This window comes from Mirounga angustirostris, unplaced genomic scaffold (assembly GCF_029215605.1).
Source record: "Mirounga angustirostris isolate CCGP_5_RB_7025 unplaced genomic scaffold, mMirAng1.0.hap1 SCAF_6, whole genome shotgun sequence".
NCBI lineage: Eukaryota > Metazoa > Chordata > Mammalia > Carnivora > Phocidae > Mirounga > Mirounga angustirostris.
In genome coordinates this window covers 31,673,585-32,718,750 of record NW_026991714.1, presented here as the reverse complement: position 1 = coordinate 32,718,750, position 1,045,166 = coordinate 31,673,585, and the positions used below count along the sequence as shown (strand labels likewise).

Here is a 1,045,166-nt window from a genome sequence, read left to right as displayed (position 1 = left end):
ATTTAAATAACCAAACACTATCTGGTATCCTATGCACCCCTAAAGGATACATCTTTGCACATATGTTACCACACCTTAGGCATTTGATTGTTTAGATAGCTGAATTACTGGCCAGTGCCTTTGGGGTCACCTTCTTCCCCCCTCACCATTCTTAGATCCCAATTAACCTCCCATCAAATGAAGAAAAGGGCCTTGTTCATAAGAGAATTGTCCTGAGAATCTTTTTGTTTGTGAAGATAATAGCTATGTACATTCCAAAGGATGTGATCTCTCTGTGGGCTTTTCCGGTGATATCAGTAACTATCTCTTTCAAGGTTTATTTTCCTGGCTGGGGGTTGGTACCTTCCAATGTAACATGTTACAAAATTTAACTAAAATAGTTATTCAGATTGCTAGCTTGATGGCCTGAGCTATTAAGTTTCAAGGAAAATCTTTAGATTCCCTAGCCTGAGTGGTTCTTGATAATAGACTAGCATTAGATTATTGCAGTCTAAGTAGGGGTTTGTGCCATAGTTAAAACCTCATGCTGTACCTAAACACTTCTCAGTAAGTGAAACTGGAGCCCACTATACTATTTAAATTAAGTCTTTAAAGAGAAATTCAAGCATTATACTAGAATGGTTTGATTTTCAATTCTCTAATATTTTTAATTGATTTTTCTCAGGACTTGGGATTTTTGCATTTTGAGCCTACAAACTGTATTATTAATTACTGTTTTAAGTTGTACTTACTGTTTTGCTACTCAAAATAATAGTGGCTTAAAGATTTAAAAATATTCATCAAACTTACCCAGTGACAACCAACAAGTGAAACTTCAACTGACATAGTCTAAGGTCCACTTCCTTAAACCTCCTTGTTGCTCAAATGTGGCCTTAAGACTTCTGCATAGCAAGCTTGTTAAACATGATGAATATTGACTAACCATGAGACTGTCCCCTCTTAGAGACTTGATGGACCTGGAGCAGGTTGTTGGCCACTCCAGCATTGCAATGAGATTACAAAACCAAAGGCTGATCATTGATGTTTTCTGTATAGGAATATCTCAGTCAAAAGGGGGCAATGATAATGGAGAGAATCAAATAAAGCTTTGCTAAGAGGGTTATTTAAAATGGAGCTTGGAGGACACAGGAAGTGGGCCTTATGCACATCTTCTGTCTTGAATTCTCAGAATTCTGGAACTCACCTAAAAGTTACTACATCAAAAACTAATGATGATATGTTGGCTAATTGAACATAAGGAAAAAAAAAACCCTCTAATTTTATCTCTCCCCCAGAATACACTTTTGATTTTGGTTGAATCTGTGTCTCCCAGATTGCAATCCCTAAGACTCCAACTAAATGCATGTATTTTATTTTGCAGCTTGCAGTTTTGTCTTTTGTTGGTTGACAATTGATTTAGAGTATGCTATTTCTTTATTGGCCTATTAAAGACATGATCCTATATGCTATTGACTTGTAAAATTCCAGAGTGAACCTGTGTGAAACAAACTGTTGCCAAAGACCATCACGGAGTATTTGTCTCCCCCTACCAAAATAACTGGGTAGTCTACCATCCAAAGCAAAGTAATAATAATTAATATTGGTCAGTACTCTGGGATATATCATACTCTATGCCAAATTTGAAATATAGGTTGATACATTATATTAAATTTATAATTGACTAAAATCTGGTTAAGCCCATTTTCAGATTGAGAAATTTCAAACTTAGTATACTACTTACATCTATAACATCCTACTGAAATTATAAACAGCCTCTGAATGGACAAAATTGACAGCTGTTATAATTCGGTGGCCACATCGGCCACAATTAATGCTGCTTTACCATATTATAGATACTTAATAGAGCATTCCAAATGGTTTTATGATAAAACATTTTTTTAATTAAGTTAGCCACCATACCGTACATCATTAGTTTTGATGGAGTGTTCAATGATTCATTAGTTGCATTTTGAACACAGTTGTGAAAGACAGGAGGAAAATAGCAAATATGCCTTGGTAGCTAACCCTATCAAAATTACTCAAGAGGTGGTTTAAGGGTAAAATAGATTATATATTAACTTCTGAGGATTCCTACTGAGACCTGCTGAGGATTTAGTTTGGATAAAACTTAAAATTAAGGAAATTCCAGAAGTTGGCCTGATCAACTCAGTTTGTTATATCTTGTATTAAAAAGAATAACTAAGGGAGGGGGTGCCTGTCTCAGTGGAGCATGAGGCTCTTGATCTTGGGGTTGTAGGTTTGAGCCCCACACTGGGTATAGAGATTACTTAAAAAAATAAAATCTTTAAAGAAAGAGAAAGAGCAACTAAGGGTTAGGGGAAGATGGTAGCAGAGTAGGAGGACCTAGGCTTGCCTTGTCCCATGAATACAACTAGAAAACTATCAAATCATCCCAAATACCCCAGAAATCAACCTGAAGCCCGGTAGAACAAACTCCACAACTAAAGGTAGAGAAGAGGCCACATCGAAGAAGGTAGGAAGTGTGGAGACACAGTTTGGGAGAGCAATGGATCATGGCTGCTGCAATGGGGAGGGAGCTGATTCCAGAGAAGGGTGAGAGATGGTGTAACACACAGGGGACCCCTGTGATATGAAGAGTGCCTGGGGCACACAGTGGGGAGGTTATTTGCTCAGCTCAAAGCATGTCCCAGAGAGGCAGCTTTCATGGAGAGACAGGAACAAAGGAACTGGCAGGTCCCATGTCCCTCCCCTCTGCCTTTCACATAAGCACAGGGCCACCTATGGGAACCAGCACAGCACCAACACTCACTACCTAACTTACACCAAGCACCATTCCCCTGCTCTGGTAGAACCACCCTTCCTAATCATGCTTGCCTCAGACCCAGTGCTATGGGCCCCCTCCCCCAAAAGATTGGCCCAACCGCCTGCCAACACTGCACCTCCCAACCTAGGAGTTTTGCAGGGCCTCAGTTCTGGTGGCAGTGGTGACAGGTCTCATTCTACAAGCAGACTAGAGCATACCTAGTTAAAACTTGCCACACTCAGGTCAGGGACCAAACATGGCCCACAACAGGCAAAGAGAGCCTCTCCAGATGACTGGTCTGAAGGATAAAGTGGCCAGGACACAACAGCAGAGTGCATGCAGCACACACTGCAGACACTCCCAGAAGTGCCAGGCCCTGGGAAAAAGGAGACACTACACTGCAGGGCACTATAGGACCTCTTCTTCATAAGGCCATTATACTTAAGAACAGGACACACAGCTGACTTTCCAAACACACAGAGACTTAGAGAAAATAACACAGGAATTTGCCTTAAATGAAGGAACAGAACAAGGCCATGGTCAGATATTTAAGTGAAACATAAGAGTAAAATGCCTGATAGAGAATTTAAAGTAATGATCATAAAGATACTCCCTGAACTTGAGAGAAGAGTGGAAGACATGAGTGAGACCTTTAATACAGAGATAAGGAGTGATATAGCAGAGAGAAAGTTTCAATAAATCAAATAAGAAACATGCTGATGGAATGAACAGCAGCCTGGAAGAAGTAGAAGAACAAATTAATGACCTAGAAGACAGAGTAATGGAAAGTAATCAAGCCAAACAAAAGAAAGACAAAAGAATTATGCAAAATGAGAATAGACATAGGGAACTCGGTGATTCCATCAAACATAATGACACTCGTATTATAGTCAGAAAAAAGGGGGCTCAAAACCTATTTGAAGAAATAATAGCCAAAAACTTCCCTGATCTGGGGAAGGAAACAGATATTCAGATCCAGGGGGCACAGAGAACCCCCAACAAAATCAACAAAAGCGGATCCACACTAAGACATATTGTAATTAAAATGGCAAAATGTAGTGATAAAAAAATTTAAAAGCAGAAAGACAAAAAAAGACAATTACATAAAAGGGAAACCCCATAAAGCTATCAGTGGATTTTTCAGGAGGAACTTTGCAAGCCAGAAGGGAGTGGCATATTTGAAGTGCCAAATAGGAAAAATTGCAGCCAAGAATACTCTATCCAGGAAGGCTATCATTCAGAATAGAAAGAGAGAGTTTCTCAGACAAAAACTAAAGGAGTTCATGACCCCTAACCAGCCCTGCAAGAAATATTAAAGAGGACTGTTTGAGTGGAAAGGAAAGACCAAAAGTGACAGTATGAAAGTAGGAAATACAAAAACAGAAAAATGAATATTTCTGTAAAAAATCAGTCAGGAAACTCACAAAAAAAAGGATGTAAAACATGACACCATACACCTAAAACGTGGGGAGGAGGGGACGCCTGGGTGGCTCAGTCATTAAGCATCTGCCTTCGGCACAGGTCATGATCCCAGGGTCCTGGGATCGAGTCCCACATCAGGCTCCCTGCTCAGAAGGAAGCCTGCTTCTCCCTCTCCCACTCCCCCGGCTTGTGTTCCTGCTCTCACTCTCTCTCTGTCAAATAAATAAATAAAATCTTTAAAAAAAGAAAAAAAAACGTGGGGAGGAGAGGAGTAAAGAATGGGTTCAAACTTAAACAACCATAAACTTAATATAGATTGATATGCAGAAGATGTTACATGCAAACCTAATGGTAACCATATCAAAAACCACTAATAGCAAAGAATAAGGAGAAAGAAATCCAGGGTGCCTGGGTGGCTCAGTTGGTTAAGCATCTGCCTTCAGCTTGGGTTATGATCCCAGAGTCCTGGGATCAAGTCCCGCATTGGGCTCCCCACTTATTAGGGAGCCTGTTTCTCTCTCTGCCCCTCCCATCTGCTCATGTGCGCACTCTCTCTCTCTCACACATGTGAAAAAATAAAAATATTTTAAAAATCCAAATATACCACTAAAACAAATGAGCAAACTATGAAAGAAAAAGAACCAAGAAAAACTTTAGAAACAACCACAAAACAAGTAATAAAATGACAATAAATACATATCTATCAATAATTACTTTGAATTTAAATGGACCAAATGCTCCAATTAAAACACATAGGGTAACAAAATATATATATAAATGAGACCCAGAACAATGGATCGTGGATCACCACATCAAAAACTAATGATGTATTGTATGGTGACTAACATAACATAAAACTAAAAAAAAAAAAAAAAATGAGACCCATCTCTAAGCTGCCTACAGGAGACTAACTTTAGACCTAAAGACACCTGCAGATTGAAAGTGAGGGGATGGTAAATATGTATCATACAAATGGATTTCAAAAGAAAACTGGAGTGGCAATACTTTTATCAGACAAAACAGATTTTAAAACAAAGACTGTAGGGGCACCTGGGTGGCTCAGTTGGTTAAGTGTCTGCCTTGGGCTCAGATCATGATCCCAGAGTCCTGGGATTGAGCCCTGCATCAGGCTCTCTGCTCAGCAGGGAGCCTGCTTCTCCCTCTCCCTCTGCCTGCCACTCAGCCTACTTCTGCTCATGATTGCTCTCTGTCAAATAATTACATAAAATCTTAAAAAAAAAAAACCTTCTACTATAAAACAAAGACTGTAACAAGAGACAATGAAGGACACTACATAATCATAAAGAGGACAATTCAACAAGAAGACATAATTGTAAATATGCACCCAACATAGGAAGTATCCAAATACATAAAATAGTCAATAGCAAACATAAAGGAACTAATCAATAGTAATACAATAATAGTAGGGGACTTGAACACCCCACTTATATCAATGGACAGATCATCCAATCAGAAAATCAGTAAGGAAACAATGGCTTTGAATGACACACTGCACCAGATGGATTTAGCAGGTATATTTAGAACATTCCATCCTAAAACAGATTACACAGTCTTTTCAGGTACATATGAAATGTTCTCCAGAATAGATCACATATTAACAAGTCTCAACAAATTCAAAAAGATCAAAGTCATACCATGCATCTTTTCTGACCAACATTATGAAACTACAAGTCAACCACGAGAAAAAATCTGGAAAGACCACATATATACGGAGGTTAAGTAATATGCTACTAAACAATGAATGGGTCAACCATGAAATCAAAAAACAAATCCAAAAGTACATGGAAACAAATGAAAATGAAAACAAAATGTTCTAAAACATTTCCCTCCTAAGAGGGAAGTTTATAACAATACAGGCATACGTCAAGAAGCAAGAAAAATCTCAAACAACCTAACCTTACAGCTAAAGAAGCAAACAAAACCTAAAACTGGCAGGAGGAAGGAAATAATAATGATTTTTTTTAAGATTTTATTTATTTATTTGACAGAGAGAGGCAGGGAGAGAGGGAACACAAGCAGGGGGAGTGGGAGAGGTAGAAGGAGGCTTCCCGCAGCGCAGGGAGCCCGATGCGGGATTCGATCCCAGGATCCTGGGATCATGACCTGAGCCGAAGACAGACGCTTAATGACTGAGCCACCCAGTTGCCCTGGAAATAATAATGATTAAGGCAGAAATACATGATATAGAAACTAAAAAACAGAACAGATAAATGAAACCAGGAGCTGGCTCTTTGAAAAGATACAATTCATAAACTTCTAGCCAGACTTCTTGAGAGAGAGAGAACTCAAAATTACAAATGAAAGAGGAGAAATAACAGCCAACATCACAGAAATACAAACAGTTCTAAGAGATTATTATGAAAAATTATATGCCAACAAATTGGACAACTTAGAAGAAATAGATAAATTCCTAGAAACATATAGCTTACCAAAACCGAACCAGGAAGAAATAGAAAATTTGAACAGATCAGTTACCAGCAAGGAGATTACATCAATAATCAAAAAACTCCCAACAAACAAAAGTCCAGGACCACATGGCTTCACAGGTGAATTCTACCAAACATTTAAAGATGAGTTAATACCTATTCTTCTCAAAGTATTCCAAAAAAAGAAGAGGAAGGAAAGCTTCCAGATTCATTCTATGAGGTTATCATTACCCTGAAACCAAAACCTGATTAAGACACTACAAAAAAAGAAAACTACAGGCCAATATCTCTGACAAACACAGATGCAAAATTTTCTCAACAGATACTAGTAAAGAGAACCGACAATGCATTAAACACTCACCTCGATCAAGTGGGATTTATCCCTGGGATACAAGGGTGGTCCAATTATATGCAACTAATGAATCATTGAACACTACATCAAAAACTAATGTACTATATGCTGGCTAACTGAACATAGTAATAAATAAAATGTAAGGACTGGCAAAATATATAGGAAAAAATATTTGCAAATCAGTCAGCATGTTACATCACATCAGTGAAAGGATAAAAACCATATAATCATTTCAATAGATGCACAAAAAGCATTTGACAAAATACAACATCCATTCACGATAAAAGCCCTCAACAAAGTAAATTAAGAAGGAATATACCTCAACATAATAAAGGTCATCTATGGAAAACCCACAGTGAACATCATACTCATTGGGGAAAAAAGAGTTTTTCCCGTAAGGTCAGGAAAAAGACAACAGGGATGTTCATTCTCACTACTTTTATTCAATATAGTACTGGAAGTCCTAGTCATAGTAATTAGACAAGGAGAACTAAAATGCATATAAACTGGTAAGGAAGAAGTAAAACTTACACTTTTTTCAGATGACATGATAGTATATATAGAAAACCCAGAAGACTCCACCAAAAAAACTACTAGAATAAATGAATTCCATAAAGTCACAGGACACAAAATCAATGTGCAGAAATCTTTTGTGTTTCTATACAGTAATAATGAACCAGCAGAAAGAGAAATCAAGAAAAAAAAATCCCATTTACAATTGCACCAAAAATAATAATATGTAAGCATAAACCTAACCAAAGATGTGAAAGACTTTAAACTATAAAACATTGATGAAAGAAATTGAAGATGACACAAAGAAATGGAAAGACATTCCATGCTAATGGCATAGAAGAACAAATATTGTTAAAATGTCTATACTACCCAAAGCAATCTAGCTTTAATGCCACCCCTATCAAAATACTAACAGAACTAGGACAAACAATCCTAAAATTTATATGGAACCACAAAAGACTCCAAATTGCAAAAGCAATTTTGAAAAAGAAATGCAAAGCTGGAGGTATCATAATTTCAGACTTCAAGTTATATTACAAAGCTGTAGTAATCAAAACAGTATGGTACTGGCACAAAAATAGACACACAGATCAATGGAACAGAATAGAAAATCCAGAAATAAACCCACAATTATATGGTCAATTAATCTTTGACAAAGGAGGCAAGAATATACAATGAGAAAAAGAGCATCTCAACAAATGGTGTTGGGAAAACTGGAGAGTTACATGCAAAAGAATGAAACTGGACCACTTTCTAACACCATACACAAAAATAAACTCAAAAATGAATTAAAGACCTAAGTGTGAGACCTGAAATCATAAAAATCTCAGAAAAGAGCACAGGCAGTAATGTCTGTGACATTAGTCACAGCAACATTTTTCTAGATATGTCTAGATATTAAGGCAAGGGAAATAAAAGTAAAAATAAACTGTTGGGACTACATCAAAATAAAAAGCTTCTGCACAGTGCACGAAACAATAAAATGAAACAGCAACCTACTGAAAGAAGATATTTGCAAATGACATAGCTAATAAAAGGTTAGTATCCAAAATATATAAAGAATTTATACAACTCAACACCCCAAAACCAAATAATCCAATTAAAAAATGGTCAGAAGAAATGATAGGCATTCCTTCAAAGATGACATCCAGATAGCCAACAGACATTCAAAAGGATGCTCAACATCACTCACTGTCATGCCCAGTTAAGAAATGGGCAGAAAACATGAACAGACATTTTTCCAAAGAAGACCTATAAATGGTTAACAGACACATGAAAAGATCCTCGACATCACTCAACATCAGGGAAATACAAATCAAAACCACAATGAGATACCACCGCACACCTGTCAGAATGGCTAAATTAACAACACAGGAAACAACAGATGTTGGTGAGGATATGGAGAAAAGGGAACCCTCTTACACTGTTGGTGGGAATGTAAACTGGTGCAGCCACTCTGGAAAACAGTTTGGAAATTCCTAAATAAGTTAAAAATAGAACTACCCTATGACCCAGCAATACTCCTGGGTATTTACCAAAAGGATACAAAGATACTGATTCAAAGGAGCACCTGCACCCCAATGTTTATAGCAGCATTATCAATAATAGCCAAATTATGGAAAGAGCCCAAATGTCCATCGACTGATGAATGGATAAAGATGTGGTGTATATATACAATGGAACATTACTCAGCCATCAAAAAGAATGAAATCTTGCCATTTGCAATGACATGAGTGGAACTAGAGTGTATTATGCTAAGCAAAATAAGTCAGAGAAAGACAAATACCATATGATTTCACTCATATGTGACATTTAAGAAACAAAACAGATGAACATGGGGGAAGGGGGAAAAAGAGGGAAAAAAACCATGAGACTTAACTACAGAGAACAAACTGAGGGTTGATAGAAGGAGGTGAGAAGGGGATGGGCTAAATGGGTGATGGGTATTAAGGAGGGCACTTGTGATGAGCACTGAGTGTTATACATAAGTGATGAATCACTTAATTCTACATGTGAAACCAATTTTAATATATGTTAACTAGAATTTAAATAAAAACTTGAAATAAAAACATACAGACTTACCAAATACTTCCAATTTCAAATTAAGGAATGTGGGAATTGCTGAAAGTTTAAAGGTTGGAGGTCACTAACGAATACTCCATGTAAGGTCAAAGCTGACAGACCCTTCCAAATTATACAAATAATTGTATAGAACCCTTGCCTAGATCAGAGAATCAACTATATTCATGCACCATTGTAGACACATGGTCTGGAATAGGATTACTCTTATTCTTGCAGGAAAAATTATCAAAAATCCACCATCAGAGCATTAGAAATCTGGATTGCTTGCTATGGTATCCCAACCATCATAGACTCAGATCAGGGCACCCACTTCAAAGGAAAGCAAATACAAGAATGGGCTAAGGAACAAAGCATAATGTGGAACCTCCACCTAAACCTACAAGCCAACCACATCTGGGTCAAATCAAAGGGGTAATGGCTTACTCAAGCAGGAACTTACTAATCCTGATATAAAAGCTTGGACTAAAGCAATCTGGGAGGTGGCAAGATCTCTAAACCATAAATATAGAAAGAATGGAACAATGCCCATTGAATTAATGTTGCAAGCACCCACACAGATAAGGGTACTAACAATACCCCAGAATCTCAATTAGAAGGAAAAATATTCATGAAGAGAAGCCATAATGGTATATATATAGTCCTGGGGAAATTAGAGCACCTGCCACCAATAAAACCTACTAGCTGACTGAAGAAAAAACCATATTACCTCAAATTAAAGACGATAATATGATGCCTCTATAAAAATGTCAGGCACGAAGAACAGCATCTTTATTGTATTAACACTAGATGCCTAATATTTAGCCTAGCATGATGCAGGGTGACTGTGCTTGGGGAAATGTTGGCAAAAATGGACATAATAATGATAGATATCCTTGAGTGGCAAGAACAACAAGAAAGAATTAAAAATGTCTAGGATACTAGCCTTATCTTGCAGGCAGGAATCCACTGTGCATCTTTAACCCTGTCAAGATGACTCAGCGGGTCAGTGCCGCATGCTGCCCGCTGGCCGCACTCTGTTGCCTGTTGCTCACTGTTGGAGACCATACTCATTGCAGCTATGGATCCTCTTCCGCCAGCTCCAGCAGCAGCGGTTGTGCCAGCGTTCTGAATTGGAATGCCGCCTTCTGGTCCCGTACAACTGTCTCTGACATCCTCTGCCTTATCCAGGGATCACTATCCTGGTCACCTCACCGCAACGGAGGACTCATCGACATCACCAGCATCACCAAATCCAGCCTCTCCACCCCATCCTTCACTGTCAGCACCATCTACTCACTAGGAAAGCTTCCATCAGTAGAGACACTAAATATTTAGAGAAGCTGATGAAGCAGTGGACACCTCCATTTTAATCTACATAGGAATCAACAAGAATCCTGAGCAACAACTCTATTAGACACTGACTTGGAGGATGAAGATTGGCCCGAATACTAACTGGCTCTTGGTATTATAACCCAGCATATATACCAATGCAACCAGGTGCTGAATTTTGTTCTTTTCCCTTATCTTACTGAACTGAGTATAGTTTTGGACACATGACAAACTCTGTGTAAATAATCCTGATTTAATTCCTGATTTGTATGCTAGCATTTTATTGTAAAAGAGCAGTTGATGAATATGCAGAATGGGCAATCATATCTTTAAATATAAACAGGCCAAAATTGATCATTTACTACACTCCCAATTTATACTTTTTAATCCATATTCACCTACTAGAAAGTGAGCAATAGATCTATGGACATTATGTCCAGACTTTAAAAGAACAGGGGCATCAAGTATGGTGTATAGAGAACACCTAGGAAAACTAGCATATAACATGTATCAATATCCTTAGTGGTATGCATCAGGCTTCTGTCTCATATCAGATTTCTACCCCAAGAATATAGAAATCTATACTAATAAATCCATGCCAGTCATAATGCAACTTATAATTGTAGCTTATACATTAAAATTTAATGCATAGAACTTTCTAAGTACAAATCCTCAAATTATGCTTGAGTTAACCATCTCATTTATACCCAATTTACAACATATGCCAAAAATAGATTTGCTCAAAGGAAGGAAAACCTTAAAGTTCCTTGTTGACTGGTAGGAGGTTTAACTGGAGGAACAATGGCAGCCACTTTTTCTCAATTCCAAATCAAATCACATCAAATTTTAAAATTTTGAAATAAAAAAGTTCAATTTAACACACATGCAATGACAGTTTTGTCATCATTGGTTACACAGATGGATACAATTAGCAACATTACAAAACAAGTTCCACATGGTGGTAAAAATTCAACATAAAGCAACTGAAGAAAATGCTGAAAAATAAAATACTAAACAACATAAAAGTGTTTCTCTAACTGTAGATTATCAATGTACAATTGGTTGATATGTGGAGTACTCTTAGGACAGCTATAATCTTGGATCAATACTGATCACCTGAAAGTGCTCAACATCACTCAGCATCAGGGAAATACAAATCAAAACCTCATTGAGATACCACCTCTCATCAGTCAGAATGGCTAAAATTAAAAAGTCAGGAAACAACAGATGTTGGCGAGGATGCGGAGAAAGGGGAACCTTCCTACACTGTTGGTGGGAATGCAAGCTGGTGCCACTCTGGAAAACAGTATAGACGTTCCTCAAAAAGTTGAAAATAGAGCTACCATACGATCCAGCAATTGCACTACTGGGTATTTACCCCAAAGATACAAATGTAGGGATCTGAAGGGGTACGTGCACCCCGATGTTTATAGCAGCAAAGTCCACAATAGCCAAGCTGTGGAAAGAGCCAAGATGTCCATCGACAGATGAATGGATAAAGATGATGTGGTATATATATATATATATATATATATATATATATATATATATATACACACACACACACACACTGGAATATTATGCAGCCATCAAAAGGAATGAGATCTTGCCATTTGCAACGACGTAGATGGAACTGGAGGGTATTACGCTGAGCGAAGTAAGTCAAACAGAGAAAGACATGTATCATATGCTCTCACAGATATGAGGAATTCTTAATCTCAGGAAACAAACTGAGGGTTGCTGGAGTGGGGGGGCATGGGAGGGATGGGGTGGCTGCGTGATAGACACTGGGGAGGGTATGTGCTATGGTGAGCGCTGTGAATTGTGCAAGACTGTTGAATCACAGATCTGTACCTCTGAAACAAATAATGCAATATATGTTAAGAAAAAAAAAAAAAAGAAGATAGCAGGAGGGGAAGAATGAAGGGGGGGAAATTGGAGGGGGAGACGAACCATGAGAGACGATGGACTCTGAAAAACAAACTGAGGGTTCTAGAGGGGAGGGGTGTGGGAGAATGGGTTAGCCTGGCGATGGGTGTTAAAGAGGGCATGTTCTGCATGGAGCACTGGGTGTTATGCACAAACAATGAATCATGGAACACTACATCAAAAACTAATGATGTATGGTGATTAACATAACAATAAAAAATTTTAAAAAAAGAGTGACTCTGTAATTATTCTGTTAACAGTCCTATATCATCCCTTTTCTAGATAAGCTTTATACATTTTTTAAATTGAAAAATGACATTTGAACTGATGAAATTGTTAGCAACTTTTTTTTTTACAAAACTACTAAAAATAGTAAGAGCAAAATAAAATGACTATACATGAATAATAGGCTAAAAAATAGAATGTTTTTTGATAAGGAAAGGTATGAACTTTTTTGTTTTGTAAGGAAAAGTAATTTTGTTCTAAAGCAAAATTATTGTTCCTGAATTTTTTTTTTTTAAGATTTTGTTCATTTATTTGTCAGAGAGAGAGAGAGAGAGAGAGAGCAAGAGGGAACACAAGCAGGGGAATGACAGAGGCAGAGGGAGAAGCAGGCCTCCCGCCGAGCAGGGAGCCCGACGCGGGGCCCGATCCCAGCACCCTGGGATCACGACCCGAGCCTAAGGCAGACGCCCAACCGACTGAGCCACCCAGGTGCCCCTGTACCTGAATTTTTTAAAAAAGGACAAAGCCTAAATGGATCTTGAAAGTTGTAGAAGGTAAAAGGAGTATTAAGAAAGGAATTTTATATGTAGTCAAGATTAGAATAAATTTAAGTTTTTTTAAAAAGGTGGTTTTAGGGCACCTGGGTGGCTCAGTTGGTTAAGCGACTGCCTTTGGCTCAGGTCATGATCCCGGAGTCCCAGGATCAAGTCCCGCATCGGGCTCCCTGCTCAGCGAGGAGCCTGCTTCTCCCTCAGACCCTCCCCCCTCTCATGTACTCTCTCTCTCTCTCTCTCTCTCATTCTCACTCTCTCAAATAAATAAATAAATCTTTAAAAAAGAAAAGGTGGTTTTAACATCAAAATACACTGGTGCATAATTAGAATTTGGTTTTCTGTTAAAAGAATAAAGTTTTAGATTATTGGTCCACTCTCAAGAAATTGTAAACAAAGACTTTTCTTTGTCTTTAATGTAATCTGCCTAGAAAACAAAATTTCTATGGTTGGTCTTCATCAGATTTTTGATTACTCAAGGAAACTGAGGTCTTCTGGATATTAAAAGAGGTAAGTTTTGCTTATAAGTATGTGACCATTGTATTTGACTTTGAAATCTTTGTCACTTTGATCAAATAGATAATTAAATATCACTTCATAATGGTCTATGATTCTATTCAGTCAAGTGTCCAAAACATTTTTATATATTTGAGATTTTATTTATCTTTTTTTTTTTTAGAGAGAGAGAGAGGGTGGGGAGGGAGTATGAGCAGGGGGAGGAGCAGAGCGAGAGAGAATCTCAAGCAGACCGTGCTGAGCACAGAACTTCACATAGGGCTGGATCTCACAATCCTGAAATCATGACTCAAGCCAAAATCAAGAGTCAGATGCCCAAATGACTGAGCCACCTAGGCACCCCAAAAAAACATTTTGACATTTTTGACAAACTTCCCCAAATCAAATTCTAAGTCATTTTTTTTTTTTACCTAAAAGTAACTGAGAATTTCCAGAGACCCTCTAGATTTGTTCCCTCTCCTTGTAAAAAGGGAACTGTTACACTAATTAGGCTTATTTGGTATGTTAAATTATATAGGAAGCATTGTCAAATAAGTGATGCTAAAATTTCTTTGATTTGTATAGATATTTGTATAGATATTGTTAAGTGTTTTGGAAATGGTATGAAACTCTTAGAAATCTGATATGTCCTGGTATGTTACTATCTTGAAGTGTTGTCTACTACAAAATAACCCAATTTCCTTGTCAATTACACCATAATGAACTCTCATCAGATCTCTAATCATTCCTATTTTTATGTCTTTGTCATTTATGGACAGTTATTGTTTAAGCATTTCATCTTCAAAGAGATTCATGAAAAAGATTTGACGAGTACTGTAGAAACAGGTTTTGGCAAATTTAAGATCATAACACAACTTGATAGAATTTCCAAAACTCTAATGGAAAACTGATTGCTTTAATATATTTTTCCAGATTTAGTGGACTCCTTTTTCTTTAAGCTGCCTATAACTTAACAGCAATTTGTTAAAATATATCTTTACAACAAAGGTTAAAGCATTTATCCTTTTCTATTTGATCCCTCCAGAATTCTGAAACTCTTATTAAACATTCTTAGTTTTCATGACAATGTATGTATTTACATAAATTCAGTAAGAATCTGTTCTCTTTGTAACATGACACTCAATATACCTAACCCCTGCTTCTTTGACTTATAGTTTATAAAAGGAGATACACTTCAATATTGTAAAGAACTAATTGCCTCTATTAAAAATAACCACACTTTGTATAGCAATCTTTTCAGTGTACTCCCAAGGGATGAAGACCTTAAACATCATACCTTACAACCTGGGGAATTCGTCTATTGAAAAAGGCAGCTCCAGAAAGAGTCTCTTCAACCCCATGAGAAAAACCCAAATCAAGTACTGTTAACCAATCCTTGTGCTGCCAAACTCCATGGAATAGACTCTTAGATTCACATCTTATAGCTAAAGAAAGCACCAAACCCTGACTGGGTCTGCACCCCGACTGGTTACTTTAACATAAAGATTTCCAGGAATTGAAGCTTTCCCAAGATGACCAGACTAAGCCTGTATACACTTTTCTCACTGCTGCTTCTTACCTTGTTCTCTTCTTTTCTTCAGAGAAACAATACTCTTATCTGCATTCCTCAGTCTATGGCAAAAGGGGAAACCTCTCTGACTATTGGATCTGACACCAGAAACTCTGATCTGTTCACAATATTGGAGACTTTTGATCTTACTTGGACCTAACTTCTCTTTAGTCCCAAATGTAACCGTCATTTATACCTGCCCGTCTATGGATATTACCTTCTGAGTTAAGTTGTTATGACCAGTGTTCCTATACCTTGCTTCAACCTTTCCCCAGTCATACCTACTAACTCAACTAAACATCTCCACCTTTGTCAATTGGACAACCCTTGCTCCTGCACATTATTTTCCTTACTACCTGTTTCCCTGCACCAAATGGGCTTATAACTCTTTGTAAGGATTTTAGAAAAGACTCCTTTAAGAAGGGATAGGCTTTCACATAATGTCATTCCAACTCCTTGATTCGTGGATTGAATGGGTCAATCAAAATACCACCTAATAAATCTGTCAATAATTATACCTTAGCTGGAGTCCTCTACACTCTACCTAGTTATTTTTCTTTGAGATGGACAGTACTTCCCATGGGCAAATGAATGTTTAGATAGCTGATGAATCAGAAGCCAATGTTTATTGGGACATTTAACTATTCCTGTTAAAATCCATAACAAATCAGGGGCACCTGAGTGGCTCAGTCCATTAAGCATTGAACTCCTGATTTCAGCTCAGGTTTTGATCTCAGGGTCAAGAATTCAAGCCCTGCGTTGGGCTCCACATGGGGTATGAAAACTACTTTAAAAAAAAAAATCCATAACAAGTCATAAACCTCCCACTGGTCCAAGCCAGTAAGCCTCCATGGCTGCCTTAAATGGAAACTTCCAGGAGGCATACATGATTCTGAGTTTGCCTCCGTAGGGAGAGACTTTCTCCCATGGATTGAAGCATATGCCAATAAATACATGATGAAAAATCTCTCCCTAATGGTAGGAGAACTAGCTGACCACAAAAGCCCATACAATGATCACTTAATTCATTGAATAATTGCATAGCTCTTGTTTATCTACTCACTGAACAAAAAGGCATTTGCTCAATAGTGAATACCACCACAATAGGGGATAAATTTCTCTGGGGAATGTGCACATTTGTGTAGGTTAGCACTCGGAATTAATTAGATTCCATGGACCCTCAAGACCCTGTTCCCAAGACCCAGCCTCTCCTGACGTTTGCCCTGTTCCAGGTCTCTGTCTAACCTGACCTGTGTGGCCCACACTGTGTGGCAGGGTACACCCCATTTGCCGGCCTTGGGGAGCTGGGGTCCTCCAGGCCTGGAACTCAAGCCTGTCCACAACCACCTGTATAGATGTCAGGCTCGAAGCATCTTCAAAGAGTGAGGGCGGGCAGTGGCAATCAGACTGGTTTTCCTGATTTGTAGCTTGAGTGTTTCTAGTGATCTTTTTGAGTGGTCCATAGAGCAACAGGTATGAAGACTGTCTACATATGAGCTGTTATAGTGATTTCCCTGAAGCTTACATAATGTCATTCATATTCAGTTTGTAGGGCTTCAGGAAAAATGGCATTTTACTTCTTAGTAATTCTAAGTCAAATAGGTGGGGAAAAATTGGAAATGCCATTTTGGAGAGTTGTAGCCAGATGTTAGAAGGAAGTAGAAGAATTCAGGATTTAGTCTAGTTTATAGGTAGGAAACAAAACCTCAAAATCAATGAACAGAACTAGAATCTACTATCCACAAAGGTGTGTTACTGAAACAACCTTTTTTTTTTTTTTTTTTTTTCCTCTGAAGTTACCCTCATTTTCAAAGTTAGCCAAGTTAGGACCAAATTGTTTGTAAAATAATTTTAGTTTTTATAAACTTGGCCTGATTATTGACATAGGTGTAGTAATAATAGTGATTAATCGTATAGGTTCTTTTAAATCTGCTTTGCTGGAACTTTTTATAAAGAATCCTCAGATTGAGTTTTTAACAGCTTCTCAAGGCTAAGAAGCCAACCCAAATACTCACCATCAGACTTTGCCTGTAATACCTATAGGTTTGGGTTACTTCTCTTCTCAAGGTCCTCAAAATATCCTGATGTTCTGGCACCTGCCATGAAGTGACCTTTTTTACTTAGCTGGTAAGGCTTTTGGGAGCCCTGTAAGCAACGTAGGAGGCTGATTTTCCAGGAGGCTTTATTAGCTCTATAAAGTCAATCTTAGTTCCTTGAAAGTATTTAGTTATATGTAAGTCTATGCATTTTTCTCTCAAATATGACATTATAGTGAAAGCCTTGGTAATATTACCTATATTTCCAATTGTGTCCTGTTATAAGGAGAACAGATTCTTATTGAACTTATGCAAATAGTACATTGCCAAGAAAATAAAAGAATGCTCACTGAGTGTTTCTGAATTCTGGAGGGATCAGGTAAGGAGAAAAAGATAAATATTTCAATATTGCTTTAAAAGGTGCAATTCAACAATTGCTGTAAATCAGTTAAGAGAAAATGTTTCCTGAAATCTGGAACAAAACATCAAAAAATCAATATTTCTAACAAACAGTCATAATATAATAATCATCTTCCTCAATATTCAGTCCCATGTAATTAATTCTTGGTTTGCTTAAATCTGGTTTTTCCATTAGTCCTGGAAATTGCTTACCCAGTTCAGTTTTTGATCTTAAAGTCATAAAAAACCTGTGTTCTAGAGTCATTTTCATGAATCTTCTTGAGGAAGAATTTTTGCAGGAACACTTTTATAAAAGCATCTGAGGGAAAGTATAATTATCTGTAAATGATAAAAGACTTAAAAGTGGCAATGATTAAAGATCTAATCAGAGTTTATTACAATGCAGTTGAGAAGGAAATTTGGTTATTACTGTGACACACATTTTAAGATAATAACTAGAATTACAACTGGTAAGAGGACATATCAGATTTTTAGGAATTTCATACAATTTCTAAAACACTTATTTTAACAATATATCTACACAAATATAATCAAAGAGGGTATCACTTATTTGACAATGCTTCTCATGTTATTTAGCACACCAAATACACCTAAATAGTTTAATATCTCTCTTATATTAGAAGAACAAATCCTTCCAAATGTTCCAGGGACCCTCTAGAAAGTTAGTTTATGGTCAAAAGACTTCATTTTAGAATTTGATATTGGGAAGTTTGTCAAAGAATATAAAAAGGATTGAACATTTGATTAAATAGGATCACAAATCATTATGAAACAATATTTATCTGTTTAAACAAAGTGACAATGAAAGATTTCAAAGGCATGGGGCGCCTGGGTGGCTCAGATGGTTAAGCGTCTGCCTTCGGCTCGGGTCATGATCCCAGGGTCCTGGGATTGAGCCCCACATCGGGCTCCCTGCTCAGCGGGGGGCCTGCTTCTCCCCCTTCCTCTGCTTCTCCCCCTGCTCATATTCTCTCTCTCTCTGTATCTCTGTGCCTCGAATGAATAAATAAAAAAACTTAAAAAAAAAAAAGATTTCAAAGGCAAATGCAGAAGGTGACATAGTTGTGAGCAAAACAGTATTAAGAAGACTCAGTTTTATTCAGGAATCAAAGATCTGATGATAAAGATATCATAAAACACAGATTTTGATAAAACATAAAATCTTTTCTAGGCAGAAAAGCTGAGACCTTTTATAATCTCTTTTTTTTTTTTAGATTTTTATTTATTTATTTGAGAGAATGAGAGACAGACAGCACGAGAGGGAAGAGGGTCAGAGGGAGCAGCAGACCCCCCGCTGAGCAGGGAGCCTGATGTGGGACTCGATCCCGGGACTCCAGGATCATGACCTGAGCCGAAGGCAGTCGCTTAACCAACTGAGCCACCCAGGCGCCCCCATTTTATAATCTCTTACCAAGAGCAAACCAACAGTTCAAGAAAACTTTGTCCTTTTACCAACGTGAAAACCTAATTTTAATTTTGTACCAGTGTACTTTTGATACTAAAGCTCATTTACTTAATTTATATACTTTATTTGAATCTTAGGCAGTCCTGACGTCACATACAATTCCTTTTCAAAGACTCCTTTTCCATAAACCTTTACACTTTTTTTTTCTTTACATTCAGGTTTTGTCCTATATTTTTCCTCTTTTCCAGCCTCTCTTTAGGACAAAATTACTTTCTTTTCCCTCAAAAAAAAAATGCATTTCTGTTCCTCATACCTTCTTTTACTGAAGGCATATGTTTTACTTTGTTTGCATATGAAAATGTTTTTCTTATTTGTAGTAGCTTTAACCACATATATTAATTAGAATTCTTAACCCATAGAAACCTAAATTTCTAATGAAATATAAGTAGTAAGCAATTGTGAACTGTTGTTACACCAGCATTTTTGTTTAGATTGGCAGATCTATGAACGCATTTTATAATTTCTAGAAACACGCTTCTTCATAGTGCAATCTTTCAATAAAGCATGAAACATGTTTACTAACAGACCAGAATTTTATCTTTAGTTTCTTTGAAATAGGGAAGCCAAAAGTAAATAAATCTATGTTCAGTAATTAATGTTTCATTATTTTGTCCTATTTGGAAATGATCTAGATAGTCAATGAATTTAATTTATCCCTTAAGAAAACTTAAAGGTTTCAGGTTACCAAAAACATTTTGGGAGTTAATTTTAATTATGCATGCTAAAAAATATAATTATTGCTAAAACGTTTATGTATAAACTCTTATTCCTCTTACATATATGTGAATCATTTGCTCCCAAGAGTTATGTTTAGATTACCAATGAACATTTCATGAGATATTAGACAGTCAGTTATCATTTCTAATTTATTTTTGCTGACACATTTTGTAACAGGGATAACATGAAGTTATTTGATTAGTGAAGTCATGTAGGATAAAAGTGTTATACTGAAGGCTGTTAACTCTAAAGACATGCCTATTTTAATTAAACAGTAACCTTAAATTAACTCTAATACTGTGAAAATTAATAAAGGGAAACCCCAATGGAATTGGGAGGTTCAGCAGGAGACACTCTCATGCTATTCCAGCGCGAGGAAGAAAGCCTTTCCCCCTCCCCCACCAACAGCCCAGCCAATGACAGACAGGCACAACTTAGCCAATGAGAAGCCACTATACTTCAAATTCCCAGTTTACTCCAATAGACTTTTTGTTTATAATGGCCTTCCCGACTTCCCCTTTCCTCTATAAAAGAGCATAACCACCCCCCCCCTTTGTTCTCCAGATTTGCCTATGGTTTTGCCAGTGCTTGCTTGTCCTGGATTGCAATTCTCTGCTATTCCTAATAAACCTATATTTTGCTGGCAAAATGACTAGCAGTTTAAGTTTAACATTACTTGGTGATCAGAAGGGGGATCCAGAGAAGACCCCCCAAGAACTCCAAGGCTAGTGAGCACACAGGTGCTGGTACACACAGAGCTGATTGGGCTCACCACTTTCTCCCTGACCTTAGAGTTTGAGGGTAAGTTTTCTCCTAGATTTTGAGCTCTATACTTTGTGTTCAATCCCTCCAGGCTTTATTTGGGATGTTTTCAGCCCTGCCTCCCCGTTTCTAAAAACATCTCTGAGAGTAGTCTTTTGGCCTTTGGTCCAACTCTTTTTTGGAATTGGACTGTTCCTAATGGAACTGTTCTGGCCTTTGGTCTGACTCCTCTTTGAGACTGGACTGTTCCAGTTGGAATGGTGCCTGTTGGAACTGTGCTGGCCTTTGGTCTGACTCCTGTTTGCAACCAAGCTGTTCTTACTGGAACTGTGCTGGCCTTTGTTCTGATTCTTTCTGGAACCAGGCTGTTCCTGTCAAAACAGTGGTCTTTAGAAATTTTCTTTTTGCTCTAGAGAAAAACAAAACAAAACCTCTAAGAAATGGGATCCCAGTCATCCAAATACTTTGAAGGTGCCCACCCCAACTTCTGGGACTTCAGTCAGTTTTATGTTTAAAAACTATCATCCCTCTGCATGGACATTTATAACTAAGTGGACTGACTTAACCAAAAGTAATTTAGAACTTCAGTAGCCATTATGGGGAACTTTCAGTCTCCCCAAACTTAATTTTCTCAAAACTGAGTTGGACAGCCATGATCTAAAATTGACAAAGCTGAATGAGTTTCCCATTTGAATTGGTATTTTGAAGCTTCCAAACCTCATTAGGAATCTAAAATCACCTCTGCAAAATACAATCTATTAATGGAGGCAAAAAATTTAAAAAAAAAAAAAAGGAAAAAGGCTTCTGAGGCTTTTTTTCCCCCTCCCTCATCTTCTTGACAGGTGTCTTATGCTCAGGCCCCACCTCTGGTATTACCTTCCTCTATTCTCTCTGCACCTTTCACATCTCCTCTATACCCTCTGATCCCTCATTCTAATCTTTTTGCTGAATTTCTGTTTTCCTTCGAAACTTCCTCCACCCCCTCCTCTCCTGAGCCTATTAAAACCTGCCCCTTTAAAGTTAAGTCTTCTGAGGATCTAAATAAATCCCAAGTTTCTTGTGTTCCTGGACTAAGGCTGAATTGTGAGCCATATAGAGATTCCTATAGTGACTGAGGACCCTTATATGTTTGCTGAAGAATTTAACATAGTTTTTCAAACTTGCCAACCTGATTTCTCAGATTTATATCAATTAGTCCACATGCTTGCTGAGGAAGATCAGTTCAAATGTTAGATGAAACTAGCCTGATGGGAACATCTTGAAAGGGATTTAGAGAAACAGAGCCCTAACTTTTGGCAAGATGCTAGAACTCTTGCTGGAGATCTCCACTGAGGAATTCTAGTAGATTTTTATTTTATTTTATTTTATTTTATTTTATTTTATTTTATTTTTTAAAAGATTTTACTTATTTGAAAGAGCACAAGCAGGGGGAGCAGAAGGCAGAGGGAGTGAGAGAAGCAGGCTTCCTGCTGAGCAGGGAACCCAGATGCCAGGCTCCATCCCAGGACACCGGGATCATGCCCTGACTGAACACAGATTCTTAATTGACTGAGCCACCCAGGCACTTCTATAGCAGCTTTTTTAAAAAGTCTGTTGATTGGAAGAAAATTCAGGCTTGAACACAAAAGCCTGATGAATCTGTTCATGATTATTACACTTGATTCCAAACTATCTTTAAAAAAAAAAAAAAAAATCCTGGTCCTCTGTTAGATGTTGAATCCCCTTGGGTAGCATTTAACACTTTATTAATGGGCAGATCTGAGATCTTTCCCTTTTAAAAGGTTAAAAAGACCATGATGGAATGGGAAATTATATCCACTCCAGATTTAGTTAATTTGGCAAACCAGCTCATTTGCACCCTAGATGAATTATTTAAAGGAAAGACCACTAAAATCTTCAATTTCAACTCCAGGGAATGAAGGCCTCTAAACAAAACTGGAAGCTTAGTTTCTGCTATTACTGCAAAGAACTAGGACATTGGAAGAAAAGACTGTTACAAATTTAAGTGCTTCAGGTGCCTTCGACCCTCTGGCCAACCTTTTTTTTTTTTTTTTTTTTTTTTAAGATTTTATTTATTCATTTGAGAGAGAATGAGACAGAGCATGAGAGGGGGGAGGGTCAGAGGGAGAAGCAGACTCCCTGCCGAGCAGGGAGCCCGATGCGGGACTCGATCCCGGGACTCCAGGATCATGACCTGAGCCGAAGGCAGTCGCCCAACCAACTGAGCCGCCCAGGAGCCCCTGGCCAACCTTTTTAATGTCCTCCTAATTTCCACTGATGGGGCTCCAAGGAGCTACAGGGGCCCTTCCCAATCCTCTCTCTCAATTAGATCAGAGAAACCACTCTTCAGATTGGGAATGAATCTCTCCCTGCTCCTACTGACACCAGAGTTACATTCTTGGTGCTCAACCCCATTGCTATAAAGCAGCCCCTGTCTTGGAGTACTAAACCAGTTCAAACAGTGAGGGGCTCTAATAAACTCCAACAAGTTCCTGTCTCTGAACCTATTCCCTTTTGTCTAGGCCGTTTGAGGGATACACATTCTTTTCTCTTTAGTTCCTCCACCTGTATTTATTTCGAGATTTCTTAGAAAAATACCATGCAGGAGTTTCTTTTTCTCTAAAGGGGAAAATACTTCTAGAATTTGACAGTAGTAACTAAAAGAGTCAAGCAGGGAAAATAAATGATGCTTTGGCATTTTTTCTATCCTTAGTCTCTGAGGGCGCTATAGCTGAATCTAAGGACACTGATCATTTGTTCCTATTAGATCAACTACCGTCCTCCTTATGGGCAAAATCTTCAATGATATTGGCAGAGTCCACAGTGTACCTCCCATCAAGATTCAAATAGATCACTCAAAACCTCTCCCTAGAATTAATTCCCTACAAATGGAGAACCCCTTCAAAGTATCAAGCCCATTACAGGAGATTACAAGGCTCAGGGTCTCATTATCTGCTACACTAGTCCCTGTAACACTCCTTTTTTACTTGTGGAAAAACCTAATGGCTGAGGATGGAGATTTGCATTTTTTGACTCCTTGTGACAATTTACAGGAAACGCCTCTAACCAACCCCACTAACCAATGCATTTTCATGGTTTACTGATGGTTATTAAAGAATAAAAATGGTAAATATTATGCCAGGCATGCCATTACAACTCCTTTTGAATTCATTGAGGCAGCACCTTTATCTTTGGCTACTTCAGCCCAACAGGCTGAGTTATATGCCCTTATCTGAGTGTGTACTTTAGCCAAGGGTAAACTAAAAATATTTATACTGATGCCTTTGGGGTCTCTAATAATTTTGGAATGCTATGGAAACAATGAGGTCTCCTTACCTCCAATGGGAATACATTTAAAAATGGTTCCTATGTCCAAAATGATATTAGATACCAAACTTTTGCCAGGGACTCTAGCTATTATTAAGCTTCTCAGAAATTCCAGACTTGACTCTCAGCGTATCAAAAGAAACTACCTTGCTGATATTTCCAAATATGCAGCTCTCACAGAGACCAATAGTTAAACCAGTGTCATGTTTCAAAGGGATATTCTCTCAAATGACAATTGAGAAAAACTGATTAGATATGCCCAACAATTGGCCCCAGAAAAGAAGAAACAATATTAGAAATGTAATAATTCTTGGTTTGATAAAAATAACTCTGGTTTGGACCAAATAACTTTCCAGCTATTCCAGAAATTCTAAAATTCCTACTACTTTCAACTGTTTATGCATTAAACTACTGTTCTACTGATAAAATGGTAGTGTTCATGAACCAGTATTGGTGGGGAAATATTAACCATACCACAAAAAGTGCCTTCCTTGGTTGTTCCTCTTGTCCAAATTACAATACTGGGAAACCTATCCATACTGGCCCTGGGCATGTTAAATTGCCAAATGAACAATTTGAGGCTTAGTAAATGGATTTCATACAGCTCCCTCCAACTCATGGGTAAAATGTTCTAGTAATGGTTTGTATGTTTTCTCACTGGACTGAAGCTTTCCAATGTCTCTTCTGTGGCTAAAATCATGTTAGAAAAGATTATCCTTACTTGGGATACCTCTCTCAAACTTCATAGTGATTAAGAAACCCATTGTACTGGTCAGGTGCTTTGACACATCTGTGCTGTTTGGCTGATTTTACAACACTTTCATTATGAACATCATCCTCAATCCTCAGGGTTAGTTGTTTGCACTGACAACACTATTAAGACTAAACTGGACAAAAAAGACTTTAAAACAAAGACTATAGGGTGCCTGGGTGGCTCAGTTGGTTGGGCGACTGCCTTCAGCTCAGGTCATGATCCTGGAGTCCCGGGATCGAGTCCCGCATCGGGCTCCCTGCTCAGCGAGGAGCCTGCTTCTCCCTCTGACCCTCCCCCCTCTCATGTACTCTCTCTCATTCTCGCTCTCTCAAATAAATAAATAAATCTTTAAAAAAAAAAGACTATAACAAGAGACAAAGAATAACACTATATAATCATAAAAGGAACAATCCAACAAGAAATGTAACAATTGTAAATATTTATGTACCCAACATGGGAGTACCCCAATACATAAAGCAGCTACTAACAAACAAAGGAAGCAATTTATAGTAATATAATAATAGTAGTGGACTTTAACACCCCATTTACATCAATGGAAAGATCATCCAGACAGAAAGTCAACAAGGAAACAGTAGCTTTGAGTGACATATTGGACCAGATACATCTAAAAGATATTTTCAGAACATTCCATACTAGAAGACCAGCATACACATTCTTTTCAAGTGCACATGGAACATTCTCCAGAATAGATCACATATGAGGCCATAAAACAAGTCTTGACAAATTCAAAAATATCAAAGTCATACCATGCATCTTTTCTGACCACTATGCTATGAAATTAGGTATCAATGACAAGAAAAAATCTGGAAAGAATGCATTTACATGTAGATTAAATAACATTCTACTGAACAATGAATGGGTCAACCAAGAAATCAAAGAGGAAATAAATGGAGACAAATGAAAACACAGTCATCCAAAATCTTTGGGATGCAGCAAAAGCAGTTCTAAGAGGGAAATTTATAGCAACACAGGCATATCTCAAGAAGCAAGAAAAATCTCAAAGAAACTTACCTTACACCTAAAGGAGCTAGAAAAGAACAACCTAAAACCAGCAGAAGGATGGAAATAATAAAGATCAGAGCAGAAATAAACAAAATAGAAACTAAAAAAACAGAATAGATTAATGAAACCAGCAGTTGGTTCTTTGAAAACATCAACAAAATGGATAAACCTCTAGCCAGACTCCTAAAAAAAAGGACCTGAATAAACAAAATCACCAATGAAAGAGGAGAAATACCAACCAACATCACAGAAACACAAACAATTGTCAGAAAAAATTATGAAAAGCTATATGCCAACAAACTAAACAACATAGAATAAATGGATGAGTTCCTAGAAACCTAAATTACCAAAACTGCAGGAAGACATAAAAAAATTTGAGCAGACCGATTACCAGCAAGGAGATTGAATCAATAGTCAAAAAACTCTCAACAAGCAAAAGTCCAGGACCAAACAGTTTTACAGGCAAATTCTACCAAACATATAAAGAAGACTTAGTATCTATTGTACTCAAACTATTCCCAAAAATATAAGGAAGCTCCCAAATTCATTGAGGTCAGCATTACCCTGATACCAAAACCAGATAAAGACCACAAAAAAGGAGAACTATAGGCCAGCAACTCTGATGAACATAGAAGCAAAAATCCTCAACAAAATACTAGCAAATACAATCCAACAATAAAATGAAAAAAAAAATCAATAAAATGGTATTTATTCCTGGGATACAGGGTGGTTCAATATTTGCAAATCAATCAATGTGATACATCACATCAATAAGAGAAAGGATAAAAACCCGTATGATCATCTCAATAGATGCAGAAAAAGCATTTTACAAAATACAACATCCATTCATGATAAAACCCTTGACAAAGTAGGTTTAGAGGGACTACACCCCAACGTAAGAAAGGTCATCTATGAAAAAGCCACAGCAAACATCATACTCAATGGGGAAAAATTGAGCGCTTTCCCCCTAAAGTCAGGAGCAAGACAAGGACCGTCTCACCACTTTTATTCATCATAGTACTAGAAGTCCTAGTTATAGCAATCAGATAAGAAATAAAATGCATATAAATTGGTAAGGAGGAAGTAAAACTTTTATTTACAGATGATATGATACTATATACAGAAAACCTAGAAGACTCCACCAAAAAACTACTGAAGCTAATAAATGAGTTCCATGAAGTCACAGGATACAAAAATCAATGTGCAGAAATCTGTTGTTTCTATACACTAAAAATGAAGCAGCAGAAAGAGAAATTAAGGGAAAAAATCCCATTTACAATTGCACCGAAAATAATAAGATACCTAGGAATAAGCTAACCAAAGAGGTAAAAGAGCTATACTCTGAACTATAAAACATTGGTGAAAGAAATTGAAGATGACATAAAGAAATGGAAAAACATTCCATGCTCATGGATTGGAAAAATATTGTTAAAATGTCTATACTAGCCAAAGCAATCTACATACTCAATGCAATCCCTATCAAAATACCAACAGCATTTTTCACAGAACTAGAACAAACAATCCTAAAATTTATATGGGACCACAAAAGACCTCAAATTGCCAAAGTGATCTTTGAAAAGAAAAGCAAAGCTGGAGGTATTATAATTCCAGACTTTAAGTTATATTACAAAGCTGTAGTAATCAAAACAGTATGGTACTGGCATAAAAATAGAAACATAGATCAATGGAACAGGATAGAAGACTCAGAAATAAACTCCCAAATATATAATCTAGTTGACAAAGGAGGCAAAATATGCAATAGGAAAAAGTCTCTTCAGCAAATGGTGTTGGGAAAACTGGAGAGCTACATGCAAAAGAATGAAACTAGACCACTTTCTAACATCATACACAAACAAACTCAAAATGGATTAAGGACCTAAATGTGAGATCTGAAATCATAAAAATCCTAGAAGAGAGCACAGGCAGTAATTTCTCTGATATTGGTCATAGCAACATTTTTCTAGATATGTCTAGATATGAAGGCAAGGGAAATAAAAGCAAAAATAAACTACTGAGACTACATCAAAATAAAAAGCTTCTGCATAGCAAAGGAAACAACAAAACTAAAAGGCAACCTATGGAATGGGAGAAGATATTTGCAAATGACATATACGATAAAGGGTAGCCAAAATATATAAAGAATTTCTATAACTCAACACCCAAAAACCAAATAACCCAATTAAAAATAGCCAGAAAACATGTACAGACATTTCTCCTAAGAAGACATCCAGATGGCCAACAGACACATGAAAAGATGTTCAACATCATCATGGAAATGCAAATCAAAACTACAATGAGATATTACCTTATACCTGTCAGAATGTCTAAAATCACAAACACAAGAAACAACAAGTGTTGCTGAGGATATGGAGAAAAAAGAACCTTTGTGCACTGTTGGTAGGATGTAGGAGTACACTTACCTTGAAGGGCACTAAGTAATATATGGAACTCTTGAATCACTGTATTGTACACCCGAATCTAATGTAACATTGTATGTTAACTACACTGGAATTAAAATTTTAATTAATTAATTAAAAAAAGACTGGAGCCACTCTCCAGGTTTAGACCATGGACACAAGAAGCGTCCCTGGAGAAGGCATAGATAACACAGCCCCCATGATCCAAAAGTTTACTCCCAAAAATAGTCTAAGAAAGCAAAGATCTTCATTCGACAGGTAGTGAAACCAAAACCCTGAATTAACAAATGCTTGACTGTTCTACCCTAAGGAAACTCTAGTTAACCTGATTGACTTATGAGCTTATTTTGCAGAAGTTGACTGACCACCAGCAAGACTAGCTGAGACTGGAGCAAACCAGGAAGAATTCTTGCAGTTGCACAGAAGGGACCAAGACTGAATGAAAGTAACTTCTGTGATGACACACCCTGAGATCTCCCCCATCATCATGCTTATCCTGCCATTTAATGAACATGTGTCCCATGAAAAGACAGGATTCCTGAATTCCCATACTCAAAGAGGAGTACACCTCTCTTTCCCCCTATATCTAATCAACATAGTCCATTCAACTCACATACCTGTGATATCCTGACCCCTTATCCTTAAATACACCCAACTGCAACCCTTTGCAGAGGCAGATTTGAGAAATTTTCTCCCATTTCCTTGCTTGGTGCCCTGCAATAAAACCCTTTTTCTCTACCATAAAAGCAGCTTCAGTGTTATTTGCCTTGCTGAGCACTAAGCAATGGACTCGTGTTCAGTAACAAAATTGGTGACCAAGAAGGGACTCTGAGTCCTCTCTGGACACCTGTCTATGGTTCACTGCCCCTTGCTTGCCCAGGATTCTGTGAAAGGATCCAGAGCTGCCTGGACCATTGATCCAGGGAGGTGTCTAGGGATTCCCGCATGGTGGGATTGTGTCACCCTTCCGCATTTTAGTTTCATTTTTGTGGTGGAAAAACAGGACTTGATTTGGAAAAAGTCTGTTGTTGAATACTTCATGTGTGACAGCACAGGACAAGTTTTTCTTCTCCTTGATCCTCTTCTAGGGGCCAACTTGATAGAGTTCCACAAGGAAACTTTGACTTCTGAAAGGAAGCCTTTGTTGGGGGAAACCCTGACATCAAGGAAGAGTTAGGGACCCTACCCATAGAAGTTCTCTTGTTTTCTTGTTTCTTGAATTTTTGATAATGTGCATCTAGTTTTGCTAGGATTGTATTAGGCAATATCTTGATTAGGATAAAGGAAGTAAATCAAAACCAAAGCATGGGTAATAGTAATTTGATCTCTTCATGCAGCCCTTTGGTATGCATACTTAAAAACTGGGCAGCTAGTAGTTATGATCCCATGAAAAACAAGATGATATTTTTCTGTAATATTGCTTGGCCACAATGCTCCCTGGACTTAGGAGAAATATGACCTGAAAATGGGCCTTTGGATTATAATACTATTCTCCAGTTAGAATTGTTCTGTAAAAGAGAGAAGAAACGAGATGGATGACATTCTGTCATGCTATCTTTCATGCTGTTATAGCAGAACAAGCTGGTACAGAAGAAACTATATGGTCCAACAGGGGGATAAACCCTCAAAGGTTTTACCAGAGTCTAATGAGTGACAGGATGACCCCTCAACTAATATAGCTGAATTTACCAAAGGCTCCAGTTTGACCTCCATAGGGAGGTGCAGCAGGGGCTTCAGCTGCGCAAACCTCAGAGCCATGGGCTCTAGGGTTCCAGGCTCATAGGAATCAGAACAAAAAGGAATAGTCTCTCCTTCTCATACCCAACAGGGCAGGCAGCAAAATTTGGCCAGGGAGCCACTCAAATTCAGGCAGGGCAATTCCCTTTAAGGCAAGTGCCCATTGGGGAAACAAATAATGGTGATCAACTGACTGAAATGATTTGGGTACATTCCCTTTTTCTCTACTTCCAACTTGCTTAATTGGAAAAATAATACGCCAACATATAGAGATGACCCCAAAGGAATGGAAAACTTGTTCTCCCCAATTTTGCCACCATAACCTCATCCGGGCAAATGTACACAGTTTACTCACCACTCTCCTTATGTCAGAAGAGTGGAGAATGATGTTAGAAGAAGCTGATAAGCTCCAGGCTGACGCTCCAGGCAATTTGATAAGGGCTGCAGCTGCCATGGTGGTGCTGGCGGCTGACCCCAACTGAGATGCAAATGACAGGGGGAATTATGCTGGTGTCCTAGATATTCAAAAGAAACGACAGAGTTTGGAAGGGGCCATAGAGATGTCTATGTCACAACTGGGTGAAATTGCCTTTAAGGTCTTTAATGGCAGAGATCAGGAACAGGAGAAAAAGGAGCGATGCAAGATGAAACACGTGACCTTGCTTGCTACTGCCCTCACACAGGAAGGACAAAGAAGAGGTAACAGACCCAAGGTAAGAATTCCTGGCAAGCAGAATCAGAAGGGGCACACTACAATAGGGCCTTGGCAATGTGCCTATTGTAAACAAGAGAGCCATTGGAAAAAAGAATTGCCCCTAGATTAAATAAAGCTCCTGGGGAAAAAAGGGAGCAAGATCTCATTACTTTTGAAATGTCCCAGCCTACTGAGACTGATCAAGAGTGATGAAGCCCTCACTCTATTACAACCCACAGGCTCCATTAACCTTTCTCACAAGGAGCCCCAGCACAACTGAAAGTGGGAAAATGGATGACTGAGTTTTTGATTGACATAGGCACCACCTATTCTGTATTAAATACTTGCTTAATAAAATTATCCTCCATGAAAGTAACAGGAGTATCAGGAGAACCTTTGCAAAGACTGTTCTTCCAACCCCTAGGTTGTCAAATTCGAAAAACTTCTTTGAAACATAGTTTTTTGTATATGCCTGAGTGCCCCAGTCCACTCTTCAGAAGGGACTTGTGGAATAAGCTCAATACTCAAGTCAGTTTTTTGTCTGGGCGAATAGATACCAAAGTACTACCAGAGAAACTTGTGCATTCCAGGAAATATTACAATAAGGAGAGGAAGAGCTGAAGGACTTGTCAGAAGAGTCTACAAAAGGTAAACCCCAACATCTGGACAGATGGGAGGACTGGATGGGCAAAAACCATAGCACCTATACAGGTGAGGTTTTGTCCTAAGGCAAGGATTCCAAATCTAAAATTGTGTTCCCTAAGGGAATATCTTAAATGAGGTTTGCAGCCTCTGGTGATTGCCTTTTTGGAACAGGACTAATTCAGTCCTGCCACTCACCTCCAACACTCCAATCTTGCTGGTTCAGAAGACTGCACAAAAGAATATCAATTTGTCCAAGACCTCAGAGCAATTAAACAAATAATGGAATATGGTCTCCTGGTGGTACCTAATCCTTATACCTTGCTTATCACCTTGTGTGGAGATTTTCACTGGTTCACTGTGCTCAACTTAAAGTGTGTGTTTATCTGTGTGCCTCTAAGTCCAGAATCTCAAGAACTATTTGCCTCTGAATGGGAAGACTTGAACACTAAGGATAAGCAGCAATATTGCTGGACTGTACTCCCCCAAAGATTTAAGAATGCCCTATTGTTGGTGAGGTTCCGGCTAAAGATCTTAGAGAACTTCAGCTCACAGAGGGTGCCTTGCTTCAATATGTGGATGACATTTTGATAGCCAGTAAGACCAGAGACTAAAGACTATTTTGACTCAGAAATTTCTAGCTGAGATCATATGTATTATATGATCTCACTGATATGAGGAATTCTTAATCTTAGGAAACAAACTGAGGGTTGCTGGCGTGGTGGGGGGTGGGAGGGATGGGGTGGGTGATAGACATTGGGGAGGGTATGTGCTATGGTGAGCGCTGTGAATTGTATAAGACTGATGAATCACAGACCTGTACCTCTGAAAAAAATAATACATTGTATGTTAAAAAAAAAAAAAGGAAGATAGTAGGAAGAGAGAAATGAAGGGGGGGAAATCGGAGGGGGAGATGAACCTTGAGAGACTCTGGACTCTGAGAAACAAACTGAGGGTTCTAGAAGGGAGGGGGTAGGGGGATGGGTTAGCCTGGTGATGGGTATTAAAGAGAGCACGTAATGAATGGAGCACTGGGTGTTACACACAAACAATGAATCATGGAACACTACATCAAAAACTAATGATGTATTCCAGAGTGTAATAAAAAAAAAAAAACTAATGATGTCATGTATGGTGATTAATGTAACATAATAAAATAAAATAAAAATTAAAAAAAAAAAGGAAATTTCTAGCTGACGGGGGATGAGGTATCCAAAAAAGAGGGACAAATTTCTCAACCCTCTGTGAAATATTTGCTGTTTGAATGGTCTTAGAGGCAAAGAAGTTTCCTCCCTAATAGGGAAGAGGCATTAGCCAGGGTTGTGGTACCCACTACCTAGAGGCAACTGTGGAGATTGGCAGAATTCTGCCATATCTAGATTCCCAACTTTGGGTTCACAGCTAAGCCCTTCCATGAAGCCCTCAACTGAGGAAACAATAAACTCTGTAATTAGACAGGAGAATGTCACCAGGCATTCCTCGTTATTAAAAAATTTGTTAAAGGCACCAGCATTGGGACTTCCAGATATAAGAAAGTCCTTTGACTCGTCCATTCATGAAAGACAGAGGGTGAGTCTTAAGAGGGTTAATATAGACTCTTGGTAACATGAGAAGACCAGTTGCCTATGTTTCAAAAAATTGGATATAGTGACATGGGGATTCTGGGATCAGACTGGTTTTCAGGTTTATTTTCATGGATCCTCTAAGGCATTGATGTTACAGGGACTAATAAAAATGGACAGGTCCATATGCATCGTACTAATTATTAGATCTGAAATGACAAAATGTGTGCACGTTGTTCCAAGATGGTCAAAGAAGGAACTAATATCCGAGTTATGCAAAATGTACATGCAGAGCCAGGAATAAGAAAATAATTCCAAGTAAGTGCAAAATAATTTCATTCCTCAAGCCCCAAACTGTACCCCTAAGACCAGCAGGAAGTAGCCAGAGTGGTCATCATCCCATTCCCTCAAGACTGGGGAATGATCTAATGATAGAGGGGACTAAAACCGATATGCTGAGTTAAAAAATGCTTGGCTGTTCTACTCTAGGGAAACTCTGGTTAACCTGATTGATCTATGAGCTTGTTTTGCAAAAGTTGACTGACCACCAGCAAGACTAGCTGAGACTGGAGCAAACCAGGAAGAATTCTTGCAGTTGCACAGAAGGGACCAAGAGTGAACAAAAGTAACTTCTGTTATGACATACTCTGAGATACCCCCCAGTTGTCATGCTTACCCTGCTATTTCATGAACATGTGTCCCATGAAAAGACGGGATTCCTGAATTCCCATACTCAGAAAGGAGCACACCTCCCTTTTCCCATATAACCAATCAGCATATTCCATTCAACCTACATACCCTGTCATCCTGACCCCTTATCCTTAAATACACTCAACTTAAACCCTTTGGGGAGGCAGATTTGAGAAATTTTCTCCCATCTTCTTGCTTGGCACCCTGCAATAAAACCCTTTTTCTCTACCACAAAACCAACATCAGTGTTTGGCTTGCTGTACATTGAGCAATGGGCCCTTGTCCAATAACAAAAAGGATAGTGTAGTGAAGACAGTGTCTCTGGTCCCCCATGAAAATGTAAGATGTTTCCAGTCTCAGACCCCCTAAGCTATTTCATCAGGCAGGTACTACTGGAATGTGACTTTTCCAGGGTTATGAAGCAACAAAGTTCGAGATGACAAAGGTCCCTTTGGGTTGCAACCTCTTATGACAAACCCCTGGCATTACTGGACAGAGTGCTGCTTATAACCTTATATAACCAGTCTATTCAACTGACCACCAAGGTGTACCCTCTGAATGGTAGAGACAAACAGAATATTCTTGTTGGTCACAAAGTCAAGCTCTCAGGACGTAGAATAAGATGAAAGGAAAAACTTCATCTGGTTTTTACAAAGGGAGCCCACAGCAAAGTTTGTCCAAACAGACACCAGTCTGGGGAGAACTGTGAACCCACCAGTCTATGAGCCCAACTTAAACAGCAGGCTGATAGAGCCCATGCCTGCATTCTTTCCCCATAGTAATTCCTATTTATGACAGATGACACAAAGATAAGGGAAAACAGTGACCACCTCAGGGAGGAAATGATCAGTCAAACCAAGACTATTCTACCAAATTTACTAGATTTGCCAAATCCAAGCAACTGATTCCACAAATATTTTCTCCAGCTGATCTAAATTTAGAAAGAGAGAGAAAAAGGACTCTTACCACTTGCAGGTACATTAGACTCCCCCGCCCCAGGCAGAGAGCTAGGGGCTGATGTGGCAAAAATTCCTACCTACTTCCTGCTTTTGTCAGGTGTCTCAGGATCTCTCAGCTGCAGTTGTGTTCAGCCAGGGAATTTTATCCTGCCGATTACACCAAGTGTTGTGGAGGCAAAATATTTCTGTACTCTCCAACATTCTTCTAGCTGGCCTAAGAATTAAATTGACATAAGATAGATTAACAGGAGAAAAAAGCAAAATTTATTTCCTGCTTTCTGGAGACAAAGGGGGGCAATCTGGGTGTCTTTCTTGCACTGTTTCTTACATAACTTTAATTCAAAATTATTAATATGCCAAAGTGGCACATTTTGGGTGGGCTGCCTTGGCCCTCACATGTGCATCTGGGTTGGTTAGGGCTTGGAATAAAGAGGATGCCATGGAACCCCAAGAGACTACTCTTGAGACCTGGATTCTCCATACATTGCAGGTTCTAGGTCTCTGGCTTTCCAAATCTACATGGCCAACAAATGTGCAGCATGTGCCCCAATAGCTGAACTTGGCAGCCAATGACCTTCAGGCATGTGGAGCTGGGCTGGTCCATAATTACTGGCAGAGCTTCCAGGATGAAGGGAGCTCACCCCCGAAATCCTTCTGAGGTATCACCTTTAAACTTGAAACAGTCCCCATTTGACTGCTTGCCTGCCGGATGGGGTCCTGGACTTCTCTAGCAATCAAGACTCCCAGGTCTCTCTTATTAAAGGATACTCCAATCAGACTGCCCAGCCTCACCCTGGCAAGGTATCCAGTTTCCCCAAGTCTTACCTTTGGAGGAAATAGGTGCATATATGAAGGTTAGGGTTTACGATTAGGGAGATGTCTTTGACCCACAAAAGGTCACCATTCCAGGTTCCTGTCTACCCTGACCTTCACAGCCAACACATATGCTGTATGCACCACATCTTGTGCCCATGGGCCCTCCAGCTCAAGAGGGTCCCCAACCACCTACATAGCCTCTTGGGTAGAGGGATCCCTTCCCTGAAAATCTTTCTTACGTGACAGCTTTAAATGGGTGAGAGGCAGTCCTTACTTGGACTGGCTGCCTAATGAGGTCGCAAATCTTTTCCTGAAATCAAGCTTCTGAGGTGTCTTATTGGAGGATGCCCTGGCCATTCTGCCCAGCAACACCCTGCCCAGTCCAACTTCTTCCTGATCTGCCTTCAGGGGAAATAAGTGCATTTGTTTAGGTTAGGGCTTGAAACAAGGCAGGTGACTTGTAACCCCAACAGCCTGATCCTGTAACAGATCTTTGGCTACCCTGGCCTGTGCATACTGCACATGCACAGAATATACCTTTAGCTGGCCTTTGGCAAACCTGGCTCTCCAGCCAGGCCACCACCCACCTCCATAGCCTCTGACATGGAGAGAGCCCACCTTCTGAAAAATGCTCTGAAGCGGCAGCTGCAAATGGGCAACAGTCAGTCCCCATGTGGACCTGCTGCCTGATGGGGTCCAGGGCTGTTTTATGAATCAATACTCCCAGGTGTCTCCTAATGGAAGATACCTTGTCCTACATACCCTGCCCATTCCTGGCAAAGCAGTTGGAAAATGTCCAGTTCTGTCTTCAGGGGGAGTATTATATGATGGATGATAAGTAGCCTTACAATTAACCTGACACTTTGCACCACCGAGTCCACACCTGTGACATGGCCTCTCCTGACACTTGCCCTGTCCCAGGTTCCTGGCTAACCTGACCTCTCATCTTGGCCCGTGCGTGTACAGTAAGTACCACTTCAGCCTCGTGGGGTTGCTGGGGCCCTGCAGCCAAACACCTGCATAGGTTTAGTGTGGGTGGGACCAGCCCCAAACATCACCGTGATGTAGCAGGTACAACCTGGGGGCAGTCCGTCCACATTTGAACTTGCTGCCTGAGTGGGTCCAGGGCTTTTCCTTCCCACAAGGCTCTCAAGAGTCTCTTATTAGATAATACCTGGAAAGAGCTCCTGGCCCTGTACAACCAACCACAGCAGTCCAGCAACCTCGAGCTCTGCCTCAGAGGGGATAGTGCCTGTGGGGAAAGATAGGGATTGCAAGTACCCATACATCTTGTCCCTAAGAGCCACTCCTCTAATCCAGCCTCCCAAGACCAGTGCTCCGTTCCAGGTCCCTGGCTACCCTGAACACTGCTACACATGCAGTTCATCCCCGAGACAGCTGGGAACCTCCAAGGAATGGAAGTTGTACCAGACACCATTACCTGCTTAGGCTACAGTGTGGAGTGTGCCCCCCACCAAATATCACCCCGGGGGCTGCAGCGGCAAATTGGCCACTAACAGTCTCCATTTGGACTTCCTGCCTGAAGGGGTCCTGGGCGTCTTCAGCAACCAGGATTCCAGGTGTCTCTTGCTAGATAACACCCCAATGAGAAAACCCAGCCCCGCCCAGACAAGGCAGACCGGTATCCTCCAGCTCTGTCTTCAAAGGAAGCCTGTGTATTTGCATGGGTTACAGTTTGAATTGAGGCACATGCCTTTTGTCCACACCATCCTATTCCTTGACATGGCCTACCTGGATCCATACCCTTCTGCAAGTTCCTGGCTACCTTGAACTGCTTTGACCATGCACGGGCTTTCATGCTGTTCATAGCCTGAGGCAGCTGGGCCCCTCCAGGCTAATGGGGCAGGGCCCAGCCCCTAAATCACCTGGAGGCAGAAGCCACAAATTGGCCACTGTCAGTCTTGATTTGAACTTGCTGACTGTAAGGGTTCCAGGGTTTGTCACCAAGCAGGACTCCCGGGTATCTCTTATTAGATGACAGATACCCAAGCTGGCCTGCTCAGCGTTGCCCTAAGAAAGGAGGGCAGTATCCTCCAGATTTACTTGCAGGGGGAATATGCCCTAGGGAGATGTCATGGACACCCTAGAGTTCATTCTTGAAACCAGGCCTCTCCAGACACTTGTCCTGCTGCGGGTCCCCAGCTTCCCTGACTTGTGTGACTTGCACTGTGCAGTATGCACTCGGGTAGTCAGTTTGGGGGCAGCATAGGTCCTCCAGCCGGGGCCAGTATCCAACCACCTGCATAGCCTCCAGGACAAAGGAGCCCAACCCTGAAAATCTTTCTAAGGCAGCAGCTTTAAATTGATAATGGCCCCCATTTGGATTGGCTGCCTGGTGGGGTACCTGGCTCCTCCAACAATCAAGGCTCCAAGTATCTCTTATTGGAGAGTGAACTGGCCATCAGGCATAGCCCAGGCAAGGCCAATCAGATTTCCCCAGCTCTGCCTTCCAGGGCAATGTGCACATCTGGGTAGCTTAAGTCTTGGAAACAGGTAGATGCCAGGTACTTCTGATAGCCTGCTCTTGTGCCTCAACAGTGGGGGGCACCAAACCCACCTCCCGAAAATTGCTCTGTAACAGCCATGGAGAAGGGCAACAGTTAGTCCTCACGTTGACTTACTGCATGCTGAAGTCCTGGGCTTCTGCGTCCATCAAAGTTCCCAGGAGTCTCTTATTGCAGGATACCCCTACCATCCCATTGATCTAGCCCTGCAAGGGAGTCCAGACTATTCAAAGTCTGCCTTCACCTGGAATATGCACGTTTGTATCCCAATCACTACCTGAAAACTGGAAATCACTCTGAGCTGCTGAAATGAGCGACGGTCAATCCCATGTGGCCTTACTGTCCTGAGGTCTGGGCTTCTGCATCAATCACCCTTCCCAGGTGTCTCTTATTGGGGGAAACTCCAGATTTCTCAAGGACTGCCTTCAGTGAGAATATGCACAATTCTGTAGGGTAGGGCTTGGAATTAGGCAGATGCTTTGTAACTTCAAGAGCCTGCTCCCCTGACCTGGCATCTCCAGATGCTTGCCCTGTTCCAGGTCCCTGGCTCCCCTGACCTACACCCCCATGCAGGCACATGCATATCCTGTAAGCCAATCTTGGGCAGACCCAGCCCTCAAAGCCTGTGAAACCCTGGCTAGGCCCTCACCACTTACATAGCGTCCCGTGAGAAGGGAGCCTACCTTAAGAAAATCGCTTCTAGTTGACCCCTACTAATGGGAGATGGTCCCCATGTGGACGTGCTTCTGGATGGGGTCTTGAGCTTCTTTAGGAACCAGGACACCCTGATGTCTCCAAATGGAAGATACCCCGTCCTGTGGGCCTGGTCCCTCCCCAGCGAGGCTGTTGAAAATCCTCCAGTTGCGCTCTGTTCCAGATCCCAGGCCAAATTAACCTTGGAGACCCGCGCATGCGCAGTTGGCACACTACAGTTGGCCTTGGGCTGCAGGGGGCACTCCAGGCCTGTGGAACTCCAGCCGGAACCCAGGCACCTGAATGACCTCAGGGTGGAGGGAGCCCCACCCCCTGAAAATCTTTCTGAGGCAGCAGCTTAAAACAGTCCGCATTGCTTCCATTTGCATTGGCTTCCTGATGGGGTATCAGGCTGCTCTAGCCATCAGGGCTCATCAGGTGTTTCTTATTGGAGGATCCTCGGGTCATCTAGCCTAGCCTTGCCCAGGCAAGGCCAACCTTATTTCTGCAGCTCCGCCTACAGGGGGAATATATGCATTTGTGGAGGCTAAGCCTTGGAATTAGATGGATGCCAGGTTCCCTAATAGCCCCCTCCTGAGACCCGCCACACCTGCCATCGCCCATGTCAGGGTCCCTTTCCGCCCTGACCTGCAATGTCAGCCAACCCTTGGCTTTGGGGGCCCTCAGAGGCCTGTGGAGCTCAAGCCAGTCCTCAAATACCCACTAGCTGCCAGCGTGGGGAGAGCCTGAAATTCTTTCTGAGGCTTCAGCTTTAACTGCTGACTGTTCGTTCCCATTGGAAGTGGCTGCCCAATGGCTTCTCCAGCAATTAAGGATCCCAGGTGTCTCTTATTACGGGGTTCCTCGACCCCCCTTCTTGCCCCACTGAGGCAGGGCAGTGCAGATTCTTCCAGCTCTGCCTTCAGGGAGAATATGTGCCTTTTTGTCTGTTAAGCCTTGGTATCGGGCAGATGCCAGGTATCCCAGTTGCCCCCTCCTGTGACCCAGCCTCAGCCAACATCGCCCAGTTCCAGGTCCCTGGATACCCTGGCTACTTGGACTTGCATGGCCTGTGCTTGAGTGGTCCATATTCTGTTAGGTGGCTTCTGGCTGTCAGGGCCCTCTCTGCCTGTGGAGGTCAGGCGGGTCCCGAAACACCTGCTGGCCTGCAGTGTGGAGACAGCCACCCCTACTAAAATCATCCTGAGGCTCCAGCTTAAACTAGAGACAATGAGCCCCCATTTGGACTAGCTGCCTGTTGGGGTATTTGGCTTCTCTAGCAACCAGAGCTCCCAAGGGGGGTCTCTTACTGGAGGAAGCATGACCTCTATATGGTCCATGCAGGGCAAGGCAATCCAGACTACTTTAGCTATGCCTTCAGAGGGAATATTTACATTTGCATAGGTTGGGGCTTAGAATTAGGCAGATTCTTTGTACCCCAAGAGCATGCTCCTGGAACTTGGGATCTCTGGACGCTTGCCTTCTTTTCCAGGTCCCTGACTACCCTTACCTGGGAGGCCTGCACATGGCCAGTATGTACCCTAAAAGCTGGCTTTGGGCAGACCCTGCCCTCTAAGCCTGTGGAATTCAGGCCTCCGCTACCAGCATCATCCCTGGTGTGGAGGGAGCCCACCTTTTGAAAATCGCTCTGAGCCAATAGGTGCGAAAGGGCAACAGGCAGTCAGCATGCAGACTTACTGCCTGCCAGGCTCTAGGGCTTCTGTAGGAATCAGGACTCCCCTGGGTCTCCATACGGCGGATACCCTGTGCTGCCAGGCAGGCCATTTCCTAGTAAGGCAGTTGAAAAACCTGCAGCTCTTCTTTTGGGGAGGATGTTCCATAATGCGTAGGTAGGCCTTGTTCATTAGGCTGATACCCCGTACCCCCACTAGCTCTCCCCTGTGATGCGCCTCGCCCACCATTGCCTGTTGCAGGTCTCCTTCCTGCCTCAACTTCCAGGCCTGCTCATGTGTACTTGTATCCTGTCACCCAGCCTTGGGCTGCCGGGGCACCCCAATGACCTCAGTGCCCTCCGAGTAGGAGCCCACCCACGGAAAGTCTTTCTGAGACGCCAGCTCTAACCTGACAACAGTGTCCCCATTTGGACTGGCTGTCTGATGGGGTCCTGATGTTCATCAGCAACCAGGGGCCCCCAGGTATCTGAGAGTGCCCTGGTCAGCGCTCCTGGCCCCACTCTGCCCAAACAGTCCTGATGCCCCCAGCTCTGCCCCCAATGGGAATATGCACATTTGTGTCGGTTAAGCCTTGGAGTTAGTCAACCCATAATGGGTCAGAGGTTATGTTTAAACACATCGACCCACTAAACATCCTACCTTTTGTCTCTGAAACTGTTATGTGGGTTAGGAAATGCTTTCAATGTTCAGGGAGTGTACAAGCCTGCTCCACATTTAACCAGGGACTAGCAGGTCACAGGGCCCTCTCTGATTTCTCTGGGCACAGTTGTTCTATGTCCAGTGACTTCTGGACCACCAGCAGTAAGTGTTATCTTAGTGGGGTCCTTTTTGCCTTTTTCCTCCAAATTTCCCTGTTAAATTTCCAGCTAGCCTGCCATTTTGTTACTTGCCCCAACAGTATCATGTAGACATTAGCCTTCCTGGATTGTTTCCCACTATAATCTCTATTGTATTTAACAGTGTCATTGGGTGTGGATGTTTTCCAAGATCTGCTACAAAGTCATCCTGCACGAGAAGGGCAGCAAAGCCACCAGTCACAAGGCCTGCCTGCCCATCTGAGTCAAACGTGTGAGCCACAGAAGGATGGGAGTAGCCACTCTTTTTTTAGTGAGACTTACGGAGATTTTCTTTAATAAACATTTCTCAACAGTATGCTCTTTGGCCAATTTACAGAAACTATAAATGGTTATTTTTTTTAATAATTTTGTCCAGTTTTATTTCTGCCTTTTGGAAAGGGAATCTACCACACTCCTGTCCTAGCCATTCTTGCCAGTCCCACCTAAAGGAGTTTGAAATACACTTTGTTCAAAAATTTCAGGAAGCGTTATTTCACAAAATTATTCTTGACTACATTTAAAAAAATATCTACAAATGTATAACAATTATTAAGAGGGAGCCTGATTCCTAGTGCCAGTTTGAAGAGGAATTTATAATAACGAAAGATGGACATGACATTAGAATGACCTACACTTGGTTGCCTTCTCAAATGCTGACCTCATGGCTAGCAAGAAGAGAGGCAAGGGAGGGCTTCATTTCCCCTCCTCCGAGGTCCATTTCTGAGTGCGTCAAACGTAGAAACTTTGTAACTGCAGCAAGGAAGTTGCCCAGCTATTTAGAGTCTTGATGTGAAAACAGAATAAGAGATTATTTAGTTTTTTCGCACTACCCTGTGTGAACTTTGATATTTACAGAAAGTATTTCACTACACCAGCTTCCTGGCACTGAATGCACTGAAATTCAAAAGTCATGCGTATCACCCCAAATGAAAGCAAGATTTGGAGCAAGACCACCATTGTTGGACCATTTCGAAGTATATGTGCTCAGGAGAATCTAGCATGCTGCTTTTAATTAATGCCATTCTAATCTTCTGGATTTCTACTGTCGGGATGCAAGGTAAGTTGAAAACACGAAAGCAGACCTGAATATTTAGTTCCTCTCTCATATGTGTGTGTTGGGTGTGTATTAGTGTGTATGTTTTAAAATGAATAAATAGGTAAGAACATTTTAAATAAAGGCTTATAATTTAATCTATTTTATCAAAATGTTTTCTAATATGAAATTAAGAGAAAATAGAATGAAATTATTTTCTCTGTCCGTGTGAATAGCCACCAAATACAACATTTGGAGAGGAATTACAGGATGAAAAAGCTGCATATAATAAAGTCAAAAGGGTTAAGTACCAGTGTAATTCTCCATAAACTCTGCAATGCCACTGGCCAGAAAAAGCATCCCAAGAAAATCTGGACACCTTCAAAATATTTGCATTTTCATAGATTTGTTAATTTAAGATTTAAATATTATTAAACCAGGAAATTCCTTTTTCAATCTAATTATCATTCAACGAAGGGGAATCTCTTTTACTAAAACAGTGCAGTATATACTAATTTTTGTGTGTAATAAGCCAGTGAAATGTCAATGAGTTGTTATCTTTTTTTTTTTTTTTTTGGTTGTTACTTGCTTTTCTGAGCTCTTCAGCAAATGTTAAAAGTGAAAAGAAATTGTCCATCCTTTATTAAAACTATAAACCACATCTTACAATATTTTAAAAACTGTCTCATCTTATTTCATGTTGAAATAAAAATCATCATATCCAAATAATTGCAAACAAAACCTCTAACAAGATCCAAGACCACTGATTAGACCACATGTGGAAGTGGAGTTTCAGTCCTACCTTTTATTGTTTGATTTCCAGAAGGGATTTATTTTGCTATTGTGTTGCTTGCTAATTTTTGCATATAATGGACGTTCTTTGGGGAAAGTTTCTCTTTAATCCTAACTTGAGAAAAATAGGAACATTAAAAATGCTTTACTTTTTAAGAGCCACCCTCATAAAAGTTATAAAACCTTATTTCTATAGACTGGAAACTCCTTTTGTTTGTTACTACTTTTAACATTGAGATAGACTCACAGGAGAGCAATTAGCTGATGGGGGTAAAAGTACAACAGGCATTGCTTAATTAAAAATTAAAAATTAAATTAAAATTAATTAAAAGTACCAAATTCTCTGATTAGACTGTACAACAGCCTCACTGAAGAACTGTATAAATAGGTGTATTTGATTTTTTTTTAACCCGTGTGTCTGATAAATATTGTTTTAAACATCTGTTAGTGATGGCATTAAGAGAGGATTTCTAAATGGGCAAAAAGCAGGGAAAAGAAGTGTAAAATATGAGAATAATATGTAGAATTTTTACAACCCAGAGCCCAGAAAAAAGATATTCAAACTTCAAACTAGTCTCTGGAGAACCCTCAGTGAAGCTCTATCCAGAATTTGTGTCGCTGTTAAATGGCTTCTAATTTTGTGTTGCAGTTAGGCTGAGGTGCGTGTTGAGGTGCTCTGGTCCCAGAGCAAAAACAGCGCGTTAAAGTCACGCTTATATAAGAACCCTGCATACGTTCCATAGTGAAATACTGATCGAGCACTATATTATGCTGCATGTTGCAGCAAAGAAGCTCAAAAGAAATGAGAACTCTGTGCCTCACTACAGCTTTGAGTGTCCTTGGAGGAAAGCAAAACGTGTCAATAAGTAAATAGATTGCAAGACTATGTGCGTCTATGTAGATACGTGTGATACATGTGTGTATATATATGAGGGTGTGTCTCGATTTCATTGGAAATGTAGTCATGAGCTTTTATCAGAATGTAGAGACAGCAGACATCATCTCCCACTTTTGGAGGGGGTGACTGGCTAAGGGAGGTCTGCCAAGAGAAGTTAACTTTCAGAAGTATCACATCGCTGTGCGCACAATGAATATTTTTGCTAAATGTTGCAGAATGAGTGTTGAAGGATAGGTAGAAGGGGGACGACTGGAGAATGGAAGGGACGTTATTCTGCATAGCAAAGTATACATAGGTAGAAATGCATGGAAATGCATGAGGGGAGCGTAAAGCAGGTCTGGAAAAAGAATTAGGGAGGTGTGACTGTCAATGTTTAATGGCGGGTCTTTTCCTCCGCCTCGTATCAAATTGTAAACAGATAAGTAACCCCAGGTTTCGCAGGTTAAAAAGCACAGGAATCACTAGTGTGAAATATTGTGCCACACGGAAAGTCACCTCTAGGCAAAGGCAAAAGAGAGTTTCCCGAGGTAACTGGCTGGTGAGCTGAGTTTCTGGAAGTTGTTTTCTTTATTCACATAAGGAGAAAACAAAACTGCTTCATCCTCCCAGCACCGGGAAAAACCAGACAGCACAGAGACTGAATCAGAGTAGAGAAAGGAAAGGCCCGGGGAGCCCGCACGACTCCGTCCCTGCCTGCCAGCTCGCGGTGTGCACCCGCGACCTGCTCCCCTCGGCCGCCGCTCATAGATCGCTGCGTGGGATTCTCTTCGCGAAGTTACTGCGGAAGCGAGTTTATTCCACGTGACTCCAAACATAAATCTCATGTTCATCGACAACGGACTTTTCAAATACTCTTGTACTCTTAATTAGAGACCGTTTTTCGTTCTCGACTGATTAGAACACCGGAAGGCATGTAAGGTAGAGGAACTTGAGCTGGATGAAAGAAAAAAAAAATCAAAGAGATGATTAAAAGATGACTTAATGATTCACTAATGTAGGTTAATTCTTCAGTTTTGTTTTATTTTTCCCAGCGTTTTCCTATTGTGGTTTTCCAAAAATAAACCACGGAATTATATATGGTAAAGAGTACGATGAGGAGCCTTCCCTAATTACTGTTGGGGAAATTTATTATTATTCTTGTGAATATAATTTTACATCTCCTTCACGATCCTTTTGGACTCGCATAATCTGCACAGAAGAAGGATGGTCACCAACACCCAAGTGTCTCAGTGAGTAAATGCCCTGATCAGTAGATGTGGATGCATCATTCAGTAAATAGAGATGTACCAGATGTGACGTCAGGCCCTTGGCAGGCAATCACAGGGATCAGGACTAGCCAGCGAAGATGAGAAATGTAGTCCTTTCTTGAGAAGCCCTTTATGAAAACCAAATGAAGAATAGATATGTGAACTTTCTCGTGTTACTTAGAAGTGCTTTACACATTTTAATTTTAAACTGATGATTTATGTATTTGACTATTAATATGTATTCCCTAATATTTGTTTGGTATTAGCCTGGGCATATTTTTCCTTTAAAACAAATCTTTTTACATACACATTCTGTTTTGAAACTTACCATTCTCTTGAGTATTGAAAAGATTGTGTAAGTGTAAATATTTTCACTTTCATATTTTCCGTAAAACACGTCTTTTTTTCTTACAGTGATATCTATATTAATCCTTAAGTGAATGTGATGAGCAGACTCAAGAGAGAATAGGTATATTAAGCAAAAAAGCAATGGGGGGTGCCTGGGTGGCTCAGTTGGTTAAGTATCCGATGCTTGATTTCGGCTCAGATCATGATCTTAGGGTCATGAGCTCAAGCGCCGTGCTGGGCTCTGTGCTCATCGAGAAGTCTGCTTGTCCCTCTCCCTCTGCCCACCCCCCACTCTCTCTCTATCTCAAATAAATAAATAAAATCTAAAAAAAAGAAAAAAACAACGGCAGGCAGAAAATATGAGCCAACAGAGGAGACAGTAGTGGTCTTTCTCCTTCTGTAAGAAACATTTATGAGAATTAAGAGAGAAATGGATATATTAAAATCTAATTTTGTACCTAGAAAAGTTTATAAAAATCAAATATTTTTTGTAAAAACCATAGAACAGAATGAAATGTTAATTTACTTCTGTAAATTAAATATCTTCTTCTAAATTACTTCTGTAAAGTAATATCATATATATAGTAGCATGATCAGAGTTCTTTAGAAATTTTGTTTTCATACCTGATTTCAGTTTTGAAAGTTTGCCATTCTTCTTAAAATACTGTAAAAAGGAAATTTAGGTTTTTTGTTTTTTTTTTACCACTTCCATCTTGTACATTAAACAATTTTTGGTTCTTAGGACTGTGTTTCTTTCCTTCTGTGGAAAATGGTCATTCTGCATCTTCAGGACAAACACACCTGGAAGGTGACACTGTACAAATTTTCTGTGATGTCGGCTACAGCCTTCCTGGTAATAGTGACACCATTTCATGTTTGGAAGATGGCTGGTCTTCTCCTCCCAAATGCAGCTCCACCAGTAAGTAAAATGCTGTCCTTTCACATCCTGACATGTGATGTGATTTTTTAAAAAATATATCTATTGTCAGGGGCTAAATGTAGGTATCACCACTGGCTTTTATCATTATGCATTTGTTTTTCAGTTCCAGTTGAGTCTGATAGATATACAAATAGCATAGTTTGCCTGCCTACACGAATCTGGTGCATGCAATAAATAGAAATATTAGAAGGCAGTCCCTTTATGTTAAAGGAACACCCATTTATTGCTTACATGAAAATTATCAGGTTAGTTGGAAATCAACTTTATTTAAAACTGGAGTATTAAACTGAAAATAGACTATTTAAGTGAACGTAAGTCCAATCCTAGTTAAAATGTCTTATGAATAAGACAGTTTTTTATTTTTTTTAAAGATTTTATTTATTTATTTGAGAGAGAGAATGAGATAGAGAGAGCATGAGAGGGGGGAGGGTCAGAGGGAGAAGCAGACTCCCCGCTGAGCAGGGAGCCCGATGCGGGACTCGATCCCGGGACTCCAGGATCATGACCTGAGCCGAAGGCAGTCGCTTAACCAACTGAGCCATCCAGGCGCCCCAATAAGACAGTTTTTTATAGTTATTTTATGTGTATATTAAATTCATAGGCTTAATTCAATAAACCATCAGTTTCTATGTTTAAAATATTTTGTACCTGTGAGCATTATGCTTATTTGTCAGTGGCTTTGGAAAACAACTCCTTAAGATACTGTATAATATGAAGGCATCTCCCAGACCTGGGTGAACACTTGCAATTCTTCATCTTTACAACTCTTCTGGCAATCATTCTTAAGATAATTCATGGAATTCCAGCCTATGCTTGCACAGCTTAGTACTCAACCAAAGACTCAAGAACACTCTTCAGAAAACTTCTCTAGCTCTTTCTCCTCATAATACCCTCTCTCTGTTACTCTGCCCTGTAAACTCTAGCCATTCTAGCCACCATGGTCTCTAATACTGTGATCTTGCTCTTCTCAGTTCAGGAAGACCCCTGGACTCTGCATAGCTTCCCCCACACCCCTTGCCCCCACAACACAGTCTGGAAAGTGCTCTCCTAGTAGAAAGCTGAAACAGTCATAGACTGTGCGTTTGGGTTTGGGTGCCCCCCCCCCGCCTTTTTTTATCATCACAGACTTGCACTGCATAGTTTCCAGTCTTTTAGAGATATGTTTTGTATGGTCTTCTAATGTTTTTTCTGATAGGAGGGTATGCTGTTACCAGCTAATCTATCTTATCAGGAAATGAAGCCTAATGATACGCTTTTTTAAAAAAATGTTATTCCAGAACTTCATTATTTAAATTTAAACTTCTAGAAAATAGAGTCTTTTTAAAGCAGCTTGAATTAAAATGCTTACTCAGTTACCAGTTAGGCCACAATCTCTTTCAATTACAAGGGGCTTACAAGTGACGAATACTTACAGAAAAATAACAAAAGAACACATCTATTGACTTCCTACCTGAAATGTCCAGTGGTTGAACAGGGTTCATGATTTATAAGGCTTCAGTTATGGTATAAATATTTCATTGTCATCTCCATCTCGAGAACCATCTCTCTTCATTTTGTGGGATAATGGCAATTGTCAGCCCAACAATTGTATTTTAGAGGCCTGACAACTCAGTTTGACCAGTAGTAATCCACACAAGCTGGCTCCTGAGTACATTTTGTGAGACTTCATTAGCCTCTGAAAAATTCTGTGTATCCAGGGTTAGGTGTTGGATCAAGAACACCATGGAAAGTCAATGACATTCAGGCAACTGGATTCCGACATGGGTTCTGAGAAAAATCACCTCTGTGTCCATGAGTAAATGATCACCTATTTGAGCTAAGGTCACTGATCCACAAAATTAGTTATGTTAAACTCTCTAGGTAACAATGATTAAAACATAACAATTTTTCTTTAAATCCCTAAATTGTTTCCATGTGTGGTGGAAGCTCTTATTTTCTACCAACTGTGTTATATTTATGGACAAATATTTAGTGAGAAATGGCTTTTAACAAGAATTAGAGTGATAAAGGAAGAAATAAAGACTGGATAACGAAATGGTGGAGAGAGATTCAGAAAGATGAAAAAATAGGAGTACAGAAAAAGAATAGAGAAAAATAAATATCTAGAACAAGAGTTCTAAACTTTTTTGGAAGCTTGCACACCTTTTGTTCCCCAAAATAAGCTGCGGGAATGCTGATAAAATCATTAATCACTTCATTAAATCAATCATGATATACATATGCTTTTAAATTTTGTGGCAGTGTTAACATTGTAAATCACATGTTTTAAAAAAATATATTGACTTTACTCTTAATGCTACAGTCTTAAGAAGTCATCCATATTATTCATATTTAAGCAACTTCATGTCTTTAGGAAAGTAATATGCAAGTAAATTAAATTTTAAATTTTAGTAATTCTATCAGAAGGATGTTGCCACTGACTTGTCCTTTTAGATGATTTTAAAATGTGTACTTAACCTTTAAAAATTTGATCTATTTAAATAATGAAATAATGTGATAAACTACAGCTAATCACAAAAACAAATCTGACATTCACCAATGTGAAAATGAGATTTAAAAAATTCCATAAATTTTAAAACAGGCAAAATTATTCTATGGTGTTTGCAGTAAAGAGTGTTAGTGGTTAGACAGGTCATGAGGAACTTCGAACATGTGAGTCATAATTCTGTTGTTTTAGCTAGATGGCAGTTACAGAGGTGTGCTTATTTTGTAAAAACTTACTGAACTTCTGATTTTTATACTCGTCTACATGCATTTTATGCTTTAATAAGTTCATTACCACCCATTATTAGGAGACAGTTCCTATGAGGTTTTCACATTTCTGCATGGTCCAGGCTTTCTGAACGAAGAGTGCTAGCAAACTTGGCCAGAAAATGATTTGCAAACAAGCCTTGGACGTTAGAGTATATGCCCCTCAAGTGAGATTGAGAGACATCTTTCTGGAGCCATTTGCTTACGTTCCAGAGGAGTAAAAACCTTCCTTTCTCTCCCCACAAATTTGTCTCTGTTCCAGAGCAAAGGTCTCCTTCCCTTTCTCTCTTGTGGGGAGGATGGGCCAATGGGCCAGCTACCCTGTACAAGCTCCAAGTCTCTTACTTCAGAGGCTCCTTTCCTATGGTGCAGAACCACAGCCTGAGCACAACGATCACCTCGGGCTGTCACTGCATCTGATTAGTTGGCATCTGACAGATTAGAGACTGGAGCTCAGAGAACTGGCAATATAGCTCTTTGTGAGTGATAACCTATTTAGTCTCTGTCTAGAGAACTAACGTTTCCTGTAAGGAGGATACATTTCCATATGCATGTACATATACACACACACACACACATCAGGCACTTACTGTACCACCAATAGAATATATAATATACTATACATGGTAGATATATACATAGACATATATATATTTATAAGGTGAATACCTATGTATATTTAAAAATAGTATAATTTATTTAGGTGTTGATGTATAAGGAAAATGTGCATAAAATCATTTTTTACTAAATTATTCATAATAAAATTTCCTAAAAGGTCACTTATCCACTAGTACATAATGATTAAAGGTTTTTGTCCGCTTGTTGTGTGCTTGGGATAACATTAGAAATAAGACCCTGATTTTTAATACACCTTTGAGTCTTATGATATGCCAGTATTTGTGAATGCCAGAAACAAAGGTAAGGGCATATGGTTTAAACTCAGTGACAAGTTGGACTGTGAATGCCATGATGGATCTAAGACAGAGATGGAAGTACCACAGGTTCCATAAGATGTGGTGAAGATGGTAAGTCCTTTTTCTTCTAGGAAATAAAAAGCAATTCTGAATGTATTTCTTTTTAGTAGACTCTACTGAAAGATGTTTCCTAATGAACAATCATCAAAATTTAAGGTGACTCCACATAGCTTTAAGAGACCAATGTTAAATATTGATTTAATAACAGATCTTTGAAAAGCACTTAGCTCATCCAAAATAAGGTTGTTTATATGCTACATGCATTGTAATATTTACGACCAAGATGAACGCTGTTTTGAAGGTACCTTGAATTCAAACTGCCAAATAATTCAAAATGAGGCAAACATTACCCAAGTTATAGTCTGCTATGCATGCTACAGCAACTTTAGATATTTTACTCCTTGATTTTCATCCTTTTCCTTGTCATTTGATTATAAACTCAAAATTTATGGTCAAGACTTGGGACGCCTGGTTGGCTCAGTCGGTTAAGTGTCTGCCTTCAGCTCAGGTCATGGTCTTGGGGTCCTGGGATGGAGTCCCACATCAGGCTCCCTGCTCAGTGGGGAGTCTGCTTCTCCCTCTCCCTTTCCCTCTGTGTGTGCTTTGTCTCTCTCAAATAAATAAAATCTTAAAAAGAAATCTATGGTCAGAGACTTGGTTTTTTGTTTATTTTAGAGCATTTTTGGGTTTCATGGCACAATTGAGTGGGAGATACAGAGATATACCCCTTGCCCCACACATGCAATATAATCTGTCCCATTATCAGCTTGACTGATCAGCGCACTCTATTTGTACAATTGATGAACAATTTGACACACCATAATCACCCAAAGTCCGTAGTTTATATTACAGTTCAATCTTGGTGTGGCACAGAGTCTTTGACTTAAATGCAGGATAGAATGCCTTCAGGTCATGCCAAATCATACCCTTCCTTAAATATGGCTGTACATTTTTTCCCATATTTATTAGTTTTCTCCTGCTGCTGTAACAAATTACCACAACCTAATTACTTAAAACAATGCAAACTTATTATCTTACAGTTCTGGAGGTCAAAAGTCCTGAAATCAAGGATGTTGAATCACAGTTCCTTCTGGAGGTCCTAGGAAAGAATTTGTTTTCTGCCTTTTACAACTTCTCGAAGCCCTTTGCATTTCTTGGCTCACTGCCTTTCCTCATATCACTTCAATCTCTGCTTCTGTTGCTACAACTCCTACTCTGATTCTGACACCTCTGCTTCCTTTTGTCAGCACACTTCTGATTACATTGGGTCCACTATCATACAAATAATTCAAAATAATCTCTCTATCTCAAGGTCTTTAACTTAATTGTATCTACAAAGTCTGTTTTGCCAAGGAAGGTAACATATTTGCAGGTTTCAGGGATTAGGACATGGACATTTTGGGGAGGCCATGGTTCTATCTATAATACCATGTAATAACCATACTTGAATAAATCAGCTAAAAAATCCTACATCAGCCAAGATCAATCATTTTCAATAGTTTTTTTTTTGCAATTGGATTAGAAAGGGAATATAAACAACCAAAAAAGAATTGTCATGCAAAATTCTGGAATAAAATACAGAGATACAGGGGTGCAACTTTTCATAAAACTGAGTGAGTCACATTTCAGAGGGATATGAACAAACTGTTATTAAAGTATTCAATTGCCAATAACAATGCATAAAACTGTCTAGTTTAAATAATATTTCTGAGATTTAGTTAGAAAATATTTCATCATATTTTTGTGATATATGCTTGATTTATTGAGAGTATTTGTCTTGAATGTCATTTATATTTTCTTTTTTTAAATAGATTTTATTTATTTATTTGAGAGAGAGAGAATGGGCAGTGGGAGAGGCAGAGGGAAAGGGAGAAGCAGACTCCCCACTGAGGGGGGAGCCTGATGTGGGACTCGATCCCAGGACTCTGGGATCATGACCTGAGCCAAAGGCAGATGCTTAACCAGCTGAGCCACCCAGGTGCCCCTGTCATTTATATTTTCACATGTGAATTTCAATATCTAATTTTAAGAGATGAACCATGAATAACAGATTAAATGAGAAAAATACACATATATATTCATATATCTATCTATTTATATATATATATATCCATTTTTACTTGAATCAGAAGGTATTCATAATGCATTGGTTTTTAGAAAGATATTAAAGATGTGGTTGGGTATAATGGAAAAATTCCGAACACCTAGAAGCAACTTGGCCATGTGTTTTTTAAAAAGTCCATATACTAAATACAGTTCCCCATTTGTAAAGTTAGGAATTATTTGCTTTTTAATGTTCCCTCCTACTTAAAATGTACTAGACATAATTCTTGTTTGGACCATTCCAGGTACTAACTTTTTAAACATACCTATCATTTAATTAAATATGTTGCACTTTAATTGTTACTACTTGAAAAACTGATTTTCATGTGATCTGTGAAAACTATTCATATGCCGTTTTATAGACAAATAAAAGTTATTAAACCTTTATTGTTAAATAAATAAATGAAATAATTTACTTTATATGATTGCTCGGGACTTATTTATTACAGTCCTGAGGAGATTGTCATACAAAATTTTACCTTGCTGTTCAACCCTAATTTCTCTAAAGGGGCTTACACATATTTGTTGGGTGTAAATAATTAGGGTTTTTTTTGAAGGTAAGAATATAAGTGCCTCTGGGTATGAAGCCCCCTGCTATTTAATAGCATGTATTAAATGTAATATTGCAGTGATTATTTCACATATATTTATTTACTTTTATTTTATTTTCAATATAGAATGTCTTCTTCCAGTTTTAAAAGCAAATCTAGATGTTTATCCAAGAAAAGCAAAATACAATGCTGGAGATGTGTTGCAATTTTTCTGTGGGGAAAGACTCAGAAGAGTTGGACCAGATTCAGTTCAATGCTATCACTTCGGATGGTCACCTAATTTTCCAACATGCAAAGGTCAATATTTATTTTAGAACTGATGAAACAACTTATATCAATTTATATTAATGTCTATGTATTTTATTGGTCATATATATATAATCTGACAAATTGCAAAAAAATGGCAAAGGTAGTATTTTAACTGAGAAGGAGAGGAGGTGCTGGGCTGTAGATTATTTATGTTTCCTTTATCAAGGGGTAATTCTACTTCTGTTTTGAAATGTATAATGGAATTTTATAGATCAAAATATAATTGCCAGAACGGGGAAGTGTTAGGGATTTTCCCCCAAATTCAATAAAAAATCATACTTTAAAAAATACTGTATGGGTCTTGTTATATTTTATTAAGTAATCAAGAAGTAATCATAAACATATGAATTATTCAATATAAACCAATGATTTGTTACTTGCTTCAGATGACATTACTTTTTAAAAATATTTGATAAAATTATTTTATATATTTATAGATATTAATTAATAAAAACATATGTGATAAATATAATTGCATATATATATCATACCACATATTCAATAACTACTTACTTTTATATGATATCCAGATTATTGAACTACTTTAAAATCTTCAGGGCACAATTAATATCCTGGTTATAATAACCTGCAAAATATTGGGGGTTGGGGCAATCAGGATAGTTACATATAGAAAAAAATGTAAGATGGCACTAAAAATTATTGTTAATTTAAAGAAATGCAACACGGTGTTTTGTATATGCAGGTCAATGTCCTTATTTCTTAGATAGGCATTCTGAAGAATTTAGAAGTAAAATTTTACTATGTCTATCATTTACTTTAAATTATTTTGGGGCACCTGGGTGGCTCAGTCGGTTAAGTGTCTGTTTCCATTCAGGTCATGATCCCAGGGTCCTGGGATCAAGCCTGGCATCAGACTCCCCGCTCAGTGGAGAGTCTGCTTCTCCCTCTACCCCTCCTCCTGCTCGTGCCCTCTCTCTCTCTCTCTCTCTCGCTCTGTGCACACTCTCTCTCTCAAATAAGTAAAATCTTAAATAAATAAATTACTTTGCAAAAAAAATTAAATAAATTGGGCAAAATGTAACATTAATATATATCTAGGTGATCAGTATATGTGTTCATTTTTCTTTAATTTGTTCAGAATTGTTTATAATAAAAAGTCAATATTTGAGAAAAAGAATAGTTAATACACTATGTACACGGTAAAAAGCAAACCTAAAAAAAATAGGAATTTAGCAAAAATGTAATTTAGTTCTAGGTCAACCAAAACAGTAATTCCACATTTTGCCGGATTCATTAGACTCTTTAAGCATTATTTAAATATTTTTTTTTTTTTAATGATAGGAAAAGTACAGTCATGTGGTCAACCTCCTCAACTCCCCAATGGTACAATAAAAGAGAGAAGGAAAGAAGAATATGGACACGGTGAGATGGTGGAATATGAGTGCCCTCCCTATTTTCTAATGACAGGGCCTAAGAAAATACAGTGCATCGATGGAGAATGGACAAATTTGCCCACTTGCGTTGGTAAATAGATGTTAATATTTAAACAGAACAGTTTAAACTTTGCACTTATATATAAATACATATATAAAACGATTTAAAATATTTTAAAAGCAAGCAGATCTTTTATTACATTTTCTTAGGACAAGTTAAAGCATGTGGCTCCATACCTCACCTCAAGAATGGCTATGCCCGGTTCTCTATTATTCCCTTTCAACATGGTGTTTCTGTGGAGCTGAATTGCAGAGATACACATACAATGATTGGAAATAATGTAATTACCTGTATTGATGGAACATGGACTGAACTTCCTAAGTGTGTTGGTGAGAATACATTTCTTACTTTTGTATTTGATTGTTCATAATTTTTTAAATCAATAAATATATTTAGACCAGCACATGCTGGTGCCCATAAGGTATTAAATAATTAGGATATAAGATGTTAAATTCTTTGTTCCTAATTATTTAAAAAATGAATTGTTAAAGATTTTCTTTGACCTATGTACCCTGTGCAAAATTACTGAGATGCTAAGGGCTCTGTGAACCAAGAGAGTTTGGGACTTCTGCTTCAGAATAATATCAGATTGCTTTTTTCCAGGTATCTACTGTTGCATCTCATCTTCACCTTGTGATGAAGCTATGCAAAACTGATTTTCCTTAGCTTCTGGATAAGCCATGTTCTTTTAAATCTCCATGCCGTTCCTCATTTGTGCCTTTGCTTTCTTCCTGAAATATCTTTCTCCATTTTTTTTAAGGATTTGAATATGTATTTCTCCAAAGAAGACATAATAAAAATTACAATACAAATCAAAAAATTTGTACAAAAAATACAAATCAAAACCACAATGAGATATCACTTCCCGCCCACTAGGATACCTATTAGAAACCTCATAAATTTCTGGTGGGGATGTATAATGGTACAGCTGCTTTTTTTTTCTTTTATTATGTTATGTTAATCACCATACCTTACATCATTAGTTTGTGATGTAGTGTCCCATGATTCATTGTTTGTGTATAACACCCAGTGCTCCATTCAGTATGTGCCCTCTTTAATACCCATCACCAGGCTAACCCATCCCCTACCCCCTCCCCTCTAGAACTCTCACTTTGTTTCTCAGAGTCCATAGTCTCTCATGGTTCATCTCCCCTTCCGATTTCCCCCCTTCATTTTTCCCTTCCTGCTATCTTCTTCTTCTTCTTTTTTTTTTTTTTAACATATAATGTATTATTTGTTTCAGAGGTACAGGTCTGTGATTCATCAGTCGTACACAATTCACAGAGCTCACCATAGCACATACCCTCCCCAGTGTCTATCACCCAGCCATCCCATCCCTCCCACCGCCCCCACTCCAGCAACCCTCAGTTTGTTTCCTGAGATTAAGAATTCCTCATATCAGTGAGGTCATATGATACATGTCTTTCTCTGATTGACTTACTTCGCTCAGCATAATACCTTCCAGTTCCATCCATGTCGTTGCAAATGGCGAGATTTCATTCCTTTTGATGGCTCTGTATTATTCCATTGTATATATATACCACATCTTCTTTATCCACTCATCTGTCAATGGACATCTTGGCTCTTTCCGTAGTTTGGCTATTGTGGACATTGCTGCTATAAACATCGGGGTACACGTACCCCTTCGGGTCCCTACCTTTGTATCTTTGGGGTAATGCTGTAGTGCAATTGCTGGGTTGTATGGTAGCTCTATTTTCAACTTTTTGAGGAACCTCCATACTGTTTTCCGGAGTGTCTGCACCAGCTTGCATTCCCACCAACAGTGAGGAAGACACAAAGAAATGGAAAAACATTCTATGCTCATGGATTGGAAGAACAAATATTGTGAAGATGTCAATGCTACCTAGAGCAATCTACACATTCAATGCAATCCCTATCAAAATACCATCTACTTTTTTCAAAGAAATGGAACAAATAATTCTAAAATTTGTATGGAACCAGAAAAGACCCTGAATAGCCAGAGGAATGTTGAAAAAGAAAAGCAAAACTGGTGGCATCACAATTCCAGACTTCAAGCTCTATTACAAAGCTGTCATCATCAAGACAGAAATAGACCCTCAACTCTATGGTCAACTAATCTTCGACAAAGCAGGAAAGAATGTCCAATGGAAAAAAGACAGTCTCTTCAACAAATGGTGTTGGGAAAATTGGATAGCCACATGCAGAAGAATGAAACTGGACCATTTCCTTACACCACACACAAAAATAGACTCAAAATGGTTGAAAGATCTCAATGTGAGACAGGAGTCCATCAAAATCCTAAAGGAGAACACAGGCAGCAACCTCTTTGACTTCAGCCGCAGCAACTTCTTCCTAGAAACATTGCCAAAGGCAAGGGAAGCAAGGGCAAAAATGAATTATTGGGACTTCATCAAGATAAAAAGCTTTTGCACAGCAAAAGAAACAGTCAACAAAACCAAAAGACAACTGACAGAATGGGAGAAGATATTTGCAAATGACATATCAGATAAAGGGCTAGTATCCAAAATCTATAAAGAACTTATCAAACTCAACACCCAAAGAACAAATGATCCAATCAAGAAATGGGAAGAAGCCATGAACAGACATTTTTCCAAAGAAGACATCCAAATGGCCAACAGACACATGAAAAGGTGCTCAACATCGCTCGGCATCAGGGAAATCCAAATCAAAACCCCAATGAGATACCACCTCACACCAGTCAGAATGGCGAAAATGAACAAGTCAGGAAACGACAGATGTTGGCGGGGATGCAGAGAAAGGGGAACCCTCCTATCTTTCTCCAGTTTAATCACATGTAAAACTATTCACCTTCAAGATTCAACTCAAAATTTACTCACTTCTGAAACCTCTCCGGGTTCATTTTCCACTACCCACTCTGATCTCAAAACTCTAGTAGAACGAGATAGTCTCTCCATGGTGCTGACTGTACATTTATCACATCACATTGTCTTGTACCTGTTAGATACTTGTCTTCCCACTTAGATTGTATAGTGTCAGAACGGCAGGGCCCGTCTGTAGGGACCCAATCTCTAATTCACTGCCTTAGTAATCATTCACTTAGGTTTACATAAAGTATTAAGATTCTGTGTCAGTAACTTATTTCATAATTATTTGGGGTTTTTATTCCATAGGTTCCTCCTCTGGGGCATGGTCCATTTGGTATCAGCTTTCTTTTCTCGTCTCATATGCCTACACTCTACTTTTTGTTGGTCTAGACTTTTTCATACACATAGGAAGTCTGTATAGGCTTTATTTGACATTTTTAATGTCTCAAAACTCGTCCTCATATCTCTCCTCCTCAGCCTACACAAGTTGTAGACCCAGAGAGGTTCTAGATGAGAAGACATAGCTGAGGTACTTTGATTTAATTTTTGCTTAAAGTTGAAAAAAATGGGGAAAAAACAAAGAGAATGCTGTAAAAAATTCATGTTCCACTATTCAGAATTTACATTTTGACATTATTTTCTTCAAATACTTGGTAATAGAATAAATCATTTAAATAAAAGCATTGAAGAAAAAGGGAAGTATCCATTATCCTATCATCCTCCTGAAGGAAATCCCAATTGAGTAGAATTTGTACTTATTTATAAATATATATAAGTAATATATATATTATTTTTTTAAACCTGTAGGATGAGATTTTTGTGTTTTTTTCCTAAACTTACACAATTATTGTCTACTTGCAAAATGCTCTTTCCTTCAACATTGTAATTTTACTGTGTTGTAATCTACCTTAAGAATGTACCTTGTTTTATTACTTCATTACCCTACTGGAAATGGAAATTATTTATTTTTGTCCTGGTATAAAAGACATGCTTCAATGTTTCCTTAAGTATACATCTACAAGTGGAGCTAATGGATTTGGGTTGTAGATACTTTTGACTTTACAAGGTACTGCCAAATATATACGGAGACCTTACTCCTCTTTGTCACCACTTGATATTTTAATATTTTTTAATTGTTTCTAGGTCAATGGGTCAAAATCATGATCTCATATTTAATTTTATTTTTCTGAATGATAGTAATATTGAGCATCAGTACAAGTATCTGTTGGCGGCTAGGATTTTCTCTTCTGTGCAATGAGCATTTTTCTTTTATTTTGTACTTTCTTACTGATTTAAGATTTATTTGAGTTCTGAACTGAATATTCTCATAATTATATTATAAATGTTTTAAAGTATTTTTGTTTTATTGTAATGTTTCTGTGATGTCTTTTTCATTGGAAGGTTTTGTTTAAACTCATTTATCAATCTTCCTTTCTTCAATTGTATATGTATATGTATCTTATTGAAGAATCCCTTACTTTTTTAGGTGCATAAAGACATTCCCTTTTTTTCTAAGCATTATGATCTCATTACTAAGATTTCTTTAATCTATCTGATATATTTACATTATATTAGAGTGCTTTTGTTTGTCTCTATGTGGAAAACTATATCAATACTAAGTGAATTGTCTGTTCTATTTTCTACTAATATTTATTTCCCCATATGCCATTTACTAGTACCCTATTTATAAATATATCTATTTCTAGATTATCTATTCTGCTCCCTTAACCTGTTTGTCTATTCTTATGCTAATATGGAAAAGTCATTATTATTATAACAACCTTTATTACTTAATTATTGGAATCATCTTGGCTATTCTTTAAAATATCCCAATCCATCTGTATTTTAAAACCAAGTTCTCTGATAATTCTGGTTTAATTTTGTTTGGGGTTGTATGAAATTTATAAATTCAGCTAACTGTAATCAATTTTATTTATTATTGATTCTTCCTCTCATGAATATAATGCTTTAATCTATTTATTCAGGTCTTATATCAAACCTCATGAAAATTATTTCTAAATAATTTTTTTCCCTAAGTCCTTTGGGATTCTATTGATAAAACAAATGAGATCTTCTATTAATTTATATATATGAAGAGTTATACTTTCTACATGCAAGATTATAATTTAATTTTGTATATTGGTCCAATTCTTGCTGAATTGCCATATTAGTTCTAATAATTAATTTGGATATTTTATTTTTATACATAATTACAGTTTAATCTCTTTTATTTTATTGCTTTAGCTCATAAAAATACCTCTGCCTGGTCCAGAAATAACAGCCAAAACAATAGTCATGTAGCCTAAGTCCCATTATGTTCTGGGTGTTTGGAGTCTCCTCTTAGAGAAAGAGTTGGATACATGATCTAGGAACTAGACCTGATCCTTGCTCTTCCTGTTCCTCTAATTCTTTTAACTCTATTCTAGATTTTCTGATTAGCTTGTCTACATGATTCTTCCACACACGTAGTAAAATCCATTTCAGGTTTTTCTATCAGTCCACCAGCCTGTGTGATCTGCTCTTTCACCCTGCATTCTAGCAGTCCTTGGGCTTTCAGACATAAAGCATAAGTGTTTGCAAGTTTTCTCCTGATGTCCTCAGCTACTGTTCTCCTTTGTCCTATGTCCAGCAATCCCAATATATTCAAGCCTTTAATTTTAAGCTTTAAAGACTAGCAGACTCTGTTGCTATTCTTCAAGATTCTAAAGTAGAAAACCCAGGACCACTCTCTTCCTTCATCATCTAGATTTTTGGATTATCAACCGGCCTCCCCACTCCAGGGGATGAAAACTATAGCTGTTGCAGATACCTGGTCACTGTTCACTCATGATGACCTGCAGGGAATGTTCTCCAACCCCAAGAGACTGGACTCTGTTATAAGAAGGTGTAAATTAGATATGTTCATGGTCAACAATTTTTATATAAGGGGAATACAGACATCCAATCACTAGCATCACATAGGGTAAATGTAAAAATAGGGATTATTGGAGAAAAACACATAAATGGAGAGAAGTAGCAGAGCAATCTATGTCTCATTATCCCATCCTTTGACACCCTCAGGAAAGTTTCCATTAATGATCTATATATTTATGGACAATAGGGAAGAATTACGGGAATAAAAACTACCTAGACAAGCAAGTGCCCATTGTAAATGCTTGTTCTGAGTGTTGTCATCAGGGTGATCTTCCTTTGAGCTTACTCTGCCTTATTAAGTCAGGGTCTTTACTAAGCTTCTGAAATGTGGGAGTAATTGAACAGACATCCAGATTTCTCTCTCCTGAGATTGTACTTCCCACAGACTTACTCATGCATCACCTCTTTTTATTATTGAAATGTTTTGAGAACATTTATTTAACATAGTTTAGTGGAAAACAATCACATATGTATGCCTTTTCATGGCCTTTAAAAATTAGGCTGAATGAAGTTTATAAGGACTGTCCACTAGTCAAGACCCTGGACCAGACTAATCCATCTTGCACTCCCATTTCCCAAAAAGACTTCGACATATTTTTCTGTCATTCAAAGATGGAATATAGGTTTTTGTTTCCTTTTTCCTTTTTCAACAGCATAGTCCATGCAATGAAATTAAGAACAGCTTTATGTGATATTGCTTGAAGGCATCAAACATAATTTAATTATACCATTAATATTTCAGATGTTTTATTGAAATAATTGCTAGTTTCTGCTCAATATTCTTATCATATATGAATTTTTTATAGCAACAAACCAACTTAAGAGTTGCAGAAGACCAATGCTTCATAGAAGAGTACTGATGAAACCATATATGAGTGAATATAATCATAGTGCCAGAATAAATTACAGATGTTTGTGGGAGGTCAAATACATGCAATCAGTCTGCATAAATGGGAAATGGTATCCTGAACCAGACTGCAGAGGTAAGGTTTGTTTTAAAGATTTTGTAGACCTTGTTACATCTTTATCAGAAAATTTCTCTTGTAATCAGTATGTTTTTAAATTAAATTATTTATTGTGATGTGTAATTTTTAAAAAAGATTTTATATATTTATTAGAGAGCACAAGTAGGAGGGAGAGGCAGAGGGAGATGGAGAAGCAGACTCCCTGCCAAGCAGGGAGACTGATACGGGGCTCAATTCCAGGACCCCGAGATCATGACCTGAGCTGAAGGCAGACCCTCAACTGACTGAGCCACCCAGGTGCTCCAACATGTAATTTTTAAGTTGATGAAGTTCGAGACAACTCATAACACTATTTTCAGACAAATATTATCATTTAAAAACCCTTGCCTTCTGGTAAAGATGATAGAGTAAGCCCATTTTTACTCTATTACAAACTCTTGAAATTATAAAAGAAAAAAAAAAAAGAACTGCAACAATAGAACAAAAACTCAACCTTCAATGACATTAGGAAACAACTAAAACCCAATGACATTGTGAAGGACCAAAAGTAGAAAATAGGGAAGAAAAATGATCTGATTAAGAAATTATTTTCATAAGATTAAATCTCACATTCCTCAAAGGCTTATTTTCAAATTATTTGAGTAACAGGACTATAAATTACAAACAATTATAAAATGGGCACCATGTTAAATTAAATAAACCAGATATAGAGAAGATAGAGTTCTTACAGAGAAATGACCATAAAATAGAAAAAACAGAGTAGACTTCAGACTTTTCACCAGCAATATAAGAAGCCAGAATAAACACAGTAATATCTCCAAGGTGCTTAGAGAAAGTAATTGGCAACCAAATGTTCTCTATACCAAATTATTTATGATTACATGTGATTATGATGATTATAAAGAAATTTTTAAACATAGGAAAGACCAAGAGAATTTACCACTTGAAATCATCCTTTGAAAGAAATCATATAAAATATATACCAATCAGCAAGATGAAGTATTAAATTTTTTTTTAAAGATTTTATTTATTTATTTGAGAGAGAGAGAATGAGAGAGAGCACATGAGAGGGGGGAGGGTCAGAGGGAGAAGCAGACTCCCTGCAGAGCAGGGAGCCCGATGCGGGACTCTATCCAGGGACTCCAGGATCATGACCTGAGCCGAAGGCAGTCACTTAACCAACTGAGCCACCCAGGCGCCCTGAAGTATTAATTCTTAACAAAAGAGTGCGATGTCATTAGAAATTGTGAGTAAAAAGTAGAATATGTTAAATTTAAATAAGCAATAATTTCAAGAAGATAATGTAACTAATTTGTTTAAAAGAAGTAAAATGTTTTTATTTTTATTAAATTTCTTTATTGAATATATTTTTATTTTTATGTAAGGAAGAAATATTGTTCTGAGAGTTTCAAGAATTTTAAAACCTTTTCTATGCCTCTGGAATGTTTACTTAAATCAACCACTTACTGTGCATTAAATAATTCTCACACGTTTCAAATATTAATATCCTATAGATCACTTTCTATAACCACAAAGAAATAATATTTAAAATAATAACATTTATCTACTCCCCTACCCTTCAATTTGTGAAATAATGCAATTCCAAATGACTTGATAATATAGTGTTTACAATACTAAGAACTATATGATAGTTGTAAGAACATATAGTAAAACCTATGAGATGCAACCTACCCAAAATTTGGGGTGACATCATAGCCTTGGAGATATCTATCTATCTCCCCAAAAGTTAGGAAAAGTTAACTCCAGATATTAGGAGGTAAGATAATAAAAGTAAAAACAGTGTGAATGAAATAGAATATTTTACTTATAGCTGATCCATGAAATAATAGTAATTTTGGAAAAGATTAATAAATAGACCTTCTAATCAATTCTACTCTAGTCAAGAAGAATCGTGGACAGGTCCAAATATGCATTTCTATAACCAAAAAGCAGACAAAAATACAAATGTAAGAAAAATAATATAAGAATACAATTTTGAAAATAAATTAAAAACATAATTGAAAAGGAAAATACCATGAAAAGGGCATTTACAGATCTTGGGAGAATGATGTTTCTGGAGATTTCCCTCATCCAGGGGTATTTGCCTTGGCAAAACTCTACCAGCCCTGGATTTTGAGTCCATTTCTCCATTGGAGTTATTTCACTCCCCACAGTTGACTTTTCGGGGAGAGCCCTTTTAAGACAACCCACAGCTGGCCTTTTCCCATGGGTTCACTTCTAGCCACTGAGGCTATGTCTTTAGGAGTTTTACCAGACAGACCATTTCAGTTCATCTTAAATTTTATGTGGGTCAGAGACTATTCCCTGTACCATTAATTCTATAACAGTTGTTTAGAAGCTTTCTACTTTCACTTGGCTTAAGTCCAATGGGAGTTTTCCCTTCTCTCTCCCATGATATACAGACAGCACTTTTTAAAGAAACCTTCACTACTGGCTCTTTAAAACTCATTTCTTTAGCTTCTCATGTCTGTAATACTAGTTTAAAGGTGGCAGAGTATATTTTATAATCTCTTGGCATGTGTTATAAAAGTTGTTTATCATGTTACTTTTTTATTTTATATTTTATTTTATGTTATGTTATTTTATTTTATTTTTGGAGACAGAGAGCACAAGCAGGGATGGGGGAGGGGGAGGGGCAGAAGGAGAGAGAGAGAATCCCATGCAGACTCTGTGCTGAGCGGAGCCTGACAGGGGGCTCCATATCAGGACCCTGAGATCATGACCTGAGCTGAAATCAAGAGTCAGCCACCCAACTGACTGAGCCATCCCGGCGCCCCTATCATCTCACTTTACATCTTGGTATAATTGAATTTGGAAGACTAGGCAAAAGAAATAAGAATATTCTTTTAATGCTCTGTATTATATATACAAACATATATGGGTCTTAAAACATCATAGTTCATGAAAAAAGCAGGTTGCCTTACAATATGCTATAGCATAGCCCTTATAAATGCTAAAAAAATAAATTCACAGACACTAATAATATATTAAATGTGGATTCATATGTGTGTGTTTAGAGTAGAAAATAAAAACTGGAAATTACATATATGTGGTAGGATAAAAGGAAAAATGATGAAACAAGCTGGGCCACAAGAGTAACTTTACTATAGCTGTAGAATTTAGTTTCTTTTATTAAGAAAAGGAAGAAGATAATGTTACTTATACCCTGAAAACAAGAAAAATCAAGATAAACTATAAAATTACAGTATTAAAAAAAAAAGTCCATCAGAGAGCTAAGAAACCAATAAATGAAATTCCAGAAATTTCTCTCCAAGGAAAAAAGAAAGTCACGTTGCTGCTTTCATCCTTCCTAGAATGGTGAGAGGGTGAGATAGCCATCAGAAACTTAAACGTAAATAAAATAGCAGAGTTTTTAAAGAATATTTACAGGTGGAATGAAGGCCGGCATGACTGTTAAAATTTCTAAGAGCTCAGAAACAAAAAGACGTGTCTTTTCCAAGTGCCCTGCTAACATCTGAGGTTAGGGCAAGAAAATCTAAATAAAGCATCCAGGAAGTCTGTCTACCGCACGCTCAGTGTTGAGATGACTTCAGATCGCACACCTCTCTTCCCCTTGCATTCTCTTTGGAGTCCTGAGTTCCCTTTCCATACAGTATTTCTTGGTCAGGTTCTTCATTTGGCAAAATCTACACAAAAAATCTTGGGGAAAAAAAGAATGGAATTATTGTTTTATTGTTCCACACTCAGCACAGAGTCAGCTTGGGATTCTCCCTCTCCCTCTGCCCCTCCCACTTGTGCTCTCTCTCTCTCTCAAATAAGTAAGTAAATCTTAAAAAAAAAAAAAAAAAGATTAGCCTGATATTACTGTTATTGTACATTTTCAATTAGTGAAGTCTGATTCACAGGCTAGAGGACAAGCTATGGATAGCACATGAAAAGAAGACCAGGCACATTCAGTAGATAGATGGGGCAGTTTATTATGCAGAAATTTTCCTACTTCAGTGTCTCATTTCCTCTTTGTTGAGGAATTTTGTAGTGTCATTTATTAATTTTTGTTATGTGTTCAAATATTTTTATTTAAATACAAATTTTAATCCAGTAGTTATAACATGGAAGTGCTTTGCAAACCATAAACTATGTTAAGGTAAATTATATTTTTTACTATACCATCATATGTATACATACACAAACACACACACACACAAACACACACACACACATAGAGAAGGAGTTACTAGTTATTTGATGTTCCACTATACTGAAATTATAACAGCATTATGTTGTTGAGCTGCTTTCCTTAGCTTTTGTTAATGAAATAATTTAATTCCAAACTTTTTTAGAAAAACGGAAAGAATTCTGCCCACCTCCACCTCAGATACCTAATGCTCAGAACATGCTAACCACAGTGAATTATTGGGATAAAGCAAAAGTAGCTGTTCTCTGCAAAGAAAATTATCTACTTCACGGACCAAGAGAAATTGGGTGTGAAAATGGACAATGGCAGTCATTACCACAGTGTATTGGTTAGTAGTTTTTTTCTAAATAGTGCTACAAAAAAGTGTTTACTAATCTTCTTTGCTTTATCTAAAGAACAGGAAAAGGAACTTATGATTTATCTATTGCACTGTATTCTAAAGCATTAAATTGTCATCCAGTTACCCAGTTCTCTCACTTTTAAAAACTGTTTCTCTATGGGGTACTTCCAACAGTGGCCACAGAAGAAATAAGTTTATACTTGAGATACCCACTTCTATTAAGTATATTTACTTGATATGCAGCTTAAGACGTATAATGGGCAACTTGGAAATGGTCAGGGCTAGGATGTAAATTTGGCAACTGCTAGTATACAGATGATATCTAAAGCTATAGAACTGGATGGGACCACATAGAGAATTCAAATGGCTAAATAAGAGAGGAGGTCAAAGGGACAGCCTTGGAGACTCTCCATTATTAGAGCTCTGGGAAATGAGCCCCCAGATAGGGTTGTGGAAGAAAACTAGTGAAGGCTGATAAAATGATTCTAGGACACAATTACATTGTGTGTGTGTGTGTGTGTGTGTGTGTAGGGGATTCCCCCACATCCAACAAGCAAGTCTAGGACACCTGCTGGGTGTCCTACAATTCACCTAAATTCAGAGACTATCTTATCTACCCAGAGATAGCATCAAACTTCATAGGTTAAGAACACAGTCTTAGAAGACTACTCCTTGCACCCCCACTTCAGAGGCCAGTCACATGTCTAGATTGTCATCTGTGCTTCTGACTGACTGGCTATACATTGGAGGTTCCCACAACCCCCCTCCTTGGGTTTGATTAATTTGCTAAAGCAGCGCACAGAACTCAGAGAAACATTTTACTTACTAGATTACGGGTTTATTATAAAAGGATTTAACTCAGGAACAGCCAAATGGAAGAGATGTATAGGGCAAGGTATGGGGAAAGGGCACAGAGCTTCCATGCTCTCTCCAGCCCACACTTTACCCACATCTCCAAAAGTTCACCAACTCAGAAACTCTCAGAACCTTGTCCTTTTGGGGTCTTATGGGGTTCATTACATAGGCATGATTGATTAAACCTTTGGCCATTGGTGATTGATTCAAACCTCCAGCCCCTCTCCCTTCCCCACACATCAGGATGGGGCTGAAAGTTCCACCTTCTAATCACATGGTTAGTCCTAGCAACCAGCCTATCCTCAGGTTACCTATGGGTTTTCCAAAATTTATCTCATTACATAACAAAAGACACATGTACCACTCTCATCACTTAGGAAATCCCAAGGGTTTTAGGATCTCTGTGCCAGCAATGGGGAGAAAGACCAAATATTTATCATAAATCACATTACCAGAGCTGGTGTCCCAGAAGCAATGCCAAGGACATATTGCAAAATGTCGTTCAACAGGACAGCGAACATGTCAAAGACTGCCTAGAGCTAGACAAAGTGAGTGATAGTTGAACAATGAATTTAGCTACCTGAAGTAATTGGTAACTTTGCTTAGAGGTACTTCAGCAGGGGGGAATACTTAATTGCGGTGTGTTCAAGAGAGAATGTGGGGTTATAAAGTCAGATCAGGGAGGATAGGGAACAAGTAGTTCTGCTCTAATGGGAATAGGGAAATGAGGCAGTAGCTAGATAGGGGGTATGGATAAATGGAAATTTTACCTTACTCTGTTGTGACGTTTTCAGCATGTTTGTATATTGATGAGTGATTTGGCAGGTAAGGAGAAATTGATAATACAGACAAAAGGGGACAATTCATGGAGTAGGGTCTTTGCTGAATTTAAAGGGGAAGGAATCTTGTGCCCACATGAAAGAGTTGGTCTGAGAAAAATGCAGGAGTGGTAACTCAATGAAACAAGAGGAAGAAGAAGTTATTTGGGATAAGAGTATTTGTCATTTCTTATCTATATCTTTGGTGAATATGGGAAGACAAATCAGCACAATGGAATGTATCCCAGCCATTCCTTTTTTTTTTTTTTAATTTATTTATTTATTTGAGAGAGAGAGAGAGCAGAGGAAGGGGCAGAGGAAGAGGGAGAGAGAATCTCTGGCAGACTCCTCACTGAGCATGGAGCCCAATGTGGGGCTCAATCTCACGAGCCTGAGATCATGACCTGAGCAGAAATCAGGAGTCAGGCGCTTAACCAATTGAGCCACCCAGGCACCCCTGTATCCCAGCCATTCTTTTTTCATTTTTTAAAAAAATTGTATTTATTTAAAAGAGAGAGAGAGTGAGAGAGCGCATGAGAGTGGGGTGAGAGGCAGAAAGAGAAGCAGACTCTCCACTGAACAGGGAGCCCAATGTGGACTCTGGCATCATGACCTGAGCTGAAGGCAGACACTTAACTGACTGAGCCACCCAGGCATCCCTATCCCAGCCATTCTTAACATGAAATTGAAACATTTATTGACAGAGAAAGATGCTATTATTTGGAATCAGAAAAATAAATGGAAAGTAGTATGTCAATAATTCATTTCAGTAAAACTAAGTTTATGATCATGTACTGATAGGCACATGCTATTTGCATAAAATAACAGTAGTCCCAGAGAATAGAAATGGAAAGGGAGTTATTTATTTTTACCTTTCCTCTTTAAATAAAAATTTTTATGAAGATGGTGGGCAACAGACCAGATCAGATTTACTTATCTCTTTATCATGCTTTAAATAAAAACTATTCTTAATACTTATACTTGCATGCCCTTATAATACAGATACACTTAATACTTAAGAGTATTTTACTTTAGGGTAAAAGGAAGCATTATAGTATTTTTTGGTTATCAGGTCGTATCACAGAAATTATGATTAGTTGAGCTCTCAGACATCATATAAGACATTGAAGATATAAGGAGATTTATTTATACTACTTCACTTAAAGTACATGTTGGTTTTCTCTCAACACATAAATGTTATTTATTTTCCAGAGTCTACACAATACTGTGGTCCCCCTCCATCTATTAGCAATGGAGATATCACATCATTCCCATTATCAGTATATCCTCCAGGATCAACAGTCCAGTATCGTTGCCAGTCTTTCTATGAGCTTCGGGGCTCCATAGATGTAATATGCAGAAATGGACAGTGGTCAGAACCACCAAAATGCATAGGTGAGTTCTTCATATTCTCCTGGAGTCTGATATTTGATATTCATAGTAAAATTTTCATGGACTAATTTCATAGGATGACTTTTACTTAAATTGAATTCAGCTGAAAACCTGTCTGACACTGATCAAGCCACTTGATGAGTATTTGGTGGAGTTAGGATTCAGACACAGCAATCTGGTTCCAAATTTCATGTATTTAAACCAGATGCTCTGGTGGCCTCTCATGTCTACAGAAAAGTCAGGGAGAAAAAAGGTCAACCTCTTCTTAACAGTACACGACTAGTCTATCATATGTTACCAGGAAAACACTTGGTAATGTATCTTACAATCTCCTGGGCTTGGACAAATCTAGGTACTAAAAGAAGTTCCTTATGGTTACCACTGCTAGGATGGCTCCTCAGATTTAACCTTGGGCTTATTTCAGCAACTTTGAATAATTCCTATATCAGAGATTATGGGCTGTAGAGAACATACTGCTTAGTAGTACCAGGGTGTGCTATTTACGCAGGGGAATGCTACCTCTCAGAATGCTGAATTTGAAAAAGAATGAGTGGACTCTGATCATGGTGGGGAGGGGGGGATGGTGGCGGAAAGTAACACTGCTTTTCTACAGAAATCAAGGTTTCACAAAAGTTAAGAACCATCGATAATTAGTTTGTAGAAAAGGAGCTCTAAACAAGCAATATAATAGCTAGTAGAATTTTTGGTCTCATTTATAGTTACCTTCAAGAATATGCTAAGTGAATACTTAAAGAGATGATTGGTTTTTATATATATTGTTGTCTTCTTCAGCCCACTTTCTGTACCATATATCTGTTAGATGGAAATAAACTTATTTTTACTATAATATTTGGTAAGAAGTTAATATATTCATGTGCTCACACTGTGCACATTTTGGAAACAATGTAAAAGAGGACCCTGAGTTGGGAAAGGAGGGTGAATAACATTGATCCTAATAGAACATTTTAATTTAATCCTATTTGGGCTTATAGGTATATAATGCATAGTAATTAAGAGCATAGGCTCTGAAGTCAAACTGCCAGGTCCATATTCTGACTCAAAATACTCACTAAATTATGTGACCTTGGAAAAATTACTCAATCTCTCTGAGTCCCCATCTCCTCTTATGTAGTCCAGGGAAATGATGTGCAGTATTTAGAGAAAATGCATACAAAGTACTAAGAACGGTACCTGGCAAACTCAATAAATATTAGCTTTTAATATTCTTTCATAATTTTATTTAATTCCAAAATATTCTTAGATGAAATTTCACTATTCTTGGAAAGGAAAAGTTATATTATTAATAATTTATTTTTTATTATTTCTTCTTTCAGATGCTTGTATAATTTCTGAAGGTAACATGAACAAAAATAACATACAGTTAAGAAATAAAGACATCAAAAAACTTTATGTGAAAACGGGGGATTTTGTTGAATTTGACTGTAAATGGCCACATAGAGCAAAGACATCAATGCAGTCATTTCGGGTACTCTGTCACGAAGGGAAATTTGAATATCCCATGTGTGAATGAAACCAGCATAGTTTTGCTGAATATAATTTTAAAAGTAATCCTACATGGGGTGCCTGGGTGGTTCAGTCATTAAGTGACTGCCTTCGGCTCAGGTTATGATCCCAGAGTCCCAGGATCAAGCCCCAGGATCAAGTCCCACATCAGGCTCCCTGCTCAGCGGGGAGTCTGCTTCTCCATCTGCCCTTCAACCTGCTTGTGCTCTCTCTCACTCACTCTCCCTCTCTCTCTCAAATGAATAAATAAAATCTAAAAAAAAGTAATCCTACATGTATAAGTATGCATTATGTAGTCAATTCTATACTTATTTTCCTTATTCTTTCAAGTGTTGTTTATCTCAGTTTTATTTTGAACTTGGATTTTCAGAGTTTCACAAATTTATAAACTGAGAGCAGTGCTTCACTGATTAAGTGGACTACATTTTATCTGGCAAATCGTAGCACTAGGTCTCCTATACACATAGTACCCACAGAAAGTGAGCATGGGCCTCAACTCAGTACTTAATTCCCTCTAACCTCTTCCAGTTGTCTAAAATTTATAAGATAACTTCAAGGCTTTCTGAGTCAACTTTACTTCCTCTGAAATAAAGTTGTTAATGTAATATCTATCTATCACATCATAAAAATACAAAACCTATCACCTCTTATGCTTGTAGCAAGCATTAGTAAGTATTAATAAGTCCTCTAATGGGAGCCTAATTATTCATCAAGTACTAAATAATGCTTAAAGGCACAAATACACCATCTTCCTCAAGTGAGTAGAAGGCTAAAATATTTACAAATCCTAGTACAGAACTACTAGTATAGTCAAGAGGTGATATAAACATACACAAAGGTAACTATAGTTATAAGTGGAAATTATGAGGTTACAATATTGCATTTATAGTATTATCTAGATATATATAAATACTTAAAGAATATTGAGAGGAAATACAAAGTATGGCTCTAATAATTCTATGTGGTTTGAGGTTAATAGGCTTAAGAAATTAGAATACTTGCAAATTTTTATATTTCCTGTATTTTATAATTTTTCATTTTGAATTATATTACTTTTACAGTTAGATGAGAGTTATCAAGAACTGTGATGAGAAACCAAGAAAGTGAAGATGAGAGAGTAAAGACCCTGTAGGTCATGAAACTGATTTCAGGAAAAAACTCCATTATTTTTTGATATACCATAGTTCAGGGAAATATTGAACAGGAACTTTTAGAAATATACTTTGCATGTTCCTGTATTTTAAGTAGCATTTCATAGTTAAAATATTTTTGGGTCAACAGGTTTTCTTTCTTTCTTTTTTTTTTTAAATATCTGTGAATATGCTGACAACAAATACAGGTAAAAATTAAGGCTCAAAATCTTCATGACTATGGATATAGCAATAGATTCTTCAATATGACATCAAAACATAAGCAAGCAAGAAAAAATGGACAAATTGGACTTCATCAAGATTAAAAACCTTAATGCTTCAAATGACACTGATAAGAAAATGAAAGCACAGCAGATACAATAGAAGAAAATAGTTGCAAATTATATATCTGATAAGGGACTCATATCTAGAATTAAAGAACTCTTACAACTCAAAATAGGAAGCCAGCCCAATTTTAAAATGAGCAAAAGATCTAAATAGACATTTCTCAAAAAAAATATGTATGAATGGCCAGTAAACACATGAAAAGATACTTAACATCATGAATCATTAAGCAAATATAAATCAAAATCTGTCAGATAGTAACAAGTATTGTTAAGAATATGGACAAATTGGAATCCATATATGCTGCTGATGAGAATGTAAAGAGGTACACCCAATTTGGAAAACAATCTGGAAGTTGTTGAAAGGTTAAACATAGAGTTATTATAGACTCAGTAATCTATTTCTAGATATATACCAAAAGAAATAAAAATGCATATTCACACAAGCATTGTAAATGAATGTTTCTAGCAGAATTATTCATAATAACCAAAGTAGAAACAACCCAGATGCTTATCGATATACATAAAACATATATATTATATAATATTATTTGATTATAACAAAGGAATAAAATACTATTACATACCACAACATGGATGAACCTCAGAAACTTTATGTTAAGTGAGAAAAGCCAGTCAGAAAAGACTACATATTATGTGATTCCTTTTATAGGATATGTCCAGAATAGACAATTATATAGGGACAGAAGGTAAATCAGTAGATGCTTAAGGCTGGAGGAGGGAGGCAGGGGCTGATAGCTAACAGTGGTAAATGTTCTAAAATTGATTGTGGTGATGATTATACAACTCTGTGATTATACCAAAAAACACTGAATGCACAATACATTTTAAATGAGTGAACTGTATGATATGTGAATTATATCTCAATAAAGCAATTCAAAAAAATAGTGGCCAACATTTTAAAATCATGACAAATACCAGGAATTAAAAAATAAAATGAAAAATTAAGACAGTATGAGAATTTATAATGAATTTATACTAACTCAAAGATTGATGGGGTTGAATAAAAAAGTAAAAACTTATAACTCACACTGGCTATCTATTAAAACAGCTGACAGGAGGAAGGCAGGTAGAAGTTTCATTTCTCCTCAATTCTGAGGGGGAACTCTTGAAAGGGAACTGTTAAAATTTTAGAATGATAAAATACATAAAAATGTTTTATTTAGAGAATAGGAAACAGTATTTTATTTAAAGATTTTATTTAATTATTTATTTGAGAGAGAAGGAGCATGGGGGGGCAGAGGAAGAGGGAGAGAGAATCTCAAGCCGACTCCCTACTGAGTGCAGAGCCTGCCATAGGGCTCAGGCTCACGACCCTGAGATCATGACCTGAGTCAAAATCAAGAGCCAGATGCTTAACTGACTGAGCCCCCCAGATGCCCCTGTAACAGTATTTTAAACTTGGATATTCTCGCTCAGTTTCTGAGAATTTCTTAAACTAATTTGTGGCACATATTTCTAAACAAGTTGCTTGAGCAGCAGTATAGTATTTGAGAAGCTTTGCTATCCTTAGCTTACTACTCTCCTCTAAGATGTAAAGAAAGGTAAAAAAAAAAAAAAAAAAAAAAAAAAAGGAGTAGGATTGGAAATTCCAGAAAGCATTTCTTAATTGTCAGGTGAGTAAATTATGTGATATACAAATAACTAGAAGAATGTGATCCAGACCCATTCTCAAGAGAAAGACAATCAACTGATACTGAGTGTGAGATTATCCAGATATCAGAATATACAAGTATTTTAAACAAGCTTTATAGCTATTCTAAAGGACAAAATTTTTAAAAAATGCTCTCAATGAATAAAAATATAAGACATTAATAGAAAAATAGAAACCATAAAAAAAAATTCTAGAACTTAACAGTTCAGTATCTGAAAAAAAAATCTTCACTGGGGAGACTTAAAACAGATGGAATTGATAAAAGATAGTGAGCATAAAAATAAATGGAAATAATGGAAATAAACAATGGAAATAATCCAATTTAAATAAAAAAGAAAAAATTATAAAATGAGTTTGTGGGAATGGTTGGACAATAGGAAAAGGAAATATGTACATGGAGTCTGAGAAGGAAAGGAGAGAGAGTATGGAAAAAAAAATACTTGAAGAAGCAAGACCATCAATTCCTCAAATTTGATGACTGACATAACTCTATAGGATCTAGAAAATTAATAAAGTCCATGCAAGATAAAGACAAAGAAAATATATTATATACGAACTACCAGAAACTAAATATAATGAGACTCTTGAAAACAGCCATAAAAAAAAAAATGATGCATTACATACAGTGGAACAATAATTTCAATGAAGGCTGACTTCTTATTGGCAGATATGGAGGCTGGAAGATAATGGAAAACAGTTTTTAAATACGAAAATAAAACATTCTGAACTCAAAATATGTCTAGTGAAAAAAATCCTTCAAGAAAAAAAAAGCAAAATAAGCACATTTTCAGAAATAAGAAAAGTAAAATAATTAACCAGGGCAAGCCATTGCCAGGAGACCTGCACTATCAGAAATAAATGTGCATCCGGAGTTAGGAGGCAGAGAAGTTAGGGGGACCCTAAGTTTGTCTGGTTCCTCTAATACAACTAGATGGTTATCAAATCATTCTGAACACCTGAGGAATCAATCAGAGATCTGAGAAAACAAATACTGCAATTCTACAAGTAGAAAAACAACCACTGTTTGGAAGGTAGGAGGTGCTGAGACTTGAATCCGGTGTGACATAGCTGAGGCTAGGCGGAGGGGAGGGAGGCTGCTTAAGGAGGCTACCCTAAAGTAGAATAAGCAGCGGAGTGCAAAATCGGAACTTTTAGAAGTCTGCTACAGTGGGGGACGTGCCTGGCTTAAATGTGCTCAGATGGCGAAGCGGGGTGGAATCCCAGGTGTGGCAGGGTGGTCTGAGGATCCCTGGGGTCTCAAAAGGATCAGGTGGTGCCTGAGTGCAGCCGAGTCCCCAGGCATTCGAGCGGAGAAACCAGCTAACGGTGAATTAGGCGCCAGCTATCTGCTCTGTGTTGCCATAACCAGCGAACCACCGCAGGGTCATGCGACAGCTTTCCAGGGAGGGGTCTGGCAAAAGGCAGAAGGGTTGAAAGACCCTCCCCGGGAGGAACAGCAGAAGTCCTTAAAATTTGGAGTTTTGAAACTCAGTTGCATGGCCGAGATAAAAACGCTCGGCCACAGGCTGGGTGAACACAGAGCTCTGACGGAAACTGGGGCTACAAGAGTGCTTGACTGCTCTTCTGTGCAGGCTCAATGAAGAGTGGTGGGTGCAAATGTTCAGGAGCGGGGCTAGAGAGCAGGGCACAGCCATATTCGTCCCACCCATCAGCGCTGAAAGCTTTCAGGGATCAAAACAGCACCAGCTAGTGGAGTCCAGAGCCGCTTACACCGAGCGCGGCCTCCCTGCCCCGTGCAGGCTCCTGTCCGCTAGGGCAAGTCCACCTGAGAATCAGTACAACAGGCCCCTGCCCCAGAAGACCAGCTCGAAGAACTCTTTCACACCAAGTTTACTGATCATGGAGGACTCCAAAGCGTCAACCCTTGGGGAAAACAGTATATAGCAATCTTTGTATTTTTATTCTTTATCCTTTTAGGATTATTTTTTCAGTTATTTTCTTATTTTTTTCAATTCTTTTTCAATTTTATTTTTATATATATTTTATATATTTTTTCTTATTTTTTGTTTCTTATCATTATATTTTATTTTATTTATATATAATATATAGTTATATATAATTATAATGTATAATATATATACATATATAATATATATTATATACATAATACATCTATTAATACATAATATGTATAATTATATGTAAAATATAATCTATATTATATTATGGATAATACAATATGTAAATATGTATGATTATATGTAATTAAAATACATAATAATATATTGCATAATATACATAATATTACATACATAATTACATACATATATTAATACATAATAATATTATGTATATATATCTCTTTCTTTCTTATTTTGGGATCTAGTTTCTTTTAACAAGCAGACCAAAACACACCCAGGATCTAGCTGTTGTTGTTGTTGTTGTTGTTGTTGTTATTGTTTTTGTTATTTTTTTCTTTTTCTTTCTTCTTTAGAGTGGAGAGACCAAAAGTAACAAAGACCAAAAAGGAACAGAAACAATCTACAGGAAGAGCGACTCTTCAGGTAATACAATGGCACTAAATTAATATCTTTCAATAATTACTCTGAATATAAAAGGACTAAATGCTCCAATCAAAATACATAGGGTATAAAAAATACCCATCAGTATGTTGCTTACAAGAGATACATTTTAGACTCAAAGACCTCCAGATTGAAAGTGAAGGGGTGGAGAACAATTTATCATGCTAATGGACATCAAAAGAAAGCTGGAGTAGCCATCCTTATATCAAACTATATTTAAAACCAAAGACTGTAATAAGAGATAAACAAGGACACTATGTCATAATAAAGGGGTCTATCCAACAAGAAGATCTAACAATGGTAAATATTTATACTCCTAACTTGGGAGCAGCCAAATATATAAATCAGTTAATAACTAACTTGAAATTTATTGATAATAATACAATAACAGTAGGGGACTTGAACACTCACAGCAATGCACAGATCATCTAAGCAGAGGATCAACAAGGAAAGAAGGCACACTGGACCAGATGGACTTAACAGATATATTCAGAACATTTCATCTTAAAGCAGCAGAATACATGATCTTTTCGAGTGCACATGGAAGTCTCCAGAATAGATCACATACTGGGTCACAAATCAGGACTCAACTGTACAAAAAACTGAGATCATACCATGCATATTTTCCTACCACAATGCTATGAAACTTGAAGTCAACCACAAGAAAAAAATTGTGGAAGGACTACAAATATGTAAAGGTTAAAGAACATCCTACTAAAGAATGAATGGGTCAACCAGGAAATTAAAGAAGAAGTTTAAAAATACATGGAAGCAAATGAAAATGAAAACACGACAGTTCAAAACCTTTGGAATGCAGCAAAGGCAGTCCTAAGAGGGAAGTATATAGCAATACAGGTATACCTCAAGAAGCAAGAAATATCTCAAATACACAACCTAAACTTACACCTAAAGGAGCTGGAAAAAGAACAGCAAATAAAGCCTAAATCCAGCAGGAGAAGATAAAGAATAAAGATTAGAGCAGAAATCGATGACATAGAAATAAAAAAACAAAACAAAACAGTAGAACAGATCAATGAAACTAGGAGCTGGTTCTTTGAAAGAATTAACAACATTGATAAACCCTTGCCCAGACTTATCAAAAAGAAAAGAGAAAGGACCCAAATAAATGAAATCATGAATGAAAGAGGAAAGATCACAACCAACACCAAAGAAATACAAACAATTATAAGATAATATTATGAGTAATTATATGCCAACAAATTAGGCAATCTGGAAGAAATGGCAAAATTCCTCGAAACATATAAACTACCAAAACTGAAGCAGGAAGAAACAGAAAACTTGAACAGATGCATAACCAGCAAAGAAATTGAATCACTAATCAAAAATCTCCCAACAAATAAGAGTCCAGGGCCGGATGGCTTCCAGGGGAATTCTACCAAACATTCTTCTGAAACTCTTCCAAAAAATAGGAATAGAAGGAAAACTTCCAAACTCATTCTATGAGGCCAGCATTACCTTGATCCCAAAACTAGATAGGATCCCACTAAAAAGGAGAACCACAGACCATTATCCCTGATGAATATGGATGCAAAAATTCTCACTAAGATACTAGCTAATAGAATCCAACAGTACCCTAAAAGGATTATTCACCATGACCAAGGGGGATTTATTCCTGGGCTGCAGGGATGGTTCAGCATCCCCAAATCAATCCACGTGACATACCACAATAAAAGAAAGAATAATAACAATATGATCCTCTCAATAGAAGCAGAAAAAGCATTTGACAAAATACAGCGTCCTTTCTTGATAAAAACCTTCCACAATGTGGGGATAAGGGGAACATACCTCAACATCATAAAGGCCATATACAAAAGACTGACAGCAAATATCATCCTCAATGGGGAACAACTGAGAGCTTTTTCCCTAAGGTCAGGAATATGTTGGGGATATCCACTCTTACTGTTGTTGTTCAGCATGGTACTGAAGTACCTAGTTTCAGCAATCAGACAACAAAAAGAAATAAAGGGCATCCAAATCAGCAAAGAAGAAGTCAAACTTTCACTCTTCGCAGATGACATTATACTCTATGTAGAAAATCCAAAAGACTCCACCCCAAAATTGCTAGAACTCATATAGGAATTCAGCAAAGTCCCAGGATTAAAATAATCATAGATAAGTCTGTCACATTTCTACACACTAACAAATAAGCAGCAGAAAGAGAAATCAAGGAATCTATCCCATTTACAGTTGCACCAAAATCATAAGATATCTAGGAATAAATCTAACCAAAAACGTAAAGCATCTGTACTCTGAAAACTATGAACAGTTATGAAAGAAATTGTGGAAGACACAAAGAAATGAAAAAACATTCCATGCTCATGGATTGGAAGAACAAATATTGTTAAAATGTCTATGCTACCCAAAGAAATCTATACATTCAAAGCAACCCCTATCAAAATGCCACCAACATTTTTCACAGAGCTGGAACAAATCATTCTAAAATTTGTATGGAACCAGAAAAGACCCCAAATAGCCATAATGTTGAAAAAGAACATCAAAGCTCAAGGCATCACTATTCCAAACTTCAGGTGTATTACAGAGCTATACTCATCAAGACAGTATGGTACTGGCACAAAAACAGACACATAGATCAATGGAACAGAATAGAGAACCCAGATATGGACCCTCAACTCTATGGTCAACTAATCTTTGACAAAGCAGGAAAGAATATCCGATGGAAAAAAGACAGCCTCTTCAACAAATGGTGTTGGGAAAATTGGATAGGCACATGCAGAAGAATGAAACTGGACTACTTTCTTACACCATACACTAAAATAAACTCAAATTGGGTGAAAGACCTAAATGTGAGACAGGAATCCATCAAAATCCTAAAGGAGAACACAGGCAGCAACTTCTTTGAGCCTGACTGCAGCAACTTCTTGCTAGACACATCTCCAGAGGCAAGGAAACAAAAGCAAAAATGAACTATTGGGACTTCATCGGGATAAAAAGCTTCTGCACAGCAAAGTTAACAATCAACAAAACTAAAAGACAACCTACAGAATAGGAGAAGATATTGACAAATGACATATCAGATAAAGGGTGAGTATCCTAAGTGATAAAGAATTTATCAAATGCAACTCCCCAAAAACCAAAAAATCCAGTTAAGAAATGGTCAGAAGACATGAACAGACATTTCTCCAAAGAAGACATACAAATGGCCAACAGACACATGAAAAAGTGCTCGACATCACTCAGCATCAAGGAAATACAAATCAAAACCACAAAGAGATACCACTGCACACCTGTCAAAATGGCTAAAATTAACAACTCAGGAAAACAACAGATGTTGGTGAGGATGCGGAGAACCCTCCTACACTGTTGGTGGGAATGCAAACTGGTGCAGCCATTCTAGAAAACAGTATGGAGGTTCCACAAAAAGTTAAAAAATAGAACTACTCTATGACCCAGTATTTGTACTACTAGGTATTTTCCAAGGGATACAAACATAGTGAATCAAAGGGGCATATGCACTCCAACGTTTATAACAGCAGTGTCTACAATGGCCAAAATATGGAAAGAGCCCAGATGTCCATTGACAAATGAATGGATAAAGAAAATATGGTATATATATGGATCCTCAACTCTATGGTCAACTAATCTTTGACAAAGCAGGAAAGAATATCCAATGGAAAAAAGACAGCCTCTTCAACAAATGGTGTTGGGAAAATTGGATAGGCACATGCACATATATATATGGAATATTACTCAGCCATCAAAAAGACGGAAATCTTGCCAATTGGAACAACATGGATGGAATTAGATGGTATTATGCTAAGTGAAATAAGTCAGAGAAAGAAAAATACCATATGATTTCACTCATATGTGGAATTTAAGAAACAAAACAGATAAACACAGGGAAAGGGAAGGAAAAATAAAATAAGATAAAAACAGAGAGGGAGGCAAACCATAAAGGATGTTGAATTCTTGGAAATAAACAGGGTTCCTGGAGGAGGGGGTGGTGCAATTGGTAGTGGGAGATGGGCATGAATAAGGGCACTTGATGTAATGAGCACTGGGTGTTCTATGCAACTGATTAATCACTAAATTCTAACTCTGAAATTAATAATACACTATATGTTAACTAAATTCTTAATTTTAAACAAAAAAAATTTTTTTAAAAAGAAATATGTGTGCATCTAACATGAATTTTCAGCTATACTCTCTTCCTTCTCAGGGTGTTTTCCTGGTAACCAACCTTCAGTCACCTGGTTTGAGAAGGAAAATATAAGTCACTCTTGCAAACCAGTAGCTCTTCTCAGGTGTCCCAAAACCTGCCGGTCCTATTACTTACTGTTGGTTTTTAAATGAAATACATTTAAGAAGATGAAAATCATATCATGCATCTTTTCTGACCACAACAGTATCATACTCATCAAAATATTGTTAGTAAACCACGTTGAACAATACATTAAAAGATCATTCACCACAATCAGGTGGGATTTATTCTGGGGATGCAAAGATGGTTAAATATTGGCAAATCAACGTGATACACCATATCAATAAAACTAGAAATTAATCACAAGAAAAAAAACTAGAAAAAACACAAACATGTGGAGGCTAAACAAGATGCTACTAAACAGCCAATAAGTCAATGAAGAAATCAAAGAGGAAATAAAAAAAATACATGGAGACCAATGAAAATGAAAACACAACAGTCCAAAATCTTTGGGATGCAACAAAAGCAGTTCTAAAAGGGAAATCTTTAGTGCTACAGGCCTATCTCAAGAAATAAGAAAAAATCTACTAAGCAATCTAAACTTACACCTAAGGAACTAGAAAAAGAACAATAAACAAAGCCCAAGGTTAGCAGAAGGAAGGAAATAATAAAGATCAGAGTAGAAACAAATGAAATAGAAACTAAAATCAAATAAAAAAACAAAAAACAATGGGAAAGATCAATGAAACCGGGAATTGGTTCTTTGAAAAGATAAACAAAATGGATAAAATTTTAGCCATACACAGCAAGAACAAAAGGGAGGACAAAAATGAATAATACCAGAAACAAAAGAAGAAATACAAATGATTTTAAGAGACGCCTATGGAGAATTATATACCAGCAAATTGGACAACCTAGAAGAAATGGATAAATTCCTAGAAACATACAATCTTCCAAAAGTGAATCAGGAAGAAATAAAGAATCTGAACAGACCAATTATTAGTAACAAAAAAAATCAATAATCAAACAAAACAAAACAAAACAAAACCTCCCAACAAACAAAAGCCCAGGACCAGATAGATTCATAGATGAATTCTACCAAAGGAAAAGAAGAGTTAATAGGTAAAACATCCATTCTCCTCAAAGTATTCCAAAAAATAAGAGAAAGAAAACTTCCAACCACATTTTACAAGACCATCAACACCCTGATATCAAAGCCAAAGACATTACCAAAAGAGAAAATTATAGGCCAATATCCCTGATAAGCATAGATGCAAAAGTCCTCAACAAAATATTGGTAAACCACATTGAACAATACATTAAAAAGATATTCACCATAATCAGGTGGGATTTATTCTGGGGATGCAAGGATAGTTAAATATTGGCAAATCATCATGATATATCATATCAGTAAAAAAAAAAAGTAAAAATCATATTATTATCTCAATAGATGCAGGAAAAGCATTTGACAAAATTCAACATCTGTTTATGATAAAAACACTCAACAAAGTGGGTTTAAATGAACTTACCTCAAAATAATAACGGCTGTATATGAAAAACCCACAGCTAACATCATACTCAATAGTGCCACTGTGGAAAACAGCATGGAGTTTTCTCAAAAAATTAAAAATAGAAATACCATATTATCCAGTAATTCCAATACTGTATTTTTGCCCAAACAAACAAACAAAAAAACTAATTTGGAAAGATAAATATATCGCTATGTGTATTGCAGCATTATTTTCAATACCCAAGATATGGAAGCAACCCAAGTGTCCATTGATAGATGAATGGATAAAGAAGATAGTTCTTCTTATAGTTATATAGTTATATAGTTCTAGGGCCTAGAGGGTATTATGTTAAGTGAAATAAGTCAGACAGAGAAAGACAAATGCCATATGATTTCACTTAAATGTGGAATCTAAAAAACAAAGAAACAAAAAGCAGAAACAGATTCTCAAATACAGAGAGCAAACTGGTGGTTGCGAGAAGGGAGGATGGTGGTGGGGGAGGCGCTGGGCAAAATGGGATAAGGGAAGTGGGAGGTATAGGCTTCCAGTCATGGAATGAATAAATCATGGGGATAAAAGGTACAGCGTAGGTAATATAATCAATGGTAATGTAATAGCATTGTATGGTGACTGATGGTGGCTAGGCTTGTGGTGAACACAACATAATGTATAGATATCCTGAATCACTATGTTGTACACCTGAAACTAATGTAACATTGTGTGTCAACAATACTTCAATTAAAAAAAAAATTAAGGCTGAGATGCACATATGTTCCCTGAATTTTCCAGATTAGAATAAACTGAATAATGGAGCAAGAAGACAATTTGCAGAGTTGAGGAACTATTACTGCATATCATTTCTTGTCATTTATATTTGTGCTTTACTGTATCTTTATTTTTCTATCTTTTTTTTAAGTCAATTGTTATTTACTTACTCTTTGTATGTTTCCTATTTTATTAAGGTTTCTATTTATTTGGGTTAATTTCTTCCTTTTTAAAAAGATTTTATTTATTTATTTAGGAGAGACAGAGAGAGAGGGAGAAACAGGCTCCCCACGGAGCAGGGAGCCCAATGCGGGATTCAATCCCAGGACCCTGGGATCACGACCTGAGCTGAAGGCAGACACTCAACCGACTGAGCCACCCAGTCACCCAGTTTCTTCCTTTTCTTTTTGTTTTACCTACTGTTCTTTCTCCAACTATTAGGTTGTTTAATACGTTTTTAAGAACATTAATTGATATAGTTTTTAAGCTAATATTTTCTCTGAGCACTATTTTATCTATAGCCCATGAAGTCTGATATGTAATGTTTTCATTATGTTTTCTAGAAATCCTGCAATTTTAGTTCATATTTCCATTTCAACCCAACTTGTCTAAGAGAAAGTTTGTACATTTTTAGGATAGCCTTTTTTATTTTGCTTAAGTTGTAAATGCATTGCATATAACCAGAGAATTTTTCTTATATAATCTATTTGGAATTTAATTAGATTTTTTTATGGCGGGCGCCTGGGTGGCTCAGTTGGTTAAGCGACTGCCTTCAGCTCAGGTCATGATCCCAGGGTCCTGGGATCGAGTCCTGCATCGGGCTCCCTGCTCTGCGGGGAGCCTGCTTCTCCCTCTACCATTCCCCCTGCTTGTGTTCCCTCTCTCGCTGTGTCTCTCTCTGTCAAATAAATAAATAAAATCTTTAAAAAAAAAAAAAGTTTTTTATGGCTTAATATATACAGCCAGTTTTCATGACTGCTTCATGCCCACTGTTATTTGGGTACAAAATTAACATAAATTTATAAGATGTACTTTATTGACTACTTGTTAGAATGTTCTATATCCTTTACCTATATTTTGTTCACATGAAGTGTTTTAGACTGAAACAATTACTCACTTGCCTTATTACCTGTCTGACGTAGTTCCTGCTTTATAAAATTTACTCCCACAAGCTTCAGGCAATCTCTATTTGTCCTTATGATGAGAAACAATAAAATTAGCTTACAACTTCTTCCTTTCTTCTTCTTCCCTCCCTCTCCTCCATCATTAATTTTATTGAATGTTAAGATCTTTCTTGGTGTTTATATTTGTTGTTTTACATATTTTTAGAATTCGATTTCATTTCAGCTTTAAATTGTATTATTTGATTTCCACCTACAACCTATGAAGGAAGGAATAAAGGGAGGAAGGAAGAAAAAACAGAAGGAAGGTAGAAAGGAAGTGAGGAAAATGAAACTGAAAAGTCCATCAATTAGAGAATAATTAAAAATATTATGTTACCACCAGCTTTTGAAATACTATTGACATCTTATAAAGAATGAGATCAATCCATGTGTATTGATATGGGGATAGGTCTATCATATACCAAGTGAAGATGAAAGTCTTAGAATATATACAATGTATGATATGCAATATATATGCCACCTTATATAAAAACAAAAATATGCACATATGTATAAAAATACATTTTTAAGTGTGTATAGTAGCATCTGGAAGACAGAGCAAATTCTTTACAGTCAGAATCTCCAGACTAAGGAAGTAGATAAGGATTTTGGGAGGAATAAAGGGAATTTTCATTCTTTATCCTGTTTACATTTGTATTGTTGGAACTGTTTTACAACGTGGAAGAGTTGGCTCTTATACGTGACAAAAATAATACATTACTTCAAAATTGTAACTTAAAAAATACCTGGTCATAGAAAAATTTACTTGATGAATTTTTTAATCTTTTTTAATCTTTGGAAAATTTAATTTGGACCATACTTTCTCTTGCTGAGAACATCAAATACATCTGTATGTTTTGGGTTCCACGGACCACAAAGGGGCAGTGGGTTTCCGGCAGTTACACTGTACCCAACTTTCTATAGAAAGATCAGACATTTTCCAACCTTGCTTTAGAATGTTTCCTTAAAAATGATTTAAAGTTTTCTTACAATAAATGGCAAGTAAAACAAAGTAAGGCTTTATTTTCTCCTTTTTTCTTTTTTAGAACTTACATATATTCAACATTTTATTTACTTTTTATAGGATATTACTTTTTAATGGCATAATTTTTCATGCATGTAATTTTTATATATATTGATACATATACTATAAAATATTATAAAACAATACCTTAATAACGTTAAATATTACTGATAGTGGATTGAACAAAATAAAAAGGTATTCTTTTTTTTTTTTTTTGATGTTGCATGTTGGAGGAAGAAGGAAGAGAGACTTGTCACATCAGTGTTGGTCCTCTGAGGAGTGCTCCTGGGTCCCCCAAAGGGCACCCGTGGCACTGAGGCTTGGACGCGCCCCCACACTGAGGAACCTGAGGTGCCAGGCAGCCAGTCATGGCACAGGTGGGTCTGCGGACCACCTGGTTCTTCGCGGTGCTCACAGAGCTCCTGGCCTTCAAGAGTAACAACGGAACGAGTACCAAATCATGACCAGAGGTTTCCCACCTGCTACTGCAATACCATAGGTTCCCTTCTGCAGGCCTTGTAATGTAAATTTAAAGACTGAAGTATATAAAATACAACACAGGGCGCCTGGGTGGCTCAGTCGCTAAGCGTCTGCCTTCGGCTCAGGTCATGATCTCAGAGTCCTGGGATCGAGCCCCGCATTGGGCTCCCTGCTCCCTCTCCCACTCCCACTAAAGATAAATAAAATCTTAAAAAAAAAAACAACACAATGTTCATTTAAAGACTAGAATAGTTCCTGAGAAAATAAAGTATATAAAAACAAATTAAAATCCTTGTCAGTTAAAACCTTGCCTATTGTCTGATGATTAGTCTTAAATTACATTTGAGAAGAAGTGTATTAGGCAACGTACTTCTCAGTTTGGGTTAGACTTTTTATACTTCTCATGCTCTCCATTTTTCCTCCAAAGGAATCATGCTGAGTTTCCCTGAATTCAGTTTTAATGTGTAATGTTCTCTAGGGTTGCGATCTTTCACTATGAAGTAACAGATATCTACGGTCTTAACTTCCCTTTGAAAAATCAGTTTCTCTCTGCAGAACCAGGCAGCACCCTTTTAAACTTTGGAATACCCTAGGGCAATCACCATGGTAGGGATTCTTTGATCGTTGACTTAGCTGCCCTATACAGCAGAGGTGGCAAATCACCTAAACGCAGTTTGCTTTCATGTTGAGCATCATGCTCAAGATAATCTTACAACCTAACGTTCTCTAAAAAGCAAAATGGCCATTATTGCAACGTTATTCTCAACACCTCACACATCTCACTGAAGTGATAACTCATTGAAACAGTTTGCCAAATCACCTTGTTGGATTGTGCTGGCTTATCACCTCATTGTCTGACTTTTTCAGTTTCTCTGGTCTCCTCAATCCTGCCCACATATCCCACCACATTCCCAGCAGTGACTTCCCTTCCTTCACAGAGGAGACAGAAATGACCTGACGTGAATCACCTCCCAGCCAAGAGCCACCCTCTACTTGTGCCTTGGGTCCCATCTCTTCCTTTTTCAAGAATCCTCTGCGATCTGTTGTGCAATATGTTCTCAGTATCTTCCACTTGTCCTTCTTTACTCACCCATTCTCATCGAATTTAGAACATGCTCAAATTTCTTCCATTCTATTACAAAAATTCCTGCTTTATCCCTATCTCCCCCATGCCACCCTACCTCTCTCCCCTTCACTATCACACTTACTGCCAAGCTCACTATAGTCATGTCTCTGGTTTTTGTACCTTACGTTTATTCCTCAACCTGTTCCTCTCTCAATTTCACACTTAATGATGATGATGTTCCTTTGAAGGTAGTCAATAACATCGAAACAGCATTTTCAGTCCTCCTCTCTCCTGGTTTTCATTGGAGCAGTCCGGCCATTCCTTATCAGCTTCTTTCATCATTCATTTTCCTATGGCAATCACTACACTTCGGATACCCTCAAAGCCCTGAACTCGGCCTGCATCTACCCCTGAAAAACTCATCTATTGCCTTAGTTTTGTAGACATCTGCTAACTGATAACTGCAAATTTTTTCAGAGCTCTTTTCTGACACCCAGGCTTGTATAATGCTCATAGATTGGGTTCCCAGACTGTGGGATGGAAATTAGCAGCCAGGAGCATTTTTAGGGAATACTCTTAGAATCCACATCTGTGGAAGGCAAAGGCTAGGATCCACATCTGTGGAAGGGAAAGGTGGGAAGCAGTCTGCCAACTCTGGGTACCTCTGCAACTGGGATATCCCTTTAGAAGTGTCCTCAGTTGGAATGGAGGGTCTTTTCTTAATCATTCCTATTGGGCAGGCACTGGTTAATGGCAGATCACACTTGGAAGGAGCTATGACCTTGGGAGGAAAGATTTTCTTCAGCTGAATCAACTGCCTTAGGAAGCTGGTAATTGAGAACTTCCAGCAGTTGAGAGAGTAAGTCTTTTGTTTCTGAAAGGAATCTGCGTCGGTCATCACAGCATCGACTGCAAGAATCAACTGCTTACTTAATATTTTTTCTTGGCTTCCCAAGAGATACTTCAAAAATAACATTTTTGACACTAAACACTTCATGCTAAACTCCACTCCTTCACACTGCTTCTTCCTCCGAGTCCTCCTACCACACTTAGATGGCTATCATCCACTTAGTCAAGCCAGAAACCAAAGTGCCCTACTGAACCTTTTGTCTGCCTCACCCCCACCCACATCTGATCAGTCTAAATGTCATGATGACATCACATCCTAAATACCTCTTGCTCCAGTCTAAATCGTACCCTCCCTGCTGCTGCATCTGTTGATTTGCAACCCTCCTGGGAGTTTCCCAGGTAAAATCTGAAACTGGCCGCTGTACTCTGTGAGCTGGATAGGGTAGAGGGCAGGGAGACTAAAGAGAGGCAGCCCACTCCAGGTTGGTAGGTGGCAGATGTAATAAGCAAAGGGAACTTACAAATGAAGATTGCCTTGCACGGCAGCAAGATCACAGGATCCCTGCACCTGCTCATCAGATCTTAAGGTTTATACAGAGGCCTTAACTAGGTTCAGTCATGCGTTCCATGCAGGTGTTCTCAATACCCCATGACTATCTATCTATGTCTTTGGAGTAACCTCTGGGAGTGGGAAAGGCGGATGGAACCCATATTCCAAGGACAGGGGAGGGAGTGAGGAGCTGAGATCCAGCTCACAGGTCAACCGGTGGCCACATCTTTTCGATGACCTTCCCCAACAGCCTCCAGTGTAAATTACCATCATAGTTTGCTTGGATGATGGCATTCTTGTCTTAAAAGTGGTTTCTCTATGCCTACATTTCCCCCCCTTCAGACCAGTCTCTCCCTACAACAGTCAGTGGTGTCTCTTTAGCAATTACTGTAAACATCTCATTTCAATCAATGACTTCCAATATCTTTAGTTTGGCCTACAAAGGCCTTCATCACGGGACTGCAATCTCTCCAGGTTTACCTCGCTTCACTCTCTCCTTCACTCCTTTCCACTCATTCCACACTGGCTATATACTAACTTCTTGGAAACATCGTGTTCTCTGCACATGCTTTCCATATGATCCTCCCTCACCCAAAATATTTTCTTTCTCCTTTCAAGTCTCAGCTTATATATCACTTCCTCAAGGAAGCCTTTCTTGAGCATCCAGGACTAGGTTGCATCCCCTGGTGTTCATTGACAAAGAGAGTGTCTTTCCTGGCACATGTCATCTTGTATAGATTTGGTTCACATCTTCCTTTCCCACCAGAGCACATGGTCCATAACAGCAGAAACAATGTGTCTTATTCTCTGTTTTACCCCCAGTGCTCAGCATGGTGCCTGCTTAATATTTGACTTAGTGTGTGCCATTCCCTCTCTGTGGGATGTCTTCTCTAGGCTTGCAGACCTCAGGCTTTTCCCAGGAAGCTTCCAATACACCCCCTAAAAAGTTAATTACCGCCTCCTCCATGCCACCACTTTACTTTGCATATACTTCCATTGTTACATTTTCACACATTCATTTATTTAGCATTTAGAGTTTACAAATTGACGGCTCATGAACCACATTGCTCACAAAATATTTTTAGACTCCCTCTCCACATATAAAAATCAGTAGATTTCACTAAAAAATCAGAAGATATGACAATACTAAATACGTAGTCCCAAGACAGTTACCCACCTTGAGCAAATTTTCTGTTTGCTGGGATATAGCAGGCACTCAATATTGTTTATTAATGGATTAATTGATTAATTGAAAATGATTAACACTTTTCTATTGATATTTAATTTCAATCAAATTTCAATTTTATAGGATCTACTGTGGACAATGACTATAGAATATTAAAAGAATAATTATGAACTCAGGGACAGTTCTGAAATATACATGTTGAACATTGAATGAATTCATATTTAATCCACAGAGTTAGGTCCAGTTGTCCTTCATTAGCAAATTGAAACTTGAGGGTTTAAAGAATGTCATCAAGGCACGTGGGTGGCTCAGTCATTAAGCGTCTGCCTTCGGCTCAGGTCGTGATCCTGGGGTCCTGGGATCGAGCCCCACGTCGGGCTCCCTGCTCTGTGGGAAGCCTGCTTCTCCCTCTCCTACTCCCCCTGCTTGTGTTCCCTCTCTCGCTGTGTCTCTCTCTGTCAAATAAATAATAAATAAATAAATCTTTAAAAAAAAAAAAGAATGTTATCATATTGAGAAGATCTTGAGTTAGGTGAACTGAATGGCTTCCAGATAAGAAAATGTGCTATTCTAGTAACAACAACCAGTCCTACTAGGGGGTTTTAGTAACCTGGTAGTGCTACTACACATGCTTATGAATGAACACTAATAACAAATGGAACTATAACTGTTACTTTAAATGGAAGTGTAACTGTTACTTCAAAATATTACTTGAAAGTGTAAAATATAAAAATGGAAAATGTTGTTCTTTTTTTAGCCACGTTCCTTGGGCAACATTTTAACATGTGGATAGTTCACCACCTCATAATTTGATTAACCTTGAAGCTAATACTACAGTTAATTTTTGAAGCTCTTTACATTTAGAAAGTGTAAAGGGCAGTCTTTTCTCTATTTAGTAAGGTAAATCCTCTAACATGATGTATAGTTTCTTATCTCTAGTGTTTGGTTCTTTAATATTGACAGAAAGATTGAATTAAAAGTACCAGAAAACCCTAATGTTAATGAATATGATAAAAACAAATATCTTGAAGGCAATAATATAACACAATGAATGGATATTAGGAAACAGAAATACTTTGACATGTAGATGAATCTTTTTAACAGAGGGAAAGCATGCAATAAAGGTTAGGTTACATGTCAGATCAGTCAAATTAGAACAGAAACAACATGTTCTGGCTTATTTATAAATAAAAAAATGTTCAACATAGACAATTTAGATTCAAATCTTCAAGCAAGTTAAAACTTAGAGACTTGTAATTTTTCTTCTAAAAATTATGTTTTATAAAGGATTTTATGATGTGTTGATATACTATTCTTTTTTCTGCCATACATTTTTATGTCATGAAGGGTTGTTGATAAGACAGCATCCTTGATGAGAAAGAGAGAGGAAGGAAGAGAGATTTTTGAAATAAGCACCATTTTTGGTCAAGTATTTATTATAACTTAGCCCTTTAACACTTCATATAATTAGTCATTATTTTAGCTAGTTATTGATAAAAGCAAGTAGACAGACTTGGTGAATTATACTACAAATTTCTTTTTCAAATCTCAGTGTCATTTGATAGAATAATGCCATTTTTTAAACAATTTTTCTAAGTTATTTACCTCGTTTTCTCTTTGAAATGAGAAATACAAGATACACTAAGACACTTAAACACATATAAAATTTTTCTGTCCTGATTTTACCATAGTTAAAAATTTTTAAAGTTTTCAACCCATGTGTCTCTTATGAATGTTTTTATAGACTGTTCAAAGTATCTAAAAAGTTATCCTTATGTTGTTCATATAGTTCATTGTTCACAATGATGAGAACACATACACTTTGCCATTAAGTTATTTTTATAATATTCTTTTCTTTCTTTTTTTTTTTTAAAGATTTTATTTATTTATTTGAGACAGAGAGAATGAGAGAGAGAACACATGAGAGGGGATAGGGTCAGAGGACAAAGCAGACTCCCTGCCGAGCAGGGAGCCTGATGCGGGACTCGATCCAGGGATTCCAGGATCATGACCTGAGCCGAAGGCAGTCGCTTAACCAACTGAGCCACCCAGGTGCCCTATAATATTCTTTTCTAAAAAAGATTTTATTTATGTATTTTAGAGAGAGAGAGCAAGCAGAAGCATGAGCAGGGGGAGGGACAGAGGGAGAAACACACTCCTCGCTGAGCAGGGAGACCGATGTGGGGCTTGATCTCAGGACCCTGGGATCATGACTAGAGCCAAAGGCAGACTCTTAACTCTGACTGAGCCACCCAGGCACCCATATTTTTATAATATTCTTAATCAAATATAAAGTATAATTTCAATTTTATACTGTATCTTTAAAAGTGTCAAAATCCTGATTCTATAAAATGATTTACATCATTTTATTGTATTATTGTAATATTTTACTAAAAACAGGATTATATTTCATTCACCAAGAAATATAAAATAGGGTTATTGTTTTTCTTTGTCTGACTTATTTCACTTAGCATAATACCCTCTAGGTCCACCTATGTTGTCACAAATGGCAAGATCTCATCCTTTTTATGGATGAGTAATATTCCATTGTATATATAATATTCTGCATCTTTTTTATCCATTCATCTATCAGTAGCACCTGGGCTGCTTTCATATCTTGGATATTATAAATAATGCTTCAATAAACAAAAAGGTGCATATATCTTTTTGAATTACTGTCTTTGTTTTCATTGGGAAAATACCCAGAGGTAGAATTACTGGTTAGTATAGTATTTCATTTTTAATTTTTTGAGGAACTTCCATACTGTTTTCCATAGTGGGTGTACCAATTTACATTCACACCAACAGGGCATGAGGGTTTCTTTTTCTTCACATCCTTGCCAACACTTGTTATTTCTTGTCTTTTTGATTCTAGCCATTCTGACAAGTGGAAGGTGATATCTCATGGTTCTGATTTGCATTTCCCTGATGATTAGTGATGTCGAGTGTCTTTTTGTCTGTTCATGTGTCTGTTGGCCATTTGTATATCTTCTTTGGAAAAATGTCCTCTGCCCCTTTTTAATTGGATTATTTGGGTATTTATTTATTTATTTTGAGAGAGAGAGCATGAGCAGGGAGGGAGGGGCAGAGGGAGAGGGAAAGAATCTTAAGTAGACTCCACACTGAGCATGGAGCCTGACATGGGGCTCAATCTTATGACCCTGAGATCATGGCCTGACTAAGCCAAAATCAGGAGTCAGACACTTAACTGACTTAGTCACCCAGGCACCCATTTGGGGGGATTAAAATTCTTCATATATTGGGGCACCTAGGTGGCACAGTCAGTTGAGGGTCCAACTCTTGGTTTGGCTTAGGTCGTGATCTCAGGGTCCTGGGATCAGGCCCCACATCAGGCTCCATGTTCAGTGAGGAGTCTGCTTGGAATTCTCTCCTTCTCCCTCCACCCCTTCCCACTGAGCTCACTCTCTCAAATAAATAAATAAATATTTAAAAAATAAAATTCTTCATATGTTTTGGATATTAACCATTATCAGATATATCCTTTGCAAATATCTTCTCCCATTCAGTGGGTTATCTTTTTGTTTTGTTGATGGTTTCCTTTGCTATGCAGAAGCTTTGCATTTTGATGTAATCTCAATAGTTTATATTTGCTTTTGTTTTTTTTCCTCAGGAGACATAACTAGAAAAATGTTACTAAGGCCAAAGACAAGGAGATTACTACCTGTTTTCTTCTAGGAGTTTTATGGTTTCAGGTCTCACATTTAGACCTTTTACCCATTTTGAAGTTGTGTGTGTGTGTGTCATGTAAGAGAGTGGTCCAGTTTTATTCTTTTGCATGTAGTTGTCCAGGTTTCCTCATACCATTTATTCCCCATTGTATATCCCTGCCCCCTTCATCATAGATTAATTGACCATATAAAAGTATGGGTTTATTTCTGAGCTCTTTATTCTGTTCCATTTATCTATGTGTCTATTTTTATTCCAGTACCATACTATTTTGATTACTATAGTTTTCTGGTATATTTTGAAATCTACAATTGCAATACCTCCATTTTTATTCTTCTTTCTCAAGATTGCTTTGGCTTTTTGGGGTCTTTATATAAGTCAGACAGAGAAAGACAAATACCATATGATTTCACTTATATGTGGAATCTAAAAAAACAAAGAAACAAAAAGTGGACATAGATCTATAAACATGGAGAACAAATTGATGGTTGCTAGAGAGGAGGGGGATAGAGGGATGGACAAAATTGGAAAAGGGGACCAAGTGAGAGAGGCAGGCTTCCAGTTATGGAATAAGTAAGTCATGGGAATAAAAGGTACAGCATAGGGAATATAGTGAATGGTATTATAATAGCATTGTATGGTGACAGATGATGGCTACACTTGTGGTGAGCATACCATAACAATAGAGTTGTTGAATCACTATGTTGTATACCTGAAACTAATGTAACATTGTACGTAAACTATACTCAAATAAAAACCAAAAAAGAATGAGGAAAAAAAACAAATAAAAAAGTATAAAATATGTAATTTTAAATTATCTTCTGAGGAAACACTTTCGTGTTTCCAAGCTCTTACACAGACATGTGTTCCTGAAAATAACTTAATTTTAATCATTGTTATTAATATGCTCTTCTATCACTAGAAAGATTTGTACAACTTTGTTTCCCATCTTTATAACTGATACTTGGACCTATACTGGGAAGTGGGAGAAAATGCAAACATCTCTCTCAAAATATAGGTTAATTTTTCCACATTTAAATACTATACATATAAATCAGTTTATTTTCCAAATTGCCAAAGTGTCACAAATATGAAATAGCAAACAATACTCTGACTTCAGACAACTCAGAAAGTTTGTTGAATTAATTAATACTTCTAGGCCTAAAAAATGAAATTATTTTTTCCTATATAATTATTTTTTCCTATATAAAACTCCTACCATGAAGTAGGAGTTTTGTAGAACTTAAATTTCTGAAATTTATAACATAAAGAATCTCTTGAATAACAATCTGAAGAAAATAATTAGTTGTAGGCACAAGCTTCTTCTTACCTTTCTCTGTGAATGCATCTTGGATATTTTAAGTGCCCTCTGTCACACTGCACTCTGAGTTCAGATCCAATAATAGAGAATTCAGCTATATACGTATTTCTCTTACAAAGAAACTCAATATACTCGCCATGGAAAATATGTGGTCTATCATCAAAATCCCATTTCAGGAGTAAATTATTATTTTCCATTTCAACAGAAGATAATGTGCAAGGCTCTGAAAAAATAAAAAGAAGAAAATTATCTTGACACATCTTGGCACTAACAGGATGCACTGTGGTTCCTATTCATGATGACCTTAAAATTCCCAGGCATTAGAGTGGCAACTAAGTTAGAATTAATATTTGAGTCAGAGAATATGTTCAACGTTCACAGAAAACAATCTGCCATTTGTCTGTGTGGTCCTGGATTTGGAAAAGATGTATGTCCTGCCAGTCACTTAGCTTTATGCCATTATGGTTTTCAAAGATAGTAAACAAAAAAGGTGGGTTTTTAAATTTTTTTATTGTTATGTCAATCACCATACATTACATCATTAGTTTTTGATGTAGTGTTCCATGATTCATTGTTTGTGCATAACACCCAGTGCTCCATGCAGAATGTGCCCTCTTTAATACCCATCACCAGGCTAACCCATTCTCCCACCCCCCTTCCCTCTAGAACCCTCAGTTTGTTTCTCAGAGTCCATCGTCTCTCATGGTTCATCTCCCCCTCTGATTTCCCCCCCTTCATTCTTCTCCTCCTGCTATCTTCTTCTTCTTCTTTTTTTTTTTTTTTAAACATATAATGTATTATTTGTTTCAGAGGTACAGGTCTGTGATTCATCAGTCTTACACAATTCACAGTGCTCACCATAGCACATACTCTCCCCAGTGTCTATCACCCAGCCACCCCAACCCTCCCACCCCACCCCCTACTCCAGCAACCCTCAGTTTGTTTCCTGAGATTAAGAATTCCTCATATCAGTGAGGTCATATGATACATGTCTTTCTCTGATTGACTTATTTCACTTAGCGTAACACCCTCCAGTTCCATCCACGTCGTTGCAAATGGCAAGATCTCATTCCTTCAAAAAAAGGTGTTTTTATAAAAAACATTGATAGTTACCAATAATTATTGAAATAATGTTCTTTTTCTTATTTTTTCTTCAGAAAGCTTAAGCAAAATCCCCATGAGACAAAGTATTTGTTTATTAGATAGATAAAATATTATGGAAATGTAGAAAGAAGCTGGATTGTCAACAATGACTCAAACTCTATGACCTGATGGCATCCAGAGTGGTTGACAGTTTCCTCTCTTTGAAATTTCCAGTTATTATGGAATATCAATATTAGATTAAGATGTTTTGAATTCTAAGCATTGAAAATATTATTGTGTCCTTTCACTAATGCATTAAAACAAAACAAAATAAAAACTTAAGATAATTATTAGGATACTCAACAAATTCCTTTGATTTTTTTCATAATAAAAATATCGCTATTTTCAAAATGTCAAGTTATTTCAGAAAATGAGTTGTTTGTGTCCTTATTTGCCTCCTGGATGACATGGCACCAAACAGTAGGTCCTGAGACAGGTTAAAGGTCCAGAGTTGCTAATAGAGCATATAAATCATATAACTGTAATACATTAACAAACTTCTTTATTCAATATTTTCAGTAAGTATTTATCGATTTCCTAAGTGTCAGATGTTATGCGAGAAGTTCTATAGACAGAATAAAAATGAAGAAAAATAATCAGAAAGACTCTAAGAGAATCTTTATAGTCACTGCAAAATATCTTTGAAAATGAGGTCAAATAGCACTATAATTTAAAATGTTACAGTTCTACAAAACATAAAATTTTAATTAAAACAAGTTAAAAATTAATTCATGGACCTTCTGTTGTCAGCTATGACAGAATAGTCTCTATCAGACCAGCTAATCAGAATAGTGACAGAATAGTCTATATCAGACCAGTTTTTTCTACTAAAAACTAGAAAATTTGAAAACTGACATGAAGCATGTATTTCAAGGAATTAGAGCATTTTGAAGGCACTCAGTACTCAAGATGCCAAGGTTCTGGTAAAAGCTCATTCAGATGAGTCCAACATTCTGTGTGGCATTTCCTCTTTGGGCATTTGTTGATTCTCAGCATGAGCTGAGAGACTGTAGAGAATGGTCAACAGCAAACATAGAGCTAGCAGAGCTTTTGGAAATCTCATGTTGTTGAGGATAGAAAAACAGAAGTTTAGGTCAGACATGACAGCCAGGACTTGAGTGGTCAAGAACCCAGAGGAATGGGAGATACAGAGAATGAATGTGATACTCTGCACTGGCTGTTTGCTCCCTTGAAGCATTTGCCTATTCTTGGCTTGTGCAAAGAGAGAGGATAAAGAGCCAAGCAGAAAGTGAATGAAAAGCTACATTAAGCTTTTTTGGCAGTCTCCCAGTAATATGAAAGGCAGTCAAGAAGGAGGAACCTTGGTATAAACACCAAACTCTTAGTGAAGAATCCTGCAGGGTTATGTTCTATTAGTAGGAGCAAACAAAGGTCTGAAAATAAGCTTAGAAAAAGCTGCATTTCTAATTAGATTGAAGCCAATTTCCCCTACACTATCAGCCAAAAGAAGAGATGCGTATTCTCTGGAACAAGATGACATCATCGTTTCAAGTCTCTAAAATTTTCCATACATAATATTTGATATTTAATCAACTGTTTACAGAAATAGCAAAAAATTAGGCTAGAAATTGAAGTAGGCCTACAGATGATCCAGATAATGGATTTTGCAGGCAAGGACTTAAAGATAAGTGTGATTAACATGGTGAAGAAATAGATGTTAAGATAAAGTTTTTCATCAGACAATTGAAATCTATAAAACAAAAAAGGCATAAAACGATATTCTAGAAATACAAGGATATTGAGAGCTCAGTCGATGAGTTTAAAGCAGATTGGACACATCTAAAGAAAGGATTAATGAATTGGAAGATATATCAGTAGAAAATTACCAAATGGGAACAAAGAAGATTAAAGGCACCTTCCAGAACTATGAAAAACATCAAGCCACAGATTCAAGAAGTGCTACCAACTTGAAGTATGAAATGCTCAGGGGCGCCTGGGTAGCTCAGTCAGTTAAGCATCTGCCTTTGGCTCAGGTCATGATCCCAGGGTCCTAGAATCCAGTTGTGCATCAGGCTCCCCGCTCAGTGGGGAGTCTGCTTCTCCCTCTGCCCCTCCCCCATTCTTGTGCACACGCTCTCTCGCAAAAATAAATAAATAAAATCTTTAAAAAAAAGAAAAGAATGAAATGCTCGGAGAAACACATACCAAGGCCCTGCATAAATAACCTACTGAAAATAAAGGGGAAAAGAATCTCAAAACCAGCAGAGTACAAAAAGAAACTTAGTTTCAAAGATTAGCATTAAGAATGGCATTGACTGGGACACATGGGTGGCTCAGTTGCTTAAGTGTCTGTCTTCAGGTCAGGTCATGATCCCAGGGTCCTGGGATCGAGTCCTGCATCGGGCTCCTTTCTCAGCGGGGAGCCTGCTGCTCCCCCTGCTTGTATTCTCTCTCTCTCTTCTCTGAAACATGAATAAATAAATAAATAAAATCTTAAAAAAAAATAAAGAATGGCATTGACTAACAAAAACTATAAAATGCAGGGGCTCCTGGGTGGCTCAGTTGGTTAAGCGTCTGCCTTCAGCTCAGGTCATGATCCCAGGGTCCTGGGATCAAGCCCCACATCAGGCTCCCTGTTCAGCAGGAATCCTGCTTCTTCCTCTCCCACTCCCTGATTGTGTTCCCTCTCTCGCTGTCTCTCTCTGTGTCAAATAAATAAATAAAAATCTTTTTTAAAAAAGCCATAAAATGCAGAAAAGGATAAAAATGACATCTTCTAAAGCATGGTAAGAAAAAGAGGGAATTCTATCTCTGGTAAAATTTCTCTTCAAAAGTGAAGGAAAATAAAGAAATTTGCAAGCAAACAAAAACTGAGAAAATAATAAAGAAATAATATTTTTCAGGCATGTGCAAAATGATCCCAGTCAGAAATAGCAACAGAAGAAGATGAGAAACAAATCACTGAAAAACATATCAACAAGTCTTCAAGAATATTTTTGGAAAACATAATATTCATTGTATCTTTGGGACTAAAACTATATGTAGAATGAAAATCATGACACAGTAATACAAAAAGTGGGAAGGGCAAATCAAGCTAAAGTGTTCTGGGTCTTGGAGAGGTGGTAAAAGTCCTAATTTATATTCAACTGTAGTAAGTTATTGTTGAATTATGTAATTTATGCGATAACAATTTGAAAGGAATCCAAGAGGAAAGTATAATCAACAACCTAGTAGAGAGTGAAATGGTTTAAAAAGAATTGATTTACCCCGAAGAAAGAAAAGAGAGAGAGAGAAGAATAAAGAACAGATAGGATATATATCTAGTACAGTAAGATGGTAGCTATAAACCAAATATATCAGTACTTATATAACATGTATATGGACAAATAATATAAAAATTTGTCAGACTAAATAAGTATGCTTTAAAATAAACAACTATATATTGCTTACAATATACACACATTAAAAGTAAGAAACCAAAATGTTGAAAGTTAAAGAATGAAAAAAATGTACGCCTTGTAAATACTTGTTGAAAGCTTGTACATCTAAAGTAGACTTCAGGCAAAAACAAACAAAAACAAAGTATTAGTATAGATAAAGGAAGACTCTTTTAAAATTACACAGGGCCAGTACACCAAGATTTAATATGCTTCAATTTGTATGTACCTAGTAGAATAGTATAAAAAAACAAAAGCAAAAATTGAGAGAATACGAGAAATGTTTTTAAATGCACAGAGTATAAGGGACTTTAACATACTTCTTTTGGTGACTGATAGAAAAACAAACAGACACAAATCAGCACAGATATGAATGAACTTAATATGAAAAACAAAATTCAACTGACATATATGCAGCAACAGTGAATCCAACAATGACAATTATTTGTTTATTTCAAGTACAAAAGAATGTGTACCTACAATAAATATATGCTTGTAATAAAGTATCAATGATTTTCAAAAGATTTATATAATTCAAAGTGTGTCTCAATGGATTCAAATTAGAAATCAATAACAAAAGGAAACTAGAAAATCTTCCAATGCTTAGAAACTAAAAAACAAACTTCTACATAACTCAGAGTGCATACAAGATATCAAAATGGGTATCATGTATTTTTTAACTGGATGGCTGAATAATAATAAAATTCCAAAATACAAAAATGTGTGGGATAAAGTTAAAGTTGTGCTCAGTAGGAAATTTAAAGATATAATTATATCCTTACTGTATCATTAACAAATTAAATTAAATTTTCTTTAAAAATCCTTTAAAAAAGAAAGGCTGAAAATCAGTAATATAAGTATCCACCTAAAAAGCTAAGAGTAATAAAATAAATTTAAGAAATTAGAAGAGAGAAAATAATAAGAATTTAAATTATTAAAATAGTAAGCAACATTTGATGAAAGGGTAACAAATGTAAATACTAGTTGTTTGAAATGCCTAATAAAAGTTATAGACCCAGGGCCTGGATGGCTCATTTGGTTTACTGACCAATTCTTGGTTTTGGCTCAGATCATGAATGATCTCTGGGTCCTGAATTGGAGCCCTAGGTTGAGCTCCAGGCTCAGTGGGGAGTCTGCTTTCTTTCTCCCTCTCCCTCTGCTTCTGATCCTCCCCCTCTCTAAAATAAATAATCTTTTTAAAAAAAAAACCCCAAACTTCAAAAAAAATAAATAGTAATAGACCCTTAGCAAGACATGTCAAGAAAGAAAGAGATACAGCTTAATAGCAGTAAAAACAAATGACATATCACTAAAGGCATTAAAAAGAATGTAAAAGGATGTTGTAAACAACATTATGTCAACAAATTTGACAATTTAGATATTATTGACAAATTTCTATAAACCACCCTACCAAAACTGACAGCTGTCAGGATCTTTCTTTAGAGAGAACTTGATGTTCAAATGGCATGTTCGGTGGATTCCTACAATTATTAAGGAAGAAATGTACCAATCTTACACAAATTCCAGGGAATTGAAAAAGAGGGAACTTACCAATTCACCATATGAGAAAAGCAGAAACTTCATACCAAACCCAAAGGAAAATAACAGACTGATCTCTCTCATAAAAATAGATGTGAAACTTCTAAGTAAATATAAGCAAATAAAATCCAGTAACATGTAAAAAGCATAATTCATCACAACCAAGTGTGATTTATTACAGGAATGTAATCATGCTTTAACATTCAGGAAGAAGCAATATAATTCCAGGGGGAAAAAGTAATAATATGATTATTTTAATAGATAGTGCTAAAATTAAACACTCACTGAAGATTTTTTAAAAAACTCTTAGAAAAATAGAAATTAAACTTTCTATATTTTTAATTTGATTTTGAAGTATTTATAACACTGTAATTAAAGACGAATTGTTCAAAGTTTTACTTATGAGATTGGGAAACAAGATACCCACTACCTCTTCTACTCAGTATTGTACTTAAGTCCAAGCTGGTGAAATAAGATAGTAAATAAGTCAGATATGGAAACAAAAAGAATTTACTTTTTATTTAAAGATACACTTTTTTATGTCTCCTGATAATTTTCACTAATAAGGCATAACTTGCTTCACCTTTCTATCTTTGTTTCCCCATTGCACTCATGTTTTCCATTATAGTACCAGTCACATGGTACTAAATGATAACTGTTAACATATGTACCCATACCACCATGACTTATTCATCTTATAGCCCCATAAAACACCAGTACTTAGTGTATGGTTTGTATTTAGTAAGTATTTGTTAGGGCAAGATGGACTATAGTTATTTATGATCTACAGGAGAGAATAGAAACCAGTGATGAAATAGGCACACTGATACACAAAGATAGCAAATTAAGCATTATAATAGTATTATATTAACTAACAGAGAAGAGAAAGTGGGAAAAGCTATGGTTTTATTTTATTAAATAGGTGGCTATTTTGTAGTACATACCTAAACACAATGGTGGCGTAGTCCACACTCCCTCTAAACAATAGGACTCCTTAGATCCTTGAAGGAAGTGGTGATCAAAACATTTGTATTCTACCGAGGAACCATTTTCATAGATGTCTGATGTTGAACTAATTATGACTCCATTTGTAATAAGTGGAGGAGATACACACATTCTTTTAGATTCTGAAAAAATGATTTTAAAAGCATACAATGAATTTCTATAATAAACATCCAATACTTTAATAATTGCTATAGATATAAAATAAGATAGGGACTCCTGGGTGGCTCAGGTGGTTAACAACCGACTCTTGATTTCTGCTCAAGTCATGATCTCAGGGGCATGGGATTGAGCCCCACCTCAGGCTTTGTGCTCAGCGCGGAGTCGGCTTGAGGATTTCTCTCCCTCTGCCCCACCCCCACCCCCACCCCAAGCTCTCTCTCTCTAAAAAAATAAATAAATAAACAAAAAGAAATAAAATGAGATATTTCATGTAAAAGCATTTTTAAGATAGCTGTCAAATTTTAACTATTGAGAGCATAGTTCTACAATAACTTCATACTATAAAATTGATTATTGCAATTAGAATCTCATATTATAATATTGAAAAACAGTTAAAACTGGCAAAGTATTAATAAACATTATTTTATTTTTCCCTTTTTATCTAGATGTGAAAATGTATGAAACCCACTTGAAGCCATGCTTTCTGCATGTATTCTCTTCCATTTTTTTCTTATTAAAAGTAATAGTTCCATATCTAAGCAGCACACAAAATCTTTCAATCTGATCAAGCCCTTTTCTGAAACAATAGTCTCCAGCAAACCCCAAGAAAAGCAATGTTTTCCAGAGTTATTGATTGTTCACATTAGGGAGATCAGTCCTCTGATAGTCTGGTGATATCTATAAGATCTATTAATTTCTCCCTTTATAAAACTGACTTATTGGAATTAAAAGATGTCAGCATAGTCATCCTATTTAGGTGTATGTGCTTACTGGAAATTGATCAGATGATTCCCAATTTATAGATTAGAAGATGATGGTGGTGAGTTGGGTAGAGTCTGTCTTATACTTTGAACCCAAGTGGTGATATTGATCACTTGAGAAATTGTCAAAAAGCACTGTTTTACCTTTTCTAATACATAAGGGATATTTCACTTCTCCTCTATTGCATTGTACAGATAATTCAGACAACGAGGTTGATGGAGATAAGTCATATCCTTGTTTACATACAAAATCTATTAAATCTCCATGTAAGACCTTTCCTTCATACTTCCACTTCATCTCTATATTATTTCTGTACATGTAATCCACATTAATAGTACATGGCTCTGTAAAACAAAATGTTCTTTTAAATTATTTATTCATTTGACAAATATGAAGTTTAATGTATTTTTAAAAGAAAAATTTTGGCAGGTATCAAAAGCAATGTTTTATATTTAACATTTACATTATTAAAACTCCTCACACATATACATAATAAAGTATACTTTATTGCTATCAAATGAATTTATACATTTCTTCTTATTATTATTATATTATAAATTAAAACCACTTAATTTGAACATTAAAAACTATTATTTAAGGGATGCCTGTGTGACTCAGTTGTTAAGGGTCTGCCTTCGGCTCAGGTCATGATCTCGGGGTCCTGGGATCGATCCCCGCATTGGGCTCTCTGCTCAGTGGGAAGCCTGCTTCTCCCACTCTCACTCCCCCTGCTTGTGTTCCCTCCCTTGCTGTGTCTCTCTGTGTCAAATAAATAAAGAAAATCTTAAAAAAAAATTATCTAAGCTAGAAGAGACACACTTTAGACTTAAATGTGAAGAGATACAAAAGGATATACCATGCAAATAGAAGCAAAAAAAAAAAAAAAAGCCAGTGTAACAATACTTACATTGGACAAAAAAGACTTTAAAATAAACACAGTAACAAGAGATAAAGAAGCATTATGTAATCATTATGATTAAGAAATCATTCTAACAAGAGCATATAATAATTGTAAATATATATGCACCCCCAAAAAACAGTCTAACCTTATACCTAAAGGAACCAAAAAAAAAAAAAGCCCAAGATTAGTAGAAGGAAGGAAGTAATAAAGATCAGAGCAGAAAGAAATAAATGATGTAGAGACTAAAAAAAAAAAAAAAAAAAATAGAAAGGATCAGTGAAACCAGGAGCTCTCTGAAAAGATAAAATTGATAAACCTTTAGCCAGATTCATCAAGAGAAAAAGCGAGGACAAAAATAAATAAAATTAGAAATAAAAGAGAAGTAAAAACTGACACCACAGAAATACAAAGGATTATAAGAGAATACTACAAAAATTCATATGCCAGCAAATTGGACAACCTAGAAGAAATAGGTAAATTCCTAGAAACCTATAATCTTCCAAAACTAAATCAGGAAGAAATAGAAAATCTGAACAGACCAATTACTAGTAACAATATTGAATTGGTAATAAAAAAACCCCAACAAACAAAAGTCCAGGACCAGATGGCTTCATAGGTGAATTCTACCAAACATTTAAAGAGGAGTTAATACTTATTTTCCTCAAATTATTCCAAAACATAAAGGAAGAAGGAAAGCTTCCAAGTACATTCTACAAGGCCAGGATCACCATGATACCAGAACCAGACAGACACTACAAACAAAGATAACTACAGGCCAATATCCCCGATGAACACAGATGCAAACATTCTCAACAAATTATTAGCAAACTGTATTCAATAACACATTAAAAAATCACCATGATCAAGTGAAATTTATTCTAGAGATGCAAGGATGTTTCAATAGTCATAAATCATTCAATGTGATACACCACATCAAAAAAACAAAGGATAAAACTGTATAATCATCTAGTATATGCAGAAAAAGCATTTGAGAAATGTCAACATCTACTCATTTAAAAAACACTCAATAAAGTGGTTTAGAGGGAACACACCTCAACATAATAAAGGCCATATATGATAAACTCACAGCTAACATCATACTCAGTGGTTAAAATTGGAGAGCTTTTCCTCTAAGATCAGGAAAAAGACAAAGATATCCATTCTTGCCACTTTTATTCAACATAGCACTGAAAATTCTAGCCACAGCAATTAGAAAAAAAAAAAGACATCCAAATTGATAAGGAAAAAAGTTAAACTGTCACTATTTGCAGATGACATGATACTATACACAAAAAACCCTAAAGACTCCATAAAAAAACTATTAAAAGTAAAAAATGAATTCAGTAAAATTGTAGGATACAAAATTAATGCACAGAAATCAATTGCATTTCTATGCACTACTAACAGAGTAGTAAAAAGAGAAATTAAGAAAATAATTCTATTTATAAATACACCAAAAAGAATAAAATACCTAGGGATAAACTTAACCAAGGAGGTTAAGATCTGTACTCTGAAAACTATAAAACATATTGATAAAAGAAATTGAAACTGACACAAAGAAGTGGAAAGACATTCCATGCTCATGGATTGGGAGAATTAATATTGTTAAAATGTCCATACTAACCAAAGCAATCTACAGATCCATGCAATTCCTATTAAAATACCAATAGCATTTTCCACAGAACTAGAACAAATAATCCTAAAATTTATATGGAACCACAAAAGATTCCAGATAACAAAAGCAATCTTTAGGAAGAAGAACAAAACTGGAGGTATCACAATTTCTGATTTCAAGATATATGACAAAGTTGAAGTGATCAAAACAGTATGATATTAGCATAAAAATGGACACATAGATTTATGGAACAGAATAGAGAGCCCAGAAATATATCCATGCTCATATGGTCAGTTAATCTATGACAAAGGAGGCAAGAATATTACAATGGGAAAAAGACAGTCTTCAATCAATGATGTTGGGAAAACTGGACAGCAACATGCAAAAGAATAAAACTTTTTAGGATAATATAATAAGAGCCTGATCTTACCCCATACCCCAAAATTAACTCAAAATGGACAAAAGACCTAAATGTGAGACCTGAAACCATAAAATTCCTAGAAGAAAACATAGGCAGTAACCTTCTTGGCTTTGGCCTTAGCAACATTGTTCTAGATATGTCTCCTGAGACAAGGGAAACAAAAGCAAATGTAAATTATTGGAACTACATCAAAATAAAAAGCTTTTGCACAGCAAAGGAAACCATCAACAAAACAAAAAGTCAACTCACTGAATGGGAGGAGGTATTTGCAAAGGATATTTCTGATAATGGGTTAATATCCAAAATATATGAAGAAGTTATACAACTCAACACACACAAAACACAAATAATCCAATTACAAAATGGGCAGAGGACCTGAATAGACGTTTTTCCAAAGAAAACATATAAATGGCCAACAGACGCATGAAAAGATGTTCAACATCACTCATCACCAGGGAAATGCAAATCAAAACCACAATGAGATATCAGAATGGGTAGAATCAAAAAGAGAAGTAACAAATGTTGGTGAGGATGTGGAGGGGGGAAAACCCTCGTGCTGTGTTGGTGGGAATATAAATTGGTGCAGCCACTGTGGTGAACATTATGGAGGCCCCTCAAAAAATTAAAAATAGAAATACTATATGATCCAATAATTCCACTTCTGGGTATTTACCCAAAGAAAATTAAAACACTAATTCAAAAAGCTGTATGCACACCTATGTTTATTGCAGCATTATTTACAATAGCTAAGATATGGAAGCAACACAAGTGCCCATGTAATGGAATATTACTCAGCCATTAAAAAGAATGAAATCTTGCCATTTGCAACAACAAATCTTGACATCTACAACAACTAGATGTATCTAGAGGGTATTATCCTAAGTGAAATAATTCACAGAAAGACAGATACCATATGATTTACTTTTACGTGGAATCTAAAACATAAAACAAACGCATAAACAACCCCCCCAGAAATTAAGTCATATATAAAAAAACAAATTGATGGCTGCCAGAAGGAAGGGGGGTATAGGAATGGGCAAAATGGGTGAAGGGGTGTGGGAGATATGGGCTTCTGATTATGGGATGAATAAATCATGAGGATAAAAGGTACAGCAGAGGGAATTTAGTCAATGGTATTGTAATTGCATTGTATGGTGACTGATGGTATCTACATTGGCGGTGCTCATAGCATAACATTTAGATTTGTCGAATCAATATGATGTAGTCCCCAAAATAATGTAACATTGTGTGCCAACTATACTTCAGTAAAAATATATATATATACATATATGTATACATATATATGTATATTACAATCACTTAGGTTAAGCATGATCTTCTCCCTATAAAATAAAAATCATGAGGGGCGCCTGTGGCTCAGTTGGTTAAGTGTCTGACTTTTGGTTTTGGCTCAGGTCATGATCTCATGGGTCTTGAGATCAAGCCCCAGGTGGGGCTCCATGCCCAGCGCAGAGTCTGCTTGAAGATTCTCTCCCTCTGTCCCTTCCCCCACTCATGCGCATACTCTTTCTTTCTCTCTCTCTCTAAAATAAATAAATAAACCTTAAAAAAATAAAATAAAAATCATGAAATAGAAAATGTATTTATTGTACAATATTTGTGAGACACCTACCACTTGAGGTACATCAAAGAACAAAGCAAAGATCCCCACCCTCATGGAACATACCTTCTAAATGGGAGAAACACGCATGGACAAGCAATAACTATAATAAATACGGGTGTATAATCTGTGGCCATCTCTAAACCACATGCAGTAAATAAGATGGGAACTGAGTAGTGGAGGGAGAGGAGGGGCTATCAAAAGGGATGAGGTAAGAGAAGTTACACTTTTAAGTTAAGTGGTTGTGATAGGCCTAAGTAAGAAATAGTATTTGCACAGGTGAGTGAACCATGGCATTTTCTGAGGGAAGGGTGTTCCAGGAAGAGGAAACATCCCTGAGGTGAGAGCATACTTAGCTTATGTGAGGAAGAGCAAGGAGACCAGAGTGGGTGGAGAGAATGAGATGGGAAGATCAGTACTGGGGGGGATTAAAAAGGTTCATAATGTCTGGAACAATAAATCACAGATGGAAAATTCTGCTCCTTATCACACCATTTTTTCCCATTTGTAGTGAGAATACTTGCAGTTCCTAAGGATAAATAAGATGTACCAAGCTCTGCCCTCTTGCCCTAATGACAATAAATAATCTTCCCCCATTCAGTATTTGCTTTGATTTATTAGCACCAAGTCTATGTGTCTAGAGGCAATTTTTCCAGAAACAGAATGATAGATTTCCTTAAACCTTTCTAGTCTTTATCCTCAGAGATGACTGTATTTCCATTCAATGCATTATCAGTCACATCATCAAAAACTTAATATCAAAAACCTTTATGAAAATATGAGAGCAATAGAAAAGCTATAGGTAGACATATCTGAATTTGAACGAGATCAGCAGCTAAGAATGACTTGGAATAGAGAAGCCACAAAGGAGATGTTGAAAGAGCTTAAGACTTAAAATTTAAACATATAGATATATACATAAACAATATAAATAAATAAAATAACAGGAAAATAAAAATGGTTGCAATATACATCATTGTATCTTGCATCATTGTCAAATGAATAATATAATTTATGTAAATAAAACTTTTATTACAAGTATGAAAAATCAAAGTCATTGAATAAAACATCCTCTGGCCACTAGAAAATTGAAAAATGCTCAATTGAGTATACTTAAATAAACCAAATGAAAGATATTAATATATTTAAAAGTTAATATATTAATACTTAAATCAAATGAAAATAAACTCAATTGATTAGCACTTAAATAAACCAAATTAAAATAATTTTAATGTTGGGTTAACAATATATGAAGATTAAAATATTCAAGTTGACAAGTATTAAGACAACTACTCTTTAATCCACTGATGGTAGAGTTGTAAATCAGATTAACTTTCTGAAGGACAATTTGGCAATGTTGAAAACGCACTAAACTTCCATCAAAAAGTGACTAATTTAATTATGGCATATCTGCATTATGGAATACTAGGCAGCCATTAAAATGTATATTGTAGAAGTATATCCAACCATGTTCATAATATAGTTTGTGGGAAAAAAACAAGTTAAATAGCCTCTCATGACAGCATATATTTTTTGTAAATATGTGTTGTGTGTGTGTGTGTGTATAAAAAGGTTTAAAAAACCATTATCTAAGTCATTAATAGCATTTGTTTCAGCCCAAGTTACTGATATTTTCTGTTTTCTTCTAGTTGCTTCTACATATTTATTAATTTTTTTGGTAAATAACAATGATTTGCATTTATAGTTTGAAATGCTAATATTTATAATTAAGTGACTATTTTATTTTAACTTAGAGAAAGTTTATGATACCATTACCTATTTGTAAAAGTCACAACGTAACAAGTTCATTGCAACTGTAGTGACCAATTACATTACTTTTAAATGTAATTCTGACTAGCAAAATTAAAAAATGAGGCAAATCTGTAAGCTTGAAATGAAAGGTGAATATTATGTTCTGAAAGTTATCTCAAACGAGATAATTATTTAGATAGCTCTCCTAATTCTCCACTTGAATCATTAATGTTAGTTACACCATGTCTTAATTCAAAATACATTTAAAATAATCATAAACATGTTTTTATTTGCTCAACAAAATAGAACAAAGGTGACCATTCAAGTGAGGAATTGACAGCCAAGAAAGCTATTAACAATATGCTCTACTAAGGAAAGAATTGGATTGATTATTCTCTCCAAATGACATTCTGGGGACAATATAGGGAGAGATGCTGAGGATATCAGTTAGGAAAAAAGTAATCAGTCACAAAAATGTGAATCTACTTAAGGCCATTGAAATGCACACTTAAAAATGGCTAACATGGTAAAGTTCTGTTGTTCAAATTTTACCACAATTTTAAAAAAGTAGTAGGTAAGAACTAATGTAGTTTTAGACCCTCTGATATTAGATATTCTGCTTACAAAAATGAGAAGGAAAAACACTTTGGAAAAAAAGATTTATACAAAAATCATCATTTCCATGCTATAAAATGTTACATAAAAAATAACATAAAAATAAAAATGTAATGGTATGAGAAATTCAATGGGTTGTTATGAAAGGAATAAGTTCTAGGGATCTAACGTACATAATGGTGACTATAGTTAACAATATTGTTTTGAATACTTGAACGTTGCCAAGAGAGTAGATCTTAAATGCACTCATCATAATGACAAGAACAACAGTAGTACAACTATGACTATGTGAAGTGAAGGGAATGTTAATTAACCTTATTGTGGTAATCATTTCAAAACATATATATATGTATCAACTCATGGCATTGTACACCTTAAATTCATATTATGTCAATTGTATCTCAATAGAGCTGGGAAAATTAAAAAAAAAATACAATGCATTCTCTGTCTTACCTAAGCAAATAGGTGGGGATGACCATCTTCCTTGTTCACAATGAGATACTTTTGCTCCACTCAGTAAGTAATATTCATTGCATCTATATTCCACTGAGGACCCTGTTGTGTAGCTTGCCCGTAATCCGTCAACAACAGCCCCATTTATTATATCAGGTGGAGGCTTACAATTCTCATTATTTTCTAAGAAAAGAAGTTATTTTAAAATTAATATGAATTTATAACAACCTAAGGATATCATATAGTTACTCATACTACTGTACCTCATTATTTGTATTACATAGTTTAGGACAGTTGATTTCTAAATTCTCCAGAAATGAGAAAAATGTTATTCAGACCAAATATTCTAAAAATTTACTAAGAATAAACAGTAAATGTTTTGCCTAAAAACACATTATCTGTCACTTTTCTTATGAAGGAATCATGATACAGATATTCTTAAAATGTATAGAAAGGTAAACAATAACCTGAAGATTATGGTCAATTCTAAAACTATTTTTTGTCATTATCCACTTTTATTTTTTAATTCTCATTCTTTTTATCCCAGATCTCAGTCAACCCATGGATGAAATTGTCTACTTTTTCTCTCTTTAGTTTTTCTCTTACTCTGCTCATTTCTTTAGCATCCTTAATAGCTTTTCTCTTATGCAATAAATATCTTAAGTAAACATGTTTGTGGAGATCGTTCTAGTAGAGATCAAGAAATAAGAAGGGTGACAGGAAAGGTAGCACCCAGGAGTGGGTGCGACCATAGCCTGGTTGTGCGTTAGTGAAACCAAAGACCAGGGACAGGTCTCAGAATGTATAGTATAGGGCTCAAACTGGCCAGATGCATAAGTAATATCAGAAGGATTGACCCAAAGGCAGGAACAGAGTGCTCTAACATGACTTTGTAGGACATGAAGGGAGAGAAAGTAGATCATGATCATGGCCAGTCACCCATTCCACTGTTACTTATGTGCTTTCATCTAAAGCTCAGAAGTCATGGTGTCAAACAGATCAGATAAGAGTGCTTAGTTAGCACTAATGTATATTCAAAAAATTTTTTTTAGTTTCCCAATTCTTTATATTGGGTTAAATTCTACAGAAGGCTGCATACACACACAAAAAGTAGCAGAGTAGGTGCTGAATCAGTGTGTTTTCTAAGAAATAACACGGATTAAATAAGGAAAATGAAAAATTTTTACACAACAGGCTTAGCTATTGCTGGTAAGTGTAGCATACATACCAACACACTCAGGAGGATGTGTCCACTTTCCACGTTTACAAGTTATTTCTGTTGATCCACGAAGATGATACCCACTTTTACATTCATATGCCACTTTGTCCCCATTGTAATAAATCGTAGAGTCCAGGTTTGCTGTACCATTCTCAATGAAGGGTGGGTCCCCACAGGCTGTCTTCTCCTTTTCTTCTGAAAAGAGACAAATTAAAGAGAAGAGACCATTTAGCTACACACGCAGACTTCATCTTAGGGAAAGCTGATTAAGGTGTTGCTAACCAATGCATTTTGGAGGTTCTGTCCATTTTCCATTTTTACAACGTATTTCTTCTGATCCTTGTATCTCAAAATTAAGTTCACATTCTACATGAACTGTTTCTCCATCACGATAAGTTGTTGAATATGTTTGAATTTTGGAGTTTAGAGGCAGAGGCGGAGGAGGACATCGATTTCTTCTTCCTTATTAAAAAAAATCACCGTATTTAGTCATATAATTACAAAAAATAATATGTAGATTTAATAAGCACATTTGTAGAGCCAAGTACCATAGGAAGTATGGAAGACAGACCCTAGGGTCACCCCTTGATCTCCACTTTTGATGTTTTTGATGTTCACCTCCTTGTGTGATAACCCTCCTCATAAGCAGGAGTTGTGACTTGCTTCTAACCAATGAATGCAGCAAAGAAGATGGGAGTATGTGATTATATATGCATGATATGCAACAGAGTATAGTAAGGCCATTCTTGCTGAGAGACCCTTTTCCTGCTGATTTTGATAAAAAGCAAGCCCCCACATTGTAAGCTCCCAAATGGGGAGGCAAGGGGCAGAGGGCTGCCTCCAGCTGGCAGCCAAGAAGAAATTGAGGCTCTCAGTTCAGCTGTCTGCCAAGTACTCAGTGCTACCAATAACCATGAGTTTGAAAGCAGATTCTTCCCTAGTCAAGCCTCAGATGAGACTGAAGCCCCAGCTGACATTTTATTGCAGCTTTGTTCAACAGGAGGGCAGAGGAGCCAGATAAGTTAGGCTCAGACTCCTACAGAAATTATGAAATAATACAAGTGTGCTGTTTTAAGCTGCTAAATTTGTAATGGCATTGTTATGCACCAATAGAAAACTAAAAAAGCAAGAAAATTAAAACAGCATTCATTATCTCCTCTAATCCTAAAATAACTTTATTAAGCAGGGATAATTATTTCTCTCATAGATAAATAAACTGAAACTTCTGAAGTAAGTAAATTATGGTGGATCTGTTCTTGTACCTATGTCTATATGAATTAAATAAAATCTGTCCTTCAGTATTCTAAAACACAGACTGTCTTAATTTTCTATTGCTGTTGTGACAAATTATTATAATTAAGTGGCTTAAAATAGCACACATTTATTCTCTTACAGTTCTGGAAGCCGAAAGTCCAGAATCAGTTTCACTGGGCTAAAATCAAGTTGTCAGAAGAGCTGCATTCCTTCTTCAAGTTTTATGAATCAGCTTCTTCACCTTTTCAAGCTTCTGGAGGCTGCATGCATTCCTAGGCACATGACCTTTCCTCCTATTGCTCCATCCTCTTGCTTCCATTCCATTGTCACATCTCTATTCCACTTCTGTAGTCAAATTTCCCTCTGCCTCCCTCTTATAAAAAGTCTTGTGATTATATTTAGGGTCCACATGGATAATCCCAGAAATTATTCCAACCTCAAGATCTTTAACTTTATCACATGTGCAAAGTCCCTCTAGCCATATAAGTAAGGTAACATTCACTGGTTCTGGGGATTAGGATGTAATTTATTATTATTCAGCCAACTGCACTGCCTACCCTACATCTAATGACTATTTACTAGAGAAAATAACAGGCACATTGGCATGCTAATTTGGATGGGGGGGTGGAGTAGCTATTAAGTAGGTTTACCATTTATTTCTGAAATAACATGCTATAGACAATTTGCTAACAATCTTCTTCTCTACTGTTAGACCAAGCTCTTGGGCAGGACCGGAAAATTCAAAACAAAAATAAAAACGTTGAAGTTATCATTTGGTGCATTTAAAGAATTAGGATCATTCTGGGCAATCTCATCTCATACCCCTGGTCATCTCCCTCCCCTCCTAGCATTTGCTTCAAATTTTCACCCCCTCTTCCAAGTTCTACTTTCCTGTCTTCCTCTTATCTATCAATAATGACATTAATTTCTATACTACAGAGAAAATAGAGACTATCAAGACCTTTACCTCTCCCCATCCCCCCAATCCTCAAACTCCTACTTATCTTTCAGTTCAAATGTTATCCATCACCTCCAAAAATGCTATCCCACACCATACCAATCAAAATCTTCAGTGTTTGTTCAAATACTTTATACCTGACTTTATTATATTTGTCACATTGTGTCAATTACTTTTTCAAATTTGTTCCCTCTGCTAGGCTTGGACTTCCTTCATATCTCATTGTAGGGTATGTTTAAATGATGCTTGAATTGTTGTTTCCCAGTAGGTGATCATACTATTTGCTTGGACATGTCCAGTGGTAGAAACTTACCATAGACATTACATTTTAGGAGAGCTCTTACTCGAGGACCATAGTTTTCATTTTTACTCTGGGTAATATTCTGCTGATTTTTCTGTTCTTTACCCCCACCATTTTGAAGACTGTTTTTTCACATCAGGAAATATGTAGCCAAATAGGAAAGAACCCTCACAAAGCTGCCAGCTTGGGATAATTGGGTCTAGTAATTCCCAATAAATAAAATTTATTCATTATAATAAGAGAGTTTAAAAGTTATATCCACTCTACAAACTAATGTAAAATTTAAGATTTCTTCCAGATTAAATATTGCTGAAAATATCTAACAATGATTTAAAAGACCATACGTATTTTTAAAAATAGCACTCCGCATAATATCCTCTAGTTCCATCCACGTCGTTGCAAATGGCAAGATTTCCTTCTTTTTTTTTTTTTTTTTAAGATTTTATTCATTTATTTGAGAGAGAATGAGATAGAGCATGAGAGGGAGGAGAGTCAGAGGGAGAAGCAGACTCCCCGCCGAGCAGGGAGCCCGATGCGGGACTCGATCCAGGGATTCCAGGATCATGACCTGAGCCGAAGACAGTCGCTTAACCAACTGAGCCACCCAGGCGCCCCAAGATTTCCTTCTTTTTGATGGCTGAGTAATTGTACCTCAGTCAGAGAAAGACAAACACTATATGATTTCACTCATATGTGGAATTTCAGAAACAAAACAGATGAACATAGGGGAAGGGAAGGAAAAATAAAATAAGATGAAAACGGAGAGGGAGGCAAACCATAGGAGACACTGAATTCTAGGAAACAAACTGAGGGTTGCTGGAAGGAAGGTGGGTGGGGGGATGGGGTAACTGGGGGATGGGCATTTTAAGGAAAGTACTTGAAGTAATGAGCACTGGGTGTTGTGTGCAACTGATAAATCACTAAATTCTGCCTCTGCAACTTAAAAAAAAAAAGCACTCAGGACAAGAATTAGATATCATCAGAAACAGGGGCGCCTGGGTGGCTCAGTTGGTTAAGCAACTGCCTTCGGCTCAGGTCATGATCCTGGAGTCCCTGGATCGAGTCCCGCATCGGGCTCCCTGCTCAGCAGGGGGTCTGCTTCTCTCTCTGACCCTCCTCTCTCTCATGCTCTCTCTCTGTCTCTCTCAATAAAGTAAAAAAAAAAGATATCATCAGAAACATTTTTTTATAGAAATTAAAGCTGATTAAGACATGGTATTTTATTTGTACGAGTGTGAAATTTTAAAAATTACCTTCACATACAGGAGATTCTGGGTACCAACCAAAGTTATAGCACTGAATTAAGTCAGATCCACTTAGATGATAATTTTTATGACAGAAAAACTGAACTACATCTCCTTCTTCATATGTTTGCTTTATAGGATGAAAATAACCATTTTCTATTAATCTTAAAGAGCACTTTAATTCTAAAATGAAAGAACAAATAAAATACAAAAGAGTGTTATTTTTTCTGTTGAATAGAATTCACCTACTACTTATATACCATATCTGGAATAGAAATTAGTAAATTTGCCATATGTTGTTATATATAACAAAACTTGTCAATTCCTATATTTATTAAATATCATTAGGTTTATTTTAATTTAATTATCTGAGCTAAGAGAAATTCTTTTTCTATTTGAGAGCTTTAAATGATCGAAGCCTATGATCAAAATAATTAAAACCAGAAGCAAAAAAAGCCCCCCAAAAAGTATGAAAAATGAAACATGAGTGTGACAATATATATACACTTCTGGACGAGAGAAAGTTTTTCAAATGAGACTAGATTGTCTTTAAAATGAGAACCTACTGGTACATTTTGGTGTGAGAGACCATCCATATGTGTGACATTCTACCTCCTCGGTCTTCTTGCCTCCAACTGTATAGTAGCCAGCAGCACATTCATATTGTACTTTGTCCTTCACTTTGAATGTTTTCTGCGTTGTGGAATAATTTCCATGGTATAATTCAGGGACCAAACATGTTTCTAAAAAAAAAATCAACGTTATTTATTTTATGAAATTTATCACTAAAACTATGATATTAAAAAGAAATCTCAAAATGTATTTTCACAGCATATTTGGCTGAATCCACCTTTGGCCAAATTGAAAAATAGCCAGTTTGCCTTTGAGTCTCTATTTCCTTTTTTTATACACCTTGTGTCTTAATGCCACCAGTCTTCTATTCTTGAAATTCTAGTCTAGTATACTTGGCAGAAGGCCACAATTCAACTGAAGCCTTGTACAGCTTTTTTGATTCTGTGCCATCTGAGGATTTGTACAATTTAAACAACTAAAAACACACTAACAAAGTATACATATTCAAATTACTGGATTATTTTAAGTATATCTGATACTGGTTTACCAATAAAGATAATGGGCATTATCTCAAATTCTTCTCTAATAAAGGAAACAGTAAGTTATATATTTGCAAGAAACAGGTTTAAGGTTTTTTTCATCCTATTCCATTCCATTCCATTCCATTTCATTCTTTTTTTTTTTTTTTTTTTTTTTAGGATTTCATTTATTCACTAGATCCTATGGTAATTCTATGTTTAATTTTTAGAAGAACTGCCACCCACCCAAGTGTCCCTCAATGGATAAATGGATAAACAAAATGTGTATATATGATATATCTATATATGTATATATATATTTGCATATATACACAGTAGAATATTATTTAGCCATAAAAAGAAATTAAATTCTGATGCATGCTACAACACAGATGAACCTTGAATACATTATACTAAGTGAAATAAGTCAGACACAAAAGGATAATATTGCATGACTCCTCTTATACAAAGTACCTAAAATAAGGAAACTGATAGAGACAGAAAATAGAAGTTGCCAGGTACTGGGGTAGGGTGGGGGATAGAGGGATTTGTTGTTTAATGGGTACAGAGTTCCTGTTTGGGTTGATGAAAAAGTTTTGGAAATAGTAGTGATGGTTATACAACATTGTGAATGTACTTAATGCTACTGAATTGTACACTTAAAAATAGTTAAAATTTCATGTTATGTATATTTTACCGCAATTAAAAAAAAAGATCAAAGTTTGCCAACGGTTGGTGGAAGGGAAAAATGGATGAATAGGTTGAACACAAGGGATTCTTAGGGCATTGAAACTATTCTATATGATATCTTAATGGTGGATACATGTCATTATACATTGGACAAAATCCACAGCATCTATAAGACAAAGAATGAACCCTAAAGTATGAACTTCAGTTAATGTATCAGTATTGGCTCATCAGTTGCAACAAATATACTACACTAAATGAAAATGCAATAATAGGGGAAAGTGTATGTGGCCAAGGGCAAGAAGGGATACATGGGAACTCTCTGTATTAGCTGCTCAATATTTCTGCAAATCCAAAACTGCTCTAAAAATAAATCTATTAATATTTAAAAAATTAAATAGGAACTAATGGAGTAGGTGAGTTGTGGGAGTTGATAACTCTTGGGTTAAGAAAACACCGAACACTTAAGAAAAACAATATAATATCAACTTCTTGCATTTGCAGACACACTGAAAAATTAATTCTATTAAATGAAAATGCCTATCAATATAAGAAAGTACTAGCCTCACAGTCTCTTATCTTCAGTTTTAGGAAGTGATTCTTAAACACATACCATGTTCCTTCTTACAGGTAGGTTGCGAAGACCATCCATCAGCACGACACTGAACCACTTCTTCGTCCTTTCCTCCAGTGGTTTTATATCCTGAATTACAACCATAACGCATGTTCTCTTGAATTTTGTACATTAATGTTGCATCAGAGATGTAACCATTTCTCAGCTCAGGCTTAGTGCATTTTTCTATGAGAAAAAAAATCTTTGCTTAATTTGGTGAAATTAAGCTTGTCTTTTACTTAGTTGTAAAACCAAGGCAAAAGTTTAATATTTTTCTTGGAATTTAAAGGAGAGAGAAAAATCTCACTCAATTCCTTGATTTGATTTAATTTTGGAATTATCCTGCATGTTCTGCATCAAATTTCTTCAAAACTGATTCAACCTGACAATGACATTCTTTGTTATTAACTTCAGTTCTTGTAGTGACTCCCACCCTAACACATCTACTTTTAGAAAATATAACAGAGCTCTTTCACTAACTAATTGTCATTAATGGCAAATAGAAGGAATTTCATTTGGATTTACTTCCTAATATTTTTAAATCTACTGTGTCTGACAATTTTTAACACCATGTAACAAAAGCACATACCCAGCCTATGGGTCCTTAAATAAGTCTGCAGATACCTTAATGTGAAAACTTTGTTCATTCTTTTTTCTTTTAACTCAGCAAATGATCACCTGGCCACACAATAAGTCCGTGTGGCCAGTCCATAGTCAGGCTGTGTAGACCATGACTGAATCATAGACATGTTACTCAAAACCTTTGAGTTTGCAGAGTTATTTTTTAGCAAATACTTGCAACAATGTTGTGTTAGATAATAAATGTACCTCAGCACTGAATGAGCTCAGTAATTTTTTTAAGCCCTACTATTAGACCCTCATAACAAACCAATTCAGAAAGGTTAAGAGACTTGTCCAAGGTTAATATTAGTTTAAATATATGTAGTACTTGCTGTGTGGCAAGCACTTTATATGGATTATCTTAGTGAGCAAGGTTTATGCCCATTTTATAGATGAGAAACTTAGGCTCACAATGCTCACTTTCCAATAGTGGATCAGAATTCAAATGCAGGCAGGTGAACAGCAGAGGTTATATCTTAACCATTAGACTACATGCTAACCATGAGTTCTCTTCTGGTGCCTATTTCAAAGCTCTTGCTAATGTTTAATTTATTTTTAAGCTCTAGTTATGAACATTTCTTTCTTTCTTTGAGTTAATCTGTGGTCTATGTTGATACTAAAAGTGCAATGCTTAAATTTATGGTCTGTTCTCAAGTCATGGAAAGGATAATTATCCTAAATGGATATGTTCACTAGATATATCAAGCATGGTAACCATCATACTCATTTCCTCTTCTTAATGAAACAAACCCAACTAAAGCCTCTACTCTGCAAAACAGAGCTTAGAGAATCTTTTATTCAAGAGAGGTCAGCTGATCTAATGGAAGCCCATTAATAGTTTGACCATAGGGTAGCCTGGCATGAAATAATGAGATGAACCAATCAGATTTCCTTTTTCTAAATTTGAACTCAAAATTCAGAAAACACATTTTTCTGAATTTGTGGGAGAAGTTGGCACACAAAGGAGAGATGAGTCTCTCAAAGGATAAAACACTGGAGTAACAATTTTATTCTTCCTAAGTCCAGTGTCAAGCATTTTTCTGGCTTCCTATGCATTATTATCTGTATAAGTTCCTCATTCCTTAAAGTAACTCATTTGCATCTGTTTCTTGCAATATGATAATACCATTTTCAATAATTATCTGTATTCTCTTTACAGGGTACTGTTAAAAACAAAGACAATAACATTTTAATAAGAAATATTATTTACAGAATTCCAAAATACGTCTTCATTTTGTAAAAGAGACAGTGGGCCAGTAATTTGTTCTTATCGACCAAAAGGTTTCACCACCCACCAGGTTTTCTTGGACCTTTATGGACTGATCTCTTTAAATATTATAAACATTTTGTGGACACAGCCCACAGACTCACTGAAGCAACGTGGTTCTGGAGACCAGCCCTCTCGGGTACATGTGATTCGCTCCTCTTGTTTCCCAGTTTCAGTGGTATAACCAGCCAAGCAGGAAAACAACAGTTTTTCATTTATTCTCATTGGAAAGTAATAGTTTTTAAAAGAATAGTAATATTGGGCAATCCTTCCATTTTCCACACTAGGAAGACCACAGGGTTTCTCTGAAATGAGTAAATATCAAGCTGAAAACTGAAAAACATATCTAAAACCATGGAATGTGTGATCAAATGGCAGTAAATATTTAAATTCAAAGTGTTTGCAGTGACTTAACTTGTACTTATATTTATTACCTGAATTTTAAGGGGATTCTGTGGCAATCTTTTTCAGTCAGAATTAATCTGCTAGCAACCCCAATAACCAACAGTCAGAATAAAACTGGTCAGGCTACTTCCTCAGGGAAGCTTTCCCTAACTTTGTAACACAGCACTTTCTCATAGACATATAATGCAAGCTGCATATGTAATTTTAAAATTTCTAGTAGTCACATCAATAAAAGGAACAGTTGAAGTTAATTTTAATAATATGTTTTATTTAACCCATTAAAATATTAAAAATGTTTTTCATTTTTTTCTTACTAAGTCTGAACTCCAGAGTATATTTATACTTACAGCCCATCCCAATTTGGACTAACCACATTTCAATAGCTGTATGTGGCCACCATATTGGACAGCAGGGTTCTAGAATAGATGAAGTTCTACTTAAATAGGCAAACCCACAAAATTTTGAAATGAATGGTTTTTTTTAAAGAAAAAGACAGAAAACTAATTAAAAAATAATAATTATAAATAATAAGAAAATAATTTAAAAATAAAAAAATAAGTTAAAAAAAATCTTATTTAATAAATTTAAAAATCTTGTTCGAGCAAGAGCTTTACAAAACAGGACATGTAAATGGTCACAGACCTCATAAAAAGTACTCAGCTTTCTTTGGCAATATTAAGGCAGAATGTACACATGCCATTTTTAAAAAGCACTCATCCCTTATGAACACTGCTGCAAAAATTCTCAACAAAATACTAGCAACCAGAATTCAGCAGCATATTAAAAGGATCCATGAGTAAGTGGGCTTTATCCTTGGAATGCAAGGATGGTTCAACATACGAAAATTGGTCAATGTTACACACCACATCAACAAAATGAAAGAAGGAATAAAAGTATTTATCTGTGCACTCAAAGACATGTAAAAGAATGTTCACAGCAGCACTATTCATGTAGTCCCAAACTGGAAACAATCCCAATGCCCATTCCATGGAAGAAGAGATAAACACAATTTAGACATGCATTCAATGGAATATTATACAGCAATACAATGCTGAATATCATGCAGCAGTGGTGAATGCTGAATAGTGAATCTCACAAACATATTACTTAGTGAAAGAAGCCTGTCACACATAAGTAAATATTATATGTACTGACATAATTTTTTATTGAGGTATAATTGATGTATAACATTATACTAGTTTTGGATATACAGCACAATGGTTCCACATGTATATTTGCACATATTGCAAAATGATCTCACAATAAATCTAGTTAACATCTCTCACCACAGAGTTACAGTTTTTTTTCCCTTGTGATGAGCACTTTTTAGGACTGCTCTCTTAGCAATTTTCAAATAGACAACACAGTATTGTTAACACACATGTGAACATATACAGGACGAATTATAACAAAGAAATAAGGTGATTATATGACACATTCATAATTCTAAACGTTATTTGTGGTTAGAAGGAAATTAGAGGTAATGATGTGTCCATCACAAGTAAGATGGATAAGTAAAATATCTGAAACACTATGCAGCAGTTAAAAGCAACAGAATAGATTCAGCAACATGGAAATGTATTTAAATGATAGCAAGTAAGACAAAACAGTACAGAGGTCGAATTGATGTCAAGCTTTCATTTATGTGAATGTAAAGCACATACACAAAACAAGACATAATTCAGAAAGATAGTTACATATTGTATTTAAGAATATATCAAACACACGATAATGGCTCCATTATCAGTTTGATGCTAGGGGAAACGGAATTCAAGGTCAGGGATAAAGGGAGGAAGTGTATAAATAAAGCAAAAGTGGAACCTTTCATAGGCCAATGATGATTGCCTGCTACAAAATGAGAAGTACCATTAATTCAATTCTTGCCCCTAATATTCCTAATGGGGATGAGAGAAAGCATGGAAATATGAGATTATTGTTACCTTGTTTGTTTGTGTAAAAGAAGATTATAACCATATAATAATTAGGAAATTATCTGGGAAATGCAATGTCTTTTTTTTTTTAAGATTTTATTATTTATTTGTCAGAGAGAGAGAGCACAAGCAGGGGGAGGGACAGGAAGAGGGCTCCTTGCTTGCTCCCGCTGAGCAAGGAGCCCAATGCAGGACTTGATCCCAGGACCCTGAGATCATGACCTGAGCTGAAGATAGATGCTTAACCAACTGAGCCACCCAGGCATCCTGAGGAAATGCAATGTCTTCATGGTATATAGATGACAGAGAATTATATCAGCTGGTTTTTCCCTATTTAGACAGAAAAATAAAACCAAAGGAAACTATTCATGCAAAAATTATCTTATTATAGAATTGAATGTATCAAATAAGATGAATTCTATTTATTTCACTTTCATAATCTTAATTGCAGACCCTTTTTGGTAGGAAATTTGTAGCAAACTATTACCCACAAGGCAATTATAATCCATAGGATATTTTATTTCAACAGATTCCCTAAGGTGTTTATTTTAGAAAAGTCTTATTGCTGTGGTTTCCTCTTTTGTATATTCACTCTTGCTGACACCTAATTATCCTTTCTTGTTTCTTATCCCTACAGCCTAATAACACTATTAACTATTCCTAAATAACCCACACTTATATACTGCCTGCTTCACTCACACTTATTCACACACCGAGCTCTGGCTATAAAGCTTTCTAAGAGTCAGGGAATCCATGGGTTGGTTTGGACAGTCCTAACTTACACTGGTGTCTCACATAACTATTAATAGAGCTCCATTTCACTCTCAAAAGTGTCCTTATCTGCATAACCGATTATACAGCCCTCCTTCTAATCACTACTTACAAATTTCAACCAATGAATAAATTAGGATAAAAATCAAAGGGTGAAGATTCAAAAATCTTGATGATTCATGGCTATTTCTTTTTTAAATTTCCCACACTAAGCTCTCACTTTATGAACAGAGAATTAAAATTGTACAAGCTGTGCAATGTTAGGAATAAATTCTAGTATGAAATTAGAATTAAGGTTAACATATGACTTCTAAATGGTGGTACTGTTAGACTGAAAATCCTTTAAAGTGTTTAGATCCTCACCTCCTATGTCACAAAACCTAGAGATACAAAGCTGCTTTTTTTTCTTTTTTGTCTCTTGTTTTTCTAAGTTTGTCACTATAATAATAGTTTACTAGTTATGCCCAAAGGAAAAAAAAATCTGCTTGAGTATTTATAACAAATTATAAGAAGTATGCTTTTTATAAAATTGATACACAAAAATGAAAGACTATACAAGTTCAAGTTAAATGAATGTTAGAATTTCCCTTTATAATTCTTAGAGAATAAGGAATATGAAAAATTAGTTTTACCTTCTGCATAGAGTTCTCCTGAGATGATTAATATGATGATAAAAGCCGACTCTTTTGACCTCATCTTCAGTGGTGTGCCCAACAAAGATATTAACAATTCTAAAGCACTAGGGACTCATTAAGTACACAATACTTTGCCTGAAGAAAAAGTTAATTATTTACAACATCTTTCGAAGTGTCTTTGTAAAAAAACTTATATTTCATTTAAAATATTTTCAAATAATTCTAAAATAACACAACTCTGTTAATTGACAATACTTTTCATGCCAGAGTCCAATAAGAACACGATAACTTATAAGGGCAACAATAGCAACAGCACAAATCATTAACTCAGGCTGCATAAAATCAAGGTAAATTTTCAACTTCAACTCCCTATTGTAAGTCCATGGAGTAAAGTTCACCTGTGGCCATTGATTTCTTTACCACCATTGATCAAATGGAGAGATGAACTTAGAAACATGAGATAATGGATACCTCATGTTAAAACACAGTTGTCTATGTTACACTGCTTTAAGAGAAAAATGACCTACTTGTCTCAAGCAATGATAAAACTATACTATTGATAGTAATGTCTAATATTTAGAGCATTTGTATTCTGTGGCGGGTGATGAAATCAGCATGTGCTATATTATCATTCATGTGTGAAAAATGTTTTGGGTGATCACTATATACCAGGTCATGCTCTAATCCTGGGTATATAGCAGTGAAAAGAAAAAGATTAAAATTACTGTCCTCATGGAGTTTACATTCTAATGGGTTTTAATTTAAACTATAAAATAATACAGTGAGGTGAGAGCTGTTATTATTTTTATTTTGTAACTTCTTATTAAAATAAAATATATTCAGAGAAAAGTACACATGCCATAACAGCACAGAACAATGAATTCTCACTAGTCGAACACATTTCACAGTAAGAAACAGAATATACCAGCATCTCATAGGTTCTCTTCCTCTGCCCCTCCCCCCACGTGCGTGCGCGTTTCTCTCTCTCTCCTTTCTCTCTATATTGCCATGGTATCTTGTAACACTCCTTTGGTTTAATTTTTAATCAATGAATATAAAATAAATCTTTGTGAACAGCGTCAAAAAAGTATACAACCTCATTTTTTTAAAAAATATTTTATTTGAGAGAGAGAGCGTGCCCACGTGTGCTCTGGCATTTGTGGGGGAGGGGCAGAGAGGTAGAGACAAGCAGACTCCCCACTGAGCAGGGAGCCCGGTTCAGGCTGGATCCCAGGACTCTGGGATCCTGACTTGAGCTGCAGGCAGGCACTTAATTGACTGAGCCACCCAGGTGCCCCACAACCTCGTTTTTTTCCAGAGAGTTGTCCTGTTAGGAAGATTTTGGAGTCACTCAACGCTGATAATTGTAAAAATAGTAGCTACCTCAAGCATGTTATGGAAATTCTGCTGAGGATAATTTAGTACTCCACATTTTACTGATCCCTAAAAAAGTTGCTATTAAAAATGGTTTTAGAAAAAAAATCCTAAGCCAAATTTCATAAATACATTCCAAGGAAGTATATCTCAATTCAGGGGGGAAAAGGGGTAATAATGCATTTAGTGGAAATATCAAAAGATAATAAAGATGAAATTATAAATGTGTCATTCTCTCTAATTCTCTTTCCTTCTTTCTTCCTTCATTATCTCTCAAACTTACCTGTCGATAATAAAAATCTAAAATCTCTCTACTTCATATAGGTTTTGAATAGCCAACTATAATAACAGTTTCTTTTTAATTATATAACTGAGTATATTCTATGGACTATATACATACTTGACAAAATATCATTTCTACCCAACATTTTTCCAAAATTGGCACATTAGGGACAAACAACGAAAAGTTTGGCTCACTTCTCTTATTTGTATCTCCTGTAAAGTTTGCTTAATACATGCCAAAGTACACTTCCAAGACTTTAGGACACCGCAGCTCTTATACCAACCTAGATTTTACCCAGTAGATGCATGCTCAGAAAAATACAGATGTCAAAAGTGAATATCATAAAGCAGAAGCCACATTTATGTTGGTTCTACCATTTTGCCTGGTTTGAACAATCCTGGAAGCACATGGCTTTACTGAAATTGGTGCAGCAGAAGCCTGAGACTCTAGTATCTAGCTTCATGGATGTCAAGGGGCAGGTTATGCAGTATTTACTGTTGATAACAATTACAGTAAATATGGTATGGTCCTGACCCCAGCATTGTGCAGGTGTGTTCCTAATTCAACTTCAAGATCTTGGCAGAAACAGCACATGCCCAGGCCAGTTTTGTGGTGTGCTAGTAGGAGTATTGGGAGCATATATATATGTGGGGCAACATCAAAAACTATATCTTACATCTAATTGGAGCCTCAGTATAACACTGATGGAAATTAAGGGAAAGGGAAAATCTTGATATTATTAAGAGAAAAAAGTTACCTTCAAACAAGCAGTAATAGGACTGATGAACTTCTTAACATAAGTGATGAAAACAAGGAGAAAGTGGAATAACATCTTTAATATGTTAAATGAAAATAATTGCCAACCAAGAATGCTATAACTACTAAAAATATTTTCAAAAATAAAAGAAAGATGTTTTCAAATAAATAAAAATATAAAGAGTATGTCAATAGTAGAACTCTACCCAAAGAACGGCTAAATGGAGTGCTGTAGACTAAAGGAAAATGAAACATGAAAATTCAGGAAGGAAATAAGAGCAAAGAATAAGGGGTCGGGGAAGGAGCTTAGGTCTGTGGGTAAATATAAGAGAATATTAACTGCACAAAAGAAAACTAATAATGCTTACATAGCAAATAGATATGTAGAATTAAAATGCATGGCATCGATAACACAGAAGCCAGGAGGGAAGAAATGGACTCAGTGTGCTTTGTTTCTAGGACTTTCAAAGAAGTTGGAGAAGTAATAATGTCTACTTAATTATCATTACTCAAGGTTCAGTATTAAAATTTCTAGGTTAACCACTACAGAATAATGTTTTAAAAATGTGTAATTAATAGATTAAAGGGATAAAAATAATCACAAAAAACTCACACATGATAATCCTAAATAAAGACCAGAAAGTAGAAAGGAAGGAACAAAAACAGATTTCTGCTTATGGCTAAGATGGAGTAACAGGAACTGGATATACCCTCCCACCTGAAACAACTTAAAAAAAAAAAAGACAAAATTTAAAAAACAATAGTTTTTAATACATTGGAGATTAGTCAATGAGATGAGCCCTGTGATCACCCCAGCCTAGTGCCTGAGGGTTTCTTGCCACACTACACAGTATGGTGGTCTTCCTGAGGTGAGGAGATAGAACTGAGAATTATGAAACCAAAGCAGGTAGGATTCAGAGTGCAAAGTACAGGAGAGAAGTGAGCTGCCCAGACAGATCTGCAGAGCGTCCACATTAGGTTTTTAGCTGAGTACTGACCAGAACATCTGAATGAAAAATGTATCAGAGGCCAAGAAAGGTATCACCTGAGACGTTAAAGGGAGGAATGCCTGGAGTCCACTTGGGATTGGGGAGAATTCCTGTTCTCACAAGTCAGAGTGGAACTCTTCATGATTTACATGGCATTCATAGTGCTCTCAGTAGGTTTTTACCTTAGTAGTGGGGAAAAGCTGAGCTTAAAGCAATACCAGAAAGGATCAGTTCCCAAGTAAAGTAAATGAATTCCAGAACAAACTCAAAAATATTTATAGGAGTACAAAATTATCCAATAACCAAAGAGGTAAGATTCACAATGTCCCCAAAGGAGAGAATGGGAAGGAAAGAAAATATTTGAAGAAATAATAGCTGAACATTTTTCAAATTTGAGGGAAACTACAAGAACATAGATCAAAGATGATCAAACACTAAGAACAAGAAGCATAAAGAAAACTAGAGTAAAACAAAAGATAATCAAATTGCTTAAACCTAGAGATAGAAAAATTTAAAAGCACTCAGAAGAAAAACACCCTAGAGGAACAAAAACAACAAGAGAGTAGACTTTTTGTCAGAAACATTGCAAGTCAGAAAACAGTTGAAACAACATCTTTAAGTACAAGAAAAAAAAGAAGAAAGAAAGAAAGGAAACCTGCAACCTAGAACTCTATACCCAGTAAAAATACTTTTAAAAAATGAAAGGCAAAGAATAGATAAGCAAAATATGTTTTTCAGACATATAGAAGCTGAAATTCTTTACTAACAGGCCTGCATGATGAACCATATTAAAGGAATTCCTTCAGGCCCAAGGAAAATGATGCCAGATGGAAATCTGGATCTACATAAAAACTGAAGAGCACCTTAAAATAGCACCTATGTGAGCAAGTTTAAAGATTTTTAGATTATTTAAATCTTTTAAAAAGATATCTGATGGTTTAAAGCAAAAATGATGAAAATAATAACAAATTATTGTGGGTTTATAATATACTAAAAGTAAAATGTTGACAAGAGCACAAAGATTGGGAAGGCAGAAATGTAGTATGTTACAAGGTCTTTATACTATATGTGAATTGGTATAATATCACTTACAGGTGGATTCTGATACGTTAAAGATATTTACTAAAAACCAGTAACCAATAGAGTAACATAACAAGGAGTTATAGGTAATAGCCAACAAGATAGATAAGTTGGAATCATTAAAAAAGAAAAAAAGAACCTATTTAATTAATCCAAAACAGATCAGAAAACAAAAGGGTGGTAATGAGGGAAGCAGATGGGATGAATAGAAAATAAACAGCAAGAGGACAGATTTAAACTCAGCCATATCAGTGATCACATTAAGTGTAAAAAGTCTAAATATCCAAAGTAAAAGGCAGAGATGGGCTGACTGGATTAAAATATAAAGGCCCAACTATATGCATTCAACAAGAAACCCATCTTACACAAATATACAAATAGGTTAAAAGTAAAATATGGATAGATATACCATACTGTAGTGGGTTGTATGGTGGCCCAAAAAGATGTGTCTATAGCATAATCCCCACAGCTTATGAATGTGACCCTTTTTGGAAAAAAGGGTCATTGCAGATGTAATTGAGAATGTTGAGATCATTCTGGATTATCACAGTAGGCCCTAAATCCAATGACAAATGCCCTTATAAGAGTGAGGCAGAGGAAAATTATATAGAAGAGAAGACAATGTGGCCACAAAGGCAGAGATTGGAGTGATGTGGCCAGAAGCCAAGGTACATCGGGAGCCACCAGAAACTGCAAAAAGCAAGAACAGATTCTCTCCCAGAGCCCTCAAGAGAGAGTGCAGCCCTGCCAACACCTTGGTTTCAGATGAATGGTCTCCAAAACCATGAAAGAATACATTTCTGTTGTTTTAAATCAACAATTGTGTGGCAATTGTTACAAAAGCTCTATGAAACTAATCCACATGCTAACAATGATCAAAAGAGAACTGGAGGACGGCTGGGTGGCTCAGCCAGTTAAGCGTCTGCCTTCTGCTCAGGTCATGATCTCAGGGTCTTGGGATTAAGTCCTGCATTGGGCTCCCTGCTCAGCGGGGAGTCTGCTTCTCTCTCTACCCTTCCCCCCTGCTCGTGATCTCTCTCTTACTCTCCCCCTCTCTCTCTCAAATAAATAAATAAAATCTTAAAAAAAAACAGAGAAAGAGAGAGAGAACTGGAGTATAGAACAATGTAAATGTAATAAATACCAATGAACTTAAAATGAGTAAAATGTTAAGCTTTACGTTATGTATATTTTAACACAAATATTTTTAATGTAAGACAGAGAGAACAGGAGTTGCTGTATTAAGTCAAGTGAAATGGATTTTACAACAAAGAATATTACCAAGGATAAATAAGTTCATTCTACAATTATAGAGTGATCAATTTATCAAGACAACATAATAATCCTAAAGATTTCCACAACTAATAAAAGACCTAGAAAATTTGCAAGTATTTGTTATTTAAACACATGTATGGGGATGCCTGGGTGGCTCAGTAGGTTAAGCGTCTGCCTTTGGCTCAGGTCATGATCCCAGGGTCCTGGGATCGAGCCCCACATCAGGCTCTCCACTTAGCAGAGAGTCTGCTTCTCCCTCTACCTCTGTGATCTCTCTCACTTTCACTCTCTCAAATAAATAAATAAAATCTTTAAAAAAAATAAACACATCTGTAAATAATCCATGGATCAAACAAGAGATCAAAAGAGAAAGTATTTTGAACTAAATGAAAATGAAAAACATAATAACAAAATTTGTGAGATATAGCTAAAGCAATACTTAGAGGTAAATCTAAAGCACTGACTACCTATGTTAGAAAACAAGGATTTCAAAACATTGACTCACCTTCTACATCAAGAATTAGAAAATGGGGGCACCTGGGTGGCTCAGTTGGTTAAGTGTCTGCCTTCGGCCCAGGTCATGATCTCAGGGTCCTGGGATCAAGCCCCACATCATCAAGTCTGCTCCCTCTGCCACTCCCCCTGCTTGTGGTCTCTCTCTCCCTCAAATAAATAAAATCTTAAAAAAAAAAAAAAGAATTAAAAAATGAGGACCAAATGAAATTGCAAGTAAAGAGAAGAAATGAATAACTGATCTAAATTTCATATGAAGATTCAAAGGAAATAGAATAGTCAAAGCTACTTTGAAAAAGAATTTGGAGGACTTATATTACTTTGATTTCAAGCTTTATTATAAAGCTACTTTGAAAAAGAACTTGGAGGACTTATACTACTTTGATTTCAAACTTTATTATAAAGCTACAGTAATCAACACAGCATAATAGTGGCAAAAAAAAAAAACAGATCAGTGGAAAAGAAAATAATTCAGAAAGAGACCATTACTTATATGGTTAATTGATTTTTGACAAATGGGCAAAAGCGATTCAGTGGAGAAAGGATAGTCATTTCTATAAGCGATGCTGGAACAATTGGTTATCCAGATGTAAGAAAATAAACTTTGATCCATACTTTGTACCATATGCAAAAATAAATTTGAAATGGCTCAAAAAACACAACAAACAAAATGATACAACTTCTAGCAGAAAAACATAGTGGAAAATCTTTGTAACGTTGAGTTAAGTAATGAGTTTTTAGACACAACACTTTAAGTATAAAGAATAAAAGAAAAAATTGGTACACTAGATTTCATCAAAATTAAGAAGTTCTACTCTTCAAAAGCCACTGTTATGAGAATGGAAAGACAAGTAACAGACAAGGAGAAAATATTTGCAAGTCATTTATCTGATAAAGGACTTCTATCCAGAATAAAGAATCCTCAAAACTTAGAAAAACAACCCAGTTTTTAAAAGTAGACAAAGACTTGGGGTGCCTGGTAGGCTCAGTTGGTTAAACGACTGACTCTTGGTTTTGGCTCAGGTTATGATCTCATGGATCATGGGATCGAATCCCCCAGGTCAGTCTCGGCACTCAGCAGGGGTCTTCTTGAAAGATTCCCTCCCTTTGTCCCTTTCCCCCACTTACTTGCACTCTCTAAAATAACAAATAAATCTTAAAAAAAAAAAAAGTAGACAGGATGCCTGGGTGGCTCAGTCGTTAAGCGTCTGCCTTCGGCTCAGGTCATGATCTCAGGGTCCTGGGATCGAGTCCCGCATCGGGCTCCCTGCTCCTTGGGAGCCTGCTTCTCCCTCTGCCTCTCTCTCTCTCTGTCTCTAATGAATAAACAACAAAAAAAATAAAATAAAATCTTTAAAAAAAAAAGTAGACAAACACTTGAACAGGCTCTTCATCAGACATATCGATGGCAAAAGAACGCATGAAAAGATGTTCAACATCATTAGAATTAGAGAAATGTAAATTAAAACACAATGAGATATTTTTAAAATTATGTTTGACTGTAGGAAGTGTTCCTGAGGATGTTACCAATGTATAAATATACAAAGAAACATATTGGGCAGACATACTGCATTGCTTCACCCGCTCAGAGCGGTGGTCTCATTGAAAACTGTAATGGACAAATAAACCAGGAGGAGAAAAGATGTGAGGAGCTGACGAAGTCAATTAAGTGAACTTGTTCACTCAATATGATATAAAGAGCAAAGAGGAGACTCTACTGGAAAAGCATCTAGAACCAGAGGTGAAAATGAGAATGAGGGGTGATGGATGGAGTGATCCCACTTTTTATTTTTTGTTCCTCACAAAATTTTCTTTTCTGTTGACTGACCCAGTTGTCTCCAGACCCGCACTGCACTGCTGTGTACTAGTGGAGCTCGCTATCAACGCACAAGATGCAACGTTCATACCATTAAAGGTGACAGTACGTGCTCCTAAAGGAATGTCAGAGCCATCACACATTTCCCTTATGTGGCCAAATTAGGGGTATCTGCTGTCCCATTACTAAGCAGCAAGGACAGTCCTATAATTCTTTATCTGTCAAATCTAACACTTCTCACTGGGAATAGGACAAATGGGAGGCCATGGTAAGATTGATGTTACTGTCTGCTTTGCTGGTAATTAGTAAAGCTGAGCCAGGGGAGGAAGGTCTGGGTTAAAACAGCAGGCAAGAAAAGGAGCAGGAGTTCTGGCAAACAAGACGGTTTTACCTGAAAATACTCTTAGGTGTCTCTCTCAGCTCTGGTGCTAATGGCTAATGCTAGAAGCCACTTGACCCCGTTTTCCCAGAGAAGAAAAATTGGACTCAAGCTGATTTATGAGTCTGCCCAGTCTCCACTTGGACAAACTGGAGATGTGATGCAACACTGTCTGGGATTTGAATACCGGTATCTGCCTGGAGCCACCTTTTGGCTCACCATTTGTGGCTTAATTTCCTTGATTGGTTTCCAGGTAACCCGAAATTAACAGTATCCCCAAATTGCACAATATCAGAGATCTGCAGTCTGACAGTGAGGCTCTGAATCAAGACGAGTGTTTCCTGGGAAAGCTGCTTGGGTATGATGGAAAGGAGCTTGCTTCTGCTTACCAGTAGTCAGTACCTTGAACACAAATGGAACTGAAAGGTCTTTTAGGAAAATGGCAATGGAATTCAAATGGGCTCAAGGAAAGTAACCGTAGAAGGAAGACCCTGAGCAACATTGTAAATCAATGTCTTCAGTAACACTGTGAAAGTAATTATGTTATTGGACTATTCTTTTGATGTACCTTGATAAAGATCAATCGTAAAGATTGATAGCAAGAAGAATTTATTTCAAATATTCAAACAATGTTCGGCAGATATGAAACTTAATGATGCTTTGGTAAAGCAAGGGCAAAGTTTAGATCAAATTCATTTTGTTTTCATTTAGATCATAATTGTAAAATTGTAAAAAATACCACTATTACAAAGAAAAATACCACAATTACAAATAAAAAGTTATCTGCAGTAATAATGAAATATTATTCATAGGATAAAACTCTATATTCTGAAATAGGCTTCTATAAATTTATTAGGTAAAAATGTGTCCTTAATTTATACAAGCTTCAGAAGCTGTTTTATTTATATTTATTTTTTTTTTTAATTTTTTTTTTAAAGATTTATTTATTTGAGAGAGAGAGAATGAGAGACAGAGAGCACAAGAGGGAAGAGGGCAGAGGGAGAAGCAGACTCCCCGCCGAGCAGGGAGCCCGATGCAGGACTCGATCCCGGGACTCCAGGATCATGACCTGAGCCGAAGGCAGTCGCTTAACCAACTGAGCCACCCAGGCGCCCCTCAGAAGCTGTTTTAGGTGGTCCTCCACAAACATTTCTTGAAATGAGCAAGTTTTTAGAATATTTCCTTCTTCCTTTACATAGGTTGGAAATTTTAACGCACACTCAAATATATGTGCCCTCAAATATAAATTGAAATAAATATTTCTCTGCATTATATGAGAAATAATAAAGAAGTTATAACCAAAGTATTTTCATTGGGATTCTCCCTCTTTGTTGAAAACAGAACTATAGAAGATTATTATCACTCTTTCTTTACAATAAGAATCAATGACTGAACAATATGTAAGTTAAAAGCAAGCCTATTAGATGGGGCACCTGGAAGCCTCAGTCAGTAGAGCATACTATTCTTGATCTTGTGTTGGGATTTCAAGCCCTATCTTGAGGGTAGGGCTTACTTAAAAAAAAAAAAAAAAAAAGGCAAGCAAGCCTATTAGCAAATTTAGCTGCTGGCAACAAGCAATCCAAAAGATAGCATTTCCTTATTCAGTAAATGTAAATGTACTAGGTTTTCATTGCTACAGGCAAAATTTAGAAGTTACAAAGATAATAAACCTGGAAAAAAATCACCTATTGAGAAAAATTCAACAATTTTGAATATAGAATGCCTAATGTGAATTTATTCCTCTCCAGCATGAAGCCAAAATACAGTAGGAATAACAAGCTGTATTAGGGATATATAGATAAAATTCTCCAAGGATCTAAAAGTATGTATTTTACTTGCAAAAATCATAGCTATATAACAATATATTTATTTATACATTTAAAACTAAATTAAAAATGATACTGTATGGGCATAATGACATCTACTGGACATTTGGGTTAATAACAGTTAACAAGAAGGTTAATTTGAAACTCACCTAACTTCATCATTAATAAAATCATGTAAAATAAAATTAGATTGCAGTTCATACATTTATTTTCCTTCTTTAATATAATGTAATATCTCTGTGGAAAACAGTTACTTCTAAAGTAAGAAAGGTTTAATTACTTCTCAACGTCCTCCCAACCATCAACACAGACACAGACAAGCCTTTTAGCCTTTAGGTCTTAGAATCCTGATATGGATTTATCACATAAATTTAGGAGGAATGTTCTTCATATAAATGTAGGCTATTATATAAAACTCATAAAAATTTAGTTTGGGGCGCCTTGGTGGCTCAGTCGGTTAAGTGTTGGACTCTTGGTTTCAGCTCAGGTCATGACCTCAGGGTCTGGGAAAGAGCTCCCAACTCAGTGGGGAGTCTGCTTGAGATTCTCTGTCTTGCTCTCCTTCTGCCCCTCCCCTCCCGCAAGTACGTGCGCGCTCTCTTTCTCTAAAATACATACTTTAAAAAATTTAGTCTGAGTTTCAACAATGGAAAATTTTTTAACATCTGGAAGTCATACTACTATATAGAAATACTTTTTGGTTAGAACCATCTTAGGGGTGGCTAGGTGGCTCAGTCGTTAAGCGTCTGCCTTCGGCTCAGGTCATGATCCCAGGGTCTGGGGATGGAGTCCCGCATCCGGCTCCCGGCTCCGTGGGAAGCCTGCTTCTCCCTCTCCCACTCCCCCTGCTTGTGTTCCCTCTCTCGCTGTGTCTCTCTCTGTGTCAAATAAATAAATAAAATCTTTAAAAAAATAAATAAATAAAAATAAAAATATTTGCTAAAAAAAAGAACCATCTTAAAGGAAATTAATACCAATAAACATTATATCCTAGTGGTATAATTTACCAAGGTAAATAGATTGCTTATACTAAGATTTTGTTAAATGAAAGAGAAAAGCAAAATATTTGGGTAAGTCAACAAAAATGATGTTTGAAAAATATTGAGTACTGAGAATTCCTAAAACACTTTATTAGAAAGAAAAAAATGGCAAAGAAATACCAAAAATTCTACAGTTAATTTCAATATATTCTAATACACCAAAACGGTCTTTAGAGCTATCCTAACCAAATCTCAGCCAATTTCAGACTAATTAGGTTTAATCCTTATTCTAACAAATTCGTAAACTAAGTGGTTAAATGATCTCTGCATTTTTAGCTACTCTTTATTCATTTAAGAGAGTTAAAAACCTTTATGGCTTCCATATATGAACAGACTTTGGGATGCGATCAGATCCCAAACAGCCACTGGAATTAGGCTTCTGTGGTCCTGAAACCACATGGTTTAGTACTGGTAATAGTGACCCAAAGTTGTTGAAAATAACCAATTAGGTTTCAACACCTAATCATTATCAGGACTAGGCGACATGTGTCTCTTGTAAGCAACAGCATGCTCTTTTCAGGTCAAATTATAACTCTAATCAGTTCAAAGTTAAGGGTTTTTAGTATATAATGGGCAGGTTGAATTTAATTTGCCTAGAAGAGCTCACTTGCCTATCTGGATGGTCCAGTCAGTCAGGGAGATAAATGGAGATGGTGTTTGTAGCATTTGTGAGATTATTTTGTTCTCTTGTCACTTCTAAGTGTGTTGGCAGAATCTTATATTTCCAAAATTAGTTTTAGAAAAATGCTTCACCTATAAAATGAGAGTAATAAGCTAGTCTTTCCCCTTTTGGAATATGATTATATTCAGACTAACATAATATTTTTAAGATAATAGACATGAATAATAGTGTTAGAATCAGGGGCACCTGGGTGGCTCAGTCAGTTATGCGGCTGCCTTCGGCTCAGGTCATGATCCCAGGGTCCTGGGATCAAGCCCCACATCGGGCTCCCTGCTCAGCAGGAAGCCTGTTTCTCCCTCTCCCACTCCCCCTGCTTGTGTTCCCTCTCGCTGAGTCTCTCTCTGTCAAATAAATAAATAAAATATTAAAAAAAAAAAAAATAGTGTTAGAATCATTTTTATGACATAGTGGTTTCTTACATGCATAAAGCCATAAAATAATAAAAGAAACAACAAATATGAAAACAGTTTATTGTTATATATATATTTTTAAATTTTAATACAAAATCAGATTTTAGAAGTTGTACAAAAGAAAGCCAAAAACACTTTACACATTCATGATTAGCTTTAATATTTCTTTTTACTGTATATACTGAAAATGTTTACATTTACTAGTAAGGAATGCCAAGCGTGTCCATCACCATTTGAATAGCTTGTAGGGGATTTGTGATTTCTTCCATTTTATCTCTTCTCAAAACCCAATCTGGTTTAAGTCTGTGAAAAGAATAAAAATCTTGGATTAACAAAGTTCTTCTCTTAAAAGAGTTACCTTCACTATTTTGCCTTAACAAAAATGTGTCTCCTCCTGAACACATCACTTCCCTTACAACCCTCTCAAACAGGTGAGGGTTTATTGCCATTTACCACTGTCAGGCTATTTCTCACCATCCTTCCTCCTTTGAGGCTTACGCTATTTAGCTCACCACTGCCTTCTGGTCAACTATCAAACTCCCGGTATTTTGTTCTTTGTAAACTTGGTTCTTGGTCTTCTCTCAACTCCTGCCACCATTCTCAGTAACTTCAACATCCATGTAGCTAGCTGAAAATCCAACAATCTCATCTGTCAGTTTTGCACCCCCCTTCCTTCTGTACCACCTCAACCAACTCCTTCTTACATCATCACATGATAGCCTTCATCATCATCAGAAAGTACCCCACCACTGACATCTCAATTTGAGACTACCATTCTCCCACCACTTCTGATTCATCCATGTCATTTGATTTAATACATCTACTGCACATATTCTTCCACCCCACTGAGATCTCTAATTCACTGACCTCAACACGTACCCATCATCCATCAGAATGCTGACCTTACTTCCTTCCTTGTCTAGCTTAGGTCCATCAATATAATCTCCTTGGCAAATTTCATTAATGCTACTGTTTCTCTTTCTTATTAATTTCTAATGGAAAGTTCTATTTGGATTCCAAGTTGAATCCAAATATCTGCCTTCTCCATTCCTATACAGCTGAACCGGAAGAAAAGAAAGATCGCAGAACCAGGCTGACTGATTTTACATCAATAATTACAGAACTAAATGGGTGCCTGAAATTGCCTAGTATGCTTCCTTCCTCTTTCCCCAAGATGACCATTTTATTCCTTTCTTCTTTTCAAATGACCTTGCCACACCCTCTCTGGTCTGCTTTTGAACTGATGCTTATAATCTCATACTTCATTAAGAAAATAACATCCATTGGAGGGGAGCTCATACATCTTTCTCACATAACTCCCTACTATGTTATGCATTTCCATCTTCTTAGTCTTCCCATTTGGTTAAAAATCCAAATATCTATTAGTTGGTAAATGGTCAAAGTGTGGTATAGCCATACAATGGAACAGTACTCTGTGATAAAAGGAAATGAAATTCTAATTCATGCATCAATATAAATAAATCTCAAAAACATTAAGCTAAAAAAAGAATCCAGTCACAAAAAGCTATATACTGTATGATTCCATTTGTGTAATAATATAAAAAAAGACAAAGCTAAAAGTATTGAAATAAGATCAGCAGTTGCCAGAATCTAGGGGTTAAAAGGAGATAACTGATTGCAAACGGGTACAAGGTAACTTTGGTGTGATAGAAATATTTTATCTCAGCTGAGAAAAAGGGAAGCTGTTAATTCATGTTAATCACAGTTTTAAATATTTTATTTATTTATTTGAGAGAGAGAGAGAGGCAGAGCATGAGCAAGGGGAGGGGCAGAAGGAGAGGGAGAAGCAGGTGCCCCGCTGAGCAGAGAGCCCGATGCAGGGCTCGATCCCAGGACCCTGGGATCATGACCTGAGCCGAAGGCAGATGCTTAACCAAATGAACCACCCAGGCGTCCCATGTTAATTATAGTTTTAAAAACATAATTAGCATTAAAATTTCCCAATTCCTTAAATAGAAATCAAATGTAGAAATGGTCCTCATTAGTAAATTTGAAGCAAGTAGGCTCTTTTTTATGTTATACTGTGAAATATGTAAGCATAAAACCAATTTACAACTACTACATAGTTTATAATTATGAGTAATTATAAAGCTAACTGCTATGTAACCCAGGTCAAAAAATAGTGCACTGTCAACACTGTAGGATTTATGATTTGTAGAGAAGTTCTGAGTCATGGAGATGGAGATAGGCAGGGAAGGAAGGAAGTGGGAAAGGAAAGAAGGATATTAAACATCATCAGTTAACTTAGTTCATCAAAATCAATTAAATCTTTTATTAATAAGGTAAAACCAGAAAATGCTAAATTAATCATTTTTAAATAAAATTTTAATTGCCTCCGCAAAATATAAAAGTTATATCTGAAGTTCTAATGTTATAAATTTTGGACCAAAAATGAATTCATAAATAATAACAATTTTGTAGATTAAATCAGTATTACAATTCTAATTTATATCATCTAACTGAAGAATGTTGCTAGAGTTCTCTACAACAGAAGACCAATTTTTTGTCATAAGAAAATTCATCAAATGTTACACTTAATAAAAAGGATGAATTTTACTGTATGTAAACTATATCCCAATAAACCTGACTTTAAAAACTATGTAATAGCATGTTTAAATTACTATATAAGTTTCTAAACGTTGACTCCACGCTTCTGAACTTCTAGCAACACAGAGCAGTAACTGAGTTTGCAACGGGGCATGGGTCCAGGGGTAACACTTAGAACAGTGCAAAAAGGCGTGAGGTGATTCAGGTGTGCTTTTGTGACAATAATCATATTCAGATACTCTTGTGTACCCAGAAAGACAATATTTAGTGGTCTTATCTTTTTGTTATGTCAAGATTCATCAATAGATTTGATTATTGTCACCTACAAAGATTTAATTCATCTAAAGCTTTGTTATCAAACTTGCATGAATTGTGGCCTAAAGTAGACCTATTATTTCACTGGGGCTACAAATAATAATAGTTTCATATTCCTTCTGCATTTATTAGACAATTTTTTTAATAGAAAACTCCTACATCAGCCATTGGATTGCCCTAAGATACAGTATATATAAGAAAAATGGGACATACTTGATTTTTTCCTTTCACCCATAGTAAGCATCATGAGTTGTTTCTCTAGTATCCTTCAAGGGTAACCAATGATTTTTTTCCTTAGTATCATCATAAACTCATGAATTTTTCATATGATGTGGTCCATTTGTTTTTCAATCCTTTTTAATCTATACGTGTCACCACTTAACCGCTAACCTCCATCTTGCCAAGTCCAACGGGCATTTTTCATACCTTATCTAACAACCTCTCGGCAGCATTCCACACAGTTGATGTGACACCACTTTGGAATATCTTCTATCTAATTACCAATTCCTTTTCAGAGCTGTTGGCTGGTTCTTTCTCTGAGTTCTGGAGAAAGTGGGGTTACCCTGAGGTTCGGTTTGGGAATTTCTCTTCTAGGAGTTCTCTTCCCCTGAGGTGACTGGATTTATTACCATAGCCTTAAATGTGATCTAATGATTCCTGAATCTAAGGATTACCAAATTTAAATCTCTAAACTGATTCTTCCTAGAACCTAGAATCAGGCCTAGAACCACAGCCCTGATTTTCTAAGAGTTTGTTTGTCTCTTAACTGTCACAGGAACCTCAGGCTTCCCAAAACAAAACCCATGATTCAATGCCCCTTCCCACTCTATCTTCTCTTGTCCTTTCTGACTTTTACTTCTTGTAACTACATCCCGGAGACAATTTCCCAGTTAAACTATTTTAGCAGGTCCTCTGAGTTATTCTCTATCCTAGTAGCTACCACAATCTTTATTACTTTATTCACTTATTTGCCTATTTACTGTCATTCTCCTGAAGTATGTGGCTCCATGCTGTGTCATAATCACAAGTTCAGCACTTTAAAGCATGGCGTGCAGCTCCATACCATACTTACTCTGACACTGATAGAGGTGTCTACTTGGTTAACCAGATAAGCTAATACCCATTTTTTAAAAATTTCTAAAGGTACATGTCTTAAACTAGTTAAGCTACCATTATCTCTATAGGTTTGCTGTTGATTGAATGGCCACCCCCAAAAAAAGGTATGTCCACATCCTAATCCTTAGAACCTGTAAATATTACCTTATTTTGAAAAAGGGGTCTCCACAGATATGCTTAACTAAAGGATCCTGAGATCAGCTCATCCTGTATTATCTGAACTGGACCTAAATCCAACACACGTCCTTTTAAGGAGGAGGGTGGAGGAGAAGAGGCCCATGTGAAGACAGACGCAGGGAACGGAGTTGTAGAGCCATGAGCAAAGGAACACCTAGAGCCACCAGAAACTGGAAGAGTCAAGGAAGGATTCTGCCCTAGAGCCCTCAGAGAAAGCGAGGCCTTGCTGACACCCTGATTTTGAACTTCTGGTTTCAAGAACTATCAGAGAATAAGTTACTGTGTTGTTTAAGGCCACCAAGTTTGTGATAATTTGTTACAGAAGCTCTAGGGAAACTAGTACAGGGTCTCATAAAGAACTTCTTCAGAAGGAGAAATTTCAAGTATCAGGATGATTAGGAGAAGAGTTGGAAGTTGATACTGTAGCCAGGAGGGATTTTCGGCAGCTTTCGAACAGTGTAGTTTGTTCTACATGCAAAGAAAAAAAAGTTTATACTGCAAAGCTTATAAAAAGCTAATTGTTACACTTAGTACTTAACTATTTAATACAAGGAATTTATCAAATAACTATTAAATACCCAAAGCCACAGTGTTATTATTACTTCATTATTTCCTGAGATTGTCTACTTTAGATTTACCACAGATTCTATTTTTACTCATATGTTGTTTCTCCATTGTCAAGTACAGTATCTTGCTTATAGTATGTACTCAAAAAATGTTCGCTAAATGAATGAATGAATGAATGAATGAATGAACAGTGACACAAAACTATAGAGTACATTTACTGCTTACCTTGAAACAATTCTGGTTCTTACAGGTGTTTCTGGAATAAAGGGGATACTTATAGAAGAATTCATCTTTTGTTTATAAAGTATTCTTTCAGTATTCATTTTATGTTTACGAGCTGTAAGCTTGTAGAGACTATAAATACGGTCAACAACTTTGGACCTACTTCGAACACCCTAAAAAAGAAAATATACATTTATTAAAACGAATAAAAATTTTGTATCCCTTCTATGCTAGTAAAATCAACCATAAAAACCACCATACAGTGAACTTATGAGTCTTTAACAAAAAAAGCCATGCTTTCTAAGTTGAGCAGTTAGACTGGTTTAAGTTATAAACTAATTTGTAAGACAATTATAAAAAAGGTAAATATTTAAAGATTGTATACCTAGCTCCATACTGAATAAAAGGGTAAATATTATAGTCAATAGACCTATTATATCCAGTTGCCAAGTCCTGTGAATTTTCTCTAGATTTCCAAAGTTATCTACTTATCTCTAACAACCCTAGGTCAAGTACAGTTTTTTGCTTAGACCTCTACATATCTATACGTCCCTCCTTCCTGGATGGTCTCCCTACCTCCACACACACTTTCCCAAATCCATTCTTCAATCAGTAGCCAAAGTCATGTTGGACCTTAAACTAGAACATACTCCCTCATGTAAAATCCTTCAGTGGTTTTGTTCTGTCATAGCCTGTGGTCCCCCCATGTTTGATTGTAACACCTAGAGAGGTCTTATCATAGAAAAGCTTGAAATGTATTTATGGTTATAACAGGAGGATGAGGAGTCACATATATGTGGTATTCTACCTTGCTAGGATAATTTGTTACTTTCCTCGTAAATGGGAAATGGCTACTTATATAACTGTAATAAACTTTATTTTTAAAATTCAGTTTCTTTAATACATTAGAAAACCTCCTATATCAACACAACACACATAGCACACAACACAACACGCAAACAGCTCCTATATCAACAAAAAAGGCAGGTCTGAACACACACAAAACCCTATTTAAATTGTGACAATTACTGAAGGAAAAATGTAAAAGTCTTAAACCTAAAAACCAGGAAAGATAACCTCAAAGGAAGATAACTAATACTTACAGAGGCTCGATTTGTTGTTTTCAATAAAACAGCTAACAAACAACAAGTTTTTGTAAAAATGCTTCCACCCTTGTCTGCGACTTTGTCACCAGGCTTTTCTCGGTACATTTGCAAAAGGTCCAGCAATGTATCTATGCAATTTTCTACATCATAAACTGCTGCAGTAGTTTTCTCATACTTGAAGAGAACAGAATGAAAGCAACATAACAAACACATGTTAGCCTTAGAAATAGCCCAAGCAAAAGAAAAGCTTACGGCCAACTTTTTGGACTATTTATGGCAAGTCCAAAGGACTTCGGGAAATGACTTTTTTTTTTTTTAAAGATTTTACTTATTTATTTGACAGAGACAGCGAGAGCAGGAACACAAGCAGGGGGAGTGGGAGAGGGAGAAGCAGGCTTCCCGCTGAGCAGGGAGCCCGATGTGGGACTCGATCCCAGGACCCTGGGATCATGACCTGAGCCGAAGGCAGACGCTTAACGACTGAGCCACCCAGGCGCCCCGGGAAATGACTTCTTGATATTACTATCATTTCTGGATCCATTTTATATGCATATCTGCATTTTAATTGTTTTCTTCCCAACTGACTTTAAAGTTCCACAAAATATGAATCAAATCTAAAATCTTTGAACATGAACTCCCTAAAAAGCTTAATGACAAGCAATTTTACTGAGAACCTCGAAGGAAAAAGATAACTTATCTGTGGTAGTTAATCACAGGGTAAAATAATGATAAAGACTAAGAGGAGGATATATTTTTCCTGCTTCAAATACCTAATTGTATCACTAGATTCATACTGAAATTTGCATGGGAACAAATAATGCTAATGATACTAAGATAAAAACGACAATAAACAATATTAACAGTTAACAATTGGCACTTTTATGTATGAAGCACATTCTATATATTGACTCATTTCATTCTCACAATAACATTATGAGGTGGATACCATTACTATATCCATTTTACAGTTAAAGAAAGTAAAGCACAGAGAGGCTAAGTAACCTATAGTAAGCTGCAGAGCTGTGATTCAAACCCAGGCAATTTGGCATCAGTCTGCGTTCTTAACCACCACTTCTCAGTAAGAAAATATCAGGTCAAGTGTTCTAAGTTGTGGCTAAGGGGTTGGGTGGGGAAGACAAATCTGTCATCTCAGTATTTTTAAATGCATGCATTACAGTTTATACAGATATCTGCTACCAGTCCAAAGCCAAAAATCTTAAATGCTAATACCTATATAGAGTCTTACATACAGGGTGACTAAGTGATAGCAATATCTTCATCATGTTTTGCCCGACATGATTATAAGAGGTTCTATTGTTTTGATACAATGCAGTGGACAAGAACACCAGCTCTGGAGGTGGACAAAAATGGATCTGAATTCAGCTCCATCACTTATCACACTCAAGTGTTTAGGCAGGAGACTTAACTTCTATAAGGATTATTATTCCTTCTCTATAAAATCAGAATAACAACATGAACTGCCCGAGAGGATTATTGTAAGAAAAATTAAATGATGCATGAAAAACACTAGCACGTAGGAGGTACTCAATGTTAGTAATCATTGTTATTAATATCATAAAGACAGAAAAAATAAAATCATAAAAAATTAGTGTTTTTATGTACAATTATGTTAACAGAGTAAACATTTTCCCCCCTAAGACTCTTGCACATAAATGAATTCTAACTGGGCGATCTAAGTTTTAGTGGTGAACAAGCATGAACTTAATTTGCTGGGTCAGATTTCTTGACCAATGAACAATTCATTATTAAAATGGAAAACTACCTTAGCGACATTAAGCAAGACTTGTACAGCATATCTGATGACTTCCATACAAGGAACGCTGCGATTACAACTTCGGATCAAAACAAATATTTTAGAAACTGCTCCACTCTGGGCCATGTTCTCACAACAAAGTGGAGACAATCTAGTAACTACCTCTGAAAGGAGGGAAAAAAAAAAAAGAGAGAGAGAGATAAATTCATAGCAACAAAATGAAATTTTAGCTAATATCGTATTATAACATTCTTTGTACACTCAAAGGTAAAAATGCATTTCTAACCTTATACAAGCTATTGTTAAGAAAAACTAACCTAGGTGCTTTAAAGCCTCAAGAATAGCAGAAAGGTGCTTATAGGTCAAAAGATAATGAAGTGCAAGTGCAGTTCTTTTGTAGAGTTTGTTTTCTTCTCGAATCTCCCTGTTAACAAGTTGAAGACTTAGTCGTATAGCTTTAATTTTTGTACAATCATTTTTCTTCCTCCAAGAGTATCCTCTCCATAATGCCTTAAAGAGACAAAACACAGTAATTTTAAGATTAACCCCATGATATTTTGAACTTATATCTACATCTATTTCTACAAAATAAGTATTTTCAGTAAATTTATAAGATATAATCAGACACTTTGCAAATAAAACCTCAATTCATGTTCTAATAGTTAAACCAATTTTTATAAAAAGAAATATATATAATATTCCTGTATATAACCTGAAGCATCACTCGTTGACCTAACATGTCTAAATCTATACAAAATGCTAAAATACTTTTTCACCTCAATCCTAAATGTCTCTAGGGAAATTTGAAAGTAAAGGGCTTAATAATGATATAGTATTTATGAGTTATTCAACTGGCAAACCTCAGCTTTTTAAAATGTGACTGTGTTTTTAAAATGTTAGATATCATGTAGGTGAATTATGAACCAAAGTCTGGAACTAACATCATCATATTTCCAGTTACCTGAATTTTACTGATTCCATTATTAAATTTTTCCTGTTTTTTACAGAGGAGAAAACGGCGTACTGCTTTCTGTATTACTGATGCAGCCCTATTTTGCTGGCTCAGACATTCTTGAATTTCATGCTGACTTCTGATGATGCTATTATACTTCTGAGCAAACCTCTTTTGCTGTAATTTTGTTCGAAACCATCTCTGTTTAAAACATATAGGAATTTTCTTTACTTCAGGTTTTTAAAACAAATAAATACATATATACACATACATACACAAACGAAATAAACAGAACATTATATTGAAATGTCTTTCAACCCTCCCCAGTGGCATTACTTCTCCACTCCACTGGGTGCAAATCTTCCAGTCCTCATTGGGTATGTGTGAATTTAACCCTGTACAACAGAGCCTTCATTTCACAACGTATTCAAATTCTAGCAAGCTGTATGTGTCATTCTGCAGTTTGTTTTCTCACTCAATATTTTACATATAAGTATATGTTAATGTATGTAAAGAGAGTTCATATCCAAAATACATAAAGAAAGCTTATAAATCATAAGAAAAAAGAACATCCAAAAGAGGAAAGGGCAAACTGTATGAAAAAACACACATACACACGTACATTAAGAAAAAGCACACAATACACAGATAATAATTTGAATAGCCAACACATGAAACATTTTTTAAAACTGCTGGCAATCAAAGGAAATCCAAAGCAAAAATGAGATGCAATTTCCCATTCATCAAAATAGCAAAAATCAGAGTCTTTAACACTATGTGTTGGCAAGAATGTAGAGAAACAGGTACCCTCAGACTTTGCTATGAGTATAAATTAGTATAATTATTTCAGAAAATAATTCATAGCTTTATTCCTGTGCCTTAAAACATCAACCTATTTCTAACCCATCAAGCCATCCTAAGTACGTCATCCTATAAGCAAAAGGCTACATATTATATGACCTTAGCATAAGGTATTTGGAAATTATTTATTAAGATAGAAAATTTGTAACAAAAATTATACCACATAGTTTCACTGCTGCAAAGGAAAAGCTAACCTGAATACAGATGACTGAATTAACTTGCTTGTTAGCATTCTTCAAAGCCATGTGAAGTTTATATGCTCTTTGAATTCTAAAAGCAGACAGGTGATAATATGCAGCCGCTGTGAAGTGAAGAAGCCTAATTCTGGTTTTCTGTTCTAAAATCTAAAAGAGAAATAAAAAATTAACCATATATTTGACTCTTAAGACAACTGATCAATGTTTATTTTTGTATTTCCTCAATACCAAATTATGTAAATTAGCAATAAGTTAACTTTTAATTATTAAGATTATTTACATTGTAACTCAAAGTGATTATAATCCTTTACTATACAATATTTCCACATGTGTAACCCCTAACTCAAGGTATAAAAAGCAAAATTATATTGTGGGCACCTTACTAAAGAACAGTATTTAATTTAACTAGGCTACACAAAACAGCTAATTAGAGCTTTGAATGTACTAACTATAATGAGAGAAGTATATGAATACTAAACTCAAAACAAATTACAGTACTGGAGATGGTCACAGTAAGTCAGACAAATTTATTCGAATCGATTTCTCCAGTTATTAGGCAGTCTTGCACAAATCTAGCACAAGACTCCTGTAGCAGAACCTCTCAATAGTGGGCCTTTAGACTTCCAATTTATATTTAATGAACACAATATAAAAGATTTCCTTTTTCATTTCAAATTTTTTTGTCTTTGCCAGTGCTTCATATATTGGATGCTAAAAACATCATGAACTCTCTCAGAGGATTCTCTCTTGCTGAAGATGTGGAAGTTATCACAGGAATGGTAGCTCACAACACCTCAAAGAGTTGCTTGGTGGTAGCATATGGCTACCTGAATCACAACCTCCTCCACGTGTGGAGCTCTTCCCTCACTCTTCTTTTAGTTCCTTTGTTAAGATTCATTACAAGAGAAAATTTAGTTTGCATTTTTGGTGAGCATCTATGAGAAACAGGCTCAAAGAACAAAACTCGATAGCAGACAGTGATCTTGTTACATGGCTCTGCAGAAGCTGAATAAATTCAAGTTAATGGTTATATTTGCTCTGAAATTATTCCCCAAAGTCTAAAATTTCTTAACACATTTCAACATCAAACACTTTCATTTCATAGGACTGAGATATTCTACTTATAAATACTTACTCTTTTTCTTACTAACCAACCACGCACTAGTACTTGCAGAACAACTGCAGATTTTTTTAATTCTACATATTTTATCCTTTCACACTTTCCGTCCTTCCTGGCTCGTATATATCTCTGTATGGTCAAAGCAGCAGACTTTTGCCGAAGAAAAACCTGCCTTCCTTTGTATCTTCTAAAATTCGCTTGGATCAAACAAGCAGCTCGATGTCTCTATAAGGAAAAATGTGGAAGTGGCATTAATAGAAAGGCTTAATAATTTCAACCCACTGGAGGTTTCTGAATTTCTCCATGTAAAATGAGATGGTATAATTGTGATTTTTCCTTACATTTTTAGCTTAAGAATGTCATATTTCATATACAAGAAAAGGTGATGGTGTATCATTTCTAAACCTATATAGGTCTACAGCTAAAAATTAAATTTTTATGAAGGGGCAAGCCAAGGTCAATAGATATCTGGTGCTCTTTCCCTCTCATCTTCTTGATACCTCTCATTGTGAGGGAGAAAAGGACTAATACTACCACAGGACAGATACACTTAATAAAAATGCTAGCAACGTAAAGAACAGAATGGGCATTGTAAACAGCTGTCAGGGAAGCTGTTTGTTGCTTCAAGGACCATAGAGAACATCTTAGAACTAGCACATCTCAGTTTCAATTACATAACATCTCGACAACCAAATTCTAAGACACCTGAAGAAGTATATAAATTAAAATGGGAACTAGGTTTGCTTTAAAACATAGATTCCCCCGCCAACTGGCTGAATGACCTTGGGCAAGTCACTTTATCTCTCTAGACCTCAGTTTCCTCATTTGTAAAATAGGTATGCTAATAACAACTACTTCAGAGGGTGACTATGAGAATCCAATTAGCAAATATACACCAGTAGGTATAATAATAATGGCTGTATAATAATAGTGAATATTACATGAATGTTGAAATTTATAAGTAGAATTTTAGTTTTGATTTCTTTAATAAAAGGCTATACGTACTGCAGCTATTCTAAACTTTGATGTTAAATATTTTTAATAGATCACCAATTGCAGTTTAAAGAACATATTATTAAGATTTGACTTCTAGTAGACAAAATATGCTACATCTATTAGGACTTCCTCCAAATAAATTATTTACTCTAAAATTAGTTACTTCAAACTTGGATTTGAGAATATTTTATAAATATACAAACAAAAGCATTCATAAAAAGTATTTTTATGAGTGAATACAATTTTTAATTAACTGCAATGATGTGTTTAAAATGTATAGTTAACAAAAAACAATTTTTGTTTCCTAAAATAGTTCTTTGCAAAGGAGCTGTTTTTTCTTTCTGCACCTACTTTCATCATTAAGAAGTATTCACGAGCTATTCTTCCAGCAAGTGTAGCTCTCCATTTTCTCTGAATGATAATTGTTGATGCTCTCACGTTCAGAAACCTAAAAAGTAGTTATTGGAAAGCAATTACAAGTGTCTTTAATCTACTCGATAAATATGTATTGTACACCTCACCCCCCCACCCCCCCACTAAATATTAGAGAAAGAAAATATAAGAAAGATGAGAATAAAAGAAAGTGGAAAAGTATAATTTATACTTAAATTGTAGCCATTAGAATTCTATACATACACATACACACACCCTGAACTGACACAATGAAAAAGAAGTTTTGCAATTAGCAATATTGGCAATATTCCAGGGGTAAGAAATATGAGTTTCTAGAATGAGAAAGAATTCTGAACAGGATCAAAAGAAAGTACAATTATGTAGACCTAGACAAAGCCTAGATAAAGGGGGTGTGGGTAGAAATAATGGCAGAGTATAAAATCTGAGTCCATATTGCAATTGAGTCATTGAGCAGACGGGAGGGGGTCCCAAAGAGAACTTGGGAGATTAGAAAAGCATCAGGCAAATGAGAAATGGACACTTGTTTGAAAGGAAAGCTAGGCATCATGTAAATATTTAAAAAGAAATATTCTGTAAGTAGAACTGGAGAAAAACTTAGAAAGTGAGGGCCAGAGATTAAACTTTAGGTGTCAACGTGGTGTAATACATAAAAATTGAGAATGGATTTAACTTACATGTTGCCACATTTCTTAGAAAACAAAGCTGAGCATTAATAAGAAAAATTCAGCATTTTGGAACAAGAAACTTAGATACTGGTCCTTAACAGCTGATAGCAGCAACTATATCTTTATATGGTAAGCCCTGAGCTTCTACCCATGGAATCTATCAAGAAACTCTTCTAACACTAGTGTGTTCTCCTAAAACAATCTTTAAAACCACCACTGATACAATAATTCATCAATTCTGATAACTGAAGAAAAATTCTTACACTATGAAATAAAAAATAATATCGATAACCTGGTAAGAGCTTTAGAAAAGGTGTTTCAAAGAAATGAACAAGGAATAGGAAAATACAATGAACATAAATAAGTTGGTAATTAGGTCTTCATCATTAAGGTAAAAGAGTGTGGGGGCTAAGTTAAAAGAAAAGAAAAGAAAAGAAAAATGAGTAAGAAAACAAATTTTACCAGTAGCTAAACTGACAAACAAAATGGACTAATGCACTAATAAGGAAACCAATATTTTCCTGGATTATTTTATTCACTTCCCCTTACCCTCATTCCCATATGAAACCAAATCAACTTTAAGTAAGTACTTTTTACTGAATTATATCAAGGCTCTATCTCAAAAAATAAGACAGTCTTAGAGATATACTTTGTTTCATTAATGGCGGTAACACCAACAAAACAAACCATACAAGTTAGGCATAGCAAATATTTAAAAGAAAAATCAGTAAGCACTATTATTTTATATAAAGACTTGGCTACCACACACACATACTCCCCCCTGCCCCCCCGCCAACAGCTATCACATATTACCGTGTTCTCTCCTGTTTGGTATAGAAGCAACCTTGAATGATTTTAACAGCTTTTAGTACAGCTAGATATTCTTTACGTGCTTTCCAATACCTATACCAGGCTTGAATCTTGCAGGCAGCTTTCACTTTATGTAAATATTTTCTGGTTTTATAGCTCTTCCATATAGCCTATGAAACACATAAATATAACAAATATGCAATGAGATATATTTTCTTGTAAATTGAAAAAAAATCAGTATTAAAGACAGCTAGTGTAAGATTGGTTAAGTAGACAAAAATCAATTGCAGAAATATAGTCACATAATGACTCTTCTTTCGATTAGGCTCATTCATTCCTGACACCTATGAGCCCTCTGAAAACAGATGGGCTCACCATAGTGAACACCTACTATGTACTTTATCACACATAACCTGTGGCTGCCTGAGAGCTAAGACTAATATAACCCTAACAAATATTTCTAAATTGTAATATATGTACAATGTCTGAAAAGCCAGATATGTGCCTTGTCCTCACTATCTCAATCCATTTGGAAGAACAGAAGGAAAAGGAACACACTGACTCCCACTTTGCCTCCCACTTTGCCTCCCTCACATATATCCTGGGTTTTGTGTCCAGGTTGCAGCAAATTCCTGAGAGCAACTCTCTACCAGAGGACTATCAGTTTTTCCAATTTCTGTGACCTTGAGGCTGACTAAATGTTTAAGTGAAAATACAACTTATTAAGCCGTTAGCATTGTACTAAGCGCTGTAGGTCCTTACAACACCATAGGTAGATAATATCATTACCTAATTTAGTGATGAGTAAATCAAGAGAAATTTAGTAACTTATTGATGCACAGGTAATAAGTGGAAAAGGTATCTTACTTTTTCTCTACAAATATTTCATGAAATGATTAAGATCTCTGTTTTACAAAACAGAAACTGATGTTGAGGAAGAAGAGACCTATTATACCACATGGCCAGAAGGCAACAGAGTCAAGATCCGAACCCGAGTCTTTTTGACCCCAAAATACCTAAAACAAATACTGCAGCCACGCCTTACATGGGGATCAGGATCCAAAGTCAGCTGAGAGGCAAGAATTATATGAATGTCAAAATTACTCTTGTGATGTCCTTAACTTCCTCTAAGTATTTATGTGTGGTTTTTATGTAAACTAATCTGAATATCAACATACTGGTATTCACACCGGGAGCCAGGCATCAGTATTTCTAAAAATTCCAAGTGATTCCAATGTGCACTAAAGTTTGAGACCACTGATTATATGTTAAAAACAAGATGTGTAAAATATAATTTTTAAATTTAATTATATACGAGAAAAATAGCCAAAATTTCCTAAGATTGTTATTTTGGCTTTTCTGTCATTTCAGTTGAATATAACCCTAACTAATATATCCAATTAACATACTTCAAACATTAACTTCTTGGCAGCTTTGGAATTTGAGCATTCTTTTCTTCCTCCCTCAATCCTTGGTTTCTTGATACCATAAATCTTTCAGTTTTGCTTGTTCTCTCTTACTACCATGTTTTGGCTTCTCCTCTCAGTATTCTCAAATGTAGACGTTCTTCAGGGTTGAGTTCCAGGCAGGCTCTCTTCTTTTACTCATTTTCTACATTATTCCTGGCTGATCCCATCATCCCCACGACTTTAATTATCACATGTATGCCAATAATGTAGAAGTCAAATTCTGAAATCTGTACTACTCTCCAAACTCTAGACAAACACAGCCAACTGCCTTGCTAGACATCTCAACTGAGACATCTGTTAGGTACTTCAACCTCATCATGTACCCCAGACTGAACTCATCATCAATCTTCCAATCTGCTCCTCTCCTCACTCCCTATGTCAGAGAATGGTAACATCTGCTGAGTTACTTAAACCATACACATGGCTTGGATGCTTGTTCATGCTCTATATAATGCAAATACTACCCCTTCCACTCAAACTAATCCTCACAATTCCATTGTCACTACACCTTACTAAACTATCTTTCACCTGACCTAATGCCAATAGCCTCCTGGCTGGTCTCCGCTCCCCTTCCAGTCCCTCTTCCACATTCCTGCCAGAGTCATTTTTTAAAAATAAAAATATGATTCTGGTTTTCTCCTTTTTAAATTCTTCTAGAACTTCTTTTAATCCAGTAGAAGAGACTAAACTTGTGTCTATGTCTTACAAAGCTATGCACGATCTCACTCCCGGTACTGCCAGCCTAGTCTCCTGTCATTCTCTATACTCCACCACACATACTCGCTCTCTCATTTCTGAACTCTGTGTTATCGCTTACAGCTGCATACATGGGATACATTTTATTGGGCTATTTTAATTCATCCTTTGGCTTAACATCTCAACTTAAATGCCACTTGTCCTGGGAAGCCTTTTCTGAGCACTGGGACTAACTTAGGTTTCCCTTCTTTATGTTCCCAGCAACATAAACCTCTCATTTTGTTTTATAATTAAGCTTCCTTGCTCAGTTAAGTGCTTTAAGGACAGCAACTAAGTATATCTGTTTATGCCAATCAGCCATGATAGCATTTGAGCACATTGCCAGCACTGGACATTTATTTGCTGAACGAAAACAGTATATCTAAGTTCAACAGCAAACCAACAAGATACCAGCATATCACACCAAGGTTCAAAGCCCAGGTATGAACAGGTAGAAAATAAATTGCTGAAGTACCTAGATTCAATTCCTGGATCTGCCTCTCCCTGTGTGACATTAGCAACTTATTTAACCTTTCTCAGTTCCTTCATATTTCAAGAGAGAGAATACTCTACACTTCTCACCCACTGATATATGTATGTGTGTAAGAAATGCAGATATAATATTTTTGTTATATAGAATATATATATTTTATGTATAACAATAATAATATAGTGAAAAAATTATATAAAATTGCTTTGGAAACCAAAAGTTTAAATGCTCTGAATAAAGTACACATGTCTATCTAGCTTAAAGTGGTCTTATTAACAGATTGGTAGGGAATAAAGTTATACCATTTGGCCTAAATTTTGCCGAATCTCCCTTTACCTTAGCATATATTTCTCACTTAAAAAAATTTTTTACTCCGTAGAGAACTCCTATTTATCAAACTATATCCTCAAAATTAACACCTATTGAAATGCATCAAGCATAGAGTGATCATGTTCAAAAGAATTCCAGTTCTGTGTTGTATTAGCTGAATTATTATTAGTGCCCTTTTCCCATTCTCAAAAATGTTCCGTTTTGGAAGATAAATGAAATGGTCACATAAACGAAGTATTATTCTTTATGACCTGTTTAAGTTAATTTTACAAATTCTAACAAGTATTGGTTAAAGAAATAATTCAAGCTTTACATTTAAATATACAAGTACCTGGATTTTTATGGTGCTATCTTTAATTTTCTGAAACTTCCGTTTCTGTATAAATCCTCTTGTTCTAGCTTGAATAATGATAACGCTGCTCCTAATTTGTAAATACACTTGTCTTTGATGTTGTGCAGACAAGAAGGCTCTGTGGTGATTTTGTAAAACCACTGCTGCCTTCCTATACAATAAAAACTGCCTTCTTGTTTGCCATGTCCTGAAATACTGCTGGAGGGTCACAGCCGCTCTTTTCTGCTGAACAAATCTTCTCCGATACACTGCCATCTGAAGGAAGGACTGAATTCGCAGGGCAGCACACATCTGCGTTTCCAATTTTCTTGTGACCATTTCACAAAAAGCTTTTTGATTTGTTACTGCAGCCCCTCTTTGAGGATACTCTGCCTCCTGGGAACAAGCCACTAGAGAAGCTCTATGCCACTTCTGAATCCTTAGTGCCGAGCTGTGAACAGCTCCATGCGGAGTTTCCATTCTGTGAGGGCAGAATGCAGATTGCTGGGCAATGGCTGCCACGTTTGCTTCCGATAGGTTTCTCAGTGTCTGTCTAACTTTCATGCCTCTAAAAGCAGCCTGAATAATTAGTACAGATTTCTGAACTGCTAAAAGTCTTTTTCTTTCCATTTTTACTCTGACATATGACCTATAATAATTCTGTATAACAATAACGGCAGTTTTCTTTGCTTGATAATCAAGTTTGGCCCTGTGCATTCGGTAGACTGCCTGAATTAGTGTGGCAGCCAGGTGCATATGCTGGATATCCTTTCGCACCTCAAAACCTCTGTATGGAGACTGTAGACAAATGACTGCTTGGGTGCGCACTGCAGTTAGCGCTCTGTATCGTCTTTGAACAAAAACTACTTTTGCTCTCAAGTGGAGATAACGCTTCCTTATTTTGGAGGCTTTAAAATGCTTCTGAATAATAGTGGCAGCCTGATGCTGTTCCTGAATCTGTCTCCTCATGATCAAGTCCGGGAAATCTGCCTGAATACAGGTTGCTGCTTTCTTGATGGTATCGTGTTGAAGAGCTTTCTTTTTATTTGCTCTGTATCTTTCTTGTATTACTTTTGTAGCCCACTGAATCTTTTGGTAAAATAGATACTGTCTATACATTCTATATGTGCTTTGTATTATGATAGCAGCTCTGTGTTTTTCCCTTAAAAGTTGTCTTGCCTTCATTCCCTTATATGCGGCCTGAATGACCAAAGCAGAATGTCTTTGTCGGACATAATTTTCTCTTTGCAATTTCGCAGCCCTGTGTGTTCGGTAATGTTGCTGAATTAGAACTGAGGCATGTTTCCAAGTCTGAAATGTAACATATGCTCTGTGCATTCTGTAAGTGGCCTGGATGAGAACTGCAGCCCGGTGCATCTCCTCTAACTTCTTCTTTGCCACCAGCCTTCGGTAAGATGACTGGATTGTAATGACTGCCTTTCGTAATTTCAAGAATTGGTGCAAGTGATGCTTGGCACAAATGGTGGCCCGATATTTCCTCTGAACAAAAATAGCAGCTTTTTTGAGGGAAATGAATCTTTTCCTCATCACTAAAGATCTAAACCTGCTTTGAATAAGGGTTGCAGAGGAATGCATATTTTTCAAATGTCCTCTAGCTTTCATCCCCCTAAAAGCAGCCTGAAGGATCAGAGCAGAATGTCTCTGTCGGAGAGAACGTTGTCTCTGTAGCTTTGCAGCCCTGTTCGCTCGGTATTGCTGCTGGATTATGGCTGAGGCACGTTTCAAGGCCTCATACCTCACATATGCTCTATGCATTCTGAAAGCTGCCTGGATGACAGTAGCAGCCCTGTGCATCTCTTGCATCTTTTTCCTTACCATCCATCCTCTGTATGACGACTGGATTTTAATGATCGCCCTTTGTAACCGCAGGAATTGTTGGAAGTAATGCTTTGCACAAACAGTTGCACGATATTTTCTCTGCACCCAAAGAACAGTTTTCCTGAGAGACAGGAATCTTCTTCTCACCCTGAGAGTTCTAAATCTCCTCTGAATAAAAGTTGCAGCTAAATGCATAATTTTTAAATGTTGTCTAGCTTTCATCCCCCTAAAACCAGCCTGAATGCGTATGACAGAATGCCTTAATTTGTTATACTTTTGAAATTGTACGTTTCTTTCCTTCACTGCCCGGTACCTTTGTTGTACTGTTTTTGTTACCTTCTTTAACTTACTAAAATAGGTTTGCTCTCTGTGTCTTCTATAATATGACTGAATGAGTGTGGCTGCACTTTGCATCTTTCTGAGAGTCTGTCTAACTCTTATTCCTCTAAAACTTGCCTGAAGAACAGTAACAGCTTTCAAAATTGTCAAGTACTTTGCACGCTGAATTTTACCTTGACAATGTGCTCTGTATCTTACCTGAATTATGACAGCGGCTGTTCTCATTTTATGGTATCTCATTTTTGCTTGATGCATTTTAAACATGGCTTGAATAACAGTGGCTGCCACATGCATGTGTTGGATTTGTCTTCTTACTCTAATACCTCTATAAATGGCTTGAATTTTAACTGCTGCCTTCTTGAAATTAAGATATTCCTTACGTTGATGGCTTGCAATTTTAATACCTCGATACCATCTCTGAATTATAACAGCTGAAGCTCTGCAGGTTGCATAGTTCTTTTTGGTTTTGTAAGCTCTATATGCGGACTGTATGGTGCCTGCTGCTTTGTTGCACTCCTTTATTTTTTTTCTTACTCTCATACTTCGGAAAGATGACTGTAAAATGACTGTAGCTGCTCTGGTTTTCAAATACAACTGACGCTGTTTCCTTCCAACACTATAAGCCCTATAATACATTTGAATCAGACAAGCAGCTTTTTTCATGATTTCCCACGTCTTCTGCTGCACATACATTCGACAGTATGACTGCATGATGACAGCACATGCGTGTTGCTTTTGAATCCTCCTTCTCACTGTTTTTCCCTTCCATGCAGATTGAAGTGTCAGTGCTGCCTTACGGAGTTCGATGTACTCCATGCGCTGTTTCTTTCCTGCAGTCCATGCTCTCAGATGTTGCTGGATGACTAATGCGGCTGTTTTTAACAATCTAAACTGTTTCTGGGCTTTGGCCATTCTAAAAGCAGACTGAATTCTCACTGCAGCTTGATGTTCCCTTTTGATCTGCTTTCGAACTTTCCAGCCACGAAAAGTAGATTGGAGAGAAATCACAGCTGCCCTGGTCTTTAAAAATTGCGTTCTAACACCACAAACAGTCCTGTATGTCCTGTACCATCTCTGAATCTTGATAGTGGACTGAAGCACATATTGGTATTTCTTCCTTTTACTATAGCCTCTAAAAGCAGTTTGAATTTTAAGAGCAGCTACAGATTGTTGTTTGATTAGCTGGCGTGCTTTATAACCTCTGTAAGCTGCCTGCAAACAAGTAACAGCTCTTTTGACTTGCAAGAAGTTCTTCCTCTGACTGATCTGTGCTTTGTGTGCATGATAGTAGTTCTGAATGACAACAGCTGCTTTATAAATTTCCAGGTAGTGCTGCCGTGTCTTTCTCATTCTGAAATAAGACTGTAGTGAGACAGCAGCTTGTCTTTGCACCCGCATCTGCTTCCGAACCAGGTGACCTCTAACAGAAGCTTGCAGTTTGATACAGGATTCCCGCATCTGCGTGTATTCTCGTCTCTCTAGTGCGGCCATTTTTGTGGACCGGTACTGTCGCTGGATACACAGCGTCGCTGCTCTCAAATGTAAATATTGTTTACGAGTTTGTTTCATCTTGACAATTGACTGTAACTGTACTGCAGCACTTCTTAGTCTCAGAAATTTTTTTCTGGAAATATAAGCTCTGTAACATGACTGAATTTTTATAATGGATGTGAGGATGTGAATAAATCTTTTCCTGGCCTTCATCCCTCTGTATGCAGACTGTAGAACAATGACAGCAGAACGTGTTTTCTGGTAAGATGCTAGAACTTCCTTTGCTAAAACATAGGCTCGAAAATGAATCTGAATTACAAGGGCAGCTTTCTTTACCTTCGTATATTTCTGTAATTGTTGCTGTTTTCTTACTTGCGCCTGCAATTTGGTAGTAATTTTCTTAAGGTTTAGAAATCGAAATCTGTCTTGCCTCATCCTCCAGTAGGACTGAAAAACACAAGCAGCTCTGGTTTGTCTATGTAGATTGCGAGCTCTCATCCTCCTGAAAGCGGCCTGCAGTCGGATGGCCGCAGCCCGTTTCTGCAAATAGCTGGTGCGCTCAGTTTTTCCTTTCAGATAGGCTTTGTAGTACTTTTGAATGGTCAGTAGAGCCTCTTTTTTTCTTTTATATAACTTTTGCGCTTGAAGACACCGGAATCTTGTCTGAATGATAACAACACAAGATCTAATGTGAATATATTTCCGTAATTCTTGGTGCATTCTATACCATGATTGTATGACAAGAGCAGATTTTTCTTCTTTAGCTCGTTTCCTGCCATGCCATTCTCTAAAAGCTCTCTGCAATATTATTGTAGCTTTTATTTGTAATTGCATTTTACGTTGCTTCCATCTTCTGAACATAGATTGGATTATGAGACATGATGACTTTAGCATCTTATACCTCTCTTGATCATGTTTTCTTCTTAAATAAGCACACCAATGTCTCTGAATTGTAACTGCAGCCCAAAGATGTCGTTTGTAAGAAGTAATAGCAATTATCATTCTTATCCTAGACTGCAGGATGATTGAATAATATTTCAATTTCAGAAACTGTTTTCTAGTGGAATATCTTCTCCAATACCTCTGAAAAAGGTAAGAAAGGACACAAAGTAAAACACATAACTTTCTATACTCAACACCTCTGCAAGTATTAATTTTTCTAACCTTTTGCTTAAAAATAAACATGTTAAATTAAAAAACAGTATTTTTTTGGAAAACACTTGTCTCTTTTGTTTGTAGTTTAGTTTCTATATTGATATAGCTATAGCCAATTCAGAAATCCTTGTCTCAATCCTAGTGGTATTTATATTTGTATTTGCATTTGTATTTCAGAGACAAAAGAAATATAAAGCAAGTTTATATTCTAATAGAATAACATATAAGAAAATAGTCAAAATAAAGCTATAGTAATATTCTGCTATCTATTGATTTTAAGTAATTTCCTATGAATGTATCTTTGGATTTTGTATTTTCCCCTTAATATCAGGGCTGCTAAACTGTCTTGTAATGATTGGAGTGTTACGTGAGGGATCCTACACAGGTCTAATAATATAAACAGAGGAATCTGAGAAACAGGTGAGCTAGATCATTCTTAGTCATATTTCTCATTAAGAATTAAATTACTACTTCTTCATAAGTTTAGGAATTATAGACACATAGTCAAAAAGTAGAATTCTGAAAAGATATGAGAAGTGATAAACCATTTATCTCTTGAATAGCCAAGGTTGCTTTCTTCCCATACCACCCACATTCCCTAACTCCTTCGTTAGGGCAAGAGTGGGGGGAGAATTCCCTACTGCAGCTTACTTTCTCTTATATAAGTGAAACAGGAGAGGGGCTAGGTACTTCTGTCTCCTGGAGCCCTATACCCATTGTTATGCGCCTGTGCCTGGTCCAAGCACACCTATCCACAGGAGAGGAGAGTCAGGAACCCTCTAAGTCTTTCCCAACAGATATTGCCTTATTCCTTTACTATGTGTGGATTGTGGTTTTGTTCCTACTCTTCAGCCTGATAAGAAATAATGAGTATATACCACATTACTATGAAGAGATGCACAAGTAATTGAAACATTTATCCAACTATATTTAAGCATATTAATGCAAAATGGTGTTGAAAACTGTAAGCTTGATGCAAATGTGAAGTATTTTATTAAGCTGCCTCAAAAAAGTAGGGAAAAGTAAAGCAGATACTATTCAGAGTTGCAGTGGCCATTCTTTTTCTTTTCTTCCCTCTAGATGTTTGTTTGTGAAACCTTCAAACTCAAAAATCAAAGTGTCGGTGTGGATAGTTTATTCTACACTCTGATAATCGTTTGTTCTGAATACTGTTACCAGTGGCTGTTACTGAAGTGTCAGTCAGTGTTGATATGGATCGTGGGAGATAAGTTCATCCCCTCTCATCACAGTAGAGATTTAGCAGCACTGCCAGGGTCTATTAAAACTAAGTAGCTTTTACTAAAGAGCATTACATATAATTCTCTCATTTAATTTTCACAAAAACACAGTAAGTTAGCATTCTTTGTTCATCTAAAGAAAAGAAAACTTATGATGTAAAACTTTTTCCAAAGTCACATAGCCAATATCAACCAAGAGTTGATATTGGGGCCTAGATTTTAATATCTAATAAGGTGCTCTTTCTTCTCCACCATAGATATCTGTGGTAGATTGCTTTCATAGCTCCAATTCTTCATTTCTCCCTATCTCCACAATGTTTGCCATATTTTGTACTTCCTCTTACTAAAGATACAGAGTCTTTGCTTCATCTCAGCTAGGGTAGTCACAGAAAGAACACAGCATACCAGTGTAACCAAAGATTTAGCTTTCTCGCCAGAGAACCAAACAGGGCCGCCCTAAACACACCTGCAGAGTCCCAGGGAGACTGAAGAGAAGGGATAGCTCAGGAAAGCAATCCCTTAATGTTATGAATTCTTGGGTTCACCATTAAGCTGTGTACGTGTGGGTCTGACAGCAGACTAGCCTTTGAGTATTGAATTAAGAAACACAACACCATCTAGATCCCAAACTGGCCACTCCGTGACATACACATGGGACTGATACAAATATCACTGTAAGCGCTTTAAAAAAGGAACTGAGGGCGCCTGGGTGGCTCAGTTGGTTAAGCGACTGCCTTCGGCTCAGGTCATGATCCTGGAGTCCCAGGATCGAGTCCCGCATTGGGCTCCCTGCTCGGCAGGGGGTCTGCTTCTCCCTCTGACCCTCCACCCTCTCATGCTGTCTCTCTGTCATTCTCTCTCTCTCAATAAATAAATAAAAATCTAAAAAAAAAATAAATAAAAAAAAAAAATAAAAAAGAACTGATGTTGAAGCCATACCCATAGAAAGTTGATAAGAACTTGTGGCCTGGGGCGCCTGGGTGGCTCAGTTGGTTAAGCGACTGCCTTCGGCTCAGGTCATGATCCTGGAGTCCCGGGATCGGGTCCCACATCAGGCTCCCTGCTCGGCAGGGAGTCTGCTTCTCCCTCTGACCCTCCCCCCCTCATGCTCTCTCTCTCTCATTCTCTCTCTCTCTCTCAAATAAATAAATAAAATCTTTAAAAAAAAAAAAAGAACTTGTGGCCTGAACCCAACAAAGCAGACCACCTCATAAAACTAAAATATCCACATTCACATAACTTTTAAAATATTCACGATGTAATTAAAAATCACTTGGCATAATAATAAAAGGAAAATTTCAACTTGCATAGGAAAAAACAATCAACAGATGCCAATGAAGATGACCTAGACATTGGAATTACCTGACAAAGACTTTAAAACAGCAGATGTAAAAATGTTCCAAAAGCTGAAACTAATGGGAGAATAGAAAGTCTCAGTAAAAACATCAAAGATACAAATAAGAACCAAATGGAAATATTAGAACTGAAAAACACAATAATCAAAATAATAAAAAAAAAAAAAACCCAACTCATTGGAATGGCTCAATATAAAGATGATAAAAGAATATACTGTAAGATCAATACAAATTATCTAGGCTGAAAAAGAAAAATGATTTAAAAAAGAAATACCTCAACAAACTAAGAAGAGAGAGGAACTTTCTCAATATGATAAAGAACATCGATTCAAACCTATAGGTAACACCAAACTTAACAGTAAGAAACTAGATGCTTTTCCCTTAAGATCTGGAATAATGCAAGGATGTACCCTCACCACTCCTATTCAACATATACTGAAAGTCCCGGCTACTGTATTAAGAAAAGGATATAAAAGGTATACAAGAGACAAAAATAATAAATCTTTCTTTGTCCACAGGTGACACGATCATCTACGTAGACAATCCAAAGAAATGACAAAAAAACCTCCTGGAACAAATAAGCAATTACAGTAAATTTGTAGGATATAACATCATTAACATTATTAGCGAAAAAAGAGAAACACTTCAAAATGCATCTAAATATACACAGTATCTGTATGAGGAAAACTAAAACTCTAATGAAAGAAATCAAAGAAGATCTAATTAAATGGAGAGATACATCATGTTCATGGGTAGAAGACTCAATGTTGTCAGTTCTTCCCAACTTAATCTATAAATTCAAAGCAATCTCAATCAAAATCTTACCTAGTTACTCTGTGGATACCAGCAAACTGATTCTAAAGTTAAATGGAGAGGCAAAAGACCTAGAATAGCAAACATATTATTAAAGAGGAAGAAAGCTGGAGGACCAAGATTATCCAACTTCAAAACTTACTATAAAACTATAGTGATTGAGACAGTGTGGTATTAGCAAACTAACAGACAAACAGATCACTAGAATGGAATAGGGAGCCCAGAAGTATACCCATGCAACACAGTCAATTGATCTTTGGCAAAGGAACAACTCAACTGAGTAGATAAAGGATAATTTTGTTTGTTTTCAAAAAATGATGCTGGAATAAGCAGACAACCATATGAAAAAAAAATGAATCTAAGCACTGACTCTTTACCTTTCACAAAAATTAACTAAAATAAAGCATATATCTAAATGTAAAATGTAAAAATCATAGAACATATAGGAGATAACAATAGAATATCTAAGTACTTTGAGTTTGGCAATGGGTTTTTAGATATAATGCCAAAAGTATAATCCATGAAAGAAAAAAAAAATTGATGTCAGGCTTCATTAAAATTAAAAAGTCTGCTCTGTGAAAAACTGTTAACAGAACAAAAAGATAAGCCACAGACTAGGAGAAAATATTTGCAAAATACATATCTGATAAAGGATTTGTATCCAAATATACAAAGAAGCCCTAAAACTCAACAAGAAATAAAAAATGGACAATAAGAATTAAAAAAATGGACAAAAGATCCAAACACATCATGAAAGAAGATAAACAGATGGTAAATAAGCATATGAAAAGATGCTCAACATCATATAGCATTAGGGAATTACAAACTGACATAATGTGATGCCAATATACATCTACTAGAATGGCTAACATCTAAAACACTGAACACCAAATGCTGGCCAGGAAGTAGAGCAATAGGAAGTCTCATTCATTGCTGATGGGAATGCAAAATGGTACAGCTACTGTGGAAAACAGTTAGACAGTTTCTCACAAACCTAGTTTTATTGTATGATCAGGCAATCCCACTCCACGGTAACTATCCAAAGAAGCTGAAAACTTAGGTCCACAGAAAAACCTGTACACAGATGTTTATAATACCTTTATTCATAACTGCCCCAAATTAGAAGCAACCAAGATAGCCTTCAGTAGGTGAATGGATAAAAAAAAAAAAATACTGAGGTACATCCTACAATAGAATGTTATTCAGTGATAAAAACAAGTTACAAGCCAAAAGAAGACATAAAAGCAACTTAAGTGCACATTGCTAAGTGAGAGAAACCAATCTGAAAAGGCTACATACTGATGGATTCAAACTACAGGACATTCTGGAAAAAAACAAAACTATAGAGACAGTAAAAAATATCAGGGGTTGCCAGGAATTGTGAGGAGGGGTGGAATACAGAGGATTTTCAGGGCAGGATTTGATCAAACACACATAATGACACCACATAAAGAGTGAATCCTAATGTAAACTATGGACTTTAGTTAATAATAATGAATCACTATTGGTTTATAAATTGTAAAAAATGTACTACAAAAAAATAAAGCAAAGCAACAGAAATGATAAACGTCTGTATTAACAGCATAGAATATTATTCTCATCTGTTGTTTAAAATATTTATTATGATTGAAAGCAAATATAACATTCCCTGATGTGATTTTAATTGTATGTAGATGTAGTAAGCAAGACAACTAAACATAAAAGTGGGAGATGGGGCACAAAGGGACTTAGATAGTGGTAAGTTTTCTATATTCAACTTTAAGTAATAAAATATTAATTCTAAGCGGATTAAAAGTTACATATACTGTAACCCCTAGAGCAATTACCAAAAAACAAAACAAAACAAAACAAACCTGTACAAAGGGAAATAGAAAGAAAACAGACTAAAGTGGAACACTATCAAGTGTTCAAAGAATTGAAAAGCCAGGAAAGGAGAAAGGGAAGAATGAAAGAATGGAAACATTCAGAAACAATAAAAAGATAGACCTAAATTCACAAATATCAATACATGCTTGAAATATAAATAGTCTAAACCACCAATCAAAAGACAGAGATTTTCAAAACATAAAAACTAAATGCTGACTAGATTTCATGTCCTACATAATCATGTAAGTAATTAACAAGTAAAAGGAAAGAAAAAAATATAACTTCCAGATGACAGTCAAGTCCACAACCAAGCTGGAGTAGTTAGTTATATTACAGCCAGCAAGGTAGACTTCAAAGCAAAGAAGACTATGAGGGATAAAAAAGAACATTACATAATGATAAAAGACCCAACTCATCAAGAAAACAGAACAATTTCAAATGTGCATGTGCCTAACAACAGAGCTTCAACATATATGATGATAAAAACAAAGAACTGAAGGGGAAAAACATATCCCATTACAGTTGGGAGATTCAAACACTATTCTTTTACTGAGAGAGCAAACAGAAAATCAGTCAGGATATAAAAGAACTAAATACACATCATCAACCAAATAGATCTAACATTTAGAGAACACTTCACCCAACAACAGATTACATATTCTTTTTAAGTACTCAGACCATTCACCAAGACCAGGGGTCAGGAAACTTTCTGTAAAAGGCCTATAGATTAGGAGAAAATAGTTGCAAATCACTGACAAAGAATTTGTCTCCAGAATATGGAAAGAACTCTCAAACCTCATTAAGATAAGCAATTCAATTACAACAATAAGCAAAAGATTTCAACAGATACTTCAGAAAGAAAATTAAGCACTTGAAAACATATACATCATTAGTGATTAGGGAAATGCAAAACAAAACCAAGATTAGATACCACTACACATCTAACAGAACAGCTAAAAAACACTGACATCACAGTGTTGGAAGATGTGGAGCAATGAGAACTCTTATGCACTAGGGTGGGAATGAAAACTGATATAGGCAGTTTAGAAACCAATTTGCCACTATCTTATCAAGTTAAGTATACACTTACCAAATGACCCAGCAATCCCACTCATAAATATTTACCTTAAAGAAATGAGATCACCTAAACCTGGGAACAACACAAATACCTTTTAACAGGTTAATGTATAATTAAATTGTGGTACCTCCATACAACAGAATACTACTCAGCAATGAAAACAAACTATTGATACATGCAACAACTTAAAGGAGCCTCAAAGGCATTATGCTGAGTGAAAAAAAGTGAGTCTCAAAAGGTTACATACTATATGGCTCCATTTAGGTGACATTCTCAAAAAGGCAAAACTATGGTAACAGAGAACAGAGTTATGGTCACCTAGGGCTGGGTGTGGGTGGAGGAATGACCACAAATAGCATGCAAAAGTTTTTCTGGGTGATGGAACTGTTCTGTAACCTGACTGATGTAGTGATTACACAAATATGTACAGGTGTTTAAGTTTATGGAACTGCACATCAAAAAAGGTCTATTTTACTGAGTGCTAATTTAAAAATTAAAATTTTAATTAATGTTAATTAAAATTTTTTTAATCTAAATTTTTAAAAATGTATCATATAGATAAAAACAAAAGTATTTAAGACCTCTTGCATCAAATCATAAAACCAAGTTAGGAGACATTTAAACAAGACCAAAATAAATAGGGAATAGATACCATGTTCAGTATTTATTAAATCTCAATCAAATTCCAACACTTTTAAACTTCAGATTCAAAATGTATATCAAAATGCAGAAGAATTAAAATAGCTAAAAACTTCTTTTAAAAAAACAAAGAAGGAGCGGGGCGCCTGGGTGGCTCAGTTGGTTAAGCGTCTGCCTTCGGCTCAGGTCATGATCTGAGATCGAGCCCCGCATCAGCTCAGGTCACGATCTCAGATCGAGCCCCGCATCAGGCTCCCTGCTCCACAGGAAGACTGCTTCTCCCTCTCCCACTTCCCCTGCTTGAGTTCCCTCTCTCGCTGTCTCTCTCTGTCAGAATAATAAATAAAACCTTTAAAAAAACAAACAAACAAAAAAACAAAGAAGGAGGACTTATCTATTAGTTATCAGATTTCATGTAAAGCTAGAGTACAAGGCCCAAAGAAAGACAAAAAAGAACAATGGAACAGAAAAAAATTCTAGAAACAGAAGCACAGATATAAGAATATTTGATATATGCTAAAGGTGGTACAGTAATGAGGCAAGGATGGTTGTTTCAGTAAATCAAATGAAACAATTGGATATCCATATATAAAAAAAGAAAAAATAGTCCCTAATACAAATCAGGAGAGATCTAAATGTGAAAGATAATACATTAAAGCTTTTAGGATATAATGTAGAAGAATATCTTCAAGGCCTTGGATTATGGTACACAAAAAAACACTAACCATAATAGAAAATTAAGAATTTTCATTTCATAAAACAGTAAATCACAGTCTAGGAGAAGGTATTTGAAACACCCAAATCCAACAAAATTCTAATAACCAGAATATTCAACACCTCTTACAAATCCACAAGAAGACAATCAAAATGAAAAATTGAAAAAAAGAGACTTGAAATAGCACTTCACAAGAGAAGATTTCCAATTTAAAAAGGTGTCCAATATCATTAATTATCAAGAAAATGCAAATTAGAACTACTCTAGGATACTACTGCACAACCACCAGAATGGCTAAAATTAAACAGACAATTTCTAAGTATTTATTTACCTGAACATGGAGTTACATGAACACTCATAAATAGCTGGTGTGTATTACAATTGCTTTACAAACTTTTTGGCAGTATCTATGAAAACTGAAATCTATACACTCAAAAAACAAAGAATTGTACTCATAGGTATATATCAAACAGAGTGAATACATTTCACACCAAAAGGCACATTCATAGAAGCATTCATTACTCATAATAACTCACAAATGGAAAGCCAAATGTCCATCAACAATAGAAAAGATAAATAAATTACAAATATTATAGACTGAAAGTTAAACCACAGTTACACTCAACACTGATAAATCTCACAAATTTAATAATGTAGAATAAAGAATTTACATGGTTTGAACCTAGCTACATAAAATTCAAAAAACAGGGAAGACAAAATTATAGTGTTTAAAGAAGATGTATAGAAAAAAAGTATATATTAGAATAATGGTTATGGGTGGGGGAGGGAAGGGTTAATGGATTGCAAAATGGCTTTGGAGAAGCTGACAATATTCTATTTCTTGACCTGGTAGTGGTTACATGGGTATTAACTTTGTGAAAAACTATCAGGCTCTACATATGTGTTCTGTGCAATTTTCTATGTAATATTTCACATTAAAAAAAGGTTCAAAAAAAGATAATTTATTAAATCAGAATCTTTCACTTATCAATAGTAATAGCCAGACACAAAAATTTCCAAATTTATAAAATAGATAAAATTATGGGGTAAAGCTTCAATGACATTTACATAGGGTAAATTTAAATAGTACACCTCTCTGTTGTTATTAAAATAGGATCTAATAACATATAGATATAAAGAATATGTCTACTATGTAAAGTAGATATGTTAAAATTTTTTTTACTACATAGAAAACTAACATAGGCATCCTATAGATTATAGGTAATATTTTGTTATATGCCAACTAAATGTGCTACAGAGGAAAACGTGCACACATTTATCCCAAAATAAGTTTCCAGGACCCATAGTAGAGATTAAACAAAGAGCTTGGTTGAGTCTGTGGATATATAAAGTAAAATGGTGCAGTATGTCATCATGTCCCATGGAGCATAAACCTCTAATATAAAACAAAGAAGACAGAAGAGGTAAAGAATTAGACTTCAGAGAAGAGGAGGCATTTCAATTTGTTTGAGCTTTATGCTGAATATAGTAAAGAGTTTTGGAGGTAGTAGGAAGGTATTTAATATTTGTTCAAGTACCAGAAAAATTTGAAAGCCTAAAATATAATTGAAAACTTTATATTTTACTTTCTTCCTTAAAAATGTCATTAAAACTTTTTAAATTCAAAATACCAGGATACTATACCTGAATAACCAATGCTGATTCATTTTGAACTTTTTCTAGTTTTTCCTTTTTTAACATTAATAATTTTCTCTGTGCTAAGAGTCTTCGCCAATATTTCTGAATGGTCAATGTTGCATTAATCTCCTTTTTCAATCGTTGTTTAGTTAGGAAAGCGATTATAGCTGATTGAATAATTCTTGCAGCTTTGTCTCGCTCCTAAAAAAAAAAAAAAGCAAATATGAATCAAAAGCTTAATTACTTAAGTTTGTAAGAAGATCATCTATTAAATATTAATCAAATTGATCCTGAAAATAAAACATCCCCCAGACTTAAGATATGCTTCTCTTTGGCGTATAGATACTTCCAGGAATATTGAAAGGTCTGATAGGTGGACATGCATATATATTTATATGATGGAACAAAAATTCCTAGGAATATAATCCTAAAATAAAGATCACAGACATGTTTGATTTATCACAGATCTTCAATAATCAATATAAAGGCAATTTAAATGTGGTATGTTTCTCAGATTACGGCCCAGAGAATTCATGCTTGATTTTGAAAAAAGCAGTGGGCCATATGGAGAAATAAAAGAAAAAAGGAGACCCTAAAATAAACAAAATGCCTTACAATGTATTGCTTTGTAACAACTTGAACAAAGGAATTTACAAAAAGGGAGAAGCAGCAAAATATCTACTTTTAGCGCAGAATAATTATGGCTTTAAGGTACAGACAATCGAGACGACAGAATATTAGGTTACGAGAAGTGGTAGCAGGACTGCTCGATAGCCTAAGTGGCCGAAGAAGAGCTACCTGCCCTGGGAGCACTACAGGCTGGTACCCTACATATCTCTATTTCTGTTACTTCTAATAATGAATTACCAGCAAAAACAACATAGGTCAAATACTTACTAGGCTTCAGACACCATTCTAAACACTTCATGAATGCTCACACAACCATAAGAACAGATGAACAGGTACCACTTTTATGACTATGGGGAAACTGAGACAGAGAAGTCAAGTAGACTGTCAGTCCACTGGTAGGATAACCAGTGCTAGAACTACACAATCACTTTGCCACACTCTCCAAGGCCAGACTTATCATTTCAGTTATCTGAATTGGAAACTAGAATATAAGTTACTCCCTTTGGTGGAAAGAACAATTTATAGCATGTCTGATAACCCTTTATGCAGCTATTCGGGACAGCTCACCATCCAAGGATGGGCTCTACACAGACATTAGATTCTAATTATTAATTAATTATAATCAGGTGTTGGTATCTATGGGTGGAAACTGCACAGTATGGGAACACATTCAACTATGGAAGGGATCAAACAGCCACTCTAAGAAAGGAAAAATGTAGTTAATGGATTGAAACAAATACTAAGAAATGGTGAGAGTTATATATTAGGTCACTCCTAAGTGAAAGAAGACTAGACAATTCTAAAATTGGGCTGAGGAATTATGTCCAACAAATTGATGAAGCCATCTAACATCACTGTCAGTGCCCCTGTGAAGCATATGGCCTTTAAGACTGCAGATATCCAAATTAAAAGCATCCCCCCTCCCACCCACAATTTCAAAACATATTTCAAAGCTACAATAATGCCTGTGGTACTAGCATAAAGACAGGCATGCAGACCAATGGCATAGAATAGAAAGCCCAGAAATACACCCTCATATACATGGATAAATGATCTTTGACAAGGGTGTCAAGAGCGATCAATGGAAAAAGAACAGTTTCTATAACAAATGCTGCTGGAAAACTAGACAATCACATACAAAAGAAAGAAGCTGGACCCTTTTCTTATACCATATACATAATTAACTCCAGATGGATTAAAGTCCTAAATGTAAGATACAAAACTATAGAACTACCTACAGAAAACAGAGAAAAATCTCATATTTAGCAATGATTTACTGGACGACACCAAAAGCACAAGCAACAAAAGCAAACAGACAAATGAGATTACATCAAAAACTTAAAGAAAAATTTGTTCAGCAAAGAACACAATTAACAAAGTGAAATTTTTTTAAAAAAGATTTTATTTATTTATATATATTTGAGAGAGAGAGAATGAGAGAGAGCACATGAGAGGGGGGAGGGTCAGAGGGAGAAGCAGACTCCCTGCCGAGCAGGGAGCCCGATGCGGGACTCAATCCAGGGACTCCAGGATCATGACCTGAGCCGAAGGCAGTCGCTTAACCAACTGAGCCACCCAGGCGCCCACAAAGTTAAAATTTAATCTACAGAATGAGAAAAAAAATCTGCAAATCATATATCTAATAAGGGAACTTCTAGAATATATAAAGAACGCCTATAACTCAACAATAAAAAAAAAAATCAAATAACCTGATCTAAAAATGGACAAAGGAATAGACATTTCTCCAGAGATGACATACAAATGGCTGACACACAAATGAAAAGATGCTCAACAACACTAATTGTCAGAGAAATGCAAATCAAAACCACACTGAGGTATCTCTGCACTATTAACAAGTATTAGCAGGGACATGGAGAAGCTGGAATCCTTGTGCACTACTGGTGGGATTGTAAAATGCGACGCATAGTGACCAATTTGGAAAATAGTATGGCAGTTCCTCAAAAAAATTAAAAAATGAAACTACTGTGTATGATCCAGCAATCCCACTTCCAGGTATATATTCAAAAGAACTGAAAGCAGGGTCTCAGAGATACACCCATGTTCACAGCAGCATTATTCACAAGAACCCATAGGTGGAGATAACCTAAATGCCCACAGAAAGATGAATGGATAAACTAAATGTGCTATTTATATACAATGGAATACTATGCTGACTGAAAAATGAAGGAAATTCTTCCACATGCTACAACATGGATGAGCCTTGAGGACATATGCTAAGTGAAATAATCCAGTCACAAAAAGACAAATATTGCATGATTTCACTTATATGAGGTATCTAAAATGGTCAAATTGATAGAAATAGAAAGTAGAATGGTGGTTTCCAGGGCCAGGAGGAAGGGGAAATGGGGAGTTATTTAAGGAGCACAATTTCAGGCTTGCAAGTTAAAAAATTTCTGAAGATTTGTTTCACAGTAATGTGAATATATTAACACTACTGAACTGTAGACTTAAAAAGAGTTAAGATGGTAAATTTTATGATGTGCTCTTTACCACGATTAAACAAAAACTGGGTTAAAAAAAAAAGCATTTCCTATTAGCTTAAAAAAAATAGTCAAAAGTTGCATTTGAGTCGAAAGTTCTAAGGGCAAGGGGCACTCCCAGATACAGTAGGCTAAGGTAAGTTGACACTTACCTGTTTGTAGACCATCTCAATCTCAAGCAAATTAAAATGGAACAATTTTATGTGACATTAGAGAAGCTACAGATGGAAAATAGACAAATCCAAAGAGGCAAATGTACTACAAAAACTAGCAACTGTTTGAAAACTTATATAAACTGATGGTAAAAATTCCAATCCTGGAAGTCACTGTTTCTTCTCTAAATTAGACTGCATGTCATCATTTTTAATTCTCTACTATTGTTAAGCCAACCTATTACAAGGTTGTTTTATTTTACCTTGCATATGGGCCACATACAGGGATTTACTTTGCTTTACAGTTTATGCCTACTCTTTGACAGGAAGAACTAAAAGGTAGAATGTATCAGGTACCCTTGGATAATCCTGCTTCATTCATTAGGTAATTAGGCCATTAGTCATTTTTCACTTGTCACTACAAGAACTTAAGCCAGTCTATTCTCAATGGATAGTTTATATGAAGTATAACAATGACATGAAAATACAACACCTGAAAAATTAGCTACCCCAAGGTAATATTTATATGTTTATTAGCTTATAATATTTCTATGAGAATATACAGGGGACCTACTGCTTAATGTTCCAAATAGCAAATGAAAAGATGTAATTGGATGCTAGTGTAATTGTATAAGAGATGGAGCATGGTCGCCTGGAGAAAGGAGAGAACCAGTGGTCTTCAAAAAACAGGGAAATTTCTACTACCTAGATCGGAAAAATTTCTACTTCCTAAATCAGGAAAAGGGATCTCACCAGCAAAGAGCTAATAAGAAATCTTTCTAGTTTATATCTTATTAGTATAAGGTCGTCTTGAGCAGAAAATAAAGCAGATTTCATTTACTAGCCCCCCCAATTCTGATAAATATCTGTTTCATGGGATTTTAAATCTCTCAATGTCATATAAACAGAATTAGTGAAATAATTTGAGGACCAGCCAGGAAAGAGTCTTTGCTGAAAACTCTCCTAAAGCAATTCTCCTATAAGCTTCCAGAAGTACAAAGTTATCCTCTAAGGAGTATGTGGGCAAGGAGGCAGATTCTGAGAAGATAAGGGGCAAAAGCAGGCACAAAGAATATATATGGTAGCAGAAAAGACCATTTGTGAGTATCAGCCAGTTCTAGCCAGTATTGCCTAGTTCCCAAAAGTTATTACCAAGAGTTTGAGTGGGTAAGAGCAAATTATTTCAATTAGCGTTATTTCCGAGTCTGATAAACTATGACAAAATACATGGTATGTTTAAGAGTTGCCAAAATGTAGCTGTTTTATAGTTATTAAGAACTCTATCATAAATGCACAGTAACTCAAAACTGAGGAGGAGTATAAGGTGCAAAGTATTTCTGAAATATCTGATAAATTTATCAAGCATGGATGCTTATTTTGTTTGATTTTCCAAATAAGTAAATACAGGATCATTATAGGGGTAGGGAGAAAAAAGCATTAGAATAGTTTGTTCAACTTGATCAAGGAGACCATTTCACAGGTGGTTAAAAATTGCATTTTTCTCAGAATTAAAAAAAAAAAGCTTACATTAACGTAAAATTTTGTACTGTTGGGGTCACAAAAGGAAACGAAAAATAACATCACTATTCCTATGCCCAGGTCCCAGAAATTGAGAAATAAAACAATAGAAACAAAATTCCACATTTAAACTAATAAAGGGTACACTGGAAAACAGTTTCATGACAGACAAAATGAGCTGGCTAACTGAACTGCAAAATCAGACAATGACACCCAGACTCAAGGGGCACTTCAGCAGCAAGATCAAGCCTCCCAGAACACCGCATGAAAAATTCATGGAAAACTGCTCCCAGAGATAGGTTAGATTCCACGAAGAAGAAAAGAGCTGAGTCAGGTATCCTCAGTTCATTTTTACAAATTTACAAAGGGGGTAAGTTATTCTACTTCCCCTAGAGCAAGCAAGGGGACAGTGGTTGGAAGATACACCCAGTGAAGGAAACATCAGGAGTTAGGGAGAAATACACATCCCTAACTCAAAACACACACAATTATTAAAATTATGTCAATAACTTCATACATCAGTAAAATGTAAAAATCACATCGGGAATCAATCAACTGGTATTTTGTGAAGTACAATTCACATTGTAGTGTTTTCATTTTGGGGGAGTACCTGTTGGCGTTTTAGATCTGTTTTTAGTTTGTATTTTCTCCAAGTTGTCTGTATAAGTCTAGCAGCTCTTGCTTCTTTACAAAGATCCAAAAGCCTTGCACAAAGAAATGACAAATAAGTGATAACCACCTAAGAGAAAACAGAAGAGATGAAAACAGAAGTTTGACAGAGAATATGCATCTTACTGTCACCTTCTGAGACTCTTGTTATTAGTTGAGAAACTCTTACCTTTTCGTCAGGAATTGTATTGGACATATCTGAATGATTAATCATAGCAGGTATTCCACCAAGGTCTCTAACTGCAGACCTAACCAATTGAAAATTTTTCTTTTCATTTTCTAGAAGTTCTTTGTATAGTTCTGAAGTGTTTTCTACTATGTAAATAAAAAAGAGATTAGACAGCTCCAGTCAAAAATCTGATGTGACAAAGAAAACACTTGAAAAGTTAATCAGGCAAAAGGGACTAACCATGATCAAGTGCTCTGAGAGACAAATCCAGAGAACTTCCATCAGATTCAGATGATGAATTTAACACCACTGAACCAGTTTGTGTGCATTCTACGGTTTGAGTAGTACGTTGACATATAGCATCAAAAGGCACATAGTAAGGATGGTAGTAATGGATCAGGTAACATAATACACGGCCATCTGAGAAAGACACTGTAAAATTCTCCACCTGATTGGAAATTGCAGAAAAAGGATTAACTGTATTTAGACAGTAATATGGATATTAATGGTTTTGTAGTCTGTATTTCCTTTTAATAGCTATGAAAATCACATTAGTGGCTAATAGTACCTAGGATAACATTGTATTTATAGCCAAATTCTCAATTATAAAATACTCTTTCAAAAACAGAATTTGATTATTGTGCTAGGAGAAATAGGGTCTCTCAAAAAATTCATGTCCTTGTATCATATGATCTCATTGATATGAGGAATTCTTAATCGCAGGAAACAAACTGAGTGTTGTTGGAGTGGGGGGGGGTGGGAGGGATGGGGTGACTGTGATAGAGACTGGGGAGGGTATGTGCTTTGGTAAGCGCTGTGAATTGTGCAAGACTGTTGAATCTCAGATCTGTACCTCTGAAACAAATAATGCAATATATGTTAAGAAAAAAAAAAGAAGAAGGTAGCGGGAGGGGAAGAATGAAGCGGGGGAAATCGGAGGGGTAGACGAACCATGAGAGACGATGGACTCTGAAAAACAAACAGGGTTCTAGAGGGGAGAGGGGTGGGAGGATGGGTTAGCCTGGTGGTGGGTATTGAGGAGGGCATATTCTGCATGGAGCACTGGGTGTTATGCACAAACAATGAATCATGGAACACTTCATCTAAAACTAATGATGTAATGTATGGGGATTAACATAAGAATAAAAAAAAATTCATGTCCTTCCTAGAACCTCAAAATATCACATTATTTGGATATAGGGCCATTACAGGTTTAATTTTCACAGTGGAGTAGGGTAGATTCATTCTAATCCAATGTCTGGTATCCTTATATGGAGAGAGACACAGAGACACACAGGAAGATGTTATGTGAGGACAGAGGCAGAGATTGGAGTAAAGTATCTATAAGCCAAGGAATGCCAAGGACTGCCAGCAACACCAGAAGTTAAGAGAAAGGTATGGAACACATTCTCCCCTAGAGCCTTCAGTAGCTCTCTGGTATTTAGTCAAAACACAGAAGATTATCCATATATCTGACAAATTTTCTACTAACAATATTGTTCAAGGTGTTAACAGTTTACTATATTTAGTAACATGTACTCTATCATTTTTCTGGCTTCATATTCTCTACCATTATTTTATTCATTTTCACATATTTACATTTAAAGGTACCCTTCATAAAGAAATACAGTATCAATCTAACAAATGATTACAAAACGCTCAACTTAGATTTTTTTCCTCCTCTTTGTACCCAGTGGTCAGGTTCTCTATTGTCCCCTTCTGCACGGTGAGTTTATTTGCATTTATCTTTAAGATAAGGGTGTGATCCTTAGGTGCCCCACTCTATACAAATGTCTCCTATTGAGACTCCTGACTAGGGCATTTTTTCTTTCTTAGTAATACATAAAAAGATTGTGCATTCTACAATTGTTGACAGATTAGATAAAATACAGTATGTGAAAACACCCTCACTCATTTGAGGAAAAGTTTGGTTATATATAAACTACATTATTTAAGAAATGCAATAAAATATTTTATGAATAAAGTTTGACTTTAACCAAAATGTACTTAAAGATAGTGAGCTAAAACAAAAACAAAGAAACTTACTTTTTTATTATAGAAAGCACAAACAGCATTTACCCACTCCATCAATAGCTTTATGCTTTCACTATATTGTTCAAAGGAACCACTATTTCTTTTGTCCTTTTTCTTATTGATAATAGCATCAGAATGGCATGATCGTGCAGACATTGTTTTCTTCATACTCTGTGTGTGTTTTAAAAAGTCAATTTCTTCTTTTAACTGATCTAAATTAAGGGAAATATCCACCTGAAACACACACAAAAAAGGATAAATATCTTTATGGTTTTCATATATCATTCTTAACCCATAGAAGTTAGTCACTGTCATCGCTGTCTTCTTCTTCTTCTTCTTTTTTTTTTTTAAAGGCAAACATAGTTCATGCAGAAGTGATAGAATGCATAGTGGCTAATGTATAGTGTGTCATGTGTAAGATTTGGGGTCACACAAGCCTGGGTTCTAATCTCATCGCTGCGTCCTATAATGCTATAGCTTCTAGCTTCAGTTTCCTTACTATGAAGCAGTGATAACACCTACCTTACAGGGGTATTGTGAAGATTAAATTGGAATATATATAAAGCAATTACCCCAGTTCCTGGGACAGAATAAACCCCAGTAAGGAACAGTTATTGTTAGTCTATTTGATGAAAAGTGCTTTTATAAATCAATACTAAAATTTGATAAAAAGTGTAAAATTTACCAAATGTACAATACCTGAAAAGCAAATGCTATTTTCCAAAGTAATGCAAGAGTTTTTTCTCTGTGCCTATCCACAATATCCTTAGATAGGATTGTATTTCCTATAAATGAAAAGACAATCTGTTAGCACCATATACGTACATACCAATTTTTGGTGAGAAGAAAAGGTTTTATCTTTACTCAATTTTTTACCATTCTCATCATTTAACTGAATTCCTTGTGATCTAAGAATTTGAAGAACAATGTCAACATTGTGCATCTTTTGAAGACGACTTATTGCAGGAATCCTGAGTTTCTTTGAGAGATTCCAGTCCCGTGTGAGAAGTTCCATGATTCGCCTAACAATAAAGGAATTTTCAGATGACACGGTCATATAAAAACATATATGAAAAGCTCCCTGCATCAAAAGGTGGGGCTCAAACTAGGCCTCAAAATATCATAAATATCCTGCCTTTACCCTCCCCACACTGAGACAGTAAGGATCTGTCAATGTATGATTGTCCTTATCATGTGAAGAAATAAACTTAACTTTCCTTTAAAAAACAAACAAAAAATGCAAGATGAACTTTATTTAAATACAGTTATCACCCACATAAATCCCCTAATTTAAAGGATTGTAGGTGAAAAAGATCCCAAAAAACTAACTGAAAACTGTTGCTCCATAATTGGCAAATAAGAGTCATTTCTCATTTTAAGCCTGCGGTTTGAGGTCTATGAACAGAATGTAAGAAAAAAAGATGAGACATACACAAATGCACACATGAACAAATTAACAGAGTTCTATAGGAAAAAAGAAAAGGAAAGGAAGGGAGAAAGTATATTTATGGAGGGGCTACTGTATTCTACACACCAAGCAAGTACTTTCTTTTCTTATTTTAGTCCTCATAGTGAGTCCCACAGTCAGGCATTATTATCCCATTTTTTTTGCAGATGAAGAAACCAAAGCCCAGAGAAATTTAGTAAACTGCCTATAGTCACACAGTTACTAACAGTCACACAGTTAGTAGTATGGACTAAAACTCAGATTTAACAGATTCAAAAGCCATTCTGTTACATCTGTACCAGATTATTGTAAAAATATTTGAGCACCTACCTTAAAAAGACATATATACTACAACTTAAATTCAAACCCCTAATATCATCTAGGTCACTAGTATTTTATCTACTAGACAATAATCGATATTTCTACAGAAAAAGCAAGCCCCAATGGATTATTGTAGATAGCTAAAATTTGGCAGAATTGTTTACAGAACTAAAATTTGGCAGAACTGTTTATATAACCATAATTTCTGAAGGTTAGAAAGTCACTTAAGATCATTCCAAGCTAACCACCCAACTGACATATGAAGTATTTCTGCAACAGTAGACCAACCCGTTACCTATTGGCATTAGTGGACTAGCCATTCTCAAGCATTCTCAAATGACCTTGAAGATCCAGGATCATTTTGCTGACACTGAAGTAAGCGGAAATCTAGTATGCAAAATCAAGTCTCTTAACTAGTTAGAATTCCTGACCAACTAAAAAGCATCAACATCCAACACTGCTAAATCCTTAGTAACTATCCTAAAAGCCTAAAAAATGTCTTCCATTGTGGAAAATAGCACTGAACATAAAACCAATCACTGCCCCCCCCTTGGAAAGTGGAGAAAGTCTAAAAATGTGAATTCCTATTGGCCAGAAACAGATGTAGTGGTTTGGATTTATGAAATGAACAAATTAAACAAATATAAAAATAACATATGAAACATTTTCAGCAAATGCTCTAGCCTATATGGAAACTGCTCAAGTGAGAAATAGTTACAGTAAGGTCCAAAAGACTATTACCTTGTTGTGAGAACATATAATCAGAAAAGAATGTTCATGGAAATTTAATTTAGAAGGAAACAAGTGACATGTATGTTGTTTTTGAAGAACTAGGGATTCATAAAGATCCAGAGATCTCTTCCTCACAAATGTCAAATGTAATATCAACTGGTGAGTTTCCTAGAAACAAGACAAATGTCCCCCACGCAGATATCCTGAAGAGGCCAACTGCAGTACTGTACTGTGCTCATGGTCACTCCTTCCAAAGCAGGAACTGGTAATTCACTGGACTCATACAAAAGCCAATTTTGAGGATTTTAGTTTGTTACCGAGAAACATTATATGATTTGAAGCCAGACATCCTGAATTTATGTCCCAATACTATGGTATAAAACTTGGTATAAAACTGTTACTTCTCGTGTTTAAAACAAGGTTAATAATACTACTAGAATTGGTTCCAAGTAATAACAGTACTTATGAAAACCTGTCAACATAATGTGTTACTTAAATGTTTGAATTTTAATTAGTTCCATGCTTGTCCCAACTTCTATTCTGGGGCATCACTGGTCACTACTCACAGACCCTCGTCACTGTCAGCATGAAAAAAAATGTGCATAGGCGACAAGGTTCCTGGACCTAAAATTGACACCATTTTACAAAAGTATTGCAGATACTTATTCCAATCTTTTTTGCCCTAAAAAAAATTTATTGCATCACATGAAAGAGCAAGAAAGAGGGGGCACCTGAGTGGCTCAGTTGGTTAAGTGTCCAACTCTTGATTTTGGCTCATTTCATGATCTCAGGGTTGTGGGACTGAGCCCCATGTTGGGCTCTGTGCTCAGCAGAGAGTTTGCATGAGGATTCTCTCGCTCCCTCGACCCCTCCCCCAACTCTCTCTCTAAAATAAATAAATTAATTAAAAAAGAAAGAAAGACTATGTAAATACAGAAAAAAAGTGTTTTCCATAAAATTTTAGTCTATTCCATTAAGTAAAATATTTCTATTTCTTATACTTACACAAGACGCACCCCACATTGCAAGTCTACAGCAAGATTTGTAATAGCAAAATCAAATTCGTCAAATGGTGTCTGAACATGGTTAACAGGTAATCCCAATAAGCTAAGGTGACGGGAAAGGTCACCTTCACCACTTAGGAAGTCTCGTGAAAAAGCCAGAAGAATGTCTTTACTAGTCTGTGGAGAAACAAGTTGCAGGTATTAAATCCCAAGATTGTAATTTTGTTTACAGTAACAACAAATTCTTATCTTGTGCATATAGAAATGAGGTAAAATTAATGGTAGCATAACAAAAGTCAGTTTCATATCATATGGTAATAATGTACATCTATTTCCAATTTAAGGCCTTTTAAAAAATTGCTCATAATTAATAACAGACTCCAAAAATTAGAATTCATTTGATAATATGCTAAATTAGGAAAGAAATTTCCCCTCCAGTTAATTCCTCAGAGTTCTCAAATCAACAAAACTTAATAGGGTTGTGTGCTGGTGAAAGGTCAACCAATAAGTTAGGCAGGGTTAGAACTACTAATAAAACAGACTAGATAGGTATTCCTATCCTATTCCACTCCAGAGTACTCTTCTTTGGGAAACTTAGAAGTTTTTAAAGAGAAAATAACAATAAAAACAAGTCAAAGTCTTAAATGTGAAATATAAAAGAGAAAATGAACACTATACCTTGAATTCAGCATCTTTACAGAAGAGACAAGGGTCATGATCAATAAGTTTGGATATTTTGGCATAATCAAGGAAACAAACCAACAGCAATAACTTTTTCAATGTAAACTTAGACAAAGCTTCTTCATGACCTTAAGTAAAAGTACAAAAAAGCATAGCAAGTTAATCTGTGAAAGACAAGTTTCACCTTAAAATATGATAACATACTAACAAAGAAAAGTAATAATAAGCACAAATAGAACACTATGTGCCTTTCTTAGTGCTTTAAATGTATGAAATTCATGTAATACTCATAAAACTGTATGTTTCTAATATTTCCAGCTCATGGAGGAGAAAGCACAGACACAGAGATATCAAGTGATTTAGTCTGTCTCATGCAACAAATTTTTAATAAGCACCTACTCTATGCCGGTGGCATCCTAGATGCCACATTTATAGTAACAAGCTAAAAGAAATATGATCTCCACAGGGCTTACAGCCTACTTGTGAGGAGAGGGTGGGTAGAGACAACAAAAAGGTAAAAATAATTACAGTGATGGAGGAAGTGATGGGGAATGATGGGTGTAAAGAAAGGGAGAATATTTATACTGGCATCTCTAAGAAGGTAAAATTTAAACAGAGACCAGAAAGAATAAGAAGAAGCCATTTATGCATAGTGTGGAAAGAATGCAGTGGAGGCAGAACTACTCACCATCTCTATATAGATGAGGAACGGTGGGGTGTCTATACTCAGCGGCTATATCAGGATTCCAAAGTAAGCGATTCAGAATAAACACAGCCAACCCCATGACATCACTGTTGTCTTCCAAAGATAGAAGTTCTCCAAAAATTGTCTGAAAAGAAATTAAAGTCAAGACTATGTGACCTTTAAGAAGCAAAAGGATACAACAAGGGGAGAGCAAACTACAATCTTCTAAGGATTTGGCAATGTTCTATTTTCTAAGTAGTATGGAAATAACATGGGTATTTGCTAAATAACCTCTTTAAACTTTATATGCTTTGTGCATTCTTTAGTGTATATGGTGTACGATGAAAAAAGGCAAACGCTCAGGACTAAGATAAATTCTTAAAAATCATCTGACAAACCATTTTTACATTTTAATTTTTTCCTTCAAAGAACTATCAAATGTAGGCATGTTGTTCAAATTCAATTTTAATTATCCTACTAAGTATATCATGATGGTACAACAGAAACTTAAATATTAAAAGTTTTCTAATAGTTAACGGGTAGAAACCCATCTGCAAATAATCTAAAATGATAATTTGGGAAGTTCAGATCTGTTTATAATTGATTTTTAAAAATTTTTTTATTATGTTCAGTTAGCCACCGTATAGTACGTTATTAGTTTTTGATGTAGTGTTCAATGATTCATTAATTGCGTATAATTGATTTAAATATGAAATTTAACATCAATATGCTTATTACTGATTTTTTTTTAAAAAGATTTTATTTATTTATTTGACAGAGAGAGACACAACGAGAGAGGGAACATAAGCAAGGGGAGTGGGAGAGGGAGAAGCAGGCTTCCCACCAAGCAGGGAGCCCAATGCAGGGCTCGATCCCAGCACCCTGGGATCATGACCTGAGCTGAAGGCAGACGCTTAACAACTGAGCCACCTAGGCGCCCCATTATTAATGATTTTTAAAGCAATTAGAAAAAACTAAAACCCTATCAAATTATATTTTATAACTTTACATTGACCAAACGTAGAGATAAAAGCATGGAAAATATATGCCAAAATAGAAAAACTTTATCTTTATTTACTAATTTTTTTGCCTTTGATGTTTTCTTAAAATCCTCAAAGGTCATGACCACCACCAGAACCTTAAGGTGTTCATAGTTACTCATCCCTCCTTTCCATCTAAAAGGATTATACATTCCCACCAACCGACATGGACTTGCTGTGTCCCTTGTGGGAGGATAATATTCCTACTTCATTTGTGTTTGGCCAGATAATGTGCTCTGGCCAGTGGAATATGGATGGAAGCGACATATACTACATCTAAGCAGAAGTTTTATTTTTTATTTATTTTTAGAGACTTTATTTATTTATCTGAGAGAGAGAGAGAGACAGCGAGACAGGTAGCAGAAGCCGGGGAGGGAGAGGCAGAGGGAGAAGCAGACTTTCTGCTGAGCAGGGAACCTGAGGCGGGACTCGATCCCAGGACCCCGAGATCATGACCTGAGCCGAAGGCAGACACTTAAACAACTGAACCACTCAGGCACTCCCAAGCAGAAGTTTTAAAAGGAATTACAAATTTCTGCTAACTCTCTTGCTTTTTACCTTGGCCCAAATAGAGGGGTTCTACTCCAATTAAGGTTCTAGAATTATTTGACATGTGAAAGCAGAGCCAGCTGATATGTAATTTTCTGATTAACAAAAAGCATACTAAATTGAAATAAGAAAACTTAGCAATGATACTATCAAACTGTGTGACCTCAGTAAGCTTATCATTTGTTCTCTTTGGGCCTCAATTTCTTGATAAATAAAAGCCAAATTATTGTTAACAATTCCTTTCAGTACCAAAGATCATTCTATTCTAACACCTGGAATAAGCTGAAGAATAGAATATCCTACATGACAATGGCAAAAAGCCTAAAAAAATGTAAAAGTATACTAGTAAAAGATGAAAGAAAACTGGAAACATAGAGCATTTTTAAAATAGAATCATATCTTTAATAGTCAACTACTAGTGTCTTTTTCATTCAGTTAGTTTAAAACTCTAAGTATTACTGAGCCATGCGCTAAGTGAAAAACTCAAATTTGACAACATTTTTACGAGAAGTGTTGCATCAAAGTGGTTACAAGTTTAGGCTCTGGCATCAGATGGGTATAGATTCAAATCCTGACTAATAACTGGCATAAAGCACGTCACTTAAAATCTAAGCTTCAGTTTTGTCAGTGAAGTAGAAATAATAAAACATACCTCACTGGGATTTGAAGAGGTTTAAATTAGAAAATATATTTAAAACAGCCAAGTATATCATTTGTAAAAGCTCAAAAAAGGAGCTTACAATACTTATGATATCCAGTACCAAATTATATATATTTAAGAAAACAGGAAAATTACTATGTGATGATATGGCAATAATATATACTGGCAAGATCTAATTACCTACTAAGTATTTATTAAAGGACCTTAAATTTTATACTGAAAGACCAATGAAGCTAACAAAATGACTTTATAAGTGAAACCATATTTTATTAAAAAATCTATTAAAAATACATAATAAGTCTACTAAAGGTATATATAAAAAAAGTATATAATAAAAAATATAAAATTTCAAAAATTGAAGCATATACTTACCTCTAGGCCGATTCGTAGCCATAAAGGATTATATGACAACAGCCAATTCAGGACTTTTTGCCGTTCTCCTGAAATGCATGTGAAAAGCAAGTAAGCTCAGACCACTAATCAAATAGAGACAATAAATAAAATTTTATGGAGAGAAATCAGTGGAAAATAGGGATAATCACTTATACGAAATGAGTTAAATACATGCCATTCTTAAATATATATGATCATATTAAAGTACATGAGATTTTAGGCAGCGAAGTCAAATCATGTATATATTTGACTCTGAAATATAAAATCTTTAGTGTTTTTAAAGAATTAATCTCAAGTGGTGCCTGGGTGGCTCAGTCAGTTAAACATCTGACTTGATTTTCGCTCAGGTCATGATTTCAGGGTCCTGGGATCAGCCCTGCATCAGGCTCTGCACTCAGTGGGGGGTCTGCTTGAGGATTCTCTCTCTCCCTCCCCCCTCTCTCTTTGGCCCTCCCCTAACTCATGTACATGCATGCTCTCTCTCTCTCAAATAAATAAATCTTTAAAAAATATAAATAATCACATCTTTAGATATAAAGAATCTTTATAGAGATTTCTATAATCTTCTTACCCACATCTTTCCAGAGGTGTCTATCTTTTCTAACAATTAACCGCCGAGCTTCAATTTCAATTTCAAGCTTCTTAATAGCTTTAACCATTTTTTCAGAAGTAAATAAGCGACATGCTGCACGACGTAATCTATTCAACCTGCACCGAGCAGTATAAGCTCTGAGAGACATTTCATCTTTTGTAGGAGCTCTAAGAACACTGATTTTATGTTGACTCTCCACTCCCAAAAGAGTAGCAGCACTTACTGGGCAAAAACAAAAGGAAGAATGTTTCTGGTTAAACAATATATACAGATGTCCTTACATCCAGCAATAAATGCAAATTTCAGATGGCCAAAACGGTCTATTCTCCGCCCCTTCCAAGCTTGCTCTTTTCTTTCCTATCTCAAAATATGGGTGTCACCATTCACTCAGTACCCTAGGCCATTCTATCTTTGCAACTTGGGGCTCTACCTGCAAAATGGATCTCAAGTCTAACCACTTCTCACAACCTCTATCACTATTACCCAAGTTCACATACTATCATCTCTAATCTACGCTAATGAAATAGTCTCCCAACTAGTTTCTCTGTTTCCATCCTTTTTAATAAATTAAAAAAAAGAAGTCTCTAAAGAATGTGACTTTAAAAAATCAATTAAATTTTGAAATGCAACTTGAATTTTTATAAAACATATTTTCTCTCAAGAAGAAAACTAAAAATCAGGCTGTGTTTACTTTTGGAGAAAAAAGAAAAGCTGCCTTAGAGATTGTCTTGCCAAAGGGCCTTTTAATGTAAACATGCTATACAGTATTCTCTAACAAATACAGACAGGCCTCTGAACACTGCAACAAGGAGAAATTATGTTTCCTTAGCTTGAGTCGAACTGATCCTGTAATTTCTATGCAGGAGTGTCACAAGTGAAGTTTCCTTCTCTCGCAGGAAAAAAGCCTTCAAATGTCTGAAGGACAGCATGTTTCCATCTTATTCTACACCTGAGTCTCCTCTTTTCCAGAACATGCACTGAGACGTTTGCCATAGAAGACTATTAGATTTATTCACCAGGACATTGTACTTTATTAATGTGGTAAAGAGTGAATTGGATTTCTTAGTAGCCATGTTTCACTCTTAACTCAGACTGAATCTATATTAAAATAAAACTCATTCCCCTGAAAGGCTGGAATTGCATTGGCTGATGAACAAGAATGGAAAGCAAAAGGAAAAAGCAAAGTTTAGTACCTTCAGTAAAGAATTCCCTACAAATTCTCACCTACACAATCTTTAGCATTCATGTCAATGAATTAGCGAACCATGCCATTAACTATAATATATATGCATAATTAAAAAATGACAATTCATATTAAGAACTGTTAAAACAAGAGCATTATTTAATTTAAACATTAATTTAATGTTTACCTTCAGAAATATTTGTTTTTACTGTGAAGTCATCAGGAGTTAATATAAAATTTAGCCACCAAGTAAAGCCCTGCTCCTGCTTTTCCTTCCAGCGTTCATCATAAAACATGTTTTTTGCAGCAAACGGCATTGGGTGTCTAGGAATATCTAAGAATACAGTTGGTTTATTGTGTAAGAAATTCTCTTTTAAATTATCATGCAATATATAGCAAAAGACCATTTTTCACTAGCAAAACCACCTTTAAAACACTGAACAATATTTGCTTTCCCACTACTTGCTAAAAACAGTTGAAAAGGTTTTAGGTATAAAATATAATCAAAGTTTGAAGGAAAAAAGTACCACTGTACCTCCTGGTTATTTAAAAATCCTCACCATGAGTTAATTTCACCGAAGTCTAAGGAAATATCCTGTTATTTGAATACACATATTTACAATTCTCCAAGGCTTTAATTCAATAAAAAGTATCAATTCATTTCTATGTGAAATGCAATTAATGCTTCATCCCATGTCAGTTTTTCAGTTACTTAAAAAATAATGAACACTTACCTGTTTTTAATGGTTTTATGAAGGTCAAAGTAGACTGTGCCACAGCAACAATGGGTTTGGTCCTTTTGTTTGTTTTAGAATTGGGAGTTCTGTATACTAATGAATCTAAAATAAATTAGAAAGCAGAATAATAGCACTAAAAATGAAATACATTCCATGAATGAACTGTTTTAAAGTTGAATTTAAGTTCTTCAATATCACATCCATTTAGCAAATACTTAATAATTACTATGTGTCTGGTACTATGCTATGAACTTGGTGGTCAATAAAACCTACATCTGGGGCGCCTGGGTGGCTCAGCTGGTTAAGCGATTGCCTTCGGCTCAGGTCATGATCCTGGAGTCCCAGGATCGAGTCCCGCATCGGGCTCCCTGCTCGGCAGGGAGTCTGCTTCTCCCTCTGACCCTCCCCACTCTCATGCTCTCTCTCAAATAAATAAATAAAATCTTTAAAAAAATAAATAAATAAATAAAACCTACATCTGGAAGTTACAGACCAGAAGCTACACTTTATCTTGTGTCTGCAGAAGCTATGATTCACATTCAATCACCATTTATTGTATGTATATATTGCAGATTCGGTGCTAGGTGCTGAGAATGCAGAATTGCAGATATGGTCCCAGCCCTTGGAAGTTGTCAGGCTAGTACAGAAGTTTAAAAGAAATTATAATACACTACATAAAGGAGAAGTACATTTAAGCAGCTATGAGAACAAGAAGGGAGAGCTAACTTCACCTAGAAGGGTAGGACAGCCTTCCTAAATGCGAATGTACTTGAGCTGACTCTTAAAGTGAAAGTCAGGCATGAGGAATGTGACCTGTTGACAGAACTGCAATGTGGCTGGAGTAAAAAACACCTATCAGAAAAACAATAGAAGAGGTTGAAAAAAGTAGAAAAGAGTTAAATCGTAATAAAAATAGTGGCTAATGTTTGAATACTTTGTTGCAGGCACTATCACAGTCTTTTAACATAGAATACCTCATGTAATCATCCTGGCAAACCTCTCAGAAGTGTACTATTATTATCCATATTTTATATAATTAGGATACTGGAGCTTAGAACAATTAAGCTACTTGGTAAGGTCACACAAGCTAGTAAGTGGCAGAGCTAGGCAGTATAGGCCCAGAGCCTGCACTATTAATCAGTTTGATGTACCTGGTATGCCAACAAAAGATTTAAATCTAGGAAGTAACACCATCATTTACATTTTAGAAAACAGTGGCCAATGGAATAAAAGCGGTTAAGACTAGAGCTAGAAAGCTAAGAAGCTATCACAGTGGCCCAACTTAGCTATTATGAGAATTTAAATTAAAACAGACGCAGTGGAGATAAACTAGAAAGAAGAGTTATTTTAATAGTAGAACCTACAAGCCTTAATAATCACTGGCTAGGCGAATGGTAAAGAATGAGAACTTCAGAGGATTTCCAGGTATCTAACCCAGGTGACCGAGGGAGATAGCATGTGGTATCTACAAAGGAAACTGCGATAAAAGTCACAGTGGCAAAGTGATATAGTTTATAGGTTAATATAGGTTATATCAGAATAGCAGTTCACTCCCTCAAAAGCAGATTTCATACCAGATGATACACCTACTAAATATAAACAAAGAGCTAAGAAAAGGCAGAAGAGAGCAAACTATGACCCACAGGCAAAATCCAGCCCACTGCCTGTTTTTATATGGTCTACAATCTAAGATTAGTTTTCACATTTGTAAATAATTGGGGGAAAAAAATCAAAATGATTGTATTTTATGACACATGGAAATGACATGAAATTCAAATTTCAGTGTCCATGAATAAAACTGTATTGGAACACAGCCACATTTATTCATTTACACATTGTTTGTGGCTCTTTTTCCTTCTATAGTGGGGGAGGTTCAGTAGTTGTGATAGAGATCATTTGGCCTGCAAAACCTAAATATTTATTATCTGGACCTTTAGAGAAAAAGTTTGCTTAGTTTTGATTTACTGGGATTGCAAATCTACGCCAGTTGTGAAAGTAAGGAACACAGTCAAATTGTGACATATTTATGAGGTTATACGTCTCTTTGTATTTGAACCTTTTAAAAATAAAGAGGGAAAAGTCCTCATTCCAAAACACCACAGAATCTGGTACCTCTGCATGGAATCATTTTATTCTGTGGGAATGCTTTCGTGGGACCATCTCACAGCTCCTTACCACTCAGAAAGGCCAAGTAAAGTGCCTCCCTTTCTGTGCTTCCATGATTCCCTGGGCATAGCTCAGTCAGAGGACTGAGAGCAGCTTGAAGACAGGAATTATACCTTTTTTCCTTGTATCCATAGATCCTAGAACAATGCATAGCACACAGTAGGCCCCTTATCAATACTGAATAAATGTATCTTGGAAAATTGACTTCTTTCTTTGCTCTCATGGGTTTGCCAGAATGGAAAGAGTCAGTTATTCTTAGTGAGTGTTACCATGCTTTCATATGGGCTCATAAGTCAGATACTCAGTGTGTCCAATTCTCTTTAAACCTCACAAAGAGGTCCAACTAGGTGGCCACCTTAAAGAAACTGTCATTCATTCATCATTTATTGTACATCTCGTAGGAGATCACAACAGGTATAGGTATGTTCTTTATTCTCAAAGAATTTGTTATCTGGTCAGATAATATCTATAGGAAACAAGAAATACAAGCAAAGAAATAGAGTTAACATACGAGATGTTACATACGCTGAATTCAAATTTGCTGAAGGAGCATACCTAGAGGGAAAGCCATCAAGGAGTTAATAAAAGTTGACTACAGTACTTGAAACAAGTGAAAGATTTGAATTAGTGAGAAAACAATAGGTAAGAAAGTTAACAAGAGGATACATGGTCAGGAATAAGACATGGATGCCCACTCTTGCCACTTTTATTCATCATAGTATTGGAAGTCTGCACTAGAGCAATTGGGCAAGAAAAAGAAATAAAAGGAATCCACATTAGAAAGAAGTAAAAATGTCACTACTTGCAGATGAAATATTATATATAGAAACTCCTTAAGACTCCATCACAAAACTGTTAAAATAAGCTAATTCAGTAAAGATGCAGGATACAAAATCAATATACAAAACTACAAGACACTGATGAAAGAAACTGAAGACACAAATAAATGGAAAGATTCCAGACTCATGGATTTAAAGAATTAATGTTGTTAAAATGTCCATACTACCCAAAGCAATCTACAGATGCAATGAAATCCCTATCAAATTTCCTATGGATTTTTCACAGGAATATAACAAATAGTCTTAAGATTTCTGTGGAACCACAAAAGCCCCCAAATAGCCAAAGTAATCTTGAGAAAGAAGAACAAAGCTGGAGGCATCACACTCCCTGATTTCAAACTATATTACAAAGCTATAGTAAACAAAACAGTATGGTAGTGACATAAAAACAGGCACACAGATCAGTGCAACAGAATAGAGAGCCCAGAAATAAATCCACACATACATGTTCAATTGATTTACATTCAAAGGAGGGAAGAATATATAATATACAGTCTCTTCAATAAATGGTATTGGGAAAACTGAACAGCCACATGCAAAAGAATGAAGCTCTACTACTATATTATGCACAAAAATCAACTCAAAATGGACTGAAGACTTGAATGTGAGACCAGAAACCATAAAGCTCTTAGAAAAAAAAAAACAGGCAGTAAGCTCCTTGACTTGGTGATGATTTTTTGGATCTGACATCAAAAGCAAAGGCAACAAAAGCAAAAACAAACAAGTGAGACTATATCAAACTATAAGCTTCTGCACAGCAAAGAAAATCATCAACCAAATCAAAGGTAACATACTGAATGGGAGAAAACTCTGATGGGGGTTAATATCCAAAATATAGAAAAAGAACTCAAACAACTCAATAGCAAAAAAAAAATCCCCCAAATAATCCAAATAAAAAATGGGCAAAAGATCTGAATAGACATGTCTCCGAAGAAGACATACAGACGGCCACCAGACACATGAAAAGATATTCAACGTCACTCATCATCAGGGATATGCAAATCACAACCACAATGAGCTGTTATCTCACACCCGTTAGAATGTTTACAATCAAAAAGAATTAATAGTGTTGGCAAGGAAGAGGAGAAAAGGGAACCCTGGTGCACTGTTGGTAGGAATGTAAATTGGTACAGCCAATGGAAAACAGTATGGAGGTTCCTCAAAAAATTAAAACTAGAGCTACCATATGATCCAGCAATTCCACTTCTGGGTATTTTTATGAAGAAAACAGAAACACTGACTCAAACAGATACATGCACTCCCATGTTCACTGCAATATTACTTACAATAACCAAGATACAGAAACAACCTAAGAGTCCCTTCAATGGGTGAATGGATAAAGAATAATATCCCATATATATATGGGATATTATTCAGCTATAAAAATGGATGAAATCTTACCACTTGTGACAACATGGAAAGACCTTGAGGGCATTCTGCTAAGTGACATAAATCAGACAGAGAAAGACAAATACCATATGATCTCACTTATATGTGAAATCTAAAACAAAAACAAAAACAAAAACCAAGTTCATAGATACAGAGAACAGATTTGTAATTGCCTAAGGTGGGGAGGAGTGGGGGTGAGGGGGGTCAAAAGTATAAACTTCTAATTATAAAATACCTAAGTCATAGGGATGTAATATACAGCATGGTGATCAGTTAATAATACTGTACTGCCTATTTGAAAGTTGCTAAGAAAGTAAATCTTAAAAGTCCTCGGGCGCCTGGGTGGCTCAGTTGGTTAAGCGACTGCCTTCGGCTCAGGTCATGATCCCGGAGTCCCGGGATCGAGTCCCGCATCAGGCTCCCTGCTCAGCGAGGAGCCTGCTTCTCCCTCTGACTCTTCCCCCTCTCATGTACTCTCTCTCTCTCTCATTCTCGCTCTCTCAAATAAATAATCTTTAAAAAAAAAAAAGTCCTCATCACAAGAAAAAAAATTATGTAACTATGTATGAAGTTAACAACAACAAAAAAAAAAAAAAGAAAGAAAGGAAGATAAATGATGGAATGACAGGACTAGCATGGCAAAGAATGTTGTGGAATATAAGTTAGCAGGCAGGCTGGCTACATAGAGGTCACATGGGGACGACCTTAAATGGCAGAATAACAAGCCTGGAAATAATCTGATAACAGCAGAGAGCCACTCCAAGTTTCCTGAGCAAGGGAGTGGGAAAGCCAGATATTGGATACCACTCATTGCCTCCATCTATTTTGGCACATCAGAAATTTGAGGCCAGTGGATCCCAATCACTATCATCTTTGGTCAATGCCCAAAATAAAATCCTTACATTTACCTGTTCCTTCTCTTACTTAAACCATAACAGTATAGCAAAATATGGCAGAAAAAACATTTACTTTGTAGTTAGGGAGACTTGAGTTTCAATTATAAACTTAATTTTAGTAGCTTCTGTGACCTTGGGCAAGTTAGTGACCTTTTTGAGTCTGATATAAGGGAGTTGGAGAAGGAAATCATTCTATATAGATGGGACAATAAACTTGAAATACCCTAAGGACAGAGCATGTTTGAGGATTCAAGGATAACAAGGAAGCCAGGGTGGTACAAGCAGAGTGAGCAAGGGGGAGAGAGGTAAGAGTGAAGTGGGGAGATGGGTGGTAATACAAATCTTACAAGGCCTTGTACATCATTGTAAAAACTTTGGCTTTCAGTGAAATGGGAAGCCATTAGAGGGTACAGAACCAGAGAACATCAGAATCCAACTCATTTTTAAAGTATTACCCTGGTTGCTATATGGAAAATAGACTATAGAGAAGCCAAAGGTGAAAGCAAGATCTATTAGTAGGCTCTGCAATGAGAGACTAAATCAGTGCCACTGGAAATGGTGAGAAGTGATCAGATTCTGTATTTAGAAGAAAGAGAAGATAGGATTCATCGAAGGACTGAATTTGGAGTCAGACAGACTGAATTTATAAAGAGAAGGTTGGAGAGAAATATACTTAAGGACATTACAAGGTTTGGGCCTGAGATGAGAGGTCCCAACAAGTATTGTGATGGGAATGACATGCCAGGTAGGAGTATCATGGTAGAGGGGACAGCAAAGGTTTGGTTTTGGACAAATTAAATGAAGATGTTCACTAGACAGTGAAGCAGAAATGTTATATGTTGGATAAAATAAATTTGAGGTCCATCCTAAAGATACAAAATTGGGAGGCCTCCATGTATGGATAGCACTGAAAACTATGAGATGGAATGAGATCACTAAGGGAATGAGTAAGACTCTGAATATGAAAAAGGGGGACACCTGGGTGGCTTAGTTGGTTAAGCGGCTGCCTTCGGCTCAGGTCATGGTCCCAGAGTTCTGGGATTGAATCTTGCATCCTTGCTCAGCAGGGAGCCTGCTTCTCCCTCTGCCTGCCGCTCCCCGTGCTTGTGCTCTCACTCTCTTTCTGACAAATAAATAAATAAAATCTTCCAAAAAAAAAAAAAAGAGTATGAAAAAGGGTCAGTAACTAAGCCTTCACTTACTCCAAGATTTAGAGGTTGGGGTGATAAAGAGCACTCCACAAGGAAAACTGAGAAGCAACAAGTAGGAAAAGAACCAGGAGGGAGTGGGGATGGCAGCATCATGTGTTCCAAGAAGACAGAGGTTCAAAGTATCAGTTTGTAAGAGTTCAAGATGAAGATTGATATTTATCAGATTTAATAGTGTGGAAGGAGGTTTTAATAACCTCGACAAGAAAAGTTTCAGTAGTCAAAACCTGACTGAAGTGGGTTCAAAAAAGTGGAAACAGCTAATACAAGCAACTTTCTAAATGATTTTTTTACATTAAAAAGCACCTTTTAATTCAGGTAAATGTTTACACATAAAAGTATACATATCTCAGTGAACAATGACAAAGTAAACACTTAGGTTCTTTCAAGGAGTCTTGCTCAAAAGAAAGCAGAAAAATGGAGCAGGGGCTAAAGGAGGGATAAATGGTATTAATAAGTTTTCGTTTTTTAAGGGATGGAATAACAGCATATTTGTATCAGAAATGACTCAGTAGGGAGTAAAAAATTGGAAGATATGGGAGAAAGAAGACAATCACTAAAGCAACATCCTTGGGTAGAAGGGCACAGGATCTCTCGTACCAGTAAAGAGCCCAGCCACATCGAGTGCATAGACACTTCATGCTTTAGTAAGTGGGAAGAAAGCAGTGGATGAAACACAAGTAAGGGTGGTAAATGTCGAGTGTGTTAAGGTTTTCTTCAATACTTCTACTGACTCAATGAAGCAAGAAGCAGATCATCAGCTTAGACAAGGTTCAGAGGATTATCTCTGGAGCCTAACTGCCTGGGGTAGAACCCTAGCTTTATCATTTACTACCTCTGCGATCTTAGGCAAATTATTCAACTTCTGGGTGTACTGATTTCCTTATTTTGAAAATGTACTGATAACAATTATTTAGTATTAAGCTTAGACAAGGTTCAGAGGATTATCTCTGGAGCCTAACTGCCTGGGGTAGAACCCTAGCTTTATCATTTACTACCTCTGCGATCTTAGGCAAATTATTCAACTTCTGGGTGCACTGATTTCCTTATTTTGAAAATGTACTGATAACAATTATTTAGTATTAAAGGAGGTAATAGCAAAGCACTTACAACTGGGTCTGACAGAAGACATGCTCAGTAAGTGTTACCTACTATTCTCAATCATGGGAGAGGAGGAAAGAAGAGTGTTAGAGGGTTCAGGAGAAAAGAAGGGAGAGATGAGACAGTCTGTAGCAAAGTGTAAAAGTCAATAAATCCAAAAAGACATAGTCAAAAAGAGTTAAGGGCTTACTTGAGATTTGTGGTCATTAATTTAAAGACCAACCAGCAAGATTCAGGCACAGAGCAGGTAGAGTTGGACTGGGATTGGAATTTGCTAGACAAATATAATGAGGGGAAGAGAGATGAATCGAATGATCATGAGTTATGTAATCCAAGCTGTAGAAGTAGGAAAGTAAGGACATGTCAGAGTGAGGGCTGCTGAAACCATGATGGATTAAAGGATTGTATGTGTAGGAAGGGGAGAAAAAAATGTTTGAGTTGGGTTTCTAGAGAAAATGCTAAAATCATAGAGATGGTGATTAGAGATGGAGATGTTTTTAGGACTAAGTACGTTGGAACTAAAAGGCCCAGATATTGGAAAGATCCTACAAGGATTTTGAAATGATAAAAAATAATGATGGTTGTTTTGGAGAAGCCAAATTAACCAAATGTAAAAATCTTGAGAGTAGTCTTTCATTATTACAAAGAGGAATATAGGTGGAAGAGAATGAAAAATGAACTTCAAGCTGTTTTGTTGCTGTTTGTTTTCTTTTCGTTTGCTTTCAAGGATAAAGAAGAAAAAAAATAGTCTAGAAGTAGATGTGAGAAGGAAGGTGGACCACTAACCCATCAAGAGGCCCAGGGTCAGAGGAATAGGAAAGAAAACAGACACAACTTGAGAGGGTTGCAATGAAAACAGTGTTTTCAGAAAAGCCAGGTTTCAGCAAGGTAACAGAATGAGGGAATGTTTATAAAAGACAATGCTAATGAAGGACCATGAGTTCAGAGGGCACACAGTTTAAAGAGCTGGAGATTAGGGGATGTTCAAAGAGAAATGAGATAATAAATGAGAGTATGTTCAAATTAGGGGGATGTTCAAAGAGAAAGGAGATAATAAATGAGAGAAATGAGATGTGTGATACTTCTTGGGAGTTCTAGGATTCATTTAAATTATCTGCTAAGTAAGTAGTGTGATTCATTTTCCTGCCTGGAACTTGACTGTCATGAGGTAATTTGGGTTAAAAGGGCATGATGGAATTAGTCCTGTTTTTGAGGCAGACTTGATGGTAAGGCTGCGAGTTGTGGGGAAGGAACAGTGATGTTTTTCCCAAAGGAATGCAGAGCTCTGGGACCCTATCTTCATTCATAATTAATGGCTAAGTAAAGTCTGAGGGAGAATAATGTCAGGAGGTGCACAGAAGATGCAAAGGCCTCTTTTGCATTTTCTCAGATGGTATGATGGGGGCCAGGCACATCACTGGGTCTTCCAGTCAGGGCTTGGACCTTAGTGAGGCAAGTAAAGTACTTCCCCTGGGTATAAAACTTGAGGGGTGCCAAGTAACTCTGTAATCAAGATAACTATTTTAATGCAGTTTTTTTTTTAACTGAAATTAATGCAAAATATCAAAGTTTCATTAAGAACAAGATCAAAACTATTTTAGGATTCGGCCCCATCTTCTGCTAAGCAAACTGGTAAATGAAAAGTGCAACTTAATTCAAGCTTATCAATAGGAAACTTACTAAACCAAAAGAAAGAGCAAATATGCACCCTATAGGTATAGTTTCATTAAAGATTTTATAAACGAGACTCACCAGTTTTCTTCTTCAGGTTTAATTTCTCTCTGTTCATATGTTTTGAGATGGGTATTACCAGTTTTTTCATTTTTTTAACAGTTGATGTTTTAGATTCCACAGGAGAAAAATGGATTCTTTTGATTTCTTGTACCTCTGTATGTTCTGTAACTGTAATTCTAACATTTGCTTCGTCCCTGTCTCCCTCACTCTTTCTTTTACGGGCAACTAAAGTGGTTTTTGAGGGAGGAGTTATTACATTTTTATAACTTACAGATTTATTGCATACTGGATCTATAACTGGAAGACAAGATTGAAGACCATCTTTCTCTTTTTGATTATCTGTTACTGTTTCAAATTTGCCTGCTACACTGTTGAGACATCTTTTTGCCTTTGGTTTATTAGTCTCTTTTTGGTTTTCTCTGGTACAAGTGGGTTTACTTTTAGTAACAGTAGCAGAAAGTATTGGGCGTCTTTTAAGTTTATCATGGCTGTAACTAGAAATATCCTGAATTGCAGAAAATTTAGGTTGATTTTTTGTAGAACTGTAACAATTTGACTTCATTTCTAAAGCTTTGGGTTCTTTAAAAATAGCTTTGGGAGATTCTGAACCCTGACATTCAGGAATATGAGGTAAAACTCCATTTGTTCTCTGATCTTGAGGAGACTGTGAGAACTGAGAATTTTTATTTGATGATGGTGATAATTTACATGTTTGCTGAGATATACATACATATGCCATATTATCTTTTACAAATTGATTTGGGGATAGAATTGGATTAATTGACTCTGATTCTAGATCCTGATTTAGTCCATAATTATCATTTATGAAAGAATCAGGACTTAAGATTGTCCGGTAATTGTCATGTACAGTTTTTGATTCCAAATGCACATGCTTTGAATTATTATTCATGAACGTATCTGATGAAAGACACGCCACCACCTCTAGTTCATTATTAGCTGCACGGCTGTTATTTACAAATGAATCTGGACTTAGAAAATTTCCTTGGCTTTGTGTAATGTTCAAAGTGGAAGAACAGTTTGGGGTAAGAATAAGTTTACTATTCTCTTCAATTTGGCCATTAATATTTGTGGAGTTAAAGGAAGTTTCATTTGCAACTTTCTCACTAAAATTAAAATCTTCCAAAACGCCGGCACCTTCTACTTTCAACAGCTCCCCATTTTCACAGGCATGAAGAGATGTGTATGTTGTAGATCGACGTACAGAAAGAGGCAAGGAAGTCTCACTATGGCATTCTTTGAAAATGGGACTAATAGGTGATATTGGTATTTTATTTTCTTCAAGGATTAAAGAACTGTTTTCTGTTAGGGAACAGCCTTCATTCATAGCCAAATTTTCACAAGCTTGTAGTGGGTTCCTAACTCTGTCAACATTTTGTGAAACACAAAATGTTTTGTTAACATTTTGAATACAGGAAATCCTCTTATTACTTGAAGAGGCTGACATTTTCTTCTTATTACTCGTATTCCAAAGACTCCTCTGCAAAAAATAAGCAAAACATACAGGTTAAGTTGATAGCTACTGAATATTACCTTTAAATTAGCAATATTATATATGTTACCTCAAGACTTATCAAAGTAATCTTTCAGAGGAGTTAAGATGATGGAGTGGTAGGGGGACCCTATGCTTGCCTTGTCCTTTAAGCACAGATAGATAAACAATCATTCTGAACACCCAAGATATCTAGAAATAAACCTAATCAAAGAGGTAAAAGATCTGTACTCTGAAATCTATAGAACACTTATAAAAGAAACTGAAGATGACACAAAGAAATGGAAAAACATTCCATACTCATGGGTTGGAAGAACAAATTTTGTTAAAATGTCCATACTACACAAAGCAATCTACACATTTAATGCAATCCCTATCAAAATACCACCAGCATTTTTCACAGAGCTAGAACAAACAATCCTAATAGTTGTATGAAACCACAAAAGACGTGAATAGCCAAAGCAATCTTGAAAAAGCAAAGCAAAGGGGGAAGCATCACAATTCTGGACTTCAAACTCTATTACAAAGCTGTAATCATCAAGACAGTATGGTACTGGCACAAAAACAGAAACATAGATCAGTAGAACAGAAAACCTAGAAATGGACCCACAACTATATGGTCAACTAATCTTCAACAAAGAAGGAAGGAAAGAATATCCAATTGAAAAAAGTCTCTTTAACAAATAATGCTGGGAAAATTGGACAGGCACATGCAGAAGAATGAAACTGAACCACTTTCTTCCACCATACACAAAAGTAAATTCAAAATGGATGAAAGATCTAAATGTGAGATAGGAAACCATCAAAATCCTAAAGGAAAACACAAGCAGAAAACTCTTTGACATTAGCTGTAGCAACTTCTTACTCAAAGGTCTCTGAAGGCAAGAGAAAGAAAAGCAAAAATGAACTATTGGGACTTCATCAAGATAAAAAGCTTCTTCACAGTGAAGGAAACAATCAATGAAAGTAAAAAGGTAATCTAAGGAATGGGAGAAGATACTTGCAAATGACATATCTGATAAAGGATTAGTATCCAAAATCTATAAAGAGCTTATCAAACTTAACACCCAAAGAACAAATAATCAGGAGATGGGCAGAAAACAAGAACAGACATAACAGACAATTCTCCAAAGAAGACATCTAGATGACTAAGAGACACATGAAAAGATGCTCAACATCACTTATCATCAGGGAAATATAAGTCAAAACCACGAAGAGATAGCACCTCACACCTGTCAGAATGGATAAAATTAGCATAGGAAACAACAGATGTTGGCAAGGGTGCAGAGAAAGAGGAACCTTCTTACACTGTTGGTGAGAATGCAAACTGGTGCAGCCACTTTGGAAAACAGTATGGAGGTTCCTCAAAAAGTTAAAAATAGAACTACCCTCCGACCCAGCAATTGTACTATTGGGTATTTACCCAAAGGATACAAAAATACCGATTCAAAGGGGCACATGCACCTCAAAGTTTACAGTAGCATTATCAACAATAGCCAAATTATGGGAAGAGCCCAAATGTCCATTGACTGATGAATGAATAAAGAAGATGGGTATATATACACAATGGACAATTAGTCATCAAAAAGAATATGTTGCCATTTGCAATGAGGTGGATGGAGCTAGAGTGTATTATGCTAAGGGATATAAGTCAGTGACAGACAAATATCTATGATTTCACTCATATGTGGAATTCAAGAAACAAAACAGATGAACATAGGGGAAGGGGGAAAAAAAAAGAGGGAGACAAACCTTAAGAGACTCAACTATAGAGAACAAACTGAGGGTTGCTGGAGAGGAGGTGGGTGAGGGATGGGCTAAATGGGTGATGGGTATTAAGGAGGGCACTTGTGATGAGCAATGGGTATTATATGTAAATGATGAATCATTAAATTCTACTCTTGAAGTCAATATTACACTATATGTTAACTAGAATTTAAATAAAAATCTGAAACAAAAAAATACAAACAAAAGACTTCTCAAAATTTTTACATGTTCTTATTTCCTTAGAGTAAATCACAGAATGATTAAAACTGATTACCTTTTTCTTTTTCTGCTCTTCTGCATTTCCTAGTAATATAGCTTGGTGTTTCAGAACATCATTTACAAGAAATGTCACAATCTCTCTTACTCGGCCTTCTTTTAATGGTGTCCAATTAACAGAAATAACTATTTTTTCTTTAGGCTATAATCAAAGAACACGTTTTGAATGAGTATAAAATAGTGATGCATAATAATCAAAACATATTATGTACAGTTTAGAATACAGTAGATGATTAATAATTGTTAGTCACCAATGCTCTACACCCTAATAAGTTTAGTAAGTCAAATATATTTTCTTACCCTATCTAATTTCATTATAAGGAAAAAAGCCACTAATAGTAACAAGGTTCAACAAGAAAATAAAATTATAATAAAATCTTAATTGCATCTACACCCCATAGCCTGGCAGGAATTTGTCAAATGCAAAACCCTGACAATGACAAAACAAACTGTGTCCATCGTTTTTCAGAGGAAAAAAGACAAGTTTTGTTTTAAAGTAGAAACCATAAAACATCATAAACAGCTAGTTTTACGGACTCCAGGAAACAAACTGAGGATTTCAGACGGGAGGGGGGTGGGGAGATGGGTTAGCCTGGTGATGGGTATTAAAGAGAGCACGTACTGCATTGGAGCACTGGGTGTTATACGCAAACAATGGATCATGGAACACTACATCAAAAATTAATGATGTGGGCGCCTGGGTGGCTCAGTCATTGAGCGTCTGCCTTCGGCTCAGGTCATGATCCCAGGGTCCTGGGATCGAGTCCCACATCAGGCTCCCTGCTTGGCGGGAGGCCCGCTTCTCCCTCTCCCACTCCCCCTGCTTGTGTTCCTGCTCTCACTGTCTCTCTCTCTCTCTGTCAAATAAATAAACAAAATCTTTAAAAAATAAAAAAATAAAAAATAAATAAAAAAATTAATGATGTAATGTATGGTCACTAACAAACAAAAACTTTAAAAAAGTGAACTGTTTTACAAAACAGCAAATTCTAACAAAATAAATTGAAAAACCCCATAAAACAACTCTAGTCCGCATAACAAAAAAAAAAAATAAAAAGTATTATATAGATGGAAAAAAAAATCTATCTTCGCATAGAATGAAAAGCAGGCATTCCTAAAGTAGAGGGGAGAGACAGGTTCTTAAAGTGTAACTGAACCACTGTTGGCTCACAAGTTAATGGACCTCAGATTAGAGCTCTTCCCACTACCTTATGAAGCAGTTGTATAGACTAGTCAGACTCCCTCAGCTAATGGTTTATTTTCACACTTTCAGAGGTTCTCAATGGGAAGGCCACAGCAGTCAAATAAGAATATAAATTCTCTAGCTTTTGGTAAGAGGGATGGGAACATTACTATGGCCAATGCAATGCAGAAAAGCTACCCAGGTTGTTCCTGAAGCAACAGTTGTAAAATTAAATTTGATTCACCATTAAAACGACACTGTAGCAGAGGGGAAAAAAAGGAGTATGATATTAAAACTTATGCACCACCCATGCTTGTTTTTTTGCTGTAGACACATTCAGCCAAAACAAAGCTCACTATTTCTCCTGCATAAGTAGTTACCCTGACTCTATTTGGAGTTAGTTTCCCTAATACATATGGACACTAAAACGCATATTAAGATGACTGATAGGAAGCAATAATTTTTTAAAAAGCTGCTCTAACCAAGTTATTCCTGGCAATCCTAAAAATAAATAAATAGCTCTATTAAAACGCTTCTAAGGATGCACCCCGCACGCGCGGTGATGTGCTGTCACCGCCCAAATTAGCACTTACCCTAACCATCTATAGAGCAGGTGGGATAAGGACTAGCCCAGAATCAGTGAAAAGGAGCTAAGGCGTCCTTCGTTTGTGGGTGTCTTTGCCAAGTCGCGCCCCCCCCCCGCCCCGCCCGCCCAAAGAGGGCACAGGAGAGCAGGGAGCGGGGGCCCGGGCCCGGGCACGCCCCGCCCACCACCTACCTGCAGCTCGAACCAGCGCTGCGAGACGCTAAAGCCCTGCTCCGCGGCTGGGAAGTGGGAGATCTTCACTTCAGCGACCTCGTCGTTAGGGTTGTCCAGGACCAGAGGCAGCGTCCGCGAGGCTCCCAAGCGCACATCTCCGAAGCAGAGGAAAGGCGACCTGCAGAAGTGGCTGAGAGACAGGACCGGCGGGGAAGCTGCCGCATCCTCGGCCGCGGCGCCCCGCAGCCCAGCCGGCGGCCTCCGCTCGGTGGGGCTCACTTCCCAGCTTCGCCCCACACGCCGGGTCGCCATGGCAGCTTCGAGACGCCGCCTAGAGATTCTGGCGCAGCTCCCACAAAGCTGCTGCGGAGCGGGGACCCCGGCCGCGGCCCCTCGGAGGCGGCTTTGGGGGTCGTACAGCGAATTCTAGCCCCTCTCGTTTCCAGTCGCCGACACGCCGGAAAAAAAGAAACAAACGCCACAAATTCGCAAACTCCAAAGAGGAGCAAAACAAGTGTGGCCCTAACCTCCGTTTAAACTTCTCGCCTCCACCAATGGGCGCGCCCGGGAACCGCCCACTTCCCCACAAGGCCAATCAATGGGCAGCAGCCTCCGGCCAATGGGACGACAGCGCCTTATTTAAACAATTACAAGGGCAGCCGCTCGCTCTGCGTGAGGAGGGCGAAAACCTTGGTGGAGTCTTGGCGACACCCCAAAACTCGTGGTTTAGAATTGAAATTAGCTTATTTGTAAACAGGTTGGGTTAAAGGGGACAGAGTAGCAGCATTTCCACAGTAAATGTAGCAATCATTGCGGGTGCCCGAGACAACCTTAGGTAAAACCGTTAAGTAGGCAAAAATTAATTTAAATCATTCCTCCCATCTAATAGACCCCACCCATAATTATACTAATTAGCTTTCCTTTTGCGGTTTCCTGGGGAGAGATGGGAGAAAAATGAAGAAAATTAAATTTACAGTTGTGTGAACGTGCTTATTTCAGTGACTGACCATACAAGTGCTCAGTAATTTTCCATGCTGGTTCTTACCTCAGGATTCAGGGAGCAAAACTAGATAAACAAAGAAAACCGAGATTCCCAAGAATTCGTAAGTAATGGTTTTGACAGCCAGTGCCCTTGACAACTTCTTGGTTTTTAACTGTAGGTATCTAATAATGATTATGGCTTGCATATTGCTGTTACTATATTCCAGGGATTGTTTAAAGTCCTTTACACATTTACCTCAACTTTCACTTCAACTCTGTGAAATAGCTCCTATTATTTGTATTTTACAGATGAACAATACAGAGCATACAAGACAGCAAGTTGCAAAGCTAGGATATGTACACAGGCAGTTTTTAGTCTTGCTCTTACCCACTATACCATACTGTCTCTAAAGATAGTAAGAAACTATAATGTATGGATGTGTGTATGGGTACACGAAGTATATAGAAAGCAAAGTCTGAGTAGAAAAATGAGAAAGGGGAGATATTAAATTATATTCACTGATGCCCAACATAACCTGAAGTTGAATCCTGTTACCTTAACAATTTTTAAACAAAATTATTGAGGTTTTTTTTTGGGGGGGGGTGGGGGAAGCCTTTAGGATTGATGCACAATAAGAACACTACTAGTTTTTTTAAGCAAAAAATGTTAATATTAATTACAATGATTTTCAGGTACACTTAATTTATATTATTTCATGTTATTGTTATTCATCAAATTAACATTGCAAATATAAGTCCTCTTATTAAAGCTTAAGTCACTGAAATGTTTGGTTCAACTCTTTTAACATAGTGATAGCACATTTTGTTTTATGTTTTCCCTTCATAGTTTTTCATGAACAAATGCTATTAACACAATTTTTTTTTTAAAGAAGCACTATGAACTGTACTGGATATTTTTTATTTGCCCCTTCACTTCTACTCCCCACTGTTTTCCAGACTGTTCTTTGCTGTGGGATTCTGATCTACATTCTGTATATGCTACATTAATAGCCTTTTTACTCTGTGGCTTCTGTTTTGCTTCAAACAGGGAGGTCACTAAAGAAAAAGAGGGAGGGGAGGGTACTTACTTCCTCCCCTCTCCCACCTTGGGCTGATTACATCTCAACATTAAAAGCGACACATAGCTGAACAGGCGCCCTCTCCACATGGGTCTTTCCCCTCAACCCTTTGGATCTGGGGGAGGGAATACCATAGTTGTTAATAGTTTCTGGGTATTGCATTATTGCTTGTTTCCCTACATCCCAGTCACATCTTTGCAAATGCAGGTGATCTTAGAACAACATGGGTTTGAACTGCACTGGTTCACTTACAGGACTTTTTACAGTACTGTAAATGTATTTTCCTCTCTTATGATTTTCTTAACATTTTATTTTTTCTAGCTTACTATATTGTTAGGAATATAGTATATAATACATATAACATACAAAATATGTGTTGTTTATGTTATTGATAAGGCTTTTGGTCAACAGTAGGCTATTAGTAGTTAACTTTTTGAGGAGTCAAAAGTTATGCACAGATTTTCAACTACACCAGGTGTCAGCTCCCCCAACATCCACATTATTCAAGAGTCAACTGTATTTCGCAGCCTCTCTCTCAATCTACACCTTGGGAAAATTGGGGATTTCCTTATGACCATTTCGTAAAGGAAGGAAAAGCCTGGTTTATGGACAGAACTGTATGGTAACCCAGATGTTCCATTTGTTTATGGTCTTTGCATTCAATTTTTAAGGAGGCATGCAGAGTATGTTCTGCATTCCCATGCTGTTAAAATGTGTTCAATAAAACCTAGATATGCTTTATTAGGACCAAAGAACTTTATATTTATTTTAAATATCAAAATAACACAAAGAACTAGTTCAATATACAATACACTTCCTAGTCTTCACAGAGAACTGAATTTTTCTATACATTTGTACTTATGAAACGAGACAGCTAAAATATCTATGTAACTCACAAGATACTTCACACAGTTGACAAAATAATGAATTTTGATATTTTAGATTTTTCTTTGTAATTGCTTTTAAGTGTCCTTTAATGATTAAAAACAAAACTTATGATTTGAGACTGAAGGCTAAGTTCAAAAGCATTTCCACTTTAATGTACATCACAAATCCCTTTAATTAGAACACTTACTACACAACATGGAGCAGCTAAATGCCCACCTTTGTATTCATTCTTTTTGGCAGCCACACTCATCTATTGTAATACAGTTGTATCTATAGGGATAAGAAAAGTCCAATTGTTGGAAGAAATAAAAATTTTGTAATTACACCACAGTACACTGTCCAACTTTAACGCAAGCAGGAATACCAAGCAAAGAGGCAAAATAACAATGAGTATACATGCTCTTCATTCAAGAAATGTTTTAGAATCTCCAACAATAATGCAAGCACTGAAATTACTTTTTTACTTAAGATTTAAAAAAAGATACGTCCATCTTTATATAACCTCTATTCTCTGAATATAATTCTTATTTTCTCTTTGTATAAATGGCTGCAGAGGCTAAATTTAAATTGTCTTGGGCTTCTTCAATAGTCATAGACTTAAGATCAATACATAGCAAGTTGAATGAAACATGAAGAGTAAACAAAACATAGTCACTCTACCAAGACCTTCTTTCTCTCATCTTCCACACAACCTAATCCTATTATTTCTATCTTATTAATGCTACTTCCAAAGAGAAGAGCAGAAAGCATGCTAATATTCTAGGATAAAAGTATCTTTAAGTTGAAATAACATTAGAGAAACAAGAGGGTGATCCCCCAAAAGAACACTACAGATTTACCAAGAGAGGAATGTGTAAAAGAAGGGGAGTATCTAAGGAAGAATTGCCTATAGTTCCTAGAAATTATTTAGAAAATTATTCTCACATTATCCATTATTCACCCTAATCACAAGTAACATTTATCATAACACTATTTAAAGTTTTAGAAATGCTACTTGTTCCTTATTAAAGAATACACTTTTAGTTACTTCAAATTTGGCACTGAATCTTAGAATAATCCAAGTATGAATTTAAAAGTCCTTATTTTTCCTGAGTTCATCAACTCAATTGTATGTTGGTTGGAATGTTGCTGCTCCTAATGAGAAACTCATCTCAAACCATCACCTCTAGTTCAGTTTTAGGCAAACTGAAATGAGAAGCCATTCAATGTAGAGCTGTGCAGTTATGGGAACTGATTACTTTTAAAAAGGGAGGGGAGGGTGAGTGGGAGGAGGAGACAGAGAGGCAGACACACTACTCATTTTATTTTATTTGTCAGATTCTTCTAATAAGCGTCTAGAGACAGGCCCTGGAGTGGCTTCACAGTAACTATAAAGGCCACAAAAGAGATTTTAAAAAACCAAATGTTCACACTTGTACTTAGTGCCATTTTCCTAAATAATCATAAAATAATCTAAAAAAAAGTGTTGCCTGACCAGCAGGCAGCACAAACATAAAACCCATAACAACAACAACAAAATCAAAATCATTTATTAACCAGTACAATCTAGCCAGCAGAATCAATTTTAAGCAACTACAACACAGCGAAAAGGCACAAAGCATTCAATTCAGAAAAGACTGGGTATAAAAAGGACACTGTCAAAGAGCTAATGCTCTAAATCTGACTTTTCATCAATGATATGTTAAAATGATCTGGTAGGAAAAGAACTCAAACTTATAAACATACCAGTTTAATTGTGTTTTTGTTTGCAATTAAAGAGTGAAAAGCAATGAATGATATTTAATTACTTATTAGCCCTTAACAGTTTATAGTCACTCTGCAAAGATGTCTTGACACTTTTAAAGTTGACAGAATATTAGTGTACCTATTTCATGACCTACAATCACTTAAAAGGAAGTCATTTAATAAAGCACCAGTTTAAAACCCTATTTATGCTACTCCTTTTGTCCCAGCAATAAATGACTAAATTACTTAAAAGTACGCAAAGATCATTACCTTTACAGTTGTTGGTTAAATCTTGCTGGCATGAAGAACAAACCCTAAACTTAAATGGTATTTTAGGCTGCAAAAAATAGGTGGGGTTTCTTATAAAAATAAGTTCAACTTGTCTTAAAAAAAAACTCTAAGGCAAAATTATTTTAATAGTGTAGTGTAAAAAATAAGCTTATTATTTAGCATTTAATAGTGTCCACTTAAAGATAACATTTAATTAATTAAACTGAGGAAAACTGAGTATTCTTACTTGTAATTGATTTGTCAGTATGACTATTCCCAGAGTGTTTTCTTCTGTTTTTATTTTTATACATATAAACACAAACACTTAATCTTAGTATTCAAACTAACGATTTTTTTAAAAAATCCATAATCCTAGGACTTCAACTGTGCTTCTTTGGACAAATATTTATTCAAACAACAAAGAATTTTAATTCTTTTAAACTATTTTAATACCTACTAAAAATCTTTGGTGCATTTAAGTAAAAACTGATTAGGTTAACAAATTTCTACACTTCATAAATTATTCAATTTACATATTAAGTGCTAACTGCTATCAGCTAAAAAATTAATTTAAAACAATAAATTATGTTCATAAAATAAAAAATTCTGAATGAGGCTAAACTTAGTTGCAAGATTCAAAATTTTAAGTATAGTTACAAAATTAATGGACTTTAGAGTTAATGGAACATTTGTCCAAATACTCCAAATATTACAAAAGGTTAACTGAAAAGAGTAGGCCTCATTACATATTTTTTGTGCCAACTTCAACAACTTATATACATTCAGTTTGCCCAAATCCATGAGGTTTTCACAATTTTAAAATTTCCTACATTCTAATTTTGGAAATTAGAGGCAGCAGATTTGTGTGTGTTTGTCCACCCGCTGAGATAATTTCTTCGTAAGAATTATACTATCTAATTCCCAGACTGTTTAAGATTACATGAGAAAATGTAGTGCCTGGCACATAGTAAGCATTTAGTAATGCTGGCTTTCTTTCCCTATTAGTAGCTCTACCATTTATTAATGATATGAGCTTAACTGAGTCCTTTATCTTAACCTCAGATTCTTCATCTCTAAAATGGGAATATAGCATGTCCTTTCTCTTTCAGAGCTGGTTATGAGGTTAAACAAGATAACTGAAAGCATTTTATGAAAGAGTAAACCAGTATTCAAGTTTACCTACAATAATAACTAAATATAATTCTATTTCACTTTACATTAAGAGATGTATTCCAGAAAAGTTTTATACCATAAACCAATCCTACAATCAAATTATATATTTAAAGCATTAGGAAATTATTATTAAAATAATCCTAAAGTAAATACCTTCAAAAAGCAAAGTATTCTTTTCAATGTGAAAATGCAACACCTTCTTTCTTTCTTGCTACCAAGCATACAATATACCATACAGACACATACATATCATCTGCCTTTTTATAAGTCCAAACTTTTCTATGATGGTTTATATGTAAGGCAGGGTATACTTTTAGGTATTATTTTGTCTCATTACAGGAAGTTTTTTAGTTAAAAGTCTCGCTGGTCTTTATGATAAAAATCATAAAGATCTGTATTTTTAAAAGTCAATTTGAAAGACTAACAGACTAACAATAGTACCTCATATAGTCAAGTTCAATCATGTAAGTACCCCAGATATAACATTTCCACACAAAAGTAAGAACCTTTTAAAAAGAAGAATACATTAATTATATCTACTGGTCCTAGATTAATTACAACCAAACCTTGATGACTGAGGCAAAATTCAGGTCGGTTTTGTTACTTGTATGAGCTACTTTGGTTAACTGCCTCAATCTCAACATTTTTTCTTCTTTTGTTTTATTGCCACTAGTATGGTGAATGTTCCTCTAAAGTACCTTCATTTCTTAAGTGCTTCAGCAAACAAGTTTCCCCATTATTAAGTGGTTAAATTTTATTCATTAAAACTTCATTATTTTATTTGTGATTTTTTTCACAAGGGCTGGGCCAGACTTTACAGTTTACACACAAAAAAAAGTGCTTAAAGCAATTAGGAGTGTAAACAAAACTGAACTAGAAAACTCTTAAAATTGCTATTTTCCAGTAGTTTACATACAAATGACATGCTAATAATAAATCAACCCTGCCTATTCTAATCCTTCAAGCAGCTCTACTAGGAAACATTATCCTAGCTTAAGTTTAAATTGACTTGAAAATATGGAAAGTGCACATCTTTAAAGGTATTTTATAATTTTGACTGACTTTTTCCTCAATTAATTTTTATCAGTGAGGTTTTTGCTCTAACTGCTATTTCCTTTCACCAAGTCCTCAACTTTTATCTCCTACAAAAATAAAAATCAAGGATAATTACAGACATTAGGCTTCTGTGAAAAGCAAAATAAAGATCTAGATTACATGTAAATCTGTATACAAATAGTGGTTCCCTTTAATTAAAGTAAACATTAAGTTTAGTTAGGCATGAATTTTATAATTTGTTTGGCACCTTCCCTAACAATTATATATGAAATACCTAGGTTCTGTTTCCCACAATTTTGTTAGCCAAAGTAAATGAGACCAAAAGTAGCGTGTTAATTAAATTTCACTGATTAGTTATAATTGCCCCTCCTTTAGTGAGATGAAGATACCTGGTATGATGTATTTTTGATGTTTCTTAAATGACAGAATGTAAAAGATGAACTTACCTTCAAAGCTATCTAGTTAAAACTGTCATAATTTGTCTTTAAGACATTTTCAACTTGTATAATTTAATGCCTATACATTAAAAATTTGTATTTCTTACTCATAATAATTGAAGCATAGGCAAAAACCAATCATTTGGAGAATTATTTCAATTCTAGGTTTCATTTAACAAGCTAATCTTAATTAAGTTAGCTTTCTGGCTTTGAGTTTGTCAAAAGACCAAAGGATTAATAATAACCTAAAATTAGGGCCACATAAAAAATAAAAAACACAGAAATATCCAAGACTTCCCTATAAATTTAAATTCCTAATTTCAGTTTTTTAAAATGTGGAAGAAGCAATAATGAATCTTAAGTTAGGACAAGGAAGAGTTGTAATTATCAGTGTACTCTTATATTCTTTCTTAAAGGCTACATGGTCCTTAAGCTTGTTTAGAAGATGGTGAAGGGAGAAAAAAGGATCAAAACTGAACAAGAATAAAAATTTCCATGGATAATTAAGAACAAAACCAAAAACAAAACCATAAAGTCAACAGCCAGTAATTTTGAAAAGTCTGAGAAACCATTAAAAATTAGCACTAAGTCATCTTTAAAAATCACAGAAATGTCATTTCAAATATTATACCTCCAAATGTGTCCAAATATTCATTCATATGTTCAGTAAACAGGTATACATATTTTTCTTGATTTGAAACGGTTCTGAGGACTGGAGAAACTAGAGAAAATGAAAAAATAGCAGCCTTACTAATTTAAAAGCCATCAGTCTAGGCTACCATTAGCACATAACCATCAAAAAAGTCTGTGGAATGTTTAGATTTACTCATGAATGATGCTCATTATTAGAAATACTTTGTACAGCAGTAGCATTATCGAGGCCTAGTAACGTTCCAAGATAAGACTGTTCTCTAGGATCTAGCATTTGTTCAGGTCGTACTGGATGAACTATATTTGCAGGTTGAGGAGTGAGAGTATACTTTTCCAGAAAAGCTAAATCAGCTGCTCGGGGGTAATCAGTTGCTTGTGGCTGCGGCGACAAGATCTCATGAGAAGGTGGTGGCAGCGTGGTTGTATGACGCACCAGATCACTCTGAGTGTCCGGCATCTGAACTGGAACCAATGTTACTGGAACACACACTTCAGCAGAAACATTCTGTAACAAAGTCTTGGCTTCTGACTGATAAACTTTGGGCTGGTCCATATATTGTTTTGTTTCTGTTTGAAAGATTTTATCATCAGATGAGTATTCTACTGGCAAAGATACAAGTTTTTCCTCAGAAGTACTGAGAGGATCGTCAGGAGATTTTATGCCATGAACATGGTCAATGTGGTATTTCAGCTTGTCTTTCCGCTTAAATGTTGCATTACAGTGCTGACAGTTGAAAGGTCGGGCATCAGAATGAATAACCAGGTGTTTTGTTAAAGTTTTCTTAATTCTAAAAGATTGATTGCAAATTTGACACTTGTATGGTTTTTCACCTGTATGAACAAAAATGAAATTAAGTGTAAAATGCATTCATTTGGTAAGACAGTGATTTAAAGTAACACATTTTCCACACGAATACTCACAAGAACTTAATAAAAGCAGTGATATTATATGTTATCACAATGAAGAGAACGGGCTCAAACATTAAAAAGATCCGGGTTTGAATTCTAGCTGTACCACTTCCAGTCAAACCTGGAGCAAGACAGTTTCTAAGCACTGTTTCTTCGCCAGTAATATGGAGTAACAATAGTACCTACATCAGAGTTGGTAAATGGATTGAATGAGAAAATGAGTAGTGCTTAGATCTGTACCTGGCATAAGAACTTAATGGACCCAAACTATTATTGCTTTCTTTTACTCCTACTACAGCCCCTAAAAAAGTTGTAAAACCAAAACATCTGATTTCCTCCCACACAAGAAGGGCAAAAAGTAAAACAGCAATTCTGATTAACCAGGTTCTTAGAATCAGGCTAAGAAGTAGTTATACTTATGTCTAGCCTGAGGTTAACATAAGGAGAGTTGATCAGGGTAAAGAACAAGGAAACTGGACTAGTTTTCACTTCTTTCTGAGTCAGGTTTCCACACTGTAGTTTTGGGTTTGTTTTTGGTTTTGTTTTTTTTAAATATGAAACATTATAAATTCCTACGTTAGCCAATGTGATAGGCAGAATAATGGCCTCCCAAAGATGTACACATTCTGGGAGCTATAAATATGTTATTTTCCATGGCAACAGGGACTGTGCAGATCTGATTAAGATTAATGACCTTGAAATGGGGAGATTAACTGGATTATCCAGGTGGGCCCTATTTAAACACATGAGTCTTCAAAAGTGACTGCTAACTGAGGAAGAATGGGTCAGAGAGATGCAACAGGAAGATAATTCAACCCCTGCATTGCTGGCTTTGAAAATCGAAAAGGGGCCAGGACCCAAGAAATGCGGTGGCCTCCAGAAGCTAGGAAAGACTCTCAGCTTACAGTAAGTAATAAAACTAGAACCTGGGTTTTGGTCCTACAGCTCAAAGAATCAGTTCTACCAATAAGACAGTTGAGAAGGAAACGGATTCTTCCCTAGCGCTGCCAGAAAGAAATGCAGCCCTACCAACAGAGTAGGGCTAGATTTTAGCCCATGTCAGATTTCTCACCAACAGAGCTATAAGATCATACACAATTATATTGTTTAAGCCACTAACGTCGTAGTAATTTGTTACAGCAGCAATACAAAACAAATAAATCCAGACATACAACTGTACAATAGATACAAAGGCACATATTTTTAAAGCTAAATGAAAAGATTTTATATTAATTGTTATATTGGTTTGTTGATAGCACTGTTTTCTTCATCTTTCCATTTAAAACAAGGCCAATTCTAGAAAATTAAGAGAACTGCATCTTCAAGTTGAGCCACTAATATCAAACAATTAATTATTTGTTAAATATTATTGCTTAATTGTTATTTTGTAGACCATTAGAACTTTCAAATCCCAGTGAAGAAAATTTATACAGACTGGGATGCTGGTTTCTGGTACTATTAGATTTCTACTAGTTTCTAGACTAATATCATTACTGATGTTACTAAAGAAGAAGTAAGACATGAAGTAATACATTATATAAAGGGTTAAGATTCCTGAAAAGATAGTATTTGCAACTGTGCATAGAACACACTGTATCCAACATTTGATTTCACCTGAAATACCTAGAATCAGGGACAGTATGAAAAAGCTTATAAAAGACTGTCCTGAAAAACAAAATTATACTTCCAAAATGCAAGAACTATAAAGTTCTTTCTATAATTCCTGGCATCAAAACCAGTCACACCAGGAGCTTTTTACCTAGCACAGCATTATTAACACCACCACCAAGCACAGAATTTATTTTTAAAGATAAAAGTATTGGTTTTAAGTGTTCTCCTTCGGCACAGTACTAACAACCATGATAGTTTCTTAAGCACATTCATTAAGAAGCTTTCATAAAGGACTTAAAGTCCTAGTCAGTCAGTTCCAGTGTCCCACAAATACTTTTAAGAAACTGGGACCCAAACAGGCATAATTCTTTGAGAAGTTTCTAAGATCATTTTAAACAAATGTCATTTTCCAATATAAAAATCAATTTAGGTTTGTAAAAAGATAAAGATCCACAAAGGAAATGTTGATATTATTATATTTAAAAAGTAAATCTAGAGTGCTTAAAGATACATAGTGAAAAGGGTAAACAACTATGAACTTAATGAAAAGAGGAATACATATTAAAGAACTATACTTTCTACAGCAAGTCTTTCTGTAGCAAAATTACCTATTTGTTAATAATTCAAGCTAGATGCATCTCAATTTCATATATCAGAGACCTAAGGAAACAAAGGAAATGTCTCTTGCAAGATATATAGAAAGGAGTCTATTTTTTAAGAGTAGGAGTAGATAAAACAATGCTCAAAGAAATGTAATCTATTTCTCAGCTAAAATCATAGTAACTTATGAGTTTTTAGAATTAAAAACTGTTGGGGCGCCTGAGTGGCTCAGTCGGGTAAGCATCTTATTCTTGATTTCGGCTCAGGTCATCATCTCAGTCATGAGATTGAGCCCCACATCAGGCTCTGTGCTCAGCGCAGAGTCTGCTTGAGATGCTCTCTTCTTCTTGCCCTTTGCTCCTCCCCCCACTCATGCTCTCTCTAAATAAATAAATAAAATAAAATCTTTAGAATTAAAAAAGTCTTCCAGTGGATCAGTTATGTTTAGATTTTAAAAACTAGTATACGAAAATAGAACTCGAGAACTTCCATTCAGATTTGATGGAGTAGTTTATGTCACACTATGTCTCTTGCTGGTGAAGGGGAAAAAACAAGATTTTTAAAAACTCAAAACAATCTACTCTTTAGAGGCACTGAAGTACAAACAAGGCAGCCAGGACGTAAGAGGCCAAGGTTCTGGAGACACAGGAAGATATGGAGGTGTTTTCTTTTCTCAATGCACTTTCAGACTTAAAGTATAGAGAAACAGAGGCCAAGTGGCAGCCGAGGGCTTGATGACATTCCCCTGGAATGGAAAGATAAAAGCTGGAGTTTGGAACTACCAAGGATTTAAGGGGTCAAGAGCCTGGAAAGAACAACAAAGAAATGAACAAAAATGCCTCTATTTTTCAACTCCCAAGATGAACATTTGTTGGATGAGACAGCTAAAAACCAGAGGCTGGGATTACTGAAGGTTTGAACAGATACTGCAGCAATCCCAAGGGTACTGCGGAGACAAAGATTGGAGTTTAAGTCTCACCAAAGTGGGGAGACTCTGGTACAAACATCATACTTCAGTTGAGACCCCAGAATGATGATGAACTAGAAGAAAGGTAGAGTAGAAATAGACCAGAAAAGATCAATGCCATCTCAGTCTATCTGCTTGTGAGAAAATTAAATATATCTGGGAAAAAATACAACTTCAGGGGCTTCTACAATTTTTCATTCACAAAATCTAAAGTTCAATTCAAAACTGTCAGGCATATCAAGAAACAGAACCAAATGGCCAAACGCCAAAAGAGGGAGGAAAAAAAAAGATAACAGATACACCTAAAGGTAAAGAAAAATTATGTAAGACCTGAAATATTGAGTATGATTAATATGTTCAAGAAAACACAGAAAAGAGAATTTCACCACAGAACTGGAATCTATTGGAAAAAAGAAATTTCTGGAACAGATAAATAACTGAGCAATTCAGTAGATGGATTCAGTAGCAAATTAGATACTACAGAAGAAATAATCAGTATAGTGGAAAATGGATCAGTAGGAATTATCCAAATAGAAGCACACAGAAAAATAGGATTGAAAATACAGAAATATGCATGGGTGGCTCAGCTGGTTAAGCATCTGACTCTATTTCAACTCAAGTCATGATCTCAGGGTTGTGAGATCAAGCCCTGTGTTGGGCTCTGGGCTGGGCATGAAGCCTGCCTGAAATTCTCCCTCTGCCCCTCCCACCAGAATGCACATTCTTTCTCTCTCTCTAAAAAAAACAAAACAAAACAAAAGAAAATAGAAAGAGCATGAGATACATATATAAAAGACAAAGTAAAATATCTAACATACATAAATTGGAATTCCAGAAAAAGGAGAGAGTACAGAGCAAAAGCAATATATGAAAGACAAAATGGCTGAGAATCTTCTTAAACAATAGAAAGACATCTCAAGTCACAGATGCAGTAAGTTCTACAAACCTCACAAAATACGAAAAAAAAAAAAACAAAAACCCTAAAGCCAAAAAGCACATCTGGGCACACTATAATAAAACTACTAAAAATCACAGATAGAAAAATCTCAAAGAACAACCAATTAAAAAGAGACATTTCTGGGGTGCCTGGGTGGCTCAGTCGTTAAGCATCTGCCTTCGGCTCCGGTCATGACCCCAGGGTCCTGGGATGGAGCCTCGCATCGGGCTCCCTGCCCAGTGGGAAGCCTGCTTCTCCCTCTCCCACTTCCCCTGCTTGTATTCCCTCTCTTGCTGTCTCTCTTAAAAAAAAAAAAAAAAAGAGGCATTTCCTTTAAATGAGCAACAATAAGAATAACAACAGTATACTTTTCAACAAAAACAAAAGAAGTTCAAAGAGGAAAAATGACATATTTACAATGTTGAAAGAAAATTAACTACTAATGTAAATTCTATAGCCAGGAAAAATATTCTCCGTAAAGAAAAATAAAAACATTTTCAGATAATCAAAACCTATGAGAACTTGGTGCCTAGGCACCAAAGGAGTTCTTCTTGCATAAGGAAAAAATTCCAGGTGGAAAAATGCAAATGCAGGAAGTAGTAACAGTAATGGGCAAATATATGGTTAAAAATAAATGAGTTATTTAAAACCAAAAAATTACGTCTTATGTAGTTTAAAGTGCATGTAGAATTAAAATACATACCATGCATAAAAGGTGAGAGCTAAGGGTATTGTAAGGTCTTTGCATTGTCTAGAAATTGATAAAGAACTAACAAGATAGACTCTAATAATTTATGAATACACATAGCAATCTTTAGGGTGACTACTAAAGAACAATGCAAGAACATACAACTGACAAGCTAATTGAGGGGAAAATGTATAATAAAAATTCTTCATGATTACAGAAAGTGAAGACAAGAGAAAGAAAGCATCAAGGAACAGATGGGACCAATAGCATGATGACAGATTTAAACCCAAATAAGTATCATGTAAAATTTTAATGACTAAACACATCCCAATTAAAAGAGATTATCATAATAGATAATAAAACGATGCTCCAAAGACACACATCTTAAATACAGGTCCACAGAGGGATTGAAAGTAAAAAGAAAAAATATACATTGAGATCAGTAACATAAAAATACTTAGAAAACCCCCAAATATTTAGGAATTAAGTAATACAATTCCAAATAAGCCACTACTGAGAGAATAAATCAGAACAGACATTAGGAAATACTGTAACTGAACTATAATGAAAACATGAACCATAAAACAAAGTGTGGAATCTAACTAAAGGAATGTTTAGAGGGCAGCTTAGAACTTTAAAATATATAGAAGAAGAAAAAAGAAAAAAAAAAGAAATCCTAAAATTTAATAAGTTAGGCATGGATATAAAAAAGCTAGGGAAAAACAAATTAAACTGAAACAAAATTAAAAAAAAAGAAAAAGCAGAAATGAAATTAAAAAACATGTATAAAGAAGGGAAAAATCAAAAAAAAAAAGGGAAAAATCAACAAATTCCTAGTCACTGAAAAGATACATAATATGGTAACTTGAATTCTGCCGATAGATTTTATATTTTAGATTTGAGTTCTTTAAAAATAAAAGATAAATAAAAATTTGACAGCTCTGTAACTATTAAAGAATCTTTTATTGAAGTTCAGAGGGACTTATCAGTGAATTCCTCCAAATATTAATAAGGAAATAATGCCATCTTCACATAAACTCCTCCATTTCATTTAAAAAGATGTATTATTTCCCAAATAATTTTTTGAGGCCAGCAGAGTCATAATAACAAAACCTGTCAGGGACATTACAAGGGGGGGAAAAAAAAGGAATATGTCTAATTAACATAGACAAAAAAGAAAAAAGATACAAAATACAAACTATATTCAACTATATAGTAACTGGAAAATAAATAACCCCAATATGTGTTTATTTCAGGAACGCAAGATCTAATATTAAAAAATCAATGTAATTTATCTCATTAATAAGGGAAAAAGATATGATCACCTCAATAAATGCAGAAAAAAATCTGATAAAATTTAATACCTATTCATGACACTCTAAATAATTTAGGAATGGATGGTAATTTATCTGATAAACAGTAACTACAAAATATATAGAAAACATACTTTTTTTTTTTTTAAAGATTTTATTTATGTATTTGATAGAGAGAGACACAGCGAGAGGGAACACAAGCAGGGGGAGTGGGAGAGGGAGAAGCAGGCTTCATGCAGAGCAGGGAGCCCGATGCGGGGCTCGATCCCAGGACCCTGGGATAATGACCTGAGCCGAAGGCAGACGCTTAATGACTGAGCCACCCAGGCGCCCCACATCATACTTTTTTTTTTTTTAAAGATTTTATTTATTTATTTGAGAGAGGAGAGAGAGAGAGCATGAGCAGGGGAAGAGGGGCAGAGGGAGAGGGACAAGCAGACTCCCCACTGAGCAGGGAACCTGATGCGGGGCTCGATCCTAGGACCCCAGGATTATGACTTGAGCAGAAGGAGATGCTTAACTGACTGAGCCACCCAGGAGCCCCAGAAAACATCATACTTAATTATGAAATATTGAAAGCTTTTCCCTGAAGACTGCGAATAAGACAAGGCTGTCCACTATTCAGTATTTCTAGTCATATACCACTGGTGATGTCAACCAAAGCAATAAGGCCAAGAGGGAGAGAAAAGGATTTGAAAAGGGAAAAATTAAATTGTCACTATTCACAGATGGCCAGTTTGTATGCTTGGAAAATCCAAAAAGAGCTAAACTACAAAAATTAATAAGAGAACTTAGTAAAGTTATTGGATAAAAAGTCAATATACAGGGGTGCCTGGGTGGCTCAGTTGGTTAAGCAATTGCCTTCGGCTCAGGTTATGATCCTGGAGTCCCAGGATCAAGTCCCACATCGGGCTCCCTGCTCAGCAGGGAGTCTGCTTCTCCCTCTGACCCTCCCCCCTCTCATGCTCTCTATCTCATTCTCTCTCAAATAAATAAATAAAATCTTTAAAAAAAAAAGTCAATATACAAACTCAACTGCATTTCTATACATCAGAAACAAATACAAATAAAAATACAATTTATAATTTTGCACAAAAACATCAAACATCTAGATATAAATCTAATGAAAATGTGTGAGATATCTGCATTAAAAAGCTATAACATCTTTTTTTTTTTTAAGTAGGCTCCACGCCCAATGGCAAACTTGAATTCATGACCCTGAGATCAAGAGTCACATGCTCCACCAAATGAGCCAGGTACCCCCAAAAACTATAACATCTTTGAAAAACATTTAAAAGAACTTAAGTTAATGTAGGGATTGTTCATGGATTGGATGATTCAATATTATAAAGTAATCAATTAAGGAAAAATCGACTATATATTCAATGACATTCTAATAAAATTCTGAGCAGGTGTTTGTGTTTGGAAATAAGATGCTTAAAAATTTGTATAAAAACATAAAGGAACAAGAATAATAAAGACACCAAAATAGAATAAAGTTGGATAATTTACAGTACCAGATATCAAAAGCCATAGTAATTTACGTATAGCAATGGTGCAAGGGTATACAAATAATACAAAAGAACTGAGCAAAGCCCCAAAACAAACCAGACATATATGATCACTTAATTTAAAACAAATACGCCAATGAAATGCTGTTAAGGAAAGGATGGTCTTTCCAATAAATGGTGCTGGGGTGACTAGATAGCTACATGTAAAAAGAAAAAAGTAAAAAAGGAACTTTGACCTTTACCTAATAATGAACACAAAAGTAAATTACAGAAGTTTCATAATCTAAATATGTAAGTTAAAATAGATCTTCTAGAAGGTAACAGAAAAAAATATTAACAATCTTGGAACAGGCAACAATTTCTTAGAGGATATAGTAAGAAACTAACTAGAAAAAAAAACCTGATACATGACTTCTATAAAATTCAAAAACTTCAGTCACTGAAAGATACCATTACAAGAGTGAGAAGAAAGCCACAGAGTAGAATGAATCTGCAATTTAGATATCCAACAATGGACAAATTTCTAGAATACAGACATAACTCCTACAAATCATTTAGAAAAAGACAGACAATCCAGTTTAAGAAAATCAGCAGAAGAATGAATCAGGTATTCCAAGAAAGAGGTTATTCAAATGAGTATATGGGAATGTGCTCAATAGCATTACTTTCACAGAGATGCAAATTAAAGCCACTTTGAGACAGTGCTACATATCCATCAGAATGGCTTAAAAAAAAGACAGTGTCAAGTGTTGGTGAAAACATGGAGCAACTGGAATTCTCATAAACCATACACTTACTGGTTGGAATGCAAACTGGCACAATTACCTTGGAAACTATTCAGTAGTGTCTACTAAAGTAGAACATATGCATATCTTATCAGCCAACAATCCAGTGGCAAGGCATATACACAAGAGAAATAAATGCATATGGATAATGAAAAATCATGAACAAGAATTTTCAGAACTTTTATTCATTATAGATCCAAGTAAATACAAACCAAGTGTCCATCAAAGTACAATGGATAAATTGTGGTATAGTCCTATGAAAATTAAAAGAAACAAACCCATTTCTATGGATGAATCTCATAGACATCATACTGAGTGAAGTAAACCAGACAAAAAAAAAAGAGTACATACTGTATGATTCCATTTATATCAAGTTCAAACAGGCAAAACTAATGGTGATAGAAGTCAAAATAATGATTATTTTGCAAGGAGTTCCCAACTGGGAGGGACCGGAGAAGATACTTCTGCAATTTTGGTACTGGTAACATATTAATAACTTTATATTAATCTGAGTGGTGTTTACATAGATGTATTCATTTATAAAAATTCATTGAGCTGTTCATTAAGATTTGGGTACTTTACATACAGCTTAGAAAATTCTACCAAGTCTAAAATCAGGCCCTAAATTTATCAGCTTTAATGCCTATTTTAAATAAATGCACTACATTTCAACAAGACTACTGCTAAGAACAGATGTAATCACTACTCTGAGAATTACAACAAGCAAAACACATAATGGATGAGAGTAAGCCATTTACAAAAGAAAATCTTGTATCTCTATTCCAATCAATTTCCCTAATTGTGTGGTTTGAAAACATCAGATAGATTAGAGGTTAGTCAAAGGTAAACATGATAAATTAATTCATTCAACAAATACTTATTAAGCACCTACTATTTGCAAGTCCTGGGCTAAGCACTGATCATATTACTCATTTGAACCAATTAAGTATACTGACCTGGCCAAAACTGAAACCAATCCACTAGTTATAGCTCGCCTAGAGAAAGAATATATTACCAGAAAAGGAAAGGTCTATATGGAATCTAGTTAAGGGGATTCCAAAAAAACATGAATCTGTTTCTTAAAAAAAGCCGTACAGATAATGCACTAAGGGTATCCTGGCTAGGGAAAAAGAATCTGGGGAGCAAAATTATTCTGGTCACAAGAGAGGTACACTATTACAAGGGTAAGGATGATTCAGTATCCTTCACCATTTCCTTGATAAACTATTCCATAAAATTACTACCTAATTTTACTCTATATTTTTCTGCTTAATAAATTTAGCAACTTTGCTTCCTTGATTAGAGAAAAAGGATACCTTGGCTAGTACACTATTCATTCTCTAAAAGGTGAATAAAAAGCTGACATTCTCGTGAATCTATTTCCAGTGGTTATTACAAAGAACTCCTAAGAGTATTTATAACTCTCAGTGTACAGACATAAAAGTCAGTTTCTGGACCTATAAATCTCAGGAATGGACCGGGAAATATGGAAACCAGTTTGTCGAAGGGCCACACTGTGAAGTCCTGTCTGGTAGCCTGCTGATTACCTTAGATTAGAAGTTGGCAAACTATAGCCTGAAAGCTGAATACAGCCTCTTGCCTGTTTCTGTAAATAAAGTTTTATTGGAATGTGGCCATGTTTATTTGATTACACATTGTCTACAGTTGCTTTCATGCTACAGAAGCAGAGCTGAGTGATAGAGACTGGCCCACAAAGCCTTAAATATTTATTATCTAGCTCTTTACCAAAGAAGTTTACTGACCTCTGCTTTAGGTGATTTCTCCCGCTCATTTCATAACTGCCATAATCTTTGTCTTATTCTGTAATAGAGCTCATTTCTGCAATTGTCAATGGGCAGAGTGACTTGTCCCTAATTCCAACTAACTGAGATATTCAGAGATGGAAATTCCACATTGTCATTGGTCATTGACTAATTACTATAAATCAATGGTTTTAAAAACTGAATGCAATTACAAAGCCAGCCCTTATTAAGTTTCTCCTCTAAAATAATTCCTGCAGTTTTACAATTCTTAAATCATCAATGGTCTTGAATTAACTTTCTGTAAGTTCATCATTTCTTTCAAACCATGAGTTTATTAAGCTTATTATTTATAAATAATATGGAAGATAGCATTAATATGATTTCCTCATTTTATATTCCTATGTATGTACCCCCAAATTATGACTTTTTCCTTTGGAGGGGGTTGTATTTTATTTTTAACAGAAGCACCGTATAAGTAATAAATTCTTTGGTATTGAAATTTCCCAAATCCAGTTATTTTCCATTCTGATATTTATGAAATCAGTTATTTTTCTCTTCTAGAACAGCAGCTTGACAAAATCCAAATAAATATAAAACAGCCATAAATGCATAAATAAGTTTCTTTTTTAAAAAGGAAAGGTTAGGTTTAAGAATTGTTAATTTCTATGGGAAGTCAAACAAGGACTATGACAACATATAAGAAAGAATCCAAGAGTCTATATTTCAAAATATGGCAGCATTACCAAGGGGGAAAAAATAAAGGTTTAGAAAATAATTATCTTCTGGAGAGCAGCTGAAGCAAATCATTCTACTGTAACTACCCACAAATCACAACTGACTATGTGTAAAGGAAAGTATACAAGAGTAACTTGGTTAAGCAAGATAATCAAATCCTATCTGATTTATTCTTTTAAAAGAGGGGAAAAAAAAAAAGGAATGTCTTCAGAGAGTTACATAGATACCGAGCAAATATAAACATCCAGAAAAGGGGAAAATTAGAGCTAAACATTGAGTAAATTCCCTATGAAGAAAAGTTTGCCCCAACTTTACAAAATAATATTAAAAAATATTGAAGCTTACAGAGAATCAAAAGGCAGAATATCGCTCATTCATGACATCAATTTTAATAAAATAAGTAAAAATCGTATGGGGAAAAGACAAAAAAATTTAACCAAGAACAACAAAGTTTAAATGTCCATATTTTACTCCTGAATAATTACACAAAGATATAAATAAAGTACCCATTAGCTTTTACCTGAATGCGTCCGAAAATGCATTTCTAGACTTGATTTGCCTTTAAAAATTTTCTTACAAACGTCACATTGATGAAAGGTTGCTTTGTATCTAAGAAACATAAAAAGGGTTGAGTTTTCAATATAACTTTAATAACACAATGAAAATAGGTTACATTTACAAAATTTACATATAATTCTCACATTAATAAAGCATAGAAATCCAAAGGAATGTGGAAATACTTTTAAAGTACCAACCTTACCTCTGGCTCTTCCTCCTCCAATTACATTCAACATACAAATTTGTAAAAAGAGGTCCTTAGACTTTTAACTTTAAACCACTTACTTTTAAGATTTAAATCATTGGACTTCTGTATTATTATTATTTGCTATTAAAAATATCAAAGGAAAAATTATAGGGACAGAAACAGATCAATGATGGGTTGAAGGAAGAAAAAAGGAGTTGAACAAAAAAGTCTGGTGGAAATTTAGGGGTGATGGAACTATTCTGTATCTTGACTGTGGTAATGATTACATGACTACATGCATCTGTCAAAACTTGCAGAACTATACACTACAAACAATGAATTTCTCTGCATGTAGAGTGTAACAATTAAATTTAAAAAATAGATGCTGGGGCTGAATGAAGAGAAACTACAGCAACCTCAAAACGTGCCTTCGTCAAAAAGGTGACACTGCTCTAATTGGTTCACTTAATAACACAAATAATAAATACTACAAACTTGAACTTAAATTTTATACCTAAATTTTAAAAGAACAAGATACCAGCCCTTTATTTTTATTACAGATTAATAGACATAAAAAGCTATAAAGTACTCAAAGCTACCTTATCACGCAGTAGAGAGCAGTACCTAAGAATATGTGTTTGTGATTTAAACAATCCTAGACTCCAATTTCATTGTGAAGGATTGTGAGGATTAAGATATTTGTAAAATGATTCGCATTTAAGTGGTGGTTATTAGAAAGCCTACCATCTCACCTTGGAAATAATTCATATCTGATGAGTACATGCCAAATAATTAACTCAAATATAGGCTACTATAATGTTCTGTAAGACAGTTTGCTTTTAACAGATCTACTGAGTCTTACTGGAATGTTTAGCATATCATTACCAATATTCAATAGCAATAGTACGCCTAAGGGTATCAAATGCCACTCATACTTTTCAAGTCATTCAACTCAACATTTACAAAGTGGCTACAAAAATTCCATGCAAGGCCCTGTCTTCCAGAAACTTACTTCTACTTGATGAAACAGACATTTAAAAAGATAATCTAGATTTAGTGACTTGGAAGTGTCACTGATAAACTTAGCAAAAGACTTGTAACTAGTATACTTGGTTTGTCTTATTCTGTTCATATCCATAGTAAATACAAACAGAGATACAAACAGGGTCACCATGGGCACACACATAGAGACACAGAGGTACTCAACTAGGGGCAATTTTGCCCTGCATGGGGTATTTAGCAATGCCTGAAGACATTTTTGGTTTTCACAACTGGGGGTAGGTAGGTGCTACTGCCATCTACTAGATAGAAGCCAGGAATACCAATAAATAAACATTCTAGAGTGCACAGGACAGCTCCCCAACAAAGAATTATCTGGCCCAAAATGTCCTCCCCTTAGCTATGGCTAAGAAATCATGGTCTATACCATGAACGGAGTGAAGTTTTAAACATATATATGCTCACAACACTTTAAGTGTCTCACAGTGAACATAGGATAAAGATAAAATGTACAAAGACCTCGATGGGTCAGGCCCTATATATGTACCTCTCCCTTCTCACATGGATGCTAGAGTATAGATTTTCCAGGATAGGAGTGATGAACAGTTCCAAATGAAGGTGAGATGCCCAGTGTGAAAAGGACCTAAAAATGTCTATTGGAGTTGGCAATAAGGAACTTATACTGACAGCAATTTAAGAGGTAAAGTCAGAGGTCATATCGCAACAGCTTATTACAGTGAATGGAAAGTGGAGAAGTAGATAAGGATACTGAAATAGAGTCACCATTTTAAAACGTTTAAAAGGGAAGAAGAAACATTAGAAAATAATGGGTAGGAGGAGGGGTGCTAACCTTAAGCACTCCACATTCTTTCCCTGGATAATCTGCTTTTATGTATTCACATATAAATCTTTATCCACAGGTGAGTCTTCACTCCTGAGATTTAGACTTACATTTACCTATCACATTTTACGTTTGAGTTTCCATTAAGCAGCTCAAAGTCAATACACACCAAACAATTCATCATCTCCCTTTGTAAACTTAGTCCATCTTCTGTTTTCTCTATCTCACTGGCCAGTTTATCACCCACCCACTTGAAAAGTGGAATTCCTTGAAAAAAGGAATTATCCATGACTACTCCCATTATCTCAAAAAACTAAGTATTTTTCAAATAAGTACCTTCTACTATTTATTACTAATGCTACTCCCGAGATAGGCCCTCACCATCTTTTTCCTAAATTCTAGCAGCTTTCTAACTGGTTGATTTACTTGCCTCGATTTATCCACTACAAATCCAGCCTCCCTACACCAATAAGAGTGATCTACCCCAAAAGAAATCCAACGTGTCACCCTCTTGTTTAAAATCTTCAGTGGCTGTTTATCACATAGGAATAAGTACTGGTTCCATAAAGGCTTCATATTCTAGATCCACCATTAGCCAACCCTTGTAGAAAGTGGAACCTACAGCTTCTGGTTCCATAATTATCTAGGCCAGTAGATAGGCCCACAGGCTCTTGTGGCAGTGAGGGAATCCCAAAATTCTTTCATAGGGTTTATAAGATCAAAGTTATTTTCAAAATAATACCATAACATTATTTGCCTTTCTCGTTGTGTTGACATTTACACTAATGACATATACAAAAGACATGGGAAGTAAAAGTGCCAGTACCTCAGCTCTAAACAAGGTAGTGGTCCCAAAATGTACTAATCGTCATTGTGCTCCTCACTGCCAGGCACTCACAGAAAGAAAAGAAAAATGTGGTAAAGGAGTCAAATTACTAATTTTTCCCAGTTTCAACCTTTCAGACTGTGGCCTTTGTAATGTTCTCTGCGATGGAGTGGCAACGACACAGCACTTCCACCGCACACCGAAGTACCTGAGTCTGAGTGGTGGGCTGAAGGAGCCACTTCCTTCACGAAATACCATTTTACTTGAAAGAATGAAAGACAAGAAAGAAAAAAAGACAAGCCACAGTTACAGACTTGAGTATTTGGCAGATATTTTCTTGAAAATTAAAGGAAGTAAAACTGTTACTTCAGTATTTGTCATCAATGATAAAGTTTGAGCTTTCAAGCTAGTATAAAAATTCTGGAGAACCTGCAGCTGCCCTTGTGATGTTGACAGCTTCCCAAAACTCCCTTCTGAGAGACTAGAGGCAATATTAACAAATGTGATTTGTTGATCCTGTACTGTGAAATGTGCTAACATTTAGAAAATTGGCATAATTTAGTGAACCCATATTTTCCAAATGACAAATGCATCATATTACAATTTATGCATAGGTAAAAAAATTCATTCAAGTACAAGACCAATAGACTGTAACAGAGTATGAAAACTTCATTAATCTTGTTTCAGATTGCACCTTGCAACTACCTTTAAGAAACTAGCACTTAAACAGTTTTAGTGTAGTAGCAAAGACTAATAACCACAATTATCTAAGACTGCTATCATAATACTCCTTCTTTTACCAACTATGTATAGAGAGGCTAGATTTTCTTCGTTTACTTCAAATAAAATAATGCATGGCAGCAGATATGATAATCCAACTGTCTTCTATTAAGCCATAAGAGAGATTTACAAAAATGTAAAACATGCCAGTCTTAATATTTTTAACTTGTTTTGTAAAGTAGCTATTCTTCACAAATTGCTTTTTATGTGAGCATGCGATGCGTATATTACTATTTTTAACTGAATTAATAAGTACTGAATTTTTTCTCAATTGAATTTTTAATATGATTTATATAATTTATTTAAACAATAATATAATTTTTATATTGTAATTTATGTAACAAGAGCTCCTGAGATACTGAATAATTTTTAAAGGTATAAAGGGGTTGAGAAAAAGTTATAGACCCTCAGGAACAAGTGAGTCTGCAGTTCAGTCTCTTTTCCACCCATTCATACAATATGTTTAAATTCTTATTTCCTTTAAAAAAAAAAGATTTTATGTATTTATTTATTTGAGAGAGAGTGCACACAAACAACAGGAGAAACAGAGGAAGAGGGACAAGCAGACTCTGAGCTGATCACAGAGCCTGACGCTGGGCTTGATCCCACGACCCCGAGATCACCTGAGCCAAAATCAAGAGCTGGATGCTTAACCGACTGAACCACCCAGGTGCCCCCTTATTTCCTTTTCTATACAGCATCATGTATATCTTTCTATCCTAGCACTTAGCAGGATTCCTATTATCTCATGAATAAAAGAATTCAATGACTACAATGAATACATTGATTCAATGGGTGAATCACTGAACAAAATCAGTGAAAGAAAATATAAACCAGTATGTGAAAATACAAAAAAATGGATACAAATCAGCACTTCCTACTCTTCTTCAAAGTGGTCTATCACTTACTACATTTAAAGATACTATGTATATTTTGTTGATGATGCTCAGTATATTAACCTAAGTTTCTTGGCACCTATTACTTAGCATTTGTTCCAAACACCTAGTCCAAGAACATGGATTCTCTGAACATTTTACACTCAACAACTCATCTCAGTTAAACCTGAATACTAAATTTTATTAAAAAGCTGGTGTTCAAAAGAAAAAAAAGAGACCAAAAAACAGACTCTTAGAGAATAAACTGATAGTCACCAGAGAGAGGTGGGCAGGGGGAATAGGTGAAATAGGTTCGGGATTTAAGAGTACATTTATCATGATGATCACTGAGTAATGTATAGAACTGTTGAATCACTATATTGTGTATCTGACACTAATATAATATTGTATATTAAATATATTGGAATTAAAAAAAAGTTGGTATTTAGGATAGCACATGCCCCCTTCAAATAAAATACCATTTTAAATGCTCAGTCTGGTTAAAAAGAAATCTAAATTCTGACTAGAAACATGTCCCAATAATTGCTCTAATTAAGTATAATATATAGGGCAGCACATTTATACTTTTAGGTAAAAGCCACAGCAACCAAAGATAAATGAAATGCCCAAAGAATTTCAAGATTTTATATTAGTCATTAACTTCAATGTCTACCACCTCTAGCCTTAAGTCAACTGAAAACAAGTAAAACAAAAATGTTTCACTGAATTCCGTTAGGTCAGCAGAGAAGCTACAGAAGCCAGAAAAAAGAGAGAGCTAGTTAACCTATCCCCAATTAAACAAAATAAACTAGGAGACAAGTTATAACTTTCCTCTAACCTATACTTATCCAATGTAGTAATTATGAGAAACTGCTTTTTCACTTACTTTTGCCACACTTTCTCTCCCAGGTGTACACTTTTGTAATGAACAGTGAGATGATCCCTACGACCAAAACATTTTCCACATTCTTCACATTGATGAGCCTTCTCACCTTAAAGACCCAAATATTTTGATTATAATATGCAATTCAGTTTTCCACCAGAAATATATTATCAAACAGTAAGATAACATGATGGGAAATATACCAAAAAAGTAAGGCCACCCTTTATTCTGGGCTATTTGCTTTATATTCCTTACTCAAAAACCTTTCTTCAGTGAACCTATGCTTATTTTAATGGATGTGAGCCCTTTTCCCTCACTTGGAAAAGGAACGAATAGGGTTTTTGCTGTAGACTTCAAATCTTACCTTTCAATGTAACAGGACAAAATAAATGAAATTACTTCAAAACTCAGTAATTTTTTAGGAATATAGTAAGTCTAGATGTCAAACACTTCAAATGAAAATACACTGAATCAAGAAGAGGCTGTTTTACTGTTAATAAAAAGGACCCGAACATTTTCAGATCTTTGTACTTTATTTTTATTTTTTTTTAAAGATTTCATTTATTTATTTGAGAGAGACAGTGAGCGAGAGAGCACAAGCGGGGTGGAGGGGCAGGGGGAGAGAGAGAAGCAGACTTCCCGCTGAGCAGAGCCCGACAAGGGGCTTGACCCTGGGATCATGACCTGAGCTGAAGGCAAATGCTTAACCGACTGAGCCACCCAGGCATCCCTTTTTGTATTCTATTTTTAAAATATTTTTCATCTATGGGGATTTCATACATTTATTTGTAATGAGCCAAAATACAAATATGAAGTAAAATTCTAGATGAGTCCCATTTCTCATCTCTGTTCTTCAGTTTCAAAGGCTTGGCCTTTAAAAACCACTGTCTCAACTTAATCCAGATGCAATTAAAGCATGTGATCTCTACAATTAGGAATTTAGAATTCTCCTCCTAAAAACAAAAATGCATAATTTCAGTGAGCATCTCTTAAAGTGTTGATAACAACTGCATCCTTCAACCTCACTGGGATCATTTAAGAAAATAATTATATCTGTTGCATACTTTATACTTAGATTATGTTTATAATAATAATAATCACCTGTTCTACTGTGCTCATAGAGATGGCTCTTTCCCATTATTGTGCTCATATAGTTGGCTCTCTTAGCACTTCCTGAACATCAATCTGAGAGGAAAATATGAAAGAAAGCCCCAGAATATGAAAATTATAAATATGGTATAAAGATCTGAAATTGATCAGGATTATTAAGGTACTCTTTTCCAAAGATAGAGTTTCAAAAATTCACTATTACATAAACTTTAACACCCAATTATAATCATTTCTCTTCAAATATGTTTTGCTAACTTCTTTCAAATCCAATCAAAATGAGCAATGTTATCTTGGCATCTCCATTTAGAGATATGTCAATATCAATTATTGAATATATCCACATAATATGCAAAATGCAAATTTTGACAATTTTATTAAAACAAACATCAAAATATAGTCTGTAGTCATAAAAGGCAACCAAATGATTAAAATTACAGTGAACAAAAACATGTCATAAAATTATGTCCCTTTCAGATATTTTTAAAAAAATTTTTCAGAGTCAGCATTATCAATGTCAAATTATTAAAATTATAGCCAACATAAACATGATGTAGTATGTCCTCTAGCAAGTGCTTTTTTAAAGGCTTCTGTAAACATCATTACAAAGTACACCTTACCTGAATGTATTTTTTTGTGCTTTGTAAGATGGTCATGACGAATAAACGTTTTCCCACATTCATCACATTCATATCTTTTATCATCGTGATGTACTCGTAAGTGAAGTCTATAAAGAAAAAAAAACAACTGAAGACCATAAAAACTGGTGACACCAAAGGTAAAATCCTGATTAACTCTAAATAGGGAAACTGGACTCACTCACCCTCATACATTATTTGCTCCACTTCTATGACTTTCCTCTTTCCCCACTCTTTCACTATCTAACTCCAGGGTTCCTACTCAGCTCTTTCAAAAAAACACCTCAACATTTGCACATACACTACGTCTACATGACCTTCCTTCCTGACTTAAATCTACTTCACTGAACATACTAAATGTCTAGGGTTGTTATCTATCTGACTGGTGGAGTTTCAGAGATAGCAAAAGTAGGAATGAGTCAGAAGGAATTAGAATCAGACAAATGGGGTGACTTAAACTCACAATACAGCAAATAATTAAGAATTAACCCTTTTCTGGATGACTGATACCCCTTACAAATCGATAGATGAGAATTTAGCAAATTTTATAAGTAATCAACTTTCTGACAATTACATTCTGCTACTTTTCTTCACACTAACCAAAATTAGTTCATTTTATAGTCACCCAAAGACAGATTATAAAAGCTTTAAATTATTAAAATTCATTTAATTTGAATTATTTTTAGCACCATAATCCTCCCATCTATATATATCCCAGTGAAATGAATAGCTTTCCCATTCAAGTTGCCAAAACAGATATTGATTCCATAACTAAAACCAGTAAACCAACTGAGCTGCATCTAAAAAGGACCCATTATGTTTAAAATTTTTTAAAAAGAGGTAAAAGAAGTAAATAATAAATGAAAGTGTAAAAATTAAAGCCTTAAGATTAAAAACCCTAAGAGCATTAATAAACATGTAAAATGTACACATCTCACAGTAGGCAGTCACTTAATCAATTATTCAGGAAAAAGTCAACTTTTCATAAACTTCAAATGTGGTCAAGGATTCAGCTATAAAAACAGTTACACAGGTTACAACTAATACACAGAAGACTTTCCAAAACTGAGAGTCCTAGAGTTCTCAATTTTGCCATATTTCATACCAAAATATTTTTTTGATAATCAAGAGTAATGAAATACACTAAGGTTAGAATATCAGAGTTTTAATGAGTTTTGAATCAAAGAAAAGTAATGAAATAAACATTTAAATGACAGTGACTTGGACAGTAAAGCATTTAGCAAACTTGGTGATGAAATATTTAATATTTTGTACTATAGAATAAAGACTATTAAAAGTTGTAATGTGGGGGAAAAGTCTGTAAATTTTGTATAATTTTGTTTACTGTAAGTGCTAAGAAATATTTTAATTCAATAAACAACTAATGCAATGATAAAACAGAATTAAAATAATTTATCTTACCTAATATAGGGGAAAAATGGCTTGACTTACCTGTATGAACTTCCATGACGGAAACTTTGCCCACAAATACTACAAAGATGAGGTTTTTCTCCACTGTGGATTCTCAAATGTTCTTTCAAAGTAGTTCTGTGTTAAAAAATATACATTTATCTAGAGACTTTTTTAATGTCATTATTTATATTAAACATAGGTTTCCAGGAGTGCCTGGGTGGCTCAGTCAGTTAAGCATCTTACTCTTGATTTCAGGTCAGGTCATGATCTCAGGGTTGTGAGATCAAGCCCTGCATAGGGCTCCATGGTGGACGTGGAGTCTCCTTAAGATTCTCTCTCCCCCTCTTCCCCTGCCCCTTCCCCTGCTTGCAATTTCTCTCTCTCTCTCTCTCAAACACGGTATTCAGAAAGCTTACTAGAAAGGTATTCAAGCTAACAGATATTATGACAATTTTCCCTTTCTCCTACAGTATTTTTGCTTTTTACTGGATTAGTCTCACCAGCATATAATCCCGCCTGCTTTGTCTCTCTTCTTTATTTTTTTTTATTTTATTTTTTTAAAGATTTTATTTATTTATTCATTAGAGACAGAGAGAGAGGCAGAGGGAGAAGCAGGCTCCCAAGGAGCAGGGAGCCCGATGCGGGACTCGATCCCAGGACCCTGAGATCATGACCTGAGCCGAAGGCAGACGCTTAACAACTGAGCCACCCAGGAGCCCTGTCTCTCTTCTTTAAACACACACACACACACAAAATTAACTTTGGCTTCCTTTGCCATCAGTTTGCTCAAAGATTTAACTATATAGCTTAAGCAGCTATCAAGGAGTACAATGAAAAATGCTCAATTGTTACTACTGCATTAAGTAAAACTGATGTGAATTTTAACAGAGAAAATTTAATAATATATAAGCCAACCCAGTTTATCAGTACTATTCCTTTCAAATATGTGCTCAGTATCTGTGAAAAGAATGTTTTAAGGCAAAGAAAGCTTTACAGGTACTTGTAACTTCCAGATGCCAATGTGAAAAGGGGAAACCATATAAAGAATACAATTACGGTCATTCCTAAATCTTCCAGTCCTACTGACCTGGGATGGACTTGTTAAAATAAAAAACAGAGACCAGCCTTGAAAATTCCCCAAACAAACAAAACCAGTTTAGTCCCATAAGCAAAGCCTAATATAGCTTATTTTGCAAGGATAACTTGTCCTGGGTCATTTGTTTATGCCTCTGAAAATCATAGGCAAAACTTAAACTGTTTCCCAAGGTTGATGTGAGGTAACCATTTACCAATTCCCTATCACTTAAGAAAATCCTAATGTCACAACCAACCACTGTGAAGAATAAACAGTCACTGCTTTCTCATTTTTAAGCTGCATGTAACAATATAGCCGAGTCTCATTCTGTGTTCTGGTTTGAGTGCTCCTGGTTTGCAAACTGTCTTTTTACACATGCACAATAAGCTTTTACTAATTACTGCTTTGGTAATTCACTGGTTTTGCTTCTGTTGTTTCTGAACTTCTGGCAGGCTAGTGTATAACCACCGCTGCTCCAAATACATAGCAGCATTTCCTATAGTTCGAACACTCGGAGATTTCCTACATATGTAAAGTGCTGAGTAAGGACAGACAAAGTTACTTTGGGAGGAAAGAAAGAACAGGCAATGTGTCTGACCTTTGCAGGCTTTTGACTGTTTCTACTACTTGGTTTTTATTTTAATCCCACATCTAGTGAGTGTTAAGGCTGAACCTGAAATGAAGGCAGATCTACGCCAGTAGATGGTGCTCTTCCACAAGGCCCACCAACACTGGACAGGTGCGTCTGCAGGTACATTCTGCTTTGTGGAAATTATCGCTAAAACTATTCCGAGACCCCTACCTACTAAGTAATTTAAAGTAAAAAGATGGAGAGATTGTTTTAGTTTTTGGTTTGCTTTTTGTTTTTATAGAAAGACCTTTAAGAAAAAAGAATGTATAATGCATAAAATAAACTGTATCCATCTGTAGGCTAAGATCAAGTGTAGCATATTGGTTTTCCTATTTTACCATCATATCAATTTGATATTTTAAGAATGTGGCATTTCTAATGTTTTAAAATTATGGAACTTTTATATACTGAAGGATATAAAATGTATACATATTGTTCAAAGAATGCTATTATTACACTTAAATGCAGGATAAGACCTAGAATATTGCTATACCTTAGAATGCCTCTACATGTTCCTCCTTCATCTCTCAGATAACCATTTATGTTAACTATTCCCTTTCTTCTTTGTTTTACTACTTAGTAGTATATATCACTAAACAATATACTGTATATTTTTGAAAAACCAAGTAGCAAGCACAAATCTAACAATATTGCCACTATTAGCTAAAGAGCCACAAGATAGTATGAACATGGTCTCTTTATCAAAGTCTGGCTGTAGCTTGCCTGAGCATTGGCAAGAGTCCTTTCCAACATGTCAGCGGGTAAAGTCATAAATAAATACTGGAGGGCGCCTGGGTGGCTCAGTTGGTTAAGCGACTGCCTTCGGCTCAGGTCATGATCCTGGAGTCCCGGGATCGAGTCCCGCGTCGGGCTCCCTGCTCGGCAGGGAGTCTGCTTCTCCCTCTGACCCTCCTCCCTCTCATGCTCTCTGTCTCTCATTCTCTCTCTCTCAAAAAATAAAATAAATAAATAAATAAAAAAGTTAAAAAAATAAAAAAATAAATAAATACTGGAAAAGAGGGCTCATCACAATCTGAGAATCTGACAATCTCGAATGGATCAGGTACTAGAAGTCTGGCAGAAATACAGCCAAAGTAAAAAGGCTGATGTATATATTTTGCTTCTAAACTTACTATGAACTACCTCTAATTCTCACAGATAGGTCAAAAAAGAATATTTCTGTGAAATGAAACAAGTGTTCTCAGTTAAATCAAGTAGCAAGGCAAAAATATAATAGTACAATGGTATTATAGTACAATAGTATACTAGCATACAGGTACTAGTGGCAGAGTATAGATAAGAATTTGAATCAGGGAGAGGGAAACAGGGAGCTGCTATTCAATGGGTATGAAGTCTCAGTTATGCAAGATGGGTAAATTCTAGAGGTCTGCTGTACAACATTGTGCCTTAACACAATAATAATACTGTATTAATAACTTAATACTGTATTGTAACTTAATAACAATACTGTATTGTGCACTTAAACATTTGTTAAGAAGGTAGATCTCATGTTAAATGTTCTTACCATAGAAAATAAAAAATAAATTTTGGGGTCAGACCTACTCTCACATCCTGTCCCCTAGTTAAAAGAGGAAACATGCCAGCAGGGATCTTAGCAGTGACAACCCTCAATCTGTCATGGGGCATCACTACTACTAGTGCGGACTGACTACCCATTGTTACACATATATTGCACATCTCACAACCTGGAAACTTCATGCACCATCCTCCTATGAATTCCTTTTGCCTCTTTCCAGTATCAGAATTTCTATTTCCTATAGCCCTTGTCTTCCTCTTCATCAGTTTACTTTCTCATTCTGGTGAAGCATACCCTTTAGTTGCTTCATGAGAAAGAGAACATCAAAGGCCAACTTTTTGATAGCATGAAAAATGTCAATGATCCTCAGACTTGATTGTTAGTTTGACTAAGAACAGAATTCTAGGCTGGAAATAATTTTCTTTATGAATCTTCAAAGTAAAACTGTATCATCTTATTTCTAGTGTTGCTGTTCAGAGAGATGTCCAAGTAATTCTAATTCATAATTCAACATATGTAGTTTTCCCTGAACAATCAGAAGCATACAGAAGCTTCTCTTTGTCCCCAGTGTTCTGAAATATCACAGTGATGTATCTTGGAGTAGGTTTATTTTCATCCAATGTCCTAAGCATTTGATGGGTAATTTTAGTCTGGCAACTCATGTCCTTCAGTTCTGGGAAATTATCTTGAATTATTCAGTGACGATATTTTCCTTTGCTATTTTCATTGTTCGCTCTTTCTTTCTGGACCTCTTGACTGGTTCTCTAATGTTCTAATCCTTATTTTACACTTCTGTACCTTTTTGCTCTACCTTTTGGGAGATTCCCTCAACTTTGTTCTTCAATCCTTCCATTAGGGTCTTTACTTTGTCTATCATGCCTTGAATTTCTGGGAGCTCTGATTTGTTATAGCACCCTGTTCTTGTCTAATGGATTCTAGATCTTCAACTGGGGATATTCATAATATGAATATTTCTCATGAAGCAACCAGTTGTTTATTTCTTTTTTTGAAAGTTTTCTTCTTTTTGAATAATGTTTCCTTCAAGATTGTTTTTTCTTCCCGAACTGTGTTAGAATCTAGCTTCCATGTTAAATGATTTCGTTCTGTGTTTAATTCTTCTGTCCATGATTACATGTGATAGACTAAAAAGTAGATGGCACAATCAAAGAGCATGCATAAGTGGGCCCTGATGACTAGGCTTCACAGCAGGTGACCTGAGTGTACTATTTGTTATGGAATATATTTGCCCTCTGGGTGCTCAGATTTTCAAGGAATTGTTCTCTAATCTAATGCCTGGGGGGTAAAATCTAAAATCCAAGACATCAGCAGGGATAAGGCCTGTGGCTCACTGCTTTCAGCATTCAGAATGCATTCATCATATAACAACATGGTATACTCCAGTCCAGATATCTGCTAAATAGGGATAGGGGTAGGTGCTCAGCAGCAATGACCTGTGTGGGTGGCAGAAAAAAATCCAAATAATCTAACTTCTAAAGAAGTTTTTACTTAAGTGCTCCCTGTTCTGCCTCTCCTTTGCCCTAGTTCCAGAGGTATCTGATACTGCCCACTCCTACACCTTTTGTGGATTCTATGATGTAAACTATGTTCTCGATTTCTCCATTGCCACCTTGGGATTTGTCTTTCTTAGATCTGCTAAGTCAGTTCCCACTGATCCACCTGCTTTCTAGCTCCCGAATCTGTGTTGCTCTTGTCACATTTCTGTTCTTCCTGTCTTTGTAGCTTACTGTCTTTTAAATCAATCAATAACCTTTAATGTAGTTTTAGTGGGGTTTCAGAAAGAGACAAAGTTGTATCTATGTGAAATTTACCATCTAAACCTGCAAATCCTGACTTTATATCATCTTCTATAGCATTTTACATAATTTCTTCTTCTGTCCTTAAATTTCAAATTAAAGTATAATTTTAAGTATCTTATATCTTGTATTACCCTAATCCTTATAAACTATACTCGTTAATTATTTCTATATAACAGTTACCAGGATTTTTCTGGGTGTGTAGTAAATTCCTCACCTTTCTCGTACTGATTTTCCACAGATAAAGCAAGTCCATTTTCTCTTTCCACCATGGGTACATTCTATATGGCGTTTCAAATTTCCAGTGTCATTAAACTGGCGACCACATATATCACATGGAAAAGGACCTAAAAAGGAAAGAATATATATTTAAAGTTTAAAGAATAGATACTAAGTTAAATTTAATAGGATAGGTATGTTATGAATATATATCTACCACTGTAAGTGCATATATTATAACACAATGAAGTTATTCATTTATAGTTTTCTCTTCTCTTCTAGATTATTTATTCCTAGAAGGCAAGTTACACCTGCCTTCTCTATCATCCCTATATGCCTAGAGCTGAGTTTACAGTGTGGCATCTAATATAGTAATGCTGTATAATCTAATGGGTTAATAAATTGAAATGGCCAGTTCCTAGTTTGAAATCAGACTGGAACAAAGTAAAAAACGTTATATACCAGATTTCTGGGAAAAGAAGGTACTGAGAAACTTTGGAAGAATAAACAAAGGACTTCAGAGAGTTCATAAACTGGAAATGAACTGTTGTTCCCCCAAACCACAAATTTTTAATGATGCTGCCTAGGTTGAAAATACTGTAGACTCTACGGTGAACTCTAATGAGAAATTAATTATAATAGAACAATGGAAAAAAATGGCATTTGGACACTGAAATTCAGAAGCATATCTATAAGCAGAATTGTTCAGTAGCCACAGTAGTTTTGGGCGAGTTTCAACATGTTTTTGAGATGACCTCAAAATGTATTAAGTATCTTTAACATACTCTCATTTAAAATCTCTAATATTTCCTCTTTCATGAGATCTGAGCCTTTTATTCATTTATTAACTAATTCAACAAGTATTTATTGATTCTTAATTCATATCTAACACTGGGTTAAGTGAAGCAGTGTTATGGAAAATCCCTCACCTCCTTACATCCCTCCCCCCCCCAAAAAAAACCTCCAAGAAGGTGGAAAAAAGGAGATTCAGCATTTGCACAGCTAAAGATAAATAGATGAAACAAATAAAAGCAAAAAGTGCCAAGATGAGTACATTATGGCAAGTGTATATTAGGCAAAGAGTGAAATAACTATACCTATTTTTGAAGGCTCTAGCTGAGTGAGAAAGAAAGGAGCATTCTCCTTCATGTTCAGTTACTTACCAGTTTTCCAAAGGAAATACCTACGTTCTTTCCCCTATATTAGATACCCAGTTTTGCATGCAGCTAAACCTCTTTGAACTTGTATTTATGAAGCTATGCTGGGAAGGTACTAAAGCAGTTTTCATGCCAACTCTCTAAATAGGATAAAATTAGAAGATTTGACTTTAAAGCCAACTATGATTTTTATACTTATACACAGAAATATATTAATCTTCTACCCTAACTGTTCAGAGTATTTCTTAGAAATATCTCCCTCTGATTTACAGAATATATAATCCTAATGTAGGTAGTGTACGTATGTCTTTGAATAACCTAAAGCAGTAATACACAGGTGTGTGGTATGTGGACCAGCATCATCAGCATCAACCTGGGAATGTGTTAGAAATGCAAATTCTTGGGCCATACCTCAGACCTGAACCACTCACCTAGCATACAGTGATTCAAGTAAACAGAAGCATAGAGGTGTGATATGTGTATACACAAAATGTATATACTACATATTATATATATATACATATATTATACATATATAAAACATATGCACACAGAGTTCTAATTCAACCATCTTTTGAGGAATGCTTTCTTCAACAATTCTGTTATCAGTTCAAGGATCTGCTTGTATAATTTTACTGACAGGAAAATAACTTTTGTGCAAGATAAGCTACTTCAATTTATAAGTTCCAATACTTTAAAAAATTTCTAAATTGAAACTAAACCTATACCTTAGGATATCCACTTAATATTCTTAGAATGCCTATGTATTTACTAAATGATGTATTTAACAAATGTTGAAAGAGAAAATCAGGAACAGAAAAAGAAGTGGAAGCAACTATGTTAACCATAAAAATTATTATATTTTGCTATGATGTTTCTATAACATGGGACAAAAAAAGATTACCTATGGTTTTCATCTCAAAAAGGAAGAAGCCCACCAATTTCCCAGGAGAAATTCTTTTTCCTGGAACTAATGTATAAAGAAATTTCTCACATGCCTCATGCGATCATGAACATGTCTCCAACTACAGTTCTAGTAAGTATAAAAACTGCCTCATATGATGGCTTCTTAGAAATGCTGATGAAATACTCTGATAGAACAACTTACTAAAGGCAATTCAAAAAGTAGTAAGAAAATAATCTTCCAGCATACATGTCTTATATACTAGAATTGCAAAGATGAAAGGTTCCTTATTGCACAATTGTTCTACCTTTCCCAGACAAAATATTTCAAGGTTCTTTCATGTAATTTTAAGACCCTGGGTCACTGTAATTACCCACCTCTTGAGAATGTACTTGTCAATATCCATCTTGAATGTGGTATCCAGAAATGAATGCAATATTACAGATGAATTTAAAATCAGTGAGATAATTACCTCCCTGATTTTGAACAACAGATTTTTATTAACATAGTTTAAAACTACAGTGGTTTTTGTCAGTCATATGATATTATTGGTTCAGATTGTGCCTAAAAAGCTTCTGCTTTTAAGTCCATCTGTAAATAGAAGAGTTTGGATTCTGTACCATTTTACAGTTCTGCAATCCCCAATGACTACAAGTCAGATAATTCCCATGTTTATGACTTTGTATTTACTCTTAATTTTAACTTAATTTGTTTTAACCTTTTCCATAGCACAAAGATTTTTTTTTTACATTTTTATTTCCTGCCATATCAACTACCCCTGCCAGCTTTATGTCATCTACAAATTTTATAAACATTAAGTATCTATTTTCATCTGTCAATGAAAACATTGATCAGGACAGGGAAAAGGCTGCCTTCTGCTTGGAAGGCAGCTATGCTCACCACTATATCACCAATGCTGCAGAGCAAATAGCCTCTACTTTGGATGATAGTAATTCCCTATCAGTATTAACTGTCACAAATGTACCTAATTGTACTACCATCTAGCACACAAGTTTCCATTGTGACCATAAGCATTAGACAGAGGATTCGTCAAATACAATACTGAATGCCACATATACTAGGTTCATTTCATTCCCTGAAAAATGAGTTTTTCCAAAACAAAAATGCTTTATTCAAGCACTCACAGACCTACCCAACAATCAACTGTGAATAAATGCAGTTTATGACCACAGACACATCTGCCACCAAAACAGAAAATAAACATATTTGCTCATCTGCAGGAATAGCAGCAAATCCAGTGTTCCTCCCAATTTATCTGACTTCCTTCTCCTAAAGTGGTTCAACAGCAGCAGGCTCCTCTAGCATGATGTGATAATCAATAATTGCTATGACTGGGGTGCCTGGGTGGCTCATTCAGTTGAGCGTCTGAGTCCTGATTTTGGCTCAGGTCATGATCTCAGGTTGTGAGATGGAGCCCCATGTCGGGCTCCGCACTCAGCACAGAGTCTGCTTGAGAGTCTCTCCTTCGCCCTCTGCCCCTCCCCCGCTAAAATAAATTAACAAAATCTTAAAAAAAATTACTTAAAAAATAACTGCTATGACTGCTCTTAGAAAAAGTAATTTGCTTACCCAGATGGAACTTTTCTTGATGCTTTAACCGTGCAAATCGTGATTTGAAATGTTCTTCACAATAGGTACACTTAAAAGGTTTATCTTGAGAATGTAGAATCATATGTTCCTCCAAGTGTGGTCTTCGAGTAAAAGATTTCTTACAAATCTAATAGAAAATGTACACAAAATGTAAGGGAGCCTGAATTAAAAATTAAAATACCAAGTTCATGATGTGAAATAAACATATAAATTCAAGTAGTTAGAGAGAAATTTCTCCCAACAGAAAAGTTACCAAAAGTATAATCAATTTCTCATTGTGCAGAAAAAAATGCCTTGGAGGAACTATAGTATGGAATTATTTTAAATTTGTACTAAAGGTAGCTGAATTTCAACTCCTTACATTTCGAATAAGCTAATTTCTAGGATTACACAGCAATCTTAGTATCTTAAGTCTAGTCAACATTTCTAAAATCCATTAAATTTGTATTTTAAATCACTTATATGTCATGAATAAAATGTTTTATTATTGTTGCCATATATTTAATTAGGAATAAGAATAAGAAACCACAGAAAAATAATTTTAGCATTTATCTCTTAAAGTGGTCAAAAGGAAGAGATACAACTTTTTAAAGAAATCTGGCAGGCATGAGATTTAAAAAGGGGGAGGTCAATGTAGGTTCATCATTGTAACAGATATATCACTTTGGGGGGATGCTGATAATGGGGGGTGACTATGCATTTGTGGAGGCAGGGGTATATGGGAAATCACTATCTTTCCTCAAAAATTATGCTATAAAACTTAAACTGCTCTAAAAAATAAAGTCTTAATTTTTTTTTTATTAAAAAAGTTGGGGGAGAAGGGGCTGCTATCACAATGACGACAACAACAACAATAACAAAACAACAATAATTATAGCATGTACTATACACCAGGCACAACGCTAAATAATTCATGGTTTATTTTACTTCTCACAATAATCCTATGAGGTAGATATAATTATTATAATCATTTTATAGCTGAGGATGATGAAGCTTAGCAAGGAGAAGAAAGCAGCTTATGTAGATTCAAATAGTTAATAATTAACTTCAATCCCTAGAAGCTGAAATCAGAGAAATGGTAACAATTTTGTTGTATACATAAACTGAAGCCTGAAAATAAGGAAGACAAATGATAGCTTGTGACTCCTTCAAACAATATTTACCTATATAATGAAAAAAGTATTAGGGGGTGTGGCAGGATATCTAAAAATTCTTTGCTACTACTGGAAAAGGAAAAACTAATCCCCATCCCCTTAAATCTGACCTGGCTGTAGTGACTGAACAACAGAATGTGTTGAAAGTGATGCGGTCTGATTTCTGAAGCTAGGCCATAAAAAGTCTGACAGTTTTGGGGTGCTTGGGTGGCTCAGTTGGTTAAGCATCTGACTCCTGATTTCAGCTCTGGTTGTGATCGTGGGTCATGGGACTGAGCCCCACGCCGGGCTCTGTGCTTGGTGGGGAGTCTGCTTGAGATTCTCTCCCTTCCCCTCTGCTCCTCCCCCTCGACTCACACGTGTTCTTGCTCTAAAAACAAATAAATATTTAAAAAAAAAAGTCTGACAGTTTTTATCTAGGCTTCTTTGAGCTTAGCTACCATGACAGAAAGAAGAGCAAGCAGCCTCAGGAAGAGACTACTTGTGGAGAAGAATCAAGGTCCCTGGCCAACTGTCCTTGCTGAGCCCTTTGTCGGCCGCCAACACCAAGTTCCAGTCGTGTGAGTGGGACACTTGGAAGTGGCTCCAGAGCAAACCAGACCACTTACAGCAGCTGGAAACAACTGAGTGACTGCAGGTGACACCATGTGGAACAGAATCAGCTAGCAAAGCTGCGCTCCAAATGTAACTGTTGACCCACAAAACGGTGGCATGTAATAAAACGGTTGCTAAAGACCACTAAGATTTGAGACAGATAACCAGAAGTGGGGGGGACATTCTAACATTTTAATTCCTACTCACACAGCATGTCAGTTTATGTACACAAATATAAGCACATGGTATGGTGGTTACATTAAAAATAAAAGCTAAGATTTCCATCAGGCCCACCATCTAAAAACTAACCTCTATGGGGCCTAATTTACAAATATTAGGATAACTTTGTGTAACAGAAGGATTCTAAAAGTGAGATGAGCTAGGTTTACATTACTCTAAAATCTAATTACTTTCCCCAAAGGTAACATTTCATTTATTTTGGCTTTCTACTACAAATTCAAAGCTCTTACGTCACATTTCCAACTTTCACTCTTGGTCTTCTTAATGGAAATAAATTCTTGTGCATTTTCAGGGTGAAATCTACAAGAAAAAAAAGACTATTAGGAAAAGATTATATTAGTCAAGTCCATATTCCATATGATCTGTCAACAGTGATTATAAGAATCAGGCACTGATTCCTTTCATAAAGAGACAGGCACATGTAAATACCTTAAGAATATAGGTATTGCTAACATTTAAAAATGTGTATGTCTAAATTTATGCAGAAAAAGCCAAAGGAAAGTCTAATATTTTAAATATATTCAGGAACCTAGCTATTCACAGATAATCTTCAAGGTAATTCACTTGACTTTTTTTTGATCCAAATTTCAGTAAATTTCCTTTCTTAAAATTAAATATGCAATACTGTACTAAACATGCTTTCTTTCACAAATTTTTATACACTAAAGACAAAGTTGAGCATGAGGAGTAAGTTTCCTAGAGTTCTAAAACCATATATTTTGAAAATATACTTGCCAAAACCCAAAATAAAAAACAGGATAACCAAAATGCTGTCTTAAACCTCTATAGTTCTTGTTTCAACATCAAAAAACTTCATCTCAATAGCATTAATAAAAAACGAACTAACATTTATTGCTCTTAATAAATCTGTAATCAAATATATTTGCAATAAAAATTGTTCGGAAAATATTAAGCAAAGAAAGAATCGGAGACAAGCACTCCATGGATGTTTTTAGCTTACTCCATATTTAAATTAGAAGGCACCATAAAGTATATTATGGAAGCAAGATAATACTTGCCTCTTAACATGCTTGGCTAAAGTCTTCTTGCTTGCATGAAGTTTATTACAGTAAGGGCACTTGTGCTCCTTCTTATGAAATTCTGTTTCATTACTGTGCTTCTTTCTGTGAACAGTTAGGTTAGACTTTGTTGAATAGCGCTGGTGACAAATATCACACTCAAAGGGCTTCTCACCTGTGTGAACACGTGTGTGGCTCTCATATTTCCCTATAAAAAGAGATAAATTAAAATTAAATTCAGTACATTTAGTACACAGTGACTGAAATTTGACAGCTGAATAAAATCTCATGATTAATAACATATTTAATACACATACCCACACACAAAAGTAGAAAAAAGTTTACCTAAATATGTATCTCTGATAAACTTCAAGACTTACTACTTTGATCTCACTGCTTTCCTTGAAAACTTGGGTCATTAAAAAAAAAAAATTATTCATGTTTACACATTTTAAAAATCAAGACTTTGGTTGCCTGGGTGGCTCAGTTGGTTAAGCAACTGACTTCGGCTGGGGTCATGATCCCGGAGTCCTGGGATCAAGTCCCACATGGGGCTCCCCCTGCTCAGCGGGGAGCCTGCTTCTCCCTCTGCCTCTGCCTGCCACTCACTCTGCTTGTGCTCACTCTCTCTATCAAATAAATAAATAAATCTTTAAAAAAAAATCAAGACTTTGGGTAAATTTGCTTAAAATTCTGTTGGCAAATTCTCTGAACTTACTGAGGGTTCTAGAGGGGTGGGAGGTGGGAGGATGGGTTAGCCTGGTGATGGGTATTAAGGAGGGCACGTTCTGTATGGAGCACTGGGTGTTATACGCAAACAATGAATCATGGAACACTACATTAAAAACTAATGATGTAATGTATGGTGATTAACATAACAATAAAAAGAAAAAATAATCAAATATATATATTTTGGGGGCGCCTGGGTGGCTCAGTCATTAAGTGTCTGCCTTCCGCTCAGGTCATGATCCCAGTTGGGCTTCTCCCTCTCCAGCCTGCTTCTCCCTCTCTGGCCTACCCCCTACTTGTGTTCCCTCTCTCGCTATCTCTCTCTATCAAATAAATAAATAAAATCTTTGAATAAAATAAAATATATATATTTTTCAATTTAAAATTGACTTTGATCAAAAGTTCTACTCATCACTTAAGATTACTGTTTTTATACTTCACTTTTACTATGTATATGCATAAATAGAAAGAAATTTTCAGATTTGACAGTCCTTTTAAAAATACCTTAAAAAGGCAAAATAATATACTTATGTTTCTCATAATATGTAACAGTTTTATCTATCTTCCCACAGAAAGTAATCTGGAAATGGTACCACATATCTAGATTACTCAACAAAACCTGTACTTCACTACAGCATATTCATGTAAGATCTCTCCAACTTATAAGACATTAGAAAACAAGTAAATCACCTGTACTTGATGCATGCTTAACGCTAAACTGCTAAAGTCAACACATACAGGAAGTATCAAAGAAAGCAGGAAAAGGAAAAGATGAACTGGTATAATGCACAGACATCCAGAGTCATACTGAGATTTGTATTATAATCTGAATACATATCTAAATTCTGTACAAATGTTACAGGTTTCTCCAGCAGGGAAAACAAAAACAAACAAACAAAAAAAACAAGAAATTTTAACATGGACTTTCCAGGGGAAAAGGTTACGATAAAAAATGAAATAAAAGGATATATTTTGGCTTAATTTTAATTTTTTTCCTATTTAGACTAAAATTTTTTCACATCATTATTTAGAATAGAAATTTCTAAAGTCCAGAGACAGAACAGCATCACAGGTAAGGGCACAGACCCTGGGTCTATGTACCCAGATATAAATGCTGGCTCTTAAAATAACAGGCTATGGGACCTTGGACAAATAACCTTTCTGTGCCTAAAATCTTTCTCAAGTGAAAATACGAAATGAAAATATTTACTACATAGGATTGTCATAGGAATAAATGAATCAATACACATTAAAGCACTTCTAACAGTGTCTGACACATTGTAAACTATCAGTTAATGTTTGCTATTATTACTCTGGAATGAAAGTTGTGAATGTGCACATCTAGAGTAGTAGAAATTTCTGAGCAAAAAGCAATAAAAATAAGAAAAAATATATTGGTAAGAACAGCAGTTTTCAATTAAAAGCTTAGCTTTGCTCTGCAAAATAAGTGTATACATTTTTATTCAGGCCAAAGCTAATGTAAAAGTGTAGCAGCATTTCAGTCATATACTTAGAAAAAATTCTATATATGTCATGGAAATTAGAAAAAAAAAAATTCCAGACCACTAAAGAAAAAAGATAATCACAATTATTTTTCTACTTAGTAAAATAATTTACTTAGTAAAATAAATGAGTTCACCAATCTATTACATATATCTATGTATGATTAAATTTATTAAATTTAATAAACACATAGTATATTACCCAAAATTAATTCCACTGCACTTACATAAAGAACACCTAGGAAAGGGAACCAAAGTATTTTCCTCAAGGGAGGGGGAAGGCTGACAATTACAGGCAAAGAAAAATAGAAGTATGATGAAAATATAAAATCTTTAAAAAAAAAAAGAAGTATGATGAAAATCTATTAGGTATTTATGTATAGACCACATAGATGATGTCGATGCATTATTTACATACATGTAGTCAAAAAACTCAATGTTTGGTTACCTGTTAAATTAGCTATGTGATCTTAATTAAGCTAATAATTTAACTTCTCTGAGTTTATTAATACTGCATGGGGTTGTGAGAAGTACATTAGTTAATATATACACAACACTTAAGACATTCTAGCACATAGTAAGCACTAATAAATATTAGTCATTTACTACTATTATTACATGGTTACTAGTCATAGTGCAGACATGTAGGTATACCTCAAATATAAATATGGATATAGCTAATTTATGAATATATATTACAATAGATCAAAGTGGGGTTTCAGCTGAGAACACTGTAAGAACTTCACTTTTTCCCCTTGCCATTGTTAAAATGGCCTAGTATTTCTGTCCTCTCTCTGCCACTGCTGGGGCATACTCTCCATTTACACATGCATACACATACCCTACCATCACCACTTCCTCTGCTGTGTTCAAGGGATGAGATTTAACACCGGCATTTATTGAGGGAAAGGTGTTCTTGTGTGTCCCCAAGTGAAATCTGAAACATCACAAATAAGTAGGTTCTATAGAACAAGAGCTGAGCTATGTTATGGTTTAAATCAGTGTTTTACAAACTAAAGGTCATTAGTGTTCATGAAATAAATTCCTTAGGTTGTGACCTGGGCGGGGGGGGGGGGGGGGGGCGGAGAGGGGAGAACAGAGTAGAAAATATGAGTAAATTCACATTAGTTTTGTGCAATTTTTTGCTTCAATTTATGTATGAGCACATGTGTAAATACGTATATTATATAATAAAATATGCATCTCTGACCCTGAACTATCCAAAACACTGATTTCTTTTTGCAGGGTATAACCAGACCATTACTGTTATAATATCTTTGAGAAAATATTTTCTGAGTTGATCTTATCCTTTTTCTGTTATTATAATAAGGCATGCATGTATTAGATTCTTTAACCTTTATTACACATCAATTAGATATAAAGTACAGAATCCAAACATTATTAATATGTACTAAAATCCCACAATTTTAGTTTCGAAAAGATTGAGGTCATTGCATGGAATTAAAAAGTTTTCCTTGCGGGCGCCTGGGTGGCTCAGTCAGTTAAGCAACTGCCTTCGGCTCAGGTCATGATCCTGGAGTCCCGGGATCGAGTCCCACATCGGGCTCCCTGCTCAGTGGGGAGCCTGCTTCTCCCTCTCCCCCTCCCCCTGCTTGTGTTCCCTCTCTCGCTGTGTCTCTCTCTGTCAAATAAATAAATAAAAATCTTTAAAAAAAAAAAAAAGTTTTCCTTGATTGTGAAAGTTTCCACATTTCATTTTTATTAAACTTGCTTTTCAAATTATGTAAGTGACACACACTTGTGGTAAAAAAAAAAAAGTGTAAACAAATCAAGAGTATATAATGTGATGTTTAAGTGATTAACTTTTAAGTATTTTTTTTTGGAATAGGCCCACTCTTAACTGCACATTAACTGTGTATTTAGTTAAAAGAAAACCAACCATCTAATGCTTAAATCTCATTTTTATACCCAAGTGAACAAAAACAGCAACTTAATAAAGTCTTAAAGTGTAAGAAAATTTTTTCACCAAATTTTGTATTTCAAATGAAAATGGCTTTGATGAAAAGATGTTAATCATTAATAGCATTTTCCTTTTAATTAAAGAAATTTTTTCTTGCTTGCAAATACAAATTAAGTTACATGTAGTTGAATAGTAAAACCATCAAAATGACAGTTAAATTAAAAATCAAAAGCACTTTTAACTATTAAACTTCCACTCTCCTACAGACAGGAAGACTTAAGATTTAACCAAGAAAAAAAATTTTAGCCAGAAGAGCCAAAATTAAAAAAAAATTAATTTAAATAAATTAAGCAGAGACCAAAGAGACCAGTGAAAATACATAAATTTGAACGATTCACTATGACATTAAGAATCTCTAAGGTGAAAAAACTTTTTTGTTATTAATTCAATTTTATGCACACGGGCATTGCAAGGCCAGTCACCTCTATGGATTTGATTTTCTGAATAAAAGAGACACAACTTCTGTGGAAACACTGAACCCATAAGAATCAGGTAGATCTCCAGGGAATTTTTCCCCAGTGGGGAAAAATTTTAATCTCTAAAGAAATTCCATGTTTAAAAAAACTGATAGCAGTGTGGGAGGTATACAGCATAAATACAGTCAATATCTACATCTGTTTCTTCTTTTCTTATGGGGTGAGGGGGGATTCAACAATAAATCAAAATGTGCATTTCAAATAAGTTTTCAATAAAAAATCATATTCCTTCAGAGAATAATATACTACGTCCAACCATTCTTGATTACCAAAAGAAAACGCATAATATTAACAAATTTCATCCACAGAATTTTTCTGAAATGAATCCCAATATGAACTGTGTCCCAAACTAAAGAAATTTTCACATGAAAAAACTTGACCTTGTGCTTAAAAATTTATTATTCCCCCATATGGGTTATGCAAAATTACCAGTCAGATTTTGTGAGCAGTTTTCACAAAGAGAAACATTGCCAAATTAGCTCATTATTTATTTGATATTGCTAAATCTTCTATTATTCCTTGAATTTATTCATATGGCATACTCTAAAAAATACTTAACTAAAATACTTAACCTTAAAGAATTGTGTCATTGTTATAACTCTTCTCTATTAAGAACAAAGTGGAATCTCTGTCAGGTTGGTCTAAAGAGTCACGTTTTTTAAAAGAGCTGTAAAGCATTTTCTACCTCTAGAAGAGATTATAAATTTAATCCAAGGGAAGATTTTAGTTCCCAGTAGGAACAATAAAAAAGATAAATTATCCAAATTTTCTCTCACCCCATCTGTCATCTTTTCCCTATTTTTGCCTTTTCACCCACTAGGTTTTTTCACCCACTTTAACCTTAAGGGGGAAAGGTCAAAGGACTCTCTTTGCATGAGAATACACTAAGGGAAGACAGCTGGTAGCCTAAGGAAAAATGTAACCGGATCAGGAGTCCCACTCCAAGCAACTATTAAATACATCAATAAGGGTAAAAGATCCAAAGTAATGGAATCAAATTAGTTGACTACATATCGTGGAGCTAATGGTTCCAGCAGGTCTCACAGCTTATTCATTAATTCTCATAACCCACTCCAAGACACCAAAGTTAGAAGCTTATAAAGAAGCCCAACTGGCTTCTTACAAGTTCAAAGTTAAGTCAGACACCAACCTTTCAATTTAGTTCACTCAAATAGGAGCTTACTGAGCACTTGCTTTTTGAAATGACCTAGGGTATCAACAAGGGACAGTAATCAAAAGACACAAAATTTTCAGGCTTAAACTCTAATGAGAAATAAATAACCAAAAATCTAGGTAGACATTTTTACATCATATGATAGGAATATGGATGCTATAAGGCTTACTGGAAAATGGTCTTTAAACTGTTTTGTTGGTTTCTTTTAAGAATAAAAAGGACTTCTGATGGAGATGAGAAAGGAGGACATTTAAGAAACAGAGGTCTTCTCCTTCCACACATTTACATTCTATCCATCAACCACTCTACTTAGCCTATCTATATTCAGTGCAACTCTCTGATCTACCCTCGTCCTACAGCCCATTCTCAACGCTACTCATCTAACTAGTCCAAGCCTACAATATCCTTCTGGTCCTTGCCAATTTCATTCTCTGTGCTGAAGCCAGCATGATCTTCCTAAAACTTCAATAGGCTGTCATTTCCTTTGTCAAAGTTTTTTCAAGTTTCTATCACTCACTGGATAAAATCTAAACTTTCTATACAGCACAAAAACCATGCAAAATTTGACCTCTGCTTACTTGTCTATCTTCATCTATCATTTTCATTATACCTCCTTGCCCATCTTGAAATCACCCACCCCTCAGCAATTTCCAGATGTCTTTGTACATGTTGGTCCTTTTGCCATGTAAATTCTTCCCTATTCTTTAGTTCTCAGCTCTAATGCTATCTGCTCTATGAAATCTACTGATTCCTTTAGTCCTTTGTACTTTTTCTGGTAGGATTATCTACACTACAATATGATTGTGTTTTTGCATGTACTCATTAAACTTTAACATTCTTGAGAACACAGAAGATATAACTTCATTACCTGTTTATTGGTATTAAGAGATACTCAGTAACTATATTAGATTAACAATATGAGCAGCTAGTATTCCTTGAACACCTAAATTTCACACAGTATTTTGAGTGATTCACAAGACTATCCCATTTATTTCTCATAATAACCTCCATGAGAAGGTACTATTAGCATACATTAGCATCATCCCACTCTACCTATGAGGAAATAAAAATACAGACAGGTTAAGTAACCTGCCCAAGACCTGGATTCAGAAATGCAGGTGGTCTGACATCACTATAGCTCATGCTTTTTTAACCAATATGATATATTCTCCATCTTCCTCTCTCTCAGTCCTGGGGAAAAGCAAGCAGCCCCACGGGAGACTTAAACAAAAGAGAAGGGTAGATAAAAGAGAGGTAGAAAGTCCAATGCATTCAGAAAGGCTGCAGGTAAGTCTACAATGTGACCTATTGATTCTCACAATTATTTGGGCTGCCCTCGGTTAAAAAAGCTGCAAAACACCTTCCTCTTAGTATATCAGGAACTTAATCTTGAGCAGTGTTTTCCTAAATTGTGTGCAAGGAAATGTAGTGGGTTTTTTGGACATTAAAAAAAGTACCACAAAAATGTCTTACGATAAAATTGAGGAAATACCAGACTAAATGAAATTACCAAGTTTCTTTACTAGACAATTTGACAGTTATTACAGACTATGAATTACAGTATATAGTTTTTCCAATCTTATTTGAACATAGAACTCTTCTCTCTTAAAGTATCTCACAGCCCTAGTGTTCAATAGGACAGTTCAGAAATCTCAGTGTTGGGGGGCTACAATGCCATTTGTGACCTGACCCCTGCTCATTCATCTCAAGTCAAATTAGGTCAAATTAAGGCAGAATAAAGAGGCATGTACTAAAAATATAAAGTTGAAGAAGCAGAATCTACTGAAAAGATAATGTGCTCTCAGGTATCTGAATCCAAAAATATTCTCTTGTCACAGTACTTGTTTATAGCTCTACAAGAGACAGAGCATTTATCCAGCCTGAGTGTAGCAAGTTCCTTGTATTCCTATGCTCTTCAGAGTTACTCATGAAAAGTTATTTTATTCATGTTTGTACAGAGTCTCAAACACAGTAAAAACAGTGATAAGGAATTATTAAATTGGACTGTCAAAATATTCTGATTTGGATTCAAAGGCATAATAAAAAGCAAAAAGAGGTTACCACTTATGCTATAGTATGTACTGTCCCATATTTTGAGAACAAATGATTACCAATACCTTATAAAATCAATTTCCACCTAAACCAATAACATTAGTAACTCAACACTGCAAAATACATGGGGATATATTAAACTGCATAAATAATATTACAAGGTCAAACTGCACTTAAATGTTCCTTTTAACGTTATATGTGGTGGAACATATTTCACAATTTCATAACTTTGATTTATATAGAAATAGTTTAATTGCTGCAATTTAAAAGTTCACATTAGAACAGTTCATGTAAAACACCTCCCAAAATTATTTTACTAGCAATATTAGACCTCCTGAAATTGTATGTTCACTGACATTTTTAACTTAAGGTTATAGACCACATTTCCTGCATATACTTTTTTCTAATAAAGGAAAAGCTGATTTATTAGTTATTATAATAACCAAAGACTACTACTAATCAAGACGTTTCCTGGAGACTCTACCTACAGAATAAATTATATCCAGTTCAGTTTTATTCTTAACTACAAGCCTAAACTGAAACATTCCAATTCTAAACAGTACTAGATACTAGAGAAGTGACTTTATTTCTAACTCAGATATAACCATGTTCAAGGGGAAATAGTATACAAATTATTAAACTGAATTAATATAATCTAATTTTCTATGACTCAAAAATAGCACTTATCTATGAAATTAAATCAACATATAAATCAAAGCACTACATTCATAATTATTAAGTCAGGAGTTTTTTCATACCAAATACTTGAACTAATGATCTTTCACCTTTTAATGGGACATGAGGTAGGGAAAATAAAAGCTAATAAAAACAGTTAAATTCCTGAATCAAACAAATTTAAAACAACAGGATAAAATATGTATTGACTATCAAATACCCACCCTAGTTAAGTATTCCTTTCAAAAGTTACCTTCAAAGTTTGGTTTTTCATTATAACCTTTAAAATACCAGGAAAAATTAAGTTATTAGAGACAGAAAACAATCTTTCTTTTCTTACCTATGCGGTCAAATGTTTTATCACATTTAGGACATTGCAATATTTTTTTGTTACTGTTCTGAATGACTACAGGAGTTAACCCCTCATGAATATTTCCTACAGAATCACCAGCCTCAGGTTCCTCTTCTCCATCATTATGATCTTTTTCACTTTGTTCTTCAATGTCAGAGTATTCATCTGACATTTCCTCCTCTAGTTCATCTTCTTCAGCATTATATTCACTTCCAGGGTCCTCAGAATCATTTCTGTCTGACTTTTCCTTATCAAAATTTTCTTGATTCAAATTGTCTGACCCATCACCACTTTCTTGTTCATCATCACTGGTGTCATCAAACTTAACAGGACACTTCCGATTCCTTTTCGATCTTCTTGTGGAAAAACTTCTCTCCAGCATTTTTAACCCATGTTTTTTCCCTAATAAAAGGGACCTATGGGTTTTAGCCAAATGATTCTCTAAAGACTTTTTATAACAAAAATGTCTACTACAGAATTTACACTGATGATTATTTGATAGTCTTCCAGCTAATTCACTTAGTGTTTCTTCTGGTGATGACTTTTCAGCCAGCTCAGACTGAAAAGTGGCAACATTTTCATTATTTAGCAACTTAACTGCATCTATAATGTCCAGAAATTTTGCTGCCTCTAAAACAAGAGGTATTTCATATTTGTACACAAAAAATTCTGATGTGTAAAGAAATTCAAGCAAATGCTGAAAAACTGAGTGTGTTACGTGATCCAGGGTGACAACATCAGTGCTTGGATTTTTGCTCAAACACGCGTGAAAATAACTACTGCCAACAGCAACAACAACTTTATGCGCACTAAATTCTTTGCCTTCTACTATGATAAGTAAGTCACAGAAAGATGGTTGCTTCTGCCTATCATCATTTAAATACTTCAGCAAATTCTTGTTATACTGCAAAGAACTCAAAAGTTTTCTCTGATCTGGAGAAGGGGGAAGTTCCTGGTAACAGTGAAGAGCTTCAGGAATTGGTCTTTCTGTGGAATGAGTATAGGTTACTTCGTCACACTCCACTGCAACATTGCCTTCTGAAGAATCTTTATGATAGCCTAGATGGATCTTCTCGTCAAGATTTGCAGTAACCTTTCTCCTTTTCTTCATTGCAGTACAACAATTTCAGAACAAGAAACTTCATAAGTGTCTTAAAGGATTTATTTAAAAAAAACAAAAAACTAGATTGTCTTGGTTAACAGCTTCTGGAGGGGCGTGCCCGAGGGTTTCATGGTCTGCAAAAGAGTAAGAACCACGTAAAAAAACTCCAAGGCAAAGCACATCTTTAATTATTCACGGCATTCGTCTACTAATCCTTTCTAAATCAGAACTAAATTATGATAAAGTCACACCTCCTACTCGTGGCTAAGATTTTAGCGTGGAGAACAAGGAAGGCCGGGTTATAAAAGACAGCCAACAAAAGAATAATTTTAAAGGACGCCGGAGCACACCTTTCAGGCCCGACTGACGAACGGGGTGGGAAAAAGAGGGGCCGAAAAGGGAGGGATCCCTCCAAGATCACTGAGGGTGCAGGTTAAGGCGCGCTACATTCAGGGTTTAGGGGCGCTGGGCTGGTGACAATAAGGCCGTCGCGGCCGCGAAATCCATGTCTCTCCATTAACATGCCTTTTTCCAGGGCGGGCAAGGCACACCTCCTCATGGACAGTGAGTGTCCCACGGCCAAAATCACCCCGCAGGAGATGGCCCCAGGAGGGGCGCAGAGCAGAAGGAGTAGGGTCAACCACAGGGACGACTAAGGGAAGCAGAAGAGCCTTCCCAGGCCCTGCCCAGGCGGAGACAGCGCTCGCCGACGCGAACCCGCTCCCCTTCCCACCCCAGTTTCCCTGGGCAAACGCCCCACAGATCCATTACCGGGAACCCAGGGCTCCCCCGCTGGCTCCCAGCCGCTGAGCTCCACTGTCGGCGCGCTCGCTCCAGCGCCTACCCACTTCCGGGTTCAGCCCCCCACCTCACCCTCCCTCTCTCTGCTCCTTCCCCTCCCAGAGCCTCGCCGCCTCCACAGACACGAACACGTCAACCGCGCGCAGCCTCCGAGCCTCCCGGAGAGACCAGCGCGCGGCCCTGCGCCGACCACTGCGCATGTGCGCGCACCCGTCTTTGCGCATGCTCTGTAAATTCTCCTTGCTCCCTGGAGGACCCTAGCTACGCCCCAAATCCGTTACTCCGGGTTTTCGCGGTGGTTTGGTGGCCTACTGTGATTGAACCAGACGAAGCTTTGCAGGAAGCTTCGCTGGGGAATGGCGGGGGGTGGGGTGGGGAGACTGATGAGGAGTTTAGTACAAACTGGCAGAGGCACGACAGCACGAACGGATTTCATCCTCGCCGATATATTTAATAATTTGTGGTCAACCACGCAGCAACGGACAGAAGCCAGTCTTAGCAAACACATTGCATCTAAAGAACAGATGTTGATGTCCTTTCGGTTTTGTTCTGCGTTAAATGGCTAATGCGGTTGCTCCTAAAATTATTTTTTAACTTCTTAATGTACACAGAAAACATTGGAAAGTGTACATGTAAGTATACAGCTGTTAGGACAGGAAAGGCAGCCAAAACAAAAAGAAAAATCCACAAGAACAACTTTTGAAGCCGGTACCTAAGATTTTGCATTTCTAACAGCGTCCCAAGGGATGTTGGTCTGAGGACCACATTTTTAGTAGCAAGGTCCTAGATCAGGTGATTTTACAGAAGCAAGGAAAATAAGAGACTGAGGCCAAATAGAATGGGGTAACCGGACTGGTGACCCCCACGCCTTCTCCCACTCCACCCATCACCCTTCCCCCCCACCCCACGCAAGGTATAGCGGGGAACCGAGGAGGGCCACCTCTCTCAGTGAAAGAACTTGTGGGGGTGGAAAGTTTCTCCTACGAAAAGACGGAAACTTGACGAAACTTGAGGAAACTTGACTGACTCAGATTTTCTTTGATTTGAAAATGGTTAAAACTTTTAATGAAAATTCCTAGCAAAAGCACTCACACGAATTCCAGACAAGGATTCCTATCACCTGGGTGACTCATTCCCACAAAAACCAGCCGTCTAAAATGAGAATAAATAAAAAAACAAGAGAGTAAAAACTTTAAAAACAATGTCTACAGGCTTCAGATACTGGATTTTTCAAAAACAGAAAATAAAGTAAGTATATTTAAAATATTTTTAAAAATAAAAGAAGGGGGCGCCTGGGTGGCTCAGTTGGTTGAGCGACTGCCTTCGGCTCAGGTCATGATCCTGGAGTCCCGGGATCGAGTCCCGCATCGGGCTCCCTGCTCTGCGGGGAGCCTGCTTCTCCCTCTCCCACTCCCCCTGCTTGTGTTCCCTCTCTCGCTGTGTCTCTCTCTGTCAAATAAATACAATCTTAAAAAACAAAAATAGGGCGCCTTGGTGGCTCAGACAGTTAAGCATCTGCCTTCGGCTCAGGTCATGATCCTGGAGTCCCGGGATCGAGTCCCGCATCGGGCTCCCTGCTCGGCAGGGAGCCTGCTTCTCCCTCTGACCCTCCCCCCTCTCATGTGCTCTCTGTCTCTCTCATTCTCTCTGTCTTAGATAAATAAATAAAATCTTTTTTTAAAAAAAATAAATAAATAAAATAAAAGAAGGAATGGAAAGGAAAGTGAATAAGAAATTACTAAAAATAACCAGTTTAAGAAAATAATTTAGATATGAAAGCTATCATTATATTAGTACTTAGAACATCGATGGAAATGTATAATTATGAATTCTTTTTTTTTAAATATTTTATTTATTTATTTGACAGAGAGAGAGATAGCGAGAGCAGGAACACAAGCAGGGGGAGTGGGAGAGGGAGAAGCAGGCCTCCTGCCGAGCAGAGAGCCCGATGTAGGACTCTATCCCAGGACCCTGGGATCATGACCCGAGCCAAAGGCAGTTGCTTAACCAACTGAAGCCACCCAGGCGCCCTAATTATGAATTCTTATATTAAAAGAGAAGAAAGGTTAAAACAAAGTAGGAAATGAATATATCCAAAGAAATGGAAAAACAAAACTTTACTGAAATGTAAGAAAGAGAAACAAAGCAAAAATCTGAATATTAGAATACTTGAAAAGTTGAGACATTTCTGGCAAGATTTGGTTATTAAGAAAAGAGAAAATACAAATATAAACCCAAGAGTTTATTTTCTTAATACTTTTGTAAGTCCTGTGGAATGTACATACTGTCACTGTTAAAAAAGTGACATTCAGATGAGTTTTTTAGAATTGACCTTAAAAATTCCAAAAACATTCCATTATTTTTTTTTTTTTAAGATTTTATTTATTTGACACAGAGCAACAGCGAGAGAGGGAACACAAGCAGGGGGAGTGGGAGAGGGAGAAGCAGACTTCCTGCTGAGCAGGGAGCCTGATGCGGGGCTCCATCCCAGGACCCCAGGATCATGACCCGAGCCGAAGGCAGACGCCTAACGACTGAGCCACCCAGGCACCCCTAAAACATTCCATTATTAATAATGTCTAAAAATGCAAAAGAGTTTAGCTGTTCCGACAGAATTTGCTAGTCCTTAACCTGTTATTCCCTGCATGCTTAACTGAATGAGCTGTAAATCTATTTGATGGATCGCCAAATCTTAGGAATGTAAAGAGAATACAACTGAATGCAATAGTGATTAAAATGATGGATGTAATGCTCTAACAAAATATCAACCTGTACTTTAAAAATTGTCAGAACTGAAATGAGAAAGACAAATCTAGACTCATATAATAACTTATAGTAACTGATTAGATCAGAAGATAAAAATTACTAAGAAGGATACCATTTTTTAAAAACTTTTTAACAAAATTGACCTAAATGATCCACATGAAATAGTACATCTAACAGTTAAAGTATACATATGGAGCACTTACATAAATTGATCAGGTAAAAAAAAAAATGATTAGGTATTAAGCCATAAAGGAATTATCAACATATTTCAAAGAAATGTAATGAGATTATGAATGAATAGCAACAATAATGATGATAATTTAAAATTTTCCATATAATGGAAACTAATTTAACTTACAAATAACCTATGATTCAAAGGAGGAATCACAATGGAAATTACCAAATAATTTGAACTGAATGATAATGAAAATGCAACATATAAAGTTTATATCTTTAAATTAACATTACCAAAAAAAGCTGAAAATTAATGAGCATCTAAGTTCTCAAGAAGTTAGAAGTTAGAAAAGTAAATTAAACATAAGAAAAAGAAAATCAAGAAAAGGGGTAAGATAGGAATTAATGAAATAGAAAGGAAACATACTTAACATATCAGCAAAGCCAAATGTTGGTTCTTTCAGGGAAAAAAAAAAATTGATAAGCCTGTAGCATAAATGACGATACACACACACACACACACATATACACACACATATATACACACACATATATACATACACCCACACACACACCTATATCAGAAAGGAGGAGGACAGGGGCCCCTGGGTGGCTCAGTCTGTTGGGAGTTGGACTCTTGATTTTGGCTCAGGTCATGACCTCAGGGTCCTGGGATCAAGCCCTGCATCAGCCTCTTCCCTCAGCTAGGAGTCTGTTTGTCTCCCTCTCCCTCTCCCTCTGCCCCTCCCCCAGAAAAAGAAAGGATAAGGACATTACACATCCTACAATTATTAAAAGTTAATAAGAATGCTTTTCCAATAAATTCAATAATATAAAATGGACAAATTATTCAGAAACCAAAATTTATTTGGTTTATTAAACTCTTATTATTTTAAGAGACTTATATAATTGATAAGTTACCAGAAAGTATAGTCAACAACAAAAGAAGGAACAAATAACATGAGGTACAAAAAAAGGTATTATTACAGATTCTAGTCACATTAAAAACATAACAAGAAGGTACTATAAGCAATTTATAACAATGTCAAAATTTATATAAAATAGACAAATTCCTAGAAAAACATAAATTATCAAAATTGAATCCAATAAAGATTTAACTGGCTTATTTTTGGTAAATTCATTATAAAAAGTCTTCCAGATAATAAATTCTATCACTTAAGGAAGAAGTATTACCAATTTTATACAACTCTTCCAAAAAATGCATTTAAAAAGAGGAAGGGAGCAATATATATACCTTACATTATGAGGCCAGCATAATCATAATATCAAAACCTGAGAAGGACATTGCAGGAAGTGAAAATTACAAGTCAAACTCACTCAAAATCTTAGGTGCAAAAATCTTAAAGTCAAATCCAGGTGTTGTATATGTGTGTTGTGTGTATATGTGTGGGGAGTGGGAGAGAGAGGGAGGGAGAAAGAGTTACAATGCAACTAAATTGGATTTAATAGAGGAATGCAAGAATTGTTTAAATTTGGAAATGAACTAATGTAATTCTTAACTGAATAAAATACAAAAACTATTGACCATCTCAGTAGATGCAGAAAAACATTTAATAAATTAAACTCAGAGTTATGACTTTTAAAAAATATCTCAAATTATGAATAAAAATATCTTCTTAATATGATAAATGGAATCTACCAAAAAAAAAAAAAAAATCGCCAGCAAATACCATACCTGACCAGAATAAATGTCAAGATTTCCACGGAGATTGAGAATGCACAAAGAATGCCTTTTGTCATCACTTTAATTTGACATGTTAATGGAGATCTTACCCAGGAGAAATAACCGTGGATAAGAAATAAAAGATATAAGGCTTGGAATGGAAGAATAAAATTATTATTTACGAAGACATGATTAGACATTTAGGGAAAAAAAACTATGGATAAATTTTATTAATACAAAAAATTGTAGAACACAAAGTTAACATGCAAAATAAAATAATATACTATATGAACTGTGATGGATGATCATATCTGTCAATGTGGTCAAGTTGGTCAAATATCCCTCTAGATGTTGTTGTGCAGGTATTTTTTAGATGTGATTAACATGCATTTCAGTAGACTTTAAGTAAATATCCTCCATAATGTGGATGAACCTGTTAAAGAAAAATTATTCCTAACATTTGTTAAAGAAGTGTCCTAGCAGACTTTATTCAGCTGGTCTACTTCAATGGGGTTTTGTGGTAGGGAACAGAGATTGGACTTAATTTCAAATACAAGGAAAAGTGAGAATTTACAGCTCAGGAGCAGGCTAGGGGAGAGGGCATGTCAGTGGGTGGAAAATTTTTAGGAGGAAACATCAGGGTTAAGGGGGGATTTTGGCTAAACTGACCTGATAGGATTCTTGCTAAAGGCAAGCCATCTTGTTCAGTCATCACTTGTGGTTTGATGGAGGATGAGAAACAAGATAGTGGATAGTAACGGTGAGGGATTCTGACTAAGCTGAGTTAGTGGGTTCTTGATAAAATTGAACAATGAGGAAACCAACACAGAAGCTCAAAAGTCAGGGCCTGGTTGAGAGAGAGCTTAGAGGAGCCTCATTAAAGTTTGGTCAAAGACAGAATCTTTGTTAGACCTCATCTAATCAGTTGAAGGCTTTATGAACAAAGACTGAGCTTTCCCTAAGGAAGCAATTCTCTCTAAGACTTCAACATAGAAACTCTGAGTTTCCAGCCTACTGCCCTGAGGTATTTGGACTCAACACTGGAATATCAACTCTTACCTGACTTTCTAGTCTGCAGGCCTGCCCTACCGATTTCAGACTTAACCAGCCCCCACAATCAAACATGTAAGCCAATTTCTTTTTTTAATTTAAATTCAATTAATTAACATATAATATATTATTGGGTTCAGAGGTAGAGGTCAGTGATTCATCAGGCTTATGTAATACCCAGTGCTCATTATATCACATGCCCTCTTAATGTCCATCACCAGTTACCCCATCCCCCCACCTCCCTCCCTTCCAGCAACCCTGTTTGTTTCCCGTGATTAAGAGTCTTTGATTGTTTGTCTCCCTGTCTGATTCCATCTTGTTTTGTTTTTTCCTCTCTTCCCCTATGATCCTCTGTTTTGTTTCTGTAAGCCAATTTCTTAAAACATCTATCTTATTGGTTCTGTTTCTCTGGAGAACCCTGACTAATATACCAGTGAACAATAAAGAAATAAAAATTTAGGGGCACCTGGGTGGCTCAGTCAGTTCTGTCTTCCTTCAGCTCAAGTCCTGATCCCAGAGTCCTGGGATTGAGTCCCACATCGGGCTCCTTGCTCGGTGGGGGCCTGCTTCTCCCTCCCCCTGCTTGTATAATCCCTCTCTCTCTTTCTCTGTCTCTCTCTTTCTCAGACAAATAAATATATTTTAAAAAAAGAAATAGAAAAATTTAAAAATAATGCCTTTTAAATTTCCTCAGTTATATAGCATCAATTGCCATTTCTCCAAGGTGTCAGAAGTTTTTGTCAGAGGAAGTAGGTGATGGGACAAGGGCCCATGAGGAAAGAGCAGAGATAGAAAGCCACAAAAGAAATGAAACCTAGACTCTAGAATCTCTTCCCTGTGTTTTCCTTTTGCTGATCTGTCATAGTCTTAAATCAATATCCTTGAACAGGCTGTTTCACAAGTTTATATGAGAAAGTGAAAATGTTTTTCTTTCTTCATTTATTCATTGAATATCCATTGAACAACTAACCACTTTTCTTCAACATAGTACTGGAAATCCTGGCCATAGCAATCAGACAAGAAAAATAAAAGGCATCCAAAGTGGTAAGGAAGAAGTAAACTCTTCACTATTTGCAGATGACATGATACTACATATAGAAAACCCCAAAGTTTCTACCAGAGAACTACTAGAACTGATAAATGAATTCAGTAAGGCCACAGGATACAAAACCAATATACAGAAATCTGTTACATTTCTATACACAAATAATGAAGTAGAAGAAAGAAATTAAGAAAATAATCTCAATTAGACCAAAAATAATGAAATATCTAGGAATAAAGTTAACCAAAGAGGTGAAAAATTTGTACTCTGAAAACTATAAAACACTGATGAAGGAAATTGAAGAAGACATAAAGAAAAGGAAAGACATTCCATGCGCATGGTTTGGAAGAACAAATATTGTTAATATGTCCATAATAACCAAAGCAATCTACAGACTTAATGCAATCCCTGTCAAAATATCAACAATTTTTCACAGAATCAAAACAAATAATCCTAAAATTTGTGTGGGACCAAAAAGACCTAAAATAGCCAAAGTAATCTTGAGAAAGAACAAAACTGGAGGTATCACAATCCCAGATATCAAGACATACTATAAAGTTGTAGTAATCAAAACAGTATGATACTGGCACAAAAATAGACAAATATATCAATAAAACAGAATAGAACTCCCAGAAGTAAACCCTCACTTATATGGTCAATAAATCTTTGACAAAGGAGGCAAGAATATACAATCAGAAAAAGACAGTCTCTTTAACAAATGGTGCTACAAAAACTGGACAGCTACATGTAAAAGAATGAAACGGGACCATTTATTACATCATACACAAAATTAAACTCTAAATGGATTGAACCTAAAACTGAGACCTAAAACCATAAAACTTCTACTAGAGAGCACAGGCAGCAAGGTCCTGAAATTAGCCATAGAAACATTTTTCTAGATACGTCTCCTGAGCAAGGGAAACAGAAGCAAAAGTAAACTATTGAGACTACATCAAAATAAAAAGCTTCTGCACAGCAAAGGAAACAATGAACAAAACTAAAAGACAATCTACTGAATGGGAGAAGATATTTGCAAATAACATATCTGATAAGGGGTTAGTATGCAAAATATATAAAGAAGTTGTATAACTCAACACCAAAAAACAAACAAACAACCCAAATAATCCAATTAAAGAGTGGGCTGAAGGCATGACTAGACATTTCTTCAAAGAAGACATCCTGATGGCCAATAGACACAGAAAAAAATGTTCAACATCACTTATCATCAGGAAAACACAAATCAAAACCACAATGAAATATCATCCCACACTTGCCTGTCAGAATGGCTAATTTCAAAAACACCAGAAAAAACAAGTGTTGGTGAGGATGTTGAGAAAAAGGAAGCTTCATGCACTGTTGGTAGGATGCAACTGCTGCAGCCACTGTGGAACACAGTATAGTGGTTCCTAAAACAATTAAAAATAGAACTACCATATGATCCAGTAAATTCTACTACAGGGTATTTACCCCAAGAAAATGAAATATTAATTCAAAAAAGTATATGCACTCCTATGTTATTGCAGCATTATTTATAATTGCCAAGTTATGGAAGCAAGCCAAATGTCCACTGATAAATGAATGGATAAAGAAGTTGTTTGTATATACAATGGAATATTACTCAGCCATAAAAAAGAAACATGGATGGGTGGATGGGTGCAGGATGTGTGAAATACATGAAGGGGATTAAGAGTACACTTATCATGATGAGCATTGAGAAATATATATAATTATTGAATCACTGTATTGTACACCTGAAACTAATATAACACTCTATGTTAACTATAGTGGAATTAAAATTTAACAAAATCTGGAATTTGGAATTAAAATTTAACAAAATCTGGAATTAACCCAAATGTCCAACAACAGGTGACTTCATAAACAAGTTGTATATTCAAAATATAGAATACTATTACTTTACAATAAAAAAGAACAAACTAATGATAAAGGTAACATAGATGAGTCTGAAAACAACTACGCTGAATAAAAGACAAAATGAATATAGTCTGTAGAATTCCATTTTTCAAAATTCTAGGAATTGCAAATTATAAAGACAGAAAGCCAATCACTTTGTTGCTTGGTTACAGCAAATGGGGTCAATTTGTGATAGATTAAAATAGGACACAAAAGAAAAATTTTGTTCATTATTTTGATTGCAGTGATGGTTTCACTAGTGTATACATATGTTATAACTGATCAAATTATACACTTTAAATGCATGCAGAGTACTGCATGATAATTAATCCTAAATAAAGTCATTAAAGAACAAAGAATGGCACACAGACACATGAATAGAGACATACAAATAAGCAATAGAAAAACAAAGCCCAGAGATTCAAATTCACAGATGAATTTAGTATATAAAAAGGAAAATTTCAAGTCTATGAAAAAAGATAGACTGTCAAGTTAATGAGAATAGTTAAAAAGGTGGGCATCAAAAATAAAAGTTATATATATATATATATAAAAACTTCTCAGCAGGTCAAAATAAATTCCAAATGGATCAAAATTTTCAATGTAAAGACTGAAACCATAAAAGTACTATAACAAAACACAAAAAACTTCTAATAACAGCAAAATGGGGAGGGTCACTCTAACCATGAATCAGAATTTCACAAGCAATTAAAGGATAAAATTTGAAATTAGCCATATAAACTTAAAAATTTTTTGCATGGAGCTCAAACCAATTCTCCCGCTGTGAACAGCTAGGTCAAAATGCTGTTTTAACCAAACCTTCTGTTTTGAATGCATGGGATAGCTACCGAAGTGTGTAAGAAACTGTAAGGTCATGATCCGCAAGAAAAAAGAAGCTCAAAGAGTGATCCTGTCATGTCGGGGAGCGTCTCCCTCAAAGCCGTTACTGATTGAAAAACAACTGAAAAGCTGGTAAGATAAGCAGAGCTTGACAGACTCATGAAGCAAGGAGATAAAAATTGAAATTTAAGGATCACAAAAAAATGAAGTGCCCTAATAAACACCCCATGTTTTTAGCTGGGACTCTAAAAAGCCTAACCTATGAGTAAAAAATGCACCCGAAATAGACAAAATCACAAGACTAAAGTCCTGAATATTTTTACTCCTTATTTGAGAAAGGCAATCTGGAATTGTTTCTTCTCTCAGCCTAGCTGTTGGCCAGAAGCAAAACGAAATCCTATTTCAATTAAGATGACAGCATCCAGACTCTTCACTTGTTAATTTTTAATATACAATATCCAGCATCAAATCAAACACATACACACAAAAGGATGTTTCCAAGAAAGGAAGGGATAAAACAGACAAGTAGACAAAACAGTTCCACAGGAGATCAAGAAAATGAACCAAGACAACAACAACAAAGAAACTATGAGTAATATATTCAAGAAATTGGCAGAGAATATTGACAATTTCAAATAAGAAATGGAAATTAAATAGAAATTCTAGAATAGGAAAAGACAAATGATGAAATTAAAAACAATGGATGAATTTAACCTGAGATTAGAAAGAGCTACAGAGAAACCATTGAGCTAAAAGATAAATCAGAAGAAATCTACAAAATAAAACACAGAGACCAAGAATGGATAGTACAGAAAAGAGAAAATAAAAGTGAAACACATGACTAGACCTAATGTAAATCTTAATAGGACCACAGAAGGAGAGGAAAATGAGAATGAAGAAGAGACAATATTTTAAAAGATAATGGGTGAGAATTTCCCACTAATGAAAAAGATCAAGCCAGAGATTCAAGAAACACTAGGAACTCGGGCAGGCTAAGTAAAAAAATAAAAAAAATTAAAAATAAAATTGGACATGTTATATTGAAAGTGCTGAAAATCAGATAAGGAAAAAAAGAAATCTTAAAAGCATCCAGAACAACAACCACAAAAAAGGTATTGGCATTACAGGAGCAAAATTAGACCAACAGCTGACTTCTCAATGAAAACCTTAGAATCCAAAAGACATCTTCATATCTTAATGATGCTAAAATAAAATAACTGCCAAGCTAGCATTATATAGCCAGTGAACAAATCCTTCATATAAGAAGGGAAATAGAAACTGGTTGGAGTAAACCAATCTTGAGAGAATTCATTAGCTACAGACTCATAGTTATAGAAATATCAAATGGAGACTTTTGGGCAAAGAAAAAAATGATCATAGAGGAAACAAAGTAATGAAGGAAAGAGTAAAGAACAACATGAGTAAATATAAATAAATATTGACTTTGAAAACAATAATAATAATGATTTGGGATTAACAAAATAATAACATAAAAGGCAAGATACATTGAATGGAATTAAGAGATTCTCAAGTCCTGTGTTGTCCAGCATATGTTAAAAAGTTCTAATTTATATATAACTTTAATAACTCAAGGATATTTGTTATGATCTCTGAGGTAACTACTAAAATCAATATTAAAAGAACATTTGATAAGCAAGCTAACAGAAGAGGGAAATTGAACATTGAAAAAAGAATCCAGAAGAAAAAAAGAAAGGAGAGAAAAAGAAACAGAGCAGGTACAAAAATAGAAAAATATAGTTAAGATGGTTGATTTAAAACCAAATGTAATAATTATTTAACTGTAAATTGACCAAATTATCCATTTAAAAAGACAATGACTGACAGACAGGATTAAAAAAAGACCAAAACTTGCTACATGATGATTACTAGAGATAAACTTAAATATAAATTTAAAGAAAAGTTAAAAGTAAATATTTGGAAAATGATACACTATGCAAATACTAACCAAGATAGACTGATGTACCTATATTAATATCAGACAAAGTAAACTTTAACATAAGATGAGTTACTTAAGATAGGACATTTCATAATAACACAATTTGCAATCCATGAAGAAGATATAGTAATTTCAAATATGTATGCCCATATGAAATTATCTATATATTTTATACATTTACACATTTCTATTTATCGATCCATATATATCTATAATTACTATTTTATATCCTGACATAAAAAGATAAGTATACTATTATATAACATTTTATACATTATTATATATAACATCATTATATACTTATTAATGGCAAAAAGGTAACTTAAAAACACCAAATATTTGGAAATGCATTAATACATGGGTAGCCCATGAGTAAATAGCTTATCAATTAAAGAAAATAATCACAAGGAAAATTAGAAAATATTTTTGAACTGAATAATAATTTAAAAATACATATCAAAACAAGTGAGATAGAGCTAAAATCATATTTAGAGGGCAATTTTAACTTTTTTTTTTTGCAATTTTAACTTTAAATGCATACACTAGAAATGAAAAAAAAAGCTGAAAGTACTTGAGCTATACATTTTAAGAAATTACCAAAAAAAAATTTCAGAGATTACAAGGCTGGAAACAACAAAGAACAGGTATCAATGAAATGGAAAACAGCCATTTAATAGATAGGCTCAATGAAAAAAATTTTTTTCTGGTAAAAAACAAAAAAACATGCAATTGATAAACCCCTAAGAAGATTTACTTTCCTACGTGCCATTTATTAAGCTGTTGTCTACTGACTTCAAGTCCACCCTTCAATACTCTGCATTGTGATGCTGGGGCTAGAACTCAGCTTTGCAGGCTGGCTCTCTTTAGTCTCTATCAATAGAGAACAATAGAGAAGATTTAGAGGAAATAAGAAAAGCATAGTTGGAAAGTGACACTCAAGCCCTCCATCTTGTAAAAGGACCAAAGGAAAAGACACTATCAAGAAACTGAAAAGAGCACCCCAGAAAAGGAGAAAATATTTGTATATCATAAATTTGATAAGGATCTGGCATAAAGAATATATTGTAAAACTTATGAATCAAAAATAAAGCACAGTAATGCAACTTTAAAAAGCATTGGATTTGAATAGACATTTCTGTTAAGAAGGTAAAGGCCAAGAAGCACATGAAAAGATGATCAACAGCATAGTCTTTATGGAAATGCAAATCAAAACTATAATTAGGTACTTACGACTTCACACCCACTAAGATGGCCTTCATTAAAAAGACTGATAACAACACACATTGGCAAGGATGTGGAGAAGTTGGAGCACTGGTACATAGCTGGTAGAAACATACAATGGGGCACCCACTTTGGAAAACATTCTCAAATGTCAGTTCCTCAAAAAGTTCAACATGAAGTTACCATATGACTCAGCAGTTCCACTCATAGGAGAACTGAAAACTCATGTCCACACAAGAATTTGTGCATGAATATTCATAGCAGCATTTTTCATAATTGCCAAAAAGTGGTAAAAACCCAATGGCTATTAGCTGATAAATGGATAAACACAATGGGGTATAGTCATACATTAAGTATTATTCTGTCATAAAAAGGAATAAAGTACTGACACATGGTACAACGTGGATGAACCTTGAAAAAATATGCTAAGTGAAAGAAGTGGAACACAGATGAGCACATATTCTATGATTCTGTTTAAATGAAATATACAGGGGAGTTCACAAAGACAAAGATTAGTAGTTGTTAGGGGCTAGGGAGAGCGGCAAATGGGGAATGACTGCTAATGGGTACAGGTTTCTTTTTGGGGTGATGAAACTGTTCTAAAACTAGATGGCGGTAATAGTTGTACAACTTTACAAATATCCTGAGACTCACTGAATTATACACTTTAAAAGGGTAACCTAAATGGTATATAAATTATATCTCAATAAAAATGGTATATTCATTTTTGTAATTGTAATAGCAAGTAATAATTTTTACGTGTAAAAAAGTACTTTTTGTTTGTATGGTACGGTCACATGTTTAGAAAAGAACTATACTGAGTGAAGACTGGAAGACATTGCACCAAAATATTAATAGAAATCTTCTCTGGGGGGCACCTGGGTGGTTCAGTCGTTAAGTGTCTGCCTTCGGCTCAGGTCATGATCCCAGGGTCCTGGGATCGAGCCCCGCATCAGGCTCCTTGCTCCGCGGGAAGCCTGCTTCTCTCTCTCCCACTCCCCCTGCTTGTGTTCCCTCTCTTGCTGTGTCTCTCTCTGTCAAAAAAATAAAATAAAATCTTAAAAAAAAAAAAAAAAGAAATCTTCTCTGGGTGGTGGGGTGATGTAAGATTTTCCTTTCTTTTTTGTTTTTTTTTTTAAGATTTATTTATTTGAGAGAGAGAGTGACCAGAGGGAGAGGGAGAGAGAGAATCTCAAGCAGACTCCCCACTGACCTCAGAGCCCGACCCGGGACTTGATTCCACAACCCTGACATCATGACGTGAGCCGAAATCAAGAGTTGGACACAACTGACTGAGCCACCCAGGTGCATCAGATTTTCTTTTCTTTAATTAAGAAACAAAACAAAACAAAACATTTCAACTCTTCTATTGTAAATGTGTTTTTATAATAAAAAAATTTTTTTAATTACCATAAAGAAAAAGTGTCAGATAATGTCATAGTACTTGTGGACTCATACAGACTTTGGACTCCAAAGTCAGAGCCTTATCACATGTGTTGGGCAAGGAATAAGAAAGGTTTATCATCTTATCAGAAAAACATCACGTCTACAAAAACTTCATGTAGTCTTAGAGAGTTCTCTGCTAAGTAGAGGGAAAAATAATTTGTTTCCAACTTTATTAAGGTATAACTGATAAGTTGTAAGATTTAAAGTGTATAACATGATGATTTGATATACACGTACATTGTGGAAGGATTCCAACCATTGAGTTAATGAACACATCCATCACCTCATATATTTACTTCTTTTGTGAGAATATTTAAGTCCTACCCTTTTAGCAAATTTCAATTATTCAATACAGCGTTACCAACTATAGTCACCATGCTATCCATTAGGTTCTTAGACCTTATTCATCTAATAACTGAAAATTTGTATCCTTTACTAATCTCTCCCTATTTCCCCTAACCTCTGAGCCTCTAGCAACCACTTTTCTACTCTCCGTTTCTATAACTTCAAGGGTTGTTTTTTTGTTTGTTTTGATTACCACATGTAAATGACACCATTCAGTATCTGTCTTTTTCTGGCTTATTTCATTTAGCCTAATGCCCTCCATGTTGTTGCAAAAGGCAGGACTTCCTTTTTTTTTTTTTAGGCTGAATTATATTCCATTATATATATAACATATATATCATGTTTTTTATCCATTCTTTTGTCTACATGCCTCAAGTTGTTTTCATAGCTTGGCTATTATGAATAATGCTGTAACAAACTTGGGAGTGCATATGTTTCTTTAGACAATGGTTTTATTTCCTTTGGATATATTCCCAGAATTGAGATTGCTAGATTATATGGTAGTTCTGTTGTGAATTTAAGGAACCTCCATACTATTTTCTGTAGTGGGTATACCTGTTTACATTTCCACCACTACTATGCAAGTGTTTCCTTTTCTCCACATCCTCAGCAGCATCTATCTCTTGTCTTTTCAATAATAAACATCCTACAGGTATGAGGCAATATCTCATGATTTTGATTTGCATATCCCTGAGGATTAGTGATGTTGAGCACCTTTTCATATACTCATTAGCCATTTGTATGTCTTCTTTGTAAAAATGTTTATTTAGGTCCTTTGTCCATTTTTAAATTGGGTTGGTTTTTTGCTAGTGAGTTGTATTAGTTCCTTGAATATTTTAGACATTGACCCCTTATTGGATATGTGGTTTGCAAATACTTCTCTGAAGGTTGCCTGCTCATTTTGCTGAATGTTTCCTTTGTTGTGTAGGAGCTTTTTAGTTTGATGTAGTTCCACTTGTTAATTTTTGTTTTTGTTGTCAAATGCAAAAAAATCATTACCATGACTAACGTCAAAAAGCTTACCCTCTATATTTTCTTCTAGAAGTTTTATGGCTTCAGGTCTTACTATTCAAGTCTTTAATCCATTTTGAATTGATTTTTTGTGTATGGTGTAAAACTGGGGTCCAGTTTCATTCTTTTCATGTGGTTTTCCAGTTTTCCCAAAACTATTATTTTTTTTAAAGATTATTTATTTATTTATTTATTTGAGAGAGAGGATGAGAGGAGAGAGAGAGCACATGAGAGGGGGGAGGGTCAGAGGGAGAAGCAGACTCCCCGCCGAGCAGGGAGCCCGATGCGGGACTCGATCCAGGGACTCCAGGATCATGACCTGAGCTGAAGGCAGTCGCTTAACCAACTGAGCCACCCAGGCGCCCCAAAACTATTATTGAAGAGACAATTCTTTCCCCATTGTATATTCTTGACTCCTTTGTAAAAAAATTAACTGACCATATATGCATGGGTTTCTTTCTGGGTTCCTTTTTCTGCTCCATTCATTATGTTTTTATGCTGTTTTTATGCCAATACTATACTGTTTTGACTGGTATAGCTTTAGTAACATAGCTTGAAATCAGTAAGTGTGATGCCTCCAGCTTTGTTTTTTTCTCAAGATTTTTTTGGCTACTTGGGAGTCTTTTGGACTCCATACAAATTTTAGGACTTTTTAAAGAAATTTCTGTGAAAAATGCCTTTGGAATGTTGATAGGATGCACTGAATCTGTAGATTGCTTTGCATAGTATGAACATTTTAACACTATTAATTTTTCAGCCCACAAACACAGAATATCTTTCCATTTGTTTGTGTACTCTTTACCTTTTTTCATCAAAGTCTTAACAATGTTCCATGCATAGATGTTTCACCTCCTTGACTAAATTTATGTTTAAGTATTTTATTTTGATGCTATTATAAATCAAATTGTTTTTATAATTTCTTCTTTTTTTTTAAAAGGCTTTACTTATTTATTTTAGAGAGAGAGAGAGAGAGTGCATGAGTGGGGGGAGGGGCAGAGGGAGAGGGAGAAGCAGACTTCCCGCTAAGCAGGGACCCCCAACACGGGGATCAATTCCAGGACTTTGAGATCATGTCCTGAGTCAGAGACAGATGCTTAACTGACTGAGCCACCCAGGCGCCCCTATAATTTCTTCTTTTTTTGGATAATTTGTTGTTGGTATATAGAAGTGCAACTGATTTTTGTATGTTGATTTTGTATCCTACAATTACTGAATTAGTTTATTAGTTCTAATAATAGCTTTTTGGTGGAAGCTTTAAGATTTTCTACATATAATATCATATCATCTGCAAATAAAGACAATTTTACTTCTTTCTTTTGATTTGGATGCTTTTATTTCCTTTACTTGCCTCATTACTCTGGCTAAGTCTTCCAATACTAAAAGTGGCAAAAATGGAACATCCTTGTCTTATTCCTGGTCTTAAAGGAAAATCTTCAGCTTTCCACATTAACTATATTAGCTGTGGGCTTGTCATGCTAGATGTGGGCTTGCCTTATTCTGTTGAGGTACATTTCCTATATAGCCAGTTTGTTCAGAGTTTTTTTCATGAATGGATATCAAATTTTGTCAAGTGCTTTTCTTCATTTATTGAGGTAATCATACAATTTTAACCTTCCTTTCGTTAATGTGGTGTATCATAATACTGATTTGCAGATATTCAACTACCTTTGCATTCCTGGAATACATCCCATTTGATCATGGTGTATGACCCTCTTAATGTACTGTTGAATTTGGTTTTTCAATATGTTGTTGAGAATTTTTGCATCTGTGTTCATCAGGGAAACATTAAACTTAAATTATATATTAGACCAGATGAACTTAACAGACACATACAGAACATTCCATCCAAGAGCAGCAGAATACACGTTCTTCTCAAGTGCACATGGAACATTCTCCGGGACAGATCCCATGTTAGCTCACAAAACAAGATTCAATAAATTTAAGAAGACTGAAGCCACATCAAGCATCTTTTCCAACCAAAACACTATGAAACTAGAAAACAATTACAAGAAAAAAAATTGGAAAAAAACCCCCACAAACACACGGAGGCTAAACAACACGTTGTAAAATAACCAATAAGCCAACAAAGAAATCAAAGGGGAAATAAAAAAAAATACCTTGAGACAAATGAAAATGAGAATGCAATGTTCCAAAATCAATGGGATGTAGCAAAAACAGTGCTAAGAGGGGAATTTATAGCAATCTAGACCTACTTCTGGAAACAAGAAAAATCTCAAATAAACAATGTAATCTTACCCCTAAGGGAAATAGGAAAAGAACAACAAAGCCCAAAGTTCATAGAAGGAAGGAGATATGAAAGATCAGAGCAGAAATAAATGAAATGGAGACTTACAACACACACACACACACACACACACACACACACACACCCCAAAGATCAATAGAACTAAGAGCTAGTTCTTTGAAAAGAAAAACAAAATTGAGAAACCTTTAGCAAGACTCATCAAGAAAAAAGGAGAGGGCCCAAACAAAATCAGAAATGAAAGAGAAGAAGTTACAACTAATACCACAGATATACAAAGAGACTATAATTATATGTCAACAAATGGGACAGCCTAGAAAAAATGGATAATTCCTAGAAATATATAATCTTCCAAGACTGAGAAAGAAAGAAATAGAAAATCTGAACAGACTGATTACTATTAATGAAATTGAATCAGCAAAAAAAAATTACCCACAAACAAAGTCCAGGACCAAATGGCTTCACATGTGAATTATACCAAACATCTAAATAAGAGTAATACTTATACTTCTCAAACTATTACAAAAAATTGAAGAGGAAGGAATATTTGGGAAGGAAATACCAAAAGCAACAATGACTAGAAAGGAACAGAGAAAATCTCCAGAAACAATGACAAAACAAGTAATAACATGGCACTAAATTCATATGGATCAATAATTACTCTGAATGCAAATGGACTAAATGCTCCAATCAAAAAATATAGGGTGCCAGAATGGAGAAAAAATAAGACCCATCTATATGCTGCCTACAGGAGACTCATTTTAGATCTAAAGACACCAGCAGATTGAAAGTGAGGGAATGGAGAACCATTTATCATGCTAACTGATGTCAAAAGAAAGCTGGAGCAGCCATACTTTTATCAGAAAAAGTAGATTTTAAACCAAAGACTAACAAGAGATGAAGAAGGGCACTATATCATAATAAAGGGGTCTATCCGTCAAGATCTAATAATTGTAAATATGCCCTTAAGTTGGGGGAACCCAAATATATAAAACAATTAATAACAAACATAAAGAAACTCATTGATAATAATACAATAATAATAGAGGACCTTAACAATCACTCACAGCGATGGGCAGATCATCTAAGCAGAAAATCAACAAGGAAAAATGGCTTTGAATGACACCCTGGACCAAATGAACTTAACAGATCTATTCAGAACATTTCATCCTAAAGCAAAATACACATTCTTTTCGAGGCACATTCTCCAGGTTAGATCACATACTGGGTCACAAATCAGGCCCCAATAAATACAAGAAGACTGTACTTTCCAACCACACACTATGAAACTTGAAGTCAACTGCAAGAAAATATTTGGAAAGACCACAAATACACGGCAGTTAAAAAACATCCTACTGCACTGGGTGTTATGCACAATGAATCATGGAAGACTACATCAAAAACTAATGATGTAATGTATGGTGACTAACATAACATAATAAAATAAAATTTAAAAAAAAATCCTACTAAAGAATGAATGAGTTAACCAGGAAATTAAAGAAAAAAAGAAAAAATACATGGAAGCAAATGAAAATGAGAACACAATGGTCTAAAACCTTTGGAAGGAAGCAAAAGTTGTCATAAGAGGGAAGTCCATGGAGCAATACAGGCCTACCTCAAGAAGCAAGAAAAGTCTCAAATATGCAATGTAACCTTACACCCAAAGGAGCTAGAAAAAGAACAAGAAGTGAAGCCTAAAGCCAGCAGAAGAAGGGAAATAATAAAGAATAGAGCAGAACAGAGAGCAGAAGTGAATGATGTAGAAGCAAACAAAAAAACAGTAGAACAGATCAATGAAACTAGGAGCTGGTTCTTTGAATTAATAAAATTTATAACCCCCTAGCCAGACTTATCAAAAAGAAAAGAGAAAGATCCAAATAAATAAAATCATGAATGAAAGAGGAGAGATTACAACCAACACCAAAGAAATACAAACAATTAGAATATTATGAAAAACTGTATGTCAACAAATTGGGCATTCTGGAAGAAATGGATAAATTCTTAGGAACATATAAACTAGCAAAACTGAAACAGGAACCCTCAGTTTGTTTCCTGAGATTAAGAATTCCTCATATCAGTGAGATCATATGATACATGTCTTTCTCTGATTGACTTAAAAAAAAAAAAAACTGAAACAGGAAAGAAAACTTAAACAGACTGATAACCAGCAAAGAAATTGAATCACTAATCAAAAATCTCCCAACAAAGGAAAGTCCAGGGCCAGATGGTTTCCCAGAGGAATTCTACCAAACATTTAAAGAATAATTAATACCTATTCTTCTCAAACTGTTCCAAAAAATAGAAATGGAAGGAAAACTTCCAAACTCATTCTACGAGGCCAGCATTACCTTGATTCTGAAACCAGATAAAGACCCCACTAAAGAAGAGAATTACAGGCCAATATTCCTGATGAACATGGATGCAAAAATTCTCAGCAAAATACTGGCAAATAGAATCCAACAGTACACTAAAAGAATCATTCACCACAATCAAGTGGGACTTATTCCTGGGTTGCAATGGTGGTTCAATATTCACAAATCAATCAACATGATGCACCATATTAATAAAAGAAAGGATAAGAACCATATGATCCTCTCCATAGATGCAGAAAACGCATTTGGCAGAGTACAGCATCCATTCTTGATAAAAACCCTCAACAAAGAAGGTTAAAGAGAACATACCTCAACATCATAAAGGCCATATACAAAAGACCCACAACTAATATAATCCTCTATGGGGAAAGACTGAGAGCTTTTCCTCTGTGGTCAGAAACAAGACAGGGAAGTCCACACTCACCACTGTTGTTTAACATAGTACTGGAAGTCCTAGCCTCAGCAATCAGACAACAAAAAGAAATAAAAGGCATCCAAATTGGCAAAGAAAAAGTCACTTTCACTCTTCAGAGATGACATGATATTCTATGTAGAAAACCTGAAAGACTGCCAAAACTGTGCTAGAACTGATACACATATTCAGTAAAGTTGCAGGATACAAAATCAATGTACAGAAAACTGTTGCATTTCTATACACCAATAATGAACCAGCAAAAAGAGAAATCAAGGAATTGTTTCCATTTACAATTGCACCAAAACCCAAGGTACCTGGGAATAAACCTAACCAAAGAGGTAAAAGATCCATACTCTGAAAACTATAGAACACTTATGAAAGAAAGTGAAGATGACACAAGGACATGGAAAAATATTCCATATTCATGGACTAAAAGAACAGATATTTTAAAAATGTCTATACCACCCAAAGTGATCTACACATTTAATGCAATCCCTATCAAAATACCACCGGTGTTTTTCACAGAGCTAGAACAAACAATCCTAAAATCTGTGTGGAACAGAAAGACCTAGACTAACCAAAGCAATCTTGAAGAAGAAAAGCAAAGCTCAAGGCATCACAATTCTGGAATTCAAGCTATATTACAAATGACATATCTGATAAAGGGTTAATATCCAAAATCTATAAACTCAACACCCTAAAAGCAAATAATCCGGTTAAGAAATGAACAGAGGACATGAATAGACACTTTTCCAAAGAAGACATCCAGATGGCCAACAGACACATGAAAAGATATGCTCAACATCACTCATAGTCAGGGAAATACAAATCACAACTACAATGAGATATCACCTTACACCTGTCAGAATCACTAATATTAACAACACAAGAAACAACAGATGTTGGCAAGGGTGCAGAGAAAGGGGAACCTTCTTACACTGTTGGTGGGAATGCAAACTGGCACAGTCACTCTGGAAAACAGTATGGAGGTTCCTCAAAAAGTTAGAAATAGAACTACCCTATGACCATGGACTATAAGAGCTTTAGGTAACAGAGATAAATACTGTATTTGCTTTCTTTTCAGAGAAAGATTTAGGTTGATTTGTGAAGGACACCAAATGTTTGTTTGGCAGAGTAGTAACACAGAGAGAAAATGTTATTTCCTAGCATCACTCTCTGCAAGTAAGAGACCTGTAAATCCTCTAAAGAGCATGTTGAGGTTAAAAGTTGGATTATCAGACTTTTTTTTTTTTGCCTGGAGTGTGTAAGGTGTGTAAGATGAAGGCTAGAGAAGAATTATGGAAAGAGAAGAGATTTTCAGAGATCGTGTTGCAGTAGAGAGAGGAAAGCCAAGGAGGGAGGAATTTTTTTTTTTTTAATTGAAGTATGGTTGACACACAATGTCACATTAGTTTCAGGTGTACAACATAGTGATTGGTTAAGTTTATGTTATGCTGTGCTCACAAGTGTAGCAACCATCTGTCACCATATGACACTCTTACAATATCGTTGACTATATTCCCTTTTGTCTCCCTGACTTAATCATTCTAATAACTGGAAGCCTATATATCCCACTCCTCTTCTCCCATTTTGCCCATCCTCCATCCCCTTCCCACCCAGGAGGGAAGGGATTTCAAGGATAGATGACAGTTAAGAAAAGGACCTCAGTTTTAGGTGATACTTGTGGCTGATTTTGATCGTGTGCCCCCGATTCATAAGCAACAGAAGAAGATAGTGCAAGGGGTCAATAACCATAGAATTGACACAGAGTATAGTGGAATGAGTTCAGCTTTGGAGTCAAACTGATCAGGGTTCAAAACATCTCTTACATCCTGTTAGTGTCAGCTTTTATGCTTCTCGGACTAGAGTGAAAAACATAGAGACGTGATCAGTCTTCCAGTCCTTTGTAAAAACTAATAATTTTACTAACAGTAATTTTTATTTTCTACATTGAAAAAAATAATATACATTTTGAAGTAGAAAACCTTTGCCTGATGATATGGTATATCTAAAATAATTCTGTTTTAAATACATAGTCAAGGATACTCTTCTAGAAAATATTTAATTTATGGGCCAATCTTATCTTTTACTTTTCTTTTTAAATTTTCCTTTTCAAGTTCTTTTACTTTCCCAACATTTAATGTACTATTTACATAACAGACTCTGAAACTCAGAGCAACTTCCTGGGGACCCAGAGGAAATGAAAAGTGGTTGATATACATTGCTGAAGGTCATAAAACATAATTGCATTAAAAAATTTTAGGTACAAACACATTTGAATAAACAAACTCATAATGCAGAAACACACTAAGTTTTAAAGGATAAAGATTTTTTTTCCACTGGAGGGTGCAATTTGTCAGTGTATCAAGATTTCCACAGTTCCTTAAATGAGTGTTACTTTATAAATATTATGAAAGAGCTGATTATTTCCAAGACACTAATGTAGAATGCTGAGTAGATTTCATGAAACTTTAAATAAGTGAAATTTCACTAATAGGAATCTGGGCTTTATTCTACAATATATTTGTGATTTATTAGAATCAAATGATTTATAAGCTGAGTGTATTTATTCTTTTATTCTCTTTTTTGGATACTATTATGACTTTCTTGGTTATTAACACTGCAAGAGTATATGCTAATAATTCATAATAAGGAAAAATACAATCCTGCATATATTATTATGATTTTTGCAGTTGTTTTCCCCAGCCGTCTAAGGGTTCATTAAAATTCTCTACAAAATATAAATCACTTTCCTGTTATTAGATTTTACATGCAGTAATAATGTGTGGTCTAAAATTAAATATAAATTTAATAGACATACTACTAATACATTTAATTGAAAATGTTTTCACATCGTATGAAGGCTATTAGATAATGTGTGCCTTACATGTAATACTAATAAAGTATGAATTATAATAACAACCAATATTTATTGGACACCAGCTAGGTGTCAGGCAGAGTTCTACATTAATTAACTTTCCATTTTTAACTTACTTAATTCTCATAACAATTTCAACAAATAAGCACCATTTCCCCATTTCACAGATGAGGAATCTAAGGTGTCAAGTGATTTGCCCAAGTTGATTCAGTTAGTACCAGGACTCAACATAGGTGGCTTAAATCCATGGCCCAGTCTTAATCACTGTTTAATAACTATGTGAAATTAATTGGTGCCAACCACTGCTACTTCGATAGTAATGTCTTGATTTTTATTTTAGATACTTGCAGATAGGCACTTTCCATTGTGGGGTTACTATCTCAAAAATATCAGTCAAATGTTGTGTGTTTTTTTTTTTTTTACTTGGCCTACACTGTTAGAACTCCTGTTAAATATGATTTAGATAAATTGTCTTGTGGTACAGACTCTTAATTGCCTACCTTGGCAGCCCATCTTCCCTGTCAGTAACAGAAAAGCAGGATTGTGTTGGCACATGTCACTCAGTAAAAGATGTGGCATTGCCAAATCTCATGCAGTCTCAGAGATGCATGGCTGCACAACTAAGTGGGTAATGAAGTGTTATGTAAGTGTTGTGTAGGATATCCAGGGAGTCTCCTTAAAAAATGAGTTCTGTGTCTTATAATACGTAGTCCTCCTTACTCTTTCCTACTCCCTGCAACACTGGCACGAAGGCAACTGGAGCTTAAGCAGCCACTTTGAACCTTGGGGCAAGATGAATGACAGAACGACAGAGCAAGACGGAAGGAATTCTGTCGCCTCTAAGCCTCTATTTTGAACTTTTCTGTTATATGCAACTGTATTTAATTGTATTAACAGTTAATAGATTTTGATAGGTTTTAAGAGCCCGTTTTATCTTTTAATCTCGTCAACACCAGGCCCCTGACTTACTCAACAGATGTGACTCTACCATGAGGTCATCAATGATCTTTTCAGACTATATTAATTTTTAATATTTTATTAAGCTAGTAATATAGGTTTACTTATTTTTTATACCATAATTATCTTAAAGATCATTTCTACCTGTAGTTCAAAATTTATTGTACAAATTGTTCTACTCAGGTTAATAGTTTGTGACCTACTTTTAAGTTGTCAATTATTTAAAATGTTTTAATTCATGCCAGGTTATATTTCCCTTTTTTATAACCAGGAAGAATACTATGGCATACTTTTCTTGAGGTCAAATAAATTAAAAAGTATTTTATGAGATTAGTATCATGGCTTGGCAGTAAAGAATAAGTATGACACAGTCATTTTCTATAAAGGAACTCATAAACTTTATTTTCTGGCATTTCCTCTCTGCTCAGACACAAGCCTAGCTTCTGCTGTTTTCTCTTTAAACTTGTGGCTTTCCTCTTACTTAAGGGAAAAGAATAATGAGGTTTGTCTCAAGGCCCTTTCCTTGTGGTTTAATCAAAGTTTGGGGGGAAAACCCCATAAAATTCACTCTAGATTGGATGACCAAAGGTCTATGGGAGTTATGAAGATCGTACAGGCTTTAAGATTTTGCCCTATGTAATAATAACAGTAGCAATATAGTATGCTTGTTAATAATACTGTATTACTTATGTCGTACTTATGTATTTGGCACAGTACTAAGTGATCTGTATGTAATGTCATTTAATCTTCACAATAACCTGAGAGGTACTATACTTTACAGCCAAGGGAACTGAATCACAATGATACTAAATAACTTGCTCAAGATCACTCAGCTATAGTGGAAATATCAAGACCTGAACCCATGCTTTTTGACTTTGCAATATTATTAAGAAGTATTAATACATTCCGGGGTGCCTGGGTGGGCTCAGTTGGTTAAGCATCCGACTCTTGATTTTAGCTCAGGTTATGATCTCAGGGTCATGGGGTCGAGCCTTATATCAGGCTCTACCCTCAGCACAGAATCTGCTTCAGATTCTTTCCCCCCTCCCTCCCCAGCTGCCCGTCGCCCAGCTCATTCTCTCTCTCTCTCTCATAAATAAATAAATAAAATCTTTTAAAAAAAAGTATTAATACATTCAGAGAATTGTTGTAATTATTGCATTAAATTAGCTGAATCAAAAATACAATTGGAGAAATATAAAAACTATTAAATATAGTTTTTGATCTATGCTTTTCAGATCCTCTTTCTTGGTATTGAAATGTAAATGTATGTACATCACCATTTGAATATTTATTGCATTAATAATTTAACATTTTAAACTTTTTTTACTAAATTAAATGATTTCCAAAGGAAACAGTCATAGCATTCATTCAAATTCTTCATATTTTTTTTTTATTTTTCTATGACCTCACCATATATAGGTATTAGGATAAATGTTTTAACTCGGGTTTAGATTCAATCCTGGGAAAGAATCACCAGGTGGAAATTACTCAGTTTCATAAGGTACTGATTATGTTTAGTTCTCTTTACTTACACTTGGCCCAGTAGGTAAATAAAAGTATCCACCTCCACATCTACCAAGAATATACAAAACAAATGATATGTAGAGCTGGAAAGATCCTTTAAAATAAATTAAATATTCCCTATATTTTGTAGAGGGAAATAAGGTCCAGATTCATCAAAAAACTTGACCAAGATAATTTACTCAAGCAAAAGTTAACAGTAAAATATAAAGAGCACGTACTTCGGTGTCAGGAGATATAGGTCAAATCTCGGTTCTGCAATTCATTAATCAAGAAAATTTGGCTATGTTGTTGAACCTCTGGGAGGGATCAAGTTTTTAACTAATGGAATTAGCTAATGATAATATCTTCTATAAAACTGTCATGAAGATCAAATGATAAGATACAAATGTTAGTGTTTTACAAACCAAGTGTGATATAAATGTTGGCTGTTATTAATTGGGTTTTGCTTTCTATTATAGAGAAGAGATACTATAAAATGTATACATCATCAGCAATTTAGAAATGATTCCCATACCAAGGCAAACACCTAGTAGCTTCTTTAAAAAATTTTTGTGAAGAGTTGTAGACATTAGATTTCTGAAAGAGAAAAATCTGCAGCCAAGAATATTCTATCCAGCAAGACTATTATTCAGAATAGAAGGAGAGAAAAAGAGTTCCCCAGACAAACAAAAGTTAAAGGAATTCATGACCTCTAAATAAGCCCTACAGGAAATGTTAAAGGGGACTCTGTGAGTGGAAAGGAAAGACCACACATAAGGACTAAGAAAGGTAGGAAGCACAAAAGCAGTAAAAATAAGGATATCTATCAAAATTTGTCAAGAGATTCACAAAATAAAACGATGTAAGTTACGACACCATGTTAAGTATGATACCTAAAGCATGGGGGGTGAGGAATAAGTCACTTCAAACTTAAGTGACCATCAACAACATAGACTGCTGTATGCATAGGATGTTATATACAAATATAATGGTAACCATAAGTCAAAACCCACTAATAAATATGCAAAAAATAAACAGCAAGAAATCCAGTATATCACTAAAAAAGCCAGCAAACAGAGAGAGTAGAGAACAAAAGAAGAAAAGAACAGAAAAGAACTAAAAAAAAAAAAAAAAAACCGTAACATAAGTAACAAAATGGAAATAAGTACATACCTTACTTACCAAATAAATGAATGCAAATGGACTAAATGCTCCAATCAAAAGACATAAGGTGGGGCACTTGGGTGGCGCAGTCGTTGGGCCTTTGGCTCAGGTCATGATCCCAGGGGTCATGGGATGGAACCCCGCATTGGGCTCCCTGCTCAGCGGGAAGCCTGCTTCTCCCTCTCCCAGCACCCCCACCCCCACCCGCTTGTGTTCCCTCACTTGCTCTGTCTCTCGCTGTCAAACAAATAAATAAAATCTTAAAAAAAAAAAAGACATAAGGTGATGGAATGGATAAAAAAGCAAGACCAATTGACATACTACCTACAAGAGACTCATTTCAGACCTAAAAACAAATGCAGATTAAAAGTGAAATGGAAAAAAAATGAAGGGATGGAAAAGTATTTATCATGCAAATGGAAGGAAAAAGAAAGAAAGGTAATATAATACTCATGTTGAACAAAATAGACTTTAAAACAAAAACTGTAACAAGAGACAAAAAGGACACCATATAACCATAAAGGGAACAATACAACAAGAAGATAAAACAATTGTAAATATTATGCACCCAACATTGGAACACCCAAATATATAAAGTAGCTAATACAAACATAAAGGAAGTAATTGATAGTAATAGAGTAATAGGAGAGGACTTTAACACCCCACTTACATCAATGGAAAGATCATTCAAACAGAAAATTACAAGGTAGCAGTGGTTTTGAATGATACATCGGACCAGATGGATCTAACTGATATATTCAGAACATTCCATCCCCAAAGAGCAGAATACACATTCTTTGTAAGTGCACATGGAATATTCTCTGGCATTGATCACATATTAGACCACAAAGCAAGTCTCCAAAAATTCAAAAGATCAAAGTCATACAATGCATCCTTTCTGGCCACAATGGTATAAAACTAGAAATCAACCACAGGAAAAAATCTGGAATGAACACAAATACATGCAGGTTAAAAAAATGCTACTAAATGCTAATGAAACTAGAAATCAACCAAGAAGTCAAAGAGGAAATAAAAAAATACATGGAGATGAATGAAATGAATACACAATGGTCCAAAATCTTTGAGATGCAGCAAAAGTTGTACTAAGAGGGAAGTTTATAGCAATACAGGCATACCTCAAAAAAACCCCCAAAAAACAAAAAACAAGAAAAATCTCAAACAACCTAACTTTATACCTAACGGAACTAGAAAAAAGAGGAACAAACCAGCCCCAAACCAGTAGAAGGAAGGAAATAATAAAGATTAGAGCAGAAATAAGTGAAACAGAAACTAAAAAAGCCACAATAAAACAGGTCAATGAAACCAGGAGAATGGTTCTTTGAAGAGATCACCAAAATTAAAACTTTAGCCAGACACATTTAAAAAAAAGGAGAAAGAAGACTCAAATAAATAAAATCATAAATGAAAGAAGAGAAATAACAACCAACACCACAGAAATACAAAGGACTATAAGAGAATATTAAGAGTAATTATAAGCCAACAAATTGGACAACCTAGAAGAAATGGATAAATTCCTAGAAACAAATAACCTTCCAAAACTGAATCAGAAGAAATAGAAAATTTGAATAGACCAATTACTAGCTTTGAAATTAAATCAGTAATCAAAGAAACTCCCAAACAACAAAAAGTCCAGGACCAGATAGCTTCATAGGTAAATTCTACCAAACAATTGAAGAAGACTTAATACCTATTCTTCTCAAACTACTCACAAAAATAGAAAAGGAAAGTAAGCTTCCAAATTCATTGTATGAGGCCAGCATTACCCTGATACCAAAAGCAGATAAAGTCACTACAAAAAAGAAAACTACAGACCAGTATCTCTGATGAACATAGATGCAAAGATCCTCAACAAAACATTAACCAATTGCATATAACAAAGATTTAAAAAAAATCATTCACCATGATCAAGTGGGATTTATTCCTGGCATGCACGCATGGTTCAATATTCAGAAATCAATCAATGTGCTACAACACATCAACAAGAGAAAGGATAAAAACCATATGATGATTTGAATAGATGCAGAAAAAGCATATGACAAAGTACAACATCCATTCATGATAGAAACCCTCAATAAAGCAGGCTTAGGGAGTATATCTCAACAGAATAAGGGGAATATATGAAAAACCCACAGCTAACATTATCCTCAAGTGTAAAAAAACTAACAGCTTTCCCCTAAGATCAAGAACAAGACAAGGAAGGACATCCACTCTCACACTTTCATTCAGCATAGTACTGGAAATCTGAGGCATGGCAATCAAATAAGAAAAAGAAATAAAAGGCATCTAAATTGCTAAGGACGAAGTAAAACTTTTACTATTTGTGGACGACATGATACTATATATAGAAAACCCTAAAGACTTCACCAAAAAACTACTAGAACTGGTAAATAAATTCAATAAAGTAGTAGGTTACAAAATTAATATACAGAAATCGATTGCATTTCTATACACTAATAATGAAGTAGCAGAAAGAGAAGTTAAGAAAACAATCTCATTTACAATTGTGCCAAAAATAACAAGATACCTAGGAATAAACCTAACCAAAGAGGTGAAAGATCTGTACTCTGAAAACTATAAAACAATGATGAAAGTAATTGAAGATGACACAAACAAATGGAAAGATATTCCATGCTCATTGACTGGGAGAACAAATATTGTTAAAATGCCCACACTATCCAAAGCAATTTACAGATTTAATGCAATCCCTATCAAAACACCAACAACATTTTTCACAGAACTAGACCAAATAACCCTAAAATTTGTATGGAACCACAACCACAAAAGACCTCAAATACGCAAAACAATCTTGAAAAAGAAGATCAAAACTGGAGGATCACAATCCCAGACTTCAAGATATATTGAAAAACTGCAGTAATCAAAGGAACATGATACTGACACAAAAATGGACACATAAACCAATGAAATAGAAAAGAAAATTTAGAAATAAATCCACTCTTATATGATCAATTAATCTATGACAAAGAAGGCAAGAATATACAATGGGAAACTGGAAATGGTGCTTAGAAAACTGGATAGCTACATGAAGAAGAATGAAACTGGACCACTTTCTTACACCATACACAAAAATAAACTCAAATGGATTAGAGACCTAAATGTGAGACCTGAAACCATAAAATCCCCAGAGCACAGACCATAATATCTCTGGCATTGGCCATAGCAACATTTTTCTAGATATGTCTCCTTTGGCAAAGGAAAGAGAAGCAAAATTAAACTATTGGGAGTACACCAATAAAAAGCTTTTGTGCAGTGAAGGAAACCATTAACAAAACAGAAAGACAACTAACTGAATGGAAGAAGATATTTGCAAATGACATATGTGATAAGGGGTTAGTATCAAAATACATAAAGAAGTTATATAACTCAACACCAAAAAAAACAAATAATCTAATAAATGGGCAGAAGACACAACTAGACATTTTTCCAAAGAAGACATCCAGATGGCCAACAGACACATGAAATGATCCTTAACATCACTCATTGTCAGGGAAATACAAATCTAAACCACAATGAGATATCACCTTACACCTGTCACAGTGGCTAAATTAAAAACACAGGAAACAAGTGTTGGCAAGGATGCAGAGAAAAAGGAACTCTTGTGCACTGTTGGCAGGAGTTCAAGCTAGTGCAGCCACTGTGGAACACAGTATGGAGGTTCCTCAAAATTTTAAAAATAGAACTACCATATGATGAGTAATTCCACATCTGGGTATTTATCACACACAAAAAATACTAATTCAAAAAGATATATGCACCACATGTTTATTGCAGCCAAGATATGAAAGCGGCCCAAGTGCCCATTGACAGATGAATGGATAAAAAAGTGTCATATATATACAATGGAATAGTAGTTAGCTAAAAAAGGAATGCAATCTTGCCATTTGCAAAAACCTAGGTGGATCTAGAGGGTATAATGCTAAGTGAAATAAGTCAGTCAGAGAAAGACAAGTATGATTTCACTCATATGTGAAACTTAAGACAGATGACAAAGAAAAAAAGAGACAAACAAAAAACCCAGACTCTTTTTTTGAGTTTTTTTTTTATGATGTTATATTAATCACCATACATTACATCATTAGTTTTTGATGTAGTGTTCCATGATTCATTGTTTGCATATAACACCCAGTGCTCCATTCAATACATGCCCTCTTTAATACCTATCACCAGGCTAACCCATCCTCCCACCCCCTTCCCCTCTAGAACCCTCAGTTTGTTTCTCAGAGTCCATAGTCTCTTAAACATAGAGAACAAACTGGTGGCTGCCAGAGGTGAGATGGGCGGGGGGTGGGGGGATTAGTAAAATAGATAAAGGGGATTAAGAGTACACCTGTGATGAGGAGCAAGATGGCAGAGGAGTAGGAGACCTGCATTTCGTCTCCTCTCAGGAATTCAGCTGGATAGGGATCAAACCATTCTGAACACCTACAAACTCAAGAGGAGATCGAAGAAAAGAATAGCAACAACTCTCTGAAAAGAAAAGCGACCACTTTCTGGAAGGTAGGACGTGCGGAGAAGTGAATCCGAGGCGAGATTCGGGAGGATAGACGGTGGGGGAGGGGCCTCCGTCAGCTGCTTCTGGCAAGTGGTAGAGCCGCGGAGCACAAAATCGGAACTTTTAGAAGTCGGCTCTGATGAGGGATGTCACTCCGGTGGCTAAGCGGGGGGTGGAACCCTCGTGGGACAGTGTGGTCTCAGGACCCTCGGGGTCACAGAAAGACCAGGGGTGCCTGAGTGCGGCAGAGCTCCCAGGTATCGGAGCAGGGAAGCCGGCTGCAGAGAAGGAGCCGAGGCGCGGGCTCTCAGCTCGGGGTTGCCATAAACCGGGATCCGCGGCACAGTCAGGCCACTGCTCCTCCAGCAGGGACCCAACAAGTGGCAGATCCGGGGAGACTCACCTCCTTCCCCCGGGGGGAGAGGTGCGGGAGCGCACCGCAGGGATCTGCTGGGTTTGGAGACTCCACCGGGGGTTGGGTGCCAGAGATAGAAACGCACAGTCACAGGCCAGGTGAGCACGGAGTGCGGCCGGAGATCGGGGAGATGGGAGTGACTGACTGCTTTTCTCTGGAGGTGCACTGAGGAGCGGGGCCCCGAATTCTCAGCTCCTCCGGGGCGGAGATTGGGAGGCCACCATTTTCACTCTCCACCTCCAAAGCTGTACTGAAAGCTTGCATGGAACAAAAGCTCCTGAGAGCAAAGCCAAGCAGATAACTTAGCCCAGACCGGGCAAGTGAGGGGCAATTCTGCATCCGGCAAAGACATTTGGAAACCATGGCAACAGGCCCCTCCCCCAGAAGATCAGCGAGAACAGCCAGCCAAGACGAAGATTACCGATCACTGAGAACAGCAGAACTCCAGTGCTAGGGGAATACTGAACATAGAATTCATGGCTTTTTTAACATGATTCCTTAGTCTTTCAAAGTTAATTTTTTTTAACTGTCTTTTTTTTTTTTGAAATTTTCTTTTTCCCTTTATCAACCAACATCTTATCAATCCCTTTTTTAAAAAACATTTTTATTTTTCATTTTTAGAGTCATATTCTATCCCTTCATAGTAGTTACCCATATTTTTGGCATATATATATAAGTTGTTCTCTCTTTAAAATTTTGAGATAGTTGCTTCTAACAGATCAAAATAAACCGTAAATCTCTAGTGTATGGTTTTTTTTCTACTCCCCTGCCTGATCACATTCTCTCCCTTTTTTTTTTTAAATCCTCTTCTTTCTTTTTTCAAACTACTTCTTATCAATTCCTTTTATAAAATTTTTTATAATTTCCATCTTTACAGTCATATTCCATCCCTTCATCATATCAACCCTTATTTTTGTACATATATAAGTTTTTCTTTCTTTAAAATTTTGGGAGGCACTTTCTTCTAACAGACCAAAATACACCCAAAATCTAGTGTGTGGCACTGATCTATACACCAGCCTGATCATATTTGATCACATTCTGTTTTTTTTGTTTTGTTTTGTTCTGTTTTTGTTTGTTTTTATCTTTATCTTTTTCTTTTTCTTTTTCTTTCTTTTTCTTTTTTTTTTTCTTTTTCTTTTTTCTCTCTTTCCCTTTCTTTTCCCACTGCTTCAGGTCTTTTCTGATTTGTTTAGAGTATATTTTCTGGGAACATTGTTACCCTGTTAGCATTTTGTTCTCTCATTAATCTATTCCCCTCTGGACAAAATGACAAGACGGAAAAAATCACCTCAACAAAAAGAAGAAGAGGTAGTACCGACTGCCAGGGACCTACTCAATACGGACATTAGTACGATTTGGATCTAGAGTTCAGAATCATCCACTTTTAAGATACTAGCTGGGCTTGAAAAAAGCATGGAAGTTATTAGAGAAATCCTTTCTGGAGAAGTAAAAGAGCGAAAATCTAACCAAGTCGAAATCAAAAAGGCTATTGATGAGGTGCAATCAAATATGGGGGTGCTAACTGCTAGGATAAATGAAGCAGAAGAAAGAATCAGTGATATAGAAGACCAAATGATGGAAAATAAAGAAGCTGAGAAAAAGAGAGAGAAACAACTACTGGATCACGAGGGCAGAATTCGAGAGATTAGCAATACCATAAGACGAAACAACATTAGAATAATTGGGATCCCAGAAGAAGAAGAAAGAGAGAGAGGGGCAGAAGGTATAATGGAGCAAATTATAGCAGAGAACTTCCCTAATTTGGGGAAGGAAACAGGCATCAAAATCCAAGAGGCACAGAGAACCCCTCTCAAAATCAATAAAAATAGGTCAACACCCCAACAACTAATAGTAAAACTTACGAGTCTCAGAGACAAAGAAAATCCTGAAAGCAGCTCAGGAGAAGAGATATGTAACCTACAATGGTAGAAACATTAGAATGGCAACAGACCTATCCACAGAGACCTGGCAGGCGAGAAAGGACTGGCAGGATATATTCAGAGCACTAAATGAGAAAAATATGCAGCCAAGAACCCTATATCCAGCTAGGCTGTCACTGAAAATAGAAGGGGAGATCAAAAGCTTCCAGGACAAACAAAAACTAAAGGAATTTGCAAACACGAAACCAGCCCTACAAGAAATCTTTAAAGGGGTCCTCTAAGCAAAGAGAGACCCTAAAAGCAACATAGACCAGAAAGGAACACAGATAATATACAGTAACGGTCACCTTACAGGCAATACAATGGCACTAAATTCCTATCTTTCAATAGTTACCTGAATGTAAATGGGCTAAATGCCCCAATCAAAAGACACAGGCTATCAGACTGGATTAAAAAACAAGACCCATCGATATGCTGTCTGCAAGAGACTCATTTTAGACCCAAAGACACCCCCAGATTGAAAGTGAGGGGGTGGAAAACCATTTACCATGCTAATGGACACCAAAAGAAAGCTGGGTGGCAATCCTTGTATCAGACAAATTAGATTTTAAACCAAAGACTGTAATAAGAGATGAGGAAGGACACTATATCCTACTTAAAGGGTCTATCCAACAAGAAGATCTAACAATTGTAAATATCTATGCCCCTAACATGGGAGCAGCCAGTTATATAAGGCAATTAATAACAAAAGCAAAGAAACACATCAACAACAATACAATAATAGTGGGGGACTTTAACACCCCCCTCACTGAAATGGACAGATCATCTAAGCAAAAGATCAACAAGGAAATAAAGACTTTAAATGACACACTGGACCAAATGGACTTCACAGACATATTCAGAACATTCCATCCCAAAGCAACGGAATACACATTCTTCTCTAGTGCCCATGGAACATTCTCCAGAATCGATCACATCCTAGGTCATAAATCAGGTCTCAACTGGTACCAAAAGATTGGGATCATTCCCTGCCTATTTTCAGACCACAATGCTTTGAAACTAGAACTCAATCACAAGAGGAAAGTTGGAAAGAACTCAAATACATGGAGGCTAAAGACCATCCTACTAAAGAATGAATGGGTCAACCAGGAAATTAAAGAAGAATAAAAAATTCATGGAAACCAATGAAAATGAAAACACAACAGTTCAAAATCTTTGGGATGCAGCAAAGGCAGTCCTAAGAGGAAAGTATAGAGCAATACAAGCCTTTCTCAAGAAATAAGAAAGGTCTCAAGTACACAACCTAATGCTACACCTAAAGGAGCTGGAGAAAGAACAGCAAATAAAGCCTAAACCCAGCAGGAGAAGAGAAATAATAAAGATCGAGCAGAAATCAATGAAATAGAAACTAAAAGAACAGTAGAACAGATCAACGAAACTAGGAGCTGGTTCTTTGAAAGAATTAACAAGATTGATAAACCCCTGGCCAGACTTAACAAAAAGAAAAGAGAAATGACCCAAATCAACAAAATCATGAATGAAAGAGGAGAGATCACAACCAACACCAAAGAAATACAAACAATTATAAGAACATATTATGAACAACTCTATGCCAGCAAATTAGATAACCTGGAAGAAATGGATGCATTCCTAGAGATGTATCAACTACCAAAACTGAACCAGGAAGAAATAGAAAACCTGAACAGACCCATAACCACTAAGGAAATTGAAGCAGTCATCAAATATCTCCCAACAAACAAAAGCCCAGGGCCAGATGGCTTCCCAGGGGAATTCTACCAAACATTTCAAAAAGAATTAATACCTATTCTTCTGAAACTGTGCCAAAAAATAGAAATGGAAGGAAAACTTCCAAACTCGCTTTTTGAGGCCACCATTACCTTGATCCCAAAACCAGACAAAGACCCCATCAAAAAGGAGAATTACAGACCAATATCCCTGATGAACATGGATGCAAAAATTCTCACCAAAATACTAGCCAATAGGATCCAACAGTACATTAAAAGGATTATTCACCACGCCCAAGTGGGATTTATCCCTGGGCTGCAAGGTTGGTTCAACATCCGCAAATCAATCAACGTGATACAATCCATTAACAAAAGAAAGAACAAGAATCATGTGATCCTCTCAATAGATGCAGAAAAAGCATTTAATAAAATTTCTTGATCAAAACTTTTCACAGAGTATAGCGATAGAGGGTACATACCTCAATATCATAAAAGCCATCTATGAAAAACCTACAGCGAATATCATTCTCAATGGGGAAAAACTGAGAGCTTTCCACCTAAAGTCAGTAATGTGGCAGGGATGTCCAATATCACCACTGCTATTCAACATAGTATTAGAAGTCCTAGCCACAGCAAACAAATAACAAAAAGAAATAAAAGGCATCCAAATCGGCAAAGAAGTCAAACTCTCACTCTTTGCAGATGATATGATACTTTATGTGGAAAACCCCAAAGACTCCACCCCAAAACTGCTAGAACTCATATAGGAATTCAGTAAAGTGGCAGGATATAAAATCAATGCACAAAAGTCAGTGGCATTCCTATACACCAACAACAAGACAGAAGAAAGAGAAATGAAGGAGTCGATCCCATTTGCAATTGCACCCAAAACCATAAGATATCTAGGAATAAATCTAACCAAAGAGGCAAAGGATCTGTACTCAGAAAACTATAAAATACTCAGGAAAGAAATGGAGGAAGACACAAAGAAATGGAAAAACGTTCCATGCTGATGGATTGGAAGAACAAATATTGTGAAGATGTCAATGCTACCTAGAGCAATCTACACATTCAATGCAATTCCCATCAAAATACCATCCACTTTTTTCAAAGAAATGGAACAAATAATCCTAAAATTTGTATGGAACCAGAAAAGACCCCGCATAGCCAGAGGAATGTTGAAAAGCAAAGCTGGCGGCATCACAATTCCAGACTTCCAGCTCTATTACAAAGCTGTCATCATCAAGACAGTATGATCCTGGCACAAAAACAGACACATAGATCAATGGAACCGAATAGAGAGCCCAGAAATGGACCCTCAACTCTATGGTCAACTAGTCTTCCACAAAGCAGGAAAGAATGTCCAATGGAAAAAAGACAGTCTCTTCAACAAACGGTATTGGGAAAATTGGATAGCCACATGCAGAAGAATGAAACTGGACCATTTCCTTACACCACACACAAAAATAGACTCCAAATGGTTGAAAGACCTCAATGTGAGACAGGAGTCCATCAAAATCCTAAAGGAGAACACAGGCAGCAACCTCTTTGACCTCAGCCGCAGCAACTTTTTCCTAGAAACATCGCCAAAGACAAGGGAAGCAAGGGCAAAAATGAACTATTGGGACTTCATCAAGATAAAAAGTTTTTGCAAAGCAAAAGAAACAGTCAACAAAACCAAAAGACAACCGACAGAATGGGCGAAGATATTTGCAAATGACATATCAGATAAAGGGCTAGTATCCAAAATCTATAAAGAACTTATCAAACTCAACACCCAAAGAACAAAGAATCCAATCAAGAAATGGGCAGAAGCCATGAACAGACATTTATCCAAAGAAGACATCCAAATGGCCAACAGACACATGAAAAAGTGCTCAAGATCGCTCGGCATCAGGGAAATCCAAATCAAAACCTCAATGAGATAGCACCTCACACCAGTCAGAATGGCTAAAATTAACAAGTCAGGAAACAACAGATGTTGGCGGGGATGCGGAGAAAGGGGAACCCTCCTACACTGTTGGTGGGAATGCATGCTGGTGCAGCCACTCTGGAAAACAGTATGGAGGTTCCTCAAAAAGTTGAAAATAGAGCTACCATATGATCCAGCAATTGCACTACTGGGTATCTACCCCAAAGATACAAAAGTAGGGATTCGAAAGGGTACGTGCACCCCGATGTTTATAGCAGCAATGTCCACAATAGCCAAACTGTGGAAAGAGCCAAGATGTCCATCGACAGATGAATGGATAAAGAAGAGGTGGTATATATACATATACAATGGAATATTATGCAGCCATCAAAAGGAATGAGATCTTGCCATTTGCAACGACGTGGATGGAACTGGAGGGTATCATGCTGAGCGAAGTAAGTCAAATAGAGAAAGACATGTATCATATGACTTCACTGATATGAGGAATTCTTAATCTCAGGAAACAAACTGAGGGTTGCTGGAGTGGGGGGTGGGGTGGGAGGGGTGGGGTGACTGGGTGATAGACACTGGGGAGGGTATGTGCTCTGGTAAGCGCTGTGAATTGTGCAAGACTGTTGAATCTCAGATCTGTACCTCTGAAACAAATAATGCAATATATGTTAAGGAAAAAAAAAAGAGAAGAAGATAGCAGGAGGGGAAGAATGAAGGGGGGAAATCGGAGGGTAGACGAACCATGAGAGACGATGGACTCTGAGAAACAAACTGAGGGTTCTAGAGGGGAGGCGGGTGGGAGGATGGGTTAGCCTGGTGATGGGTATTGAGGAGGGTACGTTCTGCATGGAGCACTGGGTGTTATGCACAAACAATGAATCATGGAACACTACATCTAAAACTAATGATGTAATGTATGGAGATTAACATAACAATAAAATTTTTTTTTAAAAAGTACACTTGTGATGAGCACTGAGGAATGTATAGAATTGTTGAATCATTATATTGTGTATCTGAAACTAATATAACACTGTATGCTAATTATACACTGTATGTGGAATAAAAATGATATAAAAACAAAGTTTTAAAAAAGATTTGAAACAGGGAAAAAAAGAAATTAGGTAGATTTATTGGGCAAATGCATTTTTTTCATCCTTCATAGAAAAGTGGACCAGAAACAGTTCATATTCATTTGGAATGGACAAAAGTATGCATTTACAATCTTGATTGAAGACTATATTAACTCTGGTACCATCTATCATCATATAATCCCAAAAGACCTGAACTGTGGGGATACACTGGTACACTAAATTGAGGACACTATGCTAATCATATTGGATGAGCAAGAAATGGTAAGTATCTTAGATACATCGATAAGGTACATTTACTTAAGAGGGAGATAAATGGGAGCGCCTGGGTGGCTCAATCTTTAAGTGTCTGCCTTCGGCTCAGGTCAAGATCCCAGGGTCCTGGGATCGAGCCCTGCATAGGGCTCCCTGCTTTGCAGGAAGCCTGCTTCTCCCTCTCCCACTCCCCCTGCTTGAGTTCCCTCTCTAGCTGTGCTTCTCTCTGTCAAATAAATAAATAAAATCTTTTTTTTTTTAAAAAAAGAGGGAGATAAATGTTATGAGATTTAAGGGACCTGCTACATCAGTAATATTTTAGAGGTCCAGTCATATGAGGCATGTCAAGTTCAAGATATCTTCTCCACAGTAAAGGACAAATTCCTGAAGCTTGTATCTTCCGTTATGAAGAATAAAATGCAATGCATGGGGCACCTCCCTGGGTTCTGAGGGCAGACTATTTGACACATGGGAATACTGCTCCAGCCCATATATTAAGTGACGTGAAAGGCTGACACTTTTGAGTGGGACCCAGAGCAGAAAAGAGTTCTGAAGCAAGCCCAGCAAATATGCAACTGACTCTGCAGCTTGGGTCAAAAACTCAGAGACCATGTTATTTTGGATGTATCTGTGGAATACACAATGGGAAAAAACGCAATGTGGACTCTATGGTAAAGTCCACTCTAAGAATCACAGTACAGGCCTTTGGAATTCTGGAGCAAGTTTACGCCATCTGCAGTGGAGAATTACACACTCTTGGAAGATAAATCTTGATGGGCTACTCGGCTTGGTAGAGAGAGGGAGACAGAGAACCTAGCTATGAATCATTAGATGATCATGCTGCCAGCGCTGCTCATCATGAGCAAGATTTCACCAGAAACACCATGTCACAAGGTCTGGAGGGGGGGGGTGAGCTGGGGTAGGCAGCAGTAACCCATTTTGAAATGGAAATGTTACCTTGTGGATTAGATATAAACAGGGCCAGAGGGCACAGATACTCTAAAAACCTCATGTCATTTGTAATTCATCTTTCATGGGAGACTTGGGATTATATGATCCTTGTCTTCACATAAATTCCAGGAGCAGTTTCTCCAGGATGCTAGAGGGCCTCTTCTGGAGGAATCTTTAAGGAGAACAGAAGTGCACCAACCACAGCACTTTCCATTGAAGCTAATCACAGGGATAGAGCTCATCGTCCTAATCTCTCTCCTCTACTATGAATTTTAGATGACCCTCATCCTCAGCACCTCTAGATGGATTAATGGTGGTATGACCCAGACCCTCATCTGTGAGGGCTCTGAGCCCTTGGCTCACCATGCCCTTCTTAAGACATAGCTGTTACACTTGCCCATTTACTATCGAGATAGGTTGTATCAGGAGCCACCCAGGTGGGAGTGAAACATATTCCTTTTGACGCTACTAGGATATGGTTAGCTGACAACTTATAGCTATTTACTTACTCAATATCTGCCCCACCTTTTGAGCCAAGATTATGCTCTTCTCAGGGAAGCTAATGACTGAGTAAAATGGATCTAGTCATTTCTGCCCAAAGTAAGATCACTCTTATTTACTTTCTTATCGGTTCTTCTAATGAGTTATTTCCTCCAGAACTCCCCACTGAGTTGGCAATTTGTCAGTCCTGCCTCATGAGTTGGTCAATCCCCTGCCAAATTTTGTCTCTTCCTTTTCTCTTTCACAGATGTTATCTCCCCTCCCCCAACAATTTTTTTTTCCCTCTTAACTCCTTCTCTGTGTGTCTGCTTCCCAGAGAATCTCACTGACCTGCACAGAAAGGTAGCGCTGGTTAGAGACATGAGCGCCTATGAAAGTGGGCACATGGTATAAAGACCTTTGTACTATAAAGACCTTTGTACCACTTGTGGTAGTGGTTTTAAATGTCCCCAAATTCTTTGATTCTTCTCTCTTCAAGAGGTAGAACCTTGTTCCCCTGTCCTTGAGTTTGGGCTGGACTTAATTCAAATGAACAGAATAAAGGAAAAGTAATGATGTGCAACTTTGGAGACTAGTTTATAAAAGGCACTATAGCTTTCTGCTTTTTCTCTCTTGGATCACTCTCTCTCCAGGAAGCCAGCTGCCATATCATGAGGACACAGGAGACAATGGAGAGTCCCATGTGGTGAGGAAAAAGGCTTTCTTCCAACAACAATGTGAATGCAGTACCCAAACTTCAACCATAGGCAGTAAGTTTATTGCAATCTCTCCAGGGACCCTTAACCAGAACCAGCTGCTTTTGGATTTCTAAACATAAGCTGATACAAGGTAATAAATGTTTGTTGTTTTAAGCTGCCAAGTATTGGAAGACTTTGCTACATAACAGATTATCGATATACTTGTAAATCACCATCTAAAAGTATCCACCACTGAAGAAGCACTAAATAGACAAATGACAACTCACTTGTCATCAATCAGCCTCTGTCATCAGCCACTCCAGTGCTAGTAAAATGACTGCAGGAATAGAGAAGCCATGGGCACAGGAATGAAAGCTATTCACGGTCCCAATAACATGAGCTCCCATTCCCTAAGGTTTATCTATCCAGTTGCTGCTGCTCCTGGAACTCCAAACTGATAGCAATGGAGAACAACACTGAACAGTCTATGAGGAAACTAACCAGCCTGCTGGTAAGATAGCAACATTAGATGTTTTTCAGTGTCCAAGTTTAGAGAATTTCCTGTTATCCCTATGTTATTGATTTTTTGTTTGATTATTATTTTTTTTTTGGTTTATGGTTAGAGAATAAGCTATTTTGATTGTTTTCAATTTATTGAGGTTTGTTTTTAGTGTAGGTTATAGTCTATCTTGATATGTGTTCCATGTGAGCTTGTGAAGAATGTGTATTCTGCTGTTGTTGGGTAAAGTGTTCTATAAATGTAGATTAGATAACACTGGCTTATTGTATTTTTGAGTTCTCCTATTTCTTTGCTGATTTTCTGTCCATATTTTTGCATCGGTTTTTAATAAAGGGGTGATGAAGTCTCTAACTATAATTACAGACTTGTCTATTTGTCTTTTCAGTTTTATCAGCTTTTGCTTTACTTATTTTGCAGCTCTGATTTTTGGTATGTACACATTTAAGATTGTATTTTTATTTCTGGTATGTATAATGTTTCTCTCTCAGGGAATTTTCTTTTCTTTGAAGTCAAATTAAAAGAATATTAATATAGGCACTTCTGCTTTCCTTTAAGTTTGCATTATATATCCTTTTACATCTTTTGCTTTCAATCTGCCTATATTGTTATACATAGAGAGAATATAATTAGCCCATGATTTTAGATTCACTTTGTGAATCTCAGTCTCTTAATTGGTGTATTTTGTCTATTCACATTTAATTATTGATACATTAGGGTGTAAGTCTGCCATTATAGTTTTTGTTTTGTTTGTTATTTCTCTATTTTTTTTGTCTTGGTGTGGGTCATAATTTCATTTTGATTTATCTATAGTGGTTTTTTTTTTAAGTTATTGTATTTTTAGTTCTAAAATTTCCATTTGGATCTTCTTACATTTTCTACTTCTTTACTGAGAACTTTTCTTTCTTTCCTGAGGATTTATGTTCTTTCATTTGCTTCAAGATGTTTGTAATTGCTCAATGAAGCATTTTTGTTATGGCTGCTTTAACTATTTGTCAGAGAATTCTAACATTTCTTTCATCTTGGTGTTCGCATTCATTGATTAGTATTATTATTTTGTTCATTCAGTTTGAGATCTTTCTGGTTCTTGCTATGAGAGTAATTTTTTTTATGGAAACCCAGAAATTTGCATATTATGTTAAGAGGTTCTGGGTCTTATTTAAGCCTTCTGTGTTAGTTGGCTTCCTCTGACACTTCTGCATGGGAATGGGACAGGTGTATTATAATTACTGTCAGGTGGGTAGAAATCTAGGTAACTCACTCAGTCTCTGTTGACACCCAAGAGTGGTGTCTTTTCTGGCGAGAGAGGAAGAAATGTCTTATTGCTCTCATGTGGCCTTCACTAACATGATAGCAGTGGAAGTGATCTCATTAATTCTGGGTAGTGACAAACGTTCCAACTTTTCTATAAGGCTCCTATGATACCATCTCAGTGGGGAGGGATGCTTCATAACTGCTGAATGTGGTTGGAAACACAAGCAGTGTTTCCCCCTCTAGTCTCCATTGGCAATATGGAGTAGGGCCTGTTACTACTGCGTGGGTATAAATCCTAGTTCCCTGCTTAGCCTTCTCGGACAATACCCCAGCAGGAGAGTTGGGGTGACTGGTTACAGCCTGATGGAATGAAAGTCTGGGCTCCCCACTTGACCTTTGCTGGTATCAGTAGAAATGGGACCACAGTTTTTTCCTCTGGTATTTGACTAGAGTTGAGTGGTTGTTTAAAAGTTTTCTGTCTTGCTAGTTTGCCTCTTTCCTGGTCTTTTGGCTACAGAGGGTAGGTTTTTGCTGGAGCTCTGTTTTTCTGCATCCATTGGCATTTCTGAGCTGCCGGTGTTTTCCGTTTCAAATCTGGGATATATAATGACAAAAAACAAAACAAAACACCCAAGGAACTTAATCATTTTCATTTCTTGAGCCCTGAGTACACCAGCCAGTCTGCTTTCTTCTATCTCTCAGAATCTCTTTATGTTTGCTTTACATATAATGCCCAGGGTTTTAAGTTGTAATTAGCAGAAGGAATAGGGGAAAGTATGTGTACTCCATTTTCCCAGAAAGGTCCCAGGACTATTTTTATATTTTTAAGTGATTAAAAAAAAAAAAACACTAGAAGAATAAAATTTCATGATCCATGAGAATTATATGCAATTTCATTGTCGATAGCTGCTTTTGTGCTATCCTGGCTAAGTTTGAGGAGCTGCATCAGAGACTATGGTTCACAAACCGCAAAACATTTACTATCTGATCCTTTATAGAAATTTGCTGACCCTTGGATCACCTAATGGAATGAATTACTAGCATTTTATTAACAGAACTGAGTAGAGTACCACCTCAAACAAAAATAATAGAAAGGGATGTGTAAATTCAGATAGACTCTACTCAGTGTTATGCTCTGGTGAATACATCTTTGGTTGAAATGTTGGTCAGGAAAGATGATGCTATCAGAGAAGGTTTCCTGCACTCCTACTCCCTAGTATCCATATTTTTTATAACAATCCTTATTCCACCAATTCTGAGAAGTGCTTTTTCTCACAATCTGAACATCTCTGATGTGACTTACAAACCAGTATCTTGTCATAGTTTAATTGGCAGTATTTTTTCTTTCTTAGTCATGTATAAAATAATAATGCACCTTACAACTGATGATATCTTAGATGTATTGAAATATGCAAATGATCTGGAGCTATTACAAATAAATCCTTGTGTAGTTAAGAAAACATACCTTTTTGAGTTTAAGCCAAAAGCTACTCAGGTTATGCTGAATGAGTTTTCCTTACACATTGACCTCAAAGTCACTTTTTAAATTCTCCTTGGAGCAAAACATTTTTCACCTATAATTTTTTTCCAATTAGATGTTTTTCTAGCAAAGTCTGGTATAAATAATCCTATATTTTTTTTCTACTGTCAAAATGTTCTCCAAGAAGTTTGAATGTCTCCAGAAAACATTTTTTTTCTATGATTGTACATGTTTTTCTGTGTTTGTAATTCTGTTTTCATGTTGTAATCGTATAACCAAGGCTGTCACTGTCCTAATGTTGACCAATTCTTATCCTAGGAGTCATAAAGAGTAAGTCCAAAACTAATTTGGAAAGGCATGATGTAAAGGAAAAAAAACCCAAAAAAACCCAATGGTACTCCTTCCCACTTATCTAACCTTTCAAGGGCACTTAGCAGTTAGAAGAACATTATAAGTACAGACAGATTTCATGATTAGAAGGTTCATTAGTAAGAAGGTACAGAATACTAATCACAAGACTTTCATTTGCACTGACAAGGTCTGACCTAGCTAGCATTCATCAGTGACAGTGGAATTGCTCCCTGGTGGTATCAACCACAGGCAAGGCGGGGAAAACATGTTCTTCATGGAGGAATTCATCAAAAGTAAGCAGAGCTGTATCACACACCATTGCTTTCAGGAACTCCCTAGAGAGTAGCCAGCATCTTATCTGAGTCAGTTTGTTTGGTCTGTAAAATGCAAAGTGCTCAGAGGAAGTTTGCACGTGAAAGAAAAACAGTTTGAACTTTGGAACTCTGGACAAACAACCATCACATGAATCTGTATCTTAAATAATCTAATTGACCATGAGTAGGTGCTTTAGTCAATATTAAATCCATAAGCATAGGAGTATACTCTGCATTTAACCCTGTAGTAATTATAAATGTTATATATTCTTATGAATATTTCCCTTTTAAAGTACTGTGACACCAAAAAGACATTAATTACATTAATATCAATCAAAATTGCATATTTTAAGCCGGAAAGTATATTTTGATATTTTAATTATAAGTGTATATTTAATGGCTCTTTTCCCAAATGTCACAACTTTCAACAAAATATGTCCTTATTATGTAAAAGCATTTTATGAATAATGATTAAGTTCTCACAGCTGTGCTTGGTGCTATGAAGGACAAAACTGAGCACTGTTAGTATTTCCATCTATAAAGAGCTTATTCCTAATTTGCTATAAAATTACCAAGTGAAATAATTAGAAATTATACAAAACAAAATATAACTGAGTGGGAAGTGTCCAGGCTCCAGTGCTTTGAATTTTTTTAATTACCTGACTCCCCTGGGCCTGTTTCCTTACCTATAAAATAAGACAGTATTACCTAACATACAGGGTTGGGATAAGTGTTAGGTAAATGGTGATTACCGTAAACAACTCCAAATAATACAGTAAATACCTCACATGCAGGCATACCTCATTTTATTGTACTTTGCTTTATTGTGCTTTACAGATACTGCATTTCTTTTTTAACAAACTGAAGGTTTGTGCCAACCCTGTGTTGAACAAGTCTATTAGCATCATTTTTCCAACAGCGTTTGTTCACTTCATGACTCTGTGTCACACTTTGGTAATTCTTGCAAATATTTCAAACTTTTTCATTATTATTATATCTGTTATGGTGATCTGTGATTAGTGATCTTTGATGTTACTGTTACAATTGTTTTGGGGTGCCACAAATCACATCCCATTTAAAATGATGTGTATTCTCACTGCTGTACTGGCCATTACCCCATTTCTCCCCCTCTCCTCAGGCCTCCCTATTCCCTGAGACACAACAATATTGAATTGAGGCCAATTAATAACCCTCCACTGGCCTCTAAGTGTTCAAGTGAAATGGAGCGTCACACATCTCTCACTTTAAATCAAAAGCTAGAAATAATTAAGTTTAGTGAGGAAGCCATGTCACAAGCTGAGATAGGCTGAAAGCTAGGTCTTTTGCAGAAAACAGTTAACTACGTTGTAAATGCAAAGGAAAAGTTTTTGAAGGCAATTAAAAGTGCAGCTTCAGCGAACACACAAATGACAGAGAGTGAAAGAGCCTTATTGCTGCTGTGGAGAACGTTCTAGTGGTCTGGGTAGAGGATCAGAGCAGCTACTCTCTTCAGCCAAGTCTAATTCAGAACAACCCCTACCTCTACTTCAATTCTGTGATGGCTGAGAGAGGTCAAGAAGCTGCAGAAGCAAAGTTCAAAGCTAGCAGAGGTTGGGTCATGAGGTTTAAGGAGAGAAGCCATCTCCATAACACAAAGGTGCAAGGTGAAGCAGCAAATGCTGATGGAGAAGCTGCAGCAAGTTACCTAGAAGTTCCAGCTAAGAGACTTAATGAAGGTGGCTACCCTAAACAGCAGATTTTCAGTGTAGAAGAAACAGTCTTATATTGGAAGAAGACACCATCTAGGACTTTCAGGGCCAGAGGAGAAATCAATGCCTGGCTTCAAAGCTTCCAAGGACAAGCTGACTCTCCTGTTAGGGGTAATGCACTGATGACTTTCTCTAAAAGCCAGTGCTCATTTACCATTCTGACCATCCTGGGGCCCTTAACAGTTACACTTCATCTACTCTGTCTGTGCTCTATAAATGGAAAAACAAAACCTAAATGACAGCATGTCTGTTTACAACATGGTTTACTGAATATTTTAAGCTCACTGTTGAGACCTGCTGCTCAGAAAAAATTCCTTTTTAATTTAAGAGTACTGCTCCAATGTCCACAACAGCCAAACTATGGAAAGAGCCAAGATGTCCCTCAACAGATGAATGGAGAAAGAAGATGTGGTGTATATATATACAATGGAATATTATGCAGCCATCAAAACCCCCCAAAATCTTGCCATTTGCAACGACCTGGATGGAACTAGAGGGTATTATGCTGAGCGAAATAAGTCAATCAGAGAAAGACAAGTATTATATGATCTCACTGATATGAGGAATTCTTAATCTCAGGAAACAAACTGAGGGTTGCTGGAGTGGAGGGGGGTGGGAGGGATGGGGTGGCTGGGTGATGGACATTGGGGAGGGTATGTGCTATGGTGAGCGCTGTTAATTGTGTAAGACTGATGAATCACAGACCTGTACCTCTGAGACAAATAATACATTATATGTTAAAAAAAAAAAAAGAAGAAGATAGTAGGAAGGGAAAAATGAAGGGGGGTAAATCGGAGGGGGAGACAAACCATGAGAGATTATGGACTCTGAGAAACAAACTGAGGGTTTTAGAGGAGAGGGGTGCGGGGGGATGGGTTAGCCCAGTGATGGGTATTAAGGAAGGCACGTATTGGATGGAGCACTGGGTGTTATATGCAAACAATGAATCATGGAACACTACATCAAAAACTAATGATGTGGGGCGCCTGAGTGGCTCAGTCATTAAGCGTCTGCCTTCGGCTCAGGTCATGATCCCAGTGTCCTGGGATCGAGCTCCGCATCGGGCTCCCTGCTCTGCGGGAAGCCTGCTTCTCCCTCTCCACTCCCCCTGCTTGTGTTCCCTCTCTCGCTATCTCTCTCTGTCAAATAAATAAATAAAATCTTAAAAAAAAATAAAATAAAATCTTAAAAAAAACTAATGATATATGTTGACTAACATAACATAATAAAATAAAATTTTAAAAAAAGAGTACTGCTCATTGACAATGTATTTGGTCACCCAAATCTGTGCTGGAGCTGTACAATGAAATTAATGTTGTTTTCACACATGCTAACGCAAATCCATTCTGCAGCACATGGATCAAGGAGTAATGTTGACTTTTAAGTCTTATTATTTAAGAAATACATTTCATAAGGCTATAGCTATTATAGATAGTGATGCTTCTAATGGATCTGGGCAAAGTAGTAAAGTGAAAATTTTCTGGAAAGGATTCACTATTCTAGATGCTATTAAGAACATTTGTGATTCATGGGAGGAGGTCCAAATGGCAACATTAACAGGAGTTTGGGAAGGGTTGATTCTGACCCTCATGGATGATTTTGAGGGGTTCAGGACTTCAGTGGAGGAAGTAACCACAGATGTGGTGGAAATAGCAAGAGAACTAGAATTGGAAGTGGAGCCCAAAGATGTGACTGAACTGGTGCATCCTTATGATAAAACTTAAACAGACAAGGAGTTGCTTTTTATGGATGAATGAAGAAAGCAGTTTCTTGAGATGGAATCTACTCCTGTTGAAGATGCTGTGAAGATTGTTGAAATGACAAAAAAACATTTTAAGTATCACCTACACATAGTTGATAAAGCAGCAGTAGGGTTTGAGAGGATTGACTCCAATTTGAAAGAAGTTCTTCTGTGGGTAAGATGCCATCAAACAGCATTGCATGCTCCAGAGAAATCACTCATGAAGGGAGTCAGTTGATGTGGCAAACTTCATTGTTGTCTCATTTTAAAAGTTACCACAGCTGCCCCAGTCTTCAGCACCACCGCCCTGATCTGTCAGCAGCCATCCACACTGAGGCAAGACCCTCCACCAGCAAAAAGATTATGACTCGCTGAAAGCTCAGATGATGATTAGCATTTTTTAGCAATAAAGCATTTTTAAAATAAGAGTATGTACATTGTTTTTTAAAGACATGTTCCTACTGTGCACTTGATAGGCTACAGCACTGTGGAAACGTAACTTTAATGTGCACTGAGAAACCAAGAAATTCTTTTGACTCACTTTATCGTGATACTCACTTTATTGCAATGGTCTGAAATTAAACCCACAATAGCTCTGAGGCATGCCTGTGCAGGAAGACACCAAAAGAGAAAAAAGAGGGGCGCCTGGGTGGTTCAGTTGGTTAAGCGACTGCCTTCGGCTCGGGTCATGATCCTGGAGTCCCTGGATCGAGTCCCGCATCGGGCTTCCTGCTCGGCAGGGAGTCTGCTTCGTCCTCTGACCCTATCCCCTCTGAGGTGTTCTCTCTCTCTCATTCTCTCTCTCTCAAATAAATAAAAATAAATCTTTTTTAAAAAAAAAAGAGAAAAAAGAGATCCATGAGATGAGTGAAAGATGAGCCTACTGGTGTCAAGCTAGGGCTGAGCCTTAGAAAGTCTATTTCATATACTAATAAAATTATTATTTTCTTACATTGGAAGTTTTCTGAAATTGATGTTAAAACAAATGGTGAAAAAACTAGCTAAGAATTAAATTATGATATAGTTAACATTGACTACATGTCTGTCGATTTATGAGATACCCACAGGTAGGTGATTTTAACTCTAATTTGGATCTTACTACCGACTGAAATGGCTTCACAACAATTAAACTCTGGTTCAGGATTAAAACAAAACGTTATTTTCTAAACAAAATATAATTAAATGCCACAGATTTGTCAGAATAAATCATGAAAAATTAAGAAAAAATTTTCTTAATTTTTAAAGAAGTGATACAGTTATAAATTTTAAAATGGGAAGTATAAAAAGGCATGTTATGAATAATATCCCACTCACTCTTGTCCGTCAGCCACCCAGGTGTTCTTTCCAAAGTGAAAGTTAGTAAAAGTAATTGGTATATTTTGATCCTAGGCAACAAGCTATGAGATCTTTCCCCTGTGTATACACTGTTCTGAATTTGGGTGGCCCTGGGAATATTTACAGCTAAGATGTCATCAATATCTACAAGCACCTTGCATTTCCATCTCTCTAGAGGAACAAATATCTATCTCTGGTTTTTCTCCGCTTGGTACAGTTCTAGTGTGCTGGGTTTCCACGGCTTTGGGGCAAGGGTTTTCAGGTAGAGTTTCTGTGCTCTTAACAACCACAGTAAAAAAGGCAATCCCAAAAGGAAAATGCAAGAAAATTAGGAATCTGGTGCAAGAGCAGCCAGGAAGTTTGGCCGTAATATTACTAATGTTTTAAGATTCCTTATTATGTGGCATATTAGTATAGTAAGCAGTTTACATAATTAATATTTAATTTTTATAATCATCACAAATGAGTACTATTACCATTTAAAGACGAGGAGACATAGATTTAGTAACTTTCCCTAGGCTATACAAAAAGACAGAGCTAGTGTTAAAAGCAGAGTGGTCTGGCCCCAGAGCTCACACTTTTAAAACTAAGCAAAACCACCACTTGTGCACCTGAGTGTATACGGGAGGCTGGAGCTCCATGTTTCAGCATCATTTCCTACACCAGAGATTGAATGTAGTAGCTGTAAACTAGCTCTGGATCTCACTGCGTAGTGGAGGTGGGGGCGAAGAGAGAGAGAACTTCCAATGTACAGATAAACTTAGCTTTCATTGCTTACTGTTAATTAGAGACTAAGACTGCACTGAAGGATGGCTGGAGGAGCCAGGAATGGAACTTTTTCAGGGGAAAAGGAAAAATTGGGGTCAAAAGTAAAATGGACTTGCTAGCATTGACTGTTCAGCAGTGCATCTCTCTCATCTATCTATCTATCATCTATCTATCTATCTATCTATCTATCTATCTATCTATCTATCTATCTATCTATCATCTATTTCTCTATTAAAGTGCACGGTCAATGAGGGTAAGGACAGTGTCTGCCTCATATACTACTGTATACTTGACGCCCAATCCAGGACTTTGCACAGAGAAACTATTTCTTGAGTGAACAAATCAATGTTGTTCCATTTGTCACTGAAGTAATTTCAACTTTGATTGTGCTTATAGTTTTATGGAGAAGACTGATATTAATAAGACAATAATACAAACAAATGTAAAAGTACATCTCTCATTCATGGTACAAAGGGAAGGAATATTTTTCCTGGTATTTAAAGAATGAATATAAAAAGGGGCTTTGATTTATGTTGGTGTTATGGGTTGAATTATGTTTCCCCAGATTCATATGTTGAAGTCCTAACCTCCAATACCTCAGAACTTGACCTTATTTGGAAATAGGATCATTGCAGATGTAATTAGTTAAGATGAGGACATACTGGAGTAGGATAGGCCCCTAATCCAATATGATTGGTATGGTTACAAAAAGGGGAGATTTGGAAAGAGACAGGCACACAGGGAGAAAGCAATGTAAAGAATAAGGTAGAGATTGGGGTGGCATGGCAGAAGCCAAGGAACATCAAAACTTGCCAGCAAACCACTAGAAGTTAGGAGAGAGGTATGGAACAGATTCCCCTCTCATGGCCCTCAGAAGGAACCAACACTGTCAACACGTTGATCCTGTTCTTGTAGCCTCCAGAACAATACATTACTCTTGTTAAGTTACTCCATCGTGGAACTTTATTATGGTAGGCCCACGAAACAAATATAGTAGGCCATGAAAGACTTCCTGAGGAAATAACACTTGGTAATGACACTGAGCACTGAAGGATGATAAACCAGAGCATTTACAGGCAGCGAGAACAGCATGTGCAAAGGCCCTGTAGTAGGAAGAAGCCTATGCGACTTACCACTATTTTTCTCACTTATCCATTTGTTTTTCAATTGTTTCAAATACAAAATGTTTCTTTATGGTGTTTGTTTTGGTATTAGTGGTAGAAAGTTTTCCCCATTCCAAAATGATGTTATTGCATCTATATTGTTATGCATTATTTATTGTTTTACCTTTTTCATTTAAATCATTCTTCCATTATAAATTTATCTTGACGCATAGTGTTAAGCAGGGAAAAGTATTTTGAAAACTATTTTCAATTCTCCTGTGGCATTTTCTTATGCTGTCTCCTTTATTCAGTCAATTTCTCTCATTGCTTAGTTCTTGTTTATTTTTTATTTTTTTAAAGGATTTTATTTATTTGACAGAGAGAGACACAGCAAGAGAGGGAACACAAGCAGGGGGAGTGGGAGAGGGAGAAGCAGGCTTCCCGCCAAGCAGGGAGCCCGATGTGGGGCTCGATCCCAGGACCCTGGGATCATGACCCGAGCTGAAGGCAGACGCTTAACGACTGAGCCACCCAGGCGCCCCACTTAGTTCTTGTTTAATAAAGTAAATGTTTTCTTTAATTTCTAAGACAGTACAAAGCTCCTTTTTCCTCTTTATTCATTTTTGAATATGGAGACTAGTATTTTCCAAAAAACTCCACGGTTAGATTCTTTCCAGACTCCCTTACTGTCTACCTACATTCTGTTAATGTCCCCTTTCAGATTTTACTTTGAAGGGTTGCTTGATGTAAATTATACCAGTTCAGCAATGTAATATATATTATTATATGTAATATATGTAATAATGTAATATATATATTATATATATTGAACATTAAAATGATATCCACATTAAAATGACATTAAAATGATATCCACAAAATATAGTTATAGCCACCATTTACTGAACAACAAAGCATAGACTTCATGCTGCTCTGCATATTTTATTTTATTTGGAGCAATAGAAGAGTGCAGTAGTTAAGAGCAGGACTACACACAGACTGATTCCCAGTCACAGCTCTGTGGTCACAAGCTGTGGACACTTGTGCAATTTCCTTAACTTCTCTGAACTTTGATTTCTTCATCTATGAAATGGTGTCATGAGGATTAAAAGGAATACTTACAGTAGTCCTCCCTTAATCTATGGTTTTGCTTTCCCTGGTTTCGCTTTCCCTGGGGTCAGCCACAGCCTGGAAGAAAATGATCCTCTTTCTGATAAACCATCAGAAGGTCAACAGTAGCCCAACAGGATGGCACAGTGCTATGTCATTCTCCCCACTTCATCTCATCATGAAGGCATTTGATCATCTTGCTTCATCACATCACCAAGTACGGGACAGTAAGATATTTTAAGAGAGAGAGAGACCACATTTGCATAACTTTTATTACAGTGTATTGTTATAATAATTCTACTTATTATCATTGCTGTTAATCTCTTACTGTGCCTCATTTATAAATTAAACTTTAGTATAGGTATGTATGTATGGGAAAGAACATCGTATATATAGAGTTAGGTACTCTCTGTGGTTTCAGGTATCCCCTGAAGATAAGGGGGGGACCACTGTATACAAAGTGCTTAGAAAAATGCTAAGCACACAGCAAGCACTGTCTGACAGAGAACTATCTGTTGTTCTTTTTGCAGAGTGGTGGTGGTGGTGATTTGATTTTTACACAGTATAAGGTACTGGTTTAAACAGGTTCAGAGATGTTAAGCTCGTAAAATATCATGTAATTGCCTAGCATATAGTTGGTACTCATTAAATACACATTTAATGAGTGAAGTTACAGAGATAGACTTATATTGTGAAGATAGAGCTGACATCAAAGCTTGTCCTTTTAATCACTATTCCTCGAAATATCTCTTCTACTTACTTCCCACCAATTAATATTACTTTTTCCCAAAGCAGTTGTATGATGACTCTCTCTGGCTTCTTTCAGTCTCATTTTCAAAATATTCTGTCAAAAATGCCTCGAAATTTGTCCCATAGAGCTAGCTTCCTCCCCAAGCTTTCAGTGCAATATGGGATTTTCCAATATTTTAATGTTGTTTTCTAAAAAATCATTCCAGTTAGTGGTGTGGTGTTAGAGAGAAAAAGGAGAGTTAGATTATCTGCTTATTACCAGTTTACTCAATATTCTACTGTAGTAATATTTTTTTCTATTTAGGATTTTTATCAGTTACCAGAACTTGAACTGGGTTAATATTTAGAGAAATTAATATTTTTAGGTGATGCTGATACTTTACTAATGGTGGTAGAATCTTTCTGAATGTAACTCATATTGGACCCAGCCATCCAGCTTGTTTATATCCTAGATTACCAGTCAGCAAACTTTTCTGGTAAAGGGCTGGGTAATAAATATTTTAGACTTTGTGGACTACATGGTCTCTGTCACAGATATTCAATTCTGTCATTGTAGTGTGAATACAGACACAGACTTTATGAATGCAAATGAACATGGCTGTGCTCTAATAAAATTTTACTTATGGACACAGATATTTGAATTTCATATAACTTTTGCATTTTACACGTCATGAAACATTATTCTATTCAGTTTTTTTCAACTATTTAAAAATGTAGAAACCCCTTCTTAGCTTGCATGTTACATAAAAATAGGCGACTGTTTAGAGTTGGTCTGCAAACCATAGTTTGCATTCGCCCTCCTCCTGCCCTAGATGACCACAATCCCTATTATCCAGAGGATCCCACTTTATTCATCGTGCCAGCTGGAATTATCATTCTTAAGTTTAAACTACTAATCTGATTTTATCATTTCCTTCCTATGATACTTCGCTGATTATTCAAACTCCTTGGCATGTCATTCCAGGTCACAGAATCTGCTGTTAGTTTACTTCTTTTAGACTATCTTTCAATATTTTCTCTTAGCATCTCTTGGTCAAGCCAATCCCAGTTATTTGCCAATTCCACAAATATGTCAATATATTCTACTCTCTCCTGGGCCTTGAATACCTTTATCACACTTTGCTACTTGGCATATTTTTACTTATTCTTTAAAAGTCTATTTAAAATAGCATCTCAAAAATAAAAAATAAAAATAAATAAATAAAATGGGATCTCTTCCATGAAGTTGTTTCTAAATATTCAGGCAGAATTACTGTTGCATTCATGCTTTCATAGCACTTTGAATGTATTTTAAAACATTTATCTCATGATGTTATAATGCACTGTATTCATGATTATCTACAACAATTTTAGTATGAGCTCTTAATATAAGAGACTTTATTTTTATTTTCTCATAACCTGGTATATATTTGCAACTTGATGAATGACTTTGAATGCTACTACAAAAGCATTAGATTTGAATGTCCATGTCTGCCATACTTCACACAAAATGTGTTTTATAATGAAGAAACAAAAAGATATGCAGAACATTTTGGAAGGTGTATGGGTTTGTCATTTTGCAAAGCAAAGAATCACTTGGCAAATTAAAATCCACTCTAAAATTTGTTTTGAATTTTTTTTTCTTAGTGGGTTTGAATTTTTAAGGCTATGCTTTCAGTTGCTAAAACAATCTAGGCTTTAAAGAAATAACAGCTCTTTGTGCTGATAGCTTCTACTACCATTTATAGGGAGGCCCGGTGAGATGAAAATTCTAAATCTGAGGTTTGGGTTTTTTTTTTTTTTTTTTTTCAGTAATAAGTACTTGGGCACAGAAATATTCTCAGAGCTCATCCCAAATGTCCTAGGGCTGCTAATGATGAAAAAGCTTCAGGCGGCTATTGATCCAAACTCCGAGCCTCCTTTCTACTCTCTTCAGCTTCCAATTCATACATCCCCTCTTCTGCTCCACAGAAAAGCTAGATAAATTTATTTATAGATATAAGCATCATTCTAGGGAAGAAAGCCACAACACATGCATTTGATAAAAAGCTTCCTGGCGATTCTACAGGCCCAAGCACCTTGTGATTATTCACCTTGGATGGCAACTCAGGCTCCTCAAAGACCAGGGTCAGCACATGAATCCCTCTATGTCCCTTTGCCCTCCTTTGTCATGAGCAATGCACACCAAACTCTGTTTAATCATTATTCATATCAAGATCTAAGAAAAAATTACTATAGGGTGCTAAAGTTTTTAGTCCACTAAGGATTTTAGAAATTAATATTTATACCATTAATGACAACTACTCAGAATTGTTCATGTTCTTAATAATGTCACAATGATTTATGAAGTGAACCGATTTTTTTTTTTCATATTGTCTCTCCTACCTAAATCCCAGGTTCTGTTGCTATTTCTACTTTTCTGTAGTGGTGATAACTGAATGAACGGAGAGAGCAAAAAAGGCCTCAGCTGTTTGAATTTCTGAGTAGATTTCTGACATAGATTAACTAGAACCAGGACTGCCTCCTGAACTCAGTAAATCAGCTTTTAAAAAGGTGTCTTTATATATCTTTAAATGAAATACAGTAATTTCTCAAGGCAGTTACAGGGTTTGAAAGAAGTAAGTTCATATATGCCAATAAATTAATCAAATAATTGCTTTATCTTATTATGTGACTTTTTACATTCATAATATTTGTGCTCTCCCTGTAATTCTAACAAATATCTCAATTAAACTTCCACAGAATTCAGTAACACAAATGAGGACATTTAAAAAATATCCAATACATTTGCAGTGAGACTTTTCTTCAACGGGGACTAATTTTTTTTACATGTCATAATGTACAATGATTTATTCATTGGATTTTGTTGTTGCCTCTTAAGGATTCTCAAGCTTCCCAAACTTTGTAGGACTTAGCTCTTTGCCATTTGCTGCAGTTTGGCAGTATTACGTGCAAATCAACATGCACTGTCCTACCTTAGGTATGCTACTCTGATTCTCTCTGGACTTTGACAGATGGGAAAATGAAATTCATTTGAGTGATATTAACCCTGATAAAATTATGTGATTTTTATTGTCTTGATTCTGCACTACCATGGTTCCATTCTATTCAAACCTGTTCTCCTGAGTTCATATCAATTCTATGAGGCATTAAATACTCTGCCAATAAATTCTTTGTTTCTTAAGGTAATCTGTTACTTATAACCTAAGAACTCTTTCTCAGATATGAATATAGCCAGGGAAAATATTTATTGAGTCAATACCTTTCAATGGTTCACATCCTGGCTAAAAACGAGCATTAAGAATTGAAAGGAGGAGCCCACAACTGAATGTATCTCGATGACTGTCACACGTACCTGTTTTGGAGAAACAGACTCTCTTTCCTGTCCATCAGTTGCTTTATTCTAGCTTGCTCAGCTATAGTCACAAGAGAACTTCCAACTCTATAAGGCTAAGCCTTATAGAGATGCTGACATTTTTGTCAAAGCAGTAGACACTGGGAACTGGAATTAGTCTGGTTGCCCTTAGAATATTCTCTCAATGATTATACTCAAGGCAGATTTACAATGGCTTAAAGGGCCTGCCAAGAACCAGTCCCTTCTTGCCTTCCTGACATCTTCAACCAGTCTTCTCCTTACTCAGTCTGCAAGCAAGTGGACTCCTTGCTGTTCCTCAAACCCATCAAGCATGCTCCCACCTCAGATGCCTTGATGATATCCCTACCTGGAAGTCTCCTCATAAAGGGTTAGGGTTAGGAATAGGGTTACTTCCCAAAGTAACCCACATGGCTTATTTCTCTACTTCCTTCAGGTTTCTGCTCATATCTCATCTATTGGCAGGTCTTCCCTGACTACTCTATATAAAATAGTAATCCTCCACCTGCCTAGCACATGCTGTTCCTCATATTCCAGTTAATTTCTTTCTATAGGGTTTACCACCTGAAATACATTTCATATTTATTTTTATTATCTTTTTCCTACTTCTATGAGAGCAGTAATTTTGTCTGTTTCATTTGCTGCTATATTTCCAGCACCTACGACCGTGTGAGCCAGGTAGTCAATGTTCATTTTTTTTTTTTAAGAAAATCTGTTGGATTAATGAAAAGGATCAGGCTAGTAACAAGGAGACTGTTCTGTATAAATCAAGTCTAGATCTAGTCAACTAAAACAATGACTTCATTATGAACTAAAAAGGAGATTGCAACTAGAATGAATTAGAGGCATTTACTTTTCTAAACTATTACATGAACAATTTGTCTTCCATATTTAATGTGTCATGATAACTAAGGTATTGATGTAGTGCATTCTTGAAGTTGATATTGGTCTTTTTAAAGTAAAGAAGTTGAATTGTTATCTACCATTTATGTATCTGTCTATCACCTATCTACCATATATCCATCATCTGTCAACTATATTATTTAAGTATATAGTTATATATTCTAGAGAAAATGTATTTTTTACAAACATTCTACAAAAATTTTTGAAATTTCAACTTTATCCACTATTTTGGATGTTACTGAGCACCTGAGTTAATCACACCTTTTTATTTTCTCTATTTCCAATGCTTTGACATCTAGGATTTTTCTGACCTTGGAGAGACTGAGGGACTGTTCTGCCCAGGAATAGCCAATTCCTAGAGACGTTAAGACTCCCCTGCAAGCATGTCTTTCATATGTAAACTAATTAATTCAGACCACACACACCCCCACTTGCTTTATCAGACTCTCATACTCCAGACCACCATTCTTTTGCCCAAATCGCCCCTGGGTCAGTTATCAGACAACTAGAGACAGCCTCTATACCCCAGAGCCTGCTAAAATTATTCAAATTAAACCTGCTTACACTGTCTCACCTGTTCCTTCCTGCAGAAATCACAATAATTGCCCACATTTTCCTCCCTCTCCCTCTGTGTCTTAACTGACCATGGTGCTTCCCTGTCTGTCCCTGCATAGCTTGGTGTTTCTCCTGCTCTTGGACACTGTGAATAACAAACTATCTTTTCAGTGGCAATCATCTACTAATCTATTGGCCTCACCATACATGAATAATAATAAAGCTTACATTTCAAAACAGTGTCTTTTTAACATGCTACATGTTTGTGTGTCTTTGCTTGGATTTCCTACAATGATGCAAGGCTTAAGGGCTAATTTTTTTTTTTTAAGATTTTATTTATTTATTTGACAGAGAGAGACACAGCAAGAGAGGGAACACAAGCAGGGGGAGTGGGAGGGAAGAAACAGGCCTCCCGCCAAGCAGGGAGCCTGATACAGGGCTCATTCCCAGGACCCTGGGATCATGATCTGAGCCAAAGGCAGACGCTTAATGACTGAGCCACCCAGGTGCCCCATTAAGTGCTAATGTTTTATTGTAGGTTTAATTCCAGAGCAGAAGGAATAAGGAAAGAGGTAAATGAGAAAGAAAAAAGGATGGGAGAAAATATAAAGTGGTACTTTCCTTAATTGTCCCTTCCTTCATCAGTCACACACAAAAAAGCATTATTTTATTCTAGTGGGTTCAGATTTGGTAATTAGTATTTTTCTACAAAATTATGCACTGAATCTAGATTTCCATATTTATTTGCATAGGATTATAAAAAGTAATCTCTTAAAATTTAACAACATTCTTCTTTCTAATCATTGTATCTCTCCTATCATTTATAATTTTGTTATTTGTGCTTTTTGATCTTTTCCTTGATTGATATATATATATATATATATATATATATATATATATATATATATATATATATTTGTATTTGTAGTATGTTGGGCTCTGTAAAATAGGAGACTTAGGATCCACCCTAAGGGATTATTAGATGAGGGTCAACTGATCTGGAGGAATAGAGGTGGTAATAGAGCTTGACTCTGGAGAAGTCAGTGACAGGAGACAAAAGAGTAAGTTGGACCTGGTTGAGAGTGGGAGAGGTGGGGGTAGATTAGAAATAGATGAGTCAGCTTGGGAAGACTATGGTTAATCACCAAAGAGACATGGGGATGTTGAACCAAAGCCTGAAATCATTCTTATCCATTCTTGTGAGCATATATTATCGTGTGTATGAAAGAAGTGGCCAGTTGTTCTCCTGGTTATTGTAGAAGACTTTTCTCTGACAACTTCCTATGGCCTGTGGATCATACAACAGAAAATTCCCTTTCATTCCCAGTTGCTCTGGTCTACACTTGTCCTAATTGTCCCATATGTCCTCAACTCCTTGTTGTTAAAAGACCGGGTTTCTTGGACGGTTTCCCCAAAACAGAGGGTGGAGCCCCTTACTCCTTGTAGGGCTATGATATTGTAAAAGAGAAAGCCCTAGCACTGGTACTAGGTACTCCCGGTTTAGTATTTAATAGAATGTCTTGTTTTCCTTTATATTGTTTCTCTTATACTTGTAAGAAACATACCTACTCTTATGGACTATAGATAGACTATAGATAATGTTCATATCAAGTTAATGCTAATTTTATTTAGTTGAAGATGAACTTGAACAAGAACTTAAAATCCATTCATGAAACCTAGCTTTCTTTTTTGTTTTTATAGTCTACAATTTTTTCAAATCTAAAACAAAGTTCAGAAACCAATGAAAAACTCTTTAAGTCAATACTATGGGAAAATGCCATTATAAACATTGGTAGTATATAATCAGAAAACAGTAAGATGAATGGAAAAGAATTAAGGTTAAAAGACTTCTCTGGATTAAAAAGTAGCTCTCCCATTTTGAATACATAGATTTTAAACTCTTGATACAAAACGTATTTTTGGATAATGTTTACATATAACCCTTACTTAGAAAAATAATTGATATTTGGGAAGAAGATTACTGAGATCTTCATCAACCTAATTATAACAGAGATCAGTTGCATAAACAAAAAGAATGAAAAATGGAAATATTAGATTATGGGAACCCAAAATAGAATCATAACCATACGGTTAAAATGAAGTGAGTACAAATATCTCTTGTAGGTATTTTATCAAAACTCAGTTTTAAGATTATCATTAAGCAAGGGCGCCTGGGTGGCTCAGATGGTTAAGGGTCTGCCTTAGGCTCAGGTCATGATCCCAGGGTCCTTGGGTCAAGCCCCAGGTCTGGTTTCTGGCTCGGTAGGGAGCCTGCTTCTCCCTCTCCCTCTGCCTCTTCCCCTGCTCATGCTCTCTCTCTCTCTGTGTCTCTCTGTCACAAATGAATAAATAAAATCTTAAAAAAAATAAGATTATCATTAAGCTCTTTGTCTTTTTACAATTTATGACATTAAAATTATTCAGAGAATTAGACATTACATCTAAAATTGTCCTAGGCAATTTGGTATAGATATCAACCATCTGGAAGAAATATTGACCATTTAAATTTATGTTAGTTGAGACAATATTCAACCTTATTTTCAAATGACAAGATCTTACCAGATCCAGGAAAAGGGAATTCATATAAAGCAGAAATGTATGTGCCAGGAAATACCCACTGATTTCAAAATTTAAGAATTTTTATATTTTGTTAAGGATTTATAAATCAAATCTAGAAGCAAAAGGGCTCCAGTAGTATAAAGCTACCTGAAAAGAGATTCTACCTCTTTTGAGGAAATTTTTAATATATATTTTTTTACATTCTCTAAGCAAGAGAAAACTACTTTTCTCACTTTCTCTATTCTACTTCTTCCTAGGTCACAGAATATGAAATTAAAAAGATTTGGGAGGCATATTAGAAGTCCTTGAGGAGAAAGCTCTACTTCGTTCCCCTCCCAAATGGTCATAAGCTTCTTAAATACCTGCATATCAGGGTAAACTTTATTTACCCATCATTTCCTTAGGCTAACCCCAAATCTACTTTCTTGTAATTTCCACCAATTGTTTCCAATATAACCGAGATCAGGTCTGATCAGCAATCTCTTTTGTATTTACAGACTTCAGTATCCCACTGCCGGAATTCAACCTCAGTCCCACATCATCTGTTCCTCTATCAGATCAAGACCATCAATCCAATGGGACCTTGTTTCTTTTTTGTCCGTTAATCACTTTCCTCATTACACAGCTCAGTACCCATTGTTTCTCGCAACCACTTATGAGTCCCTCCATCACTTACTTACTCTTCCATTCTGAAAACTCCTATCTCTGGAGGAATCTCCTGGTTTGCCAGCTATGCTTCCACATTGGCAGTCCTTTTGCTGCTGCAAGATCATGCCAGTGTGTTTATTAGCAGCATTATGAATGACTGAGACTGCGATTCAGTGGGACCCTCCCCTTCCTGCTGTTATTGTACCTGGTAGGTGACATGTTCAGTGATTCTTCAATTCTTACTACTGAAGTACTTAATATCCTATTTCTTCTGTTTGAGGTTTACTCTCATTGGAATCCCATTTTCCCCATCACCTCAGGACGCTTGCTCCATTAAGTATCCCTTATCTTTTCCCTACCTTTAACTTTACTGGTTCCTTCTGTATTTCTCATGTATTTCAGTGTTAAAAAGAAAAACTTCTGCCATACATCTCCTTTTAACATTGCCTCTCCTACCCTATGTTTTCTTCACAACTAATTTTTGGGGAAGTGTAGTTTGCATTCACTGTTTCTACATTCTAACCTTCAAATCATTCATAAAAGTGACTGAAGTTTGAATTCCATCCTAACACTCCATTGATATTCTTCTCACAAATCTCCTTACTGCTAAATCTGACTGACAATTTTTAGTCCTTATCAAACTTAACTTTCCTGTAACATTTTCATTGTCTATAACTCTCCTTCCTGATCCTTTTTCCTTTCTTTGCTTCCATGATACCACATTCTCCTCATTCTTCCTCTTCAACCTCTGACTTATTATCCTCTTATTAAATACTGGAGTACTGGTGTTCTCTGGAATGTGGCTATTGTCTTTTCCCCCTTCTTACTTTAGTCTCTTCCCTTCCAAAGTGACACCCTCCAGTCTGTGACACCTGAGACAAATTACTGAATGTGTGTGTTTTTATCATCTTCATAATGGAAAAAATTAGAACCTACCTCATAGTGTTACGGTGATTAAATGAGAGAATGCATACAAAGACCTTAGAAAGTGTCTGACATGTAAGTGACTCAATATGTATACTATTCAGATATGGGAAGATTCAACATCGAAAATACACGAAATTATCCCCAAATTAAGTTATATAATGACTCTTCTGTAGAGTCTTTCTTCAATAAGACAAAAAGCAAAGGTCATAAAATAAGTAAATGTGTGTAAGATAGTAAATTTTTAAATAAAAACTTAAAACTTTATAAAGAAAAACTGAAACAGGAAATTTAAAGGACAATAAACTATTGGGAGCAAAGATTTTCCATACTTACATCTGACTAAGAATCAAGATCTAACATTTATAAAGAAATGTTATGACTATGTAAGTAAAATGAGAAAAAGAGCTAACAGAAAAGTAAACAGGATATGAGTTGCAAATCACTGAAGAGAAAATACAAATGTCAAAAAGATGCTCAATCTTTCTAAATATGAAAAATATGCAAATTAAAAATCTTAAGTTTTATTATTAATTTTAAAAATCCATACAAAAGCAGAATAAATAGTATGATGAACCTCTGCATGCCCAATAGCTAGCTTCAAAAATTATCAACAAATGGCCAATCTTGTTTCATATATTCATTCCCCTCTCCACTGAAATTTAGATATACCTTTTACCCTTTGATATTACTGACTGTTGAGGAAAGTATAGAGAAATAGTTTCCTTCACACATAGCTGAGAAGAGTTGAAATTTTGTGAAGTATCTATTAAACTAAAAAATGAACACAATGTAAAACCCCCAATTTCTGCTTTTTTGGCATTTGCCATAGAGAAATTCTTGTTTAAAAGATTTTATTTATTTAGGGGCGCCTGGGTGGCTCAGTTGTTAAGTGTCTGCCTTCGGCTCAGGTCATGATCCGAGTCCTGGGATCCAGCCCCGCATCAGGCTCCCCGCTCAGCAGGAAACCTGCTTCTCCCTCTCCCACTCCCCCTGCTTGTGTTCCCTCTCTCGCTGTCTCTCTCTCTCTGTTGAATAAATAAATAAAATCTTTAAAAAAAAGATTTTATTTATTTATTAGAGAGCGAGTGCTTTCAAGACAGTGAGACGTGGATGGGACCCCAGGATCATGATCTGAGCCGAAGGCAGATGCTTAATCAACTGAGCCACCCAGGCATCCCTAGAGAAACTCTTTTAAAAAACTCTTCTGCATTTGTACAAACAAGTGTGTAAAATAACTCTTATTGAATTATTATTTGCATAAAGAAAGTTGGAAACAACATTGATGCCCAGAAAAAGGATAAATAAGCTATGGTATAACATATGTTAAAACAAATAAACTATGGTATGGTACATCCATACTATAGGATGCCACGTGGCATTAAGAAGTGTGAGCTATCAAAAAAAAAAAAAAGAATGAAATCTTGCCATTTGCAATGACGTGGATGGAACTAGAGGATATTATGCTAAGCAAAATAAGTCAATCAGAGAAAGAGAAGTATCATATGATCTCACTGATATGAGGAATTTGAGAAACAAGACAGAGGATCATAGGGGAAGGGAGGAAAAAATGAAACAAGATGAAACCAGAGAGGGAGACAAACCATAAGAGACTCTTAATCTCAGGAAACAAACTGAAGGTTGCTGGAGTGGAGGGGGGTGGGAGGGTTGGGGTGGCTGGGTGATGGACATTGGGGAGGGTATGGGCTATGGTGACCACCGTGAACTATGTAAGACTGATGAATCACAGACCTGTACCCCTGAAACAAATAGTACATTATATGTTAATTAAAAAATTTTAAAAAAAAGTGTGAGCTAGATAGATTTTTTAATGTGTCAAAATATCTGAGAAACATTGTTGAGTGAGAAAAGCAAGCTGCATGATAACACACATAGTATGATATCATTATTTAAAAAAAAACATAAGAAAAATGATTTTTACATCTATCAACTATCATCTGTATATCTATCAAACTATGTTTTAGAATGGTATAAAGCAATCTTCACAAACAATAACAATGGAAGAAAACTATTAGAAAAGACCCAAGAGGGGGATGAATCCAGTCCAGCCTGAAAAAAATCTGCACCAGGTTTGAAAAATCACTCCATTCTCCCGTGTAAGATGCTTAGAAGCTTTTTGAATCTAAGTCCCTGTGTTTTCCAGTGAAGCAGCTGTAAGAGGCGCAGAGGCAGGGATGGCATCCGGAGACTCTGGGGCATCCGCTCATTTCTGAGTCAGTTAGGGGTCACGAGCGGACTTGGACCAGAACCACCAGCAACACATCAGAGTATGTCCTCTGAATAAGACCATGGCGCTTATGAAAATTAACTACTTTCTCATCTTCTACCTCAGTTTCTCACTGCTCACCTACATAAAAAGTAAGCTTTTTCCATTTATTGAACTTTTGGCACCTTTCCTGACTTAAATATTTCTAGCAAATAGCTGATAATGTTGCATGTTCTATAGAACACAACACTTAAAAAAGATGTACAAAGAATTTGATGTAAGCAAGTGTCCTATGTTAAGTCAGTGGTACCAGCCAGTGTGAATAATATTGATTCTATGATTTCCAATAACTAGACATAGAAAATGTTCTTTTTTAACCCTTACAGTGGCAGTGAGCAGGGGGTCGAAACGGCCACATAGAAAAGAAGGTATTTTATTGTGTTTACACTTTTACAAAATAGATTTGGCACTTGATAATTGATATCCTTTAAAAGGAAGTTCATCATAAGCTATATTGCATTTTATTCCCAATACTACGTATTTATCTTCACTTTTAAAGAACTTTGTATTGCCACCTTTGCTCTCATAATCAAGCGGATAATCTCAATTTTCCCCAAAGGATAATGGTTCAAAGCACCAGAGAGAAATGGGCTTCTTTTCTATTGTGTTTGCTTCTGTTTTATAAATGAAGATACTATATTCCACAAAATTCCCCAAATAAAAACAGAAGTAATGTTTCTAGTGTATCTTGTCAGATGTATTACAGTGTGGAAAATCAGAGGAGACTGAATGGACTCAGCTGTGTTTATGAAGGACAGTAGCTACTGAATACATTTAAAATGAAGACAGGCAGAGTGTGTGCTTGTCAAAGGGGCTATGTGATTTGTGTCTGTTGAATCTGAATATCAATAAGGCAAAGCATAGAGCAGCGGCCATTGAACAAGACAACTTGGCATTAATGCACAGTGTTGTATCATCTGGGTCACCTTCTGTAGCCAGTGCGATTGTTACAGTTTACATCTGAGCATGTATCAAAGGTTGGGTAAAGATAGGAGTAGATTCTATAGGTAGGTAGCGCAAGGCAATTACAGAAAATCCAGGTCAACTTTAAATAAATGAACAGTAAAATTTTACCTGATTGCAATACGCACACACACACAGGATTTTATTTTTTTGGTGATGTATTTGTTGAAAAGGGTTGTTATTTAAAGATTTTTTATTTCTTTCTTTTACTTATTTGACAGAGAGAGACACAGCAAGAGAGGGAACACAAGCAGGGGGAGTGGGAGAGGGAGAAGCAGGCTTCATGCAGAGCAGACAGCCCGATGCGGGACTTGATCCCAGGACCCTGGGATCATGATCTGAGCCGAAGGCAGACGCTTAACTACTGAGTCACCCAGGTGCCCAAAAAGGGCTGTTATTTAAATAGTTATTCATCCTCCTTGAAACTTCAAGTGGGCCCCATGCAATAGGAAGTGAGGAAGGGAAGTGTTATGTTGAGATATACAGGTGGGGAAGAAAGGAAGCAAAAGAAAGGACACATGAAATGCAAGGTGAAGTGAGTTTACAGTACATTTTATAACAAAGAACTTGTAATGTTAATGCAATATGTATTAAAATTCCTAGCATTTGATGCAGTTAGCTTTTAAGGAGATGAATATATAACCTCTAAAGCAAGCATCTCTTTTTTTAAGGGTCTTATAATTATGAACCTATAATTATATACAAATAATTCTGAGTGGGTGATTTTATTGCTACACTCTAAGTACTTTGTAATTATTTGATTTATTCTCTAGCCCACTATTTCTAGAGTTTAAAAAAATCTGAAGCTTCACTTGAATTTTTAAGCAGGCCAACTTTTATCTGTGTTAATATATTTGCTGGCAAGACATGATGATATTGCCTTCCATGTTAAGACACTTATTTTAGATTTTTTTTTTTTGTACCTGACTTTAAAACTTTTACAACCTAGCCTTAGCCCTCTTTTCTACCCTTATCTTTTAGTACTCTTGAAAACGTTCCAGTCAAATGAATAAAATAATAGCTAGTTGTATAAGTGTTTAATGTGTTAACAATATATATATGCTATATTCCATTTAATTCTTATAACAACTCTATAAATAGACACTATTATAATCATTGGCATTTTATAGAATGAGACCAAGACTCAGATCACTATATCAGTATATCTCAGCCTTTGGTGCACCTCAGAGAGCTGAAATGTTCACTGGAGATTCGGTCTCTCAAGTACAGCCCCAAATACTTAGTATGCCTGGGTAGATCCTAGGAGCCTGTAATTGATCAAGCTCTCCATTTCAAATGCAGGTGATCACAAGTTCTGCATGACTCAATAAATTTTTCTTGAGAACTTTATTGAGAACATGATGATGCTAGGAATCATTAAAATAGTAAGATATAAACATATCTCTCTCCTCAAAGGGATTATTGAAGAGAGAAGGTTGCAAGCATTATTCCCATTTAATATACTTAACCTACATATCAAGTAGAATTTGTCATTAATTTTGTTTTATAGCTAAAGAACCTGAGGCATGTACAAGTTCATTTACTTGCTCAAGGCCATACTGCTAGTGAATGGAGGAACTGGGACTAGAATCCAGTGGTCAGTTCTGCATTCCGTGCTCTTAATTCATGCGTAGCGACTCCCTTGAAGTGATAATGTGGAAGACCCTTAATACGCTGCTCAGAATATAATAAACACACAGAAAATTTTAGCTATTAAGATCATACTAGTTGAGGGGCGCCTGGGTGGCTCAGTCGTTAAGCGTCTGCCTTCGGCTCAGGTCATGATCCCAGGGTCCTGGGATCGAGCCCCACATCAGGCTCCCTGCTCAGAGGGAAGCCTGCTTCTCCTTCTCCCACTCCCCCTGCTTGTGTTCCCTCTCTCGCTGTGTCTGTCTCTGTCAAATAAATAAATAAAATCTTTAAAAAAAAAATCATATTAGTTGAATGAATCAATGATTTTTTCCTCTTGAATTCTGAAATATATTCCCTTGAATTTGAGAGAAAAGAGTCACCTTTGGCTACAAACTATATATATATATTTTATAAAAGTGGTACCTTGCTCTCCTAACAGTGGCGTGCCATTTATATTTTTTGTCCAATGTCTTTATTTCCTTCTGGATGAGCACATGGGACATGAAGAGTATTAGAGCAGGGTTCAGGAAGTGATGTTCACTTCTGCTTCCTAGCTTGTAGATATTCCCCTTTACCTGGAGTGGCAATGAATTTGCTATTACTCTCCCAGTTGTTTTCTTCTATGTTCCACAATTTGCAAAACTGGTTCTCATATATGGAGTCAACTGAATTTTAACAATTCAGGAAGATCTATTATTTTTTGCTTTTGCTGTATGAAGAGAGAATTTTATTGGCGTAAGGCTTTCCTATAGTCCATTACTGGGGGCTGCTTTAAATAATAATAGCACCTTGTAATAACTCTCTATGCAACCTTAACATATGAATCTGTTGAGAAGGGGTTTAAAGAAACTATCACAATAAAGCAACCATGAAAAGTCATTTATGGCTATATTTCACTAGTCTTTTATACATTTGGAGGTAAATTGAATATTCTCTATGTAAATGCCACATTTAGACTAATTTAAAAGTCATTGTTTTAATCCATCTTCAAAGCATGGTCTTAGTATATAAGTAAAACATGGTTTGATGGAACTATTATTAAAGTTATTTAAATAACTTCAGTGACTTTGGGGTACTATCTAGTCTTCTAGAACCCTTCAGCAATTATTAAGTAACTGAATTCAAACAGAGTTATTTTAAAGAATATTTTCTTTTCAATCTGTCTCAAGTATAAAGAATAGAATCTATAAAGAGATTTATCCAATCTTAATGCCATTATCAAGAAAGACGAGTTTGCTCAATGAGTTACAGAAGGTTGATATTATTCATTAGGGAGTAATCACCCACTCTCCTTTAAAATTCTACAAGTATGGAGACATTTAAAAGTTTGGTATTCACTGTGCTAGTTAATATCCTTGCAACAGCAGGTTGTAAATTGCCTACATAATTATTAGAGAAAAAGATATATTTGCTTCTTCATAAAATAATTATCTCATCAGCTTATAATAAAATAGTTTCTACTTCATGAAGGTTACTCACTATTCCCTAAATAATATAGCAGAATTAATTTTAGCTTCTTTTTTTTTAAGATTTAAAAAATTTTTTTGTTTGACAGAGAGAGAGAGAGCACAAGCAGGGGGGGCAGCAGGCAGAGGGAGAGGGAGACAGAGAAGCAGGCTCCCTGATGAGCAGGGAGCCTGATGCGGGGCTCGATCCCAGGACCCCGGGATCATGACCTGAGCCGAAGGAAGACACCTAACCATCTGAGCCACCCAGGTGCCCCAGAATTAATTTTAGCTTCTATTTTTGGATACTTATCTAAGGTGAATCAGATTTTTCTGAAGAATTGCATTTTTTCTTTTTCTTTTCTTTTTTTTTTTTTTTTTAAGAAAGGATGGAGGGGCTGAGGGAGAGGGAGACTCTTATGCAGGCTCCATGCCCAGGGTGGAGCCCCACACAGGGCTCAATCTCACAGCCCTGAGATCATGGCCTGAGCCGAAATCAAGAGTCAGATGCTTAACCGACTAAGCCACCCAGGTGCTATGCATTCTTTTTTTCATTTTTGGTGATTTTAAAAATTATCATTAATGGTATTAAAATATCATATTTTGAAATTCAAGTGGACAAGAAAAATCAGTTTTTAGTTACCTTTTAAATGTTACCGCTGATTTCAAATAAATAAAATCTTAAAAAAAAAAAAAAAAAAGGCGGCGCCTGGGTGGCTTAGTCGGTTAAGCGTCTGCCTTCAGCTCAAGTCATGATCCGAATGTCCTGGGATGGAGACCCGCATCAGGCTCCCTGCTCTGTGGGGAGCTTGCTTCTCCCTCTGCCTGCCGCTCCCCCTGCTTGTGCTCTTTCTCTGTCAAATAAATAAATAAAATCTTTAAAAAAATGTTACTGCTGATTTATCAGGAAATCTGAGATGTCCAATTTTCTCCATTTAGAAAATGAAAATTAAAGTATATCTCTTTCCCATTCACACCATCTCTGTTCATTCTAGGTTCAGCTTTGTGATCTATACTTACATTGCACTCTGTATTTATCTTCCATGGTATCAAAATTTGGAATTATTATTTTTGTGTTGATTCATTTCTTTTTTACCTCTGAGATTATACTACATGACTCTAAGGAACATGGGTGGCTTGCTAACTTATGTTTCCTAAACCAGTGGGAGGCAACTGTGTAACTCAGGGTAGTCACTCATGGAACAGTTACTAAATAAATAAATGAGGGAATTTTTATAATATTTGCTGTAAGAATTGAATATCTTCCCTTTTCATGACATTTTTGAATGATTTTTAAAATTCTTACATTAACTTTTTTATAATAGACTTAATTATTTTAGAATAATTTTAAGTTCACAGAAATACTGAGAGGATGGTACAGAGGGGTCCCCTCTATCTCACACCCAGTTTCCCCTATTCTTAACGTCTTACATCTGTATGGCTGATTTGTAGCAATTAATGAACCAATATTGATACATTATTAACTAAAGTCCACGGTTTATTCAGATTTCCTTAGATTTTACCAAATATCTTTTTTCTATTCCAGTGTCCCATCCAGGATACCACGTTACATTTAGTTGTCCTGTATCCTTAGGTTCCTCCTGGCAGTGACACTTCAGGACTTTCTTGTTTTTGATGACCTTGACAATTGGGAGTACTGATTAGGTATTTTATAGGATCCTCCAGTATTGGAATTTATTTGATGTTCTTCTCATGGTAAGACTGGAGTTATCGGTCATTGAGAGGAAGACCACAGAGGTAAAATATCATTCCCATTACATCATATCAAGGATACATATGATCAACATGATTTGACTATTGATGTTGACCTCAGTCACCTGGGAGGTGGTATTTGTCTGTACGCTACTCTTAGAAAGGAAGTCACTATGCCATTCCCACACCTAATGAGTGGGGATTTATGTCCCCCCACTCTTGGAGGGCAGAATATCTACATAAATTATTTGGGATTCCTCTGCATGAGAGATTTGATTCTTCTTGTCCATTTATTAATTTATTCAAGTATTTATTGATATCAGCATGGACTCATGGTTATTTATTTTATACTCTGGGCTATAATCTAATACTACTTTATTTTGTTACTCAAATTGTTCCCGCTTTGGCCACTCAGAGTTCTTTCAGTTGGCTCCTGTCCTCTTTTAACTTACCCCCTGTCAATGTGAGGTGCTTTTTTTTTTTTCCTTTGAAAACTACCTAACTTTCTGGCTCTATAAGATGTTCCAGACTTATCTTGTATATTTCCTGCCCCAGCCCTAGCCTAAGCCCTCATTCCAACAGGCCCTGGTTCCCTTGTACTAGAGAATGGCAAACTAAACCAAGATCTAAATGTAAGGTATGGTTGTTGCCACTGGGGTGTCATTTGTTTTAGGCCACCTTAGTTGACAGAGCATAGAAATAAATGTATGTATGTTAATATGTATATATATATATATGTACATCAGTACATATTAAGCTAGATATGAGTTAATACTAATACCTCTAACTTTATTATCACATGGGTTGGATTGTCCTAGCTTCCTCCCCTGCTTATCTGTAAATTCCCACTCTAACAGTGAGAAATTTGGTTTCTACCATCTGCCATCCATTTATTTATTTAAATTCAGTAAATATAGTTTTAAAAGTACATAAAATATATAACAGCATCAAATTCTTCACCCATAATTCTGAAGAAATAACTATGAGTTTGAGTATAGCACGTATGTGCATTTCCTTTTGTCTTTAATCTTAACACTCTGCCTGTTTCTAATGCTACTTAAGTCAGTGCCTTTTCCCCCACCCCCTTCTGTGTGATTGTCTCATGCATTTATAATACAGTTAGATTGCTGTGTCACAGTCAACATTCCTTCCTGGAATCCCCTGACTTTTGAAATGATTTTTAAAATTTGCATACAATAAGGTTCTCCCATTGTGCCCTAAAATTCTGTAGGTTTTGACAATATGATACATTGCAGTATTATACAGAATAGTTTTCCTACATTAAAATTACCCGTGCTTCACTTTTTTTTTTACCCTCCTTTCCTTCCCAACCCCCAGGCAATCCCTGATCATTTTATTGCCTATAGAATTTTGTCTTTTACAGGATGTCATATGATTGGAATCATAAAATCAGACTAGCTTCTTCCAAGTTGCAATATTCGTTTTTCGGTCCTCCATGTCTTTTTGTGACTTGACTCATTTCTTTTTATCACTGAATAATATTCTGTTGTACAGATGTACCAGTTTGTTTATTCATTTACCTATTGAAAGTTATCTTGGTTTCTTCTAGTTTTTGGCTATGGTATCAGTTTCCTTAGGCAACTGTGACAAAGTACCATAAACTGGGTGGCTTAAACAACAGACCTTTATTCTCCCATAGTTCTGGAGGCTAGAAGTCTGAAATCAAGGTGTCAGCAGGGCCATGCTCCCTCTAAGACTCTTGTATAAAATACTTGCCTCCTCCTAGCGTTTGGTGGTGGTCTTCAGTCCTTTGCATTCCTTGGCTTGCAGATGCATCACTTCAATCTTTAATTACCTGGTGTTCTCCTACTGTCTGTCTTTTCTTCTTACAAAGACATCAGTCATAAAAAAAAAAGATATCAGTCCTATCGGATTAGGACCCATCCTACCAACATCACCTTAATTTGATTGCAGCTACAAAGACCTTGTTTACAAAAAAGTTATAACCACAAGTTCTAGGAGTTAGGATTTCAACATATCTTCTTGCAAGGGGGCACCTGGGTGGCTCAGTTGGTTAAGCATCTACCTTCAGCTCAGGTCATGATCCCAGGGTGCTGGAATTGAGTCCCCCATTGGGCTCCCTGCTCAGCAGAATCTGCTTCTCCCTCTCCCTCTCCCCCTCCCCAACTGCTTATGAACACACACACACACACACACACACACACACTCTTTCTCTCTCTAAAATAAAATCTTTTTAAAAAATATATCTTCTTGGGAGATACAATTCAGCCTATAATATCTACTCAATATAACTCTGATATATGATGAAACTGCTTGATTAATATCTCTTTTATTGGGCAAAATTAACTTCATATGCAAATTGAATTATAAAAAGATTTTTAAAACATGTTAAGTGGTCAATACAGTGTGCTCATATTTTGCTCCTATTTTTCATCTTTCTTTACACTATACCCACCTTTTACATGTTCAACCCTCTGGCTTGAATTGAGTGCTCAGAAATTTTCTCCTTTATAGATTTGCCCTATGAAATTAAGTTAGCATCTGATTAATATTGAGAGTTGGCACTGGAATTGGGCATAAATGTGTTTCCGTATTTTCTTGGGACAAATAGCTTAGCTCTTTACCTAAATAAATGTTCATTACTTTAAGCTGCTTTTCTTTCAGAAATTGTATTTGTTACTTGGGGCACCAAAAGATTACTGTGTCTTTCATTATCAATCTAAAACACTGATTATAAATTACTATGCATGCATTATTTGTTGTGTTTATTAATATGACTTTCTTTATTTTCCTCTTATGTTTTTGTCATAACAGTGAAATTAGAGAAGGAAAGTAACTCAGTCATCTAGCACTAGATCCTATTTGTTGATATTGTTAATGTTTTTTAATCAATCTTCTAGAGTTTCTTTCCCAATTTAATAAAAAGCAGCGATTTTTCCAAAGTTTTACAGCAATATGTTAGGTAGGTTGTCTTATATTCGCTAGCTTTTCCTTTGTTCTCAGCAAAGTTCTGTTAAATGGAAAATTCAAGCCAAAAACAACACTAAGGGACACAGAATGAGAGAAGACACTGTGGTAGGAATGGGAAGGACTATTTAGAGCTGAATGGTTTTGGCTGCAACTGAAAGTTTCTTGGTTCTAGAGGGAAATCACGATAAGATTAGTTGTCCCTAGCCTCAAGATAGGATAATTAATCAATGTTCAAAGTTTTTTATTCAATCACTTTATTTATTCCACAAATATCTACTAAGTCCATATGGCTGATACTGTTCTAGGCTCTGAGGATGCAGTAGTCAAAAAAGAGACCATAATCCTTGCTATTGTAAAGCTTATACTATAATGGGGTGAGAGAGACAAAAACCAAATAAATAAGCACAATATGTAATTGTGAGCTGGCAACAGTGCTTTGGAGAAAAGCAAAGGATGAGAAAAAGAGAGCAGGTGAGATGTGAGGATATCTGGGTGAATAATATTTTGGCAAAGAAAATAGCAAGTACAAAGGTCCTGAGGCAGGAATGTGCCTATAGTGTTTGAGATATTGCAAGGTGTTCAACATAGCTGGAAGAGATTAAGCAAAATAAAGCAAAGTCATAGGAGAGGTGTCAGTTACATGTATCTATTCTTACAGTGATCCTACACAGTAGCTATTATGAAGCCAATTAAGACACCTAAGGCCAAGATAGCTTATGTAAAATATTTAAAGCACAGTTTAAATATTAAATATATTTTAGGTGATAAAATAAACATTTAAACTCAGGTCTGTCGGGTTCTAAGCCTCATACTAGCTCACAAAAGCCAAAAGGTAAACATTCAGGAATTTTGCATGTCTGTTATTAAACTACTCTAGTTTGCAGGGGTGAAAGTAATTGCATCACAGAAGTTTTGGCAAACACAACAAATCAGGAGGCTTTTTAAAAAATTATTATTCCTAGATCATTAAGTATCTATTTCACCTTTAAAACTTTTCCAAATTAAAAATGTTTACAGTTTCAACTGCTATCCCACTCTTGTGACTAATTTCTGCAGAGGCAGGAATTGCTCATCTGTAACCTAGATTACTCTCACTGTAGTCTTTTTGGTTCTTTACATAATTGTCCTGATAATTCCTAATGAATAGTTCTTTTCTCTAAATTCAAAATTCTTTGACCCTTTAAAATAAGCCTACTTTAGGCAAATTAGTGAGAGCAGGCGGCTAATGAGGTTGCGTTTATGGTTCAATCTCAGGACATTTCAGTCTGTTTCACGCAGAGACCAAGTCTATTCAACAAGTAATGGTCTGTCCAGTCAGTGTCAGATTTGTAGTTCTGAGCACAAGGACAGAGAATGAAAAGAACTCTTAGAAAACTGAGTTTTCAACTATTGGAAAAATCAACTGCGAGTTAGCAGCAATAGGTAGATGAATTATTGTGATTTCTTATCTTTCTATAATTTTAGTTATCTTTCCTTCTAAATGTAGTTGAAGAACAATTACTTATATTTTTAAATACATAGCATCAACTTCTAAATACATAGAGTCAGGACATTCAGATTCAGGCCCTGGTCCATCATTATTTAGTTGCCTGTCCATAAATGCATCATTTAAGCTCACAGGTCTCTAATTTTCCTCACTTGTAAAATGAGGGGGTTAGATTATATAATTACCAAGTTTCCTTTGAGATCTACATTTTATGATTCCATGATTATTTTAAATAATTTAATCATAGAGTTTCATAAGTAAAGGGTATTTTTAGTAATCTCACCCTGTATGAACTACCTTTCACTAGGTTATGTTGCAGCAACAAACAAAGTCAATATTTGAATGGTTTAAAACAACAAAGGTTTATATTGTGTTTCCATAGTATAGTTTGACTACAACTCTACTTTGTGTCTTTTTCATTTAGGGACATAAGTGGAAGGGATGGTCCCTTCTCAGAAAATGGTGTTTTTATGGTAGAGGGAAAAGAGCAATGGTAGAACCATGTAAAGACTCTTAAATCTTTAGCTCATATGTGACTTACATCACTTTGGCTCACATTTCATAGTCCAAAGCAGGTCAGGTAGCTAAGCCTGATGTCACTGCACAAGGGATGTATTAAGGCAGAAAATATTTAAAACAAATAATATAGTCTGCTCCATTTTTTCTGTTGTTTCCAACTTCCAGGAAGATATTTCTAAACAAATTTATTTAAGTAACGATGAATATCCAAAATGAATGAATAATAAAAATTTAAATGACACTGACAAACATTTCAACAAATATTTATTAAGCAGTTAATATTAATATGGTATTGACTATAAAAAAGACCATTATTCTCTGGGCATATCCATACTATAGTAGAGTGAACAGATGTATAAAGGCTGTTCACACATTGTCAAAGAGAATAATCACACTCTGAGATATTGCCAGATGTCTGTGCACTGATCTGGGCATTCTTTCCAGATGTAGAGATAGAAAATTTAGTCCAAAAAGGTCAAACTAGTCTTGTGATATGAAGAAATGTTTTCTTTTTTTTAAAAAAGATTTTTTATTTATTTGACAGAGACCGAGACAGCAGGAGAGGGAACACAAGCAGGGGGAGTGGGAGAGGAAGAAGCAGGCTTCCCGCAGAGCAGGGAGCCCGATGCGGGGCTCGATCCCAGGACCCTGGGACCATGACCTGAGCCAAAGGCAGACGCTTAACAACTGAGCCACCCAGGCACCCCCGAAGAAATGTTTTCTGAAAGGAAATATAACCAAACTTGCCTTGAAATCACTGGCCCTAATAAAATTATACTTTGATTTTAATTTCAACTCAAATTTAGGGAATAGCTTATCTAGTTTGTATGTTATAAATTCCTATTTCTCTTCATCTTCATTTCTTTTTTTTTAAAGATTTTATTTATTTATTTGAGAGAGAGCTCAAGCGGGGGTGGGGAGGAGCAGAGGGAGAGGGAGGAGGAAGCTCCCCACTGAGCAGGGAGCCCCACGACACTGACAGCGGGCTCAGTCCCAGGACTCTGGGATTATGACCTCAGCCGAAGGCCGATGCTTAACTGACTGAGCCACCCAGGCATCCCTTCATCTTCATTTCATTTATCATTTGAACCTTGAAAGGAAAAACAGTTTCTCCCTCTACTCACTACCTTACTCATATCCAACACTTCAACCCTTCTAGCCACCAAATGTGTGGGTTTTCCCAATTCTCTGTGGATACCAACTCGGTGTCCTATAATTTAGTTCAATTCTGACACTATTTACCTGGGGTCAGTGCAAACCCCACAGGTTAAGGGCTCTGTCCCACCAGACCACCCACCCCCACCTTTCCCACTTCATTTACCAATTGCAAGTCCAGGTTGTCACTCATGCTTCTGACCGACTGACTATAAACCAGAGGTTCCCACAACCACTTTCTCAGGCTTGATAAGTTGCTAGAGTGGTTCACAGAACTCAGAAAAAAACAGTTTACTTACCAGATTATGGACGTATTGTAAAAGGATACAGCTCTGGAACAGTTAAATGGAAGAGATGCATAGGGCAAGGCATGGAAAATGGAAAAGGGTGCAGAGTTTTTGTACCCTTTCCAGACACCTCCATGTGTTCACCAACCCAGAAGCTCTCCAAACCCCTTCAGTTACCATTTTTTTTAAATCAAGGCTTCATTACATAGTCATGATTGATTAAATCATTGACCATTGGTGACTAACTCAACCTCCAGCTCTTTTTCCCTCCCCAGAGATCAGGTGATGGGGCTAAAAGTTCCAACCATCTAATTACAGGGTTGGTTCCCCAGGCAACCAGCCCCCACCCTGTGGCTATCTAGGGGCTTTCCAAAAATCACCTAATTAACAAATACTGGTGTGCTTAGAGGGCTCACTATGATTAACAAGACACTCCTTTCACCTTTATCACTCTGGAACTATTTCAGGAACTAAGGACAAAAGACCAAATATTATAAAAATGATGCTCCAATGGCTCTTAGGAAATTAGAAGAGTTTTAGTTGCTGTGTGCCAGGAACTATGGATGAAGACTCACATCACAATATCACACACCTCTACCAGAGGTTGGGTTAAAAAAAAAAAGAAAAAGAAAAAGCAAAGATTTACATTTTAGGTGTCATCGCCTAAAAATTACATCAAACACACTATTATAAGAAGCTATAGTTAAGAGATAAACTGAGGCAAATTACACATATTAAGTTTATTTGAACAAAAAATCTATTCGAATCAGGCCGTGCCAAATGGGAAATGGTTAGGAGCATTTCCCTGACAAGAGCTAGGGGAAGGACTGTTACAGAGAGAAGGCGGAAGCAAAGTAAGGCAATTATTTGGCCAGTGCTTAAGCTGTTGCTTTTATTTAGGAAAGCCTAGTTGGCTGTTTATGATTGGTTGTCCTTAGGTTTTGATTTCTTAACCTTGAGGCTTTCCAGGTATAGGTCTTGGTTTGTTTACGAAGGCTTGCTAAGGCATTAGGGGCACCTCAGTGTAGTCGCCTCCATGTTTAATTAATACTTTCTGGACTAAAAGCCTTAAGAAAAGTCTCTTCAATATGCCTCTTATATTACTGACTGTATCTCTACATTTTCTCCTAAGCTAACCATAAAATAATTAAAGAATTATTTTCTCTATTTATAAACTTAAATAATTATAGAAATAAACAGAAATCTTCTCCTAACTAACCTCATTATATCTAATTTATTTTGCCTCCTGGCTTCCTTTATGCAACCCTCTATGGATGGAGCACTGACAACAGGGTATGTATGTGCATTTAATTTTCTGCTCAGCTGCAGCAGCTGGCTGACTAGCTGTTGAACTGCTTGAGGTTCTGAACAAACCCTAGAACTAAGGCAAAGTTTGCATAAACCTGCTGCTTTCTCTAGGCTTAGAAGAGCAAGAAGAGATGCAGATGTGTCCATATCGAGGGACTCAGTGTCAAAAGTAGAAGCAACCCAATAAGCCCTACTCTTACCTAAAAAATTTTTTTGTTTAATGTACTTTTCAATATAGCCATATCACACATTCAGAATTTGGAAATATTGATTCCAGTATTCACAAGACCTCTTAAACATTGCACAATTTAAAACTTTTGGTCCCTCAGAATTATATAGCCCTTATAAAGATATACTAAGAGAGTTCTGCCTCCAGACTTTTGGCTTTATGAAGGAAAACATTAATATAAATATAAGTGGCAATCATAAATCAGAAAACATAATCAAGGGAGGGAGATGCAAGGGGAAGATCATCAATTAAGCCTGTAAATAGTTTCCACCTGTGAGTAATGAGCTACTGCTTAAGTTATGAGAAAGAAAGGGATTAAATAAAAATTATTTATTGTGTATTCATTGATGTGAGATGTTGGGATCTGGGAGTGAATAATCAAGAAAGAATTCTTGAGCCATCTTTGGTGGTTTTATTAAAGCACGAGGACAGGACCTATGGGCAGAAAGAGTTGCACTGGGATTGTGAAGAATGGTTGATTATATACTTTCAAACTGGGAGGGGGTTAGGGATAGTGTAAGTCTCTAAGGAATTTGGAAGCAAGGTTTCCAGGACCTCAAGGGGCTAGCTATTGTTAGGAAAAAGTCAATTACTACAGTCTAGTAAAACCTGAGTCATGAGACATTTCAGATGTAGATCAATGGGTCATATGCTTGGAGGATGATTGCTAACATGTATCTTGTGTGTGTGGGGGGGGGGTGGGTAGAGATAAAGGAAGTTTCCAAAAGGATTTTTATGTGTTAAAGTAGACTTACAGGATCCTGGAGGTGGGGCTGATGTCAAGCTAAGGTTGCCTTTTGCCCTTAGCAAAGTATTAACATTGCAGCAGTTGAGTTCCTGGAGGAAGGTCACTCTGCCTGTCTCAAGTACTTATCAATGGGCTGTTAAATTGTAAGGAAATTTAATTTTTTTCTACATTTCTTTTGCCTTTGTTATCCACGTCATTCATTACCAGTGAATGTGCTACAAGGATAATTCCAAATATCAACATACTGTATATCCTCAAAGGGAAATTTATTGTGAGAAAGATGATAGAATTTCAAAGAACCATGAACTTGGGGAATAAACTGGCTTTTAAAAAATCCAAATATCATACTGACCATGTTTTCTACCAGGCACATTTCTCTAAGGCATTTTTATTTACTCTAATAGGTAATCATTTTTTCACTTTAATATTGGAACTGCTTAGAGTATAGATTATCATAGAGATATAGCTTATTAATTCTTAGGGTCAATTATAGCCCTACCATCAATATAACCATTTATTTTTTAAATGAAGGGTAGTTTTCATGTTCTTTTTCTTGCAAACATTTCACTGAATTTTCTTACTTAACTCTTATTTGTTTTTGCTGTTTTATGGCATATCTTAACCATGATTTGTAAACTGTATCAGTCAGTGAGGTTTTGTGTACAGTAATGTTTTACACAATTTAATGTGATTTAAGTGGTGGATTTTTATGGGTTCCAAGTCCAAATGTTATGATTCAGTTATTCCTAGGTGGGACCCAGGAATCAGTTGTTTGTTTGTCTTTTTTTCAAACAAGCCTCATGTGATTCTGATGCATGTTATTCACAGACCAGACTTCTAAGAGACACTGATACATAGTTCAACAAAACAGGAGCTGGGAGATTATTAATTCTCAAAGTGTGGCAAAGGCTGGTGTGAGGGAAGAAGTGGGGAGAGTAGGGGAGTAACGGGTAAGAAAAAGGCAAGAAGAAGGGCGCCTGGGTGGCTCAGTTGGTTAAGCGACTGCCTTCGGCTCAGGTCATGATCCTGGAGTCCTGGGATCGAGTCCCGCATCCGGCTCCCTGCTCAGCGGGGAGTCTGCTTCTCCCTCTGACCTTCCTCCCTCTCATGCTCTCTGTCTCTCATTCTCTCTCTCTCTCAAATAAATAAATAAATAAAATCTTTAAAAAATAAAATAAAATAAAAGAAAAAAAGAAAAAAAAAGAAAAAGGCAAGAAGCAACCAAGGGTGTGGTGCGTTTGGGACCTATTAACAGAAAAATGCACCAGTGGGGCAGTGATGTGAGATAAGGGGATGTGGGTGGGGTCCGGGTAGAAACAGGATTTAAAGGCTATAATGAAGAGTATCTTCTTGTCAGAGTTGCTCAAGTGTTTTCACATCAAGGCCCACAGAGAAAGAGTAATATATGCTTATCACACTTGCCCACACTGTCAAGACTGTTGACAGCCAAGGATGACCACCTGGGGCCGCCTATAGCTCTGGCACTCCTGTAACCTCTCTTTGCACACATACTGGGGAGAGCCACTAAAGAAGACGGGAAGACACTGAAGGGCTTTAAACAGGAGTGCTGCATGCTCAGCCTTGGCCTCAATGAGGACGTACTAAGGAGGGGAAAGGCTGTAGGTAGAGAGGCTTAGCATAAAGTGATGGGGACCTGAAACAGTGTGGTCATAGCAAAGAGGAGGAAACGGGGGGGACTTAGAATATTTAGGGGGAAATCAGCTTAGCATTTGGTGAGAAATGAGTGAGAGGGAAAGGGAGTATAGTGAATGATGACTTCCAGGCTTCTAAATCTTAAATGGTATGACATCATCTCAAATAGTAAATGCAAGGAAGAGTGCAGGCTAAATACCTACAATTGAAATTTTTATTTTGAAATATAATGGGGACATTCAGGTGAAGATGTCCATTAGGCAGTTGGAGATGCCCTTCCAAAGTTCAAGGGAGAAAGTGAGAGGCATGCCTGACTCTAGGGAAAAGGTCAAAGAAACAGCTGTTAACCCTTCTTTTCCAGTATATAAAGTGCTGAGACACAGTAAGCAAATAAAAACCTTAGTCATTGCATTTATCTTTTAAAAGCCGATAGATCAAATGTTCATTATAATACTGTAATTGTTCTAGGAGAACAAGGGAATCCACTGCTTAGTTGGAATCATTTCCTCTTTGATAGTTTTTTGAAATGATCATTGCTAAAATCATTGCTAAAACCTCTGCCTCTGTCACAATCCTTTCACTTTTAATAAAATTTAAACTTATTCTTGGGCACCTGGGTGGCTCAGTCGTTAAGTGTCTGCCTTTGGCTCAGGTCATGATCCCAGGGTCCTGGGATCGAGCCCCGCATCGGGCTCCCTGCTCCGCAGGGAAGCCTGCTTCTCCCTCTCCTACTCCCCCTGCTTGTGTTCCCTCTCCCGCTGTGTCTCTCTCTGTCAAATAAATAAATAAAATCTTAAAAAAAAAAAATTTAAACTTACTCTGTCCTTCAAATCGCATTGTGTTGCAGGTTAATGATTATCATAGAAGACTTTAAAAATTCAGTGTCAAGAGATTGAGGGATGATGACAAGCTGTGGTCTTGAGAGCTGGTTGCTGAAACAGGATGGGGATGAAGGCTACTGAAGTGTGAGGTAGTCATTAAACTGGGAAGGATTGTTCCTACCCGCACTGAAGTCCCTTTGGAGTGGGAAGTTACTATATGGTAGTTGGGATAATTGTTTGGAGGGAGTGAAAAGGTGAAGCTCCATCTCCCCTAAGGGCACGGCTTCTAAGAAGATCATGCAAGAAAATGATAGCGAAATCACCTTTAATAATAAATGGTCATGAATGTGGGGGTCAGAGAGTAAAAAAAGAGACCGTGGAGAAAATGAAGAATGAAGGAAGAGACTGGTCAACTTGGCAGAAAGTTGATACCTCCAGAGAAAAACAGCCAGTGAAATATTCCTCTCTGAGGGATGTACAAGGGACTAGGGACAAAAATGTCAAATTCCAATTTTAACTCATCTGTATTACTGCATTTTAAAGCCACTCTGTGTCTCCAAAACTTCTGTGAGATTTTATGACTTTTATGGCCTTGGGGAGTGGAATGGTGAATAATGGTGAAATTGAGCTATAAACAAACAGGTATAGTGTGACTCAGGTTTGCCTCTCTGCCAAGGCCAGTGTGATGGGAACAAGAGTTTTTTGAGAGATCACAGTCCAGAAGTTTGAGGTGGTGACTGACAGCAAAGTGAGGAGTAGCCCATGGTGGTAAAACATTCTGTGCACAGGTGGAGCGCAGATGCATGACTCAGGAGACAAAGCTTTTCCCATTTTCACTACAGGAAGATCATGCCAGGGGAAAGACACATGCTGATTAAATAATGAGGAGAATCATCTAGATAGAATTGAAACTTTCTCAGTAAATTATAATTTTTAATAATTATAAATTTAATTTTGCTTATTCTCTGAATTAGAGGAGAATATTTTTTATATATATAAAGTTTTCTTGGGTCTTTGTGTACTTCTAGGACTTCTTAGCCAGCACTGTAAAGTCATAGTGTTTTGTTAGAATTAATTTTCTAACTCTGAAAATTATAATAATATATTATATTATATTATATTATATTATGTTATATTATATATAATATAATAAATATAATAACCTAACTTCATAGGTTATTAGTGCCTGAAGACCACTGCATACCTTGGATGACCTCTTTTTTTTTTTAATTAAAAAAAATTTTTTTTTTATTCTTATGTTAAACCCCATACATTACAAAATTAGTTTTGGATGTAGTTTTCCGTGATTCATTGTTTGTGCATAACACCCAGTGCTCCATGCAGAATGTGCCCCCCTCAATACCCATCACCAGGCCAACCCATCCTCCCACCCCCCTCCCCTCTAGAACCCTCAGTTTGTTTTTCAGAGTCCATCGTCTCTCATGGTTCGTCTACCCCTGCGATTTCCCCCCCTTCATCCTTCCCCTCCCGCTACCTTCTTCTTCTTCTTCTTTTTTTTTTTTCTTAACATATATTGCATTATTTGTTTCAGAGGTACAGATCTGAGATTCAGCAGTCTTGCACAATTCACAGCACTTACCAGAGCACATACCCTCCCCAGTGTCTATTACCCAGTCACCCCCTCCCTCCCAGCCCACCCCCCACTCCAGCAACCCTCAGTTTGTTTCCTGAGATTAAGAATTCCTCATATCAGTGAGGTCATATGATACATGTCTTTCTCTGTTTGACTTATTTCGCTCAACATAATACCCTCCAGTTCCATCCACATCGTTGCAAATGGCAAGATCTCATTCCTTTTGATGGCTCCGTATTATTCCATTGTATATATATACCACCTCTTTTTTATCCATTCATCTGTTGATGGATATCTTGGCTCTTTCCACAGTTTGGCTATTGTGGACATTGCTGCTATAAACATCGGGGTGCACGTACCCTTTCAGATCCCTACTTTTGTATCTTTGGGGTAAATACCCAGTAGTGCAATTGCTGGATCATATGGTAGCTCTATTTTCAACTTTTTGAGGAACCTCCATACTGTTTTCCAGAGTGGCTGCACCAGCTTGCATTCCCACCAACAGTGTAGGAGGATTCCCCTTTCTCTGCATCCCCCGCCCCCCCCCCCCACGTCTGTCGTTTCTTGACTTGTTAATTTTAGCCACTCTGACTGGTGTGAGGTGCTATCTCATTGAGGTTTTGATTTGGATTTCCCTGATGCCGAGTGATGTTGAGCACTTTTTCATGTGTCTGTTGGCCATTTGGATGTCTTCTTTGGAAAAATGTCTGTTCATGGCTTCTGCCCATTTCTTGATTGGATCATTTGTTCTTTGGGTGTTGAGTTTAAGAAGTTCTTTATAGATTTTGGATACTAGCCCTTTATCTGATATGTCATTTGCAAATATCTTCTCCCATTCTGTCGGTTGTCTTTTGGTTTTGTTGACTGTTGCCTTTGCTTTGCAAAAGCTTTTTATCTTGATGAAGTCCCAAGAGTTCATTTTTGCCCTTGCTTCCCTTGCCTTTGGCAATGTTTCTAGGAAGAAGTTGCTGCAGCTGAGGTCAAAGAGGTTGCTGCCTGTGTTCTCCTTTAGGATTTGGATGGACTCCTGTCTCACATTGAGGTCTTTCAACCATTTGGAGTCTATTTTTGTGTGTGGTGTAAGGAAATGGTCCAGTTTCATTCTTCTGCATGTGGCTATCCAATTTTCCCAATACCGTTTGTTGAAGAGACTGTCTTTGTTCCATTGGACATTCTTTCCTGCTTTGTGGAAGACTAGTTGACCATAGAGTTGAGGGTCCATTTCTGGGCTCTCTATTCGGTTCCATTGATCTATGTGCCTGTTTTCATGCCAGTACCATACTGTCTTGATGATGACAGCTTTGTAATAGAGCTGGAAGTCTGGAATTGTGATGCCGCCAGCTTTGCTTTTTTTTTCAACATTCCTCTGGCTATTCAGGGTCTTTTCTGGTTCCATACAAATTTTAGAATTATTTGTTCCATTTCTTTGAAAAAAGTAGATGGTATTTTGATAGGGATTGCATTGAATGTGTAGATTGCTCTAGGTAGCATTGACATCTTCACAATATTTGTTCTTCCAATCCATCAGCATGGAACGTTTTTCCATTTCTTTGTGTCTTCCTCCATTTCTTTCATGAGTATTTTATAGTTTTCTGAGTACAGATCCTTTGCCTCTTTGGTTAGATTTATTCCTAGGTATCTTATGGTTTTGGGTGCAATTGTAAATGGGATCGACTCCTTCATTTCTTTCTTCTGTCTTGTTGTTGGTGTATAGGAATGCCACTGACTTCTGTGCATTGATTTTTTATCCTGCCACTCTACTGAATTCCTGTATGAGTTCTAGCAGTTTTGGGGTGGAGTCTTTTGGTTTTTCCACATAAAGTATCATATCATCTGCAAAGAGTGAGAGTTTGACTTCTTCTTTGCCGATTCGGATGCCTCTGATTTCTTTTTGTTGTCTGATTGCTGTGGCTAGGACTTCCGATACTATGTTGAATAGCAGTGGTGATACTGGACATCCCTGCCATGTTCCTGACCTTAGGGGGAATGCTCTCAGTTCTTCCCCATTGAGAATGATATTTGCTGTAGGTTTTTCATAGATGGCTTTTATGATATTGAGGTATGTACCCTCTATGCCTATATCTGAAGAGTTTTGATCAAGAAAGGATGCTGCACTTTGTCAAATGCTTTTTCTGCATCTATTGAGAGGATCATATGATTCTTGTTCTTTCTTTTGTTAATGTATTGTATCATGTTGATTGATTTGTGGATGTTGAACCAACCTTGCAGCCCAGGGATAAATCCCACTTGGTCGTGGTGAATAATCCTTTTAATGTACTGTTGGATCCTATTGGCTAGTATTTTGGTGAGAATTTTTGCACCTTGGATGACCTCTTAATGCACCATATGGCCTTATAAAGAAATCATTGATACAGCTCTCATTTTTTTGCATTATAATTTGATAAATATTTTGTTTATATCTGTAATTTAAAGAAAAGCCATATGGTCATCAAAAATAATTAAAATTTGATTAGATTATTTACGCATGTGAATCATTTTCTCTGGTTCAAGGGTAAAAGGAAAACTACTTTGAATTCTATTAATTTTCTTCTTAGAGTATTAGACATTTATGAATAAAAGTTCATAAATATCAGAAAATGCTCAAAGTAAACTTAGGTTGATAGATTAGTTCATTGTGTAATATTTGTATGCTTCTGGAATTCCAAAAATTCAAATTGTATCACATTGTATTAACATTCATAGGTCACAGGACAAGTAAAATGAATTTCTGGAATATAGCCTGAATAAGTAGGAGGTAATTAAGAAATAAAATAATATATTATGTTATATATTATATTATATTTTAGAATCAGAAAGGCAGAACTTGATAATAAAAGGCTGAATTTGATAAACCCCAAATTGGGAAGGTATCACATAGGTGGTTCTAGCCCTTGGAACTACAGAATATCTTCATCCTACTCTAACTAGCCTAATATATCCAAATAGTCTGTTGCAATACCTGAAATTTTCTCCTCAGAGTTTATTGCTTTTGTTAGTTAAGACTCCACAGAAGGCTCATTTATTAAAAGGCAATTCTATATTAATCCATCAATTCATCAACATAGATTTACTTTCAGTTTATTAACTTAGAGACTTGAAGCAAGAAGACCTAAATAGATCACCTGTGGAAGAGTTTGGAAAAGTTTTCAAGCGTGTGAAATTGGTTATAGTGGCCCCCATAATGGGGATCCTGATTGATCTCAGTGCAGAATGTGTATGCTGACCTCTTACTGTGAGGAACAGAGGTGCTAAAGAAAGATGTTAGAGGCAGTAACAAGGCAACATTCACTCATGCTCACTTTACCTATGGCTTGCCTGGAAAAAGGAATCACTCTGCTCATGAAGGAGGAAGAAATACAACTAATCAATTTATCTACCTGGAATTGCCTTCCTTCTTAGCTATACAAACTTAGGTAAAAATGAGCAAGAAATCCATTGCCTTTAAAGGTCATAGTCTGAAGGGCACTTCTTCTTCTGAGCAAATGGAGTAACAGGGACTGGAATTACCCTCCTGCCTAAAGCAATAAAAAAACTGACAAAATATATGAAACAATGATTTTCAAGACATGGGCTATTAGGTCCTCCCCAAGTACTGGGAAACAAAGAAAGTGAGCCCTACCCATTGCTTGAGCTTACTATGTTGACAGAGTTTCCAGGCAACGGCATAGGAAGGGGGCACCTGGGCTGAACCCAGTAAATCACTGAATTGAAGGGGAAGTTGAATGTTTGAGGACACTCAGACAGAAAGAATTCACAGTACAGAACACTAGAGAAGATTTCTGCACAGAGACAGAATACCAGAGATCTGCAGAAGCTTCCCCTTGAGTATTCAGCTGAGTTCTGATCAGCTCATACATGTGATGAAACTACCCAAGACCTGGGAAAGGATAGGACCTGAAATGATTAGAGGTTATAGTGGCCAGCACTTACAGAGTGCTGATAGCAGCAACTGTCCTCACTGGCCAGATCAGATAACCTCATGATTTATAGGACATTGGATAGAGTAAACAGGGTCTTGTTCAGTATTGGTGAATAATTAGCTCTAGACTCGGCCTACTCTTGTCATGCTTAACAAATCTTAAAAATAAATAGGAAACAGATCAAACTATTTCCAAATAACTGCATCCCAGAACACACTTCAAGAATATTTATAGGAATATAAAAATAACCAGCACCTAACAATGTAAAATTCACAATCAAGTAAAAAAAGCATGCAAAGAAATAGGAAAATAAGAACCAAATGAGGATAAAAATCAGTCAATCAAAACTAATCATAAACTGACACAGAAGTTAGGATTATCAGGTAAAGATATTAAAGCAGGTATTACAACTGTATTACAGATGTTTAAAAAAGCTAAGTAGAAACATGGTAGATATAAAAAAAGATTCAAATCAGACTTAGATGAAAACAACAGTATGTGAGATGAAAAGTACATTGGATGGGATTAATGACAAATTAGACATTGAAGAAAAGATTAGTGAAATGAAGACAGCAATAGAGACTATCCAAAATGAAACACACAGAGAAATTAGGATTAAAACCAAAACAAAGTAAAACAAACAAATAAGCAAAAAAACCCACCATAAAACAGAGCAAGTGAGCTGTGGAACAACTTTAAGAGGTCTAATATATGTGTAATTGGAGTTCTTGAGCAAGGGAATAAGGAGAAAAAATATCTGAAGAAATGATGGGCAAACTTCTGCAGGGGACAAATCACAAATCAAACAAAACAAAAGAAAAGAAAAACAAAAACAAAAAACCCTCAAAGAACTCAACACCCCCTTCCCCCACAAAAACAAAACCCCCAAAACACATCCCAAGGATAAAGAAAACTACAGAAAAATACATCATAATCAAATTGCTCCAAATAAATGGCACAGAGACAATCTTAAAGGCAGCCAGAGGAAAAAAAGATATATGACATACAGAGGAACAAAGACAAGAATGAGAGCATTTCCCCCAGTTCAATATATAACTGGTGAGGCATCTCCTGGCAGATTGATTACAGCACATTTAATATGGAGGGGAAGTGATTAATTCCAACTGAAATGGACAATTATTCTACATTTGGATTTGTTTCTCCTACCCACCATAGTTATCAAATCAACACAATCCATAGACTCCTAAATGCTATAGTCACATCATGCTATTCCACACAAAATCATTTCTGTCTTTTCCTATTGCTATTGTATCTTATATTGGGAATATTGTTGATGTTTAATATTATAGTTTAGTTCATAGGTTATAAAATGTCAGGATAAAATTTTGACTAGATGTGGAAAGAAATGCAGTAGGCATCCCTAAGATGGCCCATAATGATCTTCCCTACCCCACCACAGTATTCATGCCCTTGTGAAACTCCTCCTCCTTGAGTAGAGACTGAACCTAGTTCTTAAGGAACAAATAATACAAAAGTAATAGGATGTCTCTTTCAATATTAGATTATAAAAAACTGTAGCTTCCACCTGGGGTGCTTACTCTTGTTCTCTTGTTTGCTTGCCCTGAGGGAAGCTAGCTGTTGTACTCTGATCTTCCCTATGGAGGGGATCACATGGCAAAGAATTGCCCAAGGCTAACAGCCAGTGAGGAACTCAGGCCCTCAATCCAAAGATGTAAGGAACTAAAACTCTGCCAAAAACTACACTGGTGACTTTGGAAGCAGATTGTCCCCTTAAGCCTCCAGATGAGACTGCAGGGCAGCCCCAGCCAACAGGATAACTGTCACCACATGAAGGACCTTGAGTCGGGGGTTTCCAGCTAAGCTGCCTAGATTTCAGACACACAGAAACTACACATTAATAGATGTTTGATGTTCTAAGCCACTAAGTTTTGAAAGTGATCTGTTATACAACAATAGATAACTACGACACTCAGAGATCCTAGAATTGGAGAATGTTGTGTCAAAAATGCAGAAATAGGAAAATTAAAACCACCAAAATCAATAAATAGTATTTAGTAAGAGTTCATGGTACATATAAGAACAGTTCATGGACTGGGAGCTTTTAAATTTAAAGACTGATATGAATCTCAAAGGTATGATATTACAAGAAGGCTTATAAAGTGGAAATGAGGATGTTGTTTAACCTTTACAATGATTGATTATTACAGTGGGGGTTTCCAGATTGCAGGGGATTGGTTAAAAATGGTAAAAATGGTAATCTTATACCATTTTTAGGAAGATGAGTTAGTTTTCTTGTATGATTATCAGAGACATTTACAAGAAATATCCTGAGTTTCATTTGTTTTGCAGAATGAGTTAAATTAAGTTCCACTTACGTGGTTTTCTTGCTCAGGGAATTTCCAAGTCTGGTCTCCATTCTGTATTTAACATCTATGAATGATGAGCATATGAGGGGAGAGGGTTCTAGTGTTTTCTTTTTTTAGAGGAAGGATTTTATTATATTAGGGTAGAGTCTACTATTTTATTTTTGAAGTTTACATATGGAGCAATGGTGCATGTTGATGACCAGTAGGCCTGCATAGAATTACATGATTTTTGTTATCCCACAATTTTTTAAAAACCATTTTTGTATTTAGGCAATTTCCCACTTTGTTTTATCTTCTCAAGATAAAAGCCAGACTTCTTGATAACTAGAACACAGGCATGAAATCTAGATTCTGCCAATCAGATAGACATGCATGAAACTTGGATTTGGAAGTAGGCAGATGAGGTGGCAGATCTGCCCAGTGGAACTGGTATAATAATATTCTGGCAAGCATGATGATAGAACTGTTTGTTTTTCTTCAAAGCCAAGATGGTGGAATTCTGGCATCTGGTACTGAATGTTACTGAGGCCAAGCTGCAGTAGCAATGGAGTTTCCTTTAGAGAAGTCCCTGTGGTAGGACTGCCATTTTTCTTGGCTGCACACTTCAGAGCCAGGATGTCTGACTTTCAAGTGAGGCTCTGGGCTATACAATATTCTTTTATAAAATTCTTTTCTGTTTAAAATACTCAGACAGGGGGGCGCCTGGGTGGCTCAGTCGTCAAGCGTCTGCCTTCGGCTCAGGTCATGATCCTGGGGTCCTGGGATCGAGTCCCACATCGGGCTCCCTGCTCCGCGGGAAGCCTGCTTCTCCCTCTCCCACTCCCCCTGCTTGTGTTCCCTCTCTTGCTGTGTCTCTCTCTGTCAAATAAATAAAATCTTTAAAAATAAAATAAAATACTCAGAGAGGATTCTGTGGTTGGCAACTAAAATCATTTTTCCCATAGGTTATAACTTACTGAATGGCCCATTATTTTCCTGGCAACTTGTCATTATACTTCTACGTATGTATATATGGTTCTAAATGAAGACTCTTCATGGTTCCACTCTTCTTCTATCTACTCCTGTACCAGTACCACATCATATTAATTATCAGAAATTTTTAAAATGCTTTACCTATCAATTTTTAAGATTACTGAACTAAAACTTTTTTTCATGGTTGGCAAAGGATATGGAAAATTATCTTTGTAATTTCATTGACTTCTGGTCTTTCTAAGCTTTGTTTTATGTGCATACAGTATGTTCATGATTATTGTATCTTTCCAGTGAGTTGTCTCACTTGTAATTATTCCTTTTTATTCCTGATAATATATTTTCTATAAAGTGTTTGGTATTAATTTAGGTATAACAATTTTATTTTGGTTTATAATTTATCTGGAGTGACCTTTTTATTCTTTCATTTCAACCTTTCTGTATCATCACATTTTAGGGTAATTTCTTGCACATGAACTATAGCTAAATTTTGTTTTTATATCTCATTTGAAATTTTTCATCATTTAAATGGTGATTTTTTTAGTTCATTTATATGTATCATGATTATTAATATATTTGAATTTGCTTGTATCATCTTATTTTGTGCTTTCTGTTTACCATGCTTTTTCATATTCTGATTTCCTTCTTCCTCCTTTCATGTACTATTTTGGGGTTGATGCAATTTTCTTTATTCCTTCCCCACCTCCATCTCCTGATTTGATGTTATTTGTTTCTCTTCTTTTAGTGTTATTCTTATAAATTTAACAGGGACAATCTGATTTTTAAAAGTCTAAAGATAGGGGTGCCTGGGTGGCTCAGTCAGTTCATTAACTGACTCTTGATTTCAGCTCCGGTCATGATCCCAAGGTTGTGGGATCGCCCGTGTCAGGCTCCGCACTCAGTGGGGAGTCTGCTTCTCTCTCTCTCTCTCTCCCTCTGCCCCTCCCCCCACTCATGTGTGCTCTCTCTCTCAAATAAATATTTTTTAAAAAGTCTAAAGATAAAAAATAGCCCTGCACTCCTGTTGAATGAGTGTCTTATTTGCTTTACTTTTGACCATGCTGTTCATATATTTGTCGTGTTACTGTATATTTTCTTCGCATCTCCTGTTTTATACTCATAAGTTTATTTATGTATTAATGATTTCTTTGCCTGTAAGTTTTAACATATTATCTTTTCCATCCAATTTCAGTTTTTCTCTTTCTTAAGTATATGTCTTAGTCTTCCATAGTACTGTGAATAAGTGGGAAATGTCCTCCTGATAAATCATTATTTTCTCCTTAACTTTTGAATGGTATCTTTGAAGGTATTATGTCTTTGTCTTTAGGCCAATATTGTTTCTGTGGAGAATTGTGATCTCACCCTAATTTTGGTTCCTTTGGTGTCTCTGTTTTCTCTCTGATTGCTTACTAAAATCTTTTCATCTTCTGTGTACTGTGATGTGCTTTGGTTGGGAATTTATTTTTATTAATTTTATTTTATTTCATTTATCATGTTCAAAACTTTTTGAGCCTTTTTTTTTTTTTTCTGAAGCTTCACAACACTCATGGGTTTTTAGGAATCTGAGCCTTTTATCACCTGAGTACTATCGCTTTCCCATTCTTTCTGTTCTCTCTGTATACCCCTTTCAGATGACTATGGAGCTTTCTCTTCTATTCTTGTTATCTGTTAACCTTGCTAACATATTTCCTCTTTTTCTCTTCAGCTGTGTTTAATTTATTGAGTTTTAAATGGCTACATATATATTTATTTTTATCCAGTTATATAAAAGTTGCATTTGTCAGCCTATTATCTCAAGGACTGGGGTTCAGTCTCCTGTTTATTGCTTCTGTTAACTCGTTGCTTTTGTTTCTTTTATGACTTGTGATTTTTTTAATTGTGATCTTTTCTTTGAGAGCTTTCTTTAAAATTTTTATTTAATTTATTCTGTGAGAACATTTTGTGATCAGAATTATGGGAGCTTCCCTCTGAATACTTTTTTATTTGCTTTTGCCAAGAAGCCAAGTGTACCATTGATGCAGGAGCAGTTTTTATGTTCCCTTTCTTGTGTGTGTGTGTGTGCAGGGGAAGGGGACCTCAGGTCATATGCACACTATAAATGGGACAGATAACAGTCTCACAGTTTTGATTTCTTGGAGATCTGAGGTGCAAAGGCTAGGAAGTCATTAGCTTCATGGTTGCTCCCCCATACACTTGATAGTGGGAAGATTGTTAGTCCTTCTTTTCACTGAACGCCTTAATTCCAAATCCCCCAGCCCCTTTCCGTGGGCATAAAAAACAAGCTCCTGATATGCAAGATCCATATTCCGCTCTTCATTTCTCCCCCCTGTTGATGAACACCCACACAATGTTGATATACATAATTATCCTGCTGATTTGCCGCTCCTTTGTGTCACCTGGTGATCTCTCTTTCCTTCACTTACACATTTGTTTTATTTGATTTAGTATTCCTGAGTATTTGTAATGGGAGAATTTTAGGTTTATATACATTACAATCTTGCTAAAAAATGTTAATTATCCATTCATTGAAGTAAAAATATCTGTTGAAATGACAGGCTGTTACTGTTTCTTGTGCCTATCCCCTGGTAGTAAATGTAAATACATTTTTAATTGTAATGGACTCTTATCAAGACAGAAGCCTTCTTTAAAATAAATACCTTTCAAAATAAAAGATAAAACTAAATACACCATGAACATTAACCATCTCTATTTTTACATATGCCAGTCTCAAAATTGGCTACTTCTGTAAGTTTGCATTTAGTAGGTTCTAAGTAAAGGTAATAATTTCAAGAACCAGAATCACTTAACATCTTAAACATTAATAATTAATACTTCAATATCTGTACAAGATTAACTCATTTCTTAAACAATATACTCTTTAAAAACTCCATTTGAATGATGCTATTAATAACAAAAAAAATTAAAATATGTAAGAGGGTGGATATGTATGTCTTTTTCTTCCATTCTAATGAACTGAGTTTTACTCTTTTTTTTTAAAGATTTTATTTATTTGAGAGAGAGAGTACAACCAGGGCAGGGAGGAGCCGAGGGAGAGGGAGAAGCAGACTCCCCGCTGAGCAGGGAGCCCAACAAAGGTGATCCCAGGACCCTGGGATCATGACCTGAGCCTAAGGCAGACGCTTAACAAGCTGAGCCACCCAGGTGCCCCTGAGTTTTACTTTTCTATCACCGTGGGCTAGCAATCATAAGACACTTTCCAATTAGTTTATTGTAGCTTTTCATTACATCAGATAATTTAATATTAATATTGTTATAATTGATATTAGTTATCCTAATATTAATAAATAAAATGATTTTTCCAATATTATCCAATTTTATGGGATTTTTTTAAAGTTAATGTTCTTGGTTATTGCAAATATTCCACACTCAAAATAACCTCAAATTACATGGTAAAATCCCATTTGATTGACTTTTATACCAATTCAATCATTAAAAATATATAAAATTGTCAGATATTAGTTCATGCTATTATATTTCTATAGTAAAATCAGAATTAGCCAGAGATTTTATATCTATTTCAAGAGGCCTCAATTACTGGTCTTTTCTGTTCCCAGACTCTTTAGTGCTAAATTCCCAGACAGCTGGTCTTTATCCATTTAAATTTTAAATTACACATATTACATTATTTAGATATTATATTTAATAATATATGTATGCATACGTAATAGTGCAAGTTTCATTATGTACCACTCTTCTTTCCAATCTATATTCTCCTGGGAGGTGTGTGTTAGATCAAGACCTCAGATTATTTTACTTAAGTATTTGGGTGGGGAGTAATTTTTTCATATTTGAAATGAGTGATATCCTAATTCTTATAAAACTACAAACATTTGTCAACCTACTGGAAGGTATAGGATTGATTTTAATCTTTTTCAGTGGTCTGTAAATGCTGTTCTGTTGCCCTCTGGCTACTAGTCAGTTCAAGGTTTGTGTGAATGTCACACTGGATGGTGTCGTCTGAATATCTGAGTACCTGAGGACCAGAGCTAAAGTCAAAGTAATGTGTTAAATCCAAAGAGGCAGGTAAGAGCATGGAACAGATGTAGAAGTAGGGACAACTGAGAGCAGCTTGGGATGTCCAGGTTAGAGCAGCTAAACCTGGAGAAGTCACTTGGGGCTGAAGGAAGTGTTTTGTTATAGGACAGAGATGTCTCAGGATACAGAATTTTTGAGCCAAAGCCTGGGACCGACCAGACACTCAAGGACTCTACGATCTCACTGGGTTTGTGTCTCATTATGTTACATTTTGTAGGTTGTATTTCACTGATAATGGAATGGCCCCATCCCAAGCCTTCATATCTGTGGCACTGCAACATTTCCTACCTGCTCTATATTTCAGTAGCTTTAATTTAGTCACTCTCCCTTCTTCCACCCACATGATTAAGATTTGTTAATGGAGATATTTGTCGGACAGAACAAGATTGTGAATTAGATTTCCTTTTAAGTGTGACACATGGCTGAGGAACTAATCTCATTTCTGAGACCCGGTGTACCTAGGATGACCCTAATAATGTATTGTGTCTTCATAAAGACAAAAGCCAGGCATATTGTAAAGTGTGGCATCACATAGCTGGAAGGGAGCTTCTTTTGTTTCTGCCTACTGGCTCTAAGAAAGATGGCAGCTGAAATCTTTTGATATTTTTGGTTTTCTCTTCAGACAAGACAAAATATATTCCTTCATGAATGCATTTTATGGGAATAATGGGGCTTTGAGATTATGAACACCAGACTGGGAGATCTGAGTTCTAGAACTGACTAAACTATAAAATACAAACTGCTTGATCTTCTGGGATTGTTTTTTCCACATGCAAAACAGAGGTATAAGTAATGTCTAAAGCTGTAGTAAAAGAAAACATTTTTTCATGGAAGAGTAGAGTCTTTAGACCAGACTGTGGGGGTTGAGTCCTGCCTCCACCACTTATTAGATGTTTGGCTGGAGAAAATTATCTTACCAAGCCTCAGTTTTTTTCCATCTGTAAAATAGGAATAATAATTATATTTACACAAAGCAGTTTTTATAAAGCTTAATTGATATCAATTACTTACAAGCCTGGCACATAGTAATCAAAGTGATTTACTATTGAGACCCTGCTTAGCTGACACTGGAACCCCAGGCTTTCAGGAACCGGTTTCTCCTGGTAACCAAGTCTCTCACCATTGATTGATTTACATTCTTTGTTCTTCATTCGCAACAGGTGAGTTTGGTTCCATTAAAATGGTCTCGCCAGCACCTGGATTTTCTCATTTTAATATGTAGTTTTTCTAGGATGGCTGAATCCTGTAGTGTGATTCTCCACCGTGAGCACTTGGGCCATCTGAAACATCTCCAGTTACTTACCATGATCTCAACTATGTTCTTTATTTGGACCTTGCCCATCAGTCTTGCTATTCAAACTGTGCTTTTTCTCTTTTAAATGATTTTCTTAATGATTATCATCTGATCCTGTGTCCCTTTCTAGACTAAGAGAATACTGGTTGTGCTATTCACAGGTATGAGATGTCTTTGAGGTTACAGTCTACAAGATTTGATGATTAATTGAATGTGTTGGTAAAAGGGAGGAAAGAGTCAAAAATGACACTCCAGATTCTGGCTTGGTCAATCATGTGGCCAGTGCTTCCATAAACTTCTAGGTGAGATTTGAAATATGGCGGGAGGAGAACTGTTGGGTGGGAAGTACAGGGATAAGTGATGGTCAGGAATGTTTGCTTGTGTGTAAACTGAATTAGGATGGAGGTGTCGAATAGGATGTTAGATCCACAAGCCTCAAGCTAAAGAAGGAGAGAGAGGTGCCCTGGAGATTCAGATTTGGGAGACATCAACTTATACTTAACAAGTGAAGACAGGATGGTTGAGGATTGCATAGTCAGAGAGAGGGTACCGGGGGGAGGAGAAGAGGGCCGTCCAGAAATATTCATTTTAAACGATAGATTGAGAAGAAAAGAATTCACAAAAGAGCCTTCAGGGCTTATAGGGGTTCAGACAGAAGTCGGATAAGTGCGGAATTATGAAATACTCGAGGGGGGAGCTTTCAAGAAGGAGAGACCAGAGAATTCAAATGTCAGGAATTCAAGTAAGAAAATGACTCCAACTGCATTACCCATGACTCTGGCTTTGGTAGGTTCATGGAGGGGTAAGGACAGTAGTTAGATAGCAATTGACTGGGTACTGAGTAAAAGCTGAGTAAGAATCACTGGTGGGCATAGACAACTGTTTTGAGAGGTTGGCTGTGAAGAGGGAAAGACATACTATAGTAGCTATGGGGAAATGAATGATAGATAAAGAGGGTTATAATACATATTTTACTTCTTTGTAAAATATAAAACTAATTTTCTGGAAAGCAGTTTGACATTAGTTTATAAATCTGACCATGGTATCATCTAGTAATTCCTGGGAATACATGCCAAAGGAAAAATCCTCAAAGTGTATGTGCAGTGGGAAATGTGTATAAAAATGTTCATACAGTATTGTTCCTAACAACAAAATATCTTGAAAAAAATGTGTTGACCAGAAAAGGAATAAATAAACTATATTTATATAACAGAGAATATTGAAATGAGTGAACTACTATTATATGCAACTACATGCACGAATCTCAAAAATCCAACACTGAATAAAAGAAGCATGACTTCATAGACTATATGATATAGTCATGAAGCTCAAAATTAACCAAAAACTAAGTAAAATAAAGGCCTGAAAAGGGCCCAAAGCACACAAGATGAGGGCAAAAGTGGCTGCTATTGAGTTAAATATTGAGAGTCAAGTCTGAGTCAGCTGCTCCATCTCAGACTGACTAACAGACAGAATAAAAAATCCAGGAGAAGCCGGAGAGAGAAGTGAACACGTCACAGGCCATAGTAAGAAAGTCTAAGATAAGATCTCATGGCAGAAAGTGGAGGATATGAACTAGGGGCATGGGAGCCTCTTTAGGTCAGCTGGAACTAAAATCTGTCAGTGTTAGAAACCGCATCAAATTAAAATCAGCAGAACTGAACAGGTTACTGAAATTAAATACCCCTCTAAGCAACAGAAGCAAAGTAGGAAGCTATGTCAAGTTCTTAATGGTTAAAGATACATTCTCAAGGCATACCTAAAATCACACGCATTTTCTAAATTTCTCATCTTTAATGAGGCTGCACTAAATACAAGCATTTTGGTTGTTATTAACTTGGTCTCCAGCATCCTACTTGCTCATTATCAGTCATTTGCTAAAATGAATCCCAAATCCAGACAGCTAGGCCAATTATGCCTAATGAAGAGAAAACCTCGTTCATTTTTTTCTGTTTTTACTCTGAAGTAAAAGACTTATGACTCTAACATTAAATAGAATATAAAATAACAAGAGTGCCAACTTATATTTTTATATAGCTCTGGATATTGTTTAAAAGTATCTATTATCTAGCTTTATTCTCTCAACACCTCCATTAAGTGGCAAGTCAGGTGTTATCATCCCAAGGTTAAACATGAAGAAATTCAGACACTGGGAAAATAAGTCACTTATCCTGGGGAGGTTAATGATAGGACCGAAACTAAAATTTTAGATCTTTAGTTTCATGTCCTCCTTGGATAAAGTCTAAATAGGTCACTTTAGGGGCGCCTGGGTGGCTCAGTCGTTAAGCGTCTGCCTTCGGCTCAGGTCATGATCCCAGGGTCCTGGGATCGAGCCCCACTTTGGGCTCCCTACTTGGTGGGAAGCTGGTTTCTCCCTCTCCCACTCTGCCTGCTTGTGTTCCCTCTCTCCCTGTGTCTCTCTCTGCCAAACAAATAAATAAAATCTTTTTTTAAAAAATATTTTATTTATTTGCGAGAGAGAGAATGAGAGACAGACAGCATGAGAGGGAGGAGGGTCAGAGGGAGAAGCAGACTCCCTGCCGAGCAGGGAGCCTGATGTGGGACTCGATCCTGGGACTCCAGGATCATGACCTGAGCCAAAGGCAGTCGTTTAACCAACTGAGCCACCCAGGCGCCCTAAATAAATAAAATCTTAAAAAAAAAATTAAGTCACTTTAGATTTCCTATGTCTATTCACCTTCATATAGTAGGTAAGTTTATTTTTATTGTAACATTAAAAAAGAATATCATATACTTAGGAAAAATACTGTTTGAGGATATTTAAAATTAGACATTATGTTTTAGAAAAATAATAAAGCCATACTCTAGAGGTCTTTCAACAAATCTTCAGCATGCCTTTAAAAATAGAAGTTATGTGTTGACATGTGGTTATGCTATTGGAGGATCAGGAAATACCAGGAACTCCGGTTCCTATTATATAGAAGCACCAAGTAAGATAATCCTGTCCCAAAATACTCAAAGCACAGCTCTCAAAAATGGAATATAATATACTCCTTAATAATATTATCTAATTTTTAAAATTCAAGTTCAATTTGGTATTTACTTTTCTAATGGCCACATTAAAAAAATATATTGATATGAATTTCAAATGACATTAAATGTTTAAGCAGGGCAAATGGAATTAGCCATTACAGCTCAGTAGAATGTTCTGTGTTCTAGCCACATCGTGTTGTCAGTTACACTTCTTTGCATCACATTAATAAAAGAAATTTGATTTGTAGAGTCTGACAGTTTTCTCCCTATAACTGTGAAATGTCAAAATGAAGGACTTCTTACCTTTATTTTATTTGGTTCAAGTTTCTTTTGAATCCACGTGGTAGCTGGAGGCCAGAAAAATAATAGCTAGCATTTATTAAGCACGTTTTATTTGCCTTGGACTTTACACAAAATATTTAATGCAATAGTCTTCATGGAACTCAGTAAGTGCTCCTACAGCTGAGGAGTAGTGAAGGGTTTAGACCCATGGTCAGAATTATGGGTTCAAGTTTCAGACCTATCTCTAAGTGGCAGAAACCTCGAGCAAATTACTTCCCCAGTCACCAATCTTCACAGTTATGAATGAGGATTATGAAAACTGTTTTACAAAATTGACAGGATAAAAGGGTTTTATATGTGCATATAGGTTTTTTAAATATATGTTTATATTAACACAATACAGTGTGCTAAACAGCATGCAAGTCCCTGGGAATACAAAGGAAAATAAGCTGTGGTTTCTGTCATTGAGGTCTTGAGTCTGAAGGAGACAAATACACCTAAGTAACCTTAGAGAAAACAGCAGGAACTACGAGGGAAGAGAGGAGAAGCTTGCATGACAGTGGCTAAATAATATCCCTACCTAGACCACAGCTGGTGCTCAATAAATGCTGATTTTTTGTTTGTTTAAATTGTCTTAAAATTTAAAAACAATGGGGGTGCCTGGGTGGTTCAGTCAGTTAAGTGTCTGTCCCCTGGTTTTGGCTCAGGTCATGATCTTGCAGTTGTGGAATTGAGCTCCACATTGGGCTCTGCTCAGTGAGGAGTCTGCTTCAGATTCTCTCTCCCTCTCCCTCACTTTCTCCCTCTCTCTCGAATAAATAAATAAAATTAAAAAAAATAAAAACAATGAACAGAAATGTCCAAAAATGATCACTGATGGGTAAGCTGATTTACACTAAGGGATGATGGGTTACTCATTAGTCTAATAGTATTAGAAGCTTTATGGTGCAGTGGGCAAGAGCCCCCAGCTTTATGTCAGGCTCTGGCCCATCTTACCTTAACTACATGACCTCGGGAATATTTCTTATCCTCTCTACCCGGTTCTTCCATTTACCAGCTACACAATCTTGAGCAAGTTACTTAAACTCTCCGGTCTGCTATTTCTTATCTAAAAATGGGGGATAACAACAGATGTTACATCATAAGATTTTTGTGAAGTTTAAATGAGCTAATCTATATAATAAACTGCTTAGAAAAATACCGGCAAACAGTTTAGATTCAATAAAAGTTATCTAGTATTGCTAATGTTATTTTCAATATGATGACGGCGATGATACTTTGGCATATTTGTTTGTAAAATAGGGAGAATAGTAAGATTTACCTCTTATTTGTGTTATAAAGATTAAATTTTAAAATGCCTGATATGGGGGCGCCTAGGTAGCTCAGTCAGTTACACGTCTGCCTTTGGCTCAGGTCATGATCCTGGGGTTCTGGGATTGAGCCCCACTTTGGGCTCCCTGCTCAGTGGGGAGCCTGCTTCTCCCTCTCCTTTTGCTGCTCCCCTGCTTGGGCATTCTCTCTCTCTCTCTCTCTCCTGCTCTTTGTCAAATAAACGGATAAAATCTTTAAAAATAATGCCTGATATGATAGGTCCTCAATAAATGTGAGCTATCATGATAGTGATTATTAAGAAAAGTAATTCCCTACCTGTGTTTAACACTTCGTATTACACCAAATGCTTTTATATAAATATATAAATCTAAAAAATGTACAAATATATATAAATAAATATGGATGTTATAATATACAGATGTATATTCAGTGATGTTCGTAATAACACAAAGGGATAAACAGGACAGATTGTTCTGTTCCCATTATTACTCACATTTCGTTGTTCATTTGTTAGAATAGTTTGGACTTCTATGAAGATCTTTGAATGTCATAGTGTGCCTTTGCTGAAACAGACATAAAAGTGATAGTTGGTATCTGCACTGACATGAGCTCTTCTATGCAAAGCTATTCTACATTCTTTTCTTCTTCTGCTTCTTCCATTGCTTCCCTACCTCCAAAAGAATAACACCTCAATCCTTATATTTAAAGAATTTTACTTCTTGACTCTAGTGGTTCAAAGTGGGACTACAGGGAGCTTTCGAAACAGAGCATGATATTTATAAGCACACTTGCATCAGTGTAGGATCCTGAATGTAGTTTTCAACACTCTTCTAGCCCAATGTACACGTGCTGGTCTAACATTATGTTTAAAAAAAAGAAAATGAAAGAAATCCACACTTGTCACATTGGTTGATAAAACGAAAACAGGTTAAACTAGTGATTTTAGCACATAGCTTTCTCTTAACTTTTTCATTTGGCCTGAGAAACATGTGTGCAATGGCATGGTGTTTATATGGTTTTGAACGATATATTTCCCTGTCCGCAGAGGTGACCCCACAGTGTGGGGTTACAAGAAGTCACTGCCCTATTGAAAGCAAAATAATTAAATTTTCCAAGTCAAACTTCAAGTAAGACCCTACTCTTGAGAAACTCCTTCTCTCCTCAAGGAATGAGAGGAGCCCAACTGGTTTGGCAATTTTCAGAGTAGGAAAATATAAAGGAAAAATTGAGAATTTGGGAGCTAAGGAGAACACATTCTCTTCCTATTGTCTTTCCCATTACAAAATCTTAGGAGAATGTTGTAGTATCTCAGTTGTTTTCCCTTTATGAAGTTGGAGACTGGGAGTTGTCTCCCGTCTGGAAGTTGTCAGACCCCTGCCATCTGCAAACTGTTTTTGCTGCTGAATAGACCTCAGGCAACAGGGAAAGGGAATTCCCAAGATAGTGGTGAAAGGAAGCCCCAGGGTAACAGCTATATAATTAGCTTGTTGAGTAGACAGTCTAAGAGGAGAATGGATTCATAAATTTTTAAAATATGTTTTTACTATATATTGAGACGTGCTTTAGAATTCTACCAAAAAACCTCTAGATCAATGAATTAATAGATATACAGAAAACCCAGTGAATGAAAAAGAAGTTATATATTTATATTATAAATATATATATAAATATATTTATATTATAAATATATATATAAATATATTTATATTATAAATATATATAAATATATTTATATTATAAAAATATAAATATATTTACTGTGGTTCACCTGAGAACAGTATTTGCATAATTTTGATAATACATAGTGACTTTTAACAAAAAATAATAATATAAATGTTTAGGGTGACTGGAGGTGGTAGGAAACATTATGTGCTTCTATTTGCATTATGTCTGTTAATATTCCCTTGGCCAAAGCAAGTAACATAGCCAAACATGTCATCTATAGAGTAGGGATATATATTCTACCCATGGAGGGAGGAGAAAAGTGAATATTTTGCTAAATAATAATCTTTATCTACAACACCTACCCTACATCTGGCACAGAAATAAATTTCAGATGAATTAAAGATCCAAACATGAAATATAAAATATTCTTTCATTTTAATTTTAAAATTTTGACATAATTTCAGACTTCTAAAGTAGTTGCAATAATAGTAAAAACCATAAAATATCTGAATAAAATATTAGAGAATATTTTTTATAATCTTGGAAAGAAAATGATTTTCCTAAGCAAGACAAAAAACCCTGAATTCATAAAAGGAAAATACTATCAGAATATTGGTCAAGATACTTTTGCCTGCAAGTTTCCAAAATGTAACTCAAATTTGGAAATTATGAATTGGCTGCTGGCAATAAGACCTTGGGCAAGCTACTTAATTAAGTAACTTAAACTTTTAGTTTTCTCATCTGCAAATGAGAAGGCTCAGAGGTCATATGTCTGGACCATGTGCAGAGATAAGGGTTCAAGTGCAGATCTTTCTTAACTCCCTAGAGTACATCCTTCCTATGCACTCCAGTTTGATTATTGGCTGTTCAACTTAGCAAACATCTCTGGAATAACTCATATGATATCCAGTGTACTGCCTTGGCTAATTTCAGATAAGGAACAAATATGTCTTTCCTCCTTCAAAACAATTATGAAACAAATATCCTTAAAGTAGTTTTTGGTTCTCCTTAAGTAAGGAGCCTTAGTTGTATTACCTAGGATGTATGGTTAGCTGTAAGTAAGCTGTCAACCCCTGTTAACACTAACTGGATTACCAAAGCATCTTTAATCTCTCATGCCAGTTTCAGTAATAGACTGCAATATTGTGTAAAAATAAGTACAGTTATTTAGAAAATGAGTGGATTTTTAAATACTTGGGGTTATTTTAGATGACGTTGCTTTAATGACTAGAAGCTTTAAAGATATTTTGTTGTTGTTGACTCTGTCAGATAGTAAAGTTTCTTTCCCACTGAAATTAAAAAAAAATAAGTTTAAAATTATTTATGTAGTGATGTTCAATGCAAGTTTGCGTAAAACCTAAGGATTTTCTCATACTGTCTGCTGTTCTTTTCTGTAAATTACACTTAAATGATCATATCCTAGATTTCCCATAAACAATATATTTAGGCACATTGCTCCAGATTTGGCAAGATAAAAAAAATTTTAATTTCTCTGAAAAAAAATACAAAACTATAAAAATAAACTTTAGGATGTAAGGATACTGTTTATTAGTTGCTATTCAATAAAACACACACACAAAAAAAACCCACCACAGAAACCAAAGTATGCAAACTTTGTCATTCAGAACACACTATTTGGGTAGGGAAAACACAGTACACCTACAAAATCGGGGTCATTATCCATTCAAACATAAGAAATGAAAATGCTTTTATACCGTACTTCTTCAAAAATTACATATAGCAACATTTAATAGTATTCTTGTATTTTTCATTCTCTTCAGTATATCAATTAATAGAATTAAGGAAATTGCCCCATGTACAGTTGTACACGTGGTAAGTCCACGGGAGGAGGGGTGTTCAGGAGCTTTCTATGTCACCATCTTGGCCCAAAATTCTTATTTCTTAAATTGGGCATAGGGACACAATTTTTTTTAAGCATCATGTTTACATATTCTATAAGTATATTATTATTTATATATATATGAAATATACAGAAAACCCCACTAAATTTTATATTCATTTTTATCTTAAATACTATAAAAATGTTTGTATAAAAAGTAAAAGAATCATATGGCCTGAAAAGGGTCCTGAAATAGAGATCTAATTTGACTCTAAAACACAACACGGTTTTAATAAAATGCCCACTAATATTGATACCACTTTTTTATAGACTTTAGAAGCTATTTGTCAACTCTGGCTTAAACTGAGAACATGAAATCATTTAGAGAAGAAAATGTTGTATTTCAACTTAATATTGAGTGTCAAACAGAAATAGAGTAAATCAATAGCATTTAAAAAAATTACTTATGTATTCCTTGGTCAATATTTAGATGTATTAAAATCTTCTTATTCTTTTAACAAGGTAAAATTTACTTACAGTGAAATACACAAATTTTAAGTGTATAATTTTTTTTAAAGATTTTATTTATTTGACAGAGAGAGCACAAGCAGAGGGAGAGAGGAAGAAGCAGGTTCCCTGCTGAGCAAGGAGCCCGATGTGGGACTCGATCCCCGGACCCTGGGATCATGACCTGGGCCGAAGGTATCTGCTTAACCGACTGAGCCACCCAGTCGTCCCTTAAGTGTATAATTTGATGAATCGTTACAACTATATACCTTTAGATAAGCAGCACCACAATAAAGATAATAGATGTTTCCATCACTCCAAAAATATCCCACATACTACCTTCCAGTCAGTCCCTACATCCAAAGGTGATCATTGTTCTGATTAGTTTTGTCTGGTTGTAAACTTTCAGTACAAATAATGCAGGGCAAAAGGAAATTAACGTGTTATTTATATTACGAAAGTAACTTTTACTTCACAAATTCCCTAAAAAAAGGTTTCCAGACCCCAGAGATCCATGTACCACACTTTGAGAATTGCTGCTCTTATAATAACAGCATGTATCATTAACTTATCACTCTCAACTTAGATTTAATATTGTTCCACATAAAATGTGATAACAACAGTAAAATTCTATTTACCTTCTCTGTCCTTTGTGTTATTTCTGACACACATTTTACATTTGTGTATGTGTATACCCCACAACACAATGATTAATTTTGGTTTAAACAGTAAGTTTTCTTTCAATAAAATCAAGAGCAAAGCATATGAAGCCTTTTGTATTTACCGAAATATATTCTAATTCCAGTGCTCTTCATTCCTTCCTATAGATGTAAGTTTTCTTCTTTTTTAAAAAAGATTTTATTTATTTATTTTTGAGAGAGAGCAAGAGCCAGGGAGCACATGAGCTGGGGGAAGTGGCAGAGGGAGAGCAGACTCCCCGCTGAGCAAGGAGCCCGATATGGGACTTGATCCCAGGACCCTGGAATCATGACCTCAGCTGAAGGCAGATAACCAACTGGGCCACCCAGGCACCTGATGCAAGTTTTCTTCTGATGTCATTTCCCTTCAGCCTGAGGAATGAAATATGCTGCTGACTGATGAATTCTTTCAGTTTTTGCTTATCTGAAAATGTTTTTATTTCATCCTCATTTTTAAAGGATGTTTTCACTGGTAGAGAACGCTAGCTTGACAGTTCTTTTCCAACTTCAAAGATTCCATTCTATCGTCTGCTGACCTCCATATATTTCTAATGAGAAATTAGTCATCAATCCATTCATCTGTATGCAATATGGTTCTTCTCCTCTCCCCAATCCTTAAGGATCTTGTAAGATTTTTTAATTTATATTTTTTGTAAGTAGTTTTATTATAATGTGCTTAGGTATAATTTTCCTTGTATTAACTTTGATTAGGATTTGCTAAAATTCTTAGATCTCTAAGTTGTTGCTTCCTACAAATTTGGGGAAATTTTGGTCATTATTAATTCAAATATTTTTTTCCCTGTTCTTTTTTCCTGTCCTTCTGGAACTTCAACTACACAAATGAGAGCCTTTTGGAATTATCCTATGGTTCACTGCAACTCTGTTCATTTTTGAAAATATTTTTTCTATTTTCCAGATTGTGTAACTTCTGTTAATTGTGTTCAGATTCATGGATCCTTCCTTCTCTGGCCCCAATATGCTGTTAAGACCATCAAGAGTATTCATCATTTCAGATTAATATACTTTTTAGGTTTAGAAATTCCATTTGGCCTTCTTCATAGTTTTCATTTCTCTTTTGAGATTTCTTATTTGTTTACTCATGTTCATTCTTTTCTTTAAGTCCTTGAAAATATTATTGTCTAATTTCAACATTTGAGTCATCTCAGTATCTATTTCTAATGATATTTTTTCATGATTATTGGTCACATTTTTCTACTAATTTTTTATCAGATGCTGGATAATCAAATGATAAGTATAGGGCTTCTCAGAAGGATTTGGATTTTTGTCTGGCAGGCAATTAAGAAAGGTTTTTCCTTTAAATCTTGCATTCTATTTTGGTTTTGAACAGCTACCTTCTCCTATGACATCTTCCTTCCCCTATAGTGTGGTCTTTATTCCTAAAGCAAGGGCTTTCTGGCTTCTCAATGCTTGAGATGTTCAGTGAAGTGTCTCTACTCTAGCTGGATTAGAACCCCAACTGTCCAATTTTTGGTGTTTTAATTTATCTCAGTCTCTCAGCAGATGATCTCTGGTAAGATTCCCAAAAACTGTGATGAATAATGGATCTTTTGGCTCATCCTTTTGTTCTTTGGTGCTCTGACCTGCAAACTCTAATTGCTTCTGCAGCCTATGACTCTGATCTCATCCTCTGCAGCTCGAAAACATTGCTACTTCTCTGATTATACTTCTATCACAACATTGAAGTCATTCTATATATAAATCCCAGGAGACCATAGGTGTCTTTATTTCATTTCTAACAAAAATTATAGTTTTACACTGTGCTCAATGCCTGAAAATAGTTAGCTCATATATTTCTCCCTTTTTTTAGTTGTTTACAGAAAGAGGATAGGTCCTATGCTAGCTACTCTGTCTTGGGCAGAAGTGGACGTTGGTGAAAGGCACTTGTCCCTTAAAATTATTAGACACTCAGTAGCAGCTTAATAAACAACGACAACAAACCAAATTGGTTTAATGATGTGTTCAGGTGTAAGAAGAATGCAATTCAAGACTAGATAAGAAAGATATATGCACTGGGGCACCTGGGTGGCTCCATTGGTTAAGGGTCTGTCTTCGGCTCAGGTCATGATCTCAGGGGCCTGGGATTGAGCACTGCATTGGGCTCCCCACTCACCGGGGACTCTGCTTTTCCTTCCCCCTCTGTCCCTTACCCCTACTTATGCTCTCTCTCTAATAAATAAATAAAATCTTTTAAAAAGAAAGATATATGCACTATGATCACAGTGAGTATGATCTCTTAAGTCAGTCTGAATAATCACAGAAAAGCATTTGGTACCTGACTCTATTGAAATGGCCAAAGTGGACTTTGATCACACACAAAGTTGTATTAAATATTTCCTGTGTGTCTGTGTGTTACCTACTTTTCGACACATACACACTGTTGATTATCGTATTGTAACTACTTTGGAAAAAGCCTGGAGTTGACTATAAATACCATTTCAACACAATTCAGCCAGACACAGTTTTAGAGAATTCCCTTATTTCAGCTCCAAAGCTATGCCTGAACAAAGTTAAAATAAACAGAATGGAAGCAAAAAGTGCCGAGGGTTACAAAAATTCACAAGTGTGAAGAAAAGTATCATAAACAACATTTATTTTTCCATTCGTATAGACTAAGAGTTGAATTATACTTCATGAATATAAATACACAAAGACAACCAGATGAATCAGTAACATATTTGAATCAACTCCCATATATTTGCTTAGACTTTTCTAAAGAATGTATTTAATTAAAAATCACCTTCAAGTGCAATGAGTTAGGTTGGTCGGTTTGTACAAAGTATCTTGCTCTTATCCAAGAAATAATTAGATGCATTTTTGTGTTTGTTTTGGGTATACTCTGATATACTGAAAATAGCCAACACTCCTTTGAATGCTTGAAACTATTCCTTTTCAAATAACATGTTTAGAAAATGATAGCAATTGTTCCTTGTACTAGACATTCTAAAAGGATAATCTCAGAGGTGAACTGAGGTTCATAGCAGTACACTGAGTTGAATAGTGTACAATATTTATCTTGACTTCATGTACTTGAATATTAGCCTTTGATCTGGCAACAATCTTTTCCTACTGAATACATCATTGCTTCAGGTTTTGATCTAAGATGGAATCCTAATTTCTAAGACATTAACTGGGGTGACAGAGGTTTTAAACATTATCGCCATCATCAATATCACTTTCTCAGCACAGGAGTTTTGTTCCAAAAAACTCTGACTGCAAACTATTTCAAAGTCAGTTTTATGTATGTGTCTGCTAGAATTTTAAAACTTAAAACCCATAAAATCCAACTAAGATTTCATACTTATTAACAGACAAGGCAATTCAAATATGGTAAGATGAAGTCTGAGGCAAGAAGGTAAAGAAATCTTTCAGTTGCTTTTATTTATTTAGAGCAGTTTTTCACAAAACACTGCCAACATTTAGTATCACATTGGAATTTTAAAATTCATTTCATGCTTATGGAGAAAGAAGCAAATTAAATTATGGTTATCAAAATATGACTTTTTAAATATTATATACCATATTAGAACCTAATAATATAAGAAACTTAAAATAAATTTATATTATGTATTTGATTTAAACTAGGATAGACAACACTAGGCAAAGGCATATATTCAATTGGGAAATTCTCTGAAATGTTCAATGATGGCTTTAAAATATGAGAACAGCAATATTTTACATCTAATTTTCATTACTTTGAGTCTGAAAAGATGGAAATAAAGAAATTTGATTTCCAATTTAAAATCTGATTTGGGGGCACCTAGATGGCTCAGTCGGTTAAGCATCCGACTCTTGATTTCGGCTCAAGTCATGATCTCACGGGTCATGGGATTGAGCCCTGCGTCAGGCTCTGTGCTCAGCGCAGAGGCTGCTTGGGATTCTCTGCCTCTCCCTCTCCCTCTGCCCCTCCCCCAGCCTGTGTTCTCTCTCTCTCTGAAATAAATAAATGATCTTTAAAAGCTGATTTGGTTGTCTAATTAAAATTTCTTTTCTCTATAAAGTATAAATGAAATAAACTGAATCTCTTTATTGCTTGTAGTGTTGCCCTCATTTCTCTCTCCCTCCCTCCCTCTCTCTTTCCCTTCCTCCCTCTTTCTCTCTCCCTCCCTCCCTCATTCCCTCCCTCTCTTTCCCTCCCTCATTCCCTCCCCCCCCCCCCTTCCCCACTAAATTTATTTACTCTTTTTTTCTGCTTCATTTCCAGCAACAGAGGAACATCTAAAAGCAAAACTATTTGGGGAGGGGAGATGATAGCAAATGAATGAAAAACTAGCTTCTTGTCTTCTGGTGGTTACTATAGCAATAATCATGATGGGAGATTTTCAGCCTCAAGTGGTTTCTATAACAACATGATAGGGTGCTTTAGAAATAGTCCTGAGGTAAATAGATTCTTTAAGGGTCTCTTAATCCTTTTTATTCCATAGATTAGCATCCTCTTGAAGGATAAATATTAGTTGGCTTATTTGACGGAAGCCTTAAAAATATTGTTTTTATTTTGTAAAGATTAAATATTTAATTTTATTTATTTTTAAAGATTTTATTTATTTATTTGACAGAGAGAGACACAGTGAGAGAGGGAACACAAGCAGGGGGAGTGGGAGAGGGAGAAGCAGGCTTCCCGCTGAGTAGGGAGCCCGATGCGGGGCTGGAGCCCGATGCGGGGCTCGATCCCAGGACCCTGGATCATGACCTGAGCCGATGGCAGACACCTAATGACTGGGGAGCCACCCAGGCACCCCAATATTTAATTTTTTTTAAAGTTCTGGCGTTAGCTGATAGGATCTTAGGCTCCTTCATTTCAGAAAATAACTGATAGCACCCTTATTCTATGTCTACATGATGACATCTAGTCTTAAAGCTATTCCTTTCATTGTATTACCCTAAAATGTGGAAAGCAGTAAACATTCCTCATTATAACATATATTAATTCTCTCATGGATTACCTGAAGGCTCTTGCTTTAGTGAAACCTTGTCCACACTATTACTACACCTGTTAGGTTCCCTGACAGGTGGTGATCTTTCTGCTCTAACAAATGGAGCCTGCTTACTCATCCAAAGTAAAGACACTTTGTGTTAGTAAACAAAACATTAATTGACTTTTAAAATTCACCAGTTTGAAATTAATGAATTATTTGCTTGCATTCATCTTCCCTTTTTCGCCACTTAACCCCCAAATATTTTAAATGCAAAGGCATATCCATACCTTCCTAAAAGAAATGATTATTGGCATATTTGAGCAAGGGTGATTTCATCTAAGGGACAATACTTTATGTCTTCCCATCAAGTTTCACTTCCATGCATTTTCGCAACAGAGCTATATCCTTATACTTATATTTACTATTTTCTGTTTAGTGAAGCTGCCAGTTCCAAATATGACATATTCTAGGGCGCCTGGGTGGCTCAGTTGGTTAAGCGACTGCCTTCGGCTCAGGTCATGATCCTGGAGTCCCGGGATCGAGTCCCGCATCGGGCTCCCTGCTCTGCAGGGAGTCTGCTCCTCCCTCTGACCCTCTCCCCTCTCATGTGCTCTCTGTCTCTCATTCTCTCTGTCTCAAATAAATAAATAAAAAATTAAAAAAAAATTAAAAAAAAAAAAACAAATATGACATATTCTATTTCAACTCTCAGAAAGATGTCAGCAACCATGCATCTCCCTCTGAGTTTTCAAACAATGCCGCGGTATTTTCATTTCCCTGGTGTTCTGTGCTCAGTAATGAAGCCTCAGAATTCGTTACATATGTACTTGCCATAGCCTTCTGGGATAGAGTTTGCCAAATAGGTCCCTGGGAGATCAAGACCCATTCTCCATGTGTGTCATGGGGCTGTGTAGATGAGCTGAGGCATATCTGTATACATCAAGGCCCTGCTCAGAACAGCATGTTCCAGAACACACCGGGCAGGGAGCCATTCATAAACTCTTCAAAATCTCATCCAGACCAAAGGCACAATGGCATTGTACTTGCAGCGCTCAGGACCATGGAGCTTTTAGTTGAATAAAAAGCAAATGAAATATATTCACAATGTCTTCCAAGTTATCCAGTAACCACAGTAACCTGGGTTTTCCCCAAATAGAGTCCACAACGTAGAGTGACCTGGCAGAAACAAATCATTCTCTCCCTGTTCAAGTGTAGTGAGCCATAAATTGAGCAGAATAAATTTCCTTGGGGTAAAACCAATTAATCAGCAAACAATCAGTACGTATTTATTGCACAACTCAGGAGCTGGTATTCAGACCCAGTACACAAAGCATATATGCAGACATACTAAAGAAGCATGTATTGTAGTTCCTGAACTTAAAGAGTTCATTTGCTAATTGTAAAGACAAGTGTCCATACATGAAACGGAGAACAATTAAGGAAATACATAGTTAAGTGTAAAGTTGTGTCTTAACAATGATAAGCTGCTCAGGCCAAGAGATCAACAAGAAGGCAAAGATCTGGAAAAGATTCATGAAAAAATTACTTCTAAGGATATGCACAATTTGGATATACATCACAATTAATAAACCCTTAAAAAGTACTTTGAAATGTCTTTATTTGTGGTTATTACTATAATCATGTCATAAAAGAAGATAATTTAAATTCTCAAGGACTAATGTCTTACTCATAGTTGTACCACACATTATTTTTGTACAGGGAAATATGTGCAAAATATGTACAAAAATATGAAAAAACTGTTCAGATCTACATTGTCCAATATAGTAGCCATTAGTTGTGTGTGGCTCTGAGCACTTAAAATGTGAATAGTTGGAATTGCGATATGCTGTAAGTGTAAAAGACACACAGGATTTCAAAGACTTGTATGAAAAAAGTAACGGTCTCAATTTTTTTTTTAAAGATTTTATTTATTTATTTGACCGAGACAGACACAGTGAGAGAGGGAACACAAGCAGAGGGAGTGAGAGGGAAAAGCAGGCTCCCCGTGGAGCAGGAGCCCGATGCGGTGCTCGATCCCAGGACCCTGGGATCATGACCTGAGCCGAAGGCAGATGCTTAACGACTGAGCCACCCAGGCGCCCCTGTCTCATTAATTTTTAACACTGATTACATAATGAAATGATACTGTTTTAGTTATATTTGGTTAAAAATATATTATTTGAGTTAATTTTACCTGTTTATCTTTGCTTTTTAATTTTTAATTACACATTTTACTAGAAGACTTAACATTGTATGTGTTAATACATAACATTACATACACATTACATTTCTGTTAAACACTTGCTATTCAAAATGTAGTCTATGAACCAGCAGCATCAGCATCAGCATCCTCTGGGAGCTTATTGGAAATACCTAATCCCAGGCCCACCACAGACCTGCTGAATCAGAATTGGCAATTTCATGAGATCCTCAGTGGTTCATATGAATGATGAAGTTGGGAAGTGCTGATCTAGATACTTGCAAGGTGTTTCTTTTTCATGATTCTATTATCTTCCTTTTTGTTTTGATTTTTTTTTCAAATAGATGTTTTGAGGTCTTCTTGGCCCCCTAATCTACCACATATTAACTGCATAACCCAGGGGAAGTTATTTAACCAGTCCTGAACCTCAGTTCTTATAAAATGGATATAATACCTCCAACCCTATAAGTTTTCTATAGGCATTAAATGAGACACTAAGGGTTATGCACTTATCCCCAGGAACCAGTAGATTGGAGACATTTGTATAATATCAATAATAAAATTGAAAAATTATTCAATTTTGTTTCATTCTCTTATTGTCTATACTATTTTGGTACACAGTGCAATGGGCTAAAGTTTGAAGGGCAGTTTTCAGTTATTTTACCAATTTTGTGTATTTTTTTTCTTTAACCTTAATTGTCTATAATATACCTACTTAACATTCTGGTACAAATCTAATGGAAAATATTGGAACTTTCAGGCCCCTTTTTAGAATTAAAATGCCATGTGGCTAAATTATTCCGCACAATGGGGGCACCTGGGTGGCTCAGTCAGTTAAGCATCTGCCTTCGGCTCAGGTCATGATCCCAGGGTCCTGGGATGAGTCCGGCATCAGGCTCCATGTTCAGCAGGGAGTCTGCTTCTCCCTCTGCCTGCCCCTCCCCCTGCTTGTTTGTGCTCTCTCTCATTCTCTCTCTGACAAATAAATAAATAAAATCTTTCTAAAAAATTATTCTACGAAATGGTTTTAGAGTTAATGTTGAAACTGTATTTGTTAATCATTGATCACTTAAAAAAATGATGGCTTCATAGAGTGGGAAAAAACTTTTTTCTTTTTATTTAGAACATTTTTAGCTCTGCAGTGAGATCTTCAATTTGCTAGAGGCAAAGGAGCTAGTAAAATGTAAGTCTATTCCATAAGTAAAATAGGTCATTGAAAAGTCTGTCATTATTAAGGTGTACATGGATTATAATAAGGTTAGAGAGTCTAGGCCTGATTAGCTTTAAATGAATTTAATGTCAAAGGAACAAAATTAGACTCTTATTAACATTTTCAATGATTGACATTTAGTAAAAATGACCTTCACAATTTGCATTATTTAGTTATGTTGTAAGGATGACAAAGGGCAGGGCATCTTCTCTAAGTGTGTGTGGTTGCAGTGTGCATTTGGTCATCACTCTAGCCCTGAGGACAGACACCAAATCCAATCTTGACCCTGTGCTTAGGTGTGTGGTCTATGTAGATGAGGACCGAAGGTTTGATTCTCATGAGAAAGCTTTGAAAGCAAAAGAAATCTTTAGAGAAGCAGGCCCCTGATTTCATCAGTGATAACGCTGATGATCAAAAGTTTTATGTAAAAGCACCTAGCAAACTGGTGGTCTTGTACAGCAGATTTAAAATATCTTCATGGAAAAGTTTCTCAATGAGTCCATGGACTGTATAGAGGAGATAACAGAAGAAGGATGTTGAAATACAGGTGACACCAATGAAATCTGGCCACAGTCTTCTCAACTGGAGCAGGAAGTTTCAGAGTTTGCATGTGTTAACTGTGATACATACATAGTTGGCAATATTGGGCTCCTGCCTAGATTAGGAGACAAGATGATCAGAGAATGTGTGCTGACAATAGTGTTGTACATCCTGGAACTACAAAACTAAACACTCTCTCTACAATATTGTATTATCTCACTTTCCTTGGATTTATTCCTTTATTAAACATGCATTTACAAAGCATCGAGTGTGTGCATGGTACTTTGCTAGACAATAGAAGGGTCCCAAGCTTTGGATCCTGCACTGAAAGGAAATAATACTGATTAAATAATTATTTTATTCCATACTTTTACAGGGAACTTTATGTATGGTATTTTTTCACCCCTCATGATAATAATAATAATAATAATAATAATAATAATAATAGCAGCTCCTAATATTCACTCTGTGCCAAGCATTATTAGGCATTTTATGTACATTAACTCATTTAATCTCCACAATAAACCTATGGGGTAGGTATCATTTTTACAGAAATGGAAACTGAGGCACAGAAATGTTAAGTATTTTGATAAAACCCATACAGTTAGAAAGTGGCAGAGCCAAGATTTAAACCCCAGCTCCAAAGTCCATGCTCTTAAGCACTATGCATCTCCTTCCCAAATGAGGAAACCGAGGCTCAGTGACACTGGTTTGGCAAATAGCAGAACTAAAATTTAAACCCCTATCTGTGTGACCATAAAATTATACTCTTGACATTACATGAAATTGGCCTCAGGTTAGTAATTAGACCACTATATGATAATGATTGCCTCATTTTCCAGAGGCCATAGGAAAGCAAAAGAAAGGAATGTCTTATAGAGCTCATCTACTTATTTTAACTGTTTCATGTGGATCCTATCACACCACACATCAAAGTCAGTGATTTACCCGATGATTTGCTTGATTTTATCAAAAGAGGTGAAAGTAAGAACTTTACAGCAAGGCTTAAATGAGAATTCAGGTTTTTTTGCTCACTCATTCATTATTCAACAAATTTCTATTGACTACATACCACATGTAAGCCATTTTGGCTACGTCCTGAATAAAGATGTGTGTCTCCTGCACTCACTTCTTCTGCTACCTGGCCCCAACCCTGGGATGAAATTTTGTTCTCTGCAGAATGTCTGGCTAAGGAAAATTCAACAAGCTACTTTCCCCTTATAAATTGAAATTCTTAGATCTGGAAATTTCTATTCTATCTCCAATAGTATTATTTATCCCTTCTGTTTTAGCAACTCATTATGGATGTGATTTAAAACCTGACACACACCAAATATTTGCTGTTCAAGTCCAAACTATGATTGAAAGTGTTCAGTCATTCACCAAAATGTCAAGGGCCATCCAATCTGTCAAATTTCTGAATGGAATTGAGGAGACAGTAAGTCTTGAATAAAGAATAATTTTTTCTTTGACAGCTCAGTTAAGTCCTTTCTATTAAGTCGATGGTGTGTCAGTGTATAGAAGTCAATTGTGGCTTTCGAAAGGTTAAAATATAGAGAAGTGCATTCTAAAAATATCAAGGATATAGGGGCACCTGGGTGGCTCAGTTCGTTAAGCGACTGCCTTCGGCTCAGGTCATGATCCTGGAGTCCCGGGATCGAGTCCCGCATCGGGCTCCCTGCTCGGCAGGGAGCCTGCTTCTCCCTCTGACCCTCCCCCCTCTCATGTGCTCTCTCTCTCTCATTCTCTCTGTCTCAAATAAATAAATAAAATCTTTAAAAATAAATTAATAAAATAAAAATATCAAGGATATAAACAAAAACCTATGTAAAGACATGAGTTTGTTGTTTTAATAAAAGCAAATCAAAAGTGAAAATAAAATAAAATAAAAGCAACTCATTAGCAAGTGTTTACTTATTAATTCATCTATAGGAGAAAATCTTTTATATGGAAGAACATCAGAAACCATTCAATAGATGCTGCTGGAAATATCAAATTTTATGTTCACAATTCCTCTCTTCCCTTTCCCATTTTTATTTAAATGAAATTAGATTAAATGTATATTAAAAATAGAATTAAAATAGAAAAAAACCTGTGCCTTTGCATGTTTAAAACATCACTCCATACCACAGCTAACATATTCTTTTCCCATCCCAGTCACCTACTTCCCCAAGTCCCTACCCATCTCTCAATAGTTTAAGGGAAAAACACAGTAAAATATGTGCCCAGAGCAATGAGAGCAAACAGCTTTATTTGTACTGTTGGGAGTACATTGGCGAGTGTTTACTCTAACTCATATGAGGCATATTAAAAATTGCCATTTTAATTTGTTATGAGCATTAACAACTGTTCCTTCCAACACTTCTGCTGATGGAGGATAGATCTGACTTTTAAGGTTAGTATCAATAAAAATGAGAACTAGAGACAGAGGTGGTTAGAGAGTCATATGGGGATAATTATGTTAGTAAATCCTAAGAAAACACTAAGGATAGTTGTGATAAGAAGGTATTTAAATGAAAAAAATGAAAAAAATAAAAAACAACCCAACGGTCAATAGTTACTCATGTGTGTGTGTGTGTGTGTGTGTATACATATGCATATGCAAAGTTTATACAGCAGGGGAAATCTTTAAGGTAAGGATTGTGGCTTTGACAATTAATACCCCATAAATACTCATTGAGCATTTGTTGTGGATAAACAGGCACTGAGGAGGGCACAAATATAGAGCAGATCTTCTGACAGTGAAAGCCTTTCACAATTTCCACTTTGTGCAATATTTCTTTTAGCCAAAATTTTACATGGTACTCAAAATACAGAGTCAGATGTTAAGTATTTTCTTGTGAAAACCAAACCCTGGAGAACAGATCTTTTCTATGATGTTTATCTTCATTTGATCCTAAGCAAGTCTGGATACTTTATGGGAAAAATGCCTGGCATGTTGAATTAACTCATCAACAGGTTCCCTATGTAAGGATATACTTGGGCTTGTTTGTTTTCCAAAATAAATTTCCTGCAGTGAAAATGGGGGGGGTTTATTATTGTTATTGCTATATTTTGTACTAATCTAGTAAATTTTCTATTAAGAAAGCAGAACTATCTCTAAACATCTTAAAACAATAAGAACTAACATTTATCGAGCACTTACGATATGTCCACCAACCATTTAAATCTAGTGACGTCATCCTCACAAAAACCCTAAGGAGTAGGTTTTACTATCCTTTCCCTTTTTTTGCAGCTGAGGAAACTGGGTGTGAGTGGCAGAGCTAGACCGGTTACTGCGGGGACTTTGCTCCTCACCACTAAGCTGTCCTCTTTCCCACTGGGGCAAATCTCCCATGGTCGGCAAATACAAAAGTTACCAAAAATAGTGATAACAACAACAACAAAACACTTGACAAAAATTTCAGATTCTTGACTGATGATTTTTAAATCAGAGAATTATGCACTTGTTGCATAGGTAAGTGCATGAAAACCATCAAGGACAAAGGAACAAATATTATTTATAATAATCTCTGGGAAACTAAAATGCTCTTCCCTGAGATCACCTTGTAGTGTTTCTTTGCTCTGAATAAACATATTCCACCCTATAACTGAGCTAGATTACCAATATGGCTGTTTTCCAAGTACACTGAATTATTAGAAAATACACACACACACACACACACAATAAATACGTTTAATGCTTGGGCATTTATCTTCTTTGAAACTGGTCAAGTTAGTTTTTTACTTCTCTGAAAAATACTTATATGTATATATAAATATATACATATAAATAATTACATAGTGCATATATACACGTATGTGCATATATATGCCCAAACAATACCAAAAGAGCAAATACAATAAGCATTATAAAAACCATAGAAAATATTGGGTTTTCTCCTGAACAGAGATTTTTAAATTGCTATTCTCAGCCCCTGGGCTCCTTGGAGGTATCTCCTTAAAGAGCAGGAGGCCATGTGACTGGGCTGCAGGGTCTCCTTCCTTTCTTCAATCTGAGCTGGTCCACATTCTGATTTTGTATACTGGGATTATTCATGATATTTTCCTTGAAGGAGAACTGCTGTACTTACAGAAAGAAAAGAAAAAGTCTGAAACCCACAATTCTAGAACTTCTTATAATATCCAGTAGGTGGCAAACTTTACTGCAAGGAAACAGTTTGGCAGACTATAAATTGGTCTGAAAATATCAATTACACTTCACATCCAGGAAAGTTTCTTGCTCTGGATCTAAGTCTCAAATGCAAGCTGAGAACAAAATTCTCAATGGTCACTTCCCTTGGAATTAAATTCCTCCAATTATAGTTTTAATTAGTCCTATAAGGTTTTGTGTGTGTGTTCATGTAAGTTTTGTTCTAAAGGTACTATTACTATGAAAATTATTTTACTGTTGACGGTTTGCCCAATATACTAGGTACAATATAATAGCATAGATCACAGATTTTTTCAATTAGGTGCACAAAACTGGAATAATTACAATCCTTACTTCAAGACATCATTGGTCTGTGCATAGTTTGCTTTTATTTCCTTAGTGGCTGTTTAGTTATTTTTTATTAAAGATTTATTTATTTATTTGAGAGAGCTAGCGAACAAGCACAAGCCGGGGGAGGGGCAGAGGAAGAGGGAGAGAGAGAATCTCAAGCAGACTCTGGCCTAGCGGGGAGCCCCGTGAGGCCAATCCCAGGTCCTCAAGATCATGACCTGAGCCTAAATCAAGAGTCCGACACCTAACCAACTGAGCCACTCAAGTGCCCCTGGTTGTTTTTAATACAGCGATAAATTGCAATTCATTTATATGTTTGAAAAATATAATTTTCTTTTTAAGAGGCAGTTGTCTTTGCTCATTTACTATAGTCAGCTGAAGTGTCAGTTAATAATGCCTAGGTCCATGGGCTGCATTTCTAAGACAGCCAGTTAGCATCTTGCCCATGGACACACCATAAACCCAGGAAGTAAACGTGCAAATGGTGCAAATGTCACCATTCACCCCGGAGGAGATCCAGTAAAAGAATGTGCTTCATAGATGGTTTTGTCCAGAACCAGTACTGAAAACATAATTCAAAGTGTATGTGTAAACAAAGTGAAGGGGGGCAGTGTGTGTGACCAGATTATAAATTTACCTGTTTTGTTTTAAAAATATTTTTATCAAATGTGTTCAGTAATACTTTAAAAGTCTCTAAGGGTTATAAAGGAAACAACAGTCCACTTTTTACCATCCCCATTCCTCCTTCTTACTCCTACTGTGCACTCCCCAGAAGCAACTATTTAAAACTCTCAGTCATTTCTTACGGTTTTTATTTGTAAACTTGTAAATAATAAGCTGAGTTTTTCCCTCGTTTTATTTAATTGATTTATCTATCTATTTATTTATTTAGAGCATGGGTGGGGGTGGGCAGAGGGAGAGGGAGAGACTCTTAAGCAGGCTCCATACCCAGGGTACAGCGGGAGGCAGGGCTCGATTTCACAACCCTGAGTTCATAACCTGAACCCAAATCAAGAGTCAGAAGCTTAACCGACTGAGCCACCCAGGCTCCCCTCCCTTGTTTTAGATACTAGCATAATCTATTGGAATCCTGCTACAGTAAAAGTAGATTTAATTTTCCTGCAGTTCTCAACCACACACACCCACAGCCCCCAGCACACATGCAACTCTACTGCTTTAGTTAAATCATAATTATCATTATTGTTATTTATAAAGAACAATGCAACCACATAGTATATTACGATTCATTTCCCTTTTTGCACAGCCTTTTCCCTAGAATTAATACTAGTAAGAGTTTAAAAACCTTGTTCTATTTCGTTTTCCTTTACCTCTCTATATGGTACTCTGCATTTTTCTTCTCTGAGCTCCACCTTCTTTTTTTGCCTTCAGCACTAGTGAATCTCTATGCTGATAGCATATCTGTAGTCCAGCGAGTAATTTTTGGTAAAATGTTTCTCTTCTTTCCTTTATTAGATCCCTGTGTGCTAGATTCCATGTCTCTCATTTTCTTGGTTATACTCTCACTTTCATAGAGCTTATCTTTTAGAATCTTCCTGAAAAGTGAGCATGAAAGCTGAAAATTTAAATTTCTGAATTTCTGCAAATATTTGTCTTCCCCGCCAACGTTTGATTGATAGTTTAGCTGGGCATAGAATTCTAATTTAGGAATTATTTTCTTTTAGGATTTTTAAGGCATTTTTCTAATATCCCCTAGCTTTCAATATTGCTGTGGAGAAGTCAAATGTTACTCTGATTTCTGACGCTTTGTAAATGAGTGGTTCCCTGTCCTGCTTCAGGGAAATGATGTGCTTTGCTGTGGATCTATTTTTTAGTTCTTTGTGTAGGGCACTTAGTAGAAGCTTTAAATCTATAAACTTGTTTGCTCTTAATTATAGGAACAATTTTTATATTTCTGTCATAATTTTAAGTTCCTTCTCCCTCCTCTCCTTGCCTACTTCACCCCCACCCCATTTCCTTTCTTCTCTTATTTTGAAATGCCTCCTTGACTGATTCTCTAGTCCCCTATTGTTTCTACCTCTCATTTCCAATCTCTTAGTATTTTTTTCTAGTGTCTGGTCGATTTTCCTTAACATTATCTTTCAATCACTTAACTGGATTTTTTATTTCTACCACTGTATTTTTCATTTTCTTTTTGTGTGTGTGTGTGTAGTTTTTTTTTATTATGTTCAATTAGCCAGCATATAGTACATCATTAGTTTTTGTTGTGTTCAACGATTCATTAGTTGCCTATAACATCCAGTGCTCATCACCACACGTGCCCTCCTTAATACCCACCACCTGGTTACCCCATCCCCCCACCCCCCTCCCTTCTGTAACCCTTGGTTTGTTTCCCAGAGTCCATAGTCTCTCATGGTTTGTCTCCCTCTCTGATTTCTTCCTATTCAGTTTTCCCTCACTTCTGCTATGATCCTCTGCGCTATTCCTTATGTTCCACATATGAGTGAAACCATATGATAATTGTCTTTCTCTGCTTGACAAATAAGTCAAGCAGAGAAAGACATCTACCACTGTATTTTTAATTTTAAAGCCTCTTTTGTTCTCTAGAAGTTTATTTTAATAAACACCTATACTTACTTCATTGCTGCACTATCCTTTCTTAACTCTCAATATATTAATGCTCAAATTTTCATAAATTGTTGTCCACTCCTTAAATTGTCTTTGTCTCTTCCAAGTTACTTAAAAAAAAATTTTTTTTGTGCATTTGGTGTTAGTGTTTTATCTTAGAGGTTTTCCTTCATGTGGTAATCTGATACAATCTGTTCATATTTAATAAAGAGGTACTATTGTTTCTTAAGCTTATTAATGGGTACAAGGGATGTTTATTTATCATTATTCTTTAGAGTATAATTGTAATATAATTTAAAGTATAATTAAAGGACAGTAATGCCATATATATATATATATATATATATATATATATATATGCCTGTGTTTGCTTAAAAGAGCTATTTGAAAGCACTTTTATTTCATGTTACAGAGCTTTCTAGCTTATTAAGATTTATTCTGCAGTGATTGGGCTGGCTCATTTCAATGGGTGACACCCAATATCAGCATCTGTAAATATTTTCTCTCGGGCTGGTTAAGAGAAGTAATTGTTTCCTGCTTGGGGAGTAAATCTGGCTGCTGGCATTTTTAGAACTGAATTGAAAATGAGGTTGGGGAGTGTCTCACAACTCTTTATGTAGACATTCACTTCATCCCCCTGTTATCAAATCAGATCCGGTCACTCCCACTAGTTGTGCTTGTGCCTTTGAATCCCCTTCATGCAAGAAGGGCCATCACATAGTTTCCTGGGGTAAAAATGGGATATGAGAATCTAACTGTGCTTTTGGTAAGTTTTCCAAACAACCTCTCCATTTTCAGCACCACTTGAGTACATGGAGCCTCTAATTCCTGAAATTTTGAGGGTTCTACTGCGTAAACTGTCTTGCTTCTAGGTTTCTCTCAGCTGGGGTTTTGCTTATTCTGGTAAGCTAAGTCTATTACAACTCACCCATCTGCAGCCTAGCTTCCCTCTATGTATGAGTGTATGTGTATGGGTATTTATTGCTGTCCCCTCAACCTCTCTTCTGGCTCTTGTGAATATGATAATTTCATCCCTTTTTGTCCTTTTTTTCTAGGGCTTTTTTTTTTTTTTTGCCTGATTTATTGAGGTATAATTTACATACAATAACATTAACCCAATTTCATTGGCAAACGCTTATGGGGTCAATAACTATTACCACAATCATGACACAGAATGTTTCCATAAAAACTCCTTCATGCCCCTTTACAGTTAATTCCCTTCACCCACCTCCATTTCCTGGTGACAACTGAACTGCTTTCCATCATTATAACTTTGCCTTCTCTAGAATGTCATAAAATTGAATCATACAGCCAACAGTCTTTGTGTCTGGTTTCTCTTACTTAACATAATACTTTAAAGATTCCTCCATGTTGTTCACCGGATCAGTAATTTGCCCATTTTATTCCTGAGTAGTAGCCCAGTGTGTGATATATTAAAATTTATTTCCCAGCTGATGAATATTTGGATTTTTTTCCAGTGTTGGGCATTATGAATAAAGCCACTATGAATTTTGAAAGCAAGTTTTTGTGTGGACATTATGTTTTCATTTTCTTGGGGGAAATATCTAGGTGTGGAATTGCTGAATAAGTGTATGTTTAAATTAATAAGACACTTGGAAACTGTTTTCCAAGGTGGGTGCGCCATTTTGCATTCCCACCACCCATGTATGAGATATATGACTGATATATGACTGATATAGCAGTACAACAACAGGAAAAGTAGTCTTTTAAGGTATGATGCATTACTAAAGATAAAAAGGATATTGTATGAATATATGAGGGTCAAACTAGCAGGACAATATAACCATTTTAAATTTCTATGAACATAAGAACATAGCTTCAGAATATAGAAGTGAAAATTGTCAGAACTAAAAGAAGAAATAGGAAATTCATATTCACTATAGGAGATTTCAATGCATCAATCTCAATGAAGAGAAATAGTAGGAAAAAACCCCAATGCTATAGAAGTTCTGAATAACACAGTTAACAATAATGTAATTGATTTTTATAGATTTTTTCCATAGGTCAAAGAAGAAATCACCATGAAAATTAGAAAATATTTTTATTTGAACGATATCAAAAATAAATTTATAAGACATGCAATAAAGCTGTGCTTACACAGAAATTTTTAGTCCTAAATTAATAAATTAGGAATACCTGAAAGAATAAATAGCAATTCAACCCAAAGCAAGTAGAATTAAGAAAATAAAAAGGCAAAACCAGAAATCTAGGATAGAAAACAAAGGTATTATAGGTAAACTATATAAAGTCAAAGGCCAATATTTGAAAACACTAATACAACTGGTAGCGTATAGGCAAGAATGATTAGTTGGAGAGAGAGAGAGAGAGGGCATGAAGGAGACTTCCATTTCTCCACTTCCTGTCAAACCCGGTATTGCCAATTTTGTCATTTGGCCATTCTAGTGGCCATTCTAGATATTGTTTCTAATTTCTGTTTCCCCAATGGTAAATGATGTTGAGCATTTTTTCAATATGCTTACGTGCTATCCTTTATGTCTTTCACAGAATTTTGGAAAGGAAGAGAATTAAACATTTAATGTGAATATCATCAGGTTTACATAAGAAACTACCCAATAAGTACCCTAACTTCTAAAAGAATGCAGTAAAAAGAAATGGACAAACCAGAGGTTCAAATCCTACCTCTCTTTGACACTATGCAAATGACTTAGTCCTTATAAAACTTAGCTTTCCATCTGGTAAAATGCTTTACACAAATATTATAAGAAATCCATTTTAAAAGTTGCATTGGAGAGGCCTTGGGTATAAACGCTAATTTCCTTTGCTGTCTGTCTTTCCACACAAATGCTTCATTTCATAGCTTAAATGATAATGCTTGATTATTAAAGGAAGGAAAAAACCATCACCATCATCACTAACAAAACAAAAATAAATGGAAAACCTAAATTCATAAATACCCTTACTGGTGAAGAGGGCAACTATAGTATTTAATTGAATTCTCTCAGTTTGGACACGAACTTTAAATGCTGAAAAGTTTGAACTTATTAAATATTTCTTCCTATTCCTCCCCATTTGCTGCCCCACACAGAGAATGCCAAAACTCTCATGCTTTAGTTCTTTCTTTTGCAAATACTATCCTTCCTTCACTTGCATTCACTGAAAAACACATCTCAAGGCCTTTTCTTCATTGAGACTCTTCCTGGTAACACTTTTCCTGGCCCCTGTGATTGCACAGCACCCTTCCATGTTTCTTTTTCTTTTTTTTTTTTTTTTTTAAGATTTTATTTATTTATTTATTTGAGACAGAGAGAATGAGAGAGACAGAGAGCACATGAGAGGGGGGAGGGTCAGAGGGAGAAGCAGGCTCCCTGCCGAGCAGGGAGCCCGATGCGGGACTCGATCCCGGGACTCCAGGATCATGACCTGAGCCGAAGGCAGTCGCTTAACCAACTGAGCCACCCAGGCGCCCCAACCCTTCCATGTTTCTGTTGTGACATTTCCCCTCTTCCTTCCGATGATAAGTATGTATTGAGCACCTGCAATGGGACAGGTGATGTAGACCCAGGACATATGGAGACACAGGTCTTTTTTCCTCCATTATAACATTCTAATGAAGAAAACAGAAAACAAACAAACATATACACAAAGAAATAACAGCATATATAAGATAGCAAATAAAACTTAGAAAAGGAGTTCAGAGAAAGCTCTCAGGAAGTGACACGAAGACATCACATCTGAAGATGTGATAGGAAAGCCAGCATCTGAGAGAAAAAAAAAAAAAAAGCTAAAGTATAAGGATGATTAGTTGAATTTTCTCATAGGGAGAAGAAAATGTTTGGTCTCTGATCAACCCTCCTGATAATATAGAAGCATATGTTAACTTTCTATGTGTAGGCACTAGAGGAAAATTGTTGGCTGCCAGGAAGACTCCACAGAAGATAATTATGAAAATCTTCTCACTCTTGTATGATGCACCAATTAGTCATTTATTTTCAGTATCTTCCCATCACCCTGTTGGTGGCCACACCGAGTTATGAGAACCACCTCTTTTTTTTACAGGAAGAGGGAAAAGATTTACCATGACATATTTCTCAAAGTTTATACACTGTTTTCTTCTGACAATAGTTGATTTATGTCTCATGTCCTAAGAGCAAACTCTCCATTTTGTACCTTTTTTTTTTTTATTACAAGCCTGTACTGTGGCCCGCTACTATGTTTGTGAGCAATACTGTGAGAAAGGAAATAAAAATAAGAGAATGATACAGTAGATGAATCCACCCGCAAGACAGTGTTTTGTGGGATAATACAATTGAGCTGAACAATCATAAAGCTTCTCCGTATACATGACTAAGAAAATAACAATGCTGCAATCATAATGTATATATATTTGGGGAAAACTTCCATACATACAAATATCCAAAGAGTTTGGCAAAAAATTAAAGAATTATTGTTTTTCTGTTCGTTATTATTCCAATTAGAATTTCAAAAATGTATCCGCTAGAACAGAGATGCTCTTAGAAAAACAAATTCCATAAACTTTACTACATCTATTTCCTTGCAGAGGGATTTAATTTGTCATCTGTAAGATGTACATAATAACACTGTGTTGCTGTGAGGATTAGAAATAATATATGTGAAATACCTGGCAAGCTTGGTACAAAGAGTAGAGCTTCAACAAACAGTTGGTATTTTATTTTGTTTTAATATTTTCATTTTTCTATGCTTTTTTTAAAGAACATAAATGGTAATTGTGATAAAGCAGTTATAAACCAAGTTATAACATTCACTTAAATATTAGTTTCAGTTAGACTATATTCAGAGACAATTTTGTTATCTCATTTCCCAGTATACTCCAAAATCCTCCATGAGAGAATGTGAATTTCAAAAATGTATGTCTATAGGACAATTTAACAGTTGCTTCAATTCACCCCATTGCTCAGTGGCACTTGGCCCTGAGAAAGGGAAGTGGAGAAGCAAAGAATCTCAAACCAGCTATTTTTGTTTCTTATTAGCAACTACATGAAAAGATTTGACAAATCATCATTAATGAAAAACCTCATCATTAGACATCATTTGATAAAGCGCATCAAAAGAATGCAACCAACTGTATTTCATTAATGAGTCTGAGATGGCATAGGAGCAGAAAGATCTTTAATTTTATCCTTAGCCATTTATTTGTAAACTTCATCTTCATATTTTTTATTTCCTTGTAGGTTCCTTTTGCAATAAAAATGACACCACATGCCTCTCAAATTCTTGCCAAAACAATTCTACATGCAATGATTATTCAGAAGACAACAACTGCCATTGTTCAGACGTGGCCATTAATTTGGACAAAGACTGTGACAACATGAGAGATCCATGCTTCTCCAATCCCTGTCAAAGAAATGCCACTTGCGTGAACACCCCTGGAGGAAGGAGCTTTCTCTGCAAATGTCCTCCTGGTTTTAGTGGGACAACCTGTGAAACCGCTGTTGTTTTCTGCGGCACAAACGCCTGCCAACATGGAGGTATCTGCCATCAGGACCCTGTTCACCCTGTCTGCATCTGCCCTGATGGATATGCTGGAAGGTTCTGTGAAAAGGATCTTGATGAGTGTGCTTCGAACCCTTGCCACAATGGGGCCATGTGCCAGGATGGAATCAATGGCTATTTCTGCTTCTGTGTCCCAGGATATCAAGGCAGGCACTGTGACCTGGAAGTGGATGAGTGTGTCTCAGATCCCTGTAAGAATGAAGCTACATGCCTCAATGAGATAGGAAGATACACTTGTATTTGTCCCCACGATTATTCTGGTAAGTGTTATCACATTTGAAGACCAGAGGATGTATTTAGCTTTCCGTTTTTTTAATATGACAGAAGCAGAGGTGACTCTTTAGGTCTCATCCAATTGCTTATGAAAATGGTCTTGGCAGGAATTAATCACTAGATAGAAAGCTTCCTAAACCACTAAATCCACAGAGCTTAAATGTTTGCCAACTGTCACTGTTGTTGTTTTAAATGGAGCCCTTATATTATTTAAATCTTAGATTCCGTCTAGAATTAGTGGGCTCTATGGGGCCTCACTTTCCAGGTCAGGGCCCTTCAAGTTTCCTCATGAGAAGATGCCTTTTGTCTTAGCTAAAGTGAGCCTGTGAACGCCCAATGCCTGCCACTGCAGCCTCCTGGGAAGGAGAGACATGGAATGGACAGACCTTAGTGGGTTCCAAAGTGCAAGCAACAGACTAATGATAGCAAGGCTGATGGAGCATGGTAAATAAGATAAACCACAATTTTATTAATAAAGAAGTCACTTTTGGGCGCCTGGGTGGCTCAGTTGGTTAAGCGACTGCCTTCGGCTCAGGTCATGATCCTGGAGTCCCGGGATCGAGTCCCGCATCGGGCTCCCTGCTCGGCGGGGGGTCTGCTTCTCCCTCTGACCTTCCTCCTTCTCATGCTCTCTGTCTCTCATTCTCTCTCTCTCAAATAAATAAATAAAATCTTTAAAAAAAAAAAAAGAAGTCACTTTTTAAAATAAAGAAGTCACTTTAATTTCTTGGAAATAGCAAATAGTAGTACCTCCTATCTATTCACCAAGTTTCTATTGACATGGTACTTTAGTACAGAGTAGCAAGTTGACCATTCATTCACTAAAAGGGTACATGCTATTTATTATCCTCGTGCTCAGTGTCTATGCTCCCCATCCTCCTGAATCGGTTACCCAGTTAGATCATTTCTTCATGGGGCCCATCTTTCTTGCACTGTTTTACTCTTCGGATTCTCTACAGTAAGGGGGCAACTCATGTATTCTTTGCTTTCTCACATTCATTCATTCATTCTAACCTGCTCACCACTTTCCTGTGCTTCCTGACTCACATCTATGTGACATTATTCACATTTTAATGCCACTTTTCCCTGATCTCTTGCCACTTTTGTAACCTCTTGTAGTATGTGGCTTTCAACTTACCTTCTGCTCTCAACCCTTTCACACTTACTTCTTTGTCTTGTCATTCTTTTCCCGAGTATGTTAAGCAACATAATTATTTGGAAAGTACCTCTCTTCAAAATTTATACCAGAACCCTCCAATATCATCTTGCTAATATTACACATTCTGGAAATATCTCTTTTATAAAATAGCTATATCCCTAGTTGTTCTGACATGAAATTTGCTCCCTTTCCCTCATTCCTCACCAATAACCAATCACCAACAACCAATCTTCAAAATCTATTTGGACAAGCAAGATGTCTTCCAAATTGAGCTCCTCCACTCTCTTACTGGTGCCTTGGCTCATGTCCTCATCATCTTGTGCATACTTACAATACAACCTCCTAAACCTCCAGCCTCTACCTTCTTCAAGTTGTTCTGAACAGTGCCTCTGAAATAATCCCTCTAAAATAGATCTGACTGTGCCATTCCTTCTGAAGAATCTTGAGAGCTTCCTACCACACAGAAAAATTTTAACTTCTCATTGAAAACCCCCTTACATATTAGTCATATCTCCACAACCCCTTCCACCAAAGTATTTCCTTTCCCTGAACTGTCTTCATTTTTTATTCAAGTGATTTGCCTCCCTCTGGGATGTCCTTCCTCAATTCAATTCTACTCTGTGAAGTTCTGTACTTTCAGTACTTTGTTCACCTCTCGCTTAACTCAAGAAGCATTTCGGATTTACTATCTGCCGAAATAATACTTCTAAGCTGCTATAGTAATTATTTATTACTTCCCTAGTGGTTTGCCCCTCCATTAAAGAACTCTGTCCTATTCTTCAGATATCTGTGTTTTTGTCTCCTCCCACTGAAGTATTAGTTCCTAAAGGATAGAAGTCATGTCTTGTATTTATTCTTTAATTCATCAATATTTTGGGGGTATTTATTGTATGTCATTCATTGTATTATGAAGAGGCACTATTCCCAAGGTGCCCAGCATAGTGAATAATGGGTGCTTAATAAACTGTTTCTGAATTGTTCTAATTGCCTAAATTCTTCCATATATTTCTGGGCACCCTTTGTGGTAATGAACCTGAGGTAAACAGATATTAGAGTTTACCTTCTCCATGTATACATTATGATGGTAGAATGATGTGTTAGGATGAAAATTATTTTATTGGTTGCCTTTAATTACCAATACTAAGCTAAAAGTTATAAGGAACAGTGAAGGGGCTTATGAAATAGTACTTATACATGAAAATCTCCTTATTTATATGCCCAATCATCATGTCCATTGTTTAAAATCATCATGTCCATTGCTCTCAACAGCAATTCAATTTCAGTTTTTAAAATTTTTGAGTAAAAATAAGAAATAAATTTTTGTGGGGCTGGTGTGGGATTGCTTTTGTTTATAATGGACACTTTATTTATTTATTTATATTTTACTTTTTTGTTTTTTTATTATGTTAATCACCATACATTACATCATTAGTTTTTGATGTAGTGTTCCATGATTCATTGTTTGCGTGTAACAACGGGTGTTCCATTCGATGCGTGCCCTCTTTAATACCCATCACCAGGCTAACCCATCCTCCTACCCTCCTCCCCTCTAGAACCCTCAGTGTGTTTCTCAGAGTCCATAATCTCTCATGGTTTGTCTCCCCCTCTGATTTCCCCCCCTTCATTCTTTCCCTCCTGCTATCTTCTTTTTTTTTTTAACATATATTGCATTATTTGTTTCAGAGGTACAGGTCTGTGATTCAACAGTCTTACACAATTCACAGCACTCACCATAGCACATACCCTCCCCAATGTCTATCACCCAGCCACCCCATCCCTCCCACCCCCCACCATAATGGACACATTTAACAACCACTATGGTTTATTAAGATAGTATCTTCTATTTCCTGCTGCTAGTACAATATTGTGAATGGTGACTAAAAGAAACAGACATGACATCAGAGAAATGTTTCAGCCATTTTTGCTAGTGTTCTGAAATAGTCTTCTAATTGCAAAACACAGCTTGAAAAATGATGTTTTACAATGCATGTGTTTTTATTTTTTTACATTTCAATGAACTGGATTATAATGAATCCTTTCAGTGGTATAAATTTAGGCAAAAAAGAGGTCAAGGGCATATCCCAAATGTAGTAAAGTACCTCCATAATAAGGTACTTTACTCTACAATGAATTAATTGATACTGTGGATATATCGTATCCCTGCTGGGCCGAATGAAAACCAATGTCTTTTTCTCACTATAACGTTAGCTCAAAGCCCACAGTGAGGACACTTCCCTTGCTCAAACCCTGGTATAATAGAGTTGTTCCCTATTTGACTATGTTCTTTTCTTGTTTTCTAAGAAATCAGCTAAATTTTATTTTTTAGCTCTGCTGACATAAATATAACTTGCTTACAGACAGAGTTTAAATGACACTCATCAGGCGGTAAGAATCATGTCCTGTTATTAGCTAGTTAGGCTTATTTGGACACAAAGGTGCAATTTTAGGCTTGATCACCAATCTCCACAAGTAAAATAGCCCACATTCTGGGAGCTCATCAGTGGTTCCCAGCCCTGACTAGACATTAGTCATTACCCAGAGAGATGTGAAACAGAGATGCTCAAATTCCACCTTCAGAGAGGCAAATTTAATTGACGATTCTAATGTGTAGCTAGGGCTGGGAGGCAGAAATCGGGTTTATGTGAACTTAATTTAGAAACTTTTCTTGCAATATCCCATCATCCGGACCCACAAGGAGGCTTGTTTACCACGGTGCCATCCCCTGGCTACCGTATTTGTGGCAATTAATGAGAAACCCAAAGAAAGTCTATAGGACCAAGGCCAATTAATGAGAAATCCAAAGAAGGTCTATAGGACCAAGGGAAAAGCCGGAGCTGGGAAGGGAAGAAAAAGACTATTAGTAATCAGCATGGATGCTTAGATACTCTGGCTCAACCTAGACCTCCCAATGAATCCTGGAAGCTATTACAATAACCTAGCTGCTGTGTGCTACATCCAAATTTAGAGGCTCATAAAGAACCTAGCTTACAGGAAAAAGCCTGTGCTCCTCAGAGCAGCAAAGTAAGAAAATGTAATAAATTTTAAAAGACAGAGAGGTAGGAGAGGAAAAAGAGCGGTAGCACATGGAGAGAGGGTTCACACTGCGGGAATCCTGCTCTGTGCACTCCGCTGGGCTTCCTAAATGGTGATTCATGAACTACAGAAATAGGCTCAGAGAGAGCCACTGAAGATGCTGGTGAGAATGTGCCAGGCATAAGCAAAAACTCCATTTTAAGCTGAAAATAAACAGCTGCAAACTTTTTTAATGAAAAGAATATTAGCCTTGAGCATGTGACTGCTTTGAGTTCAAGTTTATGCAATGCATCATTCTTTCACTGAGGTCTTTCTTAAAATTAGCAGATTGACGAATGAACGTTTTTCACACTAAGATGCCTGAAGTATGAGAAAAATGGGGCCACAAGAGGGCAGGAAAAGGGCAATCAGATGCATGATGAAGCAAAACACTATAGGAAAAGATCTTATTTCCGCCATTATAAAATAGGTCTTTGGTATAAAAACAATCTTGTGGAAAATAAGAAAAAAAAACCCACTTCATCAAATTTACTTATTGACTGTAAGATGCATCTTTATTTCAGAAATGAAAACATATGAAAAAAATTCATTTTATAGTCAAGAAAATGTGTTAGCATATGGATACTAGTTAGACTAGTTAGTGACTAGTTAGTTAGAAAGCCACTACAATACCAGGGGTAAGACATTAGGACCTGGCCTGGAAGACTGACTGTAGGGATGAAGGGGAAGGTAGGTGTAGGGCTCACTAAGAAGAAGACTCATTTGTCATTTATTAAAGCCAGAATATTCCCAAACTTAACTGTACCCAAGAAAAACTTGCAATCTCTAATATGCAAAATAAGAATGCATTAAAAGTTCAATTTCCATTTCCAACTTAATAAACTTATCTCTGTCAGTGGTTCTCAAAGTTTAGCATGCATCGGACTCACCCAGAGAGCTTATTAAAATACAATTTCTGATTTAGTAGATTTCTGGTGGGGTCTGTGAATTGATAACAAGTTCCCATAAGATACTGATGCTGATGCTGCTAGTGTGGGGACCACACTTCGAGAAACCACTGCTGTAGACAATTATGTGGATTTTCATGTGGCAACACAAAGTAGTGTGTGTGTGTGTGTGTGTAGTATTTATTGATAGTAACAGTTCTGGATAAATGATATGAATAAAAATAAGTATCTGTTGAATTCATTCAGTTGTTACTTTTGTCAAAACACAAACACACTCATGTATGTATATATACTGAGCTAGGCATTATCACAGGTTTTGTAACTATAAGAATAAAGAAAAGTGATGAAAAAGTCCTCTTACAATCTAGAGGGAAGAGACAGACATGTATAAAATAAGTAATAAATAAAATATATAGTAGCTTAAGTGGTAATAAATACAGTGGAGAAAAGCAAAAGTAAAACAAAAAGGGGGAATTAGGAATTTAAGTTGAATGAACAGGGAAGGGCTTACTTAGAAGGTGACACATGAATAAAGTTCTACAGAGGTAAGGAAGGGAATGAGGCAAATGTCTTGTGGAAAGCATTCCAGGCAGAGGAACAGCAGATGCAAAGGCCCTGAGGTCAACGGTACTAGAACGTTTGAGAAGCAGCAATGAAGATGATGTGACTGGAGTGGAGTGAACAAGGAGAAAGAGACATAATAGGACTATTGGGGTTTGTGCACCATTAAGGACTTTGCCTTTTGCTCTTAATAAGATGGGAAGTTGTTGGATAGTTTTGAGCAGAGGACTGAAATGATATGACTTACATTTTAAGAAAATCACTCTCCTTGTTACGTTGACGATATACTGAAGTGGGTGGTTAAGGTAGAACGAGGTGCCCAGTAATACAATAATCTAAGTCAATGTACTATTATTAAATGGGAAAAAGCAAAAGAAAAGTACCAAGTTTTAACAACAACACCTTTTTTCCTCCTTTACAATTTAAGATAAGAATTAACACAGAAGGATCATGGATCATGCAAACGAAATGTGAGCATACCTTTCCTGACCTGCTGTCTATTGCCCTCTGGTGGGAGGTCTAGATTATGCAGGACAGGTCTATCCTTAGAACTTAGTTCAGGAAGTGTGGTTTTCCTTACTAGTTTATATCAACCCCATTGTCATATGGTCTTTCACATGCACACCTGAAATTTATTCTATCTCTCTGCATTACATGGTTACTCATTTATAATTTCCTATCAGACCTTCTTCCTTTAAAATTTTTTATGTTGGGGCGCCTGGGTGGCTCAGTCGTTAAGCGTCTGCCTTCGGCTCAGGTCATGATCCCAGGGTCCTGGGATAGAGCCCAACATCGGGCTCCCTGCTCAGCGGGGAGCCTGCTTCTCCCTCTCCCTCTGCCCCTCCCCCTGCTTGTGCTCTCTTGCTCTCAAATAAATAAATAAATATTTAAAAAAAACAAAATGGGAGGCTAAAAATTCATCTCTCATCATCAGTTCTAAACCTCACTCAGGGGGTGCCTGGGTGGCTCAGTCGGTTAAGCATTTGCCTTCGGCTCAGGCCATGATCCCAGGGTCCTGGGATCGAGCCCCGCATCGGGCTCCCTGCTCGACGGGAGACCTGCTTCTCCCTCTCCCACTCCCCCTGCTTGTGTTCCCTCTCTCCCTGTGTCTCTCTCTATCAAATAAATAAAAATCTTAAAAAAAAAAAATTTTTTTATGTTCCTTTCTGTGCCTTCTCCAATAGTCCTCATCCATTCTGATGAATAAGACTAACAGGTATGATGTCACTAACTCTGATGCTGCCATTACAGTGGCATTTGTCAATAGCATAATTTGAATTTCAGTCAATGTGGAGATTTGAATCTAGGCTTAATGCTCCATCTTTTCTAAATATATTTTTGATCAACTACATCACTTTTCTAATATCATTTTTCTCTGACAGATCATCCAGATAATTTAATGGTCATGAACATAATTTGGGGAAATAAAAGTATTATATATTATAAAATCTAAGCTTATTTCATGAGAAAAATTGTTATTATCATTATGATTACCATCATTATGAAAGTTTTTTACTGATCCACTGATTTACTGATTACTGATTTATTGATTAAAGTTTTTCCATAAACTTAATACATAAGTTAATACAAAGTTAATATATAAACCATTTAATAAACTTAAATAAATTTATTGGGAATAATTATTAATAGTCCATATTTATATAAAGATATGCAGTATGTAAAACATGAGTTTAAAGAACATTTAAATATTGTTTCTATGAGCATCAACCAAAATACCTCACATTTCACTCACCATCTAATATATATGCCCATAGCAAATATCTTTCACACCCAAAAGGCAAGTAATGTATGCCAGCCAAAAAAGAATATATGAATTTCACAGGTTGTATCTTCATGTTCAAAGGAAAACGACTGTTTTTCTGTATGCTCTTAACTATGAAATTGATCATTTTTTTGTAGTGTCATATAAAAAAACTAAACCTTGTTCAGGCTTTTGCTCAGAACGGGAGTCCTGTGAAATACTTTTATGAAGAAATGAAGTTGCTGGCTTTGGCCAATGTTTGTTGAATGAGTAAACAAAATAACACATGTTATTCACTCAGCAATTATTTATGATATACTTGCATGGCACTGGACATTGTGCCAGACCGTGGAGACATAAGGATGACTACGACAAAATTTATGCCTGACAAATACTCACAGTTTATTCTGGGAGGAGGCGTGCAAACAAAACTCACAGTCTCTCTCTGAACAGAATGCTGAGGAAGCACAAAGAAAGGAGCCGATGACACTGCCTAGGGTCAGGAAGATCTTCATAGATCAAGTGGCCTATGAGCAGAGCAAAAACGCATTTCTTTCAGGATGTTGAACTGAAACTTATGTCCTCTGACATTTGTTAGTATTATTATTGTATGAGTAATAATGAGCTGAATAGCAAGGGGGGGAAGGGCTGTAGAGGTTTTAGAAAGAGGTGAATGTCAGGGTGCCTGGGTGGCTCAGTCAGCTAAGCATCTGCCTTCAGCTCAGGTCATGATCTCAGGGTCCTGGGATCAAGCCCCAAGTTGGGCTCTCTGTTCAGCAGGGAGTCTGCTTCTCCCTCTCCCTCTGCCTGCTGTTCCCCCTGCTTGTGCTTGCTCTCTGTCAAATAAAATCTTAAAAAAAAAAGGGGGGGGTGGATATCTCTTCTGTCATCTTTGCTTTGACACCTGGTTTGTGGTTTAGCTAGCAGATGTGAATGGCATGCTCCATTTTAAACTCTGAGTACTTCTCCTAGTGACTTCCTAGCTATCAGCAGGGTGTGTATGCAGGTCTGAGTGAGGAGGGGATGAGCTAAAAAATATGCAGTAATATGAAGCATGGGTGGAATGGGAAGACTGCGGAATTTGAAAGCAGAAGACAGGGCTTCCAGTCCCACCTTTGATGTGTTCTAGTGGTTTCTAGTGGTTTGACATTGATAAATAGTTCTAAGCTTCTGTGTCCTCATTCTAACATACATATGTAACTCTTAGGGTCATGGCGACAATGAAATGACTTGCTGAAAGTTTTTCTTTGAACTATAAGAAGCCACAAAAATGCTGGTTGTCACTAATTTAATATCTTCAAATATTGCTGCTAGCATTTAACAATATTTACCCATACTTTTTACAGGTATCCTTTTCTTATACTGAATTGCTTTCTTTTTTGAATATATTAGAAGCATACTCAGGGATAAATTAACTGAGGTCATAATCTCTGCGCTCTATTTATAAGTTTAAACTGGAAAATTATGATATGTGAAGGCAAGAATTTATTGTCTGAAGCTGCCATATCATAAAACAAAGGATTTAGGAATGTATTAGTATTATAACATTTCAAATACTCAGGAATAACAATTCTCCTAATGAACAAAAACACAAGAAAGATATTTGTTATGATTAAAACATTATAATTACGTGTGAAATGTATAACATTGGCATATTTAGCATAAAATGCAAATACTACAATTTTCCCATCATCTTCCCAAGAAACTCACAAAATTAAGCAAGATAGAAACCATTGATAAAAGTAGAGTGTTTTACAAACAACAGCATCTTGGAGACTTGGAAATGGGTTACTCCGAATTAAACTTCATATATATTTTACCAATTTTATATATTAAACATATACATACACATACATATTAAATAGAGGCAGTAGATTGAGGAAGTCATGCATGTTAATTAGGAATATAATATTTTAAAATCAAATAACGCCTTCATAAATGTTAACGATATTTATGATAGGAGTAAAGTGGGAGGAAGAGCATACAGACTTTGAGAAGAAGGAAGGAAGGGTGAGTTTGTTAGTGCTGGGAGAAGCAGTAGGGCGTAGGGAACTAGAATATTTAACATTTCCACAGACAACCGTACCCCTGAAAGTATCATTAGACTCAAGAAAGCACAAGAGTCCCCTCCCTTTTCTCTGCTCTCAGGGCTGACCAACAGGAGGAGCCAGTCTTCCTATCCCTAGAACTAGTTCTAGCCTCCATGATTTTTCTAGAAAGATGAGAATACTGCAATACTGTCAAGAACATTCTTCAACCCGCACCGACGGTAGGAGGAGAAGACGGGAGGGCAAATAATGAGGATTAAGAAAACCAGCACAACTCAAATTTTTTAAGATCGAAAGCTGAGGTTATTCCAGTCATGTCTCTCTGTGAAAGCAAATCCTGCAGAAACGAAAAGATTTCCATATCTATAATGGCAAAATAATAAAATCAGTTCATAAAACAGTACGTACTGCGCACGAGCGTGTCTTGCCATTAACAGTACCCAGAGACTGGGGAGCGTTCGAGGGTCGTGGAGACACAAGGCAACCCGCCCACTGCAGGCCCCCCCATACCCAAGGGCGCCTATTTCCCCAAAGGCGGGCGTGCGGGGACCTGACTGCCCGGCCGGGCGGGGCGCGCGGGCCTGGGGAGCCCTGGAGGCGGGCGTGGCGGCTGCGGTCCCCGGGCCCCGAGAGCTAACTGCGCATGCGGGACCCGCTCCGCGCTCCGGAGCAAGCGGGAATCCAGCCCATCCCAGTTCCTGTTCTGGGCCAGGACCGGTTCCGGGGAGGCCAGTCCCTATTCTGGGCTTTGGGGCAAGGGCAGGCATCTGGCCACGTTCAGGCCTGCGCCTACAGAAAGGACCCTGACATCCAGGAGCCAGTTATGTGAGGAACTCTGAAGCCTTGCTTCGTGGCACCTGGATGCCCTGGAATAAAAGACATCTGGGATCCGTTGTTCTTGGAGAGGCCTGGGTCCGTATCAGGCAGCACGTTCAGATGGGGACTGTCGCCAATTTGCGGCCACCGCCTCAGAGTGAGTCACAGGGTTGGGGCACCCCTGCACCCAAGAGGATATGCAGGTGGTTGGCGCCAGACCCTAGCTCCACAGTCCTGGAGGAGTACTAGCTGCTCAAGACTTGCTGAAGGGGTATGTACTGGGCTTGCCCAGGGTGCGGTTCAGGGAAGTCCGGGATCTGGAAGCCGCCCTGGGTCTGCAGAGGCCAGGTCACTGGAGGGGGCTCTTACAGGAAATAAGCATCTGCCTAATTCCAAGTCACAAACAACCTAATGTTGACTATTCCCCTTGAAGGCGGATCTGGGGAAATTTGACCGTCTTGCCAGGGCCAGGTGGGGCAGGCTTGCCTGGGGATCTTCCAGCTGGAGACACCAGGGAGTCCTAGTACCTGGAGAGGACTGGCTGCTGGGATCTTGGTGCCGGAGAGCTCACTGGACATACTGGTCTGGCACAGTTCTCAGGAGTAAGCAGGAATCTGGTCCAGCTCCAGTCCCTAAACCAGGCAAGGACCGGTTCAGGAGAGGCTGGGTCCCTATGGTGTTCTATGTGGGAAACCAGGCGTCTGCGCACGTCTAAGGCGCATCTTCACAAAGGGACCCTATCACCCCGAACCAGATATCTTGGGAATTCTGAAGCCTTGATGGGAGGGACCAGGGCGCCATGGAATGAGAGACATCTGGGATCCCTGGTTCCTGGAGAGGCCTGGGTCCCCATCAGGCAGCACGTCCAAATGGGCAGTGACTGTTGCCATCTTTGTAGCCATAGTATCAAATTGTATTGTGGGGGAGGGGCCCCCTCCACCCACGAGGCTATCCAGAGTGTGAGGCTGGGCCGTGGACCTCAGGCCTGAAGGGCTCCAGATGCCCAAGGCCTGGAGAGAAGACCATACTGCACATGCTGTGCAGTGCAGTTCCGGGTAGCCAGAGATTGCAGTAGGACCCCAGTCGAGAGATGCCAGTTCCCTGGAGTGGGAGTTTAGGGAACAAACATGGAATTCCATCCCTAACCTAGCTATAGGCACCTGTTCCCCTGAAGGCAATCTAATGGGAATATGACTGCCTTCCTTGGCTAGGTGGGTAGGCTGACATGGGGATCATCCAATGAGAGGCCAGGGAGCCCTGGCCCATGGGTAGAGAGAGGCCAGGTCACTGGAGTGGACTCTTGTGATAATAATAAAATATTAATAATACTAATAAAAATAATAATAAAATACAGTAAGCAAATGCTATAAAATAATATAAAATATAAACCAATTTTCATATTTCATCAGAATTAATCACTGATAGTTACCTTGATTTCATCTACATCAAGAGAGGAAAAATCTACAACTAATATATAACACAACACCAAGACACTATTGATTATGAAGTGCATCATAATTCTTAGATTTAAACCTATGACAGAGAAAAGAGCAGTCTTTAAATTGATAAAATTCAGTCATCTTTCAGAGATGAATCCTAGGCTTATAAAGTCTACTTTAAGTGACTATTTTGTAAAAGATATTTGTTACTTTTTGGTGTCCTTAGAAAAGGTATATCTAAATGCACAAGCTAGAAATCTTACTGGGTAAAAACTCAGATGGTCCCACTGAAAATAAAAAATCTGCCTTTAATCTTTCATAGTATCTTGCTAATCAATATTATGCCTGTTTTACACTATTAATCAGAGCATGAAGTCATCAGCCTCTTTACTCTAGGATGTTAAAAATATAGCTATGATATAGGGGAGGAAAAGGTAGTATAAATCTAGAGCTGTAATGGTAAGTGGTGCTAGAGTACCTCTTTGCAGTGATACTTGGTTCAGACTTGCACTGATAAGTGTTGTAATAGATACACCATGCATCATTCTTTAAAGAACCCAGGAATAGTGTATATAATTCTTATTTGAAAGGAAATATTATGCATAGAGGCCTGTTAGATATTAAATATATTGAGTGGACTCCGAAACTTAGGATGATAACTAAAAGCTAGAGTATAATTATTTCCAAAGCATGGGCTCTGCAGATAATGAGAAAGGTGTTTAGAGTGGTCTGTCAATGACATTGTGCATTCTCTCCCCACTGTAATGAGTGATGAGCACAACATCAGTGACAAGACCTGCTCCAAGCTGATAACATACGATGTGCACTATCTTATGGCACAGAATGTTAACATTGATCTGTAATTGCTGAAAGATGCATATTGAGGTGCAAAATCTCTAAATTCTGGTCAGAAGTTTAAGGCACAATCATTCAGAAACAATGTTTCGTTTTAAACACTTGCCAAAGCCATAAATTTACCTTTATGGCTTTTGTTTTAGAGTGGGCCCAGGCTCGCAGAAGCATGAGGACCTCCGTCCTGGCAGACCAGATTGCCTTCTGAGACAGATGATGGATTAATCCATAGCTATGACTGGATCATTCATTCAAAATTCACTGAGCATTTTCCTTTTTTTTTTTTTTTTGAGCATTTTTTATATTCAAGAATATGTGCTAAATGCTGTAGATCTCAGTGTTAAAAGACAAAAAATCACATTGATTGTTTTGTAGATAAAATGAACAAATAAATATTTGTGGTAAAATGTAATACATACTTTTATATTACAGGGGATTGTAAGAGAACTGTGGAGTGGAACCTAAGGCAGATATAAGTAGTTAAGTATAGTGTCCCGCATCATGTGATACTCAAACTCAGTTTTTCAGAACGAATTAGAATTAACTGGGGGGAAGTGGGAATGAGGAGTGGGATATGGCAAGCAAGGGGAAGCCCTATGTGCAGCCCAAAGACATGAGGCGGTACCAATCGAGTCCACAGCTTTTTGAATCTTCTACCACATTCGAAGGCTTTATCCTAGAGACAAGAGGAGCTATTTATAAATTTTGCACAGACAATGATACAATCAGATTTGTATTTTATAATGATCACTCTCAGAAATGTAGAGAATAACTTGAAAGAGAGACGTCAGTAGCAGTAAGACAAGAAGAGAGATGGTGAGCCTCTGAATAAGGTTGGAGCAATGGGGATGGCCCTTTAGATCCATTTCTGTGGGGGAAATGGCAGGATTTGGTGTCTAATTGGAATGTGAGAAATAAAAACAAGATGATGATAACTCCTAGAAATCTGGCTTGGGTGATTTAGAGATAATCCCATTCACTGAGACGTTTGGAAGGGGTAGGGGTGTAGGGGATCAGTGAGGGTGGATTGAGGAGAGTTTATATTTGGAATTGTAGAATGATGTCTGTTGGAATAGTTGGAGAAGACATCCTATGATAGCTGGAATCAGAAGAGTAATGTGGCCTAGAGTTACAGACTGCTAATGTATAGCTTATGTGAAGATATCACAGGAAAAACTTCCTGATACTCATTAGAATGGTCACCTGCTTCTAGATCCATAGTCTTTTCTTAAACACAAGTTAAGTAAACACAACACTTTAATCTTTTCCAAAGTGCCTTTAATTCCTTCGCCTTTGCTGGAATTTGGCATTTATCTGATGAAACCACTTTCTATGCAACCCTCCTTAAAGATTTTTTTTTTTCTCGATTCTCAAGGCCAGGAGAGAAGGTTAGCTTTCTCTAACTAACCCCCCTACTCCTGAAAGACCACTGGTTCATCATTCACTTATCGCTTACACTACTCTTTTCTTTTCTTCACAAGCCATTATTTCCTAACCTCCAGGATACTCCCAGTATTCTCAATAACTTCTGCTCTTTCCCAGTCAACTTCTTCACATTTGGTTCAATTCAGCAAAATGTGCTAAACACCTGTCACGGGGCAGGTGTTTGCTAGACACTGAGGATATAGATCCTTGAAGAACATAAAGCACTGGGCTGTGATGTAGCCTCATGGCTAATATTCAGACTGCCTGTAATCTAATCCCGGCTCTAGCACTTTCTAGCCTTTTGGTCTGCATCAGGTTTCTTAACTTCTCTGTGCTTCAGTTTCATAACACCTCATGGATAATTTTTTGAAGATCAAACAAAATCAAATAATGTACATAAAATGCTTAGCACAATACCTGATGTGAAATAAGCTCTTGATGAGTCTCAGCTATTACTACTGATAATAAGGAAGGATCCTTGTCCTTAAAGCAGTTATTGGAGATAAGGAAGTAACAAATAATAAAATATAATGCTGTAAATGCTATGAAAACACAAGAGGGTGGAACCAGTAAGGAAACCAGGGAATATACCTCATTGAGGATGCGGCATTTAACATAAGTCTTAAAGGATGACTTCATCAGATGGACAAGTAAGAAAAAAACCTTCGAGAGAGAGAATCAGTGTGTCCTAACTCTTGGAGGTAGGGGTATATGGTGGGTTTGAGAAAAAGAAAATGATCTGATACGACTGGCATATAGAATGATGATAGCATTGTGATATGAAACCAGAGGTATTACCAAGGTGTTTAGATGTCAAAATGAGAAGTTTTCACTTTATCCAAATCCACATAGGAGCTATTGCAGAATTTTATGGACCATACTTTTCGCATTTCTTGAGCTTCCTATTTTCAGTGACCTGCATCTCTATTCTACTACAGCCATACACTGATGCAGTTTCAAGTTGGACTCTCTCATCGTCCCAAACTGCTTTCCCGCCAAAGTCACCACAACCAGAGCTTCCGGTGTCCTTGCTTCTGTTGAATTCTTACCTCATCTTTAGCAGAGTATCAACCACCTGGCTTCTCTATACTCATCCTGTCCGAAGCTTCTTCTCTATCTTGATATCTCCTTACGAGCCTGGACTTTGTAGAGAGTAGAGCTATTCTACTGATGTGCCTGAATTGTTCTCTGAACCTTCTTGTTCTTGACTTGCAATTATTTCCTTGCAGATTTCCAGTTCTGGAGAGCCCCTCATTGTCTACTCTTTTCTCGTAATTTAAAGTCAATTAATCTACCTCAGATATTTGCTACCTAATTTGGGCTATATATTTACTATTGCTCACTAGCTACTTATATGTCCATTGTAGCCCTTTTTAAAAAATCATATTTAGTATAGTTTAATCTCTAGCTCTTATACTCATAGTATGCCATCTATATTTGTTTTAGTGGAATTGGAAGCTATTCCAAATTCCCTTCCAGGAATATGTTTGCTTCCAAAGACTTTTCAAAAAAAAATTTTTTTATCCTATCTACCCTGAGGAATTGAAGAAGAAATAGGAAAGAACAAATAGATTGTAGGTAATACCTACCGTTCACTGAGCATTTACTATAATCCAACCTTGGTGTTAGCAATGGCAGAGCAGAGCTAATCCTGAGTCATCTGTCTACAAAATTCATGTTCTCTCTACTCTTCCATGATGAATGGTAAAGGAAAAGGGGAAGAAGGAAAATAATAATAGCAGGTACAGTTTTTATAATTTCCTAACTCAGCATGATACAAAAATACTTGTTGGACTCATTTGAGAAAGCATTTGTTTGCCTTGCATGCTTCAATAAGCATTCTCTATAAAACCATCTAATTTCCATCCACCCAGGTCCTACACAGTTTTCTCTGCTCTATCATTATGTACTATGGTGGCTTGGAAATTATGTGTGTCCTGATGTCTTTCCAGAGTTCTTTAAAGGAAGTGGAAACAACTTCTCTCCTGGGATCCCAACACTTATCTGGGGTGGTATCAAATTCCCAACTCACCGAGGGTGAGGCTGAAGAGTCTGGGACTTCTGCTTCTCCTTCATTTTTGGTACATCTTTCACTTTCTGCTTGTCTCTCACCTGAGGTAGACCAAAAACTGAGCAGTTCTGCTTATTTGAATATTCTACTCAAATCTTTCCTATCTCGGGTCTGTGTATCAATCAGGTTTTGATCAGGAAAAAAAAGAACTCATTCTATGTATATCAGTTATAAAAAGCTTAAATGGGAATTAAGGGCTTATACACGGAAAGGCTCCATAATTTGTGGGTTCTGCTGCAAAATAAAAAATGTGGGGCCCCTTGTTCAAAAATTATTAAGAATTTCAAGATGGTGACAGAAAAACAAACCAAGCAGGAGTCTGTTAGGATTTAATTTTGACCTCTCCCAACACACAAATTCCTCTGTTGAAGTTCTAGACCCTATGTCGAAGTACCTCAGACTGTGACCTTATTTGAAAACAGGGTTGTTGCAGATACTAGTTAAATATTTGGCTGTGAGAAACTTTCTGAACTTCTTTTGACAGTTAATGCAAATTGAGTAGTTAGAGTGAAACTACCCCTTACTGTCAGGAATTAATGATCTGACACCTTAGGTCATCTATATTTATGTAGGGATGCCTTTGTGGATATTGACGCAGTGTTCGTTATAGTGAGTTACCAAAGCTAATGATGTCAGTGGATTTTTTTTTCCCTGTCCTATACTTTCTTCTTTTGGTGCAGAGTTGTCCTTGTCCTGTATTTTTTTTTTTAATATACCCTTTCTATTTTCTTGTTTCATACTATTAACTATTAATGAATTCCAACAGATTGGTTTGGTTCCTGGGTGGATTTTTGTGAAAGAACTCTACAATTATGAATTTTCTATTTCTTAGACAATCAACCACAGAAATACTACTCACTGTGACTCTATTCAATTTCTATTACCACATATAGTTATAATAACATGGTGCTGTACTTACTAACACTAGGCATAAAATGAGTGTTTCCAGATAGAATGGACCACACAGTTCAGGTATATTTTTGAAGGTTGATTACTTGTATATTTAATGGATGTAAGCATGTGACTGACAGTAAGTATCCAAATGAAAAATGCAAATCATAGTTAGTTATCCAGATGTTTTATCTATGAAGCCAGCATCTGGAAATACAAAGACATCTGGATGACTGACTATACTTACCACATTTCATCTGGCTATTTTGGCATCAAGCAGACATTGACCCAGTCATTTTTGTCTGTATCAGCAGCAGTGATAAGCTGCAATAAAAATCATATAGTTAAGTAATATCAAGGTAGTACAAATAAATTACCCCAAAGTAACTAGCTGAATTGAAATTGTATCTAAACTATGAAACACATCAGGATCACTTTAAAGCTAAAGTAGTTGAGCTACAACATATAAGTGGAGCTTCAGAATTTAAAATAATGGTTTATAATGTATTTCTTAAGCACTAGGAAGTAATCTGGGTGTATATCCGATGAATTTTTGAATTTTGAGTTAAAAAATAAAATTTAGAAAAGCTTTAACAAGTTCTAAACCACTGATTTGGCTTGATATGTTAATATTTTCCAGCAAATATAGATGACTAAAATACCAAAGGACATAGTCTAATATCCCATGGGCAAAGGCACTATGGACAACTGGATTGACAAGAACGGGAATATGTAGTGATAGGAATTGCACAAAGGCAGTCATTGACGAGCATGGGACACAGGCAAGAATGCATGTGAAATCACCATGCCTTGACTCTGCATATGGCAGGTGTTGAGTAAGTGCCAGTTGCCCTCTGCTCAGAGAGCACTATGGGAACCTATAATGACCAAACATTCCTAGGTGGACACAGTTCATTCTGCTTAAAGTTGTGATTGATCATTGTCATTTCAGGGGAGGTAATTTTGTACCTTGTAATTACCGAAGACTGACCCATTACCATTTGAATTGCTATATATGTTACAAAATAATTATAAGAAAAAAATATTTTAAAGAACTTACGGTTTTTGCCTTACACACAATCTTGGAAAATAGAGATCTCTATTATCATATTATTTTGCATGGCAGAAATAGAGATACTAAAATATTACTGAAAAGCCATTTCAGAGGGAGAATGAGAACCATAGGTCTTCTGCTAGCCAGTTCAGCGTTTTTTCCCTTCACCTTACTAATGCCAACTAAAACGGATATGATTGATCTCATTCCCAGACTGGGTAAGAAATAGCCAGGCCTCAAATACTGCAAGCCATTTACCATGCAACAAATACTGTTCCACAGCTTTCTGTTTTTATTGACGTAAAACTTAATTTTTAAGTTTTTTTCTTATCAAAAACAATCAAATTTAATATGCTGGCCTCCCTTTTCAACTTAGATATTTATGGAATCTAGTCACAGTTGTAAATGGTCAGCAGTGTTAGAATATTCTACCGCTTTTTCTGTCAGGAAAGGCGGCACATAAACTACTAACAACTTCTGAGTCCTTTGAAAATCCTTCAATATCATTTTAATACATAATTTATTATCCTGGCTTATAGGCATAGAAATAAAGATATGTAAATATAGATATTCCCCCTTTTGTGTCTTTTAAAATGTATGCAAATTTGATTATTGTATATCAGATATTATTTTGATAGATTCAGTAGGGTAATTTGTCTCCATGTGACTACTTTTGTTAACCTTAAACTTCTTTTGCTTACTCAATAATCTTCACTTACTATTTTGAGGGGAATAAATACAGATTTTTTTTATGTAACATTACCTTAAAATGAAGTAGCTCCTAATAATGCCACAAATTATATTGAGTTTAAATCACAAACTGATTTCCTAATTAAAAGTAGTACTTTACAGCACTAAAGAAAATTTAAATTAAAAAAAAAGTCTATGCAGAAAGAGCACTTAAGGAAATAATTGCGCATTGTATTTGAACAATAAATGTAAAAGGAACAAGTATGGTTTTTTTTTCTCCTCTAGCAACATTTAATATGTTCCACCTACTATCATAAGCACATTGTAATTTTATTTTATTTTATTTTTTTTTGTTTTTTTTTAAGATTTTATTTATTTATTTGAGAGAGAGAGAGAGACAGAGAGCATAAGTGGGAAGAGATCAGAGGGAGAAGCAGACCCCCTGCCGAGCAGGGAGCCCGATGCGGGACTCGATCCCGGGACCCCAGGATCATGACCTGAGCCGAAGGCAGTCGCTTAACCAACTCAGCCACCCAGGCGCCCAGCACATTGTAATTTTAATAATAATCCTGTGAGGTAATTACAAGTATTGGTCCCATTTTTCAGGTGCAGAAACTGAGATATGGAAAGGTTAAGGAATTGCCCGAGGCCACACGGCTAAGTGGCTGTGCCAAGATCCCAACCCAGCTCATTTGGTTTTGGAGTTTGAGCTGTTACCCACTTCTCTATACGATGCCGAACTAACCGTTTAAAAATAATTTAAAAACATTGACCAGTCCCTTTTAAGCTTCCAACAAAAGTGCAGTTAACAATAACTTTGTTCTAAAAATGACTTGTTTCAACAGACGAAAAAGCCACAAGCTGTTGTACGCAACATCTCTTTGTAAGGAACAGCTGCTCTGCATTGTGCAGCTTCCCACAAGCATGCCAGAAAGTTGGTATCAATTACAGTTAAGGAGGAAAATTATTTCGGGTAACATAACATTTGACAAGAGCTTTGGTAAATAAAGCACTGGCAAAGACCTAAAATACGAATGCTGTGCTAAAACTTTTCCTTTTTTCTGTGCTGACTCTCTTAAAAGGTGTGAACTGTGAAATGGAAGTTGATGAATGTGGGTCCCAGCCCTGCCGAAATGGTGCAACTTGTCGGGATGCTCTGGGGGCTTATTTCTGTGACTGTCCCCCTGGATTCATAGGTGATCACTGTGAACTCAATAGTGATGAATGCGCCAGCCAGCCGTGCCTCCATGGAGGGCTGTGTGTAGATGAGCACAGCAGGTATGTTTTCTATGTTTGGGTGGTTGGCTTGGAGAGAACTTACAGACCAACAGCTATTGTACCACTCTGGGGAATTTGGAGAGCTCATGTCCTTAGCTTAAAATGTTCATGTTGCCTTACACTTTAAGTGACAACAAGTAGTAACATTCAGATATTACTTAGAAATGCATCCTTCGGAGGTCACTTGTCCCAAGAGTGAAGATTTTCTGAGTCACTCTTGTAATCGTTTAGAACTTTATGTTACAGAAAAGTACCAGCTTTTCAATTCCATGAAATAAACCTGTTGCAGATAGGGACAGTGCAAAAACAAAGCTAGAGATAATTCTATACGTAAATATTAGGTTGTATTTACATAATAACAAGCATATGAATCAAGTGGTGAAAAATACATCCTTTAGGAATTTTATATAAACAGTGTTGGAAAGGCAGTGATATTAAATTCATTATATCTTGAATTTTCAGGTTTTCAGGGAACTGGGTGAATACTTTTGAAAGAGTAGAATGACAAGAAGTAGCCATGTGGTTCTGCTCCAAAGTAGATTCTACCATTGGCTTTTCAGTAAAACAATAAACAGACAAATAAATAAATAACACCTTAATATGATATATATAATAAATTTAGGTTATGGTAGCTGAATTCATATAAAATATTTTATAGACCTTTCTGATACCTATTTTTTTTAAATAGGCTCCACATCCAGCATGGAGCCCAACATGGTGCTTGAACTCATGACCCTGAGATCATGACCTGAGCTGAGATCAAGAGTCAGAGGCTTAACCAACTGAGCCACCCAGATGCCCCTGATACCTATTTTAACCACAAATATTGAGTTATCAAATGCATAACGATTTGAACAGCATTACTACTTAATGTCTTATTGGGTCCTTCAACAGCTCAGTGGAAGGCAAGGTGAGCATTAATATTCTCCCATTACATTAAGGTGTCTAAAGTTCAGGGAAGTTAGGTGATCCCACAAGTTCACACAGTTAATTCTTGGCAAAGGAAGGACGAGAATCCAATTCTCCTTTATTTAGTAAGTAAGATAGAATTTATCCCAAATCTGAGTTTCAAAGAGAATCAGACTCAAAAGGGGAACAGTAAAAGGCACATGTACTACAACTATCAGCAAAATGATATAATTTTAAATAGAACAATGTGGGGTGCCTGGGTGGCGTGGTTAGTTAAGTGACCAACTCTTGGTTTTGGCTCAGGTCATGATCTCAGGGTCATGGGATTGAGCCCCAAGTTGGGCTCTGCACTAAGTGTGGGGTCTGCTTAAGATTTTCTCTCACCTTCTGCCCCTCCCCTTCTCTCAAATAAATAAATAGAACAATGTAGTCATGTATTTCTTTTGTAAACTATAAACCCGAACTTCTAATCACATTCCACATCTTGCCTCTGACTTTCAGTTTTACCCAATCATTCTCCAGGGGCAAGAATCTACATTCCTGAAGGCAGTTACTGACCGACATGCAGACACACCAGAATGCAAGTTTCCATACATGCACTCCAGAGGAAGAGCAGGAGGTCCTCCCATCCAGGCTTTGCTGTTTGCAGAAAGCATCAGACAGAAAATACACAAAGCTTTTTCTTCCTATGGAAATGCAAGCAGAACAAGGCTGACTCCTGCCACCTTTCATTTCTCCAACTCACGTGCCATGAATAATTTTTCTTTTACCCTTATTTCTCTTACTACCTAAATTTTGAGAAGATAATCACAAGGTCAATAACTACAACTTGATTTTAATTTCCCACAACAAAAAATTAACACATTTGCTATGAGGTTTATGGGAGTTAGAAACTACATACACACACACACACACACACACAACACACATACACACACACACAAAATAGGTTCTTGCAGACCAAAGGAATCTGTACATAGAGTCTCTAATTCTAGGAATTGAGATCCACTAGCCAGCCTCAAGTACATGGCTCTTGTCTCTAACGTCTCATATATGGTAGATTTTTAGTAAATGTTTTTAATTAGTAAGAGGATTTCTCACTAGCAATACATATAAAAATTATAGTAACTTATGACATTTGTTAATATTTCAGTTTCCTTAGTGAAATCTTAATATCTGTGTTTGGTGGTAAATATACAGATAAGCCATAGTGAACAGGATTCCAACTCTTTATAAATTCCGCCAGACTTTCATTTTATCTAAATTGCGTGTGCAACCCCCTCTTTTTACAATACTAACTCCTTGAGGAGATCCCATCTAAATTAAAAGACTCCTCTAAATAAAGTCAACAAGTTTTTCCATCAGATTTGCGTTTTGAATCTGTCAGATAGTCTCACTCAACCAATGAATGGTTAGGAATAGCAAGACTCAAATATTTCTGTAATCTAAAAATAAGAGAACATAAGTCACAATTCATATAATGAGAGCTTTTCCTGTTTTTTTAAATAATTTATTGTTTCGTTTTCCATAAGGGACCTTATTAATGGGCTGTATATGTAAAAGAGTGACACAGTGGTATAAATCATTCTGTACTGCCTTCACAAATATTAACAACTTTATTTAGTACTACTTAGTAGTAATTCAATATTTTCTGATGCTTCAGATACTGTGCCTATTCTTTATACGCACATTTATCACAATAACCCTTGACGTAGGTATTATTATCTTCAATTATGAATGAGAAAACTGAAGGACATGATCGTGGTTTCCCAGTAATTTTGCCTGAAGCCATACTATAAGTTTAAAAAGATCATCAGATATTAGTATGGAAATGCTAATGTTTTCAGACTTACAGGGATAATTCCCCAGAGTTTCTGAGATAAGTATTAAAACCATGCCCTGGGTCTCAGACTGATGGACAGGGGAAGAGACAGAATAAAGATATTTGATCTCAATATGACCAAGAGTTGATGTGAAAATTTCGTTTTACTCTCCAGCTATAGCTGTAACTGCACGGGTAGTGGATTCACAGGGACACATTGTGAGACCTTGATGCCTCTATGTTGGTCAAAACCCTGTCATAATAACGCTGCATGTGAGGACAGTGCTGACAATTACACTTGTCACTGCTGGCCTGGTAAGTGACAAAGATCTTCCACAGTTTTTTTGTTTTTTTGTTTTTTTTGCTTAGAATAGAAAAAAATCACAGCAAACACAGACTAAAAATTCTTACTGTTAAAAGTTTAAAACCAACTCCTTCTACTTATCATTGTTTAATTTAATTGTATTCTTCATTGCTCACACATACCTACTGCTACACTATGCATTGTCTAAAGTAGGTTACCAAGCTGCCCAATTATCAGAACTTTCTTGAAGAAACAGAGAGGAAAAAAATGAATAGAAAAATTAATTCCAGCATGGTCTTCATGCAGAAAAATTCACTTGAAGATGCTTCCTTTTCTTCCAAGAAGTTTTCTATAATACCTAGAATATATTGAAAGTCATGAAACAATATTAAAATCCTAGGAGATTGTATTATAACTCATGGAGTCAGTCAACATAATTCTGATGGTCCCCACAGAGGATATAGAATGGTATTCCAGAAATGGGTGTATTCTCCTAGGCATTTATAATATAAATGAGATTACGAGTTTAATATACATAAATCGTAACTAAAAATTACACATGAAGGGTAATTAGACAGGAGTGTAAAGGTGATACCAGAATGAGTAGAAAACATTATATACCACTTTAAGTCAACAAGTCATCTGTAAATATTGATGTTAATTTTGGCAAAAAATCTGCTTGATATATCTTTAACCTAATTCTCACTAGGATTTCATTGATAGAAATAAAAGAGCATGTCTCCTCTTTCTTGATCCACTGATAAAAAATGATAAGCTTATGATTATTTAAAATCTAGTTGTTAAAAGCTTACTGATCATCTCTCCGTTTTTTCCTTTCATTTTACTGTCTAAAGAAAAAATAATCCTGTGGTTGGGGAGGAAATATGGAGACTGGGGTCAATCCAATTGTTAGTAGCTTCCCGTTGAAAGACATCTCATTGTCTAAGGGACATTTAGCATGCTTTGGTTACATATATTTTGTAGGTAAAAAACAAACAATGTGAAAGTGTAAAAGGAAGCTCTGAATTCTGTGGCTCAGAAATCTTTGTGAGTCATATGTCTACCCACTTTCAGATAAAGAATAGGGCATGTTAGTTATCCTTTGGTCATTAGCTTGACTTAAATACTGAAAATATTCCAAAATGTGTGTTTTCACATTCTTGTCATCAATCAGCACTCAACATTCAATCAACACTCTGTACAGATCTCTATCTGGAAACAGGGGTAGGGTAGACAGTTTGGGAGTAGAACAATTCCATCACTTATTAACTGAGTGAACTAGGATGGTTACCTCTTATTCCTAAGTTCCTCATCTGCAAATGAGGGGTGAAAAAAATGACTTGTATTATTATGAAGAATAAAATTATAAAAATAGGGCCTGGAACATATTAGGTACTCAAAAAAAGCAACTGTTGTTACATACCAGGTTCTACAACAGGAGATAGGAATTACATATGAGAATGGTTTCTGTTCTCTAGAGGGTTTGTAATGAAGTTAGGCAGTTAAGAAGACCTACCTTAAAAAAGACAAATCAATATGTATTCCACTCATTCATGGATTCAATCATTTAAGCCACATGGATTTCAGTGCCAATTATATATAGATCAGGGGTCTGGGAATCAAAAAGACATGGTCCCTTCTTCCAAGGAATTTAAATTCTAGTAGAGAGACAGTGTGAAAAGAAAATGTGCATAGTACAATTTTTGGTACAGTAAAAAGCTATAATAGATTCTATAACAGGGAATAGGGGAGAAGAAGTACAGAGATTGCCTGATCCAGTAGGCACCAATTTAGAAAATTTGAAAGATCACTAAGCATATCCCAGGAATGTACTCACTAGCTGTGTGACTTTGGACAAGTTACTTTACTGCTCTGAGCCTCAGTTTCCTCATCTATAAAGCAAAGATGATAATAATATCCACCTCATAGAATTACTTTAGAGAGAGATCCAATAATATATATAAAGTTCCTAGCTCAGCCTAGACCATAGTAAGCACTCAATAAATGTTAACTAGGTACCAAAATTAGGAGACTGACCATTCTAGACCCTCTAGCTAGCACATAGCAGCTCATAATTTATTCAAGGAAAGAAGAGAGGAAGGAAAAGGAGGATAGAAGGAAGAAAGGGCTATAGGCACACATGGAAAAGAGCATATCCAGTTGTAGAAATTTGATTGTTCCAAAATGCTGGACTACACAGGGCTGGTGGTGGAGAGTTGAGGCTGGGGAACAAGACAAGACTCAAGCCAGATCACAACACTGTTTGTCTGCCCTGAACACTATGGAGCAGAGAGGTAGCATAATCTGACCTGTTGATTTAGTAAGAACAGTCTAGCACTTTAGTGGGAGATGATTGAGAGAAATAAAACAAAAGGCAGAGATTCTAGTAAAAAAAAGAAAGAAAAAAGTTCTGCAATAGTTTAAACAAGAGATAAGGCTATTTGCCAGAACTATGACTACAGTGTTAAGGGTGGGGATGAGGAAATGGACAACCATGAGACTCATTTAGGAGGCAGATATGATGTGGGCGTTAAGAAAGGGGCACAGACTAAGGACAGTTCTGCTTGAGTTTCTTTCTTGGGTTACTGGATGATGGTAATTTTGCCTAGATAGAAAATTTCAGAACGTCTTTGTATCCTATTCTTACTGTTATACATAAAGAGAAGATTTAATGCTACAAACTACCCTGTATCTAAGAAAAAGAGACCATTCCTTTGGATTACAAGACTACCACGACTGAGGCAATGGCAAGAATCCACCACCATAATTGCCTGGGGTCCTCATTTCAAAAATAATTAATTACAAGAAGTGTCAGTCATCTTAAATGCTTATCTTAAAAGTTTTCTTGTACCCAGGTAAGATTGGATTTGTTTAAAAAAAGAAAAACGTAAGAACCCTAGGGACTTGACTCAATATCATATTGTTTCTTTATACAAAGTTTTGTAGAAAAACTTGTTAAAACTATTGAATATAGCCTTGACTGAAGGAGTCTATTAATATACATGGTTAAAGGGAGCAGCAAACAAAATTCCCACAGGGCCCAGTGGTGGGGACAGGGCTGGGAAGTCCATAAATCAGAACCTTCCTAATGTTCATTATAGGAATAGGATAATGCATGAGTCAGAAAGCAAAAAAAGGATTTATGAAAGTTTTAAATTACTTCCTAGCCTGGCCTGTGTATGAGTCTTGAGACTTAAACTGAGAAGAAAATTGAAAATAGTTGGAGCTTTCTTCAATAAGTTCAGTGTAGCACAATGAATACCACTTTATAAAAACTTGGGAAAAGTAGATATTTGGGTTTAAGAGACCTTGGGTTCTTGGCTGGGGGAGGGTTACCACAAAAGATTGTGGGATTTGATCTGACATGTGCTTTTAGTTTCCTGTTCCTCTCTAAGTTTCTTCTTCAGATGGTTGAGAAAGACCTCAAGGGTCATATGTGACAAATATATTATACTGTTGAGAAACAGAATTTATGTTGTGGTTATGATTTGACATATGACCCCATTCAGGTTTTTAATTAAATTACAAAATGAGTAATCATATCATATTCTCATTTGCTTATTAATAGTCAATTCTCCAATTTACTTGCTAAACTAGAATTCTAAACTAAATTGTTGATTATTACTCTTTGAATCTCATTCAGTCATTGATTGAAAGCCTACTATTTATGCATTATTCAGAATTGGAGCGGTGAATAAAATAAAAAGCAGTCCCTGCTTTTGTGGAGCTTATAGTCTATTTAGGGAAGCAACTATACATAAAAATAATAAAAATTATTTTAAGAGCGATGAAAGAAATAACTGGGTGATATGAGAGAAAACAAAGGGATCTTATTTAGATCTAGTCATGAGAAAAAGCCATTCCAAGAGAGTCATACAAGATTAAATCTCAAAGCTAAGACTTAGCCAAGCACAGCCTTGGAGGAGCATATTCTAGGGGAGGGAACCCTGTGATGAAGGCCCCGGGGGAGAAAACATTCCAGGGAAGGAATGTAGAGATGGGAATGGGGCCAGATAATAAAGGGCATTTTAGGTTAAGGATTTTGAATTTTATTTTGTATGAAAGCAGAAGCCATTCAATGATTTTAAAGTAAAGAAGTACCATGATCAGATTTATAAGTTTTATAATTTTGGATTGTAAATTTCATTTTAAGAACATATTTCTCAGCAGAGTTAAGTGACATTGCAAAGATCTTTAGTTGACTGTGAAGTCACTTGTATTATAAGTCAAATTATGTTCTTTAAGAACTTCATATTTCAGCTTATGTATATATTGTGCTATATAAATCATAAATTAATCAGAAAGACAGTCTAATGGGAAAAACAGGAAAAAGATAGGAAATGATTTTTTAAAAATCCCAAAACATGTTAAATTCAATAGTAACTGGGGAAAATGTAAACCCAAACAACAATGAAGTACTATTTTTTTTTAATCTAACCAACTGGTAAAACATTTTATTTGGTATAGCAATTGTTGACAAAGGTTTGGAGCTATATGCACATTCATCCAGTGCTAGTAAGTATATAGATGGTACAACTACTCCCAGAGTTGTTTATCAGTATCTATTAAAATAAAAAATGGGGGCACCTGGGTGGCTCAGTCGGTTAAGCGTCTGCCATCGGCTCAGGTCATGGTCCCAGGGTCCTGGGATCGAGCCCCACATCGGGCTCCCTGCTCAGTGGGAAGCCTGCTTCTTCCTCTCCCACTCTCCCTGCTTGTGTTCCCTCTCTCGCTGTGTCTCTCTCTGTCAAATAAATAAATAAAAATCTTAAAAAAATAAAATAAAATATGTACGTAATCTATAACCCAGAAATTCCGCTCTAGGCATAGACCCTGGTGTTATACCCAGACATTTACATAAACATGCATATATACATAATGCTATTCACCGCAACATTGTTTGTAATAGTAAAATGTATATCAATTCATTAAGAGATAGGTTAACCTATGGTACTTCCATGTTACAGAATACTTGGCAGTAGTTAAAAATTATGAGTTAGATCTATATTACTAACATGGATAGATTGTGCAAGGGACTGAAAAAAGCAAGTTATAGAAGGATGCATATAGTGCAATTTCAGTTATGTTAATATACACGCAATAAGACTATACAAGTGCACTTGTATGTAGAGCCAAAGAAATAGTTCTGGCAAGGACGGTCTTCTATATTTAATATTCAAATTTTTTTATAAAGTACTAAATCATTCATGTTTTATTGTCCTTAATAAAATAACCCAATTAAATCCATTTAAATACAAAATAATTTTTTATTCTGTCTTACTCAGTGTGAAGAAGTAATCATTTACCTTTGCTTTGAGTTCTGAGAAAAGAATTTAGGGCTGGCTGTGTAGTTTCTGCTGACTTTTTGGCTATTTTCTTTTTGGCTATTTTCTTAAAAAATATTTTTTTCTTGCTAAAAATTCAATTGGAGTATCTGAGGAGATGGAGTCTTTAAAATAATCAGGAAATCAAAGTTATCCTGAAGTCCCAATTTATTTCAAGCCTTCTTAATCAAGTATTTTAAAAAATATTGGTCAATATTGTACAAGTGTTTCCTTTGCTACTGCTGTTTTCAAGGAAACTTCTCTTATCAGCTTTTCCTTGCTAGCTCCTTGAGGACAGCACATTGTCTTGTTAATTGGTGCCAGCACAGTGGTCAGCCTCCTTTCAGGCATAAACTCTGGTTGAGGAGTTTTGACTCAGCTGCTTCTCTGAATTATTATCCTGCAGGATACACTGGTGCCCAGTGTGAGACCCACATCAACGAATGCAACATGAACCCCTGCCAGTCTGGTGGGACATGTGTAGAGCTGTCCCCAGAAAAACAATATGGACGCCTTGCTCAGCTGCCTTCTTCATTCAGCCACCCTGAAGCCTCAGGTTATGTTTGTATCTGTCCGCCTGGACTCACAGGTGAGGGCAAAGAGGAGAGATGACCTGACTTTCTAGCACCTTATGGCAGATCATGCACTCAATCAAATGGTGTATTAGCAATAAGATCTGTGCAGTATAAACTCCGTTGCTATGGTGTAAAGGGTCCCCCTTGTGGGCATGAAAAATACCATGTTTCATACATCATAATTCTTCAAATCGTGAGGAAAATGTTAAAAATAAAGATAAAAGAGCTGTAGGAAGGGGAAATATTTTTATACATTATGCTGGGAATTGGAACTCAACTCCAATTCTTTATTTTATAAACAGAAAATGTTGGAATTTTTATTTTATAGTGATATCAAACTTTTATGTTATTCAAATTTGCTCTAAAAAAAGTTAATGCACTTACTTATATTTATACTGAGAACAATTATATAGTCTCAAGTAATCTTCCTCAACTACTTTATAGCTAAAGTGTTCTGTACGTCAAATTTAAGTGACTCTATCTTTTTCTACAGCATTCTTACTCTGAAACCCAGAGGAAATTTGCATGTATATTTTCCAATGAGCAGTTGTGTTTGTCTGCTTCCATGTTCTGAAAATTTTCAGAAGTTTGGAGATAAAAAAATAAATAAATTTGGAGACAGTCCCCATATTTGGTAATGAGTAGTAACTGACCTACAACTGCATACCACTGAGAAAACTAATTACAATCTACCTTTCCACCTTATTTCTTTCTCCATAGATTAATTGATGCCTGAGGAAAATATTTCAGTTGTTATTGAAGATTTCTGAGAAAAGTAAATGAGGAATAAGAAAAAAAGGGGAGGGTGGGTGTCTCTCTCCATTTACTATTCCTTTTCTTTTAGTGTTTCAGTTGTGAAATTTAATGATCTTTGATTCATGGCAGTGTTTGCTAGAGAAGATATTTTCTTATTCACTATCCTCTCTATCAGAACACATAGGAGAAAAATCTCCCCATTGTCATGTCAGGATAAGTAGTATTTTTCCTGAACAACTTCTAACTTGCATGCTTTTTCCTTTAATAAAAGGCATGCAAATAAATCTTGATAAATGATACAAAGCATGAAATAAATTCATGGAATACATCATATTTCCCAATTATGTAGGTGGCTAGAAATCTTACTGGTTAATGTGGGTTCTATAGCATTAGCTTTTTTCTGGAACATATTTATGTATTTATCTTACCTGAGATTATTTAAATTTCCTGTTTCTGTTTCTTATGGTTGGCCTTTTTTCCTTTGATTTTTTTCTAAATTATTTGATCTTGGTATAGTATATGTATTTTTGTCAGCTACTCTAAATTCTCCTTGAAACAAGGCAGGAGAGTTATAAATGTTTTTAAATGTCAGATTTTAGGTTATAAAGAGGAAATTATATCAAACCCAGAGGCCATTGCAGATATTGCCTCATTGGACAAAAAGACATAGTTGACCAATGAATCTGCAGGTCCAAACAGGAGAGGCAGTCGAATATTCTGGAAAAGTGTGTTGGCCTCAATATCTGAGGAGCTGCCAAGAATGACTGTATGAGTTAAGAAGTCCTAGCTGCCCCACATCACTATGGCTTAATGAAATAATCACTTATTTTTCACTGATGTCAATTCCAAAAATGGGTTCTCATGATCAGTTATCCTCTGAATAGTGATTCAGGGTCACAAGCTCTTCTCTCTCTCTCTTTTTCTTTTTTCCATCTTCAAAAGCGGTTTCCAAGTTTATCATGCTCTTCTGCAGCAAGCCACTGGAGGAGGAAAGAAAATGGAGCATGGCATCTAGAAGGTTTTTATGGGCCAATACCAAAAGTAGTGGCTATCTCTTCTATTCACATTCCATTGGTCTAATTTAGTCATATGGCCACATTTAACTACAGCAAAGACTGAGAAATCTAGTTTTGTTGTGTCCCTAAAATAAAGAGAAAAGAGTTTTTATGGACAATTATCCCCTTTGTCTTCTCATTCTCTTGACATTGTCTTTTATAAAGCAAAAGTTTTAAATTTTAATGAGATTCAATTTGTCACTATTTCTTTCATGGATCATGCCTTCAGTGTTATATCTAAAAAGTCATCAGCTTACCCAAAGTTATCTAGGTTTGCTCCCATGTTAGCTTCTAGACATTTTATAGTTTTGCATTTTACAATTAGGTCTGCAATCAGTCCATTTTGAGTTAATTTTCATGAAGGATGTAAGGTTTGTATGAAGATTCATTTTTCTGCATGTAGATATCCAGTTGTTCCACCGCCAGGTATTGGAAAGACTCTCTTTGTTCCGCCATGTACTGAAAAGACATTGTTTTGCTCCTTTGTCTATGATCAGTTAATTATATTTACATAAGTCTGTTTCCAGGCCATTTATTCTGTTCTAATTATCTATTTGTGTATGTTTTGCCAATACCACACATGATTACTGTCTGGAAGTCTTGAAGTTGGGTCGTGTCAGTTCTCCAACTTTGTTCTCTTTCAATATCATGTTGCTATTCTGGGTCCTTTGCCTGTCCATATAAACTTTAGAATCAGTTTGTTGATATCTATGAAATTATTTGGTGGGATTTTGATTGGAATTGCATTGAATCTATAGATCAGATTGGAGAGAACTAATATCTTGACAATATTGAATCTTCCTATCCATAAACATGGGATATTTCTCCACTTATTTAATTCTTCATATCTCTCATCAGAGATTTGTAGTTTTCCTCATATAGATCTGGTATATATATTGTTAGATTTATACCTAAGTATTTCATTTTTGGAGTTCTAATATAAATGTGTTGTTAATTTCTAATTCCATTTGTTCATTGCTGTTATATAGGAAAGCAATTGACTTTTGTATATCAACTTTATCCTTTGCAACATTGGTATAATCTTTTATTAGTTCCAGGAAAGTTTTTATGAATTCTTTCAGATTTTCTACGTAGACAGTCATGCTAAAAAAATTAGTTTGCATGGTATATCTTTTTCCATCCTTACACTTTCAACCTACTTGTCATTGAATTTGAAGTGAGTTCCTTGTAAACAGCATATTAAACAACATATTATTGGGTCATGCTTTTAAAAAAATTATCCTGTCAATTTCTGCCTTTTAATTAGTGTATTTAGACCATTAACATTTAAGTAATTATTGATATTTTCAGGTTGAACTCTGTCATTTTATTTTTTGTTTTCTGTTGGATTCCTTTGTTTTTCTTTTCTTACCTTCCTATTGGTTACTTGACCATTTTTCAGGATTTCATCTTGATTTATTTATAGCACTTTGGATATTTTGTGTAGTTTTCATAGTGGTTGTTCTGGGTATTACAGTATACACATGTGATCTATTAAGCCTATTGGTATTAACATTTTACCACTCTGAGTGAAGTAGAGGGACCTTACTTCCATTTAGTTCCCTTTATCTTCTCCATCATTGTCTTGAAGATCAGATGGTATTATAATTCTTATGTTAATCACTACATATAATTTAGAAAACTCATGGAGAGAAATGACAATTCTTTCAGCATTTGGAAAACTATACACACTATTTTTTTTTTTTTTTTAGGGATAGAGCAGCAGGGGAGGGGCAGAGAGAGAGAGAGAATCCCAAGCAGGCTCCATGCCCAGCACAGAGCCCAATGAGGGGCTCAGTCCCACAATCCTGAGATCATGACCTGAGCCAAAATCAAGAGTTGGATGCCCGACCAGCTGAGCCACCTAGGTGCTCCTCTATTTTTAACTTTTTGAGGAACCTCCATACTCTTTTCCAGAGTGGCTGCACCAGTTTGCATGCCCACCAACAGTATAAGAATGTTCCCCTTTCCCCTCATCCTCACCAACATCTGTTGTTTACTTAGCCATTCTGACAGGTGTGAGGTGATATCTCATTGTAGTTTTGATTTGTTTTTCCCTGATGATGAATGATGTTGAGCATCTTTTCATGTATCTGTTAGTCATCTGTATGTCTTCTTTGGAAAAAATGTCTATTCATATCTTCAGCTCATTTCTACACTGAATTATTTGTTTTTTGGGTGTTGAGTTTGATAAGTTCTTTATAGATTTTGGATACTAACCCTTAATCAGATATGCCATTTGCAAATATCTTCTCCCATTCTGTAGGCTGCCTTTTAGTTTTTGAAGTCCCAATAGTTCATTTTTGCTTTTGTTTCCCTTGCCTCAGGAGGTGTATCTAGTAAGAAGTTGCTATGGCCACAGTCAAAGTTACTGCCTGTGTTCTTCTCTAGGATTTTGATGGTTTCCTGTCTCATATTTAGATCTTTCATCCATTTTGAATTTGTTTTCGTGTATGGTGTAAGAAAGTGGTCTCTTGCATGTTGTTGTCCAGTTTTTCCAACCATTTGTTGAAGAGACTGTTTTTTTTCCATTGGATATTCTTTCCTGCTCTGTCAAAGATTAGTTGGCCATATAGTTGTGGGTCCATTTCTGGGTTTTCTATTCTGTTCCATTGATCCATGAATCTGTTTTTGTGCCAGTACCATACAGTCTTGATGACTACAGCTTTTTAATATAGCTTGAAGTCCAGAATTGTGATGCCTCTAGTTTTGCTTTTCTTTCTCAAGATTGCTTTGGCTATTTGGGGTCTTTTGTGGTTCCATACAAATATTAGGATGGTTTCTTCTAGCTCTGTGAAAAATACTGGTGGTATTCTGATAGGGATTGCATTATATATGTAGATTGCTTTGGGCAGTATAGACGTTTTCATAATATTTGTTCTTCTAATCCATGAGCATGGAATGTATTCCCATTTCTTTGTGTCATCTTCAATTTCTTTCATAAGTGTTCTATAGTTTTCAGAGTACAGATATTTTACCTCTTTTGTTAGGTTTATTCCTAAGTATCTTACAGTTTTCGGTGTAATTGTAAATGGGATCAATTCATTGATTTCCCTTTCTGCTGCTTCATTATTGGTGTATAGAAATGCAACAGATTTCTGTATGTTGATATTGTAACCTGTGACTTTACTGAATTCATGTATCAGTTCTAGAAAATTTTTTGATGGAGTCTTTCTGGTTTTCTACATAGAGTATCATGTCATCTGTGAATGGTGAAAGTTTGACTTCTTCTTGCTGATTTGGATGCCTTTATTTCTTTTTGTTGTCTGATTGTTGAGGCTAGAACTTCCACTACTGTGTTAAACAGCAGCAGTGAGAGTGGACATCCCTGTCTTGTTCCTGACTGTAGAGGAAAAGCTCTCGGTTTTTTCCCATTGAAGATTATATTAGCTGTAGGTCTTTTGTATATGGCCTTTATGATGTTGAGGTATGTTCCCTCTATCCCTGCTTTGTTGAGAGTTTTTATCAAAAATGGATGTTGGTTGTACTTTGTCAAATGCTTTTTCTGCATCTATTGAGAGGATCATATGGTTCTTTATCCTTTCTTATATTAATGTGGTGTATCACAGTGATTGATTTGCATATATTTAGCCACCCTTGCAACCCAGGAATAAATCCCACTTGATCATGGTGAATGATTCTTTTAATGTACTATTGGATTAGATTTGCTAGTATTTTGTTGAGAATTTTTGCATCCATGTTCATCAGGGATATTGGCCTATAATTCTCTTGTTTAGTGGGGTCTTTGTCTGGTTTTGGAACCAAGGTAATGCTGGCTTCATAGAATGAGTTTGGAAGTTTTCCTTCCATTTCTATTTTTTTGGAACAGTTTGAAAAGAATAGGTATTAACTCTTTTTTAAATGTTTGGTAGAATTCCTCTGAGAAGGCATCTGGCCCTGGACTTCTGTCTTTTGGGAGATTTTTAATTACTGGTTCCATTTCTTTGCTGGTTTTAGGTCTGTTCAAATTTTCTATTTCTTCCTTTTTCAGTTTTGCTAGTTTATATGCTTCTAGGAATTTATCCATTTCTTCCAGATTGTCCAATTTGTTGGCATATAATTTTTCATACTATTCTCTTATAATTGTTTGTATTTCTGTGGTGTTGGTTGTGATCTCTCCTCTCTCATTTATGATTTTATTTTGGGGGGTCTTTTTTCTTTTCTTTTGTGTAAGTCTGACTAGGGGTTTATCAGTTTTCTTAATTTTTTCAAAGAACCAACTCCTGGTTTCATTGATTTGCCCTACTGCTTTTTGTTTTTTGTTTTTAAAGATTTTATTTATTTATTTGACAGAGAGACACAGCAAAAGAGGGAACACAAGCAGGAGGGGTGGGAGAGGGAGAAGCAGGCTTCCCGCTGAGCAGGGAGCCCGATGCGGGGCTCGATTCCAGGACCCTGGGATAATGACCTGAGCTGAAGGCAGACGCTTAACCGACTGAGCCACCCAGGCGCCCCTCCCTACTGTTTTTTGTTTGTTTGTTTCTATATCATTTATTTCTGTTCTAATCTTTATTATTTCCCTTCTTCTGCTGGCTTTAGGCTTCATTTGTTGTTCTTTTCCTAGCTTATTTAGGTGTAGGTCAGGTTGCATATTTGAGATTTTTCTTGCTTCTTGAGGTAGGCCTGCACTGCTGTCTACTTCCCTCTTTTGACTGCTTTCGCTGCCTCCCAAAGGTTTTGGACCATCATGTTCATTTGTTTCCATGTATTTGTTTATTTTTTCTTTAATTTCCTGGTTGACCCTTTCATTCTTTAGTAGGATATTATTTAACCTCCATGTATTTGTGGTCTTTCCAAAATTTTTTTTGTAGTTGACTTCAAATTTCATAGCATTATGGTCAGAAAATATGCATGGTATGATCTCATTCTTTTTGTATTTGTTGAGGCTTGGTTTGTGACCTAGTATGTGGTCTATTCTGGAAAATGTCCCATGTGCACTCAAAAAGAATGTGTATTCTGCTGCTTTAGGATAAAATGTTCTGAATAGATTTGTTAAATCCATCTGGTCCAATGTGTCATTCAAAGCTATTGTTTCCTTGTTGAAATTCTGCTTAGATGATCTGTCCATTTTTGTGAGTGGGGTGTTCAGGTCCTCTACTATTTTTGTATTATTATCAATGAGTTTCTTTATGTTTGTTATTAATTGTTTTATATATTTGGGTGCTCCCAACTAAGGGGCATAAATATTTACAATTGTTAAATCGTCTTGCGGGATAGAGCACTTATTATGAGATAGTGCCCTTCTTCATCTCTTGTTACAGTTTGGTTTAAAATCTAGTTTGTCTGATATAAGAATGGCTGCTCCAGCTTTGTTTTGACATCCATTAGCATGATAAATGGTTCTCCATTCCCTCACTTTCAATCTGCAGGTGTCTTTAGGTCTAAAATGAGTCTCTTGTAGACAGCATATAGATGGGTCTTATTTTTTTATTCATTCTGATACCTTATGTCTTTTGATTGGACCATTTAGTCCATTTGTATTCAGAGTAATTATTGATAGATATGAATTTAGTGCCATGTTATTACTAGTTTTGTCATTGTTTCTGGAGATTTTCTCTGTTCCTTTCTAGTCTTTGTCCCTTTTGGTCTTTGTTTTCCAAAAAGTTCCCTTTAATATTTCTTGCAGGGCTGGCTTAGTGGTCACAAATTCCTTTAGTTTTTGTTTGTCTGGGAAACGCTTTATCTCTTCTTCTATTCTGAATGACAGCCTTGCTGGATAGAATATTCTTGGCTGAGTATTTTTCCCATTCAGCACGTTGAATACATCATGCCACTCACTTCTGGCCTGCTAAGTTTCTATGGAAAGGTCTGCTGCTAACCTTGTAGGTTAGGGACTTCTTTTCTCTTGCTGCTTTTAGGATTTTTTCCTTATCTCTATATTTTGCTAATTTTACTATGGTATGTCTTGGTGTTGGCCTGCTTTTGTTGATTTTGATGGGAGTCTCTATGCCTCCTGGATTTGGATTTCTGTCTCCTTCCCCTGATTAGGGAAGCCCAGCTAGTATCCTTATTATTCTTGCTTTAAATTTGGATTAGGCATATTATTTATATCTGTTTCAATTAGATCCCTAGCCATGACATTTTCTTCTTCTTTCTTTTAGGATGAATTCTTCCATCTTGGCATTTTGTCTAGGTTTCTCTCTTCTTCTATGTGTTAGGAAAGTCTATTATGCTTCCTGATCCTGAGAGTAATGGCTTTATTAAGAAGAGGTTATATACTATTGAGGGCCTGGTGCTTCAGGAAGTGTCTCTGGTGCGTGCTGTGTGCACTCTGCTGTTGTGTTTTGGCTGCTCTTTCCCTCAGGTCAGTTCTCTGCAGTTTCTCCTTGCCTGCAATGGGGAGTGTTTGTACCTTGGCCAGAGTGTGGTGAGTTTTAATTAGGTGTGCTCTGGTCTGCTTGTTAAAAGAGACCTGATGCTATTTCCACTAGAGCTGAAGCTTTGCAGAACTCTGTGGTCAATAGATATGGGGTGTGTGTGTGGAGGGGGGAGGTTGTTCTGGTCTTCTGGGGGAGGGGCCTGCTGCTTTGGGTTTTAGGTACACTTGCCCAAAAAAGCAGCACCAGCAGCACACGGGGCAGGGGGGTAGGGGTGGGGGGCTTAGTGGTTTAGACTGCCAGTGTTGGTGCTGCTTAGTTTATGCTGAGGGGCCAGGGAGGCAAATGGTGCCAGCCCCCTCCCTTGACCCTAGAGAGGGGAGTTTGCGCCTACACCTGTCCAGGATGCCCTCCCAGAAGAGCAAACAATCTCTCCTTGTGTTTCCTAAGTGTCCTCCAGATCACCACCTTTACCCTGACTGTGTCCAGGCTGTCTGCCCACCTGGCAGTGCAATACACCTGTGTTCTATCCCAGGCAGGCCTGCTGAGTTTTAAAACTCCTAACTTTAGGGACCTGGCCTGGCAGGGACCCATACTGGTCCTCTAGGAGAGGGTCTTACCATGCTAGGACTGATGCAAGTTTGTCCCAGAAGAGCAGTTGCACCAAAGCATGGGGGTGTAAAGTTTGGAGTAAAACACTACAAAGAACCAGTGTCTAGGTTAGCTGCCCTCAAGAGATGTCTCTGTGCCCATGCTGCAAGGTGGGGAGTGAAGTGGTGCCAGCTAGCTCTTTTGTTCCTGGAGAAGCAATGCCACCTCTCCCAGATGTGCTCCAAAAAGGGGGAACCATCTCTCCCAGTGTCCCAGGGGATCCTCAGATTACATCCTCTGCCCCCAGGCTATATGCCATCCTTCTCCACAGGAGCACTGTGGAGCCCACTGGGTTCTACACCAGCCATATCTGGGACCTCTCTAGTCTTTGAGGGGCACCTGGGTGGCTTAGTCGGTTAAGTGTCCAACTCTTGATTTCAGCTCAGGTCATGGTCTCAGGATCATGAGATAGAGCCATGTGTGGGGCTCTGTGCTGGGCATGGAACCTGCTTAAGATTCTCTTTCTGCCCTCCCCCACCCCGCCCTGTGTGTGCACATGTGTGTGTGCGCTCTCTCTCTATAAGAAAAAATTTAAAAAGGGCGCCTGGGTGGCTCAGTTGGTTGGGCGACTGCCTTCGGCTCAGGTCGTGATCCTGGAGTCCCGGGATCGAGTCCCGCATCGGGCTCCCTGCTCGGCGGGGAGTCTGCTTCTCCCTCTGACCCTCCTCCCTCTCATGCTCTCTGTCTCTCATTCTCTCTGTCTCAAATAAATAAATAAATAAATAATCTTAAAAAAAAAAAACCAGAAAAAATTAAAAAAAAAAACAAACTCTAGTCTTTGAGATCTGCTGGTTGTAAAAATTCACAAAAATCAGCCCCTCTTGTTTTCCCAGTCAGTGGCTTTGGGAAGTGTTTTCCTTGTGCCATCCCCTGTGCACTCCCTTTCTCTCTCTCTCTCTCCTCTCTCCATGAGCAGGGCTCCCTCCCTTCCATAGCACGCCCAATCCATTTCACTCCCAAACCACGTCTCCTCACCTCCTACCTTCCATGATGTGGCTTCTTCTCTCCCTCTAGTTGTGCAGTTTGTTCTGTCAGTCCTCAGAGAGATTTCTTGGGTATTCAGTATGATTTGATATTTATCTAGCCGTGTTCAAGGGAGGAGGCAAGCCTAGGGTCCTCCTACTGCTCTGCCACTTTAGCTCCTCCTCCCTATACCACTTCTTTCTTTTTTTTTTTTAATTTTTTAATGTTATGTTAATCCCCATACATTACATCGTTAGTTTTAGATGTAGTGTTCCATGATTCATTGTTTGTGCATAACACCCAGTGCTCCATGCAGAACGTGCCCTCTTTAATACACTTCACCAGGCTAACCCATCCTCCCACCCCCCTCCCCTCTAGAACCCTCAGTTTGTTTTTCAGAGTCCATCGTCTCTCATGGTTCGTCTACCCCTCCGATTTCCCCCCTTCATTCTTCCCCTCCTGCTATCTTCTTTTTTTTTTTCCTTAACATATATTGCATTATTTGTTTCAGAGGTACAGATCTGAGATTCAACAGTCTTGCACAATTCACAGCGCTTACCAGAGCACATACCCTCCCCAGTGTCTATCACCCAGTCACCCCATCCCTCCCAGCCCACCCCCCACCCCAGCAACCCTCAGTTTGTTTCCTGAGATTAAGAATTCCTCATATCAGTGAGATCATATGATACATGTCTTTCTCTGTTTGACTTACTTCGCTCAGCATAATACCCTCCAGTTCCATTCACGTCATTGCAAATGGCAAGATCTCATTCCTTTTGATGGCTGCATAATATTCCATTGTATATATATGCCACCTCTTCTTTATCCATTCATCTGTCAAAGGACATCTTGGCTGTTTCCACAGTTTGGCTATTGTGGACATTGCTGCTATAAACATAGGGGTGCACATACCCTTTCGGATCCCTACTTTTGTATCTTTGGGGTAAATACCCAGTAGTGTAATTGCTGGATCGTATGGTAGCTGTATTTTCAACTTTTTGAGGAACCTCCATACTGTTTTCCAGAGTGGCTGTACCAGCTTGCATTCGCACCAACAGTGTAGGAGGGTTCCCCTTTCTCCATGTCCCCGCCAACATCTGTCATTTCCTGACTTGTTAATTTTAGCCATTCTGACTGGTGTGAGGTGCTATCTCATTGAGGTTTTGATTTGGATTTCCCTGATGCTGAGCGATGTTGAGCACTTTTTTATGTGTCTGTTGGCCATTTGGATGTCTTCTTTGGAAAAATGTCTGTTCATGTCTTCTGCCCATTTCTTGATTGGATTCTTTGTTCTTTGGGTGTTGAGTTTGGTAAGTTCTTTATAGATTTTGGATATGAGCCCTTTATCTGATATGTCATTTGCAAATATCTTCTCCCATTTCTGCCAGTTGTCTTTTGGTTTTGTTGACTGTTTCCTTTGCAAAAGCTTTTTATCTTGATGAAGTCCCATTTGTTCATTTTTGCCCTTGCTTCCCTTGCCTTTGGCGATGTTTCTAGGAAGAAGTTGCTGTGGCTGAGATCGAAGAGGTTGCTGCCTGTGTTCTCCTTTAGGATTTTGATGGACTCCTGTCTCACATTGAGGTCTTTCAACCATTTGGAGTCTATTTTTGTGTGTGGTGTAAGGAAATGATCCAGTTTCTTTCTTCTGCATGTGGCTGTCCAATTTTCCCAACACCATTTGTTGAAGAGACTGTCTTTTTTCCATTGGACATTCTTTCCTGCTTTGTGGAAGACTAGTTGACCATAGAGTTGAGGGTCCATTTCTGGGCTCTCTATTCTGTTCCATTGATCTATGTGTCTGTTTTTGTGCCAGTACCATACTGTCTTGATGATGACAGCTTTGTAATAGAGCTGGAAGTCTGGAATTGTGATGCCGCCAGCTTTGCTTTTCTTTTTCAACATTCCTCTGGCTATGCGGGGTCTTTTCTGGTTCCATACAAATTTTAGGATTATTTGTTCCATTTCTTTGAAAAAAGTGGATGGTATTTTGATGGGAATTGCATTGAATGTGTAGATTGCTCTAGGTAGCATTGACATCTTCACAATATTTGTTCTTCCAATCCATCAGCATGGAACGTTTTTCCATTTCTTTGTGTCTTCCTCCATTTCTTTCATGAGTATTTTATAGTTTTCTGAGTACAGATCCTTTGCCTCTTTGGTTAGATTTATTCCTAGGTATCTTATGGTTTTGGGTGCAATTGTAAATGGGATCGACTCCTTCATTTCTCTTTCGTCTGTCTTGTTGTTGGTGTATAGGAATGCCACTGACTTCTGTGCATTGATTTTATATCTGCCACTTTACTGAATTCTTGTATGAGTTCTAGCAGTTTTGGGGTGGAGTCTTTTGGTTTTTCCACATGTATCATATCATCTGCAAAGAGTGAGAGTTTGACTACTTCTTTGCTGATTCGGATGCCTTTGATTTCTTTTTGTTGTCTGATTGCTGTGGCTAGGACTTCTAATACTATGTCAAATACCAGTGGTGATAGTGGACATCCCTGCCGCGTTCCTGACCTTAGGGGGAAAGCTCTTAGTTTTTCCCCATTGAGAATGATATTCGCTGTAGGTTTTTCATAGATGGCTTTTATGATATTGAGGTATGTACCCTCTATGCCTATACTCTGAAGAGTTTTGATCAAGAAAGGATGCTGTACTTTGTTAAATGCTTTTTCTGCATCTATTGAGAGGATCATATGATTCTTGTTCTTTCTTTTGTTAATGTATTGTATCACGTTGATTGATTAGCGGATGTTGAACCAACCTTGCGGCCCAGGGATAAATCCCACTTGGTCATGGTGAATAATCCTTTTAATGTACTGTTGGATCCTATTGGCTAGTATTTTGGTGAGAATTTTTGCATCCATGTTCATCAGGGATATTGGTCTGTAATTCTCCTTTTTGATGGGGTCTTTGTCTGGTTTTGGGATCAAGGTAATGGTGGCCTCATAAAATGAGTTTGGAAGTTTTCCTTCCATTTCTATTTTTTGGCACAGTTTCAGAAGAATAGGTATTAATTCTTCTTTCAGTGTTTGGTAGAATTCCCCTGGGAAGCCATCTGGCCCTGGGCTTTTGCTTCTGGGGGAGATTTTTGATGACTGCTTCAATTTCCTTAGTGGTTATAGGTCTGTTCAGGTTTTCTATGTCTTCCTGGTTCAGTTTTGGTAGTTGATACATCTCTAGGAATGCATCCATTTCTTCCAGGTTATCTAATTTGCTGGCATAGAGTTGCTCATAATGTGTTCTTATAATTGTCTGTATTTCTTTGGTGTTGGTTGTGATCTCTCCTCTTTCATTCCTGATTTTGTTGATTTGGGTCATTTCTCTTTTCTTTTTGTTAAGTCTGGCCAGGGGTTTATCAATCTTGTTAATTCTTTCAAAGAACCAGCTCCTAGTTTCGTTGATCTGTTCTACTGTTCTTTTGGTTTCTATTTCATTGATTTCTGCACTGATCTTTATTATTTCTCTTCTCCTGCTGGGTTTAGGCTTTATTTGCTGTTCTTTCTCCAGCTCCTTTAAGTGTAGCGTTAGATTGTGTACTTGAGACCTTTCTTGTTTCTTGAGAAAGGCTTGTATAGCTATATACTTTCCTCTTAGGACTGCCTTTGCTGCATCCCAAAGATTTTGAACTGTTGTGTTTTCATTTTCATTGGTTTCCATGAATTTTTTTTTCTTCTTTAATTTCCTGGTTGACCCATTCATTCTTTAGTAGGATGCTCTTTAGCTTCCATGTATTTGAGTTCTTTCCGACTTTCCTCTTGTGATTGAGTTCTAGTTTCAAAGCATTGTGGTCTGAAAATAGGCAGGGAATGATCCCAATCTTTTGGTACTGGTTGAGACCTGATTTATGACCTAGGCTGTGATCTATCCTGGAGAATGTTCCATGGGCACTAGAGAAGAATGTGTATTCCGTTGCTTTGGGATGGAATGTTCTGAATATGTCTGTGAAGTCCATTTGGTCCACTGTGTCATTTAAAGTCTTTATTTCCTTGTTGATCTTTTGCTTAGACGATCTGTCCATTTCAGTGAGGGGGGGTGTTAAAGTCCCCCACTATTATTGTATTGTTGTCGATGTGTTTCTTTGCTTTTGTTATTAATTGGCTTATATAATTGGCTGCTCCCATGTTAGGGGCATAGATATTTACAACTGTTAGATCTTCTTGTTGGATAGACCCTTTAAGTAAGATATAGTGTCCTTCCTCATCTCTTATTACAGTCTTCGGTTTAAAATCTAATTTGTCTGATATAAGGATTGCCACCCAGCTTTCTTTTGGTGTCCATTAGCATGGTAAATGGTTTTCCACCCCCTCACTTTCAATCTGGGGGTGTCTTTGGGTCTAAGATGAGTCTCTTGCAGACAGCATATCGATGGGTCTTGTTTTTTTATCCAATCCGATAGCCTGTGTCTTTTGATTGGGGCATTTAGCCCATTTACATTCAGGGTAACTATTGAAAGATATGACTTTAGTGCCATTGTATTGCCTGTAAGGTGACTGTTCCTTGTCTGTGTTCCTTTCTGGTCTATGTTGTTTTTAGGCTCTCTCTTTGCTTAGAAGACCCCTTTCAAGATTTCTTGTAAGGCTGGTTTCATGTCTGCAAATTCCTTTAGGTTTTGTTTGTCCTGGAAGCTTTTTATCTCTCCTTCTATTTTCAATGACAGCCTAGCTGGATATAGTATTCTTGGCTGCATATTTTTCTCATTTAGTGCTCTGAATATATCCTGCCAGTCCTTTCTGGCCTGCCAGGTCTCTGTGAATAGGTCTGTTGCCAATCTAATGTTTCTACCATTGTAGGTTACATATCTCTTCTCCCAGGCTGCTTTCAGGATTTTCTCTTTGTCTCTGAGACTCGTAAGTTTTACTATTAGATGTTGGGGTGTTGACCTATTTTTATTGATTTTGAGAGGGGTTATCTGTGCTTCCTGGATTTTGATGCCTGTTTCCTTCCCCAAATTAGGGAAGTTCTCTGCTATAATTTGCTCCATTATACCTTCTGCCCCTCTCTCTTTTTCTTCTTCTTCTGGGATCCCAATTATTCTAATGTTGTTTCGTCTTATGGTATCGCTTATCTCTCAAATTCTGCCCTCATGATCCAGTAGTTGTTTATCTCTCTTTTTCTCAGCTTCTTTATTTTCCATCAGTCTTCTATATCACTGATTCTTTCTTCTGCCTCATTTATCCTAGCAGTTAGTGCCCCCATATTTGATTGCACCTCATTAATAGCCTTTTTGATTTCGACTTGGTTAGATTTTAGTTCTTTTACTTCTCCAGAAAGGGTTTCTCTAATAACTTCCATGCTTTTTTCAAGCCCAGCTAGTATCTTAAAAGTGATGACTCTGAACTCTAGATCCAAATCGTACTAATGTCCGTATTGAGTAGGTCCCTGGCAGTCGGTACTACTTCTTGTTCTTTTCGTTGAGGTGATTTTTTCCGTCTTGTCATTTTGTGCAGAGGAGAATAGATTAATGAGAGAATAAAATGCTAACAGGGTAACAACGTCCCCAGGAAATATACTCTAAACAAATCAGAAAAGACCTGAAGCAGTATACCACTTCTTTCTACACTCCATTGTTTAAAATCAGAAATCTGGTGTCATTGAAATTGGTGTTGCCATAGAAGTAATGCATCATTTCTCTGGCTGCTTGAAAAGAAAACACATGGTAGTGATAATACCTTCGACCCTGTATTTAGTTTTCAAAATTTATGACGTGTCTTGGTGTAAATTTACTTGGGTTTGTTCTATTTGGGTTTCATTCAGCTTTTCAAATCTGGATTTATGTCTTTTGCCAAATTTAGGAAGTCTTTATCTCAAGAGAATTTGTAATCGCTTATTAAATTATTTTATGATGGTTTCTTTAAAATCCTTGTCAGGTAATTCCAACATCTGATGTAACTCAGTGTTGATTTTAGTTTATTTTCTTTTCTCACTCAAATCGTGGTTTTCTAGTTCTTGGTATGATCGGTCATTTTCAATTGAACCCTGGACATTTGGGATGTTACTTTAGGAGACTCCCAAGTCCTACCAGAATGTTTTTAAATTTTAGCAGACGGTTAAGTGTCCAACTCACCTGCTTAGTTTTGATAAATAGGTCCTGGCCTATTTTGATGGGCTGTGGGTCCAATGACCAGTTTAACTGCTGAGTTGTTGCAGTGTTGTTTTGGTCTGCTCAGTTCATCTGGTGCCATTGGGGCTCCCACTGTTCTCTGCTAATGATATAAATTCCACACAGTTTATTTTTTACAAGCCATGCATTTTTGAAATTCTATCCCTTGTTAGATTAAAATAAAATTTCCATCATGATAAAAAATGTAAGTTTTTTAATACATTTAATGAGAGAATTCCATTCAAAGAAACCACTAGAGCTGTTAAATATAGCTACAAATTATTCTTTTTTATTATAATTAAGGATGTATTTATTACTCCTCACTACAATTAGAATTACCTTCCAAATTGAAAATGGTTGTGGTTGCATATGCAATATAATTTTCTAACTTTTTATAATTAAAAGTGAACTATACTAGAGTAGAAAGTAACTCAGAGTCCTGGAAGACATACTGAGGGAGATAGAAATAAAGAAAGCTTGAGGTTACAGAAAGTGAGAAATAGTGAAAACAAGGAGGCAGAGTATTCTGGTGAGAAGATCCAAGCCCCTCTGAAGAAGGACTAGCTTTTATTCAGGGTTTCTTCTGGGAATTACAACAAGTAAAGCAAATTGTCATGGCCCAGAGAAACCAAAAGTCTCATTCAATGAGATAATTGAGAAAAATATGAAGATCCATTTAGGTATTTTAATGACTTGGAAGCTCATGGGTCTAGTTGCAGTAATGGTTACTATTCTCTAATTCCCCAAAATCTTTAAATAAAATTTCTTTGGCAAAATATCTTCACATACTGTCATAACTGTTTTGTGCCCATAGCTGCAGCGCTCAAACTGACATAATAATGGTGCATAAACACTTGATTTAAAGGTTGATACATTTATTTAAACCCACATATTCACATAATTTTAATGGAAAGTTAAATAAATGTATAATTAAAGAAGGCCTGTAGTTGAATAATACTGTTTGGTCCATTCCAAAATCAGTAAATTAGCTTTATTTTGTATGACCATCCTTGACCGTTACTGGAAGGAATGTTGGCTGCTTCTTCCTATTATGTTTTAGCTTTCCAGTTTGGGGCAATGGACTCAGTTCTAGGGATATAGTGATGAAAATACATGATGTCTTCCTGAAGGAAACTGAAAAACCATGAGGAAAAAGATGCACAAAAATACAAGATACAATATAATAACTGCCACAGTGAAGCCATAAAAAAGCAGTCAAATCCGAAGAGGACCTATTAATGCTATTTATGCCAGATGGAATTTATTGGAAATTATAAGAATCCAAATCCAATGATAAGTTAGCCTTTTTTAATACGAAGGACCATGTTACTTCTAAAAATTAAGACAGGATCTCATGACCCGTGTGCTTACCCTCGAAGCATCCTGTTCTAACCAACCAAGCTTAATTGTCTCTGTTTATCAAAATATGGTAGTGATAATACCTTTCACAAGTTTCCCAACTGTCTCATAAACCAAGTCCAGTTTTCAATTCTAGCTTTCACTCCCAACTCCAATTAGCATTTACTGCAACTAAAAGCAACACCATCACTGGTCTCTGGAATGCTACATTGTTGCCTCTGAGGCTGGGATTTATTTGCCTTCACCCATCTGCTCTCTGCATGGAAAGAATTGAGTGCAGCAGGGGATCTTGTGAAGTCCTGGCTTCAAACCTCAGGCAGAAATAGCGGGGTTTTTAACAATAAACACCCCGATGAGAGCCACCTGGCAAAGTGACTGTACACAGGAGTTCTCAATTCTCAGGTTCATCTGCTTCCAGTACAAAGTTACTAAAAATGAAGCATTCACTTTTCCTTAAAAATGAAATCCTTTCACTTTACCTAAATCCAACTGAAACAGCCATATAGGGCCAAACATATAACGTTGAAAGTGTCATCTATTCATGAAGCATTGAGGGATATGGGACAGTCAACATCTCCTGCCTAAAGAGAGATGTTCAATAGAATTTGTTCATTTGCTGGCTTTATGTTTTAGGCTTATTGTTGTTCTTAGAGATGTACTGTTTTTCTTATTTACAATTTCACGTTTGAGAGTATAGATCCTAAATAACTTGAACAGATATTAGATATACATATAAAACTATTGCTCTAAAAGATCAAATGTTGCTTCAATCTTTATATACTTAATAAAACATGCATTAGTGTTCCAATAGATGCATCTAATTTGCTTCCTTTGCCTTTGTTATGCATATTCTATACACAAAACTATTCGTAGTGTGTATGAGCACATTTCTGCTTGTACTACTTTTGGTTTTGCCATGGCCGCTACAACAATTAGGAAAAGTGTACCACCTACTTATACATAGGTTAATTCTGAAAATCATGTTTATTGTGCTTACTATCTGCTATCTATGAAGATATTATAGCTAGTAGGAAAATATAATGGTCATGATTTGGTAGACCAAATATAGAACAAATACAAAGAATGGGCATGTCTGTGATACCCTAATGACAAAGATAGATAACCATGGCATCAAGGGTCTTGGCTGTTTATCAGGTTAGTGTCGTTTTGTTGACTTGAAATCAAAAGACCTAAGGAAAAGCTCTCAAATGAATAATCAGCAGAGAGATGCCAGCTCTCCAAATCAAATATGTCAGCCAACATGCATTAGAAAAAGACTAGTTTTCTGAAACAAAAGAATAACACAATTATAAATACTTCACTAGGAAATTAATAATTAAATTCTCAGTAATCCACATTGCCATTCCATAGGAGCTGTCCTTGCAACTTCGAGGACCTGAATAGCACATTTTCATATCAAGATCCTATTTTCATGTGAGAGATGTGGGCCACCACCATTTGAAAGAGCTGTAAGAGCAGTAGCAGTTTCTAATAATATGCAGGTGTTTATTAGTGCAAGAAATTGAACAAAACATTCAGAGAAGAGGTTGAAGATATGAGGAATTATGTTTGCAGTAAACAATACTGCAAACCTTCATATGACCTGGTCACCTGCATACGTATATTTACTGCTTGTGAGGATGGCCATTTTGACACCATTTCTAGCCGCCCAAGATCCCCAAAAGTTTCCCTACACATGCTAATCATTAGGAAGAACAGTATCAGTGACCTTCACCTGACCTAATCAATGGTTACAGCTTTTATGCCCAAGTTCGCTGCTGTGGTTGTTGAGAGGGTCTATCTTCTGACATTAACACAGAAGACACTTCAGAAATACCTTTGTTCCCCACATCTTCCTCCCAACCACCTCCACGTCACATTCACTTGGAGTTTTACTTAAGTCCTGATCAGCTGTGGTCCCAGTTCTAGGGAAGATATTCAAAGCCTTAGATTAACTAAACCTCTTACAGAAGAGTTGGATCTCTTTGCCATGACCTACAGGTGGGCTTACCTCAGTCATCCCTAGATGCCCAGGCATCTCAGGTCCTTTCATGCCAGGTCCATTGAGCCTCAGTCTCTTGTCTCTTATGCCAAAATGCTCTGTGTATGGCTTAATTTTATCCAATTTCCCACCCTTTTCTGGACTGCCCACTATGTGCTAAAGATCTCAAGCTTTACTCTAAGCTCAATTACTAATATCCTTAACCTCTTATCAAAACGTTTCTTTCACCTAAGCTCAATAAGCAATATCCTTAACCTCTTACCCAAACATTTCTTTCACCTACTTGGTTTAGCTGAAATCCAGCTATTTTCTCAGGATCCTATTTCTTCTGCAACCCTTTCAAATGAGGGCCGTTTTCTATTCTTCCAAATCCTATGTTCTGAAAATAAACTAAGTGTCCTTCTCATTTCATTGCTACTTCTAGGCAGTTACTCCTCTTTCTTCACTCGAAATCTCAATTTATTTTATTTTTCCTTCCCTCCCCTTATGTTCATCTGTTTAAAATAAGATGAAAATTGAGAGGGATGCTATATGTTACTGAAAATGAAGCATTCGCTTTTCCTTCATAAGAGATGCTGAACTCTAGGAAACAAACTGAGGGTTGCTGGAGGAGAGGTGGGTAGGGGGAAGGATAACTGGGTGATGGGCATTAAGGAGGACACTTGGTGTAATGAGCACTGGGTGTTATATGCAACTGATGAATCACTAAATTCTACTTCTAAAACTAATTTTAAAAATCTTAATTTATTTTAAAGCATGTGTCTTTAGACAATGCCACCCACTATCTCTCCTTGCTGCAACCTTCTTTCTACCTCCTGGTACCTTCCCCTCTGTCACTGAAGATCTTAAAATCATACTCCTTTCATCATTCTTGGAAGCTTCAACACCCATGCAGAAAGTCCATGCACCCATTATCTCCCACTGGCCTACTTATTTCTAATGACTATGACTGCCACCCCACAACTTCTACCCACTCTGGTCACAGCTTTATTATCACCAATAACCTCACTAACATAACGCACGTTCCATCATTCTATTGTCTAACCATAACCTCTATTTTTCCAGTTCTCTTAACTCCAAGATTTTTTTAATTGTTCCTAGTCAATTGTTCTAACCATTTTTTTTTTTTTTACTAATTGCCTCATCCTTTATCTCAGCTTGAATTTCATGGTCTAATACTATATTCCCTTGCATCTACTGTCAGCAACCCTGATCCTGTCTCTCTCTATTGTACTTACCTGGCAAAAGTACACTTATGGTTAAACCTAACACTCTACCTTCTCCACACCTACAAGCAATTTGAATGGGGCTAGAGAAAAACTGACAAGTCACCCACTGCACTGATGAGTATCACTTTAAGTTTATGACCCCCATCTCAAAGAAGCTCTTAGCACTAGACAACAATCCTTTTGGAGTTCTACTTCCCAAGGTGACCATTTGTACTTTCTCTTTCTTCAAACCTCCAATACTCCTCCCTCTTTGTTACTCTAAGTGGATTTTCAAGTTTCTGATTTCACTTGAGAAGAACTACCTCATCTCCCCTCTACTAAACCTATTGTTGGATTTGATTTTACCCTAATTACAAGCTCATAACTTAGTGTGGTAATGCTTCATGGATGTTGGTAGACGACATAAGATTTTTGAGTCATAAAAAAGGCCCACACAGCAAGCAGCATGAGCATCAGATTGACCTCAATTGCTCTTTCACCCAAGCCCTACAGAGTTGACATTATACATATGGGCCAGATGAGTACTACACAGACACAACCAAAGAATACTGAGTTGGGGAATTCACTGTTTTTATAGCAAGCAGTATGAAACCTACTCTTTGTCTGAGAGGGAGACATTAATTACTTCATCCCTCAAATTTGCTTGCTATCAAACCAACCCCAAGAAATGGCCTGGGCATGGAGCAGTCAGGGCCTTGCATTCTTGGCATTCTTAGCAAGAGCCTGCAAGGACGCACAAAGCCCAAAATTGATTGTTTCTTCCAGCAAACCATCCCGTTGCTGTACACGTTCGTGGCTAAACTTGAATTTTCATATGAAATATGCCACTCCATTAGCCACCCTGATTAATCTGACTGTCAGAGGTTGGGACCAAATCTGTTTTATTTGCCTCATACAGCATTTAATTAAGGATACTGTCAACAAGACTCTAAGAAATAGGATGAGGTCAGCATGTAATATTGACTTCAACTCTACTCCCCAAGGTCCTAGACTCAGCAACTGAATAAATCCCAGGGGTACCAGCAGGTCTTATTTCAGATAGCCATGATGTAGTCTAAAGCCAGTCTGTGACCTATGCAAGGGCATTGAGACCCACCTGCTGATTCTTTGATGTCATTACTAATACAGGGACAAAAGATGAGTAAACCTCACCCTCAAAAGAAGGACATTCTTTTACATACAAATATATAATACAAAGGAACACACTTCACTCCAGTTTGGAATTTGTTGTTGAACTTGATTTAGATGATGGTTATGTTGGTTTGGTTAATGTGGTACATTGGGCAGTGTCACTGAATAGTTGCAGCCTTGATTTCTATGTGTGGCAACCCAAAGCTACTTGGGCATCAGGAGAAGCATATAAATTTGTATCATTAGGATTGACACAAGATTATAGAGGCCCATCCATTGTACGCATACAAGATTGAAAAGAGGACAGGTTCAGAAACTGCCACTGATGATGTCAGGATGGCAGAGCAGTTTAGGATCTGCTGTGTCCTCAGAGTTTTTATAGCATGTAGACAAATCCAGTAGTGAGTTAAACTGTCAGCTGCAGATGCTGCTAGATTCAGTTAGACCATATGACAGTTTGCCAGTCTGCAATGCTGAGTCTAGGGGACGAGGAGAATATGAATTGCTCCCTTCCCCTGAACCATCTTGGGGTATAAAGTGTCCTGTCCTCAGGCACTAAGATTGTTGTTCTCCTTCCATGGCCTTGAAACTGGTGTGTCCCAGCCCAGTAGCTGTAACTTTACCTTTTCCCCAGTCATCTGTTTGAACCAATACCTGTCAGTGAGAGGAGTCAGATATAAGTAGGAAAAAGCGATTTTAAAAATTTACAGCAATCCCCATTATATTTTCCAACTTGGTCCACCTGAGTCATTGTAAGTAGAATTGGTGGGCAATATTTTCAACCAAGTGGTCATTGTCTTAATGATCTAGGACCATGTTAATTCAATAAAAGAATCTACATAGCCTAATCAGAGTTAAGTCTAAATCCTTTAGTCTCTCCTTTAGGTGGGCTGCCACTCAGAGCGTATACAAACCAAGCTGGCCTGGTATTGTCATTAGGGGAAAGAAAGAAACTTCAGGCTCATTAACAGTAAGGGCAGAATTATGAATTTTCAAAATAATCTGTATGAGCCTTCTCTCCTTTCATCCTGATCATTACCCAGGAGGCGGCCTACACAAGATATTTATCTGGTGATGGCTATATTTTGTGCCCTAACTACCTCAATAAGGGGTGTGGACCAGAAAGAGGTGAAGGAGATAGAGTTAAAAATCTTTTGGGATTGGGGCACCTGGGTGTCTCAGTGGGTCGGCTCAGGTCATGGTCTTGGGGTCGTGAGACCGAGACCCCATCAGGCTCTGTGTTCAGCATGGAGTCTGCTTGTTCTTCTCCCTCTGCTCCTCCTCCCTTTCTCTCTCTCAAATAAATAAATAAAATCTTTTAAAAAAATATTTGGGGGTTGATTTTTCAAAAGTCTGCCCTGCATCCCTCAAAGTTGCTTGCTGTAAAAAACCACCCTGAATATTGGCCCAGGTAAAGAATGTTTAGGGTCTTGCATTCTTGGCACACCCAGCAAGAATTTGCAGGGATGCTGAGTGCTCAGGGCAGTTTGACTCTCTGAGATGTGCCCATTTACCTGTTTTTCATTACTCACCACCTCTGCCCACGTTTGGACTACCTTCCCATACTACACTCTCACCCAAGGCCCTCTAGTTATGCATTGGATCCTCAGTGACTCAAGGACTCTCCTTTACCAGTTATTTCTTCTAAATTTTACATCATTGATTTCTACTCTATTCTAAATCACTCTCATCAACTTGCTTATCTCCCATCCAAAAAAAAAAAAAAAAGGTCTCTAGAATGCATCTCCAGTACCATCCTACTTCTCTATGCCAACCTCCTCCAGAGAGATGTCTATACTTACTCTACTTTCTCACTCTCTTAACCCTCTCTGGTCAGGCTGTCCCCATAGCTTCAGTGAAAACTTTGTCAACAATTCCCATTTTGCCAACTCAAAGCTTAATTTTTGGTTCTCATCTTACTTGACCTCTCAGTACCATTGATAATAATAACAAAAATACTTTTTCTTCCCCATTTTGATAATGTTAACAACATTCACCCAGTTTGGCCAAAAATCTAAGAAGTCATATTTGATTTCTCTCTTTCTTTAACTTCACATTCAATTCATCTTCAAGTTATATAGGCTTCTCCTTCAAGATGTATCCCAAGCATGACCAAGCTTTCCCACCTCTCCCATTTCTACTTGAGAACAAGCCTCTGTCATCTCTTACCTTGACTAATGCAATAGCTATCTAGCTTTTTTGGATGTTTCTATTCTTAACTTCCTAAATTCGTTTTCTATGCAGCCGTTGAAGTAACTTTTAATGTACAATAGATCATATAAGTCTTTCATTCAAACAATCCAATGGCTCCCATTACACTGAGTAAAACCCATATTCCTTAACATGTTCTACAAGCCCCTGTATGATCTCACCTTGGCCTTCCTCTCCAAACTCACTTCCTGACTTCTCACTCTATTTTCTCAAACTAGACTGGATTCTCTGAGTTACTTGATTAGGCCAAACTTAGTCCTGAATTGGCAGCTTTACATTTACATTTCTCTCTTTTTGGAAGATTCCAAGTCACCATGATGGTGTTTCATTTATAATTTTAGATCTTTGTTCAAATGCCACTTCTCCAGAGAGGTCTTTCTGGACTTCACTAAATAAGATGACCCCACTCTACACCCCAACATATACATACACATACTTTATTTCCTTACCTGCATCACTTTCTTCATATTATTTATTACTACATGATCAATGCACACATGCTTGCGTGAATGCACACACACATGCACACACACATACACACACACACTTCTGTTTATATTTTAGCTCCCTCCTCCCAGCCCTGACTAGAATTGTCCACCATGAAAGAGGCTTTGAATGTCTTGCTGATTATATAGCTCCAGGACCGAGCACAGTGCCTGGCCATAATAGGAGGCCCAACAAATATTTGTTGGATATAAGAGCTGAAACTATTCAGTGGAAGCTTCAATCAAATCTCAGGACTCTCAGGGCAAGTATTGATCATCAGTCCACATATCAGGTAAAATTTTGCTCTCAGCAGCTAAAAACAGTAATGAATCCTCGGAAGATTCTTTCATTCTCCTAAACCAAATATAATTAGTTGAGGTTCAGAATTCTTGCCCCAATTATGGTCTATGCCAATTTTGATAAGTTTTCCATGCCAGTTGACATATCATAATTTGAAAAATGTGTTCTGTATAGTTCTGATTGATCTTCAATAAAACATCTTTAAGTTTCTCAGTTCCAACTTTCTTCTTGTCAAGAATGTAAATATTTGCAAAGAAAAATTCAAATGCGTTATAAGAGCTTGTATTTTTGTGAGAAATCCTTTTATTAAAAATGAAATCTTTTGGGGCGCCTGGGTGGCTCAGTCATTAAGCGTCTGCCTTCGGCTCAGATCATGATCCCAGGGTCCTGGGATCAAGCCCCGCATTGGGCTCGCTGCTCAGTGGGAAGCCTGCTTCTCCCATTCCCACTCCCCCTGCTTGTGTTCCCTCTCTCCCTGTGTCTATCTGTCAAATAAATAAAATCTTTAAAAAAAAATGAAGTCTTTTAAAATTTGATTGAACTCTTTTTTATAATTTCACATGATCTCTTTTTTAATGGATCATGCCAACTCTGTGCAAGGTATTGGGAACGTGACTACAAGCACTTCATAGCTTAAAATAAGGTGGCCCTGTCTCTGTGCCTAGTGTTTCCCTCTGGCATTATCTTTGAGTCAAATGAGTATTTTTAGTTCATTGGTTTGCGACAAAAGTAACTTTACCAGTTAGATGTTGTCATATAGCTATCCTTGTTGAGTTAGCTTCTCAAGGCAGGGCACAGGTTTTGTTGACATATAACAATGTTTTTGAATTGTTTTTTCCATTTTGACTTCCCCAGTTTATCTCTCATAATATGTGAGGAGGGAAAAAAAAGGATAGGATAAGGCTGAGTGTGGGTAGGCCCTTTTTGGCACATATGAAAACTTCAGGACTTTCCAAGTATCACCCAATGATGCAGATACTAGGCAATCGCTTAAGATTTTTAAAGTCCAACCAAGCAAAATAATCTGCTCTCTACAAAGAAGTCTATTTTTATTTAAGTTGGACTCACAGTTTAGATCAAGATCTCTTTATTATTTTTTAATTTTTCCAGGTAGTTATTAGATCGCTGCTCTATAGGTAGAGATTAACCTAATCTACTCTCCTCTTTCTTCATGCTTAATCTCTCTTTCCCTCTCTCTTCATTTTTGCTCACATCTCACTCTCAGTTACAATGATTTTTATATGAAGGATTCCTCAATCCAAAACTCTGTCAAAACTTCTTGACAAAAGTAGATGCATCTTTTGATGCATCTGAGAGGCATCTTTGTAAATTTCAGGCTTGTTGTTAATTTCTCTGATGTTCATCTGACCCCAAAAAGGAAGGTCTGAATGAAACATTTCATAAGTGTCACAGATATTCAACTGGTTAAAAGCTATCTGTGCTTTTTTGCTTTCCTCAATGGGTTTTATTTAAAAACATCTCTCTCAAAGCTGCGATTTACCTCCTACTGAAAAACTGCAGTAACTCAGATATAGTGATTTCACTTCTTTTTTTTTTTTTTTTTTGCTTTTGTCTCCTGTAAGCAATTTATTGAAGTATAACACACAAACAGAAAAGTGTACACTTCATACATTCGTAGCTCAGTAAATTTGTTACTTTCCTCTGAAGGAGACAACTAGAACCTGTGTGGGTAGTAATAGGGGCAAAATTCAGCTCAATAAAAGGAATGACTTTCAAATAACTAAAGCCATATACAAATGGGACAAGCACCATTTGAGGAAACAAGGTTCTGCATGATTGGAATTATTTTTCATAGGTAGGAAAGAAGAGGTCCTGCACTGAGTGATAGGTTGGACTAGATGACCTCTTAGATTCTTTCCAATTCTAAGAATATACGTAAAAGCAAATTGAAAAACAATGTCCTAGAGGTAGCATCAAGACAATTATAAATGTGCATAATGAAATTCTACTTTCTAATTATCAGTGAAGATGATATTTAGAAGATCCTTAAAAATAACTTAAGTCCATTCAGTAAGTACATTGAAAGAATAGTGGGATGGATTTTTTGTTTTCCATATTCATAGAATATTTTATTTTAAGTTAAGAATATTATCACTGAGGTCTGGGGTTAAACGTTAGAGTAAGTTTCATAAGATGAAAGATGTATATGTAATCCTGTTATTTGGGTGAATTTTGACCAATAGTGAAATTTGTAGGTCTCCTCTTATTAAAGCTATCATAATTTTATTTTAACACAAAAATGTTACCTATATGATGACTATAAAACTTTTTCATAGCCATGCATCCCAAATTCAACAAGAGAATTAAGATTTCATTTTTGTGTACTTTTCCATGATGAAGACATTTGTTTCTTTAATATTCTTCCATACGCTGACCATTTCATTTTGTGATTTAAATGTTTTAATATGCTATTTTGTTTCAATGATTTAATAAATAAGAAAAGAGGAAATAAAGATAAAAATTATCTAATTTTCTCCTTAACACCTGGGTTCTACAGAGTCCAAGGTGATTAAATTGAAGGCAGCATTGCTTTGGAGTTACCTATTAAACAATATTCTGGAATATCATCAAAAGTTTTGGCAAAGAAGAATCATTTTTTGGATGGGAGGTTAAACAAAGGCCCAGGCCTCAAATTTATCTTTGTCTTTGAGTGAGTTTTAACACCATTGACCTGGCCAAACTCCAATACCATTCATTATATCTTGGCTGTCTCAATCGACCTTGAAATTTTAATAAGGCCCTATATTTCTTGTCTTAACCCACTTTCATAATATTGCTTGGAGCAAACATCCAGCTGTGGTTTTTCACTTAAGTAGCCAGATTTATCTAGCAGTTAAGGGCATCCCTGTATCTCTTATTCCCCCACAGAAGCAGGAAGAGGCTCAGTGAATTTGTTCCAGTGAAAAGATTTGAAGAGCTTAGACAAATAGGTAAGAAAATCCAAGTAAGATAATCCAATTTCTCATACTGCATTCATTAGGAAAAATGATAGAAGCAGACACCCAACTGAGCACTTAACTTCAACCATAGTTAAATTCTGCAAAGCCCCCAAAGGTAAAATGTTACAAGAAATTAAAACACCAGGAAGCTTTACACCAAGATACATTCCAGATCATCTGAAGCCTTTTGCCTTTGAATTCTCACAGTTGGCTCTTGGGCACTTTGGTCCATCCTGTCTGAACACATCACCATGCCAAGTTACACAAAGCAGCCCAGCAGGACTGACAAGGCCCAGGAGCCAGCACAAGTGTGTATCTGGTGCATCTCTCCTAGTTGAACTGTTCTCATTGGTGAGGATTTTTAGCATGCAAATCGTGCACCTAAAAGTAGGAAAATGGAAGAGATTCCTCGGCTCCTCCCTGTGTCTAGGGAAGGATATATTTCCTTTCATGACCGCACTATCTCATCTGACAGCCATTCCCATTTGAATTACTACTCTTAGATCCTGAAAGATCATTCATTAATATCAGCTTTATGAGTCTTCATCTAAGCAATACCTCACTAGGACCTTTAATCAATTTCCATTAAATGGGTTCCTCATTCTGGTTTTCTCTCATTCTCCCCCTTTTCATACTTTAGCCTATTCAAGCAATATATATTAGAGAAATGAGAGGATTTTTCAGCAATTTTAAGGAATATATTGTAGTAGAGAAATAAGAGGAACTTGGAGTATGACTATACTTGAGTCACTCAACTTGCCTGCATAATCCCCATTTACTCCATATTTCATAGGCAAGTATAGATCACAAAAAGCATGCTGAGAAAATAAATACAGTATTCTTTCAGTTGCACAGAATAAGTACAGTTAACCCTTCAACAGGTCAACCCACGTGCAGTCGAAAACCTACATATAACTTTTGACTCCCCCCCCCCAAAACTTAACTATTAAATAGCCTACCGTTGACTAGAAGTCTTACCTATAACATAAATAGTTGATTAACACATATTTTCTATGTTATATTTATTACACACTGTCTTCTTACAATAAAGTAAGCTAGAAAAAAGAAAATGTTGTTAAGGAAATCACAAGGAAGAAAAAATACATTCACAGTGCTGTGCTGTATTTATCGAAAAACATCCTCATGTAAATGGACCTGCACAGTTCAAACCCATGTTGTTCAAGGGTCAAATGTAATGATTGTCTTTAGGGCCTTACAGTGATGTCTTACAAAGGTTTTCTATATGGAGAATTTAGGCATAAATTTAATTTGTATATGTGCAACTAAAAGGGCCTCCCCAATGAATCTAATTCCGTTTTGTCCTTTGTAGTAAATTCTCTAGCTGTAATGTCAAACCCAGAACCCATAAAAAATTATTAAAAACACAAGAGGTGATACATACAGCCTTTGATTTGTCAGATGACAGTACAACTCATTGCAATAGTAATAATGAGCATTGTTCCTGTCTTAATATAAAAACTTTCCACAGCCACTTAATGCACATGAAAAATTTTAGATATTTACACACTGATTGGCAAAGTCAAGTACATACTGACCAGTGAGATAGTTGGACTGCTTAAAAATGTTTTGCACTCTTTAATGTGAGGGAGCCAAATAATTTATGGGCTTTGAGGAGTAAACTCTTCTCTGCAGATGTGCTTGATGCTTTCCAAACAACCTCTCCTCCTTTAGGCCATAAGAGATTTGACTCAATATGTCATGTTCAAATACATACAGTGTGCCTAGCACTGCGCTCAGCATTCCTTATTGAGCAAAGTGAACTGAAACTGTGATGGTGGTTGGAAGCAGGGGCTGTGGAGCCAGACTTCCTTTGTGGGAAGGCAAATTATGCTCTGTGTCCTTCTATTTCCTCACTTACAAAATATAGATAATAATAGTAACCTCATTTACAGAGTGGTTGTAAGGAATAAATGATGATAATATATACAAAAAGCGAAGAACAGCTTCTGGTGCATAGAAAGCCCTATATAAGTATTTTCCATCATGGCGTATCCCCCTTGAGCCCAGGGATTTGTGGGCTCACAGTTTTCTCTCCAATACTTTGCACCATGCCTGGTGCAGACTGAATAACCAATAAAGTATGTGATAGATGAATGATGAATGAACAGATGAATGAGTTGAAAAAGTCTTACTTCTTTTAATGATAGACATTTCAATTTGTTAATTCATTCAATATTTTATGCATTTGTTAGTTTAAGAAAGTAAATCTCAGATCATTGATACTATAATGATCGTTCTAAGATAATAAAACATTTTCTTAAGAGCCATCTGTGTATAAAGCAGCTTATTTTCAGTATCAAATGAACCTGTTTCTCAGTTGTATTCGGCCAAAGCTACAAAGTAGAAAATATGCCAAAACAAAAATTGTCATTAAAAAAATCATATGTGGGGGCGCCTGGGTGGCTCAGTCTGTTAAAAGTCTGCCTTTGGCACAGGTCATGGTCCCAGGTCCTGGGATGGAGCCCCCTCCCCCTCCCCCCCGCCCCCCACCGTGTCATAGGGCTCCTTGCTCAGCAGGGAGCCTGCTTCTGCCTCTCCCTATGCCCTTCCCCCTGCTTGTGTTCTCTGTCTCTTTTTGTCAAATAAATAAATAAAATCATTTAAAAAATAAATAAAAAATCATATGTGTATGTATCTGAATGTACAATAACAAACAATTCTGATCATGCACTCAACAAATATTTATTAAGAGCAGACTTTGTGCCAGACACTGTTGCATGCCCTGAAAATACTAAACAGACAATAATCTCTGCGATCATGTAGCTTATATTCTAGGGGAGGAGAAAGACAATAAAGGTACACTTACTAGAACTCATTTTCAGGGTGTATTTTGTTGCTCTTTTAAACCTCGCTGACCTGTCAAGATGCAGGCCTGTTCCAAATCAACCATTCTACAGGAGTTAGATTAAAGTTCTTCTGTAATAGAAGTAGAAAATTGGTAACTGCCCTCAAAAAATCTCCAAATATAAGGTTATCTGTGCTGTTTTTGCTGCAGAATTCTGGAGCTCTGTTCCAGAATCTTTCAAGGACTTGAATGGGCTCACAGTTACAGTTTGAGAATTCATCACCTCCTATGCATTCTCCACTCCTACTTGCTTACCCCTCTATCCCCCAATCCACACACATCCTTGCCTTGTGGGGTAAACGGATCTTTTTTTAATCAAAACATATCTATATTGCTTTAGCATTTCCATATGGACCCATACTAAAATTGTTGATACTTGGGAAAGCTGAAAAATGGGGAATATACTAACAATTCTTATCTCAAAATTTTCTAAGTTTCATCTCTGTGTGGTCCAGATATACCTGGACAGGTTTACCCTCTCTTTCTGCCTCTTGCAAATACCGCTACATGGCTAGGAATAAGCATGCTCAGAGGGCTGAATTAAGGAGCTGCTACATACGGAAATTCTCTACTTTTTCAACACAACTGCTACTTAAGTCCTTCTTTGTTAAATTGTCCAATGCTCCTTTTACAAAGACCCATTTTAGAAATTTTAGAGTTCAAAGTCGAAAGAAGTGTCTTTTGACAATGTGATATGCTACCTCCTTTTATTTATTTATTTTATTTTATTTTTTAAAGATTTTATTTATTTATTTGAGAGAGAGAGAATGAGAGACAGAGAGCATGAGAGGGAGGAGGGTCAGAGGGAGAAGCAGACTCCCCGCCGAGCAGGGAGCCCGATGCGGGACTCGATCCCGGGACTCCAGGATCACGACCTGAGCCGAAGGCAGTCGCCTAACCAACTGAGCCACCCAGGCGCCCCTACCTCCTTTTATTAAAGGACAATGTGGTCCCTACCATTTCTGACACTTCCCTTTTTGTGTTGGCTGCCATTGAAGCTCAGGGGTCATTTTCTCTTCAGTGTCAACAAGTTTTCCAAGCTTTCGTTTTCTGGGACACTTACTCTCCTCTTTATACATTTTCATGCTATTAAAATAACCTGTGCATTCTTTGTTTTACTGACTACCAGTTTAGTTGAAAAGATGGCTTTTAGTGTCAGCTAGCAAAAGTCTAAGTCCTTTTGCAAATGGAAAGAGAATATACAAGCAAATAAATAATTCCGAACAATGGCTATTAAACCGTAAAGCCAGCAGAAATTCATAAGAGCTTTTTCAGCAGGCTCAAATAAGCTAAGTGCAGAAGTCACAGACTGAGGGCCTTGGGCCAGATTTTCACTTGGGATGTGGTTTATTTATAGCAGACCCAATAATTTTAAAAGAAAAACAAGTTATTAGCATTTAAAAGTTAGGAGATTCCAAATACAAAACTGGATTTCTGACTTCTCTTAAATGGTAATAATGGCTCATAGTAATCACGTTCTCTCTGTGCCAGATGCTGTTCTAATATTTAATCTTCCAAAAAGTCCTCTGAAGTGCTACCCATATTACTGTCTACATTTCACAAATGAGGAAATTAAGGCATAGAGAGATTCAGTAACTTATTTTCCAGGATTGCCCAGCTCACAAACAGCACAGCTGGGACCTGAACGGGCTGCCCCCCCCCCCCCCCCCCCCGGGCTCCAGACACTCCCAGATAGATCATGCTGTTACCTGAAAAGAGAAATCCAAAGGCCTGGACCCACATCCCCACTTGACAACCTGGTATTGGTAGCCAGAACTGAAAACAGCCTTGTCTCTTCAGATGATCCCCTGGTGTTTGTAGGCATTTCAGTTTATGACCCTTGCCTTAATTCTAACTCAGTTTAGAGCCTATAGGCTTGGGAAGGGAGCTGCATTTTGAATGCGTTTTCTGCATTCGTAGGTATAGTCTTTGCTTGAGGTTAATTAACATTCATGAGTCCCACAGGCCTTGAGAGTTCCTGTGAAGTCCTCAACACTGACGCTAAAATGGGTAAATGAGAACCAAAGTACATCTCATTGTGTCCCAGCACATAAAAGCCATTTTACCTCAATTACTCCCCGAAGCATTTCACGCTTAATTGTTTCACATTTACGGATAATAAGGACATGAATGACCACATTTGCATATTTATGTTGCTCATTTGCCCTGTGTGCAGTAGTCACTGCTTTAGAAGGATTTGTATACCACCTGTTCTCTGTCAGTTATCTTGTCTGTGGTAAAGATTCGTGGATAGAAAAAAAGTGAAAGTAAAACTAATCTCCTTCATTAAAGGTGGAGAGACTTTTAATAAAATGGGACTTGCTCTGCACTTCAGAGGATAAGCAGAAACCTTTGAAGGATTTTCTGTCTGAGGAGTTTCCAGGGAGGAAAGGATATGATTTAGTCAGCGAGTCAACTAAGCTCATTAATTCAGGTAACTTGTTTCTAAAAAGGGAATTTTCCTCTGAAATGCTGCTATTGCAGACCTTTTTTTTCCCTCTATATCACAACTTCTAGCCCCTGAGACAAACCACTATTGTTAATTAGCTGAATTAGTTGTACAATTGTACATTATCATTTGTTAAAATTGTGTTCCTGATTCCCAAATTGTAATTTAAATAAAAAAGCAATCGAGAATTGCTTTTCCCCAAATAATGTTTTTTTTAAAAATGCAAATAGATAAAGGAGGCATTTCTTGAAACTGCTCTTTGTTATTCTCTTTGATATTCTATCAGGAAAGGATATTTCTATAATATAGGACATAAAATTGTGAAGTAGGAAGTAAGTTTTCAGATTTCTCTCCTTTCTTTAGTTTTTTTCCTCTTATCACCCAACTCTTCATGGTGCTAAGTTCAACAGGTTATTTCTAACAGTAATAGCAATAATATATGAGAATGTATTATACTATAATAATATGTATTCTATACATAAAATGTTAGTATTAATAGAATATGTAAATATTAATATATGGTATTATTATACTAATTGTTATATCAATTCTAATAAATATAGTATTAATTATCAATTATATGCTACCATAAATATACCATTGTTATCATTAGTTTTATTATTCTATTATAATTTTAGGCAACTTTTAATTCTCTTGTATTGCCTGAAGGTGATCAAAGGGCACAAACTTTCAGTTATAAGATGGATAAGTTCTGAGCATCATACGTAGAGCATGGTGACTGCAGTTAACAACAGGGTATTGAATACTTGAAGGTTGCTAAGAGAATAGATATTAAAAGTTCTAAAAAAAACATTCTTACACAAAAGTTAATATGAGAGGTGCTGGATATGTTAACTAACCTTCTTGTGGTCATCATTTCACAATACATTCGTGTATCAAATCATCACATTGTACACCTTAAACTTATACCAAGTTATATGTCCTTTATATCTCAGTAAAGCTGGAAAAAAAGAAAGAAAATAAGCTAATTAAAATATTTAAACCTCCTTTTTTTTCTCACGAAAAAGACAACCCAGGGGAGTCTCTCCTTGATTCTCAGTGATCAAGTGTCTTTCTAGACAGACATTTCCTGTTAAAACTATCCTTTTCTAGCCTGAGGCCTTTAAGAATATTTTGTGATAGGATTTAATAATAAGGTTATGCAAGCATAGTCACTTATCCATTGCAGATTCATATATTTTAGAGCAAAATTAAAAAAAAAAAGTCTTAGGAATTATTGAAATACTTTCCCAAGAAACTATTTCCCCAGGCAAGAGTTGAAGGCAGAAACAGTTCTGTGGTAGACAGCACAAGGGATTACATGCCAATTGCAATTAAAAGAAGCAAGAGAATTCACCTAGAGACCAGAAACACAATTCCTTTTATGGCATATTAGAAACATGCCAGTCTCTCTCAATAGTAGTATTCATCAAACAACTAACATTCTGAAATTCCCTTAAGAGGTTGTTGGAGTGAAAACAAATTTGTTTTTAGTGTGGTATCCTCAGGAAAGAAGCCTTATAAAATCATTTGCCTTGTTGGCCTGTCCACCTCCTATAATAACTATTGATCCCATAAGCTAATTTCACCCAACTTTGATAGAGGGGCAGGGGGTCTACAGCTGGACAGAGTCTCATAAATTTCTTGTAGTTTCTTTTGATCCCTTCAGAAGAGTTGTTTAATGATATCATTTCGAAGAGAATAAAAAAGCAAACCAAGTTTCTGCTGTGAAGTTGTCACTGTAATGGAAGATGATTACATCAGAAGAAGTTCAAATGGAAAAGAATGTTTGTAGTTGCCTTGCAGTTTCCTGTTAACAAGCAAAGTGAGCATGATATGTAACTCCACAGACTAGCAGGCATCTTTGCTTCTGATCATTGCATCCTGAAACTTTATAATAAATTCCACTCTTGGGTTTTGCCCATCTGAGTGGCTGACTTCTTGTTTATTACAGTTGAACTTAACCAGTGCCCAGAAGTGTATTGCCATAATGGAAGGGCTTTCTAAGAGGTGCTCGTGAGTCACATTGTGGATGGCACAAACAAGAATTAAGAAAAGTGTCAGGAAGGAAGCAGTACACTTTCCTACAATAATATATACCAACATGACAAGTCAAGTTCAAGTCTTGGGTAAAGTAGTATCTGAGAGGACCCAAGTCTGAGTATGCTGGGGATCTGCTTATAGAGTTTGCTGCTGAAATTTGGGACTCCCAAAGGCACAATTTATTATGAGGAATGTATTCACGAAGTTAGGGATGAGCCAGGGGAGGACTTCCAAGGCTGGTACAGGATACAGCATCATGCGGTGCTCAAACCCCATGGAGTAAGGAACTCAAGAATCCTGCTAGCACCTCACCACATTCAATTAGAGCTACCAAGATGGTGTGGCTAACACCTGAGGACCTTCCCCTACTCTTACTCTACACCTGTGGTTCTAATTTTTCTCTCTGATGACAACCAAAAATGCATGCATACAATTTTATGTATATAAATTTTAATATAAAATTTAATATAAAATCTATTTTGGGGTTTTATACTTCAATTTATATATGATATGTACATAATTTTACCACTTGCAAGTGAGGAAAATCGCACCTAATATCTTGCTCTAGCTGAGACCTCAGAGATTGTATAACTGGATGAGAAGTCCTACAGGTTAACAGGATCCTAATTACAGACAGCTGGAATAAGGCTTGGGCTGGATAGGAAATGAAGTTATGAAGATGGTTCAAATAATTTGCTTTCATAATTTCCATATTTCAACCCTTTCTACTTGAACTTTACACTCTAAGTGGTAAAGAAATAGGTTATATAGAAAATACACAGAATTATTTGCTAAAGCACAATGTAAAAAGTAATACCAACTTGGGAGTTGGCCAGATTGGAAAGTGTATATTTAAATTTTGTTGAAAATAGTCCAAATGGCAACAAATACCTTTCACACTGATATTTGGAAGGTTAGCTTCTCTTAGGTATAATAATGATTTCTCCTGGTACTATTACTAGATACTCATTTTCCGAACTCTGTGAGCAATATTGTCGAATGCCAAGAAAAGACCCAAGGAAGTACAAGGGAAGAAGGAAATGGGATGAATTGTTTCCATGAAACTACTGCTTCAGAAAATGTGGAAGAGCAGAGCTCTAAATCCTCACTTAAATGGATCATTATGACTACATAGAGCTTGTAATAAAACACAACTTTAAGAAATGCTGTGGAACAGATATAAGATGGGCAACTGGATAGAAATTCGACAGGTCCTCAGTGGACCAGGGAAGTTGCCCTCACAAGGATATTAAGTCCTACTGGAAATGAGAAAGTGTAACTGCATATGTGGAAATTTCATTTTCTGGAGCTGCTACCACAGTAGCCAAGTTACAGGAGTCAAGTTACAAAGTCTTTAAACTTGGCACCTGATGACATAAGGCCCAAGGAGAAGGCGCATCCTGGCTCTCAGAGAATATATATGTGTGTGTATACACACACACACACACACACATATATATGCATAAATGCTGTGTAAATAAAGCAGGTGATTAAGTCGAGCGTCTCTATTACAACATAAATACAATTAGGACTGTAAATCAAGTTACAGTTTTCTCATGGCATTAAAAATACAGTTAAAAAATAGATTAAAATTTAAAAGTACATGCAAAAGAAGCACAGGAATGAACATAAGACCAAAAAGATAGGATTGCTCTCTCAATATTTTATTATCTTTTCTAGAAGTCGTCATGGGAACTAACATAAACCACTGTTTCTTAAAAGCAAGGCTTGCTGATGCTAAATTAACAGGATCCCAACCTCTGCAGTGTGCTAAGTGGAGAATCCTCAGTAAAGAGCAGGGAGCCTAGCAACAGCATAGCAAGAGAAGGGGTGGCTAGAGTTGCTCAGTAGCTAATATTTGCAGTTAAATTGCTGGGCTGTTTTCAATTTTCCTTTGCAAATCTAGATGACTGTACCAGGTACCCGCAGCACTACTAATTGCTTAAAAAGTGTTCATTTTTTTCAAAGGGTAAAAATATTTAAGAGGTGAAACGAGTGGGGGGAAAATATTATTATTTTACTTAAAAAGAGGTCTAAGGATTTAGGGATTTTAGTGATCAAACTCTTACAAGAAAGTATTGCCCAAATAGTCCAAACTAGTACCACAGATCATGTTTCACCTAATGGAATTTAAAATGTTCGGGTTATGACATATTATTCTAATCATAGCCCTTTATAAACTCTACTTCCTTCCATTAGCAAGAATGGAATTTTTATGAAGATTAGGCCACATTGGTGTGTTTTTTCACTTTATTTTTTTCCAAACTACTTACCTTGACAAAATGCTTTGGAAAACAGAATAAAGGGAGGTGACTATATAGTAATAAAAGATGCTTCTGTTAAAATATTTTTCTTTCAAAATTACAATAAATGTCTCAAGACCAATTTTAAAATCTCACTATATATAAATAGTGTTCATGCATCCTTTAAAAAATTTCCTACAAAACTTATGAAGTTTTGAGTGGTATTATATATATCTAATATCTACATAGTATAGATAATATAAAAGTGCTTATTTTGTACCAATTAAAACAAATTATAACTGCATACATTAATTTATATACTTATAGATTATAATTTATTTTATCCAAAAATCCTAATAGTCTTAATCTTCAATTTGCTTTTTGGTATTTCCTTTCAAGGAATCTTTCTTTCTTTTTTTTTTTTAAAGATTTTATTTATTTATTTGACAGAGAGAGAGACAGCGAGAGCAGGAACACAAGCAGAGGGAGTGGAAGAGGGCGAAGCAGGCTTCCCGCTGAGCAGGGAGCCCGATGCGGGGCTTGATCCCAGGATCCTGGGACCATGACCTGAGCCGAAGGCAGACGCTTAACGACTGAGCCACCCAGGTGCCCCTCAAGGAATCTTTCTTATTCCACTTTTATTAAAGTCACTTTTCATGCAGGGTCATCATTCTGGTCAATGATAGGATTAGCTGTCACTCTATTTCTGTAGATTTGGTGATAACATTTTAATTCAGCAAGTTATCTAAACCATTCACAGGATCCCTATTTTATACCAGAGCACCTATATTAGGTTGTGCTCAAATGAGACAGAGTATCTCCAAGTTACATCTCTGTGTTTTATGCCTTCATTAGTTCCTAAGGCAACAAGAGAAATAAATAAGTCTGACTTACTCTAAAATCAAAGAGCATTTTTTACACCATTTTGTTTTCATATCAGCCCTGACCTGTACTTATTATTACCAGCCTTGTAGAGAGAAGAAAGGTTGGGCCTCAGTGGTTAAGTGACTTTCCTGAAGTTAGTTTCCACAGAAAGTTAGAATTTGAAGAGCTGCTAATGGATGTCTCCAGAGCATATACAGCAGGAAAACTATTTGAAAGAAATAACTATTTCTACTCCATAAATGAAAATTATCTATTTGTTATATTCCAACATTATTCAGAGTGATAGTTGAATGAAATAACTTTCTAAAAAGATTTCTTCTGACTGTAAGTTAGGTACGTTATGGCTGAAACTATTTGAAACTCTGAAATTTTCTGCAAATGGAAACAAGAAACGCATTAATTATAAGCCAGAAATATTCTCCCACCTTAGGTGCCTGCCTTTGGTGAGTTGCTTAGGAGATTGCATAATATTCACTAGGGAACTGTAAAAATAGAGATGACTGACTACCTCAAATAAAGTTGGAGCATGAGAGAAATGCTGTATAAAAATATGCTAGGTTGTGTTTCTATATACCCCCTGCCTTTTTTCAACCTTAAGAATCCCCAGATCTTCCCTGTGTTCTGATCCTCCTTTATTACCCCATCTACTTAACACCCTCTCTCTACCGGCATCAACTCTCCAGGCTAAACACACACACACACACACACACACAGAGCTTGTGTGAATTTTCTGTTCTTTAATAGATGCCAAATAACTGCCTTGAGTAAATCAGGATATTGCTGATGGTCCAAAGACTAGGTAAAGTGATCCGGTGTGCCTGCTTCCTCCTAGCTGGGATATACAGAACTGAACAGGTGAGGAAACAGTATGGATGTTGCTTGCCTTTGTGTTCTAGTGCAGGGACCTGAAGGAGATGTTATTAGTTTTTGAAAAGTAGTCAACAACCCAAAGGGAGCTAGGCATATAAGGAAATTCTGGAAAGAAAACAAATCAGACAACAAAATAATCTTTTTGTTGAGACAACAAAAAGATTATTTCCAACAAATGGGGAAGGGCAAGTTCTGAAGCTTAGAATGATAAACTATGAAGTTATACACAGGTAGATGGGTGATAAAATAGGTAAAATAGGACCAGGGGTGTGTGTCAGGAACATCTGTTTCTCCTGCCCCACCTTAGCCTATAAGCAGAATTTCTCAATGTTCAGTCAGTTCAACATCAAGGGGTTACAGATGTCTTTTTTCTTTTTTTTTAATTTCAATTTTTTATTTAAGTTCTAGTTAGTTAGCATATATGGTAAAATTGGTTTCAGGTATAGAATTTAGTGATTTATTACTTACATGTAACACCCAGTGCTCATCACAACAAGTGCCCTCATTAATAACCATCACCCATTTAACCCACCTCCCTCCATCAACCCTGAGTTTGTTCTCTATAGTTAAGAGTCTCTTATGGTTTGCTTCCCTCTCTTTTTTCCCCCTTCCCCTATGTTCATCTGTTTGTTTCTTAAATTCCACATCTGAATGAAATCATACAGTATTTGTCTTTCTTTGACAGACTTATTTCACTTAGCATAATACACTCTTGATACATCTAAACAGATTTTTGGGGGCGCCTGGGTGACTCAGTTGTTAAGCTTCTGCCTTTGGCTCAGGTCATGATCCCAGGGTCCTACAATCAAGCCCCACATGGAGCTCCCTGCTCAGTCTGCTTCTCCCTCTCCCTCTGCTGCTCCCCCTGCTTATGTGCTCTCGCTCTCAAATAAATAAACAAAATCTTTTTTAAAAGTATTAAACAGGTTTTTCCAAGCATGAAGTTAAGAACTTAACCAGATCTTAGAAATTCTGTGGCCTAAGAGCCAGCTGGGTCTTGAGAAAAATTCAGAGACAACTGTGCGTTTTCTGGGCTCAACCATATCTATCAGAGTCCCTGATAGAGTTTGGTCAGAGAAGTTCAAGAGATCAGTGCCATGATATACCTAGACAAACTGAACAAATGGTTAATACCCCTGGAGAGAAAAATTAATTGCCCTTTGCCAATTAAAAATGTACTGTATAATTATACTATGCTAAGTACTAAAGAGTATCTAAATAATAATGAGACTTTTCTTCTCCTCTCATAAAGCCTTTATTCCAATTAAAAAGGTAAGGCTCATGTAAACATAATGCTAACCATCAGTGAGGGTCATGTGATATGCCACAAGAGAAAAGTTCTAGGGAGTGAAAGGTTAACTTATGCTGGGGTAATCAGGGAAGACTTGTGATAAAGGAAAGAAATAATAATCTGTGTTAGGCACTTGTTCATAGACCAGCATTTGAAAAATCTGCCTTTCTTAAGAACTCTCACTTAAACAAGGGCTTTGGTTATATCTATAGTTTCTTCTCCTAAAGTTGCATTATCATTCAGTTCCTCTCTTTTTCCCATCTCCCATGCTGTAAAGTAACAGCAATAACAACAAAACTTTATCAGGTATTCAGTTCTTCTGGCTACTCTCCTTTTTTCTCTCTTTTCCAGTTTCCCACATTTTGGATCTCTAGTGACAATACAGCAGAGACCTAGCCTCACATTCAAGAAAGCTTTAAATTTAAATTTTTAAATTTACCACCAAATGTCTGCTGTTTGTATGGGTTGGTCCTGAACTATTAATTTAATTAATATAAACATTTAATTCATAATCCAGTTCTTGAGCTCTGTTTTTGTTGTTCTTCATTTTAATAATATAATGGCAATTTCAGAAGTTAAAAGTAGCTCTGGTTTTGTCTAGAATGCAGAATTCTGGAAAGAACATCACTTCTACCCTAACTATAAGACAAACACAAATAAAATACAAAATCATAACTCTTCTTGGACTCATAAAAGAATTTAGGTAAAAGACAACCAAATAGATTGAATTCAACAGAGGGACAGGTTGAGGAGAGTCACACATATTGATTCAACTATGGCATAATATGGGAGAAAGAGACACCAGTCATCATGCAAAAGAGTAAAAAGAAATCAGTTTTGTTAAATTGCTAAAGGCCAAATGTAGGCTACTATGACAACATAGAAGTGACACAATGGGAATTTGCACTCAGTTGTAGTCCCTTTCCACAGACTTTCAATGGGAACTCGCTAGAAAGATTGCCGGAAATAGGGCTACAGACCAGAGAAAACTGCCCTCTTGTGCGGGAAATGATCAGCAACCACTGCAGAGAAGGAAAAAAACTCACCCCTTTACTCAGATCCTTCTCTCATATGGAGCAAAAATCTTAAGCCACTGGGGAAGGGACAGTAAACCTTGTCATTGTCAGAGCACAGGAAAGACCCATTGCTGCTGGGAGAAGAGTAGAAGAAGAAAGCCTCTTATCTTTTGGGAGAGATGGAAAAGAATCCTGTATTCAGTTTCCTATACTTACAACATTGGAAGCCTTCCACCACTGGAAGCGAGATCAGAAATTCTCTCTTGTACACGATTAGCTGCAGACACAAGACAGAATCACTCCATGAGAAGGAGGGACAGGAGTGCTGAAAAGCCCCAACCTCAAGACCTAAGCATATGAAGCCTACCTAACACTGAGGCTCTGCCAGCACAACAGAGCATACACCTGCCCCTTACCGCCGCCCTAGCAAGCATTTGACAAGCAACAGTTTACCACCAGAGGAGACAAGAATAGACAGAGAAATGACTTCTGTGCTGCAGGCATATGGGAACAACTAAAAGCTAAGGCCCAAAAATGGCCCAGATGTTGGCACTAGCAGATAGGATCTTTAAAATAACTATGATCAATATGTTAAAATACCTAGAGAAAAAAAGATGAAATATACATACACAGATTGTTAATTTCAGCAATGAGGTCAAAATTCCTCTAAGTGTCAAATATAATTGGAATAAATACTGTAAAAATACAGTATCAGAAATGAAGTTTTATTTTTACAACTTCAACTAAGGAAAGAATCAGTGAACTTGAAGATAAGTAAATAGAAGTTATCCAAACTGAATATGAAGAGAAAAAAAGTGAAAATTTAAAAAAAATAAATAAAAGACAGTACATCCAAGAGCTGTGGGACATCAAACAGTTTAACATATCTGTAATTTACGTATCAGCTAGAGAGATGAAACAAACAAAATATTCAAAGAGAAAGTAGCTTAGAATTCTCTAAAAGTAATCATAACAAAAGACATTAAATCCCAAACTAAAGAATCTGAGAGAACCCTAAGAAGAAATACACACACACACACACACACTCCTGAATACATCATTTGAAACTGCAGAAAACCAAAGATAAAGAGAAAATCTTGTAGTTAGCCAAAGAAAAGAGATATATTACATACAGAGGAGAAAAGATAGGAATTTTAGCAGACATCAGGTACTGTGTCTGATGTGACATCTTTTTTTTAAATTTTTTATTGATATGTTAATCACCATACATTACATCATTAGTTTTTGATGTAGTGTTCCATGATTCATTGTTTGTGCATAACACCCAGTGCTCCATGCAGAACGTGCCCTCTTTAATACCCATCACCAGGCTAACCCATTCTCCCACCCCCCTTCCCTCTAGAACCCTCAGTTTGTTTTTCAGAGTCCATTGTCTCTCATGGTTCGTCTCCCCCTCTGATTTCCCCCCCCCTTCATTCTTCCCCTCCTGCTTTCTTCTTCTTCTTCTTTTTTTTTTTTTCCTTCACATATATTGCATTATTTGTTTCAGAGGTACAGATCTGTGATTCAACAGTCTTGCACAATTCACAGCACTCACCATAGCACACACGCTCCCCAGTGTCTATCACCCAGCCACCCATCCCTCCCAGCCCACCCCCCACTCCAGCAACCCTCAGTTTGTTTCCTGAGATTAAGAATTCCTCATATCGGGCGCCTGGGTGGCTCAGTTGGTTGGGCGACTGCCTTCGGCTCAGGTCATGATCCTGGAGTCCCGGGATCGAGTCCCGCATCGGGCTCCCTGCTCAGCGAGGAGCCTGCTTCTCCCTCTGACCCTCCCCCACTCATGTACTCTCTCTCTCATTCTTGCTCTCTCAAATAAATAAATAAATAAATATAAAAAAAAAAAGAATTCCTCATATCAGTGAGGTCATATGATACATGTCTTTCTCTGATTGACTTATTTTGCTCAGCATAACACCCTCCAGTTCCATCCACGTCGTTGCAAATGGCAAGCTCTCATTCCTTTTGATGGCTGCATAATATTCCATTGTATATGTATACCACGTCTTCTTTATCCATTCATCTGTCGATGGACATCTTGCCTCTTTCCACGGTTTGGCTGTTGTGGACATTGCTGCTATAAATGATGTGACATCTTTAAAATACTTTTTAAAAAGTCAACCCAGAGACTTTATGCCCAGTGAAAATATCTTTCAAAAATGAAGGCAAAACAGACTGTTTTTAGACAAACAAAAGCTAAGAGCATGCATTACTGGCAGTCTAGCGCTACTATAACTATTATGTGAAGTCTTTCAAGCAAAAGGAATAGAATACCAGAGAGAAATTCAGATCTATACAAGGAAATGAAGATCTTGAGAAATTGCATGAAAAAAAGTAGACTCAAGCAAGGTAAGTATAAAAGACACTTGGACTTGCATCATGACTGTATGCAAGCTTGTGTTAACTTATCTATTGAATGGGAACAATAATATTTATTACCTGGGGTTGTTGTGGACATGAAGTGAGATAATGTCTGTATGGATGGATTTATTTATGTCAGTACCAAAAAATAAAATGGACATTTGCTGGAAAAAAAAAAAAAAGACACTTGGAAGACTGAATATTTTCTCTCTAAGACCAAGAATAGTGCAAAGGTGCCCACTATCAACCATTTCTATTCTATATTGTATTGCTGGCCCTGGGCAGTGCAGTATGATAAAACAAAGAAAAAACCCAGTTATACTGATTGGAAAAAATAATTAAAATCCTCTCTATTAATAGATAGTGTAATTATTTAAGTAGAAAATCTCAAATAATTTGCCAAAAAGCAGCTAGAACTAATGAGTTTAATATGGTTGCAGGATGCAAATATACCAAAATAATTGTGTTTCTATATACCAGTATTGTATATGAATTTGAAATAGAAATAGTTTTCAAGTATCACTTACAATAGCACAAAAATCATGAAATATGAAATAGGTATTAATGTAACACAATAGTTGTACCATTAGCATGTTGAAAACTATAAAACACAGATGCAAGAAATCACAGAAGCCCAAATAAATGAGATATGTACATGAGATATGTTCACTGATTGGAAAACTCAATGCTGTTAAAATATCTAGTCTCCCAAATTTGGTCTATGCCTGTAATGTAATACAAATCAAAATACCAGGAGGATTTTTTTTGGTACAAATTGACAAAGAGATTCTAAAATTTATATGGAAAGCCAAAAGATATAGAATACCCAAAACAAATTTGGAAAAGAACAAAGTTGAAGAACCATACTACCTGACTTCAAGATCTACTAGAGAGGTACAACAATCAAGAGACTGTGCTATTGGCAAAGGATAGACATAGGGAAATGGAACACAATAGAGTCCAGAAATAGAACCACACATATATGATTAATTTATTTTAGACAAATATAAAAACAAATAAGTGGAGAGAAGGTAGTTAAAAATAGGTCTGTATTTTAGGAAGGGAGTCAAGTCATTACATATATATGTGTAATATATGTAGTATATACGTATATTACTATAAAATATAGATATATATTTCCTATAAAATATAGATATGTATATATGTATATATATACAATAAAAACATGTTTCTACTTTTTTCAGGAGTCAGAAAATATTCCGTTTTCTATGTATTTCCATGTGCTTTTTTTCCATTTGCAATTTTATTTTTAATTCACCCTCCATGACTATCAGTCAGTTCAGGTGTCATCTTGAAGAGCCCTTCCTTGATTTACCTCCTGCATTCAGATGCACCTTCATCCCTATTCTCATGCTGTTAGATGCACATCTTTTGTGCAATATAATTTTACATTTAAACACTCTAATGAATGTAACATTTAGGATACCCTAATGCAACTGTTGATTACTTTAGTTGTCATTTTTCCACAATAAGATAGTGAGCTTCTTAATGTCCTTCCTCTCTGCATCCCAGTTCCCTATACAGTGCCTGGCTTGTGGGAAATATTTAAACAGAATGGTAGCATTATAGAGTTGGTAGGAACATGGTTTAGTAAATCAAACAGATCTGATTTTGAATTCTACCTCTTGTATCTACTAGTATGCATGCTTGGTTAAATTACTTAATCTCTTTTGAGATTTAGGTTTCTATAAGACAGGGATTATAATGCTACTTCCCTCAGAGTTATTGTGATGTATTAGTTATCTACTACTGCTTAACAAGTCATTCCCAAAATTCTGCAGCTTAAAGTAACACCCATTTATTACCTCAAAGTTTATGTGTGATATCGTTAGCTGGGCCCTCTACTTCAGAGTCTCTCTTATGTTTGCAATGAAGGTGTGAGCCAAGGCTGGGGTCTCAGCTGAAGGCTCAGTTGAGACGGAATCCACGTCCAAGCTCACTCATGTGGTTGTTGGTGGGATTCAATTCCTTGAGGGTAGTTGGACAGAGGGCCTCAGTTCCTTAACAGTGATGGGCCCTCTATCAATGGTAATTTGATAAAAGCCATCAAAAAAGAGAGCTATCTGGCAATATGGAAGTCATAGTCTATTTAACATGATCACGGAAGTGACACCCCATCACCTTTATCGTATTCTATTTTTTTAGAATCAAGTTCCTAGATTCCAGTCCAAAACCAACTGGAGGAGATTATACAAGAGTGTAGATACCAGGATATGGGAATCATGGGGGCCATATTAGAAGTCTGCCTACCATTTGTGAGGACTGAATCAATAAAACCAAAAGGTTCAGCAAAATGTCTAAATACACAGCAAGTACACAAGCAGCTATTTTTATCTCATGGATAAATGAACTAATGAATGAATGAATGGTTCTGCAGTTAGCCTGAGTTACCACTAGATGGTGGTACAACCTTCGTAGCATTCTGTCATTAAAGTGGGGTCAGAGATTTTGAGTACTGAGGCCACCAGCAGAGCCAAGAGTAAAAGGATATTTACAAAAGATGAAATCAACAAGGATACATTTTAAAACAGAAATGTTAAGCAACTAATGAAAACTCTTGAATCTCTATTGCTCTTACAAAACCTATCCTGACTTTTTTTTCTAGAGTAAACCATAAAGTATGCAAACAAAATAAACAAAAACCCCATTTCAGCTTCATTTTGATAGGTGAGATTTCTCATTCAGATAGTACTCATCCAGTCCTGCTTTAAGTTTTCATTGTTTACTTGGGCTTTCAGAGACTTGGAAGGTTTTTTGTGTCTGTTTTCAAATATGATGTCTATTACATTTTTCTAAATCAAAGTAAAGTAAAATATGCTTGTTGTAGAAAACTTGGAAAATCCAGAAAAGAATGAGGAAACTGAAAAACAATTCTATCCCACCTAGAAATATTTTTGTGTGTTTCTTCCGCCTTCCTGTCTCTCTACTCCAAAATATTTTCTAAAAACATAATTTTGGTGGACTATGTAGCTCTGCAGATAAATCTTTGGTTTTGTAAATCAGAGCTAAAATTTAAATGAAACAGCATGAGGACTGAAAGGAAAGTGGCCTTTAGGATTCAGTGGACAGAGATTCAAGTAAGCAATCAGCCATTTACGGGGCACCTAGGTGGCTCAGTTGGTTAAGCGACTGCCTTCGGCTCAGGTCATGATCCTGGAGTCCCTGGATCGAGTCCCGCATCGGGCTCCCTGCTCGGCAGGGAGTCTGCTTCTCTTTCTGACCCTCTTCCGTCTCGTGCTCTCTGTCTCTCATTCTCTCTCTCTCAAATAAATAAATAAAATCTTTAAAAAAAAAATCAGCCATTTACTAGTTGTGTAAACTTAACCTTTCTAAGGCTCCATTTCCTAATATGGAAATATGTCTATTTTCTAGAGTTATTAAAAGGATAAAATGAGCTAATGTTCAGGATCTAGTGCAGTGACTCAATTTTAAATGTTGCATAAAACGTATTACATTTTGTTTGCAAATAACTTCTTTCCAATAGCTACAATTTTTGTTTCATCTCTTACTAGGATGACCAGATTTGATGACAGACTTCAAAAGGTATATTTAAATGTAATTATGTGTTAAGATTAATTAATATGTAATTGATTATAATTAAGTATAATTAAATCTTAACTCATTAGGTTCCCTTTTTTTTTTTTAGGTTCCTGATTTTACCTTACTCAGTGACCATTATATGTGTGATTGGTAAAAGATAGATGCACTTTATCATGTTGATCTTGCATGCTTCTATTTCACAATTCTAGCAGAATGTTATTTTCTAGATATGGGGTTGAATTTTATTGACTTTTAGTACCTATTCAAAGTATCGTGTTTTTGTTAGTATACAGATTAATGTATGCTGTTGACAAATTCTCCAGTTTTAGACCATATCTGTATTTTTGGAATTATCATAGTTTTGAATTGCTTCCTTGGATGTGTTTTTTAAAAAGATTTTCTTATTTTTTACATTTTGCATTGTGATAAAATACACACAAAAATTTTTCCTTCTTAAACATTTTCAAATATGCAATTCAATAGTGTTAAATACAGGGGCGCCTGGGTGGCTCAGTCAGTTGTGGCCAACTCTTGATTTCGGCTCAGGTCATGATCTCAGGTCGTGACATTGAGTCCTACATAGAGTTCTGCGTCTGGCTCTGCTCTCAGAGCCAGATGGGAGTCGGCTTGAGATTTCTCTCCCTTCCTCTCCTCCCCCACCCCCGCTCCCTCTCTCTCTCAATAATTTTTTAAAAATCTTTTTAAAAATAGTGTTAAGTACACTCATATTATTGCACAGTCTTCAGAACTCTTCTCATCTTGCAAAACTGAAACTCTGTAGCCATGAAACATTTCCCTCCTCTCCCCAGCCCCTGGCAACCAGCATTCTACAGTCTGTCTCTATGGTTCTGACTACTCTTGGTACCTCACATAAGTGGAATCACACAGTATTGCTGCATGTATGCATCACATTTTGTTTATCCAGTCACCCAAAGACAGACACTTGGCTTGTTTCCAACACTTTGGCTATTATAAATAATTCTGCTATGTATATGGATGCACAAATATCTCTTTGAGACCCTGCATTCAATTCTTTTGGGTACATCCCCAAAGTAGGATTGTTGGATCATATGGTAATCTTATTTTTCAGTTTTTGAGGACCAGCTGACTGTTTTTCCTAGTCGTTGCCCCACTGTATATTCTCACCCAGAGTGACAAGGGTTCCAATTCCCTCACATCTTCATCAACGCTTGCTATTTTATGTTGTTTTGAGAATAGCCATCTTAATGGGTGGTATGCCACATGGTTTTGATTTACATTTCCCTAATGCATTATGAATACATTTTCAATTTTGGAACAGTGTTACATTTTCAGTATTATTTCGAAGAAAACACAGAGTTCCCTTACATTCAACACCCAGTTTCCCCTATTACCTCTTTCACAATTCATGACCCAATATTGACACATTATTATTATGATTAACTAAAGTCTATACTTTACTCAGATTTCCTTAGTTTTCCCCTGTTGTATTTTTTTCTGCTAACTCCATCCAAGATCCCACATTACATTTAGCTGGCATGCCTCCTTAGGCTCTGCTTCGCTGTGACAGTTTCTCAGACTTGCCTTGTTTCTGATGACCTTGGTAGTTTTGCAGAGTACTGCTCAGGTCTTTTGTAGAATGACTCTCAATTGGGATTTGGCTGATGCTATTCTCTTAATTAAAGTGCTTTTGAAGGAAGACCACAGAGGGAAAGTGCCATTTTCATCAGATCATATCAAGGGGACACTCTCAGTATGTCTTATCATGTTGACATTAACCTTGATCACATGTCTTAAAGGTAATGTTTGCCAGAATTTTTAAAAACGTATTTCTAATTTAGTTTGTTAATATCTTACTTAGTACTTTTGCACCAATATACATAAATATGATTGGCTTATCATCTTTTTTGGGTAATATTAGGTTTAGATGCTGACTGTATGCTAGCTTTATATAGTGCACTGAATACCTATCTTTTTTTCAAAGAGACTATCTAGCATGGGCATTATTATTAATTTATAAAAATTGTTTAGTACCTGAACCTTTTGTTGGTAGACACCTCTCGCAATATTTCTCCTAGCTGTTATAACATTCATATGTTCTATTTCTTAGTCAGTTTTGTTTATTTTTATTTCCCAGAAAATTATACATTGTTTTCAGATTTTAAATATCTTATGATAAATTATAAATTGCATTTCTATGTGTATTTTAATTTTCTTCCTATCTGGTTTATGGTAAATTTTTCTTTGTTCTTGATTTTAAATTTTTTTTCTTGAGAAAATTTATGTTATTTATTTGTATATTTATCTATTGTATATTTTTGTATATATCTTTTTCCCTCCATTGAATTAAAAACCTATAGCTCTTGAATCTCTCAATTCCACTGCTTGTTATGATTTCTCCTTCATTAATCTCTGCCCTTATGGGGTTTATCATTTACGCTGATCTTTTTATTATTTTCTGCTTCCAAAATTTAAAATTAGAACAGTACTTATTTTTATTATGTCTTTAAGACTTGCTTTTGAAAACAGGTTTAACTATTTTAAATGTTTTCACATATTTTACTGTTCACATTCTGTTTTTATTTTAAGAACACTTAACATAAAATCTACCTTGTTAGCAAATTTTTAAGTACATTATAGTGTTATTGACAATGAGCACAGTGCTCTATAGTAGATCTCTAGGACTTACTCAGTTTTCATAATTGAAATTCTGTACTCTTTGACTACTACCTTCCTGTTTCTCCCTCACCCCTGCCCCTGGCAACCACTATTCTTCTCTCTGCTTCTATGAGTTTGACTATTTTAGATTCCACATATCAGTGAGATCATACAGTATTTGTCTTTTTCCCTCTCTCTGGCTTATTTCACTTAGCACTTAGCATCATGTCCTCCAGGTTCATCCATGTTGTTGCATATGGCAGGATTTCCTTCTTTCTTAAGGCTGTGGTATTGATTGTTAAAGCCTTCTCTTTAATTTCTGATTGTATTTATTTGAGTCTTCTCTCTTTTTTCCTTGCCTAATCTAGCTAAGAGTGTGTCTATTTTAATTTCAAAAAACCAGCTCTTAGTTTCATCAAATTTTTCTATCATTTTTATTCTCCATTTTACACATTTCTACTCTAATCTTTATAATTTCCTTCCCTCTGTTGACTTGGGGCTTAGTTTGTTTTCTAGTTTCTTGGGTGTAAAGTTAGGTTATTTATTTGAAATCTTCTAAGTTTTTGATATAGGCATTTGTCACTGTAAATTACCCTCTTAATCTTGCTTTTGCTGGTCCCATGAGTTCTCGAATATTGTATTTGCATTTTTGCTTATTATAAAGGGTACAACTCAGGAACAGCAAAATGGATGTGTGGTCCAGCAAGGTATGCCAGGTGGTGGGGTGTGGAGCTTCCATCGCCTCTCTGAACATGCCCCCCTCCCTGCACTTTGATGTATTCACCAATCTGAAAGTTCTCTGCACCCCATAGTTTGGGAATTTTTATGGAAGCTTTATCAAATAGATAGGATTGGTTGCTAATAATCTCCAGCCCCTTTCCTCTTCCTGAAGGATGTGGGGTAAGGATGAAATTTCCAAACTACTAATATTGGCTTGGTCTTGCCGGTGATCAGCCCTGTTCTGGAAGCTATCCAGGAGCCCACCAAAGTTGCCTCAGAACAAAAGACCCTCTTATCACCCAGGAAATTCCAAGGGATTTAGGAGCTCTGTGTAAGAAGCTACTATCACCAGTTTCACTCAGGAAATTACAAGTTTTAGTAGTCCTATGTAGAAACTGGGGTTAGAGAGCAAATATATATTTCTTATTATGTCACACATGGCAACAAGTTTTCATGCATATTATCACAAAAATAGTGTAATCTCCTAAAATTTTCTTCATATCCTTTTATAAATAAAAATTAAAAAAATAAATTATTTGACTGCTTAGAGTAATGTTTTCTTTCTTTTGTGGAGCACTAGGGATGTGTGATGGATATATGATATATTGTCAACCACGATGTATTCCTTTTTTCCTTACTCCGTCCTAAAAGAGCATTAATTTATTTAATATAAATCTCCTTTTCCTAGCAGCCAGTTATCATGGGGAAGCTGACTCTACTCTCAGTTCCAAAGGCTAATCTTATTCCCTCTCCCTATCTGCCATTGATTCCCTTAGGAATGGATATAAGTAAAGATTTACTGATGGTTTCTAGGAGAGCTCTTATTTGTTCTTAAGGAAGACCTAAGGGAAGAATATGAATGAGGATGCATGTAGAGAGAGGGCCACTTGGCAGCCATCCCATAACTATGAGAATAGCTCTGGGATGAAGTTGAGCCTTCACCCAGCAGAGTGGAGAGCTGGTAGATACCTGATTTCTTCACCTTGTTGAGCCTTGAGGTCAAACAACCGTGACACTGTCTTTTCTTGGACTTCCTCTTTAATGAGCCAATAACCATATTTAAGCAAGTTTCATGTAGGTTTTATACCGCTTGATGCCAGATCATCTTAACTTATACATGACCTCAATTCTGTCTCCTTAGCAAGGACACAGCGAGACCCAGAGTAAATTTGTGAGCTACATTGTACATGTTCACTGACTACCGTAGGTAACAGTCAAATCGCCACCTCATATCAGTGGTAGGAAAGCAGTTCCTGCTTAATTTTAGGTGGCTGGTACTCATCTGCTGCAATGCTGCTGAAGTGGGATCCTACCTACCCGGCAGATACTTCAGACCAGTGAAATACAAGCAAAGCTCCAATTCCAGCCAGGGTTTTCCCTCTCAGACAGGCATTTCAATGGCATTTGTGGGATGCATTACACAAAGTATACTTATCTGCCTTTACCTTAGCCTCATTTTCTCTGCAAGTTGTCATTTCTGAAGGCACATGCCTTCAGAATATAAAGATGGAAGAGGGAAATCGTACTCTGCCTCTAAAAGGCAGCTGAATGGCATTGCCTGTTTTTCTCATTTTTCTCATTAATACAGACCATGTCTTCAGACTCTCCCTTCGGGGGATGGGGTTTATGAGATAAGTTCAGTTATCAGTTCCGTTGCTACTTTTTGTTTTGTCTTAGATTTATGTATTACATTGGCTTTATTTAATTCCACTCCTTTGATTTTATAGTTAGGCATTTTCCCCAGTTTAGGCAGTAAGTTACCTTTTAATTTTATTTTTTGATTATTTTGTTAGCCCTCATCTTTTTCATGTCTTGACATATGTATTTGTGGCACATGGACAGGAGCTACTAGACAGATGACAGACAGATGTGCTCCTGCTAAAAAGCATTACTATTATTGTTGACGGCTGTCACTGTTGTTTATACTTTTCAAACTTATTTCTTGTGACCACTATATAGCCACACATATGACAGATAAATAGTAAGTATAAAGAAAACTTTGATAAAATAACATAATCTTTAATTAGACGGTCTTTGGACACTGCCAGATGTGAATATAAATTCTGGTTCTGTCCCTTGCTAATTCAGTGATCTTGGGCAAATTTATAAGCTCAGTTTCAATTTGTTCAGCTTCATAATTCTCATCTCACTGTGAAGTTATAAGAAATAAACTGTAGGAGTGCCTGGGTGGTTCAGTCAGGTAAGTGTCCGACTCTTGATTTCAGCTCAGGTTGTGATCTCAGAGTCGTGAGATCGAGCCCCATGTCAGGCTCTGCACTGGGCGTGGAGCCTGCTGAAGATTCTCTCTCTTCTTCTTCCACTGCCCCGCCCCCCCCAAGAACAAGAAAGTATAAACAGTGTTTATTTTTTATAAATAAATAATATTTAAATACTTAGCACAATGATCTGAACACAGTACAGTAGGCATTGCTAATAGTGTGTTCAATATTCTGCATATTTTAATTAAATAGCTTAGAATTTACATTTATAAAACAGACATATTTCTAACATAAAATTAACATTTCAAATAGTTCTCTTGTTACTTAATTTTTAAAATAATGATATTTTTACTGTTTTTAACCAAACAACAAATTTAAAACATTTAGAGAAATATATAACCCTACAGTTGTATGGTACTTTATATTTTCCAAAATATTTGCATACTACTTGCCTATTCGATTCTCACAACAGCATGTGGGGGCAAGCAGGACAATGTGTTCACTTCCCCTTTGCTACTGACAAAGCTAAGACTCAGAGGAACTAAATGATCTCTTGTAGGAGCACACATTAAATGGAACCATTACTAGAAATGTTTGACCCCCAAACACCTCCTTCCTCTACTATATTTATTGAATAGTCTAGTCATTAACATATGGAAAACAGTTAAGAAATTATGTCTGTACAAATAGCTACATTATGCCAATTTTTTTTTAAATCTTAAGAATGTACTAAGTGGGGGGCGGAGCAAGATGGTGGAGGAGTAGGAGACCTGGGTTTCGTCTGGTCTCAGGAATTCAGCTGGATGGGGATTAAACCATTCTGAACACCTACAAACTCAACAGGAGATTGAAGAAAAGAATAGCAACAATTCTCTGAACTGAAAAGCGACCGCTTTCTGGAAGGTAGGATGTGCGGAGAAGTGAATCCGAGGCAATATTCGGGAGGATAGACGGCAGGGCAGGGGGCCTCCGTTGGCACATCTGGCAAGTGATAGAGCCCTGGAGCACAAAATTGGAACTTTTAGAAGTCGGCTCCGCTGAGAGACGTTGCTCCAGTGGCTGAGAGGGGGGTGGAATCTTCGTGGGACAGTGTGGTCTCAGGACCCTCAGGGTCACAGAAAGACCGGGGGTGCCTGAGTGCAGCAGAGCTCCCAGGTATTGGAGCAGGGAAGCCAACTGCAGAGACAGAGCCGAGGTGTGGGCTCTCAGCTCGGGGTTGCCATAAACCGTGATCCACGGCACAGTCGGGCCACTGCTCCTCCAGCAGGGACCCAACAAGCGGCAGATCCGGGGATACGCCCCCTTCCTCACCCAGAAGGAGCGGTGGGGAGTGCACCGCAGGTATCTGCTGGGTTTGAAGACTCCACACTGAGTCGGATGCCAGAGAGAGAAATGCTCGGTCACAGGCTGGGTGAACACGGAGTGCGGCCAGAGACCAGGGAGACGGGAGTGACTGACTGCTTTTCTCTGGGGGCGCACTGAGGAGTGGGGCCCCGAGTTCTGGGCTCCTCTGGGGCCGAGATTGGGAGGCCACCATTTTCACTCTCGTCCTCCAAAGCTGTATGGAAAGCTTGCAGGGAACAAAAGCTCCTGAGAGCAAACCTGAGCAGATTACTTAGCCCAGACTGGGCAAGGGTGGGGCAATTCCGCCTCCAGCAAAGACATTTGGGAACCACGGCAACAGGCCCCTCCCCCAGAAGATCAGCGAGAACATCCAGCCAAGACCAAGTTTACCGATCAATGAGAACGGCAGAACTCCAGCTCTAGGGAAATAATGTACATAGAATCTATGGCTTTTTTACCATGATTCTTTAGTCTTTCAAAGTTAATGTTTTTTTTAACTGTCTTTTTTTTTTTTTGAATTTTTCTTTTTCCCTTTTTTAACCAACATCTTATCAATCCCTTTTTTAAAAAAACATTTTTATTTTTCATTTTTAGAGTCATATTCTATCCCTTCATAGTAGTTACCCTTATTTTTGGCATATATATATAAGTTGTTCTCTCTTTAAAATTTTGAGATAGTTTCTTCTAACAGATCAAAATATACCCTAAATCTCTAGTGTATGGTTTTGTTCTACTCTCCTGCCTGATCACATTCTCTCCCTTTTTTTGTTTTTTCTTTTTTTTTAAATCCTCTTCTTTCTTTTTTCAAACAACTTCTTATCAATTCCTTTTATATAATTTTTTTATAATTTTCATCTTTACAGTCATATTCCATCCCTTCATCATATCAACACTTATTTTTGTACATATATAAGTTTTTCTTTCTTTAAAATTTTGGGAGGCACTTTCATCTAACAGACCAAAATACACCCAAAATCAGGTCTTTTCTGATTTGCTTAGAGTATATTTTCTGGGGATGTTGTTACCCTGTTAACATTTTGTTCTCTCATAAATCTATTCTCCTCTGGACAAAATGACAAGACAGAAAAAATCACCTCAATAAAAAGAACAAGAGGTAGTACAGACTGCCAGGGACCTACTCAATACCGACATTAGTATGATGTCGGATCTAGAGTTCAAAATCATCACTTTAAAGATACTAGCTGGGCTTGAAAAAAGCATGGAAGTTATTAGAGAAACACTTTCTGGAGAAATAAAAGAACTAAAATCTAACCAAGTCGATATCAAAACAACTATTAATGAGGTGCAATAAAAAATGAGGCACTAACTGCTACGATAAATGAGGCAGAAGAGAGAATCAGTGATATAGAAGACCAAATGATGGAAAATAAAGAAGCTGAGAAAAAGAGAGATAAACAACACTGGAACACGAGGGCAGAATTTGAGAGATAAGCAATACCATAAGACGAAACAACATTAGAATAATTGGGATCCCAGAAGAAAGAGAGAAAGGGGCAGAAGGTATAATGGAGCAAATTATAGCAGAGAACTTCCCTAATTTGGGGAAGGAAACAGGCATCAAAATCCAGGAAGCACAGAAAACCCCTCTCAAAATGAATAAAAACAGGTCAACACCCCGACATCTAATAGTAAAACTTATGAGTCTCAGAGACAAAGAGAAAATCCTGAAAGCAGCTTGGGAGAAGAGATATGTAACCTACAATGGTAGAAACATTAGATAGGCAACAGACCTATCCACAGAGACCTGGCAGGCCAGAAAGGACTGGCAGGATATATTCAGAGCACTAAATGAGAAAAATATGCAGCCAAGAATACTATATCCAGCTAGGCTGTCATTGAAAATAGAAGGAGAGATCAAAAGCTTCCAGGACAAACAAAAACTAAAGGAATTTGCAGACATGAAACCAGCCCTACAAGAAATCTTGAAAGGGGTCCTCTAAGCAAAGAGAGAGCCTAAAAGCAACATAGACCAGAAAGGAACACAGACAATATACAGTAACAGTCACCTTACAGGCAATACAATGGCACTAAAGTCATATCTTTCAATAGTTACCCTGAATGTAAATGGGCTAAATGCCCCAATCAAAAGACACAGGCTATCAGATTGGATTAAAAAACAAGACCCATCGATATGCTGTCTGCAAGAGACACATCTTAGACCCAGAGACACCCCCAGATTGAAAGTGAGGGGGTGGAAAACCATTTACCATGCTAATGGACACCAAAAGAAAGCTGGGGTGGCAATCCTTATATCAGACAAATTAGATTTTAAACCGAAGACTGTAATAAGAGATGAGGAAGGACACTATATCCTACTTAAAGGGTCTATCCAACAAGAAGATCTAACAATTGTAAATATCTATGCCCCTAACATGGGAGCAGCCAATTATATAAGCCAATTAATAACAAAAGCAAAGAAACACATCGACAACAATACAATAATAGTGGGAGACTTTAACACCCCCTCACTGAAATGGACAGATCATCTAAGCAAAAGATCAACAAGGAAATAAAGACTTTAAATGACACAATGGACCAAATGGACTTCACAGACATATTCAGAACATTCCATCCCAAAGCAACAGAATACACATTCTTCTCTAGTGCCCATGAAACATTCTCCAGAATCGATCACATCCTAGGTCATAAATCAGGTCTCAACTGGTACCAAAAGATTGGGATCATTCCCTGACTATTTTCAGACCACAATGCTTTGAAACTAGAATTCCATCACAAGAGGTTAATTTGGAAAGAACTCAAATACATGGAAGCTAAAGAGCATCCTATTAAAGAATGAATGGGTCAACCAGGAAATTAAAGAAGAATAAAAAAATGCATGGAAACCAATGAAAATGAAAACACAACTGTTCAAAATCTTTGGGATGCAGCAAAGGCAGTCCTAAGAGGAAAGTATATAGCAATACAAGCCTTTCTCAAGAAACAAGAAAGGTCTCAAGTACACAACCTAACCCTACACCTAAAGGAGCTGGAGAAAGAACAGCAAATAAAGCCTAAACCCAGCAGGAGAAGAGAAATAATAAAGATCAGAGCAGAAATCAATGAAATAGAAACTAAAAGAACAGTAGAACAGATCAACGAAACTAGGAGCTGGTTCTTGAAAGAATTAACAAGATTGATAAACCCCTGGCCAGACTTATCAAAAAGAAAAGAGAAATGACCCAAATCAACAAAATCAGGAATGAAAGAGGAGAGATCACAACCAACACCAAAGAAATACAAACAATTATAAGAACATATAATGAGCAACTCTATGCCAGCAAATTAGATAACCTGGAAGAAATGGATGCATTCCTAGAGATGTATCAACTACCAAAACTGAACCAGGAAGAAATAGAAAACCTGAACAGACCTATAACCAGTAAGGAAATTGAAGCAGTCATCAAAAATCTCCCAACAAACAAAAGCCCAGGGCCAGATGGCTTCCCAGGGGAATTCTACCAAACACTGAAAGAAGAATTAATACCTATTCTTCTGAAACTGTGCCAAAAAATAGAAATGGAAGGAAAACTTCCAAACTCATTTTATGAGGCCACCATTACCTTGATCCCAAAACCAGACAAAGACCCCATCAAAAAGGAGAATTACAGACCAATATCCCTGATGAACATGGATGCAAAAATTCTCACCAAAATACTAGCCAATAGGATCCAACAGTACATTAAAAGGATTATTCACCATGACCAAGTGGGATTTATCCCTGGGCCGCAAGGTTGGTTCAACATCCGCAAATCAATCAACGTGATACAATACATTAACAAAAGAAAGAACAAGAATCATATGATCCTCTCAATAGATGCAGAAAAAGCATTTAACAAAGTACAGCATCCTTTCTTGATCAAAACTCTTCAGAGTATAGGCATAGAGGGTACATACCTCAATATCATAAAAGCCATCTATGAAAAACCTACAGCGAATATCATTCTCAATGGGGAAAAACTGAGAGCTTTCCCCCTAAGGTCAGGAACGCGGCAGGGATGTCCACTATCACCACTGCTATTCAACATAGTATTAGAAGTCCTAGCCACAGCAATCAGACAACAAAAGAAATCAAAGGCATCCAAACCGGCAAAGAGGAAGTCAAACTCTCACTCTTTGCAGATGATATGATACTTTATGTGGAAAACCCCAAAGACTCCACCCCAAAACTGCTAGAACTCATACAGGAATTCAGTAAAGTGGCAGGATATAAAATCAATGCACAGAAAACGGTGGCATTCCTATACACCAACAGCAAGACAGAAGAAAGAGAAATAAGGAGTCGATCCCACATACAATTGCACCCAAAACCATAAGATACCAAGAATAAATCTAACCAAAGAGGCAAAGGATCTATACTCAGAAAACTATAAAATACTCATGAAAGAAATTGAGGAAGACACAAAGAAATGGAAAACGTTCCATGCTCATAGATTGGAAGAACAAATATTGTTCTTCCAAGCATCTTCCAAGATGTCAATGCTACCTAGAGCAATCTACACATTCAATGCAATCCCCATCAAAATACCATCCACTTTTTTCAAGAAATGGAACAAATAATCCTAAAATTTGTATGGAACCAGAAAAGACCCCGAATAGCCAGAGGAATGTTGAAAAAGAAAAGCAAAGCTGGCGGCATCACAATTCCGGACTTCAAGCTCTATTACAAAGCTGTCATCATCAAGACAGTATGGTCCTGGCACAAAAACAGACACATAGATCAATGGAACCGAATAGAGAGCCCAGAAATGGACCCTCAACTCTATGGTCAACTAATCTTTGACAAAGCAGGAAAGAATGTCCAATGGAAAAAAGACAGTCTCTTCAACAATGATGTTGGGAAAATTGGACAGCCACATGCAGAAGCATGAAATTGGACCATTTCCTTACACCACACACAAAAATAGACTCCAAATGGTTGAAAGACCTCAATGTGTGACAGGAGTCCATCAAAATCCTAAAGGAGAACACAGGCAGCAACCTCTTTGACCTCAGCCACAGTAACTTCTTCCTAGAAACCTCACCAAAGGGAAGGGAAGGGAAGGAAGGGCAAAAATGAACTATTGGGACTTCATCAAGATAAAAAGCTTCTGCACAGCAAAAGAAACAGTCAACAAAACCAAAAGACAACTGACAGAATGGGAGAAGATATTTGCAAATGACCTATCAGAAAAAGGGCTAGTATCCAAAATCTATAAAGAACTTCTTAAACTCAACACCCAAAGAACAAATGATCCAATCAAGAAATAGGCAGAAGCCATGAACAGACATTTTTCCAAAGAAGACATCCAAATGGCCAACAGACACATGAAAAAGTGCTCAAGATCGCTCGGCACCAGGGAAATCCAAATCAAAACCTCAATGAGATAGCACTTCACACCAGTCAGAATGGCTAAAATTAACAAGTCAGGAAATGACAGATGTTGGCGGGGATACGGAGAAAAATAAAATGTCACCTCAAAGCCAGATTCCCCAAATTGATACCTTTTAATGGGTAAATATAATTTGTATCTATACAAGAGTTTTCTTTCCCCAAACAGAGTTGTTTGGGCTTTTCTGGGATAAAATATCCCTTTGAAATCTTGTTGAAATTTTAGACCTTGTCTGAGGAGCACCATTATCAGAATTACCTGGGATGCTTGGAAAAATGCAGCTATCTGGGCCTCGTCCAGATTTATAGAATCAGAGTTTCTAGAGATGTATCTTAGGAATCTGCATTTTGGAACATATACCTCCACTAAGCATTTCTAACACTATTAGAGAGTCGCTCCTCTAAATTCTCTACCCAGAAAAAGGCACAAAATACGATAACAACAAATCACAAAATATTTCATATATTTTTCAAGGGATCAATAGACCTGTAATGTCCGTTCGTGGATGATTTAGACATCTATGACTGTCAGGTCCAAAAAGCTTATATAAAAGCTAGAGTTGTCTTCCGACGCATTAGACTTTGCTTCTGTGCAGGAGGAGACTGGATGCATATTTGCTTGAATTTTGGAAACTTATGACAGTATTACCCACCCTTCATCAAACACACACACATTATACTGCACTATCATACAGTACAGTTTACAGTATAGAGTCTTGTATTAAATGGTAAGTATTCTAGAAAGTAAAGCTAGAAAGAGGCATTCACACTTATAGTTAGAGAAAAGCACATCACAAATACTAAACCGTAAATCACAGTACAATGTAACCTACACTGAGTTCCAGATAGACAAGCCTCAGACGTTTGAGGACAGACAATGTCTGAGTTAGGAGGGAAGACATTCCACAGGGTAAGTGCCCACCAAGCTGAACCGTGAAAGAAAGTTGGGTTTTGAATAAGTCAAGAGACGGAGAGAGCTTTGAAGGTACTTTAATTTTTACTCTCCTAAAAATGTTTTAATACAGACCCTTTATGTAGCGAACAGTGGGGAAAGTAATGCTGGTGGGGGGAGGGGGGCGCAGAAGGGGGATAAATAAAAGCCAGATTGTCCAGAGCCTTGAACGCCAGGCCTTACCAGGTCAGCAATTTACTTGGCCTTTGACATTATTTTGGGGGCTGTGCAGAGCAAAAATATTAATAAATTTGTTAGAAATGACAGTCAGCACTACTAAAGAAGGTAAAGCCGATTCTTACCATGGCAGAGAGAAAGCAAACATTACATGGACTCGCAACACATCCAACCCAATACAAAGCAGGTTTTTGTAATTCACCGTAACTCCAGTGTTTAATCATTCGCTTTTGACAAGAAGAGGGAAAAAAGGACCCAGCAAGAGCAGAGCCGTTTCTGATGATTTACTGATCAAAGCCAATTAGGATAGCTCTGGCTGAACTGGATTGAGTTTCAGTGAAATTACTTTTCAAAGTAAAGACAACAAGAGTGAGCCTGTGCCATGCTGTATTTTCTACTTGTTAGTCCGTAAAAAAAAAAGAAAAGAAAAAGAAAAGAAACCCAGAAAAACTAAAAATCACTTACCTATATCCACTGAGCTTCAAAGTGTGACTCCTGAAGTGCAAAATCAAGTAAAACGTCGAACTGAAATGCAAAGCTTTGTGGCAGCTATTTTGTCTTTCGTTTGAAGATCTCAGAATACTTTCCACACAATAGACTGAATCAAATCTTCCTCTGGGCTCAGAGTTTTTTTTTTTTTTTTTTTTTATCTAAGCTACCGTATGGTTCTGAACAAATGTCAGGTCTAGAGTGTGTGTGTGTGAGTCTCTTGAATCATAACTTTAAAGCAGCGTAATAACAAAATAGAACACAGGAATGGATACTGAAGAAACAATCCTTTGCTTTGTGTATGTTGCACACACACACAATCTTAATAAACAAAATAAATCACCAACTGGACCACATTTTCCTGGTATCATTCATCTTGGGAGTGACCCACATAAAAGAGCTTTTGCATAACACATTTTTATAATTTTCATGGGAAAATTTGTTTTCTTTTCATCATTTTGTTTTAAAGTACTTCAGAACTATGTTGCCAATTTTCTTGCATTTCTGAATTAAAAAAAGTATTGCATGCAATTTGATTTTAATTGATGACTTACTTTATTAACTCCTGTCATCGCCCTATGCTGTTTTGCAATGAGGCCTTGAGATAGGTGTCAATTTCCTCCTATTTTCAATATCTCCAAACTGCTGTACTTTTTAATATTATTTTATGCCAGTTCATGATATAGTTTTCCTTGGAGGCAGCATATTGTAGGGGAAAAAAAACTGGTGGCTCATCTCAGGAGTTAAAGAGACCAGGGCACCACTCACAACTTGGCTCAGTTTCATCATCTGTGAAATGAAGGTGGCAACATAGTTTTCATCATTTATGGAAGTGTTTACATGGCCACACAGATGAAGCCCTTAACACAGTGCCGGGCACAGTTCCATCGGCCCACATTCCCCGTCCAGCTCTCAACTCTCATTTCCTGTTGCTGAAAATACACCTGGTGGCTCCCCCCATCCCTTTCTTTTGCTGATTCTATTTCACTGCAAGCTCTGATACTTGATAATCAAGCTTATTTTAGTTGTGTCTAAAATAACAATAAATGATGAATGAGGGCCTGAGGAAGCAGTGGATAAACTTCGCAATCTCTATTTTTAAACATAGAAGATTTTAAGATAAATCCTAAATTGATCTTGATTCTCGATTATGTTCTGGATATTTGAGATCACTTAGACCTCTGGAAAAATGAAATTTAACTATAATCCACACAGAGAAACTTTAGGGCTGTCATGAAGCCTAACTGTCCTCTTCCGCAATTAAAAATAGAGGTAGGGAGGGGCACCTGGGGGGCTCAGTCGGTTAAGCGTCTGCCTTCAGCTCAGGTCGTGATCCTGGGGTCCTAGGATCGAGTCCCGCATCGGGCTCTTTGCTCAGCGGGGAGCCTGCTTCTCCTCTGCCTGCCACTCCCCCTGCTTGTGCTCTCTCTCTCTCTGACAAATGGGTAAATAAAATCTTTATTAAAAAATGGAGGTAGGGAATTATAGCAAGATAAGATGTGTTCCATAAGCACTGACAGTGACCGAGAAGGACATGCTTTGAATGGTTGTCTCATTTAAGCCTTATAGCAGTCCTCTGAGGAAATTATTGCTTTCCCCTTTTTACAGATTTCTAAAGCTGTGACAAAGTTATGAAGATGGTAGAGGTCACTATATTCAGCCTATTCTCCACCTAGAAATTCTCTACTTATATTATCTACTTAGAAATGATGCCTGTAGCATATTATTTACTTAGAAATGAGGATTGAATCTCAGGACTAGAAGAATCATTAGAGGCCATTGAACTCTACACCCCCACCAGTTCTTAAATTTCGCTGAAAACATCCTTTCTGATTTTGTACATGTTCAATGTCAGGAAACTTCCTGTCTCCCAAGACAGCTGATTCTATGCTTGATCAACATCAACTACTAGAAGATTCTGCAAAGTGAGCATAAATGTAAAATTCTATGGCATCTTACCAACTGGTGACCATTTTCCCTGGTGGAAGCAAGTAAAACATAAAATGTCGTGGGATGGGCTTTCAGCTACATAAAGACCCCTCTGATATGCCCTGGTATTTGCTTTTCTCCACGTTAAACATCTTCGTCTTCTTCAAGAATTTCTCTAATGACATGATTTCAAGTAAATTTACTATTCTATTAGCTTTCCTTATTGGAGTGTGCATCTTGTCCTCTTGAAGGACTCAAAACTTAATATGAATATTTTGAGATCAAAACTAGACTTCCAGAGGGATTACCATTTACTTTACCCTAGATATTGTCATTCACTGTGACAGCCCCAGAGCCACATAAAATTTTGGAAGCTACATCACCATGGATCCATACTTCAAAGACAAATTGGGATAATATATATGAAAGTAAACCATAAACTACATTTCATAATGTTAATACTAATTATCATTGATTGTTATTAAATATATTATCAATTGAAACTGCTCCGCCTTCAACTGATAAACTATGTCTCCTCCATCTAATTTTGTAGTTGTTTAATCTCAAATGAAAAGAGTTAAGCCTTCTCAGTTTACAGAAAACTGTCCTTTTTAGTTCACATGAGAATCTTGGCTTATATGAAACTTATCTGTTTTATTTCCATCCTATTCTTTTCTATTCTATTCATTTCCTTCATCCCCCATTCATTTTTTCTCTTCTCCTTTTGGAAATCTCAGTAATATATTGTATATATATAAGCTTCATTCTGCATGTATTCATGTAAATTCTTGTTCTGTTAATACATATATATTGTGTTAAAGGTCCCGTTTTCTTTCTTCCTTTTTTTCATTTGGCATCATGTTATTTAGCTCTATCCATGATGCTGGGTATACATCTGTTTCTAACTGTAGTGTACATTTCCAGGATGTACATCCTACCATTTTTTTCTAATTCATGCCTTCATGCCCCACCCAGTTTTTATGCACTCTCTCTAAGTTTTAATAAAATTTAAAGACAAAATATACAAATTTACATTTTTTTCTTTGATAAAGTTCCTTTTAGAGTGCATCATTTAGGCCTATAAAGACCTTTCTTGATCCTGATAATTGTAACATCATTAGTTAGGATGCTTTGGGTCACAAAGAAATCTGACTTAACAAGGATCCCATTCTCAGTATCTTACATGATTTTTAGACTTAACCCCCTAGGGCTGTAGCATGGCTAATGCAGTTCCAGGAACACATCTATGTAAGACAATATCAGGCTAAAGGTGCATATCTTTTTTATATTAGGAATGAAAGCCTTTCTCAGATTCCTCCTAGCAGAACTCCTCTCAGGTCCTATTGACCAGGATTGGATCACTTGCCTGTGACCCAGCTTGTAGAGGAGGGTGTGAAAAACTGTATTTGTCACTTGCGTCCTTTTGGGCGGGAGGTATGTTCTGCCCATAAGGAAGGTGGGGAAGATGTGTTGGGGAAAATACTGCTGGGTAGGTAAGCATTATTTTTGGTTCGAGTCTTTGTGATCTTTAGCAAGTTCATGTTGCCTACAAATTTGGTAAGTATGCCTTTTATATTTTTATCCAAGTAATTTGTATTCACATTCACTCCCCCAAAAAACAAAAAACAAAAAAAACCTGTTGAAATGATTTTGAATGACTACTATCCTCAAAGCATTTATAATTCTCATTTTGCATACACAAAAATAACTGTTTAATATGCTTTACTATGTCCACTTCATAGATGAAGAAACTTCAGCTTAAAGAAATTAGCTATTTGCCCAAGGTCTCATAGCCTCATAAGTATTAAAGCTGGGATTTAAAACACATTTTTGTTTGATTCTTAGTCAATGTTTATTCTACTTCATTCTGGATCCCTGAGGACTATTAAAAATTCTCTCCAAGATGATCCATTAATAAGAACTCTGAATATGTTGCCTGTCCTCCCCACCCCACCCTCACCAGCTAGCCCCAGTGGATTAACATCTTCCTTCAGTTTCCAAGGTCCCTGCCTGCCAAACATTCCCTACTGTTGTATACTTGGCTAAACTGTGTGCCCCATGAAGCAGGACTATGTCTGGTTTCACTCATCATCATATCTCTAGCTCCAGCACCTGTTAAAAGGGTGAATGAGTAACAAATGAATGAAAAAAATACACTGTTACAATGTCTTTTGCTTTACATCTTTTCTGTCTTATCACCTGGTTTCCTTCACAACTTATCTGATGTCAGTTCCGTGGCAGATTTTGAAGCTCAGATACTAGTCCATGATAAAGCACCAATGACTGCCTCATGATACAGTTACCACCCCTCTCAGGTAATACTTCCATCTTTACCAAGGCTCCCAAGAGTTAAGGTCTCAGCCTAAAGAAATTGTTCTAACGGTTAGAATTTCAGGCACCATGGTAGTCTGTGGGACTCAGTGACCTCCCAGCCTATATCGCCCAGGTGAAACCTCTCTCTGTAGGTCTTCAGGTCCCCCCTTCTCAGAAAATGTAAAAAAAAAAAAAAAAAAGGTCAACCACCCATTACCCTAAGTATGTCCCAAACACCTTACCTAGTCAAAGCATCCTGCTCTATAAAATGAAATACAATTATATTTAAGACTAATAGAAAATAGTTACTCTTTCATAGAGAGTGGCGCTTAAGTCTGAGAGCACCACACAATTAACTCTTGGTACTATCTCAGGGAAGTCCAATGAAGTCTAATGAAGATTAGACTCAGTGAAGTCTCCTGCTGTTTTCTTAATTTCTCGTTTTCATTCCCTGCATAGATATTCAATAGATTTGAAGTTTCCATGAATTTCTTAACTACTCATTCAAAAGCAAAACAGAAAAAAAAATTAAAACAAAACCAAAAAGCCCACCAGCATTCCCACTGGTGTGAAGAAAAATAAAATCAGGCTCTAATTTTCCATAACAGAAGTTACCAGAAACACCAATCTCTATTTAGATTCCCCAAAACTCATTTTTCCGTGATAATAGTGTCGATGTTCAGTGTAGGACCATATTAACATTCACTAGTTTGACTTGAAAAGGGGAGGTACCATGTGTTAAGTAGAAAGAGTATCTAAAAATATAATAAGTCTGCTTGGTAAGCAGCACAAATGGGTCTTACGCTAAGCCCCACTGACCCAGCCTGGGAGGGGAATGAGGCAAGACTAAGTCCTCACACTCTTTACCTGAGAGAAAGAAGGTGACATTGAAAAAGAAGCCCCCACTTTTGGAAATGGTATGAAATCATCAGAAACTGGCTCTGTCAACCCATTAGGTGTTTGGATGGATCTCTTTTTCTACAGAAAAATGTTTGGATCCAAGACACAAGGTTTTCACATTTTAATGGCAATGCTCATAGGTAACTCTCTTTTTCATTACTTATATAAGCTAATTGATACCATTGTTAGAGTTTTTAAGATGTTTATTTAACAATTTATTTTAATGATATAATAAATATTACTATCAAGTGAAGACTTGAACTTTTGAGTGAAATAAAGTCACCCAAAGCAATGAGTAAAGGAAATACTTATGTATTGAGCCCTTGGTCTTTATATTTAATTTTTTTGGATTTCTATTTATTAAAATAAAAAATATTTAATCAATTAAAATAGAGAATGATGAAACTCATTTGTATACAAGTTTTTGTAGAAATAATTTTATTATATATTAAAAATAATAATTTTATTAACTATGACTTTCAAAAAAGTGAAAATGGAAGCAAAAGTCATTTTAATAGCCAATGATAATTTGTATTAAACAAACTCTATATCTTTTTGATCCATTAATATTATATATTCTGATGAAAATATGGGATATACCAGATAGTAAAAATTTTCCCTATCATGGTTATTTTTGAAATACAGTCTTATCATAGAATCAGGCACTAAACTAAAAGAACTTTAGAAAAATAAAATAAAGTGGCAGTTTTTATTTAATTAAATAAACTGCCTTCACATAAACAAAATAACAGTAAGCTTCAAGCAATCCACTTCATACTATAAGTACATGGACATAAATAGCTAATTCATTGTCAACTAAAACCCAATTAAGAAGATTGAATGACACAGGTAATCCTTAATCCCTTTATCTTGATTGACAGCAGATCTTATTCTTTGCCAGCCAGTAGAATAGCCAGTAAAAGAAGTTACAATCTTGTTTCCCACTTTTAGTTTGCTGGGTTCATCAAATGAATATGTCTGACCTTATTTTACACTGAAGATGTTAATAGAACTGGTTTTAAACAAAGCAAAACTACAAATAACTGCATTATTCTACTTTTAATATCTAATTCTGTTTATTTTCTTTAGACAATTGACCTTCACACAGGCTTTCTCTTCTCTCTCTCTCTTTTTTTTTTTTTTTTGTTTCAGTTTTTTCCATGATGGTAAAATCTAAAACTACCTTCTCTGCTTATACTTAAAGGGAAAACATAATCAAGTTATTGGTAGTTATTTTGTGAAAGATCAAATGTGTAAGCATTAAGAATCATAAGAAAAAATACAATAAGCAACAGAAAAGAAAGGACTACCATTTGCCCCTACTTGCTGACCAAGGATAAGTGGAAGATTAATACCGTAAATTGTAAGAAATTAAATGTCTTGTAGCAGACGCTAATAATCTTAGGTATAGACAATTTTAGTAGCTGTCTCTGTGTCTTATTGTGTCTGGTTTCTTCTCATTTTACTGTGACAAGTCCCTGTGTCACTGATCGTTATGAGAAACCATGTTAGTCTTCCATTCAACAATTACCCATTTTTCTCCACTGCATTCAGAAAATAAATAAACAAACACATAAATAAATAAAGCAAAACAATAAAAACTGGATATCCCCAGGTCTTCTCCAATCTGGCTGTATTTAGTCTTTCTAACTTGATTTTTCCTTCATAAATCCTCCATGCCAACAAGACTGACAAATTCACCATCACTTCTAAGTGTCTTATGCTTTTCCATTGATGTGTTTTTTTTATTCAGTTATTTCCATATACTTCTTTGTCAAACTGATCCACACTTAAAAACCTGTATTAAATCCTATTTCCTTCAAGGCTTCCTCAACCAGGCCATCCTGAAGAGATATCTCTGTCTGGAGACTCATCATTATTGAGTTATTGCTTATACAATTTACTTGGAATTCATCATACACCGTTTAGTGATATCTCTTCAGTGTTGTCTTGACTCACACTATCATTTACTTTTTTACAAGTTTTTCTCCAGTAAACTCACTGAGGACAGAGACTAGTCCACGTTATCCACAGTACTTGATATGTGGTAGTTATGTAATCAATACGTTTATTGATTTAATTTACAATATTGAGTTTTCGTAGGTACAGATTTATGATTCTCTCTCATTCAATGCCTTTCCCCTAAAACTTTGTAAATCTTCTCTAAAGTTCCCTGAGTTTGAGCCTCACATATTAACCATACATTCATTGAGAACCTGCTCTTTACACTGTATATTCATAAGTATGTGCTATGTTATTCTAATGTAATTATAATGTAATATTATCATGGTAAGCATATTGAAGACAGGTCTGTCTCTTCTGCTTTGCAATCCTCTGTGAGGGTAGGGCACGGAGAAGATATTTTGTAAATTTGAAAAACCAATACACTGAAGTTTCAACTAAGAGGTTAAGATAGGGTCACTGTGAGGTACCAAAGCGAAAAAAGACTATAATGCAGAATGTCAAAATAAATACTAGGCTTCAGGTTTTGCAATGTTTATGCATTTTAAGTATATATGAAAGTTCTTAAGAGGCAATTTGAAGCAATGTGTCTGTAAAGAGAGTTTTTTGGAGAGTTTTGCTGCTGTGCTGTGAGTTGTACCCCATCACACAGTTTTAGGGTTGGATGCTGGATTCTGACCCCAAGCAGAGCGAGTTGCTTTTTTTTTTTTTTTAAGATTTTATTTTTATTTATTTGACAGAGACAGAGAGACAGCTAGCGAGGGAACACAAGCAGGGGGAGTGGGAGAGGGAGAAGCAGACTCCCCGCCGAGCAGGGAGCCCAATGCGGGGCTCGATCCCAGGACTCTGGGATCATGACCTGAGCCGAAGGTAGATGCTGAATGACTGAGCCACCCAGGCGCCCCCAGAGCGAGTTGCTTTAAGGAGAATCCAGTCTCATCTAAATTTGAGGAAGGGGTGGGTGGCATAGGCAATTTAGACTGGATTCTCTAGCTACCTAAGGAATCTACAATCTAACCTAAGGCAGCAGGAAAGAGGGAGAGAGAGAGAAGTGCTGCCATTGTTGTGCTGGGAAGTAAATGTGCCCCCCACCAACCACAGGTCAAAGGCACATGAATCCCCAGGCCCACATAGGGAACTCAGGGTAGGAATATCAGTCAGTGGTCAGTGTGAAAGAGATCCTGCCCAACAGGCTTCTGTCAGAAGGTGAGAGAGCCCCAACAGAGAGAGTTCGTGAAGGCTTGAACCTCAGTAAATCAAGAATGAAGGGGTTGGGGAGGGGCAGTGTGAGAGCAACTGGTCAAAGGAGAAGCAATGCCTGCCTCACGGGTCTCTGGTGACTCAGATGGAGGAACAGAGGGGGAAGGAAAAGTCTTCCCTCAGTGAAATGTATTTAAAGGCATAGTGGGAGGAAAAAAAAGTATTTTGCTTTGATTATAATCCATGAGTTGTTCAATATTCCTCCTAATTAATGATTACGGATTACTTTTTTTGTTCCCAAAATCCTGTGAAAATCAAATTTAAGTAAAATATCTTCCAATACAGGGGCACCTGGGTGGCTCAGTTGGTTAAGCAGCTGACTCTTGATTTCAGCTCAGGTCATGATCTCAGGGTCCTGGGATAGAGCCCCATCATATCCGGGCTCCAGGCTCAGCGGAAAGTCTGCTCCAGGATTCTCTCTCTCTCTCTCTGCCTCTGCCCCTCCCTCCACTTGCACACTCTCATTCTCTCTCTCTCTCTCTCAGATAAATACATAAATCTTAAAAAAAAATCTTCCAATACAAAAATTTAGACTTTTCATTAATTCAGTTAAATTAAATTTGCATTAGAACACTCCTTTAGAATATAGCCTATAATTCCTGTGTCAGTTTTCTTTACTTATAAGGATGATTACATAACAAATAAATCAGTTCAATTTGGTTTTATTTTTCCTGCTCAACGAGCTTTTCATAATGCATATATGCTCAGCACTGTAGAGGTGCTATGGGAGGTTCTAAATAAGAAAATAAATGTTCAGTCTTTTCACAGAGCTTGAAATATTTTTGGATCAAGAAAGATTGTGTGAAAACAATCCAAGTAGTGTAAAAAACAATCCAAGTAGTGTATACTTAAAATGCATAAACATTGCAAAGCCTGAAGCCTAGTATAACAAGATCCTATCAAGAGTCTAAATGGCATACATAATGGCAATGGGCAAAGATTAACATTGGATACATTTATCTGAAAATATGCATAAGAAGAGCACTTCAGGTTTGGGATTGGATCAGATTAAACGCATTATAAATATTTTAATCATCTTACAAAGGTCATTATTAATCAATTCAAAAATTACCAAGCGTTAAATGTGAGCCAGACACTATGTTATGGTTTAAACATATTTTGGTGAATAAAACAGACATTTTCTCTTCCCTCATGAAGAGTAATGAGATTCTAGCCTAATATGCTCATTATGTAAAGTTATGCCATTTGTGGGTCACTCCATATGCCCACACCTTCCAAACAGTCTCTCTCAATGACTATAGTACTACTTGAATTTTGTCATTAGAGGGTATTTCCTGTGGTTATCACTTTTTAATAATAGCCAACACTAACTGAGAATTTATTACATATCAAGCAATGTTATAATCGTCTTATGATCATGTTATATGATCATCATATAAGACATGAGATTAATTCTAACTTTTAAAAGTCCTGTGATGTAAGGACTATTATTAACACCATCTTATAGATGAGAAAACGAAGACACAAAAAGTGAATGTAACCTGCTCACAGCTTTGCTGGGATTCAGATCCAACCCTTCAATATAGGAGCCTTTGATTAAATTTCTATAATTTAAATTTAATACTTAATATTTTATATTTTTTATGTTTTATGTACTTTTAATACATTTGTTTGGGCATGGAATAAAATGGGAAAATAAGAACACATATGAGTAATGACAACAAATGAAAATGCACTAAATTGTCAATTAAAGAACGGATAGTGTCAGATTGGATTTTAAAAACCTAGAAAACCGATTGTGGGAGTGCTTTGGAGTTTAGACTTCGGTCTTTCTAGGTCTCAGTATCTTCTGAGAAAGAGAGCTAAGAAAATCTGCACTGAAAACCTCACAAGACTGTGGTAGGCACAGATACATTATGTGGATGAGGGTGTCGGGGAAACCATATAGTGCTCTACACATGTCCATTGTTGTCATCCTATTTGTTCATTTGAACTAGAAAAGCAATAACCATCACTCTTGAAAGGTGTTGCATTTCTTCTTGTTACTTTGATTGCGTGAATTCTAATAATTCTCTAATTAGAGACTTGGAATCAGGAAAAAGAGTAAAAGAAAATGAAGTTAAAACTGTAAGACAGAGCATGTTATGGGATATATTTCATGGTTTATACTAGAATTATGGAAAGGAGGAAACAGGGCCTTCCATTCATCTTAGAAGCTGTCCATGGTGAGGGTTGTCTAGACTATCTATGTATCTGACAAACTTTGGTTTTAGAGATTATGGGGAGGTAAAAATAAGGTAAGAGGCAAAATCACCAATTTCAAGTAGAATAGAGTAAAAGCAGCCTGGGACAGGATATACACTATCAGAGAATGGAGTCCCAAATAATTTGTATCAAGCATCACTTTTTCTCTTTTATCATTTTTACGATATTGAGTTCCAGATGCTTGTCTGACAATAGTAGTTTGAGTCAACCCCTATATTTGGCAAATAGTTTATTTCTAGAGGAAGAATTCAGGGTCTTCCGTGACTGCATTAATCGATTTTAACTTCCTCGGTAACTATTCACATTTTATTCCATTATGGTCCTAAACCTGAGCTAGCTCTTCACTTCCACTGATTATACATGGAAATTATGTGAAACTTCCATTTCTGATCTGAATATATGCAATTTCAACCTATTCTTTATTATTTAACAGGAATCCACTGCGAAGAAGACTTTGATGAATGCTCTTCAAACCCTTGCCAAAATGGTGGTACTTGTGAGAACTTGCCTGGTCGTTATACTTGCCACTGCCCATTTGATAACCACTCGGGAACATTTTATGGAGGAAGGAACTGTTCTGATATTCTCCTGGGCTGTACCCATCACCAGTGTCTGAATAATGGAATATGCATCCCTCACTTCCGAAATGGCCAGCATGGATTCAGCTGCCTATGTTCCTCTGGCTATACTGGGTCATTGTGTGAACTTGTCACCACACTTTCTTTTGAGGGCCATGGCTTCCTGTGGATCACAAGTGACCCAGTTACAGGCAAGGGCTTAGTCTGTAACATAGCCCTCGGTTTCCAGACTGTTCAGCCAATGGCCCTTCTATTTTTCCGAGGCAACAGGGACATGTTTATAATGCTGGAGTTGCTAAGTGGCTACATTCACTTATCAATCCAAGTCAATCATCAGTCAAAGGTGCTCCTCTACATTTCCCACAACACCAGCGATGGGGAATGGCATTCAGTGGAGGTGAGGTTTGCAGAGGCTGTGACCCTAACTTTACTGGACAACTCTTGTAAGGAGAAATGCATCACGAAAGCTCCTTCTCCATTTGAAAGTGATCAGTCAATATGTGCTTTTCAAAACTCCTTTTTGGGTGGTTTGCCAGGAGGAATGACCAGCAACGGCATTGCTCTGCTTAACGTCTATAATATACCATCCACACCTTCATTTGTAGGCTGTCTCCGAGACGTTAAAATTGATTCTAATCACATTACTCCGGAGGATATTTTATCTGGCTCCTCTTTAAATGTCAAGGCAGGCTGTGTGAGAAAGGATTGGTGTGAAAGACAACCTTGTCAAAACAGAGGACGCTGCAGCAACTTGTGGCTTAATTACCAATGTGATTGCTACAGGCCCTACAAAGGCCCCAACTGCCTGAGAGGTGAGAGAAGGCGGAGCACCCAGGAGTGCTGTGTCTCATAGCATCACAGTAACAAAAACAGCCAGTCTGCCTTTCCTGTTGTGAAACTAATGACCCCTCAGGACTTCTGCTTCTGGTTGCCAACTGACGAGAAAAAAAGAGGCTAGTAATGTGCATTAATTAATTTTGAGTGTATTCATTAGACATCAGGGTGTCATTCATGCAGAGAAGTAAAAAAAAAAGGGGGGGGGATAGCTCCTACCTAAATGAGTTTTCATCTTGATGTGTTTACAAAGTGCTATTACAATTTGTGGTGTGTCAGAAATGTACTGTAAATCATATTCAAAAGAGAGAGAATCTTTTGGAAAAAAGGACCATTAGACACAAAATTAGTCAATGCCAAGTATTGGCACAATCTCTTGTGCATAGTAGACTCTTAGGAAATATTTACTTCCTTGCTCTCTGTTCTATGCAATTCACATTTACTCCAAAATCATGTTTATGTTTAGCACTTTTATAAACCACTGATTCTAGTCAGAGGTATATTTTCCAGAGCTGCTTTGGAGGAAATAGATATTCTACCTAGGTGTCCTAAGGAAAAAAAAAAAGAAAGAAAATGTGGATAGTAACAACAGTGAAATTTTATAGATACCATAAACTAATTGATCTGATTTTTCTAGCAAATCACAGCTTGAAATGTATTTTAAAATCCTAAACTTCCAACATCGTTCCAAAGACTGCTGTTGATAGTGATCAATACATACCTGTTTCTTTTTATTATTATCATGCCTTGAAAATGTCTAAGAGGTAATTGCAACAGACTGCTTTGAAGTTCAACTGTAATTTACCCTAAGATTTTAGAGCAACTTGAAGTAGGACAACATCTGGTAAATAGTCTTCTCTGCTTTAGATGAAGTAAAATTAAAACCAGTCTTAGCCTATACCCTATTCCATGTATGAATGGCTAAGAGTTATTAGAAACTATTCATGGGTCTCCCCCCGCCAACCACAATATTCATTACAAATCATGGACCTGTTTGACAATGAGGTATGGCATCTACTAGCTCAATGTAATATTTTAAATAGAATGGCAGGTTGTTTTGTGATTTTTTTAAAGGAGAAAAGGGGAAATTATGCTGAGGCACTGTTCACTTTTTGAAGAAAAATTTAATTGACCCACAGCAATATTTTTACTACATATACAAAATAACAAACAGATGCTGACTCGTTTTGACTGGTTTCCAAATGCAGCGACCCATAAGGTTAATACTGACCACGGTGATGCTACCTGTCCTGGTAAATAGTTTCAAGGGATGCCAATTCAGTGGGTTCTGGTTTTCTTTAGTTTATTCATTCCAACTTGGAAAATTATGATTTTTTAAACCAAGTTCCTGAATTGGTTACGTGCCCCACCTCCCGCAGTTTCCTTATCCCCCTCCCCCTCGCCCACCCCCGCACTATCTGAAACTGTTCAATCCTCGTGGAAATGCTTGGCTTCAAAAGTGACCTGTATAGGGAGGGAGTTATGTAAAATCTTCTCTTTCCCAAAACTTCTTAATATAAGTTTAAGAAAGATTATATTTTTCATATCGCCTCAGTCATAAAACTAAAATATTCTGTATTGGTGTTATTTATTATGTTTGCTGGGGAGTTTATTCTCATTACAAAAGAGGCTTACAAGCTGCAGAGAGAAGAGGGAGCCTTTCTATCATTGCACACATACACACAGGAGGGAGGAGAGGTACTAACATTTACCAAGGCAAACTTCTTTCAGTTCTTGATCTTGGCTCAGTATTTCCCAACCCATTGCAATGAACAAGCAGGATGGATGGAGGATTTAGTTGGCTGACTAAACATGAATGACATGGAGATTTCCAATATTTTTACACTGATCTTTTAAAAATAATCAAATGTCTCAATAAGGGGAGTTCTGGAAAGTATTTCTCAAAGCTCAGTTCCCAGAACTGTCTCAATGTATCTTCTTGTGTTGGCTGTGTGTAAGACCACGGAGCTGCCAAGATACCGTTCAGAATGAAGACCTCTTGCTTTCTAGAGAATATTTTTTATTTGCAGAGGCAATTTACATATGTTTTCTCTTCAGTCATACATCTAGACTTTGAGACTCTTACCCGGTTAGCATTGCAATTTCTTAGATATAGAAGGGGCTTCACCAATTACTGTATTTTTTAAACTATCATGCCTGCCGAGGGTAGTGACCAAACTTCTGCTTACACACTTTTAGGAATGAAGGATTCATTTATTCTATCTTGCCAGAAACTGCCCCAAAGTTGTTTCTTATACGGAAATAAAATATGATTACTTATAGCTTTCATTCATTGGCAGCATTATAACTCTTGAAATCATACTAATATAAATCTTACAGGGATCTTCTTGAGAAGACTTCAGTATTTGAAGTATCTTATACCATCCAAGCCATCACTTCTATCATGCTAAACATATCCAGTTTCTTTTAATGTTTTCCATATGACATAACTTTCAGACACTTCATCAGCTGCTTGCTTGTCACTTACTTTGGAATAAATTTGCTTATCTGGTTCCTAGATGTGCCTGATGATGCAGAGTGACACAGGACTATAACCTCTCTCATTCTAGACAATGTTCTTCTGTTTGCAGCCTAATATTACATTGACTTTTTGGCAACCACGTTCTACGCTTGGCTCACTTTGAGTCATTCTTACTCATGGTGCCATAGAATTCTGCTTCTTCCACCCTAAATGAGGTACATTTAGAAGCAAGAAGCTTTTATTTATTCTTAGTAAATTTCACCTTGTTGTATTCTACCAATCATTAGAACTTGAAGCATATTTTTCATCCGCATTTGCCATCCCTCTTCATGACATATCAACAACACCGTTGAGAATCATTCCTCCCATGTTCACAACGAGTCATACATGGCTTCAGGTGTTTCTAAAAATCATGTAGTAAATCACCTCCTCTGACTACTTGCTGTGATTTCTGAAGAACAATGGGATTGCTGGAGACTCAAGCTTCTGAGAAAACAAAACAAAACAAAACAAAAAACCACAAAAACGCCCCCTAAAAGAGCTCTGTGTTCTGTCTTTTAATTTGGATCCACAGAGTGATCTGCAGGCATTCTAGGATGACCAGCAGAGTCCCCATCACCCAGGAGGTTGAATGATTTTGTGCATATTCTCAAACCTCAGGAGCTTCAAGAGCCACATTTTCCTATTAAACATTTTATCTCATATGAAAGTGCTGCAGTGTATTCAGAGATGTTAACCTCTTCCAATGGGTTATTTTATTTAACAGTACACTTTGAAAACTACTTGTAGTTGCCTGGAGCAGCTGGTCTCCAAATGCAGATTCAAAAATGCAATATTCCTATAGAAAGTCAAGTCAGAATTCTGAAAATGTAGCCTTTTATGCAGGAGGTCTTCAAACACAGATGGTTGCCTAAGCAAGTTTTAACTGTAGTTCAGCTACACTAAAATATGTCTTACCTTTGCCCAAACTTCAACTGGACCATGACGATATTTAAACACAATGAAATATGGTAAAATCTGTCTTGTTTCTGGTTAGTATTGGGATGTAAAAACTTGAAGATAGCCATCTCTTCAAGACCTCTCTCATCACATTCATCAGTGATTTCTAGATTATAGAGTTCAATGGTCCATTTTTAGTCCTTATCTTACTGCACCTCTCTTGATGTGATACCCATTGTAGCAACAGTAAACACAGTTAACCACTCCCTCTTCCTGACAAACTCTTTCCTCGCTAGGCTTATGGGACATCACTCTCCCTTGGTTCTCCTCCTATCTTACTAGCTGCTCTTTTGTCATCTCCTTTACCTCCAAATCCAAATGTTTGGTGCTTAAGGACTCAGTTCTTGGACCTGTTCTTTTCTCTGTGTATACTCACTCTCTTGATGATCTCATCCAGTCTTGTGACTTTAAATAGCATTAATTACACTGACAAATCCAAAATAATTATAGCTACCCCAGAATGTCTCCTCTGCACCTCTATAGCTGTTTACTAGACAGTTCCACCTTGATAGGTGCGTCTCAAATCTAGACAGTTCCATCCAAATTTAATGTGGACTCTCACTTTCCCACCAGATCTGTTCCTCTTGTTTTCTTTTCAGTCTCTGCAAATGGAAATACTTGCCCTAGAAAATCATGTAGGTTCTTCATGATATTTCCTTCAAAATATTTCCAAAATCTAACTATTTCTCATCACCTCCTCTGTTACCATGGATCCAAGCCACCATTCCTTCTCTCTTAAATTTCTGCAACAATATCTCTACCTTCTTTCAGTTCTCATTCAAATGTTATCTTCTCAGAGAGTACTTCTCTCACTACTTTATTAAAAAATCACAACTCTACTTCTACCCCCAGCCCTCCCTATTCCCTTTCCCTACCTGATTTATTCTATACCTAAAGACTTATCACCACCTGACATGCTATATAGTTTGTTTCTTTATCTGTTTCTGGTCTGCATCCACCAACTAGAATATAAGCTTTAAGAAGACAGGAACTTTAGGGGCACCTGGGTGGCTCAGTTGGTTAAGCATCCGACTCTTGATTTCAGTTCAGGTCATGATCTTGGCGTTGTGAGATCAAGCCCCGTGTCAGGCTCTGCACTGGGCGTGGAACCTGCATCAGTAAGATTCTCTCTCTCTCCCTCTCCCTCTGCCCACCCTACCCCCAGTCACTCTCTCTCTCAAAAAAAAAAAAAAAAAAGGACAGGAAATTTAGTTCCTACCATATCATCAATATTTTGGAAGGTAAGGGTTCATTTTTATACATCTCGAGAGTTTTCTTGAGTTGATGTACACCAATAGTAATGCCAGATTAGTGCATTACTAACTTCTTTAAACAGGAAATTCTGGGTGAGTTCAATGCTCATCTTTGCCTCCCTCCTATTTATCTGTCTCCCATGCCTCTCCCAACCAGGACCACAGAAGGAAGATTCTTCTTTCTTTGTTCAACTCCCTTGCCTTTTATTATTATTATTTGGAGTATCATCCCCAAAGAGGATTTGCGAATCTAATTCTTGATTTCTGTCCTTTAGAAAGAATGATTAGATGTAATGACATTTGCTTCAGCGTGTCCTCAAATAGCAAAGATGACAGATGCCTGAACAGTCTGCTTTGAGATGTTACAGTAAGAGATCTTATTCCTCAAATGTCTTCCACTAAGTTGGAGGACAGTAGTGTCTGATATTCCACCATTAAACCCCAGTGTTTTAGGGCAGTGAAGGAGAGGTAAATCTTAGGTTTATCAGCACAGAGATCTTTTCTCTTTCCGTTTTGTGATCAATGGGCCTCAACTATAAACTATAAACCAAAATGTAGTTATTTTCAGAAAAGTCAGTAAACTGAGTATATTTCAGTAAGCTCAGAAGTTTTGAGAAATGAGGCCAAATTGTCATTCTATTGAATAAGCCTGTTCTAAACTTTAAAAAAATATATATGGGTGTGTGTGTGTGTGTTCATCTTCTGTCCCTTCTTACTTGTGAGTCTTAAAATGTTTCTTCTTTGTTTCTCCTGCTCTATTTTGACACTGAAGAATATGTGGCAGGCAGATTTGGCCAGGATGACTCCACTGGATATGCTGCTTTTTATCTTGACAAGAGTTATGGAGAGAACTTTACCATCTCTATGTTTGTTCGAACACATCGACCATCAGGCTTACTCCTAGCTTTGGAAAACAGCACTTATCAGTACATCCGTGTTTGGCTAGAGTATGGCAAACTAGCAATGCTGCATCCAGGTTCTTCCAAGTTAGCAGTACAGTTCATTCTCAGTGATGGAAATGTCCACTTGATATCTTTGAAATTCAAGCCAGATAAAATTGAACTGTATCAGTCTTCACAAAACCTAGGATTTATTTCTGTCCCTACATGGAAAATCCAAAAAGGAGATGTCATCTACATCGGTGGCCTTCCTGACAGACCAGAGACGGAAGCTAATGGTGGCTTCTTTAAAGGCTGTATCCAAGATATAAGATTAAACAACCAAAATCTGGAATTCTTCCCAAATTCAACAAACAATGCATCCCACAATCCAGTTCTTGTCAATGTGACCCACGGCTGTCCTGGAGACAACATGTGCAAGGTAGGATTATTCACACCAACTATGTCTATATTGTATGCTAAACTATTGTTTCATTAAATAATTTGTTATAGCCATTCTTTGTATGTGAAGATAATGTTACTGACCCACCAGCCATAGAATAACACTTTATCAGTATTTTTCCAGCAAGACTGGGGGATTTATATGGAGCCATAAAAAAATGACCTTGATCTTGGTGGCATCATGGTCTGTTTAATCATCCAAGATAACTCCAGCCACATGCTTCTACTGCCACAACAAACAAATTGCTCAAGAATAATAGTATTTTTTAAAAATATTTTCTTTTTTTTTTTTTAAGATTTTATTTATTTATTTGAGAGAGAGAGAATGAGAGACAGAGAGCATGAGAGGGAAGAGGGTCAGAGGGAGAAGCAGAACTCCCTGCCGAGCAGGGAGCCCGATGCGGGACTCGATCCCGGGACTCCAGGATCATGACCTGAGCCGAAGGCAGTCGCTTAACCAACTGAGCCACCCAGGCGCCCGAATAATAGTATTTTAATCCCCAAACTCTTAATGGCATCCCAGAGGTTTAACTGAATTAATTCATTTTGGAAGAGATCATCATATCATTTATATTAAATGCCCAACTACCGTTGTTTTTGACTATGAAGTCAACAACAACAAAAAACCCTGAGTGGTAACTTTCTTCTGGTAGTTGGATTTAAAATTCTCTGAAATATATTTTCCCTGAGGCTACGTTTTACTTTCTGTATTTTGTATGCTCTTCCAAAAACTATTTAAATATGTGAATTTGTCAGCTCTGCATGACCTTTGAAAGGAAACACATTTATATCTGTTGAACATTTATTGAGCTCTGACTATTGCCATGCACTGGGCTTGCTTCTAAATGTACAAAAATGAATCATGTTGACATTACTTGAGGAGGACTGCCAATGTGCCAGACACTACTTTCCATAGATGAATCCATTTAATTCTGTTGAAGGACTGCTATGTACAATAGGCATTGTTATTACCCATTTATGTCATTTACAGATAAGGAAATTGAAGTTTAGGAAGGTTATGTAACTCACCTAAATCACATCTTAACAGTGGGACTGAGATCAATACCATCTCAGCTCTCAGAAATTCCCTTTTAAATACTTTCATTTTGGATATTTTGAGAGAAACCTTTTAAGAACTCAGATAATAATAGTATGTCTCTGAGAGGCAGGGCAACTGAAGAGGTCACTGTATCTGGACCCAGAGGATGTAGGTACCAAGCTTCAACGTTTGCCTTTGTATTAGGATCTTGGGTAACAGGAGGGCCCTCTGCCCTCATTAGTGCAAACAGGAGTAATAACCTCTACCTCAAATGGTAACTGGTATGATTGAAAGTGCCTAGTAACTTGGAAATTCCAGAGAATGTTGTTTGGTTTTTTTTTTAAGATTTTATTTATTTATTTGACAGAGAGAGAGACAGCAAGAGAGGGAACACAAGCAGGGGGAGCAGGAGAAGCAGGCTTCCTGCCAAGCAGGGAGCCCGATGTGGGGCTCGATCCCAGGACCCTGGGATCATGACCTGAGCTGAAGGCAGATGCTTAACCGACTGAGCCACGCAGGTGCCCCTCCAGAGAATGTTATTACACCTTTTAAAATCCTTCTTGTGTTGTAGAAAATCGGCTTTATCTATTTTCTCTTTCTTATTTCATCGTTTTCTTTTTCTTTCTCCCCATTTCTCTTTTAGAGAAGAGTTGGCAATGGTAGCAGTCAGTTTTATTCCATTTGTTAACCAATGGATATAAAAAGTTCCAAGTGTAAATAGGTAGAAAATCAGCCTTTAAAAATAGCAGTTATGGGGTCTTGCCTTTACTGTTTCCGCAGTTAGTTGCCAGTGCTTTTTATGCCTTTGCTTTCTTTTGTCAGTCCAACCCCTGTCGCAACGGAGGTGTATGCTATTCCCTGTGGGATGACTTCTCATGTTCCTGCCCTGCGAACACAGCTGGGAAAGCATGCGAGCAAGTCCGGTGGTGTGAGCTCAGCCCGTGTCCTCCCAGAGCCCAGTGCCAGGAGGTGCCTCGCGGATATGAATGTAGGTGGAGCTGAAGGTTGTCACCCATCCAATTGAGTTGGGTATTGCAGTTCCACAAGGCAGCCCAGAAAAGAACTCAGACAAAACCTGCTTCCCAAAGGAACCTGTGGCTCTTTGCCCCGACTTGAGTAGTACAATAAACCTAATATAATAATAATATCCAGACTGGCTTCATGCCTCATCCTGCCCCTGGGTTTCCGTGGGGGTGGAGGTGTGGTGGGGAATGGAGGTCAGAACAACACCAGACCTAGATCTTTGATTATTTAAAGCTAATTTCTGAAGAAATTAACCAACTAGTATTTGGCTTTCCTTTCCTCATTATTGGAATACAGAGTCAAGTGCTAGTGTGAGCTCATGGACTTATGTTAACTGTGAAGGCTCGGGCAGTTCACATATCTCTGTAATCTAAAGCTTTCTCTCTAAATAGGGATAAAACATCTACTTGATAGGTAGATAAAAAAATTTTGTGTGTATGTGATGATTTTATAACCGTAGGTACAAAAAGGCAAACACACTGGGCATTCTGTTTTCCGAGTATTTTCCTCCATCTGAAATGTTTCCTTGCCCATCTTCAGTACTAAAGACCACAGTTTTCCAAAAGTTAGTAAATTTGAATACTATTTCACAGTCTTGACCTGTCTACATGCTAACCACACTATTATTTACATTTTCTCTTCTCTCCTACTTCAAATAATGCAGTCTGATCGTAATAACAAATCTTCATGTTTGCACTGAGTTCTAATCTCCCCCCTTTATTTGAAGATTTTGCTTCTAAAATTTTTCTCTCTTCAGCATCATTACCTTTTCCATCAGTGTATAAACACACTGCCACATTTCCTCATTACAAAAAATTTCCTTTGACCACCCCTAATCCCCACCAGCTACCATCCCATTTTTCGCTTCCTTTCATAGTGCGATAAATCCTCTAAAGTGTTGTCCTCAATTTGCCTCTGATGTCTTACTCCATACATTCTTCTACCTCATTCCATCAGGGCCCTCACACCCCACCTCTGTCTTGAATTTGCTTAACTCAGAGCTTGCGCATGTTGCCTTCATCACTTCACTCAGTTTCCAACCCAAGTATCGTCTTACCTAGCTTTATTTTTCTTCGTATCTCTTATGATTCCTTCATGTTTTGTTGTATATGTATTTGTTTCCTTGTTCATTATCCCTTTCCTCACTAGAATATAGATTTCAAAAGGGAAGGGAATTTCCTATTTGGTTTCTCACATTACTCTTTGCACTTAGAATCATGCCAAACATATAGGAGGTTGTCAATAAGTGTTTGTCAAATGAACAAAATAATGTTATTTTTCTTCAAATCAACTCAATATTTTCACTTAACTGCTCCAGACTTTAAGTGATACATATATCACCTTAGAAAACATCGCACTAAAATAATGGAATGGAACCAGACAATAGAATGACCTCAGATTTATTGCAACAGCATTCTGTTTAAACTGAGCTGCAGTGACTGAAGAAAAAAGAATATATTTCCTTTTCTGTTTCTATATTTTCAAAACATATATGAAAAGGATGGATATATGAAATGTGTTGTCCTATATATATACTTGGGAAAATTTTCCAGAATACATATAGTTTTATGTTTCATGTTTTAAATGCATGTACTATATTACAGTAGAGTATTATGGTATATATGTAGTATATAAAGCATGATGAGTTGGCATAAAGAATGCAATTTGGTTTCTAACATGGCACCAAATTTTAAATACAACCTTTCCATTGTTCTACCTCCAAACTGCTTGTTTAAAATAATGTATTATTAGTTTTATTGTCAATCTTTTGATAGAAATCTTAAAGTTCTAAAGTTCTTAGTCCCAGTTATGTTCTACAAAAGGGTTTACATCATTTGGAATATTTTCACAGGGGGGAAAAAAAGAATAAGATTTCTAAAAACAATGGCAGACCAAGAACCATACCCCTGGTGTGTACTGGTCTTCAGTCTATACATAAAGCAGTTTAGGATTTGGACATAGCGCGTCAGAAAGAAGTTAAGTGAAACTTCACTGCTATTGCATTCGCACTACAGAAAGAGTAGGAAGTTTGCCTCTGATCTCCCAAAAAGTCTCAATAACATTTTTTTCTAAGTACGACTTATCTTAAAGAAGGAAGAAAATGTAAATCAATAGGAGGGGTGAATTTTTACTAATTGACAGGTATGAACCCTAGAACACACTTTTGCCACTTTGTGTAATTTTAATTTTATGTGATCTTATGACCCTATTGTATTTTCTTTCAAGTAAGATATACTGAGATTAGGTCTAAAAGAATAACATAATACAGCTCATGCATCACCCTGAGTTTGCCTTTAGGGCATCCTATCAGAAAACCAAGACTTCAAAATTTACAACTCACCTTATACACACCTTATATACAGTGTGTTTATTACAGTACAGTTCCCCGAAGAAAAGGTGAAATACAAATACTATTATGTGAACATATTCTTCCTTTCGGAGTTGGAGAGAGCTGATGAGTTTGTTATTTTAACATTTATTTAAAAACAAGGACTAAGACATTGTTGCTCCTTTCCTCCCTAATTCCAGCCCCAAACTTGGTGGGAAAATCACTACAGTCAAAAGTAATAAGAGTAATAAAATCAAATGAAATTTTAATCCAAATAATACATTTGAATTGAACACTTGAATGATACACTTGAATATTCTCCTGCAATGGTTTCTAATCATTATCTCCCTTTCCAGAATTGAGGACACAGGAGTTATTTTTACAGATTATATATTTAGTAATGTTTACCTACTATATGTCTGGCAATGTTCTAGGCATTGAGATTTAGTAATAATCTAAGCAGAGAAAGTCCCTGATCTCAGAAAGCACATGTTCTAGTGCAGAAACACAAAGAACAAGTAGGCAAATGAACAACATAATTTCAAATAGTTATAAATACTGGGAAGAAAATAAAACAGAGTAATGGAACAGAGAGTGGCTACAGGGAAGAAGCTATTTTAACTTGGATAGTCAGGGAAAGCTTCTCAGAGGAGGTGACATTTGAGCACATAGGCTGTGGGAAGATCTGGGGTAGGAATACTCTAAGTATAAATAACAGCAAGTTAAAAGGCCTGATTTGGGAACAAGTTTGATGTCTTCGAAGAATGGCAAGAAGTTTTTGTGGCTGTAGCATGTGAATAAGGAAGAGGGTGATAGCAAATAGAATTGAATAGTTAATCAAGGGTCAGATCACAGAGACTTTTGCAGGCCATGGTTTAGGATTTAGGATTTCTTTCTAGATGCGATGGTAACTGATGGAGGTCTTGAGCTAAGGAGTGGTTGTTATATTGATCTGCAGAGTGACAGAAGAAGGGACACTGAGAAATAATTAGAATAGTCTATATGAAAAGAGTTGTTTGGGTGTGGTGCCCCACAACTGAGGCAAAGACAGCATTTTTAAGGTCAATTTTTACTGAAAAGTGCAAGAAAATGAGAATAGAGAATTGACTTCTACATTGAGTAACAGAGGTCATTGTGATACAGCAAGCTTGGCTTAGGTGAAGTGATTGGCACAAAAGGCTGAGCAGCGTGTATTAAAAAGAAAATGAGAGATGAGAAAGTGGAGACAATGAGAATATAAAACTATCTGGAGAAGTTTTGCCCGGAAAGCGAATAGAGAATTCAGGAAGCAGTGGGGTGAGGGGGAGCTGAATCGTGCTTTTGGGTCTTGCGTGTGTTCTGATTTTCTAAGACTGGAGCAGTTACAGTATATTTGTATGCTAATGGGAAACAATGAAAGGATAAGGAAAATGATGATGCACAGAATTGCTTGGTGGGGGAAAGCCCCACACATCTGGTGTCACAGGTCCTGTGAATACAGAAGTCGCATGAGAGGAAAGGAGACCCACCCAGGAGGTGGAGAACTGGATTTTCTCTACTCAAGTGAACAATTGTAGGTTTTTCCAATACCAAGGTCCATGTCTAGTCATGCATTGAATCCCATTCATTTTCACCTTTTTTAGACGTTGTTTCTACATGTAACCTTTTTTCAATGGAAAAGAAATGTATAGTCTGGGTTTTGGTATCAGACCGTCCAGGCTTGGTATTCTGGTCTTATTATTTATTAGTCACCTGACTATGAAAAAAATCACTTACTCTGAGTCTCAATTTCTTCTTCTTTGAAATGGGGATAATAATAGTAATAATGATAAAAATGTGCTCCAGGATTCTGTATTAGAAATAATATAAAAAGAACTAGCACAGTGCCTAACATATATCAAACAATTGATACATGATGATATTAACCTGATGATCATTTTTAGTAATAAAGGTAATAAAGCCAACATTACAGATTTAATAAAGTTGCTCATTGGTGTTGCCTTCTCTCTTTAGGTATTGCAAATGCTGTTTTTAATGCACAAAGCAGTGAAATATTATTCAGGAGCAATGGGAACATTACCAGAGAACTCACCAATATCACATTTGGTTTCAGAACAAGGAATGCAAATGTGATCATACTGCATGCAGAGAAGGAGCCTGAATTTCTTAATATTAGCATTCAAGATTCCAGATTATTATTTCAATTGCAAAGCGGCAACAGTTTTTATATGCTGAGTCTGACAAGTTTGCAGTCTGTGAATGATGGCATTTGGCACCAAGTGACTCTTTCCATGACGGACCCACTGGCCCAGGCCTCCAGGTGGCAAATGGAAGTGGACAACCAAGCACCTTTTGTGACCAGTGCAGTTGCCACTGGGAGCCTCAACTTTCTGAAGGATAATACAGACATTTATGTGGGTGACCGAGCTGTTGACAGTACGCAGGGCCTGAAAGGGTGTCTAAGTACAATAGAAATCAGTGGCATTTATCTCTCTTACTTTGAAAATGTTCCTGGTTTCACTAATAAACCACAGGAAGAGCAGTTTCTCAAAATCTCTATAAATTCAGTGGCTACTGGCTGTTTGCAGTTGAATGCCTGCAACTCCAACCCCTGTTTGCATGGAGGAAATTGTGAAGACATCTATAGCTCTTATCACTGCTCATGTCCCTTGGGATGGTCAGGGACACGCTGTGAACTCAACATTGATGAATGCTTTTCAAACCCCTGTATCCATGGCAACTGCTCCGACGGAGTTGCAGCCTATCACTGCAGGTGTGAGGCTGGATACACCGGTGTGAACTGTGAAATGGATATAGACAATTGCCAGAGTCACCAGTGTGCAAACGGGGCCACCTGCCTCAGCAACCCCAATGGCTATTCTTGCCACTGTTTTGGAAATTTCACAGGAAAATTTTGCAGGTGAGCATGAAGTTCATGTAAAGCTTGGCCTTTGGAGCTATGCTCTCCATTTTCCTTGTCAAATTGGAAAGCTCTCTCAGCTATGCATCTGTAGGCTGTGCTGAAGAGGAGTGACAGGAGCCCCTTCCATCATGGTTTGGTCATGTAGATGGGATCTCACATGGTGGGATGTTCCATAAGGAAGAATGGTAGTGTTTTGACCAGACTTTAAGCAAAACGTTTTCCCCGACATCTTTGTTAGAATATGCCTCATGAACTGTAGCCCCAGAGTTTGATAGCTTTAAGGCCTCAAGAAACAAATATTTTTTTACAATAAATGCAAAATCTCGGTTTTCTTTCTTTTTTTTTTTAAGATTCATTTATTTATTTTGAGAGAAAGACAGAGAGCAAGTGGGGAGAGGAACAGAGGCAGAAGGAGAGAGAATCCCAAGCAGACTCCCTGCTGAGCACAGAGCCCAACGCAGGGCTCGATCTCATGACTCTGAGATCATGACCTGAGCCAAAATCAAGAGTCATACACTTAACCGACTGAGCCACCCACGTGCCCCCAAAAGCTTGGTTTTCATATTGTTCGAGGAAGCATGACTTCTACCCCTAAAACAATGCCCTTGACTATTTCAGGCAGGTAAATCTCATAAAATCTTGAAAAGTCTATGCTAAATTATAATTTCGAGAAAGTGAAATTATGACTCTCATATAAATGAACATGTTTTGATGTTTTCATTTAAGTCATTAATTAATGAGGAAATGAGTAAGATATAAAAAAGTGTCAAAGGACAACCTAATTATTTATATATGTACATATATAATAATTGCATATATTTTTATTATCCACATAAACACAAATATATATAAATAGAGATGAGGGAATGAAGTTACTAATGAATGCAAAACTATTTAATTTTTTATAGAGCAATACAATTAATATTTGAAACTATCTTTTCTACCCTGTGACAATTATATCACTACGGACAAATTCATTTGCATTTCAGTGAGCAGGATCCATTTATATTAATGTCATTTTTCTACAACTTAGAGTCGTAAAATAGCTTAGTGAAGAAAATCTAAGGCATACATACTACAAAATCAAACAATCCTAGAGTGTCCTTTACATAACACCCAACATTCCATTGAAAGAATACTCACGGGGGTGCCTGGGTGGCTCAGTCATTAAGCATCTGCCTTCAGCTCAGGTCATGATCCCGGGGTCCTGGGATCGAGCCCTGCATCGGGCTCCCTGCTCGGTGGGGAGCCTGCTTCTCCCTCTCCCACTCCCCCTGCTTGTGTTCCCTCTCTCGCTGTATCTCTCTCTGTCAAATAAATAAAAAATCTTAAAAAAAAAAAAAAGAAAGAAAGAATACTCAGGAATATCTTTTGCCCATTTTGACATATTTCACATTTTTTTCTAAAACTACTAAAGCAGTGTTTTAATTCTAGTAATGACCTCCATCTCATGTTACATAAACAGAAATAAGAAACAATATTTTCCTGCTAAGTCACATGGCTTCAGTGTTTCCATGTAAGTAGAATTCATTATTTTATAACTTATACTGCTTTTAAATCCACTAAACAATTGACTCATTATGGGGAGGTGAGAGGATTATTAGTAACAAGTAATATATTCCCAGACTTTGGCAGGAGCACCTGGAGTGGGTTGGCAGCCTGTAGACATAACACTAACTGAGAGGTGGTACCCTAATGGGATGAATCTCCCAGCAGACAGAACAGGTAGCCATACCTATAAGAAAATGTATTTAGGGGCGCCTGGGTGGCTTAGTCAGTTAAGCCGCTGCCTTTGGCTCGGGTCCTGATCTCAGGGTCCTGGGATCGAGCCCCACGTCTGGCTCCTTGCTCAGCGGGGAGTCTGCTTCTTCCTCTCCCTCTGCCCATTCCCCCTGCTCACTCTCTCTTTCAAATAAATAAAAAATCTTAAAAAAAAAATAGAAAATGTATTTATCTCCATAACATTCGTTCAGAACCTATGAAGGCACAGTATTAGGTGCTAAGTGCTGACATTTCAGTTATATGTCACTTTCCATGAGTTAAAACGGGCCCATTTGCCAATAGACAAAGTGCCTGTTTAAAAGCAAAAGACATTCAGGATCAAAATTAATAGTATTGCCGTGGTGACTTTGGATAAGTAAAGTAAACATACATGCCCCAGTAACTAGTTCTCCAGTGTTTTCTCCTGCCTAATTCATCAAAGTCAAGTTCTCAAAGATTAAAGTTCTCAAAAGTACCTTCTAATGAGATTCAAAAATTGTTTATTAAACGTAAGATGTATACAAAACTTCACATTTGCATTGCTAATTGACCCCTTTCAAAGCTGGTTGACATTTTTCATTCTTTTGAAAAGTCCTTATATTTTCTTTTTAAAGCCGAATTGATTAGTTCTTGTGGGAAGAGACACACTTACCGACAGATAGGCTAGTTTCTCCATATTAGCTGCAGCGCGCACAACAGGACAAAATTAAATTCATCTTGTATTTCCTGAACATTAATTATGTATCAGATACCATGCACAGTGGGTCAAAGGACCTGAACAACACCCTTAAAATCTCTTCTAATCCAGTCCTTCACACCTCTGGATCTTGCCTTGTAGTCAAGCTCTGCTTAGCTTCTAACAATTTGTTCTGCCTTGTATAAGGATTCCTTAATATGTGCAGCTTTGTTGTTATACAAAAGAGCCACCCTCCTGAATTCACATGCAGTTGCCACTGAGTGCTATCTACAGTCCTCCTGGACAGCATTCGGCTTGCATTTGGCTAAGCTATGAATCATTGGATAGAGACCAGCAAGTGTTGGCGGGGTAACAGGAGTTCAGCTCTGAAAGCCTACAGAGAAATCACATGAGTGCTTGGGTACCAGAGTGCTGTCCTTGCTTTCCTGGCCTTTATAGAGATGCAATTTTCCGTGGCCTGTGTTGATTTATTATAAGCAAGGCAGCAGCAAACCAAGCTATAGCAAGTTTCTTCCCAGCCCTAAATTTATTGCCACCCCACGGCACAGATCTTATCTCACCAATGAAAACTGTAGAAATGGAAGATATATAGCCATGCTTTTGCTATAGCACCCTCCAGCAGGAGCCGTTTACCTGGAGAAAGTGACTGTGTATAATGCAGAACAATCAAGCATCTGTGGCTCAGCCAGCCTGAGTAGTTAATTAGTTTGGCGTTGACTACATACATGAACTTTTCCAAAAAGTTTTCTTGAATGAAGTGAACAAGATGAACAGCTGTGACTGCTACTTTTATGTCTCTAGGCACACCAGATTACCCTCAACAGTCTGTGGGAATGAGAAGACAAATCTCACTTGCTACAACGGAGGCAACTGCTCGGAGTTCCAGGGTGAATTAAAATGTCTGTGCTGGCCAGGTTTTACTGGGGAATGGTGAGTCACATTAGAACTTTAATGAAGAAAATTCTGGGGTGAAAAACAGTGGGATTATACAAGGTTGATTTCTCCTCTAGTTTTCCATCTCAGTTCCCATAGGAAAATCCATGCTGAAATGTAGGTCCAACCAGAGTCAAACAATAAAAAAGAAGAAAAATCACAGTTTAGGTCAAAGTAAAGAACACTTTATTAGCCAAGACTTCAAATAGGAAAATATGTCTTTTGAAAAAATGTAGAATGTGCTAGTTTTCTTTCTGATAAGTACTTCTGGATTCATGTTTCTTTCCTGCTGACTCTAATAAGTAATGCAAATATAGTTGTGTTGAAGTAAAATAAAATATACCTAAAAGATTGCCTCATAGAATGATCTAGAACCCCGAAAGTATATGCACCTTATCCATATGAGTCTATCTTTCCCAGAGAAACCCTTCAACAGTTCTTCACTTAATACGGGGATTGTTGATATGGAGTTGGCCAGTGGCTTGAGACAATGGCTGAAAATGCAGCCAAATTTGGATATGCATTTGACTAGCTGAAGGTGAGGTCAAAGATTAAAAAAAAAAAAAAGGAATATACTCCACAGCTTTTATCAGCTTCTCAAAAGGATCAGTGTCCTGATTATATACCAGGGCTCTCTATAACCTCTTATATATCTCTATATAAGCAGATAATAAATAGTTAATCATTTGTTGAGCACTAAGTCATGCATCTTACAGATATCATCTCTAGTTGTTATTAATCCCACTTTGCATTTGCAAAAACTGGGGCTGAGGGGTTAAGTTACAGGTCAGGTGCCAATCCAGATGCGTGTTGCAGTGAGGTCAAGCTGCCCTCAAAGCCTGTGCTCTTCTTTTGGATGTGCTGACAGAAATGAATAAACCTTTGCTTGCAAAAATTAAAAGAAAATGGGAAAAGTACTCCTTCATCTCATATGCCATCCAGCACAAGACAGTGATCTCTGATCAAACTTCCCGCACTGAACAAATTAGATAAATGAAAATACAAAGCATTTGAGAGAGAGAGTTTGACTGAATGAATTTTTCTCAAAAGGGAAGTTAATAAAATTATGGGTATAATTTGTGCTCCATGACAATTGCAATTGGATTCATTTGAAGTTTCTCTTTTCCAGCTGGCTCTTTTGGCACGACAAGATTCAGCTATTTTGCCACTTTTACAAAATAGCAGGCAATCTCGGATATACCTGCCTTTTGCCCATCCAGCATTCAGTGACCAATCTAGTTCTTGCCTTCACAGCCTGCTTTCAGTGGTTGGTTCCAAGCCGTACAGGTAGACCAAGCATATCTGTGCACGGAAGGACATAGCCTTGGAGCATAGTCTACTTTCTATTGAGCCACTTTTTACCATGCAACGTATTGTTAACCCAGAGACCATTCAGCTGGCCTCCAATTCCATATCCCTCCGAAACAGTGCAAATATTTCCTTGACCAACTCTTTCACTATATGTAAGCGCTGGTTATTTCCTGCCTCCGTGTCACAGGTGAATGATTCATGTCACATTAATGTTCAATGGCACAATGCATAGAAGCATCCGAAGCCTTGGACTATTCTCTCTGCTACTCACGCATTATCCCTATTTACAATAAACATGTCCCTTTCCTCCAACATTTGTTTAAAAGAATAATCTTGCATTTAAATGCAAATCCTTTCTTTGAAATGCGGTAAGAAAAGGAAGCTTCAAGTTTTCCTTTCTCTCACGGGGACTCTCCTCTGGATCAACTCCTCTGCTGCAAATGGATTTCTAAAATAGTGAACACATGTTCAATAGATGCTGTACTTTCAAAGTCCTTAAGCATGATCAGTTAATTCACTGGATGTTAATAGATTTATTTATTTTGATTGCCGATCTATTAATTAACCTCTAATGAAGCTCCGGTAATGTTTATAATGAATTTGTATGTGTGGTACACTGTTTGGTTCAAAAGAGAGATGGATAAGAAATGCGGAAAGAAGAGCCAGAGGAAGACTGGAAAATACTAGACAGTCTCCCAAGGCCTAGGGGAATGGGACTTCCATAACATCCAAAGATATTGAAAAGCTGTCTTCCTGCAAATTGCCTCCTCTTCTGTCTGGCCAAACCCCCAACTTTATAGTGTCATCCTGGCAGGTCGTAAATGATGGATGGTGTGAACACTCTGGCCCACCCAGGACAAAGAGTGCTTGGCAGGCTCTCACAAGTTGTCAGGTTTTGCTCAGATCTAATCGGAGAAGCTTCCTTCCAGTCCAGAAACCCAAGCCAAAAAAAGAAAACAAAATGTCTCAGCTATGCTTGTTATCCAGCAGGATAAGGAGCTGTTTTTCTGGGAAGAAATCTTTTTTTCCTTTATACCTTGGGTTGGCCCTCCCCACCCACCCCGTTATCCCCCTTCATTTTGAGCCTAGTGATTAGTCGATGACCCAGGCATGCAAGTTTTACCTTTTGGGAGGCGAGGAATGAAAAATTGTTTACATTACACTTCGACATTTTAAGTTGCTCTTTAGGGATTCTTGGAGCTAATATTTTATATGAATTTCCCAAAGTAAAAGAGATGCTTTAGTTACTGCTCTATGCTGAGACCTAACAGTGTTTGGCACATGATAAGTGCTAAATACATACCAGACTGAACAACTGAATGAAAGTGACTGGTGAATTAATCGGTGAATATATGGAAAAACAAGTTGTTGGCGGAAGGTCGGGTGAAAGATGACAGTGTCCCAGGGAAGAGGAAGATTTCAATATACCTTAGAATTGATATCATTTGTTTGAGAAAATTTAGCTCTTGAAAGTCATTCTACCCGAATATTTTAAAATTACACTTAGCTATGAAACATATTTATTAGCAACTGAAATATTCTAATTATCTACTTTTACTTTTTGTCAAAAAACAGGATTCCAAAAAGAAAAAAGAAAAATAAGATTCCAAAGGAAAATAATCCAAAATCTTCAAGAATAAACCGATTTTCCCCCCTATGTTTGGTGGGCTTTCTTTCCCCCCATAGCCTAAGGGCATGGATGCATTAGAATCCTGACAGCAGGAGCATAGGTCTGCTCTGAAGACTCCAGGTTGGCAAAATATAGCCTCATGGTTCCCATGAGCCCCCAGTAAACCGAACCGAAGATGGCAAAGATGCTAAATACTCTTCAGAGACAAACAACTTTTCTTCAGGTTTTTTCTTGGTTTCTAGGTACTTGCACCTGGTTTCTCATTCTAATTAACTGTGCTTGTGTACAAATTATTTCCCTTAAAAACAAAATTTGTTACAGGAATTTTGAGGAATATGTCCCACATCAGTAAGTATATGTAAGTTGTATGGGAGTTGGTAAGTCAGACCGTACTGTTCCAAGTAGATAAGGTGACAACTTTTATTCTTTACCCCATTTCCCAGCCAGTTTATTCAACAGAGACCAAGTTTGCTGCTATTTCTGTTTCTGTTCAAGGTGTGAAAGAGACGTTGACGAGTGTGCCTCGGATCCGTGCTTCAATGGCGGTCTGTGCCAGGACCTGGTCAACAAGTTCCAGTGTGTCTGTGATGTGGCCTTCGGGGGCGAACGCTGCGAGGTGGATGTAAGCGGGCTCTCCTTTTATGTGTCTCTCTTACTCTGGCAGAATTTCTTTCAGCTTCTTTCTTACCTCATTCTGCGCATGAATGACGAGGCAGTTGTTGAGTGGGGTGAACAGGACGATGACTAACACTCATTGAGACATTCCTAAACTTAAAAGCCATCGAAGTTCAAGAAATGCCTTGACTCATTTTAGACTCGAAAAAAGAAAAAGAAAAACTACCTTGAAAATTAAAATAAATTCAAGGACTATTTTAAGCGAGAGTGAGAATATGTATTTGGTTTAGTATTAAGTATTTACCTATTTCAGCTATATATGTAAAAAATATTGTTCTTAACATAACTGGAAACTTCTCATCATTGAGTATACTTCGTACAAGTACATTGTCTTTCTTGGTGCTTCCATATTGGAGTGACCGCTGCAATGAGAACTGATTTTCTCCCACACTCCATTTCTGTGTGTGCTTTTGTAATGGAAGTTGCCCTGTGCACCCAGATCCTAAGGCATTTACGTTCTTTCATTCCCATCTATTATTCGTGACATGACAGTTTGAAAATTACTGATTAAACCTTTTCACATTCGTCTATGTTTTTATACATAGCTGTTCAAATGAAGTGTTGCCAACTCTCTGGGAAGTTAAAAATATATATAAAGAGAAAGCAGGGAATCACATGAGATCCCTAAAATGGAGAAAGAAAATTTTCTGATATAATTGGCATCAAAACTCAAATTATGCCTCACCAGTATACTTTCTGATTCCACAAAACCTCTCCTTCAATAGGACAGAGAAGCCCTACTTTCATTTCTTTTTCCTGCAATACTTTCTATTCAAATAGAGTACTTTTTGGTTAATTGCTTATAAATTTATGAGCTTGCTGACATTTCTATCAAATGGACTGATTTGAATTGCTTTTTGATGCATATTAAAGGAAAAATAAGTACTGTTGTATATCTATACACCAAAAAATATATATTATAAAACTTGATTTCTTAGAGGCATATTTTTTAAAATTTACAAGTAAATGTATCATCTTTAATTATCTTTCTGAAAAAACCATAGAAGCATAATACCTTTCATTATCAAAATATATTTGGTATTATGTTTTTTTAAGATGTATACATGAAATGATGGCTCTACCAAGTAAATTAATAAGATATGCAAAAAATATATATACATTTCTTTTAATAGACTAAATGTAATAGTAATTTAAAAAACTTTATTTGAAAATATTTTTAATTCCTTCCACTGGCATGTTAGAATTTCTGCTAAATATCTCTGTACCGATCGATGTACCCTTCCAAAGAAGACATTATGCTCATTTAAAGGGAAAAGTGGTTTGATCCTATGAATTAATTTAGAAAGCAACTACAATAACAATGACCTGACAAATGTAATTTTGTAAATGTGTCTGTGTCTTTAGGAGCTGCCCTGATTTGACAACACGAGGGCAATTTATCCATTGGGTGATATCTAATCCTCATTTAGTCCCAATTGTTTAAAGAAAGTTGTTTTTCTGTGGAAATGACCAAGGAAGACCTAAATATGCCAATCAAAACAAAAGGACAAAATGGTGTAGTATAAAAGCAAAGGAAATGGATTCAATTCTATTTTTCAATAGTCATAGAAAATTTTATGCAGCAAATTCAAATCCTCCAGGAAACTGGCAGTCATTTCAAATGGGAAGCAACTGATTTTGAAGTGTTTCTTTATCCTCCTTCTTCTCGCTCCCATCCAGGCAGCATGTGCCATACTGCTGTCTCAGATGGATCCGTTCCAAACTTAGACTTTGTGACAAGAGACTTGGGGAAAACCCCCATCAATGTTTGCATTTCCAGATATTTGAAGTAAGCATAAAATCGATTATAGCTACATACATATGGCTTTCATATTGACTCCCTTTTTGGACATATCTGTACTTATATACTTACAGACCACTTCAGTGTTAATTTGTTATCTTCCAAATATATCTGAGTCATTCACGAATGCTTTCTCTGTGAAATTCTGATGTCTCTGTTGTCATTGTCACTGTCAATCACTTTTCTATTTTCCAAACATCCTGTTATGAGATACCTGACTTAAAACAAAAATACTTTCCTTTCTCTCTTTATTTTTCTCTATTTTTAATTGCATTGTGTGTGATTATGCCTTTTACATATTTACACAGAAAAATAAAACTTGTGTTTCTGTATCTCTACTTCTCATCCTCTGACAGCTGTCTTCATTTGCCTTGACTGTGTCTTGCATGGTTAAGACGTCCACAAGCCAGGCAGGCGTGTGCGCGCATGCACGTGCGCGCACACACACACACTCACATCACATAATGAACACACAGCAATAGTGCTCATCTTCCTGAATGGAGGTCTGCTTCCCCAGATGTGTCCCTGCAAAGGAAATACCGGTGGCCCTCAAAATCAGGGTCCCGTGTGCTTTCCCTCCTTGGCAAGTATTCCTCTGGCTGGCATTCTAGAATTGATTATATCCCTAATTGTTCTCTCTGTTGGTTTACAATGTCCCTGCCCATAGTAGGCATAGTTCAACCTGGCTCCATGGAGGGGCCATCTCACCTAAATGACAGAAATTCACATACACTCCTCTAGAACAAGCTTCTGAAACAAAACCTGTATTTATTGAATAAAAGATCATTTCTTTTTGCTTATTTTTAAGATTTAACATTTGAACTAAATGAGGCCATATCTCTGTGTTTGGCCATGCCTCTTCCTTCTTTGTGTGTGTGTGTACATGAAGAATGGTTTTTATTACTCTCCTTTTTAGGGAGAAGGAAAGTAGAGAAAATAGGAATATCTGCAGAAATTAGTGTTCTGGCAGCATGAGGAAACAATTCTAAAATTCAAGTAGCACTATTGAGAACCTACTCTGTGCCAGGTACTGTGATAAGCTGTTTTTAAATATATATTTTTTCAATATAAGAGCAAACAAAGTCTCTCACCTCCCCAAATCTCCACTAAATTGTGTTTAAATATCCTTTTGCCATTTCTGAAGTTATTCAACTTAATTTTGTAAAATTAAAATGGAATTCTTTTTGGAAATGGTGATACATAAAATTTGAGTTTATTGATTTAGGTAGGAAACCAATGAAAAGAAATCTGTATTGTCCAACTACCAAAAGTATTACTAATATGGACTCTTTCCCTTCTTTCCTTTTTTAATTTATGCAACAACTTAATGAATACCTACTATGTGCCATACTCTGGATTAGGTAATGAGAATACAACTGTAAATTAGACACAACACTTGCTCACAAGTTGAAGGTCTGGTAGGGGATGTAGGTAAACAAACAGTAAAGGACAGAGTCTGGGTCAGTGTTAGGATAAAACTAAGTATCAGCAAATATATTTCCATGATGATTGATGATTATTTCAAATTATTTAAAAAAAAAAAAAGTACCAGCTATAAAGGAGCACTTGGGAGGGGCATTTTGCCCAGTCTTAAAGGTGGATGGGGAAGTTCTCAAAGCCAAAGCTGGGATTCGAAGGTAAACAGGTGTCAGGTTGTGACAGGAGGGATGGCACAGTAGAGAGTGTTGCTGGCAGAAGGGACTGCAGAGCTTGTGCAGGAGGGCTGGAGCCTGAAGGGCAGTGGGAACACAGTAAGACTGAGGCTGTAGAAGTAGCAGAAATGAGTCCTTGTAGATCAAATCAATGACCTTGGCTTTTTCTCCTAAGAGTTATGGGGAGTCTTTAAAGGAGTTCAATCAGAAAAGTAACAAGATCACACTTGCACTTTAGAAATATCAGCTGGGCTTCTATGTAGAGGCTGGATTAAAAGAAATGCAAGACTGGACCCCAAAAGACACATGTAGGGGGCTATTGCAGTAATACAGATAAAAGGGAAGGACATTTGGCATTACCTTATATAGTCAAAGGGGATCCGAGGAGGGGTAAATGAACAAAGTTTGAAGCTATAAGACCTACCTCATGATTGTTTGGAGAAGGTGTAGTTCTGAAGGGATACTCCAGTTAAATTTGGTGAATATTTAAAAATATTTGTCGATTAAATAAACGAATAAATGTAAGGTTCTGTGGGATATCCAAGTACCGTTATTACAGTTGATATTCCAGTCTGGAATTCAAGAAATAGCTGAGCTGGGTGTCTAAATTTGGGTGTCATGTTATAGATCTATTGATCTTTTATATTTCATTCTCCATATCTATAATCCACTTGTATTTTTTCTTAGTATCTATTCGAGTTTTATTGAGATATAAATGACAAAGAACATGTGTAAGTTTAAGGTGTACAACTAGTTGATTTGATACACTTAGATGTTGCAAAATGGCTGCCACCATGGCCTTAACTAACACCACCATCTCATTACACAAATACCATTTCTTTTCTTGTGGTGAGAACATCTTCTACCATCTATTTTCTTAGCAACTTTTAAGTGTGCAGTACAGTAGTATTTTGAACTGTTAGTCATCGTGCTGAATATTAGATTCCTAGAACTTACTCATCTTGTAACTGAAAGCTTGTACCCTTTGACCAGCATCTCTCCATTCCCTCACGCTCCGCTCCTGGCTACCACTATGCTACTCTCTGTTTCTATGTTTTGTGCAGTGTTTCTAGATTTTATATATGATTGGGATCATACAGTACTTTTTATTTTCTGTCTGAATTATTTCACTTAGTATTATGCCCTCAAGATCCAAATGGCAGGACTTCATTCCTTCTCATGTGGAATAATATTCTCTTGCATATACGTACCAGATCTTCTTTATTCGGTTATCTGTTGTTAAATATGTATGTTGTTTTCATACCTTGGCTGTTGTGAATAATGCTGCAATTAACATGGGAGTACAGATAGCTCTTTGAGACAATGATTTCATTTCCTTTGGATATATATACCCAGAAATGGAATAGCTGGATTATACAGTAGTTCTATTTTTAACTTTTTAAAGAATGTCCATACTGTTTTCCAAAATGGCTACACCAGTTTACATTCCCATCAACCATGCATAAGGGTTACCTTTTCTCTACATCCTCGCCAACACTTATTATGTCTTGTCTTTTTGATGATAACCATTCTGACAGGTGTGAGGTGATATCTCATTGTGGTTTTGATTTATATTTCCATGACGATTGATGATGTTGAACATCTTTTCTTGTGGCTGTTGGCCATTGATATGTCTTCTTTGGAAAAATGTCCATTCAGTTTCTCTGCCCATTTTTTAATCAGATTGGGGCTTTTTGGCTGTTGAGTTGTATGAGTTCTTCATACATTTTAGATATTAACCCCTTATCAGATATAGGATTTGCATATATTTTCTTGCATTCCCTAGGTTGCCTTCTCATTTCATTGATGGTTTCTTTTGCTCAAAAGCTTTCTAGTTTGATGTAATCCCACTTGTGTACTTTTGCTTTTATTGCCTTTGCTTTTGGTATCAAATCCAAAAAATCATTGCCAAGACCGATATCAGGGAACTTACACCACATATTTTTGCCTAGGAATTTTACAGAGTCAGGTTTTACATTCAAGTCTTGAATCCATTTTGAGTTGATTTTTGTATATGGTATGAGAAAGGAATTCAGTTTTATTCTTTGATGTGTGGCTATTCAGTTTTCTCAACACCATTTATTGAAAAGATAATCCTTATTTTTGGCTCCTTTATCATAAATTAATTGGCCATATATGGGTGGATTTATTTCTGGGCTCTTGATTCTATTCCATTTGTCTATGTGTCTGTTTTTATACCAAACCCATACTGTTTGAAATCAGGAATTATGCTGCCTCTAGCTTTGTTCTCCCTTTTCAAGATTGCTTTGGCAATTCGGGGTCTTCTGTGGTTCTATATACATTTTAGGATTGCTTGTTCTATTTCTATGAGAAATGCCGTTGGAATTTTGGTAGGGATTGCATTGAATCTGTCAATTGCTCTAGGTATGGACATTTGAACAATATAAATTCTTCCAATTCATGAGCACAGAATATCTTTCCATTATTTGTGTCTTCTTCAATTTCTTTCATCCCCATCTTATAGTGTTTAGTGTACAGATCTTTTACCTCCCTGGTTAAACTTACTCCTGAGTATTTTATTCTTTTTGATGTTATTGTAAATGGGATTATTTATTTATTTCTCCTTCAGATAGTTTGTTGTTGGCCTGTAGAAACACAACTTCTTTTTGTATGTTGTAAAAACCCTTAGAAGGAAGCATAAGGAAAAAGCTTTATGACATCAGTCTTGGCAATGATTTCATGGGCATGGCACCAAAAGCACAGAGAACAAAAGCAAGAATAGAAAAATAGAACTACCTCAAACTTCAAAACTTCTTTTTTTAAAATACTTTATTTATTTATTTGTCAGAGAGAATGAGAGAGTGAGAGAGGCAGGCAGAGGGAGAAGCAGGCTCCCCGCTGAGCAAGGAGCCCGATGCGGGGCTGGATCCCAGGACCCTGGGATCATGACCTGAGCCAAAGGCAGACACTTAACCGACTGAGCCACCCAGCCATCCCAAACTTCAAAACTTCTGCACAGCAAAAGAAGCAATCAATCGAGTGATTTTTATCCTTCACTCTGCTAATGTGGTGTATTACACCGATTAATTTTTATATGTTGAACTGTTTTTGCATCCTAGGGATAAGTCTCACTTGGTCATGATATATAATCCTCTCAGTCTGCTTTTGAATTTGCTTTCCTAGTACTTTGTTGAGATTTTTGCATCTCTGTTCATCAAGGATATTGGCTTGTGGTTCTCTTTTCTTGTGGTATCTTCGTTTGGCTTTTATATCAGGATAATGTTGACCTTCTAAAATGAGTTTGGATATTTTCTCTCCTCATCAGGTTTTTGTTTTTGTTTTTGTTTTTGTTTTTTGAAGTGTTTGAAAAGGATTAAATTCTTCTTTAAATGCTTGATAGAATGAAGACATCTGGTCCCAGGCTTTTCTTGGTGGGGAGGTTGAGTGATCAAATTTCTATAACCAAAATAACTGTTGTGAAAAGGTAGAAAAGGAATAGATGATACTTTTGAAATTGTGAATAATGATTATGCACTAGCACTGTTTTCAATCTGAGAGGCTCTCATATTTGTAAGTCCAATTTTTCCCCTCACAATCTCCCTGATGGGATCATTGCGTTGCTACAATATTGGACTTTGTGGAAACTGGTTTTTAAAATATTTATCCATTTGTCCACCATTTATCAAGAGTCTGCTGTAGGCAAAGCTCTGAGCCGAGCATGCTGAGCAACTAAAATATGCACAAAGGATGTATTCCTGCTCTCAAAGAGCTTAAGAAGGAGAACTGAGTGACTTCCGTGTATAGCTCCACCCATAAGTTTTACAACTTTGTAAATCATGAAGATATTTGAAATGTGCCCATAATGACGTATGTTGGTTATGACAAGGGTGACCACATTATTGTTCGACTGGAGTATTTTGAGAATGAAAGCAAGAACTATTAATAATCATGCTGGGACAACAGCCTACACTGATATTGTTCTGTGCAAACTGAGATATATCCTAGTTATTGCCCTAGAGGGAATGCATTATGTTTCACTGGATACACTTCCATTCTCTTCAAAATGTGGTTAAAGTCTATTATAGATTATTTCAGAAATGAGATGTACATGATACAAGCCAATTAGTTGGCCAAGTGACTCAAAGCAAACAATGAGGTCAGTTGCATCTTGTTGGTTACCAGTTTCTTGAATTATCTTCCTTGTTTTATTCTCAAGAAGAACTTTGGCATTGGTTCCATCTATGCAGAACAGAGTTGTGATCAACCAAACTGAAAACTGCTGGTATGCAATCAAATATCATGCTGTTTTCTGGTTTGACATGACATGAATTTAATTTTTCCTAAATTTTAATTTTTACAAATGGAGAGTGTAGACTCTTATGTAATATGGCTTTTCTTCTTGAATGACTTATATTCCCTTTAGGAAATGAGGCTTTGGCTCATTGAATCCATAGCTGATCTTTTTTGTGAGAGCAAATGGAATGACATGTAGAAAAGTAGGTACACTCAAGAGAATTTAACATGTGAGCACATTTAAATATCAAGATAACTGACTTGGAATTAGTAATTATTTTAATATTATTTCTACTTAAAACTTTCTTGACTCATAATACATATTTGTGGACTGTATGCATATTATTTTCCTAACCTTTGTAAAAACAAAAAATTCTTTATTTCTTAAAGGGCATAAAGATCATGGCTATTATCTCTTACTAACAATTATAATTTCTGAATCACAGTGTGTTGCATGTAAACTGTAGAAATCTATTTGAAACTAATTGTATACAGAAAGGAAGCAACATATTAATACAGCTCATCCAAAAACAAATGGGCATTTGCAGTGAAACGTATTTGATCACTTGGAAAGCATATTCATGATTGTCTCATTGTCTACCTGAGTTTAATTTAGTTCCACAAGTGGCTCTGAATATATATAACTTTTTTATGTATAATTACTATATATATTTCCCCTAGTATTTCTTTGATAATCCTGTGCAGATAGCAAGATTATGCTATAAAGGAAAACTAAGGTACCAGTATATTTGTTATTCAGAGTGGTAAAGTACATAGTAATGCCTGATAAATGACTGAAATCACTTGAGTTGATAACCTAAAACTCAGGGAAAAAAATACATTTTAAAAGTAAAATGTTCCTGGGGCGCCTGGGTGGCTCAGTTGGTTAAGCGACTGCCTTCGGCTCAGGTCACGATCCTGGAGTCCCGGGATCGAGTCCCGCATTGGGCTCCCTGCTCAGCAGGGAGTCTGCTTCTCCCTCTGACCCTCCCCCCTCTCATGCTCTCTCTCTCTATCTCATTCTCTCTCTCAAATAAATAAATAAAATCTTAAAAAAAAAAAAAAGTAAAACGTTCCTTTGAATTTTTAACAGCCAGCATCAAGTTATGTATATAATAGGTACTCGATAAATATTCACTAACTTACTGATATAATGAGTGTTTCTGAAGTACGTTCAAAGTGGCAGTTTCTAGCTTGGAGAATCATGTGTGTATATGTATTCAACTTGCCCCACAGTTATTGAAATTAATGAAAGTGATAATACATATTAAGTATAAAAGTTGGCCCATTTTTTTCCTACCAATTTTGCAAAATGCAAAAGGCAAGTCTCGGTCATTAGTAACCACTTTGGTAATGAGATTGTCTTAAGGATAAGTGAGTCACACTCTCCATTAAGGGAACATTTCCATCCAAATACCAAATGCACAGAAACCCTATTATTTATGCTGAAGTGGAATTTGATATAAATCGGCTTTTTCCTGAGCCAATCCCAGAGGAAGCTTAGATCCATAAAGATATGGGCTCACACCTGTAACATAATCACGTGGACACCCAAAGAGACTCTCAGAGCAGCCCTCAGGGATACATTTAATTTGACTTTATGTTTGCTTTTAGAAAAGCATTCCATTTTATCAGATGGACAGAGCCCCTCAAAATCTTAGTGACTGGGGAGAGGAGCATAACTTCTGCTCAAAGATAAATATGGTTGAATTATTAAAATCCATGTCCTCTTAACTCATCTTCTCTACAGCAAGTAAGACCCAACCACTGTTGCAGCCTTGAAAAAGACATTCATTCCTCTTTGCCTGGTCAAATATGTATGTTCTCAAACCTTGCCCATGAAACCTGCCTTGCTCCTCTCCCCTACCCAGTTACTGGGAGGGTCATCACGTTTCCACACCATCCCAAGTGCACCTCTGTCCTCTATCATAACATTCCCTATTTGTGGAGTGCTTACTCTGAGCCAGACACTTAATTACACACATTATCTTATTTATCATTCACAACAGTCCCAAGACTTAGGTAATGGTATTTTCCCATTCTACTGATGAGAACCCAAAGTCAGGGAGAGGTTAGGAACCTTTCCCAAGGATATCCAGCTCAGAAGTGGCAGTAAAGCATCCACATTATGGGGTGTGTTTACCTCTAACCAATGAGCAATACTGCAATAATTTATTTGTCGCCTTGTCCTCCATCCCGTGAGCTACAGGAAGGCACAAAAAACGTCTTGTTTACCTTTGTAACTTCAGTGCCTGGCCGTGGTGCCTGATAAAGCAGGTGCTTCAGTATTTACTGAAGAAGTAAATGACTTGGGGAAGGAATGGTATGTGGTTTGCACAGAGGAGGAAACAAGGATGTTTCCAGAGGTGGGGAGAAAAGAAGTTTCACACACAAGATCTATGATCCAGGTCTTAAAGAATGAGCAGGAATTTTCCTAGTTAAACAAAAAGAGCATTCCCCCCACCCCGCCCCCTACCCGGAAGTGTTTTTGTTTTTTTCGTTTGCTTATTTGTTACTGAAGTGTTAATTACACTGTTTTTCACTGAAGAAATTAAGCCACAAGTAAAGTTGTGTGCCTGTGAGCAAAGAGAGCTCGGAATGCCCAAGTCTTTATTCCTAGTAGAAAAGCCACAGTATGTGTATAATTATCTGCTGCTTTGACTCTTAGTTCTTCTTTCTATAACTGCATTTTGATATGTGTGACGGTTTGAGAAAGGAAAACCTGAGAAGCCGCAATCAGAGCCAAAGACTTCCACAGGGATCACGGAGCAGGGCTTAGAGATAGAGAAGGAAGGAAATTTATGGCACTGGCCCCCAAACGATAATAAACATCACACAGATTGTCGGAAAGGCCCGAAGCCATGAGAGGGGAAAATATGCTTAGGAAAAATAGCTGGTGCCAGGAGAACAAGGAGGATCCAGGAAGGAGCCAGAGGAGTTCACAAGTGGAAAGAGCCCTCCGGCAGCCCCAGGAGGAGCTTGGGGACCTAGATGGAATCTTCTGTATTTGCCCCAAGAGCATCATCAGGGAGACCAGAGCTTACCGTTGTTTTTTACAAAACCGCTGGTCAGAAAATCCTCCCACAGACGTTTCCAAATGTTCTCCCTTTTCCGAATTCAGCGGAGCCTGAAGGATTTGTGCTGTCCAGTCCCACCTCCCCTTTGCCAGCTTGTCTCCCCTCTAAGCCACCTGCCCTGTAATAGCTGCTCCTGGCTGGACAGACGGACATTCTGGGCCTCTCGGCAGGAAATGCAGTGCCCAGTCTTCTCATCAGTGGCCGCGGGCCTTCCGCCTCTCCCCGGCAACTGAGAGAAGGAGAGTTGCTTCCCAAAGTGACCCTTCCTTCCACACGTTTGTTTCGACAACGTGTCCGACATGGGTAGGACGGAGGGAGAGAGGGCCAGGGCAAGGGGTCAGGGAAATAGAGTATATAGCCCCGACTACCCTAACTTCAAGAAAACTACAATCTAGATCCAGAGGGAAAAAAATAAGACATGTTGAAAATAATTAAGCCCTAATTTTGTTCCTGAGTGAAAAGCACAGGATGAATTCACGTAATTTTGGTCACTATGAGCTGTTACAGGAGGGGAAATTTCCATGGAGCATATGGGAATTAAGCTAGGCCATGAAATATGAGAAAGATTATTTGGAGGACAGAAAATGGGAGAGCATTCAAGAGAGAATAAAGGTCATAAGTAAAGACGTGATAGTGGGAAGAAGTTTGGGTGACATGAACTCGGGACAGTGGAGAGGCCTGCCTGGAACAGGCAAAGGATGCCGGCAAGTAACGGAATATAAAATTGGACGGATGAAGGGTAGGGCTAGATTGTAGATTAAATCGCCCAAGCTTCTATTAAAAGCCAGCCACAGAAGGAAGAGTTGCTCCATAATTCGGTGATTTAGGCCTGTCCTATGTTTTCCTCTGAGCTATTTCCTGTCAGAATCACCCGGGAGCCACCACTCACTTTCTCACTAGAAGGGGCTTACCCCAAAAATGGTAGCAGCTTTCTTTAATGATGGTTTTATTTAATTAATGAAAGCTCCCCAATGACATTCTTAGACTTATTCTTTCCTATTGGAATCCAAACCAATACAAACTATTCCTTGTTCCAGAAATTCTTTTTTCTGTATAACGTTGTACCGACAGGGAGTTTTCGTTGAGCAGGTTTTGGGGGGTGGTGGGGCGATTGGGTTTTTTTAACTAGTCTATAAAAGGCAGATATTCTTTTTTTAAGATTTTATTTATTTACTTGAGAGAGAGAGCACGAGCAGGGGGAATAGGCAGAGGGAGAAGAAGCAGACTTCCTGCTGAGCAGGGAGCCCGACGGGGGGCTCGATCCCAGGACCCTGGGATCATGACCTGAGCCAAAGCCAGACGCTTAACCTACTGAGCCACCCAGGTGCCCCAAGGCAGGTATTCTTTAACCCAATTTTTTATTTCTGCTAATTAAAAGTTTTCTGTGGGCATTGTTTTATTACTAAGTCTTGCTCTAAGCACTTTTTTTTTAAAAAAGAAACAAACTTCATTTGAATCTTTCTAAAGTTCTTATTCATTAATTGAGGATTTTCAGGCCTGTGATGTTTTGGTCTGAGGAGGTTGAAGTATAATCAGATTAAGTCTCCCTTCAGTAAAAATTGAGCAAATTCCCTAGATCACCACTAAAAAAGAGTCTTTGGGGCAATACACAAAATGTTACTTCTCATCATCCTAAAGTATATAAAATCAAGAAATATATTTATTCACTTAAAACAATGTCTCACTGGGGCGCCTGGATGGCTTAGTCGTTAAGCGTCTGCCTTCGGCTCAGGTCATGATCCCGGGGTCCTGGGATTGAGTCCCGCATCGGGCTTCTTGCTCATTGGGGAGCCTACTTCTCCCTCTGACTGCCTCTCTCACTCTCTCATTCTCGCAGACAAATAAATAAATAAAATATTTAAAAAAAAAAATGCCTCATTGAGCAGATCAATATAAAATGTACCCTATATCTAGCAGTAGGTGGTTTGAAAATTTTTGTGATTAGTGCAATCCATTTTCAAAGCTAAGGAAGCCAGGAGACTCTGAAAGTGAGCCATTAACTGTCAGCAGGGAGTTAACAGCTCAGTGCACGAGAAACCCCACTGTTGAGGCCTCAGGTGACCGGGATTTTCATGGTGCCTCTTCTGCCTGCAGCTGAGCCTTCTCTGATAGGGACTTATCCTCATGACCAAAAGCAGCCAGCACGCGATGCCTCATTTAATCCTAACCACTAGTAGAGGTGTAATTTCCAATCTACAGGTGCCAAAACTAAGGCCTGAACAAGTTAACGAATCATTAACTAAACAAGAGTCATGCACTTCATCGAAACTCAAATCCTTGTCCTTTTCTCTAATATACAGTCTTGGGTTTCGTTTCCTAATTTGTAAAGTGCAACACTTGGAGACTGTTTTTAAGCAGACCACCCTACCTGAAAATTTTAGAAATATTAACATTTCTCAATTGTAAATGAGTGTTTAAAATAGGTACCATTACAAATGATTTATAAAAACACAAGTTTTTCATGAAACCAGCTATACCCAGGGAGCTCGGTGGAATTTTTGGAAGAACAGTTCGGGGGAGCAGATGAGGAATGTAAATGGGAAAGAGATTGTAAATCCGCTCTATGTCCCTAATGGGATCCAGTATGTATTTATTTTTGCCATTAAGTCCTGTGAATGCTAAAGATATTAACAGCTGGTAGTATGTAAATTATCCCAATTTGCTGCTTCTTGAGGTGAAAGGTTGTTTGTATTTGGGCTGATAGAACTCCATTGCCACCTAATTGCCATTATAAATGCTCTTGAATTATAGAAAATTATAGAAACCACTATAAGCACCTCAATTTAAATATTTATTTGCAGAACCTTAAGTAATAGCATTGAACTTCACATTCACCTCGTGGGGTGAGCTGAAGAGGTACAGATTCTATATAACTGTATAATTTGTCTTCTGCCCTGAGACAGAATTCTTGTCATGACCGGGGAATATGGACCATTGCTCCTTTGAGGAAGAAAATGCACACCTTGTTAAAGAGGCATTCTGGGACGTAAAGAGCCTGGGATGCATTATGAGAACCATGAAGGTGATGGGCAGATACATAAGGGCAAAACATCTACGTGGCTACCTGTTAGAATAAAAGAGTAGGCTGTGTCTTGATTATTGACTTACAGAGCACTGTTAGCCAGAGTGGGATAAAGCAAGGACACCATCTTAGGTTCAATTCCTTTTTAAGGATCTGTTCACTGATTTATTCATTCCAGTGAACCCAGATTGCAATCAGCATCACAAACTCCTACTACATTCTTCGTTCAAAGTGAGGTCCAGATTGGGGTGCATGGATCTCTAAAGCTTTCCTCTCTAGCTGGCAAGTATCCCAATTATCACCTGGCTCTCTTGGGAGCTGCTCATCAATTATGGTGAGGCATCTGTTTTTGCATTTGTTTAAATTATGCCACGTAAGTTATCAATTCAGTTCAAAACATTTTGAGCACCTATAATAGGTCATGAACTCCGAAGTTGACAGAGGAGGAAAAGATGGTATATTCTGTTTGAATACAGCTTTGCAAATATAGAACAGTATGGATCTTGAAATCCTACATTAAGGCAGAAGTATAGATGCCCTGAATTGTAGGAATCCATGGCGGAGAATATGCCAATTAGAATTTTTGCTACATAAAATAAAAGTATGTTCTTATAAATAAACGTAGTTAGACTTTATAGCATTTTCTACATATGCAGTTTTGTCTTTCTTGATTTTCTAGTGGTGGTGTAGGATAACTGTCTTGCATCAGACTTTTTATATAGGTGGTCATGTGCCATTGCAATGAGACAGCTTAAGTGCAATTCAGGGGCTCCTGTATCACCATCCTCATCAACTGGCATTTATTGAATTCAGGCACTATAAATAATACTTATATCCTTTAAAGATAGTGGAATATGTGGGCATGTTTTCACATAAATAATGTTGAGGCCATTTTTTTCCATCTATAAGAAAATAGGAACTCCAATGGTTTTGAAACTTAGTGTCTCAAAAGGAGTATAAAAACAACTCTGCGGTTCTCCATGGTCATGGAAGCCTTCAATCCTCAGGCAATGGGTGAAATGGGAAAGGCTTCCTTAGTTTGCTACTAAATGTTCCCCAGGGTCCTAAACACATTATGGCCTCCTTTATTCCAGCCAGAGGCAAAGGTACCAGTGTGTTTGGGGAACCGGGTTTAAACGCCGTGGCATCCAAAAGGATTAGCTACTTGTACTTGGAGATTAGCAAATGGATGTACAATTTTTAATTATGCATAAATTTCAAACTTTCTATCAAAGTCAAATTGTGCTGATGTTAGTCAAACCTAATCTAGACATTGATTCAAGAACCTGCTGATGGAGTAAAAAATACATGGAAACTTGTTAACAAGAAGTACAATTATCTACATCTCAGCAAATAAGGCCAGGGTGTCATGTAATATGCTGAGCTCAGGCAGCCCAGAGCCAATGAAGATCTCTTTCTTTTCTTCACCATTAATATTTACAGTTGGAAGCAATACATGGCTGCAATCTAAGTGCTGCACCTAAAAAGGGAGTTGTTGGCTTGCTACCTTGTTTCCTGACCCTGTGAAGCCCTGAAACAGCTACCTTCTTAATCATTGCCTGATAACATTGTGTTAGCACGAGAGGGTAAGCACATGGCTGTTTTATACAAGCAACAACCCTGGGAGATTTTCTGCATTGTTTAGTTATTTTACTTCTTGATAGACATGCTGGGGTGTTAAAAGCATAGGACTCAAAGTTGTGAATTATGGGTCCTTTTCTTTGTTCTCCTGCTGATTTTTTTAAGGTCTATGCAGGCACTGTTTATAGAAGCACCTGCCCCCCAGACACCTACTGTGTGCTAGGCACCTTCCAAGAGCTCACAAAGCCCTGCCTATCCATCAGCCGGCTTTACTGAGGCGAAATCTTGCATGCAAAGTCCTAACCAAAAAGATTAAGCAAACATTGATAAGCAGGGATGCATGGCTCGTTAGATAAGCATTGTACATAGTAAGAGACCTGAAAGATAAAATCACCATTATTATTCTACTCTCTGTGTGTAAATATGTCAGCTAAAGGTAACAGAGTTGAAATTGAGGGTAGATTTGAGGTCACCGCCATATCGTACATTACCTAGGATGCGTCTGTGCATCACTGAACAAGCTCTGACAATTTGGATGCTAGGTCTGCTGCTTAAAAGCCATGTGACTTTGGACAAATTGCTTAAATCATCTTTTAAATAAGGGCAATCATCTCTGCATCATTAGGTTGTTGTGAAGATTAAGATGAGATGCATGTAAAATGCCATGAACCTATTAAATCCCCCGATTTTAATTACTTTTCCTTTTTCCCTGTGTATCACCTTCTAGTTCCAAAGTATTTTACAGGTAATCCCACTGTAGAAATGAACCAGATATCAAGAAGATTGATTGCCCAAATAATCAAAACCGGGGTGTCATCTTCCCGGTAGAATTATGTATCTATTCTACATTCCCGAGACTAGGAAAAGAGCCCTCAAAAATCCTAGCAAACAAATGTCAGTAAAAGATACAATGAAACCACGTGATGGAGGACCAACTTCTATGACCCACTTAAGAATAAAGATGCCTTTTAATGTGGAGGTGGTGTGTCCTCAGGCCTCCCACACAAAGGGGAGTGCTTGGCTGAGTGGAGCTATGTTGTGACTCCTTTTCTCTTCCCAAACTTGTAGCTACTCCTTGTGTTGTTAAATCACAGCAGATGGCTTCCTTTTACACCCAGTGCTGTCAGTGGAATGTAAATGCATCTCCCTCACAACACTGAAAATACTGAGGCTGTGTGTTTAATCTGTGCTGTGCAAGCAGGATGACCCTGAAAAGAACATGAGTACTGAGCATGTTTGGAGGATTGGCATCCGTCCTTGTAAACAGAATTGGGGAGGGTCTTTCAAGCCTTGTGACTAATCATGGTTTTCTTCCTGAGGCTCTTAACACAGTCCTATCCCTGAGGACAAGTAATCTAAATGGTGATTGAATAGAAAAGATACAGACCCAAGGGAAATATTTTTTTTAAAGCAGGGAGAGGAGTGCTATTCTGGGGTGTGGGAAAAAGAGGAAAGAGATGTACTGCATCACGACATTGAAGAAGCTTCATTTATAATTTGAATTCTCAGTTCCAAGTCTCTTGGAGAGTTTAGAAAACAAAAATTTCCTTTTGATTCAGGTTATTTAAGTTAATAAGAAGAATATTCTTCTGGCAGTCACTTCAGAATTCAGAAAAAAAAATGTATATCATTCCAATGTCAATATGACACAGGATATGAAAAAATGCAATAATCAACAAAGATTATCCTGAAAAAAAATCTCCTTACATTTTGAGAATATTAATAGTAAATTATAGAAGTAAAATATAATCAAATACTTTAGCTGGGTTATTTCATTTTTTCTTAAATTGATCTACAAACTGGGTAGGAAACAGAGAATCTGACCTTCTATTTTACTAAAATACTAAAAAAAATCACTAAAAATTAGTCCATGACAGAAGGAGAAGAGGAGTCTTCATGTGATTTCTCCTTTGAGCCTTTTGTAGGAAAGGAACAGAATACTTGGCACGTCCAAGTCCTGTCTTTTCCGGCAAGGATCTCCTAAACTATTATTTCAAAAGATAATGCAGACATTTTTAATATTATAATTAATGTATATACTTAGAGACCCAAAGGTACAAAATAACCATCTCGGCTACATTGTCTGATCTAATTTTATAGTAATCTATTAAGTTCTGTGGTGAATTTATACCTAGAGTTGGGGTAATTTTAGTTTGGCTATATTTTTAAACTAATAGGAAAATGCTGTTAGACTTTATTTTTGTCTCCCCAAAAAAGATTGCTTTACATTCCTCATTACTAATATAAACATATCCTTTTCTCCATTTGTGTTCTTGGGCATTTAGGTGGACTGTTAACAAAGTCAAACATAAGGTTTTCCTGTGTGTGTGTGTGTGTGTGTGTGTTTTAATCTTGCCAATTTAAAAACCTACAGACTTTTACCAAATGGCTTATTTGGAATTTGAAAGCCTGACTTCTGAAAGAATTCTTTATTTCTAAAACTAAATACTATTTTATTTTATTTTTTTATTATGTCTAAATACTATTTTAATATAAATCTTCACAATGTGAAGTTTCCTATCTTTGATGGCTGTAAGATACCTTGGTGTTTTAAGTTGCTTACAAACTCATAAATTTTAGTAATGTTCACTTGGGCTCTGACCAGTCTCAGTTTCACAGTATCCATCTCTTTTTAGACATACCATGTCTCCAACTATTTTGGACAGAGAAGGCTGTGCAGTTAAAGGACCCCCATTAAAGCATGCTATGTGTCTTTCATCTTGCACTAGGCAGACTTTGAAACTGAAAGTCCAATAATTTGATGTAAACAGACAATGACAATCGAAATGGCTACTTAGGAGATTATTTAAGAGAAGGTGCAGGGTAGAGACATTCATCAATGAAACGCTGGAAGAAAGGGTTTTTATTTCTATGTTTGCTTTTTAAAATAAGAATAGAGTAAATGATACCATAGATTATATGAACAAGGACTTCAATGACAAGCTGCCCGAGTAAAAGTAACATATTTTACATGGGTGACTTGACGCCACACTTTATCACCTCCACGAGGGGAAGCCAATTTGAGTTTGGTCAATAAAATACAACCTCCAGAGTCGGGCCCCGGGCACAGCTGACCGTGTGGTGGAGCCTGGTGACTTGGCATCCCCCTCGGCTGGGACACATCCAGAGGCGGCCCTGCTGCCCACCTGGGGGATGTCGGATGTTTCGGTTCTGTTCGACTCATAAACACTTCTACAGGTATGTCAGGAGGGATGGGGCCGGTGGCCCTTCATGCTCTGGTAATTCAACGCAGGTCTGAAGCATAAGCGGGACTGGTTATTGCAAAGCTGGATTTACTGCGGTCTCACAACTGTTGAAAATGGAACTCCATGAGCTGCTGCAAGGCAGGGGTGACGGGGGCATCTCATTATAGGAGGCGATTTTCTTCCAGAGGCTGGGATTTACTCAAATGTAGACTTGGACCAAATAATTTTCTGATAAGTTGGCCATAAATCCTCAGTAAAATAAGCTTGGTGTTCTCAGCATATCTATTGGCTTTTTGATCATTTTTATGGCTTTCCTTTTGCTGGTCAAATTATCCTTATATGCTCCTAAAGCTCCTCTGACATGGATTAAGTCAACACAAACCAATAGACCTTCATTACTTTGGCAACTGGTTTTGATTTGGGGGCAATAAATACAATGACACAGACTAGATTACCTTTGCCAAAAGGATATGTGATAAGCCCTAAGGATGTCAGGGATCCGGCAACTCTTTTTCCTGCATAATGTGAGAAGGAATTAATAGCAGCTTTTGGACCAACTGAAGGGAGTTGGAAAGAAGAAAGAAATCTGATAGAGAAAAGAGCCAAAGTGCAGCTTTTAGGTCCAGAATGAAGATGCCCGTGGATCACGGGAAGGTCCGTGCAGGCCGGCTGTGTGCCCAGCACTGTGCTAGGTGCTGGAAGACAGGGTGAGGGCCAGATCGATGAGGAAGCTAATATATGATGTAAGCCATGAATATCTTAGTGTCTACTAGGGGAGATAAGACCAGCAGTGGGAACAAATTTACTGGGCAATAAACATAGAGAGAAGAGAGAAATCAGCAAGATCCGGAACAGCAGAGGAAGGTAGTGGAAAAGCAAGGTCTACAAATTTGGCATTTGGAGGAATTATTTGCATTATAAACATTACTTTAAAAAGTATTTTATTTTATTTAAAATAAAAATAAAATAAAAAAGTATTTATTTTATTTAAAAAGTATTTTATTACTGTTCCAAGTTTTTTTTGAGGGGGGAGGAAATGGAAACCTAAAGAAAATCAGAAAAAAATAGTATAATGAACACATGTATACCCTTCCCCCAGCTTCGACAACTTTTTTAACATTTTGCTACTGTTGTTTACCTCTGTGTATATACACGCACATTTTTTTGCTGCCTATTTAGAAAGTAGGTTGCAGACATTTTAACATTTTATCACTATTTCAGCAAGTATCTCCAAAGAAAAAGACCTCCTTCTACAGCCATAATACTGGTATCACATTCAAGAAATTTGTCATCACCCCACAGTCAGATTTCTCCAATTGTCTCAATAAAGTCATTTATAGATTTTGCTGTCAATGCTGGATACAATCAATTGCATTCAGTTGCTAGTTATCATGTCTTTTTAGTATCTTTTAATCTCAAAGTCCCTCTGCCTTTGACTCATTTGCTAAATATTCTCTTGCTTTTGAAATTATGTATAAAAATCAATTGACATATGTATCAGTCACCTTCTAAAACCCATGCATGATGGCGGAGATGGGGTATAAAGAAATTGAAACCCTTTTCTGCCCTGCAAGCCCCAGGTTGGTGAAGGTCTCTTGGCATATAAATAGAAAGAGAAGCAAACATTTGAAGTGGATACATGTGTAATAAGGGGCACAGGTCATTCGCACTAGGGGAGACCCAGCAGAGAATATACATGAAATTGCTCCTGTGATTCTTGCCCCCTCCACTTCACTGAGGGGGGAGAAACAAAAACCATCCTGGAATGGTATCGAGGTGGGTTCCATGCCCAGGCTGGGTAAACACTTTGCTGACAAATGTGCTGCTATTCCTCATTCTACTTCTGCATTTGTGGCTCTCCATAAGCACACAGTCCTCCCTAAAACTTCTCAGGCCAGCAGGAAATGTGCCAGCACCCCAGCCATGCTTCTTGTTCTTCCTGCCACTGGATCCTGGTGCTGCCCTCTGCCTCCAACACCTTTCCTTGCCTCATTCTTCCAGTGACTTCCTTTGAGAAACTTCAAGGGCGTCATGAAGTCCACCTTCCTTCTCCTTTTCTTTTCTTTGCACTCACCTGGGACATCACACCTCTCTCATGGAACTGTGGTTGTTTATATAGCCTTCCCAACCCCCAGGCACTACCACCAAATAGTGAGTTTTTAACAGACAGTGACGATGCCTTTGAATTCCATATGCCCAGGACCTAATATGCTGCCTGAAACTTGGAAGGCATTCAGTAAAAATTTACTGGGTGAGTGAAGGAACGCATGAACAAATGAGCAAATGAATTTCACTACCAATCAACTTTCTGGCCTATTTTTTAAAAAGATTTTGTTTATTTATTTGAGAGAGAGAGAAGGGGAAAGCATTAGCAGAGGGAAGGGGAGAGGGAGAGGGAGAAGCCGACTCCACGCTAAGTGGGGAGCCTGATACGGGACTCGATTCTAGGACCTTGACATCGTGACCTGAGCTGAAGGCAGACGCTTCACCAACTGAGTCACCCAGGCGCCCTTTCTGGGCTATTATACAGAACTCTTCTTATGACTGAAAAGAATTTAGTAGTGCATGAAACAGAGCAATGAGCATTACATGTGTGGGAGTCAGTAACAATTGATCAGCCCCTTTGTGCAAAACACTGGACTTTGTATTATTGAAAAGTTCCAGAGTAAATAGATACTCATTCCTTACTGTCCTAAGGGGAGGGCCAGAATTTGGCCAAACCCACAATGAGCGACAGGCGCACATTCAAGTGCACACTACATGGTGTGTAGACCCGGATACAGCTCGCCTCACATGTATGGTGAGTCCTGGCTTTGCTGTGTAAGAGACTCTGTGAGTAGAGACACATAGGCTTCCCTGGGGAGGCTTTGCCGAGTGCAGAGAAATTTCCAGTGGTGTTCTAAAAAGAGGCGAAGTAGGATTGAATAAATGGCACGTTTCAACATGGAGAGGTGGCATTGACAAGAGCAGATGATTCCTACCTGAGAAGGGGCAGGTAAAGAGAGTGGCTGTGCCCGGATGCAGGGTGCTAGTCGGGCTGTACGTGATGATGTCCTTCACAAGGAAATGGGGGGATATGAATAAAGGAATGACTTAAAACTTAGCAATTTAGGTTTGGGATGGTTACATTTGATATAGTAAGCTCCCATGGTCTTCCATGCCAGGTAAGCAAGGTGGTGTACTTATGAATTGTTTATTTGCTGTTTATTTTTTTATAGGGCTGGCTGGATGGTGTAGATTCTAGGGGGAGACACAGTGGCTAGAGGACAGGTAAAAGAAAATCCGTATATAACCCCGGCTGTGACTGGGAATGCAGAAGAGAAACAGCAGAGTGGTAGGGGACTCAGGTCTGAGCAGGTCTGACGGAGTGGTGAAGAGGGAAAGCACATCAGGACTGACACTGACACTATGATGTTAGCAGGTCCCGATGCTGTGTCATTGACAGGCGGAATCTTTAGTTAACAGCCACTGTTCTCTGGAATGAAGAAAGAAACGGAAGAAAAAGGGAGAGGAAGTACGATTGTCCACCCACTTTTACTGCGACCAAAATGGGCTGAGATAATGTCCAGTGGTTCACCTAACAGAGACAAAAAGAATGTTTCACACGTAGCAAAGGATAACGGGTGGCTGCTTGGTTTTTTTTTTTTAATCATCTCTAGCAGCTCCTGCTTGTGCCACCAGATAATTTCATCCTGGCTATAAGGGGTGGGCAAAAGGTAAAAACAGACAGATTCTTTGTGGCTAATTGCACACAAAGGAATAATATCAACTGTCTTCATGGCCCTCTGGCTCCTGGGCTCTGTCGTTCCTCACCTGCCCCACCAGTGCTGACCGGCAGCCCCCCAGCGACGGTGCCCACCCTGCAGCGGGAGTCTGAGAACAGGTTACTTCAGTTCCTCCACCTGACATGCGCTGGGGTCTGCATTTGGTAAGAACCCCAAGAGGGAGAAGTCCTGTGTGGATGAAGTCTAGAGCTCACTGCATGCTGCTGGACAAGCCCTTTAGCTTTCTGCCATAGGGCGGTCATTGCAGTGTCTCTGTGGGACGGACTTTGTTCCAGGCACTGGGGAGACAGATGGGAACAAGGAAGACAAGCATCTGCACCTCGATGGAGCTTCCATTCCAGTGGGGAGACGGGCACGAACCACATAGATGTCGCGGGGTGTTGTGTATTAGAGAGAAATAAAGCTGATTGCAAATAGAGGGTGATCGGGAGGGCCTCCTTGAGAAAGTGAGAGGAAATGATCGTCCCTCCCTAGTTGGGTTGTTAAGAGAATTAAAATAGTTTCTGTGCACAACATCTGGCAAACCCCTGACCCTGGGCCGGCAGAAATGGTAGCTATTATCTTGGAACAATAAATTTACAAAAAGACATAATAAACTCTTGACTGTGGGCTGCTGGGATTTAGTTCTTGTATGAGACAGAGAGAGAGAAGTTTTATTCATAAGGCCTGTGCTCCTAGGAAAACGATTCTATCACTTACGCCACCCGCTTAAGGAGAGAAAAATGCAAAAGCAGTGTCTCCAAACTTTTAGCTTCCTCTGTGCTCCTGCTTAAAATCTGACATCTTAAGGAAGAAAGAGGTTGGAGACATCAGGACAAGAATTACAGACCCAGGGCCTCAACCAGCAGAGACAGAGTTTTGCTCACCTCTGTATTTCTAGCTAGCATTCCATTGGTACAGAGACCGTGATCAATAATTATTTGTTGAATGTAGGAATAAGTGTGTCCTTTTGTGACCAATGTCACAATGCATTTCACATCTCAGAATAATCGAGCTCTTTCTCTTAAGGTCCACTGGAGGATGCTCGCTGTTCTTGGACTAATGCATAAAAGAGGCTAATGGTTTCAACCAGAACATCACACATGTAGCCTTCTGCTAGATCCAGGTCTTGTTGCTCCTCTATCTCCCATGGATCCACACCAAATTTCCACAGTAGCTATTCCAGACTTTTCAACAGACCAGATACGGAAATCACTTGGGAAGTTTCCCTGGACAGTACCTTCCAGTGCTGGGGTTGGCCGAACTCTCAGCTCAGCCTGGTTTTTCCATCCCCAGACTGTCGTGACAACCCCCAGTCAGTACGGCCCACAGGGAGTGTGATTACATGGTGAGAAATAGTGAGAAAGACTTCATGTAGGAGTCCTTTTTCCAGGGAGGGATTTCAAACGCTAAGTGCAGTCTTCCACAGTCCTGGGAGGGAGCTGGAGCTCACCGTCGTCTGGTCCCCAGGAATCCCTAGGGAGAGCCTGAGTGTTTCTAGGAGAAGCAGAGCAGGGGATGAGGAGGTGGAGCAATGCCAAGGAGAAAATGCTTCTCGGCTTGCAGTTTAGACACCCTGTCCCTCCTCTGTCCCCTGACGCTTGCCCCCTGCTCCGAGGGAAAGGTGCAGGAACCCTGTGATGTCCACCCTTTGTTCACCTTACTAAGCCTTTTATTCAGGGAGAGGAGTGTCTGGCTGAATCACCTGCTCGTTGTGCCAGGACACTTCCTAAGTCCTCTCTTTTGGCTTTCCCAGACTCTATTTTCCCCCCTTATAACTGTAAAGTGGACAGTGTATTTATGATTGGAAATTGGCTGCTGCAGCAAGTTTAATTTTAAAAACAGAGTTCTGGCAGGTATTCAGTATTACTATGGAAATGGCTGTTTCTAGCTATTCACTGATAAGCTATAGTTCAAGGACGTAAGTCTGTGTGGGAGGTTTTTAACATCCACCAAACGGAAGACCTACTTGTTGAAATAGTAATTCACAAGCACTGCTCTCCTCGGTCTTAAATATGGAATGTTCTTCTGGGTTTTTTTGTTGTTGTTAATTTGTGGGATAAGAGCTTAAGCCATGTCCTCATTTTGCTTTGGATACATAGGAGTGACATATTATAACCAGCTTTTTAAAAACACATCTTTAAGGTAATTTTCCCATTCTTCACTAATTCTCATATTAGTACATAATGGCCTCACTTAGCTACTCATGTCACACAAAACAGCACAAACTAGTTTCAAAAACTCACATTCAAACATTTTAACTTCCCATCTTAAACTGCCTCTAAGGATTTTTACATAACATGTATAAGTGAATTCTAGGAAGGATTGTAAGTAGTTCACTCCACGTAGTGTTTTCCAGGAGCCAATGTTAAGCCGCAAGCATCACCACTGTTTAACCACAAACGTACTTTTCGCTGATGTTACAAAACCCAGGCTCTAGAGAAAGACGTTCTAACAGGTGGTAACTGTAACATCAGGCCTTGACTATCCTTGCTTTAAGGCAAAGCTTCAATATTTTCACTTGGAAATGTGAGATCAAGTTTCCCGAGAAACTCTAGAATGTTTTCTCTTTTTCCCAGGCTCCAGCCAATGTGTGTATTGTTTTCACATCCTTCTGAATGCTGTCACCGGCCCTAAATATTGTGACAGGCAGATCCTGATGCTGAGGACAGAAGTGGTCTCATTTCTTATTCTTTCCAGACAGGCCAGCTCATTTTGTGTTTTCAAAATTAGGTGAACTGTTCAGCAATCAATTAGTGAGGGGCCAGTGGATCCTGGGGCCAGGGTGATAATCTGCAGGCCCCCTCCGTCCTCACGCTTGGCCCTGAATGCTGACATTTGCCAACAGCCAGTGTGTGGCTGGGAGCAGGACCAGGGACACCAGCCAGGGAGCGGTCACTCCGGGTAATGATAAACTAGAGCCACGATGAGGATTGAGTCCACACCTCGTGAGCCGCTCTCTAGATACCCGAATGCTATAATACTCGGACCAATTCTGAGACCTGGTGATTCCTATCCCCACTTTACAGGTGGGGAAACTTAACCTATCTGTAAACTACACCAGTTGCAAAACTGCATTTAAACCCATTTCTGTTTGTTTAGCAAGTGCATACTGTTTCCAGTCTCCCTTCAGAAGAAAAACAGTATTAAATTCCCTTTAAAGAATTAAAAAGGGGGGGGCACCTGGGTGGTGCAGTCTGTTAAGTGTCTGACTCTGGGTTTTGGCTCAGGTCATGATTTCAGGGTCCTGGAATAGATCCCCCCATTGGGCTCTGCACTCAGCTCGAGTCTGCTTGAGATTCTCTTTCTCTCCTTCTGCCTCTCCACCTCATGCTCTCTCTCTTTAAAATAAATAAATTTTTTAAAAAAGGGGGGAAGTATGCTTCCAGCATATTCCAGCATATTCTCAAGTGAAAAGAATCAAAATAAGGCTTGACAGTTTCCCCTGAGAATTCCAGAGTGTACCCTTGCCTTGGGTCTTATGTAGGCTACAACCAGTCAGTCAATGTTTCAGAATGAATCCTCTTTAGGGGGGGAAAAAAAGGAACACCTATTTATTTTATTCTGCAAACACAGAATTCAAAGTAATTACAGTTTCAATTAATCACATGTAAAATATACATTTTAAAAAGATGTAAACATAATAACTGAATACAGATTGTAGCATGTCATTAAAAAATCATCGTACATGAAAGGTGTAATTAATTTGGGGTCTATCTTTTCAGAAGAAGGTTCCTCAGAAGTGCAGTGTGAGCGCACAAGCCAGCTGGGCAGGCGTGGCCTGACGTCCACGCTGGTTTTCAGGACAGTCCTGCACTTGGAGGCCTTCATCAGTCCCCAGCAGCTTCAGTTATCAAAAGATCCATTCCGGGGCTGTGTATTTTAAGCACAGTTGAAGAATAGCAGAGCAAAAAAGGCCTTTCAACCATGGGAATTCAAAAGCAAAGGGCCCTCAAGAGGCGATTTCAAAACCCTACTCATTCAGCTTTATTCCAAAGCTTAATGACATGCTCTATGTGATAGAGTTAGGCGAACTGTTTCATCAAAACCTTTATCTGGAGCTCAGAATTGCAATATTAGGTTTTTAGGTTGGCTCCCTTGGCCATATACCACAAGGTACTGAGGGAGTGCTAGTTTATCTTTTATAAGTAAATAGACTTAGGGAGGATGAGAAATGGCATAGATACGGCCACTCATATTTTTATGTGTTGAGAACTTACCATAGGCCATGCTTTGGGTTATTTTGCATTCATTTTGTTTCCTTATTCCCAAGGAAGACGACACAATTTATTGGACAGATTTAGATGAAGCCAACATGGAATAAGAGTGTACATTATCTGAAGGTCCCTAGATAAAACCAAGGGTTTTTGCTGGTCGGATTCCATCTGTCCTTCTCAGACTTTTGACCTCTCAAGGTCAAGTCTATGGCTCTATTCATTTTTCCCAGCCCACAGCTATCTTTGCAGATATAAGATGTAATGACTCACAAAAGGACGGCCACACATTATGGCAGGAGAACTCCCCCTGTAGCAGAGGTAAACCATTTTGCTCAAAAACTACAGACTCCTGTGATTCCAAATTCTCTATTTAACTCCTAAGCTCCTATAACTGAGGGATGAAAAGTGGTTACAACCCAGAGTCTTTTTACAGCAATGTGAAAAGTGGAGAGCGGAGAGGAATTATGTCTGTCTACCAGCACAACATACCTGAATGCTTTCTGAAACTAGCTTTTCCCAAACTGAACTTGTCTTCCCGCACAAACCTGTTCTCTCCTCCTAGGTCCCCTGTCCCAGCGGAGGCTGTCCCCAGCCACGCGGCCATCTAACATGGAAGCATCAGCCATCTTGTCTCTCTTCTGCTGTTCCCCAGTCTCACACAATCTGAGAGGGAGCAACTCTACCTCAGAAATCCCCCTCAACCATTCTTTTCCTTCAATTCTCATTCCATTGGTAAAGTGAGACCTAGGTCATTGCTTGTCGTGACTAATAAAATAAACTCCTATTTCCCCCACCTTCACTGTCACCATCTGTCACCCTGTAACCAGAGCCAAATTAATAAAACACAGATCAGATCATATGATGCTGCAGCTGCTTAAATTCCTTCAATGCCCCCCTCTGCCCCTCCCACCCCCCACCACTGACTATAGCACAAAAATCTGAATATCAGTGGGTACTTAAATTTCTTGTAAATTTAATCTACTTTACAGTTCTATCTCTTGCCAACTTTTAAAATCCTTTCCCAATTCAAGCACACATTCTTGGACAATATTTTCAGTCACGTTGGATTTCTTACACTTGCCCCAAACTCTGAGGACTTTTATGTTCCCTTGCCTTTTTTTTTTCAAGTTGTTCCATCCAAATAGAATTTCCTGCTTGAAATATTTGTATGTCCTCTCATCCTTCAATGAACAATCACATGCCTCATTCCAATATGACTCCACCTACACCCCAATAGAGTTCGTTTATGACACTATCATAATCTATATTTGTAATGTATTATGATCATTTGTGCATATGTGTGTGTGTGTCCCCTCCTCTTCTCTCATCACCAGAATCTGAGCTCCAGATTCCAAACTTTGTGTAGGTTTGTTTCTTAGGTTGTTTTTTGTTTTGGTTTGGTTTTTTTTGCCTTTTTCTTTCTTTTCTTTTTCTCAGATTTTATTTAAAGTCTAGTTAGTTAACATACAATGCAATATTGGTTTCAGGAGTAGAATTCAATGGCTCATCACTTACATACAACAACTTTGATTTATCTTTGTGTGTTTATTTCCCAGCTCAATGAAGCTCAATAAATATTGTTGAATGAATGAATAAACCAATGAAGCACATTTGAGTGGTAGTGAGGACACCCAAGACAACACTATGAAGAGATACAATATTATATTAGTTGCGTGATTCTTTAAACCAAGGCACATTGAACAACAACAACAACAACAAAGACTAAGGAAAGTAAAGATATTTAAAATTCCCTAGGATGTTCAAATAAAATTCCATAGATATCAGTAGCTTGGCTTGGTAATGCGGGGTTAGGTCACAGAGAAAGCTAAATGGTTTAATCCCACTTTTACTGTGATAGAACTATTTCTTTGAAAAGCAGTTAAAAAATTCACATAGTGACTGCTTCCTACCTTTCATATTGCTCTGCAACTAAATCACAGACGCATGTTACCCAATGCTCGAAAGTGCTCGGCAAACCCAGCGGAAGGAATATTAAAGAAACCATTGTGTAGGAGCAATGCCCCTGAGATCGCAGGATCCGACTCCTCCTGACAGGGCTCTACGTGCAGTTTTCTGTTTCTAGATGTTTGGTGCGACATTGAGCTCCTATGTTTTTACAACAATTCAATTGTCACATGGAATCCAAATCAAAGCAATGACTATGGAAATGGCCTGCAGGACCAGCACGTTGCCGTCCCTGCTCTGTCTTGGGATCTTTCCCAGCTAATTTAATTTGCTTCTTCTCCCCCACCACCTCCCACCAAAAAAGGCTGTAAAACAACTATTCCTTCAATCCAAAACCAGAGCTTCTGGCAAGGGAGGGAAGATACTGTAAATAATGTGTTTGTACAGATGGAGAACTATTTTACAAATATACGTGCGGGGATATCTTTTGCCCTTGATGTCATAGGAACGATCCCAGTCACAGAGATGAAGACGCAGAGTAAATCAAGCAGATATTTCACGTCACACTTTCTGCCCCTTGACCTTGGCTGTTACATCTATAGTCATTTTCACATGACCTGGGAATAAGAAAAAAGCTTCCCTTTCATACCTTGGTCTTTTTACAGTACTGAGCGGCATCGGCATTCTGGTTGGTTTTCATTCCAGGGTAGTTCCCATGTCCTAAACATTTACCTTTTCTCTATAACTCACCTCCCCATTATTTCACTCCTTCCAGTTGGCAGACGATTTGATCTCGGACATTTTCGCCGCCATTGGCTCAGTGACGTCCGCCTTGCTGTTGATCCTTTTTCTGGTGGTGGTCGCTTCTGTGGTTGCCACCCACAAAAGGGCAACTCAGGGAACCTACAGCCCCAGCCGTCAGGAAAAGGAAGGCTCTCGAGTGGAAATGTGGAGCATGATGTCACCCCCTGCTGTGGAGAGGCTGATTTAGGAGCATTCTGTCTCCCTGAGAAAGAGATCCGCACACTGTGAATGTGATGACCACAACTGAGCGTCTTTCTGACCTACCTGGACTTACCAATTTACAACTGGGGTTTCACTGAAACCGTGGGAAGGATTCCTTTGGCCACCTTAAAGACTTTCATGGTTCAACCTGACATCATCGTTTTACTATATTAGCCATTCAATCACAGAATAATGTTTTTGTGCTGGTAATTTCAGCCTCATAATTAGCAAAAATATCTCCCAGAGGACAGTGTCTTCTGGGAAAGCCTCCAGTGCCTATCACTTAGCCTTTTTACCCCTGGCAACTTGGGGACACCTTTCTTAGTTTGCCCATTAGCTGGCAACTGCATTTTTTTTTTACACAAAAACTACAAAATGCATTTCTCACTCTTTTTATCATGTGGTGAAAGGTTTTAGTTGTATAGCTATGATGAGATGCACACTTTTGCCCTTTAATCATGGACTCAAGAAAGCCATGGGGATGATCTATGTTTAAAAAGTGACCCAACGTCAACTAATAAAAATGGAAATGTGGTTATTCTCCTGAGTATTTTTTGTATTTTGTGATATTACATGTGACAAAAGTAGCCTCTAGTTACATTTGAAGAACCTTCTTATGAATTAGATCTTTTACTTATTTATTTATTTATTTATTTATTAAAGATTTTATTTATTTGACAGAGAGAGACACAGCGAGAGAGCGAACACAAGCAGGGGGAGTGGGAGAGGGAGAAGCAGGCTTCCCGCGGAGCAGGGAGCCCGATACGGGGCTCGATCCCAGGACCCTGAGATCATGACCTGAGCCACCCAGGCGCCCCTGAATTAGATCTTTTAACTACATCATGTCAAACATTACGTTTAAAGTCATTGCTTTCTTTTTTTTTAAGATTTTATTTATTTGAGAGAGAGAGCGAGCGAGCACGAGTGAGTGAGAGAGCAGGAGCAGGGGAGCAGAGGGAGAGGGAGAAGCAGGCTCCCCACTGAGCAGGGAGCCCGATGTGGGGCTGGATCCCAGGACCCTGGGACCATGACCTGAGCCAAAGGCAGACGTTTGAGCGACTGGGCCACTCAGGTGCCCCTAAATAAAAGTTTAAGATATATGTAGCAAAATAGTATATAAATAAAAGTTTAAAATATATATATGTATATATGTGTTTATATATATTTGGGATATATGCTTTAAAATTTAATGACATGAATTTTAAAATCTGCTGTAGAGCAATCCATCTTCCTCAACTACTGAAGGACATCATTGCAGAAATTGTCCCTGTCTCTTCCACGTCATCAGTTTTCGCTCTGGTCTGGATCATCCCGATAGCACCAAACATGCTGTCATAGTTCCTATGATGTAAAATTCTCTCCTGTGGCCCACTTCAGTTACCATCCGTTTCCTCCCCAGCCCTTTCAGCAAAACATCCCCCAAAGAGTTTTTTTTTGTATTCTCTGCCTCTCCCTCCTTTTCCCTCCTTCTCTCTTGAACTCAAACGAATCTGACTTTTCTCTGCACCCCCTCCATGAAATAGCTCCTGTCAGGGCTGCTGATGACCTCCATGTTGCCAAACACAGTGGTCAGTCCTCAGTCCTCAGCTAACCTCTCAGCAGCCTTTGAAACAATTGTCACTCCTGTCTTCAAATACTTTCCACCCAATGAGACACCATTTCGTCTTGATTTTCCCCATACTTACCTGTCTGGTTTCTCTCCGTCTCTCCATCGTCCCCCCTCATCTCCCTGACCTCTGCTCTATTTTTTTCCATACTGATTATCACAACTTGTCAAATCCTATACATTTTTGCTATTTCCCCTGACTAGAATTTAAGTTACATGAAGACAAAAACTTCTTTTCTTTCACTGCAATAGACCCCACCTAGAACAGGCCCAAAACAGAATAAAATTTTCTGCATAAATGAACAAATAATGAATGAATGGTGTGCGAATTTGTACCTGCCACCTGCAAATCCCAGAGTGCACAAGGTTTGTGTGGGCTGTCACTGGATGCTCCTGTGGCAGCTAAACTCTCGTAGCTTTATAGCCTAACGTCCTCATCTCCCGTGTGCCCTGCGCTTCTAATATCGCTTGGTTTCAAAGATGGCAGCAGCCATTTCTCTAGTGCTCCTTTGCATCGTGACATTACCAGCCCATCCGTCAAGAGGTGGAGTCAGTTTGCCTGCCCCTTGACTCACGGCTGGCCTGTGATCTGTTTGACCGAGAGAATGTCACAGAAATGATGCTGGATGCAGGTTTTTTCCTCCTCTCTTGGATGGACTGAAAATACCACGTGGAGGGAGAGGCCCAGCTGTGCCAACCATCCCGGCTGAGCCCACTTCCAGCCACCATGCCGCCACCAAGGTGTCGGGCGGCGTGTTATACGGCAATCAATTCCAGAGACACAATTATTCACACCGAGGAGGCAAACATAGGAATATGGCGACACACAATACTTCTCTGACTCTGATTCCTTTGTTTCCGAAACTGTTGCCCTGGGAAAGACTGGACTATGCAGGATTCATCTGCATAATAATAATAATGATTAGTAAACTATTAATAAAAGATGACCAATGGATGCCTGATTTCTCTCCGAGTGGAAAATAAGGTGAGGATCCATTAAATCCAAACACAGCTCTGGGTGGCGCTGAGGGTCACGGTCCTTCCAGGGCAGCTGTTGGCAGGCTTTGGGGCAGGGGTGCAAAGTGGACACAGCCGTCCTCCTTCCTGCCCTGGGTGGAACCCGGCTGAGGGCAGCCAATGGAAAAAGCACATCTGGTGTGTGTTTACAAGGAGTGACAGGAAGGCGCCTTCAAATGGCCCCTCACGTGGCTCCTGTAGCCACAGTGAGTGCAGAGAGAAGCAGGAAATGACAAATGACTGTAACTTAAATCAGCTGTCGAATCTGCCCCTATTCTACTTCCTTAAGTTACCACTGCTTACCAGGTCCTCTCTGGCCCCGGGTAGCCGGGTAGCCGTGATTATGATGATTACCAATTCGTATTAGCGCCAGTAACTGCAGAGTAATTGTAGAGGTAGAACTAGAAGGCACCATTCTAATGATAATTTTGATTATTGTAATGATAATGAGGGATCCTATAGGGAGCTCAGCTAAGGGCCAGGGCTGTATTTACCTTGCTACGCGACATGCATTATGTTTCATTTAAAACCTTAGAACAGCTCTTTGAAAGAGGAACTTTTATCCTCATTTTAAGAGCCTCTGGAGACAAAGAAACACACAGTTTTAAATTTCTGATCTGCCCCATCCAGGTGACATGAACTTCGCCTGAAAAATGGGAATCCTACTTCTGTCTCATGGGCATATTATACTTATTAGTGTCAAACGCTTAGCTCTGAGTAGGCACACAATGTCTAGCGTTCATGATTATTATTCAGATAAGGTGGGATGTCAGCAGGACAAGTGGCAAGCTCAGTTTCTCCCACCTTCTATTCTGCTAAACAAACCATGTGGGTAACCATCTTCTTCCCCTCCCTAACACCCATCCTCTGATGTATTTGTAAAATTAGCAGGCTTTGTGCAGAGAAAGATTACTTCTCCACGTCATTCTCCTACCTCAGAATTGCTCTGTGATGGCTCTCCCACCCGAACGAAGAAATCACTTCATCTATAAGACTGACATGAATTGTACATACTGCTTGTATGTTCTCAATAAAATACCAGAAAATAAATCAAAAGGTCTCAGGTCTCTCAGTCTCCCAAACAGCTGATGATAAGAGTAATTTTTTTTAAAGTTTTGCTTTACGGAGATGACATTTTTTAAATTTTTTATTTTATTTGCCCAGGCTTTTAGGGAATACCCCTTATACCTCTTTTGTTAAGGAATCACAATCATCTACAATCATCAAGAGCAAGAAAGATTGACCCATGTGTTTTGGTATAAATCATCCTTTTAATGATTAGCGACCCAACTTCACCTGGGTATGATTCAAACCGTGAAACTTTCCTTAATTCTGGAGTGAATATGACCTTTCACATTTCAATCTGCTTCCAGCAAAAGTGCAACTTTATTGCTGTGCATTGCATTGAATAGTGATGACAAAAGGGCATGTTTCCAATTTAAGCCCATTCTTCTGTGAATTGGTGCCCAGGCTTCGCTTGACATGGTTCCAGAAACCTGGGAACAACATTCATCAAATATATTTGGCAGTCCTAGCCTAAGGACAGCTGCTTTAAGAACCAGTCCCAGAGTCTCCTAATATGTTGGGTGACGAGGTGATAATGTCCCCTTGAAAACCGCTCCCAAATCCACATCTTCCAGCTCTAAGTGGAGGACCTCTTGGAGATGCTCATGGTTTACAGCTTGAGGCTTTAAAATCAGAGCTCGTTCCGGGCTGAAATGAAGCAAATCCTGAGTGGAAACAAGTATATGTGTTGTTAAAAGTCCCCAAAGCACACAGGTGCTCCAGAAACCTGTGGCTACTCAACCCTTCCTGTCATGGGTTTGGATATGTCAGTTCATACGTTAATTCATTCAGTAACATGCTCACCATCCAAAAACCTTTTATTGCCACAAGATAACATCCAGATCAGCTTCCCCATAACAGAGATAATTCAGAATACTTATTTTACCAGGTCAGGCCTGCTTTTCTCAAAAGGAAAGAAAGAAAGAGAGGAAGGAAGGAAGGAAGGAAGGAAGGAAGGAAGGAAGGAAGGAAGGAAGGAAGGAAGGGAGGAAGGAAAGGAAGAGAAAAGAAAAAAGAAATTGCTCTCCATTTGAATAATTTGGAAACGCTTAATTTTGCAAAAAGATAAACAACTAAACACTAACCACCAAGAGTAGGTTTATTTGAAAACATTGTCATATTGAAAAATTCAGTTAAGTCTTAATCTTAAATGGTTTCTATTATGGAGATCCTAAAATATTAAGTCTCTGAGGTCCAGAATATAGACATCCCCATGGGAACCCAGGCTCAAATCTCCTAACAGTCTTTGTTATTTTCCTAATGCATTGATATTTCATTTTCTGATAGGCAGAGGGAAGCCAGGAGGTCCTCTTAACTGGTGATCAGAATAGTACATGGATTTTAATCCAACATCCCTCCATGGCCAAGTACTAATTTAGTTCAAATATGGAATCTGTAGTAATAGTACTTAAGTGTCTCAAACTGAAGAGAGCAAGGACAATCTAATAGTTATGGACTATCCGTGTGAAACAGCTAATAGCATCACTTATTAGGGGAGATTCCAATTTGTTGTTTTATTTAGCATTTGGTAGAATGCTATTGCTTTGGTAGAATGAGAGACCTTGTCAAAGGCAAAGATAAAAAGAATGGAGGAAACATTGTTTATAATTAGAAAGTAAAATACAATATTGATAGAGGCCAGCTTAAATTATTTGAAATGAAATACAAATTAAGTCCAGAACCTCTCTCATGAAAAAAACTGGCCAAACACACCCATGTGATAAAATCACATTTATTTAGATTTAATGGAGTTCAGTAACTTACATGAATATTATTTTGATCTATTGAAAGCATTTTAGTAGACCTCATATTGGCCTTCAAGAGTTACTAGTCCAGAGATAAGACAATTGTTAAAAGACTCAGAGGTGTCATAAAAATAGACTCCCTGTTGCCTAGCATATTTCATCTTAAGTCCTGTTTAATATATATTTGTTTTAAAGGGGGTGACTGGGCCTCTTATCAGAAGATATTTCTGTTTTCTTTGATCAAGAAATTAAAACTAGAGATAATAAATCTAGGTGAAAAATATTGCAAGATGGCAGATCAGTTCACAGTTCAAAATTCAAGGCAGATCCTAGTGGCATTTAGGAATAAATCTGGTCAAAAACAGTCACTTTGCATGAAAGCCATTGCTGACAAGAGACTAGACAAACCTCACATTATTTAATCAATTATACAGACAAAGTAAAAACAGATTTTGGGGAAGCTGTGATATTTTTCATCACTGCTACAAGTTAGATATAAAAAGTTCCATTTTTAAAGTCAGTTAATTTTCTCAAGTCTATAAAAATTTCTCTTTGCTGCCATCAGATGCCAGTTGGGATGTACAGAGTAGTTAGCACGTCTCTGTCCTCCGGTAGAGGGTAAGAATGATAACCCGGCCTGTATCATTTCTCTCCATAAACAGCTCTCTTTATTAAAAAACAGTATTTGTGATCATTGAATATTTGAAGCAATATTTGAAGAAACAGAGCACTCAACATGAATGTGAAATTTCTAACCGAATATTTAATCCAACTGTGTGTTGTAACTTCTCTTTCCCACAAAGTTTCTGCGTGTAAACCTCTTTTCCAGTCATATTCTCCTGCTATTTATTAGTGGAAGACTCATTAACTCAAATCCCCATTGAAAAATTCTGGAATTCCATGGGGGTGCCTGGGTGGTTCAGTCGGTTAAGCGACTGCCTTCAGCTTGGGTCGTGATCCTGGAGTCCCGGGATCGAGTCCCACATCGGGCTCCCTGCTCAGCCGGAAGCCTGCTTCTCCTGCTGACCCTCCCCCTCTCGTGCTCTCTCCTCTCTCTCACACACACACTCTCTCTCTCAAATAAGTAAAATATTTTTAAAAAAAGAAAAATTCTGAAATTCCAATCCCTACAAAGTTGGTGTGAAGGTTGCTTCTTCTTATCTGAATGAAAAATATCAACTAATTATCTCTACTCTCTCCTTTTATGGTAAGATAAAGGGCACCCTCCCTTCTCCCTCATTGGTGGCTCATGTTAGAGTGCAGGAAAGGGTGAAAACATCGAAATATTGCAGTCTCCTCAGTTCCCTTTGATGTGTTGACTTTTACAGGAGTCTTGCTCCTGTCACAAGTGGCAGCCCCAGTAAAGGGGTGCAGGCAGCAATGGGTGGCCTACTCTGTAGGTTAGGCTTTCCAAGGCCACTGTTAGAGAAGGGTGGTGGGGTTGCCCTCCTGGGTCCTGTAAGCATCCCTGGGTCAGCAGTGACTGCGCAAAGCAGCCTTGTTCCCTTAACTCAATCCAAGGTTGAGTTGTCAGGTAGCAATGACAGGGTGACACAGCTCCTGAAACACTTGGTGCTTTCCAGAACTTTTTAGTCTCCTCAAGTTCATTAGGAGATTAGGCCTGTCTTGTCACATGCACTTTCTTCAGAGTCCTTGCTCTGTTCTGGACCACCCTTTGCTTGCACTAACTCCCTTGAAGAGTTTGAACAAATCTCTCCACCTGCTCCTAAGAGTGGCCCAATCTCAGGACACAAAGTAAGAGCCTTGCAACCCCAGGATTCTGCAAACAGATATGCACACATCACCCTAAATCCGTGACCTGGATCGATATGTGGATGGTGAAAATCTGTCTAGCAAGAAACTGCCATGTTAGTGTAAACATCCGTAAGCAGATTTAGCTGTTTTTCTCCCATCAGTGTTGTGTCCCAGTGAACTTTCTTGTATATCAGCATCACCACCCTTTGTGACCTATGAAAGGAAATGTGATCTCACTTTTCCTTGGTCAATACTATTTACTTTCCAGCACAGAGTGCTCTGTTCTGCTTTAATCACCTTCTACCACCTCTTCCACCTCTAAGACCAGAAAGGAAACTGAGCTAGCTGGCGACTCCTGGGCATCTCCCTACATTCTGGATCTCTCACCTTCCTGGTGTTGTATCCTTGAAGTTAATTAAATACAGGGGCCTGATCTCTCCGAAGGGTCTCCTGACCCTGCCTCAACTTCCCAACTCGTTCTTTGGCAGACAGACAGTTTCAGGGATGCCCAGACCTCTGAGGCTTTCAGCACTTCCCAACCCACATGAGGTTATCAAAATGCATGTGTTTTGAATTATTCAAACATATCTGGAACATACAAATCTCATTTTAAGACCAGTACATCTAGTAATACTTCCCTCACATTCATTCTAAATAGCAGAATTATTCACTTCACTCATTTAATGAGAAAAAAAAATCACCAAATGTCTTGCATTTGGTGCCAAGTACAACTGGTTTCTCTTCAGATCGCGTAAGTCTTTTACCTTTAACATAATTAATTGAAATCAAACATAATCTGAAATCTTACCTGGGAGGAGAAACGGTCGTGGTTGAAAAGATTGCACAGAACACACAGAGATTTCTGCAAGGAGTCAATTATCCTGAAGGGAGATTATTTTACTCTCCAGGGCAAAAAAGTAGCAGAGCTCCAAAAGAAGTGCTCCTGTGTGGAGGGAGGCAGTAAAGGATGGAAAAGAGAGGGAAAGGAGAAGCCCACAATATAAACACTGGTCTGGTGACATTTAAAATGTGATAGGATGAGAAAGTTTAAAAAAAAAAAAGTTCAGCCTGTAAGCAAGGGTACCCAAGACAAATCACGAAATAAGATGCAGCTAATTAGGCTGAAATTTCCACATTGCTGAGTATGTCATTCAAAGTATCCATGATATCAACATTAGACCATGACCTACTTTACCATGTGCCAAGGGTCAAATTTGATGAGGATTCTATCAAATAATTTAAATACAGCTAAGTTTTAAATGACCTCTAAATTCTTCCCTGCTGTGCTAACATTTTCAAAATCATGAAACAAATATGTGTAGAGAAATCACTGGAACAAACCAAATGTCAGTTGCTTGTGTATATTATTCAGTTTAAACCTTAAGATACATAATGGTCTCTACTGTTAACACCGTTAACCCAGACTAACCTACAGCTTGTAATAAGAGAGTGATAGCAAAGCAATTTGAAAATCCTCTTAAAATCTTGAAATCAAGATATCCAGAGAATTTTAACTCACTTTATAATTGCATGTTAAACATGAATATTAATACTCCATAATAATCCCCCCAAATAGCATTCCTTGATTATGATACAGAATGTTACTTTGCTATACTGTGTTGATCCCCCATGTTTTAAATATAATTTTGATGTGAAAGAATTGCTTAAATTTTTCTAGCAGGAAATTTTTAAAAGACTAATTTCAAGTGTCTCTCAATTGTCATTTCTTTAGAAATTCACGTGATTTTCTAACAGTTTGTCAAAGAGCATGTCCCTTATTATAATAAAGAAGCCTATAATATAAAACAGAGCACTTCCTCCTACCATCTGTCTCACAAGTTGGGATTTTTGCCTAATGGGTTGTATCCAATTCGGACATTTATCAAATCTCTGAAAGCTTAGCTCTTATTTTAAAAATACTTTTTAAGTTTAAATTTGGGGGGAAATTGAATAAAATACTATGTGAATACCTTCAGTATATTTTGATATCCCAAAGTGAGACCTCAAATTAGAAACTGGAGTTATAAAAAGGAATGTGTCCATTTTCAATACATGCTTTCAAATGAAAGCCTTGCTTAAATGGTGTTAGTACAAAACACCATCAACATGAGGCAGTCTCCATATTTAAAGTAAGTTTGATTCTAAAGTAACAAAACTGAAGAGTAAGAAGTTTGCCTCCAATGCTGGTTCTTGACCAGAAGAAAAATTAAAAAGTCGTAGATGACATCTGTGAAGATTCTGAGAGGGCGTTCAGATGCTCTGAACAGCTTCCTTGATCTCGCCAAGCATTCTCTCACAGTTACCATGCGTAATCAAAGCGGGGCTCCCCAGCCTGCTCTCCAACAACAGCCCATAAAATTGAAAGGGAAAAGATACCATAGAGAACACGTATATATACAACAAAGTTTAGCTGAGGTTGAATTAGCTGAGCTGGAGAGTATGGGGGGATAAAAAGAAAAAGAGAAAAGGAGAATCTGTACATTAATGCAATCTCACCAAAGGATATCAGGAAATTCTGTACTCAACATTAAAATCTTGCATAGTGCATTTTGTAAAAAAAAAAAAAAAAAAAGAAAAAAGGCTTGTCTAATAAAGGAGAGAGTTGATAGAAAAGAAAATCATATGGAGAATGCATGTTAGGCATGCCATTTAGTTTCTGTCCTGCATTTCTGCCTAATACAGCATGGAGGCCAAAGCCAGACTGTCAGGTTCATATCCTAGCTTGGTCATTTGTTGGTATGGGACTTTAAGGATATTACCCATTTATTTTGTTCCTCAGTTTCTTCATGTTTACAAAGGACTAATTACAGTACCTACTCCAGAAACTTTTTTTTTTAAGATTTATCTACTTGAGAGAGAGAGAGAGAGAGAGAGAGTGCACACAGGGCAGGGGGAAGGGGCAGAGGGAGAGGGAGAGAGAATTTTAGGCAAACTCCACACTGAGCGAGGAGCCCAGTGCAGGGCTGATCCCACGACTCTGAGATCATGACCTGAGCCAAAACCAAGAGTCGGTCACCAACTGACTGAGCCACGCAGGCGCCCCTACTCCAGAAACTCTTAAGAGCATGGTCCAGGCATCCCCCCCAACCCTTTTTAAAGCCATACACATAGTTCTAATAAAAAGCCATGTTTGACAGCCACTGGATTAGAGAAATACAAGATTCATATAGCTTTATGTTACGGTTTTATACGGCAAAATGCCATGAATTCAAACATATACACAGAAGTTTCTCAGTAATAATTTATTCTAAGAACAGGTACTTCTATTTTAAATAAAGGGATCTAAAACTTCAGGGAAATTAAGTAACAGATGCAAATCAATGGCAGAACTTGGAGGAAAGTTTTAATTCACCTGGAAACATCCACAGTACACTATTTTATTTTTATGCTATTCATACTGTATTTTTCACCTATGTACACATTTTTTTGTGTGTCCTGTTACTCATTCTGTTACTTCTAGGCAAGAAAATTCTCAGACTCACTACATAATAATGCTCCAAAGAGGATATTTTCTTTCACTTATACATAAGGAAAAGCCAATTGTGTTTTTTGTTTCTGCATCTATAAAATTAAGATATGACCATCTCTCTCATACACAGACACTTAGAAGTATTGAGACTAATCTCTGTGAAGGTGGTAGGCGAAATGTTAAAAATCAAAATCAATATACACCTGAAACTAATATGACATTGAATGTCAACTATACATTGATTTCAAAAAAAAAGCTTATATTATAAATCAATAAAAGTTAGCTAAACCTGATGCTTACAAGGATAACGTCTCTTTTCTTGTTGTAGACCTTTGCTTCTTCTATGGAAACAAGACAACTTCAGCGTATCACTCCCCAAAATTCTGTACCCAAAGGGAAGCTTTGTGCTCATTTCAATAGGAATTTCACTTTTGCCCTCAGTGGAACTGTCATAGCTCTTGGGTGAGACGTTCACCCTTCTAATCTCTGGAGCATTGTTCATATACTTTACTGCATTTCATTTCTGTCCTCGACTTTTAAATCAAAGTCAATAAATACAATTGTTGAACTTAGACAGTTCTGCTCTGGTCTATCTAGTGACATTCTACTTACCTCTTCTATGATTTTTAGAGCCTAATAAAATTAGCTGACCATACAGGAAAGAATGGACACCTCTCAAGCGGACCTGTCAGAAAGATTCAGGCTGGGACTTACACTGTAGCAGAGTTACAAAGCTCAGAGAGGAAGATGGCTGGGTCCTACAGCATCTCACCTGGAACACTGAGAGGAGTAACTGGCTAATTAGAAAAGAAGAGTCACCACCATGCAAAATTTTAATTATGACCAATTTTATTTCATAACTGCATTGTTGGGCACTTCATGGTAGTATGTAGTTCATCCAAGATTTATGTTTGCATATTTTTCAAAAAATTCCCCAAACAATACTTTTATGTACAATGTCCTCCCAATAGTAGTCAACTTTAGAGATGATTTATACTGTAGCCTCAAGGATGCAAGAACAGTGAAACAAATCTCAATGCTGGGTAGGTCTTTACAGACACCTGTCACCCTGTCTGGCAAAAAGCTCAAGATTTTCAGTCCTTTTAAACAGTTATTCATTTAAAGCAAAAGAAATAAGCTTTGGGAAAGTTCCGTTTTAACCTCTCATGTACCTTAATGCATATTAAGTTGTAGACTTCATGCAATTCATACTTGTTTGCTGTTTTAGGCATTGCTGTACGTACTAAATCGTAACAGATTCAAGAAATCTTGTTTTGGGTATAGGATCACTGAATGGTTCTCAAAATAACCACATGGAAATTACACTACCTGAAGGATGGTGCGTTGAGCATGCACAGAGTTCAAGTTCGGTCCTGTCCTAAACATCGCATAACCAACCAGAGGGTGGATTTGTAAGGTACCTCATTAAGGTTCTCATCTGAGAAGTGAAATAACACGGAGACAAAAGAGACCTAGAGGTTTCTCACATCAAAGAGGTAATAATTTGTGACTTTGCAACCTTTTAAGATAAAAGATTGTGTATTTTAAATTACTTAACTAAAGTATGGTTTGAAGAAAACATAGCTTTCTGGATATAAAGCATCTACTTGACATTGCTGCTCAGTACCTTGTTTAATTTTTTGGTATGTATGCATATCACATCGAGAGCTACAGATTTTCCACAGTGCTTTTCTGCCTCATTCAAGTATAATAAAAGTAGAAATCTATAGAAGCTCTAACGTTAAACAAACTGTACATTATACAAAAATTAACTTAATTTATAGACAGTCAAGAAGTATTGGCAATGCCCTTTATAAATCTTACCAAAGATTCATCACAAAGGATATTACAATCTACATATGTGGTCATCACCATACAAATGCCATTTAGATTTATGTGGTACAGAACTGAATATTTGTTAAATGTACACATGTAGAATCAGCATTTAGCACTATATACATTTCTTTTAAAGTAACAGTATTGTCAATACTAACCTAAGGTTCAGGATTTTCTTATTGCATATTTGTGGTTGCTGAGGCAGTTAGTTATGATACAATAATGCAATATCCATAATTATTTTAAATAAACAAAAACATTTCTCCTCCCAACAATATAATTTTTTCTAAGATCACATAGAACATTGCTACATACAGCTTTACACAAATACTGAAAAACATGACCTTAAGGTATCTGCTAGAAAAGCAGATGTGCATATTTATATGAACTAAATTATGCAGGAAAAATATTGCACAAAATCCTATTATTTTCAAAATAAAATATGCTTTTCTAAATACACGATTCCCTATATCTTGACCGAATAAAAATGTTAACCAGTTTGCTCAAAGCAATTCTGCCTCTTAAGTCAGCTTTAAGAAACAGACACTAACAAAGTTATCGGGCTCGACACAGGAAAGACGTGGGTCCTGACACAGAATCTGTAAAAGCTATTTCCTTATATTAAGAAGTGCTTTGGGGAATTAGATTTGGATATTCATTCACTTTCTGAAATTTGTGTTCTGACTTACAAGTATCTACCCAGAGTTAGGGTCTTTTATGCTAAACAAATTTATTCATGAAAATAATCTTTTCCTGAAATTCCAGATTTTCTAGATGAGAAGGAAGATCTACTGCTGATTATGAGAATATTCACAGTTTTCTCCTCTTGATCAGGAGACTACCTCTTCATGTTATTTAAGAAACAACTAATTCACGAACATTCCTGAATCCCATTATAAGGATATTAGCACAGAATCTGAACAACAGCACTGTTAAATACACTTTTAATTTAAGAGGCGGGGACAGGGGAGGCTGTTTCTAGAGAAATGCTATTATCAAGATAAAGACAGTAAAAACTAGTTTCCATCAACATGCACCTACACCCTCAGTTAATCCTAAAGTAAGTAAAGTGGTCTAATGATTACAAAGGAGCATCATGCCATTCTAGAGCTCTGTGCTGCCTGGTCAAAAGATTGAGCATAGTGGGGACAGAGAATCAGAGAAACAAGGACACTTAGTTTCTAAGAGCTTCTAAGTCTGTCCTTTAAAAGTAGGTATCTTAAAATAGCAGCATTATTATATTTGTTAAAATAATAAAGTTAATGAAATTAGAAGTGGTACCGTGGTTCTATACTTAGAGCATGTTTTAGATTAAGCAGCTTTAAAGGACTTCTTTTTTTTTTTTGGTGTTAGAACCTTGGGCTAACAGAGATTTGTCATTTCTTTCCCTAATTGGTCCCTTCAGAGCAGGGGCTATGTTACTTATTTTATTTCCTTATATCCCCAGTTACTGTACCTTGTATACGACCCGTACAAAGGGTCGATAAATATTTCCTAAGTGCAATGAGTTAGGAACAGAAAAATCATCCTGCTATGTTTTGGTACCTTCCTAAAATATGCTAAAGTAGGTAACCATCAAAATTTACCACTTAACAACACGTTGACCTAACAAAACAAGAGCTCTTAAATTCACACATGACTCTTCTATCTCCCCCTGAAATATCATAGATGCAATATTTAAGGACCCAAAAGATAAAAGCTAGAGTGGGATTCAGGGAGAATCATGACGGTTTAGAGGCCACATAAAAGATGGCGCACGATAGCCAAAGACTTATTCATTTATACAACTCTGGCAGAACAGGTAAAGCTTCTTTGAAAAACAAATTCAAACAGCAGAGGAGTTTATACAAATATTTCATTTAGTTATAATAGAAAATATGAACATGGGAGAAAATAATACTTTTGTTTGTTTCAGAATTCACCTTAATTTCACTTTATTCTCCCTATATCCACCATAATACTGGGAAGTCTAGTTTAAGAGCAGACTGAATACTCAAAATATTAATGATTTGAAATACTAATACTTTTGGATTAGTAGTCTCTTGGATACTAGCTTTCTGGATTTTTTCCAAGAATAACATGTAGAGCTTTTGTTTTTTAACAGAATATAAAAGCTGATTTTGCATGTTAGAATAAGGCACAGGTCCAGTTCAAAAATACCTTGATGCAAATATCCTTGTGAGTGGCCTCACGGCAACAGTCTTGTAGTCAAACATCTCATGAGGTGATCAGATGATAGAAGAACCTACATTTCTGAGGCCACGATGTTCATTAAGCAAATGGACTAAAACTCCAATTTTACCTATGCTACACTCTCAATTATCTCATTCTTCAGACTATGAATCCTGAAGGAAAACATGCATTTCAATAGTCATATTAAAAGACTTTTTCTTTTTAAAAAATCACCAAGAAATATTTGCCAAGCAGATTAACCACCGGAGTGACCTTTTTTCCTTCTCATTTAAAACAGCTCTTCTGATAAATCCACATGCTTTGACAAAGTGAAATGGAATTTTGTAATGAGTGGATAAAGGCAAAATTTGACAAGAACCATGAGTCTTACTTTTGTGTTAATAAAATAAGAATTAAACACTTTTTTCCTTAATATACACGACTCCCTCCTTATAAGGAAAACAAGATTTGTCTTCCTTTACAAACATGAATAAATAATTGTCCCCAATAAAACATATCTGTTTAGATTTTGGAATGTAGCTTAGAAAAGAAAAAAAAAATTGGTCATTTTCTTTAAATTATTTAAAGACTGACCTGGATAAATATTTTTAAGCAATGTTTTTAACAAATCCCCTTCTAGGGTTTTTTTTAACTGAAAATTAAATTCTTTCAGTAAATATTTTAGGGTACAGTCCTGATGGGGCTCTTGAATGGTTTCTCAAACAACTTTTCTAAAATGACAATTTTTAAAAAATAATCATGATTGGGGATGTACAGGATATATATTGAATATACAAATACCAAATTAACCATAACACCACTGTTTTTTTCCCTTTATTTTTTCCTGTCAAGCTAGCCTATCATGAAGCAGTCAATGCACGATGCCTTCTGAGATGAATTTCAATGTTTAGCAGTGAATTTGAAGGAGAAGAGACGAATCTCCTATGCAGAAGGATTCCAAATAATTTTTGTAGATACTCCACCCTAAGGGAGAGGAAGCATAAAGCCCTACTCCTTAGGTCTGGGCTATATACTGTGACTTCCTTCCAAAGACTACAGTATAGAAAGGGAGGGAAAAGAGCATAGAGGAAAAACCTGACGAACACCACCTCAGCTAGGTTATCAAAGTCAACATCAACATTCACAAATCATGCTGACATTATGTACCTTGGGTATGATGTAATGAAAATGACCTTTTACTTCTGTAATCTTCTCCCCCAAGCCCACAGTCACAGTGTAATCATGAGAAAAACAGCAGACAAATTCTAATAGAGGGACATTCTATAATATATTCAACCAGCAGATCAGTACTCTTTAAACCTGTCAGGGTTATCAGAAACAAGGAAAATGAGAAGATGTCCCAGCCAAGAGGAATCTAAAGACACATGACAACCAAATGTAATGTGGTGTCTTGAATGGGATTCTGGAAGAGAAAAAAGACATTAGGGAAAAACTAAGGAAATCTGAATAAAGCAGGGACTATCAATACTGGTTCACCAATTGTGGCAAATGTACCATACCAAAGTAAAACATTAATCATAGGGGAAATTGTATGCAGGGACATAATGGGGACTCTCTGTACTTTCTTTGTAATTTTTCTGTAGATCTAAAACTTCTAAAATATAAAGTCAATTATTTTAAAAAGTAAATTTGCGATGATAAGAAATGTTTTGAATTATTAGTTAAGAAAAAAAAAACAAAAAACAGGAACATTTCTTTATCAGGACAGTTCGTGTTGCATTTGGCTTTCTGGGGCTGGATTCCTAGATAGCAAAGGCATACAGAGAGACTGAAAAAATTTTAAAGTGTCTCATTTGTAAACAGAAGTCATTAATTTCACATTGTAATTCAGCACTTCATATATTTCACTGAGTGAAAGGTAAATGTGTACCTTTATACGTTTTGGAAAACATGGCTGCAGTGTCCACAAGAGAGCTTTTAAATTTTGAAAAATGAATTTTGTCCTTGATTCAACGAATAGAAAAAGGCATTATTGCTCTGCAGAACACTTATAACTTATCCTTCAAAATTTACAGGTAATTCCATAAATTATTAAAGTATGCTAAATATAGGCTTAGGATTAAGGCAGTTAGTGGGTCAACAGTTTCAGCAGTTTCAGGCTAGTTTTGATAAGTTTTGATATCCTGACCAGTTCATGCTCTACCAGATTAGTAGGGTCGCTACTGGTTATGCGCAAGGGTTATATATGCATATTAGTTTAAATAAAATGAACGGCATTAAGCACCAAATACTGGGAAATCATGTTTGATATATACTTCCAATATACATACAAACTAGTACCTGATTTAAGAGCACAGTAGAAGAATCAGCTTTACATTTAAAAATCAATTGATAATATATATTCACGAGATGAATGAGTGGAGAAAATGTATGTTCCAAATGAAAAATAACTTTTAGACAGCACTAAGAACTGTCATTCCCACAAATAATTCTGTTTACTATAGAGATTACAAGGAATCCTAAAATGTCTCCCTAGAAGCTTGGATGCAAGTGAGTGACTCTTAATAGTTGATTTAAGGGTGGTTTCCACGCGTGTTTTCTTCTGAAATGTTTAAGTCTTGCTGGAAGGCAGATGTTATATGACATAACGACACCACTTCATGAAGCAGTCCAGAATCTTCTGAAGTCTCTTTGGCTTCTTTCCCTTCTTTCTCCCAAGGAACAAAAGTAGATGAATGTCGCCCAAGGCTGGGTGTAAGCAGATCGTCTGAAATCTGGCTTAGTGTTTCTTTCTTTTCTGTTTTAGCTTTTTCATTTTCGGAAACTTCAGGAGAAGCGAGCTGGAGATCCAATCCTGAGGCAGAAGCTGGCTTTTCCATGACCGCCGGCTCCCTCATATTGTCAACATTGAGGTATTTTTCATTGTTTTCCTCTTTCAGGATAAACAGAGAATCTGTCAGACCGCTGCAGGAAACACGCTTCCGGGGAGAGGGAGGAAGGTGTTTGCCATGGAGGGCACTATCATCTTGCCCGAGATGCCACTCTGCTTGATCACCAGAACCACTGCAAAGCAGGGCCAGATTATTCTCACTGGGTGCATTGGATGTATTCTGAAAGAAGAAACAACAAATTCAGAAAAATTTTAATGAGATTATGTTACATGAGCATTTTTTTTCCATTTTGAAATAAAATATTAATATCTTTCAAGGCTGACAACTGGGAAGTCCCCCCCAGAGGAAATACAGCGTTAATTCTGAGCACCTGCAAATGGCTCTGTTAACAAGAAAATACATAAACATATACAATTTTTTATTTATCAATTATACTTCAACAAAGCTGAAAAGGTAAATGAAAAAAACCTGCCAACCCCAGCCCCTCAAAACCCCCAAATAGACCAACTACATCAAGCCAAGTTCTGGAATGACAATCACCACAGGGTGGCCATTACTCATACTTCCATCTCTTGTGTTTTTAAAACATTTATTCCACTATGTTTAAAACACTCTTCATTTTTGAAGCAATATAATGAAAAACTACTTGAATTGAGACATTTCTTAAACATATTTTCAAAGATCCAGGAAATATGGAAAAAAAGTGGGAACATTTCATACTTAAAAAATTCCCCAGAAAAGACAACTATAAAACTAGATTGTAAGAGAATATTACGGCTTGATAAAAAATTTTTCCAATGAATGTCAATAACCACCAGAACTGGATACATAAATGGGAAAATACAGAATTCTGAAACTAGAAATAATTCTTAATTATTAAATTTTCTCATATTTTTGAAGAGTTGACTACTTCCCTGTTAGAGGTTAAATGCTTTGACCAACTAAGATTATAACATGAGGCAATTCACACCAAAGGGTAAGAATGTTTTCATTTAATTTTTTAAAATAGATTTTTATTTATTTGAGAGAGAGAATGAGAGAGAGCATGAGAGGGGGGAGGGTCAGAGGGAGAAGCAGACTCCCTGCCAAGCAGGGAGCCCAATGCGGGACTCGATCCCGGGACTCCAGGATCATGACCTGAGCCAAAGCCAGTTGCTTAACCAACTGAGCCACTCAGGCGCCCCCTCATTTAATTTTATAGGCTGAAAAAATCAACTAACCGTAGGTTTGTAATCAATATCATCCATTGATCTGAAGAAATCCAAGCTCTTCGCTGCTGCTAGCTTTCCTTGGTCTGAGCTGTGTGTGCTCAATGTGTCTAAGATTTCTCCTAGGAGGTCCATTTCGCCTGAGTAAGGACTCTTTACTTTTGTTTCAACGGAGTCATCACTTTCATAAAAATAGGCAGAAGCTTCTTCTCCATCTTCAGAGGACAACCTGAAGGAAAATGAAGCATGCATTAGCAGTCACTCCTACACGCTCACACACCTACACATGTATGTGAGCAACCTCTCCCCAGTTACATTCCATCAGTGAGAGAGTCTTAAAACCAAAGTGCTTCTCAGCAGAACAACAACAAAATGGTGAATTGGTTCACGGCAAAATTCTTTACAGTGATGTGTGTATGCCAATTCAAATACAGGAAATTTTGAGTATGTGCACTAAGAAAATACAAACAGATAGCTATGGGACCTTACTCAATCTGGAAGCCAAAGCAGTGCTTTTCACACAGTCTAGTTCTGTGGGATTTGGGACATTAGCCTTAGAAATAGTAGATGGAACTTCTGGAAGGCTTGCTATAGCCTGAGTTCACTTTCAATATTTGTGTGGTTTTCCCTTTATTTATTCATTCACATATTTTAGAGAAGAGTGCATATTCCTTTATATAGACAAAGATATACTTAATGGAGAAAAAAAGACTGTCCATTTTGTCACCCCCATATAAGTTTAAATTGTTTAAAAAAACTAAACGCGGGGCGCCTGGGTGGCTCAGTTGGTTAAGCGACTGCCTTCGGCTCAGGTCATGATCCTGGAGTCCCGGGATCGAGTCCCGCATCGGGCTCCCGGCTCAGCAGGAAGCCTGCTTCTCCCTCTGACCTTCCTCCCTCTCATGCTCTCTGTATCTCATTCTCTCTGTCTCAAATAAATAAATAAAAAATCTTTAAAAAAAAATAAAAAATAAAAAATAAAAAAAAATAATAATAAAAAAACTAAACGCTATTGTTATTGCCCTTACTTTATGGTGAAATTAATTTTTAATACTTTGTATTAAAATTTCCTCTTCTGATATCACCACAGATTTAAAGCCCTCCCCTTCCCTAGCTTGTTTTAATTGACTATTATCACTGTTGCTGCCATTTAACCTGCCCCTCTTCATGAGCAGGGTAGGGGTCGAACTTAGGTGGGCTCCTATTTCCCCTTTAACACTATCGCAGATATTTCTGTAGGCCTTACTGCTTTCCAAGAACAAGATATTTCAGGTCTAGCTTGCTTTCCCATCTCAAGATTCATCCCCCATGAGACTCCAATGAGCACTGGTTAATTTTGCTGAAGAACACTGCAAGGGAGCAAAATCTGATCTCTAGGAGTGTACATCCTTTGATTATCTTTTGAAATCCTAAAATGTCTGCCTTTCAGCCGCAACACTTAGCAGGACAGTAAAATCCATCACGACTTACTTGCTCGCTCTCTCGTCATAGTCATCATCATACAGAGCACCATCAAGACTCTTAAGAGGTCTTTTTAAGCGTGCCTAGAGGGAGGAGTTGACCATAAATTGGCATTAGTAGTTAAAATAAGTCTTTTTCATAAATTTTAAAGGAACAATTTGATTTGATAAGAACGCTTTTAAGAGAAATATGAATTCAGGATTTTTTAACATTACTCAGTAACTTGACAAGCTGTGCAGTAAGAAGGTGAGGGAATCAGGCAATACTGATGTCAACACTTACAGCTTAAACCAATAGACAAAAAACAAATCACTGGATTGAATACACACACACATACACACACACACAATGATCTAGTCTGTTAGTCCCTGGTTTAAAAATACTTAATTTGTAATCAATTATATCCCCATGCACTTATCCCCTAGCTTCAATAATCATCAATATTTGCCCATCTTGTTTCTTTTATCCATCTCCCCAATTATTTTAAGGCAGTACTTCTCAATACTTAATGTGCATATAAATCTCTTGGAGATCATGGTAAAAATGTAGATTCTGACTCTACTGGGTTTTAAGGATGAGGCCAGAGTTTCTGCATTTCTTTTTTTTTTTTAAAGATTTTATTTATTTATTTGAGAGAGAGAATGAGAGAGAGCACGAGAGGGGAGAGGGTCAGAGGGAGAAGCAGACCCCCTGCCGAGCAGGGAGCCCGATGTGGGACTCGATCCCGGGACTCCAGGATCATGACCTGAGCCAAAGGCAGTCGCTTAACCAACTGAGCCACCCAGGCGCCCAGTTTCTGCATTTCTAACAGGCTCTTAGGTGAAGTTAGTGCTGCTGGATCTGAAGGTCCCTCACTGAATAGCAAGGTTTTGAACCGAATGCTAGACAACCTATCATTTCACCTGTAAACACTTCAATATATCTTTAACAGATATCATTATCTTCCCATACAAATTAACAATTATTCTTTAATATCCTCTATTCTCAGACCATTCTCATATGCCCTTATTACCCCTAAAATATTTTAGTTTGTTTATGTGGACCAGAATCTCAACATGGCTAACACTATTTGGTTGATATGTCTGTCAAGTCTCCTTCAGAGACTATCAGTTACACCTTCCCCATCCTTTGTGTCATTTGTGGCCTTGAACATGTGATTCTTATCCTCTTCCTATAAACTTGGCAGTCACATCTGGAAGCTTGGTTAGACTGTTTCTGGTTTTTTGTTTTTCTCTGTTTTTGGCAAGAATATGCTACATGTGTTTGAGATGTGTTTTTTTTTACTGCATCACACCAGGAGGTATATCATGTTAAGATGTCTCACGTTGGTGGTACTAAGATCCATTAATGGCTTCAGGATTCAGGTTGGCTGATACTATCCATTATGAATTTTCTTTCGCTTGATGGTTTTAGCATCCTATGATAGTCCTTGGGTAAATTAATTATGCAGAAGGCGCTCCAAAATTACGTTTTTCAAACGCATTCCTTCTATCTTTACTTGTTGGCATTCTACCAAGACTTCTGTCCTATTAACTATTTGGCTATTCTGACATACAAGGTGTAGAGCAGAGGTAGGATAAATTCTTGATGCTTTCCTTTTGTTCAACAATTTCCAGAGTAATGAGCTCATGCCTACCAATCTCTAAATGTGAGCTGTGAGGGTTTTTAAAATGTCATCATCATTTGTATATATGTGATGTGGCTCAGCCTATCACAGTTGTTCTTCTTGATTTTTTTTTAAAGATCTATTTATTTGAGAGAGAGAGAGCATGCGAGTGCAAGAGCATGCATGGTGGGGAGGGGCAGAGGTAGGGGGAGAGGGAAAGAATCTCCAGCAGACTGTGCTGCGTGACTCAGGCGCCCCTCTTCTTGATGTCTGAGCTGTCTCATTTTTTAATGATACCATGGTTATGTTTTTAAAATGGTTCTTAACTCTTAAAGATATATCTTGAATATTTGCAGGTTAAATATGCTGTGCTATTTACTTCAAAAAAAGCCAGGGGTGGGTCGGGATCATAGGTAGGGCTGGTACTGAAATAAGACTGACCATACATTAATAATTGTTGAAGCTGTACTTTTGAAAGGTATCCAGGAATTTTTTTTTTTTAAGATTTATTTACTTGAGAGAGAGCGAGCAAGTGGGAGGCACAAAGAGAGAGAGAGAGAGAGAGAATCTCAGGCAGATTCAACGCTTAGCATGGAGCTGGACGGCGGGGCTTGATCTCACAATCATGAGATCATGAACTGAGCTGAAACTAAGAATCATATGCTCAACCAACTGTGCCACCCAGATGCCCCATGGTATCCAGGAATTCTTATAAGCTTCTCTTTACTTTTACATGTTTGAATTATGTAAAGTGTTTTATCCACAATAAAATAATTTTTTAAGTTTTTTTTTTTAAATGGTCCCATCTTTGGTCAGTGTTAGCCCATTCAAGTTGTTTTCCGTGTCCTTTTAAAAAAGATTTATTTATTTATTTATTTGACAGAGAGAGAGAGAGAGACAGCAAGAGAGGGAACACAAGTGGGGTAGTGGGAGAGCGAGAAGCAGGCTCCCCGCTGAGCAGGGAGCCCGATGCAGGGCTCGATCCCAGCACCCTGGGTTCATGACCCGAGCCAAAGGCAGACGCCTAACGACTGAGCCACCCAGGTGCCCCTCCTGTGTCCTTTAAACATGATCTCAGAAGCTCTTTAGTAAGCTTCTTGCTTTTGGCCTAACATAATGTCTCATTTCAACTTACACATTTTCTGCATCAGACCTGGAATCAGCCACTTCCTAAAAGAGTTTGGTTCTTTTAAGTAGGAAATGACATTTAAAGGCCAGATCTGGGTGCTATGGGTGCCATGGCAGCAAACCACGTTTCTGAGTGGATGGCAGCAAAGCTGAATTTGGAGACTTGAACTATTATATCATCAGAGGACTAACTTTCTGTCTTCCGATTCTGATCTCCCAATCTAAACAACTCTTTTCTTCTATTGCAGCCATAAAGAATAAGCAAATCTCTGGAATCTATGGTACTGCATCCTTACTCCTCCACACCCTCTGTGCCCATGCTGGGAGTGGTAGGAAGGAAAGAATGAGTAGAGAGAAATATGTTTTTGTAAACCCTGGAGGAATGTATAGTGAGTTTCTCCATGAGTTTGGTGATTAGCTATGTATTGGGGCCTATAATCGTAATAATCATTTTAGGACAAGTTTAAGGTATGTGAGTCAAAAAGAAATCTGAGGAATGGCCTAGGCACACAACTATCACAGTATTATTTCTGAAGGGAAAACACATTTCATCCACCTCCTCCAAAACTCACAAAATATAGTACAATTCTTTGTTTCTAAAAACAAGTAATTATTATTACATTGACATCTGTATATGCTTAACATTATGCCAGGTAGGGGTCATGCATTCAATTATTGCAAGAAAAAAAATCAGAACTAAAACCAAACAAAACTATGAGGGAGCTGAGACTTCATGCTGCTACTTAAAAAATCACTATTGGCTATCTAAGAATTATTACAAGATATCAAATACATAGCTTAATATTTATGTTTGTAAATACTTTGGAAAGCACTCTCACATACACATGCAGTGGGGCTGGGGTCTGGGAATACAGAGTTGAGTTAGGCTGAATCTCTGCCATTAAGTAGCTCGGAGTCTAATGAACCCCACGATCAATCTGGAGGTATACCACAGAGGCTCCATAATTTGCTCAAGATCATACACCTTATCAAGAACAGGAACCACAGCCAATGTCCTTCTCTGCTGTGTTGCTAGTCCCTTGTTCATTTTCTTTCAAAGTTACTTTTATATTCTACATCTGCCTGAATATACTGGAGATTCTCAGTTGTTTTATTTTGTGTTGTTGTTAACTACAACTTTTTTTATGAAGCTACCCACATAAGCTTCACAAACATGTTTGAATTTGGTTTTTTATTTCCTAGCTAGGTAGAAATTCTATCAATTTCTAAATAGGGATGCTGTTAAATGGTATATCTGGTAATGAATTTTTACAATAGAGTTATAATCAGAAATACAACTGATTAGTATATTTTCCTTTTATGTGTGTTAATATTTGTGCTATCTATACTCTTAGTACATGTACTTACAAATTGTTTGGCTATCTGAAATAAGCTCCTAATTAGTAGTTATTGGATATATATCAGGCAGTAGGAACTGCAATCTCCATATATGAAGTGACAATGTACAAACACATAGTCAATGTGTCAATGTTGATGACATAAAATTACATAATGGATTAAGGTCACACAAGAAAAACAAAGGGGGAAAAAGTTACAGTTTGATTAACATTTAAGGTAGAGAAAAATGGCAGCTTATGTAACATGAGCATCATGAGTTTCTAAGCTTTTATGAACCCAGATTATCCCTACATTACTGTTTCTGGTGGATTGGGACTCAGGTACCATGCTTTCAGGGGAAATAAAGGATTGTTTCCACTATGCCAGAACACACAACAGAGGGCAAAAAGACCTGGCCACAATTTTGTAAATAGAAGTCTTTTATGGATAATTGGTAGCAAATAAGCTTAGACTGCAGAAAATATATTGTGTATTCTTTAGGGTGGTAATACATAGCCAATAACAGTACATCTTTACCTGGGTTCATAAATCACAGATATATTGTTACTGAAAACCTGCACACTAAACTAAACAGAAACTGAAATATAAATGACTAAGAAAGAGAAAAGTAATCTCAATACACAGAATAAAAATAAAATACCTACACTTTTTTAAACACAACTAACCTTTGGGAAGAAGTATATATTTTAATTGTTTTAACTGTAACAGTAATAAGCAGATGCAAATGCCAGTGGAATGAGTTTTGTATATTATATGTATTCAGAGAAAAAATTTCTATTTCAGATCTGGATAGGAATCTCAAGGGAAGAAGTGCCCAACAGGAAAGTTGTTAGGGGCAATAAACACTTTCATCATAAATGATTATCTCCCACTCCCTAAGCGCCAAGACAGTCATAACATGGCCTGTAGTTAGGGACAGACGCTTTTTTTAAAGAATGATTATGAAGTGATTAAGAGATAAAGATATGAGCAGTCAACATGGTAAAAAATATTGAAGAAAAGGAAAAAAATAAGTGGATTCCCAAGGGGAAAAAAACACCTTAAAGATATTTTTTTCAAAGATCTGCTGGATGATGGGACATCCTGCAAGCACGTGGAAACTCGGCAGACAGCAGGGCAAGCCGGCCACCCCCTGGGTATCTGCTCTTTGCCATTATTTAAGTTCCTCTCTTTTCTGCATTTTGAAATGTGTATAGTTTTTTTCATAACTTTTTTTTAAAAGATGTATTTATTTACTTGAGAGAGAGAGCAAGTGGAGGGGGCAGAGGGATAGGGAGAGAGAGAATCCCAAGCAGACTCCCTGCTGAGCCCATAGCCTGACACAGGGCTCAATCTCACCACCCTGAGATCATGACCTGAGCTGAAACCAAGAGTCAGAAACTTAACTGACTGAGCCACCCAGGTGCCCCCATAACGTTTTTATAGAAAGGTGAAGAGACCTCTTCTTTTCTGGTCAGAATATCAATAATAGTCCAGTTTTTAAAATTTATTGCCACAAGGGACAGAATTATAATGCTGTTTTTTGCTGCCTCCAATCTTTAGGACACGTTAATGGACTGGGATGACATTTTCTGGATGTCCACAAAGTTAGCCACCAGCCTCTTTTAATCATAAAATTCAAGCTTTTCAGGTTCTGATATTTTAAAACATGATTAGAGTTGTAGGAAATGAAGGTAATAATAAAGTCACACAAAAAGAAAACAGTTACATTGTACACATTTTAGCACATGGTATCACATTGATCTTCATAATCTCAGGCAAAAATCCCTTAGTCTGTTATTTGTTTAATGGATATTGATACCAGTAATCAAATCTAACTTAGAGATTAATAAATTCACTTAAGTAACACTTTATTTAGATAAACAATACTCTCATAAAAATGCACACAGTTTTTGCCAAATGAAATGCAACCATTTCAACCATTAAAATATCTTACCATACACATGGTAAAAATATAGCTAATGGGTGCCTGGGTGGCTCAGTTGGTTAAGCGACTGCCTTCGGCTCAGGTCATGATCCCGGAGTCCTGGGATCGAGTCCCACACCGGGCTCCCAGCTCAGCGGGGACCCTGCTTATCCCTCTGACCCTCTCCCCTCTCATGCTGTTTCTCTTTTGCTCACTCTCTAATAAATAAATAAATAAAATCTTTAAAAAAATTTTCAGCTAAAATTAATTAAGAGGATATTTCTCCATCCTTCAAATCAGCATCACACAGTTTTACTTTTAAAACCTAAATATACATTTGCCAGAATATGCCTCAATGTTCCTTTTGTAAAAAACCTTGTATCTAGTAATTTTACTCCCTTGATTGATTAAAAGCATTAATTGCCTTCAAGGTAAAAGTCAAACTTCTTGGCATTAAGGAGAGACTCCCATCCAAACATGGTCAAGACCTATCTTTTTGCTTTTTCTTTTTGTTCTTCTCCCCATGTCCAACTGGCCACCACCTAATACTTTAGCCACAGCAAATGACTTATTAGTTCTCATATAGAATTCACTGTTATACCATTGCACACAAGGGACCTTTTGTCAGAATTTACCTTTGCTTTCTTCTTTACTAAAAACAAAAACAAAAAACAGTCCTACTTATTCCTCAATATGTAATGCAAATGTAACCTCTGTAAAGCCCTCCTATACCTGCCCTTTATGTAGCCACATACTGGGCAAACATCTGGCCAATGGATTAATCATATTGTATTATTTGTTTATGTGTCTGCTTGCACAATTGTACCCTGATCTTTTGATAAGTGAAAGTCACATCTCATGCTTCTTTGTGACTTTTGGGCTCTTTTGTATGACTTCTCATCCTGGAAAACAGTAGTATGCATATAATAGGTGCTTACTGGATGTTTGTGGAATAAAGAGATGCCAAAAAGTCAGAGAAAAATGAGATGTAGCTGCTGCTTTATTTTCAGGGAGTGCAGAGTAGCAGCTTTTAGTTGGTTTTCAAGAAATATTTGTTGAAGGAAACAAAAAGGATAAATAACTTTCTTCATTTTGCTCTTCATTTATCAGGTCTTGCAAGTCCAGGCCCTTGGCCCCTTGCCCACTTCATTCACTTTGTTCTAACCCACAAGGCATTGCCATAGTCTTATAGTTGGTTTTCAAGAAATATTTGTTGAAGGAAACAAACAAAAAGGATAAATAACTTTCTTCATTTTGTTCTTCATTTATCAGGTCTTGCAAGTCCAGGCCCTTGGCCCCTTGCCCACTTCATTCATTTTGTTCTAACCCACAAGGCATTGCCATAGCCTTCTTTCAATCCCTTATATTTGCCCTGACTTGTTCCACCACAGGACCTTTGCACATGTTGATTCCTCTCCCTGAAAAGCTCTTTTTTTACATTTATTCCCTGTTCCTATCCCCATTATCTCTGTATGTACACATCTGTTCTCATTTGAAAATCTAAGTCTCTATTATCCTGCTTTGTAGAATGCTACAGCCTCTAAACTGCTGATAGATCTTTTAAAAGGCAAACTTAACAATACTACACTCCTCTTTAAATAAATCCAATGGTTCCTTACAATTTTGAGGATAAATCTCATCCTCCTTACCTTTGCCCAGAAGAATCTGGCTAAGTTAGTCTCTCTGAAGGTTCCATTTGCTATACAGATGTCTGTTCCCATACTACCAAGCCCTCTTCTTTGCTTGTATGCTTCCCAGTGTCTTCTGCCTCTGTCCTACACATGTGTTGATGTGTCTACCAGAACTTCCCTCTCCATGGTGTTTCCCCTCTTTTTCTAATTATCCTTCATGCCTTAGCTCATGAATTCCCCCTTCAAGAAATATTTCCTCATTCAGTAATCAATTTATATGCCACCTAAAGTACCTGTACACATATTTCTCATGGGACTTGTCCATCCCACTGTACTATGGTCATGGTTAAATTCTCTCTCTCCCACTGTACAGGAGATTCTTGATGGCAGGTGTCTTGCTAATTTACCTCTCATACCCTCACCAAGCACGTGTGTGGTACATATTAGTGTCAGAAAAACCATAAAAGATGTTGAAAGGAACAAAAGATTATGGAGTGTCCTATCAGAATTCTGGATGTTGTTTAGACGCCTTTGTGGGGTTATCGGATTCTATAGTAATCTGAATCTTGCATTGATTTTATCTACCTTGCCAGGATACAACTGGACACAAATCATGCAACCAAGCAGAAGTTAGGACAAGCCACTATGATGAAACAAAGGTTGGCTATATTTATGGGGCCAGTGGCTACAATGCCTTCCCAGGAAAACATGCCTGGTGTCTGTCTGACAGAGTCCAGCTTTACAAGTGCCTTTTTGAGCAAGTCAGGGAACAACAAATCTGGAGAACTTTGAGAAATTCACCCTAATTTATAGGCATTTCAGATAGAACTTATGGTTGGAAAGATTTCTTGGGTTTGGTTTCCTAGCCTCAGGATATGAAATAACAGACTTTTTACAAGCCCAAAGTGAGATTTCTTATGAAAACTTCCAGAAAGGGGCACCTGGGTGGCTCAGTCAGTTAAGTGTCCGTCTCGTGATGTTGGCTCAGGTCATGATCTCATGGGTGGTGCGATGGAGACCTGTATCAGTCTCCATGCTCAGCGGGGAGTCTGCTTGGGATTCTCTCTCTCTCCCTTTCCCTCTGCCCCTCCCTCCACTCACTCTCTGTCTCTCTCTAGAATAAATAAATCTTTTAAATAAATAATAAATAAATAAATAAATAAATAAGAAAACAAAAGAACACTTCCAGAAAGAAATACATTCTCTGGCCTTAAAGCTGGTCAATACTGCATGGCTCTAGATCTATAAAGCAAAGTCAAGGAGACTTACATAGTGAATTATCATCTTATTGCTCCAATATAAATAATAGGACAAACCTAATGAGAACAGCCTTCCTTTTTTGATCAAAAATAATCTTTGAGATTATTATTACAGGGAAAACTGTAAAAGATTTTGAAATGTGTCTTTTCGAAGGAATGTTGGCTGTTGTCTAGCATTCCTTTCCAGGATTATCTGATACTAATGTGGTCTGTACCATTCATAGTCCCTGACTATTTGTAACCTTACAGGGACAGAAGTCAACCCATGGAGGACTGGTGGCAATGCAACAGCTTCATGTCCACAGAGATACAATTTTGTCCAGTGAAGTGCAATTATTATGGTGTAGATATTGATGGTTTTGGTATCCATTACCATATACACTTCAGTATTCCTGACTACGTGTCTATTCTCCAGATTATCTGTTGTATCAGCTTTTAACATCTTACTATTTCCCTCACTAGGTAATGAATGAAATAAAATAAGGGAGTTATGTAAAATTATTCTTTAAAGTAGGCATTTAATGTTTCCTGAATAAATGAATACCTCCATACATAGTAGGTAGTTTCTGTTGAGTATTGAAATGAATTAAAAAATGGATAAACTATATAATGCAAAGAACTATCCTAATTGACTTGACATAAGCATTTTCAGTGTTCATGAGGTACAGAAAATCATTATATTCATTTGTTCATTCAACAAAGATTACAGAAATACTATCTATGTGCTAGGCATTGGGTTTTATTTTAGGGTACAATGATGACTGAGAACAAGGCTCCCTGCCCTCATGTAGATTAAATTCTAATAAGTTAAAAATAAATAGCCATAAAATAAACATTACAGTATGACTGTAATAATTTGTACTAAAGTATGATTTCTTTGAGGAATTTGACCTAGTTGGGGAAATCAAGGGAAGTCTTTTCCTGAAAGATGTTTGAATTGAGCCCTAAAAGGTCAATAGGTATTAAGTAGATGATGATAAGAGAGAACAAGATGTGCAAAGGCCCTGTGGTGGGACAATCACAGCATATATAATGGAATGACAGGCCGCTATCAGAGCGCTGTGGGTTAAAACCTGTCCTAGTGCACAGGGCTCTTTGAGGGTGCATTAATTTTGCAATTACCCTTTTGATCACTAGATGGCAGATATATACTAGGAAGGCAAAAGACTGAATAAATTTAAATTTATGGAGGGTTGTAAGGAAATGGGGGAGATGAGGATCTAGCAAGAAAAAGTGGGAGATGAAAAACTGGCTGGGGTGGGGGCACAGGCAGGCTCTGATAATGGAGAGTAACAGAAAGCCAATTATTGTTTTATTTTCCTTCAACAAATATTTGAGAACCTACTGAAAGCTGTTATTGTGTATTCCTTAAAATAAGGTAGTAACCACATCTCAATTTTTAAAAATTCTTAGCATCTCTTGATTCCACAAAGACCCGTGAAACACCAGTTACCCCTGCTACTGTCTTCCATACTGTGAGGCATAGTAAAGGAAAAGATATCCCTCCTCTCAAGATTTTCAACAAATACACGGTAAAAATGCCAATTATTGAATATGATAAAGTAGCTGTAAATATAAACTTATCCTTCATTGTAGGAATATAATTGAACCCAAACTTTTTGATCAGAGATGAAAACTTATTTAAATGACCGTTAATACCAGTCACAATTAATGTCAAGTTGTAATATTTCTAGTAAGTAGGCTGAGTCAACAGATTAGCAATATTAACAATACAGAGCTATAACTACATACTATAATCAATGGCAAATTCTGGGATCAAATAAAGAGGTTTAGAAGCTTCTGAACGGTACATAGCTGGTGCAGCTATAATATTCACCATGGTCACTTTTTCACATGGTCACAATTTCACTCACAGGCTGTACAAATTAGCAAATAAGTATTCGCATTTGTAACTTTTGTGGGAGCCAGTACTATGTGAAAAAAGGGTATATATCTTTTGGATGCAAAAAGACATCATAAGAAACAAAATAAATAGTTTTGGATAATTTTACATCATTCTGACATGAGGAATTAAAAATAAGACGGAGCACTGGATGTCATATGTCCACAATCAGACTCCTAGGTCCTAACACATATGATTGTAAATCACAAAATTTTGGAAGTAAACACTTGTATAGGGATGCTTATTAAGAATGTGAAAAATACTACATTAAAGCAAAAGGAAGGGTTTCAGCATGGAATAAATTTTATTAAAGGAGATATCCTACTAGAGAAGCTCAGTCTATAGCTAGACACTGAATAGAATAAAGAAAACAGATTGGGAAAAACGAGAAGGAAAAGCATTTCTTATGAAGGAAAAACCAAAAGCAAATGTATAAAGAGTGACAGAGGCAGAAGGCCCAAGTCATAAAACCATCAAACTTAATGTTTAAAGAGACTTCAAGAAATAAATTTGGTTCAGCTACAATAAGCATGATCAATGTTTCCTTTTTTTTCACCACAATCGTTTCCGGAAAGCACATCTGACAGTTGAATGGTGAGAAACATTCCCCTGATGCACGAGGACCCTGGTAATCATGCAGTTACCATTTTTGTCACTAGATGGCAGACAGATACTAATAAGGCAAAATACTGGGTAAGTTTAAATTCATAGGGGGTTGGGGGTAGGGGAAAAATAAGGGATACAGGCAGATGAATGGGAAAACACAATTTTTTAGACTTCACAAAATTAAGATGCTTTTAGTATATGAATTTTTTTAAAAACTGGCATTCTCTATGCTACTGTCCCCATTTTAGAGTTGAAGTAACTGAGGTCCAGAAATGTGACCTTGCTTACCCAAAGTCCACAGTAAAGCCCTGAACTTAAGACAAAAAAACAAAAACAAAATAAAACAAAAAAGAACAAAAAAAAACATACTTGGATGAAATAATATGGAAATAAATGAAAGAAACTCTACCATACATAATTATAATAGCTATACTTTAAGAATGCATGGCATTTTACTGAACAGAGTTTTAAAACACATGTTGTAATTTTTTATAGGTTGTAACTAAAGGACAGAGTTAAGTGACTTACCCATAATTGATCTGCTTCAGTGTGTTAGATGTTTTACATACTACACTGTTTTTCATTAAATACCTAATTTACCACAAGTTTCAGTCAACATTTTCCCCATTTTTTACAAAATAGGTAACCAAAAACTTAAAAAAGTAAAGTGTCTTAGGCAAGATTAGACAACTAATGAAGAGCTAAGACTCCCACTTAGGTGTTCTGACTCCCTGAACAGAACTCCTTTCAGTATAATTATATTAGGTAAGTACTGAGAGACTCAGAAGAACTGAGAATTAATCTGAGAAAGACTTTCTTAAAATGGCAAGTTTTAACCTCATTTTTTTAAACCTCATTTTTAAAGCAGGTGGTAGTTACAGAATGACCAGGAGTGCTAATGTTCCAGGTAGATGAAATGGCAGGGTGCGGAGACAGAAGATGAACACACTTTTTCAAAGATACTGAAGACATATTCCTGTCAGGGCAAAAGAGTAAACTGGAAGGATTAACAAGATACATGTTTGGTGAAGTCTGATGAATTCAACTTGACGAGAGCTATTATTATTAGGCCAAGGAAATAAGATTTCATAGAAGCATTAGAATTATATTTCTGAGCAGCTGAGTGCCATGTGAGACTTGTTCAGGAGGGATGACTTTGAAGTGGTCCAGACACATCCAAGAACCCTTTACCAGTTCTCCTAGTTCATGGTGATCTTGTCTTTTTGGTCAGCTTTATTCACTTTATTCTCTACCACTCAGCTGTCACCTGATATATGCTCTCTTATAAAGGTAGTATTTCATTTTAAGCACATTCCTGTCTTACCAAGTCCTTGAGATCAAGAATCGTATTTTTTAATTCATTTTGCTTTTAATTCCACCTCCATTTAGAATGTCAAGAGCAGCAAAAGAATGTCAACTCCCATCCTAACAATAAGAAAAAGCTGGGTTAGCTAAAACAAAACACAACAAAGCCCCAAAATCGTAATTCTTCTTGAACCTATCAGAGAGCTGAGTTATAAGGCAACCAAGTAAACTGAATTCCAAAGGGTTACAAGCCTCTCCAAGGAGAGATGAGAGACCAGAACTACGTCACTCAGCAAAGCACAAGGAAAGAAGTAGCTGGCATATAAGCAGGGGAGAAAAAGTCCACTAAGATTTAACAGTCTTAAAGACCAAGTATGGGCTAAGAGGGTCAGTCTGGAATAGTTGGCAGTCTCAAAGGCAAGAGGAGCTGGCACTCACAAGCTCTTTCTACAGATAAAATCCTATAATTTTATTTGCTAAATCAGGCAACCCTACTACCTAGTGCTACAGAGAAAGACTAGGGGCAAGACAGGAGACTGAAAAGAGCTCCCCTTGGTGGTACAGGCAAGCAGGAAGTGACAGGCTGCTGCAGGGAGCAGGTATAAAGCTCTACTTACTTTAGAAAAACATTAATTTATATATAACAAAAGCCATAAACTGATGGCAGATAGCAAACTCAATCCCAAAACTTCTGGGGGAAGTATAAAAGTAAAAACTCCTTTAGGGAAGAGCAGGAAACCCTCTTAGGCACAGGACTCTACACTGACTACAAGCAGAAATCTATCACCAGTGGAGAGGGACAGGCAGCGTCTAAATTGCCCAAGACCAGTCACAGATATAAGAAAGTTTATCTGCCATGAAAGGAAGTGGAGGGATGTTGAGAAAGCCCAAAATCTGAGGCACAGGGGCACATGGCCTGCCAAGAATGAAGCTGGACCACAGCACAGAAAACCCATAAGGCTAGGACCAAGTAACCAGGAAAAGAAGTTAATTGCTGGGGGAGGGGCAAAAATATTGAGAGAGATCCCCTATGTGGCTCTGATATAGCTAAGGGTGAGGGAGAAACACGAAGAAAAACCTTCTAGAACCTCCACTAGAAGTAGTCCACTCTAAACACAAGATAATAGCAGCCCACTGCAGGTAATGGTATCAACAAAATTCAAACCAGTTCAACTTGTGATGGATTCAATCTCTGTACTAACAGCATTTAGAACAAGAGTCTTGGTCATTTCTGGGTGTAAATACTATTTAACTTATTCTCTACTGCCTTTTCACACATGAGGTCCAGTACTCATGAATTACCAGACATAAAGAGTAAGGGGGAAAAAAAAGATGGACAACGTGCATCATAGATGAGATGACAGCAGAAAGATGAAATCCATAAAAAAGAGTCACACTGAAATGATAGAAAAAAACATAAGAGATGAATTCTTTTGCATCAGCTCATCGGGAGACTGAAGAAAAAAAATCAGTAAACGTTAAAACAGGTCAATAGAAATTATCCAGACTAGCATTTCTATACACTAACAGTGAACTATCTAAAAAAAGAATAAAATAATTCCATGTACTATAGCATCAAAACAATAAAATACTTAAAAATAAATTTAACCAAGGAAGTGAAACATCTATACAACAAAAATATTAAGACATTGATGAAAGAAATTGAAGATGACACAAATAAATGGAAAGATATTACGTGTTCATGGATTGGAAGAGTTAATATTGTTAAAATGTCCATACTAAACAAAGATTTATAGATTCAATGCAGTTCCTATAAAAATTCCAATGGCATTCTTCACAGAAATGGGAAAAACAATTCTAAAATTTGTATGGAACTATAAAAGAATCTGAATAGCCAATTAATTGGCTAATTTGTCTCAAGAACAAAGTTGAAGCATCACAATTTTTTATTCCAAAATATATTACAAAGCTATAGTAATCAAAACAGTATGGTACTGGTATAAAAACAGACATAAAGACCAATGAAACAGAATCAAGAATCCAGAAATAAACCCATTCTTATATGGTCAACTATTTTTGATAAGGGTGCCAAGAATACTCAATGGTGAAAGGACAGTCTCTTTAATAATGGGTGCAGGGGAAATTGGATAGTCACATGAAAAAGAATAAAACTGCATGAACTGTGCCACTCACAAAAATTGACTCAAAATGCATTAAGGACTTGAATGTAAGACCTGAAACCATAAAACTCCTAGAGGAAAAAGCTCCTTGGTGTTAGTCTTGGTAATGATTTTTTGGATATGACAAGCACAAGCAACAAAAAGAAATATCAAGTGGAACCACATCAAACTAAAAAGCTTCTGCATAGCAAAAGAAACAATCAACAAGATGAAAATTTCTTCCATTCTCAAGGAATGGGAGAAAACATTTGCAAATCATATTAAGGAGTTAATATATAAGGAACTCATACAACTCATACAATAGCCAAAAAACCCCCACAAATAATCCAATTAAAAATGAGCAGAGGACTTGATTAGACATTTTTCCAAAGAAGACATACAAATAGCCATCAAGTAGATGAAAACGTGCTCAATATCATCTGATATACAAATCAAAACCACAATGAAGTATCAACTCACACCGGTTAGAATGGCTATTATGAAAAAGACAACAGAAAATAAACACTGGCAAGGATGTGGAAAAAAGGGAACTGTTGTGCACTGTTGGTGAGAATGTAAATTGGTGCGATCTCTATGGAAAACAGTATGAAGATTCCTCAAAAAACTGAAAATAGAACTACCATATGTTTAGCAGTTCCACTTCTGGTTATTTATCAGGAGGAAATGAAATCACTGTCTCATACAGACAATCTGCACCCCATGTTCACTGCAGCATTATTCACAATAGTCAAGATACGGAAACAACCTAAATGTCTATCGATGGATAAATGGATAAAGAAAATATGGTATGTATATAATAAGATATTATTCAGTCATAAGTAAAAAAGAAAACTGCTGTTTGTGATATTGATAAACCTTGAGAACATTAAGCTGAGTGATACAAGTCAGACAGAGAAAGACAAATACTCTCTGATCGCAACTGTGTAACTTCAAAAAGCCAAGCTCATAGAAACAGAAAGTTGATTGGTAGTTGCCAAGGGCTGGGAGTGGGGGAAATGAGGAGATGTTAGTCAAAAGGTACAAACTGCCAGTTTTAAGATGAATAATTTCTGGAAATCTAATGAACAGCATGGTGACTATAGTTAACAACACTATATTGTATACTTGAAAGTTGCTAGAGAGTAGGTCTTGAATGTTTTCACCATGAAAACAAAGAAATGGTAATTTTGTGAGGTGAAAAATGTGTTCAGTAATCTTATTGTGGTAAACATTTCACAACATATATGTGTACCAAATCTAAAAGAATTATCCAAACTGAAACACAAAGAGAAAAGAGAACAGGAAAAACAAGAGCAGCAAGAGCAACAACCACTTCAAGAAAAACCAGAACACAGCATCCAAGTGAGGAGGAATGGGTCTAATTCTTTCTGTTCCCAACACATAGTAGGTGTTCATTAAATTTTTGTGAAGGCTGCTGTTGTAGTGGGTAGAATAGAAACAATATCACCTAATACTTATCAAACTTCTAGTGAGTATTGGAAAAACAAATTCTATCACTACACTAACCCCAATCTCCACAATAACTGTGGGAGTGGACACGCAATCATCATTTTATAGATCCAAAAGCTAAGAGGATTAGTGAGGTTAGGCAAGTTGCTCAAGTTCAAATACCATGCAAGCGGCAGAGCTGGTATTGTGGTCCAGATTTGTTACACCCCAAAGCCCAAGATCTTTTACACTTCCACATGGGGTCTTTGTACCTAGTGATGAATGTGATATAAAGAAGTGAAAAGGAAGAGTAAGTACAAAGGTCAATGAAGGAAAGTCTTTCTGAATTTGTAAATGATGGTCCTTAGTAAGGTAACAGGAGGTAAATGATCTTGAAAGTAGTCCTTGCATATAGCAATGTTCAGAGGAAGTACATGACCTTGAAAACTGTAAACTAGCACACAGCAGATATTCAGGTAGTTTTTGTTGAATTGGATTAGATAGTTTCTCTGTCATGGTGTTGTCCATTGGGTCTACACTGCACCATTAATTACACTAATGGAAGCTTATTTTAATTAATATTAAGTTGGGGACTATTCTAGAATTAGACTAAAGAAATCTCCATATTAGATTTTAGAGATAGAATATTTGATATCAGAACCGACCCCTTTAGAGAGTCCTTTTACTGATGTTACGAAGTTTCCTTTAGGAAGTTTTGACTTCCTTTAGTTTGGAAAATACTGTATCAAAGTCATCCTAGAAACACAAATCATTTCTCCATTGTTAGAGATTATATACAACCTACCCAATGGCAGCATTGTACTAGCTATTCTAAAAGGCTCTCTCTCACTGAAGTGTGTTAATAAATGGAAAGAAGACCATGTATTCACAGTATTCATTACTCATCTGTGTTTATAAGCAATATGATTGTAAATTGTTAATACTTTTAAGCCAATTTTTTAGGACAATTCATATGACAAATAATTGTTAACTATAAATATTTAAAATACATTATGTAATTTTTTTTTGTTTTTTAATATTTGAAAATACAAAATTTAACAAAGCTCTTCAAGTAACTTTTCACTCCAGAGAAATTATTGATCAGCATAAATATAAGAAGTTATACAAGACTATTAAAATTATTCTCAAAGCAAAATAGATAACTAGAGTTTTTATAAATGGCAAACTATTTGTAATTTCACTTTTGCTGACAGGGTTTCAATATTTTAACATTTATTTATTTATTTTTTATCTTTTTAAAGATTTTATTTATTTATTTGAGAGAGAGAGAATGAGAGACAGAGAGCATGAGAGGGAGGAAGGCCAGAGGGAGAAGCAGACTCCCTGCTGAGCAGGGAGCCCCATGCGGGACTCGATCCCAGGACTCGATCCCGGGACTCCAGGATCATGACCTGAGCCGAAGGCAGTCGCTTAACCAACTGAGCCACCCAGGCGCCCAATATTTTAACATTTAAAAAGGTTTCTTCATGCACAACAAGTCCACTGTATTTTCAATAAAACAGAATTTGGTTCTTTTCACCAAATGATGTGAAGATGATTTTTCTAGCTGGAATAAACAATTAAAAAGTCAGCAATGATCAACAAAATAATATTATTTCCAGCCACCTTAATAAACTATGCTTGTAAAAAGCACATAACTAAAGATTAAAATATTTGATTTGTAAAATAACTACAGCTGATTTTATTTTTCAGATTATCATATCAACATAAGCAATGTAGCAAGAATCTTAACAGAAGTTGCAATTACTCTATATGTATTTTGGATTCAAAAGCATTATCTTACAAATATCAAAGACATTAGTAAATGCAAAGAGGGAACAGACTTCTGTGAAATGACCAGTATTAAACTCAAACATTAGAAAAACCATAAAGAACTTCCAGAGAAGGCTGCAACACAGTAGTCCTATTTTGTAATTGGCATGAGGGCACAGGCTAACTTGTTAAGATATTTATGTATTATTCTAATATTTTATGTTCTGTATCAGGAAGTATAACAATGTGTAGTAGATACAAATCCAGTTCAAATTATAATAAGATTCTATTATACTCTTGTATTTATAATCTACTGACATTCCTGGAAATTTTTCTCTCTTGAGGGACATTAATAGGCAGCAGCAGAAACCCCTACAAAGAAAAGACTGGCTTCCTCTTTCATCAACACTAACGTTGATCTCTGACCAAACTTAAAAGCAGTTCTAGATACAAAACAGGAAGAACATCATCATTTTTTTATCCCAGGATGCCTGGCAGAACACAAGAATTTGTCCATTAAAAATTGGGTGCTTTTGGAATAGAGAGCTATTGTTAATTTCACCAAAAGCCCTTAAAATAATTAAAGAAGTAACAGGGGGAAACTCTAAGTTAAATAGAACAGAAAGTAATGAGGAAAAATATGAGCGATGTGATTATTGATGTAAAGTCTAGAATGGTAATACTCATTATATTTACTAAAAGGAAAACTGAGTAGTTTTGTTTTTGTTTCAAGACTTTGTAATAAATGACAGAGTCAATTGTGGCAATAAAGTTGAAGAGTAAAATTATAACATTAGAAAGGTACATTTCAACCTAAAATGATCTCATAATATATACTGAGCATGTTCACATTAAGTGAGACTACCTTCCACTATGTCTTTTTAATATACCTGGTATTGTTTAGCAGAACTAAACATTTAAAAAATGAAGTCCCAGCCAGTTACTGAAAGGAGTTGGTTTTGAATTATTTCTTTGAAAAAATAATGTTCTTGAATAATGTTATGACAATATAAATGTTTCAATGTGTATTTTATTGCATTTCTAAAAGAGACTATTCTAAAAGGCAAATTTTAGAATTATAATTTTTTTTTTTGGTCTGTAACTATCATCTTTCAATGAAAGAAAGTATTATATAATGCCCACTAGAGGGCATTCTTGTAATCTATAACTGATGGGGGGGGTTGGCAGGATACAGATTTTAACTATAATCAAATTTGACATGTTGGAAATTAATATTATTTCAACAGAAAACAACAGAGGAAAAATTAAATTTCTTCAAAGATATGTACCCATATTTTTCAAACGACTTAAAAGATCAATTTACAAATTAGTGACATTAGTATAAATTAGACTAAATACATGCTATGTCAAAGAGTGACTTTGGGATGGACATTGGGTAGGGTATGTGCTATGGTGAGCGCTGTGAATTGTGTAAGACTGTTGAATCACAGATCTGTACCCCTGAAACAAATAATACATGTTAATTAAAAAAAAAACAGAGTGACTTTGGGACAGAGACTACTAGAATGTGTTTTCATTTAGGCAATATATTTTTGTGGGCATATTTTAGTAGAAACACATTTACTTATTTCAAAATATTTTTATCATTTGAAACTTTCTAATAGATTTTATCACTTTAATTCAACAATTTAGCTTGATCATTGTAATAGTATTCTCAATATTGAGCCAAATTATAGAAAGTGCTAAAAAAAAAATAAGGATTTTTTTTGCTTATCATGATTTGGTTAAACTTATTGTTATTATTTTGTAAAATTTACATGAAGTATTCTTTCCATATCTGGGCCCTACTTCATACACCCATTTCTTCCCCGTCTCCTCAGGTCACTATTCTCTTTCTCATTGTGATTTGCAATCATTTTTTTCTTGGTCAGAGAAAGCAAGTGGTGCTTTCCTTCTGCAAACAATGACTATGACATTTCTTTCTTGACTAATAAAACAAAGCTACTGAATGAACTGTATTTTTCCAAAGATCCCAACAAGTGTGCCATTTTCTGAAATCTATTCTGTCACCTGAGTAACAAATGCTATCTTTAATTACATTCATTTCCTTCCCAGAGTCCACTGAATTCCAGTGAAGAAAAGAGTGTCATAAACACAATACCATAAACCACATCCTACTAGGTATGAATATCCCATCATTTTTTATGCTTAGGAACTAGATAATTTAGAGAATCTAAGTTTTTATCTTATAAATTTCACAGCAAATTAATTTGTGACATTTTAAAATATGAAATTTATATCTGTAAAATGTAAACCTCCTGATTGCTCATATTTTTTAAAACATGCTTATGTACTGGGATGTATTTTAAGTCCCCATTCAACCAAAATGTGGCTTTGAAATGCCTTACTTGCAAGTCTCCAGATGCCAGGAAGGTATATATAAATACTTCTAAGTACATTCTTTAAAGATGAAATTATATTACTTGTTAATTGTAAAATGAGCTCACGGCTGTTGTGCTATATTCCATAAATCCATCAGGATGATTGATAAGCCATTAAATACATAAGGACTCAAAATGATAGCATAGTTTCTTTTACAGTGTGCACATCATCTTGTATAATGGGTAAAATGGAAAATCACACATATTACATTTTATGGTGTAAATATCTTCCTTATTTATGCATTCAGATGGTAACTCTTCATACCTTAAACTGTTAGTCTGTATGTGAATATATTTTAAAAGTAGAATAAACAATCACTAGTTTAATAGTACTTGGTCTTATAAGTAGAAATTATGACTATTAAACATACTTCTATTTGTAAAGACTGTATTTGGGTTAAAGACTTGACTATGTTCCAAGTGTGAGTATTTATCAACAGGCACACTACTTTATATCATATTACAAATGAGAAAATAATCTTCCATTCATATTTTCTCATGCCGCTTTTATACAGTTAATTGGACAGGTTGAAAATAAATCTGAGTGCATTGCTATTTGTCTCAGACATGAAATAGTTAAGAGTGATATGTGTGCCAGGGTTTTAATAGGGCTTAACAACAAAAAGCTTCAATCCTCCACTTTCACTAGATTTTGTTGCCGTGGTTTTGCTTGCTTAGGGCCATCCATCTGTTAATGCTGACTTGTAATATAGCTAAGCTCCTGTTTGCAGTTCACTAGTCTAGTTGATGTGTGTGTGCGTATGTGTGTGCACATGTGTGTGTTCTGTACAGACACTCAGATACATACACATTACAATTGCTAGAATAAGTGAAGAATGGCTAATATTATTACAAATGGAGCAGTATCTTAGATTCACATAAATTTTGCATTTAAAGGAATTTCTCATTCTTAGAAAACTCCCATAAATTTTTACAAATAAATACTCTTAAAACATAATTCTCAGGGACAGACTTAGTCTAAATGTTGTTCACGAAGACTACAGTATTGGTTCTAAAATAAAACTGATGAAAGAAGGAAAGTGTGTAGTCAAGATTAAAACTGTTCTGCACCATGACTGGTGGCAGTATTCTCACTGGACCCAACTGGCCCTGTTTTCAATAAAACCAGAGGAGGATCCTTTCCCTGGAGTCCTGTTAGGCTGGGGCTGCTGCTGGAACTGTCATCTTCACACAAAAGGGAAAAGGGTTGGGTTTTACAAATGTGAAGCCTAATTGGGAGATCTTCATGGCTGTACCCTTGACATTTATTTAAGCCTCATCAACAAAACGGGAAATAACCATACTAATTAGCAGACCAGCATACAAATTACTATTTGTTGGGGTGTAGTTGTAGATTCACAATCAATTCCAAACATAAGCTAAGTAATGGAATACAGGCTTAAAACAACATGCATTTTGATTTTTGTTCTTTTCTACAGTATCCAGATTATAAAACTTTATTTTTTCACTTACTAAAATATGTTCTTGGAATTTAAACGACCATAATCTCATTTTTCACCTTTTGGAAAACAGATGAAAATAAAGTGTTTCATTTATCCAAGTCCAGCTGGAAACTGGAAATGTGAAGTTCTTTACATAGCCGAGATCAACTTCTCAAGTGGATAAAGAATTGGGGTGAGTAAAGCCCATATTCTTTATTTTGATAACTTTACTGACAAGAAAATGACATACTTGAGGTCTTATAAACTTAGAAATCAAGAGATTTCTCAGTAAAATAAGCTATATATTTCTTCTCAAATCATAAATCAGGATCTAAAGTTATCCCTATTTAGAATGAAGACAGACAAATTTAGGGTCCCCACTACTTTAGGGGACTAAAGGATTGTTAGTGGCTCTGGACAGTTACACCAAGAGAGAGGAAAGTTAGTGCCATTGTGATAAGAGACCTCAAGTTCAATATATGTGTATATGTATTAATGGGTAGATGACAATTATTAAGTGCCTATTATGTGGCAGGTAGTTTTATATACATTAACCATAATGCCTATAGCATCTTAGCAAAATGACATGTATTGTCATTACCATTTTATAAATGTAGAAAGTCAGTCTTAGGGACACTGTGTTTTGCTCAATGCCAAATGCTATTACTTTTTTCAAAGTCAAGTCTCCCTGGCTCTCAATACCATACCTTTGTCTCCAACTGCCCCTCCTCCACAAACACTCCACCCAACTCAAAGGCTCAACAGTAGTGCTTAGGAACTTAACTTCCAGAATCAGTCTACCTGCTTTTCAATCCCTACTCTGCTATTATTACCTGTCAAACTCTGGCCACATTTCTTCATCCCTCTGTTGTTACTAAATCTGAAAAATGGGGATAATCGTTCCCAGTGTGCTTGGTTGGGAATTTTAAATTAATCATGTAATACACACAAACATACAGACATCTTTGTTGTTAATCAAGGATCTGTCTCTTCCTCATGTTTTCCAAGTTCGCTCTAGTGTACTTCAATGTTATTCAACTCTGTAAAAATCGAAGTTTGGAAAACAAACCAAAAGTAAGAACCTCAAAATTATCTGGATCACCAAATCCCAGAGGTCCTACAGAATCTCAATTTTAGGTAACTGAATTTACCACATGGCAAGACTTTTAAGAGAGTGTGGTTATTTGGATAATCCAATGTGAGATGGGGCTCACTGAGAGGCTGGCTCTAACATGAGACAGTGATATTACTCTTCTAGCTTAGTGAGCCTGACAGAGAGAAGAAAGGAGTGCATTCTAAGTTTATTTCTACTTGTAGCCTTTATTTTTTTAATAGTTTCTTAGGAAACTAAGCTGTCTTTGAGAGAGGTATTAATAAACCTGAGTATTTCAAATGAAAGACACTGTACAGAAGAGACAAAAAAGGAAAACCAGATTTCTGTCTCCGAAACTGATCCTTGCCTCTCTTGGGTACTTCCACTGGATGGGAGCTCTTGGGACACTGACTTCATCTGTGGATCCACAGTGTCTAGCCCCATTTCCTGGAATGGTTTCATGCCTCCTGAACAATTTTATTTTAATCCTTGTACATCATGAATCATGGTAGGTATGTCTGTCTCTTCATTTTTGGCTGCTAAGCAAGGGAATGGGCCTTAGCTTCTTACCTTACTAACTTTCTCTCTGCCTTGAATCTTATCTAAATTAAATACATTTTAATCTTTTGTTCTATGATTCTTGGTAAAATGTCCATTTATTTTTGGAAATAAGTAGAATATAAACAAATAAATAAACATAATGTCTCTGACATATTTATTGATATCTACATTATGCCTTTAACCACATCTAACTATTCCTAGAAATGCTTACATACGTAATTGAAAATCTTAATGGGCTCAGATCCTAATATTATTGTGCTTAGAGAGACAGCAGTAAGACTACTTATTGGTTTGGAATTAATCATAAAACAGTAACTTCATGGTTCTAGCATCAGCTTCTGTCTCTTTTATTATACAATGGATCATTTTTCTATCAAATCATTGAGACTCCAAAAAGTGAACCAAGAAAGTGAACCAAGGAAGCTTCTGTGGTATCAGACCACAAAGAAAAGGCAGTAGACTATGCCTGGTCCCTACTGATTTCCTTGCCCAAAATGCAAACAATGTATTTGAAGCTTATTTTCTATGTAGTCTGTTTGTGTAAGTGGCTCAATTCTCATGTGAGAACTGAGGCAACAATGACCCATTAGGGTCAAACTTGCCATGCTTCAGGTTTATGGTACAAAGATCCAGCCTCTAAGTACTTAAAAATACAGATTTTTTTTTCTATTTTGCAAAGATGACTCTTTGTCAAATGATTACGAAGCAATTGGAGATAGCAAAAATCTTCTGAGATTTTGTCACTGTCCTTAAAACCCTCCTCTGAGAATTGCTTTCCCTGTTACCCCTACTACTTGCCAGTGTCCTTGGTAACATGGGATTCCCCTTGCTTCTCTGGCTAGAGTTGACTGAACCAAGGATTAATGGTTGATCCAAGTGGGCTGATGATACTCTTCCACAAGAAAGTGGATTTGGGAATTGCGGTCCATTTCTAGCAGCTGGCTGAACTGAGGGCCTGCAAGCAGAGTGTCAGGCACATGGAGGAGCTGAGAAAGCTACTCTATGGAATGCACAGTGAATGGTCAGGCAGAGAGAAGAACAAGCCAGGTGAGAGAGAGAGAGACAGTGAGGAGATGGGTTGGGAAGGGGGGTGGGGGCGGGGCTGATATTTTTCCCTGACTGCTTTTGAGTTTTCCATTTTCTGGTTCCAATCCTACCAGAGGGCTACATACATTCTTATGCCTGACATAAGCAAAGACAAAACATTAGATTGTGACAAATATTGCAGGGTGACAAATGATTGGAAATATGGACCCTTAACAAATTCATCTGTTAAAATATATATACACAGGTATGTACACCTATTTATATATGGAACACATGTATACAAAGAAACACATATATGGGGATTACACATTGCCTAAAACTCAGATATTTATGACTTGAAAAGACTGCTATTCAGAAGTTACCAGCACCTGCATAATAAATCTAAATATGTTGGCTTAAGAAATTCCTATGAACCAAGTAGGAAAATCATATTGTAATTTTTCTTGCATTTTTTTTATTTTGTTATGTTAATCACCATTACATTATTAATTTTTGATGTAGTGTTCCATAATCCATTGTTTGCATATAACACCCAGTGCTCCATTCAATACCTGCCCTCTTTAATACCCATCACCAGGCTAACCCATCCCCCCATCCCCCTCCCCTCTAGAACCCACAGTTTGTTTCTCAGAGACCACAGTCTCTCATGGTTCGTCTCCCCCTCCGATTTCCCCTCCTTCATTTTTCCCTTCCTACTATCTTCTTCTTTTTAACATATAATGTATTATTTGTTTCAGAGGTACAGGTCTGTGACTCAACAGTCTTACACAATTCACAGCGCTCACCATAGCACATAACCTCCCCAATGTCTATCACCCAGCCACCCCATGCCTCCCACCCCCCACCACTCCAGCAATCCTCAGTTTGTTTCCTGAGATTAAGAATTCCTCATATCAGTGAGATCATATGATACATGTCTTTCTCTGACTGACTTATTCGCTCAGCATAATACCCTCCAGTTCCATCCACGTCGCTGCAAATGGCAAGATTTCATTCCTTTTGATGGCTGCATAATATTCCATTGTATATATATACCACTTCTTCTTTATCCATTCATCTGTCCATGGACAACTTGGCTCATTCCATAGTTTGGCTATTGTGGACATTGCTGTTATAAACATCTGGGTGCACATAACCCTTCGGATCACTACATTTGTATCTTTGGGGTAAATACCCAGTAGTGCAATTGCTGGATCGTATAGTAGCTCTATTTTCAACTTTTTGAGGAACCTCCATACTGCTTTCCAGAGTGGCTGCACAAGCTTGCATTACCACCAACAGTGTAGGAGGGTTCCCCTTTCTCCACATCCCCGCCAACATCTGTCATTTCCTGACTTGTTAATTTTAGCCATTCTGGCTGGTGTGAGGTGGTATCTCATTGAGGTTTTGATTTGGATTTCCCTGATGCCGAGTGATGTCGAGCACTTTTTCATGTGTCTGTTGCCATTTGTATGTCTTCTTTGGAAAAATGACTATTCATGTCTTCTGCCCATTTCTTGATTGGATCATTTGTTTTTTGGGTATTGAGTTTGATAAGTTCTTTATAGATTTGGATACTAGCCCTTTATCTGATGTGTCATTTGCAAATATCTTCTCCCATTGTGTCGGCTGTCTTTTGGCTTTGTTGACTGTTTCTTTTGCTGTGCAAAAGCTTTTTATCTTGATGAAGCCCCAATAGTTCATTTTTGCCCTTGCTTCCCTTGCCTTTGGTGAGGTTTCTAGGAAGAAGTTGCTGTGGCTGAGGTCGAAGAGGTTGCTGCCTGTGTTCTCCTTTAGGATTTTGATGGACTCCTGTCTCACGTTTAGGTCTTTCAACCATTTGGAGTCTATTTTTGTGTGTGGTGTAAGGAAATGGTCCAGTTTCATTCTTCTGCATGTGGCTATCCAATTTTCCCAACACCATTTGTTGAAGAGACTGTCTTTTTTCCATTGGACGTTCCTTCCTGCTTTGTGGAAGACTAGTTGACCATAGACTTGAGGGTCCATTTCTGGGCTCTCTATTCTATTCTATTGATCTATGTGTCTGTTTTGGTGCCAGTACCGTACTGTCTTGATGATTATAGTTTTGTAATAGAGCTTGAAGTCCGGAATTGTGATGCCACCAGCTTTGCTTTTCTTTTTCAACATTCCTCTGGCTATTCAGGGTCTTTTCTGGTTCCATACAAATTTTAGGATTATTTGTTCCATTTCTTTGAAAAAAGTGGATGGTATTTTGATAGGGATTGCACTGAATGTGTAGATTGCTCTAGGTAGCACTGACATCTTCACAATATTTGTTCTTCCAATGCATGAGCATGGAATGTTTTTCCATTTCTTTGTGTCTTCCTCCATTTCTTTCATGAGTATTTTATACTTTTCTGAGTACAGATCCTTTGCCTCTTTGGTTAGGTTTTTTCCTAGGTATCTTATGATTTTGGGTGCAATTGTAAATGGGATCAACTCCTTAATTTCTCTTTCTTCTGTCTTGCTGTTGGTGGATAGGAATGCCACTGATTTCTGTGCATTGATTTTATATCCTGCCACTTTACTGTATGAGTTCTAGCAGTTTTGGGGTGGAGTCTTTGGGGTTTTCCACATAAAGTATCATATCATCTGCAAAGAGTGAGAGTTTGACTTCTTCCTTGCTGATTCATATGCCTTTTATTTCTTTCTGTTGTCTGATTGCTGTGGTTAGGACTTCTAGTACTATGTTGAATAGCAGTGGTGATAGTGGACATCTCTGCCGCGTTCCTGACCTTAGGGGGAAAGCTCTCAGTTTTTCCCCATTGAGAATGATATTCGCTGTAGGTTTTTCATAGATGGCTTTTATGATATTGAGGTATGTATCCTCTATCCCTATACTCTGAAGAGTTTTTTTCAAGAAAGGATGCTGTACTTTGTCAAATGCTTTTTCAGCATCTATTGAGAGGATCATATGATTCTTGTTCTTTCTTTTATTAATGTATTGTATCACATTGATTGATTTGCAGATGTTGAGCCAAACCTGCAACCCTAGAATAAATCCCACTTGGTCGTGGTGAATAATCTTTTTAATGTACTGTTGGATCCTATTGGCTAGTATTTTGGTGAGAATTTTTGCATCCATGTTCATCAGGGATATTGGTCAGTAATTCTCCTTTTTGATGGGGTCTTTGTCTGGTTTTGGGATCAAGGTAATGCTGGCCTCAAAAAACGAGTTTGGAAGTTTTCCTTCCATTTCTATTTTTTGGCACAGTTTCAGAAGAATAGGTATTAATTCTTCTTGAAATGTTTGGTAGAATTCCCCTGGGAAGCCATCTGGCCCTGGGCTTTTGTTTGTTGGGAGATTTTTGATGACTGCTTCAATTTCCTTAGTGGTTATAGGTCTGTTCAGGTTTTCTATTTCTTCCTGGTTCAGTTTTGGTAGTTGATACATCTCTAGGAATGCATCCATTTCTTCCAGGTTATCTAACTTGCTGGCATAGAGTTGCTCATTGTATGTTCTTATAATTGTTTGTATTTCTTTGGTGTTGGTTGTGATTTCTCCTCTTTCATTCCTGATTTTATTTATTTGGGTCATTTCTCTTTTCTTTTTGATAAGTCTGGCCAGGGGTTTATCAATCTTGTTAATTCTTTCAAGAACCAGCTCCTAGTTTCGTTGATCTGTTCTACTGTTCTTTTGGTTTCTATTTCATTGATTTCTGCTCTGATCTTTATGATTTCTCTTCTCCTGCTGGGTTTAGGCTTTATTTGCTGTTCTTTCTCCAGCTCCTTTAGGTGTAGGGTTAGGTTGTGTGTTTGAGACCTTTCTTGTCTCTTGAGAAAAGGTTGTATTGCTATATATTTTCCTCTTAGGACTGCCTTTGCTGCATTCCCAAAGATTTGAACAGTTATATTTTCATTTTCTTTGGTTTCCATGAATTTTTTAAATTCTTCTTTAATTTCTTGGTTGACCCATTCATTCTTTAGTAGGATGCTCTTTAGCCTCCACATATTTGAGTTCTTTCCGACTTTCCTCTTGTGATGGAGTTCTAGTTTCAAAGCATTATGGTCTGAAAATAGGCAGGGAATGATCCCAATCTTTTGGTACCAGTTGAGACCTGATTTGTGACCTAGGATGTGATCTATTCTGGAGAATGTTCCATGGGCACTAGAGAAAAATGTGTATCCTGTTGCTTTGGGATGGAATTATCTGAATATATCTGTGAAGTCTATTTGGTGCAGTGTGTCATTTAAAATCTTTATTTCCTTGTTGATCTTTTGCTTAAATGATCTGTTCATTTCAGTGAGGGGGTGTTAAAGTCCCCCACTATTACTGTATTGTTGTTGATGTGTTTCTTTGCTTTTGTTATTAAATTGGCTTATATAATTGGCTGCTCCCATGTTAGGGGCATAGATATTTACAATTGTTAGATCTTCTTGTTGGATAGACCCTTTAAGTAGGATATAGTGTCCTTCCTCATCTCTTATTACAGTCTTCAGTTTAAAATCTAATTTGTCTGATAGAAGGATTGCCACCCCAGCTTTCTTTTGGTGTCCATTAGCATGGTAAATGGTTTTCCACCCCCTCACTTTCAATCTGGGGGTGTCTTTGGGTCTAAAATGAGTCTCTTGCAGACAGCATATCGATGGGTCTTGTTTTTTAATCCAATCTGATAGCCTGTGTCTTTTGATTGGGGCATTTAGCCCATTTACATTCAGGGTAACTATTGAAAGATACGAATTTAGTGCCATTGTATTGCCTGTAAGGTGACTGTTACTGTATTGTCTGTGTTCCTTTCTGGTCTATGTTGCTTTTAGGCTCTCTCTTTGCTTAGAGGACCCCTTTCAAGATTTCCTGTAGGGCTGGTTTTGTGTCTGCAAATTCCTTTAGTTTTTGTTTGTCCTGGAAGCTTTTGATCTCTCCTTCTATTTTCAGTGACAGCCTAGCTGGATATAGTATTCTTGGCTGCATATTTTTCTCATTTAGTGCTCTGAATATATCCTGCCAGTCCTTTCTGGCCTGCCAGGTCTCTGTGGATAGGTCTGTTGCCAATCTAATGTTTCTACCATTGTAGGTTACATAACTCTTCTCCCAAGCTGCTTTCAGGGTTTTCTCTTTGTCTCTGAGACTCGTTAAGTTTTACTATTAGATGTCGGGATGTTGACCTATTTTTATTGATTTTGAGAGGGGTTGTCTGTGCTGCCTGGATTTTGATGCCTGTTTCCTTCCCCAAATTAGGGAAGTTCTCTGCTATAATTTGCTCCAATATACCTTCTGCCCCTCTCTCTCTTTCTTCTTCTTCTGGGATCCCAATTATTCTAATAGTGTTTCATCTTATGGTATCACTTACCTCTTGAATTCTGCCCTCGTGATCCAGTAGTTGTTTATATCTCTTTTTCTCAGCTTCTTTATTTTCCATCATTTGGTCTTCTATATCACTAATTCTCTCTTCTGCCTCATTTATCCTAGCAGTTAGAGCCTCCATTTTTTATTGTACCTCATTAATAGCCTTTTTGATTTCGACTTGGTTAGATTTTAGTTCTTTTATTTCTCCAGAAGGGGTTTCTCTAATATCTTCCATGCTTTTTTCAAGCCCAGCTAGTATCTTTATAATCGTCATTCTGAACTCTACTTCCGACATCTTACTAATGTCCGTATTGATTAGGTCCCTGGCAGTTAGTACTGCCTCTTGTTCTATTTTTTTTGAGGTCATTTTTTCCGTCTTGTCATTTTGTCCAGAGGAGAACAGATGAATGAGAGAACAAAATGCTAACAGGGTAACAACAACTCAAAAAAAATACACACTAAACAAATCAGAAGAGATCTGAAACTGGGGGAAAAGAAAGAAAGAAAAAAAAGGAATATGATCTAATATGAACAGGCTGGTGCATAGATCAGTGCCACACACTAGATTTTGGGCATATTTTGGTCTGTTAGAAGAAACTGCGTCCCAAAATTTTAAAGAAAGAGAAGCTTATGTATGTACAAAAATAAGGGTACATGCGATGAAGGGATGGATATGACTGTAAAGATGAAAATTATAAAAGATTTTATAAAAGGAATTGATAAGAAGTTGGTTGAAAAAAGAAAGAAGAGAAATAAAAAAAAAAAGAAAAGGGAGAGAATGTGATCAGGCCAGGGACTAGAACAAAGCCATACACTAGAGATTTAGGGTATATTTTGGTCTGTTAGAAGAAACTGTAATCCAAAATTTTAAAGAGAGAACAACTTTATATATATATATATATATATATATACCAAAAACAAGGTTAACTACTATGAAGGGATAGAACAGGACTCTAAAAATGAAAAATAAAAAAGATTTTTTAAAAAGGGATCAATAAGATGTTGGTTAAAAAAGGGAAAAAGAAAAATTCAAAAAAAAAGAAAAAAAGAAAATTCAAAAAATTAACTTTGAAAGACTAAAGAATCATGGTAAAAAAGCGATGAATTCTATGTGCAGTATTCCCCTAGCGCTGGAGTTCTGCCGTTCTCATTGATCAGTAAACTTGGTCTTGGCTGGCTGTTCTCGCTGATCTTCTGGGGGAGGGGCCTGTTGCTGTGGTTCCCAAATGTCTTTGCTGGAGGCAAAATTGCCCCGCCCTTGCCATTCCGGGCTAAGTAATCTGCTGGGTTTTGCTCTCGGGAGCTTTTGTTCCCTGCGAGCTTTCCGTACAGCTTTGGAGGCCGAGAGTGAAAATGGCGGCCTCCCAATCTCGGCCCCGGAGGAGCCGAGAATTCGGGGTCCTGCTCCTCAGTGAGCCCCCAGAGAAAAGCAGTCAGTCACTCCCGTCTCCCCGGTCTCCAGCCACACTCGTGCTCACCCAGCGTGTGACCAAGCATTTCTATCTCTGGCACCTGACCCTGTGTGGAGTCTCCAAACCCAGCAGATCCCTGCAGTGTGCTCCCACACTGCTCCTCCCAAGGGAGGAAGAGAGTCTCCCCAGATCTGCCGCTTGTTGGGTCCCTGCTGGAGGAGCAGTGGCCTGACTGTGCCGTGGATCACAGTTTATGGCAACCCTGAGCTGAGAGCCCACTCCTCGGCTACGTCTCTGCAGCTGCTTCCCCGCTCCAATACCTGGGAGCTCTGCCGCACTCAGGCACCCCTGGTCTTTCTGTGACCCCGAGAGTCCTGAGCCCACACTGTCCCATGAGGGCTCCACCCCCCGCTTAGCCACTGGAGAGACGTCCCTCAGTGGAGCCGACTTCTAAAAGTTCCGATTTTGTGCTCCGCTGCTCTATCACTTGCCAGTAGTGGCTGACAGGCACCAACTCCCCCGCCATCTATCTTCCCGAATATCGCCTTGGATTCTCTTCTCCGCACATCCTACCTTCCAGAAAGTGGTCACTTTCTGTTCAGAGAGTTGCTGCTCTTCTTTTCTTTGATCTCCTGTTGAGTTCGTAGGTGTTCAGAATGGTTTAATGCCTATCTAGCTGAATTCCTGGGACCAGATGAAATTTAGGTCACCTACTCCTCCGCCATCTTGCTCCTCCCCCCATATTATAATTCTTAAAAGAATAAGCCCTACTTCTCTTAATTCTTGTTAGAGTTATCATTTGTCATGTCCACCTGAAAACCACAAAATGCTAACTGATGAATACAGATAGTTGAATTAATATTATAATAAATGATGGCCAAGAAAATTCAGGATAAGTATGCAATGAATGTAACCTATTGTCTTGTGAAGTTTTCTGTAACTTAATACAATTTTCTCTATCAGAAATCGTCTAACAGAAACAAAAACAGAAATCTGTAATATATTTTATAACTAAATTATCATATAAATACACTGCCATGTTAAAGAAAGGAAGATTTAAAAATTTAAATGAGGAGCTGAAAATAGTTTTCCTAACTTAAAAGTGACATTTGGGACAGGGGTTTCTCTAATTGAAGTGTTTTCTTTCTATCTTAAAGCATCCAGTGAGTAAAAAAAATCTCATTCTTTTTCACATAAAAATCTATGCACCATGGTAAATATAACCTAACTGCTCCAATATCAAGGCAATAAATATTTTGCAAAAGTTTTTAAGATGCTGAAGCTTGAGAACCAATAGGAATTGAACATGCTAGTGATGGAAGAGAAATAGAGAAATTGATTGCAAACCCATTATTAGTTTACAAGTCAAAACATGTTTTCCAGTTAACAGTAGTAGCCATAGAAGGTTTCTACACTTGCAGAATTATTCATTGAGGGGCTTATTTTAGGTCAGACAATCAGCATTTACTACCAATATGTTGTAATTAAGCAATACTAATGTATGGAAAATATAAACTCATAAAAGGATACATCATAGAGAAGGCCCTTAGTATGGTATAAAAATGGTCCCATGAAGGCAGAGATGGGTTTTGCTTCTCCTGGAACACTTAAGAGTCATGACTGGTGCACAGTAGGTGCCGAATGATTAAATGAATGAATTTTCTTTATAAAGGTGAGGGTTTTAGTACAGTTTCACTGACCTCTCCCCATCCCTAATGACACAGAGAAGCACTTTAAGGCCATCTCTGTTCCTGCAGTGTGTGCAGATCCAGGAAAGCTAAGTGAGCATTAGGGATGCGTTCTCATCCCACTCTCCCACTAACTCCTTATAAGTCTTAGGGTAAGTGAGGTGACCATTCTGGCTATCAACTCCCTCATCCATAAACTTCAGTGACTGCAATAAATGAACTATAATCCAGTTGAGAATTCTTTTTAAAAGGTGGTTTTCTAAGGCCACTTAAAATATGATTTGGTGTATACAAATTTGGATCATTTAAACCTTCAGAAACATACTTATGAGGCAAAACCAGAGACACACATAGCTATAATTCTGAACACTTTCCTCCTGTAGGACAGTATTTTACATAACACTGACATATAAGCAGAAGCTTTAAATATTTATAGCAAATAAAATATCTAACTTTAGAAAAAATAGGCATATTACTTTATATTCTAATATCTATAGATGATTTTAATGGTCAAATTCCCATGTATGAACTTTATTTTATTTTTGGAGTAGAAATCTGTGATGTCCCCCTCATCATCAAGCTATTCACATCCTATAGCAATCACATGCTTACCTGTCTCTCTCCCCTTACTGGACTGTGAGCTCTATGAAGACCTAATAAAGTATGTAGAGACTGATATCTGGAACAACCGATTCTTAATCCTCTTGCAGCCTGCCCAGACACTACCTACTCAATCTCCTTGACTGGAAATACAAGCTCATATGATTAAAAAAAAAAAAAATGGGTCCAAAATTTTCTTAAAGAATTAACTGGAATTACATAATTTTAGAATTTGAAGACGAAGGGTAAATAAACTTACCTGGGCAAGCTTACGCTTTTCTATATTTCCTCCCTTTTCATTGTGTAATGTGTAAACTGGTGTATACTGTACAGAACCAGAACAGGTCCCATAATCCTCTTCATTTTCCTACACATTAGGAAATACACAAGTTAATTATTTTAAAATACTCCTTGTATTACTTTTGGACAAACTATCTGAAACAGATGCAAATAGCAAAATAACACATCAGATATAAGTTTAAAAAATCTATTTAGGAAGAAAATGCATTTTTCTATATTTTGAATTAATAATTTCCAAAATAATCTCTATTTTGAATAATTTGAATAAAATTTATATAAGGATTACTCTCCATCATAAAAATGGAAGTTTTAAGTAATATTTTTTCTTCAAGGATAGAAACTCAAAACAACTGACAAAAATCTGCAAAGATATAAGTAATCAAATCAAAAATACATATACGTACACATAAATATTCATATATATGCAACATTCATAGATTCAAATACATATCTTCAAAAAAATCTTTTATTAATTAAGAACATGCTTCAAATTAAAGTAGCGACTACTGGAAAGATCCTATAAAGATGGTATTCCTGGCTTAATTCTGCACCAAAGATCATCTTTTTAAAGAAATTCTCGGCTTGAAGCAAGAATTTCAATTGTGATATCAAGGCAATCAACTTTATGAAAACATACATCCTGTTAAAGCATTTTTGAAGATCTCCGTTGTTCTGTGTTAAAATATGCAAACGATAAAGAGATTATTCAGTGGATGCATATAGAATGGCAGATAGTTGCCAGAGGGCTTGTTATGAAAAATACATTGTTGAACAAAGGGCTAAGCATATTTCAAACGTCATTAAAAACATAAATCTCGTGTGATTTGTAAAGTATAAGCTTCAAACTAATGTAAGAATCAAGGAAGAACGAAAAGAAGAATATGACATACCTTGTGTTTTAGCTTACTCTTCACTTCCTTTATTCCCTGCTTTGCATGATTTTTTGCCTAGAAAAAGGTAACACAAGTGTCTGGCTCAGCATGGTTCTATTACCATTTAAAGAGTAAGCAGATGAGCTCTCACTTCATGAAACTTGCTAACTTCATATTACTTAGAAAAAGAACAAAATATAATCTAAAACTTAATTTTCAGGAAGACCACATCACTTACTATATTATATCTAAATTAGTGAAAACATGATTAGTTTCTGTTTGCATCCTAATATCATACAAAGGCTAACATTTAGCCTGTTTGCCTCCTCAACTATAGAAAACACAGGAGTCAACCAGATTACTACTGTCCAGTCTTAATTTGAAATTGTGATTAACTGGGGGTGAAAAGAAGAATGCACATCATCACAGCAGCAGGCTATTCGGGCAAATGTTTGGACTTTAAGAAACTCAGGCACCTTTACAAAGCTTTATTAAAATGCTCTTACAGGCAGACATGAGTTTTTATTAGCAGAGATACCTTAATGTTATGGCTATTTCATGCCCAGTTTTTCTGGTACAAATTAAAGGTCACTTAACATAAGATGCTATCCTCATGCTCCATAGGGACTCTGACTGCAGCATTTGAGCTTCTCAGGTGCTGATATGATTCCTGTGGAATATAACTTAACACAAGTAACTGGGGACCTTCCTTAAACCTTGGCCTTTATTCCACTGGAAATTCCCACTCAGAGTGGCCAGAGTGGAAAAGAAAGGAAACTCACATTTATGTTGTGTTTCCTCAGTATATGACTATGTGCTGGGTACCTAGCATATATTAGCTCATTTAATCATCACAAGTCTCTAAAGTTAGTACTATTATTATTACATTTTACAAATAAGGAAAGTGACTCAGAGGGGATCAGTCTGCATAGCCTAGGTTCAAATCTGGGTCCATTTCATTTTTAAGTCCAACTTCTCACCATCAAAAAGGAGAAGGAAGAACTAAGGTTTTAAAAATATATCCACTGAATATAAGCCTTACAAGAGAAAAGGCATCATGAGTCTCATTCTACAGACATGGAAGCTAAGGTCATAGAGACTTAAGACTTTCCAACTCTAGGTGGTTCTTGCTAGAACTCAAGGAGTGTTCTTGCTCCTTCTACCAAATCACCCTGCTTTCCCAATTACTTCTAGGAAGAGTGAATATGTCTTCCCAAGTTCATTTAGGGGATGGCTCTTATTTCTTTGCTGTTAATATCTGTAGTACCTAATACTATTTGGCATATAGTAACTGCTCAAATTATGTCTTGAACTCAAATAAACAACTATTTCTTTATTGCAAATGAGGCAAAATCAAAACATATTATACATAGTAAAAGATAACCTAAAAAGCCAAATAACACTAAATTGTATTCCTGTGGCTCTTTAGAATTAAAGCAGTTTCACATTCATTGTTTTATTGGTAAAGCCACTTAATCTATTTAAAGGGTCCCGTATTAATCCCTACATTTTCATTAGGTAAAAATGAATAATTACCAAGAAAATAATCCGGCTTCCATCTCCTAGAACTTGTATCGATCTTTGCTCTTGTTTTGTTTATATTCTAACTTATCTAAGTATCTTCTATTCTTTCAAAATTCACTTGATTCACACTAATCTTTGCAGATACTTCTAAGTGTATAGAGTTGAATCTAGTGTCTGTAATCCATGTACTGATTCATTTAAAGGGCTACTGCCCTACCTCTTCCACTGACCTCTTTCAGACTATCTGGAAGATGGGGTACAGGTTCTCTCTATCCTTTTTAATACCAAGCTGAAAAGAAGCAGTAAACAAGTATTCTCTACAGAGAAGCATCCAGCAAATGGCTTTAGTTAATAATTTAAAAGGCAAAAACCTAACAAGATAGTTGACTCAGAAAATCTTTTAGCCAAATCAATTACGTATTCACTTTACAGTTATTTTTAGATTTCTAAGAAAAGTGTACATGTTAATTCTAGTTTTCTTTATGGTTTCTAAAAGCATAGGAAAAATGAGAGCATAAAAAGCATAGAGAAAATGTTCTAAGGATAGAAGAACTGTTCTAACAATAGGACAAAACCATTATTTCCTTCAACAAATACATATTCAGTTCCTCTGTAGTATGTCCAAAACAGAGCGAAGGGACCATGACACAACATAAAACTAGCAGGAACAGTGCCTATGTCACTCGCACTATGTGCCACCCTCACTGCTCTACAAATAACCAGTACAACGCCTAGTTCTTAAGAGGTACTCAGATAACTGACCGAATGAAACAGTTTAAAACATGTTTCCCAGTTTTTAAAAATTTACTATCTATGGAAAATCAAGTAAATAAATTCTGTTAAAGCCATACGGGAGAGATCAGAAGTTTTGTTCATAGTAATCTGTGGTCAAAGGAGGAAGCTCAAGAGTTCATATTTAAGAATATGAGCAGCCTGGAAAGATGTTTTAGGTACAACTATGGAAGTCACAAACTGACTTTACTTGTCCCAAATCTCTTGACTTCTGGATTCATGTGCAACACGATCATGAGATAAATGATGAAAGCAATTAAGTATATTCTGAAGACCTTAACTGGCCTGAAATTAGTTTAGGGAATAATCTTCCAGAGAGCAGAATTTTAACTTGGGAACATTTTACTGTTCTGCAGAAAATAAAACACTCTACTGATTAGAAAGATAAAAATATGAATAATGAATAGGTTTTGAACATGTTTATTTCTGGGTTTTTGTGGAAAATATAAGTGAAATTAAGGAGAAAAACATATTTAGCAAAATAATACAACACAATTTCTCTAAGACTGAGGAAAACCTTCAAGTGTTTGTTCAAGAATAAAATAAAGGGCACTTGACTGAGAAACCTTTTTTACAATCTTAAGTGAATGTGAGAAACAAGGCTAGTTTGATGTTTCACATGGCAGCCATGTGTTATTTCATTGTAAAAAAATAAAATCTCTCCAAAAACTGTATATAAATCAAACCATCAGTATTATAGAGTAAGATAGTGACATACTCAGAGAGGTTTTCCAGAAAAACTATGAAACAACCAAACAAAACGCATAGCCTGATGTTTCCCAGGCAAAATGATAACCTCTTCCTACGATAAGGCTTCAAACAGTTCAGAATTTTGGCACCATATTTTTGAATCCACTCTGTAGATTAGCTTTCCTACTATAAAATGTAATCTTTGAAATTGATTTTTTTTAACAGTAATGGTGGCTACATATATGTCATAATTGTAAGTCAAAACAAGAATGTAAGTTCTAAGCTTATTAAAATTTATTATTCCATTACTAATTCAATCATGTCAGTTCCTTTACTGAGAAAGCATTTGAAGATAAACTCCTATAAAATCAAACTATTGCCCTCGGGTGCCTGGGTGGCTCAGTTGGTTGAGCCTTGGACTCTTGATTTCTGCTCAGGTCATGATCTCAGGGTCATGAGATTGAGCCCAGAATTGAGTTCGTGTTCAGCGTGGAGTCTACTTGAGATTCTCTCTCCTTCCTCTGACCCTCCCCCCGCCTGCACATGCTGTTTCTCTCTCTCAAATAAATAAATAAAATCTTAAAAAAATAATAATAAAAATAAAAAATAAAAAAAATAAAAAATAAAAAATTACTGGATACCAACCCACTAGCTCCAACTAGTTTAATATTAGAGATAAAGATGCACGCAGGTAAAACAAGTGCTGAAACAGAAGTAACACTGGCCCAGTGAGGACCCAAAAGATATATGAACCCTTATAGTGTGGGGCTGGACATTTTATAGGGAAATAGCTAATGCCTAAGCTAAGTCTTATAGGATGATTAGTGTTTACTGGGTTTTGGATAAAATACAAGAATAAATGCTCCAGTTAGTAGAAATGGATTATGTAAGAATAGAGGCAGAAAAGAACATCTTGCATTCATGAAATGAGGAGTAGCTCAGTATCTTTAGCGATATGGCAGGCTCTAGGGTTGGGGTGAATGGGAAGGACATAAGAGGAATCAGGTCTTGAAGGGTCTTTGCTATTATATTAAAGAGATTTTTATTTTTTATTAATTATTTTTATTGCTATTGATATGGCTATTTTTATTTTATTATCAGCCATGGAGAATCACTGAAGAATTTTAATTATGGAGTCGGGCATCTTTGAGGGAAGAGAACTTGCCATATTTTTCTATTTTTTCTTACTGAAGCTTCAAGTATACAATGAGAATTTAAAGTATGTTGCAAAATGAAAGAATCAAATCTTTAAAAATGGCACTTCATTATGGACTATTTCAATCTAAGTGCACAATTTTACTGACAGTTTTGAAATAAACTGAAGAATTGTTTTTAGATTATATAAAGGGAATATCCTTTCTATACAATAGTTTTAATAACTGAATTCACTTCGGTCAATATTAAATCTAAATTTTTTAAAGCTTTTTTTTTTTAAAGATTTTTTTATTTATTTGAGAGAGAGAATGAGAGAGAGAGACAGCATGAGATGGGGGAGGGTCAGAGGGAGAAGCAGACTCCCCACTGAGCAGGGAGCCCGATGTGGGACTCGATCCCGGGACTCCAGGATCATGACCTGAGCCGAAGGCAGTTGCTTAACCAACTGAGCCACCCAGGCGCCCTAAAGCTTTTTGAAAAGAAAAAATAGGAAGTATTCTAGATTTACATGTCTGTCAGCTAGGGAAATGTATAATTTTATCAACAGAATTTTTAAACATCAAAAGAAAACTTACAAATTTATATGCTGTCCGTACAGCTGGAGTTGCTTTGGTCATTGCTGTGTTAAACAGTGCACCTCCTTTCTGCAAAGAAAAAACAGAAACATATTTCCAAAAATTTTAAACCACACTGTCCTGAAAACAAAGCATTATTAATAGTATGGAAAAAGAACTTTTCTCACAAATTAAAGACCTACAGAAATCATGTCACATTAAATGTTTTCAAGCTTTTATATACTATAGTAATTTCTGACAAAATGTAAACATTCTACTCTGTTCTTTTAGTTGGTGTAATACACAATTTAAAAATAATTTCATCTTTGCAGTTTAGGCAGACTTGAGCAACATGACAAGTAATAAGTATATATATAAAACTTAATAAAAAAGAACTACAAGCAACTGTTTAATTGCTTTAAGGTTGGGCAATAAAGCCTAAATCTGTGGAGGCAAGTTTTACATTTTAAAAAATCATATTAACTTATTAGAGAAATCCTTTCTGGAGAAGTAAAAGAACTAAAATCTAACCAAGTCAAAATCAAAAAGGCTATTAATGAGGTGCAATCAAATATGGGGGCACTAACTGCTAGGATAAATGAGGCAGAAGAGAGAATTAGTGATATAGAAGACCAAATGATGGAAAATAAAGAAGCTGAGAAAAAGAGAGATAAACAACTACTGGATCACGAGGGCAGAATTTGAGAGATAAGCGATACCATAAGACAAAACAACATTAGAATAATTGGGATCCCAGAAGAAGAAGAAAGAGAGAGAGGAGCAGAAGGTATATTGGAGCAAATTACAGCTGAGAACTTCCCTAATTTGGGGAAGGAAACAGGCATCAAAATCCAGGCAGCACAGACAACCCCTCTCAAAATCAATAAAAATAGGTCAACACCCCGACATCTAATAGTAAAACTTACGAGTCTCGGAGACAAAGAGAAAACCCTGAAAGCAGCTTGGGAGAAGAGATATGTAACCTACAATGGTAGAAACATTAGAATGGCAACAGACCTATCCACAGAGAACTGGCAGGCCAGAAAGGACTGGCAGGATATATTCAGAGCACTAAATGAGAAAAATATGCAGCCAAGAATACTATATCCAGCTAGGCTGTCACTGAAAATAGAAGGAGAGATCAAAAGCTTCCAGGACAAACAAAAACTAAAGGAATTTGCAAACACGAAACCAGCCCTACAAGAAAACTTGAAAGGGGTCCTCTAAGCAAAGAGAGAGCCTAAAAGCAACATAGACCAGAAAGGAACACAGACAATACAGTAACAGTCACCTTACAGGCAACACAATGGCACTAAATTCATATCTTTCAATAGTTACCCTGAATGTAAATGGGCTAAATGCCCCAATCAAAAGACACAGGCTATCAGATTGGATTAAAAAACAAGACCCATCGATATGCTGTCTGCAAGAGACTCATTTTAGATTCAAAGACACCTCTAGATTGAAAGCGAGGGGGTGGAAAACCATTTGCCATGCTAATGGACACCAAAAGAAAGCTGGGGGGCAATCCTTATATCAGACAAATTAGATTTTAAACCGAAGACTGTAATAAGAGATGAGGAAGGACACTATATCCTACTTAAAGGGTCTATCCAACAAGAAGATCTAACAGTTGTAAATATCTATGCCCCTAACATGGGAGCAGCCAATTATATAAACCAATTAATAACAAAAGCAAAGAAACACATCGACAACAATACAATAATAGTGGGGGACTTTAACACCCCCCCCTCACTGAAATGGACAGATCGTCTAAGCAAAAGATCAACAAGGAAATAAAGACTTTAAATGACACACTGGACCAAATGGACTTCACAGACATATTCAGAACATTCCATCCCAAAGCAACAGGATACACATTCTTCTCTAGTGCCCATGGAACATTCTCCAGAATTGATCACATCCTAGGTCACAAATCAGGTCTCAACCGGTACCAAAAGATTGGGATCATTCCCTGCATATTTCCACAATGCTTTGAAACTAGAACTCCATCACAAGAGGAAAGTCGGAAAGAACTCAAATATGTGGAGGCTAAAAAGCATCCTACTAAAGAATGAATGGGTCAACCAGGAAATTAAAGAAGAATTAAAAAAATTCATGGAAACCAATGAAAATGAAAACATAACTGTTCAAAATCTTTGGGATGCAGCAAAGGCAGTCCTAAGAGGAAAGTATAGAGTAATACAAGCCTTTCTCAAGAAACAAGAAAGGTCTCAAGTACACAACCTAACCCTACACCTAAAGGAGCTGGAGAAAGAACAGCAAATAAAGCCTAAACCCAGCAGGAGAAGAGAAATAATAAAGATCAGAGCAGAAATCAATGAAATAGAAACCAAAAGAACAGTAGAACAGATCAACGAAACTAGGAGCTGGTTCTTGAAAGAATTAACAAGATTGATAAACCCCTGGCCAGACTTATCAAAAAGAAAAGAGAAATGACCCAAATAAATAAAATCAGGAATGAAAGAGGAGAAATCACAACCAACACCAAAGAAATACAAACAATTATAAGAACATACAATGAGCAACTCTATGCCAGCAAGTTAGATAACCTGGAAGAAATGGATGCATTCCTAGAGATGTATCAACTACCAAAACTGAACCAGGAAGAAATAGAAAACCTGAACAGACCTATAACCACTAAGGAAATTGAAGCAGTCATCAAAAATCTCCCAACAAACAAAAGCCCAGGGCCAGATGGCTTCCCAGGGGAATTCTACCAAACATTTCAAGAAGAATTAATACCTATTCTTCTGAAACTGTGCCAAAAAATAGAAATGGAAGGAAAACTTCCAAACTCATTTTATGAGGCCACCATTACCTTGATCCCAAAACCAGACAAAGACCCCATCAAAAAGGAGAATTACAGACCAATATCCCTGATGAACATGGATGCAAAAATTCTCACCAAAATACTAGCCAATAGGATCCAACAGTACATTAAAAGGATTATTCACCACGACCAAGTGGGATTTATCCCTGGACCGCAAGGTTGGTTCAACACCTGCAAATCAATCAACGTGATACAATACATTAACAAAAGAAAGAACAAGAATCATATGATCCTCTCAATAGATGCTGAAAAAGCATTTGACAAAGTACAGCATCCTTTCTTGATCAAAACTCTTCAGAGTATAGGCATAGAAGGTAAATACCTCAATATCATAAAAGCCATCTATGAAAAACCTACAGCGAATATCATTCTCAATGGGGAAAAGCTGAGAGCTTTCCCCCTAAGGTCAGGAACACGGCAGAGATGTCCACTATCACCACTGCTATTCAACATAGTATTGGAAGTCCTAGCCACAGCAATCAGACAACAGAAAGAAATAAAAGGCATCCAAATCGGCAAAGAAGAAGTCAAACTCTCACTCTTTGCAGATGATATGATACTCTATGTGGAAAACCCCAAAGACTCCACCCCAAAACTGCTAGAACTCATACAGGAATTCAGTAAAGTGGCAGGATATAAAATCAATGCACAGAAGTCAGTGACATTCCTATCTACCACCAACAAGACAGAAGAAAGAGAAATTAAGGAGTCAATCACATTTACAATTGCACCCAAAATCATAAGATACCTAGGAAAAAATCTAACCAAAGAGGCAAAGGATCTGTACTCAGAAAACTATAAAATACTCATGAAAGAAATGGAGGAAGACACAAAGAAATGGAAAAACGTTCCATGCTCATGGATTGGAAGAACAAATATTGTGAAGATGTCAATGCTACCTAAGAGCAATCTACACATTCAATGCAATCCCCATCAAAATACCATCCACTTTTTTCAAAGAAATGGAACAAATAATCCTAAAATTTGTATGGAACCAGAAAAGACCCCAAATAGCCAGAGGAATGTTGATTAAGAAAAGCAAAGCTGGCGGCATCACAATTCTGGACTTCAAACTCTATTACAAAGCTGTCATCATCAAGATAGTATGGTACTGGCACAAAAACAGACACATAGATCAATGGAACAGAACAGAGAGCCCAGAAATGGACCCTCAAGTCTATGGTCAACTAGTCTTCCACAAAGCAGGAAAGAATGTCCAATGGAAAAAAGACAGTCTCTTCAACAAATGGTGTTGGGAAAATTGGATAGCCACATGCAGAAGAATGAAACTGAACCATTTCCTTACAGCACACACAAAAATAGACTCCAAATGGTTGAAAGACATTGTTGTGAGACAGGAGTCCATCAAAATCCTAAAGGAGAACACAGGCAGCAACCCTTTCGACCTCAGCCACAGCAACTTCTTCCTAGAAACATCGCCAAAGGCAAGGGAAGCAAGGGCAAAAATGAACTATTGGGACTTCATCAAGATAAAAAGCTTTTGCAAAGCAAACAGTCAACAAAACCAAATGACAACCGACAGAATGGGAGAAGATATTTGCAAATGACATATCAGATAAAGGGCTCGTATCCAAAATCTATAAAGAACTTATCAAACTCAACACCCAAAGAACAAAGAATCCAATCAAGAAATGGGCAGAAGACATGAACAGACATTTTTCCAAAGAAGACATCCAAATGGCCAACAAACACATGAAAAAGTGCTCGACATCACTCGGCATCAGGGAAATCCAAATCAAAACCTCAATGAGATACCACCTCACACCAGCCAGAATGGCTAAAATTAACAAGTCAGGAAATGACAGATGTTGGCGGGGATGTGGAGAAAGGGGAACCCTCTTACACTGTTGGTGGGATTGCAAGCTGGTGCAGCCGCTCTGGAAAACAGTACAGACGTTTCTCAAAAAGTTGAAAATAGAGCTACCATACGATCCAGTAATTGCACTACTGGGTATTTACCCCAAAGATACAAAAGTAGGGATTCGAAAGGGTACGTGCACCCCAATGTTTATAGCAGCAATGTCCACAACAGCCAAACTGTGGAAAGAGCCAAGATGTCCATCGACAGATGAATGGATAAAGAAGAAGTGGTATATATATACAATGGAATATTATGCAGCCATCAAAAGGAATGAGATCTTGCCATTTGTAACGACGTGGATGGAACTGGAGGGTATTATGCTGAGTGAAATAAGTCAAACAGAGAAAGACATGTCATATGACCTCACTGATAGGAGGAATTCTTAATCTCAGGAAACAAACTGAGGGTTGCTGGAGTGGGGCGTGGGGTGGGAGGGATGGGGTGACTGGGTGATAGACACTGGGGAGGGTATGTGCTCTGGTAAGCGCTGTGAATTGTGCAAGACTGTTGAATCTCAGATCTGTACCTCTGAAACAAATAATGCAATATACATTAAGAAAAAAAAAAAGAAGATAGCAGGAGGGGAAGAATGAAGGGGGGAAATCGGAGGGGTAGACGAACCATGAGAGACGATGGACTGTGAAAAACAAACTGAGGGTTCTAGAGGGGAGGGGATGGGAGGATGGGTTAGCCTGGTGATGGGTATTACAGAGGGCACGTTCTGCATGGAGCACTGGGTATTATGCACAAACAATGAATCATGGAACACTACATCAAAAACTAATGATGTAATGCATGGGGATTAACATAACAATAAAAAATTAAAAGAAAAATCATATTAACAAGAAGCACTTGACCAGAAATGATAAAACTCCCCTCAAATCATACTTTTCCCTCCTAATTCCCATGTTCTAGGATATAATATAAGTTGACAATAACATCTTGCTTTTCAAAACGAGCCATTTATCTTTGAACAAAAGCTTTCCATTTTAAAATTATATTTATGAATATCATATAAAATAAAAATACTTAAAATGTGAAAAAATATACAAACATTTCAACTATTGCCAATAAACAGCGTAAGTATAAGCAGCTTCCTTTTACTGAACATTGCTCCATATATGTTTGAGTGAAGGAGGAAGAAACAGTGAAGGGTTATCATTACCTTGACTGTATGCACCCATTGTTGATATGACCTCGGGTTTCCTGGAAAATATAAAAATAAGATGTCAGGAATATTTGATCTAAAATAAATCCATAAACTAAAATTAAGAACTAATATTTCCAGGATTTTAGCAGGCAAATTTTGTTTATCAGCAATGTTGTGGCAGAAGCAATGGTATTGTAAGAACTATTAAATTGCTCTTAGGAACGCAGTGATTAGAATGTTTAAGAACAGACATTTTTTTCTTTACTCACATATAAAGGTAATATGCTAAAATATTCTATCTTCTTTCATTTTAATATGACGTTCAGAGGGGGAAAATATACCCTCTTTTTTGAAATGCAAGATGCCTGTGTCTCTTTACTAATTTTTCAATGTTTTATGTCTATATTGTCTTGTAAAAGTTTGCCTCTTCTACGCAACTGGGTTCGTTTAAAAGTAATACTGCAAGTGGGGCGCCTGGGTGGCTCAGTTGGTTGAGCGACTGCCTTCGGCTCAGGTCATGATCCTGGAGTCCCGGGATCGAGTCCCACATTGGGCTCCCTGCTTGGCGGGGAGTCTGCTTCTCCCTCTGACCCTCCCCCCTCTCATGTGCTCTCTCTCATTCTCTCTCTCAAAATCTTAAAAAAAAAAAAAAAAAGTAATACTGCAGTGCATAGGGAAAGAAAAAACTAGACGGGAATTCTAAAATGCAAAGAAACTTGAAGACAAAAAAAGATTATCTACGGTTTTTAACTATAAATTAATGGATCGCAAATTTTACTGTAATGCAATACAGTCAGAGTTCTGAAGATATTCTCTAGTTGTAAATCCAAGTTTGAAAGATATGAAGCAAATGAAGGTTTTAGTCTATAAAACATTATGGTTATTAGAAAGTTCAAATGCTGACAAAGTTCTTTTTCTTTTTTTTTAAGTTTTTATTCAAGTTCCAGTTGTTAACATACAGAGTAATATTAGTTTCAGGTGTACAATACAGTGACTCAGCACTTCCATACAACATCCGGCGCTCATCACAGCAAGTGCACTCCTTAAAACCAGTTCTAATAAAACTAGTAATCACATGTTTGGTTCCAAGTATGGTAATTTAATCAATAAAATGATATCAGAAGGCAAAAAAAGGAACACAATCTCAACTAATGTTTAATATCAACTGACTTAGATTTCATCGGCCTTCTTGGTTTAAATGCTTAAAAAACAAAGTCCTGATGGCTACTCCAAGTACAAGTAATCCCTAAAACAGATTATGGTCTCTTCTTTTTTTTAATTGCAGTATAGTTGACATATAACATCATACTATTTTCAGATATAGAGCATAATGATTCAATATTTGTATATATTGCAAAATGATCACCACATAAATCTAGTTAACATCTATCACCACCTATGTTCTCTACTTGCATGTAGTTGTGTTCTTTTAAAAAATTCATTCCGTTGCTGTTATAAAATAGAAGCTGAATGATCCCAGCCCAAGAACTGATTTCCAGCTGCTGTCTTTGCACTCCTAACCAACATCAGACAAAATGTGTCCAGCTCTGATATGACTCCTGTTATTAAACCTTTCTCTAATTCAAAGAAAAAAATCAAGAAATAACCCCCATTGTGAAAAACATCTCTTACTACTCAGCACTGCACTTCACTTTTCTGGAAGAAAATACCTGGGCAAAAATAATATTTTTTTCTAATCTTATGAAATGATTATAGCAAAATGTATCTACTCAAAATAACCTCTGTAAATAAAATTTGCACTGTTAAAAAACCATGAATTTCAGGTGGTATTTGTCCTAAACAATTTTTTAATGATATTTCCTTTGTAACATAACAAAAAAATTCAAGTTATTCAAGTTATTCTTTATTTCTAAGGAGAGTTTATTAACAAAAAAATAAACAGTATATCTTTACCCAGATTGTTCATATACTTTTACCTCTCTGCTAAAGGTTCTCATCAGTTCATATACTTAATAACTTCTCTATTAAAAATGGTTGGGTAGAAATCACAAATTTAAGACTTGGTTGTTACTTATAGTATTCTGGGAAGTGTTTTACTTTCATTCTTTTCCCAAAATAAATGGAAGAAAGTAGAAAGAGAAATATTAACTTCTATATGATAACTATTTAGCATTCTGGAACACTTGTCAATCCAGAATATAATTTTTTAAGCCTCTAAACTACAAAGAAAATTAGTATCATAAAACTTCAGAGCAGTTATAGAAAGGTCAGTGTCTTAGAGTTATGAGGAATAAAAATAGCTCATATTCAGCTCTTCACAGGTCACAAAATGTTTTTACCTACATTCCCTTATCTGAGTTGTGTTTTTGTACTCTAAAATAGGCAAAGCAGGTAGTGTCTTAGGCAGCACAATTCAATGAGAGGAAGTGGGCTTTGGAGTCCAATGATCCGAGAGTTCAAGTCCACTGTATCCTTGTAAACTATGGGATTTGGGACTAGATCTTTAACCTGGCTGCTACAATGTTACTTAGTACAGTACCTAGCACATCACAAACACACCAAAAATGTAAGTTATTGTAACTTGCCAAACGAGGAAACTGAAGGTTCTGAGGTAGCACATTATTTGCCCAAGGTCACAAAGATAGCAACTGAGAAAGAATAAGAATCTAGGTATTTGAATTCTTGGTTCTGTAGTCCTTCAACTCTGAAATTCTACCTCTTAAGACTGCTAAATAGAATATGATAAAACAGAGATTTCCCCTGTATCACTTCACACTAATTACATTAGAAATGAAAAGGGGCTGCTCAAAGTGGATACCTTGAGAAGAAATAGCTGACAGAATCACCAATAATAACCCAGAATTATATGCACAGGGGAAAACAGGAAGTCCCTACATAAACTGCTTGAGATGACAGGGAAGCATGTGGTACAATTTAGGTAGATTCCTGTTAAAAATTTCTTTTAGGGCGCCTGGGTGGCTCAGTTGGTTAAGCGACTGCTTTCAGCTCAGGTCATGATCCCAGGGTCCTGGGATCGAGTTCCGCATCCGGCTCCCTGCTCTGCGGGGAGCCTGCTTCTCCCTCTCCCACTCCCCCTACTTGTGTTCCCTCTCTCGCTGTGTCTCTCTCTGTCAAATAAATAAATAAAATCTTTAAAAAAAAAAAAAAATTTCTTTTAAAGATATTTGTTTCTTGGGGTGCCTGGGTGGCTCAGTCATTAAACGTCTGCCTTTGGCTCAGGTCATGAATCCGGGGTCCTGGGATCGAGCCCCACATCAGGCTCCCTGCTCGGCGGGAAGGCCTGCTTCTCCCTCTCCCACTCTCCCTGCTTGTGTTCCCTCTCTCACTGTGTCTCTCTCTGTCAAATAAATAAAATCTTAAAAAAAAAAAAAGATATTTGTTTTTTTAAATTTAGTGCTTTTCAGATTGAAAGCTTCTATTTCCACAAAATTTATGAGACAAGTACATTATTTTAAAAAATATTTCTTAAAGGCTATTTTTCTTCTTAAAAATGAATCTGAATGCCAAAAAAAAAAAAAAAAAATCTCTCAGTCCTTCCACTAAAGTCACTGGATTATGGAAATAACAAGCATTATTGAGGAAATTCCCAACACTGTTCTCATTAAACATACGAGTGATTTTCTCAAACTCAAGGACAAAGTATCTTTGTTTCCCACTTGTGCAAAGACTTCTTCCTCAAATGTGTTTGCTTAAATTCCAGTAATCTGTAGTTACTTCTCAAAAAAATATATAAATTTATCTAAATTGTTCAGTGAAGCCAGAAAAATGCCACTAAAACGGGTAACTACCTACTACCTTTTCAAATTCTCTTGGTGCCTCAGTCAGTACAAAAAAGAAAGAATTAAATAAATAAAAGACTGATCAGATTATGTCAGGAAACTAATGAAGCAACAAATGCTAATGAAGAATAACTATATGCTTCTATATAAAATCAATCTGAAAATGTCTCTCATTTTTAAAGTTTAGATAACTGGAAGTGGATTTAAAAAACTAGTCTAATTTTAAATGAAAAAAATATGCAAAAAACCCCACCCCATGTTCTTAACTACTCAATATTCCTTAGCTGCTTTTTCATAAACCAATGTTCGTGTTTATCTAATTTCGTCCTTTGTTCTACTGTGTCCACTTTTATTATCTTTTAGCCACTATGGGTATTCTTCCCTTTACACACTTCCTGATATTACTTTGCTCTTAAGGTTGATTATTCTACAAAGGTCTCATGAAAAAAATCAGGAGTAACAGGGATTTCTTTACAGTCCTGACCACCGGGATTTAGAGGACAGAAAACAGTTTTTGGAGATCTGTATGCATTCAGGCTTTAACCATAGTTCTGATTCAATGTGAATCTAGGTTTGCTATGAATGACTGTCCTGCATTGTATATCCTTAACAAAGCCACAATAATTACAAAGTTCCACCATAGTCATATTCATTTTATCATCACCATATGTAGACTGTATAAATAGAGTATATAAACTGCCATTGCAGTGACACAGAAAGGGGAGAAATTAGATACTTCTCTGAAATTTCCTAATTATTTTTGCTTAAAGGAACATGATTTTTTCCTCAGCCTTAGTGAATGTTGATTTTTCTTACAGTGATCTTTCTTAGGGCTTTATGTATAAAAATCTTCAACGGATAATCATGAGACAGGAATTTTACTTTATCCACTTGGAGTAGAGAAGGCTTGGGTAGTGCTCTTGTTTACTGAATGTCTTCTAATTAAGAAGATTTCTTATCACAAGAAAGCAATATATTATAGTTATTAAATCAAGAGCTTTGAACCCAGGCAGACACAGGTTGAGTTCAGCCTCTAGCACTACTAGCAGTGAGTTGGGGCAAATTGTTGAGATAAGTGCCCTCATAAAAATGGGGATGGGTAATCAAAATACCTCACAGGTGCTCTTGAGGTAAAATTTGTAGAGCTCTTATAAGAGATTCTGTCACATATTAATATTCAGTAAGTAGGAACAATTATAATTATTCTTACTATAGGAGAGAAATGAGTTATAATAGTTCACTTCTTTGAAAAATAGTTTCATATCATGATATAGACATCCTTCTTACAAATGTAGTCTAAATGACAAATGGATTATGTTCTTTTATATATATATGTCATTTATAAGAACATTACTAATTTTTATTGGATTATTCATATTTTTATTTCAAATCCTAATAAATTGTGCTTTATATTTTTCTAAGAATAATCTCTATATATCTCTAAAATAATAACCTAAAATACAATGATTAAAAAATAACACTTGTTAGCCAGGCATAATTTTTAATATATTTTCTTGCTGTACATACTGAAATTAATACTTGTTGAACTATGTTTTCCTTTTGAATCAGTATTGCCCCCACCACCACCAAATTAAGATAAGTGTTCAAAACTTTTTTCATTTTAAGAAAGAAAAACAAAGTGGTTGGCCTGAAGTTGTACTGCAAATGTAGCAGTCTCTAAGTCAGATGCCAACTGGTGATCAGTATCCCATTCTTTTTTTTTTTTTTTTTAAAGATTTTATTTATTCATTTGAGACACAGAGATATGGAGAGAGAGAGAAAGCATGAGCAGGGGGGAGACAGAGGGAGAGGGAGAAGGAGGCCCCCCGCCGAGCAGAAAGCCCAGTGCGGGGCTTGATCCCAGGACCCTGGAATCATGACCTGAGCTGAAGGCAGACACCTAACCATCTGAGCCACCCAGGCACCCCAGTATCCCATTCTTTTTAAACCATAAGACCTTTAATGAAAAATTTTAGCAACCCCTCTCCCACCAGAAAAGACACCCATATCTTCTATTCTAGAACAGCGGTATCTGGACCAATGGTTAAGACTACAGAATTTAACTCTACAAAATGATCATAGTTCTACCCCATTACTGTCACAAGATGTCATCTTCAATTCCATATAAGATACTAGCCCCACGGGTCATAAAAATAATGAGACAGCAGTTATATAAATACTGAATAGATGCCTCAAGCAATTCGTCCAGGAGCTGACAATATTTTGCTTGTCTGAGTTGAAAAGTAAAAAAGCCTTATTTTAACACAAAAATTCCATTGAAGCTAAATTTTTACCCATGAGCTGAGGAAAGCAAGGAGCTGAATGACTGCACACTTGGCTTACTTGCTGAGTCAAGTAAACTAAGTTTTTCCCAAAGCTAAATGCTTTCAATGAAATGCTATACTTATGCCAGATGAAGATCCATAAATGCTCAGTTCATTTGTACCTCTTTTAATGAACAAATTATCTCAATGGTTTTTGTATTTCTACGGTGCAAAAAATACATCTTATTTAAGAATAAAATTAAATTTGGGGAAATTTGTAGATGTGTACTCATTACTGTCTTTTCATGTTTTATTTCTCAATTCTAGGAACTGTTTGTTCACATGCACACTAAAGACATCTTTTCCCCAAATTAAACCTACAGATAAAGAGAAGAATTATTATCATACATGGTGAAAATGAACACACCAGAGATTTTTGTTTGTTTAGTTCACCCTGTATCTGGAACAGTACCTAGTACATAGGTAGACACTTCCCACAATACCAGCTGAATGAATGAATGTGACACTTCAAGGACTCGAGCAAAATTCTCTGCCACAGTCAGGACTATATACTGGAGCAATCATGTACAAAGTACCAGCTCGTAAGTCATTAACTGCCTAGGTAATTGTAACATTGTTTGAATACTTACATATGAAACACTGTAATTGTTTAATTATATTAAAGTGCATTATATTAAATAAAAATTAGATACCACCTAGCTTATGTTTCACACATACAAAATAATACGACGCCTTCCATTTTTTTAGTGAGCACTTTTTACAGTGACAAGTGTAAGCACATGGGATGGTAAACTGAAAAGTCTTTTCCTCATGCTGCAATGTTCTGCAAAGCAAAAAAAAGGTAAAGACTTCTATAACAATACACTTACTTAAAATGTAAAAGCACTGTGGTATTCAAATCTTTTTTTTAGATTATATTATAATCTAATATTTCAACTATAATCTTAGTTCTTTAATTCTTACTTAGTAGTAGCCATCACTGTGGGTTATTTTTAGCAGACAATACTAGCCAGGATGAAAGACAGGAAGATACAAGCTAACTGCATTTCTGTGACATTTATTTCTACTAATATTAAGAGATTATCCAAGCAAACAACTACCAATTCATGAGACCATTTTTAACACCTTGAACAATAAAATAATACCACAGCTCTTATGAAAAAAATATATTTAAGACATTATATTTTTAAGAGCAAAAGTTCCTTATGAAGTAGATTATATCAGATACAAGTGTAAAAATCAAGACAATTGTTACTCAGAAAATGGATAATCATACTGGAGCTAGTCTTTACCTCCACAAAAGCCACCTGAAGTGATTTCCTCTTCAAACACATCAGAGAAACCCCTTCCTGCATTTAGTTTTGCCAGTCGACCATCAATAAACTGAAATTAAAAAGTGTCAAATATGTTAATTTTCATTTTCTTCATAAAATTAATTTTACTTATAGCAAAATATTAGTATCAGATACTTATATAAATATAAATTACACATATATATGTATATACACACATATACAGATGCATGACAAGAAAACTCAAGCAATTAAAATAGCAGGTGCTCGGTAAAATAACAGCTCTTTAGTTAAATCAGAAATGTATGGCGCAGACTCTAACTTCATTAACAAGAAAAAGAATGTACGATTTACTGGCACTTGGTTACTTTCTATTCTGTCATCTGTGGCATCTGAAATTTGTATCTTTTGGATTATAAAAATTGTTATAAATGTTTTGAGGTTGGGGCGCCTGGGTGGCTAGGCGACTGCCTTCGGCTCAGGTCATGATCCTGGAGTCCCTGGATCGAGTTCCCCATCAGACTCCCTACTCGGCGGGGAGTCTGCTTCTCCCTCTGACCCTCCCCCCTCTCATGTGCTCTCTCTCTCATTCTCTCTCTCAAATAAATAAATAAAATCTTAAAAAAAATAATAAATGTTTTGAGGTTTCTCCATTCATAATGAAGGTGAAGTATCTTTAAGCTCCCTTGCATAAGAGACAATGGGTAACATAAGACTTAAATGATGTATGAAAGGTAGACTTGAAGATTTGGAGATTAATATGAAATGTTCATTTTCATGCTGGAATTAATCCTGGTCACAATTTTTTTTACCCTGGAAAATTTAAATTAGCCAAATTAAAATAAAGTAGCTTGATTTTTAAACAATTCTCACTCTGTCCTAGTTCTAAAAAAAAGTTTTCTATTTAAATGAACAAAACTAATTGAGAGGAGTTCTATAGGGCAATACAGTATTCCTCAGGCAGCAATTTAATGCTTAATTATTTAATGGCAGTAAATTACATCAGTTTTATATGACTTTGAGACAGGAATCTCTTACAGACCAAAATTAAGAAAGAAACAAATGAAATCAACAGAGTCCTGTTCAAAATGTGGTTTAACTACCTTTATGTTATCACAGAATAATTTTGACCCAAAATGTGGTTAGATGGATTTAAATAGACATAGCCTAAAAGGATGTACAGTCATGCCTTTTTTTTTTTTTTTAAAGAGTATGAGTTGCTCTCATAAAAATTAAAACTTTTTGAGGGTAGGGACCATAGATTACCGATTTTTATATCATCATTATGCTTGGAATAAAAATGTTTCCGATAATGTAAGCAAATATCAACAGGAGTTTGGAGAATGAAAGGCTTGTATCACATCTCTGTTACTTATTAGCTTTATGATCTTGGGCAACTTACTGTCTCTGAGTCTGTTTCCCCTTCTATAAAATGGGAAAAATAATAAATATCTTATGGCGTTTTGTGAAGGTTAATTGAAACAACATGAAGTACCTAGATTGCAGGCAGAGAATAAATGTTAAATACTAAAGTTCACCTTTTCCCACCACCACCACCTTTTCGATCTCTATCAATTTATGAGTTTCCTGAGTATACAGTCACTGTCTTTCTCATGTATGTATCTTTAATACCTGGCAAATGCCTAACATACAGTTTGAAATGAATGTTTGCTGAAAGACTGAAGTATACTGAAACAACGTGAAAGTGTGTATATGGAATTATTTATTTCACTGTATCTTGAGATAAAAGGTAATAATGTAATCTTGGCATCTTTACTACTTACGATAAATGGTTAATTTGAAAAATAAAGTGGTTTAAAATGCTTGCAAAATTTGACTTTCATATATTTTCAACATAGCATTATAAATCAAACTAAAGTGATCTAATTTGATGGACTAAGTATCATTTTAGGAAAAAAAGGTGAAGTAAAATGATAAATTTAAAGCAATACATTACTGACAAATGAAGCAAACTAAGACCTCCTTTTAAAGGACTTAATTTGTTTTAAAAGATTAAGACTACAAGACTTTTAAAAAGGTTTTCATTTTTATGTTTACTAGAAATAATCCATCCATTTTAGTTTGAGTGGAATAGTTCAATGTCTAAAAAGAGATAAATCCCAAAACTATTTACTGATTATGCATTCTTGAGCATGAGTAACTACTTTGTGTTACTGTGAACTAGTGAATTGAGCCAATAAAAATTAATCACTTGGTAAAATGCCATGTGTTATCAACTGACTTTGCAAACAATCCTGTCACAGTGACAATCAGACATTTATCCACATGCATACTTAATGAAAATGTTTGTTCTTAAAATAAAAGATGGATTGTATGCACATACACACACACAGACACATATTCTATACACATACACACAAATATAGATACCCAGGGATAAGCTGAGAAGTGGCATTAATGGAGAAAAATATGCTTAAGGTAACAGTTCTCTAAATTCCTTTTTCTAGTTTTGATTCAGTAACCAGTAACACTTTTTTTCTTTTTTCCCAAGTGGAGTTGGGTCATGGTCACTCCATTCTAGTAACTCTGGAGGATTTCATAGTAAGTAAAAAAAAGTAAGAGCATTTTAGCTATTTTGCATAGAAATAATTTTGAAGTAAAAAATATTATCTGTTGGAAAAGCTATAACTATAATGGGCTGTAACCTGTCACTTGATTAATAGTTACCCACATAATTTAGTAAACACATATCTTAAGGTAATTGGAAGACTAAGTTTTAGAAGAATTAATTTGGAATTGCAAGTAATGACAAGTAACACTGTTAATAACAATGAAAGGGCTACAGATATAACAAAACATTAGGCTGCAAGTAGATTTTTAAAGGAATTTAAGAGTTTGCATTAAGATGATGCTTTTTTTTAAATTTTATTTTATTTTGTTATGTTAATCACCATACATCATTAGTTTTTGATGTAGTGATCCATGATTCCTTGTTTTTGTATAAGATGATGCTTTTTACATAAATCTTAATACTTTGCTTTTCATCCCAAAAGTAAAAATTAAAACCTGGACCTAAACATGCTAAATAATCACACCAAAACATGAATAACATAATTGGAAATTTCAAAAAAAATTCATAGACATAGTTCCATAGCATGGAGTCCATAATTTTATTATAAATTATAAATAAAAGTCATTTAAATAAGGATATGTATAATTATCAAGACCATTAATATTATTCCCTCCAAATTATCAATACCTGCAAGAATTGAATTTTGTTAATCCTTATGACACAATCCTAAAGTAGTGTGACAGGTTACAAGAGAAATGTTTTTAAGCAATAAAGCTACTTCCTTCTACTCTTTTTGATAGTTTTTTTTTTTTTTTTTAAGATTTTACTTATTTATTTGACAGAGAGACACAGCGAGAGAGGGAACACAAGCAGGGGAAGTGGGAGAGGGAGAAGCAGGCTTCCCGCCAAGCAGGGAGCCCGATGTGGGGCTCGATCCCAGGACCCTGGGATCATGACCTGAGCCGAAGGTAGACGCTTAATGACTGAGCCACCCAGGCACCCCTTTTTGATAGTTATTGCTAAGGTTTTCAAAGCATCTTTATCTTCAAATAACCATCTTAACAGGAAATTAAATCCATTTAAAGAAATTATCTGTTGTTTTAAATGGACTTCAGTAAGCAATACAGTTAAATAAAAATAAACATTCACCACATCAATTTTCAAATACAATATAAATGTTTTAAAAATTTCAATAAAATATAAAGAATAGACTTAGTGGTAAGCTTCTTTACCAAAAAATATAAAGAATATGTTCTGATCAGATTCACAGAATAAACTTAAATATATGGCCCAGTAGACTATGTATCTTTCCTCTAAGAGATAAATTGTATGCTTCTCACAGTTCTCTAATTCCTCACCAGTCAGTGCACTTGTGGCATTTAATCTAAAAATCCAAAACAAGTTATGCTATTAATCAGTGGTATATACATATGTTATATAAATATCTAATTGCAATCAATCCATCAAAACTCTGAGGATGACAATAATTAAATTGTAAGAGTCTTATATGATTTTTAAAGATTTTGACTCTTTAAAAGAGCTCATGAAAAACACTGTCTGGGGAGAGAGGGTGAGTGGTGCAATTCTTTATCAAGCTGGGGAAGGGGAAGACGGAGTGCTGGGCTTCGCGCTGACATGACAGTCTTGTTACTGAAGCGAAGCAGCAGAGGCACTGGGGCAACACAATAAACAAATCGAGACTCCCCGATTCCTTTTTCAGCCTGGAGGAAAAATTAACATATCTCAAAATTTATCTCCTATTAGAAATTCTTCTTGGCATAAATATAAGATAACTAATCTAATAAAGGCTTGAGAGATAGAGAAAAAATACATTTTTTAATGAGTCAGAAATCTTCAGCAATTTAAAGGAAAAATGTAAATACAGTAAAAAATTACTTTTAAAATATATTAATTTATAACAGATCTTTAAAATTTCTTTTCTATATAATGCTTTGGGCTAAAAAATATAAGTAGTCGACTTTAAATATTCCTTCTTCTAAATGCTCAGTAAACCTTGACAGGTTAGTGAAAACTACACTAAAGTGTTACAATAAATTAAGTCAGCAGATATTTATAGACACCTGCTAAATGCAGGGCATTCAGTTACTCACTATATATATAAACACAAACTGCTATAACAAATGGGCATCAGGTAGGTCGGTTTAGAGCTAAACCAACAGAATTAAGTATATGAAGGAATAGAAATAAACTGTTATTTTTATTCCATTTCAAATACTAGGCAAATAAAACTGTAAGAATACTAAATTACACTACCATGGTATAATGACCAGGAAAACACTGTGAAGGGATAAAAAGCCCATTCAGTGTGACTTATTATTGGAACTAATAACCTAAAACAACATTAATGGAACAACAGTATCCTCCGGGATATATCAACAGATAGTCCTTAAATAATCTGCAACAAAATCAAGTCTGTTAAACCAGACTAATGAATTAATTCAATCATTTGATAAATATCTAATTAAATGTTTACTATATGCCACATACTTTTCTAGATGCCTGAAATACAGAAATGAACAGAACAAAAATTCAAGCCTTTGAGGGCTCTCTCTCTTTTTTTCTTGATGAGTTTAACGAAAGGTTTGTTGATTTCATTTATCTGTTCAAAGAACTAGGTCTTAGTTTCATTGATCTTTTCTATTGTTTTTTTAAAGTCTCTATTTTCATTTATTTCCTCTCTGATCTTTATTATTTCCCTCCTTCTACTAACTTTGTTCTTTTTCTAGTTCCTTTAAACTTAGACTGTTTGAGACTTTTCTTGTTTCTTGAGATAAACCCATATGTCTCCTCAGACAAGGGCAACAAAAGCAAAAATAAACAAGTGAGACTATATCAAACTAAGTAGCTTTGGCAAAGTGAAGGAAACCATCGACAAAATGAAAAAGCAACCTACTGAATGGGAGAAGAGACTTGCAAATGATGTAACAGATGACGGGCTGATATCCAAATTACATAAAGTTCTCATACAATGAATAACAAAAAACCAAATAGCTCAATTAAAAAATGGGCAGAGGACCTGAACAGACATTTTCCAAAGAAGACATCAAGATGGACAATAGACATATGAAAAGATGTTCAACATTACAAATCATCAGGGAAATCCAAATCAAAACAATGAGATAACACCTCCAGACTGTCAAAATAGCTATTATCAAAAAAAAAAAAAAAAGAAATAACAAGTATTGGCGAAGATGTGGAGAAAAGGAAATCCTTGTGCACTATTAGTGGAATGTAAATTGGTGCAGCACTAACAGTATGGAGGTTCCTCCAAAAAAATTAACAATAGAACCACCACACTATTCAGCAACTTACTTTGGGTATTTATCCAAAGAAAATGAAAACATTAATTCAGAAAGATATATGTACCCCTACATTCACTGTGGCATTACTTAAAATAGCCAAGATAGGACATCAATCTAAGTGTCCACTGACAGATGAATGGATAAAGAAGATGTGGTACACACACACACACACACACACAGGACTATTATTACTCAGCCATAAAAAATATATGAAATCTGGCCATTTGCCACAATATAAATAGTCATAGAGGGTATTATGCTAAGTGAAATAAGTTAGAGAAAGACAAGTGTTGTAGGATTTCACTTATATGTGGAATCTAAAAAAAACAAAACAAATGAACAAACAAAACAAAACAGAAACAGACTCATATAGATACAGAGAGCAAACTGGTGGTTGCCAGAGGGGAAAGGTGGTGGGAGCATCAGTGAAATAGGTGAAGGGGATTAAGTACAAACTTCCATTATCAAATAAATAAGTCACAAGGATGTAAAGTACAGCATAAGGAATATAGTCAATAATATTGTAGTAACTTTGTATGGTGACAGATGGTGACTAGACTCAGGGTGATAATCATTTTATAATGTATAAAAATATTGAATCTCTATCTTGTACACCTGAAACTAATATGATACTGTATGTCAATTCTAATTCAATAACAAAAAAAACCCCTTCATGATGCTTAAACATTTAGGGGGGGAGAATGGGAGTGGAAGCATGAAATAAAAAAATGTAATAAATTATGTAGTATGTTAGAAGGTGATGAGTGTTAGAAAATAAGAGAGAATTGCATAAGGAAGACTGGGCAGTTTGGACAAGGAACTTCCAATTTGAAAGAGTGTGATCAGGGCAGATATCATGAAGAAGATGACATCTGAGTCAAGCCTTGAAAGCAGTGAGGAAGTAGGGCCCATAGTTTGTGGGAGAACAGATTCCAGGAAAGGGAGCCACCAGCATAAATAATACCCTGATACAGGAGCAAGCGTATCATCAGTGAGCCTGTAGGAAGCTCCAGTTGCCAAGAGAAAACCCAGCCAGTCATGAGGACTACTCTCACTTTAAAGTCATAATCTGTCATCTCTAATGTGCTCTGAATGATGCCAAGCAATTCTATTTTTTTTCTAGTCCATTCACTCTCCCATAAATATCCAACCACTTCCCCCATTTTTTCTTAGCTGATGACCTTGCTTCTTAACTTCACTGAAGGGGGAAAAAAAACCCCTGAAGTCATTAAAAGAAAAATTCTGCAAATTCTAAGCATCCCATTTATTCAGCCCCTTTACCTCCTCTTCCCATGCTTCTGCTTTCTCCCTTGTGATGCATGAAGTAACTGTGCTCCGCACAAAGACCAACTCCGCTAACAATTTTTCCTCCTTTTTCCTGCATATAGCTTTCTTTCTCTACTAGATCTTCCCACCAGCCTACACACATGTTATTTCTTTTCTTGACCCTTTTTACTTCTCTAGCTATGTCCATTTCTGCATTGCTCTTTACAGTAAAACACAAAAGAGCTGTCAGGACTTTGGTCTCCACTTCCTCTTCTCCCATGCTTCAACCACAATTTCTGCCTCACCATTTCAGCAAGCTTGCTCTTGCTGATGTCATCAGATCTCCACTTTACTAAATTCAGCAGTCAGTTTCAGGTCTTTATTTTAACAGTGTTGACCCTTCCTCTTTGGTATTCTTTCCCTACTAGGCTGTGAAGATACCTTACTGTTTTGAACTCTCTCTGACCTCACTGGTCACTCACTCTTGGCCTCCTTCACCATCGCCTCCTGCTATTTTCCAGTTCCTGGGCCTCTTGCCATTTTTCTGTAGAGCCACTCCTTTGATAATCTCACTTGTCTTCCAGTCTAATGGCTTTAAATCCTATCCCTATGCTGATGACTCCCAACTTTCTATTTGCATTCTAATTTTCTCCTCTGCCTCATTTATCCATTTGCTAACCAATATCCTAGTTGGATATCTAATAGACACCTCAAACTTAACATGTTCAAAACTGAATTCCTCTCACCAAAATATTTCTTGCCCATAATCTTCCCCCTTTCAATAGAATGACAGCTACATCCTACCAGTTTCTTGGATAAAAAATCATGAAAACATCTGTCATTCTTCTTTCTCTCACACTTCGTACTAAATCTTTCATAATATCCACTGACTTTATCTTCAAAATGGATCCATAACCTGATCAGCTATTATCCTATCTTCCACAAGCCAGTTCCTAAAATGCTATCACTTCTCACCAAGATTATAGCAATAGCCTTCCAAATCTTCCTCTCTGCTTCTATATTTGACTACCCTACAGGAAGTTGTTTAAATGCCACATATTCTGTGAAATGCATACGGTCACTATACTATCTTAAATTCCCTCCTAACCCCCAGGTAGCCCCCTTTCCCATTCTATTTACTTTTCTATAGTACTTATCATCTTTGAACATTCTACATAATTTATCTATTATCTGTCCCCTTCACACTAGAAATAAAAGATTCACAAAGTCAGATATTCTTTTTTGCTTTGTTCTCTAATATATCCCAGCATCCAGAACACTGCCTCATACATAAGTAGACACTCAAATTATACTGTTGAATTGAAAGAATGAATAAAGAATACCTAGATGAATATTTCTACAACTTTAGTGTGTATATTGTTATGTATTTCATTAATAATGTAGATTCCTGGGTTTTAATCCAGGTATCTTGAATCAGAAATTTTGAAGGTGAGACTCAAGAATATCCATTTTTAATAGACTTTTTAGATAAATCTGATGCAGATGGTGTAAGACCCCACATAGAGAAACACTATTTAAAATAATAATTGAAGTGGGACACCTGGGTGGCTCAGTAGGTTAAGCGTCTGTCTTCGACTCACATCAGGACTCATATCAGGATCTCAGAGTCCTGGGATCGAGCCCCGGGAACTCCCTGCTCAGCAGGCAGTCTGCTTCTCCATCTCCCTCTGCCTCCCCACACCAGCGCCCTCTCTCTCAAATAAATAAAATCTTTAAAAAATTAAAAAAATAAAATACTAATTGAAGTAAGAGAACAAAGGATGCTGAAAATCTATATTCCTTGTCCTGATAAGCTATCTCTCCTTGTGCATTCCTTCCTTCTGCCAGTTAAGTCTCCAGATCTTCCCTATGTCACATTTTATTTTTATTATTTTTTCATGTTATAAAATCAGTGCTTGATACAATTACCACCTCCTAATGATTCATATATCAAATATTTCCTAATACTCCAAACCTGTTGAATATTTAGTGTAGTAATGCATGTGCTGATCTTAGCTATAGATTACATACCATACATAAGTAACTATCATGCTTCTTTTTAAAAAAGATTAATAGGATAATGTAGAAATTCATAGGATTTTATTATTTACGTTAAAACCTTTCTAAAATCTTCCAAAATCTCTAGCTAACATAAAAGGAAGACATATGGCTTTTGACTCGCTTTTATTCAACATCTTATTAAATCAAAGAAAGTGGGTCATAGCACAAAATATAGAGAATGCTCAGGATGTCACTGAATTTTCACTCTACATCTTACACCACTATATGACTCCAGGTTTAAGTTATAAACACCACTCCATTTAAAACACAGTAACACTTGACTCCTACAAGTTTTGGATTATTCCTAAGTGAGCTTCATTATAATCAATTTTATAAGCTCTTCTATCAAAATTTGTCAAGACATTTTTATATCTATTCCTTATAATGAGTCACTCAGCAGTTTTTATTTGATTTATGTATTTGACAATACTAAGTGTCTATCATGTATTACATATTAGGATACAAAACAGTTTTAAAAAATGATCCTTGTCTTTACAGAGCATACAACTCAAGAAAGAGTCAGACAAATCAACCTGGATTACGATCCAAGTTCATAAATCAATGTTTAATAAATGTTATTTTTATTACTTCATCATTACTGTCTTTGACTCTCTCACTATTTGTTAATAAGAATTTATTATAACCCAAGTTATTTTTTTGGTATGCTCATCAAAAGCAAGAAATTAACATAGATACAGCACTATTAAATAATCTACAGACTATCTTCAGGTTACACCAGTTCTTCTACTAATGTCTCGTTTTATTCCAGGATCGAACCCAATCTTTTCCATATGTGGTTCATCAGTCTTTCACTTTCCCTCTGGTGATCTAGACACTTTTGGAGAGTACTGCTCAGTCATATGGTAGAATGCCCCTGAATGTGGGCTATTCACAGAGACATGAAACTATTTTCAGAGACCTAACAGCAAATTGTTCAAAATGGCTATAGCAACGGTATCTGGAGAAGTATTAGAGAAAAGATCGGAGAGAGAGAAGCCATAAGATGAAGGATTTTGTGTGCCATTCTAGGGGTTTGAACTTCATTCGAAATATAATAGGAAAAATATAAGATTTGCTTTTCAGAAAGAACAACCTTAAAGTAGAATGCAAAAAAAAAAAAAAAAAGTAGAATGGAGGATGGCTTAGAGGGAGCTAAAACCAGCTATCCAACATAAGTCACTGACACTGAAATTGAAGAGGATAAAATAGATAATCTAAGTAATATTTAGAAAGCAGAATCAGCAGAACATAGTAAACAACTGGAAACTGGATGCAAGAAAGGTCAGCAGTAATAACATGGAAAGAGAGGACTCTTCATTTTCTGGTTTGGGCAACAGGGTAGCACTAGTTCCCAAAAGAAGGAATGCAGGAGGGTCCAGTATGTGTGTATCTGTACAAATGCAGGTATGTGTAAGGGTCATGTACTTGTCTGTATGGGGGTGTACACAAAGATATACACTTACTGTGCAAACACACAGGCATTTACGTTTATATGGGTCTATGATAAAGATGTACTGGGGACTTATCATATATAGGTAATTAATGCAGTGTGGTCTTACATAAGAACCACCAGTGAGATATAGGAGTTAGAGAAGTAGAGGTCTAAGGATAAAGCCTAGAGGACTGTAACATTTAGAGGACAGGTAGAAGGCAAGTGTAACTGTAAAGGACACTAAAGGAACAGCCCAGAGAAAAAGGACGGGAAAAAAGGTAAAAAAATATATCACAGAAAGAGAAATAAGTATACAAGAAAGGTACATTGAAGAGGATCAGGGCAAGGATTCTTTTCATCTTCATTACACGTCTAACAAGAGCTATCCCCTCAGGAGAAACCATAACACAAAGGACAGTAATAGTGGCATGAAAGAGACTCTATTAAGTAGACATCAAGATACCTTAATGTGAATGTCCTACTGTTTTTGTTTGTTTGTTTGTTTTAGAATCTGTTTAAACTTTTTATTTTGAAATAATTTTAGATTTTTGGGAATGTTGCAAAAACAGAATGGAGAGTTCCCACATAACCTTCATCCAACTTCCCCTAATGATAACAGCTTACATAACCATGGTACATTTAATCAAAAGCAAGAAATTAACATAGTTATAGTACCATTAAATAATCTACAGACTATATTCAGGTTACATTGGTTTTTCTACTAATGTCTTGTTTTTATTCCAAGATCTAATCCAGTCTTTTCCATTTGTAGTTCATCAGTCTTTCTCTGCCCTTCGTAAACGTTTTTTGCCCTTTGGAGAACACTGCTCAGTCATATTGTATAATGCCCCTCAATGTGGGCTTGTCTGATGTAGTCTCATCATCAGATGGAGGTTACGTATTTTGGCAAGAACACCCCAGGGGTGATTGTGCCCTCAGTGAATCTCATCAGGGAGTAAATGGTGTCACTTTATGTTACTACTACTGGTGATATTAACCTTGATCACCTGGTTAAGGTGGTGTCTGTTGGGTTTCTCCACCATAAAGTTACAATTTTTCTGTGTACAGTATCTTAGGGAAATATATCAATTGTTTAAAAATCTATGATCAATACGAAAACATTAATCATCACATAGAAAGTAGACATTCAAATAGTACTTACCATATAAATGCTTATTGAATAAACAGATAACTACATTACCACCTATAATGTTTTATTATTATATAATAGATAAATTTCTAATTTAAGTTTTTAGAATTATTATGCAATGCATTTTGAAATATATGTTATAAATTAGGATCTGAAATCAAGTACCGAGTATATCAGAAAGTTGTTTTTATGGGCCCAAATCAGCTCTTTAAACATCACCTTATTTTGCTTCATATTCCGAGACTGTAATATATTTATTAATCTTTGATATGGCACTTTGTCAGATGCTTTTAGAAAAAGAAATATCATTCTATATCATAGCCACTGAGTTTTCCTTATGTATCATGGTAGTTCATCTTCACAGTAATTCTGAAGGTTAGTTGAGCATGAACACCCTCCCCCATCCAAAACTGCACAGGATATATTTTATTAAATCATAAATTTTCAGGTATTCTCTCACAACAGTAGTTGTGTTGGACACACAGTTATCCAAAGTCCATCAAAGAATTTTTAAATGAATTTTAATTCAAATTTCTTAATGAACTGACATGAGAATTTTCTACTTATAGCCACAAAAGTATGTTCCTTAAATAATGAAAACTTGATGTAATTGGTGGCATATTTATAAAATAAAATAGTGATTCATTAGAAATGGATTGATCTTGGGGACTTTTACCCTAATGTTATTTATATATTATTTATTGGATGTACGCTTGTTATTGTATTCTTTGGTCATAATGAAAAGTTTACTTTCATGAAACAGAAATCCATCTCCCTAATCTTAGTCTTTATATATAATTTATGGCTGTTAATCACTGTAGTATGTAAATATCTTAGTATTCAAAATCACTTTTTATAAGTAGTAATTATAAAATATTGCACAGAGAAATTTTACTAATACTTCACTTAGCACCCGGCATCAACAAGATCGTTATGTAAGAAACTACGTCTATGGAGTTGAATCATATATGGTCCCAGTACTGGAGTAGCTCATAATCTATACAGAAAATTAATATGTAAACTAAAAAGAGAATTATCAGAAGTGCCAATATACAAATATAGATATGGGCATATTATCACTGATTTGGCATTTCCTTCTATCTCTCTAACCCATCAGCAAGAATTGGCAAGTCTACCTCCCAAACATAACCAAACTGTGCTCTGCGAAACCATCTCTTCTGCTACCCTCCTCATCCAAGCCACCATCTCCTCTCTCCTGCACAACTGAAACAGATCCATAACTGGACTCTTGCTACCTTTCTGTCCATTACAACGTAATCTGGGCAATCTTTATAAAACACAAATCAGATCCAGTCATACCCCAGCTAAAGCTTTCCAATAGCATAACTACTTCACTTAGAATAAAACGTAACTCTTTATGCCTTCAAAGTCCATTAAGACTTGTCTCCTTTCTGCTCTTCTAAGCACATCTAATACAACTTTCTTTCTTACCCGTAGTTGATTTAATTCTGATGCTAGGAAATGCCAAGTTCTTTCCCTCCTTTAGGGTTTTTGCAATAGCAATTCCCTCTACTTGAAATGATTTTCCTTCCAAACTAATTCCCTTCTTAGATTTAGCTTAAGTATCACCTTTTCAGTAATGCCTTTTCTGAATCTCTGGTCTAAAATTCGCCATCCAGTCATTATCTCATACCCTCTGAACTTAATCACTTGCTGATATTTTTCTTATCTTTGTTGTTTGTTAACCCATTCCCTTCACTAGAAATAACAACTCCATGAAAGCATGTTACACAGCTCTAAATCTCAAGTGCTTGAAGTAGCATTGCCTGACAAAAAAACAAATGCTCAGTACATAACTGTTAAAGTGAATAAACAAATAAAATGTTTTCAAAGTAGTATAGGCACAGAGAAAGGAGTGCAGATTTAGTGAGTGGGAGGAAAATCAGGGGAGGTTTTAGAGAGGTGAAGGAAGACATAACGAAGAGGTCAATTATAATAACATAGACTAAATGCTGTAACTCAGGTACGGACAAAGCTCTAAGGGAACAGAGAGGATGTCAGGGTGAAGGTTGGTGGGGACAGGGCTGACATTTGAGCAAGCTATGGAAGAATGACAGAGAGCAGATTAATACTGATTTCATGGGACAGCATATATAAAACCTTACTTTGTGCAAGGTGTATTTGAAGGGATATTCAGTGTTTTTGGGTATTGCATTAGATTAAGAAACTGTGAAAGGATTCAAAGCCCAGAGAGAGACCAAGCACCTCGCAACGTGTGCTACTCTAAGTGGCCTGCCAGGATACAAACCCAGGTCTGTTGGATTCCAGAGCATTCCAGAGCCAATGCTTTTAACAACGGGGCAGGCATGCCATTAGGGACACGTGATGGTGAGACCAGGAACTCAAAGTCAAAGGATGCATACAGTGTATTTAACTGAAAGCTTAATTTTACTTGAAGACGAAGGGAGGAAAAAGGTAATCTAACCAGTAATTTATTTAAAATGTTTTCATTTTAAAATAACACAGCTATACTGTGGTATAGAATGCATGACATGCATGAATGTTTCTGAAAAATACAAATGGCTTCATTAAATGTTGTGCTTTTAACCAACTGAGCCACCCAGGCGCCCCTAAATGTTGTGCTTTTCAGTGGGCTCTTACAGCCACATTCCCATTCTTTTTAAAAACATGTGTTCTCTTCCACCACGAGGGACACTTGTTGGATGGAAAAGTTTTTCTTAGACACATTTGTATTATCTTATGACAGGTAGGAAAGGGTTTTGGAAGAATAGTAAAAAAGGCTTTTCCAATTTGAATCTGTATCTATACTTGAACTCCTTACTTGTCATACACATTTCTTAATAGAAATCTCAGTTGCCAGCTAAAGGAGGGCCTATATTCATGGAGATCCCATAAGTTTGTAGTTCTAGACTAGGCTCTTGAATCAACACAATGAACTCAGTCATTGTCCTTAGCCAGGAAAAGTGTGTAATAAAATGAGCAGAAGAAACTTTACTTCCAGTGGCCTTAATAAAAAATAATATACACAAGAAAATAATTTCCTTTATTGTGTTAGCATAATATGAAATAAAGGTAAGAGTCCTAAAAATAATAGCTTAAATCTTCATAAAGCTGCTAGCTAAAGAAATATGGTGATGTCAGGGTTGTGGATTTAAGAAGCTGTTTCTGGGAATCCTTCCAAATCCATTATCTAAAGAGGAATTTATCCAAATGGAACCTACTATCATCCGTCTAAGCTATGTTTATTTCATAATATCATGGAATGTTAGAGCCGAAAGGTATCTCAAACTTAGTGACCTGCCAGTCTAACTCATCGTACAGATGCAGAAACTGAGGCCTCAAGAGGTTAAGAAGTCCACTGTCAATGAAAACAGCCTGTTATAGGCTGATACAGGAACAATAAACAAGATGTTTTTATATAGTACTTAAATAATTCAAATAATAGTAACTTAAATAATTAAGTTTAAATAATAATGATAAAGCAAACTACCAGAACATTCCCTTCCTTAGAAGGTCCCTCCTTGAGTGCCCCTCTCTCTCCACAGAAAAGACCATAATCCTTTCAGCTTATTCTTTCCTTGCCTGCCTTTATAGTTTTACCACACATATGTTTCCCTAAATCATATATTATTTAATTTTTTTTGTTGTTAAACATGACATAGAAGGACTCATCATAGTAATTCTTCAGTGATTTGTTCATTTAATTCATTCATATTTAGTTTTGCTGCAGCTTATTTATTTCCCTGCTGTATAATGTTCTACTGTATGAATATAACCATTTGCTCATTTTAATACTGATGAACATCTAAGATTACTGCCAGTATTTTACTTTTACGAGCAGTGTTAGTAAATGATTTTTGGTGCACAACTTAAGAGTGGAATTCATAAGAAATTTGCATGTTTAACTTTCAATGCTAGTGCCAAAGTGTTTTCTAAACAATTTGTGCAAATTTACACTCCCATGAACAGTTAAAACTTGGCCCCTTGCTCCATACCTTTTGCCAAATTTTGAGATTTTCAGGTTTTTAAAATTCAGCCAATCTGGTGAGTATGAGGTGATATTTCATTGTATTTTTTAAATTTTATGTTCTCTGACCACAAATGAGGTTGAGTACTCTGCATACTTTTATTTTTCAGGCTTCTTCATTTGCATATGCTAATTCAAGTCTTTTGCACAATTCTATTGGATGGATAGGCTTCTTACAGACATGTAGGAGTTTCTTTCGTTTTGTTTTGGCTTGGTTTTAATTCTAGATTCTAAATCCCTGGGTGGTTCATATGTATTACAAACATGGTATCTTTTAATAACCAAAAGTTCTTAATTCCAATAAAGTCAAATTTATTTAAGCTTTTCCTTCATGTCTTAAGAAACTTGTCTCTCTCCTAAAAGTAATAAAAATAAGTCAGTTTGGTGTCTTCTTTCTAAATCTTTTTTTTTTTTTTTTAGCTAAATTATATGCGTTAGGATTTTCAATGGTAATAGGTAACACCTTTTTCAGAGGGAAATCTTCAGTGTTTCAATATTAAGTATGATGTTTAATGAAAATATCTTTAATTATGCCTTTTTTTAGTTTTTATCATGAATTTTTTGAAAAATTTCTGCATCTGTTGAGATGCTCTAATGATTTTTCTCATATAATCAGCTAATGTAGTGAATTACATTCATAGATTTCCTAATATGCAACTGTCATTTAATTTCTGGAATAAATGCAACCTGCTCATAAAGTAGTATCCTTTTTATATATTGCTAGAATTGGTTGCAAATATTTTGTTTAAATTTTTGCATCTATGATTATGAGTGAGGCTGGCCTATAATGTTCTTCTCTCATGCTCTTTTAGGATCTGGAACCAAGATGATCTTAGCTGTATGAAACAAATTGAAGAGTATCTCCTTTTTTCCATTATCAAAACAGGAATTTTTTGGAATTTGAATTAGAACCATTTCATTCTTGAATGTGTGGAAGAACTCGCCTATGTTACACAAATCTATATATTTACCATTTATTTTATTCTTCCTTCTTGCATCTCAGACCTTCCGTCTTGGATCTGAGAAAACTTTCTTTCTCCCTGAAGTACTTTCTTAAAGTACTCCCGTAAGGATTTCTTTCTGCTATTGGTGTAGTAGTCAGGGTTCAACCAAGAAGCAGAACCAGTAGGAGATTTGATAGATAGGTAGACACACACACACACACACATACACACATACACGAGATTTACTACAAGGAATTGGTTTACATGATTAGGGGGCTAGCAAAGCCAGTCTGAAATTCATAGGAGAGGTAACAGGAAGGAAAAATTATGAGCAGGCTGAATCCATAGGCAGAGGCCAAAGCTGTCATCCATGGATAGAATTTCTTCTCTCTCCCAGGGAAACCTCAGTTCTGAGTTTAAGGCCTTCCACCTGACTCAGACAGGCTTACCTAGATTATCTACAGTCAAATGATTAGAAGTTTTAATTATACATGTAAAAACACCTTCACTGAGAGGAGCATTTGATTAAGTAACTGGGGATTTTATCCTAACCAAGTAGACACATCAATAAAGCCAATACAAGGGGCAAACTCAGTTTTTTGGGGGGAAATGTTTTTATATCACTCTTATAATGAGGATGTCTTTTTTTAAAGATTTTATTTATTTATTTGACAGAGAGAGAGAGAGAGAGAGAGATCACAAGTAGGCAGACAAGCAGGCAGAGGGAGAAGGAGAGGGAGAGGGAGAAGCAGACTCCTGGCTGAGCACTGAGCCCAATGCAGGGCTCGATCCCAGGACGCTGGGATCATGACCTGAGGCGAAGGCAGACACTTAACCAACTGAGCCACCCAGGCGCCCTGAGGATGTCTTTTAGTTGCCATAAGAGTCTAGACATTTTTTCTCAGCACACTGAAGATATGGCAGTATCTTCTGGATTGCTGATATGAAGCCAGCTGTCCGTATACTACTCCTTTGAAGGTAATCTTTCTTGCCCCTCTTGTTGTTTTTAAAATTTCCCCTTATTATTTAATGCTTTAGAGCTGAATATATGGTGTGGCTATAGATTTCTTTTTATTTATTCAGTTTGGATACGTTGGACTTCTTAAATTTATAAAGTGTTGTATTTTATTGGTTCTGGCATTGTCCTTTCAACTACTACCTCTTCTCCATTTTCTGTCCTCTCCTTTTAGAATTGATTAGATGGCTTTAGACATTTTCAACTCTACCTACATGTCTATTAACCTCTCTTATATTCTCTATTTCTTCATTTCTCTGCATTATCTCTGGCTAATTTCTTTTTCAGATATATCTTCCAATTTAGCAAATCTCTCTTCAGTTAGATCTGATCTGCTGTTAAACCCATCAATTTCCTTTCATTTCAATTACATGTTTCCTACCAGAATTATATTTGCTACATTCTTAAAATTGGTTCCACTTCTTGAATGTTTTTATATCCTGAACACTTTTAAAGCTTACCTTCTATTTCTTTGAACATCTTAAGCATAGCTATTTTATGTTCTATTTTTGATAATTCCAATAATTAAAGTCTTTCCAAGTCAATTTTTGTCTGCTGTTTCTGCTAATTCTCATTCATGATTTGTTTCCTTGTATGTTTAATAATTTCTAGCAGTGAAATTTTTCTTGGAATTATAGCTGGGAGAATTCTTTGGTGCCTGGATTCCTCAAGAGAAGATGTATGTTTACCTCTGCCTAGGGCCTGACAGTGCTAACAATTTAGGATCACTTTAAACTTGGCTTGAGTTGCGTCAGACCAAATCTGAAATTATTAATTCAGGCTTCAAATTCCTGTAACAGGGTGGTGTGTTTACTTCTCAGCAGCACTTTTTCCTCCCCTCCACGCAGTACCAGTGCTTCAGAGGTACAATCACCAGGAGATGAGTTAAGGGAAGGAGCAACCTTATTTCTTGTTTACTTTTACACTAAGTCATCCCAGATTTGTGGGAGTAGGGTCTCCTAATACACTTCTCAACTTGGGAAGTAAGCACTGGGCTTTGTCTCCTGTGTCCCCACCACAAAAAAGTTTTTTAAATACTGCATTTAAAGTTGTTTCAGTACATAAGTTAGCTCTGAATCCTTCCTGCCATATTATCAGAAAAAAAAAAAAAAAAGAAATAACAGAAAGAAAAAGAAAAGAAAGAAAAGGAAAGGAAAAAAAAAGAAATAATTAACTCTTAACTTAAAATTATACATTGCTCTGCTGGATCTCGATTTTGATGCATAAGCATTGCTGAATAAAGAGAGAACCTGAGGTGTTCTTGACCAAATTCATAATAATGAATAGTAATCATTTTTACCTAATAAATATTTTTATATTCTTTCAGAAAGAGCAATAGTATCTTTGAGGTTTCATCTGCTGATAATTTTTTACTAACTGATTCTTATTTTTGTTTTTCTTCTCCTTTTCCCCCAAGCTTTAACATAGTGTAATTGGTAATCAAAAAACTGCACATAACTAATGCAGATAATGTGGTAAGTTTGGACATATGTATACACTTCTGCTATAATCACCACAATCAAGGTAATAAACATATCCAACACCTCCTTGCATCCCTTTGTATTTTTGTTTGTGCTAAGAAAACCGACATGAGATATACCCTCTTAATTTTTTTAATAAAGATTTTATTTATTTATTTGACAGAGAGAGACACAGCGAGAGAGGGAATAGGGGGAGTGGGAGAGGGAAAAGCAGGCTCTCCGCAGAGCAGGGAGCCCAATGCGGGGCTCGACCCCAGGACCCAGGGCTCATGACCTGAGCCAAAGGCAGACGCTTAACGACTGAGCCACCCAGGTGCCCGCCCTCTTAACAAGTTTTAAATACACAATAAGATAATAGTTAACTATAGGCACTATGTTGTATAGTGAATCTCTGGAACTTACTCATCTTTAGAAGTTTGTGAAACTGTTTACAGGAATCTTTTAAATTCTTTCAGGTCTATCTTCAAGTATCATTTCTTAAGGGTCATAAAATAATATCAAGTTTGAGAATATGGTCAATCGGTGCATGTAAAACTATCTAAGTTGTCTATATAATGGGTTCTACTTTAACTGACTGTTTTAATATTTTACATTTAGCTTTTGGACTGAGTTTTATTTTTAAAAAATCCTGCATAGATTTGTATTCTATTAATATAATTGCTCTAAAATGAGGCAGACACTAAAATCTAGTAAGCTTCTACAAAGTGTTGTGCACTGTGCTGAGGTATACATGTATTAATTCACATAAACTTTACCACAACCCTGTTGGGTGGTATTTCTATTTTAAAGAAAAATAAACAGATACTTATGAACAAACAGCTATTAAGTGATAAAGCCAAGATTTAACCCAATTCTATCTGATTCCTAAAAAATACAAGCATTTTGTAAGTATATAAATTACTGTGTCTTAATTACATCTAATGAAAAGCCTTTAGTTACATTCTCATGGTCAAACGTTAAGCAATAAATTAGATATTCTACCTACCCATTCAATTCTTAACCCCCATATAATCTGATCTTCACAGTTCAGTTTTGACAATGGGTAGTAGTACTATCTCTCCTTGACAGATAAAAATCCGAAAAGGTACTGCGATTTAACTCAACAAGCATGCACTAGAAGACTAGTAGGACCACACCATGCTGTATACGTCAGCATTTATAAAAACCATCCCATGATCCTCATACAACCTTAGGAAGCAATCAGTCTAATATTGGAGCCCTCCAGAGACAGAGCACTAAAAGTAACCCATTCCATCTTTAGAAATTCACAAAACATCTTGGACCCTGAAACCTATCAAACCTGATTCTGCTTCTTCTAGGTGTTGGATGAATCTAACTCTTTCTTTGAGGTAAACCTTCACATATTAGAAGGCAGTTATAGCCCCCCACCCCCCGCCAGAGTATTTTCTAATTATTTTTTAGAAGTTCCTCATAATATAGATAATAGTATTGGTTTTATCACCATCAAATTAAATGACTTGTTTAATTTAAAGCTTATCTCAGGGCGCCTGGGTGGCTCAGATGGTTAGGCATCTGCCTTTGGCTCAGGTCATGGTCCCAGAGTCCTGGGATCGAGCCCCGCATCGGGCTCCCTGATTGGCCGGGAGCCTGCTTCTCCTCCTCCCTCTGCCTCTCCCCCAGCTCATGCTCTCTCTCTCTCTCTGTATCTCTGTGTCTCGAATGAATAAAAAAAAAAAAAAAAATCTTTAAGCTTATCTCAAGTATGTTACATGGTATCTTTTCTCCGAATGGCCCAAAGGATTCTATTAGATTTTCAGCTTCTCAAGGGCATTACTGAATTTTTTATTCATATTTGTATCTGGGCCCTGAGCAGTTTATGGCCCATTGTAGGTCTTCATTAAGTGTTGAATTCACATAAGTAACTTTACATTTAAATTATCATGTGGAATAAGAAAAGAAAATGTTTAGAACTTAATTTAAATTACATAAACAGAAACTAAGATAACCCTGAATTAAGAGACTTGCTATGATCACACACTGGAATGAAAGAACTAGTACTCTAAACATTCTGAATTCTGATGTTAAGATACCTGCTTTTTGAAATGGCATTTACATATTCTGAGCCCAAAATTAAGATACACAGTATGACTATGAATTTTTTTCTGAATTTTAAATGTATAATTATGACATCTGTTTTTATAAACTGGATTACATTAGGACTGTCCTACAAAAAATAGTTTGCTTAACTATTACCAATCATACCAAACTAACTCCTAGATGTCTTACATGAAACTAATCATGTTGGTTTCATAACTGTATGAATGAATACTCTTCCTCAGACTAGCACTTTCAATGGCGAATTTTTTAATAACAAAGTTACTTTTACATAATTTTCTGGAGTGCCATTCCATAGATAACTATAGAGTTACAAAAGAAAGAAAACTTTCTTGTAATTCTAAAAGAGACATTACTCAGGGTTTTGACATACTTTTGATAAAAGTGATAAAAATGTGTTATGCATTTCTGTTACATTTCTGTAATCTGTTACAGAAGGAAATGTGGAGGTCCATTCTTACCTGCTTGAAAAGTTGGAGGTTAACTGCAGTTTCCAAGAACTGTTTCATCAGACTTGAGCGGTGCTTTACAAAACTCTCCTCACAGAAAGTGATGGGCTCACCCTAGACAGAAATAAAGATTTTTAGGGTGTCAGTAGAAAGTCAGAGAGAAACAGTCTCTCTAAAAAGGCACATGGAGGGTCACGGAGGAAGTATAAGACAGAATCAACTTCAAGGTGCTAAAAGTCTAAAAGGAGTCAAACAGACTCTTAGACAAAATAGCTGGATTTCAGCCTCAGAGAAATATTCCTCTACTGACAAGCTTCTACTAGAGCTTCCTAATCAAGGATCCCTGGGGTCTTAAAACTGCTCACTTTCACTTCCTCAAAGTAAGAATGAATCTCCTAAAAACAAAGGTTTAATATTATTAGATTGAATTATGAGTATTAAAAAGAGTATGCATAGCTGAAAAAAGTCAACTGCAGTTTTATCCTAATTAGAAAATATTCTTGCTATAAAAATTGCTGCATTTTTTTGCTATTTATATTTGATCATTAATTTCTTTTTAAATTAATTAAAAGTTCTTACAATAACATTCTCTTCGTCATTTCACATACAATTCTGATATACCTTCTAGAGTAAGTCCCACTTTGTATCTGCCTTAATTTATCCTATTTTTTAAGTAACCATAACTTTGCAAGTGTCTTTTGGTAGCTTATGCTCCATTAGCTTGCTCCTCCTCCAAATTATCAGGAACTTAAATTCTGAATAGAGATTCCACTCATTCCATTTATTCCCATACATGACATCAGACAATTGTCACTCAGTGGCTGATCCCTACCACCTGCTACTTCCCTCAGTAGCCTGAATGGTCCTCTTGCCCATTCAATACATGTGAAGATAAGTGATCCAAATGAATATGAGATAATATGATCCAAATGAAAACTGAGATAAGTGACAATGATTCACTCCTTATAATGAATCTTGTAGCCATCTCTATGTTGGCAGTAAAAAGGAAAAAAGCTCACCTTCTAATAGAACTTTGAAAAAATATTAATTTAATTTAATTTTAAGGACAAGTCAATGCCTTGATTACAGGTATCTATAAATAAAATTCTGAAAATTGGCTCCTGCATGAATAAAATGAGACTAATAATCTAACAGTAATTCAACTGTTACCACTGGCTAATGGAAGCTAATGATACTATGGATCTGCACTGTTCAAAACAGTAGCCATTAGTCATATGCTGCAATTTAAATTTAAATTTATTAAAATTAAATAATTTTAGTTCCTCAATACACTAGCCACATCTGAAATGTTCAATTGCCACAAGTGTTCAGTGGCTACTATTAGATAACACAAATACAGAACATTTCATTTATCAAAAAGTCTTCTTGAACAGCACTGCTACAGAAGAAAATAAAATTCAAACACATTATTAGAGAAGACAACCAATAATCTATTAATTGCTGTCACCTAATACCAGCCACCAGCCAATACCTCATAATAAAACTGCTATTATGCATTTTGATACTGATTATTGCCATTCTTAAGTGCCATAGGATGATTTTAAATTATATATTTTAAAAATTAGATTTATATAAATATATTTTGTATAATCAAAAATCACCATATTTGCCACTATCATAGAATTTACAACTTAGAATCTATTGGGGTGGGGGGTACAACAAACAGGCAATCCTGTTAAAGAGAAAGGTCTATTGTTTTTGCATCCCAGGTATCAGCATCATATCTAGTTATACTGGGAGCCCAAAAACGTTTTATAAGTCAATAAACAAAGTAGCAAGTGATCTAAACTTTGCTCCATATCACTTATTTTCTTTTCAAAAGTAAAAACAAATTTTAAAAATAAATAAAATCATTGTTTTTAATGGCAGTCCCAACTATACCACAATTATTACAAAGTGATCGGTACTACTGATAATTTTAGTTTTTATTTGACAGATTTTTCTCTAACATGTGAGTTGTAGCTTATTAGCATCTGATTTTTCCAAAAGTCGTCACTAATACTGCAGAACAGTATTAATTCAAATATAAAGCTCTATCTCCAACTGAAAAGTTTAGACTTTCTATGATACAATCAAGCATTTCTTTTGACTGGAAGGAGTGGAGGACAAGGGGATGGAGAATTGCAAGGTGAAGGAAAATGGATGAGAGGAAAGTCTACCTGTGCTTTCTTAAGAGTTGGGCATAACTTTTTTAGCCAGTGTGACTTATGCTGGCAGAATCCTGTCCTCATTAATCTTCTAGCAACTGCTTTCAATCTTTCAAGAGAAATAGTAAAGAGTTCAGATATGCTGTCCATCCAGTTTTGATAACACCAATCGTAGTAAAAGCTTTGAACTTAACCTTCAAATGATTAACACAGCCTGTTTAGCTAGAGTCTCTGATAATAACAAAAAAGACAAAGCCCTGACACATACTGGAATTTTCTCTCAGGGAAAAGAAAAATAAGTCTTGATTAACAATGCTCTAAATTTTTACACATTAATACACAGGAGTCTCAGTTATTGTCATGCTGGGGTATACGCTATCAAACAAATTATAAATGACTCCCCAGTATGAGTTCTTTTAAATCTGAGTCAAGTTGAATAGATGATAAGGAACTCTGCTTAGGATCTTGATTTACTTATGATCTGGTTAAAAATCAGGCTTAGGATTGAGTGGTTTTCAAAAACTCTTCTTGCTCCAAGTAGAGTGACTATATGTCCAGTGTTGCCCAGTTAATTCCCATTTTACTGAAGTATAAAAGATTTCATTTAGAGGTACTTCACAGAGGAAGTGGCTTCACAGAGGAAACCTGAGCTGGCTTTGAAAACTAATGGAAGCCTTCTGAAACAAATATGGAAAATATAGTCTTGAGAGAGGCAGGTATAGACAAAAAGTGGGTAGTGTGTTTGGGATGGCTTTGCATTAGAGAAAGTGCCAGAAGAAGATAATAAAAGATTGGTTGAGGCCTAGTGGCTAATGGATATGAATTACAGAAAGTACCAGAGAGAAGAAATAAAAGGTAGGTCAAGCCATATTGGAAAAGGCCTAGGTTATATTCTAAAGTTCTTTTCTTTTTTTTTTTTTTTAACCTCATGCGAGGTATTTGTTTTATTTATTTTTTTTATTTATTTGAGAGAGTGAGCAAGAGAGAGAGATTGAGAGAGCGAGTGGGGAGAAGGGCAGGGGGAGAAGCAGACTCCCTGCTGAGCAGGGAGCCCAACATGGGACTTGATCCCAGAACCCTGAGAGCATGACCTGAGCCAAAGGCAGGCACTTAATCGACTGAGCCACCCAGGCGCCCTAAAGTTATTTTCTTAAAGACATCAAGAAGCTCACAGAATGTCCACTCAATGAAGTAACAAGATTGTATGTTTTAAAAGCAAAGTTAAGGGGGGCCTAGGTGGCTCAGTCAGTTAAGCATCTGCCTTCGGTTCAGGTTATGATCTCATGGGTCCTGGGAATCGAGCCCCGCATCGGCATCAGGCTCCCTGCTAAGTGGGGAGTCTGTTTCTCCCTCACCCTCTGCCCCTCCCCCCATTCGTGCTCTCTCCCTCTCTCAAATTAATAAATAAAATCTTTTAAAAAAAAATAAAAGGAACGTTAATAGGCAAGAGGAAATAACGGAAATAGGCAGACCAAGTAATAGTGCAATACAAATCTGGCAAGAAAAGATGAACCGGGCAGTAGAAAGGAAAAGTGATGACTACCATTAGCTAACACTGATAGGGCATTCATTACTATCACTAATAATAACAATAGCTAGTATTTACATAATGCTTATTATGGGCCAGGTACTGTTCTAAGCACTTTACATGTATTAATTCACATAAACCTCAAATTTACTGTTGTCTTACTTTATACATGACTAAATTAAAATATGGGGAAGGGTTAAGTAACTTGCTCAAGATTACATAGTATGTAAGTTGTAGAAGCCTGATTCAGACTCAGTCTATGCTTCCAAATTATCCAATTTCTGAGTATGCAAGACTACATGAAATGTTTTATTTATTCCATATCATGTAATCTGTAAAAGTACAATTTTACTGCAAAATCAACAGGACTGTTTAGCAACTGACGTACAGCAGTGGTACTCAAAGCATGGTCCAGGGACTCAGACCTTTTCACAGAAACTCACCATATCAAAACTATTTTTATAACAATGCTAAAACATTATTTGCCCTTTTCACTTTTATTTTCTCATGAGATCCAATGGAAGCTACATGACTGGTGATATTGCAACAGACTGAAAGCAGAACCAATATGGGAATCCAGCCCTCCTCTTTTAAGCTACATACTTTTGAAAAAATATAAAACAATGCCATTCTTCTATTATTTTTTGTTTAGAAATAGTTATTTCTCATAAAAATATGTTTCATGTTTATCTGTAGTTTTATATTGTTTTTAAGTAATAAATATTTAAAATATTTCCAGTTTTAATTTCTAATATGGTAAATAGTGAAAGATATAGGCCACATAAACAAAAGTTCTTTAAAGCCCTTGATAATTTTTATGAGTATAAAGACATCCAGAGACAAAAAGTTTAAGAACCACAGATATGCAGAAACAGGACAAGCAGGGGTCAAAGAGGACTTCTGGATTTCAAACTTGAGGATCAAAAGATGGATGATACCATTTATTAAAGACCAGAAATATAGAAACAAACCAGATTTAAGAAGAAGTTGATAAAATAAATTTTAGTATATGTCTTTGGTCAGATTCTAAGCTGAGCCTGAGACAAGGATTCTAGTTTAAGTGATCTGCTGGTGGACAACTCTCAGGAAGTAAGAATTATGGGAAGCAAAATAGGGCAGAAGAAAAAAGCCAAGCAACAATGTGATTTCACCTGGAAATCAGCCTCAGTTTAAACCTATGAGAAAGCACCAAATGTACTGGCAGAGTTATTCCCATCTTGAAGCAGAGGCCAGTTTCTCACACCCTTTAGCAGTCAGTCATTAAGCATGGTCTTCCCTGGTGGGAGGAGTGGGGAGAAGAATGGAGGTGCCTGGGAAGGCCCTTCCTACTTAGCCAAGGGCAGTTTTTCTCTGAAAAGGATGCCAGCCAGTATAGGGGATCTGGTGAGGGCACCAACAATGTCCATTATGGCATGGTTAGGGCAAGCAAGATGCTTGAAGGCATGTGGACAAAGGTGGCACACAGGTAGAAACTCAAGTTTGGAAACCTGGTTCTTTAATATATATATATTTAGGAATTATCTGCAAAGAACCAAGCATTAAGGTTAAAATGATCACTCTATTTAGGGGAAAAGACTGATGCAACTGAGAAATGCGCATCTATAATCCAATTTATTTTCTAAAAGTTGTATTGTTCATTGACAGAAAAAGCAAGTAAAGAAGTATATAGCTCTGTGGAAACAGAGAATAATCATGTAGAAACATAAAAATGTAGAAAAAAAAACTCTTCATGGTATTATGCTGAGCAAAATAAGTCAATCAGAGAAAGACATGTATCATATGACCTCACTGATATGAGGAATTCTTAATCTCAGGAAACAAACTGAGGGTTGCTAGAGTGGTGGGGGGTGGGAGGGATGGGGTGGCTGTGTGATAGACACTGGGGAGGGTATGTGCTATGGTGAGTGCTGTGAATTGTGTAAGAGTGATGAATCACAGATCTGTACCTCTGAAACAAGTAATACATTATATGTTAAAAAAAAAAAAGAAGAAGATAGCAGAAGGGGAAGAATGAAGGGGGGAAATCGGAGTGGGAGACGAACCATGAGAGACGATGGACTCTGAAAAACAAACTGAGGGTTCTAGAGGGGGGGGGGTGGAGGGATGGGTTCGCCTGGTGATGGGTATTAAAGGGGGCACGTTCTGCATGGAGTACTGGGTGTTATATGCAAACAATGAATCATGGAACAGTACATCAAAAACTAATGATGTAATATATGGTGATTAACATAATAAAAATATTGAATTCAAATAAAATAAGTTTAAAAAAATCGAACATGATGGTAAAGCTACTAAATCTTTTGCTCCGTGGAAGAGTGATAAGGCAACAGAAAGGAACTAAAGCTAAAATCGTTTCGATAGAATGTCACACAAAGGAGCATGAAAGGATGTAAGAAAAAATACAATTTCTACTAGGGTAGGAATGAAGCTCTTATTACAGAGAAGAGAACCAGACTTTCCAGAAAGGAACTGCCAACATTACCTGCCATTAAAGTATTACATCAATCAACAAATACATACTAAGAATGAATCAACAACCTATTGGGCATTCTATGATGAGGCTTGCTAGGTAGTTTGCTATTAATAATAGTAAAGATACCGAAGTTCATACTTGATTTACCTGTTAAAACATACACACCAGAGCAGATTCAAGTTCAAGATTATCCACAGAATGACAAATGTCACACTAAGTCCCTTGTATCAATGACTAATAAGTGGGAAGGAAAAAGGTACCATTAGAGCTGTGCACTAGAAAACTACGTGTCATTAGTACCTCATGGTATTTAAATAAGACTCATCAAGTAGTTGTGGCGGAAGAATGACTTAGAAATGCCCACCAGTGGCATAAATCTGGCCCTGACAGAACACATAATTTACCTCGCAAAGTCTTAGATTCCAACTTCAACATAAAGAAGTAAATGCTCCTTCCTCTGAAAACCTAGAGCCTTTTGTATCTTTCTTTTAGCATTTATTTTCTAAGTTGTATGAAAAGTTATTTTTACAGATTTTATCTGTGCATTTCTGAGGTCTAGGACTATATCCTTATATATCTCTGCATTTTTTACTATAATATTCAACATAGTACTTTGTATTCTGAATGTTCAATAAACACTCAGTTATCCACTAGTTAATATTTGAATTATTTTTACAGGATAATTAAGACAATAAAAAGATATGGAGGAGATGGAGCTGTTTTTCCTACCCTACTGTTCTGTTCAGTTTCAAAGTGATTATCATCGAATTAAGATAGTATTTTTGTTTAGTGTGTTTTTAAGGATGGGTATCTTTCAAGTTCTATATTGTCTTCTGGAGGAGGAATTTGTAAGAACAAGAAAATACTTAAACATAGACTAGATCTTTATGCTTTAAGGATATATAAGACTTAGTAAGGATTCATATTGAAAAAAATTAAGGTGTCATGAAGAATGATACTACATAAAAATGTGAAATATAATAAACAAAGCATCAACATAATACTTATTCAGTTCCCTAATACAGGTGGGCCTAATAGTAATGTCACTGTTATATAACAAATATAAACAAGCAAAAATACCTGCATAATGACAGTATATTTAAATTTTTAAATCTCTTAAATACTCTGTTATCAGTTCTCTTAAGGGAAGAGTCAAATATATTCAGGTTCTCACAGAAAATAATATTAAAACATTTTTCAGATTATATAGCATTCTTCTTCCAAGTACCCAGTGTAAGGTACCATAAGTCTACGCTCAGGGTTTATTAACTATGAAAATAACACTTTTTCTACTGCTAAAAATTATTGAGGAAAAAAAGGCTTATATTTAAATCATAAACTTTAATCATTATTTACAGCAAAATCTACTCTCTGTACATATTATATGAGTTTGTCCTAAAGTTATTAGATCTGTCTTGAATAAAAATAGCTATCAATGTTCCATCTGCCTATGATTCAACAAGCTAAGATGGGGAAAGAAATTGATTTTTCTAAGTTAGATACAGCTGTTTCTAGCACTCTAGTTAAATTCGAACACTTAAAAAGATTAATAGAGCAATGTATTAATTTTATACATACTATGAAAAATATACATTTTCTTTCCCACAATTTAAAGAAAAACACTCTCTATTCTCATGAAACATATTACCAGTAATATAAAAATGAAACCCTTACTATTAGAGTCCCTAGCTCTACCTATCCCATAGTAGTGGTGCATAATTTTTACATTTTTGCTATAGCAGTTAAGCAAGATTCCTTCTCTGTTAAAAAAAAAAAGAGCAGAAAGAAAGTGCCATAAAAGCAACCATATTCTATCAGAAGCCAAATACACAACAAATATTTCCTTGGCTACAACCATCTCTAAAGTCAAAAGGTCCATACTCAAGCTTGGGTAATGAGATGAATGGATGCCTAAAATGTTTTAGTAACCATAAAACCAAGAGGGGTGAGCAAATGTACTTTTTCAACTTGGATTTTTAAATCGCTAACAAGTTGACAGTTACAAATCTGTTAAATGGAAACTCTAAGGCAAAGATTTAGTAAATGGCCACTTAAATTACGGATGCCAATCCTGTGCTTAAATTGTCTGAGTTTAATCACAACATATAACATTATTTACCGATAATGTTTAAAGGAATATAATCCAAAAGGACAACTCTTCCAAATTGCCAGAGGCCTAGATTACTAACCAAACTTTATTTTAAAAGGAATTTACTTTTTATCCATTAGCAAGCCTCCCAGCTGCCCAGAAAAGCTTGTGATTGAAACAAATGACAGCACCCAAGTATTCAAAGGACTAGATCTGAGTGTTACTTCTCTGCTCTTAGAGAATCAAGGATATGCCTTTGAAAGTATTAAGCAGTATTTTAACTCAGGCAAATATTTCTTTAGCATTAGCTGTTGGTCAAAAATTGACTTTTTATTTTTAATAGCTTGTGACACAAATGATACACAGAGGTACAACTGATGACCCTTTATTAGTTATTTAATACAATCACTTAAAAGTTATTCTCATGTTTATAACAGTGTTTTTCTTTTGAGGAATCAGAGGAGGGTACTTTTAGTTTGTTAAAGGGATTTTCCTCCCCCAAACTTGGTACTTCTAAAATGTCATTTTAATAATAGTTAATATATAAAACATTGATTATATGCCAGACACTGTTCTAAGTAACTTACATTTATGAACTCATTTTATCCTCTAAATAACCCAAGAAGAATTATTACCTTTTTTAAAGAACACATGAGGAAACTAAAGCACTAAGACATTAATTTGCCCAAACTCATACAACTAGTCAGTCACAGGAGGAGGATCTGAACCGAGGCAGCCTGGTTCTAGACTCTGTTCAATCCAGTTAGCACATTACTTTGATCTCACATTTTTGAATTCTTAAAAAGTAGCTAACTTGCTGCTGGCTAAAATCCCCCAAAATATCAAAATATCCATTGTTTTATTTAAATCACTTTCCGACAACTTTAAGGAATTGTATATTTCTCTCTGTAATTAAGAGCAGGCACAATTTATTTGTCAATAGTGCTAGTGTGTCATTTAGAAGGTGTAAATGAGGAACTCTGAGAAGACTACCAACATATTTAGAGTTGTCGCTCAGACATTCTAAGCTTAATTTAGAATAGAAGTTCCTCTTTGGCAGCATTTAGCATAGGTATTTAGTATTTGCATTTGAAAACGGACATTCAAATCATCCTGAGGGCTTTCCCTCACAGGCCACACCCGGCTGGCTCTCCAGCAACACTACAGAAAACTGAGGGAGTCGGAAGGTGCAGTATGAGCCCGGGCAGTCACCCCAGGTCGACAAAACCATAAATGGAAATATGTAGCATGAATAACAAATTATTTCCCCAATTCATATACACACCATGGGATGCCTAAGACCATGTGCTCCTTCTGAGAAAAGTCCTAAGACTGCATCATTCGTTCAGTCTTTCCTAAGTGTGTACTGAATGCCTTCCAGGCATCTTCATTTGGAAGAAATGTAAGTTCAGAACATTTATCTCAAGGAGAGTATGATACAGTAATGGTGACCACAGAGAGCAGAAACATGCCACACTGGAACAAGAGCGGGACTGCAGGAGAATAAACACAAATGCAGGCCCCACTATTTACTAGCTGGAGAACCTTAGTGAGGTTATTTGTACTCTGTGAATATTATTTTCCTCATCCTTAAAAAGAAAAGGGTAAATAGCCTATCTAAAGGGGCTATTAGTGCCTGGTACCCAGTGAGTACTTAAAGGTCAATAATTGTTTTAATAGCAACTAATAAATTATGAATTTCAGTAAAAATAATAAAAGAACCATAATAAATAACATACAAAAAAAGGGAGAAGAAATGTGTTAAAGAAAGTAAGTATAATCAATTCATAGAAAAAAAGGGTCAGTATAAACTACAGCTTCAAGAATCAGGAAGGAACTAGATGGCGATGGCCACGAAAAGCAAGAAAGATAAAAGCACTACCAGGAAGAAAGAACATTATTTGTAATAATTTGGAATGTTTGGAAGCCTGAGAAGCTTGGGACATTTGAAGCCTCAGGCAGAATTCTCTGACTTGGGGTCAGAGTTTAGGAAAAAAGTAAAGACAGACTGCCTGCCCATTGTGAGGGCCTTGAAGGGCAGTCACAGGCCTTATCTACAGGTTTAATTTTGGCAGTGTAAGAGAAATAACATAGTAATAAGAATAGTTTGCTTTTATATATATATAAACAATCATGAAATTTTGAAAAGTAATACCCAGTTAAAGAAGTCGTATTCCTTTAAAGTTATTTAGTAATTTTTTTTTCCAGTTGTACTCTAATAGCTAGAGGATACTACTGAGAAATTTTTATCAAAAGAGAAAAAAACATGAAATAATTGTAACTTCTAAACATGGCTCTTTTTTTGTAACAATTAGAAAATATATTAAAGACATATGCCTATTATATAAATGTCTAAAAGAGTTCACAAAACAAAAAGTAAATGTATTTTGAGTAAATTAAAATATAGAGTAATTTGCAAAGATAATGCCTAAACAACAACAAAAATATTTTATACACAACAAAGAAATCATTTTCCTTAAAAACTATTTTGAAAATAAAAAAGTGTTGGGGTGCCTGGGTGGCTCAGTTGGTTAAGCAACTGCCTTCGGCTCAGGTCATGATCCTGGAGTCCCTGGATCGAGTCCCGCATCAGGCTCCCTGCTCGGCAGGGAGTCTGCTTCTCCCTCTGACCCTCCCCCCTCTCATGTGCTCTCACTCATTCTCTCTCTCTCAAATAAATAAATAAAATCTTAAAAAAAAATGACTCGTTGAAAATAAAAAAGTGTCTAAATATATTTAGTATACTTTAAAAATTAAGCTTTCATTCAAGATTGAGTCAAAAGAAATGTAAAAACATACAGAATAAGAATACTGTCCCTCAACTTCCCGAAAGAATTAGCAGAAAAAAGAAAGAAAATACCAAACATAAAAAGGAAAAAGGTAGATAAGTTAACAAACAAGTTTATAATAAGATGTGATCGATAATCAGGAAAGATATTTTCTGATGAAATGATATATTTTCCCGCAGAAATTGGGAATCTGGCTTTGAAGATAAAAAAAAGTCAGAGTCAGTGAAATCTCAGATCCCTATCTGCTCAACTGATAATTTAAATGATTTAAGAAAATTTTCTCTTCAATTTGCTTTCCTCAAATCTGAAGTCCTTCACAAATTTAAAAAGGAAAAGAAAAATGTAGCCTGCAAAGATTAAAAATTATTTAAATGTGGCAAAATTTAAGCTGATACTTCTAAATTTCCCTCTTATACTGTAAACTTGAAATCAACCTGTTTTAAAAAAATCTGATAACCAGAAATGATTTTACAATATTATTAGTATAGATGATTGGTTTCCAGTCTTTTAATAAATGAGACCATGTGACTCTCAATAATTTTTAAAGACTCCCCCATGTGATTCCCCCATACGTATACTATATGCAGTATTATGACTTCTACAATGCTTTAAAAAATAGACACATATTTCAAAAAGATGAGCAGACAAATTAGACATATGTACTTCTCCGGAGACAGCAGTTTATCTGCCTATCCATTTAAGGACTCCTAGTAACTCCTCAGAGATGTAAGAGCCATTGGGTGCGAACTACTAATTGAGAAGTCAGTTTAGGAAGGATATCCCCCATTCACAAGTGTTTAGTGTTTCATCGTTTATGACAGGGTTCACACACCAATTCTGAAAAGTAGACAGGTAAAGTATAAGAACTCTCATTTTCCAAATGAGAAGATCAAAGTCTAGAGAGACCGAGGAAATGGGTCAAGGTTAGACAGCTTAATAACAGTGGAATTCCTATTAGATAGCATGTCTTGCTATTACTAACTCAATGTTTTATCCATTACAACTTATTCATCTGGTCATGGAAGGGCAGTGTAATTATTTTCATTAAAATCAGACTAACGTATTTAACCAATAATTCAGAGAGAGAAACATGTTTTGATTTATATCTTCTTGGACTATCTAAAAACTCGGCTGGCTACAATTCTACATAATAATCATTTTTAGGGTATTAAAACAAAAAATAAATGCCAAAATGAGCTAGCATATGCTAAATAGATAAACCCACTCAAAAAAATGTTATGGAATAGGAAGATGATAAATTTCCAAATATTGCAAAATTTCCAAGCTCCACTATTTTTAAATTTTCACTTTGTACCGTCACTTCTATATGCATTAATCTATAAAACCCAACTCTCTAGTTAATTTCTCAATGATCTTAAGATCAGGTAGTTACATTAAAATGCATTAACACACAATTCATTAATTAGTTAAGAGGTAAGCCAATTTAGCAAATACATAAATGATGTGCCAAAGAATGTGGGAAATAGTAACTAAAGGTTACTAAAAGAACGAAAACCGAAAAGTCAAGGAATACAATGCCTTAAAGCACATTATTTTGGATTTTAAAAGACCTTTATGATACTTTTTTCATGTGTGATATTAAATGTTTCTTTTTTCTGACCCATTCTAAAGAACCATAAAAAAGCAAATTAAAATAGGGATGAAATAAAACGCTTACAGGTTTGTATCTCAGTGCATCTCTGTAGGATCCAAACAAAGCAGCCTGTGCCCTAAGAAAGGCCCTAGCTACTCCATCACCCGTAGCTGTAGACTGCTTCTTCAGTTTATTTTTCAGGGCCGAGACCTGCATGACAGAGAGGAACAGTTAAATTAACACCTCAGAAATTGGTACAGCGAGGTACGAACCCAATCAGCAGGCAAACCACAATGTCTGCAGGTCAGCCAAAAACTCATCCTCCTACCTGATAGCTTATCTTTTTAACTGCAGAGAGCACCTGCTGGTCTGTTAATTGAAACGAAAGCAGGAGCCGATAGTAACGTGCTAATGCAAATTGGTTTATGCTCTCTTTTTTTCCCAAGGCCTCTTGACATAAATAAGCTTTAATTATTTTACGGTAAACTGCTTGTGAGCCACTTTTCTGCAGATTTTTAGCAATTACAACATGTGTGTCTACTTGTTTTGAGATGAAGCCGGTTGGGTATCGTTCATTTCTTCCGTGTCAGGTTATTTGTTACAGGTCCTCCAGGATCACTTACCATTTAATTTTATTTTTGGAAGCCTCATTTGCATATAATTTTCTAGTCATTTGTTGAATAGTTTTCACCATTATTAGACAAAAAGAGAGGGGGAGAAGTTAAAGTGATTGAGAACCTACCATGAGTAGAGATATCATGTTAAGCACATGTTATACACTGTCTCATTTAGTTTTCATAGCCTTCTGAGAAAGACATTCATATTACCATTTATGAATGAAGAAACAGGGGCTCAAAAATGTGAATCAGTTCGTCCTCCCTATACAGCTAATACATGGGAAGACAGTTTTCAACCCAGTTCTGTCCAGTTTTTTCCACCACAATGTGCTGGGTTTGAGTTCAATGTCATTGCCTTATGAACCAGTAATCAGATTAAAATAATGTTTTTAAATCAAAGAAAAATTTATTACTCAGGAGTTTGCATAATTTTTCAAGGCACCTAAATTTGTTATCATTTTTCATACACATCTGTCCTTCAAGTTCAGGTTCTGTGTATTTTAGAGAATGCGTATTATTTATAAATGGCCCTTACTTAGATGAGTATTCTGTAGGTATAATCATACTCCTGATGTATACTATTTTTTTAAGGTGAAATGATGTGATATGTTCCTTTTATCTAATTCACCTGACCAATTCCTTTCACACATTATAGAAAACTACACTCTCTACACTTAAAAAATATTGGTGCTCATATACATTCCTCAGTGATGCTTTACAGGGAACATGAAGTCACATAAAAATTGTTTTTTCAAGAAAACAAAACTGATGGAGAAATTGTGGTTGGACTGTTCCCTTAAAAGAGCATATTCTGACCCTTATGAAACTACCAGATAATAAAATAAAATAATGTCATTTCTTCTTTACATATAGACACAAGGAGGGGTATTTTTAAAAATTTCTTTATGCAAGCAGCCCTGACTACTCCTGTAGATGATGACTGTAATTGAAGTGTCAACCTAATTAACAACTAAACTTTGAATAATGCTAATGAGAAATGAACACAGCATCAGAGGAAAGACGAGCTCTACAGGTGATAAACCTTCACAGTAGTGACATTTTCCAGTGTAAAGTCACAGTTACTGTGATCTGATCAAAGAAAGAGACCCCCATTGGGTCCAATTATAACCACAGTTTTGAAAAAATTATTGAGTTATGACGTTCATCATCTGTGCAGAAAGGCCTTTGCAGTACAGGTCTTCTCCCCATAGCTGTGATCTTTTCAATTTATATCCAAGCTCCACAGATTCGGATAAAAGTCTGGAGCCTAATTCATGTAGCCCACAAAGTGCACTGATAAAATCAGGATTCATTTAAGAGGAAGTTTTTATTATTAAAATCTAAACTCAATAAATGCACACTTCTAGGTAACCCACATACTCAAACAATATAGCTAAATGATGCAAAACCAAATCTTATGACTTAATGTCTTTCATTTTCAAGTTTGTAAGTAATGTTATTTTTTAAGCTTCAAATGCCTTTAATGAAAACCAATGGGAATGAATATCAATACATGTATTTAATAACTGCCCCCCTCAAAAAAAGCTTATGATGGAAGGAATACGTCTTTCCATGTATTATAAAAAGTAAATGGTTGGGTTATTTTCAATTTATTTTTGAAAGAAAACAAAAAACATATTTTAAAATGTCATGCCTTACTTACATCTTGCAAAAGAAAATTCCTCAAAGTGTATTTTTCTACAAAACATGAAATTGACAATTCAGTTCTCCACAAACTGAGTATTCTCAGGACAATCATAATACATGCTCACAGAGAATGGAGGCAAGTCAAACCATTCCTTAGCCTTCTTTACCCCAAGTCCTTAGGTGCTGAATTCAGTACTGCTTAAGCTAGCCAGGATATTAATCATATTGCCACAAGCCCTTCCTAACCAAACTGTAAATATGGGGCATTCACCTCCAAAATTCAATGTAGTACTTGAGCTCCCTCAGGAGCTCTGTAGAAAATAGGAAAGAAGAAGAAAACACTTGTTCTACAACTGTGTTGTCCAGTACAGTAGCCACTTGAAATGTGACTAGTCCAAATGGGGGTTTGCTCTAAGTGTCAAAATACACTGGATTTTGAAGACTTAATACCCCCCAAGAGGTAAAATATCTCATTAATAATTTTTATATTGATTTCATAATGAAATAATATTTTGAATATTTGGTTAAATAAAATATATGAAAATTAATTTCACCTATTTTTTTACTTTCAATGTGGCTACCAGAAAATTTAAAATTTGCGTATGTGGCTCACATTTCCATTGAACAGTACTATTTTACATAAGCATACTATCTAATGTGACATGTGAGACTAAAACATTGCCTGGTAAGAAATATGGTTACATTGTTCCTTTGCCTATTTCTACATTACTTCAACCTTTAAAAACTGCTTGAAGAGGTTTTCCTTGACCTACTCTAGGTGGGCTTTGACTGTCAGTAAGTAGACCTGAAGTTGTTCCTATTTTTCAGAGACCAAGAGGGCAGGTGAGTTAAGTGTTTCTTGGATGCACAAATGAATGCTCAAAAATAGCTTGTAAAAATGAAATATAGTTTTTTAAAATCAGTTTTAGACAGAAAGATATGACTTTAATATAAAGTGACTGTTATCAACCTTGCTGTTTCCCTGTCCTTTAGATCACTGAGTAAATTATCACCAGTTACCAATGCCCTCTGCAGTGCTAATTAGCTTTTAGCAGTTTTTATCTATAAAAATGGTGATGTCTCTTCTGTACTTTTTCAATACTAGGTCTGGGAAATAGCATTTCCTGCTTTAACTTCCAAACTTCTAAATTTAGTTATGAAATAAATGTACATTTTCCCCAAAATCATAAAGTTCATATTCACATGTAACCCTGAACTCAGAAGAGTATTTGGAACTTTAGTCACCTGCCTATTATCACACAATCCCATTATGCAACACTGAAAAAGTATTGACTGTTTTCTCTTCTTATTCTTACGAAAGTAAGCAAGCCTCAATCTCCAATGGCTAAAGACTACTTCAAAACTGACATCTGATTTTATTATGACACTCTTTAGTCTGTAAATAATCTTTTTAAGTCTAATTAGGCATATTAGACCAAAAAAAAAAAAAAAAAGCTAAACAATGAAAAGAACTTCAGAAATAAACATCATTTCATGGCTCTTATCAAATGTTTAAATTCCTTTCATACAGTGAGAATTCAGGCTTCCAAGCAGCCATCCAAGGGAGGAATTATAACCTGGGTTTAGCACAGTGGGAATTCACTGCAACATGAATAATATTACCACCAATTCTCCACTTTTACCCTCTTAACACTGAAGTGACTATGAATAAAAGTAGGGAATTACAGGAGTAAACATAACAAACAGGTATAAATTAAGAGTGCAAGCCACGTGCACAGTCTGAGTAATGAAGTAATTATGCCAACCGGGAGTTAGGAAGGGAGAGTATATTAAAGCAGCTTAGTTTTTCAGAGAAGCGGCAGATTTTTCTCTTGACTTTTAGATGTGTCTTTTCAGGAAACATAAATTAACCCTATACCCAGAAATTTTATTTTTGCTTTTTAGGATCACAAAGATCAACACCAGGGTAAAAAGCAGAAGGTAAAAATAAATGTCCGGAAATAATATTTAGATAACCTACACAACCCTAAAACACCCCTCTGATGTTTTTAAATACCTCCTTTTGTGTAACTACACTGTACTTGAGAATCCACATACATTTAGGAAAGTTAGAGCTTCAAATAATTATCTGCTTTAGAAAAGTTACAAAGATAAAATGTTTTATTCTCCCTTGAAACATGTTATGGTCATCACATGAATCAGATACTAAATCCCTACATTTCTTTAATCCTTCTAATGTTCAGGGTTTTTTTAGAAATAAAATTAACCCTACCCTCTTAATATAATTTTCTAGTGAGCTTCTACTTAAGGATTAAAACAGTAACCATATCAAATGAAAAGCACAGGATACACTTGTGGAGGGTATCATTACCTTGTCTCTCTGTATGCTTTAATAACCTATCAAAACCTAATTAATATAGGGTCAGTTCTAACTATTTTCCTTTCAGAGGCCATTATAAAATAAAGACAACCAAACTGCTCTTATCACCACCTCAAGCCCAATGCCAGGCAAGCATCTCTAATATCAATGTCACTTCCATTCATCCAGTTACTCAAAAAGGAATCTTGCAGGTCCTCCTCAACACTTCAGCCTTTCTCATCTCCCACATGCAATACATCATCATGCACTGTCAGTTAGACCTCTGATGGAGATTCAAATCTGTCCACTTCTCTCTACATACCTGCCACTATCAAGTTCAAGCAACTAGCATCTCTACCTAGACTACTGCAAATGGTCTCAATTGATCTTCCTGCTTCATTCCTTACACCCAGTTATCTTCAGGACCCAGACCCCAAGATGATATGTTCAGAAGTCAAAGTAGATCATACTATTCCTCTGCTAAAAATCTCCAATGGATTTCCAATAAAGCCCAAATGTCCCTAACAAGAGCTACAGATCTTTTATGATCACATCTCCTATCTCTACAACCTCATTTTGCATAACTCTCTCTTTTGTTCATCTCACTACAGCTATACAAGACTTCTTTCCATTTCTTGAATTTGCCAACCTCTTCCCCACAGTAAGACCTTTATACATGCTATTCCTCCTCCTCCCACTTATGGCAGAGATGACACCAACATCCACTCTCCCTTTCTTTAGTAACAGAAATTCTAAGTTTTGATTGGTGCTTGCTCAACCTACCTACACTGACCCAACTATTTTCCAACATCCCTCATGACTTGGTGCAGCCATGTGGTTGGGTTCAGATGAATGGAATGTGAGTTCCATGAGAGCAGTGTATTATATCTTCCTGTTCACTCAGCTCCTAGCATAATACAGGCATTATAGTGGGTGCTTGATAAATATTTGAAGGAAGGAATGACTGACTGACTGAATGAATAAATAAATAAATAAGCAACCTGTCACACTTCTGCATTAATTTCTCTAGTTCACAGGATCAGAATATCTATGATGGGATCTAGGAACATAATTCATTTAAAACGTCACAAAATCATTATGATATCAGCAAGATTTGGGAACCACTATTGTGACAGTGCACACAATATCATACATACAAAAAATCTCTTGGATGTGGAAAAGCCAAGAACTTAAAGGACTAGAAACAAATGGGAAATTATCCTTAAAACCAAAATCAAGGTTTTTACATTTAAGTATATATGTATATATGTATGTACGTACATATGTGTGTATTAGCAGTAAGAAGAGAGAGAAGAATGCTATTAAGATGATACAGGAAAAAAAGAGACATTCAAAGAGAGGCTAAGTAATTTAGTTGGAAATGAAAACCCATGAGAAAGCCAAGGAACTTCATGAGCACTTAAAATCACTAAGAGTAACAAACTATCAATCAACTTTAAAATGGCAAAAGTACAGAGACATAAGGGAACTGCTAAAGCCTGATCAATGCAGTGGGAGGGAGAGATTCTCTTATTCAGTTGGGAGAAAATAACAAAGACCTTCTAAAAGTTTGGAAGCCATTGGTTTTGAGTTTTGTTTTTTGTTTTCTTTTGCTTTTGTATTTAAAGTTTAGATAAAAAAAAAATACACACCAAGAAAAAAGTACAAAAAATAGCAAAATCTATAGTTTACTTACTAACAACAAAAAACCTGTTACAAACAATCACATCTCTGAAAATACTTAAAAGAATAGTGAGTTTCCACAGACACCCAAAGTCGTGTGCAGAAACACCATGACTGCCATCACAACATGGTCTCCCTTTCTAGAGAGAGGAGAGAAGTTAAACTCACAACCAAAAAAGTCTATGTTAAACATGCATCCAGGTTTCTTCTTTTCATTACTATAAAAGTCAGATGAAAATATCCTTGTAAAATATCCTAAGAAGTAACTCTAAACAGGGACTTTAAAAGCAACTTCTATTACAAAAGATAAAAGAAATGCAAGTTACGTTTCCCTTCAACCACCATTCACTGAATGCCTACTATTTACAAAGCCCTGCGCTAAGGCTATATGGCAGGGGCAATGTGCATGTAGGTGCCTGAATTCTAACAGCTGGAGATTGAGGAGAGAGCATGACTGCATTTCTCCAGGAGAAAACTGAAAGCAGTATTTGTCTCCTGAAGTCTACTCTATTAAACCAAAACAACAACAACAACAACAACAACAAAAACTCTTTACTCTAGAACTTGAATGAACTCGGGTTATCTTTCTACCCTGGCCACTCCAGAAATGCTGGGGAATTTATTTACTGCTAAACACGACAAGGATTATGGCAGAGCTGTGGCAAACCTGGAACTAATACAATATTCTCTGGACCTTTTTTTTTTCTTTATAACGTATATTATCACAATTTAACATATTAAACCTTCATGTTAGGTTAGAGGAAATATACAAGGAATTAAACATATCTATTAACTATTCACACAGTTGCAAGAGTTAAATTTGTTTACAACTTTCATTTTTTTTAAAAAAACTGATTTAAGAAAATTCTCTGAAATAACCAACTATTTTCCAAACTTATTCCAAAATTAATTAACTCACTTGAATGTAGGTATCTTAAAATTTTACTTAAAGTCGGAGTTTGGGGGCTTTTCTCCAGGTCTTTGGGCTTTTAATTTAATGATTTTTGGTGATTCAGAGCAATTTGTGTCTTTTCTTTTCATTGCACAATAAAACCATTAACCTTTCCTTCATGTGATACTCGGAAGTGTCACTAAAAGACGCATAGTATTTTAGATGACCCTATTTTATGATAAAGTATTTTCAATATTTTAGTAATTAAATATGCTTTCTACTAAATGTAGCTATCCTATAACATACCAGGGTCTATAGTGAATTGTACAATAATACTTAAGTGTACTATATGTTCTACATACCCTCATAACAGAAAATAAAAAAATCATTTTCCAATAGTGTGATATATACGATGAAACTAAGTTTTTAGAAGTGTTAACAATCCTAATTTAAATCAAATAGATCATACTGCTATTTTCTTCAGCAAGATCAGAATATAGAGTAAGCTTCTATATTAAATTCTAAAACAGTTACTCATTACAGTGTATATCATGTTTATATGAGAGGGACCATGGTCTAGTGTTTGGGGCATAAGTATGACAGGATCAAACTATATGAACTAAAGCTCTAAAAATACCATGTACAGTATATTTTCTGTGTCTTCATCTTCTTATCTAAAATAGGGATAAGTATATTGAGTATATTATTTTTTACAATCTAATGAGTTAAAATTATTTAAAGACAATTAAGCAACACAGACCAAAATTCACTTTCCTGGTAATGGATATTTTAATGCACGTAACTTTTTCAGATGTCAATTCTAACCTGCTTTCATCTATAAGAATTAGTTTATAATTGTTCTAACTTAATTTTCTCATGAAGGGATTTCCTAAACCTCATTATAATTCTAATTAGCTTAATTTTCTAACAAGTGAGTTATCCTATTTATTTTTGAAATAGTTAACAATTCTCCAAATTCCTTTTAAAAATATTAATGATGATAAAAATTAAAATGAGCAGTAGTACCTTAGAAATAGAACATTTTAAATTATTATGGAATTGAAACTAAATCTGTATATATATTTGGAATGAGGAGGTCTCAACAGTAAATTTTCTTAGGTTAAAATGAACTCACTTGAAATTTCAAATGTTGTATTTAATTCAACTGTCCCAATTTCCCCACACTTAAAAACATACCACAGTAACACTAAATTCAACTGATATTGTTACATAGCCCTAAAATTTATTTTTTATATAAAAACACTCAATCTACATGTTTGAAGGTATCTATATTTGACATAGCCACTAAAAAAAAAAATCACAATGCATTCAGACAGAAAACTACAAAAGTACATTTTAATGGATCTACTGCTTTTAAAAGATATTCCATGTAATAATCAATATCATTAAAATCACTCTCAATAAAATTTGTTTTTTTTTCTTTTAATGATCCAAATCTATAGTGAAATGATGAAATCGAAAAACAAGTGTTCTTGTCAGAAGACAGGAAGAGAGTTTTTTCCCTTCCCTTAAGGAAAACAAAGGATTCCTGAAAGCTTTGCCCTGATTTATTTTTCCAATTTTAAATACCTTAAGAGTGGCGGAACTGCTACTGGCATGGTAGTATTTCTAACAGTCAATAAATCTAAAATATTATGTGTGAATATTGGAATGAAGCCATTAAGAAGATTACAGCATGCAACACAGCAGAGGGTCCACAGGAAAAAAGAACTAGTAATTCAGGACAACTGTGACCACTGACCTTTGAACAGCCAAGACCACTGGTCAAGCTGACACAATAATAGAGTGCACATGCATAGAAAGTCATCTAGCCTGTAAGTATAATTTAAATGTTTTGGTAAATGATTTTAAAAGGCCCCCTTTTAAACATCAGTTAATTTACTGAATAATCAAACAATACCAGTAGTAATATTTTTCAGGATTCAAGTATATTTCATTAATTCAAATCACAAAAAAAAATCAGTAAGATCATTTGTAATTTTAACACATCTCATTTAAAACATTTATAATTAGAGAAAGTATGATGTGATAACTTTATCATATCTCCTACAGAACTGTAAGAGATAGCTTTTGGAAAACTGATGAAAAAGCTAAATTTATTAGAGAGGGGTTAAACAAACAATCACCTAAAATATTTTTAGAAAATGACCATAAGTTTAAAACCTCTCATACTTTCAGCAAATGGTCCTAGTTCCACCCCAGGGCTGTATCCACTTATTCATTGTTCAAATTTGTCTGTAAGTCTGTGGCCTTTAATTTCAAGCATACATATAGTTATATCTACACCACCTAACAGTGTGCCTTTTTATGCTTTTTTTAAAATTTCAGTTATGTACAGTTAACTGTTACAAATAAAGGAGATGGTCCCTCCTGTCATTTTATATATTTAGGCTTTTACATTTTCTGAGTACTATTTAACTTCTTCATATTTTAAAATAAATGTCTTAATATGAAACTAATTCTACTGGGAAAGTAGTACATCTCAATTAAAAAAGAATCACCCATCAAAAAAATTACTATTAAGGATTGTTTTCTTAAAGAAATAAAATCAGCCACCACTGAAAGTAACTATAAAAATTTTTATGACACAAAAAAAGCTGATTTATTTCTCTTTTTTCTTCCTCTTCTTCTTTTTTCTTTTTTAATAAACAATACTTTCTCCTTAGGGCATTAACAGTAGGAAATGCATTGCACATAAAGACAATATTTGTAAAAGTTGGGACTTTATTTCATAATTATTTTTCCATCCAATGAAGAATTCTTTGATGAATTTCTAAATTAATAACTCTAATCATTTTTAGCAGCTTCTGCAAAATTTTTATAATGAGGCAATCTAGTTATAATGAGCTAAAAAGATAACATAATTCTTTACTGGTCTGGGTTTGGATTTGTTCATACATAAATTTTACTCTAGTAAGATAAAGTAGTTCAATTTAATTTGCTTCAAGGTCAGCAAGTATTTTAGGTTACTTATGGGCATAAATAATCTGATTTTAACTTTAAAATCACATTTTTCCTATCACTTGTGATAAGAACAATCAAAGCCAGTATTACTATATTATTTGAGTTTGAAATTTTTAAATTCACTTTTTCAAACTCCCTGATAATGATTTCTAAGTACTTGCAATATTACAGAAAAACATATGATGAAGGATTTTTATTTCTAAATTTTACTATCCCTGAAAAAACTGGATTTTTTTAGGAGAGTTATCTTTAACTTAGAACTCTTATAAAGATATTTTTAAATAGCCATTATATATATACAGAAACAGTACTAGTCTGCATTTTTGCCCTGTTCTAAGGAATACGAAGGCCAAAAAAATGCACTTTTGGTGACTAACATGAAATACAGAATATATCCTATTATAAGCTGCAGACACACACATGCACGCGCACGCGCGCGAGCGCGCGCGCACACGCGCGCACACACACCCACCCACCCCCTCTGCAAGATCAAAGACCAGAAAAGAACTGGCACTTAATTTATCAGCCTTTACAGACAAAAGACAGTTTTCGTCATTTCAAAAGGATCAGATGTCTTTTATGACAAACTGGGTTTGCAGTTTAATTTACAAATAGAATTCTAAGTAAGCAGTCTTTGCTCTGCCAAAGCAAATGACAAACAGTGTAGGTTTTCATTCTTGTGGCCCTCAGCAGGATAGAAAAGATTAAAATAAAACTGAAATAATTTAGAGAAAACAAATAAATGTTTCAGAAAGTTGAGGGAGATCAAAGACAGAATTTTCTGACCCCAACTGTACAAGCATTTCTTATTATATTGACCAGTGCCATCAGATCATTAATTAAAAGGAAAAGCACTGGCAGGTGGCAGGGAAGCAAAAGCCGGTAATTGGCCCCCTTCTTCTCCTTGCCTTCAAAAACTCTCTCATTCTTTTGCAAGACATGCCACTAGGCAGACAGAAATGCCTACTTTGTAATATAATGATTAAGATGAGATGAAGAGACTTAGGTTTAAAGAAACTCTGCCTAATGAATGCATCTAGCTTTTTAATTATGATCCTACTTTTACAATAGGAATAGGATGTTCCATTCAACATCTCATCAACTGCCAAAAGTAGAAAATATTAAATATAGAATCTACATGATTCCTCTCACACCCATGCACATACTCAGCCCTTTTATTTCAGATAGAAAACTGGGAAAAATAACTCTTGGTAATTCAAGGGTCCAGGAGAAAACATATATATATATATCTCTATATATATAGATATATGTATGTTCACCACAAAATAGCCTTCAGACTTACCACATCACTCGGTAGGTTGTTCAAGTCATTAAATGGTGATTCTAAAGTGTTTGTGTCAACATTTAACATAACCACATCCTCCAATGATTTATTTTTCACTCTCTGTTTAAAAAACACAATTATAAATAAACATCTTAGTATATTTTCCTTCCAAAACTATAATGAGCTTAGAAATGTAGAGAAAATTATCTTAAGGATAATCAGCCTTGGGAAAAGAAAAAAAGAAAATCCTATATTATAAGAACATATAAATGACTTTGCCTTATGAGAAAGAAAGTTTGTCCACAATCATTCAAAAAGATTGGGTGGAAAAAAATCCTTAAAATAGAATGTTTGCTCATCTAAACACACTGATTTAGTTTGGAGATACTGAATATAATTTAACTACCAAAGAGATATTACAACAAAAACTCACAAAATAGGCACAGCTACATTAACCACAAAAATTTATACCTTTATAAGCTGAATTTCAATCCTATGATACAGGAACTTGTGGCCAGTTCTATACCTATTTTTAGCATAAATCATATTGTAGGGCTAACATAAGCCAATAATTATGACTACTGTAAGTGAACTAAGTTTTAAATTAATAAACATTTTCTCTGTATTTCCATATCAATTCAGTGTAAGCTGATGATGAGGACTGTAAGTTAAGAAAAATGATAAAGAAGGCAGTAATAAGAAATTGTCAGTAATATTTATCACATGATTAATATAAAAGATCAAATTTAACAGCCTATCAAATTGTTTGGCTTATCTTATTTGTTTGACAATTTAGTCAAATGGTCAAATTATCTCAGTATGTGGACTAATGATGGTAAATTAGAATTTCATCATATTTTTCATTCTTAAAGAAAATACTTATGGTTTATTTTTCCTATTTAAACTAATATGTATACTTAAATCATGTAAATCTATTTGCCTTATTTCCATGATAGGAAATAGTATTACTTTTTGAGCAAATAAATAAGGTGCTCATTAATGAAACAGATCTATCAACTCAGAATTCCATAATTGTATAGGTCAACTGGCAATAAGTAAATTAATTTCAGTGTAGAATTCTTCTTCAGTATAGTATTTTTTAAAATGACATTCTAGAATAATAGCCATTTTTGGAATTATTAAATACCTTAAATTTTAAATTGGCCAGACCAATTTTTTTAAGTTGTTCAAGAATGAAATTTCCTTGATTCATTTAGAACTTCAAATCTCTGCATTGATTAGGTAGAATGTTAAATTTGCTAGGGAAATGGTGGTATAGAGTACGGAGTTTGTGTTAAGAAAGCCATAGTGTCTGTGTAGAACATGAATTCTCCAGGGAACACATGATTTTAAAAATCCATCTTGGAAAAGTCATTGTAAGTACTCTAAAATAAGAGTCAGAGGATGGCTGTTTCTTGGAAATTAACAGAGAATCACCTACAATTGTGTGACACTATTGACAAAACATTTATAAATAAACTATTCCCTTTCCTTTCCATATGTATACATACATGCAAAAGAGGCTCACATACATAAATATATAGTTATCTATAAATTAACTATAGCATAAATACAAAAATACCCTATTTTATAAGCAAAAATACATTTATATTAATGGCATTTGGACGGGAAAGGTGTGTCATAATTTTGATTTCCACCTTCAATTCTAAGTTGTCCCTTTCAACAGAAACTGTAAAGATAATCCAGAAATCCAATGCACTTGCTAAAGGATAAAATGAGTTCCTCTAAATAGCCTGAAATAATGGTTATGTGATGCCTAAATATTCTGTGGTGATACAAATGCTAAACTCTGAGTAAAGAAGATTAGTATTAACATGAAATGTATAATTTTTTCCAAGTTGCACTTAGTTTAAAAAAGTGTGATAATAGCTGAATATTAAATTCTGTTCAAGGGACCATGCAATAAGAATGGAAAATGTATTGATTTCAATAAATCAATACAACTACATGAGAACGATTCTACATAAGCAACAAGAGAAATACAGTATATAATTAAAAATTTTTTTTAATTTGGATTAATCTTAGTATTTTATCTATGTTTCCTTCCAAGTCAGGCTTTAACAATTTTCTAAACAGGAGTAAAAGGTCATACAGCATATAAAATGATACCACTTTCTCTGTCTCATATTTTTATAGCTCATAAAATTCATCAGCTTGCTTGGATCGGGAAAGAACAAGAAAAAGGAGAATTTGCCTTTTTCTTCAAAAGTAATAAAATAATATCAGGACAGAGACTGGAAGTCTTATGAAGGACAACAGCAAGGTATTAAAAGTTGGTAAGTTTTTCTCTCACATCCTCTCTATATAATAACCCATCCAGGCAATGTGACTACATATGTGCATCATGTGTTTTATTGCAAGGAAATGACACAGTGGCAGTAGTCACATGTTCTTGTAAAACTGAACTAACATTTTATTCAGAACTATTTTTTGTGTATTTTAAAACACATAATACAATCCTTACTTTGTAGCCTCCACTAACTTATTTCTCATCATTTACAGGCCTTTGAGTTCATCCCTCATGTCTAATTTTCAGGGGGAACAAAATGTCCTTATCCTTTATTTTGGAAGCAAATTCACATTTTAAAAAGAGATTCCTAGCCATCTTTCACTCATGATTACATAGAAATAATTAAAAGAAAGATTTGAAAGGATATTAGTTTCACATCCTTGAACAATTATATCTAGAAATCTTTGTAAAACTAGTGTACTGAAACTGTCTTGACCAAGAGAGAGAATAGGGCATATTTTGATTCTTCCTAAAAAAAAAAAAAAAAAACCTGTTGTAATTGCAGCCGAGCAAAATGTAAAAAATTACTCAGTTTGGTCTCATATATAAAATAGCTAAACAGATATATCCACATTTTAATTATAACACCATTAATATAAAACAAGATAGCACAAAAGATTAAAAAAATCTGCCTATTAATGATATAATAAGAATAGAATTGCAGGACTTGTATCATTTTGTAATAAATTAAGGAGAAAGTTACTAAATGGTACCCAACTGGTTTAAAGACATTCTCGAAGTTCTATTGTACCTTCTCGTTCACTATTAAACCAAATAAACCTAATTGAACTGACTACAAAGACAGTTCAATAAGTCCAGAGTATAAAAGGTACAGAGATTTCAGCCAATCTAATCATGGCTCTAAACAGTCTTATTTAATGATGAACCAATTTAAAATTAGAATGGACCATTTCTCTAAGACAATACTGTAAGGAGTAAAAAATTCTTAGATTTGCTCCTTTAAAAAAGTACTGATTTTCTCTATAGGTATCCAATAAATTTATGATAAGGGTGATCAAATATTTAAAACATGTATCCATTTCCATAATATTTTGGAAAAGCTGAATCATCTGTTTTAAACGTTGATATAGCACCATTATGCAACAAAATATATCACATCAACAAGTACAATAAACTACTTTAAATATTTTTCACCTGTACAAATAAATATATTATAAAAATTAATCTATTAAATAAGAAGAGACATGTGCACTAAAATCAAATTCAATTTGATGACTTCTTTGAACCCATACCAACTAACTGCGGTTAGATTTTATTCAGTGAAAATAATGATGAATAAAATACCAGATATATATCCCACAATCAAATAACAGACTAAATACCTATTCATTCATGCTTTATTTTATGCACATTGACCTTCCACTGCCAGTACCTTGTCATGTAAGAATAAGTTTTCTAAAAATTAATAAACATAAAGATTCATAATGTTATCCAACTCAGACTTCAAAATTAAAAACAAATTAAGTCTACCAAAGAAACTCATTAAAATGTATTCTTTGTTGATGATTAAACAAATAAAAAATGTTGCCCTAGCATTCTGCAAAAGGAGAAAATGACCAAAACCAGAGCACACATAGAACTCTCTAACTTAGGAAGGACTACTATAGGAACATTACTTCTCCAGACACAATCCTCAGGAGTTTTAAAATAATCAAAAGGATCTTCCTTGATCAGCAAAGTGAGGACTGATGGTGTATACAGTGACAACAACTAATGAGAAAACCAAACCTAACTCATTTAGGTTGTTGATTAGACATTGGGCTAATGTACAATACGCACAATCAGCAAAAGAAAAAAAAAGAAAGAAAACTGAGTAAAACTGAAATCAGCTAGCATAATGATACCATGCAACTGACCCAAGTCTTTTGTTTGGGTCCAAGTCTTTTATTTATTTATTTTTTTTAGAATCTAATCTTCTAAGAAGTCTTCTCTGGAAATCTCACTGATTCCAAGTTTAAGGTATTTAAAGTTCAAAGTTTTTCATTATAATGATGACAAGTCACAAAAATCATTTTGGAATGAAGTGATAACAGTGCAAAAAAAAATTACTGCATTTTAAATCCCCAACAGGACTGGAAATTAAAAAAAATTTTAAAGCTATATTCTAATTTAAACTTCATGATTAGAGTATTAAAACCACATCTTGAAAATGCACACTGATAAACTGGATCATAATGGAGCTTGAAAAATAAAAACATTTTCCCTTTATGACTTATAACTACATAAATTCTGACCTTCAAAATAAGGTCCGAAAAAGAAATAAATATAAAAGATCCCAAGTGCCATAAAGAAAGTGGTTCATCAAAGACTACATTTTTAGTATTTAAAAACTTACCACATGACCTTGACCAAGTTTAACGTATTTTCATGGGTTTCATGCCATTGAAGATGGTCATTCAGTATACTAATTGAAATGAAATTATTCCAAATATTACCTTTTTGAAAATGATTGTGTAAGGATACCCTAAATATGAAACTAGTCACTGCTTTATACTATTCAGCTGATACTCTTTCAAAACACAACTGTTTTAACTATGATTTTTATTAATTAATTTATCACTCATGTATCTCATGTCTGAAAGATACTCACCTCTATGAGGCTGGAGTGTATTCCAATCAGGTATGGCATTGGAGCACTAAATTAAAGATATATAATGTATATAAGTTCATTAAAACTAAAACAACAATATAAGTAATTCAGAAGGTTTAAAAAACTAAATTAATTAAATGTACAGTTCTAATACAGCCCATTATAGATATTTAAAATTATTCAATATATAAAAGTCAAATTTCATCTGGGAGGCCATTAGTATATTCAAATTAAGGTTGATTTGCATAAAAATCACAAAATAATCTATAATTAAATAAAGAGTGGTAATGCCTAAAATAACTTTTTTATTTAGGAAGAATATTAGAGTCTAGGCCATAGTCTGAATTAAACCTTCCATATACCTCATATCAAATATATCCTAATTATCAAATTCACATTTCTCTTATATACCTTTTTTTATTCAATTAGTTTCTTATTTCTATGATTTTCTTAATATATCATCATTTCATGCCTATTATGGCACCAAAATTTTTTGAGTTAGTCAATCACCCAATATCTATTGAGACCTACTATGTGCCAGGCACTGCTTGGGAACTAGAAGTACAAAGATAAACAAGCGCCTCCTCTACTGTTATCATTCTCCTTCTGTGCTATCTTTCTGCTCATATACTTAGTCCTTTATTTAAATGTCATACATTCCTATTTATCCCACTTTTACTTCTATTAATAAAATAATTTTAACAAATCAAAATATTCAAATATGTTTAAGAATAATACTGAATTAATTAATTCAACAGATAATATCTGGAGCAAACCAGATGCTGGAACCTGAGCTATGGTACAATAATAAATGATATAAACAGAATATATTCCCTTGTGGATCTTATACTCCAACAGAGGATACAGACATTAAATATTTTTTGTAACATAAAATCAGACTTACTAGTAATTTCAAAAACATTTCTCATGAAATACAAGAAGGGAATTATCTAACGACATTTTAAAATCAAAATATTATTTAACAAGAAAACCTGAGAATGGACGGATGTCCACAAAGGTAATAGAAGATATGCAAATAAATAGCTATTTAAAAATAAAACATTTTTGACACTTCTTGTATAGACATCTCTGTGTTATATTTAATGCAAACATTTTCTACGTTAATGAAAACAGATAGTCTTTTTCAAAGAATTTGCTTAATTTTCCAAACGTCACTGTCACTGTTAGAGTTGAGCTGTCCAAACTCCTGCATACACTCTGTACTGAGAACCAGTCATGGATAAAGCTAACAGGCACCTCGACAGATCCACAGTTTTCAAGGTAACCTCAAAACTCCAAATTTATTTAAAGATGACTTAACCACTAACATATATCCAGAATTCACCAAAAATAAGGATGGTTAAAATTTATATTTGACTCCTCATTATCCTGTTCATTACTTCTCATTGTACTAGGTTCCATCTAATTCCCTTTTGTAGCTTTGTTCCTTCCTATCTTTTTTTTTTTTTTTTTAATACAACAGACCATCTGGAATTGATCTGATATTCTGGAACATTTGACTGAAAGTTAAGAACTATTTATAGGCCTTGATATCCTTAAGACCTAACAGATTTTTCTGCCTTCAAAAGGAAACAGGAGGAATAAATGTGGACTGTCCCACTTCTGCTTAAATAAAGGGAGGCTGATTACTTCCCTAGTTCAAGTTCTCATCTCTGGAATTCCTTCTGGGACTCCACAGAAGACATAAAATATATGTCACTAACTATTCTAGGCTCCCACGACCGGGTTCAGAACATTTTCACAAAACAGGGTAGAAAATCCCAAGATCTTAAATATGTCAAGCGGTCCATGTGCAAAGTAAGTATAACATTATTCAAGTTACTATGCAAACTTCCAATTCACCCAGATTTATCCTACCCACAAAATTCACAACATAGAAAGTCCAAGGTGTCTCAAATTTTGAAGCACGTCTTAATATAATGAGTGTTCATCAAAAATATAAAAGCTTTCTAAAATTAACAATTATTATGCCCATTTTACAGATGTTGGACGAACACTGAGTGGATCAGATTTCAAAAATTCAGAGCCAAAACTAGTAGCTAACCTACTGAAGTCCTACGAAATACAGCTAACACTTTTAAAACTTCATGAGAGCTAGTTATTTCTTGAAATACAAAAAATAAATGTTTAGCAGTTGTTAAACTAGAATAAAAATTCAATTAAGGGCTCATATGTAGAACTTAGTAATGAAGTAACTTGTAACTTTTTCTGTGAGATTACTGGGTACTGTGTTTTTATCTCACTAATTACTAACAAAATCAAAAACATATAGAGATGTTAGAATTGCAAGCATTATTAATCTAGAGCATAAATTCCTAAAATAATCATGATGTTTTGCATATAGATTTTATAGAATATATTTTATAGACAGATTTTGTATTTTATGGAATATAGATTTTACTGAATAGTTATTTCTTTCTCATGAAAACTGGATTGTGTACCTCATAATATTATATCAGCCAAATCTCACGAAAAGTAATTTTGCAACCCTAGCTGAAATCTCCTAATTAGATTAGGGTGTTAATAAGTCAGGAAGAGAACCTTGGCAACACAGATGTTTTATCATCCACATGCAAAATTGTCCTAGATCTTTCTGTCAATGAAGTTATTTTGCAAAGATAGGATACAGAAGACCATAATGACTGCTTCTCATTTGGGGTAGCAATTAATCTTTACTCAAAAATAATCACCATGTAATAGCTTTTTTTTTTTTTTTTTCTTTTTAGGTTTTCTTACAGAGACCACCTGTGGGTACACAGTAACAGCAGTCTATTAACTTAGGTAGTCTAAACAGCATAATTTTCCATTTATGTTTTAAAAAACAATGCTCTTAAAAGCTAAATCAGCTCCTTTCATGGAAAGAACAGTCAGATAGGTAGCCTAAATAAAAAAGCGACTCAACCACTCTTGAACAAATAAAGAATGATTATAATTTTACTGGTACTAGAGTCATACTACCTCCTAGGTGTTTAAGGACTCAGAAAGTTTAAGAGTGTGTGGCAGTATCATGGACTTGCCACATTAAGGTTCTCTCTTTCTCCCTCTCCCTCTTACTCCCTCTCTCTCATTCTCTCTCTCGTAGTAAAAACACTGAATATGAGATCCGCCCTCTTAAGAGATGTTTAAGTCTGCAATACAGTATTGTTAACCATAGGCACAACACTGTGCAGCAGACTTCTAGAACTTAATCATCTTGTATAACTGCAATCTTGTACCTGTTAAATAGAAATTCCCATTCTTCCTCTACACTGGTAGATTAAAAGAAAATCTAGATGGTGTCATCTCCTCCCAGTCGCCTTCCCTAACCTACTAAGCAATGTGGGCCACTTCTTCCTAGGTGTCTATCCATGTTGCATTTACATGCCTCTGATATAAACCTTATAGTACTGAAGTGTTACTCTGTGTTCCTCTTGTGTGTACGTGTATGTGTGTGCTCTATGCACATGTGTGTGAATTTCTTCCTTTCTTTGGATACTACAAGGGCAGAAACTAAGTTTCATTCATTACCTTACATATACTCACTGCTTGGCAAATAGGTGTTCACTAAATATTTGATGTACAAATGGGTGGATGAATGAATGAGTCAACAAATTAGCACGCCTTCATTAGCAGACCCAGATGCTATATTCATGCATGGTCACAAGATGGCATTATGACTCTCCACAGTCTATGTCACACCAGAGATACCAGGTGCGCAAACAAAAATACTTCCAGGAGACAGGATTATTTCAGGATTTGGAAAGTACCATCCACCTTGAAGAGTTGGCAAATATACATCTAACCCATCAAACCTTTCTGGTGTTATTTTTGAAGTGAAATATAAAAATGTCTTTATTCAAAAACCATGAGACTGAAGGGACAATCACTAATATTTTTCTCCCTTTTGCATAGAGATCAGTATAATTCTAAGATCATTTGTAAGGACGCAAAGGGAAGAAAACTATTTTCCCTAAGAAATACTTTAGTCCATAAAATTTTCTGACAGAAGAGAGCTAGAGTCTTAGACAGCTATTTCAAAAGAAAAAAAAAGAAAAAAATTATATTATACTGCTCAGTTCCTATGATAGAAGCTGAGCCTATCATTGTGACCTTAAGGTTCAGGAAGTTTCAGATAACTCCTTGTTTATCACTGCTGTACTCTCTGGAACAGGGAACTGTCTGGCATATAGGCTGTTAGAACTTGTCCTAAAGGCTATTTCAAAGTTAGAAACTAGTAAGAAAATTCGAGGGACTGAAATATGAAACAACCTTCCTTCCTTACAGTGGAAGCAGCAGAAGAACTTGATGGCCGGGTTAGAAAGTATCAGGAAGACATCTCTGGGAAGAATTAGCACAGAACTACCTACCTCACAGAATAATTTCTAAATAACAGTATTTTAGAAAGTCTTAAATGTGTAATCATTACAGAGAACTGAACTTAAAGGGACGTTACCTCCTAAGAGGTCAGAATGTTTTAATAGAGAAATTAAAATAGCATAACATTATATATGATAAAATATAATTCTAAGCTCCGTCATTAGAAGTGTTAGTTCTTGAGCCACTAACTTGACATGTACTTTTAAAAATCATGTATCAATATATTTTCAAATTACTTTTGTAAGAATTATTTAAAATGAATAAATTTTAATTACTGAACACCATGTGCCAGGATCTATGGCATTGTCAATGTGAATAAACTGCCATTCCTGCCTTCAAGATGCTAATATGTACTAGGTATGTTGGTCACAGGGATTATATTTCTCTGTTAATCATTTTTTAATGTTTAAAGCAATAATTAAGTTAGCATTCTTCATTTTAAAAGTCTTGCTAGAGTCAGCATTTCAAGCTGCTGTTCCAGAGTCTAACCCTTGTCCAGCCTCACCGTGAGTATACACCCTCTTCCGGAGGAAGAGAACAGAAAAGTTCTACAGGTATAGTTGAGTTCAGATTGGGTGAGATCACTGGGAGTTGTTTCTAATGCCAGGAAGCTTTTCAAAATGATTCCCAACACTTTTCAACATTGCTTTTCATAGTGGCTTAAGGCTGAGACTTTGATTTAAACCAGAAACTCAGGGAATCCCTGAATTAGAGGCAACCCCTTTGCTGGTGTTTGGTATTTGGTGTGCTGCTGAGGGAAGAGGGGTCTAGGAAAGTGTGTCCTCAGGTACAGGGAATGAAAGTGTGCCCCAACAGAGACAATGTGGTTTCTGACACCCTCTGCAGACAAATCCTGACACCGGGGATACGGAGTTCTCTAACTGATACTATAACTTCTGCTAACCACCACTAAGACTGTACTTATTTCTCTTTACGCATTTAATTATCTAAATGACTGCAGAAGTACCTCACAAAGTCTAAAGAACTTTATGCTTGCCAAGTATACATTTTTGCTAGCTTTGAAATGCCCTTCATGAAAGCACCTTCTAATATTTGTTACCAGTCTCTAAGCCAAGTTTCAGGGCTCCCATTCGTCTATATATACACACCCCGCTTACCTACTCTACAAATAATGAGTCTTCTCTAATCACAAACCCTGGATTCAAAGGGGTCCAGCCAGAGCCGTCTTACCAGCAGTAGTCCAGCAGGTGCGGAGGAAGCACTGGGATGTATATGTGTTGCCAGTACATGGGGTACAGCAGGGCAGCCGATCCATGGACACAGGCAGTTAACTGAAGTTTGCAAAAGGATAATAACAGTAAGTAGCTGCTGACCCTCCAAACAAAAAGACATGCTTAAGTTAGCAAAGATTAATAACAACCACAAAACAATTTATTTAGTGACCTAAATCACACTATCTTTACCAATTCTGCCAGGAAAAAAAAAAAGCTTACGTTCAAAATCCCTCTAAAAAATATACAAATAGCAAAAGTGGCTTCTTGGGCATCTTACGGAGACAATTATAACTATCTGAAAATACAGTGTTTGGGGTCAAAACTTAGAACATAAATAAAAGTAAAACTGAAAAATTAGGTGAGCATCTTAGAAGAAATTATAGGAAATTACAATTTGTGCAGCACAGTTTGCGCATCACTCAGATTAATATACCACGATTAAATATGGAAAGGAAGAGAGGCTGAAAGCTCCTGAGGGATATCATTAGGGCAAATTGCCAAAGAATGAAACATGAGCCAGTCAGGAGAGTCTGGAAGCTGCAATAATACCAGGGGACTTGAATGTTCGACAGTTGGAGCTTCAGTAATGTGTGAACTGCGGGTTATGGTATCAAGAGACTCTGTTCACTGACACATAGAATGTCACTATTGACCAGCGAACTGCCCAAGCTTGACAGCTGTACTACAGGAAGCCAAGTATATCATAATTTCATATTTAAACTGTTCATTTCAGATTAACATTTTGTTTCCTAGCTTTATATCACAACAGCTGCAAATACATTGATGCTATTTTAAAGGTAATTGCCATTTTAATTGTCTTGTTTTGGCAAGCAGTTAATTAAATATTTTTTTTAATGCTTAACAAAGGGATATCACTTTTTTTCCCCTCCCTCCTACTGACCCTCACCAGAATTCTTTCCATGGGACTTTTCTTTACATCTTAAATTATATTTCTCTGTTAATCATTTTTTAATGTTTAAAGCAATAATGAAGTCAGCATTCTTCATTTTAAAAGTCTTGCTAGAATCAGCATTTAAAGCTTACTAATTAAATCATTTTATTCAACTTGAAAATCGGAATTTAAAAATAAAACTATCTGAAAATAATCCACAGACTTTCTGTAAACCATTATTCCTGTTATACAGAGAAATTAAAACTTACACACAATAATCAAATTAACCTAAAAGGATAAATGTATAAAAAGCAATTCAATCTTAATAGAAACATTTGTTCATATTTAAGTGCAAAATAGTTCAGCTAAAAAAAAAAATTAAAGGAATCCCATTTGAACCAAAACATAAAAATTTTTATTAAAAGTATACTCATCTTCATCATATATATTTTTTCCAGTTAGATTTTTAATTAATTTTATATGGCAAACAATGTATTTTGTTTCTATTTAGGATGCTATCATTAAAGGATTTTAGTACTTGGCACTTACAAGCTTTACTAGTTTATCTACAGTATTCCTTCAACACAAATTATTTTTAAAAAATTCCTTAATTGGAGCATATAATATACCACTAGGAGGCATTCAAATACCTTCACTTAACAATTACAGACCTTGGATTTATTTGTCTTATTTGAACCCTCATAGAGGGAGATGAAATAGGGTTGATCTAACTTGGTCAAATTCTCTGAGAGCTCTTAGGTACTCCCTGGTTGTAAATTAGGCATCTTTAAAGCTGTATTAACTCTTTCCATCCCTTCAGTGTAACTCAATGGCTAAAAGCATTTATACAGCTTTGAAAGGGGGCTACTTTACTCAATTTCTCCATTTGCACACAGATTACTTTTAAAACAACTCATTTAAAGCCTTAAAAAAAAGAGAAAGTGTTCCTTTTACATTATTAAGAAAATAACAGTGTAACAAGAATAATACTACATTCTCAAAATGAGGAATTACAATAAGGGTAACCTATTTTATTGGGTACACCCAGAGTTCAAAGCACTCTATTAATTGCTTTATAGATACCTTCCCTATGCCCTTAATGGTCATCCTTAAGTGAAGTTAATGAATTATTCGCTAAGAAGGCACAATATCATCTGATGAATCTTATTGGCTTCACACAGAGGGCGATTGCTCTCCGTGATGAGAGACAGTTACAAAACACCTGCAACAGCCAGCATGTGGCAAAGGATCATCTTTACTAATCAAGGTCTGCCCGGAAAGAAGAACGTTCTACAGGATTTGGCAACTTTTTGGATTTAGCGGGTAGGTGACAGGGAGAGGTAAAAACACTACCCCTCCCTAACCACAATTTCTGGCCTAAGCAACTAGAATGAATTATTTAAAGTGATACAGCGAAAAGTGTCAGGTTCAGGTGGAACTACAAGGAATATGTTTTTGCAAATATCGATCCTGTTAAATGTGAGACACCCAAGTGGAAATTTCCAGAGAAGGCAGAAACAGACCAAAGATCCCCCATACTCCCCTAGCAGCATGTAATAGCTATGTGATTGAAAACTAGAGAGAACACTATTATAACATCTACTTTGCAGAAGAGTTAGTAGTGAGTGAAAAAACACAACTAAGAAAAAAATGTACTAGGAAATCAAACACAATTATATATTAACTGTATAAAACAATAAGAAATGAAGCATACAAAATTAGGGCTCTGCCACTAAAGCTGTATGACCTCTGGCACATGTACAAATATAACCAGATCTGTTTCCTAATCTTTAAAATAAGAAGGATATGCGAGACGATCTGTAAGCATTGTCTCTGAGAGAGGTAGTATTCTTTAGTCTTAGATCAGACCAATTCTAACATTTTATGTTCTTAGTTAACAATATTTTTTCCCAGACAGGCGGTTAACAGAACTAGACTACAAATCAGACCACCTTCAAAATATATCTAAAGATCATCTCTAAAACCTTTAAAGCACAAGAAGTAACTGAGCAATTGGAAATATCATAGTAAGTTACTTGCTTAATTCAACAAAATTTTTGAGTGCCTGCTATGTGTTATCATAAATCTCTACCAGGCCACAGGGACCCATACTGAACAGAACAAAGTCCCTGTATTCATGGAACTTACACTTTAGTGGGGAAAGCAAACAATAAACAAGTAAATATTATGTGGGTTAGAGGTAAGTTCTAAGAGGAAACCTAGAGCAGACTAAGAGGGTAGAAAGTGACAGAGGGGTAGTTTTAGACAGGAGGATTAGAGACAAACTCTGATGCCGTGACATTTGAACTGAGACCCGAATGATCTAAGAGAGCCCACTGTTATGGCTTTGAGGGAAGAGCATTTCAGGCAGATGAGGTGGGAACATGCTAGTCATCTTCACAGAGGAGTAGATTGGATCGGAGTAAGTGGGAGAACAGCGGGAGGTAAGGTCAGAGAAGCAAGCCTCGTCAGAACTGGAGGGCCTTGTGGGACATGACAGAGACTCTTAAGACTTATTCTTCATGAAATTTGTCCACACCTCTGAAGGGAACTGTCACAACAAATTATTTATCTAGAACATTCTAACACCTAAGCAAATTAGGGAAAAGAAACTATGTATTTTAGAAGTCTGATTTGCAAAATAAAGTACTATAAAGAAATGAGATCAATTTTTAAGCCAAGTAAGAAGAATCATTTACTTGTAAGTTATTTATGATATATTGATTGTTTAAGCACAGAGGGAAATGACAATCATACTTCTTTGGACTAGAATTACCCAAGACTCTACGTCTGGCTCACAACAGGACTAGAACTCTATATTCTTTTCTAATATTCTGTCAGTGATTTAATACCACAGCTGTTCTTTATGAAAGCAGAGAGGGCGGGAGAAGTTTCAGTATTTGAGTCAGAACATATCCCAGTCATTATGCTCTGGAAACTATAGAAATAATAAATGAGGAATAATATATAATAAGGCTATAATTTTCAAAGGAAAACAAATTTTCCAAATAAAAATTTAAGAAAAAAATCCTTATCATCTTTGTTAAATGACAAATGAATATTTAAATGCAAATATGATTTCACAAAGCATACTCAATATATTGACTTGATATGGTCCCACATACTGACTAATGCACAATAAAATCACTAGGAACATTTCTCTCCCATGCACGATAATTATAAAATAAGTATATGTGGAAACCATGTGAAAAGGAAAGAACTGATGAGGCCAGAAAATCACGGGGAGAAACTTGATAAGAAAGGTGGACGACAGTGAACTTAGTCATCAAATAAACGTACTCGGAACTTCCAGTCCCAGGCCACCAGTGTCTAACAGAGATACTGTCACTGATAATAACAATAATAATACTAATATCATCAAATGTGTATATAATGCTTACTATGTGCCAGACACTATTCTGAGTACTTGATGTACTCAGACTTAATCCTCACAACCACCTTATGAAATAGCTTCTATCATCATTATTCCCATTTTACAGATCAGGACACTGCAGCAAAGTTAAGCCAATGGCCCAAGATCACCCGTCTAGTATATGGCAAAGCCAGGATACCAACCCAAGCAAGCTCCTGAGTGCAATAACCATTATTTTAAAATGCTTTTTGATATACAAGCATTCAAAATTCCCATCATTATGGGGCTCTGAATAATATCTACTGGCTGAAAATATTCTATCTTAATCATATGGTGGAGAATGAGCCTTTACACTCAACAGACACACAAGAACACCTGACCTTTGTAAGACAAAGTTGAGGTCTGTGACAGAGATCCAATTTACAAAACTTTCCTCTGGCATCACAGTGGGTAACTTCAGTAGGAAACCAATGGAACAGATTCTCTCAGATGTTAAAGAGATAATTGATAAAAATTCTACCAGTTATCATCTCAGTTTGGATCTGCAAGAATATTTAGTTGGAAGCCAAACTAAAGTTCTTTCCCCTTTGTGATATAAAATCACACTCATTCCTTTTTCTTAAAGTCAAACTATATTTATTAGAGGAAATCAGCCACTAATAAAACCAAGCAATGTTTTAAGCAATTAAACAGACATGTATTTTGGGGGGAAAACCACATTTTCAGATTCCCAAGGAGACCACAGGTAAACAACCCATCAGTGTGATGACCACAATGAAAACAGCACAATTCTAATTCAACACACTTTACAAGTAAAGCTCTCATATAGACACAACGCCACTCACACATCTCTTAAACTGTGCCTCATTCTTATGGGTAAATTCTATTCACTTCAGCTGAAGTTCTATATGAATTATTGAGGGGCAGATTTATGTCCCCTAAGAATGTATTTATTCACAAAACCCAAGAAATATAGATTAGAGACTTCATTTGATTTTTACCTGAATCAATATTTAATTCAGAAATTTATGCACTATAAATAACTATAGGTATACAGAATAAATTGCTGCAGATGGAAATGTGATAAATTCCTCATGGAATGAAAAAAAAATTAGTGGAAAGCATAAAGAAACCATCTGTTTAAACATGCTTAATTTACACTCCCATTTAAAAATTTAGACCAAAAAAAAGTAGCAGTAGGGTATCTGATAACTACAAAGTTATCCTAACTATAAAATATTCTTACTTGAGGGGTACCTGGGTGGCTCAGTTGGTTAAGCATCTGACTCTTGATTTCAGCTCAGGTCATGATCTTAGGGTCCTGGGATCAACCCCCCCCCCTCCACCGCCAACACCATCCGAGCTCTGTGCTCAGCAGGGAGTCTGCTTGAGGATTCTCTCTCCCAATCCCTCTTCCTCTCCACACTCACATTTTCTCTTTTTCTCTCTCTCTCTCAAATAAATAAATAAATCTTTTAAAAAATATATTACTTGAGCAAAATTTTAAAATTTAAATCCAGTGACAGTTGTAAGAAAATATTTGGAAAAACAGCAATTTTATATAATGAAAAAAGAGTATTTGTACATTTTTAATGTCTTTTGTACTAAAATATTATTTTATATTTCATTCTTTTTCTTCATCCTATTAGGATGGCAAATTCTGCCACTTAATTGCTAAAAAATCACCCTACCCTGACCTCTTTTCATCATACACAAGTTCTTTGAAAAGTTCTAATCATCTCACATTTGATCACTAGTTTATTACCTTTTCCTATCAAATGACTGATTTTTGGTTTTGGTTTTTTTGCTCACTTACTTCTTTTATGTATTCATTCTTTTAATGATTTTACAGATGGGGAAACTGAGGCAAAGTTAAACAAACTGCCCAAGATCACACAACTAGTAAGTGGGACATCAAACATGTGCCAGTTATTATTATTGGTACTGGGGATACAGTAATGAACAAAGAGACAAAAATCTCTACCCTTAGGCAGTCTGCCTTCTAGTTACCCTCTATAAACTACCATTACTGTCATACTAACTCGCCTCAACTCTTTGGTTCTCTGTAGCTGTCACATTATACATAAATGCCATAGGCTTTAAACAAATTTCTTCCCCTACATGACCTTTCCCTATTACTAAATTTCCTGCTTTCTACTTCTCACTCTCAAAGTTGATTCAATACCTGGAAAAGGCCCATACACCTTTCCACCAAAATTTAAAAGTCTAATCTACAACACTGCTTGAATGTATCCATCTATCTTCTCTCCTCCAAAAGTTGTAGATACTGAATTCTAAAGGATTATGGGTTAAGACGTTCATGTGAATTATATAAAGACTACATAATTTAGGCAATTATTTAAGAAATAAACAGTACAATTAAAGAATCACTGCATTTAACAGGTAGAAAGGATCTCAGAGGTGATTCTTCTGTTCAATTCTTTCATTTTTTAGACAAGAAACTACAGGATAAAAGTTAAATGGCTTATATGAAGTCATATAATTTTTTCATTAAGTAGTCAGGACTGAAACACAAATCTCTAATTTAGAAGGTGTTACTAATATAATCGCTCTGCTACTATATCTTGGGGTGGGGTAATATTTTAAATAACCAAAAAAATAAATCCAATTGGCTGATGCTACTTTTTAACTATTAGGCATTTCTGAAAATCATAATTTAAAATATCTCTTACCAGGAACAAAATAAAACTGGTTGCAAACCATTAGCAATTGGAAAAGAGACAATCACAATTGCAAAGCAATCACAAAGGAAGTTCTAAATCTTTATAAATGGAATTAAATAACTCTTAACTTGTAAAGCATATATAATTAATAAGAATGAATAATTATATACATATACTATATATTTTAATATTAAAATTGTATACAATATTCTCATATATACTTAACATAGATACATGTATATTTAGCATGCATATCAAATATATTTAAATATATACATCTATATAGAACATTTGTATAAGCATCTACATGCATGGGAATATTTATATGCACACACACACACACTTATTAAGGTGCAATTTATTGGTAATTAAATGACATCAAGCTCACTGCCATTATACAGCAAGTAAACAAATACCTGGTGCAGAAGACTGGTCCTTTGTGTGTCATTCTATACTTCTCTCTCTTCCTTACCTACTTTCAAACAGACTCTATATCCAACAGAAGTTTCCTTAGAAATGTTTCTAAAACCCAACTTCATCTTCCTCTTATGGTCCCTGTTCTAGTGTAGAAGTGAGTCACCCCTTGCTTTTATTTACTGCACAGACTTTTAACTGGACTCCTATTAGAGGGAATTTTCCCTACCCCATATTTTTCTTTTATAATGCTACCAGTGTTATCTTCCCCAAAACAAAGCTGGTAATATTATGTATGACCTCCCCATAATCTGTTGGATAAAATCCAAGCCCCTTAATTTAGCAAACATGTTTCTACACAATCTGGCTACTGCTTATCTCTCCAACTACATTATGTAGCACGACTTTTCTCTCTTTTCACACATACATACAGAGACATGTTAAACATGTAAATATTTCCTACACAAGACATAAACTCCGTTCAAGAAACAGTGTCATCCTGAAGTCAACTTTTTAATCTACTACTCTCCCTCTTACATTTCCCGTATTAGAGTTCTTATCACATTGACTGGCCTTGATTCACTGACATGATATGATTTATGTTTTAATTTGTATTTATGACTCTAATTAGTAACTTTGAAATACCCAATACATAATACCTGGTAAATAATAATATGTATCAATAAGCAAATGAATAAATCAATACTGTTTTACTTGGTCTTTGGAAAACTTTACCAATGTTAAATATTTCCTTCAAATTAAAGGTCTTCCTTTTCCACTCTTTCCATAATACAGTAGGAAAGCACAATAAAATAGCTGATTCATGGAAGCTCTGCCCTTCACATACTGCCCATTAGCTCCAAATTCACTCTTTGCTACCTATCTGTGATAACGGATCTGTGCCCTTGATGTTTTTCTCTTTTACCAGAGAGCCTAATGTCAGTAGAAGACAAAGTAGAACTTTGTCAGTACAGAACACCAGAGATACGCTGCAGGAGGAAAGGATTTTTGCTTCCTGGTTCCAGTGTGCTCTCAGGCAGGCTCCTCCAGGGCTGTGCTTCTCTAGGGCTTGGCTCCTGCAGTACACAGTGGCCAGTAACACCCAGCAGTAATACCTGGTAGCTTCTTCAGGTGGTCTTGGGGCAGAATGCTTCTGGTGAGATAAATCCCCAGGGCAATCAACTAGTCAATCAATAATCTGGATAAGGTCTTCTTTGACTATAATGCTTCTGCCAGTAACCCAGATCATTAGATGCATAGAATAACATATCCATTAGCATGGCATTCTGTACAGCATTGAACCTCATCAAGGTATTCATTTAAAAGCAAAGTAAGTAAAGCTATGAGCTCATGCCCTTTAAATTAACTAGTCTCACGCAGAAGCAACTGGCCTAATTGAAAAGTGGCGTATAACGACTCAATCATGGTGCCAGTTGGTATTATTATACCCTTAAAGGGTAGGGTTCTATTTTTACATGATGCAGGATATGCTTTAAATCAGAAAGCATTTTATGGTGTTGTTTCTCCCATTGCCAGAATACATGGGACCAGGAATCAAATGGGTAGAAGTGGGAGTGGCCCTTCCATTATTACACTTAATAACCCACTTGCATAAGTTCTGTTTCCAGTCTCAGTAGTTTAGAACTCTTCTGGTTTGGAGATCTTACCTCCCAATAGAGAAATGCTTCCATGTGAATTGCAAGATAATATTGCCACCTGGCCATTTCAGGGCCCCGTCACTGAAGCTACCGCTAAAAACTGGGGTTGATGTACTGGCTGATTGATCTCAATAACCGAAGGGAAACTGGTTTGCTTCTACTCAAAAGAGGCAAAAGGACTATGTCTGGAACTGAGAGGTTCTCTGGGGTACCTCTTGGTATTTCTATGCCTAATAATAAAGGTTAATGGAAAACTACAGCAATCATTAAAAAAAAAAAAAAAAAAGCAGAACTATTGAGGATTCAGACCTTTTGTAAGTGAAAGTCCATGTCATTATACCAGGTAAACTCAACTAGCTGAGGTTCTGGCTGAGGGTGAGGAAAATATGGAATGGGTAATGGAACAAGGAAGCCATAAATACCAATACTGTCAAATGATCAGTTATAGAAACAAGGGTCAGAGTAGCTTTGCATATTTTTTATTTGCCTTTCATATGCATGTGTTTTTATCTTCTAACCATTTTTTCTCCTCTCTACTTCTCATTTTTATTTTATATATATGTTGTTAGTAATTAAGAGAAATTTAAATGTGATTGCAATTAAATTTGAAGAGATGATTATAATGTCTCTTGGGGCTGCTTTTCCTCATTTTGGGAAATGTCTACATTTGCAAAAAGGATAGCTATATCTTAATAGCTACATATATAGATCAGTCTTGTTGTATAGAAGTACAAATGTGTTTAGAAGAGTATAAATAGAAGTCGAGTATCCAAAGGGGTGGACTAGACCAGCTATCAATTTATTGCCTAATTTACCCCTTATTGTCGGATCTATGAAAGTGGATCTGTGCCCTTTAGATAATTATTCCTTTTAATAGCTGGCATGATGTTAAGCTTTGTCAGGAGAGGACACTGAAGAGACATTTCAGGAAGCAAGGGTTTGGGTTCCTGGTTCCAGGATACTCACTCAGCAGGCTCCGGCAAAGCCTGGGGCTTGTCAAGGGCCTGCTTTCCTCGGGGCCCAGGTCCTGTAGTGCAGGTGGCAACCGGGGGCCCCTGTTTAACAGGCAGCTCCTCTAGCCCCTGACTCCTACAAATGATAGTGGCCAGAGGTCTCCCAGCACTCCCCATCATGGGCAGTTTTATAGCAGGAGTGCCTCTGGCTCTTGCAAGACCTACAATGTGGGAAGCGCCTGCATGTGGTTACTGCAGTGGACAACTGTCAGCAGCCCCAAACAGCCAGCAGCTTCCCCTGGCACCACCCCCCACCATTGGTTTTTCAGGGCAGTGCCTCCAGTGAGACAACTCTGATAAACAGGAAGCTGTTTCCCCTCAGGTGGGCTCAGAGCAGTGTGTCGCCAGTGAGGTATCTCTCTGTGAACAAATTCCTCAGCACCCCAGGCTTTCCAGAAAGTTTGAAAGGATGACGTCTGTCATCCAAAGGGCAGATTTCCAACAAATTCTGCAGTGTAGCACCACAACAACTTCTCTGCCATCTAATGAGCCATGGTTCTGCCTTCTTCAAGAGGGTCTAGATCTTAGGCCCAGGTGGGGCTCCTTCCTTGGGTGCTCTACCTCAGCCCTAAGGTCGGTAGCTGCTTTATATCTGCTATGCCTGTATTCTTTAACGTTCTCTTCACTGCGTGCTAGTCTATCTCTTGTTACTCCAGTCCCTTGCCTTAGCTTTAAATTCTTTATGTTAAACTTTTCTTGATCAAATTACTGTGTACTCTCTCGCACCTTACTGGACTCAGACTGATACAGATGCTGTGACCTCATTACCTTCCGTGTAGGACAATGCCTGATATGAATTAGGTACTCCATAAATAAGAAATAGTTCATTGAATGAACAAATAAACATCTTCATAGGGAGAAAGCAGTATGTTTTCTACCAAGGACTGTATGACGGCCAAAAGATACCAAACCAAGTTCCTATATAGGCTGAACAAGAGTCAGTATAGCAATAGAAATTAATAAAGCTGAAAAGAGTTCAAGATGTATTAAGTTTTTCCCTAAGGAACTACAATTTTGACATAGACTTTTTAAAAAATTAAGATTCTCCAAAGTGGCTGTACCAGCTTGCATTCCCACCAACAGTGTATGAGGGTTCCCCTTTCTCCACATCTTTGCCAACATTTGTTGTTTCCTGCCTTGCTAATATTTGCCATTCTAACCCCTATAAGATGGTATCTCATTGTGGTTTTGCAAGCTGGTACAGCCACTTTGGAAAACAGTACGGAGTTTCCTCAAGACGTTAAAAATAGAGGTACCCTACGACCCAGCAATTGGCACTAGATATTTACCCCAAAGATACAAATGCAGTGAAAAGAAGGGGCACTTGCACCCCAATGTTCATAGCAGCAACGTCCACACTAGTCAAACTGTGGAAGGAGCCTAGATGCCCTTCAACAGACAAATGGATAAAGAAGATGTGGTCCGTATATACCATGGAATATTACTCAGCCATCAGAAAGGATGAATACCCACCATTTGCATCGACATGGATGGAACTGGAAGGGATTATGCTAAGTGAAATAAGTCAAGCAGAGAAAGACAATTATCATATGGTTTCACTCATACGTGGAACACAAGGAATAGCACAGAAGACCATAGGGGAAGGGAGGGAAAACTGAATGGGAAAAAATCAGAGAGGGAGACAAACCATGAGAGACTCTGGACTCTGAGAAACAAGCTAAGGGTTTTAAAGGAGAGGGGGGTGGGGGGATGGGGTAGCCGGGTGATGGGTATTAAGGAGGGCATGTGTTGGGATGAGTACTGGGTATTATACGCAACTAATGAATCATTGAACATTACATCAAAAAACGAATGATGTACTATATGTTGGCTAATTGAACATAATAAAAAAGTAAAATAAATAAAAATTTTAAAAAAGATACCACATTTACCCCCCCAAAAAATAAGATTCTCTAGTAGCAAATGGCTAAACACAAATCTTTTTTTAAAAGACAAAGCCTACTTGGAGATTAGTCTCTAACTTACAAACTTCAGAAACTATGAAATCTTTATTATTATTATTACTATTATTTAAAGAGCCAAGTTGTCACAGAGATATATCAGACACATTTTTACTTGTCAAAAAGACAAATTTCTACTCTGGCATTTTCAGTATCAGATGGACACTTCCTATTTCATAATATAATTAATAAAAATCTTAAGAACTTTTCTCTGTTATCCACAATTTAAAAGATTAAATTCATTTTTTAAATACACTCACATACACACACACACACACACACACACCACACAAAAACCATGGTTCTAACCTTTAAAGAGAAAAATATCTAATACAAGGATTCAACAAATTCACTAGTAATTCTAACTTGAGAGAAAGCATGTGGTAAGTACTACAGTAGTTCTGGGATGAAAGGTATAACAGAAGCTACTGACAGAAACTAGACCTCTAAAGGGCAAACCAGATTTTGGAAAACATGCAGAGGGAAGAAGATGGGAGCATTCAAAACATATTTGAAGAAGCCCCCCAAAAAGTGCAGTTTCAGGCACTGACTCAAAAAATTATTGCTAGAAACCTACTATGTATGAGCACTATCCTAAGAGGTAAGTTTACTGTAGTGAATGAATCAAATAAGGTCCTTTCCCTGAGTTTATAGTTAGTGATGATTAAGTTAAAGAGCAACTAGGTCACAGTATGCACTACATAATTCTTGGCTGTAACTACTCCTCTCATCAGCACCATCCTTTTATGTAAATGGAGAACATGCTAACACATTCAGAATAGGTGATCTGAAAATAATATTTGTGGGAAGTGACAACTGCCTGAACTAAGACAATGGGCAGTTGGGATGGAGAACAAGGGTCAAAGAAGAAAGGACTGAGGAGGTAGGAGATACAGAACTTAGGTAGGGGAAGAAGATGAGACGTAGGGGCCAATCCCCAAATCAGCCCCATAGCAGGATAAGGGAATATAATCTAGGAAATTTCATCAGAAGAGAAAAACTTGCCTAAATGCAAAATGCAAAATGCAAAAAAAAAAAAAAAAAAAAAAAAATTGTACTGTGCAAAAACATAAATATAAAAGGTACATTTAAAAATAAACCAATTGCTCTCAATAGTTTTACCAAGGAAACAGAAACAATACATATATAATTTTTCCTATATTTAAAATTGAGAATCATGAACAGCACAAAATTCAGTCATTCCAGACAGGAAATACTACAGTAAACAAAAATCTTCCGAGGTTGTTTGCGTGGACATCAGAGGTAGTTGTAGGAACAAAACTCACAGAACCTAGTGACTGACAATATGCCCCTTAGATAATGACATAACTGTTATATTAAAAACTGGTTTTTAAATTAAAAGCCAATTGTTTACTTTTAGGTGACAAGTAGACTAAACCCTAAAGCAGAAATACGTGCTTGTTTCCGTGAAGAACAGAACGCCTATTGCCGCAAGAGTTGGAAGATATAAGCACCTCCAGTTCTCCTGCTTAGAAGTTTCCTCTGACTGCACACAAACCTTCAACAGAGTGTCACAGGACGACCGCAACAGTCCTATTTCCACACTCCAGTCACATTTACTGAGCACTGAATGAAAATAAAATGTTTAGAGGAGCGGTATACATGTCAAATAATACACTGGTAAGTAGAATTCTCATCTACAGTTTCAGCTGACATAATTGGTTGCTATGGGCTTTGGGAAGAATTAAAAATATCTAAAGATTGTTCCTAGAATCTCTCCCTGAAAGGTCTTGATAGCAATTTTTAACTGCACCACTCTGCTGCAGCTTTAAGAACACAAGGGGCACAAACACACTTCAATAGTCTTAACTAGGAAGTAGACCTGGGTAACCTTTGTTCTCTCACCAACTGTTCAATTCTTAATCTCCAAGAAGATTCTCTGTGCTTCAGGTTTCAGATTAAATGCTGATACAGGTGGCACCATAAGAGACAAATCAAGAATATGTAAAATCCAGATGGAGAGGTTAAAATCCTCTGGATTCCCCTTCAGTCTAAACCTATAAAATCTACATTTTAAGAGTGGATTTTCCAGAGACCACAAGATTTCTTTTTGCATATGCCCTTGATGGAATTAATGAGAGAAGGACAGAAAAGCATATGCTTAAATAAGCCTGGGGGCAACTATAACAAAGGATGAAATTACAGTTTATTAACACAATTCCAGCACTCATAGCGTATTGCTTGCTCTAAATATTCCAGAAAGAACATGCACTATACAATCCAATCTCTGTAACTAACGTGCTTATAGACTTTAAGAGGGTGTTATATACCAGCTAAATATTGGTCAAAATAGTAGCTAACATTTAGACATCTGCTTTAAAGAGAAGCATCTCTTCCACCTGCTTCTACAGGCCACAAAGATACACTCTAGTTAACATATTACTGACAGGATGATGAGAAAGCTCCTGTCAGACGCTGGCCAGCCGGGTGTTTGAGACAAAATGCACAGCCCCAGCTGACTAGTTAAAGAAAGTCTGGTGAGGTACAATTATAGAGGCATATGACAAGACTTCATGCCTGACTGATTTGAGAACCAATGACATGACTTTAAACAGCAATCTTCTCTACCTCTGGTCACAAAACAGCAATAAGTCAACTGATATACTCTTGTAATATCATGATTTATTCCTTTGCTTTGAATACATGAGACTTTGGTATGATGTTCTGCCAGTCTACCAGAGATTCACTTGGGGCTTAAACATCTAGGGCCTGCCTACAGCATGTATAAAATCAGTGTTCTTGTTCAGGATTACCAGGAACACTTCTTCTTTTTTTTTTTTAATTTTAAAGATTTTATTTTATTTTGACAGAGAGAGACTCAGCGAGAGAGGGAACACAAGCAGGGGAGTGGGAGAGGGAGAAGCAGGCCTCCCGCTGAGCAGGGAGCCCGATGTGGGGCTTGATCCCAGAACCCTGGGATCATGACCTGAGCCGAAGGCAGACACTTAACAAATGAGCCACCCAGGCGCCCCACCAGGAACACCTCTGTGTGAACTTGATAATGTATATATCAATAGAATAAACACTAAACTGTTTATGTCCCAATTCATTAAACTTAAATACAGAAAAATGTAATAATGGGTCCTAACAAAATACCACACTTCAGGGGGTGGGGTGGGATAAATAGGCAATGGGCATTTAAGGAGGGCACTTGTGATGAGCACTGAGTGTTGTATGTAAGTGACGAATCACTAAATTCTACACCTGAAACTAATATTACACTGTATATTAACTACCTGGAATTTACATAAAGACTTGAAAACAAACAAAACAAATAAAAAATACCACACTTTAATATGGAGGTAAACTCCTGAAAAATTTAAAAACATATCACTACCCTTGATAGTTCTACTAATGTATCTCGACTAATTTTTTTTTATTTTAAAGTTTATCTCTATAAATTACAAATTATAATTTTAACTACAAACAGTACCTAAGGAAAGGGACCTTTAAGCAATCTGATTCTCTACCAGTGTATCACCACTAAAACACCCAGCAAGCTATAAGGTTGACTACTATGATTCTAATAAAATATCGTGTTGAAGAGTAAATGCATACAAACAAAAACCATAATAAAATTATAAATGTAAAGGCACCTTAAGTTATATATGTTCTTCCAATAGTTAAAATTTTTGCTGTAGATTTAAAACATGGAAAATGAGTAAAATTTCTTGCATTAATACCAAATACAGTATAGTCTGCATGATATATAAAATAAGAATGTAAAAAGCTTAAAAGCAAGTCAATTCATTAACACTTAACTATTCCTTCCTTGGTTGTTTCAGAGATTTCACTAAATTCTTCCTAAAAAATAGCTTATTTCTAATTTATGTTATAGTACTGGTCTTTGACCTTAAATGTTACTATGTATGGAATTTACAGCAGATATATACATATACATGAATTTTTCAAGATAGATTCAAGTAAAACAGCTTCCCCCACATAAGAAGGGTAAGGAGATCCTGAAACCAAGCTTGAGTTATGTTTCTTTTATCAGTCCTACTGTCCCAGGGAATGAACCAAAACAAAGCTGTTAACTTAAAAGTGACATCACCATCAAGTTTTCATGAATTTTCATAAACAATTGGCAGAAGTTTACCTCAAACATAAAAAACAATTCCCTGAATAATACCAAGCCTTTATTAAAATTATTTTATTATTTAACTCAAATAAAATTAAAGAATAGTAGGCATGTTAATATTTACTCTAAACTGCAGATCTAGTTTTTTATAAAATTATAGCTAATAATCATTGAATCATGATTGAATGTTATGCAGATACAATTCTAAGCACATCGTATACATATGTATATTATACATGTGCATATATATACATATTTGTTTATATAGCTGTAGAGACAGAGACAGATCTCCTTAATCTTTACAACAACCCTATGAGATTAAGACTATATTACTCCCATTCTCCCAGTTTACATGGGAAGAAACTGAGTCAAAGAGAGGTTACCCAGCTATTAAGAGGTGTTTATAAATTGCAGCAAACACCAATATTTTACAATAGTCATATACTCAGATTTATTTCAAATGCTTTTGTAAATAGGGAAGCTTATACATTCATTCTCCATAGCTCACCGCTGCACTTTAATGAGATCTCTGCTCAATACTACCCTATTAAAGCAGCTTTCCATGACCACTCTACATAAATTGAAACCTGCCCCTCACAACTTTCACCCTGCATACACACTCATTTTATCACTTATCCCTTGGCACTCACCACCAGAAGACATAACAGCTATTTTTATTCATTCATTTCTTTCTTTGTTTCATCAGTTCAATATAAGCCAAGAGTGTTTGAACTTTGCTTTGCTTACTGCTGGATCCTTAATGCCTAGAAAGTGTGGAGCATATGGTAGGTTTCATGATAAGATTTAGTTCCTAGGCCTCTGAGACAGTTTTTACAATCTTTTTAATCTCCAGGACAATATCCATATAGAAATATTATTTATAATCTTGAAAAAATAATGTTTAAAAAATAAGGAGGAAGAGAATGGGGAGAAGAATGGTTTTACTTCAATGATAAATTAAAAATAGTAGGAAAGCAAATCTATAAAAAGTACCAAATGACTCAGATTGAATTTCTCAATATCATTTTAAGAAAATGCAAATTACCTGTGTCACTGACTTGTGCTTATTCTCTGATTATACTACATCATATGTTTAAATGCATAATGTGTTTTTCAATACATAAAATAATATATTTTCAGTATTTTTGGAAAAGTGGGCATATCAATATTATAATTCAAAATCTCAAAAGTGTATTTTTTTCAAATGTAGAGTAATGGAAATAACCCAGAATTAGAATCAGGACACCCAGTTTCACATTACCTGTCCCTAATTAGCTATTTGGCCCTGGGGTGGCCATTCAACCTGTCGAAACCTGTCGAAAAATATGCTTCTCATTGTTAAAGACTAAACAGATATCCCAGAGAACTCCTAAAACTGCTGCTAACATACTAAAACTTCATAGAATGAGGTTTTCATTTCTACTATGGGAGAACAAAACAAAAAATATGGTCTTATTCTTATCAATTAACCAAATTTGTAAGGAAGCAAATTTCATGCAACATTACATGTTTTTAATAAATATCTGTTTAAATTTATATTAAAATTTTTAAGTCAAAATATTAAAATTTTAATGCTTACAGTAGAAAAAAGTTAGGAAACCTAGCAAAATACTTTTGAATATTTTTCTATGACCCAAGAAAACTCTTATTCTCATTGCCTTTACCACAGTAATGAAGACCTTCCAAAAGAACATTTCAGCGAGTAGCATAAAACCTGTGATTAAAAAAAAGAATGCTACTTTGACTTTTAACTTATTATCAGCCTGAAGAGCTCCTCCAAATCAGAACTATTATAGAAGCTACTCCCAAACCACTACTTGGCAACAAAGATGAATCTACCTATTACCAGGTTAGGATAGCAGCTATTATCATGGCCCCTTGATTTCTTTCAAGTAGCTCCAATGGAAAAAGCCACAAGTGAATAATAAAGATCTCATAATAGCTCTTAAGAATTCTTTATATGGTAGAAGGCACTAAAATGAACTCTGGAGAGTTAAAAAGAAAAAAAAAAAAAAAAACTCTCATCTCCTGATAAGAAAAAATAATTAACCTGACTTAATGCATCTGAGAAGGCCTTCTATAAATCAGACTTTTGTACTTCAAGAGCAAGATTAAAACCATATATCAAAAAAGTATGTAGATATTGTCTCATAAGTACACATAGAACATTTCTAAGTCTGCGGAGGTTCGTGGGTCTTTTTGTGAAATGCTCAATACATTTTTCTTAAAAGGAGAAGTGTGAAGTACTTACAGTGCTTAATTTGCTAGAGGTAATAATGATGCGCCTCTCATGTAACATGCTGGCATACAGTTGCAGCATATTATTCACATCCACGGCAACAAAATATTCTGTAAGATTTCTCTGTACAAGTGAAAAGTAATTGTGTAAGTTAGAGCTCATGGTGATTACGAAGGAAAATATTTTATACATTTACCAACAAGTCTTAAAGTTCAAAGGATGTTATTATTAAAAATGGTATTCATTAAAATAATTAAATTTAATACTATTCTGCAGCTACAAAAAGCACATAACATTCTATTATTATTTGAAACATAATCCTACCCCAGTAAAATGTTTCTCAGAGGGTAATCAGAGGATCACACATTTTCCACTCTCCCTCCCCAAGTACTTATAAAAGAAGCTGATTTCCTGGGCCCCAACTATAGACTTGCTGAATTGTAAGCTTCAGAGTATGGCTCCAAGTTATCTGTTTTTAAAAAAAAAAAAAATTCCTGATAATTCTTATATACACTGAAATTTGAGAACTGCTGTTCCAGAAAATACATTTAGGTCTGTTTATATTTGCCAATCACTCAGTAGGTAACATCACTGTCTGATAGTATGTACTATGTACAAGGCACACAAAGGTTGAGATGGATTCATAAAGCAGATCTTTGGTCCTTTATTAAGGAAAACCTGTTTTTTATATCCCATGTCAGACCTATTCTATGCTCCTATAACCAAATACATTTTGGTGTTAGCCTAGTTAATTTCCTTGATTTAAGACTTTATATTATTTCCCCCACATAAGATCAAAATTGGCAGAAGCTACATTAACTTTGACTTTTAGAACTTCTCCTTATTTTTAACTTTCTGTACTCAAACTTAAGCATGCCAGAAAGTTACAAAGTAATGAAGAGACTGAATAAGATATGGTAATAAAATGAAACTGTAGTATTAAATAGACTATGACCTAGGAGGTAAAAACTTTTAGTTGGGCAAGAAACCAAGAAATCCAGTAAATAGTTTCTTTGGTTTCCAGAAGGCAGAAATTTTACCAGGACAAACTGGAAATGGCAGGGCATATAACAGAATCTGTAATATCAGTGAGTGATGCTGAATTTAGTAGGGAGAAATCCATGTGCTGTTTTCTGTATTTGAGGTCTACCTCACCTTCAAAGTCAGCTCTTCATACAGATTACTTTATGGCATTCAACCTTAGTATTTTCCCTGTAGTCTCAAAGAAAAATAATTTCTAGATGGAGAAATAATTCTCAACACAGAATGCTGTGTCGATAACCTATTTCAGGCCCACATTAAAAACAGCTTCATCTAGTCTTTTCACAGGAGTTATCTGGACTCACCTGTACTAAAAATACCACTAGACAGTCTTGGTTTGACATTGGAAAATATACAATTGTCTCCCCAGACTTCATTCACTCATAACCCATGTACTTTTGGAAACCAAACACTTAGGTTTGAAAACATTCTGGGAAGAACAAACAGTAGAGTTCTGAAAAAAAATAATAAATATTTCTGGAAATTTATTTTTTTTCCTGTTGATGTTTCATTAACTTTTTATTGAATTATTTCTACTGATTTATTGTATCTTTCCAAGAGAAATTGAAAAAAAGTATATAAGAGAAAATTTCCTTTTCATACAGCAACCAAAAGCCTATTTGTCACGTCCACTTTCCATGTAAATTTTTCTACAGAATATTAATTTATAATAGCTATTAAAACACTGAAACTATTTCTAGTATGGCTACAATTAGGACTCTAAATAAAATGCAAACTTTAGTAATTTTTATAATTTCTTGCAGTACCCCTCAAGCCCTACAAAATATATGTCACTTAAATTAAAATCAAGAAGTCAAGTACAGGACATTAAGATTTTCATACGGTTATACAAGTAATCTAAAATGCTACGGTCAGTTCACTTAAGTAACTATGTGTGTTCTATAGAATAGAACACAGTCACTCAAATTCCCTAAACATTGCCAGTATTTATCCCCTACCAAGTAGAGTCGTCTGAGATATTTCCTCTATCTGATCCAGGGGAGCTCAGGACCTACTATACATATATATATATATTGATCCTACTGAACTACCTCAAGTGGTAGAAACAGTTTTTCTCATAAAATTTTCCTTACCTACAACCAGATATTAAGAAGGGAATAAAGTAGCAGACACATCAAGAAGAAAAAGAGATATTCCTATTTCTTATTTCTAACAAAACAGGTAATTACAATGTATTCTATTTCTCTATACAGAAATCTTTAGGCATTGAGACCAAAATAAATAAAATTCATAATATGAGAAGCATTAAAAAATATAAAAAACAGGGGCGCCTGGGTGGCTCAGTCGTTAGGTGTCTGCCTTTGGCTCAGGTCATGATCCCAGGGTCCTGGGATCGAGCCCCACATCGGGCTCCCTGCTAGGCGGGAAGCCTGCTTCTCCCTCTCCCACTTCCCCTGCTTGTGTTCCCTCTCTTGCTATGTCTCTCTCTGTCAAATAAATAAATAAAATCTTTTAAAAAAATATAGAAAACAGAAAACTTACACTCTCAGGTATTGTTGGGAGTCCAGTTACATCTGGGGCAATGAAGTAGGAATGCTAATAAATAGAAATAAATCACATAAGCAGAATTAAAATTTGGTAGCAATATGTGTAATTTGGAAGAAAATGAGAAAAGATATATCAACTAAATTAATAAATGCCAAGGATTAACATTAGGTTTCTGAATTTGAGCGATTCTTAAATAACATGGCAGGTTTATATGATACTGAACAATAACTTTCTCAGACAAAGAGTTAAGTGTTGGTTAAAAATATTCAATTTTAAAACTGAAATAAGAATCCTAGAAAAAGTTTATTAAGACAAAAAAGTATATTACTGAAAAAAAATATATATATACATATAAACACATTTAGGGAGACTGGAAAATAATGAGGTTTGCTTACCCAAGAATATATCAAAATCTATTAAGATTCCCGAGTTTCTATAGTAAGTCACAACAAAATTCTCTGGTACATATCAGCTACTATATTATTTAGAAAGCAGCAACAGGACATAATTTTTAAATATTTAAAACTTTTTGAAAAATGTAATGATCTCAAAATATGACCCTCAGATACCCACTAAACAAACAGTAATTAGCTTCTATAATATTCAAAGCAATACAACGGTTCATAGATCTATTTACATAAAAAGTATATTGTGTATGTTTTCATGTGCCCATAATGTTCCCAAATTTTACCACCCAGAATCAGCACAACTAAATCACCAGAATTGTTTTATTTTCTGTTCATATTAATCTCCAAAATTATTTTCCTATCTTAATCACATAAGGACATATTTAATACTCTTATAATTGAAGACTGGAAAAGAAACATTCTAGCCAGTACTGGGCACAGTTAACTAGTCAGAACAGGGTAGTTAGTTCAGTCATAATGTAAAATTTTCCAGGGTAGAAGAACAATATGAGATAAATCACAAGGTCTCCTGAGACCTTGTGACAAAAAATGTGACAGAAATCTCATGTTGCGAATGCATGTTAACATTACTACTACTGCAATGGAGAATATGCATAGATTTGGTCTCTATTAGCTACTTTATTCGGAGGAGTTTTTAATTGTACTGAATTTCATAAAACTATGCTCTAAAAGATAGTATAAACAGAAAATATACTCCAAATGATTAATTTTCTTAAAAGAATCAAATTAACCATTTCCCAAAGGACTGGAATGAATCTTAAAAACAGAGTGAAAGAAGTAATCATTCTCTCAATTTAATAGTGATTTTTAGAAGCCAATGTCCTTTTAACTCACCGGTACTAGGAAGGGCTGATCTTTCAGAACTTGCTCACTGGCAATAAATATCTCTTGGTTCTTACAATATATGAGAGAAAAAATGAATATTTTACTTTCATGGGGGGAAGTTTACACAATTTGCTGTGTATTTGAGACAAACCCATGTAGCCACATTATCCACTGAAAGTAACATTAATTATAAATGCTATTTTAAATGCTGTTTTGCTAATTTTATGCTAGAAAAATCTCAAAGAAAGTATTTTCATTCTCAACAGAGAGTAGAAAATGCTGTGGATATTTAATGATTTTGAAATGTGCTTTCAAAATAAGCATTTACATTAAATATTAACTCTTTTATACAATCTCTGTGATATTCTCGTGGTTTCAATGTCAAGCCTTGAAAAATTCATGTGTTGGAGCATTCACAAAATATGATATTGTAAGAGAATACAGTAGTTTCCCAAGGCTTCTCACATTTTTCTATCGGAAACTGTGCAAACAAAATTTTCTTTCCACTTTGTGGGAGAACAAAAATTCCCAGGATGATCAGTCTTAATTGGGCATCATAAAACTAAAACCTCAACAAGTAGCTGAAGACAAGTGCTTTTGGATCCCAACTCTGCCAGTCTTGAACAGCACAGCACTTTAGTTAAAAGTTGTTGCTGAAATCATATGAAATTACTAAATGGATTTTACACAAATTTAAGACAATATTTTATCAACCAGCTGAATCTGCCAATTCTTTTGATACTGTGTTGAGAAAAGGTTTACAAGACTTGAAAGCTGCCATAGACATTGGCTCAAAAGCTTACAAGAAGGCTTAAATTATAGAAACAACTGTCACATGTAGAATAGAACGCAGTCACCCAAATTCCCTAAACAAGACTATTTCAGCTACGGTACAAAATAACTTGTCCATATGAAATAAAATTTCGATTCACTAACAACTAATATTAGGATAGCTTTTCATAGGCTATCTAGATATATCTATCATTTCACATAATTCCCCAACTTTCTCAAAAATGGACTCACTCAATTTCTCAAATGAAGAAAAAGAATCATCAAAAGATACTTTTTTGCTTAATATCACACATTTAGTGACTGTGACTTAAACCAGTATTTTCTATTCTTATATATTAAGAGGTCTAATAGTTATTGATTTATGATTCTTATTAATAAAGGTGAAGTGTTTCAATATCCAGTACTTTTGAAATGTATTTTTGTAAGATATTTATTTACTCCAGAACAAATGGTACTCCAATTTAAAGCCAGCATACTTTTAAAAATCTCTCATTAATGCTCTAGAATAGCTACCTCTATTATCTTAGCACCTATATTTCCTTCACCCTTTAACAAAGGGTTAGAGTCATCTTATATATACAACTCCTTCAAAGAATGACACTTATTTTTGATAATCTGGAGCTTTTCTTTGTTCTTAATATTTTTCCTTTGCCTTTCTCCTTCATTCCACTAACCATTAACCTGGCATTCCTTTGGGTTTCTCCTTAACTGTTCCTTCTTCTAATTCTTTCACTGGATCTGCTTTCTTCTTCTATACAGTTTATTTGGGCAATTAGATGTTGGCCTCTGCTTTATTCTCTCTATATTCTGTCCTTTAAATAGCTCAAGTATTCCTACAACTATTTCTGCAGATGACTACTAGATCTGGGTTAAAAATTCCAGGTTATCCTTAGCTTTCCAGTCTACAATCTCCAAATGACTATTAAATATTTCCACTTTGGCAGTGTGTAACAAAAGAGGGTGCAGACATAAAGGTGCGGAGATCACGGACAAAAGAACATTTATGCTGTTAATGACACAGGAAAGTTTCACAAAGCTGGGAAGTGAGCTAGTTCTAGACTAAAGATGGATTGAATACAAAGAGGCTTTAGTAAAAAAGGAAGGTGTACAAGTGAGAAAGCACGATGTTCATTCAAGAAGATGAACAGAACAATGTGACCAGAGTAGGAAATCAATTAAGGAGAAAAAAAGTGAGACATTAAAATGAAAAGGTAGACTGAAGCTAAGTAGTGTGTGGTCATGAAAGCCTGGTGGAAAGTCTGGACAAATTTTACAGAAAATGGGGAGCTTTTAGGTTTCAGCAAGAAACTTTACATAGTTTAAGGAAGTTTAATCTGACAGACGTTTGTAAAAGGATTAGAAAGAGAGACTCTAAAGTAAGAACTATTTAAAGTGCTAGGCATCTGAACCAGGTTGCTGACACTAAAAATAGAAAGAACAGAATAACGTCAGAGAAGACTATTAAGCAAAATTACAGGAAAAATTTAGGCAAGAAGAAAGTTATTACCAAACAAAGAATATAATGAAAATAACAATTTCTTTATTGGGCAAAAAAGCAAAAGACCTATGAATACGATTACATACACTTCAATTTACTTTTTCTTTCAATTTCTCTTGCATCATTATATATATATTTTTCCTTATAAATTGTACCATTTACCATTATATTGGAAGAACTAAAATGAATATAAATAAATTTTAACATTTTTTTGGTATGCTGAATATTAATGAAAATATCCACATTTGTGATCATTAACTTTGAACATTTACAGAATGTCCCAAATTACTAATGTGCTCATTAAAAGTTTCAGCAGTAAGTAATCTACACCACCACAGGCTTACTGTTTGACAAACTTCAATCATATTTTCAGTGTTTGGTGTTTATAAGAGAGGATGGATTGCAGGGCGGAAAAAGGAAAATTTTCACTCACAATTTTTATCATATGGTTAGTTATATGCTATACTTTCAATTCTTATTTATGTACTGTTTTCATTTTATGAGGGGTATTGTGTGTGTGCACGTGTGTGTGTATTTCCTTATTATGGATAGAGTTCACCACCTGAAAATCAATATTCCTCACAAAATATTCTCATATATTTGGTTACTTCTAGTGTAAAATAAAAAAATCTGTGATATAAGAACTACAAAAATATACATCTAATACATGTTATGATAGTTGAAGCATCGCAAAAAGTCCCAATATCATTATACCCTAATGTTCTTACGAGCACGGACGTTTCCCTGGTGGCAGTTTCTTGAAGGTGCATGTGTTCTTAAATGAGAAAGTGCTATGACAAAACATCAATTAAAAGCTGAATACTTACCACACTCAAACTGACAGGAGTGTTTGCCTTTGGTACTGGGTGGCTATAGAGTGATTTGAGAGTTTCATTCAAATCATTTTCCTAGAGTAAAATTAAAAAGTACATTTTATAAATGAATTATATACTAAGCATTATAATTAAAACTACTTGATAAATCATGCACTGTGCCTTTTCATATTAGACATGTTTTACACAACTGCTTTCCACAAGAATGTTTCAAATAACTGAAATTAAAATATTTAAATTTAATAAATATGGAAAAGATAATCAAGTATCTTTATCCAGAAAGCATAATAGAAATATTTCTATTTAGTTTAAATCTGTATTTGGCAAAACTTCATAACTATAAAATACACTGATGCTATCTATAGAGGAAATCACTTAAATCATTAAATCCAAGAACAATGGGATTGAATAAAATAACAATACAACTTTTTATCAGATCACTGAATGCGTCCATTTTCCATTTTAATTTTAAAATCTTAAACCTAATTTTTAAGGAATAGATACAATTTAGTATGATCACTGTACTAAGATACAATGTACAGGTTATTCTAAATAGTTCTTTTCTAAACAGCTTTCAGTCACTACTTGACCCACAATAAATGGGATTAAATAAAATATATAACACATCCACTTCCTAGGATACGTATAATAATAATGTACCTTGATATGCACACCACTTTTTCTAAATTATGCATATAAGCCCAGTAATAAATATATGAAGGTAGCTTTTTATATACATGATTTTTATATTCTCTTAAAATGTTTAGGTGGGGACAGTATATCAAAAGAAATGGCAATTGCTCAATAAAGGTAATAATTAATTTTAAGGAATTTGGATAGGAGACACATAACTTCACACAATTTTGTCTTACAAATTAACTAACAGACCTTAATAATTCCAATTTCTATAAGTGTCTGCGAAGTGTGCACTCAAAACTGGTTATTTGGAATTCTCTTTAGATTGACTTAAAAGAAAAGACTATAGATTTTATCTCTTGACCATTTAAGCAATGAAATATAGCCACAGAATATTCTGGATGATATTAATGCTCTGTCTATACAAAATTCCTACGGCTACATAAGGTTTCTTAAAGTCTGGCTTTTAAAATTTCTTTATACTTGCCTGATGTTGATCAGGTAAGGATAACATCAATTATAAAATCTAAATACCAATCTATATAGCCTGTGGCACTGGATTAAAAATAAAAAGAAAAAGTATTACAATTATAGATTTACTTCTGGTTATTTAATTAATACTGTGAACCTACAATATATTTTCCTCTAATTAGGAACATAAATGTAGTCTCTCTTATTCCCTTTTCAGAAAACTAAAATTATAAGGATTTGCTCACAGTATTTTCTTTTATATATCCCAGCATTATTGATGGTCTCAGAGAAAATGACATATTATAGATATATAAGCATTAATTTAACAATAAGAGTTTCTAAAAGTAAAGTATTCAAAATTTGGATGACTAATAGAATTAAGGCTAGTTCCACATGTGTACTCACAAAAACAAAGAACAAGAAATAATCACAAAGTAGAATTCTGGTTTTAAGTTCCCATTGCTATAATTAAATACTTTTATTTCCAGTTATTTTCCTAGGAAAATGACTGTATAGCTTCAACATAAAATTGTTCAAGTGTAAAATGACCTAATGAATACTTCACAGAATTAAGTACATCAAGTGTAGAGGGGGAAATATTTACACAAACACGCCCAAAAACACCTGAACTTTTGAAAAACACCAAAACCTTGATATTATAATAATAAAATTTGATTGTCAAATTAGGAGATTGCTCATAAGAAGTGTAAAAGGAGTATCTTAATTCAATAATAATACATTTAAATTCTATTTAATAAAAAGTATCTGGAGTAGTATGTGTGCTGAATTCAGGTTTTGTTTTGTTTTTTAAAGATATTTACTTTGAATCTCGAAAGATGAGTGTTCTATCAGTAATCATGAGTGAGTGACATAATCTTGAAAGACAACTATGTAGGGTTATGTTCTGGAAAATTTGAGTGGTTCAAAATAATTGGATAGTACATTATGTGTAGGAAAGAAGCAGCAGATTAGCCAGGAAAGAATATCAGAAACCAGATCATGGAGCTTCTTATATGTCAGGCTGCATACAACTTTAGATTTTATTCTAAGAGAAGAAAAGGAAGCTATGAGAGGACTGTAAGCAGTGGAATGACATAATCAGGTTTCAGAAAGAACATTCTTAAAGATCAAAATATAGTGGTACTTATAGCTATGAGTATGTATGAAATGCCCATAAATGTATAGAAAGAAGAGAAAACTAAGAATATAAAATAAGAACATCAAAGTTTTAGGTATAGATAGGAGAAAAGATCACAGAAAGATTTAGTATACAGCTAGAAACAAAGAAAAAACAATGTCAGGCCAATCCAGAAAAATACAATCTCAAGAGTAATAAAGTATCAAATGAAAAAAATTTTTTTAAGAATTTATTTATTTATTTTAGAGAGAGAGAACATGTGCAAGCAGGGGGAGTGGCAAAGGGGAAGGAGAGGGAGGAGGGGAAAGAATCTCAAGCACATTCCTCACTGAGCATGAAGTCCAACATGGGGCTCAATCTCAAGACCCGGAGATCATGACCTAAGCTGAAACCATGAGTCAACACTTAACCAACTGAGCCACCCAGGTGCACCTTGAATGAGAATTTAAAAAGATAACAAAAGGATGGAAAATATACCCTGTACTTAAAAATTAGAAAATCACAGGTAATCATTAAAATTTTTTTAGAAACTTTTATTTGAATTAAATTATATCAAATAGCACAGCTCATATCTTAGTAAATTAGTTCTTGTAAAAAACATCAAACGATAATTAAGGGGAAAATTTTACAAATATCATCCTAGAGAAGTTGATTAATTCAAAAGCACACTTCAGCATTTTCATTTTTATTTTTAAGAAAAAAAAAGATAAAGACCTAAATGTAAGAGCTAAAACTAAAATTCTTAGAAGAAAACATATGGGAAAAGCATCATGACATTGAATTTGTAACTTCTTGACATTACACTGAAAGCATAAGCAACAAAAGAAAAAATACATAAGTGGACTTCATGAAAATTAGAAACTTTTGTGGATCAAAGGACACAATCAACAAAGTAAAAAGGCAACCTATGGAATTGAAGAAAATATCTACAAATCATATATCTAATAAGGGATTAATATCTGAATATATAAAGAACTCCTGCTACTCAATAACAAAACATGCTTAAAAATGGGCAAAGAACTTGAACAGGTATTTTTCCAGATAAGAAAATTAAATGACCAATAAGCACATGGATACACTCTATATCACAATTCATTAAAGAAATACACATCAAAACCACAGTGATATACCACTTCATACCCATTAGAATGGCTATAATAAAAACAAAACAAGGAGGCATTTCAAGAGGGCAGAATAAGTCCTGATTTCACCTCCTCCTATGGACACAGCAAATCTACAGCTACATATGAAATAATTCCCTCAGAAAAATACCTGAAAACTAGCTAAATAGCTCCTGCACAACAAAGTATAAAAGAACCACATTGAGAAATGTAGAAGAGAGAGAGATTTGGTCTCATCCAAAATCCCATCCACCATGTGGTGACCAACAATCAGGAGGGATCTCAAGGAGTTTCTCCCTGATAAGCAAGGGGCTTGTGACACAAACCAGGCACCTCAACTCTTCAGACCTGCACCAGAGAGATGAGCTCCCCAAATGTCTGGATTTGAAAACCAACAGGGCTTCCATCAAGGAGAACAAAGAGTTGTAGGGAATAGAGCTTCTACTCTACTCTTAAAGAACTCATGCAGACCCACCTGCCTCAGGACCAAGCACAAAAGCAGGAGTATGAAGAGCACATGGACCTACATTAAGGAGATTCATTGCTAATCTTAAAGTATCTGCCAGAGGAGGAGGAGTTTATTTAAACCCTCTCCAGATTAGAGGTGCTGGTGGGTGTCATTTCTGCTTTCTCCCTCTACCTTTCTAGTGGTGGGGACATCCTGGCCCTGTACCATCCCTGCAGCCCCACCAGAGCAGGAATTCACAGCCTACACAGGGGATGCCCCTTGAACACCTGGCTCTGGTGGCCAGGGAGAATTATGTTTCTGGGCCCCACAGGTCTGAAATAATAGAAGAGAAAGTTATTGGCAGGCTACCACGCCCAGGGCACTACAAACAGCAGAAGGAAACACAGTCTTCCTATTTACTTATCCTGGAGCTTCTATTGAGGGGCACACTTTAGGATTACCACATATCTAGAGGCTATCAATGTACTCTCAGTGAACATAGGCCAGGGGATATCATCTTTGCACTCTTCCTTGGCTTTGCTGCAGCTCACAGTACCTCCCTGAAAGAAGTTCATACACTTGTGTGAAGCCACACTCTTTGCCACTGTCACTGAGAGTATGCCTCCAGACTGTTCTGAAGATCAGCAGTCTTTCTGACTACTGTCCTGCAAAACTATTCACATACCTTTAAAGCTGCTGCCTGGAACTAGGGGCTGATAGATCCCTCCCTCTGGAACATTCAGAGAATGTGGCACTATCTCAACAACTAGGAGTTATCAATAATAAATCAGGCTGCTTAGACAATCACAAAGGTTCGAGAGACAACTAAGAGCTAGGGAAGGGTTGTATGATAAGGTTCATCCACACAAGGTCATTCTTTCAAGAATGAGAGAGATAGCTATTTCATCTAATGCACAGAATAGAAAGCCAACCAAAATGAGGAAACAGAAATTTATATTCCAAATGAAAGAACAAGATAAAGCTCCAGAAAAAAAAAAACCTACAAGAAGTGGAAATGAGTAATTTACCTGATAAAGAGCTCAAAGTAATGGTTACTCACTGAAATTAGGAGAGCAGTGGATGAACACAGCAAGAATTTCAAAAAGAGAAAATATAAGAAAGTACCAAAGAGAAGTTACAGAACAATAACTAAACTGAAAAATACACTAGAGAGGTTCAACAGCAGACCATAATCAGTGATCTGGAAGACAGGGCAGTGGAACTCACCCAAACAAATCAGCAAAACGAAAAAAATAATTTTAAAAAGTAAAGATAGCTTAAAGGACCTGTGGACAATATCAAGCAGAATAACATCTATATTATAGGGGACAGAAAACTTATTTGAAACTTATTTGAAAAAATAATAGCTGAAAAAATAATAGCTGAAAACATCCTTAACCTGGGAAAGAAAACAGATATCCAGACCCAGGAAGCCCAGAGACTTCCAAACAAGATGAACCTAAAAAGATGCATACCAAGAAACATAATTAAAATATCAAAATTTAGAGAATCTGAAAAGCAGCAAGAGAAAAACAACTTGTTACAAAGGAACCCCCATAATGCTATCAGCAGATTTCTCAGCAGAAACTTTGCAGGCCAGAAGAAAATGGCATGACACATTCAAAGTGCTGGGGAAAAACAAACTTCCAACCAAGAACACTTTACCTGGCAAGGTTTTCACTCAAGTTAGAAGTAGAGATAAAGAGCTTTCCAGACAAACAAAAGCTAAAGGAATTCAACACCACTAACCTGGCCCTACAAAAAATATTAAAGAGATTTCTCTAAGCTGAAAAGAAAGGGTATAATTATTAAGAAAACGGATGACAGTAAAAATCTCATTGGTAAATACATTGTAAAGGTAGTAGATTAAACACTTATAAAACTAGTATGAAGATTAAAAGGCAACAGTAGTGAAAATAACTATAACCACAATAATTAGTTAAGGGATATATAAAATAAAAAGATTTAAAATTGACATCAAAAGCATAAAATATAGGGGCACCAGGGTGGCTCAGTTGGCTAAATGTCTGACTCTTGATTTTGGCTCAGGTCATAATCTCAGAGTCAAGAGATCAAGCCCTGCGTCAGGCTTCATGTGCACTGAGTGTGGAGCCTGCTTACGATTCTCTTTCTCTCTGCCCCTCCCCAAATGCAGTCTCTCTCACTAAAAAAATTAAAATAAAAACTAAAACATGTTTTTATGGGGAGGCAGGTAAAAATTTAGTTTTAAAATGCATTCAAACTTAAGTTGCTATCAACTTAAAATACATATATGTATATAAGCTGTTATATGTAAGCCTCATTGTAACCACAAAGCAAAACCCTATAGTAGATTCACAAAAGAAAATGAAAAAGGAATCGAAGTATACAGCAATATAAATCCATCAAATCAACAAGGAAGAAAGCAAGAGAAGACCAAAACAGAGAAGAACTACAGAACAGCCAGAAAACAAACAAAATGGCAATAATTACATAAGTACATATAATTACTTTAAATGTAAATGGAATAAATTCTCCAATCAAGAAGTACAAAGTGGCTAAATAATTAAAGAAAAAAAAAACTAGGCCTATCTGTATGCTGCCTACAAGAGACTCACATCATATGTAATAACACACACAGACTGGAAGTGAAGGAATGGAAAAAGATATTTCGTGAAAAAAGGAAACCAAAAGAAAGTGCGGTAGCTATACTTAGACAAAATAGGCTTTGAAACAAAGAATGTAATAAAAGACAAAGATGGGCATTACATAATGACAAAGGGGTCAATCCAGCAAGAAGATATAACATTTGGGTTTTTTGTTGTTGTTGTTGTTTTTTAAAGATTTTATTTATTTATTTGACAGAGAGAGACACAGCGAGAGAGGGAACACAAGCAGGGGGAGCGGGAGAGGGAGAAGCAGGGGGAGCGGGAGAGGGAGAAGCAGGGGGAGCGGGAGAGGGAGAAGCAGGCTTGCCGCTGAGCAGAGAGCCCGATGCGGGGCTCGATCCCAGGACTCTGGGATCATGACCTGAGCCGAAGGCAGACGCTTAACGACCGAGCCACCCAGGTGCCCCAAGATATAACATTTGTAAAGAGAGAAATGACAGCAGTACAATAATAGCAGGAGACATTAATACCCCAGTTACATCAAAGAATAGATCAGCCAAACAGGAAATCAATAAGGAAACACTGGCCTTAAGAGACACATTAGATCAGATGGGATATATATATATATATATATATATATAAAGAACATTACATCCCCAAACAGCAGAATACACATTCTTTTCAAGTGTACATGAAACAATCTCCAGGATATTTCATATGTTAGACTACAAAACACGTCTCAATATATTCAAGAAAACCACATCAAACATCTATTCCAACCAAAATGGTACAAAACTAGATGTCAATTAAAGAAGAAAACTGGAAAAATCACAAATATATGGAGATTAAACAACATACTACTGAACGACCAATGGTTCAATGAAGAAATAAAAAAAAGAAATTAAAAAAATACCTTGAAACAAATGAAAATACAACACACCAAAATCTACAGGATGTAGCAAAATAGTTTTAAAGTTTATAGTGATATAAACCTACCGCATGAAATATGAAATATATCGGGTATACAAACTAACTTTGCACCTAAAAAAACCTAAGAAAACAACAAATGAAGCCCCAAATTAGTAGAAGGGAGGAAATAATAAACATCAGAGCACATATAAATGAAATAGGGACTAAAAAAGTGATAGAAAAGATCAGTGAAACTAAGAGTTGGTTCTTTAAAAATAGAAACAAAATTGACAAACTTTAGCTAGACTTACAAGGAAAAAAAGAAAGCGTTCTCAAATAAATAAAATCAAAAATAAAAGAAGATACAACTCACACCAAAGGAATATATAAATGATCATAAGAGATTACTTAAAACAATTTTATGCCAACAAATTCAACAACTTAGAAGGAATTGATAAATTCCTATAAATTTACAGTCTTCCAAGACCGAATCATGAAGAAATAGAAAATCTAAATAGACTGATTACTAGTAAGAAGACTGAATGAGTAATCAAAAACTCCAACAAACAAAAGTCCAAGACCAGATGGTTACTCATGTGAATTATACCAAACATTCAAAGAAGATTTAATATCAACCCTCCTTGAACTCTCCAAATAACTAAAAAGGAGGGAATGCTCCCAAACTCATTTTATGAGGTCAATATTACCCTGATACCAACACCAAGCAAAAACAACACAAAAAAGAAAATTACAAGCCAATATCCCTGATAAACAGAGATGCAAAAATCCTCAACAAAATATAAGCAAATCAAATTCAACAGTACATTAAGAGGATGATCCACCATAATCATTTGGGATTTATTCTAGGGATGCAAGGATGGTTTAACATCCGCAAATCAATCAATGTGATATACCACATTGACAAAATGAAAGATAAAAATCATATGATCATCTCAATAGATGCAGAAAAAGCATCTGACAAAATTCAACATCCATTTATGACAAAAACTTTCAACAAAGTGGGTATAGACAGAATGTACCTCAATATAATGAAGGCCATATATGACAAGTCCACAGCTAATATCATACTCAACAGTAAAAAGATGAAAGTTTTCCTTTAAGATCAGGACTAAGACAAGTATGCCCACTCTCACCACTTTTATTCAAAATAGTATTCAAAGTACTAGCTAGAACAAGTAGGCAGGAAAAAGAAATGAGACATTCAAGATGGAAAGGAAGAAGTAAAACTGTCACTATTTGTAGATGACATGATTTTCTATATAGAGAGAAAACCCTATAGATACCACCAAAAAAAAAAAAACCTGTTAGAACTAATAAACAAATTTAGCAAAGTTGCAGGATACATAATCAATATATAAAAATATGTCGTGTTTCTATACCAACAGTGAACTATCAGAAAGAGAAATCAAGAAAACAATCCCATTTATAATTGCATCAAAAGAATAAAATACCTAGGAAAAATTTTAACCAAGGAGGTATAAGACCTATACATTAAAAACTATAAGACACTGATGAAAGAAATTGAAGAAGACACTATAAGTGGAAAGATAATCTGGTCTTGTGGATTAAAAGAACACGTTAAAATATCCATTCTACCCATTTTATCTACAGATTCAATATAGTCCCTATCAATGTTCTAATGTCATTTTTTACAGAATTAGAACAAATAATTCAAAAATTTGTATGGAACACAAAAGATCCCATATAGCCAAAGGAATCTTGAGAAAGAACAACAAAGCTAAAGGCATCATGCTCCTGATTTCAAACTATATTACCAAGATACAGTAATCAAAACAGTATGCTACTGGCAAAAAAAAACAGACAAAAATCAATGGGAAGAACAGAGAGCCACACATACATGTTCATTAATTTATCACAAAGGAGGCAAGAATATGGAAAAAGGACATTCTCTTTAATAAATGGTGTTGGGAAAACTGGACAGTCATATGCAAAAGAATGAAACTAGACCACTATCTTGTACCACACATAAAAATGAACTCAAAATTGGTTAAAGACATGAATATAAGAGCAGAAACTATAAAACTCCTAAAAGAAAACATATGCAGTAAGCTCCTTGACATGGGTCTTGGAGATAATTTTTGGAACTGACTTCAGAGTCAATGGCAACAAAAGCAAAAAAAAGAAAAGAAAAAAGAAAGTCAGAAAATGAGACTACATCAAACTAAAAAGCACAGTAAAAGAAACCATCAACAAAATTAAAAGGTAATATACTGAATAGAAGATACTTGCAAATCATGCATCCAATAAGGGTTTAATATCCAAAATACATAAAGAACTCATACAACTCAATAACAAAAAAATAAACAATGATTTAAAAATGGGCTGAAGATGTGAATAGACATCTTTCCAAAGAACACATACAAATCGCCAATAGGTACATGAAAAGATGCTCAACATCACTAATCATTAGGGAAATGCAAATCAAAAGCACAATGAGTTATCACCTTACACCTGTCATAATGGTTACTGCAAAAAGGACAAGAAATAACAAGTATAGGCAAGGATGAGAAAAGGATGTGTACCCTTGTGCACTACGGCTAAAAATGTAAACTGGTGCAGCCACTACAGAAAACCGTTTGGAGGTTCCTCAAAAAACCAAAACTAGGACTGCTATGTGATCCAGCAACTCCATCTCTGGATATCTATCTGAAGAACAAAAGAACACTAGTTTGAAAATATACATGCACCTCTATGTCCAGTGAGGCATGATTTACAATAGCCAAGACATGGAAACAACTTAAGTGTCCATCAATGGATGAATGGATAAAGAGGTAGTGTATATACACACACACACACCCACACACACACAGTGGAATACTATTCAGCCATTAAAAATGAACAAAATCTCTCCATTTGTGACAACATAATTGAACCCTGAGGGCACTTATGCTAAGTGAAATAAGTCAGAGCAAGACAAACACCATATGATTTGACTTACATGTGGAATCTAAAAAACAAAGCAAACAGACAAAATAAAACAAAACAAAGTAAAACTCATAGATACAGAGAACAGATTAGATTGATGGTTGTTGGAGTGGAAAAAGTTGGGGGATGGGTGAAATGGGTGAAGGCATCAAGAGGTACAAACTTCCACTTAGAACATAAATAAGTGAAGGGCATATAATGTACAGCATGGTGACTATAGTCAATAATATTGTTGCAAATTTGAAAGATACTAAGAAAGTAAATCTTAAAAGTTCCCATTTCACACACACACAAAATCTGTAACTTTGTATAGCGGGTAATGACAGATGCTAACTAGAGTTACTGTAATAATATTCCACAATGTACACAAATGTCAAATTATTATGCTGTACACCTGAAATTAATATACTGTATGTAAATAATACTTCAATAAAACAAAAACAAAACAGAAAATAGCAGGTGTTGGGGAGGATGTAGGGAAATTGGAACCTTGTGTGTTGCTGCTGGGAAAGTAAAATGGTGACACCATGTGAAAAATATTATGGCAGTCCTTCAAAAAATTAAACATAGAATTACCATATTATTCAGCAATTCCACTTCTGGGTATATACTCAAAAGAACTGAATACAGAGACTCAAACAGATATTTGTACCCCCATGTTCCTAACAGCACTGTCCACAACAGCCAAAAGGTAGAAGCAGCCCAATTGCTCATCTATAGATGAACAGATCAATAAAATGTGGTGAGCACATATAATGAAATTTTATTCAGCCTTAAAAAAGAAAGAAATTCTAACACCTGCTACAACATGGATGAACCCTGAAAATGTGCTAAGGGAAATAAGCTAGACACAGAAGAACAAGTATTATATGATTCTACTTACATGAGGTACACAGTCAAATTCATGCAGGCCAAAAATACAATGATTGCTGCCAGGGACTCAGGGGAGGAGAAAGGAAAGTTGTTCAGTGGGGCACAGAGTTTCAATTTGGGAAGACAGAAAAGTTCTAGAGATGATCATGCTGATGGTGGCACAGAACAATGTGAATATGCTTAATGACACAGAGCTGTACACTTCAGGATAGTTAAAATGGTAAACTTTATGTTATGTGTATTTTACAACATTAGAAAAAATTGGGGAAAAAAACATAGCTTACCAGTTCCTTAGCCAAGTAATCTGCCAGAGTATTAAGAAGCTTGTAATACACTTCAAACCATGGCAGGTAACTGTAAAAAACAAAACAACAATAACAAAAAACCTTTTAAAAATGTATATGTATATATTATTTAGAGTCAAGAAAAGATGACAAACATTAAATCTGTATTATTTCAAACTTAATCCTGGATGGCAGAGAAGAACTATACCCATGTTCTCCTTACTGTTACAGTAAAATTTTACATATTATTTATTACTAGCTTTCACAACATAATGATCACCCAAAGTTCTATTATAAAAGTTATGCACTACACACTTCTGTTTTGTCTGCAGTAAAATTATTCAATCCTATATCATGGTATGCATGGTATTAATGTACCAAAAGCACTCATAGAATAAAAGCTAACCACTGTAATAAAATATAACACAAAATAAAAACTAATTTTAAAAAGCTTTCAAAATAAAGATACAATCTTGTTATTAATGATTACTGAAGTGAGTATATAATACAATAGAATTATGTGCCTAATTATTCAATTATTTTGAAACTGATGTTCAAGTAGGATGATAAATTTCAAAGTAAACATCAATATAAATAACAGAAAGCCTATTTTAAATATTGTAAAAATATATATAACTGAAAATTCATTTTGATTTATTTTACTAGATACAAATACAACTAATTTTTATGAAAGCAAAATACTAAGTCTAAAATTCAATTATACCCAAAAAATCCATACTCTTTATTAACAAATTAAGATATCAGTATATTTAAAATCTATCCAAAGGTTTAATTGTTTATTAAAATGTATGCTTTTCACATAGAAGTATAGTAAACCACAAAAACACCAGTGTAGTTAAGTATCAACAAATATTCATTTTTTTTCTAAGAATTACTACAACAGGTTACTTTCTAAGAGAAAACAGTGTAATGCTTTTACTACATAACTGTATTTTGACAAGAGTAAATGTATATAACAGATTTAAAATTTAAAAATCAATGAATAGAGCTTAGAAAAACAACATTCTATCTGCATTTTTTCACATCATGTCTGTTTTATTAATGGCTATGAAAGATGCTTTTTGATTCAAGAGTAAACTAAAGTCACAACAGAAGAACAGTTGGGTAAAGCACAGTATCTTTATTCAGCAGAATTGTTAGAGTTCTTTAAAATAATAATCATAAATACTAAGTAATGGTATAAAAGATTCCCGTGATATTTTAAAATACCTACTAACTTCTGGTTAAATCTAGCATATCAAAGACATCCATTTATCTCTATGTCCTTTGGAAATGGCACTAAAATGACAGTAAATGAATAAAAAGGGTATAAATTAATAAGGACAAGAGAAATGAAGAAAAAAGCAATAGAGAGCAACACAGGTGAATGGTTTCATAGAGATGAAAAGGAAACAAAGAATGATAACTGACTTAGCAAAAGACAGAACACCAAAACCTAGGTGCCAATAGAAGGGAAAATGACCAGTAGCCAGTATATTTGCATACACCCCCCCCCCCAAAGGATCTGGAAACACTGATCTGGGAATCTCTCAAAGAAAAAAAAAACCCTCAGAGGTCCTATTTTCTTGGAATGAAATCCACCACTGCATAAAAAGTTTCTAATTCAGTTTAGTGCCTCTATCTTAAATATAAATGAAGAGTCCAACCACCAGATATTTGAGAAAATATATATACATGAATACAAACATAAAAGGAACTCCAAATAAACACAGACAATACAAGCAACAGATGAGAACTCTACAAAGTTATCATTAATATTCTTGGGAGCTGAATAAAGAACAGGATACTATTAAACAAAATGAAATCTGAAAAAAAAAAGGTGAAAAATATTTTAGACAAGAAAGAACTTTTAGACATTCAAAATATAAAAGTTGAAAAAAATTAAAATTGATAGAAAGATTAGAAACTAAATCAAGAATATCTCCTAGCAACTAGAATAAAGAGATAAACCAATGAACAATAGGAGAATAAATATTAAAATATCAGGCATCAATCTCAACAATTATGTAGCTGACTAACAGTAGTTCCAAAAAGAAAGAAAAGAGGGAAAATGGGAATGAAAATTTCTTTTTAAAAGTTACTGGAAAAATTCCCAGAACTTTAGATATGAATGTCCACATTGAGAGTGCCACTGGGTGAACTATAAAATAAATGAGTATCACAGTGAAATTCCAGTATAGGGGACAGAAAAGCACCTAAGAATTTCCAAAGAGAAAAAACAGGTAACATACAAAGGCATTAAGTTCAAAATGCCACTGAACCTCTCAACAGCAATCCCAGAAAGTGAGAAGATTATGCCTTCAAAATGCAGAGGTTAAATCCTTTTGCCCAGAGAAAATACCACTCAAGTATGGAGCTAGATTAGCAACATTTTCAGTCATGCTAGGACTCAAAACTTTACCACTTTTGTACTATTTTGGGGAAACTACTAAAAGATGGCTTTGACAAAATGAGAGAGTGAACACTACAATAGGAGACAAACCTAATCCCATGGAAGAACAATTAAATCTAAGAATAAATTATACAAAGGCTTAAAGAGCAACCATTCTACAGCCTAACACTAACTAACCAGAAGTTAGTACTGGTATTCTCAACTTTCATATTTAAATGATTCAACTCTTTAACTCTAGTGCTTAGATAGCTATTCTACTATACCTCTCACAAAAAAAGAAAAAGATTATTAATACTATTTTTAAATTTTTAACTCAATACCATATCTTATTTTCTACACTCATTAATAACTCAATGAAATAATTTCCATGGAGAATGTCCTTCTACTAAGACACACTACAGTTCATTGGACAGAGTGCCATTTCTTTCATTTGCAAGCATTTCATATTCATATTTCAACTTTTAATGGCCTGAAGAAAGTGTTATTTCAGGAAAATTTCAGTATGTCATGTAGTTCAGATCTATATGTTCACATAAGATGAGATCTAATCTATTCAAGGAGCATGCTGGTCTATTTCTGTCTTGCTCTCAAGAATTTCTAGATAAAGCAAAATTTATTGATTTTAAATGGTTGCATGTCTACCTGTTAATCCTTACATTGTCATTTCCATCTTACTCAAATAATGTGAAGCCTTTTTAACCTTAATTCTTCTTTCTTGGACCACTATAAAAATAAAAATTATAATAAACACCTCATAATTATCTCATAAGTTATTACTGAGATGATATTTTTTCTACACAAAATACCTTAACACTCTTATTGTCTTTTTTTAAGTTTTTATTTTAATTCCAGTTAGTTAACATACAGTGTTATATTAGCTTCAGGTGTACAATACAGTAAATCAAGAGTTCCATACATCACCTGGTACTCATCACAAGCACACTCCTTAATCCACACTACAATTTAATCCAACCCCCAACCACCCTCCCCTCTGGTAACATCAGATTGTTCTCTGTAATTAAGAGTCTATTTCTTGCTTTGTCTTTTTCTCCCTCTCTCTCTCTTATTTTTTTCCCTTTACTGTTTGCTTTGTTTCTTAAATTCCACATATGAGTGAAATCATATGATATTTGTCTTTGGCTTATTTCACTTAGCATTATACTCTCTAGCTCCATCCATGTTGTTGCAAATGGCAAGAGTTCAGACTTTTTTACAGCTGAATAATATTCCATTATATATACCACATCTTTATCCATTCATCTATCGATGGACACTTGGGCTGCTTCCATATCCTGGCTATTAGAAATAATGCTGCTATAAACATAGAAGTGTGTGTATCCCTTTGAATCAGTGTTCTGGTATGTTTTGGATAAATACCCAGTAGTGTGACTGCTGGATCATGGAGTAGTTCTATTTTTAACTTTTTGAGGAATCCCCATATTATTCTCCACAGTGGTGCACCAGTTTGCATTCCCACCAACAGCACAAATACTCTTTTTGGTGTTCTGGTTTTCTCATCTTTACATTATTAGTTTTCATTAGTTATCTTCCCCTCTCAATTTTCTTTCAAATTGTGAGGATTAACTGAAACAATTTTTATAAAAGCTAACTTATATAAATACAATTTATCTGTAAGATTATTTAACTGTTTTTGAAAATAAAACAGATTGAATTAAATAATTAATATATAGGTCACTTCTCAAAATTTAATAGTTCTTATTTGTGCAAAATGTTTTGTTATCTATATAATTACTGCTATTATTTGTAATCTTCAAGAATACCAACTCTGGCTGAATTTCATCCTGGTACCAGGCTATGTTTGCTCTTGATTCAAGATATGCTAGATTTTGTTCTCATAGTCATTTTCTTAATCATCAAATTCAACACTCAACTCTATTATGTTTATAGCACTGCTAGACACTGTGATGTTTTATAACTACCTCTAATATGATTTCATCTATAAATCAGACTAACATTATTTTTTATTTTTTATTGAGAGAGAGAGAATGATAGAGAGAGCATGAGAGGGGGAAGAGTCACAGGGAGAAGCAGACTCCCTGCTGAGCAGGGAGCTTGATGTGGGACTCAATCCCGGGACTCCAGGATCATGACCCGAGCTGAAGGCAGTCGCTTAACCAACTGAGCCACCCAGGTGCCCAGACTAACATTATTTTTTAAAAAACTACGGCAATAAAGTTTACACTTGGCATATTTCTCATAGTCATCTCTAAGGCTCCATGATGCTCTGTTATTTCTATTTGGGCAATATGACTCATTAGTCAATTCTATGTCCATCTAGGGAGTACAGAGCAAAATCTAAGAATAAGACTCTATATGTTAAGATAATTGGAAGAATAGGGAATAAAACTTCTTAAGCACTAACTATATGTATGAAAACATGCTAGGTACTTTGTATGTATTATCTCATTTAATTATTAAAATAATGCCATAATGTATAATTGACCAAAGTAAAACAACTTATCCAGGGTCACAAAGCTGCCAGACGGCAAGCCTGGGATTAGAACTCTGGTCAATCTGACTGAGCAATATTTGCTCAGGGGTCCACTGTAAATAGGCCATCACCCAATGCAGCCATGCAGTTCTATAATATCCAGTCTTTGAATAAACATGTCCAATGACCAGACATTTTCAGGCAGCTAAATAAACTATGACAAAATATATTCTGGTTTAATCTTAAATCAGTCTACTTATAATCTCTATCCACTGAAGCAAATTCTATCTTTCAAAATTTGTTTATCTAACTAATGTTCAGAGCATTATCTTTATGCCTTTTAAATGATATTTTGCTCATATGGGCAAATTTTTCAGCAGATAAAGATCTGTTTAATTCTTTCATCTAATGTATTGGTAATTCCTTCCAATTGTAGATTTTAGTACTGCTTCTATATTCATCACTGTGGATAAAAGGACATGGCCTGAATATGGTACAAGATCCCTCCCAAAAATCATGTCTATTTACCAAAAATCTAAGTATGATACTTTAACCACTAAGAGGACTCATAACTTCATTATCTATTGTCTAGCCAATATTTTTCTCTATATATAATTTGTTTATGAGAGGAAGTAGAACAGATTCAAATTTCTACAACACTGCCTGATACACCAGTGTCATAAAGAACTGACTTTAGTTACACACAACATGTACTTTGTGAACATGTACTGATTCTTGATGATAACAGCTCCTTCTGAAGACTACATATCATTCACATTTCTTAACAAAACATCACATATCAAAGTGGAGCTATTCTATAACCTAGTTGTGCTCCTAGAAATGTCAGGGAAGCTGGGACATTTTCTGTTGCTAATAAACAATGGCATCTAGAGTAGAGTGTGCAAACTGGCTACTTGCAGACTATCTCTAGCCCATGGGCATATTTTGTTTAGTCAACACTCCCTTGTTTAATTGAATAAGTTGCCAACTTCTAAATCTGAGATAATTCACTTAAAAATCCGGATTTTTTGCTCCTCTTAAAAATCAGAAGAACTGGCAATACTGGTCACACATTTTTCACTCTGTAACAAGTACCTAGAGCTGAGTAATGGCTTCTGTCTTTGGATATGGCATGTCCTACCTGGATCACCACACTAATCCCAACTTCTAATTGTCAGACCTATATATCTCATTTGAATCCCTTCCTGGTCCCTGTAAGTAACTGAATTCACAATCTTTGACATGGAGCAACTACTCAACAGGAAGTCCTGCTCATTCTTTTATATGACAAAGAAAATGGTTTGGAGTATACAAGTAGTCAATAATTCAACTATTAACAAGATTCCATTGTAAACTTTAAAGACAAAATGTGTGGCAAAAATAACATATATATTATAAATGTTATTTATAGATTTATAAAACATTATAAATTATATAAGCTTACCTCGCTGGGTAAGAAATGTTATTCTCATGTTTTTATTTTTGTGGCTTTTTAGATAATTTTCAAACAATATATGTTCAAAGCTATTTCTAACTAACATATAAGCCCTTAAACTAATTATCAATAAGTTAAAATTTTTTTTCACTAAATTTTATAGACCCCAAGACAATCAAAATTTGTCTTCTTACAACCAACCACAAAAATCCTAGAGAGGTAAAAAAATGTACTCAACACACTTTAATGACTTAATTTATTTTACCTGAATCTTATAAAACTGAACATGTCATTTCTTTAACAAAGAATAACTGTGACCCTTATAGTCTTGCAAACATATATAAATGTAAAACATTAAGACCAACTGTTTTTTAAAAAGGCAAGAGATCCTTCAAAGTTTAATTATAAGACTATTTTCTTAATTTTTTGAAAAGACATAAGGCAAAACAGAGTACATACAAAGTCATGAATCCACTTTGTGGCAGTAAGAAGACCTCCCCCACACTTGTGCTTCCACTATAGAGCTGATAAAACTTTTACATTCAAAAGTCAAAGGTTAAATAAAGGAAAGGAAATGTTTTTTGTCAAATAGTCAAGTAACCACTAACAATCTAAGTAATCAGCAGGAACCTTAACTTATAGTAATCAAATAAAACTAAGGAAACTGCCTTTCCGTAGAAAAACGTCTAATGTCTAGAGGCTTTTTTTCTGTCTGGAAAATTGACACAAAATGTGTAAAATTGAAACATTCTGCTTCTAAGGGATTTGCCCAAAGGAAGAGTGTGAAAGCTTCAAGTTTGGTATGAGTTAAAGGTGGGGGGGAGGAGCGGGAGGGGACTACAAAGGCCCTAAACATCAATCTGTCTTCCTTATTAGGTTATTTCATTTTGAACCCTTCACAACAATTTTATAGTTCTAAAATTATGTTAATCAAATTAGGAAAAAAAAGTTACTTCTTGCATTTTTGTTAGCCTGTGAAAGCAATTCTAAATACAAACAATGGCAAGATTTAAATTAGTAATATCTCAGAATATTTTTGAAATCCTGTTAAACTAGGATAGACAAGTCATGGAAGAAGCTAAAGCATACAACCATGGCTGAAAATTCAAAATTACACCTCAACTTTTGTACCTGATTTTACCTTGTATTAAAAATTTTAACCATCCTTAAATGTATCTCATTTTCATTATGACTATCTTTAAAGACCTGAAATATGTGAAACTGTTCAATATCAACAAAACTCAAGAGACATTTATATTTTTTCATTTTAAACTTAGCTCATTAAAATACAAATACTAGAATGTAATATGAATGAAAAGATTTTTTTTTTGTTAAGATACATTCAATCATGGTAGAAAAAAATTAAAGTCTTTAGCAGGATATTATAAAGACAAAAGGAGAAATACTAATTTCTATCTAAGAATCTTAAATCATTTAATGAGAATGATCCCTATATAACCAATCCGGTATTATTTCACAATAGAATACCTAAGAATATTGTATGTTTCAATATAAATGCACTAATTTTGCGTATGAGACAGCTTCATGGACAAGGTATTAAGATTTTTCATATTCAAAAGACATAATATATTCCAGGTAAAGATATAAGTAACTAATTTTAAAAACCATAATCAGAAAGGAAATCATCTTTGTGCTAAATCTCAACTTTCAAGGAATTAGAAAAGTGAAATGACCAACTATCAGATTGAGCATGTTCAAAAACTCTCAGCACTTAACAGGGGATTCTATGAAAGCCATAGCAGTTTTTCCAATTTATAAACTGCTTTACATGCATTCATTCATTTAGAAATTGTAACTAAAGACTACAGTTAATTATTTAGTTTGCTATCCAATAGAGAGATTTTTAAATGTGTCTCAACAAGTCTTATAGAAATGATGAGAGTGAAATACCAAAATTTAAGTAACAGTTATGTGTTACAAGTCCCTTATTTTCTTTTTTAAACTTTTCTAGATCATCTAGATTTTCCTGAGTAAAACATATTACTTTTGTTATCAGAAAAACATGGTTAAAGACATATATTTCTGTGTCTTGCTTATGCAAGTATCTTGTCATTTTTCCAAAATTTTAGCCCTAATAAAGGCTAAACTCAAGGAGCCTTAGAATTAAGGCTGAATTCTAAGATCAGGATACACGCCCAAAACTGAATGCAAACATTACTCCAAAGCTTTGGACAGCCACCAGTTAGTACACAGAATACCAGCGTAGGTGATTCTCTCATATAACCCCCGCAAGCAGCACAGTCCGTAATTAAAACACACACACACACACACACACACACACACTCTAGCCTTCTATGAAGCCTTCAAATGAAGAGACCTGATTGCCCTAACCAATTCTGTGAATAGTTCAGTAGATAATTCTTCTACCTTCTTTCCCTAGTCACCTCAGAAGATTACTAGTTAAATTCTATGTCTTAGTTTTATATTGAAATTAAACAAATTTTCTTCTACTACATCTTAAGGATACAATGAAATGAAATGAGCAGTACTGAAAGAGAAACAAGTAATAGGAAATAAATTGGATGTAGTAACATTTCTCCTACCATCTCACAAAGCATTTCCAATATGTTAAACATTTTGTGTTGACATTACAGAGAAACACTAATCTCAGGCTCCAAGATGGTAACAGGAAAGTCATTTCACAAGCAATATTTTTTTCTCTTCCAAAGGTCATTCTTTCACACACTAGGACTCCAAATTTCAAGGACACAGAATGAAACGACCCTTTCCATTCTTAATTCTGCTATACCACAATGATCAACTGAGTGCCTTTGAAGTGCCTGTAATAAAACACACTAGTAAAATAATCTCCTATCCTGAAAACAGATGACATATTTTACCTGACAAAAGATGATCTGGTTAAATTCCCAGTTTTAATATGCTATTTATAGTTCTAACATCTGAGAATTTTAGGACAGGGAGAAAATGATTAAAATGACTCATACATTGCAAAAAATGGATAAATGCTGAAGTGTATAAAGTAAAAAAAAAATTGGAGACCTATCTTTCTAGTCTTTTTCATAAGTATATACACTCATATATTAATATATAAATTTTTCATGTCAGCTACTTCTTAAAGTAGATACATTTACATACATATATAAATTGTTCTTTACAATGTAAGAACATACCATAAATATTACTTTGACACTTCTCATCATTTCACAATTTTTCATAAACATTTCTGAGTTAGAGTCTGTATTAGTATATAATTTTCCCCAATAGATAAATAATATTCCATTCTGTTTGTCATTCATTCATTTATTTATTTATTAAACAAATATCTATTAAGAATTCATTATGTGTCAGGCACTATTGTAGGCACTGAGAAAATCATCCATCAGTGAAAAAAACAGAACATTCTGGTAGAGGCAGGGGGAACTGACTGACGAGGGAATGTACCAAAAATTCCTACTGAAGGACATTTACATCCCATTATTTTGCTATTATAAACCATGCTATAATAAATAACTTTATATACACTTTACTGCTCACTACTGGGAATATTCCTGATATTTAAAATTCTAGAACTGAGTCAGGAGTATGAGATTTTATAAATCTGATAGATACTACTAAATTTCTCTTCTAAAGGTTATGTCATTTTATAAAAGTCCCCCACACACTTGACATGACATGTCTGTTTCCCCACAGGCTTATTTTTTTTTATTTCATTTCTTTCAATCTTAATATGCTCATTTCTTTCACCTTTAGTAAGGCTGAGCATCATTCACAGGTATATATACTATTTAAATTTCCTCTATGAATATATTACTCAGATGTTTTCCTTATTCTTCTATTCGGTTCTGTGTCATTAACTTGTAGCTACTTATCACGTATCATAGCTATTAACTCTGTTACAGTGGTTGTAAATATATTCCTACCTGTTCATTATTGGTATCTTTAATTTCCTTATTATATTTGTCATCAAACAAAATCTTTCATCATCATACAGGCAAAGATGCCAATCTTTTTGGCCTCAAGATTCAATGGTAGGCATATAAAGGCACTTATGACTACAGTAATTTTATTTTTATTTATTTATTTTTTTAGAAGGGGGTGAGGAGGGGCAGAGAGAGAGGGAAAGAGAGAGAGAGAATCCCAAGCAGGCTCCATGCCTAGTGTGGAGCCTGACATGGGGCTCAATCTCACCCTGTGATTATGATCGGAGCTGAAACCAAGAGTTGGATGCTCAAATGACTGAGACACCCAGGCGCCCCTACAGTAAATTTTTAAAATCAACAATATTTTTTCCAGTACATTTAAAGTTTTATCCTTTCTTTCAACAATTATAAAGTTAAATCTAAAGTGGGGGAGACCTGGTCTAATTCATAGACAAACCAGGACCCAAAACACCATCATTCCCCTTACGGCAGCACTTAAGAGATTTGTTAAAATTATTTTCACAGACATACATTAATTACAGCTTAAAATAGGTATTCTCCTATCTATAACAGCTTTCTGAATAAGTTGCTGAATTCCATTACTACTATCTCTTTCACTATTAAAACTAAATATTGGCTATTCTCAACGTGGTACACTGCCTTTAAGGACAAAGATTATGTTATGCCATTAAAATCATGAGATGGCAATCTTTTAAAAATTTCCTAGTAAAATCTTGCCATTTGCAACAACGTGGATGGAACTGGAGGGTGTCATGCTGAGCGAAATAAGTCAATCAGAGAAAGACATGTATCATATGACCTCATTGATATGAGGAATTCTTAATCTCAGGAAACAAACTGAGGGTTGCTGGAGTGGTGGGGGGTGGGAGGAATGGGGCGGCTGGGTGATAGACATTGGGGAGGGTATGTGCTATGGTGAGCACTGTGAATTGTGTAAGACCATTGAATCACAGATCTGTACCTCTGAAACAAGTAAAACATTATATCTTTAAAAGAGAGAAGAAGATAGTAGGAAGGGAAAAATGAAGGGGGGGAAATCAGAGGGGGAGACGAACCATGAGAGACTATGGACTCTGAGAAACAAACTGAGGGTTCTAGAAGGGAGGGGGGTGGAGGGATGGGTTAGCCTGGTGATGGGTATTAAAGAGGGCACGTACTGAATGGAGCACTGGGTGTTATACGCAAACAATGAATCATGGAACACTACATCAAAAACTAATGATGTAATGTATGGTGATTAACATAAAATAATAAAAAATAAATAAATAAAAATTTCCTAGTAAAAAATAAGTTGGAGAGTAGAATTTTCTCAATTTAAGATTCTCCTCTGTTTTTTTCATAAAGCTTTGTTACCTATTTCTTATCTAGCAGAAAGAACTGTCACATGACAAAAATAAACAGAAAAGGAATCTTTTTTTAAAAAAGATAAAATAACCAATAATGCATATTGTGAAACGTTTTCTTTATTGGCATATATGATTTTACTTTTTTATTACATTTATGTAACATAACCTTATTTTCTGCAGGTAAACCTTCCTAATTCAAAAAGTACTACAACACTCTGGTGTTCTTCCACATACACAAGTTTGATAACAATAACTTGATTACTGTAACAGTTTTAGAATCTGTTTCCTACAAATTAATGACCCCTGGTTTGGAGATATGAACACTATACCAGTATTTCAGGAATTTAACAAATAGCTACAGTTCATTTTTTGTGTAGATACTTTTAGGTAACGTAGGCTTTCCTAAATTTAAACAGAAATTTCTGAGAAAGTTTATTCTGTAAGCACATTTATAGGGACTATTCTGAACATTTAGTAACTATTTGCTAAATTTTAAGATTTTATTTATTTATTTACTTACTTACTTGAGAGAGAGAGAGAATGAATGGCAGGGGCAGAGGGAGAGGGAGGGGGAGAGAATCTCAAGCAGACTCCACGCTGAGTGCAGAACCCAGTGTGGGGCTCCATCTCACAACTTGTAAGATCACGACCTGAGCTGAAACCAAAAGTTGGACACTTAACGGACTGAGCCACCCAGGCACCCCACTATTTGCTAATTATTAATAGGTTCAGTGTATTCAAAATATTTTAAAAGTTCAAAACAAAGTTTCATCCTCTTTAATTATGACTATCAGGAACTCATTTTGGAGGCAGTGAGGTAAAGTTGTAAAATACAGGTTCGAATATTATGGAAAACTGATGTCTATAACTTATTCTCAACTGGATCAGCAAAAACAGTAAGAGAAAAAGAAAGACAAAAAATTTGCATGTATGTGTGTGTGCACTCAGAGAGAGAGGAAGGAGAGGAAGAAGCATGTTAATAGTTGTGAATCTCAGTGATGTATACACAAGAGTTTACTGTAGTATTCCTAAAACTTTTCTTTAAACTTGACTTTTTTAATGAAAAGATTTAAAAATTGATAGAAAAAAATTAGAAAGCACCTACAGCTTTGGTCTTTCTATTAGGACAAACCTGCCTTGGGCAGAGCAGATAAGGTTCTACTCCCCTTTAAAGTGTAGCTTTTGAACCTTCAGCATTAAACACAATGATAAAAGGAGCCCTCCTTACCCATTTTCCACATGTCACCCCCACTCTCACTGCACAATCAACTGGCTTCAAATTATAAGAATCAACCTATAGTTTGAAGCATAATACTCTTCCAGATAAAACATATGTTTTAAATACAATTATTATCCAAATGAAAGAGTTGTTGCCTAAAGAAAGAATGGAGGAATATCCACATTCTATTACTTACACTTATAAAGCAGTTAAGCATTTACTTTTAAATAAAGGTTGAAGAAAATTCTCCAACTCTAACAAATGTTCTGGGTAAATTTATAACCTAAACTTCAAAGAATGATATGAATGTAGCTAAATAGCAAACAAACATCAATTTTATACCAAAGTTTTCTTTATAACATTTTAATTATTAAATTAGATGTTATTTCTTTTCCTACAAGCATTTCCACAGAATCTACCTTGACCAATATACATATTATAATCACAGTACAGAATCCTATTTTTATGGAATACATCTGGATTTCTGATTCATCAAGACATAATAAAGGGGAGCTAACTTTCAGAATTCTTTCTTGTAAACAGCCAGCATCTCAAATCCTAGGTCTACAAAAAGAAGACACAATCTTAACTACCTATTGAATCAAGGCAAATGATGTAAGCGATGGAAGTGGGACAGGTAGGACTTGTGGCAAAGTACTAAACTCATGACACAACTAAACACCCACTGCTTAGTTCTAGCATATTGCTGCTACTGGGAAGTGCAAGACCAGAATTAGCAAATATTCCCATTTACCAAAAGGAATTAGAAACTTGAATTCTACGCAAAATTTCACTAAAATTTATAAAGTTAGAAACATGTTCAAACATTTTTAAAACACCATATGGCCAAATAAAACATCTCTATTAAATATTTTTGCCCAGAATCACCAGTTTACAACCTTTGCCTTAAAGCAGTAATTCACTTTCAAAAATCCAGGTTCTGGGTCAGTGATAGAAAAGAGCATGTATTAATTTAATTGATTTTTTTTGCATCCTGTTTAAAAGGTGAAATATGTATTATTTAAACTCACATCTTAATATTTAATTTTTCAAAAATAAACCCACAAAAACTAATCTTAAAAGAGCCAATTCTTTCAAGAAAAGTTTTACTGTTACTGGTAAATCTTTAAATCTAATTGATGCTCTATATAGAAGATAAAGTTATTTTTCAGTTTACTTGGATTTAGAGAAAACAAATAAGAAAAAAATTTTATATGCATTATTTTTAAGCATCCTAAGCATAACAAAGTACAAAAGAAAGGCACAATTAATGTATTAATGCATCCATTTTTTTTTTTTACTATAAATACTCACCTAAGGATGCACAAGCAAATTTTGCCTCCTGATGTGAGTCTGCAGAATCCAAATCTCTGTTTACTTTCAATGTCTGTCAGTACAAAGGTAAAATGCTGTCCGACTTGATTTTGAGATACTCTAAAATACAGCAATATTATAAAACTTCAATGTGTTTTCGTGTGAGAATTTTCTTAAAGAAAAACAAAGCAAGAATATATTTACATGAGCCATTGGGTTCACCTTCTCAATCAGTTGGTTCTCAAATCTAGAACTGTGTTCTAAAACTAAAATGAGTGTGAAATGTGTAAACAACTAAATAATGAGCCAAATATCACATTAAGTTGTAACCCTTACAGGCCGAGCAATTAAGTATATACTAACCTCTTAGTAGGGAATCATAAGGTATTTCACTGTAAGTCTGCACATGCCTAGAAGTACTTCTAAAATGCTTCATAAATCTGAAAATACCATTACTGAGACTGTTGAACTGAGAAGCAAAACATGATGACTGATTCTGCTCAACTCCAGCCTCTCTTGTCATATTATTTTAAGACTGCTTAGACAGCAAATCAGGCTGCTTTAGCATCCAATGGCAGCCACCACACCACCTCTGTTTAATTGTTTCTTCTGTTGACATTCTCACCCAGTAAAGCACCATAAAAATTACTATTGGCATTTTTTAGCCTTCTCATCTAGAACTACCTACATACTGAGAACAAATTTCCAAGCACAAAGAAAGAACACAATTTCCACAGAAAAGCTTACTACAAAGAATTTTAGCTGTTGACCTAAGTATCATGCTATTATAGTACGCGTCACACTGCGGTGTAACGTGCAATATAAACCATTACATTGAATCTTTATCACCATTTAAAATATATAAACACACTTCTGTTACTGGCTATCATTCTGCCATTAGACAACCATAATTGAACATCTGCTTCCTGGTCCCACGATAAAATATCTATGACACCTAAATTTTGGTTCTGAAATAGCCACAGGAATTATGTAGAAAGAAGTAGTTGCTTTATTACCAGTGTGCCAATACTACAAATTGTTTGCAATTGTCAAGAAATACTGCATTTCAAGTGCTGAATATTTCACAAATACACATTTAAGTGGACAGTTCAGAAAAATTTTTTACAAACTTCAAAAACACCTCCAGTGCCCATGTTCACAATGTACTTTCAAAAGCCTTTCTTCCTGTATTTTATCTTTGCTAGTAATTTGTAAATTGCAACTTGAACAAGCACAGCTGATTCTCCAGGAAGGAGGTAAAACAAGGGGTATCATTCATCAGCAATACTTACTAGTATCAATTAGCCTCATTCAGAAGGCATTATCTTTAACATTGTAAAATTTCAGATTTTTACTAATCTTTACTTTAACAAAGTATTTTCCGAAAATAAATTTTCCTTTAAAACCCCTCATACCATATTCTTAAAAAAACTGATAACAGGGTGTGAAAATCACATGAAAAACAATAAATGATTAGTTTTTATGTTCAAAGGCCTATATATTCTGTGAAATTCCAACTACACACAGGTAATACTCTATTCATTATTTGTTCAGTAAAATACAAACATAATGAGATTTTCAAAACTGCTGGGAGGATTTCCCTGCAGCCTTCCATAATATTGCACTATTTCCATACAGCTATTCTTGGGAGACAACTACCAAGAGTTTTACAATATCACACAGATGGTCTTTTCAATTAGGGTGAAGTGAGACAGAAACCAGGATATATACATCTAATTTTAAAAGACACAATTCTAAGGCTCTGATTAAGGATATAGTAATATTTTTTTTTCTGCAGGTGCTTACAATATGTACCTGAAGAACAAAAGGAAGAAATGGAACCTTAAGACTTCTCCTAACTGGCCACAGTGGAGAAAACAAAAGATATAATCATGTAAAAAGGCTTCTTCCTTTCAAATATTATTTAATTTTAAACCTCTGGTCCTTTTTTTGTTGTTGCTAGAAGCAGTGAAGAGAACATACATTTCTTTTTATTAAAAAACACATGAAACAATTTTAAAGTGCTCACTGGGATGAGTTGAAGTTACTTTGAATGATGGCTTATACTGTACCTTTCAATGTCAAAGGGGAAACAGAACTTGGGCACACTCTGTAGTACTTCCTGCAAATGCAAATTAAAAAAAAAAAAAGCTTTAGAATATTTTAAAAGATGCAGTTAAAACTTTTTCTTGAGACCTTTTCTAGGGGGAAAAAAGTTTGTTTGTTTTTTTTCCTTAAGAAAAATAGCACAGGTTCCTAGACTAAAATAATTGATTATTAAAAAGGAATTAAGTTGGTGCTTTGGCAGATTGCACTGACAATGCCACGGAAGCCCCAGGAGGGAAAGGCCTGGCCTGAAGGGTATTAACACCCTTCACATCCCCGCTGGGATTCCCTTCAACAAGGCCATATGGATTTTACAAGAAGCACTGCACCATATGGGTAAGCTACGTCTGCTGCTACTTGTACCACAGACTAGCCACAGGGACTTCTGACAGATCCTGGCTCAAAAATATAAATGTTGTTTCAATTAAAATGCAGGCAGAGAAAAGGGAATGAAGTTGGCAGCGGCATGAATTACTGAGAGGTATAACAAATCTACACGTCCCATAGTAAAACAGTTAAAAAAAAAAAAAAGACTTTCTATAGCTAAAGAAACACATTTATATGTTTCAACTCTTGGTAAATTCAACAACAGCAACACTAAGTTTATCTCAAATAACATTCTTTAAAAAAATGTGTATCTAAAAATAAGCCTTTAAATTTAAAACAACATAGCTTCTATTCTGTGCACTTTCGTTTATGGATTGTCTAATATGAAATCAGTGTTTTAATGAAGCATAGAAAATAACCTGCAGTGATTTTATAGAGTCATTATAAAATAATTTTAAAAGCCTTTAGAAATCATACACGTTATAATCATAACAAAATATGAGTAACTGTCAGACACCTGGCAAAAAATAGAAAAAGATTTATTCTTTTATATAGGAAAAACAACTTAAAATTAACTCTGATTCTAAAGTTAAGCTTTAGAATTGAAAATAACATCATATAAGTTCAAAGTCAGGTGATTTTATAAGACAAAGAGATTTATGAGAACATTTCCTATTAAAAAAAAAAGAGCAAATATCTTAATGCAGTAGTCACCGCCACCAAAAATACTACCTCTTTACCAATAAAATTTACATCCAGAGAAATCATTAATACCTGCATATTTAATTCCTCTACAGAAACCTAGTATTGAGTGTTTTAAAGTAGAATTTATCATGTTCTTTTAAAATGTAGACTGCAATAAGGTATTAATTAATAAAAAACATTATAAAATTCCAATGCCAATACCTAAGGAAGCTTCAAGGAAGCCTTAAGACATTGAAGCAGAAAGAAAAGCAAAAAAGCAGTCCTTCTATCTTTAGGGCAAGGTATCCTGCTTTGCTTATGAACACATACCTTTAAAAATATGAGCCCAGACCCCGTATTTAGAAAAAGCTGCTTTACTATTGAAAAATTCTGTTAAATGTAATTAAAAGAGCCACTAAACTTGAAATAATTTAAATTACTGAAACTGAAAACAGTTCATTACAAATAAGTTCATTTGTCCATTGCTAATCCTTATCTTGTGCTACAAAAAGTGAAGCCATTTACCATATTTACTATACATATGAACACTATTTTAACATCCCTCCCTTGCAAAGTTGTTCATATAATTTTTGTAACAATAGATATGTATTCAAAACTCATTGTCTACTTCTAAATATACCAAAATTAGTAATATATTTCACATCAGTTTTAAGACTGAAATTAAGAAGAATGTTTCCCAGTTAGTTGCTCAATCTTTCACACCCTCCCCCTCCCTTTCTCCACAAGCAACACACATGCACACACTTCTGCAAAACAGCCTCAGCTCGCTTCCCAACTGGCAGAAGCATCCCTCAGGGGACAAGTCTTTAAACCTCCGCACTCTTTAAAATTCAACCAGCCAGCAGGTCTATAGACTAGTGTATAAACAGTATAGACAAAAAAATCCTCTCTCAGCTTATGTCAGTGACAAAGCAGCTCAGCAGTTGACTGTTTCTCCCCTGACAGTATAAGCTGGGTTTACACAGATCAATAGCTGAAAGTCCTACCTAGCTCCCAGGGCTCGGGTTTTCTTCCTTAATTACAGGTGCTATTCAAACTGAAGTTAAAAAAGAAAAGAGACAGAGAGAGAGGTTGAAGGGAGGAATAAGATACATGCAAAAAAGTTTTTTTATTCTTTTAGCAATAATGTTAATTGAAAATTGTACTTTTATATGTATTGGAAGTGTTCATAAAGTCTGATGCTTCCATTATAAAGTGTTTTTGATATCACACACACATGCACACTAGATGGGGATCCATAGATTATGTGAAAGCTTTAAGATAAAACTCCTCAAAAGTTATGTTTCTGTTTTCTTCAGGCTTTTGTTTTCAGGAAATACCTAATTTCCTCAGCCAAGAAAAATTATTTGAATTTTCTAAGTCATCTCAATTCTCTAAAATATTTTATTTTTATACAAAAAGAACACACTGACTAAAACGTCAAACGTTAAAAATAGTAATAACAAAAGGAAATAGAATATAGTTATGAATAGCAAATACAAAGGGCATGCATAAACACACATACATATATATATATGGCATATATATATATATGGCATATATATATATATATATATATATATATATATGCGCATATACCCTAAAAACAACACATCTACCATCATATAAATGACTGGAAATAAGGACTGATGAAAATTTATACATTGGGTTTTTCTTTTTGGCACTATATCCCAGATCTCTATTAATAAGCATTATGGTCAAATTGACCTCATGAGAGAGAAGAGAGCAAACTGCTAGTGTTTGAGGGGTTTATTAATAACTCTTTATCCCATGAAGCTACTGTTCAGCATTACAAATTGATCAAAGAAGAAGGAAAAAGGCATTTAAGAATCTACTTTTTGAAAAAACTAAAATATGCAGAGTTTACCTCCTAATTAAAGTTCAATAACCACAAAGGTCTTAGAATTTCTCAGAGAAAAATCTCAAATGAAATGAGACATATCATTATTGACACCAGTAATTGTTTTCCTCTTCTTAAACTACTTCTTCCCTACACTATATTGAAACACTAATGTTCTCTAAGGTTCCATATATTCCTCTCTTCCATGCTGATGAAGTGTATCTGCCTAGGCAATTTTGTTTACATCCACAGTTTCAACTACAACTACCAATCTCTTAGTCTTATAGTTAAGATATTTCTGACTCCGGGATTATATATCTAACTACTCTCTAGTATCAATTTCTGAATGTTCCCTAGACACCTCAATTCTTTTACGTGTAGTCCTTATCACCTGGAACAGCAGCACCATCTATCCAGTTACCCAAACCAAAACATGGTAGCTGTCTAGACCCCTCCCTTTTCTTAACTCCTATATATAATCAAGTCCTCTTAATTCAATTCCATAACTATCTCACTCCGGAAGTTCTCAATGGGAGGGCAGAAGAATTAGAAGGAAGATAAGAAGGTGTTAAGAATCACTTGGGAGGGCTTTTCAAAACACATTCATCACCTACACTATAGACCCATAAGGGTCTTGACTCAGTTCAAATACCATCCATATTTAAGGAATAAGACTAACTGTAACTAACCAAGGAATATACTAACTGTATAATTAAGGAATAAGACTAATGTTAAGGGTGCTTAATAGGTCAGGAATAGTTACTCTCTCATTGCAAAAAGTGACAAGATTTGCTCAGGGACTGGTTAATTCAACATCCTCTTTGAGGACTCCAGAAACTTCTGTCCTTCTTTCTGCTTTGCTGTCCTGTGTTTGTTGGATTTGTCCTCAGCTACCTATACTCATGGTCACAAAATAAGCTGCCAGAGTTCAGCACACCACACGAAGACACAGCAGTGTCCAGTGAAAGAACCATTTCTTTCTGTTATTTCTTTTCATCAGCGAGGAAACTTTTCCCAGAAGTGCCCCCTCGACCCCACAGCTGACTTTCCCAATATATTTAATTAGCCCAGAAGGTCACAGCTACTCCTAAACTAATCACTGGCAAGGGAAATGGTTATCTATGCTTAGCTTAGCCTTAGACTAGTTAAAAGAAAAGTCAAAATTCAAACCTATTCATTTTCTGCTAACCATGATGCATGTAATTTTATATAAAGAAGCTGAAATACCATATTTTCTTTCTTAAGATTCCACACAATAATTTTAATCAGAAAGTTGTCAGGAAAAATATAACACAATTTATATAAGAACAGTTTTCAAATATCCATCATTTTATTCTTTCAGTAACACTTTCAGAATAATTTTGTAGCAACAAGGGGGTCATTTGTCAATTCTAATCTAATTTTTCACAAAGGCCATCCATTCCTAAAAAGGTGATTACTTCACTTTGAATATTATCTCCCCAAATATGTGAAAATTAATTAATACTATGAATTCAAAGAAACATACACTAAGCTGCTTGGTCACAAGCAGACTGCACGGTGCAGAACTGAGATTCCCACACTGTGCACTAAGATGTTTCGGGCGGCACAGCAAACTCACAGGGGCACTGCAAGATGCATTAAATTGTCAAGGGAAATACAGCTAACCTGATAGAGTGACTAAATCAGATGGCATTTTATTAAAAGGTAGAATTACATTAATATGGTAAGATGTATCTAGCTTCTTTAGACATCATCTTCTCATTTTTTTAAAGAAGTTTTTTGTTTTTTGTTTTTTAATTAAGAGAATGTATTTTAACCTTAAAGCCACGGAATAACTGTCAGAATAACTGAGCCCACTGTGGAATTTTTCTCTTGGTATTTGCTTTCATGTACTATTTCAATTAGAAATAAACTTCTCTTTTGTCATTCCTCCTTAAATTAAGGAAAGTAATGTAAGTCTGTGATTTCTGACACTAAAACTATTTAGACTGTGAACGCTGGTCAAATTATTTTTCACTTTGAAAAATTAAAAATGAATTTTTATTGTTGGAAGATTTATATTTGTTTGCCAAGAAGCAAATATATTCTTCTATAAAAAGAACTGTGCTGTTGAAACATAAATTTTAAGGATTTTGGTTCTCTGTGTATCAGTCTTAGAAGGATGAGGAGACCTCTGTGGTCTGCAGTCACTTTAGTTTAACCTACTGCCAATGACAAAGCCTAGATTCAAAGCAGGGCAGAGTGACGTTATAAAAAATATGTATATTCACAATTAGATAGGTGGTTTGCTTGGCCAACACAAGGTATATTTCCCTCATTAATTTAAAAGAAGCATTTAAAAGCCATGAAAGAAAATTATACATATATATGCAAATGGGTTTCCAAAGTTTCTTTGTCAAAATTCTACTAAAAACTGCCTTCAAATTTTTATCCCTAGGTTAACTTTAACTTCTAATCAAGGATTGGAATAACAATTATCCTAAAAAGCCACTTAGTTTGTTTTCTAGTTTGTTTTCTAATAACCATATAACCTCTCACTGCTTTCAGACTAATACCTCTTTGCTTTATTCACCTTATTTTAACTAATAACATTTTCTAGATCAAAGGAAATACATAATAAAATAGAACATTGCCTATAAAATTTATTTGCATTTACAGATACTAAAGTATTTAAAATTGAATGTCAATCATTTAAATCAAGATAAGTAGGATGAAGATAATTAGGAAAATACTTCAATTTTTAGAAAAAAACAAGTTTTACCTCAGTCAACTGATAGGCTACCATGACTTCACCCCGCAGCTAGATGTTGTGTAGGATAAAGGAAATATGATTCCTGATTTTCGGAACAAAGGAGACTTAAGATTAGATCATTACAAAATAGATGCATGCACGCATGTGCACACACATGCACACACGCACACACGCACACACACATTAGATGGAAAGTCACAGTGGCCAGGTGCACAGTGTTCTGGAGTCAACAGTTAAAATTCAAATTCCGGCTCTGCAAGGTATTGGCTATGTGCTCCATTCACCTCTTCCAGAAAATGGGCAAAAATTGCTATCTATGTTGTAGGACTGAGGATTTATTTGGGGATTTATATGAGGATTATGTGAGAAATCCACATAAATGATTAGACGATGTCAGGCATATAAAAACCTCCTGACAACTGTTAGCTCTTTTATTAATTAGTTACTTGTTTTAAGAATTCTCAAACATCATATGAATTCCAATGAAGATATTTATCTACGCAAAAAATATTTACTGAATAACTAAAACATTTAAGGTCCTGTGTTCAATGGCCTATGCCAAAATGTTAGCATCCTGAGACATAAAATGATGAAAAATATTATATTATACTGAATAATTTATCTGTCTCCTTTGAAGATTTTTAATATATTTAACATAGGTGCATACGGATATAGATATACATGTAGATATAGATTTGAATGCATTATACTATTTCTATATAACCAAACACAGTAAGAGCAGCCTCTGTTAACCCTGCAAGGTTATACCATATGTGTATCTCATGATCCAACATGTGTAGGAGCTTACTTTGGGCTGTCATATTGGCTACTTGAATTAAAACGATCTTCAAAGAATCATGCCAACAGACATTTTTCATTTAAAGAGGATTTCCTAATAAAATTCTTTTTTCATGTACTTAAATCAATCCACATAATAAAGATTAATTACCAATTCTAGGTAAGGTACTGACCAACTTGAAGAATAAAACTATTCCTTGCTTTCTTCTACAATCTCAAATGAAGCCTTTCCTTCAACTGTCTTGGCAAAGATATTGTTAAATGTAGCCTTGGAAAACATATCCTCTCTTTCTCTCACTGCCCTGTAATAGTGTTATCTCTCTTTGTTCTCTGTTAATAATTATTTTATATTTTTCCTCAGTCACAGGCTACCAGACTCTTGATTCATATTTTTTCTGTTATTCTTCATACCTAGGCCATGTGTGGATAATCCTTCTGTCATGATATTCATGACATATTCTCCATTCACTGTGTAGGTCACACATTAGAGAACTGATTTTTCTATTACAGATGACAAATATAGATATGATATGTTCCAGAGCAGTAAATTATAATTATCCTGTTTTTCTGGTCCTGCCTTGAACCTAGTTCAGAACTATGCCTGAACTGCTAATTTTCCCCAGACAGTGAATCTTGTGATACATCAGATGGGAATCTTGTCATTTGTCTGATGCTTTTAAGAAAGAACAGAATCTTAGTTTTAAAGAATAAATCAGGGACTGTACACTTTAAGGTGCTTGAAAAATATACCATTAGATGAGTATTATATTCTGGGAGCAATGGTATATTTACTATTTCTCTATGCCTTGAAAGTCCTTGGAATCTGTAAAATCATCTAGCAGAAATGCAAATTATAGTATATTTTAAAAGTTTGGAAAAAATCAATTGATTGTCTGTTTAACTATTTGGAGGCTTTGTTTGGAAGAATTAACTTGTAAGTACACAATTATAAAATACAAACTGTTCAATGAAGACCATTTATTTAAAATGTATAAAGTCTAACCAGTACTCATATATTGACAAATTCAATGTGAATTTATTTATATCAGTTATCAATATGTTTATGTATGTTTATTTACCAAATATTTAATGTGTGAATGGCAGTCACAGACAATCACATTGTAATGTAATAAGAGCATTGGCAGGAAAAGTGAAGAATACCAGGAAGCCTAGAAGACAGATATGTAAACCAAATTTAGGAGCGGTGCTTCTGGAAGAGTGTAGTGGAAGTCCCAAGGGAAGAAATCCTCTCTAAGTAGAGAAATGAAGGGAGAATGAGAAATTGGCCAGCCTATCGCATGAGAAGAGGGAGGTAGAGAAGACATAAGAATGGTATTCCCTCATAGGAAAGAAAATGTACAAAAATATGGAAATGAGAAAGAACAAGTACAAAGTTTGGAAGAATGATAAGAGAATGTAGCTTGAAAATAAGCAAGGGGCTGAATACATAAGGTCTTTAAAAGCTACCTAAGAAGTTTGGACTTGATGCAAAGAGTAAGGAAACCATTCCTCCTGGTTTGCCCACAACACTTCATATGTATCTTCTCAGAAAATTATCAGTAGCACCCCCTCTTACTCTCAAAGGTATCCAAGTTATAATTTATTGTAATAGAAATCAGAACAGTGGTAACCTGGGGCTGTGGGGTGGGTTAGGGGACACAGTAAGTAACCAGAAAGCAGCAAGAAGGAACTTCCTGGAGTGCTAAAAAGTCTGTATCTTTAAAGGAATGTGGGTTACACAGGTGTATGCATCTGTCAAAACTCATTTCATTGTACACTTGAGACCTGCATTGTACCATATATAAATTATCGGTCAAAAAACCCCTAATAATCCATTGTATATATGGACCACATCTTCTTTATCCATTCATCTGTTGAAGGGCATCTCGGCTCTTTCCACAGTTTGGCTATTGCCGACATTGCTGCTATGAACATTGGGGTGCATATGGCCCTTCTTTTCACTACATCTGTGTCTTTGGGGTAAATACCCAGTAGTGCAATTGCTGGGTCATAGGGTAGCTCTGTTTTTAAATTTTTGAGGAACCTCCACACTGTTTTCCAACGTGGCTGTACCAACTTGCATTCCCACCAACAGTGTAAAAGGGTTCCCCTTTCTCCACAACCTCTCCAACATTTGTTGTTTCTTTCCCTGTCCATTTTTGCCATTCTAACTGGTGTAAGGTGGTCCATATATACAATGGAATATTACTCAGCCATCAGAAAGGATGAATACCCAACTTTTACATCAACATGGATTGGACTGGAGGAGATTATGCTAAGTGAAATAAGTCAAGCAGAGAAAGTCAATTATCACATGTTTCACTTATTTGTGGAACATAAGGAATAGCATGGAGGACACTAGGAGAAGGAAGGGAAAAATGAGGGGGGCGGGGATTGGAGGGAGAGTTGAACCATGAGAGACTATGGACTCTGAGAAACAAACAGGGTTTTATAGGGGAGGGGGTGGGGGATTGTTAGCCAGGTGATGGGTAAGAGCTATGACTGTTTTATTCTCCAACATTATGAAAGATCAATGTTATTCTTCATATTTTTATACTCCCCTCAACAAATACTCCATTATAATATCCCCAGGTTATAAAATCAGCAAATCTTCTCATACAATGATGAAAATATATCATGTCTTTGCTCTCCTAATGATTTGTTTCAAGATATAGGTTATAGAGTCTTTAACCACTTCTAATGTTATAATCAACATATGTCATTCATCAGTAACCAGAGATCAATGAAGTTAGTTGCAAGCCAGAAAGTCTTAGTAGTTACAATTGGCATAATAAATGGAAACAAATGAATCTCTAAAATCTTTTGGGGCTCATTCAACTTTGGAGTTCCTCTCATGCCTAACCAGTGCCTGGCACATCACTCATGCTCTGAAAAAAATTTGTTGAACTCACATTAAATTACACTGTTTCTAGCATCATCAGAATAAATTTGCCTTGGTAAACAGTTCAAGGAAATGTGATTTATGAGTGTGCATGTTTTCTTATTTCATTACTTTCATATAAAATCATTGCTGGGGTGCATGGGTAGCTGAGTTGGTTAAGCGTGTGACTCTTGATCTCAGCTCAGGTCTTGATCTCAAGGTCGTGAGTTCAAGCTGCACGTATAGTAGTAGTAGTAGTAATAATAATAATAATAATAATAACAGCCTACTCTATGCCAGGTTCTGACCTAAGCACTTTACATCTATTACCTCATTTAGTCCTTACAACAACTTCTGTTTTGTTTCCTTTTACAGGTGGAAAAAACAAAAAGAAGTCAAAAAGACTAAGTAACTTGTCCAAAGTCACACAGCTAGCAAATGTTAGAGTCAGGACTTAAATCCATAGGCTAAAGCTTCTAGCCATTATTCTCTATCCTATGTATTTTTTTTTTTCACTTTGTTTTCATGAAGGTTCCAACATATAATCAGCAGATGCCTAAATTTGATGCCCATTTGGTCTCTATGTGGTGGATATTTCCCATATTTATGAAGAGTTAAAATTATATAATTAGTATTTCAAAACAAAAGTTCAACCTGGTGTATGAAAAAAATAAAAGGGGCCAAGACATGAAGGAATCACGAGGAGAAACATGAGATAATATGTAATTACAAATGTGAGTCTTACTTGCCCTAGGTTGTTCTATTCCCTTGAAATTAACTTCTGAGGCAAAAATAAATAAATAAATAAAAATGCTGCTTATGCCTATGTTTATTACTACTGAGAATATTCGATTTGCAGTAAACTAACACCTAACTCCTTTCAAATAACAGACTTATAAATGAGGGCTTAAGTTGATTCTCACAGAGGAATAAAATATCAAGTAATTAAATTTGAAGTGTATTCTTTAAAATCTGAAACAAAATCATGTGTCACATGGCAGAACAAGGACCATACCATAAGAAGTAAGTCATACTAGAGTAACAAAAGCAGGATGAGGTTAAACAAGGTTAATAGTAACAAAGAGAGTTAGGGTTGAGAGAATATTTATTCATCTTAGGCTCAAGAATGAAGATTTGTAGCTAGGTCAAAGCTGTCTGTATATGATGGTCAGATGGACAAGGAAAACTAGCTCAGATAGTGAACACCCTGGGTTCAGTTATACCTTTAGCAATTCTATTCAATGAAGTTTGCTAGACATTTTTATCCCTTTCAATCTAAAGCAAGAACTAAAGTACTTATAATTAATATTACAACTTTATTCAGATACAGTCAACAGGCAGGACTAAAAATCAAGACTCCTGGAGCTCTGACTTTATACATATATTTTTTAGGTTGTCTTAAATTACCCAAGATTTTTCTTTTATAAAAAATGTACATGCCTATAATTTTTAATATGTCAAACTACAATTAAACTTAAAGTCATAGTGGGTTTTTTTTGAATGAATATTTCTTGAAATTCTAAATAGAAATACCATGAGCTATTATTTTGCAAACTTATTCTACCTCACCCATCATAGAACATCCACCTCTTGGAATAAAAATTTAGTTCACACTCTCTGCTGACGTAATCCTTGGCCTCTTGCTGAGATTATAAGTAAAGGTGCCAATTTTGGTTTTAGTTCTTGTAATGCAGAAAACTCTTTCTATGAGAAACTAAACTGTGAACACTGGTTCTTTTCACACACAGAAAGCCACCAAACAGGCCTCACCAAATAGCAATGAGTTTTGATCACTCCTAGTCTAGTTCACTTTGGCATAAATGGCCTTAAAGAGAAAACACAATTTCCTGAATCTCTTGTAAAGGATTTTGCTCAATAAACCAGAAACTACATGTTGTCATTTGATAAACTCTCTCAGTTAAGAAGTAATAACTCTTGAATAAATTATCTCATACTTTCTACATATTCCTTACAATATATTATTGTATTGGAATATGTGGAGACCAAGAATAATTATAAAAACAGGAGTGGTTTATTTGTAAAAGCAGACTAAAATAAATTCCACAAAGTTAGATTCAACCTTTGGTCAGCTAAAAAGTAGACCTAAAATAGTTCTCTTTCATTGAAAATTTTCTTTAAAGTATGATGTAAATTCAGCAAGTCTCCAGCACTTCTCGTTGTTGATTCTTCTCAGCTTGGTGCCACCAGTGATCTCTAATTTCTTCATCCAATAGCCTTTTTTTTCAGTCTTTATCATATTTGACTTTTCTACAATGTGTCACGTTTCATTTATTCATATAATATACATTTATTCAGTATCTACCATGCATGAGACACTTGGGATTAGAAGATGAAAGTGATCCTCCCCATGATCTGAGGAAGCTCAGGTTTCTCCCTAAACCACCCCTGCTTACAAGTATCTTCCTGAGCTGTCTGTATCCACTTTATCTAGCTCTCCTCCCATCTTTGTCATTTCTTTTCGGGCTGCTTCACGACTTCCTCTCTATAAGCCTTCTCCATTTGGTGGTCCCAGGGTTCTTTCTATCTTTAGCCTTCACTTCTCCATGGGGAATCCAATCTCACTGCTAGACACAGTAGATGAAAATCTGGGCACTCCAGAGAAAAATGAGAGGTTCAGAACCCAGGTCAGCTACTTAATAGCTATGTGAAACCATGTCATCATCCTCTCCTAAACTCCAGTCAGAGGTTTCCTCCTACTTAGAAGACATCCCTACCAGAATAGCTGGAATATCCAAAACTGAAAACATTATTCTTCCTTCAAAATATGTTCCTCTCCCTAATGCCTTATTTCTATGCTGTCATGCTAACTTTTTCCCAATCTAGCTTTTTCCCAACTTTAGAATCAGGCAACAATTTTTCTTTCACTATACACAAGCACATCAGAAACTAGTTAAAACCACATGGACCTCATGTCTGCATTCACCAAAATGACCACTAGACTGCATTGTTGTCTTTTCTGGTCAAATAGGCTAAGGGTAAATATGTGTTACCATTTAGTACCAGCTTACCAAGATAAACTGCAATGTTATCCCTTGTCTAGAAAAAATACATATGAATAAACTGGTAACTATGTATTTGAATAATAATTTATAGAATAAGCAATAATTAATATTTTAATGTAGTATTTACCATCACAATTAGTTAAAATACTTAATTATTAACAACCATCAAGTTAATTTTTGAAATCAGATCTATTTAAAGGCCAATCATTAATCAAGTGTACTACTTGAAACATTTCTATGAAATATCATACCTAACATTAATCTTTAAGATTTAAAAAGTCTAACATATGCAAAGTCTATTAAAATGCACATAATTTATCTTACCCAAAATGAAAATATATCTAATAAATCGTACTATTCATCTGGCCTCTTTTAGCTCTCCCTTAACATACAAATGCATTCCTTTTCCCCAAAACATAGCAGCTGGGAATGAAAGGAAAGATTTCAAATGATCATTTTCACATCATATTCCATCATCTTTTCATCAGTTTTTCCTAGCTTTTCTTTGAGCCCATTCTTTTACAAGAGGTCTCTTTTTAGATCAATCCATATTTCCATAATCCACACTGCTGTTTCCTCCTCTTCTCCCCAGGGTGGACTAACCCCCACATCCAGAACTATGGCTTACAACTGTCATTAAGCCTTACAACAATAACAAGATAACAAAAGAACGGGTGGGGATGAGGCTAGCTCGTACCATATGTTGATCAAGTTCAACACTTTCAGATAATGGAGAATATTTTTTAAACTTCAAAATTTTAATAGTAAAATTTTTTATATCTACTTATTCTCCCCAATTGTATTTTAGGCTTACATTTTCAACATTAGTAAACAACCTGGCAATATTACTTTAAAAGAGCTTATCTATTAATAATGTACTGAAATGGGGAGGAAAAATAGAAATAACCAAACAAAAAGAAGGTGGCAACTTATGGTTAGTTACTGATTCTTGTAACCTACAAGCCTCACTCAACTTATACCAATTCCTAAAAAAGAAATTTCCCTCAAAGGTATTTTTTAAAGCAGTATACAATTATAATAAGCAAGATTATTTCAAAATAACATATTCTATGTGAATTAATATTGACTTTATGTCAATTTTGAAGAATTCTAATTTTTCCATCAAGTAACATCTGAAAATGTTACTTTTGTTTCCATGTTTTGTTTCATAGTTACCTAATCTTAAGTTCTTTTTCAACTAAAAATAAAGAAAATTTGAAATGTAACAATTTGAACTGGCAGACTTTCATGCTCTATCTTATATTTAAATACTTTTTTCTTCTCCTGACTTCCCAAGAACTACTTCTGATTCATCAGCCTATGTTATGTCACTTTGAAAAAATTATTTCAACTGTTTTCTCTCAAAGATTTAAAACCCCTTATAGAACTGATTCCAAATTTATTTCATCAAATGTTTATTGCACACAATAAAAAGTAATTTTTTGTGAAACCACATTTATCTTTTTCAATCTGCATCATCTATTATTATTTAATTTCTGTAGGCTGCTGAGTAATGCCTGATGTGTCAGAACTGGTCTGAATCACTTGCATAGTTAGAATGTAATAATTTCACTGCCATCAAAATAAATATAAAAACCTCATCTCTGAGAGCTCATTAAAATAAAACTTGTTCACCTTTAAGCAGAAAAATAAGGTCATTTCTTCAGGGGCTCACATTTTATTATCTAAAATGTATGCAGAAATACTCTTTTCAATAGGAGTTTGCTAGATTACATAATTGTTTCCCAATAAATATTTTAGCTATAAACCAAAATTTCTAAAATACCACGACATTTTTCCAAATTAGTTTCCCTGTTTGCAATAAAATTTTAAAATTTTAACAGTGGAAAATATAAGATAAACATGCAGGTAAAATAAGAATGTGATTTCATTTTGCCTCGAGCTTTCTAACACTGCATCTACAAAAGAAACAATCTTGTCTATATAAAGAAAGGTGGGAAGAGAAAAAGACCTAATTATGATGATTTTCTTAGATTTAATTTTAAGTACTTTCCCACATGCTTGCCACTTATTTATAATGTTTTATTCTGATTCTTCTTTAGACACAAGAATGCACAAGACAGCTAATGCTGTATCTACATCACAAATTAATAAGAAGTAATTGATATTTTAGGGTTACTTAGATAGACCACTGATAAAATACTAACATATGAAAAAAAGTATGCAGGCATGATATAATTCTCTTATATCAACCATCATATCTCTATAAAATTTTATTTAATTAAAAAATAAGAAATTGATTTGCCTTAGAAATATGTGTTTATATATAATATACATGCTTATAGGGGCAGTGAAATAAAAATTAGCCATCACACATCAAAAATTGGTGCAAGACATTTCATTCTTTCCATTTACAAAAACACAGAATACAATTAGATTATTTTGTGTGTGTCTGATACGATCCACTGATCATTAAAAATGACATAATCAAGTCCAAACAAGCAAAAAAATTCTAATTTTTTAAATATCTGAAAAATTTAAACATTTATTTTGAATATATTAAGATGTAATAGATTATTTCCAAATTATTTACATCTTCTTTATAACTGATGCAAGAAGAAAAGTTACAAAATGTCCAGCTACCAGTCTACCTCAATTGCAAATCATAAAAGACTTGATATATTGTTCTGACCAAATCCTTTTAAAATCATTAAGAGAGGAAATACCGCTGACCCACACTGAACTCCCATGCAGTTGAAAATCCACATATAATTTTTGACTACCCCCAAAACTTAACTACTAATAACCCACTATTGACTGGAAGCTTTATTGATAACATAAACAGTCAATTAACACATATTCTGTATGTCATATGTATTATATACTGTATTCCTACCATAATGTAAGCTAGAGAAAAGAAACTGTTATTAAAAAACATAAGAAAGAGGAAATACTGTATTTACTGAAAAATATCTGCAAAAAAGTGGACCTGTGCAGTTCAAACCCATGTTGTTCAAGGGTCACCTGTGTTTTTTGAAATGATGGATGTGTAAAAAGATTTTTTTAAAATAAAGAACAATTCTTCCTAAACCATTCAGACCAACCACTAGACGTCACTGAACATGAAAATTGTAGACAGTGTTGAGTATATTTGTTTTGGAATCTGCCAACTAGCTGGCTAACTGCAGTTATAAAAGACCTATGAAGATATAGCTGAAGGGTTAAGATTTCTTCTGTTACTGTATAATACATACTTTCTTACTATTATTCACTCTTAGAACTGTAATTCAACCTGTTTCCAGATAATTCCTACAAAGATTTGCTTAATTAATGGAATTTTTACTATTGTCATATTTAAAATTACTATGTAATATGTACCCTTTTCTCAAAGCATTTCTAAATGCATTTTTCTCACCTAGCATACTAGTTTGTTAACATATGTTGAATTTTAATTTTTTTTATTTTAATTGTTTTATCCTTCTATAGAAAGATAAGAAAGAGAAAAGGAACACACAAGTCAGGAACTCATGAACACAGTCTTAGTGTTGCATAACCCCTCTGCTAAGCCATATCTTGTCATTCACGTTTTGATGAATCCCTATTAGATAACATCAGTTTGAAATCTTTCTAAATGTAATATTCCACACCACTCTTAAATCCACTCCTCCTAGATTATCCTGTTCCTGTTTTTCTAAGAAGGTTAAGATAACCTATCACGAGTTTATTCAATTTCCCTTGGCTTCTCACTCATTCATCTAGTCATTCAAAAATCATTTATTCAGATCTTATTACGTACCAGCCTCTGTGTGAGATGTGGGAATTGAAAAATGAGAAAGTTCTGCCCCTTGAAACTTAAAAAAAAAAAACAAAAACCCACACACATATGGAGTAGGGGAGATAGAAATATTCAAAAAGGAAATATAACTGTAGAATACAGAAATATATTCAAGAGGCTATGGAAGTACAGACAGGTTGCACTGGAGATCAGGGAAGCCTTCAAAGAAGAATTAATTTTCAATCTAAGATTGACAATGGATGTCAATGAAAGAAGAAAAAGAATGGAAATGGAGAGTAAAAACAGAAATGCCACACACAAAAATAAGAAATGGGACCTGGGAAAAGCCAGGGGTATGGTGTAAAGGAAATTTGATCATGTCCTCTCACTTGCTGAATGCCTACCCAGGTGCTTCATATAGACCTTAATCTCTACAATGAATCCTGTGAAGTAACTAGCATGTCATTCATTGCAGAGGATACTTGTTTCATGGAACAAAGCACAGAACTGACAAATTCAAACTCTAATCTATGCTATAAAAATATATATAAAGTCTTTTTTTATTTTTTATTTTTTAAATTTTATTTTATGTTATGTTAATCACCATACATTACATCATTAGTTTTTGATATAGTGTTCCATGATTCATTGTTTGCGTATAATACCCAGTGCTCCATTCAGTATATGCCCTCTTTAATACCCATCACCAGGCTAACCCATCCCCCCACCCACCTCCCCTCAGTTTGTTTCTCAGAGTCCATAGTCTTTCATGGTTCATCTCTCCCTCTGATTTCCCCCGCTTCATTTTTCCCTTCCTACTATCTTCTTTTTTTTTTTTTTTTAACATATAATGTATTATTTGTTTCAGAGGTACAGGTCTGTGATATAAAGCCTTCTATTTAATGCAAGAAATAAAATTCTAAAGTCTCACACTATCACTCTACTTCAGTGTCAAATCATGAAACAAGTTCATTGTTCTGTCTTCCAATACACTAGGGTGCCATACTCAGTTACACCATACACACACACACACACACACACACACGGCAGTGTCTTGTACTCTTATCCTTTACAAAAGGACCAAATTAAGGCAAATACTCAGTGGTCAGGAATAAGGTTTAAAGATCACCTACCATGCACTCTTCCTAAGCACCAGCATCTTCAAAGGAATCTCAGAATGTAATCAAAACATGGGACCAATGCTACAACTACATTCTCCTCCTAAATATTCTTCTACTGCCAGCTTAGAGACCTGTAAACTGCTTTCTCTTCAGTGGTACCCTAAAAGCTGGTCTCCAATAACCCTCAATCCCAAAATAATCAATGAAGATTCATACTCTTCCAGCACACCAGATCAACTGTCATTATTCCATATATACCAACTGACAACAAATCTTGGTGAAGCAAGAAACAATAATGTAGACAGGACCTATGCAAAATATCTAGGACAAACTTCCCTCTCTCACATCCCATTACCCCCTTTTTCTCAAGTCATGCCAGTGTAGGAATGACAATCAAGACTTTAACATTCCTGAAACTGAGTCTTCCTAGAATACTGTATTTTTTCAACCTGGCCCCTACCATCTGTTCTTCATTCCTTCCACTCTCAAAGAGGGAAGCACATCTTACCATTGCTGTCCAAAGCTAAACCTTCCACTTAGAATTGTGATGCAGTCTCAGCTGAACCACCATAAAGCCTGTACATTAGTATCATAGCTCATACAGTACTGTATTATGATTAATTTAATTTTGTCTCCCCTACTGGAATATGAGGTCCTTCTGAGCTGGGAACTTCTTGTATTTATCTTTATTCACCTAGTATTAGAAAAAATAATGCACAGTGTATACTCAGGTAACATCTGTCATCTTGCCATTTCTGCTAATTCTTGCTATATATCAACTTCTAGCTTCTGTCTTCAATCTTTCCTTTTAAAGCGGCTTCTTGCTATTCTATATAAACATGGTTTTCCCCCCTTAAGCCTTTTAATCCTAGAGGCTACCAAAAGTATACTACATATTGCCACCACCAAGAAAATTAGTCAAACTTACTACACCTCCTCTTCCTCACTAATGACTCAACTCTTAAGCTTGTTTAAATGTGTGATGTCTTCCTTCCCAGAATTCCTACATTATATTGTTAGTAATTTTCATGGCATTTATTAACACCTGGCCTTCTGTTGGAATTATATGTAGAAGTGAATACTGTAAAAACATGAAGCAACCATTTGCTCCTGCATCCCCCATTTATAGAGGAGAAAAATGAAATTCAGAGAAAAAAAAATTATTTCCTTAAAGTCATACATTCAAGTTAGTCTTCTGTCAAGTAGAAGACAGAATGATAGTTTGTTCACTTTTGATTCCCAGCCCAATCTTCCATTGCCTAATAAGCTTCCTAGAAAGTAAGAATACAGCTTTTTGTTTACAACCTTACATTGCCAGACCAGTACCTTGCAAAATAAAAAAGTATTATATAAATAATTTCAAGATAGTTTTAGCTACATGCTAATTGTCTAGGTTCAGTTCATTTATTCAATATTTGGCAAAATTTTTCATCTAAAAATAACAACCAAAAACATAACTAAAAAGGCAAAAAGGCCTTGCAAAATACAGCATTACTTTAAACAATCTATTTTTCAACTTCTTACATATCTGTATTATCTGTTCACTATATACATTATACCTAAAAATACCACCCAAATTTTTGGTATTTGTGAATCTATTGCATCTATAATTCAGAAAGCCTTTCCTTATTGAATTACTGTGAAATGTTTCCCTAACTCTGGAGAGTATCAATAAAATAGATTATAAAGTCTCATAAATTAAAGAAATTCTTGCACAAATGTTTATAGCAGCTTTATTCATCAGTGCCAAAACTTGGAAGCAACCAAGATGTCCTTCAGCAGGTGAACAGATAAATAAATTGTGGTACATACACACAATGGAAAATTATTCAGCACTTGAAAGAAATGAGCTATCAAGCCATGAAAAGACATGAAGGAACTTTAAATACCTATTACTAAGTGAAAGAAGCCAATCTGAAAAGGCTACATATTTTATGATTCCAACTGTATGACTTTCTGGGCAATGCAAAACCATGGAGACAAAAAAAAGATGAGTGGTTGCTAGGGGTGGGAATGACAGGGAGAGAGGAATACTCAGAGCACAGAGAACTTTTAGGGCAGTCACAATATCTGTATGATATTATAATGATGAATATATGTCATTATACATTTGTCTAAACCCACGGAATGTACAACACCAAGAGTGAACCCTAAGGTAAACTACACACTTTGGGTCATTATGATATGTCAATGTATGTTCATCCTTGGTAAAAAGAATGCACCATTCTGGTGAGTGATGCTGATAATGGGGGAGGCTATGCATGTCGGGAAGCAGGGGGCATACTGGAAATCTCTGCACCCCCTCTCAATTTTGTCATGAACCATAAAAACTGCTCTAAAAAAATCTTTAAAAAAATTTTTAATAAAGGATCTCTGTTCTGAATGGCTTATAGAGAGGTATATACATAAAGTGAATATCCCTAAAAGTCCTATAGAATAAGGAAACTGAACTTCCAAAACTTCAAATGGGCTAAACCTCAAAAAAAAGTTCTTAGAGAATTCAAATTCACATAATTAAGGTAGATGAGCATACTCATCTAAGTTTATCATTTTGGTTTAATAAATATAGTGTCTTCTCTGATTTATCAGTGTTAAATATAATACAAGGGTAGATTTATTCTACTTGGGCTTATTTTTCCTAAACTTATGCAGGTGTACAGAACAAATAGGCTAACATGATACAATGTTTAAGGTTATTAAAAAATATATAAATTTCTTATTTAACTAAACTGAATCATTATTCTGGTAAACTTATTTCAAAAGTAATTATATTTTGTTACATATCTGCTTAAACATAATTTCCAAAATCTTACGTTACCAAAATATTAAACTGGTATTAAATCGAGTAAATGAATGTATAACTATTGGATATCCAGGTAATTTCCAAGATAGAATACTAAAATATTGATTACTAAGCATAATTTAAGTCTATGTGCTTCTTATTTTTGTATGCTATAAAATGGTTATGCCTTTGGGTCATTTTAATGAATGTGCTAATTTTCTCCACTTTACAAAAATGTTTATGGGATGTGTATGGTTTCAGAAAGTTGTATTACGGGTATTCATGAGGTCTGGTCATCTGCTAAAATGCTTGTGCATGACAGAAAGTTCTCAGTTATCCACCCCTCAGAGTTTTTCTTTTTCTTTGAAACAGAAGTTAGTTACTTAGGTTAAAAGTTGTAATTAATGAGGGGTTAAGACTACACTAGGAACAACAGCGTTGGATAAATACAACTGTGTATATACTTTTGTTTTCAAAGAACAGTTTTGTCTTAAAAACAGCAATTCTTGGGCTTTTTTTTTTAACCTCTGTATTCTTGGAAGTTATTGAGGAGTGAAGAACTACTGTTTATATAATCATATATAATTGAATACTGAAACTTACTGCATTAGAAAATAAAAATTAAATTTTTAGGGCGCCTGGGTGGCTCAGTTGGTTAAGCAACTGCCTTCGGCTCAGGTCATGATCCTGGAGTCCCGGGATCGAGTCCCGCATCAGGCTCCCTGCTCGGCGAGGAGCCTGCTTCTCCCTCTAACCCTGCCCCCTCTCATGTACTCTCTCTCATTCTCGCTCTCTCAAATGAATAAATAAATCTTTAAAAAAAATAAAAATAAAAATAAAATTTTTAACAGATATATGAATTCATTTGCGAACAGCAATCATGGATGCACTGCATGTTAAAACAACATAAATATGGTGATGATGATAATGAAATTAGTTTGGCATTGCACATCTCTGAAATATGTCTTAAAGCGTCAGTTTGTTTTTAAATATGAGAGGTCACAATGAAACAAAACTTAAAATGTAACTTTTGTCTGTCTTTTTTGATAATACCTGACTCTCAAAGAAGCTATGAAAATTGTTAAAATTCACTCAACTACTTGGGCTTGTTTCCTTCGATTATTGATTAATGCCTATGCCTACAATGTAAAAAGTTATTTTTACCTCTGTATGCCTCTGAGGTAGCTGAACTGACATCACTTAGATAACTTTCAGGCCATTCCAGTGGACTAAGGCCAAACTTCCAAGACTCATTTTAGTCAAGAAGCAGAAGGTTTCATGAGACTGTTAAGTTATCCTGTGGGTTAACAGAATAATTTCTGCACTTAGTCCTGAGTTCACTATGTTATGTCTTTTTTTTTATTATGTTATGTTAATCACCATACATTACATCATTAGTTTTTGATGTAGTGTTCCATGATTCATTGTTTGTGTGTAACACTCAGTGCTCCATTCAGTATGTGCCCTCTTTGTTATGTCTTTTATTATTGAAGGGGAGAAAAAGTAAAAAGTTCATTTATTAAAGAACTATTCAAGAGTGTTCCTGACCATATTTATTTTAAATATTTCATTGTCACTTTGATTAAACAAATAACCAAGTGCTGCTTCTTGGATCCCATCTTAGTCAAACATTCCAATCTTCTAACAACTTTTTAAATTTTGCCTTCCCAAACTCAGATTCTGAATATAGATAAAGTCAAAAACTTCCAGGACATGTTTTTATAACTAAAACTATCTTGGAGATTTCCTAGAGGTTCCTTGAAAAGCACAGAGATATGTTCTCTTGCCTTATAAAATGAGATGCTAGAAATAATTTGGTTCGCTTGATATGTTATTATTATAAGAGATGCACACAAAAAGCTGGAAAATGAGAAGAGATGCTCAGCCTGCCCTAGGGTGAACTTGTATATATGTAAATTTTATGAATATGAATATTTCAGAAATCATATGCTGTATAGGAAGTCCCTAGAGAAACACCAATACCCTTGCTGACCATAGTATGTTTTACTCTCTAGAAAGACAATGATCAAATCTCTTATGAAATAGTTGTTAGGTTTTCCTATATTTATCAGAGTCCTGGCAGTATTTTGTTCAATGATATTAGACAACAATAATATAATATTGTCAGTTATAATTTCAGTTATTATTTAAAATGTTTACTTGGCCATAACCTTTACTTCTTTATTTTATTTATTTATTTATTTATTTATTTATTTTATTTTACTTCTCCCTGGCATCTTCTAGGCCAGTGGTTCTCAACTGGGTATGCCCATCAGACTTACACATGAAGTTCTACAAAAATATATTTGTCTAGGCCCTACTCCAGACATCCTCAATCTCTTTACTTGATATTCTTGGTATATTCTTGTTATATTATGTTTCAGGATTAATGTAGGCTATATCTCAAGATTTTTCCTCAAATTTTATTCACCCACTTTTATAAATCAGATATAAGTTTAACTCCTTTGAAAACAGTCTTGGGTGCCTGGTGGCTCAGTTGGTTGAGCGTCTGCCTTCGGCTTGTGTCATGATCTCAGGGTCCTGCTTCTCCCCCTCCCTCTGCCACTCCCCCTGCTTGTGTTCTCTGTCAAATAAATAAAATGAAAGAAATAAGAAAGAAAGAAAGAAAGAAAGAAAGAAAGAAAGAAAGAAAGAAAGAAAGAAAGAAAGAAAGAAAGAAAGAGAGAAAGAAAGAAAGAGAGAAAGGAAGAAAGAGAGAAAGAAAGAAAGAGAGAAAGAAAGAAAGAGGGTCTTACTCCTTGCTCTTTGAGACATTTTCTCTAAAACCTTTTTGAGTGGCTTTATTATCTTTTTCATATAACAGAAACAACCAAATTTTCTTTTTCATATTTTATTTTTATTATGAACCCTTACCAGACCTTTCACATTTGCTTTTGGGTTTTGTTCTTTTGTTTTTGTTTTTGTTTGGTTTGGTTTTTTAGCAAACTATAATTGACATATAATGTTGTATTCATTTCAGGTATTCAACATAGCGAATCGACAATTCGATACATTATGCAATGCTCACCATAATCAGTGCAATTACCATCTGTCATCATACATTATTACAATATTATTGACCATATTCCCCACCTGTACTTTTCATCCCTGTGACTTATTTATCTTGTAACTGGAAGTCTGTACCTCTTAATCCCCTTCACCTATTTTGCCCATTCTCCCCAGACCTTTCACATTTGAAAATTACTGGTAATAAATTAACCATAACCATTATGCCTCTATCATCTACAGGTAGCTTAGTTTAATTTCTGAGGCTTGCCTGAAGGCTCCGCTGTAAGGTACAGGCCAGAGTTTGTGTTTTTAACAAAGTAGATCAGTCTCAGAGCCTTGGAAAAATGAGGTATTTCAAACTACTGACACTTCGAAGAATAGACTACTGGTGACAGGCCTTGGAAGTGACATCACTTAGATAATTTTCAGGCCATTCCAGTGGACTAAGGCCAAACTTCCAAGACTCATTTTAGTCAAGAAGCAGCAAGTTTCATGAGACTGTTAAGACAAAATCCAGCAAAACAATAATTAATTGCTTTGTATTGAATAATAATGAGGAAAATTTTATTGTTTGAAATATTATTGATGCTGTTTTCATGATCTATTTTCTGGACATATAAGGAAGCCCTTCCTCCTCTTCCTACACTGTCTGTAACCTACAACAATTTAGTAAACTCTGCTTCTATAAACTGAAATATTTTTAAATCGCATCTTATTCTCACTGATTCCCTCCCTCCCTGAATTCAGAAACTCTAAGTCCCTTCATTTTTCATAGCAATATTTTTTTTGCATAAATTCAGTAAGTCTTTCATTTTACCAGTATATAACTGGAAAATTGATTGCACAACCAAGGTCTTAAAGTGTCATTTTTTAGAAAGATGCGTGTTTAATCATCCATGCCAAGGCACTTTTAAGGAACAAAGGTTAGCTATACTTATGGAGACCACAAAGTCATCCCAGAAAAAGTGGCCAGATGCCTGGTTGACAGGGTCCAAACTTAAACGTGTTAAAGAGGGTCCCTTCCTCAAAGACCAGGAACCTTAGCAAATTTTGTGAATCTTGAGAACAATTAACCAAAGTTATAGGCAGTATAGGTAAAATCTGGGAAAGATATTTGCTTGGGCCTAGTTTCCTAGATTTGGGATAGTAAATAAGAGATTCTAAAAATCTAATCTGAAATTCCTTATGAAAACTTTCTTGGGGGGCGCCTGGGTGGCTCAGTCGCTAAGCGTCTGCCTTCGGCTCAGGTCATGATCCCAGGGTCCTGGGATCGAGCCCCATATCGGGCTCCCTGCTCAGCAGGAAGCCTGCTTCTCCCTCTCCCACTGCCCCTACTTGTGTTCCCTCTCTCGCTGTGTCTCTCTCTGTCAAATAAATAAATAAAAAATCTTTAAAAAAAAAAAAAGAAAACTTTCTTGGAAAAAAGTTAATTTTGTAGACATGGCAATTGTTCTACACTGCATGGTTCTAGGTGGGTAAAGTAAATTCATGGAGGCTTGTAGCCTAAATTAACTCTCTTGCTGCACGCATGTAAATAATCAGGCCAAACCCTTAGAAACATGCTTTGTTTTGTTTTCTAGGATAATCTTTCTTTGAAATTACTATGCTTGTAAGAGGAAGAAGACTATAGGAAAAATTTTTAAAAGACTGAATTGAACCAAAAGATTACTGGTTGTTTTCATTGGGAAAAAAGCCATTGCCTAACACATTCTTCTAGGGGCCCTGTGACTTTCATTGTCTTGAAGCTATTTTACAACTCTGTAAATTGTAGCAATACAAATAATATTTGTCCACAGACATGTTTCATAGAGGGACAACTGACTGACCTCCTCCCTCACGGCTCCCCATGTGGATAAAGCCACTTCTACGTCTATTTGTAAATTTATTACAGCATTCCTGATTTATCTATACAATTCTGCTACTTTGAGCTCTCCTTTGAATAGGATGCAACATTTTACTCACACCCTCATCAACTAACGAGTTTAAAAAAAAACTGAAAAATGAAATGTTACATTTGCATTAGAGTCATGATTATATCTTCTTTTAAAAATTCTTCTTTAATGCTAGCCTCAGAGTCATTTAGTCTAATAGGGTAAATAGAAAGTAAGGAAAATGACAGATCTAATAAGTGGCATAATATGGGAAGCATAAAATGCCAAGGGAACTCCCAGGAGGTGCATTCAATCTAGACCTGTGACATAAAGAAAAGGCTTCTTGGAGGAAATGACCTCTAAGCCAAGACTAGAAAGACAGGCAAAAGGGAGTGCAAGTAGGAGATTAGCATTTCAGACAGAAAGACCCATGTTCAAAGACAGAATATAAATAAATGGTACAGAAGAGAAAATAATGTTCACTATAAAATACAGACCATTTCTTAAATGGAGAAAGGAAAGGGATACAGAGAAATAGGAGGCTAAAGATGTAAACAAAAGATGTGAAACAAGGAACTTGATCACGTTGAGAAGTTGAACCTTATCTTGAAGGCATCAGTGGGGAGCAGTGAGTTTACATGAGTCTTCAGGACTATGGGTTCTGGAGTCAGTGTCTGGCTTGGAATAATGGCTCTACCACACTTACTAATTGTGTGACTTTTGCCATGTAAATTAAGTACTTTGTAGTTCTGTTTCTTCATTTGTAAAATGGGAACTGTAGTAGTCCCTTCACTTCATAGAAGCATTATTAGGATTCAATGAGCCAACACAGGCAAAGTACCTAGAAAGTGCCTGGCACATTGTAAGGAACCAATGACAGTAGTGATAGGAGAAGCAGTATTTGTTTTTTAGAAAGATCATTCCATTGTCTTTTAGATCATTCTAGCTACACTGTGGAGGGTAAATTAAATAGGCACAAAAACAGAAGAGTTAGGAAGATACAAATTAAGGAAAGGACCCTAGAAATAAAGAGAAGTGGAGAGACTGACAAGACATAAAAGAGGCACAAGGAATAGGATCTGAGGACAGACTGGGAATAGCAGTTGAGTGAGGGAAAGAGAAGTAAAAAATAAATACATAGAGTCCTTGGCTTGGGAAAGGAGCTTAAGTAGGAGCATTCACTGAAATAAGACACACAAGAACAACTAATCCAGGTTACTCAGGTAACATGGCAGGCATACTAATACAAAAATGAGTCTGGATCACAAAAGAGGAATACCTCAAAATACCACAGCAGATAAAACATTTCATTTGCATTATGGAGAAAGTACATCGGAGAAAAAGGAAAAGGGCATCTGAGGCATACGAAATGGCCCAGAAGCATGAAAGGCCTGCAGTTTGTGTGAAAACAGGAAAAGTACTGCAAGACTGAAGGTAAACAGGACATATGAGCTGGGGTCAGCTCTTCATAATCTTCTTTCCTATCCAAATGGTCTTAATGATTTCTGATGTCTTGGCCATTACTAAAAGATCATGGTTCCATGGTCCTATGACTTCTGCTGATAGCCATGCTGATAAAAAGAAATCTTAAACGCAGTTTAAGATTTTCATAAAAATGACAAACCAAAAAGTAACAGTTTGGCCAGTTAAACAGCAGATATCCACTGTAGTCATTCATCAACTAATGGCACAGAAATTTCAGAAAGCACACACGACAGAAGAATTTTTACATATTAGTACTTCTTATGCTATTAAATTATAAATCTTCCTGAAGGTCTATAAGCAGTAAAATTCTCAAACTTGTTATTCACCTATAAAAACGATATTCTACATAAAGCAGTTTTATCTATGCCTCATCGTAAGTTAATAAATGTTCCTGGCTTTGCAATACTTTAACAAAACTACTGGTTCACACTTATGGAATGTTTTCCACATGCCAGGCGTGGTGCTGAGCGCTTTACAGACTTCACATCATTTCATTCTTACCCCGTAATTCTGTCAGATCTGTAAAATCAATCCCATTTTGCAAATGAGTAACTAAGAGAGATTAAGTCCCTATCTAAAGCAAATACTTCACACAATCTATAAATACAGAGTTAGTATTCAAACACATATCTGTTTGATTCCAGGATCTATAAGATCTTATTTCTGACCCCTCTCTAAAAGTGTATTTTTCTCACAAAGATTGACTCCTCTCACTCAAGAAACACAGGCTAACCACGGCCCGAAGAGGGCCTGCTATATGCAAGCAGCAAAGCCATAGAAACATGAAGCATGAAAATGACAAGCAGAGAGTGGGGGAGGGGGGAGTGAAGCGTTCTGAAAAAGAGCCTGAAGCCATTAAGTATAATGTGAACAACAGAGAACTAAGGGCAATGGAGAGATCACCTTGATAGCAGCAAAAAGAAACACAATTACTCTTTTTATACAGAAGCTGTGAACCTCTCATAGATGTATGAAGCGATACTGCTAGTATCAGTGGCATGGATGGGAAGACTTGGTCTGCCTTAGTCTTCTCTGCCAGAGCCCTCAATGTATTTGCAAAACATAAATCTGACATCAATTCAATTTAGCAATCCTCAAATTGGCTCACAGCTTTGTATTTCCTGAGGCTTTAAAACACTTCTCCATTCTTCTCCAATCCCCAAAAGTCCCATCCACCACTTACACAAAGATAACTCGACATTTCTTGGAGGGACAAAAAGCAAATTCATCCTCTTGTCACTATTCCTCTCTACCCCGTGCCCCACAGAGCACCCCTGCAAGCAACCTCTTTCCTCCTTCCCCCTTACACTCATCTTCGTTTTCACTAATGTAACCAACCCTTTCAGATCCTTCTGATGCCCTCAGCTGAACTACTATAATAGCCAACTAATTTCCGTGCTTCCGGTTTATCCCACAACCAATCCATATGGAAATAAATCTCTTCCCGACTAATCTTCCTAACATAGTTATTTTGCTATACCACACTCTCCTCAAGTTCATCTGAAGGACCAACTCTTTAGCAAAGCCTTTAATGTTACCCAAACCCGGCTCCATTTACATTTACAGTTTCATTTCCTACTTCCCTATACAAAATTCTCCACTGTACCTGCCCCCCAAAATCAAATTACAGCCCCTGAAATGTGACTTTGAACTGTCCCACTGGTTCTACCAACTAAAGAAGGAAGACATACTTGAGGAGCCTGTAACAAATCAACAACTATGATGAACCAACAACTCCATGTAGTAGAACCAAAGGGTAATGAATTGATATTATTTCTTTGGATTAAGTAACACAATGATTTCAAATTATAAAGATAATGAGGGGAAAAGAACTGTTATGATAAACTATTTTTACATGAGCTAAAATAAAATAAGTGAGTAGGATCCGGGTCAGCATTCCAAGCAGAAAGAATATAGCTTCATTGCTAATAGCACATGGTTTTGAGTTAGACAAACTTGTCTTCAAATCTTAGCTCTCCCTCTGATAAGCAATGTGATCTCAGGCAAGTTTCTTAACCCTCACTCTGGGGCATGATACTATCTCCTAGCAGTACTGGGTGGGTTTGAAGATAAAATGAATTATGCACATAAAGTACATAGTATACTGCCCAGTGCATGGTAAGAGCTAAATAAAGAGCTTATTAATAATTATTATTACTGAAGCAAGTCTCAGATCCAGTGAAAAGACTGTTTAGCAGGAAGTAGATAGTACACAACAGTAAGTGCTAAAAAAGATGAGAAATATACACAGAGTACTTAAATCATCTGTAGTATTCAGAATATTCACCAAAAAGCATATAGCAAAACCATCCTTCAAGGCCCTTGGCTAGATTCCCATATGAAGTTTGGTTTTTTCAGATATAATGTGAAGTGTTTAGACAAAATGGTATCTAAAGCTCCTTTCAGTCCTAACCTTCAAAAAAGTGTATAAGAATTGCTATGAACTAGAATTCTGAACATTCATCACCATTACCCAGTTAACTACTTTTATATTTTACTAGGTATATAAAGGCTTATTAATGTTCTACTGGCCTCACAAATTTGGAAAACAAAACAACATTTCAGCCCCAACTAAAAAATCCCCATCACCAGTTTATCAGTCACAGAGAGGGACAGCGATAGTCTCGCTGAAAAACTTCCTGTAGCTGAACTCAACAAGTACCTGATGCCCCTACATGAACCCAAAGTGAGGAGTCTTCAAATTTCCTAGGAATTCTCAGGGGCAGTTTAAGAGGTAGAAAATAAAACACAACAGAAAACATGACCTGGACGGGAGGTTTGTTTTTGGGTCAGTGGACAAGAAAGAATCAAGAATACCAAGAGAAGAATAGTATTTCAAAATGCTAGAATGAGTCAGGAAGGCTCTAACCTAACTATACATTACTTTAAAACAAACCCAATTATACATCATATATCCAAATCAAGTCTTCACTGTAGGAACTTCTTTTGCATACTTAAAGTATTTATAAATCTATTCTTCCTCTAAAGAGCTAAAAACAAATTAAGAGTACATACCTGTCTTTTTATGTGAAAAGTAGTCAAGGATTGCATTAGATTGAATTAATACTTAACATGCCCATTTACTGGGACGCCTGGGTGGCTCAGTCGGTTAAGCGGCTGTCTGCCTCAGATCATGATCCCAGGGTCCTGGGATTGAGTCCCATAATGGGCTCCTTACTCAGTAGCAGGAGCTCTCCCTTTGCCTGCTGTTCCCCCCTGCTTGTGCTCTCTCTCTCTCTCTCTCTGACAAATAAATAAATAAATCTTTTTAAAAAATGCCCACTTACTGATTTTTTTCAGTGTAACTTCCTAGTCTTACATACAAGATTTTCATGAGTAGAAAGTTATCCTTCCACATACCAAAATCACTTTCGGTATACTTATTTCTGAATGAACTGCTTTAAACAAATATTTTTCTGCATACTTATTTCTGAATGAACTGCTTTAAACAAATACTTTTGTCAGCTTTCAATTTTATAAATTAAGAGAATTTTAAGAATCGTATCTGTGAACTTAACTTATGGTTAAGCTTATACTAGTAAATTTTTTAATTTTAACAGTGACGAGTGTTTTATACCATTTCTTTGCAGGCCAAAAAAAAAAGAATATGTTCATCAGATTTCCATAAAAACTGAAATCTGTATTTTAACCATGTATTATTTAATTCATTTCAAAATGATAAATCTATAATGTAAAATTTTAAAGATTTTTCTATTTACATATTTCATGTCAAAATAACTCATAATTTTGGTCATACTAAATACTTAAGGAACTATAAAAAACTATAATCCAAAATACAAATGGAATAAATTCATTCTGAAGTCTCATTTTCTTTTAAGAAAGTAAAGCTATAGATAAGAATTACATAAAAATAAGAAAATATCATCAATTCAACATATATGTAAATGATTCAGACATCACTGTAAAAGGAGAGAACTAACCACTTATTTACAGCAGTTACTACTTCAAGTAGACAGAAATAATAGGAGGGTATTCAACAAAGTATGGTACTGTCAAGTTTTTTTGATGGGAAAAATTTTTAAATGTTTCCAAATATGTTCCATTGATAGATTAAAAGAGCGTAAAAATATGTTGAAACTGTAAACATTCAGTTCTTACTAGTTTTGATATAAAGGCTCCCTCATCATCCATCTACTTGGTAACTTTAAAAGATTTTCCATATACATTCTGCACACATGGTGATTTTTTTCCTCACAACTGGTGAAGAGAAAATATTGATAGAAATTCATGTGTAGTAGTAGTTGCTGCAGTAACAGTAGTAATAATCATAGTACTCCCAATTATAAATGTTTTTTAAAAATTATGTGATTCCAACCTGGTCGCCAAAGTCCTCTGGGAATTTCCACAATACCACAGGATCTGTAAATAATTGACACATGGCATTAAACAGAGGCAAAAGGGCACATTTACACCAACATTCTTGTTAAAACATTGTCAGAGATACTTTTTAAATAATTTTTAAATTTCTCTTTAAACATTTACAGTTGATGAGATTAAAAATAAAGGATTTTGATCTTTTAAGCATTTTAATGACCTTTGGGAATAGGAACAAATAAAATAACTTTGTCAGATTATTAAAACTATTTCTTTTCACAACTATTTAGATACTTTACATTTTAAGATTCTGAAATATGAATTTTCAGATTTAACTACACTTAACATATTGGTTTTAATTTGAAAAGAAAAATATAAATGTGGTAAATATGTAATATATTATATATATATCATAGTTCTTAAAAATTAGACCAAAATATATTATCTTAAATTTTCATTTAAAATCCTAAATATTTATGAACACTGTAATAACGCTTGCTTTATATCAAACTTCACTTTTGAGGGGAGCCTGGTGGCTCAGTCATTAAGCATCTGCCTTCGGCTCAGGTCATGATCCCAGAGTCCTGGGATCGAGCCCCGCATCGGGCTCCCTGCTCGGCGGGAAGCCTGCTTCTCCCTCTCCCACTCCCCCTGCTTGTGTTCCCTCTCTCGCTGTCTCTCTCTGTCAAATAAATAAAATCTTTAAAAAAAAAATTCACTTTTGAAATCCCATATTTGCAACTCTATGAAGTGAAGCCTTTCATAAAATAATAGATATAAGTTGGTAGTTCTAAGGCATCAAGCTTACTTAAAATACAACTGATATTTGCAGGGCATTTTAAAGAAATTTTTCTAATATATCTAGTTATTCTATAAAAACCAATGTTGTTTTATAAATATTCCCACGGTTTTTCATTTTCATCATTTCTCACAATATTTCTTTTCTACTTAGTATATTAAAAATAAGTTCTTTTAATTAGCACTAATAAATATTTTGGTTATGTGCTCATTTCTCAATTGTGTCAAAAACAAACTTTTAAATATCTGTAGATGTGCTTTAAAAGGATAGTGTACAACGGATAATATTACTTCTGTAAAAGCCTTTCAAAGCTCAAGATAGTATAAGTAACAAGTACCACTGATATAACAGAATTTGAATTCCACTCCAAGTAAAAAGGGTAGACCAAAGACATCACTTTATGTTCTCAATAAGTTCTATTCCATTATTTCCACTATTCCATGTTGCTTTTATAAAAATACAGTCCAAGAATGCATAATTCCAGGTTTTTAATTCCAAAACTCAATAATTACCTAGCAACATTTTTAGTATGAGCTATCTCCTCTTGCTGTATTACTTATTAAGTTCAAAAGAATTTTTTCAATTATTTTAAATTAAAAAGAAAAGAAAGCATACTTTCTATAATTAACCTTTTTACTTAGTAAGGAATAGAAGGTTCCTATATAAGTCAATATAAATAAATCATTTAACACATCTTATATAAAAATAATGCATTATAAATTCACAAAGATAATATTAAATGATTATCTCTTCATGTAAAACAAAGTGTACATTTCTAAAATGAAGGACATGCATTATAGGTCACCTAAAAATACTCAAGACATGGTTATGATTATGTTGGAAAATATATACATGTGAGTTATGAGTGTGTGTTTTATTGGAAAATATGTACGTATGAGTCAGTTTTACCAAAATGATAATTATCAAGATTTGAATCGTATAAAACAAAAGTGATATGATGGAATCTTCATGAAATATTGATATTATTTTGATAAACTTAATACACTAATGGCCACATAAGTAAATCAATTATACAGAAATGCAGAATAGTTCTTTCTTATAAATAATGGAGTTAAAGAGTTTTAATGTGAATATTTAAAACATCCCTTTTGAACAACCTCAATTTTATAGTTGTCATTTAAGAAACTGTTTGTGATAAATTTCTTACACTTATGTCTTAAAACCAACATGTTTACCTTGTACAGATAATGCTTTGCCCCTATTGTTCACAGCATTTACCCATGTATGTTCTGCTAACTCACTTTTTCTTATCTTCTATTATGCTGTTGTGTTTTTTTTTTTTTTTCCTGTATCGCCTATTCTTTCACAGAGAGAAGGAACAAGTGAATTCATGTAAGTAACATCTACTGGCTTATATTCAGTGAAAAATATCCTATTTCTTTTCATTAAATGAAATTTCCACTTCAGCACTCAAAAATTTACTGTAACGTGAATCCATATTTTGAAATGGATTAACTTAGTTACTGCCTGTGTTGTTAGACATACACCATATCTGACACATCTCTGTAGAAACTTTTCACAAGTACTGCAAAGGAAGGGGAAAAAAGGCTCTTAAAAAGAAATAATAACCTGATTCTCAAATGTATGCACTAAGACTGGATTTTCTATTCCCCGAGGACTATTTTTCTCGCTATCAGATCTGACCTGGAGAGCTTAAGTTGGTTTTCTGCTTGTTTTATGGATGGAAGGATGAGAACCACTGGCAGAAATCACTGCCGCTGGTGAGGCCTGATGCACACTGTGCGTCTCTTCTCACCAATACCTACTACTAATTCAAGAGAGACTCCGGATCTTAATTTTAAAGCAATCTTTGCCACCAACAATCTAGGAACCAAATAAATATGAAAGGAAGAATGCATGATTTGATTTGTACATAAATGCAGTTAGTCTCTTATTTTAATAAGAGATGTTACAGTATAGGAAGGAAAATATAAAAATTTTTATTAAATCAGTAAATTTGGAGTAAGAATATTTAAAATATTATTTGTGCATCACCATCACAAGTATTCCAAATTCATGACTAAAGCTTTTTTAAAATGTAAAGTGAGATAAATTCAGCAGTTTTGGTTTTTTTCCCTTTGCAATCAGGTCTTTCACATTTTCCAGCCCTTCAATGAAAACAAGAACTAAAATAACTTAAAATATTAGTGTGATTCAACTACATCATTAAAAAATGGAAGGCAAACTTTTCAATTTGCGTAAATGAATAATATTTATGGAATTCTGTGGAATTCACAGATGAACCTTTAAAATTAGGCATTTGTAAAATCACAGTTCAGGGACTATATACTTTTGAAAGGTAGAATATATATTAGTAAGTGATATAATGGATTATAGCTTTCAGTGTTTGATTTACCTGCCTTGCAGAATCAGAATTTTATGAATGAGAAAACCAAGGCCAAAACAAGGAGGAGTTTGTGTTAGTTATAAGGCTAGTCGGTGTGAGAGACTAGAACTTTCTTAGTTGAGATCTAAAGAGCAGCTATTTTATTTTGTTTATTTGAGAGAGAGAAAGAGAGATCACGACCTGAGACAAAATCAAGAGTAGGACACTTAACCGACTGAGCCACTCGGGCACCCCAAGAGCAGCTATTTTTTTTTTAAAGATTTTAATTATTTATTTGACAGAGACACAGTGAGAGAGGGAACACAAGCAGGGGGAGTGGGAGAGGGAGAAGCAGGCCTCCCATGGAGCAGGACCCTGGGATCATGACCTAAGCTAAAGGCAGACGCTTAATGACTGAGCCACCCAGGCGCCCCAAGAGCACTATTTTATTTTATTTTATTTTTTAATTGGTAAATTTCCCCCCCAGGGGAGGTACAAGTTCTTTTTTAAAAAAAATTTTATTGTTATGTTAATCACCATACATTACATCATTAGTTTTTGATGTAGTGTTCCATGATTCATTGTTTGTGCATAACACCCAGTGCTCCATGCAGAATGTGCCCTCTTTAATACCCATCACCAGGCCAACCCATCCTCCCACCCCCCTCCCCTCTAGAACCCTCAGTTTGTTTTGCAGAGTCCATTGTCTCTCATGGTTCGTCTCCCACTCTGATTTCCCCCCCTTCATTCTTCCCCTCCTGCTATCTTCTTCTTTTTTTTCCCTTAACATATATTGCATTATTTGTTTCAGAGGTACAGATCTGTGATTCAACAGTCTTGCACAATTCACAATGCTCACCATAGCACATACCCGCCCCAGTGTCTATCACCCAGCCACCCCATCCCTCCCACCCCACGCCCCACTCCAGCAACCCTCAGTTTGTTTCCTGAGATTAAGAATTCCTCCTATCAGTGAGGTCATATGATACATGTCTTTCTCTGATTGACTTATTTTGCTCAGCATAACACCCTCCAGTTCCATCCATGTCGTTGCAAATGGCAAGATCTCTATTTTAAATAATTTCCAGAATCAATACCTTTCTCTGTCCTATTTAAGTTTAACTTATTCCATTCAAAACTCTATGCAGTGTTAAAGAAATAAGAAAAGTCCCTGACCTCCAAAGCCCTATAGTACACATGTGGAAGAGCTCTCTACTTTTTGTGCAAACTATTGTTTTGGGGTTTTTTGTATGCAAATGTTTATGGAAACTTTATTTATAATAAACAAAGAATAGAAGCAACTCAGATGCTCATCAGCTGCTAAATGGGTAACCAATTTGTGGTACATTAATATAATAGAACACAATTTAGCAATAAAAAATAAAGCACCAATACAGGCAAAAAATAGGTGAATTTCAAAAGCACTATGCCACTATGTCATTGAAATAAAGATGAAATATATTTATGACTAAACTTACATACTTTATGATTACATTCATATGACATTTTGAAAAGGCAAAAAGTAGATCAGAAACCAGACCACTGATTGCTAGGGACTGGGGGTGAGGGGAGATGATTGACTACAAATAGACACAAAGAAACTTTCTACAATAATAAAAGATGCTTGTCATAAATATATTTTATATTTATTTCCACGACACAAAATGGCAAATAGTAATCAGAGCAATGACTCAGAAATCAGGGCCAGAATGATATTTCCATGGAAAAGGATCATTTAAAAAAAAATCCTAACAGTGGTTACAAGTATATAGATGAAGAAACTGAGACTTAGATGAAATTTTGGGGAATCAGGTTTATTGAGATATTTATAGACAATAATATATTCCCTTTTTAAGAGTATAGTGCAGTAAGTTTTAATAAATGTGTATAGTCCTGTAACCAAAACCATAACTAAGATAACATTTCTATTACTGTAGAAAGTTTCTTTGTGTCTATTTGTAGTCATAAAAGATGCAAACTATTGTTTTAAACAAGGTATCCTGCATAAATACTTGGGCTCAACTTAAAAATTCACTGGCTTAGTAATTTCAAAAAATGTTCCGAATAAAGGAATGGTCATGTCTCTTTAATGTAAATGAGCAAGACTCATTAAGGAAAATGTGTAATTTTATTCTTCCACCTATGGAGATATAATGCTGAACTAAAAAAAAATAAGGTCTCTACGACTTACAGAAAAGAAAGCATCTAAAACATATAATGCAATAAAATTTAATGACTGCTACACTAAACGGACAGGATACTACACAATAACATATGGAAATCTAATCTAATTTAAAGTCACTAAACAAGGGGCGCCTGGGTGGCTCAGTCGTTAAGTGTCTGCCTTTGGCTCAGGTCATGATTCCAGGATCCTGGGATCAAGCCCCGCGTCAGGCTCCTTGCTCAGCGGGAAGCCTGCTTCTCCTTCTCCCACTCCCCTCCCATTTGTGTCCCCTCTCTTGCTGTGTCTCTCTCTGTCAAATAAATAAATAAAATCTTTAAAGTCACTGAACTACTTAGGAAGGAAAGTACACGTAAACTAACATGTCAGGCAAGCAAAGGATGATCTGGGTTCTAATGTGGGCAAGGGAGAACGTTCCAGACTGGAAAAACAATATGCATGATGTCTTGGCAGTTAATAGAAAGCACAATGCAATGTAGAAAAAGGGGGAAAAATGTAGTATATCCCAAATGTAGAGCAGAAGGGAGAGAATGTCAAGCGATGAAGCTAGAGAGGCAGGGGACAGACTAGAGTTTAAAATGTATCTTGGGTATCATAGAAACCAATTAAAGCAGATGATGACATAAACCAAATGAGAAAAAACAACTAGAAATGTATAAAGAATACAGCTAGAGTGTGTGTTGTTATGAAAGTCAAGGGAAGAGGGTATATCTAAAAAACTCTCAAATGTGGTAAAACATTAAGCAAAGTGACTACTAAAAAATGACAACTATACGTAAAGCATAAAGCCATAATAAAATGAGCTTCAATGGAAGGATGGGAAGCAGAAGGCCGACTTAGGATCATGCAGTGAGAATGAATGAGGAAGGGCAGGCAGAGTGTATGGAGACAACTTCTTTAACAAAGACTGTACAAGGAAGAAGGTAAAGGTACGAGGAGACATGAAGCTAGATAGATTTGTTTTCTTTTAGTATGGTGCAGACTTGAACATGTTTAAATGATAGTACTAATGAGCCCGCAGAGAGCCCAAGAGAAAAGAGGGGATATCTGAGAAGTCAGGAAGAATGGGATCCTGACCAAGATAGTGACATGAGCCTTGGAAGGAAGCTGGACAATGTTTTCCATTGTTATAGGAAAAAGAGAAGATATGAATCCAAGGAGATTTTAGAATTGGTGGTGCAAAGGCAAAAGTTTTGTGTAAAAATTGTTAATTCTGTAAAGTAGGAGCAAAGCTCTCTGCTTAAAAGAGAAGTTGCTGGAGGCTGAAGGAGGAAGTGTGACTAACTTTCAGGCACTGTTGAGTACTCAATTTGGTAGGTATCCAACCTAGTGTTTAATGGCAACAATGTGGTATTTCCCCCATCATCATCCAACAGCTTAGGTAGAAGAGATAATTGGAAGATTCAGTCAGGGTTGAGGTTTTTGTCAGTCAAGTGTGACGGGAAGAAAATTTAAACAGAAGAGTTGTTATAGATAGGAATTGCTGATTTAAAGCTAATAAAATGGAAGTGAGGTGTTTTTTCCCCTCTAAAGTCCATTACTACGAAATGTTATACCAAATCATGCTAATGCATTTTAAAAGAGCATATTTTCAGTAGAAAATCTACTGCATGTACCTAAAGACCATAGGACTGAAAAATAGGTAAAATCAATACATGCAGCATTTGTAATTATAAAATTAGGTGGCTGAAGTTCTGGTCTTACACTAATGAATAAAAATGCTGTCTCTGATCAGAGGAGGCATTGAAAAAGGTAAAATCAATTTCCCTCCTCTCCATCCTATAGCCCACTCCTTCCCTCCCAAGTTTACCATTCAAATACCATTTTCTACATATGGCTATTATGTGAAAAATATTGAAAAGCATGGAATTAGCTAACTACATTTAAAATTACTTTTTCCAGCTTTATTGATAATTCACATATAACATTGTGTAAGTTTAAGGTATGTAACTTGATTCAATAAACATATATGTGAAATGTTCATAATAAGGTTAGTTAAGATGACACACATCCTTGCATAATTACTAATTTATTGTTTTTGTTGTGATTATGGTGAGAGCATTAAAGCACTACTCTAATAGCAACTTTCAAGAAGACAATATAGTATTGTTAACTATAGTCACTATGTTGCACATTAGATTCCTGAAACTTATTCATGTTATAACTGAAAGTTTGTACCCTTTGACCAACATCTCCCAACATCTCTCCCTCAGCTCCTGGCAACCATCATTCTACTCTCTTTCTCTGAGTTTCATGTGTTTAGATTCCACACATGAGTGAAATCATACAGTATGTCTTTCTCTGACTTATTTCACTTAGCATGATATCCTCAACACCAATCCATATTATTGTAAATGGCAAGATACTCTTTTTATTTAGGTCTGAATAATATTTCCTTTTATGTGTGCGTGTGTGTGTATATATATATATATATATATATATATACACACACACGCACACATACACATAATATTTCATTATACACACACACACACCCAACATTTTTGTTAACCATTCATCCACTGATAGACATTTAGGTTGTCTCCGTATCTTGACTGTTGTGAATAATGCTGCAATGAACATGGGAATGCAGATCTCTCTTCAAGATAATGATTTCATTTTCTTCAGATATATACCCAGAAGTGGGATTGCTGGATCATATGGTAATGCTACTTTTAATTTTCTGAGAAACTCCCATACTGTTTTCCACACTGGCTATATTAATTTGCATTCGCACCAACAGTGAACCAGAGTTCCCCTTTCTCTACATCCTTGCCAGCATTTGTTCTTTTTTTTAACATGTATAAGATAATATCCCATTATGGTTTTGATTTGCATTTCCATGATAGTTAGTGATGTTGAGCACATTCTCATGTATTTGTTAACCATTGTATCTCTTCTTTGGAAAAATGTCTATTCAATCCTCTATTTTATTATTTATTTTTATTTTTTTAAGATTTTTATTTATTCATTTGAGAGAGAAAGCATGAGCAGGGCAGGAGGGAAGGGCAGAGGGAGAGGGAGAAGCAGACTCCTTGCTGAGCAGGGAGCCTGATGCAGGGCGGATCCCAGGACCCCAAGATCATGACCTGAGCCAAAGGCAGACACTTAACTGACTGAGCCACCAGGGCCCCCCCTCTGCCTACTTCTTTTAAATAAATTATTTGGGTTTTTTGTTATTGTATGAGTTCTATGGATGCATATATATTTTGGATATTAACCCCTTACCAGATATATAAGATATATAAGCCAAATATTGTACAATCTCACTCATATGTGGAATCTAAAAACATATATATGGTTTGTAAATATTTTCTCCCATTCTGCAGGTTGTCTTCACTTTCTTGATTGTTTCTTTTCTTGTGCAAAAGCTTTGTAGTTTGATGTAGTCCCACTTATTAATTTCTGTGCATCTGTGTCATATCCAAAATGTCATCGATAAGACTGATGTCAAGGAGCTTATCATCTATTATTTTCTTCTAAGAGTTTTATGGGTTCAAATGTTTAAGTCCTTAATCCACTTCAAGTAAGTTTTTGAGATTGGTCTAAGACAGGGATCCAACCTCGTTCATTTGCATGTGGATATCCAGTTTTCCCAACACCATTTATTAAAGAGACTGTCCTTTCCACATTGAGTATTCTTGGCTCCCTTGTGAAATATTTGTTGACCATATATGTGTGGGTTTATTTCTGGGCTCTGGATTCTGTTCCATTGGTCCACATGTCTGTTTTTATGCCAGTACCATACTGTTCTTATTACTATAGTTTGTAACACAATTTGAAATTTGGAAATGTGATGCCTCCAGTTTTGTTCTTCCACGTTTTTTTTCTTCTTTTTTTCTTTTCTTTTTTGGCTATTTGGGGTCTTTTGTGGTTCCATATAAATTTCAGGAATGTTCTTGTATTTCTGTGAAAAAAGTTCCATTAAATTTTTATAAATACTATATTGAATCTCTAAGTGGCTTTGGGTAATATGAACAATATGTTAACAATATTAATTCTTCCAATCCATGATCATGTGATATCTTTCCATTTATTTCTGTGTTCTTCAATTTCTTTCATCAATGTATCATAGTTGTTGTTTTTTTAAGATTTATTTATTTTAGAAAGACAGAGAGAGAGAGAGAGTGCATGAACAGGAGGAGGGGCAGAGGGGGAAGGAGAGAGAGAATCCCAAGTAGACTCCCCACTGAACATGGAGCCCAACCCAGGGCTCAATCTCACAACCCTGAGATCATGACCTGAGTTGAAATCAAGAGTGGGACACTTAACTAATTGAGTGATCCAGGCACCACAATGCTTCATAGTTTTCAATGTAGACATCTTTCACTTCTTTGATTAAATTCATTCCTAAGTATTTTACTGTTTTTGATGCTATTATAAATGGGACTGTGTTTTTCCCTTTTCAGACTGCTAATTGTGTATATAGGACTGCAACTGATTTTTGTATATTGATTCTGCATCTTGAAATGTTACTAAATTTATTTATTCTAAAAATTTTTTAGTGGAGACTTTAGAATTTTCCATATCAAGATCATATCATCAGCAAACAATTTTGCTTCTTTCTTTCCTATTTGGATGCCTTTTATTTCTTTTTCTTACCTATTTGCTCTGGCTAGGACTACCAGTACTATGTTAAATAAGAGTAGTGAGAGTGGGCTTCCTTGTCTTGTTCCTTAACTCAGAGGGAAAGCTTTCACCTTTCACCACTGAGTATGATGTTAGCTGTAGGATAGTCACATGTGTACTTTAGTATGCTGAGGTATGTTCTATCTCTAACTTGTTGAGAATTTTAATCATGAAAGATGCCAAATTTTATCAAATGCTTTTTCTGATCTACTGAGATGATATGATTTTTATCTTTCATTCTATTAATAATGTATCACATTTATAGATTTTCACATGTTGAACCATCTTTGAATCCCAGAATAAATCTCACTTGATCATGGTTTTTTTTAACCTTTTTTTTTTTAATTTCAAGATCTAACTGGCTTTATTAAGTGATTCATGAATCAGGCAGCAACCCATCTAGCAAGTAGAGGAGAGCTCCCTCATATATGATCCTTTTATTGTGCCACTGAATTTGGTTTGCTAGCATTTTGTTGAAAATTTTTGCACCTATATTCATCAGGAATATTGGCCTATAGTTTTCTTTTAGTATCCTTTTCTGGCTTTTGGTATCAGGGTAATACTGGCCTTATAAAATGAGTTTGGTAATGTTCCCTCCTTTTCAATTTTTTGGAAGAGTATAATAAGAACTGGCATTAATTCTTCTTAAATGTTTAGTAAATTCACCCACAAAGCCATCTGGTCTTAAGCTTTTGTTGGGAGGCTTTTTATGACTGATTAAATCTCCTTACCTATTATTGGTCTGTTCAGATTTTCTATTTCTTCCTGATTCAGACACAGTAGGCTATATGTTTGAATGGTTGAATGCATCCATTTCTTCTAGGTTGTCCAATTACTGATATATAGTTGTTCATGATAAGTCATTTATGATCCTTTGTATTTCTATGGTATCAGTTGTAATGTCTCCTTTTTCATTTATAATTTTATTTATTTAAGTCCTTTCTTTTTTTCTTGGTAAATCCAACTAAAGGCTTGTGAATTTTATTTATCTTTTCAAAAAAATGACTTCTAGTTTTGCTGATCTTCTCTATTGTTTTTCTGTTCTCCCTTTCATTTTCTGCTCTTTATCTCCTTTCTTCTGCTAATTTGTGGCTTCATTTGTTCATTTTATAGTTCCTGAGGTATTAAAGCTAAGTTGTTTGAGATATTTACTTTTCCCTAATGTAGGCATTTATTGCTATAAACTTCCTCTTTGCACTGCTCTTACTGTATCCCATGACTTTTGGTATGCTGTTTCCATTTTTGTTTCAGTTTTTTTTTTTATTTCCCTTTTGATTTAATTTTTGACATTAGTTGTTCAGCAGTATGTTAATAATTTCCACATATTTTTAAATTTTCCAGTTTCCTCTTGTTATTGATTTCTAGTTTGATACCACTGTGGTTGCAAAAAATACTTGGTATAATTCATTCTTTTAAATTTACTGAGACTTATTTTGTGAATGAATATACAGTCTATCCTAGAGACTTACCCTGCGTGCTTGAGAAGAATGTGTATTCTGCTGCTGTTGGATAGAACATTCTGTATATGTCTGCTAAGACCATTTGATCTAAAGTACGGTTCAAGTCCAATGTTTCCTTATTGATTTTCTGCCTGGATGATTTATCCATTGTTGAAAGCAGGGTATTAAAGTCCTCTATTACCACACTGATATCTATTACTCCCTTCAGATCTGTTAGTATTTCCTTGATATCTTTACATGTTCTGATGTAGGATGCATATATAAATTTACAATTGCACAGTCTTCACAAACTGACCCCTTTTATCATCATATAATGACCTTCTTTCTCTCTTATTACAGTATTTGACTTAGTCATTTTGTCTGATACAAATATAGCTACCCCTGCTCACTTTTTCCATCACTTCACTTTGAGCTGCAGTTAGTCTCTTGTAGGCAGCATATAGTTGGGTCTTGTTTTCCTATCTTTTCAGTCACTGTATGCCTTTGACTGAACAATTTAGTCCACTTACATTTAAAGAAATTATTTATAGGTAAAGACATAATATTGTCATCTTGTTAATTATTTTCTGGCTGTTCTGTAGTTCCTTTCCTCTTTTCTCGCTATCTTTCTTTGTGATTTTCCACAGTGGTATATTCCCCTCTCTTTATCTTGTATCTACTACAGATTTTTGTTTTGTGGTTACTGAGGCTTACTTGAAAAATTTTACAATCACATACAAAACCTCCACTGTTTCATTCCCCTGACACACACACATTTTATGTTTCTGATGTCACACTTCACATCTTTTTTATATTGTGCATCCATTAACAAATTATTGTAGCTACAGCTATTTGTAATACTTTTGTCCTTCAACCTTGATACTAAAGTAGACTGGTCAACATACCACCTATTAGAGTATCAGAGCATTCTGCAGTTGGCAACATACTTGCCTTTAACAGTATGTCTTTCCTTTCGTATGTTTTTATAGTCCCTTTTCTTTCATTTCAGCTTGAGTAAGTCCTTTCAACATTTCTCATACAGCAAGTATAGTGGTGATGAACTACCTCAGCTTTTATTTGTTTGGAAAAGTATTTCAACCTTCATTTTTGAATGATGACTTTGCTGAATATGGTATTGTTGGTTGGCAGTCTTTCTTTCAGCATTCTGAATATACCATTCCAGTCTCTTCTGGCCTGCAAGGTCCCTGTTTAGAAATCTGCTGATAGCCTTCATGAGAGAAATATTTTTCTCTTGCTGCTTTTAAAATTCTCTCCTTGTCTTTAATTATGAACAGCTGTATTTTAATATGTCTTGGAGAAGACCCTTTTGATTGAAATTTGGGGGTGACTTATTAACTTCATAATTATTAACTTAATAATTAACTTCTACCCCTTTCTCCTCACTTCTCCTTCTGGGACTCCAACTGTACAGAACTGTTTGTATTAATGGTGTCTTATAAGACCTGTAGGCTTTCATTATTCCTTTTCATTCTTTTTTTTCTTTTTGCTCCTCTGAGTGGTTAATTTCATATTATCTGTCTTTGAGCTCATAGATTCTTTCATATGCTTGGTCTAGCCTGCAGCTGAAGCTCTCTATTAAATTCCTCAGTTAGGTAACTGCATTCTTCAGTTCTGAAATTTGTTTGGTTCTTTTTTGGGTTTCTTATTTGTTGCACTTCACATTTGTTCTTGTGTTGTTTTCCTGGTATATTTAAATTGTTTATCTGTATTCTCTTACAGTGCTTAAGTATCATCAGAACAATTATTTTGAATTCTTTATCAGGAAATTCCTGGATTTCCATTTCTTTGGGGCTAGTTACTGGAGATTCACTGTACTCCTTTGATGGAGTCATATTTCCCTGATTCTTCATGACCCCTATGGCCTTGTATAGGTGTCTACACATTAGAAGAAGCAGTCATTTTTTTCAAGATGTTTTAGACTGACTTCTTTAAGGGAAGATTTTCACCTGCAGGTTGGGGCATGCTGGAGTGCGCTGTGACTTGAGATCTAGTGGTGTAGGACACCAAGTTTAAGATGTGTAATGGTGTCAGGTCTGGGGATATGTGATGGCCTATTCTGCTGAGGCCACTGGAGTCCACAGCATCTCCAACCACATGGTCCTTCGCAAGGGCTGCAGGGCATCCACTGAGGGTGCAAAGGCTGTGAGGGTCCTCAACAGTGCCTCCAGGTCCAATGGCTAAGGGCCAGAACAGCAGTAGCAGCCAGTGCCAGTGATGTGCTCTCAGCATGTACCATCTTACACTACTGGTGGCTCCTCATGTTTCACCATGAGGGCACGGCAGTGGAGGCTAGTGATGGGGATCCAGCCAGAGGCATACAGGTGCACAGCTGGAGGGGCTAGCTCCAGTTGAGCATAGTGGTGCAGGCCAGTGACATAATTCAAGCCCACAATCATCTGTGGGGGACCTGGCTGTCAACATGCTCTCCCATGGCCACACAGTCTTCCTCCAGGCATGCACATAGCAGTGGAGGATGGTAATAGGTGTCAGACTGGTGCCATGGAAGTACACAGCTGGAAGAGCTAACTCTGAGTACTTGCACAGTTGTGGGAGTCAGCCATGGGGGGGCTAGGATGGTGTATTGCATCATATAGTTGTAGAAGTCTGGGCTGCTGCCAGTGTGATTCCTAGGCTCACAACAGGGGAAGGGAGGGTTGGGAGAAGCAGAGAGGAACTTAGGCAGCTGGTGTCACTGAACCCAAATATTTGTAAGGTAAAAACCAATAAAATTCACAGAGCAGGTAAGCTGGGAACCGTAGCTGCTCCCACTGTGTGACTGATACTAGTAGCACATTTTTCCTCTTTGTCCCTAGCCATCTCTATAGATCTCAACTTTGCTAGTTTCTGGTGGGGTGAAATTGACGCAGAGCCTTAATGTGGTGCCCCCAAAGTGGGGAAACTCATCCCACTATCCCTTCTCTGCAAGGGAAACTCTTTCTAGATGGAGAGTTCCCTCTTGGCACTGAGCACTGTCAGCTTGAGAATGAAATGATGCAGGCATAATAAAGCTGTTCTTTCCTCAGTGTAGTTATTCTCAAGTTTTTTGTTACAGTGTATTGCTAAAGTTTCTTAAGTGGACTCCAGGGCTCTTCCAGAACTGTTCTTTTGTTTTTGGGGTTTTTTTTTAAGGTCTTTTGCATTGTTTTCTATTTTTTTTTTAAGATTTTATTTATTTATTTGACAGAGAGAGACAGAGCAAGAGAGGGAACACAAGCAGAGGGAGTGGGAGAGGGAGAAGCAGGCTTCCCGCAGAGCAGGGAACCTGATGTGGGCCAGGACCCTGGGATCATGACCCGAGCCGAAGGCAGACACCTAACGACTGAGCCACCCAGAACTGTTTTTGTTTGTGGAGAGCAGTCTAATTGTTAATCTTTGTTGGAGGATGGAGGCTGGGGTCCCTGATTCGGCCATCTTGTGCTAAGGCCACATCCCTAAAGTTTTAATTTTCACTATCTCTACCAAAATAGTTTGCAAATTCCACTAATTACTGTAATTTTATATCTAGTCTGACCACAATTAAAGTATTTTAAAAAGCAATTCATTCCTCATTTAGGGCCACACATGACCTTGGTGAAACCAGAGATCCAGAAAACCAATATCCTGCCATTTTTCCTTGTCATGCACTCCAGCAAAACACAGATTTATAGCACTGGTGGAAAGATGTCACTTCCAACACGATATCTAATCATCTCTCCCAACCTACTCCCCCAAAAAACAGTAATCATAGGTTGCATAACATTACAAATTTTAAGACTATTAGCAATAGTGAAAGTAAAAACAAATTCATTGCTGAAAAATGTCAAATTCAGACTACATTTAATCTTACTAAAACATACACTGTAAGGTAGTTTTACAAATTATTTTGAAGTACACATATAGTGGTAATACAGAATTTTAGCAACTTCTCAAGGTCTACTTCAGTAGTTCTCAAACTTTAGCATGTAACACAAATGTATAGAGAGCTTGTTAAGACATAGATCTCTGGGTCCCACTTCCAGAACTTCTAAGTCAATAGGTCAAAGGTGTGTCTGAGAACATGCATTTCTAACAAGTTTCCAAATGATACTGATGCTATTGATCTAAGGACTACACCTTGAGAACTAAAAGCACAGACCATGTATCTCTCACAACAATGAGCATTATGTATCACATGTTAAAGAATTTAATATTTGTTGGCTGGAAATATTCTTTAAAATATGGCAATGAATAATTCAGAATTTCCCTTATTATATATATTTTTTGTTTAGCAACAGGCGTATCTTCAGAGAGCTAGGAAGAAACATCAACCATGACAGTTATAGCAGGAGATAATTTTTGCAAGAAAAGTGTTAACTAAATTTTTAAAAAGCATTTTGTTTAAAAAATCATTTCTCTGCTAATTATTATTAATACTATAATTCTACTTTTATAGAACAATGGAAATCATTTTATTTCAAAATTAAGTGTTTTACGACACTGGAACTATAAGGTTTAAGGAACAATGATGGAAAACTATAGCTATATATATATACGTATATATATATATATATTTATGAAGATATATAGTCTATTATTCCTTTTATCCTTTATTCCCTTTATCCCTATGTATATCCCATGCCATACACATAAACACTGGTAGTCCATATCTAAACAAGATGTATGTCTTTTTGTATCTTACTATCCAAGATATCTGTGAGAAAATACTTTTTGTTGTGCTTTCTTACAATGCTTTCTTTCATAGAATTTAAGCAATTAGTTCCAATCTGAATAACAGAAAGCATGAATGCCAGTATCTATGAATGTAAAAACTAATTTAAGGCCTCTGTTTTGTTTTTATCCCCCCTTTTGGAATTTTCAAAGAAAGGTTCATTGTGTATGAATAGAATCACAGAGTTTTCTGAATGGGAGAGGACCTTAAAGATTCTTTTCTACCACTCCATAGTCAGGAAGTTATATTGTATCCCATGTCTGAAGCTTGTAACTATTGAAGCCAAGACTAGAATCCAGCTATCCTTGTTTCTAATATGACATCCTTTCTAAAATATGCTGCTGCATCTGAAAGCACACTATAAAGAAGCCAAATTTTTTCCTACTTTCTTGATCTTTAATTGTATTGTTCATTGAGTGGACAGCAGTTTAAGGCATATTCACAAGTTTAGAAAATTTCCTTACTATCTACAGGAAGACATTATCAGCAAACTAAATATTTAAGGCTTTTTTTGTAAAATAATGGCCTAAATCCTACTGAATTCCTCTAAACAATATTTGGAAATTTCTGTGTGAAGAAATTAGGAAAGGACATTAATTACTAATAGATCCAAATCAATTCCCTCTCATTCTAAAACTAAAATTATTCTTCACTTGATCATTTGAGTTTCATTTACATATACAAAAACCTTAAGGAAATGAAATTCTTATTTGAAGATGTTTTATTTTATAACCAGTTACAAACATAGCACAGATCACACTTCTATCTGTGGCTTACATAATGTACATATTTAAATTAAAAGTACCCAATTTTGGAAATTTGTCAATATGTTCACCCTCTTAAAAATTTATAAGCTGTGGTACCAAAAAAAACATCTAATGATCCCACTGTGTTTATCTTCATTCTGAAGAATTATTTGTATAATCAAACAATTCCTACTTTTATTTTGGTGCTTTTGAAACTCAAACCATAGAAGCAATTAAACTGGTAATTCTAGCCTTTCCAAATGTTTCTTCCCAGAATGACCTAAAATTATCATCACAACTGAAAACAATGAAGCTCTAATTATTCATACATAAGCAAATTCTAGCTAAGGTAATGAAAATGGAACGTCAAAGAATTTTAAGAAAATATAATCCATAGCAGGTTAGATACATCATTTTGCTACTTCCATTCCTTTTAAATAAGACCTATTATAATAAAATGAAAACCCTCATCAATCACCTGATAGAGTAATTCCAAACTTAACCAAACAGGGCTAATGGGTGAGAATTGAATTGAAAACACCTTGACAAAGAAAGCAATTTCTTTTCTTCGCACTCCTCTGAAGCTGTGGGTGATCATGGTAATCGAACCATCAACAGTGAGGGGCCATCTGTCCCAAGGGCCCTTCATGAGAGTTAAAAAAAAAAAAAAATCAACAACAAAAAGGGAAAGAAATGCTGTACCACAGATGTTCAATCCTGATTAATCTATGACAAGGAACTTACAACTGAGAATCAATGTTTTGACGTTTTTCAGATACCGATCATTTAAAACCAACACAAAAGTTTTCATAAGAACATGGGTTGGGGGGGAGTTAATAGGTTGCTTATAGAAAGATAATCTTTCATACAAAATCTCAAATACCTTTTAGACAGCTGAGATGTTCATCATATCCCAAAGCAATAGCTTTCATTATGATTCCCTGAAAGAGGAGAGTAGGCAAGAGACCATATTTTGCTACCTCTCAGACTAGCATTTGAGACTTTTATTTTTTATATATTCTTTCTACAAGTATATAATTAAATAAAAAGAAAACATGTTTATATTCACAGTACTCATATTTAACTCTTTGAACTAAAATTGATTTTCAGGAAATACAGCATTAACATGAAACCTCAGTAAAATTAATTGATCCTTATAAAGCAGTTTCACTATATTTATAACATTTAAAATAATTTGCATGTTATAGCAAAAAAGTAATTATAGGGTGCCTGGGTGGCTCAGGTCATTAAGCAACTGCCTTCGGCTCAGGTCATGATCCCAGGGTCCTGGGATCGAGTCCCACATCGGGCTCCTGGCTCAGCAGGGAGCCTGCTTCTCCCTCTGACCCTCTCCTCTCTCATGCTGTTTCTCTCTCGCTCGCTCTCTAATAAATAAATAAAATCTAAAAAAAAAAAAAGTAATTATAAGCAGAAGTGCAAACCAGGCCAAAGTTTTTCTTGTTTGATATATAGTGTTAAGAATAGTAGATTCCTGGCACTCTTGGATATAACAGACACATTTTCAATCCTTTGGAAAAAAAGCCAAAGATGATGAATAGAATGTACTAGCTATAAAAATGACTCAAAGTTTACTAAAATGAAAACCTGGGTGAGCTATATGAAGAATAACTACTAAAAACATTTAAAAACTAATTTTAAAATGAAAAATAAAATTACAAGACAAAATATCAAAGAACCACATTAAATCAGGCCATCTAGTTTTTCAAAATACTTTCAAGTTAGGATCAAATTAAATACAGAAGAAATGTAATTTAAGACTCAAACAAATAAATTCACTATGGGACTTAACTATAAATGCAATAACCGCTTATCAAAATTATCTTTGTATCTTCAGAGCCTAAAAATGAATTCTGTGATACAGAGAGATCCTCGGGCAAGCAGATCTGCCCTCTAGAAGGAGAAATGGTGAGCCCAGGTCATGCCAAAGATGAGTTTGCAATTCAGTACTATAGAAAATCTATAAACCATCAGAAACAAACAACAGAATTAGATCACCTCTCCCTCAAAGGCTTAAGATATTAAAGTTATCTGAAATGGCAATTATACTAAGAATGTTTAAAATGGTTAAAGAATAAAATAAAGATCAAAAACATTAGCAAACAATGAGATCTTTTTTAAAAAAAAGGCAAATTTTGAAAATGACTAGAACTTTAAGAAATAAAAAATATACAATTAAAGTAAAAGCTCAATAGATGGAATAAACAGATTATATACAGCTGAAGACAGGAACAGTGAACTTAATCAGACATAAAAGTTATTAAACAGAATGAGGCACAGAGAGAACCCCCCACAAATGAGAAATAAAAGAGAGGTTCAGAAAATTGAAGACTAGAATGGTAAGTCTATTTAGAGTTCTAAAAAATCAGACCTAAGAGACTGAAGTGTAAAAAACAAGGAAAGGATGGAGATAGTATCAGAAGAAATAATGACTAAATTTTCCAAAAGCAATGAAAGACATAAATCTTCAGAATTAGAAATTACAACAAACCTAAACAAGATCTCAAGAAAGACACATCTAGAGGCATTAGAATGAAGTTACAGAATAAAAAATTACATAGATACCTTTAAAAGCATCCTAGAGAAAAAGAGATAACTCCAAATCTATCTACCTACCTACCTATCTAACGTTATACTGACAGCAGACTTCTCATTAGCAGCAATGGAATCCAGAAGACAGTGGAATAATATATTTGAAACTTTTGAAAAACTATATTTGTCTTTGAAGAACTGTATAGACAGGAATTGTGAGCAAAACAAAGATATTTTTAGAAAGAGAAAATGATTTATCAAAAAATAAACCCTTGCTAAAGTAAAGTCTAAAGATGGTAGTATTGGGAAGAAAGGATAATTCTCAAAAAAAAATGTGTAATGCAAGAAATGATATGTTTCATGTATAGACATGAAACAGACATATATATATACATAGAACAATATCTACTGAAGCACTGTTTACAACTAACAAGTTTCTGGAAATAACCTATATGCCCATTAGTATGGTAATGGTTATATCATAATTATTCTATGAAATACTATACAGTCTCGAAAAAGACTAAAGCCTTGAAAAAAAATGTATTTGTTTGTATGAAAAAAAAAAAACCTGAAATATAGTGTTAAATAAAAACAAGTAGGCAAGATGAGGTCAAGAAGATGGAGGGAGCAGGCAGAACATGAGGGCCTTGTAAGTCATAAAAAGGAACTGGCTTTTAGTCTAAGAAACAGAACCACATGAGAATTTGACTAGAGACATCAAATGCTCTGATGTATTTTATCAGGATCACCTGGCTGCTGTGTTAGTATAAAGTGAAAGACAATAAAATAATGAAGCTAGTTATAAGGCTACTGCAATAACACAGGTAACATATAAAATGAACCTCCTGGTAAAACAACTTAGATCTTATGTAATATTGAGATCAGGATTCAGACATATATGGACAATTTGAAAACAGAAGGAAAGGAAGCAGATAAAATAAAACTTACAAGATGATCTACCTTCCTGGCAATAGGGCCTAAGAGCCAAAGGGAAAGTCTTCCAATAGATTATAGTACACATTTTATGAAACTAGGACTTAATTATTTGTAATTAAGTACAAATTAATTACAACCTGACCCAGTGATCCTGGTGTCTTGTGGGCATTCTCGGGAAGGAAAGAACAGTATTTTATAGGAACTAAATGAGCCCTAGTTTGGCAGAACTTCTTTAACAGAGATGATGAGAAGCCACCTCCTTACCCAGTTTGCAGAACTTCGATCCACACTGACTACTCAAGTGACATTTAAAGTGTAAAGAGCTATGACTGGCTACATCATCATCATGAATGACAGTCCTGAAGCCAAAAGCAGCAATAATAAAACGAGCAGCCCAGGATAAGACAGTCAGCACCAATCAGTGTCATGCGCATCGTTCTAGTGGAGCACTAAAAGAAGGTCTAGAGAAATCATTTCATCAGTGATGCAATCATTGCAGTGAGACATCAAGAGCAAAGGAAGAAGCACAGCATGTGAGGCAGGCAAGCAATTCCTCAAGACCTATGAGATAGCTCTGCTGCATCTACAGAAATATTAAAAAAGAATGATTACTTCAAAATGGGAGAGAAACCTAGAAGGAACTCCAGTGAGGGCTATTAAGCAGTCAACATGTGAGTCTAAATATCAATGTCATGTCATCTGTACCCTCAAGCTAAAGAAGCCTAAGGATCTAAGGACTTCTGGATAACACCTTCAAAACATCCACAGTAAAAATTAACAAACTTGTTCATGAAAAAGCATAATGATAAGCAAAATGGGCATAAATCCAGATATTGCATTTCAGTTCTCAATTACAAGAGAAAAAATTTATGTCTATGTTGCTACATATGAAAGAACATCTTCCCTGGTGGTACCCAGAATTTCCTTGAATTTCCTTAATAATGGGTACGTATCATTAACCTCTGAGGTCAATATTATGATTGGTAAACATAACATTGACATGGGCAACAGGAGACACTTCCTGGAAGGGGCAGAAAGCTATTAGCCTGAACTTGCTTACAAATAATTAAGTCCTAGAGTAATTTTCACCCACTTTTTAAAAAACATACAATTCAAAAGACTTTGCTACATATTTTGAATAGAAACCAGTGATCTAGTTTGGGCGTCTATTGGGTTGGATTCTAAGTAGACTGCAGGAGCAAGCAATTTCACAGGGATCATTTATCATGTGAGATTACAGATAAATGTGTATAGAAGACGCAGTTATTTATGAGAAATGAAAAATACCACATGTTGTAGATTATAGGCTAGGATGGTCTCAAGAGGACTTGTCTCCTCTCCCTGAATGTCAGGCCCCTTTATGTTCCACTAAAACAGGTACATCTATTTATATTCCACACATACACAGGAACTACTCCAAGTCTCCTAGTTCCCTTCCTAAAGGGTCCAGTAACCTAATGGTTGAAAGTTCTTCCCAATATTCAACTAAAACTCTTGTAAGACAATTTAAATCTTTTCTCTGTTGTGGAAAAGTTGGGGAAAAAGTAGATCATCCCCACATATAATTTTTTTAAAGATTTTATTTATTTATTTGACACAGAGAGAAAGGGAACACAAGCAGGGGGGATCGGCAGGCAGAGGGAGAAGCAGGCTCCCCGGTGAGCAAGGAGCCCAATGTGGGGCTCGATCCCAGAACCCTGGGATCCTGACCTGAGCCGAAAGCAGATGCTTAACCGACTGAGCCACCCAGGCACCCCTTCCCACATATAATTTAAAACAAAACTTCAAAACCTTAACTAAAACTCTGTTTCCCATTCATCACAAATTATTTCTTCTATATAAATAGAATGGTTCTCAATCCTTTCTGCTCATTAGAATTACCTAAGGAATATCAACTCCCCCCTCAAAAAAAGGACACCTTTGGCCACATTCCAGACCATCCTAGATGTCCGCAAGTTTTAAAAACTCCTCAGGTGATTCTAATGTGTAGCAGGGGCTGAGAATCACTGCCCCAATCTTTCTGTAAAGAAATTTTTCTGCCCAAGCCTTTTAAAAACCTTCAGACTTTTTCGAGGTTCAAATATTGTTTCAAACACTGGACTTAGACTATATTGTATAATGCCATATATAAAACATAGGTGCTTTATAGAGTTGATCAGAAGCATCAATAACGTAAAATTCTGTACTCATGCCCAATTCTTCCAATGACTTCATTGCACCAACACCTTAAACTAGTATCTAACACTGAATCCTATCCATCTCACTCTATTAACAGAACCCAGGCACTGAAGCTTTTTCAAAATCTCTGAATCAGCCTTAATGTGCCTTCTTCATCCTCTACGTCTAATCAACTTCCTAATCGTGTTAGTTCTTGCTTTGAAATGTAGCTCTCACCCATCCTCCTCTTCCATATCCACTCTTATCACCTAACCAGTCTTCCTGCCACTCAGCCCTTCTCAACACATGGCCACTAAATTCATCTTCTTAAAAACAGTGTTTTGATTATGTCTCCCTCCACAGAAAAATGTTCAGTGGTCCCCCACTGCTTACGCTAACAAAATTCAAGTCTTTAAACTATGTAGGCATTTTAGTCCCCAAGTAAAATATCCCAATTTTAACCCAATAAATAACTCCACCTATTAAGATTACTCAATTTAGCAAAATTCTGCACTTCATACCTAGTTACATCCTACCTATCCATGAAAATTTCCCACCACACTCCAATACAAATTTTCTACTCATTCCGGACCTCCTGTCTTTCATATACATAAAGTTTATTCCCAAATCCAAGCATTTACTCATGCCCTAACATAAACTATACCCCTCTCTTGAAATCCTATGTTCTATTTTCCTCATCTTTCCAAATTCTACACATTAGTCTGGACCCAGGCTATGAGGCCTTTTCCCAAAACACTGCAACCACACAGACTACCCCTCTTCCACACAACATATATCATTTGAACCAATTACTCTGAAATATACCGCTTTACACTACTGTTTACCTATTTTATTTGTGTCTCCTCATTTAAATAAAGCTCCTGAAGGCAAAAATCATGTTTTATATGCTTAATGTGTACTGCACAAAAGTAGCTTTTTCAGCTTTTAATTGAATTTTTCATTCGCTCCACTCAATGAACATATATAATGCACATAAAATTATTGCCTATCAAAATTATTGCCTATCATACCAATTTCTTCAGAGTAAATTTTGTGAATTTACTTATTTTAATTTTGAGGAGAGCCAGTCTATAATTTAAGTCTCATTAATTCCTACTGAAAGGTAATATAATGAATCAAGTATCTGTCCTAAACAATGTTTCAATGTAGCATAAAGCCAAAAAAATTAAAAATTTTCTTTAAAATCTGAGATAGAGTCAAAGTATGGTTATGCATTCATTATACAAATATATTTCCTCTTTATGGATAGAAAAGGGAAAAATGGTATTTCAAGGTTAAATGCCTACAGGAGATAGATAGGTGATATAAATGAGTGAGCCTATGGGAGACAATAGGAAATGGAGGGACACATAGTAAAAGACAGATCCCATGCTCCTTCTCAAGAAGACAGCCAGTTCCAGCCCTATGGAATGTATGCCCAGAGTGGACAGATACTCTTGATTTTTCCAGAAAAGCCAGAATGTTCAAGAAGAAAAATTACTTAATTATTAAATTAGGAAAAATAGTTGAACATTTCATAAATACTGTATGAGGCAAATGTGAGTCAGGGGGCCATTAGATTTTAACCTCTGTCTTATTATACGAGGTACAAATTAGAAAAGGAAAAAGTTCTTGAAGGTTGATCTGATGTTTAGAGTAAACAACTTCTTGGAAATTTTGTAATCTGTTCTGGTGGCTTTTAGAATCAAGATTGTTCTTGTTTAGCTAAGTTCATTTAGGTGTGTCACACTAAATGCAACAGAACCCCTTCTAACTTTGCTGAATCTCAGGTAACATTTTAAAATAAATGAAATAAATGAAAAGGGATAGTATTAACAAACCAGTTCCTTGAACTTAAGAACCACACTCCTCTTTTTTTAAACAAGTCGGATACAGGTTGTTTAATCGTAATTGGCACATATATACATGACAGAAATTTTAACATTTTTGAGATGTCTGAATTTTATAGCATACTAGCCAAAGAAAACAGTCTCAAAACAGAATAGAGTCTACCACTCTAAAAAGTAGCTTACTAATGCTCACAAATGTTGATATTATCATATGACAACTCCATAATGCAACATAAAGATAACTGAAATCTCAACAGGTATGAGCCACAGCAGAGTTCTGAAAAACAGGAAATACTACTTATCCTGGTAACTTCTTGAGAGTATTCACGTCACAACTTGGAAAAAAATAGTAACAAAACTAGACAGTCAGGGCGCCTGGGTGGCTCAGTTGGTTAAGTGACTGCCTTCGGCTCAGGTCATGATCCTGGAGTCCCGGGATCGAGTCCCGCATCGGGCTCCCTGCTCGGCAGGGAGTCTGCTTCTCCCTCTGACCCTCCTCCCTCTCATGCTGTCTCTCATTCTCGCTCTCAAATAAATAAAATCTTTAAAAAAAAAAAATTAAAAAAAAACAAAAAACTAGACCGTCAAAGGATTAAAACAGATTAATAAAGGAATCAGAAAGAGAAGAAGTATGTCACTGGGAAGAACAAACCAATTACACATTTAGAAAAATAAGAAACTACATGAGGAAGAAAAGACAAATTGGAAGAAAAAAATAAACTTGAAATCCATGAGATACAAATAAAAAATACCCTTATATTTATTTGTGTATTTTAACACCAGGTTTTCCTCTGAGAAAGTAAGCAATTCATTCCTGTTTAGGTTATTCCACAGGAAGTACTAGGGAAATAAATTAATAAAAGAGTTGGGGGACTGCTGTCTGAATATTAAAACTTTAGGCAGTATGTAATTACACCTGTGAATTTTTAAAGGAGTACAGCAAGTAGTTTAGAGGCTAGGTGTTTAAGCTCTGGAGTTACACTGAACACAGACGTGCCACACACTGCCACTCGCTAGCTATGCATGACCTTGCCCAAGATACTTAACACACTGTGCCTCAGTTGTCTCCTTGGTAAAGCAGCGACAATAATAGTAGCCACCTTGTGGGATGCTGTTAGAATGAGTGGAGATTATATGCATGCAAGCATACACTGCTTACAACAGTGCCGAACACAGAAAGAGTCTTAGATTGATATTAAATATCATTAGTACTCATTATTGTATGGCAAGAGGGAAAACACTGAGATATGCATGCAGAAATGTGGCCATGAGAATGAAGATGATGCATTAACCCAAATAACACATTATTATCTATTTCTGTTTTTTCACATAAATCTACTTCTCCTCATCCAAGATGTTCCCAAGTCTGGTTACTCCATACTTTTGTGTTAAGGGATAATTCCTATCAAATGTTTACATTTATGGGCTGTGTATTATTTGAAAACTTACAGGCCTACACTACAGTTCACCACCCATTCTTAACCTGTCCATTTTCTGTTTCACCTCCTTCCTCTTTCCCTCAACTCACTCTCAACTTCTACTTCCTATCCTTCTCTCTCTCTTGCCTCCTCATCATTGTCTAGCCAGCACACACTCTCCCCCTGTGACCCCACCTCTCTTTTTCTCATCCTTTTTATCTCTTTTCTTTTTCTGTCAGGGAGAAGACATGTCTATTGTTACCAAAGAAAATCCAAATAACAAGAAATATTTCAAAGATGACACCATGACAAACTCAGCTTTAGATTATATCTCACATAACAGAATATAAGCAGCTGTTTACCCACATTTATACACATGATTACTTTCAAGAGTAAGTTACCTACATTAGTATAGCCAAGCAATGAGCCCAAATGCCTAAGGCCTAACTTATTATCAAAGACTAATACCAGAGAAGAGAAGGGGAAGCAAATAGCCAGACTGGCTGATCCAAGAGGACAGATGACTCAATGATTAATTAACAACTTGACTTCCATCAATTCTAATTGGATTCTAACTAAATTCCCAGTATTGATAAAACTGGGAGACAGAAGTCTCCAGATTCTTTTTACACTAGGATTGCAACTAGCTCCTCCCTAGAGTTGTATAATAACACTGACCACCCAAAGACCTGTGTATTAACACAATAGGTACCAAAATGCCACAGCTCAAATGGAAGGGAGTCATATTATGCACCAGAGAAGTGCACTACACTTCTCCATGTCTGTAAAGATACATGTTCATATTAAGAAAGGAAATTGGAGGAAAACAAGAAAAAAAAGATGAACAGGCTCTTATCCTCACGTAGAAAGAAAATAAATATTCCGAACTTGGCAGAAGTCTGTAATGGAGCTTCTTAATTTAGGGAGAAAAAGCAAAAGAAAAATACTACACTTCTATTGTTTCTTGCATTTATATTGCAGTTTGCATGATTCAAACTTCAAATAAAGCTAAACACCTATGTTTAAGAATATTAAGTCAAAAGACATAGTTGGAAATAGGCATGTATTACTAGAACTCAAGCATCCATCTCTGACAGGTATCTGCTGAACCTGTTATTATAGACATTACATAGAGACCTCGATGAATGTTTCTCCTCTTTTTCTTCTACCTTACCCCCCTCCCAACACTTTCTCCTCCTTACTGGCTTTTTATTTTATGGTCAGAGGTTAAACTGCTAACCCTTCACCTTCCAGGAAAGTTTTTTTTTCCTCTCTCATAAAAGGTTTTTCACCGTGTGCAGCAGTCGGATTAGCCCCTCTCCTCGAGAACAAAAGCTAGGTCTTTGTCTTCGTGGTTTGGGCACAGAGCCCCTACATCAGAGGAAGCTGCTCTACTCCACATGCACAATAACAATATTGTGAGGCCCCAGAAAGCCTGGCCTCTCAGTGTCTAGACTCTCATCCAACCAGCTCACTGAAGAGAAAATCCTGTCAGGCACTCAGCTGAAAATTCACTAAGGTATCCTGTTGAGAACCTGATGAAGATGTTATTTGACCATACGGTAAAACTTTCCATTGTTTAACATAAAGATAAGAGAAAAACTTTTGGAACTCAATGCTTTAACAATCTTGGTCACGAATTCACACATGGGTCAGTAAATGTATTTACTATCATACAACCCCTCCCTCTATACACTCTCTTAAAATAATACACAGGCTTATTTATGACATTCTAATCTCTTGCATTTAAAAATCTGTCTAACTAAAGGATACATTCAAAATATTACAATAGATTTTTTTATTTTTTTTATTTTTTATTTTATTTTTACATTCACTAGTTCTCATCAGAAATTTTACTACTGTATCACTGAAGGAACTGGCTGAAAGAAAACTCATATCTTTTCACATTTCATGATACTTATCTATTTTACAAGTTTTTAAATATTGAACAAAGGAGAAATAGTAAACCACAAAGCATGTATTTGATTAAAATTTAGAAATGGAAGTATAATGGTACATGAACCAAACCACACTTATAAAAACCATTTGTAAATTTTTTTAAACCTGTAAATATGAAATACATAAGACAAATTTATATTTGATATCATAACAATAAAAGAAGAATTCTCTCAAGCATGTTAAATTATGGGTGAGTTCATGAATATTTACAATGGCTGAGCAGAGGATTGCAGTTTTTAAAATATACATAATCTTAAAATTCACATCTATGACAGCAACCAATGTTGAAAATTATTAAGACTACATTATATATGATTAAAACTACATTAAGTAAGCTCATATTGAAATCTGAAAGTGAATGCACAAAAATAGATGTTTTTATGTTATTGGTATGAAAAAAGAATAATCTTTTTACTTTTTTCAAAATTGTTCATAACACACTCCACTGATAATTTAAAAAATAGAAGAAACTGCAGAATAAAAATGGGTAGCAACTAATGAGAGGTGTGTTATCACTTGTATAAAAAATTAAGGAATAAATAATTTCTGTTATAGCCCATAGAGCAATATAAACTGCCCAAATTTTAGGAGAAATACAAATGTGCTTTTTTGGAAAGATGATTATTAGCCTCACAACTTCAAGAGATCATGACCAACAAGTTTAACAAAAGAAATATATTTATTCTTGGGGTATATTCTATGCTCAATGTACAATGAGTATTTAGACCTTTATTAATTTATAAAAATATTACTGGAAAATATAGGTTGGAATAACTGTATAGGAACCCTCTCTCTAGAGTTCATCAGCTACAAATTAGTACTTTTATTGAATTTGAGTAGTGAAAATTTGGATTTACAGAGAACCAAAGATATTACCTAATCTAATCCACTCATTTTGAGACTCAAGAAGATTAAATGGTTTGCCCAATTCTTATATTTTAAACTGAAGTGATAAATTCTATATATGTCATAGATATTATCCCTGAAATGACTGATGATAAATTTGTTACTGTAACCCTTCTCTACAGATGCCCATACTCCATGCCCGTTGTACTGGAATGGCTATTCATTAGCTTCAACACTCCACTGATCTCGTACTTTTCTGTTTTCCATGTTTTTGTTGTACCACTCATTTTGAAAACAGCCTCCTCTTTTTTGTAACCGTATACAGCATATACCCAAGCCTCTATTCTTATGAATGTCTGAGACTTATTTCATAAATGAGATTTCTCAATAGTAGCATTCATGCATGACATCAAAAGTCTGTTGCCACTTCTCTTGATAACCACTCAAGACTGTCTATTTACACATTTAAAGGCCTATTATCAGTCTAAATCATCCTTGGTCTTTTTCGTTATATGATAATATTAGCTATTCTTAGCCCTTGCCCACCCCTAATCATATCCCAGTTGTTCCAATAGGGGCCTATAAGACACACTGCCCTTCTCCTGCAACCAGGTATCAGGCAGCATATCAATGTAACTGCAACTTCTTCCATAGAGTAGTGGAATTCAGACTCAGTCAACTGCCTGTGTTCAAGTAGCTGGATCTATGCACCACCATAGTCCTATTCCTTAAGACAATTAATTCAAACTTGCAGATACGTAACAGTAGCCTGGGAAACTTTTTCAAAAATGGAGATTCCACTCCTACTTCCCTTTTCCCATAAAAATAATCTAAAGTATGCCCCAGGAACCTGATTCCTCAATCAACAAATCAGTAGCACGGGCTCCACACTCAGCAGGGGGTCTGCTGGACCCTGCCTCTCCCTCCCTCTCCCTCAGTCCCTCTCCCGCCCCGTACTGTCTCTCTCTCAAGTAAATAATAAATCTTTTTTTTTAAAGGTCTGTCTTCCTTCTTTTGTTCAGTTATATACCTCCCTTCAGTCTCGGTAGAGCTGAGTTTTCCAATCACCTCGTCTTTGAAGAAATAAAGTATTACTTAGCTCTAATGTCACAATTCCCAGTATTCTGCTGAAATAGCATTAGAAGGGAAGAAATGATATATGGATACTAACTTGAAGAGTGCCTAATCCAGCTCATTCTCTTCCAGCAGGATGATTACTTCCATATAATTTATCTTCTCCACTTAACATTCCCCTTCAATTGCTTTTATACTAATTTCTCTGATGCCTGTTTATTACATTTTCTCTTTTCTCTGATCCAAGAAGAACCAGCAAGCATGAGTACCCACTGTTATGTAATAGGAAAAAGAGAAGAATCTAATATAATTACAATTGGAGGAGATTTCATGACAAATTATTTTGAAACAATGCTGATTTTTTTTTTTTAATGCTGAGTTTAAGGTGCTATTTTTCTCATTTGGACTTATAAATCTTTTCCTTTCAAAACCAAAAATAACAACATTAAATCTACAAAGGTAGTGACAGCCCAGGTCACAATAATTCCCTCTTTCTTGGCAGCTGAAGCCCATACCCAGGGTGGGGACCCAGTAGCCACATCCATACTTGGTAACGCTGACCCCAGGCCAGAACTGAATAAGCCAAAACATGAGCTAATCTGGACCAGGCTCTCTTTCATAGAATTTGGATTGTGAAGTTAAGAAACACACAAAATGGGAAATGCTAATGCAAAAATCACTTTTTTGGCAGCAAGATGACAGAAGATTTTCAGAACTACTGTGGTAACTTTATTTCCAAAAATTATTTGTCCTATATATGTAAGTTACCATGTCTTTTTCTCTAACCAAAGATATGGAATGTTGAAGTAGTGCTTTTACAATCCATAAACAGGACATCTGCTTCTAGCCAAGAGAAAGTAACAAGGACTGGATTTACTTTCCATCTTTAACAAATGAAAATCTGGAAGAAAATATGAAACAATTCTCAAACATCAGTCAGGGCAGGACAGTGATCCCGGACAGAGAGAAAACAAATAAGATAAACCTTACAATTGTTCCCAGCTCAGTCTGGAGACTTTCCAGTGTGTAGCACAAGGAGAGAAAACCCAGGCAGAACCAAGTGATCTCCCTGAGATGAGGAGATGGATTTTGGAGGCTGAGAGGCCAAGGCAGCTAAAGTACACAGAAGGAGTACTGGAGAAGAGAAAGCTGCACAGAAATAGAGCTCTGAACATCTGCGGCAGGCCACCACCCTCCCCAAACTCCCCCATCCTGCCCAAGTCTTCAGTGGAGTGCTGATCAGTGGACACATATGAGGAAACTACCCAAGGCTGGGGAAAGGAAATGCACTCATCATATTTAAGAGGAGAGACCATATTCTGGGTCATAAAGCAAGTCTCAATAGATTTTAAAGGATTCAAATCATATGTCATCAATTCTCTGGAATTATATTATCCAAAATATAATGAAAAGATCATTAGAAACTCCCTTAACTATCTGGAACTGAAGTAATATTTTTCTAAATAACCCATGGGTCAAAGAAGAAATCAAAAGGCAAGCTAGGTATAGATATCTGAACTAAATAAAAATGAAAACTGATAAATTGAACTTTATCAAAACTAAGAACTCTTCTCTGTAAAAGAAACTATTAAATTAAATTATGAGAATGAAAAGACAAGACACAACTGGAAAAAAAAAACCCTGCAATCCAACAAAGAAGTTATATCCTGTGTGTGTGTGTGTCTGTGTGTCTGTGTGTTATATAAAAACTCCATAAACAAAAGATTTGAATAGAACTTACACCAAAGAAGATACAAAGATGGACAAGAAGCATATGAATTCATTCTTTTTTTTAAGATTTTATTTTTATACTTAAAAATCTCTACACACAATGTGAGGCTCAAACTCACAACCCCAAAATCAGGAGTCACATGTCCTACCGACTTAGCTAGCTAGGCGCCCCCACATGAATTCACTCTAATAGAACATAATCGAGTTTCCAAAATGCTTCCACCAATTTCTGAGAAATCAGACCTTCATCTGAAAATGAGAATGTGTAATGTGCTAGAATATTGCTAATAATTCTATTCAATTACCCTAAGGAATTTGTACTATCAAATTTTATTTTATATAAGCAACTCAAAAAATATTTATATATATATATGTATACATGTAACTACATGTTTACACACATACACACACACACACACCAATATAACATTATCAGGTAAATAGCATCTGAAATCAAATCCAACTTCATAATTGAAAGAGCATATGAAGGAACTATGTATGTTCTCACATATCCACATATATATGATTAACCAGCATATATATACAGATAGATTAACCATCATATATATGTAGATATATGAGAACATACCTAGGTCTTTTATCAGAGTCTATATTTTTTCCAAAGACCCTGATTTCCATTGGGGAACTATGTGGTACCAAGAACGTTACACTACTCCCAACTCCAGGAATGGAGTCCATTCCAACAGAACATAACTGAGTCTACAAATGTTTCTATCAATTTCTAGGAAATCAAACCTTTACTTCTAAATTACAATGTATAATGTGCTAAGATATTGTTAAATAGTTCTATTTAATTGAACTTGTGTTTGATTCAGGGTTGGGCACATAACTTAATCATGAGTACCAGAGAAAAAAGTGTGGAATTTTCATTAAATTGATCAAGGTGGGTCTCACTAAGAATGAGCAAAAAGTTGCAGAAAGTAATTAGTCGTGCAGGTATCTTGGGGAAGAGCATTATAGAGGCAGAGCAAACAAAAAGTGCATAGGCTTAAAGAAGAGCATTTCTGATGTGTTCCTGGTGCAGAAAGGAAACCAATCTGGCTACAGTTGAGGGAGGAAGAGGAAGGAATGGTAGAGATCATAAACATAAAAAAAGGGGATTTGAACCAGATTGTGGAGGACCATGGTAGATCCCTGGAAAGTTTTTCATTTTTATTTGAATGATTTGAAAAGTCAGAGGGATGGAAAAAAGAGAACAATGAGCAGGACACTGCATAGAGAAAACTGATTCTTGAAAAGCTGAGGTTTGGAAATTGAGGTTGTGAACGAATTTCTATTACTATATCCAATGTGTCATGCTATATATTGTGTGAACTCCCAAAAGTAAGATAAAATCCTTGTCGTCAGTGAGTTGATAATCTAGATGAAGAACCAAAACACAAATACACTTAAAATGACAGAATGTTTTAACTGCAAGGAGTCTTAGGACAGTTAGTCTATACCTTTTGTTTGACCAAAGGAATTTAAGCCAAGAAAGGGGAAATGATTTATGCAAGGTTGTATAACTAGTTATTGGTTCAAACAGAACTAAAAATAAGTTCTCTTAGATTCGATGTCAAGCAAAGCAATGTTACAAAGGATGAGCTGAAGAAAAGACTACATTTATAAAGCACTTCTGCAAAACATAAACATTTATCACATCCACTTGCTGTTACAATTTCCAAAGAAACCAGCTGCTCAGCCTGCCCCAAAGATTTGCCCTACAATTCTAAGGGAAGGAGTGAAAGGCAAAGCTGATACCTATGTTGATAAGTAAATCCAATGGATCAAAAGATAAAGAGCTTTCTGTATTCTGATAAAAAAATAAAAGCATTCAAAGTTTTTCATATAAAGACTATATTTTCTCTCTAACAAAGAAACTTTGTTTTCTGGAATTTCACAAGGCTACAAAGAAAAGGAATAAGGCAAGTAAATCATTATCCTATGTGCTGATAGAGCAAGTCTCTTCTCAAATCAAGTACAAACATCCCTGGCTGGTGGAAAATAACATGTCGTGCCAAAAAGCCCTCTCACTGAAGCAGTAGTACTTCTGAAATACTCTGAGATAGAGTAACCAATATAACTCAAGAACATATTCCAAATAGTCAACATTTCCAACTCAATCCAACTAAGAACATATTATCCAAATAAGTACATAAGGTGATTACAATGGTGCTGTCCTTACTGATATATAATAAAATAAATAATCATTAAAGCAGTTTTATACCATTAACACGATTTAAAGTAGATTCTAATGTTAGAATACTAATATCTACAGTAGAACAAGTCTAATATGAGAATGTGTCAATATACAATCCTTAACAAATTTTTACATAATCGTTTAAACCCAATTTATCAAAATGACTATTTAAAATAAGTAATTATGGACTGGGCGCCTGGGTGGCTCAGTTGGTTAAGCGACTGCCTTCGGCTCAGGTCATGATCCTGGAGTCTCTGGATCGAGTCCCGCATCGGGCTCCCTGCTCGGCAGGGAGCCTGCTTCTGCCTCTGACCCTCCCCCCTCTCATGTGCTCTCTCTCTCTCATTCTCTCTGTGTCAAATAAATAAATAAAATCTTTAAAAAAAAATAAAATAAAATAAGTAATTATGGACTGAAATAACACCAAAAAAATACTTTTTATGCCTTTACTAAAGAGTTTACTATTAAAAAACCTTCCAGCATAGTTTCAAATACTTAGCGATCACACAGGTAAAGTTTACAACTCTACTGCTTACGCATCAGATTAAGAATTTAAATTTTCAGTTTCATGATCCCATGTATAAATCAAAGTACATCAAATGGACATAAACTGTACATACTCAAAAATAAATAAATAAATCTAACTTGGAGACCCACACATATGGTATGTAGAAAAAGCACTAAGCTTTATTCAGAGACCCAATTTTCAGTCCCAGGTCTGCCACTTCATAGCTTTGGAACCTTAAATATGAACACTGCAATGAACTTTCATTTCCTCATCAGTAAAATGGGGATAGCTATTGAACCTAACATAGAGAGTTGTTGAGAAATTCAAAAGTAACTTAAAAGTGATGTGTGTAAAATTCCTTTCTCACACATGAATTACTATATAAATTTAAATTATATACAGAAATGTTAACTATAATACAATGGCACTATGTCGAGTCTCAGTAAAAAGCAGTCCAAACACAGCAGTCTAATTTTTACTAATTTCCCTAGTGATTTCTTTTTCTTTCAAAAAACTCAGCAACAGTTCATAAAAAATTTTATGTTATCAACTTTAGGCATATGCTTACACAGAGGTACTATAAACCAATCTGTCATATAACGTCCTCATTCTCATCATTATCATAACAACATCAAGAGACAACATTTTTGTGCTTCAGTATAAACTTTGTACTTCAGTCTCATATTTCTACTATCTGTTTTGTGGAACATATTTATTGAGTATCTACTTATATAATAGTCTGAAGAATAAAAAACAGTAGAAAAAATAAGATCTATGACCTTAACAGTCTGGATACCATAATATCATATATGCATAAATATTTCAATTAAAGTGATACCGAGACTTCCACTTTTGGCCATGAGGCAGTAACAGGTACAAACTAGCCAGCCCTCCATAAACAATGTGAAATAAAACTGTAAAAAGACATTTGAAACTAATGGTTTTAGATGTTGGGCAATTGGCAAAACAGGACTGTGGTCCCTAAGAAAAAGAAAATATACAAAATGAACAATACATGAACTTCTCCCTGTCTTTCTGTCTGAAGGCATTTTTAAGACCATAGCACATAAGCAAAGAACAGCAGTTTTGCTGAGCAGAGAAAGAAGAGAATAAAGTTGGGGGATGCAGCAAAATTGGGGGCGCTAGAATACCAAGTACAAGAAACTCCAGAAATATACATAAGGGTCATGTTAAATCTTTAGCCAAACACTAAATGCACATGCCCAGAGTGACACTCTAAAAAACCTGGCAGTGAGTAGCTAAATGGAGATTCTGGAGGTCACATAATACTGAGAGATATAGCACATAGATAAAACTACACTGAACACCCAGGGAATTCAACTGAGACTACCCCAGAAAGGGCACACTGTTGAGAGATAATTCTAGAGGTCCCTCAACTTTCTTCACCTCTTGAGAGCAGAGGCCTTGACCAGGTTTTGTTCCAGACTATCTTTTCCAGGATGTTTGATTAATAAGGCACATAATCACTAAAACATTTTTAAACAATTAATATTATACTAATGTGATTAAAGCAAACAGCCTTGGAAGACAGAGGCGGTCTCCAACCAGAGCAAAGGGCACATTAACTTACAGCCTGGGAAGATAGAGGATTTCCCTCCAGGAGCAAAGGGGAGGCATGCTTACTGCACACTGCATACTATTTGGGTCCTCTAAGCTCAGAGTTCCTCTCCTATAATATGACCAACTGCATTAACAGGCATCCATGTAGGCCCACCCACACTACCTTCATATAATTTAGGGACAAAGAAAACTGAGACAAATATACTGATGTTCATGTTGCTGAATGCACCATATGTGATATCTGACAGCATCCATGAAAGTTTAACAAGCTAACTAATTATTACTTAAGTAGGGTAAAATCTCAGACAGTTCTTCTGTTTGTCTCCCTGTACAGTTCTTCTGAACATATACCTTGGAAGTAAAATATTCTAGGCCCACCCAAACAAACATTAAAAACAAATCTAGAAAGGATCAAGCTGATCCAACAAAAAAATTGATTGCCCACGAAAACAAAAAACATTTACTAAAAGAAAATAATAAATTGTAAACTGCCAATAATATGATCTCCGCAGTATTTACCATATAATCAAAAGCTATCACACATGCACAGATGTAGTAAAATGTAGCCCATAAGTAGGTGGGGAGAGTACAGTGCATAGAAACAAACTCCAAAATGAACCAGATATTAGAAGATAACAATTTTAAAAGAGTTATATAGGAGGCAGATGACCCTCCGAAGATATCTATGTCTTAATCCCTAGAACACATCAATATGGTAGGTAATGTGGCAAAGGCAAAATAAGGGTGCTAATCAGCTGACCTTACCATAGGGAGAGTATCCTGGATTATCCAGGTGATTCCAATGCAATCACAAGGATCCTCAGATGTGAAAGAGGGAAGCCTAAATGTCAGTGTCAGAGTGAAAATGGGAGAAGTTCGTCATTGCCACCTTTGAAGATGAAAGGGGGCCATGAACCAAGGAATGCAGGCAGCCTCTAGAAACTGAAAAAAACAAGAAAACGTTATCTGCTAGAGCCACCAGAAAGAAACACAGCCCTGTTAACACAGTGACTTTAGTTCAGTGAGACCCATTTCAGACTTCCAGAACTATAAGATAATAAATTTGTGATGTTTCAAGCCACAATGTTTGTGTTAATTTGATATAGCACCAAGAAGAAACTAATATGAGTTATTAAAAATATGTCTATGACTTAAAGGAAGGCAAATGAGTGAACAGAGAAAAGAATCTCAGTGGAAAAATAGAAACTACAAAAAAGAACCAAATGGATAATCTAGAAATGAAAAATATATTATTTGAAACAAAAAATTCACAGTATAGGCTTAACAACAGATTGGATATTACAGAATAAAAGATTCTGAATACAGAATAATTAAAATTATACAAACTGAAGCACAGAGAGAAAAAATACTGAGAAATATAAAACAATTTCTGCGATTAGTGAAACAATTTAACATACATGAATTGTAATCCTAAGGGGAAAAGAGTAGAGGGGAGGGTGATCAGAAAAAGTTTGAAAAACATAATGGCTGGGCACCTGGGTGGCTCAGTTGGTCAAGCATCTGCCTTCGGCTCAGGTCATGATCCCGGGGTCCTGGGATGGAGTGCTGCATCAGCCTCCCTGCTCAGCTTCTCCCTCTCCCTCGGCAGCTCCCCCTGCTTGTGCTCTCTCTTGCTATCTCTCTCTTGCTATCCCTCTCTCTCTCTAATAAATAATTAAAAATCTTTTTAAAAAATACAACATAAAGGTCAACAATTTTCTGAATCTGAATATACACACACACATCCAAAGAGCTCAACAAAGCCCTAGGCAAAATAAATGTAAAGAAAACTAAATCTAGGCACATAATAATCAAATTTCTTAAAACCAAAATAAAAAGAAAAAATCTTAAAAGCCAGAGGGGAAAAAAGATATATTACCATATAGAGGGATAATGACTAAAAATTTCTGCTGAGATTGCATCAAAAACTTTGCAAGCCAGAAGATAATGGAGCAAAATCTTTAAAATGCTGAAAGAAAAAAAAAACTATCAAATTAGAAGTCTATTTCCAAAAAAATTATCCTTCAAAATAATAATGACATTTTCAGATAAACAGAAGCTCAGAGAAGTTTTCACTAGCAGACCTGACCTACAATGAATATTCAGTTTCTCAGGCTAAAAGAAAATAATATGAGGTATAAATTCAAATCTATGTAAAGGAAGAGTGCCAGAGATAACAAAAATGTAAGTTAATACAAAAGGCTATTTTTTATATTTTCTAATTTCTTTAAAAATTGTTTAAACAACAATAACAACAATTTATTATGGGGATTATGACCTATGTAGGAATAAAATGTATGACAGGAATAGCACAAAGGATGGGAAGGAGATATAATTTACTGTTGGAAGGTTCTTATAGTGGCGTACTTTTAATTTATGGTAGACTGACAATTTAATAATGTCTAATGTAGAACCACTAAATTTTAGAGCCACTAAAAACAAAGCCAATAGAAGAGAAAGGTATAAGATGCTTTAAAAAAAAAAAAATTAATATAGAAAAATGTAGGCAGAAAAAACAAAAAAAACAAAAAAAGTTTAAATCCTTAGAGTATAACTGAAAAACAAACAGCAAGATGACAGATTTAAATCTAAACATATCAATAATTACATTGAATGTAAATGTACCATTCTAATTAAAGACAGCAACTGTCAGGATAGAAAAGGAAAACCCAAATATATAGGTATTAAATATAGATAGTTTAGAAAAAAAAATGGAAAAAGAATTTCATGCAAACATTAATCATGGGAAATGTAGGGCAATTTTATCCCTTAAACAACATAAACTTAAAAAGCATTACCAGAGACAAAGAAAGAAATTCTATATGTTAGAAGGCTTGGTTCACAAAGAAAACATAATCAAAAACATGTATGCACCTCATAACAGAGCTTCAAAATACATAAAGCTAAAACTAGCTGAATTAAAGGGGGAAATCAACAAATCCATAATTACAGTTGAAGATGTTAATATTCCTCTCCCAGAAACTGAAAGAAATAGACCCAAAAAATTCAGTAAAGATATGAAAGATGTGAAAAACTATCAATTAACTTTACCTAACCAGCATTTATACAAGATCCAACAAGCACAGAATATATACTGTGTTCAAGCACTGAATATAGCACCAAATACAGACCATACTATGGGCCATAAAAAAACCCATATATATATATATATATATATATATATATATATATATATATATATATATATTTTTTTTTTTTTAGATTTTATTTATTTATTTGACAGAGAGAGAGAGAGAGAGAGAAAGAGTATAAGCAGTGGGAGTGGCAGGCAGGGGAAGAGGGAGAAGCAGGCTCCCCACTGAGCAGAGAGCTGCTCAATCCCAGGACCCTGCTCCGCGGGCAGTATGCTTCTTCCTTTCCCTTTGCTCCTCCCTCTGCTCATGCACTTGTGCTCTCTCTCTCTCTCAAATAAATAAAATCTTTAAAAAAAAAAAAATAAGCAGAGTCTGCATTCTAGGAGCTGAATACAGACTGTACTCAGTCAGCAGCTAGGCTTAGACAGGCAGCAGCTGTGTGACTGCATTAGGGACTGGAAGCAAGACTGGCAAGGGAAGTGGGCTGGGTGGAATCTGTTGGGTCTAAGAGAGATTATAACCACAAATAATACTAGTAGTAGAGCAAGAAATCCCCTGCTCACCTTTCATGTTCAAGCATTGTTTGAAAAGCAGCACTTAACAGTTACTCAACACACCTGGCCTTTATTGAGGGTACACAATATGCCAGACATTGTGATAGGTCCTTTTACTGGTATCTAATTTGGTTTAACCACAAACCTGAGAGAATGATAGGATTTTTCTCATTTTATAAGAGACTCCAGCATAAATTACAGAATTCAGTCTAGAAGTCAAAACTTCTGACTCCCAAGTCCAAGGGCCACCAGCTACAACACAGCTGCCTTGAGATATTTGAGGCACACAAAACCGGACAGAAATGAACAAGGTTGATTCAGAGTTGTTAGTCAAAGATGGGAGTGGGAGTTTATTTAAAAGTCATTCAAAACTGCTATACAGGGGCACCTGGGAGGCTCAGGGGCACCAGGCATCTGACTCTTGGTTTCAGCTCAGGTCATGACCTCATGGGTCATAGAATGGAGCCCCAGGTTGGGCTCCGCACTCAGCGGGGAGTCTGCTTGATTCTCTCTCTGCCTCTCTCCCCACTCACATGCTCTCTCTCCCTCTAAAATAAATAAGTAAATCTTTTTAAAAAGAGAGAAAGAAAACTGCTATACAGAAGCAATGGCAAAATGAAGTTTAAAGTCCCTGTCCTAAATGAATTTACAATGTAGCTGGGAACAAAAACAATGATCATTAAAGGTGCTGCTTTAAAAAAAATCAATAATAATATATTAGAAAGAATCCCAGATATTTAGAAATTAAGTACCACATCTCTAAATAAAACTGTGAATCAAGAAAGACATCAGAGGAAAATTAGAAAATATTTTCAACCCCATAATAATGAAAACATATTATGTCAAAGTTTGTGAGACACAGCTAAAACAATACTTGAAGGAAAATTTTATACATTTATGATTATATTAGGAAAAAAACAAAGGTTTAAAATTCAATGGTCTAACTTTCCACATTAAGAAGCTACAAGAAATTAAATCCAAAATAAGCAGAAGAAGAAAATAACAGAGAGAAGATATCAACGAAACAGAAAATGAACAAATAATGGGGAAATCAACAAAATCCTAAATTGGTTCTCTGAATATATCAATGAAACTGGTAAACCCCTAGCTAGAATGATCAAGAAAAACAAGAGAGAATATATAAATTACCAACACTGAATGAAAACAGGGGGTTATTACCACAGATCTTGCAGAAATTAAAAAGATCATTTAAAAATATCATAAACAGCTTTGTGCAAATATATTTTACAATTAGATGAAACAGGGTAATTCCTTAGAGATGAAAATTACCAAAACTAATGCCAAAAAAATCTCATAGCCATTTATCTGTTAGAGAAAATGAATTCATAATTAAAATTTTCCTACTTAAAAAAATTCCAGGCCCAGTGGCTTCACTGGTAAATTCTCATCAAACATTTAAGAAAAAAAAATCAGGGGGCACCTGGGTGGCTCAGTTGTTAAGCGTCTGCCTTCAGCTCAGGTCATGATCCCAGGGTCCTGGGATCGAGCCCCGCATCAGGCTCCCTGCTGCGTGGGAAGCCTGCTTCTCCCTCTCTCACTCCCCCTGCTTGTGTTCTCTCTCTGTGTCTCTCTCTGTCAAATAAATAAATAAATAAATCTTAAAAAAAAAATAGTATCAGTATAATTCAATTAATTTGATTTTCCCTGTATCCTAATAAGAATATAATTGTAACAAAGCTGACCTTTATCAGAAATATGTTTAAAATGCTAACTCCTGATTTCTTCCTTAGGTTCAGATCTTTGGCAAAAATACCCAAAACAGAAACTATAAAAAAAGACTAATTTGACTAGAAAAAAAAAGTTAAACTTCTGAATGAAGAACATCATAAACAGAATTAAAAGATAAATGTTAAATTGGAAAATATCAATATTTAATAATTGGTTGATATGGATAAAATGAAAGTCTTTATCAAATGTACAAAAGACAAAAACAGGAACTGCCTCAAAGAAATAATAATACCAACATGAAATAATGGCCAATTTTCTTAACCAATCATAAATATAAATTTAAGCATGATAGGCAAAAACATTTTCAAAATCTCTGGAAAAAGCAAAATTGTAGAGACTATAAAAAGATCAGTGGATTCCAGAGGTTGGGCCAGGGAAAGAAGGGATGACTAGGCACAGCATAAAGGATTTGGGGGGGTTTTGAAAGTATTTTGTAAAATACCATAATGGTAGATACATGTCATTATACATTTATCAAAACTCATAGAATTTGTAACACTGAATGTGAACTGTAATGTAAATTACGGACTTTGGGTAACAGTGATATGTCAGTGTAGGTTCACCAATTCTAACAAATGTACCACCACTCTGGTAGGAATGTTGACAGTGGGGAAGGCTGAAAGGTGGGAAGTAAGGGAGATATGGGAACTCTGTAGTTTCCACTCAATTTTGCTATGAACCTAAAACTGCTCTAAAAAATAGTCTATTTTTTCAAAAAATACAAATAAGACTTCAAAGACTAAGTTGGAAAAATATGAATTATTTTAATAATACTCTAATAGTGACTGTATGCCTGTTATGATGATGTTTTGGATGTGCTGAGTTGAATAAAATATATCAGTATTTTTAAAAAGAGAATACCTAGTATTGTTGAGAACTGCAGTATACAAATGCTCTCTTGCACTAGTTATAATATATACCTTTTTGTATGAAAATCTGCCAATACATATCAAAAGTCCAAAAATGACACTCTAAGAATTTATCCAAAGTAATATAAGTGTAATGAGATGTATGCATAGTAGGCCCATATAGTGGAATTCTAGGTAGGTAGTAAATCCAATGAAGTAGACTCCTATTTTTACACATAAGAAGATGTTTATGATAAACTATCAACTGGTAAAGGTCAAATTATAGGACATTATGGACAGAGAGTCAGCTTAGGAATATGTACATAATATTAATGCACACATATTCATAGAGAAATGTGTAATGGGTTGTTCAACACAATATTAACCATGATATTCTCTGGGTGATCAGATTTAAAGATTTTTAGTCTCTTCACATTATTTGCCTCTTTTACTTGAATTTTTTACAATAGGCCTGGATCTCTTTTCCTAAAACATACAAGTATTTATACTCACAAACATACATAGACACACATTGACAGTCTTTGGCACTCTAACTTACCTTCCAATTTATTCTGGCAAGGACAAAGTTCATCATACCTAAAGAAATAATTCACTTGATTCTGTAATTTGGGGCAAGTTCCTCAATTTATGCTACTTATCTCATATAGAGTCAAGCTGTACTGGAAAGTGAGTTTTAGAGTTAAAGTCTTGGTTCAAGTCTGCATTTATCTGAACCTGTTCACTTCACTTTTCTGTGCTTCCGTTTCTTCAAATATACAATGATAATACTGGTATCCACCCAGTGATAAGACTAATAGGAGGATGAAACAAATAATTCATGTGGAAAATACTTTCTGAAATACTTTCCAAATAATGAATATTAGTAGTTGTAGTATATTGTAAAACAGAAACATATGAAATGGTACAGGACACCAAAACAATGAAAAAAGAAAAAAAAAACAGAGTTTTTAAAATGGTAAAAAAGATTAGTAAAAGGGAAATATGTAAATAAATGTACTAAAGAAAGAAAATGAGCTTAAACTAATAAGAATTTCCATTTTTAAAAAAGTAACCATTGAATAGACTGCCTAAAAGAAAAAATAATAAGTAAAAAATAATAAGTATAAAAAGTAACAATAACTTAGCCAAATACAGAATAAAAACTTTGTAATTCACATGTTGATACCTAACGTATTTGAAATATAAGTTCCCTTATATCTTTTAAAATTCTTAATAAGATGAGTATAATACTTGGCCCCTGACATCAAAGGAACTTAGAGCTACTCCATAAAATAAGCATTATCATCATTCATTAGCATACATTCATTTAAATGCCTGCTAAACACAAAGCACTATGCTAGGCATATAGAATTCAGAAGTATATGTGATATTACTTCTTGCTTTTTGAAAAACTGACATTTGAGGAAGGAACTGGAGTACCAACACAAACATAAACTCAATTATGAGAACTGGGACACGTGGCAAAGGGTACAAGAATGGAATTAGAGCCCAGGAATAAGACAGATGCTGAGTCATCACACCTGTATCTAAGCTGCATTAGCAGCAAGAACAACTGGATGCTACACAGAAATGGACCTGAATTCCTCCTGTTCTGGGCATGATTGGGCCAGGGAACTAGAATTACTTACTTACAGGCATTACTTCACTGGCAATAATATATTAAACATTAAATAAGTTGTCATTCAGTACACCACCTGGTCAATGCTGGGTTCCTACTGAAATGCTGCCAAAACTGACAGGAAGAGGAAGCCATCAGGAAATAATGGCTGTCTCTATCAGCTTGACACTGAGTTCACGCACGCATTAATTTATTAAAAAAAAAAAAAAATTGAAGGGGTATTTTTTTTAATGACCTGGAGAGCTTCCCCAAAACTGTAAGCAAGTAAGTAAGTAAATAAATAAATAATAAAAATAAACGGACAAAAAAGCTTAGTAAAACCAAAGAGCAAAGTAAAACTTTATCAGATCTGGTTATAATTATTGGGCTCTCAAGCATTCAATCTTTTACTGAGAGTAGCAGTTACAGATGGGGCTTGGAAAGAGTCCAAAATCTAACAAATTTAATAAGTCCTATATATGTTTCTCTCTTACCAGATTATAAATTCCTTAATGGCTGGGACTAGTATCAAGTCTGCATTCCTTTAAGCATCAAGAATGACTTTTTATACATCTGGATGGATCAATGGGTAAAAGAATGGACAAACAAACCATGAAACAGCAAATAGATGCGTGTCACTGAGATTGAAATTTTAGTAGAATACTTTGAATGTTTGTGAAACTAACTGGCTATTAAAGACAGGCTTGGGGAATGTAGAAATGACACAGAACGTGAAGGTGACTAGAAGGGAGAAAGAAGCAGTGATCACTACAACATGGCCTCCATAGCAGAAAGGAGGAAGAAAAAGCATACTGAGAAATAATATAAGGGCCAGGAGGAAGAGCTAACAACAACAAAAAAGAATTAATGGAGAAAACAGACAGACAAAACAAGGAAAGACATTAAAAGTAAATAGAGCAATCAATATTGAGAAATCTAAACAGAACCAACAGTCGTGTGCCTCTTCAGGGCAGAAGATATGCTTTTTAAAAATCTTACGTTAGGGATTTAACAATGGTTCTCTCAATAAAAATAACATGTGCTCACAAATGCAAAAGAGAACTGGCATTATTAAAAAGTTAAACACAGTATAGTACAACCTTACCAACTGACTTCCAAAACATATGGGAAAAGAGAGAGAAACATTAAGAGTTATATTAGCCATTAAGGTAAAAAAATAAATAATTGTACACAATTTGAAAATGAAAGAAAAAGTTTGATGACAAATATTTTTTACTTGTTCCAGATAGAGGTCGAGGAAAAGCTTATATAGATGTAAATTAGTTTTAATTTCTTATAAAATTTGTATAGCATTTTACAATTTGTCATTTTTTCCACATATACTCTCACATGACAATGTGAAATGGTTATGTTTATTAAATCCAAATTATAGATGAGAAAAGAGAGACATAAAAAAAAGATAAGCATTTCCCCAAAGCCACATACAGTAGAGAGTACAAATGGATTTGAAACCCAGATTTTCCAAATTTTATAATATACAAACTATTGATGAAAGAATATTTTCAAACTATAATTTTAGGGGAACAAGGTCTTTATGATATATACATATACCAAGGTGAAAAGAAATTATACAAAATATAGGCAAGTGAAATTTTCTATTTCTCAAAGCAAGCTTAACTATTGCCACTTTACAGAATTGAAGGCATTGGGTGCCTGGGTGGCTCATCGGTTATGCATCTGCCTTGGGCTCAGGTCATGATCTCAGGGTCCTGGGATTGAGTCCTGCATGGCTCCCTCCTCAGTGGGGAATCTGCCTCTCTCTCTGCCCCTCTCCACCCCTGCTCATGTGCGAGCGCTCTCTCTCCCTCCTTCTCTCTCTCTCACAAAAATAAATAGAATCTTTAAAAAAAAAAAATTGAAAGCATTAATAACAAGTGAGGAAAAAGTGAAAATAAAAGGCTTCAAGAATTTTAACATATCACTTCCATCTAAATTAACTTAAAGATGAAAAAGTTATATACAGAAGAAACTGGAAAGTTGAACCAGCCTATAGTATAGTCACTGAGTGAACATACTATGTTGCAGTTAGGAAAGTTCTGTGTACTGAATTAGAAGAATCTGCAAACTAAATTAAAGTAAAAGAGAAAACAGTTTGCACAGAATACATCCAAGGGAACATTTATATAAATATGCTAGCAAATGCATTGAAATTTTCTGAAAAAGATGTATAGGAAATGGTTAACGATGTATTCTGTAGGAAGGGGTGCTAAGGCACTTTGAATTTGTGGTGGGAAGGGACTTACTTTTTTTGTATTCCCCTTTGTATAATGCTAATAGAAATTTTATTATCATTTGTATTTGTTATTTCTGATTTAAAAGACTGTTACTAAAAGATGTTTTAAATAATTTCCATTAACACAAATATAAATTTTAAAGAATTTGCATTAAAACAAAATGTGTAACCTGGTTATAGTAGGTTTAATACACTAACGTGCATTTAGAGATGACCATTATAATTATCATGAAGGCAGACTTGTGAGCTGAGCTTTAATTATGGGTATAGGTAGACTATCTAGAAATGGAAGGTAATGGCACTCTACCATACAAAGGAAACAATATAAGATCACATAAGATTTGTTTGAGCATGAGTGATGTGGAGCAATAAAAGTCTAAAATGGTCTTCTGAGCCCAGGTCATGGATGACCTAGAATACTGGACTGAAATGTAGACCTTATTCTGGAGATCAGGGTATCTCAAACATAAGAATCTGCCGGCCTCAGTTTGAGAAAAACTGCAGTTAACAACAGAGATTGACAGCTCTTGGCTAGGCAAAAACTGCCACATATACTGGTCACACGATCAGAACAGCCAGCCCCACTCTAGCAATAGTGTGGGGTTCCATTAAGATTCCATAAGGACATTATAGATATATGATAAAAAACCAAAGGCCTTGTTTTCATCAATGGTATCAGACTATTTATTCAATAAAAGTTCCAGGAATAAGCCTAAACATAGGAGTCTAACATGATTGAGAAGAATATTTTGCTTAGTCAATTGTGATGCACAGAATTAACATAACCACTATTTTGTGGCTTTAGTCTGCAACATCAGAATCTATTTATTCTTAGGTGTTTTTCCAGCAATTAAAATATGCTGCCATTAGACATTTAGCTTTGATTATTATTTAGGGGAAAATATGGTATGAATATCCAGACTTTCAGTAAGTGTGAATTACTAATACTGAATTTTATTCACTTTCATTTTTATTTTAAAAAAATCATTAAAATAGGTGAATATAAAAGTTTATAATATTTATCAGAATCCATAATTAGAATTATTATTAAAAGAATATGATAGGCCTTAGCGTAAAATAGAAATACTTAAATAAATGTAATACATCCCTCATTAATCCACAATTATTACAGTCATTAAGTCGTGCAATTTATCCCCCTAGCTTTGGAGTCAAAAGCCCTCACTGACAAACCCTGTATCATTATAGATTATATATATACACGCACATATTACATACATATCAAAAGCATCCCATAATTTCTTCTTGCAAGTTACGAAAAGGAGGTACTTATAGTTTGCTTAAATTATACTACATAATTAGTATAACTAATAATTAAGTAGTATTAAATTAATACATTGTTTAAAAGCATATATTTTATTCTCTCCATTGATCATCACAGCTTTATGAGAGAACGAGAAAATTGCTAATGTTCTCATTTTAAAGACAAACTGAAGCTCAGAGTGGTTACAAGTCTTAATACAAAGCTAGAACTCCAACCAAATTCTTCTAAATTCAGCCTAACGTTAGAGTTCTGCCTTCCTAGTTAGCATCAAACAGCAGTGAACAAAAACAGTGAATGAAAGAACAGATTCTTTTCTCACCAAAGAGACCATAAAGAGAATACCCCAGTCTATGTCCTTCTAATGATTAAGAAGAGTGAGAATATAATAATCCCCTCAATCCTAGGAGCCCCAGGACAGCTACCTCCTCACCATTGCGTGAAGTCCATCTGTCCAGATGTCCAGACAAATACTGCCATTTTCCATGTGTGTTGTAACATGAATAAAGTTGAGAAACACTGCTACTGAGAACTCAGGAATATACAGGATGGTCTTAAATAAATTTATTTTTTAAAAATACAAACCTCGGGCGCCTGGGTGGCTCAGTTGGTTAAGCGACTGCCTTCAGCTCAGGTCATGATCCTGGAGTCCCGGGATCGAGTCCCGCATCGGGCTCCCTGCTCGGCAGGGAGTCTGCTTCTCCCTCTGACCCTCCCCCCTCTCATGTGCTCTCTCTCTCTCATTCTCTCTCTCAAATAAATAAAATCTTTAAAATAAATAAATAATAAAAATAAAACCTCATAAACTTTATGGAATTATCTATTTAAAAAAGATTTATATCAATGCTATAACAGAATCCTGCTTCAAGGTTAACTGTTGATTTTAATTTAGTGTATGGTGTAGTGGTTTCTCCAGTCTTATCCATTACCACTCACATAAAAGATAACATTCATATTCACAATCCACTCTTACACACATAATCCAGATGTTGAAAAATCTAAATAAATTTTTCCAAGTATTAACACTGGAGTAATTTTCCAATTATCAGTTATTTATTCAATCAGTGGCTTATTCTGTTCTGTAGCATTGATAAGATAGCCCATGATTTGCATACAATTCCTCGTGACAGCTACACTATTCCTTTAGCACTCACTCAAGAAAGTTATATAGGAATACAAATAAGTAAGAGTGATGTCACTCCTGGGATGGCCTTGCATTTGTTATAATATCTAATCATTCACACACTGCAATACTTATTATCAGTTTACACAGAACTCCTAACCAATTGCAACATACTTCACAACTGGTAACATTTCCAGTGAGAATCCTACACTTGTATAACATTACCCTTCATCTCATCTCACCAACACCCTGTCAGACATGTGAACACTTAGTTTACTTCCATTCTAGTTACCTTCTAGCTTGGCAATATTAACTCTTAAAAGTTTAAAATTTTACACATATACGGAATTCCCACTTCCCAGCTGAAGTTTGTACATGTAAAAAATTTAGAAGAAAGCAGTGCAAAGAAAAGTCACATTGTAACTTCCAAATTGGGCTTAACCCCTCTAGAGGCCACCACGCCTTTAAATGAGTACCATCAGATTTAGTGCCACAAATTTTTATTCTCTGCTAAACAACCCTTTAAAAGTGAAAGTAACTCATCAGCCCAAAATACATTACCATCTTCCATCCTCCTTATTTCTGGCACTTCTGCAATATTAAACGGGGGGCTTGGAAGTTACTATGAGACCTTCCTTTAGCATTTCTTTCTTCCACATTGATCACATACATCAAAACAGAAGGGGAGTTCATCCCTATCACTTAATTTCTGTTGATCATGCCTTTTTTTTAAAATACCACCACCCCTATACAAACCAAATAGAAGTTTATATCTATATAGGGGTTTACAGTATAGTTTACAAAAAACTTTTCATGTCATTTTGTATTTGACTCTCATAACAATTCTTGAGTTATGTATTGCAAACTTTTTATAACTGTGAAAAGGAAAACAGAAGTTAAATGACTCTACCAAGTTACATAACTAGTAAGTAGTGAAGCCAGGACCAAAAGCCATGTTTCAACTCTTAGTCCAATATCTTTCTACTCCACTGTGATGTTTTTAAGGAAGACACTGTTTTAGCCACAAGAATATTCCAGATTTTAGGCTTGTAGAAAATCGTGTCATCAATCCATTTATTTCTGTTCCCCTTGAAAGAGAGATTTAACTACCTATTCATATTCAATCAAAGAGTAAGCATCAGTCTGTTTTGAGAGTTCCCACAATTACCTAGCATAATATACATATACCTTATTTTATTGTGCTTTGCTTTACTGTGCTTACAGATACTGTGCTTACAGATGCGTTTTTTTAAAATTGAAGGGCTGTGGCAACCCTGTGTCAGGCAAGTCTATCAGTGTCATTTTTCCAACAGCATTTGCTCACTTTTTATCTTTGTGTCACATTTTGGAAATTCTCACAGTATCTCAAACTTTTCATTATTGTTATACTTGTTATGGCGATCTGTGATCAGTGACCTTTGATGTTCCTATAGTCGTTGTCTTGAGGCACCACAAACTGCACTCTTATAAGTCAGCAAACTTAATCAGTAAATGTTGAGTGTGTTCGGGCTATTCCGCCAACCAGCCATTCCCCCATTTCCTTATCCTTAGGCCTCCCAATTCCCTGAGACACAATATTGAAATCGGGTCAATTAAGAACCCCACAGTGGCCTCTAGGTGTTTAAATGAAAGGGAGAGTCACATGTCTTTCACTTTAAATCAATAGCCAGAAATGATCAAGCTTAGTGAGGAAGGCATGTCGAAAGCCAAGAGAAGGTGAAAGCTAGGCCTCTTGAGCCAAACAGCAAGTTGTGAATGCAAAGGACAAGTTCTTAAAGGAAATTAAAAAAATACTACTCCAGTGAACACACAAATGATAAAGCGAAAGAGCCTTATTGCTGATACAGAGAAAGTTTTCGATCACACCAACCATAACATTCCCTTAAGCAAAAGCCTAATCCAGAGCAAGGCCCTAACTTGCTTCAATTCTATGAAGGCTGAGAGGTGAGGAAGCCATAGAAGAAAAATCTGAAACTAGCAGAGGTTGGTTCATGAGATTTAAGGAAAGAAGTAGTCTCCATAACATAAAGATTTGAGGTGAGGCAGCAAGTGCTGATGTAGAAGCTTGTAGCGAGTGATCCAGAAGATCTAGCTGACATAATTAATGAAGGTGGCTACACTATAGACCAGATTTTCAATGTAGACAAAACCACCATATACTGGAAGTAGATTCCGTATAAGGCTTTCATAGCTACAGAGGAGAAATCAATGCCTGCCTTCAAAACTTCAAAGGACAGACAGACTCTCTTGTTAGGGGCTAATGTAGCTGGTGACTCTGAGTTGAAGCCAGTTCTCATTTACCATTGTGAAAATCCCAGGGCCCTTAAGAATGATGTCAAATCTATGCTATCTGTGCTGTATCAATGAAACAACAAAGCCTGGATGACAGTACATCTGTTTACAGCATGGTTTGCTGAATAGTTTAAGCCACTGTTGAGACCTACTGCTCAGAAAGAGATGTCTTTCAAAATATTAGTGCTCACTGACAATGCACCTGGTCACTAAGAGCTCTAACAAAATATGTGCAACAAGATTAGTGTTGTTTTCAAGCCTGCTAACACAACATCCATTCTGTAGCCCATAGATCAAAAAGTGATTTTTTTTTTTTTACTTTCAAGTCTTATTATTTAAGAAATACATTTCATAAGGCTTATAGATGCCATATACAGTGATTCCTCTGATCTGCACAAAGTAAGGTGAGAACCTTCTGGAAAGAGTTCACTATTCTAGTTGCCATTAAGGACATTCACAATTCATGTAAAGAAGTCAAAACATCAACATTCACAGGAGATTGGAAGAAGGTGATTCAAACTCTCATGGATGACATTGACGGGTTCAAGACTTCAGTAGAATAAGTAACTGCAGATGTGGTAGAAATAGCAAGAGAACTAGAATTAGAAATGGAGCCTGAAGATGGGACTGAAGTGCTTCAATCTCATGATAAAACCTTAATGGATGAGGAGTTGCTTCTTATGGATGAGGAAAGAAAGTGGTTTCTTGAGATGGAGTCTATTCCTGGTGAAGATGCTGTGAAGACCAAAGATTGCTGAATGACAATAAAGGATTTAGGATGTTAGGACATTAGGATATCAGGACAACAAAGGATATTATATAAATGTAGTTGATAAAGCAGTAGCAGAATTTGAGAGAATTCACTCCAATTTCGAAAGAAGTTCTGTAGGTAAAGTGCAATCAAATAGCATCACACTACAGAGAAATCCTTAGTGAAAGGAAGAGTTAGTCAATCACTCTAGCAAACATCACTTGTTTTATTTTAAGAAATTGCCACAGCCATCCCAACCTGCCGCAACCCACCACCCTGATCAGCTAGCAGCCATCAACATGTAGGCAAGACCCTCCCCCAGCAAAAAGATTATGACTCCTGAAAGTTCAAATGATGGTTAGTGTTTTTTAGCAATATTTTTAATTAAGGCATATACACTGTTTTTTAGACATAATGCTATTGCACACTTAGCACAATATGGTCTAGGGTAAACATAACTTTTATAACCACTGGGAAACCAAAAATTTCATTTGACTTACTTTATTGTGATATTTGCTTTATTATGGTGGTGTGAACAGAACCCACAATATCTCTGAGGTATGCCTGTATTCACCCTACTCTTCTAGCTTTCCTTGCCTCCTCATTAGGAAAAAAAAAGGGTTCGAAGGGCACTCTATAGAAGGAAGAGCAGAACTTTTTCCAAAGAAATATTTCATTAAATATTTTTAAACAATAAAGACTTTTTATAAACTAAAGAAATTAATACAAAATAATAAAAACCAAAGAACAATGAAAAGTAAAAGCTAAAGAATAAGCTAAAACAGTTAAAAAATATAAAAACATTAAATATCTAATGAAAGTAAAGTAAATACCAAATACACCAAAAAGTAAAAGTGAAACAAGGCAAAAATACAAATTCCAAAATTTAACACCTCCATGCAGATGGTATGAGGTGGTACAAACAGGTAGCAGGCCTTCATTGGGTCAATTTGCTGATTACAGATACCAGAAGTATAAAAAAGTCTTTAGTCTTTCCCTTAGTCGCAGAAGATTCAACACTCTGTCCTTCTGCATTAAAAATATCTGTGTGGGAGGAAGATATCTCCTAAAGAGCACTGAGCTCTAGCTTAGTCATCTCTTCCAACGCTAAATCAAGCAAAAGCCACCCATCATCTACCGTCTTCAACCCTACCTTTTAAATGCAGTTTTAACTTAGAATAAGTACTGTCAAGTCCCTTATTAACAACATATAAATAATTTTTGTGTTTTGACCAAATTAAATTCAGCCATATCTAAAAAGGTAAAATTCTAGGGGTGCCTGGGTGGCTCAGTTGGTTAAGCATCTGCCTTGGGCTCAGGTCATGATCCCAGGGTCCTGGGATGGAGCCCTGCATCAGGCTCCCTGCTCAGCGGTAAGCCTGCTTCTCCCTCTCCCACTCCCCCTGCTTGTGTTCCTGCTCTCGCTAGATCTCTCTCTGTCAAATAAATAAATAAAAATCTTAAAAAAAAAAAAAAAGGTAAAATTCTAGTCATATTTAAAAGTATGTTTTAAAGGAAATATAAATTGTATATATTAAATCTGTCATACATATTAAATATAATAGAAATCACACACTTTCAAAGAATTAAAATACCATAAAAATATAAACTATAAACCATGCTAAATATAATTTAGTCTTACTATGATGATTTAGAAGGCAATTCAGAAGTATTCAGTAATTTCATTTTCAATACCTTGACCACCATTTGGAGTATCTCACAAGTAAGAAAGTAGTATACAAGGTTTAAAGTAGAAATTTTGATATGAGGGCCATCTCTCTTCTTTCCATATCCATCTATAAAAAAAAATTATCATTGCCAATCTGGATAATACCTGAGGGAAATGAGTCAAAAAAACTGCCAAAAGATCTTATAAATTCCCAAATCAAGTAAACCATAAGTAAATGGATTTCATAATGGCTTTATAAAGAATTTTGGATAGCCACATCAGCCTTCAAAGGCCAAATTCAGGACAAGGACACATACAAAGTATTAAAGATTCATTTATATTTCAACTACTAAGCCAAAAATGAAGTAAATATTTACAAATGAAAACTCTGAATTTCAATATTTCCACTTTTTAAAGTAAACATTGTCATTGACAAACACAACAGTAACCATTAAGAACTTGGAAACTAGTATTTTTGTACATAAAAATTCTCAGCTTACTATTTTCTTCAATAACACGTCTAAACCCAGACACAGTGAATACTACCAACATATAAGCTTGATGAAATTGTGTTGCCCTTATTGTCAATAATTATTCTGCAGATATTCATTACCAAAATCTACAACTTCACATTTTTATAACAAAACTACAACTTCAAAATTTAGTTCTCACATTCTCTGTAGAAATAAGGACAAAATGACAAAATAAAGAGATAACACATTATTCCCTCAAAATCAAATAATTAATTGCTTATAAGTATTAAAACACTATTTTAGCTTATATAAAAGAGTAACAGTGACCAAGACCTTGAAAAAAATTCCCCAAATATTAAACAACTTCCTCTTCCAAGAAAAAAAAAAATACCAACTTCTTCTTCCAAATATCATATCCAAAATACACTGGAATCTCAAAAAAAAAAAAGCCATTTAAGAATCCTTTCTGAACCACTTATGAAATAAACACAAGTTTATTTCATAGCATCTATACTTGAAATGCATAGACCCTGAGGACATACAGTGCTCTAGTGTATTAAAACACACCTGAACTTATTTGGGTTTCATTTCAACCAATGTTTTCTATACAAATTCATAAGTTATTTCAAATAATCTCTTATCAAAACTAAAAAGAAGGCAAATTTTACAATCACTCAGGTGACATTTTAAAGGACAGTTTAATTTTAATTAATGATAAATTTGAATACTACACACATCCTTATGCTTGGTGCATTTCTGCTACCATACTAAGACAAATTATTTTTGAAATGACTAATTTCTGGACACTTACACATTTGCAAAAGACCATCAGATGTACTAAACTGATAGCTCTATACTTTATTTTCAGATTCAAATGATAAATAAGAAGGAACTGAAAGAGGAAAAGGCTCTATCTGATCTTCACCAGTTCTGCCCACTAAGCTACAGAGTTTGTGGTTTATCAACACAGTTCTGTTTTTAAAAAAATGTTTTAAATACAGCATCTATTGCTTGTGATATAAAAATGTACAGCCTTTCAACATTGTTTTACATTAAAGGTTTTTTTAAGATTTATGAAATCTAAAATAGGTATTAAAAATACAGCACAACCTTTTACTAATTTTACTTCAATAACAGAGTAAAACTTAACAAGTACTTATTGAATATCATCCATATGGAAGATCCATATGGTAGATTTTCTGAAAATCTACAAGAGATCCAAAGAGGTACTTGTCCTCAAAAACCTAAAATCCAGTGGTTGGCATACGTCAGGGTGATAAAAGATCAAGTTCAAGACAGAATATAACTGCCACAAGACAGATACCAAAAAGGATTATTACTCAGCAACTTCTTTTTAAATCTTTCACTTCCGTAGCTTCACTTTTAAAAATTTCATCTGTTCAACAGTTGTTATACTTTTACAGAAAAAATGAATTTAACAGTAATTATTAAAGTCTCAATACCCTTTTCTTTAAAAGCCATTTCAGTACCTTGAAAATAGTGCTTCGACAACTCAGTAAGTCACTAAACACACACACCTTAGGTCAGACGCTATTTTAGGCTCTGAGTAAACAAAATCAAACCCGATCAACCCCCTGCCAGGGCAGATTACACTGAAGTAGAGAGTGCTTCTTAATCATCTTCATTAGATATAAATGTTTATACTAAAAGCAATATATTCTTTACTCTTAGTTATTCACACCAGATTTTGAATATGAAGTAAAACTCCAACCAACTTCAGAGAAAGATAACAGTCTGGTACCCAACTGAGAGCTGACAAGACAGTATCTCATTGTCTCTCCCTCCATCACCTCAAGACTATCCCTGACTCTCCCCTCTCTGCCCTCTCTCCCACTGCCCCCCATGCCCCCCCCAAAGAGCTGAGTTAGGTGCCCTCTTCAGACTCAGTGCCACACACTGCAACCTCTCAAACAGCCCTTCCTACACTATCACAATCACTGATTTAGAACGCCGAGAACGTCATCTTTTTAGCTGCTTTTCATTTGTGCTTGACACTCAGAAACATTCGGTGAATGCACGACAGAGGGCTGAATATCTTCTTATATAAAAGAGTAACAGTGACCAAGACCTTGAAAAAAATTCCCCAAATATTAAACAACTTCCTCTTCCAAGAAAAAAAAATACCAACTTCCTCTTCCAAGTGTTTATGTTCTTCTTCCCATTGTCACTTTTTGATGTCTACTAAAAATTAGTATCACAATAACTCTGGTCAAGCCTAGAATTAGCCAGGGATTTCCTAAATGGGTGGCTTTCAAAAATTGCTGAGAAAAATTTCAATGCTATTAGAAAAGGATGACTACTGTATTTTACAGGCAGCACAGTGTAATGGTTGAATTTCGGCTCTAAAATCAGAAAAACAGGTTCAAAGACCAATCCCACCTCTTAGAGCTGTGTGACCCGAGCAAGCTACTTAACTTTCCTGTGCTTCCACTTCCTCGTCTTTATGAAAAGGTTTATAACCCCTACTGCATATGGTTATCATGAAGATAAATTGGAAACATAAGCTCTGAGCACATTTACTGACGTATAGTAAATACTAAATAGTAATTTTTATTTCTATTTCTGTAAAACATTTAACTGGAAGCTGAATCAGAAAAAATAAATCAATAAATAAGGCTTTAAACCATAATGCTTTAGCTTTATTAATTGAAAACTTATAAACAAACAAAAAATATCTTAATGGAATTCACTGAATACTTAAATACACATTTATTAAAGCTGTTAATCACAAACTACAAATGGAGTGTCAATACAGATGGGGGCGGGGAAGAAATGGTAAAAACCTAACTAGAAACTGACAGAGATACATTTGATCTTTAGTTCAGAAATCTTTCCACTATAGCAAACTGCATCTTTTTAATTAATTCAACTTTACAAGGCTTTCTTTAAAATTAAAATGCTCCCTTGAGGGCTATCAGTTGTTCACACCTCACTGTGAATTACTTTAATCAGATAAATGCATTAAGTACCACCACCTACTTAAAGAAATTGTTATTTGAAGAATAGTGAGAAGAGGGGTAGCTTTAAAACTAGTGTGCCTGGCGTGGAGAAGGCCTGTTTCATGCTCAGTGAGCATCTTTATGCAGTCACGGGACAGCGTGAGGACAATGGCATCTGCAGGGTGACAGCAAAGGGGCTGCGGGAATTCTAAGGTCCATCAAAGCCAATTCCTCTCTACTAGGTGGTACTAGGTGCCCTTTAAGGAAACTTCCAGTTCTATTATTCCACTGTTCTCTTCTGCAATGTGCCCTAAGACTGCATGTGGTACCAACTTCCTAAATACCTCTAAAAAAATCAATTGAGGAGCACTTTTGGCAAGTTCCCACCAAGGAAAAATGACTGAACCACCATAGAAACATGAAACAAGACACCCTTTCCTACAAATAAAATTAAATCACTATCTGGAGTAAATCAACTTATCCTTAATTTATATAAACTAAGAGTCTATGTCCAAAATAAATACAACAACAGGAAAACCATTCAACTTAACAATATAGGAAGACCACAGTGTTTCAGGAGTTTCTCAAAGCTATCTCTAATGCTTTCTGGCTCAAGTAAAAAAAATCTTTTAAAAAATCTTCAAGGGGCACCTGGGTGGCTCAGTCATTAAGCGTCTGCCTTCGGCTCAGGTCACGATCCTGGGGTCCTGGGATCGAGCCCCGCATTGGGCTCCCTGCTCAGTGGGAAGCCTGCTTCTCCCTCTCCCACTCCCCCTGCTTGTGTTCCCTCTCTTGCTGTGTCTCTGTCAAATAAATAAATAAAATCTTTAAAAAAAAAAAACTTCAAGTAAAAAATCTCTTCTAGTTTGTATAATACTACTTTAGCATAAGCTGAAGAGTTTGAAAGTGGAAAAAATTTCTGAATGTTAAATATTTTAAAAAGTATTTCCAGGGAAGAAAGATTCTTTTAGCATTGATTGAGAACATACTTCACACTTAACGCCTTTGATTTTCATTGTTATTTTAAATAAAACTATGGCTGCCTGCGTAAAGTACCCCAAAAATGCCAATTGCTAATATTGTATATATGCTTTAAAATGTACATTTTAAAAGGTAAATTATTGTCCTCTACCTTGCCAATCAAAAATAAAAATTTGGAGGGAAAGAAAAAGGGATATTACTTGAGCATAAGAAAATCCTCCAAATGAGAGAATATTATCAAAAGAATATCAGGAACATATTACCTTGAAGGTCAAGGAAACAAGAAGGTTCCAAGGGAAAAAACCTGAACAAACTTGTGGCACTGTGGCCGCCCAGCAGAGCCCGAGCACCAGTCCCACAGCACACCACAGCAGCAGAGAACGGCAGCAGAGGCTCCACCAGCCACAGGGCACGGCGGGAACCAGCAACATTAAAAATCAAGAAGTGACCTTGGTTAGCCTGGTGATGGGTATTAAAGAGGGCACGTACTGAATGGAGCACTGGGTGTTATACGCAAACAATGAATCATGGAACACTACATCAAAAACTAATGATGTATGGTGATTAAAATAATAATAAAAAATTAAAAAAAAGAAGTGACCTTGGATTAAAGCAGCAAAACCAAAGAACATGTGAACAAATAAAAATACCTACTGAGACAAGTCATAATCAAACTATTACAATATAAACTCTGCAGCATCCGTATCAAAGTATTCATCAACAAACACTGGACGTTGACATTTGATTTGCAGGCAGCTGTGTCAGGGAGCACATAATGTTCCAAAGTCAAATACAAAAGTACAGCTCTTCTTAGCTATCTTCTTTATAAAATCAAAAATGACATATCTCAAAGGTATGGTTCTAAAGAACCACATTAAGTTTTATTCCCGGTTAGCAAGTATGAGAAAATAGAAGTTTCACTTTCTTCAACAATCTACGATATAAAGCTAATACTTTCAGTAACGATGACTCCAATTTATCCACTTGCATCTAGATTGAGAGGGACTCAGAAAGAGCTCAGCAAGGAACACACAGCTAGAGCAAAAACATCGTAACCGTATTTGACCCACAGATTGTTCTTCCATGTTGGGCAGTATGAAAAGTCTCCTACACCACTTTATTGTATGTATGATTCATCAGTTCTACTTTCTAAATGTTAAGTTTTTTATTGGGTTTTTGGTATGTGTGGATGGGTACAAATGGGTTTTAAGGTGGACTCCAAAACATACATACATAGCAACTGTCCCAATAAATCTTGTGATGTGAGAAGACAGCAAGCAGATGTGGGTCCTGAATGGGAAGAGCTTAAGCACAGAGTATCCCTAAACAAGCCCACTGGTCCAAGATAGATGTGGTCATATATATTTCTATTGTCCCTGCTCCTGTCATATCAGCGCACACTTCAGATAGCTTCTACAACAAGCAGCTCTCAGTGAATTAATCTGATCGTTTATTTGACCAGTGGTTGGCACTATGCTTGGTCCAATTTCTTTTATTCATTCTGTAAATATTCATTAAACATGCCAGATACCATGCTAAGCTTTTCTCTAAGGAAACAAATTAATAAGTCATGGCCCATTTCTCAAAGAGTTTATTTTAAGCAGGGCAAAAAGACACTTAGACCTAGCTATATGTCGGTATATTACTATATTAGACACATCTACAAGAACAGTTAAGTGCTAAAATATAGGGAGAAGCAAAATGCTAGAGATTCTGTGTAAACAGTATCCCTAGAGACAAAAACTATCAAATGCAAAAGCAAGCCTAGAAATACCCTTTCTTGTGCAGGGCATGAGGGATACTGACTAAGTTAGTATTCTTTGGCCTCAAGTTCTGATTTAAGAAAAAAGTAAGAGGCAGTTAAACTATTAACATAGCTAAAGATCAGAAAGGTGGATAACTTGATACTGGGTTGGATGAGTTTATAAAAGTGGAAAGTCAGTAGCAAAGGAGGATTTGTTCCTAAGAGAAATTTTTCTACCTAAAGAGACAAGATAAAGAAAACAAGACCTAATAAAGCTGTATTGAAAACTACAAATAAATAGCTAGGACTACTAGATCAAGGGTTCACTAAACAAAGAGACTTAAATCCTAAAAAAGAGTAGTGAGTGGGGAAGGGGGATATCCTGAGCCAGCATCAATAACACAAGGAAAGGGGCGCCTGGGTGGCTCAGTTGGTTAAGCGACTGCCTTCGGCTCAGGTCATGATCCTGGAGTCCAGGGATCGAGTCCCGCATCGGGCTCCCTGCTCAGCGGGGAGTCTGCTTCTCCCTCTGGCCCTCCCCCCTCTCATGTGCTCTCTCACTCTCTCTCATTCTCTCTCTCAAATAAATAAATAAAATCTTTTAAAAAAAAAAATAACACAAGGAAAAAGTTCAGTAATTTTTTTTATGTGGAATTACCCTTGATTCATTCATTTCAGGGAGAACACTGTATTCCTGTTTAAAAATAGATATACCTGCACCACATGTAGTTTAAACTCTACTATTTCCTCACAGGGTAATAATGCAGCCTCTATCGAGCTGATTCGAGATCACTACACAATGAGAGGCAATAGAGCAGATTTTTTAAATTAGATTAAATCTATTAAAAAGCAATAGATTAAAATACAGACTCTGGAGCCAGACTACTTGGCCAAGTTTCTTCATTTCCCTGTGCTTCAGTTTCTTCACGCGCAAATGAAGACAGACGTTTGGTACGCCGCAGGATGGTGTGAGAGGTGAACAGTTGGTCCGCGAACACCAGCTAGAAGGAGGCACAGCACAGAGCGCTATGGCCGCGTTAGCATGGTGTGGCCGCCACCAACGCCCCTGTCACCCGCACTGCCGCCACGTGACGTAAGCAATCAATAAAATACAAGAGAGAAAGCTAGAGCACCAAAGCCACTGCCTGAAAGACAGACCCCAAGAGGAGGCATCGGCAACCCTGTACCGAGGAAGGCTTACTTTTCAGTTCCCTGAAGCCCTGAACCACTCTGGGGAACGCAGGGGCAGTGTGGTAACAGTAACTTTGCTGCTGGAACTGAGGACAGGCCATCACTGCTGGCTCTACTTCACTGACTGCTGGCAAGCATGGAGGAGTGACAACAGCAAGTCCCTTGGAAATCTACCAGGAAGAGTATTAAGATCTAAGTGTTGGCACTTCACTCTTGGATAGTTGCAGCAGAAGTTATTGGGAAGTTGTCCCGCCAGGGAGACATCCGTGAAAATATGGGCCAACCAGTCTGTGAGACATCATCAGAACCGGTTCTACTAACCCTAGGGAACACGATAGGGAAACACAACCAACCACCCTCACGGCAATTTTTTTTTTTTAAAGATTTTTATTTATTTATTTGAGAGAGAGAGAGCTCATGAGAGGGGGGAGGGTCAGAGGGAGAAGCAGACTCCCTGTCGAGCAGGGAGCCCGATGCGGGACTCGATCCCGGGACTCCAGGATCATGACCTGAGCCGAAGGCAGTCGCTTAACCAACTGAGCCACCCAGGCGCCCTCATGGCAATTTTTTTAACTTGTGGGACCCTCCATATGAAACTATTTCCCAGTGTTCTAAAATGTGCTGTTTTCAAAAAACCAATGTAATGCCTTTGAAACAAGTCCAAATAGCCATAGGTCAAATGAAGATCACCCCTTTACCAGAGCTAGCTATATTAAATTATATTTCAACAACTAATACCATTTCAAAACACCAACTAAAACTTAGTTAAATAATAATTTCTCTCTGAAGATATTTATGAAGTAAGCTACACAAGACAAATGAAAGAATTTAGAACCTCTCTATTAGAAAGTGAACAAGAGAAACACATCAAATATCTTAATGTAGTATCATCAATCTTAGCATAAACCACATTTATCCTGAGCATGGTATTTTCTATTGGATCAAACAGACAGTCTTCAAAAAATAAACCAATAGGGGCACCTGGGTGGCTCAGTCGGTTAAGTGTCTGCTTTGGGCTCAGGTCATGATCTCGGGGTCCTGGGGTCAAGCCCTCTCCCTCTGCCCCTCCCTCCCCGCTCATGTGTGTGCTCTCTCAAATAAAATCTAAAAAAATTAAACTAATATTCTGAGAAATGTAGAGAACATTTTCATTTACTTCCCAACATCTATTCCTTGCCAGTTGTTTATTAATAATCAATCATAATAATCTTGCCATTCACCCCTCTACCACTACCCTACCAATGATTATTTTAGGAATGTTTAAGCCCATGCCAACTTAGGCCACTGGATCCAATGTTCTGGAAGATTCTGGGGAAAGATATTTTCTAGCTCTAAGCAGAGTGCCATGAAAAGCCAGTGTCTGTCACCCCCAAGGTCATAAAAGAGAAAGTAGAGTTCTAACTTCACTGCCATCCTAGAACCACAAGGAATCTAAATCTTCCAACACACCAGTTGCTATGAGTGGCAGAGCTGTGATGCAGAAAGAACCTGGATCTTTGATGACCTACTTCTAGACCTCCTCTTATAAAAACTATTAAGTTCCCTCATTACTTAAATTGGTTTTATATTTGTGCCCCCCAAACACCCTAATTTACACATTGTTTTCCAGGTTTATTACTATATAAGAATGTCATCCATGTTCATTTGAATGTTAGCAAAAACAAAAAACTATCCTACTTTAAACAAACTGATACACATATCAGACTCATTAAAATAAAAAGGTTTCATTGACAGTTAAATAGGAGTATTCCAATAACTCTCTTTAATAATTTCTGGACTGTTTCCTTTAATATTTATCAATAAAGTAGAAAATTAATAAAAACATTTAGAAAAATCAAACTCTCAATTTGACATAAAATTTAAAGCTCAAAAAGGTATAACTTGTTAGACCCTAAAATATTAGTCATATTTATACTATTTAAGTCACAACAAAAAGAAGAAAAGTTGTTTATGCTTTTATATAGTTGACTTTAGCTTTATTAAAAATCTTTAGAATTTGCTGCCCGTGAGTCATATTAATGGAATACATGGGTAGAATGGATTAATTGCAACCTATAAAGAGGCTGAAGTGTTTAACCATTTGTTATATTCCCAACTTCACCATGCTGGATAAACTACTAAAATACACATGAAGATGTTTCTAATGAGTAGTAATTTAAACAATAACAACCGCAAAAAGGCAAGAAAGGAATAAAAGGACAGAAGATAAAAACTGGAATAACTAGTTCCTAAAAATGGAAAAGGGCAAAGGGAGGAAGGAAGGAGTAAAACACTCAGAATTCTTTATGGATAGGTGCCAATCTGACACATGTACAGATCGTGTGTTATATAAGGTAGATCGATGCTTATACCAAAATCGCTTTAGCATGCATTTAAAATTAGAGAAATTGTGTTTTCTAAAGGAATTTAGCTTGTTTTACAAACACATCAGGTAAGCATTAATTCACCCACCTTCACTAATGTTATGGTATAGGTATTCTGAAGAATTATTCATACCATAAATACACAAAAGAATAGATTTAAATTGGAGCTGAAAAAATTTGAGTCTTCAAAGAGAAGCTGGTTGTTCCTGGAAAGAATGTAAATAGACCACCTTTAACACAGATAGGACAACAAAAGATAACCTTTTTAATTGGAAAAGGCTCCCTACAACCTAGGATCACTCCCTGCCTGGGGACAAACCTGCTCACAGCTATAGTTCAAACAGGCCAAAAAAAAAGCAGGCAGGGCTGGTGGAGTCAGGAACATGTGTGACTTCCTACCTAAAATTAGCCATGCCCATTTCACCACAAGCTGGGTTGGGCTCCTCTATTTTAAGGTGTGCAGCTCCAGATTGCTTAAGAGCATATAATTGCTGGCCAGTTTCTGGAGTTAAGAGTGTCAGCAGACTTTCCACCAAGTCTTTAGAATGGACATCTTTGTCTCCACAAAATCCCACACTTAATCGCCAAGTTATCTAGCATCTAAGTACATGGCAAGTGAAATCACACACTGGAAATATCCATGAAAACATATCACACAAGGACACATCAAAAAGGAAATAAGCAAAAAGAGACAGCCCTTATTCCTTTCCACTACACGTCCCCCTGATGCACACATATTATATATGACAAAAATAGGGGGGGAAACTGACAAAAGTGTCCTCGTCTTTGCAGGAAATTATATAGAACTGACAGTTGAAACCCTTCCAAAGTAATGTCACACCATTATTTACCTCCCTCTGAAAGTGCTTTGCTACTGGAGTAAATCCAACAGAAGGGGCTATTCAGTCTGTATTCTGCATTCCGGAAACATTAGAAGGGAATTGGTGTGGCTTCATTGTACCAGCAAGAGATTTTCACTAATGTTTAAAAAAGGAACTAAGTTTTCAAAGACAAATGAAAGAAAATGAAAAGGTGTTCATTACCGCCAAAACGATCGATCACTCTATCAACAAATGATAAAGCTGAGTTCTAAGTTATATGGCCTTAATGTACACCTGAAATTTAAGCTGCACAGATAACATTCATGGTTTCTACAATCTCATGGCAAAAACCTAACATCTACTTTACTAACAGCACCTTGAGACACTAGATGCAGAATATACATTTAGTACCATTATTATCCTGATACTATCATGTTCTAGCAGTCTACAACACTAACACTTGTTTTGATAGACTCAGTTATTTTAAGAATGAACAAAACACACATACCTTCATTTTCAGAGGCATGACATTTCACTTTCAATACCAAGTCAAAGGTTCTTTCTGGATTTTCCCTAAAAGAAAAAGAACTTTATTTATTTCCTGTGACAAATAAGCATCTTTGCAGAGTTTATATTTTCTTAACTCAAAAAACTAATCATCTTCTTGTTACAATGTAATCTATGTAACTATATGAGCACAATGCAGAAATAACAGTTTTTTCCCAGTTCAGTAATGTAAGAGGCTTAGGAGTTCTGAGACCCGGGGCAAACATTTAACCTCTGAGCCTATTTTCTCACCTATAAAGTGCCTTGCTCACTTCAGAGAATAGTTGTGAGTATTATAAATCAACTAATTTATGTGGAAGTACTTTTTAAAAGTATTAAGTGCTTTATAAATGTGAAGCATTGACTTTATCTTATTGAATCAAAATTGGAAAGTCAGTATGCTAAGTATTTCTACCTTTTCCTGCCAACAAAGCCGGCCAGCAGGTTCTCAGGCTTTTTTTTTTAAAGGATTTACAGTATAAGTGTAAATGATGAATACCTGGTTCCACCTGCCACATTCTAGACCACCATAAAACAGTTACGATGCTCCTAAATTTGACACTTTGCATATGCTTCTCTTGAAATATAATTATTGCAAAGCATGTTTAAAGTAGCAAACTGTACATAAACTACAAGGCTAAAAAGAACAACAACAAAAACCTTGTTTTACTTCAATTATCTTTAGAGAAATTAGAAAAAGGCATCTACCTTAATACTAGATTTTCCCACCAGGTACAGTAAGATTGCTTTGCTTCATTCAGAAGTTATCCACTTCTTTGTTAACTTCTCACACATTCAACCAATTCATTGGTTTAGTTTCAAAAAGCAAACTGAAATCTACTGAGACACATTTTCTTTAACAGTTTTGTTTTAATCTCCTTCTGCTAGAAGATAAAAGATGAAGCAAAATCTGATACCACAATGTCCACGTGACCAAAGTGTTAATCTATCTGTTATTCCTGCGAAGGAGACCTTAGCGTCTTTGCATATTGGCTGTTTTAAAAATGTACTTCCTTTAATAAAGAATGCCAGTTTTGGCTTCTAAATAAACACTCGTTTTTTCTAAATTTATTACAAGAATCTAGAATCACAGGAAGTGACAAGCTATATAAATTAATTTGCAAATATACATTTCCTCAGCCTTCCAACTAGTAACTTGTTTCAATGGAAATAATATGGATTTAGGTGACCTCCTCCCTCCTAATCCAATTAATGTCAAAAAGTATACTTTTTAAATCACTTACCCTGCCCCCCCATGTCAAACACTGAAGAAAATAATAATTTTCCCATTTTCCTAATATTTTTTGGAATCTCTTAGGTGTAAAAATTAAATATTGATTCAATTATACTGTGACATTTTACAAGCCTTTCACACTTATACAAATACACATAATATTCCTTATTTTAAACTGGGGGCGTGGTGTGAAGAGGGAGTAAGGGAAGAAGAAATTCTTCGCAAAGTAAGTTTCAGGAAAAAAACAAAACAAAACATAAAACTCATACCTCTAAGACCCAAAACAAAATCACCCCACTTCCTCAAATTGCTTTTTACATAATTAATCTCCTGATGAAAAATATCCATTGATACGGACACATAAAAACACTATCTAATTGGATACCATTTTGCAAGCACCATGCATACACCCAGTGCCTCTGTAAGTAAATACCTATCAGAGGCCACTTTAATTTTATGAGAAAAACTGGAAGAAAACATCTGGGAAACTGGTAACTATGCTTAACTATGCTTAAAAATGAAATGCTTATCTTCACGTTAGGGAAAGACTTTAAATAATAACCGCTTAACCTCAACGCTGTCGCCTCCGGGACACCAGCGAGACACAGACAACCGACAGTCACGTCTGCCACACTCGGGGAGGAACGAGAAACCCACAGCGGGCGGTGGCAGGAGCCGCCAGGCCTCCACCACTGCCTAGAGACGCGGGCGTCGACGCGGCGCTCCCGGCCGCTCCCGGAGGAGCGCCGCCGACGCCGGCGGGCCGGGCAGGCTTTGCGGCCTAGCGCCGTCCCGGCGGCCGGCCGCGCTCGGGGGGCCGGGCCGAAGTCGCCGTCTGGGGGGCCGGCCGCCGCGGGACGCCCCACCTCCCTCCCGCCCGCGACCCCCACTCACTTGGTCCTGCAGTCCATGGTTACATGTCGCTGTGACGCTGTCCGTCCCGCCCCCGCGCCGGCCTGGAAGCCCACTGCCCCGCGCTGGGAGGGTCGCGCCGCCCCCGCCCCCGCTGGCCGCCCCGCGGGGAAGGAGCTACTCACAGCGGCGGCGGCGGCGGGCCCATGTCAGCGGCGCCCCCGGCGCTTCCCCGCCTCCCACCCCACCCCCCAGAGCCTTTTTGTGACAGCAGCAGCAACGGCGGTGGCGCGGCCGCCGCCCCCGTCTTCGCCGGCCGCCGCCCCCGCCGCCTCCGAGGCTGGGGCCTCTCAGTTCCTGCGACCGGGGCCGCCCGCCGCGGCTCCTGCACCGTCTGCAAACCAGGAAGTCGCCGGGAGGGGGAAGGGGCGCGCGGGGGCGCGCCCGCCGGCCTCACCTGGGCCGCGCGGCCCGCGGGCCGGAGCCTGAGGAGAAGGCTGGGCGGGGTCCCCGCGCCCAGAGTGGCCGGCGGGTCGCGGGGAGCGCAAGTGTCTTCGGGGATGGCCCACGTACCGCTGTGTAACTGAGCCAGAAACGCAAGGTGCCCCCTGTGTCCTCGGCCCTGGACCAGCCGACTTCCTTTCTGGGTCCAGTCCAGGCTCCAGGGCTACAACCCACCCCAAAAGCAAAGTAATTGAAATAGTACCTCGATTTGCAGTCTTTTCCACACCATATGCACACGGAATTGGATCACTAATTAATAGGTATTGTTTGCTAGGACCTTCGTCGTTTTGGGGCGTTTCATTTCGCTTCAGACTGCACTTTCGGAGCTCAGGTTGATGCTCCTGACTCCGGCCTCACTCCGGCTGTGGCCTGGTTACCGCTCTCTGAAATCCAGAGCTGCCCCCCTCCTGATTCAGGAATGTTCAGACATGTGCACCTGCTAAATAGACTTGTCAAGTAGCGTAATGGTAGTGCTCCACTTGCCGGCACATATGGGAGCCAGACGTTCTTACATATACCACAGGACCGCAGAACGCCAAACACTGACTTTGGACACATTCTCCAAGCGGCAGGCCTCGTAGAACTGCAGCCTAGGAAGCTCAGGGAGGGCACAACTGAGGGGAAGACGGGCCAGTATAAAAAGCTAAAATTTACAGGGCACTAAAGTCCCTGTTAAGCAGGTTATATGCATTGTCACAGTACTTGCCATAACTCTATGTGATAGATACTCGCATCAGCGTTTTATGGATGAAGAAACAGGCCAAGCTAATCCAGTAGGTGATGGCAGAGCTGGATTTCAGAACAGGTCTGCTCGATGCTGATAATTTCCTTCTACCACGTACTGCCTCTCCACGTTCTGCTGCCTTATATCTAGAATCTACTGAGAAGAGATGTAGAAAAAGTCTTGATTGTCCAGGACTGGACTCTGACACAGAGATCTTCAGGAGAAGGCTTCTCCCGCCAACATTCCCACACTTGACACATGGCCACAGTGTTTTTCAGCCACATAGGGGTTGCTGCAGACTTTATTCATGCACAAGGTAAGATGATGAGAGGAAACCAAATGTGGTATGAATAGAGTATGAGTCATGAGACATAAAAGTCATACAAGAAGTCTTGGGAATTAAAGAATTCAGAAGCAAAAACCTAACATTAAATTCAGTTACGCAGATCTTAAATGTTCTTGCCAAAGGTAGGTGTTACTTGGTCAAAAAAACGAAATATATTTTGTAGACACAGACCTGATAGTTAAAAATAAGGTCAGGACATAATAGGGAAACAAAAATATTAGATTTAAGCATGATATGTGCTGTCATAGCTTGACTTGGGGTGAGACACTTCAGTTTCTCAGTTCCTACATTTGTAAAATGGGAATTATTACTTGTATATCACATGAGCAATGTGATATTCAAGTTAAAAAGTACTACACATTTGTGTGATCTTTTAGGAAATTATTCTGTGGATTTCAGTTTCACAATTAGGCAGTCTATACCACATAAATTTTTTCCCAAATGAAGCTTTTTTCTACCTAAGAGCTTACCATAGTCCAAAGCCTTGAAAAAAATTCTGTAAACTAAAAACCACTTCTGCTCCAAGTGTTACTAAATTTCTCAAACTTCTCCTTTCATTATAATTAACTCTTTTCCCAAGAAAAGGAACCCTACCTGGGAAGATGCCTACATCAGGAGTATTTGTTAGTGGTAAGAAAATATTAATACAGTTGTTTTCCCTCTCCATTTGTTGGGATTTAAGTGACAGTCATACCCCTGCATAATATAAAATGTTATTTTTTTAATCTAAAGTATATGAAGGGAAAACACTGCATATGCGCACACAAAGCAAATCTTTTTAAACCAGCTCTTAGGCTGACCATGATGAGGAGATTTATTTATCTGTTCTGATATTACTGAGTTAAAAGGGATAGGAACACAGAAGGACACAATTTGCATGATTTGTTAAAAATTACTAAAAAAGGAAATTTTTATACACTTATTTTGGTGATATGTTTAATGAAGCCAGTAGTATAATTTTAGCAATGTTCATTTCATATGGAACTTCTGATATGACCGATAGAGAAGTGTGCAAAGGGCGAGCCTTCAAGTTGGTATTATATCTTCACAAGATCATATTTCAGCAATAATATTTCTTATTTGACAATTGATACTAACATTTTTCAGGACCACAGTAGTCAAAGAACATGGTCTATATTGTTGCCAAAGAACATAGTCTATAAACTATTAGTCTTTTTTCAGTGTTTTAAGCTCATTTTAAATTTTTGGCATGTGTTTATAAAGAGTGTGTGTTCAGCAGGTCTTGGGCAAGGTGTTCTAAAATATGTCCTTGATCAGAACTTGCCTATGGTTTTGCCATAGCTTGCTTGCCCCAAATTGCAATTATGTGCTATTCCCAAATAAACCCATTTTTTGCTGGAAAAATAACTGACAGTTTTATTTTTAAGGTTAACATTATTTTGGTGATCAGAAATGGGATCCAGAGAAGACCCTCAGCAACTCTGATGCTGGTGAGCAAACAGATGCCACAGAGTCGATTGGGCCCATTGCTTTCTTGCCAACCCTGGAGTTTGAGGGTAAGATTTTTCCTGGATTTAGAGCTCCACTCTCTTTGTGTTTGAGCTCGCCAGGCTTTATTCAGGTTGTATTTTTAAGGCCTATCCTTTCTGAGAGTACTTGTTTGTTCTTTGGTCTTACTCCTTTTTCAGAACCAGATTGTTTCTAGTGGAACTGTGCCTGTTAGAAGTGTGTTGGCCTTGGGCGCCTGGGTGGCTCAGATGGTTAAGCGTCTGCCTTTGGCTCGGGTCCTGATCTCAGGGTCCTGGGATCGAGTCCCGCATCGGCTTCCCTGCTCAGTGCAGGGCCTGCTTCTCCCTCTCCCTCTGCCACTCCCTCTGCTTGTGCTCTTCTATCTATCTCTCTGTCAAATAAATAAATAAAATCTTAAAAAAAAAAAAAAAGAAGTGTGTTGGCCTTTAATCCAATTCCTTTTCAGAACCCGACTGTTCCTGATGGAACTGTGATGGCCTTCCGTTTGATTCTTTCTGGAACCAGGATGCTCATGTTGAAACTGTGGTGTTAAGGAGTTTTTCTCTTTGCTCTAGAAAAACCTCTATAAAATGGAATCCCACTCATCAAAAATGCTTTGAAAGTAGTGGGTCCACCCACTACTGGGACCCTAGTGGTTTTATGTTTAAAAACTATGGTCCCTCTTCAGTGCATTTCTAACCTAAATGGATCAACTTAACCAAAAGTAATTTAGAACTTCAGTGGCCATGATGGGGAATTTCAATCTCCCCAAACTTAACTTGTTTTTCTTAAAATTAAATTAGAAAGCTGCAGCTCCTAAGAAAAACAAAACAAAACAACAAACAAACAAAGACCTTGATCAAGTATTATGATGGTGTTATTGATATTTTCTATTACTATGATTGTGCTATTGATATCTTATATAACTGAATTTGCATCTGCTTGGCAATTCATTCATGGGAGAGATGACTTAAAATTTCCTAATATGATGGCAGATCTGTCTATCTTATAGTTCTGTCACTTTTTGCTTTATGTAGTTGGGGTCTGTGTCATCATAAGCAAAGCAGTTTATAATTATTTTATTTGCCTGGCAAATTTATCATTATGTTGTGACTTTCTTTAACTCTAGTAATTCTTTTGCCTTAGCATTTAAATGGCTTTCTTCTGATTAGTATTTGCCTAGTATTGGTATAACTCTTTTCACTCTATTACATTAAAACTTACTAAGTCATTATATTTCAGATTTATCTAAGTAGGGTTAATTTTGACTTTTAGTATGGTCTAATAATCTTTGACTCTTAGATCAAACATTTAGATCATTGCATGTTTTATAATTGCTGATATATTTAAATGTATTTGTCATCTAATGTTGTGCTCCCCATTTGTTTTCTTCTGATCTATGTGTTGGGGTTTTTTTCCCCATTGCCTTCTTTGGGATTATTGACTGTTTTTGTTTTGTTTTGTTTTGTTTTGTTTTAAGATTTTATTTATTTATTTGAGAAAGAGAGAATGAGAGAGAGAAAGCACATGAGAGGGGGGAGGGTCAGAAGGAGAAGCAGACTCCCCGCCAAGCAGGGAGCCCGAAGCGGGACTCGATCCCGAGACTCGATCCCAAGACTCCAGGATCATGACCTGAGCTGAAGGCAGTGGCTTAACCAACTGAGCCACCCAGGCACCCCTATTGACTGTTTTTATGCAGCCACTTTTCCACCTAGATTCTAATTGGGAAGTTATATACTCTATTCCTGTTTATTTAGTGGTTATCCTAGAAATTTTAACTGATTAAATTCAGAATTTATCAATCCATCAACCTTCTCCCAGGCAGCACAAGGACCTTTAAAACACTTTTAAAACTGACTTTCATCAGTCCTGGAAAATTCTGAACTCCATTCTTTCTCCCCTTTCCTTCTGGGACTCTTACTATATACACATTCTCATTTACCCTCTGTATGTCTTAACATTTCTTTCATAGTTTCTTCTTCTTTTTTTTTTTTTAATTTTCCTAGGCTGAATTCTGGATAATTTTGCAGATATCTTTCTGTTCATTAATTCTTTCTCTGGCTGTTAAATCTTCTGTTAAAGCTATCCATTTAGTTTTTAATGTGTATTATTTTCATTTCTAAAGTTCTGTTTGGTTATTTTATTTTTTTTTAAAGATTTTATTTATTTTTTGATGGAGAGAGACACAGCGAAAGAGGGAAAACAAGCAGGGGGAGTGGGAGAGGGAGAAGCAGGCCTCCCACCGAGCAGGGAGCCCGATGTGGGGCTCGATCCCAGGACCCTGGGATCATGACCTGAGCCGAAGGCAGACGCTCAACCATCTGAGCCACCCAGGCGCCCCTGTTTGATTATTTTAAATCTACTTTCTCTTCATTCATATTTTTAAGCCTCTCCTTAATTTCTCAAGATATATTTAACATACATATTTTCAATTCTATTTCTGATAATTCCAATATCTAAAGCATTTGTGAGTCTGATTCTACTATCTGATTTTCTTCTGCTGGCTCTTACTTACAGTCTCTTGTTTTTTTCTTTTGATTTCTTTTTATGTTACCTGATCCTTGGAGTTTTATGTGCAGAAATATAATGAGATCTGAAAAGAGGAGTTCTCTGGAAAGAATATTCATTTACTCTTGGTAGATGTCTGGAGGGTCACTACCCAGTCAGGGCCCTTTCATACTAAATTCTCAACTTGAAATTTTTCAAACCACCCATGTGAGATCTGGTTTATAGTTATGAATCCTTAGGGGCACCTGGTGGCTCCATCAGTTAAACGTCTGCCTTTGGCTCTGGTCATGATCTCAGGGTCCTGGGATGGAGCCCTGCATCAGGATCCTTGCTCAACAGGGAGTCTGCTTCTCCCTCTGCCCTTCACCTTGCTCATGCATGCTTGTTCTCTCTCTCTCTCAAAATAAAATCTTAAAAAAAAGATCCCCCCCCCCCTCCAATTCTGCTCCAGTGTTTTGAGACAATCAGTTTTGCTTGAATCCCTTTGGAATGCCAGGTTATGAGGGTATCCTATTGAACTCCTTACATTAGGAAGGTCCTCAAGCCCCATGAGGCTGTAATAACAGGTTCTCAAGCTCATCTAGCTTAACAAATACCTTCAAGATGAACGGTGGCTCTGGTGGCTACTTTTACTTATTCCCAACCTGCACCCCCCCACATACACACTACCACCACCAAGTATTCCTTATTTCCTTGACTACTCTTGAATGCATTTAGTACTTTTTAAAGGTTTAATTCTAGGGGTGCCTGGGTCGCTCAGCTCGTTAAGCGACTGCCTTCAGCTCAGGTCATGATCCTGGAGTCCCGGGATCGAGTCCTGCATCGGGCTCCCTGCTCAGCGGGGAGTCTTCTTCTCCCTCTGACCCTCCTCCCTTTCATGTTCTCTGTCTCTCATTCTCTCTCTCTCAAATAAATAAATAAAATCTTAAAAAAAAATAAAGGTTTAATTCTAAATTTTTAGTTGATGTCAATAGAAGTTTTGACGAGACATCACAATTGCCTAGTTTTCAATACATATAAAATGTACTAGCAAGAACTTTTTATCTACCTAATAATATCCAACTTGCTTAAGCCATACCCAAATAGTCCCTGAATAATATATTTTTATATACTAATAGTGTGGGGGAAATCTAAGTTCAGTGCCTTTAGTGAGACACCTGTCCTTCCCAATGTACTGGGATAACCATAAAGGTAACTCCTGGTCCCCTAGCCCTCATCCATTTGTACAATGTATCCATGTGGAAATTTGCCTTAGACAGAAATGAAGAGTCACTAATACCCAGGAGTACCTGCCCTGATAGCTCCTTCCCTTTTGGAGTATGGAAAGAGAAACAATATTGTAAACTCTAGAATGGTATTTTTTATATAATACTGTTAATAATGCTTCAACTTCAATAAAACTTAAGTAAACTCATGGGCTGTGAGCCTCACCAATTGTTTTGAGTTCCAAACAATTAACTTAGAAATAAACTTTTAGACACAATCCCCTCATGAGTTATAGTCTGCGTGTATCCAAATCAGACATTCCCTAGAATCTAACTCTGTATTGCCTCCTATTAATGTTCTTAGGTGAAATTTATTAATAGTATCACCATCTTCATTTATTATAGGATAAAAATCCTTTATGTAAAGTATTTAATAAGTCAGATTTTCTTGAAGTCCTTAGAAAACAATCTTGAAAATATTTTAGCAGGAACTGCCTTTTAGTATCAGCTCAGATAGTGTTATTAACAAGAACATTCTCCAAAAATATTATTCTTTTTTATACTTAGCAGCAATATTATGAATTTGAATCTGAAGGTGAAATTCTACTTCAAAATGACATATGCAGTGCTTTTCAAATAGAGAGATGATAGAAGAGAATATTTGGGAGCAATATCTTTCCAGAAAGTATGCTTTCCCTGTTTCTGTCACAACTCATGGCCTATGTTAATTTGAAGGCTGACTCTAAGAAAAAAGTTCCAGTTTTGGAGACCAAAAGACTCTGATTATTCCTAACATCTTTATTACTAAATCTGAACATATCCAAATATTTATAAAAATCAAGTGGGAAATGATGATATTTGTTTCTTTTTCTGCTAAACTTTTAGCAAAAAGGATAGTAAAATTCTCAAAAAATAATACAGCAAAGACACTCTCTTTCCCCTGTATTTCAAGTGATTTGCCAAAAATCATATAATCAAATTCTCTTACCTCTGACGAGCTTCTGCTAGTTCATCTTTATCTTTATCTTGACACCTGCCAGACATTGGAAAACTTAAAATAGTCTTTGGCGTTAGGAAAAAACAATACTTGAAGCAGAGTATCACCAATAGACTGTAATCAGAGAAGACAAATTTTCTTTATGCACTCTTTGAGGAGTCTCACTTGGGTTACAAGAAACAGCAGTGTTTGTGTAACCCTGTGGCAATGCCTGGGAAAGAATCTCCTAACCCCACCCACCAGACATGTCACATAAATAAAAACATCTTTACCATATGGCAATTCCACTCACACCCATTTAATAGTCTCAAGAGAATGTGTAATCACATCCAATGAGCCACAACATTAGAATTTACTGGAAGGAAACATAGAAAGGCATCTAATATGACATTGATAGTCCAACAAAATCAATAACCCCTATAAGCCACCCTAATCCTCATATAAATAGGGAAATGATCAAAACAAATTCCTGTAAAAAGAAAAAAACAAACACATTCCTGTATGCCAAGTTATACTTTCCTAAAATATAAGAAAATAACTAGGTAAATATTACATGTACTTAAATCTGATCGATTCAGGGTGGGGGCATTACCTGCCAGCACAGAATTCAGTCAAATAGCAGGTTAAAAGGTACAATTCCACAGCAGAAGATCCTTAGAATGATAAGCAGAGATTCAAAAGCAGAGGTCAAAATATTTGACCACCCCCCCTTTTTTATTATTACAAACAAGGTCACGCTAAAAATAAACAAGGACTGAGAAGTCTCCTTGGCTTCAGAAGTATGGGATATCATCTTATCTCTCTCCTCTTGTCTCTGATGTCAGACCCAAGACATGAGCAAGTATTTGCTAAGAAAACCTCTGCTTGTCATCTTTTCTGGGAAAGAAGGAGCAGCAGAATGAAACTGAGAAAGGTCGTCTTAGTTTGTTGGGAATTTGCTTGCTTTGTAAGAAGGACCTCGGTCTTACCTGCCTCTCTTCATTCACTATGCACAACTGCAGTTAGTCTCCTCTGCCAAGCAGGATAGCTGAACTTGGTGGAGTGGGACAGAGGCATCTGGACCCATGACTAAGCCTGATAGTCTGCTTGTTACTTAATGGAACCTCGCCATGTGGACTGACCACTCTTTCTCTCTGCTATACAGCCACCTCCCTGGGTCTTCTCTTTACTTCCCTCCAGGTTGAATTATGGATCAGGAACATATGACATTAGTATGTGTACCATGTATAGTAATTACAGTGTGTTCTCACTGTGGTTACTGAAGAAAACTACCAAATAGGAGCTACTAATTCCTATTCAGTGATGACATAAGACCATTGATCACCATCAACCCATTTATTTCCCTACGTTTTTTTTTTTTTCTTTAACACAAACACGTTGCTCTTTCCCTTTAAATAAGCAGGTATGAATTCTTAAATAATACATGCACAAATTCTTGGGGAGAGGCCTAATATTAGAAATGGAGGGAAGGCTTTAAATCAAGTGGCTTACTATTGAGTTAGAAACAATTCACTACAGCAAGCCAGCTGGCAAAACTACTTCCAGTTTGTGAAAGAAAAAAAAATGGCTTAACTTTTGAGTCACTGTATCATTTCATACGCAAAGACTTCATGTACATACCAGAAAGACAAGCCTTACCACATTTGCATGTATCCTTTTATAGTTGTTGTGATTTTGCCAAGTGCTTTATGATCATTTTTTATTAGCTAGGGCTCTCAATAGTCCTGTGAGGTATAGATTAGTAGGTAAAACAGGTACTCTGCATGATGAAGCAGGAAGTGAACTCTCTAGAGACATTTTATTCCAAGAACGCCTGTGTGGAAGAATGCACTTTCCCCTGTTTGCCAGAGGCACCAGGAAGTAAAGTTGGCCTGCAAAATACTACTGAGCCATTTTAAAAAGCCATTTTCTTCACAAAGCACATATATATCTCTTCTCTCTTTCTGCCTCTTTCTCGCTCTCTCACTCTTGCTCTCTCTCAGTCACTTGCTCAACAAAAGTGAGCAAGGCTCAACTGGGTTTATATTTCAATTCAAATGTATTACCATATGGCATCTCCCTCATTGATATCTATACCCAAATTACAAGCAATCTTAAATATTTCTGAAATCATACATTTCTTTAAAAGTCCTTTGTACAAGTTACAGGGTAAACAAAAGCACTTATATAACAAACTTAAAGAGTTTGTTATAAAAGCTAAAAGAAATTTAAAAACTTGTTGTTACTTACTCATTTTACAAATAATGAAAGCTAAAGTTGAGAGAAACTTTCCTAACATAATCAGTCCATAGACAAATTGTATCTTTGGGGAAAGACAGTCTGGAAATTGGATTTTCTGGTTCTCAAAGATGAAAAAGCAAAACTAAAGTATAATTTTCTATGAACATTCATAAAAACAGAAAATAGGCCTTATATTATGAATCTTGGTATTTTATGTCATATATTTGTGAAATTAATCTCCATTTGACATAGAGTTTTTATTATTCAATGTATTACATTGAAATTACATATTAGGAAAAGATTATATGGTAGGAACTTTTTTATGCAAGATGGGGATCTAGGAAAAAAAAGAGGTCAATGAATATAAACCGTCTACACAGGCTGCATGTTATAAGAAATGGATGCTAGAAACAGCCGCCTTGGTATATCTAAATTAGCAATTACCTTATGATGGGTTCAATCACTCACCCCTAAGCCAGTGTTCAAATATTATCATCTATTGTGTATCTATTGTGTCTCCTCCGGCTCCAGGCTGTGCTATCTTCTCCTGTAAGTGGCCGTTGTCCTGTCCAGACCTTGCGCTCTTCCTCTCAAAGAACAAAGCCTCAAAAGATGCTGTCCTTTTGCTTCAGCTTGTACTTTTCCTGCACTTCTAGACAACTCTGTGTCCTGGCTCCCAAACTGACTTAGTTGGAGTACCTGATATATATTCTCTAGGTAGTTATAAAAACTAGTACTTACTACTCTCCGGAGAGGTTCATTTTCTTTGCCCAAGAATTCCAATCCTGTGAACCTTCACTATTACCATCATAATATTCAGGACGGCACTGAAGTTCTGGGGGCATGCTTTCAGCCCATCTATAAATAGAGATGACTGGCATACTGAGAGCCCAATGATAGGTTAAACTTTTCTGACTCAGGTTATCAGCTGCATTGTCTCCTCTGGACTTGCTTTAATGATTCATTGTCCAAGAAGACCTCATGCAAAGCGAAAAAGAGAGTCCTATTATTTTGGTAATATGTACCAAAAAGTCTAAAACACATAGCCAGAAAAAGCATGCATAAACTCAACCAAGAAAAGAAGAGTGCTGTATACTTGTAATCACCAGGAAGGTACTAAGATCCTTTCTGGTTGCCTTACGTTCTATGACACTGATTCAGGGCTCTATAGGAGGAGGCTGGCAGCTGAATGAGGCCAGGACACGTTCCATAGGATCACTGAAGTGACTTTTAAGAACACCCCAATACATCCTGAAATCAGACCTTAAGCCCTGTGAACATAAGGGTAGAAATCCCCTCACTGTACTGGATGCACTTGGTTACAAACAATTCCTGCAAGAAACCCGGAGTAGATTAGAGCTCAGTTTCTGTTGACTTACTTTGTCCTAGGCTATCCAGTCAGACTCACGCATGTGCTAATTAATGTATTAGGACTGAAGCTTCTTAGGCTGAGATTCTCCATGTAGTTTGTTTGGCAAGCATAGAATTAAGTTTAAGTTGTAAGTTTATAAACACAATATTAATTGCTACCAAATATTAAGGCATGTTACAAAAGACTCCAGTCATCAATGAAAGAGAGCAGCAATATTTCAATGGCAACCTCACTATATCTCTGTTCCCACCCTTTAGTGCAGGAATTCAAAGCATAAAAATAAAATAAAATGGTGAAATGTCAAGAAGTCTCTAATGACAAGTTTAGCTATTCCCACGCACCTAAACACCAGATTATGCTGCATTGCCCTCTTGAAATCCCTCTCAGGAAAGGCCATCATATAAATTCAATTTTATCTTCCAAACGTAATCACTCTGGAATCTAAATATATTTAAACCTGGCCCTTTTAGGCCCCAATTACTGGTGTCCCTAATTTCCCAGGACAGCCAGAATGTATTGGACAGAAAGTTTGAGAGGAAAAAATATGATAGAGAAAGGATGTGATGTCATGAGAGAACAGGACTGGCAGTTTGCAGGTAATATTGTGTGCATCGCTACTTTTAGTGAGAACTGTCAAGCACATTGCAATGAGATTTTGATTTTGAGATACTTGTACAGAAACGCACAGAACATCTCTTGTGATGCAAGTGTTTTATTCAATGGTTTATAGGGGTTTAAATTTTTTTTCTCGTATCATTTTTCTTCTCTTTTCATAAATATAATAAGGATCAGTTTCAATTTACTACTGTTCCCCAGTGTGATTTTCAGTAATGCTCCATTTTCGTCCAAAAAATGTCACAAGCTTGTAAGATAAGTTATGTGGTCTTCTTGAGTATAGTTGCCTATTTTTTTGAGAAATGAGAAAGAAAAAGAAGGAAAGAGGAAAAATATGTGCCAAGAGATTTAGTACATATTTTGAATATATTTTTCATTTCATCCTCATAATATATCGGAGTGAGGCCAAGTGTTTCTCCTTCTCTTATGGGTTAGTCTCAGAAAGATAACTTTCCTAAAGTTACGTAAGTAGGCTTCAAACCCAAGTCTCCTCTTAAGCCATCAAAGCGTAGGATTTTACTAGGTGAATCACAGTTAGAATAAATAAGCCATTCAGATAGTAGCAAAAATAAAGAAATAAATTACTTACATTCCTAAAAACTAACCAGCACTCTATTAGCTGTCCTGCCAGGGTGCCTGCTATGTAGAGCCACGGGACCCCCAGCTCATGCCAGCCACAATTCCAGCCAACCAGCAGAAGTCACCAAGTATATATAGTCTACATAAGGGACAACCATATAACAAGACCATGTCTTCAAGTTTAGGAAAAGTAGCTGTTCCACCCAATTCATAGAAACAAGCACAGAAAGTCAAGCAAAATGAAGAGACAAAGAAATATGTTTCAAAAGAAAGAACAAAACAAAAGCTCAGAAAAAGAACTAAATGAAATGAAAATAACCAATATGCCTGATAAAGAATTTAAAGTAATGATCATAATGCTCACCAGGCTGGAGAGAAGAGTGGAAGAACTCAGTGAGACCTTCAATAAACAGATATATAAAAAAGAAAACAATAACTGAAATAAAAAAATATGCTAGAGGGAATCAACAGAGTAGCAAATGCAGAAGAACAGATTAGCAATCTGGAAGACAAGGTAATGGAAAGTACCCAAGCTAAACAATAAAAAGAAAAGAATTTTTAAAACTGAGGAAAGGTTAAGAGCTCTCTTGGACAACATCAAGTGAACAAACATTGGCATTATGGGGGTCCCAGAAGAAGAAGGAGAAGAGGAAGAAGAGGAAGAAAAAGAAGAAGGAGAAGGAAGAGGAGGAGAAGGAGGAGAGGGGGAAGAGAGAAAGAGGCAGACAGCATTTTTGAAGAAATAATAGCAGAAAACTTCCCTAACTTAGGAAAAGAAATAGACATCCACGTTCAAGAAGCACAGAGTTTTAAACAAGATGAACCCAAGGAGGTCTACGCCATGATACGTAATTAAAATATCAAAGGCTAGCAGCACCTGGGTGGCTTAGTTAAGCTTCCAACTCTTGATTTTGGCTCAGGTCATGAGATCAAAGCCTACACTGGGCTCTGCACTGTGCATAGAGCCTGCTTAAGATTCTCTCTCTCCCTCTCCCTCTGCCCCTCCCCTGCTCTTTCTCTTGCTCTAAAAATAAATAAATAAATAAATAAATAAATAAATAAATAAATAAATAAAATGTCAAAGGTTAAAGATAAAGAGAGAATTTTAAAAGCAGGAAGAGAGGGGTACCTGGGTGGCTCAGTCGTTAAGTGTCTGCCTTTGGCTCAGGTCATGGTCCCAGGGTCCTGGGATCGAGCCCCGCGTCCGGCTCCCTGCTCTGCAGGAAGCCTGCTTCTCTCTCTCTCCCACTCCCCCTGCTTGTGTTACCTATCTCACTGTGTCTTTCTTTGTCAAATAAATAAATAAAGCCTTTAAAAAAAAAAAAGCAGGAAGAGAGAGGCAAATAGTTACCTACAAGGGCAACCCTCTAAGGCTGTCAGATGATTTTCCAGCAGAAACTTTACAGGCCAGAAAAGTGCTGAAAGGAAAAATCCTACAACTAAGAATAGTCTACTTGGCAAGATTATCATTCAGATTTAAAGGAGAGATGGAGTTTCCCAGACAAACAGAAGTTAAAGCAGTTTATCACCACTAAACCAACCTTACAAAAATTGTTAATGGGACTTCTTTAAGTGGAAAAGAAATAGCCATAATTAGAAGAAAATTATGAATAAAAAGATGTAAAATATGACAGGATATTCATGAAATGTCGGGGAGGGAGTAAGAAAAAGAAAGGTTTTCTTTTAGAATGTGTTTGAACTTAAATGACTATCAAATTAGCATAGACTGCTATATACTTAGGATGTTATATGTGAACCTCATGTCATGATAACCACAAATCCAAAACTTATGATGGATACACAAGTCTTAAAGATATACTACAAAGCTTAGTAATAAAAACAGTGTAGTACTGCCACAAAAATAGACACATAGATCAATAGAACAGAATAGAAAGTCCAGAAATGAACCCACACACTTATATGGTCAATTAATCTACAACAAAGAAAGCAAGAATTTATAATGGAGAAAAGAAAGTCTCTTCAATAAATGCTGCCGGGAAAACTGGATAGCCACATGCAAAAGAATGAACTACTTCAACTTTCTAACACCGTACACAAAATTCAACTCAAAATGGATCAAAGATCTAAATGTGAGATCTGAAACCATAAAAATCCTAGAAGAGAACACAGACAGTCATAGAAACATTTTTCTAGATATATCTCCTGAGGCAAGGGAAACAAAGCAAAAATAAACTATTGGGACTATGTCAAAATAAGAAGCTTTTGCACAGCAAAGAAAACCATCAACAGGATAAAAAGGCACACTGAATGGGAGAAAATAGTTGCAAATGATATATCTGATAAGGGGTTAGTATCTAAAATATATAAAAAACTTATATAACTCAATACTACAAACAAAATCTGATTAAAAAATGGGCAGAGGACCTGAATAGACATTTTTCCAAATAAGATATACAGGTAGCCTGCAGACACATGAAAAGATGCTTACCATCACTAATCATCAGGGAAATGCAAATCAAAACCACAATGCAATATTACCCTACACCTGTCAGAATGGCTAATACCAAGATGACAAGAAATAACAAGTGTTGGCAAGGATGTGGAAAGAAATGAACCCTCATACACTGTTGCTGGGAATGTAAATTGGTACAGACATTATGGAAAACAGTATGGAGCTTCTTCAAAAAATTAAAAATAGAAATATCATATGATCCAGTAATTCCACTACTGGATAATTACCCAAAGAAAATGAAAACACTAATTCAAAAAGATATATTCACCCCTATGTTTATTGAAGCATTATTTACAATTACCAATATATGGAAGCAACCCAAGTGCCCATTGGCAGATGAATGGATAAAGAAGATGTGGTATACATATGTGTGTGTGTGTGTAATAGAATATTATTCAGTCATAAAAAGGATGAGATCATGCCATTTTCAACATGGATGGAACTAAAGGGTATTTTGCTAAGTGAAATACGTCAGGCTGAGAAAGACAAATACCATATGATTTTATTCATATGTGGAATCTAAAAAAACAAATGAATAAACAAACAAAAAGCAGAATCAGACTTATAAATACAGAGAACAAACTGATGGTTGCCAGAGGGAAGGAGGGTGCAGGGACAGGCAAATGGATGAAGGGAAGTGGGAGATATAGGTTTCCAGTTATGGAATGAATAAGTCATAGGAATAAGAGGTACAACATAGTCAAAGATACTGTAATAGTGATGTATCATAACAGATGGTAGCTACACTTGTGGTGAGCATAGCATAAGGTACAGAGAAGTTGAATCACTATGTTGTACACCTGAAACCAGCGTAACATTGTGTGTCAACTACGCTCAAATGAAAATTTAAAAAACTAATCAGTACTCTAAATTTTATAACCATTTTTCACACAGAACATCTAGCAGCTCAGCTATTCCCTATTAGCTTCTTTAAAAGTATCCACAGCACACCTGTTGCTAGCACAAAACATTAAGACTGAAATTAATTCCCAAATAATAGTGCCATCTGTCACTGTCCCAAAGCAACATTTCTCCTCAAGTAATATTAGTCTGGTATTTACAGCCTGTCACTTGCTGTGAGAGTCACACCTTACTTTGGTTTCTAACGTGGGATATAAGAAGTGTCAGCCTCATTTTCCTTCCAGCTTTTATGCCTGTGTTTCTGTTTATCCATCCCATCTGGAAGACCCTTTGTTTCCTTGCTAACTGTCCCTCAAGGTCCAGCTCAGGTCCTGCCTCCTTCATAAAAACTCTGGTTTTGGTCCATAATTAACATCTCCCCTTTGTGTTTCCATGGCACTTTTAGACAATTTCCAGCTGTACAATATTTAACTGCTCTTCGCTTTATATACATATACAATTTAAGCACCTCCAATTATAAATACCTTAAGAGCAGGAAGTATGGTTTCTGCTTTTTGTGTGTGTGCATGTATTCCTTCTGTAATACCCCAAATTATGTAGGGGCCATTTGGTATTTAATACATATTTACTGGTTGAATCATGCAATGATGCAATGACCATCATGTCAAGAAGAAAAGAATGATAAATTGTATATTATGTCGTTATTCTGGAAATCTTGACTCTGGATTTTATTACTTTCAGGATGGATCCATCTGTAAAACTTTATTCTTTCCCAAGATTCTGAGTGCAGAAAGACAACTGGTTCAATATATAAAATTATGCTCGAAATAAAAAAGCTAAAAGAGAAAATGAAAAAATATATATCTAATATTAATATTTAATGAATAAGAATTTTTCTGTAAAAAGTTTAAATGACTTAGAAGATGAATGCTTAATTATTTTATTACTCTAATAATTTGAGGGAGGGAAGGAGAAAAGAGGAGCTCCCCTCAAGAAGTAATAGATTTTCCCCCAGAGGCATCAGATTTCATCTAACCTTATCTGATATGAAATTTGGTACCTCCCAGACTCTTCTGCTTCTCCTCTCCCTCAAATTTTACCAAACCTAGTTACTATTTTATTCACTCATCTATTCGACAAGGATTTTGAGTGCTGCTTTTTCTAGCTTCTAGGTATTTAAAGACAATAGTGACAAAAGTGCATAGACTTGGTACCTATTTTTAGAGAACAATTACATTTAGTTTGAAAAATAGGTTTTCTGCATTTCCATAAATCAATGAACAAATTGTAAACCTCTCACAACGGTAGATCATCTTGGCACTGACCCTCAGTTACACCTACGGCTTTCAGCCCCATGATTATTTTGCAGCAGATATGGTGAATGTAGAGGCGGGCCTGTTACAAACATTTTCTGTGTTAAGTGGTGGGGATTCCTCCTGCTGTTCCCTTTGGCTGCCTGGCTCCTCTCAGGGTGTTGTTAATGAAATTTAGTCTCCTGTCACATGGTCTTCTGAACTTGCAGCATCTTCTCCCTTATGGTTTCTCATGGATAATCATGAGTTTATGGGTAGACTAGTTAAGCTCTGACATTTAAGACTTCAGTAAACTGCTATGTTCCTCAACAGAAGTTTGGCCGATATGACCAACAGCAGTTTTTGCCTTGACATAGAAAAAAGCCTATCCTTTTCTTGCTAAATAGTGTACTAAAAGATTACTTTCTCCAGCATTTTACTACGTAGGATCTCCCCCACCCCTTTGCATTTATTTAAGCTTTTATTCCCTCTGCAGCACATGAAGGGTACAGTAATCATGATTTCTCACCATGCATTTACACAAGCAGGTCCATCAATTAACACGTTTCCAACACACCTGTTACCTACAGTGCTCGGTATCTATATTCGAAACCCTTGGACAGCTTCTCTGTAACTGGTCCATGGAGTTTTATATTCACATATTGACAAAATGAATACAATTTCTTACCCTGTCACCACACAAGGTAACCATGCAAAACAGTATGTTGGGCTCCTGGTATATTCCTTTCAGTGTTTCTTTTAACCATGACCCCTAAAAAGCAACATTTCTATCAGTGCTTGAACTCACAATTTCCAGACGGATAATTACCAGTTTTAATACTCTCTTTCCTCTAAATGACATTTGTTCTTAGAGTTTAATAATTACCAAGTGTTTCCATGGAAATTTTTTTATACATTAATACTTTTCAAAAAACCAGCTATGAGGGATGCCTGGGTGGCTCAGTCAGTTAAGCATCTGCCTTTGGCTCAGGGCATGATCCCAGGTCTTGGGATCGAGTCCTGCAACGGGCTCCCTGCTCAGCATGGAGTCTGCTTCTCCTTCTCCTTCCACCCCTCCCTCCTGCTTGTGCTCTCTTTCTCTCTCACTCTCTCTCTCTCAAATAAATAAATAAAATCTTTAAAAAAAAAACCCCAGCTATGATATTGAATAGTCTAGAAAGAGAATATGAAGTAGTATTTAAGGCGTAAACCAACTATGGAAATTGATTTAAATAATTTGAGTCCATAAAAATCTTACCACTGATCTATTTTAAGCTACCTTGGATCTTATCTTACCATGACCCTGTGTTTTAGTATCATATTTCCAACAAGCCTTTGCCTAAAGACCACTTCACAGATGTATTTGTTTCATTATCATCATGTTAAAATCTCAGGCTATACAACATAGTTTATGTGAATCAATGTGGATGCAGCCCCCCCCCCCAAGCCTCTAAGAAAGTGGGAATATAGAAATAAGTGGAAAGATTTCCTTATTGGAACAGGATACATCCTCAAGAATAAAGACTTATTTTTCTTCTTTTAGCCCTGCCTCATCAGTTATAATACTCTGCAAAATAGCCAACAACTAGAAGCATATCAATTTAACTTAGTTGTTAGGTATGAGGGTTTAAAAGAAGAGTCATTAAAATATACTCACCAAATTCACAAATTGGCAACTTAGATCCCTCAGTCATGTACCCAGAGGCAACAAAAAGCCTGAGGGGAAAAAACCCCTACTCCCTTCAGCAACCTGTAGTGATTTGGTCTGGAAGGCACTTAGCTCAAGTTGTTTAAAACTATTCAGTTTCAACATTATGCATCCTGTTTGGAAGTTCAGGTACACTCATAGCTGAACTTCCTACCAAAATTAAAAAGTGAGAGGTGATACCAGCTGCATGATGAGAGAAAAGAGTAGGCAGTAGGGAGAGAGTCAGGTAGAGTTGGTGCCTTGAGAAGAGTAGTCACCTTTGGTGAGAAAGCTGGAGAGAAGATAATGCGAGGAGGGCATCAAGGGAAGAAATACCCTAGTTTATTCTCCCTCTTTCCCTGTATCTCCTGTTGCAGCCTCCCTCTTGTTGGATTCAACAAAAAGCTAGATTGCACAAGAGCTGAGTTGATGTAACCTGTCCAAGTCAGTCTCCCAAGGCATATAGCAGAGTGTTAGAGAAATGATCTGGAAGGGCAAACAGAAGATATTCAATCCATTGTCCACTTTGTATTTATAAATACATTAAACTACCCCTTATCCTTTTGAAATAGATGAGTTATAAATCCTAAATTCTAAACTGAAGTATACCAAAATAGGAGCAACACCTTTACTTATTTAACTTTATCTTTTTTTCACCCAGCATAAAGGATGGCATCAAGGGAAAAAAATAAATAGTAAAAAGTCTTATTGGCATGCTTATTCCTATTCTGTTTCTTCAAGCCCTCAGACTCGTCGTGAGTCTGAGACTTGCCCCTCCTATTTCTGTATCTTCATGTCCCACATACTTAATTTGAATCACCCAAAGAATGTCAAACATCATGTATTCACCAATCTGTCCTGTATGTCCTCACCTCTGGGCCTTTCTTGGGTAACAATTAGCAGCATTGAATTACACTGTATACCAGGCTGGTCACTAACTCTGTGTCCCTATCTTTTCAATGAAAATTATACTCTATAATGTTCTTGAGCATGTAGCTGAAAGAGTAAGACTCTTTCTCACTCTCCCTCAGACCATCATTTAAACATGGAAGAAAAGGGAGACATAAGGGAGACTGTCATTTAATCACAGAAAAAAAAACAAAACAAAACATATATTTCTTCTCCTTCCCAAAACCCCAAGGCAATGATGACAAAGAGGAAGAATATCACACACACACACACACACACACACACACAACTAGGAAAATATATGTCCTCAAACCAAAGAAGAAATCTCCTTGGAAATAGAAAAGAGAACTGACTTAGTGGTCTAGAGAAAGCTGAAATCTAAGCATCTAATTCCAAAAGATGCAAATCAACTCTACGACAGATTTGTGGAAGGATGAAGGAATCAGAGGCAATGAGTATCTCTGGAAATAGGGTTGTGGGTTAGGCTTAAGAGAACTATCTGAAAGTCTTTTAAAAATGGGATTATAACCCTGGTCCCGGCCACCCTATGCAACAAAGCAAATACACCTTCTCATATAGAAGATGTATTTACTGTCTAGAGCAGTTGAACCATAGGGGCTCTAAGCCTCAAGTACATCAGGCATAGCTGATGAGGTGGGGGAGAGAGTAGGAGGAGCAGAGACTTCAGACTTAATACGAAGGATTTTTTAAAAATTGATCTATCAAATGCTGCAATTTCCATCACCTAATTCCCAAAACACTAGCAACCAAGGTATACAACCTCCAAACAGAAAAAGGGGGAGATTATTCTCCAAGAAAATGGACTAGCCCAAGAGAAAAGAACTACAGATACTGCCTCTTTTGAGCCCCACATAATGACCTAATGGTAAAGTCCACCAGAGGACAAGCTCCATCTGAGCACACAGAGCTTCTAATCTGTTTTTTAGTGTCTCACTCTTAAAAAATAATAATTGGATAGCACAGGGTCATCAACATCTGCAAAAAATCACAACATAAAAGGCAATGAACATGTAAACAAAAGGAAGGAAAAGGGAGAAACAAGGAGGAAAAATCTTTTTTTAAAGCCCTATAATTAGGGATGCCTGGGTGGCTCAGTTGGTTAAGTGGCTGCATCTTGATTTTAGCTCAGCTCATGATCTTGTGGTCCTAGGATCCAGCCCCTGCGCTCAGCTGGGCGTCTGCTTCAGGATTCTTTCTCTACCTCTACCTCTCCCCTCCCCCACTAGCTCTCTCTCTAAAATAAATAAATCTTTAAAAAAAGAACCCTATAATTGTTATACTCAGATAAGTTATTCAGTCTCTGAAATAAAAATTAGATATTATTGAAGAAGAAGAAGACGACGACAATGAAGAAGAAGAAGAAGAAGGAGAAGAAGAAAGGTCTCTTGGAAGTAAACTATAGCAAAAATAAAGTAAAAAGTTAATCAGCAGAAAGATTGGAAGAAAAAGTTGAGAAACTATCCCTAATTAGCATAAAAAGTCAGAAATGGAAAGAGAAAGCGAATAAACAAGAAAACTAGACTATAAGCCAGGAGGTTCCATACCTGAGAGAGAGAACAAAGAAATGGGGAGAAGATAGCATCCAAGGAATAGTGAGAGAAATTTTCCCAGAACTAAAGAGCAAGAGGCTCAAAACTGAAAGGGCTCACTCCTAGTTAATTGGCCAGAAAGAGACACAGGTCACATTACCATGAAGATTCAGAACACCAAGGTTACTGTGAAAATCCTCAAAGCTTTCAGGGATCAGCAAACAAAACTCACATAGGATAGGATCCTCCCACCAGCATCCGAGGAAGTTGGAAGACAATGGAAGATTTGATGATTTTGAGGAAATGATCCCTAATCTAAAATTCTATACTCAATGAAACTATCAACCAAGTACGAGGAGAAAATAAAGACATTTTCAGAAATGCAAGGTCTTAAAAGTTTACCTCCCATACACTCCTTTCCAGAAAGCTATTAGAGAGTGTGCCCCGAGTGAAATGAGGGAGTAAAGCAAGAAAGAAGAAGTTATGGAATCCAGGGAACATGGGATTCAAGCCCAGAGATAAATGAAAGGAATTCTCAGACTGATGGTGAACAGAAATGCCAAGACAACAGCCATCAGCAGGCATTGAGAACGACCAGATTAGAACAGAACAGAGGCCTCCAAGAGCAATGTCTCTAAGAATAATATAAGACTGACTGAATAGCTAATATTAGTGACCAGGTTCAAAGGAGAATTAGTTTTAATATTGGAATGAGGAGATAATTGGTTAAAAACCAAGAAAATACAAATATGAGGTGACTGTTTACATCAGGAGAAAGAAAAAGTTCATGAAACAAAATATAGTCATAGTAAAGGATGTGACCCAGCTGTGAATAATTTATCATTTTACTGCATGCTGATTTTATAACTGATTCCAAGTTCATGTGGTAGATGCACAGCAAAACGAACCACTGAGACATCCAGTATGCAGCAAAGAAAGGGTTTATTAGAGAGGAAGCCAAAGAAGGAGACTGGAGGACAAGCCCCAAATCTTCTTCCTCCCTGGAGGATTGGGGTTTGTGTATTTAAGGCAAGGGGTCAGGATGTCACCAGGTATGTAGGGTGATGCTGACTGGATATAGGGAAAAGGGAGATGCCCTCCTTTCTAAGCATGAGCATTTAGGAATCATGTGTCTTCATGGGACACGTGTTCATTACATGGTGGCGTAAGCATGACGAGTGGGGGGAGATGGCAGGGCCTCTGTGTTGTCATGGAGGTAACTTCCATTCACTCTTGGTTCCTTCCACACAACAACAGCAATTCTGTTTTCTCCAGTCTTAGCTAGTCTTACGAGTGGCTAGTCAACTTCTGCAAAACAGGCTCATAAATCAGTCAGGTTAACCAGAGTTTCCTTAGGGTAGAAAGGTCAAGCATTTGCTAACATGTCTCTTTCAATTTATCTACAAATGATAATGTAAGTACACCGAGAAAGTGAAATGAAAGGAAGCCGTGACAGGGCAAAGGATGGAGGAGTGCTGTGCAGGATAGGAAAGACCTCATCTCCTACATTAGGAAGTCAATGTAGTCATGCCCCAGGTGAATTCCCCAGAAGGTAACCGCTGGAAGATTATTAGGGATCGTTCTTCAAAAGGGAAGGAAAAGAAGGAGGATTAAGCAAAGGTTGGGCTGTAATGGAGTCTCAAGGAAGGCATCAGCCAATGCTCCAGGAAGCTCTGACACTAGATAGCCCTTCAAAGTTGGTTTCACCCAGGTCAGGATGAGGAGGCTGGTAGTCTATACCCAGTGTATATAGTGCACTGAAGGTGGGCCTCCCTGAGAAGAGGCTGTGACGTTGGCAGAGAAGGCGTTCCTGAAGAAAGCTGACAGCCTCGGTTGTGTGCCAGCAGCCCCTGCAGCGACTGCTTCATTCGTAAAGGAACAGCTCGTCACGGTATTTAGAATCAGCAATATCAAAAAAGAAAGACCCTGAAATTTCAAACTAAGCCTACTTTTTAGACTTAGGTAAATATGCAAGATAAAAAAAAAAAAGAGGCACTTCAAGGGATGGGACAGGGAGCAGGGAGAGAGGGGGCAGGTGCCACTGTTTTCCATTAAGGCTGGGAGTACCACAGGACGTTGAAATGAAAAGCTTTTAAGGAATTTGGTGTGTGTGGGGGGTGGGGTAGCTAAGGAAGTAGCCATTAAAATGTCTATCACTCTATAAAGACTATGGTCCTTAATCCTATTAGGACTAGACGTGACAATGTGGGAAGGGTAGTTTGGGAAAGGAGGAAAATGAGTAATTTAAAGCATTCTGCATAATGTGGAGGGCTAACAAGGTCAAAGGCAGGGATTGATAGCTTTGCCAAGGAAGAGGCAGTTTGGGAAAGTGATTCTCTTTCTCCTTAAGGGCTTAGGAAGCTATACTCTGTCAGAACTAATATTTGCCCTACTTTAAGGGTTACCCTTCGGCGGGCACCTTCTCATACTCAGGTAAAAGCTAAACACTATTGTGAGTGCTCTTCTCCACTCGGGCTTTCTGATGAGATTTGTAGGGCCATCGCCTATCCTGGACTGGCCTGCTGAGGTTATTCTAAAACAGAATACCCAGCTTTAGGGATATTAACTACAAGACAAAAGAGGCTGGATCCTGGGATAATAAACTATGATAAGTATAAGATTAGGGTTCTCAAAAGGTAGGTGGAGGTTTTACAGGGATTTAAAATAAAGAGACTGGCAAGGAACAGGGATATAAGCAACTTAAGTCAGGAACTGTGAGTATCCTCAAGGGGACTCTAGATAAATTGATCAACTTCCTTGGTATTCAAACATGGGAAATGGTGTTTGAATATTTGGTCCCTTGAACATGGGAAGCAGTTATATCCAAAGAATAGTTTTAAATTTTTCCCTCCTATGCTGTTATGATTTTTATTTTCCCTAATCTTCAGTAGATGTCCATTTTATTGTTGGAGGGCTTTTTGTAGGCTGCCTTGCCCTTCTGAGATCTTTATCATCACTGCAGATTCTGCTGTGACCTTTGGGGATACTTTGCAGCCTACCCACCCAGCAAGGCCTCCAAAATAGCTATAGCTTCCAGGTTTAGATCATTCTAATGCTTGCTTCATCCTGGTGTAGCAGGGGACAATGGAATGGAAAACCAGCAGAGTGGCTCTGTGCCTCTGCACCTCTCAGACCTGAGAATATCCTATCCATGATCAGCTTGAGCTCCTTGGCTCCAAAACATATTTGGAGCTATTCACAAGGGAACCCGGGCATAGCCAGTAATCGCTAAATTGAGTATCAGTTAAGGTCTCAGCAGGAAGCAGATGGCACTCCCAAATTAGGATAATGTTTAAGAAGGGTTTATTTACAAAGGAGCTAGTTGCAAAGATGTGGCAGTGCTGGGAAGCTACAAAGCATAGTGCAAGACACTGGGCTGCCAACACCAGAACTGTTCCATTTCCAGGGCCGAAAGGATGAATACAGAGGAGTTATAGAACCCAGGAGAGAGACTCAAAAGAGTAATGTGGCCAGCTGAAAGGCCATTTCATAGGGGAAGAGTCAGGGTTAACAATACCCTCTTTCATTCTCTAATCTCCTGTCAGGGATTCCCATTGACTAAACCCTTCTGGAAGCCAGAGGGCAGAGGTGCTTGTTGATTTAATCCATTAAAACCCCCAGCCTCTCAGAGTAGAGAGCAGGGTGATGAAGGGTGGTAAGTGGTATGAAGGGGCCAATGAAGGTATCCAGCACTCCCGAATGCAATTGAGAATTCTGATAACTGAAGTTATGAAGTAGCTTCAATTGTGAATGATTAACACAAGTCTTTTTTTTTTTAAAGATTTTATTTATTTATTTGAGAGAGAGAGGGAAACCCTGAGATCATGACCTGAGCCGAAGGCAGACACTTAACCGACTGAGCCACCCAGGCACCCTAACACAAGTCTTAATACAGAGTTTCTCTAGCTGAGATGTGTGTCTCCAAACATGAATGCTTTCCAAGGGATATACAGGAAGAGATGATTGTAAGAGAATCAATTTCTAGGTTTTTAATTTCTATGGAAATTGTACCCATTTCTCAAGCTTTCAGCTTGAGAATGAGCCCCTCACCTTTCAAAGAAAAGAACTGTACCTCACCTATCCAAAATCTTAATAAACAGTATTTTACCAAGATATACAAATTTCTGGGCCACCACATAAAGAGGGAACTTTCCATCATGATAAAGCCTCACACACCTCTGGGGCTTCCTGCCTTTTCTCGTCCTCCACTTATTTCTGTTAATGTGAAGACAGAATATTTTGGACCATGTTGTGATATTATGAATTGAAATATATACAAGAGTGAGTGGTGAGAGTGGTGACAATTTTTGTTCTATAATTTTGCCTTTTCCTGTATTTAAACAAAAGCAATTTTTTTGGCTATTCTCAACATTATCCTTAAAATGTATCATTAAGTGGAAAGAAAGGTACTTTTGAACAGCTGAAGACCATAAGATAGTGATGTTAATTTTATTAAACAAAGCAGAAATGTGTTAAGAAAACTTATACACACTGCAGAAATAAAGCAAAATGATGATAGTGTGCCCTTTTAAGATTATTCTGGAGCATTGCCTTACAGGCCAACCTAAGGGATATATACATTCATATCTAATATGTGTATAATCTGTCTGACATTTATATATATTAATATCTGACATATATATGTATATCTATATCTGACAAATGATTCATACCTAAAATGTTTTAAAAATCACCCATTAATCATTTTCTTAAAAAGCAAACAATCCAAGGGTGCCTGGGTGGCTTAGTCAGTTAAGCAGCCAAATCTTGATTTCAGCTCAGGTCATGATCACAGGGTCCTGGGATGGAGCCCCGTGTCAGGTTCTGGATTCAGCGGGGAGTCTGCCTGAGGATTCTCTCTCTTTTTCACCCTCTGCTCCTCCCCCCAGTCGTGTGTGTTCTCTCTCTCTCTAAAATAAATAAATCTTTTTTAAAAAGACAATCCAAAAAAAATGGACAAAAGACTTAAACAGGCACTTCATTAAAGATATCCAAATGAATAATTAGCACATGAAAAAGTGTTTAGTGGTATTAGTCATCAAGGAAGTGCAAATTAATGCCACAGAGATTTTACGATATAACTACCTTAAGGCTAAAAGTATAAAAAGATTGGTAGTGCCAAGTGTTAGAAAGGGTTTGAAACAACTAAAATTCTCATACATTGTTAATGGAAATGTAACTGGTACAACCACTTCGGAAAACTCTTTGGAAGTATCTACTAAAGTATATCATGGAAAATACCCTATGACATAGAAATTCCACTTCCATATCCAAGAGAAATTAGTATACATCTCCACCAAAAGACATGTACAAGAATATTCACAGCAACTTTATCTGTTAGAGTCAAAACCTTGAAACAATCCAAATGTCAATCAATAGGACTCTATATCAATCAGGTTTGGTATATTCATAGAATACTACTCTTACAGGGCGCCTGGGTGGCTCAGACGTTAAGCGTCTGCCTTCGGCTCAGGTCATGGTCCCAGGGTCCTGGGATCGAGCCCCGCATCGGGCTCCCTGCTCAGTGGGAAGCCTGCTTCTCTCTCTCCCACTCCCCCTGCTTGTGTTCCTGCTCTTCCTGTCTCTCTCTCTGTCAAATAAATAAAATCTTAAAAAAAAAAAAAAGAATACTACTCTTACTACACTTACTACTTTAAGACAGTTTAAATATTTTCTGTCTAATCTGTAAAAAATAATACAATATTTATAATATTAAAAATCTTGTTGTTTTAGTCTTTGTTACAATTTATATATGGCCTCAGAGTCCCTGAAGTAGATTTGATTTCCCTGGAATAGATCAGATAATCCTTGCTACCATGCTGCTGCTTTGAGGTTTGGGATTTAGCCAGGGGTTGTGGCCATATTCTAATTTAGGGAATGTTGGCAATCAAAATTTTCCTGGACTTTCAGTTAATTCTCATGCTTTTCTTTATTTCTGTTCTGAATCCAAGTGTTAAATGTTTCTTTGCTGGGTTAAAGAGGGGCTATGTTCTAGTGAAAAAGGAAGGTCACAGAACATAGATGGAAACATTTGGGGGAAATCAGGGAGAGATGGAGTCCAGAGAACATTAATAGGTCTTGCTTATACTTTTCCTCTCTCTACTTAGTTGACCATAAGAATCTTTTTTTTTTTTTAATTTAAATTTTAGGTAGTTAACATATAGTGCAGTACTGGTTTCTGGAGTAGAATTCAGTGATTCATCACTTATATACAACACCCAGTGCTCATCATAACAAGTGCCCTCCTTATTACCCTTCCCCCATATAGCCCAACCCCCCTCTCACCTCCCTCCATCAACCCTGTTTGTTCTCTATGATTAAGAGTCTCTTATGGTTTGTTTCCCTCTCTCCTTCCCCTCCACCCTCCCATATGTTCATCTGTTTTCTTTCTTAAATTCCACATATGAGTGAGATCATATGGTATTTGTCTCTCTCTGACTGACTTGTTTCACTTGGCATAATACACTCTAGCTCCATCCGTGTTGTTGCAAATGACAAGATTTCATTCTTTTTGATGGATGAGTAATATTTCATTGTACATATAAACCATATCTTCTTTATCCATTCATCAGTCAATGGACATTTGGGCTCTCTCCGTAGTTTGGCTATTGTTGATAATGCTGATCATATGAATCTTGTCCAAATTTAGATCAAAAACAAGTTTAATTAAAATAGAGATCAAGGAGGTTAATGAAATAGCAATTTTTAAATCTGAAATTTTCTGTCTTTATGTCCACTAATTCATTTACTAAGCCATATTTTAGAAATGTAAGTAAAGGACACTCATGAATTACTGGCTTCCTGAATTTCAGCACAAAAAGCTACTCTTCTATATATGACTTTGAAAAGGGCAAACTTTTGCCCCTCCCAAGAAAAAGAGGATAGTCTTGGAATATGGAGTGAACTATAGAGAGATTAAAAAATGAGGGTGGCCAAACAAAATAAAGAAAAAGGAACAAATAAAACTGTGGAAGAAAAACAAGCTAAGTAATAAATATGGTATCACTAAAATAAATGCAATATTTTGAAAAGTAGCTTATAGAAATACTTAGTTGAAATAAATGTAATATTTTAAAAAGTAGCTTGAATAAGTACTTAGTTGAAATTAACCTGTGTTATCAATTCTTATGCAGTAGAATTTTATTTGTTTATTTATTTTTAAAGATTTTATTTATTTATTTGACAGAGAGAGACACAACGAGAGAGGGAACACAAGCAGGGGGAGTGGGAGAGGGAGAAGTAGACTCCCCGCTGAGCAGGGAGCCCGATGCGGGGCTCGATCCCAGGACCCTGGGATCATGACCTGAGCCGAAGGCAGACGCTTAATGACTGAGCCACCCAAGCGCCCCTCAAGGCAGTGTTTTACTTGGTAAACGTGTCTGAGACCATGCATCCCTGGCTGCTAAGCACCATGGTGGACAGGGCTAGAAAGGTAACAGCTTTATTTTGAGCAGGGGGCAAAGACAAGGCAGCACTTTATAGCTACATTGTAACTAGATCCTGCATCTTATGCAGTAGAATTTAACATACAGAAGATGAGTCCTCTTTAGTGTTAAAATGAAACTATGTACAATGGAATATTATGCAGCCATCAAAAGGAATGAGATCTTGCCATTTGCAACGACGTGGATGGAACTGGAGGGTATTATGTTGAGTGAAATAAGTCAAACAGAGAAAGACATGTATCATATGATCTCACTGATATGAGGAATTCTTAATCGCAGGAAACAAACTGAGTGTTGTTGGAGTGGGGGTGGGGTGGGAGGGATGGGGTGACTGGGTGATAGACACTGGGGAGGGTATGTGCTCTGGTAAGCGCTGTGAATTGTGCAAGACTGTTGAATCTCAGATCTGTACCTCTGAAACAAATAATGCAATATACGTTAAAAAAAAAAAGAAGAAGAAGAAGACGGTAGCGGGAGGGGAAGAATGAAGCGGGGGAAATCGGAGGGGTAGACGAACCATGAGAGACGATGGACTCTGAAAAACAAACAGGGTTCTAGAGGGGAGGGGGGTGGGAGGATGGGTTAGCCTGGTGGTGGGTATTGAGGAGGGCACATTCTGCATGGAGCACTGGGTGTTATGCACAAACAATGAATCATGGAACACTTCATCTAAAACTAATGATGTAATGTATGGGGATTAACATAAGAATAAAAAAAATGAAACTATGTACTAAAATAAAGTAAGAGATTTGATTTTTTTAAAATGTAAGTAGAACTTAAGATAGCTCATTTTTAAAAGACCACATCTGAGGGAATGCAAACTGGTGCAACCACTGTGGAAAATAGTATGGAGGTTCCTCAAAAAGTTAAAAATGGAACTACCCTATGATCCAGTTGTCACACTACTGGGTATTTACCCCAAAAATACAAAAACACTAATTCAAAGGGATACATGCACCCCTATGTTTATTGCAGCATTATTTATAATATCCAAATTATGGAAGCAGCCCAAGTGTCCATTGATAGATGAATGAATAAAGATGTGGTATGTATGTGTATGTATATATATATAACATAGAATATTATTCAGCCATAAAAAAGAATGAAATCCTTGTCACTTGTAACAAAATGGATGGAGCTAGAAAGTATAACACTAAGCAAAATAAGTCAGTCAGAGAAAGACAAATACCATATAATTTCACTTATATGTGGAATTTAAGAAACAAAACAGATGAGCAAAGGGGGGAAGTCAGGGGAGAGAGAGAGAGACCAAGAAACAAACTCTTAACTATAGAGAACAAACTGATGGTTACTAGAGGGGAGGTGGGTGGAGGATGGGTGAAATAGGTGAAGGGGATTAAGAGTACACTTACAAAGGGGCACCTGGGTGCCATAGTCAGTTGAGTGTCTGACTCTTGGTTTTGGCTCAGGTCGTGATCTCAGGGTTGTGGGACTGAGCCCTTCGTCATCGGGCTTCCAAGCTCAGCCAAGGTCTGCTTAAAGATTCTCTCTCCCTCTCCCTCTGACCCTCCCTCTCCTCCCTGAAATAAATAAATCTGATATTTTTATTTTTTTTTATTTGACAGACAGAGAGAGATAACAAGAGAGGGAACACAAGCTGGGGGAGTAGGAGAGGGAGAAGCAGGCTTCCCACTGAGCAGGGAGCCTGATGTGGGGCTCGATCCCAGGACCCTGGGATCACAACCTGAGCCGAAGGCAGACGCTTAACGACTGAGCCACCCAGGTGCCCCAAATCTAATATTTTTTTTAAAAGAGTGCATTTATCAAGATTAGCACTGAATAATGTATAGAATTGTTGAATCACTATATTGTACACTTACAACTAATATAACACTGTATACTGAAATTGAAAGTAAAAACTTAACAAAAAATAATAAAATACACTAGTGGTAAAAAAAAAAAAAGAAGAATTTTAAATCATTTTTCTTGCTGTTAGAAGTATAATCCGAATTTCGTATTTCTCAAAAGACTGCAAAAAAGGTTTTTAATAAGAAATAAAAGAACATATTCAGTATTATATTAGTTTCTTACTGCCACTGTAACACATTAGAAACATAATAGCTTTAAGTAATATTATCTTACAGTTTTACAGGTCAGAAGTCTGAAATGGGTCATACAGGGCTGAAATCATTGTTGACAAATTTGTGTTCTTTCTGAAGACTCAAAGGGAGAGTCCATTCCATTGCCAATGACTCTTCTGTGGAGAATATGTCCCCTTTCTTTTCCATCTTCTAGAGGTCCTCTGCATTCCTTGGCTCATGGTCCTTTTCTTCTGCCCTCAAAGTCAGTAGTGCAACATCTTTAAATCTCTCTCTCTGACCTCTTCTTTCCTGTTATCATATCTCCTTCCCGACTCAGACCTTCCTACTTCCTCTTGCAAAGACCCTTGTGATTATAATAATCCCACCTGGATAATCCAGGCTAATCTCCCCATCTCACAATCTTTAATTTAATCATACCTGAAAATCCCTTCTGCTATGTAAGGTAATATATTAAACAGATCTCAGGGATTAGAATGTAGAATCTTTGAGAAGGGGGCAGTGGGGGTGATCATATTCTTAAACAAAATACAATACAATATGGTTTTATTAAATACTGTGAATTTAAAAACATTCAACTCTAACTTCCTAGGACAATCAGTAAAATACTGACCTTGTTTTAAAGATAGATTATATTATAACATTATATATGCTTTATGACCCAACCGTTCTACTCCTAGGTATATACTCAACACATTTTATGTTATGTTCATCAAAACCATATGCTTAGGGGAACCTGGGTGGCTCAGTTGGTTAAGCATCTATCTTCAGCTCAGGTCATGATCCCAGTGTCCTGGGGTCGAGCCCCGAGTTAGGTTCCCTGCTCAGCTGGGAGTCTGCTTCTCCTTCTCCCTCTCCCCCCTCAGCTTGTGCTCTCTCTCTTGCCCACTCTCTCTCAAATAAATAAATAACATCTTTAAAATATATATATATATACTTAAATATTTACAGCAGCATTATTCATAATAACCCCAAACTATAAAATACCTAAATTCCTACTAACAATTGAATGAATAAGTAGTCATGTATTCTATACAAGGAAGATTATCTAGCAGTGAAAAAAATCTAAATCTAAAAACAACAATACGGATAAATCTCATAAGCGCAACGTTGAACAAAAGAAGCCACACACAAAAATCATATGTAATTCATGATTCCAGTTATATAAAGTTCAAAAATAGGCAAAATTAGTCAGAAGGGTGAGCAACTTCATTAGGAGGTAGTGACTAAAAGGGGACAAGACAGGAACTTTTGAGGTTCTGGCAACATCCTATTTCTTGACCTGGGTGAAGATTACCTGAATATGTTCACTGTGGAAAATCCATTGATTTGTACTCTTTTGACTTATGCATTATTCTGTATGTGCTTTCTATTTCTATAAAGAGTTTATATAATTTAAAAAGTTAATTTTTTCTTAAAATATAAGTAAATACAGATAGAGACTTCTCTCAGGTTATAAAAATTAATGCCAAAGTTATTAGACTTTTTAAAATGCTATTTTTATATGTTCAAATTATATGCATAATACTAAAAGAAATAAACCAATTAGCTATTGCAATTTCATATTTGTCACAAATAAAGTTACAGCTGAAATACTATGTTAAAATGAAATTTATAGAAATTCTAAGGAATTTTTAGTAATTAGCAAATAAAATTGGATAGCAAGTACTTTTGTTATAATCCAGATATTAACAATGCAGTAGAACAGAGCAAAGAGCTTTTACACAACAATATCTGAAAGGGCTTAATTGAGTTGATTCATTCAGCAAATAGCTATTGATCTTTTTTTATCTACTAGGCACTATGCTAGGCACTGAGGATAAAATGAAGAACCAGAAAGATGAGTCTTTGTCCTCACAAAATGTATAGTATCATGGGTAAGCCCCTAAAGTAAATGAACAAGTGACAAGTAGGAAGTGATAACAAGTTCTATCACGTCACCAAACAAGGTGCCTAAATCTTAAATGCATGTTGCTAAGAGAAAGAAGCCAAGTGAAAGGGCTCTATACTGTTTGATTCTATTTATATGACATTCTGGAAAAGGCACAATAAATAGAGACAATAAACAGATCAGTGGTTGTCAGCAGTTCATGGGAGGGAGTTTAAGTAGGTGAAGCACAAGGAATTTATTTTTAGGGTGGTGAAATATTATGTATGATACTCTAATGGTGAATACATGATTATGCATTTGTCAAAAGCTATAGAACTTCACAGCACAAAGAATGAACCTTAATGTATTTAAATGAAAAAACAAAAAACGTTGAGTTCAGGAGAACCGAGATGGAATACAGAATGTGACTAAAAGAAACTAACTGCAAAATAAAGGTTATGAAAAAACCTCACTGAAAGGGTTGGGGGAAAAGGGCCTGACCTAAGCAACTGAGAATGAGTAGAGTCTGCAGGATTAGAGTCAAGAGGAAGTATTAACTGTCCTCTAGTTGACAGAGTTGTTTCCCACAGGGACACAGGCTAACAGTTCTGAAACCACTATATGTGTGTGTACTGCAATTGGAGACTTCAGGGAGTGGGACCCAGATCTCTCACTGTTGGAGTGGGGTTTGCAAATAAGCAAGAGATGGAGGCTAGAATGAGCTATGTGATAACAGAATAGAGTTGGAGATAACAGTATGAACAGCTTAATATAGATATAGATGCTTACATATAGATGTATTTATAGTGAATGTGTATATACACAGGTTCATATGCACACATATATTTCCTTGCTCTACCAGCTGAGAAGGTGGAGAAAGCTGTTGCTCCTAGTAGTAACAAGTACACTTAGTGCTCACATCTTAGTTTCTAATTCCATTCTTCAACAAAAGGAACAAGGATTCCTTGGAGAAATGGCTGATTCTAGAAATGGATCAGAAAATATACAAGATGGGGGTGCCTGGGTGGCTCAGTCTGTTAAGTGGATGACTCTTGATTTCAGCTTAGGTCATGATCTCAGGGTCATGGGATCGAGCCGCCTGTTGGGCTCCATGCTCAGCATGGAGTCTGCTTGAGATTCTCTCTCCCTCACCCTGTGCCCCTTCCCCACTTGTGACTGTGCATGAGCGCGCTCTCTCTCTCTCTCTCTCTCTCTCTCTCAATAAATAAATAAATAAATGAATAAAATCTTTTTAAAAAAAGATTGAAAACCTCTTTAAAAATGAAAATATGCAAAATAAATCTGGAGGATATTAGTACCAGAAAGTGTATGCCTTAAAAAAAAAAAAAAACCCACAAAAATGGAGATATATATCAAAGAGATTCAAAAGCCAACTGAAAGAGCTCCCAATGGCTAAAGCTGGAACAACTTAAGCAACAAATAAAGTAGTACTGAGTTACAACCTAAAGAATAAAATAAAATAAATATCCATGAGTCAAATCAATATAATAAATGAATGAATAAATAAATGAGGAAGAATAGGTAAATTTCCCATGTGATAGAATTTCAGGGGTGCCTGGCTGCCTTAGTTGGTGGAGTGTGCTACTCTTGATCTCAGGGTTAAGTTTGAGCGCCATGTTAGGCATAGAGATTACTTAAAAAATAAAACCTTAAATGGGCCCCTGGGTGGCTCAGTCGGTTAAACATCTGCCTTCAGCTCTGGTCATGGGATCAAGTCCTGCATCCGGCTCCCTGCTCAGTGGGGAGCCTGCTTCTCCCTCTACCCTTACCCCTTGCTCACGATCTCTCATTCTCTCTCTCTCGAGTAAAGTTCAGATTTCAGTTAATAACAATGTACCAATATTGGTTCATTAGTTGTGACAAATATACTATGCTAATTTAAAATGTTAATAATGGGGATGGGGAAACTAGGTATAAAGTACATGGGAACTCTTTGTACCATCTTTGTCATTTTTCTGTAAATCAGAAACATACTAAAATAAAAACTAAAAAAAACCCAAAGTGGATAATTGATCACTTCATGTATATAAGCTATTTAAAAGCTGAAACTGTGTCTTACTCCAATTTTCCTCTTGAATCTCTTTGGGCACATCTTTGAGAATGATAGGGGCTAACTTAGCATTGGTTGAGTTGAATTAAATTTGTAGGCTGAATAACGACAACAAAGTAAATGAGCAGGTAAAATACAGTGTAATTTTAAGGGAAGAACAAAATGGCAGAGGAACACCTATACCAAACTTAAATCTGTAACCTAAGACATTGCATGGACATCCTTAAAAATCCTATTTTAGGTTACTTAACTGTCACATTGGTCTTACCCAATCATCTATGATCAATTGAACTAATAGTTGCCTGATTTATCAAGAAAGCTTCTTTTGGGTACTTTTCTTTTTTGGGTATATAAGCATTAAAAAAAGTTGTCAGTATCTTAAATGTTTGAAGTTACAGTAAAGTTATTAACAAAATAGGGTGTAGATAAAAATATGATTGGATGGTCATATTGGATGATTAGATTTCAGTGATTTTCCATCCCTGTATACGTTCATTGGTTATAGGTCCTCCAAAATGGGGTATTAAGACAAGAAATCATCCACAGATGGGGTGCCTGCGTGGCTCAGTCGGTTAAGCGTCTGCCTTCGGCTCAGGTCATGATCCCAGGGTCCTGGGATCGAGTCCCGCATCAGGCTCCCTGCTCAGCAGGGGAGTCTGCTTCTCCCTCTCCTCTGCTGCTCCCCCTGCTTGTGCTCTCTCTCTGTCAAATAAAGAAATAAAATCTTGGGACACCTGGGTGGCTCAGTCGTTAAGCGTCTGCGTTCGGCTCAGATCATGGTCCCAGGGTCCTGGGATCGAGCCCTGCATCGGGCTCCCTGCTCAGGGGGAAGCCTGCTTCTCCCTCTCCTGCTCCTCCTGTTTGTGGTCTCTGTCAAATAAATAAATAAAATCTTTAAAAATAATAAAAATAAAAAGCATTTTAAAGAAAACCCAGATGGCACCTATACACCCAAGTGTGATTTCCCTGCAAAATGTCTTGGGGACCAACAATGCCACAATTCTAAAAAAAAGAAAAGAAATCAACCACAAGAAAATTTTAGAGAAAAGAAAAAATAAATGAAAATAATGAAAATGACTTCATGAATATATAAGACCTGTGCATGATTATGTGAATTTTATATAAAAAGTGAGTTAGATATACTCTTAGATAATCATTCCTGCCAGGCAAAATGGTGCTTAGTATTTTAAAATTGAGAATTCATATATTGGATCTTTTAAGATGCCCACATACACATACACACACCTTTCCTTAGGTCACTGTAAATTAGTCAGGTATCAGTAGTGGCTGTCAGAAGTTGTCGTGGGTGAAGGTGGAGGAAGTCATCCCTGCCAGCCCCAGGCCTCCCCAGCCTGGCCCTCTGAGAGCTGCAGAATTCTAAATCAAGGCCCGTGAAACTTGATTTTGATCTCCACAAGTGTGGATATCCAAAAAATACCACAGGTGGAAATGAGTGGTATAATGGAGTGAATGTTTATGTCCCCCAGAATTCATATGTTGAAATTCTAACCCCTGAGATGATGGGGTGGGGCTTTAGGGGTGATTAGATCATGATGGTGGACCCCTCATGAATGAGATTAGTGCTTTTATAAAAGAGACCTCAGAGATCCCTCACCCATTCCATAATGGGAGGTTACAGCAAAAAGACAACCTTCGAGGAAATGGGCTCTCACCAGATTCTGAATCCATCAGGGTCTTGATCCTGCATTTCCCAGCCTCCAGAACTTTGAGACACAAATTTCTGTTGCTAATGAGCCACCCAACTAGGTGTTATAGTAACCGGAAGGGATGAAGGCAGATGGCTTAAGGAAGAAAAGATTCTTGTCACCAGAGGGCTTTCGAAGTCATCATCCCACGGAAATCTGTGTTCATTGGTGTGGGGATCAAACCATAGTTGGAGGATCCTGATATTAGCATCTAGAACTGGGATGAGGGAAACTGAGGTCCAGCCAAACTGAAAAAGTAAGATTCGTGGTTCATAGCAAGGCTATGAATTTGAATCAGAAATAAGAGAGTTACTGAAATTTGCCACCTGAAGTAGTCATTAGATAGGGAGGCTTTGGGTCAGTGTTCTCACTAGTTCCCATTACCTCATAGAGGTAATGTATGCTGTGGTAATAATAACATTAAAAATGAAGACATATGATAGTAGCTAATATTTATTTATCAATTATATAATAATAATAATAGTTATCATTTATTGGATGCTTTCTATATGCCAGGCACTGTTCTAAGTGCTTTACTTGTGTTCACTTATGTAATACTTAAAATACTTATAATCTATAAGTTAGATAGTATATGTCACTCCTTTATTGCAGATGAGGAAACAGACCTGAACAAGGTAAGCAACCTACCTGAAATCAATGGACAATTAACACAGAATTCAAACTCAGGGGGCGCCTGGGTGGCTCAGTCGTTGGGTATCTGCCTTCGGCTCAGGTCATGATCTCCAGGTCCTGGGATCAAGCCCCCCGTCAGGCTCCCTGCTCAGCGGGGAGTCTGCTTCTCTCTCTCTCTCCCTCTGCCCCTCCTCCCTGCTCGTTCTCTCTCTCTCTCTCTCTCAAATAAATAAATAAAAATCTTAAAAAAAAAAAGATTTCAAACTCAGGCATGCTGGCTCCAAAGTCTACTGTTAACTATCTTATGTGTTACTCTATTTAATCTTCCCAGCAACTCACTATGTTAGGTATTATCTTTATTCCCATTTTCTAGAGAGAACTGAGAGTTAGAAAGGTTAAGTAATTTTCTGCAGATCAATCAGCAAATTACTAGGTCAGAATGCAGATTCTGGACTCAAAGAAAAGTTATTTTAACAACAAAGCCCATACTCTTAGCTAGTATAATGTAGCACCTCCTCCAGCACATGGATCTATACTAATTTCAGATAATAAGGAGGGAGTTAAAAATATACTGACAAGTCCAGTTCCACTAACCTCAGATGTTGGGCAAGGAGTCAACGGAGCCTACAGGGGTCAGCATCATGGGCTCTAAACAAAGCCAGGGCAGGCAGGATCTGTGTCATTAGACTGAGAATCTCAATATCGAAGTCTAATTTATCAGTTTTACATTTTACGTTGTTTTTGACCCAGTTTTCTGCACTGTGTAATTTTTGAATCTTGATTCCACTTTCTAGCCTATTAAGTTATCCCTTCCAGTTTTGGATCTTCTGACCCTTTGATTTATTGGTATTTGAATTTGCATTCAAAAACAAAGAAACAAAGAAAAACTTTCCGAAGATTGTATTTTCATTGAAATTTCTACAAAAGTCAGCTACTCTAAATATGGAAGAATCATTCCTTTTAAGACTTCTCTTACAACTTTTTTCTCCTCTCTTTATATGGGCTTCTTTTTTCTTCCCTTCCCCCTCTCTGTTCATTTTGCCAGTTCTCCTCATCATACCACTGTCCCCTGAAGCTGAATCCAGCCAGAGTGAGTCAGACAACGGTATTTCTGGCTTTACTCATGACTAATACAATTTCCCTGAGGAGGTGACTTCCTCCTTTATTTTGTTTTGGTTTCTTGATCTTAAAGATGGCCACAAGAACACAAGATATCCTAAATATCTCAAGCAATGACATGCAAAACAGAGCCCTTGCATACAAAGCAGTATTTTTCCTCATAGATTGAATTCTGCAGGTGAGCCATTGTGAAGCTCCCTAAGGTGCCTCTGGGGTCTGTAATATTCCATTTTTAGTTTGGCTTGGAGTGGAATAGTCATTGAATGTGATGAACGAGTTAGAACAAGGCTCCACTCAGTTATCAGGCCAGATTCCTTTTATTTTTTCACATATCAAAATGTGGTGAATTGAACAAAATTGAATTAGATTAATTTCAGTTAAATCCCTTACCCACTGGCGCTTGAAACTGTTGCTTCATGTTCTAAGCCTCTTTCTTTATAAAAAAAAAAAAAAAAGAAAAAGAAAAATCTCTTGTCAAATGATCTAAGTTTGAAGTAAGAAACCAAAGCAATATGAAGAGAAAGAAAGAAAAAAAAGGAAAGAAGGAAGGAAGGAAGGAAAGGAGGGGGAAGGGGGGAGGGAGAGAAAAAAAATGAATTCTTTAAGGTTTGTGTATACCAAGAGACGTACTAAATTTGAGTTTTTAAGATGTTATTTCTCTCTGTCCTCAAGTTAAAGCATATCTTGCATGAAATTTTCCTTTTTCCCTCTGCCAGCCCCCTGATAAGAAGATTGCTATCAGTTTTCTGATAGGCAAGAGAACTTAAATAGGAATCAGAGAACTTTGATCCTGCTTTTTTCCCAGTTTCTCCATTAGCCCAACAGCCTGTTTACAGATTCAGCTACCACTTTCTATGAACTTTCTATGTGCTGGTGACAATTTATTATTTAGGATCCACAAAAGCAGGATTAGGAACCTCCATTATGAGGTGCCAGTCAATACTCCACTGTTCCTTCTTAACACTTACGAAATCTGTTAAATAACAAAAATTCAACCGAGTACATTTTAAAGACCTAATTGGCTTTACTCATTTATTCATGAATTAGGCAGCATCCCATCTAGCAAGTAGAGGGGAGAGGCAAAGGGTTGCAGAAAAAGAAAGGTTTTAAAGATGGAAAAGGCGTGGAAAAAAGGAAATACTTAGCAAAGAATCCGTTGTTTGAGGCAAAGTTACCCTCCTAAGGGGAACGGAAAGGTCTATCAGTAAATTCCCTAGTGCTGACCAGGCAGTTCCCATGTTGACTGGTTAAAGGTTACATTTCTGAGGGGTTGAAGCTGTGATGCGGGCAGGCTGGGTCCGGGGACCCTGAGGGGATCCCACAGGACCACCAAGAGGGAGCCTGACTGCACAAAGGATGTGAAAGGGCAGTTTATTGAAGGTATAGAGGGAATGCAGGTACAGAGTGTCTGGGAGACTCAGAAAGGACCCCATCAATAATCAGGGTCTGGGGTTTTTATTGAGGATGGTGGTCTGGTGTGTGTGTCCTATCAAACAACCAGGAACTGAATAGAACAAAGACGATGGCCCAGGTGCCATTCTAGTATATGATAGCTTCCTTGAGTTATTCTCACCTGGTCCTTCCTGAGATGTTATCTATTCTAAAGAAATCATTAACTCCTTGTCCCTTACAAGGAGGACATACAGTATTTGTATTACGAGGCAGGTGCAGGGTAGGCATGCGGGTGCTAGCAAGATTAGAAACAGGAAAAGGAGCCAAAAGCAGATTTTTATAGAGTCCTTCAGTTTCCCTATCTCAACTGCAGTCAGGTTAGGTAGTTAAGTCTTGGCACACTGACTTGGGGCCTTAACCTAAGTGATGCCATTTTGGTCCTGTTGTTTTCTCTTTAACAAAACTATAATCAACTAATTATTAATGCATTGTGTTTGTTTGTTTAATGTCTATTTCTCTCCAGGGGCTATAAGCTTCATGAGGACAGAGTTTGTGTATTACAGAGTTCATTTTTGTAACCCCAGTGTGGAACCCAGGGCCTCATACAATAGTAGATACACAGTAAATATAGTTTGAATTAGTGAGTTAACAACAAACAAATACCTGAGTCTCAGAGGTTGCCCATGAGCAGAGCTGTGACTAGAACTCAGGTCTTAACTCCAAGAGGAGTTTCTGTTCTCAAGTTATTTCCACACCATTTGCTTTTCAGAGCTCAATTGAAAGAATATGAGAATACATGGAGGCAAAAAATGAAATTCCTACATTGAAAAAATGTGAAATGGGTCTTTTATTCTGATTGCCTAAACTCCAGGTCACAATCAAATCATTTCTAGAGTTTTACTGGGGAACACTAATTTCCGTGGGAGAAAGACCCTGGGATTTGTGCTGTTTATTTACTGTAGAATAAGGTGGAATTATTCAGGTTCCCTACTATACACTGCCCAAAGGAATAAGTCAGCAAAATGCCAAAAGTATTTTACTTATCATTTGCCTCTCTCTTCCACTCTGTGGGGTTCTCATTATAGGGGGTTCTAAGTCAGACTGACATTCTATACCAATTCTATACTTGAAAATGGAAATCTTTACACTGTAAACATTAGTATATTCTAAGTTTGATGTGTTTTCCATTTTAAAAGCATTCCACAGAATACATTCTCAGTATTCTTTCTTTAAAAGAAAGATCTTCAGTGGTGAGAAAGAAAATTTAATAGACAACTTCAATAGACAGTATACAATAAAGCCTAATATTGTTTTATAGCATAGAATCCTTCAAAGTCATTCAGGAATAAACGTGAAAATTTTCCTGCAGTTGTGACTCAGGGATAAGCACATGAGTGAAACATACTGTAAAGGAGTTTGGAGGGAAAAATACTGCTACTTTGTTCTGGGTTGAGATTCTAAAGTATTCTCATTCACAGTAATAACTGCCAAAATACAGGGTCATTTTCCAAGAAATTTATGTTTCTTGGACTTTCTGTTCCAGCTGGTATATTGATTTGACAGAGCTCTGTTCCAAATCTCAGTTCCAGCTCATTGCCCATTGTATCCTGTAGTGATTACAAAAGATGGTGGTGCAGGGTCTTGAGGGGGGTGGAGGGAGGAGGTAAGGAGGGGTAATCCACCTTAACTTTGAAAAGCCCAGTGTTGACCTGCATTTTTTAGGGTGATATAGTCATTTAGACATGCTGACTGACTACAGATCCTCCCTGCTTCTGGTTTTTTTCTACACAAGAGAAGACAGGCTGTTTTTGCAATAACCTTTCTCGCTTCTGCCCACACCAGTGGCTCCATTCCATGCTCTAAATCATTGTCTTCATGTTTAAGTAAACCTCCTTCCAATGCTCTTCAAATTCAGTGGCATATTATATATAAATCACATGCTGGCTTTTTCAATTGCCTGGGCATTATTTTGAAGATCTTGGGCTTTTTTTTTTTTTTTTAAAGCAGCAGATTTGTGGTAAAAGCTTGGCCGAATTTTCTCTGTCATTTGCCAGATTTTTAATTTTAACTGTAGCATTTCCATTAATCTCAGTTGTAGTTTAATGGATGTGCTCTCTCACTAAATAATCATTTCATTTAATTAATTATGATATTGTCCTTTGGACAATCTTGGGGACTTATAATGGCTTCACATTGGCTCCTAATCAGGTGCAGACTTTCCATATGGTCTTTTAAAGCTGAGCGTTATGAAATGAAATGTTAACGAAGCGTACCTCCCTCCTCTGCAAATTATCTTCACTCCTTTTGGGACCACTGTCCTGAACGTGACAGGTTTCTCCTGCTCTCATGCTTTCCTCGTGGAGTTTCTGCAGCTTCTTAGAATGCCCACTCTACCCCCAGTGCAAGTGCCACCACTGGGGCCCATATTCTGATCCAACTCATGTTTCTCTCTCTTCCTATTCTTCTCTTTGGCCACTAACTGTGTATTGACTTTCGCCACAGACAGACCTGCTCTGTCACTTTGTTCACATTATTTCACATCTGGCCTTTACTCAGCATCTTCATCTCTAATGGGAGAAAAATAATAGATGGTTATGAAAATTCTATGTGTAGCATAAGCAAAATATTAGCTCATATTAAGTACAAAATGTGTTTATTCCATTCTGTCTTGCCCTATAATTTAATGTTTTTGTGTGGCTCAGCCCTGATAATTCAATAAAACCCCCTGAAGGAATAGCATTGTATGCATGTCTTTTGCCACCTACAAAAGCCTGTTCTATATTGAGGCATACAGGACCTGAAGGAAAAAGATAATCAACAAGAATATAAATTGCTGTACTGCCTGAAAACAGATGAATGAATTATGGTCAAATCTTGTGGATACTAGGCTGTGAGTTCTCATGGAGAGGAGAGCTCCCTAAGGTTATTGTTAATCCTAGTGTGGGAGTGCAGTGGGTTAGTTAGGTCTCTGGAGACACGCTGCCTGGATCAACACTGACTCCACCACGGACTACCTGTGTGCCCCTGGGCAGTGCCTCTGTGGTTCAGTTTCCTACTCCATGAAATAAGGATAATAGGGGTAAATGGTACCTACTTTATATCTGTGTTGTATTAAACGAGTACACACACACACAGAGTCTATAAATGCCTTATAAGTGTTTGCTGCTATTATTGTTATGCCGTTGTTATTCAGAGAGGTAGGTAAGAAGAGGCAGCCATTGTTGTCTTGAGAGGCAAGAGCATAGAGTTTGGATTGAGATAGACCTGCATTCTGGAAGGCCTTCCTTCTTTCAAGGTAAGAGCTCCCGGTCTGTTTTCTAATACATAAGATGAAACTAATCCTCCTACATTTTTGTGAGGGTTTTATTAGATAAAATACTAATTGTAGATCACTTAGCACTGTGACTAATACAAAGGAGGTCCTCAAAAAATGGAGCTGATGTTATTATTATCATTATTACATTTCACTTAATGTATTTTAGAACAGACCGCTATTTTATTTACCACCAAGAAAGAGAAAAATACAGCCAAGTGCATAATAACAGGCCATCAAGGTATGATATATTCGATTTTCAGATAAAGATGTGGGGCAAAAATATGTTTTAAATGGATGAAAAATACTAGTTTTGCGAAGTGAGAGATCACGAAATAGCTCATCCCCCAGGGAGGCTCCCTGGTCTGGGAGGTGGAGACAGTGTGAAGAAGTGTTTAAAGGGCAGTCCCTTGGCTCCTCAGGGGTTTCAGGGCCTGAATTCTTAGACATCAAGCCTGAGTGTGTGAGAGTAGATCATTTCAATTTCCATAAGTGCTACCAAAGGCCACTAGTAACTCATGACTTTGCCTGTTTTCCTCCTTCTTCCTCAAGTATCTAGCCATAAGTATTTCAACAAAATGCAACTAAACTTAGTCTATGAAATAATTTTATGATTGCCTTTTCTTAGGCTTCTCCACTTTAGATTTAGAAATAGCCCAAACACAGAAATTGCATAGAAGTTTTCTTGCTCTTCAAGGCTTTTCCTTTTTAACTACAGCTGCACAAGATTTTCATTCCATTTCCTCTGAGTGACCATGAGAAAAATCTCTCCTTTGTCTTTTTCTGGTTCGAAGACCCTAGAGAATAAATTGAATTTTTGGGACATTGCCAGATGTGTGATAGATCTACAAGGAAAACAATAAGCAATCTTTTCTGTTTGCAGATACTAAATTCAGAGACTACTGCCTTGACAGGTTACATATAAAACTAGCCCTCGCGCCTCTCCCCCAGCCCCTCTTCTGATTAGCTTTTCTTTGAAGGTTGGATGAGATGAGTTAGAGTATCTTTTCTATTTCAGATCCAGTGGATGTGGGGGTGTTGCAATTTACACACAGAACTAAAAACTTTGCGATGCCAGATTCTAAATCATCACTATCACTGAGTTTAGTCTAGTGCCCCTGGCCTCATCAGACACATATTTCTCTCTGTCATAAGGGGTTGTTAGCCAGTTTATTTCAAAGTCTTAGAACACAACTGTTTCCTTTTCATTCCTACACATTTCCCTCAATTTCAATCTAAATAACTTTTTAAAAATTGTCTATTATTTCATTGCCAAGTAATGCTGCAATGTTCATTCCTACTCCTATTTCTAAGCATATGGCACTCATCTTCTTGCCACTGTAGGGAGGAAAGGGCCAACTATCAGAGATCAAGAAAGGGATCTCAGAACAGGACCATATGTGGTAGGAGAAGAGCACTCCTTTCATGTTCGTACAGCCTTTCTATTTATAGTTGCAACATTTATAAGCCACCCCCATCTGATGGGGACATGGCTGATACACATTCGGTAGTGCAGCTAACTAGCTAAGTACTGGAAGAAATTTTCCCATTCATGCAATAGTTACATCCTAGTGCCATTTTGAAATAAGAGGAGAAAGACCCTTTCTCACCAAAAAAAGGATTTCTTCCTTCAGGTAAATCTAGAGGGTAATTTTCTAGCTGTGATGATGCTACCACCTGAAGCTGAAACATCAAAAGTTTCTCAAAGTTGATTTGACCAGAACAAATTAAGATAGAATATGATCAATTGACCAAAACACCCTTACACAGTGTCTCCTGCCTTGTTCTCATTTGTATGATCTTTCGGAGAAAGGACAATCTTACTGGCATTTGAATCATCTACTCTTTTATAACAATGCCTGGCAACTTGTAAGTTCTCAACAAATCTTTGTTTAATCTCACCACACAAAGATAGCTACTCTTAACATTTCAGCAAACACACCCTTTTAGAACCTAGTCTGAATTCAGGGTAAGAATTCCAAGCTCAGTGGAATTGTATACAAGCCATACCATGATACAGGCAGTAATTCCAAGCAAAAACATGTTGAACTCCCATTGTAGAACTTTTTAGCTGGTAAAGGGAAAAATCCTTTTCTAACTCAAAGTCATAAAGATTGTTGCAGGTGGCTTCCCTAAAAAGAAGCAGGCCCTGAGATGAAGTCAAGTGTGAGAAAGTTTTATTGGGGGGAAACACATAAAAAAGAAAAAAAGGAGAGAAAGCAGGATTGGGCAAGGAACTGACAAACCACAGTGTACATTTGACAGCATCTATCAGCCCAACGGGAGCTCCAGAGCAAAGACTGCCCATCCAGGCAGTTCCTCATTGGGTGGAAATGGCTTGAACCTTAAATTACCACCTTGCTCAGTCATTGGCTAGCAGCCTCCCCAAGAACAGCATGAATTTGAGCTAAAACCTGCTGGTCTCCCCAAGAACAGCATGAATGCTAACAGCGGGAGGCTGACAGATATCCACATGTTAGTAGCTAGCCAACAAGACCTTTCTTGAAAATGGATCTGGGTGGTGCCTTTTCTTGGTGGCCACAAAGAGATTCGCTTATATTTTCTTTCAAAAGAAAAATGCTGTGTATTGAGATCTTTGATTTATGAGGATTTTATGTTTGAGTATGGTGTGAGTTAGGCCTCTAAATTGCTCTAGCATTCCCTGAATGGTCCATCACTTCTCAAAGAATTTTAATGGGACCATTTAATGTGACATTGGATGTGTTATTGGATGATTTTTTAAACACTGGAAGAATGTTTCTTCACTCTCGACTATGCACAATATGAGGACTGTAGACACAATACACTTTTAAGGTTAATCTGCATTGTTAACTTTTTCCACTTAACTTTCTTAAGAAGACCATCAACAAAACAATAAATTAAGCCCTGATTTGTAGTAGTGTCCAGTTTCTGTGGTGTGAATACTCCCACCATGGCTGATTTCAAGCTACCCATGTGGTGCCACTCGGAGCAGAGTTGGGAAGAGATAAGCAGTATGACACTATTATGTAGTATTTCCTCCATACAGATAAAACAGATATAAATAACCTCAAGAGCATAGATAATTGTAGTACATACAAAAGCATAGTAAATTATAGTAAAATAATTAGTAAGTGATGAACTTTGGGATGTATTACTTTTGGTTTTGATGTAAGTTACTTAATTGTAAGCTGATATAATTTAATTTTTAATAATGTCTGTGTTTAAAAACCAGCTCACAAAATTTTTGAAAATTTAACAATAGGCTCTCATGAGCTGGCACAAGCCAGATCCAATACAAGGTAGACATTTCCGTTTTAGGTTTCCCTGGAGAAATTGGAATGTATATATGCTCAGTGATGTAGGTATAAGAATACTTACTGCACTGGTGTTTATAACAGGGAAAAGTGAAAATGACATACCTGTCCATAAGCACACAAATTGATAAATAAACTGGGTTTTACTATGATTCAATATTAAACGGTGGTTAAAAATAAAATAAATTAGATTCTCATGTATCAACATAGATCAATTCCCGGAGAAAGCTGCAAGTACCTTCTTGCATTGTGATACTAATTGTGTAAAACTTTAAAATATACAAACACATTTTAAATCTAGTTTATAAAAATATGCCTATATAATTAAGGTATAAAGATATTTATGAAAATGAAATACACAAAGTTCAGATAGTAGTTACTTCTTGGGAATGGATGAGGTAGCACTTTAAGTGTATCTATAACACTTTATTTCCTTAAGGGGAAAATGATAATCTGAGCAATAATCATAAAAGAGAGACAATCCAACATTATATGCCCCAATAGACATACACAAGATACCTGTGAAACATTCTTGCCAAAAAAGAGAACTTATATCTGCTTAAACTTCTACATCTAATTCCCAATTTATGGAAAAACAAGGGACAAATAAAAATATTAAGTGGAACCACTGGGGTGCAATCAGCAAAGTCTGGAGTGTAGGTTTCTTCAGCATATAAATTGCAAGGAAGAAAATAGAAAGAGAAATAAGGAATCTACAGACTAAAAGAGAGTTTAAACAAACTGAGGGTTGCTGGAGTGGGGGGTGGGGTGGGAGGGATGGGGTGACTGGGTGATAGACACTGGGGAGGGTATGTGCTCTGGTAAGTGCTGCGAATTGTGCAAGACTGTTGAATCTCAGATCTGTACCTCTGAAACAAATAATGCAATATATGTTAAGCAAAAAAAAAGAAAAAGAAGAAGGTAGTGGGAGGGGAAGAATGAAGCAGGGGAAATCGGAGGGGTAGACGAACGATGAGAGACGATGGACTCTGAAAAACAAACAGGGTTCTAGAGGGGAGGGGGGTGGGAGGATGGGTTAGCCTGGTGGTGGGTATTGAGGAGGGCACATTCTGCATGGAGCACTGGGTGTTATGCACAAACAATGAACCATGGAACACTTCATCTAAAACTAATGATGTAATGTATGGGGATTAACATAAGAATAAAAAATAATAATAATAATAAATAAATAAATAAATAAAATAAAAGAGAGTTTAAAGATCTATCCATCAATTGCAGTGTATAGACATTGTTTTGTTTCTGATTCGAACAAATAAACTATTAAAAATTACGGGGAAAAAACAGGAAAATTTGAATACTGAATGAATACTCTAGAATAATAAGGAATTACTATTATTCAGGTGAGACAATCATGTGAATTATATCTAAAAAATCCTTTTGTTTAAGATATTAATGTTAAAAAAGAAGTGTGGATGAAGTGATGGATGAAAGCCGGCTAGGACTTGCTTCCAAATAATCCGGGGAGCTGCAGGAAGTGGGCAGAGGTGTAGATGAAAAAAGATTGAGGTTTCTTCTCTTATGTGTTTGAAATTTATAAACCTTATAAATAAGGTTTCTTTTTAGAGAAGGAGGAGAAGAAAGAAAAAAATGGAAGCAAACAAGAAAAAAAATAAACATCTATTAATTAGGTCGTTTAACATTCAACTGGGTGTCATTTTATTTTCTGTGTATTTTGGTAAGTTTGAAATATGACATGATTTACATTTTTAAAAGATTTAAATTTGTATAAATACCTCCTTGGTACCACAAACATAAAATATACTCTGACTGTATTTTACATACCACGATCCAGCTTCAATGGAAGGAGAGAGATAAGTTATCAGCAGTGAGACTGGGGCTTCCCACAGCCTGCAGCTCATACGTGCCAGACACTTTTGATTTACCCTCCTACCAGATTCCCTTGGCCCCTCCTCAGATAGTGGACCACCACTATCTAGTGCCATGAGCCAGAAATTAACTCTTCATGTCCACTCCAACAAGCCTTCACTCTGCCACTGCACCCTGTGTGAGTAGCTCGACTGTCACATCTAGTTAAATTTCCTTTCCAATTATTTACACTTTGCTCCCTGGTGAATGTTGAAGTTACAAGATAAGTTCATCAAAGACAGTGTTTGATTTCTAGGGTTCAACATGCCTTCTTGTGTAGGTTAAGAGGGTATTTCATGATCTATTTTGTTTATAATGTTATCAGGCCACTTAAGTGTTGCTGAACAGTTTCAAACTCTTGAGAATGATTTAAACATCGCCCGTGCAAACTATATGTTCTCCCCACTGCCCACATGCGTGTGCATGCACACACACATGTACGCATTCATATTCATTAGTACATATTAAATTAGAGACTCCTGTTGGCCGCTCACAAACAACATGGGAGAAGTTGGGCATCTTCAAAATTAAATGATTAAAAAGAAAACAATACTGATCCGAGGCAGAGAACAGTTTCCATGTTCTTCTGAAGACATTATGCTTGATATGTTTTCTAAATGTAAATCTTTTTTTTTTTTCTGAACTCAGAATCTTCAGACCTTATTAGTTCTAGCCAGTGCAAACAGAATTTCCATTAATCCATTTCCATTAATCCAATTTCCATTAATCCACAGATGTAAAGAATGCATTTCCACATGAATGCCAAAAGGCACACAGATCACTGGACTGGATCAGGCTCTGCAATAAATGACTTGCTTATCGAAAAGCCAGTATGGTGCTATTAAGAGTGTAGACTTTGAAACCAGATTGCTTGTGTTCAAATTCCAGTTGTATCATTACTAGCTGATAGACCTCGGAAGAGCTACTAAACCTTCTTGTGTCTTGGGTTCCCTTCTTTAAAATGGGGATAATAGGGACGCCTGGGTGGCTCAGTCAGTTAAGTGTCTGCCTTCGGCTCAGGTCCTGATCTCAGGGTCCTGGGATGAGCCCCATCTTGGGCTTCTCTCTTCCCCTCTACCCCTCTCCCCCACGCGCATGCTCTCCCTCTCTCTCTCTCTCAAATAAATCTTTAATAAAATAAAATGGGGATAATAGCAGTATTTACCTCATAGGTATGTTGCCCAAAAATTACATAAGTTAATATATGTAAAGCACCTAGAGTAATGCTTGGCCTATAATAAGTGCGGCTGAAGCTATTGGCACTTGTCATTTAGCTATTGTCATGTAATCCTCCAAACAATTAGCACCCTTTTACACATAAGGTTAAATAACTTGTTGAACGTTAGACAGTTCATAGTAGCAGAACATGGGTTAAATCTGGGTTTTGTCCAAAGCCTGTGTTCTTTCCACCACACACCCTCTTTCGTGTGTTTATGAGACATACCAAACTCTTGTGTTAATAAGAAAGCCATGTTTATAATGGGACATGAAATTTAACCTAAAGCCTGTGTGGCTTAGGGATATTTCAGAGTAAGGAAATTGAAAATAGTAAGATATAATTGTCCAATTCCTATACTGAGAGATCTCAATCAGACACCGAGAGAAATTTGGAAGGTTAGATTGGAGTATTGGGTGATTGACGTTTTGGTGTAAATGTTCAGAATATTTAAACTAGTTCATGTTGTATTGGTTTAACTAGTTAAGCGGTGGTGTCTCATATACTGACAATAAATATCAATGGTTCCAGGATTAAATATGAAACCATTATGAATCATAATAATTACTTTCAAGTCATCACGAGAAGGAAGATGTATTGTGAAAAAAGTGGCATACTGAAATCAAATGAGAAAATATGTTACAGCCATCTATAAACTTAAATGTAGTAACAAAAAATGTAGTTTTACATATTGCTGTGGGGTTGAATTGTGCCTCACAAAAAGAAGTCCTCACCCTGGATACCTGTGAATAATGTGATCTTATTTGGAAATAAGATTTTTACCTATGTAATCAATTTAAAACGATGTCGAACTGAATTAGGGTGAATCCTAATCCAATATGACTAATGTCCTTATAAGAAGAGAAGAGACATGGAGAAGGACACAGAGGAAAACGCCCTGGGACGACAGGCAGAAATTGGAGTGATGCAACTACAAGCCGGGGAGTGCCAAGGTTTTTGCAGAAACTAGGAGGGAAGCGTGGAGCAGATTCTCCCTCAGAAACTTCAGAAGGAACCCACCCTGCTGACACTGGATTGGGGACTTCTAGCCGCCAGAACTGTGACGTGATACTTTTCTGTTGTTTGAAGCCAGCCAGTTTGTGGCACTTTGCTAGAGCCTCCGTGGGGAACAGATACACACACATAGGTTAATTCAATGACCACATCAATAAATGATCGATGATTTAATAGAAACATTTCTGTGCCGACAATATTCTTCTTTAGCACATTGTTTTTAGCTGTTTTCATTTGAACTAAGTCAAAATAGTTTGAAATACGCAGATGCACACACAAACATAAGATTGTACTCAAAGAGCAAAGAAATGACGGAAAGTATGATTTGGCATTTAATGTGTTAAACACGCACCACTTGTCAAATAAGTAAGACATGCTGAGAAGAATCACAGGCACGACATTCTTTTAGAGTCCAAAAAACCTGCTGTCAGAAAATATTCAATTTCTTGGGGATGTCTTTCTGTTTCCAGTTTCGTTGAGATATCATTGACACACATCACTGTATAAGTTTAAAGTGTACAACATAATGGTTTGACTTATATGTATTGTGAAATGATGACCCCCTAGGTTTAGTTAGGATCCATCACCTCATATAGATACAGTAAAAAGAGAAAGCAAAAAAAAGAAAAAAAAAATTTCCCTAGTAGTAAGAACTCTTAGGATTTACTCTCTTAACCTTCCTGTATATCATACAGCAGTGTTAGCTATAGTCATCCTGCTGTATGTTACATCCTAGTACTTATTTATCTGGTAGCTGGAATTTTATAGGAATTTATTGATCACATTCCTTCAATTCCCCTCCTCCCCCCACCACCTCTGGTAACCACAAATCTGATCTCTTTTTTTATGAGTTTGAATTTTTTGTTTTGTTTTTAGATTTCACATGTAAGTAAGATCATACAGTATTTGTATTTCTCTCTCTGACTTATTTTGCTTAGCGTAATGCCCGCAAGGGCAGGATTTCCTCAATTTTTGTGACTGAATAGTATTCCATTGTATATATATACCACCAGTTCTTTAAAGGATGCCTTTTTTTTTTTTTCAAAGTAGTCTCCATGCCCAGCATGGGGCTTGAACTCATGACCCTGGGATCAAGAGTCGGTTGTTCTACCAACTGAGCCAGCCAGGCACCCCTAAAGGATCCCTTTTGAAACAGAAGTTGTACATACCCTTATTAAAAAATATATATACTTACGAAAACATAAATAAACATTGGAAGAATAACATGGACCTAAAGAGGGAATATTTTATCAAATCATTTATTGAGCATTATCTTAAGTCATTTAATCAATCAATCATTTGATAGATTGTTGCCATTTTATTTGCTGCCTTGGGGCAAAAAGAAAAAAAAAAATACTATGTGTCCGTAAGAGGCATCATTCACATTAGATCTGTACTTTGTTTCCTGTACCCATCGAACCTAAGCTATACCCAGAGTCTCTTTAAATACAAATACATAAATCATTTGTTGTTTTTTAATACATCACTTACAGATGCATATGGCTACTTGCAGTGAACATAAATGTGGAAAACAAATACAGTATACATAAAAAATCTACTTCTGAGATTTGCTTTCTGTCTTTTATATGTACACTGTTTTGCATCAAAATAATTCTTTTTTAAAAACTTATTTTTATTGAGATATAATTGACATATAATATTGTATCAGTTTTAGGTGTACAACATAAGGATTGCAAAATGATCACAATAAGCTTGGCTAGCATCCATCACCACACATAATCACAATTTTTTTGTCTTATGATGAACACTTTTGAGATCTACTCTTTTAGCAACTTTCAAATATATAATACAGTATTGTTAGCTATAACCACCATGCTGTACATTACACCTCCCCATGTTATATATACATTACATACATTATCTTATAACTGGGAATTTGTACCTTTTGACTACCTTCACCCATTTTTCCCACCCACCCCCAACCCCTACCTCTGGCAAACATCAATCTGTTATTTGTACCTATGAGTTTTTTTGTTTTGTTTTCTTTTTAGATCCACATGTAAGTGAGATCATGCAGTGTCTTTCTCTGACTTACTTCATTTAGCATAACACCTCAAGGTCTGTCTATGTCTGAATAATATCCCATTATATACCACTATACTATTCCACATATATACCAATATTCCATTGTATACCATATACCATTCCATATATAGAGACCACATTTTCCTTATCCATTGAGCTGTTGATGATACTTAGGTTGTTTCCATGTCTTGGCTATTGTAAACAATGCTATAATGAATATGGAGGTACAGATAACTTTTTGAGACAGTGATTTCATTTTCTTCAGATAAATACCCAGAAGTAGAATTGCTGGGTCATATGGTAGTCCTATTTTTAATTTTTCTGAAGGATCTCCATACTGTTTTTTATAGTGACTGCACCAATTTACATTCCCACCAACAGTGCACAAGGGTTCCTTTTTTCCACATCCTCACCAATACTTGTTAATCTTTTTGATAAGGGCCATTTTAACAGGTGTGAGGTGATATCTTATTGTGATTTCATCAAATCAATTCTTTAGATGCCTATCAATGTGCCAGTGATAGATTATGTCGAAAATTTTCAATAATGAAATAGAAAACTCGGGCGCCTGGGTGGCTCAGTTGGTTAAGCGACTGCCTTCGGCTCAGGTCATGATCCTGGAGTCCCGGGATCGAGTCCCGCATCGGGCTCCCGGCTCAGCGGGGAGCCTGCTTCTCCCTCTGACCTTCCTCCCTCTCATGCTCTCTGTCTCTCATTCTCTCTCTCTCAAATAAATAAATTAAAAAAAAAACAAAAAAACAAAAAACAAACAAACAAACAAAAAGAAATAGAAAACTCATAATAACAAGAGGGAAAAAATTTTTAAACAAGTGCTTCAAGTACTCAAATCCAATTATAAGTATGGAGATGTTGGGTCTGTGGACATTAAAGGAGAGCAGAATGTAAATCTAAAATCGACACAATATTCATTTTAGTAAATACTACAATCTCAAGCAAGAACAGGTGCATGTGAATGTCCTGCACAATTTAAACATCATCAGTATATCAGGAATATTCTGTTAAGAAATAATATGAAGAAAACATTATGTAAATGATTCTTCTGAAATGACAATAAAAAAGCTGAAAATACATACTTATTTTCTTTTTTCCATTAAAAGAAATGAAGCAATGTTAAGCAGATTATAAGTATATGATTAATTCTGAAAAAATTCTCATAGCATTTGCATAGTTAAATTTACTCTCTTACAATTGATAGCATTTGCATCAGATTTACTTAGTGAATGTTTAAATAGATGTATAAAAAGAAGTACCTTTCTTAGCAATACTGATTTTACAAACAACTGATATTTCTATGTCTCTTCAGTCCTCCAGGAAGCAGATGCTGACATGGAGATAGGAGAGTGAGCAGTTTATTGGGGGATAATACCAGCAAAAAACAAAAGGAGAATGATGCAGAATTGGGCAGGGACATCTTTCAGAACATGATGCTGATCTGATACCTGTGAAGTTTCGGGGGAAAGGAATGAAAATTTGGCAGGAGAACATCAAAGCAGCAGGCAGATCTGACAAAGTCTTGGCCAACCCAATGGGGAATTGGAGAAAATTCTTCCCTGTTAGAGGAGCCCCATGTTGGGCAGACATGGCAAGGCCTTAGTACCCACTTAGTGCTCAGCTGCTAGTCCTCAGGCTCCCCAGGAAGAGCGTGGCGTCAGCCCAACCACTGAGGTATATCCTGAAGGCTCAGCTACTGGAGGCTGACAGTTAACAGCACTCCCTTTATCTGAATTGCCTGTTTTCTCAAAGGCAGATATGAGCAGAGCATGACCACTACTCATACAAAAACTTACAGTTCTCCTGCCCACACAACTGGAGTGTTGATCTCACACCTCTCTCCTTCTTGCATCTCCTTTCCGGACCCACCTCATTATTTCACTCCTCTCATTTTTCTTCGAATGTCGCCATCAGTGTTGCCTGCTAGAGAGATCCCACTATCCAAGCCTCTTCCATCCCCATTCTCTCTCATTCATAACCATGTTGAAAAGAATTGAAACCCAGATAGGCTCTCAAGATTTAGAAGCAGTACCGCAGTGAACTACTTAGGGGTTAAAAGGATTTTGCCAGATCGTCTAACATTGCTCTTTTGGTAAAGACGTAGTCCAAGCTACTAACATGTGACAACAATTTTTTACCAGCGCGCTTGCAAAGTAGGGAGAAAAAGCACTTCCTATTTCCTACATTATCTCATTTCTTCTTCACATAAACTTATTTGCATCATCACCAAGGTAACTACGTTTTCAAATAAATTGAGCTTTCAATTTTTTAAAGAAGAACTCTGACTTTGAATTAATAACTGTAGTGTTTGACTTCTTATGCTAAGTGAAATAGGCTGAGAAAGACAAATACCATGATTTCACTCATATGTGGAACCTAAAAAACAAAACAAATGAACAAACAAACAAAAAGCAGAATCGGATTTATAAAGACAAAGAACAAACTGATGGATGCCAGAGGGGAGGGGTGTGAGGGATGGACAGAACGCGTAAAGGTGAGCGGGAGATACAGGCAACCAGTTATGGAATGAATAAGTCATTGGGATAAAAGGTACAGCATAGGCAATATAGTCAATGATATTGTAAAGTGTTGTATGGTGACATGATAACTACACTTGGGGTGAGCATAACATAACACATAGACATGGTGAATCACCGTGTTGTATACTTGAAACTATTACATTGCATGTCAATGATACTCAAAAAAATTTTTTTAGAAGGAGAGCTCTAACTTTGAACTAATTACTATAGCGTTTTACTTCATAAGGCAAGTGAGTTAGTCCTACTCTGCTCCCTCCATCCCTCAGACCATATCAGAGAAGAAATCCTCACTTCAACACTTTCATAGTAGTAAATCGGTGGTAGAGTAGATTATCTCATAATGCCCAAGTCATCATTTCCATACCCTGCTGCCGATTAACAGTGTGGCTTTCAAAATCAACTTGTATTCTTAAAATCTTCTATATATTTACCCACTTTCTCCAAGCTTCAAAAACTACCGTACAAGTAGGGGAGGAGTAGAACGTCCTCTTTTTTTTTTTTTTCCTAGTTATTCTGAAAATAGCCATTTATTTATTTTGAACTCATTACTTCCCAGCTAGGTGCAAAGTCAGGGGTTGCAGACTCAGAGGCTCATGCAGCCTGTGGGTATCTCAAGTTAAAGAGGCAGGCAGTGGGGACATGGGGACCATGGTGGACTGGACCACACAGGCTCCGGTCTAAAGGCTGCAGCTCAATTGAAGTTCATTGATATGTGGTAAGAATGTAGGCCCAGAACGGCCAAACTTCCAGTTTCCCAAGAGAAAACCAAAATACAGAATTTTTTAATGTGGCAATAGGAAGGCAATTTGGTACCCTATCAGATTATAAAATGTTTATACTCTTAGCGTATTGTTAAAAAACGAAATTCAACCGAGTAAATGTAAAGGTGTAATCGGCTTTATTACATGATTCACGAATCAGGCAGCACCCCATCTAGCAAGCAGAGGGGTGCTCTGAGAAATTGTACAAAATGGTAGGTTTTTTGTAGGAAGGAAGGTGGGGCAAGAAAATTATAAACAGAAGAAAAGAAAGGATTGTTCCAGGCAAGATCATCTTACAGTTAAGGGGGAAGGGCAGAAGGTGGGGGGGGGTCTTATTAGGCAGATTACCTCATCTTCCCTTGGGGGTTGGAGAGGGCCCAAGTGACAGATTACCTCAGTGGCGCTTATCAAAAAATTCCTGCTTGACAGGTTGAGACATTTTTCTGTGGGAGGTTGAGACTGCAGTTAGGTTAGGCATTAAGCCCTGGTTTGGTAACTTGGACTGGCCCAAGTAATGCCATTTTGGACCTGTGGTTTTCTTTTTAACAGTATCCTACAGAAAAATCCTATCAAGTACACAAAGATACATGTAAAATTGCCGTTATTTGTAGTAGTGAAAGTGAGGGTTCGGGGTAGAGGTAAAGGGTCATCAATTAAGAATTGAGTAAACCAACTGAGTACATCCACAAAATGGGAAAAATATATATAAACATGCCTAGCAAAGCATTTTTAATTTCTTTTCTCCTTTTCCTTTCTTCTCTTCTTCTTTCCTCCTTTCTGTCAGTCTATCTATCCCTTTTCTAGAGTAAAAGAAGCAGCTAAATTTCACTCCTTAAAGCATCTGTAATACAGACCAAACAAACAAGCAAAAAAAAGTTGCTTGAAGTCAACTTCACTCTTCATTGCCCTTTGAGTGATACCATTTAGTTAGGCAAATGGACGGCAAGAAGGCCCGTGCCTCTGGGAAAATATAACAGCATCTTTGTGTGGTTTGGCAAAGCTGTCCCTCCCTTTGATATATTAAAAAAAACAATTTGCTTTGTTTAGTAACACCTCCAAGAAGGAATGACCTGGACAAGAAGGGCCTTCTGAGCATCTGAGAGAGTGGCCAAAGTTTCGGTTGGATTCTCTATGCTATGGACTCGACCCTCAAAAATAACTGCTTTCTCAGAAAGAAAAATGCCAGTAGACTAGAACATGTGGAGATATTTTGAAGAAGCTTTTGGGCATTTGAGCTGAGCTCCACAATAATTATCCTGGGGAAAATATTTTAGCTTTATGTCTTGGGTGAAGCTTGACTAAAATAAGGGAAAGCAACCATGATAAATTTAATTTAGTAAATAGTCGTCGAGACAGTTATTGAATCTGCTACACGTAGAACAGTATACTGGGCATGGTGGGACCTATTGCGGTAAAAAAGATATCCAAAAATTGTCCCCAGCCTCAGGGAACTTTCTGTCTAAAAATGTGCTGTCCAAGAGGTAGCCTTCTAGGTACATGTAGCTGTTTAAATTTAAATTAATTAAAATTAAATATAATTTAGGATTCAGTAGCTCAGGCACAACAACAACATTTCAAGTGCCCTGTAGCCACATTTCCATCATTTGGTCTAGAGAAGGGGTTTGCAGCTTTCCAGCTCTGTGAGTCTTTTTTTTTCCCCAAAGATTTTATTTATTTATTTGACAGAGAGAGAGACAGTGAGAGAGGAACACAAGCAGGCGGAGTGGGAGAGGGAGAAGCAGGCTTCCCACTGAGCAGGGAGCCCGATGCGGGGCCCGATGCAGGGCTCGATCCCAGGACCCTGGGATCATGACCTGAGCTGAAGGCAGACGCTTAACGACTGAGCCACCCAGGTGCCCCTCCAGCTGTGTGAGTCTTAAAGTCTCTGTTGCACCTACTCAGATCTGTTGTTGTGGGGTAAAAGCAGCCATACCCAACAAGTGAACAAACGTGCTCCAATAAACCTTGATTTACAAAAATAGCCAGCAGACCAGATATATCTTGTGGACCACAGTTTTTTGAGCTCTTGTCTAGAGAAAGAAACAACTAACTCCTAGTGTAAGGTTTTCACATGGAATAGAGAATAAAGTAATTGCCTTTCTGTGGAAATTCAGACAATCTTTATGGATAAATGACTTATATAATAAATGGTTTTTGTTTTAAGCCACTGACTTTTAGGAAATTTGTCATAAAGCAGTAGGTAATGGATACACTTCATCCTGTTACATCTCTAAAACCTTGCTTAAACAACATTCTAAATACCAACATGTAGTGTACTTAGCATATTTTTTTATCTTTTAATGCTCAAATCCACATCCTCGGTGGAGCCTTTATCAATTTCTTCATGCAAATCTTTCAGTCTCGGGCACCTGGGTGGCTCAGTCGTTAAGCATCTGCCTTCGGTTCAGGTCATGATCCCAGGGTCCTGGGATCGAGTCCCACATCGGGCTCCCTGCTCGGCAAGAAGCCTGTTTCTCCCTCTCCCACTCCCCCTGCTTGTGTTCCTGCTCTCGCTATCTCTCTCTCTGTCAAATAAATAAATAAAATCTTTAAAAAAACAAAAAAACAAAAAAACCCCAAATCTTTCAGTCTCTCCTCTAATGGCCATAAACATTTTTTTTAAAGATTTTATTTATTTATTTGAGAGAGAGAGCATGAGAGAGGGGAGGGTCAGAGGGAGGAGCAGACTCCCTGCTAGGCAGGGAGCCCAATGTGGGAATCTATCCTGGGACTCAATCCTGGGACTCCAGGATCATGACCTGAGCCGAAGGCAGTCGCTTAACCAACTGAGCCACCCAGGCTCCCCAATGGCCATGAACATTTTAACATCTCTATTGCCACATGCTGATTTCTGTTTGTTATATGCTTCTCTCTCTAAGTAAATAAGTAAGCTGTTCAGGAACAGAGTTTATGATTTTTTCATCTTTGAATCCCCAGCATCTAACACAGTTCAGCACCTTGTAGGTGTTCAATAAATATTTGTTAAATCAGTATAGCCATGATTGACATTATTGACAACACCTTCAGAGCCTATATATTTGGCATTTTTATAAAAGTTATGTGTTCTAGGTATTTTATAATGTTTATTTAGCCATTGCTTAATCCTTGCATAGCTCAATATTGTGTCTGTGCAAAGATTCACTGAAGCTACGAGTTTCTACACATAGTGTTTCATTCATCTAAATTTTCAACCCAGAACCATATTTGTTCACAGATGTCAGGATCTCCAGACAGATCAGAGTTACTTGTTTGTGCATATATACTTTTTCTAAAAAAAAATTATGGATATTCATTTTGCAAAATGGCATGATTTTCATTTTTGAATTATGTGAAAGGCAGTTGTGTTTTCACCTAAAGCTGCTGTGAATATATTTTTAAGTGAGTATAATTTGCATATTAAATTTGCATTTTTATGATGGGACGTTGTAATTGAAAACAAGGGAAATGGAAACAGAGAAAATGAAAGATTATTATTATTATTTAATAATCCATCTGTATCTAGTTAGAAGTCCTTTTAACAAGGAAGAAATATTCATAATATCAGATCACAAAATATTACCAGATTGAAGTGTATTTTCATAAAAAACTACACAGGTAAATGACTGCGTTCATCTTTCACAGGGAAGAAACCTATTTTGCTGTATGGAATTGAATTATTTTAAAGATCTAGAGAAATAACCAGATTTTTTAATGACCTCTGTCCTAAAACTACAGTGTTTCTTTTTTTTTTTTTTTTAAGATTTTATTTATTTATATGACAGAGACAGAGATAGCGAGAGAGGGAACACAAGCAGCGGGAGTGGGAGAGGGAGAGCAGGCTTCCCGCCGAGGAGGGAACCCGATGTGGGACTTGATCCCAGGACCCTGGGATCATGACCTGAGCCGAAGGCAGACGCTTAATGACTGAGCCACCCAGGCGCCCACTACAGTGTTTCTTAATATTGATAAAGTTCGTTATCTGTCTGATATAACTTTAATGTTTTAGTTACATGTTTAAAAAATAAATCAGAAAATAACAAAAGCAAAAAAAGATAATTTATATTGTAAGAGTTACATTTTTTACACCCATTTAGTTATCATTTCAAAACAGATATTAAAAACAGCCATTCATAATGGCCTTCTAGAGCCACACAGAAATATGAACCAGATGACATATAAGTGCCCTAGATTGTATTTATTTTCTATATGTTAAATTCAATTATTATTAGTTTGTATCAAATGTCATTTACTCTCCAAACTTTCAAATGAATGAACACATGCATCAGAGAAGAAAACTGGTCAAGAAATAAAAATGTAAGTATCCAATTGTCTAAAATTCCTATCACATGTAATGTTTTATATGATATATAAATCATTCTTTTCTTTCATATGTGGGCTCCAATTATAGCAGCTGCTACAGATGTGTCTTTTTCCTGGAACAAATTGATACCACTGGCACGTGGCATGCCAAAGTTATGGAGGTGGTAAACATTTTTGCTCTGTGCTGACAATCAGAAGAAAGCACAGAAGTAGTTTACCTTCACCTGGCAGGACAGCAGGACACCCTCACTGTCTTCCCCCCACAGTGGTGACAACTCAGTGGTTCGGTGCCACTACTGAGTCCACGGAGAGATGGATTGTCTCATCATCCCATAGGAGTTCATACGATCCCCTCTATTTTTTTTTTTTGAAAGATTTTATTTATTTATTTGAAGAGAGAGACACAGCGAGAGAGGGAACACAAGCAGGGGGAGTGGGAGAGGGAGAAGCAGCCTTCCCGCCGAGCAGGGAGCCCGATGCGGGGCTCGATCCCAGGACCTGGAATCATGACCTGAGCTGAAGGCAGATGCTTAACGACTGAGCCACCCAGGCGCCCCTACGGTCCCCTCTATTGATGACAACATGCCAATGGGGGTCTAGAAAGCACGTAGTGGCAGCTGGGCAAGATGCCTTGATAAAATACTTGTGTGCCAAGGGGTAGGATATGAGTTCCAGTAAAATGCAGAGATTTGCTGCTTCAGTAAAATTTCTGGGGATCCAGTGAAATTGAGCATGTCTCTGTACCCTCTCCAAAGGGAAAGAGAAGTTCCTATACTTTTTCACTGTCTACCATGGAGAAAGAGACACAGTGTTTAGTAAACATCTTTCGATTTTGGAAGCAACATATATCACATTTAAGCATACTGTTCCCATCCATTTAACAGACTTACCAAAAGGCTTAATACTTTTAGTAGGTCACAGAGCAAATTAACAAAAATGTAATGCAAGTGTCCTTACTATCCAGAAGCTTTGATTGTACTTAAGGGCCTCTGATCAGTTGTGATACTTCTGTCAAACACTGGGGAAAAAATTCTCAGGTTGGCTTCTAAGGTCTTAGAGCAAACCACATATTTTTAGCAATAACAATCTTCTTTGAGAAATAGCTCTTGATTTGATCTAACCCTGACAGAGAGTGAAAGTCTGACTTTGGAACATCAGGTGATACGATGCCACTGTTGTTACCATAAAGTGGGAGATACCAGACTTCTTAGTCGTAGAGTTAGCGTACCCGATGACATTCCATTATTCAGGTGGAAATAAAATATACGAGTACAGACATAGTAGACCTTGAAAGCACATGACAAAAATCTTAGCTTTATTTATCCCTTAATTTTGACTAATTCATATATTTTATTCTTTTTTGGCCTTGTTCACATGAAGTCAAGGTCAAAGGATTTGACTTTTCTTTTAGAGCACTGGCCATTATTGCTCACCATAGGAAGAAATACTGTTGCTGCGCTTCATGTATCTATTACATATTGTATATATTATGTTTATAATACATATCTTTATTATATATATTAAATACTTATATAGTTTAGGTATATTGTTTTTGTGTTATGTCTGCACAGCATAACCAGGAAATTCCATTTCGCTTGAAGTGGCAGAACTCCACTAATGGGGGGAGGAGACAGGAGGATTCTATTCTTCTGCTTAAAAAGAACTTTTGCAATATATACTTCATGCTTGAGATGAAAAGGGGGTAAAAATGAACTGCTTCTTAATACACTTACAGTTTGGTAAAACACTTGACTTATAATATGTTCATGTTTCCACAAAAATACCTTTGTTCTTTTGAGAGGTAATGGAGGATGAAAAGGGACAAGAAAGAAAATGGCGGGGGGGAGAAAGAAGGAAAAAATGAATAAAAAATAATGTAGGAAGGGAGAGTAGGAGTATCTTTCTCAAGAAATTTGCATTGTAGGTACATTTTTATAATTAAGTCCTTCTTTAATTAAAATTTTTTTAAAGTTTTTTTTTTATTCCGGAAGAAATATGTATTATGTAACAATGCATTAACATAAATAGTAAACAACGGATTCCTTCGTCGACCCAGGCCCGAGGTGACCAAAGTCATCTATCTGGCATGTGATCGTCCCCACCTCTCCCCTTATATATATAAAAACATTCAAAAGGTATTTGGAAGTTTTTCGTTTGTTTGCTTTTCCAAATATTAGATGATACTGTACATATTGTGCTGGAACTTACATTCCTCACTTAATGATACCTCATGGACATCTCAAGTCGATAGAAATCGAAATCGTTCTTTTAAACAGTCACATAATATTCCATAGTAAAACTTGTACTATATTTAACTACTGCCCTATTGATAGACAATGCGATTGTATCCATTTTTTGGCCACCACAGTCAGTGCTACACCAAATATTGTTTAATGTGGCCTTGAAAAAAGGTGATTATGTTTCTAGAAAAGCTATTCAAAAGTGGAGTTGGTAGGTCAAAGAGAATATGTATTTTAAATTATAATAGACATTGCCAGATTTGTGTTGTGATTTATACTCCCAATGACAAGGTAATACTGTGTCCATTTTCCCATTTATGTCTTACCAACAATGAATGTTAGGACCCTTTTTAATTTTTGCCATCAAATAAGGAAGATTCTAAATTATGAAAAGACCCATTTCTTAGCATTTTCCCTGAAATGAATTCAGTTTATTTGCTTAAAGTCTCTGGCATCTATAGTTGGTTTTTGCTCCATAAAGTTAGTATGGAGACTGGACTGAAGCGGTGATGTTCTTTGCCCTACTCTGTGGTCATAGATTGCCCTTAGGAGATTGTACCGTTCGAATTGTACTACCAGGAAAAAAGCATGACATACAGGTTCATTCCATCTTTGTCATATATGAAAGATACCTTGATATTCACTGGAAACAAAATGATAGAAACAGAAAATCTCAGGGGTTGAAGGGGCTATCCAATGCTTAAATCTTAATCTATAAAACCCCCACCAATTTATTATTCCATTTCCGCTTAAATTCCTCTGATAGCGAGCCTACAAAAGCAGACAGCCTATTCCATAATAAGAAAGCTAACTTTTACTGAACGTTTATTCCGTACCAGACACAATTGAAAGTGCTCGGCGGGAAGCATCTCATTTAATCCTTACAAAAACCCTATGGGGAGGCGTTACTATTACACCTATTTCACAGAATAAACCAAGGCACAGATCACAGGGCTAGGAAATGGTTGTAGTTGATCTGAAGTCAATGGGAAGCCATACTCAACCTCTACACCCTACTGCCTCCCAGAGGCAGATTTATAAAACTGTGAATGCCACCCCTTCTCCTTTACAGACCTAAACATTGCTTCCTGTACCTTTGTTTCACTGCTCCCACTTCTACTCCTCTTATTTCCATGAATCCTCCTAAAATCTTTTGCATATGAAAATACTAATGAAAGTAACTATGGGGTTCTTTTTCTATTGGTCTTTAGTTCTAGAAACCAGAGTGTATTTAATAGAAGCTTTAGATAGATCAGCTCACAGCACTCACCCAGGCGCAACAGTGAGAAAATGGTAGTGTCCATATCTCTTACTTGTGACAGACCCCAGATCAAGCCAACTGTGAGTCTTTATAGGAAATAGGGCTAAAAATTTCCTTTATAGGAAATAGGGCTAAAAATTTCCAGAGGAAGGAATAAGTACCCAGCGTTAAAACACAAAACAAAAACTCTAACATAACACCATTATATTTTTGAAGTCTCATCCATCTGTGAAATGCATGCTCCTAAAAAGACTCCCACAGAATACCTCACATATCTAAGGATTAAGTCTTTTAAGAATACGATGACAAAAGAGAGTATGGCACAAGAAACAGGTTTAATAATGTTCCAGTTACAGGTATTCAAAAATAGTGGAAGATACAATAATAAAATTAGCATCAAAACCACTTTCAGAAAGGGCAATAAAATTAGTTGTTTTCTTGAAATCCAGGCCATATTAACGTTATAGCTCTTTTATTTTGCTAAGTTATTTGCACATGTGTGAGGTCTAGAGCTGATGGAGCTTCAGTCCTGATGACGCCCCCACATTTTCCTCATTACTTATCTCTCAGTGCATTCATCATTTCTTTAAACTCAAGAAGCCAACCTATGTATTGTTGTCTTGCATTGAAATAATTTAGAACCCAACACTAAACACTCCACCCAAAGAGTAAAAATAAAAATTAGTAAAGAAAATGTAACTTCACTGGGTGATTATGGGTTTTTTTGTTTATTCCATTTCTTATTTGCAAATTGTAAGCAATTTTGTATAATACTTGCATAAAATTTGGTTCTACATTTTTTAAAATTAATGAACTTTAAAAATCATTGTTAAATCTATCTGAATATCCCTGTTATTTGTTAGATTTGAACTAGATTATTAATTATTCATTGAATAAATTGAAGATAATTAAACTAGTTATTAATACTTTGGAGACTTAATATTCTGTTTTCTAAATTTAAGTGAGGTGGATGGGCTATTTAAAAATGGGGACTTTGGGCACCTGGGTGGCTCAGTCGGTTGAGCGACTGCCTTCGGCTCAGGTCATGATCCTGGAATTCCGAGATCGAGTCCCGTGTCGGGCTCCCTGCTCAGTGGGGTGTCTGCTTCTCCCTCTGACCCTCCCCCCTCTCTGTCTCTCTCTCTGTCTCTCTCTGACTCTCTGTCTCAAATAAATAAAATCTTTAAAAATAGATAAAGTGAAATTTAAAAATAAATAAATAAATAAATAAAAATGGGGACTTTAAGAACACACTGGTGGTTACCACGTTTGGGGATGGGTGAAATAGGTGAAGGGGATTAAGAGTATACTTATTGTGACAAGCACTGAATAATGTATAGAATTGTTGAATAACTACATTGTACACCTGAAACTAATATAACACTGTATGGTAATCATACTGGAATTAAAATAATAATAATAATAAATAAAAAATAAAGTGTGTACTTTAATGAAAATTAGTTAACATGATCTTCTGAACCACTGTATTATAGATAAATATATAACCATTAATGTACCTATTTATTTGAAATTTTCTATCAAATATTCCTATAGAACATATACAGGGGATTGGCTAGCTTTGGACATTTCTTTAATTGATCTATAATTGGCATCTAACATTGTATTAGCTCTAGATATACAACATAATGATTTGACATATGTATTTTTGTAAAATGATGACTGCAATAAGTTCAATTAACATCCAGCACCATGTATTGTTACAAATTTTTTTTTCTTGTGATGAGAACTTTTAAGACCTACTCTTCTAGCAACTTTCAAATACACCATACAGTATTACTACCTATAGTCACCAAGCTGTGCATTACATCCCAGGACATATTTATCTTACGACTGGAAGTTCGTAACTTTTGACCACCTTCACACATTTTGCCAACCCCCCAAATCCCACCTGAGGCCACCATCAATCTGTTCTCTGTTTCTATGAATTTGGTGTTTGTTTTAGATTCCACATATGAGTGAAATCATATAGTATTTGTCTTTCTCTGACTTATTTCACTAGCATAATGCCCTCAAGGTCCACACATGTAACAAATGACAGGATTTCCTTTTTTATGGCTGAGTAATATTCCATTATATATATTATATATAATACACATACACACACACACACACACATATGTACCACATTTTCTTTATTCATTCATCCATCAGTGGACACTTAGGTTGTTCTTATGTCTTGACTATTGCAAATACTGTTGCAATGAACATGGGGGTGCAGACATCTTTTCGAGACAGTGATATTGTTTTCTTCAAATAAATACCCAAAAGTGGAATTACTGGATCATATTTTGCCCTAAGTTGTTTAATTTCCACAAATTTGTGAATTTTCCTCTTTTCCTTCTGTCTTAATTTCTAACTTCATCCCACTGTAGCCAGAGGAGATACTTTGTGTGATACCTGTTTTTTAATATGTTGTGAGACTTCATTTGTGGTCTAACATATGGTTTAGCCTTGGAAAATGCCCCATATGCACTTGAGAAAATGCATATTCTGTTGTTGTTGAGTAGTGTTTTGTACATGTTAGATCTAGTGGTTTGTAGTTAGTTAAGTCCTTGACTTCCTTACTTATCTTTCATCTGGTTGTTCTATCCATTATTGAGAGTAAAGTACTAGATCTCCAACTATTACTGTAGTTCTATTTCTCCCTTTAATTCTGTCAATTTTTGTTTTATATATTTTTGTGATCTGTTATTAGGTGCATAAATATTCATAATTGTTACATCTTATTGTATTAAACATTTTTTGATATATACTTAATACATTATTAATATATAATGTCCTCCTTTGTCTCTTGTAAAATTTTTTGAATTAAAGTCTATTTTGTCTGATATTAGGATAGCTATCCTTGTTCTCCTTTGGTTACTATTTTCGTGGTATATCCTTTTCCACACTTTATGGAACTTTCAACCTGTTCATGTCTTTGGCTCTAAAATGACAATATACAATTGGATCATATTTTTATTCATCCTGCCATCCTTTTGACAGGAGATTAATTCATTTACATTTAAAGTAATTACTGATAAGGAGAGACCTCTGCCATTTTGCTTTCTAGTTTCTATAGGTCTTACAGATTTTTTTCCCTCATTTCCTGTCTTTTTTTGTATTTAAATTCTTCATAGTGAATTGTTTGAATTCTTTTATCATTTTTTGTGTGTGTGTATTCTTTAGCTGTTTGTTTGTTTGTTTTTGTGGTTACCTAAGGATAAAATTTAACATCTTAAAATTATAGCATTCTCATTTGAATTTATATTAGCCAAATTTCAGTAATGTATAAAATGTATAAAAACTATCCTCCTTTAACACTTCTGTCCCCACCCCTTTCAGTTGTTGATGTCACAAAACTACATCTTTCTACATTGAATGTCCCAAAACAAAAATGAATAATTTTTCATGCATTAGTCTCTTAAATTATGTAAAAACAAACAAGCAACAAAATAAAGAGTTGCAAGCCAAAAATACAATAATAATTGCTTTTAGACTGATAGTCTTTTATTTATTTATTTATTTTTAAAGATTTTATTTATTTATTTGACAGAGAGAGACACAGCGACAGAGGGAACACAAGCAGGGGGAGTGGGAGAGGGAGAAGCAGGCTTCCCGTGGAGCAGAGAGCCTGATGTGGGGCTGGATCCCAGGACCCCGGGACCATGACCCAAGCTGAAGGCATCCACTTAATGACTGAGCCACCCAGGCGCCACAAGACCGATAGTCTTTTAAAAATGTATTAGTCTCCTAAATCATATAGAAAACAAAAAGTGGAGGTAAACACCATAGTTACAATAATACAACTTTATAATTACTCATGTATTTACCTTTAGAGAGATCTTTGTTTCTTCATACAGCTCTGAGTTGCCATCTTCAGGGCAAGGGTAGTGTAATGCATACCCTCAGCTTTTGTTTATCTGGGAATGTCTTAATTTCTCCCTCATTTCTGAGGGACAATTTTTACAGATATAGGATTTTGGGTTGACATTTTTTTCTTTTACTACTTTTTTATAAATTAGCTTACTTCCCTCTGATCTCTAAAGTTTCTGATGACAAATCTTCTGACAATTATTGAGGATCCCTTATATGACAAATTGTTTCTCTCTTGCTGCTTTCAAAATTCTTTCTCTTTCTCTTTTGATGTTTGATTATAATGTGTCTTAGGGTGAGTCTCTTTGAATTCATCCTACTTGGATTTCACTGAGCTTCTTGGACATTTATAGTCATGTCTTTCTCACATCTGGAAAGTTTTCTGCCATTATTTCTTTAGGTATTCTCTCTTTTCCTTCTGAGACTCCCACAATGCATATGTTGGTCTGTTTGATGATATTCCACAGGTTTCTTAGGCTCTGTTCATTTTTCTTCAATCATTTTTTTCTTTCTGTTTCTCAGACTCAATGATTTCCATCATCCTATGTTCAAGTTGGAGGATTCTTTTTTCTGCCTGTTCAAATCTTTGAATCCCTCTAGTGAATTTTTCATTTCAGTTATTGAATTTTCCAGCTGCAGAATTTTTTTTTGTTTCTTTGTAGGTTTTCCATGTTGTTATTGATATTTCCAGTTTGTTTGTACATCTTTTTCTTGACTTTCTCCATGTTTTCCTTTAGTTCTTTCAGCATCTTTAAGGTAGTTACTTTTAAATCATCATCCAGTGGATCTACCATCAAGTCTCTTTCAGGGACAGCTTCTGTTGGCTTATTTTTTTTTTCCTTAAATGAGTCATACTTTCTTGTTTCCTTTGTATCTCTTGTGATTTTTTTTGTGTGTGTGTCAAAAACTAGACATTTGAGTCTGATAATATGGTAACTCAAATTAGATTCTCTTCTTTGCCCCGGGTTTACTGGATTTTGTTTCTTTTATTGTTGTAAGCTGTCTCTGTGCTGAGGATCAGCCTGAGGTGGAAATTTAAGATCTCAAGTCTTTTGTGAGCATACACCTTCCCCTGGACATGCATGATGACTTTCTAAATCCCGCTGTATATGCGGTTGCTTTTGAATAATCTATTCTTCAATGTCTGGCTCCCAAAAGGAGAAAAAAGGAAAAATGAAAGGGGTAAAGGAGAAAGGCACCAGCCCTTTAAACACCCTGGAAACCACTTCAGCCAGAATGGGAGGGGCATGCAACAATAGGGGGAGGTGCAAATAACAATGGCCACTGCTTCTTTGCTGCCTCTCTGTGATCAGAAGCCGCAATCAGAGGTCATAGCACAGAGCTCCAATATGTGGAACACAGGGTCCTTTTGCCCACCCTGGCTCCTGCACACTACACCCAAAACACATGTACAGCTGCTGCCACAGTGCTGAGGTGTGGGGGATGCTACTGTGCTAAGATTCAAAATTGAGCAAAATTTACTGCAATTTACTCTTCGAGACTTCCCCTGGAAGTTTCAAGCTCCAATAGTCTGTAGAGTTCCAAAATAGTTATATCAGACAGATTCTGCCAGCGCAAGTTACTGTCTGGGTGAGAGAGAGATTTCTCGTGCTCCCTACTCCACCATCTTCCCAAAATCCTCCTCCTTTGCTTATTTTTGAATTGGACTATTTTTACTTTTCATTCATTTTAAAATGTGAACAAGGTTATGTTAGTTCTTATATAAAACCCCTCAACGCCTTCCCATCTCAGTATTGAATTCCAGTCCTCTTACCCAGATTTACAAAGCCCTATAGGATCTTCATCCTGTCTCTCTTACCACCATTATGATCTCTCTCCCCCTCACTCCCTCCTCTCCTCTTATCTTCCTCACACTCCCCAAGTTCATCTGGTCACCTCTTTAAAGTTCTTTGCATAGCACATATTATTATCTGATTCTTGCTATTTATTTTGTTTGTTTTTTATTATTATCTGTCTCCTCCCCACCACAGAGTGAGTTCCATCTGAGCAGGAACCTTTTATATCTTTTTCAATCCTGGATCTCCAGATCTAGGAAAGTCACAAGCATATAGTAGGCCTTTAATAAAGGTATGTCAAATGAATGAATGAATTCAACAAAGCTATATTTTTATAACTTACTTACTTCTTCAAAATGTATGTTTATTTTAACCAGATTTTACCTATATGAAAACGTGATTAGCAAGAGAATGGAGAGGGGGAAAGTTTGGGAAAGAGTCCTGCCAAAGGAGCAAGGTATGTATTTTTTGTGTTAATAATTAATTCAAAAAATATTTATTAAAAACCTACTATAAGCATAATGAAGAGGAAAAACTGCCTACTATCAGAGATATTACATTTTAATGGAGACTACTGACAATAAGTAAACAAATACATAAAAATATGTGGTAATAATTGCTATGAAAGAAATAAAGCAGTAAGATAATAGAAAATGCTAAGGGGGAGAGGGTCAGTTTTAGAAAGAAGGGTTAGTGGAATATGGGATTGAGTCTGTGAAGATCTTGGGTAATAGCACTTCAGGCCTAGAGAACAATAAAGGCAGATTCCTAAAGCTTGGCTCTAAATAAGATGAGCAAGAAGACTAACCTGTATAGCCAAAAAGAAGTAAAGGAGAAGAAAAGGGATAGGAGAGCTCGGCAGGTTTTAAATTCCCAGATCATGGAATATATATTGAAAATAGAACCTTCCTTTTTCTGGATCATTCTACAGTTTTAGTCTATAGCACTGAAGCCCATTTCTTCAATAGTCAAATAAATAAATAAATAAATAAATAAATAAATAAATAAATAAATAAATAAAATAATGTTTATCTACAGGGAAAAACCATAAGGTCTTGGAACTGGAAGGCACAGAGGGGAACAAGTCCAAGATTCTCATTTCAAAAGACATCCAATTACTGACATATTTGGGGTAGAAGAATCCTATTTTCCTGAAACAACCCAATTAAGAAGCATTTCTATCATATTACAACACAGCCTTTCTTTTAAATGTCAACTAAGAATGTTAGAAAGATGTCTGAGGTGCATTTGGGCTTGAGTGATATCAGGCAAGTCATCTAATCTCTTTAAAACTCAGCTCTTCATCTGCATCTGCACTGTGGTATAATAACATAAACCTTGAGGTATTTTGTAAGCATGTAAGTGTATTAGTTCAGGTTGTTCCTAGAAGCAGCTGTCAAGACAGGATTAGACATGCAAGAGATTTATTGGGGGAAGGAGCAGATGCTGGTTTGACCTGAGTGGAAGGAGAGAGAGAGAGAGAGAGAAAGAAGGAGGAATGGGTGGGAAGAATCTCAGACTATATAGCTCAGTTCCAAGAAAAGCTCAGCCAGGCAGATGGGTTGCCCTTACCCAAAGTCACCTGTTAGAGGAGTTCCTTATCTCACTGGAAAGGGCCTGCGTTAGTATCCTCATTACACTTAGCCATTGGCTAGGAGAGGCTTGTGCGAAACGTGGCATCTATGAAAACACAGGGATGGACCCAGTGGAGCAGCAACTTGGGCCATCAGTCAGTTTTGCTCCTTGTCCCAGGAAGATCCCAGTAGCATGTTTCCATGACTGCAACAATCCACCTTTGTGCTTCAGAGATCTACCACTCCAGGCAAGCTCCAGGAAACAGCTAGCTAGTCCATGGTTTCTGGAGGCTTCTTTTCCTGAGGGTAAACTCAGTAAAGGGAGGATAGTGGAGCAAATTATACTTCCCATTGTTGTAGTTGGTTAGTCTCTTGGTCACAGCTAGTGGCTCACAGCTCACTTTCTACTATACATTCTAGTGGGTCCTCTGCTTATGGTCCCACTCCCACACCTCCTTCACTGTGAAGGGGTCCCTGGATTGGATACTATATATATATTTTTTTTAAGATTTATTTATTTGACAGAGAGAGACACAGCGAGAGAGGGAACACAGGCAGGGGGAGTGGGAGAGGGAGGAGCAGGCTTCCCGCGGAGCAGGGAGCCCAATGCGGGGCTCGATCCCAGGACCCTGGAATCATGACCTGAGCCGAAGGCAGACGCTTAAGGACTGAGCCACCCAGGCGCCCCTGGATACTATATTGTATGTGATTCCATGCCTAAGGATCAGACATTCTGTAAGCCCCTGGATTATGGTGCTGGCTGAGGGTCTGAAGGCAGGAATGCAGGCTCCTACCTAGAATAGGTTTATATTTCCCTCTGAAGATAAACCACTGACCCTTTCAGCATGGAAAGGTCCCCGTGAAGTTGAGTTGTCATTAAGTTGCTGGTTGGTCTCCTTGAGGATTAGTGCCACATCAGGAGCTCATTACTGGTCTCTGTTCCTGAGACCAACAATGGACATTCAGAAGCAGCAATGGCTTGATTAGTGTTGTAAGTGGGAGTCTATCCTATTGGACCTTGTACATAGCCTCCCTCTCTTCCAGCATGTCATTCATGTGTCCATCATACCAACTCCATTAACTGGGTAAGTCATTTTGTCTACTTGGTTGTTTTGGTGTCTCTTCTATGGTAAATCCTCTCTTGTGGTTATTATAAAAAATCTTCGCACTCTCTGCCTGCTCCCATATGTCCATTGCCTCTAGCTCAAACTTTGTTTCCAATATTCTATTCTTTTCCTTCTTGGCCCCTGACTAGATGGCCAAGCCAAGGACCATTGTCCATGAATCAATATACATTCTAACCTCAGGTTACTTCTCTTTCCACACAAAATGAATGACCAGGTACACTGCTAACAGCTTTGCACATTAAGAAGATTGTTCCATTTTACTGTCTTTCAAGACCATACCTAAAATGTGGCTAAATGGAGCCACCATCCATTTTCTGTCTACACTCACAAGCTGGCCCATCTGCAAACTAAGTACAGGCCTTTTTCCATACTTCAGCTGGTCATATGAAACCCTCCATATGGCCATATGTATGAGCTGTGGAAGGGGCATTGGTGCAAATGTTGGGGGTAACATGGGGTCTGGAATGTCTGTTCGTGCAACTTATCCATGCTCTTTGGCCCTGCTTAAGCTTGATTTCAGTTGTGCCATTACCATCTTATAACTTGCTGCCACTGGTCCCATCTGACTTTATGACTTGGTGGGTCTGATATGACATAGATTATAATGGGATATTCTAATGCATGGTCCCTTACTGCCCCATGTTCAAGTATTACTTCTCTATCAGAGTCCAGTAACATGTCAGAAACTGTTTTTCCAAAAAGCATATCATGCTCTGCTGCAGATGCTGCCTTGTTCCAGAATCCCAGAGGCCTATGTTGTGATTCTCCCCCCGGGGCTTGTCGTTAAACCCACATGGCTCTTTTCCCTCTGCTGACACCTGTAACACCATAAGGTTTGCTGGATTGTATGGTCAAGTGTAAGGCCGCTGCTTGCCCTGTAGCCTGGACCTGCTACAGACCTCTCATGCTCTGGGCCCCAACAAAGCAAGAAGTCTTCCAAGTCACCCAACATATCACCTGGATAGGTATCCTTAGATGTGGAGTGTGTTGCCTCCAGAAACCCGAGAGATCTGTCAGCTATTGTGCTCCCTGCTCTGTGGTAGGGGATGCAAAATGGGGCAATTTGTATTTTATTTTGGAGGGGATATCCCAACGTTCTCCTGATTACTGGACTTCTAGAAACATCACCAAAGTGACAGCTCTCTGAATCTGCATAGGATTTATGTCCCACCTCTTGGAGTATATGTGTCTTACCAAGGCCTCCAGATTACTCACCATCTCTTGTTCATTTTGTCCAGTAACAACATGATACAACCATTGTAATGGATCAGAATGACATCTATGGATGTTCAGGCAGTCCAAATCTCTTTGGACTATATTATGATGGGAGGTGGAAGAGTTAAAGAGCCCTGATGCAAAACTGCAAATTATAATTGTTGTTCGTCCCATGTCAATTTACACTGATTCTGGTCTTCTTTTCCAGGGGCCAGCAAAATTTTCTATAAAGGGAAATAGTAAATTTATGTTTTGCAGGCCATATGGTCTCTGCTGCCACTACTCAGCCCTGCCATTATAATGTGAAAGCAGACAAACAATAGATAAATGAGTAAACATGACTGTGTTCCAATAAAACTTTATTTACAAAGCAGAGAGCTGACCAGATTTGCTCCACAGTCTGTATTTTTGTTATTCCTGCTTTATTTCTAATCAGAATGGAAAAGAGTGCATTCACTACTTCGACTGCCACATATCATTTACCCATGACTTTACTAATCTCTTCTAGCCTTGGTACCACATCTGGCCTAACAGCACGGTTGAGGCCTGTTAAGTTTATAGTAGTCTGTAGTCATCCTTCAGTTTCTATAGGAGTCAGACCGCCGATATGATATGCTATGGAAAGTTATCCCTGCATCCTTTAGGCCTTTAATGGTGGCATTAACCTCTACCATGCCCACTGGGATCAATAATGGTTTTGGTTAACTATTTTGGTGGAGAGGGGGTTGTTGCACAGTTTTCCACTTGGTCTTCATCACTGTGAGAGCTTTTACCCCATAGGCGAGGACCCTATGTTGGGGTTACTCCAGTTGCCAAGTATATCAATACTGGTGACACATTCAGGGCTTGGGGAAGTGACCACTGGGTGGATCTGCAGACCCATTGTGTCCACAGTGGGCCAGACCCACTGGGAGCCAGAAATTTATTTGGGAGAAAACTTGTGGAAAAAAAAATGGAAGAGGAGCCAAGAGAGACTGGGGGAACCAATAGACAAGGGTGTAGTTCTGACCCCAAGTGAAGGAGAGGGGGTGGGAAGGTCGAGTGATGTCAGCACTGCAGTTCTAAGCAAAGTTTGGCAAGGCTATCTGGGGATCCTCAACCGAAACGTTGCCTGTCAGGGGAGTCCTGCACCTCCCAGGAATGGTCCTGCTTTTGTATCTCTGCCATGCTTAGTCATTGACTGGAAGCACCCAGGGAAAACTTGGCCTCAGCATGAATATGGTGATGAATTTTAAGGCTCAGCAGCTGGGGCTGTCAGCCAGTTAGTTCTAGTCACAGCTACTACGGTGCTTCAGTTGAAGAATTAAAGTCAGCTCAAACTCTGCATCCAGTAGACCCTCCGAATGTCTAGATATCCACCTCTTCCCGTTAAGGAAGAACCAAGGGAATTACTACACTATATGCTTGTCATGGTGTTGCATGGTTCTACTTCCTAGGAACCTGGCGACCTCTTCATTAATGGGTTCTGGATCCTAAAATTGATTGGACATTTTATTGGGATGACTATCCTGAGCATTATGTTTTCCCACTCTTACCATTTTTTATAGTTTGTACATGTTACAGTTTTCTTGGCTTCCTGCCTGCCAGGATGCTATGCTCTATTAACTATCTCCACAACTTCCTGCAGTTCAAACTCTCTTGGCTGCCCCTCCAACCTAGCCAGACATTACAGTAGTTCTGACATTCTGGCTTCTGGTGCTTAAGCATCATCTCCTGGCCTCTGTTACATCAAAGTCCATCACGTCCATGGATTTCAGCAAGCCCAGTATCATGATTCTTTCCTTCTCCCTGGCTTTTGGGAATGATGAGTGCATTCCCAGTGGGCTCAGTAAATAGTATCTCCTCTGGGTCATTCCTTTGAACATACTCTTCTTGTAGGTTTCCTGGCCTCACAAAATGTGTCCATTCCCAGCATATTCACTTCCCTTAGCATCTTTTCCTTCTTCCTTCTCCTAGGCCATCTTGAGCATTTATACGTAATTCAGTGTTTTTTACTTTTTTCAGTCTTCAAAAGCTACCCTAGCAGTGAGTTTGCCAAATTAGGATCATAGACAGGGTATTAAATTCCAAGAGTGATCCTTCAAGTCAAAGAATTCTTATTTATTCAGTCTTACTTTCTGGCCATGAAAATCCAATCCCATGGATACTAACTGACTCCTCCTGGTATACCTTATTAATAATTCTTGTACCTCCTTGGTGGATAGTCTCTTTCCTCACTTAGGCTGTCCTCAGTTGGGTTATGCTGAAATTTGACTCTAGATATCAACCAGGCAGCCAGGAAAGCATGTTAGTCCACCAAAATATCTCTAACTGAAAAGGAAAATAAATTAAAAATCCAAAGAAGGATTGGTTGGGAAAAAACCATTCATCAACAGTTAAGTAATGGAATGTATGTACTGGTTAAGTGCTATGAGCCAACAATGCATACATATTGATTTGAAACAACCTAATGCTCAGCAATAATCTTCTCTTCTAACTTTCTTTGACTATTTTTATTATTCCAAAAGCAGTATCATAAAAATTAATCAGAAGAACAACCTAATGAATTCATATAATCCCACCCACCCTGAGAAAACTCAGTTAATACCGTCAGATCTTTTCCTACACATTTATGTTCAGGTGTGTATATATATATGTGTCTGTGTTATTTTATTTAAAAATGGGGCCAGACTACACATACCATTTAAAAACCTGCCATAATTTCAGTAATCCAGAAATTGTTGGACAGTTAGGGTGTTCCATCTTATTCTCTATTGTTATATACTTAGGTTCTGTTCTAATTTTCATAATAAAATCAGCGAGCAGGAACAATGGGTCAAAATAAGCCCAGAAAAGCTTTAAAGTATACAAATCTTAAAAATTAGAGAAACTGGCTTTAAAAATGCTTAAATAAAGACAGTTGTAAAATCATGCTATGTCACATATTACCAGTTCTTTAAACACCAGTGATGGGGGTATACTGGTTTTTAACTGAACATTCTGTTTATAAATGTCTGTTTTTCTTTATAGCCTTTGAAATATATGTGCTCGTAGCTAAATAATATATTGTTGATGTTGCATGTTTTTGAACGTTATTTAAATGGCTTTACATGAACATATTCTTCAACTGTTTTTCATCAACATTAATTATGTTTGTGAGCTCTTCCCTGTTGCTTTTATAGCTGCAGTTCATTTGTTCTCACTGTTGTGCCATATCCCATTGCTAGACCATCTCACTATTGTTTTTTCTCTTGACAACGGATATTTGCATAGTTTCCAGGTTTTTGCTATTACAAAATGATGTTAGGAACATTCTTTTACAGGTCCACAGACAAATGTATCAGATATGCCACCAAAAGTGAAATTATTGGTTGTAAGATATGCATTTCTCCAACTTTATCAGAATTCCAAACTGTTTTTGAAAGCAATTGTACCAGCTTCCACTCCCAACCCACAGAGTTTAACTGTTCCCTTTGTTCCAGTTTCCTTTGTTCCAGTAAGCCCCACTTTGGTTGTAGAGCTTACAAAGAAGGAAGGAAGGAAGGAAGGAAGGAAGGAAGGAAGGAAGGAAGGAAGGAAGGAAGGAAGGAAGGAAGAAAGGAAAGAAAGAAAAGAAAGAAGAAAGAAAGAAAGAAAGAAAGAAAGAAAGAAAGAAAGAAAGAAAGAAAGAAAGAAAGAAAAAGGAAGGAAGGAAGGAAGGAAGGAAGGAAGGAAGGAAGGAAGGAAGGAAGGAAGGAAGGAAAGGAAATTTTCCTAACTCAAAGTTCATCAAGTAATCCCTCCTATTGCCCAAGAAAACATAAAAGTTTTGCTTTAAACTTTGAAATATTTTATTTATCAGAAACTGACTTTTGCATATAATATGAGCTAGAAATCCTACACTTACCTAAATGTCCTAGGACTAATTACTGAATAGTAGATATATTCCCTACTGATTTCCATGCCACTTCTGCATTGAATCAAATTTCTGTATATGTGTAAATCTGTTTATGATCTGGCTGTTCTCTCCCAATGACTATTAGTTGATCTAACTCAATATGTATGCATGTCCTAATTGCATTACTTTTACAATCTGTTCCATGTGCATTTTAGAGGAATGTGTATTCTCTGCTGCTTTTGGATGGAATATTCTATATACACCTATTAAATCTATGTGGTCTAATTTGTAATTTAAGGCTGATGTTTCCTTATTGATTTTGTGTTTGGATGATGTAAGTGGGATATTAAAATCCCCTACTATTATTGTATTGCTATCAATTTTTCCCTTTGGGTCTGTTAATATTTGCTTTATATATTTTGGTACTCCTATGTTAAGTGCATATATATTAATAAATATTGTATCTTCCTTGCTGGATTGACCTTTTTATCATTATGTAGTGCCCCCCTTTGTCTTTTATGACAGTCTTTGTTTTAAAGTCTACTTTTTCTGACACAGATACAGCTACTCCAGCTTTCTTTTTGTTTCCACTTGCATGGAATATCTGTTTCCATTCCTTCACTTTCAGTCTGTGTCCTTACTTCTGAAGGGAGTCTCTTGTAGGCAGTATATAGGTGTGTCTTTTTTTTTTTTTATCCATTCAGCCACACTATGTCTTTTGATTGAAGAATGTAGTCCATTTACATTTTAAGTAATTATTGATAGGTGTGTGTGTTGCCTTTTAGTTAATTGTTTTTTGGCTGTTTGGGTAGTTTCTGCCTATTCCTTTTATGGCCTTTTTCTCTTCCCTTATGGTTTCATGATTTTTTGTATGTTATATTTAGATTCCTTTCTCATTTTCTTTTTGTGTGCCTGCTTTAAAATTTTTCTCATAGTTACCTTGAGGTTCACATATCTCATCCTATGCGTATAGTGTCGATAGCAACTTAAATTTGAACACACTCCAAAACCCTATATTTTCACTCCCTGTGCTGTGTTTCATGTTTTGATGTCACTTTTTATATATCCCTTAACTAATTATTGTAGTTATAGTTAATCTTATTACTTTTGTCTTTCAACGTTTTTAGTGACTTTATAAGTGATTAATCTACTACCTTTACTATATATTTACCTTTTCCAGTGAGATTTTTTACTTTCATGTTTTCTTATTATTAATTAGTGCCATATGTTTTTGCTCAAAGAAGTCATTTTACTATTTCTTGTAAGGTCAGTATAGTAGTGATGAACTCTACTAGCCTTTGCTTATCTGGAAAAATCTTTATCTCTGCCTTAAATCTGAATGATAATCTTGTCAGCTACGATATTCTTGATTGGAAGTTGTTTCTTCCTTTCAGCACTTTGAATATGTTATGCCACTCCTTTCTGCCTTGTAAAGTTTCTGCTGATAAATCTGCTGAAAGCCTTATGGTGTATCCCTTGCATGTAACAATTTGTTTTTCTCTTGCTGTTTTTAAGATGTTCTCTTTATTTTTAACTTTTTTTTTATTTTTTAAAGATTTTATTTATTTATTTGACAGAGAGAGAAATAGTGAGAGCAGGAACACAAGCAGGGGGAGTGGGAGAGGGAGAAGCAGGCTCTCCACAGAGCAGGGAGCCCGATGTGGGACTCGATCCCAGGACCCTGGGATCATGACCTGAGCTGAAGGCAGATGCTTAATGACTGAGCCACCCAGGCGCCCTATTTTTAACTTTTGACATTTTAACTATAATGTGTGTTGGTGTGGTTCTCTTTGGGTTCATCTTATTTAGAACTCTAGAGCTTCCTGAACTTGGATACCTGTTTCCTTTTCTACATTAGGGAATGTCTTAGCCATTCTTTCTTCAAACAAGTGTTCTGCTTCTTTCTCTTTTGTTTTCTGGGACCCCAATAATGCAAATGTTATTCTGCTTGGTGTTGTCCCAGAGGTCCCTTGAGTTATCTTTATTATTTTTAATTCTTTTTTCTTTCTGCTGCTGTGTCTGGGTGAGTTTTATTGATTTATCTTCCAGCTCTTTGATCCGTTCTTCTGTTTCATCCAGTCTGCTATTGAACCCTTCTAGTATACTTTTTAGTTCAGTTATTGGGTTCTTTAACTCTGTAAGTTGTGTTTGGAACTTTCTTATATTTTCTATCTCTTTGTTAAAGTTTTTACTGTATTCATACATTCTTTTTTTGAGCTCAGTGAGCATTTTTATGGCCACTGCTTTGAACCCTTTGTCAGATAGATTACTCCATATAATTAAGGCTTTTTTCTAAGGTTTTGTCTTCATTCATTTGGAACATTTTTCTCTGTTTCCTCATTTTGCTTGACTTTCTGAGTTTGTTTCTATGAATTAGGCAAACCAGCTACCTCTCTCAGTCTTGAAAGAGTGGTATTGTGTAGATGATGACCCTTCTGATTTAACCTTGCTGTAGCTCTTGGTTGTCTCTTGACCCTTTGTGATTGTCTAAACTGCCCAATTTATTCTTTTTTTTTTTAAAGATTTTATTTATTTATTTGAGACAGAGAGAATGAGAGAGACAGAGAGCACATGAGAGGGGGGAGGGTCGGGAGGGTCAGAGGGAGAAGCAGACTCCCTGCTGAGCAGGGAGCCCGATACAGGACTCAATCCCGGGACTCCAGGATCATGACCTGAGCCGAAGGCAGTCGCTTAACCAACTGAGCCACCCAGGTGCCCATGCCCAATTTATTCTTGATATGTCCCCACTCTTGAGGTTGTGCCGAGACCTCTTAGTGATGCAAGGGCCTCATTTAGCATCTGGTTTCAGGCTGATTAGAAGCCAGACCCTCAGGTCGCAGCTTTTAAAGTGTGCAGTTATATATGGACTGTGGAGCTTCAGTTGTAATTCCTGCTGGCCACCTGGAGGTGCTCCCTGGGTGATTGCTGCAAAACTTGGGGCTCCAGACAAGTGTATAAGCTATTTTCTGGGAAGTTTTGTCAAGCTGTAGCAATGTCAAGGGGGTGCACAAGGATGGTGTCTCCCTGCTTACATTTCCTAGGAGCACCTCCTTAGTCTCTAGATGTGTGGGAAACCTGAAGTTCCAGGCTAAGTGAATAGGCCTTTTTCACAGAAAGACTGGCATTTGTGTTTCAGTCTGCTGTATTTGCAGTGCCCTGGGAGTGGTTGCCTGCAAAAACTGTCTTTCTGTTTTTTGGAGCCCTGTTGAGCTCTGGAATGCCATTCCTCTTGGCCACCAGGGCGAAGTGATCAAAGGGGATCCCTTGTGTGGATTTCACGTGCCCACTGGCTTTACAGCTGGAGTATGTAGGAGGCAGGACACACTTGCTGGCTGTAGAAAAACATGCAAAATGGCTTGACTTCCTGCACCCACTGGCTTCATCAAGTGAGAGAGTGCCTTGATTTAGGCTATGAATACGAGAATGACACTACTGCTCCTGCTCACCAGCCTCCTCCATGGAGTGGGAGAATGTCTCAACTCCAATGTCTACACTCACAGATTTTAATTAGGAAGGGGAAGAATGCTTCCAATGCTTATGCTTGCCCAACACAGCCAGGGAGCTGGGGAGCACTGCAACCTCTCATGCTTGGTGGTCTCAGCAAGTGCCAACACCTCTCCCTCCTCCACACTCATCCCAGCAAGGTGATCGGATGGTGTTCTACCTGAACTTGCTTGCCTATGCTAGCAGATCATAGGGAGAGTACAACAATAGCATCTACCAGTGCTTCTGTCCACAGGGAACATCTCAACTGTACCCCACCCCTCCTGCCAATGCCCCCAGATCAGCAAATGAATCTCCCTCACACAGTGCATTTCAAACTGCTATTTTTACTCTGGGTCTGGGGGCTGGTGAGGCCATACTAAAGCCATCCAAGAGGGGAATCTCAGTTTCCTATAGCACTTTGGGACCCCCAGATGTCAGCCCCATTGGTTTTCCAAGCCAGACATTCTGGGGCTCATCATTCTGGTGTGGATCCCAGGGGCCAGGGTGCCTGATGTGGGGCACCAACCTGTTGCTCTTCCAAGAGAAGCACCTGTCTGGTAAGATCCCTCCCTGTTGTGTGTCGGAGCAACTGGGGTGGAGTTTTTTGGGAGACCATGTCTCTGCTTCTCCCACCTAGGTCAGTGTAGTCCTTTAATCTTTTGTTATGAAGAACAGTTCATTCTGTTTTCAGATCTTTTTTCACAGGGATATGATGCATATGTAGCTATAGATTTTTTTTTAAGATCTTTATTTATTTGATAGAGAGAGAGATAGTGAGAGAGGGAACACAAGCAGGGGGAGTGGGAGAGGGAGAAGCAGGCTTCCCACCAAGCAGGGAGTCTGATGCGGGGCTCGATCCCAGGACCCTGGGATCATGACCTGAGCCGAAGGCAGATGCCCAACTACTGAGCCACCCGGGCGCCCCGTAAGATTTTAGTTTTAAGTAATCTCTACACCCAGTGTGGGGCTCAAACTTACAACCCCGAGATCAAGAGTCGCATGCTCTACCAATGAGCCAGCTAGGTGCCTCTGTAGCTGTAGATTTGGTGTGTCCCTGGGAGGAGGTGAGTTCAGGATCTTCCTATGCCACCATCTTGGACCCTCCTCCCTAATGAGTTTTTAATGTTAGTTATTCTGTTTTTCATTTATGAATTTCCATTTAGTTGTCATTACAATCTGTCTGGCTTTCAAAATCTTTAATGTTGTTTCTGTCTTATATTTTCAATTCCAATTTTTATTTCTTCAAGCATTTTAGATGATTACTTTATATTCTGTAACCAATATGGTCATCAGAGTATACTGTTTGTTATTTATGTTGCTCTTGCTCATGATACCTTGATTCCTCATGTCCTTTGTAATTTTGTGTTGTGGAATCATATCAGAATTTTTTCCTATAGGAATCTTATGGGGCCAGGATTGAAACTTTATCTCTCTAGAGAGAATTTATTTCTCTCATTTGGCTTCTGTCAGGCAACCAGGGGTTCTACTAACTTAGGATAAATTCTTGTTTTTATCCTGGCCTGGACTTTAATGGACTAAGTAGGTTTAATGAACTGAATTGTGTACTTCTCTCAAATTCATATGTTGAGTCATAACCCCCAGTGTGACTGCATTTGTAGATAGGGCCTTTAAAAAAGTATTAGGTTTAAGTGAGGTCATAATGGTGAGGCCCTAATCCAGTGTGACTGGTGTCCTGTCCATATAAGGAGGAGAGGAAGAGACACCAGGGATGCATGTGCACAAAGGGAAGAGCGTGTGAAGATAAGGGGAGAAAACAGTGATCTGCAAGCCAAGGAGAGAGGCCTCAGAAGAAACCACACCTGATGATATCTTAATCTTGGATTTCTAGCCTCCAGACTATGAGAAAATAAATTTCTGTTGGTTAAGCAATCTAGTCTGGGAATTTTGTTATTGCAGCCCTAGCAGGTTAATACAGTAGGAGATGAAACTTTTAACCTCTAACTCATGGGTAGGCAGACCTCTCTTTACAAATTTTCAGGGGAGTCTAGGCAGAGACATACAAGTTTCATTCCTACTCTCACTACTGGTAGACAGATTTGTTTTACAGTCCACCCATTCACTAAGGGCAGCACTGTGAATAGGGTAAATTAAGTGCCTTACTGGCTTCACCATAGTCCTGGCCATGACTAAGGGTAGCTTAGCTCTTTGAATGTCTAAACTATATAACAGGATCTTGGCTGAAACTTCTTACCTGGCACAGGCCAAGGCCAAATATCCTGACTTCATTCAGCCATTAAAACTCGAGCATTATAGTTACCAAGACTGACAAATTTTTCCAGAGCAACAGTAGTGCCAGAGATGAATTACCACTTTGATGTTAAGCTCAGTTTTTGGTTTTTGCTACCTAGCTTTTTTTAACTTTTTCAGATTTAACTATGCATTTAAAAATACATTAAAATTTTTCCCATTTAGATTTTTTGTAAGGGGGTTTTTAAACATATCTTCTGTGCTATATTCCTGGAAACCAAATTTCCTTTTGTCTTTTTATAAGCCTAAGAAAACCGTTCCCAAAAGCTTCCCTGCAGAAATTCCCCCATGTCTCATTGGCCAGGAATTTGCATAAATCAATCAATAAATGCAGGAAGAATGGGATTTCCAAGATTGATTTAGACTACTCAGAATTTTTCTCAGGGGCCCATGGGGGAGGAAAGGACAGTGAAACAAATTTGGGAAATAGGGAATGAATAACTATTGTGGAGACAAAATAGGATGCCTACAACATAGATAATTTAGGGGAGATGAGTAGATTAGTCTGACTAGTACAGAGTGACCTAGAGTGTAACAGGACATAAGACTAGAAAGGTATTTCAGGGGTCAAATTATGGGAGTACCATAAATGCCTAGCTAATGAGTTCATATTGTATCCTACATGTAAAGTTGTGACAATAGGGCTTTTTGAACCAGAAAATGACTATAAAAATGGTGTGTTAAGTACTGTTATTTTGACAACAGTGTTCAGAAATAATTAGGGAAGGTGGAGACTAGAGGCAGTAGTTAAAATTCAGGAGTCTTTTGCAGTAACTTAGGCATACAGTGACAACAACCTAAACCAGGTAAAACTGCAATAAGAACTTAAAGGAAGGGAAACACATTATGAGAGAAGAATGAATAAAATTCGGTGACTGAATTGGATATAGGATAAATAAGGGGGGGAAAGGTAAAGATTTAGTTTACTTAAAATATCTGATAGTGTGATAAAGACTTAGAGTCAGGTTATTGGGTTTCAGTTCCAGCTCTGCCATATCCTAGGTAGTTACTTTGGACAAATTACTTAGAAATTTTGATCATCAGTTCTACGATTTGTAAAAATGGAGATAATTATATATTTACTATCCTAAAATTTTGTGAGAATTAAATGAAATAGAGTTTTTGAATGTACACTGAAAATTATATAAGACTATAAGTGTTTGCTAGGGGATCTCTACCATATACAACATTTAGATTGGGTACTGCAACAGAAACTAGTAGATATGACTCTATTATTTAAGATTATGGCTCCATGTGGAGAGAAGGGACACGTAATTATTCATGTCCTAAGAAGATATGAAGAACAAAGGCCTATAGGGATAAATCAGAGATGGCAAATATAGAGTTAGATATGTTTCCTATCTCCTTTACATCTTGGTAAGGCAATATGGCTAGTGAATGAAGTCACTTCCAGGCTGAGATGTTCAAGTACATTTCAGTGAATTTAGCGGTAGTATATTAGAAAATAGTGCACCCAATGATGAAAGAAGACTTAATTCCTGGATCACTGCTTGAAGGACAGCTGACCAGGAGAGCTGACTGACCAGACACATCCTCAAAGGGTTTTACGTGAGTAAGAAATAAAATTTCATTGTATAAATTCACTTAGATCTTGGTATCTTTTTTTTTTTTTAAGATTTTATTTATTTGACAGAGACACAGTGAGAGATGGAACACAAGCAGGGGGAGTGGGAGAGGGAGAAGCAGGCTTCCCACGGAGCAGGGAGCCCAATGCAGGGCTCGATCCCAGGACCCTGGGATCATGACCTGAGCTGAAGGCAGACGCTTGACGACTGAGCCACCCAGGCGCCCCGGTATCATTTGTTATTGCAATCAGCCTCCTTTGACTAAAACATGGAGTTTAAGAGAGTGTTGCAGTTAACCACCGGTGTAATACAAATTACCTCAGTACTTAGTAGGCTGAAATCAACAGCCACTTAAGTTGGTCATGACTCTGTGGGCAGCAATTTGGGCAGGCCCAGTTGAGCAGTTCTCTTCTTCCTAGAAATCACTCAGGAGGCTGTATTTATAGGACAGATTTCCTGGGGCTGGGTGGTCTAAGATGGCCTTACTCACATGACTGGTGGTTGATGCTGGATGCTGGCAAGGGTGCTTCGATTTTTCTTCTCAAGACCTCTGCAAAAACCTAACATGGGCTTGATTGCATCAAAGAAAAGAGGGGAAGCTCAGTGCACAAATGCTATTCAAACAGCTGCTGTGTCATATTTGGTAAAGTCACACTGGCCAAAGCAAGTGGTATAAAAGTTCCAATTCAAGTGGGAAAGACAAACCCCACCACTTAGTGGGAGGAGAGGCAAAAATCACAACGTGAGGGAATATGAGTATATGGATGGGGGGATTTATTGAGGTCAATTTTACAAACAAGCCATCACAAAGATTGAGAGATCACATTATTTATATATGTGTGAAATTTTTGAAGGGAGAAATGGTATTTTAGGTGGACCCGCAAAAATATTTTATCAGATTTAAAACAATTCACTCTCCCACAGTTCAGAGGACTAGAAGTCCAAAATCCAGGGTGGCTGCACTCCCTCCAGGGGATCTAAGGGAGAATACATTCCTTGCCTCTTCCAGCTTCTCATGGCTGTCCCAGCATTCCAGGGCTTATGGCTGTATCACTCCATGTTCACATGGCCTTCTCCTCTGAATGTCTCTTATAAAGACACTTGTCATTGGATTTAGACTCTTCCCAACCCCCAACGCCCTGATAATCCAGGATGATCTCCTCATCTTAAAATCCTTAGCTTAATTACATCTGAAAACACCCTTCCCACCCCCCCCCAAAAAGATAACATTTACAGATTCCAGAGATTAGAACATGGACATATATTTTGGAGGGCCACCATTAGCCCACCACAGGTCTAAATATCAATGAAAAGCAGAGGTTGTGAAATCAGATTTTTAAAAAAGACCCAACTATATGATGCCTATAAGAAAAACACTTTAAATAAAGACTCAAATAAGTTAAAGTAAAAGGATAGGAAAAGACACACCATACCAACACTTATCAAAATAAAGCTAGAGTGGGGCGCTGTGTGGCTCAGTCAGTTAAACATCTGCCTTTGACTCAGGTCATGATCTCAGGGTCCTGGGATCATGTCCCACGTCGGGCTCTCTGCTCAGTAGGGAGTCTGCTTCTCCCTCTGCCTGATGCTCTGCTTCCTTGTGATCTCTCTCTCTGTGTCAAATAAACAAGAAAATCTTAAAAAAAAAAAAAAAAGAAAGAAGAAGAAGAAAGCTGGAGTGATTATATTAATATCAGACAAAACAGATTTCAGAACAAAGAAAACTATCAGAAATGAAGAGGGGCATTATATAATGACAATGGGCTCAGTTCATCAAGAGGACATAACAATCCTGTATGTTTACACATCTAATGACTGAGCTTCAGACACATGAAGCAAAAACTGAAAAAATTTCAGGAATTGGCAAATCCAAACTTATTGTCAGAGATTTCAATACTCTTAACAATTGATGGAAAAGGTGGAAAATTATCAAGCACATAGAAGACTTGAACTCACTAACAAACAGCTTGACCTAATTGATATTTACTGACCATTCCACCTAACAGCAGACTACACATGCTCTTCAGATGTATGGTCAAAGAAGGTTGGGAGGCAGGGATTACAAAAGGGCATAAGGAAACTTTGGGATGATGAATATGTTCATTATCTTGATTGTCGTGATGATTTAAGAGACATATCAAATTGTGGCCTTTAAATATGCGCAGTTTACTGTATGCCAGTTATACCTTAATAATGCTGGTGTTTTTTCAAAGAGATAACCAGACTAACACATACCTAACTGATAGTGGTTATTTCCATGTGTTTTGGCTTTTGTAAATAACGCTGCAATGAAAATTGGAGTGCAGACATATCTTCGAGATAGTGATTTCATTTCCTTTGGTTATATACCAAGAAGTGGGATTGCTAGTTCCATTTTTAATTTCTTGAGGAAACTCAGTACTGTTTTCTATAATGGCTGTATAATTTATATTCCTGCTAACAGTGCACAAGGGTTCCATTTCCTCCACATCCCTGCCAACACTTGTTATTTTTTGTCTTTTTGATAATATCCATCCTAAAAGGTGTGAGGTCATATCTCACTGTGGTTTTGATTTGCATTTCTGTAACGATCAGTGATGTCAAGTACCTTTTCACATGTCTGTTGGCCATTTTTATGTCTTCTTTGTAAAAATGTCTATTTAATCCTTTGCCATTTCAAAATTGAGTCTTTGGGTTTTCTGCTATTGAGTTGTATGAGTTTCTTACATATTTTGGATATTAATACCTTATCCAATATATGGTTTGCAGATATTTTCTCCCACTCCATAGGTTGCCTTTTCATATTGTTGATTGTTTCCTTTAGCTGTACAGAAGGTTTTTAGTTTAATATAGATTTTTCTTTTAATTAATTGAAAAATGTTTAATTATGCACACATCTAGCAAGTTCTTATCATTTACTAGTCAAAAGTAATAATTATTCAACCAAGTTAAGCCTCATGCCATAAAGGATTGATAGTAAAGTAGCAATGGAACTACTGAGCAGCTCGGAGCTAACATACAAGAAGACTGAAAACACAAAAGTGCTTTCCTAGTTCAATGATAACAGCAGAATGTGAGCCTGGCACCATGCCAGATGTTCTCTATACAACATCTCATTTAATGTTCACAGTAAGTCAGCTCTGAGATAATTTTTGCATTCTACAGAGGAGGAAACCCATGGTTGGAGAATTCAAGTAATCTCAATGTCACAGAACTAGGAAGTAGATAGGTTAAGATTCAGTTCTAGGACCTCAAAGACAACATTATTTTCCACATACTACCACTTAAGGATTTATTCATTCACGGAATCATGGATCAGGTGCTGTTCTTAACAGCAGAATAAAATGGCAGGCAGAATATATATGTTCCTATCATCATGGAATTTAGACTGGCGGATGAATTACCCGATTGTGTTCCAAATGTACCACTAGTTCAAAAAATCACAGTATGGCCAGAGCACTGTTACTTTGCAGTGCTCAGTCAGCCGTGATACTTTGATTTTTCTGTTATTACTGGTCCCATGACATAGTACAAACAGGTTAGGCTCACAACAATGCCATCTGAAATGTTCCATCAAAAAATATCATCAGATAGAGCAATTGGTGTTGATGACATCCTTACAGATTATATGAATATGACAATTCACATAGCAATATTACAGTTTAACTGCACATAAAAGATTCACATTCCCCCAGATTTCAAAGATGCATCAATTTTACACCTGTACAAAACCTAAAGGGGTTGTGCATGCTGTGTTGATCACTGAGGCATATCACTCGTGCCCACCACTGAGAAGATATTAACATGTATCATACTGAGCAGACTAGTCATACATGTCAATGTCATGGATATTTGACCTGAAACTCAGTGTGCCTTTCATTCCAGTCATGGAACAGTGGACATGCTTTTCTCCCTCAGGCAGCAACAAGAGTGCAGAGAACAATACTCTGATTTGTATGTTGTATTTATGGCCTTAACCAAGATCTCTTTACAACTGTGTTGGTATGTGGGAAATCCTAGAAAACAGTGGTTGCCCATATCATTGTAAAAGCACAATACTAACCCATTTTCTTTAATAAGGTAAAAATGGAATTACATTCTTCCTGGGTTTTTTAAGCAATGTTTTTTGTGGGGATTACATTGTTACTATTGAATATACGTAGGAGTAGTTTCCATTTCTAATACTTGCATAACAAAAGGGCTAGAAGTAATTAGTCTGGGTATTTTATGTGACAGTGACTGTATGCATGTAGTTTCTAATTAGAGTGATTGTTCAGGGTTAACAAGGCTGTACTTCACTGTCAACATAAACTTACTTCATTTGAAATGCAGCCCATACACTGTACTTACCATTAATTCAATGACCATTTGGGGGGAACTTAATAAATAGATTGCCAAATAAAATCATAGTTACCTTGTTATCTTAGTATATTGTGTCTCAGAACAATATCCTGAGAACAACTGATGTGTTGATAAAACCAAATACTGATCCTTAACTATGAAATATTAGGGGAGAAAGCATTTGTATTATTTCTTTACTATGCAACTCAGATGTGGGGTTTTGTTCTCATTATTCATTCATCTACTCATTTCAACAAACATTTTTTTTAGGCTTTCTTATGTACTTGTGCTACTAGATTAATTACAAAGATAATTAAGACAGTCTTTACCCTTAAAGATCTTACAATCTGGCAATTTCAAAAAAAGCCCTCATAACCATAAAACTATACAATAAGAAAGTACAGTGTAAAGGCATGTTTTGGATACACTGGGAGCACTAAGGTTGTGCACCCAGCCCAGCCTACAGAGGAGCTGGGGAAACACTAAGCAAAGTGAACAGTCAGGGAAAGTTTACTAGAGGGGGCAACATAAGGGCTGAGGATTTAAGGACAAGTGTAACTTCACCACTCCAAAAAGATAAGGGATATTTTCATCAGAATAAATAGCACATACAACATATGAAACAGTAAGTCTCCAGCATTCAGCAGATGGTCCTGATACAGAATAAGTCCTCATTATTTATCACCTACATCAATGAACCATTCTGTTCTAGTTGTAGTCATGGGGAAAGAAATGATAGTGAACTGAATTAGAACAATGATGGAGGCAGAGGAGTACTGTTTTAGACATAGATAAGCAAAATGAAACTGGTAGGACTTGGTGATTGGAGGGGAAGAAGTGGAAAGAGTTCAGGATCATTCTAAGATCTCTGAATTAGATGAATTGTTGGATGGCTATACCTTTAAAATAGAAATAGGGACGATTTCAAAGGGAATGATGACTAAGTGCCTTTTGGATATAATGAGTTTGGGATATTTTTTAAGTGTATATGTCCAGCAGGTGGATGGATAGATAGGTATGTTGCTCTCATTACACGCTGACTCTGAAGCAGAGACCATTATGAAGTATTTTACAGAGAGGACTAAGGACTACTGAAGAAGGGGAGATGATCGACTGCTGTAAAAGCAGCATGCAATTTTAGTCAGGTAAGTACTGTCTAAGTGCACTGGATTTCACCATCAACTCATCCCTGATGCTTTAAGCTGGCAGTCGGGTAGAACACAGAACTACTATTCATTGAAGAATGACAGAGACGATGGAAGAAGAGGTAAATGGCTAAATGGCTTCATATTGTGTAGCCCTTCTATAGCTCATCCGAGAAAACAAAAACAAACTAGGAACATAAGAGCCGAGTGCAGTGGTGCTCTGCGCATGTGGCATTGGTGGAGGGGCATCCATTGTGAAGTCAGCAGAGATTCGCTGGGCTTGCAAATAAAAATGGTTATAATTCCCCAAAGAATTTTCTAGGACCAGCTCTGTGAAACAGAAGTGTGCTGTTGGATGTCCGATTAAATGAAACAAAGATTCCCTATAGGCAACCTTAAGGGCATGTAACATTTGCTCTCAATCATGAGAATTGATAGTGAAAATGTATTCTACGTGGAGCATGACATGTCACAACATACCATTTGGCGATTTGAAAAACATCAAATACATAAATCGGTGGGCAAAAAGAACTGTGCAAAACAGGCAGTATATGGACAAGAAATCTGTGGGTAGCTCTGTGACTGCAGCACTAATTTGTCCACTAACAGGGCAATACATTCGTAATTTATTAAAAGGTAACACTTAAAATCATTTAGAGGCAGCATTTCAGGGGCTTTAGATCAGATAATTTGATGATGTATGCATCTGTCCTGTTTGTCAGTAAAATGACCCCACGTTCTTTAAGAAATACAATTTAATAAGATTTCAGAGTTAGTGTCTTCATCAACTAGTTTTTTGAAGTATTTATTTGCAACAAATCATATAAATGTTTTCAAATCTGCATATGTATAGAATGTTAATTTTAAAATTTCATATGGAATTTTTGCCCAGTAGTTAGGAATATGGTTTTTTTTTTTTTTTAGTATTTGTTTATTTACTTATTTACTTGAGAGAGAGAGGGCACGCATGAGCGAGGGGAGGGGCAGAGAGAGAGGGAGAGAAGCAGACTCCCTGCTGAGCATGGAGCTCCACCTGGGGCTCCATCTCATGACCCTGAGATCATGACCTGAGCGGAAATCAAGAGTCACACGCTTAACCAACTGCACCACCCAGTCACCCCTCGGTAGTTAGGAATATGTATTTGAGAATGAAGAACCACTGACTCATTTATCCATTCGAAAATTCATTATTTATTATTCACTAAGTGTCAAGGTACTGTAAGAGGGGCTGTATAGATAATAAAATGACATGCTATCTACTGTCTTGTTTATGATCTGATGGGAAAACAGTGCAAAAAAAATTCATAGGGAAAGCTAAAATGTAGCAAACAATTGTGGGAGATCAAAAGGACATCAAGAGGGGAACCAGAGGAACAATGAAAACATGTTTTAAATGACACACAAATACGAAATACTAAAAGAATTGTGTGGGCTGGTAGAATTTATTTTGCCTTTGCAAGTCACACTGTTGTGGACATTTGTTAATTGTGCCCCCAGCATCAATACAGGCCATTCTCAGCCATGGATTTGGGTGGGGCTGCACATAGGCAGTTCCAGGGATAGGCCCTGTTTGGCTTATGGATAACGTATGTACTCATAAAGATTGGTTCAGGAATGGATACGTGGTGAAGAGATGGCTGTTAGGACTTTGGGGGACAGAAAGGCTGCTTCTTGTCTAGGAGCTTCATAACAAGACTCTCTTTTTAAGTGGACAAGGGTGAGAAAGGATGAAGCCCTAGGAGCTCTTTGCAGCCATCTTTCATCAATGAGAAAAGAGCCTGCCTCAAAAGGGAATTAGCACTGAAGAGGCATAGTTGAAAAATGGAAAGACAGAGCCCTGGTAATATTGTTGAGCCCTGAATGAAGTCGTGCTTCATGGTTATGTGAGCAAATTCCTTTTATTGTCACCAGATTAAGTTGTATGATCTGTATCTTGCAACCTAGAGAAGCCTAACATAACTAAGAAATATAGATGAAACTTAGGGGAATGCATTTCTTTGAACTCCTCTTCTCCTCCTCCCCAAAATAACCAGCATGTCCAGTATCAACATAAACATCTCAAATGATGGGAAGAACTATAAAATATATCCAATCTCATGTTACATGCAGAGATGTGACACAAAATAACTCTTTGTAAAAGCAAATCTGGATGTAAATGCCTTGCAAATAAAGTGAGGACTTACTTTACCATTCTAAGGTAGAACATTGTGCCCCCACTTTCATATAATTTTGTCTACTGTGAGCGCAGAGAACCTGAGAAGAAATGAATACATGCTAGATTAAGGTAAGGGTCAAGCCCTGAGGAGGATTTAAAAAAAAAAAAAAAATTTATTATTATGTTATATTAATCACCATACATCACATCATTAGTTTTTGATGTAGTGTTCCATGATTCATTGTTTGCATATAACACCCAGTGCTCCATGCAGAATGTGCCCGCTTTAATACCCATCACCAGGCTAACCCATCCTCCCACCCCCCTCCCCTCTAGAACCCTCAGTTTGTTTTTCAGAGTCCATCATCTCTTATGGTTCATCTCCCCATGAGGAGGCTTTTTAAAACAAGAGACACAATGAATGAAACTTAACTTGATGTGAAATGACACTGACTCTAAAGTATGAAGATCAAATGAAAATTGAAGGAGGCAGATAATCTATTCAGTGTCTAAATGATACTCAATTATCAAATGTTTGGAAATTATTTGTAATAATACATTTTATTAAGCTCTTAGATTTGTCATTATATTTAAAAAATAAATGTCTATAAGAATGCACATACAGTGGGGCACCTGGGTGGCTCAGTTGGTTGAGCATCTGCCTTTGGCTCAGTTCAGGATCCCAGGGTCCTGGGATTGAGCCCTGCATGGGGCTCCCTGCTCCTCGGGGAGCCTACTTCTCCCTCTCCCTCTGCCTGCTGCTCCCCCTGTTTGTGCTGTCAAATAAATAAAATCTTAAAAAAAAAATGCACATACAGGTAACTTACATGTGAACAGTACAAAACATCTTTCTCAGCCTAAGTGCCCAAAGGCCTTAACTGAAGATTTTTTTTTAAAGATTTATTTATTTTCTTATTTGAGAGAGAGATAAAGAGCATGAGCAGGAGGGGCAGAGGGAGAGAATCTCCAGCAGATTCCATGCTCAGCGCAGGGGAGTGGGACGCGGAGCCCCATCTCACAACCCTGGGCTCATGACCTGAGCTGAAACCAAGAGTCAACCAAGAGTCGTCGCTTAACTGACTGAGCCATCCAGGTGCCCCTGAAAAGGAGGATTTTTAAACCTGGGAATGGAGGCAATATAGAAAGCTTCTGGTTAATTCAGTGATCTATTTTACCAAGTGTTTTGAAAACCATTTCTAGGGGCGACTGGGTGGCTCAGTCGTTAAGCGTCTACCTTTGGCTCAGGTCATGATCCCAGGGTCCTGGGGGCTCCCTGCTGGGTGAGAAGGCTTCTCCCTCTCCCACTCCCACTCCCCTTGCTTGTGTTCCCTCTCTCGCTGTGTCTCTCTCTCAAATAAATAAAAATCTTTTAAAAAAACAATTTCTAGATCTTTTTTAAAAGTATTGTTTTTAAGTTCTGAAGTAATTATAGATTCACAAAAAGTTGCAAAAATAGATATAAAGAGGTTCCCTTTACCCAGTTTTCTCCAATGGTTACATCTTACATACTTACAATACCAAAACCAGAAACTTGACATGGGAACAAGGTGTATATAGTCCTACATCTTATCACATGTGTAGACTTGTGTGACCATCATTATCAGAATACAGAACTATTTTATTAACACAAAGATTTCCCTTGCTCTGCTGTGTACATTCACACCCACCCCCTTATCCACCAATACAAAAGTTTTGTAACTCTGTTGTAAGATGAGTATTTATTTTCTATTTGTACCTGGCTAATCTCTTTCATAATGCTGTCCCCACCCTTTGAATTAATGTCATAATTAATAGGTCCTCATCCTCAATTTTAAAAACAATGCAATCAATCTGATCTTCCAGACTAATTTCCCTTATTCCAGAATTTGGTTTGGGAAAAAGCACACAAATACACCTGATTTGTGGTGGATTCCCTTCTCCAGTTTGGTCCCACCTTTTCCTAGCTTTTCCTAAAGTCCCTCTTTAGTTTTCCTTGTTTTAAACTCTTTTCTCACATCACTGAGAAATCTCAAGATCCTGATAACTAATTTCTTATTCCAACAGAAAGGAAATAGATTTCCAAAATAGGATTCCAATTTATTAATTCGCTATGAGGTTTATAATGGACCAGTAGGGTCAGTTCAATCACCACCTACTAAGAAAATTCCAAATACAATTGCAGGGTTGCTTGGTAAATGCAGATACAAAAAAAAAGGGGTGGTGGTGGTGGTGATGGCCCTATGGTAGCTTAATCAAACTTGGGCGTAACTCAGGAAATCTCCTCTTGCCCTCAGGGATCAATTCCAGCCCTCAGTTCTTCAAAACCGAAGAACACTGACAAAACGACTACTCTTCAAACCTCTTTTTCAGAAACCCAGGCTGAGGAGAGAGGGGGTGGGAGCGGTGTTCATTTAATTCTAACACCTGAAATTGCCTCCTGGGCTTGTGCTAATTTTCTCAAATTCAATTTTGTGGGAGTCCAGGATAACTTTTAAATTTAAAAAATTTTTTTAAAGATTAATTTTTGCTACTATCCTTAGTTTGGATTTTGCAAATATTTAGCAACATGGAAATACTGCCTTTCTCATTCAGTGTGCGATTTCACTTTTGGTCCTCATTTTAGGCTAGGCCAACTTTATTCCTAGTACACGTTTTCTGTGAATACCCAGCCTTTTCTGAACAGACCCACTCTGGTTATAAACAAACCTCGGGTATTTTGATCACTTTCTAGCATCTTAACAGGTGTGGCGATTATGCTGAATGGTCCCAAGTCAGGTGTGACATGAGAAAAAAAACGTCCACTTCTCACCACCGAAAACAAAATGGAACACTTAAAATTTAGGCACAAAGATTAGAAACGGCCCACTCTTCCGCGTCCCCGCATCTTGCTGGAGCTTCATCAGCCGCCTAAAAAGTCCACTTTTTTTACGCAGTCCGGGTCGAAGGCCCGAGGTCCCAGGCCGGCCTCCCAGCGCGCAGCCCGGGACCCGCGCCCCGGCGCCCAGGCCCGCGCGGCCGCCCCGCCTGGGCCCTGCCTCGGGCGCTCCGCCTCTCCGGGTCGGCGGCGGCCATGGCGGCCACGCAGATCCCAGCGCTGGCGCTCGCCGCGCTCGGAAGGCTACCTCAAGCCACCCGGCCACTAAACCTTCTCTGGGTCGTCGGAGGGTTCCGACAGCACCTCAGCTTAACCCTCTCCTCCGCTGCTCAGGAAGACCGCAGAGGCCCTGGGCCCCGCTCGCAAGGCGGACTAGAGGGAACGGGGAGACGCCCGGGGAGCGAAGGGTTAACAACGGCCGAGCGGCAGATCGTGGACCTGCACGCGGCGGCGTGCGCGGTGAGGCCCCTCCTGCCCGCCGGGCCCCGCCCCGCCCCGCCTCGCCCGGCCCCGCCCCGCCTCGCCCGGCCCCGCCCCGCCTCGCCCGGCCCCGCCCCGCCTCGCCCGGCCCCGCCCCACCCCACCCCACCCAACCCAACCGGGGCCCGGCCCCGGGATCCGTGCGCCTGCGCGCCCCCGGCGGACGGAGAGGTCCCTGGAAGCCCGCGCAGTCCTTCCTCTGGCTTCGGACAAGCACGCGCGCTTACCGCTCCGACCGGTTCGCTTGAAAACTGGCCAGTTCCCTATTATGGGCAAAGAGTTAACGTATATTGGTATTAAGTGTGGGTCCCTTCTGATCAGCGTCCGAGCTAAACTCTGGTCGCAGTTTGGGACCCATCATGACTGTGTGTGTGTGTGTGTGTGTGTGCGTGTGTTGGGGGGCGGGGGTTGTTTGCATTGATGGAGGAGGTAGAGAGGAGCTGAGAAGTCACAGGGAAAGTAGGCTCTGTGTTTATCTGTATATTCAGTTAAACACTTTGCCATCCAATGATACAAATAATGCAAAAATTTTTTTAAAAGATTAATTTTTGCTACTATCCTTTTGTCTTTTCTTTACACCCTAACACAGCACCATTGTAAAGGAAACTAATATCAGGCGTTTACATTCTTCCCAGACAATCTTGAGCTATGTTTTCTTCTGTTTGGAGGATTTTTTTTAATATATATATATATATTTTTTTTTTTTTTAAGATTTTTATTTATGTATTTTGAGACAGAGAGAATGAGAGACAGAGAGCATGAGAGGGAGGAGGGTCGGAGGGAGAAGCAGACTCCCTGCCGAGCAGGGAGCCCGATGCGGGACTCGATCCCGGGACTCCAGGATCATGACCTGAGCCGAAGGCAGTCGCTTAACCAACTGAGCCACCCAGGTGCCCCTGTTTGGAGGATTTGACAATCACTTATTAGTACCAGTATCACAACTTATCATGTCCGCTCACAGATTCTAACACCTCAGACTACATAAGTTTAAAGGGAGCAGGTTTATATTTTTATTATCTTGAGAGAGCAAAGGAGTTCTAGCGTGAAGATACAAAAACAATGTAAAAGTAACCTATTTAATACACTGTGTGTGACCAGTACTTGATGTCTGGTGTAGAGTTACCTGGTGTTGCTTGAACCAAGGGACTAGAGAAGAAAACCTTGAAGATTTTCTAAAATTGACTTTTTTCCCCCCACTGCTAGTTAGTAAGGCCCTGGGAATCCACTGTTTGGCTCATTCAAGTGTTGAAACTTCTGCATAAAGTTTCATCAGGAAATGACTGGCAGCTTTTGATTGATCTTGTTTATATTCCATTAAAAATAACATGTGTACTTTGTTGCCATACATCACCATATAAATATGGTAAATATAAGCAAAAGTTTCATTCTTTTTAGAGTAAAGAGCAGTGGCTTGTAAAGGCAGGTCAGCCTGGGAAAGGAGCAGGACTTTTTCTCACTTAGGAAATCATCCATGTTTCATCATTGAGTGTCAGTATCACAGGTGAAATGGCTGTCCAGGAGACCAAAAGTAAATCCAAAAACAAGTTTGTTGTTTTTCTTTTCAACAAATCAGAACTCCCCTCTCAATGGTCCTTTTCCCCTCCAGGCAGATGGGTCTCTTACCTTTCTCCCTGTGCTGATCTGCATGACCGAACATCTTATTTTCCAGCCACTGGCCGCACTCCTGTCACATCTATGTCCATTGCCACTGTTACCTGAGGCTCCTTTACTGAGGACAGATTAAGTTTGTGTGGGCAGCCAACAAGCTCAAAGTTTCAAAATCAACACAGAAAGCAGGAGAGCAGGCGCAAATGCAGGAGCAATCTGTTTGTTAGGCTTATTTGCTAGATAATTGCCCTCAGAAGACCCCCAGAAACTATGAAAAGTGAAAAGTGAAAAGAAGACTGCTAACAGAGCTCCCAGTGTTTTTTTTTTTGTTTTTCTTCCAAGTCTTCAAACACGGGTTTCATAAATAGAGAAGTGAGGTCTTGACAATTGGTCATTCTAAAGTAGTGTTTAGTGCTTCTGGTTTCATGTAATCTGCTTCTGTAGTCCCAAAAGATTTGAGAAGCCCTATAGACTGGCCTTAAGACTTGCTTGCTGGATTTCTGCTGCCGGGGTCTGGCTTGGCTGGAATACCTTAGAGTAGACCTAGACTTGCACTCTATGTGTCTTTTTGCTTCATGATTTATTCATGGCTAAATTCTCAACCAGATTAAAATATTTAGCCATTAAGGAAGACACTCTGAAGAAGTAACTTGTGGCACATACAAAAATATGTTAGAAGACCTGTACATGTCACATGTATTTTAATGTAGAAGTTCTATACAAGAGTGATGCAGAGTTACTTCATGGTAAAAGGGTTATATAAAAAGCCCAAGAAAAAGTTCCTCTACAAAATCTCGAGGATAAATAATATCACCCACATGGCCCAAATCCATAGAATAGGCTGCATTATTCCTTCTGCCTTCAAACAGTGTACTTGGGATACTTTTTTTTTTTTAATTTATTTTTATTTTTATTTTTTAATTTATTTATTCATTAGAGAGAGAGAGAGAGGCTGAGGGAGAAGCAGGCTCCCAAGGAGCAGGGAGCCCGATGTGGGGCTCGATCCCAGGACCCTGGGATCATGACCTGAGCCGAAGGCAGACGCTTAACCATCTGAGCCACCCAGGCGCCCCACTTGGGATACTTTTTAAAAACCATGTTTGGGGGCGCCTGGGTGGCTCAGTCGTTAAGCATCTGCCTTCGGCTCAGGTCATGATCTCAGGGTCCTGGGATCGAGCCCCACATTGGGCTCCCTGCTCCGCGGGAAGCCTGCTTCTCCCTCTCCCACTCCCCCTGCTTGTGTTCCCTCTCTCGCTGTGTCTCTCTCTGTCAAATAAATAAATAAAATCTTTAAAAAAATAAATAAAAATAAAAACCATGTTTGAATGTCAGTAGAGTATGCTTCCTTGACATCTGAAGTGGTGTAGGAAAGTTTCTTTTGATCAAACTTGTGAAAGCAGTGAGTGTTAACATGTTAAAACAATACTTTTTTCACTTAAAAACAGAACTAACAACCCTCCCCAAAAAAGAAAATAGTGTAAAATGTGCAATGGAGTAACACATCATGAAGGTAAGGAAAAGTGTTCAATAATAGCAAGGTAATACTTTTCTGTAAGGACTGTTGGTTTTGATTAGCACCTTTTCTGTAAGTTTAAATCATTATCCACATATTTTAAGTACTGAAATTGCAACTGCAACTTCTGAGTGAAAGTTCATTTTCAGCCTCTTAAGCTCTTAAAGTCATCTAAATCACCTGTTATTAAACTTGTTCCCTAGAAACCGAATGAAAAATACCTGAGCAGTGGCTACATAGTTATTGGGTATAGAGGAGTTCTTGTTTTTCCATCAACTTCTCATTTTTCTCAAACTGTATATTTTCTCCTTATGTCACATAAAGTTGGATTGTATATAATGTTGGAATGCATTCAGTCTTCAGTTGCAAGTGCCACCAAAATTGCTGGGAAGAAGTTTAATGTTGTTCAAAGAAAAATTTTGCAGTGTTTTAGGAGTAGAAATTATGGTGAGGAGCTATGGTGAATATTGAGATTAATGAATTGTTTTATTTCATTATTCTTCAGGCTGGCCAGTTACACTACATGGATCCTGCTACCGGCTATACCGTGCTCACACAGCTCGCCCACTTGCAGAGAGGTAACTGCTGTGGTTCTGCCTGCAGACACGTGAGTAGCAAATTCTCGCATTACCGCAGCAGTTTTCGGTGCTTCCGTAACTTCGTAAATACCTGTTATTTGAAAAACAAGTCAAATAAAAAAGCTAAATAGACCTGGAGTGCACTTTTCACAAGCCACTTTAGCCAAGGACAATGAAGTCCTTAGGACCAACATAGGACCTTTAAAGTTAATGGCATTTGGTAACATTTCGCTGTGAACATCAGTCCCTTGAAATGCTGTGATTTGGAATTCATGGGAGTTCTTTATTACAAGGAGACTTTTCACGAGGTTTCAAATAAGTCACGTTCACTAGGCAAGTACAAAGGGGGCAGGAAAAGAAACCCAGCGTATTGCAAACTAGTTTGCAAACAGCGTTTTTGTCTTCATTATTAGCCGAACAAATAGAAATTTGACCAGCATTGTGATGTGGGTTTCCTTTAAATGACAATGATTCCCCCCGCTTTGTCCCCTCCTTCTGTCTTCCCTCCCTTCCTTTCTTTTCTTCTTCCCTCCCTTCTCTCTCTCCTCTCATTCTTTCCATGGCTGTTTTGTACTCTATCTTAAAAATAACCATGAAGCTACCTACCCCAAACTTAGTGCTGTACATTTCCTAAAATGTGTATTTCAGTGAACATATCTCTGTGCTCACTGATTAAGATGAACTAACTAAATCCTTTCCTATGCTGAGGAAGAAAATTAAATGGGACTGGGTTTGTCACTATAACTTTTTAAAAGCATACTAGTAAGGTAAATTGTTACATGTTAAGATTATAAACAGGTAACAACCTCTATTTACAGACCACTTTGACTTTATGTTTGGGAGCAAGAAGGTATTACTTCCTTTAACTGACCCACTTTACAATTAAGGACTAAACACTAAATGCATGTATTGGCTGGAGCCAGTATTGAAAAATTAAGCCTTCACTTTTATGTATGTTCCTACCTGTGCCGTTAGCTGTTTCTAATCAAATGCATTAAGAGCTTTGCATGAATTGAGGACTTGAGAATTTTCTAAGAGTGAGTTTTTGACAGTAGAATTCTTAAAGTTAGAAGGATGCATTTAGGAAGTGATTCTTGGACCCTAATTAGGACCATTTGCCAGAGGTTGCCATTATTCTCCTCTTAGTCTGCAGGACCCAGTAGATCAAATGATCTATATAACATGATTAGAAGTCTCCTTTTCCACCATGAGAAGTATTGTACTTTTTCAAGATGCCTGTGAAATAATTCAATAATAGTTTTGTTTTATTTCTTCTGCAGTGTCCATATGGCCAAGTCAATGTTAAAGATCCATCTCAAAGGAAGAAATTCAATTCATATTTTTATATTTGACAACAATTTCCTCTCTGTTCTCCATCTAATTGAGCCTGTATTAAAAAAAATACCCTAGTCCAGAATTGCTCTCTGTGCTGTTAGTCCTTGAGCACTAGTTTAATCATAAGTACATATATTAAAAGAACATCAATAAAATGAAAAATCTAGCAAATGTTTGTGTGTTTCTGAAGTGGCACATTGATAGTTATTTTCCTTTCTTTTTGCTTCATTATCAGACACATATGTTGAAGAAAGAAAATAATGACTGTGCCATGAAATAAATAGTAGCAATCGGGTCACATTAGTCACTCTTGATTTTTCTTATAGCCTCCGTTCTCCTACTGTTTTCTCCTCCGTGTTAGCAACCCAAGGGAGGTTGCTGGCAAATAGAAGAGTTTGAATACATTCTTCATTTTATTTATATCTTGAGCTATAAAAAGATTGATATAATGCTATATTGTGCAGCATATGAGTGCCCAAGAAGTGCCATTCTGCATCAAGAAATGCTCTCATCTTCCATCTGTTCTTTCAATAAAAACTCTAAATCATTCTGACTTGGAGGTCAGGCCGCTTAAGATGCCTCTGATTAGACCATTCTTACTTCACTCCCCCGCAGCTTCCTTCTCCATGTCTTACGGCACTTCCCAAGCAAAGCTATCTTAGGACATTTTATTATCTTTATACCCATTCCATTCACTGCAGTGACACCTTTGGGCATCAGTATCCAACCCAGGTTAGGAGCTCAAGGGACTATTGTTCCTACACTTTCTTCCCTGCTTCCCTCTGAGGACAATGGCCCCAGAAAGCCTTTTCCTTGCCAGTGGAGGCTGTTGAGTAAAATGAGGCTGCTGACCATCAGCCTCTTCTCCCAGCAGAATCTGAACGGTTCCCAAACATCTCAGGGGGCTTCCTTAGTCTCTGTCTGCGGACTGAAATAAGAGTTTTAGAGATCTGAAGCAACCAAAAGATCCTGGTGCCTTCTCACACATTCGATTTAAAGTAAAAGCCATTCCAAACTGTTGAATAAGTGAAAAAGAAGCCCAGTAGAGTTCTGATTTCCCCCTTGATTGTGATTTATGTTGTTATTTTTATGTCAAATACTAAATTTTTTGTTTCCCCAAATTTTTGGCATTTTAGTGCCCCAGTTTTGTTGGTGCTCCCACTATAGTGCCCTAAGCAACCCTGTCCATGGGCTCCGTGAGGTGCTGGCTGCCGCCTTGGATTAAACAAACAAACAAAAAAACCAGTCTTTGTGGCCAGGTGTTGTCCTCTCTAGAAATCATTTTGAGGAGGTGAATAGGAGAAGGGGTCAGCATTATGATTGTGGAGGCAGTTAGATTTTCCAGACAGGTTTATGTTCTCCTGGGAGCCAATTTCCTTACTATTCTCAGGTCAAGAAGCAACCAGATAGCTCAATGTTTTCCACTAGATTTGAAGATTACCAAGGCCATTTTCTGGGTTGGGGCTGGATGGTGCTTTCTTCAGCAGTCCCAAGAGGGAGAAGAGAAAGAAATGGAGCCTGAAAATGTCATCTTTCTGGAGAAAGAAGAGAAAGAGGAAAGGAAGTTCATTTTGAAAAGGGGCCCAATTTAAGGCCGTGTTTTGAGAAAGCCCCTTGACAAATGGAAATAACTTATGAGATGCCTCCTTCCTAGAGGCAGCTCTTTCCTCCTCCTAGTGCGCTTCCTGCGGTAGGGAACTGGCCCACGTAAAAGGACTCTGATGTCCATCACAGATGATTCTCATGTGGAACTCTTCCTGGCAGAACTTCAAGCCTTGCAGGCAACAGCGAAGGAGCTGCTGTTGGGGGATGGGGGAAGCTCTTACTCTCTCCCCCATCTGGAGCCCGGGAGCCAAGGCCTGAAGTTCTCCGCTGTGGTTCTGTGGACATGCTTGTGAACCACACATCAGGGGTGGCAGCGGGTCGGTGCTCCCACATTAAACACAATATGGCCACATAAATGGGCCTCGCTGCAAGAGCTTCAAGCTATATTGTATTCACACATTGTAAAGTAAAAATTCAGGTTTCTTATTGGGTGTGTGTATACAAACACATGTGGATGCCAAGAAGTAGAAACTTCCCAGTTTAAATCAACTCTGGTGCTGCTCCACTTTCATGGTTTCTGGAGACTCCTATTGCAAGTCACCATAAATCAAGGGGCATTGATTTCTAGATTGTTTCCAATATAGAAAGACCCAGCGGAAACTGGGGAAGCTTCTTACGGGGTTTACCCGGGTGGAGGATGGGCATCGATTCCTGAAGCAGTGGTGCTTCCCTTCCCTGGGGAAAGGGCCCTGTCCTGGTAGTCCTCGCTGCAGGTGGATTGCAATGCACACTTCCCTCTCTTCAGAAGACACACTGGCCCCATTGATTTTTGCAGCGCAAGGAAAAGAAGGACGCCCCCCCCCCCCCCCCCCCCCGCCCCAGTGAAACCTGCGGCTCCCAAACCTGGTGTGTTTGGAAAAGAAGGGTCCATGAGAAGGTGAGATACTCCTGGGCCCTGCCCAGACCTTTCTTCCACTGCAGCGCCCCTTATCCAAGGCATTCGCAAAGTCTTCCGCAAGCCCGTTCCACTGCCAGAAACCAGCTGGGCTTAATCTCCAGACAAAGCTAGGGAAGCGGGCTCAGTACCAGGCAAAAGGCAATCAGCGTGCTGCTTTCCTACGAGCACTTTGAGACCTCACAGTCCGTGGCTAGCCCAGAAGGAACCTCCCCCTCCGCTCCATACCAACACCTGCCATTTCATCTTCTCTACATTGGACCAAAGGCTTGAGTTTGTGGACATCTGCTCGTGGTGGAAGATTTAAAAGTCGGTGCTATTTTTCACTACCCTGCAACAATTAAAAGGTACTTCCGGGTGCCAAAACTATCCTCTCCCCTCAAAAAAAAAAAAAAATAAAATAAAATAAAAAGTCATATGTTTAAGTGTGTGCGTGTGTGTAGGGGGGGGAATTGTCAAGACCCTCTTGCACGCCTCTGTGGAGAACTTGATTTCTGAGAAAAGGTTGGGAGGAACCCACAGATATCTTTACCTAGAGGTTAAGTCATTCCCAGGACTCCCAGCCTACCAGGGATCTTTAGATACCCTGCTGCCTGTCGGACGGAGCACCCCGGGCGCTGAGAGCTAACTGACCTCGTCCGTACAAATAGTTTCAAGGTTGGGGTCATGACACAAAGTCTCCAGACTCACGGGCCCTCCGTTTTTTAAGACAATGGGTGTAAAAGAGTATAAACCGGGGAATCATAGGCTGTAGAGGGAATGGGAGATTCGTGACGACCATATCTTCCCCCTCGAAATTTGTACGGATGTGTGAGCTCCTCTGTGCGCACCTCAGTGCGCGCACACTTGGTGCGCGCGCCCGTGCGTGTGTAGAATGAATTTGTTTGTTTTTCCCAAATATCTAAAACGGTTCGTAACCCCAAAGAGGATAAAAACCTCTGCTTTGGACAGGAGTGAATGAAAGCATCTAAGCGTTTCGGGTCAGTATCACCGTCCATCTGTGCGATGGCCTAGCTGGCGAGCATAGAAGCTAAACCTGAGAGGCTTGTCCCCTCCCTGGCCGCGAAAACGGACCAACACAGGGGGGTTCTCGAGGAGAGAAAGAGCTAAGGAGGCCAGAACGGGAAAGGGAAAGTCGGGGGGGGGGGGAACTTAAGAGGTAAACTAGTGGAACTAGCTGGCTGGTGGCACTGGCTAGTGAAGCCAAGTGTTGGGGTGGAACGAGGGTCTCTGTCCTGGATTCTCAGAGCCACATTCCGGGGTTTGGGATGGAAAGAGAAAGCCAAGGAGGGCTTGGATTCGTGGCTCCCGCTGGTTCCCTTACCACCCCTAAACTGTGTGGCGGAGCTTGCGGGGCTGGCTAAGAGGTGCACCTCTCCCCCCACCCCGGCACAGCCCAGGCCCCCCCATCCCACGCTGGTTCCTCAGGCGGCTGGTAGGAGCGCGGGCGCCCCAGCCCTCGGCGCCCTCAGCCCACGCACCGCAGCGGAACAGCTCAGGTGGCACAGCGGGGAGGGGCGGGGAGGGAGGGCCGCAGCAGCACCCGGACCCGCATCCCGGAGCGGCCAATCTCGCGGCTCACACCCCCTTCCCGCATCCGCGCCGGAGCCTCCCAGCAATCCCCCGCCCCCCATCTCCGCCTGCGAGGAGCGCACTGGGTGGGGGAGTGAGTAAATAATTGGCCAGAGGCCCGGCTTCCCGGTTCTCGCTCTGCTTCCCCGCGGCCTGACTGCGCCCGGGGCTGCTGGGGCGACGCAGCCCCTCGGGAACCTGAGACCAGGTAACCTGGCCCCCGCCCCATCCCGGGTCTGGGAGTCTGTCTGCGTTCCTGAGAATGCTCATCTCCCAAGGTTTGAGTCGGTTTTCTCCCGGTTAATCGCCGTCCCCACCTCCTAGCCGGGGCGGGTGGGAGAGACACCTCCAGCCCCCGCGCTGACCCGGCTGGGAACGCCGCTGTGGCGCGCGGTGTGCATCCCAAAGCGCTGGGTTCCTGGCGCCTCGCCCGGGAGCGCCGAGAGTGAAGGGCCGGGAGGGGAAGGCAGGGATGTGGCGGGGGAGCAATCAATGGCTTAGCCAAGCTTCCCGCAGGAGCTACCGCCCATTCACGGTCTACGCAGGCACCAGCTGGCGGCAGCATCTTTTAGGTACGAGCTCCAGGAAGGCAAAGGCCGGCTGGGGGGCCGGGAGCCCAGGGCGCGCCGCGGGACCCCAGCACCCCCGCTGCGCCCAAGCCTCAAGATGCTCTCGGCTTTATGAGGTTCAGTTACGGCCGAGTCCTCCATTAACACCTCCCCTGATTATTGAGAGGCTGGAAGGGCTGAACGCAGCCTCAGAGCGCGTCTCCGCGCACCAGCCCGCGTCTGTGCCCTCTGCACACCCCTTCCTCCTCCCGATTTGGAAGCATAAACTGAAAAGAAAAGACAAGTGGAAGGAGCTGCGGGTCAGAGGTGAGGGATTCGGGTCAATCGAGAGAAAGAGAGAGAGAGAGATTTCCATCCAACGGTTTATTTATTTGGATCAACAGAGGAATCCCCGGCGAGACCTGGGGACCAGCCCGCACCTCTGGCCGCCGCCTCCCGCCCTCCCTCGCCGAGGACCGGGTTCTTGGGAGAAACGTCTGGACCTCAAGGTAAGATCCCACGGGGGTTGTCTCGTCGGAGCGGTTTTCTGGCCTGGGCGTGCGCCCGGAAGGCCAGGCACCCCAGGAGCGTCTCGGGCACTAGCGGAGGTAGGCTGGGCTTCAATCGAAGCCGCCCAGGACCCGAGGTCGCGGCGGGAGGAGCAGTTCGGACGCGCCCCAGCGGGGTGGTAGGAGGCTCCGGGGCCCCCGGGCCGCAACGCCCCGCTAACGCGCGGCTTTTTTCTGCCAGTGCAGCCACCATTACGGCGTGATCAACTCCTTTTGCTCTAAGAATGCTGAACGGCACCACTCTAGAGGCAGGTGAGTTATACGCCAGGTTCCTTCTCATTTCCTCTGCCCTTTTTCTTGGGCTGGTGTGCACATTGGTGTGTGTGTGTGCGCGCGCACACACGCGCCTTCATTGGGTGAAAGAAAGGGGTGTGTGTGTGTGTGTGTGTGTGTGTGTGTGTGTGTGTTAGAAATTAAATCGCGCTTCGAAGGCTCAATGCAGTCTCGTTCAGTCTCCTGCCAGGATTCCTGAAAGCTGCGTTTCCCTCCTTTTGCCTTTCCTTGAATGTCTTTGACTTTTTTGAGGATGGAGAGGGGGAGGTGGAGGTCACGGTGCAGCTGAGCCGCGAGTTGTCAGCAGCGTGATGGATGCGCCCTCGATCCTCCGTGGTGCTGCTGGGGGCGTCTCCCCGCTGGAAGGGATGGTGGGGGGCAGGGCTGACACCGTTTCTCACCTGTGTAGGGCTTAACTGGAAACTGGCTTCCCCCGCATTTTTTGTTCAATGCGAACCCCGCGCAGCCGTTCCTGCGCGCGACCTCAGAGGACGCTGTGCGGGACGTCTCCCTTTATTCCTCGGGCGGCTGAGGGCCCACGGCACAGCAAATGTCAGGTAAAGGGGCTTCGGATTTCGGATGTGGCAACCGCCCCCCGGGAGAAGAAGCCAGGGACCACGGAGGACAGAGATTTGAAGGGAGCAACGACGGTCGGGTGGCTTTGCGGGTACAGAGGATGTGCGTGGGTCAGAGTGCACGGAAGGGTAGGGCCCTGCGGCGCAAGCGGCGCGCAGCTGGGGCGCGGCCCTGAGTCTCCCCTCGGTGCAGGAGGGCTCCCCCAGCTCCGCTCGGCCCGCTCCCATCTGTCTGGAGGGAGGCCCTCCCAGCAAGACTGAATCAGAGATGCGCCCGTGCGGCAGTGCCCGTGGATCTGTTTGAACATAGAGATTCCCTATGCGCACCGACTAGAGAAAGGCCTGGCGGCTCGGGGCCATCGGCTCACCTCCTGCCCAGCGCAGCCGGGGAGACCAGGACTGAGCGCGCGGTTCCCAGCCCCAGACGACGTCCACTACCCCGGGCCCTGGGGTGCTCACGACAGTGCCCAAAGACAGACACTGCTTCAAGACCTGCACCTTTCAGAGACCAAAGGGGCTCCCCAACCAGTTTAACAGGGTCAGGAGGAAAGGTGACCTCTGCTCTTTGAAAGGCAAACCGGGGATACAGGATCTTGGCTTCCAAAAGTCAGATATAAAGAGAACTTAAGTTGCCAATGCTCTCAAGAGATGGGTCTGCAGGGTTATTTTCCTCTCTGGATCCTAAAGCCTCTACTGCTCCCTGGGTAAAGCTATGCCTTCCCTTTATTTCCCCTCTCTTGTCCTCTTGGGAGTTTTTCTGGGCCAGAGCCTGGGACAAACTTGCTGCCTTCTTGGAGATTCCAGGACCCTGAACCATCAACCCCCTCCCTACTGCTCTGCCCCGCTAGCGACCAGCCAACCGCTTTTCTGAAAGCGGCAACAGTAGCCGGATGGATGGATCATGGAGCAAAGAAGAGAATGGACTGCATGTGCCCAATTGTGAGGAGGGTGGCAACTGGCCAGGGTTCTGCCCCACCACTCCAAATAGAGCTTTGAGTTCAGGGAGGAGAGTTGAGATCCTATTATGGGCTGCAGGTAGGGGACAGCCCCTTGCACCTGTCCCATTTAGAGAGGCGGAGCCCCAGGAAATGAACCAGGGAGCACTCCAACTTTTATAGAGCACTCTCAGGCAATTCTGAGGGACACCGGGCTCCAGTCCCTCCTCTCCAGAGGTGAAAGAAGTCAGAGCTACAAAGATGCTCTCCTTAAAGCGCTTACTCCCTTTGTGAATAAGAGGTAGTGAGGGGGGGCCCTCTTAGGTAACCTTTTGGGACTCCAAGACAAAAAGGATACCCCAGATCACACATCCAGTTCTTGGAGCATGTCCTCCCACCCCCCGCCATGGGCCTCCTCTTTAAGGAACTGTGAGAGGAGGCAGAGCTGGGCGGGTGGGGAGCAATTTCTGCAGAACTAAAAAGGACCTCCCAAACTCCAGCAGCACCCCCTGCCCCACCCCTAGCTCTGCAAACTTCCTGCCGTGGCTGAGAAGGAAGACTCCTGGCAGTACACTTCTTTATGGGAAGTAACAACACCCACTGGGTGCAGGAACTTATAACCTAAGTTTTATTTAAAAAGCAGGCATAGCTGGGATCCAACCCCAAAGCTGACTGTAGAAGGTGCTCTGCCCTGCCTGTACCTGATAGACGATTAACAAATATTTGTGGAACAGATGAATGGATGAAGGATGGTTTACAGGACTTCTGTGATTGGCTTCCTTGGAGATTTCACAGAACTATTTTTCCTGGAGCTGTTTGTTAAACTTTCACTTCATTAAGTCTCCAAAGTTCATCTCTTGCAAGAACAGGGTTGTGTTCTTGCGTTCTTTGTTGTTTTTGCTGAGCAGGACCAAAATTCAACAACAGCCAAACCTAATTCCAACACCCCCATTTGGTAGGCGGGCAATGGGGGTGGGGGGTGAGAGCTGTAGTTTAGTCCAGAAACTAGACAAAGCAGGTCGCTGGATTGAGGTCCCAAATTTACTTTTTCCTTGGAGCTTCCTTGGGTTGACTGGGTTGACTGATATTCTTCTCAGAGACCCCACCTCTTTCTTCTCCTCCTCCTTCTCTTCCTCCTCCTCCTCCTCGGGATCTGAGTCCATTTAGCTGCTGACTTGTGGGAAGGCAATCTGCCGCTTTGTGAGAGGACCTGCTGTCTCTGAAAGGGTTGCTGCTCCCAGCCCCTCCTTGGGGCCCTTCGTTTGTGCACGTGGGTTTGAAAAGCTCATTGATTTCCATCCAAAGGGGCTAATTACATTACTTACAGTAAATAGCAGCCCTGCTGTCCGGTAGGGCTGCCAAAGTGAGGGGGGAGGTCTCCAGCTTAGTTCACTTGATTGGCTTCATTTTTGTGTGAAATTGTGTTTTATGAGCTGTATTCTGGCACCCGGAGGACTGTAACAGCGTCCAGTCTGCAAATAACATTATTTTTGACCCCGAGAAAAGAGCGAGGGGAAGCAGTGGAGTCTTGGGTTTCATGGAAGAGGTGACTCCAGCAGCTTCAGAAGGCGATGCTTTGGGACAGGAAGTCAGACTGCTGCACAAGTTCCCTTCCTGCCTCCATTCTTGTCTGCCTTCCCTTCCCTTCCTTCCTTCCTTCCTTCCTTCCTTCCTTCCTTCCTTCCTTCCTTCCTTCCTTCCTTCCTTTCCCTCTCATTCTCATTCTCTTATTTCTTCCCTTCCCCTTTTATTCTTCCTTCATCCTTCCCTGCTCTTTCTCTTCCTCCCTCTCTCCCTTCATCTTTCCAGATTTGACCACCGTTCCCCTAGAGGGAAGCAAGTCTGCCAACAGGGTACTCCTCTGAGGTACCCGGGGTGTGTGGAGACACGAGCCATTCCTGGGAAAGCCGATGATGGGGAGTGGTGGGAAGCAGGCAGGCAGGAGGAAGGAAAGAAAGGGGGAGCAGCCCTGGCTTCCTCCTTTCGCTGATTATAAAGTTGGGTTGGTTCCTGCCACTGCTCTATGCTTCGGGCCCCTAGGGGGCTTCTGGTGGTTTGAATGAATCGACAATATCAGAGTGTTGCAGACACTTTTTAATAGGGCCAAGGAGGGGCCACCGCTAGTGGGAACAGAGGGAGACAGAACAATCCCGCCTCTTGTGAGGCGCAGGTCTGCCGTTCTGCTTGTCAGCTCTCACCTTCCCCTCCTCCACAGCGAGGAGCCCCTTTCACATCCTCCTAAATGTGCGGTGCATCCAGTTTTACAAGCCCCTGTCCTGCCAGGGCGGTGGGAACAGCACGCAATAGGGCGCGCACTAGTCCTGCAGGGGTCCTCCACTGGTGCCCATCACCAGCAGTTTACATTCAATCCTGAGTTGGGTAAGAGAATACCTCACCCCGTGTCATGGTTCAGTTGAGTACTCCCTCCCCCCCTCAAAAAAAGTCCATGCCCTGTCCTCTACATTCGTTTTTCAAACAAAACGTTTTGGCCAAAAGTAAACTTCAGAATCTTAGGTTCTTGTAGCCTGTTTTTCACGTTCGGTGATGTTCCAGGCCCTGGTAGGGTGGAGGGCCTCTAGGGGAGGTGAGGCGACCTGCTTTTAAAAAGTGAGTTGAGGAAGAGGGGAAGGGAAGAATATCTGTTTAACGTTTGCGTATTTGGGGTCCCCTGTAAGTTAGGGACCATAAAGTCCACAAGGAGGAAACCCAAAGTTTGGAGCTGACATCCTGTATGCCTTGAGCTGGGGTCTGATCTTGAACTTGGACCAAATAGGCTTTCTGCCTCCTGCACCAGGGCAGGGACAATAAGGGCTCCTTTTCCCCTTTAAAACATGATTACTGAGAACTCTTGGAAGGATGTGTGTGTGTGTGTGTGCGCGTGTGTGTGTGTGTTGGGGGGAAGTAAATGCCCCCTCCTACTAACCCCCCCTCCAGCCCCCTCCCTTTTGTAATGTTTGTCCCTGCTTGCCCATCACCAGGGGGTTGAGAGGAGTATGACAGGTCTTTGTTGTCTGAATAAAAATCCGCGGCAGCTCCAGGGAGAGAACTCCTCCTACTAAATTATCAAAAATGGGCTGGCTTTAGTCTCTTAACAAATTGGACACAGCTACGGCAGGAGCAGTCCCCAGCCCAACCTACAGGCACTGGGAACTTGCAAGCAGCCAGGGACCGCTGAAAATAGCACTTCTTTTTCTTTCTTTGTGTTCAAAACTATTTTCTTTCTTCACCAGATTTTGTTTTCCTCCCCCCGCTGCAGTTGTTTCCCATTAGTAACTCGATCTCTCCGAGCAGTAAGATTCGCCTTCTTCGTCTCCTTTCCCCTCCGCCCCTGTTTGTTTGTTTTCTGCACATCTCCTTCAGGGAGCCGCTGGGGTTTCCCCCCTTCTTTTTCTTTTTTTGTTTTTTCTTTTCCAAGCAGACCAATTTCCACTCTGTCTGCCTCTTTCTTCTTCCCTCTCTTCCTCTTGCCTTCCGTCCCCGAGCGTCTCTGCGCTCCTCCAACACGCAGCTCTCTGCCGTCCCTTCTGCTCCTTCACTCGGATGAGCTGAGAGCCGCGGGCGTGTGTATATGGAAATAGTGGGGTGCCGAGCAGAAGACAATTCGTGTCCTTTCCGTCCCCCAGCCATGCTCTTCCACGGGATCTCCGGAGGCCACATCCAAGGCATCATGGAGGAGATGGAGCGCAGATCTAAGACCGAGGCCCGCCTGGCCAAAGGCGCTCAGCTCAACGGCCGCGACGCGGTAAGGACGGGCCCCTCGGCGGCAGGAGCCTGGCGCCCCAGCGCGCTCCGCGAAGCCGAGCCTCCCTTCCGTGGCCGGCCGAGCGGAGGATGGAGGGTCCTAGGGACGTCCGTTCCAGGCTGGCGGGTGGGTTTCCTCCGGTCTGACTGCCTGCCGGGCTAAGAAGACCCCTTTTCTGACTTGAAATGTCTCCGCAACCGAGACCCGGAGCTCGCTACTCTGTGCCGCAGCTGTTCCCGGCAGAGCAGGGCGGGCCGAGAGTGAGAGGATGGGGATGTCCCCTTCTGCGGACCTCAGACTCCGGTCTCCGGCCCCCCTTGACTCCGGGCGCCTCCCGGGCGAGGACAGCGGCAGGGAGGGCGAGCTGGGTGCGGGCAATGCGCGGGAGCCCAGGTGGTTCTAGTCTCTGGGTGTGATGACGGGATCTTTGGAGAGGACTCAGACTCCACTGGGCCACCTTCAGTTCTCAGGACGCTCGGAGCGCGGCACTGCCTAACCCAGCGATTTTCGGGGTCTCCGGCAGCCCGGCCCGGCCCCTCTAGCGCAACAAGACTGAGTTCAACTTCCGGGCCGGGCGGGTGTAACGTGTAGGGGGGAAAGCTAATAAAAACCCGGAGGAGCACCTAGCCTACGCGCGAGAACTTTCTACCCTTAAACGATATAATCAACTACCACTGTTACTACTATTCATATTAATAAAAGTCACGTCCAATTAATAAAGCCAATTAATAATCTATGTGCTTCCCTTTCCCACTTACGAGCCGGAGGGGAAAAACTACAGAAGTCTCCGGAAATGATTTCAGCCAAACAGAGCTGTGTAGATCCTTCGACATCACACCCGGCATTGTAGCTCGAACCAACCCTTTAGATTGCTCCGGCGGGTCAGTGGTGTTTTGGGTTACACCAAGTAGCCGAGTTGGTGGATGTTTCCACATTTGCAAACTGAACATAGTGTGGAGGGCCCCAGGTCTGAGTAAAAGGAAGAAACTTTACTTTTCCAGGCCCGCCAAAGTTTTGTGGGGAAGTCCAGCCCATTTCTGCTAGTCTTGAGGGAAATGACCGGTGGTTACTTTCTTCTTTTTCTTTTTCCTTGTTGTGGCTGTCCTGTTTAAAACCAAAAAGCAACCCAAACCCGAATCTCGTGGAGGGGCTGGGCTCGTCACGGTGAGGTTTTCTCATCTTCAGCCTGGTCGGTGGGTAAGCGGGGGGGAAGCTGAACTTGGGCACTAAACAGATTTTCAGGACACAGGTCTCCTGGGTAGGTTAATGCAGGGCGAAAGGGGGACTGTGCAGAGGGGACTAGACAACGGAGTCTTCCTGGGGACAGGCACTTTATACCCTTACTGGGGAGAGGACCAATATCCCTGGAAATGAGAGAACAGCCAAATACACCCTGGTCAAAACAATGTCGACCAAATTAGGAGCACAGGTATCATAATCTCTCCCTTCCTCTTAATTTAACGCTGCTTATAAGAATTTAGGGAAATGGAATGGTTTCAAAACAATCTGTGTTCGTTCAAATTTCCTTTCCATTCCCCAGTAAAAATTTCCGTTGTTTTATTTTGTGTGCGTTGAAAGCCACAATTTTTAGCATGTATATTCGAGTTTGGGAGCATCCGCCAAACTATACTCAATGCGCTCCTAGCATTTTTAAAAGAGTTTCGAGGTGGACGGCATGTCTTTAAGGTTTTAGAAGAGGGTGGAGATGGCCAGCCTGTGTTTAGGTTAATAGTCCCGGGAGAATGCGAACGCCGGGTTCAGGCAGACACCGCAGAAAGGGAGGGAGTCGCAAAAGGAAAAATCGCTAACTTTCCCCCGACGTTTGCCTTTGCGCTGTGGCCCCTGACCCTTGCCATGTTCCCGGAACGACTGAAACTCGCGCTGCGGGGAGGGAACTCCGCGTTGTGCGTCCCCGCCGCGCTCCGTCCTCAGCGGTGCGCTGTGCTTGCCTTGCAGGGCATGCCCCCGCTAAGCCCCGAGAAGCCTGCTCTGTGCGCCGGCTGCGGGGGCAAGATCTCGGACAGGTACTACCTGCTGGCTGTGGACAAACAGTGGCACCTGAGGTGCCTGAAGTGCTGTGAATGTAAGCTGGCCCTCGAGTCCGAGCTCACCTGCTTCGCCAAGGACGGTAGCATTTACTGCAAGGAGGATTACTACAGGTATTCCCGCCCCTATCCCTTACGCCCCGGTACACCTGGCGGGGCCACCTGCCCGAGCCCGGGAGCCTCTTCTCTGTCCCCCACCTTTCGCCCCTTCGGGGTCCGGTTATCAATCCCGAGACAGGGGAAATCCACTGCATACGCCTTCCAGCTGCGCCACCCCCACTAAGGGCGGTGAGGATGGGTGGGAGGAACACCCGAGGTCAAGAGCTACCAGTGACTATCCCCCACTCCCGACACTTCACAGTTCAGTAGAGGGAATCTGGAGAAATCTCGAAATAGTGAATGAATATGTGTCTGTCTACCGAGACTAAAGCGGGTATTTTTTTTTTTTCTTCTTTTTTTCCGTTTACTACGAACTGGGCGAGACCCGCACCTTGGAATTGAACTGGTGGCCGGCGCAGCTGGAACCCGGTGTTAGGTTTTTGCGAGGGTGGCGGGAGACCACGTAAATGACCATGAAAAGGAATAATCGCCGTTGGTGAAACCCAAGCCACTCAGTTCTGAGTTCCATTTACTGCTAGTTAGAACCTTGCCGGCTAGCCTGGCGAGCAAACTCCAGGGATGTTTTTTGATGCTTCCCAGTTATTTTTTCTGGAGTGGGAAAGAGAACTATGTGCAAGTGACCTAGCTCCGCTCTCAACCAAAGGGAGAGAGGTGATTTAAAAAGAATTAGATTTCTTCTGCAAAAGCGTCTGTCTGAATGCTTTCAGGCAGACGCACACATCCATATATAATAATAATACCACTCTTCATAGAGTGTTTTGTAACGGATGAAACCCTTTCCCTTGGCATCGCAATTTAATATTCTTTACATAGCGTTTGAGTTAGCTAGTGCGGGTTTGTTTGGTTGTTGGGCTTTTTCTTTTTCTTTCTCTCTCTCTCTCTTTTTTTTTTTTTTTTGGCTTTTTTTTTTTCTTTAAATCTTAACTTTCCAGAGAAGGAAACTAAGGATGTTACCCGATTCTTCTCATTTTAATGTAAGGGTTCTTTGTCCTGCTTCACCCACCAGAACAGGTCATAAGCAAGTAAAATTAATGACCAAATGGACCGGTGTCCTCTTCTGTCAGAGCCCTCCTAGGTGTCAGTCTAGGACCACTGCTGACCAAACTCCAGGTGTCACGGGTGGGAGATGGCCCTGCCTTTGCCTCACCCAGCGCCCTGACTTGACGTTTTGTTTTTTTTTTTTTTTTCCAGAAGGTTCTCTGTGCAGAGATGTGCCCGCTGCCACCTTGGCATCTCCGCCTCCGAGATGGTCATGCGTGCCCGAGACTCTGTCTACCACCTGAGCTGTTTCACCTGCTCCACTTGCAACAAGACCCTGACCACGGGCGACCATTTTGGCATGAAGGACAGCCTGGTGTACTGTCGCGCCCATTTCGAGACCCTCTTGCAAGGGGAGTATCCACCGCAGCTGAGCTACACCGAGCTGGCAGCCAAGAGCGGTGGCTTGGCCCTGCCTTACTTCAATGGCACTGGCACGGTGCAGAAAGGGCGGCCCCGGAAGCGGAAGAGCCCAGCGCTGGGAGTGGACATCGTCAATTACAACTCAGGTGGGCCCTTACTACTCCCCCCCACCCCCGCCCCCCTCCAGCCCTGGCCTCCGGCTGTCCTGAGGAGGATTCCATAGAGTTCCTTTCCCATTCAAGATCTGGTGGCAAGAGGGGGTTTTGCTTAACATGCCTCTTTCCTCAGTACAACTCCCTTTCACTCAGAGGGGAAAGAGGGAGAGGAGAGGGGGAAAGAAGGAGAAAGGGAGAGGGGAGAGAAAGACCTTTATTTAGGTTGTGGCAAAAAACACATTCATGACCCTGGGGCCGCCATGACTTCCCCCAAACAGGCAGAGCCAAATCCTTGTTGCCCATTAGTTAATGAGCCCATTAGTTTCTGGCTCCCAGTTGGAGCAAAACAGCCCCAGGGCAATTCCTGTGTGGAAGCCAAATTATAGATCCTGGAGGAGGTTTTCCTATATACTGAAAAAAAAAAAAAAAAACTTCAGAGCCCAACTTCAGTCTGTCTAGAGGGGGCAGAGGCTGTGGTCACCAGCCCAGAGTTAATCAGGAACACAGTTGGCAAGAGTGTTGAAAACCGAATCCCTGATCTTGGTGAAAAGCAGCTGTAGGGGTAGGAATCACTCTCCACAGTTGAGCTGGCCTGTCCCTTCTGTAGGTCAGGGTACTCATCCAACCAGCTCATTCCCTGTATGGTCAACCATCCGGACATCCAGACCCCTTGGGAAAATGAAAGAAGCTCCAGGTCAGGCCCACTGAGGAGGCTTAGTGGTGTGACAGGCTGCTCTTCTGTCCTCCACCGGCCTCCTCTCTTAATTAAAAACAAAATGCAGGCAACAGGCCTGAGAGCGCACTTTCTTCCTTGCTTTGGGGGACACCTATCATTTATCAATCTCTCTCATTCACTACTTTCCCATGGTTGGTATTCTGCCCAGCTCTCCATCCCCCAGGTGAGAATGGAGATGGACATTGCAGATCATAGCTTCCTCCAAGCAGGAAGGAAGCTCTTTCTTTGAGTTCCAGACACTGGGAAAAGGGGCCTGGAGAGCCCAGGCTAACTTTTGGGAAACTAAGGCCTGCTTTCCCATGCTGGGCCCAGCCCTGGATGGGAATCTCAGAGGCAGGCGACTCAGGCTAGGGAGTCCATTCTATTGGAAGGGAACTTGGGGACCTTTCTGTGGCAACCCCGCTCTGATACCATGAGTACCCAGATACCAGCCCAAGCATGGACATCCCAGAACACAGATCTTGCTGGTTTTCGTCTTCCAGTTCCCAGTGCTGGGTAGGGTGCCTGACCCCATTGTTGCTCAATGGTAAAGGAACGTTATCCATTCGGATAAGTGATTTATCCACGGTCACACAGCCAGTGTGAACCATTTGGAACTAAAAGTCCTGCTCTGAGCCCGGAGTTTTTAGGGGAAGGCTCTCTGGACGAGCGGGCTCTCCCCAGCCTTGTGCTCGGCTTCCTCCTGGGGTTCTCGGCTGATTTAACTGAGAAGAAGGAATCCCAACCCGGTCAGCGCGGCGGGCGGCGTCCCACGGAGATTAGGGACCAGGGAGCTCAGCGCCGCTACACTTGTCCCTAGAGGGTTCATGCCAGGGTCGCTAGACCAAAGGAAAAGAGCGGCTGGCTCGCAACAGACCCCACCCGGACCGGTTTGTGTTAGGGCCGCGGGCGCAGCCCCGGGTTTTGCCAACCCCCGGCTGCGGGTCGCGGCCTCGCGCTCGCCCCTGCTGCGCTTCCGCAAGGGCTTTTGGTTCGGGGCCACTTTGCCCAGCGCGCTCATTTCATCTCCTTTGATGCAAGGTCCCCGGAGCAGGACAGGCAGGGCACTAATTGTTCTTTATTAATAGAAGATGACATCGGAATCTCGAGCCACTCACCAAGGCCCTAATGCCCCAATTAGAGAGAGACAGGGACAGAGACCAAGAGGCCGAGACCCACATAACGAGCGAGTCCTTTGGAGAGAGGGAATCCCTCAGCCTCGAGAAAATGTGCGGAAGGGTGGCGATTTCTAGCCACGCGGCAGGAATCCTCATTTTTGCGCTTGTTTATTTAATCTAACTAGCTAAAATTGATTTTGTCTTGGATCTTACTTTATGTTAGAAAGATCCGGGGAGCTTTAAGAACAGTAGAATTTAGTATCCCCTACTTCTAGAGCTTGCACATTTATTTCTTAAGAAAAAAAAGAAAGAATGAAAATCTCCCTCCACTTCGGTCTTTAGTTTGCAAATTAGTGCTACTGCAAGGTTTATTGAAAAAGGTGATGCTGTTTTGGGCATGCGGGAGGAAAGGGTTGCTGAGGCCTCCCTCTCCTGTGTTTGTACATCACACCACCTCAGACTGGATGCTTATTAATTAGCATCCACCCCATCCTTTCCGGACTTTCCCTAGAGATACAAATGAATAGTACATGCTTCTTTAAAATCAGATGAAAATAATCTAGAGAAATTGGGTTAAGGATACATGACCAGAAATCAACGCCGGTATTAAAAAAATGTTTATGAATCTAATGCAAGTTTGTTACAAAACTAGCAAAAGAAAAGCTTCAGCAAATTTAAAACATGTTAACTCATTATTTTAGCTTTCTCTGGATCTTACATTGTCATCTCTGCTTAAATGTAACTTAGTCTCAGAAAGAGTAAAGTTGACACTAGACAAATATAATTTATACATCAATATATTTTAAAAAAACATATACAAAAAATGTGTTTAGGATTCAAAGACATCGAGAGAAGATGTGAAACTTGGTAAAGGTCACTTAGTGCTTGACATCTGGCAAATACCTTTTAATGAGAATATTCCTAATTTAGTTTATACCTCCTTGTGCAGATAGCAGGCAGATATTTTAGAAAGAGACATAGTTTATTTGGAATGCTGGATTGGAAAGCAGCCCTCCAGGGGTGAGAAGAAGATTTAGTCTAGGATAGGCAACTCTTATTTAGGTAATTTAGCATTAATGGAGAGACTACATTTTTTCTAGTTTTAAAAATCTCCCTTCCCAAGTGTAGGTTTTCTTCGATTCCAAACTTCAAAAGCTCCTGATGGTTGTTAAATTAGCCTGGCACTGACCCCTAGTGGTCTCCCAGGGATCAGTTAGTTCTCAGAAGGTTATATACCTTGAGAACAGAAACTCACTTTAGTATAGGTGACCACTTCGTAAGTGACTGGAAAATAAAATATTTAGATCTTCTCACTGACTTTATAATGCCAGATGTGTACTTAGAGGTGGATGGTTAAAGCAGTTTTAAGAGTTACCATTTCATCTCATAATTCAGGGGGAACACATATAGCTTTAGAAGTAGACCCTGGGGAAACACAATCACTTGCAAGTTTATATAATGCATTTGTAGTTAAACACAAGCAATTTAGGATAAGACACTGAGTTACTCTGTGGAAGAAACAGATTGGTCTTTTAAGTTGAATAATATGATGACACTGTCACAGGAAAACCATACAGTAATATCTGTTTAATAAAGAGTTAGTCTGGGTGCCTGGGTGGCGCAGTTGGTTGAGCGACTGCCTTCAGCTCAGGTCACGATCCTGGAGTGCCTGGATGGAGTCCCACATCAGGCTCCCTGCTCGGCAGGGAGTCTGCTTCTCCCTCTGACCCTCCCCCCTCTCATGTGCTCTCTCTCTCATTCTCTCTCTCTCAAATAAATAAATAAAATCTTAAAAAAAAAAAAGAGTTAGTCTATGTGGAAACAAGTCCCATTATTGTGTTTAATGAACTAAAGTTATCTGCTGAGTTTTTAATCAGCAATAATGAATATAGAATACATATTCAGAAAAGCAATTTAATCAGACTATTCTATAATTATTTTTCATAAACTTCATTTTAAAGACTAATGAAGTACATAGTGAGGTTAGGAATCATACTCATCTCTAAGAAATATTATCTTGGGGTGGGGGAATGGCTAAGGGCATTATTTAAACACTAACTTAAATCTTCTATCCCAAGTGTAACATTCAATCTGATGTGCTGTTCAGGAAAAGTTACATGTTACTCACATATGATAGGAATGAAATTGTATTTGAAGAAGCCTCCAATGACTGAGGTATGCCTCTTTGACCATTTTGTTATGGGCACCTTTATAATCTGGTTGTGAAATATATCTCAGTTTACTGGAGATAAGTATAGTTTTATAGTAGGTCATAAGATGCTGTTTCATCCATTTGAGGATATGAAAGTACAATTCTGTAGAATATTTGAACCCAATATATCCCCACTGGGCTAAAATAGGGTAAAATGTAAAGTACATTCTTTCTCTTGTCTCTGAGTACATGTTACTCTTCTGATGCAGTTTAAGAAGTCTATGTTCAACATTTGTATGTATATATCTAGCTTGGATTCCCTTTGAGTTGACTTGATTTTTCATTAATAGTCACTCAATTTTATTGATGAACAAAGATTCAAAATCTTGGTGAAATGCTTTTGAGTCCTGGCCCTGTACTTGACTTAGGGGACACAAAGGTGAAAGTTATATAATCTTTCCCTCAATGAACTCATCTGCTCTTTTGGCAAATATGCTCTCTACTTAAGTGTTTTATGGAAATATAAACAAAGGAGACATTAATTCATGCTTAATATAATGTCTTCTTACATTAGAGATAATTTCTTGTTATGTGGATTTTGTAATGAAATGTGATGACCTCTTCGTTGATGACCAAAACTACTGTTTCTGTATATATGCTGACTTAACCAAAAATAAGTTTTAGAACATGATTCTTACCAGAGCATAGCAGACAAATAATCTTTTATCAAGCAGAAGAGCCAATATTAAGAAATGCCTTACTTTCTTCAGATTCAGGTTTTATCTGCCTCCCACCATGTGACATGATCAGGTTGATTTTAGATATTCTATTATAGTGTACTAAAATGTAGGATGATCAGATCTGAAAATGCATCATATAAGTAACTGAAGTAAGGGTTTAAAGGAAAAAAAAATGCCATGCCCTTTAAGTTGAGATGAAATCAGTCAATATTTAGCAAAATATTTTCATTTTGTAATCCTATTTTCTTTGCAGAGCCAGTAGGTTATTGGAAATGGCCTTTTAAATGTACAACTTTGCATCCTGGGATGATGACTTTCAGGCTGGTTTCAAAGGCTGGGTTGTTTTGCCCTCAATGCTGAGCAGGGCTATGCAAGGAGAGAGATGTCACCCTCTTTCTGCCAGGCCAGCCATCCCACTCACACACGTCCACAGCAAAAAGGGCCAAGATCTGAGCAGAGAAATAAACGCCATAAGTGTCTCTGAACTGTGAGCTGTGGGGAGCGCTTCAGGCATGAACTGAGTGAATAGAAGTCTGGACTCATTCTCTTTCAGAAATATTTATTAAAATATCTCCAAGGGAAAACTCTTTTCTTCCTGGGATTGCCCAATATTAACCAGTTATAGCTAAAAACCCTCAAAAATAATATTCTTAGGATTACATAAGAAATCTCCAAATTCTTATTTTGTAACTTCTCCCTTTTTTCCAGCCACTTTCTACCTTTTTCCTGATTGTGAAGACTCTAGGAACATCAGGAAAAGCTAAAAATTGGAACTGACTTAGATTCTTCCTTACTTGATGGGCTCTCAAAAACTCTCAGATTTGAGAGAGCTGAAATTACTTGTTTGCATATCCCTCATGGTAAAGAACAGTGCCTTCAGACAGTATGTTTCATTTCACAAACAGACAAAATATGGAATCTTTAAAAACTGTGTGTGTGTAGAAGGGCAGGTGCCAATATGTATAAATACATTAGAGCTTTTCCTTTTCACTCTCGGATGTTTCTTTCACACTTAGGGCTTGTCTTCCCAAGCTTTCTAGCAACTGTTATGCAAAAGAGAGAATTTATCTAATATTTTTCTATTACATAAACTTTGGTTGTGTCCATATTAAGAGGCTGGTTTGGCGGACTTCGGCAATTAACCTCTTTGTTTGGTCTAGATACTGCTTATACGTGGGTTGACAGGCTTTCCCACTGTTGCTTTATTATCAAAGCATCAGACAGCCTACCACCCCTGCAGCTAATGGCTGACTTACCACTGAGCCCTTGCTTGTTCGCTGTTACCGCAACAGGTTGTAATGAGAATGAGGCAGACCACTTGGACCGGGATCAGCAGCCTTACCCACCCTCGCAGAAGACCAAGCGCATGCGAACCTCCTTCAAGCATCACCAGCTACGGACCATGAAATCCTACTTTGCCATCAACCACAATCCGGATGCCAAGGATCTCAAGCAGCTTGCTCAGAAAACAGGCCTCACCAAAAGAGTTTTGCAGGTAAGAAACCTCCATCATTGGCTGTGTATACCTCTCCCTTACCCTTGCCAGTAAAAACTAGAGCAATACAGATATTTCCTGTACTGCTTTTCATTAGTTTATCTTAGTTATCTCCCAAGAGGGTAGGCTGAAATTTTGCAGGGGCTTCCTGGAGGGTGCCCAAAGACATTCCCAGGATCTTCTAAAATGCAGCCACTTTCTCCCTGTAGGTGGAGAGATGGGGCCACCAAAGCCAGCACAGCTTGCCTCACCGCTTTGCTAATGTGGCTGATGTTATTCGTACAAGTTGTGGCTTTAGAGAGTTCCATTCACACTAGGCTCAGTGCAGAGTTGAAGGGGGACCTGCTGGTGCTTTTGTATTTCAGCAAACTCTTGGCAGCCTCATTCACAGGCCATGACCTTCCAAATGCAGATTGTCCCTTTTTTTTTTTTCCAACTCCTGAATAGCCACAACTATGGTGTCTCAGCAACCAACTGTAGCAAGTATTTTCCCACTTTAGTAAACCATATTTCAAAACTAAACATTGGGAGTTAGATGTGCTGTCCAATTGTTTTCCTAAACTCATAATGGTAAGAATATACAACTAATGAAATTATAGTGGGTTGCTGTGGGTCACCGGAGATCCTCTTCTACTTCTCAGTGACAAATTGCAGATACTTAAATTTCCACCAATCAGTTTCTGGTTGCTTGGGGTCTGTGGTCCTGAGTTTTTCCTATGCACAGACTACTTACCCTGTGTCAGACTCAAGGATAGCCTGAAATCTGTTTCAATGATGTTCATTTCATACGAGTCATTCTTACTTTGCAAAACTTTCAGTGATCCTGCCTCTCCCAATTCTCAAAAGATAATAATCAGTTAAGGAATCAGGATATATTTTTCCCCTTTATCTCTGTGCCTTCATTTCTATGGTATTTCCACTTAAGCTTCAGTTGTCCTAAGTGGCACTTGTTAATGCTGGGGGGATATATGCAGTTGAGAGAATATCTGTAGCATTACCTGAATTAATCTGTTCTAAAAGAAAGCCAAAAAAAAAAAAAGCCCTTCTCTCCCAAGAAAAATAAACAATTACATTTAAAAAGAAAATATACATTCAAAAAAAAAAAAAAGAAAGAAAGAAAGAAAGAAAGAAAAGCAAGCAAGAAAAAAAAAAGATAAGGAAAAAAGAAGGAAAGAAAGAGAAAAAACCAAAAGAAGTCTAAAATAAACATCGGTAAAGAAATCAATTGGGATTGGTTTGCAGGTTTGGTTCCAAAACGCACGAGCCAAATTCAGAAGGAACCTTTTGCGGCAGGAGAATGGGGGTGTTGATAAAGCTGATGGCACGTCGCTTCCGGCCCCGCCCTCAGCAGACAGCGGCGCTCTTACTCCACCCGGCACTGCGACCACTTTAACAGACCTGACCAATCCCACTATCACTGTAGTGACATCCGTGACCTCTAACATGGACAGCCACGAATCCGGAAGCCCCTCACAAACTACCTTAACGAACCTTTTCTAACATTGGTTTTTTTTTTTAATTCTTCCTCTTCTTTTATTATTCTTATTCTTCTTATTATTTACAAGATTTTTTTTTTTTTTCTGACCCACAAGATATTTGGGAAATAAAAACAACAGCTTGGTGTGTAGCATCTGCAGCCACTTGGCAAATGAGTTTACAGTATTGTCTCCTTTACAAAGTGGTTTTTTGTTTTTGTTTTTGTTTTTTTGTCTACAAAGTGTACTTGGGTTTTTTTTTTTTTTTTTTTAATTAGATCTTTCAGTTGGCAAGGGGAGTTTTTGAATTATTCTAATAAGTGCCTCTTAAAATTGTATGTTACTTATTTCCAGAATCTCAAAGAAAAAAAAAGTGGTATCATGATGGGCAAATAATCATATTCCCAATTAAATGATTAGGTTAATAAAGAATCAGATAATGAATTAAAGTTATTTTTTAAATCTTGCGATTGTATGTGTACTTATGGAATTTTGAAAACTTCACATTGATTTTTTAATTTTAAAACTGAAAATAATGTTTTGATCATTCTTTTTTCTTACAAATGAGGAATATGATTAAACAAAAGCATTATCTATAGCAGCTCCAAATATTAAAGATTAATTAGGTGGGAAATCTGTTCCAAGGACATGACTTTTCCTTCTTTTTGGGATGTACATCCCAGCAAAACTTGTTAGTTAGCTACTTGTTTTTCAACATTTGAAAAATATTTAAACTCCCTGTGTATCTATGAAAATTCCATATAGAGTTTGAAATTCTCTACTTTTAACCTAAAGCTAAAAATGATAGTTGTAAAACCATTCTTTCTAAATTAATTTTTTTCCTAGGGAAAATGGAAATAAGCAAAATATAATTTTTTAAGAAGTTAAAAAATCAGTATAATTTAATTAATAGATCTATTAATTGGCTTCAGCTGTACCATGATATTGTATCTGGCATTCTATATGAATAATGTTTAAAAAAAAAAAAACCTTAGTAGACTAATAGTCACAACAAGAAATCTTTGGTTTGTTTTGCTTTATTTTACTTTGGCATAGGTTGATATATTTGTCAGAAAAAAACCCTTTTCTGACATTACAGATTGAAAGTTATTAGTCTTAAAGTAGATAAACTCAGAAGCCTTGTGGATGCTGATCTGAATATATTTCCTAGTTTACAGTAGCATTTTTTTTCTTTTAATTTAAGCTAAAATCTTAATGGTCTGGGCAGTGGTGAATGTTCATCTATATGCTTCTGTTGTAGTTAAATACCAATTAGATTGTGGATTTCCTAAAAAAAAAATAAATAAATAAATAAAAAAGAAGTCAAGATCTATGTCTTGCTTTAGTGGATTGTTAAGAATAACTTTGCACATATTCCCCACTTTTTGGACCCCTTAAATCTTCGGTGGTCAAAGTGGCTATTTAATAGATTTTAAAGGTGTCCTTCTGGCTGTATAAATGTGTGGTTACATATTGACAGTTCACTGCCCACATTAAAGTGCATTATTGTAACTTTTGCTCAGGGTCTTTAGAAAATTAGCACAGAAAGTAGCTTATTTTTTAAAAAAAAAAAGACGGTGGAAGATAAGTTAACACTGTAACAGAAGAAAGGTGTGATTGCCATTATATATTTAGCAAGTGTGGTTATCATCTTATATGGAGCTTAAATCTTGACTTTTCATATTTCTATTACATTTTGGGCATTTACCACTAACCAGACCAAACAACCTTGGTAAGGCTGAGATCTTATTAATACACTTTTACAGGTAAAATATTGATACTTATAAATTTTGTTCTTTGACAGAACAATGTATGGTACTATAGATCTACTTTATTAAGTAGACTAATTATAACTCAGTTCTCCTATGTGCCTTATGATATAACTTGGAAGTAAGTTTGTGAAAAATCAGGATATATGTGTTGTTTGTTAAATTAACTGTTTTAAGCCCTTTTGACACCTCACTAGTTTTGTACTGTTTTACCTCTTATTTCCGAAACTCTTTTTATGGTGTATCCTGTTAGAGGGGACAAACATGTCATAGAAAGCAGTTGTGCACTCTTTCAAATATAGTTGATAAATTCAATAATCTTATATATTGAGCTTCGTGTTTATAGTACAGTAAGTGGTCTAGCAAAATTGTCCATGTTTCTTTGTTTGATAAATGCATTGTATAGAAACTATTTCCCCTAAATATTTATGGACCAAACAATTGTGATATATCCTATTAAATTTGTGTGAATAAACCATTTTGAATCTAAGGAGTTTTATTTCCCATCAGTTTAATTTAAGGTTTAACTGTATTAGTGTGTTTCCAATATCTGTATGTAAAAGCTATTAAAGTGGTAATACAAAAAATTTTTAAATATTCAAACATACATATAGTTTTCAGATTTCCAAACTTCTGATTCATTTTAAATGTACACACCATTGCATATGCAATGTAATTCAACTTAGAATTACCTTTAAATATATTTTCTTATAATAAAAGTAATGCCCCACCGATTTGACTCTGCCCAATTTTTAGAATTAAAAACAAGATAATAAGCAGATAAAGTAATTGCATGAAAAGAAACTTAATTATGATTAAGATTTAATATTAGGTCTATTGAGCACAAATGGATATTTGTAAATCAAAATAGAAATTGCAGACCCCTAAAAGCCAAGTTGCTCTGTAGTTAATAAATTGTCACTATGATTTTTTTCAGGGAGAACAAATCTTGGGGCATTACAGCCAAACATCCCGACGTTTGAAAATTCCCTAAAGTATTAAAAGAAGGGGAAAAGTTTGATCGGAAATCCACTGCAGTGAAGACAAAGACAATATTAGGTTATGATAATCATACATTTTAAAATCTATTGAGCCAAAAAAAAAAAAAGAGAGAGAGAGAGAGAGAGAGAGACTTAAATGTCATTTACTGAATGTTAACAAAAACTCTGTTCTTTATGGTGTCTAACACAAATGGAGGCTTAAAGTTATGTGGTTTAAAACAAAATTAGATAAGCCGTGTATAAACCAGAGCAGCCTGGCAGTAATATGCCCACCCCATATTTGAAGAAAATTATTATTGCTAAAAAAGAAAAAAAATCCCACACATTTGTCAAGCACAGTAATTGTAAAATAAAGCCCAAAAACATCCATTTCACTTGCTTGCTAATGTGTACTAGTCCTATCTGTTCATGGAATTTTCCAATTGTAAATTCAAAGAAAAGCTATCACTCCTTTGAGAGTATAGGATCAAAACCCAGTAATTTTAGTATCATTGTTTATTTCTTCCTTTTTAAACAGAAATCTCTGCATGCACTTTTACATCTGTCACTTCTAGTGTACATCTCTGTATGATGACTTATCTTTGCTGTTTCTTGTATGATAAATAGCTTTCATGAATAAACATTTTATTTGATGCAAACATAGTTAACTTTATGTTAAATACACACTGTTGAAATTACTTTTGAACACTGTCTTAAGAGGCAGCACGATACATTTCCAACTTGTGATACTTAGGAAAAAAAAAATCCAAACAATCTAATGAGGTAAAATTCTGGTAGTCTAGGATAAAAGGACTTACTTGGTTTTTAATTTTTCATGACTTTTTATTTGTTGTATTCAATCAACCGATGTATTAAAAATTAAAAAAAAAGAAAACACTAGTTACAACAAAAAAATAAACCTTAGAATAAACTATCATGTAAAATTTCAGCAACTTTTTAGGTTATTAGGGTAAAATTTATAGATCCTCTGTAAGTTTACATGTTTGCTATGCAATGAGCAAATTTACTGAAGTATACAAATATATCCTGAACTATGAAAAGATCCAATCTTTGCACAGTTCAAATTACATATGATATTACAAACAAAGGAGCAAGTGGAAAGAAAAACAAATATTTAGGAATGAGGTTTTTTTAATTGTTAAAGGGACTATTTGAAGAAAGAATTTTTTAACGATTCCTATTTAGCTGTATATCCAAAGCATATGCTAAACAAATTAACATATAACTTTCCAGAAAACTTTTCATTATGATGAAATTTTTATTATATACAAATGAACCCTATGTAAATGATGTAACTTTTATGAATGACAGACATTAAATATTTCACTTACATGTATTCTCAGAACTTTGAATGTTTTCTTAAATGCTTTCACTTCCTGAATACTAAAAAGGGGAAAGAAAATTTAAAAAGAGAGAGCAATTTACTAATAATAAAAAAAGAAAAAAAGCAATGCACCACGACAAGCAGACTATTTTGAGTGATCATGAAACATGTTGGTTTTGTCAGTAACTTGAATGTTTATGCCTCATTGAAACTTCATCCATGGCTATAGCAACTTAACAGATTTTCCAATACATTTCCACCCAGTTTATTCAAATCCTTGTCCTACAGCTTTGCCTTCTTTCCCTGTGCTGTCACCTATGGCAGTTTCGGTTAGAGATATTTTGGAGCCTCGCCTGGTTTTACAGACCTTTAAATATTTGTCTGGTATGTGAAATGCGGGAGGAGACCAAAGAGGGAAAGAACATAACTGCAATTAGACATCTGAAAAAAATAATACAAATTTGAAACAGGCACATTTTTTAAAAGTAAAAGAAAGGAACCCTCATTATGTGAGTGGGAAGAGAAGAAAAGCATGCGATGTAGAGTTGGAAGGTCTGTCTTGCTTTCCCGTGATGTACCGTGGTTTTCCAGTCTGGGCAACCACACACTTATTTTGGGGCATGGAAGAGAAGGATGTGGACTTCTTAGAAGGGAGCAAGGTACTAAATTTTCATAGTTTCTACCTCCCAGATGTCTGGGTTAGTCTAATTTCTGGCAAATTGATCTCGGGCAAAAAAAAGCTTTACGGAGAGTTAGCATCTGTCAGCTTTGGTTGAGTGGCCCCCTTAACGCTGGCTTACAGGATAGGTAGGCTTTTCATACCTCAAATAAGGAAAAAATTCCATAATAAAGGACCCAAAGCAAACACTTTTAAGACCTGGGTGACTTTTCATCACCTAAAAAATAGATAGCTTTATTTAACAAAACCCCTGTAGAATCCACAGCACATTCTTTTACAGTAACCTTTCTTTGAAGTCAAAGTATTTTATAAACCACATATACCTATCATCTCATTTTCTGTTGCAGCGTGCTTGCAAAGGGCATCATGGAGAAAAGTGTTAGAAGTGGGAAGTTGTGGAATAGAATCGTGGAATCATGTCATTCTAGGCTCTTAAGGAGAATACTAGGGAGAATACCGTTGTCATAAAAGATAAATATAAACACCTAATTTGGTATGGAGTTTTGCTATTTAATTTTCAACTATGCTTTAAACAAAGCTAGCTTTACTGGTAGAGAGTTTGTGTACTCTCAAGATGATTCAATGACTTTTACATGTTATTGTCTCTAGACACAAGGATTAAATAAGGACACTGAGACTTAGTCCAAATTAGAGAAATGGCATTGTATGGTCTTTGAAACCATACATAGATAAACTCTGGATTGGCCTTTTGGATTTTATATTTTTAGCAACCGGGAACCAACTCTGAATATTCAAATAAATAAAAGCCCTCTGATGTAAAGTCACAGTCCTTTCCTTTACAGCCAATGTGAAAACAGAAGTTATTTTCTTTATGGTGTGCCACTGATTCTGAAACACTTTTATAATACCTATTCTGCCTTCCCAACATTTTTTTCAGAATAATAGTACCATTTACCTTATTTTTGAAATATTATAATTCTAAGCTAATATATTATTTTGAATGCCCTCTGGGAAGGTTTACATTTTATTTTACCTGTTTCCAAAGCAAAAAAAAAAAAAAAAAAAGCAGGAAAAAAAAGCTCAGAACTGTGCATGGTACTCAAGGAAAAATCTATGAATATGATGCAAGTAGCAATATAATCACCACAATGAAATTTCTTTTTATCTGTGCTGCAAAATAGATATTTTTATCCAACATCACTTCCCACTTCCAACATTTCTTTGTGAATATTAATATAGTAAACCCTCCTTTATCATGCACCACATTAACAAGTTTTTTACCCTTGGATTATTAATTTTTGCTTCTTTGCACTACATTTATCTTGTGCTGAAATGACAAAAAGCAGGCAAGAATAAAGATCCAGGTATTAGCCATATGTAGAAAGTTCCTGGTGTGCATTTCTGTGTACTTTTTCTTCACATATTAGAATTGTCAGGAACAATTTTTTTTTTCCTTTGGAACTTCTTGTTTACATCTTGCATGATCTTATAAATTAATCTGAAGAGTAACTGGATACCTTTTATGGTTCTTTGAAAATAAAATTTGCTACAAATAAGATGCTCCAGTCTCTGTTGCCTCATATTATGCATGAATATATTAATTTTTTTCCGGTACTTTCCCACTGAACCAGAAAATATTAACCTCAAAGGATATTTAAATCGTTATTTATGACAAATATACAAAGATGAAGAAATTCAAAGGTGAAGTTGCCTTTACTTATTCTCATTCTGCTTCTTTTCCTTCTCCGAAGTAGCAAAAATCATGCAGGGCTATCTGCTTTAACTTTGACATTCAAGGGTTTTAACAGCTTGCATCATTTAAAGTTATATTTATTATTCAATAAACTTTAATTCTATAGAATAAATGCCCTTTATGAAATGTGATTTTTGAAAAGCACAACGGTATTTCACCATTTCAACCAGCTGAAGCTGTTTGAATTCAAGAGTGGTTTTTCAGAAGGAAAATATAGTGGGAAATTATTTTAAATATATTTCTAGCATCTTTTCAGATTGACCTAGATGCTCTGTAGGAATTTTAAAGAGCAAACTTCCAAAATGTTATGATGTAAATAATTAAACGATGGTATTTTTCTATGATATAAATTGAGAAAACTTATTTTATAAATACAATTATGTAGTTACTTTATTATTTCAGTGCAGATATGAAGTCTCCTTCTGGATATTTTAATGAGATCTTTGTATTTCCAAGGGTTCTAGTATAGCTTTTTATTCAGTTTTCTTCTTAAGTATCACCAGGCAGTGTGTGTGTGTATGTGTGTGTGTGTGTGTTGTATATTTTCTAACACTCATGAAAAGATATATATTTTTAAGAAAGAAGGCTCATTTCTTGTAAACCAATTTTTAATTAAAAGCAAAACAAAAGGGCAAAATAATGGCAATTTTCCTTCAGTTGGAGATATTGTAATAGGCCTTCTTTTTAACTGAATGTGGAGCTATGCTCCTGGAAGTATCCCTTCTAATACTAGTAATCTTTCTAGGTTCTGTGTAGGTTACTGTCTTCACAGAGTTTGGCCATACCTTTGCTTTTTACTAGAATTATGTTGCTGTTTTAAACTTTTCTGTTCAACAAAGTTTGATGAATGCTAGCATATCAATATAAATAACCATAACAACAGCAAAAGGCAAATTTTGTTGGAATGAATGTTTAATTTACTTCATCTATTAAAAGAGGCGCATTAGAAACAAACATTTGTTTTACAATTCGAAGAAGATATTTTGGTTTAAATTGAGCATTACTAGTGTGTTAAGGTGACTGGACCTCCATGAGTTCATTAGTGAACAAGAAGTATAAATCGGTCCATCTACCATACATATTTACACGAAAGTATACACTGTGAGAGGCTAAATAAGCATGTTATATCATAGACTGAGCTGGATTCTGAGTCTTCCCAAGAGACCTTTCACCATGTATGCACCTTCAATAGCCTGAAACTCTGACTATTAAGTGTTGCACTATGAAGCATGCGGTTTCAACTCTGGTATTCTCTCTTTTTCTGGAGTACCTTGCACTTGAATGTATTACCAATAAAGATGATCGCCATGGGCTTTGTTTCTGAGTTTTGACTCAGATATGGATAAACTCATGGAATCATTCTCTGTGCTGGAAAGAGCCTTACTAGGTTGTCTGGTTCAGATTCCCATTTATTACTATCATTTTTAGTTGAAACAGAAAGCACTCAGACAGATGTGTATTGTTTTTTAGTTCAGACAATTGTGGGCCTTCCTCAGAAAAGTGTGGACATCAAGAATTTAAAGTTCTGCAGATTTGCTTTAAAAAACAAAACAAAACAAAACAAAACAAAATGTAGCTGAAACAATGTCATCGCAGCCATATGGCCACTACTAGAACCTCTGATCTATCACTGCTGCATTGTTAGTGCAATTTAGGTTCCATTGAGAAACACTACAATGGTTACAAAACATCGATGGCTTTTACTTCCTGGAATTTTCTATAAATGTTCACAGCTTCTCCTTAGCTCATCAGTTGCTCACCCTCATTCCTCTAAAATTCTCTTTCATCTCAGTTCTGTTCCCATGACACTATTGGAATACTTTTCCTTCAAGTTAGCAATGATCTTTTTCTTACCCAAATCATGGCATTTTCCCTGTCTTTATTCACATTTGCTTTCCTGCCAGATTTTACAGCCCTTATTACTTGCATGTCTTTAAAACGATTTCCCTGATTGGCATTTGCCACAGGCAACGCACCTGCTGCTTCTCTCCCCAGCTCTGCTGACTCAGAGGGAGCACATCATGGTTCAGCACCGCGTCTCCCCTCTGCTTGCTTCTCTCAAAACTGCATTCTTTCTTAAAGGTTCAACTTTTTAGTGATGACTCCAAATACATTTCTTGGGATATTTCCACCTGACTGTTCTGTTCGTTGAAGTGCAGCATAAAAGGAATTGAACCTTCTGGACTTTTTCATTTCTGTTAATGATAGAACTCTTTTCCCTGTGGGTCAGGCAGGCTGAGAATCATTGAGTTTGCAATTTTTCCATTGCCTTTTCCTTTACAAATTATTTTGTACCATTCTGTTACCAAGTCCTATTTATCCTTTCTTTATTGTATGTCTTTGATCAACCCTCTTGATCTACCTCTTTTTGCCATGCCCGCTACCACTCTACTCACTGGAACTAGGTTTTCTTAGCTTGTGGGAAAATAGGAAGTCATAAGATATTTCAGATATTGTTCTGCTTCCCCATTCCTGTGCCCTAAGAGTAGAACTAATGGTTGGGAATATTAAAAAGATTACATTTAAATGAATTATATGAAATAGCTTTCTTACTGATGTAGAATCATATGACCTAAAAGATGGTGAACTCTCTCTGTGTGGATTTAAAAAGAGCCTTGTTATCATTTATTTGGAGGAACTGGAGGACAGTGTCCACAGTCCACTGTACCTGGAATAGAATATATGTATCATTAGTTTTACTTGATAAAATTTTAAAATATTAATTGCCTATGAAACAAATGGGATACCCAATAGGAGAAAATAAGTATTGCTCAAATTGGGAACATAAAATCTTCTATTTCAAAGAACATTTTGGTCTGCATGTGGACCTCAGGTCTTTAGGAATACTTGGGTGGAGGAGTTTGAGAAGTAGTGGAGTATAGACAGTCACCAAGATTCTTTCTGGTTCCAACCATGTGACAGGTGTATGAAGAAGCAGAATCATAGTTTTTGGACAGACAGACCTGAATTCATAGTCTACCTCTTCCCCTGAGATTCTAGTCCAAACCCTGATTTGTCCACATTCCTTATACTGTGATTACAACTTTGTGGGTCCCTTTACTTCTCATTTCTCTCCCCTCAGAATCCTTCCTGTATGTGACAAGGGTCATCTTTCAAAATATTGTCTTTCTGTGACACCTTCTTCCTCAGGAATTTTAATGGATTAGCATTGTATATATGATTAAATATAAACTCTTGGAACCCAGTTAAGATTCTTCATAATATGACTGTCATACATTTTGTTTATTTTTAACTCCTTCCCAACACAAATGCTTCATTGTCAGTATCACAGGGGTATTCTCACCATCACAGTTTTGCACACCATATCTTCTCTAATCATAAAATTTTTTGTGTGACTTATCTGCCTAAATCTTACAAATTCTTTTTTCTTCATTACTTAGTTCATACATACCACTAAAAAAATCAACATTTCAGAAGAAATAAAATCACCTAGTATCCCCAAACCATCATATAGCATCTACATAATTTTTTTTCTATGTTCTTTTCCAGTCCCGGTATTTTTTACAAAATTATAATAATTTTGTTAAAGCTCATAGTGTGGTACCTGGGACATGAGAAACAATAAATGGTAACTGATGTGAATCTCAAAACTATCATTTCTTTAAATTATTTTAATTGTATCTCCATGAAAATTGTCTTAGCACTTGTTTTTTTAAAATTTATTAAAAAAATTTTAATTTCAGGGGCACCTGGGTGGTTCAGTTGGTTAAACGTCTGCCTTCGGCTCAGGTCATGATCCCGGGGTCCTGGGATTGAGCCCCACATTGGGCTCCCTGCTCAGTGGGGAGTCTGTTTCTCCCTCTCCCTCTGTCCCTCCCTTTGCTCATGCTCTCTCTCTGAAGTAAATGAAATCTTTAAAAAAATTTTTAATTCCAGTATAGTTAACATACAGTGTTATATTAGTTTTAGGTGTACAGTTTAGTGATTCAACAATTCCATACAACACCCGGTGCTCATCATAAGTGTCCTTCTTAATCCTCATCACCTATTTCACCCATTCCCCCCCTTTGGAAACCATCAGTTTGTTCTCTATAGTTAAGAGTCTGTTTCTTGGTTTTTCTCTCTCCCGTTTTTTCTTTTGCTCATTTGTTGTTTTTCTTGAAGTCCACATGAGTGAAAACATATGGCATTTATTTTTCCCTGACTTATTTCACTCAGTATTAAACTCTCTAGCTCCATCCACGTCATTGCAAATGGCAGATTTCATTCTTTTTTATGGATGAATAATATTCCAATATATATACCACATCTTTATCCATTTATCTATTGATGGACAGATGGACACTTATTCGGGCTGCTTCCATAATTTGGCTATTGTAAATAATGCTGCTGTAAACATATGGGTACATGTATCCCTTTGAATTAGTGTTTTTGTATTTTTGGGGTAAATACCCAGTAGAGTGACAACTGGATCATAGGGTAATTCTATTTTTAACTTTTTGAGGAAACTCCATACTATTTTTCACAGTGCTACACTAGTTTGCATTCCCACCAACACTTGTGATGATTGATGTCTTCCTTCCTGACCACCATAAAACTCACTGTATGTCCCATTCATTTGACATGAGTAATATTAGGTTATATACACATTGCATGTCTAATTATTTCTTATGTCTCCCCCAAATATTATACCTTTCTTGAGAAAAGGGATGATATCTTATATTTCCATTGTTTTTCTAAAGGTGCTAGGAAAATAACAATTGTTTGGTAAGCATTTTTAAAAATTGAGTTGTGAAGCATAGATTAGTGGGTAGGATTGGCTGAAGAAGACATTTTGACCTGAACTCTGGAAGAAAAAGCAGCTTTCATTATGAATTACTACTGCCACTTATAATTCTTCATGATGGAAGTCAGGGGAAGGGTTACAGATATGGGTCCACCAGACTTGTTTAAGTCTTACTTTCCTTTTTGGAGACCAATAAGTGTTTCTTGGAGTTAATCTCTCCAGAATGATGAGCATATAATATGGCATATAATGGAGCATACAACACCCATCATCGTTATACATTTCTGAAACGGAGAGCATTCCAAGGACAAGTCCTGGTGCCGTGATTGGGAAGCACAGGATCTCCTTGCCCTAAGCCATTTGGTTATGTTACTACAGAAGTTCTTTCCATTTTGTTAAGAGCACTTACCACTCCTAGCTTTTGAAGTCACACTTGAAAAGAATTAAGAAACTCAAAGGGCACTAATCACTAATGATGACAACACAATCATACTACTGAATCATAATGCCTTACACGAAGACAAAGGCATTTAATTGTTGAACCCTTCACTTGTCTATCCTTCTGGCCTGAGTCTTGGTTTAGGTAAGATTGCGAACTGCCCTGACCAGACTTTCTTACACATTCATGAGACAAATTTCACATTTCAATAAGCATAAATATTTTTTTGGTGCCAGATGAGTGTTAAGCTACATTTTCTCTGCTTGCTGGCACCAAGTGTACCTGGCTTCACAAACCTCTAACCAACAGCATTATCTTATCAGTATATAAATGCAGAGCAAAAACAAATTTTACACATACATCAATTTTGGCATCAAACCTTTATGGTATTCACAACCTGGCTTCCACCACCTACCTCATTCTGGTTGAGAATCCCCATGGTAGAGAAGGTGGCATGTTGTTTTCTCCACCAGAGGCCATAGTTCACTGGTGTTCATGGATCCTATTATTTTCCTATGATGGTTGTTGGTTTTGGTATTCTTCACAATAGAAAACAGATATTAATTTCCTCTACCAAATCTATGCTAATAGTCCTTATTAAGCATGAATTTTTTGAGATAAGTGGTGACCAGTATACTACTGGTCATCTTTCCATTAATAAATAAATGTGAATATGTAAGTGTTATTAGCAACAAAGGTTAATGAACATTGAAATGAGGCTCTGAAGCATTTCTTCTTCATCTTTTTTTTTTTTTTAAGATTTTATTTATTTATTTTAGAGAGAGAGAGTGCCCTAGAGCAGGGGGAGGAGCGGGGGGGGGGGGGGGAAGGGAGAAGGAGAGGGAAAAGGAGAGAGCACAGAGCCCCCATGGGGCTGATCCTACCACCTGGACCAAAACCAAGAGTCAGACAATCAATCAAGCCATCCAGGTGCCCCAAGATAGGTGAACTTTTTAAAAGTATGATCAAGTTTGCAGATGGGAATATTTTAAATCAGTTGCTTTCAAATTCTTTTAGGCATCAAAAGCTTCCTTGCTAAGCTTTTTCACAGAACTGAATATATAAAATAGGTAAGAACAAGGCTTGTTCTGGTGGAGAGAAAAAGGCATATGGAAAGTTGTAGTTCTATCATTGTCTCCAACCCCTTTGGACACAGCAACCCTGAGCCTTGCCATGGGGTCTGGGAGATTCTAGGTGCTCACTTCAAAAACCACAATTTTGGATCCAGTCCAGAGATCCTGTTACAGATTTTGATAAAAGTGTAGAGAGGAAAAAAAATGATTTTCTGTGGCAGTTGGAAGGAAGGAAATGTTAAGTGAACGTGTGACCTTGAATGAATCACTTGAACAGAGGTGGTATTAGTTTCAACATCTGTAAGAAAGAAAGACCACCCTGTTCTAAACTTACCTGATCCTAAGGTTCACCTGGAGGGCTGGCTAAAAAAAGAGGGAGAGGGTCTTGTCCCACCCTCACTCCATGCAAGGGGTCTGAAATCTGTTATTTCATAATTATTCTCAAGCGATCAGGTGAGTCTGGGAAGAAAACACAGGCTTAGATACTTTGATAACGTTCATCACCAACCTTTGTTAGGATTCCACTCAGTTCCTCTATTTCTTTCATAACTTCTGTGACGGGGACATTTATGTAGATTGGTAAAGGTGTAGTAGCTCTGAAAGGCAGGAACTTAAACATGACGGAAGCAATGGCAATTATATAAAAGTGTTTTCCTCCCACAAACCTCACCCCAACAGCTGTCAGAAATCTTTTAGAAAGTAGCAAAAACTAAGGTGGACATTGGAAGGATGCGTTTGGGGTTCAATAAAATATTAATATCCTTTGGGGTGAAATGTGTACTGAATAATGGAATGTATATTTCTGCATCTGTCCAGGCCTTGTCATTCTGGGGCTATGGAGGCATCACATTAACTTCAAACATCCAAATCTCAATGTTTACCCGCTTTGTGCTTCTAAAGGACTTCTACCGTTCTCTTAACACCCCCTTCTGGAAACATCTGGGAATCCCCAGGGGATGTTTTTAGACATACTAATTTATCAGTCTGTCGGGTACATAATAGGAGATGTGCTCATGTTCTCCCCTTCTGTTCTGTTTTCCTTGGGTGTCTTCTGCTTATAAAGCCGTGCAAGCATACCCACCATGAGAAAAGGACATTTGTGTCAAAGGTGCTATTTCCTGAATGTTCCTAAAGGAAGAGAATGCCTTCTCCCCCATTCACTGGTGCACTTGTCACTTGGGACCTGAGTAGCGCTGTGGGAACCCCCTTGCACAGTCCTTCCCTCCATTTCTGCCTGTGGCCTCTTCTATCCCCTGACCTTGATACCAGTCCACAGGATTGTGTGTGGGAGAAATAGCATTGTCATATCACCCCCCTCCCCCTTTACTCCCAGGCATCTGTACACAATCTTCCTTCCTCCTTCAGCCCCAAACAAAAGTCCTCAGACAACTAACTCCTGCAAATCTACTCTTCTTAGGCCTGTCCCTTTTGCCAGACATGATTCAACATATTTGAATCTCAATTTGGGCTCAAGGTGGGAGAGCCACTATATATAGCTATGTAGACTGATAACTGATTTAAAAAATCCAGTCCCAGAGAGTACCAATTAATGAATTAATATACCCCGAGGGAGGTGGCTAGGGGCTTTTCAAAGACTCTGTTCTTTTCAACATTTATATTACTGAATTAGTTTGAGGACAGAGTTGTCAAGCTAATCATACTTGCAGATGGCACAAAGCTGGGAGGGACAGAAAATACAGTCGATGGAAAAATCAGAATTGAAAAGATACTTAAAGATTGGAAGGCTGGTTTTAACCCAAGAGATAAAATTTAGTAGAAAGAAAATGAAAAGCTACATGTAGGCTCTAAAATTGTCCTGCACAGTTACAAGCTATGGTGTGATGGTTTAATTTTGGTGGTGATGTTTAAATTTATTTAAACATATAATATTTCCATCATATAAAATCTTACCAGAATTCTCTATGTAAGATAAAATCTGTTCTGGTGGTGATGTTTAAATTTATTTAAACATATAATATTTCCATCATATAAAATCTTACCAGAATTCTCTACGTAAGATAAAATCTGTTCTGACTGAAGTGGGAGTGGAAGAACAGGGGACACCTTCCTATTCCTTGCCACCTCTCTCTAAAGCCTGTGTTTTGGTAAAACACAGTTAGAAAACTCTTGGACTCTGGGGTGTTGGGGAGAGTGTGGGGCGAAAGGGATGGGAGGACTGAACATGGCTAACCAGCATGTGAAAGAAACGTGAACAGTTTTAGTTCAAGGTGGACTCACTATAAACTAAGAGTGTGATGTGATTGTTTCCTCGAATATGGTAGGTTAACAGACTCAGAGAAGTAAGACTGGGAATGAGTCTCTGATGGACAAACCATACAGGAATGTTTTCAAACCATTGTGATCATCTGGAAGGTGTAATTTTGCATCGTGCTTTTTCATAAACATTTTATCATTGTTGGAAGTTTAGACAGGGATGCCACATATGGCTGCACAGGCTGTGGACTGTGCAAGTCCAGAGACAGTATTTTCAGAGACTATAATGATAATAAAAAACTGTTCTGCTTAATTTTTTATTTTTCCTTTAGATTGTCTGCCATTCAGAACTCTAAGATGGCTTCTTTTAAGATCAGACATACACCAATGTGTATGACTGGAAAATGAGATGAATTAAAAAAAAAAGGGGTTTTGCTCCTCAAGGATTTAAAGAATGATAGTAACATGGAGGTGTGTTGTTTTCTCATTGGGATGTGGGATAAGAGTAACAAAGGCAATAAAAATACTCCACACAATTAAGGTTCCCAGTATTCTTTCCACAATCCACAAAGGAGATGGATTATGTATCTGTGTCTCCCCAAATACCAGGGTGGCTTCAGGTTTACCATTTAACTTAGCCTTGACCTTCTTTAACAGTTTCCTCATCTTAAAAACAAATGATCTGAATGGGATGATCTCTCAATGTTCCTTTTGACTTTAATGCTTCGCAAATCTATTATAGTTTCCAGGCAGTGAAAAACATGTCTTTCAGAGATAGAGGTGATAATACACAATGCATTACATTACAGTTGAATCTATCCATTCCATGTCAGTGTCATGAAATCTTCTTGTGGAAATTCTAAAGCAACTGTTCTCAAAGTATGGTGCTAGGACCACTGGGGATTCCCAAGGGGGTCTCAGGGTTTCCACAAGGTCACTATTATTTGCATAATAATACTAAGATGTTACTCGCCATTTTCACTCTTATTCTCTCATGAGTGTACAGAGTATGAGAAGTTCATGGTCATGTTTCCAGATCCCATATTGCAGCTAACCTTTAAGAAACTACCATTGTCAAGATTTGGTGTTATCAGGCTATTCACAATGATCTGAAAGGAAATTAAAATATTCCTCTCTTTTCCAATTATATACCCTAATGAGGCCAAATTTTCTTCATATACCATAAGCAAAACAACACATTGTAACAGATTGAAAACAGAACCAGTTATGAGAATCCATTTTCATTTCTAATACAGTAAATATTGATATAAATAACCTGTAAAAACCAAAGTTCTTTGGGGTCCTCAGCAAATATTGAGTCTAAGACTGAGGGGTACTTGGGTGGCTAGTCAGTTAAGCATCTGACTTCAGCTCAGGTCATGATCTCAAGGTCCTGAGATGGAGCCTGGAGTGGAACCTTTCATTGGGGTCTGCACTCAGTAGGACTCTGCTTGTCCCTTTGCCCCTCGACCCCTTGTTTTCTCTCTCTCTTTCTAAAACAAATAAATAAAATCTTTTAAAAAAAGAGTCTAAGAGTGAGACCAAATGTTTGAGAACAGATGTTCTAAAAGTTTATTAAAATAGTGAAATTTCCTTCTCAAGCAAGTTAATTGCTGTTGTTTCTCTCTTGAACTTCCTGTTCTTCTGTCCTCATTTGGTTACATGAAGGTCCGCCAGGAATTTGAAAAATGATCATCCTATAATACCTGTAGTTCTCTTTGAGTTCTTATATTTTGATTTTAGAAGCTATGACATGATTCCTTTTCATGGAAATTTTTGTCTGAGTTTTGTTTCAATTAAGGGCATTCTTTTAGGAAATCTACATAAGAACAAAAGGTAGCATAATTATTAGATCTCCAGGAAGTAGAAATGAAATGTAGGGATGAAGAAGTTTGGAGACTGAGATGAGGGTGGTAAGCAATACCAGAGATCCAAGATTTGAGAAAAGAGATAACACTCACCACCCTTTTGTATTCCCCAGACGAGGACGTAGAGAGCAGGTGTCATAATCACTGAGGTAGGGAGATGCTCATGGAAAAGGAAGATGATGTTTTTTGTCTGGATAACCCTACCTTGTGGTGTTTCTACTCCTGAGGATGAGTCAGGAGGTACACGGATCACTGCGTGATCTGTATTAGCAGGGCCCAAGGGTCACAAAATGAGGGCCCAGTTTGTGATGGCTGTTGCAGAGTCTGGAAGCTGTAAGGTGAATGCTGAATGCCCCCACCAAATTTCTGCATTTACTTGAAAATGTCTCACTACTTGGGCTATTTTTCCCTCCCTCTCTTTTAAAAATAATGCTTTGCTTGGATATTCACAATGCAGAAATCAGAAAAAGGAAAAGGATAGAAGAATTGAGTATACAAAAAACAAAAACTTGAATTTTTGTACTTTCATGTAACTTCTTAATGAATTTTCATATGATTTCTGGCTGTTGAGTTCCTGATCTCTCCCCTTCCTTCCTTTCTCCCTCCCTTCCTTCCTTCCATCCTAGCTTCCCTTCATTCTTTCTTCTAACTTTTCCAGGGCCATATTCCTGTTTTTGTCTCACTCGGAGTGAAGATACATATCATCTAGGTGAGGACGATAGAGAGGCTGGTTTCAACCCCTGATGGAATACAGGCAGCACGAGAAAGGACATGGTGGCTTCTATCAATGCCACAGGCGCAACTCCGGCCCTTTCATTCCCAATCAGGTCACCAGTAATGAGATCCTGGAACCTTTCCCCAGGGTCAGCCCCTGATGTTAAAGTCAAGCTCACTGCAATTTTGGCTCATCAGATGGAATATATGAAGAGGGGAGGTGACAGCCAAAATCCTAAACAAATGTTGGAATAGTTAGATGAGGGCTGCCTTCAAGCAAGGTTAGAAGAAGTAGTGTAAGGTTACTATGATATACAAGCACATGTAATATGGTCTGGCTATGATTCTTTTCATACATGAATGTTCAAGGAACTAAGTTTAAAATATTTATGGAATAGAATTCTTTCATCACTCATCATTCATTCATTCACTCATCCATACACTTTTGTTAATACTCTTAAGTTCTCTCCCTCCATCTTTGCATCACATTTGAGTGACAAACATTCAGACTTGGATGAGCCTCACTATGCATTTTTTCCCCATGACCACAATAAAACAGCTGAGCTCTGCTGGAGAGATTTGCACACTAGGTCAGATAAATTTTGTGATAAATTCACAATGGAAACCTCAATACTTCCTGGTCATCCAAGTATTCCTCTGATAAATGAATCTCTTACCCTCTGCAACAATTCAGATCTGCTCCACTCTTGTGAAACCTCTAACATTATTTCCTCAGTGACACCACCCAGCTGCACATCTCACTCTTTGTATGCAGATGACCTGGTTCATTCCTTAGGAAATATAATCTATCAGATAGGACTACATCAACTCTCGCTAAAACAGACAGACCTAGCCACGTCAGGATGACAGCTCACTTCTCTCCTGTCACAGTAAAGGAGGTTTACCTTATCCTATATACAATTCTTCCATCTCCCAGGTCCGTGGATTCTCTAGCGTTTTCAGGAGTCATCCATAGCAATTTATTCATCTCTCTTGTTTGTCAACTGATCTGATTGCTTTTTTTTTAATTTTAGGGACTGGCACTATCATTTACCCATTATGCAAGCCAGAAACCCTAGACTAATCCATGACACTTAGCTTTCTTCATCTCTCATATCCAACCCATCATCATGTTCTATCAATTTTTACTCCAAAATATTTTTCATATCCCCCTCCACCTTTGCCACCTCTGTGGTCTAATCACGTCACCACCCTCATCCCACCCGTCTTCCTGGTTTATACTTTCTTTAAATTGCTTCTTAAAAAAAAAAGACCAGTTCTTAACTAGGGATGGAAGGTCCATCTTTCGTCAAGCTCTTCCTTACTTTCTGTTCTCCAGTCACACGGGCCGCATTCCCCCTCAACACAGGCCTTTGCACACATGCTATTCCTTCAGTCTGGAATGTGCGTTAGTCCCTCTGCACCTGTTAGACACACATTCATCCTTCATTTCTAGCTTAAGTGACACTTTTCCAGAAGCACAGCTTAGACAAGATCAATTCTCTACTATAAGGTTTCATAGCCTCATGTGCCTTTCCTTTACACAACTTATGACAGCTGCCATTTTATATTTATTTGTGAGACTACTTAATTATGTCTGCCTTCTTAAGTAGCCTACAAACTCATGAGGGCAGAGACATTTCTGCTTTTGCACTATATCCCTAGCAAAATGCCTGGCATGTAGTAGGCACTCCATAAATATTCACTGAGTGAGTGTGGATTGAATAAATAGTAGTATGTTCAGGGCACTGTTTTAGATGCTCTGGGGCACTGGTTCTTAAACTTTAGCATCAGAATAACCTGAAGGCTTGTTAAAGCACAGATTGGTGGGCCTCAACTCCAGAATTTCTGATTCAGTAGGTCTTGGGTGTCACATAAGAATTTACATTTCTAACAATTCCAAGGTAATACTCATGTTGCTGGCCCAGGGAACCACAATTTGAGGCCACTGCTTTAGGGAATTAAATACACGATTGAGACATGATTCCTGTCTTCAAGATATTTACAATTTTGTCCAGGTGCAAATAATAGATAAGAGAAATTTGAGTAAAAAAAAAAATGCAGTATTTAAAAATCGTGGGAGCCAGAAATAGAAAAGACACACCACGATCTATTATCTGTTGTTGATTGCTACTTCAATTTTATGGCCAATAATTGCTATAGGTGTTTATGAAAAGGAAGAATCATTTCAGACTGAAATGATTATAAAAATAGTTCATAGGATTTAAAATTAGCTTTACAGGAATTTAAGAAGGGTTGAGGAGTTGAATTCTCAGGGTGGGGCAGGATGAAAAATATAGGAAAGAGTGCTGGTTAGAATAATAATACCAAGGAGAGGAGGTACCTGGAGGTGTAGAGAACAGGCCGGAAGGAAGAACATAAAATTAGGCAGGAAGTGGAGAGAAGGGAAGAGGACATTGAGCAGTGAGAGCAGCCTAAGATAAGAAAAGGTGGGCTAGTAACATTTGTGTGTGGGGAGCCAAATTATGTCTATGTTGATTTTTCATTCTCTACTACCTGCCTCACTAATAGGGGAACAGTGGTCCTGGGGAAAACCAGAGGCTCCTCCTGGAAGGCAGAGGGTATTGTGAACTATTACGTGCTCCCTTCTATCACTACAATCTCTAATATGATGTGGATAGAGCCACATTGTAGGAACAAAAGTGTCAAAATGTTTGTAATACATGGTTTTCAGGGGATCAAAGCAGGTCCTGGTAGAAGTTACCATAACCCATTAAGATTCTACTTTTTTTTATGAAAGGTACTAAAAACCTCACTATTGTCTGAGTAGATTCTACAGCTATGGTTGTATCAAACCATTTTCAGAGATAAATTACAAAATACCCAGCACTACTATAGAATGGGTGCTGCTCAGGATGTGAGGACTTAAGTCATGAGGAAGTACCGTGCCTGGAAACAGGGCAACCGTTCACTCATAATCACAACTGGGGTGACAGAGTGTCAAACCTGACACAGCCCACTGGTCATTAATTTCTTTAGAAATACAGCTGTTAAGGGCGCCTGGGTGGCTCAGTTGGTTAAGCGTCTGCCTTCAGTGCAGGTCATGATCCTGGGGTCCTGGGATCAAGTCCTGCATCCGGCTCCTTGCTCAGCGGGAGCCTGTTTCTCCCTCTCTTTTTGCCCCTCCCCCTTCTCCTGCTCTCTCTTTCTCTCTCAAATAAAATAAAATCTTAAAAAAAAAAAAAAAGAAATACAGCCGTTGGACTTATATACAGGTGAAGCTCTTGGTTTTAGAATATATCTTTAAAAACATGGTATTTTTTCAGTATAATGAAATATCAAAAATTTTGGATCACTTTCTTTGTGTAATGAACTCTCAATAGATACAGAATCAACTTAAGTTAAGTCTAGGGTTCTTTTTACATGGCCAGATAATTTTAGCATTTTGTTTCCTATGTTCACATAGGTTTCACAGTAAACATTATGCTATGAAATTTGCCAAATGTTTTGTATTCATTCCGGTAAATTAGGCAGGAAAAAAAATATTTTTCCCCTGAAAGACCTCAAAAACTCCAGTGCCCATTCACAAGTGTGAAAGCAATATTTAAGGAAACATTCTGCCCTCTCACACATTTACTTTACAAGATAACAGTTTGCCTCGAGTGTCAGTTCCCTCTGGGGACTGACAATTTTGTCCTGATTTAAAACACAGTGAGTGTATAGCCAAAGGCATTCTCACCAGTACCCAGCCCTTTCCCCTTCTTCCTTAAAGCCTTTCAGTGTCCAAAGAGGAGTTACCTGCTCCTCCCTGGTTAACAGGAAATAGTGGTGTGGGACGTTTCTGCAATCCTGATCAGGACCGTTTTCTATTGGTTTGTTTTTGAAATTCACATGGTATATTTGATCAAAGTTGACTGAGATTATAAAAACCAATACTACTTTCATACACAGAAAATCAAGAGGCTTCATTTAGTTCGAATGGCACAGAAAATCTCTAATTCTACAGCACCTACTGTCTGTGACACCGTATTTGCCACTTCACTCTATCATGTCTTGTATTAATTTTACAGCTGTGTTCTCTGTAAATCTTTTCTCCTCTCTCAGATCACAAGCTTCTTAAACTCATGTTTCTTCTGTGGTCTTTGTGGGCTGTATCTTTGTGCCTAAGCACAGCAAATGTTAGTAGATGGATTAATGGAGTAAGAAAGACCACTTGCAAATCTTGGACCATTTGTTTACTACTGAGGAATCAGATCATGAGTAGAACCTTGACACTCCATTATTAGGTAGTGTTTTTATTTTGTTTCGGTGAATGAGACGCTGTAACAAATTTGAGCATTAAATTGACCCATAATAATCATATCAGGAAGGAAAAGCATAATTACATCCATCAAAAGAGGAGAGATGGTGAGAGTGACTTTTTACCATTCTCGCTTTAAAGGCAGTACAAGGGCACTACTTAAGACATAGGTGCACTGCAAACTAGAGTCGTATCATTTAACATAATTCTTAATTCCCTGAACGGTTTTCCAGGGCTTACCTGGTGGCAGGCACTGCTCCAGGGGCTGGGAGAAAACAGGGAGTAGACAAAACCCCTGCCTTCATGAGGCTTGCATTCCAGCTCGTTGTCTGTTATGGTGAAAGAGAGCATAACCACAGACCTACGTTCTCTACAGAAATAGAGTTGGGTGCTGACAGAGTGCTATGGAGAAGAACACAGCAAAGCAGGAGAGGAGGGGAGTGCTGGAAGGAGTCAGAATTTCAGATGCTGAGCTTGCTGAGCTTGAATAAAGACCAAAAACAGGGGAAGGAGGGAGCCATGGGTCTAACTGGGGAAAGGCAGTTCCTGGCCTGATTGGCCAGAATGTGCTGGAAGAACAGAAAGGAGGCCAGCATGGCAGGAGCAGGAGAGGCGAGGGCCTTACACTCAGAGCTCGACCGGGTGGAGGGGATGCCAATCATTAATCTTGTAGAGGATTAACTAGACTCTAGCTTTTTTTTTTTTTTTTTAAGATTTTATTTATTTATTTGACAGAGAGAGAGGGAGAATGAGCGAGCACAAGCAGGGGGAGCGGCAAAGGGAAAAGCTGGCTCCCTGCTGAGCAAGGAGCCCAACACGGGACTCGAACCCAGGACCCTGGGATCATGACCTGAGCTGAAGGCAGATGCTTAACAGACTGAGCCACCCAGGCGTCCCTCACTGGACTCTAGTTTTAACTCCGTGTGAGATGGGAAGGCATTGGAGGGCTAGAAGCTGAGGCTTGATGCACTATGTCTAATGTCTAATGTTTTAACATGATCACTTGGTCTGTTATGTTGAAATAAACCTGAAGGACACTAAAAGGCTTCTTAGGAGACCATAGTGATAGACCAGTTGAGAAATGGTGGGTTTAAGCAGGCTAGAACAATGGTGGTGGCAAGAAGCAATCAGGTTTGGATATATTTAAAGGTAAGATTAAAATGGATTTGTTGACAGATTGGATATGGGACACGAAAGGAAGGAATTAAGAACTACTCAAAAAACTTTAATTTCAATAACTAGAAGGATGGAGATGCCATTAGCTGAGATGGGAAAGCTATGGGTGAAAAGGCTTGGGGTGGGGGATGAGACATCAGGAGCTTGGATTTAGAAAAGTTAAGTTTGAGGTAAATCATTAGGTTTTCAAGTGGAGATGTTGAGGAAGCAGTTACTACGGAATAACTGACATTCTTAAAACGGAATAAATGATCTTATGTGTGCTGGGGGGATGTGGCCGAGATGAGAAACTGATAGTAGCAATAGAGAGGGGAAGTTTGCTGGGGTGAATATTCTCCCTTAGGTGAGCAGGGATTGAGTGTCCCCAAGGGACATAGGGAGTTTCTTCGAAATAATAAGAAAGAGGTAGAGTTTGTAGCACAGATACAAGGGGTGGGTGAGTGTGATGGTGAAAGCGGGGTGTGGGGGTGTGGGGGGTGGTTGGGGAGGGGGGTTAGAATTCTCTAATGATTACTTTCATTTTCTCAAGTGGAAAAGGCATTGACCAGCTGAGAGAGACAATAGGTGAGGAGGTGTTGGAGGTTTGATGAAAAGTAGAGACGGAACAATGGACTAGGGACTGATGGCAGAGCTGCCTGCCAGCCGTAAGGGCCCCTTTAAGGTTCTGGTGGTGAATTTAAACAGAGCCCAGCCTGTCTCCAGCCACAATCAGCTGAGCAGGTGCAGGCTCGGATTAGGCAGGAGCTGGAGTTTTGCCAAGGAAGGAAGACAAAGTGAGAGAGGGTCCTGGGAGTGAAGGCCTAACCAAGGGAGCAATTATCATGATGGACAAGGAAAGCCGAGCAGCTACAGAGGATGAGTGATGACACGAGGGGACTGAGGACCTTGAAAAGGTGGCAGGATCAACAGATTGAAGTTCCCTAGACCCATGAAGTGGTGTTGGAGTCATGGTACCAGAGGAAGTGAGCTGGCGTGACAGGAGGAGGAGACCAGACAGGGACAGCCTTAAAATGGAGATTGTGTCTTACAGCTTGAGTCCTCAAAATCCAATTTACAGAAAAGCCTTTGACTAATAGTAAAATTCATTAATTAATACGAGTTTTAAATAAAGGCTGAGAGTTCCCTGGGGCCGGGACTTCTATTTGTGACTATTTCCACAAACGGGACAGACAAATAAAAACGTTAGTGTATTTCTGGAAGTTAGTAGTAATAAAACCATATGCCTGGAAGCAACTTCAAGAGGTCCTAGCTCAGATCACTTCACTTTCTCCCAACAGGTCTGAACACCTTGGAGAGGAAATGCCACCACCAAGCTAATTCAATCCTCTATCTGCTCTAGAACTCTATCAGGTCGTAGTTTTTGTGAAACACTTGTATTGAATTTAAAGCCTGTGTATTTTAATTTTGTTTTTCTGTTAGGGGAGAGAACAACAGGTCAAAATCACCAGCCTAGTAACCCTTAAACACTGGAAGGCAATTTCCAGAGAGAGGTTGGTGTATCTGAAGTGTCACCCAGCAGAAGGTTTTCACCCGGCAGGGAGGCAAAGAAAGATCTCTCATGGCAAAAGGTCCATGAGAATTCCTTATAGTTCACGGACATGAAAATGTCTCACTCCTCCATATTGGAAAAAAAAAAAAGGAGACCTGCATGACCTTCATGTGTATTATCAAGAATAGCATGAACTCTCATTCAGAAAAATTGTGAGCTCCACATCTAATAAAAGGTACGATGCCAATTTCCAAAACTCTATTTTTAATTAATATCTTTACAAAAAATAATCCATGGTGTGCCAGAGGTGGGAGCGGTCTCTTTGCTGAGTCTTTGCATCGGCCTGAACTGTACTCGGGATCCTCTCGTTGCCCGCTCCAGAACCCAATCCTCCTTTCTGGTTTTGCAGGGATTTGTAGCAGCACAGCTTGTTAGGGGACTTGTTACAGAGTGAACCAGCTGACTCAGGTGCTCCTGAGGAGAAGTTTGTTCTGAGGAGAAACTCTATAAGGCCCTATTAGGGTTTGTTTGAGCCTTGGGCTTTTTGGCAGGTCAATGTGCTAAATCATTAAAAAATATGGAAAAGTCAGATAGGAGGTCCCTCCCTCCCTCCCTCCCTTTTTCAAGCCTGGAATCAAGCACCCCAGACGGACTAACCAGAAATCAAAGTGAAGGCGAAACAAGGCGTTGTTGGTGCTGCCCGGGCGGAGGTCGTAGTCCACTGCATGATTCTGGTTCTGATTACACGTCAGGAGATTTTAAACGGAAATACTTTTTCGTAAAGGGGCCTCAAGGTCCCAAATCCGAGAGCGCAGTGAGAACAAAGATTGACTATTTGAAACTTGCCTCATTTACGGCAGCAAGAGACACCTACGGAAAGAGCGTGAGAGACTTCGGCGCGAGAACCGTGAGCCGGAAGCAGCTGGGAAGCAAGAAGCGCGCGATTTCAAGATGGCTCGCGTCACATGGCGGCGGGGGGTGGGGGGGAGCAGGACAGGATTAGGCAACTCGGCGAGGAAGTAAGAGGAGCTAGAATAGACTGCGTTGCAGAACTCACTCAAACCAGCCCGAGGAAAAGTCGAGCCTGAGGAAGTAAACGCCGCCGAAGGTGAGGGACTGGAAAGAGGAGGTGGAATGATACGCGACCGGGTATCGTCCGTCTTTCCCTGCCCTCCCCTCCTCGGCCCCACAGCCCCACAGCCCCACAGGTTTTTTGTTTTTCCCCCTCTGCTTCTCTCTGTCTTTTCCCCTCTCCCTCCTCCTCCGCCTTCTCCTTCTTCCCCCCCCCCCGCCCCCTCTCCAGTTGGACTTTGGCTGCTCTGCTGCGCCACATGTGATCAACATGGCTGCACCACAGCCCGTGTATGTTGAGATCACAGATGAGGGCGGCTGACTGATTTTCCCCTCTCATAATTCCGAACTCCTGGAGAGCGGTTCTGATAGGCCGCCGGTAGTCAGGGCCGTGCCAGAGAGGCAGGGTCGTATGGTACAAACCAGAAGGCCGCATTTCCCCCAAGACGTGGGTGGGCACCGGAAGTCCTCTGAGGAGGTGTGGGCTGCGCCGACGCCCCAGCACCGATGAATGTAGAAGACTTTATTCACTAGCTTGTTTTAAAGGGGACTTTGGCAGTTGCAGAGTTTGCATAGTGGTTCACTCTTTTGTACAGCTGTGTTTCTGTTGACATGTGGAACACTTTCTCTCCTGAGCCTTGAGTAGATTTGGGGCATATCCTGTATCATCGTTAATTGCTAGCTCAGTCTGGCTCTTCTTTCCGGTGCATCACCGTTCCGCCGTATTCACAGGCCTTCTGGGTGATGCCGTATGAATGCGTAGAGCTCACCGCTAGTGGCGAACAAGGGTCTAGGTGCGTTCTAGACCCTTCTCTCTCTTCAGTGCAATGACTTGGAATCATGGGTGGTACTAAGGCGGAGTCCATTTTTCTTTAAACTCTGATCATTTTAACACCAATTTAGTAAATATTTATTTAAATGTATTTATTTCATTACATTTAAAAGTATTTGAGGAAATTGCGGTGTAAAAGATTTTCAGTAAGTTTGACTACAGGCCCATTTAGTAGCATGTTTCCATGGTAGGAACATGATAAGCAGAAGGGAAATTTGCATTTTTAGGGAAGATTTCTGAATTTCTTAAGTAACCTAGAAACTCTTCACTGAATGAGTGGCTGTGTATTTCTGCATCTGTTTGGATTAGCGTAGTAACAGAGGTGTGAAACCATGTAGTCTGTTGTGAGTCAAATATTGCTCTCTGGGGGCTGTAATACTTCACACATCCTTCGTTTTAAGAGTAAAATGGGGAGGGGAGTGTCTCTTTTCTTAAGAGGATATATGTTTTCACTTAATAGATTTTGGAAATAAGATTTAGGGCTCATTTTTCTTTTCCCAGTTTTTCATGCCTTTTGGTTCATGGATTTGTCTTGCTGAGGAGCTTTTAAAAACCAGTGGTCCGTATTTTGAGATGCCATCCTTAACCAAGAAGTAAACTGTGAAATTCTCTGTAATTCTTTAATTTAAAATACGTGGGAAGCATTTAGCTTGTTTTCGGTGGTGGTGATGTGATTATATTTTTAAAATAGAATGCTAGATTCTATTTTCACTTAACTTTAAAACATCCTTTGTGGGTGAGTTGTTAGAAACATCTCAGTAAAGACCAGACTGGAAAGATAAAGGATAGCCTTTTATTTTACTAACCGAGTTTTAGGGGCATGTAGGTTACTTTAGGACTTATGTAGATTATTGTAGTATACCAAGATTAATATACCTATATAGGCATTATTAATATAATATTTCCTACTATTGGCCTGTTAGCAATAGTAAATAATATTTTATAAGGGAAAATGACTATCTGTATAAAGGTGGGTTTGAGATAATATCAGAGTCTAGGATGGTACAAAGGATTTTCATCCCTGTTCTGTTAACACTTGATGTACAGACTTCAGCAAGATACCTAATATTATTTTGAGAGTCTTCTTGTTCTTTGTGTAAGAAAGAGAATGGCATCTGATGGTTATCCTTTTTAGGGCTGAAAATCATCAAACTGAGTCATTCATACTACACTTCAGTGGTTGATGTTAAAGACATACTGTCAGAGTAGAGATGTTGTGGAGGTAAGTGGGCTGGCCAGCTGGACAGGTTTTCCCAGGGAAATAGTAGTGTGGTGGGGTTTTCTTACCCAGGGAATTTTGCCCCTGGTTTGAAAGCAAAGCATCCTGCTTTTTGGCTATATCTTCAGCCTTCATTAGGCTCATCAAGTCTGGCTCATGTTAACTATATTAACAACAACAATAACAACAAACAGCTAATTTTATTGAAAGCAATAATATATTAATTTCCAGAGAATATGTCCTTCCAATATCCAGGTGTTTGTTTCTGCCACTCGAGGGTGGCAATTTCTGGAATTAAGTTACAGGGGAGGATGTATTAATAAATGAAATATTGCTTGGTGATTGTGGAATCAGAGCAAAGGAGTTGGATTACTTTGAGTAATATTTTAATGACGCCATAGTGAATCCTGGTGAATTTTCTCTGCTCCTCCACAGGGTATACTTCTGTTGTGACTCATCTTTTAGGCTCAGTGTCTCTTTTTCTCCTTTCTGACTCAGAGTTGGATAAACACTGTACAATCTTGAATCTCGTGTTTCCGTGCATTTCGCATTCTATGCAGATTGCAGCCCTTCTGCTAACACATTCTTTTAGTAAATCATTGCTGTTTTTTTTCCAGTCAATCATATTTTCCTGTAGCTAAGTGCCTAGTAAGATTGATTGACTTGGGGTTTCTAAATGTTTCTCAACAATCTACTTTTAGACCATATTTCAAGGTGGGTTTCTTTCACAGATGGCTGATCTCATGGTAATAATCGCTGTCATTTTTTTGAGACTATAATATACCACCAGGCTCATGTTATCTCTTGTGGGTCTGCAGACTATGTATTATAACACCTGTTTTTTTAATTTTTTTTTTATTATTTTTTTAAAGGTTTTTTTTTAAGATTTTATTTTTTATTTATTTGACAGAGAGAGACACAGCGAGAGAAGGAACACAAGCAGGGGGAGTGAGAGTGGGAGAAGCAGGCTTCTCGCTGAGCAGAGAGCCTGACGCGGGGCTCAATCCCAGGACCCCGGGATCATGACCTGAGCCGAAGGCAGATGCTTAACGACTGAGCCACCCAGGTGCCCCAGTATTATAACACTTGTTTTAGAGGTCAGGAAACCAAAGCTAGAGGAGGTTAAATGACTTGCTGAGGGTTGCATAGCTTGATTTTGACTCTGTTGGTATTTGAAACCAGTTCTGTCTGACTCATAACTTATCCCTTCAAAAGTTGATTTTTCCTACTTATACTATCAGGGGATAACTCATATCTAAGTTTTGTAAGAGCCCTAATCTTAATCTTAAATGCCCTTAAATCCTGATTATAATAGAAGTCTTATATTTTGAAATAAAAATATGTAATGCAGAGTCTTCACATCAATATGACATAAGTTTTATATAGCTAATATTTATCTAGCACTTAATATGTACTCGATATTATTGGACATGCTTGACATGGGTAATGTTCTTTATTCCCAGGGACAGTTCTTTGAAGTTGATAGTACTATCATCAACAATGTGTAGAGGAGGAGATTGAGTCACAGAGAAGTTAAACAAGTCTTCGAATGACATAAACCATGACTTGAATCTAATCTGTCTGTGCAGGTTTGACCTCTTACCTATTCCTATACTACCTCTTTGGTTAATAGAAACTTTAGAACTTGAGGGTCCAAAGATCATAATGCCTGAATTGTTTTTACTGGAAGTTTCATTCAACAAAATCTGTATCTACTCTATGCCAGGCTCAGTGCCAAAATATAATACTAAATAAGTCCTTTCCTTTAAAAATTTTATTGACATGTAAGTGACATAACCATAACACAAAGTGATAAATAAGGAAGTATACGAGGCCATGACAATACAGATGAGGAAATTAATTCTGCCTGAGGGAGGGGGATGGGAGGGCACTGCAGGTAGGAAATGAGAAGTGATGAGTAAGGTGAGTCCTAAAGTCGAAGTAGGACTCAGCAGGGGAGAGGGACTGAGAAAGAGAAATATCATATTAGGCAGCAGCAAGAGGCCCGGGGGCAGGAAAACACAGGGCTTGTTATAGAAGAGTGAATGGAAGTAAGCTGCTGGAACAAGCCAGAAGAGGGTGCTGCTGGTGGATGATGGGAAAATAAGACTGGGAAGTCAGAATAGGAGCAGATTTTGAAGAGCCTTTTAGGCATGGAGTTTGGACACTGTAGGCAGGTTTTTAAGCATCTTGGTGACATAATTAGATGAGATGTGTGTGGAAAATGGGAGTTGGAGGGGAAGAAATACTGTGGTATTTCTTCCTGAAATACCTGACTGAAAGTGGAACTGACTTCTAGTTTATTAGAGCAGCTTTACAATAATTCAGGGAAGAATGAAGAACGAGTGTCTAGTCTAGAAAAGCAATGATGGACATGGAGATCACTAACGTAGAATCTACAGGAACAGGTGGTTGGTTAGATGGAGCCAGGGAGCCAGGGATGATGTTGGGATTTCCAATTTGGGCAATGGAATGAAGGGTGATATTCTTAACCAATATTGACTATGTACAAGGAGCAATGGTAATGGTTTTTGTTGTCATTGTTTTTTTTTGTTTTTTGAAATAATAGTTTTCATTTTCAAGTGTCTTGAAAATTCTGAAGTTGTTAGTGTGAGTTTTAGCTTATGTGGTCTTAGTTTTGGGCTTTTTTTTCCCCCCCTCTGACATAATATTTTATTTTTGCTCAAAATACTTCTAGAAGATGATAGATACTATGGTGTTTGCACTGCACAACTCTGACATGTCTCATAACAACCTCCCAACCACTTGAAGATAATTAATCCTTTTTTTAGACTTATCATGTTCGTGTCCAGAGAGTTTTCTTTTCAGTCTGGCATAAGAATTTGCCTCCAGAAACTTATTTTTCACATGGTCACTAGGTTGTTTTTTTTTTTTTTTAAAGATTTTATTTATTTATTTGAGAGCGAGAATGAGAGAGAGCACATGAGAGGGGGGAGGGTCAGAGGGAGAAGCAGACTCCCTGCCGAGCAGGGAGCCCGATGCGGGACTCGATCCTGGGACTCCAGGATCATGACCTGAGCCGAAGGCAGTCGCTTAACCAACTGAGCCACCCAGGCGCCCCACATGGTCACTAGATTTAATCCTAGTTCTTCAAACCAGGATCAGCCTATAACAAAGACTGAACTTTGGAAACCTAGAGGGAAAATTCTAGCAATGAGAAAAATGCATTTCCTTTATTCTTCTCTATTCTGATTTTTGAACTGTTTCTAGATACACTAATCTAAATTTTTTTTTTTCAAAGTTGTACCAGACTGTATTGTTTCACTAAATGCTGTCCAACAAAGCAGCATTTAGTGAGTAAGACATCCTGTTCAGGGCTTTCAAGCGATCCCAGGCACAGGATTTGAGATAGACTATTGGGATAGACTATGTTTGGATGATCATTGCTTACATATTAAAAAGGGTCCTTTCATATTCCATGAATGGAAGAAAGCCCAACACAGGCTTTTGACTTGTGTTGGGAGGCTGCTAACATATGCCATGAAAGTGGGTGGCCTGGCGAGATCAGAGACAAGTGAGGGCAAGGCAGCAAGGCCAGTCTGCTTTCCTCTCCCCAGGAACTTGGGGACCCTCGCTTTGATGGCCCACCATAACCAGGAGTATGCCCACATCATCACCAACACTTGTTGTTATTTGACTTTTTGATTATAGTCATTCTGGTGGGTACGAAGTGGTATTTCATTGTGTTTTTAATTTACATTTTTCTGATGACTAATGATATCAAGCATTGTTTCATGTGCTTGTTGGCTATTGGCATATCTTCTTTGAAGAAACGTCCTTGCCCATTTTTTAAGTTGGGTTATTTGTCTTTTTATTATTGAGTTGTGAAGATTTTATATAAGATACCAGTTCTTTGTCAGATATATGATTTGCAAATATATTCTCCCATTCGTGAATTATCTTTCACTTTCTTAATGATGTCATTTGAAGCACAATAGTTTTTAATTTTGATGAATTCCAATTTGTCCCTTTTTTTTGGTGGATCATGCATTGGATGTCATATCTAAGAATCAGTTGCCAAATCCAAGGTCTTTAAGATTTACTCCTAGGTATTCTTCTCAGAGATTTATAGTTTTAGCTCTTACATTTAGGTCCTTCATCCATTTTTGAGTTAATTTTTGTACAAAGTGCACATTCTTTTGCATGTGCCTATCCAGTTATTCCAGCACCAGTTTTGAAAAAACTATTCTTTCCCCATTGAATGCTCTTAGCACCCTTGTAGAAGATCAGTTGCCATAGACACAACTCCAGAATTTCCATTTGATTCTTTTGTGTAATTTCTGTCTCTTTATTAATATTTTCTATTTGATGTGACATTATCATTGTATTTTCCTTTAATTATTTAATCATGGTTTCCTTTACCTTATTGAACTTATTTATAATGACTACTTTGAAATCTTTATCTGTTAAATCCAATATCTGATCACTCTGATGAGTAGTTTCTGTTGCCTGCTTCTGGCTGCCCTCCCACCTTAATGTATTGGTCATACTTTCCTGATTCTTTGAATGTCTAATAATTTTTTTGTTGGAAACTAGAGATTTTAGGTAATATAGCAACTCTGGGTACTGGTTTCCCCTCACCTAAGGGCTTGTTACTGACTTTTTAAATTTGTAGTGACTGGCTAAATTATTATAGTGAAGTCTATTTCCATCCACTTTGTGAAGTTTTGAGGTTTCTCCTCAGGGGTGCAACCTTGGGTATGCCCATAGTCACCTTTGGATGATGGTGGTTTTGGCAAGTTTCTTTTTGACTTTTTTCCTGACCACACCAGCTGTTAAACTCCACTGTGGGCTGCTCCTCCATTGTTTTCAACAATGCCCACAGGCATAGATTGTTACACAGATGGATCCAATCAAATACAGGCTCCTTTTACAGAATAATCCTTGTGGTTAGGGTTTGAGATTTGTTTTGACTTCAGGAGGGCTCTTCCCAGCTGTCTTATTCCTCAGATATCTTCAGAAAACTAGAAAGCCTACAGTGTAGCCTATATCTTCAGTGAATCTACCAGTCTCTTCCCAGTTATGGAAAGAGATATGGAGTTCTCTGTTTTACAACTTGCTTCTCCTCCCCTGCCCTCCCACATCCCTGCCAAATCTCTGAGCCATGACTCTGAAGCTGGGAATTGGGACAATGGCATTCTTTTCTCTCTCTCTCTCTTTTTTTAAAGATTTTATTTATTTGAGAGAGAGAATGAGAGCAAGAGAGAGAGCATGAGGGTGGGGAGGGTCAGAGGGAGAAGCAGACTCCCTGCTGAGCAGGGAGCCCGATAATGGGACTCGATCACTGGGACTCCAGGATCATGACCTGAGCCGAAGGCAGTCGCTTAACCAATTGAGCCACCCAGCGCCTGGCATTCTTTTCTCTTAATTACGTCTTCACTTTAGGAACTGCATGCTCTGAGGATGGGAGATCAGTAGGTTCTGATTTTCTTGCTTGCCTCTCCAAGTGTAGAAACTCCATTTTATAAGCCTGGGCAAGAGCAGTTGGTGCTCCAGAATTCTTAGCGGTGCCATTCCCAAGACAGAGCTTCTATCTTATGAGTGGGGTATGGGTGGAAGCAGGGAGCCTCTACCTTTTGGCTGCACTTGTGAGGAAATTAGACTCAGCAACTGGTAGTTGGGGGCAGGATGAGAAATGTTGATATCCTGCTTCTCCCCTGCCCCATCCCCTTCCTAAGAAGGTAGGCCTTTGACTAGGAACTGAGGGGAGAGGGAGCTCTGATTCCTGGTTGCATCAATCTGGAGTGAAGTTTCAGTCAGTGAGCTGGGAGTAGGGAAGAAAAGAGTAGGTCTTCATCAAATACCACTAACTTCTCATTTTTCTTACTGAGTTTTTGTAGATTCTCTTGAATAAATGTTTCTTCATTTGTTATATGACTTTAAGACTATTTCCAGAAAATTTAAATTTTTTTTTTTAAGAATTTTTTTTTTAAATTCATTTGAGACAGAGATACAGAGCGAGAGAGAGAGAGAGAGAGAGAGAGAGAGAGCAGGAGCAGTGGGGAGAGGCAGAGGAAGAGGGAGAAGCAGACTCCCTGCTGAGCAGGGAGCCCAATGTGGGGCTCGATCCCAGGACCTGGAGATCATGACCTGAGCTGAAGGCAGACGCTTAACCATCTGAGCCACACAGGTGCCCCTCTTTGTTTTCTTTTAAAAATAATTTTCACCAGTTTTACTAGGGAGTGGGTCCTTGGATGTCCTGACATGGTCGTGCTGAAAGTGGAACTGACTTCTAGACTGTTGTTTCTTACATATTGTCATTATTCTAGAATAAGTGACAACACAGTTCCTTTGGGTTATTCAGAAATAATATTGTATCTTCATGTGTTAGTCTATCTCTTCAATAATAGTGTTTTTTAAAAAATACCATTTCTCTTTCATTTATACGTTTATAAGCTCCCATCTATATTAAAAAGAAACTGCTTCACTATAACAACACTGTTGCTCCTATGTTCCTTCTGAATCCCAAACCATCCCTTCCATCTTTATACTGACTACCTTTCCTTACATGAGCAGCAGTCACTCATGGGATCAGTTAGCCTTCTTGTGACACTGAATAAGCAGAGAGAGTACATTCAATCGTGGAATCGAGCTTCTCTTTTCCCTTTTCCGTGAGGACCTCGAGTATTTCTGCCTGCTTCATAGTCCAGAGGAAGGATTTGGAAGGAAATCATTCCTGCGTAGAGGACTCTCCAGATTCTTCTTAATACACTATCATTTCCTCACTTAAAAGTTTTCTAGTTTCCACTGTTGTCTTTGCCTTTCCTCCCAGATGTGGGCATTCGTGGGCATGTGATCTGTATAGACACACTGCACCTCACACTGCACCTTACTATTGGTTTGATGCTCTGCTGTTACTGTTTTGAAATTCTTAATAATTTTTGGGCAGAGGATCTGCATTTTCACTTTCACCCCACAAATTATATAGTTGGTCTTGCTGAATGGGAAGTCACTGTGTCCTACAGCATATCCCTAGTGACCAAATGGCAAACACAGAAGGTTTCAGTCAATCTGGGCTCCCTTGGAAGTCACAGTAGCCCCAGAAACATCTGTGTTCTTTGGAAATATTCTTGGCCAGTTTAGACACTAGCACATTGAGTACCACATCTCCTAAGACCTTAGCCTGCCCATATTCCTTATAAGTTCTTTTAAGACTAATTTAACAAGTATTTGTTGAGTACCTATTATATTCTCAGTTCTACTTTGGCTCTAAGAGATATAAGAGACTAAAATCTCATTGAAAGGGATTTAAGTGATAAAATTATAACTGTGTTTTATTCCAAGAAAGGTTAGAATATCCAAGAAATATTTGTGTTGCATAAGATATTAATAGAGAGGCACTAAAGAAAAGTTATTACTAATAAGTTTGAAAATCACTGGGTCAACAAGTTCTGCACTCTACGAGTTCATAGAGACTTTTACATAATTATGTGTATCTTGAACCTCTTCATTTTTCTTTAAAGAAACATCTTTTAAAAAAGTGCCAATTATTGCTCGCTACTTTGTGCCAGGTATTGACCTTGTTGCTCCTACCAAAGAAGGAATTAAAGTGGAGAGGATTTAATGGGGTTTCCCAAGTATAAGAACTTATGAATCAAACTCAGTTCTGATACCTTCACATTTCTAATTCACAAACAAATGAATGAGTGAATAAATCTGGATAGATCTTTTCGAATTGTTTTTTAGGATACAGAATTGGATGTAGTATTAATATATGAGATTAAGAAAGAAATACTGTCTTAAAACATCACAGTTCTCAGAAAATTCAAGAGTTTGACCAAGCAGCTATTATTTATTATGTCTAAGTTCACAGAATAATGTAAATATCTCAAGGAAAACAAAATTTTGCTTTGGTTACTCCTTTTTCAGATTTCTTTTGGTTACTTAACTGTGAGGATGTATTCTTTAAATATCAGATGTTCTTATTTGATATTTAGTGCACTCTGTGGCAGCTTTGTGGGAACTAGCTTTTTGAAAAAGTTTCTTTATCTGAAAATAACTTAAAGACGCTCACCCTGGACATTACTTCAGTGTTCGTAGATTCCTAATTGGATATGACCTCAGAGAGGCTCTTGTTTAAATTGTTATTTTGTAGTGAACAACTGGAGACCAAAGAGAGAGAAGGACCTGCCTATGACCTCTGGAAATTTATAATAAAGCTAGGATTGGATCCTGGGACAGTTCTCTTTCTTCTAGTCCTATGTGATAAGAAACATCAACTATCTGTTAAGTAAACAGTAGACATATTCACCGTTCATATTAAAGAAACACCTTTCACATCTTTCAGTATACTAGCGTTCTGTGGAACACAGTTTGGTCAATGATGAATTGGAGACTAATCTTAAATCCTCATTTGTTTAAAATCCAAAATATGTGGAATAGGTAACACATGATAATTTATAAGATGGTAGAGCCCATGTGGTGTGAAGTTGTCATAATAAACATCTTATAATTGGAAAGGCCCTTGGTGCCAAGATTTAGACAGTTGAGACCTCAGTGACAGGTAGGGGGAGAAAAAGGGAGAAGCCAGAGCAGAAGGAATTAAGGCCAAGAGAAACGACTGAGGTAGGTAACTGTTATAGAAATACAACTTCCTGGCAGAGTTGATACTTGAAGCAAGAGAATGGCAACAACATGGTTTCTAATGTTATATATAGGAAGATAATCCAAGACAATACCTGGGGCTGGACTCAGGGCATTCCTGTCTTCTTTTACACACATACACACCACACACACACATTATATAATCTCTACCCTTCTTCATTCCTATCCTTCTGTCCTCATTCCCACCCACATTCAGGGTAAGCAGTGTTAACTATCTGATGTGTATCTTTCCATATTTTGGCTATTACAAATAGTGCTTCAATAAATTCTCATATGTAGTCTTTTTCTTTAAAAAGTGCTTGATTGCAAAATAGTTGATGTTTATTAGAGGATGGAATATAAAGAAAAGGATAATGAAGAAAATAACAGAAGGAAAAAGAAAGCAACCATACTCTACCTTTGAGAAATAGGCACTTTCCACATTTTGGTGACTATCTGTTTTTTTTTTTTCCTATGCAACTACATATGCTTCCTTGAATGCATGTGAATGCACACATTTCTTTACAATATTGGCATTGCCACCATAAGGCTGCTTTGTGACTTTTTTTCTCTAAGTTGTGTACTTTGTATTTTACCATATTGCTAAATATTCCTCTTTATCTAAAAAATGCATTTTTCCTCTGAATGTAAAAAATGACACATACTCATTATATGTGCATATATGTGTGACTGTGTGTATGGAAAGTATGCATACATATATGTATTGGTTGTAGATTAGATTTCATTTTTAAAATATATAATTATATATGCATATAGATAATATCAGACATGAGATCATATGATACATACTGGTCAACAAATTGCATTTTTTACCAGAGAATATATCTTGAAAGAGCCAATTTATAGAGAGCTATTTTTACATGGATTGCATGGTAGCCCATTATTCATTAATCAAACTTATCAATAGGTTATCAGTTAGCAGTTAACCATCAGTGGATGGACATTTTAATTATAAGAATCTGAAAGGACTGAATATAATTAATAAACATCTCATTTTTAACAAATCATGATGAAAAATTCCACCTTTAGTCAAATGCTGCTGCAGATTATAATTAAGACTCAAACTAAAAAAAAAAAAAAAAAAGACTCAAACTAAACTTTCCCTAGATGAGTCGTGTTTGACCCCTAGCAATTGCAAAGTGCAGCTGGCTGAAGCAAAGAGAGAGGCCAGTTTCACTGGCAGCAGTAAAAAAAAAAAAAGGCATCAAAGTAACAGGCAACCTGGTGTGGGCACTATGCATCCTGTTGACAGTCAATAAATGTGTTCTGACTATTGACTGTTAGAATTATTTCAAGCATATATGAAGAGGTGAAGGTCAAGAAAAAGCAGTCTTGGGATCTATCCTTTTAGAAGGGGCCATTTCTGATAACAGAAACTTGAACCCAGAGAGAAAAGTTCCTCAACAAAAAGAATGAGGGCTTTCTAACCATGAGCCATCTCTGACCAGGTGATGCCTGGAATCAGCGCCAGGAATAGCTAAGCTGTCAAGGAAGACTTACTGGAGTTGGTTATTTATAAATCACGTATTTGTTCAATGATTTCTTCAGATCATTCAACCATTATAGCATGGCATCAGAGTATTTCACCTAGAATCAGAGTCCTCTCTGTTTTCTTTAGAAAAAGTTGAAGCTCCTTTTCTCCTTTCATTTGGTGTGGAAATCCTAGGGGGTCACCTTCAGTGTTATAGGTGATAAATTATAGCAAAAACATTATTTAAAATATGTTGCTTTAGCGTAACGTGCTGTGCCTTTCCTTATGTAAACAAAATGCTTTTATAACATGAGTAATGTATATTTTGTTGGCTTACAAATGAAGGTCCTTATAAGCATGTAACTAAATATGCATTATATTTATTTATTGAAGATGAATAGAAAATGTTATTTACATAAACAAAATCATAAAAGACGCATATTTGAAGCATCCCTATCCAGGTTTAAGATAGGAATAGTGAAGGTGGCTTCTAAACTAGTGACACTTTCAGGAAAATATATTGTATGCCAGTGTATGCTAGTCAAAGCTCTTGGGTAAATGGTTTTCTTAATTATGATGGCTGTGAAAGAGAAAAACTAGTGAAAACATCGACTCTCCCCTGGTTTCAAAAAAAATTAACTTTTTTCCCCCCAGTAAAAGTAGAGACACTTTAGATTTTAGGAGCCTCTTGGCTCCTAAAACCTAAGTGCTGCTTGAAAAATGGCCCTTTCAGCTTTTAGCCAGCAGCCACAGCTTAAATCCACAAGAGAGGCGCCTTACAACTCTGCTTTCAATGGCAGTCTGCCATTTCGGAAAATTGTAGCTTTTGAAAGAAGAGAAAAAAACCTAGTAAGCCATTTAATTCATCCCCTTGGAACTAATGTTAGTTAAGAAAAAAATAAGTAGGGTGAGCAAGAAAGATGCCTAATTCCTATTTTAAAACTCTTTCAACGTTTGGTAGAAGTAGAGGCGAAGTCACAGCATCTGCAGTAGCCATTCAAATAGAATAATTGTAAAGAACTCAGCTCCTCTCAGAGTGAAGAAGTATGGATACTTGTATCTGGACACACTGAGAATCAGCAAACAACTAAGGAATGGGTAACCTCGAAATGGTATGACTCATAAATGTGAGGAAAAAATATTTAACACTAAATCCCAAATTTCTTTTCTGTTGTATTTGCTGCATGTATATCTGGTCCTCTGTATGGATATGTACACACACACACACACACACACACACACACACTTATAGTTATCCATATCAAGAATGGCTCCTAAAAATGAGAGCATACTTATGACCTGATCAGTGTTCATAAAGGAAAAGAATAAGTTCATTTAAGATTCCATTCCAAGTCCAACTCTGTGATTGCCAACATGACATAATAAAATGTGATTGGAGACCCTATGGATGAAAGATATTCGAAATTCTAATACCCTTAAAAAAATACATAGTAATTTTTGTAAGTGTATGCATTTCATAGAATGTCAACATTCAACACATGTTTATTGAGCACCTACACTGAGTGAGATCATGTGCTTAGGCACTGGTGACACAAGATAAGCTACAAAGCTTCTCTAGTTTTTAAGACTTTAAATTATAGCAGTAAGCACACCAACAGATCTTGGCTTCCAAATTCTATTTTACCCTCTTAAAGGAAATAGGCTCCATTGGGATTCCATACTGATTCCATGCCTGGGGCAAGGAAAAATACAACGTAAGCCTGGAACGTTCTGTTGTTTCAGAAAGTAAGAGAGTACACAAAGAATGATGGGTGTTTGTCAAAAGGACACAGGAGCTGCACAGAGTGGATCCAGCAAGCCAAACATAGGACAATCTGAACATCCATAAAGAAAAAAAAAAAAGGTCATGTATGATAACCATAAATAAACAAGAATGTGTAAATGCATAAGGATATTTTTAAGAGAGAGGGAATGGGAGTTCTGTATAGAATAATACTGGTTCATAAATGTAAAATGAATAATAGAATTAACAAAAATCACTACTCCACAACCACCTATATAACCAACTCAGGCAAGGATTATCAATGGGTATGAAACTCATTAGGTAAACATTTGTGATAGAACAAGATAGTCACAGTCTTAAGTTATTACCCACAGATTATGTATTAAATACAAGTAGGAAAAAAGGTACCTTTATAATGGATAAATCTGGCAGATACCATGTTAAAGAAGAGATCAAACGTATGGTCACCAGTGATGGGATAAATACACATTATGTGTCTCCTGATATGATGACATGGAAAGGACATACCATCACCCATGTAGTACTCTTTAAAGAATGTGCAACCTGAATATAATCATGAAGTAAGAATCAGAAAAATCCAGATCATGAAACTTTCGACATCTGCAAGACAATTAGCTGGATTCTTCAAAAATATCAATGTCATGAAAGACAATACAAGACAGGGGAATTATCCTAGGTTAAAGTCTTTTTTTTTTTTTTTTTAAGATTTTATTTGTGCACACACACACGAGTGTGCATGGGCAGGCACATGTGTGCATGTGTTGGGGGGAGGGGCAGAGGGAGAGGAAGAGAATCTCAAGCAGACTCCGAGCTGAGCATGGATCTGGATGCAGGGCTCCATCTCTCAACCCTGAGATAATGACCTGAGCAGAAACCAAGAGTCAGTTGCTTAACCGACTGAGCCACCCAGGCGCCCCTAAAGAAGTCTTTGAAAAGAAACAGGGCAGCCAAAAGTTAGGTGTATTCCTTGATTGGATTCTGGACACCACGTACACACACCTGTACACACACATGGCACAGCTATAAAGAACATTTTGATGACAATTGAGGAAATTCGAAGTGGACTTATATTTTAAAATGTTATTGTGTAATATTACATTTATTTAGTATGATAATATTATGGTTGTGAAGGAGAATATCCTTGCTATTAGGAGATACATGCTGAGTAATTTAGGGTGGCTTATCATGTTTGTAACTTATTTTCATTGATTGATTGATTTTAGAGTGAGTGAGCAAGTGCAGGGAGGGGGCAGAGGGAGAGAGTAATGTGAGCAGGCTCCACACAGAGCCTGACATGGGGCTCGATGTAACTTATTTTCAAATAGTTGAGGAAAAATTGAAATATATATGATACGTATATATAATATATGATAAGTGTATATATAATATATGTATCTATACATATATAATGCACACAGATATTTGAGAGAGAAAGTGGAAATACCAATATGCTGAAATTTGGTAACTCTAGGTGAACAATATATGAGTGTTCATTATACCATCTCAACATCCTTGTAGGTTTGAAATTTTCAAAATTAAACATTGGAGAAATAAGAGTTAAAGTCTAATGGGAACTTAGTTAAAACAAAGTTATTCCTTTACTTGAAAATGAACATATAAACAGGCCTGGATTTGGATCATAATGTGAGTGAGATTGGTTCTCACTCCCACCCCCTCCTGTTCATTTTAGAGTTCTGGTGTTTATATATAAGTATGTTCAGCAAAATTAGGACCCCTTAACTAAAAGGAATTGCAGAGATACTGTCCTAATTTCTCAACTAAAGAAAAATTTTGAAAAAACATGTTATGACTGTATTTTTCTTGGCTCTCATTAATTTACTTGTACACTCAACCAGTGACATTTGGGATCAAAGCCCAGTGCTGGGCACCAGGGACACACAGATGGCCAAGACAGGGATCTGACCATCTGGGAGCCCAACTCTCTAGTGAGAGTTACTTTAAATCACATGTAAACACACCTTAGTGTTTAACTAGGTGGATGGATTGTATGGAATTTTTTTAAAGAAATCTACTTCCATAAATTTTATAACAATAGGTATTTAGTATCTGAAGAATCAGACTGCGAATGTCTATAACAGAAGGTTGTAGAACCTTGGCATTCTTTTGAAAGTGGCAGCCTTTGTTGTTTGTTGAGATGAAAATGTGGTTTAGGATTGATTATGTAGAGATGTTTATCTCACTCTGTAGAAATGTTTATCAAAAGTCTCTTAGCTCTCTCATCAGGAATTGTCATTTGAAAACCATGAGTAACTTTTTGGAGAAAGAATTCATTCACTGAGAGATGAAAGCCAAGTTTATCTCAAATTTTTAGCATAGTACTCTGCATGGACATTCTCCCTTAAGAGGAACAGGGAGATTTCTTTTTTTTTAAATCATTTTATTTATTTTTCTCATCATGATAAGTGTGCTCTTTAATCCCCCTCCCCGACTTCCCTCACCTCCCCCAACTACCCTCTAATAACCACCAGATTGTTCTCTATAGTTAAGAGTCTGTTTCTTGGTTTGTCTCTCTTTTTTTCCCCCTTGCTCATTTGTTTTGTTTCTTAGATTCCACATGAGTGAGATCATATGGTATGTCTTTCTCTGACTATTTCACTTTCCATTATACTCTCCAGTTCCATCTGTGTTGTTGCAAATGATAAGATTTCATTCTTTTTTATGGATGAGTAGTATTCCAGTATGTGTGTGTATGTGTGTGTATGTGTGTGTGTGTGTGTACACCTCTTCTTTATCCATTTATCTATCAATGGACACTTGGGCTGCTTCCGTAGTTAGGCTATTGTAAATAATGCTGCAATAAATGCACATATCCCTCTAAATAGTGTTTTTGTATTTTTTGGGGGTGTGTGTAAATACCCAGTAGTGTGATTACTGGGTTGTAGAGTAGTTCTATTTTTAATTTTTTGAGGAATCTTCATACTGTTTTCCGTTATGGTTGCACCAGTTTACATTCCCACCAACAGCGCAAGAGGGTTCCTTTTTCTCTACATCCTCACCAACACTTGTTGTTTCTTGTGTTTTTGATTTTAGCAATTGCAACAGATGCGAGGTGATACTTCATTGTAGTTTTGATTTGCATTTCCCTGATGATGAGTGATATTGAGCATCTTTTCATGTGTCTGTTGGCAAAGACAGGGATATTTCTAAACTAAGAGAATGGAATACAGATATTGATAAGTCTATGGTTGTAACATCTGTCACATGTTGATCAGATGGTTTGTGTAAAAGATCTAGCTTTCTAAGTTGATGTCTAATTCATTAATTCAGTAAAATTTATTGAGCACCTATGAAATGTCAGTGCTGTGCTAGACACTTGGAATGCAAAAATAAATAAGAGTAATTCCCCACCTTGGAAGAAATTACAGACTGATGAGATGAGAGGAAAGAGGACACAGATATGTAAACAAAGTAAGTGTAAAGTTATTATTCATTCTCTAATAGAAATACATTAAGGACATTACCTTAAAGTAAATTATAAAATCAAAATTTCAGGCAAATGAGGGAGAGGAGAGAGTATTATCAGAGGAAGGATCAGTGTGAGAAGAGACATGTTTGGGGACTGTCTGTGGTATATAGCTGGAATCTGGGACATAGGGAGCTGTATAGATAAAGCTGGAGGTGTAGATAGAAGTTCAACCATGGAGAACCTTAGAGAACATACTGTGTCTGGACATTAGATGGTGGGAGTGTCTGAAAATTCTTATACTTTAAGTATAGAAACAAAACTATCAGAGTTGAGGGACACCTGGGTGGCTCAGTCAGTTAAGCGTCTGCCTTCAGCTCAGGTCATGATACCAGGGTCCTGGGATCGAGCCCCGCATCGGGCTCCCTGCTCGGCGGGAAGCCTGCTTCTCCCTCTCCCACTCCCCCTGCTTGTGTTCCCTCTCTCGCTGTGTCTCTCTCTGTCAAAGAAATAAATAAAATCTTAAAAAAAAAAAAAAGGACGTAGAATCCAGAAGACTCAGCAATAGATGGACTGTCAGGGATGAGGAGTTGAGAATGACTCCCACGTTTGTGGCTTGGGTGTCTGAGAGTCACTGAGCGTGGTATTCAGTGAAAGTGGGGTACCGGATGAAAACAGGTTTAAGTCAACATACTGTTTTGCCATGTGAAATTTTAGGGACCACTGGGTCAGCCAACAGATAGTTGGATACGCAAGTCTTAAAGACTAGAGAGTAGCTTTACCAGTCCATAGAGATATGGATTGATGGGTCATCAAAATATGACTGTTGAGAGTTGAAAGGATAAGAGTAGAGAAGATACCTAAGGAGAGTACACAGAGCTAGAGATGAAGTAAAAAAACCTGACTTTAAAGAGTGAGTGAAGGGCAAAGAGACATCGGAGAAGACCCATCAGAGTCTTGAACTGGTAGGACTGTTTTAAGATCCCGAGTGTAGTCCCAAGTCACATGACCAACAGAGGCTCTCTACTGCAGCAGCATCTTATAGGTACATGGTATATTTCCACTGAGACAATTGATGGACAGAGCACTGGAATGAGCAAGCCTGGGATTGAATTCCAATTCTTCCATTTGTTGTGTGATATTGGGCATGCCATTCAACTTCTGAGCCTTGGTTTTTCATTCATAAAATGGGGAGTGAGGTAGTGTATAATGCTTGTTATTCCTATTTCATGGTGTTGTTGACAGTCAGATAACACATTTTTTTTTTTTAAAGACTTTATTTATTTGACAGAGAGAGACATAGTGAGATCAGGAACACAAGCAGGGGGAGTAGGAGAGGGAGAAGCAGGCCTCCCGCGGAGCAGGGAGCACGATATGGGACTTGATCCCAGGACCCTGGGATCATGACCTGAGCCGAAGGCAGACGCTTAACGACTGAGCCACCCAGGCGCCCAGATAACACATTTGATAATGATTTATAAACTGCAAAGTGCATTAGAATTGAAGGCTCTATGATCAACCATTGGAGCTTTGGAGTATACTTTGGCTTACATTCTTGGACTGGAATGGAAACTGAGTGGGGAAAATGGGGGCCAGAGTGAGAGCAGGGACTTGCTTAATTTTCAGCCTTTTCTTTAAGTGAAGGCATTCCGGAAAGACTGCAGAGCAGGCAGCCAGAAAACATGCTAGTTTATTTCTTTATTTGACTTCTAAACATTTAATCTCATGAATTTGCAAATAGGTTCTCTTATGAAATTGGGTTTATTGGTGTATTGTAAGATGTGTGAAGGTAGTGGAAACTATCAGTGCTCCACTCAGAATCTCTTGGACCCCTTTATCCCTTGTACTGTTGCTGAGTGCTCCCTCTTCCTCCCCCCCTTTCTGTGTGTTTGGGGTTTTTACAGCCCACCTGCTACTCTCTCTGGAGGACTGCCTTTGGCCTACTGGAGCTGCTTGGTCTACTTGCCACAGAGTCTAAAGTGCTTGGAGTTCACGTTCTCTGCTCTTCCCACCCCCAATCTCCAGCCCTTTGCTAAAGACTAAAGGGTGCCAAGCCCAGCTCTCTTGCTGTGAGCAAGTATAAACCCAACCCTGGTACATAATTTGTACTCTAGAGCTCCTCTACAGGACCCAGGAAGGTTGGGATTTGGCCTGAAGTGGCTCCTTGCTTCACTTCTTCCTTTTCCTCTCTAGCCTCCTCTCTCTGTTACTGGTTTCTTCTGAGAGTGCTTCCCCAATAAATCCCTGGCATATTCTTTTTCATCTCAGGGCAGTGCCTGCTTCTGGGGCACCTGCCTGACAATGACATTTAACTTGAATAACTGAATATATTTCTTTCTGCATGATCCCTTCTAATACTGAACTGTTTTGATTTAAGGTTCAGTTTACACGAATATTTGTTTTTATTTTAAACATTTTTTACATGAAAGTCATAATGGTGATACTGATATAAAGAAGTCTATGAATAAATTGATAGACCTAACCTAGAGTCCTTAAGATTATTCTCTTATGGGCGCCTGGGTGGCTCAGTTGGTTAAGCGACTGCCTTCGGCTCAGGTCATGATCCTGGAGTCCTGGGATCGAGTCCCACATTGGGCTCCCTGCTCAGCGGGGAGCCTGCTTCTCCCTCTGACCCTCCCCCCTTTCGTGTGCTCTATGTCTCTCTCATTCTCTCTGTCTCAAATAAATAAATAAAATTAAAAAAAAAAAAAAGATTATTCTCTTATAAGTATCTCTCACAATTTTGAAAGTCTTAACCTAAATCATAACAATGCATTATTTTCATTTAAATTTATTTTTTTAATTTTTAATTTTTATTTTTTTTTAAGATTTTATTTATTTATTTGACAGAGAGAGACATAGCAAGAGAGAAGGAACACAAGCAGGGGAGTGGGGGAGGGAGAAGCAGGCTTCCCGCCGAGCAGGGAGCCCGATGTGGGGCTCAATCCCAGGACCCTGGGACCATGACCTGAGCCGAAGGCAGATGCTTAACAACTGAGCCACCCAGGCACTCCTTCATTTAAATTTATAAATGTTAATTCCAGTTGTTAATGCATGCTATATGTCAGACACTGTGATTGCTGCTTTGCCTGTATTATCTTATTTACTCTTCCTAGTCAATCTATAGGATTGGTCTCATTATCTCCAATTTACAGATAAAGAAACTAAGGCTCTAGAGGTTAAGTAATTTATCCCAGATTGCATGGTAGATAGCTAGATCCTGAGTTTGAACTCCTAAGCCCATATACTTGCCATCAAATTTCATTGCATTAAAATGGATGAAATAGTAAGAAACATTTCAGTACAGTTTCTTCCATGTTAATTAAACAGGAATGTGTTCTATGGAGCATTCTTGTTCTGAAGTGATTCATAATCCCATGAAAACTTTAAATAAAGTATGAGAAGTTTCTCATGAATAATCTTTTTCCTTAACAGTGGTTTGGAAAGGAGTGCTCTTTCATAGTAATGATAGAAGCCTTCATGAAAGGGCTCTGAGACAGTGTGTCTAAATGAAGAAACAGTTCTTTGAAAAATAATCATTTTGGTATTTTAGGCCACTTAAAAATATTACATCAGCTCCCTTCAGACGTTTGACGGATGAGATGGTAGAAAACCATAAGTCAAGGAAGATAGTCTCTTGAGTAGATTTTTTGTGTCTCTAGCTATCTACACGATGGATTAAATAGTGCTTTTCTTTTGAGGATGTTTTAAGAGTTGTTAGACACACTGTTTTCATATTTCTAATCAGTTTCCATATCATTCCTTGGCCCCAAGAAAGGCTATTGATAGAATTCAATCAGGCAGAGGAAGGGTCATGGTCCTTGCTGTGGGAGTTGTTTGAAAACTCTCAAAGGACATGTGGTCAACTCCACTTCTGTGTGATGACAGATGGGCCATATATTTCTCTCAAAAGTTAGCCATTGGCTGTAGATGCTAAGTCATAGCAATGAAAACTGCAGAAGTTTATCAAGAGGAATTGCGTGTAACCTTACAAAATACATGGCAACTAAATAAAAACAGTGTTACCGGAAACACTAAAAAAATATCCATGTGCCAATGGAGTATAAGACTAAAGAAAAGAAAGGCAAGTTCAGAGACAGGCTGGCCCTGGAAGTCTGATTTAGCCTCTTGCCTGGGAGTTGAGTGTATAAATGAAAGAGGCATGCTATCCAATGTGCTGAGAGGGAAGGAATTAAGAACATCTGAGTTTCTGTGAGAGAAGAAATGGCCTTCCCAAACCCACTCATTTCTATGGGAAGTAGCTGCACAAATGTTTTACCATTCAATAAAAGTTCCCAACCATGTGCTTGTTTCTGTTGTGTTTAATGTGCTGGTTGAGTGCTGTACCTGAAATAGCTTTTGTAGCCTGGCATCTGATATGTGTGCATTGTAACTGGAAGCAGGCATGAGAACAGGGTAGTGTAGTGCGGGTGTTTGTGAGAACTGGGACATGGACATTGGAGTCATTTGGAAAAATGGCCTGTCCAGGCGAGCCAGAGATACAATAGGATGGTGAGGAGGAGATGAGGGAACCTATAGAAAAGAACAGGGACAAGAAAGGGGAAAAGAGGAAAAAGGAATTATGGGAAATATGCCAAAAATAGGCAATCATACTTGTGAAGAAAATCTCCAACTTCAAATTATATCTTTTTAGTTTGAAATCCCTCCTCGTGTACTTGGCAGACCTCTTCGTGTTTATATATTGTCCCTGTTTTTGACTCTTGTGCCTATTCTAAATCTTAAGCCTTCCATCCCCAAAATTTTACTTAAAATGGTTCAATTCAAGATAGATCTTGCTCAGGGAGAAGCATATCCAAATTCATATGACAGATTTGAAATAATATTTATTTAAATAGACACTGTATTTCCATGAAACTTCTTGGACACTGAAAAAAAAGAAAAAAAGTAGCTCTCATTAAAATATCTCTTCCCGTGTGTGCCCAGAATGTCAAATGGCCACTGCATTCTCCTCCAGGGAGTTTATAATCAAGCCCAGGACCCAGTTAGATGGAAAAAAAAAAAGGCTTTTTTTTTAGGCTTAACAAAGTCATATTCTTTCTTCCACCAATCCTTGCCCTCTGTAAAAAATAAAATAAAAATTTTAAACCTGTTTATAAAAAAATGTTTCCACCTATTAGGCCATAATAAGGAACAGGAGTTTTATTTAGTATGGAGGCAGAATAAAGTCATATTTTGACTCTGTCCTGCACACACACATAAGAAACTCTAAGAAGCATAGACTTTGTGATAATCATTTTTTTCTCAAATATTAAGTGTTTGCCAAATCCCTACAATACTCAATGCCTACACTGTTTCAGATGTTAGGAAACTTGCAGTAGATATTAGACATATCCTACCTTCAATTCACAATATGATAGAGACACACACAGACCTGAGGGTCAATATGGAAGCACTTTTGCATAAAATTCAGAGATGCAAATTCAAATGCCTGCAGGGGCCAGACAGGTAATATAAAGGTGTGAATGTTAGCGTATGTAAGGCATCTGGGGTTGGTGGGACCTATGGTGAAACTGAAGACATTGAAATAATAATAATAAAAACAATCTTAAAAAAGCACTGCCCCTGGAACGGCATCAGATTTGGCAGCTGTAGTCTGCAACTTAAGTGTGCCACGTCTGGCACAGATAAATGGAAGGCTTACGTGATTATATGAATGTGCTGAGGAGAAATAAGGAAAGGGATTAAAAAGAGTGCTAGTAGGTTGAAGATTAAGTGACCTTTATCAGGGAAGGTTTTCTGGAAAAAGGTCATGAGCTGTGGTCTAAAAGCATGCATTTTATTTTATTGAAGACCCTGAGAATGCAGAAGAAATTGAAGGCTGAATGGTTTGTTCAAACTGGTATTCCTCTTCTAAATATCCCTTTTACACTATCACATTCTCTTAGCTGATTCTATAAATTTCTTTTGAGGCTGGGAATGTCAAAGAAGAGAGATGGGAAGAAGAGATGGTGGGGCTGAGACCATGGGGAAGAACCTTTTCCTCTTTTCCTAACCAAGGAGAAAAAGGGGGTGGTTCTGGAGAAGAACAGCCTCCATTTTTCAGACTCTTGCCCACTGAGGGTACCAAAATCAGCTGTTCATTGCAGTGGAAGTAAACCAAGTAGCTGAGTGATCATTCCTAATTCTTTGATGATGAATCACATGTATTTATTTTAGCATCAGGGAAAAATTTCCTGAGAAACTTCTGTGAGCATTAGGATGCCATTCATTTCAAGGGGAAGGAGGCTCAAGTATTTATCTCTCTGAAGGCATATATTATTCTCCAACACATTAATTGGCCGTGTTAGATTGATTTTTGAAAATTGTTACCTTACTGAGGAAAAATTCTGATTTCCTGGTGCAATTATCTTCTGTGTACTTATTTTCCAGTAAAAGCTCTTCACCAAAGGGCTTTTCAGTGGCTAATTCCAATGAAGGTTTTTAAAACATGATTTAAAAGAGCATTTTAAAGAAGATATAAGAATGGTTCTGTTGAGGATTTAAACTTTTCTTTCTTTTCTTTTCTCATTTTTTAAAAGATTTTATTTATTTGATTGAGAGAGAGCACAAACGCAAGCTCAGGGGAGGAGCAGAGGGAGAGGGACAAGCAGACTGCACGCTGAGCACAGAGCCTGATGGAGGGCTTGATCTCACTACCCCAAGATCATGACCTGACCTGAAATCAAGAGTCGGTCGCTTAACCGACTGAGCCACCCAGGCGCCTCTAAATAAAAGAGTATTAGGTGTTGGCAATTGCTTGAATACCAGAGGCCTGAAAGAAATTAGCAAAGATGTCTAGAAAATTAGAGAGCGAATCTGCTAAGAACCTCTGTGTCTGCAGTTGCTTCAGAGGTGATACACATGGTCCAATTCTCTATTCAAGGCTTGAGTTTCTTCTGCAGTATCTTGACTGGTAATCCAGCTTCTGTCTGATGTCTTCCAGTGTTGAGAGAATTTACTATCTCTTAATGAAACTCATTCCATTTTTCTTACTTCTTAAGTCATTCAGAAATTTTTCCTTAAAGTAGTATAATTTTTTATTGCTTTCAGTTACTATGGAACACACTAAATAAGTTTGAATCTTTTTGTAAATATTCGTATATTTGAAGGTACCAATTATCACACTCTAAATAGAAACACTGAATCTTGTTTCCCTTTCTGTTTTATTTTTCTAGTCCAATTATAATATTGCTAATACAGAGGGTGTGGGGATGTTTTCTCTGGTCAGATGGCTGTTTTTTCTCAACTCAGTGAGGAGCAAGATGGAGTGGATGTACATGAAGATCACTCTCCTGGCCTAGGAGTTTGGGGAAGAAATAAAATTAATAATAGATCTGAATCCTGGGCTTGTGAGTTCTGCTATTTAAAGGAGGGACACAACACATTGCTAAGCGCTACTTCATGAAAGAGCACTTGAGGATGAATGGCATGCATGTTCTTAGGTGAGGTTAATCTGGGGAGACCAGTAGGAGGTGAGATGTACTCAGGAATTAGAAGACCATGAGGTACATCGTTACAACAAACTCTGGGTCACAAATAAGATGTCAAGAGTTACTCTCGGGGCACCTGGGTGGCTCAGTTGTTAAGCATCTGCCTTTGGCTCAGGTCATGATCCCAGGGTCCTGGGATCGAGCCCCACATCAGGCTCCTGCTTGGCGGGAAGCCTGCTTCTCCCTCTCCCACTCCCTCTGCTTGTGTTCCCTCTCTCGCTGTGTCTCTGTCTGCCAATCAAGAAATAAAACCTTTAAAGAAAAAAACAAACAAAAAAAAAGAGTTACTCTCAAAGTAGTTGTGCTTACTTACTATTGACTCTACAGCAACTGGTAAATAAAATCAAAGCAAGTTTAGGCAGAGCCAAAAATTCATTTCACTATTTAGTAGCAAAGTTTTGTGTGTCTACAAGCTTTTGAGAATTTGCCAGGTGGAAATAAATTTCCTCAAATTATTTGATAACTTTCCTTAGTATGTAACAAATTTTTGTTGAGATTTTAACATAAATATTTTAGTTTAACTATGTACTCTCAAAATAATTTCTTTGTGATAAAATTTTAAAAAAATTTTTTACCCTTCATAAATAATTAGTCTTTGTTGAGCATTTTCTTCAACTCCCCAACAGTGTTTCCCCTTTGGGCTGAAACCAAGTATGGAAAATTTCACCTTACCAGACATGCCTTCTTGGAAACCATAAGCGGTGGTAAGGGAGTTTAAATTTATATTTAACTTCAAATGCTTTTTACCACAAGTGATATAACATGGGGTACTGAGCAATCATTTTTTGGTATAATTGAGCTAGCTTGTTGGTTTATTCAATTATTTATGAGCCACTTAAAGATTTATTTAGGTATTTCAGCATACTCTGACTCCATCTCCCAAAATCGAACATCTACAGCTTCTATTTTTCCTTTTTGGGTACATAAATAAGAGGATTTCATACCCATAAAAAATATTTCCATGATGCAAAACAATAAGGGGATTATGTATTATATGAGGTTGTTGGGAACCCCCAAACATAAAGAATATAGGAATAAAATGACATGGATCTCAAATATACTCTGTTGATATGATTTGAGCCTGAATTAAAGAAAGCAGTAGAAAGCAATGTTGTGAGAGTAAAGCATGTGCTTTTTTTTTATTTCCTCATTTAAGGTTTTATAGTTTTAAAAAATGGACAAAATAAGGATTTGAGAAATTGGAATGTTAAGTCAAAAGTGACAAACTCATACTCAATAGAAGTGCCAAGAATTAAACATTAAGACTGGGGTCCTGATTATTTACTTATTCCTTTATTTATTTGTATTCGTATATTTATTTATTCATCACTTTGAGTCATTTGGATAAAAACTACTATAATATAGGAATTAAAAAATTTCAGAACAGAAGGGGAGAAAAAATAGAGTAGAAGAATTTAAGAGGTAATAAAGGAAATTTGGTGAAAATCTAGAATACTTTTGATTAGATATAGGAGGCAGTGGGAAGTAATAACTTTGATTAGGACTGCCTTTTTGTTATAGGTGTCTTGGAATTCTTTGGGAAGGTGTAGACAGAGCGAGGTCATAGAAGTCAGAAGTATTTAGAATGAAATGGGGAACAATGCTAGTGGAACAGTTGCCACTTATAACTGCTGGAAGGTGTGCCCTGAATCTGTCAGCAGGATTTCTGTCTGGGTTGAGTTGTATAAACAGCAGGGCAAGGAGATCAAACCTAACTTATTTTTACTTTGGGTCTTCATCGGCCCTTGGAGAAAGTGACAATCTTACTTACATTATTATTTTTTTTTATGACTTTTTGGCCTTAATTCTGCTTAGCTTAGTCAATGCAAGTCTCAATATTGGGGTTTTCAGGCCTTCTATGGGATTAGCACCTTTTTATGCCTTTAGTTTACCCTCAGCTGCCTACAGCTCTAACAGCATCAATTATAATTTGTTAATTTTAGATTTTTGATCGCATCACTTATGGGATTTCACTTGTTCGTTTATAGTACAGCTCTGATTATTTTAGATGATATACTCATTCACCACAGCTTTGTGTGGCTAATTTCCTCCATGCTTGCCATCCCCATATGCTGCCAAGAGAAGGCTATTCTCGAAGAAACTTTAGAATAAAAAAGAACATAAAACTAACCCCCAAAGTGTCAAAATGGCAGGGCATTGTCCTGAATGACCTCTAAGCAGTAACAGTTATTTAAATAAAGAGAGAGCAATAAAATAACCACTACAACAACAAAAATCACAATAGGACAGGATTTAGGTAGAGACTTTTTATTTATAATTTATTGTAGGAATTCAGTATGCTAGTGTGCATTATGAATCATCAATAAAGGATACTATGCTCCATATTCCCCACCAACTTATTTAAGATTAAACTGATTTTTGGCAGAACATCTAATAGATTTAGCAGAACATGCTTTGAGAAATGTTGCCCTATATTAACTGATTAAAGCTTTTCAGTCTCCAGAGAAGAGCCTTGCTTTTAATATAAGAAAATTCATACAGACTTCGAGTTATAAAATAAATCAATCATGGGTGTGTAATATTCAGAGTATAGTCAATAATACCATATTGCTGTATTTGAAATTTGCTAAGACAGTAAATCTTAAGAATTCTCAACATACACACAGAAAATTTGTTAACTATGGTGACATGTTAACTAGACTTATTGTGATTATTTTGCAATATACACAAATATCAAATTGATATATTGTATACCTGAAATTAATATAATGTTTTAGGTTATTTATTTATGATTAAATAAAAAAAAGGAAGAAGATTCATTGCAGGAATCTGGTTATTATATCCACACACGGGGTTTGCCAAGTCAGTTTAGCTATGAATGGGCAGGTCTTCATTTTCCTCTTGTCTTACGGCCCAAGGTGGGCCTGGAGCCCTTGGGGAAAGTCAAGTGACTAGTTCTGAACATGTATTTTATGTCACCTGCATGGCTCTCTGGAGTGTTTCTCTCAAATTTGGAGGCGACATAGTTTGCCTGATGATATTTCAACAAAAGCCAAATTTGCAAATGCCAACTCATCAAAGAATCAATTCACCCAAGGACCAGTTTTCTAAATTTACTGATTTCAAAACACTGGTTTCTTGTAACCACAAGAAATATATTCATAAGTTTTATAGATATTTCTGTAGAATAAAGTGCTTTCAGATAGTTTTTTTGGAGAATTTGTTAAAAGTTCTAGTTGGTAGGTTTTCGTAACTACATTTAAATATTTAATCTGTCTCTAGCTCAGCTTCTCACTGCTCCATGTGGAGGATTGGGGACACAGTGGGGACTTTATGTGCGGGAATGGGGACAAAGAGCTGACACACAGCTCTCTTCTGAGCTGCCTGCTTGGGGACTAGGGAGACTGAGGAGCAGATTCAGGGAAACTGAGTATCTGAGAGAGGAAGAGACTGAGGGTCAGAGAGAGGGGGAGAGGTTCAGAGAAAGGGGGAGGTGAAAGAGAGAAGACAATTGAGAATAAAGAACAATTAGGAGATTTTAGTGCAGGGAAGGTGCCAAGCCATCCAATGTGAATTTCTGTGAATTTTAACATATTTTATTTTTAAAGTGTAGTAAACTAGTGAATTGCTAGATTTGATGAATAAGGTCATACATGACTACTTTAGTCAACTGGCTTTTGGTGACCTGCAATATTATTGCCAAATGTCGGTATTTTCTTCCTGGTTATATTCCTAGTGACTTGCACAGGCACATACACATCGAGGAAAAGCAATATATAGTTAAGAGAATAAAGGCAAGAATATATAGATGGAGGCGTGAAGTATCTGGAGCTGAATAGTCTCCAGGTGATACTCTCTTTGGCCTTCTCTATGCACAGACCTCCTGTGGACAATTGAACAGACTGACTTTGTTTGTACTCATTTAGTGGTCTTAAGAAGACATCTGTAAAACAAAAAGGAAACAGAATGTTAATAAAATCTAATTCCCATTTAAGGAGAGGAAGTGTGGTGTTTGGCAGTCTTTCAAATTATATCTGAAACTAAATTGATTTGCTTATTTCTCCATCTTGCCCTTTTATTTTATATTGTCAATAGAATTCTTTCTACTTCATTGATAAATAACTGCTGGAACTCCTATTATTTAATAGTACTTGTCCTTCCCAAGGAATTAGATTTTTTAAAAATCACTACTTTTAGCAATTATCTCAATTTAGATCGAATAGGAGGCTTTCTCCAGCCGTCCCCTGCTCTGCCATTTTAGTAATGACCTCAGCTCTGGAGTATTGAAATCTGACTCACACTCAAAGTTCTGTACTTTAATTTGCTTTCATCTCAGTGGTTTATTTATACTCATTTGATTTTATGTTTTGATGATCGTTATTGCTTCCCTTTTCAATAACATTAAGACTTTTACGAACCAAATGAGATTTTATGCATCACCATATAAGCTAATTTCTTAATAAATTTACCTTCTAGGGACTTCTTTCACCAAATTGTGTATAATATACAGTAATGCAGATTGAGTAGTATATAGGAACTCTTTTTGAAGCAGATAGTTTTTTAAAAACACTTCTGATGAAAAATTTCAGACATTCGATAAATGAAGAGAATAGTACAATGAACCCACATGTGATCATCACACTTGTGAAAATAAATTTTAAAAACCTTATTTAAAATGGAGTTGGGGGTGGGTGGGCGCCTGGGTGGCTTAGTTGTTAAGCATCTGCCTCTGCTCAGGTCATGATCCCAGGGTCCTGGGATTGAGCCCCACATCGGCATCGGCATTCGGGTTCTCTGCTCAGCAGGAGGCCTGCTTCTCCCTCTCCCCCTGCTTGTGTTCCCTCTCTCGCTGTCTCTCTCTCTGTCAAATAAATAAAATCCTTAAAAAAAAAAAGATGGAGTCGGGAAACCCTCAAGGGGGAGCTCTCAAGCCCATGCCAACCTTGGCAGCCTGCATAATCAGGAGGAAGGTCAGATGTGGTGGAAATTTTAAGAGAACTAGAACTAGAGGGGGAGCCTGATGAAGATGTGACTGAATTGCTACAATCTCATGATAAAATTTTAATAGAGGAGGACTTGCTCTTTATGGAGGGGCAAAGAAAGTGCCTTCTTGGAATCTATTCCTGGTGAAGATGCTGTGAAGATTGTTGAAATGACAACCAAGGACTTAGAATAGTACCTAAATTTGGTTGATAAAGCAGCAGCAGGGTTTGAGAGGGATGACTCTAATTTTGAAAGAAGTTCTATTATAGGTAAAATGTTATTAAATAACATCGCATGGTACCCAGAAATTATTTATGAAAGGAACCAATCATTGTTGTCCTATTTTAAGAAATTGCCACAGCCACCTTGATCAGTCAGTAGCATCAACATGGAGGCCAGAACCTCCATCAGCATAGAAATTATAACTCATTGAAAGCTCAGATGATGGTTGGCATTTTTTAAACATAAAGTATTTTTTAAATTGAGGCATGTACTTTGTTTTTAGACACAATGCTATTTCACACTTAATAGACTACAGTATAGTATAAATATAACTTTTATATGTACTGGGAAACCAAAATTTCATTTGACTTGTTTTATTGGGATATTCACTTTATGGTGGTCGCCTGGAACTGAACGTGCAATATCTCTGAGCTATGCTGTGTTAGTAATTGTTGTTGTAGTGTTTTTACTAATTTGGTGTAGTTGTGCTATTAGAATTAGGTTTAATCATTTGGGCTGCTCTGATTGTTCTCAAACCTTAATTCAGAATCAGTTTTAGTTATGTTTTTAGTGTGTGGTATAATTGAATACAGCTAAAGCACCCATACAACAATGGCAAACATATTTATCTACAAGAAGGACTATTTATATCAGTGATTCTAGTGCAAGCTTTTCAGATTTTAATTATACTCAAGGGAAATAGTTGTACTCAGCAATATATCAAACTTTTGATGCCTCTGGAGTTCATTACCATACAATAATCGCATTATCTGTCACATCTTATTGCTTAATTTTTGCTTTTCAAAGCTTCTTTATTGGCTGCATTACCTGGTAGTAACAGAAAAGAAAAAGGAGCTACTATAATTGTAAACCTAGTTTCTTATGCAGGTGCAGAAATTATGTGTGGGTAATACTTTTTTTAACTCAAAAGATGCTTGTATTTTTAATTTAGATTTTGCTCATGAAAAATAGACTTGGAAACACTGTCTACATCCAAGTAGATATCAGTAATTAACTCCTCCTCCACAAAAATCCCCAAACTTTCTCTACTATGTAAGCAGTATTCATTATACAACAATTAGAAAATATAGGTAGTCACAAAGAAAAAAATTACTAGAGGTAACAACTGTTAACCTTCTGTTAAGTGGTTAGACTTTTTTTCTAATAATATAGTATAATATATAACACAAATCACATATATCTTTATATTCATTTTACAACAATTTAAATTCTACAAACAATATGCTTTTTTCACACAATATGTTATGAACATCTTTTCATACACTGCTACTCAATCATTCTTTATTGTTGCCTAATAGTTCACTGTTAGACTCACATGATAAACACATTTACACTGTCTCTAATTTTTTAAAGATTTTTATTTATTTTTTTTAAAGATTTTATTTATTTATTTGACAGAGAGAGAGATAGCAAGAGCAGGAATACAAGCAGGGGGAGCGGGAGAGGGAGAAGCAGGCTTCCTGCTGAGCAAGGAGCCTGATGTGGGGCTCGATCCCAGGACCCCAGGATCGTGACCTGAGCCTAAGGCAGACACTTAATGACTGAGCCACCCAGGTGCCCCTAAGATTTTTATTTTAAGCAATCTCTACACCCAACCTGGGGCTTGAATCACAAGCTTAAGATCAAGAACTGCATGCTCTACTGACTGAACCAGCCAGGCCCCTATACCACCTCTAATTTTTTGTTCTTCTGAACAACTTGACAAGAAACATTCCTGTATATACGACTTGTCCAGTTAAATTTTTATGATAAATTACTAAAAGGAGAATTGTCCAAAGTAGCCAATTTTAAAGACTTTTGAATCACATTGGAAAAATGGCTTCCAAAAGAGCTATACCAAAATATTCCTCTATGCTTTCTTGTGGATAAGGGATTCTGATTTCCCTACATGCTCACTAACTCTAGGTAGTTTATTTTAATCTTTGTCAGTCTGATAATAAAAATTTCATCTTGTTGTTCTTGTGTGCATCTGTTAAGTCACCAGAGAGAATAATTTTTTGTATATTTATTAGACATTTGTATTTTTCCTACCCAGTGCATTGCTGCTTTGCATCTTTAGAATTGTTTCCTGCTAGAACATTTACGTTTTTTTCTTAATAATTTGAAAAGCTTTTGACATATTGAGGAGGTAATCTTTTAAGTATAATGCATTTTGTAAATGTTATCCTACTTCATACCTCAACTTTATGGGTTTTTGTTGTTGTTATATAGTAGTCAGAGGGGCATCTGGGTGGCTCAGTTGGTTAAGTGTCTGCCTTTGGCCCAGGTCATGATTCCGGGGTCCTGGGATCAAGCCCCATGTTGGGCTCTCTGCTCAGCGGGGAGTCTGCTTCTCCCTCTGCCCCTGCCCCCAATCATTCTCTCTCTCTCTCTCTCAATCATTGTCTCTTCTCAAATAAATAATCTTTAATCTTTTTTAAAAACGAAGTTATTAGCTCCAAGAGGGAAATTTCACTGATTTTTTTCAGCATTATGGAGGCAATCGTTATTTCTTATATATACTTAAGCCTCTTTCTGGAATTTCTGTTTTTTTTCTATCCCTAGTGCTTTAAGCATCTGCATGTTTTATGGTCTGGTGGGTAAGGCCCCCTTCCTGATGTTTCTTTGTTTTTTATTATGCTTTGTTTTAAAAAATGTTTTGACTACTTAGCAAATTTATTTTTCATTAACAATTATTTTTAGATAAAATTTATAATCTTTTCATTGATTAGAGTTGGAACTGTGAATGTGTTAATTAAATAGCTAAATTTAGGGAGAATTAACATCTTTATAATATTAAGCCCTCTAGTGAGGAAACATGGTATCTCTCTCCAGATAGTCAAGTTTGCATTTATGACTCTCAAGAATATTTGGGAATTTTATCTATGTGGGTTGTATTTATTCCCTTAATAAATATTTACTGAGCACTTACTCTGTACCAGGCTCAGTGCTCAGGATTTAATAGTCAAGCAGACAGGTAGGCTTATATTCTTGTGTGGAGATAGAAAGTAAATATATGAACCAATTAATAAAATTAAAAAAACCAGAGTGGGAAGTAATAAGATGGCAGTAAAAAGGTTAGAGTGATAGAGAGCAATTAGGGAAAAGGAAGCAGCTTTAGCTGGTGGACAGGGAGTCTTCTCTAGAGATGATGCTTGAACAAAGAATTGAATTCTGATAAAAATCCTGTTGTCTGGGAGAACATTTCAGGAGAGGGCAAGCACATGTAAAACAGATTAGACTGCCCTTGCTGTGTTTGAGTCAGCAAGAAGGGGGCAGGATCAAGATCATGTCGGAACTTGTCATCTGAGAAGAGGAGCTTGGCTTTACTGCCTTGTTGCGTCAGGAAGTCACTGAAGAACTTTAAGCAAGGTGGGATATGGTCAGATTTGTGTTTTAAAAATACCATGCTGGCTGCAGTGTGGAAAATGGACTGTCCTGTAACATGGGAGGATGTGAAAAGGCTTGTTAGAAGGCACTTGCAAGCCTTTGAGGGCAGAGCAGAGGCAAAGATGAAACCAGAAGCAACTGTGAGCAAGAGCAGGTCACTCAGGTAACCAGAATACTTAATTCACCAGAGGAAAATCAGGACTGTGACTTCCCAAGAGGTTGCCTTCAAAGCAGTCTCTGATGCCTCACAGGGCAAGAGACAGAGGAATGGACCCAGGAGAGGAGGCAGGGACAGAGGAGTTTTGGTAAGGTAACAGCAAAATTACCCAACGATACCAGGTAAGTATTTTGAGATTATGTTTTCTCTTTTAAGGTGAGATACTTAATTATTTTCTAAACTTCCTCTGATGTTTTTAATATCTCATATCAATGTAATTCATAAGGTTTCATTTTGTTGAAGATGGTGGCTAATATAGCTAAATTCCCAAGACTATACATAGCAGAGGAGAAAACTACAACAGCCCTAGAATTCAGTGGTACAAAGAATGCACAAATACTAGCCAATGACAACTTTAGAACCTGGTTAGTACTATGCTTTCATTGGAGATTGAAAAAATCTGTGTGCTCCTAATAAAAATTCATATAAAGGATTAGATAGTGGTGCAGTCTATTGATAAAAATACTTTTTCTCATTACAGTTTTAGAGAACCTAAAATTTCTACCGTTAACTTCATTAGTTATCATTTTTAATGATTTTGCATTGTTTTAATTATTTTAATAATTCTTAGTATGTTATAGTTAACAAATTTATTTAGCACAAATTTATTTAGTCTCTTATGTTACACTATAAACTTATACTTTATTATTTTCATTTCACAGGTAAGAAAAATTCAGAGACATGGAATTGCCCATTAAAGGTCACTCAGTTGGAAAATGGTTGGTAGATCACTAAAATCCTGGCCCTCTCCCTCTAAGACCAAATTACGTTTCTACCAGTCATTGTCTAAAGATATTGGTATAATTTTATTTAACATGGGAAAACAACTTATGGTAAGCAAGATCCTTAGGGGATGCAGCAGGTTTTATAGGGGGTGGAACAAGCTGGATTCTCAGGGTGGGAAGATTGGTGATATTTGGATGCTAGGCATTTAACAATTTTGTAGGACCCCTGGGATCCATTTGAGACTAACCTCTGCAGTCCAGGACCCTCACCTGAAAATCAGCACAATGGTCTGAGGCACCTTGGACCCTGCTCTGGAGGAAGTGGAAGTGAGCACCTAATCTCCCATTTTGCCCTTGAATGCACAAAGGGTGTTGTCTAAATATTAATAGACAAACTTGCAATTTTTTAATTGATATTGATAGATTTATCAAACTTAAATCCTACCACTGTTACACAATGTCACCCTTGAAGTCAACAAGCTACTCAGGTCATATATCTCTAAGAATCTTTGGACATTTTTCATGTCCCAGCCATTAACTGTCACTCTTGAACCTTCACCAAGAAATATTCTTTCCTCCTCTGTGATACCATACCAGCTAACTTGACAGGGAAAAATTTACTGTGCAAATGTTATTGCCAGATTAAGTACCCTCCTGTTGATGCCTTCCTCATAGCCCCTGAGGACCACCCTATCCATAATGCGGTCATAGCTAATTTGGACATTGATTTACCAGCACCTTTATGTCTAAATCAAGCCCAAACTAAAGGTCTTAAGGAGGTGCAGGCTTTTAGGGGGACAAAATTTCCACGGACATAGGCAGGATTATTGGGGTTGCACACATCAAGGTTCAGATTGATTCATTTAAATCTCTACCCCAACTTGCACCATACCTTCTTAACTAGTAGCTGAAAAAAAGGCTAAAACTAATACCTGAAAGGATAATAATTAAAGGATCCATCATACCTTACACAGCCCTTGTAACACTCCGATCTTCCCCATTAAAATTCCCAATAGGTGGGGTTAAAGGCTTTCTGCGGGACCTCAGGACATTATTAGAATAATCATTCTCTACATCCCTGTTGGGCTAGATCCAAATGTTTCATCTCTGGTGCCTCTTGAGGGGGCATATTTTACAGTTGTAGATTAGTGTTCTGTGGAAATTTCTTTAATGTTCCTTTAGATTCTAAAATTTAAATGAAAATAGTTGATACTTTTTTTCCCTTCTCCTGGGAAAATCAACAATATACTGGGCTATTTGCTCTAAGGATTTGCTGAGGCACCATCCTACTCTACATAATCAATCAGGACTTCAAGGACATAAATTTCATTGTGATTCTAATTTTATCTAATATGTGAATGACCTTTGTTGTGTTCTAAAGGTAAGGTCAACTCTGAGGCCTCCTAGGTACTTGTTTTAGCTCAGAAAGGACATAAATTTCCCAAAGAGAAGTTACCATTTCCTCAAAGTGAAGTTCGTTATCTAGGACATGATTTATCCTAAGACAGTGAATTCCTAATCTCTGACAGACCATGGCTTGTTCAGCTTTCCTACGCTAGTAACTAAGAGACAGTCAAGTGGATGTCTGAGGCTCACTGGCTACTCTAGGCAATGGCTTTGCAACTTTCCTGAAATTGTTATACCCCAAATGACTTAATTAATCCTTCGTAGTGGACCATCATTTCTGGGAATCTAAACATGAACAGAACTTCTGTGACTTAAAATTAGCCCTTCTATTACCACCTGCTCTGGGTTTGACCTTAATTATCATTAGACTTTCTATTTGTATATGAGAGATATGGATAAGCCTTTGGACTTCTGATTCAATTTCATAGTAATTACCAGAGATCAGTGGTCTTTCTCTTGAGCATCTAGTGGCAAAATCTACTCATCTTGTCTAAATGCATTGGTGGGAGCAGCTAAACTAATAGAGGTTTCTACTGACTTGATCCTAGGCTTTCCTTTAAATTTGCTGGTCTTTTGTGATATAGAGTCTTTGTTGCTGAAAACACACATTTACCAACAGGCCTGACCACCTATGAAATTCTGTTATTTTTCTGCTCACATATTTCCATATACCACTGTAATATTTTGAATTCTGATATTCTTCTCCTATAACTTGAAGAAGAGGAGATCCATGACCACTTAACCTCTAGGTGTGAGCTAGCTATACTCAAAATAGATTTGTTAGAAATGTTTTAGAAAACACAAACTTAATCTTCTCTCTTGTGGATCATATCTTCCAGCTGAAACAGAAAAATATCAGGCAGAAAGAATATGCTATAACAGATCTTACTTCTAGAATATGACTTCTTGCCAGTGGTGAAATCTGCCGAGATGGCAGTACTTCTTGTGCACGCCAGAGCTTGTTATTAGCAAGAGGTGAATACTTATACAGCTAAGATATACTTTTGGGGTGGTACATGATTGTGGAATGTTTTGGAACGAAAAGGGATGCTGACCTTACTAAGAACCCTAATTAAGAATGCTCGGCAACCTAACGAACTTTAGAGTGTTATAAAGCTTCCTAAGATGTCTTTTTTTTTTCCTAAGATGTCTTTTACAAAAGTAAGTGCTTGTACAAAAGTAGGTGCTATTATCAGAGTAGGTGCTTATAGCTACCATGGAGACTGAAAAGATGAAATGCCTTGGTTGATCATTATGCCAGGCTGGTAGACTTCCCTAAGAGTCTAACTAAATCTCTGGAAAGGTTCAAAGAGGCTATTATAGAATGCCTGCATCCAGCTAGTCAGAAAATAGGTACTGGTACAAATGTGGGTGTAAATTAGGTGTAAACCAGCTACACTTTTTCCTCTTTTGCTGGTTTAGAGTTACTTTTATCTGTGTTACTTATAAAGCCACTGTTCTTAATGCTGCTTCTTGCATCCTCAGTCATTCCTTGATATGAGCCCAGTACCATGCTATACTTCATCAGTGAACTGACAGCTGGGTTTGTGCATATTTTTATTTAGGAGTGTGTTAGTTCCCAGGGCTGCCATAACAAATGACCACAAACCAGGTGGCTTAAAAAAACAGCAATTTATTGTCTCATAGTTCTGGAGGCTCTAAGTCCAATATCAAGGTGTTAGCAAGATCTGCTCCTTCTGAAGACGATAAGGGAGAGTCTTTCCCTTGCCTCTCTCTCTCCTGGCAGTGGCCATGGGCTCAAGGCTACATCACTCCAAACACTGCTTTCATCACCTCATGGCATTTTCCCGTGTGCCTTTGTCCAAATCTCTCTCTCCTCATAAGGACACCAGTCATTGGATTAGGAACCACCCTGATGCAGCATAACTTCATTTTAATTGATTACATCTTCAAAGGCCCTATTACAAAATAAATTCACACTTAGAGGTTCTAGATGGGCAAGAATTTGGGGGGGCACTATTCTACCTAGTATAGGGGGCCACCCAGCTTCCCTTGGCTCCAGTACCTTGCAGTAATCAGTTGGTGTCCTGGGTAAATGAATTCAACCACTGGATGACTTTTTAGACAGAAACTAGCACAACAGGCCAAATAACCAGAAACCCCAAATTCCCTATAATGGTGTACCTAGAAAAAGAGGTTCTTACCTCCACTGAAAAATACTCAGCAATTTTCTGGGGAAACCAGCTTCCCTAATTAGACCTTTACAGAAATAGAACTTGAAAGGGGACTAGAGAACAGATGGTGTATATTTGGAGGTTATCTCATAAGTAAGATACACTCTGCTTTTTTTTTTAAAGATTTATTTATTTTGGAGAGAGAGAGAGAGTGCATGTGCATGTGTGGTGGGGGGAGGGGCCAAGGGAGAGGGAGAGAGAGTCTTAAGCAGACTCTGCCCTCAGCACAGAGCCAGTGCAGGGCTCCATCTCATGACCCTGAGATCATGACACTGAGATCACAACCTGAGATCACTACCTGAGCTGAAACCACCCAGGCGCCCCGATGCACTCTGCTTTTGATCCACCTAATGATCTCTACACTACAGATTCATCGCCGGACACAAAACTGTTCTTGATAACAACATATTGCAACACTATTTGACAATCAAATAGGTATATTTCAGCTACAAGTGGGTCATTGGCTGACCTCCAGTGACTGGTTTTGAATTTGTAGCACAATAGCCTGCTAGCTGTTACCTATAAACTGGGTAGCAACTCCTTATCTTGGTAAATGGTGTCTCCTTTCAATATAGTTCCTGACATCACTCAGGGTCTACGTTGGCCCATACATTTTTCCTTAGAAAAAGTAGTGATTCTAAAGAAGACAAGGGATAGTAGAGGCAGAGTGACAAATAGTGAGTTCGAGGCATCCAGGTACCCTTGCCCAAAGAGAATAGGACCAAAGAAAACCAGGAAAACTGAGAGGTAGTACTAGTTGGAGGGGAGAAAGTGATGACAAACATCAATTACATTATAAATAAATATTTTATCTTAATTACAATACTAATTACTTATTGTCTTAGTTCAGGCTGCTATTACAAATTACTATAGACTGGATGGCTTACATGACAAATGTTTATTTCTCTGTTCTGGAGGCTAGAAGTCCGGAATCAGGGTGCCAGCATGATGGGATTCTGGTGAACACCCTCTTCCGTGTTTCAGACAGCCAACTTCTTGTATCCTCACATGGTAGAAAGAGGGTTAGCTAGCTCCCTGGCCCCTTTTTTATAAGGGCATTAATGACCTCCAAAGGCTCTATTTCCAGAAACTATCACATTAGGGATGAGATTTCAACATACGAATTTTGGACGGACACAAATATTCAGTTCGTAAGACTTACATTGCAATTGGAAAATCCATATAAACATATCCTCTAAACTTTCTACTCTAAGTATAATCCTGTGGATGGATAGCATGGAGGCTTGTTAGAAATCCAGCAACTCAGGCCACAGTCAAGAACAACTGAATCAGAATCTGCACTTTAACAAGAGTCCCAGGGTGGCTTATATACGCAGTGAAGTCTGAGAAAACAGAGAAAAGTTTAGGTCACCCTTGAAAATTGAAGCAACTAAATCAACGCATTTTAGGTGAGTTTTGTCATTGCTAGAAGGAGGCAGCATACCATAGTAGAACAAAATCAGAGGATTCTGAGTTCAAGTTCTGATTTTGTTTTTCCATTTATCACCTGGTAACCATAAGCTACTCCTTATTTAAATTTTGAGCTTCAGTTTCACGTCAATACAAGATATATGACAACGTCTTGAGGGAGGTCTTAGAAGAGTTAAATGCAAATCTAGGTGAAAAGTGCTTTGCAAGCTATGAATTCTTATATACATGTAAATCAGTTAAATTATGTTATTTGGCAAGTACTTCACCCTAGAGATGGTTTACACTTACATTCATGATGATGGTCTGTTTTTAAATTATCCATCTGTGACCTTTAGGTGAGAAAATTTCAGTATGACTTCTATTTTCCAGATATTTTCGGCAAGTCAGTTGTTTGCTTCTGTGGATTTTCTTAGAGGAATAAGACTGCATGGACTGATTTCTTTTCCTTTTCCTTTCTCTTTCTTTTCTCTCTCTCTCTTTCTTGTTTCATTCGGCAATTACTTATGAGCATCAGACACTGTTCTAGGTATTACACTGGGAATACACTGGTGAATAAGGTTGACAAGTTTCCTGTCCTTATGGAACTTGTATATTAGTGGGGAAAACATTATTAAAAACAATGAGAATATATTTTCAGTTGGGTGATGTTTCTATGAATATACTAAAGTAGAATCAGGGCATAGATGGGATGGGGATGGAGGTATGTAAGTAGGTGAGGAAGAGAATGTTATTTTAGACAAAGTGGTCAGGAAAAGGCCTCTGTAGGAGTGATTTTCCTTCAGATGCCTAAATAAAATGAGAGTGAGCCATATTAAGATCTGAATCAGGAGGACTTTAGATGGAGGGAAAAGCAATTTTAATATCCTTCTCACTTACCATGTTTGAGAAAGAGCAAGGATGCCATTCTGGCTGGAAAGGAATGAGCAGGGAGGACAGTGGTAGGAGGTGAGGTTAGAAAGGAGGGCAGAGGAGACAGTCCATTTAGGGCCTAGTAGCAGGAGTAAGGAGTTTGGAGCTTTTCCTAAGTGTACGGTGGGCAGGAATTTCTGTTTATAAATAGGTATACTGCCATGTGTGCATTTGTCTGATTTGAACTAGTTCCTACAGAGTCTAGACAACTTTTGATAAACACCAAAAAAAAAATGAAGTGCTTGAGCCTGAGGCCCTGACCCTAAACTTGATTGAACTGGTCATGACGCTGCTCTGCCATGTCACCCTTCATGGATCAGGCAGATTGTTGCTTTCTTTGATTTTTTCTTTAAATTCATCAGGATTATTTTTAAGACCTAGAAACCTATCAGAAAATTTGTCCTAAATTTTTGCCCTAAAGGCTAAGCAAAGAAAGAGATTTATCAACTTATATAAAGGAAGAGCCTATGGGTAGCTTGGCTTCAGATGTGGCTTGATCTAACTCAATGACTAGCTTATGGGATCTCTCAGCTCTGTCTCAGCTCTACTCCCAGGCTTCACAGGGTTGCTTCCTAGAACCCAGCTTGTTTTTTTTTGTTTGCTTGTTTGTTTTTTTAAATGGCTATAGCAATTTGATTCTCAAATATTCTTTCCTTGCATTACCAGCTAAAAAAAGAAGAGAGCATCCCCTCTGATAGATGGCTTAGAATATGGCGGGAGTAGAGGGAGAAGAGAGGAAACTTCTTCCTCAGGAGACCTAGCAACTGTTTCCTTGTCTCATTGGATTAAATTCCATCCTGGGTCCACTTCTGAATCAACTTTATGACCAGTGAGATGATATTCTCTTACTGGCTTAGACCAATTAAATCCATTCCTAGAACTAAGGGTATCATCAATCCCACCCATACTGAATAGCTTAGAATGGGGAAAGAATTGCCTCTCTAAAGAAAAATCTGGGTGTCTTGACAGAAGGCTGTGGAGTCAGAGGAATCCATACTTGATGGACACCAAAAAATAAAACTAGCCCAGGACCGGGCACACTATAGCCTGTGGGCCAAATGCCACCCACCACCTAGTTAGTACAGCCCAGAAGCAAAGAATGCTTTTTACATTTTTAAATGATTGAAAAAATAAAAAAGTTATATTTTGTGGCACATGACAATTATACAAAATTTAAATTTTGATGTCCACAATAAAAGTTTCAGTGGAACACACTTATGCTCATTTATTTATACATTGTCTACAGCTGCTTTCATGCTACAGTGAGAGTAGTTGCAATAGAGATCATATGGCATGCAGAACTTAAATAAAGCCTATTTACTGTCTGGCTCTTTAGAGAAAAAGTTTGCCAACCCAGTACTAGACCATCTCAATTAGCTTAAGAAAAAAAAATGGGGTGTGGGGAATACACAACTGAAAATTGCAGAGGTGGATACATTTTCAGGCCTGGCTAGAACTAGGGACTTCTAATGTGGTCCCCAAGATTTTTCTTTCTGTCTCGTTCTTATTCTCACTCTTGCTCTTACACCTTCTTCCTTTTCTGCCATCCCTCAGCTCTGCTTTTTTCTAGGTTGGTTTTGTTGGCAGGAATGTTCTTCCCAAGTGGTAGCAAATGTACCACTAGCAGCTCTAGACTTAAATTGTTCTTACAGTTAGTGAACCCAGAAAGTGTATATTTCCCAAGAGCTTTAGCGAAAGCCCGGAGGAAAATTCTAATAGCTCTGCCTTGGAACTAGAGCTCATTGATGGAGTGGATCTCTGGGCCTGGGAAGGGAAGGATTTTGATTAGCCAGCCTGGGTGATGTGCTCAACCTTGTATCTGAGGTCCTGAGGCCAGAGTACAGATAGCCCCACTAGTGGAGAGTGAAAAATTCCCAAAAGGGAAAGATTTAAGAAGACGAAAAGTGTCAGATGTTTGCTAAAAACCCACCCTTTAAATTATTTAAAAGATTAATTTTGTTTTGATAGATATTAATCAAATCACTGATTTTATCTCAAGAAGCTTGTTTTAAAAAAGTATTTCAGTAGGTGGGTATGGTAAAAATGTGTTGAGGGGTGCCTATTTCAAATGTTGGAGAATTATGTAGGATCTATTCTGTGATAAGTAGCTGACATTGTAAAGTAGATTTTTTTCCCCCAGAGCCAGTTCAAGGGAATCTATGTCTGCTTATCCAGTCAAAGCATGAAACAAAAGGGAATGTTTTCACAGCAAACAGCTTTTCAGAGAGAACAGTTGCTTGGGCAGTTTTTAGGAGCAATGGGATTTAGATGTGGTGCAAAATACATAAGGCCCAAATACTTGATGAAACTTGTCAACACTTTTAATTCTACATCTGTTGTTGATCACACTGTGGGACTTGTTAATATGTTTATGATCATGTTGCCACAATGGAAAACAAATTGTCATGTCTAGTCAGGTAGGGCACCAGGTCCTTCATGTATATTTGATGACAAACAATTCCACTAAAACATGGCTGGGTTATTTCATTAATGTAGCTCATAGAAAACCTTGTGTTAGGTTTTGTTGTTATTTGTGCCCCAGGCATAAGCAAGTGAAAGAATTCAAGACATTTAAGCCAAGAAAATGGCATAGTAATTAGCTCCCCCATTAACAAAACATCAGTTTTGTGTGAAGTGCTAGTTAGGTTTTCAGGGTTGTCATCTCTCATCTGGTTAGCAAGTGAACAGAAAAGCTGGCTTTTTGATATGGAATGTGCTAGGGTTCAGGTACTTGCTAAGCACTTCTAGTTGTTAAAATTGAGAAAATACTGGGGGCTTTTACTATCATATTGCAATTAACATTTCCTATCAACACTAAAGTAAACCTTTTAGACAATAAAATAGATTTCTTCCCCTAATCTGTAATATGTCTGCCCTCCTCATCCTCCCTCAAGTTTGCCTTTGAATGAGGTATGAATGAAAAGTATAGTTACCATCCAGTATAGCCTGCTAGGCTTGAACACACCACACAGGAAATTTCATGCATGTCTTACTTAAAGTACTTCATACTTGGGGCGCCTGATGGTTCAGTCAGTTGAATGTCCAACTCTTGATCTTGGCTCAGGTCTTGATCTCACAGTTGTGAGTTTGAGCCCTGTGTTGGAGCCTACTTAAAAAAACAAACAAACAAAAAAACCCCCAAAAACAAAAATGAATTTCATGCTTAAACAGAATAACTGAATAAAATCCATTTAAAGTAATCAAAGAAAATGAAATTTAGAGTTGCACAGACAAGTGCCATCTGTAAGCTGTAGATAACTGAACTCCCATAGACTTCAGCAATCCCCGACCTCTGAAGGACCATGTCTGATCTACTTTTGTATACCAAGTGCCTAGCAGAGTGCCTGGCACACAACAAGCACCACATAAATGAATACATAAAACTTCGTCTCCCCATGCACACATCAATTTCCATCTTGTTATAGTTTTGTGTACGTCTTAACTTCCACACTAAAAGCCATGGTCCATGAAAGCAGAATCTGTTATGAGACACAATATAGTTCCTTTCATGTCGGGTATGCATGAAATACCTATTTTGAAGTGAAAATATGGCATTTATTACATCTAAAATATGTTGCTCATAGGAAATAGAAAATGGTGTATATATTTCTGATTTCCTTTTAATAATGGCTTATTTTCTCCTGAGAACTATTTGTTATTGTCTTCATTAATGATCTGGACAAGGTAGAGGGATTTAAGCAGATGGTACCCATAGCTGCTCTTTTATTCTCAAACATTTAAAATAAAATGAAGGGTGGGATAAAGTTGTAAAACAGGAAGGCACGGAATCCCAAGTTGAAATACTCCCTGGTGTTTTCAGCTACTTTATTTGGGAATGATCTTTCCCCTAATGTCTACTGGTTGGAAGATCAAGTGAGGAATAACTCTCTCAGATAGATACCTAGGTAGAAAGTGAATATCCTGATGAGACAAATTTTAAGAATGTATTTACGAGATTTGACTATGGGTAGAAAATAAGAAATGAGAGGTAATGGGGAAAATGAAAAGAATGGACACCTATAAAAACAATCCAGATGGTAGATATTATAGCCCAAAGAGGAAAAACCAAAACCAAAACAAAAGTTTCACAGAATTTTATAGTAAAATGTGACGAAGTAGACTCATGCCATTTGTGTTTTTAGTTTCTTGACTATAAACTCAATGAGATCAGGGCAGTGCCCATTTTTGCTTCCTGCTACAATGCCTGGCATATGGTAGGTACTTCACAAATATCTGATGAATGAATAAATCATTTCTACAGTCAGAAGCCTAGTCTCAAACTCTGCATAGCCTTTTTACTGAGTTATTAAAAATATGAAGACAAAAAAGCACCCAGAGTCACTGAACATTGGGAGGAAATTTAATAGTTTTTGCATTCCTTGTTTTGTTTTGCAGGGTTTCTCTCATTTGCAGTTTTGTCCGCCTTCTCAAACCTCTTAGTTTTTGTTTTTGTTTTTTTTTTTTTACATAAAAAATGTTTGCAAATACTTGCCAAAAGTATTGCTTAAGGAGAGCAACTTTCCTTTCAAGATCCATATAAACCTCTGGTAGTATGAACATACACTTTGAATAATTAATTTTTTTTAGATTTGTGTAACACCTTCCCACTAGAGAATATTGTTTTGGTTTAAGAATTTCCACTTTTTTGTAAACAGAACAAAATCAGTCTCCTTTGTGGCAAGGACTTGAAAAAAGAATTATTCCCAAATAGGTCTCATTAAGACAACAAAATCAGTTTACGTCCCAAGAGCTTCTCTCTCTGCACCATCTTGCAGCAATCCCATCTGTTTTTGACTGTTGGTGTAACAGTTAAAGTAATCTTTTAAGTTAATACACAGCAACAAGCTAATTTAGCAGACATGGTAAAACAATATGTTTTTGTAAAAGTTTGCTTGTCAAATTTGATGGAGTTTGACTAAGAAAAATGGTAAAGGAAGATCTAGCCATTAAGACTAATGTTTACCTTTACAATTAATATCTGTAACAGCAAAGGAAAGAGCCATCATAAACAGATGATTTAAAATGGATAACATGCTCCTAAATGCTCATTTCATGGGACATAGCCCAGCACTTAAATTTATCGTCAGTGAAATAATAAGATAGGCTCACTTGTGCTCCTGGTACTATGCTAGACTCAAAGAATAATGTCTTGAACTTCCTCCTCTTTCTTTGACCTCTTCCCATAAAGCATAAGGGTTACTAAGCACCAAACAAGTCTACCACCATTTTTCAAGCTGACTGAGCATTTAATATAAACAAACCTTGCATTTCTTTGCCTATGAGTAAAACCTTGCCAGAGTATTTTATATTGGCTAGTGTTTAAACATAATCATTAGTTTTTGCCTTCAAAATTATCTTAGCAAGTGCTATAAATTTAAGATATGCAAATATGCAGTGAACAGGTACTATCTGCAAAGTGAAGTGAAATATGACAAGAAGAGTAAGATTTATTTAAGTAATTTCTAATTTCACAAAGATTTAGGCAGGATGTTCATTTACCTCATTTGAAAATGAAGGGAATGATGTCCACATTGCCAATTTTAAAAGATATAAAGCACAAATAATGTAATTATGTGTTAAAGTATGTGTCAAGGACTATACAAATAGAGGATATTGTTATAATATCTGTAATTAATAATACTAAATAAATACTGCTAGATGTTTTCAAAATTCTTTTTAACTGGATTATTTTAACGCCTCAATTTCAGAGCCAAAGTTGTGGTGTATCCTGGAGTTTGGGGAAATTAGCAGGGACTGTATTTAGGTTAGATGATTTTAGTTCAAAGTATCAGAAATATTCAACTCAGTCTGACTTAAATAACAGATATTTGTTGTTTCACAAAACAAGCAGTCCAGAGTTATGGAAAGATGATCCAGAATCTTCTTTGCCATGCTTTTTCTCTGCCTACTCTCAGATCCTCAGACATGATTACACACAGAGGGAAAAAGGGAGGGACAGTCTCTCCCTGCCTCTTAATTCGAGTGAGGAAATCTTTCCGAGAAGCCCTCAACAGACTTTACCTAATGTTTCCTGACAAGAATGATGTACAAACCCGGTCAGTGTCAGTGAGAACAGGACTCCCAAGGCTGGCTTAGGCAAAGGCTCTACCCCTGGATCGTGCCCGGGGCCCACAAGCAGACTGGAGATTCCCTCAGAAGGAAGGGTTGGGGAAGAACATTGGGTGAATAACCAACAGAATCCACTACACCTGGGTCTGGGTTCTTTGGCCCCTTCTCACTGAATTTTAATTTATTCACTGATTTTTCATTTACTCACTTTAAATTTTCTCATTGTTTTAATTAACTCATGAATTTATTATTTCTCCAGGAGTGACTCTTGAACTTTAGATTCATGTTGCCAAGATTCTACTAGATCTCACAAATTTGATAAAATAAAACAAATCTCATCATCTAAACTTTTAAGCCTGTATATCCTTGACTTTGGCTAGTAATAGCACCATTTTCCCAGTGTGGCCACTTTAAAATCTAGCCTCAAATTCTTTGGCACTCCTCCCATTAAGGGGTGGGCTTTATATCCCTACCCCGTGAATTTGCATAGTTTTAACCTGCTTTGACCAAGAGAGTACAGTGAAAGTGATGGAATATGACTTCCAAGGCTCATAACAGGCAATGAATTTCTTCCTTATTATATTGGAACACTTGCTCTTGGAGCCCTGAGGCACAAAGTAAGAAGTCTGACTTTCTCAGGCAGCCATGGAGGGGCCACATGGATAGTCTCCAAGGAAAGACAGAGACAGAGAGAGCACCATAAGCTCTAGCCATTAGTCACACTAGACTAGCTTCCAGACATGAGAGTAAAGAAGCTTCCAGATGATTCCAGCTCCCAGCCATCAAGTTAATCCCAGTCATTTAACTCTTTGTGGCTGAAGCTCCAGACATTGTAGAGCAGGGATAGGCCATCCCTACTGTGCCCTGTTCAAATTCTTGACCCACAGAATTCATGAGTGTGGTAAATTGTGTCTTCCAAAGATGACTACAACAAAACTTCCTATGCTAGATGTTCTTTTGCACTGGCTCTCCTATAGAGTGGTGGGATCTAGGTCCCCTACCCTTCAATCTGGATAGGATCTCAACTGCTTTATCATAGAGTACAGAAGAAATGCTGTTCTGTGGCTTCTGAGGCTAGGTTATAAAATGCCTTGCAGCTTCTGCCTTGGTCTCATGCTCTGTAGATGCTCCCTTTTGGGATTCTTCCACTCAAAAGTCCAGCCATCATGCTGAGAAGCATTCAAGCCACATGGGGAGGCCACATGTAGGTGCTGTAGTCAGCCATTCCAGCTGAGTCCAGTTTTAGAATCATCCCAGCCCAGGTAGCAGATATGTGAATAAACAAGCCTCCAAATAGCTCTGGGTCTAGCTGTTCAAGTCACTTCCAGACATTAGAGACTTCCCAAATGGGGCCCCAGACATTGTAGAATTGAGACAAGCCATCCCCACTGTGCCCTCTCTAAAATCCTGCTATCTTGTTGTGGATAGACAGATGAGCAAATGGATGGATGATGGATGGATAGTCGTGGATGCCCAATGTCCTGCACACACAAACTGCTGGGTGGAAACGTTTCAGTGAGCATGGCAGCCTGTGGCAGGAGCATATGTGTGTCTGTGTGGACAAAATCTTTACACTTTAAGGTTTGGAACTATTCAAGACAAAATGTTATGGAAACAATGAAGCCAAGCACAGAGCCACATCTGGATTCCAAATTTCAGGATGTGTGGAGGGCTGTGCTTGAAGTCCTTGATGAGTTATCTATTCAGGCCTTGGTTCAATAAAGCACTGAGCAAGCTGGAAAAAAATATAATCTAGTAGTACATAATTTAGTAGTACACACAATCTAGTAGTACAATAAAATAATTGTTGTTTTGCAACATCGAGTTTGGGGTGGCTCATTAGGCAGCAATGGATATCCGAAACAGTAAGTATAATTAGTTGGTTCTTGTCTTAAGCCATTAAGGCTTGGGATGGTTTGTTCTGCAGTAATAGACAACAGAAAACCAGCTACGCAGGGTTGAAAATATTTCACTCTCCCTTTTCTTTCTCTACATGTTCATTCAGAATTTTTTTTTTTTTAAGATTTTGTTTATTTATTTGACAGAGGGAGAGTGAGAGAGTATAAACGGGGAGTGGCAGAGGGAGAGGGAGAAGCAGGTTTCCTGCTCAGTGGGGCTTGATCCCAGAACCCTGGGATCACGACTTGAGCCAAAAAATGATTAACCGACTGAGCCACCCAGGTGCCCCACACTCAGAATTCTTCTTCCAAGAACTCTACTTCTGCTGTGTTCCTTGAATTTATCTACTCCTTTTTATTACCACTGCCACTGCTTTGTTCAGGTCTTTTGGCCCTTTTTCAGTTAATTACAATAGTCTCCTAACTGATCTCGCTGCTTCCCAGCTCTCCTCCCTACAATTTCTCTGTACCCTCTGCCCAGTCTATCCCATACACTGCCACCAGGGTTGTCACTGTAAACAGGACTGAATGATCATACTGTGCTCCTGCTTAAGAACTTGCAGTGACTCCCCACCGCACACCGAAGAAAGTCCAGAGATTCCCCACAATTTCATGTTCTAGCCAGAGCAGTTGTATAGCTCTTCTCTGCACGTGTCTCTCTGTCTTTACTCAAGATAATGTCTTTTGCCCTTCTTCTCCAATGTCTACTCCTCAAAGTCCAGTTCAAACCCCACTCTTCCAATATGGTCACTAAGGCGTCCTAGATCTCCAAAGGATAGAAGTTTCATATCCCTAGAATACTTCATTTGTACCACTAATAAGGGATTTATCATATCTGCCTCATATTACAATTATCTTTGTAAGCATTATGTCTTCTCTCCCCATATTGAGATTTCCCAAAGGCAAGAATTATGTTTTATTCACCTTAGAACTTCTAACCTGGGGCGCCTGGGTGGCTCAGTTGGTTAAGCGACTGCCTTTGGCTCAGGTCATGATCCTGGAGTCCCTGGATCGAGTCCCGCATCGGGCTCCCTGCTCGGCAGGGAGTCTGCTTCTCCCTCTGACCCTCCCCCCTCTCATGTGCTTTCTCTCATTCTCTCTCTCTCAAATAAATAAATAAAATCTTTAAAAAAAAAAAAAAACTTCTAACCTGGAGCATCGCGTAGTCATTAATAAGCGTTTGCTAAAATGAATGGAATCATTGGGGCACTTGGGTGGCTCAGTTGGTTGAATGTCTGACTCTTGGTTTCTGCTCAGGTCATGATCTCAGGGTCGTGGGATGGAGCCCCACATCAGCTCCATGCTCAGCACGGAATCCGCTTGAGATTCTTTTCCTCTCCCTCTTCCTCCTCTTTACTCCCCCGCTCCCCATATATAAAATCTTTTAAAAACATGGGTGGAATCATTTATTTATTCTGTGTGTTATTAGGAGACTCATTTATCATACATTGACCCTTCAATTAACTCCTTGTATTAGTTCCCAGAGCTGCCATAATAAATTATCACAAACTTGGTAGCTTAAAACAACAAACATTCTCTCCCAGTTCTGGCGGCCGGAAGCCTGTAATTGAAGTGTTGACAGGGCTGCACTCTCTTGGAGGTTCTAGAAGGAGTCTGTTCCTTGCCTCTTGTAGCTTCTGGTGGCTGCCTGACATTCCTTAGTGCTCCTTGGCTTGTGGCCACATCACTCCAATCTCTGCCTCTGTCTTTACATCACTTCTTCATGGGTCTGTGTCCAATCTCCTGCCTCTATTTTGTAAGGACCCTCTTCAAGATCCTTAACCCAATATCATTTACAATAGAAAGTACTGTTCATTGGTTCCAGGGATTTGATGTGAGTATCTTTGGGGTCAGTGGTGGTATTTTTTGGCCTACTACACTCCTTAAAGCTACTGAGATTTGCTGTCTTTATTATCTCTCTTCCTGCTTTTGTTGATTTCCCCCCCTTTCCTCAGAATTCTTATTGAATTGTAAATATTTGCAGATCCTTTTTTAAGTTTGCTTTTTGCTTTAAATCTCCTACCAACTCTTCCTACTTCTAAGTATGATGAATAGTTATCCATTGTATGGGATATTTTAGTGGCAGTAAAATATAAATTTTATCTCATCGGTCTCTTCCTGGCTTTCATTAACAACTGTTGGAACAAATGTAATTTGTTTGCTGCACATGCCTGCTGAGTCAGCTTTTGGATTTCCAAACAAAGCATAAACTTCAAAGAGCATGGCAAGCAAGCCCATTATCTCTTTTATAGGCAAAAAGAACCAGAGGAGAATAGTAGTTAGAAATCCCTCATCTGCATGTAACAGAAAACCAACTCACAATGGCCTACATAAATGGGAATTTGTTGTTTTTACAATGTTGCTGTTGGCCAATTGGCTGAGAGGTCAGTTAATGATCTCTTAGATTCTCATGAATTTTCCTCAGCATCAAGAGATGACTTCCCCAGCAGCTCTCAACATCCTATCTATATTCAAGGCAGGAAAAAGAGTACAACACTTGTTATATTTGCTTCTGTTAATAAGAATAAAAAAGGAAATGCCTTTCTAAAGTCCTCAGCAGACTTGCAGTTTTAATTTATTGGCCTGAACTTCTCATGGTTTTAAGGAAAGCAAGGAAATTAGTATTTATCCACTATAGTGAAGGTGGCAAAGCAGAAGCAGAAGGGCTTGGACTATCTTGCCAGAACAGCCAAAAACCAGATTCTGCCTTAGAGTTAAAGCTGATCTTGTTATAGAATTAGCATCCTGAGGCTTATTTATTAAAGATAGAACTGGTCCTGAATTTTAAGTCTCATGTAAGTATTGACCACAGAAAGCACTTCTTAAATATTAAAGTTTATTTTTTTAGAGATTTATTTATTTATTTTAGAGAGGGAGGGGGAAAGAGAGCACATGTGTGCACATGAGTGGGAAGAGGGAGCAAAGGGAAAGAATCTTCAAGCAGACTCCCCACTGAACATGGAGCCCCACAGTGGGGCTCGATCTCACAACCCATGAGATCATGACCTGAGCTAAAACCAAGAGTTGGATGCTCAATTGACTGAGCCACCTCCAAAAACAAAACAAAACAAAACAACCTACAATTTAGTTTTCATCACTTGAGCAACCTGCCAGAACACCTCCTTTCTTTCTTGCAAATGACAAAATAATCACATCAAAGAGCTTCGTTTGCTCATGAGAGTTAAAGGATGACTCTATGTCAAGAATTGGGAAGGTCCCAAGATTTTACCGTACTTGCAGGGAAACAAGTTAGCTTGCCACTTACAAGGATGCTGGTAGAAGACATGAGACTTCTGGGTTAAAGACAAAGGACTTTATTACTCATAGCATTAGCAGTAGCTGGAATATCAGCATTTTCTTGCTCCACATTCCTTGATTCCCCTGAACCCCCATTCCTACAGGGAGATGTGGAAAGGGTCAGAGAACATCTGCATATTCATTGGGTTGGAGTAGGAGCCCTAAGTTTATGGAACCCAAATCTTTTATACTGAGGAGTAAAATTATCTGCCCTTTGCTCTTACCTCTACCTTCCAAAGATGTTTGTTATGAAACATTCTTGAAATGGTAGTCTCAAACAAAGGCATTTGGTTCCTGTGCTTGCAAGACATGCAGAAATATTAAAAAAAAAAAACCTTAGGGAAACGGTCATCAGCATTCTAGTCCATCACACACACCTTTGTCTGCTTATTATGCTCTAATCGGACAGTACCACCACTATTATAAAAATAAAAAAAATTGGCTTGCATAAGACATACCAATTTTGGAGGCTTGCTAATTCTTGTTTTAATGTATCCCATGATGGTCATGTACTCTAATGTCCAGCCCCCTCATCACTTCCCAGTCCTTCCAAGGACTCTGTCCCATGGTTTCCAACATATCCATAGGCACTTTCACTAGTATTGAGCGAAGTATTACTTTCAAATTTGTGTACTGAATAAGTTATTTAACTGAAAGACAAAGATTCTGACCTGAGCAAAGAGTATATAAATTATACTATCCGTAATGAGCATGGTACTAATTAAATCTTTGGACAACCGGGAGGTAAGAATTTGTCAGCTTTGTAAGAAGAATGATGAATGATTTGGGGCCATGGTATGCCAGCTTGAATTAAATGGATTCTGGATGAATCTGATTGTAGAAGCTTCAAAGAAGGTCATCTTTAACTAGGCAATATAGCTGCCCACTGACAATAATATTGGATTTCTGTAGAAAACATAGTATGTTACTAGCTGGATGCGACTTTTTAATTTTTTTCTGAAGGCTGGAAATAGATTTTAAAAAGTTAAATTTACTCTATTTTACCACAGGTACAGACCAAATTCTTTGTTGGTGGTAACATCTCTGGAAAAAGAAAACTATCCAGTTATCCTTTAAGATACAAAGGAAATCATATAGTTTATATGGTAGAGAAGACCTGTCAACATTTTATTAAGCATATATGAAAAATATATGCTTAAGAGCTTCCACTAGAAATTTCAGTAGTACCAGAAAGTAACAGTAGTAGAAAGGCATTCATTTTAAGATCAGGACACACTCTGTAACATTGTTTGGCAGTGAGCATTTAGTGAGTGGTCGTCAATCAGTCAGTCATGATTCATGGTCAACTGAAAGGCCTTTAAAAAATTTGGTTCTGCATTCCAGGCTCCAGTCCCTTCATTTATCAGGAATCATGCCTGAGAAAAGAATGTATCTGGAACGGTAGCCTCTTCCACCATACTCTTCCAACATCTTTTTGATGGATTCCTATGGAGATCCCAGATGTTCAAGGATTTGACAGGTAGCTTTTCCCCACAAGAGGTCAAGGACCTTGTTCTGAACAGCTATTTAGATGAATGCTTCCACAAGCGTGCTGATGTATCTGACTTCATACATTCCTGTTCTACAGCCAGTTCTACTTTCTTACCAGCCACTCTCTAAACCACATACCTCCCTTTACACCCCCTGGCTTTGCTTATGCTGGTTTCCCCTGTTCAGACAACCCTGCCGTCTTCTTTCTACCTGTAGAAGCCCGTTATTTTCACCAACCCAAGGCTCACCTTACTTCCTCCAAGATTGTCCTTTCTTTGCCTTCCTCAGCGTCATGGTTATGCTTTACTACATCATCAGCTCACATTTTGTTGTTGCTGTATCATTTCTATCTATTTTCTACCCCCCCCAAAAAAAAGTCTCAGTGTCTATTTTAATGCTAGGGACTTGATGTTTAAAAATCTTTTTCTTACAAAATGAATGCCTTGTAAGTCTGCCAAGAGCCAGGAGGTGAAAGCAAAAGCAAGAAAAAGCAGTCTGATCACTCTGAGATCAACAGAGCGGCTGAAGAGATTTTCACCCTCGTGTGAGTTATGCTCGCTGCAATCTGCCAAAAACAGGGAAGCTTGATGTGACAGGAGTGCAATAGAAGGATTAAAAGCAGTTTCTTTTCCATATTCTTAGGAAACACGAATTCAGTTTTTTTCATGGAGATAGTGGTGCTGGGTCGATGTCACCTATCTGAGGGTGGTGCTGTATACTAGGATGATGGATGGCCATGCTTTTTTTCTGGAGCAGTGTTCTATCTGCACAAAAAAGGGAGTCCTCACACCTATACTGCCTGTTTGGCAAAGGAGGAGATACATTTACACAAGCCAGTGTGAGCAAAAACAGGAGAGGATGTGAGGAGAGAGGGGTGATCCAAATACATGTGTTTATTGAGCCAAGAGATTGAGGGAGAATGTGCGTTTTAAAGTTGTAGTTCTCGTGAAATAAGTCAAGCAGAGAAAGTCAATTATCATATGGTTTCACTTATTTGTGGAACATAAGGAATAGCATGGAGGACATTAGGAGAAGGAAGGGAAAAATGGGCGGGAGGAATTGGAGGGAGAGATGAACCATGAGAGACTACGGACTTTGAGAAACAAACAGAGTTTTAGAGGGGAGGGGGGAGGGGGGATTGGTTAGCCCTGTGATGGGTATTAAGGAGGGCACGTACTGCGTGGAGCACTGGGTGTTATACGAAAACAATGGATCGTGGATCACCACATCAAAAACTAATGATGTATTGTATGGTGCCTAACATAATAAAATTTATAAAATAAATAAATAAATAAAGTTGTAGTTCTCCACCTTTAGGCACAGAAGAAACGTAGGTGGAGCTTATAAAGAAAAGATTCCTGAGCCTCAAGCCAGATCTACTAGATAAGAATTGGGGGGCGGGGCAGGAATCTGCATTTTAAATATTTACGAAAAATTAGGAGGTTTTTATCCAGAAGGTCTAAAGACCACACTTTAAGAAGTAGCATGACTTTGGAAGACCACTAAACCCGCTTCAGTCATGTTTCAGCAGTGTGGACCTAAGCATTCTAAGCCTGGGTTTTCAGTCCAAAGAAAGTAATATGGACTCATCTCCTGGGGCTTTTAAGAAGTTTGAAGCAGTAGAAACTGCGTGGTGCCTGGCACAGTGTATCTTTGGAAATATTTAGAGTTTTAACATTTTAGAAAAGGTAATGCATGTATTTATCTAAAATAATCCTCCATTTGAAGTGATGTGGATGGGCAGAATCTCTTTCACATGGACTGGCATGTGCAGTACAAGGTTGAATGGCCTTTCTTTCATTTCTGTATTTGTGGTGATGCAAAAGCATCCGGCATTACAAAATTAACTGGGGAGAAGATAATCTGCTTATTGTAAGCATCTCCATCGGCTGGTTTTTTCTTCTTCCTTTTTTTGTGGAAATAATAGAGCTGAGAATTAAACTAGCCAGTAAGAATTTTAAATGCCATACTGGTTCAGGGCAGTGGTTTCTTTAATAATGTAGAACTGAGGGGATATTCTGGGAGAGCACAAAAGTCTCCTAAGAAAGCTAAATTCAAAAGTTAAAAAAAAATTATCCCAAACTATTCTTTATAACCTATTAAGACCCAATTGTTACATGACTTTATATAAGCCTTTAAATCTCTAATAATACCTCCTTGTGAGACACTAATATACAAAACCTAACACTTGAAAAATGGATAATTTTGAAAAAGATTGAGTCTTTGGAAAAGTAAGACAAATTTAACTTTAAATCGCAAGCTCCCCCAGTACATTTAATATGACACTACTTACCAAAATTCAAATTATAACATTTTTTCATGTGCATTGCTTTTATAAAACATGACATACTATATTTAAATTTTCAGTTTATAGAGTCTGTTGAATAGCAAACTGTATTTTTATTCTATCAGAGAATAGTATTTTCTTATTTTATGTCTCTTGCTATATTGTTCAAGTTTCAAATATTAGTTATTTTTCTTTACTCAGTCTTGCACTTTAGCATTAATCATCTCAGGGTAAGGGACCACAGCCTTTTTAACTAATCTTCCAAAGAAGCCACGAATCCGTTGGGTTATTTTGGTTACTTTCCTGGACTATTTCCCCAATGATTTTTTTTTTTTTTTTTAGTGAAGTAATAGAATGTGATGCCTTCATTTTGGCTTTTTGGGGCAGAATTTGTGCCCCCAAATATGCCTCTTTGGCATAAGGGTTATTTTAGGCTGATTATTTTTAAGAAACAACAGAGGCAGGTAAGGCTCTGAAAACTGAGCAGAAGTTAGTCTTTTGTAAGAGACACTTGCATTTATAAGGGAAATCTGCATTTGTTAGGATGTGTCCCATGGTGTGCCAGGAAGACCAGGAAGATGGGATGACCAAATCTCTAGAAATTTACCAATGCAGAAGGCACAACAAATCTGCACACCCTTGTTCACTGTTCTTTCCTGGTAACCTCCCGTAAGTGGCTCCTCAACCCCCAACATCCTTATTTTGTCTTTAGCTGAGGGTGCTATTTAAGGTAATGGTCTAGGCTATTTCGGAGAGTTAATTCCATTTTCTTGGTTCTCTATAGGAGGTATACATGTTTTTAAACTTCTGTTTCGTTTTTGTTTGTTTTCCCTCCCCCACCCCTTCGCCATTAGTCTGTCATTTATTTATCAGCCAGGAACCTAGAAGAATAGAGAGAAAATTATTTTTCCCCAAAAAATGCATTTTGACAAATCTTATTTGACAGATGATTTCTTAAATACTAAAAACACAAATTACATTTGTTTCATGAGTTCAAGGATAAATAGCAAAAAGGCATTAATGGCATTCAATTGCATATTTTCAGAACTTGCTTCCTTATTAGGCTATTCAGCCTGCAAAATAAACTGAGTTTGAATCTAAACTTATATACAGTTGATCCTTGAACTACGGGTAGGCTTAGAGGTACCAACCCCATAGTGGAGAATCTGCATATAACTTTTGATTCCCCCCAGAACTTAACTACTAATAGCCCACTGCTGACCAGAGGCCTTCTGATAACATAAACAGTTGATTAATATATTTTGTTTGTTTTATGTATTATATATTGTGTTCTTAAAGTAAGCTAGAGAAAAGAAAAGGTTTTTAAGAAAATCACAGGGAAGAGAAAATACATTTACAGTACTATAGTGTATTTATCGAACAAAATCCACCTGTAAGTGGACCCGTGCAGTTCAAACCCATGTTGTTCAAAGGTCATGTGTTCTGAGAATATTAGAGTTGGAAAAGACCTTAAAGGTCATCTGAGCCCTATTTTTACAAGAAGAATAATTCTAAAATTCCAGCACATCATTTTTGCCATTTATTTTCTTAAGCCTCACTGTTTACAGATATCTTTGTCAGCCTAGCTATTAATAGTAAATCCCCATCAAGAGAACTATGACAGTTTTTGGATATTCCAAAGTTGTCACTTCCTTTGCATTGTTTCATATTATTAATCTTCAGAAATACGTTATTAATCTTCAGAAATACAGTAACTGTATCTGATATTTAGGTATTCCGACAGCAAATGTCATTCACCGTCACCAGTTTACATAGTTATTTCAATAAGTAAAGTATAATTAGGTAACAAATATCAAGATAGCTTAGAGATGACAAATGAAATATAATTTTAAAATGTTTAAAAATAGCCATTTTCTCATTATAAAAGTAATACTTGTCTTTTGGAAAGTTAGTATAGTGCACAAAAGCACAGAGAAAATAAATTTCTAAGAATTCCACCATCTTAAAAAAACAAAACCTTTAATAGCTTGATATATAGATAGAATGATAGAAATATATCTGTACAATATTGTGTACTTATGCACACATTAAAAATATTTTCAACTTTAAAAGTTGATACATATCCATCTTGAATTATTATTTTAGTAAAGTCTACACCCAACATGGGTCTCGAATTCACAGTCCTGAGACTGAGAGTTGCATGCTCTTTGGCACCTGGGTGGCTCAGTCAGTTAAGCGGCTGCCTTCTGCTCAGGTCATGATTACAGGGTCCTGGAATCGACTCCGCATCAGGCTCCCTGCTCAGTGGGGAGTCTGCTTCTCCCTCTACCCCTCCCCCCTGTTCGTGATCTCTCTCTCTAATGCTCTCTCTCTCAAATAAATAAAATCTTAAAAAAAAAAAAAGTTGCATGCTCTTCTGACTGAGCCAGCCAGGAGCCCCTGCATCTTGAATTATTGATAGACACTTTTTCTGAGCTACAGTGGACTACAGTTTTAGATACTAGCATCTAAATCTAAATAATGGAGGTCAGACCTGAATTTTCTGTTATTATAGGGAATTAAATTTTTAACTGAAGTCCAAACGTCCATTTTGTGATCTAAATAATTACAAACATAATATTAAAACCAACTAGAAAAAAATGCATCCATACATTGGTTATCATAAAGTTTTTTAGTGCAGACAAAATGAAGATGAACATTTACATTAAAAACATAGGATTCAGTCGGGGTGCCTGGGTGGCTCAGTTGGTTAAGCATCTGCCTTCGGCTCAGGTCATGATCCTGGAGTCCCGGGATCGAGTCCCGCATCGGGCTCCCTGCTTTGCAGGGAGTCTGCTTCTCCCTCTGACCCTCCCCCCTCTCATGCTCTCTCTCTCTCATTCTCTCTTTCTCTCTCAAATAAACAAATAAAATCTTAAAAAATAAAAGAGCATAGGATTCAAGAAAGATTCAAAATTTAGGTTTTAGAAGGATTTAATGGGGGAGCCCCTGGGTGGCTCAGTCAGTTAAGTGCCTTCGGCTCAGGTCATGATCCCAGGGTCCTGGGATCAAGTACCACATCGGGCTCCCTGCTCAGTGGGGAGCCTGCTTCTCCCTCTCCCTCTGCCCACTGCTCCCCCTGCTTGTGCTCTCTCTCTCTCTCTCTGTCAAATCAATTAAAAAAATTAAAATCTTAAAAAAAAAAAAAGGATTTAATGGGCATTAGAGATTTAGGGTCATTTGTTGTTTTTAATAAAAATCCTGATGTAAGTTGATTTTACTTACATATTTTTCTCATTGCAGTTTTTTTTTAATTAAAAATAAAGTCTCCTGAAATATTGGAGATGGGCTTTTTTCCCCACATTGCTTGTACAATCATATCTGTTTTTGTGCTAAGACATTAGAAGAGCTTTGGAAGTGAGAACAGCCTGTAATTTCCTTGTTCCTCTACTTGATTCTTCACCTTCTTTAAACTTTTCTGTTATCTGTAGGGAAGGATTTCATTGCTTTTATCATAACCCCATACCTCAATAGTTGGCCACCTCAAGCGGTTTATCTTTTACTTTTTCTCAGCATGGGGAAATCACTGTCCTTTCTGATGATTTCTTGATCAGCCTCCAGCTTGCTTTTTAATCTTCTCTTCCCCTGCTGTCTCCCCCAGTTCTCTTCTACTTTGCTGAAAAATAGTTTAGGAATAGGATTTTGGAGGTCCCTGGAGAGGCTTCTAGAATTCCATAGCAAGGTTAAGACTGCTGCCAAACCCTCACCTGCCTACCTCTGCAACCCAATCTGGTCATTATAAACCTAGTAGCGGAATGACTTAGGGCTGGTGATGGGTGAATAATTATACTCAGTTGCAGGGAGTACTTAGATGCTTGAGAGATGACAAAACCATACATGCCATTTCTTTTTGCTCCAAAGTTTCTTTCAGTGAGAGAAAAAGCAGTATCCTCTTGGGAAGGAAGTTGCAAACTATCTCTGAAAGCAAAGTACATATAAGACAAAATTTCCAGCATGCAGTGGAACAGGGATGGTAACTCAAGAGTGTGCTGTTCAGAATAGAGTTCTAAATACAAACATGGAAATGATGTTAGAAATACATTTAGGAAGTTAGGAATCTTAGAGGACATCTGAGAAGAGTTTAACATTTGCATAAAAGGAATTTGGGGTCACATCTCTATAAATAGAATACTCTCACGGTAGTTATATAGTTAGTTATAGTCTTAAGTTAAGCTTAATTACAGTTCATTTAATGAGGACACCCAGGCCTGTAAGAGGTGAAGCAATTTCCCTAATTCACATGAGTAGAAACTTTGATAGTGTTGGGATTAGAACCTGTGTCTCCTGTCTCTTAAGTGTGTTGCTTGCCTCAATATTATTCTTTATAGAGGAAGAAATGGTCTATTTCTTTTCTCCGTGTTTTTCTTTATTACATTTATCCAGATTCTCAAAGGGTTAACCCATTCTGGATCTAGCATAGTGCAAATGGATCTCCTCCATTGACTGTGTAAGATAAATAGTCAAAAATGATGACTTTCAGATAAGACAGACTTAAGTTTTAATGGTGTCTGTGCCACTCCAGAATCACGTGCCCTGAGTTCATTTTCCTCTCTCCACCTCACTCTCCACGTCGGTAAGATGTGGAGAGTCAGAGCTCCCTCAAATGTAGGACTGCCTCACGTGGCATGAATGACATGTTGTAATACATACAAAGTGCTCAGTCCATTGTCTGGCCCTTCTTCTGTGACTCAATATTATTCTTGTTGCAGCTATGTTTCTTGCCACATCACAACATGAATTATTTCCTCTGTAGGAATTAAAAGCAATAATAATAATAATAGAAAGCTTTAATCAAGACTTAAAATCTGCTTTGAAACCTTAAATTGCCAACAGAAACTGTGCTGATGCATTTGAATGTAAGGCGAGCTACAGTTGAAGAAGCAATATGTATAAGAAGGCTCACAAAGAGCCCCTCAGCGCATGACTGTCCAAAGAGGTAAGCAAAAAGAGGACTCCTGCGGGTGTCCTGGAGAACCAGACTCAAATAGCAAATCTCTGTATAACTGCAAAGGTTTAGGCAAAGGGGCATTCTATGCACAGGGTAGAGAATATGATGTAAAGAGCCATCAAATATTATGAGATCCCTCCCCTGCAGCACATAAACAAAGTGAGGTAAAAAACAAAACAGAAAGTCTGCATGATAATCCTCAGCAATACACTGCTTCATGAAAGGGCATTTTAGTTCAAATGTAGGACGCTGTGCCAAAAAAACTGAAGGCAAACTGGCTGAGCCAAATTAGAACAGAGTAAAAGATTTGTCATACCTTTGTAATTCACACAGCAGCAAATTCAGCTCGACCACAAGCTGTCCAGATGTTGGCCATCTGACTCTTTATAGCTGTGGTCTGTTTTTTCTTTAAAGCCCCCTTTCCTTTTTGTGTTCCCAGACACTTGGCATTTCTCTTGAAGTGGACCCAAGTTGAATAAAGAAGAATTAGTCTTCTTCTCAATTTTCAGGACAATATCTCTTTAAGAGAACTATTTTGAAACCTACATGGTCTTTGATTAAATTTACATCATGGCAAGGAAATTTAGCCAAGTGATTGATAGGCTTGCAGTCAAACAGGTCTAGAGCAGAGTCAGATCAGTCACTTACGGGTTGTATGAGGTCAGGCAAGTTATTTCATCTGTCTATTCCTCAGTTTCTTCCACTTTAAAATGGAGACACCAACAATAATACAATAATACCTATCTCGTAGGATTCAATGTGATAATGTATTTAAAACATTAACTACTGTGCTCAGTGCATAGTAAGCTCTCAATAAATGTCAATTATTTTTGTTACTTTTCTATTATATTTTAAAATCCATTTTGCACCTGAGACCATGACTTCCTATGAGTTTCACGGATAAAAATTTCCAAAAGGAGGGAGATGAAGGTACAAGCACTGTGTGTCAATTTATTGGTGATTCTACAATTTAGTAAGTGCTGAATTCAAAAGAGGATGCAGCTCTACTTTGGAGATCTAAAGAACATGTGTGTGCCTACATTTGTATCTCAGCACTGGCATTGGATGTCTGACCATTCGTCATGGTCACAGGGCAAGATGAACACACCTTCCTGAGTCTGAAGCCAGTTTTCTCCATTCCAATCAGGTTAGCCTCATCCATTCTTTACGAAGAGGATGACTTGGAAACTATGAGGAAGACGTGGAACTAAACTCTTCCCATTGACTAGAAGGGTGAGGCTAAAGCAAAAAGTTGTGCTTATGATTAGTGTATGGAGAATAGGTCATTTTATAATTTTGAGTTTGTTTTCCTCTTTTGAAAATGATGAAAGCAAATCACAAATTTCAACTACTGTTTAGGACAAACTTCCCTCACCAAAGGACATAGAGCTAACTCTAATGCACCAATGTAAGTGTTTTAGGGAAATCTAGAGAGGAGACTGGAGATGTTTTCTGTGCAGCAAGATAGAATCTTCCCCTTTGGTGATGTTAAATGTCAACATATTTTGACAGATAGCATAAGGTCTGACAGCACAAAAAGTGATCTTATTCAGTGACATGTATGGCAAAACAACAGCTGTGATTGTCTTAGGTAATGGGAAAATAATTAATGTATAATGCACAATGCTGAAAACATTTGCATTTGGTTATACAAAAATATAATAACATGCTTCCCTAAGTTTTTAAATATATGGGCAAAGAGAAGACTGTGGTAGTTCCCAAATCCAGCTGGTCATTAGGATTACCTAGAACTCTGCTAACAAAAATTCTGACTCAGGCGCCTGGGTGGCTCAGTCGTTAAGCATCTGCCTTCGGCTCAGGTCATGATCCCAGAGTTCTGGGATCAAGTCCCACATCGGGCTCCCTGTTCGGCGGGAAGCCTGCTTCTCCCTCTCCCACTCCCCCTGCTTGTGTTCCTGCTCTCGCTATCTCTCTCTCTGTCAAATAAATAAATAAAATCTTAAAAAAAAAAATTCTGACTCTGGCACTGTGCTTGAATGCTGTGATTGAGCAAATCTAAAGAGAAGCCCAGGATCATCTAGTTTGGGAACCACTCCCTGGACTGTACCATGTTTACTAGGTTTATCTTTATCTGAACTTCTTTATGGTGACTTAAACAAAGCTATTTGTGAGTTAAGATTTGTGTGTGTTGTCAGAATGATGACAATTGAGGTTTCAAATTAAGAACATGATGATGACCACTGTGGAACACTTGTTCTTCTCAGTTGTGAAATAATTGAAATTCATCAAGTTCATTCAGTGAATATTTACTGAGCACTTACTCTATGTCATGTACTGTTTTATGTGCTAGTGATACAGAGTAAATACAATACAAAAATATCCGTGTTCTCATAGGACTGACATTTTGTAGAGAGAGACAGAAAAAAATAAACACACAGAATGAATGGAAATAATGATAGGTTTAGTTAAGGGAGATGGTGAGTGCCATCTGTGTCATATATGATACGGATTTTAAATAAGGTAGTTAGGGAATGCCTCCCTGAGCTTATATTTGAGCAAAGATTTGGAGGTGGTAGGGGAGCTAGAAATACTGATATGTGATAGAAGGGAATTCCAGGCAGAGGGAACAGCAAGTGCAAAAGTGTGGAGATGAGCCTATTAAAAAACAAGCATGATGTATAGGCAAGTGAACAGAAGCTTTCAAGAAAGCCGTCATAGCTGTGCCAAATGTTTCTTGGAGGTGAAATAAGATGGGAATCCGAAGAGAGTGATTGTAAAAGAGAATGGGAGGGCAGAATTGGAGAAATGGAAAGACCAGGTAAAACTTTTGAGAATTTGCTATAAAGAGAACAGGAGATAGTGAGGTCATTGGAGAGGGAAGTAGGATTGTTTGAAGTTTTAAATTTTTTTCTAAGGATTTTTTAAAAAAAGATTTTATTTATTTATTTGAGAGAGAGAGAGAGCCTGCACGTGATCAAGGGGAGAGGCAGAGGGAGAAGCAGGCTCCCTGCTGAACAAGGAGCCTGATGCAGCACTCCATCCAAGGACTCCGGGACCATGACCCGAGCCGAAGGCAGTTGCTTAGTCGACTGAGCCACTCAGGTACCCCTTTCCTAACGATTTTTATTGATGATGGGAATGACCTAGTATAGGAGGGGAAAATGGATGATGCAGGAAAGGAAAAAGAGGGAATGGGAGCTAGTATGGAAATAGATGGGTTGGCTTCCCCAGGTAGGTGGGAGTACAGATCTCTCATAGTACATCTCTACATCTCTAGTAGTACAAGGAGGGTGGCAGATGAGGTATGAAAGGTTTCTTCTCATTGCTTCCATTGTCTCTCTGAAATAGGAAACGAGTCTCCAGCTGAGAGTGAGCATAAGAGAGCTAGTGTTGAAGGTTTGAGGAGAGGGAAGGCATGAAATAATTCTCCGGGAGATGCACAGTAAAAGCACTAGGGAAGTGGGAGGGAATGGCGGCAGCATTGTGGACCTTCATGAGGTTCATGGTCTTGAATTTAACGTCAGAAAAGTCAGCGTTGTTGTGCGTTTGTTCTCCAGCTACCTTCAGCAACAGGAACACAGGAGTAAAGTTCAAAGAAAGGTTCATTGAACTAGAGCTGTGATTTAGACCAGCCTGTATCTAATTTAACAGAATGCCATGGTATTGAGGGTGAATGCAAGGAAATGATGATAATGATTGACCATTGCATTTAAACTGGATAGGAGGGAAGTGAGGACATAAGAGGATGAGGTTACACCAGAAGGGTAGGTTTGATGGATTGTAGGTGGTGCTGTGGAAGGATGTAATCAGAGTTGTAGAGGGAGGGGATAGACTGATTGCAAAATATGGCCCTAATTTTCAATCCCTGTGTGGATCCAGCCCTCTCTTCTTGAATCTAGGCTGGCTTTGTGACTTTCATATCTGTTAATTCTCTTAGGTCCCTGCCTCTGTCATGAGAATCAGCCTGGGAGATGGGAAATCACGTGAAGCAGAGTTGAGTCATCCCATCTGAGGCCAACCTAGCTAGCCCACAGCCTACTTGCCAGCTAACCACAAATGAACAAGACTCTTTGAGATCAGCCCAGCTCAGCCCAGCAGAACTGTCCAATCAACACATAGACTGATAAATAAAAAGCTGTTATCTCAAGCCACCAAATGTTGGGGTTGTATAGTTATAAAAAATAGCTAACTGATTAAAAGGAGGGGCTAGAAAGATAGATGATAGTGATTAGAAAGGATATCCTTGGAAATTAAGGTGAGGGAGGGGTTGCAATCATTGATAGTGACTAGGCCTAATGTATGACCGTGGGCTTTAGTGGCTGAGGTAGAGTGGAGCGCAAGGTCATGGGAGGAGAAGAGTTTAAGGAACTGATCTGTTACATGGGCATCCTTTTTTGTTGTTTTTCTGCACTTTGCGGGGCAAAGCCTTCAGTCTTTCAACCATTAAAAATGACATTAGCTATAGGTGTTTTGTAGATGCCTAGTATCAGATTGAGGAAATTCTTTTCTATTCTTAGATTGGTAAGAGTTGTTATAAAGAATGGATGCGGGCTTTGTTTTTAAAGATTTTATTTATGTATTTGACAGAGACATAGAGAGAGAGCACAGATAGGCAGAGCAGCAGGCAGAGGGAGGGGGAGAAGCAGGCTCCTGCTGAGCAGGGACCCCGAGGTGGGACTCAATCCCAGGACCCTGGGATCATGACCTGAGCTGAAAGCAGCCGCCTAACTGAGCCACCTAGCTGCCCCGATGCAGGCTTTTCTTCAAGTGCTTTTTCTATGTCTACTGAGATAATCATATTTGAGTTTTAAAAAGTGTTATTTTTGGTGAATTTTCTTGGTTGATACTTAATATTAAGCCAGCCTTGCATCCCTGGGATAAATCATATTTGGTCATGATACATTGTTCATCTTATAAAATGTTGAACTATTTTTGTAAAATTCTATTTAAACATTTTACATCTATGTTCATGAGGGATATTGGTCTCTAGTTATTTTCTCTTGTGATGTCTTTCTTAAGTTTTGGTATCAAAATAATGATGGCCTCTAGAATGAACTGGAAAGTATTGCAATCCTTCATTTTCTGGAGGAAATAAATTAATCATTTCTCCATTCTGAAAAGCAGTGTAATGATATTACCAAACGTGGGAAATTAGATATTAAGTAACACACACCTCAACAATATAAACGTAATCCTAGTGTTACTTGTTTATGATAGTATTCTTAGGATTTTAAAAAATAGAACTACTTATGTGTCATATATAACATATTTTTTAACATAAGATATCATAATCCTTGTTCACATTTCCTTATAATTTTAAAACAAAATTTTAAATGTTTGCCTCATATTATATTGAGTAGATATATTGTAATTGTATATTTCCCTTAATGTCATAATTTCCCTTAATATATCAATATTATAAATATCCTGTGAAGAACATCTGAGAGCACATTATTTTCTAACATTTTGGATTATTTCTTTAGGATAAATACCTAGAAGTAGAACAAAAGCACAATATTTGTGACTATTTGTATGTTTTCATAGAATTTTTTAAAACAAAAATAGCATGCAAGAGTCCTTGCTTTGAGTGTGATTTGAGTCGTTAAATCTGGGGCAAATGCATTCAAATATGTAGGAATTAAAGTACTATTAAATATTTCATAATAGCAAACTGAGAAAAATGTTAACAAACTCCTAAAATACCCTGGGTATATTTACTGAATAATTTAACTTTGGCTCTCTCTCTTTATATTTTGTTTTGTTTTGGCTGATCAGTCACAACCAGGTGTTTTCACATTTTATTAGCTGAAGTACAGACCCTAGAGCTGCCCCATTCCCTTCCCCGCCTCCCCCCCACCCACGCCATCTCGGGGGCCAGGCCTTCCCAGAAGCCCCTGCCTTGGCTGCCAGGCTTTTCCTCTGTTGCTCCAACTGCACTTTAGGGCCCCACAGCTGCGACTCCTATAGCTTGATTTCAGTGGTGATTCAGTCCAGCCTCCCCACCCCCCCAACCCCGGTGGCCCGAGCCTCTCCCCGCTCCCTTTTGACCAGCACAGGATCCAGAAGTGTAAAGACCATGTTGGACCCGCCCAGCAGGGCCGGTTTCTCCTTCATGGTATCATTTTCTGTTAGTTGCACCTCAAATTTCTGCCGTGCTGACATGGATTAACTGAAGTCCTTTTGTAGCTATTTCTCCACCTGTACCTGTAGCTTTTTCTGAATTAGCTGGGCCATGGGCGGGGCGAAGGTCTGCGGGGAGCAGAGGGGGAGGGGTGCTGGGTCTCACATGCTGGAAGGTACCCGTGCTCACCTTCCTGAACTGGTGTTCTCCCTTCACTATTCTGGCTCAGTGTATTTTTAAGGAATACAACAAATCACTTGACATTTATAATTTTGAAAAATCCGAAGACATTTTTGGAGGCAAAAGACCTAAAACAATAATGGTTACAATAGATTGGTGAACATAAATCAATAGGTGTGCATTATTAAATGCACAGGTGAAGCATGGCAAGCTTTATTTTGTTACATATGGAAGGCTTGCAGGAAAAGCTTTTTATTCTCTAGCTACTTAAAACCATGAAATTCTGGGTGGGTCGTGCTGGCTTTGCCGGGACTGGGTTGGTCCTGCCCCCCTCTCCAAGTCCCGGCCCCTCCATAAAGCTGGGAGAGGGGGCCAGTCCCCGGTTCTGAGCACTTTGCGGTCCTCGGGTGCAGGCCACCATGAGCAAACGCAAGGCGCCGCAGGAGACGCTCAACGGCGGAATCGCCGACATGCTCACAGCCTCTTGCTGCCTTTGCAGAACTCGCAAACTTTGAGAAGAACGTGAACCAGGCAATCCACAAGTACAATGCTTACAGAAAAGCAGCATCAGTGATAGCAAAGTACCCACACAAAATAAAGAGTGGAACAGAAGCTAAGAAATTGCCTGGAGTAGGAACAAAAATTGCTGAAAAGACTGATGAATTTTTAGCGACTGGAAAATTGCATAAGCTGGAAAAGATTCGGCGGGATGACACGAGTTCATCTATCAATTTTCTGACTCGAGTTGGTGGCATTGGTCCATCTGCTGCAAGGAAGTTTGTAGATGAAGGAATTAAAACATTAGAAGGTGCAGAGTCCAGTGGTGACATGGATGTTCTCCTGACCCATCCAAACTTTACCTCTGAATCAACCAAACAGCCAAAGCTGTTACATTGTGTTGTGGAGCAGTTACAGAAGGTCCATTTTATTACAGATACTCTGTCAAAAGGTGAAACAAAGTTCATGGGTGTTTGCCAGCTTCCCAGTAAAAATGATGAAAAGGAGTATCCACACAGGAGAATTGATATAAGGTTGATACTCAAGGATTAGTATTACTGTGGTGTTCTCTATTTCACTGGGAGTGATATTTTCAATAAGAATATGAGAGCTCATGCCCTAGAAAAGGGCTTCACAATCAATGAGTACACAATCTATCCCTTGGGAGTTACTGGAGTCGCTGGAGAACCTCTGCCAGTGGATAGTGAGAAAGACATCTTTGACTACATCCAGTGGAAATACCGAGAACCCAAGGATCGGAGTGAATAAGGCCCATTCTTTTCAGGCCAGCTCAGCTCAGCAGGAGTCTTAATTTATTTCTTAACCTTTGCTATGTAAGGGTCTTTGGTGTTTTTAAAGGATTGTTTCTTCTTCATGCTTTAGCTTGCATTGTAGTCAATAAAGCCTCTCATACTACTAAAAAAAAAAAACCAAAAACCATGAAATTCTGAAAATAGGTTAGTCATCATTACGGGGTTGGGTGAGATGTTTTAATACTATTACTTCGTTCCTTATGATGATGTTTTCTAGGGATGTCACACATTTCTATGCCATTTAAGGAAGTTTATCTTGCTTTTGATATACCAACATTCATGGGCTTTCTGGAAAAGCAGATGAAATAAGAAAGGTAATTGATTAAAATACTATATTTTAAAGAAAAGGGTATATAATTTTGATCCCATTGCATCATTTATCTTCTTATCTGCTTTTATAAAATCACCTCCAAAAATATTTTAAATTTCTATATCTCTGCCATTTTGTTTTAAATCAAGATAGTTTTCTTTAGAATTACCATAAAAAATATTTGAAGTGAAATATGCTGTTATTGTAGTATTTGATATCATAATTGATTCATGTAACACTAATAGATTAACAGTGTTCTCTATTAGAATCTTTGTGAGATTTTTAAAAACCTGGCACCGCATGTTTTTTTCCTAATCAAAAGATGTCACTTTGAAAGGTTGTTGTAGTGATATTTTGTCAAAATTATGCATCTCATAACTTTGGAAAAGTATTTCCCAAAAGTTTAACAGCAGACAGTTGTGACAACCTTGAGAATGAGCCTTGCTGATCTCCCAACTATGGGGATTGTAATTGGCCAAGGGCCCCAGGCGCTGCCCTCTGAGAACCATCGCTGTGTTTGCCCTGCTCCAGCCAGTGACTGAATGTTACTGTTACTGAACTGTTACTGAAAACATGGAGGCACCTCTGATGGCTTACTTTGGCTCAAGACTTACAAACGTATTGCCAGACTTTGATTAAATTGCATGGCAATCTGGGATGCTTCCTTCCATTCAATCTTTCCTCCTTCTTTCCTCCTGCATTTCCTCACCTGGGGTCAGACTTGCATCGTGGTCTGAGTTCTTATAGCTCCTTACATTTTCTCTCACCAGGCATTTTATCTGATAGAACTCTTGCACTGTTAATCTCAGAGGATCCAGCCGAGGATATTACTGTAGAAAAATCTGAATTAACCATAGCCAAACCATAACCAACTATAATTTCTATTTGTTTACTAAAATAAATAGAATAGAATAAATGAGAGTCTAGCCTTACAGTTAAATCTATATTTGGACATATAAAGTACATGATCCTAAGGCTTGCTTGTGGTCTCAGCATGACAGATAAATGCATCAAACATTATCTACCAATCAGAAGTCTTGTGCTGGGGCGCCTGGATGGCTCGGTTGGTTGGGTGGCCGGCTCTTGATTTCATCTCGGGTCATGATCTCAGGGTTGTGAGATAGAGCCCTGCATCAGCTCAGTGCTCAGTGGGGAGTCTGCTTGAGGATTCTCTCTCTCCCTCTCCCTCTTCCTCTTCCCCTGCTCTCTCTCTCTCTCTCAAATAAATAAATATATCTTAAAAAAAAAAAATAGATGTCTTGTGCTTCTGATTAAAAGTGCACACTGAGGGCACCTGGGTAGCTCAGTCAGTTAAGCGGCTGCCTTCTGCTTGGCTTATGATCTCAGAGTCCTGAGGTCGAAGCCTACATCGGGCTCCCTGCTCAGTGGGGAGTCTGCTTCTCCCTCTCCCTCTGCTCCTTCGCCCTGTTCATGCTTGTGCTCTCTCTCTCTCAAATAAATAATCTTAAAAAAAGAATAATATAAAAAATAAAAAAATAGGGGTGCCTGGGTGGCTCAGTCGTTAAGCGTCTGCCTTCGGCTCAGGTCGTGATCCCAGGGTCCTGGGATGGAGCCCCACATCGGGCTCCCTGCTCAGCGGGAAGCCTGCTTCTCCCTCTCCCAATCTCCCTGCTTGTGTTCCCTCTCTTACTGCGTCTCTCTGTCAAATAAATAAATAAAAATCTTCAAAAAAAAAATAAAAGTGCACACTGAATGTCAGGATCAGCAGAGGGAATTAAAATAGTATTTTTGAAGGGCCAAAAATTATCAAAGCCAACGAATATTTGAAAAACATATTTTTTTTCTTCTGAGAGCAGAGTATAGGGTGCAAATAGATAATATTTAAGTATTTTTAATAAAATAATTATTATGGTGATGTCATTAAAACATAAGGGGATACATACAATGGAGTATTGCAAGTTATTAAGGAGATAATACCAATTATAAGGGGGCTATTCAATCTAATGTAGCAATGCTACAAACTCAGTCAGCAGGATTAGTACTCTGAGTTCTTTTTCTGATCATGATTATGGTTTGCCCTGAACCATTTGTATCTTCCTACCTGGCTCTCTTTATAATCACCAATATTGGTTATAAGATAGCTGAATGGGGTTTGGGTGCAATTTGTGGTCATGGATTTTTTCTCCTTGTATCTCTGTCTTGCTCAGTAAGTGCTCACACTGTGACTTCACTGTCATTAATACTGTGCTGTAAGCAGCTAATTAAAAAGCTCACACAAAAGAACTGCAATAGAAAGACCAAAAACATTTGTCTGGAAAGTGGGTTGCTTTATGGATCCATGTTCTTTTCCTCTAGGCTTTGGCAGGGAAGAGTCCTTTTGCCCCACCCATCAAAATTTTCTTCCATTTGCCTATGGGTTATGCAAGACCTTCAGACAGGGGTGAGTTCAAGGTGATTATAAAATTAAATTTTAAAAGAACAAAGTGGTTTTTGAATATATGGATTATGTAAATTTTTAGTTTTATAAAGATTAATCCAACTATCTGGTTTTCACTGAAAAGTATAATACAATTTTAGTTTGAATTTTAAGCAGTTGTGGAAATAAACTTTAAAACAATATATGATTTTAATTCAGAAACTAACTTACCATTTATTATTTTATTCTAGAATTACTATTAATATTAGTTAACTACAAAGAAATATCTGATATTTTCCTTAATATATAACAGAATAAAAGGTCAAAGGGGAGGTCCATTAACCTAGGAGTGCCACAAAGATTGTTTTTTTATGGGTACGGCCCGGCGCGAGCACAAAGATTGTTTTTAAAAATCTTTTGTACTAAAAATAAAGGAGAGTGATTTATAATTCTAGGGACAACTCTGAAAATAAAAGTAAATTAAGCATTACAAATATGATTTTTAGCACTTCTGGTTAAAGCTCTTCTCAATTTTCCAGTTAATACCTGCCTCTTCTTTGTTTCTTCTAATCACTATGTATCTCCCTTTCTCCAGTCCCCAGCATTCAGAACTCACAGTGGCCTGGGAGGTGTCTCTCAAGCATCAGGGTGCTGGTTGAGAGCCCTGGTGCTCTCCCTGCCTGCACTGCCAGGTGCTTAATTGGCTCAGCTAGAATAACTCAAGGCACTGCCAGGTGCTTAATTGGCTCAGCTAGAATAACTCAAGGCGAACTCTTCCAGAGCCGAGACTCATGTTACATTAGCCTCAGTGACACCTTTTAATGCTTATGATATTTTTCTCCCTTTATTTCAGAAGTGCTCAGGGATTTGCAGGATTGTGCAAAGAACTCAATTCTAACTATGTACATAAACTTTTCTTTTTTAAAAAAAAAGACAATGTAAAACATTTAAAAGCACTGCTTATTTCACTTTGTAATTTATTTGCAAATTGATTTCTTCTGAAATACATATATTGTGTTCCTGAGATAAATCATACCTGGTCATGATGTATGATCCACTTTATAAATTGTTGAATCAGATTTGTAAAATTGTGTTTCGATATTGTACATCTGTGTTAATGGGGGATATTGCCGATAGTTATTTTCTCATATATACAGTTGATCCTTGAACAATATGAGCGTGAACTGCGTGGATTCACTTATATGTGGATTTTTTCCAGTATAGTACCATAAATGTATTTGAAGCGCATTTACATTATGATATAAATATTATATACCGGAGAAATAACTGAGGTGAATGGACATGTAAAAAAGGAATGCAATTTTGTATAACCAGTCCTCTAATATTTAAGATGAATGATTCAATCTCACAGTCTGAGGAAAAATTCTTTTTTTTTAATCACTTTTTCTTGTTGCCATTCTTTCTTGTATCTCAGAAAAGTGATAGAAAAGCATAATTTTTGTGGGTATTCCTTTTATGTTTTTCTGTGGTAGATACTCACACTTTTTCATATGAGTGCATGGATGGTAATTTTTTTCGATTGCTTTGCATATCCCCAAATTTCTTTATATCTTTCTCTCTTTATGTCTTCTTTTGTAACTCATAGTTTCTATTAATAGTCCTTCAAAATGTGGAGAGGAAATTATTTCATAGTGTTCTAGCACTCACTGAGGCTAAAGAGAAATCTGATATTCATTTCATTGTAAGATACCAGATTTTCCACTCTGGAAGCTTTCTTGATTTTTCTCTTTATTTTGAGACTCTAGACCATTTATAGGCATAGACATTTTACCCATTTATTATGCTTGTATGTGGTAGGCTCTTTTAATCAAAATATACAACTGTTTTTTTAACTCAGAGAAAATTTTTGAGTTAAAAATGATAATGTCGATTATTTAATTATTTTCTGCCTTCTGTAGTTTCTGATTTTTGCTTCTGGAACTCTTATTCCTATATATTTGAACTTTGGAATCTATCCTCTGTGTTTCTGAGCTTTACTTTGCTATTTTTCTTTTGTCTTTTCTGCAAATTATTTAATTGTTCTATGCTTCAGTTTTCCCATCTGTAAAATGGGGGTAATAGTATTTTATTGGATTATTTGGTAATGTCAAGTCCTTAGAACAGTGTCTGGCACATAATAGGAGTAAAATATGTATTCTGTGGTGTATAGTAGGTCTACAAATAACTCTACATTATAGGAGATTTCTTTGATTTTATGTCTTCATTACTAGCTTGGACTTGAGAGCTGTTCTTTCTAATCACATTATTTATTGAATTTTTATTTCAACAATCACCTTTTTAAAATTCCCAAGTCTTTCATTGTCTGGTTGCTATTTTTTTGTAGCACCTTCTTTTTTTTTTTTTTTTTTTTACATAACTTTATGATTCCTTTAATCTCTGTGGATCACATATGCACACATACATATATTAAATTAGTTTACATTTATTGTAATTCCTGGTTTAGATGACTATAATTTACTTTAATAATAAGAGTAATTATAATAACTTCAAAATATATTACACTGCTTTCAATTCCCAAATGCTTTAACTCAGCTTCTTTATTTTCTTTTCCTGACTTATTTTAGATTGAGTTATCTTATTCCCCTCTTTTCCCTGCTGTTGGTGTGAATTGACAGATTCGATATCAAGTCTTTTAATTATTAAAATGGAATTTTAACATGCATATTTGACATAAAAGTCTAAAGTTAATCAGTGCCTATATCTTTTGTCCAAAGAGAATTAGGACCTTACCACAATTAAACTCTGAATAACCACTTTAAACTTAAATGCTATTCTTGTCAGAATTTATTTCCAGTTATTTTTTAATTACTCACAGTTATTTTTTAATACTCACAGGCTTACTAATTTCTTTGCTTCCTATTGCTTCTTGCAACACCCATTTCTTTGGAGTCCAATTTCCTTCTCCAAGTATGTTGTTGAGCAGTTCTTCCACTGAGAATATTTTGATAAATTCAGTCTTTGAAGTTCTAAAAATGTGTGTTTTTCTCTTTCTCTTGAAAAACAATTTACCATTTTGAAGATATCATTTGTGGCCTCTCCTTACCGTTCATCTATTTTTAGAGATAATTTGTCCTTTCTTTTTGGTTGATTTTAAGATTTTCCTTGCCTTTGATGTTCTGAGTTTATCAACAATAGGTCAAGATGTGAGTTTCCTTTTATTTATTTTTCTTTAAGGCTTGCTCTGATTTTAGGATTCATATCTTCATCAATTTTGAAAAATCCTCAACCATGATCTCTTTGCTTCTCCTCATTTTCATTGTATTCTCCTCTTGAAACCCCTCCTGGATACACACTGGATCTTCACATTTTACCTTCCCCGTCTTACAACTTCTCTTTACTGTTCTCCAGCCCTTTATACCTTTGTGCTATAATTGGATATTTTCCTCAAGTCTGTCTTCCAGTTTACTAATTATCTCTTCAGCAGTGTCTAGTGTGTTGTTAGTCCATCCATTTAGATTTATATTTCAGTGACTTTATTTTCCTTTTCTACCTGCTATATTTGGTTCACTTTCAATATGTTTATTTCTTTTTATAGTATCTTCTCTATCTCTTATAATTTCTACCTCCTTTTGTCATTTAAGTTAAATATAATTATTTTATAATCTATTTATGAGCATTATATTATTTTAAGTTCTTGAGATACAAATCCTCTTGTTTGTTGTATCTTCTGACTCTTACTTAATGCTCAATCATTTTTGCATGTGTTCTGTAATTTTTGATCATGAGTTCATCTTCAGTGGATTATGGTTTTTCTGTGACAGTTCTATTTGTGGGAGGGTTGACACAGAACAGTTTTAGAACAGGTTGACACAAAACAGTTGACACACAACAGAGGGTTGTGCCAGATATCAGATGTAGTGAAACCAGACTGGGAACAGTTAATTTTTTTGGCAAAGAGAGTCTTTTATCAAATAGATTAAATTCTGACTCTGAATTCCCATATGACTCTTTTACATTTTCTTTGCTAACCTTAAACTCTGGGCAAAGATAAATTTCCTTGTCATATACATGAACTATTGAGCAGTATTTTTCTAGTCTCTCTTTCACTGAGAAAACAGGCTGGTTTTGTATAAATCTCTGAGCTTCAATTAGTACACATTTATGCACCAAACATCTTTTCTTCTATTACAACATGGGTATTAGAACCCAAGTGCCTTGTTTGAATTTACTTCTTTATGTTATAATCCCCTAGATCTACAACATTATATTTATTGTCTTGCTTTTCAATTCCCTTTTCTGTCTCTTAGGAATTTTCCTCCAAGTTCAAATTTGTGTTACTTTCTTTTGTTGTTGCTTTAGTTTATATTATTGTTAGTTACTTTAGCTCCTTCTTCACACTGCCTACGAATTCACCAACAGAAATTCTAATTATGTTTGTATTTTAAAGTTTATTTATTCTTTTTCTTAAATTATCTCTGTTTTCTCTGATGGCATTTTTTTTTTTCTGTTATTAGTTTTCCTTAAGTGCCTGGAATCTTTGTTTTTTGTTCATATTTCTGAATAAAGATTTAGTTGATTATTGTAGGCATTTGTTGTGTGTTTCTTCTGAAGTTGTATGGTTGTATAGTTCTGTTCTCCTGACATGCCACACTCTTAAATGAGAAGGCTAGTTCTAGACTCTGCAATATTGTCAGGCCTGTTGGAACTTTTATCATTCCTAAAGGGAGCTTTACTCTTGGGCAGAGTGTTTTAGTGTTTCACCACTGGATGGAGCTGCCTTCTCTTTCTATTAATTTCCTTAGTGACCAGTGTGATGGTTCAGTGTTACCTTTGGTTTTGCTCTGCCTCTCTTGCAGGTTCCAACAATATATTGACTTCTTTCCCGTATAGGGGAACATAGTCAAGTTTTATCCATGAGGGCTAAAAACCCTGCTTTATATATTTTGTCTAGGAAGAGGCTGGGAATGAGGGAAATCTGTCTAAATGATCGAGTTATGCCAAAAGCAACTATATTTAATTGTCATCACAGTTCACTCTTTCTCTTTGTGGTAGCTGACTCTGAGCCTTTCTTTGGAAAGGGCAATTCTTCCTTCTGGTGTTTGGGGATAAAACTTTTCCTGACTTGTTTTCTCCATCAGTCAGAAATTTTCTGGTCCTTTGGTAGTCCTCCTTCTAGTTTACCAGCCTCTTATTGTTCCATTCCTTTAAAAACACTTTTTGTGTCTTTTCAGGAAGACATCCTTAAAGATTAGAGGTAAATGAATATATTCAGTCTGCCATCTTAAGCTTACCAATATTTCAGAAGCCAAACATTTAAATAAAATAAAGAAGCAAATGCATTTTTAAGTTTTTATATTAGTTTAAATAGGGCATATAAATATGAAAGTGCACAAATACAAATGTGCAGCTCAAAGTGAACACATCCATGTGGTTAGATCAAGAAACAGAATCCTGGGGTGTCTGGGTGGCTCAGTTGGTTAAGCATCCGACTCTTGGCCTCAGCTCAGGTTATGATCTCATGGTCTGTGATCTCACAGGTGGTGAGATCGAGCCCCAAGTCAGGCTCTGCATTCAGTGGGGAGTCTGCTTGAGGATTCTCTCCCTCTGCCCCTCCCCCCACTTGCACGTGCACGCTCTCTCTCTCAAATAAATAAATAAATCTTTATTTAAAAAAAAAAAAAAAATCCTGTCAGGATCCCAACCACATGTGGCTGTTGATCACTTATAATGTGGCTAATACAACTGAAGAACACAATTTAAAATTTTATTTGATTTTAATTATTTTAAAAGTAATACCCACATGTGGCTAATGGTAACTGCATTGGACATCTCAAGGTTAGATGATACAGGGTCTTGTGGTTCATATTACAAATTTTGTCCTATCCTAAGAGCAGTCGGAAGTTTTTCACAAGGGAAAGACATAAGATTTGTCTTCACAAAAGATCGGACTGGCTGCAAGTGGAGAAGGACCTCTCTCAGCTTTCTCATGGCCATTTTGTTTGTTTTTTTCCCCCAGGAAGTAAAAGATCATTTTGGATGTTCTTCCTCAATTTTTTGGTTTTATTGAGATGACAACTGGCATGGTTGCAGGTGTCACAGGCCATTTTTTTCCCTTTTGCCGCTGATCACACTTACATGTGAGATCTCAGACTACTTCCTAAGGAGACTACTTTGGTTTTTTTAGAATGTGCTGTCTGTACTCTGGTCACTGCCACCAGAATGAGTCCAAGTGTGTCGTTCAGGTAGCTCAAAAGGTATAGTAGTTTCAGCTTTCCAGCATAAAAATTTGAGAAATTTAGAGATGGATGAAAGTTTTATATAAAAGAATATGATGAGTAGTAATACAACAGAATTTTAAATTTCCTCCTGAATACAAACCTGCAAGCATCATGATGTTCTGTATGTAGTTGCTAATACATGTGGGAGTTTTTTTCAGGTTTCATTTCCAAATATTTAATTGATCCTATTAACTGGGACTTTCTTCAAGCTTTTCTAATCTAATCCAGTCCCTCTTCATTAGTTGAACCATTAACTGCATATAAGTCCTTTTATTGCTCATTCCATCAATGACTTACTGATACCTTTCAGATTCACGAATGATTATTTATATATAGATTTGACTAAGCATTTTGCTTTCTACTGAAGTAATTGTCTGCTCTGGGGTTCTCCTTCTCGGCTGCTCATCTGTCTTTTATCCTGGAAGCATGATGAGTTCATGGATTTAGAAAGAGTTCTATGCAGCAGAAGTGAAGGGCATAAAGCAAAGGGAAGAGCGGCAGAAATTTGCAGTAGAGAAATTGTAAAGGCAGGTCAGTGCTAGACCATTATTTAACTGAAAGCTATAGGACACTGCCAAAGGATTTTAAACATCGTGAATGGTACAGTATCCCAATTGTTATCTGTCCTATAGAGAGAAGATGGAGTCAAAAGATTGCTGCTCCCATCACATTTCCCTGTAGTTCAAAAATTTTGAATGCTTCCTCACAGCCTTCTGAATCAAGATCAGACTGTTTTAAAATTTCTAGGTCCCTAAGGGCACAAATAGTGCAATTAATGTAAAAATGTTTTAACAATACCAAGTTACGATTAAAAAGTAAAATGAACAGGTACCATTTCAGGTTAGTGAAACATTAAATAAGAATTAGATCATTATGGACATGAGACTTCATTAGGGAGATGGAAATTGAATTATATTTTAGCAAATGTATGCATTTATATGCAGATGCTTAGCTGATTATACGTTGAGCAAAGATTGATGTGACCAGGCAGGAGGGTATTTCAGGACAAAAGAAGTACACAGACACAAGAGTGGGCATGAACAGTACACGTGAGGAACAGTGAAGAAGTCTGACCTGACTAGACAGAATTGAACAGATCACTATCTAGAGAGAGACTGAACTGGGAAAGAAAGGATCACTTGACAAAGCCCTTGATCTGAGTGAGTGCAGATTCTTGAACAGAAAGAGCACTTAACAGGAAATTTTATTTTGAAATTTGGTGAGGTTCAAGAAAGACCTAAGGGGAGAAATTCTGGAGAAAAAGAAATGTTAACGCCCATTAGTCAGCTGTATTCTAACAAATGTGCACTAAGTTGAAATGTTGAATTTGTTTTTCTGAATGTAGAGTTCTGAGGAAATGAGAGGCAGGAAGATTTGGATGAACTGGGGACTGATGGCTGCAGGAAAGGCAGTGCCGATGGAAAAGTTGATTCCTGACTTGAGTGAGTCCTGAGAAGTGGAGACTTCTGTGGAAATTCTTGAGGTGGAAATGAAAAAGTATACAGAACTCAACCACAGTTATGATTAGAACCTTCCCTAGCACTGTTCAACAATGTAAATCATGATTCTTATTTATTTTCTCAGCATGTTTATTCCCCTGCATCCGTTTTAAAGTCTTTTCTAAAGTTGTAAAATGATAAAGTTCAATATTCTCAAAATACTCCCCAACTTAACAGTTTTACTATATTTACCTGTACAGTCACACGTGGTGTTTATAATTCCACATAGACTTGTAAGAGGCTTATCCTTCATCATATATAAAAGTCTGTGATTGGTAGTATTTCTCTCAGCTGCTAACGTAAAAAGGATCTAAACCTATTTGGAAAATAAATAAATAATTGTTAATAGAAAAAAGGGAACACTATTTATAATGACAGAAAATACACTTTATGAAGAAAAACAATAAGGATCCAAACATAATGAGACATTATAATCTATGGAAGGTAACATACATTTTTTAATGGCTTTTATTCAAAATCTACCATTTCTTTTTTTTTTTTAATTTTATTATGTTGTGTTACTCACCATACATTACATCATTAGTTTTTGATGTAGTGTTCCATGATTCATTGTTTGCGTATAACAACCAGTGCTCCATTCAGTACGTGCCGTCTTTAATACCCATTACCAGGCTAACCCACCCCCTCCCCCCCTAGAACCCTCAGTTTGTTTCTCAGAGTCCATAGTCTCTCATGGTTCGTCTCCCCCTCCAATTTCCTCCCCTTCATTTTTCCCTTCCTGCTATCTTCTTTTTTTTATTAACATATAATGTATTATTTGTTTCAGAAGTACAAGTCTGTGATTCAACAGTCTTACACAATTCAGTTTCTTTTTATTATCCTCCCTCTTTCCCTTTCCCTACATTCCTTTTTTCTTTCTTCCAAGATGAAAGAACTGATAGTTTTCATCAATATGAACTGGTTTATCTTCACTTAGAAGAATGAAGGAAAAAACTCTAAAGTAGCCTTAAAATTACTCATAAAACACAAAATGATTGAATGGAAATCTTTGGAGGATATTATTTACCCATATGTCTTGATAACTTTGATGCTTTTTGTGTGTGTGATTTGTGTGCAAGTTACGTTAATTATACATCATGTTTAGAAAAATACTTTTTTGTTGAGCAGTGTAAATGTCAGTCTCATTAGCCATCATTATTACCTGCCAGCAAGAAGATGTTTTCAATGAATGATAATTTCCCTTCATGGTTCTGTGGATGCATACAAGTGTAAAAATTATTTTTTATGCTATCTTATTTTCAGTGTTCATAACCCTTTTTCTTCTTTTCAAACTGTTTTCAAACCAACTTCTACACTTGAAAAAGAAAAAAAATTGACCTGATATTAAGCCAGTAGTTTGAACTAGTTCAGACTGATTCATGGACAACAGAGAGAGCAGATTCATGGAAGACCCACTCTTTTAAGAACCATATTCTAATAATGGTAACTAGGTAATTTTTTTTTTTTAAAGATTTTATTTATTTATTTGACAGAGAGATAGAGAGACAGCACAAGTAAGCAGAGTGGCAGGCAGAGGGAGAAGCAGGCTTCCCACTGAGCAGGGAGCCCGATGCGGGGCTCGATCCCAGGACCCTGGGATCATGACCTGAGCCGCAGGCAGCCGCTTAGCCGACTGAGCCACCCAGGCACCCCGGTAACTAGGTAATTTTAAAGGTGAGAGTGGGGGAAGTGCACTCTCTGATGTAATATTGATTATCTAAAATGTCCAATTTTAGCATGACGAATATAAGTGACTCCATCTTTGTTCCTCTTACAATTGGATGGTGCCTATTAGGTCTAGATATTAGTGGGATTTTAATAAAATATGCTTTTTAAAAGAAATCATATATATATATATATATATTTATATTTATATTCTTCCAGTCCTCTAGTATCATCATTATGAAAGATTTTATGCTTTTCAAATAATTTTCACACCCATTGTCTGTTTCTTTTGACTTCTACAATAACATGCTGTGATATGATCAGAGGAACCTAGAGATCATCTACCCCAAATCCATATTTTATGCTGCAGTGAGACCCAAAGAAGGAAAATGATCTACTAGCAGAGAAAGCACATTTTGTATGCTGCACATTCGACATGGGACACATGTCAAATTTAAATAAAAAAAAATTAATACATATTTGCTAAATCATATTATTACTCTCTTTTAAATATGAGCAAACCCCAAAGGCATAGAGAAGGAGGTGACATAAATGAGATATCATAAATTGATGGTAAAAGAAACTTGAATCATTGTTTACTTCCCTTTCCTACTCTATCTCTGGACCTGTCACAGAATTGAAAATCTAGATTCAAAATAATATGTTCAAGCTTGGAACTTCTAAAGACCTATTGAACAAGGAACCAGGGATCAAACAACAACAGAATATTAAACAGTTTTCACTGAGGAATATAGCACACCCAGAAAAGAACAAAAATTATTTAGGAACTGTTCCGTAAGGCACCATTCCCTGGTCCACACACCATAATCCAACTGTCATTGCTGGTGGGATCTACTAAGTTCAGGTGTATCTCCTTAAAAAAGCGAGAGAGTTCTTAGGGCTTTATCAATGTGGCAAAACGCTTTCCTTAAGAATGACTGAAACCACAGGGCACCTGGGTGGCTCAGTCAGTTAAGCCACCGACTCTTGATGTCAGCTTCGATCATGATCTCAGGGTCCTGGGATCCAGCCCCGTATAAGCCTCTGTGCTCAGTGGGGAGTCTGCTTGAGGATTCTCTCTCACCTATCCCTCTGCCCCTCCCTCTCTGCTCTCTCTCTTTTTCTCTCTCTCTCATAAATAAATCAATATATCTTTAAAGAAAAAAATAATAACTGAAACCACAATATAGAATGGATGATAAAATGTTCACTGAACACATTAAATGTTATGCTACAAGTTTCGAATAATATACAGAAATGAATTCAGTGGGATTCTAGACTAAATTTTCAGCCTCTCTTCATTTATGTACAGGTAAAGCACTTAGCCTGATATATTTAGGGAAATTATTCCTCTCCCAGTTTATTTGCAAAGCTTTTCTGTATTTATCATCTCATTCTGCATTCTTTACAGACTCCTGTCTCATGTTCATCTGTAACATGTTGATCATTTCCCTGTAGAAGGGCTGATGAAGTATACATTGCTGGCTGTTCTCGGCCTGTTAGCAATTTTTCAAAGACCAGACTTCAAATACAAAATGTGAAGTGACGGTAGAGGGTGACAGCAGTTGCGGTTGAGTCTGCTGAATTATTTTCCTTCTTCCTTTTGGTATTGTGCCTTCAACCCTCCCTTTTAGGAACTGCCTGCCTCCCCCATGTCTATGTAGTTGGACTGAGGCTGTCAAACATGGTATCTTAACCCTGTCCTCCTGACCAGACGAGACAAATGAGTTGGATCTGGGCACACAAACAACTCATCCCACACACCAAGGCTTCAGAGATGAGCTGATGAGCCCAGCTGGAACAAGGAGAGCTCTTCCTGAGACTTTTAAGCTAGGGGGAACCTGTCTGGCTTGCCTTTAAGGTTATGACACAAGAAAGGGTGCACTTGGACCTGCTTGTAGCCATCTTCCTAATCCTTAGGCTTCCATTAATCCTTAAAGGAGACTGTGTATACATTTGAACATGGTACCCTTTCTTTTAGAAAAACTTTTAATGATCAGCCTATTATTTATTTCTCAATAATAGCAATTACAACAGATGTCATTCTGTTCGGGCAAATTAAATCAAATTATTGAACATAAAATAAGAAAAAATACAAATATTTAATCACAATAATTAGGAACTCAAAGTTACTATGATGTAATAAATAAAAAAGTTACCGTTTGCTCTTTTGGAAATAAAATTCTTTTTTGATGTTTATTGGTTCCAATATCTTGTTTTTTCTTGAGATGTTCTAGGCATTAAGTAATTTTTAATATATTTTCACTTGAAAAAGCTATATTCTCCACTGGTGTCTGGTTTGAGAAAATTTAAGGTTCTTTTAATGTCACAGACTGTACTGGGTCATTAATTGATTTCAAGGGGAAAAGTTGACATAGATATCGTAGCTAAAGCCAAGATTTTTTTCAGTATCATAAATCTTCCTTTTCATGGTAATATTGAAATATCCAATAGAGAGAAAGTAAGTTGATTTTGGAATTTAATTTTGGAATATAGACCCACTTGATCAGGGAATTTGCAGCCAAAATCAGTTCTTTTACTCTTTTCACTAGAATTATTCATGTTACATTGCTAAATATTGGTATCAATGTCAGGAGGTTGCAGTTTGTTTATTGACAATTTTTAAACAACATTACTGCTTAATTTTTCTTTCTTTTTTTTTTTTTTAAGATTTTATTTATTTGACAGAGAGATACATAGCGAGAGGGGAACACAAGCAGGGGGAGCGGGAGAGGGAGAAGCAGGCTTCCCGCCGAGCAGGGAGCCCAATGTGGGGCTCGATCCCAGGACCCTGGGATCACGACCTAAGCCGAAGGCAGACGCTTAACTGTCTGAGCCACCAAGGCGCCCTATTTTTGTTTTTTAAGATTGTATTTATTTGACAGAGAGAGACACAGCGAGAGAGGGAACACAAGCAGGGGGAGTGGGAGAGGGAGAAGCAGGCTTCCCGCCGAGCAGGGAGCCCGATGCGGGGCTCGATCCCAGGACCTTGGGATCACGACCTGAGCCTAAGGCAGATGCTTAACGACCGAGCCACCCAGGCGCCCCTACTGCTTCATTTTTCTTCAAAAATGTACTAATCCTTTTGACGGTGCCAAGAAAATTATGTACATTGATTTTTGACGCTTGCATAATTTTGCTCATAACATTAGTTTTACTTCAGATATCATGACTGACTAATCCTGAGCATTTAAAAAGGAAATATTTGAAACTGGAACTTTGGCTTGTTCTAGAAAATTTTTATCAATATCATCGATAGTTTCTAAGAGTAAAGCATCCTACCTCCAGCTGAGTTTTTGGTGGCAGGCTAGCATCAACTTGGCCATCTCATAGCTTAGTCAGTAAAAATCTCAAGGCGTGTTTGTACTCCGAAGTTTCATCGGAGCTGAAAAATAGTTGTATTGATCTCGGGTAATATAAAATGTGATGGTAACAAGAAAGAACTTAACCTGAATTTTTCATTATCAAATTTACATAATGTACACTGTAAGTAATATACAATACCTAAATCTTTTTCTGAGCATTTTTTTTTGCAGTCTGTTATGTTTTCTACACACATTTGTGACACTGTTGTATGCTTAGCCTTTGAAATTAGTTTTATCTAGATGCAGTTTTTAAAAATAGGCCACTAACTTGTATATTATTCTTTCGGAGCCATGTGTTCTTGGACCAAATACTTAACATTTTGGAAATCATTTGTAATAACTTTTTAAAAAATGCTGCATGGCTTACATGAAAATTTGATCTATAATAATTGAAATATTAACATTATTATATAGTAATTGAGAAATAGTTAATTGAGAAGCTTTGTATCACCCAAAATAATATCATTCGTTGCATCTGCTATAATTTTAACAATTTGGTTTTGTATTTCATTCCCTAAATGGCATATATATTATAAATGATATATATGATATATATATATTATTATCAGTCATTGCTATGGTTTCTGTCAAATGAAAAAAAAAATCCCATTACTAGATTCATAAAGTCTCTTGGATGATTCTCTGAACACCATGATTATCTTGCCAAAAATGGAATCATGTAGGAGTTCAATGACAGTATACAGTTTCCCTCATTTTTTTTAAAGATTTTATTTATTTATTTGACACAGAGAGCAAGAGAGGAAAAGCAGATGCAGTGGCAGAGAGAGAGGGAAAAGCAGACTCCCTACTGAACAGGGAGCCTGATGTGGGGTTCAATCCCAGGACCCTGGAATCATGACCAGAGCGGAAAGCAGACACTTAGCCAACTGAGCCACCCAGGTGCCCCTCCTCCATTTTTAAATTGTCTCTTTCTGCAGCATTATTTTTTTTTAAGATTTATTTATTTATTTTGGGGGGGAGGGGAAGAGGAAGAGGAAGAGTGAAAATCTCAAGCAGACTCCCCATTGAGCATGGAGCCCCATGCGGGGCTGGATCTCACAACCCTGAGATCATGACCTGAGCAGAAATCAGGAGTCTGATGCCTAACCGAATGAGCAGACAGCCCTCTTGCTACAGCATTATTAATAACATTTTTCAAATCGGATGTCACTTTTGAACACTGAGCACATTGGTATGGGCATACAATTCCATTTCTTCATATTTACTAAAATCTGTAATAAATGCTGCCCACCCACAATTGCACCCTTCTTATTCTTCAAATTATCATTTTTTTGTATCCCCAAAGTATTTTTTTGACAAACGAAATGCAGAATCTTTTCAGATAGAATAAAGTGACTGGAATATGGGATTACTTGTAACCACCTGGATGGTTTTTGTGTGTTATAGGTTCCCCCAAACCTCCTACTTACAACGTAGAGTCATTTTTTAAACTTTAAATTTCTTACTTGGTGTAGGTAATTGTCAACAAAATTTTGTTAAATAATATTCAAATTTTATGTCTATGTACCTGGGTTGACAGAAAATACATTTAGTTCAATGAAATTTTTAGTTTTTAAATTTTGTTTTGTTTCGCATTTTTTTAATCATAAGTTTTGGTTGACGTGGAAGCAGAAGTGAAATTCACAACCTCTGCTCTCTATAGAGAGCATGTTTCCAGGCTACATTTTGTTCAAAGTAGTAACTATGAACACTTGTCCTTTTACTGCAAATTTACATCCATTTTGCCACATATATTCAATATTCCACATATTTTAAACTTTGCTTCTCTAATGGCTTTCCATGATCTGTTTTCTGATTCAGAAAATTTTTAAATTTATATTTTCTTCTGATATCTGGAGAAAAATAATATCATGATTCATGTTTTGTTTAAAAATTTGTAATATTTTGAAAAAATTATGTGTGATAAGCTATTAAATTTTAGCGGCAGTTAATTTTGTGTTGAATTTTCTGTAATGACAACATTCATTAGATTATTATAAAATTATTATATAATGATTATACATATAATTTATGTCTAAATAATACTTTGTGAGTTATAATTGGTAAGTTAGGATTGGTTATTACATGAGGATTTGAAGCATAATGACTAATTTAAACATATATTTAAATTGAGAACTCAGAAATTCTATTCTAGCAGAGTAAACAACAGACAGATGACAGAAGCTGCAGTCTGAAACATCAATTTACCCAGTCCAATCATACCCCAACAAGAGATTTTTTTAAAAATTGAGATATTTACCAGTACATCAGTGTAAAAAGCAAAAAAAACCTGCACTTTGTTTAGAAGTAGAGGTTATTTTAGATGATGTTAGAGCAATAGGTTTTTTGAGTTTTAAGTTAATTCCATTTTTCTAAGTCAAAGTAGAATGACATACATTTACCATATTAGAATGAGACAATTACTGCCATCTCCCCCAAAACTGTCTTAACAAATATTGAAATTGCCCATCTTTAGAGTCAATAAAACTGTAATCATAGATTAAAGGAGTCCATGATGTAACTAGTATCCCTTTAGATGTGGTGTCCTTGTGCAGTGAAAAAACTAAACAGCCACACATTTTGGCTTTGTCCCAACCCCATGGAGAAAACCTGTCAGGACCTGAGCTTTTCCAGAATTCATGTCAGCTGAGGTAAATTTGATCCTTGTCAATCATCTCTTCTTTGTGGCATGTTTTTGTATGACTGAAAAAGATAACTCTTGCCAGCATTGTGCATTAGAAGTTGTGTCTATGTAGTATACTTTGGGAATATAAAGTCCATAATCTGGCAAGTTTTACTCTAATCGCTGTAGCTGAAAAAGTTTGAAGTTTTTTGTCTGTGTTGAGGGATACTCTTTTTTCCTTTTGTGAACAAACTAGAGGGATTTGGAGTAGAAGAAAAGCCTGCTCTTTGCTTGGATGTGTGAAAGGACCAAGGTTCAAACACTGGCCCATCTGCACGTGACTGTTGGATGTCTTTTACTTGTTTTCGTTTAAGGTCGAAGGTGTGAGCTCACAGATATCGATACACAAGAGGGCCAGGGTGGGGTGAGGGATCTACTAGGAGCAAACTTATTGTCTATGCAGGGAGTTGTGCCCAGATCAATTTTCTACCAACATACTGATTTGCTGAATATATATTGCTCAACTGAGATCATAAAAAAATATGTATATATGTTAATATACATATAAATAATATGTATACACTTTGAGAAATATAAAGCTAGAAAGTGTTACTTATTTCACTTGTTTATAGCACACCAGCTAGGAAAAGAAAGGTTAGGTACCTAATCAATGGTTCTTGTTCTCAGCTAAACATTAAAGTCACCTGGGTCCACATTAAAGATAAGTGTTCCTAGGCCTTACTTCAGAGATGTGGAATCAGTAAGTCTGATGTACCCGGGAATCTGTATATTTTTAAAACTACAGAGGAGATATGATATACATCCAGCTACTGGATTTTCCTTTTCTTTTTTCACTCTGATTCTTCCAAATCTCTATTGTTCTGTGTCACAGAACATACATGCCTCTAAAAGTGGTCATTTAAAAAAATCACCAAAGGGGCGCCTGGGTGGCTCAGTCGGTTAAGTATTCAGTGCTTGGTTTCTGCTCAGGTCATGATCTCAGGGTTGTGGGATCGAGCCCCGCACTGGGCTCAGCGCTCAGCTCAGCGGGGAGTCTGCTTAAGATTCTCCCTCTCTGTCTCTGCCCCCTACCCCCTCATGCTCTCTCTCTCTCTCTAAAATAATAAATAAACACATCTTTAAAAAAAATACCAGATATCTACCATGTACATAGCATTGTCAGCAGAATTATAGGAAATACAAATAAGATCCAATTTTTTAAAAATTGTAGTTGACATGCATTGTTACATTAGTTTCAGGTGTGTAACATAGTGATTTAACAAGTCCATACATTATGCTGTGCTCCGCACAAGTGTAGCCGTCCTCTGTACCGTACAATGCTAGTACAATACCACTGACTACGTTTCCTATGCTGTGCCTGTTACCCTTGTGACCAGTCATTCCATCACTGGAAACCCGGTACCTCTCACTCCCCTTTACTCACTTTGCCCAACACCCCACCACCTTCTCTTCTGGCAATCACCCATTTCTTCTCTGTATTTATGGTCTGTTTCTGGTTTTATTTGTGGGTTTTTAAAATTATTATTATTTCCTTTTAAAAATTCTTTTTATTTTTTTATTTTATTTTTTTTAAGATTTTATTTATTTATTTGAGACAGAGAGAATGAGAGACAGAGAGCATGAGAGGGAGGAGGGTCAGAGGGAGAAGCAGACTCCCTGCCAAGCAGGGAGCCCGATGCGGGACTCGATCCCGGGACTCCAGGATCATGACCTGAGCCGAAGGCAGTCGCTTAACCAACTGAGCCACCCAAGCGCCCCAAAAATTCTTTTTATTTTTCTTTTTTAAAGATTTTATTTGAGAGAGAGAGCACAATCAGGGGGAGGCAGCAGAGGGAGAGGGAGAAGCAGGCTCCCTGCTGAGCAGGGAGCCCGACACAGGACTCAATCCCAGGATCCTGGGATCATGAATGGAACCCAAGGTAGGTGCTTAACCGACCAAGCCACCCAGGCACCTCTCTTTTTATTTTTTTAATTAAAAAAAATTTAAATCCAGTATAGTTAACATACACCATTATATTTGTTTCAGGTGCACAACATAGTGATTCACCACTTCCATACAACACCTGGTGCTCATCACAAGTGCCCTCCTTAGTCCCTATCACCTATTTAACCCATCCCCCCCCCCCCACCCAACCTCCCCTCTGGTAACCATCAGCTTGTTCTCTACAGTTAAGAGACTGTTGGTTTGCTTCCCTCTCTCCTTTTTTTCCCTTCCTTTGTTCGTTTGCTTTGTTTCTTAAATTCCACATATGAGTGAAATCATATGGAATTTGTCTTTCTCTGATTTATTTCACTTAACATAATACCCTCTAGGTCCATTCATGTTGTTGCAAAGAAAATCTCATTCGAGATCCAGTTTTTAAGGAGGTTAGAATCTGGTAGGGGAAAGAGAAGATAACCTGTAAATGGTAAGGCTATGGGCAAAAGCGTTACACTGCCTGTTCCATTCACAAAAAATTGATGGTGCTTCTCCAGGTCTTGGTTATTTTAACCTATGCACGGTGTCATTGATGGGGCTTCCTAGCTGGCATTCAGAGATGAAGGGCAAGTGAAGTATTATATGCAGGTTGAGGACATTGAATATAATAATACTTTGTCTTATGGAAAAGATAGGAATAATTAAAAATTCCTACCTTGAGCTAATAGAAATAGAGAACTATATTTTAAGATTTAATATTTCATGGAGGCTTACTATGCACCCTTTCATTGTTGTGGATATATTGTCTACGTTTACTTAAAAATATAAAAGTGCTATTTTCTGAACTGATCTATAATTTATAAGGAACATAATTATAATTACAAATACTACCATATTATTATTATTATTCTGCATTCATTGTGTTAGAATGATAGCTTAATGCTTATGATAATCCCTTCCCAATTTCTCCACAACTGATTTATCACTTGTCTGACCCAACTTCCCAGCACGCCATTGTTCCATTTTCTCTGTACCTCTCACTTCACAGAGGAATGT

The 1,045,166-nt window shown here is 36.9% G+C and overlaps 8 protein-coding genes, 1 long non-coding RNA gene, 1 other non-coding gene and 1 pseudogene across 18 annotated transcripts; 6 read left to right on the top strand and 5 right to left on the bottom strand.

Annotated features, from left to right (window-relative positions):
• Positions 1-41,969: 41,969 nt before the first annotated feature.
• On the top strand, positions 41,970-70,821 carry CFHR5 (complement factor H related 5). Its single transcript, XM_045876132.2, has 11 exons — positions 41,970-42,487; positions 45,188-45,379; positions 46,488-46,664; positions 46,873-46,878; positions 53,191-53,361; positions 54,676-54,858; positions 54,978-55,157; positions 61,376-61,552; positions 65,857-66,039; positions 68,937-69,119; positions 70,451-70,821. Exons 1-11 carry the CDS (start codon positions 42,406-42,408, stop codon positions 70,645-70,647), a joined length of 1,731 nt encoding a protein of 576 aa, XP_045732088.1. The 5' UTR covers positions 41,970-42,405; the 3' UTR covers positions 70,648-70,821.
• An 8,033-nt stretch (positions 70,822-78,854) lies between these two features.
• F13B (coagulation factor XIII B chain) lies at positions 78,855-122,682 on the bottom strand. Its single transcript, XM_064595518.1, has 14 exons — positions 122,493-122,682; positions 118,858-119,058; positions 116,866-117,051; positions 115,041-115,217; positions 114,484-114,657; positions 111,000-111,179; positions 110,727-110,912; positions 109,499-109,681; positions 102,264-102,464; positions 101,139-101,321; positions 94,124-94,337; positions 82,042-82,102; positions 81,119-81,128; positions 78,855-78,919 (listed from the first exon to the last, which is right to left on the bottom strand). Exons 1-14 carry the CDS (start codon positions 122,554-122,556, stop codon positions 78,855-78,857), a joined length of 2,085 nt encoding a protein of 694 aa, XP_064451588.1. The 5' UTR covers positions 122,557-122,682.
• Positions 122,683-134,954: 12,272 nt separating this feature from the next.
• ASPM (assembly factor for spindle microtubules) lies at positions 134,955-199,723 on the bottom strand. Of its 3 annotated transcripts, none has more exons than XM_064594054.1 (28): positions 198,845-199,723; positions 196,882-197,025; positions 193,349-194,828; positions 183,995-184,099; positions 183,448-183,594; positions 182,057-182,299; positions 181,465-181,532; positions 178,846-178,987; positions 178,155-178,285; positions 177,478-177,653; positions 174,849-174,994; positions 174,672-174,757; positions 173,985-174,206; positions 172,179-172,386; positions 171,939-172,084; positions 171,711-171,839; positions 166,306-166,500; positions 152,134-156,885; positions 148,782-148,948; positions 147,241-147,337; positions 145,909-146,118; positions 144,771-144,920; positions 143,725-143,916; positions 143,081-143,273; positions 142,773-142,927; positions 140,987-141,163; positions 139,887-140,056; positions 134,955-135,221 (listed from the first exon to the last, which is right to left on the bottom strand). In XM_064594054.1, exons 1-28 carry the CDS (start codon positions 199,136-199,138, stop codon positions 135,119-135,121), a joined length of 10,428 nt encoding a protein of 3,475 aa, XP_064450124.1. In that variant the 5' UTR covers positions 199,139-199,723; the 3' UTR covers positions 134,955-135,118. The 3 variants fall into 3 exon arrangements, with proteins under 3 accessions (XP_064450124.1, XP_045733055.2, XP_064450125.1); XM_045877099.3 differs by having other exon boundaries at positions 171,939-172,081; XM_064594055.1 differs by lacking the exon at positions 152,134-156,885 and having other exon boundaries at positions 171,939-172,081; positions 198,845-199,722.
• Positions 199,724-201,900: 2,177 nt separating this feature from the next.
• Positions 201,901-250,926, bottom strand: ZBTB41 (zinc finger and BTB domain containing 41). Its single transcript, XM_045877096.3, has 11 exons — positions 250,782-250,926; positions 248,897-250,144; positions 239,968-240,175; positions 239,179-239,248; positions 236,940-237,087; positions 233,287-233,416; positions 228,052-228,147; positions 226,582-226,688; positions 224,858-224,963; positions 219,426-219,514; positions 201,901-207,917 (listed from the first exon to the last, which is right to left on the bottom strand). The coding sequence occupies exons 2-11, from the start codon at positions 250,017-250,019 to the stop codon at positions 207,262-207,264; spliced, it is 2,733 nt and encodes a 910-aa protein (XP_045733052.1). The 5' UTR covers positions 250,020-250,144; positions 250,782-250,926; the 3' UTR covers positions 201,901-207,261.
• A 126,233-nt stretch (positions 250,927-377,159) lies between these two features.
• CRB1 (crumbs cell polarity complex component 1) lies at positions 377,160-529,740 on the top strand. Of its 3 annotated transcripts, XM_045876128.3 has the most exons (11): positions 377,160-377,619; positions 397,463-397,658; positions 400,565-400,704; positions 406,424-406,606; positions 478,669-479,625; positions 485,154-485,701; positions 487,583-487,748; positions 492,105-493,011; positions 496,274-496,402; positions 499,842-499,968; positions 529,276-529,740. In XM_045876128.3, the coding sequence occupies exons 1-11, from the start codon at positions 377,175-377,177 to the stop codon at positions 529,489-529,491; spliced, it is 4,014 nt and encodes a 1,337-aa protein (XP_045732084.1). In that variant the 5' UTR covers positions 377,160-377,174; the 3' UTR covers positions 529,492-529,740. The 3 variants fall into 3 exon arrangements, with proteins under 3 accessions (XP_045732084.1, XP_045732085.1, XP_045732086.1); XM_045876129.3 differs by lacking the exons at positions 397,463-397,658; positions 400,565-400,704; XM_045876130.3 differs by lacking the exons at positions 485,154-485,701; positions 487,583-487,748 and having other exon boundaries at positions 492,999-493,011.
• A 13,041-nt stretch (positions 529,741-542,781) lies between these two features.
• On the bottom strand, positions 542,782-808,901 carry DENND1B (DENN domain containing 1B). Of its 4 annotated transcripts, XM_064594049.1 has the most exons (23): positions 808,374-808,754; positions 806,208-806,272; positions 742,276-742,319; positions 711,594-711,643; positions 709,522-709,641; positions 695,420-695,489; positions 683,979-684,059; positions 680,871-680,930; positions 679,603-679,656; positions 677,071-677,181; positions 658,679-658,779; positions 653,111-653,156; positions 648,207-648,308; positions 636,844-636,969; positions 624,131-624,232; positions 602,380-602,470; positions 595,057-595,097; positions 589,177-589,245; positions 584,459-584,515; positions 583,528-583,635; positions 549,701-549,774; positions 548,243-548,459; positions 542,782-547,241 (listed from the first exon to the last, which is right to left on the bottom strand). In XM_064594049.1, the coding sequence occupies exons 1-23, from the start codon at positions 808,388-808,390 to the stop codon at positions 546,705-546,707; spliced, it is 2,343 nt and encodes a 780-aa protein (XP_064450119.1). In that variant the 5' UTR covers positions 808,391-808,754; the 3' UTR covers positions 542,782-546,704. The 4 variants fall into 4 exon arrangements, with proteins under 4 accessions (XP_064450119.1, XP_064450121.1, XP_064450120.1 ...); XM_064594051.1 differs by lacking the exon at positions 648,207-648,308 and having other exon boundaries at positions 808,374-808,756; XM_064594050.1 differs by lacking the exon at positions 680,871-680,930 and having other exon boundaries at positions 808,374-808,753.
• LOC129045871 (uncharacterized) lies at positions 808,891-877,953 on the top strand. Its single transcript, XR_008506251.2, has 3 exons — positions 808,891-809,875; positions 811,294-811,422; positions 877,874-877,953. It is a non-coding gene; the product is annotated as an uncharacterized LOC129045871 (long non-coding RNA).
• Positions 837,019-837,149, bottom strand: LOC123847244 (small nucleolar RNA SNORA63). Its single transcript, XR_006791486.1, has one exon. It is a non-coding gene; the product is annotated as a small nucleolar RNA SNORA63 (small nucleolar RNA).
• A 25,269-nt stretch (positions 877,954-903,222) lies between the features above and the next one.
• Positions 903,223-908,767, top strand: CUNH1orf53 (chromosome unknown C1orf53 homolog). The gene is made up of 3 exons (XM_045877092.3): positions 903,223-903,541; positions 907,189-907,290; positions 908,542-908,767. Exons 1-3 carry the CDS (start codon positions 903,278-903,280, stop codon positions 908,611-908,613), a joined length of 438 nt encoding a protein of 145 aa, XP_045733048.1. The 5' UTR covers positions 903,223-903,277; the 3' UTR covers positions 908,614-908,767.
• Positions 908,768-918,677: 9,910 nt separating this feature from the next.
• On the top strand, positions 918,678-934,723 carry LHX9 (LIM homeobox 9). 2 transcript variants are annotated; one of them, XM_045876127.3, is made up of 5 exons: positions 918,678-919,310; positions 921,267-921,469; positions 922,667-923,022; positions 929,049-929,251; positions 933,433-934,723. In XM_045876127.3, the coding sequence occupies exons 1-5, from the start codon at positions 919,137-919,139 to the stop codon at positions 933,487-933,489; spliced, it is 993 nt and encodes a 330-aa protein (XP_045732083.1). In that variant the 5' UTR covers positions 918,678-919,136; the 3' UTR covers positions 933,490-934,723. The 2 variants fall into 2 exon arrangements, with proteins under 2 accessions (XP_045732083.1, XP_045732081.1); XM_045876125.3 differs by lacking the exon at positions 933,433-934,723 and adding an exon at positions 930,494-930,803.
• An 88,353-nt stretch (positions 934,724-1,023,076) lies between these two features.
• On the top strand, positions 1,023,077-1,024,199 carry LOC123845360 (DNA polymerase beta-like; annotated as a pseudogene).
• The last annotated feature ends 20,967 nt before the right edge of the window (positions 1,024,200-1,045,166 follow it).

Excerpts from the sequence above, each read along its gene's own strand:
- CFHR5 (XM_045876132.2), top strand. The coding sequence starts at position 42,406 with ATGTGCTCAGGAGAATCTAGCATGCTGCTTTTAATTAATGCCATTCTA. Across the intron at positions 45,380-46,487 it reads ACCAACACCCAAGTGTCTCA|GACTGTGTTTCTTTCCTTCT; the intron begins GTGAGTAAATGC and ends TTTGGTTCTTAG. Across the intron at positions 55,158-61,375 it reads TGAACTTCCTAAGTGTGTTG|CAACAAACCAACTTAAGAGT; the intron begins GTGAGAATACAT and ends AATTTTTTATAG.
- F13B (XM_064595518.1), bottom strand. The coding sequence starts at position 122,556 with ATGAGGTCAAAAGAGTCGGCTTTTATCATCATATTAATCATCTCAGGA. Across the intron at positions 117,052-118,857 it reads TCCAGAACCACGTTGCTTCA|AAAAATGCACTAAGCCTGAG; the intron begins GTGAGTCTGTGG and ends TTTTTCTCATAG. Across the intron at positions 82,103-94,123 it reads AGATGCATTCACAGAGAAAG|TGGCACTATTGAGTATGATG; the intron begins GTAAGAAGAAGC and ends TGTTTTCCACAG.
- ASPM (XM_064594054.1), bottom strand. The coding sequence starts at position 199,138 with ATGGCGACCCGGCGTGTGGGGCGAAGCTGGGAAGTGAGCCCCACCGAG. Across the intron at positions 174,995-177,477 it reads CAATGTGGGGTGCGTCTTGT|GCGAATCATGGAACTTCTCA; the intron begins GTAAGTATAAGA and ends CTTTATTGTTAG. Across the intron at positions 140,057-140,986 it reads AAACAACAAATCGAGCCTCT|GGTGTTCGAAGTAGGTCCAA; the intron begins GTAAGTATTAGT and ends TTTCTTTTTTAG.
- ZBTB41 (XM_045877096.3), bottom strand. The coding sequence starts at position 250,019 with ATGAAGAAAAGGAGAAAGGTTACTGCAAATCTTGACGAGAAGATCCAT. Across the intron at positions 226,689-228,051 it reads CGTCATGGAAGTTCATACAG|ACTTCACTTACGAGTACATC; the intron begins GTAAGTCAAGCC and ends TTTTCTTTATAG. Across the intron at positions 219,515-224,857 it reads GGAGAGAAAGTGTGGCAAAA|ATACAAAGCAACCTTTCATC; the intron begins GTAAGTGAAAAA and ends TATGTTTCTTAG.
- CRB1 (XM_045876128.3), top strand. The coding sequence starts at position 377,175 with ATGAGAGATCCATGCTTCTCCAATCCCTGTCAAAGAAATGCCACTTGC. Across the intron at positions 377,620-397,462 it reads TTGTCCCCACGATTATTCTG|GTGTGAACTGTGAAATGGAA; the intron begins GTAAGTGTTATC and ends CTCTCTTAAAAG. Across the intron at positions 499,969-529,275 it reads GCGAACGCTGCGAGGTGGAT|TTGGCAGACGATTTGATCTC; the intron begins GTAAGCGGGCTC and ends CACTCCTTCCAG.
- DENND1B (XM_064594049.1), bottom strand. Across the intron at positions 653,157-658,678 it reads CACCTGCTGGACTACTGCTG|TGCTCCAATGCCATACCTGA; the intron begins GTAAGACGGCTC and ends TCTTTAATTTAG. Across the intron at positions 648,309-653,110 it reads TACACTCCAGCCTCATAGAG|AGAGTGAAAAATAAATCATT; the intron begins GTGAGTATCTTT and ends TTTTTTAAACAG.
- CUNH1orf53 (XM_045877092.3), top strand. The coding sequence starts at position 903,278 with ATGGCGGCCACGCAGATCCCAGCGCTGGCGCTCGCCGCGCTCGGAAGG. Across the intron at positions 903,542-907,188 it reads TGCACGCGGCGGCGTGCGCG|GCTGGCCAGTTACACTACAT; the intron begins GTGAGGCCCCTC and ends ATTATTCTTCAG. Across the intron at positions 907,291-908,541 it reads GTGGTTCTGCCTGCAGACAC|TGTCCATATGGCCAAGTCAA; the intron begins GTGAGTAGCAAA and ends TTTCTTCTGCAG.
- LHX9 (XM_045876125.3), top strand. The coding sequence starts at position 919,137 with ATGGAAATAGTGGGGTGCCGAGCAGAAGACAATTCGTGTCCTTTCCGT. Across the intron at positions 919,311-921,266 it reads AGCTCAACGGCCGCGACGCG|GGCATGCCCCCGCTAAGCCC; the intron begins GTAAGGACGGGC and ends CTTGCCTTGCAG. Across the intron at positions 923,023-929,048 it reads CATCGTCAATTACAACTCAG|GTTGTAATGAGAATGAGGCA; the intron begins GTGGGCCCTTAC and ends TTACCGCAACAG.